This window comes from Ranitomeya variabilis, chromosome 2 (genome assembly GCF_051348905.1).
Source record: "Ranitomeya variabilis isolate aRanVar5 chromosome 2, aRanVar5.hap1, whole genome shotgun sequence".
NCBI lineage: Eukaryota > Metazoa > Chordata > Amphibia > Anura > Dendrobatidae > Ranitomeya > Ranitomeya variabilis.
In genome coordinates, this window is record NC_135233.1 from 222,840,767 (window position 1) to 223,933,203 (window position 1,092,437).

At 45.2% G+C, this 1,092,437-nt stretch overlaps 18 protein-coding genes and 2 long non-coding RNA genes across 39 annotated transcripts; 13 read left to right on the plus strand and 7 right to left on the minus strand.

The window, feature by feature from the left end:
* Positions 1-29,866: 29,866 nt before the first annotated feature.
* HUWE1 (HECT, UBA and WWE domain containing E3 ubiquitin protein ligase 1) lies at positions 29,867-179,198 on the plus strand. 10 transcript variants are annotated; one of them, XM_077283730.1, is made up of 84 exons: positions 29,867-30,035; positions 46,131-46,270; positions 47,323-47,392; positions 47,695-47,793; positions 47,890-48,096; positions 48,598-48,750; positions 49,063-49,125; positions 50,227-50,304; positions 50,419-50,466; positions 50,550-50,618; positions 50,795-50,894; positions 57,132-57,232; positions 57,334-57,484; positions 58,660-58,787; positions 58,968-59,108; positions 59,975-60,080; positions 60,898-61,002; positions 61,092-61,193; positions 61,285-61,365; positions 61,456-61,562; positions 62,027-62,204; positions 62,561-62,679; positions 62,767-62,978; positions 67,352-67,409; positions 68,453-68,629; positions 69,673-69,918; positions 70,042-70,175; positions 70,861-70,961; positions 71,431-71,616; positions 71,769-71,985; positions 72,074-72,196; positions 72,409-72,646; positions 72,799-73,034; positions 73,154-73,277; positions 73,840-73,935; positions 74,440-74,709; positions 74,813-74,965; positions 106,205-106,332; positions 106,445-106,526; positions 110,564-110,740; positions 110,868-111,027; positions 111,108-111,463; positions 116,814-117,009; positions 117,110-117,277; positions 122,524-122,672; positions 122,755-122,821; positions 122,973-123,193; positions 123,273-123,484; positions 123,602-123,784; positions 123,882-124,054; positions 127,485-127,630; positions 127,723-127,780; positions 129,547-129,645; positions 129,772-129,902; positions 130,045-130,213; positions 130,330-130,558; positions 130,638-130,816; positions 130,920-131,009; positions 131,314-131,468; positions 131,600-131,645; positions 132,681-132,959; positions 133,051-133,300; positions 133,454-133,587; positions 133,664-133,881; positions 133,966-134,254; positions 134,776-134,878; positions 135,284-135,827; positions 137,528-138,041; positions 138,614-138,720; positions 166,412-166,568; positions 166,655-166,787; positions 166,869-167,101; positions 167,596-167,678; positions 168,082-168,163; positions 168,253-168,408; positions 168,500-168,745; positions 175,347-175,464; positions 175,663-175,803; positions 175,890-176,177; positions 176,376-176,481; positions 177,053-177,170; positions 177,283-177,464; positions 177,795-177,985; positions 178,511-179,198. In XM_077283730.1, exons 3-84 carry the CDS (start codon positions 47,348-47,350, stop codon positions 178,611-178,613), a joined length of 13,101 nt encoding a protein of 4,366 aa, XP_077139845.1. In that variant the 5' UTR covers positions 29,867-30,035; positions 46,131-46,270; positions 47,323-47,347; the 3' UTR covers positions 178,614-179,198. The 10 variants fall into 10 exon arrangements, with proteins under 10 accessions (XP_077139845.1, XP_077139844.1, XP_077139847.1 ...); XM_077283729.1 differs by having other exon boundaries at positions 166,899-167,101; positions 167,596-167,723; XM_077283732.1 differs by having other exon boundaries at positions 166,899-167,101.
* Positions 179,199-181,465: 2,267 nt separating this feature from the next.
* On the plus strand, positions 181,466-225,088 carry SLC31A2 (solute carrier family 31 member 2). Of its 2 annotated transcripts, XM_077283755.1 has the most exons (5): positions 181,514-181,598; positions 181,827-181,878; positions 220,832-220,898; positions 223,345-223,597; positions 223,678-225,088. In XM_077283755.1, exons 3-5 carry the CDS (start codon positions 220,832-220,834, stop codon positions 223,862-223,864), a joined length of 507 nt encoding a protein of 168 aa, XP_077139870.1. In that variant the 5' UTR covers positions 181,514-181,598; positions 181,827-181,878; the 3' UTR covers positions 223,865-225,088. The 2 variants fall into 2 exon arrangements, with proteins under 2 accessions (XP_077139871.1, XP_077139870.1); XM_077283756.1 differs by lacking the exon at positions 181,827-181,878 and having other exon boundaries at positions 181,466-181,598.
* Positions 225,039-286,173, minus strand: NIBAN2 (niban apoptosis regulator 2). Of its 2 annotated transcripts, none has more exons than XM_077283748.1 (15): positions 286,045-286,173; positions 284,098-284,184; positions 245,655-245,785; positions 245,364-245,492; positions 245,185-245,290; positions 244,584-244,748; positions 242,721-242,836; positions 242,483-242,587; positions 238,783-238,945; positions 238,392-238,579; positions 237,727-237,882; positions 232,967-233,083; positions 229,300-229,407; positions 227,458-227,569; positions 225,039-227,367 (listed from the first exon to the last, which is right to left on the minus strand). In XM_077283748.1, the coding sequence occupies exons 2-15, from the start codon at positions 284,150-284,152 to the stop codon at positions 226,385-226,387; spliced, it is 2,634 nt and encodes an 877-aa protein (XP_077139863.1). In that variant the 5' UTR covers positions 284,153-284,184; positions 286,045-286,173; the 3' UTR covers positions 225,039-226,384. The 2 variants fall into 2 exon arrangements, with proteins under 2 accessions (XP_077139863.1, XP_077139864.1); XM_077283749.1 differs by having other exon boundaries at positions 284,098-284,180; positions 286,041-286,171.
* Positions 233,701-958,303, minus strand: PFKFB1 (6-phosphofructo-2-kinase/fructose-2,6-biphosphatase 1). Of its 5 annotated transcripts, XM_077283752.1 has the most exons (15): positions 958,286-958,303; positions 958,094-958,182; positions 933,836-933,961; positions 931,855-931,951; positions 930,761-930,827; positions 930,398-930,472; positions 928,686-928,742; positions 928,472-928,593; positions 916,401-916,608; positions 915,973-916,119; positions 896,020-896,124; positions 895,765-895,894; positions 889,263-889,325; positions 887,184-887,248; positions 873,624-874,170 (listed from the first exon to the last, which is right to left on the minus strand). In XM_077283752.1, the coding sequence occupies exons 2-15, from the start codon at positions 958,140-958,142 to the stop codon at positions 874,111-874,113; spliced, it is 1,371 nt and encodes a 456-aa protein (XP_077139867.1). In that variant the 5' UTR covers positions 958,143-958,182; positions 958,286-958,303; the 3' UTR covers positions 873,624-874,110. The 5 variants fall into 5 exon arrangements, 4 of the variants coding, with proteins under 4 accessions (XP_077139867.1, XP_077139868.1, XP_077139865.1 ...); XM_077283753.1 differs by lacking the exon at positions 958,286-958,303 and having other exon boundaries at positions 958,094-958,200; XM_077283750.1 differs by lacking the exons at positions 958,094-958,182; positions 958,286-958,303 and adding an exon at positions 940,593-940,914.
* STXBP1 (syntaxin binding protein 1) lies at positions 503,631-571,919 on the plus strand. 2 transcript variants are annotated; one of them, XM_077283737.1, is made up of 20 exons: positions 503,631-503,784; positions 538,718-538,767; positions 539,103-539,184; positions 541,051-541,127; positions 544,818-544,896; positions 545,009-545,112; positions 545,803-545,951; positions 546,988-547,072; positions 547,582-547,712; positions 550,642-550,749; positions 550,831-550,891; positions 550,975-551,040; positions 551,891-551,971; positions 552,724-552,862; positions 552,980-553,089; positions 555,280-555,381; positions 555,584-555,669; positions 555,782-555,936; positions 562,890-563,024; positions 570,617-571,919. In XM_077283737.1, exons 1-19 carry the CDS (start codon positions 503,748-503,750, stop codon positions 562,997-562,999), a joined length of 1,812 nt encoding a protein of 603 aa, XP_077139852.1. In that variant the 5' UTR covers positions 503,631-503,747; the 3' UTR covers positions 563,000-563,024; positions 570,617-571,919. The 2 variants fall into 2 exon arrangements, with proteins under 2 accessions (XP_077139852.1, XP_077139851.1); XM_077283736.1 differs by lacking the exon at positions 562,890-563,024 and having other exon boundaries at positions 503,633-503,784.
* PRICKLE3 (prickle planar cell polarity protein 3) lies at positions 575,345-603,227 on the minus strand. Of its 3 annotated transcripts, none has more exons than XM_077283739.1 (8): positions 603,076-603,227; positions 582,710-582,795; positions 580,101-580,281; positions 579,898-580,011; positions 578,480-578,620; positions 578,096-578,203; positions 577,814-578,000; positions 575,345-576,950 (listed from the first exon to the last, which is right to left on the minus strand). In XM_077283739.1, exons 1-8 carry the CDS (start codon positions 603,106-603,108, stop codon positions 576,262-576,264), a joined length of 1,539 nt encoding a protein of 512 aa, XP_077139854.1. In that variant the 5' UTR covers positions 603,109-603,227; the 3' UTR covers positions 575,345-576,261. The 3 variants fall into 3 exon arrangements, with proteins under 3 accessions (XP_077139854.1, XP_077139853.1, XP_077139855.1); XM_077283738.1 differs by having other exon boundaries at positions 578,096-578,299; XM_077283740.1 differs by lacking the exon at positions 582,710-582,795 and having other exon boundaries at positions 578,096-578,299; positions 603,076-603,137.
* Positions 608,512-622,041, plus strand: SMC1A (structural maintenance of chromosomes 1A). Its single transcript, XM_077283741.1, has 25 exons — positions 608,512-608,824; positions 610,085-610,273; positions 611,001-611,113; positions 611,671-611,874; positions 612,467-612,705; positions 612,828-613,086; positions 613,182-613,322; positions 613,434-613,516; positions 614,001-614,208; positions 614,328-614,513; positions 614,603-614,782; positions 616,139-616,285; positions 616,368-616,505; positions 616,613-616,729; positions 616,808-616,914; positions 617,516-617,657; positions 617,773-617,918; positions 618,029-618,182; positions 618,703-618,813; positions 619,289-619,445; positions 619,747-619,901; positions 619,983-620,134; positions 620,218-620,287; positions 620,399-620,509; positions 621,552-622,041. The coding sequence occupies exons 1-25, from the start codon at positions 608,716-608,718 to the stop codon at positions 621,630-621,632; spliced, it is 3,699 nt and encodes a 1,232-aa protein (XP_077139856.1). The 5' UTR covers positions 608,512-608,715; the 3' UTR covers positions 621,633-622,041.
* LOC143805011 (uncharacterized) lies at positions 634,993-637,195 on the plus strand. Its single transcript, XM_077283742.1, has 6 exons — positions 634,993-635,123; positions 635,213-635,287; positions 635,395-635,481; positions 635,582-635,795; positions 635,889-636,048; positions 636,160-637,195. Exons 1-6 carry the CDS (start codon positions 635,079-635,081, stop codon positions 637,175-637,177), a joined length of 1,599 nt encoding a protein of 532 aa, XP_077139857.1. The 5' UTR covers positions 634,993-635,078; the 3' UTR covers positions 637,178-637,195.
* On the plus strand, positions 640,991-660,100 carry LOC143805012 (protein Wnt-7a-like). The gene is made up of 5 exons (XM_077283743.1): positions 640,991-641,128; positions 641,428-641,586; positions 651,165-651,391; positions 656,333-656,604; positions 658,313-660,100. The coding sequence occupies exons 2-5, from the start codon at positions 641,513-641,515 to the stop codon at positions 658,790-658,792; spliced, it is 1,053 nt and encodes a 350-aa protein (XP_077139858.1). The 5' UTR covers positions 640,991-641,128; positions 641,428-641,512; the 3' UTR covers positions 658,793-660,100.
* Positions 663,294-665,815, plus strand: LOC143803702 (uncharacterized). Its single transcript, XM_077281476.1, has 2 exons — positions 663,294-663,315; positions 664,734-665,815. Exons 1-2 carry the CDS (start codon positions 663,294-663,296, stop codon positions 665,690-665,692), a joined length of 981 nt encoding a protein of 326 aa, XP_077137591.1. The 3' UTR covers positions 665,693-665,815.
* On the minus strand, positions 675,250-761,967 carry LOC143805013 (ficolin-1-B-like). The gene is made up of 9 exons (XM_077283744.1): positions 761,769-761,967; positions 693,046-693,159; positions 685,125-685,178; positions 684,257-684,292; positions 683,334-683,369; positions 682,378-682,505; positions 682,171-682,300; positions 678,163-678,297; positions 675,250-675,965 (listed from the first exon to the last, which is right to left on the minus strand). Exons 1-9 carry the CDS (start codon positions 761,836-761,838, stop codon positions 675,721-675,723), a joined length of 948 nt encoding a protein of 315 aa, XP_077139859.1. The 5' UTR covers positions 761,839-761,967; the 3' UTR covers positions 675,250-675,720.
* Positions 770,257-796,052, plus strand: RBM34 (RNA binding motif protein 34). The gene is made up of 12 exons (XM_077283746.1): positions 770,257-770,336; positions 771,318-771,431; positions 782,676-782,844; positions 783,332-783,471; positions 785,771-785,966; positions 786,610-786,669; positions 788,814-788,857; positions 793,154-793,237; positions 793,433-793,496; positions 793,589-793,631; positions 794,115-794,233; positions 795,149-796,052. The coding sequence occupies exons 2-12, from the start codon at positions 771,367-771,369 to the stop codon at positions 795,572-795,574; spliced, it is 1,410 nt and encodes a 469-aa protein (XP_077139861.1). The 5' UTR covers positions 770,257-770,336; positions 771,318-771,366; the 3' UTR covers positions 795,575-796,052.
* Positions 821,630-826,164, plus strand: LOC143805015 (uncharacterized). The gene is made up of 2 exons (XM_077283747.1): positions 821,630-821,738; positions 824,099-826,164. The coding sequence occupies exon 2, from the start codon at positions 824,110-824,112 to the stop codon at positions 825,610-825,612; it is 1,503 nt and encodes a 500-aa protein (XP_077139862.1). The 5' UTR covers positions 821,630-821,738; positions 824,099-824,109; the 3' UTR covers positions 825,613-826,164.
* On the minus strand, positions 823,638-836,947 carry LOC143805016 (uncharacterized). Its single transcript, XR_013221157.1, has 3 exons — positions 836,352-836,947; positions 826,102-826,153; positions 823,638-823,715 (listed from the first exon to the last, which is right to left on the minus strand). It is a non-coding gene; the product is annotated as an uncharacterized LOC143805016 (long non-coding RNA).
* LOC143805020 (non-structural maintenance of chromosomes element 3 homolog) lies at positions 838,268-870,495 on the plus strand. Its single transcript, XM_077283757.1, has 11 exons — positions 838,268-838,351; positions 841,520-841,596; positions 842,278-842,385; positions 863,842-863,905; positions 865,870-865,949; positions 866,036-866,130; positions 866,452-866,531; positions 867,787-867,829; positions 868,492-868,554; positions 869,140-869,254; positions 870,141-870,495. Exons 2-11 carry the CDS (start codon positions 841,543-841,545, stop codon positions 870,240-870,242), a joined length of 804 nt encoding a protein of 267 aa, XP_077139872.1. The 5' UTR covers positions 838,268-838,351; positions 841,520-841,542; the 3' UTR covers positions 870,243-870,495.
* Positions 958,304-966,946: 8,643 nt separating the features above from the next.
* Positions 966,947-975,463, plus strand: APEX2 (apurinic/apyrimidinic endodeoxyribonuclease 2). Its single transcript, XM_077283758.1, has 7 exons — positions 966,947-967,103; positions 970,120-970,235; positions 970,785-970,868; positions 971,200-971,380; positions 972,244-972,390; positions 972,462-972,531; positions 973,648-975,463. Exons 1-7 carry the CDS (start codon positions 967,075-967,077, stop codon positions 974,581-974,583), a joined length of 1,563 nt encoding a protein of 520 aa, XP_077139873.1. The 5' UTR covers positions 966,947-967,074; the 3' UTR covers positions 974,584-975,463.
* A 7,885-nt stretch (positions 975,464-983,348) lies between these two features.
* Positions 983,349-1,005,397, minus strand: LOC143805022 (ceramide kinase-like). 2 transcript variants are annotated; one of them, XM_077283760.1, is made up of 13 exons: positions 1,005,098-1,005,397; positions 999,983-1,000,084; positions 992,056-992,178; positions 990,231-990,359; positions 989,984-990,047; positions 989,720-989,865; positions 989,440-989,514; positions 988,697-988,849; positions 987,521-987,626; positions 987,341-987,399; positions 986,243-986,451; positions 985,951-986,135; positions 983,349-984,463 (listed from the first exon to the last, which is right to left on the minus strand). In XM_077283760.1, the coding sequence occupies exons 1-13, from the start codon at positions 1,005,213-1,005,215 to the stop codon at positions 984,382-984,384; spliced, it is 1,551 nt and encodes a 516-aa protein (XP_077139875.1). In that variant the 5' UTR covers positions 1,005,216-1,005,397; the 3' UTR covers positions 983,349-984,381. The 2 variants fall into 2 exon arrangements, with proteins under 2 accessions (XP_077139875.1, XP_077139874.1); XM_077283759.1 differs by having other exon boundaries at positions 984,246-984,463; positions 986,243-986,454; positions 1,005,098-1,005,350.
* A 2,634-nt stretch (positions 1,005,398-1,008,031) lies between these two features.
* Positions 1,008,032-1,011,951, minus strand: LOC143809268 (uncharacterized). The gene is made up of 3 exons (XR_013222189.1): positions 1,011,284-1,011,951; positions 1,008,436-1,008,562; positions 1,008,032-1,008,146 (listed from the first exon to the last, which is right to left on the minus strand). It is a non-coding gene; the product is annotated as an uncharacterized LOC143809268 (long non-coding RNA).
* A 15,830-nt stretch (positions 1,011,952-1,027,781) lies between these two features.
* LOC143805023 (protein FAM3A-like) lies at positions 1,027,782-1,047,057 on the plus strand. Its single transcript, XM_077283761.1, has 10 exons — positions 1,027,782-1,027,913; positions 1,034,081-1,034,157; positions 1,034,551-1,034,661; positions 1,034,756-1,034,779; positions 1,035,724-1,035,847; positions 1,036,605-1,036,663; positions 1,036,829-1,036,879; positions 1,044,606-1,044,690; positions 1,044,800-1,044,926; positions 1,045,905-1,047,057. Exons 2-10 carry the CDS (start codon positions 1,034,145-1,034,147, stop codon positions 1,046,001-1,046,003), a joined length of 693 nt encoding a protein of 230 aa, XP_077139876.1. The 5' UTR covers positions 1,027,782-1,027,913; positions 1,034,081-1,034,144; the 3' UTR covers positions 1,046,004-1,047,057.
* Positions 1,047,058-1,072,755: 25,698 nt separating this feature from the next.
* Positions 1,072,756-1,075,030, plus strand: SLC10A3 (solute carrier family 10 member 3). Its single transcript, XM_077283762.1, has one exon. The coding sequence runs from the start codon at positions 1,073,226-1,073,228 to the stop codon at positions 1,074,600-1,074,602; it is 1,377 nt and encodes a 458-aa protein (XP_077139877.1). The 5' UTR covers positions 1,072,756-1,073,225; the 3' UTR covers positions 1,074,603-1,075,030.
* The last annotated feature ends 17,407 nt before the right edge of the window (positions 1,075,031-1,092,437 follow it).

The following is a 1,092,437-nucleotide window of genomic DNA, read 5'->3' on the forward strand; positions in this document are numbered from 1 at the left end:
ACAAACCATTATGACATAATCGTCACCGTGGCAACCATTATAACATAATTGTCACCATGGCAACTATTATGACATAATCTTCGTCATGTAATGCTATTATGGCATCATTGTCGCCGTGGCAAACTATTATGACATCGTTTTCGCCATGGCAACCATTATGACATCATCACCATGGCAACTTATGACATAATCGTCGCCATGGCAACCATTATGACATATTCGTCGCCATGGCAACCATTTTGACATCATCATCGCCATGGCAACTTATTATGACATTATCATCGCCATGTAAACCATTATGACATAATCGTCACCATGGCAACCATTATGACATTGTCGTCACAATGGCAACCATTATGACATCATTGACGCTATGGCAACCTATTGTGACATAATCGCCATGGTAACCATTATATAATGGTTGCTATAGTGATGATGTCATAATAGCTTGCCATGGCAACAATGATGTCATAATAGTTGCCATAGTGACAATTATGTCATAATGGTTGCCATTGTGACATCATCATCACCCATCATCGCCATGTAAAACATAATAACATATTCGTCACCATGGCAACCATTATGACATCATCATTGCTCTGGCAACCTATTATGACATCATCATCGCCATGGCGACCATTATGACATCTTTGTCATGGGAATCATTACAACATAATCATCACCATGGCAACCTATTATGACATCACTGTTGCCATGGCAACCATTATGGCATCATCTTTGCCATGGCAACCTATTATGACATCATTGTCGCCATGGCAACATATTATGACATAATCTTTGCCATGGCAACCATTATATCATAATTGTCACCATGGCAACCATTATAGCATCATCTTCGCCATGTCAACCCATTATGACATCATCTTCCCAATGTCAACCTATTATGACATCATTGTTGCCATGGTAACATATTATGACATCATCATCGCCATGGCAACCATTACATAATCATTGTCACCATGGCAACAATTATGACATCATCAACATGGCAACCTATTATGACATCATTGTAGCCATGTCAACCCATTATGACATCATCTTCGCCATGTCAACCTATTATGGCATCATTGTCACCATGGCAAACCATTATGACATTGTTTTCGCCATGGCAACCATTATGATATCATCGTCACCATGACATCTTATTATGACATCATCATCACCATGGCAACCATTATGACATATTCATCGCCATGGCAACCATTTTGACATCATCATTGCCATGTAAACCAATATGAAATAATACATTTAAAAAATCTGACCGTCACATTCAAACATAGACTAAGTGTGAACAGGTGCTGAACCTAGAGTCACCAACTCTTATACAGTCAAGCAAATAAGGCAGCACACTGCAGCGCTGAAACATGCAGACATGAAACACGAAAATTGAACTGCATTACTGCACTAGAAATATAAAAAATGAGAGCGTTTAGCGCATAAAAATGTTTGCATGTTTCAGCGCTGCAGTGTGCTGCCTTATTTGCTTGACTGTATAAGAGTTGGTGACTCTAGGTTCAGCACCTGTTCACACTTAGTCTATGTTTGGATGTGACGGTCAGTTTTTTCAAATGTATTATTTAGCCTTCTGACCGAGCACTCCGCCTCCTAGCCACAGGTGTTTTAATCGCAACAGGTCCATTACCCCTCCACAGAGAGAGAGAATGTTAGTCTAAGAAGAGGTTTTCATAGGTACCCATTCAGACGGAGACGTTTATTCTCAGCGAGGAAAGGAAAGCGTAGGACCTGGTATACGAGAGATGCCGTAAAGTGGCTACCAGGTACACATAAAATTGGCAGTTTTTATGCGCTAAACGCTCTCATTTTTCATATTTCTAGTGCAGCAATGCAGTTCAATTTTCGTGTTTCATGTTTGCATGTTTCAGCGCTGCAGTGTGCTGCCTTATTTGCTTGACAATATGAAATAATAGTCACCATAGCAAACATTACGACATTGTCTTCACCATGGAAACCATTGACATCATTGACACCATGGCAACCTATTATGACATAATCGCCATGGCAACCATTAGATAATGGTTGCCATAGCAATAATGTCATAACAGGTTGCCATGGCGACAATGATGTTATAATAGGTTGCCATGGTGACAATTATGTCATAATGGTTGCCATTCTGACATCATCATCACCCATCATCGCCATGTAAAACATTATGACATAATCGTCACCATGGCAACCATTATGACATAATTGTCGCCATGGCAACTATTATGACATCATCTTCACTATGTAAAGCTATTATGGCATCATTGTCCCCATGGCAAACCATTATGACATCATCATCGCCATGGCAACCAGTATGACAATATCGTCACCATGACAACTTATTATGACATCATCATCAACATGGCAACCTATTATGACATTATTGTAGCTATGTTAACCCATACATAAGTGGCTAAATGATGTTAATTATGTGGTGACACTAGATGAGCATGCAAAGCGTCAGAAAGTATTTCATGTGAATATGCTGAAGGCTCATCATGACAGGGAGACCTGTGTCTTACCTGCCTGAAGAGGGGGAGGCTGATCTGTTACTAGATGTGGGGGCTGGGACTCAGTACATGGAGTCCCTGGAGTCAGCAGAGTTTAACCCTGAGCCATCCCACAGTCAGAGGTCTGAGCTGATGGGGGCGCTCAGCGAGTTCACCGAAGTCTTCACAGGGGAGCCTGGGAGGCTGCACTTAGCAACTCACCATGTGGACACTGGTACTATTCCCCCAGTACGGCAGTCTGCATACCGTGTGTCAGCAGAGGTGAAGACATACATGAGGGAACAGGTAGAGGAGATGCTCAACCTCAAGGTGATACAAAAATCCCACAGTGCCTGGGCCTCGCCTGTGGTTCTTGTCCCGAAAAAGGACAGTACTACCCAGTTCTGTGTAGATTACAGGAAATTAAATGTACTGTCTACATGTGAGGTCTACCCCATGCCAAGGATAGATGAGCTGTTAGAACAGCTAGCTAAAGCATCATACCTCACCATCATAAACCTAAGTAGGGGATACTGGTAGATACCCCTGACCAGAGAAGCTCAGGAGAAGTCTGCCTTTATAATGCCATTCGGCTGTTTGAGCTTCTGGTGATGCCATTTGGTATGAAGAATGCCCCTGCCACCATCCAGAGGTTGGTCAATCACTTATTGGAAGGATGGGATGGTTTTGCCATCGCTTATCTCGATGACATAGCCATTTTTAGTAATTCTTGGGAGGAACATCTCGTACATCTTTCTCAGGTGTTGCAAAGGCTTAAAACTGCAGGGCTTACTGTTAAGCCAGGGAAGTGGCAGGTAGCCATGCGGGAAGTACAATACCTAGGACACCGGGTGGGGGGAGGATTGCTAAAACCTGAGCCAGGGAAGGTAGAAGCCATTACAGCCTGGGCCACCCCACAAACCAAGAAGCAGGTACTGTCCTTCCTGAGCATCGCTGGCTACTATAGGAGGTTTGTACCAAACTACAGTGCTCTGGCCAAACCGTTAACTGATCTGACCAGGAAGAAACTTCCCAAAATCGTCTCCTGGAGTCCTCAGTGTGAGGAATCATTTTCTGCCCTAAAGTCGGCATTGGTTAGTTCACCCGTCCTACAGGCCCCAGATTTCACTCACCGGTTTGTAGTGCAGACAGATGCCAGTACCTATGGGCTAGGTGCGGTTCTCAGCTAGGTGAATCAACAAGGAGAGGAGCACCCAATTCTTTACCTAAGCAGAAAACTCCTGCCCAGAGAGGTGGCTTATGCCAGCATTGAAAAGGAATGTTTGGCAATTGTGTGGGCTCTGCAGAAGCTGCAACCATACCTCTATGGGCTCAACTTCACCGTGACCACAGATCGTGACCCAATGAGTTGGCTCAACATAGTAGTTGGGGACAGCGGGAAATTGCTTAGATGGAGTTTGATACTTCAGCAATATGATTTCACAATTCAGCATAAGAAGGGAGTCGATCATGGCAAGGCTGACGGCCTATCTCGCCAAGGTGTGGCGGAACCAGATACGTGCTCGGGAGCTGACCTGTTAGTCAACCCCCATGCACGTTCATAAGGAGGGAGGTGTGGTGAAATATGTCTATGTATGTATATATATATATATATATATATGTATATATACAGTGGACAATGTATAGATTTATTGTGTCACTGGCAATAATGTAACATCTGTCTCGAAAGCTGCAGGTCGCACCCAGGTGTCAATATGTATTTTCCTGAGACAAGTAGACTTCTGTCTCCAATCTCACCAGGGGGTCCTGCTAGAAGCCAAGAAGAAAGGTAACATTTTACACCTCCTAGCTCTTGGAAGAGAGATGTCAATTACGGCCTGCTAGTATCTCTGTGAGAATTTTTACCCAAAGGATCTCAAGAGAATATAGTATATTCATTGGGGGTACGGCTGTGGTCCAATCAAAAAACAAGCAATTATGATATTAACCTGAGGGGCGGGTCTAGAAACTTGACCTCCAGACCAAAGCTATAAATTAGGGCTGCATACAGAGAATCGTGTTCACATGTGAGGGCAGCCTGAGACGCTGATGTGTTCCACCAACTTCATTCACCCCCCCCTCAGGGAGCAGAAACAAACTACCAGATGATTTCTGTAAGTTTTCTCATGTTTATTTTATACTGTTTGCACGAGTTGTATGTCCTTTTATTATCATATTTTTATACCTTTTTCTTACTGTAAGCAATGAACCTTTTTGTATTAAAGTAGAAAACTTTAACAAGTTGAACCTTGAATGTTCTAAAAGAATCCATAGCCTAAGGTGTGTGAGCCTTATGAGTGGTAGACAATATTATTATTAATTTCCGGGACTCATCGCCCGTGTGTTCGATGAGTGGTGGCAGCGTGTATGAGCGGGTGTGTGGCCTGGGTCAGTGTGTGATTTATGCTCCCATTACAGCATAGAACAGAGGTTGAATGCTGGACTGAGAGAGAGGAGATAGATTAACCCTTGCAGGCACAACCCCAAGTCACGTGCTGAGAGCGGGCACGTGACAAATTAGTTACACCACTGAGTAAGGTATCCGTGACAGACATCATCATCGCCATGTTATCCATTATGACATAATCGTCACCATGGCAACCATTATAACATAATAGCCACCATGGAAACTATCTATAGATATAATTGCCTAATGGGTACTTCCGTCTGTTTGTCTGTAACTTCTGTAAAAATAAAAATACCGGGTCGCTGATTGGTCGCGCCCGGCCGGCCGCAACCAATCAGCGATATTGGGGCAGGATTTACCACTTCACTTTTTACTATTGATGCTGCCTATGCAGCATCAATAGTAAAACATATCATGTTCAAAATAATTAAAAAAACCATACATTTTATTCTCACCTTCCGCCGTCCGCCGCCGTCCGCGCCAACCTTTCCCGCACCTCGCGACGCTCCGGTCCCATGAATGCATTGCGGTAATGACCCGAGATCACGTGGCGGTCTGGGGGCCGACGGAAGGTGAGTATGTAACTATTTTTTTTTTCATTGTTTTTTTAACAGGGATATGGTGCTCTTATTGCTATATACTACGTGGGCTGCGTTATATACTACGTGGGCTGTGTTATAAACTGCGTGGCTGTGCAATATACTACGTGGCTGTGCTATATACTATGTGGGCTGTGTTATATACTGTGTGGGCTGTATTATATACTGTGTGGGCTGTGTTATATACTACCTCGCTGTACTATATACTACGTGGGCTGTGTTATATACTACGTGGCTGTGCAATATACTACGTGGCTGTGTTATATACTACTTGGGCTGTGTTATATACTACCTCGCTTGCTATATACTACATGGGCTGTGCTATATGCTACGTGGGCTGAGCAATATACTACATGGCTGTGTTATATACTACGTGGCTGTGCTATATACTACGTGGGCTGTGTTATATACTGCATGGGCTGAGTGATATACTACGTGGGCTGTATTATATACTGCGTGAGCTGTGCAATATACTATGTGGCTGTGTTATATACTATGTGGGCTGTGTTATATATACTACCTCACTGTGCTATATACTGTGTGGGTTGTGCTATATACTACGTGGCTGTGTTATAAACTGCGTGGCTGTGCAATATACTACGTGGCTGTGCTATATACTATGTGGGCTGTTATATACTGTGTGGGCTGTGTTATATACTGTGTGGGCTGTGTTATATACTACCTCGCTGTGCTATATACTACGTGGGCTGTGCTATATACTACGTGGCCGTGCAGTATACTACATGGCTGTGTTATATACTACTTCGCTGTGCTATATACCTCGCTGTGCTATATACTACATAGGCTGTCCTATATGCTATGTGGGCTGAGCAATATACTACATGGCTGTGTTATATACTATGTGGCTGTGCTATATACTACGTGGGCTGTGTTATATACTACGTCGCTGTGTTATATACTGTGTGGGCTGTGTTATATACTGTTTAATATATTACGGCTGTGCTGTTTAATATACTACGTGGCTGTGCAATATACTACTTGGCTGTGTTATATACTAGGTGGCTGTGTTATATACTACGTGGGCTGCGTTATATACTGCATGGGCTGTGTCATATACTGCGTGGGCTGTGTTAAATACTACGTCGCTGTGTTATATATGGGCTGTGCTATATGCTACGTGGGCTGAGCAATATACTACATGGCTGTGTTATATACTACGTGGCTGTGCTATATACTACGTGGGCTGTGTGATATACTGCATGGGCTGTGTTATATACTACGTCGCTGTGTTATATACTGTGTGGGCTGTGTTATATACTGTGTGGGCTGTGTTATATACTACCTCGCTGTGCTATATACTACGTGGGCTGTGCTATATGCTATGTGGGCTGAGCAATATACTACATGGCTGTGTTATATACTATGTGGCTGTGCTATATACTATGTGGGCTGTGTTATATACTACGTCGCTGTGTTATATACTGTGTGGGCTGTGTTATATACTGTTTAATATACTATGGCTGTGCTGTTTAATATACTACGTGGCTGTGCAATATACTACTTGGCTGTGTTATATACTAGGTGGCTGTGTTATATACTACGTGGGCTGCATTATATACTGCATGGGCTGTGTGATATACTGCGTGGGCTGTGTTAAATACTGCGTCGCTGTGTTATATATGGGCTGTGCTATATGCTACGTGGGCTGAGCAATATACTACATGGCTGTGTTATATACTATGTGGCTGTGCTATATACTACGTGGGCTGTGTGATATACTGCATGGGCTGTGTTATATACTACGTCGCTGTGTTATATACTGTGTGGGCTGTGTTATATACTGTGTGGGCTGTGTTATATACTACCTCGCTGTGCTATATACTACGTGGGCTGTGCTATATACTACGTGGCTGTGTTATATACTGTGTGGGCTGTGTTATATACTACCTCGCTGTGCTATATACCTCGCTGTGCTATATACTACATGGGCTGTGCTATATGCTACGTGGGCTGACCAATATACTACATGGCTGTGTTATATACTACGTGGCTGTGCTATATACTACATGGGCTGTGTTATATACTGCATGTGCAGCGCCCCCACTGCCGCAGGGCTGAGGGGTACCCGGTACCGGGCCTCTGAGTCTCTGCTCTGGGGTTGTCACGGTGGCTAGGCCCGGTCCGTGACCCTGCTGAGGGGCGCCCCAAATAATAGGTGTGGATGGTGGTAGTGGTGGTAGTGGTGCGGTGCAGTAAATAACGAGGACACCAGGTTGCAGTCTCTTTACCTCTTTACTGAAGGCTTCTGGGTCCTCAGTCCGGAATACGGTTAACCGGGCTGCGCAAGTCCGGCCTGTCATGATCTCAATGGCAAGAGAACATAGCATCAGCATATATAGGAACTAGCTCTTGGAAGATGGGAACTGAGCTGACCATGAACTAAACCTAACACACAACTAGCAGTGGCCGGGTAGCATGCCTACGTTGATTCTAGATGCCCAGCACCAGCCGGAGGACTAAATAATGCTAGCAGAGGGAAATATTAGTCCTAGCTCACCTCTAGAGAAATACCCCGAAAGGAGACAGAGGCCCCCCACATGTATTGGCGGTGAATCAAGATGAAATAACAAACGTAGTATGAAAATAGGTTTAGCAAATTTGAGGTCCACTTACTACATAGCAGAAGACAGAAAGGGCACTTTCATGGTCAGCTGAAAACCCTATCAAAACACCATCCAGAAATTACTTTAAAACTCTGGCATTAACTCATAACACCAGAGTGGCAATTCCTGTTCACAAGAGCTTTCCAGACACAGTAACGAAACTACAGCTGTGAACTGGAACAAAAATGCAAAAACAAACATGGACAAGAGTCCAACTTATCTAGTAGTTGTCTAGGAGCAGGATCAAGCACAGAGAGGCTTCTGATAACATTGTTGACCGGCAAGCAACTAACAGAGCAGCAAGGTTATATAGCGACTCCCACATCTTGATGGGAACAGGTGAACAGAGAAGATGAAAACACCAGTTCAATTCCACCAGTAGCCACCGGGGGAGCCCAGAATCCAAATTCACAACAGTACCCCCCCCTCAAGGAGGGGGCACCGAACCCTCACCAGAACCACCAGGGCGATCAGGATGGGTCCTATGAAAGGCACGAACCAGATCAGAGGCATGAACATCAGATGCATTCACCCAAGAATTATCCTCCTGGCCGTATCCCTTCCACTTGACCAGATACTGGAGTCTCCGTCTGGAAACACGAGAGTCTAAGATTTTCTCCACAACGTACTCCAACTCACCCTCAACCAGCACCGGAGCAGGAGGCTCAACGGAAGGCACAACCGGTACCTCATACCTGCGCAATAATGACCGATGAAAAACGTTATGAATAGAAAAGGATGCAGGGAGGTCCAAACGGAAGGAAACAGGGTTAAGAATCTCCAATATCTTATACGGGCCGATGAACCGAGGCTTAAACTTAGGAGAAGAGACCCTCATAGGGACAAAACGAGAAGACAACCACACCAAATCTCCAACACAAAGCCGAGGACCAACACGACGGTGGCGGTTGGCAAAAAGCTGAGTCTTCTCCTGGGACAACCTCAAATTGTCCACCACCTGCCCCCAGATCTGATGCAATCTCTCCACCACAGCATCCACTCCAGGACAATCCGAAGATTCCACCTGACCAGAGGAAAATCGAGGATGAAACCCCGAATTACAGAAAAACGGGGACACCAAAGTGGCAGAGCTGGCCCGATTATTGAGAGCGAACTCTGCCAATGGCAAAAAAGCAACCCAATCATCCTGGTCAGCAGACACAAAACACCTCAGATATGTCTCCAGGGTCTGATTAGTCCGCTCGGTCTGGCCATTCGTCTGAGGATGGAAAGCGGACGAAAAAGACAAATCTATGCCCATCCTAGCACAGAATGCCCGCCAAAATCTAGACACGAATTGGGTCCCTCTGTCAGAAATGATATTCTCAGGAATACCATGCAAACAAACAACATTTTGAAAAAACAGAGGAACCAACTCGGAAGAAGAAGGCAACTTGGGCAGAGGAACCAAATGGACCATTTTAGAGAAACGGTCACACACCACCCAGATGACAGACATCTTCTGAGAAACAGGCAGATCTGAAATAAAATCCATCGAGATGTGCGTCCAAGGCCTCTTAGGAATAGGCAAGGGCAACAATAATCCACTAGCCCGAGAGCAACAAGGCTTGGCCCGAGCACAAACGTCACAAGACTGCACAAAGCCTCGCACATCTCGTGACAGGGAAGGCCACCAGAAGGACCTTGCCACCAAATCCCTGGTACCAAAAATGCCAGGATGACCTGCCAACGCAGAAGAATGAACCTCAGAGATGACTCTACTGGTCCAATCATCAGGAACAAACAGTTTATCAGGTGGGCAACGATCCGGTCTATCCGCCTGAAACTCCTGCAAGGCCCGCCGCAGGTCTGGAGAAACGGCTGACAATACCACTCCATCCTTAAGGATACCTGTGGGCTCAGAGTTACCAGGCGAGTCAGGCTCAAAACTCCTAGAAAGGGCATCCGCCTTAACATTCTTAGAACCCGGTAGGTATGACACCACAAAATTAAACCGAGAGAAAAATAATGACCAGCGCGCCTGTCTAGGATTCAGGCGCCTGGCGGTCTCAAGATAAATCAAGTTTTTGTGGTCAGTCAATACCACCACCTGATGTCTGGCCCCCTCAAGCCAATGGCGCCACTCCTCAAAAGCCCACTTCATGGCCAAAAGCTCCCGATTCCCAACATCATAATTCCGCTCAGCGGGCGAAAATTTACGGGAAAAGAAGGCACAAGGCCTCATCACGGAGCAGTCAGAACTTTTCTGCGACAAAACTGCCCCAGCTCCGATCTCAGAAGCGTCGACCTCAACCTGAAAAGGTAGAGCAACATCAGGCTGACGCAACACAGGAGCAGAGGAAAAACGGCGCTTAAGCTCCCGAAAGGCCTCCACAGCGTCAGGGGACCAATCAGCAACATCAGCACCCTTCTTAGTCAAATCGGTCAATGGCTTAGCAATATCCGAAAAACCAGCAATAAATCGACGATAAAAGTTAGCAAAGCCCAAAAATTTCTGAAGACTCTTAAAGGAAGAGGGCTGCGTCCAATCACAAATAGCTTGAACCTTGACAGGATCCATTTCAATGGAAGAGGGAGAAAAAATATATCCCAAAAAGGAAATCCTCTGTACCCCAAAAACACACTTAGAACCCTTCACACACAAAGAATTAGACCGCAAAACCTGGAAAACCCTCCTGACTTGCTGGACATGAGAGTCCCAGTCATCCGAAAAAATTAGAATATCATCCAGATACACAATCATAAATTTATCCAAATAATCGCGAAAAATATCATGCATAAAGGACTGGAAAACTGACGGAGCATTAGAAAGACCAAAAGGCATCACTAAATACTCAAAGTGGCCCTCGGGCGTATTAAATGCGGTTTTCCACTCATCCCCCTGCCTGATTCGCACCAAATTATACGCCCCACGAAGGTCAATCTTAGAGAACCACTTGGCCCCCTTTATGCGAGCAAACAAATCAGTCAGCAACGGCAATGGGTATTGATATTTTACAGTGATTTTATTCAAAAGCCGATAATCGATACATGGTCTCAAAGAGCCGTCTTTTTTTGACACAAAGAAAAAACCGGCTCCTAAGGGAGATGACGATGGACGAATATGTCCCTTTTCCAAGGACTCCTTTATATATTCTCGCATAGCAGCATGTTCAGGCACAGACAGATTAAATAAACGACCCTTTGGGTATTTACTACCCGGGATTAAATCTATGGCACAATCGCACTCTCGGTGCGGAGGTAATGAACCAAGCTTGGATTCTTCAAAGACGTCACGATAGTCAGACAGGAACTCAGGAATTTCAGAGGGAATAGATGATGAAATGGAAACCACAGGTACATCCCCATGAGCCCCCTTACATCCCCAGCTCAACACAGACATAGCTTTCCAGTCGAGGACTGGGTTGTGAGATTGCAGCCAAGGCAATCCCAGCACCAAATCATCATGTAGATTATGCAGCACCAGAAAGCGAATAATCTCCTGGTGATCCGGATTAATACGCATAGTTACTTGTGTCCAGTATTGTGGTTTATTATTAGCCAATGGGGTGGAGTCAATCCCCTTCAGAGGAATAAGAGTCTCCAAAGGCTCTAAATCATACCCACAGCGTTTGGCAAAGGACCAATCCATAAGACTCAAAGCGGCGCCAGAGTCGACATAGGCGTCCGTGGTAATAGATGACAAAGAGCAAATCAGGGTCACAGATAGAATAAACTTAGACGGTAAGGTGCAAATGGAAACAGATTTATCAAGCTTTTTAGTGCGCTTAGAGCATGCTGATATAACATGAGTAGAATCACCACAATAGAAACACAACCCATTTTTCCGTCTAAAATTCTGCCGCTCGCTTCGGGACAGAATTCTATCACACTGCATACTCTCTGGCGACTTCTCAGTGGACACCGCCAGATGGTGCACTGGTTTGCGCTCCCGCAAACGCCTATCGATCTGAATAGCCATTGTCATGGACTCATTCAGACCCGCAGGCACAGGGAACCCCACCATAACATCCTTAATGGCATCAGAGAGACCCTCTCTGAAAGTCGCCGCCAGGGCGCACTCATTCCACTGAGTAAGCACAGACCATTTACGGAATCTTTGACAGTAAATTTCCGCTTCATCTTGCCCCTGAGATAGGGACATCAAAGTTTTTTCTGCCTGAAGCTCCAAATGAGGTTCGTCATAAAGCAACCCCAAGGCCAGAAAAAACGCATCCACATTGAGCAACGCAGGATCCCCTGGTGTCAATGAAAAAGCCCAGTCTTGAGGGTCGCCCCGGAGCAAGGAAATCACAATCCTGACCTGCTGTGCAGGGTCTCCGGCAGAGCGAAATTTCAGGGACAAAAATAATTTGCAATTATTTCGAAAATTCTGAAACCCAGATCTATTCCCCGATAAAAATTCCGGCAAAGGAATTCTCGGCTCAGATATAGGTGCATGACAAACAAAGTCTTGCAAATTTTGTACCCTCGTAGCGAGATTATTCAAACCTGCAGTTACACTCTGAAGATCCATTACAAACAGGTGGACACAGAGCCATTCAAAGATTAGAAGGAGAAAAAAAAAAATAAAAATTCTCAGCAGACTTCTTATTTCTCTCCTTTCTCAGCCAAGGATTTTAACCCTTTAGTGGCCGGTCAAACTGTCATGATCTCAATGGCAAGAGAACATAGCATCAGCATATATAGGAACTAGCTCTTGGAAGATGGGAACTGAGCTGACCATGAACTAAACCTAACACACAACTAGCAGTGGCCGGGTAGCATGCCTACGTTGATTCTAGATGCCCAGCACCAGCCGGAGGACTAAATAATGCTAGCAGAGGGAAATATTAGTCCTAGCTCACCTCTAGAGAAATACCCCGAAAGGAGACAGAGGCCCCCCACATGTATTGGCGGTGAATCAAGATGAAATAACAAACGTAGTATGAAAATAGGTTTAGCAAATTTGAGGTCCACTTACTACATAGCAGAAGACAGAAAGGGCACTTTCATGGTCAGCTGAAAACCCTATCAAAACACCATCCAGAAATTACTTTAAAACTCTGGCATTAACTCATAACACCAGAGTGGCAATTCCTGTTCACAAGAGCTTTCCAGACACAGTAACGAAACTACAGCTGTGAACTGGAACAAAAATGCAAAAACAAACATGGACAAGAGTCCAACTTATCTAGTAGTTGTCTAGGAGCAGGATCAAGCACAGAGAGGCTTCTGATAACATTGTTGACCGGCAAGCAACTAACAGAGCAGCAAGGTTATATAGCGACTCCCACATCTTGATGGGAACAGGTGAACAGAGAAGATGAAAACACCAGTTCAATTCCACCAGTAGCCACCGGGGGAGCCCAGAATCCAAATTCACAACACCGGCCGTTCCGATGGCACCTTCAGAGTTCCCGTTGCAGGTGGAAATCTGTGCCTACCTTCTAGCGCTTGTGTGTTGTGGTCCTCCCCTGCTGTGCTTACGGGATAGTCCCCACAACTGTTGTGTCTGTTCCTCGTGTTCCCTCACAACTCGATTCTGATGTTCTTATTCTCGTCCCCCAGATCTTATGGTAGGACGCACCCGTATGACGGGAAGGCTCGGAGCTCTTCCGGGACCCTAGAGTCGCCCCTCTCCAAAGGTTGCCCCCTATGTCTGCGTAGGTGATGTAGGTGAGACAGCCAGCCTATAGCTCTCTGTCCTGCCATTGGTTTGAAGTAATGCTTAGAGCTCTGTACTTCCTCGGCGTTCCGGCCACCGGTTATTTACGCCTCAGTAGGATGTTGCCTCGGTCTAACAGCACGACTCCTACTGGTATTTCTCCCTGTTGCGTTGATCTCGTTTCTCACTCAGCACAATAAATCTCGCTTCTTGTCCTTTCTTAGGGCACCGCCGCTATGAAGTGCAGGCGCGGTCCCGTAGCTTTCTCTCTGATTGCCAGGCCTCTGTCAGGATCCCACCCCTGACAGGGACCCTACCGAATCTTCCCCTACAACACCCTCTGCCACAAGGTGTTGCCTGGTTCCAACCCAGTCAGCTTTCTTTCTAACTTCCTGCCTAACCCCCAGTTTTACCAGACTGTGAGGAGTGGCCTAATGAATAGTACCCTTAGCTCCCCCTGGAGGCCAGACTGTGAAATGTATTGGTGTATGTGATACCTGGTCAGATGAACTCCTTCAGTGCCATCAGACGTACCATAGCCCCCCTTAGCGGCGGAGCCACAGTACTGCAACGACCAGGACTCTGGGGCGCTGCACATGGGCTGTGTGATATACTGCGTGGGCTGTGCAATATGTTACGTGGCTGTGCTATACAGTATGTGGCTGTTTAATATTCTACTTGGGCTGTGTTATATACTGCGTAGGCTGTGCTATAAACTACGTAGGCTTTGCTATATACTACGTGTTGGTCGCGCCCAGCCTGTGTATTCATTGCATTATTCTAAAATCTTCATAAATAAACTACATATATTCTAGAATACCCGATGCGTTAGAATAGGGCCACCATCTAGTTATGACATAATCTTCACCATATAATGCTATTATGGCATCATTGTCGCCGTGGCAAACCATTATGACATCGTTTTCGCCATGGCAAACATTGCGACATCATCATCACCATGACAAATTATTATGACATCATTGTCGCCATGGCAACAATTATGACATCATCATCAACATGGCACCCTATTATGACATAATTGCAGCCATGTCAACCCATTATGACATCATCGTCACCATGGCAACCATTATAACATCATCATCAACATGGCAACCTATTATGGCATCATCATAACCATGTAAACCTATTATGACGTCATTGTCGCCATGGCAACCATTATCACATCATCATCACCATGTAAATCTATTATGACATCATTGTCGCCTTGACAAACCATTATGACATCATCGTCGCCATGGCAACCATTAATCACATCATCTTTGCCTTGGCAACCATTATGACATAATCTTCGCCATGTCAACCTATTATCACATCATTATCGCCATGGCAACCATTATATCATTGTCACCATGGCAACCATTATGACATAATCATCAACATAGCAATCTATTATGACATCAATGTAGCCATGTCAACCCATTATGACATCATCTTCACCATGTCAACCTATTATGGCATCATTGTCGCCATGGCAACCCATTAAGACATGATCATTGCCATGGCAACCATTATGACATAATTGTCACCATGGCAACCATATGACATCATCATCACCCATCATTGCCAGGTAAACCATTATGACATAATCATCACCATGGCAACCATTGTGACATCATCTTCGCTGTGGCAGCCCATTATGACATAATCATCACCATGGCAACCTATTATGACATCACTGTTGCCATGGCAACAATTATGGCATAATCTTCGCCATGTCAACCTATTATGACATCATTGTCGTCAAGGCAACATATTGTGACATCATCTTTGCCATGGCAACCATTATATCATCACTGTCACTGGCAACCATTATGATATCATCATCAACATGGCAACCAATTATGACATCATTGTAGCCATGTCAACCCACTATGACATCATCGTCGCCATCGCAACCATTATGACATCATTATCGCCATGGTGACCATTATATAATGGTCACCATGGCAACCATTATGACATCATCAACATAGCAACCTATTATGACATCATTGTAGCCATGTCAACCCATTATGACATCATATTCGCCATGTCAACCTATTATGGCATCATTGTCGCCATGGCAACCCATTAAGACATGATCATTGCTATGGCAACCATTATGACATAATTGTCACCATGGCAACCATATGACATTATCATCGCCCATCATTGCCATGTAAACCATTATGACATCATTATCACCATGTCAACCTATTATGACATCATCGTCGCCATGGCAACCATTATCATTATCATCTTTACCATGGCAACCATTATGACATAATCATCACCATGGCAACCTATTATGACATCATTGTCGCCATGGCAACCATTATCATTATCATCTTTGCCTTGGCAACAATTATGACATAATCATCACCATGGCAACCTATTATGACAACACTGTTGCCATGGCAACCATTATGGCATCATCTTCGCCATGTCAACCTATTATGACATCATTGTCCCCATCGCAGCATATTGTGACATCGCCATGGCAACCATTATATCATCATTGTCACCATGACAACCATTATGACATCATCATCAACATAGCGACCTATTATGACATAATTGTAGCCATGTCAGCTCATTATGACATCATTGTAGCCATGTCAACCTATTATGGCATCATTGTCACCATGGCAACCCATTAGGAGATCATAGTCGCCATGGCAACCATTATGACATCATCATCACCATGTAAAACTATTATGGCATCATTGTCGCCATGACAAACCATTATGACATCATCATCGCCATGGTAACCATTATGACATCATCAACATGGCAACCTATTATGACATCATTGTCGCCATGGTAGCCCATTAAGATATCATCATTGCCATGCCAACCATTATGACATTGTCACCATGGCAAGTATATGACATCATCATCGCCCATCATTGCCATGTAAACCATTATGACATAATCGTCACCATGGCAACTATTATGACATCATCATCGCCGTGGCAGCCTCTTATGACATCAGCATCGCCATGGCAACCATAATGACATCTTTGCCATGGCAACCATTATATCATCATTGTCACCATGGCAACCCATTATGACATCATCTTCGCCATGTCAACCTATTATGGCATCATTGTCGCCATGGCAACCCATTAATACATCATCATCGCTATGGCAACCATTAAGACATCATCATCAATATGGCAACCTATTATGGCATCATTGTCACCATGGCAACCCATTAGGAGATCATCATCGCCATGGAAACTATTATGACATCATCATCACCATGTAAACCTATTATGGCATCATTGTCACCATGACATACCATTATAACATCATTGTCACCATGGCAACCTATTATTACATCACTGTTGCCATGGCAACCATTATGGCATCATCTTCGCCAAGTCAACCTATTATGACATCATTGTCCCCATGGCAACATATTGTGACATCATCATCACTATTGCAACCATTATATCATCATCGTCACCATGGCAACCATTATGACATCATCATCAACATAGCGACCTATTATGACATCATTTTAGCCATGTCATCCCATTATGACATCATTGTAGCCATGTCAACCTATTATGGCATCATTTTTGCCGTGGCAACCCATTAAGACATCATCGTTGCCAATAATCATCACCATGGCAACCTATTATGACATCGCTGTTGCCATGGCAACCATATGACATCTTTGCCATGGCAATCATTATGACATAATCATCACCATGGCATCCTATTATGACATCACTGTTGCCTTGGCAACCATTATGGCATAATCTTCGCCATGCCAACCTATTATGACATTATTGTCGCCATGGCAACATATTATGACATCATCATCGCCATGGCAACCATTATATCATCATTGTCACCATGGCAACCATTATGACATCATCATTAAAATGGCAACCTATTATGACATCATCTTCGCCATGTCAACCCATTATGACATCATCTTCGCCATGTCAACCTATTCTGGCATCATTGTCGCCATGGCAACCCATTAATACATAATCATCGCTATGGCAACCATTATGACATCATCATCAATATGGCAACCTATTATGGCATCATTGTCACCATGGCAACCCATTAGGAGATCATCATAGCCATGGCAACTATTATGACATCATCATCATCACAATGTAAACCTATTATGGCATCATTGTCACCATGACAAACCATTATGACATCATTGGTACCATGGCAACCATTATCACGTCATCTTTGCCTTGGCAACCATTACGACATAATCATCACCATGGCAACCTATTATGACATGAGTCCCTGAGTTGCCAGAGCAGCAGAAACACCCATAAGTGATCCCATTCTACAAACTACACCTCTCATGAATTCATCTAGGGGTGCAGTGATCATATTGACACCACGAGTGTGTCGCAGAATTTTATACCATTGGGCAGTGAAGAAAAAATTATTACATTTCTACCACCAAGATTTTGTTTTAGCCCCAGATTTTACATTTTCACACAAGAAATGGGTAAAAATAGCACCAAAATTTGTCCCACAATTTCTACTGCACGTGGCAATACTCCATATGTGGCTGTACAGTAATGCTTAGCCATACAGAGAGACTTGGGAGGGACAGAGCGCTATTTCCTTCTGGAGCACAGATTTTCCTGGAATAGTTGTGGACTCCATATACAGAGCCCCTAAGTGGTAGAAGAGCAAAATCTCTCCCTCAAGTGACCACTATGGGGAAATTATATCCCTTTGGGAATTTATTTACAGGTGTAGTGCTGATTTTGATCCCAAAGGTGTTTTCCAGAAACAAACAGCAATGAATTTTGCCGAATGAAAATTGCAAACTGCTGCTGTAGTGACCAGTATGTTACAGTCACCAGTATATTATACCCAGCTCATGCTTCTGGAAACATTCACCCATAAGTTAGGTGGGCTCTCATCGCTTCAGAAATGCCAAACATGTGGATGCTATATGTGGTTTAGGTACACAATGGGGCTCAGAAAGGAGGGGGGCATTTGGAATTGGGAGCGCAGAATTTGCTGAATTTCTTTTAAGGGGTGAGGAGCCATTTTGCTTTTCCAGAACCTTTGTGCTACCAATAACGTGGAAGCCCCCTATATTTCCGTTATCAGATGACAGACCTGAGTGGGGACTTGCTTTTTTTGTGGATAAAGATGAAGCTTTTGTTAGGAGCATTTTACTGAACGCTTGGGATCACATTTATCCAGCGCTCTACGCTGAGCACTTAAATAGGGGTTTCTATCTAAATCTCTGAGTGATATGATTCAGATGAGACCCCCGAGGGATCCATTCACTATAATGAGGCAGCATAGTTACTCTGGACTCCATCTGGCCTCTGTTCAGTGGTGTCCTTCTTTCCAGAAGTGCACAAAACTGTGGCTGATGGCACTTTTATGCAATACTAAAAAGACAGACACAGCCGGATCACAGGTCAGATGAGGTCCACAGTGCCTCCATCTGCCTCATTATAGGTAATCTTCTGCCGGGGGTTCCGTCTGAGTTATGTATTTCAGAGATTTACACAGAAACCCTGTTGCAAGTGCTCAGTGCAGAGCGCAGGATAAATGTGAGTCGAGCCTTACTGTGAGCTTAGGGAGGCAGAATTAACAAATCAACAGCAGGTGAAGAATTGGTTTTATTCAGTTTTTACGCTGTTCCTCGTATGATTTAAGTGATTAGGCGACTTTATTTTTTGGGTTGGTGTGATTACACGATACCATTTTTACATCGGGTTTTATGTTTGGCTGCTGTCACACACTAAAAGATGCTTTTTATTGCGCAAACTAGTTTTTTCATCACCATATTTTGCTGTAATTTTTCCATATTTAGGCCCACAGAGTTATGTGAGGGCTTGTTTTTTTGCAGGACAAGTTGATGTTTTTATTGGTACAATTTTCAGACACATGACATTTTTTATCACTTTTTATTCCGATTTTTGGAAGGCAGAAAGAACAAAAACAAGCAATTCAGGATTATTTTTTTTAATGGCGTTCCGCTTGTGGTAAAATTGATAAGGCAGTTTTATTCTTCGGGTAAGTACGGTTGCAGTGATACCATATTTACATTTTTTTATGTTTTGGCCCTTTTACACAAGAAAAACTATTTTATAGAAAAAATAATTATTTTGGCATCATTTTATTCTGAGAGCTATAACTTTTTTATTTTTCCGCTGATGGAGCATTAAGATGGCTTGATTTTTGTAGGACAAGATGATGTTTTCCGCGGTACCATGTTATTTATATTCGTCTTTCTGATCATGTTTTTTTCCACTTTTTGTTTGGTGGTATGATAATAAAGCATTTTTTGCCCTTTTTTATGGTGTTCACTAAAGGGGTTAACTAGTGGGACAGATTTATATGTTGGGTCGTTCCGGCGAAACCAAATATCTGTACTTTTATTGTCTATATGTTTTTCTTTCATAAAAATATTTATTCTTGGGTTCAATATTTTTAGATGTAAAATATATATATTTTTTATATTTTTAAAAAATTATAAAAAGCTTTTTTTTAAACTTTAGTTTGTCCCCTTATGAGACTATAATTTTTTATAGGCTGATCGCTGTTATAGCATGGGCATGCAGCAGCATCCCTATGCTATGCAGTGGCACAGTTGCTTCATCATGCACTGTGCATGATCTAGCAACATTGCTAGCTCTGGTGCCCTTGATGTTGTCATGACGACATTGGGTCAACATGGCAATGATCGGTATCCCGAGATGACATTGCGGGGTCTCTGATCCAAGGGCAGAAGGAGGGTCTTTCTTCCCTCTGTCTGCTCCCGAAATGCTGCGATCAAGTGATCGCAGCATTTAGGGGGTTAAAGTGCCGGGAGCAGTGCAGGACCGCTACTTGCACTGAGTGCTGGGTGTCAGCTGTCAGAATCAGCTAACACCCAGTGGTGATCGCGCACACAGAATCGCCAGGACGTATCCATATGTCCCAGGTCAATAAGTATCAGGTCACAGGAACGTATGCATACGTCTCAGGTAGTAAAGCTCCTAGCTGTGAGCTTTTCCTGTGCTGGCTATGAAAGTTACGCGGGAGCCCATGCCGTTTTTTTAATTTTATTCTTAATTTTGCACATGATGACCAAGCGACAATGATGAGAGCTGTCTACAGCACATGGGATCAGTGTGAACTATACTGCTTTTTGCCGGCGCCCAGATGTGTCACATGATCAGCAAAGGGATACCAAACAAGTATACAGTCATGGCCAAAAGTATTGACACCCCTGCATTTCTGTCAGATAATACTCAGTTTCTTCCTGAAAATGATTGCAAACACAAATTCTTTGGTATTATTATCTTCATTTAATTTGTCTTAAATGAAACAACACAAAAATAATTGTCCTAAAGCCAAATTGGATATAATTCCTCACCAAACATAAAAAAGGGGGTGGACAAAAGTATTGGCACTGTTCGAAAAATCATGTGATGCTTCTCTAATTTGTGTAATTAACAGCGCCTGTAACTTACCTGTGGCACCTAACAGGTGTTGGCAATAACTAAATCACACTTGCAGCCAGTTGACATGGATTAAAGTTGACTCAACCTCTGTCCTGTGTCCTTGTGTGTACCACATTGAGCATGGAAAAAAGAAAGACCAAAGAACTGTCTGAGGACTTGAGAAACCAAATTGTGAGGAAGCATGAGCAATCTCAAGGCTACAAGTCCATCTCCAAAAACCTGAATGTTCCTGTGTCTACCGTGCGCAGTGTCAACAAGAAGTTTAACCCCTTCACCCCCAAGGGTGGTTTGCACGTTATGGACCGGGCCAATTTTTACAATTCTGACCACTGTCCCTTTATGAGGTTATAACTCTGGAACGCTTCAACGGATCCTGGTGATTCTGACATTGTTTTCTCGTGACATATTGTACTTCATGATAGTGGTAAAATTTCTTTGATATTACCTGCGTTTATTTGTGAAAAAAATGGAAATTTGGCGAAAATTTTGAAAATTTCGCAATTTTCCAAATTTGAATTTTTATGCAATTAAATCACAGTGATATGTCACACAAAATACTTAATAAGTAACATTTCCCACATGTCTACTTTACATCAGCACCATTTTGGAACCAAAATTTTTCTTTGTTAGGGAGTTATAAGGGTTAAAAGTTGACCAGCAATTTCTCATTTTTACAACACCATTTTTTTTTAGGGACCACATCTCATTTGAAGTCATTTTGAGGGGTCTATATGATAGAAAATACCCAAGTGTGACACCATTCTAAAAACTGCACCCCTCAAGGTGCTCAAAACCACATTCAAGAAGTTTATTAACCCTTCAGGTGTTTCACAGGAATTTTTGGAATGTTTAAATAAAAATGAACATTTAACTTTTTTTCACACAAAATTTACTTCAGCTCCAATTTGTTTTATTTTACCAAGGGTAACAGGAAAAAATGGACCCCAAAAGATGTTATACAATTTGTCCTGAGTACGCCGATACTCCATATGTAGGGGTAAACCACTGTTTGGGCGCATGACAGAGCTCGGAAGCGAAGGAGCGCCATTTGACTTTTCAATGCAAAATTGACTGGAATTGAGATGGGACGCCATGTTGCGTTTGGAGAGCCACTGATGTGCCTAAACATTGAAACCCCCCACAAGTGACACCATTTTGGAAAGTAGACCCCCTAAGGAACTTATCTAGATGTGTGGTGAGCACTTTGACCCACCAAGTGCTTCACAGAAGTTTATAATGCAGAACCGTAAAAATAAAAAATCATATTTTTTCACAAAAATGATCTTTTCGCCCCCAATTTTTTATTTTCCCAAGGGTAAGAGAAGAAATTGGACCCCAAAAGTTGTTGTACAATTTGTCCTGAGTACGACGATACCCCATATGTGGGGGTAAACCACTGTTTGGGCGCATGGGAGAGCTCGGAAGGGAAGGAGCGCCGTTTGACTTTTCACTGCAAAATTGACAGGAATTGAGATGGGACGCCATGTTGCGTTTGGAGAGCCACTGATGTGCCTAAACATTGAAACCCCCCACAAGTGACATCATTTTGGAAAGTAGACCCCCTAAGGAACTTATCTAGATGTGTGGTGAGCACTTTGACCCACCAAGTGCTTCACAGAAGTTTATAATGCAGAACCGTAAAAATAAAAAATCATATTTTTTCACAAAAATGATCTTTTCGCCCCCAATTTTTTATTTTCCCAAGGGTAAGAGAAGAAATTGGACCCCAAAAGTTGTTGTACAATTTGTCCTGAGTACGCTGATACCCCATATGTGGGGGTAAACCACTGTTTGGGCGCATGGGAGAGCTCGGAAGGGAAGAAGCGCCGTTTGACTTTTCACTGCAAAATTGACAGGAATTGAGATGGGACGCCATGTTGCGTTTGGAGAGCCACTGATGTGCCTAAACATTGAAGCCCCCCCACAAGTGACACCATTTTGGAAAGTAGACCCCCTAAGGAACTTATCTAGAGCTGTGGTGAGCACTTTGACCCACCAAGTGCTTCACAGAAGTTTATAATGCAGAGCCGTAAAAATAAAACAAAATTTTTTTCCCACAAAAATTATTTTTTAGCCCCCAGTTTTGTATTTTCCCAAGGGTAACAGGAGAAATTGGAGCCCAATAGTTGTTGTCCAATTTGTCCTGAGTACGCTGATACCCCATATGTGGGGGGGAACCACCGTTTGGGCGCATGGGAGGGCTCGGAAGGGATGGAGCGCCATTTGGAATGCAGACTTAGATGGAATGGTCTGCAGGCATCACATTGCGTTTGCAGAGCCCCTAATGTACCTAAACAGTAAAACCCCCCCACAAGTGACACCATTTTGGAAAGTAGACCCCCTAAGGAACTCATCTAGATGTGTTGTGAGAGCTTTGAACCCCCAAGTGTTTCACTACAGTTTATAACGCAGAGCCGTGCAAATAAAAAATATTTTTTTTCCACAAAAATTATTTTTTAGCCCCCAGTTTTGTATTTTTCCAAGGGTAACAGGAGAAATTGGACCCTATATATTGATGTCCAATTTATCCTGAGTACGCTGATACCTGATATCTGGGGGTGAACCACCGTTTGAGCGCATGGCAGAGCTCGGAAGGGAAGGATCATCATTTGCAATGCAGACTTAGATGGATTGGTCTACAGGCGTCACATTGCGTTTGCAGAGCCCCTAATGTACCTAAACAGTATAAACCCCCCACAAGTGACCCAATATTGGAAACTAGACCCCCCAAGGAACTTATCTAGTTGTGTTGTGAGAACTTTGAACCCCCAAGCGTTTCACTACAGTTTAGAACGCAGAGCCGTGAAGGTAAACAAAATAAAAAATTTCCCCAAAAAATTATTTTTTAGCCCCCAGTTTTGTATTTTCCCAATGGTAACAGGAGAAATTGGACCCCAAAAGTTGTTGTCCAATTTGTCTTGAGTACGCTGATACCCCATATGTGGGGGGGAACCACCGTTTGGGCGCATGGGAGGGTTCGGAAAGGAAGGAGCGCCATTTGGAATGCAGACTTAGATGGAATGGTCTGCAGGCGTCACATTGCGTTTGCAGAGCCCCTAATGTACCTAAACAGTAAAACCCCCCCACAAGTGACACCATTTTGGAAAGTAGAACCCCTAAGGAACTCATCTAGATGTGTTGTGAGAGCTTTGAACCCCCAAGTGTTTCACTACAGTTTATAACGCAGATCCATGCTAATAAAATTTTTTTTTTTTTCCACAAAAATTATTTTTTAGCCCCTAGTTTTGTATTTTCCCAAGGGTAACAGGAGAAATTGGACCCCAAAAGTTGTTCTCCAATGTGTTCCGAGTACGCTGATAACCCATATGTTGGGGTAAACCCCTTTCTGGACGCACGGGAGAGCTCGGAAGGGAAGGAGCACTGTTTTACTTTTTCAATGCAGAATTGGCTGGAATTGAAATCGGACGCCATGTCACGTTTGGAGAGCCCCTGATGTGCCTAAACAGTGGAAACCCCCCCAATTATAACTGAAACCCTAATCCAAACACACCCCTAACCCTAATCCCAACGGTAACCCTAACCACACCCCTAACCCAGACACACCCCTAACCCTAATCCCAACCCTAATCCCAACCGTAAATGTAATCCAAACCCTAACCCTAACTTTAGCCCCAACTCTAGCCCTAACCCTAGCCCTAACTCTAATGGGAAAATGGAAATAAATACATTTTTTACATTTTTTTAATTTTTCCCTAACTAAGCGGGTGATGAAGGGGGGTTTGATTTACTTTTATAGCGGGTTATTTAGCGGATTTTTATGATTGGCAGCCATCACACATGAAAGACGCTTTTTATTGCAAAAAATATTTTTTGCGTTACCACATTTTGAGAGCTATAATTTTTCCATATTTGAGACCACAGAGTCATGTGAGGTCTTGTTTTTTGTGGGATGAGTTGACGTTTTTATTGGTAACATGTTCGGGCACGGGATATTTTTTTGATCGCTTTTTATTCCGATTTTTGTGAGGCAGAATGACCAAAAACCTGCTATTCATGAATTTCTTTTGGGGGAGGCGTTTATACCGTTCTGCGTTTGGTAAAATTGATAAAGCAGTTTTATTCTTCGGGTCAGTACGATTACAGCGATACCTCATTTATATAAAATTTTTTTTTTTGTTTTGGCGCTTTTATACGATAAAAGCTATTTTATAGAAAAAATAATTATTTTGGCATCGCTTTATTCTGAGGACTATAACTTTTTTATTTTTTCGCACATGATGGTGTATGGCAGCTCGTTTTTTGCGGGACAAGATGACGTTTTCAGCGGTACCATGGTTATTTATATCCGTCTTTTTGATCGCGTGTTATTCCACTTTTTGTTTGGCGGTATGAGAATAAAGCGTTGTTTTTTGCCTCGTTTTTTTTTTTTTTTTTTTTACGGTGTTCACTGAAGGGGTTAACTAGTGATATAGTTTTATAGGTGGGGTTGTTACGGACGTGGCGATACTAAATATGTGTACTTTTATTGTTTGATTTTTTTTTATTTAGATAAAGAAATGTATTTATGGGAATAATATTTTTTTTTAATTTATTTATTTAGGAATTTTTTATTTATTTTTTTTTTACACATGTGGACATTTTTTTTTAACTTTTTTACTTTGTCCCAGGGGGGGACATTACAGATCATTGATCTGGCAGTGTGCACAGCACTCTGTCAGATCGACGATCTGCTGTGCAGGGCTGCAGGCTTACCAAGTGTCTACTCTGAGCAGACACTCGGTAAGCCACCTCCCTCCCTGCAGGACCCGGATGCCGCGGCCATCTTGGATCCGGGACCTGCGGCGAGGAGGGAGGTAGGAGACCCTCAGAGCAACGCGATCACATCGCGTTGCTCCGGGGGTCTCAGGGAAGCCCGCAGGGAGCCCCCTCCCTGCGCGATGCTTCCCTATACCGCCGGCACACCGCGATCATGTTTGATCGCGGTGTGCCGGGGGTTAATGTGCCGGGGGCGGTCCGTGACCGCTCCTGGCACATAGTGCCGGATGTCAGCTGCGATAGTCAGCTGACACCCGGCCGCAATCGGCCGCGCTCCCCCCGTGAGCGCGGCCGATCGCGTATGACGTACTATTCCGTCCTTGGGAAGTAGGGCCCACCCCACATGGACGGAATAGTACGTCTAATGACAGAAAGGGGTTAAAGCCCATGGCACTGTGGCTAACCTCCCTAGATGTGGACGGAAAAGAAAAATTGACAAGAGATTTCAACGCAAGATTGTGCAGATGTTGGATAAAGAACCTCGACTAACATCCAAACAAGTTCAAGCTGCCCTGCAGTCCGAGGGTACAACAGTGTCAACCCGTACTATCCGTCGGCGTCTGAATGAAAAGGGACTGTATGGTAGGAGACCCAGGAAGACCCCACTTCTTACCCCGGGACATAAAAAAGCCAAGCTGGAGTTTGCCAAAACTTACCTGAAAAAGCCTAAAACATTTTGGAAGAATGTTCTCTGGTCAGATGAGACAAAAGTAGAGCTTTTTGAGCAAAGGCATCAACATAGAGTTTACAGGAGAAAAAAAGAGGCATACAAACAAAAGAACACGGTCCCTAGTCACACATGGCAGAGGTTCCCTGATGTTTTGGGGTTGCTTTGCTGCCTCTGGCACTGGACTGCTTGACCGTGTGCATGGCATTATGAAGTCTGAAGACTACCAACAAATTTTGCAGCATAATGTAGGGCCCAGTGTGAGAAAGCTGGGTCTCCCTCAGAGGTCATGGGTCTGCCAGCAGGACAATGACCCAAAACACACTTCAAAAAGCACTAGAAAATGGTTTGAGAGAAAGCTCTGGAGACTTCTAAGGTGGCCAGCAATGAGTCCAGACCTGAATCCCATAGAACACCTGTGGAGAGATCTAAAAATGGCAGTTTGGAGAAGGCACCTTCAAATATCAGGGACCTGGAGCAGTTTGCCAAAGAAGAATGGTCTAAAATTCCAGCAGAGTATTGTAAGAAACTCATTGATGGTTACCGGAAGCGGTTGGTCGCAGTTATTTTGGCTAAAGGTTGTGCAACCAAGTATTAGGCTGAGGGTGCCAATACTTTTGTCTGGCCCATTTTTGGAGTTTTGTGTGAAATGATCAATGTTTTGCTTTTTGCTTCATTCTCTTTTGTGTTTTTTAATTTAAGACAATTTAAATGAAGATAATAATACCAAAGAATTTGTGTTTGCAATCATTTTCAGGAAGAAACTGAGTATTATCTGACAGAATTGCAGGGGTGTCAATACTTTTGGCCATGACTGTAAATATGCCAATCCATGCACCAACGAAAAGACTCTGGTACAGGGGTGGGCAATTAATTTTCCCGAGGGGCCACATGAGAGACCATGACTGTTGTGGAGGACCGACTAATAGCTTGAAATTAATTCTACTCAATATAAATATTAATGTTATCACTTAATATTGAGCATAATTAAGTATGCTGACACCCCCCTATATATCTTTGAACCCCCCACATCCCCTTATATACAGCATGAGCCACACAGCCTACTACATATGCGTCATGAGCCCCACACAGCCTCCCTATATACGACATGAGCTCCACACAGCCTCCCTATATACAGCATGTTCACCCCCATATAATCCCCATGTTCACCCCATATAGTCCCCATGTTCACCCCCATAGAATCCCCATGTTCACCCTCATAGAATCCCCATGTTCACTCCCATACAATCCCCATATTCACCCCCATATAATCCCCATGTTCACACCCATAGAATCCCCATGTTCACCCCCATAGAATCCCCATGTTCTCCCCCATAGAATCCCTGTGTTCACCCCCAGAGAATCCCCATGTTATCCCCCAGAGAATCCCCATGTTATCCCCCATAGAATCCCCATGTTAACCCCCATAGAATCCCCATGTTCACCCCCATAGAATCCCCATGTTCACCCCCATAGAATCCCCGTGTTCACCCCCATAGAATCCCCATGTTCACCCCCATAGAATCCCCGTGTTCACCCCCATAGAATCCCCATGTTATCCCCCATAGAATCCCCATGTTAACCCCCCATAGAATCCCCATGTTCACCCCCATAGAATCCCCATGTTATCCCCCATGTTCACCCCCATAGAATCCCCATGTTATTCCCCATAGAATCCCCATGTTATTCCCCATAGAATCCCCATGTTCACCCCATAGAATCCCCATGTTCACCCCATAGAATCCCCATGTCATCCCCCATAGAATCCCCATGTTCACCCCCATAGAATCCCCATGTTCTCCCCCATAGATTCTCCATGTTCATACACATGAAAAAAAAACCACCACATACTCACCACGGTCCCGTTCCCAGGCGCCCTGCTTCTGCTTCTGTCTCCGATGAGCTGACTCTCCAGCGGTACACAGGTGACACGATAACATGACGTCATCACGTCAGCAGTTTCACATGCTGATTGGTGGAGGAAGTGGCCGGAGGCCCCTCCTCCACCAATGCTGACTGTGGGAGACAGCGAGCGGGCGGGTACGGTGCGGCTGGCGGACCTCAGGTTTTCAGCTCCACAACTGTCTCGGTCCGTGGGCCGGACTGAGACAGCCAGAGGGCCGGATGTGGCCCACTGGCCACACTTTGCCCAGGTCTGCTGTGGTAGATGATCGTTTTCAGACTTTAAAGAGACAACAGTAGCATCACCCCTCCTAAGCCATCTATATGGGCATATAGGTCATAGTAAGCTGAAGAAAATGAGACCTTGATATCTGTGAGCTGATGTCTTATCCCAGAGAAATCCACATTTCTAATATGTAAATGAGCTGTTAAGATCTATGGGCGGGACATAGATCTCCCTGAGACTCTGCCTCCAGAGCTTATTGTAAATGAAAGGGGAGTTACCAGTGTGAGACATGTAACGACTGACAGTCTGCTCTCCTGATCTACAGGTCTCACGCTGGTAACGCCTTCTTTCTCCTTGGGTGAAGTCACTTTAGGCAGCAGCAGACATTCCCGAGATCACGTCACTGACGGTTTTGCGGTTTCTTTTTTTTAATCCACTTAATGGCTTTATGCACCCTGAAGCGGAACTAAGTAAGAGACGCCGGGCAGGTATACAGGGTGTGTTCTTTACATCGCTGTGCAATGTGTTATTTGCAGCGGTTTCCCTGCGCCTTTTCAGGGGGAATCCAGGTGTGAAATCCTCCTGACAAAGCCGTAGTGTGCACAAAGCCTTAAAGGAAAAAAAACAAGCGACTTTGCAATTATTAAAAAACGTGTGAGAAGCATTTTCCATGTTTGCTGGCTGCGGTGTCTGCCCAGCACTTTTAATTTTCTTGGCGCTGTCATCACTCTCATCTGCTGTTACCAAGGTTACCGGCCACTGCTGCATCCTCTCCAGGGCAAGCTCAGCCTATCGGTGACCCTTTAGAGATTTAACCATACACATATATATATTTATTGACATCCTGCTGGGCTGTGACCGCCTATAGAGCCACAGGGCGCCATTGCACAGGTGCGCAGCCGCTCACGTCTCTCCTGTCTACTACACGTCTCCTGTCAGCAGCACATATCGCGAGATTTCAGGCCGCTCCGAGACTTGCCAACGCTCCCTCCTCCACTCGCTGCAGACGTTTTCGCGAGATCTGGGCTCAAAGCGCGCTCACAGGAGAAGGAGGCGGAGCACAGAAGAGGAGGGAAATCTCGCGAGATCACAGCGCAGGAGCAGACGGAGGGGGCGGAGCAGCGCAGTCTCGCGAGACCAGGCGGCCGAAGCTCTTGCGCTCAGGGCTCCGGCAGTCAGTAGGGGGCTTCGGCTTGGTTTAAGATGGCGGAGGCGGCGGGAGCTCGGAAGTGAAGCTGCTGACCGACCAGGTAAACGGCCCCGCGGAGGGCGGGAGTGGCGGCGGGGATGTGAAGCCCGGGCAGCTGACACACGGAGGCGGCCTCCGCAGCACTGGCGGCCCGCGGCCCCTCCTCCTGTCACCCGGGAAGCGGCTTCCCTCAGTCGGGGCTCGGCCTGTACTGCGTCGCTCCCTCATTTCCCCCTTTCCTGGGGCCTCTCCTTTCGCGTCTTCCGGCCGGAGCTGCCTGACACCCGCTAGGCCCCGGCCTGCTCTCCCCACACGGCCGTGTGCTCCCTTCACAGCGCCCCCGCCTGACCATGACCCAGCTCTTTTCTGCCGGTGCCTGCCGGGCGTCACGTGATCCGCTCCGGGCACCGCCGGACTCTTAAAGCGACAGCCACCCCAAAAGTCAGATTCAGCCAGCTATTGTTCTCTGGTAGCAGCCAATTCACACTATTTTTTTTTTTATAAGGGGAATTTATATCATCTCACTTCCATGATCAGTAATGTATCCCCTATCTACCTGCCTAGATATTATTTTGGTGGCGTTCTCCTTCAACCACTGGTCACACATGCACGCTCCTTCTTGCTGAGGCTGCGCTTTGTATTGTCACATGATCGCTTCTGACGATTTGTATAAAGTTCGTCTTTAATGCTCTTAAAGGGGTGGTGGTCCAGTGAAATCAAACGAACACCTTTTCCGCTCCATTCATTCTCTGAGACTAGCTCTCACCGGACAGCTCATTTTTATTTATTTTTTTTAAATTTCAATTAACTTTATTTACACAAACTTGAACACATTCCCCCAACAGTAGTATTATTGACATGCTTATGACTTTGATTGTCGGTTTACGCCTGCCTGTGTGGTGCTGCTGTATGTGTGTGAGATATACATTGGCTCATGTTTTGGCACGTGCTAGACCACCTGTCTTGGCAAATCTATTGTTTGGGGGGGATCTCAAGTTTTGGCATGTACCACACGTAAAATAAGTTTTTAATTTCTTGCGGGATGCAATGGTATATTGCAGGGTGAGCCACACTGCTAGATTTGGGGTGTCTAAAAAAAAAAAAAAAAGTGGTCGTTATATTGAACAGTCCAGATCATCAGATCCTTCTCTCTTCCCCAATGTGATCGATTAGGGGACAGATGTTCCTCCCCATTTCCCTCTGTCATCGACGGGATCGGCCGACTTGTACCAGTGCCTGTAGTAGCCATTAATAAACGTGGGCAGATATGCTCAGCGATCAGGGTACAGCTGCTGTCGGGCAGAATGCCTCTCCCGGACATATCAGACAATTCAGTGCTGTGGTATTGTTCCCTATTTGAGCCTCCATATGAAGGAACTACAGCTCCACAGTGGGAAGTTCGCCCAGTAATAAAAGCTTTTTTTTTTTTTACACAGACTTTGCTTATTTCAAGACATATATAGAGATTTATATTTATTAGCTAGCTGGAGTTTTGGCGCCATATTTTGGCTATTAATGACTAAATATAGGGAAAAGAAATTAGCATAATCCCTATTTTAAAGGCGTTGTCTCACTTTCAAAATGTGGCTCTCAGGACAACCGATTGAGCCCCCCCCCCAGAGATTTCCAGCTCTGCAATAACACCACTTATGCTCTACTAGATGGTGGCCCGATTCTAACGCATCGGGTGTTCTAGAATATGTATGTATATAGCAGCCACACAGTATATAGCACAGGCCACGTAGTGTATAGGAGCCATGTAGTATATAGCAGACAAATACTATGTGGCCTGTGCTATATACTATGTGGCTGCTATATACATGCATACATACATATTGTAGAATACCCAATGCTTTAATACAGCCCACGCAGTATATAACAGTGGCCACGCAGTATATAACACAGCCCACGCAGTATATAACACAGCCCACGTAGTATATAGCACAGCCCATGCAGTATATAACACAGCCCACGCAGTATATAACATTGCCCACGTAGTATGTAGCACAGCCCACGCAGTATATAGCAGCCATGTAGTATATAGCAGCCCACGCAGTATATAGCAGCCATGTAGTATAGAACATTGCCCACATAGTATATAGCACATCTCACGCAGTATTTATAGCACAGCCAACGTAGTATATAGCAGCCACGCAGTATATCACACAGCCCACGCAGTATTTAGCAGTGTGGGCACCATATCCCTGTTAAAAAAAAATAAAAATAAATAAATAAATTAAAATAAAAGTGATATACTCACCCGCAGGGATCCAGCGAAGCTGTAGCGATGCGCGCGCGCAGCTGCCGCCATCTTCCGTTCCCAGAGATGCATTGCGAAATTACCCAGAAGACTTAGCGGTCTCGCGAGACCGCTAAGTCTTCTGGGTAATTTCGCAATGCATCTCTGGGAACGGAAGATGGCGGCAGGCGCGAGCGCATGGTCCGACGACGGAAGGTGAGAATAGCCGTTTTTTTTTTTTGTTTTTATTATTTTTAACATTACATCTTGTTACTATTGATGCCGCATAGGCAGCATCAATAGTAAAAATTTGGGGACACACAGGGTTAATAGCAGCGGTAACGGAGTGCATTACCCGCGCCATAACGCGGTCCGTTACCGCTGGCATTAACCCCGTGTTTGCGGGGAGTATGCGGGCGCCGGGCACTGACTGCAGGGGAGTAGGGAGGGACTAATCGGACTGTGCCCGTCACTGATTGGTCGCGGCAGCCATGACAGGCAGCTGGCGAGACCAATCAGCGACGCGGGATTTCCGTGACGGAAGGTGCAGACAGAAAGACGGAAGTACCCCTTAGACAATTATATATATATATATATATATATATATATATATATATATATATTATTATAGATGCCTTCTCTCCAAGAACTGATACTCCATCTGAAGATATTTTGAGGATAGTTGCTAAGAATTTTAAGTGGATTGGTGATGTAAGTGGATTGGTGGTCATCTTCAGCTGCTGGTTTAAAGTGAACTTGTCATGTTGTAAATGGTCTCTGATCTGCCTTTGTGGGATGATATATGGCTGATCAGACTTGTGGACCTTATTTTGTGGGAAATGTTTTAGTAAGACTAGTATTTTATTGACATCCCTGGTGTTTATTGAAGAGTCCAGTGGGCGGTCTAACTCATTGATTGACAGTAAGCTAGATCTGCACAGCCCCATGCATTTAGTGGACACTTCTGGGTACTGCAGCTCCGCTACTAATCAAATAAGATATCAGTGTAATGGAAAACCCCTTCAAGTCTTGGCCATATTTGTTGAATTCATGGTTTTGGTTTCCTTTCCAGGAGAAGACAAGCCATGACCTTCCCACCACTGTCATAAGTGATGACATGAATCATAACAGTGGGAGTTTTTTTTTTTTTTAGTTGACTTTCACTGAGACATCACGACCACATGTAGCCTGATGTGACCCTAAGCTAGGGTCACATTGCGTTAGGGCAATCCGTTAAGCGCATAGCGCTAGCGGATTGCGCTAATGCAATGCTTCTCTAGGGTCCGCGTTCGGCGTCCCCGCTAGCGCAGATCCCCGATCTGCACTAGCAAAGAACGGACCTCGGGCCATTAAAAAATAACCGAATTTCACAAGTGGCAGTCCTGACATGGGAGATGAATGCAGTTTTTCCTGCTCAGAGGGTGTGCGGAGAGGAAGACATCCTGCCAGTGTATGGGAGGCATCCACCCGCCTTACTGCATTTAAAGGGATGTTTCCATAAATCAAGTTGTCACATATCCTTTGGACAGGTGATAACCACTTGTTTGATGCGATTGTGAGAGCTGAGACTTCGAAGTCGTACATCGCTGCTCCATTCTTAGACAGCAAGCAACTGTATAGTATAACGGGGGGTCGGGTCTTAGCAGTCAGACCCCCAGTGATCTAGGAATGTTTTTGCTCAACTTTATATAAGACCCTGGTCCGGTGGCTGCATTTATAGTTTATGGAGCCGGACCACACCCACACGAAACGGGACCTCTTCTGATTAGTAGGCCTTGAACAATGTCATCGACTTGGCGCGATGTCTGTGACATTGCCCTGGGTGTAGTAGTTTGAAGATGTGCAGGTAGGACAGTCACAGCGTATAGTACAGTATTACAGTAAGGTCAATTATTAAAGAAGTCATATGTCACTTGGCTTTGTATTTCTAATCGGTGGGCGGCTGATTGCTGGAAGACCCCAATAGAGATGGTCTTCAAATGGTCACGACATTGCATTAGATAAGCAACTTTATGTAATACTTCGTTCTTCCAGTGGTGGCGCTGCATGACAAGTGACCACCTGCTTCTGAATTCTCCATGGATATATGTAATATTTTATTTTTTTGTGCACCTGCATTCATTTTTCATACCGCCGTCCAGTCTATGGAGTTGTGAAGAGTTCTGGGGTATCATGTGGCATTGAGAATATTGAGAAATATACATGTGACATTGAGCACGGACGCTGAGGGCCCTGCCTTGTTATCGGCACTAGGTGCTGCTTTTTGGCTTGTAAACAGACATCTGATCCTACCTACAAGTTATCGGATTGTGCTGACTGGTCAGTGCATGTGTCATTAGTACAACCTATGCACTGTTATTATTTTGGCAGATGGTATTAAAATAAGTAACACTAATTGAACTCGCAACCCTTTAAATATGGGTGGGAAGCAATCTGCAGTGTATTACCTGACATACTTAGAACAGAGCGGAGGCAGGAGTGATTGATCAAGCCTGACCTGTATAGATAATTATTGGGTGTGAGGAGCAGTGTTGCTCTGGCGGCATTGTACATCTCCCATAGTTGGCTGCTAATATTAGGAACCATCGCGTTCAGTCCAGCTAATAGTCTATCAGCCCTGCACATCAAGGAGTTAACACCAGAATTGTCGTAAAACGCAATAAAATGTTTCAAAATATTTGTAAGCAAAATTTTTGCAACTTATTTTTTATTTATTTATTTTTTTTAATACACCAGTCCCGGACAACTTTCCCAAAGGGGACTGCACTGGGATGAAGCATGGTGGAGCCTGCCTGGCAAGTTAGTCATGATTTTATCGTCTTTATAGTAGTCATGTATTTTTCTTCCTCTCGGGCTGGTTCCATACTACGTCTGTGCTCAGAATGAAGTATCGGGGCCAATGGTCGGTCGGACCTGCAGTTACTGTCTGAACCCATATGTATAGGCTCTGTTGGGATTCTTGGGTGCCCAGAGCGGGCGATCATGTGCCCGCAAGTATGCAAATTGTGACTGCAGGCTTGAACCCCAAGCCTGGACAAGCTTGTTAAAGGGGCTCACCGCTGTGGACAATGAATACTTGGTAGAAAGGGCCTGGACAATAAACTGATCTTTGAGCCCCCGGTAATCCAATGTAATCTGCTGACAGCACCCCCATAGGAAAACTTATGTGAATTGACATTGTGAATTTCTTCAATGGGACAGGTCCTCCGGCGTGAGAGGCAGTCTTTACCAAAAATATCCACTCTGGCTGTGAGATGAGGATCCTGAAAAGGACCCCCCACCACAATGTTACCAATATATTAATGGGTTGTTGAAGCTGGGTCACCCTTTTAATTGGAAAAAATGGGACGCTGTGTCCCCTAAAGGAATCTCTTGGCCTGGGAAGGTGGGGATTAGAAGATATATTGCTCATATCACTCTGAGATTTGTTTTTTTTTTTTCTGATCTGGGTATAATAAAATGCAATCTCTATTTTCCCACTGTATTCTGAACATACTGGAAAAGGTAGAGAGGCGAAAAGTGAAAAATAAAACCAAGACATTATAAAATGGTGATAAAATGTAATAACTTAGACCAAACACCCACGAAAACTTAAAGATGGTTTGATTTTGATGACTTATTCTTAAAATGGGTCATCCATATCAAAACAGTGTTGGCCGGCACTCCTCACCTCCCAGTGATCAGTTGGTTGCAGGTACCGCGGTGGACAGAGCCGAAACAGCACAGCAACGTGCAGTGGCAGTTCTCCGATACTGCAGCTCAGCTCCCGCTCTCTTGGAATAGCCAGAACACATTGTATGGAGCAATTTTGTGTTTTCCATGAAAACTCGCACTTTCATTAATCAAATGAGTTGTCAAATGAATTGAAAATCTAGTCCAGACATTGACAAGGTTCGAAAAAAAGATTTTTGTTTTAAATAATAATTTTCTCCTTCAAACTTTGCTTTCGTCAAAGAATGCTCCCTTTGCAGCAATTTCAGCACTGCAGACCTTTGGCATTCTAGCAGTTAATTTGCTAAGGTAATCAGGAGAAATTTCCCCCCATGCTTCCAGAAGCCTCTCACAAGTTGGTTTGGCTTGATGGGCATACGGCCAAGCTGCTCCCACATCAGCTCAATGGGGCTGAGATCTGGTGACTGCGCTGCCACTCCATTACAGATAGAATACCAGTTGCCTGCTTCTTCCCTAAATAGTTCTTCATAGTTTGGAGGTGTGCTTTGGGTCATTGTCCTGTTGTAGGGTGAAATTGGCTCCAATCAAGCGCTATCCACAGGGCATGGCGTTGCAAAATGGAGTGACAGCCTTCCTTATTCAAAATCCCTTTTACCTTGTACAAATCTCCCACTTTACCAGCACCAAAGCAACCCCAGACCATCACATTACCTCCACCATGCTTAACAGATGGCGGCAGGCACTCTTCCGTCATCTTTTCAGCTGTTCTGTGTCTCATAAATGTTCTTCTGTGTGATCCACACACCTCAAACTTAGATTCGTCTGTCCATAATACTTTTTTCCAATCTTCCTCTGTCCAATGTCTGTTCTTTTGCCCGTATTAATCTTTTCCTTTTATTAGCCAGTCTCAGATATGGCTTTTTCTTTGCCACTCTGCCCTGAAGGCCAGCATCCCGGAGTCGCCTCTTCACTGTAGACGTTGACACTGGCGTTTTGCGTGTACCATTTAATGAAGCTGCCAGTTGAGGACCTGTGAGGCGTCGATTTCTCAAACTACAGGCTCTAATGTACTTGTTGTGTTGCTCAGTTGTGCAGCGGGGCCTCCCACTTCTCTTTCTACTCTGGTTTGAGCCTGTTTGTGCTCTCCTCTGAAGGGAGTAGTACACACCGTTGTAGGAAATCTTCAGTTTCTTGGCAATTTCTCACATGGAATAGCCTTCATTTCTAAGAACAAGAATAGTCTGTCGAGTTTCACATGAAAGTTCTTTTTTTCTGGCCATTTTGGAAGTTTAATGGAACCAACAAATGTAATGCTCCAGATTCTCAACTAGCTCAAAGGAAGGTCATGTTTATAGGTTCTCTAATCGGCCAAACTGTTTTCATCTGTGCTAACATAGTTGCACAAGGGTTTTCAAGGGTATTCTAACCATCCATTAGCCTGCTTACACAGTTAGCAAACACAAAGTACAATAAGAACACTGGAGTGATGGCTATTGGAAATGGGCCCCTATACATCTATGAAGATATTGCATTACAAACCAGACATTTGCAGCTAGAGTAGACATTTACCACATTAACAATGTATAGAGTGTATTTCTGAGTCATTTAGGGTATGTGCACACGTTGCTGATTTGGCTGCGGATCTGCAGCAAATTGGCCGCTGCAGATTCGCAGCTGTTTTCCATGCGGTTTACAGTACCATGTAAACCTATGGAAAACCAAATCCGCAGTGCCCGTGGTGCGTTTTACCTGCAGATTTTGCAAAAACGGTGCGGAAAAACCCGCACACGAATCCGCAACGTGGGCACATAGCCTCAATGTTGGCTTCATTGGAAAAAACTGTGCTTTTCCTTAAAAAATAAGGACATTTTTAAGTGACCCTAAACTTTTACACGGTAGTGTAGGTAATCAATATCATAAACCCCATTTACAGTGCTGTGCCTCTTAATTGGGACAAAACATTTTTTAAGTAAAATCGTAAGTTGGTTACCAGTCAGTGATTCAAACCAGTTTTAATATATAATAAATCTTGGTCAACTTGCCAGGGGAAAAAAGTAATTTTCAGAATTAGTATGTAACAGTGCATTATAACATTTTATTTTTTGCTTTGTCCCAATTAAGGCTACTTTCACACTAGCGTCGGTACAGGGCCGTCGCGCTGCGTCGGCCCGACGTACCGTCGCATACTGTGCAAGCGCCGCACAACGGGGGCAGCGGATGCTGTTTTTCCACGCATCCGCTGCCCCATTGTGAGGTGCAGGGAGGTGGGGGCGGAGTTCCGGCCGTGCATGCGCGGTCGGAAATGGCGGACCGTCGGCACAAAAAAACGTTACATGTAACGTTTTTTACTGCCGGCGGTCCGCCACAACGTTTGTCAATACGTCGCAATGCGTCGTTAATGTTAGTCTATGGGGAAAAAATGCATCCTGCAAACGACTTTGCAGGATGCAATGCATCGTTTTGGCGAAAAAACGCGACGTATGCAAAAAAACGCTAGTGTGAAAGTAGCCTGAATTTGCAGAGCACTGTAAATAGAAGTGCCTATTTAAAGGGCTATGCCCCCAAATAATCAAGTTATTCCCATATCTCTAGAATATAGGACTGCTATGACTTTTGTTTGAGTGTCTGCAATCAGCTAGTCTCCGTCGGCCTTCCTCAAAGGGCATAAGTGTTCGTTTTATAAGGAGCTGTCTTGACCAGGATGCCCCTGTATTTTATGTCTCGTTGGTTTTGTCTCCTGACGCTCGGCTTTCTGGCTCTTTTAAAGTTTTATATTTAGCCCATCCCTGATTACATTTATTTGACATGAAGACTAATTAGCATGTAAGATAATTTCTGTCATTCTTTATCTTCTGCAATTCACACTAAATTGCATGTGGATTTGCCACCCTGTAGTGTGAGAAACCTTTGCTGTAGGCTGCTGGTTATAATGGAGAGTTGCCCAGTATCACTGGACGTTGTTCTCAGATAGACAGGAGCTACAGGAAGGTTGGCAAAGGCAGTTATTTTGCATATATTCACAATAATCAGCAGTCTCTTGATTGTATAAAATGGTGCTAAAGCCAAGGATAAAATTCACCATAGTTCCCCTCCAGTTGTATCCTTGCACAGTCCACGTCAGACTTGGATCGGTCCAGTGTGCAGACTGCTGGACACCTCATGGACACATGAGGCTGTAAGATTGAGTCGGGCATTGCGACCCCTTATACAGACTATGAAATATGCTCTTGTGAACCCACCGGGTTCATAATGGTTGTGATGTGGCCCTAATGCGGATTACTGGAACTAGATCTGTAATATAATGAGGCGCTAGTCCCCAGGTTGAAAGTGTTAATGCTAGTTATGCGTGAAGCGATGGGTGTGTAGTGTCTCTGCTATATAATCCAAGCCGTTTCCTGCTCAATAAAACACTGAAATGCTTTTTTTAATTAGTTGCAAGGCCTGACGATCAAGGCAAAGCCTGTATGGTGGCACACAGTTCTGTCTTATAGGGCTATGTCGCGCAGGGCTTTGGAGTCAGTATATAATGGACAGACTCCTAGAATATATAATAAGTTGAGTACAGTGCAGGATGTGCTGTAAATGTTTTCATAAGAATTAGAGAAAGTTATGGAATATCCTATAAATGTCTGTTCTGTCCCTGATCTAATGATCTTGGCTTTAAGTTGAGATGAATCTGTGCTGCACTTTATGCACATGCTCAGTAGTGACCAGGGCTGTGGAGCCGGGGGAAGTTGAGCCGCAGATTTGGCTCTGATGTCGCAGTGTGGTGCCTCCATGCTATTCTTAACTACCATATTAAAGGAGTGGACCAGCTTTCTGGTTTCCGGGTGGGGAGGATGTGCACTTTTGACAGGTGGGACCAGCAGGGCTGTGGAGTCGGAGCCCATTTTGGTGAAGTCGATGTCATGGAAATTGAGGAGTCGGATGTTTGGCTTACCGACTCCACAGCCCTGGGACCAGCGGCATGGTATCACTGCGTCTTTATGCATCTCCAGCGTCTGAGTGGAGAATCCTACAATCCGTGCAGTTTCAGTACTTTTCTAGGAAACCGCCTCTGATAGACTGCAGAGATGGCCAATAACCTAGCCAGCCAGCTATACACTGTAAAATAAAAAAAAATCCATCCATTCTTAATTTGCAGAGTATTCTTTCCCCCGAGAACTTTGCTGTAAAATTGCAGTCAGTACAGTATTTATCCATGTATGAAGCATAAAGGTGTTCTTGCCACTTTTCCTGTCTCTTTTTTATATGAATATTGTCCAATTATCACATTTCCATCCCAGTATTGAGAGCATCGTTCTGAATGGCTGCAGCGGGTAAAACACTGAGGCATTGTGGATTCGGATGTCGCTTGCTGCTGCCGGCCATGTTAATGTGTGACTGCACTGTGCATTAATTGGATTACTAGGCAGGAAGTCATCTGCGTGATATAATATACCGGGGAGGGGGTGCAGGGTCAGCAGCAGGCACATTTATCAATGTAATCTAATTTCGATGCAATGTTTGTCCAGAGCGGTCAGACCACCGAGAAGAAATGCTGTGGTCACTGACATTACAGGATCTGGTCGTCTTTCCATTTAAATAAATAATTGCTATTGACGCCTTATGAGCAGTAATAGGGCACTTCTACAGCTGAGGCAGAGAACTTGCCTAGTGCATGCTGGGAGTTGTAGTCTCTCAGGTAGGATTTATCGTCTTGCTCGGTGCCAAGATAATTGTTTGTACAGGTGCGAATGAGCAAATACAAGGAAGAGTCGTCAGCAGCATTTTATTCTGGTTGTAATGTGTAAGGGTACCGTCACACAGTGCCATTTTCATCGCTACGACGGCACGATTCGTGACGTTGCAGCGTCGTATGATTATCGCTCCAGCGTCGTAGACTGCGGTCACACGTTGCAATACACGGCGCTGGAGCGATAATTTCATGACGTATTTGCGATGTAGAAGCCGTTGGTTACTGTGCGCACATCGTATACAACCTGTGTCACACGATGCAATCATGCCGCCACAGCGGGACACTAGACGACGAAAGAAAGTTTCAAACGATCTGCTACGACGTACGATTCTCAGCGGGGATCCGGATCGCAGTAGCGTGTCACACACAACGATATCGTAACGATATCGCTAGAACGTCACGAATCGTTCCGTCGTAGCGATGAAAATGGCACTGTGTGACGGTACCCTAAGTGAAGGAATGTGATACCCCACGACTATCCAAGACTGACATGGTGCCAGATTAAAGGGACTAACAGTGGACTGGTCTCTGGGGGCCTCTCTATCGTCTGCAGGAAGCATTAGGCTATGTGCACACGTTTAGTATTTGCAGCAGATTGTTCTGCTGCAAAAGTGTTGGCTCCACCTAATGGTCTGTACCCCCTCATTTAGCCATATGCAGGTTTAGATTCGGCTCGCATCTAGTATTGCTTTCCATCAAAGATGATAATTTCCTGACACACACATCAGATGAAAGGCTGCATTTTACAGATGGTGCAAATTGATTCACAGAACCTGCCCCAGTGTCCATGTCAGTAATCTGTAGCAGGATCCCTAAGAATCTCATCCCTCCTGCCAGAATCTCTCCCTTTTTTTTTTTTTTTCTTCTTTTTAATATTGGCCAGCCTTGTGTGACGTCATTGTTGCGGCCCAGCACAAATATGACGTGCTATTCAAAAGAGCCACAGATTTTGCAGGTAAGGCTACTTTCACACTAGCGTCGGGAACAACCCGTCGCTGTGCGTCGGGCCGAGGTTCCCGACGCTAGCGTGGTCTCCGCCGCACAACGGGGGCAGCGGATGCATTTTTCCCACGCATCCGCTGCCCCATTGTGAGGTGCGGGGAGGTGGGGGCGGAGTTGCGGCCGCGCATGCGCGGTCGGAAAAAGCGGACCGTCGGGAGCAAAAAACGTTACATGTAACGTTTTTTTCTCCCGACGGTCCGCTACCACACGCCCAAGCGTCGCAAAACGGACGCGACGTTTGGCAATGCGTCGCTAATGTTACAAAACAGAACGGAGTATACAAGTCCCAATACGCATTTTATTTAAAAATTGTATAATTTTATTTATATTATCAAAATATATAATTCAAACTGAGTAATCAAATATAAATACAATACATATAAATAACAGGATTAGTGGAGGAGGAAACACTATAATAGTGGCGGAGCGGATGACAACACCTATCACATCATATCACAAGGACTGCTATTGTGGGAGCCATAGTATGAAAACAGTCTGTGGCAATAGCGTGGTGAGACATCTCAGACCTAATGGGTAAGCTGCTTTATATGATATGAGGTGATGAGTCCTGTAGGCACTATGGCACTTTAGCTAGTGATATAACCTGCACTGTTGCAACTTTTTTTTTTTTTTTTTTCTTTTCTTTTTGAGCAATATAGCTATGATGATTAGGGCTATTGCCACAGACTGTTTTCATACTATGGCTCCCACAATAGCAGTCCTTGTGATATGATGTGATAGGTGTTGTCATCCGCTCCGCCACTATTATAGTGTTTCCTCCTCCACTAATCCTGTTATTTATATGTATTGTATTTATATTTGATTACTCAGTTTGAATTATATATTTTGATAATATAAATAAAATTATACAATTTTTAAATAAAATGCGTATTGGGACTTGTATACTCCGTTCTGTTGTTTTGTATTTATTGGGGAGTTTCCTAGACTGTCCTATTGTTTCGGACAGAAATATTGGGAGAGATATAACAATCCTTGTCTCTCGGCCACGCATATGTATTAATTTTTGTGAGTTTTGTATTGAGTCGCTAATGTTAGTCTATGACGAAAAAACGTATCCAGCAAGAACTTTTGCTGGATGCGTATTTTCGGCAAAACGGCGCATTTGCGACGTATTGCAGTTAACACTAGTGTGAAAGTAGCCTAAGAGCTGTTTCACAAGGCTCCTATCTGGTGGTCACTGGACCAGGTTCTGCAAATCGATCCACATAAACTAAAGTTGCAACTTATGCCACTGTACAGTCCTATAGCGACTTCTGCTGCCACTAGGCACGTGGCTCCCATAGAAAAGGCTTTTTTCTTTTTTGAGATATATACCGCCTAAATTGGGGTTTTCCAAAGCTCCGAAAACCCCTACTAGTAAAAGTCATCCTATGCAAATGACGAAAAATTGTCAGTCTTGACAGTCGTCATCAGTCACTTGACGTTTTGCTTTTGCCAAATTAATTTTATACAAGGTTTATCAAAAGGCAAAAAAACCACTTCTATAGTGTTTGTATATGGACAAACTGAGAAGAATGGAAAGGTAAAGCATTTTCAGATTGGGCAATAGGACTACAATTTCCATAAGCTTTTCAGAAATTGAAAGCTGGGATGTTTGTTGCCATAGGCATTTGCTTCATTTCACTTTATTTTTACACTTTAGGAGTTAATCACCTATAAAAACCTATAAAGAAGTAAGTTTTTTTTTCTGATGACCTGGGCTTATGATTCCAGAAAAAACTGTCCTTGTCCTCCATGTTGAAGATGAAAATTTCAAATTTCAGCTTTTCCAATAGCATTGTCTTTGTTATAGAGGACCGGAAGTGGGCAATTATTGCTCCTTATTCCCACTGCTCCCCTTAGTATTCTTATTTTTTTATTTAAATCTGCCATAAGGTCCCAGAGATATGGTCCTTTTTATTTTGTGCTACTTCTTATGGTCTTTACCGCGGTGTGTGGATCATGGAATAATATGCAGTGCAGCCTAAAGACATGCCCCTGAGGATCCTCTGAGCCATGCCCCCCTTATAAAGACCATAAGAATTGGAACTAAATATAAAGGTGCAGTGTGGCAGATTTATAAAAAAAAGAAATAAATTGAAGACTTGGGAATAGCAGAAGGGCTAAATCTGCCCACTTTTGTAAACTGTGCCCTCTTTAAATTATTAAAGTGCTTCTCACAAAATTAGAATATCTTCAAAAAGTTAATTTATTTCAGTTCTTTAATACAAAAAGTAAAACTCCTATTATATAGTCATTACAAACAGAGTGATCTATTTCACGTGTTTTTCTGTTAATGTTGATGATTATGGCTTTCAGCCAGTGAAAACCCAAAAGTCATTATCTCAATAAATTACAATACTTTACAACACCAGCATGAAAAATGATTTTAAAATCCAAAATGTTGTCTTACTGAAATGTATGCTCAGTAAATGCTCTCAATATTTGGTCGGGCTCCTTTTGCATCAATTACTGCATCAATGCAGCGTGGCATGGAGGCGATCAGCCTGTGGCACTGCTGAGGTGTTATGGAAGCCCAGGTTGCTTTGATAGCAGCCTTTAGCTTGTCTGCATTGTTGGGTCTGGTGTCTATCCCTTTGGACAATACTCCATAGATTCTCTAAGGGGTTAAGGTCAGGTGAGTTTGCAGCCAATCAAGCTCAGTGATACTGTTGGTTATAAACCAGGTATTGCTACTTTTGGCAGAGTGGACAGTTGCCAAGTCCTGCTGGAAAATGAAATTTCCATCTCCAATAAGCTTGTCGGCAGAGGGAAGCATAAAGAGCTCTAAAAATTTCCTGGTAGACGGCTGCCCTGACTTTGGTCTTGATAAAACACAGAGGACCTACACCAGCAGATTAAATGGCTCCCCAAACCATCACTGATTGTGGAAACTTCACACTAGACCTCCAGCAGCTTGGATTGTAGCCTCTCCACTCTTCCTCCAGACTCTGGGACCTTGATTTCCAAACGAAATGCAAAATTTACTTTCATCCGAAAACACCTTGGACCACTAAGAATAGTCCAGTTCTTATTCTCCTTGGCCCATTAATATGCTTGGATACAGCACTGTGTGAACAACCAGCTTCTTTAGCAATGGCTTTTTGTGGTTTACCCTCCTTGTGGAGTGTGTCTGACTGCCTTCTGGACATCTGTCGAGTCAGCAGTCTTCCCCATGATTCTGGAGCCTACTGAAACAGACTGAGAGCTTTATAAACGCTCAGGAAGCCTTTGCAGTTTTTTTTTTTTTAAATCTAATTTACTGAGAGACTTTTGGGTTTTCATTGGCTGTAAGACATAATCATCAACATTAACAGAAATAAACTCTTGAAATAGATCACTCTGTCTGTAATGACTCTATATAATGAGTTTCACTTCTTGTATTGAAGAACTGAAATTACCTTTTTGATATTCAAATTTGGTGAGAAGCACTTGTATGGGGGGTGGGGGGGAATTCACACGTAGCAATGAGGTCAGATCACATTTGCGGTCTTGCCAAAATCGGGGTACAGCAATTGGCCACATTTATTTTACTTACCGTATTTTTGGACTAAAAGATGCACCCCAAAGCTTTCAGAAGAAAAACTGGGGTCCATCTTACGTCCTGAATTCAGTTTACCCTGGGGGGATTGGCAGCGTTGGTGGAGTGGAGTCATAGGGGGTGTTTGGTGGTCCAGCGATTATATGACCCAGACTGGTTCGGCGGTGCTCGGTGGTTCAGGGGCTTTGACGGGCTTTGACGTTTTGTGAAAGCCCGAAGCCCCCGCACATCCATTGCTGTGATGCGGTGGTCTCTGGGAAGTCCTATCCCAAGGCTGATGCTGCAGGTTCGGTGATGCGGGGGCTCCCACTACATTTTGTGAAAGCCCGGAGTCCTCATACTTCCATTGCCTCGATGCACATGTGCAGTTTGAAATCTTGGCAATGAGATCTCTGTGCCGAGATCTCAATCTGCGCCTGCAGCACCATTTTCCCGGAGTCCACAGCATTAAGGCAATGGAATTGCAGGGGCTCTGGGCTTTCACAAAATGTCGCCGGAGCCCCCCGTATCAAAGATCAGCGCCGCACCAGGCTGGGATGGGAGTGAGATCATTGCCCTGCAGCTTTAGACCACCGGAAGAATTGCCAACTCCTGGTGCCACCACACTAATTGTAAGTACATTCCGACTGTTTTTCCTCCCATTTTTTTGGGAAAAAAGTGCATCTTATAACTCCGAAAAATACAGTATTTCACAAATGAAAACCACATCACCAGACATCTCACCACAAGGTTTATTTTCAACTTGGGCTTCCTAGCAAGGTCCAAGTGTTCATAGAAACATACGTTTTTAGACTAGTGTCACACCAGCGCAATAAGGGCACAGTTCCTTGCCAGACCGCGGCACAGGTTCCATCAACTGATTTAACTGCATCCTAAGGATCCATGATATTATTTCGGGTGCGATTTTTGTGAGAAGACATTGATTGTATGGGCCGCTTTAACCATTTTCCTGCTTTATTTCCAGTTGGCACTGCATTCTGACTACACCCTCCCATCGAGTTCCTGCTTCCTTGAACTTTCTGGGCGACACTTGCGGTCTTGTAACAGACTCTTTCAAATGCTGTTTTCTGCTCCTTTAACAGTGCCCCGCTGGTTCCAGCTGGAGTAAGTTGGGGAGGAAATATAAGACATAAGTGGGAGTGGAGAGGGGTAAGACGAAAATAGGGATTTTTGTGTACTCACCGTAAAATCCTTTTCTCCAAGCCATTCATTGGGAGACGCAGACCATGGGGACCCCCAACCTCCTTCAATACATTACAAGTCCAATGCCTCTGTGTCTGGGACTGCAGATTAGTCCTAATCACTTCATCTGATTGAGCCAAAGACACAACTGCATGCACATGTACATCACAATGTCACGTACTACAGTGATTGAACGGTATTGCTGCATCCCCATTTTCTGCTAATAAGCTGGGTCTGGACCTCTCACTAAAATACAGGTCATCAAGGTAAAATGCCTTTTAAATGAAATGAATCATCAGAAAACTACCTATTGCAAAAAGGGTTGTCCACTGCTGCAACAACTTTTTTTTTTTTTTATATCATTATTTATTTTTTTATAATCAATCAACTATCTCCCCTACTGTAAAATAAAAGTACCCCATATTTGCCTCCTGTACCGATGCTGCTCCAGTGATGTCTGTTATGGTTATCCCGGGGCTTGCTTTATATTGGCTGATAGTCAGTGGCCGCTATTGAGCTACTGTCTTCTTATCTTGGGGGACCCCATTTCTCTCTCCTCTGATGTGCTAGAATCATATAAGAGGAGTGAGAAATAAGAAATCATACCATTAAAAATTTACAGCAAAAGATTCCCATATTTCTGGATCCATGTGGCGGATTTTATAAAAAAAACAAAACAAAATGAAAAACTCGAAGGAGCATCGGGAATAAAATAAGAAAAACAAACTGTCCGCTTTTGACTTGGTGACAAGTCCTCTCTTAAGTGAAATCCATTGTGTTGCTGTCCGTGGTTCTGATACCTTGGCTCTCCCACATGCAGGCTTACAGTGCGGCATCTCTTACCACTCCAATGATAATCACTATTGTTTTTTGCTTAGTAAAGGAATTTGCAAATTGTAAAGAAAAAAAAAAATAGTGCACGTTTTGCCCTCTTGCTGTACATACTAAAATATTGACTTCTCCCCACTTTCTAGGTTATAGAATCAGTAAACTCTGAAGATGAAGGTGGACAGGACGAAGCTGAAGAAGACGCCAACAGAGGCGGTGAGTGTTGCTTATGCCACGTTACCAAACATTGCAATCACAAGCACAAAGCGCCCAGAATCTGCCTATGTGAGCCAGATTTACAGCGGTATTCCCATCTCAGGATATTAACTGGTGAACACCACATCCAGGCAGAGAATAGCCATTGCCACGCACCCCGCTCTTGCATCTTTCCTCATCTTTCATAGAAGTGAATGGAGATGGCTACACAACGTGTGGCCACCAATGCTTGTGGCAATTTATACCATGCTAGTAGTACTGTTTTCACACACTTCATATTAATGCACATTTCTATCTTGCAGCCTGCTGATTGCAGGTCACTGATTGACAAGCTGAAACTTTGTACTGATGAGCAGCTACTGCTGGAGCTTCAGCAGATCAAAACATGGAATATTGGGAAGGTATGAAACCTGACTCGCCCAGGTGCTGGCGGCTTTTTCGCTTTTGGTTCTGTGCATAGGTAAATGTGCTTTTTTTCTTTTTAATTCATTCTCTAGTGCGAGCTATATCACTGGGTGGACCTCTTGGATCGCTTTGATGGCATCCTGGCTGACGCTGGGCAGACAGTTGAGAACATGTCTTGGATGCTTGTGTGCGATAGACCTGAGAAGGAGCAATTGAAAGCGCTTCTTCTGGCAGTGCTCAACTTCACTGCCTTGCTGATTGAATACAGCTTTTCACGGCATCTCTACAGCTCTATTGAGGTAATGACTGAGTGTACTTGTATGGGGGGTGGAGTTGATATGGTTGGGTTGCTTCTAGTTTTGGGTAAAACAGTCTTGGTGCATTCAAGAAGCGACGCTAAGGATATAGACAAGCGTGATGACTATTTCCGATAAAAAGCAAGAGAGATGGGAACTGGAGCTAGTAAAGAACTGAATTGCTGTCCCCATCTCAAAATGTATAGCCTAGCCACAGAATATGCCACCTTAAAGACCTGCACCCATTTTAAGATTTAGGTAGCCTATCCTGCATGATGCAGTTAACAACCACTGAACAGGTTAGACAGTCCCACACATCTATGGCCTGGATGTGGTGGCATTGGGGGGGGGGGGGTCCTGTTCTTAAGATACATGCAGGTCCCCAAGGAAAATTATCCTCCGTGGGCTTTCGGCCTTTATTGGAAAAGTAAGCATTGGCCCTGTTTCTGTGTCAACCTGTACATAGATCAAAAAAATGCTAATATTATTATTTCTTATTTCTAGCACCTGACAACTTTGCTCGCCTCTTCCGACATGCAAGTTGTGCTGGCTGTTCTCAATCTTCTGTACGTCTTCAGCAAGAGATCCAATTACATCACTCGCCTGGCCTCTGATAAAAGAACACCTCTATTGTCACGGCTACAGCATCTTGCAGAGGTAAACCTAAAGTACACACAGGCCCCCGACTCATCAAGACTGGAGATTTGCACAACAGTCTTAATAAACCGTAAGCTGCTCCACTCCCTGCCAATGCAAGAAATGTATATCAGTTAGAGACCGGACTACATTTCTGCGGGGTGCATTTTGCTGGCTGCGCTGGGCCCCAACACCCCTCCTGGTGGCACTGCAAAAAAAAAAAGTCTCAATTTTTGTTTAACCAGGAGTTGCACAAAATTTTCTAAGATTTCAAACCATTTTAGCTATAAAATCACATTGTAGTCTCCTGTATTTTTTTTTTCGTATTTTCAGAGTTGGGGAGGAAAAGAGAATGGCTTTGGTCTTGCTGAGTGTTGCAAAGACATGCAGATGTCGGTAAGTTTAATGTGTAATAAGTGCCACATTGACTGACTTGCTTGTGTTTCGCACAGAATGACTGTTAAACCAAGTACAGGCACTCTGCACCCTTGTTGTGGCCAAACCTTTAAGTGCATCTTCCCACCTACTTGTTTTCCCCCTTTCTTCTTTGACAGCTCTAGCTTCATAGAACAGCTGAGATGGATGGAAAGCACGTAGGTAGGAAGGGGCACTTACATGTTTGGCCACAATAAGGGTGCACCAATCTCCAGTGCTTGGTTTGAACAGTCATTCTGTGCTGACTGTTCCTCTTAACGGAGGGTCTGCCACAATGTGTGCTTTGGTGGATAGGCATGGCAGTTGGATTTCCATTTCCCATCTAAGTGCTGGACTGTTGGATTTAGCTGAATATTTGTTATATACATATACAACAGAGGTGGAACACATGAGTATAGATTCCATGAAATGTTTTAAATACTAGTACATCCATGTCTTCCTCGCTTCCTCTGTTTCTGTCACTAGCTGGTGCTGTTTCTTTGTTGCAGGCATTGCAGGGCAGTCTGTTTCATACTCTGGTACTTGTGGTGCTGTCTGGGCAGGGGGTTAAGGATTATTTCCTGCACATTGTCAACCCATGAATCCCCTCCCATAAGTCTTGGGGCTGGACCCTTACATAGACCCCTAGCTCCCTTCCTAGAGTTTAAAGTTATAGGTTATACCTGACCCTGTTGCAGTCTCTTTAACTCTGCCACCTTATATATGACTTTTTCCTGCCATCTTGGTCCACCGGCCAGTAGTCGCTCCATAGACCCCATCTGGGACGCTCAAAGTAAATCCATATCCCTTTACATGGGTTAAAGGATGAAGGGTTCCTCTGGGACCTGCTAGACAGTGGCTTGTTCTTAGAAGCCCTTTTATTAGCTGTCAGGTGATGATGAATAAAGCTGTTTTACAAGTACATATTGATGGACAAGAAACCGAAAATGTCAGCTGCAACTTTTTTTTTTTTTTTTTGCCCCATGGGTATCTGGCATGTGGAATTTGCTCAGTTCTGAAGATTTTTTTCTAACAAGCTATCGTCATGTAAACTATTTTCCTATATATATTTTGTTTTTCTAGAAATACCCACCAAGCGCCACGACTCTTCATTTTGAGTTTTATGCAGAACCTGGATCTGAAGTAAAAATAGAAAAAAGGGTGAGTGAAGTGCTTAAAATTGGCTACTAATTTTGGCAACTAATGTCCTGGTGTTTTTAATCGGTGCCCTATGAAGTAGGTGAACTAACCCAATGTCTGCCTTTGTATTTGCAGGCGTCTAGTAATACACTACATTACATTCACATAGAAGAGCTAGATAAGGTAATTTGTTGCTGCATTATACGGTGTGATCATCACTTACACATGAGACTTTGGTTATTAATACTCTGTGCTCTATTTTCCAGATTTCTGAAAGTCCCTCTGAGATTATGGAGTCTCTAACTAAATTGCACAGCATTCCCAAGGATAAGCAGGTACATAGTATTGACAACTTTTAGTTGCTTTATTGATGAATGATCTTATGCATAGGTTTTACATACCAGTAATGGAGATTATTTAATTCCAATGAGTGGCTCGGAGTTTAAGGATTTTACGGTGAGTACACAAAAATCCCTGTATTCTTACGTTATGTTAATTTTATATCCTGTAGATGCTTTTGTTTACCCACATACGGCTTGCACATGGTTTTTCCAATCATAAGAAGAGACTACAAGCCGTCCAGGCCCGACTACATGCCATTTCTATATTAGGTATGTATTTATTTTTATTTTTATCTGTGGTTTAGAACTTGTGTAATGCAGGTTCTACTATAGAATCACTGAGTGGGATATTGTGCCATAATGGGCTATTTCCTATTCTTTTTCCTGGCATGTGGTCCATTCCATTTCTAGAGACCAGCTCTTGAATTTGTTGTCCCCTTTCATTCTGGACAATCAAGGGGCCTTCTTTGTTCCTTTTTAGGTTTTTAGCAATTTTTATTGATTTCTCCTACGCCTCATTGGGGGACACAGGACCATGGGTGTTATGCTGCTGCCACTAGGAGGACACTAAGTAAACACAAAGAATAGCTCCTCCCCTGCAGTATACACCCTCTTGCTGGCTCTCAGAGAACCAGTTCTTGCTTAGTGTCTGTAGGAGGCACTTGGGTCTGCTTTCAGACCCCACCGTTTTTATTTTAGCTTTTTACTTTTTATTCTATTTTTCCTTAACGGAGCGAATGGGGGCGATGGTTCCTTTCTAGGTTCCGATCTCCCCCGAACCATCAACAGGCAAGAACGTGGAGCGTTCCTCCCGTATCCTTTCCTGCAACGTTGGATGCCAGCCCTGAGCTCATATTATAAATAAAAATAAAGATTATTATTATTATGGGCGACAGTTCCTTCGCGTTCTGATCTCCCCCCTCCATAGCAGCCGACCACATGGAGTAGCCCTCCATCTACCTCTCCTGGAGCCAGGTGCATAGCCGGACATGATATATATGGCGTCCGTGCAGCCCCCCCTCTGCATCACCACTGATATAGCGGATGACGCATGGCGGCAGAAGCTCTCCACCCCCTCCCTGACTATGGCGACGGTGGATTGAGCTCCGGCCCACCGCATCAAGTGTGCGTACACTGCGTTGGCCGAGGCGCTAGGGGGGTCCTGGTCCCCGGGGTATGGGAGGTCCGCACCTTAAGCCTTTGTCCATGGGTGGTCCGTAGTGTGGCAACCCCACGAAGGAGTGCAGCTAATGATAGCGCTAATAGCGGTCGCGGCACTGCAGGCAACCGCAGAAGAAAGAAAAAATAATATTTTTTTTTTACCCCCTCAATACAGCCTGGCGTTTTGGTCACGCCCACCACCAGTTAGCCCCGCCCACTTTTTCCTGGCGCTTCTCGTTACGTGTGATGAGCTCCCACTTCCTGGTCTCGGCGGCCATCTTGGGACACCCACAGCCCTGATGCTGCAGCACTGCTCCAGCGTTTCCTATCACAGCCCTCAGGACTAGCGTTTTTCTCTGCGTACACTGCGGACCTGCCCTGGGGACTCAAGACACAGGACCTGGGTAAGCTGCAGACACATAGCTTAACCCTTCCCCTGCTAGTAAGCGCTTTCCTCTAGGCTTTACTATGTCTCAACCAAAGCCTCACAAAAAGTCTGGGAAAACCCCACACTGTATTTTTCGCTGCATGTACCTCTTGTAAGGTATCATTACCCCGGGGTCACAATACTGCATTATGCACAGCTTGTGAACCGGTGACGGCTCAGGAACCACCTGTTGCTGATACTGAACCCAGTGAGCCTAGTCCCCCTGAGTGGGCTACCTCCCTTTCCCGGTCTATGGCATCCCTGGCAAAAGCGTTAGACTCGTTTCGAGACCCTTCCTCTAACCAGGGAACTAATACGGACGACGCTTCCGATGGTCAGAACCCCTCGTACTCCAGGGGTCGTACCTTGCCAAGGAGTTCTCACTCTTCCAGGAAAAGGACTCATGCTATATCCCCAGACCATCACCGGTTTTCGGGTTCTGAGAGCTCCATTTCTCGCTCCCCTTCCATTGGGGCTAGTAGAGAACCTGTTTCAGAGGACGATTCTGATACGTCCCTAGATCAGGAATTTCATCACGATCAGGAGACTCTCGACTCTCTAATTGAGTCAGTGAATAAGGCTTTGAGACTTGAGGAGGAACCCTTATCTAAAACGGATCATGCCGTGTCCTTTAAGAGGACCAAACGAGCTCACAGAATGTTCGCCACTCATCCCGAGTTTAAGCAAATTGTTGAATCTCACAGGATCCGTCCAGATAAACGATTCACAGGGCAGAAGCCCATGGAGTCCAAATATCCCTTTGCCCAGGATCTAAGAAAAGATTGGTCACAATCTCCCCCAGTAGATCCTCCGGTATCGCGCCTGGCTACGAAATCTATTTTATCCTCCTCGGAGGGCGCCTCTATTAAAAATCCAACTGATCGTCAGATCGACCATATGGCGCGTTCAGCCTTTGAAGCCTCAGCGGCCGCACTCTTTCTATCTTTTGCCGCTACGTGGGTGGCTAAGGCTATGACCCACTGGGCTGAGGTCTTGTCTTCAGCAGTACTGGATACCAATCTTCCCCCCCCGAGTTAGCAGACCTCGCTACTCAGATAGCCAGAGCTGGAGATTTTGTAGTGACCGCGTCCCTGGATGCCGCTGACTGCGCTTCTCAAGCAGCAGCAAATGCCATCACCATCCAGAGGTCCCTATGGCTCAGGGACTGGCGTGCGGATTCTACTTCCAAAAAGTCATTGACTTCTCTCCCATATCAGAGCGGTCGCCTTTTTGGCGAAAAGCTTGACCAGTTAATTTCTGACGCCACTGGAGGGAAGAGTAAATTTCTTCCACAAGAGACCCTCTCGGCCCTTTCGGAACCTGCAACCACAGGCTCGGCCCCATTTTTTTTTTTTCGTTACAACTCAAACTGGTCCTCTACTTCCACATCTCCCGGTTCCGGCCGGGCACAACGTGGAGACAGAGGTGCACAGGCCTCTTTTAAGCCTTCCCCTTCATGGAGAGGCAGGCCAAGGCAGCCAGGATCCAGAGGCGCCAGAACGGGCAGACCTTCCACACAATGACTCACTGCGGTATCCGGGGGACACCCTCAAAGTAGGCGGCCGTCTGCTTTCCTTCAGGGCCGCGTGGCTCTCGGTCATTCACGACGAGTGGGTCCGCGGTCTAGTGTCCTCCGGATACAAGATAGATCTCTTATCTCGTCCTCCAAACCGTTTTTTCCTGTCTTCTCCTCCCAGGGCAAAAGCATCAGAGTACTTCAAAGCTATAAGCTCTGAGAAAAGACTGAGTTATTCCGGTCCCTCAAAGCGAAAGGTTTCAAGGTTTTTATTCAAACCTCTTCATTGTTCCAAAGAAGGATGGTACAGTACGGCCCATACTGGACTTAAAACTGCTGAACAAGTTCGTCAGGGTATGACTGTTCCGGATGGAATCGCTTTGTTCTTTCATCGCCTCCATGGAAAAAGGCGAGTTGTTGGCGTCTATAGACATCCAGGACGCATACCTCCACATTCCTATTTTACCTTCTCATCAGAGGTTTCTTCGCTTCGCAGTTCAGGAAAATCACTTTCAATTCGTTGCTCTGCCCTTCGGCCTCGCCACCGCCCCCAGGGTATTCACCAAGGTCATGGCGGCTGCCGTGGCCATACTCCACACCCGAGGAGTGGTGGCGCTCCCTTATTTAGACGATATCCTCATCAAAGGCCCCTCTTTCCACTCCTGCAAGGAAGCTGTGACCATCACAATAGATACCCTTTCTCGACTGAGTTGGAAGATAAACTTCAAAAAATCTTCCCCAGTGCCGGCTCTGCGAATTTCCTTTCTAGGAATGATACTCGACTCACTCGTCCCAGGGGTTGTTTCTTCTTCCCCCGGAAAAGATCTGTCTTACAGCGAGAAGCTCAGAAGCTCTCTCAGCCTCGCTCTCTGTGCTTCAGTATGAGAGTCCTCGGCAGGATGGTAGCAGCTATGGAGGCGGTTCCACTTCCCCAACTACACCTCCGTCCCCTACAGCATGCCCTCCTGTCTGTTTTGGACAGGAACCCGTTCTCCCTAGACCGTCGGTTCCTCCTTCCCCAGCGAGTCAGACAGTCTCTCAGGTGGTGGACATTGAAATCCTCCCTAAATCAAGGGAAGTCTTTTCTTCCAGTACACTGGCTGGTTGTGACAGACGCCAGTCTTCTAGGCTGGGGAGTGGTGTTCCTTCATCACACTGCTCAGGGCTGCTGGTCCCCCCAGGAATCACGCCTTCCAATCAACATCTTGGAAACCCGGGCGATCAGGCTGGCACTTCTCCAGTTCCATCCCTTCCTAGCAGGTTGCCCAATCAGGATTCAGTCCGACAACGCCACTGCAGTGGCATACATCAACCGCCAAGGGGGAACCCGCAGCAGGGCCGCCATGACAGAGGGTAGGCCACATCCTCCGATGGGCCGAGGAAAACCGCTCAGTGATCTCTGCGGTTCACATCCCGGGAGTGGACAATTGGGAGGCAGACTTCCTCAGTCGGCAATGCCTCGACTCGGGGAGTGGTCTCTCCATCCGGAGATCTTCCACTACCAGATCTGCTGTCATTGGGGAACCCCGGACGTGGATCTGATGGCCTCACGGCTGAATTTCAAGGTTCCAGACTTCATGGCTCGGTCCCACGATCCGGCAGCCATCGGGGCAGACGCTCTTGTACTCCCGTGGCATCATTTTCGGCTTCCGTACATATTTCCCCCGCTTCCTCTCCTGCAGAGAGTCATCAAGAAAATCAGAGCGGAGAGGGTACCGGTAATCCTGATTGCGCCAGATTGGCCGGGCCGGGTGTGGTACGCGGAACTAGTTCAACTAGTTGCCGACGTTCCCTGGCGAATACCGTTTCGCGCAGATCTGCTATCTCAAGGCCCCTTATACCACCAGAACTCAGGCCCTGTGTTTGACGGCATGGCCGTTGAGTCCTGGGTCCTAACCCAGGCAGGTTTCTCTCCAGAAGTCATAGCTACCATGATCAGCGCTATAAAGCCTACGCCTATGCGTATCTATCATCGTGCTTGGAAGACTTTCTTTTCATGGTGTAGCGACCGAGGACGTTCTCCTCTACATTTTTCCATCCCTTCCATTCTCGAGTTCTTACAAACGGGTTTGGACTTGGGTCTCGCCCTTAGTTCTCTCAAAGGGCAGATCTCAGCCCTGTCTGTTCTCTTCCAACGCAGGATTGCCAACAGATTACAGGTCAAGACGTTTATTCAGGGAGTCTCCCATCGGGCGCCCCCCTATAGGATGCCGTTGGAACCATGGGATCTTAATCTGGTCCTCGGAGTCTTGCAACAGGCTCCTTTCGGACCTGTATAGGAGGTTTCCCTGTCTCTTCTTTCATGGAAAGTTGCTTTTCTAGTTGCGGTCACCTCTATTAGACGAGTCTCCGAGCTGGCAGCTGTGTCCTCTCAAGTTCCGTTCCTGAATCTTCATCAGGATAAGGTGGTTTTGAGGACATCTTCGTCTCTTCTACCGAAAGTTGTATCCTCTTTTCATCTCAATGAGGAGATTGTCTTACCGTCACACTGTCCGGCACCAGTCCATCGCATCGAGAAGGCCCTTCACACACTGGATTTAGTGAGAGCTCTTAGGAGATACATCTCGCGGACAGCGTCTTTCCGCAGGTCAGATGCCCTATTCGTGCTCCCGGAAGGACCGAGGAAAGGGTTTCCCGCTTCCAAGGCGACAATAGCCAAATGGATCAGTTCGGCTATTCAAGAGTCCTACCGAGTCAGAGGTCTTCCTGTCCCAGCAGGGATTAAGGCTCACTTCACTCGGTCAGTGGGTGCGTCTTTGGCCATCTGGCCCCAAGTTTCGGCAGCACAAGTTTGTAAGGCTGCGACTTGGTCCAGCCTGCATACCTTTACAAAACATTACCACATTCACTCTCAAGCCTCGGCTGATGCGACCGTCGGCAGACGAATTCTGCAGGCGGCTGTGCCGCATGTGTAATTTGTGGGTACAAGCAGCAATTGCAGTTGTTTCCCACCCAGGGACTGCTTTAGGACGTCCCATGGTTCTGTGTCCCTCAATGAGGCGTAGCAGAAAAGGACATTTTTGTGTACTCACCGTAAAATCCTTTTCTCCGAGCCAATCATTGGGGGACACAGCACTCACCCTGTTAGCCTATTGGCTTTGTTTTTTGTTGAGTTAACTTGTTTTTTGACATAGTTCATCCTTGTTAAATATTAAGCTCCTACTGCTTTGTTACCGAACTGGTTCACAGAGAGCCAGCAGGAGGGGGTGTATACTGCAGGGGAGGAGCTATTTTTTCTGTGTTTACTTAGTGTCCTCCTAGTGGCAGCAGCATAACACCCATGGTCCTGTGTCCCCAATAATTGGCTCAGAGAAAAGGATTTTACGGTGAATACACAAAAATCTCCTTTTCTTCCTTCTGTGCTTGTTTTAATGTAACTTCAATCTTTGCTGTCTTTTTACAGTTTATTCTAATGCCTTGCAAGAGTCTGCAAATAGTATTCTTTACAATGGTTTAATAGAGGAATTAGTGGATGTTCTCCAGATAACAGACAAGCAGCTCATGGTAAGGCCATCTTCCCCCAAACCAGCAAAGCACGGACTTACACTAAGGTACTGTGTATAACAAATGTTTGTTTTTGTTTTGTTTCTCTTTCATCTCAATAGGATATTAAGGCGGCATCTCTGAGAACTTTGACCTCTATTGTTCACTTGGAAAGAACGCCCAAATTAAGCAGCATCATTGACTGCACTGGTACTGCCTCTTACCATGGTTTTTTACCTGTTCTTGTCCGAAACTGTATTCAGGCTATGATTGGTGAGTGCAAAAAATGTTGTTCCACCTCTGTTTTTAAAAGGGAGCTTGTTAGCAAGAAATGACTGTTCAAACCAAGCACAGGCAGTCCTTGCACCCTAGGTAGGTGTGTGTGTGTGTGTGTGTGTGTGTGTGTGTGTGTGTGTGTTTATGTGTTTCAGTGCTCATACCCACATACTTTATTTTCTATATTTCTCCATGCTCCAGGTTTACAGGAGCCAAAGGAGGGTGGAAATAGTTGGAAAACAAATGGGTAGGAAGGTTGCAGTGAACTGCTCTGGTGCATTAAGCGCCTGTGCTTGGTTTGAGCATGGGTAGTTTTTAAAGGATGGTTGTGTCATTAGGCAACCACCTAATATGAGAGCTTATTTCTTAGACCCCTGCTAAAAGGCTGACGATGGGTGAAAGTTGCAGTTGGTAGCTTTATATCCCACATTGCTTATTGGTGGCTGTCCGCACTGGCTCGTGGAGAGGATTTTTGTGTCAGATCCTTGGCTGACTTCCCCCACCATTTACTTTGTAATACAAACATTAAATAATTTTGGTTCAGGGATAAATGACAAACAATTAAAAAAAAAAAAAACACACCAAAACGTAACACAATATGACTCCAAGCAGCATCAAGTGTCAAAGTTGGTCAGCTTATTAAGCGCTTCAAATCAATACATAGCTTGTCAAGTTTGGAGACTTAGCAGAAGATATTCCAAGTTGTTGAAAGCCACTGATTCTCAACCCAGCACACTTTCATATGTGGAAGCAGTATCCAGCTTTTTACCATCATTTTTTTTTATCTGCTTATAAAATCTACTTGCATGAAGCAGATACTGGATAGAATTCCAAAATGTCAAAGTAACGCAATTGCAAGGATTCAAGAGAAAACCGTTCCAGAAGCCCTGGATGAAGCCGATCAGGCGAAACTTCATCCTGTGTCTAATAAATACTGCTTCTCTTGAAGCTTTGAAATTGCGATACTTCTCTACTTTTGGAATTCTTTCCATTATTTTTCATTCAAATAGATTTCAGAACCCCAAAAAAATGCATGATGTTGAATAGTTTCCCTGTATGAAAAGCCTGGATGTGCCATGGTGAAAATCAGTAGCTTTCACCAACTCGGAATATCATCTGCTCTCCATTGATAAGAGTTTTTATTTTGCTTAATTATCTCCTCTTCTTTCCAGACCCAACGATGGAGCCGTACCCCCATCAGTTTGCCACCGCTCTTTTCTCATTCTTATATCATCTAGCCAGTTACGACGCTGGTGGAGAAGCACTGGTTTCCTGCGGCATGATGGAAGCACTTTTAAAGGTATTTTGTGGTTTTGTGTCTTTCAGTATTGCTTACAGTAAAAGCAAACAGAGCATGATGTATAAAGATATATAAGCTGAGGATACAGTGAGGATTTAGCTGCTGTTGTCTTCCCGTTAGAAATTTTCTGTTTATTTGCAGCATTGTTGTGAGCGTTCTCTTCGGCATTATATTTCTCAGGTGATCAAGTTCCTAGGAGATGAACAGGACCAGATCACGTTTGTGACGCGAGCCGTTAGGGTTGTTGACCTCATTACCAACCTAGATATGGCTGCATTTCAGTCTCACAGCGGCCTGTCCATATTCATTTATCGGCTGGAGGTGAGATTAAGAATTGTTTCTTTAGATGAAAACCTTTCCAATCTTTATTCCTTTGTGTATAAATGATAGAAATATTCCCATAACGAGCCCCCAATTTAATTTTTTTTGGCTAGGTGAGGTAATTGGCAAATTGCGGCTGCCAGGCTGTAATGTTTATATACCTGTAACGCTCAATGTGCTTGTGTATCACTGGCTTATGAGATCAATTAACATCACCACCACCACCACCCCTTGCACTCTTGTCTGTCTCTGTCGCTCGCTGCCCCTTGCGCCCTTTTCTGTCGCTCGCTGCCCCTTGCGCCCCTTTCTGTCGCTCGCTGCCTCTCTGGCTGCCCCTCGCCTCTCTGGCTGCCCCTCGCCTCTCTGGCTGCCCCTCGCCTCTCTGGCTGCCCCTCGCCTCTCTGGCTGCCCCTCGCCTCTCTGGCTGCCCCTCGCCTCTCTGGCTGCCCCTCGCCTCTCTGGCTGCCCCTCGCCTCTCTGGCTGCCCCTCGCCTCTCTGGCTGCCCCTCGCCTCTCTGGCTGCCCCTCGCCTCTCTGGCTGCCCCTCGCCTCTCTGGCTGCCCCTCGCCTCTCTGGCTGCCCCTCGCCTCTCTGGCTGCCCCTCGCCTCTCTGGCTGCCCCTCGCCTCTCTGGCTGCCCCTCGCCTCTCTGGCTGCCCCTCGCCTCTCTGGCTGCCCCTCGCCTCTCTGGCTGCCCCTCGCCTCTCTGGCTGCCCCTCGCCTCTCTGATCTTATTTGTTTGGGTTGAGTCATGAAGGACCCAGACGCATGATAGATTACTTGTCCTGCTGAAATCTCCTCCAAGTTGTCGAATTTTCTGGAATGTCTGTTTTTACTCTAATGCTCTTACTCTTGTTTTCTTCTCAGCATGAAGTTGATTTGTGCAGGAAAGAGTGTCCATTTGTCATTAAACCAAAAATCCAGCGCCCGAGCACTGTTCAAGAGGGAGAAGAGATGGAAACTGACATGGAAGGTAGTTCACTGTCAATTCACTTCTGCTTGTAAAGTCGCTTCACATTCTACATGTGTTCTGTTCATTTAAATGGTTATTCCCAGAATAACAAGTTATCCCTTCGCTGTGGGATAGGTGATAAAGTACTAATCGCCAGTGGACTAACCTCTGAACCCCCAAGCAATCCCAAGAGCCGGTCTCTGGGACCCCTGACATCACAACTTTTTCCTGCAGTCCCACAAACAAAGAAAAAGAAACCAAGCATATGCAGCTCTTCTCTATTCAAACCTTAGCTCTACAGAGCCCAATTGTTGCTGATCGCTTAAAGTATATCACTTAACCCATAGATAAAGGTATAATTTATTTTAAAAGGAATCTGTCACTGGGTGTTTGCTACCTCATCTGACAGCAGCATGAAGCAGAGGTGGAGACCCTGATTCCAGCAAAGAATCACTTAGTTTACTGGGTGCTGCAGATGTAGCTGTTCTCTGAACGCTAAGCTCTGTATAGTCCCTCCTACACCACTAATTGGCAGCTTTTTGTGTACACTGTGCATAGGCAGAAAACTGCTTGTCAGCGGTGAGGGCATGGTTGGACCAGGACACAGGAAACACTTAGTCCAGTAATGATGATCTGCTGATAAAACACTATTGAAATTGCTTAACTTAGTAAGTGACACTTCTGCAATCAGGATCTTAGCTCCTACATCATGATGCTAGGATTACATTGAAAAAACCTGCAGATAAATAATAGTTTAAGAAAGATCCTTTCAAATGAAACTCTTGGATCCATTGATCAGTATTAAACTGTCCTCCTAGCAGTATCCTTTGTGTCATAGTGTCTGACGTAGCCATGGAAAGCAGCCCAGGTCCTTCCACCTCTACAGATCCTCGGCCTATGACGACAAGCAGTAGTGCAGGGAGTTTAGTAATGCCACGCTCTGGTAAGGATTCTCACCATTGCAAAACTACCGTACAACTCCAAATTAAAAGGAGGGGCATGTTTTACAAGACTGCTTTCTTTACTTTTCAGGGGTGCAGTGCATTCCGCAAAGAGCAGCCTTGTTGAAATCTATGCTAAATTTTTTGAAGAAAGCAATTCAGGATCCCGCTTTCTCAGACGGAATTCGCCATGGTAGGCTTTTTTAATTTATTTATTAGAAAGATTTGCTATATTAACAGCGTGAACTTTTAAGATGTGACTTTTTTTCCTTTTGTTATATTAGTAATGGATGGAACGCTTCCGACTTCCCTGAAACACATAATCAGTAATGCAGAATATTATGGCCCTTCCCTCTTCTTGCTGGGTAAGGCGAATACAGAAATCGGATTATGTAAGGACGATGTCTCGATCCATGGTTGTATTACAGAGTTGCCTTGTGTGTTCCTTCCTGCAGCTACTGAAGTGGTAACGGTCTTCGTGTTTCAAGAGCCCTCTCTTCTCTCCTCTCTCCAAGACAATGGATTGACAGATGTAATGCTGCACGCCCTCCTTATAAAAGATGTAAGAATCTCCCTATATGTGAGCGTTTTTTTCCCCCGGCAAAAGTCATTCTGTCCCATTCAAGTATTCCTAAAGCATCTGGTAACACTGATTGTTGGTAAATACCACAGTACTAAGATATCATCTGTTTAGTAAAGAAATAAAAATGCTGGAGTGTCATTTCTTAGTTTTCTGCATTGTGCTATTCCTCTGTTTAAACCTGGAAATGTATAAAGAAAGTAGGATCTACCATGACATGCATAACGTAGCCAGTGATCGTGGTATTTGCTACATCAAATGCCATGATCAAATTTGATGTGGTCATGACCATGACATACTGGTTCCAAGAAAATCAGGTTTTGGTTTCTCGCTACCTGCGGGGGTCGTAGCACATTCTCTCATGTTGCATGTTGCATTGGGTGTGATCTTTTTCCTGTGTGTGGATTTTGCTGATGAGTTTACCCTCCCCTTCTTTCTCTTTTTAGGTACCTGCTACCCGGGAGGTTCTAGGCTCCCTTCCAAATGTTTTCAGTGCACTTTGTCTGAATGCCCGTGGTTTGCAATCATTTGTGCAGTGCCAACCTTTCGGAAGACTTTTTAAAGTGTTGTTATCACCAGACTACCTTCCTGCAATGAGGAGAAGACGTAGCTCAGATCCATTGGGTAAGTAACCAATTAACTTCTTAAGGGGCACAAAGCTGTTAACGTGGAGCTATGGGTGTTAGTTTTTTAAAAAAAGACCAAATATTTCTTTTTTTTAGACTCTTGAGCATGTATATATAATTCCTTGCTAGTACAACTTTCAATGTATCAGTTTGCTAATCTATGAATAATTATCATACAGCTGTGCCAGGATTTAGATACTGGCTTTTAGCCAAAAAAAAGATTTAGTCCACGGTACGTCCCAATTTTCTCTAAACCACCTCTAACCCCTGCTGAAGAGACCTGTAGTGCAGCATAGGATATAGCTCTCTTCAGGTCTCTAGCGGAGGGATTAAGAGGCCCGTGGTCTCTTCCAGCCTTGACCTCTCTCCGGTCTCCTGCAGGCGATACGGCCTCTAACCTGGGCAGTGCTGTTGATGAGCTGATGAGGCATCAGCCCACGTTAAAAACAGATGCCACCACTGCTATTATTAAGGTAAGGCTTAAGTAATGTCATAAAAAGTAGTTGTCTTCAATGTCACATAGGTGGTCTGAGTCTATTGTCATCTCTTCTATTTTTTAGCTTTTAGAAGAAATATGCAATCTTGGTAGGGACCCAAAGTACATTTGTCAAAAGCCATCCATTCAGAAGGCTGATGGCACAGCCACTGCCCCTCCACCCCGGTCTAACCATGCGGCAGAGGAGGCTTCCAGTGAGGATGAGGAGGAGGAAGAAGTGCAAGCTATGCAAAGCTTCAGTGCAAATCAGCAAAGCGAAATTGAACCAAGCCAACAGTAAGTGATCCTTTTACTCTCTGTATCCATGTTGGAACAGTAAAGAGAATGTGTTGTCCCTGCTTATGTATACGGACTGAATCACTTAGCTTCCTGCATTGTTTGAGGCAGGCCAGCGAGATTGTCTTACTATTGAGGGTGTCTCGGAGGTTAGTTATTCATTGATCTGACATTTCAGTATATTTTTAATTGACTTGGCTTGCGCATGATTGAAGAAAATGTAGACTAAATTGTGCTGTTAAATGTGTTCACAGTGAATAAATTGAAAGATTTTTCTTATTTCTTTATTGCTTCATTGGGGGACACAGGTGATCATGGGTGTATGCTGCTGTCGCAAGGCGGCTGACACTAGGCAGAAAAAGGAAAATGGCTCCTCAGCAGTATACACCCACCAACTGGTACGAAGCACATCAGTTACTGATAAAGCAGTAGGAGAAGCAACCAAAACTCAACAAATGTACCAACCCAACAACAAAGGAACGTAGGCCTAATAGGTCGCAAACATGGAGGGTGCGGTGTCCCCCAATGAAGGCTCAAAGATGGAGAGAATTTACAGTGAATACCAAAAATCCCTCTTTCTTTATCGCTTCATTGGGGGACACAGGTAACCATGGGACGTTCCAACGCATTCCCAAGGATGGGAAACAGAAAAAATGCAAAGAAAACAGACTCGGGTCGGCCGGTGTGCAAACGCCACCTGCAGCACCTTCCTTCCCAGGCCTGCATCAGACGAGGCATGGGTATGAACCCTGTAAAACCTCGCAAAGGTGTGCAAAGATGACCAGGTCGCAGGCTTACAAATCTGCAAAGCAGAAGGCCTGGTGACAAACTGCCCAGGAAACTCCCACCGCCCGTGTGGAGTGAGCCTTTTACCCCGGAGAAGGATGTTTGTCCTGAAAGTTATATGCCTCCAATATTGCCAAACGAATCCAACGGGCAATAGTGGACTTGGAAGCTGGGAGCCCCTTACGACGTCCCTCAATGAAGGCTCCAAGAAAGATTTTAAGTACCAAAAATCCCTCTCTTACTTTAATTGGGGGAGGAGGATACACAAACCATGGGTAAAAAGACCTCCCCTATGAGACCGATACCAATAAATAAAGGAGGCTTCTCGTGTGCAGAGACTTAGCTAATCGGTTTGTACTCAGCTGTTGCTGAAGGAAAAAGAAAATTGAACAAGACTGACAGATTTTGTGGTTTGTAATAAAAATAAAATCCTTGCTGGTTTATAGAATTGTCAACATAGGAAGCGTGTGATATCTTTAATGGGGCTGTCCACTTCTTGGATAACCCCTTCTCAATCACCATGTTTTCTCCCATGTAAAATAACCACAATACTCATCCTTCTGCACAGGCGCCATACCAGTGATGTCTGCACATGCCACATAATGTTAAACCGTGCCAACCCTGGGTGGCATGCGCTGACATTGCTGGGATGGCGGCTACCCAGGCGGGGGAATATATTATCATGCCGGGCGATATTTTGATAAGGGGTTGTCCGATTAATGGACAACTCCTTCAAGCCTAATAGAAAAAGTAAAATCAACAGGTGGACGTCTGAGCGGTTTCAACACCTTCCGACCAATCGATGCAATAGAGTGCAGAACTTGTAGAATTTGGCAGAGGTGTGCATGGAGGACCATGTAGGGGTGTTGAATACCTGTAGTGTTGATGCTTGGTAGAGTGTCATGTATAAAAGATGAGGGTGTATCCTGTACTTAAAGTTATGCCTCATAGAGCAGATGCAGCAACAGCGTTTTCTTGGAGGCTCCCATCCGCTTATGTGGTCTGTCTGGGACAACAATGGCAAAATTGTGCAGGAACCGGATTGTACAAAGGCAATAAGGCCAATCAAAAAGCCAGACCTGACCTCCAGACCAAAGTTATAAATTTAGGCTGCAGACAGAGAATTGTGTTCACATAATGGGGGTAGCCGAGCTGGTGTGATCCAATATACATTCGTCCTACCCTCAAGGAGCAGAAAGCAACTACCAGTTAGATAATTTCTGTAAGTTTCTCCTCGTTTTTTTTATACTGTTTTGCATAAGTTGTATGTCTTTTTATTATCATATTTTTATACCTTTTTCTTAGTGTAAGCATTGAACCTTTTTTGTTATTAAAGTATAAAACTTTAACAAGTTGAACCTTGAATGTTCTAAAAGAATCCATAGCCTAAGGTGTGTGAGCCTTATGAGTGATAGACATATTTTATTAGTATTCTTAGTTCCGGGACTCATTGCCCGTGTATTCGGTGAGTGGTGGCAGCGTGTATGAGCGGGTGTGTGGCCTGGGTCGGTGTGTGATTTATGCTCCCATTACAGCATAGGACAGAGGTTAAATGCTGGACTGAGAGAGGGGAGATAGATAACCCTTGCAGGCACAACCCCAAGTCACGTGTGAGAGCGGACACGTGACGAATAAGTGACACCACGGAGAAGGGATCCGTGACAACCATGACATCCAGGTACCACAAAATTCAAGGTAAAGTTTCATGGAGGGTAGCTCTTCCCACCACTGAAAGTATGGGTGATACAGATGCCTTGATAAGTCTAAGGATAGGTCGGCATCCTTGGCCTGACCAAGGACAGATCGTTTTGGGAATGCATTGGAAGTCAAGATGGCATCTTGAACTGCCATGCTATTAAATACAGGGTTCTAAAATTCTGGCCAGATTGGATGTGGAGAAAGCAAATCTGGGCAAGTGGGATGGCATCAAAAGACATCTGTCAAGGTGGTGCAGAAGCATTTTGGGCAGATGACCAGAATCCCTTTTGCCATGATCACCTGAAGCACCAGAGGAAAGTAGCAAGGAAAACTGATAAAGCCAAGTGAGTGGAGTCCTTGGGATTATAGGCTGTGGTACCTCTTGGCTCATTTGAGGTGCCCCAGCACTCGAGACAAAATATTGGGATGAGTGGATGTTACCTGAAATCATGTGCCGGAGAAAGAAAGATTGCGCTTCACTCCACAACAAGAGATCAGTTTCCCATGGCTTCCAACAGCTTTGGGTCGTGTGATGTAGAAAACTGTATATACCTGCCCTTTCCCACTGGGGAAAAAAAATTACAGTCTGGAATGTTGCTGGGCCAAGGAGACCGGCTGCATATGGCCTTAACCCTCTTGCCCAGGATCTTTTGTCTAGAACTGGAGAGGCAGAGAAGATACGTTGACTGAAAGGAGTCATTTCTGAATGTGATTTGCTTGTCATCTTGGAGAAGTGCATGTGCCCCTGATGTGTTGAATAAACCCAAGCATCTTCACCAGAGATGGTCCTATGTCCTGAAAGGAGGGAACAAGGCAATCTCCTACCAAAGTCTCTGGCTTGAGAAGATCCTCTGGCTGATTCCAAAGAAAGCTGCTTGCTTTGCCAGTCAATCTTTTCACTGAGCTCCAGTCATGATCCTGGCTTTGAGCTTTTTCTGTCACATTTGGAAACACTCTTGGACACCAAAGTTGACACACAGACTGAGTGTGGAGCTTAACCTGTTGCTGTGAAATTGAATTTGGAGAACCTTTCGGTGCCTTTTTAGTAGATTTAGAGAGGTGAGATACAGGAGTGTCCTTTGTGGTGATGCACATTTAGGAGACAGGTCCACAAGAAAGGGTTAAAAGATGTCAAAGCATTTGGGTTTTTGGAATTTCTTGCCATGTTGTCTTCCAGGACTTCAGAAGACCGAGTGGTTGCCTGAGTCGGTGTTTTTGTGAGAATTTGGTGCTTGAAGATATGAGGCAGATGCTTCTGCATCTTTGCTCTGTACGGTGTTCTGTCTAAAATAAGGAATTTTCCGCTTCCTTGGCTGGTTTGTGGATGGAGTAATGGACTAGAAGAGGACAAATAAGGTAGACCTCACCTGACACTTGAAAATTTGCATCTGCAAACTGCACATGCATGGGTAACTGAGACTTGCCCACTCTTCCATGTTTTGACAATGCACATTAGCCTAGAAAGTGGCAAAAATGGAGAGAACGGTGGTGTTCAGCTCATTAGAGTGGATTCTAAATTTAGAGCAGGAACAATGGCAAATATAGAGTCTGACGAGCCTTCGAAGAGGGAGTGAAAAAAACAGGTCTCTTGATACATGCTGAAAAGTCATGCCTAGATCAGTAGTGATCTACAAAAAGATGGCAGAAGGGGTAGAGGATTGGAGAAGTATGTGGTTCCGTGGCGAGAGTGACAGTGTGACTCATTTTACCGCTTCATGGGTTATTCCGATGGAGACTAGTAAATCACTATCCTTTATTTTTTTCCTCTAGCCTTGACCTAATCAGTGCGAACCTCACGGGCAATTCCTATGTGTTTCTTGAAAAAATTATACTCTGCATAAATTCCCTTTTTTAAAATTGCGCCTTGTAATAGTACTTTTCTTTCATAGTGTTGTGGGAACCGAAGAAAGAATCCCAATTCCTCTCATGGATTACATTCTCAACGTGGTGAGTTTCGTGGCAGATTTAGTAAATATTGTCATACCATCACTAAAATATCACGTGGGGCCCATATTACCATACCCTGCACAGCCAGTGTCTGAAGCAGCCACTGTAAGGCTGTGTTCACACGTTGCAGATTATTCGCGGTTTTTTCGCGGTTTTTTCCCTATAAAAACGCTATAAAACCGCAAATAATCTGCTTATATTATGCATCCTATCATTTTTAATGAATTCTGCACTTTTTGTACACATGATGCGTTTTTTTCCGCGGTAAAAACGCATCGCGGTAAAAAACGCAGCATGTTCATTAATTTTGTGGTTTTTTTGCGGATTTCCCACTTAAAATGCATTGGGAAGTGTCCGGAAAAAACCGCGGCAAAAACGCGTCAAAACTGCGGCAAAATCGCGGCAAAAACGCACGCGGTTTTCTTGTGGATTTCTTGCAGAAAATGTCTGGAATTCTCCAGAATTTTCTGCAAGAAATCCTGAACGTGTGCACATAGCCTAAGGGCCTGTGCACACGATGCAGATTTAGTGCAGATCTGCAGCGTTTTTTCTGCTGCAGAAACGCTGCAGATCTGCACTGTGATTTACAGTACAATGTAAATCAATGTAAAAAAAAAAAGCTGTGCACATGGTGCAGAAAAATCCGTGCAGAAACGCTGCAGATTTCGAAGAAGTGCATGTCGCTTCTTTTGTGCTGTTCTGCAGCATTTCTGCACCCCTCCATGATAAAAATCAGCACTGGTAAAATCTGCACAGAAACTGCACAAAAACTGCAACAAAAACTGCATCAAATCTGCACCTGCTTTTTCTGCCAGGAGATGCAGATTTAGTGCAGAAAATTCTGCACCACATTTCCTACGTGTTCACATAGCCTAAGGGGGCACTTGGACCTGGGTTAACTCTGCAGATCCTTTTCTGTAGCAATAGAGATCCTCCCGCTCATCATAAATCTATATTCTAGCATGCATCACTTGATAAGTTTACATGTGTTCCTGCTATTGAACAGATGATCTATGCTGACCATTGTATTACACTCTCCACAGATGAAATTTGTGGAATCCATACTGAGCAACAACACAACAGATGATCACTGCCAGGAGTTTGTGAGCCAGAAAGGTCTCCTGCCCCTGGTAACCATATTGGGCCTTCCTAACCTACCGATTGACTTCCCTACCTCTGCTGCATGCCAGGCTGTGGCTGGAGTGTGCAAATCTATCCTGGTACGTAATTATGATTAACTAGATGGTGGCCCGATTCTAAAGCATTGGGTATTCTAGAATGTGTGTACGTCGCGCTGTGAGTGGGGGTTAAATTCCGCGCCAATATCGCTGATTGGTCGTGGCCAGCCGGGCACGATCAATCAGCGAAGCGTGGTTGAAATCCCGCACCAATTCGCGACCGCACTGCGTTTCGCTGATTGTTCACGGTTGGCTAGGCACGACTAATCACTGAAGCGGTGTTTAAGTCCCGTGGCAATATTATTTTTAACATTGTAACTGTTTACTATTGATGCTGCCTATGCAGCATCAATAGTAAAAAGTTGGTCCGGGATGGGGCGACACACTGGCACTGACTGGAGGGGAGTAGGGAGGGGCCAATTCGCGGCCAGACTAAGCATGTTCCTGATAATCGGCAACCAGAACTTTGTGCGGGCTAAGTGGCTTCTGAAGCCTATCTTAATTTTTCTACCCCCTAATCCATGAACTTAAATTGTTATTCCCAACCTTTATAGTTGGATATTTTCAGATAGTGCTTGTAAATACAAGCAATCTTTCTTTTAACTGCGTTTTAAAATTTGCAGCCGTTGTTGATTATATTAACACTATTATTGTTTTACAGCTCGTTAACTAGGAGACCGACCACCTCAAACTGCAGAACATGCGCATTGTTAGCAAGCTCATTTCTATTGAGCTTGTAAGTGCTGTTTTAAAGCTGGCCAGGATTGCTGGAGAGCACTGTAACACCTTAATCCTGGCCAACTTCAGCCTATTCTAGACAGCAGCGGTGGTCGGTCTCCCAGTCAACAATTAGTTAAAATTTCAAGAACGGCTGCAAATTTTTATAAGCAGTAAATTGCAATGAGTACTTGATTTTACATGCACTATACAATAATATCCATCTATGAAGATAGGAACGCTCCTTTTAAACTACATTAAATTTGGCACCCAATATGGCATGTGATCCCAATAGCCCTGTGCCGGATTTTATTCCGATCCCTTTTCTTGATTGCATTAGTTAGTTAGTTTTTTTTTTTTTTCTTCAGACATTGTCTCATGAGCCTAAAGTTCTCCAGGAGGGGCTCCTTCAGCTGGACTCTATCCTTTCCTCTCTTGATCCTCTTCATCGACCAATCGAGGCACCTGGTGGGTCTGTGCTGTTGAGAGAGTTGGCATGTGCTGGTAATGTCTCAGATGCCACGCTTTCTGCCCAGGCCACACCACTGCTCCATGCTCTGACGGCGGCACATGCCTACATTATGATGTTTGTCCACACGTGCAGAGTTGGACAGGTAAGCGGCGCGTTCTTTGGAGAACTTTTTTAGTTTTTTTTTTTTTTTTCCTTAATATAGTTTGGTTTAACTTTTACATGAGTTATCCTGTTGTTTTTTTTTTTTTCCTCCATTCTATTTTAGAGTGAGATCCGCGCCATCTCTGTGAACCAGTGGGGCTCACAATTGGGACTCAATGTTTTGAACAAGCTTAGCCAGCTCTACTGCTCTCTGGTGTGGGAAAGCACAGTGTTACTTTCTCTCTGTACTCCTAACAGGTGGGACGGTGTTCTCGTAACCTAATCTTGTCAGAGCTGGCTTACATTATTGTTATACTGACACTAGTATTTTCTAAAGGCTTTTCCTTCTGTGAGCTAAGTGCCCTCTCTTCTATGCCTTTTGAACTCCAAAATGATATTCATTTTACCAGCATTTGGGAAATAAAGCACAGCCTTGTATGGTATACTCAGGCATTCTGCTTTAATATGAACACTTTGACCATGTTCTGTCAAGATATTGGTGCAGGTTTTATGTCTAAATCCTGGCAGAATCTGGTGACACCCTACCGGCAATGTTAATCTACTGCTCCTACACAAATCTGACTCACGGGAACACAGCCTTTATGGTTTAAGTTGATTGTGGTCATCCCATAGACTAATGGGTCCATCCCATGTTTTCAAAGAGCTGCACAAACTTTATTGGAGCCATCCTAGTAACTGGATCCTTATTAATCATACATTTATGTGATACCCTGCACTTCCAGCCAATGTCTGTGCAAGCATCTGCAATGTCCCTTTACTGTGGGCTTAATGGGTAAAATCCTGCTGAAAAAGCCAAAGGGCTCTTGACCTAGTTTGTGGCATCCCTGGGGGGTGTTGGAGGTTAAATTATGATCCAAAAATTACATGTTGACAAAAATAAAGTCATAGTTGATTATTCTAACGTCTCTTCTCGTCTTAACAGTTTGCCACCAGGGTGTGAGTTTGGTCAAGCAGACATGCAAAAACTTGCTCCTAAGGAGGAGAAGACTGCGAGTACATTGCCCCAAGGAGCCAAAAGAGCTGGTACATAAAAAATGTAGGGTAGGGGATAACTTGCAATCTTGAGATCAGGGTTCTGCAGCTTTGTCTTGAATTCAGCCAGGGTGCGCATAGTCTACACTCCATTCATTAATTTATGAGATTCCCGGAAATGACTGAGTTCTGTACGCTGTAGTCCCAAGCATGGACATCTTTCCTCCATTCAGGATGGGGCTGCACATCCCCAGTTTTGGGATCACCTACAGGGTGACTAGGCGAGAACCTCATTTTTGGGGGACCAACCCTATAATATGGTGCCTAGTAATGTCCGCCGGCCTTTAAATTTTAGATGTTGTGTTTAGAGCCATCACATCTAATCTGTGAATGTAAAGGCAATTTAAAGAATAATAAACTTATTAGCCATGTGCCTTTTGACTTTAAGAGTTGTAAGTAGATTGACATTAAAAAAAAATAAATAAATAAATCTAATTGTTTCTTATTTTGCTGACTACAGATGGAGAGGTTGAACCTTCAGCCGCCAATGAAGAAACAACTGGTTTGTTGGAAGGAATTGGGTTGGACGGTGACTCGCTGGCTCCTATGGAGACTGATGAACCAAGCACTTCTGATCCGAAGGGTAAACCGAAGATCACACCAGCGATGGCTGCTAGAATCAAACAGATCAAGCCGCTACTGTCAGGTTAGCACGAGTTTATGCCATTGGTGATTTTTACCCATTAGTTTTTCTGTTGACTTCTATGAAGAGTCTTACTCTATAGCCAATAAGTGAGAGTGGCTCCTGGAATGATTTTGCAGCGCCTTTATTCTCATGTTTGTGTGCTTGCATTCCAGCATCCTCGAGGTTAGGGCGAGCATTAGCAGAGCTTTTTGGACTTTTGGTAAAACTGTGTGTGGGGTCCCCTGTCCGACAGAGAAGAAGCCATCATGCGGCAAGTACCACCACTGCCCCCACTCCAGCAGCTCGTTCCACTGCATCTGCTTTGACAAAATTACTCACCAAAGGCCTCTCCTGGCAGCCTCCCCCTTATACTCCCACACCAAGGTTCAGGTCAGTATTGGGGGTTCCAGTATATTGGCTTTTTTTTTTTTTTTTTTTCTAGTGCCTTTATACCTGACTTCAATCTTTGCTGTTTTAGGTTAACGTTCTTTATCTGCTCTGTTGGTTTCACATCGCCAATGTTGTTTGATGAACGGAAATATCCATATCACCTTATGCTACAGAAGTTTCTATGCTCTGGTGGGCACAATGCACTTTTTGAGTAAGTTATCTCTGTGGTTTTCTCTTTTTAGGGTCTGTTTAATAGTAGAGTTCTGTTTTTCACCAATCACAAGTTCGGCTTTTCTTATCCCTGAGTTGGTGTTAAATATCCTTATTGGGATAACCCCTTTAATATGAAAAGATTTCCCATTTCCATATATTATGACAGTATTGATGGAATACTTAATGTTGTTTTTGGGGGGGCGTTTTTAGGACCTTTAACTGGGCTCTTTCGATGGGTGGGAGAGTACCTGTTGCTGAAGGCTTGGAGCAGACTGACCTTCCAGATGGCACCGGGGAGTTTTTGGACGCCTGGCTCATGTTGGTGGAAAAGATGGTGAACCCCACAACTGTTTTGGAGTCTCCACACTCTCTACCTCCCACCAAGCTACCGGGAGGACAGAACTCCCCTCAGTTTAGCTCTTTGCGCTTCCTAGTGGTTACACAGAAGGTATGTCCAACTTTCACTTGTGGTGCCCCAAATGTTTTGTTATTATAGAGCTCACAGTGGTAAACTAAAACATAAAATGCACATGAAGGTGTAAAATTAACCCGTTTTCCGAAGGCTTGCATTCATGTATTTGTTCATCTTGTGCCCTAAAGGCAGCCTTTACTTGTATAAAGAACTTGTGGAACCGGAAGCCGCTGAAGGTGTATGGCGGGCGTATGGCTGAGTCTATGCTTGCCATCTTGTGTCATATCCTTCGCGGGGAGCCAGTCATTCGAGAACGCTTGAGCAAAGAGAGAGAGGGAAGCCGCGAAGAAGAAGCCGGGCAGCCGGATGAGAGTGGCGCTGCACGGCGGGAACCCCAAGTGAATCAACAGCAACTTCAGCAGGTGGGAGTGTGAATTGAGTTTAGAGGACTCTTTCCATAACACATGCTTATTTGATGGGATATCGGATTATTTTTTTCTTCACTGGATGAATTTCCTAATCTTGTTTTGTTTTAACCCTATAGCTTATGGATATGGGTTTTACTCGGGAGCACGCAATGGAAGCACTTCTGAACACGAGCACTATGGAGCAAGCTACCGAGTATCTCCTCACCCACCCACCTCCGCTCATTGGTGGAGTTGTGCGGGTAAGTGTGACTCACTGACGGGGGTGTCTGTTTTTTTTTTCTAATTTTTTTTTTATGATCTTCATTCAGCTTTCAAATCTGCTTTCCTTTTGTACCTTCATCACATTTCATCCTTTCCCCTCCCTCCTCTCTCTCCTCCATTCCAGCCCCTTTCTACCGCAGGCTTCTCTGTGCCACTCTGCTCATGCAAGGCAGATATTTCAGCATCTGCATGTCACAGAACATTTTAGGACAGTTAGGTGAGGGTTACTCCCCGTAAACATGTAGACCATGCTTGCAAAGCAGCTTTGAGTACTGTTAAATTTTATTAAGGCTAGTACATTAGTTAAAATGTCAATTTGTTTCCCTTCCCTGGCACAGCATAACAGGTTCCCCTCGCCAAGCTGCAGCGGCTCCCTTCTCGCTTTTTTTTTTTTTTTTTTTTTTTATTGCTCCAGTTTCCCTGATACTCATTAGACACTTAATGTCTTTTCCTATTCCTGTGCATCCTTACTCTCATGCCCTGACCTCCCCATTCTGCAGAGCAGCCCAGCTGACAGGGGTATCTGTTGTTGCTCTGCAGGACTTGAGTATGTCAGAGGAAGATCAGATGCTGAGAGCCATTGCCATGTCGTTGGGACAAGATATCCCTATGGAACAGAGGGCAGAACTGCCCGAGGTACAGTAACAAGATCAGGGTTGGGGGTAAAGAGGCACAGATGAGGGAGCATTCAACATTGAAATTACACATGCATATTTTTATTTTTTAAAAGGGTGTTGGCTCCTGTGCCTGCGTTAGAAAAGGTTGAGCTCTTCTTTCTCCCATCTTCCTGAACCAATGTTCCCTTCCCTTTTTTTTTTTTTTTCTCCCATCCACTTTATTTCCCCCAATTCCCCTCCCACATGGTGTGATAGCCCTTTCTTCCACCTCTGGTAAAACATCACAGAGAGAGTTAGCGTAACTTGCTTGAGAGAGAGTTAGCGTAACTTGCTTGCGAGAGTAAGCGTAACTTGCATGTGTTCTTTGTTTAAATTTTTTTTATTTTTTGCATATTTGAAGCCACATATGTAGTACCTATACCCTCATGAAAGTTGCAGATGTAAATGGGGTGATGTTTTTGGTAGATTGCCACAAAGTTTGTCTATAAAGTCTATCTAAACTGATCACGTTTGACTTTTTCAGGAAACTGCCCGCCGAAAAGAGGAAGAGGAGCGAAAGGCAAGAGAGAAACAGGAGGAAGAGGAGGCCAAATGTCTAGAGAAGTTTCAGGACGCCGAGCCTCTGGAGCAAGAGGAGCTTCATGGCTTCACAGACACAATGCTGCCGGGCTGCTTCCATCTTCTGGATGAGCTACCAGACACCGTGTACCGCGTCTGCGATCTCATCATGACTGCTGTAAAACGAAATGGAGCAGACTACCGTGACATGATCCTCAAACAAGTGGTTAACCAGGTGAGAGTCTATTGGAGAATGGCAGGGTCCTTTTTATTTTTTCAATTTTATGCATTATGTATATGTGAAGTAATGTCAATCTATATTCTGCTTTTTTATCTAGGTGTGGGAAGCTGCTGATGTCCTTATTAAGGCCGCTCTTCCACTGACCACGAATGACACGAAAACGGTGTCAGAATGGATAAGCCAAATGGCAACCCTTCCTCAAGCTTCCAACTTGGCCACTCGAATCCTCTTGTTGACTCTTCTTTTTGAGGTAATTTCCTTCACTAAATATTTGAATACAATTTAATATTCGCCACTTCGCTCCACATTTTGCTATTTTATTAGCACAATTAAACTAGCTCTGTTGATTTTGCACACACAATGCTCACTCACCTGCAGTATCCTAGCTGTGTAATTTTGTTATATCACAACTCTGCTGAGTTGATATTTTGTGATCCCATGGCTTGCTGTTTGTGGGTTGGTTGAGTAGATGTTGCTTGTTTGGGTGGGCATGCTTTCATTGGATGTGGTTTTTTTGGTGTGGCTTGTGTGAGGGGGCATGGTTCATGTGTGTGTGTGTGTGAAGGGGACTTCAATCAGCAGAGTTCACACTGCTCTTGTATGGGTGGTGGGACACTTGCTTTGCTGTGTGGGCAGGGCTCCATTCTGCAGAGCTCACTGTTCCTGTGTGGATGGGTGTAGCTTGTTGGTGGGCGAGAGCTCACACTGCTCCTGTGGCTTGCTGTGGGTGGGCGGGACCTCATTTAGCAGCGCTCACTCTTCTCCTGTGGCTTGCTGTTAGTGGGCGGGACCTCATTTAGCAGCGCTCACTCTGCCCCTGTGGATTGCTGTGGGTGGGTGGGGGTCCATTCAGCCGAGCTCTCGCTGCTCCTCTCGACTCCCCTCTCTCTGGTATGTGTATTTATAGAGCTAGGTGTATTCCCTCTATATTATAAACACATTTATATCGCTCCCCTCTCACCCATCCATCCATACATTCAGTCAGTGAGGGGGTGCAGGGGATAATCTTTATTACCAGGATAGCTCTTTTGGGGCTTTGTGCATTACTTGTATTCCCTGTAAGAGTGCCCTGTACTGGAGGTCGTGCTGGGCATTTGTGGCCCTGAGGGAGGAGTGGGAAGGTTTTAGACTAAGTTACTTCCATGTCTAGGAAGACTTGCCTTTCCCTAGATGAGATTGAAAGAATATTTACTTTCCAGGTCGTCCCTCATGACAGCACCACAAGGAGGTTGCTCTTCATATCCTTGATAGGGACAGGAACACAGAAGAGGTTAAATAGCCCCTCCCCACCTCCACCCTTCAGTGTTTTTCCTGTCCCTATCAGGGACAGACGCAGGAGAGAGATCTCTGGAAGATCAAGGTTACCTGATTGGAAGTCAGGCTCGGTTGAGCAGGAGCTCCTGAGTGCGGTCCCATCCTCCTGGAGGGGGCTCTGGCCGCGGGAGTCTGGGACTCCCCAAGTCGCAGGACACCGACAGAGGTCCCTCCGTGACTAGGTAGAGCTGGGTGCTCCCACACGCTGCCTCATCCCCTCACAAAGGGGCTCTGAGACAGCTGCTGCTGCTGCAGGTGTCCGGCTCTCCCTCGGCTCCACGTGCGGCCGGTGCTGGCGTCATTTCCCGGACTTCCGGTCCGGCGCTTCGGTCGCAGGTGACTTCCGGGGGGCGTGGCCGGATTCCTGGGGTCGGCGGCGCTGAGCATTTCCGGGGAGGCTGGGGGAGCAAACAGAGACCGGAACAACACCGGATTTTGCGCCCGGATCAGGGTCCCAAGCTGGTCGGCGTGAGTTCCAGATGACGCATGCGCAATACAGCTGGGGACCTGTAATCACCATGGACGCCAGCAGCTGAGCTCGGAAGGAGGACGAATCAGATGTCATGAAGCCGGGTAAGACTGACTACTTAATGACGGACAACTGACAGCACACTTGACTCAGTAAAATGGAAGGTGCTAGTCTTCCAGACGTCCAATCCTTAGAGCCGCCCACGGACCATGTGAGTAATACGTGGTATGGGAGACATTACAGTACCTTAGATCCGTAGCTACAGGGGTCTCCCTTACATTTACAGGCTAAGGACATCCCTGAAAGGTCGACTGTAAAGAAAAGGACCACCAGATGTCCATTATGCACCGTCAAGCTCCCAGATGGCTATAAAAAAGTTATGCGAAAAATGCATCGCTAAACTTCTAAAGGATGAACAGGCTTCGTTACTAGATAATATAAAAACCATGATTCGAGACGAAGTCCAAGCTACGGTGTCTACAATGGTGCCACCCCAGTCTCCGCGACCTAAAAGGCCCAGATGGGACATGGACCTAAGTTCCGAGGAAGGAGAGGTCTCGGGGTATTCCGATCCGGGCTCAGAGGAACAGGGTCCATCGGAGGTATTTCCAGAAGAACGGAAGAGATACCTGTTTTCGTCCGAAAATACGGACATATTGCTGAAAGCAGTTAGAAGCACCATGAAGATAGAGGACTCGTCTGAGCCACTATCGGTTCGAGACGAGATGTTCGGAGGCCTAAGAACTCGCAGAAATAGAGTTTTCTCCTACGTATCATTGGGGGACACAGGACGAATGGGTGTTATGCTGCTGCCACCAGGAGGACACTAAGTTAAACACACACAAAAGATTAACTCCTCCCCTGCAGTATACACCCACAGACTGGACAATCCAGAGCCAGTTCTTACTTAGTGTCTCAGGAGGCACTTGGGTCCTCAGGACCCCACCAATTTTTTGTTTTTGATTTAACGGAAAGAAGGGAGCGACAGGCAAATTTTTTAGCTCTGATCTCTCCCGCACCAACAACGGGCAAGTACACGGAGCGTTCCTCCTGTATCCTTTCCCGCAACGATGGATGCCAGCCCTGGCTCACCTTTCAGTGTGGCGACGGTTCCCTAGCGTCCCGATCTCCTTCCATCCTTCTCAGGCGACCATGGGGACTAATCATCCACCTAAGTCTCCTGGAGCCAGGGCACAGCCGGACAAATTGACAGGGCGTCCGCGCAGCCGCCCACTGCACCACCACTGAATATAGTGGCTGATACATGGCGGCAGTAGCTCTCCACCCTCTCCCTATCATGGTGAAGGTGGATGGAGCATCGGTCCCATCGCACAAGGTAAGTGCGGGGACCGACCAGCTGGCAGCAGGGGGCCCCCCCTTACTCTCTTCTAATGCGGCCCTGCAGCCGCGGGACAATGTGCGGCTCTGCAGCCGCGGGGCAGCGTGCGGCTCTGCAGCCGCGGGGCAACGTGCGGTTCTGCAGCCGCGGGGCAGCGGGTGGCTCTGCAGCCGCGGGGCAGCGTGCGGCTCTATAGCCGCTGGGCAGCGTTTACTTTCTGAGAGGGCTCGGCGGCTCCCAGGCCTGGGTCGGACTACAGCGCCCGCCTACAAGCATGCCGCCGCCCGCCCACGACACGCCCCCTCCCTGGGCGCTTCTCGCTCCCGAGAAGCGCCCTTCTCACTTCTCGGCGGCCATCTTGGACCAGGAAGTGCGCTGGCGGCTCTGCAGCACCGCAGCGCTCAGGACAGGAGGAAAGCTTCAGGATCTCCCTGCCAAGCCACCGCGGATCCTAGGTGAGACGCACCCAATAGGATTGCCTCCCCCCCCTGCCAGTACGCTCACTCCACAGCAAATATGTCACAGTCTAGGCAAAAACGGACTGGAAAGACCCACTCTGTTATTTTTGCTGTGTGCACCTCCTGCAAGATTTCTCTGCCCCGAGGTCACACCACCCCGCTGTGCTCTGCCTGTGAAATGCCCGCGGCACAGGATAATCCGGCCTCTGACCCGGAATGTAGTGAGCCTAGTACCCCCGCATGGGCGTCCTCCCTTGCTCGATCTGTGGCATCCTTGGAAAGGACGATACAGTCCCTCCGTGAGCCGTCCCTTACCCAGGGTACTTCCAAGGATGATGTAACGTGGTCTAAGAACCCCTCACGGCCCAGAGGTCGTACCGTTTCCAGAAGCCCTCACTCATATAGAAAGAAGTCCAGGGTAATATCTCCGGTCCGTGATCAGCCTTCTGGTTCAGAGAGCGAAGTCTCTCGTCACTCATCCCCAGATCATAGCAGGGAATCTTTTCTGGACGACGCTTCCAGCGTGTCCTGTTCCCCAGAGTACCGTCATGACCAAGAGACCCTTGATTCTCTCATAGACTCTGTAAGTCAGACTCTACAGTTAGAGGAGGAAGCCCCGTCTAAGGCGGCTCATCCCGTGTCATTTGGGCGGACTACAAAGGCTCATAGGTTTTTTCCCACGCATCCTCAATTCAAGGACATTGTCGATCTCCATAGAGTCCGTCCGGATAAACGCTTCTCAGGTCAGAAGGCTATGCAATTGAAGTATCCGTTTGCTCAGGACCTTGCTAAGGAGTGGTCTCAGTCACCCTCCGTGGACCCGCCAGTGTCGCGGCTAGCCACAAAGGCGGTTCTATCTTCCTCCGAGGGCGCGTCCATCAAGCATCCCACGGATAGACAAATTGATCAGATGGCTCGCTCGGCTTTTGAAGCTTCCTCGGCTTCTCTCTTTCCTTCTTTTGCCGCCACATGGGTTGCAAAAGCCATGACCCATTGGGCCGAGTCTTTAGCCTCTACTGCACTTCATGCCGACTTACCCCCTGAGGTTTCTCACCTGGCCACTCAGATTGCCAGAGCGGGGGACTTTGTAGTTTCCGCATCCTTAGACGCGGCCAACTGTGCCTCACAGGCAGCGGCCAATGCTGTCACGGTCCGCAGATCCCTTTGGCTCAGGGACTGGAAAGCGGACTCAGGATCCAAAAAATCTCTCACGTCCCTTCCATACCAGGGTGAACGTCTGTTTGGGGACAAACTAGATAAAATGATCGCAGACTCCACAGGGGGAAAGAGCAAATTCCTTCCCCAGCAACGGACCTTTCGTCCCTTTCGCAACCAACAGGGCCGAGGCCGATATTTCCGTTTCGGTTCCAACTGGTCCAATCCTTCCTCCGCGCCACCTGGCGTCGGGAGAGGTCAGCGCAAGGACAGAACCTCCCAGCCATCTTACAAACCTTCTCCCTCTTGGAGAGGCAGACCCAGACAACAGGGGTCCAGGGGGTCCAGATCTAACAGGTCTCCTCCTCAATGACTCTTGGCAGACGCCAAAGGACACCGACAGAGTTGGCGGCCGCCTACTCTTCTTTCGGGACGCGTGGCTCTCGGTAGTTCCCGACCGATGGGTCCGCGATCTGGTATCCGTCGGTTACAAGATAGAGTTTGTCTCTCTTCCCCCATCTCGTTTCTTTCAGTCCCCTCCTCCCAGAGCAAGGGTCCGTCAGTATTTCCAGGCCATAAAATCGCTATGGGACGACGGGGTCATCATCCCGGCACCTCAGGACGAAAGGTACCAAGGTTTTTATTCCAATCTTTTCATTGTACCAAAGAAGGACGGCTCCGTACGTCCGATATTGGACCTCAAACTCCTCAACAGGTACGTCCGTGTACGTCAATTCCGAATGGAGTCCCTCCGCTCGGTAATTGCCTCTCTGGAAGAGGGCGAGTTTCTTGCATCTCTAGATGTTCAAGACGCTTACCTGCACATTCCCATTCTGCCGTCTCATCAGCGTTTTCTCCGCTTCGCGGTCCAGGGCCACCATTTTCAGTTTGTCGCCCTACCGTTCGGGCTGGCCACCGCTCCTCGGGTGTTCACCAAGGTCATGGCGGCTGCCGTGGCCATTCTCCATGCTCGAGGCATAGTGGTGTTGCCCTACCTGGACGACATTCTTATAAAGGGACCCTCTTTCCGGTCCTGTTCAGAGGCGGTAGATGTCACTATAAATACTCTTTCACGCCTGGGCTGGAAACTCAATTTCAAAAAATCTTCCCCAGTCCCGGCCCAAACCATACCCTACCTGGGCATGATCTTAGACTCCTCTCAGGGTCTAGTACTCTTGCCTCCGGAAAAGGTATCTACTCTACAGAGAGAAGTCCGGAAGCTTGCTCAACCTCGCTCTCACTCCCTACGCTTCTCCATGAGGGTACTCGGCAGGATGGTGGCGGCAATGGAGGCAGTGCCCTTTGCGGTTTTTCACCTCCGGCCCTTACAACACGCCATTCTGGCAGTATGGGACAGGAATCCCGCCTCGCTCGACCGCCGTCTCCTTCTCTCTCGCCAAATCAGACAATCCCTCAGGTGGTGGACCGAGAGGTCCTCCCTGACTCGGGGGAAGTCTTTCCTTCCGGTGCACTGGCTGGTTGTCACAACGGACGCCAGTCTCTTCGGCTGGGGTGCAGTGTTCCAGCGCCACTCGACCCAGGGTCGCTTGTCGCCGCAGGAGTCCCAGCTACCCATCAATATCTTAGAGATTCGGGCAATCAGACTAGCCCTCCATCATTTTCAGCAGTTCCTCTCCGGACGTGCGGTAAGAGTCCAGTCCGACAACGCTACTGCAGTAGCCTACGTCAACCGCCAAGGGGGCACTCGCAGCAAGGCGGCCATGGTCGAGGTGACGCTAATTCTCCGTTGGGCCGAGGCACATCATTCCATACTCTCAGCAGTTTTCATACCAGGCGTGGAAAACTGGGAAGCGGACTTTCTAAGTCGCCACAGCCTCGATCCCGGAGAGTGGTCTCTTCATCCCGCAGTCTTTCACCAGATCTGCTCTCGTTGGGGGACCCCGGACGTGGATCTAATGGCATCCCGCCTCAATTGTCAGGTTCCCGTCTTCATGGCCAGGTCTCACGACCCCTCAGCCTTCGGAGCCGACGCTCTCGTCCTCTCATGGCAGGGCTTCAGTCTCCCATACATCTTTCCCCCAATTCCCCTTCTGGGGAAGGTTATCAGGAAGATCAAGGCAGAACGGATTCCAGTAATCCTCATCGCTCCGGATTGGCCACGCAGGACATGGTATGCCGAGATGGTTCAACTGGTCTCAGACGTACCTTGGAGGCTGCCGAATCGCGCAGACCTCCTGTCTCAAGGGCCCATTTACCACCCGAACTCAGAGGCCCTGTGTTTAACGGCGTGGCCGTTGAGTCCTGGGTTCTGAGGCAGAAGGGGTTGTCTCAGACGGTGATATCTACCATGCTCCGTGCACGCAAGTCTTCTTCTATGCGCATCTACCACCGCGCTTGGAAGGCATACTTCGCCTGGTGCAGGGATCGGAGGCGTTCCCCCCTCCGTTTTTCTATTCCTCACATTTTGGAATTCCTCCAATCAGGCGTAGACTTGGGTCTTGCACTCAGCTCTCTTAAGGGCCAAATTTCTGCTCTCTCGGTCCTTTTTCAGAGAAGGATCGCAAACAGATTGCAGGTCAGGACCTTTATCCAGGGGGTTTCTCATATGGTTCCGCCTTACAAGATGCCTTTGGAACCATGGGACCTGAACTTAGTTCTCTGTGCTCTTCAAGAGCCACCTTTTGAGCCCTTGCACGAGGTGTCTTTGCTGTTCTTGTCTTGGAAGATTGTCTTCCTCGTGGCTGTCACGTCTATTCGACGTGTCTCTGAGCTGGCAGCTCTGTCGTGCCGACCTCCTTTCCTCGTGTTCCACCAGGATAAGGTAGTTCTGCGGACATGTCCGACTTTTCTTCCGAAGGTCGTTTCCTCCTTCCATCTTAATGAGGAAATTGTTCTTCCCTCACTGTGCCCTGCGCCTTCCCACCCCACGGAAAGGGCGCTCCACACTCTGGACTTAGTGAGGGGTCTCAGACGTTATGTCTCCAGGACTGCGTCTTTCCGTAGATCAGATGCCTTGTTTGTTCTTCCGGAGGGGCCACGGAAGGGACTACCCGCTTCCAAGGCCTCCATTGCCAAGTGGATTCGTTCCGCCATCCAAGAGTCCTACCGTGTCAAGGGTCACGCTGCACCTCCGGGGATCAAGGCTCATTCTACCCGGTCAGTCGGCGCGTCCTGGGCCATCCGGCACCAGGCATCGGCAGCACAGGTCTGCAAGGCTGCTACATGGTCCAGTCTCCATACATTCACGAAACACTACCATGTGCACTTTCAGGCCTCGGCAGACGCTTCCGTCGGTAGGCGAATTCTACAAGCGGCTGTGTCTCATATGTAGTTTGTAGGCTCGCACAGCACTCATAACTTCTGGTGACCCGCCCAGGGACTGCTTTAGGACGTCCCATTCGTCCTGTGTCCCCCAATGATACGTAGGAGAAAAGGAGATTTTTGTGTACTCACCGTAAAATCTTTTTCTCCGAGTCATCATTGGGGGACACAGCACCCTCCCTGTTAGCCTAGTTGGCTCAATTGTTTTTTTCAGTCTGTGTTTGTTGACTTTGACATGTTTTCTGTTTGATAACTGGTTTACTCCTACTGCTTTGTTACCGAACTGGCTCTGGATTGTCCAGTCTGTGGGTGTATACTGCAGGGGAGGAGTTAATCTTTTGTGTGTGTTTAACTTAGTGTCCTCCTGGTGGCAGCAGCATAACACCCATTCGTCCTGTGTCCCCCAATGATGACTCGGAGAAAAAGATTTTACGGTGAGTACACAAAAATCTCCTTTTTCCGGTCAATAACCACATAACAGCGATGATAATGGAAGACGTGGGAAAAAAACTAGTAGTCCCGAGAGACTTCAAGTACAGTCTTCCCTTCGATCCAGAAGAAACTAAAGTCTGGGAATCGGTTCCAAAAATTGATATTCCTGTGGCCAAGGTCACAAGGAAAACGGCTATTCCCTTTGAGGACTCATCAGGATTAAAGGACCCGATGGATAAGAGGTCAGAAGATCTTCTCAAAAAAGCCTGGGAGTCGTCGGCCGCCATTATGAAGACGAATATAGCGGCTACCTCTGTAGCAAGGTCTATGAGTCTTTGGGTAGACGAGCTGGAGAGTCATATTACAGACAGAACCCCAAGGGAAGAGATCCTAAAATCTCTTTCAGTGCTGAAAATGGCGACTGATTTTATGGCGGACGCTTCAGCGGAATCGGTGCGGTTTGCTGCCAGAAACAATGCACTGTCAAACGCAGCAAGAAGAGCCTTATGGCTGAGATCATGGACGGGGAGATACCCAATCAAAAAACAAGCTGTGTTCGATTACATTTTCAGGATCTCACGTGTTCGGTCCAGTTCTTGATGAGTTACTCGAGAAGGCGTCCGATAAGAAAAAAGGCTTCCCTGAAGAGAAGCCAAAAAAGACACAATTCTTTCGCAGAACTCGCTCACACCCAAGACAGGACTACAGAGGAAAAGGGAAGTCCGGCAGATGGAGCTACCCTAAAGGGGGCAGAGGAAGAGGTTCCTTTCGAGACCAGTCATCAGGACCCAGCAAACAATGACGCCAACAATATAGGAGGAAGCCTACAATACTTCCTGGAGGGATGGCAGAACATTACTCAGAATCAGTGGATTCTGCAGACAGTTGCACAGGGGTACAAGATAGTTTACTCATCTACCCCCCAAGAGATTCTGTTTGACACAGACTGAGTAATCAGCAGTACATCAAAGACTGCTAACAGACATACAGGAACTCTAAGGGTACTGTTACACAGTGCAATTTTGATCGCTACGACAGCACGATCCGTGACGTTCTAGCGATATCGTTACGATATCGCAGTGTCTGACACGCAGCAGCGATCAGGGACCCTGCTGAGAATCGTACGTCGTAGCAGATCGTTTGGAACTTTCTTTCGTCGCTTGATCACCCGCTGACATCGCTGGATCGTTGTGTGTGACAGCGATCCAGCGATGCGTTCGCTTGTAACCAGGGTAAACATCGGGTAACTAAGCGCAGGGCCGCGCTTAGTAACCCGATGTTTACCCTGGTTACCAGCGTAAACGTAAAAAAACCCAAACAGTACATACTCACATTCCGGTGTCTGTCCTCCGGCGTCTCAACTTCTCTGCACTGTGAGCGCCTGCCGGCCGGAAAGCGAGCACAGCGGTGACGTCACCGCTCTGCTTTCCGGCTATGGTGCTTACACAGTGGAGAGAAGCAGAACGCCGGGGGACAGACACCGGAATGTGAGTATGTACTGTTTTTTTTTTTTTTTTACGTTTACGCTGGTAACCAGGGTAAACATCGGGTTACTAAGCGCGGCCCTGCGCTTAGTAACCCGATGTTTACCCTGGTTACCCGGGGACTTCGGCATCGCTCCAGCGCCGTGATTGCACCGTGTGACCGCAGTCTACGACGCTGGAGCGATAATCATACGACGCTGCGACGTCACGGATCGTGCCGTCGTAGCGATCAAAATTGCACTGTGTGACAGTACCCTTAGAGTTACAGGTCATAATACCGGTACCCCATCATCAGCATTTTCAGGGGCATTACTCCAGTCTGTTCTTCATAAGAAAACCAAGCGGAGAATACCGCACAATAATAAACTTAAAACCATTAAACAAATGGGTGGCGTACAAACGCTTCAAGATGGAATCTCTCAAGTCAATTGTACCGTTAATAAAAAAGAATTCGGTAATGTGCACGCTAGATCTCAAACATGCATACTATCATGTTCCCATCCATCCCTCACATCAAAAATTCCTCAGATTTGCAATAAGAAGTCGCAAGAGGATTCTGCATTTCCAGTTTCAGTGTCTACCATTCAGTCTCTCCTCTGCCCCAAGGATATTCACAAAGCCTATGACGGAGATCATGGCCCACTTGAGGGAAAAATAAATTCTCATTGCGCCCTACCTGGACGATCTGTTGCTGGTAGCAAATTCATCCCAACAGATGGAAGAATCCTTAAGAGTTACCATGTCACTCCTGAAACGTCTGGGGTGGGTAATAAATTTAAAAAAGTCGAGTCTCGAACCAGAGACACAGAAAATATTTCTGGGTGTACTTCTAAATTCCGAGCTGGAATACTCCTTCCTACCAGACCAAAAACAACGGTCAATCAAAAAAGAATTTCAAACGATAAAAAAACGGAAATACATTTCCATCAGGAAAGCTATGAGGATTCTAGGACTGATGACCTCATGCATTCCCAGTGTACAGTGGAGCCAGTTTCGCTCCAAAGGGAAATTCTTTCGGTATGGAACGGAAAGGAAGATTCCTTAGACAACAGGATGCGGTTATCCAGCGAAGTAAAACAGTCCCTCTCATGGTGGATCGATGTAAAAAACCTCAAAAGAGGAAAACCATGGAATATATCTCCATGCGTAAACATAACAACCGATGCAAGCTCAAGGGGCTGGGGAGCCCACATAGGACGATATCTTCAGGGGACATGGCCACCATCGGTACGCGACAGTTCCTCCAATTACAGGGAACTCGGAGCGGTCTGGGAAGCACTAAAGAGGTGCCAACAGGAAATGCAGGGACACCACATCCGAGTCTTCTCAGACAACTCGACCACGGTAGCCTTTCTCCTACATCAGGGAGGACCGAGATACCGTCCACTTCAAGCGCTAGCAGAAACAATATTCTCCTGGGCGGAGGATACTGTGAAGTCCATCACAGCAGTACATCTAAAAGGTTCACAAAACCAAATAGCGGACTTTCTCAGCAGAGAGAAGTTGCAGCCGACAGAGTGGTCTCTAAACGGAGAAGTCTTTGCTCAGCTAATCTAACAATGGGGCACTCCGCAAGTAGATTTATTCGCCACAAAGGACAATACAAAAACAAAAGAATTTTTCTCATTAAATCCAGGAGACAATCCAACTGGCATAGATGCCTTGGCTCAACATTGGGACATGGAACTTGCATACGCGTTCCCTCGTCTAGCTCTTAATTCCCAGAGTTCTGAGAAAAATTCAGTAAAGTCCAGCGGTAGTGATCCTAATAGTGCCATATTGGCCCAAGAGGAGCTGGTTTCCTCTGCTGAAGTGGATGGCGGTGGAAGACCCAGTGCTACTACCACTGAGGCGGGATTTTCTGACGCAGGGACCGCTGGTCCATCAAAATCTAAAGATGCTACAACTCTCAGCATGGATCTTGAAAGGGAAATCTTGAGATCAAAAGGACTGTCGGAGTCGGTCATCTCAACCATGAAAAAAAGCAGGAAGCCGGTAACCTCGGCTATATACCAAAAAATTTGGAAGAAATTTTGTGCTCAGACCAATACTCCAATATCCGTTCTCCAAGAACCAGATATTCCTCAAATCTTAAATTTCCTCCAAACAGGCTTTGATATGGGCTTGAGGCCTAGTACGCTAAAGGTACAAATCTCAGCGTTAAGTGCCTTTTACGATTATCCATTAGCAAACCATCCCTGGATAATGAGATACATCAAAGCTACGCAACGTATGAGACCGACAATAAGGCTATGTCTCCACGTTAAGGCTACGCGGCGGTATCGCCGCAGCGGCGAAGCCGCTCGGCGCTAAGCCCCGCCCACTTAATGGGACGCGATGGTGCCGGATGTGTACAGTACACATCCGGGATCATCGCACCCCTCGCCATAGGGCCCTGTGATATGCCTTGCGGGGACGCTGCGTCCCCGCAAGGTGTACGGACATGCTGCGTTCTGAAAAGACGCGCAGCATGTCTGGAGTCGCAGGGCCGCCGCGTGCGGGTTTCCACGCATAGTGGAGACGGGATTTCATAAAATCCCCTCCACTATGCTGGAACATCTGGACGCTGCTTGTTTGACGCTGCAGCGTCAAACAAGCAGCGTTTACTGACCGTGGAAACATACCCTAAGAAGTTCAGTACCCTCATGGAACCTCACATTGGTACTAAATGAATTACGGAAGGCTCCATACGAGCCACTTGATCAGGCAGAACTAAAATCTGTAACATTCAAGACTGTCTTTCTGGTCGCAATAACGTCAGCAAGGCGAATAGGCGAAATTCAAGCCCTGTCCATAACAGATCCATACTTAAAGATACAGGAAGATCGCATCATTCTAAGGTTGGATCCGTCGTTTCTTCCAAAAGTTGTGACGGACTTTCACAGAAGTCAGGAAATAATTTTGCCTACGTTCTGTCAGAACTTCAACAATGAAAAAGAACGTTCTCTCCATTCCCTGGATGTTAAGAGAACAGTTTTGCAGTATTTAAAACTTACAGATGGCTGGAGAATTGATCCAAACCTCTTTATCCAGATGTCGGGGAAAAAATAGAGGCAAAAAAGCCTCAAAAGCGACTCTAGCTAGATGGATTAAATCTACTATTTGCGCTGCGTATACTTCAGCCGGTGAATCCCCTCCAGAACATCTAAAAGCCCACTCTCTGAGAGCAATATCTGCTTCATGGGCAGAGAGTGCGCGGGTGCATCCATGGACCAAATTTGCCGGGCGGCAACTTGGTTTAGTTCAAATACCTTTTGTAGACATTACAAACTAGACGTTCTGTCAAAACAACAGACCGGCTTTGGAAGGAAGGTCCTCCAAGCTGTAATCCCGCCCTAAGTAGGAGTTATTTGGTATTTCTCCTTGTGGTGCTGTCATGAGGGACGACCTGGAAACTAAGAGTTAGACATACCGGTAATGGTATTTCCAGGAGTCCATCATGACAGCACCCATTATTTACCCTCCCTTGAACTCTTGTCTAATATGTGATATAAACATGTATAGAGAGGAAGTTCAATAAAATTGCGTTGTATCCATCCTGGTGTGGTACTTTGTAAAATCACTGAAGGGTGGAGGTGGGGAGGGGCTATTTAACCTCTTCTGTGTTCCTGTCCCGATCAAGGATATGAAGAGCAACCTCCTTGTGGTGCTGTCATGATGGACTCCTGGAAATACCGTTACCGGTATGTCTAACTCTTAAGGCCCCGTCTCACATAGCGAGATCGCTAGCGAGATCGCTGCTGAGTCACTAGTTTTGTGACGCAACAGCGACCTCAGTAGCGATCTCGCTATGTGTGACACGTACCAGCGATCAGGCCCCTGCTGCGAGATCGCTGGTCGTGTCGGAATGGCCTGGACCTTTTTTTGGTCGTTGAGGTCCCGCTGACAGCGCTGAATCGGTGTGTGTGACACCGATCCAGCGATGTCTTCACTGGTAACCAAGGTAAACATCGGGTTACTAAGCGCAGGGCCGCGCTTAGTAACCCGATGTTTACCCTGGTTACCAAAAAAAACAAACAGTACATACTCGCCTTTCGGTGTCCCTTGCCGTCTGCTTCCTGCTCTGACTGAGCCGCCGTACAGTGAGAGCGCAGCGGTGACGTTACCGCTGCGCTCTCACTTCTCACTGTACGGCGGCTCAGTCAGAGCAGGAAGCAGACGGCAAGGGACACCGAAAGGCGAGTATGTACTGTTTGTTTTTTTTGGTAACCAGGGTAAACATCGGGTTACTAAGCGCGGCCCTGCGCTTAGTAACCCGATGTTTACCCTGGTTACCCGGGTGCTGCAGGGGGACTTCAGCATCGTTGAAGACAGTTTCAACGATGTCGAAGTCGTTCCCCTGATCGTTGGTCGCTGGAGAGAGCGGTCTGTGTGACAGCTCCCCAGCGACCACACAGCGACTTACCAACGATCACGGCCAGGTCATATCGCTGGTCGTGATCGTTGGTAAATCGCTTAGTGAGACGGGGCCTTTAGTTTCTATCACAGGGAGTATTACAACTGGAGCAATGTTTACCCTCCTTCAAGAGGGTCAATATCCAGTTTTCTTTTCCAGAAGATCTAGTTACCATTTTCTTGCCTTTACAAGACTACGTCTTTGCCTCTTTGATCTAGTGTCCCTCAATTATCCGCTGGCCAAAAAGGTGGACATCCTCTTCAAGGTGCCTTTCACTTGAAATCTGGCGACTCTTTTCTCAGAAGTGACTCCAAGCCCTCCCACTCTTTAGATTTCAGGAAACCATCCCAACTCTAAGTCCTACTGACACACTCGATCCAGTGCCTCTAAGTCTTCTTTCTCTAAAACCTCTTCAGCATGTTTGTCTTTTACCGCCACTCCAATATGTGGTAGGGACATCTACTTTTCAAGACGTTATGGCCTGCCCATGTGGATGACTCCTGGGTCAGGAAGGTGGAGTTGTGGGCTACAAGTTAACATAGTCTTTTTTTTTTTTTTTTTTCCACCAGGCACGTTATTATTGATTCCAACTTTCTTTTAAACCATTAATGTCCTAAAACTCCAATGAGTTCTCATTCCACAGGTGGAACATTGTCAGGGATTTTATTCCACCCTCTGAACTGTCCAAAAGGAGGATGGCTTAGAGAGGACCATTCTTGAACCCAAACTGAACCATGGATTTGGCATTAAATCCCTGCTGTCAGTGGTCACATCTAGAACATGACCAGTTTCTGATTTTTATGGGCATTTTCAATGCGCATCTCCTTTCCCGTTGCCAGATGCCATCAGCAATTCCTTTTGTTGTAATTTCTTTTCGTTTTCAATCCTCCCCTTTGAGCTCATCATGGCTCCCAGCTACTTTTCCAAGGTCCTCATTCCTTTCATGGACTGTATATGCGCCCTGGGGTTGTTAGTCATACCATGCGTGGATGACCACCTTCTGACGGGACTTACCAACGAGGAAAACCTTTTCAGCCTCCACATAACCCTGGATTCCCTTTTAACTCTTTGGATGGGCCGTGAACCATCGGAAGCACCACCATTGGCTGTTGATGCTGAGGTCTTCAAATTCAAGGATGTCTGACTCTCATTCATTCAAACCATGGTCAAGACCTATAAACTCCAGTTGGCCAGGATATATCTCCTTACTTTGGATACTCTTTATCCAGTCTGGCCTTCGTCCATGTCTCAATTTTGCACTTTCCATCCTATTCTAGCACACTCTGGATTTCCATAGGCAGTCCAGGCTTTTCCGTAGTGTTCGCTACAAGCCATAGGCAGACACTTAAGACCAAGATTCTTGTTTGCGTGCTGTACATATACACATATATACACACACACACACACACACACACACACACACACACACACACACACACACACACACACACACACACACACACACACATATACACTCACCGGCCACTTTATTAGGTACACCATGCTAGTAACGGGTTGGACCCCCTTTTGCCTTCAGAACTGCCTCAATTCTTCGTGGCATAGATTCAACAAGGTGCTGGAAGCATTCCTCAGAGATTTTGGTCCATATTGACATGATGGCATCACACAGTTGCCGCAGATTTGTCGGCTGCACATCCCAAAGATGCTCCATACAAGGCAGGATGGATCCATGCTTTCATGTTGTTTACGCCAAATTCTGACCCTACCATCCGAATGTCGCAGCAGAAATCGAGACTCATCAGACCAAGCAACGTTTTTCCAATCTTCTACTGTCCAATTTCGATGAGCTTGTACAAATTGTAGCCTCAGTTTCCTGTTCTTAGCTGAAAGGAGTGGTACCCGGTGTGGTCTTCTGCTGCTGTAGCCCATCTGCCTCAAAGTTCGACGCACTGTGAGTTCAGAGATGCTCTTAGGCCTACCTTGGTTGTAACGGGTGGCGATTTGAGTCACTGTTGCCTTTCTATCAGCTCGAACCAGTCTGCCCATTCTCCTCTGACCTCTGGCATCAACAAGGCATTTCCGCCCACAGAACTGCCGCTCACTGGATTTTTTTTCTTTTTCGGACCATTCTCTGTAAACCCTAGAGATGGTTGTGCGTGAAAATCCCAGTAGATCAGCAGTTTCTGAAATACTCAGACCAGCCCTTCTGGCACCAACAACCATGCCACGTTCAAAGGCACTCAAATCACCTTTCTTCCCCATACTAATGCTCGGTTTGAACTGCAGGAGATTGTCTTGACCATGTCTACATGCCTAAATGCACTGAGTTGCCGCCATGTGATTGGCTGATTAGAAATTAAGTGTTAACAAGAAGTTGGACAGGTGTACCTAATAAAGTGGCCGGTGAGTGTATGTGTGTATATATGTATGTGTGTATATATGTATGTGTGTATATATGTATGTGTGTATATATGTATATATGTGTATATGTATGTGTATATATGTGTATATGTATGTGTATATATGTGTATATGTATGTGTATATATGTGTATATGTATGTGTATATATGTGTATATGTATGTGTATATATATATTATAAATTTTGTCTAAGGGGTACTTCCGTCTTTCTGTCTGCAACTTCCGTCACGGATGTTCATTCACTGATTGGTCTCGCCAGCTGCCTGGTCGCGGCAGCCATGACAATCAGCGACGGGCACAGTCCGATTAGTACCTCCCTACTCCCCTGCAGTCAGTGCCCTGCGCCTTCTCCATACTCCCCACAGTCACGGCTCACACAGGGTCAATGCCAGCGGTAACGGACCGCGTTATGCCGCGGGTAACTCACTCCGTTACTGCCGCTATTAACCCTGTGTGACCAAGTTTTTACTATTGAGGCTGCCTATGCAGCCTCAATAGTAAAAACATCTAATGTTAAAAAAAATAACATCATTATATACTCACTTTCCGACGCTCCGGTGACCGGTCCATGCAAGCGGCAGGTTCCGGTGCTAAGGTTGGTGTGCGACAAGGACCTGCCATGACATCACGGTCATGTGACCGCAACGTCATCACAGGCCCTGCGCGAGAAGGACCTGCCGTGACGTCACGTTCGTGTGACCGCGACGTCATCACACCCTCGGACCGGAAGCTGCCGCCTGAACCGAACACAGGCGACAGAACTACAAGGGGCCCCCCTCGGAAGGTGAGTATGTTTATTTTTTATTTTTTAACCTGTGACATATGTGGCTGGGCAATATACTACGTGGCTCTGTGCTGTATACTACGTCGCTGTGCAATATACTATGTGGCTCTGTGCTGTATACTACGTAACTGGGCAATATACTACGTAACTGGGCAATATACTACGTGGTTCTGTGCTGTATACTACGTAACTGGGCAATATACTACGTCACTGGGCAATATACAGTGATGGCCAAAAGTATTGACACCCCTGCAATTCTGTCAGATAATACTCAGTTTCTTCTTGAAATTGATTGCAAACACAAATTCTTAGCTATTATCTTCATTTAATTTGTCTTAAATGAAAAAATACAAAAAGAATTGTTCTAAAGCCAAATTGGATACAATGCCTCACCAAACATAAAAAAGGGGGTGGACAAAAGTATTGGCACTGTTTGAAAAATCATGTGATGCTTCTCTAATTTGTGTAATTATCAGCACCTGTAACTTACCTGTGGCACCTAACAGGTGTTGGCAATAATTAAATCACACTTGCAGCCAGTTGACATGGATTAAAGTTGACTCAACCTCTGTCCTGTGTCCTTGTGTGTACCACATTGAGCATGGAGAAAAGAAAGACCAAAGAACTGTCTGAGGACTTGAGAAACCAAATTGTGAGGAAGCATGAGCAATCTCAAGGCTACAAGTCCATCTCCAAAGACCTGAATGTTCCTGTGTCTACCGTGCGCAGTGTCATCAAGAAGTTTAAAGCCCATGGCACTGTGGCTAACCTCCCTAGATGTGGACGGAAAAGAAAAATTGACAAGAGCTTTCAACGCAAGATTGTGCAGATGTTGGATAAAGAACCTCGACTAACATCCAAACAAGTTCATGCTCCCCTACAGTCCGAGGGTACAACAGTGTCAACCCGTACTATCCGTCGGCGTCTGAATGAAAAGGGACTGTATGGTAGTAGACCCAGGAAGACCCCACTTCTTACCCCGGGACATAAAAAAGCCAGGCTGGAGTTTGCCAAAACTTACCTGAAAAAGCCTAAAACATTTTGGAAGAATGTTCTCTGGTCAGATGAGACAAAAGGTAGAGCTTTTTGGGCAAAGGCATCAACATGGAGTTTACATGAGAAAAAAAGAGGCATTCAAAGAAAAGAACACCGTCCCTACAGTCAAATATGGCGGAGGTTCCCTGATGTTTTGGGGTTGCTTTGCTGCCTCTGGCACTGGACTGCTTGACTGTGTGCATGGCATTATGAAGTCTGAAGACTACCAACAAATTTTGCAGCATAATGTAGGGCCCAGTGTGAGAAAGCTGGGTCTCCCTCAGAGGTCATGGGTCTTCCATCAGGACAATGACCCAAAACACACTTCAAAAAGCACTAGAAAATGGTTTGAGAGAAAGCACTGGAGACTTCTAAGGTGGCCAGCAATGAGTCCAGACCGGAATCCCATAGAACACCTGTGGAGAGATCTAAAAATGGCAGTTTGGAGAAGGCACCCTTCAAATATCAGGGACCTGGAGCAGTTTGCCAAAGAAGAATGGTCTAAAATTCCAGCAGAGCATTGTAAGAAGCTCATTGATGGATACCGGAAGCGGTTGGTCGCAGTTATTTGAGCTAAAGGTTGTGCAACCGAGTATTAGGCTGAGGGTGCCAATACTTTTGTCTGGCCCATTTTTGGAGTTTTGTGTGAAATGATCAATGTTTTTCTTTTTGCCTCATTCTCTTTTGTGTTTTTTCATTTAAGACAAATTAAATGAAGATAATACCAAAGAATTTGTGTTTGCAATCATTTTCAGGAAGAAACTGAGTATTATCTGAAAGAATTGCAGGGGTGTCAATACTTTTGGCCATGACTGTACTACGTCGCTGGGCAATATACTACGTCACTGGGCAATATACTACGTGGACATGCATATTCTAGAATACCCGATGCGTTACAATCGGGCCACCATCTAGCGTATGTATATGTATGTAGATAGATATGGATAGACATATAAATATTATACATAATACATATATAGTATATACACACAATTTCATTTTTCTACTTGCCATAAAAAAAAAAATTCTCATCAAGTGTCTTGGGGATACAGATCTTTAGTCTTTCATGGTGTTTGTTTGTTTTTCTCCTACACCTCATTGGGGGACACAGGACCATGGGTGTTATGCTGCTGCCACTAGGAGGACACTAAGTAAACACATAAAGAATAGCTCCTCCCCTGCAGTATACACCCTCCTGCTGGCTCTCAGTGACCCAGTTCTTGCTTAGTGTCTGTAGGAGGCACTTGGGTCTGCTTTCAGACCCCACCGTTTTTATTTTAGCTTTTTACTTTTTATTCTATTTTTTCCCTTAACGGAGCGAATGGGGGCGACTGATCCTTTCTAGGTTCCGATCTCCCCCGAACCATCAACAGGCAAGTACGTGGAGCGTCCCTCCCGTATCCTTTCCTGCAACGTTGGATGCCAGCCCTGAGCTCACCTTTACGGGCGACGGTTCCTTTGCGTTCCGATCTCCCCCCTCCATAGCAGGTGACCACATGGAGTAGCCCTCCATCTACCTCTCCTGGAGCCAGGTGCATAGCCGGACAGGATATATATGGCATCTGTGCAGCCCCCCTCTGCATCACCACTGATATAGCGGATGACGCATGGCGGCAGAAGCTCTCCACCCCCTCCCTGACTATGGCGACGGTGGATTGAGCACCGGCCCATCGCATCTACCGTGAGTACACTGTGGCTGCTGAGGCGCTGGGGGATTCTGGTCCCCGGGGTATGGGAGGTCCACACCTTAAAGGGAAGGTGCCATCAAAAAATTTTTTTTTCCAGCGATTGAAAAAATGTGAAGAATTAATGTTTACATTTTCTTAAAAAATATTATTTGTTTTTAATTTAGTAAAATATGAAAAATAATTTTAAAAGGTTTGGCATTTCCACTTTTAAACACTAGGGGGAGCAGCTAATGAAATTTGACAAAAACCTAGTGTACAACTAGCTCACATTACTGCACTGCAGTAATTATGGGCTGAGTCTGCTGACATGGGTGTGATGTCACTCCTCTCCTCCCCTTCTGGTGTTTGCTAGGGGATGAGAGGATTCAGGAACACAGTGTGCAGCCATTTTGTTGGTGACTGCAAAGTTATACTGACAAGTAGACAGTCACCGAAGATGGCAGGCAGCAAGGATTCTGGGAGATATATGGTGGAGGAGATATATGGTGGAGGGAGCAGGGTGACAGCAGCACAGAGTATTTCAGGAGAGCAGTGTGCTGGTCTATGGGGGGCACCCTGTTTGGTGCGCGGAGCAGCTAGGGATTGTACATAGAGCGCTGTCTTTTATACACATGGATGGACCGTCTCCTCAGAAATCCAGGAAACATTTCTGCTGATTGATGGCCTGTTCTGATCCAGGCTTTGCATGCAAAGACCCCATTCCCCTCCTCAGATCCTGTCCTGGCGATGTGTGAAAGCGAGGTGACAGGCGCAGTCCGGGGTGATGCTGGGAAGGAAATGTAGCCATATAGTAACGATAAACATGAGACCCTCTCTTCAGCTGCCTTACCAGCCCTCCCCTGAAGGCACCTAACTGGAGGTCATGCTGCCCCCTCTATTACCCCAGACCCGCGTGCAGCTGCTCAACCGGAACCACCCTAGATTTGGTCCCCTTTCTGCAGATAATACTTCCATAGTGTTCTCGCATAATACCGCCATATAGATCACTCAGAATACCACCGTATAGAGCACACATAATACTGTCCTATAGTTCTCACATAATACCATCGCAAATAACGACGCCAGAGTGTTCTCACATAATACCGCCATATAGAGCACACATAATACCGCCATATAGATCTCACATAATACCACCAGTGTTCTCACATATCGCCATATAGATCACACATAATACCACCATATACATCACATAGTGCCGCCATATACTTCTCACAGAACGCCGCCATATAGATCACACATAACGGGGGAGAGGACTGCATAGGAGAGGATTAGATACACAGCTCAGTCAGTATCATACAGGATAGGATTAGATACAAGGCTCAGCACAGTATCACATAGGATAGGATTAGATACATGGCTCAGCAGACGGCATCACACAGGAGAGGATTAGATACACAGCTCAGTCAGTATCACACAGGATAGGATTAGATACATGGCTCAGCACACAGTATCCCACAGTAGAGGATTAGATAAACGGCTCAGCACAGTATCACACAGGGTAGGATTAGATACAAGGCTCAGCACAGTATCACACAGGATAGGATTAGATGCATGGCTCAGCAGACAGTATCACACAGGAGAGGATTAGATACACAGCTCAGCACAGTATCACACAGGAAAGGATTAGATACATGGCTCAGCCGTCAGTATCACACAGGAAAGGATTAGATACATGGCTCAGCAGACTATCACACAGGAGAGGATTAGATACACAGCTCAGACAGTATCACACAGGAGAGGATTAGATACACAGCTCAGACAGTATCACTCAGGAGAGGATTAGATACACAGCTCAGTCAGTATCACACAGGAGAGGATTAGATACACAGCTCAGTCAGTATCACACAGGGGAGGATTAGATACACAGCTCAGTCAGTATCACACAGGGGAGGATTAGATACACAGCTCAGTCAGTATCACACAGGAGAGGATTAGATACACAGCTCAGTCAGTATCACACAGGAGAGGATTAGATACACAGCTCAGTCAGTATCACACAGGAGAGGATTAGATACACAGCTCAGTCAGTATCGCACAGGAGAGGATTAGATACACAGCTCAGCAGACAGTAACACACATGGGAGGAGATACACTGCTCAGAGTCAGCACCACAAGGGATAGGAATAGATTCCCTCTCCCCCTCCCCACTGATACTTACGGCTCCCTGCTGAGTCCTTTCTTCTCCCTCCCCTCCTTGGTCTTCTCCTCCTCCTATAGCTGCAGGGCTCCTGCGATTATCCTGGGAGCTGGAGCTCACAGCTGCAGTGTGAGCTCCAGGAAGATGGCGCTGATCTCCTGCCTCTGCTGTGCAGGACGGCTCAGGGGGCGTGGCCAGACCAGAGCAGAAAGCAGCTTATAATGCAAGCTATAGAGTCGGCTCCCGACCGCAGATCTCTATGCCCTGGGCTGCCGTAAATGCAGAGTGTAAGTGACGTGCAGCTTCACTTACACTCCTGCAAAGCAAAATGGCGGCGCCCAGTGGCTTAAAAAAAATTAATTAAAAAAAAAATGTTAAAGTTAAAAAAAAGGAAGTTTGTATGAAAAATAATTGTTTATATAAACAATTATTTTTAATACAAAAAATAAAATGCGGCACCTTTCCTTTAAGCCTGTGTCCGTGGGTGGTCCGTAATGCGGCAACACCACGAAGCAGTGCAGCTAATGTTGGCGCTAATAGCGGTCGCGGCGCTGTAGGCCGCAACCGCAGAGAAGTAAAAAAAAAAATAAAAATAAAAAAAAATCCCTCAATACAGGCCGGAGTTTTGGTCACGCCCACCGGCAGTTAGCCCCTCCCACTTTTCCTGGCTCTTCTCGTTCCCTGTGATGAGCTCCCACTTCCTGGTCTCGGCGGCCATCTTGGGACACCCACAGCCCTGATGCTGCAGCACTGCTCCAGCGTTTCCTATCACAGCCCTCAGGACTAGCGTTATTTTCTCTGCCTACACTGTGGACCTCCCTGGGGACTCAAGACACAGGACCTGGGTAAGCTCCAGCAGCATAGCTTAACCCTTCACCTGCCAGTAAGTGCTTTCCTCCAGGCTTTACTATGTCTCAACCAAAGCCTCACAAAAAGTCTGGGAAAACCCACACTGTATTTTTCGTTGAATGTACCTCTTGTAAGGTATCATTGCCCCGGGGTCACAATACTGCATTATGCACAGCTTGTGAACCGGTGACGGCTCAGGAACGACCTGTTGCTGATACTGAACCCAGTGAGCCTAGTCCCCCTGAGTGGGCTACCTCCCTTTCCCGGTCTATGGCATCCCTGGCAAAAGCGTTAGACTCGTTTCGAGACCCTTCCTCTAACCAGGGCGCTAATACGGACGACGCTTCCGATGGTCAGAACCCCCCGTACTCCAGGGGTCGTACCTTGCCAAGGAGTTCTCACTCTTCCAGGAAAAGGACTCATGCCATACCAGACCATCACCGGTTTTCGGGTTCTGAGAGCTCCATTTCTCGCTCCCCTTCCATTGGAGCTAGTAGAGAACCTGTTTCAGAGGACGATTCTGACACGTCCCTAGATCAGGAATTTTATCACGATCAGGAGACTCTCGACTCTCTAATTGAGTCAGTGAATAAGGCTTTGAGACTTGAGGAGGAACCCTTATCTAAAACGGATCATGCCGTGTCCTTTAATAGGACCAAACGAGCTCACAGAGTGTTTGCCACACATCCCGAGTTTAATAGAGATAAAAGATTCACAGGGCAGAAGCCCATGGAGTCCAAATATCCCTTTGCCCAGGATCTAAGAAAAGATTGGTCACAATCTCCCCCAGTAGATCCTCCGGTATCACGCCTGGCTGCGAAATCTGTTTTATCCTCCGCGGAGGGCGCCTCTATTAAAAATCCAACTGATCGTCAGATCGACAACTTGGCGCGTTCAGCTTTTGAAGCCTCAGCGACCGCACTCTTTCCATCTTTTGCCGCTACGTGGGTGGCTAAGGCTATTACCCACTGGGCTGAGGTCTTGTCTTCAACAGTACTGGATACCAAACTTCCCGCCGAGAAAGCAGACCTCGCTACTCGGGTAGCCAGAGCTGGAGATTTTGTAGTGACCGCGTCCTTGGATGCTGCTGACTGCGCTTCTCAAGCAGCAGCCAATGCCATCACCATCCAGAGGTCCCTATGGCTCAGGGACTGGCGTGCGGATTCTACTTCCAAAAAGTCATTGACTTCTCTCCCATATCAGAGCGGTCGCCTTTTTGGCGAAAAGCTTGACCAGTTAATTTCTGACGCCACTGGAGGGAAGAGTAAATTTCTTCCACAAGAGACCCTCTCGGCCCTTTCGGAACCTGCAACCACAGGCTCGGCCCCATTTTTTTTTCGTTACAACTCAAACTGGTCCTCTACTTCCACATCTCCCTGTTCCGGCCGGGCACAATGTGGAGACAGAGGTTTACAGGCCTCTTTTAAGCCTTCACCTTCATGGAGAGGCAGGCCAAGGCAGCCGGGATCCAGAGGCGCCAGAACGGGCAGACCTTCCACACAATGACTCACTGCGGTATCCGGGGGACACCCTCAAAGTAGGCGGCCGTCTGCTTTCCTTCAGGGCCGCGTGGCTCTCGGTCATTCACGACGAGTGGGTCCGCGGTCTAGTGTCCTCCGGATACAAGATAGATCTCTTATCTCGTCCTCCAAACCGTTTTTTCCTGTCTTCTCCTCCCAGGTCAAAAGCATCAGAGTTCTTCAAAGCTATAAGCTCTCTGAGAAAAGATGGAGTTATTATTCCGGTCCCCCAAAACGAAAGGTTTCAAGCTTTATATTCAAACCTCTTCATTGTTCCAAAGAAGGACGGTATACAGGTCCTTCTCAAAAAAATTAGCATATAGTGTTAAATTTCATTATTTACCATAATGTAATGATTACAATTAAACGTTCATATATTATAGATTCATTATCCACCAACTGAAATTTGTCAGGTCTTTTATTGTTTTAATACTGATGATTTTGGCATACAACTCCTGATAACCCAAAAAACCTGTCTCAATAAATTAGCATATCAAGAAAAGGTTCTCTAAATGACCTATTACCCTAATCTTCTGAATCAACTAATTAACTCTAAACACATGCAAAAGATACCTGAGGCTTTTTAAAAACTCCCTGCCTCGTTCATTACTCAAAACCCCCATCATGGGTAAGACTAGCGACCTGACAGATGTCAAGAAGGCCATCATTGACACCCTCAAGCAAGAGGGTAAGACCCAGAAAGAAATTTCTCAACAAATAGGCTGTTCCCAGAGTGCTGTATCAAGGCACCTCAATGGTAAGTCTGTTGGAAGGAAACAGTGTGGCAGAAAACGCTGTACAACGAGAAGAGGTGACCGGACCCTGAGGAAGATTGTGGAGAAGGACCGATTCCAGACCTTGGGGAACCTGAGGAAGCAGTGGACTGAGTCTGGTGTGGAAACATCCAGAGCCACCGTGCACAGGCGTGTGCAGGAAATGGGCTACAGGTGCCGCATTCCCCAGGTAAAGCCACTTTTGAACCATAAACAGCAGCAGAAGCGCCTGACCTGGGCTACAGAGAAGCAGCACTGGACTGTTGCTAAGTGGTCCCAAGTACTTTTTTCTGATGAAAGCAAATTTTGCATGTCATTCGGAAATCAAGGTGCCAGAGTCTGGAGGAAGACTGGGGAGAAGGAAATGCCAAAATGCCTGAAGTCCAGTGTCAAGTACCCACAGTCAGTGATGGTGTGGGGTGCCATGTCAGCTGCTGGTGTTGGTCCACTGTGTTTCATCAAGGGCAGGGTCAATGCAGCTAGCTATCAGGAGATTTTGGAGCACTTCATGCTTCCATCGGCTGAAATGCTTTATGGAGATGAAGATTTCATTTTTCAGCACGACCTGGCACCTGCTCACAGTGCCAAAACCACTGGTAAATGGTTTACTGACCATGGTATTACTGTGCTCAATTGGCCTGCCAACTCTCCTGACCTGAACCCCATAGAGAATCTGTGGGATATTGTGAAGAGAAAGTTGAGAGACGCAAGACCCAACACTCTGGATGAGCTTAAGGCCGCTATTGAAGCATCCTGGGCCTCCATAACATCTCAGCAGTGTCACAGGCTGATTGCCTCCATGCCACGCCGCATTGAAGCAGTCATTTCTGCCAAAGGATTCCCGACCAAGTATTGAGTGCATAACTGAACATTATTATTTGATGGTTTTTTTGTTTGGTATTAAAAAACACTTTTATTTGATTGGTCGGGTGAAATATGCTAATTTATTGAGACAGGTTTTTTGGGTTATCAGGAGTTGTATGCCAAAATCATCATTATTAAAACAATAAAAGACCTGACAAATTTCAGTTGGTGGATAATGAATCTATAATATATGAAAGTTTAATTGTAATCATTACATTATGGTAAATAATGAAATTTAACACTATATGCTAATTTTTTGAGAAGGACCTGTATTACAGCCCATAGTGGACCTAAAACTGCTGAACAAGTTCGTCAGGGTGCGACGGTTCCGGATGGAATCGCTTCGTTCGGTCATCGCATCCATGGAAAAAGGCGAGTTCCTGGCGTCTATAGACGTCCAGGACACATACCTCCACATTCCTATTTTACCTTCTCACCAAAGGTTTCTTCGCTTCGCAGTTCAGGAAGATCACTTCCAATTCGTTGCTCTGCCCTTTGGCCTCGCCACCGCTCCCAGGGTATTCACCAAGGTCATGGCGGCTGCCGTGGCCATACTCCACACCCAAGGAGTGGTGGCGCTCCCGTATTTAGATGATATCCTCATCAAAGGCCCCTCTTTCCGCTCCTGCAAGGATTCCGTGGCCATCACAATAGATACTTTTTCTCGCCTGGGTTGGAAGATAAACTTCAAAAAATCTTCACCAGTACCGGCTCAGCGAATTTCCTTTCTAGGAATGATACTCGACTTGTCCCGGGGGTTGTTTCTTCTTCCCCCAGAAAAGATCAGTCTTACAGCGAGAAGGTCTGAAACTTTCTCAGCCTCGCTCTCTGTGCTTCAGTATGAGAGTCCTCGGCAGGATGGTAGCAGCTATGGAGGCGGTTCCATTTGCCCAACTACACCTCCGTCCCCTCCTGGCTGTTTGGGACAGGAACCCGTTGTCCCTAGACCGTCGGTTCCTCCTTCCCCAGCGAGTCAGTCTCTCAGGTGGTGGACATTGAAATCCTCCCTAAATCAAGGGAAGTCTTTTCCAGTACACTGGCTGGTTGTGACGACAGACGCCAGTCTTCTAGGCTGGGGAGCAGTGTTCCTTCATCACACTGCTTAGGGCTGCTGGTCCCCCCAGGAATCACGCCTTCCAATCAACATCTTGGAAACCCGGGCGATCAGGCTGGCACTTCTCCAGTTCCATCCCTTCCTAGCAGGTTGCCCAATCAGGATTCAGTCCGACAACGCCACTGCAGTGGCATACATCAACCGCCAAGGGGGAACCTGCAGCAGGGCGGCCATGACAGAGGTAGGCCACATCCTCCGAAGGGCCGAGGAAAAACGCTCAATGATCTCTGCGGTTCACATCCCGGGAGTGGACAATTGGGAGGCAGACTTCCTCAGTCGGCAATGCCTCGACTCCGGGGAGTGGTCTCTCCATCCGGAGATCTTCCACCAGATCTGCTGTCGTTGGGGAACCCTAGACGTGGATCCGATGGCCTCACGGCTGAATTCAAAGGTTCCCGACTTCATGGCTCGGTCCCACGATCCGGCAGCCATCGGGGCAGACGCTCTTGTACTCCCGTTGCATAATTTTTGGCTTCCGTAAATATTTCCCCCGCTTCCTCTCCTGCCGAGAGTCATCAAGAAAATCAGAGCGGAGAGGGTACCGGTAATCCTGATTGCACCAGATTGGCTGTGCCGGGCATGGTACGCGGAACTAGTTCAACTAGTTGCCGACGTTCCCTGGTGATTACCGAATCGCACAGATCTGCTATCTCAAGGCCCCTTATACCACCAGAACTCAGGCCCTGTGTTTGACGGCATGGCCGTTGAGTCCTGGGTCCTAACCCAGGCAGGTTTCTCTCCAGAAGTCATAGCTACCATGATCAGCGCTATAAAGCCTACGTCTATGCGTATCTATCATCGCGCTTGGAAGACTTTCTTTTCATGGTGTAGCGACCGAGGACGTTCTCCTCTACATTTTTCCATCCCTTCCATTCTCGAGTTCTTACAAACGGGTTTGGACTTGGGTCTTGCCCTTAGTTCTCTCAAGGGGCAGATCTCAGCCCTGTCTGTTCTCTTCCAACGCAGGATTGCCAACAGATTACAGGTCAAGACGTTTATTCAGGGAGTCTCCCATCGGGCGCCCCCCTATAGGATGCAGTTGGAACCATGGGATCTTAATCTGGTCCTCGGAGTCTTGCAACAGGCTCCTTTCGGACCTGTACAGGAGGTTTCCCTGTCTCTTCTTTCATGTAAAGTTGCTTTTCTAGTTGCGGTTACCTCTATTAGACGAGTCTCCGAGCTGGCAGCTGTGTCCTCTCAAGTTCCGTTCCTGAATTTTCATCAGGATAAGGTGGTTTTGAGGACATCTTCGTCTCTTCTACCGAAAGTTGTATCCTCTTTTCATCTCAATGAGGAGATTGTCTTACCGTCACACTGTCCGGCACCAGTCCATCGCATCGAGAAGGCCCTTCACACACTGGATTTAGTGAGAGCTCTTAGGAGATACATCTCGCGGACAGCGTCTTTCCGCAGGTCAGATGCCCTATTCGTGCTTCCGAAAGGACCGAGGAAAGGGTTTCCCGCTTCCAAGGCGACAATAGCTAAATGGATTCGTTCGGCTATTCAAGAGTCCTACCGAGTCAGAGGTCTTCCTGTCCCAGCAGGGATTAAGGCTCATTCCACTCAGTCAGTGGGTGCGTCTTGGGCCATCCGGCACCAAGCTTCGGCAGCACAAGTTTGTAAGGCTGCGACTTGGTCCAGCCTGCATACCTTTACAAAACATTACCATATTCACTCTCAGGCCTCGGCAGATGCGACCGTCGGCAGACGAATTTTGCAGGCGGCTGTGCCGCATCTGTAACTTGTGGGTACAAGCAGCAATTGCAGTTAATTGTTTCCCACCCAGGGACTGCTTTAGGACGTCCCATGGTCCTTTGTCCCCCAATGAGGCGTAGGAGAAAAGGAGATTTTTGTGTACTCGCTGTAAAATCATTTTCTCCGAGCCAATCATTGGGGGACACAGCACCCACCCTGTTAGCCTATTGGCTTTGGTTTTTTGAGTTAACTTGGTATTGGCATAGTTCATCCTTGTTAAATATTAAGCTCCTACTGCTTTGTTACCGAACTGGTTCACTGAGAGCCAGCAGGAGGGTGTATACTGCAGGGGAGGAGCTATTCTTTCTGTGTTTACTTAGTGTCCTCCTAGTGGCGGCTGTATAACACCCATGGTCCTGTGTCCCCCAATGATTGGCTCGGAGAAAAGGATTTTACGGTGAGTACACAAATTTTTTTTTTTTTCTTTTTTCTCATTCCTGGGGACAGTTGTTGCCTCTTATTTTTTGGTTCAGGTTTCCCAGGTTAAGGTTATGTTGGTTCAGTTACTACTGCTTTCTTGCTTTCCTTCTGCTTTTTGGCATAAAACTCGCCTAGTGTCCTAGGAGCCAGCTCTTTGTATCAGTGCCTATACACATGGTGTTTTGTCCTCACAATGTGTTCTACGATAAAGCAAAAATTAGTATAAGAGCAAATTGTTTTTGTTCCTTGAACGGATTCCAAATACAGTGTTTTGCTGTCACTGTGTTTTGTTTCGCCCGTGCTTTGTCTGGGGCCAACTTAAAACAATCATTTTTATTCCTTTCCCTTCCCCTTCCCCTTAGTGTTGGGGTTCCTCAAGGATCAGTCCTAGGCCCCCTCCTCTTCTCTTTGTATACTGCCCCTATTGGACAAACAATCAGTAGATTTGGTTTCCAGTACCATCTCTATGCTGACGACACCCAATTATACACCTCTTCTCCTGCTTTCACTCCGACCTTATTAGAAAACACCAGTGATTGTCTTACCGCTGTCTCTAACATCATGTCCTCCCTCTATCTGAAACTGAACCTGTCAAAAACTGAACTCCTTGTGTTCTCTCCCTCTACTAACCTACCTTTGCCTGACATTGCCATCTCCGTGTGCGGTTCCACCATTAATCCCAAGCAACATGCCCGCTGCCTTGGGGTCATCCTTGATTCCGAGCTTTCATTCACCCCCCACATCCGATCACTGGCTCGCTCTTCTTATCTGCATCTCAAAAATATTTCTAGAATTCGCCCTTTTCTTACTTTCGACTCTGCAAAAACTTTTACTGTCTCACTTATTCATTCTCGTCTGGACTATTGTAACTCTCTACTAATCGGCCTCCCTCTTACCAAACTCTCCCCGCTCCAATCTGTCCTGAATGCTGCTGCCAGGATCATATTCCTCACCAACCGTTACACCGATGCCTCTACCTTGTGCCAATCATTACACTGGCTACCCATCCACTCCAGAATCCAGTACAAAACTACTACCCTCATCCACAAAGCACTCCATGGCTCAGCACCACCCTACATCTCCTCTCTGGTCTCAGTCTACCACCCTACCCGTGCCCTCCGCTCCGCTAATGACCTCAGGTTAGCATCCTCAATAATCAGAACCTCCCATTCCTGTCTCCAAGACTTTACACGTGCTGCGCCGATTCTTTGGAATGCACTACCCAGGTTAATACGATTAATCCCCAATCCCCACAGTTTTAAGCGTGCCCTAAAAACGCATTTGTTCAGACTGGCCTACCGCCTCAACGCATTAGCCTAACTATCCCTGTGTGGCCTAATAAAATAATAAAAAAAAATAATAATAAAAAAAAAAATCAGGTTCCTCGCATCATGTTCTCATACACTTTATGCAGTTAATAGCCTCTGTGCCTGTACTGCTACATACTTAGGCAGTTAACTGGTTCATGCAGCTTTACATGAACACCCGAGCCTTACACTATGGCTGGTCCAAATAACTAAAGCAATTGTTACCATCCACCTCTCGTGTCTCCCCTTTTCCTCATAGTTTGTAAGCTTGCGAGCAGGGCCCTCACTCCTCCTGGTATCTGTTTTGAACTGTGATTTCTGTTATGCGGTAATGCCTATTGTCTGTACAAGTCCCCTCTATAAGTTGTAAAGCGCTGCGGAATATGTTGGCTATATAAATAAAATTATTATTATTATTATTATTATTATTATTCTTCCTTTGGCAAAACCATTGATCATTATTTGCCCCTGAGGATTTGCAGAGCTTTTGTCTTTTATTTCCTGAGCTATTTTTTTTTTTTTTCCTTGTAACAGGAGTTGAAACTGCCATGCGCCAGGGTTGTAGAAACCAGTGGCATCCTTAATGTCCTGATCAAATTACTAGAAGTGGTCCAACCGTGTCTGCAGGCAGCGAAGGAGCAGAAAGAAGTGCAGACGCCCAAGTAAGACCTTTATCTACAACTACACCTGTAGGTTCATATTTAGCAAAAGATAATTCTGGATCTTTTAAATAATTCATCTCAACTTTTTTTTTTTTGTTTTTCTTTGCTTCAGGTGGATTACTCCTGTCCTGCTGCTTATCGATTTCTACGAGAAAACCTCTATTTCCTCCAAGAGGAGAATTCAGATGAACAGGGTAACTAATTTTAAGATATAAACTAATTTCTTGTGACTGCACAAATGTGTCATACTGGGCTGCTTGGTGCACTTTTGCTAGAATCCCAGTTTTCTCTGTAGATGGAGCAGTGCTCTAAATGCTGAGCTCTGTGTAACCCCGCCCACACCCCTGATTGGCAGCTTTCTGAGTGCATTGTCAGGAAGCTACCAATCGGTGGTGGGGGCGGGGTTACAGATTAGCTGGATTGAATGTTCTGTAGGGATAATTTCCTGCTAATAAAACACTGATTGTATTGAAACTACAGCACACAGCCTAGTAAGTGACAGATTCCTGTGATCAGGGTCTCCGCCCCTAAATCATGCTGTAGTCAAAATTGCATAAACCTGCTGATAGATTCTCCTTTAGCATTGATGCTACATGGGGGTTTGAAAGGGGGGACAATTTGTATGTTATGTACTATTGTTTTGATATTTTTCTGTAAAAAAAAAAAAGTGGAAAATGTTACAAGTGGTTTCATTAAAAAAACATTCTGATAAAAGTTCGGTCCAGAAAGGACATTTTTCTTTTGGTCGTTTCATTGGTGGACACTGGAAGCAGTGCTAGTTAGGTGGGTGTTTCCTGTTGAGGAGGAGACCTTTAAGTGTAATTCTTAGTGTCGGCCTCCTGGTGGCAGCAGCGTACACACTCATGGTTTCCTATGTCCCCCCATGAAGGCTAAGAGAAAGGGATTTTACGGTGAGTACTAAAAATCCTTTCTTTTTTTTTAATCAGCAGATCATTCAGGTAGGGGGATGATCTACCCCGTTGGCGTGAAGTGACGTGATGACCCTGGTAGCCCAAAGGGGAGGGCGACAGTGTAGAAAAGGGAAGAAATCATTGGTGTAATCTGGTAAAGGGGATATGGCAAAACGCATTGAGGATGCCTCCAATGATGTGACCACTGATCGTAGGCGTCCAGACTCTTCAGACCGGAACAAATCTGTTGGGCCCTTTCTGTCCCAGGGATGGAATGGACGGAGCCTTTGTTTTTTTTTGTTTTGTTTTTTTGTTTGTTTTCTTTTTAATTCTGGCAAAAAATGAAAGTGAGTTAGATGCCACAACTATTGCTCCATGGAGTTGAATAATTACAATTAAAAAAGCATACTTGCAAGGTTGCACCCTCAGTCAAGGAAAAGAACTTGCATAGAGGCAGGGAGGCAAATGCTATCTTGTAAGTTGCAGATACTACATCCCTGGCCAAGGCATTGTCCACATAAAGAAGCCAAGTCTCTAGAAGAAAGATGATATCTGTCTACTCAGGCTTATGGCTCAAGTGGTGGGAAATAACGTGCTGAAGAGGTGGAGGACTCGGCAGATTTGTCACCACCTCAGATGTCCATGTTCTTACTGAAGAGTGTCTTCTACAAAAGGGTGGGGTGGGTGGACATCTGGTAAGGGATGACTTGGATACTGGGCTGGCTGCAAAAGATACAAGCCAAATGGAGCAAACAACCACTGGGTTAGCGATTGCCCTGGCCGCAAGTTGAGAAACTTTGCGTTTAAGGCTACTTTCACACTAGCGTCGTGCACTGCACGTCGCAATGCGTCGTTGTGGATAAAAAACGCATCCTGCAAAGTTGTCTGCAGGATGTGTTTTTTCTCCATAGACTTTTATTAGCGACGCAGTGCCACACGTCTCAACCGTCGTGCGACGGTTGCGCCGTGTTTTGGCGCACCGCCGCCACAAAAAAGTTACATGTAACGTTTTTTGTGCGTCGGGACCGCCATTTTCGACCGCGCATGCGCGGCCGAAACTCCGCCCCCTCCTCCCCGGACCTTACAATGAAGCAGCGGAAGCATCTTAAGACAGCTTCCGCTGCCGTCAGGCATTTTCTTCACAGTATGCGTCCGTACATCGGGCCGATGCAGCGCGACGGCTCCGTACCGACGCTAGTGTGAAAGCAGCCTAAATTGAGATGTACAGCAACTGAGCGGAGAGGTGTAGGAGGTCCTCCTGTGTAGCTTTCTAGGCCACACACTACTAGCCTTGCTAATGTTAAAACAAAAATAATCTTATTCAACAGGTCACTTAGGGACACCACATTGTATAACGCCAAGGTGGGTGGTGGCTTAAGAGAAACTGATAACCCGAGCATCAGTATATGGGGGACTGGGCCACTTAGTAATCCACTGCTCTGAAAAGGATAGAAATTCAGTCATTCTGGATGAAACCATATACCTGTCAAGATGCATTTGGGTAAAGGTCATCGAAAATACCTATCGGTATATGTTTTCTTCGAGTGGTGGACCTCATGGGGTCGGATGGTATTTGTTCTAAGGAGAGTTTAGGATGTGACCCATGTGGGCAGCAATGGGATGGCAAGTACTGCAGAGTTTACTATATACTGGGAGAATCTGGCTAGCTGAGTCATGGACCCAGTCACTTCTAAAGGCGCTCAATTCCTGCAGGCGGTCCCCCGGCGTCTTGGACTTAAGGCACTGAATCACCAATGTCCAACGGATATAGCTGGCACTTCACAAAATATAAATACCCTATTCAGTCTAACCCAGACAAGGACGCGAAACGAAGAGATCCAGAACAGAATAAAATATAAAACGCTTTATTGTGCAATAGTAAATAATAGTGCAAAATAGTGCACAAGCACCCTAACATAAGGTGGGAGGCTGAATAGTAATATATGGTATAAATACAGCATAAATAAAACACACTGCAGCGTAGTGAATAAATTCCTATATATTGCCTGGTGAACTGCTAGCTGCCTCAGCATTCATGAAGTACAACAATATTGCATATAAGAGTATAACCAGAAGCAACGATATCTACCTGCAGCAGACCCAGCGTCCCACCTCACCCCACCGCACGTTTCGCAACCAGCTTCTTCCGGGAGCTCAGAGGAAGTCTGGTTACTGTTTGTAAAATTGTTTGAAGTTATGGCCGGTCTAGGGAGGTCTTCCCAGGTGTGTAGTGCATGTCTAGTAGAAAATTGATCAGAAAGGAGGCCCATTATGTTGCCTGCAAGTATCAGGAAAAAAGATCAAGCACATTAAAGAGCGGAAATGCCTCAAAAAAGAAAAAGCTGATATCTAAGATTGTAGTCTATAAAAGATGATTGACTGCAAGTACAGGCGATGTGCTTCCCGAGACCGGCCGCTACAGAAGTCAGAACAGGAGAAAAAGACAACTCTCAGTAAAAACCGCTTGGAAAGCAAATGATGAGATGGAAAAGCATGCTTCTTGTATGAAGCTGGCAGGTCCAGAGAAGCATTGTGACCTAGCCACGAGGATTGCTGGTGGCTCACGTGATCAGGAATAGACGGAGTTGAGAATGGTTTGAAGGGGCAGAAAGAGGATTAGGGTAGAAACCACTCGGGAGGGTGTTATAATAGTCTAGGTGGTGGGGGGGGATGGGGTATAAGGAAGGCATATCCTAGCATTTTTACCTGGATCCTCAGTCCCACAATCTGCAAGTTTAACTTGCACCTAGTGCTCCTGTCACAGGGGATAGGACTTGCATTTACATTTTATCACTTTAAAGTGTCTCCAATTTCTAAACATTTTGTCTGTATTAACATCATAGTGGAGTACACAGCCTGTAATAAATATTTAAAGGGTTATTCCCCCCCAAAATAATTATGCCCTAGCCAAAGATTGCTGGAGGACCAACCACTGGGACCCCCAGCGATCCTGAGATCGGATCTCTGAAACCTTGAGAACTGGGCTCTGCAGCCTCATCGTCAGTGGAGCCGAGCTGCATTCATTATGGGGCTGCTGGAAATAACCGAGCATAGCGCTCCGCAGCCCCATAGTCCATGGCAGGTGCAGCAGCCAAGCATACACACAGGATGGGCTGCAGACCCTGTACTTGGGGGTTCCAGAGCCCCAATCTCTGTAAGCAAATTAGCTCTACTCTTACAAAGGAAACTTGATTTATTTTTTAAATTTTTTTTTTTGAGGGGGGGGGGAAGAGAATAACCCTTAAAAGTTGTTAGGTGTTCTTCAGGGATGTTGTGGGTGAAGGTTTGTAACCTTTTTGTTTTTATATTTTCCTCTCCAGTATTTGCAGGCAAATGGTAACAACTGGCGTTGGTTTGATGACAGATCCGGACGTTGGTGTAGCTACAGTGCTAGCAACAACAGCACCATTGATGCCGCGTGGAAAGCCGGGGAGACTTGTGTTCGATTCACAGCCGGTCGCAGGAGATACACCGTACAATTTACCACCATGGTCCAGGTAATTGTCACACACGTCCTTTTAACACGTCACTTTTGGATTTGGTAATAGAAGCCCTGAATTTGGATGCTGCATCCATGCAGCCCCTATATAAGGTGAACAAGACCCCATTACTTGTACTTTCTAGGTAAATGAAGAGACCGGCAATCGCCGCCCTGTGATGCTGACTTTGCTACGTGTTCCTCGATTACTTAAAAGCGTCAAGAACGGCAACGGACAAGAATTGGAGAAAACCCTAGAGGAAGGGAAAGAAATTGAAACCAAGCAAAAGGAGGAGAATGTGGCTGGTATGTGGCAATCTATTTTTCATACTATATTCATAAGTGTTTTTGCTTTGTTACTAGCTTTTTCTTTTTCTGAAATGTAGAAGCCACACCAATTCCTGAGGTCACCGCAGAAAAAGAATCTCCTCCCGAAGAGCCGAAAGTTGGGGACATAGTGATCCAGGGGCTGACGGAAGAGATGGTGACGGTGCTGATCCGATCATGTGTCAGCATGCTTGGCGTCCCCGTGGATCCAGACACTTTACATGCTACCCTCCGCCTGTGTTTGCGTCTTACGCGCGACCACAAATATGCGATGATGTTTGCCGAACTAAAGAGCACACGCATGATTCTGAGCTTGACCCAGAGCTCTGGATTCAATGGCTTTACACCATTAGTTACCCTGCTCTTCAGGCATATCATAGAGGATCCATGCACTTTGCAGCACACAATGGAAAAGGTATACCGTGTTTCTGCACTTTAGTATGCTTGTGTTACTATCCTCATATTTGTTGCAGAATTAAATTTCTCAGGGGACTTGTTACGGAGATGTTCTTATAGAGCTACAATGTATGCTAGTATTCTCACGTGCGTTATATTAAAGTTGTCGTGGAAGGCCATGGGCTATTTTACCAAGCATGTCCACATTTTGAAAATGTGCAAAATGTCATATTTTTGCCCTTTTTCTTTACGCTAATTTTCTTGGTTAAAGGGAGAATGATCTCCACTCCACAGAAGAGGGACATTTGCTCCCCAGCAGCTTCTTTAACCCCTTCACCCCCAAGGGTGGTTTGCACGTTAATGACCGGGCCAATTTTTACAATTCTGACCACTGTCCCTTTATGAGGCTATAACTCTGGAACGCTTTGACGGATCTTGGCGATTCTGACATTGTTTTCTCGTGACATATTGTACTTCATGTTAGTGGTAAAATTTATTCGATATAACTTGCGTTTATTTGTGAAAAAAATGGAAATTTGGCGAAAATTTTGAAAATTTTGCAATTTTCCAACTTTTAATTTTTATGCCCTAAAATCACAGACATATGTCACGCAAAATACTTAATAAGTAACATTTCCCACATGTCTACTTTACATCAGTACAATTTTGGAACCAAAATTTTTTTTTGTGACGGAGTTATAAGGGTTAAAAGTTGACCAGCAATTTCTCATTTTTACAACACCATTTTTTTTTAGGGACCACATCTCATTTGAAGTCATTTTGAAGGGTCTATATGATAGAAAATACTCAAGTGTGACACCATTCTAAAAACTGCACCCCTCAAGGTGCTCAAAACCACATTCAAGAAGTTTATTAACCCTTCAGGTGTTTCACAGGAATTTTTGGAATGTTTAAATAAAAATAAACATTTAACTTTTTTTCACACAAAATTTATTTCAGCTCCAATTTGTTTTATTTTACCAAGGGTAACAGGAGAAAATGGACCCCCAAAGTTGTTGTACAATTTGTCCTGAGTACGCTGATACCCCATATGTGGGGGTAAACCACTGTTTGGGCGTATGTCAGAGCTCGGAAGGAAAGGAGCGCCATTTGACTTTTCAATGCAAAATTGACTGGAATTGAGATGGGACGCCATGTTGCGTTTGGAGAGCCCCTGATGTGCCTAAACACTGAAACCCCCTACAAGTGACACCATTTTGGAAAGTAGACCCCCTAAGGAACTTATCTTGATGTGTGGTGAGCACTTTGACCCACCAAGTGCTTCACAGAAGTTTATAATGCAGAGCCGTAAAAATAAAAAAATCATATTTTTTCACAAAAATGATCTTTTCGCCCCCAATTTTTTATTTCCCCAAGGGTAAGAGAAGAAATTGGACCCCAAAAAATGTTGTGCAATTTGTCCTGAGTACGCTGATACCCCATATGTGGGTGTAAACCATTGTTTGGGCGCATGGCAGAGCTTGGAAGGGAAGGAGCGCCATTTGACTTTTCAATGCAAAATTGACTGGAATTGAGATGGGACGCCATGTTGCATTTGGAGAGCCCCTGATGTGCCTAAACATTGAAACTCCCTACAAGTGACACCATTTTGGAAAGTAGACCCCCTAAGGAACTTATCTAGATGTGTGGTGAGCACTTTGACCCACCAAGTGCTTCACAGAAGTTTATAATGCAGAGCCGTAAAAATAAAAAATCATATTTTTTCACAAAAATGATCTTTTCGCCCCCAATTTTTTATTTTCCCAAGGGTAAGAGAAGAAATTGGACCCCAAAAAATGTTGTGCAATTTGTCCTGAGTACGCTGATACCCCATATGTGGGTGTAAACCATTGTTTGGGCGCATGGCAGAGCTTGGAAGGGAAGGAGCGCCATTTGACTTTTCAATGCAAAATTGACTGGAATTGAGATGGGACGCCATGTTGCATTTGGAGAGCCCCTGATGTGCCTAAACATTGAAACGCCCTACAAGTGACACCATTTTGGAAAGTAGACCCCCTAAGGAACTTATCTAGATGTGTTTTGAGAGCTTTGAACCCCCAAGTGTTTCACTACAGATTATAACGCAGAGCCGTGAAAATATATATTTTTTTTTTTCTCAAAAATGATTTTTTAGCCCCCAGCTTTGTATTTTTACAAGGGTAACAGAATAAATTGGACCCCAAAATTTGTTTTCCAATTTGTCCTGAGTACGCTGATACCCCATATGTGGGGGGGAACCACTGTTTGGGCGCATGACAGAGCTCGGAAGGGAAGGAGCGCCATTTGGAATGCAGCCTTAAATGGATTGGTCTGCAGGCGTCACGTTGCATTTGCAGAGCCCCTGATGTACCCAAACAGTACAAACCCCCCACAAGTGACCCCATATTGGAAACTAGACCTCCCAAGGAACTTATCTAGATGTGTTGTGAGAACTTTGAACCCCCAAGTGTTTCACTACAGTTTATAACGCAGAGCCGTGAAAATAAAACATCTTTTTTCCCACAAAAATGATTTTTAGCCCCCCAAATTTTTATTTTCCTAAGGATAACAAGAGAACTTGGACCCCAGAAGTTGTTGTTCAATTTGTCCCGAGTACGCTGATAACACATATGTTGGGGTAAACCCCTTTTTGGGCGCACGGGAGAGCTCGGAAGGGAAGGAGCACTGTTTTACTTTTTCAACGCAGAATTGGCTGGAATTGAGATTGGACGCCATGTCGCGCTTGGAGAGCCCCTGATGTGCCTGGACAGTGGAAAGCCCCCAATTCTACCTGAAACCCTAACCCAAACACACCCCTAACCCTAATCCCAACGGTAACCCTAACCACACCCCTAGCCCTGACACACCCATAATTCTAATCCCAACCCTAATCCAAACGTAAATGTAATCCAAACCCTAACCCTAACTTTAGCCCCAACCCTAACTTTACCTCCAACCCTAACCCTAACCCTAAACGTGACTGAAATACGTGGCACTGAAATACGTGGCACTGAAATACGTGGCACTGAAATACGTGGCACTGAAATGTGATACGTGGCACTTAAATACGTGGCACTTAAATACGTGGCACTTAAATACGTGGCACTTAAATACGTGGCACTGAAATACGTGGCACTGAAATACGTGGCACTGAAATACGTGGCACTGAAATACGTGGCACTGAAATATGTGATACGTGGCACTGAAATACGTGGCACTGAAATACATGGCACTGAAATACGTGGCACTTAAATATGTGATACGTGGCACTGAAACACGTGGCACTGAAACACGTGGCACTGAAACACGTGGCACTGAAACACGTGGCACTGAAACACGTGGCACTGAAACACGTGGCACTGAAACACGTGGCACTAAAATACGTGGCACTAAAATATGTGGCACTGAAATACGTGATACGTGGCACTGAAATACGTGATACGTGGCACTGAAATACGTGATACGTGGCACTGAAATACATGGCACTGAAACACGTGGCACTGAAACACGTGGCACTGAAACACGTGGCACTGAAATACGTGATACGTGGCACTGAAATACATGGCACTGAAATACGTGGCACTGAAATACGTGGCACTATGACTGTCAGAAAATGTTCATTAAACGGTTAGGGGTGAGGTTAGGGGTAGGGTTAGGGTTTGGATCCCTTTATCACCTTGATGGTGGTGGGTGGCTTTTCAGTGTGTTTTCTGTTTTTTTCCGATAAAAATGCATGCGTTTTTAACGCAAACAAACGCATGTGCTTAAAAACGCAAGAAAATACTGCAGGTTGTATTTCTGAAAATGAACGCATGCAGAAAAAAAACGCATGCGTTTGAAAACGCGACCAAACGCGTACAAAAAAACCGCATGCGTTTTCAATGTTAAATATAGGGAAAAAACGCATGCGTTTTTTTGTGGAAAAAACGCTGCAGACAAAAACGCAAGTGTGAAACCAGCGACGCTTTTTATAGCAAAAAAGTTTTTGCGTCTCCACATTTTGAGACCTATAATTTTTCCACATTTTGCTCCACAGAGTCATGTGAGGTCTTGTTTTTTGCGGGACGAGTTGACGTTTTTATTGGTAACATTTTCGGACACGTGACCGTTTTTGATCGCTTTTTATTCCGATTTTTGTGAGGCAGAATGACCAAAAACCAGCTATTCATGAATTTCTTTTGGGGGAGGCGTTTATACCGTTCCGCGTTTGGTAAAATTGATAAAGCAGTTTTATTCGTCGGGTCAGTACAATTACAGCGATATCTCATTTATATCATTTTTTTATGTTTTGGCGCTTTTATACGATAAAAACTATTTTATAGAAAAAATAATTATTTTGGTATCGCTTTATTCTCAGGACTATAACTTTTTTATTTTTTTGATGATGATGCTGTTTGGCGGCTTGTTTTTTGCGGGACAAGATGACGTTTTCAGCGGTACCATGGATATTTATATCAGTCTTTTTGATCGCGTGTTATTCCACTTTTTGTTCGGCGGTATGGTAATAAAGCGTTGTTTTTTGCCTCGTTTTTTTTTTTTTTTTTTCTTACGGTGTTTACTGAAGGGGTTAACTAGTGGGGCAGTTTTATAGGTTGGGTCGTTACGGACGCGGCGATACTAAATATGTGTACTTTTATTGTTTTGTTTTTTTTATTTAGATAAAGAAATGTATTTATGGGAATAATATATATATTTTTTTTATTATTTATTTAGGAATTTTTTTTTTTTTTTTTTTTACACATGTGGAAAAATTTTTTTTTTACTTTTTTACTTTGTCCCAGGGGGGGACAATACAGATCATTGATCTGGCAGTGTGCACAGCACTCTGCCAGATCGACGATCTCACTGACAGGGCTGCAGGCTTACCAGCGTCTGCACTGAGCAGGCACTCGGTAGGCCACCTCCCTCCCTGCAGGACCCGGATGCCGCGGCCATCTTGGATCCGGGACCTGCAGCCAGGAAGGAGGTAGGAGACCCTCGCAGCAACGCGATCACATCGCGTTGCTCCGGGGGTCTCAGGGAAGCCCGCAGGGAGCCCCCTCCCTGCGTGATGCTTCCCTATACCGCCGGTACACTGCGATCATGTTTGATCGCGGTGTGCCGGGGGTTAATGTGCCGGGGGCGGTCCATGACCGCTCCTGGCACATAGTGCCGGATGTCAGCTGCGATATGCAGCTGACACTCGGCCGCGCTCCCCCCGTGAGCGCGGCCGATCGCGTATGACGTACTATCCCGTCGGTGGTCATACGGGCCCACCCCACCTCGACGGGATAGTACGTCTGATGTCAGGAAGGGGTTAAACCCTCCATCATTAATGGTTTGAAGACTTGGTTAACCTTTGTGTTTTTATCTGTTAACATGACGCACAAATTCTTGATGATACTTTGCAGGTTGTACGTTCAGCAGCAACCAGCGGGGCTGGCAGCACAACTTCTGGAGTAGTATCGGGAAGCTTAGGGTCTCGTGAGATTAACTATATTCTGCGAGTCCTGGGCCCAGCTGCCTGCCGAAACCCTGACATTTTCACTGAAGTAGCAAATGGTTGCATTCGCATAGCTCTGCCTGCACCCAGAGGGTCTGGAACTGGTGAGTTTGAGTTGAGAAACAAATTTGACATGTGCACAGGAATTCTTCAAATACCCAAATTGAACTCAATATTGAACTTTTTTTCCCCCCCCCCCTCCAGCATCCGATGATGAGTTTGAGAATCTGCGGATCAAGGGTCCTAATGCTGTACAGTTAGTTAAGACCACGCCCGTGAAACCATCTACTCTTCCGGTCATCCCTGATACAATAAAGGAGGTTATCTACGACATGTTGAATGCTCTGGCAGCCTATCATGCTCCAGAAGAAGGTGCAGTATTTAAAAAAAAAAAAACACCTTTACTAAATCAAGTGTTTTCTGCTGCAGAGTCTGTGTGCCTCCTTCACATAGCTGGCTGTACTGCTTCTTCTGACATAGATCCAACAGCACACTGTCGGAGCTGATCACATCTGCTCGCCACCTCTTTTCTCTCAATGTTTGAGGATGTAGATAGCAGACCAGATAGTCCATGAGCCAAGAACCAAATTTGACGATATCGGTACCAAGCGGAGTGACTAATTCTCTTTGGTATTTTTAGGTAGATGCATGTCTGTAGTTTATTTTTTGATATGATAGCCCTTACATATACGTAGCTTATTAACCCCTTCAGCCCTAGGCCTATTTGTACCCAAGTGCCTAAGCCAATCTGACCTGTGCCACTTCATGGGCTAATAACTTTGGAACGCTTTCACCTATCCAAGCCATTCTGAGATTGTTTTCTCGTGACATATTGTACTTCACGTCAGTGCTAAATGGGAGTCAATATATTTTACCTTTCTATATAAAAAAATGCTAAATATTCGGAAATTTTGGAAAAATCGGCAATTTTTTAACTTTGAAATTCTCTGCTTTTTACAAAAATACTGATACCCCCCATAATAGTTATTAATTTACACTCCCCACATGTTTACTTCATATTGGCATCATTTTGAAAATGAAACCTTATTGTTTTACGACGTAATAGGGCTTATAGTTTTATGCGCAATTTTTCACATTTACAGCAAAACCCACTTTTCAAAGGACCAAGTCACTTCTGAAGTCACTTTAAGGGGCTTACATAACAGAAACCACCCATAAATTACCCCATTTTGCAAACTACACCCCTCAAGCTGTTCAAAACTCATTTTTAAAAACTGTTAACCCTTTAGGTGTTCCACAGGAATTTTAGCATGAGCCAAGAACCAAATATGACGATATCGGTACCACCCGGAGTGACTAGATGTAGTATTTGTAACAAAATTTAATCCAAGTTATGTAAATACACACTGAACATGTCATGTGCATATATATATATATATATATGTTACTCCATAATATCTTCAACATCGGACTCTGAATCTGACTGTTGTTCTACTGGCTCGTCTTCAGTACCCTTGTTCTGGCATGTCTGTAATCTGCACATGTCTGTGCACTTCAGGCCATTGCTGAGGCAAGTACACTGAGGAAGTTCACATGACCGCACACACTTGCAGGACAGTAGCTGTATAATAGCTTCTGGTGCTGGTGCCCCTTGCATCCACTTGACAACAAGCTTTCCGTCGTTATCTATCATCCAACCGCAGTCTGTTGGGTTTGCAACCCATGGCTGGCTCTGCAGACTTCTCCTCCAGATCGCAGCCTGGTAGTTTGCACGCAGTGCATGCATGAAAAGGCAGTCCTGGCAAGGAGGGAGTTGACTTGACTCTACCACTCCACGTCTGGCACAGAACAGCTGATAACGGAGCCTGTTTACCTCAGTTGTTTGGGTAGTTGGCAGGTACATGTGGCAGGTGATTTCCTGTAACTTCTCAAAAAGTTCGGTAGACACTTCCCATGAACGACCAACTTCCTGAAAGGCATCCTGGTATGTCTTGTTCATCTTCAACTGCTTGAGTGTCGTCATCTTCCCACGGCCAGCGAATGCACTGACGGTGTCACAGCCTGTAAATGCATGCATACCAATCAATGAATCACATACGCTGCCTCCCAATGTTCGGCTCAGAGTGGTGATATCCAGGAATCTTGTCCGGTTCTGTGTACCGCATTTCTGGAACAGGTGGGATGGGATTTTGTGGCACATGCCCAGACACAGGACCATGACATCAGTATCCTCCGAAGTGATGATGACCGACTTGTAACCAGATTCTGCTGCATGAAGAGCATGGAGAAGGAGGCGTGTGTCTGCTTCTTCTTGATTTGACTTAAGGTCAGCAGCCTCTTCCCACTGTTCTTTGGTGATCTTAAAGCAGAGCTGCTCACATGTGACATACAGCTCCTTCTCCTCAAGCTTCTCCCTGTGGTGTTTCGCCTTCCATTCTTCTACCAGAAACTTTATGAGACTTGCCTTGTTGGAGGAACTACTTAGAAGCTTTTTCCACTGCTGGATGTTGTGCCCATGTTGAATGTTCTTGAAATGGATCCCTGTGCCTTCATATCTGTTGACTCTTTCTGTATCTTTGATGGATGTCTCCTTGTAGACGTCAAAGACAATATCAATGCGCTTGCTCTTAGCACCCTCATGGATAGCGCGACTCATTGCTGTGCCTGCTAGCTGGCCAAATGTTGCATTGTTTCCCTTCAGTTTCTGAACCAGGCTCATCCCATCAATGATGGTTGCAGAGGGCTCGGGGATCACTTCTGCAGGACGAGCATTCCTCTCCAACTCCCTTGCGAGGGCAGCCTTGTTGGTCTTGCGGATAGACCCATCACCATTGGCAAGTGCCCATGGCAATGGACCCAGGGGATGAGTCAAGACATCACTCATTTGTAGCTTTCTGTTCTCAGCTACAAGTATCATCTGGCCAAATAGGTTTCTGTCAGCCTTCAAAATTACCTCCTTGCCAAGACCTTGTCTGCGTGTCTTCATTTGGATGTTAGAGAACGTTTTAAGTTTGTTCTTCGTCATCTTGTCATGAAACAATGTAGTTGGCTTATCGGTACCCAAACGCTCATCCTTGAATGTTTGATATGCATCCTCTCCTATACTGTATGCCCCTTGAAGGTCTTTGGCTACATCTGGTGGTGCTACAGTCGCTGTTGACAAACTGATAAGTTCACCATTATGCTCTTTGTTGAAGGGGTTCACCCAACCTGTCTCCAGCAGTTGAACGAAAGATTGGACATCGGCTTCATCTCTTCTAATCCTAGACACCTGTAGGTCTGAATGGCTGAAGTCAGTATATTGTTGGCCTACCAGGGCCCTCAGCTGCCTCAAGTACATACTGCGGTACTCTGATGTCAGGTAGAACCTGGAAACAGCTCCAACTTTGAGGCTGAAGCCTTTTGTGCCCCCTGGTGTCTGGGTGTCTTTGTTGATTGTCTCTTCAATGGTCTGGTCCACAGGAATTCGTCCAAAAGGATTCTTGCTACCGATCTGGACCGAAAAGCCACCTTGCATGAAGTATTCATGGACCTCTGGGTGTTCTATGGGCAGCCGAGACATTGTGGCATAGTAATAGGTTAGGTATCGGGCATAGTTGACCTTGTCATAGGCAAAACACCATGGTATCATCTGTCGGATTGCTCCTAGGTGAAGCATCCAGTTGCCTTCTCTTGAAGCTCGAACCAGGGCCAGCATGGTCTCGACCATGTATGTGTCAGTGTGTACGTGTATGTGTCAGTGTGTGTGCGTGTGTTGGGGCACCTCAGGGTGTCTTCAAATGTGACATAGCCCCCTAGATTTCTTCCAGTAAAATTTGCACTCCAAAAGTCATTTGGCGCTCCTTCCCTTCCGAGGCCTGCCGTTCCCCAATACTGCAGTGTACGACAACATATCGGGTGTTGTTGTGTTCGGGAGAGATTGGTGAACAAATAGTGGGGTGCATTTTTTGCTGGTACACCTCTTAAAAATAAAAAAATGAGCCTAAAATGACACCTTCATGTAAAAAATGCACTTTTTCCATTTTCTCAACCAAGTGTTTCCAACTACTGTGAAACACTGGTTGGGTCAAAGTGGTCACTATACCCCCTAAAAGATTCCTTGGGGGTGTAGTTTCCAAAATAGGGTCACTTTTTGGTGTTTCCACTGTGGGGGTACCTCAGGCAGCCTTCAAATGTGACATGGCCCCCTAGATTTCTTCCAGTGAATCCGCCACCCAAAAACCACATAGCGCTCCTTCCGTGTTGAGCTGTGCTGTGTGCCCATACTTTAGTTTACGAGTACATGTGGGGTGTTTCTATAAACTGCAGAATTAGGGTAACCAAGTTTGGGTTTGCCGTTAACCCTTGCTAGGTTGCAGGTAAAATTGGATTACAATGTAATATCTGGAAAAAAAATGAAATTTTGAAATTTCGCCTTCATTCTGCTAAAATTCCTGTGGAACACCTAAAGGGTTAACAGTTTTTAAAAATGAGTTTTGAACAGCTTGAGGGGTGTAGTTTGCAAAATGGGGTAATTTATGGGTGGTTTCTGTTATGTAAGCCCCTTAAAGTGACTTCAGAAGTGACTTGGTCCTTTGAAAAGTGGGTTTTGCTGTAAATGTGAAAAATTGCGCATAAAACTATAAGCCCTATTACGTCGTAAAACAATAAGGTTTCATTTTCAAAATGATGCCAATATGAAGTAAACATGTGGGGAGTGTAAATTAATAACTATTATGGGGGGTATCAGTATTTTTGTAAAAAGCAGAGAATTTCAAAGTTAAAAAATTGCCGATTTTTCCAAAATTTCCGAATATTTAGCATTTTTTTATATAGAAAGGTAAAATATATTGACTCCCATTTAGCACTGACGTGAAGTACAATATGTCACGAGAAAACAATCTCAGAATGGCTTGGATAGGTGAAAGCGTTCCAAAGTTATTAGCCCATGAAGTGGCACAGGTCAGATTGGCTTAGGCACTTGGGTACAAATAGGCCTAGGGCTGAAGGGGTTAATAAGCTACGTATATGTAAGGGCTATCATATCAAAAAATAAACTACAGACATGCATCTACCTAAAAATACCAAAGAAAATTAGTCACTCCGGGTGGTACCGATATCTGGCCCGGCTCATGGACTAAGAGAGGTGAAGGGTGTCCAAGTTTTGAGGGAGGGGAGATAATGAGCGGAAAGCACACATAAGACAGTCCACAGAGAGTAAAAGTTGTGAATGTGTGTAAAGGATGCAAGAGCTCACAGCATACTCCAACGGGACTACACTACTTCATGAGTTGTAGAAAGAGAAATTGGTCTGGGAATGAAGGTGTGCTGATACACGAGACCTAGTGAAGACACTAGAGTTCAAATCCAAGGTATCCCTGAGAGGGACACTCACACTTTGTAAGTCTGCTCTGAAAATGTATGAAAGATGAAATTAAGATTGCAGATTAAAACTTAGTGCAGGTATCTTTGTGTTTTTTTTACCAATGACTCGTGGAAAAAATCTTTTGTTCCCCTGTCAACGGTGTCAATATACTTCAAAGGCTACACTCTAAAAAAAAAAAAAAAATATATATAAAGAAATGCTCTGAAGCATTTTGGCTCTATTACACTATCCTTTGTGTAAGTAATCAGTAGTCAACAAATCTCATAGTTAGAACCATTCTCTTGTCTTGCAGTGACTGAGAAGACGGAGCAAAAACCTGTGGGCATGAACCAAGAAGTCAGTCAGATCTTGCAAGACATGGGTGATGAAGTTTTCCAGCAGTACCGAGATCTCACCAGACAAGGCAGTGACTTTGATCCCCAGGGTAGCTTTGCCATCAATGTAAGCATTCCTTCTTCTCGCGCAATGTTTTATTTCGTCTCCTCTTTTGTGCTGGTTCTGATTTTTGATGGTCTGTTCTTAGGCACGTGTCTTCACTGCTGACAGTTCATCCACAGAGACTCCACAGTCTGGGACCCCTCAGGGAGAAAGTAAGTGATCCATTCCCACCTCGGGGTGCTTGTGAATGGTTGTGTGTCTTTAGGTGCTTGGGGCTTATAGTTACAATGTCTGCCAATGTACTGAAGTTGGAATAGAGTGCACCTCACTATTCGAAATCTTTAATGGGCACTCGTTTTACAGCAGCGCTAACTCCAGAGGAAAATCGCGAAGGTGGCAAAAAGGACAAAGAGGGGGACCGCAATTCAGAAGAAGGGAAACAGAAGGCAAAAGGCAGCAAACCTCTGCTGCCCACGTCTACTATACTTCGACTGTTGGCGGAGCTCGTCAGGTCTTATGTGGGTATTGCCACACTCATAGCGAACTACAACTACACGGCAGGACAATCTGAGCTCATTAAAGAGGTATGTACAAGTCAAAACTTAAGTTTACAGTTCATTTTTAGCTTCGGAGGGCATTTACTAATTGTATTCATCTTGACAGGATTGCAGTGTCTTGGCTTTTGTCTTGGATCATCTCCTGCCCCACACTCAGAGTGCTGAGGACAAAGACACCCCAGCCTTGGCACGCCTGTTCCTCGCCAGCCTGGCTGCTGCTGGCAGCGGTACTGATGCGCAGGTAGCACTGGTGAATGAAGTGAAAGCGGCACTTGGCCGTGCACTAGCAATGGCTGAGAGTACAGAGAAGCATGCTAGGTAAGGAAAGAGGGTTCCTAAAGGGGTTATCCAGCAACATCCACTGGGAGGTCTGTCTACTTCTTGCCAGGGGTCAAACGCGCTCAGAAAATATCATGCACATTTCCTTTCTTGCAGATTACAGGCTGTGATGTGCATTATTAGCACCATAATGGAGTCCTGCCCATCCACGTCCAGCTTCTACAGTAGTGCCACTACGAAAACGCAGCACAATGGCATGAACAACATCATCCGCCTCTTCCTGAAGAAAGGTCTTGTTAGTGATTTGGCAAGGGTGCCTCATAGCCTAGACTTGTCCAGGTATCATCTGCCATCTGTAGATTCTAGAGCTGTGATTTTAGGGCTTGTCATCTTGTGTGTTTTCTCTTATAGCAGACTCTTGTTTTAATTTCTGTAGTCCAAATATGGCAAACACTGTGAATGCGGCACTAAAGCCTCTGGAGACGTTGTCACGCATAGTGAACCAGCCAAGCGGTCTGTTTGGAGGCAAGGGCACGTCTGGAAAAAATAAGTCTGAGCAGGATACCCATGGAGCCCCCAGGGACCCAAACAGTAACCAACCAGATACAGGTAACGTGCTAAATTTAAACATTTTGCAATAAGATTTTGGGTTCTTAACGGAAAATCTCAGAGCCTTCATTGGGGGACACAGGAAACCATGGGTGTATGCTGCTGCCACTAGGAGGCTGACACTATGCAAATAAAAAAAAAAAAGTTAGGTCCTCCTCAGTAGTGTACACCCCACCAACTTAAACCAAGCTGGTCAGTTAGTGCTAAAGCAGTAGGAGAAGCAACCTAAAAAGGAACACAGACTGAAATGGAATCCTTAGAAAAAAGCATGGGTGCTATGTCCCCCAATGAAGGCTCTGAAAAAGATTTTAAGCTAAGAACCTCGAATCTTCTTTTCCTCTATCGCTTCATTGGGGGACACAGGAAACCATGGGACGTTCCAAAGCAGTACCCAAGGATGAGAAGACTACAAGAACTAGTCAAAAGCACGAGCAGAGGCGAGAATCGCAGGATGGAGACTGGCCTCTGTAGTATGGAGAAAACATTACTACCCAGGTGAAAAAAAAAATGCCAGGAAGGCAGAAGGAAAAGCAAAAATATAACCAAGAGCAACAGCTTAGGCCTCTTTCACACTTCAGTCTTTTGGCGTCAGTTTGAATCCGCCGTTTTTGTCAAATAGCAGATCCGCCAATTTTTTTAGGTTGATCCGCTATTTTCCCATAGACTTGCATTAGCGACGGATTGTGGCAGATGGTCGTCCGTTCCATCTGCCATGTGACGGATCCGACGAGATTTGGCGGACGTCATCTAGACATTGACGGACATTATAACGTTTTTTGTCTGCGCTGAAATGGCGGTTCGCGACGGATCAAGACAGACCCTGCCAGCAATTTTTCAGGATTTTCCCTCAATTCAATATACAGTGTGGAATAAACGCCACGGGTCATGCGTTGGGCTGTGATAGGGATGGATCCACAGCCTTCTCTTCCGCTGCTGCCGCAGGATGCGCAGTCTATCTTCCTCCTTGTCCCGAACGATGACTGCCAACCGATTAGCCTCAAAAGTGAAATCCGCACATATCTTCACAATATTCGCCAGCACCCCTTCCATCTTTGCCACTTTCTCTACAACCTTTCAAAGATGTGTAAATACACTGTATATATAGTTTCCCAGTAGTTTCCAGTAGCCAGTCACATTTCCAAGTAATGGAATGTAAAAAGTAATTGTCAAAATACTAATAAGAATATGATTCTTGCCGAAGGAAGAAACTTGTTGTTGCCATGCTCCTCATTGGATCCAGGCCTGATGTAGCCTTCGTATACTGGTCGATGCTTGCGCATAGTAAGATCCAATCCCTGTCAGAGGGAGGAACTTGTTCCTGTAACGTTCGGAAATCAAATCCCGGAGTTGATAGACTCTTGTGCTAAAGGCTTTATCCGGTAGTTTAAGAAAGAGGGCCCGACCCTCTTTGGGAGAAGCTGGTCAGGTTTCCCGTTCCCAGGAAAGAGCCTCAAGTTCTCTGAGGGACAAAGACCTTAGGAGCTGGTCTCGACCGTCTAAACGAAACCGCCTGTTCTGTAGCGGCATCCTTAATGTTCAGGGTCTTGTTGACAACCACAATAAGGCTCTGAACCATGTCTCATATTAGAGGCCCGGTCAGAATCTGGGTCCGAGTAATCCTTGGACATGACATCCGAACCCACCACAGCTGACTCCGGAGAAGAGGATCGGAAAGATGTCCGCTGGAAGAGGCCAGGAGGAGAGCGGGAGGAAGACCTAGAACGATGCTCCTGCCTAGAACTCCTACGGCCCCTGTTGGAAGGCATTGCCGGAGAATCCTGTGATCTGGTGACTGCGGAATGAAGGATAGGCAATTTGTCAATAATGGACACCAGGGTCTGCAGTCTGCGACACCTTGGTGAGGTCCGCTACAGAATGTGACAGAGGGGGAACCCACACTGGGGTAGGAGGGCCACTCACACTGGGAGCAGTAGGGGTACTCCTGGGTAGCAGTGGAGTGGGAGGGGGCTGAAGAGAGTTTGCATTTAGATGAAGAGCAAGCAAAGTGCCTGACGAGCAGAGAAAAAGAGGCAGGAGGGCGAGAGCGCACTCCTTCAGAATTAGGCATGATAGACAGCATACCCACTAACTTAATGCCAGAAGGTTAGGGGACAGAAAGAAATATGCTGAGTGTCAGTCTGCAGAGCAGAGCTACTCGCAGGAAGATGTGGGTCCTGAAGCCTACTTCCAGGAGGTCCAGGAAAAGGGCAGAGTGATGTCGAGTTCCCTGCAGAAAGGTACCACCTTCTGGGACCAGATGCCGGAAAATGGCGACTACATGGAGGAAGAGGAGAGCCTACTGAGGAAAAGTGCGAGCAAAATACGAGCCACTGAAGAGAGAAAAGGGGGTGTTACCGAAAAGGCCGACACGCTGAGGCTGCTGTGGGGGGAGCTAACTGCCGCAGCTAAGAGGAGGGAGTGTGACAGCGACGGGGGAAGGAACCCACCCAAAGCTGCCAGGAAAAGGAGGCTGAGTTAACTGCTGGACACAGAAGAGGAGGCAGACCAGTCACAGCGGAAGAAAGTCCGCCGAGGTGAATGAGGGGGCGTACCAGTGGTGGGTGGGAGAAAAAGACTGCCAAGAGGAGGCGGAGCTAACCGCTGGGACTAGGCAGCGCAGATTTAGAAACGCCGAGCAGGGGATGATATTACCTGTAAGGTAACCTTGTGCCCCAATGTGGCTGGAAATAAAAGGGAAACAGGCCCCATATAGAACATTATAGGTCTATACAGAGAGATAAAGAATAAGAGGATTTGGGGGGATAGAATAACCTCCTACATACTACCATTTACCGTATTACTACCATTTACCGTATTCACCTAGTGTTCATTTCTTTCTTTATCTTCTTTTTTCAACTTTTCTATCAATTTCTTCTTCATGATCTTCCTCTTTACCGGAGTCTTCTGCTCTATCACATCTGGAAAACCTGATTGAGAGAAGAAAGGAGATGTACCTTTCCAGAAGATGTGACTGTGCCTCCTAAAACCGACAGGCTCTGGTGGGCGAGTGGGTAGGAGACAGGGCCAGGACCGATGTTCAGATCACCTACACACTATTCATGTGTTAGGGGTTGGGGTCCTGCTGGCTCGATATGAGGATACGGGGTGGCAGTACACGCCGTACTTGGGCTTTACATGGGAGTACAGTTGTGACTGTTCACATTGTATCCCTCCAGAGGTAAGGGAGAAGATCCATCTGAAAAAGAATAGACATTACTGGAAAATGACGAAAACCGAGGTAGATATGGATCTAGTGAAAAACCCTTGTCCACCTCCTACTGACACTGAGCTAAAACTGGCCTCGGTCGGTGCTGTGTACACTACTGAGGACACCCATGGTTCCTGTGCCTCCCAATCAAGCAATTGAGAAACACTTTTTTGTTCTGTAATTTCAAAACGTATACTGTTTACTTACCTATGAGTCGTTTAGGGGAAACAGGCGCTGAAGCTCAGGAGGAAGATGCCGATGTTTCACAGGCTGAAGTGGCAGATGGAGATATTATGGACGGGGAGGCAGAGACAGACGCTGTGGTCATTGCAGGACAGCCAGAAGTCCTAAGCACCCAGGAGATGCAGGTGAGAATACTCGGGCATTTGCATCAGCCTCCTTTTTTATCATTAGGTATATTTGTATTCATGCAACTATTTTTATATTTAAATTTTTTTAGGTGGAGACTGAGTTAGAAGATCTAATAGATGAGCTGCTGGAGCGAGATGGGGCTGCAGGTATCTTTTTTTTTTTTTTTTTTTGTTGGGGGGGGGGGGGGGGGTTGTTATTTGCCGTATGAATTATTTAAGCTAACAATGTGCTTGAGATGGCTACAGTGATCTACACCTCCATAAACCTGAGCGCTCAGGCCGGCTGAAGATGCACGTTGTCACAGATTCCACTCCGTGCTGTCACTAATTAGTCGCGTGCCCGCTCTCAGCGCGTGACTTGGGGTTGTGCCTGCAAGGGTTAATCTATCTCCCCACTCTCAGTCCAGCATTCAACCTCTGTCCTATGCTGTAATGGGAGCATAAATCACACCTACCCAGGCCACACACCCGCTCATACACGCTTGCCACCACTCACCAAATACACCGGCGATGAGTCCTGGAAATATTACTAATACTGTCTACCACTCATAAGGCTCACACACCTTAGGCTATGGATTCTTTAGAACATACAAGGTTCAACTGTTAGAAGTTTTATGCTTTAAAACAAAAAGGTTCCGTGCTTACAGTAAAGAAAAAGGTATAAAAATATGGTAAAAAAAAGACATACAGCTATGCCAAACAGTATAAAATAAACAGGAGAAAACTTACAGAAATGGCTAACTTGTAGTCTGCTTCTGCTCCCTGAGGTGGGGTGAATATGGACTGGATCACATCAGCTTCCCAGGCTGCCTTCACATGTGAACAATGTTGAATGTATACAAGCCAAATTTATAGTCACCCTGGAGGTCAGATTTCTAGACCAGCCCCTCAAGTTGATATTCTAATTGCTTGTTTTTGATTGGACCACGGCCGCGCTCCCAATGAATATATTGATTTCCCTGAGATCCTTTGTGTAAAACTTCCCACAGATAGATGGTGTCGGGCTGTACTTGACATCTCTCTTCAAAGAGCTAGGAGGTGTCAAATGTTCCCTTTCTTCTTGGTTCCCAGCACGACCCCCTGGTGAGATTGGAGACAGAAGTCTGCTGTCTCAGGAAATTACATATTAACACCTGGGTGAGACCTGCAGCCTTCAGGACAAATGTTACATTATTACTAACCACACAATAAACCTATACATAGTTCACTGCACACACACATATATATATATATATATATATATATATATATATATATATATATACATACATACATACATACATACATACATACATACATACATACATACATACATACATATACATATACATATTTCACTACGCACGTGTTTTCTTCTTGGGTAGAGAAGAAAGCCATGGCCTTATCCCCACCCATTTACCCTGAAAACAAAAGAATTGGATGTTAAATTTTCAGCTAACATCATCTGACGGAGTAGAGTCAAGAGCCCCCATAAACAGATGGTCTGAAATCTGGGGGTTCGACTAACTTTCTACTGTTGTGTAGAGGAACCTTTAGTGAGTGACAGATTGCTGGAATCTGGGTCCCAGCCCCTACACCATGCTGCTCTGATTACATAGCAAAACGTGCTTACAGATTCCCTTTTGGTACTAATTCTGGGATAAATCCTAGCAGCAAGTCCTTTTTATAATATACCTATGGAAAGTCAATGGGCTGTATCTGCAGTGCGCTTGTGAGTTAGATCATCTAGGGGTAAGGGGGAACTCTTTGCAGTTCTCGTTCATACAGGATGGTCCTGAACTGGGGGTCTTAACATTCACAACTCGCAGAAAGAGGTTGTCTTGGCCACACACAAATCTAAATCTACCACTGATTTGTTAGAATGTTGTATGTTTTCTGAACCTGCTTACTTGACCGCATGTCTTTTCTTATAGGAAGTCGTGTGGGGGAAGATGAATCGCAGGAGGATGTACTAATGGACGAGGCTCCTACAAACTTGAGCCAAGCCTCTACGCTTCAGGCCAATAGAGAAGGTATGAGACCGGCACAAAGCCGTCGGATTCCATGATTTTCTGCTTGTTTTGCTAGGAATGGTGTCCGAAAGATGTTATTGCATGTAGTATTGTCTCCATTATCACTTTCCCCATTTCCTATGATAGATTCTATGAACATCCTAGACCCGGAGGATGAAGAAGAACACACGCAGGAAGAGGACAGTAGTGGCAGCAATGATGATGAAGATGACAGTCAAGAGGAGGAGGAAGAGGAGGAGGAAGATGAAGATGATCAGGTGTGTTGTGCGATTCTTTGAGGACAGAATCACTTTCTTATTTAATGGACTTTCCCTTTTTGTCACAGTGCCTTGATGCTATAAAGTTGAAAAAGCAATGCTGTGCAAGTAGTATGTTTGTTTATTTCGTTGTTTTTTTTAGGATGACGAAGAGGGTGAGGAGGGGGATGAAGACGATGATGATGATTGTTCTGAAATGGAGCTGGATGAAGATTACCCTGATATGAATGCATCTCCCCTTGTGCGCTTTGAGAGATTTGACCGAGAGGATGATCTGATTATAGAGTTTGATAACATGTTCTCCAATGCCAGTAAGAGTTATAGATTTCACACTTTTGTGTTTATAAATTATTAGGTTTTTTTTTCGTGAGTGTGTTTTCATCAGGTACGCTTAGTAAGTAGATTTAACCATCTCTTCTTCATACAGCCGACATTCCTCCTTCGCCTGGTAACATCCCTGCCACTCATCCTTTAATGGTGCGCCATGCGGACCACGGATCTCTCACGTTGGGCAGCGGTACGTCCACAACCCGCCTGGCACAGGGCATTGGAAGAAGCCAGCGTACTCTTCGACAGATCACTGCGAACGCTGGCCACACCATTCACGTTCACTATCCTGGGAACAGGCAACCAAACCCACCTTTAATACTGCAGAGGTGAGCGAAACCTGGAGATTATACGGTGGTCTTCATGTTGTTGTTGCTTCGTGTTTATTCATACCATTTAATCACTCAGGTTGCTCGGCCCTTCAGCTGCCGCAGACATTCTGCAATTAAGCAGCAGCCTTCCCCTACAAAGCCGTGGCCGTGCACGTCTCCTAGTCGGTAATGATGACGTCCACATTATCGCTCGCTCTGATGATGAACTGCTGGATGACTTTTTCCATGATCAGAGCACCGCTACCAGTCAGGCCGGTAAGTGACTCTGGAAATATGCATTTGGTAACTTTTTTTTCTCTTTGTCCTTTGTTATATAGTTGCTCAGTACACATTCTGCGTCTTTATTTTTCTCCTGAAGGCACTCTTTCCAGTATTCCTACCGCTTTGACTCGTTGGACAGAAGAATGCAAGGTGTTAGACGCTGAGAGCATGCATGACTGTGTATCAGGTGAGAGTTGCGGTTATTCTGGTGGACTTGTATGGAATGTTTATTAATGAGGCTGATCAGTGTCCCCGTCATACCGGCTAACATTATTTGGGTGTAATCTATGAGGGATTCTGGCAGCAAGAGTACCGTTTTCTGCAGATGAACTCTGAGAAAAAGGCCAATCAATTGGATATGGTGTCCAGTGTCCGTCCAATGAAGCAGCTGAGAAAGTTGTGAAAGGCTGTAAAAATGGCTTACGGTAATTTTGTTTTGTTTTGCTTAAACTTAATGGATATTTTTTATATTATTTTGTGGTTTGTCTAAGTGGTCAAAGTTCCCATCATCAACCACCTCGAAGCTTTGCGGGATGAAGAGCTAGAGGAGCGGCGAGAGAAGAGGCGAAAACAGCTGGCAGAAGAAGAGGCCAAGATGGCTGAGAAGGCCAAGGAAGAGAAGGAATCAAAGGATCAAAATCCTCAGGTTTTTGTTTTTGTATTAATTTTACGGTGCAGAGATGTGTTAATCGCTAAAAGAAAAATAAAGCATGACCACCTTAGTCTGACATGGGGGTGTAAGAGGACATTGCTAAATGTTTTTGTTTTTTCCTCCAGGCTGCAAACTCCAAGAGGAACGCCTCGTTTGAGCTGAGCCTTGCAGGTATTCCTTCTCGTTATTTTTCTCGTGTTTTTCCTTCTACAGGCACACATGGCTACAGATTACTCGGTGCTTCAGGGTGAGGTAGTAGATTGTATAGTTTTGGGGTCACACCCGATCTGGGAGATAACTATACAGTTTACTGTCTTTCCTGCGGTGTCCGACAGCGGCAGATCCAGAATGTGTATCCATAGTTGAATTTTTATTTTTTTGTTTAACTAATATTTCAGCTTTTTCTTTGCATTTTTTTTTTCAGTGCGTTGAGTCATGTAGGATATTTGTAAGCACTCTCTGCCCTCTTCATGGTGAGGTAGTAAGTTGTATTGTTGTAAGAGGCAGCGATTTTTGCCCCTATTTTGGTGATAACTATACAGCCTACTGCCTTCCTAGTGGTGTGGCTTGTTTCTTTTGTATCCAAGATAAAGATCCTTCCATGAAATGGAATTCTTCATAGTGTTAAAGGGTTTGTCCGGGCGTAAAATATTGATGACCTATTGTTAGGATAAGTGATCAATGGGGGTCCCATACTCGGCAGTCCCACCTATCAGTCCTTATTAGCATCGATGGAGTCCAGATGTTAAAGAAAAAAAAAAAAAAAAATTGGAGTTGGATGGCACAGCTTAGTCTTGGATGTTGCAGCAGCTGCCGGAGACTGCAGATCAGCTCCCATAGATCAGCTTTGCGCTGTTCAGCTCCGTCTAATGGTCACATCTCTCCACCGGAGCGAATAACTGGAGGTGGTGCCATTTTGGGGACCCGTACTGCTCTCTTGCTGCTGACTTAGCCTATCCTTCTTTTGTTCTTCTGTGGGGGTGGTAAGAGGGGCACTGGAAAGCTTACTGGTGCCAAGCTTACTCAGTTTAGATTAGTGTGAGGTAGGACGTGGACATGAGTATAGCGACCCATGCCCGGACAAACCCTGTCAAATTATTGCTCAACATCGTAGAGTCTTCTGCGATCTCTTAGATTTTTCATATTTCATAGACATAACTATTTTCTTAGTAAATATCCAAACTTTTTACATGTAATCTACTAAAGATCAAGATGGTAGTGGTCGTCCTGAGAACTTCCCTACTGCCCCATCTTCTGCAGAAGGTACCCCAACAAGTCCTGAGCTTGTTCCTTTGGATCCCACGTTGCGTGCTCATCCCCCCGAGGCCGCTCTGGCTGACCTGCCACAAAGCCTGCTCACAGATCCCGGTACGGAGGACACGGGCCAGTTACTCTTGCCAGCTGACCAAGAGGAGTCTGGACCAGGGAGACCCAGTGTGGAAGGAGATGCAACTCAAATGGAGCTATCGCCAGCACCAACCATCAGTTAGTACATGTCTGAGTTAGTTTGTCACAAGTTTTTTTTAGTGATGAGTATTAGTAGACATTAAGCCATTTTTCTTGATCGTTTCCATAGCTTCTCTTTCCCCTGAGCGAGCCGAAGACTCTGATGCACTTACTGCAGTTAGTAGTCAGCTTGAGGGGTCCCCCATGGACACCAGTAGCCTCGCCTCTGGACCACTAGAGGAATGCGTCGGGGAGTCATCAGGAGTTGTAAATCCAGATCAACCTCTAGTGGTTGCCACGAGTATTGCAGTCGGCCAGCAGCCTGTGGAGTCTCCAACTGCAAATGAGGGTCAAGTGGTGTCTCAGCTCGGCGACGACAGGTACGATGGTAACACTAACGGCTTATGAATGACATGAATATAGTCAAGACGGGGGCTATAAGGCATGCTGACAATATTCTTCTTGGCTCTAAATATGGAACTAGACCCTTGAAATATTTTTAACCCTGCAAGTATCTTGCATGTGCTTTTCAGCTCCCCTACAACACCTTCTGCGGACATGCCCTCCACCAGAGACCCTAGCATAGCCTTGTTAGCCACAGATTCTAGTGGTATTCTGGAAGAAGCTTTGCCATCCACCAGCAGCGAAGAGGAAGATCCATTAGCAGGTGAGAGATTGAGGCAATTTCTTAAATTTCCCTTTAATTTGCATATGAAACTCAAAGCTTTTGTTGTCTTTCATAGGTATAAACTTGCCTGAAGGAGTGGATCCATCCTTTCTTGCCGCACTTCCAGAAGATATTCGCAGAGAAGTGCTACAGAACCAGCTGGGCATCAGACCACCCGCCCGGGCACCCCCGACCGCAGCCCCGGTTATCCCTCCGCCGGTTGTAGGTAGCGCTGCTGTCACTGAAGTCAGCCCGGAGTTCCTTGCTGCTTTACCACCTGCTATACAGGAGGAGGTGTGCATATATAAAATGATTGATTGTATTTCCCAGAGTTTAATTATTATTTTTTCTAACATTTTATTCATTTCCCGTTAAAAGGTCTTGGCTCAGCAAAGGGCAGAACAGCAGAGGAGAGATCTGGCGCAGAATACCACATCGGACACCCCAATGGATCCAGTGACTTTCATCCAAACTTTGCCATCTGATCTGCGTCGTAGCGTTCTGGAAGACATGGAAGACAGCGTTCTGGCAGTGATGCCCCCGGACATAGCTGCGGAGGCGCAGGCGCTGCGGAGGGAACAGGAGGCACGACAGAGGCAGCTCATGCACGAAAGGCTCTTTGGACACAGCAGCACATCAGCGCTCTCTGCCATCCTCAGGAGCCCAGGTTAGCTGGCCTATAGTAATACCCACTATTCAGGTCTCTTAAAGGGAGTCCGCCTGCACAGAATAACTGTTCAAACCGTGCACCCAAGGCGTGACCAGATGGCTCAGTGCACCTTACTACTTGTTTTCCATTCTCCTATCCTTCCTGCCTCCTATTACTTGATTGACAGCGGTGGCTTTACAGGAGACAAGAGGAGCACATATGTATGGAAAACTAGTACGTGTACGGAACTGTGTGGTGGCGCCAAGGGTGCTCCCGACTTCTTGTGCTTGGTTTGAACAGTCATTTTGTGCAGATAGTCTCCCTTTTATAGATGATTTTCCCTCTAGTTATTTGTTGCATATCCTCAGAAGCCATTGAGAGGATAGGAGAAGACAGATCTGTGCACAAACGCCTGTATATACAAATTTGGGTTCAGGGGGACTTTTTAACTAGTTTCTAGTTTTTATTTTAATGTCTCTTAAAGCAAACTTGCTGGAATGATAAGAGTTGAATTAATTTATTTTTTACTATTATTTTAGCATTTACAAGTCGCCTAAGTGGAAACAGGGGCGTCCAGTACACACGCTTAGCAGTGCAGAGAGGAAGCACTTTCCAGATGGGAAGCAGCAGCACGCACACGAGGTATGAGTAATATTACAGCTTGGTCTAGATCTAGTGCACTTTACATTTTTGGTCGCTGGTTGTCATGCTTTACAGGGTCCTGCAAATGTAGGCCATGTTCACACATGGCATTCAGATTTATAGAAAAATATATTTTTTTTTTTTTTTCCTTCTTATTAATGGGGATTATTATGGTGTAGATTTGACTTTAGAAACTAGAGTGAAATAATAAAAGTAGATATAAATATATATATATATATATATATATATATATATATATATATATATATATATATATATATAAATATAAATATATGAATAACGATATTTTATACGATTTTCAAACAGAACAGACAGATTAAAGGCTTTGGATACAAAATGTGCAAATTTGCCAAATGGTAAAATCTATTTCTTGTATTTTCCCAGGCCTGCAGGGAGCAATGTGGACAGCTTACTACGCCTTCGAGGACGATTGTTGTTGGATCACGAAGCCCTCTCCTGTCTGCTCGTGCTGCTCTTTGTCGATGAGCCGAAACTAAACACCAGTCGCCTGCACAGGGTCTTGCGAAACCTTTGCTACCACGCGCAGACCCGCAATTGGGTTATCAAAAGCCTTTTGTCCATCTTGCAGCGAAGCAGCGAGAGTGAACTCTGTATCGAGAGTCCTAAGACTTCTCTTGTGGGAAGTGATAAAAGGGGTTCAGCCAAGGCTTGTTCTTCCAGCCACGATGGTCGTCCCTTGGAGCTGCTGCACAAAATGGAATCCAAGAACTCCAACCAGTTGTCATGGCTCTCCGTTTCAATGGACGCCGCTCTTGGCTGCCGAACAAACATATTCCAAATCCAGAGATCATTAGGTCGCAAGCACACGGAAAAGCATGCAGCCTGCGGCTCTACTGTTCACATTCACCCACAAGCTGCCCCTGTGGTGTGCAGGCATGTGTTGGACACTCTTATTCAGTTAGCCAAGGTACGTTTTAATACCAGAAGGTATGGGTGCACTTAATATTCTGGCAGCTGTTGCAAATCGATTGGCCACAAGTAATCTGGGTGCCCTGAGAACATGTCTGCTACCTGATGGCTCTCACGGCTCTACTTTTGATTAGCTGACATGGTGTGATAGCGCGCCGACTACTCAAAAGGACAGTCTATGCCGTCAGGTACGGGGGAATAGTCAGACCACTGTTGTGTCTGATGGTCTGGGTCATACGAATCGATTCGCACCACCTCTGCGAAATACAGATTTCATTGCAGATTCCCATGGAAAAATCACTGCAATTGAGAAAATTATCTTTACGTGCTTGGTGTTAAGAAGAAAACTGTCAAATCAGAGATCTCATCATTTTTATGGCGATGCAGTGCAAAAGCTCCAGCGGGTCTTCACGTTCTTTGCTCAAAAGCAGCTGGTTCGTGACTGCTGCCGCGGTCACACTCCAGATCATTAATATCAGGACTCCCGTCAATGAGCTGTGATGCCGGATATACTGCTGAGACCGCAGTGATTGAGCCCGGCTGCCTGTAAACTTAGTCCAGGCATCGTTCTAGCATCTGTTCTGTAACGCCAGGGGAGAGAAGAGGTTGAAAAGTGTGTAGTAGTTCCTTCTGCTGCAGTTGCATGTTTTGTTTTGTTTTTCTCCACGTGGTGTAAGTATTATTCTATGGAAGTAATGGCTTTTTCTAAAGCAAAGGTAGCAACAAGTTTTCTGCTTCGAATGAATGTTGAAACTTGGAAATTGTGGCATAAGCTGTGGTTTTCAAGGTCCATATTTTGGTAACTTGGGGACACGAGAAGCCATGGGGTATAGACTGCTGCTACTAGGAGGCATGACCCAAAGTAACAAACTTTGGCTGCTCTTATGCAAGAAGCTGTTCCCTCCAACCGGCACAGAGCTAACCAAGTTCAGCTTAGTTTGATGGCATAGATCTAAAGCAGCAACATGGAAGATATACAGCTGTACTGGGCAGTGTGGCTGTGAATCCAGCTCTGGAGTGGGCTAAAGCTGCAGCCCAATCTGTGTGCATCTTGCTGTGCTTTAGTAGTCTCCCTCCTCCATAGAGTTTAGTAAGAGCTGTAACCTGTCACCTCAGTGGGCTGGTAGTCTGTCTTGGTTTGACCAAGATAGATTTGAGCTGTTTTTCATAGCGGATGGTTATTGCAGGGGGAGAGGAAGAAATAGTTCATGAGTGGAGAAAGGAGCATGTATTTAATACAAAGTTTTTTTGTTTTTTTTACATTCGCCTGTACTATTGTGTTTTGCAAAGTTTGCTGGAGCAACAGCGACCAGTTAGTCTTTAAGGGAACCTGTCAGTCAATTCCTGCTGTCGAAACCCGCGGGGTGCAAGAATTTGTAGTCTGGCTGCACAATTCTGATATTCTCTGAACCATTCTGGTGTTTTAAATAAAATACAGATTACAGCGCAGACTAGTCCGGCTCTGCCCCTGGCCGCCTCTTCCCAGCGCTGCTACATCGATAGGTCTCTACCTATGTTACACGTATGGAGCGACTCTAGGAAGAGGGATCTGGCATTTCAGAGAAGAATAATATATTTTGTTACCATATGAAGAGACCTTTGCATTGCAGGTCTGATGGTAGACGTATGCTGGTTTCAATGGCGTTCAGGAATTTTATCATTTTTGATCTTCTTACAGTTTTTCTCTTTCCTCCTCAGGTGTTCCCGAGCCATTTCACACAGCAGCGGACCAAAGAGTGCAATGTAGAAAACAGCGAAAATAAAGAGAGGAGCATAAAATTGACTTGTAGCCCCTGTCCCTCTCAGTCTGGTAACAGCGGGGCAAGCAACATCTCCACAGACTTCTGGGACTTGTTAGTTAAGTTAGACAATATGAATGTGAGCCGTAAGGGGAAGACGTCTATAAAGTCTGTGCCTGTGAGCGCCGGAGGAGAAGCAGAAAGCTTGCAGTGCAGCCTGGAGGCCTCTCCCCTGGGACAGCTCATGAATATGTTATCTCATCCCGTCATTCGACGGAGTTCGCTGCTTACGGAAAAATTGCTCCGACTCCTCTCCCTGATATCCATCGCCTTGCCAGATAACAAATTACCAGACAGTTTGGCCAATGCCACTAATGCAATTGCACCCGCCCCAACGCCCGCGACAGCACCATTACCTCTTCCTGTACCCGCTGTAACTGTGCCAACAGTTGCCAACACAAGTGTTGTGTCCAGTAAGTATTAATGCAACCTCTCAATCCTTGTGGATTTTTTTTTTTTTTAATCACGCGCCTCTGTCCTCTTACCATTGGGACGGAATTGACATTACAGAAAACAAGGCAGTGCTCACACGGGGGTCTTGGCACCCTCTCTCATCAGCTATTGTAAGGGGCAGAGTCGTACCCTCTGAGATCTGATATAAATGCTCTATCCTAAGGAAAGAGATGGACGTACAGTATATCATGGATGGGGATCGCAACGCACTGGCCACAATACAATGATCCAGACTGGCCGGCCGGCTCTCCCCATCAGAGCGTGACAGCTGCATAGAAATATTACTACTGTCAGTAGAGCCGCCGGCCAGTCCGAGCATTGCATTGTGATCCCCGTCCGAGTTAGGCGGCCGTCTGACTCTTCCCTAAGTTTAGGGCATCAGAACTATGATCCTACAAAGTCGGTGCCCAGACATATTCTCCCTCGCCAAAGCACTTCTGTCATCTAAACTGCACTACTTTGAGCTGTAGGTTACTGAACGCAATAATAGGAAATTACAACACAATTTTTTTTTTTTTTTAAACTTTTAAAGCTGTCGTAAAAAGTATGAAACCTACAGCGAAGTCCAGTGAGCCCAGCGCATTGGACAAAATGGCCGCTTCCGGACTCACGGAGAAACAGCTGCAGCTTTCTGTGGAGGTAAATATATCCATGGTAGACTAGTGAGCCTTTAATTTCATCTTTTTCTGCCGCCTTTCTGACTTTGACCCCTATAGACAGATCGTGTTCACCTCAACAGGAGATCTTTCATTGTAGCTCGTTGCCAAAATAGAATAATCTTTTTATTTATGTGTATGTATATATTATAATATTTATATAATTGTCTAAGGTCCACTTCCGTCTATTTGTCTGTCTTTTTCTCTGTCACGGAAATCGCGCGTCGCTGATTGGTCGCGCCCAACCGGCGGCGACCAATCAGCAACAGGCACAGTCCGGTTGCGAATTGGCCCCTCCCTTCGTCTGTCCAGTCAGTGCCCCCTCCATACTCCCCTCCACTCAGCGCCCACATAGCTATTAAGCAGTCCGTTACACCGACTATGTTACACTGCGGAATAACGCAGTGTTACGCAGTCCATTAACGCTGCTGCTAACCCTATTAGTGTGACCAACTTTTTACTATTGATGCTGCCTATGCAGCATCAATAGTAAAAACATAATGTTAAAAATAATAATAAAAAAAAGTCATTATATTCTCACCTTCCAGCATCCGCGGCAGCCTTTCCCGCTCTTCGCGACGCTCCGGTCCCAAGAATGCATTGCGGCAATGACCGGAGATGACGTAGCGGTCTCGCGAGACCGCTACAACATCATGTGTTATTGCCGCAATGCATTACTGGGAACGGAGCATCGTGAGGAGCATCGCTAAAGGTCTGGGCTGGATCCGGGGGCCGCCGTAAGGTGAGTATAAAACAATTTTTTTATTTTAATTCTTTTTTTAACATGGATATGGTGCCCACATTGCTATATACTACGTGGCTGTGCTATATACTACGTGGCTGTGCTATATACTACGTGGGCTGTGGTGTATACTACGTGGGCTGTGGTGTATACTACGTGGGCTGTGGTGTATACTACGTGGGCTGTGGTGTATACTACGTGGGCTGTGGTGTATACTACGTGGGCTGTGGTGTGTGGTGTATACTACGTGGGCTGTGGTGTATACTACGTGGGCTGTGTTGGATACTACGTGGGCTGTGTTGGATACTACGTGGGCTGTGTTGGATACTACGTGGGCTGTGTTGGATACTACGTGGGCTGTGTTGGATAGTACGTGGGCTGTGTTGGATAGTACGTGGGCTGTGTTGGATAGTACGTGGGCTGTGTTGGATAGTACGTGGGCTGTGTTGGATAGTACGTGGGCTGTGTTGGATAGTACGTGGGCTGTGTTGGATAGTACGTGGGCTGTGTTGGATAGTACGTGGGCTGTGTTGGATAGTACGTGGGCTGTGTTGGATAGTACGTGGGCTGTGTTGGATAGTACGTGGGCTGTTATATGCTACGTGGCCTGTGAGACTCTTAAGCCCGGGGCCCTCAAAAACTTGGAGCTGGCCCTGGCTTCACTGATTGGTCGCGCCAGCCGTGAACAATCAGCGACACTCAGTCCGGCCACGAATTGGAGCGGGATTTGAACCACGCTTTGCTGATTGGTCGCGCCTGGCCGGCCGAATCCTGTGTATTCATTGCATTATTTTGAAATCTTCATAAACTACATACATATTCTAGAATACCCGATGTGCTAGAATCGGGCCACCATCTAGTATATTATATTATATTATATATAAATATCATATATTTTCTTTAAATAACACTTTACTACTTTTGTTTTTTATGATCAATTATATATTTTTAACCCCTTCATGACCTTGGGATTTTCCATTTTTCTGTGTTCGTTTTTCGCTCCCCTCATTCCCAGAGCCATAACTTTTTTATTTTTCCGTCAATTTGGCCATGTGAGGGCTTATTTTTTGCGGGACGAGTTGTACTTTTGAACGACCTCATTGGTTTTACCATGTCGTGTACTAGAAAACGAGAAAAAAATTCCAAGTGCGGTGAAATTGCAAAAAAAGTGCAGTCCCACACTTGTTTTTTGTTTGGCTTTTTTGCTAGGTTCACTGAATGCTAAAACTGACAAGCCATTATGATTCTCCAGGTCCGTACGAGTTCATAGACACCTAACATGACTAGGTTATTTTTTATCTAAGCGGTGAAAAAAATTCTAAACTTTGCTAAAAATAAAACAAACAAAAATTGCGCCATTTTCCGATACTCTTAGCGTCTCCATTTTTCATGATCTGGGGTCGGTTGAGGGCTTATTTTTTGCGTGCCGATCTGGCGTTTTTAATGATACCATTTCGGTGCAGATAAGTTCTTTTGATCACCCGTTACTGCATTTTAATGCAATGTCGCGGTGACCAAAAAAACGTAATTCTGGCGTTTCGAATTTTTCTCGCTACGCCGTTTAGCGATCAGGTTAATGCTTTTTTTTTTATTGATCGGGCGATTTTGAACGCGGCGATAACACATGTGTAGGTTTGATTTTTTTATTGATTTATTTTGATTGGGGCGAAAGCGGGGTGATTTAAACTTTTATATATATATATTTTTTTTTACTTTTGCCATGCTTCAATAGCCTTCAGTAGGCTAGAAGCTGTCACAACGCGATCTGCTCTGCTACATAGCAGCGATCATAAGATCGCTGCTATGCAGCAGAAATGCAGGTGTGCTATGAGCACCGACCACAGGGTGGCGCTCACAGCTACCGGCGATCAGTAACCATAGAGGTCTCTAGGACCTCTATGGGTACAATGCAGAAGCATCGCTGACCCCCGATCATGTGACGGGGGTCGGCGATGCGCTCATTTCCGGCCGCCTGGCCGGAAGCGCTGGTTAAATGCCGCTGTCTGCGTTTTACAGCGGCTTTTAACTAGTTAATAGCGGCGGGTGAATTGCGATTTCACCCGCCGCTATTGCGGGCTCATGTTAGCTGTTCAAAACAGCTGACATGTCCCGGCTTTGATGCGGGCTCACCGCCGGAGCCCGCATCAAAGCGGGGCTTTTGACCTCAGACGTACTATCCCGTCCGAGGTCAGAAAGGGGTTAATGTTACTAGTAGTATTTCTCCTACGCCTCAGTGGGGGACACAGGACCATAGGGTGTTATGCTGCTGCCACTAGGAGGACACTAAGTAAACAGAAAGATTAACTCCTCCTCTGCAGTATACACCCCTTCACTGGATACAATTTCAACCAGTTCTTGCTTAGTGTCTGTAGGAGGCACTTGGGTCTGACCCTCAGACCCCGATTTTCTTATTTTAATTTTTATTTTAATTTTTAATTTTCTGTAAATCTTTATTTTTTATCTAACGGAGTGAAGGGGGCGACGGACTTCTCTTTTATAGGGTCCGCTCTCCCCCGAACCAGCAACAGGCGAGCACGGCGAGTATACCTCCCCGTCCCTCTCCTGCGACGTTGGAGCACGCCGATTTTGGGGCGACGGTTCCCTCCTTGGTTCCGATCTCCCTCCTCCCCCTGAAAAACGGCGAGCACATAGAGCCTGGCTCTAATGTTCCTCTCCGGGGCCCGACAGACAAGGCCCACATTATATGGTGTTTGCACACTTCCATCTGGAAGAAGAATCCTCTCCATTCACCAAGGTGCATGGATTGAGAACGCACACTCACTGTGTCAAGGGGACCTGCACATCTGGAGGCTGTGAGTACATACTCCCCCCTCCCCCTCCCTTTCCTCTACGCTCCGGAGCTCTTCAGGAGGATGTTCTTGCGGCATGACGTACGGTCCGGGTCCCTGGGGAGAGGAGCCGCCAGCCAAGGGTCAGAGGCGGTTAGCGACGCTCCATCGCGGCCGACACCGCACATCGGCGGGCAGGCCCACAAAATTTAGTCCCCGGCTTTCCAGCCGGACTAGGCCGCAATGATTAGATCCGCCCATGGCCGTAGCTCCGCCCCCTAGATCGGCGCTTCTCGTTTGGAATGAGAAGCGCTCTGCAGATCTCGGGGGCCATATTCTTCCTTTCCCTGCAAGGAGCCCACGCGTCCACAGGACTCCAGAAAACCGCCACGGCTGCATTCCTCCCCAGGGACACAGGCACAGGACCGTGGGTAAGCTGCTTCAAGAAGGCTTAACCCCTTCCCTGCGTATACTGCCCGCTCTGTCCCTAAGGCACTATGTCTCAATCCAAGGAGACAAAAAAGGGTAACAAGAAGCACACAGTGTTTTTCACTGTATGTGCCACTTGCAATGCGGCCCTGCCCCGAGCCCACACTAGCCCTTTGTGTGCAGATTGCGTCTCACCCTCTGTGCAGCCGCCCCTTGCCGACGCCGGTACCGTCGCCGATGCCGCACCCGTCGACCCGGTAGAGCCTAGCCCCCCTGAGTGGGCAACCTCTCTGTCACGATCTGTGGCTTCCCTAGCCAGGGCAATTGACTCCCTCCGGGGCCCCCCTACAGGTCGGACCGTGGAGGATTCAGACGACGGTATGGATTCTTCCACCAGCAGGGGGCGTACCCGGTCACTTTCTACCCGGGGCTCCAGGAAACGTATTCACGTTTCATCCCCTGACCATGAGCTAGTGGGCCCCTCAGTACCTGCAAGCTCGGCTTCCAGGTCCCCTTCTCCAAACTCGAATGACTCTGAATATGAGTCCGACATTTCCCATGTTCAGGACCCCCCCCTCTTCCCGAGAGTCTCTCGACTCTCTCATTGAGGCGGTGAACCAGACCCTGAAGGTGACTGAGGACTCCGCATCAGAACCCGAACATGTGGTGTCTTTCAAAAGAACTAAACGTGTTAAAAAGGTTTTTGTCACTCACCCTCACTTTAAGGAGATTGTACAAAACCATAGGGATCGCCCAGATAAACGTTTCATGGGACAAAAGTCCATCGAGGCCAAATATCCTTTTTCTCGGGAATTAGTCAAAGACTGGCTGCAGTCCCCCTCGGTGGACCCTGCTGTGTCACACCTCGCGTCCAAGACCATCCTGTCTCTTTCGGACGGTTCCTCCGTTAAGAACCCCTCCGATCGCCAGATTGATTATCTGTCTCGTTCCGCCTTCGAGGCCACAGGAGCGTCTCTTTTCCCGTCCTTCGCCGCTTCTTGGGTGGCTAAGGCTATGGTCTCTTGGACCGAGACTCTTTCCTCTAACATCCAAGCCAGTGATTTACCTCCAGAAACCAGCATCCTGTTAAACCAGATAGCGCAGGCCGGAGACTTCATAATCAACGCCTCTATGGACGCAGCCAATTGCGCTGCACAAGCAGCCGCCAATGCAATCTCCATCAGGAGAGCCCTGTGACTCAGGGATTGGCGAGCAGATTCGGCTTCTAAACGTTCTCTAACAGCCCTGCCTTACCAGGCTGGTCGGTTATTTGGAGAAAAATTGGACCAAATGATATCGGATGCTACTGGAGGGAAAAGTAAATTTCTCCCCCAGCAAAAGCCTACCCGGCCCTTTCGGTACCAGCAGCAACCTCCATTTCGGCCTTTTCGGCCCAATACCAACTGGTCTTCCACATCCTCTACTCCCGCATCAGGACGAGGTTCGCGCGGTGGCCGAGGCAACCAGGTCTCTTACAGACCTAATCGTTACTGGAGACCCAGGCCTAAACCTCCCGGGTCTAAGGGATCCACATCCCGTGGATCCCCCGCCCAATGACTCCTTGCATCATCCGGTGGACTCCCAACAAAGTAGGCGGACGTCTACTCTTGTTCCGTCAAGCCTGGCTCTCAGTCGTTTCCGACGAGTGGGTCAGAGAACTGGTGTCCACCGGATACAAAATAGAATTCTCATCCCCCCACCCCCCCCCACCCGCTTCTTCCGGTCTTGCCCTCAAAGGTCAAAGGCCACAGCGTTTCTCAAGGCAATACGGGCACTTCAAAGGGACGGAGTCATCATTCCGGTCCCCCTAGAACAAAGATTCAAGGGTTTCTATTCGAATCTGTTTGTGGTCCCAAAGAAGGACGGATCACTACGTCCGATCTTAGACCTGAAGCTACTAAACAGATTCATAAAAATCCGACACTTCAGGATGGAATCCCTCCGTTCTGTGGTCGCGTCTATGGACAAGGGAGAATTCCTGGCATCCATAGACATCAAGGATGCCTACCTGCACATACCGATCTTCCCTCCGCATCAGCAGTTCCTTCACTTCGCCTTTTGCGGGGAACACTTCCAATTTGTGGCCTTGCCCTTCGGTCTCGCCACCGCTCCCAGAGTTTTCACGAAGGTCATGGCGGCTGCCATGGCCATTCTTCATTCCAGGGGAGTGGTGGTGATTCAGTACTTGGACGACCTACTGATAAAGGGTCCTTCCTACCCAGCGTGCGAGGAGTCCGTCGTTCTCACGGTGGATACTCTTTCTCGTTTGGGATGGAAGATAAACTTCGAAAAATCTTTTCCAATTCCGGCTCAAAAAATCTCCTTCCTGGGAATGATACTGGACACTTCCCGCGGTCTGGTCATACTCCCTCAAGACAAGGCTTTGGCCTTGCAGCAGGGAGCCCAGCGCCTTTCTCGGCCAGTATCCCACTCCATTCGTGCCAGCATGCGAGTTCTCGGGCAGATGGTAGCGGCCATGGAAGCTGTCCCATTTGCGCAGTTTCACCTCCGTCCCCTGCAGCATGCGCTACTGTCGGCTTGGGACGGCAACCCGTCCTCCCTCGACCGTCGATTCATCCTGTCCCCTCGGGTCAGGAGAACCCTCAGGTGGTGGACGCTGAAGTTTTCCCTAACCCAGGGAAGGTCCTTTCTCCCAGTACGGTGGCTGGTGGTGACCACCGATGCCAGTCTCATAGGCTGGGGAGCGGTCTTCAACCATCACACAGCCCAGGGGCGGTGGTCCATTCAAGAGTCTCGCCTTGCCATCAATATCCTCGAGATTCGAGCTATCAGGCTAGCATTGTTCCACTTTCACCGACTTCTGGCAGGTCATCCAGTCAGAATCCAGTCCGACAAAGCCACGGCCGTGGCATACATCAACCGTCAGGGCGGAACTCGCAGCAGGACGGCCATGCGCGAGGTGTCTCACATCCTCCATTGGGCGGAGTCGAACCATTCGCCCATCTCGGCGATCCACATTCCAGGTGTGGAGAATTGGGCGGCGGACTTCCTCAGCCGCCAGGGCATCGCCTCCGGAGAATGGTCCCTCCACCCGGAGGTCTTCCAGCAGATTTGCCATCGCTGGGGGACCCCGGATGTGGATCTCATGGCTTCCAGGATGAACAACAAGGTTCCTCAGTTCCTTGCTCGGTCCCTCGACCCACGGGCCCTCGGAGTAGACGCCCTGGTCCTGCCTTGGCGCCAATTCCGCCTCCCGTACATTTTTCCTCCTCTTCCCCTACTACCGAGGGTCATCAAAAAGATCAGGGCAGAGGGGGTACCAGTGATTCTCGTCGCGCCAGACTGGCCGCGTCGGGCATGGTACGCCGAACTGGTTCAGCTGGTAGCCGACGTCCCCTGGCATCTTCCAGATCGCGCGGATCTTCTTTCACAGGGCCCGATTTACCATCACAACTCAAGGGCCCTGTCTTTGACGGCCTGGCCGTTGAGTCCTGGATTCTAGGCCAAGCAGGGTTCTCTCCCAGGGTGTCCTCCACCATGATCAGAGCTAGGAAACCTGTTTCCATGCGTAGTTACCACCGTACCTGGCGAATTTTTTTCTCTTGGTGCGATACACAGGGACGATCTCCTCTAGTATTCTCTATCCCTTCCATACTGGAGTTTCTTCAATCCGGACTAGAGTCGGGACTTGCCCTTAGCTCCCTAAAGGGTCAGGTTTCGGCATTGTCAGTCCTTTTCCAGCGGAAGATTGCCAATAGGTTGCCGGTGAAGACCTTCTTCCAGGGAGTTTCCCGGGTGGCGCCTCCCTACAAGGCACCTTTGGATCCGTGGGATCTCAACTTAGTTCTCGGAGCTCTTCAGGAGACTCCCTTCGAACCGCTACAGGACATTTCCTTGACCTTCCTTTCTTGGAAGGTAGTCTTCCTAGTAGCCGTCACGTCCATCAGAAGGGTCTCGGAGTTGGCTGCGCTCTCCTGCCGCCCTCCCTTTCTAATTTTTCATCCGGACAAGGCGGTATTGAGGACCTCTCCCACCTTTTTGCCCAAGGTCGTCTCCTCTTTCCACCTCAATGAGGAGATTGTTTTGCCTTCGTTCTGTCCGGCACCTGTCCATCGCATCGAAAAGGCTCTACACACTCTTGATGTGGTGAGGGCTCTTCGTCGGTACGTCTCAAGGACGGCTCCCTTCCGCACGTCAGACGTCCTGTTTGTACTTCCAGAGGGGCCCAGGAAGGGTTCTCCTGCTTCAAAAGCTACTCTGGCAAAATGGATTCGGTCAGCCATTCAAGAATCCTATCGTGTCAAAGGTGTTCCTATCCCAGCTGGGATCAAGGCTCATTCTACTCGGTCGGTGGGCGCCTCGTGGGCCATTCGGCACCAGGCGTCAGCGCAGCAGGTCTGCAAGGCTGCGACGTGGTCCAGTTTGCACACTTTTACCAAGCATTACCACATTCATTCTATCTCTTCTGCAGACGCCGCCCTTGGCAGGCGCATTCTGCAAGCGGCAGTTCCTTAAGCCGAAGGTCAGTGGTACATGGGGTATTAGCATATTGCTTCCCACCCAGGGACTGCTTTTGTACGTCCCATGGTCCTGTGTCCCCCAATGAGGCGTAGGAGAAAAGGAGATTTTTGTTTACTTACCGTAAAATCTTTTTCTCCGAGCCACTCATTGGGGGACACAGCACCCACCCTGTTAGCCTGTTTTGGCTTGTTGTTACTTCTTTGGTTTTGACATAGTTGTCTTTGTTCATGCTCCTACTGCTTTACTACCGAACTGGTTGAAATTGTATCCAGTGAAGGGGTGTATACTGCAGAGGAGGAGTTAATCTTTCTGTCTACTTAGTGTCCTCCTAGTGGCAGCAGCATAACACCCTATGGTCCTGTGTCCCCCAATGAGTGGCTCGGAGAAAAAGATTTTACGGTAAGTAAACAAAAATCTCCTTTTTATATGATAAAAAGTAACATATTTTTTATTTATTGTAAAAAAAAAAAAATTAAAGAACTGTAGAACTATTGTTTTTTGCGATATTACAAAAACATACTAAATGGTAACAATAAAAATAATAATTTTTCACTATTTTTATAATAAAAATAAAAAACTAATTTTACTAGATGGTGGCCCGATTCTAACGCATTGGGTATTCTAGAATATGTATGTATGTATGTATATAGCAGCCACATAGTATATAGCACAGGCCACATAGTATATAGGAGCCATGTAGTATATAGCAGACAAATACTACGTGGCCTGTGCTATATACTATGTGGCTGCTATATACATACATACATATTGTAGAATACCCGATGCGTTAATACAGACCACGCAATATATAACAGTGGCCATGCAGTATATAACACAGCCCAAATAGTATATAACACAGCCCAAATAGTATATAACACAGCCCACGCAGTATATAGCAGCCACGCAGTATATAACACAGGTGACGTAGTATATAACACAGGCCATGCAGTATATAACAGTGGCCACGTAATATATAGCACAGGCCACGCAGTACATAACACTGCCCACATAGTATCTAACACTGCCCACGCGGTATATGACACTGCCCACGCGGTATATGACACTGCCCACGCACTATATGACACTGCCCACGCACTATATGACACTGCCCACGCACTATATGACACTGCCCACGCACTATATGACACTGCCCACGCACTATATGACACTGCCCACGCACTATATGACACTGCCCACGCACTATATGACACTGCCCACGCACTATATGACACTGCCCACGCACTATATGACACTGCCCACGCACTATATGACACTGCCCACGCACTATATGACACTGCCCACGCACTATATGACACTGCCCATGCACTATATGACACTGCCCACGCACTATATGACACTGCCCACGCACTATATGACACTGCCCACGCACTATATGACACTGCCCACGCACTATATGACACTGCCCACGCACTATATGACACTGCCCACGCACTATATGACACTGCCCACGCACTATATGACACTGCCCACGCACTATATGACACTGCCCACGCAGTATATAGCAGTATGGGCACATATCCGTGTTAAAAAGATAATTAAAACAAAAAATAGTTATATACTCACCCCCTGGGATCCAGCGAAGCTGTCCCTATGCGCGCGGCTGCCGCCATCTTCCGTTCTCAGGATGCATTGCGAAATTACCCAGATGACTTAGCGGTCTCGCAAGACCGCTAAGTCTTCTGGGTCATTTCGCAAAGCATCTCTGGTAACGGAAGATGGCGGCAGCCGCGAGCGCATTGTCGGACTACGGAGGGTGAGTATAGCAGGTTTGTTTTTTTTATTATTTTTAACATTAGATGTTTTTACGATTGACGCTGCATAGGCAGCATCAATAGTAATAGTTGGGGACACACAGGGTTAATAGCAGCGGTAACGTTACCCGCGGCATAGCGCGGTACGTTACCACTGGCATTAACCCTGTGTGAGCGGAGTATGGAGTGGGCGCCGGGCACTGACTGCAGGGGAGTAGGGAGGGACTAATCGGACTGTCCCCGTCGCTGATTGGTCGCGGCAGCCATGACAGGCATCTGGCGAGATCAATCAGTGACGCGGGATTTCCGTGACGGAAGTTGCCGACAGACGGAAGTACCCCTTAGACAATTATATATAGATATAGATATTTTTTCTTTATTGCTTCATTGGGGGACACAGGTAACCATAGGGTGTATGCCGCTGTCGCTAGGAGGCTGACACTAGGCAAAAAAGGAAAATAGCTCCTTCTCAGCGGTACACACCCACCGACAGGCACAAAATACCTCAGTTTAAGCTTTGAGTCTGTAGGAGGCAGACCTGGATCTGATCTCAGATCCGCATTTTCTCCTACGCCTCATTGGGGGACACAGGACCATGGGTGGTATGCTGCTGCCACTAGGAGGACACTAAGTAAACAGAAAGATTAACTCCTCCTCTGCAGTATACACCCCTTCACTGGCTACAATTCAACCAGTTCTTGCTTAGTGTCTGTAGGAGGCACTTGGGTCTGTTTTCAGACCCCAACTTTCTTATTTTAATTTTTATTTTTATTGTTCTGTAAATTTTTATTTTTCAACGGAGTGAAGGGGGCGATCCCTTTTATAGGGCCCGCTCTCCCCCGAACCAGCAACAGGCGAGCACGGCGAGTATACCTCCCCGTTCCTCTCCTGCGACGTTGGAGCACGCCAATTTTTACGGGGGCAACGGTTTCCATCTTTGGTCCCGATCTCCCTTCCCCCCTGCAAGACGGCGAGTACATAGAGCTTGCTCTAATGTACCTCTCCGAGGGCCCGACAGACAAGGCCCACACTGCATGGCGTTGCACAAAAGGATTCCAGAAGAGGATGGAAGCTGAAGATGGGGACTGCAGCAGGCACAGGATGGATGGAGTGCGCAGGTGACGGGGGGTCCTGCATTACCGGAAGGCACTGTGAGTACACATCGCTCCGAAGCTCTATGGGGACAGGTGCCGGCGGTACTTGCGGCAGAGTCCCTGGGGAGAGGCGCCGGGGGTCTGCGGTGGTCAGCGACGCAGGCGCCGGCGGTACTTGCGGCAGAGTCCCTGGGGAGAGGCGCCGGGGGTCTGCGGTGGTCGGCGACGCTCCGTCGCGGCCCGCCGCCGTGCATACCCGGGCAGGCCGGAAATTTAGTCCCCAGCTTTTCAGCCGGAGTAGGCCGCAGTGGGCAGATCCCTCCCACGGCCATAACCCCGCCCCCTTTATCGGCGCTTCTCGTCTGGGACGAGAGGCGCCCTGCAGATCTCAGGGGGCCATATTGCCATCTCTCTGCAAGGTGGCCCACGCTGACCAGGAACCGCCACGGCTACATTCCTCCCCGGGGACACAGGCACAGGACCGTGGGTAAGCTGCTTCAAGAAAGCTTAACCTTTCCCTGCGTACACTGCCCCACTCTGTCTCTAAAGACACTATGTCTCAATCCAAGGAGACTAAAAAGGGTAACAAGAAGCACACAGTGTTTTTCACTGTATGTGCCACTTGCAATACGGCCCTGCCCTGAGCTCACAGTAACCCGTTGTGTCCGGATTGTGTCCCGGCCTCTGTGCAGACGCCTCCCGCCGCCGCCGTCGACCTTGTAGAGCCTAGCCCCCCTGAGTGGGCAGCTTCTCTGTCGCGATCTATGGCTTCCCTAGTCAGGGCAATTGACTCCCTCCGGGGGCCCCCCTTCAAGTCAGACCGTGGAGGATTCGGGCGACGGTACGGATCCGTCCACCAGCAGGGTGCGTACTGTCACTTTCCACTCGAGGTTCCAGAAAACGTACCCATGCTCCATCCCCTGACCACGGACCAGTTGGTATTTCAGCGTTGGCGAGCTCCGATTCCCGTTCCCTTTCTCCAGACAACCCAAACGACTCTGAATATGAGTCCAACGATTCCTACGTTCAGGATTCCTCCACCTCCCAAGAGACACTCGATTCTCTCATCGAAGCGGTCAACCAGACCCTGAAGGTGGCCGAGGAATCCGTATCTACGCCCGAACACGTGGTGTCGTTGTTCAAAAAGACTAAACGTGTCCCAAAGGTTTTTGTCACTCATCCTGAGTTCAAGGAGATTGTACAAAAACACAGGGACCGTCCCGATAAACGCTTCATGGGCCAAAAGCCCATCGAGGCCAAATATCCTTTTCCTCAGGAACTAATCAAGGACTGGCTGCAGTCCCCCTCAGTGGACCATGCTGTGTCACATTTCGCTTCCAAAACCATCCTGTCCCTGTCAGACGGCTCCTCGGTTAAGAACCCCTCTGACCGTCTGATTATCTGTCTCGCTCCGTCTTCGAGGCCACAGGAGCCTCTCTTCCCATCTTTCACTGCCTCTTGGGTGGCTAAGGCTATGGTCGCTTGGGCCGAGACTCTTTCCACGACCATCCAAGTTAGCGACCTACCTCCAGAGGCGATCAACCTAGCTAACCAGATAGCCCAGGCTGGGGATCTCGTAGTCAACGCCTCAATAGACGCAGCCAATTGCGCTGCACAGGCAGCCACGAATGCAATCTCCATTAGAAGAGCCCTGTTGCTCAGGGATTGGCGAGCAGATTCGGCTTCCAAGCGCTCTTTGACATCTCTGCCCTATCAGACCGGTCGTTTATTTGGAGAAAAATTAGACCAAATAATCTCGGATGCCACCGGGGGAAAAAGTAAATTTCTCCCCCAGCAAAAGCCTACCAGGCCGTTTCGGTATCAACAACAATCCCGATTTCGGCCCTTTCGTAACACTACCAACTGGTCATCTACATCCTCTGCCTCCGCATCAGGACGAGGCTCGCGCGGTGACCGAGGCTCCCAGGTCTCTTGCAGACCTAACCGTAACTGGAAGCCCAGACCGAGACCACCCGGGTCTAAGGGATCCAGATCTCTTAGATCCTCCACTCAATGACTCCTTGCAACATCCGGGGGGCACCAACAAAGTAGGAGGGCGTCTACTTTTGTTCCGTCAAGCCTGGCTCTCGGTCGTTTCTGACGAGTGGGTCAGGGACCTGGTGTCCACCGGATACAAAATAGAATTCCCCCACACACACACACACACGCTTCTTCCAGTCTTGCCCTCCCAAATCAAAGACAACAGCCTTTCTCCAGGCCATACGGGCACTACAAGGGGACGGAGTCATCATTCCGGTTCCCCCAGACCAAAGGTTCAAAGGGTTCTACTCGAACCTATTCGTGGTCCCAAAGAAGGACGGATCGCTGCGTCCGATTCTGGACCTGAAACTTCTAAACAAGTTTGTCAAAATTCGACATTTCAGAATGGAATCCCTCCGTTCTGTGGTCGCGTCCATGGAAAAAGGAGAATTCCTGGCGTCCATAGACATCAAGGATGCTTACCTCCACATCCCAATCTTTCCTCCGCATCAGCAGTTCCTCCGCTTCGCATTTCGCGGAGAACACTTCCAGTTTGTGGCCTTGCCTTTTGGTCTCGCCACCGCTCCCAGAGTCTTCACGAAGGTCATGGCGGCTGCCATGGCCATTCTTCATTTCAGGGGAGTGGTGGTACTTCCGTACTTGGACGACCTACTGATAAAAGGTCCATCTTACCCAGCCTGCGAAGAGTCCGTCGTTCTCACGGTGGATACACTTTCTCGCCTGGGTTGGAAGATAAACTTCGAAAAATCCTCTCCGATTCCGGCCCAACGGATCTCCTTCCTTGGAATGACACTGGACACTTCTCGCGGTCTGGTCATTCTCCCTCAAGACAAGGCCTTGGCCTTGCAGCAGGGAGCTCAGTCTTTCCCGTCCGGTCTCCCACTCCATCCATTTCAGCATGCGCATTCTCGGGCAGATGGTAGCAGCCATGGAAGAGGTTCCATTCGCGCAATTTCACCTCCGTCCCCTTCAGCATGCGCTACTGTCGGCGTGGGACGGCAACCCGGGTCAGGGTCAGGAAGACCCTCAGGTGGTGGACGCTGAGGTCCTCCTTAATCCAGGGAAGGTCTTTTCTCCCAGTGCGGTGGCTGGTGGTGACCACCGATGCCAGCCTCATGGGCTGGGGGGCGGTTTTCAATCATCACACAGCACAAGGGCGGTGGTCCGCTCGAGAGTCTTGCCTTTCCATCAATCTCCTGGAGATACGAGCTATCAGGCTAGCGTTGTTCCGGTTTCACCATCTTCTGGCGGGTCACCCCGTCAGAATCCAGTCCAACAACGCCACGGCCGTGGCGTACATCAACCGCCAAGGGGGAACCCGCAGCAAGACGGCTATGCTCGAGGTGTCCCACATCCTGCGTTGGGCCGAGTCCAACCATTCGCCCATCTCGGCGGTCCACATACCAGGTGTGGAGAATTGAGAGGCGGACTTCCTCAGCCACCAGGGTCTCGCCTCGGGCGAGTGGTCCCTTCACCCGGAGGTTTTCCAGCAGATTTGTCATCGCTGGGGGACCCCGGATTTGGATCTCATGGCATCCAGGTTGAACAACAAAGTTCCACAGTTCTTTGCACGGTCGCTCGACCCACGGGCCATCGGAGTAGATGCCCTGGTCCTGCCGTGGCGTCAATTTCGCCTCCCGTACATTTTTCCCCCTCTTCCCCTGCTACCGAGGGTCATCAAGAAGATCAGGGCAGAGGGGGTACCAGTGATCCTCGTCGCGCCGGACTGGCCGCGCCGAGCATGGTACGCGGAACTGGTTCAGCTAGTCGCCGACGTCCCCTGGCGTCTTCCAGATCGCGTGGATCTTCTCTCACAGGGCCCGATTTACCACCAGAACTCAGGGGCCCTGTCTTTGACGGCCTGGCCGTTGAATCCTGGATTCTAGGCCAAGCGGGCTTCACTCTCAAGGTGTCTTCCACCATGATCAGGGCTAGGAAACCTGTGTCCATGCGCAGTTACCACCGTACCTGGCGAATTTTCTTCTCATGGTGCGACGCACAACGACGATCTCCTCTGGTATTCTCTATCCCTGCCATATTGGATTTTCTCCAATCTGGACTAGAGTCGGGACTTGCACTTAGCTCTCTAAAGGGTCAGGTTTCGGCATTGTCAGTACTTTTCCAACGAAAGATTGCCAATAGATTGCCAGTGAAGACTTTTTTCCAGGGAGTTTCCCGTGTGGCGCCTCCCTACAAAATGCCTTTGGATCTGTGGGATCTTAATTTAGTCCTCGGAGCTCTTCAGGAGACTCCCTTTGAACCGCTACAGGACGTTTCCCTGACCTTCCTCTCCTGGAAGGTAGTTTTCCTAGTGGCTATTACGTCCATCAGACGGGTTTCGGAGCTGGCGGCACTCTCCTGCCACACTCCGTTTCTAATTTTTCATCCGGACAAGGCAGTATTGAGGACCTCTCCTGCTTTTCTGCCCAAGGTCGTTTCTTCTTTCCACCTCAACGAGGAGATTGTTCTGCCTTCGTTCTGTCCGGCACCAGTCCATCGCATTGAAAAGGCTCTGCACACTCGATGTGGTAAGGGCTCTTCGACGGTACGTCTCTCGGACGGCTCCCTTCTGCACGTCGGATGTCCTGTTTGTACTTCCAGAGGGACCAAGGAGGGGTTCTCCCGCTTCCAAAGCTACTCTAGCCAAATGGATTCGGTCGGCTATTCAAGAATCCTATCGTGTCAAAGGTGTTCCTATCCCAGCAGGGATTAAGGCCCATTCTACTCGGTCGGTGGGCGCCTCGTGGGCCATTCGGCACCAGGCGTCAGCACAGCAGGTCTGCAAGGCTGCGACATGGTCCAGTTTGCACACTTTTACCAACCATTACCACATTCATTCTCTCTCTTCTACAGATGCCGCCCTTGGCAGGCGCATTCTACAATCGGCAGTACCTTAGCCGTAAGCCAGTGGTACATGGGGTATTAGCATATGTTGCTCCCCACCCAGGGACTGCTTTGGGACGTCCCATGGTCCTGTGTCCCCCAATGAGGCGTAGGAGAAAAGGAGATTTTTGTGTACTCACCGTAAAATCTTTTTCTCCGAGCCAATCATTGGGGGACACAGCACCCACCCTGTTAGCCTGTTTGGCTTGTTGTTACTTCCTTGGTTTTGACATAGTTTGTCATTTGTTCATGCTCCTACTGCTTTACTACCGAACTGGTTGAATTGTAGCCAGTGAAGGGGTGTATACTGCAGAGGAGGAGTTAATCTTTCTGTTTACTTAGCTGTAGGACCTGCGATGATGTCACTGCCATGTGATTAGGGCAATCACATGGCAGTGACGTCATCGCAGGTCCTACAGCTATTTGCTGTGCAGCAGATCCATCCTGGTGTTCTGTGGATGTCTTTTGTTCTCTGGTATCAGCCATTACATCAGACGGCCAGAGCTTACTGCGTCTGCGCAGGACACCAATACACAACGCAGGCGCCGGATTTGAAACGATAACAGCGCTGAGGGGGCGGCGCCGAAAGCGCAGGAAGATGTGAGTGACGGCAGAGGAGCTGGCCAAGCTGGGGAGTGAGGACCCGCCTACCTGGCTAAGTATAAAAACGTTTTATTTAGGGTATGCTTGAACCTAAAACTAAAAGAGCCACCTTGTTAGAATGCAGCAATACTGCTGCACAAGGTGGCTCTTTTAGTTTATAACGGCTGGAGGGGGTTGACAGTGGCCCTTTAATCTTTTCCCTTTGTCTTTCAGGTTACCTTTCTCTTAGGGTAACTTCTCACCCTGTTTTCTCTTACCTATGCGACCAAGAGAGCAGTGTGGTGTCACCCACATTGCCCACTCTTGGGCCCGCGAAGCAGGACCTAATCTCCTGTCACCTTTACGGGTGCTTCAAGGTGATTTGAGGGGCTGGTCCTTTACCTTTTCCCCACCCCTCTCCTCAAAGAGGGCTGGGAGGAAAACGGTAGTCACTAGTGGTGGCCTTCCCCCTTCTTGTAAGGGGTTGATGCAGTCTTCTGCACCGTCTGGAGATAGTGCGTGAAGGAGGATCCCGGATTCCAGCGACCCTCACCCACCCGAGGGCTCCTGATGTGATCCTCACCGCTGCAGAGAGACTGGGACTCACCGCAGGTATGTCTCCCTCCGCAGCGGCAGGCATCATCCCGGGTTACGCTATCCCTTCATCCAGGGCTGTGGAGTTATTGTGATGGAAATTGAGGAGTCGAGTCGAAGGTTTGGCTTACTGACTTCACAGTCCTGCCTTCACCGCAAGGGGACAGGGTGGTGTTGGTGGTAGGAAACAGCCGGCAGCCGCGTCCATGTTTCCCATGGCTGGGCTCAGCACTTGCGGACACTCCCTCTCCCTTTGCTGGCCACACCCCTTCCCTGGTTTTCCTTTAGCCAGTCACCATCACGCGTTTGTCATGTGCTTTTTATCCAATGGGAGGCATCTTCCTCCTATTCTTTTGAGCTGGCCACGCCCACCACAGCGCACGCTTTTTCGGCACGCTTTTTTCCACTCCTATCACGGAGCTTCTCCTTCCCGGCTGTTCATGACCCTGTCGTGTCAGCCAATTGGAGGGGGACCTTCATTTTCACCAGCCGGCAGATTGTCCCGGCATATGGTGTGGGGACAAGCCGACGCTGCATCAGCCTCTTCACACCGCCATATCCTGCGCGATACAGCTATATCTTGCACTCTCTGCAGACTTGCGGACGCTCTGCACAAAGGGGGACACCGCTTCTACAGCTCTTTCTGCTGGTCGTCGCTGGCATCGAGGTAGGCTATGTTCTTTTTGTCTTAGCGCCTCTCACAGCACTATCCCCAAGGCTCAACTTATGCCTAACCCTATAGAGGCTTCTTCTTGCCCCTGTAAGCCCACTGTAATTCACTACACTTGTGCTGTCTGCAAAAGGAAGTGGTCTTCAGGCCAGCCCTCCCCTGTCTGCCTGTCCTGCAGCCCCTCCACCATGTCTGCCCCACAAGAGCCCTCTAACGCCCGGGATGAGAGCATTCCCCTCCCTGCAGTGTGGGCTGTTGCTATGTCACAAGTCTGTCTCAGACCTGACAAAAGTTTCACAGTCCCTGGTCCAGGTCCTCGAGCGACTTCCACATTTGTCTACTGCCACCAGTGCTCCAAACGCCTCACGGTGATTCGCACACACCTGACCGCGACCTTCACAGGGACAAATTGGGTACAAAGGAAGCTGGCTCTTTCCAGTTCTTCCTCTAGTTCCCCAGGACCCTCTATATCCACCTGGATGCATTCTTCACCCCATGCCCCCTCCTCGGAAGGCAGCTTTTGGGTCAGAAGTGGATTCCCAGTCTGAATCCCTTACAGACCACACCTCAAAGATGCAGGACAAGGTCAATAGCCTTATCTTGGCAATCACCCAAACTCTGAACCTAAAGGAGGATGATGAGGCATCTGCTCAGGAGGAGCACTCCATTGCCTTCAAACGGGTAAAATGTCCTTCCCGGAATTTCCCTAATCACAGGGGTTTTGAAGCGATTATATCTAAATGCTGGGAACACCCTGAAAAGCGCTTCCCAGGAAGGAAGCAGCTAGATATTCTCTAGCCCTTTAACCCAGACCTCGTTGGTAAATGGACAGAATCCCCTAGTGTGTATCCCCCGGTTTCTCGGCTGTCATCCAGGACAGTCTTGTCTCTACCGGATGGTGCATCTCTTAAGGATTCTACAGATAGACAGAATCCTTGGCTAAGTCAGCCTTCTTCTCTTTCAGAAAGTATGGTTGTCGGTGGTCGGCGATGCCTGGGTCAGAGAGGTAGTCACATCCGGTCACAAAATCGACTTTTATTCCCCCCCCCCCCCCCCCAGGAAGACGTTTTTGTCTCACCCGCCAAAACATCTGTCTCAGGCCCCAGGGATTCTTCAGGCAGTCTCTTCCCCACTACGCACAGGAGTAATCATGTCTGTTCCCTGGAGCGAATGATTATCGGGGTTCTACTCCAGTCTTTTCGTAGTCCCGAAGAAAGACTGATCAATTTTGGATCTCAAGCGATTGAACCATCATGTTCGGATCTGCCATTTCAGAATGGAGTCCCTACGTTCGGTAATCACCTCCATGGAACCAGGAGAATTTTTGTTCTGTAGACATTTAGGATGCTTATCTTCACATTCCTGTTTGTGTTCAGCATCAGAGATTCCTACGGTTTGCGATCCAGGTGGATCACTGTCAGTTCACAGCCCTTCCATTCGGCCTGGCCTCTGCCCCCAGAGTATTCACGAAGGTGATGGCCATCCTTCGCTCCAAGGGGATTCTCATAATTCCTTACTTGTAAGATCTTCTGATCAAGGGGCCGTCCTGGCGAGACTGTGACCAAGAATCTTCAGATCACTCTGGACACTCTGGTCCGTCTCGGCTGGATTGTCACAGAGAGAAGTCCTCCCTGACCCTGTTCAGCACCTGTTGTTTCTAGGTATGAGGGTCGACACGGCTCAAGCCCGTGTCTTCCTTCCAAAGGAGGAAGTTTTCATCCCTCTGCCAGGGGATCCCCACTCTAAAAGCAACCAGCTTCTCTTACCCTGAGGTCCTGCATGAGAGTTCTTGGAAGAGGATTGCCGCCATGGAAGCTGTGCCTTTTGCCCAGTTCCATACCCGTCTTCAGCTGGCCCTCTTGTCAGCTTGGGAAAAGAGGACAGTCTCCCTGGACCGGCCTGTGCTTCTGCATCTCAAGGTGAGGCAGTCCCTGACCTGGTCGATGCTATCAGCAGCAGTCCTACGAGGGAAGTCCTTCCTTCCTCTCTGGTGTCAGGTCATCACCACCAATGCCAGTCTCCTCGGTTGGGGAGCGGTCTTTGTTTGTCACACAGCGCAAGGTCGATGGAATGCCCAAGAAACCGCTCTCCCCATCAATCTCCTAGAGATCAGGGCAATTTTCTTTGCCCTTCACCAGCTGGCAGATCCTCCTCGCAGGCCAGCCGGTCCACATACAGTCGGCCGTGGCTTACATAAACAATCAAGGCGGGACTCGCAGCAAACCGGTTACAAGGATTCTGCGATGGGCGGAGCGTCATGTTCCCCCCATATCAGCCATGCTCATTCCGGGGGTAGAAAATTGGGCAGCCAATTTTCTGAGCCGTCAGGGTCTCGCATCGGGCGAGTGGTCTCAGCCCTGCAGTTTTCAACCAGATATGCCACAAATTGGGCACACCGGACTTTGACCTGATGGCATCTCGGATGAACCACAAGATTCCTCAGTATATAGCCAGATCCTGGGATATGCTAGCCATCGGTTGCGATGCTCTGGTAATCCCGTTGTCACTATTTCAACTGCCTTATCTTTTTCCGACTCTTCCCTTAATTCTGAGAGTCGTGAAGAAGATAAAGGCAGACGGGATGCCTCCAATTATGATAGCTCCAGACTGGCCAAGACAGGCCTGGAATGCGGAGCTGGTAAACATGCTCATCGACGCTCCCTGGAGGCTTCCAGACAGTCCAGATCTTCTCTTGCAAGGCCCCCTCTTCCACAAGTTTTCACAGTCTGAGTTTAGCGGCATGTCCTTTGAGGCTGCAGTCCGGAGGGAGGCTGTTTTATCCCATCATGTCATTCAGACCATAATTAAGACGAGAAAACCAGCATCCTCTCGTATCTATCACATAGACTGGAAAGCCTTCTGGTGGAATGAAGACACCAATTTGGTCCATATGTCCTCTTCTCTTCTTTTCTACACGCTGATGCCCTATTTGTCATCTCTGAAGCTTGTCGTAAGGGGCTCCTTGCTTCTAAATCCACTATTGCCGATGGATTCGTTCAGCAATATTAGAGGCATACTCTGGGGGTGAAGGCTCACTCCACTCGGGTGGTGAGGGCCTCCTGGGCTGTTTGTCACCAGGCCTCGGCTTTACAGATTTGTAAGGCCGCGACCTGGTTATCTTTGCACACCTTCGCAAGGTTTTACAGGGTTCATACCCATGCTTCGTCTGATGCAGGTCTGGCAAGGATGGTGCTGCAGACGGTGGTTACGCACTGGCAGGCTTAAGTCTGTTTTCTTTCTCCTACGCCTCATTGGGGGACACAGGACCATGGGTGTTATGCTGCTGCCACTAGGAGGACACTAAGTAAACAGAAAGATTAACTCCTCCTCTGCAGTATACACCCCTTCACTGGATACAATTTCAACCAGTTCTTGCTTAGTGTCTTAGGAGGCACTTGGGTCTTTTTTCCCAGACCCCAACTTTATTTTAATTTTTGATTTTTTAATTTTATGTAAATTTTTAATTTTTTATTTAACGGAGTGAAGGGGGCGACGGGTCCTTTTTTTCATAGGGTCCGCTCTCCCCCGAACCACCAACAACAGGCGAGCACGGCGAGTATACCTCCCCGTCCCTCTCCTGCGACGTATGGCGCACGAAAAGTTTACGCCAGGGCAACGGTTCCTATTTGGTCCCGATTTCCCCCAACCCCCTCCAGGACCCTGCATTACAGCAATGTAATCTGGAGAAGAATGCAGTCCGGAGGGGATGTTGTGCCGCAGCCCCCCTCTGCTACAGCAGCGTGATGCATCAGGGGCCTCTCCATTCCCATCCAGGGTACATGGATTGAGTTCGCATTCTCACAGAAGCGCCTGCAGACCTGTGAGAACCGGGACAATGGCGGCTGTAAGTACCTTCATGGGACTCTCCCCTGCTCCACCTTAGCGGCAGCGATGCGGTCCGGGTCCCCAGGGAGAGGCACCGCCGACCGGGGGTCGGTGGTGCTCGGCGGCGCTCCGTTGCGGCCGTCGCCGCACATCGTCGGCAGGCCCCAAAAAATTTAGTCCCCGGCTTCTTCAGCCGGAGTAGGCCGCAGTGGGAAACATCTCCTCCCTCGGCCGTAGCTCCGCCCCCTACATCGGCGCTTCTCGTCTGGGACGAGAGGCGCCCTCCAAATCTCGGGGGCCATATTTCCTCTCTCCCTGCACGGAGTCCACGCTTCTACAGCGCTCCAAGGAGAACTCCTGGATAAAGAACCGCCATATCTCTCTCTGGGGACACAGACAGGACCGTGGGTAAGCTGTTTCAAGAAAGCTTAACCCTTTCACTGCGTATACTGCCCGCTCTGTCCCTAAGGCACTATGTCTCAATCCAAGGAGACAAAAAAGGGTAACAAGAAGCACACAGTGTTTTTCACTGTATGTGCCACTTGCAATGCGGCCCTGCCCCGAGCCCACACTAGCCCCTTGTGTGCAGATTGCGTCTCGCCCTCTGTGCAGCCGCCCCTTGCCGACGCCGGTACCGTCGCCGATGCCGCAGCCGTCGACCTGGTAGAGCCTAGCCCCCCTGAGTGGGCAACCTCTCTGTCACGATCTGTGGCTTCCCTAACCAGGGCAATTAACTCCCTCCGGGGCCCCCCTCCAGGTCGGACCGTGGAGGATTCAGACGACGGTATGGATTCTTCTACCAGCAGGGGGCGTACCCGGTCACTTTCTACCCGGGGCTCCAGATAACGTGTTCACGTTTCATCCCCTGACCATGAGCTAGCGGGCCCTTCAGTACCTGCAAGCTCTGCTTCCAGGTCCCCTTCCCCAAACTCGGATGACTCTGAATATGAGTCCGACATTTCCTACGTTCAGGACCCCCCCCCTCCCAAGAGTCTCTCGACTCTCTCATTGAGGCGGTAAACCAGACCCTGAAGGTGACTGAGGACTCCGCATCGGAACCCGAACATGTGGTGTCTTTCAAGAAATCTAAATGTGTTCACCCTCACTTTAAGGAGATTGTACAAAAACATAGGGATCGCCCAGATAAACGCTTCATAGGACAAAAGTCCATCGAGGCCAAATACCCTTTTTCTCGGGAATTAGTCAAAGACTGGCTGCAGTCTCCCTCGGTGGACCCTCCTGTGTCACACCTCGCGTCCAAGACCATCCTGTCTCTTTCGGACGGTTCCTCCGTTAAGAATCCCTCCGATCGCCAGATTGATTATCTGGCTCGTTCCGCCTTCGAGGCCACAGGAGCGTCTCTCTTCCCATCCTTCACCGCCTCTTGGGTGGCTAAGGCTATGGTCTCTTGGACCGAGACTCTTTCTTCTAACACCAGTGATTTACCTCCAGAAGCCAGCATACTGGTTAACCAGATAGCGCAGGCCGGAGACTTCATAGTCAACGCCTCTATGGACGCAGCCAATTGCGCTGCACAGGCAGCCGCCAATGCAATTTCCATCAGGAGAGCCCTGTGGCTCAGGGATTGGCGAGCAGATTCGGCTTCTAAACGTTCTCTAACAGCCCTGCCTTACCAGGCCGGTCGGTTATTTGGAGAAAAATTGAACCAAATGATCTCGGATGCTACCGGAGGGAAAAGTAAATTTCTCCCCCAGCAAAAGCCTACCCGGTCCTTTCGGTACCAGCAGCAACCTCCATTTCGGCCTTTTCGGTCCAATACCAACTGGTCTTCTAGATCCTCTACCCCCGCATCAGGACGAGGTTCGCGCGGTGGCCGAGGCGCCCAGGTCTCTTACAGACCTAATCGTAACTGGAGACCCAGGCCTAAACCTCCCGGGTCTAAGGGATCCGCATCCCATGGATCCTCCGCCCAATGACTCCTTGCATCATCCGGGGGACTCCAGTAGGCGGACGTCTACTCTTGTTCCGTCAAGCCTGGCTCTCAGTCGTTTCCGACGAGTGGGTCAGAGAACTGGTGTCCACCGGATACAAAATAGAATTTTCCTCCCCCCCCCCCCCCCCCCCCTACACGCTTCTTCCAGTCTTGCCCTCAAAGGTCAAAGGCCACAGCGTTTCTCCAGGCAATACGGGCACTACAAAAGGACGGAGTCATCATTCCGGTCCCCCTAGAACAAAGATTCAAGGGTTTCTATTCGAATCTGTTCGTGGTCCCAAAGAAGGACGGATCACTACGTCCGATCCTAGACCTGAAGCTACTAAACAGATTCATAAAAATCCGACACTTCAGGATGGAATCCCTCCGTTCTGTGGTCGCGTCTATGGAAAAGGGAGAATTCCTGGCATCCATAGACATCAAGGATGCCTACCTGCACATACCGATCTTCCCTCCGCATCAGCAGTTCCTTCACTTCGCCTTTTGCGGGGAACACTTCCAATTTGTGGCCTTGCCCTTCGGTCTCGCCACCGCTCCCAGAGTTTTCACGAAGGTCATGGCGGCTGCCATGGCCATTCTTCATTCCAGGGGAGTGGTGGTAATTCCGTACTTGGACGACCTGCTGATAAAGGGTCCTTCCTACCCAGCGTGCGAAGAGTCCGTCGTTCTCACGGTGGATACTCTTTCTCGCCTGGGATGGAAGATAAACTTCGAAAAATCCTTTCCAATTCCGTCTCAACAAATCTCCTTCCTGGGGATGATACTGGACACTTCCCGCGGTCTGGTCATACTCCCTCAAGACAAGGCTTTGGCCTTGCAGCAGGGAGCCCAGCGTCTTTCTCGTCCAGTATCCCACTCCATTCGCGCCAGCATGCGAGTTCTCGGGCAGATGGTAGCGGCCATGGAAGCGGTCCCATTTGCGCAGTTTCACCTCCGTCCCCTGCAGCATGCGCTACTGTCGGCTTGGGACGGCAACCCGTCCTCCCTCGACCGCCGATTCATCCTGTCCCCTCGGGTCAGGAAGACCCTCAGGTGGTGGACGCTGAAGTCCTCCCTAACCCAGGGAATGTCTTTTCTCCCAGTACGGTGGCTGGTGGTGACCACCGATGCCAGTCTCATAGGCTGGGGAGCGGTCTTCAACCATCACACAGCCCAGGGGCGGTGGTCCATTCAAGAGTCTCGCCTTGCCATCAATATCCTCGAGATTCGAGCTATCAGGCTAGCATTGTTCCACTTCCACCGACTTCTGGCAGGTCATCCAGTCAGAATCCAGTCCGACAACGCCACGGCCTTGGCATACATCAACCGTCAGGGCGGTACTCGCAGCAGGATGGCCATGCTCGAGGTGTCTCACATCCTCCATTGGGCGGAGTCGAACCATTCACCCATCTCGGCGATCCACATTCCAGGTGTGGAAAATTGGGCGGCGGACTTCCTCAGCCGCCAGGGCATCGCCTCCGGAGAATGGTCCCTCCACCCGGAGGTCTTCCAGCAGATTTGCCATCGCTGGGGGACCCCGGATGTGGATCTCATGGCTTCCAGGATGAACAACAAGGTTCCTCAGTTCCTTGCTCGGTCCCTCGACCCACGGGCCCTCGGAGTAGACGCCCTGGTCCTGCCTTGGTGCCAATTCCGCCTCCCGTACATTTTTCCTCCTCTTCCCCTACTACCGAGGGTCATCAAAAAGATCAGGGCAGAGGGGGTACCAGTGATTCTCGTCGCGCCAGACTGGCCGCGTCGGGCATGGTACGCCGAACTGGTTCAGCTGGTAGCCGACGTCCCCTGGCGTCTTCCAGATCGCACGGATCTTCTTTCACAGGGCCCGATTTACCACCAGAACTCAAGGGCCCTGTCTTTGACGGCCTGGCCGTTGAGTCCTGGATTCTAGGCCAAGCGGGTTTCTCTCCCAGGGTGTCCTCCACCATGATCAGAGCTAGGAAACCTATTTCCATGCGTAGTTACCACCGCACCTGGCGAATTTTTTTCTCATGGTGCGATGCACAGGGACGATCTCCTCTAGTATTTTCCATTCCTTCCATACTGGAGTTTCTTCAGTCCGGACTAGAGTCGGGACTTGCCCTTAGCTCCCTAAAGGGTCAGGTTTCGGCATTGTCAGTCCTTTTCCAGCGGAAGATTGCCAATAGGTTGCCGGTGAAAACTTTCTTCCAGGGAGTTTCCTGTGTGGCGCCTCCCTACAGGTCACCCTTGGATCCGTGGGATCTCAACTTAGTTCTCGGAGCTCTTCAGGAGACTCCCTTCGAACCGCTACAGGACGTTGCCTTGACCTTCCTTTCTTGGAAGGTAGTCTTCCTAGTAGCCGTCACGTCCATCAGAAGGGTCTCGGAGTTGGCTGCGCTCTCCTGCCGCCCTCCCTTTCTAATTTTTCATCCGGACAAGGCGGTATTGAGGACCTCTCCCACCTTTTTGCCCAAGGTCGTCTCCTCTTTCCACCTCAATGAGGAAATTGTTCTGCCTTCGTTCTGTCCGGCACCGGTCCATCGCATCGAAAAGGCTCTACACACCCTTGATGTGGTGAGGGCTCTTCGTCGGTACATCTCAAGGACGGCTCCCTTCCGCACGTCAGACGTCCTGTTCGTACTTCCAGAGGGGCCCAGGAAGGGTTCTCCTGCTTCAAAAGCCACTCTGGCAAAATGGATTCGATCAGCCATTCAAGAATCCTATCGTGTCAAAGGTGTTCCTATCCCAGCTGGGATCAAGGCTCATTCTACTCGGTCGGTAGGCGCCTCGTGGGCCATTCGGCACCAGGCGTCAGCACAGCAGGTCTGCAAGGCTGCGACGTGGTCCAGTTTGCACACTTTTACCAAGCATTACCACATTCATTCTATCTCTTCTGCAGACGCCGCCCTTGGCAGGCGCATTCTGCAAGCGGCAGTTCCTTAAGCCGTAAGCCAGTGGTACATGGGGTATTAGCATATTGTTCCCCACCCAGGGACTGCTTTTGTACGTCCCATGGTCCTGTGTCCCCCAATGAGGCGTAGGAGAAAAGGAGATTTTTGTTTACTTACCGTAAAATCTTTTTCTCCGAGCCACTCATTGGGGGACACAGCACCCACCCTGTTAGCCTGTTTTGGCTTGTTGTTACTTCTTTGGTTTTGACATAGTTGTCTTTGTTCATGCTCCTACTGCTTTACTACCGAACTGGTTGAAATTGTATCCAGTGAAGGGGTGTATACTGCAGAGGAGGAGTTAATCTTTCTGTCTACTTAGTGTCCTCCTAGTGGCAGCAGCATAACACCCATGGTCCTGTGTCCCCCAATGAGTGGCTCGGAGAAAAAGATTTTACGGTAAGTAAACAAAAATCTCCTTTTTTCCTTTTTTTTTGTTTCTTCTTCTGATTCCCACCCTAGGGACTGCTTTGGGACATCCCATGGTTACCTGTGTTCCCCAATGAAGCGATAGATTTTTGGTACTCACCGTAAAATCATTTTTGGAGCACCCTTCCTAATTGTGGATACCTCTATTGGGCCTACATTCGTTTGTTGTTGGGTTGGTACATATGTTGAGTTTTGGTTGCTTCTCCTACTGCTTTAACCCTAACTGAGGTACTTCGTGTCTGTCGGTGGGTGTATCCTGCGGAAGAGGAGCTATTTTCCTTTTCTGCCTAGTGTCAGCCTCTTGGCGACAGCAGCATACACCCATGGTTACCTATGTCCCCCAATGAAGGCTCCAAGAAAGATTTTACGGTGAGTACCAAAAACCCCTCTCTTCTCCTTCTCCACTGTGATTATAGGAAATTTTTGGCAAAAATCTATATACAACACCACTGAGAACAATTCTTTTTTTTTTCTATGGAGATACATGACTTCCCTGTACTACTTGTCTTTCTTACTCTCCAGGTGTTAACATCTCATTCATGCTCAGAAGAAGGCTTGGAAGATGCCGCCAACGTGTTGCTTCAGCTTTCCAGAGGAGACCCTGGGACCCGAGACACTGTATTAAAGCTGCTGCTGAGTGGGGCCCACCATCTAGGTTATACACTGTGCAAACAGATAGGTGAGGAATATTGTTTGTAGGAGACCCCCGTGGGTTTGGTTCTAGTTTTGTGCAGTCATTAATTTTTCTTCCATATTCTTTCCTAGGTACGCTGTTGGCAGAGCTGCGAGAGTATAACCTGGATCAGCAGAGACGCATTCAGTGCGAGGCCCTCTCTCCAGACGGCATGCCGGAGGAGCAGCCTCATAACACCAAGGCAAAGGGCAAGATGCAGAGCAGGTAAGTGTCACGTCTGTAATTTTTTTAGGGCCACAAATTACTTATTTCTCCTTTTGGGCATAATTCAATCTAAAGTGTCAGGTCTCTCCCCACTCCATCTCTGCGATCCAGGTTTGACATTGCAGAGAACGTGATAATCGTAGCTTCACAGAAGAGACCTCTAGGGGGTAGAGAACTCCAGCTACCATCTATGTCCATGCTGACGTCCAAGACCTCCACACAGAAATTCTTCCTGCGAGTACTACAAGTCATCATTCAGCTCAGAGATGACACCAGAAGAGCCAACAAAAAGGCCAAGCAAACCAGCAGACTAGGTGGGCACCTTTTTTTCCCTTTTAGGGCCTGTGCACACGTTGCAGATTTGCTGTCAAATCTCTTGCTACTGAACTATCTGGCCACGTCTGGGATGCATTGAGCTTGGTTTGAACAGTCACTTTGCAGACTCCCTGTAAAACACACAAGCTGTAAATCTTTGCAATAATGAAGAAAGCACCGTGTGTTCCTGAAGGATGCCAAGATGTATTTCTCGCAGCACCATTAGTTAGGACGATTAGGTAATTTGGTTCAAAAAGTCGTTTTGTTGCAGCAAATAGCGGAGCGGTGACAGATGTCACGTTTGAGCCATTAAACCCTCATGAGCCAAGCATGCCTGGAAATTATTTAAAAAAACAAAAACAAAACTCAATTGGACAAATGGGTAAAAGTTACTAATGAGCATTGCGATGTAGGGTTAGGCCAGCCTTCGTTCTGCACCCAGTGCATGTTGCCGGACAATGTTTTTTTTCTCAAGGCTGTCTTCTTCTTGCAGGGGCTGCCAGTCTGGCCTCGGCTAGCAGCATCCAGGCCGCTGTGCAGCAGCTGGAGGCTGAGGCTGATGCCATTATACAAATGGTACGTGAGGGTCAAAGGGCGCGGAGACAGCTGCAAACTGCAACGGTTAGCATGATGACTGGCGCTGGCAGAGCATTCATCCTTAGTTTGTTCCTCTCCCTCATATTATTTTATGTTTAATCGGTTTCTATTCACATGTGTTTCCCTACTTTTCCACTGTCCTGTGTGTCCATAGCTTCGTGGTTACGTGTATCCTCCTTCCATCCCAGTTTCGTGCATGGTTCATTAACAGAAGCGCCTTGCTTTTGCGGACAAAGCGTGCGTTGTCTACATGGTTGGCATGGCATCTCATAATCTCGTGCTGCTTTATGTATCCTCCATCCTCCTATCATTACTAGTCTCCTTACACTTCCACGTCTCTGCCCTTCGCACAAATCTGATTTAAGTTTATTCGTTTGTTCAGGCGGAAGGCTCCGCTCGGAGGGAGGAATCTCCTATGGATGTTGACCAACCCTCGCCAGCCACACAAGATACCCCGTCCGTTGGTCGGTATCAAGATAAGTGGTGTGCGTGGGTAACAGGTTGCGCCGGTTTCTTCGTTTGATAACCCGTGGGTCCTGTCTTATATTTCTAGCCTCTGAAGCATCTCAAGCCGCTGAAAAGAAAGAGGAAGAGCGACTCCCGGAGCTGCCCCTGCTGAGCGAGCAGCTGAGCCTGGACGAATTGTGGGACATGTTGGGAGAATGTCTAAAGGAGCTGGAAGAGTCTCACGATCAACATGCAGTGCTAGGTACCACGACCACAAGCTGCAGGCCTCACTCTGACTTTTCTATATTTCTGCCGATATTTAATGTCTTCTTTTCTTCTTGTCTGTTCTGCAGTTCTCCAGCCGGCCGTAGAGGCGTTCTTCTTGGTCCATGCAACAGAAAGAGAGAGCAAACCTCCCGTGCGGGACACACGGGAGAGCCAACTGGCTCACATAAAAGATGAGCCTCCCCCATTATCGCCAGCACCCCTCACTCCCGCTACACCTTCTTCCTTAGATCCCTTCTTTTCAAGGGAGCCCTCAGCTATGCACATCTCATCCAGCCTGCCTCCTGACACTCAGAAGTTTCTACGATTTGCAGGTAACTATGTACTTAGAGTATCATGTAATTTTATTTATTATTTTTTTTTAACATCATAGATTCTTCAGATCGGTGCAGTTTCAGGTTATAAGACTCGCATAGATTGCTAAAAAAAAGTCGCCATTTAAAGAGTTGTACATGCTTATAGACTTTCTCTTAAACCTGAACACCTCTTTACATGCTTCTTTTTCAGTGATTGGTGGTGGTCTCAGGACATGGACTTCCTCAGGTGCTTTCATGCATGTTCTGCAATTCTAACATTAAAGGACTATGTCACTTACCCCGTGTGCAGGGCATTCCAGTAGCTACAGATATCCATGGTTACGACCACTCTGACAATTAGTTGTTAGTGGTTGTAACCATGGATACCTAAGCTACTGCAATGCCCTGCACAATGGGGTAAGTGACATAGCTTATTCAGCAGAACGATACTACATTTCTAATTGATATTTGCTGCTATTATTATTATTATTATTCCTACAGTATATTAGGATGGGATCTTGGAGATGGGAAAACCCCTTTGAAGTAATAAGTATTTTTCTCGTAAATCAATAAGTGCACATGAAAATAAGAAACTTTGTAATAGATCTTACCTGAGAAATCTTCTCCCCCCTCCTTGACGGATCGGTCATTCTCCATTCACAGGTAAAACATGTATTCAATGAGTACAGACTTTCCCATTACTGAGATAGATGACAGTTGGTGCTCATAAAACTCCATGGAGATCTGTAACTGTGGTTTCAGGAGAAGTTGCAGTATGATGCTCCTCCCTCTTCCATAGAATTTTATAAACACTAACTGGTGTCTCTCCTGTTATGTGAATAGCTGCATTCACTGAATGCAGATTTCTCCTTCGCCTCATTGGGGGACACAGACCGTGGGTGTTATGCTGCTGCCACTAGGAGGCTGACACTAAGTGATACAAAGAAAGTTAGCTCCTCCCCTGCAGTATACACCCTCCTGCTGGCTCTCAGCTAACCAGTTCTTGCTTAGTGTCCGTAGGAAGCACACGGACTGGTCTGCTATTCAGACCCAAAGAACTCTTTTTACTTTTACCTTTTTACCTTTACAACGGACGAAGGGGGCGACGGATTCTTTCATGTTCCGATCTCCCCCGAACCAACAGGCGAGCACGGGAGTTTTACCTCTCCGTATCCTCTCCTGCGACGTGGGAAGCCACTGCCTGAGCTGATTCTAGGGGCGACTGGCCCCTTCAAGGGCACCGATCTCCCCCCCTCCCTTATCAGACGAGCACTGGAGTGTCACCTCCATGTATCCTCTTCTGCAGCCAGGCCTATTGCCGGACATCAGCCCTGCCCACCAGGTTTTACCCTCGGCTGTTCAGAGGCACTCTACAGCGTGGCGTCCGAGCAGCCCCCACTGCACCACCACTATTTAATGCGGATGGTACAAGGAGGCGGACGGTTCCTCTCCACCTCCCTGCTAAAGGGACGATGGATTGAGGACTTTTCTTATCCCTGCACCGTCCAAACAGCAGCAACAGCACAGGATCTTTTTCTACCTTCTGACCTGCTAAACAGAGCTGCTTACTGGGGTAAGTGCCGGGACTCGAGCGGTTGGAGGGCTCTGCACATTTTCCCTCGTTCAGCGCCGGCTGGCTTCAAAATTTAGCCCCCGGCTTCGGGTCTGTGTAGGCCGCAACCTGGAACTCCAGCCCATGCTAGGCCGCGCTTCAGGCTCCGCCCCCCTATTCAGGCGCCTCTCATTCAGGACGAGAGCTCTATTCTCGGCGGCCATCTTCATCCTCCTGCCATTTCCGGACACGAGCTCATCCGGAAGTGGCTGCTGCATCGCACCGGCGGTATTCAGCACTGAAGACAGCGCTACTCCAGACGGGGGACTCAGAATCTCGGTAAGGAGAATCCTCCCTCCGCACCCCTCCCCCGCACGCACCCCGGCAGCATAAAGGGACTAGCGTTCCCTATTTTTTGAATACTTAAGACCTGCAATATCTGGTTGTCCAGCAAGCTCCGGTCTTAAAGGCACGGGTCTTAAGGGTACATGACCGCATTCCCTGGTCTTAAAGACGCATGCCCAGTAGTCGCTGGGCTTATAGGTACATGTCCAGCTTTCCCTGGCTTTGTTAAAACACATGACCAGCCTAGTTTAAAAGGGGCACATTACCAGCATTCTCTGCTCTTTAAGTAATGACCCGCCAGAAGCCCGTCACCTTTCCCAGAGTACTTAGTTCAACTGAGCTCAGGAGCCGTCCTCCGCCGCCGATCTTGGCTCTTCCCAGAGTACCTAGTTCCCCTCAAGGGGCTTCACCTCTGGCGTAATCCTTGAAAAATGCCCCGGTCTTAAAGACATATGACCAGCATGCCCTGGTCTTAAAGGCACGTGACCAGTATGCCCTGGTCTTACGCACAGGGCCAGTATGCCCTGGTCTTACGCACAGGGCCAGTATGCCCTGGTCTTAAAGGCACATGACCAGTATGCCCTGGTCTTACGCACAGGGCCAGTATGCCCTGGTCTTAAAGGCACATGGCCAGTATGCCCTGGTCTTAAAAGCACATGACCAGTATGCCCTGGTCTTAGAGGCACATGACCAGTAGGCCCTGGTTCTTAAAGGCACATGACCATTTAAAGGCACATAAACAGTATGCCCCCCCTAAAGGCACAAGGCCAGTATTCCCTGGTCTTAAAAGCGCACGACCAGTATTCCCTAGTCTTAAAGGCGCATGACCAGTATTCACTGGTCTTAAGGGCACATGTTCTATCCGAAGCTGGTCACCCTAACTGAGCTCTGGAGCCCTCCGCCGCTGATCCCAGTTTATCTCAGAGTACCTAGTCCCCTCAGTGGACTTTGTCAATGGTTTCTCTGACCAAGAGATTGAATCCCTCTGTGAACCCTCTGTGGCTCGGAGTGCTCGCAGGACCGATATACATGGTCCCTCTCCTACAATGGGAGCCGTCGGCTAGCAGGGGCTGCAAGTATTCTAGAAAAATGTACAGGCGTCTAGAAAACGGAAGTTTTCATTTCCTGATCTCTCCCCTATGATTTGTTGAGAACAACGCTCTGAATATGGATCAGATATTGCCCTGGATTGCCAGAGCTTCAGAAAAGGAGGAACTCACCTATTTATATCATCAACAAATTGACGAGCGGTTCCCTGGACAGAAGCCTCTACGTGGGATGCCATACCTGGTCTGATTTTTAAGGGCGACGGGTCCTTTAAAGGGCACCGATCCCCCCACACCATCAACAGACGAGCACATGCAGTGTCGCCTCCATGTATCCTCTTCTGCATCCAGGCCTATCGCCAGACAACCTGCCCTGGCGTCCGAGCACCCCCCTTTGTATCACCACTATTTAGCGGCTGATGCAAGAAAGTGGACGATTCCTCCCTGTTAAGAGGATGGTGGATCGAGGGTTCCTAATTTTCTACTCTGTACGACGATGGCAAGAGACTGTATTTTCCTGACCTGCTGGATGCAGCCCCGCATTCTGCCACTTGGCAGACTAACCGGGTAGAATTTCTTGTGGTATACCTACCAGTGTCCCTGCCCGATGTATCATCAATTAAAATACCACAGACTGTCGGATAGCAAATCTGGTTTGTTCCGTCTTGTGGCTTCGGGTTCAGCGCTCTACCCTTCCTTAGTCGTCACATGGGTTGCTGGACCAATAGTCTCCTGGTCAGAGACCTTACTACTTCGATTCACACAAGTAACCTTTCCCCGAAGACAATACAGCTGGCCAATCAAATCTTCTGAGCGGGAGACTAACAAGGGATCGTATCTTTTCTACAGACCCAACCAGCAGTGGAAGCGTTGTCCAGGACAGTCTAGATCTAAGGGATCTTGGTTCCAAAAAGGGAATGAAAAGTAAGACCGATCCTGGACCTCAAACTTCTAACAACATTTGACAAGGTCCTCCTTTTTCAAATGGAGTTCCTCCGCTCAGCCATTACTTCAACAGAAAAATGTGGAGTTTCTGGCATCCATCGACATTCGGGATTTTTACCCTCACATTCCTGTTTTTCCCCCTCTACAATAATCCCTTCGCCTTCCATTCGCGAACAGCATTTTCAAGTCACGACCTTGCCCTTCGACCTGGCTACCACGCCAGAGTGGTCGCAAGGGTCATGGCGGTTGTCATGTGCCTCTTGCACCCCAGAAGCATGGTCGTCCTGCCCTATTTGGTCGACTTTCTAGCCGCTCTTCCAGGACTACGCTGAGTCGTCTATATCACTTGCAATACCCTCTCACTTGGGCTAGCAGCTAAACTTAGACAAGTTTTTTCCTCATTCCCAGCCCAGCAGATCCTTTCTGAGGATGATCCTGCACAAGAAGGATGGTAATCCTCTCTCGAGTCAAGGTTGTGGCCCTTCAACAGGGAGCTCGTGCACTTGGTCACTCATTCCCTCGGTTCATTCAATTCGCTAGGAGGGTTCTGGGGAAAAAGACGACAATGGAAGCAGTTTCTTTTGCTCCGCTCGTTTTCAGCAAGTCAATCAGGCTTTCAAAGGGCAGTGTCTGAGCTCCTTCCTCATCCAGAGCCTTCTCCTGGTCCAATGGTTATTAGTGAATACCAATGCCAGTCTTCTTCTCCCGATCATTGCTCTGGGGATCCGAACGGTACGGCTAATCCTACAGCAGGTCCACTGCCTTCAGGCGGGTCAACCATCCATCTTCAATTAGATAATGACACGACTGCGCCATACGTCAACCATCTAGCAGGTACCCACAGTCAAGCGCCATGGCCGAGGTACCTCGCACTCTCTGATGGGCCGAGATCCATCACTCGGTGATCTCAGCAGTACATATCCCTGGAGTAGAACACTGGGCGGCAGACATATTCAGCCGTCAGGGTTTCTCCTCAAGTGAGTGGGAACTTCACTCGAGAGTCTTCCATCAGATCTGCCTTCCCTGGAGTACTCCAGATGTAGGTCGGATGGCGTCCAAATTGAACACCAATGTACTCCAGTTCATGGTTTGACCTCGAGATCCAAGACCATCGCAGTGCATGCTCTGTTGTTCCATGGTACCAATTTCCATAACCCCTCTTCCACTACTTCTGAGATCTTTTTGGAAGCAGGAAGGGCCCCAGTGATCCCGGGAGACCCGCACTGACAATGTCAGGTTCTCTCGCTTGCCGTACTAGTATTTTTTCCGTCTTATTGCGACAAAACTGCGAATATGGAATTTCTAGCAGGGAGTCTTCACCTGTAGTTCTTCCCTACCGCGTACCGTTAGATCTGTGGGACCTTAATGGTCCTGGGGATCTTACAGTAGACTCCTTTTTTGACCCGGACAGACTTTACTTTCAGGGAAGGTCGCTCCCCTTTTTTCTCTGCGTTCCTGTCATCCTGATGAGTCTTCAGAGCTCGCCGCTCTGTTCTTTCAGACTTTTTTCCTTATTACCATCAAGGCAAGGTCGCCCTCAGGCCATTTCCTTCCTTCGTTACCAAGGTGGTATTGTATTCCCTCTGTCGCAGGGGCATCGTCCTTCTCTCATTTCTTTCGGCTCCAGTCCACAAAACGGAATGGGTTCTCCATAATCTGGAAGAAGTGAGTGCTCCGAGTGGGTACGTATCGAGGACGGCGTCCTTCCGAAGGTTGGACACTTTACTTGGGCTTCTCGATGGTAAGACTGCTTCCTGACAGTCACAGGAAGGGTTTAGCCATTTCATCAGCCATGTTAGCCTGGTGGATTCTTTTCACCATCCAGGAGTCCTTCCGTGCTAGATGTCAGCCTATCTCCCTGTCTGAGGGCTCTAGACACCAGACGTCGGCAAGCACAGCCGCAAGCTTGTGAATTCCTCCAGTCCGCATGCATTCTTGAAGCACTATAATTCCCACACTTCCACAGATGTGAGTCTGGGCAGGCGGACTCTGCAGGCCGCGGTGACGCACTTGTAAGTAGTGGTTACACCAGCCTGATCTGATGTTGTCCCCACCCAGGGACTGCTTTGGGACGTCCCACGGTCTGTGTCCCCCAATGAGGCGAAGGAGAAATATGGATTTTTGTGTACTCACCGTAAAATCCTTTTCTCCGAGCCATTCATTGGGGGACACAGCTCCCTCCCTATTATTAGTTTGTGCTTGTTTTATAATTTGACTTGCTATACTCTCATATGTAATGTGACATGCTATACGCTCATATGTTGTTATTGATCTCCTACTGCTTTTGCACCGAACTGGTTAGCTGGGAGCCAGCAGGAGGGTGTATACTGCAGGGGAGGAGCTAACTTTCTTTGTATCACTTAGTGTCAGCCTCCTAGTGGCAGCAGCATACACCCACGATCTGTGTCCCCCAATGAATGGCTCGGAGAAAAGGATTTTACGGTGAGTACACAAAAATCCATATTTTACAGTTTTTTTTTCCCTATAAATGGAGTATGAAGGCTCAGTAGTCCAGGAGGAGAAAATAGCAGATTTCTCTGATAACATATATAAGAGTTTCTTATTTTCATGTGCGCTTATGAAATACAAATAAATGATGGATTCTTTTTAAGCTCTGGTTACGTTTACTCAATGGGAAATGCAACTATTCAGTCTGTGAGATGTGGAATATGTTGTGTTTTCCTTGTATATAAATAACATACAGAAACATATATTTTTTTCCATCCCCCAGAGACGCATCGCACTGTGTTAAATCAGATCCTCAGGCAGTCTACCACTCACTTGGCTGATGGACCCTTTGCTGTTCTTGTTGACTACATTAGGGTCCTGGACTTCGATGTTAAACGCAAGTACGTATGATCCAAAGGGCGCTAGTAACAGCAGATCAGTGGGGGTGCCCGGCCGCCACCCATCCGATAATGATGACCTACCTTACAGTATCATAGCACTGGACGACCCCTATAAATTAGTTATATAATGTACAGATCCTATTGAAGTCAATGTTTATTCCTCATCATTTAAACAGTTCTCTTTTGGCAAAATTTTAGATATTTCCGCCAGGAGCTCGAGCGACTAGATGAAGGACTGCGGAAAGAGGATATGGCTGTACATGTGAGACGAGACCATGTGTTCGAAGATTCCTACCGAGAACTGCACAGGAAATCCCCGGAAGAGATGAAAAACAGACTGTAAGTAACGACAGGTGGATTATTGATTTCAGAGCGTGATGTAGAGAAATGCTGAGTATTTCCTCTCTTTCTCTCTCTCTCCATAGGTACATAGTGTTTGAGGGAGAGGAAGGCCAGGACGCGGGTGGGCTTCTCCGAGAGTGGTACATGATCATCTCCAGGGAAATGTTTAATCCCATGTATGCTCTGTTCCGCACGTCACCCGGGGACCGGGTCACCTACACAATCAACCCTTCCTCTCACTGCAACCCCAACCACCTCAGCTACTTCAAGTTTGTCGGGCGGATAGTCGCTAAAGCCGTGTACGACAACAGGCTCCTGGAGTGCTACTTCACTCGGTCGTTCTACAAGCACATCTTGGGCAAATCTGTCAGGTAGGCGGTCAGGCTTGGTACCCCGCTTCAGCCAGCACCCAACTTCTGTAGTGCCCTGTCATACAGAGGTAAGGTAGCGTCCACTGTCTTGTGTGCGCAGCTCCTATGCAGGGATGTGCACTTTAGGCAGATGGTGATTTTACCTTTTCATCTCTGCCGTCCTTTCTGCTAAAGCCATTTTGTCTGCATGCCTTGCAGATACACTGACATGGAGAGCGAGGATTATCACTTCTACCAGGGATTAGTGTACTTGCTTGAGAATGATGTCTCAACACTGGGATACGACTTAACTTTCAGCACTGAGGTGAGTAGATATGAAGCCGCTACGTTAGCTCCTCATTTACACCTGTAATCTCCAGCCTTACAGCTCTGGTGGCCACCAAGGTGACAACCATGGATTTGCTCCAGTTAGAGGGAACCTGTTTTGATTTCCATGCTTTTGGCAGCGTAAAGGGAACTTGTCATGTCCCCAAATTCTGTTAGTCTGCAGGTAAATAGTGTTAAAATGCGAAAGCACAGCCACCAGGACAAAATGAAGTTAATTTCTCAAGGTAGAATCCAACTTCATACATTGGGACGTATGACGTGTATAAAGCTTGAACAGTGATCATTAGATTAAGCAATACAGGGAAATCTCCCCTAAGTAAACAAAACGCCTCCTTAGTCTAGACCCGGGTTTCAGTTCGAGTGCACTGGCCATCTTTGAGAACGCCATTTCTGTATAGAAAGTGTTTTATGCAATTTTGGGGTGGTTGCACACTTCATACTTTAACAAAAAGTTGGGAAGTTTATTGAACTTTTTAAAAGTTTTTTTGTGTGTGTGTAAATTGTTTTTGTGTGAATAGTCCCAGACATTTCTCCTTTGTTAATTTTAGGTTCAGGAATTTGGGGTCTGTGAAGTCCGTGACTTAAAGCCGAACGGTGCAAATATCCTGGTTACCGAAGACAACAAGAAAGAATACGTTCACCTTGTGTGCCAGATGAAGATGACAGGTGCTTCACGTGCAGCCATTACTGTGCATTGGCTACCACCTCATTTATACATATTGATGTCCACAAGTTCTGTGCATTTAACAGAAGCCTTTTGGTCTCCCGTCTTTTTAAGGTGCAATCCGAAAGCAGTTGGCAGCTTTCCTAGAGGGATTTTATGAAATTATCCCCAAGCGTCTCATCTCCATCTTTACAGAGCAGGAACTGGAGTTGCTCATTTCTGGTTTGCCCACCATCGATATTGATGACTTGAAATCCAACACCGAGTATCACAAGTATCAGTCTAACTCCATACAGGTGAGGACAGCTTATTTGCACCTCAGGGGTGCAGCACAAATCTTCTGTACTGCCCCCCCCCTATATAATAGACTAATATTGGCCGATGGTCTATTGTGTATGGGGCCTCCCAACTCCGCCGGAGGTGATAAGGATCTGGCATGTCTGATTTCAGACTGCCAATCCTTTGTTTCTTGGCAAGATAAGTCACCACCAGAAGAGAGCCCATCTCTCTGGTTTATGGAGAAGTCTGGAGAGATGGCTGCCGAATGAATGGCCGCCAGCTATCTCTTGTGGGACTGAAAATATACAAGTACCGATCACTTATCTCGCCGCTTTGTTCTTTCATAGATTCAGTGGTTCTGGAGAGCGTTGCGCTCCTTTGACCAAGCAGACAGAGCAAAGTTTCTTCAGTTTGTCACTGGAACATCCAAGGTTCCCTTGCAGGGCTTTGCAGCTCTGGAGGGAATGAACGGCATTCAGAAATTCCAAATACATCGAGATGACCGGTCTACGGACAGGCTGCCATCGGCCCACACGTGGTAAGAGTCAATGTAACAATACACAGTGATGTCACAAAACACAACCCTGTCTTTATGAATGGATTGTTGGACAGTGCCTATAGAAGTAAGCACTTTTGCAATTTACTGTTTGTTAAAATTTGCAGCGGTTCTTGAGATATTAACGTTTTACAGCTCGTTACCTAGGAGTCCGACCACTGCTGCTGCCTGGCTTGCAAGCACTGGGCTGAAGCTGACCAGAATCGGGAGATCACAACCCTCAAGTCACCCGAGCTCGTCTGATAACAGCATGACACTGGCAAGCTTACAAGCTCCATAGAAAAGAACTTGTAAGCACTGCACATGCTTGACCACTGCTGCTGTAGACAGCGGCGGTCTGTCTCCAAGGCAACAAGCTATAAAATAACATACAACTGTCAATATCTTTGTAATGGCTGAGAATTTTAACAAGCAGTAAATTGCAAAACTGCTTGTTATTACCATATCTATGCTAGAAGATGGGAATATAACCCCCTTTTAATAATTTTATTACTTTTCCCTCTCCAGTTTTAACCAATTGGACCTTCCGGCGTATGAGAGCTACGAGAAGCTACGTCACATGCTGCTTTTGGCGATTCAGGAGTGCTCTGAGGGGTTCGGCCTTGCCTAGGATTCACCCCGTCGCATATGTTTTTTTTCTACTGTTGGACATTAAAAAGAGAGAGCAAAAACCAAGCCATGCATCTATCTCGCTCACCCTGCTGGCACCGAGAAAGAGGGACTTGCCTTCTAAAAGCTGCCACGTGTCTCCGAGTTCCCTTCCAACGGCGAACTGGCCGCGCTGAGACTCGAATCACTGCTCTGAGGAATGTAGAGAACGGAGAGGAGCAGGGGGGGAAATGATATAGTATATAAATATTTTTTTTTTCTTTTTTTTCTTTTTTTTTTTTTTTTTGCTTTTCTTCTGTTCTGCCTAAAGAAGAGTTTGACTCTTCTGAAAGAAACAAAAAAAAAGAAAAAAAAATACAAACAAACCTCCAGATGCAGGGTAGAGAAGCTGGTGAAATGGTAAAGAGTTCTATAAATATGTGAAGAAAAAAAAAATGCAAAGAACCAGCGAAAGAAGAAGGAAAAACTAGAGCACTCATTAAGAAATAGCCACTATTCCAACGCTATTATTATTATTATTATTATTTTTTTCAGCTTCGATTAAAATACTGAGGTGTTTACCTGTAAATAAACCACTGAAAGGAAATACACGATCAATACAGTTTTTATTTCACACCCTCTGGTGGTGAACGAAGGAATCGCAAAGGGGAGAAAAAAAATGGATGAGGGTTGTAGGTGGCAAATGCATCATATGAGGTTCAGTAACACACCAGGGGGCTACTGGTAAAATACGCCGTGTATAGACTCTGCAAATGCCCTTCCATCATCCTAGAGAGAACAGAAAATTGCATTATAGGATGCAATGCGGCACTTACAGTGGGACAGTACAGAGTCATAGATATCATACGGTCCAGACAAGGTTTATATCCCCCCGCCCCCTGATATTTATTCATTTGTTTTCCTTCCATCATGATTTTTGGTTTGGATTGCTAGGATTTTTCTGTTTTGGATGTGTTTTTTTTTTTGTTGTTTTTTTTTTAATTTCTCTTAAAATAAATGGGAAAAAAAATTAATGAAGAAATGACTTTACTAATAGGCGTTTTTGCTGCAAGTTTAAAAATGCTGGGGGAGATATGGCCGTAAAGCGTTGTGGGAGGGAGAAGCCTGGCAATATTGTCCCCTTCTTTTTACGATTCACCCCCCCCCCCCCACCTCCTTACAGGCTAGTTGCCCCTAGCGCACCCCTCACATGCTGTGCACCACATAATGCACTTGTGTCCTCGTGACTGCTCAGAAGGAAGGAGTGGATGGCAGTGGTTCAATAAAGGTTTAGTTTGAAAAGCCAAAAAAAAGTTATGCCTTGTGTTTGTTAGTACGAGTGCACTTTATTTTTTTAAAAGGGAAGTTCACCTACATTTATCTAGTGAACTAGACTCCTGCATGCTTAGAACTTGGGTGAAGAATTATCGATTTATACAGGTTTTAGGATACAGAAAGGCGACTGAGCTGCTGGAGTCTTCCAGAGTGAGTCTTAAAGGGGCGGGTGCTGTATAAGAAACTATCTAGTCTGGCATTAATGGGACTGTACAGGAACATATGGCTGTTACAGCTGTGTTTAGGCCAGACCTAGGCAAACTGTGGACCGCAGGACACAAATGGTGGTGTAAGGGGGCATCATGTGGCCGTCCCAGCTCTGTATTCATGGTATTTGTATCCTCAGAAATGGTGGAGGAAGGAGCAGTCTGCTCTCTGTGCATTGGGGGAATGAGGCTAGGTGCGGGGGTTCATGTCCATCATTCCTTGTGGAGGGCATTGTAATGGCATCACAGTGTTCTGTTTGTGCCCTCTTGGGCCTGTGGGGGGCGTCATATTGGGGGGGATTATCATACTGTGTGCAGAAAGCTGTTGATCAAAAGTACTTCTTAAAGGGAACCTGTCACGTTGTACATCCAGTCTGATCTGTGGGCACATGGTATTGAGAAGCTGAGCAGAATGATGCTGTTCTCTGAAATCTATATAGAACTTGTACTTTTAATTTCCATTATCACTGGTGTTTATGTAGGAGTCCAGTGTGCGGTTCTATACTAGTGATTGACAGTGGTTATCTCTACGTACAATCACTGAGTAGCCCCACCCACTGGACTCCTATATACAAACACAAAACTGAGTGATCCGTGCCTCCGGCTCTATAACATCCTGCCGCCGGTCAGACGCCATGTCCTACAGGACGGCTCCCCTCTGAGGATGGAGGACAGGCGCAGGAAATGTTCTGGGATGATCGGCTGTGATGGGTCAGATGTCAAGTTACCGTCAGGAACCCTAAAGTCCAGTCCAAGAAATACCGAGGTGTTCGTGTCCCACTTTACCGGGAGCGATAAATGCCGCCTAATAGAGATCTATTCCCAGGATTGTTAGTCTAGTCAGTAGTCTGTGGCCCCTGGACCCCCTCCTGCTTTGTAGGTGGGACCTGATGCTTCATCACAAGGGGGTGAGCAAACACTGCACCACTCCAGCCCCTACTGCCACCACCTCGTCTACACCTGAGTTATACCAGCTGCGCTCTTACATAGGACTGCCTGTAAGCTCTGCTACATCTGGCCACCACTTTGCTTTTGCAGGCAGGACTGCTTGAAGTTTTCTAGGATACCCCCAACAATCCCTGTCTGCTATACAGTATACTGCCTCCATGCTGCCCTGGCGGGTGCAGTCATGAAAAACTGCCATATTAGTTTATTATATAGCAAATAACGCCTGCTCCGTCACGCCCCGTGATCTAACGCGATAATATGGCAGCACTGGTAATCTCCGGGAGCAGCAGCACCTACAAAACTGACGCTACTCGCAGCGGAACAAAACTGCAGTGTACAGTGTCCAGCAGCGCAGAGTATATATAGTCACGTGACTACTCAGGCCGCGCCCATTTCCTACCGTGCGGCTCTGCCCCCAGTTTCCCGTCAGGCTCCGCTCCGCACGGTCAGCTGATTTCAGAACTCCAAATGCTCCTCGGTGTTGTGAGCTGCTGGTTCGTGTGCCCGGTGCCATGCAGGTACGTCACCCCCCGCGCTGCCAGCGGTCTCCCTCCTGCCAGGGAAGCAACGCCTGTTAGTCACTCATAACCTGTGGTTCAGCAAGTGTTGTAGAACTACAACTTCCAGCATGACTTGCAAATGCAGTGCAGCCATTGACGTAAAATATTCTGTGGGTGAGCGCGCACCCGTCCGATTTACCGGTGTACCCGTAGTAACCAATCACAGTGCAGCTTTCATTCTTACAGGTGGATTGGAGGAATAAAAACTGCGCTGTAATTGGTCGCCGGGAGCTCTGAGGTGAGCAGTACAGTACTAAAAAGTGATGGAAGATAATCCTAAAGTTTCCATGTCCAGGGACAATAGTAATGTGACTGGAGAACAGCTGAGGGCCCTCCTTACCCGTGCATCATGTCTACATTAACTGCAGGAGGCAGCACTGTCTGTGCCTACATTATTTATTACAGAACAGCAGCACTGTCTGTGCCTACATTATATATTACAGGGAGGCAGCACTGTCTGTGCCTACATTATATATTACAGAACAGCAGCACTGTCTGTGCCTACATTATATATTACAGGGAGGCAGCACTGTCTGTGCCTACATTATATATTACAGGGGGGCAGCACTGTCTGTGCCTACATTATATATTACAGAACAGCAGCACTGTCTGTGCCTACATTATATATTACAGAACAGCAGCACTGTCTGTGCCTACATTATATATTACAGGGAGGCAGCACTGTCTGTGCCTACATTATATATTACAGAACAGCAGCACTGTCTGTGCCTACATTATATATTACAGAACAGCAGCACTGTCTGTGCCTACATTATATATTACAGAACAGCAGCACTGTCTGTGCCTACATTATATATTACAGAACAGCAGCACTGTCTGTGCCTACATTATATATTACAGAACAGCAGCACTGTCTGTGCCTACATTATATATTACAGAACAGCAGCACTGTCTGTGCCTACATTATATATTACAGGGAGGCAGCACTGTCTGTGCCTACATTATATATTACAGAACAGCAGCACTGTCTGTGCCTACATTATATATTACAGAACAGCAGCACTGTCTGTGCCTACATTATATATTACAGGGGGGCAGCACTGTCTGTGCCTACATTATATATTACAGGGTGGCAGCACTGTCTGTGCCTACATTATATATTACAGGGGGGCAGCACTGTCTGTGCCTACATTATATATTACAGGGAGGCAGCACTGTCTGTGCCTACATTATATATTACAGGGAGGCAGCACTGTCTGTGCCTACATTATATATTACAGGGAGGCAGCACTGTCTGTGCCTACATTATATATTACAGGGAGGCAGCACTGTCTGTGCCTACATTATATATTACAGGGAGGCAGCACTGTCTGTGCCTACATTATATATTACAGAACAGCAGCACTGTCTGTGCCTACATTATATATTACAGGGGGGCAGCACTGTCTGTGCCTACATTATATATTACAGGGGGGCAGCACTGTCTGTGCCTACATTATATATTACAGGGTGGAAGCACTGTCTGTGCCTACATTATATATTACAGGGGGGCAGCACTGTCTGTGCCTACATTATATATTACAGGGTGGCAGCACTGTCTGTGCCTACATTATATATTACAGGGAGGCAGCACTGTCTGTGCCTACATTATATATTACAGGGAGGCAGCACTGTCTGTGCCTACATTATATATTACAGAACAGCAGCACTGTCTGTGCCTACATTATATATTACAGAACAGCAGCACTGTCTGTGCCTACATTATATATTACAGGGGGGCAGCACTGTCTGTGCCTACATTATATATTACAGAACAGCAGCACTGTCTGTGCCTACATTATATATTACAGGGTGGAAGCACTGTCTGTGCCTACATTATATATTACAGAACAGCAGCACTGTCTGTGCCTACATTATATATTACAGAACAGCAGCACTGTCTGTGCCTACATTATATATTACAGGGTGGAAGCACTGTCTGTGCCTACATTATATATTACAGGGAGGCAGCACTGTCTGTGCCTACATTATATATTACAGGGAGGCAGCACTGTCTGTGCCTACACTATATATTACAGCGAGGCAGCACTGTCTGTGCCTACATTATTTATTACAGGGAGGCAGCACTGTCTGTGCCTACATTATATATTACAGGGGGGCAGCACTGTCTGTGCCTACATTATATATTACAGGGGGGCAGCACTGTCTGTGCCTACATTATATATTACAGGGGGGCAGCACTGTCTGTGCCTACATTATATATTACAGGGGGGCAGCACTGTATGTGCCTACATTATATATTACAGGGAGGCAGCACTGTCTGTGCCTACATTATATATTACAGGGAGGCAGCGCTGTCTGTGCCTACATTATATATTACAGGGAGGCAGCACTGTCTGTGCCTACATTATATATTACAGGGAGGCAGCGCTGTCTGTGCCTACATTATATATTACAGGGAGGCAGCGCTGTCTGTGCCTACATTATTTATTACAGGGAGGCAGCACTGTCTGTGCCTACATTATATATTACAGGGAGGCAGCACTGTCTGTGCCTACACTATATATTACAGGGAGGCAGCACTGTCTGTGCCTACATTATTTATTACAGGGAGGCAGCACTGTCTGTGCCTACATTATTTATTACAGGGAGGCAGCACTGTCTGTGCCTACATTATATATTACAGGGAGGCAGCACTGTCTGTGCCTACACTATATATTACAGCGAGGCAGCACTGTCTGTGCCTACATTATTTATTACAGGGAGGCAGCACTGTCTGTGCCTACATTATACATTGCAGGGAGGCAGCGCTGTCTGTGCCTACACTATATATTACAGGGAGGCAGCGCTGTCTGTGCCTACATTATATATTACAGGGAGGCAGCGCTGTCTGTGCCTACATTATATATTACAGGGAGGCAGCGCTGTCTGTGCCTACATTATATATTACAGGGAGGCAGCACTGTATGTGCCTACATTATTTATTACAGGGAGGCAGCACTGTATGTGCCTACATTATTTATTACAGGGAGGCAGCACTGTCTGTGCCTACATTATTTATTACAGGGAGGCAGCACTGTCTGTGCCTACATTATATATTACAGGGAGGCAGCACTGTCTGTGCCTACACTATATATTACAGGGAGGCAGCACTGTCTGTGCCTACATTATTTATTACAGGGAGGCAGCACTGTCTGTGCCTACATTATATATTACAGGGAGGCAGCACTGTCTGTGCCTACACTATATATTACAGCGAGGCAGCACTGTCTGTGCCTACATTATTTATTACAGGGAGGCAGCACTGTCTGTGCCTACATTATTTATTACAGGGAGGCAGCACTGTCTGTGCCTACATTATATATTGCAGGGAGGCAGCACTGTCTGTGCCTACACTATATATTACAGGGAGGCAGCACTGTCTGTGTCTACATTATTTATTACAGGGAGGCAGCACTGTCTGTGCCTACATTATATATTACAGGGGGGCAGCACTGTCTGTGTCTACATTATTTATTACAGGGAGGCAGCACTGTCTGTGCCTACATTATATATTACAGGGTGGAAGCACTGTCTGTGCCTACATTATATATTACAGGGGGGCAGCACTGTCTGTGCCTACATTATATATTACAGGGGGGCAGCACTGTCTGTGCCTACATTATATATTACAGGGAGGCAGCACTGTCTGTGCCTACATTATATATTACAGGGAGGCAGCGCTGTCTGTGCCTACATTATATATTACAGGGAGGCAGCGCTGTCTGTGCCTACATTATATATTACAGGGAGGCAGCGCTGTCTGTGCCTACATTATATATTACAGGGAGGCAGCGCTGTCTGTGCCTACACTATATATTACAGGGGGGCAGCGCTGTCTGTGCCTACATTATATATTACAGGGGGGCAGCGCTGTCTGTGCCTACATTATATATTACAGGGAGGCAGCGCTGTCTGTGCCTACATTATATATTACAGGGAGGCAGCGCTGTCTGTGCCTACATTATATATTACAGGGAGGCAATGCTGTCTGTGCCTACATTATATATTACAGGGAGGCAACGCTGTCTGTGCCTACATTATATATTACAGGGAGGCAGCGCTGTCTGTGCCTACATTATATATTACAGGGAGGCAGCGCTGTCTGTGCCTACATTATATATTACAGGGAGGCAGCGCTGTCTGTGCCTACATTATTTATTACAGGGAGGCAGCGCTGTCTGTGCCTACATTATTTATTACAGGGAGGCAGCGCTGTCTGTGCCTACATTATATATTACAGGGGGGCAGCGCTGTCTGTGCCTACATTATATATTACAGGGAGGCAGCGCTGTCTGTGCCTACATTATATATTACAGGGAGGCAACGCTGTCTGTGCCTACATTATATATTACAGGGAGGCAACGCTGTCTGTGCCTACATTATATATTACAGGGAGGCAGCGCTGTCTGTGCCTACATTATATATTACAGGGAGGCAGCGCTGTCTGTGCCTACATTATATATTACAGGGAGGCAGCACTGTCTGTGCCTACATTATTTATTACAGGGAGGCAGCACTGTCTGTGCCTACATTATTTATTACAGGGAGGCAGCACTGTCTGTGCCTACACTATATATTACAGGGAGGCAGCACTGTCTGTGCCTACACTATATATTACAGGGAGGCAGCACTGTCTGTGCTTACATTATTTATTACAGGGAGGCAGCACTGTCTGTGTCTACATTATTTATTACAGGGAGGCAGCACTGTCTGTGCCTACATTATATATTACAGGGGGGCAGCACTGTCTGTGTCTACATTATTTATTACAGGGAGGCAGCACTGTCTGTGCCTACATTATTTATTACAGGGAGGCAGCACTGTCTGTGCCTACATTATTTATTACGGGGAGGCAGCACTGTCTGTGCCTACATTATTTATTACGGGGAGGCAGCACTGTCTGTGCCTACATTATTTATTACGGGGAGGTAGCACTCTCTGTGCCTACATTATTTATTACAGGGAGGCAGCACTGTCTGTGCCTACATTATTTATTACAGGGAGGCAGCACTGTCTGTGCCTACATTATTTATTACAGGGAGGCAGCACTGTCTGTTATTACATTTTCTCCTACGCTTCATTGGGGGACACAGGACCTTGGGTGTTATGCTGCTGCCACTAGGAGGACACTAAGTAATAAAGAAAGAATAGCTCCTCCCCTGCAGTATACACCCTCCTGCTGGCTCTCAGTGACCCAGTTCTTGCTTAGTGTCTGTAGGATGCACTTGGGTCTGCTTTCAGACCCCACCGTTTTTATTTTATTTTTTAATCTATTTTTTCCTTAACGGAGCGAATGGGGGCGACGGACCCTTTCTAGGTTCCGATCTCCCCCGAACCATCAACAGGCAAGTACGTGGAGCGTCCCTCCCGTATCCTTTCCTGCAACGTTGGATGCCAGCCGTGAGCTCACCTTACGGGCGACCCGTTCCTTCGCGTTCCGATCACCCTCCTCCATAGCAGGCAACCACATGGAGTAGCCCTCCATCTACCTCTCCTGGAGCCAGGTGCATAGCCGGACATAAATGTGTATGGCGTCCGTGCAGCCCCCCTCTGCATCACCACTGATATAGCGGATGACGCAAGGCGGCAGAAGCTCTCCACTCCCTCCCTGACTATGGCGACGGTGGATTGAGCACCGGCCAACCGCATCTACCGTGAGTACACTGGGGGGGCCGAGGCGCTGGGGGTCCTGGTCCCCGGGGTATGGAAGGTCCGCACCTTTAACAGAAAGCCCGGGTCCGTGGGTGGTCCACAGCGTGCATTTTTGATGGAGCGCTCCTCAGGATGGCACTAATAGTGGTCACGACGCCGCAACTGCAAGCTTTTAAAATTGAGTCCCCGGCTTTTCTCCTCATACAGGCCGGAGTCCTTGGCCACGCCCACCGGCAATTGCCGCCACCCATCTTTTCCAGCGCTTCTCGTTCCATGAGAAGCGCTCTCACACATCTAGGCGGCCATCTTGGTACACCCAGCGCTGATCCTGCAACCCTCCTAATCTCTGGATCAGGGGTCACAACCGATATACATCCTTCAGGACTATACATTGCTGACCTCCCCTGGGGACTCAAGACACAGGACCTGGGTAAGCTGCAGATACATAGCTTAACCCTTCCCCTGCTAGTAAGCGCTCTCCTCAAGGTTACTATGTCTCAAGGCCTCACAAAAAATCTGGAAAAACCCACACAGTATTTTTTGCTGCATGTACCTCTTGTAAGGTCTCATTACCCCGGGGTCACAATACTGCATTGTGCACAGCTTGTGAACCGGCGACTGTTCAGGAACCACCTGTTACTGATACCGAACCTAGTGAGCCTGGTCTCCCTGAGTGAGCTACCTCCCTTAGGCCAGGTTCACATTACGTTTTGGTCATCCGTTAGACGGACTACGTTACACCGCAGCATAACACTGTGTAACGCAGTCCGTTAACGCCGCCATTACTTCCTATGTCGGACGCATCGCTAGCGCACACCCACAATGGGCGTGCGCTAGCGATGTGCCGTCATTTAGTGACGGACGCGGGCTGCAGCGTTTTAAGGGTCCGTCACTGCTAGTGCAGATAGAGCATCTGCTAGCTCTATCTGCACTAGCGCGAATTCATGCCGGCCCTTGCGTTAACAGCAGCCCGTTAACGCATGTGTTGAACGGGCTGCTGTTAACGCAATGTGAACCTAGCCTTACCCGGTCTATGGCCTCCCTAGCAAAAACGTTAGAATCGTTCCGAGACCCCTCCTCTAACCAGGGCACTCTTACGGACGACGCTTCCGATCCTCAAAACCCCTCGCACTCTAGGGGTCGTACATTGCCAAGGAGCTCTCGCTCTTCCAGGAAAAGGACTCCTGCCATATCCCCAGACCATCACCGGGATTCAGGTTCTGAGAGCTCCATTTCTCGCTCCCCTTCCATTGGGGCTAGCAGAGCACCTGTTTCAGAGGATGATTCTGACACGTCCCTAGATCAGGAATTTCATCACGATCAGGAGACTCTCGATTCTCTGAGTCAGTGAATAAGGCTTTGAAACTTGAGGAGGAACCTTTATCTAAAACGGATCATGCCGTGTCCTTTAAGAGGACCAAATGAGCTAACAAGGTATTCGCTACTCATCCTAAATTTAAGGAAATTGTTGAATCTCACAGGATCCGTCCCAATAAACGATTCACAGGGCAGAAGGCCATGGAATCAAAATATGGAACAAATAAAGGAGAAAATCCAGCTTCCAAAAATATCAAAATTTATTGAAGATAAAATCCAAGATCCAAAAACATGGTTCACAGGAGAAGAAATGGCAGCATGCTACATGTTTCGAACAATAAGTTCTTTTTCAAAGAATCAAAATATCCCTTTGCCCAGGATCTAAGAAAAGATTGGTCTCAATCTCCCCCGGTAGATCCTCCAGTATCACGCCTGGCTACTAAATCTATTTTATCCTATTCGGAGGGCGCCTCTATTAAAAATCCAACCGATCTTCAGATCGACAATATGGCGCGTCCAACCTTTGAAGCCTCAGCAGCTGCACTCTTCCCATCTTTTGCTGCTACGTGGGTGGCTAAGGCTATGACCCACTGGGCTGAGGTCTTGTCCGCAGTGGTGCTGGATACCGATCTCCCCCCCCCCCCCCCCCCCCCATCCCCCGAGATAGCAGACCTCGCTACTCGGATACCAGAGTGGGGATTTTGTAGCTACCGCGTCCCTGGACGCTGCTAACTGTGCATCTCAAGCAGCAGCAAACACCATCGCCATCCGGAGATCCTTATGGCTCAGGGTCTGGCGTGCGGATTCGACTTCCAAAAAGTAATTGACTTCTCTTCCATATCAGGGCGGTCGCCTTTTTGGCGAAAAGCTCGACCAATTAATTTCCGACGCCACTGGAGGAAAGAGTAAATTTCTTCCACAACAGAGACCCTTTTGGCCCTTTCGGAACCAGCAACAGGAGGCCCGGTCCCGATTTTTTTTTTTTTTTCGCTTAAACTCAAATTGGTCTTCTACTTCCACATCCTCCGGACCTGGCCGGGCGCAACGTAGGGATAGAGGTCCTCAAACCTCTTACAAACCTTCCCCCTCTTGGAGAGGCAGGCCTAGGCAGTCAGGGTCCAGACCGGGCAGGTCTCCCACACAATGACTCCCTGCGGTATCTGGAGGACACCCTCAAAGAAGGCGGCTGCCTGCTTTCCTTCAGAGGCGTGTGGCTCTCGGTCGTTCACGACGAATGGGTCCACGACCTAGTGTCCTCCGGATACAAGATAGAATTTCTCTCTCTTCCACCAAATCGCTTTTTCCCGTCTTCTCCTCCCAGGGCAAAGGCATCAGAGTTCTTCCAGGCCATAAGCTCTCTAAAAGAAGATGGGGTTATCCCGGTTCCTCAAAACGAAAGGTTTCAAGGTTTTTATTCACACCTGTTCATTGTTCCAAAGAAGGACGGTACGGTACGGCCCATACTGGACCTAAAACTGCTGAACAAATTTGTCAGGGTGCAACTGTTCTGGATGGAATCGCTTCATTCTGTCATCGCCTCAATGGAGAAAGGCGAGTTCCTAGCGTCCTTAGACATCCAGTACGCGTACCTCCACATTCCTATTTTACCTTCTCACCAAAGGTTTCTTCGCTTTGCAGTTCAAGAAGATCACTTTCAGTTTGCTGCTCTGCCCTTTGGCCTCGCCACCGCTCCCAGGGTATTCACCAAGGTCATGGCGGCTGCGGTGGCCATCCTCCATACCCGAGGTGTGGTGGTGTTGCCGTATCTAGACGACATCCTCATCAAAGGCCCCTCTTTCCGCACCTGCAAGGAGGCCGTGACCATCACAATAGATACTCTTTCTCGCCTAGGTTGGAAGATAAACTTCAAAAAAATCTTCCCCTGTACCGGCTCAGCGAATTTCCTTTCTAGGAATGATACTGGACTCATCCCAGGGGTTGGTACTTCTTCCCCCGGAAATGATCTCAGTCTTATAGCGGGAAGCTCATAAGCTCTCCCAACCTCATATTCACTCTCTACGTTTCAGTATGAGAGTCCTCGGCTGGATAGTAGCAGCTATGGAGGCGGTCCCATTCCCTCAACTACACCTCCGCCCCTTACAACATGCTCTCCTGGCTGTGTGGGACAGGAACCCGTTATCTCTCGAGATCATCATTTTCTTCTTCCCCAACGAGTCAGACACTCTCTCAGGTCGTGGACTTTGATGTCCTCCCTGAATCAAGGGAAGTCTTTTCTCCCAGTACATTGGCTAGTTGTGACAACAGATGGCCAGTCTTCTGGGCTGGGGAGCAGTGTTCCACCATCACACTGCTCAGGGCCTCTGGTCTCTTCAGGAAGCTCGCCTGCCAATCAACATCTTGGAAATACGGGCAATCAGGTTGGCTCTTCTTCAAATTCATCCCTTCCTGATGGGTCGTCCCATCAGGATTCAGTCCGACAATGCCACGGCAGTGGCATACATTAACCGACAGGGGGGAACACGCAACAAGACAGCAATGACCTCTCTCTGTTGGAGTCCCTCAAGGCTCTGTCCTAGGACCCCTACTTTTTTCCATCTATACCCTTGGCCTAGGACAACTCATAAAGTCCCATGGCTTCCAGTACCACCTGTATGCAGACGACACTCAGATCTACCTCTCTGGCCCAGATGTCACCTCCCTGCTGTCCAGAATCCCGAAGTGTCTGTCAGCCATATCCTCCTTCTTCACCTCTCGCTTCCTAAAACTCAATGTAGACAAAACCGAATTCATCATCTTTCCCCCACCTCACATATCCCCCCCTACCCAATCTATCTATTATGGTGAATGGCATCACGCTCTCTCCCGCTCCAGAAATCCGCTGCCTCGGGGTAACTCTAGACTCTGCCCTGTCCTTCAAACCTCACATCCAAGCTCTTGCCACCTCCTGTCGCCTCCAACTCAAAAATATTGCCAGAATCCGTTCCTTCCTCAGCCCACAATCTACCAAAACTCTTGTGCATGCTCTCATCATCTCCCGCCTCGATTACTGCAACACCCTCCTCTGTGGCCTCCCCGCTAACTCTCTTGCACCACTCCAGTCTGTCCTCAACTCTGCTGCCCGCCTAATCCACCTCTCTCCTCGCTACTCCCCTGCTTCTCCCCTCTGCAAATCCCTCCACTGGCTCCCAATCCCCCAACGAATCCAGTTCAAACTACTAACACTGATCTACAAAGCCATCCACAACCTGTCCCCTCCCTATATCTCTGAACTAATCTCCCACTATCTTCCCTCATGTAATCTTCGTTCATCCCAAGACCTCCTACTCTCCTCCACACTTATTCGTTCCTCACACAATCGCCTCCAAGATTTCTCCCGAATATCCCCCATCCTCTGGAATTCCATGCCTCAACACGTCCGATTATCCACCACCCTCGGATCCTTCAGACGGAACCTGAAAACCCATCTCTTCAGGAAAGCCTACAGCCTACAATAACCGAGCTGCCGCCTCACCACCGCCAGAGCCGCCGCCTCACCCCTACCTTCTGTCTCTTCCCCACTATCCCATAGAATGTAAGTCCGCAAGGACAGGGTCCTCTCTCCCCTCTGTACCAGTGTGTCACTGTAAACCTGTTTACTGTAAATGATATCTATAACTCTGTATGTAACCCCTTTCTCATGTACAGCACCATGGAATTAATGGTGCTATATAAATGAATAATAATAATAATGACCGAGGTAGGCCACATCTTCGTCGGGCCGAGGAAAACCGCTCAATGATATCAGCGGTTCACATCCCGGGAGTGGAAAATTGGGAGGCAGATTTCCTCAGCCGCCAAGGTCTTGACTCCGGAGAGTGGTCTCTCCATCCAGAGATCTTCCACCAGATCTGTCATTGCGGAACCCCGGACGTGGATCTGATGGCCTCACGGCTAAATTCCAAGGTTCCCAATTTCATAGCTCGGTCCCACGATCCGGCAGCCATCGGGGCAGATGCACTCGTTCACTCGTCGCATCAGTTCCAGCTTCCGTACATATTTCCCCCGCTTCCTTTGCTGCCGAGAGTCATCAAGAAGATCAGAGTGGTGGGGATACCAATAATCCTCATTGCGCCAGATTGGCTGCGCAGGGCCTGGTACGCCGAACTAGTTCAACTAGTTGCCGATGTCCCCTGGCGATTACCGAATCGCAAAGACCTGTTGTCCCAGTGCCCCATTTACCACCAGAACTCCGAGGCCTTGTGTTTGACAGCATGGCTGTTGAGTCCTGGGTGCTGACATAAGCAGGCTTCTCTCAGAAAGTCATTTCTACCATGATCAGTACTAGAAAGCCTACGTCTATGCATGTATATCCAAACCAGGGATTCAAGCTTGAGGAGGATAATTTGCATATTCCAGGTGCCTTCTGGGAAAAGCAAAGAGTCTCCCTCAGCAAGAAGATCGTTGGGTACAGCCGGGACCAGCTGCTTGGAAAGCATCACCAAACCAGGGATTCAAGCTTGAGGAGGATAATTTGCATATTCCAGGTGCCTTCTGGGAAAAGCAAAGAATTTTTGCCTGTAGGACATTATTGCAAGAAAGCTTGGCTGAGTAGATTACACAAGAAGGAAAGCACACAGCAAGTCAGCAGGATCTGGGAGCAACATGGCAGATGTGACAACCTACATGGTGAGCTGCAGCATGTGCTACATGTTCGCAGATCGACCAGAAGAAGAATCCAATTTCACCTGTCAGAAGTGTAGACTAGTGGCCCTTTTAGAAGAAAAGGTGCGGGGTCTGGAAGAAAGAATAGCAACTTTGAAACTCATCAAAGAGAATGAAGACTTCCTAGACAGAACAGAAGCATCTCTACTGGTCACAGAAGGTGAAAAAAGTGTCTCAGAACCTCCAAAAGCAGATGAGTGGAAGCATGTGACCAAAAGAAGCAAGAAGACCATGGAGAAATCACCAACCACACAACTGAAGAACCGATATCAAATCTTTGTAGAGGTTGAAGATGGCACACCTAAGAATGAAGCACTACCAGCAAGCAAAAAAGAAAAGGGTACGCAGCAACAAGTGACAGCAAAAAGTACAGCCAAGAAGCAACGAAGAGTGGTGGTGGTGGGAGACTCACTACTGAGAGGCACAGGAGCAGCCATCTGCAGACCGGACATAACCGCAAGAGAAGTATGCTGCCTTCCAGGTGCGATGATCAAGGATGTGACTGATAGGATACCAAAGCTCTTCAGCTCCAAGGACGTCCACCCATTTCTTCTGATACATGTTGGCACCAATGACACCGCAAGGAAGGACCTACCGACAATCTGCAAGGACTTTGAAGAGTTGGGGAAGAAAGTAAAGGAACTGGATGCACAGGTAGTTTTTTCTTCTATCCTTCCAGTAGACGGGCATGGCACCAGGAGATGGAACAGGATCCTTGATGCGAACAACTGGCTAAGACGATGGTGCAGACAACAAGGATTCGGATTCCTGGACCACGGTGTGAATTACTTGTACGATGGACTCCTCGCCAGAGATGGACTACACCTCAACAAACCTGGGAAACACACATTCGCCAGAAGACTCGCTACACTCATCAGGAGGGCGTTAAACTAGAAGAAGAGGGGACGGGAAGAAAAACATTAGACTCGAACAAAGAAGACCCAGGAAAACATACTCAGAAGGGAGGTAAGAACATTTCTAAAACAATCCACTGCGAGGAGATTGGAACAAAACAAAATCCTCTAAACTGCATGCTCGCAAATGCCAGAAGCCTGACAAACAAGATGGAAGAACTAGAAGCAGAAATATCTACAGGTAACTTTGACATAGTGGGAATAACCGAGACATGGTTAGATGAAAGCTATGACTGGGCAGTTAACTTACAGGGTTACAGTCTGTTTAGAAAGGATCGTAAAAATCGGAGAGGAGGAGGGGTTTGTCTCTATGTAAAGTCTTGTCTAAAGTCCACTTTAAGGGAGGATATTGGCGAAGGTAATGAGGATGTCGAGTCCATATGGGTCGAAATTCATGGAGGGAAAAATGGTAACAAAATTCTCATTGGGGTCTGTTACAAACCCCCAAATATAACAGAAATCATGGAAAGTCTACTTCTAAAGCAGATAGATGAAGCTGCAACCCATAATGAGGTCCTGGTTATGGGGGACTTTAACTACCCGGATATTAACTGGGAAACAGAAACCTGTGAAACCCATAAAGGCAACAGGTTTCTGCTAATAACCAAGAAAAATTATCTTTCACAATTGGTGCAGAATCCAACCAGAGGAGCAGCACTTTTAGACCTAATACTATCTAATAGACCTGACAGAATAACAAATCTGCAGGTGGTCGGGCATCTAGGAAATAGCGACCACAATATTGTACAGTTTCACCTGTCTTTCACTAGGGGGACTTGTCAGGGAGTCACAAAAACACTGAACTTTAGGAAGGCAAAGTTTGACCAGCTTAGAGATGCCCTTAATCTGGTAGACTGGGACAATATCCTCAGAAATAAGAATACAGATAATAAATGGAAAATGTTTAAGAACATCCTAAATAGGCACTGTAAGCGGTTTGTACCTTGTGGGAATAAAAGGACTAGAAATAGGAAAAACCCAATGTGGCTAAACAAAGAAGTAAGACAGGCAATTAACAGTAAAAAGAAAGCATTTGCACTACTAAAGCAGGATGGCACCATTGAAGCTCTAAAAAACTATAGGGAGAAAAATACTTTATCTAAAAAACTAATTAAAGCTGCCAAAAAGGAAACAGAGAAGCACATTGCTAAGGAGAGTAAAACTAATCCCAAACTGTTCTTCAACTATATCAATAGTAAAAGAATAAAAACTGAAAATGTAGGCCCCTTAAAAAATAGTGAGGAAAGAATGGTTGTAGATCATGAGGAAAAGGCTAACATATTAAACACCTTCTTCTCCACGGTATTCACGGTGGAAAATGAAATGCTAGGTGAAATCCCAAGAAACAATGAAAACCCTATATTAAGGGTCACCAATCTAACCCAAGAAGAGGTGCGAAACCGGCTAAATAAGATTAAAATAGATAAATCTCCGGGTCCGGATGGCATACACCCACGAGTACTAAGAGAACTAAGTAATGTAATAGATAAACCATTATTTCTTATTTTTAGGGACTCTATAGCGACGGGGTCTGTTCCGCAGGACTGGCGCATAGCAAATGTGGTGCCAATATTCAAAAAGGGCTCTAAAAGTGAACCTGGAAATTATAGGCCAGTAAGTCTAACCTCTACTGTTGGTAAAATATTTGAAGGGTTTCTGAAGGATGTTATTCTGGATTATCTCAATGAGAATAACTGTTTAACTCCATATCAGCATGGGTTTATGAGAAATCGCTCATGTCAAACCAATCTAATCAGTTTTTATGAAGAGGTAAGCTATAGGCTAGACCACGGTGAGTCATTGGATGTGGTATATCTCGATTTTTCCAAAGCGTTTGATACCGTGCCGCACAAGAGGTTGGTACACAAAATGAGAATGCTTGGTCTGGGGGAAAATGTGTGTAAATGGGTTAGTAACTGGCTTAGTGATAGAAAGCAGAGGGTGGTTATAAATGGTATAGTCTCTAACTGGGTCGCTGTGACCAGTGGGGTACCGCAGGGGTCGGTATTGGGACCTGTTCTCTTCAACATATTCATTAATGATCTGGTAGAAGGTTTACACAGTAAAATATTGATATTTGCAGATGATACAAAACTATGTAAAGCAGTTAATACAAGAGAAGATAGTATTCTGCTACAGATGGATCTGGATAAGTTGGAAACTTGGGCTGAAAGGTGGCAGATGAGGTTTAACAATGATAAATGTAAGGTTATACACATGGGAAGAAGGAATCAATATCACCATTACACACTGAACGGGAAACCACTGGGTAAATCTGACAGGGAGAAGGACTTGGGGATCCTAGTTAATGATAAACTTACCTGGAGCAGCCAGTGCCAGGCAGCAGCTGCCAAGGCAAACAGGATCATGGGGTGCATTAAAAGAGGTCTGGATACACATGATGAGAGCATTATACTGCCTCTGTACAAATCCCTAGTTAGACCGCACATGGAGTACTGTGTCCAGTTTTGGGCACCGGTGCTCAGGAAGGATATAATGGAACTAGAGAGAGTACAAAGGAGGGCAACAAAGTTAATAAAGGGGATGGGAGAACTACAATACCCAGATAGATTAGCGAAATTAGGATTATTTAGTCTAGAAAAAAGACGACTGAGGGGCGATCTAATAACCATGTATAAGTATATAAGGGGACAATACAAATATCTCGCTGAGGATCTGTTTATACCAAGGAAGGTGACGGGCACAAGGGGGCATTCTTTGCGTCTGGAGGAGAGAAGGTTTTTCCACCAACATAGAAGAGGATTCTTTACTGTTAGGGCAGTGAGAATCTGGAATTGCTTGCCTGAGGAGGTGGTGATGGCGAACTCAGTCGAGGGGTTCAAGAGAGGCCTGGATGTCTTCCTGGAGCAGAACAATATTGTATCATACAATTATTAGGTTCTGTAGAAGGATGTAGATCTGGGGATTTATTATGATGGAATATAGGAATATAGGCTGAACTGGATGGACAAATGTCTTTTTTCGGCCTTACTAACTATGTTACTATGTTACTATATCATCGCATTTGAAAGTTCTTCTCATGGTGCCAGGACCGTGGACGTTCTCCTCTTGAATTCTCCGTTCCTTCCATCCTCGAATTCCTTCAGTCGGGTTTGGACGTAGGTCTCGCCCTTAGTTCTCTCAAAGGGCAGATTTCAGCCTTGGCAATTTTACATTGGAACAGGACTGACAACAGATTACAGGTGAAGACGTTCATTCAGGGAGTCTCCCATGTGGTGCCGCCATATAAGATGCCGTTGGAACCATGGGACCTTAATTTGGTCCTCGGAGTCTTGCAGAAGGCTCCTTTTGAACCGCTGCAGGCCGTTTCCCTGTATCTTCTGTCATGGAAAGTTGCCTTCTTGGTTGCGGTCACGTCCATTCGACGAGTCTCAGAACTGGCGGCCTTGTCTTGCCAAGTTCCTTTCCTCATTTTTCATCAGGATAAGGTGGTTTTGAGAACATCGCCATCTTTTCTACTGAAGGTTGTCTCATCTTTCCACCTCAATGAGGAAATTGTATTGCCTTCACTTTGCCCGGCACCAGTACATCGCACCGAGAATGCTCTCCACACACTGAACTTGGTGGGAGCTCTTAGGAGATACGTCTCGAGGACGGCATCTTTCCGCAGGTCAGATGCCCTGTTTGTGCTCCCGTAAGGGCCAGGGAAAGGTCTAGCCGCTTCCAAAGCTACGATAGCCAAGTGGATTCGTTCAGCTATCCAGGAGTCCTACCAAGTTAGAGGTCATTCCGTCCCAGCAGGGATCAAGGCTCATTCTACTCTGTCAGTGGGTGCGTCTTGGCCCATCCGGCACCAGGCATCGGCAGCACAAGTCTGCAGAGTTGGGACTTGGTCCAGCCTGCATACGTTTACGAAACATTACCATGTCCATTCTCAGGCCTCGGCAGATGCGTCCGTCAGCAGAATAATTTTGCAGGCGGCAGTGCCGCATCTGTAACTTGTGGGTACAAGGAGCAATTGCAGTGGATTGTTTTCCCACCCAGGGACTGCTCTAGGACATCCTGTGTCCCCCAAGGAGGCGTAGGAGAAATAGGGATTTTTGTGTACTCACCGTAAAATCCTTTTCTCCGAGCTAATCAATCACAGCACCCACCCTGTTAGCCTATTGGCTCTAGTTTTTTTCTGTGTTGACTTGGTTTTGACATAGTTCATTCTTGTTAATTGTTAAGCTCCTACTGCTTTGTTACCGAACTGGTTCACTTAGAGCCAGCAGGAGGGTGTATACTGCAGGGGAGGAGCTATTCTTTATGTGTTAACTTAGTGTCCTCCTAGTGGCAGCAGCATAACACCCATGGCCCTGTGTCCCCCAATGATTGGCTCGGAGAAAAGGATTTTACGGTGAGTACACAAAAATCCCTATATTTATTACAGGAAGGCAGCACTGCCTGTGCCTCCTACACTATTAAGGGGAGGCAGCACTGCCTGTGCCTACACTATTTAAGGGGAGGCAGCATTGTCAGTGCCTACAAGATTTATTACGAGGAGGCAGCACTGTCTGTGCCTACATGATTTATTACAGGCTGGCAGCACTGTATGTGTAACATTATTTATTACAGGGTGGAAGCACTGTCTGTGCCTACATTATTTATTACAGGCTGGCAGCACTGTCTGTGCCTACATTATTTATTACAGGCTGGCAGCACTGTTTGTGCCTACATTATTTATTACAGGCTGGCAGCACTGTCTGTGTAACATTATTTATTTTGGGGAGGCAGCACTGTCTGTGCCTACATTATTTATTACAGGGAAGCAGCACTGTCTGTGCCTACATTATTTATTACAGAACAGCAGCACTGTCTGTGTCTACATTTTTTATTACGGGACGGCGGCACTGTCTGTGCCTGCGCTATTACAGGGAGGCAGCACTGTCTGTGCCTACATTATTTCTTACAGGGAGGCAGCACTGTCTGTGCCTACATGATTTATTATGGGGAGACAGCACTGGCTGTGCCTACACTATTTATTACAGGGAGACCGCACTGTCTGTGCCTACATTATTTCTTACAGGGAGGCAGCACTGTCTGTGCCTACATGATTTATTATGGGGAGACAGCACTGGCTGTGCCTACACTATTTATTACAGGAAAGCAGCACTGCCTGTGCCTACACTGTTTACATTGTCTGTTACAGGGAGGCGGCACTGCCTGTGCCTACATTGTTTATTACAGGGAGGCAGCACAGCCTGTGCCTACATTATTATAGGAAAGCAGTACTGTCTGTGCCTACATTATTTATTACAAGAAAGCAGCACTCTCTGTGCCTACATTTTTATTACAGGGAGGCAGCACTGTCTGTGTCTACATTTTTTTTTTTTATTTACAACAAGGAGTCAGCGCTGTCTGTGCCTACATTATTTATCATGGGGAGGCAACACTGTCTGTGCCTACATTATATATTACAAGGACGCAGCACTGTCTGTGCCTACATTATCTACAGGGAGAAACAAATTTACAAAGAAAGTACAGGGTGGTCCAAAAGTAGGTGGACAGAAAATAACATTTATTTTCATTTATTATTTATTTTGAATTTTTATTCTGTTAAACCAGAGAGCTATGTGACACAAAATAGTTACCGTAATAAATAACATTTCCCACATGTCTACTTTATATCAGCACAATTTTGGAAACAATTTTTTTTTTTGTTAGGAAGTTATAAGGGTTAAAAGTTGACCAGCGATTTCTAATTTTTACAACAAAATTTACAAAACCATTTTTTTTAGGGACCACCTCACATTTGAAGTCAGTTTGAGGGGTCTATATGGCTGAAAATACCCAAAAGTGACACCATTCTAAAAACTGCACCCCTCAAGGTGCTCAAAACCACATTCAAGAAGTTTATTAACCCTTCAGGTGTTTCATTCACAGAAGCAGAAGCAACATGGAAGAAAAAAATTAACATTTAACTTTTTAGTCACAAAAATGATCTTTTAGCAACAATTTTTTTTATTTTCCCAAGGGTAAAAGGAGAAAGTGGACAGCAAAAGTTGTTGTCCAGTTTGTCCTGAGTATGCCGATACCCCATATGTGGGGGTAAACCACTGTTTGGGCGCACGACATTGCTCGGAAGAGAAGTAGTGACGTTTTGGAATGCAGACTTTGATGGAATGGTCTGCGGGCGTCATGTTGCGTTTGCAGAGCCTCTGATGTGCCTAAACAGTAGAATCCCCCAACAAGTGACCCCATATTGGAAACTAGACCCCCCAAGAAACTTATCTAGATATGTGGTGAGAACTTTGAACCCCAAAAAGCATGTTTGATAAATCTCCCCCTTCATAACCCTATTACACATACTGTCCACCTACTAGTCTATCATAGATATAGATCGTAGTAGCAAAATAGTGACCCAACAGATCTGACTTATATAAAGTAATGGGGACAGTCAGAAAACCATAAAGTGAAGGGAGGGAGAGGAAAAAGAAACCGACCAAAAAAGTCCCAATACCAGTATATATATATATATATATATATATATATATACAGTGCCTACAAGTAGTATTCAACCCCCTGCAGATTTAGCAGGTTTACACATTTGGAATTAACTTGGCATTGTGACATTTGGACTGTAGATCAGCCTGGAAGTGTGAAATGCACTGCAGCAAAAAGGAATGTTATTTCTTTGTTTTTGTTTTTTTTAAATTGTGAAAAGTCTTTTCAGAGGGTCATTTATTATTCAACCCCTCAACCCACCAGAATTCTGTTTGGTTCCCCTAAAGTATTAAGAAGTAGTTCAGGCACAAAGAACAATGAGCTTCACATATTTGGATTAATTATCTCTTTTTCCAGCCTTTTCTGACTATTTAAGACCCTCCCCAAACTTGTGAACAGCACTCAAACATGGTCAACATGGGAAAGACAAAGGAGCATTCCAAGGCCATCAGAGACAAGATCGTGGAGGGTCACAAGGCTGGCAAGGGGTACAAAACCCTTTCCAAGGAGTTGGGCCTACCTGTCTCCACTGTTGGGACCATCATCCGGAAGTGGAAGGCTTATGGAATTACTGTTAGCCTTCCACGGCCTGGACAGCCTTTGAAAGTTTCCTCCCGTGCCGAGGCCAGGCTTGTCCAAAGAGTCAAGGCTAACCCAAGGACAACAAGGAAGGAGCTCCGGGAAGATCTCATGGCAGTGGGGACATTGGTTTCAGTCAATACCATAAGTAACGTACTCCACCGCAATGGTCTCCGTTCCAGTTGAGCCCGTAAGGTACCTTTACTTTCAAAGCGTCATGTCAAGGCTCGTCTACAGTTTGCTCATGATCACTTGGAGGACTCTGAGACTGACTGGTCCAAGGTTCTCTGGTCTGATGAGACCAAGATCGAGATCTTTGGTGCCAACCACACACGTAACGTTTGGAGACTGGATGGCACTGCATACGACCCCAAGAATACCATCCCTACAGTCAAGCATGGTGGTGGCAGCATCATGCTGTGGGGCTGTTTCTCAGCCAAGGGGCCTGGCCATCTGGTCCGCATCCATGGGAAGATGGATAGCACGGCCTACCTGGAGATTTTGGCCAAGAACCTCCGCTCCTCCATCAAGGATCTTAAGATGGGTCGTCATTTTATCTTCCAACAAGACAACGACCCAAAGCACACAGCCAAGAAAACCAAGGCCCGGTTCAAGAGGCAAAAAAATCAAGGTGTTGCAGTGGCCTAGTCAGTCTCCTGACCTTAACACAATTGAAAACTTGTGGAAGGAGCTCAAGATTAAAGTCCACATGAGACACCCAAAGAACCTAGATAACTTGGTGAAGATCTGCATGGAGGAGTGGGCCAAGATAACTCCAGAGACCTGTGCCGGCCTGATCAGGTCTTATAAAAGACGATTATTAGCTGTAATTGCAAACAAAGGTTATTCCACAAAATATTAAACCTAGGGGTTGAATAATAATTGACCCACACTTTTATGTTTAAAATTTATAAAAATTTAACTGAACAACAAAACTTTTTGGTTTGTAAGATTTATGCATCTGTTAATAAATCCTGCTCTTGTTTGAAGTTTGAAGGCTCTAACTTATTTGCATCTTATTAAACCTGCTAAATCTGCAGGGGGTTGAATACTACTTGTAGGCACTGTATATATATATATATATATATATATATCTCTCTCTCTCTCTCTCTCTCTCTCAATGAGGCATCGTGATTACTCGCTAATCCCACCCCCTGCACAGTAGCTCCGCCCCCCACCACATCACCACACATAATCCCGCCCCAACCATATTACCACACATAATGCCGCCCCCCACCATATAACCACACACAATCTGCACCACATCACCACACACATAATCCCGCCGGCCCACCACATCACCACACATAATCCCGCCCCCCCACCACATCACCACACACAATCTCGCCTCCAAACACATCACCACGCATAATCCCGCCCCCCACCACATCACCACACATAATCCTGCCCCCTTACCACATTACCACACATAATCCCGCCCCCTACCACATTACCACACACAATCCTGCCCCCCACAACATCACCACAGATAATCCCGCCCCCCACCACATCACACACAATCCCTCCCCCCCACCACATCACACACAATCCCTCCCCCCCACCACATCAACACATAATCCCACCCCCCACCACATCACCACACATAATCCCACCCCCACCACATCACCACACATAATCCTGCCCCCACACATTACCACACACAATCCCGCCCCCCACATTACCACACACAATCCGCACCACAACACCACACACAATCCCGCCCCCCCACATCACCACACATAATTCCGCCGGCCCACCACATCACCACACATAATCCCGCCCCCCCCACATCACCACATATAATCCCGCCGGCCCACCACATCACCACACATAATCCCGCCCCCCCAACACATCACTACACATAATCCCGCCCGCCCACCACATCACCACACATAATCCCGCCCCCCACAACATCACCACAGATAATCCCGCCCCCCACGACATCACAGATAATCCCGCCCCCCACCACATGACACAATCCCGCCCCCCACCACATCACCACACATAATCCCACCCCCCCACATCACCACGCATAATCCCACCCCCCACCACATCACCACACATAATCCCGCCCCCCACCACATCACCACACACAATTCCGCCCCCCCAACATCGCCACACATAATCCTGCCCCCCACCACATTACCACACATAATCCTGCTCCCACCACATCACCACACATAATCCCGCCCAAAAACACCACAGATGATCCTGCCCCCCACCACATCAACACACATAATCCCGCCCCCCCACCACATCACCACACATAATCCCGCCCCCCCACCTAATCACCACACAATCACCACACATAATCCCCACACATAATCCCGCCCCCCCACCACATCACCACACAATCCCGCCCCCCCACCACATCACCACACAATCCCGCCCCCCCACGACATCACCACAGATAATCCCGCCCCCCACGACATCACCACAGATAATCCCGCCCCCCACCACATGACACAATCCCGCCCCCCACCACATGACAATCCCGCCCCCCACCACATGACACAATCCCGCCCCCCACCACATGACACAATCCCGCCCCCCACCACATGACACAATTCCGCCCGCCCACCACATCACCACACATAATCCTGCCCCCTTACCACATTACCACACATAATCCCGCCCCCTACCACATTACCACACACAATCCTGCCCCCCACAACATCACCACAGATAATCCCGCCCCCCACCACATCACACACAATCCCTCCCCCCCACCACATCACACACAATCCCTCCCCCCCACCACATCAACACATAATCCCACCCCCCACCACATCACCACACATAATCCCACCCCCACCACATCACCACACATAATCCTGCCCCCACACATTACCACACACAATCCCGCCCCCCACATTACCACACACAATCTGCACCACAACACCACACACAATCCCGCCCCCCCACATCACCACACATAATTCCGCCGGCCCACCACATCACCACACATAATCCCGCCCCCCCCACATCACCACATATAATCCCGCCGGCCCACCACATCACCACACATAATCCCGCCCCCCCAACACATCACTACACATAATCCCGCCCGCCCACCACATCACCACACATAATCCCGCCCGCCCACCACATCACCACACATAATCCCGCCCCCCACAACATCACCACAGATAATCCCGCCCCCCACGACATCACAGATAATCCCGCCCCCCACCACATGACACAATCCCGCCCCCCACCACATCACCACACATAATCCCACCCCCCCACATCACCACGCATAATCCCACCCCCCACCACATCACCACACATAATCCCGCCCCCCACCACATCACCACACACAATTCCGCCCCCCCAACATCGCCACACATAATCCTGCCCCCCACCACATTACCACACATAATCCTGCTCCCACCACATCACCACACATAATCCCGCCCAAAAACACCACAGATGATCCTGCCCCCCACCACATCAACACACATAATCCCGCCCCCCCCACCACATCACCACACATAATCCCGCCCCCCCACCTAATCACCACACATAATCCCCACACATAATCCCGCCCCCCCACCACATCCCCACACAATCCCGCCCCCCCACCACATCACCACACAATCCCGCCCCCCCACGACATCACCACAGATAATCCCGCCCCCCATGACATCACCACAGATAATCCCGCCCCCCACCACATGACACAATCCCGCCCCCCACCACATGACACAATCCCGCCCCCCACCACATGACACAATCCCGCCCCCCACCACATGACACAATCCCGCCCCCCACCACATGACACAATCCCGCCCGCCCACGACATCACCACAGATAATCCCGCCCCCCCACGACATCACGACAGATAATCCCGCCCCACACCACATCACACAATCCCGCCCCCACCACATCACACATAATCCCGCCCCCCCACCACATCACCACACATAATCCCGCCCCCCCACCACATCACCACACACAATTCCGCCCCCCACCACATCACCACACATAATCCTGCCCCCCACCACATTACCACACATAATCCCGCCCCCACACCACATTACCACACACAATCCCGCCCCCCACCACATTGCCACACATAATCCCGCCCCCCACCACATTACCACACATAATCCCGCCCCCCACCACATTACCACATAATCCCGCCTCCCACCACATCACCACACATAATCCCGCCCCCCACCACACCACCACACATAATCCCGCCCCCCACCACACCACCACACATAATCCCGCCCCCCACCACATTACCACAGATAATCCAGCCCCCACCACATTACCACACATAATCCTGCCCCCACCACATCACACATAATCCCGCCCCCCACATTATCACACATAATCCCGCCTCCCACCACATCACCACACAATCCCGCCCAAAAACACCACAGATAATCCTGCCCCCCACCACATCAACACACTTAATCCCGCCCCCCCACCACATCACCACACATAATCCCGCCCCCCACCTAATCACCACACATAATCACCACACATAATCCCCACACATAATTCCGCCCCCCCACCACATTACCACACATAATCCCGCCCCCCAAGACATTACCACAGATAATCCCGCCCCCCCACCACATCACCACACATAATCCTGCCCCCGCCACGTTACTACAGATAACCCCGCCCCCCTCCACATCACCACACATAATCCCGCCCCCCCACATCACCGCACATAATCCCGCACCCCCACCTAATCACCACACATAATCCCGCACCCCCACCTAATCACCACACATAATCTTGCCCAACCACCACATCACCACACAATCCCGCCCCCCACAACATTACCACAGATAATCCCACCCCACTACATAACCACAGATAATACCGCCCCCCCCACCACATTACCACACATAATCCCGCCCCCCCGCCACATTACCACACATAATCCCGCCCCCCCGCCACATTACCACACATAATCCCCCCACATTACCACACGAGGCTCCGTCCCCACACATTACCACACGAGGCTCCGTCCCCACACATTACCACACGAGGCTCGTCCCCACACATTACCACACGAGGCTCCGTCCCCACACATTACCACACGAGGCTCCGTCCACCCACATTACCACACGAGGCTCCGTCCACCCACATTACCACACGAGGCTCCGTCCCTCCACATTACCACACGAGGCTCCGTCCCTCCACATTACCACACGAGGCTGCGTCCCCACACATTACCACACGAGGCTCCGCCCCCCACATTACCACACGACGCTTCGTCCCCACAGATTACAACACGACGCTTCGTCCCCCCACATTACCACACGAGGCTCCGCCCCCCCACATTACCACACGAGGCTCCACCCCCCACATTACCACACGAGGCTCCACCTCCCCACACTACCACACGAGGCTGCGTCCCCACACATTACCACACGAGGCTCCGCCCCCCCCCCACATTGGCACACGAGGCTCCGCCCCCCCACATTACCACACGGGGCTCCGTCCCCACACATTACCACACGGGGCTCCGTCCCCACCCATTACCACACGGGGCTCCGTCCCCACACATTACCACACGGGGCTCCGTCCCCACACATTACCACACGAGGCTGCGTCCCCACACATTACCACACGAGGCTGCGTCCCCACACATTACCACACGAGGCTGCGTCCCCACACATTATCACACGAGGCTGCGTCCCCACACATTACCACACGAGGCTCCGTCCACCCACATTACCACACGAGGCTCCGTCCCTCCACATTACCACACGAGGCTCCGTCCCTCCACATTACCACACGAGGCTCCGCCCCCCACATTACCACACGACGCTTCGTCCCCACAGATTACAACACGACGCTTCGTCCCCCCACATTACCACACGAGGCTCCGCCCCCCACGTTACCACACGAGGCTCCGCCCCCCACATTACCACACGAGGCTCCACCTCCCCACACGAGGCTGCGTCCCCACACATTACCACATGAGGCTCCGCCCCCCCACATTGGCACACGAGGCTCCGCCCCCCCACATTACCACACGGGGCTCCGTCCCCACACATTACCACACGGGACTCCGTCCCCACCCATTACCACACGGGGCTCCGTCCCCACCCATTACCACACGGGGCTCCGTCCCCACACATTACCACACGGGGCTCCGTCCCCACACATTACCACACGGGGCTCCGTCCCCACACATTACCACACGAGGCTGCGTCCCCACACATTACCACACGAGGCTGCGTCCCCACACATTACCACACGAGGCTGCGTCCCCACACATTACCACACGAGGCTGCGTCCCCACACATTACCACACGAGGCTGCGTCCCCACACATTACCACACCAGGCTGCGTCCCCACACATTACCACACGAGGCTGCGTCTCCACACATTACCACACGAGGCTCCGTCCCCACACATTACCACAGGAGGCTGCATCCCCACACATTATCACACGAGGCTCCTCCCTCCCACATTACCACACGCAGTACTACCTTTCTATGTAATCCAACCACATCAGCAAAGGTAAACGTACATTTAATTGTATAATCACCAGCAGCGTTAATTAGATAGCAATGAGCGTGCCGAGCGTTAGCTGGCTGGAAACAGCTAGTATCATATATTATCATAAGTAACTTTATTAAAGATAGCAGCAACAGGGGTGTCAGCACAATGACACTAAAAACACAATTAAAAGCAGCGAATCACACACAGGATATATGGCAGTGTGGGAAGGAGGGCAACAGATCAACATAGTGTACATATAGTCTTATCAAAAAGAAGTCCTTACTCGAGCAACACAATAGTGAGTCTCGTTATAAGCAAAACAGTAAAGTGCCTTTGCAATCCTCAGTGTGTTGAATGGTTAAATTGCAGGTCCTAATATAAAACACTATAAACATGGAAAGGTGCTCATCTCATCGTAAGCCCATGTACACAGTACAGACCAAAAGTTTGGACACACCTTCTCATTTAAAGATTTTTCTGTATTTTCATGACTATCAAAATTGTACATTCACACTGAAGGCATCAAAACTATGAATTAACACGTGGAATTATATACGTAACACAAAAGTGTGAGACAACTGAAATTATGTCTTATATTCTAGGTTCTTCAAAGTAGCCACCTTTTGCTTTGATGACTGCTTTGCACACTCTTGGCATTCTCTTGATGAGCTTCAAGAGGTAGTCACCGGGAATGGTCTTCCAACAATCTTGAAGGAGTTCCCAGAGTTGCTTAGCACTTGTTGGCCCTTTTGCCATCACTCTGCGGTCCAGCTCACCCCAAACCATCTCGATTGGGTTCAGGTCTGGTGACTGTGGAGGCCAGGTCATCTGGTGTAGCACCCCATCACTCTCCTCCTTGGTCAAATAGCCCTTACACAGCCTGGAGGTGTGTTTGGGGTCATTGTCCTGTTGAAAAATAAATGATGGTCCAACTAAACGCAAAACGGATGGAATAGCATGCTTCTGCAAGATGCTGTGGTAGCCATGCTGGTTCAGTATGCCTTCAATTTTGAATAAATCCCCAACAGTGTCACCAGCAAAGCACCATCACACCTCCTCCTCCGCTTCACGGTGGGAACCAGGCATGTAGAGTCCATCTGTTCACCTTTTCTGCATCGCACAAAGACACGGTGGTTGGAACCAAAGATCTCAAATTTGAACTCATCAGACCAAAGCACAGATTTCCACTGGTCTAATGTCCATTCCTTGTGTTCTTTAGCCCAAACAATTCTCTTCTGCTTGTTGCCTGTCCTTAGCAGTGGTTTCCTAGCAGCTATTTTACCATGAAGGCCTGCTGCACAAAGTCTTCTCTTAAGGGCTCATTTCCACTGGCGAGAGACAAATCGGTCCGTAATCTGGACCGAAAAAAGGGATGTAGCGTATGCGATTGTCATGCGAGTGCAATGCGAGTGCAATGCGATTTTTAATCGCACCATACGTTTTACATCCGTATGACATCCGTATTACTGTCCGATTTGTACGCACCGGTGTCCTTTGAAAAGCCGGCAAATCAGTGCTGTGTACAGTAAAATCACACTGACAGGTTAGAATAGAATAGATATATACACATAGAATAGGTATATATACATATATATATGTCAGTGAGACACCTATATATGTATATTTATATTTAATGCAGCGCAAGATAGCATTAAAGCCCCTAATTCAATTACCGGCTTTTTCTTTATCCTTCCCATAACTGACAGGATATGAGACATGGTTTACATACAGTAAACCATCTCATATCCCCATTTTTTTTGCATATTCCACACTACTAATGTTAGTAGTGTGTATGTGCAAAACTTCGGCACTGTAGCTATTAAATTTAAGGGTTAAATCGCGGAAAAAATTGGCGTGGGCTCCCGCGCAATTTTCTCCGCCAGAGTAGTAAAGCCAGTGACTGACGGCAGATATTAATAGCCAGGAGAGGGTCCATGGTTATTGGCCCCCCCTGGCTACAAACATCTGCCCCCAGCCACCCCAGAAAAGGCACATCTGGAAGATGCGCCTATTCTGGCACTTGGCCACTCTCTTCCCACTCCCTGTAGCGGTGGGATATGGGGTAATGAAGGGTTAATGCCACCTTGCTATTGTAAGGTGACATTAAGCCAGATTAATAATGGAGAGGCGTCAATTATGACACCTATCCATTATTAATCCAATAGTATGAAAGGGTTAAAAAAACACACACACATGATTAAAAAGTATTTTAATGAAATAAGCACACAGGTTGATTTAATATTTTATTGCTCTCTCAATCCATGTGATGACCCTCGCTTGGAAAAATAATAAACCAACAATATACATACCCTCTCTGATGAACTGTCACGTCCCACGAGGTAATCCATCTGAAGGGGTTAAAATATTTTACAAGCAGGAGCCCTGCTATAATGCAGCTGTGCTCGTGCTTGTAAGCCCCGGGTAATGAAGGAAATGTAGGTCAATGACCTATAGTTACCTTCAGTCGCGGTGATGCGCCCCCTGGTGGATGTCCTCATATGACCTGGAGCGTGGGAAAAAGTTCCCAGGCTGCAGTTCATGAGAACATCCAGCAGGGGCGCATCACCGCGACTGAATGTAAGTATAGATCACTCTGCTTTCCTTTCAGCACCCGGGGATTACAGGCACGAGCGAGTGGTTTATCGCAGCTCGTGCCTGTAATATTAGTTAACCCCTTCAGATGGATTACCTCGTGGGCCGTGATAGGACATCAGAGAGGGTATGTATATTGTGTGTTTATTATTTTGCCAAGCGAGGGTGTTGCTGATGGATTGAGAGAGCAATAAGTTATTAAAACAACCTGTTTGTTTCTTTCATTAAAATACTTTTTAATCATGTGTGTGTGTGTTTTTTAACCCTTTCAGACAAATGGATTAATAATGGATAGGTGTCATAATTGACGCCTCTCCATTATTAATCTGGCTTAATGTCACCTTACAATAGCAAGGTGGCATTAACCCTTCATTACCCCATATCCCACCGCTACACGGGAGTGGGAAGAGAGTGGCCAAGTGCCAGAATAGGCGCATCTTACAGATGTGCCTTTTCTGGGGTGGCTGGGGGCAGATGTTTGTAGCCGGGGGGGGGGGGGCAATAACCATGGACCCTCTCTAGGCTATTAATATCTGCCCTCAGTCACTGGGCTTTACTACTCTGGCGGAGAAAATTGCGCGGGAGCCCACGCCAATTTTTTCCGCGATTTAACCCTTAAATTTAATAGCTACAGCGCCGAAATTTTGCACATACACACTACTAGTGTGGAATATGCAAAAAAAAGGGGGATATGAGATGGTTTACTGTATGTAAACCATGTCTCATATCCTGTCGGGTTTGGGAAGGAGAAATGAAAAGCCGGTAATTGAATTAGCGGCTTTAATGCTATCTTGCGCTGCATTAAATATAAATATACATATATAGGTGTCTCACTGACATATATATATATATGTATATATACCTATTCTATGTGTATATATCTACTCTATTCTAACCTGTCAGTGTGATTTTACTGTACACCGCGCTGAATTACCTGCTTTTCAAAGGACACCGGTGCGTAAAAATCGGACAGTACTCGCATGGTGCGAGTGCTGTGCGATTTTTTTCTCGCACCCATTGACTTGCATTGGCGAGTCTCGTCCGAGAATCGCAGCAATACGCAGCATGCAGCGATTTTTTTTCTCAGTCCGATTTCGGCTGAGAAAAAAATCGCAAATGAAAAGACACCTATTGAATAACATTGGTCCGAGTGCAATACGATTTTTTATCGGATTGCACTCGTCCGGTTTCCTCGCCAGTGGAAATGAGCCCTAACAGTTGTTGTAGAGATGTGTCTGCTGCTAGAACTCTGTGTGGCATTGACCTGGTCTTTAATCTGAGCTGCTGTTAACCTGCGATTTCTGAGTCTGGTGACTCGGATAAACTTATCCTCAGAAGCAGAGGTGACTCTTGGTCTTCCTTTCCTGGGGCGGTCCTTATGTGAGCCAGTTTCTTTGTAGCGCTTGATGGTTTTTGCCACTGCACTTGGGGACACTTTCAAACTTTTCCCAATTTTTCGGACTGACTGACCTTCATTTCTTAAAGTAATGATTTTCTTTACTTAGCTGCTTTTTTCTTGCCATAATACAAATTCTAACAGTCTATTCAGTAGGACTATCAGCTGTGTATCCACCAGACTTCTGCACAACACAACTGATGGTCCCAACCCCATTTATAAGGCAAGAAATCCCACTTATTAAACCTGACAGGACACACCTGTGACGTGAAAACCATTCCCAGTGATTACCTCTTGAAGCTCATCAAGAGATTGCCAAGAGTATGCAAAGCAGTCATCAAAGCAAAAGGTGGCTACTTTGAAGAACCTAGAATATAAGACATAATTTCAGTTGTTTCACACTTTTTTGTTAAGTATATAATTCCATGTGTTAATTCATAGTTTTGATGCCTTCAGTGTGAATGTACAATTTTATATATAATTTTTTATGTACAATGAAAATACAGAAAATCTACAGAAAATGAGGTGTGTCCAAACTTTTGGTCTGTACTGTAGTAAGTCACCTCGTGGTATAGATCATATTGAAAAAAGTCTAATCAATAGTGGCTTACATACACTGTGTTCCAAATTATTATGCAAATAATATTTCCTCATATTTTCTCTAAATTACCTATCTGAATTGCAGTCATTGTTATTTTCCAGTCAGCTACTATTCTAGTGTAATTGCAATGTTTTGGAACAAACGGCCTATGAAAACAGTATCTTTTTAAAAAAAAATAAACACTCAAAATTCATGTTCCAAATTATTATGCACAGCAGAGTTTAACCTTTTTTTTTATTTTGAACAAAAAAATGGTCAGTTGTGAAGTTATAAGCATTATCAGCTTATTACAAATTGAAATCAAACAGTTTTCAAGTGAAAACTTTATTCTAGGTGATGTTACATTTGCACGTAGGACCCCTTGTTCGAAAGAAGCTTCTGAACTCTCTCGTCCATTGAATTTGTCAGTTTTTGGATGGTTTCTGCTTCAATTGTTTTGCATATGGACAGAATACCCTCCCAGAGCTGTTGCTTAGATGTGAACTGCCTCCCGCCATCATAGACACTCCTTTTGATGATGCTCCAGAGGTTCTCAATGGGGTTGAGGTCAGGGGAAGATGGTGGCCACGCCATAAGTTTGTCCTCTTTTATGCCCATAGCAGCCAGAGATGCAGATGTGTTTTTTGCAGCATGAGATGGTGCATTATCATGCATGAAAATGATCTTGCTGCGGAAAGAACGGTTCTTCCTCTTGAACCATGGCAGGAAGTGTTGTTTTAGAAACTCCACATAGATTATGGAATTCATCTTTACCCCTTCAGGGATCATAAAGGGGCCGACAATCTCTCTCCCCATGATTCCAGCCCAAAACATTACTCCACCTCCTTCTTGTTGGCGCCTTAGCCGTGTTTTCATGGGGTGTCCATCAACCAGCCATCCTCCACTCCATCCATCTGGACCATCGAGCGTTGCACGGCACTCATCGGTGAACAAAACAGTTTGGAAGTCAGTCTTCATGTATCGTTTGGCCCACTGGAGCTGTTTCTGCTTGTGTGCAGTGGATAGAGGATGGCTTGCTCACCTCTAAAAGACCCTGCATCTTGTTGTTCTGGGGACGTTGGAGGCACCAGCAGCTTCAAAAACGTGTCTGCTGCTATGACAAGGCATTTTTGCAGCTGCTCTTTTAACCTTATGCAATTGCCTGTTGGAAAGAGTCCTCAATTTTTCCTTATCAGCACGCACACGTGTGTGCTGGGAATCAGCTACATACTTCTTGATTGTGCGATGATCACGATGAAGTGTCTTGGCAATGTTGATTGTAGTCATGCCTTGACCTAAGTACTCCACAATTTGTTGCTTCTCAGCAGCTGACACATCCTTTTTCTTTCTCATTTTGGCAAAAAATGTAGGCTGCTTAATAATGTGGAACAGCCTTCTTAAGTAGTCTTGCCTTTATTTGGACACACCTGCCAAACTAATTTGCACAGGTATCTGCAATTGCTTTCAGTGATATAAAGAGCCCTGACACACATCACCATCAATGAGTTTAAATGACAAACAAAAAAATTCTAACCTTATCACTCCTAAACTCTTTGTGCATAATAATTTGGAACACAGTGTAGATATACTGTAGCTCCTTCATCCGAGTGGCATCCACCCTGCTTTTAATTGTGTTTTTAGTGTCATTGTGCTTACACGCATGTTGCTTACACTATCTTTAATAAAGTTACTTATGATAATATATGATATACTGTATTGGGACTTTTTTGGTCGGTTTCTTTTTCCTCTCCCTCCCTTCGTTATCTACAGGGAGGCAGCACTGTCTGTGCCTATATTATCTACAGGGAGGTAGTGCTGTCTTTGCCTACATTATCTACAGGGACGTAGTACTTATTCACAGAGTAAGGAAGTACTAGCTATTCTCCCATCATTTACAGAGAGATACAAAGGACAGTACTACTTATTTACTAGAGTCAGAACCATCTGTCCCTATATTATTTATAGGGTGGCGATACTGATCATAGGAATAGTGGGCAGCACTATCTGTGCCTATAATACTGTGCTGCTTACCGGGTGAGCACTATGTTTATTCTGCTGCCTTGTGACTGCCTTCCTCCCCATCATTGTAGACAGGGGCGTAACTACCGCGGTCGCAGTGGTCGCCATTGCGACCGGGCCCCGCAGGTCAGGGGCCCCAGGTTGGCAGGTCAGTGCAGGGCCGGACTGGCCATCGGGCACTTCTGGCAAATGCCAGAAGAGCCGGTGCCAGTAGTGGGCCACTGCACTGTCCCCCCCCCCCCCCCCCGTGCCGCCGCCGCCGCATTTAACTATACCGGTGCCTATGACACCGGTATAGTTCAATGCAATGATGGAGGAGAGAGCGTCACCTGACGCCCCCTCTCCCATCATTCCCCGCTCTGCCTCTGACAGTACACTGCGGGTGCGCGATGACGTCATATCATCGCGCACCTGCAGTGTCCTGGGCAGACTGCAGCCGCCGGGAGCAGCGTGGGCAAAAGGAAAGGTGAGGAGAGTTTTTTTTTTCTTTTTAACTGGACTGTGGGGCCATTATCGGGGGGAAGATGAGATGTGTGGGCTCTGCTGTATATATCCTTGTGCGGGCTCTGCTGTATATACCCCTGTGCGGGCTGTGCTCTATATACCCCTGTGCGGGCTCTGCTGTATATAGCCCTGTGCGGGCTGTGCTCTATATACCCCTGTGCTGGATATACCACTGTGCGGGCTGTGCTGGATATACCACTGTGCGGGCTGTGCTGGGTATACCACTGTGCGGGCTGTGCTGGATATACCACTGTGCGGGCTGTGCTGGATATACCACTGTGCGGGCTGTGCTGGATATACCACTGTGCGGGCTGTGCTGGGTATACCACTGTGCGGGCTGTGCTGGATATACCACTGTGCGGGCTGTGCTGGGTATACCACTGTGCGGGCTGTGCTGGATATTCCACTGTGCGGGCTGTGCTGGATATACCACTGTGCGGGCTGTGCTGGATATACCACTGTGCGGGCTGTGCTGGGTATACCACTGTGCGGGCTGTGCTGGATATACCACTGTGCGGGCTGTGCTGGATATACCACTGTGCGGGCTGTGCTGGATATACCACTGTGCGGGCTGTGCTGGATATACCACTTTGCGGGCTGTGCTGGATATACCACTGTGCTGGCTGTGCTGGATATACCACTGTGCGGGCTGTGCTGGATATACCACTGTGCTGGCTGTGCTGGATATACCACTGTGCGGGCTGTGCTGGATATACCACTGCGGGCTGTGCTTGATATATCACTGTGAGGGCTCTGCTGGATATACCACTGTGCGGGCTGTGCTGGCACCCAACACCATGTTGCAGTGCAGGAGATTCCTGCGACAGTCCAAGGCGTATCTAGAGGAAGGTGGGGGGGGTGGGGGGGGGATGAGGCGGGGGGACCCAGGGGGGGGCCCCATTTGGAAGTTCGCACCGGGGCCCATAACTTTGTAGTTACGCCACTGATTGTAGATATGTAAAAATCTCCAGTTTTCATTGTTCAGTGTAGTGTCAGGAGACGCGTCGTGCAGCTACAATTTATGACCTTAGGCCGGTTTCACACTTGCGTTTCAGTCCTTAGTACAGATCCGCATGCGTCTTGCGTACCTATGTTTAACATTGTGTACGCAGGGACGTGCGTTGTGTGCGGATGCGTCCCCGTGCGTCATTTTGACGTGTCCGCCAAACACCGAGCAGAATCCGTGCTGAAAAATCCGCATAGGAATTGTCAATGTGTGCACATACCCTAAGGGCGCAGTCAGACTGCAGTATAAATCGGAGTGCTGTGCACGGACTGGCTGGCGGCTCTCCTGAGCGTGACAGCTGCGTAGAAAAACATGAAGCGATCACTCTGAGGACGGGAGAGCCGACAGCCAGTCCGATTTACATGGCCGCCTGACTGTGCACTAAGGGTTACGTTCACACGACAACTTTTTTGAGTGGGAAAAAAAGAAAAGGCCCATCCAATGTAGGGATTGTAAAAGCAAAAAAATATATTATATACACATACAGCTCAATTACTCCTCCTGGGAATATGTTAAATGAACATAAAAATATTTAGAATTGAGAGTCCTCAGTGGTTGATACCTTTTAATGGCTGACTTTCAGTTAGCCATTAAAAGGTATCAACCACTGAGGACTCTCAATCTAATATATAAAGCTGAATGTGTGTGTGTGTGTATGTATGTATGTATGTATGTATGTCCGGGATTGGCATCTGAACCGTAGCAGCTACAGCCACAAAATTTTGCACAGTCACACGTCTGGACCCCGAGAGCGTCATAGGCTATGTTGTGAGGTGAAATTTTAACCCCGCGCTTTCCAATTCACCAAACAATTTTGCCCCTATCTACATAATGGGGAAAAAGTGAAAGGAAAAGTGTTGGAGGCGTCGCAGCTACAGGCACAAAATTTTGCACAGTCACACGTCTGGACCCTGAGAGCGTCAAAGCTATATTGTGAGGTGAAATTTTAACCCCGCGCTTTCCAAGTCACCAAACAATTTTGCCCCTATCTACATAATGGGGAAAAAATGAAAGGAAAAGTGTTGGAGGCAAATTAACAGCTGCCAGATGTGAACAAGGGGGACTTAAAGAATGACAGCGATGGCACCAAAGAGTATATACTGTACAGTTGCTAAGGTGGGGCCCCAACATGGGATAATCACACCACCACGGGGATATGAACACACACACAAAATGCGCCACACACTACCACGTGCTCGAACACATATACCACCCTCAGTGCACATTTCACCACACATACACCAACCTCGCCACATAAAAGTAGAAACACAAAAGTCGCCGCTCAAAACTCGCCACGCGCAAAACTCTCCACATGCAAAACTCGCCACACGTGCAAAACTCGCCACACGCAAAACTTGCACACGCAGAAAAATTGCCACACGCAGAAAAATTGCCACATGCACAAAAGTTGCAACACATGCAAAAGTTGCCTCACACAAAACTTGCACATACTCAAAAGGCACCACACATAAAACTCGCCACGCGCAAAACTCGCCATGCGCAAAACTTGCTGCACACAACTTGCTACACTAACCTGTCACATGCAACTCGACACACAAAAAGTTGCTACACGCATGTCGCCACACAAAACTCATCTCACAAAAGTCCCTACATGCATGTCGCCACACGCAACTCAACACACACAACTTGACACACGAAACTCGCCCTAAAACACACACAAGTCTGGTATCCTTCAAAAATAAAAATCTGATTAATAAGCAGACAAACTACAAGAGCAACAAATGTACCATATAGGAATCCGGCAGCTGTCAGTCACATGACCAGTCTATTATGTGTATGTGTGAGCTAATATATACTGCCAGGGGGTGGGCTTACTGTTGGCTGGGGATTTATCAGGCTGCCATTTTAGCTTACAAATACTGAGGTAAAAATACTGACCAAATAACGTGTGAACGAGGGCTAATACAGGAGGAGATGGCATACAGCTATATACTATATACAGGAGATGACACACAGGTATATACTATTTACAGGGGAGATGACACACAGGTATATACTATATACAGGAGGAGATGACACACATATATATACTATATACAGGAGAGATGACACACAGGTATATACTATATAGAGGAGGAGATGACATACAGGTACATACTACATACAGGAGGAGATGACATACAGGTATATACTATATACAGGAGCAGATTACCTACAGGTATATAGTATATACAGGAGGAGATGACACAGGTATATGCTATGTATAGGAGGAGATGACATACAGGTATATACTATATACAGGAGATGACACACAGATATATACTATATATAGGTGAGATGACACACAGGTATATACTATATACAGGAGATTACATACAGGTATATCTAATATATAAAGCTGAATGTGTGTATGTATGTATGTGTGTATGTCCGGGATTGGCATCTGTACCGTCGCAGCTACAGCCACAAAATTTTGCACAGTCACACGTCTGGACCCCGAGAGCGTCATAGGCTATGTTGTGAGGTGAAATTTTAACCCCGCGCGTTCCAATTCACCAAACAATTTTGCTCCTATCTACATAATGGGGAAAAAGTGAAGGGAAAAGTGTTGGAGGAAAATTGACAGCTGCCAGATGTGAACAATGAGGACTTAAAGAATGAGAGCGATGGCGACAAAGAGTATATACCGTACAGTTGCTAAGGTGGGGCCCCGACATGGGATACTCACCACACACGGGGATATGAACACAAACACAAAATGCGCCACACACTACCACGTGCTTGAACACATATACCACCCTCAGCACACATTTCACCACACACACACACCAACCTCGCCACATAAAAGTCGAAACACAAAAGTCACCACTCAAAACTCGCTACATGCAAAACTCGCCATATGCAAAACTAGGCTCACGCAAAACTCGCCACACGTGCAAAACTCACCTCATGGAAAACTCACCTCATGCAAAACTTGCACACACAGAAAAATTGCCACATGTACAAAAGTTGCACCACATGCAAAAGTTGCCTCACACAAAACTTGCACATACTCAAAATGCACCACACATAAAACTCGCCACGCGCAAAACTCGCCATGCACAAATCTTGCTGCACACAACTTGCTACACTAACCTGTCACATGCAACTCAACACACAAAATGTTGCTACACGCATGTCGCCACACAAAACTCATCTCACAAAAGTCGCTACATGCATGTCGCCACACGCAACTCAACACACACAACTTGACACATAAAACTCGCCCTAAAACACACACAAGTCTGGTATTGTCCTTCAAAAATAAAAATCTGATTAATAAGCAAACTACAAGAGCAACAAATGTACCATATAGGAAATACGGCAGCTGTCAGTCACATGACCTGTCTATTATGTGTATGTGTGAGCTAATATATACTGCCAGGGGGGAGGGCTTCCTGTTGGCTGGGGATTTATCAGGCTGCCAATAGCAACCAATCACAGCTCAGCTTCTATTTTGCTACAGTTAATTAACCTGAGCTCTGATTGGTTAATATAGGCAACAAAGACATTCTCAGTATAACAAAGCTAATATATGTTGTGAAATGCTTCTATTTGCTTAGTTTTTGCCTTTTAATAATTACATTTCTATCTATTTGTTTTGTGGTTTTTGTGTGCAGAATAAATTTTTGTTAACACATTCTATTTTGCTAACAGCAGTCATTAACCCGGGCGAAGCCGGGTAGTACAGCTAGTTCTAAATATTTTTCTATTTACTGGCTAACACGGTACCAAGATATATATCTTTCCTGTATTACATGAACATATTCATGACTGATAGAAATAGATGTAAAACGAGATTTAAAAAAAGGTAAAAATTGTTTCAAAATTGACAGAATGTTTCAGAGATCGGGGTCCCCTTTTTCAAACCAGCAGAAGTGATCACTTCGCGATCACCCAATATTTCTCTATATCCCAGGCTAGGTTGGCAGGGATTTGGGAAATATTCAGTTGTGTCTTCCACATCTAGATCCACCCAAGGAGAGCATTATTATTTTCATTTTTTATTAACTCATATGGTTCATTGACTTACTCTCCCTATGTGACACTTTTATCCAGATTTTTCCAGTCTTCTGCCCTTTTTCATCTTGTTTTTCAAGAAGAAGAACATTCAGGAATTGTTCCTTTTCTTTCACACTTTGCTAACCTGAAGCATTTTTTGTGTGTTGTCCCTGAGTTTTTGTTTCATCCCTTTTTTTTTTTTTTACTACTGAAAAAACTTAAAAAACACACCCAGTTGTCTTTTGAGCAGAATTAAAAGGTTGTGCTGCCCCTCTCACTTCTGCATTAGGATGTGATATTTCATAGGTCTTGCCAAGTGTAGTGCACGCCCAGTGGGGGTCACACTCTGCAGTAGGATGTATGCACGACCTATAGAAGATGGCATCGGGCTCCATGACAGTCTATCTATTCTTTGCAAAGCCAGAACGCAAGGCTTGGAATATTAGTGGAGAATGTGTTTTCTAATGAAGGCGAACCCCTGTCTAGATGCGCTATTAAGTCATTTGGACATTAATGAGGGGGCTTCCTATACTCAGACCACCATCGGTGAGCCAAAATGAAGAATGGCTCCCGTTCTGTGTCGCATGCATCTAAACGGTGGGTCTCTCCAGGCTCCTGGTAGGTGTATAATCCAGCTTAAAAATAGGTCATCAATATCTGATAAATGGAGTTATCTCCAGGAGCGGCTGGATATAAGCGGTGAACGGGGAGGATTAGCGCAGCATGTTTTTTGGGTTCTGCAGTTCGGATCACATTCCCTTGAATAGTAGCCAAGCTGCAGTACCAGGAACAGCCACTACACAGGGAGTGGAGCTGTGCCGTTACCGCTCCGTACACGGTTCTGACCAGAGCCGATCACAGCTGATCAGTGCCAGACACCCACCCGTCTCATTTTGATGACCCACTCTAAGGACAGATCAGCAAGATTGGAGGACCCATCAAATAAAACAACGTCTGTATCATGGTTGAATGGCGCTTCGGTGCAAGACTGAAGGCCGCTACTTCACATATTCAGGCAATTTCTCTTTTTTCTTTCCTCAGATGCATTTTATTTTCTCGGACCATGTGACCCTGTTGTTCGACTTCTGGACGGTCCAGACCTTGGCAGGTAGGAGGAGATGTAATTATATCCGGTTCTGGGTGATTCTTGGAAATGATGTTTGTATGTGGTTTTTAATGGATGATGGATGGCTCTGAACCCGGGGAGACTGAAATGCAATTTTCTTCATTGCCGCTTGTAGTATCTGTTGGTGATGAAAACAATTTACCATATTGCACTTTACAGGAATGCCAAACCTCCTGCAAATCCCACCATGCAATGTTGGACCTAATTTTCCCACTTTTGAATCCCGGAATATTTTGGACCATTTTGATTCTGAATGGGCCTTTAATAATAAATTAAGAACTGACGAGGACTAGTGATGAGTGAACATGGTGGGATAAGGTGTTCTGATTATCTGATCATGCTCAGGTGCTAACCGATTGTCTTCGGCATGCTCGAAAAATATGTTTGAGTCCTGCGGCTCCATGTCTCGTGGCTGTTCGACAACCGCAACACATGCAGGGATTGCCTGTATGTTAGGCAATCCCTGTATGTGTTGCCTCTGTCTAATAGCCACGAGACATGGAGCTGCGAGACTCAAACATTTTTTTTTGAGCACGCCAAAGACAATCGGTTAGCACCTGAGCATGATCAGATAATCAGAACACCTTATTCCAGCACGTTCACTCTTCACTAACGAGGACTCATTATTGGGTGATGGCCCAGACTGAAAAGTCAAATTACTTCTGCAAAATCCATGTCAGATGTCACTCAGGGGCGCAGTCTTAGGATTATAAGGCTGCGTGTCCACGTTCAGGATGGCCGGCGGTATCGCCGGAGCCGCTCGGTGCTAAGCCCCGCCCCCTTTTTGGACGCGATGATGCCGGATGTGTTAACTGTACACATCCGGGATCATCGCCCCCCTCCCATAGGGCTCTGTTTTATGCCTTGCGGGGACGCTGCGTCCCCGCAAGGTGTACGGACATGCTGCGATCTGAAAAGACGCGCAGCATGTCCGGAGTCGCAGGCCCACCGCATGCGGGTTTCCACGCATAGTGGACACAGGATTTAAAAAAATCCCCTCCACTATGCTGGAACATCTGGACGCTGCGTGTTTGACGCTGCACCTCTGCGCAGCGTTTACTGACCGTGGACACACACACTAAGAATCACTTCCTTTTTCTGCGAATTTGCATTTTGGAGAATAGAGCAATATCCTTATCACAGAACATTGATGGCTTTAGGCCATATTCACACAATGCAACTCCGATGATGGTTGTAAAGAGCCGACCAAAACCCAAATTAGCAGAAGGATTTGATTCGGTAGACCCATGAGCTGTACTAAGCCAAGGAGCCAAAACCCCGTTCAGACATTCATATTTCACAGTTTGACTATAATGGGTCCATGTATTTTTGGACTGTTTCCTTATTATACATGAATGTCCAACCATCAAGAAGTTAGAGCGCTCTGTCGGATCATTAGAAGAATCGTGCAAGTCAGAATCTAATTTAAAGGGAACATGTCACCTGAATTTGGCGGGACCAGTTTTGGGTCATATGGGCGGGGTTTTCGGGTGTTTGATTCACCCTTTCCTTACCCGCTGGCTGCAATATTGGATTGAAGTTCATGCTCTGTCCTCCGGAGTACACGCCAGCGCAAGGCAATATTGCCTTGCGCAGGCGTGTATTCCGGAGGACAGAGAATGAACTTCAATCCAATATTGCGGCCAGCATGCAGCCAGCGGGTAAGGAAAGGGTGAATCAAACACCCCAAAACCCCGCCCATATGACCCAAAACTGGTCCCACCAAATTCAGGTGACAGGTTCCCTTTAACGCCGGCGCCTCCAAGTATGTGCCCATATAGTAAGTGTTTCGCTGCTCCACATTGCACCTCTGGAGCTGTGAATAGATGGTGACATGCCCACTGAATGTAGCAGACGAGTAATATCCACAAATATCAGACGTGACTGGGTCCGGGTGCCCATCCACAAAGCGGATGGGTGCAGGAGCTAGTCTGGTCCCTAAATTACACCGGACTATCACATTGCTGGGATTTTCTTTTCTTTTTCAGAAGGACCCGAGCTTAATAATAGTTTATATAAACCAGCACTTGAGAATGAAGGGGAAAAAAAAATGTTTGCCTATCATACACCATTACAACCTAGGCCAAGCTCACACTTCGTTTTATTGCCTCTGATGAATGCACATGCTGGATAAAGCATCCGACTTTTGCATTCCAGGGAGTCTGCCAGCACAACACGGCGAGGACAAACGATTCAGTGAACCATCCTTATAGAACAATTATACTATTACAACACAGACCAGAAGATATGTTAATAAATAAATCAGGAAAAGGAGGAGAAAAAAAAAAAAAGTGTGTTTGTTTGGGGGTGCACATTTCAGAAAAACATCCGTCTGAAACCAGCCTAAGGGTCTGTCTCGTGACTGTTGGCAGCTGCAGAATATTGCTCAGTCTTTCCCAGTGTGATATATTGTGTTTTCTTCCTCCAGGTCTCGTGCTTTCGTTTGTGGTCGTCCTGCTCCTCACGGTTCTCTATGAGCTTTCTAAGGTGTGGAAATCAAACCTCCTTGCCCGGGTCATCCAGACGCTGCCGGTGACCCCGGATTCTGCACTTTACCCCCCACTCATCTCTGACGCAGAGAGTAACCTGCCAGTGAGCTCTGACACTTTGCTCACCCCCGATGCTTTGTGTCCTGAGGAGACCCCCGTTCCTTCCGTGCAGTTTTCGTCTTCTACCTATCGGTAAGTGCCCGTTCTGCCACATTCTCCATATTTTTCGTTCCTTTCTTTTGTACACCATTCAACACGCTCTCTACACACAGGTGGTGGCTCCTGCACTCTTTTCTTGCCCTCCTGCACACCGCCCAAGTTTTCCTTGGATACGCGTTAATGTTGTGCGTCATGACCTACAACGCCGCCATCTTTATTGCCGTCGTTCTCGGGTCCGCCCTCGGATACTACATGGCTTTTCCTTTCCTTGCCAAATACCCAAAGCCTCACAGTTTATAGAGGACTGAGCCGCGATGAATAAGAAAAAGTCTTCCAAACATGGCCACCAAAGCAGTTCTGGATAACTCTTCCTCCATATACCTCTTGTGGATCTGAGCTTTTACTGCCCCATCATCAGGCAAGCTGCCACGCCTCGACAGTAACCAGTATAACCAGTTAATGTGTTGCTCACTGCTTTCTCTGCAAGGGTGCCGGTCCTTGGTTCGGTGGCCTTCCACTTTTTAGATTGCACTTTTAGCTCATCAAGAAGTAAATTTATATGTTTTTATGATGCAGACACCCATTTAAAAAGTAAATTATTTTATCATTGTACAGGCTGTGTTTACTTTCATAATTTTTCTTTGTTTTTTTTCTCCAGTCCAGACATTTTTATCGGTCTCCATAGAGCTGGAAAGCAAAAGGACATTTATTTTTTTTAATTAGGAACAATTACAAAGTGGTTTTTGGTTGACAGCCTTTTAGGGATTTTTTTTTTCTCCCATGCATTGTATTGTCTTGTCTAGGCAGGAAAATCTGCTGGGTATTACACTGGCACTACTAAGAAAGTGTACAAAGCAATTTGACCAATGCTTGAGATATGGAATCCATAGAGTTATTAATGTAGGCTGTGGTCCTTCCCCCCTTTTGCAACATAAAGCGTAAAGTGTATGGAAATTTGCAGCATACCCCTCTGCAAAAATTCAACAGATGTGTCCAATGTGAGCAAACCCTTAAAGCCCCCCACCCAAACAAGGGTTTGGCTGGCACTGATCTCGCCCGAACCTCCCATACACAGGAGCGCTCATAGGTTCTTTTGGAAAGAGCCGCTGTCAGACATCTCTGGTGGCGGCTTATCTCGGAGAACAAAGGATAAACAGTCTGAACCCTTTTCTGCCCCCCAACACTATCAGGTCCAAGGACCCCTATACACAGACTATCGGCCGAACCTGCCGATGTCTGTGGGTTTAGGTGACGTTAGTGTATGGAGGGGCTTTATGAGAAACAAGGAGTACAGAATTGTGCGCATGGCGTTAGGATTCCTCCTGAATACAACACTGATGCAATGTGTCGTTATACTGATATTTCTCCAGCTTTATTCTTTTTGGTTGATGGTTTATCCATTTTACACTGGACTAAAATGTGTCTCTCAGGATACGGGGTGTAATCCACATCCATAAAAATACACAGAAAATGTTTCATACACCTCTGAATTTCTTATAATAAAGTATTTATTAATAATTAGAAGCTTTTTTGTTGTTGTTGTTTCTTCTTTAAAACATTTAAAAGTTTTAATAAAATATAATAGAGAGAAGAAAATCCGCAGGTGTGGATCGAGATTAAAAAAAGGCACTGCTCGGCTTAAAACATTGGGTTGCCCCATATTGGCGTGTAAGGAGTGAGATTGCTCCCCCGTGTCTCGGTCTCCTCCATGTGTCAACTGGTCGGTGGGACCCTACTTCTTCCTTTTCATGGAAGGCTAAACTAATATGTCCCCAATCCAGGTCATCTCACGTTGCTTACCTGTGCGAAGGTCAGGACTACACTGGATCTGGTCTTCTTTGGCCAGTTCACAAAGCAAGTTTTTTTTGCCACAGACCAGCACGAAGAATCGGGGACGTGTAAAGACACCTCAAGTATGAAGGTAGGCAAGAATGACTTTGCCAACCTGCCAATATCATACGGTTGGAGTGTTTCAGCCGGTGCGAATCGATGTGCAGGACCCCGTCCAGAGCGAGGGCAGTAATCCCGAACCTGCAACTGGCTCTGGTTTTGATTAGTCGTCCTGGCTCAAAGTCACATGTGCTTCATACCAGAATGATGTCCCGCCAGGCCGAATAATCAAAAGAAGAGCCATGGATGCTGGCAGGTAAGAGGCTCCTGTTCTGGTTCTGAGGGCTTACAGCCCCAGCCGCTGGATTGAGTCCTGCAAATGGATTTGTACCAACTCTACAATGTGTTAAATATAATTATTTCATACCCAGATTTTTTTTCTAAAGGGCAAAACTTAAGCGATAAGTGTAACTTTCGCAATCTTGTGTCAAATCACTGTTGCATCCTCTGACCCTTCCACAAGGGGGAGACACTGAGGGCTGATGCTTGGGTTAGTGTTTATACAAGTGAGTGCGGTCACGGGCAGAGAACGTGTATACAGGAAGTGGCAGTAATAGAAGTGGAGACATCTAGATAAAAATAATGAAGCTCTAGAACGGTGATCTGCATCAGCTCAAAACTCAAATTCCCCTCAGGACGGGCATGAATGAGATTTAGTGGCGGACATGGTGAATCGGTGTTGCCTGATGGGCGAGGATACAGCAGCAGTGTAATCGTAGGGTGCAGTAATGTGTGCTGGTGAACATTGAAAACACTGAAAATGGAGGAAGAAAAAAAAAAAAGAAGAAAATATCAGTCTGGCATAGCAGAAAATAGCAGAGCCAAAAAGCATTTAAATAAGTAGTTTTGTGCCAAAAAGTTAGGAGCTCGGCACCACCTCTGCCCTCCATAGAAGTTCATTGTACAACCTCAGTCTCTTGTTACTGCTACTCAGAATTGGGTGATGGCCTCACCACCCTTCCTTGGCGCAGGTACAGGGATTTCTCTGAACCCCTCACCACCTTCCTCTTCCTCCTCACTTAGGGGTGACTGGAATCCGCTATCGTCGGGAGTGCAATGTACTATGTGCGTCACCGGAGATTGTGGCGACACTGCATGGCATTCTTCTGTGGGGGTGATGAGGGAAGAGGTTTCCTCCTGCGGTGACTGGGGATGGGTTATTCCTTGTTCGGTACGGTCTTCTGCTTCAGTCTCATCCTGTTCTGGACTTGCACGATCTATTACGAGTTCCAGTGGAGGAGCCATGCTGTCATGAATTGCAAATTTCTCCTCCAGAGCTAAATGGTCATTGGGCTCTTGTGGCCGTTCGTCCTGTGCAGAATGCTCTTCTTCATCCTCTAAGACGTCTGTTACATGGTGATTTTCTGGAGCGGCCTCTACACTGTGCACAGCTGGTATGTTGTATTGTGGCGGTATTTCCTCTGCCCGACTGTGATCTGGCGTATCTGCATAGTGCTCAAGCGGCTCGGCACATATTTCCGGTTGCGGCCCGGCTGGCGGCACTTGCTCTGTGTGTGGCTGGATCACATGCACCACCGGCTCTTCTTCAGGTCGTACTTCGTCAGATTGCTCTGCAATGTCCTTTACTGGAACTTCAACATCAAATTGTTTGACGAGCATGTTACGGATGGCGTGCACGTCACTGGACCCTGGTTCCTCGGGGATGTCTTCATTGGCTGGTACTTCCTGGCAGGATTCCAAGTATTCTGGTACTTCATCATCTTGAATAATAGACACCACTTGGCGAGCTCTGGCATGTCGATTTCCAGACACGTCACTACTATTGGCATATTCATTAGTCCAGTTGATCGGAGGCCCCTCGCCGAGGAGATGAAGATTGGGGTCACTGTTATTCATCACCATACTATCCCGGTACAGGTTGTGCTTACGCTGAGTGGCAGCGTCTTTAACAGCTGGAAACAGATGAAAAATACATACATTATAAAGGGAACCATATGCCGCCCTCACCGCCACCACGTGTCCGATATCTGCTCTGGCCTTACCTTGCACAATATCTCTCATTACAGTTTGCAGTACAACTTCTTCATAAATATTCTCCAGTAGCACAAACCGGGACAACTCCTCAAATATAAGTTCCTGGTAACGGGGCAATTCCTGTAGAGGACAGAGAACAGAGCCATGAAGCTAAAATGCAGCAAGCCTTGTAGGAGCAGCCCATGTAATGGCAGGCACTGGTTTCTAGGCTACTCTTCAGGAGAACAATGTGATCGTCAGTCCGAAACAGGATAATCCCGATCAGCATCTCCTCCGACCATCAGTCGGCCGGCCCCCCATACACATTAGACTGTCAATATCATTGGGTTTAGCCAACGTTTGTCTAATGTGTATGAGGGGATCGCAGTTGTCCAACATCCTTGTATCCAGTGCAGCAAGCAATACTGATTCTCTAAAGGCCCCATACATTAGAGAAAGGTCGGTCAAACATTCGGGTGACCGCTCTCCCCCAACTCAAGCTCTGACCATCACTCCTGTGCTCACTTTGTAATGATGAGCCACTGTCGGACGTGTCCGGTAGCTTTCTCCACTCTCTCCCAGTGGAAAATGCAGCAGGACTGAGCACTCGTGTATAGGAGAGAGTCAGGAAACTGTCTGACAAATGCACATTAGGGTGACTAATCTCTCAGGTATGGCCACGTGGCGTTTTTGCTGCGTTCTTCTGCAGCAAAATCTGCACTCTTAGCAGTAAGGCTACTCTCACACTAGCGTCGTTTGCAATACGTCGCAATGCGTCGTTCAGGAGAAAAAACGCATCCTGCAAAGTTGTCTGCAGGACGTGTTTTTTCCCCATAGACTTACATTAACGACGCATTGCGACGTATTGCCACACGTCGCAACCGTCGTGCGACGGTTGCGTCGTGTTTCGGCGGACCGTCGGCACAAAAAAAGTTACACGTAACTTTTTTTGTGCGTCGAGTCCGCCCCCTCCTCCCCGGACCTTGCAATGGGGCAGCGGAAGCGTCGTAAGACTGCTTCCGCTGCCCACGTCGGGCATTTATTTCACAGCATGAGTCGGTACTTCGGCCCGACGCACTGCGACGGGCCCGTACCGACGCTAGTGTGAAAGCAGCCTTAGAAAGCTGCAGAGAAAACAGGTTTTTCTTGTGTTTGTTTGCAGCTTTTTTGTCATGCTAAATTTGTCTCTGGTGCACGCTGATAAAGTTTAGTGACAAAAAAAAAAAAAAAAAAAAATTCTACTTCATAAGATTTTGGCACAAAAAAAACATCAAAACCGGATATCTGCATCTTTTCAACACACATTACTTTCAGTGGGTAAAAAATACTGAAAGAAGTGATGTGTTCTGTAAAAACCAAGCAAAGCACAAAATACTGGCACAAAAAAACAAGGTGTGTGCATGAGATTTCTGAAATCTCAGACTTGGCTGATACTGTAAAACACAGCTGAAAATTTGCATTTAAAAAACTGCAGCAAAAATGCTACGTGTGAACATAGCCTCAGATGAGAAACTCTGCCCACATACAGTATTATTCCTTAGTAGATAAGGACTGTGTAAGCATATGTGCACAGGGAGGACAATGTGCCAGGAATATGCCGCAGACACGGTGAGCGATATGCATTGTATCCACTTTTCCAGCACATTCATTTTCAATACATTTGTCAGAAAGCTGTGGTGTCGCAATAAGACGGAATTATCAGTGTGTTTGAGGGTAAGTTTTGTAACACCAGTCACAGACTTCCGCTTTCTGTGACCTCTCCCCTCCGTTGTGTGTCACACCTCGCTCATCACTGCTGACACCGGCTTCCTGCACTCGTTCTGCTGTCCATCCCACCATCCCCTGGTTTCCTCCCTTCACCCCGCACTCACAGATTTGCAGGTTGGAGCCAACTTCTTCAGTAGAAATGGGATGATAATTTGTAGTAACGCTTCTTGGAAGAACTTCTTGCGGACAGTGCTGCTGTCGTAATCGTATTTCTGTAAAATACATTAGTCATTAATGCTCTCATACCATGAATTCAATCTTCCAGAAATATTTAGAGGGGTTTTATTTTCCATGTGGTCATATGGTATTAATAAAGCACTTCGTAATGTCAATATGACCATCCAGCCGCCACGGAAGAGGGAAACTCTGGGTTCATACATTTACACATTCCACCTAAGCCTTGTCTGCAAATTGCAGAGGCGACTGCATCCGCGTGCGATCGTGCACATGGTGGAGAGGCGCAGTAGTTATCCCTCTTACAGTACATGTGAAACTAGCAAAGTCTCACTTGCAAAACACATGATTACTGACAGACATTACATTAATCTGATCGTACGAGAATGCAGCTTTACTCCACTAAGGAGAAAATAAGAAATAACTGCTAGAAACCTCTCCTAAGGAAACAAAGAATCAGACATGTTAAAGTCTAATCTGCTCAACCCTTCGTTCCCCACATAGCTGCCTTTAGGGAAGAATAGGGTCTCATACATTACACTGCTGCTCTTATCCCCAGGCCTGGATGACTCTAATATCATGTGCGTAGTCAGCTATAAACCCTACACCGCTCCCTTAAAGAGGACCTGTCACTTTCTCAAAAAAACAAACAAACATTAAATACATTGTAAAAAAAAAAAAACCTGAGTTCCCCTGATTTTGCAGTTTTTTCCCCGTTTTGACCTGTGTTGCTCCTTTGCAGAGATATTCACATTTGTTGCTTCCAGAGTGCAGTATGTGAAATCTCTGTTTTGTTACCCAACTGGGCATATCTGCAGAGTCTTCTCTGGTATGCGGGGGGTGTGCTTTCACCCCTACCAAACACTGCCAATCACAGGACGGCAGCAGCCGAGACTACTGTGATTGGCAGGCTTTGAGAGGGATGAAAGCACACCCCCCACCCCAGAAAAGACAGAAGAAACATGCAATTTGGTCTGCAAAGCAGAGATTTCACATTCTGCGATCCAGAAGAAACAAGGATATCTCTGAAATGAAGTGGCGCAGCCAAAAACAGAAAAAAAGTGACAGAATCGAGGATTTTTACAAGGTATTTGATGTAATTTTTTTGAAGTGACAAATCCTCTTTAAATAATAACTACAGACCCCTATTAAAGAAGCACTCCTGCATTATTATTTACCCATTTAGTGCAGCATAGGCCATTTTTAAAGAATAATGTAGACTCTTATGTATGCCTTTTATTCGATTCCCATTGTGTATCCTATGCGTTATATACGACAGAGTCTCATTGTATCCTACGCAATGTTGTATACGGCAGAGTCTCCGTATAGTCTATGTGATGTATACGACAGAGTCTCAGTGTATCCTATGCAATGTATACGGTAGTCTCAGTGTATCCTATGCAGTGTATACGGCAGAGTCTCAGTATCCTATGAGATGTATACTGCAGAGTCTTGGTATATCCTATGCAATGTATACAACAGAGTCTCAGTGTATCCTGTGGGATGTATACGGTAGTCTCAGTGTATCCTATGCAATGTATATGTCAGAGTCTCAGTGTATCCTATGTGATATATACGGCAGAGTCTCAGTGTATCCTATGCGATGTATACGGCAGAGGCTCAGTATTCTCGGTATTTCCTATGCGATATATACGGCAGAGTCTCGGTGTATCCTATGTGATATATACAGCAGAGTCTCAGTGTATCCTATGCGATGTATACGGCAGAGGCTCAGTATTCTCGGTATTTCCTATGCGATGTATACGGCAGAGTCTCAGTGTATCCTATGGGATGTATACGGTAGTCTCAGTGTATCCTATGCAATGTATACTGCAGAGTCTTGGTATATCCTATGCAATTTATACAACAGTCTCAGTTTATCCTATGCAATGTATACGGCAGAGTCTCTGTATCCTATGCAATGTATAGGGCAGTTTCAATGTATCCTATGTGATGTATACGGCAGAGTCTCGGTATATCCTATGCGATGTATACGGCAGAGTCGCGGTATTCTCTGTATTTCCTATGCGATGTATACGGCAGAGTCTCGGTATATACCTATGCGATGTATACAGTAGTCAGTGTATCCTATGCGATGTTGTATACGGCAGAGTCTCAGTGTATCCTATGCGATGTATACGGCAGAGTCGCGGTATTCTCTGTATTTCCTATGCGATGTATACAGCAGAGTCTCGGTATATACCTATGCGATGTATACAGTAGTCAGTGTATCCTATGAGATGTTGTATACGGCAGAGTCTCAGTGTATCCTATGCGATGTATACGGCAGAGTCGCGGTATTCTCTGTATTTCCTATGCGATGTATACAGCAGAGTCTCGGTATATACCTATGGGATGTATACAGTAGTCAGTGTATCCTATGCGATGTTGTATATGGCAGAGTCTCCGTATATCCTATGCGATGTATATGGCAGAGTCTCAGTGTATCCTATGTGATGTATATGGCAGAGTGTCACCAACTATTTCAAACTTTTTTTTGTTTAAATAGAAATTATAGTGTCAAATTTAGGAGAATGCATAGATATAACTGAGGTGGAATGAAATAAATTACCATAAACAGAGAAAAAGCAATATACATGTAAAAGCATCTTAAAATCTATGACTAAAAAAAAAACCAGAGTGCTCACAGCGCCTGTATTAGAGCAATCATGAGTGTGCCTACTGAGAGACGCCTACACATCTTACCTGTCACTCAGAAAATGTAAAACTTTCCCTCCACTGTAATTATTCTAGTCGGGGTGACATAAGGTAGACGGGATCTACTGACGATCACACAGGTAATTTTCAAGGGATTTCCTATTAATGGGTTTTCATCCACAGAATGCTTGCTGTCCCGGCCTTTATCGACAGGCTGCAAAAGGTGAGGAGTGCAGCGCACATGACCACTGCTCCCTGCGTTCATTCTGATATAGCAAAAGACTGCCGAGGACAGTGATCGGCTGCATCGGTCACATGTGCTGTAGTCCTGAAACCAACAAACACCGGGGGCAGCGGCAGAGTGAGAAAAAAGCGGATTTTATTATCTATTACCCAGAACCAGCATATAGGGATAGAAGAGTTACTGAGGATAAAACCTAACTCTTACCTTTATGCATTAACAATGTTAGCAGGAATATTTAGATTTAAAGGGGTTGCACAAAGTTTGGAAGTTATTCTCTATCCATAGGGTAAAGGATAACTTCCCTATTCCTAGGGATCTGCCAAGAACCAGGGGTGTGAATGGAGCGATTGATCATGTGCTCTCTGATCCATTAATTCCTAATGGGAGACCAGACGAATGCAGCGCTCAGCTATCTCGGGTGGTCACATACAGAATGAATGGAGCAGCAGTGCACATGACCGACCACCCTCGGTTTTTGGGATAAGTGTTGGTCCCTGCAGTCCTAATTATAACAGATAACTTCTAAACTTGGAACAACCCCTTTACATATTCAGGAGTCAGTGAAAGCTTACAGGCAGGATGGAGCCTGTGATCACATATACACCCCAGTATACTACCCGGGTCATAAACAGGCATGGGTTGTATTTGGCAATTCCTGTACGATAAAAGCTATGTGGATGTAGGTAGGGTCTTACCTTAAGAACACGTTCCAGTATGCGCTGGATGTCTCGGCACAGGTTCTCTGTTCCTTCAGACTTGCCCAGCTCCTGATGGATCAGCTGCTCGAAGGTGAAAACTGCATTGTCTGTTTGCTACAAGGAAAACATACCGAGTTATTATCTGTCATCCACCAGAGATTGTCAGAGAATAGAACCGTAATTGGCTGCATTTTATTATTACGTTACCATTTCTGAGCTCGGGAACAGAAGTTAGATTTAGGGTATGTGCACACGTCAGGATTTCTTGTAGAAATTTCCTGAAGAAAACCGGAAATTTTCTGCAAGAAATCCACATGTTTCTTTTTGCGTTTTTTTTCCCATTTTTTTCGCGTTTTTTTTTTAGCATTTTGCAAGGGTAATTAGCTTGCAGAATGCTAAAGTTTTCCAAGCGATCTGTAGCATCGCTTGGAAAACTGATTGACAGGTTGGTCACACTTGTCAAACATAGTGTTTGACAAGTGTGACCAACTTTTTACTATAGATGCAGCCTATGCAGCATCAACAGTAAAAGATAAAATGTTAAAAATAATAAAAAAAAATAAAAAAATGGTTATACTCATGTGACTGCGACGTCATCGCAGGTCCTTCACACACACCAGCTATAGGAACCGAAGCGGCAGCGTGCACCTGAGAGGCGGGAAGACTGCGGAGGCCATCGAAGGTGAGTATATGTCTATTTTTTATTTTAATTCTTTTTTTTTTTTTTTTTTACCAATTATACGGTGCCCAGTCCGTGGAGGAGAGTCTCCTCTCCTCCACCCTGGGTACCAGCCGCACATGATCTGCTTACTTCCCGCATGGTGGGCATAGCCACATGCGGAAAGTAAGCAGATCAATGCATTCTTAGGTGTGCGGAATCCCCGCAATTCCGCAAATTTAATGAACATGTTGCTTTTTTTTCCCGCGATGCGATTTTTTCGCAGAAAAAAATGCAACATTTGCACAAGATATGCGGAATACACTGTAAATAGGAGGCATATGTAAGCGTTTTTTTCGCGTTTTTATAGCGAAAAAAACGCGAAAAATACTGAACATGTGCACATGGCCTTAGTGAGAGGTCGTTACCAGATTTAGGCTACATTAGAGGATCGCCATCACACCAGATGATTGATATGGTACATGTAACATCAGTCGGGCTACAGAAATCCTGACACATTGGTAAAACCCAACATATTTGTGCCATTTGTCTGTAACTATTTTAGAGCAGTTTGGTCATTTAAAAAATAATTACATAAAATAGATTGCAGATAAGACAAAACCCTATAGCAAGCAACTTGCACCGGAGACATGGATGGCAAAATACTTGCACCCAAAAAGTTTGGATTTTTTTTGCAATGACTATCTCTACATGGGGTTTCATGCCGATCAGACGGAGCTTTATCCTATTAGCATAAAGGGTCTACGGAGGCCGTGTGTTCTGCAGGAATCCACGGCACAACGTGGACACATTAGAAATGATCTGTGTAGAAAGACTAGCAAGGGTTCACAAAATGACACACCATTACAAAAGACCACTAGATGGAGCCACTGAGTCACTGTGATTGTAAAATACAGCGTTGCCATTTAAACCCCACCACCACCACCTCCCAAAGGGTTTTTTCCAAGATATAGAATCTGCAAATTGCATGGAATGCTCTAAAATAAAAAATAAACATTACTCGCAGGTTCAACCCCTACCCCACGCTCCGGTGGTTCCCCGGCTGACTCCATTTATTTCCCTTCCCTGCAGCAATCACATGCTATCTACTCCAGCATCACTGCTGACGCCGGTGATTAGCCTACAGAAGTGTATGGCACAAGAGCAGCGCTCCTCGTGTGATCAGTGCAACAAATAGGCTCTACATGCATGTGTCGTGACTGTCAGACAGCTGCAACACATGCATCTGCGGAGCCGAACAGCTGATCAGCCGGAGCCATCCATTAAGCCGGGTTCCCTCTGCAGCTTTTATTCAGTAAGTGCTATAGCTTGCAGAATAAACCCTAACCCGATCAAATTCACTCATCTCTAACAGAGCCCTTTAGAGATGATCAAACCTGAACTATAAAGTTTGGTGTTCGTACTGCACAACTAGAGTCCAGTACTGAACTCCAAACACTGACTCCTCCAGGAAGTCGGTTTTACAGTTTGGGAGTTGGTAGAGAACGCGGAACAGAGGAGAGAGCGCGCGGAAAAGAGGAGAGAGCGCGCGGAAAAGAGGAGAGAGCGCAAAAAAAAAAAAAGAGGGGAGCACGCAAAAGAGGAGAGTGCGTGATTTTCCAGCTCCAAAGTTCAGGTCAACATTCCTATGGGGTTCAGGTACAGAACCTGACAAACCCGAACTTCCACGGCTCCGCTCATCCCTAGAGCCCTTCTTCTGTTTTAACCCTAGATGCCAAGGTCACTATTAACTGCAGCATCTAAGGGTTTAAACGTCCGGAATTGGAGCTAGTAACTGCTTCTGTCCAACCCAGTGTAACAGACCCACCCTGCACCATTCACAGTAATATCTGGAGCCTTTCATGCCAAGATTGGAAATGTACAGCCCAGGGTGGGAAACAAGAGACACAGTTAACAGCTGAGTGTTTTAGTTCTTCTACCATTGTTTGCAGAGTTTTTGACTTGTGACTCTGTGGCTTGATGCATACAAGTGAACATTTCCTACTCTTATCTACTGTAGATGGTTGATAACACTGGTCTACACAAAAAATAAAAAAAATTTCTGGCATGGACTTTAAGGCCATGTGCACACGTTAAGTATTTTTCGCGTTTTTTCGCTATAAAAATGTGATAAACGCGAAAAAAACGCTTACATATGCCTCCCATTATTTTAAGTGTATTCCGCATTTTTTGTGCAAATGTAGCCTTTTTTTCCGCGAAAAAAATCGCATTGCGGAAAAAAAAGCAACATGTTCATTAAAATGCGGAATTGCAGGGGATTCCGCACACCTAGGGGTCCATTGATCTGCTTACTTCCCGCACGGGGCTGTGCCCACCATGCGGGAAGTAAGCAGATTATGTGCGGTTGGTACCCAGGGTGGAGGAGAGGAGACTCTCCTCCACGCACTGGGCACCATATAAGTGGTCAAAAAATAAGAATTAAAATAAAAAATAGCCCTATACTCACCCTCGATGTCTTCCCGCCTCCACTGCACGCTGTCGCTTCGGTTCCTGTAGCTGATGTGCGGCGAAGGACCTTGCCGATGACGTCACTGTCCTGTGATTGGTCGTGAGCGGTCTGCAAGAAATCTGCAACGTGTGCACATACCCTAAGAACAGTTTTAGACTAATTTGAGGGTGCTGAATTCAAATCTGATCTTATAATTTCTCTATCACATCGCGTTTTTGCACTACAGATATATAGCCCATTTTCAAGAATTCCATGATAAATATAAGTAGTGTATGAAAAGTGCCGGTTTATACGGTTCACTAAGGTAAATTTAGTTTTCATTTAGTCTCCCAATAAATGTGAGAATAACTTTGTTTTCTTTGAACATGCATAATTCCCATTTGTTATGATAACACCCTTGTTTTCTATGCTACTGGGACAGTAGAGCTACAGCAGAGCATTGGGTGAAAACTGAATGGCCTTAGCGACAGAGTTTGGCATCTGGCGATAAGAATGTCATCCATGATCCTCTAGTGGATAGGAAGGACATTGTCTTCCTTACACATAAAACTTGGATTGATGAAGCAGTTCATCAAAGCTCTCAATCACAGTGGAGAATGCTTTATATATGTTCAACTTTTCCTGGTCTTAGTGAAGAAAAGAAAAAGGCTGGAATATTTGATGGACCTCAAATAAGAACACTTATGAGAGACCCAAATTTTATCACATCAATGAATGAGACAGAAGAAGGAGCTTGGAATGCATTTTGTAATGTGGTGCAGAATTTTCTAGGGAATAACAACTATGAAGAGACTGTGGAAGAGCTACTAATGAGTCTGCGAAATCTTGGATGTAGAATGAGTATCAAGATTCACTATTTACACAGCCATTTGGACTTTTTTCCAGAGAACCATGGGGATTGTGAGCGAGGAACAAGGGAAGCGTTTTCATCAGGACATTAAAACAATGGAAGAACGGTATCAAGGTCGGTGCGACTCACATATGATGGCTGACTATTGCTGGAGCTTGATGAGAGACAACCCAGAAGCTGTACATCACAGATCAGCCAAGAAAAGAAAGTTTAAATAACTGCCATCTGTCACTCATCTGTGTGCCATATATATGTGTTTTTATCTTTTGTAGTTTAATTCTGTAAGTATATTTGATTTGCTGTACATAGACTTTGTAATCTGTTATTCCCTGATTAAAAATATACAAAATGTAGTATTGAAAATTGTGTGTTTTTATCATAAAACATTAGATAGGAGTAATTTTCATCAAAAATTGAAAATATCTCGAAATCCTGATGTGATAGCCAAAAACAGAGATCATATTCATAATCAGCAGCCAAAATTGACTTAAAATATGTTTTAAAACCTTTTGCCAGAAAAATTGCGTTGACCAGTGTAATTGCTATGTACATGAATGCAGACACTTGATGCCGGTGGACACAGATCACGGCAAACCAAACAGTCCCCTTATCTTATAGATGTGAAACTGTGATCAAACAAGTGGTTACATCATTATTGTGTGCATTATGGAAATATATAACGCTGCCATACTATGCATTGACATGCATCCTGTAATTAGAGGCACGAGACCACCGTACGGAGCCATTTGAGGCTTGTAACCCTTTTAGTGTTTACTCACCTCTCGCATTAGGATTTGTGCCCTTTGCTTGAAAACAGACGGACTTCCGACATCAAACCTCTGCTGCAGGCCTTCCAGGTTCAGAAGATCCATCTTCTCATAGCACTGCTGCATTTTTACAGGATGATAGGCCAGCTGGGATATTTTCTCCATATGCTGGTGGAAATATACAATTAAAAGTTAGTACCAGTCCCCATAAATCAATGGTAAACATGAAAATAACAAACCTTGTAACATATCTTATCAGACAAATTGACTTCTTTCTCCTCCAGGACTGAGCTGTCACTCTCAACAATCTCATTTCACAGGTAAAAATGTGTCTTCAGTGAATTCAGACTTTCCAATTCCAAGGAAGAAGAGGAGACTTGGTGCTCATAAAGTTCTCTGGAGAACTTTCATAAAGTTCTCTGGAGAACTTGCAGTAGAATGTCGGTGTCTCCCTCTAGTTCCTCCGTAGAATTTTATCAGCACCGACTGTCTTCTCTTACTTCTGTAATGGGAATGTCTGTCTTCACAGAATACATATTTTACCCATGAATTGAGAATGAAAGAGCAGTCCAGAATTCTCTGATAAAGATATTACACAAGTTTTGTGACGGCTAATCTTTAACGATAAGAAGAGCCACCGTGTGTGCCTCAGCCTGGCACCATCTTTCTCCCCTTACCTCACCCAGCTTGTCCCGTCCTCCCTCATTCACCAAGTTCTTGTTCATTTCTGTGGACTCGGTAAAGACTAGTTCTCGTACTTCAGAAAAGCCCTGACTTGTTGGCACCATCAGAGCCTCCAGAATAGACGGGATGTGAGACTGGACGTGGTTTCTCACGCACAGCTCCGCTTTGGGCAGCACTGCCGCTGTTAGATAAAACATCTGATTCAGGATCAAGCACGAATAAAGTAATCATTTATCAGTCATGTATAGTAAGTGATATCATCATTAATAGGGCTTTCTTGTGGGCCCCCATCAGCCGTTGTACAAGGCACCGGTCAACAATTACATACAGTAATTGGAGAAATAAATCTATGAAATTCATCTAAATTATCGGTTCCTCCTGTACCTCGAATCTTGTTGGACACATGCTCCTTGCAGGCAATGATCTGGTCCATGTCGGTTCTGATCTGACTCTCCATCTGTGCTCTCCTGTCACCACATCGCTTTTCCAGTCCTTCATAAAACATACGTGCCTGCTCGTGGACCATCCGGTATACTGTATCAGAAATCTGTAAAAAATAAAAAATTGTTTTAGGAGCATATCTATCTTATTACAGCCCAGCCCAAAGCTTTCTACAGACGTCTTTTCATAATCTTGCAGGTTCAGCAAGCAGACGAGGGTGGAGCGCAGCCAGACAAATGTGCAGTCTGCTTATCTCAGGGGAAACAATAAAGATTGTATAGAAAAATCCAACAGATATTTCCCTGGAAGAAACTAACCAGACCGCACCATCCATAGTAGTGACCGAAAGCCACACATTAGATGGCCGTAAGCTGGCAACTATCTTGTCAGACTGTCCCACACACTAGTGCTCTCTGCTGAACACTTCTGTGTTCTCCTCGAGAGCCACTGCCAGACACCTCTCACTTATCTCTAATGAACAAGAAGATTGGCCATCAGAAATCGGCACCCATACATACTGACTGTTAGCAGAACGCATCAACATCAGTGGGTTCAGCAGGTAGCCCATTGGATCCCCCAACAGGTAGAGCCCATTTCATCCCCCAACTGGTAGAGCCCATTTCATCCCCCAACTGGTAGAGCCCATTTCATCCCCCAACTGGTAGCCGTTGGATCCCCCAACTGGTAGAGCCCATTTCCTATAGAGCATCACTTCACAGACAGGATCCATTCTCCTCCACACTTTAAAAGTGTAAAATTTGGGATGTCCATTAGTAAATTAGAAGTTAGAGATTCACTTGCCAATACATCTGCGTTTTTCTGGTGTTTTTGCAAAATGACGACTGACAGAAGTAAAAATTTCTTTCAAAATGTTAATCTCTTCGTCAATGACTGAATAAGGTGACAAAAAGGACAACTTGATTGTTACTTTTGTGAAACCAGTGTGTACGCGAGGTCAATATGGCCACACTTCCTATTTTAGGAAGTAAAAAAATGGCCCTTATACATTTTCTGTACAGGTTCAATTCTCTATTACATCTGGGATTTATTTGGGGCAGTGCTATGGGTCGGCAGCTTCTTCCTGCCCAATTCTCCCTCCATAATACACGTTGTATCTGGTGCACATGGCTCTGGTGTCAGTGAAGTGTTTTCTCTGCTGTTATCTCACTTATGCACTTGGGTTACTTCAGCTTCACACAGGCCATCAGAGGGAAAGGGAGCAGTCTAAAGTGACTGCCTCAAACGAGGCTTCACAGCTGAGTAATAAGTGGCAGATGCTACATTATGTGCGCTAAAATCAGACCTTAATATACAGCAGATTTAATAACACGCTGCTCCTCCATAGGTCAGTAATGTCAGCAGCTTATCTTACGCCCCCCCCCCCCCCCCATATACATTATCCTGTGTGCTTTAATGCAGAAATCTCCCAGCATGCATTGTGCAAAGATTTAAAGGGGTTGTCTGGAGCCACGTCTGCACATACTGCAGGGACGCACGGGAAGTAATCAGATGTAGAAAGTAAAACCAACTACTATTCCTCATAGGAGCTCAGCTGATCTGCTATAGAAGTGCAACAACAAACTTCTGGACAGTTTCTGACAACAACCAGCAAAATTGTATTTGCAGGCTGTAATCCGGAATCCATAAAATATACCTAATGGAATTTCAGGCTTGGTTTTATCTGTGTTGTGGCTTTGGTTTACAACAAAAGCCACAAGAGCAAATCTTACATTATAGACCTCAGCGGTACCAACAGACCCCACTGAATTAGAATGATGAATTTCGAGAAAAAGAAATGAGAAAAAAAATATAGCAGCAAAAGTGCCTCTAAAACAGATCAGAGCCCTAACTCCATATACAGGCTAGTATTTAACGGTGGACAAGCTCTTCAGGACTAGATGGGGAAAATTATATTTTAGGAATAGTAATCTTTCCGAAATGTGAAATGACAAGTTGCACTCTATCTTACAGAAATTCGACCGCAGTTTCCTCCATTTGACTGTCACAGGAGAAACCTTTTTGTACACTGAAAAACAGAACAAAGGCCAAATACCCTATGTGAGTGGCTCCTGGAGAGTCAGAAGACTTGTGCATACAGTACTGTGACCCTGTACGCTGAGATCAGACACACATAGTTCAGTCTGTGTGCTCATTGTGTACTGGATATAATTAATGTGTGCTCATTGTGTACATGACTGCCTGCAGACTAACGAAGGTCAACAGCACCGTTCAGACTGCTCACAAACTGGTGAAGGTCCGCGACACCGTTCAGACTGCCCATGGACTAACAAAAGGTCAACGGCACTCTTCAGACTGCTCACAGACTAGTGAAGGTCAACGGCACTGTTCAGACTGCCCTTGGACTAACGAAGGTCAGCAGCATTCTTCAGACTGCTCAGACTAGTGAAGGTCAACGGCACTCTTCAGACTGCCCGTGGACTAACGAAGGTAAACAGCACTCTTCAGACTGCTCACAGACTAGTGAATGTCAATGGCACTCTTCAGACTGATCACAGAATAGTGAAAGACAACGGCACTGTTCAGACTGCACATGGACTAACGAGGGTCAGCAGCACTGTTCAGATTGTCCGTTGACTAACGAGGGTCAATGGCACTGTTCAGACTGCTCACAGACTAGTGAAGGTCAACAGCACTGTTCAGACTGCCCGTGGACTAACAAGGGTCAACGGCACTGTTCAGACTGCTCACAAACTGGTGAAGGTCAACGGCACTGTTCAGACTGCCCATGGACTATCGAAGGTCAACGGCACTGTTCAGACTGCCCGTGGACTAACGAAGGTCAACGGCACTGTTCAGACTGCCTATGGACTAACGAAGGTCAGCAGCACTGTTAAGACTGCCCGCATGGACTAGTGAAGGTCAACGACACCGTTCATATTGCTCACAGGCTGAGAAAAGTCAAGAACAGTGTTTAGACTGTCCACGGACTAACAGAGGGTACCAGTAAGCCTTAAAAAATGCTGCATGCAATGGTCAAGTCTTACTTTAGGAAGATTTAGCTCAAGAGATGCATACAAAAAAAAAAAATTAAAATGTAGAGCGCACAGACCATTGTGGGCATGACAGAACAGAAGTCATACCAACCCCATATGGATAAAAATATATATATATTTCTGGATGCCAAACAGACGTTTTTTCATATGCTCATCAGAACTCCGGCTTAGATAACTTTTGACCAAACACTTGTTCAGCTGACGGCAGACTCTCCTGACTCTGCTCCTACATATGCACGCTCAGTTGTACAGAGCATACATGTGGTTTCAATGAGAACAGTAAAGGAAGACATTTCTAGCGGCATCTTGTCTCCTACAGGAACAAGAGGACCAGGTGTGGAAATTCAAGAGCCCCCTATACACGAGAGGTTCCATTACTCCCAACCCTTCCCCCTAATCTTGTGTTTCATGGAGTTGCAATGTATCGCTATAGAACAGACACAATGTTACATGTCTGCTAGGAAAATAGAAGTGATCATACAAAATACAAGACCGGGAAGAGGAGAACTACAGTTCACACCACATGTACGATGTCTGTGTAGGGGAGGGCAGCTACCACCTCCTGTTTCATTTCTCCAATAATTATTTTATCCATCATATTTAGAGGTCAGGAAATGATGGTGACTTACCAACCACCAGGTCCTCTGCCGTTCTTGGGGTTTACCCCTTAATCTGGGGCCAATTATGTTTTTCAAATCAGGAATAAGGTCCTCCATCACCAGATTGCAGAGAACCTGCACAATAAAGAGACATTTAAACGATGGAAATATAAAAAGTATCCTAAAACTAGAACAATAGAACAGAGAACAGGATTTAGTATAGAACAATACATGTTATCGGTCAGATGGCAGTAGATGCGTATCGTACCTGTACTTGGTTGCCGCACAACATGTCCCAGGTACCATACTGATCGCGTGCTTGTCTATACAGCCTGACCGAGTCTGTAAAAGCTGCAGATTCCACTCGAGCATCTTCAGGGATACCTGAACGGTGGAGAGGAAATCTACTATTACACTGCATTTACTGTGAATTTATGTCGTTTCCAACCAGATTGTGTTCTGGATGTTAAGATTAGGTGATTTACAGTGTCAAAAACTAATGGCAGACATTATAATTAACTGTACACTTTTATTTGACACTGTAGATTTCCTTGCTTTTGCTTTGATATCTTCAAGCTTGGACCAAATGAAGACCTCAGGCATCTTTCTAAAACTTAAAAGGGAATCTTTCAGCAGGTTTCTGCCATAATCTGGCAGTGGCATAATGTAGAGATGGACCCTGATTGCAGCGATGTACCATTTAGTTTACTCCTCCTTGTTTTTTCTGCTGAAGAGCTTTAACTGCTGAGCTCTGTATAACCCTGCCCACATCACTGATTAGCAGCTTACTGACAATGTACACAGAAAGCAACCAATCAGTCCTGGGGGCCTTGTTGGATCAGGAGGCACAAGACACCTAGTCCTGCAGTGATAATTTCCTGCTGATAAAACACTGATTGTACTGAAGCAAATACACAGACTAGTAAGTGACGCATCCCTGGAATCAGAGTCTGTGCCCCTACAACACCGGTGCTCCCAGATTACATAACAAAAACCTGCTGACAGATTCCCTTTAAGGTGGTTGTCCACTCCTTAAATGCTCAAGTGTCCTCCATAAAAACAAAAAAAAAAACACATACTTGTCACCAGGACCAGCATTTCCAGCATCGTTGTCACATGAGTGCTGCAGTTAATCAGCAACTGATTAACTGCAGCCTTCACACATCAGACAGAACTGTGAAAGCCTCAGCTAATCAGCCGTCGCTGATGGGCTGCAGTGCTGGTCACAATGTCACGCTAGGAGACACTGCCCTGATATCGCTGGAACGGCACCGGGCCAGGAAGTAGGTTTTTATTTGTTATTTTTATATAGCACATTAGCATTTAAGAAGGGTTTGGCCAGTAGTGAACAACCCCATTTACAGATGTTTTACATGGGACTGATAGCAATGGCGGATCTATAGGTAATGTGACTTGCCGTGTGGCTATAACTGGTGTTTAATGAAGCCCATTGGCACACTGACTTGTAAATGTGCAGAATTATTGTTCTGGGAGGAGAGGAAAGACGCAATGGACGTCCCAGACATTTAAGAGACTTTTCAGACAGCTGGATTGTAAAAGAACAAATGCATGAATAGCCGTAGCCCAGACAATGGGTTGTTACACAATTGCTGGCCCCCATAAAATATAAGTTTGACATTTGCATCAAACAAAAAGACAGAAAAATCCGGCCTTCTCTTCTCGCTGTGCATCCACACGCTGCCGCACGGCTCTCTACCTCCCCTGCAGACAGGGAGTGGTATTTACAGGTGTGCCTTATACAGGTGTAATTGTGTGCATCTAAGCGGAGTGCACGACTGCGGAGGACGCGGCAGAACAAGCGGGAGACGAAAGAATAGAAAAAAGTCTAATGAAATAACAAGGTACGGTTCATGGAGTGGCTATGTAGTAAGGAGGAAAGAATTTTTTTTTGCATACTGGGATGAGGTCAGGACCTGAAATTTTCCACCAGTAAAATGATGGACTTCATCCAGTCTAACCAGTACGATCTCAACTGCAAGCGTGCTAATTTCTGATGACACTGTAGTCAATGTTAGACTTATTACAATAATGTAATGTGTCCCCTGTAACTTCTTACGTGCTTTTCTGTGCCTTCTTACCCATTACCGTTTATTTCAGGCTTCATACGTACCGTTATTACAATGACGTACACAGTCCTGAAAGACGGCGCTCCATCGCTGTTGCTCGCGCTCGGTCATAAAACAGAAGAAGTAATGACGGCAGTATGGGTGCCACAAGATTACGGGGAACTGTGTTGCACATTTCATCTGTGCATTGCCTGCCTTTGTCTTTAAACCTGCACATGACACAAGCATCATTAAGCCATGGCTCGTATTCATTCCTTGTGATTTTACAATAGCAAAGAAGCATTAACGTAAAAACTATGTAATACACCAACTGTACATTCATATCTCATTGCTGCCCAAATTCGCCAAGTTTCAGGACCCCATTTATGTTAAGGGGGCTCTCCGAGAATATGATAAAAATAGCTGCCATCACATATTTCAAGCGGCAAGCCATCATGACACAACTAGATAGAAATATGTGACAGCGGTAACTTATCACATTCTCGGTGTACCCCTTCAATGCATTGGGATCCAACATAATGAGCTTTATATGGTGACCAAAATGTTGCACAGTTCAGACCTGGACCGCTAAGCGAAGGCTTCAGCAATTTCAGTACATAAGTGACTGTTACAGTTGAAAAATCAACAATGAGAAGAAGTACGTACCTGGAATTGTGCTATTAAGCATTTCTGTATACTGATCCAGGGAGGTGAGGACTCTGTACCCAGCGCAGTTGATGCCAGCTCGGGGTTGCAGGCCACGCTCATAAGCCTAGCATGATAATTACATTTTAGCAGCTAGAACCACCTGTAGGCCGCTTATGAGGGCTATTGACAATACTTACTATTTTATTCTCATACAGTACTGGTCCATAATGGTGAGGAACGACGCAGAAACGGTTCCTCCACTTTTTCGTATCATCTAGATACTGGAATAGGTTCCCAGAAAAGATCACTCTGTCCTTCAGCGGGATCTTAAAAGGAAGAATAACAAACTGGTATATTTTCTTGTCCTCTTAATAGAGATGTACATCTTCAGGTCCCAGGCATACCTGACTGTATATGTCCAAGGGTATGCAGGAGGAAGCTACTTGACAATCTAATATTCAGAGTTATTGATATTATTTCATTCCTACCTTTCGATGGAGCAGTTGTGTCTGCGGACCTCCATTCCCCTCGATCTCATAACGAACACTGTTAAACAAAGCAACTCCATATTGCTCTTCGTATAACTTCCCAAATTCTGCCAGCAGTTTTCCTGTCCGTTCTGCAATAAGAGAGGACAGATGGTCAGCATCTAGAAAAATGAGGATATCCTCCCACAGAATAACTGATTGCTCTTATAAATCATATTCCTGTTAAATTCTTAGCTTTAAATTTTCCAAAAACTTATGTTTAATCCCTAAGCAAATGTGGGTGCTCAGTGCACCCTTGGTGTGGCCGAAAATCTGCAGGAGCAGAGTGCACACAGTGTCAGTGCATGAGCAGAGCAAGTGCGCACACATTCACCTCTGTCTGCTGTGACCGCACACTATATTGATTAGGTTTTAGGACATTTCACGCATTTGTTACAGACTGAACTGAGTGGCAAACAAGCAATTTTCACACTGATTTATTATAAGACTGTAATAGAGGAAAGTAATGGAAGTGTCCGGCGGGTATGTGTCCAGACTTATGTCCAGCGCCGGAGTGAGACTGGGATAAGTCATCAGATCCATAAAGAATACTTTGGGATCGGGGCTCAGCGTTGATGTCCGAGAAGAAGAGCTCAGTGAGGATTATCTTTTTACTAATGTAGGCAAAATCATAATAACCCAGAGAGCAGCTGACTCAGACCGAGGCAATGTGTGAGCTGTCACTGTCCGCACACCCCCTGACAGTATGTGTCACTGGTCATTGATCATGTTCCAATGAATAAAATGTAGAAAACATCCGAGAAGTTTTCTGATTACCAGTTACAGTCCGGTCAGGGTAATTACAGTAAGACAAGCAGCTGTGGTATTCCCCAAAAAACAAACAAATGGGATTAGTTTGAGGGGTTATTTAGTCTTTCTTCAGGAGCGCACTGCTCCCCTATCTCCTAGCTTGCTGGAGAGCAGCATGCTCCTGCAGGTCGACAGATCAGGCTGAGAACTGGCCTCTACAAAAGGTGTTCCGAGTCAGCTTTGCCTCCATAGCATCAAAAGAGCGCAGGAGCACTGAGGCTGTTCAGATCCAGCCAGTTTTAGAGCTGCGCTTTCAAGCTTTATAGTAAACCACTTGCAAGTGCTGCCCTTTTTGCTACTACTGATAGGACTTCAGAAGTGGCTAGTAACCTCAGCAACAAGCAGTAAACTAATTAAAATTAGAACCTGTCTTGTAGCAATCCGATGCGTCAGTGTTAAGAAATGAAGCTTTGAACAAATGTACATTATCCTGGAATTGCATTGATGCCCTCTGAGTGCACCGACACGCCCACAGTGCACTGCCAGGCTAATTTACATGTGACTTTAAAGCTTGATGATTTCTACATAATAGGTATCCGTTTTGTTCTATACAGCTGTACCACTAGTTTCACCAGGAAAATCTCCCAGAAAGGATCCTTTTAACTCATCCAGCTGTGCATCCTTTACACAGAGGTGCCAAACCACTTTGTATGTAACGTATAGGCCAGGATATGTACGTGTCCACTCTATTGTGATTATACCAAGCCCAAAAGAAAACCATAAAGTGCATTATGCATTAGAGGTCACATTGTAACCACCATGCTTGGCCATATAACGCTGTATTAACAATACCTGATTATATGGCTACATCTTCATTATCACAGTCATTTCAGCTATAATTAAACCCTACCTGCAATTTAACACAGTCACACCCGCTATACTACATGACTGCTCACAATACTTGTTTACCACGTGCTCGACATGCTGTAATATGTGTATCCCAAACGACCGATACCATAAAAAAGTGCGGGTAGGCTAAACCAAGAACGAGATAATCAGTAATGCCCTGTTCACACCCTGAGCTTGGGAATGGTTTTCAGAGGTGACTAGTCAATGGGATTTTATAAATCTTAGCTCACGTTGTATTCTAGCCAACCATGTTTTTTATTTTTTTTATTAAAGAATCTAGCAATTGTGATTGGCTGCAGCGGTCATATGTCCTTCCAGCTGAAACAAGAGGTAAGGAGGTCCAGGCAGCGTTGGAAGAGGAGTACGAAGGGTATCAGTTGGGCGCGTATTTTTAGGCAGTTTTTTAGTAATTAGCGACGAGCGCAAGTGCTCGTTACTCTAGCTTGCCTAGGGTGCTCAGGTACACACCGAGTATCGCGGGTGCTCGAGTGACATGTTTGAGTTCCCGCGGCCTCATGTTTCGAGGCTGTTAGACACAAAACATGCGAGCATTGCCTGACAAACACAGGCTAATCACCGCATGTTTTGTGGCGTCTAACTGCTGTGAAACATGCAGCTGCAGGGACTCGAACATATCACTGGAGCACCCGCGATACCTGGTGTGTACCTGAGCACCCTAGGCAAGCTAGAGTAACGAGCACTTGCGCTCATCACTTTTAGTAATCCATGCTAGGCAAAAATTGTGGATAGATCAATCCATTCTGTCTGTGTTAAAATATATCTCTGTGTTAAAATATATCTCTGTGTTAAAATATATAAGAGGCAGCACTCCATTTCTTCTGTGAAAATTGAGAAAGGCTTGAGAAAGGCTCAGATGGAGCCGAAACATCGCCCAGAGAAGTGGGTTGATTAAATCTTCCACATTTTCACAGAAGAAATGGAGTGCTGCCTCTTTTTTTGAGCTTTTATAAACTTGGTGCAATCGTTGGACTGGTTGCCTGGGGCCTTGCACCCAAAGATAAGTATATATAGAAGTGTTGTGCTGTTCCCTTTTTTTTTGCGCTATATAGCTGTGTGTGTGTGTGTGTGTGTGTGTGTGTGTGTGTGTGTGTGTGTGTGTGTGTGTGTGTGTGTGTGTGTGTGTGTGTGTGTGTGTGTGTGTGTATGTGTATATATATATATATATATATATATATATATATGTGTATATGTATGTATGTATGTGTATATATATATATATATATATATATATATATATATATATATATATATATATATATATATATATATATATATATATATATATATATATATATATATATATATATATATATATACACACACAAAAAAAAAAACTATCATTCTTATTGTTGCATCGGTTTCGATTTTCAATCAAAGGGATCCGTCGGTGAACAGTGCTCGCTGGCTCTTCAGTACAATGTCGGGGTAAAAGCTGGTAACGCTTGTATCACATGTATTGTTACAACGTATCATTGATTAAGTTGTGAGACTTTAATCCGGTTACATAACAAATCATATATTCTGCCGAACCACCTCCCTCAGTCCGGGAAACATGTTATTTACAGCAGTCATAGGGTTTCAATGTACCGTGACTCAGTATAGGAAAATGCAAATCATTTCATGAATTCAGGACATTTAACATTCTGTGCACCCATCTTAAAAAAAGGAGGACATTTCCATGGATACAAAAAGGTAGCCAGTACCAGGGATCGGCCTATTGCAGAATTTGACTAGTCCCAAGGCATCGGCTATACCATAGTGTTATACTAGCCCTTGGCTGAAGGTTGTCTGTAGACTTTATTACACATAATGATAGTCACACTCCCAGGAAAAATGACCAATGTACATCTAGCAGTAACCACCCCAACTCAAGAAAACAGTATGGCAATTTAAGAATTAAGGCTGCCCTCATACACAGAAAAAAGCTGGACGAACTCGACGATTTCAACGATCCATTGGGGGCCTTCCGACTCCACCGGACAGCTGACCCGGAAGAGGAGAATCAGTTCATTGGACCGCTCCTTTTGTTTCCAAGGCAGATAAGCCACTGTTCTTAAGGGCCACGTTTAGTAACCCGATATTTACCCTGGTTACCATTGTAAAAGTAAAAAAAAAAAAAAAAAAAAAAAAAAAAACAGTACATACCTACTGATGTCTGTCACGTCCCCCGGCGTCCACGCGCTGCTGCAGGGAGCTTTCCCTGCACTGACTGTCAGCGCCGGCTGTAAAGCAGAGCACAGCGGTGACGTCACCGCTGTTACTGCCGGCGCCGCTGACACATTGAGTGCAGGGAAAGCTCTCTGCAGCAGCGCGTGGACGCCGGGGGACGTGACAGACATCAGGTGAATATGTACTGTGTATTTTTTTTTTAAACTTTTACAATGGTAACCAGGGTAAATATCGGGTTACTAAGCGCGGCCCTGCACTTAGTAACCCGATGTTTACCCTGGTTACCCGGGTGCTGCAGGGGGACTTCGGCATCGTTGAAGACAGTTTCAACGATGTCGAAGTCTTTCCCCTGATCGTTGGTCGCTGGAGAGAGCTGTCTGTGTGACAGCTCCCCAGCGACCACACAACGACTTACCAACGATCACGATCGCTGGTCGTGATCGTTGGTAAGTCGCTTAGTGTAACGGTACCTTAAGTCTTTGGCAGCGGCTTTCTACTCTCGCCCAATAGAAAATGCAATCTTGTACATGGCGAGTCTGGAGCATCCATGGAGTGGTATCTACAGAAGGGTACCTTTTTTTTTTTTTTACAAGTGCGAATTAGGAAAAGGTTTTTTGTTTTGTTTTTTTAGCCAAGAAGGGAAATTTGTGATAATTTTTCATTGATCTCACACATCTATTTTAAGCTGTGCAATGTGCCTGCCACAGATCGCAGTGGACATTTTATATGATGCCAGCGTAGCTACCCAAAAAAATAAGCTATGTGTCAAATCAGGAGACGCATCTAAATCAACTGTATAGGAAAAGAGGAGATGATGGTTTTGCATTAAGCATTCTTGTCTTTGAGGCCCAACATGTACGTACAGTAGGAGATGGAAAATAATGGGAACCAGAATATCATCCTGATGTGGCCCCGGCCTTAATACCGTACATATGGAGGACAGATTGCTGCTGTGGCAAAGGAAAAACAAAACTCAGCCTCAATATCCGTTATAAAACTTTACATCACAAATAGATTCCAGTCCAATCTGTTAATAGTACGAATTTCTACAAACCTCACAGCATCATAAACCATCTGCTGGACGGACGCCCGCCTCTGTCACTTACACTGAGAACTTCTGTTAAAGGTCAACATTTTTGGCCTTCATATCCCCCATGGCCGACACAAAGCACTAAGTCTACGCCAAATACACGAACACTGTGCTTTCATTCTGAACTTAAAGCATCTACGAGACATAAGTGCAGTCCGGTAGATTTGGGCATTAGGCCTTAAACACTTTTTTGAGGGGGTTAAGATAATGACCCCACAGGCTGCAAGAATCACAACAATCTGTGTCCGCGATTCATACTCGCCCCTTCTCCCTTTTTTGGGGGAGTAATGTTCTCCGATTTCTTTTTTTTAGTGGTTTTAGTGTCTGGGCCTTATTCTTTATATGTTTTGCAGCACTTTTTAAGTGGTCATTCTTTTTTAATTTTTTTTTCTTTTTACAATTTTGTTTATCCAGATATTTTAGTCAGATTCATGAAACGCTACTTTTAGCTAGAGGGGGGCATGGACAACCACTGTGCTGCAAATATAGGTGAGAAAACTGGTATACATTCTAGATGAAATCTCATAACTGATAGATTCTATATTCCTGGTTCACAGACCGCCCACAGATGCGCCTATTACTAAATTCAGAGCGCCATCCTCCAATGTGCTTCAGGTTCAAGACTGGCCTGGATACATTTTCCTCTAGGTGATAGAATGCAAAAAAAAAAAAACAAAAAAAACAAAAAAAAAAAAAAAACAGTCAATCGCAGAGCAACTAGTGTGTATTGGGAAGGACCCATGTGCATAAAAAAGGCAATTTATCATAAGCGTTGAACTTTTGCAGACCTTTCTGCACATTTACCTCTTTAACGAGCCTTGCATTTTTTGGTTGACCTCGTTACTAATAACCCAGTGAGGTTAACATGGAACACAAAAACATCCCAAGTATTTTGGTAATTGCAACACCAGGACACACATATATAGAACTGCTTGGAGACAAAATATAAACAGCATAGATAAAAAAACACATCCAAAAATAATGCGTAATTGTGTCCCACAGCCAATCACCAGACCTGTAAACTGTGTCACTACCAATCAACGATGTCCAACTGTTTTGTGTGGCGCAGCGTAGTATGTGGTTGGAAAATTAAAGGCGATTTCTGAAACCCGTTCTAAATATTTTATTTTAATTAAATATCACTGACTGGTCCGGCTCCGGTTACATCCACGTCAGAGGCTCAGTCACAAAATCCGCCATGTTTCATGGGAAGAAAAGAGCAGCAGGCAGAACTGCTCGTTCTGGGAAAATTATGGACATCACAACAAAAGACAGTCAATGGAGTCCATCAGCGCCGTTGTTTTAATGCTACTGGAGCGCTATTTTTATTTTCTGCTCCTAAGATAGTAAAGGACAGACAACCTTAAAATGTATTCATCCACAGTAACAAAAACTGACCATTGGCATGGCTCACCCCCTTCTTTGCCATCCATCTTTTGGGCTGTCCAAGCATTTGGAAAATAAACCTTCGGCAGCCGCAGGCCAGCATAGATTTCAACTATAATGCCTGCTTTCTAGAGAACATTATCATAATCCTGTTGGGTGGGGTTAGACTGTGCCCTATTTTATTATAGGGGTTAACCTGCATCGGCCACAGTTTCTCACTTTCGGCATCAGAAGTGAGAGGCGCCAATAAAATTTCGATCTGCACACTTGCCCGATCGGCAGGTATAATGCATGTGTGCGGTTCATCAGTATAGGAATGGTGCATGGGTTTTGATAAATATGAGGGCCGTAACCTCATCGGCACAGATCACCTCCAAAGCAGAAGTGAGCAGCTCTGGACATGGTTAAAAAATTTCTTTAAAACTCCAACTATTTTAGAATAAAATTTTGGCCAAAACAAAAAAAAGCCCAAAAATTTGGAGTAGAGATGATGCTAAATTGTCCCAATGCGTACAGAGATGGATGATCTAGAAACACAGGGGCAGTATAATCCATAGGTCTCCGTTCTGGTGCCGCTGTAAAACCTCTCACACAGTGAGAGCCACTTTGATAATGAAGACCCTAAAAGAATCCAGCTTGTGCCATTTTCTGCAGAGCTCGTTGCTAATGGACCAAACAAATCCAACATATGGAGAGAGAAAAATATTCCAAGTCTCCCGTAAAGAATAAATAAATTGGAGACTAATTTCTCTTCCCTACCGGAGATTTCCAGCTTAGACCTGAAGGCCCAAGAAAAGCAATAGTCTTGGATGTTTACCTTTTGTGGTCACTTGAAGAAGAAATGTCACGAGGAGGAGGTGTGGACTTTTTATAAACTCGGCTCTGATCTATTCTGAGAAACCACAGGAAACGTCCAGACTCAAGAAGAAAAAGTGGTTGAAAATTAGCCTTAGCAATTTGCCAACCTAAATTGCCATCCCCCACCCTGGTAGCCCACCTACTCACTCCTAGTGGAATTTCCTTTCTGGTGTATGACATAAGAATGTACGACATTGGGTAAAAGTGGATGGCCTACATGCTCCATGAATATTTTAATTGACCCGAGTTGGTTGACAGACAAGAACGTGTTGTGCTACCTAAAAAAAAAAAAAAAAGGTTCCTCCTGGGACTGAAAAGTGACTATATTTTTTGTAACGATCACCCTACGTGGTGTTGGCCATGGATGGGGAGGAGGTTCCTAAATTGGCTGCACCTGCAGCTTAACCACAAGCAGCAAGTTATTTCATTTCTCGATTCACTAAATGTCTGCATATAAAGTGGAACTGGGAAGATCTTCTGTGATAAAAATAGATGAGGCTGCACAGAATGTGACACTGAGGCCTGAAATTTCTAGAGATGCCAATGTCTACCAGTGGCCAAATTCGGTTTATGGAGCAGAATTTTACTCAGGCAGGATGCAATACCAGGCACCAACTAGTGAACAAGAATATCTGTCTTTACGCCCCTTCGTTCCAAAGCGCAGCAGAAATGTGCAAGGGTAATTAATATTCTAAATTTCTTGTGGATTTTCCGCTCACATTTTATCCTTTGTGGAAATCTGGTATTTTATATAATATTCATAAGCTCCGCAAAAAAAAATAATTATATATTTATTTATTAATTATACATATATTTGTGCGGAATAATAAATGAGATGTAGACTTTAAGATTCAAAACATTTTCATGAATGTCGTGAATTCCACGTAGAGAAGTCATGCGGTTACATGTGCTCACACATAGGCCAAAGAGTGCCCTGCATGCATTCACTCCAGCAGCTTGTTAAGGGGATGGTGCGTCCCCTCTCTGACATCGGACATGGCGAGGCATTACCACATGCTGGGAAGGTCGCGAAGTTATCAGTCCGATGCCCAGCAAGTACCAGGCACCTGTCATATTCTAATAAATCAATCATATCAGATAATTAAATAAGAAGAAAAAAACTAAACTGAAAATGTGATTATAGTGTTAATCTTGCCATGCATGACGTATGTATCTTCATGGCTGGTCTGTGAACATTGTCACCTTGGACAAAGCCATTGGTAACAGCAAAACCAGTCTCTGCCTTGATCTGTGGTTTAGGATCTGTGAATAAAGACAGATGCTCCTTACTGATATTGGAGAGGACATTTGGTGTTTTTAACATTCTATGGAAGGAGGAGTTAGAGGCCAACACACATTCTACTGCAAGCTCTACATAGAAGTTTATGAGCACCAACTGTCATCTCCTATTTCAGAAATGGGAAAATCTGATTCACTGATGACACATTTTAGCCATGAGTTGAGAACTTTGAGAATAATCAATCCAGTACAGTAGTAGTCGTACGAATAGTATCATTGCTGATGATGGTAGTAGCATCGGCAGGATCGCTAGTGATAATGGCACCAAACATGAAAGTATTAATAAGAGACGCAGCAGAGTTAGGGAAGGGGCTTTAAGGGGGTAGCGGCCTTTAAATGGTAACTGATCAGCAGTCATTTAATAGCTCGTTAAGGTTGCATTTAAACTAGCCAGTCATCATGAACGATTATTCCTAGGAATGCTTTTTTCCGATAATTGAACAGCCGCCATTGTCTAGTGTAAACCTACCCTTACACACGCCAACCACCCTTACCATGCGCACAGAACAAAGTCGACACTAGACTTACATTGTTCTCGGCAGCACGTCCTGTTTACTCAGTATGATGTGCTGCCAAGAACTATGATTTTTAAGCGTTTTGGTCGTCCAGTATAAGCAGACTGCCAATCACCTGATGGACAAACAGGGGAAACGAGCGTTCCTGGGAATACTTATTGTCAATCGGTCAGTGTAAATTCACCCTTACTAGTACCAGTAGTGATAACCGTCATAATAATATTACCAGTAGTGATAACAGAAGAAGCAGTAGAAGTTCAGCGAGAGATCTCAGCTGTAATAATGTCCAGATGTCCCAAAGAGTTTGAAGTGGGCTTCATCAGAGAAAATACCTTTGCCCCAGTTTTCTGAAGACCAATACCTGCACTTCCTGCAAAGTTATTTTCTCTGATAAAGCCTCTGCAGACTGTTTGGGGCATCTGGAAGAATGATTGTCCAGAGAAGAAAAGGTGAGTGCTACCATGAGTCCTGTGTCTGCCAACAGTACAGCATCCCGAGACCCTTCATGTGTGGGGGCCTCTCATGGATGGAGAGCGATCACTCACAATTTTACCTAATATCACTGCCTTGAATAAAGAATGAGCGCTAAACAAAAACCCAGAAATTGTGATAAACTCCAAGCCCTGAATGGACAAGAAAGGTCAGTCATCAGTTAGGATTTGGCCCAAAAGCCGATATCCAGCTGCTGGGACGAAGGGAAAAAGTCTGGAGAAATAAGAGTCAGCACTGGAAATATTGAGTCTTTACAAAAACTTCATGTATTTGTAAATAAAAGTGTAAAAACATAATGTTTATAAGGGTACGTTCCCACTGTCAGTAAACGCTGCGGGTTGGATGCTCCGTACATCCACAGCATCCAGATGTAACAGCATAGTGGACTATGCGTGCTGAGACACCTGCAGATCACCCGTGGTGAAGGACATGCGGCGCGTCTTTCCAGACCGCAGCATGACAATTTAGCAATTTAGCTTGCAGAGACTCTAGTATCCGCAAGATAAGTATCACCCGTACAATGTATTGGATGCGGTGATTCTGCACGTTTCAAATAACACATGCGGAATCACCTGCGCTCAAAAGCCGGCAGCGCAGCAGACATGTGCTGCATCCAAAGTGCTGCCGATTCCTGACCGTGAGCACATACCCTAATAGTCCTTTAGTAACAAGAGAAACATCCAACTAAAAAGATCTTAAACACTAAAACCAAAATTTGTGTCGGACTCAAAACTTTGCAACAACTGTAGTATCAGTAGTGATCGATCGCGGCTGTAGATTGAGCAATGATAGGAGAAGTAGTATCAGTAATGATAGGAGGAGGAGTAGTATCAGTAATGATAGGAGCAGTAGTGACAGGATCTGTGTTACACAATATGACCAGATGTGACAATCAGCGATGGATAAAGCACAGTAATGTCTGACATATCACTACAAACACTGAATAATCCTTTGATAGGAAATGTTTATTTAGGGACTGACACCTGCTCGTAGTTTACAGATCCGTGTAGCAACGATAGTGACTCATCATCATCAGATTATGTTTTTTTTATACTTTTATATATTTGAACAAATGAAATCCCTTAAGATAAAAGTTTGCAGATCGATAGATAATTCTGTTATTTTTTTATGATTATTATTTTCAGTTTGCGGTGGGAAGCAGGGAAGGATGTAGGCAGGAGGAAGGAGTTGTGCTAAGAAATGTGTGATTCACTGACACCCCCCTGTGACTCATGCAGACATCTGCTCCTATACACGTGACCGCGCAGCCTGTAGCGCAGACCCCAGTAATGTAGAACACAGCTGCGGTGAACACCATGGTCAGCCATACATGTGAAGCCTTGCCCATCATCACTAGTGCTATGCCTGCAGTCAGTGCATCCATTACTATTTTGGCTGCAGGTGTGCCCACTGCCGTCCTTGTTTATTCACTCTGTAAGCGTGCCACATGTCGCAGCCTGCGATCTCGGGGCGCTCAGCCACGCGTGTGTGTTGTACCAGAATATAATTCCTTTTCCATCTCCTGTTTACATTTAAAGGTTATTAAAAGTCATCCAAAACAATTTCAACAAATATTGTCATGTATATTGGACCCTCCACTAATCGGACGTTTTCCCCGAGGGCTTCGTCATGTCCAATCCTACATTCCAATACCAGACAAGAGGCCTACTCGTGGAAATAAGTATGGGTCCTCTTCCCAAGCAGGAGGCAGATGAACACTTTGCATTATGGAAGTATCCTAGCGTGTACATGTAAGGGGAGCGGGCCTCAGTTCTGTAGTCTCACATTGACCGGAGGTGAACAGACAGGTAGAGGTTGTAGTGAAAAGAAGCAAACATGCCAGGAATGTAACCTTGTGCTGGAAGGTTCAGAGAGTGGGTCACAGCGATAAATGCTGAGAAAATAATCCATGAGTCCAATACTAAAAGCCTCCAACACATTAGATTAAGGTCAGCAAAGCCCACCTTATTCAGTGGGACAGACTGACCACCTGATGTGTGTATAAGGGGTAGTGATCAGTGAACGTGCGCAGATAAGGTGTTATCTGAGCATGCTCAGGTGCTAACCTAGTGATTTCAGCGTGCTCAAGCACGGCTGCGTGTCTCGTGGCAGTTCGACAGCCACAACACATGCAGCGATTTCCTTTTAGGCTGTCCCTGCATGTGTTGCGGCTGTTGAACAGCTACGGGACTCAAACATTTTTCAAGCATGCCGGAGGCACTCAGCAACAGACATCTTATTTGAGCAGGTTCCCTCATCACTGATCAGGGGTCCTGACTCTACCCTTAATCCAAACACCCAATCCTTTTATTATCCAGCTCTTTCCTCTCCCCATTGAAAAGACATGCATGCTCGGCACATCAGGAGACATGGCGGTCGGCTGAACAAGTGCTCAATCCACAATGGCTGACACAGCTATCAGGAACATCTGACAACTGATCCAGTATGGTGGCATTCAGCATACCAGCAGTTGTCAGAAGTCCCTGGCAGCAGCTCATCCTCACACTTTAGTGAAACATGCACCCTCAGACAATCACAATACATAAGTGCACTCTTTTCAGCCTAACGTATTTTCAGTTGCTGTGCTCGACAGCCTGCAGATCGTTGAGCACAACCAAAGTCAACGCAAACGATTTTCCACATGGAAAAAAAAATTGCACCCTACAAGTTAAATGGCAGACCAATCCTGAACCCATCTGCAACGTGGACAAGAGCATAGAGCGGTTCCCTAACCAGTCACATCGGAGATTGACAACATTTGCCAGTGTAGCCCAAAGGCTCATTCAGACATCAATTTTTCACGCACGAGTTCTGTATTTTTCACGGATAGAACTTATACCATTATATTCCACTTACATGTACAGGTATTTTTGCTTACGAAATTGTTCCGAACCTAAATTCAGACACGCGTCCAATTTTGATCCAAGTCACAGATCAAACTCAGCAATGCAAGTCTATGGGTCCATGAAAAAAATTGGATAATAATCGGATGCCATCTGTTCGCTGTTTTTCTTTTTTTTCAAAGACTGAATGGAGAAGCTTGAGAAACCCTCATTTGTTTGCATAAAAGAAAAGCTAATGAAACTGATGGTAAAAACGGACACCAAACACTAATGAAAATTGGTCTGTTTTTTTTGCATGAGAAAAATCACCGATGTCAATGAACCTGAATAGTGATAACTAACAAGGTTAACATTACCGTGCCCAGGGGATTGTCAGTGTCTCTGGTGACAACCCCTCTGGTCACTATAATGGCGACCATAGTGGTTTTCAGTTGTGGCTCACTTTAAATGGAAATTCAGTCATCTGTGTAAGAACCACGTCATGCCGTTCTCCATGTGACTCATTTATCAAGTTTTCCTTTTTTTATTCTGACCCGGCATTGACTTTAGCACACAGCACATACTGTATCAGACAGTTTCCAGGGGCCTCAATTGCAGGGAAGTTGGGGGCATTGTGCTTATCCGAACAAATTATATTTACACGTGAATGTCACTTCAGATAAGGCCAAGTGTGTAGAAAAATTTCAAGAACTCTACAGTTTATAGAATCAGTATTCAACCCCACCCACCATCCAGTACTCGTCCAGATTAATACCCCGGGTAAAGTGTGCATCACGTTTTAAAGAAGAAGGAGCAAAGAAAAAGGGAGAGAGGACAATGGGCAGGAAAGCTGAAGAACGCAGGACTGCTCAATGTTTGACAATAGAAAGTGACTGCAGGCGATCCCGAGATTCCTAAAATATCTTTTTGTCTATATAGTATACATCACAAACTGGGGAGTGAACAGAAGTATGTGCCCCCTTGTAGATGTACATTTCATCTACAGGAGCTTTTAAAACATCCATAGCCATTAATATCGAGTTGACCTCTGAGGATATAACGGCTCCCGCTCTTCTGGGAAGGATTTCTACAAGATGTTGGAGGATTCTGTTGAAATTGTTGCTACTTCATCCAGAAGAGCATTTGTGAGGTCAGACATGGATGTTGGGGAGATGAAGCGGGGCGGGGGTGGGGGGGAAAATCACAATCTCGGTTCTAGATCACCACAAAGTTGTTGGAGGGTGTTCATGTCAGGTCTCTGAGCGGCCGGTCAGGTTATTCCCACCAAACATGTCTGTATGGATCTTAGGCACTGGACACAGTCATGGGGAACAGAAGAGGGCTAGGGGATGCTAAAGGGTGCATCCTAATACTTTCGACCATTTGCCCAGTGGGGCATGTGGTACATCAAGCGACATGAACTGCCTCCATTAAAAAAAAAAAAAAATGTATGTGGCGATGCGCTAAATTCCCTGTTATTGGAAACTGCCAATAGAGGGGGAGCACCATGCTGCAGATAGAGAAAATCGGAAAAAACAAGGAGGCGGCAGCACATCGAGATCCTTCTGTAACGTTATACAAGTGACTTTGTGCTGCTTTAAACAATTTGAAAATACAAGTCCTGGAATCGACAGATTTTTTTGTATAGGTTTATTTTTTAGGTTACACAATGCATTTCATTTTTAAACACAGGCTTTAATTAAAAATATATTACGGTTTTGTTTTTTCCCCAAAAATGTTAACTGTCACAGAAAATCAGCAGAAAGTCACTCGATGCCAATCATCCTTCGGACACTTTAAAAGCCCTGGGTGACTACTACAAGTGCCAGTCAGAGGCCGGGTGCTGAGGGGCTTCCGCCTTAGGTCCCAAATCCAGAGCCCCACTTAGCATACCAGTGAATTAAAGGACGTCTCCCAACCCTGAGACACAACCAGAGACTCGGGGTTAAGCAGGGTACCCTGGATCACACAAATATGATCATATTGCAAATCTACACATCTAAGCCAAGAGAAAAAAAAAATACTGTTTTGCTTCTGGCAGCAGACGTCAGACATTTGTACCATTGCTATGAAGATTAATGAAATACGCTCAGGCTGAGGACATATTCTCCATGCTCCCACGGCTGATTTTCTCTAACAGTTGTTATATTACATCGATCAGCCATATTGCTAACACATGTCGGATTTGCAAAATGCGACTACAGAATCAGGGGCAGAAATCTAAATCTCTGCGCTGGAGGTGCAGTTTCAAGTGTCATGAATCTGTCATGTTCTGGATTTTCACTGCCAAACCAATGGCCTGCCTCCTTTTCTTGGGCATCTTTGTCCCCATAATGAGGACTAATATCTGAATTTTGCATAATGGGCGAATTGGGTTGAGAGCATCCATTCGCAAGAATAGGCTGAGGCATCTTGGGCCTCTACCCTCATTTCTTGATGCAGAGGGCGGAGCAAATTTGACAAGGGCCAAATTGTGGTGGTTAGGTGGCTCGGTCAGAGCATATCCAAAACAGCAAATCTTGTGTGGTGTTGTTCCTAGTATGTAAAGGTTAGTACCTACCAAAAGTGGTCGGAGGAAAGACAACCAGTACAGCTTGGCCATCTCTGCCAGTCCAAAAGACAGCACTGCACATGTGCAACCAAAGCTTCATTCAATTGGATGGCACAGGGAACCCTATTCCTGTGATCGGTGGGGATTTCAGCGGTGGAATCACTTGTATATCTTATATCCTATAGAATCACAGCCTAATTTAATAGGACCTGCATACCCTCACAACCAAAGATGGCAGCAGTCTATTTCCTTTGCCACATTTCCAATAGTACAGTCTGATTTAGGCATGTGCAAAAAGACTGACAAATGAGAGTTAAACACTCAATTTCCAGGCTTCCAACCCCTTTAAAGAGAATCTGTCATCAGGTTTTTACTATGTAACCCGAGAGTAGCATGATGTAGAGGCAGAAACCCTGATTCCAGGGATGTGTCCCATACCAGGCTGTGTTTTGCTGTTTCAATAAAATCAGTGTTTTATCAGCAGGATATCACTACGGGACTAGGTCTCTCGTGCCTCCTGGTCCAACCCCGTACCCTGCACTGATTTGACAAGAAGCTGCACATAGTGTACATAGAAAGCTACCAATCGGGTGAGGGCGGGGTTATACACAGAAAGCTGCCAATCAGGGGTGTGGGCAGGGTTATACACAGAAAGCTGCCAATCAGAAGTGTGGGCAGGACTATACACAGAAGGCTGCCAATCAGGGAGTGGGCGGGGTTATACACAGCTCAGCACTCGAGCACCGCTACATCTACAGCAGAAAAGATGAGGATTCTATCAACTGCTGCACCCAGTAAGTGACATATCCCTGGAATCAGGGTCTTGTCCCTATATCATGATGCTGTCAGATTACATAGTAAAAACCTGCTGAAAGATTCCCTTTAAGTAAAGCTCCTGGTCCTTTCTGCGCCAGCAGACACGCAATTTGTGTTGTCTTTTACATCCTGACATTCTTTATCCAATGTACAGATCAGTAAAATACAATAAATTACTCGGATGCACTAAACAAACAGACACGCCAAGGCAAACACATATAAGGAAATTAAAAACACAAACAGATTTCCCAAGAAGAATATTAAGTGAGCAAGCGGAACGGGAGACTGAGCGAGCGCCTGTCTGCTTGACATGAGATCAATATCTATCCGCGAGGTCATTGCATTTGTCATCCGCAGTATATCAATTTATGCTGCGGTTTTGACAGCAGACGTCACCTCGTTTCCATAGTTAAAGTCACACGATATGGTGCAGGTATTGTCACTGTTGGAAATATGCAGCACATAGGTCCTGTGTGCACATGTGCAGACGGCGCAGCTGCAACTCTGCCCACGGAGATGGCCAATGACCCCATGATATTCAAGCATAATTGCATGGCCGGGACCACCTCCTTATCTCACCCTTTGGGTTTTTCTTCACAGCTGAGAAAAATGGTCAAATGACTGTTCAGACTCAACATAGACTTGCATTGCCAACTAAAATCTAATTGGATCAAAATTGGACACTGACAATTTTTTCCAGTCGGACAGGAAAAAAAAAAAAAAAAAAAAAAAATCGCACATATGCACAGCCCCATAAGAATGTCACAGTTACGAGTGCGATCCATGAAAACCACGGATAGTACATCATCGAAAATCGGTTGTGTGCACAAGCCCTTAAGGTTAACTTCACACTTCTGTATTTTTGGTCTGATTGCTGTCCGTGAAGAAAAACTGAAATCACACGGATAGCACCATAACCAATGTGTTTCAATTGGGCCGTTCAGATGAGTGCTTTTGTATTCACGGACAATATGCATGTAGAAAAAATAAATCATCAAACAGCAGCCTCTTCCATATTTTGGATAATACTCACCCATTCAAGTCTGAATGGGCAAGAACAAAAATTTAATCTTATACGGAGCAACAGTATAGTATCTGATTTTTACAGATAAATTGCATTATTTTTTTTTTCATTTTGTATTTTTTTTTTAACTTAGGGACACGGTGTTTGGTCTGGTATAATTATTTTTTTTTCTGGATGAAAGGCAGGCGATTGTTCTACACTTACATAAACTTAGCGTTACGGTTATAATTCTGTTACTGTCACTGTAACGATAAATCTGCTGTGATGTGCAGCAGAGAGACAATAAGAGCTAATATACAGTAAAAGGCCAGAATTAATATCAACTGATCAGTGGAGGTGCCAGGTGTAAGACCTCCACTGATCTGATCATCTATCCTTCGGATTAGCGGAGAGCCCATTTAAGCCCTAAAAAGAAGTGCACATTTTTTCACATTTCATACAGATTCAAGGATTTAAAAATAATCTATATCTTTAGAATTAGCAATAATCAAGTCCTCCATAATTAATGAGCAATGGATGCAATTTCCATCTGTAGCAAATAATGAATTAAGAATTTGATTTGCTCTGCATTGATCCATCATCCAGTCCGGTTCTCTGCGGCAGCCAATCTTCACTTCTGCACCCTGCACCCTCGGTCCAGCATTCTGGGCTCTACCCAGCGGCAACATGACATTGTGGGGCCTAATAATCTCCAGAAGTGCTCAGGATGCCGGGGGGCAGACGTAAAAAACAACTGCTATCAAGAACTGGACGACAATCGAATTGCTCAACTCCAAAGTAAAACCAATAGTTACATACCGATAAGTCTTAGTGATTGTTTTTGGTTTTTTTACACCGATGTTGACATTTTTGATACATTGGAACCTAGAGCAAGGGAGTATACCCCAAAAATGTTACCCTGTAGCTTCAATCCTGATAATTTTGCAATTTGAAATCCCCCCCAAGGGTAACACTAGCGGCGACCTACTAGCACAGAGTATCACTATGGAGCCCTGGCTTTTATGTTTCAGAGACTACAGGGTACAACTCAAGCATGAGAGGAGACAGAATAGACGACTGGAAGCCGAGCATATCACACATGGTATAACAAATACTGAGGAACGTCCTTGTCACGGTGAGAGAACTCTATTGTGATGCGTCTTCCGACTGTCACTATTAAGAGAGAAGAACTTGCCATGGGCTTTTGTTACAAGTCCAGGCCCGTCGTAATTGTCTAGTACAGCATCTAAGACTGTAACCCTTTCACTACGCTACCAAAATTACATTACATTGCTGCCAATACCTTCAAATATTCCAATCTAGGAGCTGGAGAGAACCCCTAAAATGCTAATGGAAGTTACTGGGATGCACGCTCGTATTGTAGCCATCATGTCTGATGTACCATGGCCAAGTCATCTTCACGTTCCCAAAGGTGAAGGGATCCACCCAAGATGCCTGTAGCCAACATCTGACTTCCTAAGGCTACGTTCACATTTGCGTTGTGCGCCGCAGCGTCGGGCGCCGCAGCGTCGCCGCATGCGTCATGCGCTCCTATATTTAACATGGGGGCGCATGGACATGCGTCGCACTTGCGTTTTGCGCCGCATGCGTCCCTGCGGCGCCCGCGTCTGGGCGCAGAGGACGCAGCAAGTTGCATTTTTGCTGCGTCAAAAATCAATGAAAAAAAGGACGCATGCGGCGCAAAACGCAGCGTTGTGCATGCGTTTTGCTGCGTTTTTGTTTGCGTTGTGGCGCCGACGCTGCGGCGCACAACGCAAATGTGAACGTAGCCTAAGTCATGTCAGCCTGCAATTTTTCTAGTAATCCATCAACCGTGCTCATTTGATCCTGCATGTAATTGCAAAAAAGGGGTTCATGACCGACTCAGACAGATTTGATCTCTCAATGGCAGGCTGAAGACTAGTACGTGTGGTGGCCTGGACATCTCAGACTCTTGATATGTTCTTTTACACGAGTCATTGATAACGTATGCAAGGAGATGGTCAATGTCGACCACGTAGGTGAAGTAGCCTTTCTTGATTCCTAACTTCTTAGGCTGGTTTCACACTTGCGTTTTGATCTGCAGCGTTTTTACCGAAAAAAACGCATGCGTTTTTTTCCCTATGTTTAACATTAAAAACGCATGCTTTTTTTTGTACGCATTTTGCCACGTTTAACGACGCATGCTTTTTTTGCTGCATGCGTTCTTTTGCAGAAATGCAACATGTAGTAATTTTCAGAGGCTTTTTTGCCGCAAAAAAACGCATGCGTTCATTTGCGTTTGATTTGCGGCAAAAAATACATTGATGTCTATGGAAACGCATGCTTTTTGCGTACATGCGTTTGCATGCGTTTTTATAGAAAAAAACAAGAATACACCCTGATAAGCCACCCCCCACCATCAGGGTGATAAAGGGATCCTACCCCTAACCCTAACCTAGGGATCCAAACCCTAACCTTAACCCTACCCCTAACCCTAACAATATGACAGTGAATACTCTCCGAGTTTATATTTTTAGTACTCTATAGCAATACCGTATATCTTGGGGTGTCCACATTGAACAAAGCTTTTTATTTGAAGAATGTCCTGGTCTCCAGGTCAACATAATAGCCAATCCCTATGGATCCCTAGGGTTAGGGGTAGGGTTAGGGGTAGGGTTAGGGTTTGGGGTAGGGTTAGGGTTTGGATCCCTAGGGTTAGGGTTAGGGTTTGGATCCCTAGGGTTAGGGTTTGGATCCCTAGGGTTAGGGTTTGGATCCCTAGGGTTAGGGTTTGGATCCCTTTATCACCTTGATGGTGGGGGGTGGCTTATCAGTTACCTGGTGACCAAGACATTCTTCTAATAAAAAGCTACCCCTAACCTTAAACCTAACCCTAGGGATCCTAACCCTAGCTAATTCTATTAATAGTGGGTTTTCTAGTTGATTTTGATGATTGGCAGCTGTCACACACTTCTCAGCATGCGTTTCAAAAACGCAAACGGAGGAAAAAACGCATGTAAACGAGTCAAAACGCCGCGTTTTTTTTTCTGCATGCAAAAACGCATGCGTCTAAAAAATGCAGCGTTTGCACGTGTTTACATGCGTTTTTTCACCACATGCGTTTTTTTTTTTTTTTACAAACGCTGCAGATCAAAACGCAAGTGTGAAACCAGCCTTAGACAAGTTAATAAGAGTTCATTTCCTAAATCAATAATTGTAATTAGTAATTATCTTATCAGGGAAATCTGCTTCTTTCTCCTCCTGAACTGATCATTCAGTCATTTTTTTGAGCACGAAGAAAACACTCAATTAGGACACGAGCATGCTCAGGTAACAAATGATCCAAGCACGGCTGCTCATCACTACTAATAATGTGCATCCAGGAAATTTGGAGCCCCTGCTGACCTGCAGGACTGGCACCTATCGGGATGGTTGTCCAGTGTGGCAAATGCAGCGCAAGAATCTTGCCCGACCAGACCTGGCTGGCTGAAAACAAATATATATTGAGCCAAGATCAGTTCTCCACCCTGAATCCTGTCAAAGAGAGATGAAAAGCACATTCTGTGCCAATACCCAACCACACGCCTGCTCATTAAATGACGACAGCCCTCAATTACTGTACACGCCCAGACCCTGGGGAGAAAACTTACTCTGCCTCTCTGAAATCACAATGAGAAAACCGCTCCGATATCGGTTCTCAGAGTCATTTCTGATATAATCCTGCTTCCTACAGCTAGATTTATTCTTGTGTTATTTAGATGATCCGCAATTCCCTGGTACCAGATCTTCCTAAAATCCCCTACCTTGTAGAGTGCTCCACACCCTAATTCCCACTGCAATGCAGCCCTGTCGCCTACAGGCCACAATAATTTACAATATATGGGCTTTTACTTTACTTTTTTTTTTTGGTCTTGCATATATTGACTTTATTTGCGCAAAATTTTTCAAAATGCCGTACGCAATTTAGGAGTTTTGCAAACAAAAAAAATTGCTTTTTAAATTATTTTTGCAACCTTTATGCAAAATTTGCACGTTCCACTAAAATGTTGCATCGATTTCAGTCATACATGGAAGGTACCAGAGTAAATTAGCAACCAAAATTTCCTAGCATTGAAAAAGTCACAATTGATTAAATCAGTCAAAAACAGCTGGAAACACCCAAATCTCAACCACAATGGACATAACAAAGGGTGGACACATTTAACAGACTATTAAAAAGGTGCAAATTTACAGAAAAAAAAGCAAAAAAAAATTACAAATACAATAATCAATCCAGCCCATAAGTTATCTGTGGCCCCTGCCTGAAGTTACAGCATCTGTGGGCACTAAACATCTGACCTGTGGAAAAATATAAATTAGTTTAACAAAGGAGAAAAATAGCAAATTCCTCATGATGGCAGCCTGCAAGGATGTATTACAAAACTGCTGAAATTACTATTCTTATGTAATGCAGCATTTTTACAAAAGTCTATAATCTGCGTTCCATCTTAAAGGGTATATCTATCTTTGAATACCAATTTACCCCTTACTAAAAAAAAAAAAGTGCAGATATTAGCCCCTAAATGGTACAAGTAAATCTACAGGAGGGAGAATGTGACAAGTTTCTTAATTCTTCAAATCTCCTACCTGACAAAGTCCCCTACGCAAGGACAAAGAGTATTGTACAAATCTTTACAGATTTTCTTACTTAATTTTCTGTGTAGACTATCATTTTTCAGGTGGATTCCGCCTGGAACCTGCTTGAGAAAGTGGTAAAAAGAAAAAAAGAAAATGACAAAAAGAATTAACATAAGCACAGCAATGTCAAAACGACATTGCTGTGGATATGTCCCATCCTTTTTCACTTCTTTTAACTACTTCAGGCTTTGAAAGCTGTGAAGCATCTTAAAATAAGTTACCGGTCTGTTCTTCAGGCGGCTTCTGCTTGAAAGATATAGATATATATATAGTGAAAGTACACGTGTCGCAGCTTCCATCTTCCTGGCCGGTACCATAAAGCCCAGTTCTAACCCTACAACAGGCACCTGAGCTTTAGTAACAGGATATAGGAGGAACGATGAGCGCTCATCTTCAATCTCAGTAATGGGAAATTCTATATTCACTCAATACAGATTATACCTTTGAATTGAGAGTTTTGAAAATAAAAATTATCTGTTCAGTAGGTGGAAGAAAAAAAAAAAAAGATTTTTCTAATAAGATTTAAGTGTTCTTATTTACGCATGTACTATGGATTTGTGAACTAAAAACAACAGCGATTATTTAATCAGATGGTGCCGAAACTGAACAACCCCGTTTCTGGCTTGAATGAAAACGCCACAATTTCAGCGCTAATCCACATTGCTTAATGGATGAGACACAGATTTGTTTTATTCAAAGGGCGCTGGCCAGAAGCCAACAATGGGAAAGAATGATATCATGCAAGAAAGGTTATGGGGTTAATGAGAGACGTGACTTCGCCGCTGCAGATTATTGTCGCTCACATTGAGAATGGCATCAAGGACAGAGGTCCCAGTGCCACGATCCCCGGGTTAGATCTAAAAATAATGTCATGCACAGAGGCCCCATCACAGATGACTTTATATACGGTCCACGGATTTTCCCCATACAAATCTCCCATTATCTTTTTTTATGTTACCAGTCAACAAAATCTCAACAACCGGCTCCCTGAACTCCAACTTTAGCTCCAGGAGAGAGAAAAAAAAAGAAAAGAAAAACACAAAAAAGTCTCATATATATTACTAAATATTTCCACCACTCCCCAAAATGTCTTAATCGAAACGTACACAAACAGCGATCCGCTCGGTGCAACAGAGGTGTCATTGTGACGCCATGTACAAGGGAACCTGTGACAGGCCCAGCGGGCAGGACCCGGGACATTGCCACCTCCTCCAAATATCTGAAAGACTCACAAAACAAACAGAACCAGTTTACACCAAACACCGGCTCTGCAGTTTAACCTCTTCGCTGGCAGGGATCTGCGTGCATAATACAGGAGCTTCTGTGTGCAGGTTATGAATGCCGGGGTGTATATCTAGAAGGCACGGCGCACGAAACACATGGGTGTAGCTGCTTATAGCCACAAGATTCAATATACGGAAGAAGAAAACTTACACACAGTCATAGAGAATTTATCCAACCCTGAACCCCTCAGACATTTAACTCATCCCTTGAACCAATTTAACCATCGAATGTGTATGGGGGGCTGTTGGATTTCAATTGGTCCAGCTTTTTGTTCTTGGGTTGATATCTCACTATTAAGCTGGCCATAAATGAAATAGCCAGCATTTGGCAGACTTCTCTCCCGACTGCCCCATGCTTGAGTGCTCTTCTCATCTGAGTGTTCATGTTCTTTCAATGAGGACAGCCAATACCACATTCTCGGTTTAAAAAAAAAAAAAAAAAAAAAAAAAGGATCGGGCATTGATATTCTGGCGACCCAATCCTTGTAATGTTGTGGGAAGAGTCGGGTGCCCCCTATATAAATAAGTCCTGCTGACCATCATCTAATGTGTATGGTGGCCCTTGGACACGCAGGTACTTACTCCCCACTTTTCAGTGAGAACATATACATGTTGGGCCAAGCCTTTTTGGGCGTGATCGTTACTTAAAGTGTATGGTCAACCTTAGATTGTTCACATGCTCTACCTCTACTGATCTTAAGGTGGCCATGCCTATCAAAGCTGTAGGGCAAACCGTTCTCTTGGTCCCCGTACACATTCATGCTCAAGTACATATTGGGTAGAGAGGAGTAAGCCACAGAGGACGGCTAAATTCCAGAGAGAACAAATGATCAAGAGCTATAATTCAATATGGCCCATTCTTTCCATCCCCCTAAAAGATAAGTTGGGGAGGGAGACCTCCATATAAATTAGATGATCATTCCTAGCCAGTTTGGTTGAATTCACCATTGAATGAGGGATTTTAAAATGATTTTCTCATCAGCAACTTTTGATGGGCATGACAAGGTCATAAGTGGAGACAAAGTAGCACAGAGCTTTCCCAGTCCCTCTGCACTTTATTACATCTATCAGATCGCAACATTCGGATCAGGGTGAGTAATGTAACAACCTTTACATTGGGGGCTAATCAGGAGAGGACATAGGAGAGGGTCCCTGTAGAAGAACAATATATGGGCACTTTGCAGGGTCGTAGATCATCATAATGCTCAATTCCACCTGCTTTGGGGTTGGAAGTGGCTCCCTTACCTCTTGGGGCCCTACAACAACAAAAAAACAAACACTCCACTAATTTAGAAATAAAGAAAACAAAAAAGGAACTATAAAGGAATAAGATGGTCACTGTCCAGTAATGTCACCCGCGGATATCTGACAGTTAATGTTCATTGTCTGCGCTGACATTTTCATCAGACAGCGTGGCGCTCTGGAATTTAGCTGCCACAAACACGAGAGTAAGCGAGGAGTGGGGGTCTTCAGTACAGCGTCAGGCTTTATGCAGGTCATCTGTACATGAATATATAGAAATATACCACTGGGGGAGAGATTCAAGGGTATTGCTGTACTGGCGAGTGGCGGCACATGTTGGAGTGACAGGAGAGCGTATACTCTGCGTGCTGACAGTTTGGCGACATACCTGGCAGAGTTAAATATACAAGACAATTGGTTCCAGATGAGAACCTCCGTCAGCCGGACCCAACGTGATCAGACACCCCCTTCAAAGAGGTTTTCCAGACTTCAATGTATGATCCATAGGGGTCCAACCCTCTCCATTGAGTATATCATTGTGACCCATCCCAGGGTGGTCGCTTTATAGTGGTATAATGCAGACACTTTTTACCCTGCATGTCATATTAACCCCTTAACGACCGCCGATACGCCTTTTAACGGCGGCCGCTAAGGGTACTTAAACCACAGCGCCGTTAATTAACGGCGCTGTGGAAAAAGTGAATAGCGCCCCCCAGAGTCGGATTTTCTCTGGGGTCTCGGTTGCCGAGGGTAGCCGAGACCCCAGAGAACATGATTCGGGGGGTTTTCACCGACCCCCGAGTTGCGATCGCCGGTAATTAACCGTTTACCGGCGGTCGCAACAACAAAAAAAAAAAAAAGCGATTTGCCGTTTAATTTCTCTGTCCTCCGATGTGATCGCACATCGGAGGACAGAGAAATGTGGTCCCCGATGGCCCCCAATAGCCCCCCGATACTTACCTACCTCCCCCGGTGCTCCTCGTGGCTCCCGATGGGCGCCGCCATCTTTTTTCCGGGAAAAAATGGCGGGCGCACGCGCAGTACGCCCGCCGCCCGGAAGATCTTTGGGGTCTCGGCTGCCGGGGGTAGCCGAGACCCCAAAGAACATGATCGGGGTCGGTTTGCACCGACCCCTGCTTTGCGATCGCCGGTAATTAACAGTTTACCGGCGACCGCAAAAAAAAAAAAAAAAAAAAAAGCGATCAGTTATTTCTCTGTCCTCTGATGTGATCGCACATCAGAGGACAGAGAAATAGGGGGATTCGGGGACCCTAACATACTCACCCGGTGTCCCTGGGTCCTCTTCTGTCTTCTCCTGCCAGCCGGCTTTTTCATCATGGCGGGCGCATGCGCAGTGCGCCCGCCATCTGCTGCCATCTGCCGGCCGGCAGGAGAAGACGAGTTGGGGCTAAAATTAGGGTTAGGGTTAGAGTTAGGGTTAGGGTTAGAATTAGGGTTAGAGTTAGGGTTAGAGTTAGGGTTAGGGCTAAAGTTAGGGTTAGGGCTAGGGTTAGGGTTAGGCTACTTTCACACTAGCGTTTTTTGGCTTCCGTCGCAATGCGTCGTTGGAGAAAAAACGCATCCTGCAAAAGTGCTTGCAGGATGCGTTTTTTCTCCATTGGCTTGCATTAGCGACGCATTGCGACGGATTGCCACATGTCGCATCCGTCGTGCGACGGATGCGTCGTGCTTTGGCGGACCGTCGACAAAAAAAAATACATGTAACTTTTTTGTGCGACGTGTCCGCCATTTCCGACCGCGCATGCGTGGCCGGAACTCCGCCCCCGCCTCCCCGCACCTCACAATGGGGCAGCGGATGCGTTGAAAAAACAGCATCCGCTGCACCCGTTGTGCGGCGCTTACAACGCTAGCGTCGGTACGTCGGCCCGACACACTGCGATGGGCCGAGTACGACGCTAGTGTGAAAGTAGCCTTAGGCTTCTTTCACACTTGCGTCGGTACGGGGCGGTCGCAATGCGTCGGCCCGACGTACCGACGCACGTTGTGAAAATTGTGCACAACGTGGGCAGCGGATGCAGTTTTTCAACGCATCCGCTGCCCAGTCTATGTCCTGGGGAGGAGGGGGCAGAGTTACGGCCACGCATGCGCGGAAATGGCGGACGCGACGTACAAAAAAAAGGTTACATTGAACTTTTTTTGTGACGACGGGGGCTAAAGTTATGGTTAGGGTTGGGGCTAAAGTTAGGGTTGGGGCTAAAGTTAGGGTTAGAGTTGGGATTAGGGTTAGGGTTTGGATTAGGGTTGGGATTAGTGTTACGTTTGGGATTAGGGTTAGGGGTGTGTTGGATTTAGGGTTTTGATTAGGGTTATGGTTAGGGTTGAGATTAGGGCTGTTTTGGGGTTAGGGTTGTGATTATCGTTAGGGTTGTGATTAGGATTATGGATCGGGTTGAGATTAGGGTTAGGGGTGTGTTGGAGTTAGGGTTGGAGTTATAATTTGGGGGTTTCCACTGTTTAGGTACATCAGGGGGTCTCCAAACACGACAGCCAATTTTGCGCTAAAAAAGTCAAATGGTACTCCCTCCCTTCTGAGCTCTGCCGTGCGCACAAACAGTGGTTTACCCCCACATATGGGGCATCAGCGTACTCGGGATAAATTGGACAACAACTTTTGGGGTCCAATTTCTCCTGTTAACCCTTGTGAAAATAAAAACTTGGGGGCTAAAAATCTTTTTTGTTGGAAAAAAAAATATTTTTTTATTTTCACTATTCTGCATTATAAACTTCTGTGAAGCACTTGAGCTTTCAAAGTTCTCACCACATATCTAGATAAGTTCCTTAGGGGGTCTAGTTTCCAAAATTTGGTCACTTGTGGGGGTTTCTACTGTTTAGGTACATCAGGGGCTCTGCAAACGCAACATAACACCCACAGACAATTCTATCAAAGTCTGAATTCCAAAATGGCGCTCCTTCCCTTCCGAGCTCTGCCGTGCGCCCAAACAGTGGTTTACCCCCACATATGGGGTACCAGCATACTCAGGACAAATTGGACAACAACTTTTGTGGTCCAATTTCTCTTGTTACCCTTGTGAAAATAAAAACTTGGGGGCTAAAAAATCTTTATTGTTAAAAAATATATATTTTTTATTTTCACGACTCTGCATTATAAACTTCTGTGATGCACTTGGGCATTCAAAGTTCTCACTACACATCTAGATAAGTTCCATGGGGGGTCTAGTTTCCAAAATGGGGTCACTTTTGGGGGGTTTCTACTGTTTAGGCACATCAGGGGCTCTCCAAACGCAACATGGCGTCCGATCTCAATTCCAGTCAATTTTGCATTGAAAAGTCAAATGGCGCTCCTTTGCTTCCGAGCTCAGCCATGCGCCCAAACAGTGGTTTACCCCCACATATGGGGTGTCGGCGTACTCAAGACAAATTGTACAACAACTTCTGGGGTCCATTTTCTCCTGTTACCCTTGGTAAAATAAAAATTTGGAGGCAAAAAGATCATTTTTGTAGAAAAAATGCGATTTTTTTTATTTTCACGGATCTACGTTATAAACTTCTGTGAAGCACTTGGGGGTTTAAAGTGCTCACCACACATCTAGATAAGTTCCTTGGGGGGTCTAGTTTCCAAAATGGTGTCACTTGTGGGGGGTTTCCACTGTTTAGGCACATCAGGGACTCTCCAAACGCGACATGGCATCCGATCTCAATTCCAGCCAATTCTGCATTGAAAAAGTCAAACGGTGCTCCTTCACTTCCAAGCTCTGCGGTGCGCCCAAACAGTGGTTTACCTCCACATATGGGGTATCGACGTACTCAGGAGAAATTGCACAACAACTTTTGTGGTCTAATTTCTCCTGTTACCCTTGTGAAAATAAGAATTTGTGGGCGAAAAAATCATTTTTGTGAAAACAAATGCGATTTTTTATTTTCACGGCTCTACGTTATAAACTTCTGTGAAGCACTTGGGGGTTCAAAGTGCTCACCACACATCTAGATAAGTTCCTTGGGGGGTCTAGTTTCCAAAATGGTGTCACTTGTGGGGGGTTTCCACTGTTTAGGCACATTAGGGGCTCTCCAAACGCAACATGGCGTCCGATCTCAATTCCAGTCAATTTTGCATTGAAAAGTCAAATGGCGCTCCTTTGCTTCCGAGCTCAGCCATGCGCCCAAACAGTGGTTTACCCCCACATATGGGGTGTCGGCGTACTCAAGACAAATTGTACAACAACTTCTGGGGTCCATTTTCTCCTGTTACCCTTGGTAAAATAAAAATTTGGAGGCAAAAAGATCATTTTTGTAGAAAAAATGCGATTTTTTTATTTTCACGGCTCTACGTTATAAACTTCTGTGAAGCACCTGGGGGTTTAAAGTGCTCACCACACATCTAGATAAGTTCCTTAAGGGGTCTAGTTTCCAAAATGGTGTCATATGTGGGGGGTCTCTACTGTTTAGGCACATCAGCGGCTCTCCAAACGTGACATGGCGTCCGATCTCAATTCCAGCCAATTCTACATTGAAAAAGTAAAACGACACTCCTTCTCTTCCAAGCTCTGCGGTGCGCCCAAACAGTGGTTTACCCCCACATATGGGGTATCGACGTACTCAGGAGAAATTGCACAACAACTTTTGTGGTCTAATTTCTCCTGTTACCCTTGTGAAAATAAAAATTTGGGGGCAAAAAGATCATTTTTGTAGAAAAAATGAGATTTTTTATTTTCACGGCTCCACGTTATAAACTTCTGTGAAGCACTTGGGGGTTCAAAGTGCTCACCACACATCTAGATAAGTTCGTTAAGGGGTCTAGTTTCCAAAATGGTATCACTTGTGGGGGGTTTCCACTGTTTAGGCACATCAGGGACTCTCCAAACGCGACATGGCATCCGATCTCAATTCCAGCCAATTCTGCATTGAAAACAGTCAAACGGTGCTCCTTCACTTCCAAGCTCTGCGGTGCGCCCAAACAGTGGTTTACCTCCACATATGGGGTATCGGCGTACTCAGGAAAAATTGCACAACAAAATTTGTGGTTAAATTTCTGTTTTTACACTTGTGAAAATTAAAAAAAAATGGTTCTGAAGTAAAATGTTTGCAAAAAAAAGTTAAATGTTCATTTTTTTCTTCCACATTGTTTTAGTTCCTGTGAAGTACGTAAAGGGTTAATAAACTTCTTGAATGTGGTTTTGAGCAGCTTGAGGGGTGCAGTTTTTAGAATGGTGTCACACTTGGTTATTTTCTATCATATAGACCCCTCAAAATCACTTCAAAGGTGATGTGGTCCCTAAAAAAAAACATGGTGTTGTAAAAATGAGAAATTGCTGGTCAACTTTTAACCCTTATAACTCCCTAACAAAAAAAAAAATTGTTTCCAAAATTGTGCTGATGTAAAGTAGACATGTGAGAAATGTTATTTATTAACTATTTTTTGTGACATATCTCTCTGATTTAAGGGCATAAAAATACAAAGTTTGAAAATTGCAAAATTTAAAAAATTTTCGCCATATTTCCATTTTTTTCATAAATAATTGCAAGTAATATCGAAGAAATGTTACCACTAACTTGAAGTACAACATGTCACGAAAAAACAATCTCAGAATCAGCAGGATCCGATAAAGCGTTCCAGAGTTATAACCTCTTAAAGTGACACTGGTCAGAATTGTAAAAATTGGCTCGGTCATTAAGTACCAAATTGGCTCTGTCAGTAAGGGGTTAAAGTCATCTTTAAAATGAGATCCCCCCCAGGCAGGGCGACACTCTCTTCCGCCCCTACGCAGGGCAACACTCTCTCTTCTACCCCTAAGCAGGGCAACACTCTCCTACCCCTAAGCAGGGTGACACTCATCTGCCCTTACGCGGGTCAACACTCTCTCTACTACCAATACTCAGGGTGACACTCTTCTGCCCTTATGCAGGGCAACACACTCTTCTACCCCTACACAGGGAGACACTCTTCCACCCCTACACAGGGTGACACTCTTCTGCCCTTATTACGCGGGTCAACACTCTCTCTTCCGACCCATCAACCGACCCTACGCAGGGCAACACTCTCTTCCACCCCTATGCAGGGCGGCACTCTCTCCCCTTCCTACGCAGGGCGACACTTCACTAATGGAGCGTGAAGTTTACAGAATACTTTCCTAATAATCATCCCCAGAAGGAGCATATTAATTTATGGTAATCCGGCCACACAGAGAGATTTAATATTTTCCTAACCAAGAACAGTCCATAAATTAATAAAAACCATCTGCTGGGCACCCAGCTATGAGCAGAATGCAGTTGAATTGTAGGAAAGGGTCTTGTTTTGGAGCCATCTTTGTGTTGAGGATTTCTATTCACCTGCAGGGAAAATGTCTCGCTGGCTGTTGTCTCCTTGGAAAAATTAGCCGTTTGCTTGTGGTGCCATACCCACATTTGAAAGTGATGGTTTCTGACGGGAGGACGCGTCACAGACCTTAACTATGGCAAATTCTGATGGGAAAATATGCAGATAAAGGGTTTATCCAGCAGCTCTCACTTTGGCACAGAGGCGCTGCTGACGTGGTGTCTGTTGGCCACTTGCACTTGTCCTACGCACAATATCTGCCGATACTAGACAAGTATTATACAGACGCCATGTTACCCGCATCTCTTAGATTTTTATGAGAAAGTAAGAATAAATGGATGAACTCCATACAGGGAATCTCTCAGCAGGTTTTTGCTTTGTAATCTGAGAGCAGCATAATGTAGCGGCAGGGAACCCGATTCCAGCAATGTGTCACTTACAGGGCTACTTGCTGTAGTTTTGATTAAAACAAACCCACAGTATTCTCAGCAGAAGATTAATCAGAAGAGGGGCTAGTAAACCTGCTGCTAGGTAGTCCAACACCGCCACCACCACTGATTGTCAGCTGTGTACACTATGCATAGGCAGAAATCTGCCAATCTGATGTGGGCAGGGTTATACAGAGCTCAGCATTCAGAGATCTGCAGCAGAGAAAATCAAAACCAACCAGCAAGTGACGCATTACTGGAATCAGGATATCTGCCCCTATATCATGCTGCTCACAAATGCAAAAATCTGGTTTGAGATTCCCTTTAAGCCCTTATGCACATACTGACTTTTTACTAATCCATGTTGTCAGAGGCTTAGCTATGGAAGGTGGTAAGTGCCAGGGAAGGCACCAATATCTGCCAGGGTACATAGATACAGGGCTTGAGCAAGAAAGTGAATCTTTAACCCGGGCGAGTGAAAAACCTTGGTGCATGACAGAGGAAGCATATGGTGGTAGAAGGAGTGCCCAATGGTCCGCGCACCGTTATACATAGTCTCTACATGTGGCAAGGATTTGTGCACGGACCCTGGATAAATGACATGCACCATAATTTACAGTACATATATGGTACATATAGTGCACTGCTGTAATAATAGTAAAAAAAAAAACAGTTACTAAGCTTGGGTATTTCTTCACCTCTTCCACAATGACTGCATCCATAATTATTGTATTGTGCATCAAGGAGGAAAACGGGAGAAGCTGCAAACTTAAAAAAAAAAAAAAATCTTAGTTTTGGAAAATAACGGTAAATGTTGTTCCCCATCAAAACAAACTTAGGACACGAAAGGAAGCGAGCAGTTAACTTGTCCCTTTGTTTCAGCCCGACATAGTTCCCATAGGAACAGTGGCGACACTAATCAACCAAGCAATGCGAGCATATAGGATCGGAGCTGTACAAAACACTAGTTAAGAAAAAAAAACTATAACTTATTCTTGAAAGAGTTAATAAGTTTGACAAATGCAAACAGCATATCCAGCAGATCTTATCTTAATGCCTTGCGTTTGCACAGCAGAATCTAGTGTATAGGGTTACATTATGGGTTTTGCCCTGCATTCATTACATATGGCCATTTTCGGTAATATCCCATTGTGCCGATAATCGCTCGGTGTAAATGAGCAATGTGAAAGGCGACTTCAGGTGCGAAAGTTATCTAACTTGTGGCAAACTTTACAACCTTCTTATCAGTTACTGCCGCAGGTGTAGTATTAGACGGTTATAAAACTGTAAAGCATCATTGTGAGGAAGAGAAGGCGTTATTCTGCGACAATTCAAATTATTTGGCTTCCAATTGTATCGGTGTATAAACTCTTCTTCTCTGCATTTACTTGACATGTTCAGAACTCCTGTAGCAATGATTTGGGAGAAGAGCTGGTGCGCAGAACTGGGACCTTCAGCCTTCATACATTTCTGGGTGTGCCATTAAGGTCTCTCGTGACAAACCCTTTAAGGATCACCAGCAGTTTATTTTTCTGCAGCAGATTTTCTCAGTGGATTTTTCCCATATTAAAGGGAATCTGCCAGGTGCAAAGCGCCTAATTCCAACAAAATGTCACTTACTAGGCTTTGTGTTTCTGTTTCAATAAAATCAGTGTTTTATCAGCAGGAGATTATCACCACAGGACTAGTTCTGTCATGCCATGTAGTCCTCCATATTCATATGAGCTCTTTATAACCCGGCCCACACCACTGATTGGCAGCTTTCTGTTTACATGAGTAGTAAGCTGCCAATCAATGGTGTGGGCGGGGTTATATACATATCAGCATTCAGAGAACTGCTAGATTTGCAGCAGAGAAAACAGAGATTTTATCAAAACTGTACCAGCCAGTGAGCGACAGCCTGATTCCAGCAATGTATCTGCCCCTACATCATGCTGCTCTCAAATTACATAGCAAAAACCTGCTGACAGATTCACTTTAATGTAGCAGAAGTGAAATTGGCTGTGAACCGACCGCAAAAACCCTTTGGGACTTGGCTTCATGATTGTATATGGATTGGCGCTGAAATCAGATGGAGGAAAAAGTAGACAAAGAATCAGTGATGTGTCGAGAACTATGGCGACATGCCGTTTGTCTGGGTTTCCAATTTAGCTTAGCAGGTCAAATGCCTAGCGACTAGTGATGAGCGAATATACTCGTTGCTCGAGATTTCTCGAGCACGCTCTGGTGTCCTCCGAGTATTTTTTAGTGCTCGGAGATTTCGTCTTTCTTGCCGCAGCTGAATGATTTACATCTGTTAGCCAGTATATGTACATGTGGGGATTGCCTGGTTGCTAGGGGATCCCCACATGTACTTATGCTGGTTAACAGATGTAAATCATTCAGCTGCGGCAAGAAAACCTAAATCTCCGAGCACTAAAAAATACTTGGAGGAAACCCGAGCGAGCTCGAGAAATCTCGAGTAACGAGTATATTCGCTCATCACTACTAGCCACTTGCAAAATCATACAGCTCTTAGTCTCTTCCAGGGCCAATTCATTAAGAGATTGTCACCAAGTTTTTGCCACTTAATCTGAAAGCAGCATAATGTAGAGACAGGGTCCCTGATTCCAGCGATGTGACACTTACTGGGCTACTTGCTGTAGCTTTGATAAAATCACTGTTTTATCAACAGCAGATTTTCACTAGAGGACTTGTAATCCTGCTGCCAGGTAGTCCTTCATATGCATTGGCTCAGTCTATCCTCTTCCACACCACTGAATGGCAGTTTTCTGCCTATGCACAGTGTGGTACAGGTAGGTTATACAGAGCTCAGCACTGAGAAGATGAGAAAATTAGCAGAGCTGCAGCAAATAATGGAGTGAACCCAATAAGTGACCCAGGGTAGGAACCGGGATTTCTGCCACTGCATTAGGTGCCAGATTCCCTATATTAGCTGCACTATATTACATACAGACAGACATTATATGAAAAACCTTAAAGCCATTTACAATCCATAAAAATCGCACCTATCAACATATCAGCTGCTCAGACTCACGTTTGGGCTTCTGACAGGTGGCATAGACACTGCTGTACTACTTTAATGTTTTTTTTTACTTTACTTTCAAAAATTAACAACATTGCATATGAAAGTTTTTCTGTAAATGTGATAGTCTAGACATCCTAACAGTGAAAGGCCATGCCTCCGCTTCACAAACCTCGAGAAATAAGGGGTAAAAGAGCTGGGGGATCCCAAGATTTGACTTCAGTCTGCAGGAATAAAGTCGCCTCCCCCTCCCCATCCATACCCTGGAATTTCCGTCCTCTGCATCCTGCCCTAACCCATGGAAATGTCTGGCTCCTTCCCCCCTTCTTGCAAATCTCCTACTGACTACGTGGTACTCTTGCATGCTTCCACCTCTTGAATAAGCCCGAATTCTAATAGACATACACCGGGGTATATTCAGGGGATCGTAATCGTGCAAACACTTGGCAGAACTTTCAATTTCCTGTGCAGATAAAAGGCATATAAAAACGCTTATTAGCATTCGACACTGCTCGGAAGACCCAGAATGACTTGGTCAGAACCGGTAAAGAGGATGACCGTGATTGCTCAACCGTCCTGTGCCATGTAAGGATCTAACCATGTGTAATGGAAATAGTCATTTCGGACAACGGTCAAATATAAGGAATCTATTTATGCATAGAAATAATAAAGCATAAAAAAGATATGAAAATGTATGCGCTAGTGTAGAAAAATGCCAAGACTGCCCCAACATGGGGTCTACTACTTGGTGGCAAACAATCAGTGCAACTTGTCCTCTCTAGTACCTCCACAGATGAAGACTGGGCACTCGTACAGAATCGCTTATAGCTACAACATAAGACTCTCGGGCTCCGTGGGGCCACATACAGTACATTACTATAATAGGGTTGCATTGGGACTCAGAGCCTAGGGGGCACAAGAAACCCCTTTCCCCCTATGAGAAAAGCCCTACCTGTGTGATAGTTGGGTGCCCTGACGCAGATTTTCCATATGGTTGAAGTTAGGTCACAGTATGTGATCAGCTGGTTACCAATGCACCAGTTTGCAGATCCGGCTTACTCCATGTGCTCCCTTTGGTCCCAGACTGTATGACGAGCACTATATCTCCAGATCCAGATGGAAGCATGCTGGGAAACATAGTTCAGCAAGGGCGGACTATAGAATGTGTCTATACGTGCCGCACGCAAAAAATAAGAATAACGACTGACGGTCGGAAAGTTGATGAAAGACGAGAAGTGTTTGCTAAGAAAACCCCAAGAATGATCTTCAATGAATCTACTGCCTGCTATGAAAGTAAGCCCGAGCACACAAAAGATGGCTTGTGATCAGCCATATCAATGAAAGCACAAATTAATCTTCCAAGTTCTCCATATACCTACCGCAGGCAAAATCTGTGTGTTTCCATACTGGAAAAAGACGCAAAGAGCAATTACCAGAGGGAGGAAAGTGGGTGGCTATGGACCAATGGGTGCAAAACAGTCAGAAATGGCTCCTGAAGACCACCCCAAACCCCCCCTCCCCCGAGACTACCAGCTTGTGCGATCCTTTTGATTGACAGTTCATTGTGCGCTTTCCTATGCTGCTACATGGGGCAGTTTTTCCTCTGCAGCGTCAGTGGTCCGGAGGAGGTGGCTAGATACAGAGCTAAGACCGTAATGGAGAAGAAGTACACAATAAATCCCTCCGTTATGGGGAATGGAGATGATGTTTAACAATTCCACTGAGAAAATCCTTATAAAATTTGGCCTTATGAGGTATTCTCACCTAAGGGTATGTGCACACAACATCTTTTCAGGCTGGTAATCTCAACGAGTTCTTTAAAACTATGCTACTCTTTTCCTTTAAGTTGTTTCAAAGCAGCTGGCGTTTTCAGAGCGTTTTTCCGCGTTTTTGTAATTGGAATTTTTCTTAACGCCATTGGCATTCAAAAATGTGCAGTATAGAGCGTCCTCAGAGGGGGAAGAGGCCTGAAAAATGGTCAGGTCACTTCTTTTATCCGCTTGGCATCTTTGAAAACCTGAAGCAGTTAAAATATGCCCAAAATACTGAACATACACAGCAATCTTTTGCGTTTTCTAAGGGCTTTTTAGGTAGGTTTCGGTTCTCACCCGCCTGAAAAAGACGTACTGTGCACATACCCTTAGAAATGGATATCAATTATCGATAACAGACAAAAGAAAGAAACGTGTTCTTCACCACAGGCTGTAAATCTTTACTGAACGAGCAGAGACTGCGGATTCTTTGCAGTAAGGGCAGTGAGACGTAAAACTCTCTGCCACATGATGCAGATGTTGTAATGGTTAATTCACTTAAACTCAGGGAGGGCCTGGATGCCTTTCTTGATACATAGACTATCACAGGTTATGGGTAGATTCTATGATGGGATGTTGATCCAGGGAACTAGTCAGATTTCTGCATCTGGAGATTGAATTTTCCCCCCTAATATGGATCAATTAGCATCTGCTCCATGGAGTTTTTGCATCCTCTGGATCAACATGTTGGGTTGAACTTGATGGTTTTGTGTCTACTTTCATCCTCCAGCACTGGGATACTGATTGTGTATCCTTTGTATGGGTCACCAATATCAGATCAGTGGGAGTTTGACATTACAGAACCCCCAGTGATCCGCTGTTAGAGTCCCCACAGCTGTATGTCTCGCAGTTGTTCGTCAGCCGCAACACATGCAGGGATTGCCTAACAGGCATCTTTTTTAGCAAAAATGTTAAATAAACCGTCCATCCTATTGGAATCTATGGGTGATTTTTTTCTTTATTTTATAGCCCGGCAGCTCTCACTCCTCTTATTTCCACATGAATTACAGCACACACATATACCATAAGGTCTTCCTTTGCTCCAGCATGCTCACGTACTCCTTTCCTGTACAGCGATGATTACATTCGTCACTAACTATCTCCTGTAGGTGGATGACACATAAACCATCAAAATCCCCGCTGCTTTTAATAGGTTCCCATGTGGGAAACGGCAGCGGGTAATTACGACACAACCTTCCCATCCCAAGATTTGTTTCAAAGTCTCCAAGTTCACAAGACGAGCCTTGTTCTCCAATGTCAGGCATCATTACACCACAAACCAACCTAGCTATTATTCCGCGCAGTCATAGAAAGCGCTTATTGCGCAGGGAAGAAAATGGCAACAGTAAAACTGAAATAAGCGGCTAAATGACCTCCATCGACCTTCCTGCAGCACCGTAGCTGTAATTGCAATTCTTGCGTTAGATAGGTCACTGATCATGCAGCGTGAAGGTGAGACTTCATGAAACGTCATCCACAACACTGCTGATACGGTCTTGAGATGACATTTTTCCTCCATAAAATCTGCTGAATATGTTGTGTGTGCACATACACTAAGGCTACGTTCACATTTGCGTTGTGCGCCGCAGCGTTGGCGCCGCAGCGCACAACGCAAACAAAAACGCGGCAAAACGCACGCTAAAACGCTGCGTTTTGCGCCGCATGCGTCCTTTTTGGCCGAAAGTTGGACGCAAAAAAAATGCAACTTGAAGCGTTTCTTGCGTCCAACGCTTGCGGCCATGCGACGCAAAACACAGCACAACGCATGTCCATGCGCCCCCATGTTAAATATAGGGGCGCATGACGCATGCGGCGCCGCTGCGGCGCCCGACGCTGCGGCGCTGACCGCAAATGTGAACGTAGCCTTAGATTGGATTCATACATGATGCATTTTTTTCACCACGGGTTTGGCAGCAGCGAATCTTCTGTGACATTTGCATGCAATGGGATGGAAACCAGAGTCACCCATGTCAGACTGACTGTATAATCCGTTGTGAAAGTTTCCCCACCTGATATTAATGTCAGAAGTTTGTGTTGTTAAATCTGGTGATGAATCAAATTTAAATGACATTTTCCCATTGAATGCATCCAATGGATATCTACTTGTCTACTTCTGTCATGTACAAGATGGTTGATAAACTGTATAGATCCCTTGTGATTTAACGGATGGCCCATTTACCCAATTTTCTTTTCAAGGGGCTGTCCAGTAAAAAAGTTATATTATTGGTCAGTGGGGGTCCGACCGCTGAGATCAGCATTGATCGGCAAAATGGGGAACTTTTGAGCATGATTGATCGCAACTCCATTCATTCCCTATGGAGCTGCTGATCACCGAGCTTGGCTTTATATGGCAGCCCTATAGGTAATGAATGGAGCGCAGGCCGAGCATGCGCAGGCCGAGCATGCGCAGGCCGAGCATGCGCAGGCCGAGCATGCGCAGGCCGAGCATGCGCAGGCCGAGCATGCGCAGGCCGAGCATGCGCAGGCCGAGCATGCGCAGGCCGAGCATGCGCAGGCCGAGCATGCGCCGGCCCGAGCATGCGCCGGCCCGAGCATGCGCACTGCCGATCCATTGAAATGAGTAGAAAAGTTGCCTGGGGGAATCAGTGTAGGTCCCAGTGGTTGGACCACCACAGATTAATAAATTAACACTTATGCTGTGGATAGGCGATTACTACTTCTAATTGGAGAACCCTTTTAAATCTGAAAAATTATTGTGCCACAAAATGAAGGTGTTCCTCAATGATTCACCTTCTTTATACAAACAGACACCTGCTATACCATTCACTTAAGAATCTATAAAGTCGGGCAGCACCCACTCATTCCCTAAGGAAAGATGTTCTACAAGATGGCACCACTTCACACAAAGAACCCACGCAAACAAGAAACGAGAGGTGCAAAAGACATTCCAGTCTGTAAGAAAATATCTTCCTCTGCTAGGTCATCGCTGCCAGCAGGTGACTTTAGCGGCATGCAGACTTACCTGTAATGTACTGACGTCTGCTTTCATCCAGGTGACTCGATATAACATCCCCCATGGCCTACTACTGGTGATCACAGCAGGTCCTGCCTGGGAGACACAGATGAGATTTAGAGGAGGTATCAATGCTGAGATCCGAGGGTGGTGTGGAGAGGTGGGATTAGCGGAGGATTGTGGTGGGAAGTGGGTGTGAATTGGAGAGGCAAGCGAGTTGTCATGGCACTGAAGACAAAAAAAGATGGCAAGTGAAGAGAATATGAGATTTTCATGGAAAGAAAGAAACAGGAAGGTGGAGATGTAGGAGATAGCTGGCACGAGAAAATGCTAAAGTAGATAGACGGTGCCAAAAAGTTAAATATAACAGATGAGTAAATGCACATGGATGAAATAAAGGCGTAAAAAGCATAACAGGGGTCAACCTTCATTAACTATAGATAACTGTAAAATGGGCCAGGACCCCGGTCTTCTCATATGGGCCACAGAGACCTTTTGGGTCACTACTTCTGCCTGTGGATTTCATGCTTACTTTTCAATGCGGTCACTGAGGTCCGAGGAAAAGGACCACGGATTCTGGGGATATTTTATCCTCCATAGACGTCTATGTCCAGTTCATATAGATAAGCACATATACACTGCGGCCCCCTGTATATGTGATCAGCCAATACCACTACTGTGCCCATTAAAACCCTGTGGATGTATTCTCAGTTGGGGACATTTTTTCCCTTCATTGCATGAATTTAGGACTAAAAATCTTTTTTTGGGGTTTCGTTAAAAATGTTACATTCAACGTAAAGTGTTCTGTGGTCATAAAATCAGCTGAGAGGAGCTTAGAAACAGACAGATAAGTGTTACAAAATCTACTATTTATTTTACCCACTTATAACGCCATTAATTCCACAGCGCTTTACAGACATTATTGGCACTGTCCCCTATGGGGCTCACAATCTAGTTTCCCTATCTTTGGCGTGTGTAAGGAAACCCACGCAAACAAGGGGAGAACATAAAATCTCATTGAATATTGTCCTTGGTGGGATTTGAACCCAGGATTCTGGCACTTCAAACAATAGTGCTAACCACTGAGCCACCGTGGCCTCCTGTCAGATCCTGCTCACTGATAGATTCTCAATTGACTCATTGGGCAGCCAGCAATAGTGAAAACAAAAGGCCCAAATACTCGCGATATAACAAAGGTCCAAAATACATGCATTTAATTAAAAAAAAAAATAAAATGTTCCAAAAGGTTGATATACCCTCTAAGTAAAACAACAAAATATCTACGTTTGACCATTTACACTACAACTACGGACAAAATCTGGTTTATTACATCCCCTTTAGCATGTCTTTTTTTTTTTTCTATAAGCGCCACATGTGATTTGTTAGTATAGCAGTACAAAAAAAAAACAAAAAACGATAACCCCTACTGGCCAAATGTACTGTAAAAAAATAAAATCCTGATCTGCCAATGAAAACATACATAGGTGGAGATCCAGCATGCGGATGTGTTAAGCTGCCATGCCAAGTTTCAGGCTTGCTCATCGTAAGAGCGTGGTTTCTAAACGAAGGGTGGCATGACCAACGAAGGGTGGCATGACCAACGATTTATAGGGTTAAAGCGAGCAGAGCATGGCTTCTGAGTAAGAGACGGGGGGAGACGGGTCTGGCTGCTTCCCAGAGAGACAGTCTGAGAGCAGACCTCCACACCCAGGCTGTCTCACTCATTGTCTGACTCATTCCTTGTCTCCATATATACGGTCCATATGGGACACAGCGTAGAAGCCCCAAGTGTTCCCCAGTCCATATAGCCATCCAGCTGTGGGAAATCACAGACACTGGAGTGGGTACAACTTTGTCAGTCCCTAGCACATGTCCACAGTCCTGACCTGTCTCCCACACCCTGTATACCATAGCCCTGATCTGTATAGCCCCCTGGAGCAGGGCAGCAGTACTTACCTAGCTGGGGAGCCTGTCTGTCTGCTGCCTCTCTCAGTGTGACACACCCAGCAGTCTCTGTGCTCTCAGCCTCTGCTGCCTCCTCCCTGCACTACACTCCCTCCAGCTCCTCTCCCCTCCCTATTCCTCTCCACAAACACTTCTCTATCTCTTTATTTTCTCCAAGGCTTTAGCAACAAGAAACAATGTGACAAACTCTGACATTATGTGACTTTTTTTGTGGCAAGTCTTTTTGTAATAACTGAGCTTTTATTAAACCTGCTATGTATGGGGCCTGTAAAAAGAACGCATTGACCTTGCAATAAACCTGCACATGAATATTCCCTCTCCGCAATAACGACAGTAGAAAACTATGGTCGTTGGGTCTCGTTTTGACATCCGAGGTGAAAGCGTTACCATGATAGTCGTGAAAATTCCAAAGCTGACGGAATTTTGTTTTATTGTGTTTATTCAGATATCACTGATTTTTCTCGTAAGCTAAAGGTACCGTCACACTAAACGATATCGCTAGCGATCCGTGACGTTGCAGCGTCCTCGCTAGCGATATCGTTTAGTTTGACAAGCAGCAGCGATCAGGATCCTGCTGTGATGTCGCTGGTCGCTGAATAAAGTCCAGAACTTTATTTGGTCGTCCGATCGCCGTGTATCGTTGTGTTTGACACCAAAAGCAACGATACCAGCGATGTTTTACACTGGTAACCAGGGTAAACATCGGGTTACTAAGCGCAGGGCCGCGCTTAGTAACCCGATGTTTACCCTGGTTACCAGCGTAAAAGTAAAAAAAACAAACAGTACATGCTCACCTGCGCGTCTGCTTCCTGCTCTGACTGAGATCCGGCCCTAAAGTGAAAGTGAAAGCACAGCGGTGTTAGGGCCGGAGCTCAGTCAGTGTCAGGAAGCAGACGCTGGGGGACGCGCAGGTGAGCATGTACTGTTTGTTTTTTTTACTTTTACGCTGGTAACCAGGGTAAACATCGGGTTACTAAGCGCGGCCCTGCACTTAGCAACCCGATGTTTACCCTGGTTACCCGGGGGCCTCGGCATCGTTGGTCGCTGGAGAGCGGTCTGTGTGACAGCTCTCCAGCGATCAAACAGCGACGCGGCATCGTTGTCGCTATCGCTGCAGCGTCGGCATGTGACGGTACAGGACCGACTTTGGATCAGATTTTCATCAGTGTCAGTTTTTACCTTTGTTTTTTCTCATATGCAGAATAAAATGCCAGAGGTTTCTCAAGTTTCTGCTATCAGTCAGTGACAAACAGATGCAGCTGAGTTCGCTCTCATTATTACGGACCCATAGATTTTCTTTGGCGAGTTTGATCTGTGACTTGGATCCCACAGTCAGTAAACGCTGCGGGTTGGACGCTGCGTACATCCACAGCGTCCAGATGTTACAGCATAGTGGATGGGATTTCAAGAAATGCCATGTCCACTATGCGTGCACAAACGCCCGCAAATCACCCGTGGAGACGGACATGCGGTGCGTCTTTCCAGACCGCAGCTTGTCAATTTATTTTGCGGAGACGTGAGTCTCCGCAAGATAAATATCACCCGTACAATTTATTGGGTGCAATGATTCCGCACGGTTCAATGAACACATGCGGAATCACCTGCGTTCAAAAGCCGGCAGCGCACCAGACATGAGCTGCGTCTAAAGCGCTGCCGATTCCTGACAGTGGGCATATCCCCTCAGTGTTTTGTTGCAGATCATTGGGTCCACAAAAATACACGGACATGGGAACTGCTCCATAGACTAAGACTAAGGGCTTGTACACACGTTGCGGATTTTGCTGTGGATTTTTCCGCAGCGGATTTGGAAAATCCGCAGTGCAAAACCGCTGCGGTTTTCACTGCGGATTTTCATGCGGTTTCTTCTGCGGATTCCTCTGCGGGTTTTCAACTGCACTTTCCTATTGGTGCATGTTGAAAACCGCTGCGGAATCCGCAGAAAGAAGTGACATGGTCCTTCTTTTTTTCCGCAGAGAATCCGCGTGGAATTTTCCGCAGCATGTGCACTGCGGTTTTTGTTTTCCATAGGGTTACATGATACTGTACACCACATGGAAAACTGCTGCGGATCCGCAGCATCAAATCCACTGCGGATCCGCAGCAAAAACCGCAACGTGTGCACATAGCCTCATAGGTACTAGTTCTATCTGGGAAAAATGCAGCTAAAAATCATATGTGAAGAACGGATATCGAAGGCTGCGTGTCCACGTTCAGGATGGCCGGCGGTATCGCCGGAGCGGCGAAGCCCCGCCCCCTTCTGGGACGCGATGATGCCGGATGTGTTAACTGTACACATCCGGGATCATCGCCCCCCTACCATAGGGCCCTGTGTTATGCCTTGCGGGGACGCTGCGTCCCCGCAAGGTGTACGGACATGCTGCGATCTGAAAAGACGCGCAGCATGTCCGGAGTCGCAGGCCCGCCGCATGCGGGTTTCCACGCATAGTGGACACGGGATTTCATAAAATCCCCTCCACTATGCTGGAACATCTGGACGCTGCGTGTTTGACGCTGCAGCTCTGCACAGCGTCAAACAAGCAGCGTTTACTGACCGTGGACACACACCCTAAGGGTATGTGTCCACGTTCAGGATTGCATCAGGATTTGGTCAGGATTTTACGTCAGTATTTGTAAGCCAAAACCAGGAGTGGGTGATAAATGCAGAATTGGTGCATGTGTTTCTATTATACTTTTCCTCTAATTGTTCCACTCCTGGTTTTGGCTTACAAATACTGATGGAAAATCCTGTCCAAATCCTGATGCAATCCTGAACGTGGACACATTCCCTTAATGAGCCCCATGTTAATAATGGAACCGGCAGGGCTTTTAGACGAGCCGAGAAAATAGAGTTGGTGTGACGCAATTCACAGGACTCGATCCTTCAGCCACATCAATAATCTGTGGCAGGAGCTCTGATAATCACTTCCTAGCAACTGGCGCAACAGTGACGCACATGTGTGCGACTTCATTAAAACTGCAAGTTGCCGATAAATCACATATATATTTTTTAGGACACACAACTTGCTGTCGTTCAACCAAATCTGTGGTGTAGCCAGGGGCATAACGACCATGGTTGCAAAGGTTGCGACCGGGCCCATGTGGGTGGAGGCCCACCGACGCCAGCACAATCTTCAACTGGATGTGCGTCCTTCAGCTGAAGTGTATTGCGGCACACAGACCCATCATTAGAGGCCAGCAGCTGAAATCGGCTTGCACATGACAGGGGGCTCATGGCCATGACGTCATGAGCTCACAGCACTTGCGCACTGAAGTCAGCTGGCAGTTATTTTTTTCTATGCATTGAAGAACAGTGAGGAAAAGGGAAAAAAGGACGATCATACAGTCCAGAATTATGGTGGGAAAAATAGCATCTTTATTGTATAAAAGGCATGAGGAGTTGAAACAATGTGAAACACACAAGATATACATAAAAATCACTAGAGGACTTACAGAATCCAAATGAGCAGCATATTCAGCAGTTCAGTCATATAAATACAGAACACTACATAGATCCCACAGGGTTTAAGGTATATGAAATACATTGTAGAATATATATCACGGGAAACGTATAAATCATTAATTTAGGCCCTAACGTAAAAGATAATTTTATTATTAAAAACGGGCAAACTAAAGTAACAGAAAAAGACACCCCAAAAATAGTGCTCAAAAAAATATATACCCAAAAACTTAAGGGGAACCCTAGAAACCCCTAACTACAGCATCTATATTGTCCCCTACCTGGCTGCGGAGGTAGACGCCCTATGGGGGAACGTTATGGCGCCCCCGCTCAACGGTGGCTGACCCTAAAGGCCCTGATGCACCCTATCGTCACTAATGAGAGCCTCTACCCACAAACTAAGGGGTCCTCTACCGCTAAACAGAGGACTATCTGTGCTAGGGAGAAGCTAGGTCCCCAAATGAAAACATTTAAAAACATGTATGAACACAAGGCGCATATAGATGACAGATGATCCTGCAGTCTAGAAGAAACTGTTCCAACCTGAAAGATTTAGATACCACTCTTATGATAGAGTAAGGATCACAAAATAGCCCGTATATTCCACATAGATATAGGCAATAAGAATACTCTTACATTTGACTGCATATATGCATTATTATTTTGATCCTCTGTATATCAATCAGGTGCTTAATAGCACAGATACCTTGCATGCAAGTCAACATGTGTGGAATACAGTAATACTCATCTCAGGATCTAACTGCGGTAGTTCCCCATACGCCATTCTTATTAACCGCCTCGACGCGTTTCACCCATTAAGGCTCATCAGGAGGCCGATGCAAAGATGATGTGTGTCATATATAATAATCAATAGCAAACAGTGAGGAAAAGGGAAAAAAGGACGATCATACAGTCCAGAATTATGGTGGGAAAAATAGCATCTTTATTGTATAAAAGGCATGAGGAGTTGAAACAATGTGAAACACACAAGATATACATAAAAATCACTAGAGGACTTACAGAATCCAAATGAGCAGCATATTCAGCAGTTCAGTCATATAAATACAGAACACTACATAGATCCCACAGGGTTTAAGGTATATCAAATGATATACTAAGTCAGTGAGACTTAAAGTATCGAACTGTATGACCCCTGCAGCATAGTGTAGGTAGAAACCTCATAATGCATTAATAGATATAACCAGCAAAGACTCTTTCCCATAACATTTAATAGTAAAGTGCAATAACATATATAGGGGAATAGGACCAGCTGAGTAAAAAGGAGTCTTGGGGTTAATATCTGGGAGTTAGCACCAGCAGGGGCTCACAGGGTCCGCTTGTCCACCCCTATGCGCGTTTCGGATGGCACCTTCGTCAGGGGTTTGCTGCATCAATGCAGCGTGGCATGGAGGCGATCGGCCTGTGGCACTGCTGAGGTGTTATGGAAGCCCAGGTTGCTTTGATAGCAGCCTCCAACTTGTCTGCATTGTTGGGTCTGGTGTCTCTGCAGCGCCCCAGAGTCCTGGTCTTTGCAGTACTGATGCTCCGCCACTAAGGGGAGTGATGGTATGTCTGATGGCACTTAAGGAGTTCACCTGACCAGGTATCACAGTCACACATTACACTTCACACTCTGGCCTCCAGGGGGAGCAAAGGGTTCTATGTATTAGGCCACTCCTCACAATCTGGTAAAACTGGGGGTTGGATAGGAAGTTGGAGAGAAAGCTGACTGGGTTTTGCCCAGGCAACACCTAGTGAGAGAAGGGGTTGCTTGGGAGGATTCAGGGGGGTCCCTGTCAGGGGTGGGATCCTGAGAGAGGCCTAGCGAAACTGACAGATCGTTACGGAACCGCGCCTGCACCTGATTGCGGCGGTATCTTAAGAAAGGATAAGAAGCGAGGTTTATTGTGGAGAAGTGAGAAACCAGATCACAGCACAAAGGAGAATAGAACCAGTAGGAGTCGTGCCTTAAGATCGTGGCAACATCCTACTGAGGCGCGTAGCCGGTTGCCGGAACGCCGAGGAAGTATTGGGCTCCAAGCATTACTTCAAACAGCGGCAGGGCAGTTGACTTTAGGTTGGCTGTCTCACCTAAATCACCTAAGCAGACATAGGAGGCAATTGTGGGAGAGGGGCGACTCTAGGGTCCCGGAAGAACTCCAGGCCTACCCGTCATACGGGTGCGTCCTAGCCAAATCATCTGGGGGACGGAGAAGAACATCAGAACAGATACGAGTTGTGAGAAAGAACATCAGAAACAGACACAACAGTTGTGAGGACTATCCCGTGGTGCTCAGCAGGGAGGTACTACAACACACAGGCGCTAGAAGGTAGGCACTGATTTCCACCTGCAAAGGGAACTCTGGATGTGCCTTCGGACCGGCCGGTCTCAGCCAGCCCTGTTACCAGTGCTCTGGATTGCGGATCCTGAAGCCTTCAGTAAAGAGGTAAAGAGACTGCAACCCTGTGTCCTCGTTATTCATCGCACCTTGCACCCCGCACCATCATTACACCTTTCATTGGACACCCCTTAGCAGGGTCACGGACCGGGTCTAGCCACCGTGACAACCCCAGGACCGAGACAGAGAGGCCCGGTACCGAGTACCCTGCGGCCCTGCGTCTGGGGGCGCTCCAACTCATCTTCCTCTTGACAATAACTCATAGATTCTCTATGGGGTTAAGGTCAGGTGAGTTTGCTGCCAATCAAGCACAGTGGTACTGTTGTTTTTACACCAGGTATTGGTACTTTTGGCAGTGTGGACAGGTGCAAAGTCCTGCTGGAGAATGACATTTCCATCTCCAAAAAGCATGTCGGCAAAGGGAAGCATGAAGTGCTCTAAAATTTCCTGGTAGACAGCTGCGCTGACTTTGGTCTTGATAAAACACAGTGGACCTACACCAGCAGATGACATGGCTCCCCAAACCATCACTGATTGTGGAAACTTCACACTAGACCTCCAGCAGCTTGTATTGTGGCCTCTCCACTCTTCCTCCAGACTCTGGGACCTTGATTTCCAAATGAAATGCAACATTTACTTTCATCTGAAAACAACACCTTGGACCACTGAGCAACAGTCCAGTTCTTTTTCTCCTTGGCCCAGGTAAGACGCTTCTGGCGTTGTCTATTGGCCATGAGTGGCTTGACACAAGGAATGTGACACTTGTAGCCCATGTCCTGGATACGTCTGTGTGTGGTGGCTCTTGAAGGAATGACTCCAGCAACAGTCCACTCCTTGTGAATCTCCCCAAATTTTTGAATGGCCTTTTCTTAACAATCCTTTCAAGGCTGCGGTTATCCCGGTTGCTTGTGCACCTTTTTCTACCACACTTTTTCCTTCCACTCAACTTTCCATTAATATGGTTGGATACAGCACTCTGTGAACAGCCAGCTTCTTTAGCAATGACCTTTTGTGGCTTACCCTCCTTGTGGAGTGTGTCAGTGATGCCTTCTGGACACCTGTCAAGTCAGCAGTCTTCCCATGACTGTGGAGCTACTGAAACAGACTAAGGCCGGCATCACACTCCGCGTATGAAAATACGGTCCGTATTTTACGGCCGTAATACGCAGAAATGTTCCAAAAATAGTGATCCGTATGTCATCCATAGGCAGGGTGTGTCAGCGTATTTTGCACATGGCATCCTCCGTATGTAATCCGTATGGCATCCGTACTGCGATATTTTCTCGCAGGCTTGCAAAACCTACATCTAATGGATTTATGTGCTCAAATGTTCGTTAAAACATATATACAGTATATATATATATATATATATATATATATATATATATATGTAATTGAGACACACACATATATATATATATATATATATATATATATATATATATACTGCATTTATATTTAATTCAGCGCGAGATATGTGAAAAGCCGGTAATTCAATTGCCGGCTTTTTCTTTCTCCTTCCCAAACCCGACATGATATGAGACATGGTTTACATACAGTAAACCATCTCATATCCCTTTTTTTTTGCATATTCCACACTACTAATTATAGTAGTGTGTATGTGCAAAATTTGGGCGCTGTAGCTTGTAAAATAAAGGGTTAAATAGCGGAAAAAATTGGCGTGGGCTCCCGCGCAATTTTCTTCCCCAGAGTGGTAAAGCCAGTGACTGAGGACAGATATTAATAGCCTAGAGAGGGTCCATGATTATTGCCCCCCCCCCCGGCTACAAACATCTGCCCCCAGCCACCCCAGAAAAGGCACATCTGGAAGATGCGCCTATTCTGGCACTTGGCCACTCTCTTACCACTCCCGTGTAGCGGTGGGATATGGGGTAATGAAGGGTTAATGTCACCTTGCTATTGTAAGGTGACATTAAGCCAGATTAATAATGGAGAGGTGTCAATTATGACACCTATCCATTATTAATCCAATAGTACGAAATGGTTAATAAAACACACACACATTATTTAAAAGTATTTTAATGAAATAAAGACACAGGTTGTTGTAATATTTTATTATATTGGTAATCCACCATGATTTAACCCCTTCAGATGGATTTACTTTGTGGGACTTGACCTGAGCGACGGAAGGTATGAGATATTGTTTTTTTTTATTTTACCTTTGTTACAGGACGAGGGTCATCAGGTGGATTACCACGCCAATTTTTTCCGCCATTTAACCCTTTATTTTACAAGCTACAGTGCCCAAATTTTGCACATACACACTACTAATATTAGTAGTGTGGAATATGCAAAAAAAAAGGGATATGAGATGGTTTACTGTATGTAAACCATGTCTCATATCCTGTTGGGTTTGGGAAGGAGAAATGAAAAGCCGGCAATTGAATTACCGGCTTTTCTCTAACACCGGTGCGTATTTCTCGCAAGTCACACGCATGGTCCGTGTTTAATCCGTATTTTTCTCGCCCCCATAGACTTTCATTGGCGATTTTTTTTTGCGCAATACGGTGAAAAACGCAGCATGCTGCGATTTTCTACGGCCGTACAAGACCATATATTACGGATGCGTAATATACGGCAGATAGGAGCTGGGCCATAGAGATTCATTGGGCCGTGTGTTATGCGTATTTTACCGACATAGTTTATGGGCTCATACGTCCGTAAAACTCGCTAGTGTGACGCCGGCCTAAGGGACCCTTTTAAACGCTTAGGAAGCCATTGCAGGTGTTTTTTGTTAATTATTCTAATTTACTGAGATAATGACTTTTGGGTTTTCATTGGCTGTAAGCCATAATCATTAACATTAACAGAAATAAACACTTGAAATAGATCACTCTGTCTGTAATGACTCTATATATGAGTTTCACTTTTTGTATTGAAGAACTGAAATAAACTGAAATAAATTAACTTTTTTATGATGATCTAATTTTTTGAGAAACACCTGTATACAAGGATAAGAGACATGTATACTAGCATGGGGCCCTGGATAGGGGTTATATATATAGCAGGATGGGGCCAGGATGAGGGACATATGAATGCCGAAAACTCCCCATCACCTTAGATGAGTGTCAGTGGGAGTAGTGTTCGGCAGTGCATAACCATGCTGAGTGCTCTTGTGTATGGGGGTTCAGAGAGCTGGCTGCCATTTGTCTAATGCCCGCATTCACATTTGGATAAGTTATTTAATATGAAAAGGCATCTGAAATGCAAATGCTGCGTATTTTCCTGTAGGAAATTTGCAGGTGTTACGTGCAGTTTTGGGTGAAAAAAATGCCGTTATAGCATAGACAATTTGTTGCCGTACACAAAACCTGCATTGCAGTCTATGAAGTCAAAGTTGCATGCAGCTGGCTACCAAAAACACAAGGTTTGTATATTTGGGCCACTGTTGTACCGCAGTCATGGGTACACAATTGTGACAACCATTAGATGTTATCTTGGCTGTAGTATTGCAGATTATTTACCATTTTTTTATCTTCATGATAATAACAGGTGCCAAAAATTGTAGTTATTACTGGATTCCTAAAAAAACGAGTAACAGCCATAGATCTTGATAATTGTCCTGAATTCCCAGAAATTGGTGCTAAAACACACCTTTATTGTGATTTTTTTTTAACTAAAGTGCAATAAGCAAAAACAATGTATTTTTTGTACAATGATGCGTTGCATATTATTTTATTTTTTGCGATAAAGGTGTTAATTTTTTTTTTAACCAATCTCTAGAAATTCTTGATAGCTGACAAGTGAAAACCAGCCGGGCTTCGTTATCCGAGCATCTCGTCTTATAAATTCCCTGGATCCATTTTTATTTCTAATTATATAGATTCAAGGTGCCACTTTTGTGCCATTGTACTGGATCACGGCACATAATAATATTTGTAAAAATAATATTGCTGTCCATCTTCTTGGCAGAACAACATGGAGGTGTTTTTGCTGTGACTGGCAAATTAATGTCTCCACACATATCCCTGCCACATCATAAAAACTGGTCATACCACAAATGGCAGTATATGGCTAGAAATTTGCAGTCACTTGCCATCCATCTTGTACATTTCCATAATAACTACCAAAAGAATTGATGTATGCAAAATGTTATGTCAGGAATTCACTAGTAATATTAGTCACAGGACACACCATCACTGCCATTTTACCTCAGATATGTTCTACAATCTGAGTAATTATTCCACCTATTGCCTCAGGCAAAACAGCCCTGGCACCATTTATTTCCCGCCACAATGCAGCCCATCCGTAGAGATAGGAGCCATTTCCACACAGCATGCGCCATCTAGTGGCCGCAGTGTGTAACCGCACCACTTGAGCAGTGAACTACAAGTCGCAGCATTCATCTTCCTACTTGTTTTCTATGGAAAGCAGAGCAGGGTTATTTAAAGCAGATGGCTGCTTCGTGATGCTGTGACATCTTTTCTGTACGTCAGAGAATGGGAGGGCGGACATGATTATTCTGAGGAAATGGCACAAACAAGAGGCAGTGACGCAACGTAAGGAGGCAGGAATGTCAGGAATGAAGTCAGATTTGGGGATGAGAACACGATGTATGAGCCATGACAGCTCCTTGTAAGAATGCAGGATTTACTGAGATAAGGCACACAATGGAGCAGGAGATAAGTGTGAGACATAACAGGGATGGAGGGGAAAATAAAAGAGATACCCTGAGATAAGAGCTAATTACACCTAAAAAAGGAGTCCACATGAGGTGGCTGGCTGCCCATAGCAACAAGAATATATTTTTAATTGTTCCGAACTCTGGTTGCCATGGGCAACATGGCCTTTTTACTCAGTCCAGACCTGGAAATTTTTGCACTTTTATTTTTCCAGTCGTATGAGTTCTTGTTATTTTTGCAAAATCATTTGTATTATTTTTACAACACTATTCACTTTACCATATAATTTCCTGAAAAATTAGAGAAATAAAAACATTACAAGTGAGGGGGAAAAAAAAAAATTCTTCCATTGTGTTTTGTTAAAGACAGTATATCCGTCCCTGATGAGACCAACATCTTATATGGCTAAGTTCACACAAGCGTATTTCAAAAATTGTCAATTTTTCCCCCAGACGATTTTTCATCCGTATTGTCATCCGTATTTATACAGCAGCAGTGAATAACATTTACAAGACCAGCTACAATTTCCTATATTAATAAATACAACGTATCCATCAAAAAATTCAGATGCTATACGGGTGATTTATACGGGGTCCAGTTTTATTTATTTTTTTGCACCCATAGACATGAAAAGCCAAGCCCCATCCAAAATACGGACAAGACTGGTGTACGTTGAAAATCCCGTAAAGAAGAAGGGTGAAAGAAAGATGAAAATCCCTTAGGTTGGGTTCATACTGCGTTTTATGTGTCCGATAGACGGACTACGTTACACCGCGGCATAACGCGGTGTAACGCAGTCTGTTAACACCGCCATTGAGTCCAATGTCAGACGCTAGCGATGTGCCGTCATTGAGTGACGGACCCTGGGACACGGGCTGCAGCATTTCCGGGTCCGTCACTGCTAGCACGGTCATGTCGGCACTTGCGTTAACAGCAGCCCGTTAACGCATGTGTTGAACGGGCTGCTGTTAACGCAATGTGAACCCAGCCTTAAAGGGCTGGCATGCTGCGTCTTGACAAAAATGCAGTGAAGCTCAAAATGTGAGATGGCAGTGTGTAAAAAATGGCAGTGTGCAAATTAGATTTCAGAAATCTCATTGATCATGCTGGTACTATATTAGGCCGGTTTCACACGTCAGTGGCTCCGGTATGTGAGGTGACAGTTTCCTCACGTACCGGAGCCACTGACACACGTAGACACATTGAAATCAATGCATCTGTGCAAATGTCATTGATTTTTTGTGAACCGTGTCTCCGTGTGCCAAACACGGAGACATGTCAGTGTTCGTGGGAGCGCACGGATTACATGGACCCATTAAAGTCAATGGGTCCGTGTAAAACACGTACCGCACACGGACGTTGTCCATGTGCAGTCCGTGTGCCGTGCAGGAGACAGCGCTACAGTAAGCGCTGTCCCCCCCACATGGTGCTGAAGCCGCCATTCATATCTTCTCTGCAGCAGCGTTTGCTGTAGAGAAGATATGAATAATCCTTTTTTTTTTTGTTTCTCGTGTTTAACATAAAGATCCATGTCCCCACCCCCTGTGCGCCCGCCCGCTGTTATTAAAATACCCGCCTCCCTTGCAGTGTCCTGTCCTGGCCGCAGCTTCTCCTGTATGCGGTCACGTGGGGCCGTCCATTACAGAAATGAATATGCGGCTCCACCCCTATGGGAGGTGGAGCCGCATATTCATGACTGTAATGGGCGGCACCACGTGACCGTTCATACAGGAGAAGGTGCGGCGCGGAGAGGACGCTTCGAGGGAGCCGGGTGAGTATTTTATTAACAGCGGGCGGGCGCACAGGAGGTGGGAGGGGACAGAGATCTTTATTTTAAACACGAAAAACTAAAAAAAAAAAGGATTTTTCATATCTTCTCTCCAGCGAACGCTGCTAGAGAGAAGATATGAATGGCCGCTTCAGCACCAGATGCAGGGGACAGCGCATATCTCTAGCGCTGTCTCCTGCACTCTCCGTGTGGTACCCAGTCGGCACACGGGCGGCACACGTGTGCCACACGGATGGCCTACGTGAGCTCACGGACACGTACACGGATAACTCCGGTACCGATTTTTCCGGTACCGGAATTATCGGGACATGTGAGACTGGCCTTAGGCCGGTTTCACACGTCAGTGGCTCCGGTACGTGAGGTGACAGTTTCCTCACGTACCGGAGCCACTGACACACGTAGACACATTGAAATCAATGCATCTGTGCAGATGTCATTGAATTTTTGCGGACCGTGTCTCCGTGTGCCAAACACGGAGACATGTCAGTGTTCGTGGGAGCGCACGGATTACACGGACCCATTAAAGTCAATGGGTCCGTGTAAAACATGTACCGCACACGGACGTTGTCCGTGTGCAGTCCGTGTGCCGTGCAGGAGGCAGCGCTACAGTAAGCGCTGTCCCCCCCACATGGTGCTGAAGCCGCCATTCATATCTTCTCTGCAGCAGCGTTTGCTGTAGAGAAGATATGAATAATCCTTTTTTTTTTTTTGTTTCTCGTGTTTTACATAAAGATCCATGTCCCCACCCCCCTCCCACCCCCTGTGCGCCCGCCCGCTGTTATTAAAATACTCACCCGCCTCCCTCGCAGTGTCCTGTCCTCTCCGCCGGCTTCTCCTGTATGCGGTCACGTGGGGCCGCCCATTACAGAAATGAATATGCGGCTCCACCCCTATGGGAGGTGGAGCCGCATATTCATGACTGTAATCGGCGGCCCCACGTGACCGCTCATACAGTCGAAGGTGCGGCCAGGACAGGAAGCAGCGCCAGCGAGGGAGGCGGGTGAGTATTTTAATAACAGCGGCCGGGCGCACAGGGGGTGGGAGGGGACATGGATCTTTATGTAAAACACGAGAAACAAAAAAAAAAAGGATTATTCATATCTTCTCTATAGCAAACTCTGCTGCAGAGAAGATATGAATGGCGGCTTCAGCACCACGTGGGGGGAACAGCGCTCATCTCTAGCGCTGTCTCCTGCACGGTGCGTGTGGTACCCAGTCGGCACACGGGCAGCACACGTGTGCCACACTGATGTGCCACAGAAACGCACGGGCACACGGACACGGATAATTCCGGTACCGATTTTTCCGGTACCGGAATTATCTGGACGTGTGGGACTGCCCTTACACGTAGCAAACGCATCATGTGTGAACATACCCTAAAACAGTCATCTAGCCACCATTAATACTAGTGCCTCATCTCCAATAGTTCTTTTTAGGCCGGTGTCACATTTGCGAGTGCAATGCGAGAAACTCGCGCATCAATACCCGGCACCAGAGTGTGCGGCTGCATGTATTTCTTTGCAGCTGAACGCTCCGGTCCCGAGTGCTGGTGGCAGTGCCAGACATTGATGCACGAGTTTCTCGCATGGCACTCGCAAGTGTGACACCGGCCTTACATTGACTGCACATGTCACAGTATGCTGGGAGATGGAAATGGGCAGCATTTTGTTATTTTGGATAACTCCTATAAAGTTTATTGTATGTACAGTATTTTTAGGACTATAAGGGCTCATTCTCACATGCGAGAAACTCGGATGAGTCTCGCACGTCAATACCCGGCACTGCACCCAGCACTCAGGAGCGGAGCGTGCGGCTGCATGTATTGCTATGCAGCCACACGCTCTGATCCGGGTGCAGTGCCGGGTATTGACGTGCGAGACTCATCCGAGTTTCTCGCACGTGAGAATGAGCCCTTAGACACACTTTCTAGCAAGAAACAATTCTTGCTTAAAAGTACGTACATCTAGTAGTCCGCAGTCTATGGGAGATTGGCATTGCCAGATATTTTTCACTGTCTCCTTAAAAGATTGAGCAGTCTGATCATTGCAAATACTATATGGCTGTTCATAGCTGCACAGTTCTCACTCTCCCACCTGCCACGGATCTGCATGAGGGCAGCACGAGAAGCTGAACACCATGTGCACAACGCATCCAGCTTGCCATCATCAACTGAACTCAGCTCCATATTTCTTTTCCATTCCCTGCCCATCAATGTAAGTACATATTCACAACTAGCCTCTTTGATGTGGTTTTTTTTTCTGTATGAAAAAAGTTAGCTATAGCCCAATAAAATGCAGAGGTTTTTTTGTGCTAACTTATTGTGATCTCAATAAGAAAAAAACAGCAAGAAAAAATGCTAAAGGAATTGCCATGCCTAAAAAAAGTATCACAGGACAAAAAGCGTAAAGGAAAAAAAAAAAAACACCATGTGAATGAAATGTTAGAATTCTTATGTATTTTTCTGTTACTGTAAAATGCTGCTTTTTTTTCTTGCACACACAAAAAAAATGCACCTAATAAAACGGATCAAAAACGTAATGTGTGAATAAGCCCTAGGGCAGGAATGGAAGGTAAAAGTGATGTGCACTGTGTCTCCGTTACAATATTCAATAACTTTTGCTCTGATTATTATAATTGTGCTGCAGTTTTTATGTTTCTTCCCAAATATTGATGCATATTTTGTGAAGATTAGCCACAGAGTTTGTTTTTTTTAATTTTTATGTATTTTTTTTTTTAGTTCAGAACACAATTGCAATATTAGATGTATGTTTTCAGACTCCTTGTATTAGCCTATAGGGAAAAAAACCCATACAGTTCTACAGGATCCCTCGCACAGAGTTTTCACAAAATCGCATCCACTTTACTTGAACTGTAAGTCCCCTTTCACACATCATTTTTTTGCCGTCAGTCACAATCCGTTGGCTCAACGGATCTGTCGCAGATTGTGAAAAACTGATGTGACGGATTCGTTTTTTCGATGGATCCGTTTTTTTCAAAATTCTACAGATTGTGACTGATGGTAAAAAACTGATATGTGAAAGGGGCCTTAAATGCAACAAATTTTCTGCACAAAATAAGAAAACCTCACTGTTTAAGCTGTGTGGGAACTTGCCCCTTAGGCCGGAGTCCACTAAACATATGAAAAATCAGTCCGAATCTCCCCGCCGAGAGTTGCACGAGTGCAAGTGTCATGTGAGTACAATCTGATTTTTCTCACCCAGCATCCAATTTACATCCGAATGTAGTGTGATTGATATCTCACTACAATGCGATTTTAACATGAGCTTTTGTAGCGCCCCCACTGCCGCAGGGCCGAGGGGTACCCGGTACCGGGCCTCTGAGTCTCTGCTTCTGGGGTTGTCACGGCGGCTAGGCCCCGGTCCGTGACCCTGCCGTGGGGCGCACAGTGAATGATCGGTGTGGATAGTGGTGGTGGTGCGGTGCAGTAAATAACGAGGACACCAAGTTGCAGTCTCTTTACCTTTTTACTGGAGATCTCTGAGTCCTCAGTCCAGAATATGGTTCACCAGGCTGCGCAAGTCCGGCCGGTCCAATGGCACCTACAGAGTTCACTTCACAGGTGGAAATCGGTGCCTTCCTTCTTAGCGCTATGTGTTGTAGTCCTTCCCTGCTGTGCTTACGGAAAGTACCCCACAACTGTTGTGTCTGTTTCTCGTGTTCCCTCACAACTCGATTAAATGATGTTCTTCTAATCCTCCGTCCCTCCCTGATGTTACGGTTGGAACGGCACCCGTTTGTCGGATAGGCCTGGAGTTCTTCCGGGACCCTAGAGACGCCCCTCTCCCGCAATTGCCTCCCAAGACTTCATAGGTGATTTAGGTGAGACAGCCCGCCTGAGACTGACTGTCCTGCCGCTGTTTAGAGTATTGCTTGAAGCTGGTTATTGTAATACTCCCTCGGCGTTCCGGCCACCGGTAGTGCGCCTCAGTAGGATGTTGCTCCGGTCTTACAGCACGACCCCTACTGGTATTCTCCTATCGCTTGATCTCGTTTCTCACTCAGCACAATCTATCTCGCTTCTAATCCTTTCTTGGGTCCCGCCGCTTCCCGGAGCTGGCGCGGACCCGTTACGTTCTTTTCAATGCCAAGCCTCTGTCAGGATCCCACCCCTGACAGAGACCCTACTGTCTCTTCCTCCACAACACCCTCTGCCACCAGGTGTTGCTTCGTCCAATCCAGTCAGCTTTCTGATCTAACTTCCTGCCTGACCCCCAGTTTACCCACTATGGTGGGGAGTGGCCTAATGAATAGCACCCTTAGCTCCCCCCGGAGGCCCAGCTGTGAAATGTATTGGTGTCTGTGATACCTGATCAGATGAACTCCTTCAGTGCCATCGGACGCACCGTAGCTCCCCATAGTGGCGGAGCCACAGTACTGCAACGACCAGGACTCTGGGGCGCTGCACTCCCCCCTGGTTAAACACAGTACTCCGGGACTGGGAAGAAAACAACAATACAAGTTAGCAAAAAGACATACAATTTTGTTGAGTGCAATAACAATAAGCATATTTGAACAGAGCTTCCCTTTATGGGAGGTGAGGACACTTGAACGTTACAAACATGGTTAACATTATAAATTACAGGCTATAAATAACTCCTGTTACCCAACCGGGCATTCTACTTAAGTGCAAAATTGTTGAACAATAATTTAACATTGCCTTTAAGGACTCACACTCTAAATCCACTAAAGACCTTCCTATAATCACATTATAAGGCACTTTAACTTTCTCATTCTCCTTCTTTAAATCTGCAGGACCGCCGGTCCTATCGGCACCAGACCTACTGCCTCTCCTTTCTTTTACAGGACCGCCCCGTTCAGCCAGGGCCTACTGCCTTTTCAACTACTATACACAGTATAGAACATAACATTTCTTTCAGTTTAAGAGCACTGAGTCATCTCTCCATGACTCCTATCAGGACTCAGGGTTTACCTTCTATCCTAACTTTCTATCAGCATTATCTAAACATTGTCTATCGAACATTAAGCCTTCTCATTATCTTTCTTCCTTTCTTGCATGCTGGACACCACATCTATTTCTACGGGCCCACTGCATCCTTCTTCTATCTTTCACCTTTTACTTCTCAGAGCACATCATCAGTATTCCTTCACATTTAACTAATTAAACACATATAACTCTCTTGTACAAACATTATCATCACTTTTCTCTCATTGACATTATTGCTATTTATCTTAAGCAATTTTACTATTGAAATACGATAAATGAACATCCCCTTTAAGAGGGGACCAAGTCTCTGTGAGGTAGCGTGTCTTCCCAAGCTACCAGTCCATACTCAGCAAAGGTTCCAGTGCGGTATCTTCGCAAAGAGTCTTTAAGTAAAACCAGTAGGGAGCGCCTTTAATAAGGTGCAACTATTTACAAGAAGTTCGGATCATGCACTGTTCATGATTTCAGCAGTTTTTGAATAACATAGAAAAATAGAAAAATAACCAAAAACAATAGGGATCCCGGGTAAACAAAGGGATCCCTTTAAGAGTTAACCCTTTACGGGTATAGCAACAAAGTAGTGGAACAGTAACTATTTACAGATTCAGGGTATCGAGGTTTATTCTTCTAAAGCTGGAGGCGGTCTTTGTCCCCCAGCCAACGTGGCACCCGTACTGGTAGTTGGTCTCTCAGATGCCATCAGATCAGCCGGTGCCTGGATTTGAAGGCTAATCCTGCTTGCGAGTTCGGTAGCCGCTACAAGACGTACCGTGGTGATGGGGACGAGGTCCGGCAAATCGGGATCAGTCATGATCGGGACAACAGGGGGCGCTCTCTCAGGCTCACACCATCGAACGTTCCGGGCACACCATCCTTGTGCACTCCGATGGCGGGTGTAAGTCACCTGATCCCCTCTTTGTAACGGATCACCATTTCGACTGCAGCAGGGGGTCTTTACATTATAGCTAGTGACAAAGACATCAGTTGGTAGCCCCGGTTCCTGTATGGAGCCCCATCCCCTCTTCGGGTGGTAGGCCAGTACAGTTCCCCGCTTTACCACGTCTTTCCTGCCGGGAGCAGACTTCTTACGTTGCGTGTCAGGTGGTTCGGTCTCGTCCCGATCTTTCCAGTGTTGGATCAGACATTGCTTATACTGCTCCCAGGTAAGTACCGCAAGGGTGAGGCCATCCCCCCGGGTCCCATCCGGCCCTGTCCAGGGGGTGTCCCACCGAAGGATCACCCCGTCTAGGCCCACACCTATGGGTTCTCCCACCTTGGTTGGTAGCGGCGGCACTAGCTTCCCCATCGCCTTGGAGGTGAGGATAACCCGCTCCACCAAGAAGGAACGATCATTGCCGGGGTGGGGAGCGGTCACGGGAGTGGGATCGATCAGGGGAGTAGGGATGTCGTCCATACCTGCGCCTGATGTGATTCCACCGATGTCGCTCAGGTCCGTTGACAAGGACACTGGAATCGGCTGCAGCCCGGACCGCGGCTCCTCCGGAGTCATCTCTTGACGTAACTCCGCCCTCCATGATTCCGTGACTAGGATAGGCAGGCTCGGCTCCTCCACTGGTTTCTCCAAGGAGTCCAGGTCCCTCACCGGCGGTGGACGCGAGTCCTCTTCTGATGAGTGAGGACAAACCGGGATCACCTCGCCGTTGTTCGGGCACCTGCTGTTCATCGTCGCTGTCCGGCATTCGGCGGCAATGCATGCATCTGACTCTGCCATTTCTCCAAGGTCGAGGTCCTCCTTCACCTCGTTCCCGCCATCGCAAGTCAGGGGGCGGTTCTCTGCTTTGAGGCAGGTCATCGCTTTGCAACAAGAGGCGCAGGGGGCGATCACCGTTTCTGGCGCCACTTTGGTAGTCTCCTCCCATGGCACGCCCTCCTGCTTCTCTGGCGTAGCAATGGCGGCGGTTTTTGGCGGGAACTTTTGGCGGTAAATGGCGCAGCACAGTCTTTGCAATAAAGCACAGTCAAAGCACAATAAATCACAGTTCCAAGGCACACATGACCTGATTCTTCAGGCTTAAGTAGATCCTGTTCGTGACGCCAAGTTGTAGCGCCCCCACTGCCGCAGGGCCGAGGGGTACCCGGTACCGGGCCTCTGAGTCTCTGCTTCTGGGGTTGTCACGGCGGCTAGGCCCCGGTCCGTGACCCTGCCGTGGGGCGCACAGTGAATGATCGGTGTGGATAGTGGTGGTGGTGCGGTGCAGTAAATAACGAGGACACCAGGTTGCAGTCTCTTTACCTTTTTACTGGAGATCTCTGAGTCCTCAGTCCAGAATATGGTTCACCAGGCTGCGCAAGTCCGGCCGGTCCAATGGCACCTACAGAGTTCACTTCACAGGTGGAAATCGGTGCCTTCCTTCTTAGCGCTATGTGTTGTAGTCCTTCCCTGCTGTGCTTACGGAAAGTACCCCACAACTGTTGTGTCTGTTTCTCGTGTTCCCTCACAACTCGATTAAATGATGTTCTTCTAATCCTCCGTCCCTCCCTGATGTTACGGTTGGAACGGCACCCGTTTGTCGGATAGGCCTGGAGTTCTTCCGGGACCCTAGAGACGCCCCTCTCCCGCAATTGCCTCCCAAGACTTCATAGGTGATTTAGGTGAGACAGCCCGCCTGAGACTGACTGTCCTGCCGCTGTTTAGAGTATTGCTTGAAGCTGGTTATTGTAATACTCCCTCGGCGTTCCGGCCACCGGTAGTGCGCCTCAGTAGGATGTTGCTCCGGTCTTACAGCACGACCCCTACTGGTATTCTCCTATCGCTTGATCTCGTTTCTCACTCAGCACAATCTATCTCGCTTCTAATCCTTTCTTGGGTCCCGCCGCTTCCCGGAGCTGGCGCGGACCCGTTACGTTCTTTTCAATGCCAAGCCTCTGTCAGGATCCCACCCCTGACAGAGACCCTACTGTCTCTTCCTCCACAACACCCTCTGCCACCAGGTGTTGCTTCATCCAATCCAGTCAGCTTTCTGATCTAACTTCCTGCCTGACCCCCAGTTTACCCACTATGGTGGGGAGTGGCCTAATGAATAGCACCCTTAGCTCCCCCCGGAGGCCCAGCTGTGAAATGTATTGGTGTCTGTGATACCTGATCAGATGAACTCCTTCAGTGCCATCGGACGCACCGTAGCTCCCCATAGTGGCGGAGCCACAGTACTGCAACGACCAGGACTCTGGGGCGCTGCACTTTTACATAGAGAATTGCTCTGTCATTTACACACCATTTTCAAAGGAAATATTCTTGAAAACATATATACAGTGTGTGTGTGTGTACATATATATATATATATATATATATATATATATATATATATAATTGTCGACAATTCATGTGCCACGTACAGTAAAATCAGAGTGACAGGTTAGAGTAGATAGAATAGATACAGTGCCTTGCGAAAGTATTCGGCCTCCTGGAACTTTTCAACCTTTTCTGACATATCATGCTTCAAACATAAAGATACCAAATGTAAATTTTTGGTGAAGAATCAACAAGTGAAACACAATTGTGAAGTTGAACAAAATTTATTGGTTATTTAAAATTTTTGTGGAAATTCAAAAACTGGAAAGTGGGGCGTGCAATATTATTCGGCCCCTTTACTTTCAGTGCAGCAAACTCACTCCAGAAGTTCATTGTGGATCTCTGAATAATCCAATTTTGTCCTAAATGCCTAATGATGATAAATATAATCCACCTGTGTGTAATCAAGTCTCCGTATAAATTCACCTGCTCTGTGATAGTCTCAGGGTTCTGTTTGAAGCACAGAGGGCATCATGAAGGCCAAGGAACACAACAGGCAGGTCCGTGATACTGTTGTGGAGAAGTTTAAAGCCGGATTTGGATACAAAATGATTTCCAAAACTTTAAACATCCCAAGGAGCACTCTGCAAGCGATGATATTGAAATGGCAGGAGTATCATACCACTGCAAATCTAGCAAGACCCGGCTGTCCCTCTAAACTTTCATCTCAAACAAGGAGAAGACTGATCAGAGATGCAGCCAAGAGGCCCATGATCACTCTGGATGAACTGCAGAGATCTACAGCTGACGTGGGACAGTGTGTCCATGGGATAACAATCAGTCGTACACTGCACAAATCTGGCCTTTATGGAAGAGTGGCAAGAAGAAAGCCATTTCTCAAAGATATCCAAAAAAAAGTGTCGTTCAGGCTATGTGCACACTTCCGCGGCAATTCTACAACTCCCTGCCGCGGGTATAACACATGCAGAATTGGCATGCGTTTTCCAGCTAAACACTAGTGTTTTGCAAGCATAGTTAGCTTGCAGAATGCTAGCGTTTTCCAAGCGATAGCCCCATGCGGGAAGTAAGCGGATCAATGCATTCCTATGTGCGGAATCGCCACGATTCCGTACAAAGAATGAGCATGCTGCGTATTTTTCCACGATGCAATTCTGCCGCGGAAAAATGTTCAGCATTAGCACAGCATTGCGGAATCCCATTTAACTCAATGGGCTGTGTTGTGTATGCGTTTTAGCAGCATTTTCCCCGCGATTTTGCTGTGGAAAAAGAAAAACAGGAAAAACACATACCATCTGCAACGTGTGCACATAGCCTTAACGTTTGCAACAAGCCACCTGGGAGACACACCAAACATGTGGAAGAAGGTGCTCTGGTCAGATGAAACCAAAATCGAACTTTTTGGCAACAATGCCAAACGATATGTTTGGCGTAAAGGCAACACAGCTAGCTCATCACCCTGAATACACCATCCCCACTGTCAAACATGGTGGTTTCAACAGGGACAGGGAAGATGGTTAAAATTGATGGGAAGATGGATGGAGCCAAATACAGGACCATTCTTGAAGAAAACCTGTTGGAGTCTGCAAAAGACCTGAGACTGGGTCAGAGATTTGTCTTCCAACAAGACAATAATCCCGAATATAAAGCAAAATCTACAATGGATTGGTTCACAAATAAATGTATCCAGGTGTTAGAATGGCCAAGTCAAAGTCCAGACCTCAATCCAATCGAGAATCTGTGGAAAGAGCTGAAAACTGCTGTTCACAAACGATCTCCATCAAACCTCACTGAGCTCGAGCTGTTTGCCAAGGAAGAATGGGCAAGAATTTCAGTCTCTCGATGTGAAAAACTGATAGAGACAAACCCCAAGCGACTTGCAGCTGTAATCGCAACAAAAGGTGGCGCAACAAAGTATTAAGTTAAAGGGGACACTTTTCAGTTTTTGAATTTCCACAAAAATGTAAAATGACCAATAAATGTCGTTCAACTTCACAATTGTGTTCCACTTGTTGTTGATTCTTCACCAAAAATGTACATTTGGTATCTTTATGTTTGAAGCATGATATGTGGGAAAAGGTTGAAAAGTTCCAGGGAGCCAAATATTTTCGCAAGGCACCGTATCTACACATATATATATATATACACATATATATATATATATATATATATATATATCTCAATGACACATACATATATTTGTGTATATATATATATATATATATATATATATATATATATATATATATATATATATAACATGGATAGATAGATGAAAATCCGGCAATTCATCAGTCGCGCATTGTAAAATCACAGCAGAAGCCAACAACATAGAATAGGTGGATTACATCCAGTATATACACATATAATAGGTAGATATTCAGATGTCAGTGAAAAATACAATTAGTACAGTGTGTGTGCAGCTTACTGTACATGTATTTAATTATTAAAAGATTCCCCCGTAATTTTCTTAACCAGCAGACGGAAAGCCAACGGCTGAGGTCCGATGTTTATATAGCCTGGGAAGGGGGTAATATCGATGGAGCTTTCCAGGCTATTAATATCAGCTCACAACTACATAATTAGCCTTTACTGGCTATAAAAATTTGGGACTCTAAAAAAAATGATGAAGAGTCCCCCTATAATCAATAACCAGCAAAGGCTATACAGAAAGCTGTGGGCTGATATTAATAGCCTAAGAAATGTCCATGGATACTGGCCCACCCCCCAGGCTGAAAACATCAGCTCTTAGCCGCCCCAGAAAAGGCGCGTCTCTAAGATGGCTCTCTCTTCCCCCTTGCCCTGTAGCGGTGGCAAGTGGGGTGATAGTTGGGGGGATGGTGTCACCTTTGTATTGTCAGGCGACATCAAGCCCCGAGGTTAGTAATGGAGAAGTGTCAATAACACACCCCCATTACTAACTCCATAGTCATGTCGTATAAAAACACAGACACCCAGAAAAAGGTCCTTTAATTGAAAGAATAAGAGACTCCTTTAATACATCTTAATTAAACCATACTTACGACCTCACCCATTCCATCAACACCCTTGTCATCTGCAAAAGAGGTAAGAAAATAAACAACCATATTCTTCACCATTTCGCAGACGGGTCTAGCTCTGCTACATCTTGATGGCAGGCTGCATGGTTACATGATGCAACCATGCAGCCTGTCATCCAGCAGAGACACTGAGTAGCGTGTGCTCAGTGTCCCCCTGCGAACTAATATTCCCTGTCTGACAGAACCGCGAGTGTGAGAAAGTTCCCCTGCTTGCAGTGCTGTCAGACAGGTCCTGGGAGTTCACAGCCAATGAACTCACTTCACCTTTCTAACATCAGTGAGAGTGCCGTGAGAAATTTTCCCACCGCGCTTGTGCTTATGTCGCATAGGTGAAGTGAGTTCATTGGCTGTGAACTCGCAGAACAGATGTCAGACAGAGAATAGGAGTCACTGAGCACACGCTGCTCAGTGTATCTGCTGGATGGCAGGCTGTATGGTTGCATCATGCAACCATGCAGCCTGCCATCTAGCTGTAGCAGAGCTAGACCCGTCATGGGTCAAATGGATTATCATCTCTGCAGAATGGTGAAGAATATGTTTGGTTTTTTTAACTATTTTGCAGACGACAATGGCGTCGGTGGAATGGGGGAGATCGTAAGTATGGTTTGATTAAGAGTTATTAAAGGAGTCTGTATCATTCTTTCAATTAAAGCACTTTTTTCTGGGTGTCTGTTTTTATACGATATGACTATGGGGTTAGGAGGGGGGATGTCTTATTGACACGTCTCCATTACTAACCTTGGGGCTTGACATCACCTGACAATACAATGGCGACATCAAATCCCCCAACTATTTTTTTTTGGGGACCTCTATTTTCATAGCCAGTAAAGGCTAAGTATACAGTTGTGAGCTGATATTAACAGCCTAGGAAGCTCCATGGATATTACCCCCTTCCCAGGCTATAAACATCGTCCTCCAGCCGTCGGCTTTCCCTCTGTTGGCTAAGAAAATTAAGAGGGAGCCCAAGCCATTTTTTTCCAAAAAATAATCTTTTATTAATTAAATACATGTACAGTAAACTGCACACACTGTACTAATTGTATTTGTCACAGACATCTGTATATCTACCTAATCTATTTGTTTTTACTGTATGTTAACCATCCATTCAATGCTGTCGGCTCCTGCTGTGATTTTACAGTACACGGCAGATGAATTGCTGGCTTTTCTTCTATGTAATATATATATATATATATATACAGTACAGACCAAAAGTTTGGACACACCTTCTCATTAAAAGATGTTTCTGTATTTTCATGACTATGAAAATTGTGCATTCACACTGAAGGCATCAACACTATGAATTAACACGTGGAATGCTTAACAAAAAAGCAGTCATCAAAGCAGAAGAGCAAAAGGTGGCTACTTTGGAGAACCTAGAATATAAGACATAATTTCAGTTGTTTCACACTTTTTTGTTAAGTATATAATTCCACATGTGTTAATTCATAGTTTTGATGCCTTCAGTGTGAATGTACAATTTTCATAGTCATGAAAATACAGAAAAAAAATTAAATGAGAAGGTGTGTCCAAACTTTTGGTCTGTACTGTGTGTGTATATATATATATATATATATATATATATATATATATATATATATATATATATATATATATATATATATATATATTACAGTCACTGACATCTATACACCTATGTATTCTATGTGTATATTTCTATTCTAACCTATAACGCTGTGGTTTTACTGTACTCGGCAAATGAATTGTGAATTGCCGGCTTTTCAAAGGACATCGGTGCATAAAAATTGGACAGCACTCGCATGGTCCATGTGGCGTCCGAGTTTTTCTTGCACCCATAGGCTTACATTAGCGAGTCTCAGGCTATATACGCATACAATCGCAGCATGCTGCAATTTCACACGCACGTCGAATACGCCTGAGAAAAAAACGCTGATGTGGGCTTCCCCACTGGGCCGAGTGCTATGTGATGTTTTCTCGCATAGTTATTCACATCTTACAAATGTTACAAATGAACTATGGGTGTCCAATCTCTGGGACCTCCACCGATCCTAAGAATGTATTAGCTGCATTATTTGTCTAGCAATACATCTCCTTTACTATTTTTCCCTGAATAATGGCACCCCAGACCACAACCTGTATCGGAAACTGCAGCCGGTCTTATTCGTAGAGATTGGACCACCATGATAAAGGCTCATTCAGACGTCCGCAAATTTCCATCTCTGACCACAATTCACAAACTGGCCGCCGATCTCTCATCCCGAGTGTGACAGCCTCATAGAAATATATTAAGCTATCACACTCTGGTCGACAGAGCCGTGGCCAGTCCATGCTTTAGCGGTCTGTGATTCGACCGATTGGCAGGGACGTCTAAACAAGCCTTCACTTTGACAGCTAGCAATGTGCATGAAATTTATTTTTCAAACCCCAAAAATGATGCCTTCTGCTGACCAAGAAGCGTCAGTCATTATATGTGTATGAACATATATAAGGTAAAGGGGAGTGGAGCACTATACGGAAATGGAGAACTGCAGCCCACCCTGTTTCTTTCTCTGACGTTGCCACATTTTATACCCCCACACAGCCATTTATTAGAATGGCACAGGGTGTTTCCCATCATAAAAAGCCAGAGGCAGACATATCATTGGTGCAAGACGTAAGGGGGCTCATTTATACCTCCAAAGCAGGTGCAATTTAGCATTTTTAGGACCTCTTGTGCTGCAAAGGGCCCTATTGTTCTTGCACAGGGGCCCTTTTCTGCCTGTGTCCACCAGTGTAAAAAGCTATCACCTACCCAAAGAATGAGTGCTAAATTGCTGATCGATGGTGGTCCCTGCAGTGGGACCTACACCGATCCCAAGAACGGAGCTTTAGGAAATGCCCCGTCAGAATGGAGCATTCATTCTCTATGGATGTGACGGAGATAGCCATAGTCAATGCTCAGTGTCATAAAATGCAGCGATAGCATGCCAACAGAGGATTTCAGACTCTGTTTTTGGGGCCTGTGGTGGTCTGACAGCTTTGTGATAGTAGGTAATTTTTAGTGATTGGAATGACCCTGTAGATGTGATTAGTACTCCATGCCACAAGGGAACGGAGCCCGGTCAGCATATGGCAGCACATTGCTTATTGTGTACACAGTCCGCTAAAAACAATCTGTCTTATCCTCCCCTATAAAAAGCGATAACTAAAATATTCTTCTTATTATGAACCAAGAACAGCTTCTACTTGGAGAAAATGTCCCGGTCACGCCATCTGCTCCTTTTACCAACAGAGAACTGGATCCGCTCCAGATAAAATACATTGAGGTTCTGTGTTTTGCACGGATGACACATACTGGACAGCACTCCGACTGTCTGCTAACAAAGAGGGTGATCAAAAATGCTTCAAGCCGAAGAGTCGGAGAAATCAGCTGCCTTGTTTTGAACTATTGAGCGTACATGGAAGCAATTAGCCATTTACAAACCACCGCCTTTCCTTTGCTTAGTAAATGCAATGCATAGCTGGAGCCTTTGGGTTGCATTATACTTATACATTTCCACCCTTGAAAACTACTTCTAAATTGGTGACCTGAATAATCGTTGAACAATTCCTTTAAATCTGTTTCTGCAGTGAATTTGCAATAAAGATATACCAAGAAATGAATCAGAACAGAATATTGGAACGAAAAATGACACGATGATAAAACTTGTAATTCACTTTTTGACCTTGACGTATGGACTTTATCGGAAGGCATAACGCGGTCACACTTCTCAGCACAGTCTCCAACAGCAAATGTGGACCGGAGGAGAAGCTGAGATATTGGATACGCTGTACAAAACCTTCAGCAAAAGGGTAAGGGCAGACAGCAAGAGGCAACTCGTACAGGTCAGGGCAGGCGGAGGGAGGAAAGGCTGAGTTGGTAATGGGCCAGAAATAAGGTAAAATAATGCAATTTAACAAATTACTCAGGAATGTTATAAACTTAGTTCGGCGAACGGGTTGGCACAGACAAGTTCTATGGATTTATAGGTGAGTGCATCATACTCAGACCCTTTACATGTAAGGTGACATTAAGTGTATGGTGACATTCCGACTCTTAAGGTCCACATATGACGGGTTTGGGATGACAGTCTAATGTGTATGGGGGCACCGGACGGCTGATCAATGAGCAAGATGTTAAGTGGTGGGTATGTGTTATTTTTGTTTCATTGCAGTTATTTTAGCATCTATGGAGGGGTTGTTGCAATGGGCGTTCAGGAGCAATAGATGTTAACCAGTATTGATGGTATAGAGGTATCTGTAGTGTGACTAATAATAGTCAAATAGAGGAGACTGTCACCAAGAAAGTGAATTTCACTTTCTATCTAATAACAAATAAGATACTATTATGAAATGCACTATTGTATATCTGATAGAACAATATAACTAAAATGAGAAAATTCCTGATCTACAAATCATTCATTGCATCGTTGGTATGGAAGCGGCCAGAACAACATTGAAAAGCTCTGCAGCAAAGGCAGAGAATGAAGAAATTCTACTAAATAAGGGAAACTGCCAGCAGGCTCTGACTACATCAGAATAAGAACAATTTATTTTTAGTTTACCCCTTAACCGCACTATTTCTGGTGACAGGGGGATGACAATACCAGCGGTCCAAGCCTACAGAGAAATCCTGCGGAGTATATTAATAATGTTACTACTATGATTTCACTTATGGATTCATTCTGGTGGCTCAGTGGTTAGTGCTTTAGCCACTGGGGTCCTGGGTTCAAATCTCACTAAGGACAACATCTGCAAGGAGTTTGTATGTCCTCCCTGTGTTTGCGTCGGTTTCTTCCCACACTCCAAACAGATAAGGATAGGGAACATAGATTGTGAGCCCCAATGGGGACAGCAATGGCAATGTCTGTAAAGTGATGCAGAATATGATCACGCTATATATAAGTGAGTAAAATAAATAATACACAAAATCCCTGGACAGAACTAGAAAGCCATATGTTCACTTGGGGTTTATTACATTTCTCACCTAGAGGGGACTCCAAGGTGGCTGCAGCACCTAAGTTCATAAAATGAACTGATTTAATTGTTTTCCAAGGTTGTGAACTACAAGTTTTTAATAAATGAACAAATCTGTAGGAAAAGGTGACCATACACCTTCAGGCCATTTTGGCAGAAATAGTCAATGTCTAATGGGCATGTGTTTGGTTACTTTGAAAGATAAGCACTGTTTTATAAGTTTCAGGGGGGTACATTTCCATCTCTTTATTGAAATAAATATCCATGCTTGGCTGATACATGACCGCACATTTATAGGAGAGTTGGAAAACATAGCCGTCAGACAATCAGTCACTTGGCCTTTAGCTACTATGTGACTTGCTGATAATTGCGGTAGTGAATAAACTGGATATTATATTGTGTTCATTAATATATAAAGTTATATATATAAAAAAAAACACACAAAAAAAGATAACAAACAATTTAAATTACAATTAATTTAAGGCTCCCACCAATCAGGAGAATCCATTGAAGCAGGGAACTGGGTTGGCATCAGTGCGTTCTACCGGTTTACCGTTTCAGCTGTCATTTTAACAACCATTTCCGGTGAGAATCGTCCACATCTCAACCAAATAACTTCATCTAGTACAGTCCTTATCTAATTTATATAGGGAATATATATATATATATATATATATATATATATATATATATATATACATATATATTATACTAGATGGTGGCCATATAACACAGCCCACGTAGTATATAACACAGCCCACATAGTATATAGCACAGCCACGTAGTATATTGCACAGCCCATGTAACATATAACACAGCCCACATAGTATATAGCACAGCCACATAGTATGTAACACAGCCACATAGTATATTGCATAACCCATGTAGTATATTGCACAGCCCACGTAGTATATAGCACAGCCCATGCAGTATATAACATAGCCCATGCAGTATATTACACAGCCCACGCAGTATATAACACAGCCCACGCAGTATATAACACAGCCCACGCAGTATATAACACAGCCCACGTAGTATAGAGCACAGCCCACGCAGTATATAGTGCAGCCCACGCAGTAAATAGCACAGCCACGTAGTATATAGCACAGCCCACATAGTATATAACACAGCCCATGTAGTATATATCACAGCCCACGTAGTATATGGCACAGCTCACGTATATAGCACAGCCCACGTAGTATATAGCACAGACACGTAGCATATAACACAGCCACATAGTATATTGCACAGCCCACGTAACATATAACACAGCCCACATAGTATATAGCACAGCCACGTAGTATATAACACAGCCACATAGTATATTGCATAACCCATGTAGTATATTGCACAGCCCACGTAGTATATAGCACAGCCCACGTAGTATATAGCACAGCCCACGCAGTATATAACATAGCCCACGCAGTATATAACACAGCCCACATAGTACATAGCACAGCCCACGTAGCACATAACACAGCCCACGTAGTATATAGCACAGCCCATGCAGTATATAACATAGCCCATGCAGTATATAACACAGCCCACGCAGTATATAACACAGCCCACGCAGTATATAACACAGTCCACGTAGTATAAAGCACAGGCCACGCAGTATATAGCGCAGCCCATGCAGTAAATAGCACAGCCACGTAGTATATAGCACAGCCCACATAGTATATAACACAGCCCACGTAGTATGTATCACAGCCCACGTAGTATATGGCACAGCTCACGTAGTATATAGCACAGCCCATGTAGTATATAGCACAGACACGTAGCATATAACACAGTCACGTAGTATATTGCACAGCCCACGTAACATATAACACAGCCCACATAGTATATAGCACAGCTACGTAGTATATAACAGCCACATAGTATATTGCATAACCCATGTAGTATATTGCACAGCCCACGTAATATATAGCACAGCCCACGTAGTATATAGCACAGCCCACGCAGTATATAACATAGCCCACGCAGTATATAACACAGCCCACATAGTACATAGCACAGCCACATAGTATGTAACACAGCCACATAGTATATTGCATAACCCATGTAGTATATTGCACAGCCCACGTAGTATATAGCACAGCCCATGCAGTATATAACATAGCCCATGCAGTATATTACACAGCCCACGCAGTATATAACACAGCCCACGCAGTATATAACACAGCCCACGCAGTATATAACACAGCCCACGTAGTATAGAGCACAGCCCACGCAGTATATAGTGCAGCCCACGCAGTAAATAGCACAGCCACGTAGTATATAGCACAGCCCACATAGTATATAACACAGCCCATGTAGTATATATCACAGCCCACGTAGTATATGGCACAGCTCACGTATATAGCACAGCCCACGTAGTATATAGCACAGACACGTAGCATATAACACAGCCACATAGTATATTGCACAGCCCACGTAACATATAACACAGCCCACATAGTATATAGCACAGCCACGTAGTATATAACACAGCCACATAGTATATTGCATAACCCATGTAGTATATTGCACAGCCCACGTAGTATATAGCACAGCCCACGTAGTATATAGCACAGCCCACGCAGTATATAACATAGCCCACGCAGTATATAACACAGCCCACATAGTACATAGCACAGCCCACGTAGCACATAACACAGCCCACGTAGTATATAGCACAGCCCATGCAGTATATAACATAGCCCATGCAGTATATAACACAGCCCACGCAGTATATAACACAGCCCACGCAGTATATAACACAGTCCACGTAGTATAAAGCACAGGCCACGCAGTATATAGCGCAGCCCATGCAGTAAATAGCACAGCCACGTAGTATATAGCACAGCCCACATAGTATATAACACAGCCCACGTAGTATGTATCACAGCCCACGTAGTATATGGCACAGCTCACGTAGTATATAGCACAGCCCATGTAGTATATAGCACAGACACGTAGCATATAACACAGTCACGTAGTATATTGCACAGCCCACGTAACATATAACACAGCCCACATAGTATATAGCACAGCTACGTAGTATATAACAGCCACATAGTATATTGCATAACCCATGTAGTATATTGCACAGCCCACGTAATATATAGCACAGCCCACGTAGTATATAGCACAGCCCACGCAGTATATAACATAGCCCACGCAGTATATAACACAGCCCACATAGTACATAGCACAGTGTTGTGAATTTGCTTTTTGCTCCCTCTAGTGGTTACTAGTTTTTTGACTCTGGTTTTTCTGTCATTCCTTTTATCCGCACCTGGGTCGTTAGTTAGGGGTGTTGCTATATAAGCTCCCTGGACCTTCAGTTCAATGCCTGGCAACGTAGTTATCAGAGCTAGTCTGCTGTGCTCTTGTCTACTGATCCTGGTTCCAGTTATATCAGCTAAGTCTGCCTTTTGCTTTTTGCTATTTGTTTTGGTTTTGTATTTTCGTCCAGCTTGTTCCAAATCTACATCCTGACCTTTGCTGGAAGCTCTAGGGGGCTGGTGTTCTCCCCCCGGACCGTTAGACGGTTCGGGGGTTCTTGAATTTCCAGTGTGGATTTTGATAGGGTTTTTGTTGACCATATAAGTTACCTTTCTTTATTCTGCTATCAGTAAGCGGGCCTCTCTGTGCTAAACCTGGTTCATTTCTGTGTTTGTCATTTCCTCTTATCTCACCGTCATTATTTGTGGGGGGCTTCTATCCAGCTTTGGGGTCCCCTTCTCTGGAGGCAAGAAAGGTCTTTGTTTTCCTCTACTAGGGGTAGCTAGATTCTCCGGCTGGCGCGTGTCATCTAGAATCAACGTAGGAATGATCCCCGGCTACTTCTAGTGTTGGCGTTAGGAGTAGATATATGGTCAACCCAGTTACCACTGCCCTATGAGCTGGATTTTTGTATTCTGCAGACTTCCACGTTCCTCTGAGACCCTCGCCATTGGGGTCATAACAGTTTGCCAGGCCAGTATTAAATGTTTAATGCATTGCAGAAGAGGGATTATAAGAAAGAAGATTCTGAGTTGTTTTTTTTTGTTTTTTTCTTCTTCCCCTTTACCTCAGAGTGGCTATGCTTGCTGCAGACATGAATGTCCAGACCTTGATTACAAGTGTGGACCAGCTGGCTACTCGTGTGCAGGGCATACAAGACTATGTTATCAGAAATCCTATGTCAGAACCTAAAATACCGATTCCTGAACTGTTTTCCGGAGACAGGTTTAGGTTTAGGAATTTCGTGAATAATTGTAAATTGTTTTTGTCCCTGAGACCCTGTTCATCTGGAGATTCTGCTCAGCAAGTAAAAATTGTTATTTCGTTCTTACGGGGCGACCCTCAGGATTGGGCTTTTTCGCTGGCACCAGGAGATCCGGCATTGGCTGATCTTGATGCGTTTTTTCTGGCGCTCGGTTTACTTTATGAGGAACCCAATCTTGAGATTCAGGCAGAAAAGGCCTTGCTGGCTATGTCTCAGGGGCAGGACGAGGCTGAAGTGTATTGCCAAAAATTTCGGAAATGGTCCGTGCTGACACATTGGAACGAGTGTGCACTGGCCGCTAATTTTAGAAATGGCCTTTCTGAAGCCATTAAGAATGTTATGGTGGGTTTTCCCATTCCCACAGGTCTGAATGATACTATGGCACTGGCTATTCAAATTGACCGGCGGTTGCGGGAGCGCAAAACCGCAAATTCCCTCATGGTGTTGTCTGAACAGACACCTAATTCGGTGCAATGTGATAGAAAAACCGCAAATTCCCTCATGGTGTTGTCTGAACAGACACCTGATTTAATGCAATGTGATAGAATCCTGACTAGAAATGAGCGGAAAATTCATAGACGCCGGAATGGCTTGTGCTACTACTGTGGTGATTCTACACATGTTATCTCAGCATGCTCTAAACGTATAGCTAAGGTTGTTAGTCCTGTCACCGTTGGTAATTTGCAACCTAAATTTATTCTGTCTGTGACTTTGATTTGCTCACTGTCATCTTATCCTGTCATGGCGTTTGTAGATTCAGGTGCTGCCCTGAGTCTCATGGATCTCTCATTTGCTAAGCGCTGTGGTTTTACTCTTGAACCATTAGAAAATCCTATCCCTCTTAGGGGTATTGATGCTACACCATTGGCAGCAAATAAACCGCAGTATTGGACACAGGTTACCATGTGCATGACTCCTGAACACCGCGAGGTGATACGTTTCCTGGTTTTACATAAAATGCATGATTTGGTTCATATATCAAGGAGTCTCTGGAGAAAGGACATATTCGTCCGTCTTCTTCCCCTCTTGGTGCGGGATTCTTTTTTGTGGCAAAAAAGGACGGATCTTTGAGACCTTGTATTGATTATCGGCTTTTAAATAAGATCACTGTCAAATTTCAGTATCCTTTACCGCTGTTGTCTGACTTGTTTGCCCGGATTAAGGGTGCCAAGTGGTTCACCAAGATAGACCTTCGTGGTGCGTACAACCTTGTGCGCATTAAGCAAGGTGATGAATGGAAAACCGCATTCAATACGCCCGAAGGTCATTTTGAGTACTTGGTGATGCCTTTTGGGCTCTCCAGTGCGCCTTCAGTTTTTCAGTCCTTTATGCATGACATTTTCCGGAAGTATCTGGATAAATTTTTGATTGTTTATCTGGATGATATTTTGGTTTTTTCTGATGATTGGGATTCGCATGTGGAGCAGGTCAGGTTGGTCTTTAAAATTTTGCGTGAAAATTCTTTGTTTGTCAAGGGCTCAAAGTGTCTCTTTGGTGTACAGAAGGTTCCCTTTTTGGGGTTCATTTTTTCCCCTTCTGCTGTGGAGATGGACCCAGTCAAGGTCCGAGCTATTCTTGATTGGACTCAGCCCTCGTCAGTTAAGAGTCTTCAGAAGTTCTTGGGCTTCGCTAACTTCTACCGTCGTTTTATCGCTAATTTTTCTAGCATTGTGAAACCTTTGACGGATATGACCAAGAAGGGCTCCGATGTAGCTAACTGGGCTCCTGCTGCCGTGGAGGCTTTCCAGGAGTTGAAACGCCGGTTTACTTCGGCGCCTGTTTTGTGCCAGCCTGATGTCTCTCTTCCCTTTCAGGTTGAGGTGGATGCTTCGGAGATTGGGGCAGGGGCCGTTTTGTCGCAGAGAGGCCCTGGTTGCTCTGTTATGAAGCCTTGTGCCTTTTTCTCTAGGAAGTTTTCGCCTGCCGAGCGAAATTATGATGTGGGCAATCGGGAGTTGTTGGCCATGAAATGGGCATTTGAGGAGTGGCGTCATTGGCTCGAGGGTGCTAAGCATCGTGTGGTGGTCTTGACTGATCACAAAAATCTGATGTATCTCGAGTCTGCTAAACGCCTTAATCCGAGACAGGCCCGCTGGTCATTGTTTTTCTCCCGCTTTGATTTTGTTGTCTCGTATTTACCAGGTTCAAAGAATGTGAAGGCCGATGCTCTTTCTAGGAGCTTTGTGCCTGATGCTCCTGGAGTCGCTGATCCTGTTGGTATTCTTAAAGATGGAGTTATCTTGTCAGCTATTTCTCCGGATCTGCGACGTGTGTTGCAGAGATTTCAGGCTGATAGGCCTGAGTCTTGTCCACCTGACAGACTGTTTGTCCCGGATAAGTGGACCAGCAGAGTCATTTCCGAGGTTCATTCCTCGGTGTTGGCAGGTCACCCGGGAATTTTTGGCACCAGAGATCTGGTGGCCAGGTCCTTTTGGTGGCCTTCCTTGTAAAGAGATGTGCGGTCATTTGTGCAGTCCTGTGGGACTTGTGCTCGAGCTAAGCCTTGCTGTTCTCGTGCCAGCGGTTTGCTCTTGCCCTTGCCTGTCCCGAAGAGACCTTGGACACATATCTCCATGGATTTCATTTCTGATCTTCCGCTATCTCAGGGCATGTCCGTTATCTGGGTGATATGTGATCGCTTCTCCAAGATGGTCCATTTGGTTCCTTTGCCTAAGCTGCCTTCCTCTTCCGATCTGGTTCCTGTGTTTTTCCAGAACGTGGTTCGTTTGCACGGCATCCCTGAGAATATTGTGTCAGACAGAGGATCCCAGTTCGTTTCCAGGTTCTGGCGATCCTTTTGTAGTAGGATGGGCATTGATTTGTCGTTTTCGTCTGCTTTCCATCCTCAGACTAATGGACAGACGGAGCGAACCAATCAGACTTTGGAGGCTTATTTGAGGTGTTTTGTCTCTGCTGATCAGGACGATTGGGTGACATTCTTGCCGTTGGCTGAGTTTGCCCTTAATAATCGGGCTAGTTCCGCCACCTTGGTTTCGCCTTTTTTCTGCAACTCTGGTTTCCATCCTCGCTTTTCTTCGGGTCATGTGGAGCCTTCTGACTGTCCTGGGGTGGATTCTGTGGTGGATAGGTTGCAGCAGATCTGGAATCATGTGGTGGACAACTTGAAGTTGTCACAGGAGAAGGCTCAGCGCTTTGCCAACCGCCGCCGCGGTGTGGGTCCCCGACTACGCGTTGGGGATTTGGTATGGCTTTCTTCCCGCTTTGTTCCTATGAAGGTCTCCTCTCCCAAATTTAAACCTCGTTTTATTGGGCCTTACAAGATATTGGAAATCCTTAATCCTGTATCTTTTCGTCTGGATCTTCCTGTGTCGTTTGCTATTCACAATGTATTTCATAGGTCCTTGTTGCGGCGGTACATTGTGCCTGTAGTTCCTTCTGCTGAGCCTCCTGCTCCGGTGTTGGTTGAGGGCGAGTTGGAGTACGTGGTGGAGAAGATCTTGGATTCTCGCCTCTCCAGGCGGAGGCTTCAGTACCTGGTCAAGTGGAAGGGCTATGGTCAGGAGGATAATTCCTGGGTGGTCGCCTCTGATGTTCATGCGGCCGATTTAGTTCGTGCCTTTCATGCCGCTCATCCTGATCGCCCTGATGGTCGTGGTGAGGGTTCGGTGACCCCTCACTAAGGGGGGAGTACTGTTGTGAATTTGCTTTTTGCTCCCTCTAGTGGTTACTAGTTTTTTGACTCTGGTTTTTCTGTCATTCCTTTTATCCGCACCTGGGTAGTTAGTTAGGGGTGTTGCTATATAAGCTCCCTGGACCTTCAGTTCAATGCCTGGCAACGTAGTTATCAGAGCTAGTCTGCTGTGCTCTTGTCTACTGATCCTGGTTCCAGTTATATCAGCTAAGTCTGCCTTTTGCTTTTTGCTATTTGTTTTGGTTTTGTATTTTCGTCCAGCTTGTTCCAAATCTACATCCTGACCTTTGCTGGAAGCTCTAGGGGGCTGGTGTTCTCCCCCCGGACCGTTAGACGGTTCGGGGGTTCTTGAATTTCCAGTGTGGATTTTGATAGGGTTTTTGTTGACCATATAAGTTACCTTTCTTTATTCTGCTATCAGTAAGCGGGCCTCTCTGTGCTAAACCTGGTTCATTTCTGTGTTTGTCATTTCCTCTTATCTCACCGTCATTATTTGTGGGGGGCTTCTATCCAGCTTTGGGGTCCCCTTCTCTGGAGGCAAGAAAGGTCTTTGTTTTCCTCTACTAGGGGTAGCTAGATTCTCCGGCTGGCGCGTGTCATCTAGAATCAACGTAGGAATGATCCCCGGCTACTTCTAGTGTTGGCGTTAGGAGTAGATATATGGTCAACCCAGTTACCACTGCCCTATGAGCTGGATTTTTGTATTCTGCAGACTTCCACGTTCCTCTGAGACCCTCGCCATTGGGGTCATAACAGCACAGCCCACGTAGCACATAACACAGCCCACGTAGTATATAGCAAAGCCACGTAGTATATAGCACAGCCACGTAGTATATAGCACAGCCACGTAGTATATAGCACAGCCCACGTAGTATATAGCACAGCCCACGTAGTATATAGCACAGCCCACGCAGTATATAGCACAGCCACATAGTATATAGCACAGCCCACGTAGTATATAACACAGCTCACGCAGTATATAACACAGCCCATGTAGTAGATAGCACAGCCCACGTAGTATATAGCACAGCCCACATAGTATATAGCACAGCTCACGCAGTATATAACACAGCCCATGTAGTATATAACACAGCCCACGTAGTATATAGCAGTGTGGGCACTATATCCCTGTTAAAAAAAAGAATTAAAATAAAAAATAGTTATATACTCACCTTCCGGCGGCCCCCAGATCCAGCCCAGGCCTTTAGCGATGCTCCCGCCAGGTCCGTTCCCAGTGATGCTTTGCGGCAATAACCCGTGATGATGTAGCGGAGCATTAGTGGGACCGGAGCATCGCAAGAAGCGGGAAAAGCTGCCGGGGACGCCGGAAGGTGAGAATATCACGATTTTTTAATTATTATTTTCCATTACGTCCCTCAGGACTGCACCATGGAGGACGTCCTTCCTCGACCTATAGCGGGACAGGATCATAGAGAGGTTAAAAGGACCCTCCCACCTCCACCCTCCAGTGTTTTTCCTGTCCCTACAGGAAAGGATGTATGAGAGGTTGCTCCTAGAGCGAAGATAGCCTGTGGGTTCTCTTCCCCCTGTCAAGTGGTCCGTGGCCGACACCTCACTGGGTAGAGGTCCCTCAGCTATCAGTGCTGTACCAGATGGACTCAGAGTTTGGGGGTCTCAACCTTCCCTTTTCCTGGTCAGACGGACCGTGGCCGACTCCTCTTTGAGAGGTTCCTCAGCCAACAGTCAGCCTGTGCAGTGGGCTTAGGGGGATCGTGCGGCAGGTCCAATCCTTCCCCCTGTCAAGTAGCCCAGGGTGGACACTCCCCGGTGGGGAGTCCCTCAGCCCCAGAGACCAGTCGAGCGGACGGGCTCCTGGGTAGAGCCGCTTCCTCCTGGTGGGGGCTCTCGGCTCGGACGGCGATCAGCAAAACACTGCTACTTACGAAAGTCGTGTGGTGGAGAAGGCCATTGCGCTTCCGGTGACGTCAGAAAGGGGCGCCGGCATATAGGACCGGCGTGCGTTCCACGATGGAACATGGAAGGGGGCACAGGCAGTAATGCAGCATTCCTGACGGAACGCCGCTTCCACGGTAGGCTCTCGGCGTTACCAGCTCCCACTGTTTTCTAGCAGGCATGGAGCCAGCACAGGTGAGTGCATGGTTTAATGTTGCATTGATGGCCTGGGCCTCTGGGCTGACTCTAGTCTCATGCCTTTGTGCCAAAGCTGTACCTGGAACCCATTTGCAGCTAGGCCTTGGACCTCTAGGCTATGGTAGGGCCATATGTCCAGGCTACATCTCATGACTGGACTTCAGTTAGTTGCAGGTCTTGTCTGCACAGAGCCTTATGATTGGACTTCATAGTGACTTTTTGGAAGCATGCTTTCCATTTTCTGGTTCAATAAACAAGTGTTTCACTTTTCTTTGCAACCTAACTACTCCATCCAGAGGAGGACACAAGGTGTTAATTCAGCACATTGTCTCCATGAAGACTGCCCTCCAGCTGCTGCTCATTAATTAGCCTTCAGGTGGAGTCAGTCTGACAAATGAGATGTACTGTTCAGAGTGGAGATTTACCTGGAACTCTGATAGATGGCTCTTTTGCCTAAAAGTGTAAGTCATACTGCTTCTATGCCTCCGTGCATAATACTGCATCATAGTGCCTCTATGCATCATATTGAGTGCCTCCGTGCATAATACAGCATCATAGCACCTCTATGCATTATATTGAGTGCCTCCGTGCATAATACTGCATCATAGTACCTCTATGCATCATATTGAGTGCCTCTGTGCATAATACTGCATCATACTGCTTTATGCATCATATTGCATGCCTCTGTGCATGATACTGCATCATAGTGCCTCTATGCATCATGTTGAGTGCCTCCGTGCATCATACTGCATCATAGTACCTCTATGCATCATATTGAGTGCCTCTGTGCATGATACTGCATCATAGTGCCTCTATGCATCATATTGAGTGCGTCTGTGGCATCATACGGCATCATACTGTTTCATATTGCCTTTGTGCATCATATTGCTTCATAGTTCCTATATGCATTATAGCGCTTCATAAGTTGCTTCATGTATCATTGCATCGTATTGCTTCATGGTTCCTATATGCATCATAGTGCTTCATTGTTCATATATACATCATAGTGCTTCATATTGCCTTTGTGCACCATATTGCATCATATTGCTTCATGGTTCCTTTATGCATCAGAGTGCTTCATATTGCCTTTCTGCATCTTATTGCATCATGTTGCTTCATGGTTCCTATATGCATCATAGCGCTTCATAGTGACTTCATGTATCATATTGCATCATATTGCTTCATGGTTCCTATATGCATCATAATGCTTCATATTGCCTTTATGCATCATATTGCATCATATTGCTGCATGTTTCCTGTATGCATCGCAGTGCTTCATATTGCCTTTCTGCATCATATTGCATCATATTGCTTCATGGTTCCTATATGCATCATAGTGCTCATATTGCCTTTATGCATCATATTGCTTCAGGGTTCTTATATGCATCATAGTGCTTCATATTGCCTTTGTGCAATATATTACAGCATATTGCTTCATAGCTCCTATATGCATCAGAGTGCTTCGTTGTTCCTATATGCACAATAGTGCTTCATAGTTACTTCATGCATCATATTGTATCGTATTGCTTCATAGTCTCTATATGCATCATATTGCTTCATTGTTCCTATATGCACCATAGCGCTTCATAGTTACTTCATGCATCATATTGCATCATACTGCTTCATTATTCCTATGTGCATCATATTGCATCGTATTGAATCAGGTTAATTAATAATGCCTTTGGACATCATTTTGCATTATATTGCCTCATAGTTCCTATATGCATCATATTGCATCATAGGGTTTCAGTGCCCTTTGCCTAAGGGGGTATCATTAGTGTGTCGGGCTTAGTGCCTTTTTCGCCTCTGGCTGTGTGGCACTGGGTCAGACCTTCCGTCTGGGGCCTTGTTGTGTGGCCGCACATTGTATCAGGGGCCTACCACTTCACATTTTTGTCTTGGGCCTCATCTCTGGATATGGACTCCTTGTGTTTTGGACCCAGATCCAGCTTCTGTTACTTCATTCTTTACAACAGGGCTTAGTCAAGCAAACAGATATGCTTGAAGTGGCTTAGTAAAATCTGCATTTCTTCTGTTTGGAACAGATCTCTCAGGTAGGTTCTACTTTGAGTGCTAAAGGCAAGTTATTACATAATTAGCTTTAAAGAATGACATATGTCATTTTGGTACATCCTATAAAAGGACATACTACTGTCCTGGGAGCAGAAAATCCCACGAGTTGAAACAAAGGATTCCTTCCCTCTCGGAATGCTTTGCCCTAAGATATTAGGACCATCTACAATTTGCAAAACACATTTGTTCAGAGCGGCCTATCACGTTCCCTAATCAGTCATTTTATGTTTGTGTGGGTGTGTAGCCCATTCACTATCTCCATCTATCCCGACCCCCTGAAGATGGCTGTGCCATCATTGTAAATAAAACATTGTTGATACACACCTGTACTTTGTATCTTCCCCGCCTCATTGTAGATTGTAAGCTCTCACGAGCAGGGTGGGTTTTCTTTTGCTTTAATTATTATATAAATAAAAGTTTATTATTGTTGTTATTATTATTATTAATCCTTCCCAAACTCTACATTCGGCAATCAGACAGATTCTTTTCCCATAAGTCTGTTGCGTTTTGTTTACCAGGGACATCAGCACTGCCTTTTGTACCTTGTGGTGAAGCGGCAGCACTGTGTCGTGTGGCAGAGGATTCCATACTCGCGGCTCTTACAGCAGTCACAGCTCCTAAGATAACTGAAACTGTATCCATGGCTCTTTCTGTTAAGATCCCATAGTCTCACTGCCTCACAGTAGATAATCTCCCTCTGCGTGAGGAAGAAACCTACTTTTTCTCTAGCCATGGAATATGGTTACTCCCACAATGGCAGTCTGAGTGTATAAAGATCCCTGAGAAGATTGCCTCTTGGGATATGTATGTGCGTATTATGCATATATGGACAAATAAGTTGACATACTTATAATGTCTGGACTAATGACTCGTATAAATGCAGTTTCGAATAATTTCAAGTGTCGGAAGATTTTTACTAGCACTACCACCACCTTCATTGATTCAGAGTCCGGACTCCCTGTGTCTAACATCATGTAAAACAGGAGCGATGATTCACGTTTCTCTTTCAGCGCTTCTAATGAGAAGCCCGACGTTGGTAATGGCAGGAGATATTACCTGCAGCATGGTGTATTCCTTAGTTTCAATAATATATAACCCTTACTGGGGGTTAGACATCTAAGGATTTGGAATCAACGTGATCTCCTGGATGAGTAATGTGCGTACATCCCAATGCTCTGCCATTATCCATGTACTAACTGTTATTGGTTTGATCTTCCCGCAGTCCAGGGCCTCTGTCCTGTATGTCTCCTTGTAGTATGGTAAGCTGGTCTGTAACCAAGGCTTAAAGGGACTCTGTCACCTGAATTTGGAGGGAACAATTTTCAGCCATAGGGGCGGGGTTTTCGGGTGTTTGATTCACCCTTTCCTTACCCTCTGGCTGCATGCTGGCTGCAATATTGGATTGAAGTTCATTCTCTGTCCTCCGTAGTACATGCCTGCACAAGGCAATCTTGCCTTACGCAGGCGTGTACTATGGAGGACAGAGAATGAACTTCAATCCAATATTGCAGCCAGCATGCAGCCAGCGGGTAAGGAAAGGGTGAATCAAACACCCGAAAACCCCGCCCCTATGGCTGAAAATTGTTCCCTCCGAATTCAGGTGACAGAGTCCCTTTAATCTGTTTAGATTTCACATAAAAAAATTGTGCCAAATAAAGTAAACAAAAATTAAAAAAAAAAAAATTCCCACAGAGAGTACCCCCCTAATGACGAAAAGTCAGGGACCCTCAAGTCTCAGAATCACACGCTGAATTTTTATAACATTATAGAATTTCAAAAACGGTCATTTTTGACCAACAGAACAGCAGGGTTAACCTGAGCCCAGAAGGTCCGATGAAGGAACAGTCCTGGGTTATAAGCACATGCAGCTTATTATTGGTCAGTACAGTCCTCGTTGTGTGGTGGCTGTGACTTTCACATATTTTGCTGGGCAATAAGGTTTTCTAACCCTATTCTGGGACTGCGATGTCTATAAGTACCACAATAAATAACTTGCTGTGGTTCATTATTGGTATTGAAGTACAATGGGTGTATCTCACTCTCTGCTCCTGATGCTTATTTCATTTACCACATTCATACTGAAATTGGCCATTATAGATGTACACCAGGCACTCACTACGGTGATTTTCTTTGCAGATCTCTATGGTTTTTCTGATCTTTCAGATCCTTTATATATTTAGTCTGGTTTTTGCCTGGGACTTTGATTCCTGGGCTTCTGTACCCACCCTGGGAGAGTTGCTTTGGTATTCTCCATGGTGCTGTCCTGAGGGATGTAATGGAAAAAGGAAATTAGACCTACCGGTAATTCGGTTTCCGGTAGTCCCTCAGGACAGCACCCATAATTCCCTCCCTTATGTCTCTGTTTTTAGGATTGCTCGGGGTTAATCTACCGGCAGATCGTTCGTCCTCTGGGTCACCATGGCTTGAAATTAAGATGAGGCCCTTTAATGGTTATTACACACGTGTTTGTAAGGGCACGTTTAGACCATTTATTTCCATACTTCGGTGGTACTTTGAAAGAACACTGGAGGGTAGAGGTGGGAGGGTCCTTTTAACCTCTCTATGATCCTGTCCCGCTATAGGTCGAGGAAGGACATCCTCCATGGTGCTGTCCTGAGGGACTACTGGAAACCGAATTACCGGTAGGTCTAATTTCCTTTTTTAACACTATATATTTTTACTATTGATGCTGCATAGGCAACATCAATAGTAAAAAGTGAAGCGGTGTTTAAATCCCGCCCCAATATCACTGATCAGCGACGCGGGATTTCCGTTACAGACAGACGAAAGTGGACCTTAGACAATTATATATATAGATGCATATAAAATACCTAGTATTTATCCAATGTAATACCATATACCATAGTATACCTTATACTATATACCATATATATTATCCAATGGTAAATTCGGGGTTTTCCAAGCTCATACTGTAATACTCCTTATATCGCTGTCTTGGTCTTTGAAATCGCATCACCTCCTTTTTCAAGCAATCTAAACATGACACTGGATTTGTATATTTTATACTGTCATGTTTGTCTTTGACGAGTTTATTTATTTGCAGTCACTTCTAAATTTGCATGGTGAGCAGACATATCAGCCGAGCTACAAGACTCCAGGCTCATTGTGTAAAAATGTGATTTTGGAGTCACATTTTGTGCTAAGAAGGCTGTATGCCAAGTTCCATGTTTTGGTTCCAATTCTTATCCAGATTTTTTTTGTTGGGAGTTATTTTCACAGATCATGTTTTCCAGCTAACATTTAATGCTGCTGTTATATGAGACTTCATGACACACAGTACACAGCTGTCCTCGTCTAGTTATGTCTATAAGAAATGTGCATTCCTCATTGTACAGATCTCATTTAGTTTAATGTATAGCCCTCCCTCCCCGGTTAAGGTGTCTTTAGGATGATAGATATTCCCCCCGAGTTCTCCATACACATGCATGCTCGGTTTCACTGAGCATGCATGTGTTTTCAATGGTGAGAGGGGAGTAAACTGCTTTCAGGCATCTTTGGTGGTGACTTATCTGGGTTGGAGGAAATTCAACATACCCAATACTTATGTCATTCAACATAATCTGTAAGTGGAATGTTTGGAAACCCCAATTATCCGGTCATGCATGAGTCTCATGGCTGCAGTTGGAATAACTCCATCCACCTCCCACCACCAGAATTGGAGCTACGGAATCAGTCAATAGAGTCGGATGACATAGTAGTGGGGGGAATTAAACTACACCCACCGGTGTGCAAGAAAAAAAAGAAACCGTGAATTGTATGCCCTTTTGCGGGGTTGGAAAGGGTGCATGGGAATACACCAGAAAAAAAGGAACATTTTAATTGGCTTTATGTTCGGCTGCTGCCTTCTGGTAGGGTTGGGAAGCCTGGGCCCGTGGCCTCGGCCTCTGCGTTCACCATCAGCAGCACATCCACTTCCCCATCCCTTACTGAACGCCTTGAACATTTTAAATTGGGTATATAATATATGCCTGCAAACTTTCCAGTATTGATAGAGAAAAGAAAATATGTAGCCCTGAAAAGGACATTTGTTTTTAGATTGCAGTTGCAGTATACCTATAGGAGCGCTATAAGGCAATAAACCCTGCCTATATGCCTCTAATCCAAAACTATCACTGGTCCACCAGCGATCCCTACACTGAATGCAGGTAACATTGGTTTTACTAAAGAAAGGACAGTATGTAGCCCCGAAAAGGACTTTTGTTTTAATGGTGCAACAGTGGTATACAAGTACTGCAATAGCAGTCAAATACTGCCTATATGCCTGCTGTAATGTAAGCTCTCCATCCTAGAACAACTCTCCCTGAGGACAGTGTGCCGAGGATCGCGTCACCCATTTTATATAAGACGTGATGCAACCAGCCAATCAAAGTAATGCCAGTAGCCAACATGGCAGGCAATCCTCGCATGTTTATCGGCTGTCTAATAGCCACAAAACGTGGGTAGGGCACTCAAGTACCCGCTATACTCGATCGAATAACAAGCAGTGGCAAGCACCCTCACTCAACACTACTACTTATAATTGTCAAAGGCCAAAAACAAGATTTATTTCCACCAGAGAACCCTATAGGGAAGAGTGGACTGACTACATGTTAACCCTTATACCACAGCTCTCAAAAGTGGCTCACAGGGTGGCCTTTGGCACAAGGCTGAGAAAAGGAAAATTTACATTCTTCATTGGGTAGTAGAGGCCAGCAACACCAAATCTGCAACCACAAGGAAGATGAAAAGCAAGTTCAAGAGCATGGGAGGACTACAGAGACCAATCACCTGCTTCTGACTTTTAACAAAATTGACCCCTCCCATGAAATTATGCACTAACGAATATACAGCACATTATTATTTTTTTGGATAAAGCCAGCAACAGCTTTATTTTTCTCTTTGTATTGCCCATTTCTTTAGCCATAGAAGTCAAGAACAACCGAAACGGTGTACACCACCGGACTCCGAGTGGGCAAGTCTGTCTTCAGTTCCATACTCTCCAAATCGCAAAATTTTACCACCAGCTGTGATTTTAGTCCTTCTCACTAAAACATATAAAATCATATCATAACAGCATACAATAGAAAATGTTTATAACGAGGGAACGCTCCCTCAGCAGGTACAGGAGAAGGGGCTACAAAAACACGGGAAGGGGAGTATATAATGGTGTGTACCACTTTCAAATGAACCAGCAAGGAGTGGGGCTCCACACTTCTAACAACAAACTCTCACTACATCAGCCATGAGGGGAAAAAGGGGGATTAGCAAATATAAAGAAGAGATGGGAAAATGGGGAAAAAAGACACATCGCCCAACATTACCCAGAGCATCAGCAGTCAAGGACCCCTTCCCTTCTTCGCTTGTGGTCCACAGGTCATCAAGGTGAAATAGAATGTTGAAAACAAAGCATGCTACATGTAAGAACATCCTTTGTGACCCAAAATCGACTAGGTCGTGATGTCTAAACAAGCCCTGGTTTGACCCTTGCTAACGAGATGCCTCAAGTCATCCAGAGATGCAAGTCAAGGCAAGGAAGAGGATGAACTGAATCAGACGGCAGTAAAAGGATACAGCAATAATACAGGAAAGAAGTTTACAGTCAAGAACACTTTGGCAAACTTAAATATACAGGTCCTTCTCAAAAAATTAGCATATAGTGTTAAATTTCATTATTTACCATAATGTAATGATTACAATTAAACTTTCATATATTATAGATTCATTATCCACCAACTGAAATTTGTCAGGTCTTTTATTGTTTTAATACTGATGATTTTGGCATACAACTCCTGATAACCAAAAAAACCTGTCTCAATAAATTAGCATATCAAGAAAAGGTCCTCTAAACGACCTATTACCCTAATCTTCTGAATCAACTAATTAACTCTAAACACATGCAAAAGATACCTGAGGCTTTTAAAAACTCCCTGCCTGGTTCATTACTCAAAACCCCCATCATGGGTAAGACTAGCGACCTGACAGATGTCAAGAAGGCCATCATTGACACCCTCAAGCAAGAGGGTAAGACCCAAAAAGAAATTTCTCAACAAATAGGCTGTTCCCAGAGTGCTGTATCAAGGCACCTCAATGGTAAGTCTGTTGGAAGGAAACAATGTGGCAGAAAACGCTGTACAACGAGAAGAGGTGACCGGACCCTGAGGAAGATTGTGGAGAAGGACCGATTCCAGACCTTGGGGAACCTGAGGAAGCAGTGGACTGAGTCTGGTGTGGAAACATCCAGAGCCACCGTGCACAGGCGTGTGCAGGAAATGGGCTACAGGTGCCGCATTCCCCAGGTAAAGCCACTTTTGAACCTGTGGAGATCAGACTGAAAGAATCCATTGTGTCTTTCTCCTGAGACATCTGGCTTATTTCAGGAAACTTAAGCAAAGTTGACATTTCCTTTTATGGACGCATTCCTTCTTGATAGTGTAACCTTTTACCTACATACTAGAAGCTGTACCTTATCTCTAGTATAGACTGTTTTTGTAAAAGGATGTGAAATATGAGCGCTTGTGCGCATGTCTGTAAATGTATAGCTCTTTTCTATATAAAAGGAGGGGTAGAGCCCAGTGAGTCAGACGTGCTCCTGGGCTTCCCCTGTATATGATCACACAACCTTTTGTGCTGCGTGTCATTTCACTCGGATCCCTACCTCTAGTAAGCCAGGGACTGAGAAGGACTTAACATTACTTTGGCGCACCGAACAGGGACCTGAGGTGAGAGTATTTGCTCGAGATTTACCTGCGGATACGGACAACGGAGATCTGGGATAATGGACGGCAAATGAACTGAAAAACCTGGCCAGGTAAGAGACATTATTAGTTCTCTTTTATCTGCCCTGTATTATCCGAAAGATCTCTATGAGCCGTGTCACGCTGGGTTAGTCTAGTAGTGAGTAGATACCTATAAAACTCGGGTTACCATATTGTATAGATTTATGAGTCCTGTCCCTGGCAGTGTGTGAACAGTGTGAAGGTTGTGGTATGTTGTGAAAGAAGAGCAAAAGTGCGTAGAAAAATAAGCCGAAATAGTTGGGGTATAAGCCTTATACACGGAAGTCAGCCTAACTGGGTCATGTGGTTGCGTCCTTCTGGGAGACCTCCGCCCATGCTTGACTCTCAATTAAGTGCTTAACCTCCTTCATTTCTGGATAAGGTTTGATAGAATGAGCCCAGGACGCGGTTTCATGAGCCTGGGACAAGTATGCTAACTGACACAGAAAGCTTTGTGATCTGTATGGTGTTGCTGGGTCTGTTTGCGTGCATAATAGCACTTAAGTACGTCCTGCATATTAGAAGAAATGGAGCAGACAAGCCTTTCAATATTTTAGCTCCCTAGGAGAGAAGGCAACGAGACATCACCATAGAGTAAGTGATTGTCCAAACGTCACCTAGGGTAGTCATAGCTAATATTGAAAAGAAAAATGGGAAATAAACAGACAAAAACCGTCTTAGGACAAGTGGAAGCAGCAGATATCATACAGGAAAGATGTGGAAAGACAGTCAGAAGGCAGATTAGAAGGGTAAGAGAAAAATTGGGAATTTCAGAAGCACTTATGTTCAGTACAGAATGGGAAAAACTGAGTAAAGAACGAGGTGGAATTATCAAAGACAATGGGTGGGAAGAAATCATACATTGTATGATAGAGGTCTCAAAAACAGCTAAAGAGGAGAATTGGAAGTACGATCCAGACACTTCCAAATGGATCATGGGGAAGGGAAAAAGTTGTGACATAATCCCGCCACCTTACCTAGATCCAAAAGCCCAATCATTTGTACCATCTGGAAGAGCAGAAGGAGGAAAACAATTTCCAGCCTTGTATCCCAATCTTGGTGGGGTAGGAGGATGGGAATGTTCACACTGTGGACAACAAAATCCAGATTGGAGAAATGATTGCCTAGCCTGTGGTACACCTAGATATGGCGCTGTACTTGCCCCTGTTAGGGTAGTACCAAGACCCTTTAGGGAACCTGGTGCTGACGGGGTAATGAACACCAGATATCATCAGACCAGACAATACTTTCCTTGGTCCCCTGCTGAGGGTATGTCCCTCCTGCATAATGCACCGGATCCCACTCAATACCCCATAAGGTTTGCGCAGTATATACAACAAATCATGCAGACTCATGCTGGGGTCTGGGCGGACGGGGAAGAATTATGTAGAATGAAAATGTCCCCCGGACTTTTTCAGGAATTATTGACACACCTACAGCCCAATAGACCAGTGGCAGAAGGGGGTGCCTTACAGACAGAAGCATCAGGTACCCAGTTCACAGAGGCATTAATAATTTTCATGAGAGGAAAACAGAGGGAAAGGGGATCTACGGGTGTGATTATGCAGAAATTTGGGCAAAGTATTGAAGAATATAGTCAAGAACTAGAAAATAGCTTTAGGGATGAAGGATTGGATTTGACTGATGCTTCAGTAAGGAGACTTTTTACAAAACAATTAATAGAGGGGCTAGATCCGAAAATCAGAGAAAAATTTAAATCCTCTACTCCAGATTGGAGAACAATTGAACAACCAAATATTGTGAAACAACGATGTTTAGGAATAGCCATGGATATGAGAGAGAATCGTAAGCCTGTTAGAATAGCACAAGCTAATACAGGAGGAAGAGTGAGACACAATTTTCCTTGCCACTACTGTAAAAAGCCAGGTCATTTCCAAAGAGAGTGCAGGAAGAAGTTGGCAGATATAAAGTCAGGCAAATTTGTTCCCAGAAATAACCCTCCCCAAACGGACAACCAGCAGAAATCTACCATCGTAGATGGTCCCATACCAGATTCAGATTAACTCGATGTGTTACAAACTTCCCTACCAGCTAGAAGACCTATGATACAGGTGAATGTGGGGGGGAGAGAGATTCCATTTTTGATAGATACAGGTGCAACTTCCTCAATTTTGAATCAAGATTTTCTTCCGAATCCGGAAGATATTTCAGAACAAACAACTTTTGCTGAGGGTTATGATGGGGTAATTCGAACACTGCCATATACTGTGCCCCTAGAGGTCTCATTAGGACCTAAATGTTTTGCATCCAGATTTTTGTATGCCAGAGGTGCCCCAACATGTCTGTTAGGAACTGATGTCCTAAAGAAATTAGAAGCTAACATCAATTTTAGGGAAGATGGCACAGTTATGCTGACTATCCCTGATGATGCAGAAACATTAGAACAATATGTTAGAATTCAGGCTTTTGAGGATTATACTGAAGAAAAAGAGTACACCACAGATCTAGACCTCTCAATGATCCCAGAAACACTGTGGGCACAGGGTGACACTGATGTGGGATTATTGCATATTTCTCCTGTAAAATTATCTGTGCAACCAGGAACTGTTCTCCCACAGCTCAGACAATACCCTGTGAGTGCCCAGCAGGAATTAGCGATTACAAAACAGATAGAGGGATATAGAGAGAAAGGAGTTTTGGTAGAGATACAATCACCTGCTAACACTCCTCTGTATCCAGTCAAGAAGAGAACTCTTGATAAGGGTTCTATGCCCAAATATCGTATGGTACATGATCTAAGAGAAATAAACAAAGTTCTAGATCCAATCACCCCAGTTGTACCCAATCCTCATACGTTACTATCACAGATACCAGCCAGTTCTCAAGTGTTTACTGTAATAGATCTTTCAAATGCATTTTTCTCGGTTCCTTTACACCAAGATAGTTGGCATTTGTTTGCATTCTTTGTCATCTATTACCGCGGACGCCTATGTCGACTCTGGCGCTGCTTTGAGTCTTATGGATTGGTCCTTTGCCAAACGCTGTGGGTATGATTTGGAGCCACTGGAGGCTCCGATACCTCTGAAAGGGATTGACTCCACCCCATTGGCTAGTAATAAACCACAATACTGGACACAAGTGACTATGCGTGTTAATCCGGATCACCAGGAGGTTATTCGCTTTCTGGTGCTGTATAATCTACATGATGTTTTGGTGCTGGGATTGCCATGGCTGCAATCTCATAACCCAGTCCTCGACTGGAGAGCTATGTCTGTGTTAAGCTGGGGATGTAAAGGTACTCATGGGGACGTACCTTTGGTTTCCATTTCATCATCTATTCCCTCTGAGATTCCTGAATTCTTGTCTGACTTTCGTGACGTTTTTGAAGAACCCAAGGTTGGTTCACTACCTCCGCACCGGGAGTGCGATTGTGCCATAGACTTGATTCCGGGTAGTAAATACCCTAAGGGTCGTTTATTTAATCTGTCTGTGCCTGAACACGCTGCTATGCGAGAATATATAAAGGAGTCCTTGGAAAAGGGACATATTCGTCCTTCGTCATCTCCCTTAGGAGCCGGTTTTTTCTTTGTGTCTAAGAAAGACGGCTCTTTGAGGCCGTGTATTGATTATCGACTTTTGAATAAAATCACGGTTAAATATCAATATCCGTTACCACTGCTTACTGATTTGTTTGCTCGTATAAAGGGGGCCAAGTGGTTCTCTAAGATTGATCTCCGTGGGGCGTATAATTTGGTGCGAATCAAGCAGGGGGATGAGTGGAAAACCGCATTTAATACGCCCGAGGGCCATTTTGAGTATTTGGTGATGCCTTTTGGTCTTTCAAATGCCCCTTCAGTCTTCCAGTCCTTTATGCATGACATTTTCCGCGATTATTTGGATAAATTTATGATTGTGTATCTGGATGATATTACGCCTAACCCCGGCTACATTCATAATTTCAAATAAACAAGTGAATATGCAAGCCGTGCCCAAGCACACACTATATAAAAGAGCTGCAGATAACTCACCACGTCCCTCGGGGAGGCCACATATAGTACAAATGGGAATTCCTAATAAAATTGTCAGTTCTATTTTTATTTACCCTATGATTACACAAATGTGGGATAAACTGGTTAGGGCCACAGACTATCTAGATGATCAAATTTGGGATATATTGGATATACTAAACACTAGTATAGCTGTACAGAATCAGCTTATAATAGTCATCAACCAACATACCCTGGTATTGGATTACCTAACTGCCTCACAAGGGGGTATGTGTCAAATCATCGGACCCACCTGCTGTCATTATATAGACCCGAATAGTACTATGAGTATGACATTTAAATTAAAGGACGTACAACGACTCAGAGATCAGTATGACAAAGATAATGACCAGAATAAGGATAGCTGGTGGTCAGATACCTTTTCTTTTCTTAACCCAGCCAACTGGTTCAGAGGAATCGGTGGGTGGGTTGCTGGGATTATGCAGAGCATAATACATATAGTTATGATTATTGTAGTCATATACGTACTATTCCAGATTGTGCTCAAGGGTATCTCAGTATGCACAGATAAACTTTGTGTAATAGATGCAAGAGTATAAATTTTTTTTTTTTTTTTTTTTCTTTATTCTTATGTTATCCTCTAGTGATTCTAATTAATATTACCGTACTAATTTTTGTTTTTATATTTTAGTATACTGCTAAAGAAGAAAATAATTTGCGATAGAAGAATTAATACTAGATTTGATTCTCTTATTAATAATATAAGTGTGTGCATGTGTAATACCAAAAATAAAGGCTTTGTCTTTGGCCCTGTGGTAATAAAAAAAGAATATGTCAAAGGGGGGAATTGTGGAGATCAGACTGAAAGAATCCATTGTGTCTTTCTCCTGAGACATCTGGCTTATTTCAGGAAACTTAAGCAAAGTTGACATTTCCTTTTATGGACGCATTCCTTCTTGATAGTGTAACCTTTTACCTACATACTAGAAGCTGTACCTTATCTCTAGTATAGACTGTTTTTGTAAAAGGATGTGAAATATGAGCGCTTGTGCGCATGTCTGTAAATGTATAGCTCTTTTCTATATAAAAGGAGGGGTAGAGCCCAGTGAGTCAGACGTGCTCCTGGGCTTCCCCTGTATATGATCACACAACCTTTTGTGCTGCGTGTCATTTCACTCGGATCCCTACCTCTAGTAAGCCAGGGACTGAACCATAAACACCGGCACTGGACTGTTGCTAAGTGGTCCCAAGTACTTTTTTCTGATGAAAGCAAATTTTGCATGTCATTCGGAAATCAAGGTGCCAGAGTCTGGAGGAAGACTGGGGAGAAGGAAATGCCAAAATGCCTGAAGTCCAGTGTCAAGTACCCACAGTCAGTGATGGTGTGGGGTGCCATGTCAGCTGCTGGTGTTGGTCCACTGTGTTTCATCAAGGGCAGGGTCAATGCAGCTAGCTATCAGGAGATTTTGGAGCACTTCATGCTTCCATCGGCTGAAATGCTTTATGGAGATGAAGATTTCATTTTTCAGCACGACCTGGCACCTGCTCACAGTGCCAAAACCACTGGTAAATGGTTTACTGACCATGGTATTACTGTGCTCAATTGGCCTGCCAACTCTCCTGACCTGAACCCCATAGAGAATCTGTGGGATATTGTGAAGAGAAAGTTGAGAGACGCAAGACCCAACACTCTGGATGAGCTTAAGGCCGCTATTGAAGCATCCTGGGCCTCCATAACATCTCAGCAGTGTCACAGGCTGATTGCCTCCATGCCACGCCGCATTGAAGCAGTCATTTCTGCCAAAGGATTCCCGACCAAGTATTGAGTGCATAACTGAACATTATTATTTGATTGTTTTTTGGTTTGTTATTAAAAAACACTTTTATTTGATTGGACGGGTGAAATATGCTAATTTATTGAGACAGGTTTTTTGGGTTATCAGGAGTTGTATGCCAAAATCATCAGTATTAAAACAATAAAAGACCTGACAAATTTCAGTTGGTGGATAATGAATCTATAATATATGAAAGTTTAATTGTAATCATTACATTATGGTAAATAATGAAATTTAACACTATATGCTAATTTTTTGAGAAGGACCTGTAGGTGTGCTAAACTTCCTATTTTATGGAAGTCCTAAAGAATGGGACATTTTCCAAGTTGGAATTATGTAATGGTGCAGGAAGAGAGAGAAGCTACCACTCTCATTTACACCCCATAACTGGGACATCATCATTGTGATAGATTCTTTTTAAGGCTCACCTTTGTGTTTTATATAATCTACATTTAAAAAAATAAATCTATTTACATATATTGCTTTCTTTTTCTTCCTTTGATCCTGTTACAGCCTGTACTGTCTTTCACTTGCTTATTGACAGACACATCCATGTCATTTTCTATATTGTTGGATGAGAATTGACTCTCAATACCAAGTTGCAAGAGATTTACAGACATTCCATTGTCCACTCTTCCCAGCACAAATTGGTCTTCTTCAGACACTAAGAAACAACAATATAACCACTTTTTACCATTCTCTTTTCATGTCTCCCCTATTTCCATAGATTGTAGCTTGGGACGGGAACAGGGCCCCCACACCTCTTGGTATCTGTTCAATTATGCCTTACTAGAGCTGAAACAGCTGCACTCACAGGTGAATGCTAATAATAGTACATTTTTTTAGTTCACAATATTCACCAGTCACCACACTATAAAGTATTACATTAGATGATGATTCGATAAGCGATATGCAATGTTTTGACCCAACCCTGGGTCTTTCTCAAGCATCGCTACAAGAGAAGTATACAAAAATTAGTGTGGATATTTTCCCTTACAATGAACTTCAGGGTCTTAACCCCATAGCTTGGATTGGTAATAATTTGATTTAATATTATTTTTAACAAAGATCTCTCCCCTTTTTTTGCCTTACCCCACTCTTTCCTTTCCTATATAAACCTCATCCTTTAGTTAGATGGGGAACCATGTACTCATTAAAACGGCTTTTTTCACAACTTCAGCAATAGTGGATAGGTGATATCCCAAGAAACTTACCTTCTAGGAATGCCTGCACACCTCCCACACACTCCCACAAAACTTCATTCCCTATGTGTCTCTTTTTTTTACTTATTTATGTTATACTCATTACCATGCTCTAATTGGATTGTTCTTGTGCTGTTGTTGTATTGTTTATGGTCCTCTAACAATATTTGTAATTATAGTAGTGTTGTTATACTTTGTATTTTGTATTTCCTTTTGTTTGTTTATATGACACAATAATTTTTGTATACTTCTCCTGTAGCGATGCTTGAGAAAGACCCAGGGTTGGGTCGAAATGTTGCATATTGCTTATCGCATCATCATCTAATGTAATACTTTATAGTGTGGTGAATATTATGAACCAAATAAATGTACACTGCTCAAAAAAATAAAGGGAACACTTAAACAACAGAATATAACTCCAAGTAATTCAAACGTCTGTGAAATCAAACTGTCCACTAAGGCTACGTTCACATTTGCGTTGTGCGCCGCAGCGTCGGCGCCGCAGCGCACAACGCAAACAAAAACGCGGCAAAACGCACGCTAAAACGCTGCGTTTTGCGCCGCATGCGTCCTTTTTGGCCGAAAGTTGGACGCAAAAAAAATGCAACTTGAAGCGTTTCTTGCGTCCAACGCTTGCGGCCATGCACAACGCATGTCCATGCGCCCCCATGTTAAATATAGGGGCGCATGACGCATGCGGCGCCGCTGCGGCGCCCGACGCTGCGGCGCTGACCGCAAATGTGAACGTAGCCTAAGGTATGTTTCCACGTTCAGGAAACGCTGCGTGTTTGACTCTGCGTAGAGCCGCAGCGTCAAACACGCAGCATCCAGATGTTACAGCATAGTGGAGGGGATTTCATGAAATCCCGTCTCCACTATGCGGTAAAACATGCAGGCGGTAGACCCGCGTAAACGGACATGCGGCGCGTCTTTTCAGAACGCAGCATGTCTGTTTACAATGCGGCGATGCTCTGTCGCCGCGCTGTAAATTTACCATAGACTATCATTAGATGCGATAAAACCGCATCGAATGATAAGTCACATGCGTAGAAACTGCGTAAACGCAGCTTACTACGTATGTCCATGCCGGCTCACCAGTCTCCACCGCCAGAAATCCCTCGTCCACTGCAGTTCTCGCGATAACTTATCTTATCGCGAGAACTGCCGTGCACATGACCGGGAGTTGTCTCTGTTCACTAGTCTGGTTCTCACAAACAGCTGATCAGCTGATTGTGAGAACGCTGCAGTGTAGGTAATCGCTGGAGAGTTATCTCCGGCGATCATCTACAGGCTCTGCTACATCTGGATGTCAGGCATCCAGATGTAGCAGAGCCGGACTCATCTAGACTGTGTGCACATACAACACACAACATACACCATACAACATACACCATGCAACGTACATCCATGCAACATGCACCATGTGACATACAACATGCTAAATGCGACAAGTGACATAAGACATGCGACATGCAACATACAACACGCGACATGCAACATACAACATGTGATGTGCAAAATACGACATGCAACATGTCACATGCGACATGCAACATGCTGCATGTGACGTGCAACATGTGACATACGACATGCAACATGCTGCATACAACATGCAACATACGGTACATACATACAGAACATGCAACATTCATAACATACATACAGTACATACATACAATACATACAATACATACATACAGTACATTAAACATAGAGTAAATACTCACCATCACCTTGTCACCTTGATCCCCGAAGCCATTGTCACCTGTAACAAATAATAAAATAATAAACAAACAATTTACTCCCTGATCCGCAGATATCCAATTAAAATGAGTGTCCCACGACAATCTCCTGTGGAGAACAGCAGCATCAGCTGATGTGACCGCTCTCCAGGGGCTCCAGGAATACAATGATGGAAGGTATCCTTCCACAATGTATTCCCCACAATGTATTCCTCCACCCCTGTGAGAAAATAGTCCCTAGACTCACTTGTGGCACTGCTGTGTGGGAAAATTCCCACACAGCTTTGCCATAATGTGAGACTTTGAACTAAGGTAACCTCAGTGATACACTGCAGGAGCCATTGTATCCTGTCAGTGTGTCACTGGAGGGCCTATAGAGTGGTGACATCACCCGATGTCACAGTTCTATAGGGGAGATCATCGTGGGACATTCGTTATTGGACTACGGCGGAAAGTAAGTATACGGTTGGTTTATTATTTTTACTTTTTTTGCAGGCGCTCAAGTATGGTAAGTATGGTGAAATTAAGAATAATAAAATACTTTTTCTGGCTGTGTCTTTATTTTTTTTTTACACTTTCACTACAATAGTATTAGTAATGGATAGGCATCTTATTGACGTCTCTCCATTATTAACCTGGCTTAATGTCACCTTATATTAGCAAGGTGACATTAACCCCTTATTACCCCATATCCCACCGCTACAGGGGAATGGGAAGAGAGGGGCTAAGTGCCAGAATTGGCGCATCTTACAGATGCGCCATTTCTGGGGCGGCTGGGGGCTGTTATTTGTAGCCGGGGGGGCAATATCCATGGCCCCTCTCTAGGCTATGAATATCAGTCCGCAGCTGTCTGCATAGCCTTTCTGGCTATAAAATATTGGGGGACCCCACATCATTTTTTTTGGGGGGGTCCCCCTATTTTTATAGCCTGTAAAGGCTACGCAGACAGCTGCGGGCTGATATTCATAGCCTGGGAAGCTCCATGGGTATTAACCCCTTCCCAGGCTACAAATATCAGTCCCCCAGGCACTGGCTTTCCCTCTCTGGCACAGAAAATTGGGCGGGAGCCCACGCCATTTAAAAAAAAAATATATTATTTTTTTTAAATTAAACATATTGCGTTTAAGGCCGGGGTCAATACCGGGCGCTGCCGCAGGCACTCGGGACCGGAGCGTTCAGCTGCATAGAAATACATACAGCCGCACGCTCCACTCCCGAGTGCCGGTGGCAGTGCCAGGTGTTAAGATGCGAGACTTGTCCGAGTTTCTCGCTTGTGTGATCCATCTATCGTATATATCTATCTATCGTATCATCTATCGTCTCTATCTATCAATCATCTATTTATTATCTATCGAATCTTTCGATTTATTATCTATCTATTATCTATCTATCGATATATCTATATATAGATAGATATATTTATAGATAGATATATCGATAGATAGATACGATAGATGGCTACAATAGATAGATACGATAGATGGATACGATAGATAGATATGATAGATACAACAGATGGATACAATAGATAGATACGATAGATATCTATCTATCATATCTATCTATATATCTATCGTATCTATCTATTATCTATCTATCAATATATCTATCGATATATCTATATATAGATATATTTATAGATAGATATATCGGTAGGTAATAGATAGATATATCAATAGATAGATACCATAGATAAATATGATAGATCCATAGATAGTTATGATAGATACGATAGATAGATAGATACGATACATATCTATCGTATATATCTATCTATTGTATCCATCGAACGTATCTATCTATCTATCTAGCTGTGTGTGTATATTCTTCAATGGAGTATGTAAATGAAGACAAGAAATGACATCACAATTTTTTTTTTTGTATATCTTTATTGAGCTTACAAAAACACACACAAATCCGAATGAAAAATGGGTCAAAAACGCATGAAAAACGCAGGTGATCTGCCAGTGACCTCAGGTGCAGATTTGGTGAAGCTTTTACCTGCGTCAAATCCTGATCAAATCCTGATGCAATCCTGAACGTGGAAACATACCTTTAGGTAGCAACACTGTTTGACAATCAATTTCACATGCTGTTGTGCAAATGGAATAGACAACAGATGGAAATTATTGGCAGTCATCAAGACACCCTCAATAAAGGAGTGGTTCTGCAGGTGGGGACCACAGACCACATCTCAGTACCAATGCTTTCTGGCTGATGTTTTGGTCACTTTTGAATGTTGGTTGTGCTTTCACACTCGCGGTAGCATGAGACAGACTCAAAAACCCACACAAGTGGCTCAGGTAGTGCAGCTCATCCAGGATGGCACATCAATGCGAGCTGTGGCAAGAAGGTTTGCTGTGTCTGTCAGCGTAGTGTCCAGAGGCTGGAGGCCATACCAGGAGACAGGCCAGTACACCAGGAGATGTGGAGGGGGCCAAAGGAGGGCAACAACCCAGCAGCAGGACCGCTACCTCAGCCTTTGTGCAAGCAGGAACAGGAGGAGCACTGCCAGAGCCCTGCAAAATGACCTCCAGCAAGCCACAAATGTTCATGTGTCTGCACAAACGGTTAGAAACTGACTCCATGAGGATGGTCTGAGGGCCCGACGTCCACAGATGGGGGTTGTGCTCACAGCTCAACTCCGTGTAGGATGCTTGGCATTTCCCACAGAACACCAAGATTGGCAAATTCACCACTGGCGCCATGTGATCTTCACAGATGAAAACAGGTTCACACTGAGCACATGTGATAGACGTGACAGAGTCTGGAGACGCCGTGGAGAGCGATCTGCTGCCTGCAACATCCTTCAGCATGACCGGTTTGGCAGTGGGTCAGTAATGGTGACATTTCTTTGGAGGGCCGCACAGCCCTCCATGTGCTCGCCAGAGGTAGCCTGACTGCCATTAGGTACCAAGATAAAATCCTCAGACACCTTGTGAGACCATATGCTGATGCGGTTGGCCCTGGGTTCCTCCTAATGCAGGACAATGCCAGACCTCATGTGGCTGGAGTGTGTCATCAGGTCCTGCAAGATGAAGGCATTGAAGCTATGGACTGGCCTGCCCATTCCCCAGACCTGAATCCGATTGAACACATCTGGGACATCATGCCTCACACCATCCACCAACGTCACGTTGCACCACAGACTGTCCAGGAGTTGGCGGATGCTTTAGTCCAGGTCTGGGAGGAGATCCCTCAGGAGACCATCCACCACCTCATCAAGAGCATGCCCAGGCATTGTAGGGAGGTCATAAAGGCACGTGGAGGCCACACACACTACACTGAGCATCATTCCCTTGTATTGAGGCATTTCCAATTAAGTTGGATCAGCCATTAACTTCATTTTCCACTTTGATTTTGAGCATCATTCCAATTCCAGACCTCCATGGGATATTAGTTCTGATTTACGTTGATAATTTTTAGGTTTTATTGTTCTCAACACATTCCACTATGTAATGAATACAGATTTACAACTGGAATATTTCATTTAGTGATATCTAGGTTGTGGGATTTTAGTGTTACCTTTATTTTTTTGAGCACTGTACTATTATTTGCATTCACCTGTGAGTACAGCTGTTTCACTTCAATTGAAGCCTTGGATTATTCCAGTCCAGCCAACACCCCCCACCTTGCTGAGTGCGCACCTTCTCTATTATCTATTAGAATTATGCTATACTGGCGTATGGATCCCCAGGGGCAGAAGTCGGCCGTTCCCTCAGTAACTGAACCTGCGTTCTGGGACGCACATTCAGTTGAAATCTGTTGCCGTGGTGGACCCACTTCCTGCACTGCAATAGGAGTCATCAGCCAATCAGAGGCTGGCAGCTGATGTTGGCGGGCACTTCAGCGTATGACATCACGGTCATGCGCCGGTAAATGGTTGAGGAAGAGGACATCGCTAAAATGTGGCCAGGTAAGGAGAAACTATTTTTTTGGTAGTGAAATCTGCAATATGAGGAGACATAGGGGGGCAGAATTGAGACATATGGGGCCAGGATGGAGACATATGGGGGGACAGTATCGGAGGACATATGGGGGTAGGATGTAGACATATGGGGGGCATGATGGGAGGACATATGGAGCAGCATGGGAGGACATATGGGGGCAGGATGGAGACATAGGGGGGCAGGATGGAGACATATGGGGGGCAGAATGGAGATATGGGGACAGGATGGGAGGACGTATGGGGCAGGATGGGAGGACATAAAGGGGACAGGATGGAGATATATGGGGGCAGGATGGAGACATATGGGGGCAAGATGGAGACATATGGGGGCATGATGGAGACATGGGGGGCAGGATGGGTGGACATATGGGGCCAGGATGGAGACGCATGGGGCCATGATGGCAGGACAAATGGGAGCAGTATGGAGACACATGGGGCCAGGAATGACACACATGGAGGCAAGGATGGGGGATGTTATTACCGCAAGGAGCCAGGATGTAGGACATTATTATCCCTAATTAAAGGATATTATTACTGCTGTGATGTATTTTATTTTTGAACTGTCACTTTTTTTCTTCATCTGGCGTAGAAAAGAAGTTGCGTAAAAATTGGGGAATGTGCTCTACATAACTGTTATTTTCTGCAGAGACGAGTTCTGGCTGGAAGAAGCGACGGCGGTTTGCACTAGATGAAGAAGAAAAGCAAAGATGAATACCTTCAACTAGAGATATCACTGGTAAGTCAGTGTGTTACTTGAACACTTACACTATACAATATATATTATATATACAGAGCTCCTGTGTATAATGTCACCAGTGATCCCTATATTACCTGTATACTGCTACTATACGCTGTATACTATGTACAGAGCTCTTGAGTATAGTGGCACTTATGATTATAATAGTATTGTGTGTTTTTAATTAAGGGGTAAGGTTTCTCCTTGTGGAGAGTGACATACCAGCTCTGGCTTGTCAAGGTAAGGAGGTTTATTCGCTGTGCAATGCTCCTCTGGGAAATTTTATATGCAAATTGCCTCTTCAGAGAAATTTTTTTATTAGTGATCAGTATTGTACAGGGTGGGTCATTTATATGGATACACCTAAATAAAATGGGATTGATTGGTGATATCAGCTTCCTGTTTGTGGCACATTAGTATTTGGGAGGGAGGAAACTTTTCAAGATGGATGGTGACCATGGCGGCCATTTTGAAATCAGCCATTTTGGATCCAACTTTATTTTTCCAATGGGAAAAGGGTCATGTGACACATCTAACTTATTGAGAATTTCAAAGGAAAAACAATGGTGTGCTTGGTTTTAATGTAACATTATTCTTTCATGATTTATTTACAAGTTTATGACCACTTATAAAATGTGTTCATAATGCTGCCCATTGTGTTGGAATGTCAATGCAACCCTCTTCTCCCACTCTTGACACACTGATAGCAACACCTGTTATGATCCGGTGACCTTGGAGCCGCATAAGAGACTTTCTCAGGAGTAGGTGGTACCTGTACTGACCGCAAACCCTAAACTAACACCGCAACTAGAAGTAGCCGTGGGATGTACCTAACACGTCCTAGACACCTCGACACAGCCGGAGGACTAAATACCCCTATAGATGGAAATGGGAATTCTATCTTGCCTCAGAGCAGAACCCCAAAGGATAGGCAGCCCCCCACAAATATTAACTGTGAGTATAAGAGGAAAGACACACGCAGGCAGAAAAACAGGATTTAGCAAAAGAGGCACTTCTAGCTAAATAGAAAAAGATAGGACAGAATTCTAAGCGGTCAGTATTAAAATCCTAAAAATATCCACAGCAGATATTACAAATATTCTACATCTAACTAAAGACATAGAAAGTATATCTACATCTCCTGAGAATCCAGCATGACTGAAAAATCCAAACAAAGTCTAAGCTAGACAAAAACACAATGAATTGCACTGAATTGCAAAGCACACTGCATGTGTGCACAGAGACAAAAAAACAGACACTTATCTTAGCTGAACTGGCAGCAGGGCATGAGGAACCAGAGAGAGATGCAATCCCTCCAAGAACAATGAACAACTGGCCAGGACTCATGGATCCTGCACACCTAAATACCTAATAGAGCTGCAATAAGCAGAAACACCTGCCCTGGATTACAACCCCAAGACAACTGCACTACCACCAACAACCACCGGAGGGAGCCCAAGAGCAGAATTCACAACAGTACCCCCCCCTTGAAGAGGGGTCACCAAACCCTCACCAGAGCCCCCATGCCGATTAGGACGAGCCAGATGAAAGGCACGGACCAAATCAGCAGCATGGACATCAGAGGCAAAAACCCAAGAATTATCCTCCTGGCCATAACCCTTCCATTTGACAAGGTACTGAAGCCTCCGCCTCGAAAAGCGAGAATCCAAAATCTTCTCAACCACATACTCCAACTCCCCATCAACCAACACAGGAGCAGGAGGATCAACAGAAGGAACAACGGGCACCACATATTTCCGCAATAAAGATCTATGGAAAACATTATGGATGGCAAAAGAGGCCGGAAGGGCCAAACAAAAAGACACCGGATTGATAATCTCAGAAATCCTATAAGGACCAATAAACCGAGGCTTAAACTTAGGGGAAGAAACCTTCATAGGAACATGACGGGAAGACAACCAGACCAAATCCCCAACCCGAAGCCGGGAACCAACACACCGACGACGGTTAGCAAAACGCTGAGCCTCCTCCTGAGACAACACCAAATTGTCCACCACATGAGCCCAAATCTGCTGCAACCTGTCAACCACAGAATCCACACCAGGACAATCAGAAGGTTCAACTTGCCCCGAAGAAAAACAAGGATGAAAACCAAAATTACAAAAGAAGGGCGAAACCAAGGTAGCCGAACTAGCCTGATTATTAAGGGCAAACTCGGCCAATGGCAAGAAAGCCACCCAATCATCCTGATCAGCAGACACAAAGCATCTCATATAAGTTTCCAAAGTCTGATTAGTTCGCTCGGTCTGGCCATTTGTCTGGGGATGAAATGCAGAAGAAAAAGACAAGTCAATGCCCAGCCTAGAACAAAAGGCCCGCCAAAACCTAGAAACAAACTGGGAACCTCTGTCGGACACAATATTCTCCGGAATACCATGCAAACGAACCACATGCTGAAAAAACAACGGAACCAAATCAGAAGAGGAAGGCAATTTAGGCAAAGGCACCAAATGAACCATCTTAGAAAACCGGTCACAAACCACCCAGATAACCGACATCCTCTGGGAAACCGGAAGATCTGAAATAAAATCCATAGAAATATGCGTCCAGGGCCTCTCAGGGACCGGCAAAAGCAAAAGCAACCCACTAGCACGGGAACAACAAGGCTTGGCCCGCGCACAAGTCCCACAGGACTGCACAAAAGAGCGCACATCACGCGACAAAGAAGGCCACCAAAAGGACCTACCAACCAAATCTCTGGTACCAAAAATACCAGGATGGCGAGCCAACACAGAACAATGAACCTCAGAAATCACTCTACTAGTCCATCTATCAGGAACAAACAGTTTACCCACTGGACAGCGGTCAGGTTTGTCAGCCTGAAATTCCTGCAGAACCCGTCGCAAATCAGGGGAAATGGCAGAAAGGACCACCCCTTCCTTCAGAATGCCGACCGGTTCAAATACCTCAGGAGAATCAGGCAAAAAACTCCTAGAGAGGGCATCAGCCTAAACATTCTTAGAACCCGGAAGATACGAGACCACGAAATCAAAACGGGAGAAAAACAGGGACCATCGAGCCTATCTAGGATTCAGCCGTTTGGCAGACTCGAGGTAAATCAGATTTTTATGATCGGTCAAGACCACAATACGGTGCTTGGCTCCCTCAAGCCAATGTCGCCATTCCTCAAACGCCCACTTCATAGCCAACAACTCCCGATTGCCGACATCATAATTGCGTTCAGCAGGCGAAAACTTACGGGAAAAGAAGGCACACGGTTTCATCAAGGAACCATCAGAATTCCACGGAGACAAAACGGCCCCTGCCCCAATCTCAGAAGCGTCCACCTCAACCTGAAACGGAAGAGAAACATCTGGCTGACGCAACACCGGGGCAGAAGTAAATCGGCGTTTAAGCTCCTGAAAGGCAGAGACAATTCGCTACATCAGCGCCTTTCTTCGTCAAATCGGTCAGGGGTTTAACCACACTGGAGAAGTTAGCAATGAAATGGCGATAAAAATTAGCAAAGCCCAAAAATTTCTGAAGGCTCTTCACGGATGTGGGTTGAATGCAATCATGAATGGCCTGAACCTTAACCGGATCCATCTCTATAGATGAGGGAGAAAAAATGAAGCCCAAAAAAGAAACCTTCTGCACTCCAAAGAGACACTTAGACCCCTTTACAAACAAAGCATTATCACGAAGGATCTGAAATACCATCCTGACCTGTTTCACATGAGACTCCCAATCATCGGAAAAAATTAAGATGTCATCCAAATATACAATCATGAATTTATCAAGATAATTCCGGAAGATATCATGCATGAAGGACTGAAAAACAGATGGAGCATTAGAGAGCCCGAATGGCATCACAAGGTATTCAAAATGGCCTTTGGGCGTATTAAACGCAGTTTTCCATTCGTCACCCTGCTTAATACGAACAAGATTATATGCCCCCTGAAGGTCAATTTTAGTAAACCAACTAGCCCCCTTAATCCTGGCAAACAAATTGGAAAGCAAAGGTAAAGGGTATTGAAACTTGACCGTGATCTTATTCAAGAGGCGATAATCAATACAGGGTCTCAAGGAGCCATCCTTCTTAGCAACGAAAAAAATCCCGCTCCCAACGGTGAAGAAGATGGCCGAATATGCCCTTTCTCCAAAGACTCCTTAACATAACTCCGCATGGCGGTATGTTCCGGCACAGACAGGTTGAAAAGTCGGCCCTTAGGAAACTTACAGCCTGGAATCAAGTCAATAGCACAATTACAGTCCCTATGCGGTGGAAGGGAACTGGACTTGGGCTCATCGAATACATCCTGAAAATCAGACAAAAACTCCAATCCAACACAGGATTATGTATCTGCAACCATGGAAAACCCAGCACAATAGCATCATGCAAATTATGCAACACCAGAAAACGACAATCTTCCTGATGGGCTGGCGCCATGCACATGGTCACCTGTGTCCAAAACTGGGGTTTATTTTTAGCCAAAGGTGTAGCATCAATGCCCCTTAAAGGAATAGGGTTCTGCAAAGACTGCAAGGGGAAACCACAACGCCTGGCAAATTCAAAGTCCATTAAGTTAAAAGCGGCGCCTGAATCCACAAACGCCATGACAGAAAATGACGACAATGAACAGATCAAGGTCACAGATAACAGAAATTTAGGTTGTACAGTTCCGATGGTAACTGAACTAGCGATTCTCTTTGTACGCTTTGGGCAGACTGAAATGACATGAGAAGCATCGCCACAATAAAAACACAACCTATTCTGACGTCTGAATCCTTGTTGTTCCGTTCTAGACAGAATCCTATCACACTGCATAGGCTCAGGCATCTGCTCTGAGGACAACGCCACAGCGCGCACAGTTCTGCGCTCCCGCAAGCGCCGATCAATCTGAATGGCCAGAGACATAGAATCACTCAGACCAACAGGCGTGGGAAACCCCACCATAACATCTTTAACAGATTCAGAAAGACCCTTTCTGAAAATTGCCGCCAAAGCATCCTCATTCCATTTAGTCAGCACAGACCATTTTCTAAATTTCTGACAATACAATTCTGCCGCTTCTTGACCCTGAGACAGGGCCAACAAGGTCTTCTCTGTTGTGAATTCCGTTCTCGGGCTCCCTCCTGTGGTCCTCAATGGTACTTTGGTGAGTTCTGTCCTTGGACACCCTCTGGTGGCTTTGAGTGGAACTGCTGATCTTTGAGGTTGGCTTTCTCAGCTGCCCTCGTTTATTGCGGCTGCTGGTTTCCCTATTTAACTCTGCCCAGGTCTTTAGTCCATGCCAGCTGTCAATGTTTCAGTACTGGTTCAGATCTCTCTTGGATTTCTCTGATGACCTGTCTACTCCAGCAGAAGCTAAGTCCTTGCTAGTCCATTTGCTGTTCATTGGTTTTTTGAATATATTTCTCAGTACATTCTATGTTTTTGTCCAGCTTGCTATTATGATATTTCCTTGCTAGCTGGAAGCTCTGGGGGTGCAGAGCTGCACCTCCACACCGTGAGTCGGTGTGGAGGTCTTTTTGCACACTCTGCGTGGTTTTTGTAGTTTTTAATACTGACCGCATAGTTCCCTTTCCTATCCTCTGTCTTTCAAGAGAAGATTCGGCCTCCTTTGCTAAAATCTGTTTCATTCCTGTGTTTGTTACTTCCCTCTTAACTCACAGTCAATATTTGTGGGGGGCTACCTTTACTTTTGGGAATTTCTCTGAGGCAAGGTAGGCTTCTATTTCTATCTTTAGGGGTAGTTAGCTCTTAGGCTGTGAAGAGGCGTCTAGGGAGAGTTAGGTACGCTCCACGGCTATTTCTAGTGTGTATGATAGGATTAGGGATTGCGGTCAGTAGAGTTACCACTTCCTCAGAGCTTGTCCCAGGTTTTCTATTTTAACCATCAGGTCATTTCGGGTGCTCCTAACCACCAGGTCCATAACAGTACAGCTGGCCCACAAAGTGTTAATGCATCTCAAAAGAGGGAAAAGAGAAGCTCAATTTATTTTTTCTTTGCAGCTTGTTTTGTCTTTCTTTTCCCCTTAACGTCTGGGTGGTTCAGGACTCAGGTGTAGATATGGATATTCAAGGTTTGTCCTCTTGTGTGGATCAACTCGCTGCTAGGGTACAGAGTATTCAAGATTATGTAGTTCAGAATCCGATGTTAGAGCCTAGAATTCCAATTCCTGATTTGTTTTCTGGGGATAGATCTAAATTTTTGAATTTCAAAAATAATTGCAGACTGTTTCTTGCTCTGAAACCCCGCTCCTCTGGTGATCCCATTCACCAAGTAAAGATTATTATTTCTTTGTTGCATGGTGACCCGCAAGACTGGGCATTCTCTCTTGAGCCAGGAAATCCTGCATTGCTTAATGTGGATGCATTTTTTCTAGCGCTTGGATTGCTTTATGACGAACCTAATTCTGTGGATCAGGCAGAAAAGATCTTGCTGACTCTATGTCAGGGTCAGGATGAAGCAGAAGTGTATTGCCAGAAGTTTAGAAAGTGGTCTGTGCTCACCCAATGGAATGAGTGTGCCCTGGCAGCAATTTTCAGAAAGGGTCTTTCTGAAGCCCTTAAGGATGTTATGGTGGGGTTCCCCACGCCTGCTGGTCTGAATGAGTCAATGTCTGTGGCCATTCAGATTGATCGGCGTTTGCGCGAGCGCAAAGTTGTGCACCATTTGGCGGTGTCCTCTGAGCGGAGGCCTGAGCCTATGCAATGTGATAGGACTTTGACCAGAGCTGAACAGCAAGAACATAGACGTCAGAATGCGCTGTGTTTTTTGTTGTGAATTTGGATTCTGGGCTCCCCCGGTGGCTACTGGTGGAATTGAACTGGTGTCTTCATCTTCTCTGTTCACCTGTTCCCATCAAGATGTGGGAGTCGCTATATAACCTTGCTGCTCTGTTAGTTGCTTGCCGGTCAACAATGTTATCAGAAGCCTCTCTGTGCTTGTTCCTGCTCCTAGACTACTACTAGATAAGTTGGACTCTTGTCCATGTTTGTTTTTGCATTTTTGTTCCAGTTCACAGCTGAAGTTTCGTTACTGTGTCTGGAAAGCTCTTGTGAACAGGAATTGCCACTCTGGTGTTATGAGTTAATGCCAGAGTTTTAAAGTAATTTCTGGATGGTGTTTTGATAGGGTTTTCAGCTGACCATGAAAGTGTCCTTTCTGTCTTCTGCTATGTAGTAAGTGGACCTCAAATTTGCTAAACCTATTTTCATACTACGTTTGTTATTTCATCTTAATTCACCGCCAATACATGTGGGGGGCCTCTGTCTCCTTTCGGGGTATTTCTCTAGAGGTGAGCTAGGACTAATATTTTCCTCTGCTAGCATTATTTAGTCCTCCGGCTGGTGCTGGGCATCTAGAATCAACGTAGGCATGCTACCCGGCCACTGCTAGTTGTGTGATAGGATTAGTTCATGGTCAGCTCAGTTCCCATCTTCCAAGAGCTAGTTCCTATATATGCTGATGCTATGTTCTCTTGCCATTGAGAACATGATAGTTTGACCGGCCCACTAAAGGGTTAAAATCCTTGGCTGAGAAAGGAGAGAAATAAGAAGTCTGCTGAGATTTTTTTTTTTTTTTTTTCTCCTTCTAATCTTTGAATGGCTCTGTGTCCACCTGTTGGTAATGGATCTTCAGAGTGTAACTGCAGGTTTGAATAATCTCGCCACGAAGGTACAAAATTTGCAAGACTTTGTTTGTCATGCACCTGTATCTGAGCCGAGAATTCCTTTGCCGGAATTTTTCTCGGGGAATAGATCTGGGTTTCAGAATTTTCGAAATAATTGCAAATTATTTTTGTCCCTGAAATTTCGCTCTGCCGGAGATCCTGCACAGCAGGTCAGGATTGTGATTTCCTTGCTCCGGGGCGACCCTCAAGACTGGGCTTTCTCATTGACACCAGGGGATCCTGCGTTGCTCAATGTGGATGCGTTTTTTCTGGCCTTGGGGTTGCTGTATGACGAACCTCATTTGGAGCTTCAGGCAGAAAAAACTTTGATGTCCCTATCTCAGGGGCAAGATGAAGCGGAAATTTACTGCCAAAGATTCCGTAAATGGTCTGTGCTTACTCAGTGGAATGAGTGCGCCCTGGCGGCGACTTTCAGAGAGGGTCTCTCTGATGCCATTAAGGATGTTATGGTGGGGTTCCCTGTGCCTGCGGGTCTGAATGAGTCAATGACAATGGCTATTCAGATCGATAGGCGTTTGCGGGAGCGCAAACCAGTGCACCATCTGGCGGTGTCCACTGAGAAGTCGCCAGAGAGTATGCAGTGTGATAGAATTCTGTCCCGAAGCGAGCGGCAGAATTTTAGACGGAAAAATGGGTTGTGTTTCTATTGTGGTGATTCTACTCATGTTATATCAGCATGCTCTAAGCGCACTAAAAAGCTTGATAAATCTGTTTCCATTTGCACCCTACCGTCTAAGTTTATTCTATCTGTGACCCTGATTTGCTCTTTGTCATCTATTACCACGGACGCCTATGTCGACTCTGGCGCCGCTTTGAGTCTTATGGATTGGTCCTTTGCCAAACGCTGTGGGTATGATTTAGAGCCTTTGGAGACTCCTATTCCTCTGAAGGGGATTGACTCCACCCCATTGGCTAATAATAAACCACAATACTGGACACAAGTAACTATGCGTATTAATCCGGATCACCAGGAGATTATTCGCTTTCTGGTGCTATATAATCTACATGATGATTTGGTGCTAGGATTGCCTTGGCTGCAATCTCACAACCCAGTCCTCGACTGGAGAGCTATGTCTGTGTTGAGCTGGGGATGTAAGGGGGCTCATGGGAATGTACCTGTGGTTTCCATTTCATCATCTATTCCCTCTGAAATTCCTGAGTTCCTGTCTGACTATTGTGACGTCTTTGAAGAATCCAAGCTTGGTTCGTTACCTCCGCACCGAGAGTGCGATTGTGCCATAGATTTAATCCCGGGTAGTAAATACCCAAAGGGTCGTTTGTTTAATCTGTCTGTGCCTGAACATGCTGCTATGCGAGAATATATAAAGGAGTCCTTGGAAAAGGGACATATTCGTCCATCGTCATCTCCCTTAGGAGCCGGTTTTTTCTTTGTGTCAAAAAAAGACGGCTCTTTGAGACCATGTATCGATTATCGGCTTTTGAACAAAATCACTGTTAAATATCAATACCCATTGCCGTTGCTGACTGATTTGTTTGCTCGCATAAAGGGGGCCAAGTGGTTCTCTAAGATTGACCTTCGTGGGGCGTATAATTTGGTGCGAATCAGGCAGGGGGATGAGTGGAAGACCGCATTTAATACGCCCGAGGGCCACTTTGAGTATTTAGTGATGCCTTTTGGTCTTTCAAATGCTCCGTCAGTTTTCCAGTCCTTTATGCATGATATTTTTCGCGATTATTTGGATAAATTTATGATAGTGTATCTGGATGATATTCTGATTTTTTCGGATGACTGGGACTCTCATGTCCAGCAAGTCAGGAGGGTTTTCCAGGTTTTGCGGTCTAATTCTTTGTGTGTGAAGGGTTCTAAGTGTGTTTTTGGGGTACAGAGGATTTCCTTTTTGGGATATATTTTTTCTCCCTCTTCCATTGAAATGGATCCTGTCAAGGTTCAAGCTATTTGTGATTGGACGCAGCCCTCTTCTCTTAAGAGTCTTCAGAAATTTTTGGGCTTTGCTAACTTTTATCGTCGATTTATTGCTGGTTTTTCGGATATTGCTAAGCCATTGACCGATTTGACTAAGAAGGGTGCTGATGTTGCTGATTGGTCCCCTGACGTTGTGGAGGCCTTTCGGGAGCTTAAGCGCCGTTTTTCCTCTGCCCCTGTGTTGCGTCAGCCTGATGTTGCTCTACCTTTTCAGGTTGAGGTCGACGCTTCTGAGATCGGAGCTGGGGCAGTGTTGTCGCAGAAAAGTTCTGACTGCTCCGTGATGAGGCCTTGTGCCTTCTTTTCCCGTAAATTTTCGCCCGCTGAGCGGAATTATGATGTTGGGAATCGGGAGCTTTTGGCCATGAAGTGGGCTTTTGAGGAGTGGCGCCATTGGCTTGAGGGGGCCAGACATCAGGTGGTGGTATTGACTGACCACAAAAATTTGATTTATCTTGAGACTGCCAGGCGCCTGAATCCTAGACAGGCGCTCTGGTCATTATTTTTCTCTCGGTTTAATTTTGTGGTGTCATACCTACCGGGTTCTAAGAATGTTAAGGCGGATGCCCTTTCTAGGAGTTTTGAGCCTGACTCGCCTGGTAACTCTGAGCCCACAGGTATCCTTAAGGATGGAGTGGTATTGTCAGCCGTTTCTCCAGACCTGCGGCGGGCCTTGCAGGAGTTTCAGGCGGATAGACCGGATCGTTGCCCACCTGATAAACTGTTTGTTCCTGATGATTGGACCAGTAGAGTCATCTCTGAGGTTCATTCTTCTGCGTTGGCAGGTCATCCTGGCATTTTTGGTACCAGGGATTTGGTGGCAAGGTCCTTCTGGTGGCCTTCCCTGTCACGAGATGTGCGAGGCTTTGTGCAGTCTTGTGACGTTTGTGCTCGGGCCAAGCCTTGTTGTTCTCGGGCTAGTGGATTGTTGTTGCCCTTGCCTATTCCTAAGAGGCCTTGGACGCACATCTCGATGGATTTTATTTCAGATCTGCCTGTTTCTCAGAAGATGTCTGTCATCTGGGTGGTGTGTGACCGTTTCTCTAAGATGGTCCATTTGGTTCCTCTGCCCAAGTTGCCTTCTTCTTCCGAGTTGGTTCCTCTGTTTTTTCAAAATGTTGTTCGTTTGCATGGTATTCCTGAGAATATCATTTCTGACAGAGGGACCCAATTCGTGTCTAGATTTTGGCGGGCATTCTGTGCTAGGATGGGCATAGATTTATCTTTTTCGTCCGCTTTCCATCCTCAGACGAATGGCCAGACCGAGCGGACTAATCAGACCCTGGAGACATATCTGAGGTGTTTTGTGTCTGCTGACCAGGATGATTGGGTTGCTTTTTTGCCATTGGCAGAGTTCGCTCTCAATAATCGGGCCAGCTCTGCCACTTTGGTGTCCCCGTTTTTCTGTAATTCGGGGTTTCATCCTCGATTTTCCTCTGGTCAGGTGGAATCTTCGGATTGTCCTGGAGTGGATGCTGTGGTGGAGAGATTGCATCAGATCTGGGGGCAGGTGGTGGACAATTTGAGGTTGTCCCAGGAGAAGACTCAGCTTTTTGCCAACCGCCACCGTCGTGTTGGTCCTCGGCTTTGTGTTGGGGATTTGGTGTGGTTGTCTTCTCGTTTTGTCCCTATGAGGGTCTCTTCTCCTAAGTTTAAGCCTCGGTTCATCGGCCCGTATAAGATATTGGAGATTCTTAACCCTGTTTCCTTCCGTTTGGACCTCCCTGCATCCTTTTCTATTCATAACGTTTTTCATCGGTCATTATTGCGCAGGTATGAGGTACCGGTTGTGCCTTCTGTTGAGCCTCCTGCTCCGGTGTTGGTTGAGGGTGAGTTGGAGTACGTTGTGGAGAAAATCTTAGACTCTCGTGTTTCCAGACGGAGACTCCAGTATCTGGTCAAGTGGAAGGGATACGGCCAGGAGGATAATTCTTGGGTGAATGCATCTGATGTTCATGCCTCTGATTTGGTTCGTGCCTTTCATAGGGCCCATCCTGATCGCCCTGGTGGTTCTGGTGAGGGTTCGGTGCCCCCTCCTTGAGGGGGGGGTACTGTTGTGAATTTGGATTCTGGGCTCCCCCGGTGGCTACTGGTGGAATTGAACTGGTGTCTTCATCTTCTCTGTTCACCTGTTCCCATCAAGATGTGGGAGTCGCTATATAACCTTGCTGCTCTGTTAGTTGCTTGCCGGTCAACAATGTTATCAGAAGCCTCTCTGTGCTTGTTCCTGCTCCTAGACTACTACTAGATAAGTTGGACTCTTGTCCATGTTTGTTTTTGCATTTTTGTTCCAGTTCACAGCTGAAGTTTCGTTACTGTGTCTGGAAAGCTCTTGTGAACAGGAATTGCCACTCTGGTGTTATGAGTTAATGCCAGAGTTTTAAAGTAATTTCTGGATGGTGTTTTGATAGGGTTTTCAGCTGACCATGAAAGTGTCCTTTCTGTCTTCTGCTATGTAGTAAGTGGACCTCAAATTTGCTAAACCTATTTTCATACTACGTTTGTTATTTCATCTTAATTCACCGCCAATACATGTGGGGGGCCTCTGTCTCCTTTCGGGGTATTTCTCTAGAGGTGAGCTAGGACTAATATTTTCCTCTGCTAGCATTATTTAGTCCTCCGGCTGGTGCTGGGCATCTAGAATCAACGTAGGCATGCTACCCGGCCACTGCTAGTTGTGTGATAGGATTAGTTCATGGTCAGCTCAGTTCCCATCTTCCAAGAGCTAGTTCCTATATATGCTGATGCTATGTTCTCTTGCCATTGAGAACATGACAGTTTTTACTGTGGTGACTCCTCTCATGCTATCTCTGATTGTCCTAAGCGCACTAAGAGGTTCGCTAGGTCTGTCACCATTTGTACTTTGCAGCCTAAATTTCTCTTATCTGTTACTCTGATTTGCTCATTGTCGTCCTACTCTGTTATGGCATTTGTGGATTCGGGCGCTGCCCTGAACTTGATGGACTTGGAGTTTGCCAGGCGTTGTGGTTTTTCCTTGGAGCCTTTGCAGAGTCCTATTCCCTTAAGGGGGATTGATGCTACGCCATTGGCCAAGAATAAACCTCAGTACTGGACTCAGCTGACCATGTATATGGCTCCCGCACATCAGGAAAATATTCGCTTTTTGGTGTTGCATAATTTGCATGATGTTGTTGTGTTGGGTTTGCCATGGTTACAGGTTCATAATCCAGTACTGGATAGGAAATCAATGTCTGTGTCTAGTTGGGGTTGTCAAGGGATACATGGTGATGTTCCTTTGATGTCAATTTCTTCTTCTACTCCTTCTGAAGTCCCTGAGTTTTTGTCGGATTACCAGGATGTATTTGATGAGCCCAAGTCCAGTGCCCTACCTCCTCATAGGGACTGTGATTGCGCTATTAATTTGATTCCTGGTAGTAAGTTCCCTAAGGGCCGACTGTTCAATTTATCTGTGCCAGAACATGCCGCTATACGGAGTTATGTAAAGGAGTCCTTGGAGAAAGGGCATATTCGCCCGTCTTCGTCGCCGTTGGGAGCAGGGTTCTTTTTTGTGGCCAAGAAGGATGGCTCTCTGAGAACCTGTATAGATTACCGCCTTCTCAATATAATCACGGTCAAATTTCAGTACCCTTTGCCTCTGTTGTCTGATTTGTTTGGATTTGTCGGATTAAGGGGGCTAGTTGGTTTACCAAGATTGACCTTTGAGGGGCGTATAATCTTGTGCGTATTAAACAGGGCGATGAATGGAAAACAGCATTTAATACGCCCGAGGGCCATTTTGAGTACCTGGTGATGCCATTCGGGCTTTGTAATGCTCCATCTGTGTTTCAGTCCTTTATGCACGACATCTTCCGGAAGTATCTGGATAGGTTCATGATCGTATATTTGGATGATATTTTGGTCTTTTCGGATGATTGGGAGTCTCATGTAAGGCAGATCAGGATGGTGTTCCAGGTCCTTCGTGCTAATGCGTTGTTTGTGAAGGGCTCTAAATGCCTCTTTGGAGTTCAGAAGGTTTCCTTTTTGGGCTTCATTTTTTCCCCTTCTACTATCGAGATGGATCCTGTTAAAGTTCAGGCCATTTATGATTGGACTCAACCTACATCTGTGAAGAGTCTTCAGAAGTTCCTGGGCTTTGCTAATTTTTACCGTCGCTTCATCGCTAATTTTTCTAGTGTGGTTAAGCCTTTGACTGATTTGACGAAGAAAGGCGCTGATGTGGTGAATTGGTCCCTTGCAGCCGTTGAGGCTTTTCAGGAGCTTAAACGTCGTTTTACTTCAGCCCCTGTGTTGCGTCAGCCAGATGTTTTGCTCCCTTTTCAGGTTGAGGTTGATGCTTCTGAGATTGGGGCAGGGGCTGTTTTGTCTCAGAGACGTTCTGATGGCTCCTTGATGAAGCCGTGTGCTTTCTTTTCTAGAAAGTTTTCGCCTGCTGAGCGTAATTATGATGTCGGCAATCGGGAGTTGTTGGCTATGAAGTGGGCATTCGAGGAGTGGCGACATTGGCTTGAGGGAGCCAAACATCGCGTGGTGGTCCTGACTGATCACAAGAATCTGACTTACCTCGAGTCCGCCAAGCGGTTGAACCCTAGACAGGCTCGATGGTCACTGTTTTTCTCCCGTTTTGATTTTGTGGTCTCATACCTTCCGGGATCTAAGAATGTGAAGGCTGATGCCCTTTCTAGGAGTTTTTTGCCTGATTCTCCGGGAGTCCCTGAGCCGGCTTGTATTCTTAAAGAGGGGGTGATTCTGTCTGCCATCTCCCCTGATTTGCGGCGGGTGCTGCAGGAGTTTCAGGTTGATAGAACTGACCGCTGTCCAGTGGAGATACTGTTTGTCCCTGATAGATGGACTAGTAGGGTTATTTCTGAGGTTCATTGTTCAGTGTTGGCTGGTCATCCTGGGATTTTTGGTACCAGAGATTTGGTTGCTAGGTCCTTTTGGTGGCCTTCCTTGTCACGGGATGTGCGTTCTTTTGTGCAGTCCTGTGGGACTTGTGCTCGGGCCAAACCTTGCTGTTCTCGTGCCAGTGGGTTGCTTTTGCCTTTGCCTGTCCCGAAGAGGCCCTGGACGCATATTTCCATGGATTTTATTTCTGATCTTCCTGTCTCTCAAAGGATGTCTGTCATCTGGGTGGTTTGTGATCGGTTTTCTAAGATGGTCCATTTGGTACCCTTGCCTAAATTGCCTTCCTCCTCTGATTTGGTTCCATTATTTTTTCAGCATGTGGTTCGTTTGCATGGCATTCCGGAGAACATTGTGTCGGACAGAGGTTCCCAGTTTGTTTCTAGGTTTTGGCGGTCCTTTTGTGCTAAGATGGGCATTGATTTGTCTTTTTCAGCGTTCCATCCTCAGACAAATGGCCAAACCGAACGAACCAATCAGACCTTGGAGACCTATCTGAGATGCTTTGTTTCTGCTGATCAGGATGATTGGGTGACCTTCTTGCCATTGGCCGAGTTCGCCCTTAATAATCGGGCTAGTTCTGCTACTTTGGTTTCGCCTTTTTTTTGTAATTCTGGTTTTCATCCTCGTTTTTCTTCAGGGCAGGTTGAGCCTTCTGACTGTCCTGGTGTGGATTCTGTGGTGGACAGGTTGCAGCAAATTTGGACTCACGTGGTGGACAATTTGACGTTGTCTCAGGAGAAGGCGCAACGATTTGCTAATCGCCGTCGCTGTGTTGGTCCCCGACTTCGTGTTGGGGATTTGGTTTGGTTGTCTTCTCGTTATGTTCCTATGAAGGTTTCTTCTCCTAAGTTCAAGCCTCGTTTCATTGGTCCTTATAAGATTTCTGAAATTATCAATCCTGTGTCGTTTCGTTTGGCCCTTCCAGCTTCTTTTGCCATCCATAATGTGTTCCATAGGTCGTTGTTGCGGAGATATGTGGCGCCTATGGTTCCTTCCGTTGATCCTCCTGCTCCGGTGTTGGTTGAGGGGGAGTTGGAGTATGTGGTGGAGAAGATTTCGAGACGGAAGCTTCAGTACCTGGTTAAATGGAAGGGCTATGGTCAGGAGGATAATTCCTGGGTTGTTGCCTCCGATGTCCATGCTGCCGAGTTGGTTCGTGCCTTTCATTTGGCTCGTCCTGATCGGCCTGGGGGCTCTGGTGAGGATTCGGTGACCCCTCCTCAAGGGGGGGTACTGTTGTGAATTCCGTTCTCGGGCTCCCTCCTGTGGTCGTGAATGGTAGTTTGGTGAGTTCTGCCCTTGGACACCCTCTGGTGGCTTTGAGTGGAACTGCTGATCTTTGAGGTTGGCTTTCTCAGCTGCCCTCGTTTATTGTGGCTGCTGGTTTCCCTATTTAACTCTGCCCAGGTCGTTAGTCCATGCCAGCTGGCAATGTTTCAGTACTGGTTCAGATCTCTCTTGGATTTCTCTGATGACCTGTCTACTCCAGCAGAAGCTAAGTCCTTGCTAGTCCATTTGCTGTTCATTGGTTTTTTGAATATATTTCTCAGTACATTCTATGTTTTTGTCCAGCTTGCTATTATGATATTTCCTTGCTAGCTGGAAGCTCTGGGGGTGCAGAGCTGCACCTCCACACCGTGAGTCGATGTGGAGGTCTTTTTGCACACTCTGCGTGGTTTTTGTAGTTTTTAATACTGACCGCATAGTTCCCTTTCCTATCCTCTGTCTTTCTAGAGAAAATTCGGCCTCCTTTGCTAAAATCTGTTTCATTCCTGTGTTTGTTACTTCCCTCTTAACTCACAGTCAATATTTGTGGGGGGCTACCTTTACTTTGGGGAATTTCTCTGAGGCAAGGTAGGCTTCTATTTCTATCTTTAGGGGTAGTTAGCTCTTAGGCTGTGAAGAGGCGTCTAGGGAGAGTTAGGTACGCTCCACGGCTATTTCTAGTGTGTATGATAGGATTAGGGATTGCGGTCAGTAGAGTTACCACTTCCTCAGAGCTTGTCCCAGGTTTTCTATTTTAACCATCAGGTCATTTCGAGTGCTCCTAACCACCAGGTCCATAACACTTCTCCGCTTGATCCACAGAATTTGGTTCATCATATAATAATCCTAGAGCCTGAAAAAAGGCATCTACATTAAGCAAGGCCGGATTCCCAGATTCCAGGGAAAATGCCCAATCCTGAGGGTCGCCACGCAGCAGGGAGATGACAATTTTAACCTGCTGAATGGGAACACCAGAGGAACGAGGCTTCAGAGCAAAAAAACAGTTTACAATTGTTTTTAAAACTCAAAAATTTGGACCTGTCCCCAAAAAACAAATCAGGAGTAGGAATCCTAGGCTCTAAAAGCGGAGTCTGAACAATATAATCAGAAATACCCTGTACCCTAGCAGCAAGCTGGTCTACACGAGAAACTAATCCCTGAACATCCATGCTAGCACAAGACTCCTCAGTCCAAAAAAATGGCTCTTTCTTCCCTTCTTCTGAGATGCATTTAACTCATTGTTGGCCAGTTGTACTGTTATGATCCGGTGACCTTGGAGCCGCATAAGAGACTTTCTCAGGAGTAGGTGGTACCTGTACTGACCGCAAACCCTAAACTAACACCGCAACTAGAAGTAGCCGTGGGATGTACCTAACACGTCCTAGACACCTCGACACAGCCGGAGGATTAAATACCCCTATAGATGGAAATGGGAATTCTATCTTGCCTCAGAGCAGAACCCCAAAGGATAGGCAGCCCCCCACAAATATTAACTGTGAGTGTAAGAGGAAAGACACGCAGGCAGAAAAACAGGATTTAGCAAAAGAGGCACTTCTATAGCTAAATAGAAAAGGATAGGACAGAATTCTAAGCGGTCAGTATTAAAATCCTAAAAATATCCACAGCAGATAATACAAATATTCTACATCTAACTAAAGACATAGAAAGTATATCTGCATCTCCTGAGAATCCAGCATGACTGAAAAATCCAAACAAAGTCTAAGCTGGACAAAAACACAATGAATTGCACTGAATTGCAAAGCACACTGCATGTGTGCACAGAGACAAAAAACCAGACACTTATCTTAGCTGAACTGGCAGCAGGGCATGAGGAACCAGAGAGAGATGCAATCCCTCCAAGAACAATGAACAACTGGCCAGGACTCATGGATCCTGCACACCTAAATACCTAATAGAGCTGCAATAAGCAGAAACACCTGCCCTGGATTACAACCCCAAGACAACTGCACTACCACCAACAACCACCGGAGGGAGCCCAAGAGCAGAATTCACAACAAACACCGCAGAAGAAATGCTAGTCTAAGGGGGTCAGATTCTTTGTAGGAATGCTCGGACCTAACAACCACAATGTGGTGCACCATCTTGCTGGAAAAACTCAGGGAACGTGCCATCTTCAGTGCATAAAGAGGGCAACACATCATCATGTAGCAATTTCAGATATTCAGTGGCATTGAGGTTTCAATTGAAGAATAATAATAATAATCTTTATTTATACAGCGCCAACATATTCTGCAGCGCTTTACAGTTTAATAGTTTCAAACACAACAACGTTAACAATACAATAATTAAAGCAAAATAAGACGACCCTGATCGTGAGAGCTTACAATCTACAATGAGGTGGGGGAGATACAAAGTACAGGTGTGTATTTACAATTATGTATTTACAATGATGGTCCAGCCGTCTTCAGGGGGTGGGGGATAGGTGGAGATAGTGAATGGGCTACACACACAAACATAAAATGATTTTGATTAGTGAACGTGGTAGGCCGCTCTGAACAAATGTGTTTTGAGGGAGCGCCTAAAACTATGCAAATTGTGGATGGTCCTAATATCTTGGGGTAGAACATTCCAGAGGATTGGTGCAGCATGGGAGAAGTCTTGGAGTCGAGAATGGGAGTACGGATTAGTGCAGAGGTTAGTTGAGTAATTTGTAGAGCGCAGCGGTCGGTTAGGCCGATAGAACGAAATGAGGGAGGAGATGTATGGGGGTGCCGCACTGTGGAGTGCTTTGTGGGTGAGAACAAGTTGAATTGGATTCTATAATGAATGGGCAGCCAGTATAACGACTGGCGAAGAGCGGACACATCTGAATACCGATTAGCCAGATGGATGACCCTGGCTGCTGCATTAAGGATGGACTGGAGAGGGGAAAGTCGAGTAAGGGGGAAGCCAATTAATATAGCATTGCAGTAGTCCAGGCGGGAGTGGATCAAGGCAACAGTGAGGGTTTTTGTTGTTTCCATGGTGAGAAAAGGGCGAATTCTAGAGATGTTCTTTAGGTGTAAGCGGCACGAGCGGGCAAGAGATTGTATATGGGATATGAAGGAGAGATTGGAGTCAAACATAACACCCAGACAGCGTGCCTGCTGCCGGGGTGTTATTATGGTGCCACCCACGGAGAGGGATATGTCAGATTTAGGGAGTTTAGTAGATGGCGGGAGCAGAAGAAGTTCAGTTTTGGAGTGGTTGAGTTTCAGATAGAGAGCGGACATGATGTTGGAGACTGCAGACAGTCAGTGGCGTTCTGTAGTACAGCGGGGGTAAGGTCAGGGGATGACGTGTATAGTTGTGTGTCACCAGCATAAAGACTGAGTTGCAGGATACTCCGGTCACATGGTATACTGCCACCTGATGAAGACGGAGCTGTTCTGTCGAAACACTTTGTGGATTTCAATAAACAAAGAAACTTTTAATCCTTTCATCTGTGTCCTGTGCGCTCCCATGTGACCGGAGTATCCTGCAACTCACTGTTTATTCCTCTCCTGAGGCACCCGGCTGGAGCTGCATCGGACCTTTCTCAATCAACATCTCCCCTGACCACCAGCCTGGCACTTCGTTAGCCTGTCTCCTCTGTATCTATCAGCATAAAGATGGTACTGAAAGCCAAATCTGCTGATGGTCTGTCCAATTGGGGCCGTGTAGAGGGAGAAGAGAAGGGGGCCAAGGACTGAGCCCTGAGGTACCCCGACAGTGAGAGGAAGAGGAGATGAAGTGGAGCCAGAGAACAGAACACTGAAGGAGCAGTCAGAAAGATAGGAGGAGAACCAGGAGAGAGCAATGTCCTTAATGCCTAGAGACTGGAGCCTATAGAGTAAGAGAGGGTGGTCAACAGTGTTGAAAGCTGCAGAAAGGTCGAGAAGAATGAGCAGAGAGTGGTCACCGTTACATTTTGCTGTCAGAAGATCATTGGTCACCTTGATGAGTGCAGTTTCTGTCGAATGTAGGGGGCAGAAACTGGACAGTGAAGGGTCTAGGAGGGAATGAGTGTAGAGGTAATGGGTAAGGCGGGAGTAGACCAGGCGCTCCAAGAGTTTAGAGATGAAGGGGAGATTGGAGACCGGTCTGTAGTTATTTGTGCAGGATGGGTCGAGGGCTAGTTTCTTTAGTAATGGAGTAATGATAGAGTGTTTGAAGGATGGGAAGATGCCCGAGGAGCGGGAGAGATTAAAGATTGTAGTTACATGAGTTGTGACGACTGGAGAGAGAGACTGGAGGAGATGTGAGGGAATGGGGTCGGTGGTGCATGTAGTCAGACGAGAAGAAGAGAGGAGCTTGGAGACTTCTTCTTCTGTGATGGGATAGAATGTGGAGAGTGAGCCAGGGCTGTTTCACTCTGTGTTTGGAGGTTCTGAGGGTGAGGGGAGCTAATTGGTCCAGGGTGCTTCTAAGAGTGTCATTGTAGTGGTGTACAGCCAGATCAGGACAGGAAAAAGAGGAGATTGGGGACAGTGATGAATGTAAGGAGTCTAAAAGTGTATGAGAGTTAATGGCATTTAGATTTCTGAATGTGTGGTAGGTAGGAGAGTGCTGGGGTGGGCAAAGAATTGTGAGTGTGAAGGATAGAATGTTGTGGTCAGAGAGGGGAAGCAGTGAGTTATCGACGTAGGAGATTGAACAGAGCCGGACAAAGACCAGGTGAAGGGTGTTACCGTCTTTGTGTGTTTCAGAGATTGAGAGCTGTGAGAGGCCTAGAGAAGTGGTTAGTGATAGAAGCTGGGGTGCAGATGTGGAAGTGAGGCTGTTGATGGGGATGTTGAAGTCTCCCAGGATAAGGGTTGGTAGTTCTGAGGACATGAAGTGTGGCAGCCAGGCAGAGAAATCGTCCAGGAAGTGGGTGGGCGAGCCTCGGGGTCCGGTATATGACCCGGGGTCCGGTATATGGAGCTGGGGAGATGATCTGGAAAGTGCATTGTGGGAACAGGAGTATGCCGACTCCACCACCATGTCTGTTTGTGGGTCTCGGGGAATGTGAGAATTGTAAGCCACCATGGGAAATGGCAGCAGGAGAGACCGTGTCAGTATCCTCAATCCATGTTTCCGTGAGGGCCAACAGATTAAGAGAGTTTTTCAGAAAGTAATTGTGTAGGAAAGGAAGCTTGTTACATACAGACCGTGGATTCCAAAGGGCACAATTAAAAGAAGGAGATGAAGGAGTGCAACTAATATTAGTAAGATTATTAACATTTCAATGTGAGGTAGGGTAAGGGTTGAGGTTGGTGGATGGTAGACCAAGGTTGGGGGAGATGTCCCCTGAAATCAGTATGAGTAGGAAGATAAAGAGCAAGTAGTTTTTGGAATTGTATGAAGTTTTTTGTGCAGTGTGTTTGGGTAAGATGGGCTGAGGTTTTTCAGGATGGTGAAAAGTGCATGGGAGCTGTACATGTGAGAGGGAAGGAGAGAGGAGCTTATGTATATGTGTCGTGATGGAGGGGCTCTACTATCTTTGTACCCCATATACCACACCATACCATCAATTATGGGTGTGAAGCGATGGCCGGGGACCACCATGGTGCAGGAAGACTACTTTACACAAGATGAGGTACAAACAACAAAGGGTAGATTTATTGGAAGGCAAGGAATGAAGTGGATGAGGAGGGGTATGCAATGGCAAAAGATAATTTACAAGAGTTATATTCTTTAGCTTGTCTGTAAAATAGCACGGTGCTCCAACTGTTAGACTCAATATACGTCACACAAGTAAATGCAAACAATAAACAAAGAATTATGCTACTCTACGTATAACATCCCTGGCCTTTACTAAGCAGGCCACACGGCTGCCGTGTTCTGACTATTGAAGCCTACACTAGGCCCTGACATGTGCACAAAACAGGAACTCACGGTGATGTTGGGGACTCAGATCCAGTCCCGGGGCCCCCCAGCAGTCTAGTACTATGGTGCGCACGGCTCTCTGCCAGCTCCGTGAAACGTGGTCTTCTTCTTGCTTCTGGGTCCTGGAGGTGCTCCTGGAAACTGTAAATCCCTTTCTCTGTATCTTCGTGGCTCCTCGAACTAACACAGGACAGCCACCGTGCGGATTCTCAAGGGGGATGGAAATTTTGCCTGTATGGGGTCCTGACATTTCTGGTGGCAGCTCTATAATTATGTGTTTACTCTGTTATGTCTTTATTGTCTGTACAAGTCATCTCTGAAATGTAAAGTGCTGCAAAATATGTTGGCACTATAGAAATAAAAATTATTACTACTCTAAATAAAAGAAGGTGTAATCTTGCATATCTTCTAGTCTTTTTTTCCACCCTTGCTCCTTCTTAGTCAAGAATCAGATCATTGGTTGCTCATCTTTCTCCATCACAACAAAACTAGCCAACAAAAATATAATTGTTTCTTTCTCAGAAATATTCTCACTGTCACTAAGCCATGCATGCCGGCCCTCTGGAAATCCTCATCTCCACCAACTATCTCACAGTGGTTGCCCCTGGATAGTGAGATCACGTACCTATAATACTTGATAACATCCTTGACTAAAACTGTTCCATTGTTGATAAAACTTGGTTTCTCTGGCTTTAGTATCTATTCCATTCCCATCTATGCTTCTTTCCCCACTCTAGTCCCCCCAGCTACATCTTACTATCGGGTCCAACACATTGTGAAGAAGGAATGAACAATTTTCTTGCTCTGGGGCCATGACTATTTATGTTTGCAATGCTGGTTTTTTTTAGAATTCAGTTTTTTCTCTCTCTTTTTATGATTGAATGAACTGTTATTCCTTATATTGTTACATTGGCTACAATTACATCCTTTTTGATAAATGTTAGCTAGTCAGCAAGAAATGTTTGAAGATTTCAGCTCTGAAGAATAAAATATTGTGAATGGAGTTAGTTCTAGTAAAAAATAATTAAATTAAAAAAAAAGCTATAGACCTGCAATAGAAAGATTGTATGGTCAACACAGCGCTTGGTTATCTCTACAGTCCCATACAGAATGTAAATGGTACTAGGATGGAACTCTGAAATAAAAAGTCTTTCTGGTTTCATCCGTGTGTCACTGATCGCTATAAACAGGTGAGTCTGATCTTCAAAACAGATGAGAATAGGATGCAAACTGAGTCTCATGTATCCGTTTTTTAAAACTGATGTGTGTATGGATCAGTGAAACTCTATGGCTCCATGTGCTGTCTGAGAAAAAAAAAATGGACAGCACTAGAACGTGTCACACGAATGTGTGGATGCAGAGTTAACCAACTATCGTCAAATGCCCTTATACTGAAGATTAGCTGTGGTACGGGAGGTGAGAGCTTGTTAGAGCCTGGGTATATGGCTGTAAGGAGATGGAAAAGTGAGAAGACCCACAAACTTAATGCATAACAAACTGTCTGCAAGCGAACACTGCCATCTGCTGGTCAAAGATTATAGGAAAAGGGGAAGACAGGGAGAATTGCATTAGTAGGAACTGTAGAGTGAAGTGCATGTTCCCTGGGGGATGAGATTGGAGAAGACACCAGGTCAGGTGATAGCTGTGTTGCAGTTAGGAATGATAAAAGGCCCAGGAGGGCACAGAAAGGGAGGAGTCAACAGCTCAACATGTTTTAGGACAGATGTATGGAAGTAGCTGAGCTGGCTTATATCCACAATTACCAGCACGGGCCAGACCAGTGAAGCATCGCTTCATCTTTAAGTGAGAAATAGAGACAACCCAAGAGAGAAAGAGAGATGACCAGAGAAATGGAGACAACCTAAAAAAGAGAGCCGATCAAAGGAAATGAAATAGAGAGAGACAACCAGAGGAACTCAGGCGACTGTGGTATAAATTACAGTACAGAGGGGACATAGGGCCGTACTTCAGGAGACGGAGGGACCGGAGTAATGGCATCGCTGAAGCGACTAGTTGAGAGACTTGCAGCCTAATGGAGTAGTATCACTGATTCCTGTTAGGGCCAGTACTGTGATTGTTACTACAGACGTACTGACTAAGTGACGATGGTGAAAAGTCCTAGACTTACTGTGGCGCACTCAGCCAGGGTATTAGGACTGAGACACCATTACCCATCATTGTTGCCTTATATGATAAAGTTTTATTGTTAGAATTATTATAGCAGCTTCCACCCTCAAAAGGGATATACATTTCCAATTGTAGGGATTCACTCTCTCAGTTAGGCATTAGGCCTTAGGTAGCGTTCACATAGACAATGCATTTTTTGTTCCAAACACTTGCAGTTTTTACTGCTTTCCACAGCACCAAAACAAACTCATAAACCTAAATCCCCAGCCTTGTCCAGGCGCTAACTATATAGAACAAGCCCAGCACGTATTTCTCAGCTACAACTCACATCTTGGCTTATCCCACAATGAATCTACTTCCTTCTTCTTAGAGAAACCATGCAGATGCTTCTAATCAAACACTGCAGAGCTGGGATTTAACCCTGTCTTTTCCAGCTATGCTACAATTGTAAAATACTTCACTGCATTTCAATAATTCCTCAAACCTTATTATTTCTGTATCTTAATCACCTAAACTGTTTTGTTAGATTAATAAATAATCTTTGGTTAAGTTCCCACTGTGACCTCATCTTCTGTGCTGTTGCATCTGATCACCTGCTTACATGGCCCTATAAAGTATATACTACTGCGGGCCCATAAAATGCCTCCAGATGATTTTGAGTTTATACCAAGGCAGACAAACGTTTTAATTGACTTTTGCAGAATCTTCATTTGCATGTAGAGCAGAATGCAATGCCATTATAAGGCAGCACATGGCAAACCAACGGGTCCATGTGCCACTATACTGAGTGTGTGTATGCGCTCTCACAATGCAAGTCACATACATCAAAATCTCATTTACAAACTCTGACATTCCCACATCCTCCCTCTGCACTTACACTGACATAACTTATAAAATGAAAGACAAATGGAGAGGTTCCAAGTAAGACAGCGATCTTTATCAGCTCCATAGGGAGGGCAGAAGTCATGTCACCTCTGTTTCAACATGTTGGTTGGGCAGATAGTGCAAAACATGATCTCATGTCATAAAAACTTACGAGTTTGCATGTGAAAGGGCTTGTTGCTATCTCTGTGCAGATGATATTTTTCCTTACAGACCTTGCAAACAATTAATGCTTAGTGCTCCAAGACCAAATGTCCATGGAATTATGAAATTTCAGCATTGACTTGAGGGGTCGTAGGAGAAAACTGTGAGGCTGAACTCTGGACCCTCTGGATACATCTCTGGTTATCAGTCCAATGAAAACAAGTTATCACCTATTCTCATAAGTGATAATTAAGTGATCGGTGGAGGATCTGCACCAATCATCAGTAAGGGGAATCGTGACCTAGGAAATGCTAAGAAACTGAAAGACAAATTATACTAAAACATCAGAGGATTCTGCAATGTGCAGTGATGCGGAGCACTACTTAGTAAGGTCGTCATTTCTGTGACATGTTCACTTCGGAGAGGATTATTTCCTTGCTCGTTACTTTGCATCAACAGAGGATTATATAAATACCTGGAGAGGAATGTCTGTCACCGCTGCTACCCTGATACTAGGAAGGAATGAATAAAATCCAGTGTTGGTTTCAAGCAGCATGAATAAGCCTAGTATTATTTATTGCTGCATAGTTCTCCCATTTAAATTAAGTAGATAGTATGGTGACATAATAGCATAAATGCATAATAGGAGTGCTATGGGTACTAGATGCATAATTAAGGTGTGGCATGTGGCTCAATATTTTGCATGTACGCTGTAATTTAATTCAGTTACTATGTAATACGTGTAAACAGGTTGTCTCATCAAGGCAACCCCTTTTAAAATGTTCTAAATACAGATGTAAGATTTTCAGGTAGCGATAGGTGAGCACTATGGGTGTTGGAACCTCCTTTCACTAACTTCCATTGAAGTTATCAGTCAGAACTTACAATGCATTAAGTTCAACATTTCTATATGATACTACTGTATATGGGGCCAGCTTGATCTATTAGCCTTTGTTCTGTGCCCATCATTGTTCCTCAGCCGGTGTAAAGAGGCCAGGAAACAAGAACCAAACGACTTCATTACTGTCGATCGTGCTCATTTAACGGCATTTAGCGCATGTAAATACAACCGAAATGCTTGAGTGTGGTGGAGAAATATGTCAGCATGCGGGGCCTCACTTTACACTTTTGCAAAGGGACCCACTTTGTCTAAAATTGGTTCTGAGAAGGCATTTATCAATACCATGGATGGCAAGAAAAGCAAACAAATCAATTTTGGAACAAAATAAGCCAGACATGTCACTCGAAGATCACAACGCTACAACTTGCCTACTTTGGACACGTCATACAAAGAGAGCAATCACCAGAGAAAGACATCATGGTTGAAAGAATAGAAGGAACAAGGCGAAGAGGAAGCCTAGCAACCCGATGGCTTGATACTATGAAGATAATGGCGGAGAAGGCTATGGTGGCTCTATCTAGGCTTGCACAAGATCGATCGTCCTACAGATCATTCATCCATCAAGTTGCCATGGCTCGAGATTTAGCTGAAAGATATTAAATAAAATAAAAAATAAATTAATAGAATGTCTATTTGGCGCATTATTGAGAATGCGTTGTCTTTCATGCCACATGATTATCTAAGTGATCCAGTGCGTAAAATATGAGGCTAAAGTGCCTTACACCGATAGATTATCCTCACCGATGAGAAGTCTCCTAATTTCATTTATAAGTACTAAACTATCCATATACATTCCATGATCAGAACAGCATTCCCTTTAGAACACTAAGTATAATCTGCTCGTACTGATGTGCTGGTATTTTCCTATAACATAACAGATAAGATGCATTTCATTAGTAATGACTGATAAGACAGCTAGGACCGGCTGATGATTGATCACTCATCCAGCTATATTTTTAACGATTGTTGTGTCTGTCTGTACCTTTACTTCCTGTGAGTCCTGTGTTTTGGAGACCTGTAAGATCCTCTTCCCAAAAGATGACTCCCAAGTGCCATGTTCACCTGCTATCTAAGAGGCTGCCTAGGAGATACTCACAGGGGAATTTCATACAGACGCCCTAGAGACTGATGACTAAAGGGCAAAACAGAAATAGACATTTTCCTCTGCTGACAATTAGATAACTGCAGTTAAGCATAAATATTTTACTTGTATTTTGGTGCTTTTTTTCTGTCCTGTTGGATAATCTAGAGCCTGATACATAGGTACACATGTAGATAGATGTATGCATTTATTAGACCAGTTTTTAAGAGGAATTTGTCAGCAGGTTTTTACTATGTAATATGAGGACATCATGCAGTAGGGGTTGAGACACAGATTTCAGCAATGTGCTACTTATTAGGCTGTTTGCGGTTCTTTCAATACAATCAGTATTTTATCAGCAGGAGATTATCACTGCAGGGCTAGGTGCCTCGTGCCTCCTGGTCCAACCTTTCCCACATCACTGACTGACAGCTTACCGTCAGTGTATACAGTAAGCTGCCAATCAGTGGTGTGAGTGGGGTTAGCTTTTGAGCTCTCCTACATGCTAAAAATTCTGATTGTATCAGATACATCGCTGGAATAGGGGCTATTTCTCTACATTATACCACTCTCAGATGAGGTATCAAGAACCTGGTGACAGATTCTTTTTACAGGCTAGGTCTACCTTTCACTAACACTTTTTTCCATCCTCTTAATGCATGTAAAAAATGTGAAGGGACTTTGCAGAAGATCCTGATCTTGCAGAAGATCCTGATTACAACTTTCCTCGTATTTTGTTTCTACAGCTCCTAAACAGACTAAGCATCTCCATGCCCACAAACAAACTATAGTGCAATTCTGTATTTGTCCTCTATTTCAGGCATGTTAGGATGAAGCAGGGGACAGATGAAAGAAGGAACAAAACTACAAGGCTGTAGGGCCTGCAGTAGTACACTATATAGAATTTTTTGTCTATTACCATGGATTGGTCATAGTCTGTGTAGGAGTAGTAGTACGGCAGCGCAGGGCAGTCGCCGCTGTCGAGGCACTGATGTTCTCCTGTGTCACCCCAATGCGCTACATGAAAGAGTGGGTTCTGGCTGGGAATTGGTGCTGTGGGGGCCTTGTGCCCATGCAGGCTGCCTATGGCCGATGGTGTTGGCCGACCAGGACCATAGGTCAATAAAGGAGACTTCTGTTCAAACATAGGGTCTTTACTTAAAGGGAACCTGTTCCCCGTGCCCTCCAACCCAGCAGCATTCACTTATTTATTAGTAAATTCCCTGCCCTGCATTTATATTGTCTCTGATTCCTAAGCTAATTAGGGCTTTGACTAGTTGACGGGGCATTAGTTTCCCCAGAGTAGTCAGCCCTCTTTCCATATTATCACGCCCCTGTGGGTGTGATAATATAATTTGCACGAAATGCATAATTGCCGCTCATGCATATCTAGCACATGCTCACCGCTCATTGTGGCAGCATCACTGCACTTCTGAAGCCTGGTGTACGCTTCTTGGTTTCAGAGGCGCGCACTGTGCATGACCAGAAGCCATCTTCTGAAATTCCAGTCATGCGCAGATGGTGGTTCTGTTGGCGTATACATGTACTGGTGTTGTATTTATTTACTGAAGATGGTTCTCGTGATGTATCCATGCACTGATTGAGGTTCTGATGACTCATTAATGTTCTGATGATGGTTCTCGTGATGTATTAATGTAATGATGGTGGTTTTGGTGCCATATTCATGTAGTGATGGTTATTCTAGTGATTTATTTATTTACTGATTATAGTTCTAGTGCTGTATTTATGTACTATTGATGGCTCTGGTGTTCTATTCATGTACTGATTTTTTTTTTGTATCCATGTACTGATGATGCTTTTGGTGATGAATACAGCACCAGAACAACCATCACTACATGAATATATCACCAGAACCACTAACAGAACGGGAATATGACATAAGAACCACCATCAGTACAGGAATATAGCAACAGAACAACCATCAGTACAGGAATACAGCACCAGAACCACAATCAATTTTGTTGTAAACTGTATTTGTTGCATGACGGACATAAAACCATCATAAGTAGTTCATCAGGAGAGGAGGTGGCGCTTCCCTTCTTACCTATACCAATCAGACGATTTTAAAAAATATTTACAGATGTCTTGGGGAGAATATAAAAACGATAATCAAATTCACTGTGATGACGCACACTTGTTTTGGATGGCCTCTAAGGCCGTGCTGAGGGGTAAAATTATCTCTTATGTTAGTCATAAAAGAAAAGAAATTATGAAAAGAGCAATGGAAACACAAAAATCAGTAACCCAAGCTTACAAAGATTTTAAACTGAATAACTCCCCACTGACAAAAGAAAAATTTTTGAGGGCAAAGGAGGAGGCGGATACTCTGGCTCATGAGATGGCTATGTTCAACTTGGACTATCAAAAACAAAAATATTTCAAATGGGGTAACAAACCGGGGAAAGTGCTAGCATCTCTTACAAGGCCATACAGGAAAGCAACGAAAATATATAAAATACAACAACGCAATGGTCACACCTTAACTAATAATGAAGAGATAGTGGATTAATTCCGTTCCTTTTTCGGCGAGTTATATAGATCAGAGGCGGGAGGAGGAGGAGGGAGTGGGGAATTCCTTAAAAGCCACCTTGCTCCGGCGCTCACGGTAGAAGAGAGGGAAACCATCAACTCCCCTATTACACCCTCAGAAATCTTACAGACTTTAACTAAACTTAAACTTTCCAAAGCACCAGGCCCAGACGGGTTCAGCAATGAACATTATAAGATCCTAGGAACACATATAGCTACCCATTTGAGTAAGTTATTTAATAATATAGTTGAATCGGGCCACTTACCAGACCGGTTCAATGAGGCGGTGGTTATTGTTCTCCCAAAACCAGGTAAAGACCATACTCAGGTTGAAGGATATAGACCTATCTCGTTATTAAATTCGGATTTTAAAATTTTTACAAAAATCCTGGCAGATAGACTACAGAAAATAATTCCAAATTTGATCTCGCCACAACAAACTGGATTCATCCACGGAAAATCCATCACATATAACATTAGGACAGCTTTGAGTGTCATATCTTACAGCAGAGCACACAAACGGATGAAAACTATAGTGGTCAGCCTTGACGCTGACAAGGCGTTCGATAGGGTAGCATGGGATTATCTATACGATCTGCTATCATTCCGAGAGTTTGGTCCATGGTTTTGTGAAGCTGTCAAATCAATTTACAGGCACCCACTGTCCAGGATGTCTGTGAACAATGTTCTATCTAGACCCTTTGAGATTCAGCGGGGAACACGCCAGGGCTGCCCTTTGTCCCCACTCTTATTTGATATAGCACTAGACCCCCTTTTAAGAACACTACAGAACGAGGCAGCTTTCGAGGGGGTGAAGGTGGGAGCTGCATCCATAAAGATCTCGGCCTTTGCTGATGATGTTCTTTTATTTATTGCCAACCCAGTAAAAGCAATCCCGGCCATTATGCAAATTTTGGAGAATTTTGGCAGATGCTCTGGGTTTAAGGTTAACCATAGTAAATCTGAGGCCCTGGCAGTTTTTAGATCTGGGAGGCTGGGTGACCCCTCATTCCCATTCCACTGGTGCCAGGATTCTATCAAATACTTGGGGATACGATTGCCTGCAGACCCATCTATTTTATATAGAGCTAATTACAAACCACTAATCTCCTCCATAGTTGACCTTCTCCATTCATGGAAACACTTCACACTGTCGTTTTCTGGTAGATGCCATTTAATTAAAATGGTAGTGTTTCCTAAATTGTTATACACCTTTCAGACGCTGCCCCTTCTCCTGACTAGATCAGATCTGGACTTATTGAACCCAAACTTTCGTAAATTCATTTGGGGGGTTGGAGGTAGATCACGAATAAGTCTTGCAAGATTGCAGGCAACGAGATTGGAGGGTGGAGTAAATTTTCCTGACTTGGGAAGATATAATTTAGCGGCTAATTTTAGGTATGCAATTGATTGGATTAGGGGTGTCTCACACTTTGCAAATGTTGAACTAGAGCAACAATTCTTCCCACATATCTTGTTACCGGCTTTGTTACACCTAAGTGGGGAAGATCTCCCAACGGGAATACACGAACACCCATCACTATGGCAGACGCTGCAAACTTGGAAACACTGCAGGAAAATTTGTAATTTAAAGCATGGTCTGTCCCCCTTCCAGTCCTTTTTGGGAAACCCGGGGTTTTTGAGGGGCTCCGCACCACCTTTTTATAAGCTTTTGGCTTCCCAAGGTTTTGGGCAGGTAGTGGATCTCTTAGATCCTAATTTCTCAATATTATCCTTTGAATTGGCGTCACAACGATTCCCACTATTTAGTAATAGACCATTCTTATTTCTCCAGGCACGCAGTTTGGTACAGAAATGTCAGTCGGGGGGGTGGGGGGGGGGGTGGAGGGGAGAATTAATCTAGATGGGTTTATTCGAAATGCAAAATCCAACCCGGCTTCTATAAGCAACATTTACTCATTATTACGTAGAAAGTGGGTGGGGGAAGGGAAAACTACAGGAGTGGCGAGATGGCTGAGGGATATGCCATGCTTGGAGGTGGGAGACCTCTTTGAGGCTACTATGTCACAGAGAAAGACTCTGCCATACAGCAGCTACACGGACATGGCACTTTTAATTCTACACAGAGCCTACATTACACCTTGCATGCAATCTAAAATGTCCCCCTCCACCGTTTATTTGTGTTCTAAATGCAAGTCTCGTAACACTGACATTTACCATCACTTGTGGGGTTGCCCGCAAATTCTGGAACTATGGAGAGAGGTACACAAAGAATTACAGAATATTTGTAAAGTAAACTTCACGCTTACTCCACAATGGGCCATATTTAATATCCTAGACGAGTCATCTCACAAACTGCCCAAACACATTAAGGCAACATTTATAATTTGGGCTTCGGCAACTAGGAAGAGCATTTTACACCAGTGGCTGAGCCCTTTAGTCCCTTCACTTCCTTTCATCCGCACTAAAATCCAGTTTATATTCAGAATGGAGTGGTTGGACGCACTGACTAATAGAGAAAAGCAAGTGGGTAAATTCTTTTCTACGTGGGCTACTTTTATTCCTTCGCTCCCTCTAGAAACAAGGGAGAAACTGAGAGCACATTTTGAAAACACCCAATGGTACTTATTACAGAGGATAGGTGGCAACTCACCAGTTTCGTGAGACACTTCTTGGTTATGCGCAAGCAAAGTTTGGGGGTCTCTAATTTGGACTTTGTAGGGGGGGGGAGGGATGTTGAGGTTACATTGTTATTTAACACTGTCATATTATTGCATTATTATTGGAATGGTATGATTTGTACTGTTTTGAAAAACCTAATAAACAGATTTTAGAAAAGAAAAAAAAAAAAAAACTATCATAAGTATCCCTTTATCTATAATTGGGTCTGTTTAGTTTCCATTAGGGTATCTGGACACCTTGATTGAAACCAATTAGCCCCATTATACTTGTTATATTAGTTTCCATAACTGTTCTTGTGTCTGACATATAAAATATAAAACGTCAGGGATGAATATCACTACAGTATCTGTCTTTGGTATTGTGTAAATGGTCCCCAAACAATCAATGATTCTATATCTAACTTTGAAAATGCACTCTCTGTTGAGTCTCACCCCTAAAATACAACACTTTTTTTCTCTTTTGACTGTATTAGGCTACGTTCACATTTGCGTTGTGCGCCGCAGCGTCGGCGCCGCAACGCACAACGCAAACAAAAACGCAGCAAAACGCATGCACAACGCTGCGTTTTGCGCCGCATGCGTCCTTTTTTTAATTGATTTTGGACGCAGCAAAAATGCAACTTGCTGCGTCCTCTGCGCCAGGACGCGTGCGCCGCAGGGACGCATGCGGCGCAAAACGCAAGTGCGACGCATGTCCATGCGCCCCCATGTTAAATATAGGGGCGCATGACGCATGCGGCGACGCTGCGGCGCCCGACGCTGCGGCGCAGACCGCAAATGTGAACGTAGACTAATTTGGTGAAAAAGGTAACAATTGTAGTGGAATTGGTCGTCAGTGCTTGGTACTTGACCCATTGGAGGGTGATTGGGTGCGTTAGGGCTTCTTTTACTTTAGACTCCGACTTATTCCTTTATTAGGGGTCTGAGAGTTAATGGGGGGGATGAAGTACGATGCGTCATCCACACAAAGCAGGGATGGAGGACGGCGTTTGCAATAAAAGTGGAGCTGCCAGATCAAGACCAGAGACGCTCCTCAGACCGGTTCACCCTATCTGTGAGTATAATAAAAACTATTTTTTTGGAGTCTGCAGACTGGATTGGGCACTTTTTTACAGCAATACAGTATGCCATAGAAAAGGCTTTAATGGTAGTAGCTGTACTTATTTTTTTTAGTGCTTTTTTTAGGCAGAATCCGCCCGAAAAGACACCATATACACCTACCATAACAGGGTGGCAATGCAGACCAGTGAAAAACTTCCAAGAAGTAATAAAGCAATAGCCAGCATACTGTAATGTGGCTTTCTGAGGCACTTGGACATTGAAGGAGCTCTCTTCCTCTTATCTGCTTTCCGACCTTGTGAAATTGTAAAATGTTGATCTGACCAAAATAAGGAACAATAGAAGAACCAACGCTTTTTAACAAGTAATTAAACTGTTACATTTTTCTAAATAATAGTTTGCCTTTCTCTAAGGTCAGGTTCAGACTGTGGCAGTGGCTACATAATTGCTGCTTTAGGAGGCTTCCATCCGAACCATCCAAACCCATATAGTGCAAATAACAGTACCTTGGTGTATGATCATACCACTTTAATAACTGTTTGGACGGATTTTTTTACCGCCTATAACTCTTTAACCATGCATGCTCGGTTTAGCCAAGTGTGCATTTTTTTTTCTCAATGGGGAGAGATGTATATGCGGCTGGTAGAGACCTCTGAGCATAAAATTATTAGTCACTAATATTCACCATGTCCGATTTAAAGATGAGCAATTGATTCTCGCTGCCCTGGTCCGGTGTTCGGTCCAGTCTTCCGTAGCAGTTGGTTTTCACTTCTGCGCTTCGTAGGTCCCATTAAGTGCAAGAGGAGCCTAGGATGCCACACCGAGGATGCCGTCTGCAGAAGTGAAGACCCTCTGCCACGGAAGACAGGACTGGATGCTGGACTAGGGTATTGTGAATAGAATTCCTCCTTCCCACGACATGGGGTATAGTCTGATGACCACCATGCACATAAGCTGGTCCGACCATTGTTATGCTCGCTGGTGGCATACGTTGTTCAGGGATCCACTGTGTCACAGGGCCAGCCTTGCCTATGAGGGAGGTAGCTAAGCGGCTACCTGGTGCTCACTGGAGCTCCTGATGGTGGAGTCAGGCTTGAGCGGCAGGTAGCCACCAGGTACCACTCCTAGGCAGTCCTGATTAATGCAGCTGCCAATCCCAGAGGTCGGGCTCACTTGACGGGACAAGGGAGTGGAGTCACAGACAATAGGGATTCGGAGACTGACAGTATAAACAATGTGGTCTTCAGGGGTAGTTTCTCCTTCAGACACTCATGTCTCAGAAAACGGTCCAAGTACTGCCGATGCTTCTACAGTGTTCAGGTACCTCAGGAGCGGCTTCAGGGTCACGTACACACTAAACGAGACTACCGCAATGACACTGGATAAGGGAATAATTATAATAGGCTAAGGATGGGGGACCTGACGACATACACTTGTACACACAAACTACTACTAAGTAACTATAGGGGTTGCTCAGGCACCTCCCTATTGGGGAGAGTGCCTTTTATAAAAGATGCCTCCCAGATATTGTCTGGGGGCATCTTTGTAGAATAGGGGAGCGAGCGTACACTTAGCGTGCTGCTGGAAGCTTGTGCAGTGTGTATAGGGGAAGGAGGGCTGTGAGTATGTCGGCGTCCCCGCATGAAGAAAGCAGGGGAACCACGCAGGGATGCCGGCAATGGGCGTTACAACCATCCTGTTAAAATCAGTGAACTTCATCCACTTTACTGCACAGTGTATGGGCAACTTAAATATTAGTTTGTCTCTCTGCCCATCACTCGGGTCCCAATTTCCCAACCAAGTGTGACAAACTGGAAAATAAACCATCCATGCCGGTCTGTGACAATGAGAGGAAAAAAATGGTTGTAATTTTTTATTTCTCTGATTTACATAGTACTAGAGCAAACAAGGCAGTACAAATTTCCAACTCAAACCATCTTGTCCTCTCCGCATAGCGGGTTCTAGAATTCCAAAACCGGATGCCATCACTTTAATCCATCTCCATAGCTATGATTTAAGCCTAGGTAATGCCAACTTTCAGATTTTATAGGATCAAAATTCAGCTAATTTGGAATTCTGTAGAATTAAAAGTAAAATAGTAAACTGAAAGCTTCTCTTATTGCTACCGCCATTACCATCGTACACGTGCCCCCGCCAGCCACAGTATTGTGAGATGCATGATAGACATAGACCAAGAAAGGAAGTGCCTGTCTTGTTGTGGTTAAGGGCAGATCTCCCTTTTCTATTACTAGTAAATATCCACATCCAGGAGAACACTTGCTGCCATCACAATAAAGGAAAATTCTTCCAACTTAAGATGATTAAAAAAAAAGAAAGAAAGGTTAAAGTCAGAAACTGCATGTAACAAAGTAACACACGTACAGGCTGCGTCACTGAGGTTTCCCAATTAGATGAGTCACTCGTGCTTTATTCATATATACATTGTTGCTATGATGGCACTGGTTTTTAGAGGAAGTATACAGAATGTTGTAGCATGCATACATTTTATTTTACAATGACCTTCATTTCATATGGATGGAAAACCTGAGATTAACGTTCTTAGTCCTTGATTATGCCACGCGTTTGATTAACCTACAGCTTGCATCACCTATAGGCATTACTCTTGTAACAAAAAGTGTATGTACTGTGTATATACGTGTGTGTGTGTGTGTGTGTGTATATATATATATATATATATATATATATATATATATATATGTGTGTGTGTATATATATAAGAAACACCAAATAATAACCCTACTCAGGTCATGAAGGATATAAATGTGGCAATACCAAAGAAAATGCCTTCATAAAAAGACCGAAAAGATATTTAAAAAAACACTTGTAATCTTTATTGAAATACACAATATAAAAACATAGAAAATAAGGCAGTAGCCACTGATGCAAGATACACAGAGTGGGACCCACACAGGAATCAACCTCAAAGAAACAGTGATGCAATCGTAATAAGTAATGAGCAGGCTGAAAATAAACCAATGTGCATATAACAACACATAAAGTACTATAAAGACAGATATATATATATATACATAAACAACAGCACCTAGATATGAGACTAATGCAATAAAGTGCAAGTATGAGGTAAAAAACCTTCTATAAAAGGATGAAAATATATATAGCTATAGGAAAACAGTGCCGGAATATGCATATATACAGCGCAAATAAAGGTACAGATGTCAAGTAAACCAGCCTGAGATTGAGTACACAAATCACTGCATGCAGATAGACAAATATCAGTATAGTTACCGAGAGGAGAAACCCAGGGACCCACCACACCCGACGTGCGTTTCGCACCGAAATGCTTCGTCCAGGGGTGGTTGGGTACTGGCCAGATATGGGTTTTATAGTGGTCATGACCAATAAATGAAGGGGCATAATAAAGAGAAAATAGCGGCACCTGGTATAGTATCCTGTGATGTCCGGACATGGATATAAAGATGGCGGATAGAAGCAAAATCGAAAGTGAAAGCAGCAGAGGATTACGTAGTTAGCGCATGCGCACAAGAGGAATCATTGCCGCAACAGTGATATTGTACTCAAAACAAAAACTAAAAATCACATAGTGAAACACTCATAGACAATATGTAGAGAAGAGAAACATCAAATATAGAAATTACTAAAATTGCAGATAATGCATATATCAAGAGCGGAAATGGAAAGTGAGGTAATTATATAAACAGCGCGTGCGCATAGAACATGGAGACTGTTGCTACAACAAGGTCCCGAATCATTAAGACCGAAAGACACATATAAGTAAACAAAAAATGAAAAGATATGGACATAAATAGTGACTGGACACCATGACACTGGCACGTAATATAGATAAGAACAACACACAAAAAAGTTGAAAGCGGTGACTACAGAAAAAAAAACAAACACATCCCGTACAAAGCCGGAAGTGTGTAAACAAGGGCACAGGCGCATAGTGGTAAGCAAACTGTTGTTTGGCTGCATTAATAACAAAAAAGTGTATATAACATGCAGCACATATAAAAATAGGATAAAGAAATAAAATGACAAAATTGATCGATCCAAACGGGAGTAGTATATATAGTGGTTATTTAGAAAAAATAACAATTAAAGTGGCATATGAAGTGAAAAAATGAAAAAATCATCAAATAGGAGTGGAATGTATAAAGGTCATAAAAAAAAAATAAAAAATTGAAAACGAATAAATATAAAAATAAAACCGCGAAAAAAAAAAAAAAAATATGGGAATCACAACCCCAACAAAGCGTATAACTGAGGTTTCCCAATTAGATGAGTCACTCGTGCTTTATTCATATATACATTGTTGCTATGATGGCACTGGTTTTTAGAGGAAGTATACAGAATGTTGTAGCATGCATACATTTTATTTTACAATGACCTTCATTTCATATGGATGGAAAACCTGAGATTAACGTTCTTAGTCCTTGATTATGCCACGCGGTTGATGTATACAGCTACAGCTTGCATCACCTATAGGCATTACTCTTGTAACAAAAAGTGCATGTACTGTGTATATACGTGTGTGTGTGTGTGTGTATATATATATATATATATATATATATATATATATATATATACTGCTCAAAAACAATAAAGGGAATATTTAACAGAATATAACTCCAAGTAAATCAAACTTCTGTGAAATCAAACTGTCCACTTAGGAAGCAACACTGTTTGACAATCAATTTCACCTGCTGTTGTGCAAATGGAATAGACAACAGATGGAATTAGTGGCAATTATCAAGACACACTCAATAAAGGAGTGGTTCTACAGGTGGGGACCACAGACCACATCTCAGTACCAATGCTTTCTGGCTCATGTTTTGGTCACTTTTGAATGTTGGTTGTGCTTTCACACTCATCATAGCATGAGACGGACTATACAACCCACACAAGTGTCTCAGGTAGTGCAGCTCATCCAGGATGGCACATCAATGCGAGCTGTGGTAAGAAGGTTTGCTGTGTCAGTCAGCGTAGTGTCCAGAGGCTGGAGGTGCTACCAGGAGACAGGCCAGTACACCATGGAGGGGGCCGTAGGAGGGCAACAACCCAGCAGCAGGACCACTACCTCAGCCTTTGTGCAAGGAGGAGCACTGCCAGAGCCCTGCAAAATGACCTCCAGCAGGCCACACATGTGCACGTGTCTGCACAAACAGCTAGAAACCGACTCCATTGTCTGAGTGCCCGACGTCCACAGATGGGGGTTGTGTGCTGTGCTCACAACCCAACACCGTGCAGGACGATTGGCATTTGCCACAGTACACCAGGATTGGAAATTAGCCACTGGCGCCCTGTGCTCTTCAGAAATGAAAGCAGGTTCACACTGAGCAAATGTGACAGAGTCTGGAGACGCCATGGAGAGCAATCTGCTGCCTGCAACATCCTTCAGCATGACCGGTTTGGCAGTGGGTCAGTAATGGTGTGGGGTGACATTTCTTTGGAGGGCCGCACAGCCCTCCATGTGCTCGCAAGAGGTAGCCTGACTGCCATTAGGTACCCAAATGAAATCTTCAGACCCCTTGTGAGACCATATGCTGGTGCGGTTGGCCCTGGGTTCCTCCTAATGCAGGACAATGCCAGACCTCATGTGGCTGGAGTCTGTCAGCAATTCCTGCAAGATGAAGGCATTGAAGCAATGGACTGGCCCGCCCGTTCCCCAGACCTGAATCCAATTGACACATCTGGGACATCAAGTCTCGCACCATCCACCAACCTCACGTTGCACCACAGACTATCCAGGAGTTGGCGGATGCTTTAATCCAGGTCAGGGAGGAGATCCCTCAGGAGACCATCAGCCGCCTCATCAGGAGCATGCCCAGGCCTTGTACAGTAGGGAGGTCATACAGGCACATGGAGGCAACACACACACAGCTGAACATCATTTATTTGCCTTGAGGCATTTCCACTGAAGTTGGATCAGCCTGTAATTTGATTTTCCACTTTGATTTTGAGTATCATTTCAAATCCAGACCTCCAGACATCCAGATTTTGATTTACATTGATCATTTTTATGTTTTATTGCTCTCAACACATTCCACTATGTAATGAATAAAGATTTGCAACTGAAATATTTCATTCAGTGATATCTAGGATGTAGTATTTTAGTGTTCCCTTTATTTTTTTTGAGCAGTATATACTGTATATATATATACACGACACACCTTCTCATTTAAAGATTTTTCTGTATTTTCATAACTGAAAATTGTAAATTCACTCTGAAGGCATCAAAACTATGAATTAACACATGTGGAATTATATACTTAACAAAAAAGTGTGAAACAACTGAAAATATGTCTTATATTCTAGGTTCTTCAAAGTAGCCACTGTAAGATATCACTTACTAAGTGTATTGGGGGACACTTACTTGGCACGGGATTCGAGCACACGGTCACGTTTTTTTCACACAAAACAGTCCATGCGGTTTATTAAAGTGTCATAAACCAGGTTATGCACAGTTCATTATATACATTTCATAGAACACAATAGACACCAACTGGTGATATTAACTTGCAGCTTTATCTTAGACACTAGGGTTGAGCGACTTTCATTTTTTTAAGATCGAGTCTGGTTTTGTGAAACCCGATTTAGTCCAGAGTCGAGTCGAGTGAAGTCGGCCGATTATCGCTAAAAGTCGGGGATCGACCGAAACACGAAACCCAATGCAAGTCAATGGGGAAGCATAGCCGGCAGTGAGTGGAGGCCAGGAAAACACCTACAGTGCACATTTTACTGCCAAAAACATCCATTCTTGTTTTCTGAAGCTTGTCAATCTTAATTAACTTTATAATAATAGTTGGGCACTGGAAATTGGGGGTCATTTGGCAAAAGTTGTGGGGGTAGGGCTGGTTCAAGGTTTTAGTGGGCCCAGGAAACATGGACTACGTCATGGCGGTGGAGCAGGGAGAGGTAAGTATTTCAACGTTGCAAGTGCTGTGATCCTGAGCAAGCAGGGGGGGCCCACTCGTTCGCATTGGCACTGGCACAGGGCCCCTCAAAGTACGGCGGTGTGTTTGCATGGCGGGGGCGCCTCCCACCAGCAGCGACACTTTTGCGTACTCTGAGTGGCCCTGTGCCAGTGACGTCGCCAACGAGTATGCCCCCCCACCTGATGAAGGAACCTGCACTTTCATCTGCACCTTCCTCTTTGTCCCTGTGTAAGGTGGTATAATATGCGGGAAGGGGAACCTTACTTTCAGCAGGGTCAGATTCTGGCTGTGTAGAGTACAAGGGGAATGTAGTGGTCTAGGTCAATGTACCAGCAGACTCATCTAGCAGTGGCTGGGCAATGGGCAGGATGATGAGGAAACAGATATAGGGCCAAAGAATAAAGTAGGCTAAATGCAGATCAAAATTGGTAACAGGACTAAACAGGCGGCATTGCTTTGTTCAGTGGAGTAGCAAACCCAAGAGCAGCAGACACTGTTTCAAGGGCCTAACCACACTAGTAGGCCAAATGCAGTTTAATATCTGATAGTATAGGCCGAAAGCCAGAATGTGGAAGCTCAGCTTTGTTCAGTTGAGGACAACACCAGGGAGGGGCAGACACCGTTAGTAGGCCCTAACCACCATTTTGTTTTTTAAAAAACACTTAATGAGAGCCAGAAGGTTGAAGCTCAGCTTTATTCAGTTGAGGGCAACACCAGGGAGGGGCAGACACCGTTAGTAGGCCCTAAACACCATTTTGTTTTTTAAAAAACACTTAATGAGAGCCAGAAGGTTGAAGCTCAGCTTTATTCAGTTGAGGGCAACACCAGGCAGGGGCAGACACCGTTAGTAGGCCGGAACCACCATTTTGTTTTTTAAAAAACACTTAATGAGAGCCAGAAGGTTGAAGCTCAGCTTTATTCAGTTGAGGGCAACACCAGGCAGGGGCAGACACCGTTAGTAGGCCGGAACCAGCAATGTGTTTAAAAACAGCAGTTAATCAGAGCCGGAAGGTAGAAGCTCAGCTTTATTCAGTTGAGGGCAACACCAGGGAGGGGCAGAAGCCGTTAGTAGGCCCTAACCACCATTTTGTTTTTTAAAAAACACTTAATGAGAGCCAGAAGGTTGAAGCTCAGCTTTATTCAGTTGAGGGCAACACCAGGCAGGGGCAGACACCGTTAGTAGGCCGGAACCAGCAATGTGTTTAAAAACAGCAGTTAATCAGAGCCGGAAGGTAGAAGCTCAGCTTTATTCAGTTGAGGGCAACACCAGGGAGGGGCAGAAGCCGTTAGTAGGCCCTAACCACCATTTTGTTTTTTAAAAAACACTTAATGAGAGCCAGAAGGTTGAAGCTCAGCTTTATTCAGTTGAGGGCAACACCAGGCAGGGGCAGACACCGTTAGTAGGCCGGAACCACCATTTTGTTTTTTAAAAAACACTTAATGAGAGCCAGAAGGTTGAAGCTCAGCTTTATTCAGTTGAGGGCAACACCAGGCAGGGGCAGACACCGTTAGTAGGCCGGAACCACCATTTTGTTTTTTAAAAAACACTTAATGAGAGCCAGAAGGTTGAAGCTCAGCTTTATTCAGTTGAGGGCAACACCAGGCAGGGGCAGACACCGTTAGTAGGCCGGAACCAGCAATGTGTTTAAAAACAGCAGTTAATCAGAGCCGGAAGGTAGAAGCTCAGCTTTATTCAGTTGAGGGCAACACCAGGGAGGGGCAGAAGCCGTTAGTAGGCCCTAACCACCATTTTGTTTTTTAAAAAACACTTAATGAGAGCCAGAAGGTTGAAGCTCAGCTTTATTCAGTTGAGGGCAACACCAGGCAGGGGCAGACACCGTTAGTAGGCCGGAACCAGCAATGTGTTTAAAAACAGCAGTTAATCAGAGCCGGAAGGTAGAAGCTCAGCTTTATTCAGTTGAGGGCAACACCAGGGAGGTGCAGAAGCCGTTAGTAGGCCCTAACCACCATTTTGTTTTTTAAAAAACACTTATGAGAGCTGTTGTGATTTTGCTTTTTGCTCCCTCTAGTGGTCATTAGTGATTTGACTCTGGAGCGTCTGTCTTTTCCTATATCCTCACCTGGGCCGTTAGTTCAGGGGCGTTGCTATATTAGCTCCCTGGACCTTCAGTTCAATGCCTGGCATCGTTGAAATCAGAGCTAATCTGTTGTGCTCTTGTCCTCTGATCCTGGTTCCTGTTTTTCAAGCTAAGTCTGCTTCTTTGCTTTTTGCTTTTGTTTTGTTTGGTATTTTTGTCCAGCTTGTTCCTATCTGTATCCTGACCTTTGCTGGAAGCTCTAGGGGGCTGGTGTTCTCCCCCCGGACCGTTAGACGGTTCGGGGGTTCTTGAATCTCCAGCGTGGATTTTTATAGGGTTTTTGTTGACCAGATAAGTTATCTTGCTTTATTCTGCTATTAGTAAGCTGGCCTCTCTTTGCTGAACCTGGTTCATTTCTGTGTTTGTCATTTCCTCTTACCTCACCGTTATTATTTGTGGGGGGCTTGTATCTTGCTTTGGGGTCCCTTTCTCTGGAGGCAAGAGAGGTCTTTGTTTTCTTCTCCTAGGGGTAGTTAGATTCTCCGGCTGGCGCGAGTCATCTAGCGATCACCGTAGGCATGATCCCCGGCTACTTCTAGTGTTGGCGTTAGGAGTAGCTATTTGGTCAACCCAGTTACCACAGCCCTATGAGCTGGATTTTTGTATCTTGCAGACTTACACATTCCTCTGAGACCCTGTCCACTGGGGTCATAACAGAGAGCCAGAAGGTTGAAGCTCAGCTTTATTCAGTTGAGGGCAAAACCAGGCAGGGGCAGACACCGTTAGTAGGCCGGAACCAGCAATGTGTTTAAAAACAGCAGTTAATCAGAGCCGGAAGGTAGAAGCTCAGCTTTATTCAGTTGAGGGCAACACCAGGGAGGGGCAGAAGCCGTTAGTAGGCCCTAACCACCATTTTGTTTTTTAAAAAACACTTAATGAGAGCCAGAAGGTTGAAGCTCAGCTTTATTCAGTTGAGGGCAACACCAGGCAGGGGCAGACACCGTTAGTAGGCCGGAACCACCATTTTGTTTTTTAAAAAACACTTAATGAGAGCCAGAAGGTTGAAGCTCAGCTTTATTCAGTTGAGGGCAACACCAGGCAGGGGCAGACACCGTTAGTAGGCCGGAACCAGCAATGTGTTTAAAAACAGCAGTTAATCAGAGCCGGAAGGTAGAAGCTCAGCTTTATTCAGTTGAGGGCAACACCAGAGAGGGGCAGAAGCCGTTAGTAGGCCCTAACCACCATTTTGTTTTTTAAAAAACACTTAATGAGAGCCAGAAGGTTGAAGCTCAGCTTTATTCAGTTGAGGGCAACACCAGGCAGGGGCAGACACCGTTAGTAGGCCGGAACCAGCAATGTGTTTAAAAACAGCAGTTAATCAGAGCCGGAAGGTAGAAGCTCAGCTTTATTCAGTTGAGGGCAACACCAGGGAGGGGCAGAAGCCGTTAGTAGGCCCTAACCACCATTTTGTTTTTTAAAAAACACTTAATGAGAGCCAGAAGGTAGAAGCTCAGCTTTATTCAGTTGAGGACAACTTGAATTAGGGACTGCATACAGACTTAGCAGGCTGTCCCCTGTGTGGACCATGCATCCAATACATTAACCCATTGAGCCACAAAGGACACGTAACCTTCCGTGGCCATGCCTACAGGTCCATGTGTCTGTTGTCAGGTGTACCTTTGTCAGTGTAGGCCTATTGGAAGGAGGGACCGCAGACAGGCTTCGAAGGCCTAACACAATAAAATGGGCTGGCTGTAGGCACTTTAAAATTGGTTCCAGGGGTACACGGGCAGCAGTGGTCTGGTCAGTGGAGGCCTAGTGGAAGGAGGGACCGCAGACAGGCTTCGAAGGCCTAACACAATAAAATGGGCTGGCTGTAGGCACTTTAAAATTGGTTCCAGGGGTACACGGGCAGCAGTGGTCTGGTCAGTGGAGGCCTAGTGGAAGGAGGGACCGCAGACAGGCTTCGAAGGCCTAACACAATAAAATGGGCTGGCTGTAGGCACTTTAAAATTGGTTCCAGGGGTACACGGGCAGCAGTGGTCTGGTCAGTGGAGGCCTAGTGGAAGGAGGGACCGCAGACAGGCTTCGAAGGCCTAAAATAACAAACAATAGGCTCATGGCAGTTTTACAGCAGTTACATGGATACACGGGCAGGCAGCTTGGTGGTGAGTGGAGGAGTATTTAAAGTAGGGACCGCAGACAGGCTATCAAAGGCCTAAAATAACAAACAATAGGCTCATGGCAGTTTTACAGCGGTTACATGGATACACGGGCAGGCAGCTGGTGATGAGTGGAGGAGTATTTAAAGTAGGGACCGCAGACAGGCTATCAAAGGCCTAAAATAACAAACAATAGGCTCATGGCAGTTTTACAGCGGTTACATGGATACACGGGCAGGCAGCTTGGTGGTGAGTGGAGGAGTATTTAAAGTAGGGACCGCAGACAGGCTATCAAAGGCCTAAAATAACAAACAATAGGCTCATGGCAGTTTTACAGCGGTTACATGGATACACGGGCAGGCAGCTTGGTGGTGAGTGGAGGAGTATTTAAAGTAGGGACCGCAGACAGGCTATCAAAGGCCTAAAATAACAAACAATAGGCTCATGGCAGTTTTACAGCGGTTACATGGATACACGGGCAGGCAGCTGGTGATGAGTGGAGGAGTATTTAAAGTAGGGACCGCAGACAGGCTATCAAAGGCCTAAAATAACAAACAATAGGCTCATGGCAGTTTTACAGCGGTTACATGGATACACGGGCAGGCAGCTGGTGATGAGTGGAGGAGTATTTAAAGTAGGGACCGCAGACAGGCTATCAAAGGCCTAAAATAACAAACAATAGGCTCATGGCAGTTTTACAGCGGTTACATGGATACACGGGCAGGCAGCTGGTGATGAGTGGAGGAGTATTTAAAGTAGGGACCGCAGACAGGCTATCAAAGGCCTAAAATAACAAACAATAGGCTCATGGCAGTTTTACAGCGGTTACATGGATACACGGGCAGGCAGCTGGTGATGAGTGGAGGAGTATTTAAAGTAGGGACCGCAGACAGGCTATCAAAGGCCTAAAATAACAAACAATAGGCTCATGGCAGTTTTACAGCGGTTACATGGATACACAGGCAGCTTGGTGGTGAGTGGAGGAGTGTTGTGAATTTGCTTTTTGCTCCCTCTAGTGGTTACTAGTTTTTTGACTCTGGTTTTTCTGTCATTCCTTTATCCGCACCTGGGTCGTTAGTTAGGGGTGTTGCTATATAAGCTCCCTGGACCTTCAGTTCAATGCCTGGCAACGTAGTTATCAGAGCTAGTCTGCTGTGCTCTTGTCTACTGATCCTGGTTCCAGTTATATCAGCTAAGTCTGCCTTTTGCTTTTTGCTATTTGTTTTGGTTTTGTATTTTTGTCCAGCTTGTTCCAAATCTATATCCTGACCTTTGCTGGAAGCTCTAGGGGGGCTGGTGTTCTCCCCCCGGACCGTTAGACGGTTCGGGGGTTCTTGAATTTCCAGTGTGGATTTTGATAGGGTTTTTGTTGACCATATAAGTTACCTTTCTTTATTCTGCTATCAGTAAGCGGGCCTCTCTGTGCTAAACCTGGTTCATTTCTGTGTTTGTCATTTCCTCTTACCTAACCGTCATTATTTGTGGGGGGCTTCTATCCAGCTTTGGGGTCCCCTTCTCTGGAGGCAAGAAAGGTCTTTGTTTTCCTCTACTAGGGGTAGCTAGATTCTCCGGCTGGCGCGTGTCATCTAGAATCAACGTAGGAATGATCCCCGGCTACTTCTAGTGTTGGCGGTAGGAGTAGATATATGGTCAACCCAGTTACCACTGCCCTATGAGCTGGATTTTTGTACTCTGCAGACTACCACGTTCCTCTGAGACCCTCGCCATTGGGGTCATAACAGTTTGCCAGGCCAGTATTAAATGTTTAATGCATTGCAGAAGAGGGATTATAAGAAAGAAGATTCTGAGTTTTTTTTTTCTTCTTCCCCTTTACCTCTGAGTAGCTATGCTTGCTGCAGACATGAATGTCCAGACCTTGATTACAAGTGTGGACCAGCTGGCTACTCGTGTGCAGGGCATACAAGACTATGTTATCAGAAATCCTAGGTCAGAACCTAAAATACCGATTCCTGAACTGTTTTCCGGAGACAGGTTTAAGTTTAGGAATTTCGTGAATAATTGTAAATTGTTTTTGTCCCTGAGACCCTGTTCATCTGGAGATTCTGCTCAGCAAGTAAAAATTGTTATTTCGTTCTTACGGGGCGACCCTCAGGATTGGGCTTTTTCGCTGGCGCCAGGAGATCCGGCATTGGCTGATCTTGATGCGTTTTTTCTGGCGCTCGGTTTACTTTATGAGGAACCCAATCTTGAGATTCAGGCAGAAAAAGCCTTGCTGGCTATGTCTCAGGGGCAGGACGAGGCTGAAGTGTATTGCCAAAAATTTCGGAAATGGTCCGTGCTGACACATTGGAACGAGTGTGCACTGGCCGCTAATTTTAGAAATGGCCTTTCTGAAGCCATTAAGAATGTTATGGTGGGTTTTCCCATTCCCACAGGTCTGAATGATACTATGGCACTGGCTATTCAAATTGACCGGCGGTTGCGGGAGCGCAAAACCGCAAATTCCCTCATGGTGTTGTCTGAACAGACACCTAATTCGGTGCAATGTGATAGAAAAACCGCAAATTCCCTCATGGTGTTGTCTGAACAGACACCTGATTTAATGCAATGTGATAGAATCCTGACTAGAAATGAGCGGAAAATTCATAGACGCCGGAATGGCTTGTGCTACTACTGTGGTGATTCTACACATGTTATCTCAGCATGCTCTAAACGTATAGCTAAGGTTGTTAGTCCTGTCACCGTTGGTAATTTGCAACCTAAATTTATTCTGTCTGTAACTTTGATTTGCTCACTGTCATCTTATCCTGTCATGGCGTTTGTAGATTCAGGTGCTGCCCTGAGTCTCATGGATCTCTCATTTGCTAAGCGCTGTGGTTTTACTCTTGAACCATTAGAAAATCCTATTCCTCTTAGGGGTATTGATGCTACACCATTGGCAGCAAATAAACCGCAGTATTGGACACAGGTTACCATGTGCATGACTCCTGAACACCGCGAGGTGATACGTTTCCTGGTTTTACATAAAATGCATGATTTGGTTGTTTTAGGGCTGCCATGGTTACAGACCCATAATCCAGTCCTGGACTGGAAGGCTATGTCAGTCTCAAGTTGGGGCTGTCGTGGTATTCATGGGGATTCCCTGCCTGTGTCTATTGCTTCTTCTACGCCTTCGGAAGTTCCGGAGTATTTGTCTGATTATCAGGATGTCTTCAGTGAGTCTGAGTCCAGTGCACTGCCTCCTCATAGGGACTGTGACTGTGCTATAGATTTGATCCCAGGCAGTAAATTTCCTAAGGGAAGACTGTTTAATCTGTCGGTACCTGAACATACCGCTATGCGTTCATATATCAAGGAGTCTCTGGAGAAAGGACATATTCGTCCGTCTTCTTCCCCTCTTGGTGCGGGATTCTTTTTTGTGGCAAAAAAGGACGGATCTTTGAGACCTTGTATTGATTATCGGCTTTTAAATAAGATCACTGTCAAATTTCAGTATCCTTTACCGCTGTTGTCTGACTTGTTTGCCCGGATTAAGGGTGCCAAGTGGTTCACCAAGATAGACCTTCGTGGTGCGTACAACCTTGTGCGCATTAAGCAAGGTGATGAATGGAAAACCGCATTCAATACGCCCGAAGGTCATTTTGAGTACTTGGTGATGCCTTTTGGGCTCTCCAATGCGCCTTCAGTTTTTCAGTCCTTTATGCATGACATTTTCCGGAAGTATCTGGATAAATTTTTGATTGTTTATCTGGATGATATTTTGGTTTTTTCTGATAATTGGGATTCGCATGTGGAGCAGGTCAGGTTGGTCTTTAAAATTTTGCGTGAAAATTCTTTGTTTGTCAAGGGCTCAAAGTGTCTCTTTGGTGTACAGAAGGTTCCCTTTTTGGGGTTCATTTTTTCCCCTTCTGCTGTGGAGATGGACCCAGTCAAGGTCCGAGCTATTCTTGATTGGACTCAGCCCTCGTCAGTTAAGAGTCTTCAGAAGTTCTTGGGCTTCGCTAACTTCTACCGTCGTTTTATCGCTAATTTTTCTAGCATTGTGAAACCTTTGACGGATATGACCAAGAAGGGCTCCGATGTAGCTAACTGGGCTCCTGCTGCCGTGGAGGCTTTCCAGGAGTTGAAACGCCGGTTTACTTCGGCGCCTGTTTTGTGCCAGCCTGACGTCTCACTTCCCTTTCAGGTTGAGGTGGATGCTTCGGAGATTGGGGCAGGGGCCGTTTTGTCGCAGAGAGGCCCTGGTTGCTCTGTTATGAAACCTTGTGCCTTTTTCTCTAGGAAGTTTTCGCCTGCCGAGCGAAATTATGATGTGGGCAATCGGGAGTTGTTGGCCATGAAATGGGCATTTGAGGAGTGGCGTCATTGGCTCGAGGGTGCTAAGCATCGTGTGGTGGTCTTGACTGATCACAAAAATCTGATGTATCTCGAGTCTGCTAAACGCCTTAATCCGAGACAGGCCCGCTGGTCATTGTTTTTCTCCCGCTTTGATTTTGTTGTCTCGTATTTACCAGGTTCAAAGAATGTGAAGGCCGATGCTCTTTCTAGGAGCTTTGTGCCTGATGCTCCTGGAGTCGCTGATCCTGTTGGTATTCTTAAAGATGGAGTTATCTTGTCAGCTATTTCTCCGGATCTGCGACGTGTGTTGCAGAGATTTCAGGCTGATAGGCCTGAGTCTTGTCCACCTGACAGACTGTTTGTCCCGGATAAGTGGACCAGCAGAGTCATTTCCGAGGTTCATTCCTCGGTGTTGGCAGGTCACCCGGGAATTTTTGGCACCAGAGATCTGGTGGCCAGGTCCTTTTGGTGGCCTTCCTTGTCAAGGGATGTGCGGTCATTTGTGCAGTCCTGTGGGACTTGTGCTCGAGCTAAGCCTTGCTGTTCTCGTGCCAGCGGTTTGCTCTTGCCCTTGCCTGTCCCGAAGAGACCTTGGACACATATCTCCATGGATTTCATTTCTGATCTTCCGCTATCTCAGGGCATGTCCGTTATCTGGGTGATATGTGATCGCTTCTCCAAGATGGTCCATTTGGTTCCTTTGCCTAAGCTGCCTTCCTCTTCCGATCTGGTTCCTGTGTTTTTCCAGAACGTGGTTCGTTTGCACGGCATCCCTGAGAATATTGTGTCAGACAGAGGATCCCAGTTCGTTTCCAGGTTCTGGCGATCCTTTTGTAGTAGGATGGGCATTGATTTGTCGTTTTCGTCTGCTTTCCATCCTCAGACTAATGGACAGACGGAGCGAACCAATCAGACTTTGGAGGCTTATTTGAGGTGTTTTGTCTCTGCTGATCAGGACGATTGGGTGACATTCTTGCCGTTGGCTGAGTTTGCCCTTAATAATCGGGCTAGTTCCGCCACCTTGGTTTCGCCTTTTTTCTGCAACTCTGGTTTCCATCCTCGCTTTTCTTCGGGTCATGTGGAGCCTTCTGACTGTCCTGGGGTGGATTCTGTGGTGGATAGGTTGCAGCAGATCTGGAATCATGTGGTGGACAACTTGAAGTTGTCACAGGAGAAGGCTCAGCGCTTTGCCAACCGCCGCCGCGGTGTGGGTCCCCGACTACGCGTTGGGGATTTGGTATGGCTTTCTTCCCGCTTTGTTCCTATGAAGGTCTCCTCTCCCAAATTTAAACCTCGTTTTATTGGGCCTTACAAGATATTGGAAATCCTTAATCCTGTATCTTTTCGTCTGGATCTTCCTGTGTCGTTTGCTATTCACAATGTATTTCATAGGTCCTTGTTGCGGCGGTACATTGTGCCTGTAGTTCCTTCTGTTGAGCCTCCTGCTCCGGTGTTGGTTGAGGGCGAGTTGGAGTACGTGGTGGAGAAGATCTTGGATTCTCGCCTCTCCAGGCGGAGGCTTCAGTACCTGGTCAAGTGGAAGGGCTATGGTCAGGAGGATAATTCCTGGGTGGTCGCCTCTGATGTTCATGCGGCCGATTTAGTTCGTGCCTTTCATGCCGCTCATCCTGATCGCCCTGGTGGTCGTGGTGAGGGTTCGGTGACCCCTCACTAAGGGGGGGGTACTGTTGTGAATTTGCTTTTTGCTCCCTCTAGTGGTTGCTAGTTTTTTGACTCTGGTTTTTCTGTCATTCCTTTTATCCGCACCTGGGTCGTTAGTTAGGGGTGTTGCTATATAAGCTCCCTGGACCTTCAGTTCAATGCCTGGCAACGTAGTTATCAGAGCTAGTCTGCTGTGCTCTTGTCTACTGATCCTGGTTCCAGTTATATCAGCTAAGTCTGCCTTTTGCTTTTTGCTATTTGTTTTGGTTTTGTATTTTTGTCCAGCTTGTTCCAAATCTATATCCTGACCTTTGCTGGAAGCTCTAGGGGGGCTGGTGTTCTCCCCCCGGACCGTTAGACGGTTCGGGGGTTCTTGAATTTCCAGTGTGGATTTTGATAGGGTTTTTGTTGACCATATAAGTTACCTTTCTTTATTCTGCTATCAGTAAGCGGGCCTCTCTGTGCTAAACCTGGTTCATTTCTGTGTTTGTCATTTCCTCTTACCTAACCGTCATTATTTGTGGGGGGCTTCTATCCAGCTTTGGGGTCCCCTTCTCTGGAGGCAAGAAAGGTCTTTGTTTTCCTCTACTAGGGGTAGCTAGATTCTCTGGCTGGCGCTTGTCATCTAGAATCAACGTAGGAATGATCCCCGGCTACTTCTAGTGTTGGCGGTAGGAGTAGATATATGGTCAACCCAGTTACCACTGCCCTATGAGCTGGATTTTTGTACTCTGCAGACTACCACGTTCCTCTGAGACCCTCGCCATTGGGGTCATAACAGAGGAGTATTTAAAGTAGGGACCGCAGACAGGCTATCAAAGGCCTAAAATAACAAACAATAGGCTCATGGCAGTTTTACAGCGGTTACATGGATACACGGGCAGGCAGCTTGGTGGTGAGTGGAGGACTATTTAAAGTAGGGACCGCAGACAGGCTATAAAAGGCCTAAAATAACAAACAATAGGCTCATGGCAGTTTTACAGCGGTTACATGGATACACGGGCAGGCAGCTGGTGATGAGTGGAGGAGTATTTAAAGTAGGGACCGCAGACAGGCTATCAAAGGCCTAAAATAACAAACAATAGGCTCATGGCAGTTTTACAGCGGTTACATGGATACACGGGCAGGCAGCTGGTGATGAGTGGAGGAGTATTTAAAGTAGGGACCGCAGACAGGCTATCAAAGGCCTAAAATAACAAACAATAGGCTCATGGCAGTTTTACAGCGGTTACATGGATACACGGGCAGGCAGCTGGTGATGAGTGGAGGAGTATTTAAAGTAGGGACCGCAGACAGGCTATCAAAGGCCTAAAATAACAAACAATAGGCTCATGGCAGTTTTACAGCGGTTACATGGATACACGGGCAGGCAGCTGGTGATGAGTGGAGGAGTATTTAAAGTAGGGACCGCAGACAGGCTATCAAAGGCCTAAAATAACAAACAATAGGCTCATGGCAGTTTTACAGCGGTTACATGGATACACGGGCAGGCAGCTGGTGATGAGTGGAGGAGTATTTAAAGTAGGGACCGCAGACAGGCTATCAAAGGCCTAAAATAACAAACAATAGGCTCATGGCAGTTTTACAGCGGTTATATGGATACACAGGCAGCTTGGTGGTGAGTGGAGGAGTATTTAAAGTAGGGACCGCAGACAGGCTATCAAAGGCCTAAAATAACAAACAATAGGCTCATGGCAGTTTTACAGCGGTTACATGGATACACGGGCAGGCAGCTGGTGATGAGTGGAGGAGTATTTAAAGTAGGGACCGCAGACAGGCTATCAAAGGCCTAAAATAACAAACAATAGGCTCATGGCAGCTTTACAGCGGTTACATGGATACACAGGCAGCTTGGTGGTGAGTGGAGGAGTAGTGCAAGGAGTGTCTGTCCCAGTACTCCCAAAATATAAATAGATGTTAATGTCTCGCAAAACAACCAAAACAAAAAAAAAGGTGGCATACTTAGGTACAGGGGTGGGCTCATCTACTGAGTTTCTGACATAGTAATTTGGCAGTAACTATTTAATGGTGCCAATATAGGACACAGACAGACTACTTTAAGTTGCATCATAGATGTCTACAAATTTGTATTGTCAGTGCCAGACATTGAATGATGTCAGCGAATAGACTAAAGATTGGTGGAGCTGTGCGACATAATTTTGCACGTGGTAGAGCACATTTTGAGCTGGGGTAGGGGGGAACTCTCTTGAGGCCGGCGGGACCGCCCCAGGGCCCCTCATGTTACAACGGTGTGTCTGACGTTGGGTGCGCACCACCACCGCCAGAGACACTACATTGTACTATGAGGGACCCAGTAGCAATGCCGTCAACCAAAAGCGAGCACACCCACCTCTTCAGACAAACAGCAGTCTCACGGGTGCTTGCGCCAAGTCGCGATACCACGGCCCCGTGTGGGGAGTTTTGCCATTTAGGGAGGTGTAAACATGTCGTATGCTGTACAATCAGCTGCAGCAAATTAGACATTAGAAAAGTAATTCACAGGCAAGAGCTTTTCATAGGAAAGCTAGGTGTCGGCCGGGCAAGGTGGGGCAAAAGATTTCGAAATCCAGTTGTGGTTCATTTTAATGAATGTTAGATCGTCAACATTTTGGGTAGCCAGACGAGTCCTTTTTTCGGTTAATATTGAACCTGCAGCACTGAATACTCTTTCTGATAGGACACTTGCTGCCGGGCAAGCAAGCTCCTGCAATGCATATTCTGCCAATTCTGGCCAGGTGTCTAATTTGGAGGCCCAGTAATCAAATGGGAATGACGGTTGAGGGAGAACATCGATAAGGGATGAAAAATAGTTAGTAACCATACTGGACAAATGTTGTCTCCTGTCACTTTCAATTGATGCAGCAGTACCTGTCCTGTCTGCGGTCATAGCAAAATCACTCCACAACCTGGTCAGAAAACCCCTCTGTCCAACGCCACTTCTGATGTGTGCACCCCTAACACTCCTAGTCTGCTGCCCCCTGGAGCTCGTGTGAGAACGATCACGTGCGCTGTGTGCTGGGAATGCCTGAAGCAAACGGTCAACAAGAGTTGATTGTTTGGTTGCTAATATTAGTTCCAAGTTCTCATGTGGCATAATATTTTGCAATTTGCCTTTATAGCGTGGATCAAGGAGGCAGGCCAACCAGTAATTGTCATCGTTCATCATTTTCGTAATGCGTGTGTCCCTTTTTAGGATACGTAAGGCATAATCCGCCATGTGGGCCAAAGTTCCAGTTGTCAAATCTCCGGTTGTGATTGGTTGAGGGGCAGTTGCAGGCAAATCTACGTCACTTGTGTCCCTCAAAAAACCAGAACCCGGCTGTGACACGCAACCAATTTCCTGTGCCCCCGGGAAAGGTTCGGCATTAAAAATATACTCATCCCCATCATCCTCCTCGTCCTCCACCTCCTCTTCGCCCGCTACCTCGTCCTGTACACTGCCCTGACCAGACAATGGCTGACTGTCATCAAGGCTTTCCTCTTCCTCTGGTGCAGACGCCTGCTCCTTTATGTGCGTCAAACTTTGCATCAGCAGACGCATTAGGGGGATGCTCATGCTTATTACGGCGTTGTCTGCACTAACCAGCCGTGTGCATTCCTCAAAACACTGAAGGACTTGACACATGTCTTGTATCTTAGACCACTGCACACCTGACAACTCCATGTCTGCCATCCTACTGCCTGCCCGTGTATCCTCCCACAAATAAATAACAGCACGCCTCTGTTCGCACAGTCTCTGAAGCATGTGCAGTGTTGAGTTCCACCTTGTTGCAACGTCTATGATTAGGCGATGCTGGGGAAGGTTCAAAGACCGCTGATAGGTCTGCATACGGCTGGCGTGTACAGGCGAACGTCGGATATGTGAGCAAAGTGCACGCACTTTGAGGAGCAGGTCGGAGAACCCAGGATAAGTTTTCAATAAGCACTGCACCACCAGGTTTAAGGTGTGAGCCAGGCAAGGAATGTGTTTCAGTTGGGAAAGGGAGATGGCAGCCATGAAATTCCTTCCGTTATCACTCACTACCTTGCCTGCCTCAAGATCTACTGTGCCCAGCCACGACTGCGTTTCTTGTTGCAAGAACTCGGACAGAACTTCCGCGGTGTGTCTGTTGTCGCCCAAACACTTCATAGCCAATACAGCCTGCTGACGCTTGGCAGTAGCTGGCCCATAATGGGACAACTGGTGTGCAACAGTGTCATCTGCCGATGGAGTGGTTGGCAGACTGCGTTCTGTGGAAGAGCTGTAGCTTCTGCAGGAGGACGAGGAGGAGGAGGAGGAGGGGGTGCGAACGCCTACAGCCAACTGTTTCCTAGACCGTGGGCTAGGCACAACTGTCCCTAAATTGATGTCGCCTGTGGACCCTGCATCCACCACATTCACCCAGTGTGCCGTGATGGACACATAACGTCCCTGGCCATGCCTACTGGTCCATGCATCTGTAGTCAGGTGCACCTTTGTACTCACAGATTGCCTGAGTGCATGGACGATGCGCTGTTTAACATGCTGGTGCAGGGCTGGGATGGCTTTTCTGGAAAAAAAGTGTCGACTGGGTAGCTCGTATCGTGGTTCAGCGTACTCCATCAGGGCTTTGAAAGCTTCGCTTTCAACTAACCGGTAGGGCATCATCTCTAACGAGATTAGTCTAGCTATGTGGGCGTTAAAACCCTGTGTACGCGGATGCGAGGATAAGTACTTCCTTTTTCTAACCAGAGTCTCATGTAGGGTGAGCTGGACTGGAGAGCTGGAGATCGTGGAACTTTCGGGTGTGCCGGTGTACATGGCAGACTGAGAGACGGTTGGAGACGGTATTGTTTCCGCCGGTGCCCTAGATGCAATATTTCCTCCTACAAAACTGGTGGTTCCCTGACCCTGACTGCTTTTGGCTGGCAAAGAAACCTGCACAGATACTGCCGGTGGTGCGGAAAATGGTGGCCTTACAGTGACGGAAGGGATGTTGCGTTGCTGACTAGCTTCATTGGCCGAGGGTGCTACAACCTTAAGGGACGTTTGGTAGTTAGTCCAGGCTTGAAAATGCATGGTGGTTAAGTGTCTATGCATGCAACTAGTATTTAGACTTTTCAGATTCTGACCTCTGCTTAAGCTAGTTGAACATTTTTGACAGATGACTTTGCGCTGATCAGTTGGATGTTGTTTAAAAAAATGCCAGACTGCACTCTTCCTAGACTCGGATCCCTTTTCAGGGATTGCAGACTGAGCTTTAACCGGATGGCCACGCTGTCCTCCAACAGGTTTTGGCTTTGACACGCGTTTTGGGCCAGATACGGGCCCGGCAGATGGAACCTGTTGCGATGTTGATGCCTGCTGCGGCCCCTCCTCCACCTCCGCTTCTGAACTACTGCCGCCTGCACCCTGTTCCCCCAATGGCTGCCAATCGGGGTCAATAACTGGGTCATCTATTACCTCCTCTTTGAGCTCGTGTGCAACTTCGTCTGTGTCACTGTGTCGGTCGGTGGTATAGCGTTCGTGGCGGGGCAACATAGTCTCATCAGGGTCTGATTGTGGATCTGTACCCTGAGAGGGCAATGTGGTGGTCTGAGTCAAAGGAGCAGCATAGTACTCTGGCTGTGGCTGTGCATCAGTGCACTCCATGTCAGAATCTACTTGTAATGGGCATGGCCTGTTAAATGTTTCACTTTCTAAGCCAGGGACGGTATGTGTAAAGAGCTCCATGGAGTGACCCGTTGTGTCGCCTGCTGCATCCTTCTCTCTTGTTGTAGTTTTTGCTGAGGAGGACAAGGAAGCGACTTGTCCCTGACCGTGAACATCCACAAGCGACGCGCTGCTTTTACATTTACCAGTTTCGGAAGAGGAGGCAAAAGAGCTAGAGGCTGAGTCTGCAATGTAAGCCAAAACTTGCTGTTGCTGCTCCGCCTTTAAAAGCGGTTTTCCTACTCCCAGAAAAGAGAGCGTTCGAGGCCTTGTGTAGCCTGACGACGAAACTGGCTCCACAGCTCCAGACTTAGGTGGAATATTTTTATCCCCACGACCACCTGATGCTCCACTACCACTACCATCATTACCAGCTGACAATGAACGCCCACGACGACCTCTTGCACCAGACTTCCTCATTGTTTTAAAATCTTAACCAAAGTAACTTTATTTGTTGCAGTCAAACAACTTACACGGTGAGCTATAACTTCAGTATGATTTCAATATCCCTTAACAGGTTGGTGAGACCACACGGAAAATCAGGCACAATGTTACACACTCTGTTTTCTGTGGCACAAAATCACAGAGATGACACACACGCAGGACTGTCACTCAAGCACTAATGTCAATATTAATCTCCCACCTAATTTATTTTTATTTTTTTCTCAGGGAGACTTTAGAAACCAAATAATATTAAAAAAAAAAGGCTTTCTATGGCCCACAATTAGAGAGAGAGAGGTGGCACACCCAGGAGTCAAGACTGGCGCACAAGCTGAAAGGGCAATATTACTCTCCCACTGTTTTTTTAAGTTTTTTTTCTTTTATTTTCAGGGAGACTTTAGAAACCAAATAATATTAAAAAAACCAAAAAAATAAATAGCCTTTCTATGGCCCACTGAATGAGAGAGAGGTGGCACACCCAGGAGTCAAGACTGGCGCACAAGCTGAAAGGGCAATATTACTCTCCCACTGTTTTTTTAAGTTTTTTTTCTTTTATTTTCAGGGAGACTTTAGAAACCAAATAATATTTAAAAAAACCAAAAAAATAAATAGCCTTTCTATGGCCCACTGAATGAGAGAGAGGTGGCACACCCAGGAGTCAAGACTGGCACACAAGCTGAAAGGGCAATATTACTCTCCCACTGTTTTTTTTTTTTTTTTTTCAGGGAGACTTTAGAAACCAAATAATAAGAAAAAAAAAAAATAAATAAATAGGCTTTCTATAGCCCACTGAATGAGAGATAGCACACACAGCAGTGGCACACAAGCCCTGACTGAGGCCAATATTTTTCTCCCACTGATTGATGTAGTGTTTTTGTGTTGAGGTAGATTTTAGAACACAAATCAAGGAAAAAAAAAATAAATGCTTTCTATGGCCCACTGAATGAGAGAGAGGTGGCACACCCAGGAGTCAAGACTGGCACACAAGCTGAAAGGGCAATATTACTCTCCCACTGTTTTTTTATGTATTTTTTGTTTTTTAAGGGAGACTTTAGAAACCCAATAATATTTAAAAAAAAAATAAATAGGCTTTCTATGGCCCACTGAATGAGAGGGAGAGAGGTGGCACACCCAGGAGTCAAGACTGGCACACAAGCTGAAAGGGCAATATTACTCTCCCACTGTTTTTTTATGTTTTTTTTTTTTTTCAGGGAGACTTTAGAAACCAAATAATATTAAAAAAACCAAAAAAATAAATAGCCTTTCTATGGCCCACTGAATGAGAGAGAGAGGTGGCACACCCAGGAGTCAAGACTGGCACACAAGCTGAAAGGGCAATATTACTCTCCCACTGTTTTTTTATGTATTTTTTGTTTTTTAAGGGAGACTTTAGAAACCAAATAATATTAAAAAAAAAAAAAAAAAAAAAAAAAGGCTTTCTATGGCCCACAATTAGAGAGAGAGAGGTGGCACACCCAGGAGTCAAGACTGGCGCACAAGCTGAAAGGGCAATATTACTCTCCCACTGTTTTTTTATGTTTTTTTTTTTTTTTCAGGGAGACTTTAGAAACCAAATAATATTAAAAAAACCAAAAAAATAAATAGCCTTTCTATGGCCCACTGAATGAGAGAGAGAGGTGGCACACCCAGGAGTCAAGACTGGCACACAAGCTGAAAGGGCAATATTACTCTCCCACTTTTTTTTTATGTATTTTTTGTTTTTTAAGGGAGACTTTAGAAACCAAATAATATTAAAAAAAAAACAACAAAAAAAAAGGCTTTCTATGGCCCACAATTAGAGAGAGAGAGGTGGCACACCCAGGAGTCAAGACTGGCGCACAAGCTGAAAGGGCAATATTACTCTCCCACTGTTTTTTTAAGTTTTTTTTTTTTTTATTTTCAGGGAGACTTTAGAAACCAAATAATATTAAAAAAACCAAAAAAATAAATAGCCTTTCTATGGCCCACTGAATGAGAGAGAGAGGTGGCACACCCAGGAGTCAAGACTGGCACACAAGCTGAAAGGGCAATATTACTCTCCCACTGTTTTTTTTATGTTTTTTTTTTTTCAGGGAGACTTTAGAAACCAAATAATATTAAAAAAACCAAAAAAATAAATAGCCTTTCTATGGCCCACTGAATGAGAGAGAGAGGTGGCACACCCAGGAGTCAAGACTGGCACACAAGCTGAAAGGGCAATATTACTCTCCCACTGTTTTTTTATGTTTTTTTTTTTTTCAGGGAGACTTTAGAAACCAAATAATATTAAAAAAAACCAAAAAAATAAATAGCCTTTCTATGGCCCACTGAATGAGAGAGAGAGGTGGCACACCCAGGAGTCAAGACTGGCACACAAGCTGAAAGGGCAATATTACTCTCCCACTGTTTTTTTATGTTTTTTTTTTTTTTTAAGGGAGACTTTAGAAACCAAATAATATTAAAAAAAAAAACAAAAAAAAAAAGGCTTTCTATGGCCCACAATTAGAGAGAGAGAGGTGGCACACCCAGGAGTCAAGACTGGCGCACAAGCTGAAAGGGCAATATTACTCTCCCACTGTTTTTTTAAGTTTTTTTTTTTTTATTTTCAGGGAGACTTTAGAAACCAAATAATATTAAAAAAACCAAAAAAATAAATAGCCTTTCTATGGCCCACTGAATGAGAGAGAGAGGTGGCACACCCAGGAGTCAAGACTGGCACACAAGCTGAAAGGGCAATATTACTCTCCCACTGTTTTTTTATGTTTTTTTTTTTTTCAGGGAGACTTTAGAAACCAAATAATATTAAAAAAACCAAAAAAATAAATAGCCTTTCTATGGCCCACTGAATGAGAGAGAGAGGTGGCACACCCAGGAGTCAAGACTGGCACACAAGCTGAAAGGGCAATATTACTCTCCCACTGTTTTTTTATGTATTTTTTGTTTTTTAAGGGAGACTTTAGAAACCAAATAATATTAAAAAAAAACAAAAAAAAAAAGGCTTTCTATGGCCCACAATTAGAGAGAGAGAGGTGGCACACCCAGGAGTCAAGACTGGCGCACAAGCTGAAAGGGCAATATTACTCTCCCACTGTTTTTTTAAGTTGTTTTTTTTTTATTTTCAGGGAGACTTTAGAAACCAAATAATATTAAAAAAACCAAAAAAATAAATAGCCTTTCTATGGCCCACTGAATGAGAGAGAGAGGTGGCACACCCAGGAGTCAAGACTGGCACACAAGCTGAAAGGGCAATATTACTCTCCCACTGTTTTTTTATGTATTTTTTGTTTTTTAAGGGAGACTTTAGAAACCCAATAATATTTAAAAAAAAAAAAAAAAAGGCTTTCCATGGCCCACAATTAGAGAGAGAGGTGGCACACCCAGGAGTCAAGACTGGCACACAAGCTGAAAGGGCAATATTACTCTCCCACTGTTTTTTTATGTATTTTTTGTTTTTTAAGGGAGACTTTAGAAACCCAATAATATTTAAAAAAAAAAAAAAAAAAGGCTTTCTATGGCCCACAATTAGAGAGAGAGGTGGCACACCCAGGAGTCAAGACTGGCACACAAGCTGAAAGGGCAATATTACTCTCCCACTGTTTTTTTATGTATTTTTTGTTTTTTAAGGGAGACTTTAGAAACCCAATAATATTTAAAAAAAAAAAAAAAAAAAGGCTTTCTATGGCCCACAATTAGAGAGAGAGGTGGCACACCCAGGAGTCAAGACTGGCACACAAGCTGAAAGGGCAATATTACTCTCCCACTGTTTTTTTTTTTTTTTTTTCAGGGAGACTTTAGAAACCAAATAATAAGAAAAAAAAAATAAATAAATAGGCTTTCTATAGCCCACTGAATAAGAGATAGCACACACAGCAGTGGCACACAAGCCCTGACTGAGGCCAATATTTTTCTCCCACTGATTGATGTAGTGTTTTTGTGTTGAGGTAGAATTTAGAACACAAATCACGGAAAAAATAAATAGGCTTTCTATGGCCCACTCAGTGAGAGATGGCACACACAGGGATGGCACTGTAGCAGAAATGCCAATCTTAATCTCCCACAAAAAAAAAAAAAACAGGGACTGTCCTACAATTACTATCTCCCTGCAGTAATCTAAGCCAGGTATGGCAGGCAGCAATAGGAGTGGACTGATGCACAAATTAAATAAAAAGTGTGGACAAACAAAAAAGATAGCTGTGCAGAAAGGAACAAGAGGATATGTGCTTTGAAAAAAGCAGTTGGTTTCCACAGTGGCGTACACACAGCAATACAGCTATCACGGAGCCTTCTAGGGCAGCCCAATGAGCTACAGCGCTGAGGAAAAAAAAAAAAAATAGCTTCCACTGTTCCTGCACACCGAAGGTGGTGTTGGACAGTGGAAATCGCTGCAGCACAAGCGGTTTGGTGGTTAGTGGACCCTGCCTAACGCTCTCCCTGCTTCTGACGAAGCGGCAGCAACCTCTCCCTAAGCTCAGATCAGCAGCAGTAAGATGGCGGTCGGCGGGAACGCCCCTTTATAGCCCCTGTGACGCCGCAGACAGCAAGCCAATCACTGCAATGCCCTTCTCTAAGATGGTGGGGACCAGGATCTATGTCATCACGCTGCCCACACTCTGCGTTCACCTTCATTGGCTGAGAAATGGCGCTTTTCGCGTCATTGAAACGCGACTTTGGCGCGAAAGTCGCGTACCGCATGGCCGACAAGCACAGGGGTCGGATCGGGTTTCATGAGACGCCGACTTAGCCAAAAGTCGGCGACTTTTGAAAATGATCGACCCGTTTCGCTCAACCCTATTAGACACTTCATATAGGGCTTCTCACAGACCCCAAACATGCTGGACCTCTCGCTTCGTCCAGTTACCATGGGTGTCCATACGCCGAACAGTTCACCAATGTCCCTAGTCATATAGCGCACATGACACTGGGTCGCGGTCTCTAAACACGCTGAAACTCACTTTGTTCAGTTGCCGTGAGAGACCACACAGTTCATAGACTATCACAAGCACCAACAGTCAATGGTACCTTATGGGAGCTCCTGCTCCACCTGCTGACTCCTCGCCAGTCCTCTCTCCTGGGGAAACTGCCTTACGGGGTTCACCAACTTGTCTGGCCGGCACACATCAGTCAGTCCAGAGCCACCGAAGGACGGTAGCTTCCCCAACACAGACCATCCAGAACCATAGTCTTACTGTGCGCTATTCAGGACATCCATCCCACATGGGACCGACCAACACACTGGCATGTGCTCTTCAGGATTCCTACTCCCAGGAGATCCAACACAGGTTGTGCTCTTCAGGAAGCCTACTCCCAGGTCTTCCAACACATAGGCTCTCCAGGACCTTCCAGCATAGACCATTCAGATCCACACTCAAGAATACGATACAGGAACCACACAAGACCCACACAGGAACATGTGACCCACACCCTGGTCACATTATTATTATTATTATTTATTTATATAGCACCATTAATTCCATGGTGCTGTACATGAGATTATATACCTTTAACCACTCCCACAGGTGGGAGTGTGTGGGTGTGGCTAGTTCGACCCACCCATCTCTCATAACTAGCCTAGTAAGTCTCCCTTCATAACTATACAAACTCTTGAGGGACTACAGGTCCCAGAACAACAACATTGCATCAGACTTACCACGCAGACTCCCTCTGCGACACATATCGGCCACTCACAATTCTGCCAGTCACTGTTTCACCACCATTATAACAACAGATATGCCTCCATGCATATCCCAAGGAGCACACACAGTGCCCCCTAGCTGCCACAGGGGTCGCTGCATCACACCACCTTTTGCTCTGATGACTGCTTTGCACACTCTTGTCATTCTCTTGATGAGCTTCAAGAGGTACATACCAAAGTGAAAAATTCTTCTTTATTGTGCCATAAAATGCGACGTTTCAACCCAAATGGGTCTTTATCAAATGCTTGATAAATATTCATTTGGGTTGAAACGTCGCATTTTATGGCACAATAAAGAAGAATTTTTCACTTTCACCTCGATTGGATGCTGTCCTTCACTTCAACTTATTGTATGTGCTCTTCCACCTGGGTCCAGTGGATATAGGACCGGCATCCTCGGCCTTTGTTCCTGTTAATTCCTGGTAATTTTTGTCAGATGTGCTGTCGGCCTTGCATTTATTTCTGAGCTTCAAGAGGTAGTCACCGGGAATGGTCTTCCAACAATCTTGAAGGAGTTCCCAGAGATGCTTAGCACTTGTTGGCCCTTTTGCCTTCACTCTGCTGTCCAGCTCACCCCAAACCATCACGATTGGGTTCAGGTCTGGTGACTGTGGAGGCCAGGTCATCTGGCGTAGCACCCCATCACTCTCCTTCTTGATCAAATAGCCCTTACACAGCCTGGAGGTGTGTTTGGGGTCATTGTCCTGTTGAAAAATAAATGATGGTCCAACTAAATGCAAACCGGATGGAATAGCATGCCTCTGCAAGATGCTGTGGTAGCCATGCTGATTCAGTATGCCTTCAATTTTGAATAAATCCCCAGCAGTGTCACCAGCAAAGCACCCCCACACCATCACACCTCCTCCAAGCTTCACGGTGGGAACCAGGCATGTAGAGTCCATCCGTTCACCTTTTCTGCATCGCACAAAGACACGGTGGTTGGAACCAAAGATCTCAAATTTGGACTCATCAGACCAGAGCACAGATTTCCACTGGTCTAATGCCCATTCCTTGTGTGCTTTAGCCTAAACAAGTCTCTTCTGCTTGTTGCCTGTCCTTAGCAGTGGTTTCCTAGCAGCTTTTTTACCATGAAGGCCTGCTGCACAAAGTCTCCTCTTAACAGTTGTTGAAGAGATGTGTCTGCTGCTAGAACTCTGTGTGGCATTGACCTGGTCTCTCATCTAAGCTGCTGTTAACCTGCGATTTCTGAGGCTGGTGACTCGGCTAAACTTACCCTCAGAAGCAGAGGTGACTCTTGGTCTTCTTTTCCTGGGGCGGTCCTCATGTGAGCCAGTTTCTTTGTAGTGCTTGATGGTTTTTGCAACTGACTGACCTTCATTTCTTAAAGTAATGATGGCCACTCGTTTTTCTTTACTTAGCTGCTTTTTTCTTGCCATAATACAAATTCTAACAGTCTATTCAGTAGGACTATCAGCTGTGTATCCACCAGACTTCTGCACAACACAACTGATGGTCCCAACCCCATTTATAAGGCAAGAAATCCCACTTATTAAACCCGACAGGGCACACCTGTGAAGTGAAAACCATTCCCGGTGACTACCTCTTGAAGCTCATCAAGAGAATGTCAAGAGTGTGCAAAGCAGTCATCAAAGCAAAAGGTGGCTACTTTGAAGAACCTAGAATATAAGACATATTTTCAGTTGTTTCACAATTTTTTTGTTTCGTATATAATTCCACATGTGTTAATTCATAGTTTTGATTAGGGTTGAGCGACTTTTGCTTTTTTAGGGTCGAGTTGGGTTTTGTGAAACCCGACCTTCTCGAAAGTCGGATCGCGTGAAATCGGCCGATTCTACTGTAAAGTCGGGTTCCGGACCGGAACACGAAACCCAATGCAAGTCAATGTGGATCTCTCTCTCTCTCTCTCTCTCTCTCTCCGTGCAAAGCATGTGTTGTGTTTGACTGCGGAAATCACTGCAGCCCAAACGGTAATATGGCTCTATGACGCCGCAGAAACCAGGCCGGAACCTATGTCATCACGCTGCTTACACTCCTTAATTGGCTGAAAAAATGGTGTGGAAGGCGTCATACAAAACGCGACTTTGGCGCCAAGATCGCCGACCACGTGGCCGATCCCACGCTGGAGTCGGGTCGGGTTTCACGAAACCCGACTTTGCTAAAAGTCGGCGACTTTTGAAAATGAACGATCGGTTTCGCTCAACCCTAGTTTTGATGCCTTCAGTGTGAATTTACAATTTTCACAGTCATGAAAATACAGAAAAATCTTTAATTGAGAAGGTGTGTCCAAACTTTTGGTCTGTACTGTGTATATATATAATATTAGGAAAGCCAGGTGGGCTAAGTTAAATCCTAGCACTACAGGTCCTGATAGATGCACCTAGATAGCTGTGACTAGGATCAGGCCATGTGTTCACAGGTCAGTCAGCTGGGGGATGCAGAGTAGAGTGGATTGTATTGAATCTGCAGAGAGGCAAGCAGAGACTGCAAGTATTACTGGCTATTATGGACAATAGGTGTTTTGTGTGACCGAGTTGGGACTAGCTCAGCCGTGTGTGAGTAGCCAGTGTCTGTTGTTTTTAGTAAGCTGTGAAAAAATGGGAAAATCCAGCAACCACAAAAGTCATAAAACATCACATTTATTAGTAGATTAAAACCTCAAAAGGAAAAATTAAAAAAACATTGGTCGACGCGTTTTGAGTTACACTACCTCTTAAGTTAGTGCCTGGACAAGGCTGGGGATTTATGTTTATGGTTTTATTTTCAGTGTTGTGCAACCTGTGGAAATAAACACTATTCAGTATGTGATAGAAAAAACCCCAGTGGCTTTATGTTCCAAGCGGCTACCCAACAGAGTAAAACCCTACAATATATACATACACACACTTTTTGTTACATGGATAAAGCCTATAGACGTTGACCGAGCCAGAACTTGGCAGAGGGGGCGAGCCAGCACAAGGAGGGGGTGCCATCTTTGAAAGCAAGTAGACATGGTCATCTAGCACAAGAATGAATGCAGTCTGCCAGCATATTTGTGCAGTTCCAGCTTTGGATCAGAGCAGACGCAGGCAATACCCAGGAATGGGAGCAATCTATCTTGGAGACTGAGGTCTGGCACAGCTCTCTCTTGGCCCTACTATCCAGGGACATCTCTTTACCTTACCTCCCCCCCCGGCATGTTGTAGTAATGTCCCCTATCTTGGGCCGCTTCCTGGTATATAGGTACCCCATCCTGGGCCTATCCTGGTATTTATATGTCCCCATCCTGGTTTATATGTTTCCCATCCTGGTAAATATGACCCCCTCCTGGTGTATATGTCCCCCATCCAGCTATATATGTCCCCCATACTGGTTTATATGTCTCCCATCCTGGGATATATGCCCCCATGCTGGTATATATATGGCTCCCATCCTGAGCCCATCCTTGTATATATGTCCCCCATTCTGGTATACAGTATACCGCCATGGTCGAAAGTGTTGATACTGGGCACTACATTGCAACTGAAAATCCTTTGGTAATTTTCAGATTTCATGATGCCCTGCACAGAGTTAAGGCACTCAGTGCCAGAAGAAACAACCCCAAAACATATTTGAACCTCCACCATATTTGACTGTAGGTACTGTGTTTTTTTCTTTGTAGGCCTCATTCTGTTTTTGGTAAACAGTAGAATGATGTGCTTTACCAAACAGCTCTATGTTGGTCTCATCAGTGCACAAGATGCTTTCCCAGAAGGATTTTGGATTATGCACATACATTTTGGCAAACCGCAGTCTAGCTCTTTTTGTCTCTGTGTCAGCAGTGGGGTCCTCCTGGGTCTCCTGTCATAGCGTTTCATTTAATTCAAATGTCATGCTAACACTGATGCACCCAGAGCCTGCAAGACAGCTTGAATTTCTTTGGAACTTGAATGGGACTGCTTATCCACCATCCAAACTATCCTGTGTTGCAACCTTTCATCAATTTTTTTCCTGTCGTCCATTTCAAGGGAGATTATCTGCAGTGCCATGAGTTGTAAACTTCTTGATTATGTTCCACACCATGGATAAAGCAACATCAAGATCTTTGGAGATGGACTTGCAACCTTGAGATTGTTTATATTGTTCAACAATTTTGTTTCTCAAGTCCTCAGACAGTTCTCTTCTCCGCTTTCTGTTCTTCATGCTTAGTGTGGCATACACAGACACACAATGCAAAGATTAAGTCAACTTCTCCCCCTTTTTATCTTATTTCAGGTGTGATTTTCATATTGTGCACACCTGTTATACTTACCACAGATGAGTTTGAACAAGCATCATATACTTCAAACAAAGTTGTTTACCCATAATTTTAGAAAGATGCCAACAGTTTTGCCAGGCCCATTTTTGGGGTTTGTTTTGTGTTGTTCCAATACACACAAAGTAAATAAATGTGCATAACAAAAACATGTGTAATTGCAATAGTTTTCAGGGAGAAATACTTCATTTTATGGAGCAATTTCAAGGGTGTCGGCACTTTGTGCCATGACTGTATTTACAGTTGCATATAAACGTTTGGGCACCACTGGTCAAAAATTACTGTTATTATGAACAGTTTTAAGCAAGTTCAAAAAATTCTTGTATGAGGGATTTTCATCCATTCTTCCTTGGAAAATTCTTCCAGTTCTGTGAGATTCCTGGGTCGTTTTGCATGCTCTGCTATTTTCAGTTCTAGCCACACAGCTTCAATGATGTTCAGATCAGGGGACTGTGAGGGCCATTGTAAAACCTTCAGCTTGCGCCTGTTGAGGTAATCTTTTGTGGATTTTGATGCGTGTTTAGGATCATTATCCATTTGTAGAAGCCATCCTCTTTTCAACTTCAGCTTTCTTACAGATGGTGTTATGTTTGCATCAAGAATTTGTTGAAATTTCATTGAATCCATTCTTGCCTCTACACAATGTACTAAGAATGTATACGGCACTCCTGGTAGGTAGATGAGGTGCCCAAGTGGGGTTCCAACCCGTAGGTAAGCACATAAGGAACTTGGCACTCAAAATTGCAGTGCGTAAAACAATATTTTATAATAATAATAATAACAATAATAATCATCCTGTGTTTAAAATCAGACCTTCATCAGAACTGATTGGCATATGCTGTATTCTTATAATCCTCAAAGTGCAGCACTATTGGCAATGCTATAGAGTTCCATTTGTGCATTGAACCCTTTTTTCTCCACACCTACCTTTTAATAATTGTGGAAAAAGAGTTCTATTTTAACACCATCGTTTCACAGGACTTGTTTCCAAAATACACAGATGATCTTTTTTCATACATCTGACGCTGAATTTTATGGTGAGGATGCAGCAGAGGTTTCCTTCTGATGACCCTTCCATGAAGGCCACATTTGTGCAGGTGTCTCTGAACAGAAGAACAATGTACCACAACTCCAAAGTCTGCTAAATCTTTCTGAAGATCTTTTGCAGTCATGCGGGGGTCTGATTTGCCTCTCTAGCAAACCTCTCACTGAAATTATGCTTGGTCTTCCAGATTTTATCTTGACCTCCACTGTTCCTGATAACAGCCATTTCTTAATTACTTTTCGAACTGAGGAAAGGGCAACTTGAAAATGCTTTGCTATCTTTTTATATCCTTCTCCTGCTTTGTGGGCCTCCACCATTTTCAGAGTGCTAGGCAGCTGCTTAGAAGAACCTATGGCTGTGTGAATGTGCAGCTGCTGCTGGAGGTGATGAGTAGAACACCGCTACAGCTATATGACACCACACAGCCTCTTCCTATTTTAGGGAAGTGTGCCACCCTTAAACCTCCTCATATCACCCCAAATATCACTGTGGAAATACATGGTGACCCTGACATTTAGGCTATGTGCACATGTTGCAGATTGTCTGCGTTTTGGGCTATGCCCACCATGCGCAAAGTAAGCAGATCATGTGCAGATGGTACCCAGGGTGGAGGAGAGGAGACTCTCCTCCAGGCCCTGGGAACCATATACCTGTAAAAAAAATAATTAAAATAAAAAATACTTATATACTCACCTTCCGGCGGCCCCCGGATCCAGCCCAGGCCTTAACGATGCTCCTGGCAGCTCCCATTCCCAGTGATGCCTTGCGACAATGACCTGTGATGACATAGCGGTCTCGCGTGATGCTACGTCATTGTCGTGATGCATTACTGGGAACGGGAGCATCGTGAGGAGCGGAAAGGCAGCGGGGGCTGCTGGAAGGTGAGAATATCACGATTTTTTTATTGTTATTTTTAACATTATATCTTTTTACTATTGATTCTGCATAGGCAGCATCAATAGTAAAAAGTTGGTCACACTTGTCAAACACTATGTTTGACAAGTGTGACCAACCTGTCAATCAGTTTTCCCAGTGATGCTACGGATCACTTGGAAAACGCTAGCATTCTGCAAGCTAATTGCACTTGCAAAACGCTAGTGTTTAGCGGGAATATGCATGCCAATTTCGCATGCGATATACCCGCGGCAGGGAGTTGCAGAATTGTGGTGGAAATTTTGGCGGCAATTCCGCAACGTGTGCACATAGCCTAAGGGGCAACCGTGCAGAAGTCCATCTGACAAAGGGGCTTTATTACGGTAATACATTGGAATGGCTGCGACCAGTCATCTTATACACCAAGGGATTGTGCCACCCCTAAAGCTGCAAATATTATCCCCAAAACTAAAGAAAAGCAATACCAGAGTATGCCCGATGACATGTGACTATGCAACAATTTGGCTGACTCTCCTACTGATAGTACTCAGCTAAATACTAAAACCTTGGATTATGAATCTATGCCCTCCATAAATGAAAGCGACCCTTTTAAACAAATGTTGGCATATCAAAAATCCATAACAGATGAAACCAGGCTTCTCTGTGTTTAAAAGCTTTGAAGAATTAATAAAAAAAAATATCACCTAATTCTACCTGTACTATGGAACCAGTTAATAAAAATAGCATCGACATAGATGATGAAACGGATCAGCTGGATTTAAATCATGACACAGATAATTCTTCTAGTTCAATGGAAGGGCTAGAGAGTGTCCACTCAGAAGAGTTTACTGAAATGTCAGGTTCCTCTGAATATGGGGATGGTGATTTTACCAATGATACAGATTCTAACGAAATTTCATCCCAACATTCTTCCTCAGAGAATAATATTAGTCATGAGATTCATGAGCCCATAGAAAAATCCCTACTTCAGCCAAATAAAATTAACTTGGGTCAAGAGAAATTTGGAGCGGAACTTAGGGGCTATAGCTCTAATATTTCTTTAATAGACAACATACCAGCTTCTGACGACTACCTATCAGAAAGCTTTATGATTAATATCTGTAGAGCCCTTTTAACATCGGCAAATATCTTGGGAAAAGGGTACTAATACATTTGAAAACTAATTTAAAATATCCGATCCTCAACAAACAAATACAGTAAAAGCCTCTGAGTCTTTTATTAAGAAGCTCTTTAAACATACATTATCTTTCATAGTTAAAGACTAGTGATGAGCGAATATACTCGTTACTCGAGATTTCTCGAGCACGCTCGGGGGTCCTCGGAGTATTTTTTAGTGCTCGGAGTTTTAGTTTTTATTGCCTCAGCTGAATGATGTACATCTGTTAGGCTACTTTCGCACTAGCGTCGGGCACTGCACGTCGCAATTCGTCGTTGTGGAGAAAAAACGCATCCTGCAAAGTTGCCCACAGGATGCATTTTTTCTCCATAGACATTTATTAGCGACGCATTGCGACGCAGTGCCATGTCGCACGACGGTTGCGTCATGTTTTGGCGGACCGCCGCCACAAGGAAAGTTACATTTGGTGCGTCAAGACCGCCATTTTCGACCGCGCATGCGCGGCCGAAACTCCGCCCCCTCCTCCCCCTTGCAATGTTGCAGCAGAAGCGTCCTAAGACTGCTTCCTTTGCCCACGTCGGGCATTTTTTTCACAGTATACGTCGGTACGTCGGGCCGACGCAGCGCGACGGCCCCGTACCGACGCTAGTGTGAAAGCAGCCTTAGCCAGCATAAGTACATGTGGGGGTTGCCTGGTTGCTAGAGAATCCCCACATGTACTTATGCTGGCTAATAGATGTAAATCATTCAGCTGCGGCAATAAAAACTAAAACTCCGAGCACTAAAAAATACTCGGAGGACCCCCGAGAGTGCTCGAGAAATCTCGAGTAACGAGTATATTCGCTCATAACTATTAAAGACTAACAAACTCTACCAAGGTCTCTGATGTCCCTCTTCAAGATCCAAAAATAACGGATTCTTTATACAAAAATCATCAGATCTCGCCTTCTATTCATGCTCAAAGTCTACCCATACTCTCGGATTCTCTGGAGAAGATTCAAAAAGACATCATCTCCTTTAAAAACTGCATGGCTAACTATGAAGATTTTAAAAGGAAAACAACATAAAAATCAGGGGACTTCCGGAGGCGGTCCAGCCTTCTCAACTAAAGGACTATATTTCTACAATGATTTTTTACTTACTACCTAATAATAAAGAAAAAAAAAACAATTGAGAAGGTTTTCAAAATTTGCAGGCCGATCTCTCTCTCTCTATTAACATTGCTCGAGATGTTATTGTGTCTTTTTATCCTATTGGGGTATATATGCTGACAAGAGACTCAAAACTTCTTCCATCTCCGTACAACACTTTGTCTTTTTTTCAAGAACTTGTCTAGAGATACCCTACAAAAACGGAAATCATTCTCTCAAACCACACGGGAACTCTTACGCTCTTCGATATCTACCAATGGACTAAGACTTCCAATCTACAAGTGAAATTTGCGTCAAAATTGTTCACTCTCTCATCTCCGGAGGAAGGAATTGAATTCTGAAAAGAACATGAATAACATCTTCTACGGCCTCTCCTGGACTCTCCTCTCTGTTTTCATCAAACATGTATCCCACTTGAAAGGATATTTATTCCACTTACTATAATACTAAAAGAACTGGACTTTTCCCTCCAACTAGTCTTAAGATCACCTTAAGGTGTTTCCAGAAGCGATAGGCTCTCATGTTTACTCGATATATGTATATTACTCATATATTTCATAATACTCTGTACTTTATGTAGATTTTGCATCTCATAATCTTTGTATGATTATTAATACCTGGTTTTCATTTTAGGCGTTGAAATATTAAGCTACGCTTAAATATGTGTATTTCTGAAATGTATGTTTGCCTGTCTATCCCTATTTTTCCTCCTTATCCGTTTTCCCCTCTTTCCTGCTTCCCTTTTCCCCGATTCTTACATCTATTGAGCATCCGACATCATGAATATCGCTTCCTCCTGATGAACCGTGAGAGCGGGGAAACGCGTTGGGGAGATACCGGCACACGCTAAGTTACCCTGACTAGCCACTAAGAGGTATCTTTCTATTGCTACTGTCTGGTTTTTGATTGGAGTGAATCTATCATGTATTACTGATGGATAGAGGACCATGACAGTTGCTATCTGAGTGTAATGCTTTTTGATACTACAGGGGATTATTTATGCATTATTTGCGTTGTGTTGTAAACCTTGTTTGATTATATGGAGGTACCTATACAGGTCCATATGATGGCTGATTTATGTATCTATTTGTCTTTCACTGTTGCTCTTTAACTATATTGTTTTCCCACCTGCATTGAGAGGGATATTGCAGGGGAGAGAGGGATAGCCTACGTTGAGTGGGGGCGCCAAAAAATCGTTTCTTAGGGTGCCAACCCCCGCAGCAAGGCAGGTGTGAGCAGTAGGCATATCTAGGACCATAATAGGTTATTGTATTTTGTGACTCATATTCTGGTATCATTTTCTCCTTTTATATATTGGATCTGGGTTTTATATTTAATATAAATAAAAGTAAAGTTTTAAGGGAATATATGTGCGCACACTTTTCCCCGATTCCCCATGTTTCGCCTTCCCTTCCCCTTCTCACCCTTTGAAAAATTTTGAAAGTTCAATAAAAATTATTGGAAAAGAAGAACCCATGGCTGCTGTTTTTTGGCACAAGGTTAGAGGAGGTTGGGGTTTTTATGAAACCGGGAAATTTGCATCACCTGACCCTTCCTAACGATGATAGTGAACAAGCCACAACCCTAAAGGCTAATTAAGGTCTGAAACCTTGGTCAAAGTTTTCTGAGCACACAAATCTCCAAGAGTGCCAAACTTTGGTATCTGCCCATTTTCCTTTTTAGAACATTAAAAAAAAAAGCACAATATATTTTTTTGGGCCCAAAATGCAAAGGAAATGTGTCATCTTTAGCTTTAGGCCTTTTAGAGATAATGTAATCTTCAACTTGCTTAACGGTTCGCAATAAGGGGTGCCCAAACTTTTACAGTATGTATGTGCGTGTGTATATTAATATATATATATATATACTAGATTGTGGCCCGATTCTAACGCATCGGGTATTCTAGAATATGCATGTCCCCGTAGTATATGGACAATGATTCCAGAATTCGCGGCAGACTGTGCCCGTCGCTGACCTTTATGACATCATCGTCGCCATGGCAACCATTATGACATCTACGTCGATACTGTGCCCGTCGCTGATTGGTCGAGGCGAATTCGCGGCAGACTGTGCCCGTCGCTGATTGGTCGAGGCAACCTTTATGACATCATCGTCGCCATGCTGTGCCCGTCGCTGATTGGTCAAGGCCTGGCGGCCTCGACCAATCAGAGACGCGGGATTTCTAGGACAGACAAACAGACAGACAGACGGAAAAACCCTTAGACAATTATATTTATAGATTTATTGTGACAGAGTCACTGGCACAGTGTATGAATGGAGATACGTGTCACTGCGCATACTGCGGTCAGTGATATAAAACCAGAGTGTTTTTGCCTCCAGCATGCTAAGTGCTGAGAGGTTAATAGGAACCTACATCATGGGCTGGTTTTACTGAACCTTCATAGAGCAGGTGGGCGGAGGTCCACTGTATCTCCACATGCAGAGTCCTGTCAGGACCTGTGTGAGGTCAAGGTCTTGTGATCATCACATGGGTGTTAAATACCTGGCCATGAGAGTCAGCGTGTGTGGTGTATAGGGAGAGCAGGAACTCCCACATGGCTCCAGGAGGAGCTAAGGACTGTGTGGGATAACTGCAGGTGAACCCTGCGGGGCATGGACTCATGAAGACTGTGTTTTTGTTTTGTCTACCATTATGCCAGCAAGGCTCTGTTTATTTTGCTGAACCCTGCCAAGGTTTATGCTATCCACAATAAACCATCAGGTGATTCTCTACCAGAACGGTTCCTGTGTCTACCTGAGGAACAGCCAAGTGTGTCAACCCCTTACAATATATATATAGCAACTATTTTAACCACTTTCAGACAGGTGACTTTTATATGTGTGCCATGTATAAATTATATTTAGTAGCTGATCTATCAAAATGTAAATAATCTAAAGAACTTGTCCACTACTCAGACAACCCCTTCTCAATCCCTGTTTCCCACCTGTAGAATAACACTTACCGTATTTTTCGGATTATAAGATGCACTTTTTTCCCCCAAAATTTTTTTGGGGGGAAATGCGAGTGCGCCTTATAATGCGGATATACCTTACCGATACCGTTGCTGCAGGCCGCAGGCTGGGATGAGGGGGTGTCCGGCGGCGGCGGTGGCGCTGTGGGGGTGTCCAGTGCTGCTGCAGGTGTCTCCAGTGTTGCTGGTAGCTCTGCCGACATCTTGTGAAAGGTCAAAGCCCCTGCGGTGACATGGTTTCCTATGTGGTGGACTGGACTCCGGGAAAATGACTGCCAGTCGGGGGGGGCAGCGCCTGAGCAGATGGAGATCTCGGCACCAAGATCTCGGGAGATGAGATCTCAGCGCTGAGATCTCATCTCCCAAGATTTTGGTGCTGAGATCTCAATCTGCACATGCATCGCCCCCCCGGCGGCCATTTTCCCGGAGTCCACCACATAGCAAACCATGGAACTGTGGGGGCTCTGGCTTTCACAAAATGTCGGCAGAGCTCCCCGCAGCACTGGAGACACCTGCAGCACCGCCGGATACCCCCGCAGCAGCACCGGACCTGCGCAGCAGCACTGCGCCACACATCAGAACACCCCCTCACCCCAGCCTGCAGCTTGCCGCATCACCCCATGCTGGGACCCCGCTTCACCACAGCCACCACCCCTAGTAAGCAATAAGACACATGGATTAGAAGCACCACCATTTTATAAAAAAAAAAAATGTTTTCCTATTTTTCTCCTCAAAATTTGGGGCGCGTCTTATAATGCAGAGCGTCTTAAATTCTGAAAAATATGGTATATTCGCCTCTGCCGGCGCTGTTCCAGCAGTGTTGGCACCACCTCTCCAGGGGCTCATGTGACATAACTGAGGCCAAAAATCGCTGGCTTTGCTTTCCCTTCTTTCTGATAAATTAGGCATCTAGAGGAAGTGGGAGCTGTGGCTGAAGAATTATGTCCGAAGGAAGGAAGAGTGAAGCCTAAGCCAGCGCAGATTGGCCTCAGGGCTTGCATGACATAATGGTGTTACACAAGCCTCAAGAGACCTGGCGCAGGCAACGCTGGAACAGCATCGATGGTGGGAGGTGAACATTTAAGAAGGGGTTGTCTAAGAAGTTTTTTTTTTTACTGACTGTTTTATAGGAGAAGCTGGAAGCTTCTGTCATTTTTTTTTCTATGCTATATTTCTAAACTGATGGTAAAAACAGAATGGTGTCTGAATGAGCCCCTAGAGAGATGATGTGGGCGATTATCTCCCTTTTAAAAAAAAAATAAAATAAATCGTTTATGTAGCATCTAAGTAGTGATGAGCCAAATCCCCTTTATGGGAATTGTTTATTTTCCTGTTATTATTTTCCTACTTGTATCCCAGCACAACATCCCTGTAATCTGAAGAGCCAGATTAGTCCAAGGTCGTAATCTATCTGATTAGGAGGAGATCTATAGCTGTATGAATGAGCCCGAGCTATGTAAATCAGGGCGTGACGTGTGCATCTGGCCCAGGACGGCTCTGCCCACTGCACTCACTGTGACCTGGGAGGATTGTTTCTTCCCTCCCTCCTTTGTTCCTCGTTGCACCTTTTTTTACCTGTATGATCCTGCCAATCCTTAAATTATTCTAATTGTCAAGATTCTATCATGGATCAGATACAACGCCCAGGCTGATTTATTTATTTTTTTAATTTTCTAATCTGATTTCTATCATAGGGACATTTACATTTTTATGCTGGAGCATATTGCGGTGTGTGATGATGGTGATAATGGCTCTGCAGTTTGTTTGTTTTTTATTACTGCACTATTTATAATGTAACCAGTCAATTTTATACAGACCAATACTTACTATTTGTTATATAACCAGTAGCAAAAATTACATTGCCTAATATATTTTCCTAATATACCTGTATTGCATAGTGCATTGAATTCCATGGCTCTCCTTGAGGTCAAGGGAGCTGTGAACAGACTGCCCCCTAGTGTAAGAAAGCAGTAATTGAAAGGTGTGTAGTATAATGCAAAAAATGTATTCAATTCATGTCACTATGCAGCTGGCTCAAAAAAAAAGTTATATATATATATATATATATATATACACACCGTATATACTTATCATTCTAATTCTATATATAGAAATGTATATATTTATGAAATATATAAGTATATACAGTATATGTATGATAAAATAATGTGTATATATATATATCATTTTATTAATTTTTCATGTCTAAAAATAAAAATAGAATTGTATTATTAATAAAACACAGAATAATAAGCATATAGATTAGTTTATTATTCATTATATATTTTTAAATATCATATATAAATATAAATATATAAAATAAAAATATATATCTGAAAAATATGTTTGTGTTTAGGCTTTTTGAAACTGAGTCCAAGTTCTTTTGCATTTACTTTGGAGTGCTGCCATCTTTTTTTAATTATATATATATATTATATATATATATATATATATATATATATATATATATAACGGTAGATATACTTTAAGTTCCTCACATTAACATGAATAAAAAAATGAATATATATAATACAGATTATTTTATTATATTTATTATGTAATGATAGGTCAGTTACGTACATTGGCAGCCCACACTTTATACGTGTAATGACAGGGAGGCATTCACGGTTTGGCTTTAGCAGTTTCCTGATCTCGCAGAGCTGATCTGATTATTTCCGGTGCTGGTATAAGAGTTCCTAGTGGTGGCTCTCTTCAGTAATGCAGAATGCAGGCTGCCATGTGCGGAGCGGCTTTAGGGTATGTGCACACGGTCAGTAAACACTGCGGTTTGCAAGCTCCGTACATCCACAGCGTCCAGATGTTACAGCATAGTGGATGGGATTTCAAGAAATCCCAGGCTCCACTATGCGTGCTGAGACACCCGCCGATCACCCGCGGAGAAACACATGTGGCGCGTCTTTCCAGACTGCAGCATGTCTATTTATCTTGCACAAGAGAAATTTCACCAGTCCAATGTATAGGGACGCAGTTAATCCGAGGTGAATTTTAAAAATGTTGATGCTTTCCCCATCAGTCTAAAAAAACAAACAAAAAAAACCATAAAAATAATAATAAAATAATCTGAAATCGTGCAATTTTCACGCTGACCCCTAGGCGCCTAATATTAGACTCACACTTCCGATTCTTTTTAGCCATGTGGACATAAATAGCAGTAGACTGGCTCTGACCCTATTGAGTTTTATTACTATACTTACCACTCATGTTCAAAAGTCATAGTGCAGGGAGGGGGAGAAGGTGAGCTGTGATCACCTAAGGGAAACTGCACATATTGTGTTATCTTCTGCGTTACCTATCATTGTAATCCTGCCTGTAAAGATAATGAGGCTACTGAAAAGTCATCTGTACAGATTGGGGAGAATATGTGGAATGGAAGACTGCAAGATTTCAGGTTTTTTATATACAAAAGTGATACGTTGTAAAAAATAAATGAATAAATGTAAAAACCTGATATAAACTGGATGCGTAAGGAGATGGAGATCCTCTTTAAATAGTATCTGCCCCTTTAATGCTACATTTTTTATTATGCAAAAATGAAGCAACTTTGCAATAAGTGTTAATTAAAAATTCCCAATCATTCTGTCTCTATAGCGCCTGTTCAGACTACGCATCTCCAAGCTCACAGGCAATAATGTAATCAAAGTGATGTTTCGTTTCTCCGTTTTCCCGGGCACGTGGCCTCGGCTCAGGAAGCACTTGTCTGTGCCTTGGATCTGATTTTTTTTTCTTGCAAAGCAGCTTAGTGCACTAAATATAGCGCAGCCTGGCAACGATGGCATCACGCCAGGTATCTGGGCGTAATCGTTGCCCGTCACTTACACAAACGAAGCGTATTATTGCTGCCCTCTAGTGTCAGAAAGCAGTACTGCAGAACTGCCATATAGTACAAAAAAATCTTTTTGCTGTGCTTTCGGAGCGGAAACTCTCCAAATCCTCCTCTAAATCTCAAAATTCAAAAACTTGGAGTTTCTGCTTATTTTCTGCTCTGAAATCTCCCAACCCACATGCGCTCATAGCCGAAAAGTGCTTTATAGGAAACTAGAAAAACTTCCCAAAACTCAAAGGAGTATTTGATGAAGTGGTTTTCACTTGGAAATTTTTTGGTTTTTGACCACCTTTACAAAAAAACTCATCTGTACATAAACGAAAGCTATGTTCACACCGTGTTTTTAACAGAGCCATAAAAATGAGTTTTTCCTTCCATGTAGCATTTGCTAAGTGTTTCTTCATTCTCCTGTTTTTGTTAGCATTTTCATAATGTTTCTGAAATTGTTTTTAACTTATTTTAGAATTTCTTTTTATTTTTTGCAGGGGGGGGGGGGGGGATTTTTCACACCTTTTGAAATCCAATAAGCATTAAATAAAATTCTAAGTTTTCATGAAGTTAAATGAGGTTATCTCTTTTCACTGCGTGATGTCTTTGGAAATCTGAAGAGGTTAAAAGACCGAATGTATGAACAGGAATAGAAAGTAATTACCGGTAATAAGTATTTTTTGAGCGTCTTTTCAGCCATTTTTGGAACTGACCCACTCCAAAAGAATGCTAAAAAACCCAGTCTGAACATACCCTTAGGCGACTTTCCCACCATGAGCTTTTTCATGTTGCAGACTTTCTGCACCCATTAACCCCTTTCTGCCAGCTGATGGAATAGTACGTCAGCTGGCAGATCCCCTGCTTTGAGGTGGGCTCCGGCGGTGAGCCTACCTCAAAGCCGCAACATGTCAGCTGTTTTGTACAGCTGACGTGCGTGCAATGAGCGCGAGCGGAATCGCAATCCGCCCGCGCCCATTAACTAGTTAAATGCCGCCGTCCAGCGCTGACAGCGGCATTTAACTAGCGCTCCCGGCCGCGTGGCCGGAAATGCTCGCACCGCTGACCCCCGTCACATGATCGGGGGTCATCGGTGCATTGCCATAACAACCAGAGGTCTCCTTGAGACCTCTATGGTTATTGATGGCCGATTGCTTTGAGCGCCACCCTGTGGTCGGCATTCAAAGTACACCTGCATTTCTGCTACATAGAGGTGATCTGTACTTCACCTCTATGTAGCAGAGGCGATCGAGTTGTGCATGCTTCTAGCCTCCTATGTAGGCTATTGAAGCATGCCAAAAAAAAAAAAAAAAAAGTATTTAAAAATATTAAAAAAATTAAAAAATATATAAAAGTTCAAATCACCCCCCTTTCGCCCCAATCAAAATAAAACAATAAAAAAAAAATCAAACCTACACATATTTGGATTCGCCGAGTTCAGAATCGTCCGATCTATCAATAAAAACAAAGGATTAACCTGATCGCTAAATGGCGCAGTGAGAAAAAAAATCAAAATGCCAAAATTACGTTTTTTTGGTTGCCGCGACATTGCATTAAAATGCAATAACGGGCGATCAAAAGAATGTATCTACACCAAAATGGTATCTTTAAAAACGCCAGCTTGGCACGCAAAAATAAGCCCTCACCCGACCCCAGATCACGAAAATTGGAGACGCTAAGGGTATCGGAAAATCGCGCAATTTTTTTTTTTTTTTTTTTTTTTAGCAAACTTTGGAATTTTTTTTCACCACTTAGATAAAAAATAACCTAGACATGTTAGGTGTCTATAAACTCGTAATGACCTGGAAAATCATAATGGCAGGTTAGTTTTAGCATTTAATGAACCTAGCAAAAAAGCCAAACAAACAACAAGTGTGAGATTGCACTTTTTTTGCAATTTCATCACACTTGGAATTTTTTTCCCATTTTCTGTTACAGGGCATGGTAAAACCAATGGTATCGTTCAAAAGTACATCTCGTCCCGCAAAAAATAAGCCCTCACATGGCCATATTGACAGAAAAATAAAAAAAGTTATGGCTCTGGGAAGGAGGGGAGTAAAAAACGAAAAGAAAAAACAGAAAAAGCCCCGGGGGTGAAGGGGTTAAGTAAAATAAGTCACTTGCATTTTTTTTTCAAAAATACACAGCATAAAAAACTCATCATGGGAACACAGTCTTACGGTTTCTCGATGTGGATTTTTGAGCTGCTCTCATTCAAGTTAATTGGTCCATCAAAAAATGAACAACACTCAGATCTCATCCCTGTATCTTCTCAGTGATGTTCTTTTTATTTTAACTGTTTGATAGGAGAAGACAGTTGGTGCTCATAACGTTCTATGTAGGACTGTAATGGTTATTTCAGAAAAACTTGCAGCAGAATATCTATGTCAGACTCTAGCTCCAACCCCGGCCGTTACATAGAACTTTATGAGCACCAACTGTCATCTGTCTCAGTAATGGGAAAATCTGTATTCACAGAATCTATATATATATATACATATATAATCATCTAAGGGGTACTTCCGACTGTTTGTCTGTCTGTCTGTCACAGAAATCCCAAGTCGCTATATACTACGTGGCTGTGCTATATACTACGTGGCTGTGCTATATACTACGGGCTGTGGTATATACTACTGTTGTGAAATTGGATTCTGGGCTCCCCCGGTGGCCACTTGTGGAATTGAACTTGTGTGCATCATCCCCTCTGTTCACCTGCTCCTATCAGGATGTGGGAGTCGCTATATAACCTTGCTCCTCTGTCAGTTTCTTGACGGTCAACAATGTAATCAGAAGCCTTCTGTGCTTGTTCCTGCTACTAGACAACTCCCAGCTAAGTTGGACTTTTGTCCTTGTGTGTTTTTGCATTTTGTTCCTGTTCACAGCTGCTGTTTCGTTACTGTGTCTGGAAAGCTCTTGTGATCGGAAATTGCCACTCTGGTGTTATGAGTTAATGCTAGAGTCTTAAAGGAATTTCTGGATGGTGTTTTGATAGGGTTTTCTGCTGACCATGAAAGTGTCCTTTCTGTCTTCCTGCTATCTAGAAAGCGGACCTCGATTTTGCTAAACCTATTTTCATACTACGTTTGTCATTTCATCTGAAATCACCACCAATATATGTGGGGGCCTCTGTCTGCCTTTTGGGAAAATTTCTCTAGAGGTGAGCCAGGACTGTCTTTTCCTCTGCTAGGATTAGGTAGTTCTCCGGCTGGCGCTGGGCATCTAGGGATAAAAAACGTAGGCATGCTACCCGGCCACTTCTAGTTGTGCGGCAGGTTTAGTTCATGGTCAGTATAGTTTCCATCTTCCAAGAGCTAGTTCTCATATATGCTGGGCTATGTTCTCTCGCCATTGAGAATCATGACAGTTTGACCGGCCCAAAAAAGGGTTAAATTACTGGCTGAGAAAGGAGAGAAAAAAGAAGTCTGCTACAATTTTTTTTTTTTTTTCCTCTAGTTCTGAGTGTGCTCTTAATTGAATCACTTGCTAGTCTGCCTATACTGCAGCCTTCCTCTCTTTCTCTCCTTCTAATCCTTGAATGGCTCTGTGTTCACCTGTTTCAAATGGATCTTCAGAGTGTAGCTACAGGTTTGAATAATCTCGCCACAAAGGTACAAAATTTGCAAGATTTTGTTGTTCATGCACCTATGTCTGAGCCTAGAATTCCTTTGCCTGAATTCTTCTCGGGGAATAGATCTCACTTTCAAAATTTTAAAAATAATTGCAAATTGTTTTTGTCCCTGAAGTCTCGCTCTGCCGGAGACCCTGCACAGCAGGTCAGGATTGTAATTTCCTTGCTCCGGGGCGACCCTCAAGACGGCTTTTGCATTGGCACCAGGGGATCCAGCGTTGCTCAATGTGGATGCGTTTTTTCTGGCCTTGGGGTTGCTTTATGAGGAACCTCATTTAGAGCTTCAGGCGGAAAAGGCCTTGATGTCCTTGTCTCAGGGGCAAGATGAAGCTGAAATATACTGCCAAAAATTCCGCAAATGGTCTGTGCTTACTCAGTGGAATGAGTGCGCCCTGGCGGCGATTTTCAGAGAAGGTCTCTCTGATGCCATTAAGGATGTTATGGTGGGGTTCCCTGTGCCTGCGAGTCTGAATGAGTCCATGACGATGGCTATTCAGATCGATAGGCGTCTGCGGGAGCGCAAACCTGTGCACCATTTGGCGGTGTCTACTGAGAAAACGCCAGAAAATATGCAATGTGATAGGATTCTGTCCAGAAGCGAGCGGCAGAATTTTAGACGAAAAAATGGGTTGTGCTTCTATTGTGGTGATTCAACTCATGTTATATCAGCATGCTTTAAGCGTACTAAGAAGCCTGACAAGTCTGTTTCAATTAGCACTTTACAGTCTAAGTTTATTCTATCTGTGACCCTGATTTGTTCTTTGTCATCTATTACCGCGGACGCCTATGTCGACTCTGGCGCTGCTTTGAGTCTTATGGATTGGTCCTTTGCCAAACGCTGTGGGTATGATTTGGAGCCACTGGAGGCTCCGATACCTCTGAAAGGGATTGACTCCACCCCATTGGCTAGTAATAAACCACAATACTGGACACAAGTGACTATGCGTGTTAATCCGGATCACCAGGAGGTTATTCGCTTTCTGGTGCTGTATAATCTACATGATGTTTTGGTGCTGGGATTGCCATGGCTGCAATCTCATAACCCAGTCCTCGACTGGAGAGCTATGTCTGTGTTAAGCTGGGGATGTAAAGGAACTCATGGGGACGTACCTTTGGTTTCCATTTCATCATCTATTCCCTCTGAGATTCCTGAATTCTTGTCTGACTTTCGTGACGTTTTTGAAGAACCCAAGGTTGGTTCACTACCTCCGCATCGGGAGTGCGATTGTGCCATAGACTTGATTCCGGGTAGTAAATACCCTAAGGGTCGTTTATTTAATCTGTCTGTGCCTGAACACGCTGCTATGCGAGAATATATAAAGGAGTCCTTGGAAAAGGGACATATTCGTCCTTCGTCATCTCCCTTAGGAGCCGGTTTTTTCTTTGTGTCTAAGAAAGACGGCTCTTTGAGGCCGTGTATTGATTATCGACTTTTGAATAAAATCACGGTTAAATATCAATATCCGTTACCACTGCTTACTGATTTGTTTGCTCGTATAAAGGGGGCCAAGTGGTTCTCTAAGATTGATCTCCGTGGGGCGTATAATTTGGTGCGAATCAAGCAGGGGGATGAGTGGAAAACCGCATTTAATACGCCCGAGGGCCATTTTGAGTATTTGGTGATGCCTTTTGGTCTTTCTAATGCCCCTTCAGTCTTCCAGTCCTTTATGCATGACATTTTCCGCGATTATTTGGATAAATTTATGATTGTGTATCTGGATGATATTCTGATTTTTTCGGATGACTGGGACTCTCATGTCCAGCAGGTCAGGAGGGTTTTTCAGGTTTTGCGGTCTAATTCCTTGTGTGTGAAGGGTTCTAAGTGTGTTTTTGGGGTTCAAAAGATTTCTTTCTTGGGATACATTTTTTCCCCCTCTTCTATCGAGATGGATCCTGTCAAGGTTCAGGCTATTGGTGATTGGACGCAACCCTCTTCTCTTAAGAGTCTTCAGAAATTTTTGGGCTTTGCTAACTTTTATCGTCGATTTATTGCTGGTTTTTCTGATGTTGTAAAACCATTGACTGATTTGACTAAGAAGGGTGCTGATGTTGCTGATTGGTCCCCTGATGCTGTGGAGGCCTTTCGGGAGCTCAAGCGCCGCTTTTCTTCCGCCCCAGTGTTGCGTCAGCCTGATGTTGCTCTTCCTTTTCAGGTTGAGGTCGACGCTTCTGAAATCGGAGCTGGGGCGGTGTTGTCGCAGAGAAGTTCCGACTGCTCCGTGATGAGACCTTGTGCTTTTTTTTCCCGTAAATTTTCGCCCGCCGAGCGGAATTATGATATTGGGAATCGGGAGCTTTTGGCCATGAAGTGGGCTTTTGAGGAGTGGCGTCACTGGCTTGAGGGGGCCAGACATCAGGTGGTGGTATTGACTGACCACAAAAATTTAATTTACCTTGAGTCTGCCAGGCGCCTGAATCCTAGACAGGCGCGCTGGTCGTTGTTTTTCTCTCGGTTTAATTTTGTGGTGTCGTACCTACCGGGTTCTAAGAATGTTAAGGCGGATGCCCTTTCTAGGAGTTTTGAGCCTGACTCCCCTGGTAATTCTGAGCCCACAGGTATCCTTAAAGATGGAGTGATATTGTCTGCCGTTTCTCCAGACCTGCGGCGGGCCTTGCAGGAGTTTCAGGCGGATAGACCTGATCATTGCCCACCTGGTAGACTGTTTGTTCCTGATGATTGGACCAGTAGAGTCATCTCTGAGGTTCATTCTTCTGCGTTGGCAGGTCATCCTGGAATCTTTGGTACCAGGGATTTGGTGGCAAGGTCCTTCTGGTGGCCTTCCCTGTCACGAGATGTGCGAGGCTTTGTGCAGTCTTGTGACGTTTGTGCTCGGGCCAAGCCTTGTTGTTCTCGGGCTAGTGGATTGTTGTTGCCCTTGCCTATCCCGAAGAGGCCTTGGACGCACATCTCGATGGATTTTATTTCGGATCTGCCTGTTTCTCAGAAGATGTCTGTCATCTGGGTGGTGTGTGACCGTTTCTCTAAGATGGTCCATCTGGTTCCCTTGCCTAAGTTGCCTTCTTCTTCCGAGTTGGTTCCTCTGTTTTTTCAAAATGTTGTTCGTTTGCATGGTATTCCTGAGAATATCGTTTCTGACAGAGGGACCCAATTCGTGTCTAGATTTTGGCGGGCATTCTGTGCTAGGATGGGCATAGATTTGTCTTTTTCGTCTGCTTTCCATCCTCAGACTAATGGCCAGACCGAGCGGACTAATCAGACCTTGGAGACATATTTGAGGTGTTTTGTGTCTGCGGATCAGGATGATTGGGTTGCTTTTTTGCCTTTGGCGGAGTTCGCCCTCAATAATCGGGCCAGCTCTGCCACCTTGGTGTCCCCGTTTTTCTGTAATTTGGGGTTTCATCCTCGATTTTCCTCCGGTCAAGTGGAATCTTCGGATTGTCCTGGAGTGGATGCTGTGGTGGAGAGGTTGCATCAGATTTGGGGGCAGGTGGTGGACAATTTGAAGTTGTCCCAGGAGAAGACTCAGCTTTTTGCCAACCGCCGTCGTCGTGTTGGTCCTCGGCTTTGTGTTGGGGACTTGGTGTGGTTGTCTTCTCGTTTTGTCCCTATGAGGGTTTCTTCTCCTAAGTTTAAGCCTCGGTTCATCGGCCCGTACAAGATATTGGAGATTCTTAACCCTGTGTCCTTCCGTTTGGACCTCCCTGCATCCTTTTCGATTCATAATGTTTTTCATCGGTCATTGTTGCGCAGGTATGAGGTACCGGTTGTGCCTTCCGTTGAGACTCCTGCTCCGGTGTTGGTTGAGGGTGAGTTGGAGTACGTTGTGGAAAAGATCTTAGACTCTCGTGTTTCCAGACGGAGACTCCAGTATCTGGTCAAATGGAAGGGATACGGTCAGGAGGATAATTCTTGGGTCACTGCCTCTGATGTTCATGCCTCCGATCTTGTCCGTGCCTTTCATAGGGCTCATCCTGATCGCCCTGGTGGTTCTGGTGAGGGTTCGGTGCCCCCTCCTTGAGGGGGGGGTACTGTTGTGAAATTGGATTCTGGGCTCCCCCGGTGGCCACTTGTGGAATTGAACTTGTGTGCATCATCCCCTCTGTTCACCTGCTCCTATCAGGATGTGGGAGTCGCTATATAACCTTGCTCCTCTGTCAGTTTCTTGCCGGTCAACAATGTAATCAGAAGCCTTCTGTGCTTGTTCCTGCTACTAGACAACTCCCAGCTAAGTTGGACTTTTGTCCTTGTGTGTTTTTGCATTTTGTTCCTGTTCACAGCTGCTGTTTCGTTACTGTGTCTGGAAAGCTCTTGTGATCGGAAATTGCCACTCTGGTGTTATGAGTTAATGCTAGAGTCTTAAAGGAATTTCTGGATGGTGTTTTGATAGGGTTTTCTGCTGACCATGAAAGTGTCCTTTCTGTCTTCCTGCTATCTAGAAAGCGGACCTCGATTTTGCTAAACCTATTTTCATACTACGTTTGTCATTTCATCTGAAATCACCGCCAATATATGTGGGGGCCTCTGTCTGCCTTTTGGGAAAATTTCTCTAGAGGTGAGCCAGGACTGTCTTTTCCTCTGCTAGGATTAGGTAGTTCTCCGGCTGGCGCTGGGCATCTAGGGATAAAAAACGTAGGCATGCTACCCGGCCACTTCTAGTTGTGCGGCAGGTTTAGTTCATGGTCAGTATAGTTTCCATCTTCCAAGAGCTAGTTCTCATATATGCTGGGCTATGTTCTCTCGCCATTGAGAATCATGACATACTACATGGCTGCTATATACTACGTGGCTGTGCTATATACTACGGGCTGTGCTATATACTACGTGGCTGTGCTATATACTACGTGGCTGTGCTATATACTAAGTGGCTGTGCTATATACTACATGGCTGTGCTATATACTTCGGTCTGTGCTATATACTACGGGCTGTGCTATATACTACGTGGCTGTGCTATATGCTACGTGGCTGTGCTATATACTACGTGGCTGTACAATATACTACATACTACGTGGCTGTGCTATATACTATATGGCTGTGCTATATACTTCGGGCTGTGCTATATACTACGGGCTGTGCTATATACTACGTGGCTGTGCTATATACTACATGGCTGCTATATACTACGTGGCTGTGCTTTATACTATGTGGCTGTGCTATATACTACATGGCTGTGCTATATACTACATGGCTGTGCTATATACTTCGGGCTGTGCTATATACTACGGGCTGTGCTATATACTATGTGGCTGTGCTATATACTACGTGGCTGTGCTATATACTACATAGCTGTACTATATACTACATACTACGTAGCTGTGCTATATACTACATGGCTGTGCTATATACTTCGGGCTGTGCTATATACTACGGGCTGTGCTATATATTATGTGGCTGTGCTATATACTACGTGGCTGTGTTATATACTACGTGGCTGTATTATATCCTGCACCCCGAACCCCCGACATCCAGTACCCCGAACCCCCGATATCCTGCGACCAATCAGCGACAGATGCAGTCCAGCCGCGAATTGACACGGGATTTAAACCATGCTTCACTGATTGGTCACGCCCGTCCGGCCGCGAACAATCAGCGATATTGGCACGGGATTTAAACACCGCTTCGGTCATTGGTCTTGGTCACGGCCTGCCGGGCAATCAGCGACAGGCGCAGTCCAGCCGCGAATTGGCGCCAGATTTGAACCACGCTTCGCTGATCGGCCAGCCGGGCGTGACCAATCAGCGATATTGGCGCATAATTTAACCCCCAATCACAGCGCGGCGTACAAACATACATACATATTCTAGAATACCCGATGCTTTAGAATCTGGCCACCATCTAGTGTACTCATATATTGAGAAAACTGAGATTGAACCAACAGTCTGGGAAGAGAAGGAAGCAGATTTTATTTAAAAGATATATTATAAAGATGCTTATTTTTATGTGTACTATTAACTTATGAATGAAAAATTAAAATGACTTTCACTCTTTAATTTTCTTATTTGCATACAAGTAAAAACAGATGTCACACTGGTGTGCTGTGCTGCCCTCTGCTGGTGGCATATGGAAGTCCTAGTAATAGCTCACTGGCATTATTAACTTTACAATAATACACTTTTCCAAGGCCTGAATGTTTCTTGGCTGTCACTCGCTGGGACAGTAGTGGCACCCCTTAAATCATACTTGTAAACTTTTGAAAATTTCCTCCACTGAGATTCGGCAATGCAGCCCATGACACCAAATTTTTGGCTCAACCCCAGCCCTTTTTGCGGTCTACATTTCTGTTTGAAGACCACACCCATTTGTACAACCCTAGTGTTCTTAATAGGGTACTTTCATGGTATTAAATGACTAAAATTGCAAAGTCCACTTAAAAACAAGCAGCTTTTCAATTTATCTCTCATTTAAAATTCTCCCCATTCTAAAGGAAAGAGGGATTCCTAAGTAGTGTGCAGCTCGCTGATAAGGTTTGGGGCCACCTTAGAGGTGGCCGGTCTCCGAGGCAACAAGCAAGGGATTGCAGACATTTTGCTATACAGGCTGCACGTGCTCCTCCTGCCAGCTTCAGTGCCCCTGGGCTTCTGCCATACTGCAGGGGTAACGCTGACTCCACTTGTTGACAGTGGATTAATCCCTGTACTGTCCATCTGTTCAACAGTGAAGATATGTTTATTTAGGAACAAAGGTAACACAGCTCACAACTGGTATTTCAAAGTGGAAGTAAAATGTGCTCCAACTACACACACGGTAATCAGGAACTTCTTGGTTCCTTTTTTTTAACAATTATTGGCAAAATAACACTATTACTGGAGACAGAAGCTCATTCACTATGAAACAGTAGTAAATAGTAGTTGATGCATTATATACAATAATAAGCATTATTCCAACAACTCCACTGAACAACTACTTATCCTGTTAGTCCCATAGTGGTTCTGAATTCTTCAAATATGGCTTTGTCATAACATCAGCTATCATCAGGTCAGTCTCGCAATAAACAAACTCAATTATTTCACGTTCTATGAAATCACGGAGGTGATGATGTTTAACGTCAATGTGTTTGGTTCTCATATTGATCTTCTCACTGCATGCAAGTTTAATGCCTTTTCGGTTGTCTTCATAAATCACAGTCTGTTGACATGATGGCTTACCAAGATCGCCTAAGAATTGGTTTAACCAAATGACCTCTTGACTTGCGTGGGCTGCAGACACATACTCTGCTTCTGTAGATGACAAGGATACAGCCACCTGTTTTCTGCTAGATTAAGAAATTGAACTTTCTCCTAGCTTGAACATTGGGCAGCTGTGATGGGTCCATCCAATCCTTCTCTATTCCTGGGTAAGCATGACATTTGGTACTGAATAGAACATGCCACTTTAACTTCACTTGTAGTTTACATCTAAATGACTTGAAATTGTCATTTTCAGCCAAAATGGTTTACTACTGGGACTTATTTATATAAATGTTAGTTGTTAATATTAATAATCTTTATTTATATAGCACCAATATATTCCACAGCTCTTTACAATTCAGAGGTTCATATACAACAGTCATAAGTAACAAAGTAAAAGATAATACAATAATTAAAGCGAAAGTAATGACGACTCTGCCCGTAAGAGCTTACAATCTTTAATAAGGTGGATGGAAGCACAAAGTACAGGTGATTATTTACAATGATTGTCCAGACATCTTGAGGGACCAGGGAATAGAAAAGGGCTGCATGAGATAGTCACCAGCCAATAGTTGTAGTGTTTTTGGGTGAGGTGATACTAATGATTATATGCTTTATTCTGGATTGTGATATTCCCTTATCTACTTCCTTCTTATTAGACCTGTCTACATTGTATATATTGGAATTTCTGATGACATTTTAATATTCAATTAATAAAAAAATATATATATTTTTTAGCTAACATTTTGGCTTCGTGGTTCTCGTTTTTCCATTTTTTTATGTTTTTGTTTGTTTTCACACTGTTTCTGTAGATGGCAAGGCTGCAGACACCTGTTTTCTGCTAGATCAAGAAATTGAACTTTCTCCACACTTGAACAAATAACCGCTTGTCGATTTACGGTCACTTAAATCATCAGCCCAGTCTGCATCCACATAGCCTGTGAGATTTAGATCTCCTGTTACAGATATCCTTAAATGTATTTCTTGAGTCTCTTTCAAATATCAAATAACTCTCTTAACGGCATTCTACTCTTTTTGGTGCGTTTTTTTTCCACATATCTGCAGAGATTTCCAATTGTTGTGATATCTGGTCAAGTCATAGTTGCTATGTATAGAAGGGCCTCCAGTGCCTGTCTGTATTTCTCATTGTTAGGTAACAGATCTTCTTCTTCTTCCAATGTTAAGTAGGATGACTTCATTGTGGTTGATTTACCTTTGGCTTCTGACATTCCAAACTGATTCAGAATTGAGTTGATTTTTACACTTTGCTTAAGAAGAAAGCTTCCATTTTCTTCTCTTTGGACCTGGATTCTTAGATAATATGTCACATTTTCACAGTCTTTAGTTTCAAAATGCCGAGTCAGAATTTCAGTAATTTTTCAATTTCCATTTCCTCTTGATGAATTATAATCAGATCGTCCGCATATAAGAGAATATACATCCACTTTTCCTTTGTACATTTTGTCTATAAACACGGATCATCTTGACCTCTTTTAAATCTTTCCAATAAGACTTTGTTAATTTTGGCGTTCCATGCTCTTGCCGATTGCTTAAGACCATAAAGAGATTTTTGTAGTTTGCAAATGGGATGCTCTTAACCTGAGGGTTATATGAAAGAAGGTGGAGTCATGTATGAGTCCTCTTCAATCTCACCATTTAAAAATGCAGTTTTGAAGTCCAAATGTCTGACAAACATCTTTTGTACCACAGCTATAGCAATTAAAGTCGTGAATGTGGTCTGCTTAGCCACTGGAGAAAATGTGGTTCCATAACCTTCACCATATTTCTAAGAATATCGTTTTGAGGCTAACTTGCACTTTGTCTTAAAAACCCATTTACATTTGATTGCTTTCTAGCCTTGTGGTAGTTTGGTGAGTTTCCAAGTTTGACGTTGATGAAGGGACTTCATTTCCTCATTAGCAGCATTAATCCACTAAAGTTTTTCATTGACAGATTGTTGTTGTTTTCATCCCATGACTGCGACTCTGACTCGGGTAGTGTTTTGACAAAGGAGGATAGACGCTTAGCTGGTATACCCTTGTTTGATCTCAATGATGTCCTGACTTCAGGTTCACCTGATTTTTCTGTTACTTCTTCAGTGATTAAAGAACCTAACCAAACTTCTACATCCTTTTCATTGTTATTTTGAAATTATGACTGAGATTGTTGTTGCTTCTTCTGGACTACTGGTATGATGTCATGAAACTTGAGCGACATGAAATTCTCATCAATCATTACATACTGTATATGTTTATTGTAACCCTGTTTGTTTCTGGGTGCAAGATTCTATATCCTTTCTAGGTTTCACTGTAGCCCACCAAGATAACTTCTTTTGCATGAGATTCCCACTTGGTACGTTTTTCTTTGAGAATATGTACAAATATTTTGCTTCCAAATATTCTTGTGTTGTAGTTCAGGCTTCTTGCTGTTTCATAGCTCAAATGCAGTTTTCTCAATAGCTTTACCGGGTAGTCTGTTTTGAAGATGGCAAACTGTCATGATTGCTTCACCCCTATATGTGGTTGGCAAATCTGGATCATATAGCATACTTCATATTTCTTCCACTTTCACAAAGTGTTCGGTTCCTTTTTTCTGCTAGCACATTTTCTTCAGGGTTGTATGGCACAGTGGTCTGAAACACGATTCAATTTTTACTTAAAACGCTTGTGTCTCATTACTTATATATCCAGTTCTGTTATTTGCATGCAGAATTTTCGCCATTCTCCCAAATTTGTTATATACTTCAGGAAGATATATTTCAATGTTCTCTGGAACTTAATTTTTGGTATGAACATTAAAGATATACAGTTATCTATATGTATCGACAAATGTGAGAAAATATCTCTTCTTTCGAGTAGTTTGAGCACTCACTAGACCACATACATCAGTGTATATTAAGTCTAGAAGCTGTTCTGATTTTATACTATAATACTATTCTTAGGAAAGGATTTTCTTGACATTTTCCCTTAAAAAGACAGCTAGCACGTTTCATTGTCTGATTACACAGATCAACTCTAATACTATAATCAAGTTGTTTTTTAACTTTCTTATTGCTTCTAGTTTCTATGTGCATAGGTGCCATGTGCCATACATGCATACAATTTTTGTTATGTTCATGATTAGCAGTCTATGCAATTCCTTACATTTTAGCTGGTGGAACTCCTCTTTGATGTGTCCTTCTGCCAGTGTGTGACTTTTCTTTTGCGATGATAGAATCTTTAAATGTAACTTCATTTCCTTGTCTTGCAAGTTTCTTCACATATAACTGATTGCTTTCAACATTGCAGACTTGTAAATTCACCCAGCGCACGCCCTGTGCACTGCAGGGATACGCCGGTTTCTGAGCTGGGATCGGTGGGCTATGTAAGTGTTCTGCATACTTCAGGCCAGAACCCGGCCAGTCATCGAGGTCTCGCTCCATACACTTGTATTAAGTGAGGCCGCGTTCCGTCTAGTGTAACAGCTGTCCACTGGGTGTGACAACATCTACAGAGTCCGCTGATGTTTTGGGGTAAGGAAAGACCTGCCCAAAGGCAACCTGTCACGCTGCTGCAATGCAGGTAGGTGCAGGCTCCACTAGATGGCAGTAGAGTGGAAGCAGGACTGCACCTATACAGAGCTAGCCTGCAGTGCAGCAGTGAGGCTACCACAGGTGGCAGCAGAATAGTCAAAACAAGCTGGGTCAAATCCTAGACTGTAGTACCAAAGGAATAAGCAAACTCATTGTCAGAGACAAGCCAGGGAGTCAGTAACGGTCAGGAGCTGATAAGACAAAAGACAGAAGCAGGTCAGGATACAAGCCAAGTCAAAACTAGGGAGTCAGCACACTTAAGGGAAACACGGAGTCAAGATGGGAATAGGGGAAAACTGAGACACAGGTTCAGACAGCAAACGCAGCAGGACAAATCAGAGCAATCAGAGTCAGCTACAGCAGCACTAGGCAAAAACTATAACTGCTATCGCCTGCAGGAAGCAGCGGCGATAAATAGCCAACCTGAACCCAGAAAGAGGCTGAGAAAGGTTAAGGCTATGTGCACACGTTCAGGATTTCTTGCAGAAATTTCCTGAGCAAAACAGGACATTTTCTGCAAGAAATCTGCATGCGTTTTTCTTGCGTTTTTATATAGTTTTTGGTGCGGTTTTTTTGCGGATTTTTTTCGGAGGTTCCCAATGCAATAATATAGTGGGAAATCCGCAAAAAATCAATTAATTCCGCAATTTTTGTGCACAATTAATGAATATGCTGCATTTTTCTACCGCGATGCGTTTTTTTCTGCGAAAAAAACGCATCGCTGTAAAAAATGCAGCATGTTCATTAATTGTGCACAAAAATTGCGGAATGCATTCTAAATGATGGGATGCATAATGTATGCGTTTTTTTCGCGTTTTTATAGTGAAAAAACGTGAAAAAAAACGTGAAAAATCTGCAACGTGTGCACGCAGCCTAACTCTTGACATGACCAGACTGGGAAAAAGGGAAAACAGGACTCAAAACCCGTTCTGGATCATGACACAACCTTTGCCTTTCCTCCCTGACATGTGTGCTGCTAATCTGATGGCTGGGGTGGATGCGGTGCATGCACAGCAATCTGCACATGCGCCAATAATCCAATCCTATTCATGAGCCAGCAATCATGTGACACTTTCACATGTTCAAAAGATCCTGCAGGGATCATTATTTTTTCTTCCCCTTGAGAAAACAGGGTATCAACAAGCGATGTGCGAGTTGGGGATTCGCCTGCATGTGTGCTGGGGGGTTACTTTTGGCTGTATAGGTAAGAATCATTTTTTGCATTGAGGATACTTATTGAAGTATGATGGGGAAAAGTTATGGAGGAAGTTTAATGGCCACTATGACGCTTATGGATAAGTTTGTTTAACCTTCCTTCTGTCTCGCCTAATTCAAAACACCTAATTTAAATACCTATCTGCATAAATGTTAGCCTTCCAGTGCTTTTTACCACTTGTGTGTTCTTTTTCAAAAACTTGGGGTTGGGGGGGGTGGTTAATGTGTATTTTTGTATGAATACAAGATAAACTTTTTAAGCTCAAAGCACTCCATTTGGCTCTCACTTTTTTTTTTTTAACCTAACTTGACCTGCTGGAGGCATCTAACCTGATTCGCATACACCAGGCGAATGAAAGACTGCCTATAACACCTGGGATGGCCATTATGAATATTGTGTAATGCCGTTTGGACTCTGTAATGCCCACGTAGGCTTCCACGAATTGGTGAACAATATCTTCCGGGACATTCTCTATTCGTGAGTGGTAGCCTACCTGGACAACATATTAGTGTTCTCTGCCGATCTGCCCATAGACAGGAGGGCTGTTTGCCAGATTATGCAGAGACTAAAGGTACCTTCACATTAAGCGACGCTGCAGCGATAGCGACAACGATGCCGATCGCTGCAGCGTCGCTGTTTGATCGCTGGAGAGCTGTCACACAGACCGCTCTCCAGCGACCAACGATGCCGAGGTCCCCGGGTAACCAGGGTAAACATCGGGTTGCTAAGCGCAGGGCCGCGCTTAGTAACCTTATGTTTACCCTGGTTACCATCCTAAAAGTAAAAAAAACAAACAGTACATACTCACCTGCGCGTCCCCCGGCGTCCGCTTCCCTGCACTGTGTGAGCACGGGCCCTAACAGCAGAGCGGTGACGTCACCGCTGTGCTTTTACTTTCACTTTAGGGCCGGCGCTCAGTCAGAGCAGGAAGCGGACGGCAGGGGACGCGCAGGTGAGTATGTACTGTTTGTTTTTTTTTACTTTTACGCTGGTAACCAGGGTAAACATCGGGTTACTAAATGCAAACAAAAACAAATAGCAAAAAGCAAGAAAGCAGACTTAGCTTAATCTAGCAGGAACCAGGATCAGTAGACAAGAGCACAACAGATTAGCTCTGATTACAACGTTGCCAGGCATTGAACTGAAGGTCCAGGGAGCTTATATAGCAACACCCCTGAACTAACGGCCCAGGTGAGCATACAAGGGATGACTGACATACCCAGAGTCAAATCACTAGTAACCACTAGAGGGAGCCAAAAAGCAAATTCACAACAGTACCCCCCCCTTAGTGAGGGGTCACCGAACCCTCACCAAGACCACCAGGGCGATCAGGATGAGCGGCGTGAAAGGCACGAACCAAATCGGCCGCATGCACATCAGAGGCGACCACCCAGGAATTATCCTCCTGACCATAGCCCTTCCACTTGACCAAGTACTGAAGCCTCCGCCTGGAGAGACGAGAATCTAAGATCTTCTCCACCACATACTCCAACTCGCCCTCAACCAACACCGGAGCAGGAGGCTCCGCAGAAGGGACCACAGGCACAACGTACCGCCGCAACAAGGACCTATGAAATACGTTGTGAATGGCAAACGACACCGGAAGATCCAGGCGAAAGGATACAGGATTAAGGATTTCCAATATCTTGTAAGGACCAATGAAGCGAGGCTTAAATTTGGGAGAGGAGACCTTCATAGGAACAAATCGAGAAGACAGCCATACCAAATCCCCAATGCGAAGTCGGGGACCCACACCGCGGCGGCGGTTGGCAAAACGCTGAGCCTTCTCCTGTTGTGAATTCTGTTTGTGGGCTCCCCCGGTGGTGTTTTATGGTAGTGCCACTTATTTGCCTTCTTCTATCCTTGATCACCTGTTGACACCCATTAGGGGAGTTTCCTATTTAAGGCTGCTTGGCTGCTGGTCTGATGCCGGCCAACAATGTATCAGTAGCATTCTGTTGCATTCTCCTGCCTCAAGATCCTGTTCAGCTAAGTTGAATTTTGTTTCTAGTTTATGCTATTTTTGTCCAGCTATTTGCAATGTGACTCTCTGTAGCTGGAAGCTCTCGTGGACTGGAATTGCCACTCCAGTGGCATGAGTTGTCACTGGAGTTTTAAAGTAATTTCAGGATGGTGTTTTTGAGTAGTGTTTTGAAGTTGACCGTGAAGTGACTCTTTCCTGTACTTCTGCTATCTAGTAAGCGGACCTCACTGTGCTAAATCTGCTGTTCATCCTACGTATGTCTTTTCCTCTTGACTCACCGTCAATATCTGTGGGGGGCTGCTATCTCCTTTTGGGGTTCATCTCTGGAGGTAAGGCAGGCCTGTATATTCCTCTGATAGGGGTAGTTAGATCTCCGGCTGGCGCGTGGTGTCTAGGGCATCGTAGGAAACACTCCCCGGCTACTTCCAGTGTCGTGTCAGGTTCAGGTCACGGTCACTTTAGTTCCCATCACCCGAGAGCTAGTCCGTTGTTATTTTGATTTCCCTGCCATTGGGAAAATCATAACAGTTTGGCCGGCCCACATGTGTTAAAACTATGCACTAAAGCAGGAAAGGATATGAAAAGGTTTTTTTTCCTTCTGTGTTTGGAAAGTGCACCTTAGTGCTTATTTGTACTCCTTGCTTAAACTGCAGTCTTCAGCCTTTTTTTTTTTTTTTTCCTCTCCTCTTAATCTCTGAATGGCTTTGGTTACACCTGTTTGAATCATGGATCCACAGAGTTTGGTTGCAGGTCTGAATAACCTGGCTACAAAGGTCCAGAACTTACAAGATTTTGTTATACGTGCTCCAATGTCTGAACCTAAGATCCCTATGCCTGAATTTTTTACCGGAGACAGATCCCGTTTTTTGAATTTCAGAGAGAATTGTAAATTGTTTTTGTCTCTGAAATCTCACTCTGCTGGTGATCCTGCGCAACAGGTTAAAATTGTTATTTCTCTATTGCGGGGTGACCCACAAAGTTGGGCATTTGCATTGTCGCCAGGGGATCCTGCGTTATTAAATGTAGATGCGTTTTTTCTGGCTTTGGGGTTGCTTTATGAAGAACCTAATTTAGAGATTTTGGCTGAGAAAGCCTTGATAGCTCTTTCCCAAGGGCAAGATGAAGCTGAGATATACTGCCAAAAATTTCGTAAATGGTCGGTGCTTACTAAATGGAATGAGTGCGCTCTAGCAGCTAATTTCAGAGAAGGTCTCTCTGATGCCGTGAAGGATGTCATGGTGGGGTTCCCTGTGCCTACGGGTCTGAATGATGCCATGAAATTGGCTATCCAGATTGATCGGCGTTTACGGGAGCGCAAATCTGTGCACCATATGGCGGTATCTTCTGAGCAAAAATCTGTGCACCATATGGCGGTATCTTTTGAGCAAAAACCTGTGCACCATATGGCGGTATCTTCTGAGCAAAAACCTGTGCACCATATGGCGGTATCTTCTGAGCAAAAACCTGTGCATCATTTGGCGGTGACCTCTGAAAAGGCACCAGAGCATATGCAATGCGATAGTGTATTGTCTAGAGGCGAACGACAGAATTACAGGCGCAAAAATGGGTTGTGCTTCTATTGTGGAGATCCAGCTCATGTTATATCAGCATGCTCTAAACGCATAAAGAAGGTTGATAAAAAGGTTGATAAATCTTTTTCTATGGGTACCTTGCAGTCTAAATTTCTTTTGTCCGTGACATTGATTTGTACTTTATCATCTGTTACTGTGGATGCTTATGTGGATTCTGGCGCCGCTCTGAGTCTCATGGATTGGTCCTTTGCCAAGCGTTGTGGGTTTGATTTAGAGCCTCTGGAGGTTTCTATTCCCTTAAAGGGTATTGATTCTACACCTTTGGCTAGCAATAAACCACAATATTGGACACAAGTGACTATGCATCTTTCCCCAGACCATCAGGAGATTATTCGTTTCCTTGTGTTATATAATCTACATGACGTATTAGTACTTGGATTACCATGGTTACAAATTCATAATCCAGTCTTGGACTGGAGATCAATGTCTGTGCTGAGCTGGGGATGTCAGGGGATTCATGGGGATGCACCTTTGGTTCCCATTTCTTCATCTACTCCCTCTGAGATCCCAGCATTTCTGTCAGATTTTTATGATGTCTTTCAGGAGCCTAAAACTGATTCTCTCCCCCCTCACAGAGAGTGTGACTGCGCTATTGAGTTGATTCCCGGTAGTAAATTTCCTAAGGGTCGCTTGTTTAATTTGTCTGTACCTGAACATACTGCTATGCGGGAGTATATCAGAGAATCTTTGGAAAAGGGTCATATTCGCCCCTCTTTGTCTCCACTGGGGGCAGGGTTTTTCTTTGTGGGTAAAAAGGATGGTTCATTGAGACCTTGTATCGACTATCGACTTCTGAATAAGATTACAGTTAAATACCAGTACCCGTTACCTTTACTGACTGATCTTTTTGCTCGCATAAAGGGGGCGAAGTGGTTCACTAAGATCGATCTACGTGGTGCGTATAATTTGGTGCGGATTAAGCAGGGGGATGAGTGGAAGACCGCATTTAATACGCCTGAAGGCCATTTTGAGTATTTGGTAATGCCTTTCGGTCTCGCGAATGCCCCTTCCGTTTTTCAGTCCTTTATGCACGATATTTTCCGTGAATATCTGGATAAATTTATGATTGTGTATTTGGATGATATTTTGATTTTTTCGGAGGACTGGGAATCTCATGTTCAACAGGTCAGGAGAGTTTTTCAGGTTTTACGAGCTAATTCTCTATTTGTGAAGGGCTCAAAGTGTATTTTTGGGGTTCAGAGAATTTCCTTTTTGGGATATATTTTTTCCCCTTCATCTATGGAGATGGACCCTGTTAAGGTTCAGGCTATTTGTGATTGGGTACAACCTACTTCTCTAAAGAGTCTTCAGAAATTCTTGGGATTTGCTAATTTCTATCGCTGATTCATAGCGGGTTTTTCTGCCATTGCTAAACCTTTGACTGATTTGACCAAGAAGGGTGCTGATGTTGCTAATTGGTCCTCTGCGGCTGTGGAGGCCTTTCGGGAGCTTAAGCGCCGCTTTTCTTCTGCTCCTGTGTTGCGCCAGCCTGATGTTTCGCTCCCGTTCCAGGTTGAAGTAGATGCTTCCGAGATCGGAGCAGGTGCAGTTTTGTCGCAGAAAGGTCCTGACTGCTCAGTGATGAGACCATGTGCGTTTTTCTCTCGAAAGTTTTCGCCCGCTGAGCGAAATTATGATGTTGGAAATCGGGAGCTCTTGGCCATGAAGTGGGCATTTGAGGAGTGGCGTCATTGGCTTGAGGGTGCTAGACACCAGGTGGTGGTCTTGACTGACCACAAAAATCTAATTTATCTTGAGTCAGCCAGGCGTCTGAATCCTAGACAGGCGCGCTGGTCGTTGTTTTTCTCTCGATTTAACTTTGTGGTTTCATATCTGCCTGGGTCTAAGAATGTGAGGGCGGATGCCCTCTCTAGGAGTTTTGAGCCTGACTCGCCTGGTGATTCCGAACCTACTGGCATCCTGAAGGATGGGGTGATATTGTCAGCTGTCTCCCCAGACCTGCGGCGCTCTTTGCAGGAGTTACAGGTGGATAGGCCTGATCGCTGTCCGCCTGGTAGACTGTTTGTCCCTGATGACTGGACCAGTAGAGTTATTTCGGAGGTTCACTCTTCCGCGTTGGCAGGTCATCCTGGAATTTTTGGCACCAGGGATCTGGTGTCTAGGTCCTTCTGGTGGCCTTCCTTGTCTCGAGATGTACGTATTTTTGTGCAGTCTTGTGATGTTTGTGCTCGGGCTAAACCCTGCTGTTCCCGGGCCAGCGGGTTGTTGTTGCCCTTGCCTATTCCTAAGAGGCCTTGGACGCACATCTCTATGGACTTTATTTCTGACCTTCCTGTTTCTCGTAGGATGTCCGTCATCTGGGTGGTGTGTGACCGTTTTTCCAAGATGGTTCACTTGGTACCTTTGCCCAAATTGCCCTCCTCCTCTGAGCTGGTCCCTCTATTTTTTCAGAATGTTGTGCGTTTGCATGGTATTCCTGAGAATATAGTGTCTGACAGGGGTACTCAGTTTGTGTCTAGATTTTGGCGGGCGTTCTGTGCCAGGATGGGCATCGACTTGTCTTTTTCGTCTGCATTCCATCCTCAGACTAATGGCCAGACTGAGCGTACTAATCAGACCTTGGAGACTTACTTGAGGTGTTTTGTGTCCGCTGATCAGGACGATTGGCTTGATTTTTTGCCATTGGCAGAGTTTGCCCTTAACAATCGGGCCAGTTCTGCCACTTTGGTTTCTCCATTTTTTTGTAATTCAGGGTTTCACCCTCGCTTTTCGTCCGGTCAATTGGAGTCTTCGGATTGTCCTGGAGTAGATGCTGTGGTTGATAGAATGCATCAGATTTGGGGACAGGTTGTGGACAATCTGAAGTTGTCCCAGGAGAAGACTCAACAGTTCACTAATCGTCATCGGCGTGTCGGTCCTCGTCTTTGTGTTGGGGACCTGGTTTGGTTGTCTTCTCGATTTGTTCCTATGAAGGTCTCGTCTCCTAAGTTTAAGCCTCGGTTTATCGGCCCTTATAGGATTCTGGAGGTTCTCAATCCTGTGTCCTTTCGTTTGGACCTCCCAGCATCTTTTACTATTCATAATGTTTTTCATCGGTCATTGTTGCGGAGGTATGAGGTGCCGGTTGTTCCGTCTGCTGATCCTCCTGCTCCTGTGCTGGTTGAGGGTGAGTTGGAGTATGTGGTGGAAAAGATCTTGGACTCCCGTGTTTCCAGACGGAAACTTCAGTATCTGGTTAAGTGGAAAGGCTATGGTCAGGAGGATAATTCTTGGGTGACAGCATCTGATGTTCATGCTCCTGATTTGGTTCGTACATTTCATAGTGCTCATCCAGATCGCCCTGGTGGTTCTGGTGAGGGTTCGGTGCCCCCTCCTTAAGGGGGGGGTACTGTTGTGAATTCTGTTTGTGGGCTCCCCCGGTGGTGTTTTATGGTAGTGCCACTTATTTGCCTTCTTCTATCCTTGATCACCTGTTGACACCCATTAGGGGAGTTTCCTATTTAAGGCTGCTTGGCTGCTGGTCTGATGCCGGCCAACAATGTATCAGTAGCATTCTGTTGCATTCTCCTGCCTCAAGATCCTGTTCAGCTAAGTTGAATTTTGTTTCTAGTTTATGCTATTTTTGTCCAGCTATTTGCAATGTGACTCTCTGTAGCTGGAAGCTCTCGTGGACTGGAATTGCCACTCCAGTGGCATGAGTTGTCACTGGAGTTTTAAAGTAATTTCAGGATGGTGTTTTTGAGTAGTGTTTTGAAGTTGACTGTGAAGTGACTCTTTCCTGTACTTCTGCTATCTAGTAAGCGGACCTCACTGTGCTAAATCTGCTGTTCATCCTACGTATGTCTTTTCCTCTTGACTCACCGTCAATATCTGTGGGGGGCTGCTATCTCCTTTTGGGGTTCATCTCTGGAGGTAAGGCAGGCCTGTATATTCCTCTGATAGGGGTAGTTAGATCTCCGGCTGGCGCGTGGTGTCTAGGGCATCGTAGGAAACACTCCCCGGCTACTTCCAGTGTCGTGTCAGGTTCAGGTCACGGTCACTTTAGTTCCCATCACCCGAGAGCTAGTCCGTTGTTATTTTGATTTCCCTGCCATTGGGAAAATCATAACATTCTCCTGTGACAACTGCAAGTTGTCCACCACATGATTCCAGATCTGCTGCAACCTATCCACCACGGAATCTACCCCAGGACAGTCAGAAGGCTCCACATGTCCCGAGGAAAAACGAGGATGGAAACCAGAGTTGCAGAAAAATGGCGAAACCAAGGTGGCGGAACTAGCCCGATTATTAAGGGCAAATTCAGCCAACGGCAAGAAGGTCACCCAATCATCCTGATCAGAAGAGACAAAACACCTCAAATAAGCCTCCAGAGTCTGATTAGTTCGCTCCGTTTGTCCGTTAGTCTGGGGATGAAAAGCGGACGAAAACGACAAATCAATGCCCATCCTACCACAAAAGGATCGCCAGAACCTGGAAACAAACTGGGATCCTCTGTCCGACACAATATTCTCAGGAATGCCGTGCAAACGAACCACGTTCTGGAAGAACACAGGAACCAGATCAGAAGAGGAGGGCAGCTTAGGCAAAGGAACCAAATGGACCATCTTGGAGAAACGATCACATATCACCCAGATGACAGACATGCCCTGAGACACCGGAAGATCAGAAATGAAATCCATAGAGATGTGTGTCCAAGGTCTCCTCGGGACAGGCAAGGGCAAGAGCAACCCGCTGGCACAAGAACAGCAAGGCTTAGCTCGAGCACATGTTCCACAGGACTGCACAAATGACCGCACATCCCTTGACAAGGAAGGCCACCAAAAGGACCTGGCCACCAGATCTCTGGTGCCAAAAATTCCCGGGTGCCCTGCCAACACTGAGGAATGAACCTCGGAAATGACTCTGCTGGTCCATTTAGCAGGCACAAACAATCTGTCAGATGAACAAGAGTCAGGCCTACCAGCCTGAAATCTCTGCAACACACGCCGCAGATCAGGAGAAATAGCTGACAAGATAACTCCTTCCTTAAGAATACCCACAGGTTTAGCGACTCCAGGAGCATCAGGCACAAAGCTCCTAGACAGAGCATCGGCCTTCACATTCTTAGAACCTGGTAAATACGAGACCACAAAGTCAAAACGGGAGAAAAACAATGACCAGCGGGCCTGTCTAGGATTCAGGCGTTTAGCAGACTCGAGATACATCAGATTTTTGTGATCAGTCAAGACCACCACACGATGCTTAGCACCCTCGAGCCAATGACGCCTGTCATGATCTCAATGGCAAGAGAACATAGCATCAGCATATATATGAACTAGCTCTTGGAAGATGGAAACTGAGCTGACCATGAACTAAACCTAACGCACAACTAGCAGTGGCCGGGTAGCATGCCTACGTTGATTCTAGATGCCCAGCACCAGCCGGAGGACTAAATAAAGCTAGCAGAGGAAAATATTAGTCCTAGCTCACCTCTAGAGAAATACCCCGAAAGGAGACAGAGGCCCCCCACATGTATTGGCGGTGAGTTAAGAAGAAATAACAAACGTAGTATGAAAATAGGTTTAGCAAATTTGAGGTCCACTTACTACATAGCAGAAGACAGAAAGGACACTTTCATGGTCAGCTGAAAACCCTATCAAAACACCATCCAGAAATTACTTTAAAACTCTGGCATTAACTCATAACACCAGAGTGGCAATTCCTGTTCACAAGAGCTTTCCAGACACAGTAACGAAACTACAGCTGTGAACTGGAACAAAAATGCAAAAACAAACATGGACAAGAGTCCAACTTATCTAGTAGTTGTCTAGGAGCAGGAACAAGCACAGAGAGGCTTCTGATAACATTGTTGACCGGCAAGCAACTAACAGAGCAGCAAGGTTATATAGCGACTCCCACATCCTGATGGGAACAGGTGAACAGAGAAGATGAAGACACAGTTCAATTCCACCAGTAGCCACCGGGGGAGCCCAGAATCCAAATTCACAACAGTACCCCCCCCTCAAGGAGGGGGCACCGAACCCTCACCAGAACCACCAGGGCGATCAGGATGGGCCCTATGAAAGGCACGAACCAGATCAGAGGCATGAACATCAGATGCATTCACCCAAGAATTATCCTCCTGGCCGTATCCCTTCCACTTGACCAGATACTGGAGTCTCCGTCTGGAAACACGAGAGTCTAAGATTTTCTCCACAACGTACTCCAACTCACCCTCAACCAACACCGGAGCAGGAGGCTCAACGGAAGGCACAACCGGTACCTCACACCTGCGCAACAATGACCGATGAAAAACGTTATGAATAGAAAAGGATGCAGGGAGGTCCAAACGGAAGGAAACAGGGTTAAGAATCTCCAATATCTTATACGGGCCGATGAACCGAGGCTTAAACTTAGGAGAAGAGACCCTCATAGGGACAAAACGAGAAGACAACCACACCAAATCCCCAACACAAAGCCGAGGACCAACACGACGGTGGCGGTTGGCAAAAAGCTGAGTCTTCTCCTGGGACAACCTCAAATTGTCCACCACCTGCCCCCAGATCTGATGCAATCTCTCCACCACAGCATCCACTCCAGGACAATCCGAAGATTCCACCTGACCAGAGGAAAATCGAGGATGAAACCCCGAATTACAGAAAAACGGGGACACCAAAGTGGCAGAGCTGGCCCGATTATTGAGAGCGAACTCCGCCAATGGCAAAAAAGCAACCCAATCATCCTGGTCAGCAGACACAAAACACCTCAGATATGTCTCCAGGGTCTGATTAATCCGCTCGGTCTGGCCATTCGTCAGAGGATGGAAAGCGGACGAAAAAGATAAATCTATGCCCATCCTAGCACAGAATGCCCGCCAAAATCTAGACACGAATTGGGTCCCTCTGTCAGAAACGATATTCTCAGGAATACCATGCAAACGAACAACATTTTGAAAAAACAGAGGAACCAACTCGGAAGAAGAAGGCAACTTGGGCAGAGGAACCAAATGGACCATCTTAGAAAAACGGTCACACACCACCCATTTTTCCGTCTAAAATTCTGCCGCTCGCTTCGGGACAGAATTCTATCACACTGCATACTCTCTGGCGACTTCTCAGTGGACACCGCCAGATGGTGCACTGGTTTGCGCTCCCGCAAACGCCTATCGATCTGAATAGCCATTGTCATGGACTCATTCAGACCCGCAGGCACAGGGAACCCCACCATAACATCCTTAATGGCATCAGAGAGACCTTCTCTGAAAGTCGCCGCCAGGGCGCACTCATTCCACTGAGTAAGCACAGACCATTTACGGAATCTTTGGCAGTAAATTTCCGCTTCATCTTGCCCCTGAGATAGGGACATCAAAGTTTTTTCTGCCTGAAGCTCCAAATGAGGTTCGTCATAAAGCAACCCCAAGGCCAGAAAAAACGCATCCACATTGAGCAACGCAGGATCCCCTGGTGTCAATGAAAAAGCCCAGTCTTGAGGGTCGCCCCGGAGCAAGGAAATCACAATCCTGACCTGCTGTGCAGGGTCTCCGGCAGAGCGAGATTTCAGGGACAAAAATAATTTGCAATTATTTCGAAAATTCTGAAACCCGGATCTATTCCCCGAGAAAAATTCCGGCAAAGGAATTCTCGGCTCAGATACAGGTGCATGACAAACAAAATCTTGCAAATTTTGTACCTTCGTGGCGAGATTATTCAAACCTGCAGTTACACTCTGAAGATCCATTACAAACAGGTGGACACAGAGCCATTCAAAGATTAGAAGGAGAGAAAAAAAAAAAAAAAAAAAATTTCAGCAGACTACTTATTTCTCTCCTTTCTCAGCCAAGGATTTTAACCCTTTAGTGGGCCGGTCAAACTGTCATGATCTCAATGGCAAGAGAACATAGCATCAGCATATATATGAACTAGCTCTTGGAAGATGGAAACTGAGCTGACCATGAACTAAACCTAACGCACAACTAGCAGTGGCCGGGTAGCATGCCTACGTTGATTCTAGATGCCCAGCACCAGCCGGAGGACTAAATAAAGCTAGCAGAGGAAAATATTAGTCCTAGCTCACCTCTAGAGAAATACCCCGAAAGGAGACAGAGGCCCCCCACATGTATTGGCGGTGAGTTAAGAAGAAATAACAAACGTAGTATGAAAATAGGTTTAGCAAATTTGAGGTCCACTTACTACATAGCAGAAGACAGAAAGGACACTTTCATGGTCAGCTGAAAACCCTATCAAAACACCATCCAGAAATTACTTTAAAACTCTGGCATTAACTCATAACACCAGAGTGGCAATTCCTGTTCACAAGAGCTTTCCAGACACAGTAACGAAACTACAGCTGTGAACTGGAACAAAAATGCAAAAACAAACATGGACAAGAGTCCAACTTATCTAGTAGTTGTCTAGGAGCAGGAACAAGCACAGAGAGGCTTCTGATAACATTGTTGACCGGCAAGCAACTAACAGAGCAGCAAGGTTATATAGCGACTCCCACATCCTGATGGGAACAGGTGAACAGAGAAGATGAAGACACAGTTCAATTCCACCAGTAGCCACCGGGGGAGCCCAGAATCCAAATTCACAACAGACGCCACTCCTCAAATGCCCACTTCATGGCCAACAACTCCCGATTGCCCACATCATAATTTCGCTCTGCCGGTGAAAACTTCCTGGAGAAAAAGGCACAAGGTCTCATAGTAGAGCAACCAGGGCCTCTCTGCGACAAAACGGCCCCTGCCCCAATCTCCGAAGCATCCACCTCCACCTGAAAGGGAAGTGAGGTGTCAGGTTGGCACAAAACAGGCGCCGAAGTAAACCGGCGTTTCAACTCCTGGAAAGCCTCCACGGCAGCAGGAGCCCAGTTAGCTACATCAGAGCCTTTCTTGGTCATATCCGTCAATGGTTTAACAACGCTAGAAAAATTTGCGATAAAACAACGGTAGAAGTTAGCAAAACCCAAGAACTTCTGAAGACTCTTAACTGACGAGGGTTGAGTCCAATCATGAATAGCTCGGACCTTGACTGGGTCCATCTCCACAGCAGAAGGGGAAAAAATAAACCCCAAAAAGGGAACCCTCTGTACACCAAAGAGACACTTTGAGCCTTTAACAAACAAAGAATTTTCACGCAAAATCTTAAAAACCATCCTGACCTGCTCCACATGCGAGTCCCAATCATCAGAAAAAAACAGAATATCATCCAGATAAACAATCAAAAATTTATCCAGATACTTCCGGAAAATGTCATGCATGAAGGACTGAAAAACTGAAGGTGCATTAGAGAGCCCAAATGGCATCACCAAGTACTCAAAATGACCTTCGGGCGTATTGAATGCGGTTTTCCATTCATCGCCTTGCTTAATGCGCACAAGGTTGTACGCACCACGAAGGTCTATCTTGGTGAACCACTTGGCACCTTTAATCCGGGCAAACAAGTCTGACAACAGCGGCAAAGGATACTGAAATTTGACAGTGATCTTGTTTAAAAGCCGATAGTCAATACAAGGCCTCAAAGATCCGTCCTTTTTGGCCACAAAAAAGAATCCCGCACCAAGAGGGGAAGAAGAAGGACGGATATGCCCCTTCTCAAGAGACTCCTTGATATATGAACGCATCGCGGTATGTTCAGGTACCGACAAATTAAACAGTCTCCCCTTAGGAAACTTACTGCCAGGAATCAATTCTATAGCACAGTCATATTCCCTATGAGGAGGCAGTGCACTGGACTTAGACTCGCTGAAGACATCCTGATAATCCGACAAATACGCCGGAACTTCCGAAGGCGTAGAAGAAGCAATAGACAAGGGCAGGGAATCTCCATGAATTCCATGGCAGCCCCAACTTGACACCGACATTGCCTTCCAGTCCAAGACTGGATTATGGGTCTGTAACCATGGTAAACCCAAAACAACCAAATCATGCATCTTATGCAGAACAAGAAAACGTATCACCTCCCGATGTTCGGGAGTCATGCACATGGTAACCTGTGTCCAAAACTGCGGTTTATTTTTTGCCAAAGGCGTAGCATCAATACCCCTAAGAGGGATAGGATTTTCTAATGGCTCCAGAACAAAACCGCAGCCTGCCTGGCAAATGACAGATCCATCAGACTCAGGGCAGCACCTGAGTCTACAAACGCCATGACAGGATACGATGACAGTGAGCAAATCAAAGTTACAGATAGAATAAATTTAGGTTGCAAATTACCAATGGCGACAGGACTAACAACCCTAGTAAGACGTTTAGAGCATGCTGAGATAACATGTGTAGAATCACCACAGTAGTAACACAAGCTATTCTGGCGTCTATGAATTTTCCGCTCATTTCTAGTCAGGATTGTATCACATTGCATTAAATCAGGTGCCTGTTCAGACAACACCATGAGGGAATTTGCGGTTTTGCGCTCCCGCAACCGCCGGTCGATTTGAATTGCCAGGGCCATGGAATCATTCAGACCTGTGGGAATGGGAAAACCCACCATCACATTCTTAATGGCTTCAGAAAGACCATTTCTGAAATTTGCAGCCAATGCACACTCGTTCCACTGGGTCAGCACGGACCATTTCCGAAATTTTTGGCAATACACTTCAGCCTCGTCCTGGCCCTGAGACATAGCCAGCAAGGCTTTTTCTGCCTGAATCTCAAGATTGGGTTCCTCATAAAGCAAACCGAGCGCCAGAAAAAACGCATCAATATCAGCCAATGCCGGATCTCCTGGCGCCAGCGAGAAGGCCCAATCCTGAGGGTCGCCCCGTAAAAAAGAAATAACAATTTTCACTTGCTGAGCGGAGTCTCCAGATGAACAGGGTCTCAGGGACAAAAACAATTTACAATTATTCCTGAAATTTCTAAATTTAAATCGGTCTCCGGAAAACAGTTCAGGAATCGGTATCTTAGGTTCTGACATAGGATTTCTGGTAACATAATCTTGTATGCCCTGCACACGAGCAGTAAGCTGGTCCACACCTGTAATCAAGGTCTGGACATTCATGTCTGCAGCAAACACAAGCCACTCAGAGGTAAAGGGGAAAAGAAAAAAAAAATGAGAAAAAGAAAAAAAAAACTCAGAATTTTCTTTCTTATAATCCCGCTTCTGCAATGCATTTAACATTTAATACTGGCCTGGCAAACTGTTATGACCCCAATGGCGAGGGTCTCAGAGGAACAAGTAAGTCTGCGAAGTACAAAAATCCAGCTCATAGGGCAGTGGTAACTGGGTTGACCATATATCTACTCCTAACGCCAACACTAGAAGTAGCCGGGGAACATGCCTACGTTGGTCGCTAGATGTCTCGCGCCAGCCGGAGGACTAACTACCCCTAGAAGAGGAAAACAAAGACCTCTCTTGCCTCCAGATAATAGACCCCAAAAGTTGTATACAAGCCCCCCACAAATAATAACGGTGAGGTAAGAGGAAATGACAAACACATAGATGAACTAGGTTTAGCAAAGAGAGGCCCACTTACTAATAGCAGAATGTAGAAAGATAACTTATATGGTCAACGAAAACCCTATCAAAATTCCACACTGGAAATTCAAGAACCCCCGAACCGTCTAACGGCCCGGGGGGAGAACTCCAGCCTCCCTAGAGCTTCCAGCAAGGTTAGGATACAGATTATGTACAAGCTGGACAAAAATGCAAACAAAAACAAATAGCAAAAAGCAAGAAAGCAGACTTAGCTTAATCTAGCAGGAACCAGGATCAGTAGACAAGAGCACAACAGATTAGCTCTGATTACAACGTTGCCAGGCATTGAACTGAAGGTCCAGGGAGCTTATATAGCAACACCCCTGAACTAACGGCCCAGGTGAGCATACAAGGGATGACTGACATACCCAGAGTCAAATCACTAGTAACCACTAGAGGGAGCCAAAAAGCAAATTCACAACAGGTTCCCTTCTCTAAGATGGGCCATTTTACTCCGCTGTTCTGCCTCCCGTCTTCACGTGTGCTGGACGAGAAGTTCGTTCAACATATTTTTTTCTTCCATGGTTTACCTCTCCATATTGTCTCTGATAGAGGCACCAGTTTACATCTCACTTCTGGAGGCTACCTGGAACCTACAGAATGTCACCTTGGACTTCTGTTCAGCCTACCATCTGCAGTCCATTGGCCAAGTTGAGCGAGTTAACCAGATTCTGACCAACTATCTGAGGCATTTTGTCAATTCTCACCACAGTGATTGGGCCTAACTCCTGCATTGGGCCAAATTCTTATACAACAACCATGTGAGTAAGTCCTCAGCTAAATCCATGTTTCTGTGGTGTATGGTCAAGACTCCAATATTCTATTTCCTGTGTCTGCTACCACCGACATTCCTGCCACCGAAACTGTCTTAAAGGGAACCTATCACCCCGTTTTTTAAAAATTAGATAAAAATAGTGTGAAATAGGGGCAGAGCTGGGCCTTACATTAGTGCCTTTTTGGTGCCTTTACACCCCCGTTAGGCTGCCGAAATACCTTTGTGAAGTGGCCGTTTTGTCCTGTCACTCAAGTTGGTCAGGTCGGATGGGCGTGGTCACAGCGCTGTTTCTCCCCCAGATCAGGCTCATCATTACGTTGGTGGCGTAGTGGTGTGCGCATGTCCAAAGAGAAGATCCACTGCCCAGGAGATTCAAAACAGCGCGGTCTACGCTATTCGCCGTTTACCGGTGGGCGCGGCCATCTTTCCTGTGGCCGCGCGTGCGCAGATGGAGCGCTCTGCTGCCCAGGGCTTCAGGAAAATGGCCGCCGCGATCTCCATCTGTGCACGCTCGGTTCCCTTTAAGGCTATGTTCACACTTGGTGTTTTTTTCTGCATTTTTTAATGCTTTTTTTAATGCAAACTTTCAGCTGTGTTTTACAGTACCAGTAAAGTCCATGATATTTCAGAAATCTCATATACACAGCTAGTTTTTTTTGTCCTCAGCATTTTGTGCTTTGCTTGATTTTTGCAGAATAGAGCACATCACTTCTTTCAGCATTTGTTCAGCGTTTTTCACCCATTGAAAGTAATGGGTGGTGAAAAAAACGCTGAAAAAAATGCTGGTATCAAGTTTTGCTGCGTTTTTTTATGCCAAAACATTATGAAGTAGAATATGATTTTTTTTTTGTCACTAAACTTTATCATCAAGCACCAGAGACAAATGTAGAATGACAAAATGCACAAAAAAAGCGCAGTAAAAGCCTGATTTTTTTCTGCAGCTTCTTTATTGCCAAGAGAGCAAGTTTTGCAGCAGAAAAAAAACGCAGCAAAAATGCCATGTGTGAACATAGCCTAAAGGGCTTCTCTAAGATCTGTGAAGACACCAAGACTTCTTTAATGAAATTTCCTGACGGATGTAGAAACACGCGGACAAGAGACATCTGAATCCGTTTCTCTTTCACTCTGGGAATATGGTGTGGCTTTCGTCAAAATATGTCCATTTCAAGCTACCCTCGTATAAACTGGGTCCTCATCGGTCCATTCGAGGTTCTCAGCAGATTAATGCTGTAGCCTACAAACTTATTCCCTTCCCGACATGCGCCATACCCACAAACAGCAGTACTAGTACGGCGGCACGATCGCGCAGCAATGCCCACGATCAGTACTAGTGCCGATCGTGGGCATTTAACTCCTCTGATGTCGCTGTCAGTAGTGACAGCGGCATAGAGAACAATCGCGCTGGGAGGGGGCTCCCTGCACCCTCCCACCGTAACAGCATGATACGAACACGTTGTTCCTGTGGTCTCCATGGAGACCCCCAGCTCCAAGATGGCTGCGGGGTCCTTCCGAGTCCTTGAGTGAGGTGGCTTGTCAGCGCCTGCTGAGAGCAGGCGTCGGCAAGCCTCCTACACTGCCAGTCAGATTGCTGATCTGACACTGTGCTATGCAAAGTGTCAGATCAGCAATCTGACTTTATATAGTAATGTCCCAACATGGGACAATATTATAAAGTTTAAAAAAATAATAATCCCCAAACAAAGAAAAAATAAATATTTTTCCAATAAATCCATTTATTTATATACAGTAAAAAAGAAAAAGAACAATAAAAGTACACATATTTGGTATCGCCGCGTCCGTAACGACCCCTTCAATGAACACCGTAAAAAAAGAGGCAAAAAACAATGCTTTATTATCATCATACTGCCAAACAAAAAGTGCTATAAAACGCGATAAAAAAGACGGATGTAAATAAAAATGGTACCGCTGAAAATGTCATCTTGTCTCGCAAAAAAAGCCGCCATGCAGCTCCATCAGCAGAAAAAAAAAAAAATTCTAGCTCTCAGAATAAAGCGATGCAAAAATAACTATTTTTTCTATAAAATTGTTTTTATTGTGTAAAAGCACCAAAACGTAAAAAAATTATAGAAATGAGGTATCGCTGTCATCGTACTGACCCGAAGAATAAAACTGCTTTATTAATTTTATCACACGCAGAACGGTATAAACGCCCCCCCCTCAAAAAAAAAAGAAATTCCTGAATTGCTGTTTTTTGTTCATTCTGCCTCCCAAAAATGTAAATAAAAAGTGATCAAAAAAGTCATGTGCCCGAAAATGGTCCCAATAAAAACATCAACTCGTGCTGCAAAAAAACAAGACCTCACATAACTCTGTGGGCCAAAATATGAATAAATTCCAGCTCTCAAAATGTGGTGATGCAAAAACTATTTTTTGCAATTAAAAGCGTCCTTTAGAGTGTGACAGCTATCAAACATAAAAACCCACTATAAATAGTACATCCCATTAGGGTTAGGGTTGGGGCTAAAGTTAGGGTTGGGATTAAGGTTAGGGTTGGAATGATGGTTAGGGTTGGAATGATGGTTAGAGTTGGAATTAGGGTTAGGGATGGAATTAGGGTTAGGGATGGGGTAGTGAAATAGGTATATACAATACAGACCAAAAGTTTGGACACACCTCATTTAAAGATTTTTCTGTATTTTCAAGCCTATGAAAATTGTACATTCACACTGAAGGCATCAAAATTATGAATTAACACATGTGGAATTATATACTTAACAAAAAAGTGTGAAACAACTGAAATTATGTCTTATATTCTAGGTTCTTCAAAGTAGCCACCTTTTGCTTTGATGACTGCTTTGCACACTCTTGGCATTCTCTTGATGAGCTTCAAGAGGTAGTCACCGGGAATGGTCTTCCAACAATCTTGAAGGAGTTCCCAGAGGTGCTTAGCACTTGTTGGCCCTTTTGCCTTCACTCTGCGGTCCAGCTCACCTCAAACCATCTCGATTGGGTTCAGGTCTGGTGACTGTGGAGGCCAGGTCATCTGGCGTAGCACCCCATCACTCTCCTTCTTGGTCAAATAGCCCTTACACAGCCTGGAGGTGTGTTTGGGGTCATTGTCCTGTTGAAAAATAAATGATAGTCCAACTAAACACAGACCGGATGGAATAGCATGCCGCTGCAAGATGCTGTGGTAGCCATGCTGGTTCAGTATGCCTTCAATTTTGAATAAATCCCCAACAGTGTCACCAGCAAAGCACCCCCACACCATCACAACTCCTCCTCCATGCTTCACGGTGGGATCCAGGCATGTAGAGTCCATCCATTCACCTTTTTTGCGTCACACAAAGACACGGTGGTTGGAACCAAAGATCTCAAATTTGGACTCATCAGACCAAAGCACAGATTTCCACTGGTCTAATGTCCATTCCTTGTGTTATTTAGCCCAAACAAGTCTCTTCTGCTTGTTGCCTGTCCTTAGTAGTGGTTTCCTAGCAGCTATTTTACCATGAAGGCCTGCTGCACAGTCTCCTCTTAACAGTTGTTGTATAGATATGTCTGCTGCTAGAACTCTATGTGGCATTGACCTGGTCTCTAATCTGAGCTGCTGTTAACCTGCGATTTCTGAGGCTGGTGACTCGGATAAATTTATCCTCAGAAGCAGAGGTGACTCTTGGTATTCCTTTCTTGGGGCGGTCCACATGTGAGCCAGTTTCTTTGTAGCGCTTGATGGTTTTTGCCACTACACTTGGGGACACTTTCAAAGTTTTACCAATTTTTGGGATTGACTGACCTTCATTTCTTAAAGTAATGATGGCCACTAATTTTTCTATACTTAGCTGCTTTTTTCTTGCCATAATACAAATTCTAACAGTCTATCCAGTAGGACTATCAGCTGTGTATCCACCAGACTTCTGCTCAACACAACTGATGGTCCCAACCCCATTTATAAGGCAAGAAATCCCACTTATTAAACCTGACAGGGCACACCTGTGAAGTGAAAACAATTTCCGGGGACTACCTCTTGAAGCTCATCAAGAGAATGCCAAGAGTGTGCAAAGCAGTCATCAAAGCAAAAAGAACTACTTTGAAGAACCTAGAATATAAGACATATTTTCAGTTGTTTCACACTTTTTTTGTTAAGTGTAAAATTCCACATGTGTTAATTCATAGTTTTGATGCCTTCAGTGTGAATTTACAATTTTCATAGTCATGAAAATACAGAAAAATCTTTAAATGAGAAGGTGTGTCCAAACCTTTGGTCTGTACTGTACATATTAAAAACACAAAAATGGGGAAACTCCAAAAATGGAGGTGGGGAGAGCCTGCAGCTAAGAGAATTTCTTTGTAGAGTTAATAGTGCACATGAACAAAATGTGGAAGGATAAATGAAGGCAATTATTGAAGACTAGATAGTGACCCGATTCTAACATATTGGGTATTCTAGAATATGCATGTCCACGTAGTATATTGCCCAGCCCACTTAGTATATTGCCCAGTGACGTAGTATATTGCCCAGTGACGTAGTATATTGCACAGTGACATAGTATATTGCTCAGCTGCGTAGTATATTGCCCAGTAACGTAGTATATTGCCCAGTGACGTAGTATACAGCACAGAGCCACGTAGTATATTGCCCAGCCACGTAGCATATTGGCCAGTCACGTAGTATATTGCCCAGCCACGTAGTATATTGCCCAGTAACGTAGTATATTGCCTAGTCACGTAGTATATTGCCCAGCGACGTAGTATATTGCCCAGCCACGTACGTAGTATATTGCCCAGTCACGTAGTATATTGGCCAGTAACGTAGTATATTGCCTAGTCACGTAGTATATTGCCCAGCCACGTAGTATATTGCCCAGTAACGTAGTATATTGCCTAGTCACGTAGTATATTGCCCAGCCACGTAGTATATTGCCCAGCCACGTAGTATATTGCCCAGCCTCGTACGTAGTATATTACCCAGCCACGTAGTATATTGCTCAGCCACATAGTATATTGCCCAGCCACGTACGTAGTATATTGCCCAGCCATATTGCCCAGTTACGTAGCATATTTCCCAGCTATGTAGTATATTGGCCAGCCACGTAGTATATTGCCCAGCCAGGTAGTATATTGCACAGCGACGGAGTATACAGCACAGAGCCAGAGTTAAAATAAAAAATAAACATATACTCACCCTCCGAAGGCCCGTTGAAGTCCTGGTCTTGTGCACGGTGCAGGCGTCTGCTTCCGGTCCCAGGGTGTGATGACGTTGCGGTCACATGACTGTGACGTCACGGCAGGTCCTTCTAGCGCAGGCGCGCAGGACCTGTGATGACGTCGCGGTCACATGACCGTGACGTCATGGAAGGTCCTTGTTGCAGGGCCAGTCATGACGTTGCGGTCACATGACCGTGACGTCTTGGAAGGTCCTTCTGGCGTACCATCATTGGGACCGGAACCTGCCGCTTGCATGGAGCGGTCACCGTAGCGTCGCGAGGAGCGCGAAAGGCGGCGGATGGTGAGTATAGCAGTTTTTTTTGTTTTTTTTTATTATTTTTAACATGACATTTTTACTATTGATTCTGCATAGGCAGCGTCAATAGTAAATAGTTGGGGACACACAGGGTTAATAGCAGCGGTAATGGAGTGCGTTACACCGCGGCCCGTTACCGCTGCCATTAACCCTGTGTGAGCGGTGACTGGAGGGGAAGGGGATTATGGAGCGGGCGCTGGGCAGTGACTGCAGGGGAGTAGGGGAGGGACTAATCGGTCTGTGCCCGTCGCTGATTGGTCGCGGCAGCCATGACAGGCAGCTGCCGAGACCAATCAGCGTCTTGGATTCCATGACAGACAAAGGCCGCGACCAATGAATATCCGTGACAGACAGACAGAAGGACAGACAGACAGACGGAAGTGACCCTTAGACAATTATATAGTATATATATATATATATATATATATATATATATATATACTGTATATATATATATATATATATATATATATAAATAATAATAATAATAATACATACATACATACATATATACATACATACATACATGCATACATACATATTCTAGTAGTATAATTCAATTATGGCCCCATATATTGCTCCATGCAGTTATGGCCCCATAGATGCCCCATATAATGCTCCATGCAGTTATGGCCCCATATAATGCTCCATGCAGTTATAGCCCCATAGATGCCCCATATAATGCTCCATGCAGTTCTGTATGTCCCCATAGATGCCCCATATAATGCTCCATGCAGTTATAGCCCCATAGATGCCCCATATAATGCTCCATGCAGTTATGGCCCCATAGATGCCCCATATAATGCTCCATGCAGTTATGGCCCCATAGATGCCCCATATAATGCTCCATGCAGTTATGGCCCCATAGATGCCCCATATAATGCTCCATGCAGTTATGGCCCCATAGATGCCCCATATAATGCTCTATGCAGTTATGGCCCCATAGATGCCCCATATAATGCTCCATGCAGTTATGGCCCCATAGATGCCCCATATAATGCTCCATGCAGTTATGGCCCCATAGATGCTCCATGCAGTTATGGCCCCATAGATGCCCCATATAATGCTCCATGCAGTTCTTTATGGCCCCATAGATGCTCCATACAGCATTGTGCCGCATGTAATGCTGCTGATGCAAAAAAAAAAAAAAATCACATACTCACCTCTTGTCGCTGCTCCTCAGCGTCCCGTCTCTCCGCACTGACTGTTCAGGCAGAGGGCGGCGCGCACACTAATACGTCATCGCGCCCTCTGACCTGCACAGTCACAGCAAGAGGACGGGAAGACGGAGCGGCGCCCGGCGGATGGAACGCGCTCAGGTGAATATGAAATACTCACCTGCTCCTGGCGCTGTCCCATGGTACCGCAGCTTCTTCGCGCCTGCGTGAGAAGGACCTGCCATGACGTAAGGGTCACATGACCGTGACGTCATGCCAGGTCCTTCTTGCGCAGGCGCAGGGCCTGTGATGACATCGCGGTCACATGACCGTGACGTCATGGCAGGTCCTTCGCGCATACCATCCTTGCCACCGAAACCTGCCGGCGGAAGGTGAGTATATAATGATTTTTTTATTATTATTATTATTTTTAAACATTAGATGTTTTTACTATTGATGCTGCATAGGCAGCGTCAATAGTAAAAACTTGTTCACACAGGGTTAATAGCGGCGGTAACGGAGTGAGTTGCCCGCGGCATAACGCGGTCCGTTACCGCCGGCATTAACCCTGTGTGAGCGGTGACTGCGGGGAGTATGGAGCGGGCGCTGGGCACTGACTGCAGGGGAGTAGGGAGGGACTAATCGGACTGTGGCCGTCGCTGATTGGTCGCGGCAGCCATGACAGGCAGCTGGCGAGACCAATCAGCGACTTGGATTTCATGACAGACAGAGGCCGCGACCAATGAATATCCGTGACAGACAGAAGGACAGACAGACAGACAGAAGTGACCCTTAGACAATTATATAGTAGATTAGATAAAGTCTAAATCTGTCTGCAGTGAGGTCCCCCTAGTGGTGGCTGCAGTCAGTAAGGGTTTTATGGTGTATGTCTAAAGCTACTATATTGTATAAAGAATATTTCGAATATTTACTATTAGGTAAAGTCTAAATCTGTCTGCCGTCAGCTCCATCTAGTGGTGGCTGCAGTCAGCAAGCCCCCTCTTCCGGGGGACCCTGCTCCTTCTCCCCGGCGCCACTGCTTCTCACTCGGGCGCTGACCCTGCTCCTTCACCCCGGCGCCGACCCTGCTCCTTCACCCCGGCGCCCCAGCTCTCCGCACATGCAGAACTCCGGGTGCCCGCACACAATAGGTAGTCACAGGCCGGCGTCCTTGCAGTGCCCTCTGCCCTCCACTCTTTGCCCTCTCCCGGTCCCCAGCTTCCTCACCGCCTCCCTCGCTCACCCGGGCCGGTACACGCACTGTCCGGGGGACCCTGCTCCTTCTCCCCGGTGCCCCGGCTCCCGCGCCCCGGCTGTCCGCACATGCAGGACTCCGGGTGCCCGCACACAATACGTCGTCACAGGCCGGCATTCTCGCAGCCCCCTCTACCCTCCACTCTTTGCCCTCTCCCGGTCCCCGGCTTCTTCCCGCCTCCCTTGCTCACCCGGGACGGTACACGCACTGTCCAGATGCCTCCACGTTCCCTCCTGGTCGGTACACTGTCCAGCTCCTCTCTTCTGTACATCGGCAGAGATGGTGGAGACCACACCCCTTCCTGGAAATCCCTCATCGCTGATTGGTCAGGGCCCAGTCGGCTGCGACCAATCAGCGAAGCAGGATTTCTGGGACAGACAGACGGAAGTGCCCTTTCGTATTCTAGAATATGTATGTCCACGTAGTATATTACACAGCCCACGTAGTATATTGCCCAGCCACTTAGTATATTGCCCAGTGACGTAGTATACAGCACAGAGAACCATTGTATATTGCCCAGTTACGTAGTATATTGGCCAGTTACATAGTATATTGCCCAGTGACGTAGTATATTGCCCAGTGATGTAGTATAGAGCACAGAGCCACGTAGTATATTGCACAGCCCACGTAGTATATTGGCCAGTTACGTAGTATATTGCCCAGTGACGTAGTATATTGCCCAGTGATGTATTATACAGCACAGAGCCACGTAGTATATTGCCCAGCTACGTAGTATATTGCCCAGCCATGTATGACACAGGTTAAAAAAATAAAAAATAAACATACTCACCTTCCACAGGCGCGTTGTAGCTCTGTCGCCTGTGTGGGGTGCAGGCGGCAGCTTCCGGTTCCAGGGTGTGATGACGTCGCGGTCACATGACCGTGACGTCACGGCAGGTCATTGTCGCGCAGGACCTGTGATGACATTGCGCTCACATGACCGTGTTGCGGTCACATGACCGTGACGTCACGGCAGGTCCTTTCCGCGCAGGCGCGCAGGACTTGTGATGATGCATTCCTTTCATTAACTGCTCAAACAGATCTGAGTAGTGAGGTCTCGGTAGCATAACTTTTCCTTTTTGGCAGCATTGAGTAAACTGATTGTCAGATGGTTTTTCATCAATGAAATTCAGAGAGTCGCATTTAGAGCAAACTGCATTCATATTCCTACAGTAGTGTTCATGAATTGTACTTTCATTGTCTGTTACGTAATGTGCAAGTTGTTGAATATTGTCCTGGTCATGCCTCAGTTGGTAGAGCATTCGTTTTTTATGAATTTGGCGATCATGTTGTTCCTGTCGTACAACAGTTTGTTATGGTGTCTCTGGTTGGCGACGGTGTCTGTGAGATTCCGCATCCTGGGCTTGTCTAGCAGCAGTTTGTTGTGGTGTCTCCTGTTGGCGACGTTGTCTGTGAGATTCCACATCCTGGGCTTGTCTGGCGGCAGTTTGTTGTGGTGTCTCCTGTTCCCGATGTTGTCGTTTTCTTGCTGCTGCTGCTTTTCTGTCATCCTCATTGGCGTATTTTCATTTACGACCCATTCTAAGATAGAAACACAGGGAGATGCCGCCCATACAGGGAGACGCACGCACACACCCTACACAATGGCGGCACTTGACAGCAGTGGAGGACAATGATGATTCCAGAATTCGCCGGCTGGCCTCGACCAATCAGCAAGGCGGGATTTCCGAGACAGACAATTAGACCCTTAGACAACACAATGGTGGCACTTAACAGCAGTGGAGGACAATGCCCGTCGCTGATTGGTCGAGGCCGGCTGGCCCGTGGGAGACGTGGGATTTGCAGGACAGACAGACAATTAAACCCTTAGATTGTGGCCCGATTCTAACGCATCGAGTATTCTATTCGCGGCAGACTGTGCCCGTCGCTGATTGGTCGAGGCAACCTTTATGACATCATCATCGCCATGGCAACCATTATGACATCTACGTCGATACTGTGCCCATCGCTGATTGGTCGAGGCGAATTTGCGGCAGACTGTGCCCGTCGCTGATTGGTCGAGGCAATCTTTATGACATCATCGTCGCCATGCTGTGCCCGTTGCTGATTGGTCGAGGCCTGGTGGCCTCAACCAATCAGAGATGTGGGATTTCCAGGACAGACAGACAGATTTCCAGGACAGACAGAAAAACCCTTAGACAATTATATATATAGAAGGCACCCTAGGTTAAATAAAAAAGTAATCTATATATATAATTGTCTAAGGGTTTTTCTGTCTGTCTGTCTGTCTGTCTGTCCTGGAAATCCCGCGTCTCTGATTGGTCGAGGCCGCCAGGCCTCGACCAATCAGCGATGGGCACAGCATGGCGACGATGATGTCATAAAGGTTGCCTCGACCAATCAGCGACGGGCACAGTCTGCCGCGAATTCGCCTCGACCAATCAGCGACGGGCACAGTATCGACGTAGATGTCATAATGGTTGCCATGGCGACGATGATGTCATAAAGGTTGCCTCGACCAATCAGCGACGGGCACAGTCTGCCGCGAATTCTGGAATCATCATTGTCCATATACTACGGGGACATGCATATTCTAGAATACCCGATGCATTAGAATTGGGCCAGTCTAGTATATAATACTGTTGAGGAGAGCCATAAGATCAAATACTTAATTAACCTCAACACATAAGGTAATTGAGGGAAGCAACCTATAACATGTATTGTTTAACCTTACATAAGTTTTCCTCAGACAAAGTAAGACACTTAAGTTGGCTGCCATCTCCTATACCAGAGCCATGTGCTCTGGTATCCAAGATGAACAATGAAGACACTGAAGATGGCCGCCATTTCCTGTTTTAGCATGCCGCATGGTCTGGTATCCAAGATGACGCCCATCCTGATGACCTCATGGATCCACCCACAGCGACGCCCACCCTGATGACCTCACGGACCAACCCACCTTGATGACCTCATGGATCCGCCCATGGACTTGCTCATGCCCAACCCACTAACCAATGGAATACATCCGATCACTCCCATTTTAGAGCTAACCGAGCCCCCTTACAGGAGATATATAACATTGTGTTTGACTAATAAATTTCTTCTTGGAGCTGAGCCACACATTGATCAAGGAGAGTTACAGCTGACTGTGTCTGGTGTATTTCTTTAGTGCACATGATCAATATCCATTAGGCCAGGAGTAGGCAACTAGAGAATTGAACATTTATATTAATTGTTCAACCCTAATATTTGGCGCCCCACGTGGGGCCAGCAGAGGAGAGCCCTGAACCCTGTAAAACCGGCGGGTGGAACGGCTGGATGCACTGAGTACCCCGAATCTGGAGACTGATCACCTCTTTAACAGAACACGGTAAGTCTGCTGATTTTTTATAATCTGTAGTCTTTACCTGTGTCTTTCGGGGTATCCTGTGCAGATTGCCTGACCGTGTCCGGTTTTCTTGGTATCTGTAAGACGGCAGAAAGGGTATCTCCGCTGCTGGTCATTTAATTGCAAGAACCGTCACATGTTTTAGTTGCCTACTGCCTGTTACATGTTGTGAAGAGGGGAGATGAATAGTAGTTAGAGAAAAAAAAAAAAAAAAGCAAGTGTTTACAGAGGGCTAGAGGCAAGTGATAAAACGGGAAAAACAGGTTTTTACACTGGTAGTTAGGAGAAGCATTGTGTTTGGAACAGGACAGGTTTCTAGGAAAGAATAAGCAAGTGTAAAAAAAAAATAATAATTTTTGTCTGTGGTATACGGTTGTCGCCTGTGATAAGATTTTCAGTTCTGTACAAGAGAGACTAGGACCTGGAGTGAATTGACTCGGCCTAGGAAGGCCCGGTAAAGCTTGGAGCGAATTGGCTCAGTTCGGGCATAATAAATTGTGTAGCGGCTCATTGAAACTTGGAGCGAATTGGCTCAGTTCGAGCCAATTAAATTTATAGTTTTTCTTTTTTTTGCCCCGTGACATCGAGTGAGTTGACTCTGCACGGGGACCGGTAAGTTAGGGAGCAATTTGACAAAGTAGGGAATAATTGGTTTGTAAAGTACGGAGCACGGAAGTCAGACAGGGACCACGTGACAAGAAGCAATAGGAACTGAGTACTGCAGACTCAGTTCCCTTTAGAATCTCAGGTTTGAGTCATCTCCCCCGTCTTATTGTTTGTTTGGTGTTTGTTATCTTGATAGATAGATATATATACTGTGTATCTATAGAAAGATGGAGAAAGTAATGCAGTTCTGCCGTATGGGCACTAAGCCAAATTCAGATGGCAAGTTAGACTCATGCACATTAGTGGAAATTGTGTGGAATGCCAGAAGGGGGGATGGTTACAGCCCCTGGAGTGGAAGCTTGTCTTGAAAGAAAGAAAAGGTATCCTAGAAGATAATGGATTGTTGTCTATTGCTAGGGCAGGAGAAAGAGTCTCTGAAAGTCTATATAAAAAAAAAAAAAAAAAAAATGGAAATTGGGTAGAAGAGAAAAGGAATAGAAAGAATAGAGTTTTGAGTTGTGTATTACAAAACCATTTTGTTAATGGCGAATGTGTTAAATGTGATAGCAGCCAAAATGGTGGCCCAGAGCCATGTGGTAAATGTAATGGCGGCCATTTTGTTAATGGCGAATGTGTTAAATGTGATAGCAGCCAAAATGGTGGCCCAGAGCCATGTGGTAAATGTAATGGCGGCCATTTTGTTAATGGCGAATGTGTTAAATGTGATAGCAGCCAAAATGATGGCCCAGAGCCATGTGCTAAATGTAATGGCGGCCATCTTGCTGGTGGTAAATACAATTCTGATGGCGGCCATCTTGTTGGTGGTAAATATAATTCTGACGGCGGCCATTTTGTTGGTGGTAAATATAATTCTGACGGCGGCCATTTTGTTGGTGGTAAATATAATTCTGACGGCGGCCATCTTGTTGGTGGTAAATATAATTCTGACAGTGGCCATCTTGTTGGTGGTAAATATAATTCTGACGGCGGCCATCTTGTTGGTGGTAAATATAAATCTAATGGCGGCCATCTTGTTGGTGGTAAATATAATTCTGACGGCGGCCATTTTGTTGGTGGTAAATATAATTCTGACGGCGGCCATTTTGTTGGTGGTAAATATGTTAATGCTAACGGCGGCCATGTTGTGGATGGCAAATGTAATTCTGACGGCAGCCATGTTGTGGATGGCGAATGTGCTGCTCCTGGTGGTGAACATCTCAGATTAAGGCTACACACCACATCACCAAATCCTTGTTACCCAGTAATGACCACTGATGGCCAATACTATATTCCTTCGGGAAGTGAACAGGCTTTACCCATGTTTCCCGTCTCAGTGGTTTCCAGTGGGGCACCGACCCTTTCCCCTATCACTCCTGTAGGGAATCCAGCAATACTCCCACCTGGATCGTCCCCGGCACCTACCCTTTCTACTGTCACTTCCACTGCCAATTTAGCCGCACACCCACATGAGATGCTCCAAGCAGCGGCCTCTCCTCCCAATGCTTCCACAACAGCACTCTCACGCAGTCTACATAACACTATACCCAGTACCTCACAGGCTGTCTCGCAGCCAAGCGCACACCTGTATGGGACGGTGGCGACTGTAACAAGGGGGGCTCAATGTGGGAGGGGGATACCAATAGCACAGGAAGCACAAAGGGGAGGGAATGTTGGCAACCTATTTTTGAAAAGGAACTTCCTGAGGGACCCTTGTTAGTGGTGGGAAAGGGTGACATAACAACAATGGAGACAGACGCTATTGTTAATGCTGCCAATTCTCGGTTAGAGCACAATGGAGGTGTAGCTAGAGCTATAGCGGAAGCAGGAGGGGCGACTATTCAAGCTGACAGTCGAATCATTGTCGAGTCACATGGTCAGATAGCTGTTGGGGACACAGAGGTGACTAAAGCTGGCAATCTCCTGTGTAGAATGATCATACATACTGTGACCCCTACTTATGACCCTATTCATCCAGACGTTAGTGCTCAACAACTTCGTGCAGCAATAACTCGCATTTTAGAGTATGCAAATATTAGTGAGCACATTGAGACCTTGACAATTCCCGCCATTGGTGTTGGCATTTTCGGTTTCCCTGTTCATGCATGTACAAGGGAAATTGTTGAAATTATAATAAACAAGTGTAGCCCCCCAAGCATTTGCTGCCTCTCTGAAATCAGGTTAATTAGTAATGAGGACAGGACTGTTAAAGCTTTTAAGACTGCCTGCATCACCTGGACCCCACACCATGATACTGGAGCTGCCCAAATAGAGCCCCTCAATCCAGGACTGTTACCTCCTCCTGCTCCTCATAAACAAGGGATTACATCTGTACTCGCGGTGCCATCTCTACTCCCGCCTCAGGTGCCACCACCAACAGTGCCGATGCTCATGTCTGAAGAGCCCACCCTCTATGTCAAGTTTACACCCCAGCAAGCTGCTACTCTGTTGAACCAGCTTCCAGATCCAGAAAAACAGCCGATGCCTTTCTACAGGAGCATGCTTCAAATACAAAGGAATTACTCAGCCACGTGGCAAGATCTCATTTCCCTGGCAAATCTTAAAGCGGGCGATGCATATTGGCCTGTTATGGAGGCCGCATTCAATGATGCCTCACTTGCCAGTGACACCACATGGGACTCTGGTATTTTGTTCTGCCAAGAACCTAAGACAAGGGCCTCGGATGAGTTGGCTGACCTATCAATTATTATTGTCGCAAAAAGTTTCCAGATGCCTCAAAGCTGATGCAGCCATTGTACGATGACCTCAAGACGTCAGTGTTTCCACTATGAACAAAATCCGTGGAAGCTTTCTACGCTCTTAAACAGGCCATACAGTCTGCACCAGCTCTTGGAATCCCAAATCCTGATATCATATGAGGACATCCAGTTCTCTTAATGGCTCCACACGACATAATTGCTATTGTTGGAACCTAAACATCTGTTGGTGCAGCATCATATGAGACTCCAATGTTGACTCTTGGTTCCGGATAATGTCACTCTTGTCCGCTTGTCAGCATCTTCAAACTGTCCACGCTGCTTCCTCTTTCCAGGGGGGATGTGGATGATACTGATGCTCCCGGAGAAGATGCCTCTACACACTCAGAGGATCATGACTGTCTCGAACAAATGCAGGAAGAAGCAGCCTCCAAGAAAAACGTGTCTGAAGACCCACTCCCACATGCTGACCTGACGTTCTTCACTGATGGTTCCAGATTTGCAGATGAAACAGGAAGATTCCATACGGGATATGCCGTGGTTACACATGACCAGGTCATCTCAGCTGGATCGCTACCACCGCACATGTCTGTACAAGAAGCGGAACTTAAAGCTTTGACGTTGGCTTGTCAGGAAGCGACGGAGAAGGTGGTCAACATCTACACGGATTCAAGATACGCTTTTGGAGTGGCTCATGACTTCGGCAGTATCTGGGCAGCCAGAGGATACCTAACGTCCAGTGGAACTCCTGTAAAACATGCTGCTATCATACAAGAACTTGTGGCCGCTCTAGATCTACCTTTGGAGGTTGCAGTGATCAAGATCAAAGCTCACGGGAGATTGGATTCTCCACAAGCAAGGGGGAACTTCTTTGTTGACAAAACAGCAAAAACCTATGCTGTGGATCCATTTAGGAAAGAGAAAGCAGCGGTGTACGTGTCACAAGACACTGAAGAAGGGACTAAAGCCTCTCTTATGAGGATTATCCATCTACATCAACACAAGACATCAGATGATGAAAAGAAATCATGGCAAGAAGGAGGAGCTAAAAAAAGGATGAAGATGGAGTCTGGAGGGTGAACACAAAGGTCTACCCCGTAATCTGTACCCCTCAGTGACAGAATGGGCACACGGTATCACCCACAGAGGCAAGAATCGGATGAATGACCTGATTTGGAAGATTTATATGGCACCTGGGATCTCTACTGTCACCCAAAATTATTTCAAGTCCTGCCTTGTGTGTGCAGCATGCAATCCAGCACCGCCTCAGAAAGTTACTCAGAAACATTTGGCTAAACCACTTTATCCCTTTATGATTGACCACATTCGAATGCCAAAAGTAGGGAAGTACGAGTATGTACTGGTAGTGACTGACATGTTCTCAGGATGGCCCGAAGCCTAGCCAGTAACCAACATGACTGCCAGAGTGACTGTTAAGAGACTGATGACTGAAGTAGTCTGCAGATATGGGGTCCCAGAGGTAATTGAGAGTGACCAAGTACCCGCATTCATTGCAGCACTGTCTAAGGAACTATGAACATTGGTTATTTGGGTTTACATACTCCATATCAACCCCAGAGCAGTGGGAAAGTAGAAAGACTGAATGACGCCTTCAAAAATAAAATACTGAAAGCCAGTTAGGAGGTCAGACTTGGACAGACATTTTGCCCGTTGCAGTTCTACTAAACTCACACCATTCGAGATTCTTTTTGGGGGGCCTCCAAGGTTGGGTCAATATTTTCCACAACAGCTAGCCTTAGGAAGTGATACTCTTGTAAATTATGCAATTGTTGTTACTAAAGAACTGTCAATAACACATGTACAAGTTTTATCATCCATTCCAGGTCCAGATTCCAGTGACGGTACCCATACTTTCTAACCTGGTGACTACATGCTGGTAAAGACGTTCATCAGAAAGACATTCCTGGAGTCGAGATTTGAGGGTCCCTACCAAGTGCTCCTGACTACTCCTACTTCAGTCAGGGTTGCTGAGCGCCTCCTGGATCCATCTCTCACATTATAAATTTGTTAGACAGTTAGGGACAGAGTAGGATCTGACCTGCTTGTCAAAGTCCAGCTACAAAGGGAGGTTTTCCACAAGGGAAAACTTGTCTCAAACTGGTGAAAACTCCAATTCCCCCTCCCGGGCAAGACGGTCAGATCTAGGATGTGTACATCAGGGTTAGTCACATGTGTATTTTACTCTAAGTAACCATGGAGATGGGAGATTGGAGAGTAATAGATCCAGCAGGTTGGGAAGTCCCGAGGACACTGGTAACGCGCTCCGATATACCTCCGCAGTATACCCATAATTGGTCACACATTCTCTGGTGTCTATAGCATCCATATTGTCATGATGCCTCTGATGTCATAATAACACTTAACATCGATGGGTTAGGGAACCACGGTGGGATCAAGATAAAAGAAAAGGTTAATAAAGTATTTAGGGGGGACTGTTGAGGAGAGCCATAAGATCAAATACTTAATTAACCTCAACACATAAGGTAATTGAGGGAAGCAACCTATAACATGTATTGTTTAACCTTACATAAGTTTTCCTCAGACAAAGTAAGACACTTAAGATGGCTGCCATCTCCTATACCAGAGCCATGTGCTCTGGTATCCAAGATGAACAATGAAGACACTGAAGATGGCCGCCATTTCCTGTTTTAGCATGCCGCATGGTCTGGTATCCAAGATGACGCCCATCCTGATGACCTCATGGATCCACCCACAGCGACGCCCACCCTGATGACCTCACGGACCAACCCACCTTGATGACCTCATGGATCCGCCCATGGACTTGCTCATGCCCAACCCACTAACCAATGGAATACATCCGATCACTCCCATTTTAGAGCTAACCGAGCCCCCTTACAGGAGATATATAACATTGTGTTTGACTAATAAATTTCTTCTTGGAGCTGAGCCACACATTGATCAAGGAGAGTTACAGCTGACTGTGTCTGGTGTATTTCTTTAGTGCACATGATCAATATCCATTAGGCCAGGAGTAGGCAACTAGAGAATTGAACATTTATATTAATTGTTCAACCCTAATAATAATATACAAGAAGAAATCTGAAGCGAACCACAGCTTCAGAATATGAGTAAAATAAAAGGTGCACTAAGTGTGCATTATAGTTAGTGCCCCTTAATTCCACTATCTTGTCAATTAGTAGGGGGCAAAAGGTAGTTCAAAATCTATGTCAAAATAGGGTACATGAAAGATAGTAATAAATTAATCAAAATGAATCAATTGCCATTTGCCACATTTAAAAGTGCCTGAAAAAACTGCCAATGCTAATTTGTGTGAGAAACTCATACTGTATTAATAATAATGTAAACAGAAAAACGTTATAGTAGATGTGATATAGATCTTACACTGAGACTGACACACAACACTTGACAGTAGAGAGGCTGTGCACACAAAATGGGGTAAGCTGAGGACAATCTCCTCGCCCCACGGGCACCGTTTCGCACTTGCTGCTTCTTCCGGGGCGTGTGGTAGTCCGGGACACTGGAAGAAGGACTGACCCTCCTGTTCTCCGACTCCCAAGGTGCTAGAAAACGCCTAAGTCTGGGTAACTGTCGAGGTTGCCCAGACTCTCAGGTACCTTTGTCCTCATCTGTTAGACTACTGTTGGAAGTAGAACTTTGTGTCAAGAACGGTTCAGCTTTTGTGGATTGTGGGTCATGTTTGAACTTGATTGACTCTGATTTGGTGGCCAAATGTAAGATAGGGACAGTCAGGTTGGAAACTCCCATTAATATTGTGGCCATTGATAAAACACCACTCACTAAGAATATTGTTAAGTTTGTCTCTGAGGAGTTTATCTTGAAGGTGGGGTCCTGTCATCAAGAACGTATTACATGTTTTATTATGGACAATATACCTGCGGGACTGGTGTTGGGGGTTTCCCTGGTTACTGTTACATAACCCAATCATTGATTGGGAATATTGGGGCATTGTTATTTGGGGTCCTAATTGTTCTAAAGATTGCCTTGTTAATGTGTCTGTGTCATCTGTCAGTCTGGAGGGTATTCTGGAGTATCTGAAGGATTTTGAGGATGTATTCTCAGAAAAAAAGGCTGAGGTTCTACCACCACACTGCCCATTTGATTGTGCTGTTAATCTCATCCCTGGTGCCAAACCGCCCAAGGCCTATTTATACAATCTCTCCGGGACCTGTTGTCAGGACTCTGAACATTTTTTACCTTTTGTGCATTACTGCCCTTTTCCAAGATGGCGTCTTTGGTCTCATGTGCACTGTGTCTTCCTGCTATAAAACTCCACCCCAGCCTTCAGTCTGTGCTAGAGTATTCTGCCTTGCATCCAGCTCCTGACCTCTGGTTACTCCCTGGCTATATACCTGCTCCTGTGAACCTGTGTGGTAATCCTGCTACTCTACTCTGAGTTCCTGCTGCATACACCAGTTTCCAGTAATCCTCCTTCATCTGCTGCTTGTGTTTACTTCCATCTGCATTTGCTGGAAATGTAAGCTGTTTCTGCTCTGCAAAAACTTGAGACTATTAACCAGGCCTCCCTGGTTGAGCTAAGATATGATTTGAACTGCCTTATAAGCTTATCTGTCTGTGTTTGGACTAAGACAAGGATTTATTCGTGTCAAGTATCCTCAAGAATAACTGTGCTTCATAGACTTTCTGCTTGATTGCATTTTCCTCTGAAGTTTCCTATAGACTGCTAAGCTGCGTTTTATATTTACACCAAGTGTTGTGGACTTGAGTTTCTCTCTGCACCTGTTTGAATCACCGTGTGATAATATAGACTTTACCACTTATAAAACTGTGTCCTGTAGTTGTCTTGTTCCACGCAAAGAGTCTCCTGAGTTATCCCCTATAACTATTACAGGATACTCTAGCCTAAAAAAAAAAAAGGAGACTGCTGGAACAATGACTGCAGAAAGCAGATTAGAGCAGGTGTTTTCCATAATTAGATCACTGCAGAAAGATGTGGAAGGTCTGCAAAATAAGTTTGGAAGCTTTGAACACAATCAACAAGTGTTTGGACAAACTTTGCAGGACTTAAGCAACCGCATGGCAGCCCAGAAAAACAAACTTGCTGGCATAGAGTCCCAGTATGGACGGGCTTTTCAGGACATAAGCACGCAAATAGCTGCACAAGTGACTTTACCTTCTGGGCAACCGCCACCAGCTAGCCCACCTAAGTTGCCCCCATTCAGATTTAATGGTGATCGCGACAAATTTCGTGGCTTTGTGAATCAAAGTATGCTATATTTTGATGTGCATGCTGACCATTTTTCTACTGATAGATCCAAAGTATTGTGTGTAATAATGCTACTGACCTCACGAGCGCTCACCTGGGCGAATCCGATGATTCAGTCTCATGACCCACGGTTAAATAACTTGGATGATTTCTTGGCTGCTATGGCATTAATGTTTGATGACCCTAATCGCCGTGCAACCACTGAATCTGATTTGCTGTCTTTACGCCAGGCTAAACTTTCTGTTATTGAGTATGCCACTGAATTCAGGAGATTAGCGGTAGATATCAATTGGGACAGTTATGCACAATTGCCTATTTTTAAAAGGGGTCTGTCTAGTATTATAAAAGATGAACTAGCTCGCTCTGAGTCACCACAAAAGCTAGAGACATTTACACAGCATTGTGTGCGCATAGACATTCGCCTTACTGAGCGTAGGCAGGAGAAATTTGCTGCATAAAACCGTATTTCTAACTTTTCCCTTCCTTCCAAAGAGCTTGCAGGTAAAACCTCTCGGGAGGTGGAGGAGGTGCCCATGCAAATTGATTCCGTTCAGAGGCACGAGATCAATAAGCGCCGGGAGCATCGCCTTCGTGAAAGTCTATGTTTCTACTGCGGCCAGTCTGACCACTTCTTGATCAATTGTCCTAAGTGTCCTAGACGGCCTAACAAGGTGCTAGCAGCAGTAGGGGAGTATGACAACTGTGATGATGAATCTGACATCTCTGAATGTAGCCTGCCCTTAAACGCTGTATTCCATTCACTTTCTATGACTTCACCCCCCAAGGAGCTGAAGGAGAAGAACTCTCACTGTTCTCTCCCTATTAAGATCCTGTGTTCAGGACAATGGATTTCCAGTGCAGCTATGATTGACTCAGGTGCAGGTGGCAATTTCATGGATATCGCATTTGCCAAGGAGCATGGTATTGAAATTCAGCAAAGAGCCTCTCCAATTACCATGGAAACAGTGGATGGCTCACCTTTAATCTATGGGCCTGTGGATCAGGAGACCGTACCCCTTGAAATTTTGTTGGAGCCTAATCATCAGGAGCAACTTTCTTTCTTGCTAATTTCTTCTCCTCATTTCCCTGTGATTATAGGCATTCCTTGGTTGCGTTCTCAGAACCCAATTATCAACTTGGAGACCAAGGAGATTATCTTTCCAACAAGGAGCAACTCAGCGTTAACAGAAGCTGTCCCTGAGTCCACGGCTAGGGAACCACATGTACATGTATTTTCTTTACCTCCAGCATATAAAGAGTTCTCTGACATCTGTGACAAGAAGAATGCAGATCAGCTTCCTCCACACAGGCATTATGACTGTGCCATTGAGCTGCTTCCTGGGGCAGCTATTCCTTTTGGTAACGTATACCCTTTGGCGGCACCTGAGCTTCAAGCCTTAAAGGAGTATATTGATGAAAATCTGGCCAAAGGCTTCATACGTCCTTCTTCCTCACCAGCAGGGGCACCTATCTTTTTTGTAAAACTATCGGGAACTCAATAAGGTAACCGTACGAAACCATTACCCTTTGCCTCTGATTCCCGAATTACTCGAAAGAGTCCTCCATGCTAAGGTGTTCTCTAAACTGGATCTTCATGGGGCTTCGTCCAGGGGATGAGTGGAAGACAGCATTCCGATGCCGGTATGGACACTTTGAATATCTCGTGATGCCCTTCGGGCTTTGTAAGTGCAGCGCCCCAGAGTCCTGGTCGTTGCAGTACTGTGGCTCCGCCGCTAAGGGGGGCTATGGTACGTCTGATGGCACTGAAGGAGTTCATCTGACCAGGTATCACAGACACCAATACATTTCACAGTCTGGCCTCCAGGGGGAGCTAAGGGTACTATTCATTAGGCCACTCCTCACAGTCTGGTAAAACTGGGGGTTAGGCAGGAAGTTAGAGAGAACGCTGACTGGGTTGGAACCATGCAACACCTTGTGGCAGAGGGTGTTGTAGGGGAAGATTCGGTAGGGTCCCTGTCAGGGGTGGGATCCTGACAGAGGCCTGGCAAACAGAGAGAAAGCTACGGGACCGCGCCTGCATTTCATAGCGGCGGTGCCCTAAGAAAGGACAAGAAGCGAGATTTATTGTGCTGAGTGAGAAACGAGATCAACGCAACAGGGAGAATACCAGTAGGAGTCATGCTGTTAGACCGAGGCAACATCCTACTGAGGCGTAACTAACCGGTGGCCGGAACGCCGAGGAAGTACAGAGCTCTAAGCATTACTTCAAACCAACGGCAGGGCAGAGAGCTATAGGCTGGCTGTCTCACCTACATCACCTACGCAGACATAGGGGGCAACTTGTGGAGAGGGGCGACTCTAGGGTCCCGGAAGAGCTCCGAGCCTTCCCATCATACGGGTGCGTCCTACCATAAGATCTGGGGGACGAGATTAAGAAGAACATCAGAATCGAGTTGTGAGGGAACACGAGAAACAGACACAACAGTTGTGGGGACTATCCCGTAAGCACAGCAGGGGAGGACCACAACACATAAGCGCTAGAAGGAAGGCACAGATTTCCACCTGCGAAGGGAACTCTGGAGGTGCCATCGGACCGGCCGGACTTGCGCAGCCCGGCTAACCGTATTCCGGACTGAGGACCCAGAAGCCTTCAGTAAAGAGGTAAAGAGACTGCAACCTTGTGTCCTCGTTATTAACTGCGACCGGCACTACACCGCACCACTACCACCATCCACATCTATCACTGTACGCCCCTCAGCAGGGTCACGGACCGGGTCTAGCCACCGTGACAACCCCAGAGCAGAGACTCAGAGGCCCGGTACCGGGTACCCCTCGGCCCTGCGGCAGTGGGGGCGCTACAACTTGGCGTCACGAACAGGATCTACTTAAGCCTGAAGAATCAGGTCATGTGTGCCTTGGAACTGTGATTTATTGTACTTGGACTGTGACATTGCAAAGACTGTGTATTGCCACTTGCTGCCAGAAGTTCCCGCCAAAACCGCCGCCATTACAGCGCTAAGGAGAGCGCATTAGAAGAAGAAGGGCGTGGAGTGGGCGTAGACAAGCTGGAGAGCGCGAAAGACAATGGCCGCCCAGTCTAAATATTTCTGCCCCTTGAGGACGTGTCCGTCAGCAGCCGAGATCCGCCTACTGATCCTCAATGGGGGGCGGAGACAACGAAAGCGAAACCGCCCACGAAGGAGAGAGCGGGAAAAGCACCAGGAAGAAGAAGTCAGTGACATGGAGGACGCCATGGCCAGCAGCCTGGAGCCGGAGCGTGGGGTCAGAGCCGAGGACTCTCCCAGCTACCCGGAGAGGCATCGCAGCCAGACCTCCACAGTTGACGCTGACCTCCTGCAGACCGGAGCGGACGAGCTGATCCACCAACTCCTGCAGACGCAGCTGAGCACTGAGGCCGGGTGGAAGAAGACCATCATCGGGAGCCTCGCCAGACGTCTGTCGGCAGCCTCGTCTGGTCCGGAGCAAGAAAGAAGTTCCAGTGCTCCGAAGCCAGAAAGCAAGGCTCTGCCGGAAAGCGAGATGCTGCAAACGGAGATGACAACGCCGCAGCGCAAGGCCCCGCAACCAGCGTTCCAGATCCCAGCTTAGACAGAGCAGATCGGCACCGGAGGGACCGCATCTGAAGCAGGTATGAAGAACGACCCTGCCTCGCTAGCAGAGGACCTGCTGATAGTCCCCGTCGTGTTGCCCCCTCTCCCTGGGACCTATAGACTCCGGCGCCTTACACCCTGGGATCGGGCCACGGGTATGGAGCAGTTCTTAAAGGCCCCGATCTCGCCGATCACCTTGCCGAGCGAGGTCTATGCGGAGCTACGGCCGCCAGAGCGAGAGTAAACCTCGATGCCATGGATATGTAAATAGTTAACTGCTTGTTTCCCTGCTTTTTGCTGCTAATACCCGACTAGGGTTATTCTTAAAGGGATCCCTTTGTTTACCCGGGATCCCTATTGCTTTTTATTTTTGCTTTTATTTTCATTTTTGCTTTCGTTCCACAATGTTACAAAGAACTGCTGAATCATGAACAATGCATGATACAAACTCCTTGTATATAGTTTGCACCTTCTTAAAGGTGCTCTCTACTGGTTTTACATAAAAGACGGACTCTTTGCGAAGATACGGTTCTTGGAACCTGCACTGGAGTCCTTGCTGCATACGGACTTGCAGCTTGAAAAGTTGCACTACCTCATATAAACTTGGTCCCCTCTTAAAGGGGATGTTCACATCTTGCACTTATGAACAGTGTTGCCTTAAGATGGTTGAATGGCAATAATGTCTTGAAAATAAAGTATTGATGATGTTGATATGTGAAAGTTAAATGTAACCAATTAGTTGATTGTAAGAAACGTTCAATAATGTTAATAGAAGAATGAGGACAGCAAGTGAACCCGTAGGGGTTAGTGGTGAGTCCTCCTAGGAGCCATATAGAGATGGCTCAGCGATCTCAAACTGAAAGAAAAATATGTTCTATACTGTGTATAGTAGTGGAAGGACAGTAGGCTCGGGTGGAAAGGAGCAGTCCTGTAACAGAAAGGAGAGGCAGTAGGTCTGGAGCAGTTAGGACAGGCGGTCCTGCAGACGTAAAGTAGGAGAATACATAAAAGTTAATTAGCCTTATATGTGATATAAGAAGGTCTTTAGTGGATTTAGCGAGTACGTCCTTAAAGGCAAAGTTGGATTATTGTTCAGAATTTGCAGTCAGTAGAATACCCGGTTGGGTAAGAAAAGTTATTTATAGTAAAGTTATTTAAAAGTATTTAACCATGTTTGTAACGTTCAAGTGTCCTCACCTCCCATAAAGGGAAGCTCTGTTAAAAAGTTGACTTGTACTTGCATTTTCAAAATTGTATGTCTTTTTGCTGACATGTATTGTTGTTTTCTTCCCAGTCCAGGAGTACTGGATTTAGCCAGGGGGGGGGGGGGGGGGGGGAGTGCAGCGCCCCAGAGTCCTGGTCGTTGCAGTACTGTGGCTCCGCCGCTAAGGGGGGCTATGGTACGTCTGATGGCACTGAAGGAGTTCATCTGACCAGGTATCACAGACACCAATACATTTCACAGTCTGGCCTCCAGGGGGAGCTAAGGGTTCTATTCATTAGGCCACTCCTCACAGTCTGGTAAAACTGGGGGTTAGGCAGGAAGTTAGAGAGAACGCTGACTGGGTTGGAACCAGGCAACACCTTGTGGCAGAGGGTGTTGTAGGGGAAGATTCGGTAGGGTCCCTGTCAGGGGTGGGATCCTGACAGAGGCCTGGCAAACAGAGAGAAAGCTACGGGACCGCGCCTGCACTTCATAGCGGCGGTGCCCTAAGAAAGGACAAGAAGCGAGATTTATTGTGCTGAGTGAGAAACGAGATCAACGCAACAGGGAGAATACCAGTAGGAGTCGTGCTGTTAGACTGAGGCAACATCCTACTGAGGCGTAACTAACCGGTGGCCGGAACGCCGAGGAAGTACAGAGCTCTAAGCATTACTTCAAACCAACGGCAGGGCAGAGAGCTATAGGCTGGCTGTCTCACCTACATCACCTACGCAGACATAGGGGGCAACTTGTGGAGAGGGGCGACTCTAGGGTCCCGGAAGAGCTCCGAGCCTTCCCGTCATACGGGTGCGTCCTACCATAAGATCTGGGGGACGAGATTAAGAAGAACATCAGAATCGAGTTGTGAGGGAACACGAGAAACAGACACAACAGTTGTGGGGACTATCCCGTAAGCACAGCAGGGGAGGACCACAACACATAAGCGCTAGAAGGAAGGCACAGATTTCCACCTGCGAAGGGAACTCTGGAGGTGCCATCGGACCGGCCGGACTTGCGCAGCCCGGCTAACCGTATTCCGGACTGAGGACCCAGAAGCCTTCAGTAAAGAGGTAAAGAGACTGCAACCTTGTGTCCTCGTTATTAACTGCGACCGGCACTACACCGCACCACTACCACCATCCACATCTATCACTGTACGCCCCTCAGCAGGGTCACGGACCGGGTCTAGCCACCGTGACAACCCCAGAGCAGAGACTCAGAGGCCCGGTACCGGGTACCCCTCGGCCCTGCGGCAGTGGGGGCGCTACATAATGCCCCTGCAACGCTTCAACACCTTGCTAATGACATTTTCAGAGATTTGTTGGACCAGTTTGTGGTGATCTATTTGGACGATATTCTAATCTTTTCTGACTCTCTACAGGAACATGAAGAACATGTCAAAGCTGTTTTAAGACGTCTGAAAGAGTACCATCTGTATATCAAGCTGGAGAAATGCGAGTTCCATTGTTCTGAGATACAGTTCTTAGGTTATATCATCTCTCCCCAGGGGCTGAACATGGAATCTGGTAAGATTCAGGCTATCCTTGACTGGCCGGTACCCAAGAACGTTAAGGAGGTCCGTTTTATTGGTTTTGCAAATTTCTACAGACGCTTCATTCGAAATTTTTCTGATATTGTCCGTCCCATTACTTCCTTGACAAAGAAGGAAAAGCCCTTTAAGTGGTCATCACAGGCTCAAGAAGCTTTTGATCGGCTTAAGATCTGTTTCACATCAGCACCGCTGTTGATACACCCAGATCCAACACTTTCATTCATTGTGGAGGTGGACGCTTCTGATAATGCTTTGGGGGCTATTCTCTCCCAAAGAACTGGAGAGAAGGGTCTGCTACATCCTTGTGCTTTCTTTTCCCGTAGACTAACCTCAGCAGAGAGGAATTACGACGTGGGAGACAAGGAATTGCTGGCTATTATTGCGGCTTTCAAAGAATGGAGGCATCATCTGCAAGGAGCTGCACAACAGATCATAGTGCTAACTGACCATCGCAATTTAGAGTTCCTTAGATCCGCTAGATGTCTTTCTCCTCGTCAGGCTCGTTGGAACTTATTTTTAAATCAATTTAACTTTGTTATCTCCTACTGTCCAGGTTCTCGTAATGAGAAGGCTGATGCTTTATCCCGAATCCATGCTGCGGATTCCGTACCTGGAGCCCCGTCCAAGACCATTCTATCTGATGCCAATTTCATCGGAGTTATCCACTATCAGGACTTGTGGAAGAAGTGCAGGGAGGCCTATGACGGTGATGTATTTCTGGCCAACCCAACTGTGGATATTAATCTTGTCTTTAAGGGTGGCATGTGGTTCAGAGATCGACGTATCTACGTCCCTGAGGTCGTCCGTCTGCAGATCCTCAAGTTGGTACATGACTCCAAGTTGGCTGGTCACAGGGGGGTACAGAAGACACAAGAGTTCCTGAGCCGATTCTTCTGGTGGCCAACTTGCCTGAAGGATACCAAGGACTATGTTCTCTCTTGCGAGGTATGTGCCCGTTACAAGACTCCTCATGTGGCACCTACGGGTCTTCTACAACCATTACCTGTTCCGTCCGGCCCTTGGGGGTCTATATCAATGGACTTTATTGTGGAGCTGCCTAGATCGGGGGCATGAATACAATCATGGTGGTAGTTGATCGCCTGACTAAAGCTGCTCATTTTGTTCCATGCACTGGCCTCCCCTCAGCTAAAGATACAGTGAACTTGGTTATACAGAATGTCTTTCGGTTGCATGGGGTTCCGGATGAGATCATCTCTGACCGTGGAGTACAGTTCACTTCAAGATTCTGGAAGGGGTTTTGCTCTGCACTCAATATTAATGTCTGTCTCTCTTCCGCTTACCATCCCCAGACAAATGGTCAGACTGAGCGTACCAACCAAACGCTGGAACAATATCTAAGATGCTATGTCAGCCATCTCCAGGATGATTGGTTGGAGTTACTGCCGTTAGCCGAATTTTCATATAATAATTGTCAGAGCCCCTCCACTAAATTTACACCTTTCTTTGCCAATCTGGGTTATCATCCGTGTATTTTACCTAGGTCTCCAATTAATTATCTGGTTCCGGCAGTGGAGGAAAGGCTGACTGCGATGAGTCAAAATCTGGAGGTTCTGAAGGAATCCCTGACCACAGCTCAAGAACGTTATAAGAGATCGGCTGATAGATTCCGTAAACCTGCACCCATGTTCAAGGTAGGAGTTTCCGTGTGGTTATCAACTAAGAATCTGAAGTTAAACGTTCCTTCACAAAAAGTTGGACAGAAATTCATTGGCCCTTTCAAGATCAACGGTATTGTGAGCTCTGTGGCCTGCCGGCTGAAGCTGCCTAGGACTATGAAGGTACACCCAGTTTTTCATGTATCTTTACTAAAGCCTGTATCTCCTAATACATTCCAGGGACGTGTTGTTCCACCTCCGCAGCCTGTGGTGATTGATGGGCAAGAACAATTTGTGGTGGAGGAAATTGTTGATTCCATGATTCGCAGGAATCTGCTCCAATATCTGATAAGATGGCAGGGATATCCCCCTGAGTAAGACTCTTGGGAACCTGTGGAAAACATCAATGCCTAACAAAGATTTCTCGTTTTCATCATAGATTCCCTGAGAAACCAGGTCCAGGATCATCCTGAGGCCGCTTCTAAGGAGGGAGTAATGTCAGGACTCTGAACATTTTTTACCTTTTGTGCATTACTGCCATTTTCCAAGATGGCATCTTTGGTCTCATGTGCACTGTGTCTTCCTGCTATAAAACTCCACCCCAGCCTTCAGTCTGTGCTAGAGTATTCTGCCTTGCATCCAGCTCCTGACCTCTGGTTACTCCCTGGCTATATACCTGCTCCTGTGAACTTGTGTGGTGATCCTGCTACTCTGCTCTGAGTTCCTGCTGCATACACCAGTTTCCAGTAATCCTCCATCTGCTGCTCGTGTTTACTTCCATCTGCATTTGCTGGACATGTAAGCTGTTTCTGCTCTGCAAAAACCTGAGACTATTAACCAGGCCTCCCTGGTTGAGCTAAGATATGATTTGAACTGCCTTATAAGCTTATCTGTCTGTGTTTGGACTAAGACAAGGATTTATTCGTGTCAAGTATCCTCAAGAATAACTGTGCTTCATAGACTTTCTGCTTGATTGCATTTTCCTCTGAAGTTTCCTATAGACTGCTAAGCTGAAGTTTTATATTTACACCAAGTGTTGTGGACACCGTGTGATAATATAGAATTTACCACTTATTAAACTGTGTCCTGTAGTTGTCTTGTTCCACACAAAGAGTCTGCTGAGTTATCCCCTATAATTATTACACCTGTGCTGGCAGCTATGAAGGGGTACAGTATATCTCCGATAGTCTTCATAAAGGGCATATTCACGCCTCTGTGTCTCCTGTGGGATTTTTATTGTGAAAAAAAAAGATGGTGTTTTACACCCATGCCTCGATTTTCGAGAATTAAACAAGATCACCGTGAGGAATACTTACCCCTCCCACTTATCCCTGATTTGTACAATCAATTGTCCGGGGCCAGGTGGTTCTCTTAGACTTCAGGGGAGCATATAATCTCATCCGCATGCTGGAGGGGGACGAGTGGAAAACGGCTTTCCTTACCTCCGAGGGTTTGTTTAAGGACCTGGTTATGCCCTTTGGTCTGACTAACACACCAGTGGTTTTTCAGGGAGAACTCTATCTTTGCTAAACTGGAGAAGTGCTAATTTTCTGTGCAAGAATTGTCCTTCCTGAGGTTTATTTTGTCTGCTGAGGGGTTTCGCATGGACCCTGGAAAGGTACAGGCTATTGTTGATTGGGTACAACCCAAAGATCTCAAGGGTCTTCACAGATTTTGGGGCTTTGCCAGTTACTATAGAGAATTCATCAAGGGGTTTTCACATGTGACTAAACCCCTCACTGATACAACCCCTGGCAAAAATTATGGAATCACCAGCCTTTGAGGATGTTCATTCTGTTGTTTCATTTTGTAGAAAAAAAGCAGATCACAGACATGGCACAAAACTAAAGTCATTTCAAATGGCAACTTTCTGGCTTTAAGAAACAGTAAAAGAAATCAAGAAAAAAATGTGGTAGTCAGTAATGGTTACTTTTTTGACCAAGCATGGGGAAAAAATTATGGAATCACTCAATTCTGAGGAAAAAATTATGGAATCACCCTGTAAATTTTCATACCCAAAAATAACACCTGCATCAAATTAGATCTGCTCGTTAGTCTGCATCTAAAAAGGAGTGATCACACCTTGGAGAGCTGTTGCATCATGTGGACTGACATGAATCATGGCTCCAACACGAGAGATGTCAATTGAAACAAAGGAGAGGATTATCAAACTCCTAAAAGAGGGTAAATCATCACGCAATGTTGCAAAAGATGTTGGTTGTTCACAGTCAGCTGTGTCTAAAATCTGGAACAAATACAAACAACATGGGAAGGTTGTTAAAGGCAAACATACTGGTAGACCAAGGAAGACATCAAAGCATCAAGACCAGAAACTTAAAGCAATATGTCTCCAAAACAGGAAATGCACAACAAAACAAATAAGGAACGAATGGGTGGAAACTGGAGTCAACGTCTGTGACCGAACTGTAAGAAACTGCCTAAAGGAAATGGTATTTACATACAGGAAAGCTAAACGAAAGCCATCATTAACACATAAACAGAAAAAACAAGGTTACAGTGCGCTAAGGAAAAGCAATCGTGGACTGTGGATGACTGGATGAAAGTCATATTCAGTAATGAATCGCGAATCTTCATTGGGCAAGGTGATGATGCTGGAACTTTTGTTTAGTGCAGTTCCAATGAGATTTATAAATATGACTGCCCAAAGAGAACATGCAAATTTCCACAGTCATTGATGATATGGGACTACATGTCAGGTAAAGGCACTGGGGAGATGGCTGTCATCACATCTTCAATAAATGCACAAGTTTATGTTGATATTTTGGACACTTTTCTTATCCCATCAATTGAAAGGATGTTTGGGGATGATGAAATCATTTTTCAAGATGATAATGCATCCTGCCATAGAGCAAAAACTGTGAAAACATTCCTTGAAAAAAGACACATAAGGTCAATGTCATGGCCTGCAAATAGTCTGGATCTCAATCCAATTGAAAATCTTTGGTGGAAGATGAAGAAAATGGTCCATGACAAGGCTCCAACCTGCAAAGCTGATCTGGCAACAGCAATCAGAGAAAGTTGGAGCCAGATTGATGAAGAGTGCTGTTTGACACTCATTAAGCCCATGCCTCAGAGACTGCAAGCTGTTCTAAAAGCCAGAGGTGGTGCAACAAAATACTAGGGATGTTTTGGAGTGTTTTTTTTGTTTTTCATTATTCCATATTTTTTTCCTCAGAATTTAGTGATTCCATAATTTTTCACCTATGCTTGGTTAAAAAAAAGTAACCATTACTGACTACCACATTTTTTGTTCTTGATTTCTTTTAGTGTTTCTTAAAGCCAGAAAGTTGCCATTTGAAATTACTTTAGTTTTGTGCCATGTCTGTGATCTGATTTTTTTCTACAAAATTAAACAACTGAATGAACATCCTCCAAGGCCGGTGATTCCATAATTTTTGCCATGGGTTGTATAACTCGCAAGGGGGCTGATATCAAAAATTGGTCGGCTCCAGCTTTAGCGCCATTTTCATTTTTAAAAGAATGTTTTATGTCTGCCCCTGTGTTATGACCCCAATGGCGAGGGTCTCAGAGATATCAGCAAGTCTGCGAAGTGCAAAAATCCAGCTCATAGGGCAGTGGTAACTGGGTTGACCATATATCTACTCCTAACGCCAACACTAGAAGTAGCCGGGGAACATGCCTACGTTGGTCGCTAGATGTCTCGCGCCAGCCGGAGGACTAACTACCCCTAGAAGAGGAAAACAAAGACCTCTCTTGCCTCCAGAGAATAGACCCCAAAAGTAGGATACAAGCCCCCCACAAATAATAACGGTGAGGTAAGAGGAAATGACAAACACAGAGATGAACTAGGTTTAGCAAAGAGAGGCCCGCTTACTAATAGCAGAATGTAGTAAGATAACTTATATGGTCAACAAAAACCCTAACAAAATTCCACACTGGAGATTCAAGAACCCCCGAACCGTCTAACGGCCCGGGGGGAGAACTCCAGCCTCCCTAGAGCTTCCAGCAAGGAAAGGATACAGATAATGAACAAGCTGGACAAAAATGCAAACAAAAACAAATAGCAAAAAGCAAGAAAGCGGACTTAGCTTAATCACGCAGGAACCAGGATCAGTAGACAAGAGCACTACAGATTAGCTCTGATATCAACGTTGCCAGGCATTGAACTGAAGGTCCAGGGAGCTTATATAGCAACACCCCTGACCTAACGACCCAGGTGAGCATACAAGGGATGATAGACATACCCAGAGTAAAATCACTAGTAGCCACTAGAGGGAGCCAAAAGGTAAATTCACAACAGTACCCCCCCTTAGTGAGGGGTCACCGAACCCTCACCAAGACCACCAGGGCGATCAGGATGAGCGGCGTGAAAGGCACGAACTAAATCGGCCGCATGCACATCAGAGGCGACCACCCAGGAATTATCCTCCTGACCATAGCCCTTCCACTTGACCAGGTACTGAAGCCTCCGCCTGGAGAGACGAGAATCTAAGATCTTCTCCACCACGTACTCCAACTCGCCCTCAACCAACACCGGAGCAGGAGGCTCAGCAGAAGGAACCACAGGCACAACGTACCGCTGCAACAAGGACCTATGAAATACATTGTGAATGGCAAACGACACCGGAAGATCCAGGCGAAAGGACACAGGATTAAGGATCTCCAATATCCTGTAAGGACCAATGAATCGAGGCTTAAATTTGGGAGAGGAGACCTTCATAGGAACAAATCGAGAAGACAGCCATACCAAATCCCCAACACGAAGTCGGGGACCCACACCGCGGCGGCGGTTGGCAAAACGCTGAGCCTTCTCCTGTGACAACTTCAAGTTGTCCACCACATGATTCCAGATCCGCTGCAACCTATCCACCACAGAATCCACTCCAGGACAGTCAGAAGGCTCCACATGTCCCCAGGAAAAACGAGGATGGAAACCGGAGTTGCAGAAAAATGGCGAAACCAAGGTGGCAGAACTAGCCCGATTATTAAGGGCAAATTCAGCCAACGGCAAGAAGGTCACCCAATCATCCTGATCAGAAGAGACAAAACACCTCAAATACGCCTCCAGAGTCTGATTAGTTCGCTCCGTTTGTCCGTTAGTCTGTGGATGAAAAGCGGAGGAAAACGACAAATCAATGCCCATCCTACCACAAAAGGATCGCCAGAACCTGTAAACAAACTGGGATCCTCTGTCCGACACAATATTCTCAGGAATGCCGTGCAAACGAACCACGTTCTGGAAGAACACAGGAACCAGATCAGAAGAGGAAGGCAGCTTAGGCAAAGGAACCAGATGGACCATCTTGGAGAAACGATCACATATCACCCAGATGACAGACATGCCCTTAGACACCGGAAGATCCGAAATGAAATCCATAGAGATGTGTGTCCAAGGTCTCTTCGGGACAGGCAAGGGCAAGAGCAACCCGCTGGCACGAGAACAGCAAGGCTTAGCTCGAGCACAAGTACCACAGGAGTGAACAAATGACCGCACATCCCTTGACAAGGAAGGCCACCAAAAGGACCTGGCCACCAGATCTCTGGTGCCAAAAATTCCCGGGTGCCCTGCCAACACTGAGGAATGAACCTCGGAAATGACTCTGCTGGTCCATTTAGCAGGCACAAACAATCTGTCAGGTGGACAAGAGTCAGGCCTACCAGCCTGAAATCTCTGCAACACACGTCGCAGATCTGGAGAAATAGCTGACAAGATAACTCCTTCCTTAAGAATACCCTCAGGTTCAGCGACTCCAGGAGCATCAGGCACAAAGCTCCTAGACAGAGCATCGGCCTTCACATTCTTAGAACCTGAATAAACAACCAGAGCACAAAACGCGATCAAAGAAGGGCAAAAGGTATTATAAAAAATGAAAAAACTTTATTGCATATAATAAAGACAGGTAACTAACAGTGGGTCAAACCACAAAACAGTTGTGTTAACAAACATGAAAAAACGCGGGACATGGACTAATGGCAGTACATGGTTAATATTAAATATTTGGCTATTGTAACCCTCCTGGCAATATACATAGTAATAAGGCGGTGGAGGCACCAGGGAAGTCCCACAGGAAGCAAATAGAAAATATAATAGTGTCACCAATACAAAAAGAAAGATAGTGTGGACACAGATAATTCAGCGATATTGCATACCTGTGTTACCAACCAAGGACCACCAGGATATTACAGGAGGGGGCCAACAAAGAAGTCTACGTCACCCCGACGCGCGTTTCGGCGGAGCCTTCGTCAGGGGGCATGGCTAAAACTCGTGGTGCACGTTTAAATAGAGAACCGGAACCAGTCAGTGAGTACCCGGAAGTAATACACCGTCACCATAGAAACGCTGTGCTGTTAGCGGCCGATAAAGAAAAGTACGACCAAAGATGTCGAATGTATTGCAATGAAGAATGCAGCGACAGCGTATATATTAAAGTAAAAAAAATAAACAATGTAGTCCATCGCTACTAAGCGACGCATGCGCCGCCGAATGCCGGGCTCTGTCAAATGGCGTCGGCGTCATGGGGAGGCGGAGCCGGGACACACGTGACCGGGCTCACGTGACCCCAGGGAGACACCGAAAGCCAGGAAACACAGACGGGCACGGCGCGCAGGCGTACTGAGCAATGGACCAAAGGACGGATTCCCCTTAGGGACAAGACAGCAGAATGAATCAGATATAACGTAAGAAAATCACAGCAAATACTTAAAACGATCTCAAATGCTGACAACAGTTTAAACAATGCGACAATTATAATACCAAATAGACAACATCCACAAACATTATATAATATAAAACATATAGTTGACATAATCAAGGATGTATAAAATATTGGTAAATCAATCCATCCATTGGACCACTGATGATGTCGACAAATAAACGAAAAAGTAGATTCACTGCATTTATCTTGACCCAAGGGGACTAGTACTTGAGAATATTCCAGGAATCACGTGGGGTTACGGATTACCCTACAATGTTAAAATAAAATTAAAAACAATAATAAAACATGTTAGATAAACAACATAAGATGGAAAAGAGACAACCAGACACCAGCTAAAGAAAAGGGGCAAAGCTTATTTGTTCATTCAAACCATTAGGGTGGATAGTATTTAGGGCCCAGATCCAGCGTGATTCCATTTGGGCAAGTCTTTGAGACATCCTGCCACCACGGATATTATTGTCCAAGGAATCAATGCCTCTTGCACGAAAGAGGGAAGCATCACAGTTATGGTTAAACCAAAAATGTTTAGGAATTGTTTTTAATAGTGATGAATCAGTATACTCCTTGGCCGCAAGAATATCCCTTACATGTTCCCTTATACGTATTTTAAGGGGGCGTGTGGTGAGACCAACATAAATAAGACCACACGGGCAGGTAGCGAAATAAACCACATACCGAGTAGAGCACGTGATATATTTCCTAATTTTGTACGTCCTTGACCTATCTGCATTAAAAAAGGAATCGCATCTATCAATATTTGGGCACGCCACACAGTCCCCACAGGGAACACATCCGACCCTTCTGGGCAATTGATCCAGAAAGGACGGTTTATTAGCAGCATTATAGTGGCTATGTACAAGTATGTCCCTTAAGTTCTTAGAGCGTCTAGTAGAAAAGGCAGGTTTTTCAGGTATATATTTAGCAATTACAGGATCCGCCCTTAAGATAGGCCAGGATTTCGTAAGTGACTCCCTTAAAGATTCAAAATGGTTCTGGTAGTTGGTAACAAATCTCACCATATCGGTTTGTATTTTAGAACCAGATTTGTATAAAAGATCATGGCGGGAGGCATATCTAGCACGATTATAGGCATGCTTTACCATCCTCCGACTATAACCCCTCTCATAGAATCTTGTTTTGAGGTCAATAGCCTGTCTTTCAAAATCAGCAGAATTTGAACAGATTCTGCGCAAGCGAAGAAACTGTCCAATGGGGACAGATCGAATTACATGTCCAGGATGGGCAGATGAGGCGTGCAGCAAGGTGTTTGTTGACGTGGGCTTTCTATAGATGTCCGACTGAATATCGTCATTGGCATCCCTTTTCACCAAAACATCCAAAAATTCTACACTATCTCTGTCAAAATTATATGTAAGTTTAATATTATTATTATTCTTGTTTAGAGATCCCATAAATTGTTGAAGTAGGTCAACCGAACCCTGCCAGATCAGGAATACATCATCTATGTACCGCGTCCAGAGTAGGACGCGGTCAACAGATGACGCCCGATCTGACAGGAAGAGGTCCCCCTCCCACAGCCCCAGGAACAGACCAGCGTAGGCTGGCGCGAAAGCCGCCCCCATGGCCGTCCCTTGGAGCTGCAGGAAGAAGGACCCCTTAAAAATGAAAAAATTATGGGTTAACGTAAATTCAAGGATCTCCAATACAAAGCACTGAAAATCAATAGGGTGATCCGACATACTCAAAAAATGTTTCACAGCATGGAGCCCATCAGAATGTCTGATGCTTGTATAAAGCGACTCCACATCAGCTACTACCATAAGTGTATCAGGATCAAGATGTAAATCATCAATGATCCTGAGGAACGCCCCAGTATCCTTTAAGAATGATGGAAGACTGGTAACAAATGGCTGTAGTATGGAATCAATCCAACGATTGACATGCTCCAGGAAATTCCCCGCTCCAGAAATAATAGGGCGTCCAGGGGGGCAAGTGGCATTCTTATGTAATTTGGGTAGCAAATATAGGGTGGAGATGGTAGGTTCATTGATTAACAATGCCTGTGCCAGTTCCTTTTTGATGATACAGTTATCGACTGCCCTACTAAGTATGAGATCAAGTTCAGATGTAAATTTAAGGAGAGGGTTGAAAGTCAATTTTTTATAACATAATTTGTCATTCAAGTGGCGAAAAGCTTCCTTCTCATACATATTATTCGGCCAAATGACCACATTGCCCCCCTTATCTGCCGGCTTGAAAATAACGTCTGGAAGTGACCGAAGATGTTCCAGACGCTGACGTTCAAGACGTGTCAAATTATCCTGTCTGACCTGATGTGGTATTTTCATCAGATCTTTAGTTACAACTTGGACAAAAAGGTCCACATTAGCACAGGTAGATAGAGGGGGGAATTTCCTGGAACGAGGTCTAATCGAGGGAGGTATCTTACCATCAATTGAGGTGTTGTGATCAGCATGCAGTTCTTCCAATATTCTCAAAGCGGATTGTTCCTCTTCTGTAGGAAACAGAGAATGCAGATCACCATCATGAAAATGCTTTTTAAATAATAAAGATCTCGCAAAGAGATGTAAATCTTTGATAGCAGAGAAGGTATCGAACCTGGATGCAGGCGAAAAGGTAAGGCCCCTAGATAGAATAGACAAATCAGTATTGGAAAATATATGGTCACTGAGATTGATTACCTTATTATCCCTATCAAGGGATTCATATGACTTATGGTTGGTACGTCTATAGGGATGATAATTTCGTTTATTGGTCTTTCTGTAGTTCATACCAGATCTTGTGGTATAAGAGGAAGCAGAATCAGAAAGCTCACTCAGAGAAGATACAGAGGAGAAGGACGGAGTACGTTTCGTCCGTGTAGATATAGATGCCGGTTTTCGCCAAAAGAAAACATTATTAGTTTGATAATCTCTCATATCACGGCTAAACTTAATAGTTTGTGCTTCATTGATCTTTTTCACCACGGAATCAAGAGTTTTCTCCAATTGTCCCTCATAGCCCTTGAACACCTCAGTAGGACATTTAGATTTAAATTCCATCAGAGCCGCATCAATAGATGCATCAAGGTCCACAATCGACTTTGAATTCAAGTCTATCAGTAGTTGCATCAAAGTAGTAGAACAGTTACTGCACGCCTCCTCCCATTTTGCAACAAAGGAGTCATCCTCAACGGGAAATGCTGGAATCACCTTTACCCGTAGGCCCCGAGGTATAATTTTACGTCCTACATATTTTTGTAGAAAAGCCCGATTCCACCATATTTTAGTACGTTTGATGAACAATATCTTAAGATCTAAAAACTGGTTTTCCCAGGTGGAGCCAGATGATGATGGTGTCTCAAGGGTGTCACCACCGAATACCTGCTCGATTTGATTAAGCCAAGATTTTTCTTTGGCTTTATAGTCCATTTCATCAAGAAAAGTAGAACCTGTGCAAAACACAGCAAATACAATCAAAGAAAATCTTAATGAAGCATTAAGCAGCATTATATCAAAGAAAATATTATCATAAAGAGTAAAGATCCATATTTTCACTTAAATAGCCGCATAAGGCATGGACATATTATGAGCCCAATCGCAATTTATATAAATAAACAACCAGAGCACAAAACGCGATCAAAGAAGGGCAAAAGGTATTATAAAAAATGAAAAAACTTTATTGCATATAATAAAGACAGGTAACTAACAGTGGGTCAAACCACAAAACAGTTGTGTTAACAAACATGAAATAACGCGGGACATGGACTAATGGCAGTACATGGTTAATATTAAATATTTGGCTATTGTAACCCTCCTGGCAATATACATAGTAATAAGGCGGTGGAGGCACCAGGGAAGTCCCACAGGAAGCAAATAGAAAATATAATAGTGTCACCAATACAAAAAGAAAGATAGTGTGGACACAGATAATTCAGCGATATTGCATACCTGTGTTACCAACCAAGGACCACCAGGATATTACAGGAGGGGGCCAACAAAGAAGTCCACGTCACCCCGACGCGCGTTTCGGCGGAGCCTTCGTCAGGGGGCATGGCTAAAACTCGTGGTGCACGTTTAAATAGAGAACCGGAACCAGTCAGTGAGTACCCGGAAGTAATACACCGTCACCATAGAAACGCTGTGCTGTTAGCGGCCGATAAAGAAAAGTACGACCAAAGATGTCGAATGTATTGCAATGAAGAATACAGCGACAGCGTATATATTAAAGTAAAAAAAATAAATAAACAATGTAGTCCATCGCTACTAAGCGACGCATGCGCCGCCGAATGCCGGGCTCTGTCAAATGGCGTCGGCGTCATGGGGAGGCGGAGCCGGGACACACGTGACCGGGCTCACGTGACCCCAGGGAGACACCGAAAGCCAGGAAACACAGACGGGCACGGCGCGCAGGCGTACTGAGCAATGGACCAAAGGACGGATTCCCCTTAGGGACAAGACAGCAGAATGAATCAGATATAACGTAAGAAAATCACAGCAAATACTTAAAACGATCTCAAATGCTGACAACAGTTTAAACAATGCGACAATTATAATACCAAATAGACAACATCCACAAACATTATATAATATAAAACATATAGTTGACATAATCAAGGATGTATAAAATATTGGTAAATCAATCCATCCATTGGACCACTGATGATGTCGACAAATAAACGAAAAAGTAGATTCACTGCATTTATCTTGACCCAAGGGGACTAGTACTTGAGAATATTCCAGGAATCACGTGGGGTTACGGATTACCCTACAATGTTAAAATAAAATTAAAAACAATAATAAAACATGTTAGATAAACAACATAAGATGGAAAAGAGACAACCAGACACCAGCTAAAGAAAAGGGGCAAAGCTTATTTGTTCATTCAAACCATTAGGGTGGATAGTATTTAGGGCCCAGATCCAGCGTGATTCCATTTGGGCAAGTCTTTGAGACATCCTGCCACCACGGATATTATTGTCCAAGGAATCAATGCCTCTTGCACGAAAGAGGGAAGCATCACAGTTATGGTTAAACCAAAAATGTTTAGGAATTGTTTTTAATAGTGATGGGCTCCATGCTGTGAAACATTTTTTGAGTATGTCGGATCACCCTATTGATTTTCAGTGCTTTGTATTGGAGATCCTTGAATTTACGTTAACCCATAATTTTTTCATTTTTAAGGGGTCCTTCTTCCTGCAGCTCCAAGGGACGGCCATGGGGGCGGCTTTCGCGCCAGCCTACGCTGGTCTGTTCCTGGGGCTGTGGGAGAGGGACCTCTTCCTGTCAGATCGGGCGTCATCTGTTGACCGCGTCCTACTCTGGACGCGGTACATAGATGATGTATTCCTGATCTGGCAGGGTTCGGTTGACCTACTTCAACAATTTATGGGATCTCTAAACAAGAATAATAATAATATTAAACTTACATATCATTTTGACAGAGATAGTGTAGAATTTTTGGATGTTTTGGTGAAAAGGGATGCCAATGACGATATTCAGTCGGACATCTATAGAAAGCCCACGTCAACAAACACCTTGCTGCACGCCTCATCTGCCCATCCTGGACATGTAATTCGATCTGTCCCCATTGGACAGTTTCTTCGCTTGCGCAGAATCTGTTCAAATTCTGCTGATTTTGAAAGACAGGCTATTGACCTCAAAACAAGATTCTATGAGAGGGGTTATAGTCGGAGGATGGTAAAGCATGCCTATAATCGTGCTAGATATGCCTCCCGCCATGATCTTTTATACAATTCTGGTTCTAAAATACAAACCGATATGGTGAGATTTGTTACCAACTACCAGAACCATTTTGAATCTTTAAGGGAGTCACTTACGAAATCCTGGCCTATCTTAAGGGCGGATCCTGTAATTGCTAAATATATACCTGAAAAACCTGCCTTTTCTACTAGACGCTCTAAGAACTTAAGGGACATACTTGTACATAGCCACTATAATGCTGCTAATAAACCGTCCTTTCTGGATCAATTGCCCAGAAGGGTCGGATGTGTTCCCTGTGGGGACTGTGTGGCGTGCCCAAATATTGATAGATGCGATTCCTTTTTTAATGCAGATAGGTCAAGGACGTACAAAATTAGGAAATATATCACGTGCTCTACTCGGTATGTGGTTTATTTCGCTACCTGCCCGTGTGGTCTTATTTATGTTGGTCTCACCACACGCCCCCTTAAAATACGTATAAGGGAACATGTAAGGGATATTCTTGCGGCCAAGGAGTATACTGATTCATCACTATTAAAAACAATTCCTAAACATTTTTGGTTTAACCATAACTGTGATGCTTCCCTCTTTCGTGCAAGAGGCATTGATTCCTTGGACAATAATATCCGTGGTGGCAGGATGTCTCAAAGACTTGCCCAAATGGAATCACGCTGGATCTGGGCCCTAAATACTATCCACCCTAATGGTTTGAATGAACAAATAAGCTTTGCCCCTTTTCTTTAGCTGGTGTCTGGTTGTCTCTTTTCCATCTTATGTTGTTTATCTAACATGTTTTATTATTGTTTTTAATTTTATTTTAACATTGTAGGGTAATCCGTAACCCCACGTGATTCCTGGAATATTCTCAAGTACTAGTCCCCTTGGGTCAAGATAAATGCAGTGAATCTACTTTTTCGTTTATTTGTCGACATCATCAGTGGTCCAATGGATGGATTGATTTACCAATATTTTATACATCCTTGATTATGTCAACTATATGTTTTATATTATATAATGTTTGTGGATGTTGTCTATTTGGTATTATAATTGTCGCATTGTTTAAACTGTTGTCAGCATTTGAGATCGTTTTAAGTATTTGCTGTGATTTTCTTACGTTATATCTGATTCATTCTGCTGTCTTGTCCCTAAGGGGAATCCGTCCTTTGGTCCATTGCTCAGTACGCCTGCGCGCCGTGCCCGTCTGTGTTTCCTGGCTTTCGGTGTCTCCCTGGGGTCACGTGAGCCCGGTCACGTGTGTCCCGGCTCCGCCTCCCCATGACGCCGACGCCATTTGACAGAGCCCGGCATTCGGCGGCGCATGCGTCGCTTAGTAGCGATGGACTACATTGTTTATTTTTTTTTTACTTTAATATATACGCTGTCGCTGTATTCTTCATTGCAATACATTCGACATCTTTGGTCGTACTTTTCTTTATCGGCCGCTAACAGCACAGCGTTTCTATGGTGACGGTGTATTACTTCCGGGTACTCACTGACTGGTTCCGGTTCTCTATTTAAACGTGCACCACGAGTTTTAGCCATGCCCCCTGACGAAGGCTCCGCCGAAACGTGCGTCGGGGTGAAGTGGACTTCTTTGTTGGCCCCCTCCTGTAATATCCTGGTGGTCCTTGGTTGGTAACACAGGTATGCAATATCGCTGAATTATCTGTGTCCACACTATCTTTCTTTTTGTATTGGTGACACTATTATATTTTCTATTTGCTTCCTGTGGGACTTCCCTGGTGCCTCCACCGCCTTATTACTATGTATATTGCCAGGAGGGTTACAATAGCCAAATATTTAATATTAACCATGTACTGCCATTAGTCCATGTCCCGCGTTTTTTCATGTTTGTTAACACAACTGTTTTGTGGTTTGACCCACTGTTAGTTACCTGTCTTTATTATATGCAATAAAGTTTTTTCATTTTTTATAATACCTTTTGCCCTTCTTTGATCGCGTTTTGTGCTCTGGTTGTTTATTTATATAAATTGCGATTGGGCTCATAATATGTCCATGGCTTATGCGGCTATTTAAGTGAAAATATGGATCTTTACTCTTTATGATAATATTTTCTTTGATATAATGCTGCTTAATGCTTCATTAAGATTTTCTTTGATTCTTAGAACCTGGTAAATACGAGACCACAAAGTCAAAACGGGAGAAAAACAATGACCAGCGGGCCTGTCTAGGATTCAGGCGTTTAGCAGACTCGAGATACATCAAATTCTTGTGATCAGTCAAGACCACCACACGATGCTTAGCACCCTCGAGCCAATGACGCCACTCCTCAAATGCCCACTTCATGGCCAACAACTCCCGATTGCCCACATCATAATTTCGCTCTGCCGGCGAAAACTTCCTAGAGAAAAAGGCACAAGGTCTCATAGTAGAGCAACCAGGGCCTCTCTGCGACAAAACGGCCCCTGCCCCAATCTCCGAAGCATCCACCTCAACCTGAAAGGGAAGCGAGACGTCAGGCTGGCACAAAACAGGCGCCGAAGTAAACCGGCGTTTCAACTCCTGGAAAGCCTCCACGGCAGCAGGAGCCCAGTTAGCTACATCAGAGCCTTTCTTGGTCATATCCGTCAGCAGTTTAACAACGCTAGAGAAATTTGCGATAAAACGACGGTAGAAGTTAGCAAAACCCAAGAACTTCTGAAGACTCTTAACTGACGAGGGTTGAGTCCAATCATGAATAGCTCGGACCTTGACTGGATCCATCTCCACAGCAGAAGGGGAAAAAATGAACCCCAAAAAGGGAACCTTCTGTACACCAAAGAGACACTTTGAGCCTTTTACAAACAAAGAATTTTCACGCAGAATCTCAAAAACCATCCTGACCTGCTCCACATGCGAGTCCCAATCATCAGAAAAAAACAGAATATCATCCAGATAAACAATCAAAAATTTATCCAGATACTTCCGGAAAATGTCATGCATGAAGGACTGAAAAACTGAAGGTGCATTAGAGAGCCCAAATGGCATCACCAAGTACTCAAAATGACCTTCGGGCGTATTGAATGCGGTTTTCCATTCATCGCCTTGCTTAATGCGCACAAGGTTGTACGCACCACGAAGGTCTATCTTGGTGAACCACTTGGCACCTTTAATCCGGGCAAACAAATCTGACAACAGCGGCAAAGGATACTGAAATTTGACAGTGATCTTATTTAAAAGCCGATAGTCAATACAAGGCCTCAAAGATCCGTCCTTTTTGGCCACAAAAAAGAATCCCGCACCAAGAGGGGAAGAAGAAGGACGGATATGCCCCTTCTCAAGAGACTCCTTGATATATGAACGCATCGCGGTATGTTCAGGTACCGACAGATTAAACAGTCTCCCCTTAGGAAACTTACTGCCAGGAATCAAATCTATTGCACAGTCACATTCCCTATGAGGAGGCAGTGCACTGGACGTAGACTCGCTGAAGACATCCTGATAATCAGACAAATACGCCGGAACTTCCGAAGGCGTAGAAGATGCAATAGACAAGGGCAGGGAATCTCCGTGAATTCCATGGCAGCCCCAGCTTGACACTGACATAGCCTTCCAGTCCAAGACTGGATTATGGGTCTGTAACCATGGCAAACCCAAAACAACCAAATCATGCATTTTATGTAGAACAAGAAAACGTATTACCTCCCGATGTTCGGGAGTCATGCACATGGTAACCTGTGTCCAAAACTGCGGTTTATTTTTTGCCAATGGCGTAGAGTCAATGCCCCTAAGAGGGATAGGATTTTCCAATGGCTCAAGCACAAATCCGCAGCGCTTGGCAAATGACAGATCCATAAGGCTCAGGGCAGCACCTGAGTCCACAAACGCCATGACAGGATACGATGACAGTGAGCAAATCAAAGTTACAGATAGAATAAATTTAGGTTGCAAATTACCAATGGCGACCGGACTAACAACCTTAGTAAGACGTTTAGAGCATGCTGAGATAACATGTGTAGAATCACCACAGTAGTAACACAAGCCATTCTGGCGTCTATGAATTTTCCGCTCATTTCTAGTCAGGATTCTATCACATTGCATTAAATCAGGTGCCTGTTCAGACAACACCATGAGAGGATTTGCGGTTTTGCGCTCCCGCAACCGCCGGTCGATTTGAATAGCCAGGGCCATAGAATCATTCAGACCTGTGGGAATGGGAAAACCCACCATCACATTCTTAATGGCTTCAGAAAGGCCATTTCTAACATTTGCAGCCAATGCACACTCGTTCCACTGGGTCAGCACGGACCATTTCCGAAATTTTTGGCAATACACTTCGGCCTCGTCCTGGCCCTGAGACATCGCCAGCAAGGCTTTTTCTGCCTGAATCTCAAGATTGGGTTCCTCATAAAGCAAACCGAGCGCCAGAAAAAACGCATCAATGTCAGCCAATGCCGGATCTCCTGGCGCCAGCGAGAAGGCCCAATCCTGAGGGTCGCCCCGTAAAAAAGAAATAACAATTTTTACTTGCTGAGCGGAGTCTCCAGATGAACAGGGTCTCAGGGACAAAAACAATTTACAATTATTCCTGAAATTTCTAAATTTAAATCGGTCTCCGGAAAATGGTTCAGGAATCGGTATCTTAGGTTCTGACATAGGATTTCTGATAACATAATCTTGTATGCCCTGCACACGAGCAGCAAGCTGGTCCACACTTGTAATCAAGGTCTGGACATTCATGTCTGCAGCAAACACAAGCCACTCAGAGTTAAAGGGGAAAAGAAAAAAAAATGAGAGAGAGAAAAAAAAACCTCAGAACTTTCTTTCTTATAATCCCGCTTCTGCAATGCATTTAACATTTAATATCGGCCTGGCAAACTGTTATGACCCCAATGGCGAGGGTCTCAGAGATATCAGCAAGTCTGCGAAGTGCAAAAATCCAGCTCATAGGGCAGTGGTAACTGGGTTGACCATATATCTACTCCTAACGCCAACACTAGAAGTAGCCGGGGAACATGCCTACGTTGGTCGCTAGATGTCTCGCGCCAGCCGGAGGACTAACTACCCCTAGAAGAGGAAAACAAAGACCTCTCTTGCCTCCAGAGAATAGACCCCAAAAGTAGGATACAAGCCCCCCACAAATAATAACGGTGAGGTAAGAGGAAATGACAAACACAGAGATGAACTAGGTTTAGCAAAGAGAGGCCCGCTTACTAATAGCAGAATGTAGTAAGATAACTTATATGGTCAACAAAAACCCTAACAAAATTCCACACTGGAGATTCAAGAACCCCCGAACCGTCTAATGGCCCGGGGGGAGAACTCCAGCCTCCCTAGAGCTTCCAGCAAGGAAAGGATACAGATAATGAACAAGCTGGACAAAAATGCAAACAAAAACAAATAGCAAAAAGCAAGAAAGCGGACTTAGCTTAATCACGCAGGAACCAGGATCAGTAGACAAGAGCACTACAGATTAGCTCTGATATCAACGTTGCCAGGCATTGAACTGAAGGTCCAGGGAGCTTATATAGCAACACCCCTGACCTAACGACCCAGGTGAGCATACAAGGGATGATAGACATTCCCAGAGTAAAATCACTAGTAGCCACTAGAGGGAGCCAAAAGGTAAATTCACAACACCCCTGTACTAATTCATCCTGATCTGTCTAAGCCATGTATCGTGGAGGTGGACGCCTCGGAGGTGGGAGTGGGGGCGGTGTTGTCTCAAGGGCCCACCACGTTAACCAATTTAAGACCCAGTGCCTTCTTTTATAAAACATTTTCCTCTGCAGAAAGGAATTATGATGTGGGTAACCGGGAGTTACTAGCCATTAAATTGGCTTTTGAATAATGGAGGCAGTTTTTGGAGGGGGCTGTCTATCGAATCACGGTCATCACAGACCACAAGAACCTGTCTTACATTGAGGTAGCCAAACATTTAACCCTGAAGCAGGCGAGGTGGTCACTTTTTTTTTCTTGATTTCAGTTTTCCATTACTTTTAGGCCTGGATCCAAGAAAGTCAAGGTGGATGCCTTATCCCGCAGCTTGGATCCAATATCCCCTCCTAAACCTCCTTCCTCCATTCTTCAACACGGGGTGGTTGTGGCTGGAGTTTACTCGGAGTTAGAGCGGGAGATTCGGTAGGCCCAGTTTCTTGCTTCTCTGTCCACACCGGATAATAAGTTTTTTGTGCCTGTCTAGTCCCGTTTAAGGGTGCGCCGGGAGTTCCATGACTTGGCTCTGAGTGGGCATCCGGGAATCTCGGCCACGCACAAAGCCATCGCTGGGCTGTTTTGGTGGTCTTCATTGGCTTCTGATGTCACTGTATTTGTGTCGTCCTGTGAGACACATGTGCCCGCGCTAAAACCTCCCGTAACCAGCCAACTGGGGAATTGGTGCCATTGCCAATTCCAGATAAACCTTGGACCCATCTGTCCAAGGATTTTATCACAGACCTTCCTCCTTCTAATGGCAAAACTGTGGTCTGGGTGGTGGTGGATAGGTTCAGCAAACAAGTGCATTTTGTACCAATGGCAGGGCTGCTTAATGCGGAAACTGTGTCGAAACTTTTCATGGAGCATGGAGATTTCCAAGTGGTGAATAAGGTATGGTTATCCACTAAGTTTATAAGGCTGAGGATTCCTTCTGCTAAGTTGGGTCCCAAGTTTATTGGACCTTACGAAATTTTGGAGGTAGTTAATCCTGTTGCACTTCGCCTGCGCTTGCCCCCATCGCTGCAGATCCCCAGTGTATTCCATAAGGCTCTTTTGAAACCGTGGGTATCCTTCTCAGGGGACTCGCTGTCTCGTCCGCCTCCTGTTTTGGGCCCACAAGTCAATAGCGTAAAAACTGCCGCAACGCCGCTAAGGGCCTGGTTTAGCATGCCGGTAGGGGTCCGGTGAGCAGATGAGACAGGGCCCGATGCGGGCCCCCTCTGCCCACCGGGCCACATACGCCAGTCAGGGCAGTAATGCCTTGATGGTGGCCCTGGGACTCAGTACTGATCTCCCTTGACCCCAGACCTCCTGTACACAAAGGTGTCTCCCTACGTCTCTGTCGAAGACGGAGATCAACCCGGATCGCTAGGGACATGGCTGCCTCAAGGGAGACTGGAGTCTCATATAGATAGATAATAGATAGATGATAGATAGATGATAGATAATAATAATCTTTATTTATATAGTGCAAACATATTCCGCAGCGCTTTACAGTTTAACAGTTTCAAACAACAATCATAGGTAACAATGTTAACAATACATTAATAAAGCAAAATAAGACGACCCTGCTCGTGAGAGCTTACAATCTACAATGAGGTGGGGGAGATACAAAGTACAGGTGTGTATTTACAATGATGTATTTACAATGATGGTCCAGCCATCTTCAGGGGGTGGGGGGTAGATGAGATAGTGAATGGGCTACACACACACAAACATAAAATGACTTTGATTAGGGAACGTGGTAGGCCGCTCTGAACAAATGTGTTTTGAGGGAGCGCCTAAAACTATGCAAGTTGTGGATGTTCCTAATATCTTGGGGTAGAGCATTCCAGAGGATTGGCGCAGCGCAGGAGAAGTCTTGGAGACGGGAGTGGGAAGTACGGATTAGTGCAGAGGTTAGTCGGAAGTCATTTTCAGAGCGCAGCGGTCGTTAGGCCGATAGACAGAAATGAGGGAGGAGATGTAAGGGGGTGCCGTACTGTGGAGAGCTTTGTGGGTGAGAACAAGTACTTTGCGGAGAGCGGACACATCCGAGTAACGATTAGCCAGATGGACAATGATAGATAACAGATGATATGATAGATAATAGATAGATAATACTGTAGATAGATAATAGATAGATAGATAATAGATAACAGACAAATGATATATATAGAAAAATATATAGATAACAGACAAATGATAGATAAATGATAGATAACAGATGATATGATAGATAATAGGGAGATAGATAATACTGTAGATAGATAATAGATAGATAATAGATAAATGATAACAGATGATATATGATAGATAAGAGATAGATGATAGATAAATGATAGAAAGATAATAGGTGGGTAACACAATGATGTTCTGGGGGATGTGTGATGCACGGCCACAGTCCAGGATGCAGATGATGGGGGCAGTAGTGTCCTGGTGATGGCAGGGTGTTGGTACAGCTGCCACCCCTCCCCAGCTCTGCTGCAGCACCCCTCCTCTCCGGTCAGCTGACAGCAGCCTCATCCTCCTCCTCAGCCTCCTCTACCTCCAGCTCTCTCCTCCCTCTCCCCTGCAGTCGGATCTCTCTCTCGGATCGGCTCTAGCTCTTGGACCGGTCAGGATGGCACCCAGCGGGCTGAAGGCAGTGGTGGGAGAAAGTAAGCTGGGGGGCAGTGGCGGGTGGGCGCAGCACAGGTGCGGGGGGCTAGCGGTGCGGGTCCGTGGCAGGGAGACCCCTCCCTGTGTCCTGCGGATGTGTCTCCTTGTGTCTTGTCTCCTTCTGCCCATTCATCCTGCTGCTGCCCTCATCCCTGCACGCACCACCATCATCCCCTGCAGCATCAGCCATTCATCCGTGCCTCCCCTCCCCCAGCCCACCATGCATCCCTGGCTCACCCCACTCTCCATTCCACCCTGCAGTTATCTGTGCCCTAGAAGATGCCAGCCGTGATGCGATCATCCCTGGTGATGGCATAAAATCATACTACCACCCCCATCATCATCAATCATGCGCCCTGACTCCTCCCATCATCCCCCTCCTCATCCATGCCTGTATATCTCCTCATTCCCAGCATCCCTCCTGATGCCTCACTGCCCCCCCAGCCCCAATCTCCAGGGGGTGTCCTAATGCTGCCATGTATGGACACTGATATCACCGGCAGACTCCCATTATACCATTATTAGAAGCCCGAGGTGACTTCCCGATAATACCAACTGCTGCAGAACCTCTTTTTTAGTAGGAAGTTAAAAAAGGATTACCGTATTTTATTTCATATAAAACCCCAGGCGCTAAATTACCTTTTTATCAGGAAGATTTAACTTCATTGACTAATATAGATATATATCTTTTAATATCCCAGCTGCTGAGGAACCTTTTTTTTATCAGGAAGGTGAAGCTTTATGGCAATTACTCTTTAATTAATATATTTTTTTTCTTTACAGGAAGGTATGATATGTCATGTTAATTGCTTATTGACTAAAGTGAAGCTCTTTGTGTTATGAGGTTCTGCAGCAGCTGGAACCATGTAATTATAATATAAACAGATGGCACAACATGGCGATACTGAATAATTGCTGGTATTGTAGATGTCAGAAGAGGTGGACATAGACAATAGGGAAACATTTTGATCCAAGGGATTATTTATGCCCTCTTTTATTATTTTTTTAATTGACCCCCTTTGCCCATAAGGGCCCTTGTGCAATTACATAGGTAGTGGTCTGTGCACCCCTATAATGGCCCTAGTGCAGCCACACACACTATACGTATGGTATATCCACCTGTGTAACATATAGCATGAATGGCATGGCCACCCCTATAATGGCCAGATGCACAGGTTTTACCCATCAATTGTCTGTCTCTATAATGTAAGACCCCTTGTGCTGATGCACAGGCTGCACATATGGTATGTATTCCTCTTCCCCTATTCTAGCTCTGGTGAGTTGCGCAGGCTGCACCTACGGTATGTCTTCCTCTTCCCCCTATTCGGGCTCTGGTGAGTTACGCAGGCTGCACCTACGGTATGTCTTCCTCTTCCCCCTATTCGGGCTCTGGTGAGTTGCGCAGGCTGCACCTACGGTATGTATTCCTCTTCCCCCTATTCGGGCTCTGGTGAGTTGCGCAGGCTGCACCTACGGTATGTCTTCCTCTTCCCCCTATTCGGGCTCTGGTGAGTTGCACAGGCTGCACCTACGGTATGTCTTCCTCTTCCCCCCTAGTCGGGCTCTGGTGAGTTGCGCAGGCTGCACCTACGGTATGTCTTCCTCTTCCTCCTATTCTGGCTTTGGTGAGTTGCGCAGGCTGCACCTACGGTATGTCTTCCTCTTCCCCCTCTTCGGGCTCTGGTGAGTTGCGCAGGCTGCACCTGCGGTATGTCTTCCTCTTCCCCCTATTCGGGCTCTGGTGAGTTGCGCAGGCTGCACCTACGGTATGTCTTCCTCTTCCCCCTATTTGGGCTCTGGTGAGTTGCGCAGGCTGCACCTACGGTATGTCTTCCTCCTCCCCCTATTTGGGCTCTGGTGAGTTGCGCAGGCTGCACTTACGGTATGTCTTCCTCCTATTCTGGCTCTGGTGAGTTGCGCAGGCTGCACCTACGGTATGTCTTCCTCTTCCCCCTATTTGGGCTCTGGTGAGTTGCGCAGGCTGCACCTACGGTATGTCTTCCTCTTCCCCCTATTTGGGCTCTGGTGAGTTGCGCAGGCTGCACTTACGGTATGTCTTCCTCTTATTCTGGCTCTGGTGAGTTGCGCAGGCTGCACCTACGGTATGTCTTCCTCCTATTCTGGCTCTGGTGAGTTGCGCAGGCTGCACCTGCGGTATGTCGTCCTCTTCCCCCTATTCTAGCTCTGGTGAGTTGAGCAGGCTGCACCTACGGTATGTTTTCCTCTTCCCCCTATTCGGGCTCTGGTGAGTTGCGCAGACTGCACCTACGGTATGTCTTCCTCTTCCCCCTATTCGGGCTCTGGTGAGTTGTGCAGGCTGCACCTACGGTATGTCTTCCCTTCCCTCCCTATTCGGGCTCTGGTGAGTTGCGCAGGCTGCACCTACGGTATGTCTTCCTCTTCCCCTATTTGGGCTCTGGTGAGTTGCGCAGGCTGCACCTGCGGTATGTCTTCCTCTTCTCCCTATTCGGGCTCTGGTGAGTTGCGCAGGCTGCACCTACGGTATGTCTTCCTCTTCCCCCTATTCGGGCCCTGGTGAATTGCGCAGGCTGCACCTACTGTATGTCTTCCTCTCCCCCCTATTCGGGCCCTGGTGAGTTGTGCAGGCTGCACCTACAGTATGTCTTCCCCTCCCCCCTATTCAGGCTCTGGTGAGTTGCGCAGGCTGCACCTACGGTATGTCTTCCCCTCCCCCCTATTCGGGCTCTGGTGAGTTGCGCACGCTGCACCTACAATATGTCTTTCCCTCCCCCCTATTCGGGCCCTGGTGAGTTGCGCAGGCTGCACCTACAGTATGTCTTCCCCTCCCCCCTATTCAGACTCTGGCGAGTTGCGCAGGCTGCACCTACGGTATGTCTTCCTCTTCCCCCTATTCAGGCCCTGGTGAGTTGCGCAGGCTGCATCTACAATATGTCTTCCCCTCCCCCCTATTCGGGCTCTGGTGAGTAGCGCAGGCTGCACCTATGGTATGTCTTCCTCTTCCCCTTATTCGGGCCCTGGTGAGTTGCGCAGGTTGCACCTACGGTATGTTTTCCTCCTTCCCCTTATTTGGGCCCTGGTGAGTTGCGCAGGCTGCACCTACGGTATGTCTTCCTCTTCCCCCTATTCGGGCTCTGGTGAGTTGTGCAGGCTGCACCTACGGTATGTCTTCCTCCTCCCCCCTATTCGGGCTCTGGTGAGTTGCGCAGGCTGCACCTACGGTATGTCTTCCTCTTCCCCTTATTCGGGCCCTGGTGAGTTGCGCAGGCTGCATCTACAATATGTCTTCCCCTCCCCCCTATTCGGGCTCTGGTGAGTATCGCAGGCTGCACCTATGGTATGTCTTCCTCTTCCCCTTATTCGGGCCCTGGTGAGTCGCGCAGGCTTCACCTATGGTATGTCTTCCTCTTCCCCTTATTCGGGCCCTGGTGTTGCCCAGGCTGCACCTATGGTATGTCTTCCTCTCCCCCCTATTCGGGCCCTGGTGAGTTGCGCAGGCTGCACCCACGGTATGTTTTCCTTCTCCCCCCTATTCGGGCCCTGGTGAGTTGCGCAGGCTGCACCTACGGTAAGTCTTCCTCTTCCCCCTATTCGGGCCCTGGTGAGTTGCGCAGGCTGCACCTACGATATGTCTTGCCCTCCCCCCTATTCGGGCCCTTGTGAGTTGCGCAGGCTGCACCTACGGTATGTCTTCCTCTCCCCCCTATTCGGGCTCTGTTGAGTTGTGCAGGCTGCACCTACGGTATGTCTTCCTTTTCCCCCTATTCGGGCTCTGTTGAGTTGTGCAGGCTGCACCTACGGTATGTCTTCCTTTTCCCCCTATTCGGGCCCTGGTGAGTTGCGCAGGTTGCACGTACGGTATGTTTTCTTCCTCCCCCTTATTTTGGCCCTGGTGAGTTGCGCAGGCTGCACCTACGGTATGTCTTCGTCTTCCCCCTATTCGGGCTCTGGTGAGTTGTGCAGGCTGCACCTACGGTATGTCTTCCTCCTCCCCCCTATTCGGGCTCTGGTGAGTTGCGCAGGCTGCACCTACGGTATGTCTTCCTCGTCCCCTTATTCGGGCCCTGGTGAGTTGCGCAGGCTTCACCTACGGTATGTGTTATGGTTCTCAATGGCAAGAGAACATAGCCCAGCAAACATGAGTACTAGCTCTTGGAAGGATGGAAACTAAACTGACCATGAACTAAACCTGCCGCACAACTAACAGTAGCCGGGTAGCGTTGCCTACGTTTTTATCCCTAGACGCCCAGCGCCGGCCGGAGGACTAACTAATCCTGGCAGAGGAAAATATAGTCCTGGCTCACCTCTAGAGAAATTTCCCCGATAGGCAGACAGAGGCCCCCACATATATTGGCGGTGATTTTAGATGAAATGACAAACGTAGTATGAAAATAGGTTTAGCAAAATTGAGGTCCGCTTACTAGATAGCAGGAAGACAGAAAGGGCACTTTCATGGTCAGCTGAAAACCCTATCAAAATACCATCCTGAAATTACTTTAAGACTCTAGTATTAACTCATAACATCAGAGTGGCAATTTCAGATCACAAGAGCTTTCCAGACACAGAAACGAAACTACAGCTGTGAACTGGAACAAAATGCAAAAACAAACGAGGACTAAAGTCCAACTTAGCTGGGAGTTGTCTAGAAGCAGGAACATGCACAGAAAGGCTTCTGATTACAATGTTGACCGGCATGGAAGTGACAGAGGAGCAAGGTTAAATAGCGACTCCCACATCCTGATGGAAACAGGTGAACAGAGGGGATGATGCACACCAGTTCAATTCCACCAGTGGCCACCGGGGGAGCCCAAAATCCAATTTCACAACAGTACCCCCCCCTCAAGGAGGGGGCACCGAACCCTCACCAGAACCACCAGGGCGATCAGGATGAGCCCTATGAAAGGCAAGGACCAGATCGGAGGCATGAACATCAGAGGCAGTCACCCAAGAATTATCCTCCTGACCGTATCCCTTCCATTTGACCAGATACTGGAGTTTCCGTCTGGAAACACGGGAGTCCAAGATTTTTTCCACAACGTACTCCAACTCGCCCTCAACCAACACCGGAGCAGGAGGCTCAACGGAAGGCACAACCGGTACCTCATACCTGCGCAACAATGACCGATGAAAAACATTATGAATAGAAAAAGATGCAGGGAGGTCCAAACGGAAGGACACAGGGTTAAGAATCTCCAATATCTTGTACGGGCCGATGAACCGAGGCTTAAACTTAGGAGAAGAAACCCTCATAGGGACAAAACGAGAAGACAACCACACCAAGTCCCCAACACAAAGCCGAGGACCAACCCGACGCCGGCGGTTGGCAAAAAGCTGAGTCTTCTCCTGGGACAACTTCAAATTGTCCACTACCTGCCCCCAAATCTGATGCAACCTCTCCACCACAGCATCCACTCCAGGACAATCCGAAGATTCCACCTGACCAGAAGAAAATCGAGGATGAAACCCCAAATTACAGAAACAAGGAGACACCAAGGTGGCAGAGCTGGCCCGATTATTGAGGGCAAACTCCGCTAAAGGCAAAAAAGCAACCCAATCATCCTGATCTGCAGACACAAAACACCTCAAATATGTCTCCAAGGTCTGATTCGTCCGCTCGGTCTGGCCATTTGTCTGAGGATGGAAAGCAGACGAGAAAGACAAATCTATGCCCATCCTAGCACAGAATGCTCGCCAAAATCTAGACACGAATTGGGTTCCTCTGTCAGAAACGATATTCTCCGGAATACCATGCAAACGGACCACATTTTGAAAAAACAGAGGAACCAACTCGGAAGAAGAAGGCAACTTAGGCAGGGGAACCAAATGGACCATCTTAGAGAAACGGTCACACACCGCCCAGATGACAGACATCTTCTGAGAAACAGGAAGATCCGAAATAAAATCCATCGAGATGTGCGTCCAGGGCCTCTTCGGGATAGGCAAGGGCAACAACAATCCACTAGCCCGAGAACAACAAGGCTTGGCCCGAGCACAAACGTCACAAGACTGCACAAAGCCTCGCACATCTCGAGACAGGGAAGGCCACCAGAAGGACCTTGCCACCAAATCCCTGGTACCAAAGATTCCAGGATGACCTGTCAACGCAGAAGAATGAACCTCAGAAATGACTTTACTGGTCCAATCATCAGGAACAAACAGTCTACCAGGTGGGCAACGATCAGGTCTATCCGCCTGAAACTCCTGCAAGGCCCGCCGCAGGTCTGGAGAAACGGCAGACAATATCACTCCATCCTTAAGGATACCTGTAGGTTCAGAGTTACCAGGGGAGTCAGGCTCAAAACTCCTAGAAAGGGCATCCGCCTTAACATTCTTAGAACCCGGCAGGTAGGACACCACAAAATTAAACCGAGAGAAAAACAACGACCAGCGCGCCTGTCTAGGATTCAGGCGCCTGGCGGACTCAAGATAAATTAGATTTTTGTGGTCAGTCAATACCACCACCTGATGTCTAGCCCCCTCAAGCCAATGACGCCACTCCTCAAAAGCCCACTTCATGGCCAAAAGCTCCCGATTCCCAACATCATAATTCCGCTCGGCGGGCGAAAATTTACGCGAGAAAAAGGCACAAGGTCTCATCACGGAACAATCGGAACTTCTCTGCGACAAAACTGCCCCAGCTCCGATTTCAGAAGCGTCGACCTCAACCTGAAAAGGAAGAGCAACATCAGGCTGACGCAACACAGGGGCGGAAGAAAAGCGGCGCTTAAGCTCCCGAAAGGCCTCCACAGCAGCAGGGGACCAATCAGCAACATCAGCACCCTTCTTAGTCAAATCAGTCAATGGTTTAACAACATCAGAAAAACCAGCAATAAATCGACGATAAAAGTTAGCAAAGCCCAAAAATTTCTGAAGACTCTTAAGAGAAGAGGGTTGCGTCCAATCACAAATAGCCTGAACCTTGACAGGATCCATCTCGATGGAAGAGGGGGAAAAAATATATCCCAAAAAGGAAATCTTTTGAACCCCAAAAACGCACTTAGAACTCTTCACACACAAGGAATTAGACCGCAAAACCTGAAAAACCCTCCTGACCTGCTGGACATGAGAGTCCCAGTCATCCGAAAAAATCAAAATATCATCCAGATACACAATCATAAATTTATCCAAATAATCACGGAAAATGTCATGCATAAAGGACTGAAAGACTGAAGGGGCATTTGAAAGACCAAAAGGCATCACCAAATACTCAAAGTGGCCCTCGGGCGTATTAAATGCGGTTTTCCACTCATCCCCCTGCTTAATTCGCACCAAATTATACGCCCCACGGAGATCTATCTTAGAGAACCACTTGGCCCCCTTTATGCGAGCAAACAAATCAGTCAGCAGTGGCAACGGATATTGATATTTAACCGTGATTTTATTCAAAAGCCGATAATCAATACACGGTCTCAAAGAGCCATCTTTCTTAGCCACAAAGAAAAAACCGGCTCCTAAGGGAGATGACGAAGGACGAATATGTCCCTTTTCCAGGGACTCCTTTATATATTCTCGCATAGCAGCATGTTCAGGCACTGACAGATTAAATAAACGACCCTTAGGGTATTTACTACCCGGAATCAAATCTATGGCACAATCGCACTCCCGGTGCGGAGGTAATGAACCAAGCTTAGGTTCTTCAAAAACGTCACGATATTCAGTCAAGAATTCAGGAATCTCAGAGGGAATAGATGATGAAATGGAAACCACAGGTACGTCCCCATGCGTCCCCTTACATCCCCAGCTTAACACAGACATAGCTTTCCAGTCAAGGACTGGGTTATGAGATTGCAGCCATGGCAATCCAAGCACCAACACATCATGTAGGTTATACAGCACAAGAAAGCGAATAATCTCCTGATGATCCGGATTAATCCGCATAGTTACTTGTGTCCAGTATTGTGGTTTATTACTAGCCAATGGGGTGGAGTCAATCCCCTTCAGGGGTATAGGAGTTTCAAGAGGCTCCAAATCATACCCACAGCGTTTGGCAAAGGACCAATCCATAAGACTCAAAGCGGCGCCAGAGTCGACATAGGCATCCGCGGTAATAGATGATAAAGAACAAATCAGGGTCACAGATAGAATAAACTTAGACTGTAAAGTGCCAATTGAAACAGACTTATCAAGCTTCTTAGTACGCTTAGAGCATGCTGATATAACATGAGTTGAATCACCGCAATAGAAGCACAACCCATTTTTTCGTCTTAAATTCTGCCGTTCACTTCTGGACAGAATTCTATCACATTGCATATTCTCTGGCGTCTTCTCGGTAGACACCGCCAAATGGTGCACAGGTTTGCGCTCCCGCAGACGCCTATCGATCTGGATAGCCATTGTCATGGACTCATTCAGACCCGCAGGCACAGGGAACCCCACCATAACATCCTTAATGGCATCAGAGAGACCCTCTCTGAAATTCGCCGCCAGGGCGCACTCATTCCACTGAGTAAGCACAGCCCATTTACGGAATTTCTGGCAGTATATTTCAGCTTCGTCTTGCCCCTGAGATAGGGACATCAAGGCCTTTTCCGCCTGAAGCTCTAACTGAGGTTCCTCATAAAGCAACCCCAAGGCCAGAAAAAACGCATCCACATTGAGCAACGCAGGATCCCCTGGAGCCAATGCAAAAGCCCAATCCTGAGGGTCGCCCCGGAGCAAGGAAATCACAATCCTGACCTGCTGAGCAGGATCTCCAGCAGAGCGAGATTTCAGGGACAAAAACAACTTGCAATTATTTTTGAAATTTTGAAAGCAAGATCTATTCCCCGAGAAAAATTCAGGCAAAGGAATTCTAGGTTCAGATATAGGAACATGAACAACAAAATCTTGTAAATTTTGAACTCTCGTGGTGAGATTATTCAAACCTGCAGCTAAACTCTGAATATCCATTTTAAACAGGTGAACACAGAGCCATTCCAGGATTAGAAGGAGAGAGAGAGAGAGAAAGGCTGCAATATAGGCAGACTTGCAAGAGATTCAATTACAAGCACACTCAGAACTGAAGGAAAAAAAAAAAAAAAAAAATCTTCAGCAGACTTCTCTTTTCTCTCCTTTCTCTGTAATTAATTTAACCCTTTGCGGCCGGTCAAACTGTTATGGTTCTCAATGGCAAGAGAACATAGCCCAGCAAACATGAGTACTAGCTCTTGGAAGGATGGAAACTAAACTGACCATGAACTAAACCTGCCGCACAACTAACAGTAGCCGGGTAGCGTTGCCTACGTTTTTATCCCTAGACGCCCAGCGCCGGCCGGAGGACTAACTAATCCTGGCAGAGGAAAATATAGTCCTGGCTCACCTCTAGAGAAATTTCCCCGATAGGCAGACAGAGGCCCCCACATATATTGGCGGTGATTTTAGATGAAATGACAAACGTAGTATGAAAATAGGTTTAGCAAAATTGAGGTCCGCTTACTAGATAGCAGGAAGACAGAAAGGGCACTTTCATGGTCAGCTGAAAACCCTATCAAAATACCATCCTGAAATTACTTTAAGACTCTAGTATTAACTCATAACATCAGAGTGGCAATTTCAGATCACAAGAGCTTTCCAGACACAGAAACGAAACTACAGCTGTGAACTGGAACAAAATGCAAAAACAAACGAGGACTAAAGTCCAACTTAGCTGGGAGTTGTCTAGAAGCAGGAACATGCACAGAAAGGCTTCTGATTACAATGTTGACCGGCATGGAAGTGACAGAGGAGCAAGGTTAAATAGCGACTCCCACATCCTGATGGAAACAGGTGAACAGAGGGGATGATGCACACCAGTTCAATTCCACCAGTGGCCACCGGGGGAGCCCAAAATCCAATTTCACAACAGGTATGTCTTCCTTTCCCCCCTATTCGGGCTCTGGTGATTTGCGCAGGCTGCACCTACGGTATGTCTTCCCCTCCCCCCTATTTGGGCTCTGGTGAGTTGCGCAGGCTGCACCTATGGTATGTCTTCCCCTCCCCCCTATTCGGGCCCTGGTGAGTTGCCCAGGCTGCACCTACGGTATGGCTTCCTCTCCCCCCTATTCAGGCTCTGGTGAGTTGCGCGGGCTGCACCTACGGTATGTCTTCCCCTCCCCCCTATTCGGGCCCTGGTGAGTTGTGCAGGCTTCACCTACGGTATGTCTTCCTTTTCCCCCTATTCGGGCCCTGGTGAGTTGCACAGGCTGCACCTACGGTATGTATTCCTCCCGCCTATTCGGGCCCTGGTGAGTTGCGCAGGCTGCACCTACGGTATGTCTTTCTCTTCCCCTATTCGGGCCCTGGTGAGTTGTGCAGGCTGCACCTACAGTTTGTCTTCCTCCTCCCCCTATTCGGGCTCTGGTGAGTTGCGCAGGCTTCACCTACAGTATGTCTTCCCCTCCCCCCTATTCGAGCTCTGGTGAGTTGCGCAGGCTGCACCTACGGTATGTATTCCTCCTCCCCCCTATTCTGGCTCTGGTGAGTTGCGCAGGCTGCACCTACGGTATGTCTTCCTCCTCCCCCTATTCGGGCTCTGGTGAGTTGTGAAGGCTTCACCTACGGTATGTCTTCCTCTTCCCCCTATTCGGGCTCTGGTGAGTTGCGCAGGCTGCACCTACGGTATGTCTTCCTCTTCTCCTATTCGGGCCCTGGTGAGTTGTGCAGGCTGCACCTACGGTATGTCTTCCTCTTCCCCTATTCGGGCTCTGGTGAGTTGCGCAGGCTGCACCTACAGTATGTCTTCCCCTCCCCCCTATTCGGGCTCCGGTGAGTTGCGCAGGCTGCACCTACGGTATGTCTTCCTCTCCCCCCTATTCGGGCCCTGGTGAGTTGCGCAGGCTGCACCTACGGTATGTCGTCCTCTTCCCCCTATTCTAGCTTTGGTGAGTTGCGCAGGCTGCACCTACAGTATGTCATCCTCTTCCACTATTCGGGCTCTGGTGAGTTGCGCAGGCTGCACCTACGGTATGTCTTCCTCTTCCACTATTCGGGCTCTGGTGAGTTGCGCAGGCTGCACCTACGGTATGTCTTGCCCTCCCCCCTATTCGGGCCCTAGTGAGTTGTGCAGGCTGCACCTATGGTATGTCTTCCTCTCCCCCCTATTCGGGCCCTGGTGAGTTGCGCAGGCTGCACCTATGGTATGTCTTCCTCTCCCCCCTATTCGGGCTCTGGTGAATTGCGCAGGCTGCACCTATGGTATGTCATCCTCAGTGAAGAATACTATGACAATCCTTGCACTCCCAGATCTTATTTGCTTTCTCCACAAAAGTTTCAGGTCCGGAGGCAGGTTACACAGATGTTCTTGTTGTTCATAATTTATTACATGGGAAGAACATGTTCAGTATAGTGATAGTGTGTGCACATGACGAGATCGTCACCACGAGGCACTGATGATGGTGATATCGATGGGCTATCATCTGAGCTCTGTTCCATAATAGAGTGTCTTAAAGGGGTATGTCAGACTTAGCAAATAAATCTCATTTATTGTACAATAAAATGTAATTCAATTTTTTTTTATTTACTTTGTGCATTAATTTCTTATGGATCTCAATACCTCTCCTTTCTGTCTTTAAATCTTCTATATAATTGTCTAAGGGTCACTTCCGTCTTTCTGTCTGTCTGTCACGGATATTCATTGATCGCGGCCTCTGTCTGTCATGGAAATCCAAGTCGCTAATTGGTCGCGGCAAAACAGCCACGACCAATCAGCGACGGGCACTGTTGTGAATTCCGTTCTCGAACTCCCTCCTGTGGTCATGAATGGTACTCGGTGAGTTCTGTCCGTGGACTCCCTCTGGTGGCTGTGAGTGGAGCTGCTGGTTCTGAGATTCCTTCTCCAGCTGCCCTCGTTTGGGGCTAGGCTGATTCTCTATTTAACTCCACTCAGATCGTTACTCCATGCCAGCTGTCAATGTTCTAGTACTGGTTCAGATCTCTCCTGGATCTTTCTGAGGACCTGTCTACTCCAGCACAAGCTAAGTTCCTGCTTGTTCATTTGTTACATATGGTTTTTCTTGCTAAGTTCTAGTCCAGCTTGCTATCATGAAACTACCTGGCTAGCTGGAAGCTCTGGGGGTGCTGAGTGGCACCACCGCATCGTGAGTCGGTGCGGGGGTATTTTTTGCACACTCTGCGTGGTTTTTGTAGCTTTTTGTGTTGACCGCAAAGATCCCTTTTCTATCCTCAATCTGTTTAGTTAGACTGGCCTCTCTTTGCTAAAACCTATTTCATCCTGTGTTTGTGATTTCCTCTTATCTCACAGTCAATACTTGTGGGGGGGCTGCTTTTACCTTTGGGGAAATTTCTCTGAGGCAAGTAAGGCTTTGTTTCCTTTCTTTAGGGGTAGTTAGCTCTTAGGCTGTGAAGAGGCGTCTAGGCAGAGTCAGGCACGCTCCACGGCTGTTTCTAGTTGTGTTGATAGGAGTAGGGTTTGCGGTCAGCAGAGTTCCCATTTCCCCAGAGCTCGTCCTGATTCCGTGTTTAACTATCAGGTCATTCCTGGTGCACCTAACCACCAGGTCCATAACAGTACAGCTGGCCCACAAAGTGTTAATGCATCTCAATAGAGGGAAAAGATAAGTTCTGAGACCATTTTTTTTTTCTGCAGTGTGTTTTGCCTTTCTTTTCCCCTTAAACTCTGGGTGGTTCAGAACTTAGGTGTGGATATGGACATTCAAGGTCTGTCCTCTAGTGTAGATCAACTCGCTGCAAGGGTACAAAACATTCAAGATTATGTAGTTCAGAATCCTATGTTGGAGCCTAGAATTCCAATTCCTGATTTGTTTTCTGGGGATAGATCTAAATTTCAGAATTTCAAAAACAATTGTAAACTGTTTCTTGCTCTGAAACCCCGCTCTTCTGGTGACCCTATTCAGCAAGTGAGAATCATTATTTCTTTGTTGCGTGGCGACCCTCAAGACTGGGCATTCGCCCTGGCGCCAGGAGATCCTGCATTGCGTAATGTAGATGCGTTTTTTCTGGCGCTGGGTTTGCTTTATGATGAACCGAATTCTGTGGATCAGGCAGAGAAAATTTTGCTGGCTTTGTGTCAGGGTCAGGATGAAGCGGAGGTACAGTATATTGCCAGAAGTTCAGAAAGTGGTCTGTGCTTACTCAGTGGAATGAGTGTGCCCTGGCAGCAATTTTCAGAAAGGGTCTTTCTGAAGCCCTTAAGGATGTTATGGTGGGGTTCCCCACGCCTGCTGGTCTGAATGAATCAATGTCCTTGGCCATACAGATCGATCGGCGCTTACGTGAGCGCAAAACTGTGCACCATTTGGCGGGCGGTGTCCACTGAGCAGAGGCCTGAGCTTATGCAATGTGATAGGACTTTGACCAGAGCTGAACGGCAAGAACATAGACGTCAGAAGGGGCTGTGTTTTTACTGTGGTGACCCCACTCATGCTATCTCTGATTGTCCTAAGCGCACTAAGCGGTTCGCTAGGTCCGTCACCATTGGTACTGTACAGCCTAAATTTCTTCTGTCCGTTACTCTGATTTGCTCTTTGTCATCCTATTCTGTTATGGCATTTGTGGATTCAGGCGCTGCCCTGAATTTGATGGACTTGGAGTTTGCCAGGCGCTGTGGTTTTTTCTTGGAGCCCTTGCAGCATCCCATTCCTTTGAGGGGAATTGATGCTACGCCTTTGGCCAAGAATAAGCCTCAGTACTGGACCCAGTTGACTATGTGCATGGCTCCTGCGCATCAGGAGGATATTCGCTTTTTGGTGTTGCATAATCTGCATGATGTGGTCGTGTTGGGTTTGCCATGGCTGCCGGTCCATAATCCAGTATTGGATTGGAAATCAATGTCGGTGTCCATTTGGGGGTGTCAAGGGGTACATGGGGATGTTTCATTATTGTCAATTTCTTCCTCCACTCCTTCTGAAGTCCCTGAGTTTTTGTCGGATTACCGGGATGTATTTGATGAGCCCAAGTCTAGTACCCTACCTCCTCATAGGGATTGTGATTGTGCTATTAATTTGATTCCTGGTAGCAAGTTCCCTAAGGGACGACTTTTCAATTTGTCTGTGCCAGAACACGCCGCTATGCGGAGTTATATAAAGGAGTCCTTGGAGAAAGGGCATATTCGCCCGTCGTCGTCACCATTGGGAGCAGGGTTCTTTTTTGTGGCCAAGAAGGATGGTTCTCTGAGACCTTGTATAGATTACCGCCTTCTTAATAAAATCACGGTCAAATTTCAGTACCCTTTGCCTCTACTGTCTGATTTATTTGCTCGGATTAAGGGGGCTAGTTGGTTCACCAAGATAGACCTTCGTGGGGCGTATATTCTCATGCGTATTAAACAGGGCGATGAATGGAAAACAGCATTTAATACGCCCGAGGGCCATTTTGAGTACCTGGTGATGCCATTCGGCCTTTCTAATGCTCCCTCTGTGTTTCAGTCCTTTATGCATGACATCTTCCAAAAGTATCTGGATAGATTCATGATCGTATATTTGGATGATATTTTGGTCTTTTCGGATGATTGGGAGTCCCATGTGAAGCAGGTCAGAATGGTGTTCCAGGTCCTTCGTGCTAATTCCTTGTTTGTAAAGGGATCTAAGTGTCTCTTTGGAGTTCAGAAGGTTTCCTTTTTGGGCTTCATTTTTTCCCCTTCTACTATCGAGATGGATCCTGTTAAAGTCCAAGCTATTTATGATTGGACTCGGCCTACATCTGTGAAGAGCCTTCAGAAATTTCTGGGCTTTGCCAATTTTTACCGTCGCTTCATTGCTAATTTTTCTAGTGTTGTTAAACCATTGACTGATTTGACCAAGAAGGATGCTGATGTGGTGAATTGGTCCTCTGCGGCCGTTGAGGCTTTTCAGGAGTTGAAACGTCGTTTCTCTTCGGCTCCTGTGTTGTGTCAGCCAGATGTTTCGCTCCCTTTTCAGGTCGAGGTTGATGCTTCTGAAATTGGAGCAGGGGCTGTTTTGTCTCAGAGAAGTTCTGATTGCTCTGTAATGAAGCCATGCGCTTTCTTTTCGAGAAAGTTTTCGCCTGCTGAGCGTAATTATGATGTTGGCAATCGGGAGTTGTTGGCTATGAAGTGGGCATTCGAGGAGTGGCGACATTGGCTTGAAGGAGCCAAGCATCGCGTGGTGGTCTTGACAGATCACAAGAATCTGACTTATCTCGAGTCTGCCAAGCGGTTGAATCCTAGACAGGCTCGTTGGTCGCTGTTTTTCTCCCGTTTCAATTTTGTGGTTTCGTACCTTCCGGGTTCTAAGAATGTGAAGGCTGATGCCCTTTCAAGGAGTTTTGTGCCTGATTCTCCTGGGGTTCCTGAGCCGGCTGGTATTCTCAGAGAGGGGGTAGTTCTGTCTGCCATCTCCCCTGATTTGCGGCGGGTGCTGCAGGAGTTCCAGGCTGATAGACCTGACCGTTGTCCAGCGGAGAAACTGTTTGTCCCTGATAGATGGACTAATAGAGTTATCTCTGAGGTTCATTGTTCGGTGTTGGCTGGTCATCCTGGGATTTTTGGTACCAGAGATTTGGTGGCTAGGTCCTTTTGGTGGCCTTCCTTGTCGCGGGATGTGCGTTCTTTTGTGCAGTCTTGTGGGACTTGTGCTCGGGCTAAGCCCTGCTGTTCTCGTGCCAGTGGGTTACTTTTGCCCTTGCCGGTCCCGAAAAGGCCTTGGACGCATGTTTCCATGGATTTTATTTCAGATCTTCCTGTTTCTCAAAGGATGTCGGTCATCTGGGTGGTTTGCGATCGCTTCTCTAAAATGGTCCATTTGGTACCCTTGCCTAAATTGGCTTCTTCCTCTGATTTGGTTCCATTATTTTTCCAACATGTGGTTCGTTTGCATGGCATTCCGGAGAACATCGTGTTTGACAGAGGTTCCCAGTTTGTTTCAAGGTTTTGGCGGTCCTTTTGTGCTAAGATGGGCATTGATTTGTCTTTTTCTTCGGCTTTCCATCCTCAGACAAATGGCCAAACCGAACGAACCAATCAGACTTTGGAAACTTATCTGAGATGCTTTGTTTCTGCGGATCAGGATGATTGGGTGACCTTCTTGCCATTAGCTGAGTTCGCCCTTAATAATCGGGCCAGTTTGGCTACTTTGGTTTCGCCTTTTTTTTGTAATTTTGGTTTTCATCCTCGTTTTTCTTCAGGGCAGGTTGAGCCTTCGGACTGTCCTGGTGTGGATTCTGTGGTGGACAGGTTGCAACAAATTTGGACTCATGTGGTGGACAATTTGACCTTGTCCCAAGAGAAGGCTCAACGTTTCGCTAACCGCCGTCGCCGTGTTGGTCCCCGACTTCGTGTTGGGGATTTGGTTTGGTTATCATCTCGTTATGTTCCTATGAAGGTTTCTTCTCCTAAGTTTAAGCCTCGTTTCATTGGTCCTTATAAGATTTCTGAAATTCTTAATCCTGTATCATTTCGTTTGTCCCTTCCTGCTTCTTTTGCCATCCATAATGTGTTCCATAGGTCGTTGCTGCAGAGATATGTGGCGCCTATGGTTCCCTTCGTTGATCCTCCTGCTCCGGTGTTGGTCGAGGGGGAGTTGGAGTATGTGGTGGAGAAGATTTTGGATTCTCGTATTTCGAGACGAAAACTTCAGTACTTGGTCAAATGGAAGGGCTATGGTCAGGAGGATAATTCCTGGGTTGTTGCCTCTGATGTCCATGCTGCCGATTTAGTTTGTGCCTTTCATTTGGCTCGTCCTGATCGGCCTGGGGGCTCTGGTGGGGGTTCGGTGACCCCTCCTCAAGGGGGGGGTACTGTTGTGAATTCCGTTCTCGAACTCCCTCCTGTGGTCATGAATGGTACTCGGTGAGTTCTGTCCGTGGACTCCCTCTGGTGGCTGTGAGTGGAGCTGCTGGTTCTGAGATTCCTTCTCCAGCTGCCCTCGTTTGGGGCTAGGCTGATTCTCTATTTAACTCCACTCAGATCGTTACTCCATGCCAGCTGTCAATGTTCTAGTACTGGTTCAGATCTCTCCTGGATCTTTCTGAGGACCTGTCTACTCCAGCACAAGCTAAGTTCCTGCTTGTTCATTTGTTACATATGGTTTTTCTTGCTAAGTTCTAGTCCAGCTTGCTATCATGAAACTACCTGGCTAGCTGGAAGCTCTGGGGGTGCTGAGTGGCACCACCGCATCGTGAGTCGGTGCGGGGGTATTTTTTGCACACTCTGCGTGGTTTTTGTAGCTTTTTGTGTTGACCGCAAAGATCCCTTTTCTATCCTCAATCTGTTTAGTTAGACTGGCCTCTCTTTGCTAAAACCTATTTCATCCTGTGTTTGTGATTTCCTCTTATCTCACAGTCAATACTTGTGGGGGGGCTGCTTTTACCTTTGGGGAAATTTCTCTGAGGCAAGTAAGGCTTTGTTTCCTTTCTTTAGGGGTAGTTAGCTCTTAGGCTGTGAAGAGGCGTCTAGGCAGAGTCAGGCACGCTCCACGGCTGTTTCTAGTTGTGTTGATAGGAGTAGGGTTTGCGGTCAGCAGAGTTCCCATTTCCCCAGAGCTCGTCCTGATTCCGTGTTTAACTATCAGGTCATTCCCGGTGCACCTAACCACCAGGTCCATAACAGGGCACAGTCTGGCATCAAAATGGCCGCTCCTTCCTCTCCGCAGTCAGTGCCCGCTCCATAATCCCCTCCAGTCAGCGCTCACACAGGGTTAATGGCAGCGGTAACGGACCTCGTTATGCCGCGGGTAACGCACTGCGTTAACGCTGCTATTAACCCTGTGAGACCAACTTTTTACTATTGATGCTGCATATGCAGCATCAATAGTAAAAAGATCTAATGTTACAAATAATAAAAAAAATAAAAGATTGTTATATACTCACCGTCCGTCGGCCCCTCGGATCCACAACAGGCCTTCCCCGCTCCTCGTGACGCTCCGGTGACCGCTCCATGCATTGCGATCTCGTGAGATGATGACGTAGCGGTCTCGCGCGACCGCTACGTCATCATCTCGCGAGACAGCAATGCACTCTTGGAACCGCAGCGCGCGAGGACCATCGGTAAACACTTCGCCTGGATCCGGGGGCTCCGGAAGGTGAGTATATAACTATTTTTTATTTTAATTCTTTTTTTTTAACAGGGATATGATGCCCACATTGCTATATACTACGTGGGCTGTGCAATATACTACGTGGGCTGTGCAATGTACTACGTGGGCTGTGCAATGTACTACGTGGGCTGCACAATGTACAACGTGGGCTGCACAATGTACTATGTGGGCTGTGCAATATACTACGTGGGCTGTGCAATATACTACGTGGGCTGTGCAATGTACTACGTGGGCTGTGCATTATTCTACGTGGCTGTGCTATATACTACGTGGGCTGTGTTATACACTACGTGGGCTATTATATACTTAGTGGGCTGTGTTATACACTACGTGGGCTGTGTTATACACTACATGGGCTGTGTTATACACTACGTGGGCTGTGTTATATACTGCGTGCGTGGGCTGTTATATACTACGAGAGCTGTGTTATGTGCTATGTGGGCTGTTATAAACTAAGTGGCTGTGTTATATGCTATGTGGGCTGTTATACACTCCGTGGGCTGTGCTATATACTTTGTGGCTGTGCTATATACTACATGGCTGTGCTATATACTCCGTGGGCTGTGCTATATACTACGTGGCTGTGCTATATACTACGTGGCTGTAAAATAGGAGAAAATAGGTATTACACAGTCACTTTGGAATCAGTGCGCTGTCACTATAATGTATGCATTTATCTAGTACTCTTTGCATCTATTTTCTACTATGGTTAATGGTCAACCCCCTTTGTTAAAGGGTTACTCTCATCTCAGACATTTAAGGCATATCCAGTATCCCTATCTCTAGATTGTTTTTCTTTTATTACCTTGCTCCAGAAATAATACTAAAGAATAGAGATAAGACCCATGTCTATCAAATATTGTCATAAATGTATCGGATTAGAATATCCCTTTAACTGAGAAAATCCCTTTAAAGGCAAAACTCACTCATTTTTATAAAAAAAAATTTTTTTCAATATTTGCTATGTAAAAAATTTTTTTTTCACCAATATAATTAATTAAAATCTCCTTACATCCTGATAGCAATGCATTTTGGGAGCTTAGGTGACAGTTTACACATTTAAACCTAATTGGCTCAGTCACATATCTGGCAATGGGGCGGAGCTAAACTGCTCTCTTTCTGAGGGAAGTCAGCAGGGGTTTGCAGCAATAGAAAAAAAGACAAAGTACCGTAAATCAAAATCAATGCAAAAAAAAGTTTGATTTTTTTTAATTAATATTTTAAGAATAAATTTTAATACAGTTTAAGAAACAGAAGCAAAAGTCAAAAATATTTTGTTACAGAATTGTTTTTATCAGAATGGCACTTGCATAAATAAATTCACATACTACAGAATCAACCCCATTCAGATATATGGAATAGCTTTTTTTCAGGCCTAGATCGGAATACCCCTTTAAAATAAAAAATAGCACCAAAAAAGATTGGCTTAAAGTAAGGATATGTGCGCACATTGAGTATTTGTAGCAGATTTTTTTGCTGCAAAAACCAGAGTATGGGCAAGATAGATGCTGTGCAAAATACATGCAAGCGCTTTTACTTGTGTATTTTCCCCATTCATTAAAACAGGTGTAAAACGCTGCAAAAATGCTGAAAGAATTGACGAGATTCCATCCCCCATTCATCTGTATAGGGAATGACTTGATCAGTGCCATTGCATGATCGTTGCCATTTTTTTAATACTTATGGGACAAGCGATTTACTAGTTTTTTTCCACAGACTTAGATTAAAAATCATGTACAACCATGCCACTCCAATCAGTCCCAATGCAGGGAGCAGGAAAGGTGGATCCGAAATTGTTGGGAGTCCCAGCAGTCAGGAGTTTATCACCTACCCCCACTAACCATCCTCTGTGACCTCCGTATAGTCTGTCTGAATGACATTTCCCAAAACTGAGCAGCAGATGAATTCTGCAATTGACAAGAGGAGGAATATGACGGCAGCTGGAATGTGACGCCCGTGTGTAAAATGATATTGTGGGTGACGCCATTGTGACTATGGAGAAGGCCCCCGGAGCGAGGCATGGAGGCCTCTATTAGGCTGGGTTCACACATAGCAGATTTGATATTTCTGCATTGAAAAAAATCTATAAAATTATGTATTCATTAATGTATTTATTGTTTGTGTATCATTGTATGTGCTGCTTTGTAGGTAGACAATACAAGAACAGCTGCGTCCAGGTCTCCTCTCCACAACACAATCATATTACCCTCCATCAACCCCATTAATGATGGATTGTAAGCGGTTAATCAGCTTGCTCTCAGAGGACTGAGCAATTAATCACTTATATAGGGCCGTCCCTGCACTCTGCACTCATGGCCGCCTCGGATAACACTGCACAATGACAGCATTTCTTACAAGGAGCATGTCCCTCGGCTGCATGTAACATAGAAATGAACAGATGTGGTTGGATCAATGTCAAGCGAGTAGTTTATAGGTACGTGTGCTGTCCGTGCTAACACTGGGTGGCACTCTGACTAATATTATTTAATAGGGCTCTCTCGATGATGGAATGAGGGTCCCTGTGAAAGAAATCGCTGCGTGCGCAAGTCTCTTCCGAGTTTCGAATGAAAATTGCCCTTTCAAGTCTTTGGGAGTGCAGAAAAAAATGGATCCCATACGGATCATCCATATTACATACATTTTTTATGGGTACATTGTCATTATTAAAATAGGAAATTGTATTTGGTAAATTTTATTAACTGCTGATATACAGTATAAGGGCTGTCCCACACGTCCAGATAATTCCGGTACCGGAAAAAATTGGTCCCGGAGTTATCCGTGTCCGTGTGCCCGTGAGCTCAGGTAGGCCATACGTGCGGCACACGTGTGCCGCACGTGTGCCGAGTGGGTACCACACGGAGCGTGTGGTACCCACGCGTGTGGTACACTGCATCGTGCTGAAGCCGCGATTCATATCTTCTGTGCAGCAGCGTTTGCTGCATAGAAGATATGAATAATAGTGTTTAAAAGAAAGATCTATCTGTCCGCCGCCCTCCCACCCCCTGTGCGCCCCCCCGCTGTTCTGAAAATACTCACCTGCTCCCTCGTTGGCTGTGCTGCTTCCTGGTCTGGCCCCATCTTCTCCTGTATGCGGTCACGTGGGGCCGCTCATTTACAGTCATGAATAGGCGGCTCCACCCCTATGGGAGATGGAGCCACATATTCATGACTCCAATCTGCGGCCCCACGTGACCGCATACAGTAGAAGGGGCGGCCAGACCAGGAAGCATCGACAGCCAACGAGGGAAGCGGGTGAGTATTTTCAGAACAGCGGGAGGGCGCACAGGGGGTGGGAGGGCGGCGGACAGATAGATCTTTATTTTAAACACTATTATTCATATCTTCTATGCAGCAAACGCTGCTGCACAGAAGATATGAATCGCGGCTTCAGCACCATGTGGGGGGGACAGCGCTTACTGTAGCGCTGTCTCCTGCACGCCACACGGACTGCACACGGAGAAGGTCCGTGTGTGGTCCGTGTTTTACACGGACCCATTGACTTTAATGGGTCCGTGTAATACGTGCGCTCCCACGAACACTGACATGTCTCCATGTTTGGCACACGGAGACACGGTCCGCAAAAAATCAATGACATCTGCACAGATGCATTGATTTTTATGGGTCTACGTGTGTCAGTGGCTCCGGTACGTGAGGAAACTGTCACCTCACGTACCGGAGCCACTGACGTGTGAAACCGGCCTAAAAAACGGAGGCCAATATGGATCAAAACCGTCTTGTCTGACCCCTTCCTAAGGGCTCGACAGACGGACGTATCATCGCCCTGTGTGCTCCCCTTTTGTACTACATATTGCATACGGAGAGCTCATGGACCCATTGTTGCCAGTGCACATGGTTGATTTTCTACGTGGACCGATGGTCTGCGTGGACAGAAATGGAGCCAGTCATATCCTCAACTTGCAGTTGTGACTGGCCCAATTTTTAATATGGCAGTCCTCTCCCAGTCTAACGTAAGTGGCTATAGCACGAATTTAGAAAGACTTTCTGAGGCCTCATTCAGACGTGTGTTCTTCGCGTATGTGTTTTTCACGAATAAAACATGCACCATAATAATCTATGGGGCTGTTCATGAGTCAGGTTTTTTGTGGACTATGTGTCCACAAATGGATCACAGAGACACGTCCCTTTTTTAACCTGTGTCACAGATGAAAATCAACTATAGGTTATGTTCACACACAGTGATGTCCGCGTCGGACCGCATACTATATTCTTTAATTTATTACTTTTTTGCTGTTTTTCACAGCTCACATCACTTTTTATAAAAACTGGACGGGGCTTAGTGGAAGTGACGGGGCCATGTGTGGGACCAGTTTACAATAGGTAGTGTAGTAACTCATGGTGCAGATCTCCACCTCCGCAAATGATGCGCCTTCGTTATTAAGAGGAGGGCGCCTTGTAATAAATTATTAACTACCCACAAGTATAAGCAGTCCTTTACTAAGATTATGCTATCCTGCCTACTAAGGGCTCATACTCATCTGCAAGGAAAACGGACGAGTGCAATCTGATAAAACTTTGGACTGCACTCTGACCAGTATTAATCTATGAGTAGCTACTCATCTGCAATTTTTCGGGATGAGAAAAAAATTGTAGCATGCTGTGATTGTCCTCGTATCTCGGACAAGACTCGCCAATGCAAGTTAATGGGTGTGATAAAAAAATCACACTGCACATGGACCATGAGAGTCCTTTGAAAAGCTGGCAATTAGCCGCGTACCGTAAAATCACAGCGTGACCCGAAAGAATAGATCTGTACACATAGAATAGATATATATAAAGATGTTAGTGACATATATAATGAGTACATTGCATTTGTAGCTTACTGGACATTTATTTTAATACTTACTAAATTATTTTCTGAAAAAAATGGCATGCAATCCCCCGACATTTTAATAACCAGCAGAGGGAAAGCAGACAGCTGGGGCAGATGTTTATAGCATGGGATGGGGGTAATAGCCATGGAGCTTCCCAGGCTATTAATATCGGCTGAGAGCTGTATACCTAGCCTTTCCTGACTTAGAGTCCCCCTATAATTATTAACCAGCAAAGGCTAGGCAGACAGCTGTGGCTTGATATTAATTACCTAGGAAAGTGTCCTGGATACTGGCCCAATCCCACACTAAAGCATCAGCTCTCAGCCACCCCTGAAATGGTGCATCCATAAGATGCGCCATTTCTGGCACTTAGCCTCACTCTTCCCAGTTGCCCTAGTGCGGTGGCAAGTGGGGTGATACTTGGGGGGTTGATGTCACCTTTGTATTGTCAGATGACATCAAGCCCAGAGGTTAGTAATGGAGAAGCATCTATAAGATGCCCCCATTACTAACCCCATAGTGGTATTTTATAAAAAAAACGTACACTCAGAATAAAGTCCTTTAATTTATATAATGACACAGAATCATTTAATAAATCTGCATTTACCAAAAACACATATACTCACGTCAACACCCAAGCCACTGAAGCCCATGTCTCCTGTATCAGAATTAAAATACTAAACAACCGTATTCTTCACCTGTCTGCCGAGAAGATAAATCCTTTTGTCTTGTAACAAATGATGGCACGGTGCATTGTTGCATGATGCGACTATACCGCCTGCCATTCAGCAGAGACACTGAGCTGCGAGTGCAATCGGTTCACATGCACATGTAAATCGGATGCTATGTGTTAAAAATCGGATTGTCGCATGATAATCGCACGACGCTTGTCACACGCTTCTGGACTGAAATTGGACCGGTTTTTTTTTTCATTGTGATGAGTATGAGTGCAAAGAGATATACAACCATATATCGCTAAGATCCATGGAGTGCAGCCTAGGTAGGATAGTATAACCTCAGTAAGGCGTTTAATACATTTAGCCAAATGGGGAAGGTTCTCTACTTGCAGGAATCTGGTTGAATATTGAAAAAATACAGGATCACTGTAATATTTTTAAACAGTATAGCGTGCCTTTTTAATAAAAATTAATAAAAGTCATGTTTTAATAAATTAGGCACATCTCACCCCAGCATTCTTTTTATTAAGACCTATGTAAAGAATGACAATCTTAATAAATTTCCCCCAGTGTTTCATAACCAGTCACATTGGATTATATAAAAATCTCTCCGAAAAATACAGTAAAAAACACTATGGGGCAGATTAATTAAAACTAGTTTAACAGTGAACTGTCTGTTACCCTAAGCATCTAATCACAGCAAAGCTTTCATTATTCGAAAGCAGCTTTAGTAATGAAAGCTGCACTGTGATTGGTTGCTAGGAGCAACAGACACAGTTTTACAATTTTGACAAACTGTGAAACCATGTAGGCCCGACTTTTGCTGGGCGATTCCTTTAAGTAACTTGCGGTCACCAAATAACCGCATTTAAAGGGAACCTGTCACCCCGTTTTTTGAAGATGAGCTAAAAAAAGCGTTAAATAGGGGCAGAGCTGGGTGTTACATTAGTGTCTTTTGTGTGCCTTTATTACCCACCTATGCTTCTGAAATACCTTTGTAAAGTCGCCGTTTTCTGCTGTCACTCACGCTGGTCTGGTCCTATGGGCGTGGTGACAGCGCTGTTTCTCCTTTGGAAAAGTCCATATACACTACGTCCACTGGGTTCCCTTTGTCAAGTCCGGAACTTACCTCTTCATAGAAGCTGATCAAATTAGTCTGACATGAACGGTCCCTAGTAAACCTGTGCTGATACTGGGTCTTAAGGTTATTCCTCTTCAGATACTCCAGTATAGTATCCCTTAGAATGCCCTCCAGGATTTTACCCACAGTAGAGGCGCTTCAATAAGACGCCTCTTGTCTAGTCAGGCTGTGAGGCCTTACAATTTACATATAGCACACGCTAGGCCTAAGAGCATTGAAAGAGGTGCTGTGGTAAAAAAAAATAATAATAATGATCTAATAAAAATAAATTTGACATGCGAATGAGTTAATACAGTTATAGGATGACGAAAAGGGCAAGAGCGGGAATGTGGCTTGCCTCATAAAGCTTTAGATGGTGTGTGGTAAAAATCAACAACAAATCATCTGTAAAGGCCGTAAAAATGCTATTCTTCTCTCGTTACAATGGGCAGGGTACATGTCCGTCACTCACTGTGCCACTAAATGGATTTTCCCACGTCTGCTGAGCTGGATAATGTTGGGCACTCCAATTGATTGGGCACAGTTTACTTCAGATTAACTACTAAAACAATTAACGTGGGTTTATCCGGCTAATTTAAGTCTGGCTTTTATGTGACGATGTGTCCATTTTTGGCCCAGAGCATCTGTTTGATTTTACGCATTTTAATTTTTTTTCTATTATTATTTTTTTAGGAACAAGTGAATATAAAATAATCCTCATTCTTCTAACTTTCACAATGCTAAATCTCCCTTTGCAAAGGTGTCAGCATTCAGACATGCCGTGGTTTGTGAAGCTGTATTATGTGAAAATTGTAAGAAATTACCGTAATCTTTCCTGTAATTGAAAAAATAAAATAAAAATAGTAAGTGAATCGAGTCCAGGGGGCCTGGAGGCGCACTGTGTAGACGCTAGAAATCTACACCTACTATCAGCAGATAGAGCTTTGTTAAATGTACGTGCAATTAGCGGCGTAAATTGTAGTACATTTTTCTATCCGCGGAAGGCTCCACTACTTTAGTCTACTTTTTTTTGTCAATTTTGAAAAGTGGTGAAAAAAAGCCTAAAACAACAAAAATTTGTAAACTCTAATGCAGTATCATATGCACCAAAATCTGCTATTTTGGTAGAGCTAGAAAACGGTCTAGCTAAATTGGTTAATAAATGCCCCCCATAGTTTTTACAGTGATTTTAACTGGTGTCTGTGAATTAATAAAAATTCGGACATGTCAGTCATATGTCATGATATATGGAGCTCCTGAGTCGGCGTCATGCATGCAGTACACACAGGGCCCAGTGGATCAACCAGACACCATGGGCATGGCACCTGGCCAGGTTGGTTGGTTGCTGGTGTTGTCCCTAGGTGGGCCCCGCAGCCTTCACAGTCATGTCATATGAAACTCTTCCGTCTGACAAAATTGTGATGGCTGCAGCTGATCAGTGTCCACTGATAGGCTGCAGTGCTCACTTGATATAACAATGTCATGGGAGAACCAGGAAAGGTGCCATTTAGGGAAGTATGTGTTGTTTTTATTTTACATGTGCCACTAGTCCATTTAAGAAGTTGTCCAGTAATGGGCAACCACTTTAAGGATAAGACAATACACTGTCAGCTCCATAGCTCCCTCTAGTGGTGGCTGCAGGTGTACAGAATTGTCTGGGCAGGAGATTTGGTGCTCTGTATTTTTCACAGTGCATTATTTGAACCACTTTATAATGCAGGAGGGTAAGGTATTATTATTGTATGTAGATGGAATTCCTCCTTAGTAGAAATAATACCCTAAAATAATAAGCCCTCTGAGATACCCAGCTGCATTGTAAATTGTAGCGTAGAGAAATGTTATGTCATCTCTAGTTTGTGTGGGAGAGACACAGAATCAGGATGAGAAATAATGAGGCCATATATTAGCATATCTACACAGCACAGTCAGATTACAGGAACACAATGCCAGACATTTCACCTTCTCTATACTGTCTATTATGGTAGGATGGCAAAACTTGTCCCCAGGATGCTGAACTTATCTACCCACATTTTATCCGTTGTCCTATCTTTTTCCATTATGGATCTCTTGTATATTGATTCATACAGTTTCTATACATAGTCAGTTTTTATTATGGCAGATAAAGCTTATGGGGCGAGGGGCTTACATAGTTTTATTATTGGTGACCTTGCAAAGTAGTGTCTCTTGCGAAAAAAATAGTTAATAAGGTCAATCGATTACTGCTGCTATCACAGCCCTATTGTCGGACTACCCGGGGCCAGCAGCTCCTCTAACGCTAGTGTGATGCCCGCCAGGGTCCAGTCATAATTAAAGGGGATGTCACGGTGGCTGCGACCCAATCCGTGTCCCTGGGCACCCAAATAAAGGGGAAAGTCTTTTAAGGGGTTTAGTAAAGTAAAGTGTTATGGCAGCTAGATGGTATAACTTCCCACAGGTGACGTATGTCCCCAGGGCTCCCAGTATATAGATGAGGATGGTGAGTGGTGCAGTAAAAAACGGAGGACACAGGTTTGTAGTCTCTTTACCTGGTTTACTGAAGGCTTTGGGCAGCCACAATCCAGGGCACCAGATCACAGGTACAGGCCGGATCCGGCCGGCTTGGAAGCATATTCAGAATACCCTTTAACAGGTGGAGTTAGAAGCCGTCCTATTAGCTCAGTGATGTTGTAGTCCCTTACTGCCTATGGCTTCTGGCAAGGTCCTCACATTTCTCTCTGTCCTCCATGAAAGTTAGGACACAAACCCATATGACAGGTGGCTCGAGCTTTTTTATAGGGTCTCTATCACGACCCGGGCTCTATGTGCCACTGTGCTTCCTTTGTATTAGGGCAGACAGGTGATATGTAATCCAGGTGTCCTGTTGGTTTCTGTTGTGCCTCCTAGAGTCTGACAGAACCTCGGTCTTCCGGCTACCGGATTCTGCGCTCGGCCAGGGAGGTAGCCAAATGCTGCTATGCTCCCCTGGTGTCTCTGTCCTGTGCTTCATTCTCATGCACGCTCACTGAACACTGTTCTTCCTTCTTGCTCTCTCAATCCTGGAGCTGCAGCACCTCTGGCTGCAGGGCCCCTCACACTGCTCTCTGCCTCAGACTGCTCCAGTCTGCTGTCTGGCACCAACTAATTAACTTTCCCTCCAGACCAGAATACATCAATAGGGAAGTTCTCCATAAACCAGGTTTAGAGCTCCCCCTTCTGGGCTGGAGTGTGAACATGTTGTGTGCATTGTGTTTACCTGATAAAAGAGATCTTCCTTCGCTTCCAAGCATGACATCACTCTCCCCGTGAGGAATGCAATGCCACTGTAACAGTCATGACCCTGGGGTGTTACACTAGTAGTGCCCTAGCTGTTGTGAATTCCATCTGGGCTCCCTCTGGTGGCCTTTAGCGATACTTCGGGTCTGGAGCTGGGCTCAGCTGCCTCATTTCCTGCTATGCTGGTTCCTATTTAACTCCACCTGGACCTTTACTTGTTGCCTGCTGTCGTTGTATTCAGTACTGGTTCTGACCTCTCCTGTATCTCCCTGGTGACCTGTCTCTTTCTGAGAAGCTAAGTCTTGCTAGTTCTTTTTGCTCATTGTTTCCTTGAATATGTTTCTCAGTATATGATGTGTTCAGTCCAGCTTTCTGATATGTGATTTTTCGCTTGCTGGTAGCTCTGGTGTGCAGAGTGCGCCCCTCACATCGTGAGTCGGTGTGGGGGTTCTTGTACTTTCTGCGTGGATAGTTTTTGATAGTTTTTGTACCGACCGCACAGATCCCTTGCTTTCTTCTGTCTATTTAGTGTTAGCGGGCCTCATTTGCTTAAACCTGTTTTTCATTCCTACGTTTGTATTTTCCCCTTAACTGACCGTTATTATTTGTGGGGGGCTGTCTAAACTTTGGGGTTATTTCTCTGAGGAAAGTGAGGCTTTGCTTTCTCTCTAGTGGTAGCCAGTTTCTTAGGCTGTGAAGAGGCGTCTAGGTTTATATGGTAACGCTCCACGGCTGCCTTTAGTGTGTGTGGATAGGATCAGGATTGCGGTCGGTATAGTTTCCACATTCCCGGAGCTTGTCCTACAATTCAGGTTTACCTATCAGGTCAGTTTTGTGATCCTACCACCGGATCATAACAGTACAGCAGGCCCGTAAAGAGTTAATGCATCGCAAAAGAGGGATAAGAGAAATCCTGAGTTCATTTTTTTTTCCTCTGCAGTGTGTCTAGCCTCTCTCCTCCCCTTAATCTCTGGGTGGTTCAGAATTCAGCTGCAGCTATGGACCTTCAGAGTCTGTCTTCTAGTGTGGATCATCTCACTGCTAGGGTACAAGGCATTCAGGATTATGTAGTTCACAGTCCTATGTCAGAGCCTAAGATACCTATTCCTGAGCTGTTCTCCGGAGACAGATCTAGGTTTTTGAACTTTAAAAATAATTGCAAATTGTTCCTTTCTCTGAGACCTCGTTCCTCTGGTGATCCGGTTCAGCAAGTTAAAATTATTATTTTTTTGTTGCGTGGTGACCTTCAAGATTGGGCATTCTCTCTGGCGCCAGGAGATCCTGCATTGCAAAATGTGGATGCGTTTTTTCTGGCGCTTGGAGTGCTTTATGAGGAACCTAATCTGGTAGACCAAGCAGAAAAGGTTTTGCTGGCTCTCTCCCAGGGTCTGGATGAAGCAGAGGTTTACTGTCAGAAGTTTAGGAAATGGTCTGTGCTCACTCAATGGAATGAGTGTGCCCTGGCAGCGATTTTCAGAAAGGGTCTTTCTGAAGCCATTAAGGATGTTATGGTGGGGTTTCCCACGCCTGCGGGTCTGAATGAGTCAATGTCTTTGGCCATTCAGATTGATCGGCGTTTGCGGGAGCGCAAACCAGTGCACCATCTGGCGGTATTTTCTGAGCAGAAGCCTGAGTCTATGCAATGTGACAGGATTCTGACCAGAATTGAACGACAAATTCACAGACATCAGAATGGGTTGTGCTTTTACTGTGGTGATTCTGCTCATGTTATCTCAGATTGTTCTAAGCGCACAAAAAACTTCACTAAGTCTGTCACCATTGGTACTGTACAACCTAAATTCATTTTGTCTGTTACTTTGATTTGCTCTCTGTCATCCTACTCAGTTATGGCTTTTGTGGATTCAGGTGCTGCCCTGAATTTGATGGATTTGTCTTTTGCCAGGCGCTGTGGTTTTATCTTGGAGCCTTTGCAATTCCCTATTCCACTAAAGGGAATTGATGTCACGCCATTGGCCAAGAATAAACCTCAGTACTGGGCTCAAGTGACCATGTGCATGACTCCTGCACATCAGGAGGTGATTCGCTTTCTTGTGTTACATAATTTGCATGATGTTGTCGTGTTAGGTCTGCCATGGCTGCAGGCTCATAATCCAGTCCTGGATTGGAAAGCAATGTCTGTGTCAAGTTGGGGTTGCCAGGGAATTCATGGCGATGCTCCTTTGGTGTCAATTGCTTCTTCTACGCCTTCTGAAGTCCCTGAATTTTTGTTGGACTACCAGGATGTATTTGATGAGCCCAAGTCCAGTGCCCTACCCCCTCATAGGGATTGTGATTGCGCCATAAATTTGATTCCTGGTAGTAAGTTCCCTAAGGGATGACTTTTTAATTTGTCTGTACCAGAACATGCCGCTATGCGGAGTTATATCAAGGAGTCTTTGGAGAAGGGGCATATTCGCCCGTCCTCGTCCCCTTTGGGTGCGGGGTTCTTTTTTGTGGCCAAGAAGGATGGTTCTCTGAGACCCTGTATAGATTATCGCCTTCTAAATAACATCACGGTCAAATTTCAGTATCCTTTGCCACTGTTGTCCGATCTGTTTGCTCGGATTAGGGGGGCCAGTTGGTTCACCAAGATAGATCTTCGTGGAGCGTATAATCTTGTGCGTATAAAGCAGGGCGATGAATGGAAAACAGCATTTAATACGCCCGAAGGCCATTTTGAGTACTTGGTGATGCCTTTTGGGCTTTCTAATGCCCCTTCTGTGTTCCAGTCCTTCATGCACGACATCTTCCGAGAGTATCTGGATAGGTTTATGATTGTGTACCTGGATGATATTTTGGTCTTTTCTGATGATTGGGAATCTCATGTGAAGCAGGTCAGGATGGTATTTCAGGTCCTGCGAGCCAATGCCTTGTTTGTGAAGGGCTCTAAATGTCTCTTCGGAGTCCAGAAGGTTTCCTTTTTGGGCTTTATTTTTTTCTCCTTCTACCATTGAGATGGATCCAGTCAAGGTCCAGGCTATTTATGACTGGACTCAACCTACATCTGTGAAGAGTCTTCAGAAGTTCTTGGGTTTTGCTAATTTTTACCGTCGCTTCATCACTAATTTTTCCAGTGTGGTTAAGCCTTTGACGGATTTGACCAAGAAGGGTTCTGATGTGACGAATTGGTCTCCTGCGGCCGTGGAGGCCTTTCAGGAGCTCAAACGTCGGTTCTCTTCGGCTCCTGTCTTGCGTCAGACGGATGTCTCTCTGCCCTTCCAGGTCGAGGTTGATGCTTCTGAGATTGGAGCAGGGGCTGTCTTGTCACAGAGAAGCTCTGATGGCTCTGTGATGAGGCCATGTGCTTTCTTTTCAAGAAAGTTTTCGCCTGCCGAGCGGAATTATGATGTTGGTAATCGGGAGTTATTGGCAATGAAGTGGGCATTTGAGGAGTGGCGACATTGGCTTTAGGGAGCCAAACATCGTGTGGTGGTCTTGACGGATCACAAGAATTTGACTTATCTCGAGTCTGCTAAGCGGCTAAATCCTAGACAGGCTCGATGGTCGCTGTTTTTCTCCTGTTTCGATTTCGTGGTTTCATACCTTCCGGGTTCGAAGAACGTGAAGGCTGATGCTCTTTCTAGGAGCTTTGTGCCTGACTCTCCGGGAGTTTCTGAACCGGCTGGTGTCCTCAAAGAAGGGGTGATTTTGTCTGCCATCTCCCCTGATTTACGACGGGTACTGCAGGAATTTCAGGCCAATAGACCTGATCGTTGTCCACCGGAGAGACTGTTTGTCCCGGATAGATGGACCAGTAGAGTCATTTCCGAGGTCCATTCTTCGGTGTTGGCGGGTCACCCTGGGATTTTTGGTACCAGGGATTTGGTGGCTAGGTCCTTTTAGTGGCCTTCCTTGTCGCGGGATGTGCGTTCCTTTGTGCAGTCCTGTGGGATTTGTGCTCGGGCCAAGCCTTGCTGTTCTCGTGCCAGTGGATTGCTTTTGCCCTTGCCTGTCCCGAAGAGGCCCTGGACGCATATTTCCATGGATTTTATTTTGGATCTTCCAGTCTCTCAGAAGATGTCTGTTATCTGGGTGGTTTGTGATCGTTTTTCTAAAATGGTCCATTTGGTGCCCTTGCCTAAGCTGCCTTCCTCCTCCGATTTGGTTCCACTGTTTTTTCAGAATGTGGTTCGTTTGCATGGTATTCCTGAGAATATTGTGTCTGACAGAGGATCCCAGTTTGTGTCCAGATTTTGGCGGTCCTTTTGTGCTAAGATGGGCGTTGAATTATCTTTTTCATTGGCCTTCCATCCTCAGACGAATGGCCAAACCGAACGAACTAATCAGACCTTGGAGACTTATCTGAGATGTTTTGTTTCTGCTGATCAGGATGATTGGGTGACTTTTTTGCCATTGGCTGAGTTCGCCCTCAATAATCGGGCTAGTTCTGCTACTTTGGTTTCGCCTTTTTTTTGCAATTCTGGTTTTCATCCTCATTTTTCCTCAGGTCAGGTTGAGCCTTCTGACTGTCCTGGGGTGGATTCTGTGGTGGATAGGTTGCAGCAGATTTGGAACCACGTGGTGGACAATTTGACGTTGTCACAAGAGAAGGCTCAGCGCTTTGCTAACCGCCGGCGCTGTGTGGGTCCCCGACTTCGTGTGGGGGATTTGGTATGGTTGTCTTCTCGTTATTTTCCGATGAAGGTTTCCTCTCCTAAGTTCAAGCCTCGTTTCATCGGTCCTCATAAGATTTTGGAAATCCTCAACCCTGTGTCATTTCGTTTGGACCTCCCAGCATCGTTTGCCATTCACAATGTGTTCCATAGGTCATTGTTGCGGAGATATGTGGTGCCTGTGGTTCCTTCTGTTGATCCTCCTGGTCGAGGGAGAATTGGAGTATGTGGTGGAGAAGATCTTGGATTCTCGTGTTTCGAGACGAAAGCTTCAGTACTTGGTTAAGTGGAAGGGCTATGGTCAGGAGGATAATTCCTGGGTTGTCGCCTCTGATGTCCATGCGGCCGATTTGGTTCGTGCCTTTCATTCGGCTCGTCCTGATCGGCCTGGGGGCTCTGGTGAGGGTTCGGTGACCCCTCCTCAAGGGGGGGGGGGGTACTGTTGTGAATTCCGTCTGGGCTCCCTCTGGTGGCCTTTAGCTATACTGCGGGTCTGGAGCTGGGCTCAGCTGCCTCATTTCCTGCTATGCTGGTTCCTATTTAACTCCACCTGGACCTTTACTTGTTGCCTGCTGTCGTTGTATTCAGTACTGGTTCTGACCTCTCCTGTATCTCCCTGGTGACCTGTCTCTTTCTGAGAAGCTAAGTCTTGCTAGTTCTTTTTGCTCATTGTTCCTTGAATATGTTTCTCAGTATATGATGTGTTCAGTCCAGCTTTCTGATATGTGATTTTTCGCTTGCTGGTAGCTCTGGGGTGCAGAGTGCGCCCCTCACATCGTGAGTCGGTGTGGGGGTTCTTGTACTTTCTGCGTGGATAGTTTTTGATAGTTTTTGTACCGACCGCACAGATCCCTTGCTTTCTTCTGTCTATTTAGTGTTAGCGGGCCTCATTTGCTTAAACCTGTTTTTCATTCCTACGTTTGTATTTTGCCCTTAACTCACCGCTATTATTTGTGGGGGGCTGTCTAAACTTTGGGGTTATTTCTCTGAGGCAAGTGAGGCTTTGCTTTCTCTCTAGGGGTAGCCAGTTTCTTAGGCTGTGAAGAGGCGTCTAGGTTTTTAGGTAACGCTCCACGGCTGCCTTTAGTGTGTGTGGATAGGATCAGGATTGCGGTCGGTATAGTTTCCACATTCCCGGAGCTTGTCCTACAATTCAGGTTTACCTATCAGGTCAGTTTTGTGATCCTACCACCGGATCATAACACCTAGCTATCCCTACTCCCCAGATTACTTCTGATGGTGAATACACCCGGGCCATGTACCTTGCTGAACTCCTGAATCAGCCCAATATCTGTCCCCCTCCTCCACCCAGGGAAGTGGGAAGTAATAGTGTATCATATACAACAACCAGACTAACAAGGGAGGATGTACAGGGATAAATGAACATACCAAACATACAAATATGCACTCAGACAAAAAAGAGGAACATCGGGGAGTAAAGGAAGGAAAACCAAATAGCAGAGGATGAGGAATTCACACAGCTGAATTCACACAGATGTATACATTGAACTGTACTGTGCAGCATTTTCCACTGTCTGACGGCCGCAGCAGGGTACTGCAGATCAGGGAAAAGTCATCCATAAAATATATGACCTGACAACCTCTTTAATTTACATGTATGGAAAAAAAGCAGGGAATTTGGAACTCTATATCCCAAAAGAAGTGAGAAAGAGTTTTGGACTTTGGACAAAACAACTTTTGTAGCACTGCGATGGCACTGTTTATGGAGGAGACCTTGAGCACACTGTTTTTGGAGGAGACTGATGGCACAGCTTATAATGGAGCACTCTTTTTGAGCTGTTTATTGTGGGGTCCCTGATGACATTGTTAATTGGTAATGCTCTTATGGCAGTTTATGAAGTGGCACTCTAGTGGAACACTGATGACACTGGTTATGGTTTGGCATTATTTATGGGATGGCATTTTGATGGCACTGTTTATGGATGAACTCTGACGGCACTGTTTATGAGGGGCACTCTGAAGTATTTCTGGGGTGTCAGTCTGATAGCAGGGATTATGTGGGCGGTCTGATGGCACTGTTTATAAGTGGCAGTCTGATGGCACTGCTTATGGGGTGGTATCTTGATGGCACTGTTTATGGGCTGGTATCTTGATGGCACTGTTTATGGGGGGCACTCTGAAATATTTCTGGGGTGTCAGTCTGATAGCAAGGATTATGGGGGCAGTCTGACGGCACTGCTTATGAGGTGGTATCTTGATGGTACTGTTTATGGGGTGTCATTCTTGTGGCACTATCTATACCGGGCAGTAATGGCCCTGTTTATGGCATTCCGATGGCACTATTTATGAAGGGCACTCTCATGGCATGGGTTGGCACTGTGATGGCACTGTTAATGGAGACACAATGACTGACGGATATTGTTTGTGTTGGTATAACATCCTAGATTTAGCACTTGGTATGTAGAATCCACGCATCTTTGATATGACCACAAATATCTGTTTCTCCTGCAGAGATCATGCACGATGTGATCCGGAAGGTTAAGAAGAAAGGAGAGTGGAAGGTGAGTCTTTCAGTAACATTCTAATTAAGGGGCTGGTATTTGGGGAGGAAATATACTACAACTACCCTGATTTCCAAAAACCAAAAGCTTTATACATCAATCAGACCACTTTGACACGGCACAGAGATTTCTGCTACTTGAAATCTAACATACATTTTCATATGGTGAGAACATCTCTGTTCTCCAGTATCAGAAGTCTCTAAGCCATGCCAAAGAGTATGGTTGCTGTATAAAGCCCTTATATTCTGGAAATTAGTGTTGGACTGAACGTTTTACTGCTATGTGACTTGTGATTTTCCTCTACTTTTTGTAATATTGTTGTCCTGTCCCCGCAGGTGCTTGTGGTGGATCAGCTCAGTACACGCATGTTGTCTTCCTGCTGCAAGATGACTGACATTATGACGGAGGGAATTACAAGTGAGTGGTGGTATCAGACAATCGTACTGTAAGCTGACAGGGACCGAAGACACATGAAATCTAACCTTTACGTTATGTCCATCTTGTTATGCGGGTGACTACAATCTGTAGTTCCCTGTTATCAGCCATTTCAGATTTATGAGAGTGGCTGTAGTACCTTTTAGTAGCAGGGACCTGTGGTAGATCCGCTCACTCGGCTGCACATTTAGGTAGACCCAGGTACACTGTCTGTTTAAATCTTCCACTGGTTTACTATACATGTGGCATAAACCAGTGTGAAGTGAAAAATAAACACAGCCCTTCGGGCAAAACAGGAATACAATACAGAATGGTATCCAGTCTGTGCAGCTGCTGGGATCTGCCCGCTCAGGATATAACAACCAGATTCGGTATAGTTAACATAAACAAAACCTCCCACCTGCTCTATGGTTGTCCACAAAAACCCAGCCCTTAAAATGGCCGATTAACCCCTCTCACCACATAGCGTGCTGGAGCAAACTTCTGGGTTTCAAATCACTGAAGCTAATAGCCTCAGTGAAACGTATCTCCCCTCCAGCACTTTGCCAGTAAATTTGTCACAGACCCTATACTTATGGGAGTCCCATGACCATAGTATTGCAGTCAAGGCAAAAATGAAGTGGTAAATAGCCCTGCATGTGTACAGTTCCCTCGACTGAAGTCTACGGTCTAGAAAACAGCTTGAAAGTGCTGTGCTCCTTGGGTAAGAGACTGCATAGGTGGCCGGTAACTCAGGCAACGAGCAGAAAACTATAACATTAAAAAATTGCTCCATCCATGAGATAAATTGCAATGTTGCTCTTTTTTTTACAAGCGGTTTGCAGTTTTTCCTATTTCATAACTTGAGATAACCCCCTTTCAGGGAAATTATTATCAAAAAATTACCTACTGCGTAAATTACATTTTTGTAGTAAATGTATTTAAAAAAAAATTGTAATTTTTTTCAAATATCACAATCTTTATTAAAATGGAAAATTACGGTAGTAATTTTGCAGTTTTCACACTGGCCATTAGGGCATTATAGACGCATACTTCCTATACTTCAAGAAGCTTTTCAGCATGTTTTGTATCAGCAGTGGCAGGATAACAATGACTGATACCACTTCTCTACACATCCGATAACACAGGATGCACCAATCACAAGGGGCCATGTCACAGCTGACCCTGCTCCTCTTCTCTTCACAATGACTATTGCACTCTCTCATTAGATGCATCAATACAAATGAGGTCATGGGTCTTACCATTGTTGCTAATGTACTGTACATGTGTTGTTTCCTGAAACAAAAGGAAGTTATGGTCTAAACCCCCAATGACCATTGTGAAAATTGTTAGATTTTATTTTTATTTATTTTTGTAATTGTGATATGGGGGAAAAAAAATATTTCCACTTTTTTTTTTAAGATACAGTAAACACAAAAAGCATTTTCTGACAATGGCTTCCCTTTATAAACACCAAAAGTGCCGTAATGCATATTAACAGTGAAATTTAGATAATTTAGGAATTTGGATGTCCGTCTTAGTATGGACTGTAATTCATGGACTGGCCGCAGGACTCCTGACCCAAGTTTGTGACAACCTCATGTCTTCTTATAAGGCAGTGAAGTTCAGGTCAGGAGACCCACGGACAGTCCTTGCATGGCGGTCCATACACGACAATGTTTCATGGGCGTCCGACTTCGGCCTAAGCAGCTGAGTAGTGGGTGCAGGCATACCCTCTGTTACACTTTCTAAAGCACCAGACTTAAAGGGACATGTCCCGGTCACATTTCGGCCACTTATGCTGTGTATGGTCTCCAAAATCATTAGCAAACAATTTTTCTAATTTTGATCTAATTTTTTATATTCCAGTTGTTGAAGACATTAATAAGCGGAGGGAGCCTCTTCCTAGCCTTGAGGCCGTGTACTTGATCACACCCTCCGAAAAGGTAAAATAAGACAGTATATAATAACCTGACGATAACAAATGGTTATTACATTAATATAGTCTCCGTTCTGTGCTCTGAGATTATAAGAGAAAATTATATTATACTTAAAGCGGTATTCCTATGTTATATAATGATGGCATATTGCTAGACCTTTAGGGGGTCCAGCCGCTGGGAACTTTACTGATCCTGAGAATGAAAGGACCACTGATTTATGTTCTCCTTCTAAGTTTTCCTTCTCCAGCAGCGATCCTGACCACCTGCTCTGCTGGTAATTGCAACCAGTCCTGTTTCTCTATCTCTTCATTGGAGGAAACCATTCTGTGTCCCTTAATGAAGTGATAGAGAAAGAAGATTTGGGGTAGTAACCATAAAATCTCTTTCTTGGAGCATTCATTGGGGGACACAGGAAGCTATTCTGTGTCCTACTTAAAGAAGTGATTGAGAAAAGAAGATTTTGGGGTACTCACTGTAAAATCTTTTTTGGAGCCTTTATTGGGAGACAAAATACGGTAAGCCTAGCTGCTTCCTTCAGTGAAGGCTCCGAGAAAGAGATTTTACAGTGAGTACCCAAAATCTTCTTTTCTCTATCACTTCATTAAGTAGGACACAGAATAGCTTCCCATGTCCCCCAATCAATGCTCCAAGAAATACATTTTATGGTGAGTACCCAAAATCTTCTTTTGGCTATCGCTTCCTTGGAGAACACAGCATTGTTTCCTGCGTCCCCCAATGAAGGCTCTTAGAAAGAGATTTTATGGTGAGTACCCAAAATTTTCTTTTACTTGAAATGAAGAGGATGCAGCTCATTCATTCAGTCTGTGATATGCCATCACATTATAACATGGGAATACCCCTTTAAACAGAATTGTATTACTGAGGATAAAGGCAGAGCAGTAGGACTGTCACTTGTGTATAGTGTCCTGGACTGTGGTTCCAGGTAGCGGTGGTTTACATACTGCTTGTCCAGAGATGGCCATTCACGGTAGATTACTTAAATAATCATTAAATGAACATTCGCCTGATGAACCCTGGTTGCACCAATAAGGCCATCCCTGGTTGCACCAATAAGGCCATACACATTTAGTCCATCATAGTCAGTCGTACTGGCCATACATGCCAAAGACTGCTGGGCGAAAGACAAACGATCCATCTGGGAACGTGTTCCCCTCACCGGCTATCTCTTAGTTTTGTAAATTTTCTATGGGGTTACATTTGCAATGTAAGCGCCACTTCTGGCCTGACCTTTACATTGTTTTGGTTCTCCATTTTGTCTTGTGTTCATCTTTGCTTTACTTTAGTCCTGACTCCTCACTAACTTTCACTTAATATCTTCACTGTTTAAAGGGACACTACACCCTGGGAAGGTGGTGACTTTTGTGTTCTCCTGTGTATCTGATATATGTCCGCTTTTTAGAATCTACATTTACATCCTTGTGTATGGATGATATTACTTACTAAAATCTGTGAAGGAAGAGAGAGATTTTCTCTGCATGTGGTTATGGTGTTCCAAGCTGTCCGCTATATTGATATCGGAGGAGCTAACTACTTCCTCCCTGATGGACAAATAAACTTTGGTCTATACTAGAGGATCACATTTCACATCCTACAGTCACATGTCTGTACAGTAAGAAGAGATTTCTCTTATATTTGAATGTCAAGAGAGTGAGTGAAATTCTGGATGGCCAGGTGACAGAAAAATAAGTCCCTTGAGAGCTAATATGGCTGACAGGAAGTTGATGCAGTTACTTCCTGTCTCAGAAACTGAAGGCAGAAACATAAAATGATTCTGAAGGGCTGTCCCTTATAGAAAATGTAGAGTTCAAGTCTTTTCCAACATACTTGTGTAACACTCCAGGTAACCGGTTGTTACAGTGATGTTGCTTTCCCTTTGGGGAAGGTAATATCATGCTTGGAGGCAAGCGGGATTCTCTTTACCAGGTAAGCACCTACACACAACACATTCTGAATCCAGGCCAGAAGGGGGAGCTCAGGACCCGGATTTAGGGGAGCTTCCCTCAGATTTAAGCATTCTGGTCTGGAGGAGGAGTTAGCCAGTCTGAGAGAGTCAGTAGACAGAGAAGGAAGTCTGGAGCAGAGAGCAGACTATGGAGCCGTGCAGCCAGAACTGAGCTGCAGCTCCAGGGAAGGACGAGAACCCGAGGAGTTGTTGAATGTACTGGAGCAATTGAGGAAAGGAGCACAGTGGAGAAAGCATGGGGCTCAGAGGGGGACTATGACCGGGCACCCTCAGAGCCAGAGCGCAGTAACCGGGCACCGGGAGCCAGAGGTCGTGTTGTGCGACAGGACATGCGACAGAACCGGAGGGCATTGAACACTGTATGTAATTGGCCCACACCATACCTGAAGACGAAGCAGCACCGGAAGAGCCCGGGTCCTGATAGAGACCCTGTAAAACAGCTCAAGCTGCCCGCCATACAGGTACCTGTCCCAGGACAGGGGAAAGAAGGGGTACTTTGCCAGCAAGCTTCAGGCAGCAGGGACCTCGCACATCAGCGCAAGTAGGAAAGGCTTTTTTACCTCACCTGGGAGAGGGATCTACCTTTGCCTCCAGGCCAGCCGGGCCATTCCATCACCTGTCCCTGGTACCCTGAGCTGTTGTCTGTTACTGCCAGTAAACCAGGTAAAGACTTTACAAACTCTGTGTCTTCCACTTATTTACCGGATTACATGATCATTGCCATTCACCTTGGGAGCCCTGGGGACCCCGCTTCACCTGTGGGAAGCGTTACCATCTTGCTGCAACAACACCACCCCAGAGGACCCCTTTAAGCAGTGTCGGTCCCCTCAGACCTAACACACAGGTGGCATCATGAATATATACTTTATTGAACCCTTAAAAGACCTTTCCCACCCTTCTACATGAGCACCCAGGGTCACGGACCGGGTCGCAGCCACCGTGACATCCCCTTTAAGTGCGACCGGACCCGGTACCGAGTACCCCACGGCCCTGGCGGGTGACTCACTTGTCACAAGGGCTCTGTGCATGGAAGCCTGACAGCAATTAATAGAGTTTCCACGGACAGGCTTAGGACTAGTCACTCCATCTACTAGATCCTTCACCCTTTAACCCCTGTACAGGGATCTGACCTTACACAGGCACCCCTGGGTTGTGGCCACAGAGTATCTGCTGGCCGGTGGAGCCAGCTGACAACAAGAAGAGTGATCAAGCTGAGTTGTTTCCAGGAGGTCAAAGTCAGGGATAGAATTGGAATGCAAGCGGATAGACAGAATTCAAGCCAAGGTCAGAATACAGGTAATCAAAATTAGCACTACAGGAGCAGAGAGCAGGGATGTGGACCAGGTCAAGCTTAATTTATAACTGGCAAGTAGACTGACTCAGGGGATTACATAGTGAGCTGTCCTGCTATAGGCTCACAGAAGGAAGTAATTAAGAATCAAGGCAAGGAATTAGCCTCCATCTCCCTGTCTGGACATCACTACAAGTCCCAGAGAATTAAACAGAACAGCCGTGTTGTTGCCCACAATGGTAGTGCGGTACCATCATAAACCGCAAAAGAGTTGGTAGATACCAATATGGATGTTACAAATGTCTTGTAAATTATGAGATGCTTCTGATGTGAACCCCCACAGCCCCAAATCCTTGCCCCCGATGACATATGCTTTCCTTGTGCTCCTGGCTCTATCTTATACTGCCTCATTCTCTTGCAGTCTGTTCATTCTCTCATCAATGACTTCAAAGATCCTCCTTCCGCTAAGTACAAAGCCGCACACGTCTTCTTTACTGACTGTAAGTGCGTCACTAACACCTCCCCATGATCTCCTCTCGGTCTCCGTCCTTGTATTGTGTCTTCGTCAGCGTTTTCTTTCAGAGTTGACTTTGGGTAATATTCTGTCCTCAGCATGTCCAGACACTCTGTTCAATGAGCTGGTGAAGTCACGAGCGTCCAAGGTCATCAAGACCTTAACTGAGATCAACATTGCTTTCCTTCCGTACGAGTCCCAGGTAAGCGCTGTATGCCACCCTCATATCACAAGCAAAGGGAGAAAAGTATATTCTAATCTCCAGGCTTGGTAATCACGGTGAGCCATTTTCGAGCCCTTACACAAAAATAGTGCTACCACTCAGTGGTGGGGACGGGGTTACACAGATTATCTGGACTGCCTGGCACGCAACAACTAGTCCGGCATTGATAATCTCCTGCTGATAAACCACTGATTGTACTGAAACAGCAGAAAGCTGCTGAGCAAGTAACAAATCGCTAGAATCAGGCTCTCTGCCCCCAAATAGCAAAACCCTGCTGACAGATTTCCTCTAGGTTGATATATAGACAAATGACCGCTATCCCTCCTGAACCCCCACACATGTAACAATTGGGGAAAAAGCTGCTCTCAGACACCTATATCACCAGCTTGCCTCTGGTGAGAACAAAAGGATTGGGCATCATGAAGTTCAACATGCTCCATCCTTTACTCCCCTGACATCTGTCGCTGGGTGGGGAGTCAGGACCTCACCACACATATTAAATGGTCAGCTGATCTTGGAGATACTGGTTCAGACAGCATTCATCTATTGTGTATGTTGACCTTTAGGCAAGGCAACTTTCCTCTGGCTGGGTAGCACCCACCTTCCGTCACTCTCCTGCCAAAGATGCAGACAAAATGATTATTTCAATTACTGTTTTCTCTATTCCAGGTTTTCTCTTTGGATTACCCTGACTCCTTCCACAGTTTTTACAGCCCCCATAAGGCTCAGATGAAGAATCCCATCCTGGAACGTCTTGCAGAACAACTTGCCACCTTGTGTGCTACATTGAAAGAATATCCAGCCGTACGCTACCGTGGGTGAGTGTGCGCTCAAAGCCATGAGTGTCCTTTCCCTTGTGATCAGAGGTCAACTATACAATATTTCCGTTGGATTGTTCCTTTTAATAAGTCAGTTGTTTGAGCAGCAGTTTGTGCTCCAGAGCTGGTCTTCCTACGGTAACTGGGGTCATTTTGCCACCTAGGATGCACCTGAATTACAGCTGCAGTCCATAAAATATGGTCTGAACATGGACCACAATGCACGGACTGGCCGCGGGTCCCCTGACCCGAACTCATCACCCTCATAGGCATATATGAGTCTACTGAGTTCAGGTCAGGAGACCTGCGGACAGTCCGTGCTTGGACATTTTGGAATCCACCCTCATAAACTACCCCAATTCAAGGCATAAAGGACCAGTGTTTGTTTGCTCCTTGCCCTTCTCGCCTCTTGGTTAGGCCCAATTCATGGGTCAGGTTTGTTTTTTTTCAACCATTTTTCATCTGATTTTTTAGGGCCCATGTGTCCAGGTAGCATTAAAAAAAGTTTCCTATCTTCTACCTGTAAAAAACATTCAGCATCACGATGCAACATGGATGGCATCTGCGTGCTGTCCATTTTTTTTTTTTTTATAACCCCATTGACTAGAATGGGAGATTATGATCAAAATCGGACATGGGAACCTTCCCATTTTCTGTAAGAGGTTCACATTTTGACCTTTTAAAAAACATGAATAGAACGTGTAGGCGAAACACGGATGTGTGAATGAGGCCATAGAAGAGCAGATCGACCCTCTGTCTGGTCGGTCATCCCCTGTGTTTGCAGGACCGTTCTTCTCATCCATTTGGAAGCTCAGATACATCTTCTCCGAGCTTGCTCCCCGTGCCGTATGACAGCTCCATGACCAGGCTATGGGATGAGAATAAAACACTGGTGTCATATATGTGGGTGGGGGCAGAGGGTGAGCGTGGACCACGTGATATGGTGGGAGCTCTGTGCACCATGGATAGCGGGGTTCCATGTGTAAACTCGGGTGGTTATATAAGTGCAGTAATTACCCCGTGTGTTCCTCCGCAGAGATTACAAGGATAATGCAATGCTTGCACAGCTGATCCAAGATAAGCTCGATGCATACAAGGCTGACGATCCCACTATGGGGGAGGTGAGGCATGGATTCTGCTAAATGTATCGGAAAAATAGAATTGTGCATTTTTATTAAATCTTATGTCATTGTTGGACTAAATATTCAACTACTGCAGAAGAATATACGGTAACTTAGGGGCCAATACTCTATAGGGGGCTCAGCTTGTTGTGATCCGGGAGCCTCACTGTCAGGAGGTCGAGCTCGCACACCAGCGCACCATGCAGTGCAAGATGGGACACTGGTTCCCGGGATCCAGAACTCCCATCTCGGGATTGCTGGGGGTCAGACACCATGCAATCAGTAGGTTATTCCCTAGGGTGGCCTATAATTCTGAAAATGACCCTTTAATACCCTTTAATACAACACATGCAACAAAAGTCTCATTACAGAATGCCATACGAGTGCCCACCAGTGTGCCAACATGAAAGTCATAGCCTCCAAGACATAAAACACCTGCCTAATACATAATATACCGTGTGATTCGTCTTCATGATCTTCTTCTTCTTCTTGTTTTTTTCTTTGCACAGGGACCGGACAAAGCTCGCTCACAGCTCATCATCTTGGATCGTGGCTTCGATCCTTCCTCTCCAGTCCTGCATGAGTTAACGTTCCAGGCCATGAGCTACGATCTGCTTCCAGTGGAGAACGATGTCTATAAGTAAGGCAGGACGTCCTCATTTCTGGCTGTCATACATTGACATACTGAGCAGTTGTTTTTCCATGTGGATTCTTTTTTTTGTTTGCTCCGTGGTAAAATATCTGCCAGAATTTGATTGGATCATTGAAAATCCAAATGTGTGCCTCAAGATACATCAAATCTCCATCTACCATTGAGAGTGTAAGCCAAACCCAGGATTGGGTGATAAATACAGAAGTGGTGACGTGTTTCTATTATACTTTTCCTCTGATTGTTCCACTCCTGATTTTGGCTTACAAATACTGACCTTGTGAACATGGCCTTGGGCCAGTTTCACACGTCCTGATGTATGGAAAAATCGGTACCGGATGTATCAGTGTCTGTGTGTGTACTACGTGTGGCAACCGTGTGTCGCCCGTGTGCTGCATCAGTACCACACGGACGGCCCCCGGGGAAGTAGTGCTACAGTAAGCGCTGTTCCCCGGTGGCTGATACTGAAGCCGGCTGTCATCCATTCTCCCCTGCTCTGCCAGCGAGCAGCGGAGAATGAATGAATGAGAATCAGCGGGCACAGGCTCAGTAACTAGCGGTGACGTCACTGAGTCTGTTCTCGCTGCCGGCATGAACTTCTGTGACCTCAGGACCGTGGGAGAATGCTAGTGATGAGGTCACGGCAGTTCAAGCTCTGTCACGGTGATCTCATAACTTGCATTCTCCCACAGTCCTGAGGTCACAGGAGTTCATGCCGGCAGCGAGCACAGACTCGGTGACGTCACCGCTAGTTACTGAGACGGTGCCTGCTGCTTCTCAATCATTCCCCAGTAGTTTACAGCTGGGCCGGTTGCATCTTAGCACCGCTCCAGTAGTAAACTGTACATTCCCCAGATATGGATTACGCCGAGGGACTGAACGCCGGACAGGTATGGGTATATTGTTGGTTTATCATTTTAATTTTTTTACAGGAGATCGAGGGCGTCGATTGGATTAGCAGAAACAATAAAGATGGTAAAACTGTGTGGTGTCTGATTTCATTAAAATACTTTATTCTTACTGTGTGGTGTTTTTATTTAACCCTTTACCAACTATAGGATTAGTAATGGATAGGTGTCTTATTGACACCTCTCCATTACTAAGCCGGGCTTAATGTCACCTGACAATATGAAGGTGACATTAACCCCTCATTACCCCACTTGCCACCGCTACAGGGCAAGTGGGAAGAATCGGACAAATCTCCAGAATTGGCGCATCTAATAGATGCGCCTTTTCTGGGCAGCTGCGGGCTGCTGTTTTTAGGCTGGGGGGGCCCATATCCATGGCTCCTTACCAGCCTGAGAATAGCAGCCCACACCTGTGAGTTTTGCCTCGTTGGTTTAAAAATATAGGGGGGACCCCACGTTGGTTTTTCTTTCATTCATTGTCCCCTGCCCGCTGGCAGAGTAGGGGAGAATGGATGAAAGCCGTGTTCAGCACCAGCAGCCGGGGAACAGCGGCTTACAGTAGCGCTACTTCCCCGGCGGCCGTCCGTGCACACGGAGGACAGTGTGCTCTGTTCTCCGTGTGCACGTGTGTGGCACGTTTTGCAGCACGTGTGTCCAGGTGAAAACGGACATGTCTGCATGTTTTGCACGCTGTCACGCGGTCTGTGAAAACACGCTGATATGTGCATAGACCCATTCATTTGAATGGGTGTACGTGTGTCTCTGTCTCCGGTATGTGACAAAACTGTCACTACACGTACTGGAGACACTGACATGTGAAACCGGTCTTAGGCTGGTTCTACAGGGCTGGCATTCACAGTCCGAGAATGAGCTTCAACCCGAACTCAAGAGCCAGGTGTGTATGAGGCTGTCAGCGGGCCCTCCGCTGCTCCAGGTATAGGTTGTAAATGTCAGACCTGTAGAACTAATGATTCTGACTAGAAGATGTAGCTCTGATGGTGTCCGACACCGGCCTAAGTCAGGATTGCCAGCATGTGTATCAAACCGGACCACTACTATCCCTGCCCACCTCCACATCCAGCAGTTCTCTCAGCCCATCTGAGCATGCCTGTGCGCTAATGGGGAGAGGGGAGTAAGCTGCAGCTGGACACCTACAGCGGCAACTTATCTCCTGAGACCAAAAGGATCAGGCATGTTTAAATCCAACATGCCTAATCTTTCTTGCCCTCGATATCTGCTATCGGAGAAAAGTCATGAAACCCCCAATCACATTAATAGGCTCAGCTGATATTAATCTGAGCAACCTATCAGGGATATTCTCATCTCAGTACGTGATATTATATCACTGGAATATATGATCACCTAATGACCACTGTGGGACCCCTAATGATCCTGAGAATGAAGGGGCCTCAGCATTGCGTCCCCTTTCTTGTGCAGCGATGCTCATAAAAAAATGGGAATACCCTTGTGCAGAGGCAAAACTGAGCATGGGACACAGTGCTGAGACCCATAAATTCTTAGGATCGCTGGGGGTCCCGGTGGTCAGACCCAGCGTGAAATGGGCAGTGGCATTTTCTAGCCATTTGCCTTATTAACACAGATGGGAACACCCCTTTAAGTCAGTGATGGCATAAACTGATATCTTTTATAAAGCTCAGAGAACGTCTTGGTGGCTTACACTGTTTATCACTCATAGCAAGGAGCACAGTGAACCAAAGCTGCTGCAGAACCTCATTTTCAATACAATGCAATGCAATCGATTGATATAAAACACGCTTTTCCTTTTAATAAACCAGGCCGTTTTTACTTTCATGCTTCGTAGCTGCAGCTGCTGCAAAAGCTCTTTTCCTATAATATGTTAGCACTGATCTGTAACCGGCTCCTTTTGTGTATAATTTGCGCCGCTTTTCTCAGTTGGGGTCTGACATCACAATGTACCGTACACACACTTTATATACCGGCACATGCATTATATACCCGCTATTAGGTCCCAACCCCCGTTCTTTCCGCAGGTATGAGACCAGTGGTATCGGTGAGCAGCGTGTCAAGGAGGTCCTGCTAGACGAAGACGATGACCTCTGGGTGGGCCTGCGTCATAAGCACATTGCCGAGGTGTCTCAGTAAGTATTTTCCTTTCCATTACTATCAAAAGATATAAAGACTCATTAAGCGATGAGATATTGCTCTTGTCGCCCATCTAGAGAAGTGACCCGGTCTCTAAAGGATTTCTCATCCAGTAAGCGGATGAACACGGGCGACAAGGTCAGTGGTCTCTGATTCCTGTTCATGGGGGGGCTTCACCGGATGGTAGTGCCAAGTAATGGATATTATTCTGCTTTCCCCAGACCACCATGAGAGATCTCTCCCAAATGCTGAAGAAGATGCCCCAGTATCAGAAGGAGCTGAGCAAGGTGAGTGTTCATAGCCATTGACATACATAGAAAGAATGGGAGGAATTTACTAAGGCCGGCGTGTCATACTCCAGTCATAATCTATAAGATGTGCTGGAGTAAGATGTGCCTAATTTATTAAAGGCTCTGCTCCATCTGGGATATTTCTGCTATATCGATAGGATATAGTTCAAAGGTATTTTTTTAGTTTCAGAACATCCCTGTTCCCAGGAGAACTTTGTTAAAAAAAAAAACTTCCTTACTCACCCTTCCCTGGTCCAGTATTGAGGCTCTGCCACCGCTCCCAGGGTCTGTTATTGTCTGCAGCTCTGACATCATGTCAACCATGCTGCAGCCAGTCATTGAGATAAGTTATTGGCTGCAGCATTGTCGGTGAGTGCTGCAGAATATAACAGACACTGGGAGCAGAGGCAGAGACTGAGTGTTGGACCTGGGGAGGGTGAGTAAGGTTATTTTTTTTACAAACTACAGTTAGGGGACACTGGGATCCTAATCTTGAGAATGGTGCCCAACTTCGCAAGTGAGCTGACCTCATACTTTGCTCTTTCCATTCCAGAGCTCCAAAAATTGCTTTTCAATAAGCAAAATTTGCAAATTTCCTCCCCTGAAATGTTTGCCCAGCCTATACTAAATTCCACCCCCATATGTTATTTTGCGCATCTACTTGCTGAGCCCACTCATTTCCAGCCAGTGCTTCTATCATAGCCACTTGTCCTGGGTCAGGATACTCTCTAAGCGTTGTCCATCCCAGATACAGTGGGTACATACTGTATATACTCTGTATCCGCACTGTACTGTCTGCCCGTATACCGATCCTTATGCCATAGTTAACCCATTCATCTCTTCACAGTACTCCACTCACCTTCATCTAGCGGAGGACTGCATGAAGCACTATCAGGGAACTGTGGATAAACTTTGCCGTGTGGAACAGGTGAGAAATACCAACGTCTCACATACATAACGGATGATGAATTTCTCCAGTGGAGGGGTTACTGTCATTTAAAGTGTGGATATTCTTGGATAGGGCTTGTAAAAATAATCACTTTTGCAATTTACTGCATATTAAAATTTGCAGGTGTTCTTGAGATATTAAGATTTTTTGTTTTGTATACAGCTCGTTGCCTAAGAGACCGACCGCCGCTGCTGTCTAGCTTGTAAGCATTGAATGCAATGAAGCTAGCCGAGGTTAGGATGCAACAACGCACTCCAGTGTTCCTGGCCCAGCTTCAAAACAATGTGATGCTGGCCCAGATTCAAAACAGTGCTCACAAGATCAATAGAAAAGAGCTTGTAAGCACTGTGCATGTTCTGCTGTCGAGCAGCGACGGACGGTCTCCAAGGCAACGAGCTGTATACAAAACAAAAAATCTTAATATCTCAAGAACGAGCTGTAAACAAAAGAAAAGTGTTAATATCTAAAGAACGGCTGAAAATTTTAATAAGCAGTAAATTGCAGAAGCTCTGTCCGACAATACCCATGTATGAAAATGGGAATAACCCCTTTAACAATCTATAATACCTACATGATTTTTCTGCTGTAAGTCACATGTAAAAATTGCGAGGTGTGTTAATTCTGTGACTCACAGTGAAGGATCCAAGGGATAACATTTCTCCTTGCCGAGAGTGACATGCCAAGGTGAGGAGCCTTTTAAACTTTTAATTTGCCATGCTATCTTTCCTTAGGACCTTGCGATGGGTACAGATGCAGAGGGGGAGAAGATTAAGGATCCAATGAGGGCCATTGTTCCTATTCTGCTGGATGGAAATGTCACTACATATGATAAGATCCGCATCATTCTTCTGTACATCTTCCTTAAGAATGGTAAGTGCAAGCCTTCTTACCCTACTCAGTAGTGAGACCACCATGTTGTATGAAGCCCATAAATGAGTGAGTGACTACATGGAGACCCTGTAACCTTTGTTTTCCTGTTTAATTTAGGGATCACTGAGGAGAATCTGAACAAGTTGATCCAGCATGCACAGATCCCTCCAGAAGATAGCGAGATCATCACCAACATGGGGCATTTGGGTGTTCCCATCATCACTGATGTATGTGTACTTCTCAGCGGTAACGGCTGGGAGGGTACAGAGGACTAACGGGCACTGCCACTAACATAACAGGAGAACCGGAATCATGTGACAGACATGTAGTGTCACAGTTTTTAAGGTTGAAGGTAGACATAACTCCATCAAGTTCAACCCATAACCTAGGAATGCAAAACCCCATGAAACAGATGCTGACTGCCCATACTAGGAGAAACATTCCTTCCCAGCTCCACGTATGGCACTCAGACTAGTTCCCTGGATCAACGTCCCATGAAATAATCTATTATTCATAACCTGTAATCTTATATGTATCAAGAAGGGCATCTAGGCCCTCCTTGTTTAGTGAGTCAACCGTTACAGAATCATGTGGCAGCAAGTTCCAGCATCTTACTGCTTTTACAGTAAAGACTCCATAGTCTCACTGCTAGCACAGTAAAGAATTCATCGTCTCACTGTTCATATGGTAAAGAATCCATAGTCTCACTGCTTTTACAGTAAATAATCCATAGTCGCACTACTCGTACAGTAAAGAATCCATAGTCTCACTGCTCGTACTCTAAAGAATCCATAGTCTCACTGCTCGTACAGTAAAGAATTCATCGTCTCACTGTTCATATGGTAAAGAATCCATAGTCTCACTGCTTTTACAGTAAATAATCCATAGTCGCACTACTCGTACAGTAAAGAATCCATAGTCTCACTGCTCGTACTCTAAAGAATCCATAGTCTCACTGCTCGTACAGTAAAGAATCCATAGTCTCGCTCCTCATACAGTAAATAACCCATAGTCTCACTGCTCGTACTCTAAAGAATCCATAGTCTCACTGCTCGTACAGTAAGATTTCATAGTCTCACTGCTCGTACAGTAAAAAATTTATAGTCTTACTGCTCAGATGATAAAGAATCCATAGTCTCACTGCTCGTACAGTAAAGAATCCATAGTCTCACTGCTCGTACAGTAAAGAATCCAGTCTCACTGCTTGTACAGTAAAGAATCCATAGTCTCACTGCTTGTACAGTAAACAATCCATAGTCTCACTGCTTTTACAGTAAAGAATCCATAGTCTCACTGCTTGTACAGTAAAGAACCATAGTCTCACTGCTTGTACAGTAAAGAATCCATAGTCTCACTGCTTGTACAGTAAAGAATCCGTAGTCTCACTGCTCTTACAGTAAAGAATCCATAGTCTCACTGCTTGTACAGTAAAGAATCCATAGTCTCACTGCTTGCACAGTAAAGAATCCATAGTCTCACTGCTTGTACAGTAAAGTATCCATAGTCTCACTGCTCTTACAGTAAAGAATCCATAGTCTCACTACTCTTACAATAAAGAATCCACAGTGTCACTGCTTGTACTGTAAAGAATCCATAGTCTCACTGCTTGTACAGTAAACAATCCATAGTCTCACTGCTTTTACAGTAAAGAATTCATAGTTTCACTGCTTGTACAGTAAAGAATCCATAGTCTCACTGCTTGTACAGTAAAGAATCCATAGTCTCACTGCTTGTTCAGTAAACAATCCATAGTCTCACTGCTTGTACAGTAAAGAATCCATAGTCTCACTGCTTGTACAGTAAAGAATCCATAGTCTCACTGCTTGTACAGTAAAGAATCCATAGTCTCACTGCTTGTACAGTAAAGAATCCATAGTCTCACTGCTCGTACAGTAAAGAATCCATAGTCTCACTGCTCTTACAGTAAAGAATCCATAGTCTCACTGCTTGTACAGTAAAGAATCCACAGTGTCACTGCTTGTACTGTAAAGAATCCATAGTCTCACTGCTTGTACTGTAAAGAATCCATAGTCTCACTGCTTGTACTGTAAAGAATCCATAGTCTCACTGCTTGTACAGTAAAGAATCTGCATCCGTGATGATGATGATTAAACTTCTTTCCTCTACACGTAGAGGATGCCCCCTTGTCCCAGCCGCAAGCCTAGGTGTAAAAAGACCATTCCACAGATCTCTGTGCCGTCCCCTCATATATTTGTACATTGTAATAAGCCTTGACTTTTCTGGTTAATATTCCGGACACCTTTATTACAATAGATTAGTTTATCTGGTGTAATTAGTTGGACAATTCAGCAATGAAGAATTGGAGGCAGAGGAAAATCTGAGGAGGTATTTGGGAAATTCTAAGTATCTTCTTGAATGACACTTTGGCAAATATTAACAATTTCTTAAATCTTTAGTCGACACTTCGTCGCAGGAGCAAACCAGACCGCAAGGAGAGGATCAGTGAGCAGACCTATCAGCTGTCCAGATGGACACCGGTTGTGAAAGACATCATGGAGGTGAGTGGACGGGCGCAGAGGCGGCCATCTTCCCCATGGTGCCCTGAGGCTCTTGGTGTCCATGCAGGAATGTGGTAATGGAAAGAAGAATAGAAATAGAAATCTCAGCTCTAACAAAGTCACGATCCATTCAATTGGTGCCATTTTTAGTTATTTTTTTTATCCTTTTTTTTTTCTTATTTCCAAAATGCGGCTAACCTAGGACACGATTGATGACAAGCTGGACACCAAGCATTACCCGTACATCTCCACCCGCTCCTCTGCCTCTTTTAGTACAACGGCTGTAAGGTGGGTGCCGGTCTTACCTATGAGCAATGGAAATAATATCTCATCTAAAACCAGATGAATTCCAAAAAATAATGGAAAATAAAGACAGAATAAATGACTGTTCTATTCGCAGTGCCCGCTATGGACACTGGCACAAGAACAAGGCCCCAGGGGAATACCGCGCTGGCCCTCGTCTGATCATCTTCATCCTGGGAGGAGTGGGTCTCAGCGAAATGCGCTGTGCATATGAGGTATCACAGGCCAGCGGCAAGTGGGAAGTGCTCATAGGTGAGTGGCGGACATATATCATCTGCGTACACCGGGCGGTATATGGGGGTCATCCAATGACTGTATATAAGGCTTCCTTTACTGTGTGTATGTTACTACGTATGTTTGCCTATTAATATACACCTGGCGCTTCCACCATGTAAGTATATGTAAGTTCTGTGTGCGTTCTTCCGCTTGTGTGTCTGCTGTGTGTCCTATGTTTTATATATCGTATGTGTGAGTCTGCTCTGCTTCGGTCTGGCTGCTAATACAGTAGATTACATTTCGCCCCCTCTTTACCTGCAAAATACTAAACCTGTTCCCTTATAATGTAATAGAGATGTGTTATGATCTGGTGGCCTAAGAGCAGCATGGGACGTACTCTGGAGAAGGTGGTACCTATACTGACCGCAGACCCTGAACCTAACACCGAAACTAGAAGTAGCTGTGGAATGTACCTAGCGCTCCCTAGACATCTCGACACAGCCGGAGGACTAATTACCCCTAGAGATAGAAAAGGGAAAACTATCTTGCCTCAGAGAAAATCCCCAAAGAACAGGCAGCCCCCCACAAATAATATTGACTGTGAGAGGAGAGGGAAAAAACATACACAGACTGAAATGAGAATTTAGCAAAGGAGGCCACTTCTAGCTAATTAGAAAGGACAGGACAGAGTACTATGCGGTCAGTATTAAAAACTAGAAAATATCCACCACAGACAATACAAAAACTCCACAGCTAACTAAAGATATGGAGGGTATATCTGCATCTCCAGAGATTCCAGCTTGGCTAAAAAAATCCTAATACAGACCAAGCTGGACAAGACAAAACATAGAAAGGAACTGAGCAATAAGACCACAACATGTGGACAGCAAATCAAGGCCAGAACTTATCTTTGATGAAAAGAACTGCAAAGCAGAAGGAACCAGGCAGGGATGTGAATCCTCCAGGAACAATGGACAACTGGCACTGACTAAAGGGTGAAGCAAGACTAAATAGCCCCGTCCAAATTGCAAAAGGTGAAAACACCTGATAAATGCTGTGATTCAGAGACAGCAGCGCTACCACTTACAACCACCGGAGGGAGCCCAAGAGCAGAATTCACAACAGAGATGATAGTGGCCAATGCCATAAATGACACTCCTCCAGAGTGTTAGCTCTCCTTCCTTCCTGGCTTTTTATATACACTGCTCAAAAAATCAAGGGAACACGAAAATCCCACATCCTAGATATCACTGAATGAAATATTCCAGTTGTAAATCTTTATTCATTACATAGTGGAATGTGTTGAGAACGATAAAACATAAAAACGATCAACGTAAATCACAACTAATATCCCACGGCGGTCTGGAGTTGGAATTATGCTCAAAATCAATGTGCAAAATGAAGTTACAGGCTGATCCAACTTCAGTGGAAATGCCTCAAGACAAGTAAATGATGCTCAGTAGTGTGTGTGGCCTCCACGTGCCTGTATGATCTCCATACAATGCCTGGGCATGCTCCTGATGAGGCGGCGGATGGTCTCCTGAGGGATCTCCTCCCAGACCTGGACTAAAGCATCCGCCAACTCCTGGACAGTCTGTGGTGCAACGTGACGTTGGTGGATGGAACGAGACATGATGTCCCAGATGTGCTCATTCAGATTCAGGTCTTGGGAACGGGCGGGCCAGTCCATAGCTTCAATGCCTTCATCTTGCAGGAACTGCTGACACACTCCAGCCACATGAGGTCTGGCATTGTCCTGCATTAGGAGGAACCCAGGGCCAACCGCACCAGCATATGGTCTCACAAGGGGTTTGAGGATCTCATCTCGGTACCTAATGGCAGTCAGGCTACCTCTGGCGAGCACATGGAGGGCTGTGCGGCCCTCCAAAGAAATGCCACCCCACACCATTACTGACCCACTGCCAAACCGGTCATGCTGAAGGATGTTGCAGGCAGCAGATCGCTCTCCACGGTGTCTCCAGACTATGTCACTTCTGTCACATGTGCTCAGTGGGAACCTGCTTTCATCTGTGAAGAGCACAGGGCGCCAGTGGCGAATTTGCCAATCCTGGTGTTCTGTGTCAAATCACAAGCGTCCTGCACGATGTTGGGCTGTGAGCACAACCCCCATCTGTGGACAGTGGGCACTCAGACCATCCTCATGGAGTCGGTTTCTAACCGTTTGTGCAGACACATGCACATTTGTGGCCTGCTGGAGGTCATTTTGCAGGGCTCTGGCAGTGCTCCTCCTGTTCCTCCTTGCACGAAGGCTGAGGCAGCGGTCCTGCTGCTGGGTTGTTACCCTCCTACGTCCCCCTCCACATCTCTTGGTGTGCTGGCCTGTCTCCTGGTAGCACCTCCAGGCTCTGGACACTACGCTGACAGACACAGCAAACCTTCTTGCCACAACTCGCATTGATGTGCCATCCTGGATGAGCTGCACTACCTGAGCTACTTGTGTGGGTTGTAGAGTCCGTTTCATGGTACCACGAGTGTGAAAGCACAACCAACATTCAAAAGTGACCAAAGCATCATCCAGAAAGCATTGGTACTGAGATGTGGTCTGTGGCCCCCACCTGCAGAACCACTCCTTTATTGAGGGTGTCTTGATAATTGCAGTCTGTTGTCTATTTCATTTGCACAACAGCATGTGAAATTGATTGTCAAACAGTGTTGCTTCCTAAGGGGACAGTTTGATTATACAGTGTATATCCTTGTTAGCAGAATTACTCTTTTTTGGGGCTCATGCAGACGTCGGACCGATCACAGACTGTCCACAGGTCTGCCACCCTGGGAAGCTGTCTAGGCTGTCTAGGCTTTGGAGACCCGTGGACAGTCCATGCATTGTGTCCCGTGCCCGGACCATGTTTCACAGATGTCTGCATGAGCCCAGAGGAGTGTGAGAATAATACGCTAATACGGCTGCAAGGAATATCAATACTCTACTGCGATCCTGTCAGCAACATACATGATGCCGTTTACATTCCTCACAGACCAATGATCAGTGGCTCCGGCTCAGCTGCGCTGCTCAGTGTACTCTATTGGGGTCATGAATTGGCTTCTTTCTAATGACCCCATAAGATGGCCATATACAGGATATTGGTCCCGACTCCCCCATACACATGGATGCTCGGCTCGGTCTGTAAGAACGGCTTATCTCCCCTTAAAACATCTATACTCCCCAACATCACCTGTTGAGGAGCACCCCATATTATACAAATTAATTCACAAGTCACAGCCCATCGGCCAAAACTTTGGTCTGTGGCCGCTGAATGGGAGAAGGAGAACCCCGTCCGCAACTCTTCTCAGCGTCATCATTGCAGCATGACTTACATGTGCCGTCTCGCCAGGTCGGCTATTCCTGTATAGCGGCCACAGATCACTCTTATGGCCGATGGACTGTGACGTGCTCGTCGATTTGCGCGGATGCAGTCAGGTAAGAGACGGCTCTCCCGCTCAATAGCCAGTGACCATTGTCGTGGTCGATGGGCTGGATTGTCCCAATCGATTTGCACCAACTGTACCCCATACACATCAGATGGCCGGCTGGTCATCCCTTTTGCTTTTTCAAATTGTTCATGAAAAGGCTAATTTTTTAATTCCTGAACGGACCGCACAGGGGGTGCACTGTTTCCAGTCCTGAACTGAACGCACAGGGGCGCACTGTTTCCAGTCCTGAACGGGCCGCACAGGGGGTGCACTGTTTCCAGTCCTGAACGGACCGCACAGGGGGCGCACTGTTTCCAGTCCTGAACGGACCGCACAGGTGGCGCAATGTTTCCAGTCCTGAACGGACCGCACAGGGGGCGCACTGTTTCCAGTCCTGAACGGACCGCACAGGGGGCGCACTGTTTCCAGTCCTGAACGGACCGCACAGGGGGCGCACTGTTTCCAGTCCTGAACGGACCGCACAGGTGGCGCAATGTTTCCAGTCCTGAACTGAACGCACAGGGGCGCACTGTTTCCAGTCCTGAACGGGCCGCACAGGGGGTGCACTGTTTCCAGTCCTGAACAGACCGCACAGGGGGCGCACTGTTTCCAGTCCTGAACGGACCGCACAGGTGGCGCAATGTTTCCAGTCCTGAACGGACCGCACAGGGGGCGCACTGTTTCCAATCCTGAACGGACCGCACAGGGGGCGCACTGTTTCCAGTCCTGAACGGACCGCCCAGGGGGCGCATTGTTTCCAGTCCTGAACTGACCGCACAGGGGGCGCACTGTTTCCAGTCCTGAACGGACCGCACAGGGGACGCACTGTTTCCAGTCCTGAACTGACCGCACAGGGGGCACACTGTTTCCAGTCCTGAGCGGACCGCACAGGGGGCGCACTGTTTCCAGTCCGTTCACACGGATGTGTCAGAGATACTTGCGTGTCTGTAGCTGCAGGGTGAATGGATGGGTGTTGGCGCATGTGCCCAGCCGCGTGTGTGCTGTACGTGCCTGCCTCCATGTTGGTCTCTTTCTTACTGAAGCTCCTGTGTGAAGTCTGTCTGTTCTCTATACTTCTGGTCTCTGACTGTCTCTTTTGCCGTCTCTGACATTTTTCACGAGGTGAGAAAACGACGCCTTTTTTCCGTTGTTTTTTTTCTTCATGCAGAAAACCTGTTGTATTTTATATTTCAGGCAAAATTAATGTGATTTTATGAAAATTTGTGCCCCCTGTACTTCTAAAGACGCTTTGAACTGTGCGGGATTTTTTTTTCCTTTCCCTGTAAAATTCTGAAAAAATGCATGTAACAAAATATGTATTTTTAAGTACAGAATCTCAGCTTTTCTGCACTAAAAAACACCAAAATTGTGCGTCAAAATGCAGAAAAAAAGCAGCAAAAAATCAAAGCAAGAGGCTATTGTATATTTTAGTGCATAACAACATGCACCGGTGGGATCATGGCCTAAGTTGTTGTTTTTTTCCCCTCAGTATACAGGTACAGGAAAAAAAATCTACAGCAAATGCATTACGTCCATGCGAATTCGTCATGGATTTGACTGTAGATTTGCTGTGGATATCGCCCCACATTTTGTAAAAAGTGATGAAATCTGCAGTGAAAATCCTCAGCATAAATTGAGAATTCCTACAGATTTACCATCATTTTCCCATGTTTAATCCTTGCAAATTTTTTTCTGCAATGTGGGGATGATATTTGGCAAAATTTTATCTAACAAGCTGCAAATTTCCCACCTGAAAATCCATAAAGTTTTCTCCCACTACGTAGGAAGTGGGAAAGTGTCGGGTCCCTGTGGAGAGCGCCGTTTTCTCACCTTCGGAGGAGTGTCTGTCTGAAGTCTCTTATTTGACCCTTGTTTGTTTCTGTTTTGTGCAGAGTTTCGTCTTTCGCTGTCCTTTGTGCGCTTCTGTCTGTTTCCCCCTCTGCTAATCACCATTTCTTCCATTTTTCACCATCGCTCACCTTTCTGCTGCAGTTTTCTTTTTGTCTTCCATGCTTCTGACATATTATCCTACGTGTGTGCCCCCCATCTTCTTCTGCACCCCTATACTCTTAGAGTTTGCACCTTTAGTGGCTTTAAGGGGTTTCCCGGTATTGGAAAATCCCTGTCCCGTCTATGGGTTTTAAAATCCAGCGCCGAGTCCCCACCGCTGCTCCCGCTGTCGGTTATTGTCTGCAGCGCTGACATGATATCGACAGTGCTGCAGACAATCAGTGAGCTCAGCAGCTCTCGAGCTTCTCAGATCACTGATTGTCTGCAGCACTAACATGATATCGACAGTGCTGCAGACAATCAGTGAGCTCAGCAGCTCTCAAACTTCTAAGATCACTGATTGGCTGCAGCGCTGCAATAACAGACGTCAAGAGCAGTGGCTAGGGCTCAGCATTGGACCCAAGGAGGGAGAGTAAACAGGGTTTTCTGAAACCGGATCATGTCTTGGGCTACTTGCACTCCTCAGTTTACTGTGTCACACGGTTGCTGCCTTTTCTTCGTCCTATGGGGACCCGAAGCCTTAACCTTCTTTTTTGAGCTTCCCTACATAATGTAAAAAGTAACGTAACTGGTGCCAAAACTTTTGGAGGTACTGTACAGAAAATAATAGGGAAGGGCCCAAAGTGTCCCTGCAGTTTCAGAATAAGCGGTTGGTGCAGATGAGGAGTAACACTGTTTCCGGCCGTTACGTGACTCGTTACCTGCATTGTTAGCAGTTATTTCTAGTCTTGGTACGAATCGGTTTGCAGGACCTGGTATAATCTGTGGCCGCTGGACAGGAACCCTTAAAACCACATCTTTCACCTGCCAGGTTCATCTTTTAATTAGTCGGCCTGGCACAACATCATGCCATCAGGTAAGACGCGGTTTTCAGGAGTCAAACGGCCGCCAAATCTAGTTATTCCCTCTAAAGTGGAAGCCTCAGTAGTTTCAGCTCGTGGGTTTCTCCTTTTGGTTTTCCTCCAGCTCCTCCTACCTTCCCTATCTATGCAGTTTTATAGCAGCATGTGATTTCACCCATCACTGCAGACAGATTCGTAGACAGATTTGAGCAATGGAATGAGTGTAGGGACGAATAGGAAGTTGCAGGCCATATAAAAATTCCTGATCAATCTTCTCTTGACATTGGGCGAGACCTGGGGGGTCCCCATAAGCGTTAGACATCTGATGACTATTCATCTATGGGTACGGTTAAGAAGTTTGCCGGTCAAAAGGAGATAGCAGTAGCCTAGAATTTTCTGTAACGTACCTCCATGAATTTATACTACTTTTATGTATGGTTTTTATCATTTTTTTTTCTTTGCCTTTCATTCTCAGCTTTATCACTACATCCAGCTTCTTCCTTTACGGTTTCTTCAATATTTTTCTCTCCATTCTTTCTCCTCCCGTCATCTGACCTGCAGCCGTCCCATCATTGCTCTGGACCTCTGGTCGACCATTACTTTCTGTATTGCCTTACTTCTTCTTCCACAGCCCCCCCTCTCCTTCCCTTCCCCCGCTCCTCCCTCTCCGTGTTAGGCCTTTGTCAGCCCCCCTCTCTTCTCTCACAGGTTCCACTCACATATTAACACCCATCAAATTCCTTCAAGACCTCAGACACCCAGACTTCCGAGACAGCAGTCGGGTGTCATTCGAGGACCCGGCTCCCATCATGGAGTGAGGTCTAACGAGCTGGGACAAAAAAAGTAAAGAGAGACTTTAATACCCCACTCCAAACACCCCACCCTTCGTGGATTTCTCTGCCCCACTCACCCTCAGCTCGGACATCACCGATTAATTTCACTTGTTTTTTTACAATAAGAAAATGCTTGCTGGTTTTATTTATTTTTATTTTTTGTTAATTTGTGTTTGAAAATGTCATTATGGTAACTATTGAAAATGTTTCCTTCCATCCATCGCTGATCATGAAACTTGGCGATTGACCTGTGCTGCCATCTTTCCATTGTGCTTGTTGGATCATGATCTCATACCGCTTGCCCCAACTCTGCTTTCAGGTCGCTGTTCCACTATGGCTTCTGTCCTTCATCCCGTCCTCCATTTCCATAAAATCATTCATTTCTCACTATAGTATCTTTCATTGGGATCTCATGACCCCTGTTCACCAGCTGGAAGAGACCGCCATAATCAGTGGAGGGGTGGTCCCATTTATGAGCTTTCCTTCCATTGAGGTCTAAAGTAAGTACAGTTGGCCATAGACTCCAAAGGGATATTCCCATCTCCAAGATCCTATCCCAATATGTAGTAGGTGTAATAATAATAATATTAGCCAATACCTCCAATTAGAAATGTAGTTTAGTTCTTCTGATTTGCTATGCGTTTCCTCATGTGCAGACATTGCAGGACCCTAGGTATCTATGATTACGACCAATAGCTAACTGTCACTATATCAGTGGTCGTAACCATGGATACCTAAGGTCCTGCACATGAGGAAAGACATAGAGAATCAGAAACACTATACCACATTACTAATTGGAGGTATTTGCTAATATTATTATTATTTCACATACTACATATTGGAATCGGATTTTGGAGATGGGAATACTCCTTTAAGATATCTATTGGGCCAACTGCTTGTCCTCCTGACTCCCTTGTACACTAGGGAGCATCGCGCATGCACATTTATTTTGAGGTTAGGGGGGAATAATCCGGTGTTTTAGACACCTCTGTCTGCAGCTTATCTCCAGTTAGTGCAAAACGATCAGGCATATTGAAATCAAATATGCCCTATCCATGTTCTCTTGACATCTGGGGGAGATTTTGTGGTCCCCATAAAAATTAGATGACTATTTGTCCAATATGTATGGGTACCTTTAAAGGGTTTCACTGGTCAATTGGTAAATTCAGCAGTAAGAATAAAATCATGTATACTCACCCCTGATTGTCTTAGTGACTCCAGAGCTGCCAAGCCATGATTGGTGAGCTGTTACCTGACCGCTGCAGACACTCAGTCAGCAGCAGCAGTCTTGTCACTGGTGGTCCATGATGTCACTGATCCCGCAGGGATTCTTTTATTGTTTTAACTCCTTGACTGTCCACTGTCAAATTTACCTTAAGAGCGGAGAACCCCTTTAATGCAATGAAAATACACAATCATACCCAAAATCTAAGTGGTTTACCTTTAGTTCATGCCTCTTTGCCAGGAGCAAAGAAATTCATAAGATCTGTGAAACTGAGAAAATTCTGTCTATCTCCATCTTACAGGGGTCGTCCACCGCTCGATTTACTTCTGCGGAATTGTCAGAACGCGAAGTCCACCAGTCCCATACAAGTAACTGGATTGGTGGTGCACGTATGCCCTACAGGGGACTTTGGGACCCCCCATTCTCTGTGTCATGGGAGTTTCTGCAGTCAAACCTGTGTTCGGATATGTGTACACTGAGTTTTCGGAGCTGTTTTGAGGAATTTTGCATCTTTGCTCCAAAACTCAGCAAACATTCTCGGTGTATCCACACCCTGAAGGTTTTTTTGGGGGGGATCTAAGGATAGGCCATCAATATATGATCAGTTCTGATCACTTGGACCTCCACAGATCAGCTAATGGGTTGACTGGTGAAGGGTCCCAGCAGTCGGACCCCCGCCGTTCACACATTTATGGAAGACATATACCCAACAATATTATTGATGACTCTCCGCAAATGTAACGTATGGTCTCCTTCCTACCTATATCCATTACCATCCCTTCTCCATCTTTCATCCGCGATCCCTTGTTTCATCCTTTCAAACATTTTCAAGCATTTTGCTCAGCCAGCGGTTCACTTGTCAGCCCCACAACAATCTCTGTAAGTTTTAATATACAGTGGGGCGGATGCAGCACCCCCTCCCCCCCAAAAAAAACAAAACACATTGCCACTGGTTGCATGAAGTCATGTTTCACCAATCAAGGCAAGGAACGCTCGCTCTTAACCTGCTATGGCAGAGAAGGGGTTAATGTCCGAGTAGTCAGTACGAGACCGGTCTAACCTGCGCCTGTCGCCTGCGCGAATAAGGAGGGAAACGGACCGGCACCAAATTTTATTCTTCGGAGGATTTAATAAGGACTAACGACATCAGTGACCGAGTACGCCGTCCGTCCTCAGTGAATTAGTAGCGGAACCATGACGGTCTCCGGTGCGCGGTGACGGGCACATTTTAATTGGTCCCCGTTAATGTAAACTAGACTGAATGTCACCTTTTCTTACACAACCTGTTTGTACGCATTTATATTAATGATATATTATAATCTGGTCTAAAAAATCTATATATATAACCGTAACCCACGAGGGAGGAATCATGGCCAAGTTTGCCGGTAAAGGTGCCATTCGCCTGGTTCGTGCTACCATCTCCTCATTTACCCAGTGACGTCTGTTCCATTAACCCCTTCTCTCCACGGGGAGGTGGCAGGTTTTGGGCTCACGCAAGTCACTTCTTACGTTTTTCGCTCGTTCACGGGATCTGTGCATGTCATGGATTCCACGTCAGCAAGCATTGAATTTATTGAGGGTGATGGTGGGGGTGGTGGTTGGTTTGGCACAAAAAAAATGTTTTGTATTTGTTATCTTATAGGGGAGTTGGGTGGGATATCCAAAAGGACATTGCATGCTGGGAATTATGGGAAGGCTTTTAATGTTCACCTAGTTATGTGGTTTGTATATGACACTGTCAGCCACACTTAGGACATAGAAAATGCATTATCCTGGCCACAAAGGAGCAAAAAGTACAGTAAAAGTTTGGGGTGTTTTGTGAGATACCTCCTATGCAAGTTCTGATAATTTGCTGTGGGCACCTGCAATTGTTTATAGGGAATGTGTCATCAAAAAACTACCCATTGTTTAAATTAAGTTTTTGTGTTAAATGCATTTTTTAATCATTTTTGGTGAGGTTTTTTTTCATTTCACAATCTTTATTAAAAATGAAAAATGTTGCAATTCTCACACTGGCCACTAGAGCTTTTTTATACTGTACTTTCCTGTTCTTTCAGGAAACAATACATGTACATTAGCCACAATAATCAGATTGTATCTTTTGTACTGACGCATTTAATGAGCGTGTGCAAAGTCATTGTGAAGCGAGGGGGAGGAGGTCAGCCATGAGATCACCTATTGTGACTGATAGATCCTGTGTTATCAGCTGGGTAGATCTGTGTTACCAGTAATTGTAATCCTGTCTCTGCTGATAACGAGTCTGCTGAAAACTCTTCCTGAAAGGACAGGACATATGAGATGAAAATAGCCCTAGTGGTCCATGGAAAATTGTAAGATTATTCATTTTAATTATTAATAAACAACATTGCAAATATATTTTAAAAAAAATCCATGTATCACAAAACCTGATTTAAACAATAGGTAATTCCCTTTAAGGGCTTATGGAAATGGAATATCACAGAGCTCAGGGTCCTAAAAGGGTTGTCTCAGTTGAATATACCAGTTGGTTATGCTGTAAATGTCCAGCAGATGGGGTCCCACTTCTGGGTTCTATTTTGAGAACAGGGGCTTGGCGCACTGTGTAGAATACAGAAGTGCCTGTCTGTGTGCAGCTCATTTATTTATCCAGCAATTTTTGGATCTTTTGTAGAAATGAATAGAGAAAAAGACGCACATTCGCAACCACCTCTCTGTCATACAGAATGCACCAGAGCCCCACTTGAGAAAAATGTAAAATGTAACATTTATGGCATATCCTATCAATATGCAACCCGTAAGGAATCCATAGATAGTCCATGCACTGCTGTACAGTTCCTTCAGAGTTTAATATCGCATGATATGGGACATGCCACATCAGAAGGCATGCTGTATTAGCCCATAGCGGTCCCTCAGCACCATGTTATGGATCCATATAAAAACCATCTTGCAATGCAGCCATGAGCACGAGCTCTTAGAAGTAGTTTTTCCTCAGTTAATGAAAATTGAACATATGGCCGAGGAAACCATTTATTGCTGATTTATTTGTCGTACAATGTGGTCCTAAGTGAGTCTGACACCTACTATAATACATGACCTGTGATCTTCAGTTTTGAGCTATGACATCCCTTATTAATGTCTAGAGGGGGATACCAGGTTCAACTACATACCTTCTCAAAAAATTAGCATATAGTGTTAAATTTCATTATTTACCATAATGTAATGATTACAATTAAACTGTCATATATTATAGATTCATTATCCACCAACTGAAATTTGTCAGGTCTTTTATTGTTTTAATACTGATGATTTTGGCATACAACTCCTGAAAACCCAAAAAACCTGTCTCAATAAATTAGCATATCAAGAAAAGGTTCTCTAAACGACCTATTACCCTAATCTTCTGAATCAACTAATTAACTCTAAACACATGCAAAAGATACCTGAGGCTTTTAAAAACTCCCTGCCTGGTTCATTACTCAAAACCCCCATCATGGGTAAGACTAGCGACCTGACAGATGTCAAGAAGGCCATCATTGACACCCTCAAGCAAGAGGGTAAGACCCAGAAAGAAATTTCTCAACAAATAGGCTGTTCCCAGAGTGCTGTATCAAGGCACCTCAATGGTAAGTCTGTTGGAAGGAAACAATGTGGCAGAAAACGCTGTACAACGAGAAGAGGTGACCGAACCCTGAGGAAGATTGTGGAGAAGGACCGATTCCAGACCTTGGGGAACCTGAGGAAGCAGTGGACTGAGTCTGGTGTGGAAAGGCGTGTGCAGGAAATGGGCTACAGGTGCCGCATTCCCCAGGTAAAGCCACTTTTGAACCATAAACAGCGGCAGAAGCGCCTGACCTGGGCTACAGAGAAGCAGCACTGGACTGTTGCTAAGTGGTCCCAAGTACTTTTTTCTGATGAAAGCAAATTTTGCATGTCATTCGGAAATCAAGGTGCCAGAGTCTGGAGGAAGACTGGGGAGAAGGAAATGCCAAAATGCCTGAAGTCCAGTGTCAAGTACCCACAGTCAGTGATGGTGTGGGGTGCCATGTCAGCTGCTGGTGTTGGTCCACTGTGTTTCATCAAGGGCAGGGTCAATGCAGCTAGCTATCAGGAGATTTTGGAGCACTTCATGCTTCCATCGGCTGAAATGCTTTATGGAGATGAAGATTTCATTTTTCAGCACGACCTGGCACCTGCTCACAGTGCCAAAACCACTGGTAAATGGTTTACTGACCATGGTATTACTGTGCTCAATTGGCCTGCCAACTCTCCTGACCTGAACCCCATAGAGAATCTGTGGGATATTGTGAAGAGAAAGTTGAGAGACGCAAGACCCAACACTCTGGATGAGCTTAAGGCCGCTATTGAAGCATCCTGGGCCTCCATAACATCTCAGCAGTGTCACAGGCTGATTGCCTCCATGCCACGCCGCATTGAAGCAGTCATTTCTGCCAAAGGATTCCCGACCAAGTATTGAGTGCATAACTGAACATTATTATTTGATGGTTTTTTTGTTTGTTATTAAAAAACACTTTTATTTGATTGGACGGGTGAAATATGCTAATTTATTGAGACAGGTTTTTTGGGTTATCAGGAGTTGTATGCCAAAATCATCAGTATTAAAACAATAAAAGACCTGACAAATTTCAGTTGGTGGATAATGAATCTATAATATATGAAAGTTTAATTGTAATCATTACATTATGGTAAATAATGAAATTTAACACTATATGCTAATTTTTTGAGAAGGACCTGTAGTATTGTACGTTAAAAATAAATTCCTAACTGGCACTGTGATAATACCACAGAAGGAAAAAGTGGCTGTCTAATTAATCATATAAAAAGAAAATAGATGGAGAACTACTTACAAGTTCGTATAAGAGTTGACAGAAGCCCATTTAGTTCATGATCTAAGGCCTCTTCCTCTGAAGATAATAGATCCCATGCAAATAGGACACACTTGTAGGGTCAGACTTATGCCCATAATGTGCAAGGATTGGGGGTGTAACAAGCCGATCGTCACGCTTTAAAGTCCAAAATGGGGATTAACATTTGTGTCGTGGGCAGATGTGCTGCCAACAATGATTTATTTTTAGGTAATTGTAATTGATTGGTGGGACCTGCACCGATCGGCAACACAACTAATTTTTATCCCTAGCGGGGCACTTTTATCACCATTATAATGAAGCAGCAGGTTGGACTCCTGAATGCTGCTTCGTCATTCGTTCTCTACTCCCACCATAGAGAATGAATGGAGCAGAGGTATGACATGTGGGATGAGCGTTGCTGCTACACTGCCGATAGGTAACGCGTACTGCCGGTAGGTGTAGGTTGCAAACCACCTCTGTCAATCATCAGTGAGGAAGGCAAGGCATGCAAATCCAGTGGGCGAAGCCGTGCACCGAGCTTCTTGGTCACATCCAGGGTGCACTGAGCGTAATTAGCATATTTGATTAAACTCGAGATTTCTGCAGATCGAAGGTCGCAATTAGAGCACTAAAAGTTTTTAAAGGGGCTATATTCCTTACAAGACAATGAGCTTAGTTTGCCATGTCGGTTTGGGCTGACACACTCCCTTTAAAAATAACCTTCAAGGAAAATGGTTAATTAAAACAAAACACAGATTTCAAGTTTTTGGATCAGCCCTGCTTTCTGTGATATTATCCAGTATTAAGTTGGTCGTACACTTGAGATAATTGTCGGTCGAACGTTCGATTCTCGGATAGCTCTCTCTTCTGATTCTCCCCATACACAGCTCAGCTCTCATGTGAAAGCCTTTGATAGGCTCCTCTAACAGAGGCTTATCTCCTGTGAAAGCAGCAGGATTGGCTTTGAAAGTCTAACGGCTTGCTCCTTTTCTCTCCCGACATCATGTGTGGAGGCCACCATACACATCAGATGGTCGGATGGTCTCAAAAAAGGCCCCCGTAGACATTAGACTAATATTAGCCAAACTCGCCCATGTCGGTCGGGTTTGGCTGGCAGTCTAATGTGTGTGTGGGGGACCCCACCATAGGATGTTGGGTGGATATAGGGATCCAGCATGTCTGATTTTGGAGTGCCAATCCTTTTTTTTTCTAAGAGATAAGCTACCACTGAAGCAGTGGACCTCTCGGAGAAGACAGCTCTTGGCAGAGCGAGTGCTCCTCTGTATGAGTGAGACGAGAGGAACCATTGTTCGTCCGACAGCTATCTAAAGTGTATGGGGGGAGGCTTCTTCATGCCGACCTTAATCTAATGTGTCTGGGGGGCCTTTAGATTAGGTGGTTCCTCTATCACCACTGTCCAGGATGTCATGCCCTCACTCCTAGATGTTGCATAGTGTAACGTCAGCAGACGTCTCTCCTGCTCTATACTTACTTGTTTTTCCCTCTCTTTCTTCTCACTTTATTCTGTTGCAGGTTCCACCCATATCCTCACCCCTCAGAAACTCCTGGACACCCTGAAGAGATTGAATAAGACAGACGATGAAATCAGCAGTTAGGTTCCCCCCCGAAACTCCCCAAACTGTCATAGCTTTCCCCCGATCTTGTCTTAACCGTTCCTGCCCACCCAAGCTGTTGAGGATCGGTCTTCTTCAGTTCTTTGCCCCACCAGCACAAAGGGAGTGTCCACCCCCCAAAACACTCTTCTCAGCCCTACCCTTCTTCTAAACCTAATATTTTTGGCCTTTGAACGAGGCTTCTTAACATTAAGGCATGGATGTATTTTTGGCCATTTTGTACTCCCCCCACACCCAATCTGTCCCCTATTGTGGAGATTGTATCTGTTCGTCCTGGACTTGTAATGACACCAGTGAATTCTGACTCTTGTATTTTTGGATTTCTTGCTTAATTTTAATGGGTTACATCCGGGGTCCAGCACACTGTATGTGTACACGTGTCGCCTTTTGCGCACGCTTTGCAGCCATGACCCTTCTCGATGTGTACTGAAACATATTCCAGCATCATATATTGCTTCCATTTATGTCTTTTACGCAGTTTCCCCACAAGGCACTTTGCTTTTTTGTTTTTGCTAGACAGGCAGAGGAGCATTGCCCCCCATGTGGCAAAGCCCAACCGGTGATGCCATCTCGCTCTACCGCAGTCTAGAACATGCTGAAACCAATGCTCTTCTACTCCACCTAGCCAAAAAAGCCCCAACTGACCCTTCCCGACCCTCGACCCCAACCCCCAATTTGTTATCTGTTCAGGAAATGTGTGTTTCTGTATTTGAGTGAGCTTGTCCTGCCCCACTACTTGGAAATGAATGCTTGCATCCTTATTGTGAGTAGCAACCTAAGTGTCCGAGTTTGGTTTCCGTCCTATATATATATAATATATAAAGAGATATTTATGTTTCTAGATAGAAGGGGTGAGGCTAAGGCCTGGACTGCGACTTTAACTTATTATCACTAATTTATGTATTTCATGTAAATAATATCCAGGAAGGAAATGCCCACGAGGGGCCATGTAGGAATGTCATATTGTGAAGGGTAATATAGTCTGTGATATGAGACTCGCTCACTCCATGCTTCTGATAGAACATCCCTACAAGCTTAATTCCTGCTACGTAGATTATAGACTGACGTGTAAGAGAAAGGAAAGAAACGTACGGCCGGACCCTCAGCCTCACTCCTCACTTTCCTGTAATATTTGTTATGTGATACGGTTTGTCCTTTTTGCCTGCAAATAATAAAGAGATTTTAAAAAGCATGAAAAATAATGTCTCATTAATAACGGATAATAGATAGATAGATAATAGATAGATATAGATGATAGATAGATGATAGATAGATATAGATAATAGATTGATAATCGATAGATAAATAGATGATAGATACAGTGGGTACGGAAAGTATTCAGACCCCTTTAAATTTTTCACTCTTTGTTTCATTGCAGCCATTTGGTAATTTCAAAAAAAATCATTTTTTTCTCATTAATGTACACTCTGCACCCCATCTTGACTGAAAAAAACAGAAATGTAGAAATTTTTGCAAATTTATTAAAAAAAGAAAACCTGAAATATCACATGGTCATAAGTATTCAGACCCTTTGCTCAGTATTGAGTAGAAGCACCTTTTGAGCTATTACAGCCATGAGTCTTCTTGGGAATGGTGCAACAAGTTTTTCACACCTGGATTTGGGGATCCTCTGCCATTCTTTCCTGCAGATCCTCTCCAGTTCCGTCAGGTTGGATGGTAAACGTTGGTAGACAGCCATTTTCAGGTCTCTCCAGAGATGCTCAATTGGGTTTAGGTCAGGGCTCTGGCTGGGCAGGTGAAGAATGGTCACAGAGTTGTTCTGAAGCCTCTCCTTTGTTATTTTAGCTGTGTGCTTAGGGTCATTGTCTTGTTGGAAGGTGAACTTCGGCCAAGTGTGAGGTCCAGAGCACTCATGTTTCCTTCAATGACAACCAGTTGTCCTGTCCCTGCAGCTGAAAAACACCCCCATAGCCTGATGCTGCCACCACCATATGTCTTGCACTGAGGAGAGGCTTCCGTCGGGCCACTCTGCCATAAAGGCCCGACTGGTGGAGGGCTGCAGTGATAGTTGACTTTGTGGAACTTTCTCTCCCATCTCCCTACTGTATCTCCGGAGCTCAGCCACCGTGATTGTGGGGTTCTTCTTTATCTCGCTCACCAAGGCTCTTCTCCCATGATTGCTCAGTTTGGCTGGACAGACAGGTCTTGGAAGACTTCTGGTGGTCCCAAACTTCTTCTATTTAAGGATTATGGAGGCCACTGTGCTCTTAGAAACCTTGAGTACTGCAGAAATTCTGTTGTAACCTTGGCCAGATCTGTGCCTTGCCACAGTTCTGTCTCTGAGCTCCTTGGTCAGTTCCTTTGACCTCATGATTCTCATTTGGTCTGACATGCACTGTGAGCTGTGAGGTCTTATATAGACAGGTGTGCGCCTTTCCAAATCAAGTCCTGTCAGTTTAATTAAACATAGCTGGACTCCAGTGAGTGAGTAGAACCATCTCAGGCCGGTTTCACATGTCCTGATAATTACAGTACTGGAAAAACCAGTACCGGAGATGACCGTGTGTGTACTACATGCGGTACACGAGTGGCAATGGTGTGCCACCCGTGTGCCGCATCAGTACCACATGGACAGCCGCTGGGGAAGAAGCGCTACGGTAAGTGCTGTTCCCCAGCGGCTGGTGCTGAAGCCGGCTCTCATCATTCTCCTCTGCTCTGCTGGCGATCGGCGCGAGCAGAGGAGAATGATGTCCGAACGATGACAGCAGGTGGAGGGCTTTTGGGACTCTAACCCCCATCATCTGACACCTGCTGTCACTAATAACAGTGACAGTAGGTGCGGATGATCGGGGTATTCCACAGCAGCCACCTGCGGTATAATTAAATAAATGAATGAAAAACCCGACGTGGGTTCCCCTCTATTTTGTTGAACCAACCAGGCAAAACTCACAGCTGGGGGCTGGAACCCTCAGCTGTCGGCTTCTGCAAGGTTGGTTATCAAGAATAGAGGTGTCCCCGCACTGTTTTTTTAATTATTTAAATAAATTATTAAAAAACGGCGTGGGGTCCCTCCCATTTTTTACAACCAGCCGTGCTAAAGCAGACAGCTTGGGGCTGGTATTCTCAGGCTGGTAAGGGGCCTTGGATATTGCCCCCCCCCAGACTAACAACAGCAGCCCGCAGCTGCCCAGAAAAGGCCCATCTATTAGATGCGCCAATTCTGGCGCTTTGCCCGGCTCTTCCCACTTGCCCTGTAGCAGTGGCAATGTAGAGAAAGAGATCCTGATTCCAGCAATGTGTCACTTAGTTTACTGTGTGAAGTAGTTGTGATATAATCTCTGCTGCAGATCTATCAGAGCTCGGAATGTAGGGCCTTTACAACTCTGCCCACATCACTGATTGGCTGTACACTGTATATTGACAGAAAACCGCTAATCAGTGGTGTGTGTCTGGTTTGGACTAGGAAGCACGTAACGCCTAGTTCTGTAGTGATAATCTCCTGGTGATAAAACACTGATTTTATTAAAACCGTAAAATACAGTCCAGTAAGTGACACACCTCTCGAATAAAGGTCTCTTCCATTTCATCAGCTGTTCTCAGATAATACAGCAAAAACCTGCTGGCAGATTCCCTTTAAACAGAATCTGTCAGGTGATTTAAGCTGCCCACACCTTGGGCAGCATGAATCGGAGCCCAGGTATATTTTCTAAGAAATGTTCTGACATTTCAGAGAAATTAAATGATAAAGATCCGGTCGGTGACCATAGTTTGAATCATGATTAGTCCGGCATTGCTCCCGGTTGGCTCATCCCAGCGCTGCTGCAGGTGATTGACAGGTTTGTCCCTATGTACACACGAGGAAGAGACCTGTCAATCACCTGCAGCAGTGCTGGAAAGAGCCGGTCAGGTTGCAATGCTGGACTACTCTGGATCTTAAGAGGATCAGGATACTTTGGCGTTTTTGTCCTGAATCATATCTTTGGTTGTTCTCTGATCGCTTTGACGTTTATGACCACCGGCAGTCTTTTCAAGTGTTTTTCTATCGTTTTTGGGTTATCTTTTATGGGCCATGCACCAGTTGTTGTTTTTTCCCCATTCAATAAGGAATGCCTGTGATCTAAGCTTGCTCCAGAAAAACTGCTAAAGAGGGATCTTGATAGAAAATGGCCACATTACAACTGTCTGAAAAATTAGACTATGTTCGTTAGGTTTTGAGAAGGATTTTAAAGCAGATCCGCTCCAAAATCCACCATAAAAAAAAATTCTCGAAGAAACACTTATAGAAAAAAACTAAGAAAAAAAACACCTTCAAAAATCTTTTAATGAAGCAGATTCCACTTGCAAAACTTGTGGAATTTTTACACCTCTGAAAAAAGTCTGTAGCCTTATAGTGGTTGTCCAGGCTTGTGAATCCACACAGCGCACATTGTGCACTATCAGGATTCTATGACGCCAGAAGCAGGTGGGCGCATGACCACAAGTATGCGATTTGCATACTTTACGCCACATGCTGACTAGACGTACGCGACCTCGCTCAATTCACTTGTCACTTCTAGTCGGAATGTGGCCGGAAGTATCCATATCATATTCTGTCCGCTACTGGTACCATAATCAGAGAATCCTTAACTATTCAAAATATATAAGAAATTACTCTTTAACCCTTGCGTATATTTCAAAAGATGGATATTTTTATAGCCCATGACAACACATCACAGCAATTAACAATATCGCAATATATCCTAGTGCAAATCAGGACACAAGAAGATAAGCACAATAAAAATGAAATGTAAAAATGGATCTCTTTCGCAGTTTAGCTGTTTAACCAGGTTTAAAGCAGGTTTAACCATATTCTATTCTATCGAACAGGGGTATTTGGAGCAGTCAGTAAAAGTCTCCATGGCAGATCGTATGCAATCACATATTTATCGTCTGTTATATCATACTACACCTGGCTGGTATTATCCCGATTGTTTTCACTGCCGAGCAGCTCCTTGTGGGAGGGACTTCAGTATGATTGGCAGCTCTACTCTCAAGCATTAGCAATTCTCGTGCAAAGTGTTTCCAATGGGACAGGTCATAAGTATCAGGTCAGTGGTGGTCTGACATCCAGCACCCCCAGGAGATTGACCACTACACAGTGTATGGATCTGTGTTGTTCCACCTCCGTAGATTGTATACTTCCTTTGGCCACAGTATCCTATGTTACCTGATTAATGGAGGTGCTGATTGTTGGACCCCACTGATTGACGATGACCATTTCTACAGAGAGAGTGATCGATAAATATCTCAGTTCTGGACAACTCCTTTAAGCTTTATTTTTGACTGGACATTCCCTTTAGAAGATACTTCAAAATTCTTAGGTAAGGGCTATCGTCATTACTATGGATTAGGTGTCTGTTACTGCTAATCTTTACATAGAATATGGCATGTAAGTGATTGTATCTATCCTGAATTTCTTCCAACTCGAATGACAAATACATATACTGCTTCCACATCGATGATGACAGTATCTCACTAAATATCAATCCTGAGTCTGAGTTTAGAAGGTGAGATTGGTGACATACAATGACCCCCACAGGTGGTTCAGGACAGGTTGCAATTCTTGTCTGTCTTCTTTGGTGTTGGGGGAGGTTTGGGAGGAGTAGGATGTCCTGGAGGTCTCATAAAAGCAGGCAAAGGAATTGGTTCTCCTAAAAAATATCCATCCTCCTCTTCATCTGAAGATGAAGAGGATGTAGACGAGAACGACGGACAGGTGAAATGTATGGGTTCTTTTAGTTCAGTACTAAGGGGAATCTTAAAGGTAACTCGAGGGCCGGTTCGATTTTGACTCCTGAGGTCGGGCAGAGAACGTCTTTGAGAACATTCGCGGGAAAATTCGCGAGGTGCTCCTCTTAGGCTGGAATGTATGGACCTCGGAGGAGTTATATATGAGTTACAATGCTGGGGCGTCCTAGTTTGGTCAATCATAGACATGGCTCTTCTTCCTCCTCCCATTCGTCTTTCTTCGAAATTTTCTCCCTCTGCTTCTATGTTGGTAGATGTGCCAATATCTCTTGTTTCCTTGCGTGCAGCTACATCTGATTGTGCCGGGCTGATAGAGCGCTCACTGTTTGTGCGTGGCAGACTGCATGCTCGGGAGCAATAAATTTGTCCATGACGTGGTAGGAATGGTCTGCCCAGAAGAGATGACCCACACCTATCGCAACAGAAGCAGCGTTCAGATGCATGCCAGTGCTGTCCTCCATGAGATAGCTGTCCTTCATCGACACCTGGGGGCCAAGACACCATTTATTAGCTTGTGGAAGACTGGTACAAGTCCTAGAGATGCCCTCGTCTGCCCATAGAGATGCCCTCTTCTACTCACGGCGATGCCTTGTTCTACTCACGGCGATGCCCTTTTCTCCCCTCAGAGATGCCCTATTCTGCACACATGGGAAATCCAACTAACTATTCACTTATACAGAACAGGACGATATCTCATTGTGTCTTTAAGTTAGCTTGTCATTTAGGAGATTGAAAAGTTAGATGAAAACCCCTGTGACGGTAGCCATATTGTTTCCCATCCGGTTTGTAAAGGGGTTCTACGCTTTGAACATCTCTTATGTGTTACAAGTTTCTTTTGACAAAATAGTCATCACAAAGTGTATCTCGGATCTGACCCCCAGTGATCCTTTGTGATCTGTGGGAAAACCTTCTAAGAGGTGATCAATTTCCCTACAGTGCCCCCACAGGAGAAATAAGGCATTACACAGTGCACTTTAAATCAACGGGTTGCCTGTGTAATGCAGTACAGGATTGTTCCTCCAGAGTAAAAGACACTTGTAGCCAAAAGATAAGGGTCCAGAACAAGGGGTATCTGGCTATTAACTCAAAATGTCCTAATAAGGTACATAACAATTCTCAATCAACAGGACAAAATGGATGAATTTAAGGGGGTTGTCCACTATTTGTTGTGACCCCTTAAATGCAATAGTATTCCATGTAAAATGAGGGGAAAAAAATCTCCGGGAGGTGAGCATAAGTTTTTTTTTTTATTTTAATCTACTTGGCACTCTTGAATGCAATATGGGTTTAGCCAAGTAGTGGACAATCCCTTGAAGGACTTTATTTACAGATGATTTTTTTTTCTCACCTATGATCTCACCGCAGCTGTCACAGTACTGTGCGTAGAGTCTCTTATAGCAGGCAGAGCAGTATGGCCGCTTATCCTTCATTACATGGCGGTGCCCTACAACAGAACATTCACACTCGAAGCAGCAGAAATGCCTGGTGTGCCAGTGGAAACCCTCAGCCTGTGTGCATTCCACCGAGAAGATGATCTAAAAGACAAAACATTCAGAAACCACAAAAAAATAGAAAATAATTAATTTACAATTAATAGGTAAACTACTTGGTGGATGATGGGGGCACTCACCTCATCACATGCCAAGCATCGTGGTCGCTGAAGTTCAGCATGGTGCCGGCCACAGTACACTTGTCCTCCATGGTAGAAGTAGATGAGGTCACAAAGTAGCTCTGAGCACTGCGTACAGGAGAAACACTGAGGATGCCAACAAGAGCCTAGTCCTGCTCTTGATGCAAATACCGCCACATCACCTCCACCAATTTGGTGTCCACACTGCACAAGCATAGATTTTGTTATCGTATGATTGTTACGTTTTTGGTAGAATTAGGCAATCAACTAAGTTACCAACTATGTGAGATTGGGGTTCACAAAAAGTCAAATTAACAATCCAGGATCAAGTTATAACGCTATGATTGCTTGCATTATCCTTTTCCATTCATATTGTCCTCTTACCTTCTGGCAGACTGTGCCACTCATGGTTCTGGAGACAGGACGTACAGATCCACGACCCAAATTTTCAAGTTTCCGTTTCTGGCCGAAAAGTATTAGTAACTCCTCTTCTTCCTCTCCCTGCAAAGAGCAGCAGTACCGGGCCTGGGACAGGTCCGGCTTACAACTAACAGCGGTACTGGGCCTAGCACAGAACAAACAGCAGCACTGGATCTGCCACAGAACCACGCAAGGAGTAACACAGAAAGCAGAGAAGAAGGGAGCAAAGTATGAAGAACCCTTGATCTAGACTCGAAGTAAGTAGAGGAAGTATCTCTAGCATGGGCTTTACGAGATAGAATGGGAAATACTGTGACCCAGAGGAAGATTAGGACTAACCTTAACATACTTTATTATAGTTCCTATGTAATGTCCTGCTCACACATCTGGCTATCAACATATTGAACCCTGGTGGCCACCAAGTATCCAACTAGCAAGGAATTGCAGCATTCAAAACGCTCCCAAGAATGGAGGGAGACATTAAATCATATTCTTCTTGTTTGTGATGTGGCACAGAGTCAGTGGAGAGCCAAAGGGTCAATATCAGATAAAAGACAGAAGTACCAGGAACCAGAGGCAAAGTCACGTCAGAGTCAAAGCCAAGTCAAACACGGGGGAATCCAACAGCAATCAGGAAAACACTAAGACAGGAAGGGTAGGGAAGGAGGGATAGACATGGGCAAGGTCTGAAAGCGCAGCAGGACCAATCAGGGTACTACCAGAGCCAGATACACACGCCGTAGGCAGAAAATATAGCAGACACCGCCTACAGGATGCAGCGGAGCTAAATAGCAAATCTGAACCCAGAATGAGGCAGAGCAAAGTTAACCCTTGACATGATCAGTCTGGGAAAAGAGCAGACAGGACTCAAAACCTGGACTGGATCATGACACATTAGCATTCTTCTGCTCGTGGCTAGTGAACTTCTGTAGATGAACTATTGTTCAATTTGAAGGTCTTCAGGTCAATACATGAGGCAAAAGAAAGGTCCAAGTTGGACATCAACACAATAAAGCTCCATTAGATCAACTTCTCAGAGTGTCAAGAGCATGGATGACTCCCCCTATCCGCCTCACTGAAAACCGCCATGTTTTGTAGACTGAGCGTTATATAGAAACCACTTTATAAAATGCTAGCTAATGTTGGTAAAAGTACAACTATCCTACCAATTATTTACAAGGGGAGTATTTGACTATGCCAACCAAAAAAGGAAAACCTACCCCTAAAACCATCAATCTTTATTATAAAAATATAATAATAAAGATTGATGGTTTTAGGGGTAGGTTTTCCTTTTTTGGTTGGCATAGCTAATATTGGTACTAAGAAACAAAAAGAAGGGAAGATATTTCAGTTCTAATTTAATCCTCAACCATTCTACTTACCTCACAGTCATGTGGGGGTAGTTGGTGTAGAAGTTGCCTTAGTCTGTATCTTTCTCCCATACTCTGCACATACGGGACTTTGTCCTCTGGGAGACATCTGAAATATTGGTGAACCTGAGTGAGATAAAACCCCATAACATACGTTTTATTGACTGGCATGATACTGTATATTTTACTATTATTACTGTGAGGATAAGTGATACCTGCGCAGGTGTTAGTCCAGGGGGCACCCATGCATATTTCTCAAAGGCAGAGTCAGAACTGCTTTCTCCGGAGGATAAGCGATTTGCTCCTACCATTTGACATAGAGATCTCTCCAGTTCCCGATGAGATGTGGAACTCCCATGATCTTCCCATGGACAGTGACAATGCTGGCAGATCTTCCTGGAATAAAAAGTAATAGTTGCAGAAATGGAGACGTTTGGTATGAAAAGGAGAATTGTGTAGCCTGGTAGAAACTGCATTGTAGCTAGCTGGCAAGTGGGGGTGAGTATTGCTAGCTGTATATGGTGCACCACCCCGGGACTACAAAAAGGGTCACATAGAAGCAACTAGAAAGATCCAGCCTGTACTGCTGTGGCTGGGATGGAAGAAATTTAGGTTGATGTGATCTCTTTAATTGTGTAATGTGTATTAGGGTCGGGACTATTGAGTACACAGAGCAGGGACCAAGTAGGGAGTTGTAAGGCATTTTTATTTTGCTATGTGGTCATTCTTGCACAGTGTATTCCCCCGGATACCTCGCCACTTCTAGATTCACCATGTAGTAGTCCTAATATGCTAAATCAAAGCCCCTTTTTCCCATGCAGCTCCCTTTCCAATTAAGATGCACCCGAACGGCTGGTGAGCACAGAAGAGGATTGTTATTGCAGAAAATTAACTGCAAAAAAAAGAGAAAAGGAGTCATCCAAGAGTAAGAAATGCTGTGCTTGTAAGTCCACATTACTGACCACTTACACACTTTTGCATTTACAGTCGAAGTAGTTTCCTAGAACTTTGGACTACGCTAGGTCAGCCAGGTCAATGAAAAGTAAGTTGTTTTAGGAACTCTGAGGAATGTGACACATTAATAGCACCGCATGACTGGAAATTAGCCTGGCATTGTCCTGATGCCTAGAAGTGAAGAAAATATCTCTGCCATAGGCAAAATATAGAATGATAAGATGCAGACCGAGCTTTATAAAGCTTTAACTGGGACAGATTCTTCATAGGCCTACAGGACATGTTAATTTCTAGTAAAGGGATCCCTCCAGCATAATGAACTATAATCAATTTTGCTTTCTAACTTTCTTCTTGACTGTGCACCAGCATCAATGTAGGCCCAGGTAGACCGTGACCTGGGGTAAGTGTGCTCAATGTCATACTAAAACACTACACTATAGCTATGATGGGAGAGGCATAGATGAGCTGATGAAAGAAGTTGGTTTGGCACCAATGGGCTGCGGATGGTCCTGGAAAACCTAGAATGGGCCGATGTGATTAAGCTAAGGTTAGTCCACGGTGACCATGTTGGGACGCTGGGAGCCAGACTGGCTTGTCTATAGTGGAAGTATTGCGAGAGGTGGTGGGCTGGAATGAGAAGCTTCAGGGTTTTGGGTGAGAGGTACCATCATGGTGACACCTAGCAAGGCCTTTAGAAGGACACTTAGGAACAGACAGTGAAGTGGTAATATCTTAGCCACGGGAAAGGGAAACTTCTGGGTTTCTGTGCTGGATTCTCCGAAAGTGGGTGGAAAGGATGTTAGAGCTTTATGGCCAGGGGGACTGTAATTTGGATTTAGAGGGGCTATAAGCATGGGAAAGACTGGTGACTGGTGTGTATGGGGAGATTGGCTGCCATGAAGCTTCTGGTGTGTCTTGGAAGGATCAGTCAAGTTATAGGAGGAATTGGCTATGGTAGTAAGTTGGGTGTGGGAACAACCCTCAACCTGTGAAAGTCACCCAAAGTTGCATTGTGCAAGTTGTACTGAGTTCCTGAGGTCTGTGTGAAATTAAAAGTTTCTGGTATGGACTCAGTTTTTTTGGTACATGTGCTATGTACTGTATTTTTACAGATTGATTGTAATGGGTCTGTGATCTATGTGGCATTTCACGTGTCCTTTTTTTTTTCCTGGCCTACTTTGAAGTTTCCCCATGAGAAAATGCATAGCACATGTATGTCATCCATGTTTATTCTGTATTTTACTGCTTCATGGGTAGAGGAAGCTAATTATTTTTTTCTTTCATGCGCAAAAATTGGATGCAACAAGGATTGTAAAAACTGACACACGAACCAAACAAAGCAAGCTGGAAAAAAAACAAATGGGTACTAATATATGGTAGTGCCAAGTCTTCAGAGTGAGAGTTGTTCCTTGTAGTCACTCTCTGCTCTCACTGGTGAAGCAGCATCTCCATAGAGGACACATATACAGGTGCTTCTCACAAAATTAGAATAGCATCAAAAAGTTAATTTATTTCAGTTCTTCAATACAAAAAGTGAAACTCGTATATTATATAGGGTCATTACAGACAGAGTGATCGATTTCAAGTGTTTATTTCTGTTAATGTTGATGATTATGGCTTACAGCCAATGAAAACCCCCAAATCATTATCTCAGTAAACTAGAATACTTAACAAAAAAAGACCCGTAAAGGCTTCCTAAGCATTTAAAAAGGGCCTTTAATCTGTTTCAGTAGGATCCACAATCATGGGGAAGACTGCTGACTTGACAGATGTCCACAAGGCAGTCATTGACACACTCCACAAGGAGGGTTTATATACAAGGAGGGTTTATATACAAGGAGTACATAAAAATTATTATATTTTAACATACCTCCATCGGTGTGCAAGGAAACCTGGGCACCGCTCTTTGCAGGAGTAACATGGCTGACCTTGACCTGTGACATTAATCTCCGCTCCCTAGTACAGAAATGAAAATCACTGAAATTAATCACAGATGGGGAAAATATAGATCTGTCTAAGACATTTTCTAGGTTTTCATACATTTTGTCGAAAAGTTTGCTCTGCGGACGAGCGCACGGAGCAACGTGTGGTTATGAATGGCCTAAGTTTTAGTATGGCCATCTGAACCCATTCTTACACAACCCAACAAGGTTATAATCTGGCCTCCAAGGAAATTGGTATCCATTTGCTTTTCTTGCACAGTACTCCGTATAGGGAATTAATGTAAATCTGACATCACGGTTGGCAAACATTTATATTGGTTTCCATTTTGGACTCCAGGAAAATCAAGTGGCAGAACTCTAATTTGTTGTAGCTACCATATTGCAAAATTGGTTCTCTAACCCAATGATGCGGCCATCACAGTGGTAGCGGGTCCAACAGTAAGCGGGCCCAGAGGAGAAGGAGACCTGCCAGATCCCCAACCAAGAACTTGTCTCAGCTGTATGGCATCTGCAGTAGGGAATATACAGCTGAAACCTGTGGCGGAGCAGAGAGCCATTGGATCCCTGCTCCACCACTTACTCCGGTGAGTCAAAAGCTGCTTTAGCTGCAGTCATTTACTTGAGGTCCAGAGTGTATGGAAAACATCAGGCAGACGCTGCCTGCTCCAGGCTGAAAGCTGCCAGAAGAAGAAATGAAGCCGCATCGCTCATCGGGACATGGAATCCAGCAAAAGGGGGCATTATTAATATATGGAGGCACAGAAGTGTTTATTATTAATATAGCATCAAAAAAAGGGGCATTATTAATATATGGAGGTACAGAAGGGGCATTATTAATATATGGAGGCACAGAAGGGGGCATTATTAATTTATGGAGTGTGGGCACTGAGGGGAATCATTTATGAGGGTTGTGTCCCCAAGGATGTGGAACGCCCGCCAGGGCCGTGGGGTACTCTGTACCGGGTCCGGTACTTAAAGGGATGTGTCACGGCGGCGGTGACCAGGTCCGTGGCCCTGGGCGCCCATGTTAAAGGGACGGTCTTTAAAGGGGTTTGTGAAATAATAAAAGTTTGTGACGCCACCTGTGATACTCGGTCAGGGGTGACCGACGCTGCTTAAAGGGGTCCTCTGGGGTGATGTTATGGCAGCAGGGATGGTATGGCTTCCCACAAGTGAAGCTGGGTCCCCAGGGCTCCCGGTGTGTTTGGCAAGATTGGTGCGGTGCCAGAAAGTAAACAGAGGACACAAGTTGCAGTCTCTTTACCTCTTTACTGTAGAATTCAGGCAGCCACAGTCCAGGGTACTGGATCACAGGTACTGGTATGGTCCGGCCGGGTTGGAAGCGAATCTGGAATCCCCGTAACCAGGTGGGGTTGGAAGCCTTCCTTCTAGCACTGCGTTGTAGTCCCTTGCTGCCTTAGGCCTCACACAAGGCCCTCACGTTTTCTCTCTGTCTCCCTTGTTGGTAGGACTCTACACTACACGTACGACAGGTAACTCGAGCCTTTTTACAGGATCTCTTTCACGACCGGGGCTCTATCTGCTACTGTGTCCTCGGGTGTTAATGGTGGACAGGTGGCTTGAAGTCCAGCCGTCTGCCGTAGGGCATAGAGTTTCTCCCACAAACTCGGTCTTCCGGCTACCGGTATCTGCGCTCAGCGTGGAAGAAGCTCAGTCGCAGCTTCTCTCTCCAGCTCTTCTCTCATTCGCTCCACTTCCTCTCTGTCTCTTTACAGACTGCTCTGCTTTCCTCTTTGCTCTTCCCAGGAGCTGCAGCACCTCACGTGGCTGCACAACCCCAGAACTCCTTCCTCACTCCTCACTCTCCTCTCACGAACTAACTAACTCCTCCTCCAGACCAGAATATATATCTAGATCTTGGGAAGCTCCCATGAAACTGGGTTGAAAGCTCCCCCTTCTGGCCTGGAATCAGAACAGTGTTGTATGTGCTGAATACCTGATAAAGGGATCCTTCCTCGCTTCCAAGCCTGACATCACTCTCCCATGAGGAAAGTAATGCCACTGTAACAACCACGAACCTGGGGTGTTACAGATGCGCATACAGGCTTTCTGAACCCACTGGAGAGCATTGTAATAACAGCCGTGCCTGTGTTTACAATGCAAAATAAAAGAGAGTGGATTTCATCAAACTTTTTTACCAAGTCAGATTTAGGAAACCCTGACATGGGCTTTTATTTTTTAAGAGATCTGTAGGATGGTAATGGTGCGGATCCCTCCTTCCACTTCGGGTCTCTGGAGTGGTCTATGTCCATGAAACCCAAATAAACTTTCAGTTAGGGTTTGGGTGTGTCAGTGTTTTGTTTGCAAGCAGCAGAGCAGGAGTCTTTATGCAGGACAGGTTTGTGTGAGTCTGAACTCAGGCCAGAGAAGGAAAAGTTACTGAAGCACCCACGAGTGATACAGTGGTGCAGTCGCCCACAGCAACAACCTCGAGTGCCGCTCCGGCAGATACATTTGTCCTTGGGCCCATACTACTCCAGATATGCCCCTCATTTAACCCTAACCTTTACTTTGGTTTGGGTGTATATTTTTAGCCCTTTATTTAATAGACCCCAAGGAGCTCAGCACTAAAGACCCCCCACACCTTGCACCCCCTATAAGCCATAAATGATAACTGTTCTGAAAAAGAAATGCAAAGGGTAAAATTGGTGATAAATCTGCACAATTGGGTGCAAATTTTGCCGCATTGGATTTTCGGCTACAGACAATCCACAGGGGATAAATCTACAACATATATATAACACAGGTTGCAATAAAACAGGCTGATGATGACATGACATCCTTTATCTCCCTCTTGAGCAATAAGTGTGGATTTACTAAAGGTGAACCTACAGTCTAAGAGGCGTTTGGACTTGAATATTCACAAAGGATCAATGATTCGGCGAGACACAAGGGATGTCTAAACTTGAAGCACATAGCGCTGTACCTGGGGTAAGAGTAGGAAGAAAGGCGTGGAAACAAAACAACGCAAACCACAAGAATGAGAGAATTTCAGAGAAACACTCGCAGCTCTACATCAAGGACAAAAAAATGCTCATCTATAATTGAGAGAACCATACAAGGCACGCAGAATTTTTTTTTTCAATCTACCCATAATGATGGCTTAACAAAAAGAAGAACAGTACATTTGTGCCCTGTGGGCAAAACATCTGCTTTCGTTCCTAATCCATTTTCAAAAGCAGTAAAATATTGCCTGAATAATTTCCCCCAAAATACATGAATGAAGCTACTATATAGTGCAAAATTATAGTGTCGAAATAAGACCAATTTCACACATTCCAAGGTCCAGACCGGCCATCCCAAAACGCCCTCATAAACAAATAGGGGTCTGGTGAGTTCGTGTGAGAAGTCCCTCGGCAGGTTCGGACATTGCAGTCTGTACTGTTAAAGTTGTGGAACTGGCCAAATCCTCTATTCACACAGGTATTCGGGAACAGACAATTGGAATAAGTGATTAGCTGCATTGTGTATGCAAAGGGAAGAAGAGGGCAGAACCTTTTTCCCCGATGACCCTTGAGGTCCCGTCCAACCCTAACGTTCTATGATTCCCATGTTCTAAAAAAAATGGACACCAAACGGACCCCATAATGATCAATGAGGCCTTCAGCATCGGATCACTATTATGTTTGTCTGTTTCTACAATGGAACAGACAAATGGAAAGTCCAAACGGATATGTGAACAGAGCCTAACAGTGCTCTCAGAACCAAAGAAATATCAGATTACAATGCCCCTATAGTGCCATCATGCAATTCTCAAGAATTTCTGCTATACAGTAGTCAAATACTACCCCATAGGAAATAAATAATACCAACATATGGTGCAAGAGCAATCTGAGTCAGCAGGGCAAGGGGGCACCGACACCATGTACCAGGAAATTTGGAAATGTTTTGAATGGCAAGATATTGGGTAAAATACAAGCAAAAGGACACATATAGTTACATAGTTATTAAGGTTGAAGGAAGACTTTAAGTCCATCTAGTTCAACCCATAGCCTAACCTAACATGCCCTAACCTGTTGATCCAGAGGAAGGCAAAAAAAAAACATGTGGCAAAGAGTAAGCTCCACATTGGGGAAAAAAATTCCTTCCCGAGTCCACATACGGCAATCAGACTAGTTCCCTGGATCAACGCCCTATCAAGGAATCTAGTGTATATACCCTGTAACATTATACTTTTCAAGAAAGGCATCCAGTCCCCTCTTAAATTTTAGCAGTGAATCACTCATTACAACATCATACGGCAGAGAGTTCCATAGTCTCACTGCTCTTACAGTAAAGAATCCGCGTCTGTTATTATGCTTAAACCTTCTTTCCTCCAGACGTAGAGGATGCCCCCTTTTACTGATAGCAGTGATAAACAAGAACATAAAATCCAACAATTTATTAACTGCAATAGTAAGAATGTGGTTTATATGATAACATGCATGAAATGTAAAATAAGCTACATAGGCTGCACCACTCGCATGTTAAAGACGCGTATCTCTGAACATATCACTGACATTGTTGTGTCCACTAATAATAATCGCTCTGTGTCTCATGCCTCTAAGCATTTTATCACCAGTCATCAAAGAAATACTACATTCCTTCGGGTTGTCGGCATTGAGAGGCTTGGAGTGACAGCCAGAGGAGGAGATTTGAAGAGACGCCTCATGACGCGTGAAGCTTATTGGATGTTTTATCTTAACACTTGCCATAACATGGGCTTAAATGCTCGCAAGGAAATCATGTTTCATTACTGAGAGATTCACATTGTCTAGTTGTACTATATATTTCACATATGTATATTATATATTTCTTTGTTTGTTTTTTTGATGTTTTTTGTGACATTTTTGCGTTTTTATTGTATATAATCACTGCTGCATCAGGTGGTGGAGTGATTTTCTGTGATTTTCACAGCTGCTATTTAAACCTCACTCTGGTGCATGGTGAGCAGCTTTGAAAAATAACTTATTGTTCGAAACATGTAGCTTGCTGCTATTTCTTCTCCTGTAAACCATGTTTTTGGACGTTGGATTTTACCTTCAATAAATTTTGATATTTTTGGAAGCTGGATTTTCTCCACTATTTGTTCAGGATGCCCCCTTGTCCCTGTCTCAGGTCTATGATTAAAAAGATCATCAGAAAGGTCTTTGTACTGTCCCCTCATATATTTATACATTAAAATAAGATCACCCCTTAGTCTTCGTTTTTCCAAACTAAATAGCCCCAAGTGTAATAACCTATCTTGGTATTGCAGACCCCCCAGTCCTCTAATAACCTTGGTCGCTCTTCTCTGCACCCGCTCTAGTTCAGCTATGTCTTTCTTATACACCGGAGACCAGAACTGTGCACAGTATTCTAAGTGTGGTCGAACTAGTGACTTGTATAGAGGTAAAATTATGTTCTCCTCATGAGCATCTATGCCTCTTTTAATACATCCCATTATTTTATTTGCCTTTGTAGCAGCTGCCTGACACTGGCCACTGAATATGAGTTTGTCATCCACCCATATACCCAGGTCTTTTTCATTGACGGTTTTGCCCAGAGTTTTAGAATTAAGCACATAGTTATACATCTTATTACTTCTACCCAAGTGCATGACCTTACATTTATCCCCATTAAAGCTCATTTGCCATTTATCAGCCCAAGCTTCTAGTTTACATAAATCATCCTGTAATATAAAATTGTCCTCCCCTGTATTGATTACCCTGCAGAGTTTAGTGTCATCTGCAAATATTGAAATTCTACTCTGAATGCCCCCTACAAGGTCATTAATAAATATGTTCAAAAGAAGAGGGCCCAATACTGACCCCTGTGGTACCCCACTACTAACCGCGACCCAGTCCGAGTGTGCTCCATTAATAACCACCCTTTGTTTCCTATCCCTGAGCCAGCTCTCAACCCACTTACACATATTTTCCCCTATCCCCATTATTCTCATTTTATGTATCAACCTTTTGTGTGGCACCGTATCAAAAGCTTTTGAAAGGTCCATATACACTACATCTACTGGGTTCCCTTGGTCCAGTCCGGAACTTACCTCTTCATAGAAGCTGATCAAATTAGTCTGACATGAACGGTCCCTAGTAAACCCGTGTTGATACTGGGTCATGAGGTTATTCCTCTTCAGATACTCCAGTATAGCATCCCTTAGAATGCCCTCCAGGATTTTACCCACAGTAGAGGTTAAGCTTACTGGCCTATAATTTCCGAGTCCAGTTTTTGCCCCCTTTTTGAATATTGGCACATTTGCTATACGCCAGTCCTGTGGTACAGACCCTGTTATTATGGACTCTTTAAAGATTAAAAATAATGGTCTATCAATGACTGTACTTAATTCCTGTAGTACTCGGGGGTGTATCCCATCCGGGCCCGGAGATTTGTCAATTTTTGTGATTTTTAGACGCCGCCGTACTTCCTGCTGGGTTAAGCAGGTGACACTTAATGGGAAATTTTTGTTATCACTGATCATATTGTCTGCCATGGGATTTTCTTGTGTAAATACTGATGAAAAAAAGTCATTTAGCATATTGGCTTTTTCCTCATCCTCATCCACCATTTCCCCCAGACTATTTTTAAGGGGGCCAACACTTTCATTTTTTAGTTTCTTACTATTTATGTAGTTAAAGAATATTTTGGGATTATTTTTACTCTCTCTGGCAATGAGTCTCCCTGTCTCAATTTTTGCTGCCTTGATTTGCTTTTTACAGAATTTATTTAATTTTCTGTATTTATTTAGTGCCTCATCACTACCTACTTCCTTTAATTCTATAAAAGCTTTCTTTTTGTCACTTATTGCACCCCTTACAGCTCTATTTAGCCATATTGGTTTCCTCCTATTTCTAGTACGTTTATTCCCATATGGTATATACTGTGCACAGGTCCTATCCAGGATGCTAATAAACATCTCCCATTTTCTTTGTGTATTTTTATGTCTCAGGATATCGTCCCAGTTAATTGCACCAAGATCCTCTCTCATCCGTTGGAAATTTGCCCTCCTGAAATTTAGTGTCCTTGTCACCCCTCTACTACACATCTTATTAAAGGATACACAAAAACTTATTATTTTGTGATCACTATTCCCCAAGTGACCCCCAACCCTTATATTTGCTATGCGGTCTGGCCTGTTGGTTAAAATTAGGTCTAGCAGTGCCCCCCTTCTTGTTGGGTCCTGAACCAGTTGTGGAAGGTAATTGTCTCTCATAGTTGTCAAAAACCGATTACCTTTGCTGGAACTGCAGGTTTCTGTTCCCCAATCTATTTCAGGGTAGTTGAAGTCCCCCATAATAATGACTTCTCCTTGAGTCGCAGCTTCATCTATTTGCTTTACGAGGATATTCTCCATTGCTTCCATTATTTTTGGAATATCAATAATTTATTATTTTTTCCCCCTCCCCTTATCTCTACCCATAGGAACTCTACATTTTCATTAAATTCACCTATATTATCACGCCGGATGGGTTTTAAGGACGATTTTACATACAGACACACCCCACCCCCTCGCTTATCTGTACGGTCATTTCTGAAAAGGCTATAGCCCTGCAAGTTAACAGCCCAGTCATGGCTCTCATCCAGCCATGTTTCAGATATCCCCACCATGTCATTATTATGCTCCAACAACATTAACCCCTTCACCCCCAAGGGTGGTTTGCACGTTAATGACCGGGCCAATTTTTACAATTCTGACCACTGTCCCTTTATGAGGTTATAACTCTGGAACGCTTCAACGGATCTTGGCGATTCTGACATTGTTTTCTCGTGACATATTGTACTTCATGATAGTGGTAAAATTTCTTTGATATTACCTGCGTTTATTTGCAAAAAAAATGGAAATTTGGCGAAAATTTTGAAAATTTTGCAATTTTCCAACTTTGAATTTTTATGCCCTTAAATCACAGAGATATGTCACACAAAATACTTAATAAGTAACATTTCCCACATGTCTACTTTACATCAGCACAATTTTGGAACCAAATTTTTTTTTTGTTAGGGAGTTATAAGGGTTAAAAGTTGACCAGCAATTTCTCATTTTTACAACACCATTTTTTTTTAGGGACCACATCTCATTTGAAGTCATTTTGAGGGGTCTATATGATAGAAAATACCCAAGTGTGACACCATTCTAAAAACTGCACCCCTCAAGGTGCTCAAAACCATATTCAAGAAGTTTATTAACCCTTCTGGTGCTTCACAGGAATTTTTGGAATGTTTAAATAAAAATGAACATTTAACTTTTTTTCACAAAAAATTTACTTCAGCTCCAATTTGTTTTATTTTACCAAGGGTAACAGGAGAAAATGGACCCCAAAAGTTGTTGTACAATTTGTCCTGAGTACGCCGATACCCCATATGTGGGGGTAAACCACTGTTTGGGCGCATGGGAGAGCTCGGAAGGGAAGTAGCACCGTTTGACTTTTCAATGCAAAATTGACAGGAATTGAGATGGGACGCCATGTTGTGTTTGGAGAGCCACTGATGTGCCTAAACATTGAAACCCCCCACAAGTGACACCATTTTGGAAAGTAGACCCCCTAAGGAACTTATCTAGATGTGATTTGAGCGCTTTGACCCACCAAGGGCTTCACAGAAGTCAATAATGCAGAGCCGTAAAAATAAAACAAAAATTTTTTCCCACAAAAATTATTTTTTTAGCCCCCAGTTTTGTATTTTCCCGAGGGTAGCAGGAGAAATTGGACCCCAAAATTTGTTGTCCAATTTGTCCTGAGTGCGCTGATACCCCATATGTGGGGGGGAACCACCGTTTGGACGCATGGAAGGGCTCGGAAGTGAAGGAGCGCCATTTGGAATGCAGACTTAGATGGAATGGTCTGCAGGCGTCACATTGCGTTTGCAGAGCCCCTAATGTACCTAAACAGTAGAAACCCCGCACAAGTGACACCATGTTGGAAAGTATACCCCCTAAGGAACTTATCTAGATGTGTGGTGAGTGCTTTGACCCACCAAGGGCTTCACAGAAGTTTATAATGCAGAGCCGTAAAAATAAAACAAAAATTTTTTCCCACAAAAATTATTTTTCAGCCCCCAGTTTTGTATTTTCCCGAGGGTAACAGGAGAAATTGGACCCCAAAAGTTGTTGTCCAATTTGTCCTGAGTGCGCTGATACCCCATATGTGGGGGGAACCACCGTTTGGATGCATGGGAGGGCTCGGAAGGGAAGGAGCGCCATTTGGAATGCAGACTTAGATGGAATGGTCTGCAGGCGTCACATTGCGTTTGCAGAGCCCCTAATGTACCTAAACAGTAGAAGCCCCGCACAAGTGACCCCATTTTGTAAACTAGACCCCCCAAGGAACTTATCTAGATGTGTTGTAAGAACTTTGAACCCCCAAGTGTTTCACTACAGTTTATAACGCAGAGCCGTGAAAATAAAAAATCTTTTTTTTCCCCACAAAAATTATTTTTTAGCCCCCAGTTTTGTATTTTCCCAGGGGTAACAGGAGAAATTGGACCCCAAAGGTGGTTGTCCTATTTGTCATGAGTACGCTGATACCCCATATGTTGGGGTAAACCCCTGTTTGGGCACACGGGAGAGCTCGGAAGGGAAGGAACACTGTTTTACTTTTTCAACGCAGAATTGGCTGGAATTGAGATCGGACGCCATGTCGCGTTTGGAGAGCCCCTGATGTGCCGAAACAGTGGAAACCCCCCAATTATAACTGAAACCCTAATCCAAACACACCCCTAACACTAATCCCAACAGTAACCCTAACCACACCTCTAACCCTGACACACCCCTAACCCTAATCCCAACCCTATTCCCAACCGTAAATGTAATCTAAACCCTAACCGTAACTTTAGCCCCAACCCTAACCCTAACTTTAGCCCCAACCCTAACTGTAGCCTTAACCCTAGCCCCAACCCTAGCCCTAACCCTAACCCTAATGGGAAAATGGAAATAAATACATTTTTTTTATTTTTCCCTAACTAAGCGGGTGATGAAGGGGGGTTTGATTTACTTTTATAGCGAGTTTTTTAGCGGATTTTTATGATTGGCAGCCGTCACACACTGAAAGACGCTTTTTATTGCAAAAAATATTTTTTGCGTTACCACATTTTGAGAGCTATAAATTTTCCATATTTTGGTCCACAGAGTCATGTGAGGTCTTGTTTTTTGCGGGACGAGTTGACGTTTTTATTGGTAACTTTTTGGGCACGTCACTTTTTTTGATCGCTTTTTATTCCGATTTTTGTGAGGCAGAATGACCAAAAACCAGCTATTCATGAATTTCTTTTGGGAGAGGCGTTTAAACTGTTCCGCGTTTGGTAAAATTGATAAAGCAGTTTTATTCTTCGGGTCAGTACGATTACAGCGATACCTCATTTATATTGTTTTTTTATGTTTTGGCGCTTTTATACGATAAAAACTATTTTATGGAAAAAATAATTGTTTTTGCATCACTTTATTCTCAGGACTATAACTTTTTTATTTTTTTGCTGATCATGCTGTATGGCGGCTCGTTATTTGCGGGACAAGATGACGCTTTCAGCGGTACCATGGTTATTTATATCTGTCTTTTTGATCGCGTGTTATTCCACTTTTTGTTCGGCGGTATGATAATAAAGCGTTGTTTTTTGCCTCGTTTTTTTTTTTTTTTTCTTACGGTGTTTACTGAAGGGGTTAACTAGTGGGACAGTTTTATAGGTCAGGTCGTTACGGATGCGGCGATACTAAATATGTGTACTTTTATTGTTTTGTTTTTTTTATTTAGATAAAGAAATGTATTTATGGGAATAATATATTTTTTTTTTTTCATTATTTTGGAATATTTTTTCTTATTTTTTTTTTACACATTTGGAAATTTTTTTTTTAACTTTTTTACTTTGCCCCAGGGGGGGACAATACAGATCGGTGATCTGCCAGTTTGCATAGCACTCTGACAGATCACCGATCTGAGAGAAGTGCAGGCTGCTTCACAGTGCCTGCTCTGAGCAGGCTTCTGTGAAGCCACCTCCCTCCCTGCAGGACCCGGATCCGCGGCCATCTTGGATCCGGGTCTGGAGCAGGCAGGGAGGGAGGTAAGACCCTCGCAGCAACGCGATCACATCGCGTTGCTGCGGGGGGCTCAGGGAAGCCCGCAGGGAGCCCCCTCCCTGCGCGATGCTTCCCTGCACCGCCGGCACATCGCGATCATGTTTGATCGCGGTGTGCCGGGGGTTAATGTGCCGGGAGCGGTCCGTGACCGCTCCTGGCACATAGTGCCGGATGTCAGCTGCGATAGGCAGCTGACACCCGGCCGCGATCGGCCGCGCTCCCCCCGTGAGCGCCGCCGATCGCGCTGGACATACTATCCCGTCGGTGGTCATACGGGCCCACCCCACCTCGACGGGATAGTACGTCCGATGTCAGAAAGGGGTTAATTCTAATTCGTCCATTTTGTTGGCGAGGCTTCTGGCATTAGTATACATGCACTTGATGTTCCTCTCTGTACCTCTATTCTTTCTTAAATTACTAACTGTTCTAACCCCACCCCCCATGCCACCGCCACCCCCAACTTCCTTATTTGTGCCCAGGTCTCTATCTGCACTATCTTTCCCACCTATAAATTGAATACCCTCCCCCCAATCCCTAGTTTAAACACTCTTCCAACCTTCTAGCGTTTTTCTCCCCCAGCACAGCTGCACCTTCCACATTGAGATGCAGCCCGTCCCTAGCGTAGAGCCTGTAGCCAACTGAGAAGTCGGCCCAGTTCTGCAGCAACCCAAACCCCTCCTTCCTACACCAATTCTTGAGACACTTATTAACCTCCCTAATCTCCCGTCGCCTCTCTGGCGTGGCACGTGGTACAGGCAGTATTTCGGAAAATACCACGTTGGAGGTCCTTGCTTTCAGCTTGCAGCCTAATTCCCTGAAATCATCTTTATGGACCTTCCACCTTCCTCTAACTTTGTCATTTGTGCCAATGTGCACCATGACCGCTGGGTCCTCACCAGCCCCTCCCAGTAATCTGTCAACCCGATCAGCGATGTGTCGGACTCGAGCACCAGGTAGGCAGCACACCGTCCGACGATCCCTGTCTTTGTGACAGATTGCCCTATCTGTTCCCCTAATAATTGAGTCCCCCACTACCAGCACCTGTCCGGCCTGCCCTGCTCTCCTACTTCCCTCCTTACTGTAGCAGTCACTCCTCCGGCTTTCAGAGGGCATGCCTGGCTGCAGCAGTGCTACCCCTGTACTGGCACCCCCCTCATCTGCCAACTTAGCAAACTTATTGGGGTGTGCCAGATCAGGACTAGCCTCCCTGGAACTCTTCCCTCTACCCCGCTTTCTGGCTGTCACCCAGCTAGCTACTTCACTGTCCGGCAGCTCCATCCTACCATCCCCCCCCCCCCTCATCATTAAAATGAGACATCAGTCTACCATCACATTTTGGAAGCCATACCAAGGAGATCGATCTACTGCATGATGGACTTTATTGACTTAGGATCCATTAATGTTCTTTTGTTCGGTTGGAAAAATACTGCTGCATATTGGAGTATTCTTGCCTGATGAATCTGCTGACAGATGCCTCGAATTACTCTGTTTGGCAATGTTACCATAGCCTAAAACTGACCTGGATATAAAAATTCATTACATATTTATTACAAAGGTTTTCCTTATTAGTTGGTTTATTCTTTTAGGATTTTTTAAGCTTCTTTAAGCACTTTAGCATTTATGATTTGATTTAATAAACCCCCCTATAAATGTGTCATGTAAAATTGTATGTACCAAAGCCCACTTATGTAATTGGAATACACTTTTATCTATGCTTAACATATAGGTTATACCAGACATGACATATAATATTCACATGATTCAGTCAGTAATATATGAAGGATACTTCGGACAGACTTAGCTATGCAAGAAAAGTCCTTGAAAAACTATGGCGTGTCCTAGACAAAACATCTCTGAATTCACGATAACCTACTTGGTACATTTATATATTTTCACTATAATGACAACTATATTCTAAAAAGTCTAAAAGGAGTCACATCCCTTGCCCCTCTCTAATACTCATATAGCAGGTATCAAGACCGGGGCTCCCTATAGGGCGTTACAGCTACTGACCTCATATATCAACAAAAGTTTCTAAAAATTGGAGTTAAGTAATTATCATTAAAAACAAGGTAGACCCAATAGACAAAAAAAGAGACATGACAAATACTAAATAGATTGAGACTAATATGAGCACAAAGGGATAGCTGGGTACAGACACAGTGCTGTCCTGAAAGTCCCTACGTGGGTATCCCAGCCTTGCAGTGGAGGTTGGCAGCCTAAATGTTACAGAAGTGGCGCCCATGCTCCTCGTAGGGGATTTGTCTTCATTCCTGTAAAAAAAATCCCAGTCTATTTTCCTGTCTTCTTCTGCATTGATATAACAGAGTACTCGTGTGGAGTACAGCTGATGACAGTGATGGGTCAGCACCTGTGTCACTAACTCTGGGGATGAGCTTCTGCAGGAGATTGTTCTGATAAGCACAATAATCCATCACTGCCATCAGCTGTACTCCACATGAAATATTCTGATATCAGTGCAGCTCATGAGAGGAAAATAGACCAGGGAAAAGCCGGTTTGGATGGAGATGGCGAGCTCAGCACTGAATCCCGGAGGGACTAGGATCACGTCAATGTGAACAGACCTGTGTATTGGGTCAATAAAACAAAAGGGATCATACAGAGCTCTGCTGATGCTTGAGGATAAGCTAAGCACTTCTGCGCGATCATGAGGGGTCTGAGGACCTGGTGATCTAGTCTGACGACTATCTGCAGAAATGACTCTAGCAGATGCGTCACTATACACATTTACTGAAAGCGTAAAGTCACTTTTTGGAAAAATTGGATCACTTAGAAGGAAATGTGAATCCCCGCACTATTAAGTCTGATGCTGAACCCGTAGACCCTCCTCTTCACAATGCACAGGCGGCATCCATTACTGCCAGCGGTAGCCACAGATAGGGGCAGTAATTGGTGAGGACACACCAGTAATTCCGGTCGTGTGAATCTCCGGAGGGCACATTCCCTGTTATCAGATCTCTGCTAAGATCAAAGCTAAACCATGTGGATGAGACGGGAAGATTCTGCTTTACTAAATGCTTTAAGGGAGAGGAAAAACAATGATATGGAGAAATTGCTGAACAGATACTGATAATTGGGCTCCAACATGTTGGGAACTGTTAAGAGTGTGGGGAATAGGAAATGGAATTTGTCTAACGATGATGAGAACCTATTAATAGTTAACTGCGAGATGAGAAAGTCACTGGACGTTACATTTTCAACTCATTAATGGAGGAGGCCGTTACTGTAGGTCAGCCGAAATTCTTTAGAGAGGAAAGGACGGGTTTGCACCATGACTGCTTATAGGGGCGTAACTGTAGTGGGCGCAGGGGTTGCAGTTACACTCGTGCCCTGGAGCGTAGAGTGGACTGCTGATGGCCAGCTTATCCTGTCGAAAATGGGATCTGTAAGGATGGAAAGTTTAACTCATGATTGGCAGAAACAAGCTGTGTATGGCATGACTGCCTAAAAACCCTCATACACATTGGACTAATGTCGGCCAAATCCACTAATATCAATGGGTTCAACCGATTGTCTAATGTGTATGGGGGCACCGGCCGACTGATGGTCAGAGGAGATGTGCATCAGGCATGCTCAATTTCAGATTGCTGATCACTCTGTCCTCCAGGAGATAAACCGCTGTCCGGTGGGTCAGTCGCCATCTTTCTCTTGGAGAACACAGGAGTGCTCGGCTCTGTGGGAGAAACAGCTGGGATGGCTGGCAGCCGAAGGATGGTCCAAACCATCCTATAGCTGACAACCATCTAATGTGTATGACCGGTTTTAGGGTAAATTCACAAGTAATGACAGAGCTCTGGACTTTCCCTATGGAGATTGGCCAGCGTCTTAGGCTGTGGATGTGACCTAGACTTGCAGTGGATATTTCCGCTGTGTGTGTACGTACCCTAAAAGGGGTTCCCCGGCCTTGGAAAGGTATTAGGCAGCTATTCATGTCCACCAGATTTTGAAATAAATTAGCAAATTTTCAGGTGTAAAATGCTCTTTTTACCGCGCATTTGTTGCAGAACTGCAGTATTTAACCATCTATATTGAAAGGGGTGAAAATCCAAAACAGTAATTGACAAGCTGCAGATTATAGGTCAAATTCCACATGGATTATATCTCATCCACATGCCACAGATTGCAATGGGCGTCATTCCAAACATACATTCCCTTAGGCCAGTGGTGGACACAGAAAGAAGAGGGCCCCTGTGCAAGAAAACTATATGGTCCCTCTGTAGTAGAATTATTCTGTCTCCTTGCTTGAACTTATGGGTAGGTAGGATCCTGCTGCAGCTAAAATCACCACATGTTGAAGGACGGAGTGCTCGGTCAGAGAGCGAACATAGAAATAACAAAAGACTGACTGGCACATCCAAATTCAGGCTTTAAAGAGAGGTATTCACATCTACCCAGAAATTCAATCTTAGAGAGGTATTCACACTAGACATGTAGGTTCCCAGCAGTTGTGAGACCACCTTGACGTTGGTTGATGGGCAGGCATGAATTGGCCAAATTATGTGCTAAGGGTCTCAGTTTTTTCCTAGTATTCAGAAGCAGTAAGGCTATTCATATTTCATATATTTCATATTGACATGATTTAGCACTACAGAGTACAACTTTATTGTATTTGGAGGTAGCTGCTCCTAGTATGCACCTGTTCACACTAGCTTGGAAGTGCCAGTCAGTCTTTTGACATTTGTGACTACTATCTGAAGTCCTGAAACACGGAATTTGGATAGAACTGCTGACAGAGCCATTCACTATAAGGAGGAAGGTGGAGACACTTTGTGCTTCATCTGGCCTCTCTTACGACAGTGTCCATCTTTTTTTAGCTGGGCACATGAGTATGGTGGACTACACTTTTGTGCCCACCTTAAAAAAAGGCACACTTAGGGTAACGCACAGCTTGCTTTTTTTTTTTTTTTAAACAAACTTCAGCCAAGGGTCAGTGGTCTTCCAAAACTAGAAAACCCTTTTAAGACAATCATTGCTGCTATTGCACCTGGATTCCCTCATGAGGCTGCAGTGAGTGACCCATATGGGTCTTGACACCTCTCGGGGTATTTGTATGTGCCATTCATATTTACTACATATACTAGTGGTGCGTATGCAGCACATGCACTAACATAAGAGGATGACTGCTCCCTAGACAAGAAATGGAAGAGATCTGGCAATACCAGGATAAAGGGTGATCGAAGGAGGAGGGGTGCGAGGTCTTAAAATTAATGGAGTCACTGTGTCTTGGAGGTCGGTGTGTTAATGAATGACTGATCCAACTCGGCTACTTATTATGTCACAGTCTTAGAACTCTTGGGGAATGTACGGAAAGTTTGGGAAACTATATTAATGCAATTGGCTGACGAAAGAAAAAAGTTTGTACACTTGGGTAACATTGTGCATTGGACCACTGCTTTGATGTGTCCTCCAGAAGACTATGGACCAGATAAAGTATTTTCTACCAGCAGTGATGGGTCTGATCGACTGATTCATGATTATGTGATGTGTACCACTACCTGCGGGTACCAGCATATAGTGCAGCCAGACATCAGAATTTCCCACCTCTGGTCTATCGTATGTACAAATCAGCTCAAGGTGACAAGTCCAAACAGATCTTCTAAGCATATAGTAGTGCATGCCTACCAGACCATGTTATTACATCATGTCTGATTAGCTGCCATGATTGCCTATAATTATGTTACTATTGCAGATGGTATTCATAAATGAGCCAATCAGAGCGCCGTGTAGTCACAACCATAGACATATAAATCTCATTCATATTCCAAAACAATGAAATATTGTTTAAAATGTTGGAATGTTGGGGATGGTTAATTAAGGGGGATCTTCCACTTGATTTTTTTCATTTAAATTGAATATCTCCTCCAATTACCACCGCTCCACTGATTCTGGATCAGTTTTTCTTTTTCATCTGTGTCTCTCTGATCCATAGTTATGCCCCCTGAAAAAAAGCACATTTTCCCCTCAATAAACTGGGCGTAGACCCCAGAAGGTCTCTGTGGGCGTTTGTTTTTTTCTCCTGTCATGCTGTCCAATCAAAACACAGCCACACCCACAATGAAGTTCCATGGTATACGCCCAGTTATTTGAAGGGAAATAAAATTTGTATCTTTATTTCCAGGTCCATAACTTTAAAATGGAGGGGCACAGAAGAAAAAGAAATACTGTTCCAGAATCACTGGATCAGCCACAATTAAAAGAGCTAATCAGTAGATATTAAAAATTCCAATGAAAAGTCCCCTTTAACTAAAAATAGTAACAATTCACAATGTTCTAAATTTAAAAGTAGAATTTTAAAATGTAAATTAAATTAAATTAATTTTAACTGAGTATTCTCATAATGGTTGTTGCCAATGATCATGGTGAAATCTTTAAAGGGATTGTCTAATGTCAAATATCTATTAAGGTCATATGAAAATCATACAGTAGGGTCTCCTGTTAGAATACAGAGCAAGACAAAGAAAGGCTTTCAATTTGGCGGACCAGTTCACATTATGCCAGATTCACACATCTATATTACGAGGGCTGAATAAAGACCATGATGTAGAGACTGGCCTCGGTCTCCTGACCCAAAGTTGACAACCTCATAGGAAAATACAGACGTGGCGGAGTCAGGCCTTTCATTTGAATGGCAAGGATGCAATAGTACATTTATCCTGTAGTGGCCGCTGTAACAAAAATGAGTAGCTGAACACCACATTTCCTGACAATAACAGTGATCTGATGATCGTTGGATCAGCTTCATGGGATAAACCCTTTAAAGTGATCGCTATCAAGACTTTATTCTATGGATAACTTCATGATAGGGGCTGTACAACATTTTTAGAAACCCCCTCATAGCTCCTCATTCCTTACATTCATGCACAACACACATTTTAACATCAAAGTTTTAACTCCTTTTTCTGCAAATCTTTTTATTGGGTTTTTCGAGCATTGATTATCCCCCGTCAACCTCACCCCACCATTTTCATCCCCCTGGAGTTATTTTATATACGTCTGATTATTTGCTACAAATTTTGCAACAAGTGACTTGAAAGTCACAAAAAAAAGTTAATAAAAGAAAAAATTATTTTTGTCTTTTATTTTATGCAAAAAATCACAAACTGTGTGCAGCATTTTGAAGAATTTAAAACAAAGAAAGACAAAAAATAAATAAAAGTGCCTTAAAAAATGCAAGTAATGAATTGGGTCTAAAGTCTTTTATTTAGTATAGGATATACTTGGCACACTCGTAGGGGTCTGATGCAAAAAAGTGTTTATTTTATACATACAGTATTTACACCAATCAAACGTTTCGGTCTACCAAGGACCTTCATCAGTGTGCTCTATAGAGAGCTGGAAAGGGTATAAAGCATAGACCCTTGAAAATAATATTGCATCAAATAAATAGGATAACAGGAAATCCTGAATAGAGGGCTCAAGACCAGCCGATCGAGCCTTGAGGAAGACGATAGAGAGAAGGACGCGGTATCCACCGCAGGTCACAGGAGCTGGATGGCGGCGGTCAAAGTCTTTTATTTGTCCAACTTTTCACAATCTATCGAAGGCTGCGCGGCACTGGCATTGCCCGGTAAATGTGTCCCTGCATTCGGAGAAATAGAGGAGCACACGGGCTGTAGAGGATCTGAAAAACATGGATGCTTTCTTCCAGAAACAGTGCCACACAGGTGCACTGGTTGTGTCTGGTATTGCAGCTGTGCACCATTAAAGTGAATGAGGTTGACCTACAAGACTGGGGTGGCGCTGTTTGTGGAACACAGCAGCCATGTTTTTAGAAAACCTTTAGTAATTCCTTCACTGTCTTTTACATGAGCCAATGCAAACTGCATAGGAGCAATTACAACAATTATTTTTGAAGATGCGATCAGCCGATAAATGAGTGTTTGTTTGTTTGCTCGGTAGCTAATTGCTGCCATGTTTACAAGGGTGTCTGATGACGGAGTTGGACACACCAGCTGCCACCACATTTGTAAATCTCATACCTAACTTTTAATTAAAACTCCTTGGATTTGCAAGTTGACAGCTGATGCGGAGAAGCTTTGACTTGTGCTGCCTGGCGGAAGATGCTCGGCCGGTTGAGAGTGTTCATTGTTTATTGTGGATTAACTACATTAATGTCTTTATTTTTCAAAAATGCAATATCATTGTATGTGGGCTTAGAAATGTTTCATTCGATGCTCCACCAGTGAAGGGATGAGAAAAATCTGGGTTTGAGATGCAGTATATAGTATATATATACATACATATATATATACTTCTTAAATCCCCAAAAGGGAAACTTTATTCCCTCTTTCAAAATGGAGCTGCAGGTCAGATCCCCCCCCGACCACCGTTCCATTCATTCTCCGACGGAAAAAGTCGAAGTGCAGTTCCAGAGGGAATGAATGGAGCAATGGTTGAGAATGTGGCTCCATTCTAACGGGGATAAAAGTGTCCCAACGGTCGGACCCCCACCAATCAATAAGTTATCGCCTATAATGTGGATAGGTAATAACTTGTTTTCACCAAAACTTTTTAACCCATAGAACGCTCTGCTCATGCTCGAGTGCAAGTTTGTTGCTTCTGGTTCTACACTTTGGATTCAGTGATCAATGGTGGTCTCGGAATTCCCACCCATCAACACTTCTAAACAGGATTGATAACAATGTTTAAAACTTTGCTCACCCTTTAAATGATAAAACCACTTCAGTTTTTGTATTTTTTTTTTTTTACCCGTAAAGCAGTAAAATGTCCGATGCGAAGCTACTGACGACGTGACGATTCTCGGGAATCTTTTCAGTGTGAATATTGACCTGGCTGCATTGTTATTCCTCCACAAATGTGACGGTCACTATCGTTGAGTGTCCAAGACACCTAGGTTCAAGATGACTTGTATTTATTTGTTTTCCAAAGAATCCACGGCAGAAACCCAAAACTAAAAAAAAAAGTGGCGGCAGATCCCCACGTAGTAATATCATCCGGCGGGGGCTATCTTTCAGCGCGGAATCTATTGAAAAATAACAAATCTGCTTTGGGTTTTCAAACCCTCCAGTGTAATTTTTCTGTTGCATGTGAATGGGGGACTAAAAAATGTTTTCTATAAAACAATAATGACGCTAAACCTTTCGATGATGTGAGACAGCGGGGCACGTCTGTGCTCGCGAAAGTCAAAAAGACAAAGAAGAACATTAGACGGAGAGCATACGGACAAAAGTATACAGCAGTCACCGCCGTCCACCTTACCTGAGAGCGACGTCTCCTGGAATTACGGAACATCCTGACCCTGCGGATGTCTCCTGAGGTCTCGTACAGTAACTCTTTCCTGGTCTTCAGTTCCGTTCACCTGAAGTCAGTCCACACCCCTTACACACCATACGGGACCTCCCCGGGGGACAGCCAGCCCTACCTGTAAGAGGAGACAGACACTCCTAGGCTGGAAAGTGACACCACCCCCGGAAGACGCATTCATATTACAGCACATAGTTCGGTTTTTAACTCTTTGATGTCCACTACTGGGCATTTGTAGAGAAAAAAATTGCTTCAGAGCCATCCTATTGTAAAAAAATAAATAAATAAATAATAATTACTTCCAAAATATCTTGCACATCAATGCATTTTAGTTTTTAAAAAAGAACAATAAAAACTGTTGCAGGGGACACCATATTAATAAACCAGGTGAGAGAGGAACGCCCGCCATGCAGGAGGAAATGGTGTCAGCATGTGCCAATCGCCTAAGTTTTAAGGTTCAACATTACAGCGATGTCTTCTGACAGTCAAAGTGGCTGTCAAATGGATTATAGGGAAACTAGAATTATTTTATCTCTAGGGACATTTTTTTTCATTTGAAATACGGTACATGTATTTGGGGCTAAAAATCATTTTTCCAATTAAAAATGTTGCACCGATTGCCTTCTATAACCTGTTTGTTACTGTTGATTGCTGGCTGCAGAATGAGCTGAGTGAGGATCTGTCAGTGAGCAGGCAATGGTGATGACACTGAGAGTTTGCAACTCTATTACCTGTCTTTTATTTCTCTTTCTTAGCTCCTTTTTCACCGCAGATCACAAAGTTGAACTTACAGGGAAACAAAGAGCCTGTAAAAAAATACAACAGATGGTGCAAAATTTGTAATCAAACCAAACTGTAAAAGGGATTTTTATCACCAAATAAATCAATTTAAGTAAAATTAAAAATTGTCCAAAAAGGATGACAACCCAAATTAATGGCAGTGTGGTATTTTTTGTCAGGGTCTACATGCGAGCCTACCTTCACCATGTACCCAGCAGTTCACCATACAGAGCAGCTTTCCCAGTAGACGCTGGCTGGTCGCTAGGATCCCGGTGATTCATTTATTTTAGGAGGACACATATAGCAAAAAAAAAAATTATTAAAGGGTTTATTATCCCATGTAGACTACAAGTTGATGTAATCACTGGAGAGGCCACAAAACTTGCGGAATCTGGCTACTACGTCATGGTAGCTCCACTGATAATCCGGCACAAATACCTGCCTTCCTTGGCATGACCAATGGGCCTAAAAAGAAGGGATGATGACCAATGGGCCTAAAAGGCCGGGATAATGACCAATGGGCTTAAGAAGCCGGGATAATAACCAATGGGCCTAAGAAGCCGGGATAATGACCAATGGGCCTAAGAAGCCGGGATGATGACCAATGGGCCTAAGAAGCCGGGATGATGACCAATGGGCCTAAGAAGCCGGGAAGATGACCAATGGGCCTAAGAAGCCGGGATAATGACCAATGGGCCTAAGAAGCCGGGATAATGACCAATGGGCCTAAGAAGCTGGGATGATGACCAATGGGCCTAAGAAGCCGGGATAATGACCAATGGGCATAAGCTGGGATGAGTCTGCCCGGCTTCATGCCCAGACAGGCAGGGTGTCGTGTGCATGAGCAAGATTATCAGCAGTCCAAGCGTGACTTACATCTATAAAAACTTGTAGGTAACAAAGATGGTTCCAATAAATCAGACATATCCATCAGCTCTAACCCACTTGAGTCCATTGCAGTTCTCATTAAAAAAAAAAAGCTAAGAAAGGTTTTAGCAGTCAGATGGCCAAAGGACATGATTTCACCACTCTCTGTCCTGTCGTACACCACCAGGGCAACTTATGGCCAATCCATGGGGGTTAGAACAGGTAAATGTGCCCGATTTTGCTTTTTTGAAACCATCTGTGCTGCCCATAAGAAATTTGACAACCCCTTAGGATAAAAAAATCATGTGCCCACATTATTGCCAACCGATCTTTGGTGTCTTCTACAGGCCGCTCCTACATCCAGGCTCGGACTGGTCCACTGGGGAACAGGTGAATCTCCTTCCTTTCATATCTGAGCCCTTGGAATCCCAGTCCGACCCTGCCTGCACCCTTAGGTCCTGGGCACTCGTCATGACCCACTCCAATATAGAGGATAATTAACATCAAAAGCTTATGAAAACCGCTTTCGTGGACCAGAAGTATGCGAACAGGCAGCCTGCCAGAAGCCAGTGGATCCCCGATCAGCAGGAGACAGTAGGTGACACTTTGGAGTTTGCACTGTATTTTCAGTTTTTGACAAGGATTAATTTATCAGATTACCCAAGCTTCCATACAGGGTCGGCATCAGCACCCGACACACCTGAGCAAGTGCCGGGGCCCTGAGCAAGCGGGGGATCCACTTGCCATCAGGATCACCTAAGTACTATGGGGCCCATGAGCCGTGAACAGGCGCTGGCATCGGGGACCCCCATACTTTAAACTGTTTGAAATTCTGACCTCTCTGCTCGTTCCCAACTGGCTGTAGTTCCAGTCTGTTCTGCATCTTGTAATTCAGTGACGTCTCAGGGCAGAGAGCACGATGACGCCTTTATAGCGCACCCTCTGTCCTGAGCAGTGCAGACAGGCAAAAGTCGCTGAAGAGACTGGACCTGCGGCCAGCGAGGAGAGATGTTTTTTTTTTTTTTTTTAATGTATGGAGCAGTATATGGGGCCCATTCTGTATGGAGTATTATATGGGGCCCATTCTGTATGGAACATTATATGGGGCCTATTCTGTATGGAACATTATATGGGGCCCATTCTGTATGGAACATTATATGGGGCCCATTATTATGTATGGATCGATATATGAGGCCCATACTGTATGGAGCATTATATGTCTCCCATACTGTATGGAGCAATATATGGGGCGCATTCTGTATAAAGCATTGTATGGGACTCATTATTCTGTACGGAGCATTATATGGGGCTCATTATTCTGTATGGAGCATTATATGGAGTCCATCATTCTGTATGGAGCAATATATGGGGCCCATTATTCTGTATGGAGCATTATATGGAGCCCATTATTCTGTATGGAGCATTATATGAGGTCCATTATTCTGTGTGGAGCATTGTATGGGGCTCATTATTCTGTAGGGAGCATTATATAGGGTCCATTATTCTGCATGGAACATTATATTGGGTCTATTATTCTATAGGGAGCAATATATGGGTCTCATTATACTGTATGGAGCAATATATGGGGCTCATTATTCTGTATAAAGCACTATGTGGTGCCCATAATTCTGTATGGAGGAATATACTGTTTGGTTTCTGAGCTATTGCAGAATTTACAATAGATATCACTCGTGTAATGTAAGGGCAGAGACAGACTGCCGTATTTCTCGTGCGAGAATCGCATAGTAAACCTCGTACTGGCTGTCGGCTCTCCTGACCTGAGCTTGACAGCTGCATAGTAATCCATCACACTGTCATGCTCAAGTCAGGAGAGGTGCCAGGCCAGTCCGTGCAGTGGGATGCGATTATCGCACGAGAAATACGGCGGTGCGTCTCTGCCCTAAGAAGTGAAATCTTTGGCATTGTACTAAACCTACCGTATATTTCTCTGACGTTTGTGTATCATGAATTGTGGGATGTGTTAAAGGGGCCCAATGAGACTCTTTCGCCCAGGGACCACGAAAACCTGGAGCCGACCCTTCTTCCATAATATAAGACGGTCCATTGCTTTTTCCTACCAGAAGTTACTGCACAGCACATGGTTTAAGGACAACACCACATCAAGCGCTATGAAGACATTGATCCAGCAAGGAATGCTTGTGAGAGTTCAGCTCTGGAGCCAGCAGAATTGTGAATGCAGCTCTGGACTATTTTACGGTATAACACATAATGTGTTTTTGACAAGAACGCGGTGTGATTCTTAGTAAATTATGACACAAACGGTGATGTGACTGTTAAGTGTGAAAACAGCCTAAGGAGGTCGGCCATTGTGATAGAAATTAAAATTGAATAAAGGTGGGTGTAACTTCAGCGAAAGGAAAGAACCTGAAACACAATGCCCCTTTTCTTCTACACAATGAGGACACAATTTAAGTAACACACCCACCTACATGTAACCTGCAAGAAGCAGAAATCCGCAGAATTCTTCCATCTCTTCTGATGATTTTACACTTTTCTTAGACATTTTAAAATTTTTATAAATGCACCCAGCAGCAAAATGCTTACTACAAAAAGAACAGATCATACAGGGGTTATCCCACAGACACCACTTACATCCTATCCACATCTGACACCCACCATTTCAAAAAAAGGGGGCTCGTATAGTGCCAAGAGAATGAAGCTGTAGTAACCAAGGCTTTATAAGAGCGTGCATAAGTGATTACTGCTCCCAAAGACAGGGACCAGTGCTGTGGTCATACAGTGGGGAAAAAAACTGTTTAGTCAGCCACCAATTGTGCAAGTTCTCCCACTTATGAAGATGAGAGAGGCCTGTAATTGACATAATAGGTAGACCTTAACTATGAGAGTCAAAATGAGAAAACAAGTCTAGAAAATCAGCTTGTCTGATTTGGTAAGATTTATTTTGCAAATTATGGTGGAAAATAAGTATTTGGTCACCTGAAAACATGCAAGATTTCTGTCTCTCACAGGCCTGTAACTTCTTCTTTAAGAGGCTCCTCTGTCCTCCACTCATTACCTGTAGTAATGGCACCTGTTTAAACTTGTTATCAGTATAAAAGACACCTGTCCACACCCTCAGTCACACTCCAAACTCCACTATGGTGAAGACCAAAGAGCTGTCGAAGGACACCAGAAACAAAATTGTAGCCCTGCACCAGGCTGGGAAGACTGAATCTGCAATGGCAAGAAGCTTGGTGTAATGAAATCAACTTTAGGAGCAATAATAAGAAAATGGAAGACATACAAGACTACTGACAATCTCCCTCGATCTGGGGCTCCTCGCAACATCTCACCCCGTGGGGTCAAAATGATCACAAGAACGGTGAGCAAAAATCCCAGAACCACACGGGGGGACCTAGTGAATGAACTGCAGAGAGCTGGGACCAATGTAACAAGGCCTACCATAAGTAACACACTACGCCACCATGGACTCAGATCCTGCAGTGCCAGATGTGTCCCACTGCTTAAGCCAGTACATGTAGTGTATGGGTGCGGTATGGCTTCTTCACTGCACGATATGTGCACCTACCATTGCTCTTAGAGAAGAAGAGATAATATTCATAAAGGGAAACACATAGATACAATAAAAATGCACATAAATCTGGTAATGATTCCCGCCCAGGCTCTTACACTACTAGATTAGAAGACTTTCTGTGGTTGGAAATATACACACGAGCACAATGGCGCTGGTTGTACAACCCCACCAACAAGATGGCGGTCCTCACCCTGGCCGGCGACATCTTCGTACAGTAATGACGTATTGTTTATGTGACGAAGCTCCTCCCCTCCGGGCAGCAGCTTGGTGACGTCTCCGGCAGGCGCGTTTTGCTCTTCGAGTGCGGGGAATTGGCGGCCTCTGGGCCCGGATTGTCGGTAGTTCCGGTGGGAGCCGCGGACACCGGGTGGTCTTAGGCTTCGGCCGCTATCATGGGCTTCCTGAAGTTAATTGAGATAGAGAATTTCAAGTCATACAAAGGTCGGCAGATCATAGGGCCCTTCCGCCGGTTCACCGCCATCATCGGCCCCAATGGATCCGGTAAGTGCAGGCTCCGGGGGAGACTCCCGTGTGCTGTGCCCCGGCGGGCTGTGGCACATCTCTGCTTGCTGGCAGTGACTGGAGACTTCATTTACATTTTTTGCAGTTTTCATTAAACATTTTGCACCTTTTGACTTTTACAAACTTTTTTATTGCACATTGAACTTTTTTGTGGTCATAAATCGGCTTAAAGCTGGCAGAAATCCAGGAGTTTGGTCAGATGGCGCTCGCTGATGGCTGCTCACTTAACCCATTCTGCAGCCAGCAGTACATCGGTGATAATACGGACAATCGCTTCACCTGTGAGAATGTGACCGCTGTGTAAGGCTTGTGAACAGAAGCGATTGGCTGCTGCTATGGTCACAGGCCCAGACGACCCCTAATTGCAAGCCAGTGCACCTAGATTGGCTGTGATCGGGGCGAGTGTCCTTTATATGGGTCACCATCCAGATTGGTGGGGGTCTGACACCCGGCTGCACCACCGATCCGCTCTGGAAGCAGCTGATTGTGAGCTCAGCTGTGTGGACAGTCTAGTGGTCGCTTCTGGGTATTGCAGCTCAGCTCCTATTGAAGTGAATAGATCTGCAGTACCCGGCAGTGGCCACTAGGTGCTGTCTAGAGCCGCGCTGTTCACGGTCTACGTCCGGCCGCCTCCAGAGAATGGCTGACCGGTGGTGCATTCACGTGTCAGCCCCCCACCGATGTGACATGGATGACCCACCTAAAGGAATATTGGCCGGAGTAGAGCCGCTCTGTGTGCATTGGCCTGCTATGATGTGATATTAGCTCAGTGATTGGCTGCAGTGCTGTCAGAGCTGCAGACAATAATAATACTGGGGGCAGAGACTCAGTGCAGGACCTGGGGAGGGTGAACAATGCACTGGTTGCTTTTTTTTTGTTGTTGTTGTTAAGCTGCATCCGGGGAGGAGCAGAAAACATTTTGTAAGGATGTGTGCACACAGGACTGATCCGCTGCAGATTTACATTGCAAAGGGAGAAATCTGCAGCAGAAATTGACATAGCAGTTTAGTCTGCAGCGCTACCTGTGAATTTTCTCCCACAATCCTATGTAACACGCTCCGTCCTGCTGGATGCCGCACACGTGGACAGGCAGAGCCAGTACTGTAGGGTTGTGATCACACATGCCCAATATACAGCATGTCTGTTCTGCATCCTCGCGCTCTTCTCCTGTATGCTTGCTGTGACTTGTGCTCCTTATGTGTTTTATCACTTCTTTTTTTTTTTTTTTTCTGTCTACAGGGAAATCCAATCTTATGGACGCCATCAGCTTTGTGCTGGGGGAGAAGACCAGTAATCTGAGAGTGAAGACCCTTCGTGACCTCATTCATGGCGCTCCTGTGGGGAAACCTGCTGCAAACCGAGCGTTCGTCACCATGGTGTATGAGGAGGACAATGGCAAGGAGAAAGTGTTTGCAAGACATATCATTGGTAATGCAGCGCTGAAATACCCTGTAGATGCTGTAGGGGGGCGCTCATGAGCAGTTATCACTACCTGTCTATTGGGGCCTTTAAACCTACCTCCTCTGATATTGTAAATGCCCATTGGATGCAGTAGGGGGCGCTCATGAGCAGTTCTCACTACCTGTCTATTGGGGCCTAACTCCTGATATTGTAAATGCCCATTGGATGGTCCTCAGCCTGATAAGCGCAGGCTCTTCTGTGTAAACTCTGCCCCCTTCTGACGTTTCCTTTGAGCATCACTTTCTTCAGTTCGGTCACGGCACTGGGAAAGATCATCATTGGCGTACACCTAGATGATGATGGTGCCCAGAGCAGGAAGAGTTTTGGCATGTATAATCCTGAGCAAACACTTGAGCAATCAATCAAGATCACGAGGGCAGAAACGGGACAGGTTTACCCTAGGAGCCTGAAACTTTGCAGGCTCATACCAGTTGGGCATCTCATTAAATAGATTGTGTTACTTCAGAGCTGCACTCACCCTTCTGCTCACTGTCATTAGAATCGGTTGATGAGCTCGTCACCAGACTCCTCCATGACAGCCTAGAGTTGAGCTGTAGGACACTTGGTCATCTTATATATCCGGCCAATAGTGTTCTCAGAATCCAAGATTTCAGCTCTGGAGCCTATGCGATGGTGAATTAGAGGTTAATACTGTTAGTATTTTGTAATGGATTTGCGTTTCTTCTTTTTTTAGGTGGCTCCTCCGAATACAGAATCAACAGCAAGGCCGTCCAGCTGGCAGAATACAGCGATGAGCTGGAGAAGCTCGGGATCCTTATTAAAGCCAGGAACTTCTTGGTGTTCCAGGTAAGGTGATCACCGGGTGTCGGAGCGCTGTCCGATGTCTCGTGTGTTCTGTTCTGTACACTGTTTCCTTTACCCATTTGGAACAAGTGTCCCGGACCCCCGCATAATAAATGCATTAGAACAGTGCTCTTCAGCTCGTGCTTTGCCAGATCTTCTGGAACTACAACCACCAGCATGCCATGTGGCTGTTACGGCGTGCTGGAACTTGTAGTTTCCCTACACTTAGCAATTTGATATCATAATAATCTTTTATTTACATAGCGCCAACATATTCTGCAGCGCTTTACAATTCAGGGTTAGCCAACTTTTGACACTTCTTTTAAAAGGCGGCTGCAAATGTACGAAAGAAAACTGTATTCACCTTTTCTTTCCATGCCACTGCCTGGCACGAGGCTGCTAGTTGGTTGCACTGGTCACGCCAGCCGCTGGTAAAGATCAGGAGGATCGCCAGGCAATCAGTGCCAGATTAAGACAAGGTTGATTAACCCTTTAAATGACCTAAGTTTCGATGAGATCTATCTCCTCCCTCATTCGTTGTGTTTCGCCCACTTGTGCAGGGGGCTGTAGAGTCCATCGCCATGAAGAATCCCAAGGAACGTACAGCTCTTTTTGAGGAGATCAGCAGGTCGGGTGAGCTGGCACAGGAGTACGATAAGCTGAAGAAGGAAATGGTGAAAGCGGAGGAAGACACGCAGTTCAACTATCACCGCAAGAAGAACATTGCTGCCGAGAGAAAGGAAGCGAAGCAAGAGAAAGAGGAGGTCGGTCTCTTCTGTTTTGTGGCACAACTCCCTGATTGTGATACATTTTTTTTAAAGAAAGTGCTCTGTAAAATGGGAGAATTTACTCTTACCTACATTGTGTGACCATTGAGCTGTGATCCTTAGATTGAGCTCAACCGCCCCACCTTACCATTAAATCAATGCAGTCCCCAATCATTGGTGGCCATGAAAAGCACATCCTCAATCACCCGCTAAAGCCTGTGTATGGGACTGCTTAGTACAGCGGGGTTGCCCTATTTAAAGGGAATCTGTCAGCAGGATTTCACCCCTAAACTATTTAGGTCTTTTAAAGACAAGTCCAGCAATACCTTTAAATGGCTGGTCTGTTCCTCCGTTACTGAGAAATCGGTGATTGAATTGATATTTAAATGAGGATGAAGAGCTATGGTAGCTCTGAAGCCTCCGTCACTCCACCTCTATTCCCCGCTCAGCAGCACCTCCTCCTGCTTGACTGAGGGCCTCTGCTCTGTGTGACTTCAGGTGAAGGAGCCGTCAGTCAAGCAGAAGGACATCCCTATGTATGTGGTTCTTGCGGATAGGAAAGAGGCTAATTCTATTCTTCTGTACACAGGCGGAGCGATACCAGCGACTTAAGGATGAGGTGGCAAGAGCCCAGATCCAAATGCAGCTCTTCAAGCTTTACCACAATGAGTCCGAAATCGAGAAACTGAACAAGGAGTTGTCAAGTAAGAACAAGGAGATTGAGAAGGACAAGAAGCACATGGACAAGGTGGAAGAAGAACTCAAGGACAAGAAGAAGGATCTGGGCAAGATGATGCGGGAACAGCAATCCATAGAGAAGGAAATCAAGTGAGTCCTCTTGGGGCGAGCTCCTCAGTTGGTCTCCTTTTCTGCACCTCTCTTGTGTATGATGGCTTGTCTCATGATCCAGCCTTGCTTTGATCGCGTGCTGCTTCTCCTTCCACCCATAGGGAGAAGGATGCCGAATTGAATCAAAAGCGTCCACAATATATCAAAGCCAAGGAGAACACTTCTCACAAGATCAAGAAGTTGGAAGCTGCCAAGAAGTCTCTCCAGAATGCCCAGAAACAATATAAGAAGCGCAAGGGGGATATGGACGAGCTGGAGAAGGAGATGCAGTCGGTGGAGGATGCCAGGCAGGAGTTTGAAGAAAGGATGGAGGAGGAAAGCCAGAGCCAAGGTCGGGATCTCACATTAGAGGAGAACCAGGTAATGGCCGCTCCTTTACGGTTTGTTTGTTTTTTTGTTTTTTTTTCCCATATTTTATTTCCAACTTTTTTTTTTTTTTTCATTTTGTCCTCTAGGTGAAGAAGTATCACCGCCTGAAAGAGGAAGCCAGCAAAAGGGCTGCAACGCTGGCCCAGGAGCTAGAGAAGTTCAACAGAGACCAGAAAGCTGATCAGGATCGCCTCGACCTGGAGGAAAGGAAAAAAGTGGAGACTGAAGTACGACCATATTATCCTACCGTGCAACTTCATCTTGGTTTGTGCCGCATTTAAGAAGCCGGCGGCTTCGTAACTTGTCTTGACTACGTTCTATTTTGGATTTTTTTCCAGGCTAAAATCAAGCAGAAGCTACGTGAAATCGAAGAAAACCAGAAGAGAATAGAAAAGCTGGAGGAATACATTGCAACCAGCAAGTGGGTAGCCCGATGTGCTGTTGGTATATTTAATTAGGTTGTCATGCACCCCCCAACCTCATTAGAATAGGTAACAAAGCTTTTGTAATATAGTAGTGTCCACGCTTAGTAAGTGTCGGCACATTTCTAGGATATGTCATCCCTTAAAGGGGTTGTCCAGGAGTGCGACAGAAGTCTGCAAGCACTCAGTAACTGCAGACTTATTCATCGCTATCACGCTTCCCTCGAGAGGAAAAACTGTCCAGGACGCATCGATAGGCCAAATATCAAACACCCCCCAAAAAATTGTCTTAACTGAGGTGGGACTACCACTGTAATCATTTGCAGTCCATGGAGGACAGGTTGTTTCCTTCAGAGCAAAGGGGTGATTTCCTTTCTGACACCCTCATGCTTTAATAGAGCATATAAAAAATATAGGTTGTCGTAGTAGGACACGCCAGGAGTGGTGCTTCACATGCCTGAGGTTTATTGCTCCTTTTTTTAGGCAGTCTTTAGAAGAGCAAAAGAATCTCGAAGAGACTTTAACGGACGAAGTGGAAATGGCGAAGAGGAGGATTGACGAAATCAATAAGGAGTTGAACCAAGTGATGGAGCAGCTCGGCGATGCCAGGATAGATCGTCAGGAGAGCAGCAGGCAGCAGCGCAAGGCGGAGATCATGGAGAGCATCAAGCGGCTGTATCCTGGCTCTGTGGTCAGTGGTGGCCACCAAGTTGGCCTTTAGTAGAGCGATGATGATGATATTAGAGAGCCCTCTGTTGGGTGTAATGACTATTGGGCGGTAATGATAACACTGTCCATTTCTCTCTTCAGTATGGCCGCCTGATTGACCTCTGCCAGCCCACGCAGAAGAAGTACCAGATCGCGGTCACAAAGGTGCTTGGAAAGAACATGGATGCTATTATTGTCGACTCCGAAAAGACAGGAAGGGACTGTATCCAATATATCAAGGAGCAGCGCGGGGAGCCTGAAACCTTCCTTCCTCTGGATTATCTTGAGGTACTGAAGAAAACGTTTCTAATAATTTTCTTCTGAATATTTTAGGATGGTCGCTGTTGCTCTTCACTTGCTGCATCTTTTATTTTTAGGTAAAACCGACTGATGAGAAGCTGCGTGAGCTGAAAGGGGCAAAGCTGGTGATTGACGTTATCCGATATGAGCCCCCGCATATTAAGAAGGCCCTGCAGTACGCCTGTGGTAATGCATTGGTGTGCGATAATGTAGAAGACGCTCGCAGGATAGCCTTCGGAGGACACCAGAGACACAAAGTACGTATTACATCCTACAACTTCGGGGGAGATGTTGATCGGGCATGTCTGGTTTCAGGCAGCAGATTGTATTGTTCTCCCAGAGATAAGCCACCGGATGACGTGTCATAGAGAATACATGAGGGCTCCTGTGCATGGCTGAGACTGCTGACCCATCGGCAAAAGAATCGTTCAGCACACCGCCATCTAAGGCTGGTTTCACACTTGCGTTTTGATCTGCAGCGTTTTAGCGCTAAAAAACGCATGCGTTTTTTTTTCTATACTTAACATTAAAAACGCATGTGTTTTTTTAGCATGCGTTTTGACGCGTTTTCGGCAACGCATGCGTTTTTTGATGCGTGCGTTTAGTTGCAGAAATGCAACCTGTAGTAATTTCTAGCGGCGTTTTTTTGCCGCAAAAAAACCGCATGCGTTTATTCGCGGCAAAAAAATGCATTGCTGTCTATGGAAACGCATGTGTTTTTAAGCACATTCGTTTGCTTGCGTTAAAAATGCATGCGTTTTTATAGAAAAACACAAGAAAACCCTAACCCTAAACACAAGAAAACCCTAACCCTAAACACAAGAAAAAACAAGAAAACCCTAACCCTAGGGTTACTAGGGATCCTAACCCTAACCCTAGGGATCCTAACCCTAACCCTTAGCTAGCTATTTCTGTTTATAGTGGGTTTTCTATTTGATTTTGATGATTGACAGCTGTCACACACTTCTCAGCATGCGTTTAAAAAACGCAAACGCAGGAAAAAACGCATGTAAACGCGGCAAAAACACCGTGTTTTTTTTTTTTTTTTTTTTTGCATGCAAAAATGCATGCGTCTAAAAAACGCGGCGTTTTGCCTCGTTTACATGCGTTTTTTCACCACATGCGTTTTTTTTTTTTTTTTTAAACGCTGCAGATCAAAACGCAAGTGTGAAACCAGCCTAATGTGTGTGGGGCTTTTAAAGTAGATAGTCTGTAAATGCACAGTTTCACAGTGGCTCATAGTGCATGATAAATTTGCCGCGTCTTTACACTTGTCACTTTTTGGTGCACATTGTCACATCTAAGCCACCAAACGTGCCTATCAACAAGGCAAAAAGTAATAAAAATTGGCTCAATTGCTGCCAAATCCAAGGTGCCCTCCGAATATTAACTGTGGTATTACACAGAGCTTCAAAAAAGTGTCTGCCGGGCGGCTCCTTTGCTGGAGAAAGTGAAGGTCTTGTTAATCAAGATCTGAGATGTCCCTCATCCATCTCAAGTACCAGCCTCCTCAGATATTGTAGGTTTTGGTGGGAGGATTTTTTTTTTTTATAAGATCTATAGCTATAAGTGAAGTGCGGTTGCCTCATTGTCTTTTAACTTTTTGTTTGCAGACTGTTGCTCTAGATGGCACCTTATTCCAGAAGTCCGGTGTGATTTCTGGAGGTGCCAGCGACTTAAAAGCCAAGGCGAGAAGATGGGATGAAAAAGCAGTGGACAAACTGAAGGAAAAGAAGGAACGATTAACAGAAGAGCTGAAGGTGAGGAGTGGCAGGTTTTGCAGCCCTGATGGTGTAAGCAGAAGTGTTACAGATCAGTCAAGACCTTTCTGTTCTCTTGCAGGAGCAAATGAAAGCGAAACGTAAGGAGGCCGAGCTGCGGCAGGTCCAGTCCCAGGCGCACGGTCTGCAGATGAGGCTTAAGTATTCCCAGAGTGACCTCGAGCAGACCAAAACCCGGCATCTAGCAATGAACATGCAGGTACCAGACACACAAGGCTCTAGTGACAGACAGCAGCGGTTTTCTGCTACTTATAGTTTTGATGTTATTTGTAGTGACCTGTTCTTCCCTTTTTTTGTTTTGTCAAGGAAAAATCCAAGCTAGAGAGCGAGTTGGCCAATTTCAGCCCACGTATCAACGACATAAAGCGGATCATTCAGGGCCGCGATCGAGAGATGAAGGAGCTGAAGGAGAAGATGAATCTGGTGAGTAGCAGAGCTTCACTGTAGAGCACAACGGCGCCCCCTATGGATTACAGGGTAATGTATGCCTGTGCTCACCAGGTGGAAGACGAGGTGTTTGAAGAGTTCTGCCAGGAGATCGGGGTCCGTAACATCAGAGAGTTTGAGGAGGAGAAGGTCAAGAGACAGAATGAGATCGCCAAGAAGAGGTAATCGCTTTCGTTGACCGATCTGCGGCAAAATACTCAAATCGGTCTTTGTATATGATACACTTTGAGGGGATCTTTTCGTGCAACCCCGCTCCGTGAGCAAATTTCCTGAGCTTCCATATTCCCTGGCGCGGTATTTGATTCACTGGCATGACGTTGTCTATGCAGCACACAGGTAACATCTCGCCAGTCATTTTTGCAGTTGGGTTGCATGGAAAGTTTTGGCTTTTACAGGTTACTTGTTTCAACTTTGATGTGGTCAGTGCTCATAGATCAGCTGAGAGGAGCTCAGGAAAAGAGACAGATAAAAGTTACAAACTCTCCTTTTAGAGTTTGCTGACGGATTCGAAGTTCTCATTCTGCAGCCAGCCCAATGCAAGGCAAATGGTGCAAACATATTCTGAAAATCAATTACCAAAATAATCTTTATCCCAAAGTACCTGCCATGACGGACAACCCCTTTAGTGCACTTTTTATTCTTCCGGCCGTGGCAAAATGATAACAATGGAAGTTAATAGTTTGGCAATAACTTTGGAGCCTCAGACTGAGGACCCAGGATTTTTAGGCGGTAGAGGATAATTTGATGGTCTTTCTTTTGTAGGTTAGAGTTTGAGAATCAGAAGACCCGTCTGGGCATCCAGCTGGACTACGAGAAGAATCAACTGAAAGAGGACCAGGGGAAGGTGCAGACGTGGGAGCAGGCCGTGAAGAAAGACGAAAATGAGATCGAAAAACTGAAAAAGGTAATATCGAGACTTAATCTCCAGAGCATTCTTCACGAGGACAACTTGTTCTGTGAGACATCTCTATGGCCTAGGATTGCACCGGTGGAGACCTTGTGTTGATTGTATTATTTAGGAGGAGCAAAGACACATGAAAATCATTGATGAGACAATGGCGCAGTTACAAGATCTGAAAAACCAACATCTGGCGAAAAAGTCTGAAGTCAATGACAAGAATCATCTCATGGAAGATATCCGAAAGAAGCTGGGGGGCGCCAACAAGTCAGTGACATGTATATAATGTGTCCAGGGTCCGAGACGCCATGTTCTCCTTAAAGTATTTGGATGGTAAGTGTCTGGGTAATCTTCATTGTGTTTTTGTGATCTCTCAGGGAGATGACCCACCTGCAAAAAGAAGTCACTGCAATTGAGACCAAACTGGAGCAGAAGCGGAGTGATCGGCACAACCTGCTGCAGGCCTGCAAGATGCAAGATATTAAGCTGCCCTTCTCTAAGGGCACAATGGACGACATCAGCCAGGAAGAGGTGAAAACAACAAAACTTAAAGCATGCATCTTCTGGTTTATGCTTCTCAATATGATGGCGTCCTAACACCGGGACCCCCTGACTCAGGCGCGGGGTGACATGCTGCAGTTTTCAGAAAATCACAGCTTTAATTGTTAGCAATGAGGAGATCCTGCTGTGTCGTCCTCAACATGAAAACTGCCACAACCTGCTGAAGTCTTCTCTGATAATAATCCGCTCTACTACTCTGCTTCAACCTTGCGGCTTCTCCTAACTGCCTGTCCTTTCTCTATTCACACAAATAATCACTTTTCCAGAGGGATGGCGGCCTATCAGAAACCTGGAGTGGTGCAAGGGCTCCCTTGCGCCACCCCCAGTTTTCTGGTAGGTCACCATCAGGTAGGAGAACCCACCTGTTTTGTTGGGGTTTCCTGTGCCGCCCAGTACCTGGCTTAGTGCTCCATTTTCAACTAGATTTCCTTCCGAGTGCTTTGTGTTTCTTACAAGACTGAAAATGACTTCTATGTTTTTTGTTTTTAAGGGTGGTTCGCAGGGAGAAGAGTCAGGCACCAGCTCCCAGAGGTCCTCCAATGTGTACGCGCGGGAAGCTTTAATCGAGATCGACTACAGCGAACTTTCTGAAGATCTCAAGGTCAGCTGCTGTCTGTACCTTTTGGTCCAATGTTTCTAAATTTTGTTCGTATACATGAAAATGCATGTAAGTCTCCTCACTCTAACATGCCAGGCCTGGCTTGTCCCTTTGCACAAGGAGAATTGTTACCTCTTAAATTCCAGACTCAAGCCTCTCACCTATCCATATCAGATCTCATACTTTGCACTGATGAGGGGCAATATCCCGAAACACTGAGTCTGTAAATTGAGATTCTGGTTTGGTTTTCATCCTAAATCATATTGTTAGACTTGTTAAAGGGTCTGTATTGACTATTAGGATTGTATAGTTAATTTCCTAGAGTAGCATTGCGCTGCCTATAAGTCTCCTCAACTTTGACGTGCCAGGCCTGACTTGTCACTCTCCACAAGGAGAAACGTTACCCCCTTAGATCACTAAATTTGGTTCCTGATGGAAAACCCTTTATTGCCCTACTTGATGTATATTTTTTTGGCAGGATGCTGTGGCAGATGATGACATTAAGCAAGAAATGGCTGCTCTGCAGCAGAAGCTGAACGAGCAGCAGAGTGTTTTGCAACGCATCTCTGCTCCCAACATGAAGGCAATGGAGAAATTGGAGAGCGTCAGGGACAAGTTCCAGGAGACGTCTGATGGTGAGATGTTGAGCAGAGTTGGTGTGAATCGATTCACACCACCCAGTTTGTTTTAGGGGTCGGTTGTTGGGAGCCGTGAGATCTTCTTGTCTAATGGCATCCGCATCTCCTCTTTTGATTAGCTGGCCTGGCAAGACGTCCCAGGCCAACTGCTGAAGAGAAGAGGTGGTTCTCGAGGCTCAGATTACTGGTGTAGCTGAGTGTACGTCTGCCGCCTGTTAGTGACGGAATGAGTGGCACTGGCAGATCGGCTTTACTTTTGGCAGCTTCTTATACGACTCCTTAAAATCTCGTCTTGCAGAGTTTGAAGCCGCTCGTAAGCGAGCCAAGAAGGCGAAGCAAGCCTTTGAGCAGACAAAGAAAGAGAGATTCGACAGGTTCAACGCCTGCTTTGAATCTGTAGCAACTAATATCGATGAAATCTACAAAGCGCTGTCGAGGAATAGTAGTGCCCAGGTAATAACCGTCCCCAGTCATTCTGGATTTGTCCTTCGCCCTCCTTCTTCTGATCTCTGGTGATTTACCCTATGATCACAGGCTTTCCTGGGGCCAGAAAACCCTGAAGAACCCTACTTAGATGGCATCAATTATAACTGCGTGGCCCCTGGAAAACGGTTCAGGCCCATGGACAACTTGTCTGGAGGAGAGAAAACTGTAGCCGCACTTGCCTTGCTCTTTGCCATTCACAGGTAAAGGATGACCCCGCTCTGCTTAGTAATAAGGGTCTGTACGTTTATAGCCCCCTAATTTGTGGCTTGACTTTAATCCGTAGTTACAAACCGTCCCCGTTCTTTGTATTGGATGAAATAGACGCTGCCTTGGATAACACCAACATAGGAAAGGTGAGGCATGTCTTAAGATGTCTCAGGCGTCTTCTCATGACTGCATGGTCCATTGGCTCTAGGGTGGTCTACGTACGTGCTGGGGGACCTCATCTCTCCTCTTTGTTGCAGGTGGCCAATTACATTAAGGAGCAGTCAATGACGAACTTCCAGGCGATTGTCATTTCCCTCAAGGAGGAGTTTTACACCAAGGCAGAGAGCTTGGTCGGTGTATATCCCGAGGTAAGAAATGACCAATGTTTCATGGGGCAATTCCTTTCCTAGGGGTTTTATATAACTTTATTTTTAACACCTTCATCCCCAGGGGAGTTTTTTTATTTTTTCACCTTTTTCCAAGAGCCATAACTTTATTTTTCCATCCATATGGTCGTGTCGGGGCTGCTTGAACTTCTGAATGACACCATTCATTCTGCCACATAGTGTACTGTGCTTGTTAAATGCCTTTGACAGCGGCATTTCATCTGTTAACAGCCGCAGGTGGATCTGGAATCCACCCGCGGCTGGTAGAGGCACTTGATGGCTGATTGAATCAAAGCCCCTTTTTTCCAAAGCTAAAGATGTTCTCAACTGAGAAGAAGAGTGCCATCTCCGCCCCATATATTTAGCGATCATCAGGGGCTCTCGCACTTCTGACTGGTCTCTTCTGATTTATGGCGTTTTCTCTGTAATATTCAGACATTTTGTTCATTGTGTCACATATGCAATAAAGGGGGTAAATACTTTCTCTGCACTGGATTTTGGCAGCGCTTGGTAAAGATGTAAAAAGTCACGTTCTTGTCTACAAATGAATGAAAAATAAAAAGACTGTTCAAACCAAGCACAGGCACACGGTGCACCATTGTAGTGGCCCAAATAGTTCAGTGTACCTTCCCATCTATTGGTTTTGCATCTTATTTTTCTTGATTAGACAGCTCTGGTTTTACAGAAGATGGAGGTAAAAACAAGTAGGTGGGAAGGTGCCCTGAACTGTTCGGCCACGCCAAGGGTGCACCGAGCGTCTGTGTTTGGTCTGAATGCTTATTTGTGCCTACACTCCCTATAACTCTTTGCTCTCTCCTGTTGGAGAATCTAGCAAGGCCATGCTCTCAGGGAAAGGACCTGTGCAAATAATTTTCCCTCTACTGCCACCTATTGGTGAGAGTCGTGTAAGTCACTGGACGATTCCAAGGACCTCTTTGGGACCTGCCCTTGACTTGCGGGTAGAGAAATGACTCTGCTTGTGTTATATACTGTTAATGGATCCATTTACTTCTTGTCTTTGCAGCAAGGGGATTGTGTGATCAGCAAAGTCCTGACTTTTGACTTGACCAAATACCCAGATGCCAACCCGAATCCGAACGATTAGTACAGGCCTAAGCACAGTCTGGATGTTTTCTACGTCTTCAGCCGTCGTATTGGGGGTGTCCTAACTTATCATGACTTTTCCCGGCCTCTCTGATCCGTGCGATTATGTATACGAACGTCAATCCTGAAAGATCACTCAACCTTCCCCTTGGTTTACTCCCCACATGTTTTAAGCTTTACTTCCATCATGGTGTAATTATCTGATCCTTTCTTCTTTTTTTTTTCTTTAACCCTTTTACTCTCAGAGTTGTGGCATTGTTGTGTTTAGCGCTGACCCTTCCCATTTTTAGTCGAGTGCTTTCTACAGCTTTTGTTACGATGTCTGCGATGCCTTTTATCATTTTAGCGTCTTACGTATTTTTGCGTCACAAATGTGTCCAAATGTTTTGCAATAAAGAACTGAGAACTTTTCTGCGTCCGGCTTTTTATGGTAAAATAATGGAACGGCAATACACTGCAAAAGATATCGGCACCCGGATATTTCTGGAAGGGAACAGGTGCCATTTTTGGGACCTATATTCCGTGACCAGAGGAGGGCATGTTGCAATGACTTGGTGCCCCCTTTCATTGAATTTCAGCTTTAGTACAGGGATCAACAACGTACACCGCTCCAGTTGTGGTGAAACTACTGCTCCCAGCATTTCCTGACAGTTGGCAACAATCCGCGCATGTTGGGAGTTGTAGTTTTGCATCAGCCGGATGTCTGCTGGTGCCTGCTGTAGTATGTGGGGTCTACAGGATAATCAGAAGGGATCGGAGTCATGTATGTCACTTGTGATGAGAGATACATCAGTAATATACTATGTAAATTAAACAAGTCTTATCCAAAGAACGAAATGCACCCATCCACAGAGAACTGTTTTGGGCTTCTTGCCCCTCATCAGTGCAGAGCAGAGTGCCGGTTGGGACGCTTTGATGAGGGTCTAAGGTAGGGGTCTCAAGTAGATGGGCCACATGTTGCGTCTGAGGCTGTCTTCTGAGACACTAGACTTCCCAAGACCTCGGAACAGCAGAGGGCAAGCTGAAGAAGGGGCACACCGGCGCCCCTTACAGTTATCACACCAGAAGCACCGTGTGTCACAGATGAATATGGAGAGGGAGGACTTCAGTGGAAGGTGACTTCCCGCAAATTGCTATGAATGGCGCCAGCACATTCCTCAGCTGACACCCTACGGCAATGGCCAGGATCGGTATTCGCATCAATTGCAGCCGTTTAAGCCCTTAGATACCTCTCTCGATAGTGACAGTGGGATATAAATGGTAGGGAGGGAGATCCTTCTTTAAACCTATTGGCACCCGAGATGAAGTAATGGAGGTGGGGGGAGAGCCAGCTACGGTGGCCTGTAGGGTACTGCCTTAAGCAGAATCTAACGGGCGAAGCGTCTGTGTAAAACTGACAAGTCTAATATCCCGTAGTACAGAAGTATTGCAGGATATTCATTCAGCAGTCGGGCAAGTAAAAGTCCAATTTAGGAACTTAGTAAAAAAAAAAAAAATCTAAATGGATACAAGGGATTGTTACAATTTTACGATTATTATTTTCAATTACAGCAAGCAGAGGTTTTGAAAATGAAGAAACTGATAAAGTACATTGGAAACTTGTATAACTTCATCTTACGGAAAAACATCTATTTGCCGGAAATGTAATAATGCAGATACTATTGAGACTGGTGGTGATAATCACTCCTGCACAGCCCCACTCTTCTGTACGCCCCCTACTCCTGCACAGCCCCACTCTTCTGTGCGCCCCCTACTCCTGCACAGCCCCACTCTCCTGTGCGCCCCCTTCTGCACGGCCCCCCTCTCCTGTGCGCCCCCTTCTCCTGTGCGCCCCCTTCTCCTGCACAGCCCCTTCTCCTGCACAGCCCCTCTCACTCTGCTAAATATCTTAAAACCATATTTACGTTGGGAAAAATAGTGTCCGTTCCCATGAAATGTAAAACTAGCTCATCCCAGCAATACTAATCCTCTTTAGGGCAGCTGTTGTGTACTCCCACGTTCAGTCCGTAGATGGCGCTACGAGCGCTGCCAATGTCTGTGTCATATGACTGGTCCGTAACTGTAGAGCTATGTGACAAAACTCCTTATTGTGAACTGCGCCTTAACCCCTTGCTGCCGCAGTGAGTTTGGACTTCATGGTTTATTTACTTCTTCCTTTTCCCAACAACCTTATTTTTTTGTTTTCTCTCTTACGTCACCTTGTGGACTTTTTTTTATTTGTGGGATGAGGTTTTTATTTTTTAAAATAGATTAAAAAAAATGTTTACAATATAAAGATCATAGAGATCTCAAATATTGACTTAACGTGCAAACAATACAATAAAATAAATACTTTTATACATTTTTTAAAAAATTGGACTGACAGCCCATTAAATAGACAAAGAAACAGAAAAACACTATAAACATATATACAGAAGGTGCAGAAGTAATGCCTCGCTCACCCTATTGGACACCTAATTACTCAGTCATTGACTTTAAGCGGAGATTGGCACCCTATATGGTGGACACTGGCACCCCCGCTTATCAGTGGCCTGCTTTGGAGTACCCTAGTGTGTCCTAATCTACCATAGGGGGTGCCAAAGTGTCTCGGGGGTGTCACGTCCCCCTGGAAGACCTGGAGTTAGATGGTCGGGTAATTGCAGGTCATCTTTAGAGATGGTGTGATTTGTGTCCCATATTAAATGGATTATCTTCTGGTGCTGAAGAGGTTAACGACCCTTTTTTTTTAAAACATATTTTTATTAAACAGTAAGGGTAATACATGGAAATTACGTTACTGTAAGCAGTACACATATGTATTTTACTTTTTAAATTTTTAAACCCCAAACCCAACTCCCACATCCCCTCCCCCCCAACCTTAGAGACCTGACAAAAACCACCCCAGTTTGCTACATCGTACATAGTTATACAAGAAAAGGAAGATGACTTGTCGGTATTGCCCCCGAGAGGGCAGAGAACCCAGGAACAGAAACAGAGTCACTTAAATCACGTTGATTCGAGCCACGGATTCCACAACCTGCTGAAAAGGTCCATCTTCTTTCTCTTAAGGTAAATGCTCCTCTCCAGAGCGATAATGTGATCCACTTGCGTCATAAAGTCTCTTCTCGTTGGTGGCTCTTCCCTAATCCAGAATTTAGCAATCAGCTTTCGCGCAATAAACAGCAATCTAGCAATAACCATTTTGTACAGATTACCAGTTACAATCTCCTCTACGTAGCCCAAAACACATACCAAAGGGTCCCGTGGCATAGAGCAGTTATATGTCAATCCCACCTTATTCAGTACCACAATCCAAAAGGAGGACAGCCTGGGGCATTGCCACATCATATGGAGGATGCCCACCTCGGATTGTGAGCACCTAGGGCATTCCGAATTAGGTCTCAGACCAGCTTTGAATAACATGTCCGGAGTTCTGTAAGCCCTATGGATAACAAATAATTGTGACAACCTCCCAGGCTCACTCATCGAGATCTTGGGCACATACTCCAATATTGAGTCCCAACAATTGTTGTCAATCACCCCCAGGTCAGCCTCCCATTTTGCCCTGGCTCTAATAGGGTGCCCCTCTAGGAAAGAGAATAGAAGAAATTCTGAACGACCCTTTCTATGCTGGTCAGAAACATGCAGCTCCATTCCAGCTGCTTCTGATCTGGTCATTACTTCTTCCTATAAAAACTGGCCAGACCTTTTCTCTGCCTGTGAAAGATTTGTCTTCCTTTGCTGAGTGCTAAAGCTAAGTGGTTGGAGTAGAGTTCACAGACGCACAAAGAGGACTTTTACTCAATGTTTAGCGTTAGGACCGGCAAAAATGTAAGGACGCTTGACTTGGGTTGCCGGCTTACGTATTGAGGCCCCAATATGAAATAATACCTTACATACATTGATATGTGGGTTTTTTTGCACTTTATCTTGCAGGGCGCAGGCGGACCAAGATGGCTCTGTAAACTGTAGGCCTCTATTCACACAGCATGAATTTTGTAGCACTGGGCAGCCCGCCTGTATGTGCGTTAGTAATAGGCTGTAGACCAGATGCTCTGCATTGCTTGTGTGAACAATGCCACATACAGAATATTATCGTTTATCTTTCTGTGCACTAATGCCAAACAACCAATACTGGATTGAAAGTGGTTGTTTCATCGGTATTTTTTGCACCTGTGTTGTTGCCATCATTTATCGGGTCCGATGCGCCCTGCTGGTGCATTTGTTTGGAGGCTTCAGCAGTTAACCATCTCTGCTTTTTTCTCTGTGATTTTTTTTGTCAATTTTCTGGAGGATTTTTAAGTCCCCTTTGTGCATCTAAGAGCACAGGGTGCCAGTGGCAAATTTGCCAATCCTGGTGTTCTGTTGCAAATGCCAAGCGTCCTGCACGGTGTTGGGGTGTGAGCACAACCCCATCTGTGGACGTCGGGCATGCAGACCATCCTCATGGAGTCAGTTTCTAACAGTTTGTGCAGACACATGCACATTTGTGGCCTGCTGAAGGTCATTTTGCAGGGCTCTGGCAGTGCTCCTCCTTTTCCTCCTTGCACAAAGGCTGAGGTAGCGGTCCTGCTGCTGGGTTGTTGCCCTCCTACAGCCCCCTCCACATCTCCTAGTGTACTGGCCTGTCTCCTGGTAACGCCTCCAGCCTCTGGACACTACGCTGACAGACACAGCAAACCTTCTTGCCACAGCTCGCATTGATGTGCCATCCTGGATGAGCTGCACTACCTGAGCCACTTATGTGGGTTGTAGAGTCCGTCTCATGCTACCACGAGTGTGAAAACACAACCAACATTCAAAACTGACCAAAACATCAGCCAGAAAGCATTGGTACTGAGATGTGGTCTGTGGTCCCCACCTGCAGAACCACTCTTTTATTGAGCGTGTCTTGATAATTGCCAATAATTTCCATCTGTTGTCTATTCCATTTGCACAACAGCGTGTGAAATTGATTGTCAAACAGAGTTGCTTCCTAAGTGGACAGTTTGATTTCACAGAAGTTTGATTTACTTAGAGTTATATTCTGTTGTTTAAGTCTTTCCTTTATTTTTTTGAGCAGTGTATATTCCACCTTGGGACTTTGAAAATCCTTGAGACTTATCGCTCATACTTTTTTATAGCAATTTATTATTCCAGCTTGATTCTACTAAATGTAGTGAGGTGGTGGAACTAAACATCGTTAGAACCCCAGCTACCATATGAACATACTGGAATACTGTGATCTTGCCCAGAACAGATTATTAGGTGACAAAAGAAGTTTCTTCCATATGTATAACCACGTAGATGCTATGTATGGTATTGACTGAGGCATCTAAGGTGTTAAATGGCCAGGATTGGAGTCATCTCTGATCCCTGCCACCATTGCATGTTGGTGTTATCTCTGTCTCACCATCGCAAATGCAACTGGTTTTATTTCTTGGCTCCCTTAGTCTTCTGTTTGGAGCTCATTGAGTAGTTTGCCTGCTCCTAGCTAGCCACAAAAGTAGCTTTAGCCCCCTCTGGAGGAAGAGAAACAATATACTGTATACTTCCTCAGGTGTATATAATATATTACAGTTTAGACAAAGATATTCTATATATGTTACAACTGACACTCTCTATCTGTAATGGTTAGCACTTTAAATCTGCATATAACCTCCAATTCCAACTGGTCATCTTCATGACTCGGAGTTTCGCCTGACTCTGCTTCTTCAAGGTACGTAGCACTTCCTGTTTAAAAAAACACTCATGATTTGCACATTTGATTGTATAAAACCATTATTACAAATTAATTCCACACTAATAAAACATTTATGTGCATGAACAATAATATTTTACTTTTTCAAAATGAATCTATTAAAATCATTTTTTGTCATTTTTTGTTTTTAGATTTTTTTTTATATATAATGTTGCTTTAAGCTCGGATTTGTCCCTGTACTTTGCTATCTATGGATAAGGACTTGTCCACTTTAACTTCTTGCAGTGATGAAATGAATCATAAATCCGTGACAAAATAATTAGCAGATCCTTAAATATATTCGGGTAAACTATACATTTTTGAAGAACTTCCTTTTCAAGTTCCTACAGGCCGACGTTACACCACTACTATTTATGTCAAATTCCATAACTGTGACAGCAAATAGATCCTTGATGTGATATGCAAAAATGTCGGAAAGTCGAGCAATCCACCCAAACATTTTATAAGCATCATTATCGTTGTTGGCACAAGTTTTGGTGATACAATAAATCTGATAGAGAAGTAAGCCAGGTGAATAACTGCTCACCTGTGATGAACCGTGTATCCAAGGTAATAAGTAGAACAACAACAAATAATCCCAATTAATTAATTTTTAGAGGTGTTGGAACATATTTACTAATACTGGTATTTCTTAATTTGCTCCAAGTGTATGAAAATTTGTCCATAAAAAATGTGTTCAAAAATAACATTTATGGAAGGGCGTAGATTTGTGCCAAATTCCTAAATGATGCGTTAATTAAGTTTTATATATATCTTTATAGATGTTTGCTCATATTTACTAATATTGGTATTTCTTAATTTGCGCCAAATGTATGAAAATGTGTCCGTAAAAAATTTGTGCGAAAATATAATTTATGAGAGGGCCAAAATTGACCACATTATTTGCCTTTTTTAATTATTAAATTCAGAGATGATGTCGTCAACTTCAAATCTGTGCCCATTTTCCCAGGCATATTTGGAAAATGGTTAGATAAAGTTGCTCATTTTTGTGCAATTTGTGAAAAATTCAAATGTGGGTCATAAGTTTAAATAATAACATAAAAACTTGCTACCTGCAGCAACCACTAGAGGGAGCTCATTGTATATTATTTTAATATTAGGGTCAATGTATTACCAGTATGCAGAAAGCTCCCCCTAGTGGTGACTGCAGACAGCTAGAATTTTATCATGTAACTATAGACCGTGTCTGTGCAAAGAATTTGAAGGTCTATCAGAAAATAAAGCTCCAAATCTTTATCTCTGGTCGTCTTTTAATTGCCCACATAAAAAACTTGATGAGATCCTACATAATACTTTATTTGTAAGACGCTCCCTTATACCAAATCAGCTCCCGTACTGTCACTTTCTAGACAGTATTCCGATTGGGATAATTCCATGGTTGGTAGACCCTACATATGAGGACATATATGGACTCTGGGCATCTCTTCCAGAAGCCCCAATTTCTCAATTTCTATCAAATAAAGTACCTTGCAAAGATAATTGGCCAATCAAAGCCACAAAACAACCTACTAACTTCCTCCAAAAATATCACATATGCCGTATTTTGACGAATTTTAGAACCAAGGTGAGTCAATCATCAGATTGGCTTTGGCTCGATTTACTAGTGAAGTTGAAATCCCCAATCACCAAACTGGTTTCTAAACTTTACGCAAACCTTCTCAAAAGCCCAACTCAATTTAAGCCTTTATATCTCTCCTCTTGGGAAACGGAGTTGGGGGTGACATTGTCCGCCCAGGAAACCCAACAGGTGCTTGCCAACTCTCACGGGTTCTCCAGGTGTATCCTACTACAAGAGAATTCATTTAAAATCCTATCTAGGTGGTACCGAACCCCAGAAAAGCTGTTTCATTGGGGACTGGTGGATTCCCCGCTGTGTTGGAGATGCTCTCGATCCGTGGGTTCCTTAGCTCACATTTTCTGGTTCTGTTTGGAACTAAAGCAATTCTGGACAGACATAAACAAATCTCTCCATAGTATGGGCCTAATGGATCGAGACCTAGCTCCTCAAGATGTTTTGCTTTCCCTCCCTTCCTCCTCCTTTAACCCAAAGAAACACGGCTTACTACCCATCCTATTAGCAGCTGCAAAACATTTGATTTCAATGCACTGGAGAAAAACAACCCCTCCATCGTTCAACGAATGAACCCTTAAAGTTCAAGACCTTTATCGCTTGGAGGAATTATCCAGTTGGGAGACACGAACCCACGAGAAGTTTAGTGCCTCTTGGCTGCCTTGGGTTTCTTTTTCATCCCCCACTCCTAGTTCTAGGATAAGAAATCTAAATTGAAGTCTGTTCCTTCAAATTCCCTACCAATAGTTCCTTCTATTCCCCCTAACTCGAATTTTAGTGTCAAGACGCAATGACCGACCCGCCGCCATGTTCGCAACAATTTTTTGCACATTGCCTACATTCCTCCTCTTCAATTTGATAACAACTTTACTTGCGATATTTTAGTCCTTCCTGTCACACCTACTAGCCTTACAAATTCTCTTATATAGTTCATATTGATACCTAAGGCTAGTTTCTATAGTCCTGAAATGTTTGTTTTTTCTGTTTTTGTATGCTCAACTGTTATTATTATCTAACGAGTATATATTGTTAATACAGTCTCTCTTGATTGTTTTATGAACTTATTATACAGCAACAAACCATCTGTATTTCTGTCACGAGAGCTTATGTTTGTTATAACATGTTTTTCTTATGTTTATTGAAAACTTAAATAAAGAATTTCAAAAAAAAAAAAAAGAAAATAAAGCTCCAATCGCTATAGAGTTACATTAATTTTTTTTTTCCAGGAACAGCACCACTCTTGTTTATTGGCTGTGTCTGGTATTACAGCTTATCTCTATTCATGTGAATAGCACTATTTTCTAATCTCAGACCAACTCTTTAAATTTCTGTCTTAAATATCCAGAATCTTTCACAAGGATACTTGGTTTCGGGAGTGCAGAATCAAGGATGGGTGCAATTCAATGTGTTTTCCAGACCAAGTAACGTAGCTTATCATGGGCACCTGAAACCCAAAACCCCCGGCCCCTCATCACTGATGAACCCTCCAGAGGAGACTGATAAGGAGGGACCGCTGCCAGCTCGCTGGATTCTCTCACCTCACTCTCTCCTTAGAGAGAGTCTTTGTTTCGCCTCTTTTCTCAGAAATTTCTAGAGAGAGATAACCTTTGTTCCAATCTCCTCTTTATGCCAGAACTTCAACAGATTGAGAAACGCCAAAATACCTGAGTATGTCCCTTATTACGACAAGTCGGCTGAAGTGCCTCTCACCGCCTCGGTAAGGATGTGACTATGCAAGGTGCAAGTGGCTTGATATGTCTGCTCAAGTAGAAGGGGCTACGGAAAGTCATATCTGGCATATGAAATGTTAATTTTAGTGTAAACGGTATTGTCCCTCTGATATATGATGTATGGACAAAATTGACAGCTCGTTGTCATTGAGAAATATCCCAACGCGCTCTGACGCTGCCCAGTCAGTGCTGACTCTGCATGGAAACGCCCCTTTAAAAAATGAAAAGGAAACACAATGTTTGCTTTCCTCTTGTGTAGTGGTGGCGACTATCAATATAAAGGGATTAGCTGCTCTGTATAATCAATTTTCAAGAAGGATCATTTGCTCATTAGCTGATTAAAGAGTATTCACTTTCTGAACAGCTCCTCCGCAGGAGGCATAAAGCATTACAGGAGGCCTATTGAAAGCCTTGAGCCTTCCGTGTTGAGTCCTCCAGAGCTGGACTTGTTCTTTGTAGCCCTTCTCCGCGCTGCACTCATTATACTATAACGTCTTTTCAAGTTTCCAAGTAAAAATAATTAATTACGAAGACGGAGTACATCATGAAGGAATTTAAATCACAATTTTAACCCTGGAGCCATCAGGGTGTAACCAACCTTATAGTCCCATCAGTATAAGATAGGAAAATACTGTATGTCCTAAAGATCTGACGCTACAAGCCATGACACGTAGGTGACCAAATTAAGAAATTAAAGTTGAGCAAGTGATCTAAAATTCTGAAAGTGAGATCAAACAATACGAAGACCAAGGTTCCTCATCCAGCAGCTCATGATCCAAATGTGCCACCAGTTTCCTTCTGAGGTTGTTGGCATCTGCAGATATCCTTAAAGGGGTATTCCAGCCTAAATCGTATAAAGCATCTACAGGATACATAATAAACGGTAGATCGGCCCACCCTGATCACCAGAAAGGAAGACCACACTCTTTAATTCCCCCCAGTTCTAAAGACCGAAGACTCAAGAATTTGCCCTACCTATCCATTCAAAGTCTATGACGCTGACAGGCTGGGGCAGGCGGGTGCCCCCCATAATCAAAGGGGTTGTCCGCCTTTGGGTCCTTATTTTTTATTAAATGCATATATTTGGGGCTAAAAGTAATCTCTTCAATCGGATTTCTTTACAAAATTTGCAGTTTTGCTTTCGCAGACTCGTTTTCCTGCAAGTTCTACCGTGATATGGACAGTGGTCATAAATCAGCTGAGAGGAGCTCAGAAAAAGTCAGATAAAAGAGATACAAACTGCCCGTCAGACCTTCTTAGTAGGCCGACTGGCGGAATCCCAGTTAACTCATTCTGCAACACCGAGGCTAAAGATGGCAAACAGTGCAACATTTTTAATGAAACCCAAGTGAAAAAAATATATATATATTTTAGCCCCAATTATATGTTTTTAAGTAAAAAAAAAAATGGCACCAAAAGGTTGTTCTGGATTTTTATATTAAGGACCAATCCATAGAAATGGTCAGGGTCCGAAACTTCAGAATGTTTGGTCTATCTGGAAGAATGGTGGCCGGAGAAGAAAAGGTGATCGATACCATGTGAGACCATTCATGTGCGGGGGCTTTTCATCCATGGAGGGGGCTCACTCATGAGTTTGATCACTGCCATGAGTACAGAATGGGATCTAAACCTCCTCCAAGAGCAACTTCTCCCGATGATCCAGGAGCAATGTGGTGACGATGCTTTTTCCAGGAAGATGGAGACCATGTCATAAGGCAAAAGTGATAACTTAGTGACTCGGGGAACAAAACATTGACATTTTGGGTCCATGGCCCGGACACTACCCAGATCTCAATCCTACTGAGAAACTGATCATTCCTCAAAAACTATCGAATGGACACAGAAATTGTGATAACTACAAGCTCTGATTGGACAAGAAAGGGCGGTCATCAGCCGGGATTTGTCCCAGAAGCCGATATCCAGCCTCCAGGACGAAGGGCAGAAGTCTGGAGAAATAAGGCTACTTTCACACTAGCGTTAACTGCATTACGTTTCAAAACGTCTTTTTTCAGAAAAAACGCATCCAGCAAAACTTTTTGCTGGATGCGTTTTTTTCCCATAGACTTGTATTGGCGACGTATGGCGACGGATTGGCATACGTCGTGTACGTTTTACGACGGATGCGTCGAAATTTGGCGACACGTCGTCTCAAAAAAACGTAGATTGTAACGTTTTTTGTCTCCGCCTAAAAAACGTGTCGCGACGCATCCTGCGGCATACGTCGTTGGCTGCAATGGAAGCCTATGAGCGACGGATGCGTCGGGACACGTCGTACGACGCAATGCAGCGCTGCAATACGTTTTTTTTACACTGAGCATGCTCAGAAGAAGTATTTTGTTGCCAATTGGTCAGACACCCCCAAATCTATATAAACCTGGCCTGGGCCTTGAACCCCACATATGCCAGCAAGACACAGAGAAGCAAAGAAGCCTGCCAGCAAGAGCCAGCCTGCCACAAGACCCCAGCCAAGCACAAGACCCCAGCCAGCCTGTCACAAGACTGCAGCCAGCCTGCCACAAGACTCCAGCCATCCTGCCACAAGACTCCAGCCATCCTGCCACAAGACTCCAGACATCCTGCTACAAGACTCCAGCCACCATAGCCAGTGTGAGTATTGCAATTTTAGTGTGCATCTGTGTGCCTGTGCATTTCTGTGTGTATGAGGTACTACTGACTACAGCAAGAGCTTAAAACCTGAAGAGAACCTGAGGCCTGCCATCGTCCTGCACCAGCCAGTGCCATGCTAGAGTCCAGATCCACCATGATGCCAGCCACTGTGAAGACCTGCTGCTTCAGCCAAAGGATTGTCAGCCTTTTGTATGTGTGTGTGTGTATGCGTCTTCTGATTGGTTTCACCTTTCTGCCTTTGTTGTACATATGTGTATTTGCATAAAGCTATGTGCGTGCATGTGTATGTGTGCATTTTTGGACGGCTGTGTGCTTTTGTACCATGTGCCTGCACCATATTATGCCTTTGCCAATTTTATGCCTGTTCATGTGGGAGGGTATGTGTCCATGTGCAGGATTGCATCAGGATGTGGTCAGGATTTTCCATCAGTATTTGTACGCCAAAACCAGGAGTGGGTGATAAAAGCAAAAGTGTGCCTGTTTTCGTATTATACTTTACCTAATTTTTACACTCCTGGTTTTGGCTTACAAATACTGATGGGAAATCCTGCCCAAATTCTGATGCGATCCTGAATGTGGACACATACCATGCATGTTTTTTGGGTACGTCTTGTTGATGGCATGTGCATTTGTCCATGCTGTATAATTGGTTATTTGCCTTTTTCTGATGTATTGACTGTATAGTGGTCTGTGCAGCATGTGGTTTAAATTTTTTTTTTTTTTTTTTTTTTTTTTTTTTAAATCTGATGTGTTTTTTAAAAAAGTCTAGCGGTGTGCAGCTTGTGGTTTGAATGTGTGAGTGTGGGGTTTTTCTATTTAATAAAAGTGTTGAATTTTTTTTTATTACAGTTATAACCATTTGCAGTTGAAGTACTTGTATTTAAAATAAAGAGCATGTCAGCTCCTTGTGATTTTTAAAAAAAAAAGTGCAAAAAAAAAATTATAATAAAATGTTTATTAAAAAAATGTCCGTAGTATTATTTCATAAAGGTAAATTTAAAACTGGTGTATGTACCAATGGTTACACATGCAATACAGGGTTGGTTGAGGGCTCATTTTTTTTAATAAAGGTTAACCTGTAAAGTATTTTTTTTTTTTTTGGGGGGGGGGAGAGGTTATTTATTTTAAATAAAATGTGTCAAATATATTTTTTCATGGTGTTAACATTAAAAAATTTTGTTTTTTGGGACATGGAAATGAATGGTATAACGTGCAACTTTTTGGGGGGGTTTTGGTGTTCACCTGTATGAACATTTCTGACATCATTTTAGTAGGGTGTTTATCATTGAACATTACCTAGTTCAGGGGGTGGTCTAACTATAGATCCATTATACATATAACAGATAAACCAGGACCGCAGCCGCTGCCCACCAGGACACAGCCGCTGCCCACCAGGACCACAGCTAAAGAGCTAGAAGTAAGTTTTGAAGACCCCAATCTGCTACTTCAATGTGTCGAGCAGATTGCAAGTGTGTCTTTAACTTACAGAACCACCAGGACACAGCCGCTGCCCACCAGGACACAGCCGCTGCCCACCAGGACACAGCCACTGCCCACCAGGACACAGCCGCTGCCCACCAGGACCACAGCTAAAGAGCTAGAAGTAAGTTTTGAAGACCCCAATCTGCTACTTCAATGTGTCGAGCAGATTGCAAGTGTGTCTTTAACTTACAGAACCACCAGGACACAGCCGCTGCCCACCAGGACACAGCCGCTGCCCACCAGGACACAGCCACTGCCCACCAGGACACAGCCGCTGCCCACCAGGACACAGCCACTGCCCACCAGGACCACAAAACGATGTCCTCTTCTGACAGCCCTCCTCCACAGCAACAGCGTGTATCGGTAAGTTAACACAAAATTTTTTTTTTTTTTTAAATTTCTTTAAATTAAATTTTTATGGATAACTACATGCATACATTATGTTTCAACAGGAAGCTGAATCAGATGAGGAGCTGTCAGAAGGGGGCGAGACGGGTGGAGAGATGCAAGTGGAGGAGGAACCAAGTGTAAGTAGTGGTGAAACAGTTGCTTCGCACATCACACTGCACCATACACAAAACAGATTACTAAACACCTGCCTACCTTAACTGAGAATTTGTTTCCTTCATTTCAGGCTGCTGCTGCTGCTCCTGCTGCTGCCGCTGAAGGCTCTCCCAGACAGTCCCAGAGTCGGCGGACTCGTCGCCACGGTCGGCCATCAGTGAGTTTTTTTTTTGGGGGGGAGGGGGATTCTATTGGTACTTTAGTATTTCAGTGTACTAATTTGTTTGTTTTCCTTTTTTTTTTTTTTTTTGACACAGGCTTCACAGCGTGCTCCCGCAGAAGAGGAGGATGATGATGATGACATTGACATCGATTGTCTCATCGAGGAGGTTCGCGAGCGGGAGCCGCTGTGGAACATGGCTGACCGCAGGCATGCTGATACCGGTGTCACCCGTCGGCTCTGGGACGAAGTGTGTCGCAACCTGTTTCCAAGGCGGGAGAGCCTTCATCCTCAGCAGCAGAGCAAACTAGGTAAGTATTCACTTTCCAGTGATGTTTTGAGCTGACTGTAATGTATTGCATTTACCAATTTTTGGTTTTTTCTTTTGATTCTTGTCTTCACAGTTGGAAAGATTAGGAAGCGGTGGCGGTCACTGAGGGATCGCTTTAAGAGGGAATTCAATGATGAGATGAAGGCCCCGAGTGGCTCTGCAGGAAGGAAGAGGAGCAAATATAAATATGGCCAGGCCCTCTCCTTCCTGAGGCGAACAATGCTAAGCAGAGTGTAAGTATTCTACAGCCCACTAATAACCATGTTAACCTGTCTACTTAGTTTGCTTTCAGTCAGGGCTTTTTCATTCCAATGTATTAATTTCATTTGTTTTTTCTTTCACAGCACCTTCTCCAGCCACCGGGCGCCTGCATCTTCCTCTGCGCCCTCTGGAGCGATCCCTCCTGAGTCCGCCACTGAGGGCCACGTCGGTAGGCCCCACACCTCTGTCCCCTCCTCTGACCCCTCTGTCCTCTCCTCTGACCCCTCTGTCCCCTCCACTTCATCCGCCCCAAGCAGTGGAGCATTATTGCAGGCTTCATTGCTCGCATCTGATGCTGAACAGTTAGCGTTCCCTTTACCCCACCCCTCTGATCCTGCCACCTCGACACCACCATTAGGTTCGTGGCGGCAGCGCCAGAGGGGTCAGGAAAGGAGCTATGCTCCTGAGTTCTTACACCTGAATGCATCCTTCCAAGGCTCTTTCAAAATTTTGGGAGAGCAAGTGACTGCTGGTTTCAACATGGTGCAATCACGCATCAGTGAAACAAGCCAGGAAACCAGCAGTCGCTTGGATAGGCTGCATTCAGCTGTAAGTCCCGATCCGGCCAACCTTTTTTTCCAATCCATGCTCATGAGCATGGAGAAGCTTTCTTTTGAGCAACAGATGCGGGTAATGAATACCTGCCATAATGCTGCACTGCAGGCCATTAATGAATCGACCCACACACCTCACCGCACCTCCACTCCAATTCCACACCAGGCCCCATTTCCACACCATACCCCCCATTACCAAACCCAGCCCCAATACCCACACCAGCAGCATTACCAAACCCAGCTCCAATCCCCACACCAGCACCATTACCAAACCCCACGCCACTCCCACTACCCTACCCAGTCACAATACCCGACCCAGTCCCCACAACAATCCCGGCCCCTAGACCAAATTACTTCCCCAATGTTTTCCTTACTGAACTTTTCTCTTCCACCTACCCCAACACCACCCCCCTCTGGTCAGCCTCTTGGTTTAACCCCCACTTCCACTGCACCCCAAACAAGTAGGGTTTCCCCACCTATCGACGTGGTCCAACCTTCCGGCACATCCTCCTCTCATATCTCCACCCAACACTTTGAAAATTTGTAAAGTGTGTAAATAAGATTCTAAAAAATGTTCTAATTTTTCTATAAAAATGTTGGAAAATATATATATATTTTTTTTGCAAAACAAAAAAAAAAAAAAAAAAAAAGTTAAAATAAAATTCGGATTACAATTCTACTCTTTGTGTGTGTGTGGATTTATTAAGGTAATATAATAAAAAAAGGTTTAATAAAAACAAACACCAGACATGTAAAGGGTATAACATAATGGTTTTACTAGCAAGAAAACCACGCTTTTGGGCCTTTTTTTGGGGGGGGGGGCAGAAACACTTTTTTTACATAACCAAAACACATGGGAAACAGGTTACACATGGGAAACAGGTTACACAATCATGTCTTGCCACGGGATCCGCCCGACAGGTGAGACAAAATAATCGGCAAACTGGTCCCTCATCCTTGTAACTGAACTTGTAGAGCGAACCGAGCTGCTGCGGTAGTCCCACAAGGTGGTCTCCAACTCTTCATCATCCAAAGAAACGGGCTCCTTTGACAGGACAAAGTTGTGGAGCACCACACAGGCTTTAACTACCTCGTCTATAGTTGTTGTTTTCAGCTTGATAGCCGTCAGCAGAACTCGCCACTTCGCCGTCAATATGCCAAAGGAACACTCCACTACTCTTCGTGCTCTAGTAAGCCGGTAATTAAAGACCCGCTTGGTATGGTTTAAGTTCCGGCTACTGTACGGTTTCAGTAGGTGCAGCGACAGTTGAAAGGCTTCATCACCTACAAAGACATATTCCAGGGCTGGGTCATTTGTTCCTGGCAGTGGTCTGGCTGGCGGGAAATCGTAGCTCTCTCCATAAAGGCAACGACCCATCGGAGAGTTTTTAAACACTTGCGAATCGTTGGACCGTCCATACGCTCCGATGTCCACGGCAAGGAACCTGCAGTTGGCGTCTGCAATAGCCATAAGGACGATGGAGAAATACTTCTTATAATTATAATACTCCGATCCTGTTCCTGCCGGTTTCGCAATCCTTATGTGTTTCCCGTCAACTGCACCCACACAATTAGGGAAATTGCAAATTTGCTGAAACTCTTCAGCACTTCGCAACCAGATTTCCGTGGATGGTTGGGGGATATACTCTGGTTGCAAAGTGGTCCAAACAGCCCGACATGTGTCCTTCACTATTCCAGAGATAGTTGAAATGCCCAGCCTGAACTGATAATGGAGCGAAGTCATAGATTCACCCGTAGCTAGGAAACTTTATAAAAAAAAAAAAAAAAAAAATGTTAAAAATTGTTTGTCTGTGCAATTTTTTATAATATGGCACTGTTAATTTTTTTTAAAATGACAGGAGACCCAATAAAACCAGCATGAATCCGGTGTAAAAAAAACAGTGGAATGTCCGCCAAGAAAACCCAAATTACATGCTGCAGAAAATAGTGCGCAATATGTCAGCGCAGTATTGTCTGCAGCATGTAATATAACATTCAAAATGACCAATGACAGGAAAAAAGCAGTTGCATGTCATCAAACCCAAAAAACCCCAAAAAAAAAAAACTGCAGAAAATGCAACGCAATATTTCAGCGCAGTATTTTCTGCAGTCTGTTATCTAACATTCAATATGAGCAATGACATTTAAATAAAGCAGTTGAATGTCCGCCAAGAAAACACAAACTACATGCTGCAGAAAATAGTGCGCAATATGTCAGCGCAGTATTGTCTGCAGCATGTAATATAACATTCAAAATGACCAATGACAGGAAAAAAGCAGTTGCATGTCATCAAACCCAAAAAAAACAAAAAAAAAAAAAACTGCAGAAAATGCAACGCAATATTTCAGCACAGTATTTTCTGCAGTCTGTTAACATTCAATATCAGCAATGACATTTAAATAAAGCAGTTGAATGTCCGCCAAGAAAACCAAAACTACATGCTGCAGAAAATAGTGCGCAATATGCCAGCGCAGTATTTTCTGCAGCATGTAATATAACATTCAATATCAGCAATGAAATAAAAAAAAGAGGCTTACCGCAGGGTCACCATCAGCCGCTCCGCCGGTGTGATGGCAAGCCTCATCCTTGTATCCTGTCTTCGGATGACATCCTCCAGTTTTGCAAGCAAAAAATCAAAATGTTCAATCCTCATCCGCACGTAGTTGTGGAATTTGTGTGGATTGTGCCGCAACTCCAGGTACAGAGTGGACTGGACACCCCGGGTCATCCGTAGTTGATTAATCGGATGAATCCACATTCGTCTTCGTCTCCGTTGCTGCAGAAGCATCCTACGCCTTTCCGCTGCCGCCTCCTTCTCCCGCACTATGATATCCAGGCGATTTGTCTCAAAGATAACGTCGGTAACCAAACTAGCAATCCTCCCAAGAACACCTTCCATCGCTGCCACAAAACTAAAACCCACAAAGATGGGCTGTAAATACAGTACTATATAGTTTTTCAAATTTTCCAGTAGCCAATCAAATTTTGGGAGCCTCCCCTTTTAAAAACGGATCCGTCGGAAAAACGGATACAACGGATGGTAAAACGTATGCAACGTATGCAACGCATCCAGTATTTTCGACGGAAACGTTTAGCGGATTTGCGACGGATCCGTCGAAATGCTGGATGCGTGGCATACGTTTGTCACCGTTTTTCAATTTTTTGACGCATCCGTTTTTTCGGCAAAAAAACGGATTTGCGACGTAATGCAGTAAACGCTAGTGTGAAACTAGCCTAAGAGTCAGAACTAGAAATATGGAGTCTTTACAAAAGCTTCATGTATTTGTCAATAAACCTATAAAAACTTATGGAATGTTTATACTTGTCCTTCGGTAACCATAGAAACACCCAACTACAAGATCAAAAAAACACTGGAGCAGCAAAATCAAAATTTGTGTCGGACTCAAAACTTTTTGGCCACGACTGTAGATGGTTCCATGCCAATGGGGCATCTCAGTACCCCATTCCCAGGAGTTGGACCCCCGCTGATCTCCAACTTATCCATCCTTGTGCTATTAATTGCAACCCTTTTAAATTATACTGTGTGTACCCTAGAGTGGCTGTTGAAAAATAGAAGTGATCCCACAAAAAATTTTTTTTTATAAACACCCAAAAACACCCCCCCAAGAAACATGCCATGTATAGGGATTATTGTACCGCCGTGTAAAAGTCTTAGGTGGAGATGCCTTTTAAGTCTTAGTACGCCATAGCTGTGGATCCTCCGCTTGGGGTGAGCGGGGGACTATAATACATTCATGTATATATTTTTTTTCTATGAGGAATCTCTACCTGTGTAATATTTCACGTGCATCATCATTCACAGCGCCCTCCGGCAGCGTGATAAATAGGTGTCTTGTGCCGTGATTGGTCGGACGGGACATATTTCATATTTCCTAACACGTATAGCTTCCACAGATATTAATAGGAAAGTGATATGTAGCAGAGGATGTCAGCAAGATTTGTGATACCAGTTCCCCCCTCGCTCCCTATGTGCTGACAGCCCTGCAGGCTACATTGCCTTCACCTAGCTACATTCATCTTTTTTGGGGGGCATTTTTTTATTTTTATTTTTTTTTGCTCCCGGGAGCTGGATCTGAAGACAACCTGGCCGCAAGCACCGTGATTGTAAGCAATATCACTTGCTGTTCCTTTGACAGTATGTCCCACCCAGCGAGTTATTCCCCCCCCCCCCTCCACCTTTCCAGTCCTCGGTCTCAAAGGAGGGGGCAGGTGCTGGAGGAATGAATAGGAGAGAATATTTTTTTGGCAGCAGTAAGTGAATTGTTTAACCCACCTTCTCCTTCACACCCCCCCCATCCCCTCCACCCCATCCGAAAACTATCGCACGCCTCCAAACATAAAGGTAAAATTAGTCCAGGGCAGGCACAAGTGCGGGGATCTGCTCATCTGCGAGGTATGGAGGCTGAAGCCACCTGTCCACGGGTGACTTTACGTCGTCTCGCCAGGCTAAAGGACAGGATGTGTGCCCAGGAGAAGGTACTGGCGGTTTTATTATTATTATTATTATTATTATTATTATTACATACTGGATGGGTCTGTGCTATTGAATTGCTGGAGGTGGGCATGGAGCTCCTTGGAGATTTCGGAGGCGTTCAAGAAGGCATCAGGGGAGGGAAGCAGTGTCAGACACCAGTGGCATTGTGTGGCGCTTTGCATCTGGAAGGAACAGTGACATCTCTGTAGACCGGGAAGCTCAATGGCTCTCTTTTCATCCAGAGCCTCCTTGTGCTCATCCGTAACCCATGCACTTTTTTATTTTTTTCCCAACCCTGCAGGTAGAATGTGACCAGTAATCTTCAAAGAAGAAAAAAAAATCTCCTACAGACTGACAGGTGGGGTAAGGGGCGGCCCGGAAACAGTATGAGACTGAAGCTGAGCGTGTTGGACCTGTGTCACACCGTGCTCTACGTTGGGTTGATGCTCTGCGGAGAAGGGTAAGTGCAAGACCTAGATTCAGTCATTGTAGACAGGACAGGTACATGGATCAGGTTAGCAAATGAAAGCCGCCCAAATTATTGGGGTATTGATTATAAGCGGTACATGTAATGTAAGCTGGCATAGAAGTAGTAGCTAAAGAATGAGCAAGGTGTGCCAATGTCTGCCCTCGCCCACAATGGGCAGTGTCGCCACAAGTGATGGTTTTTGTGACAAAATACCACCTGGCACCACCCCCGGAGCTGGCAAACAAACACACCTGTCTCTACAGCAACCTATTTCCCTGCCAGCAACCTGCGCTCTCATATTTTTCATTCCTCCTGGCTTTGTATGTATGTGTATGTGTGTATGTGCAAGTCTAGAGCGGATTGTTCTCAAAGAATGCAGCAGTCTGGCAGCTGTAGTCCGCTCCTCCTGGCACAACTGGTCCCCCCACCCGTTCCGTCCATCACTCCCCCCTTCCGTAGTATGATGTGGGGAAGTCCTCTTCCAGGTGCCCCTGTGTGATCTCTGTGCACCCTGTCTGCGTTACGTGTGCAATGTATTCTTCACATATGGCAATGTGCTGCGCTGACCTGTCTATTACCACAGTACAGGATCCAGGTGAGCTGAAAAAGCCTAGATTTGTCTATGGTGAACCTATTAGGAAATTGCATAACTAGCAGTTCCAGAATATAGTCATATTATGTGCAGTGAGGACTTTCTATTACCAAAGAGGTCCAAAGTTCCCAAAACTTTTAAATACCCCCTAGTTACCCCACTGTCTTGTGTGGGACGGATTAATGCACCAGCTCCAATTCATGCATGAAATTCTCTAATATATAAGAGTATGTTCTCTATAAATATACAATAAATAAGCCGATTTATTATTCAGGAGTCCAGAAAAGCTGGGTGACAACCTCTTTAGGAGCAGTAAAAGGTGGCTATAATCCAAGACTGATGACTTAGAGAGAAACTGAACATTAACAAAACTTTTCACTTGCTATTGAGATCCATTTTAGTCAGCGGGGACTCGAGTCAGAGTTGTAACTTGCGGCTTTTGGGTTTTAATGGGTATTCTCAGGTTTGGAAGTTATCCCATATCTATAGGATAGGTGACCGCGTCCTGATCGCTGTGATTACAATTGGTGGAAACCCCACCGATCCCGAAAATTGGGCCTGTGTGAATTGAGCAGTGGTCAATGGTACGCACCTCCGCTTCATTCATTCCACCAGATATAGCCAAGAGTTGCGCTCAGATGGTCTTTGGCACTTCCATAAGAATGAATGGAGCAGAGGTGCACATGATCGACCATTGCTTTATTCTCAGGGTCAGTGGGGTCCTAGTGGTTGGAACCACAGTGATCGAGATAGGGCATCCAACCTTCAGGAGTAAAAACTATTGATCTTCTTATATGCGCTAAGGAGCCCTTTTAGGCCCTCCTAGTCTTCACTGCACGGGTGCGATTGCAACCCCAGGACCTCTATAGATACCCCCTAAGTCTGATTGCTGAGACCCTCAACGATTACTGAAGCCAAGGAGAAGCCGAGGGCTGGAGACTGAAAACGCACTTGTGGTGCTTGATTCATTATTGTATTTATGCCTGTTTTTTGTTCAGCTTTTCTTTTTTAAGCCTGTTTATTTTTTGTGCCAAATTCTTCTTTTACTTTGTGCCTATTTTGCAGTATATTTTTTACTTGTTTGCTTTTTTTTGTTAGTTCACCATCGTGCACTTTGTATTCAGGATACTTGTGTCCGAATCTTTATTTTGCGACTTTTAAAAAAGACAAAACATTTGTGTTCAAATGGTACTGCAGTTCCCCACCACCACCATGACCACCAACACGACCACCACCACGACGACCATCACTAAGACCATCACCATGACCACCACCACGACCACGACCATCACCACGACCACCACGACCACCACCACGACCACCACCACGACCACCCTCCCTGTGGAGTGATTTATTTTTTGCTCTTCAGAAATATGTGCTGTGTGCGCAAATGTTACAGTTGCATGTAACATTTTAAAGGCTCATGCAACTTTTTCCTCTAAAAAGGCACAAAAAAAAGATAAAAGGAAAAAAAAATAACATCTTTGATTTTGCACAAAATTCATCAACTAGTGTGCTCTATTTTGAAGAATTTGCCGCAATAACACAGCAACACATACCACAAGAAAAAAAAAAGAAACAACTCATAAAAAAACAACTGACAAAAAGGGGCCATAAACTCTTCTATTGAGCCCCTTGGAGGAAAGCAGTGATCAGCTGGGTACCTTTGCCCTTCCTTTTAGCGATCAGTAGAGGTCTTAGCACTCTGATTCCACCAATCAAACTTTCTGAAATGTTTCTTTTGAATGTCAAAAGTTTTGTGAAAGTGCAATAACTTTAAAAAAAAAAAAAAAAAAGACTGAAGGTTTAGAAAAAAGTTTGTCTCCTTGGGTGTGTTCACTTGTGTTAGATATATGGTGGATAAAGTCCACACAGTACTATACCATCCACATATCTCCCCCAGCACTGCCACTAGTGATGTAGTATTACATGCTGCCCATTGAAATGACCAACGATAGACACAAGAACTTGGTCGGCTTGCTCCATGCCCATAGAGCGCGGTTGTAAAAATCACCTCTTTCTGCAATGTCCACATACCCTAAACTAAGGGGTCGTTTTCACTAGGTAAAGTAGTTCATGATCACATATCCCAGGAATGGATTGGACAATATATACTGTATAAAGTCATGCCACATAGCTGCCTCTTATTCATGTACTTTGGCAGATGTGCCCAAGGTAGACATGGCTGTAATATCTAGGCATGTTCCAGACACGTTATACCAGACCAGACAGAAAGGAAAATCAATCTTAATTAAACAAGCGACTGCATGGGAAATGGGTGAGGCATGTCACTCTGACTGCTAGATGAGCTGCAGATATATACACCATATATATATATATATATATATATATATATATATATATATATATATATATATATATATATATATATATATATACACACACACACACACACACACACACACACACACACACAGTATATATGTATCTGTTGCTCATCTAATAAATAGGATACATTTTGGCTTTTTTTATATACATTCCGCTTGAATTCTTGACTGTTTTCCACATCTCTGCTTCTTGTCATTGACCTGGGATCCTTCATTATTTAATTTAAGAGTGTAAATATCAGTCCCAATCATGTGATGGGAGACTCAGAGAGGCACGATACATATGGTCCGGTTATCAGAGCTTTGTCATGTAACAAGCCATGCACCTTTGTGCCTACCACATGATCGAGGTTTCCACTGACAGCAAGCAGAAGTCTTGAAAATGTCCAAAACTCATACAGAAAGTGTATTAGAAAGTTGCGTAACAGTTGAATTGGTCGGAAACTGGAAGAGCCACTTGAAAAGCGTGGCTGAGAGGATAATTTAGGCTATAAAATGTTGCATGACCCACCCCCTAAATATTTGATGATGGAGCACCACCAGAATCACGCAGAAAAATAAAAAAACTTTTGAAACATTGTTTTCCCAGACAGGATTCGGGAGTTTTGCCAACTTTTCTGGGAGTCCAAAAAGTGTCTCCTCCAAAGATCACAGTAAGGCTCGGCACACATTTATCCTGCACTCTGTGCTGAGCCCTTACATCGGGGTTTCTGTGTAAATCTCTGAAATACGTGAGTCACACTTAACCTCTGGTGGAAGGTTCCCTATAATGAGGCAGATGGAGGCACTGTGGATACTGTCTGGCCTATGATCCTTCGGTGTCCGTCTTTTGGGCAAGCATAAAAGCGCCGCCGGCCACAGTTTTGTGCACTTCTGAAAAGAAGGAAACCGCGGAACAGAGGCCAGATGGAGTCCAGAGTAACTCTGCTGCCGCATGATAATGAATGGATCTCTCAGGGGGTCTCATCTGAATGAAGTCACTCGGAGATTTAGATGTAAGTGCTCAGTGTAGTGCGCTGGATAAATGTGATCCCAAATATCATGTAAAATGTTCCATACAAAAACTTCAATTGAGTCCACAAAAAAAGCTATTACCCTCTCACCTCTGTCATCTGTTTCAACGGAAATATAGGGGGCTTCCACATTATTTGTAGTACAAAGGCAATGGAAAATAGCTGTATCTCATCGCCTCCCAAAAGAAATTCAGCAAATTCTGCACTCCCAAATCCAAATGCCCTCTCCCACAGTATGCCTAAACCACATTTATAGCCGACAGGTTTGGCATTTCAGTAGCAATGATAGCCCGCCTAATTTCTGTGTGTCTCCAGAAGCATGAGCTGGGCACTACAACGTACTGGGGCCTAGAACATACTGGTCACTACAACGTATGGGCACCACGATGGCAGTGTGCAATTTTTGCTCAGCAATATGTGCTGCTGTCTGTTTCTGGAAAACACCCATGGAGTCAAAATCGTCACTACACCTGTAGATACATTTCCAAGGGTGTATAATTTCCAAAATGTGGTTACTTGAGGGGGATTCTGCTCTTCTAGCACTTAGAGGCTCCGTATATAAACTATTCTAGCAAAATTTGTCATCCAGTAAGAAAATAGAGCTCCGTCCCTCCCGATTCTCGCTGTATGGGTAAGCAGTACTGTACAGCCACATATGGGGTATTGCCACATTCAGCAGAAATTGTGGGACAAATTTCGGTGTAATTTTTACCCATTTCCCAGTGTAAAAATGTAAAATCTGGAGCAAAAACTAAATTTTGGTTGTAAAAATGTAATTATTTTTTCTTCACTACCCAATTATATAAAATTCTGTGAACCATTTGTGATGTCAATATGATCACTGCACCTGTTCATAAATTTATTAACAGGTGTAGTTTGTAAAATGGGGTCACTTATGGGGGTTCTTTTTTTCTGGCATCTCTATTTAACAGTAAAATCTCAACTCCAATATGGTGCTTCTTCCCTTCTGTGCTTTGCACTGTGCCTCAAAAGTAGTTTTCAGACATATATGGGGTATTGGTGTACTCAAGAGAAATTGCACAACAAATTTTAGGGTCCATGTTCCCCTGTTACCCTTGTGAAAATAAAAAATTAGGGGCAAAAAGAAGTTATGTTTGTGGGAAAAATTGTGATTTATTGTTATTTTCATGTCTCAACGTTATACACTTCTGTGAAGCACCTGGGGGTTCATGATACTCACCACACATCTAGATAAGTTCCCTGAGGGGTCTAGTTTCCAAAAGGGTGTTACTTGTGAGTGGGTTCCAGTGTTTAGGCACATCAGAGGGTCTCCAAACATGACAAATTTTACATTAAAAATCAAACGGTGCTCCTTCCCTTCCGAGCTCTGCCAGTGGCCATGTGGGGGAAAACAGTGGTTTTCCCCCACATATTGGATATCGATGTACTCAGGACAAATTGCACAACAATTTTGTGGTCCAATTTTCCTGTTACCCTTGCAAAAATAAAAAAACTGGGTCTAAAGTAAAAATGTTGTGAAAAAAAAAGTTAAATGTTAATTTTTTCCTTCCACATTTCATTAATTCCTGTGAAACACTTGAAGGGTTAATAAACTTCTTGAATGTGATTTTGAGCACCTTGAGGGGTACACTTTTTAGAATGGAGTCACTTTTGGGTATTTTCTATCATATAGACCCCCCAAAGTCACTTCAAATGTGATGTGGCCCCTAAAAAAATGGTTTTGTAAATATTGTTGGTAAAATGAGAAATCGCTGGTCAACTTTTAACCCTTATAACTTCCAGCAAAAAAAAGAAAATTGTTTAAAAAATTGTGCTGATGTAAAGTAGATATGTGGGAAATCTTATTTGTTAACTATTGTGTGATACGACTCTAATTTAAGGGCAAAAGAATTCAAAGTTTGAAAATTGCAAAAAAATTTCCAAATTTTCGCAAAAATTTCCAATATTTTCACAAATAAACACAAGTCATATCGAAGAAATGTTACCACTATCATGAAGTACAATATGTCAGGAGAAAACTTTCTCAGAATCAGTGGGATACGATGAATATTTCCAGAGTTATTACCTCATAAAGTGACAGCGGTCAAAATTGTAAAAATTGGTTTGGTCAGGAAGGTGAAAACAGGCTCCAATATGAAAGGGTTAACTCCCCGACATTATCTGTTCAGGGTCTCAATGCATATTAGACTTCCACTGAACCCAATGATATTGGTGGGTCCGGCCGACATTAGTCTAATGTGTATGGGGTCTTTTGCACATCTTGGAGATGCAGACAGCAGGGGGCATTTTACATGAACAGTATGAGTGCCTTGGTTTTCACAATATTGTTGTTATTATTATTATTTATCGTAGTGCCACTGACCCCCTCTTATTTCCCTATCGTCCCACCAGTAGGAAGCTACTTTTGAGGTGCCAGTAGGCCCCATCTACTATTGGCGCTGCACAGATGCACATACGAAGCAACTAGGCCTCAAATCTCTCTTTGGTGACTATAGCAACCAGTCAGATCTCAGCTTTCACATCTTAAACTGCTCTTACAAAATGAAATCTGCGCTGTGATTGGTTGTTGTGGACAACAAAGACAGTTATGATAAATCCGCCCATCTGTTTTTTATTTAGAAGTAGCTGACACATATGTAGTTTTAATATAAAGCCAAAATGGCGAAGCGCACACTGTCCCCCTTCCGGTTTCATCAGCTTCTCGCTCTCAAGAGGCCCAGTGGGCATCCCTTGTATTCCGTGATAAATAAATAATAAAAACGTGACTTTAGTGTTAAGTGACAGAACGCTTGATCTGTTAGCGGGACACACAGGCGTTTTGTTCTGGGAGGCCGGCAGAGAAAGGCCCCTTGTGTTGTTTTGGGTAGTTCAGTTACAGGCTGTGGATAGATCGATAGAGGATTTCATGACCTGTTATCTGCCACCATTCCACCCCCACTGCCCCCGACATCTTTGCCCAGCCTGGCACAATGGGAGAACAAGGTTTCTCATTTTAACCCGATCGTGTCTAAATGCTACAAGTTGAATTTGGTACCAATGCCTGCAGCATCTTAGTCTATTAAAGGGGTTGTAGGCACTCTATATAACTGCAGACTTGTGAATCTTCACAGTATGCGGTGTACAGATTCTCCAGTGCCGGCGTCAGGAGCTGGCGGGCGTGTGACAGCAAGTATGTGATTTGCATACATGTCACATGCCGACTAGATGTGTGCAGCCTCGCTCAATACAAGAGGGAATTGAACAACACCAGATACGTCTAGTCGGAATGTGGCCGGACAACCCCTTTAACTGTCACAAGTCACAACATAAAATGAGAAGTCTGTTACAGACATACATACTGAGGGTGCAGATGACATATTTGCTGAAGATTTTCTACTCTGATTTGCACGTGTGATTATAGTAGTAGACATGTTGATTTTGCTTTTACAACTATCATATGCTCATTATGGAAATTTCAGCGCAAAAAGTAGCATGTGGGGCAAATTTTGAAATTCACAGCAGGTTAATTCTTTCATTGCTGATTTCACTTTTGTATTTGCATTGGTGTTTTGCCACATATTTGTAAAAATTTGGAGCTAATGAAAGGAAATAAATAAAAATGCCATGTATAAAAAAAGTGTCTAAAACCATGACTCCATGTGAACATAGCCTAGCACACCTACACGCTTAACTAGGAATATGATAAACATAATTGTCCCAAAAAAACTTACTTTAGAAAGGGCAGAACTTCATAATCAATAGAAAATATAATGACTCCTGATACAATAGGTTTCTTAGATTCAAGAAGCGTCTTAAAAATTATTAGGCATAAAAAATTAATTATTTATTAACTTACAAAAATTATATTATAAGACAATATAAACTTTAAGGTGTCTCATGCCAAGAGTAGATGCAGTAACAAAACCTTTTTTGGGCAATATATAGGATAACAAACAAGATAATATTAATTTTAGTAAATATACTTGTGAACAACATATATTAGCTTTTCATACTAAGTTCCCCATGGTGCCCAAGGTGGATCAGACAAAATTCTAAAATGTATAAACGTACTTATTACCTAAAACCACAAATGTTGATCAAGTCCACCAGACAGGTAATGAATATGTCCCTCCACCCTGACGCATGTTTTGCCTCACTTCTTCCGAGGGCGTTTATACCGTTTAAAACTTTGTCTGATCCACCTTGGGAGCTCTTACTGAGAACTGTGTATGATAGGGTATGATATGATATGTTCCGCATATAAGAAAAACGAACCGATTATTCTGACTTTGATCAGAGTTTGGTCAATGTGTGTCCGAGTGTCATATGTGGAGAAATAAAAAAAAAAAAGCTTCTCCACCTTTTTTATTTTTACATTCCGTGAAAATTGGACCCCACTCGGATGTCATCTGAGTGTGGTCTGATTTTTTAACGGACCCACTGATGCAAGTCTCAGATCAAAATTGGATATGTCTCAGATATTTTCTGTGAACCAATCAGTACAAGGAAGAAATTAGATATGTGCACAGCCCCGTAGAATATCATATGTACAAGTACTGTCTGTGAACACCGCAGATAGCAATTATACGGGAAAATCGGATGTGGTGTGAGTGAGTCCTAATACAAAGAGAAGCTTGAGAAACCGCCATCACATTTTTTTCTCATAGGAGAAAAACAAATGACACACAAAGCAAAAAATAGATGAAAATGGGATATTGCACACTGATGAAATAGAATAGTGCTGCCATATGTTGGAGCGGAAGACATGGCAGCACATGATCTTAAAGCAGTTGTTTGTTTTAGAATTGTATTGTACCATGGAGTTGCACAGGTCCAAAATAAAAAACAGAACTGTTACTTGCCCTCTTTGGGTCCAACACCTGTTTCTCTGCTGCTTCAATATTTGTTGATTGGCTGCAGCAGTGATGTGATATCTACAGTGCTCATCACACTGCAGACAATCACTGTAGACAGCGTGAGCCGTTGATCTTTGCAGCCCAGTGGTACAATATAATTTTACAAGGGACGACCCCTTTAACTGCAGAATAATCCAATTGTGCTAGGTTTTGGCTTATTTTATGTCCATGGTATATATCTGTATGATGTGATAGACTTTATATCCAACATCAATCCATGAGAAGTCGTGTAACCCACGGTGTGCCTCTAGGTGACTTCACGTCTATGACTGCTACCAGGGCTCTGCTTGTTGGGCCCATTTTCCCAATTTCTTCTCCATTTACCATACATAGTGTGCACCAGTAGAGGAAATCTATGTACTACAATGTATGAATGACCCTCAGTTCTCTGCTGAATCAATATTAATGAGGTTGTACTGTCTCAATGCCGCGGAAACTAGCAGCATTGCAATGATAAGAGGGTCTTTTCATGGTGTTATACCGCTTGAAAGGAGCAGGTGCAGGTCTCTCCTCACTATTTGCTTGCCCCAATTTCCACTCTATAAAACTGTGCATCCATTGTGTAACGTTTGACTTACAATTTATTCTTTTAATTCCAAAATTGTCAGACTATGTAAATGATCAAGTTCATTTTATTCATTCTTTTTGGCTGTTTTATGCCTTTTTTTAAATTTACACTGAACATGCCGCCATTACCGTCCTCTAAAGGTTGTATCATTCCTTGTCTTCTTTTTGTCAGAGGTGTGTCTTCTGTCCTAGCTCTTGGGGCCAGTATTATCTGTCGAAAAATGCCAGGCCTTTCACCGAGACAGAGAAGCATCTGTGAAGCCCGTCCAGATGCCATGGTAGCCATAGGTACGGGCGCACGTTTAGGAACCGAAGAATGCCGTTATCAGTTTCAGCAAAGCCGATGGAATTGTAGCTCTTTGGCGGAACCAAGTCTCTTTGGACCGGAGCTAAAAGTAGGTACGTGTGAGGTGCCTTACATATGTAATGATGTAGAAGCCTGGCATGAGTCCTACATAAGGGGCAGACATTGTACGGTTTTCTAGCTGCTGGAATTCCAAGTGGAAGATTGCCTTCCACTGTATTGAGGTGGCCAAACATCTGAGATCTAGGTTGGTACCTTTGGCCAACAACTACCGTAATCTTACCTGTTCCCCCATAAACATGGATCATTGTCTCGGACAAGCCTACTTGGTATGTCAAAACGAAGAGGGAGACAAGACGTTGCCATACTTTTCTGATGGTATCTTATCTCCCAGGGACCAAGAATTGGGCAGGTTAAAATTCAAAATATCCTCCATTGGTGGAGAATTGGGTGACTTCCCTACACACTAGACGATATGGCAAGCCCACCTGGTCGACATTAACCCAATTTATTTGGGCACCTTATGTCCTTCAAATGCCCTTTTCTGTCTGCTGTTTCTTCAACTGTGTGTTCCAGGGGGTATAACCTGAAGATAATGGGGTATTCCAACAGCAGGATCTGCCAATGAATATCTGATGCCTTTGTCTTTAAGAATTGGTAGGGGTTTCATGGGTCACTGACGCATGTTAGCCTGGGTGCCTGAAAATGGCCATGTGCCTGTATTGGACGTAACAGAACAGCAGTACTACACGACTAAAATTGGCCGTAGCCTAATGATAGGTGTCTGCTGAACTGCCCGTACTATGCATGCTCACTACAGCCAAGTGTGCATGTGTTCTGAATGAGAAGTAGGTCATAAGATGCTGTCAAACACCTCTAGTGGTAGATTACCTCCTCTTAAAAACAACAGTTGGGCATGTTGGAATTCAGTATGCCCAATCCTTTTACCTCTAAGCATGGTGAGTTCAGCCACCTTAAGTCTAATGTGTATTGCCACCTATTTAATGGACAGGAGATACATTCCAGATCTGTGGATCTGATCTATGGGATCCAAAATGACCCTAGGGGCACAGTCAGATGACCGTATAACATGGCTGACGATTGCATCTTTGACTGCTGCTTTCCAGAGGGGCTTAGTCCTTAACGGACCATGATTGTTGGGGGGAACACAAATTTCTATTCGGGCCCCTCAGTACATCTTTTGGGCAAATATAAGCTCATAAAGCAATTTATTCATAGAAAGGTATTGTACATTAATCCGTTGCTTACCCCCTGCATTGCAGCGTTGCGAGGACATATATAACAATGAGAAATGTATACAATTCCGTCCTGTCATCGTAACTCACTCTATAGCATAAATACTCACTAAATCGTATATATAAATGAAAATATTCTGTATCACGTTATGTTTTATTATCTTCCTCTGTCCAGAAGACAATCACAAAATGTGTTTCCAAATTCCTTTGTCTCCCGGCAGTAAATCATCAGTGATTGCAATGTTACAGTGTTTGCATTAGATAAATATTTCTTTCCAGATGTTGTGTTATCTTTTATATCATTATTTGGGTAATTTTCTATGGTAGACACAATGGTATTTATGCACAGTCCTGTGTGGATGTTATCACTGGCATTGCTAAAGTGCTTTATCCAATGGTGTCCATTTAGAACAGACTATGGCACTTCAAATAATATGTAGCCGAACTCGGACTTATGTGAACAACCAGCTGAAATAAGAGAACCATATATAGCAATAAAAATTATAATTAAACTTTATTATAAATCATTAAAAACACAAGTAAAGGAATGGCACCGAAACAAATGCAGCAAAGTGTCCAGTAGGGGGGATTCTAGTCCTATCCAAAGTGATAAAAATCACAATGGATGGATTAGGTGTCCTCCCTCACCCCGACGTACGATGGGGCGTCTGGAAGAAGCTAAGGGCGAAACGTACGTCGGGGTGAGGGAGGACGCCTAATCCATCCATATCTCTTAGTAGTCTTTTGTGCTCTGGTATAGTGCCCTACATTTTCATTATTATTGTCTATTTTATGGGACTACTCATTCACAGTACAGTCCTTATATAGTATATTGTTGTGTACGATTTATGCATTTACTGTTGTGCTATGGGATGATTTATGCACCCATTTACTTAGCCCCTTTGAAGCTATAATTTCTGTACGTTCATATTGCATATGGGTAATAAGGTCATTTAACCCTTGTACATTTTCTAATAATCCCTGCAGGAACCCATGATACCCATATATTAATTGGGTGATTTTTTTTTACTTTGGATAGGATTAGAATTCCCCCTCTGGACACTTTGCTGTGTTTGTTTCTGTGCTATTCCTTTACTTGTGTTTATAATGATTTATAATAAATTTTAATTTTTATTGTTATATATGGTTCTCATCTTTCAGCTGGTTGTTCACGTAAGTACGAATTCGGCTACACATTACTAAAGTGCTGTCTGAATACTTGGATACGCGTGATTAGGTGATGGATGTATGATTGCAGGATGCCCGCAGTTCCAAAAACAGTCCTCGGGGGTAAAAAGCATTAGTGCACGTATCTTAACGCTGATCCATTAATTTTTGTAGCTGAGTCCCATAGAAGTGAATAGAGCGGTGGTCACTTGTTCCCACAATTTGGAATTCCTCGTTCTTGGGATCATACATTTATCACCAATATCTCATTCACACAGGGGACTTTGGGACCCCAATTCGGTGCATTGGGGTCCTGCAGTCAGACCCCGGAGGCATCATATATTTATTCACCTATGTTGTAAAAAAAAAAAAAACCCGACGTATTGTCCGCTGCGGAAATCCAAGGCCGATCTGGATCCATGCTGCTCCATGGATTTGCAGTTTGTTCCACATGATGAGAAGCCTTGCTGTCATTCAATCAACTATCTAACCCTTGCTTGTCCTTATAAAACCCATGGGAAATGGCTACTTTTTTGTGGTGCATTTATTTCTGCAGCAGGACTAAAAATCTGCAAAAAAATTTGCAATGCACGTGAAAAAGGTTGCAAAAAAAAGCAAACGTTGACACACATGTAACGCAAATTTAGATGCAGGATCCGTGCTTCAATCCATGTAAAATCTGACCTTTTTTTTTCCTGAACATACCGTTACAGAAAAAGTTTGCACTCCTAACAAGCTGGGGAAATGTGGACATTTTATTTTGATTTTTGCATAAGGCCAAGTTCACACTAGTGGATTTTTCGGTCTGAGTGCTGTCACTAGGACCAATGTTATTCAATCTGCATGTGAAAAAAAGATTGCAGCAAGCGCTGGTTTCTTCTGTGTCGAATGGTCAAATGAGACTCGTCTATTCCAGTTCATGTGTACAAAAAAAAATAAAAAATCAGATGTTAAAGGGAGTCACTGTATAGCATCTGATTTATTATGAATACATTACAATTCTTTTATATAGGAAACTGTATTTAGACTTGTACATTTTTTATAATTTTTACTGTACAAAAACAGATTTCACATGCATGACCAGTGAGAAAAAAATCATCCGAGTTTTCTGGATGAAACTCCATCGATTTTTTAATACGCTTGTGTGAACTTTAACAACACACCCAGGCCACAAAGTAACTAGAATCATGGTTAAAAGATAAATCAATCTTTATTAGAATACATTTAAAATCAATTAAAATAGAAAAAATATACTAAGGGACGTCAGTGTGTCCTGACCAATGCAAGTGCTACATAATAACAATATAATTGTATACTGTGACACAGACCCTCTATGAGTATAGAGAAGAGAGAATAGGATTCTAGCTGTGCATGCGATAATACGGCGGACTGCAAATATAATAAAAAAGGATAGCAATCTATTTAGATCAAATCTAATGGCTTCTCATATGACTCAATACATTTCACTGTGAAGTGAGATCTCTACTAAGAAAGAATGGCGCATGAGGGGATAGAATTCTAATAGTGCACACTGACACCCAATACATGGTAGAAGGCAAACTATTAATCATAAACCTCCCACCGAGGGACCCAGGTACATAGTTCAGTATCGGTCTTAATACAGTCAACAACATTGGTCAATCATATTTAGTAAAGACTGCCCAGTAATAACAGACAAAATTACTATCCAAAGCTGGCTAATAAAAGCAACATATTGATATTAGAAATGTACAGTAAACAGCTGTGCATAAGGGAATGTAAGCATGCACGAGGTAGGAGCGGTCAGGACAGTTCGCAGTGGCGTCCCCACACCCCGACGCGCGTTTTGCCTCAAGCTTCTTTTGGGAGCTGCATGCCTGAGTTTGATCAGATACTCAGATCGCACTTGGCCATACAAGTCAACAAGTCAGTGGAAACCATTGGACTGCACCCGAGTGAGGTTCGATTTCCACGGACTGACACAATGGAGAAGAGGTAGACATTTTTTTCTCCATCTTCTCTTTATCCGAGAGAATTGGATCTGATCAGAGTGTGATTTGCATAATCATCCCGATTCTCTCAGATGAGAGAATACACGGTGGTCTGCGCCTGCCCTATGGATTTTACACCCTATCCTTAAAACGACATCCAATGCTCATTGGATACAATTCACTATACAGTAATGATTGAGTTACTCACTAATGAATTCTTTAGATTAATTACATGATGTTTAGGCTTTTGTCAATAATGTCTTAAGGGGATAACAAGAATGCTGCCATTAATAAATGAATCTTGATGACAGCTGTGATTACTGATAAGTGTTATCCTGATTAAAGAACCTACCTGCACCGACATGTAAAAGAAAAAAGAATTTCCTTGTCTAGTATCTATCGAGAATTAATTGACCTCCAAGATAATAATGAGGATGAAACCAAAAAAATATGAGGAAACAAACATCTTGAAGCTTTTGCCCCTTGTTGGGATTTTAACCTGGGACCCCAGTGATACAATGCAACAGTGATAACTACTGTGTTACCCCAATCCCTGCATGTTTTATAGATGGTAAATTATAGAAATAAAACATATAAATATACAAATATAACAAAATAATCTTGATTTTTTTTTCCTTGTTAGGCAGCCGAGAATCAGCCTTTTACTATGCCATCCTTTCTGCCGGTATTGCCCATGCCATCACCAATGCCTGCAGTCATGGAAATCTGACCTACTGTGGTTGTGACCGGGATAAACACGGAAACCAAGACCATGATAAAGGATGGAGATGGGGAGGGTGCTCTGCAGATGTAAAACATGGAATACGCTTGTCCAAAGAGTTCCTGGATGCCAGGGAGGTTAAGCGCAATGCCCGCACCCTCATGAACCTGCACAATAATCTGGTGGGGAGAAAGGTAATGGAAGAATTATTTGAAGAATTTATATTTTTTATGGCCCTAATATAGGCAAGTATTTGGTACTTTTCAGTGATCTGCTGCATCAGCTCAGGCCTCCTCATGTCTTGGTTCCATGTTTCTTGGATGTCCTTTTGGTGGTGGACACTACCTAGGTGGCAGCAGGAGTTCTTCATGGCCTGCCACGTGCTTTGATAGGTGATGGGTGGTTTTTCCAACACGTGACCCCCTCAAACTTAAAGTGTTGAGTCTCTGTGGACCCTCCGGCTTATGGACTGGGTGCTCAGGAGATGTGGCCAAGACTTGGTGCGGAAGATGTAACTTTCGCTCCTAGTCATCTCTGGATAATGGAAAAGTATAAATACTTCACTCCCAACATTAGGACCATCTACACCAGTGGTCTCCAACAAGTGGCTCTTTAGATGTTGCAAAACTACAACTCTCTGCAGCAGACAGGGCATGCTGGCAGTTATAGTGTTGAAACAGCTGGAGAGCCAGAGGTTATCCTTTACACTTCATTGATCCCTCTAATAGTATATGTAGTGTAGGAATACCAGTTACGCAGTGGTTTATGACACTCTTGGGCAGTAACACTATGGCAAGCAGAGAGAAAAAACTCTGAAGATCTCAACAATCCCCGGAAAGTAACATTTTTTGGAATAGTCCTAACACGAGAAAAAATTTGACGGAAAACACCTACTAAAAAAAACTCTAACACGTTTATTAAAGATATAATGTACACTCCTCAACATCGAAATTGCAAAACACCAAGAAAGAAAAGTCATGGGATTCTGTAGATCAACAGGATCAATAGAAATGTTAATTATGTGAAAATACTGGAAAAAATATAAATATTTTGAAAATGTTATTTCCAATTTTTCATCATTTACATATCAGAAAATTGTCTGTCCATCCTGTGATTTCTAGAATTCCACATTTTTGTCCTTCTTGGTTTTGCAGTTTCAAAGTTAAGAAATTGCTAGATTTTACATTTATGGATAAAATATACAATATTTTATAGATTTTGACAGGAAACAGAGACCTTGAAAACTGAGAAGCGATTTTTTTGTAAGGTAATTCTTAAACAAAATGATAAGATGGATGAAAGGTTCCCCAATAGTTAATTATACAGAAAAAGGTCTTTATACAAAATTTTTCTTTAAAAGGAGTTTAGGTACGTCCGTTTAGGATACATTTCTAGTAATTGGATCAGAGAATGGCTACAAATACAGTAGTTTCCCTGGTTCTGGAGGACCCAAACACATGCATGAGGAAGTTGATTTCAAAGGGACATGTGTAGTACTTAATTTCTCCTCTGTTGGTGCTATAGGGAAACTGAACACTTTTCACCTGGTTTCCCTACTGATTAGATCTGATCACTAGGGTTATCAGCTGCCGGACACCTTGTGGTTATCTAAGGGAACCTGTCAAATTGTAAATGCTGTGGACAACATAAAGAAGGAGAAGCAGAGCAGAATGATATATAGGTTTGTCGGAAAAGAATAAGTAAAACTTATATTTTATTTATTGAAATCCCTGGTGTTTGTAAGTAGGAGTCAAGTAGGCGGTCCTACTCCATAGGCGGTCCTACTCTGTAGGCGGTCCTACTCAGTGATTGACAGTCATCTGTATGTTACGTCGCCTTTACAGTGGACCTTAGTCCCAGTGTTAGTTTCTTATCATCTCTTCTTATGTTTGTCACCTCTAGCTCTTAGAGAAGAACGTCCGCTTGGAGTGTAAGTGTCATGGCGTCTCCGGCTCCTGTACGGTGAAAACCTGCTGGGTGACTTTGCCTAATTTCAGAGAGGTGGGCTTCATGCTAAAGGACAGATACAAGGAAGCAGTAATGGTGGAACCCATGAGGGGACGACGTCAACAGCTCCCAACTTTTCTCAAGCTTAAAAATCCTCAAAGTTACAACAAGCCAGCGGAGACCGACCTGGTGTATATAGACAGCGCCCCCAACTTCTGCGAGAGGAACCACACCACGGGAAGTATGGGAACGCACGGACGCCTGTGTAACCGCACCTCCTCCCTGTCTGACAGCTGTGAGCTCTTGTGCTGTGGTCGGGGATATAAGACCTTCCAGTATATCCACACGTGGCAGTGCCACTGCAAATTTCACTGGTGCTGCCACGTGACGTGTAATACATGTAGTGAAAGGACGCAAGCCTACACGTGCAACTGAGAGAGCACAGGGGCACTGACCAAGAGGGCAAATGTGGCACATTTTCTGTAGACAACACACTTTGGATTGCTTTGTGATACTGCAAATGTTTGAGTGACTAAATGGAGAAGACATTGGACTGAAAAGACATTGGTGGACAAGAGACAGGGAGCGACTATGCTGCAGAGAGTACATGACCTGATCATACCTGATCATACATGGTCAGATGCCCCAACTCGTGGTCTCGGTGGCCTTTTACCTCTTCACTTGTGTTTTAGCTGCAAGCTTTTTCCCCTTGGAGGTCAGGGTAACACGTTAAATCCCAACTTCTACGATGCGTAAGAAATATGGTTCAAATGGATTTATTCAGCTATACCAAAAATGAGAAGCTCTGGCTCAAATATCTGACATGGGATCAAGTAGGCGCATTGAGTGTTGGTTTGTAAACTGGTCACTGACAAGGAGGACCCAGGCAGTTCTTGTTTTGTACAGTCAGGCAATTAATGGTCAATGTGTAATACCATTTTTTTCCAGCAGTGGCCACTACAGGGAAAGTACATGACTTGCCACAGCTTCCGCTGGAGGTTCTAGGAGCTGGAATGGCAATGATCAGCTGATCGATGGGGGGTTTTCTTCGCAACACAGTGAACCAGAAATATAACTGAGTTTCTCTTGTTATTTTACCCTTAAAGCCTGTTAGGTTTTGGTTAGGTTCTTACATAATGCACACACCCTAGTGTCCAGGCGAATAGGGAAGGGTGGAGCTCCTAAAATCTCACATACTAAGGATATTAGTGATCTTCTGAATCTCCACTATGCAGGCAAGTAAAATCATGGAGGATCGGAGCCTCCTGCTAACCTGGACTGATTTTTTTTTCGTCTTGGGACATAGACCTCAAAGTTTTGACCTACGTGTAATGACCAAATTAGTTTCTCAGTTTGCTTTAAAATGTCTTGTGAGATTAGAAAAGATTTGCCGGAAACAGCTCCACTCTTGCGTAAAGGCTGTGTTTGGTATTGCATTTGGTTAAATATGGCTCAGCTGCCATACCAGGCATAGACTACGGCACAAGAGCGGCACTGGCTTCTGTTATCACCTACATGCAAAGTATGTAATATGGAGGCACATGGCACAAGCATGCACATGGTCACGTACCGAGAGTAGTGCGCAGACATAGGATCGGCTCATTAACACTCGTCATAGAATTGACAGCTGGTTTATAAAGCGCCAGATATCACGCCAGTGTCATATAATCACGGTATTAGTGCTAGCTGTGGCAGTGTTTGTTGTTTTTTTTAAATAAATTATGTAGCATTCGCAGTAAAGAACTTTTAACTGTATTTTATGGCAGTGCTTTTATACTAGCAGTAGGTATCGGGAAAGATGTGCCAATTATAGTATTATGGCAGTATATGTCAGGGGTTATGACCCTGGGGACGTCAACTGGGGCCGTTCTTATCCTCTCCGTCTCCTTCTATGGAGACAGACCACACAACTACTGGGGGATCTGGTGCTCAATATGCCTGGTTTCCACCTACTTCCCCCAACATCTGCATTATATGTATGGCACAGGTCAGGAGGAAGTGTTTGGAGCTCCATACCTGGTAGGTGCCGGCTGTTTTACACAGCTCTGATCTCAGCAGTTTAATCCCTTAGGGCTGTCCCACACGTCCAGATAATTCCGGTACCGGAAAAAATCGGTACCGGAGTTATCCGTGTCCGTGTGCCTGTGAACTCACATAGGCCATACGTGCGGCACACGTGTGCCGCCCGTATGGCGAGTGGGTACCACACGGAGCGTGTGGTACCCACGCGTGTGGTACCCTGCATCGTGCTGAAGCCGCGATTCATGTTCCCTGCAGCAGCGTTTGCTGCAGAGAAAATATGAATAATAGTGTTTAAAATAAAGATCTATGTGTCCGCCGCCCCCCCACCCCCTGTGCGCCCCCCCGCTGTTCAGAAAATACTCACCCGCTCCCACGTTGGCTGTCGCGGCTTCCTGGTCTGGCCCCATCTTCTCCTGTATGCGGTCATGTGGGGCCGATCATTTACAGTCATGAATAGGCGGCTCCACCTCCCATAGGGGCGGAGCCGACTATTCATGATTGTAAATGAGCGGCCCCACGTGACCGCATACAGTAGGAGGCGCGGGGCAGAGAGGAAGGAGTGACAGCCAACGTGGGAGCGGGTGAGTATTTTCTGAACAGCGGGGGGGTGCACAGGGGGTGGGGGGGCGGCGGACAGATAGATCTTTCTTTTAAACACTATTATTCATATTTTCTCTGCAGCAAACGCTGCTGCAGGGAACATATGAATCGCGGCTTCAGCACCAGTGGGGGGGGGACAGCGCTTACTGTAGCTCTGTCCCCTGCACGGCACACGGACTGCAAACGGAGAAGGTCCGTTTGTGGTCCGTGTTTTACACGGACCCATTGACTTTAATGGGTCCGTGTAATACGTGCGCTCCCACGAACACTGACATGTCTCCGTGTTTGGCACACGGAGACACGGTCCGCAAAAAATCAATGACATCTGCACAGATGCATTGATTTTTATGGGTCTACGTGTGTCAGTGGCTGCGGTACGTGAGGAAACTGTCACCTCACGTACCGGAGCCACTGACGTGTGAAACCGGCCTTAGATGCAGTGGTGAACGGTGACCGCAGCATCTAAGTGGTTAGACAGGAGGACGAGTCCTTTGTAGATGTCATGGGACCTCCACGACAGTATCATTGGAACTCAGAGGGTTGTTTTTATGGCAACTGGGGGGGTACATACTTTTGCCATGGAGTCCATGATTTCTAAATATAGGGATCTACAACGCAGCCCCTTCAAGTAAATCAATAACAGTGCTGTTTCTCCTTTACTTTGATGATTCGTGCAAACCCCTGCAGTCAGTCCGCCAGCGATCAGTAAGTGATCGCATACCCCAGAGACATGGGATGCTTTGCAATCACTCCAGGAGGAAATCTTACTCAATTTGCCTTCAAGAACTGTAATATGTAAACAAGTGGGCGTAACTTAACAAAAAGGGGCACGGTTTAAAGCGGGACAACATGTGTCATAATTTGAGCAAACTAAGCAAAACGATAAGCAACGTGACAAAAAATGCATTCAACAGCCAGTCTAGAGACAAAAAGGGGGCTGACTTAGCTATTGAAATAAATAGACAGCCAGCCCCCTTCTCTGTCACAGCCAGTGTAAAGACAGAAAACGGTGGGAATATCAAGAAAGAAAATGGGGCTGGCTTAGCTGTTGAAATGAGCAGTCAGCCAATCCACTTCACACAATGCACTGGTCGTGTGCTAACGCAAAAAATGCCGCTGTGACTCAGGACTGAGAGAGCTACGTGACGATCGGGACCCCTGGCATAGTTTAACTATAATAGTAAGTAATATCTCACTCATTAAAGCTCATGTATTATAGGCAGGGCTGTACAACACCTTCAAGGAGGACCTGTCGCTTGCTATAAATATGTAATTTTGTTACCTGGTGTAAATGCCGCTGTTCTCCTGAATCCGGAGATGTATTTCTTTAGTTCCTGCACCTCTCCGTTCCTGAGATATGACCCCATCTTCCCTGTATGGAAATATTTTGAAGCAAACTGGGCGTGGCTCTCACTAAGGCTCCCATAGAGAAGAGCTGAAGACCACACCCACTTTGTAGATTTACATACAAGGAAGAAAGGTCCATATCTCAGGAACAGAGAGGCACAGGAAAGAAAGAAAATCAACGCCGGATTCAGGAGAACAGCGGCATTTACACAAAGTAACAATATTACATATTCATGGCAAATGACGGGTTCCCTTTAATAGATATTTTAACCCTAAATTTTTCCCAGTTCCCTAGTATTGATGTTCCCCAAGGAAGGGTGATAACTGAGGGTCTGTCACTGGCTCTCCTAACTGCTCAGCCAAGGAAAGTACCGCAGGGGAGTATTGATGGCTTGCCGCCAGCACTTCTTCTTCGATGATGGGTATAAGCATTTGTGTACTTCTTAAGAAATAAGAAGACATATTGGGGCACAAGTATGAAACTGTCTAAAAGAAAAATTGTGATTGGGCAAAAAAAGACAGTTCATCTTTTTAGACAGTTTTATGTATGTAACCCGTTGTGTCTTCTTTACAGATCTCCATTGTGTACTAGTCCCAGACATGAGTTTGTGAAAACCTAACAGAAGCTGTTGAACTTAATAGGAGTTGTAATGAAATACTATTTACCTGTAAAAATCTCTTAAAGGGGTTGTCCAAGTATAGAAAAACATGGCTGCGCCTTAAAAAAAAACAGCACCACCCCTGACCACAGGCTGTGTGAGGTATTGCAGCCCAGGCACATTTACTTCAATGAGCTGAACAGGTGTAGCGGGGCGCTGTTTTTTTTTTTCTTTTTAAAGAAAGCAGCCATGTTTTTTTCTTTTCTTGGTTCACACGGGATTATTTCACTGTCCATGCCCAGACTGACACTAGGGCTATAAGTTTGGATCAGGAGACCCGACGTCAGTCCATGCATTGTGGTCCGTTAATGGACCACGATATACGCCCAGGTGAACTCAGCCTTAATTCCAGAAATTGGCAATCGGTAAGTTAATTATTGAGGGTAATTGAACTCTATGACTTTTTTTTTCTTTTGGGAAGTCTGCGTCTGTGTGACGCCTGCTGACTATGAATCCTGCAGGGAAAACACAGCGCACCTGGGCGATGAGATCAGCACCTGCCTGTACTGCAGCAGGATGATATGTGGAGTAGTGTGATGCGGCATGAAGCTGGCTGTCATTCATACCGATTGACTTGATGAACGACAAGCCCGGGCAGACCGAGCGTTCTGAAGCCAAGGACATGCAACAAGACGGGGCGTCTGCTTCCTTGCGCACCCTCAGGGGCAAAAACTCAGACATTTACTATAGCACTACTCCTCCGTACGGCCCTCCCACTGACTCGGAATGACAAGGCCCCACTGAGACCACCATAATATGGCCTCATTATAGCAGCTGCATTACGGCCTCTAGACATGAATGCCCCATAGTCTGGGGGATCCGAACCCTATGGTGATGTGAGACCGGCTCACATTAAACTGCTGGGATCAAGGTGTAGAAGCCATAATACAGCTGTCATCAAGTGGCTGCATTAGGGGGGCCCCACAATGTGTTTTAGGTGGCACCATTTAGTGATTGCAGAGGACAGAATCTATGGCTCCTGACATCAGGTCCTAGATCACATTCATGTGTTAGATCAAATCAATGGGTCCACAAAAAAAAAAAAAAAAGCAGATGGCTGCCATCTAGGCGTCATCCATTTGGAGTTGTTTTGGCGCGTGGAGGATGGAGGGAGCTCGAAAAAAAAAAATATTTTTTTTTTCATATGAGGAGTACAGATGCTACATTGATGGCGGAAACGGCCGCATGAATTAAAAATAAATACGGATAGCAGCTACACTTGAGGTCAGGGCTCACCCTTTGACCTTTCACTCTCATAGCAAGGCTGGCTTAACACGTCCAACATTCACAGTCCACTTATAGACTGGCCGCAGGTCTCCTTTACAGCCCCTAGGGGGCGCTCATGTTTGGGTCAGGAAACCTGCGACCAGTCCGTGTATTGTGCTCTGCGCTCAGTGAATGTGATTAGTCAGTCTGAGTAAAGTCGTTATTCAGTTGGTTTTAAGCAATTGTTCCCAAAATTAAACATACAATATGGTGGTTACTTTACTGGTCCACGCTGGTTAATGCATTTTACTCAAATTACAGCTTCTCTTTTTTTTGTCTTTATAATAATAATAATCTTTATTTTTATATAGCGCTAACATTTTCCGCAGCGCTTTACAGTTTGCACACATTATCTTTGCCAGATTGGTGGGATCCTGAGACCGCCACCGATTGTGCAGTGTGCAGTTTATCAGACAGGGTCGCTGTTCTTTGGCCTATGCTTTGTATTGGATCAATGCTCTGTTCTGTATTCGCGCTCTGAGCTCCTGTCTGCCGCGCTCCTGTCTGCTGCGCTCCTGTCTGTCGCGCTCCTGTCTGCTGCGCTCCTGTCTGCCGCGCTCCTGTCTGCCCAGCTCCTGTCTGCCGCGCTCCTGTCTGCCACACTCCTGTCTGCCGCGCTCCTGTCTGCCGCCCTCCTGTCTGCCCAGCTCCGGTCTGCCGCACTCCTGTCTGCTGCGCTCCTGTCAGCCCAGCTCCTGTCTGCCACGCTCCTGTCTGCCACGCTCCTGTCTGCTGCGCTTCTGTTAGCCCAGCTCCTGTCTGCCACACTCCTGTCTGCCCAGCTCCTGTCTGCCGCACTCCTGTCTGCCCAGCTCCTGTCTCCCGCACTCCTGTCTGTTGCGCTCCTGTCTGTTGCGCTCCTGTCTGCTGCGCTCCTGTCTGCCGCGCTCCTGTCTGCCCAGCTCCTGTCTGCCGTGCTCCTGTCTGCCGCGCTCCTGTCTGCCGCCCTCCTGTCTGCCCAACTTCTGTCTGCTGCGCTCCTGTCTGCTGCGCTCCTGTCTGCCCAGCTCCTGTCTGCCGCGCTCCTGTCTGCCCAGCTCCTGTCTGCCGCGCTCCTGTCTGCCCAGTTCCTGTCTGTCGTGCTCCTGTCTGTAGCGCTCCTGCCTGCCCAGCTCCTGTCTGCCGCACTACTGTTTGCCGCGCTCCTGTCTGCCCAGCTCCTGTCTACCCAGCTCCTGTCTGCCGTGCTCCTGTCAGCCCAGATCCTGTCTGCCCCGCTCCTGTCTGCCCCGCTCCTGTCTGCCCAGCTCCTGTCTGCCACGCTCCTGTCTGCTCAGCTCCTGTCTGCCCAGCTCCTGTCTGCCCAGCTCCTGTCTGCCCAGTTCCTGTCTGCCGCGCTCCTGTCTGCCCAGCTCCTGTCTGCCGTGCTCCTGTCTGCCACGCTTTTGTCTGCCCAGCTACTGTCCTGAGCTGTGGCACTGATCTGGGGTCTATTGAGTGATCGGTGGCGGGTTAAGGGCCCAGACCATGCACCAATCTACATGCGATTCATGGTCAACATTTAGTTACTCTTTAATGACTGGATGTTTAAAGGGAACCTGTCACCCCCAAAATCAATGATGAGCTAAGCCCACCGGCATCAGGGGCTTATCTACAGCATTCTGGAATGCTATAGATAAGCCCCCGATGTATCCTGAAAGATGAGAAAAAGAGGTTATATTATACTCACCCAGGGGAGTTCCCGCTGCGGTCTGGTCCAATGGGCATCGCGGTCCGGTCCGGGGCCTCCTATCTTCATAGGATAACGTCCTCTTGTCTTGATGCTACGGCTCCTGCGCAGGCGTACTTTACCTGGCCTGTTGATGGCAGAGCAAAGTACCTCAGTGCGCAGGCGCTGGGCTTCTCTGACCTTTCCCGGCGCCTGCGGACTGCAGTACTTTGCTCTGCCCTTAAAAGGCCAGGTAAAGTACGCCTGCGCAGGAGCTGCAGCGTGAAGACAAGAAGAGGACATCATCGTAAGAAGATGGGAGGCTCCGGACCACGACACCCATCGGACCACAACCGGACCGGGACCGCCCCCCCCCCAGGTGAGTATAATCCGACCTCTTTTTCTCATCTTTCAGGATACTTCAGGGGCTTATCTACAGCATTACAGAGTGCTGTAGATAAGCCCCTGATGCTGGTGGGCTTAGCTCATCTTTGATTTTGGGGGTGACAGGTTCACTTTAACAGATCCATGTGTTATATCTGTTCCATTTTTTGAGGATCAGAATCGCCCATTCCCTATATAGGCTATGTCACACAGAGAGGTTGGTTACTGGCTGCTTTCGTACTAGTCGTGACCAGCAGATGTCAGTAGAGTTAAGCAGTTAGGAAAACAGTCGCCTCTGCTTCATCTGGAAACACACAGGTGGAGCTCCACAGTAACGTGTGGCCGTCGTGTTATACAACTTTACACAGGTCAGAAGTTTTATGTGTAAAGAAGCCATAATATACAAAGGTTTTTCCAGGTAGCATTAATTTTAGATCTTGTGAACCCCTGCAGAAATAGTGCCCCTAGTGAAGCCCCCTAGGGTTCCTGCACAGTACAATTCCCCTTTCAGGGCCCCGATACAGTATGATGCCCCCATACACAGTATTGTGCCCCTCGTTATGCTTTGCTTATATTGTACAGCACTTTCATGACACTATTATCTCTGTCCCCATCGGGGCTTACAATTAGATTTCCTATCAGATCGTCTTTTGGCATGGGGGAGGAAACCGGAGAACATAGAGGAGACACGATGGTCAGATTTGGACTTAGGACCCCACCACTGCAAGACAACACCACTAAGCCCCATAGTGCCCCCCACGCATAGTATGAGGTTGTGTTGGATTGGGTTGCCTTATTCTGGACCTTATGATCGCCAATTATTCTTCCTACCTGCTTGTCCTGAATGGGGACATGAAGTCCTAATTGTCTTTACAGTTTCACATACTGTGTGACGTAGAACTTTTCTCACCAGCGTCTTAGTAATGGACCATCCTAAAGCTATGATGCCTTATGCCTTCACATCATGTCAATTACCCCCGCTTGGTCGGGAAAAATCTCCTGATGAACACGCTGAGCTTCTCTATAGTGCTCCACTAACCCAATGGAAAGTGTCTTTTTAAGCCTCCATGCACATTAAACTAAGGCCAGACGAGCCCAAGCTTGGCAGACAGTCTAATGTGATGTGGGTTCTCCCGACTCTCCCCAGCAGATGATGTCAGGGAGATAAGAAACCGGAATGTCTGATTTTGGACAGCCGATCCTTTAGAATAAGCCACTGCCAGAGGAGTTTGGCAGCGGCTTTCTCTTAGAGAACACATGAGCGCTCGGCACAGTGATGGGTCGGGAGAGATAGCTGGCATCCAAAGCATCGTTCGGCCTGCAGCTTTCTAAAGTATATGGGGGGCTTTAGACTCTGTAGGGTACTGTTATTTCTTACAATAGTATGCGGTAGCATTGGACAATGGGACCCTATAGATATATGCCCATACAGCAGGATGTGTCGCAGGCTTCTGACGAGGTATACATTGGGACCTTTTACCTGCCTATATGTCAATCGGGGGTCATTGAGATGATGTGAACAGAGCCATAGGTGTTCCCATATGAAGGAACAGCTTTCCAGGCTCTCTGATGTTTCCTTAGGGGATTCTTGAGCTTTTCTTCACATTCCGGGAATAACTTTAGGACAGCCAGAAATATTCTGCAGGCAGGTTTGTACTTGTGATCCAGAAACGGCATTTGTCTAATCTCTGGAGGAAGCGTATGATATTATGGTGTGTAAATCTGTTCAGCAATACCCTAAAGCCCTCAGTGTTCACTCTGATCAGCACGCTGCAGGGATGTTCTTTAGGTAAAGCATATAGGGACAGGCCATGTACATGTAATGATAGCAATAAAAATGCAAAATAAGGGAAATTCACAAAGTTTTGCATTAGACCAAATGAAACTCTCCAAATACATGTATGATTGAATCTTATCAAAGCGGAAACCTGCAACCTACAAAACCCAGCATATAGGACAGGCGGCGGATCTGTTATGTAGAGCTTGATGGGGTGGAAGTTTGGGTAAAACATTGGTCAGACTTGATGTCAGTTGTGGTCAGAGCAATACAGACATAGTCTAACTATCTTTTTCATGGTCTGACCTCCATTTTTCTGATATCAAGTTCCCAAAACTACATATTTAAATGTGTTGTTCACGCAGTAGTCAATAGACCGTGCAATACAGAGACTATAGGATGGTGCAACATTTTCAAAAAATTCTATCCCCATTTAACTGTATTTATGTAAAAAAAAAAAACTTTTGGAATTATAACATGTAGCTACCTGTAGCCAACACTAGAGGGCGCTAACTGCATACAGTTTTAGATTGAACTCAATTAAAGTCAGCATGCAGTAAGCTCCCTCTGGTGGTGACTACATGCAACTTCATACATTTATCCATGAAGAGTATTTGGAACTCTGTATAAGAAAAATGGAGCTGCGACCCCAATAAACCTATAGTAGCTAATTAATGATCAGCAAAGAATTTTAGATGTAAAAAGACATGACGATAATGTCACGCTATGATGGTCTTCGGTAAGGAATGGGGGCGTCAAACTGTTCCTAGAACTGGGACCCTAACTATCCCTGTCTCGGGGGTACTTTTGAAGGTAGAGAGGCCTGAGTCTCCAACTTTACAGTGCTTCTGTTAAACCCTGATCTGTCCCCTTTCCCACCCCAGAAGGCATGGGACAGAAATATAAGGTAAACAAGACACAAAGACAAAACAGGAATAACAGAAAGCAACAAACATAAATATATATATGGAAGGATAGCAATGTACTAGCCAAATGTGAATAGGACAATGAGGAAAGCATACATCCCAAAACAGCACGCAATAATCTCCATTTGCAACAACATCTCCAAGGAGCTAGGAAGCAGACCTTTCACTGGCAAGGCAGAGAAGGTCTGGCCAAATTTTATTGGGAGAGGTAATGACTAGATCAGAAGCAGCTGAAATAGAGCTGCAAGTTTCTGACCAGCATAGAAAAGGTCGATAACCTTTTCAGTACTAAAGGAAGCCAAATCCATTTCATATGAGACACAAACTCACAGGCTAAATGGAAGATCTGTGGATTCACAATACATAGTGATCTTCTAACCCCAGATCTCCCAGGAGGATGTGACAGATAAAAGGTGGATTTTAACTTTAATTCCTGTGCCCTTTCCCAAAGCTAAGGGAACCATGAACCGAATGGATAAAAGTGAGTCACTGACCTAAGGTAAAGGTTTGAGTGTTACTTGTCTTGCAGCCGCTTATCTCCATTAAGTACAACGAATCAGCGGATAAAATTAGTCTGGAACCAACTCCACTCCAACATCATCTACCAAAAAAGTGTCAGGGTGACTGTAGCGTAATGTGTATAGGGGGCCTTGAAAATCGTGTCAAAAAACTTCCTAGCATTCTTCTCCTGTTGCAGGAGCAATGACTGTGAGACTCTCTCCAGGGTCCTGAAATATCTGCAATGTTATAGTTCTCCAGTTCTTTAAGACGTTTTGCCATTAACGAGTTAATACACCCCAAAAAAATATTTACCAGTATGCATTATGCATACAATAGGAAATAACTTGCTGATCGCTGAGATCCCAAAAATCTGGCTTTGGAGCCCAGTCCTGCATAGAGTGCTTGGCCTCCATCAATGGAATAATAACCACTGCACTTACACCCCTTATTGATTTGAATAGGGGCAGATGTGCAGTACCCAACCGTGGCCAGTCGATGGAGCTGTGCTCCGCAGAGTGTCGCAGCACCCCCACGATCAGACATTAAAGGGTTTCTCTGCAGTCGCTCTGTGTATCACAAGCATGTCACGTCCCCCTGGAAGACCTGGAGTTAAATGGTTACATCACGTAATGAATCGCAGGTCTTCTTTAGAGATGGTGTGATTTGTGTCCCATATTAAATATATTTAGTTTCCTCTGGTGCTGAAGAGGTTAACGACCCTTTCTATGCTGGTCAGAAACATGCTGCTCCATTTCAGATGCTTCTTACTATAAATACTGTCCAGACCTTTTTGTCCCTGCTGGTGAAATATTTGTCTTCCTGTGCTGAATGCTAAAGCTAAGTCGTTGGAGTGGAGTTGTTGTAGTAGTGTTCTGTAGTTTGCTGTAGTCTGTGTGTGTTTATCTCCTGGTCCCTGTTCCCATTTAGTGTATTCTTCCCTGTTCCTATCCTCCTCCCTATTGTTGGTTAGTGCTTTTGTATGATAGAGGTTTTCTGTTATCTCTTTTTTATCTTTGTATCTTGTTTACATTACATTTCTGTCTCATGCCTCATGGGGTGGGGGAGGGAACAGATCAGGGTTTAATGGGAGCATAGTAAGGTCGGAGACTCGGGTTTCTCTTCCTTCAAGATTACCCCAGTGACAGTGTGACTGCAGACTTTTGAATCCTACCAACGCACGCTGCGAGGATTCGCCACTTTCTGAGCCGGCAACAGCGACAATGTATGTGAGCAAGGTCACGACCACTAGAAAGGAACTGCCCGGGAGTATGCATATTGCATATATCACCTCTATTCCCGGCTCAGAAACCGGCAGATCCTCGCAGCGCACAGTGTGCGCACTGGGGGGATTCAAAATTCTGCAGTCGCACACAGTGACTGCAGACTTTTCATTTTAGACCTGACAACCCCTTTAACCCCTTTCTGACATCTGACGTACTATCCCGTCAAGGTGGGGTGGGCCCGTATGACCACCGACGGGATAGTACGTCATACGCGATCGGCCGCGCTCACGGGGGGAGCGTGGCCGATCGCGGCCGGGTGTCAGCTGCATATCGCAGCTGACATCCGGCACTATGGCACATTAACCCCCGGCACACCGCGATCAAACATGATCGCGGTGTGCCGGCGGTATAGGGAAGCATCGTGCAGGGAGGGGGCTCCCTGCGGGCTTCCCTGAGACCCCCGGAGCAACGCGATGTGATCGCGTTGCTCCGAGGGTCTCCTACCTCCCTCCTCGCCGCAGGTCCCGGATCCAAGATGGCCTCGGCATCCGGGTCCTGCAGGGAGGGAGGTGGCTTACCGAGTGCCTGCTCAGAGCAGGCGCCGGTAAGCCTGCAGCCCTGCACAGCAGATCGCCGATCTGACAGAGTGCTGTGCACACTGTCAGGTCACCGATCTGTAATGTCCCCCCTGGGACAAAGTAAAAAAGTAAAAAAAAAAAAATTCCCACATGTGTAAAAAAATAAATAAAAAATAAATTCCTAAATAAAGAAAAAAAAATATTATTCCCATAAATACATTTCTTTATCTAAATTTAAAAAAAAAAACAATAAAAGTACACATATTTAGTATCGCCGCGTCCGTAACGACCCAACCTATAAAACTGCCCCACTAGTTAACCCCTTCAGTAAACACCGTGAGGAAAAAAAAAAAACGAGGCAAAAAACAACGCTTTATTACCATACCGCCGAACAAAAAGTGGAATAACACGCGATCAAAAAGACAGATATAAATAACCATGGTACCGCTGAAAACGTCATCTTGTCCCACAAAAAATGAGCCGCCATACAGCATCCTCAGCAAAAAAATAAAAAAGTTATAGTCCTGAGAATAAAGCGATACCAAAATAATTATTTTTTCTATAAAATAGCTTTTATCGTATAAAAGCGCCAAAACATAAAAAAAGATATAAATGAGGTATCGCTGTAATCGTACTGACCCGAAGAATAAAACTGCTTTATCAATTTTTACCAAACCGGAACGGTATAAACGCCTCCCCCAAAAGAAATTCATAAATAGCTGGTTTTTGATCATTCTGCCTCACAAAAATCGGAATAAAAAGCGATCAAAAAATGTCATGTGCCCGAAAATGTTACCAATAAAAACGTCAACTCGTCCTGCAAAAAACAAGACCTCACATGACTCTGTGGACTCAAATATGGAAAAATTATAGCTCTCAAAATGTGGTAACGCAAAAAATATTTTTTGCAATAAAAAGCGTCTTTCAGTGTGTGACAGCTGCCAATCATAAAATTCCGCTAAATAACCCGCTATAAAAGTAAATCAAACCCCCCTTCATCACCCCCTTAGTTAGGGAAAAATAAAAAAATAAAAAAAATGTATTTATTTCCATTTTCCCATTAGGGTTAGGGCTAGGGTTAGGGCTAGGGTTAGGGGTAGGGTTATTGCTAGGGTTAGGGTTAGGGCTAGGGTTAGGGTTATTGCTAGGGTTAGGGCTAGGGTTAGGGTTATTGCTAGGGTTAGGGCTAGGGTTAGGGTTAGGGCTAGGGTTGGGGCTAGGGTTAAGGCTACAGTTAGGGTTGGGGCTAAAGTAAGGGTTAGGGTTTGGATTACATTTACGGTTGGGAATAGGGTTGGGATTAGGGTTAGGGGTGTGTCAGGGTTAGGGGTGTGGTTAGGGTTACCGTTGGGATTAGGGTAAGGGGTGTGTTTGGATTAGGGTTTTAGTTATAATTGGGGGGTTTCCACTGTTTAGGCACATCAGGGGCTCTCCAAACGGGACATGGCATCCGATCTCAATTCCAGACAATTCTGCGTTGAAAAAGTAAAACAGTGCTCCTTCCCTTCCGAGCTCTCCCGTGTACCCAAACAGGGGTTTACCCCAACATATGGGGTATCGGCGTACTCAGGACAAATTGGACAACATCTTTTGGGGTCCAATTTCTCCTGTTACCCTTGGGAAAATACAAAACTGGGGGCTAAAAAATAAGTTTTGTGGGAAAAAAAGATTTTTTATTTTCACGGCTCTGCGTTGTAAACTGTAGTGAAACACTTGGGGGTTCAAAGTTTTCACAACACATCTAGATAAGTTCCTTGGGGGGTCTAATTTCCAATATGGGGTCACTTGTGGGGGGATTCTACTGTTTGGGTACATCAGGGGCTCTGCAAATGCAACGTGACGCCTGCAGACCAATCCATTTAAGTCTGCATTCCAAATGGCGCTCCTTCCCTTCCGAGCTCTGCCATGTGCCTAAACAGTGGTTTACACCCACATATGGGGTATCAGCGTACACAGGACAAATTGTACAACAACTTTTGGGGTCCAATTTATTATGTTACCCTTGTAAAAATACAAAGCTGGGGGCTAAAAAATCATTTATGTGAAAAAAAAGAGGAATTTTTATTTTCACGGCTCTGCGTTATAAACTGTAGTGAAACACTTGGGGGTTCAAAGCTCTCAAAACACATCTAGATAAGTTCCTTAGGGGGTCTACTTTCCAAAATGGTGTCACTTGTGGGGGGTTTTAATGTTTAGGCACATCAGGGGCTCTCCAAACGCAACATGGCGCCCCATCTTAATTCCAGTCAATTTTGCATTGAAAAGTAAAATAGCGCTCCTTTCCTTCCGAGCTCTGCTATGCGCCCAAACAGTGGTTTACCCCCACATATGGGGTATCGTCGTACTCAGGACAAATTGCACAACAACTTTTGTGGTCTAATTTCTTCTCTTACCCTTGGGAAAATTAAAAAATGGGGGCGAAAAGATCATTTTTGTGAAAAAATATAATTTTTTATTTTTACGGCTCTGCATTATAAACTTCTGTGAAGCACTTGTTGGGTCAAAGTGCTCAACACACATCTAGATAAGTTCCTTAAGGGGTCTACTTTCCAAAATGGTGTCACTTGTGGGGGGTTTCAATGTTTAGGCACATCAGGGGCTCTCCAAACGCAACATGGCATCCCATCTCAATTCCAGTCAATTTTGCATTGAAAAGTCAAATGGCGCTCCTTCCCTTCCGAGCTCTGCCCTGCGCCCAAACAATGGTTTACACCCACATATGGGGTATCGTCGTACTCAGGACAAATTGCACAACAACTTTGGGGTCCATTTTCTCCTGTTACCCTTGGTAAAATAAAACAAATTGGAGCTGAAATAAATTTTGTGTGAAAAAAAGTTAAATGTTCATTTTTATTTAAACATTCCAAAAATTTCTGTGAAACACCTGAAGGGTTAATAAATTTCTTGAATGTGGTTTTGAGCACCTTGAGGGGTGCAGTTTTTAGAATGGGGTCCCACTTGGGTATTTTCTGTCATATAGACCCCTCAAAATGACTTCAAATGAGATGTGGTCCCTAAAAAAAAATGGTGTTGTAAAAATGAGAAATTTCTGGTCAACTTTTAACCCTTATAACTCCCTAACAAAAAAAATTTGGTTCCAAAATTGTGCTGATGTAAAGTAGACATGTGGGAAATGTTACTTATTAAGTATTTTGCGTGACATATGTCTGTGATTTAAGGGCATAAAAATTCAAAGTTGGAAAATTGCGAAATTTTCAAAATTTTCGCCAAATATCCATTTTTTTCACAAATAAACGCAAGTTATATCGAAGAAATTTTACCACTATCATGAAGTACAATATGTCACGAGAAAACAATGTCAGAATCGCCAAGATCCGTTGAAGCGTTCCAGAGTTATAACCTCATAAAGGGACAGTGGTCAGAATTGTAAAAATTGGCCTGGTCATTAACGTGCAAACCACCCTTGGGGGTGAAGGGGTTAATGATCTATCCTAAGGATAGGCCATTAATGTTAAAGTCCTGGACAACCCCTTTAATGGAGTATAGGCTAAGCATGAGCAATCGCTATTATGTTCTCTGTACTCTAGTGCTGCAGGATGCTGCTTGGTCAGTAGACATGAGTTTAGCCATAGAGTCTAGTTGCTTGGGGAGCGCACTATGATGGCACCATGAATTTTGCATCCACATCCATCAGAGAACAATCATTTGCAGCGTGAGATGAAAATCACCAAAATGTAAGTTTATTTTGTAAAAACAACGGCCGTTGAGGAATGTCAACACAAAACTGATACTCTGCAGATTTCACCCTGTTGTAATGCAAATCCGCAGAATTTCCTCAATTAAACGATCAGTGATTTTAAATATTGTACGAGAAATCAGCTTTCCATGTACTGATTTCCTTGTGAGCTTGTCACTGTGCATATAGTCAACAAACAATCTCAGAACAGCAGTGTAAAGCATGGGGGACTGACAAGACAATAGTCAGAATGGGTTTTGTTTTCCAACCTTTATTTATCAATGCAGTTAATAAAGTCACAGATCAAACCTACAGAGGAGCAGAAGTGAAAAAAGCCGCCATTACGGGTACAGGGCATCTATTGCCATCTTGTGTTCAGCCTTAGCAAGTGCAATTAGCCTACTGCTCGATCGTTGTGGCAGATAAGGTCCTGAGAGAAGATAAGTCACTCATACATCAGGGCATTAGTATTTTCTAGGGGGGATACTCTGGGGCATTATTTATTTAAGGGGGCACTCAGAGGGCGAAATTACTGGGTTAGCTGTTGTAACACTGGCCGTGCCTCCGAATAATCGGTACATGTCGCGCACAGTAGTCCACATCCTAAAACTTGATTTCATTTATACCCACATTATTGCTTCCCTGATAAAGAGATACTGTATATTTTTATTTATACTTATGCACAGATCCTGCAGTTTTCTTGTCTCGTCTTAGTTCCACCTTACATTGGTGACGTTACTGGACAGGTCGGATCTTCATCTCTGAGAACCTATATGAGTAGTGATAGCCCTTCCCGTAGGCCCAGTTTATGCCATCGGCATAGGAGTCGTGCTGCCCTCCCTGATAGGGACCATTCAGGTTTGAGTGGTGGCAGTTTCCATACCACCAGCCTCCTTTGTATAAGGAAGCGCAGTTACTTGCTGACGAATCCTTATCCTTTGTGGAAAATGGCATATCGGCGTGAACATCCATACCATTACCTGGAAAAAAAGTCAACACCGGCGTCATGAATGATTGTGAATCTAGATCAAGTCTTTAAGGAAAATGTTGTCATTGGCACATGGTACAAATGTGACTTTCCATCCACAGTAATGACCATTTTCTAACTACTGGTATTCAAGGTTAGTATGTGAACATAGAAATGGATAGAGCTATGGACCCTCACAGAAAAGCACTAATGCCTGTAAATTAAGTGTAGGCACTATAAAGGGCCCTTGTCAAGCCCACCCCCAACAGAACAGGAGATTGTCATCTCGTATATTTATGGCATATTCACAGTATATGCCATAAGGTTGTCACGGCATTGTTGCAGGATATCCTCGGGCTAGGGGCTCCTTCCCTATCCATAAAGCTAGGGGTGCTCTACCTCTCTTATCTCCCCGGATTACTTTAGATGGTGAAGATGCCAGGGCCACATGCTTTACTGAGCTCCTGAATCAGCCCTAATCTGTTCTCTCCTCCACCCAAGGAAGTGGGGAGATGTAGTGTATAAGAATACATAAACCAGACTAACAAGGGAAGTCATACAGGGATAAATTAAAATACCATTCATACAAACATGCACTCACAAACAACAGAGTGGAACACTGGAAAGTAAAGGAAGGAAAAACCAAATAGCAGAGGATGAGGATATGCACACAGACAAATCACCAAGGAACAGTTTTTTAACAGCACTCCAAACGCCTGCTCAAACAACCAAAATCTCCAGCACCTGAACCAGGCAGTATTAAACTAACACTGTCAATCCCTGATTGCTGGAGGCGCGTGTATATAGTAGAGGGGAGTGGCAAACACTGAACAGCTGAGACCATCAAAGCAGGAAAGTTCCAGGGGCTCTCAATTGAACAATATTAACCCATGTATTGCTAGCAGAAACTTTCACCATTTAAAATGAAGGTGAAGTGTTTCTAATTAGTGCAGGAGTACGTGAAATCAGAGATTGCAGTCTTCTGGCCCCTCTCTGTCGCGGTAAAGGAGAGACAAAGGCTGGAGCTACATGGCAACTATAGCCGTGACACATATTGCATAGCCAAAAAATGCGTAAAAGGATTTGTAGGACCAACAACCTGGTTCATGGTGCCCAAGACTACCAACATTCTCTTGCCTGCTCGATCATCGATGCTTCTTCTGATTAGTAAGCTCAGTGCATGCATGATGTCACAGGTGCGTCTACTAAAAGAAGAAGCATCAGGGATACTGGAAGCCAGGAGGAGGTTCACATTGGTCTTGTCTGGCCTACAGGGACTACTCATGTGACCAAGATTCTGGAAAATTTTTGCACCACATCATATTGCAAGTGAATGGGGTTGCACTGGGACCCGCTAGGTAGCCCAAAAAGCAAATTGCAAAAAATGCAACCGATTCCAATTTTTGTAGACATACTTGTCGCGGTGCATTGTGGGTCACAATACAACTCTAATCACTTGTACTATGCTACGGTGCAGCAACAGCCTATAACAATCTGTCACCTGTGTTATGGTCATAACCGCCATCTAGCCCCTGACTAAATGTTAGATGAAAGTCCCACAGTTAAATTCTAAAACAGTGCCCCTTATTCAACAGTTGTGACTAGAGGTGGCCACCATGGCGCCTTCCAACCAGTACCAAAAATTACTTGGCAAGTAATTGATATGCCATAAATGTAGCAGATTAAATAAAACGTTGATGGCCTCTCTTTGTGTGACCTGGAGTCCTCATGGTCTGTGTAGCTCATGGAAATAACTATCTGAGATTATAGGCCAGCCCGTTGTGCTGCAGAACAGACATGAACAGCAATGCAATATCCACTGAAGTATAAGGGTCATGTCACAATCAAAGGGTCAGACCACCACTTATCATGTATTGATGTTATCAAGGATGATCCAATGTTGTCATTTTCTGCAATGGCAGATCCAATCACACAAACAAAGAAAAAATCTGTCCAATTAAAAGATAAAAATGTGGCACTGGGCAACTTTAGACAGAAGGCAAAATAATTTCCCCAATGTCCTATGCCTTTGGCAACACTTGGACAGTAGGCTTTAAAGTTGAAAGTGTTGTCAGGGGGCGAACATATTCGGCTACTAAAAAAAATTACATGGTTTGAGTCCTAAAAATCATTGTTTCATAGCCTTACTGGAGATATCCAAAGCTTTATAGTCCCCCGCCGCATATCAGTGATTTGCCACCCTATCTTACCTGCGTTTCCTTCTTTGAAATCTCCAAGTATCAACTTATAATTTTCATCCTCTCCCAAAACCTGGAAAGATGCATACTTGGCATAATGCTGCAGCTTCTCAAAATCTTTCAGGTCAATCCGCATTTCCCATGTACCTGTGGAAAGAGGTTGGTAAATGTCAGTGAACTAAATACTGGTATGTTTGGGGCCACATGGTGACTTCAGCCGCGACACAGGTCACACCGCCAAAGATCACTTAAAGCCTATTGAGCTCCAAGGTGCTTGCTTGAGTGTTGATCTATTGAGACGCTTCCGAGAACCCCGATCAGTGGGAGGTCTCCACAGTGGGGTTTCCAGCCATCGTATATCACTTATTCTGTGGATAGGTGATGAACATTCTTCATGGAATGGATTAGCTGCCGGAGTGGGTCCCTGAATTTAGAATGCCAGCAATCATCGAAGGGTTATTTTCATGGTGGCTGTACAGGAGCACTTCCACACCCCTCTTCTGCCTGCTAGGGGGTGGTGTACTCCTGAATAATATTTTGGACCAGGGGCAATGTTGCACCATTATCCCGAACTGTATACTCTCTAATGCAGCTAGCAGAGGAATCTTTGTGTCTTCAGGATCAGAGGAGATGAGGGGCACTGATCCAAAGATCCGGCCAGCTTCAGAGTAGTGCTCGTAAATCCTACATTCCTTGCCTAGGAAACCAGACACCTCTGATACATTGCAGCTTTTAAAAACGAAGGGGATTCTTTAATAAAAGGTAAATCACAAATTTGCTTGCTTTAACAAATACCTTGCAATTTTACCCACTGATCATGATCATGATGAGACAACCTGTCACGGGTTTGCTATGACAGAGAGGGGCCAGAAGACCGAGGTGTCTGATTTTACATACTCCTGCACTAATTACAAGCAGGTCACCATCATATTAAACAGTGCAGGCTTCTGCTAGCATTGCAGGGGTTAATCTTTTCAGTTGTATCTCCTGGAGCTTTCCTACTTAGGTGGTCTCAGCTGTTCAGTGTTGACCACTCCCCTCTGCTATATATACTGGCTTCTAGCAAGCTGGGATTGCCAGTGTTACTTTCATACTGCCTGGTTCTGGAGCTGGAGGTGTTGATTGTTTGTGGAGGCATTTTGGAGTGTTTTTCAGGACACTGTTGCTTGGTGATTTGCCTGTGTACATATTCTCATCGTTTTCTATTTGATTTTTCCTCCTTTACTTCCCAGTCTACCACTCTGTTGTTTGTGAGTGAATATTTGAATGATTGTTTTTTTTATTTAACCATGTATGTCTTCCCTTGTTAGTTTGGTTTGTGTATCCATATACACTACAACTCCCCCACTTCCCTGGGTGGGAGAGGGGACAGAAAAGGGCTGATTTAGGAGCTCAGCAAGGCATGTGGCCCCTTTAACTCTATGTAAGGAATTTAAAGCTCTTTATTGGAAAAAAAATAGCTCTGACACCTTCAATCAATTATACACTGCTCAAAAAACTAAAAGGGAACACTTAAACAATGCAAGGGAACTCCAAGTCAATCACACTTCTGTTAAATCAACTTGTCCAGTTATGAAGCAACACCGATTGTGAATCAATTTCTCCTGCTATTGTGCAAATGGAACAGGCAACAGGTAGAAATGATAGGCAATTAGCAAGACAGCCCACTATAAAGGAATGGTTCTGCAGGGGGTGACCACAGACCATTTCTCTGTTCTCATCCTTTTTGGCTGTTGTTTTGGTCACTTTTGCATTTTGTCATTGCTCTCACCCCTAGAGGTACAGTAGCATGAGGTAGTGTCTACAACCCACTGAAGTTGCTCAGGTAGTGCAGCTCATCCAGGACGGCACTTCAATGTGAACTGAGGCAAGAAAGGTGGCTGTGTCTGTCAGCACAGTGTCCAGAGTATGGATCGGATACCAGTAGACGGTCCAGTACACCAGGAGAAGTGGAGGGGGCCGTAGGAGGGCAACATCCCAGCAGCAGGACTGCTACCTCCTCCTTTGTGCAAGGAGGAACAGGAGGAGCAGTGTCAGAGCCCTGCAAAATGACCTCCACAAGCCACTAACATCCATGTGTCAGCTCAAACTGTCAGAAACAGACTCCATGAGGACAGTATGATGGCCCGACGTCTACAAGTGGGTATTGGGCTTACAGCCCAACACTGTGCAGGGCGATTGGCATTTGCAGAGAACACCAAGATTTGCCGATTTGACATTATTTGTCACCCTGTGCTTTTTACGTATGAGGGCAGGTCCACACTGAGCAGATGTGACAGAGTCTGGAGACATCGTGGACATCATTCTTCTGCTAGCAACATCCTCCAGCATGACCAGTTTCACAGTGGGTCAGTAATGGTGTTGGGAGGCATTTCTTTGGGGTGCCGCACAGCACTCCATGTGCTAGTAAGAGGTACCCTAACTGCCATTAGGTACCAGGATGAGATCCTCAGACCCATTGTGAGACCATTTGCAGGTGTAGTGGGCGCTGGGTTCCTTCTGATGCATGACAATGCCAGACCTCATGTGGCTGGAGTGTGTCAGCAGTTCCTGCATGAAGAAGGGTGTCAGCAGATCCTGCATGATGAAGGCTGAAGTGTGTCAGCAGTTCCTGCATGATGAAGGCATAATAATAATAATAATAATTTTATTTATATAGTGCCAACATATTCCGCAGCGCTTTACAACTTATAGAGGGGACTTGTACAGACAATAGACATTACAGCATAACAGAAATCACAGTTCAAAACAGATACCAGTAGGAATGAGGGCCCTGCTCGCAAGCTTACAAACTATGAGGAAAAGGGGAGACACGAGAGGTGGATGGTAACAATTGCTTTAGTTATTTGGACCAGCCATAGTGTAAGGCTCAGGTGTTCATGTAAAGCTGCATGAACCAGTTAACTGCCTAAGTATGTAGCAGTACAGACACAGAGGGCTATTAACTGCATAAAGTGTATGAGAAGATGATGCGAGGAACCTGATTATGTTTTTTTTTATTTATTTATTTTTTTTATTAGGCCACACAGGAATAGTTAGGTTAATGCGTTGAGGCGGTAGGCCAGTCTGAACAAATGCGTTTTTAGGGCACGCTTAAAACTGTGGGGATTGGGGATTAATTGTATTAACCTAGGTAGTGCATTCCAAAGAATCGGCGCAGCACGTGTAAAGTCTTGGAGACGGGAGTGGGAGGTTCTGATTATTGAGGATGCTAACCTGAGGTCATTAGCAGAGCGGAGGGCACGGTAGGGTGGTAGACTGAGACCAGAGAGGAGATGTAGGGTGGTGCTGAGCCACGGAGTGCTTTGTGGATGAGGGTAGTAGTTTTGTACTGGATTCTGGAGTGGATGGGTAGCCAGTGTAATGACTGGCACAAGGTAGAGGCATCGGTGTAACGGTTGGTGAGGAATATGATCCTGGCAGCAGCATTCAGGACAGATTGGAGCGGGGAGAGTTTGGTTAAGGCATTGATGCTATGGACTGGCCTGCCCGTTCCCCAGATCTGAATCCAATCGAGCACATCTGGGATATCATGTGTCGTTCCATCCACCAACGCCACGTTGGACCACAGACTGTCCGTTAGTTGGCAGATGCTTTAGTCCAGGTCTGGGAGGAGATCCCTCAGGAGACCATCCGCCGCCTCATCAGGAACATGCCAAGGAGTTGTAGGGAGATCATACAGGCATGTGGAGGCCACACACACTACTGAGCATCATTTCCTTGTCTTGAGGCATTTCCACTGAATTTGGATCAGCCTGTAATTTGCACTTTGATTTTGAGTTTAGTTCCAAATCTAGATGTTCATGGCAAATTAATTTTGATTTACATTCATCATTTTTAGGTTTTATTGTTCCCAGCACATTCCACTATGTAATTAATAAAGATTTGCAACTGGAATATTTAATTCAGTGATATCTAGGATGTAGGATTTTAGTGTTCCCTTTAATTTTTTTTTTTTAGCAGGGTATTAATAAATTAAATTTGAACATAGTAATACCATTTTATGTAAGAAAACGTCACCTGATGATGTCAACATATGAAGATTCTCATTTCCCAGCCAAAATTCATTCAGACGACTGCCGAATCCGTTCTTGTATGAATTCCAGTCCCGGAAAAAGTCAACTGAGCCATCCCATCGCCTCTGGAAAACCTGGACACCATACAGGTATACATTATCTCAACATGACCAATAGATATATTTTGCCTGTAAAGCCGTACTGCACTTACGATCCAGCCTCCTCCGTCAGTATGCATATCACACAGAACCTTCAGGCTCTTCTGGCCCGCTGGGTTTATTGTGTACCAGTCACTTAGGACTTCACCTTGGTCCATTAATTCTTTGCAGTTTTTTGCAGCTGGGAGGAATAGACAGATGATGAGGTTACCTTTACCTGCTCAGCACATCTAGTGCACCTGGATAATGGCTCCCCTATAGAGAGTTTTTTTTCCCCATCTTCATAGATGGGTATTGTTGGATAGAGCTTATAAATACAAGCACTTTTTCAATTTACTGCTTATTAACATTTTCAGTAGTTTTTGAGATATTAACACTTTTAATTGTGGTTGCCCAGGAGACCGACCACCGCTGTTGCCTAGCTTGTAAGTTCCAGGCAGAAGCTAGACGGGGCTAGGAGGTAACAGCGCTCTCCAGAAATCCTGGCCAGCTTTGAAAGTGCTTTACACGTTCAATAGAAATGAGCTTGTAAGCAGTGCACATGTTCTGCTGTCTAGAAGTTGTGGTCGGTCTCCATGGCAATAGAATGTAAACAAAAGAAAAGTGTTAATATCTCAAGAACGGCTGAAAATTTTAATAAGCAGTAAATGGCAAAATTGATTGCAATTACGAGCTCTATCTGGCAATATCCAATTATGGAGAAGGGAAAAAACACTTTAACCGTCTGACTACGCAAGGTAGTTGGAGCTATGTATCAGAAATATATGTGATCACAAAATATATAAATATTCTACCGTAGTAAATTAAAGACACAGAATTCCAACTTATAACTGACGGAGAAAGGTGGACATAAATGTAAAGTGGCTTCCACCCACTTAATAAACACTAAGCGATCATAGGACTCATGCCCTATAGTAGCTGCCTGCCCTTCCTCTATGAAAATCACAATGTCTAAAAGTATATTGGGCAATGTCCCCGGTATCATCACCCTGAAGGTTAGTCTACTTACCATACACAGAATCTGAAAAAGCTTCACCTTTTTCTCCTATTTGGAAGAAAATAAGATTTAATGAGGCCAGCAATTCATTCAAACATTGTCCCAATGTTAGAGGAGGGTTATCAACCCCATGTAAACCCAAAAGTCAGATTTAGCACCAATTTTGCTCATAAATTAGAATGAAGAGCTTGTGATAAAAAAACAATGTGCTCCCCCCAGAGATATACAGTATATATAGTACTATAAAGCATCTTTGGGGACTTTATTTTCTTAAATGCAAGTATTTGATGTTAAAAATCATTTTTGCAATAAGGTTTCATTACAAATTTTGCACCATTTGACATGTGCAAGTTCGTTGTTTCCCAGCACATTCAACTTTGATGTGGTCTGTGGTCATAAATCAGTTGAGATGAACCCTGAAAAAGAAAGTTAAGAATTAAAAACTCTCATGTTAGAGTGTCAGAACAAGCTCACTGACCGATTCTCAGTTAACTCATTCTACAGCCAGCAATAGAGAGAACACTACCAAAGGCAAATGGTGCAAATTTTTTTAATGAAACCCAATTGCAAAAATGATTTTTAGCCCTAAATGCATACATTGTAAGAAAAAAAATAGTCTCCAAAGGTTGGAAACCCCTTTTAAGAGGGACTTTTGTTTTCTGAACACATTGGCCTATAAAGTATAAACTCTACAGTGGAACTCATATCATAGATAATAGTAGTTCTTCATAGCAGCCAAACAGGAAAAAAATAACATGAAATATGATTGGCTGTTGCTGTCCTGAGTGGTGCAGAAATGTGGTGCAGTTTCCCATAGCATCCAATTAGATTTCAGCTGTCACTTTTCCAAGCGACCTGATTGGTTGCTCTACTTTGCCTTTGCAAACATTTTTTATAAATACCCCCCAAAATATTGGAATTACTAAATGTCTTACCTTTTTGTCCCATTTCGCCTTTGGAACCTTTAACACCTAAATCACAGCACAATATATATGTGTTAAAACAGTCTCATGGTTCATAACTAATTTGAGAGCTATCTCAATGTACGGTAGTCCATAAGATGGGAATAAAAAAAATACTAAAATTTCCTATAAAATTACACGTGGAAATATATGAAATTATTTACAACTGGGTGTTACCATTCCCTTTGCCAAGTAGATGTGTCCTTACATAATGGTAATGCCCCATTGTCAATGTATTCATAGATTTCCAAGAGGAATAACAGAGGTTTTAGTATTTCCAAAAACAGACAAGTCAGGAGAACTGTCAGCTTTTCTTTAGTGTGTTTTAAAGCTTGACAGTCAAAATGTAACCTATATTTTGCAAAGAGATCTGCAAGGCAAAATTGTGAACATTTAAAGAGATTTTTTGGTTTTGGAAAACCCATGTCCTCCAGCTGCTGTTTGCTTTAAAAAAAAAAAAAAAAAAAAAAGGAAAAAAAAATGAAAAACACTTTGCTCACCCTCCCCAGGTCCAGTGCTAGGATTCCACCTCTGTTTCGGGGGTCTGTTATTTTCTGTAGTGCAACAGTGCTGCAGCCAATAACCGAGCTCAGCCATAGTTGACTGCATGAGCTGCGAAGAGCCGCCAAGCGCACTGATTGGCTGCAGTGTTGTTAATGTGACTACAATATTGCTGACAATAACAGCCATCAGGAGCAGAGGCGCAGACTTGATACTGAGCGGTCCTGGAGGTGGGGGCCCCTTTATATCAGATATTTATGGCAAAACGTGTGAATAATGAAAAAATTGTGTACAACCCCTTTTTATTTAGATTTAGTGTAAATTATAGCTTAGTACTTACCCTCTACACCCGGAGGACCAGACTTTCCTGGGATGCCCTGAAGACCTTTCTCTCCTGAAATTTTCAGGATATAGATTTATAAAGATGTAAAAGTAACAAAATCTCAGACAAAATCATTTACTACATTTCAGATTGGGCAAAAGGAAAGGAGCAGTCCCCTATTACACAACACTTCTGACAAACCCTTCATAAGTCAGGAGAATCAAAGCTATTGTGACAAAGTCACTGGTAAAGTACTGGAGGGGAGATATGTGTCACTGTGCTTTATAGTAGAAAATAGCGTGTGCACTACTGGTCAAATGGTGCTAAGGTAGGCTCCCACACCTTAATCCAAATAAAGAAAAAACCTAGCACTCAACTGATGCTTATGTGCAAATTTTATTGTAGTACCCAAAAACGTTTCGGTCCCTCAAGCGGACCTTCATCAGTTACGTACTAAACTGAAGCTCGGGCATAAGAGACAATATTGTCTCAGGGCACTTGACACCGCGTCTGACAGCAGCACATCACGCCTGATCCTCCACAGCATTCTATCCAGTACAGCGTTCTGCCAAGACGCTGCAGGTACAAGTGCCCTGAGACAATATTGTCTCTTATGCCCGAGCTTCAGTTTAGTACGTAACTGATGAAGGTCCGCTTGAGGGACCGAAACGTTTTTGGGTACTACAATAAAATTTGCACATAAGCATCAGTTGAGTGCTAGGTTTTTTCTTCACTGTGCTTTATGGCGCCAGTTATGTGAAACCCAGAGTATTTTCCTCCAGCACACTAAGTGCCGTGAGGGGTTAAGCTAATTTTCATAATGGGCTTGCTTTTATGTGGACATCCATAGAGTGGGTGGGAGGATGTCCACCTTATCTCCAGCCCAGGGTGTGGTCTGGGGCTTAAATAGCTGGGCTCCAGAGGCAGTCTTGATTCAGCAGGACTGGAGGAAGGACTTCGAGTGGTTTGTGTCCTGAGGAGGAAAAGATTGAACCTGTGTTGCTCCAGAGCGGTCTGCTACCCGAAAACGTATAGACTGTGTTACAGCATTTTGTTTTCTTTGTTGTTTTCCTGTTTTTGCCTGAAGGACTGTGTTTACTTTCCCCTTCATGTTGGTTTATGCCACCATATAATAAACCAACCCAAGATTTAAAGAGACAGTGTTCCTGTTTTTTACCTCCACGTACCGCTGAGTGAGTTGAACTACCACACTATGTATCAGCATGAAGAATTAGTGTAGGTAACTATCTAACTGTGACAAAAAGGTACAAAAATGTAAAGAAGAACTAAACTTTGTTTAATTCAATTGTTGATCAGTTTTTGCAAAATTATGAATCTTTGTAATGTGCTCCATTACCTTGTCTTGCTTCCTTTTCTATTGATCTCCTTGTTGAAAGGGTTGTTTTATATGTCTTCTTCATGCACTTAGAGCAGCTGTTTTGAAATGCAAGTTTAGCAAGTATCCATTCCCCTGTGTCAACTCCTCTGTTCCCCTTCCCTATGCCGGAGTACAGATATTTGCTAGACTACCGGTTGAAAATAGCTATATGAGCAAGACAGATAAAACAGCCCTTAAAGCATGAAGTATGTGAGAAAAGTAAGCAAAATAAGGTAATGGAGCACATTATAAAGAGTTATAACTTCGCAATCACTGATCAATAATTAAATAAAAGAAAAAGTCACATTATTCTTTAAAAAAAAGTTGTAGGATTTTAACGATGCAAAATCTACAAGAAGCAAAATGAACATAAGCCCTGCTGTAACTAAATAAGTAAAAATAAAAAGTGCTTTTAAATAACACAGGGTTCTTAGCAACACTGCTTTTGATCAAAAATAGCATAAAAGCCATCCCACCGTCGGTAAGGTGACCCTGATCGGGATGGTCCTGCACTGTCTAATATTAAGGGTATGTGTCCACTTTTAGGATGGCCGGCGGTTTGGACGAAGCGGCAAACTCGCTCCGCCCCCTTCTGGAGACGCGATGATGCCGGATGTGTTCATTGCACACATCCGGCATCATCTCACCCCTCGCATAGGGCGCAGCGTCGCCACAAGGTAAACGGACATGCTGCGATCTTAAAAGACGCCAGCATTTCCAGAATCGCAGGGCCGCCGGATGCGTGTTACCATGCATAGTGGAGACGGGATTTCATAAAATCCCCTCCACTATGCTGTAACATCTGGACGCTGCGTGTTTGACGCTGCGGCTCTGCGCAGCGTCAAACACGCAGCATTTCCTGAACGTGGAAACATAACCTTACCATGTGTCAGAGTTGACCTCCGTGTGTGAATAAGGGCAGACAAAGCACTGGTCCTGAACTGTGGACACTAGTCTTAGGAAGCTTTTAAATGTAATTTCCAGCTCAAGGAAGGGAGGCCACACACCGTCTTGCACAAAATGCAAAAATACAAAGAAAGAAAACCAACCCAGTTGGGACATTGGGTCGTCCATCCCACCTTCCGCCAAACTTTGGTCCTCATGACCAGGGCACAGTCCCTTTGAGGCAGAGTTCTCATGGGACACAGTCTATAGTCCCCCCATCAGTCCATAGAACGGGGATACAGTCAGAGGTGTATCTAGGGTTTCTGGCACCCGGGGCAAGAATTCATTGTGGCACCCCCCCCCCCCCACCCAGCACACATGTGATTTGCACACTTAGTCATGTAGCCACAAGCCCCTCTCCCTAATGCTCTCAATATTCAGTGAAAAACTGAGAGAAGCAGAAGAGAAGCTCGTTGTCACAGGACCATAAGTATGAAAATCGCGAAAGTCGCATATGAGTGAAGTGTCCATGTGACGACTACTGGCACCTGCAGAGCTGAATCCTGACATTGCAGGATACTGAATTCTCACAACTAATGCACTGCACACTTTTAGGATTATCCCTTGCCTGTGGACAGTCATGTCAGCACAAGCATGCGATTTGTATACTTCTGACCACATTCTGACTAGACGTGCCCGGCCTCGCTCAGTTCATTTTCATTGACTCAGGCCACACATGTCTAGTCAGTGCATGACTGCATGTATGTAAATCGCCAGCACGAGAGAATCCTGACAGTGCGCACTGTGAGAACTCAGAAGTCTGCAGTCACAAAGAATGACTGCAGACTCATTACAAACCTGTACAACCCCTTTAATGCTCCTAACATAAATAAAAACATGAGAATTAGTCAGTATCACAAATAACATTTTTATCCAGGTACCTTATAGATGACGTCGTCTCTGGAGCCATTCTCCTTTTCTTCATCTTGACCAGACCCCATGATGAGCTTCTCATCCACAGCAGACTTCCATCTTCTCCACTCTTTTGCAGAAAATCTCCACATGATGCCCTTAAAGATAGAAGTGTAATTATAATGCTCCTGAATAAAAAATTGCCCCTCACTATATTGTCTGCACAAAATATGACCCCCACATTGTCCCTCTTATGTCTACATGCTCATTACACTGACCTCTCCTTTCCATACCGGCCCCCTCTTCACACTGTCCACTCACACTGTGTCCCCCCTATAGGGCCCAGTATTTATACTGTACTCTATCATCACACTCCCCCTCCTTGGTATACTGTCCCCTCCTGGATGTGCCCTTACAATGTCCCTCCATGCTACGCCTCCACTACTCATTTTCTATTCTGTGCCCACTCACTTTTCTCCCCCATACTGTCTCCTCACACTATTCCCCTCCCTCCTCACACTGTTTCCTCTCACCTCCCCTTGTTCACCATACTGTCTTCTCATATATTTACCCCCTCACTTTCTATACTGCCTGCTCACCTGACTCCCCATACTGTGTCTGCACACATCCCATCACCCTCACTCCTCGTACTCAGTCCACATACATTTTTCACATCGCTACTCATACAGTTCCCGAATACATAACCCCATTTGCTCCTCATACTGTCTGCACCCATCCCCCATACTGTTTCCTCAGATATGCCCCCCATTCCCCCATACTGTTTCCTCCGATATGCCCCCCATTCCCCCATACTGTTTCCTCAGATATGCCCCTCATTCCCCCAAACTGTTTCCTCAGATATTCCCCCCATTCCCCCATACTGTTTCCTCAGATATGCCCCCTATTCCCCCATACTGTTTCCTCAGATATGCCCCCCATTCCCCCATACTGTTTCCTCAGATATGCCCCCATTCCCCCATACTGTTTCCTCAGATATGCCCCCCATTCTCCCATACTGTTTATTCAGATCTGCCCCCCATTCCCCTATACTGTTTCCTCAGATATGCCCCCCATTCCCCCATACTGCTTCCTCATACATGCCCCCCATTCCCCAGTACTGTTTCCTCATACATGCCTCCCTTTCCACAGTACCGTTTCCTCATATTGCCCCTCATTCCCCAGTACTGTTTCCTCATGCCCCCCTTTCCACAGTACTGTTTCCTCATACATGCCCCCCTTTCCACAGTACTGTTTCCTCATACATGCCCCCCATTCCCCAGTACTGTTCCCTCATACATGCCCCCAATTCCACAGTACTGTTTCCTCATACATGCCCCCCATTCCACAGTACTGTTTCCTCATACATGCCCCCCATTCCACATTACTGTTTCCTCATACATACGATTTCTGCCCCCATAATGTCCTCAGATTTCTGCCGCTATAATGGCCTCAGTTTTCTGCCCGCTATAATGGTCTCAGATTTCTGCCCCCTATAATGGCCTCAGTTCTCTGCCCCCGCTCCCTCCCTATCCTTGTGTCTGTAGGTTCCATATAGCCGACCCCAACCAGCCCTGTATAGCCCCCTTAAATTTCAAACATTAATCTTTGGTGTCTTCAGCTCCATTACCCCGCCGTCTGGAGCTGGAGCACTTACCGCCAGCACTGCCTGAGCCCTGTGTGTGTGTCTGTGAAGAGCCGGCGAGTGACGTCAGCAGAATGATCATATGACCTGATCACGCTGGTGGCGCTTCACTGATGCGGAAGTGCCGGCAGCGGTCAGTGGTCAGGGCTTAGAAATAGATCAAGGATCAAGCCAAGGGTACTAGCGTCGCTAGTACATCCTTGGGATTCGGAACCGAAGCGCAGCACTTTCTCTGAGCCGGCTGTCAATTTGACAGCCGGCTCAGAGAATGGGAGAATCTCAGTGTGGGGGAGGCAGAATGCGTCCTTCTTGGACCGCCGAATGAGGCGGCCCACCTTCGCCCCCCTGTTGGCTGCCCCCGGGGCACATGCCCCGGCTGCCCCCCCTGGATACGCCACTGGATACAGTCCATATAGGGCAAAGTCCCCAACTGGTTGGTCAAGGTCCCTGGCGAGGGGTGTAGAACTCTCTCACAGTACAAAGTCCCTCAACCAGCAGGGGGGAATAAGCAAGGAGCAAACAAAACCTTCGGCTGTCCGCAGCCAACAACAAGTAGTCCCAACAGATGGGTCCTAGACCCGCTGAAACATTCATCCTCCTGGAGTTCCAAAGTGCTTTGGACAAATTTGCAACGAGCACAATAGCACAATGTTGATTTCAACATCCGACTCCGTTTTGCTCACCGATCCTCTGACTCTCTTCTAGGGGATTCAATGACCTTCTTTGCCAGGTCACGCAGCCGCATTCAACTTCACATGAGTGGTAAGATGTGTGCACCCTGGGGTGGGGTTTACCTCCACCATCTGAGCCTTTGAGGTCCCAGGCCCTTGGCCCTATCGCAGGCCGCAGATCAGGCCGCCTTCATGGCTTCTGCTCAGCCTCGACACTCTCCAGGAGGCCACCTGGTCTCACTTTTTTGTACGGCATCTCCATCATCTGGTGCACTTGACGTTGATCGGCCTTCTCTTTGGCCAACTCACACTGGGCTAACATCAGTTGCCACTCCGCCAAAGTCAGTTGGCATTCCGCCATTACTTCACGCTGCTGTTCTCCCAATTACTTACAACTCTCGATTGGTGTTGTTGCAGCGCCCCAGAGTCCTGGTCGTTGCAGTACTGTGGCTCCGCCACTATGGGGAGCTATGGTACGTCTGATGGCACTGAAGGAGTTCGTCTGATCAGGTATCACAGACACCAATACATTTCACAGCCGGGCCTCCGGGGGGAGCTAAGGGTTCTATTCACTAGGCCACTCCCCACCATAGTGGGTAAACTGGGGGTCAGGCAGGAAGTTAGATGAGAAAGCTGACTGGGTTGGAACCAGGCAACACCTTGTGGCAGAGGGTGTTGTAGGGGAAGAGACAGTAGGGTCTCTGTCAGGGGTGGGATCCTGACAGAGGCTTGGCAACGAGAACGAACGTAACGGGACCGTGCCTGCTCCGGGTAGCGGCGGTGCCCAAGAAAGGATTAGAAGAGAGATAGATTGTGCTGAGTGAGAAACGGGATCACGCAAAGGAGAAATACCAGTAGGAGTCGTGCTGTAAGACCGAAGCAACGTCCTACTGAGGCGCACAACCGGTGGCCGGAACGCCGAGGGAGTAGAATAACATTCAGCTTCAAGCAATACTCCAAACAGCGGCAGGACAGTCAGTCTCAGGCGGGCTGTCTAACTCAAATCACCTATGAAGTCTTGGGGGGCAACTTGTGGAGAGGGGCATCTCTAGGGTCCCGGAAGAGCTCCGAGCCTACCCGTCAAACGGGTGCCGTTCCTACCCGAACCTCAGGGAGGGACGGAGGATTAGCAGAACATCATCTAGTCGAGTTGTGAGGGAACTTAAGAAACAGACACAACAGTTGTGGGGACTTTCCGTAAGCACAGCAGGGAAGGACCACAACACATAGCGCTAGGGGGAAGGCACAGATTTCCTCCTGTGAAGAGAACTCTGGAAGTGCCATTGGACCGGCCGGACTTGCGCAGCCTGGTGAACCGTATTCTGGACTGAGGACTCAGAGATCTTCAGTAAAGAGGTAAAGAGACTGCAACCTGGTGTCCTCATTATTTACCGCGACCTGCACCCCACAACTACACCATCATTCACTATTCTATCACCGGACGTCCCCCACTGACAGACAGGGCCACGGACCGGGTCTAGCCACCGTGACAACCCCAGAACTGGACAGAGACTCTCAGAGGCCCGGCTCCGGCTACCCCTCGGCCCTGCGGCGGTGTGGGGGCGCTCCATTGTCTCTTCCAGCTCCTGAGGCCCTTCATGGTCCCGCCTTTTACTGGGTGGAGGCCGTCCTAACTCACCATCCCATTTCTCGACTGTTCCTGCCCATGTCCTCAGGCCACAGTTCCTAGGCAGACTTTAACTCATATCTAACAAACTTGGAGATAAAAGTGGATATAAAACCAAGGATATAATCTATATATATAATTGTCTAAGGGTTTTTCTGTCTGTCTGTCTGTCCTGGAAATCCCGCGTCTCTGATTGGTCGAGGCCGCCAGGCCTCGACCAATCAGCGACGGGCACAGCATGGCGACGATGATGTCATAAAGGTCGCCTCGACCAATCAGCGACGGCCACAGTCTGCCGCGAATTCGCCTCGACCAATCAGCGACGGGCACAGTATCGACGTAGATGTCATAATGGTTACCATGGCGACGATGATGTCATAAAGGTTGCCTCGACAAATCAGCGACGGGCACAGTCTGCCGCGAATTCTGGAATCATCATTGTCCATATACTACGGGGACATGCATATTCTAGAATACCGATGCATTAGAATCGGGCCACAATCTAGTATACAATAATTGTGGTTTGTCCTGATGAAGAGGTATGATTATCTCGAAATGCGTTGACAAATAAAACCACATCTGGTCTCCTATTGTACAGGTGCAGGTTTAGATCCACTTTCATATCTAAGTTTGTCTAAAACACTGACCTCTATTATGGCCATTTGCAACTAATCATGAAGAGTTAAAAATTCCTTTTTATACGTTTATCAGCAATAATACAGTCTAAAGATCTGAAGATGATAAATGTTTATTTGTGGTGCAGACTATACTATCACCTGATTCATTACTATATATGAGAATATTAACATCGGGATGCCATTTACCTTTTACTCCAGGTGATCCATTTTCCCCTTTTTGTCCGGGAGATCCAGGAAAGCCTGGACATCCTCGGAGTATGGTCAACTTGTCGGAGTCTCCAATTCCTACAATCTTCACTTCTGTAACCAAACATTGAGACTAAATGTTGGAAACAGCAGTCCATGAATGTACATTACCACATTCTAGATCTACCAACTTTACATTATAAAGTCTATGACCATCCCCCCTGAGGTGGAGACCGCATTGGTGCAACCTGTGCTCCGACTCATGGGTCCAAGAGGTAAGGGGGCCCATAAAACACATCCAAAGCAAGTGGAATTGTGCATTATAATTAATTATTCATCTTCAAAAATGCCTAATACTGTTCCTGCACAGGGGCCTTTTTCTGTATGTATCAAAACTGAGCAGCAGAATAGTTGGTCTTGTTAATGGCCTTCCTGGTTATACTACTTTTTTTTTTTTTTTGCTTTTATAGCACCATTAATTGCTCAGCACCTTAGAGACATCAGCTATCAAAAGACTGACCAAACCTTCGAAACAGAAATCAGGTGTGAAGCCATCTCCATACATAACTAACAAAATAAAGTAGCAATCTGTAGCGCTATGGCATGTTTGGTGGTTTTAATTACGGTTTTAATTACAATGGGGTCTTACTTTCCCATATACACTCACTGGCCACTTTATTAGGTACACCTGTCCAACTTCTTGTTAACACTTAATTTCTAATCAGCCAATCACATGGCGGCAACTCAGTGCATTTAGGCATGTAGACATGGTCAAGACAATCTCCTGCAGTTCAAACCGAGCATCAGTATGGGGAAGAAAGGTGATTTGAGTGCCTTTGAACGTGGCATGGTTGTTGGTGCCAGAAGGGCTGGTCTGAGTATTTCAGAAACTGCTGATCTACTGGGATTTTCACGCACAACCATTTCTAGGGTTTACAGAGAATGGTCCGAAAAAGAAAAAAAATCCAGTGAGCGGCAGTTCTGTGGGCGGAAATGCCTTGTTGATGCCAGAGGTCAGAGGAGAATGGGCAGACTGGTTCGAGCTGATAGAAAGGCAACAGTGACTCAAATCGCCACCCGTTACAACCAAGGTAGGCCTAAGAGCATCTCTGAACGCACAGTGCGTCGAACTTTGAGGCAGATGGGCTACAGCAGCAGAAGACCACACCGGGTACCACTCCTTTCAGCTAAGAACAGGAAACTGAGGCTACAATTTGCACAAGCTCATCGAAATTGGACAGTAGAAGATTGGAAAAACGTTGCTTGGTCTGATGAGTCTCGATTTCTGCTGCGACATTCGGATGGTAGGGTCAGAATTTGGCGTAAACAACATGAAATCTTTGGGATGTGGTGGAACGGGAGATTCGCATCAGGGATGTGCAGCCGACAAATCTGCGGCAACTGTGTGATGCCATCATGTCAATATGGACCAAAATCTCTGAGGAATGCTTCCAGCACCTTGTTGAATCTATGCCACGAAGAATTGAGGCAGTTCTGAAGGCAAAAGGGGTCCAACCCGTTACTAGCATGGTGTACCTAATAAAGTGGCCAGTGAGTGTAAATGTAGGCTATCAGCCGATGAAAGGAGTCCTAATAGGATAGGTCCCAGCAGAGAGAATCACCTTATCGTGGCTGTCTGGTACACATGAATTGGCCAATTTATGCTCTAAGTAGTCTCAGTTTTTCCTGTTTTCGAGAGCAGTAATGCAATTCGGATTTCATATATTTCATATTAGCATGCCAAAAAGTGCTATTTTATTTTATGAATTAGGCACATCATCATTACTTCACCCACTGGGGCTCACAGTGTACAGTGCCTACAAGTAGTATTCAACCCCCTGCAGATTTAGCAGGTTTACACATTTGAAATTAACTTGGCATTGTGACATTTGGATTGTAGATCAGCCTGGAAGTGTGAAATGCACTGCAGCAAAAAAGAATGTTATTTCTTTGTTTATTTTTTTTTTAAATTGTGAAAAGTTTTTTCAGAGGGTCATTTATTATTCAACCCCTCAACCCCCCAGAATTCTGTTTGGTTCCCCTAAAGTATTAAGAAGTAGTTCAGGCACAAAGAACAATGAGCTTCACATGTTTGGATTAATTATCTCTTTTTTCAGCCTTTTCTGACTATTTAAGACCCTCCCCAAACTTGTGAAAAACACTCATACATGGTCAACATGGGAAAGACAAAGGAGCATTCCAAGGCCATCAGAGACAAGATCGTGGAGGGTCACAAGGCTGGCAAGGGGTACAAAACCTTTTCCAAGGAGTTGGGCCTACCTGTCTCCACTGTTGGGAGCATCATCCGGAACTTGAAGGCTTATGGAACTACTGTTAGCCTTCCATGGCCTGCACAGCCTTTGAAAGTTTCCTCCCGTGCCGAGGCCAGGCTTGTCCGAAGAGTCAAGGCTAACCCAAGGACAACAAGGAAGGAGCTCTGGGAAGATCTCATGGCAGTGGGGACATTGGTTTCAGTCAATACCATAAGTAACGTACTCCACCGCAATGGTCTCCGTTCCAGACGAGCCCGTACTTTCAAAGCGTCATGTCAAGGCTCGTCTACAGTTTGCTCATGATCACTTGGAGGACTCTGAGACTGACTGGTTCAAGGTTCTCTGGTCTGATGAGACCAAGATCGAGATCTTTGGTGCCAACCACACACGTGACGTTTGGAGACTGGATGGCACTGCATACGACCCCAAGAATACCATCCCTACAGTCAAGCATGGTGGTGGCAGCATCATGCTGTGGGGCTGTTTCTCAGCCAAGGGGCCTGGCCATCTGGTCCGCATCCATGGGAAGATGGATAGCACGGCCTACCTGGAGATTTTGGCCAAGAACCTCCGCTCCTCCATCAAGGATCTTAAGATGGGTCGTCATTTCATCTTCCAACAAGACAACGACCCAAAGCACACAGCCAAGAAAACCAAGGCCTGGTTCAAGAGGCAAAAAATCAAGGTGTTGCAGTGGCCTAGTCAGTCTCCTGACCTTAACCCAATTGAAAACTTGTGGAAGGAGCTCAAGATTAAAGTCCACATGAGACACCCAAAGAACCTAGATAACTTGGAGAAGATCTGCATGGAGGAGTGGGCCAAGATAACTCCAGAGACCTGTGCCGGCCTGATCAGGTCTTATAAAAGACGATTATTAGCTGTAATTGCAAACAAAGGTTATTCCACAAAATATTAAACCTAGGGGTTGAAGAATAATTGACCCACACTTTTATGTTTAAAATTTATAAAAATTTAACTGAGCAACAAAACTTTTTGGTTTGTAAGATTTATGCATCTGTTAATAAATCCTGCTCTTGTTTGAAGTTTGAAGGCTCTAACTTATTTGCATCTTATTAAACCTGCTAAATCTGCAGGGGGTTGAATACTACTTTGAGGCACTGTATATTCCCTTTCAATTTGTCTTTGGAGAGTGGGAGGAAACTGTAGAAAATGGAGGAAACTCACCCAAACATGAGGAAAGCATACAAACTCCTTGCAGATGTTGTCCTTGCTGGGATTGGAAGCTGGGACCCCAGCAATGTAAGGCTACAGTGCTAACTACTGAGCCAACGTGCTGCCCTATTTCCTGACGGACATGTAACGATATGGACATGTTGCCCTCGTTTCCCACTTGGAGAAACAAGTTTAAATGTTGTGTGATGTGACATGTAATATGAATTGTGATGTGTGTTAGCTACAGTATGTCAGTAATGTTGGTAACATGTGTAGGTTGACTGTAGGAACAGTTAGAGTTAATAGTTGGGACTAGACCATGGTGGCAGGGGCTAAGTTACAAGGAAAGTGACAATTTCCTGTCAGGTAGGGAGATAAGGGCCTGAGGTGCATAGTGAATGGACCGAAAAGTCTAAGCGGAGTAGTGCCACATTCTGGGGTGACCCTAGGTTAGAGGAGATCAAAGAGCAGGGATAGCGAGATCCAGATCACAAGTGACTAAGAGACAGAGTGGCCTACCGGAAACAGGTCGTAGGAGAGGAGGCCTAGCCGTGAGACTCTGAGGTGATAACTCTGAAAGCTAAAGGTCTAAACAGGACCCAGTACGTGGGACTAGTAAAGCGTCCCGAGTGGGAGTTTCAGGGCTCTAGCAGTGGAAATAGGCTACAAAATCACAGAACAAGTAAAGGACTCTTGTTAATCAGGACTGTAGCGTTAAAGCTCGGTTGCTGTGAAGAAGGGAGAAACAGATATAGAAAGCCCTGGAGTAAACTACCAAGGAAGAAAACCATGTGGAAAATGCTTTGAGCTGTAAAGGAAATGTTGATACGGCTTTGTACCTGCTATCCCATATACATAACCCTTACCAAGTTACCGTTCAGTAAAGAGATTATTTTTGAACGGTGGTTCCCCTTACTGAACTGTAAAACATCTGGTCCTGGCAAACCAGCAACATTGGTTACATGCAGCCTGCAAGGGTGTAAGGCCTTCACAACACAAGTCCACACACCCAGCCAGGACCCCTACTGTTATGTAACGTGCCAAGGCACTGGAGACGTGTGCTTCACCCACAGCTACCGCCCCGTGTCACGTTACAGACACACAAACACACAACACTGCACAAGAAAGAGCACCAACGATCGGTGGGAAACATACGGTGGGCCTTATCCATTTGTTAAAACATTCCAATTGCCTGCTTTGAGCAATAGACAGTCTTCTTGTATAACCGTTCTCATGAATGAGTGCTGATAGGCACATGGCCACCATCAGGCCATTACTGCCCTGACTGGCGTATAGGGCCCGATGAGCAGAGGGGGTCTGCACCGGGCCTCATCTCTTCTGCTCATCGGGCCCCAGTGGTAGGCTTTTGCCGGTGCAGTAACTGAACCTGCGTCCGAGACACAGGTGCAGTTAAACTCTATTGCTGGGCGGGACTGCAATTTTTTGTTTGTTTGCTTTTCTATTGAAAGCAGCAAGCCACAATATGTTTCTACTGCAGGATGGAGACACATGGGTCATGTGTCTCCATCCTGCCCGGGGCAGAATGGAGACACGGGGCAGAATGGAGACACTGGGGGCAGGATGGAGACACTGGGGGCAGGATGGAGATACGGGGGCAGGATGGAGACATGGGGGCAGGATGGAGACACCGGGCAGGATGGAAACACGGGGGCAGGATGGAAACACGGGGGTAGGATGGAGACACAGGGGGAAGGATGGAGACATGGGGCAGAATGGAGACACGAGGCAGAATAGAGACACGGGGCCGAATGGACACAATGGGGGCAGGATGGAGACACTGGGGCAGGATGGAGATACGGGGGCAGGATGGAGTCACGGGGCAGGATGGAAACACATTGGCAGGATGGAGACACATTGGCAGGATGGAGACACAGGGGTCAGAATGGAGACACGGGGCAGAATGGAGACACTGGGGGCAGCATGGAGACACTGGGGGCAGCATGGAGACACTGGGGGCAGGATGGAGACCCGGGGCAGGATGGAAACATGAGGGCAGGATGGAGACACTGGGCAGATTGGAGACACTGGGCAGAATGGAGACACGGGGCAGGATGGAGACACTGGGGGCAGGATGGAGATACAGGGGCAGGATGGAAACACAGGGGCAGGATGGAGACACAGGGGTCAGAATGGAGACCTGGGGCAGAATGGAGACCTGGGGCAGAATGGAGACCCGGGGCAGAATGGAGACACTGGGGGCAGGATGGAGACACTGGGGGCTGGATGAAGATACGGGGGCAGGATGGAGACACTGGGGGCAGGATGGAGACACTGGGGGCAGGATGGAGATACGGGGGCAGGATGGAGTCATGGGGCAGGATGGAAACACAGGGGCAGGATGGAGACACAGGGGTCAGAATGGAGACCTGGGGCAGAATGGAGACCTGGGGCAGAATGGAGACACTGGGGGCAGCATGGAGACACTGGGGGCAGGATGGAGACACGGGGGCAGGATGGAGACCCGGGGCAGGATGGAAACATGAGGGCAGGATGGAGACACTGGGCAGAATGGAGACACAGGGCAGGATGGAGACATTGGGGGCAGGATGGAGATACGGGGGCAGGATGGAATCATGGGGCAGGATGGAAACACAGGGGCAGGATGGAGACACAGGGGTCAGAATGGAGACCTGGGGCAGAATGGAGACACTGGGGGCAGAATGGAGACACTGGGGGCAGGATGGAGACACTGGGGGCTGGATGGAGACATTGGGCAGGATGGAAACACGAGGGCAAGATGGAAACACGGGGGGCAGGATGGAAACATAGGGGCAAGATGGAAACACGGGGCAGGATGAAGACACGGGGAAGGATGGAGACACGGGGAAGGATGGAGACGGGCAGAATGGAGACACGAGGCAGAATAGAGACATGGGGCAGAATGGAGACACGGAGCAGGATGGAGACACTGGGGGCAGGATAGAGATACGGGGGCAGGATGGAGTCACGGGGCAGGATGGAAACACGGGCAGGATGGAGACATGGGGCATAATTGAGACAAGGGGCAGGATAGAGACACTGGGGCTGGATGAAGATACAGGGGCAGGATGGAGACACGGGGCAGGATGGAAACATGAGGGCAGGATGGAAACATGAGGGCAGGATGGAAACACTGGGCAGAATGGAGACATGGGGCAGGATGGAGACACTGGGGGCAGGATGGAGACACTGGGGCTGGATGAAGATACAGGGGCAGGATGGAGACACGGGGCAGGATGGAAACATGAGGGCAGGATGGAAACACTGGGCAGAATGGAGACACTGGGGGCAGGATGGAGACACTGGGGGCAGGATAGAGATACGGGGGCAGGATGGAGTCACGGGGCAGGATGGAAACACAGGGGCAGGATGGAGACATGGGGCAGAATTGAGACAAGGGGCAGGATAGAGACACTGGGGCTGGATGAAGATACAGGGGCAGGATGGAGACACGGGGCAGGATGGAAACATGAGGGCAGGATGGAAACACTGGGCAGAATGGAGACACGGGGCAGGATGGAGACACTGGGGGCAGGATGGAGACACTGGGGCTGGATGAAGACACAGGGGCAGGATGGAGACACGGGGCAGGATGGAAACATGAGGGCAGGAGGGAAACACTGGGCAGAATGGAGACACGGGGCAGGATGGAGACTCTGGGGGCAGGATGGAGTCACTGGGGGCAGGATGGAGACACTGGGGGCAGGATGGAGACACTGGGGCTGGATGAAGACACAGGGGCAGGATGGAGACACGGGGCAGGATGGAAACATGAGGGCAGGAGGGAAACACTGGGCAGAATGGAGACACGGGGCAGGATGGACACACTGGGGGCAGGATGGAGACACTGGGGCTGGATGAAGACACGGGCAGGATGGAGACACGGGGCAGGATGGAAACATGAGGGCAGGATGGAAACACTGGGCAGAATGGAGACACGGGGCAGGATGGAGACTCTGGGGGCAGGATGGAGTCACGGGGCAGGATGGAGTCACGGGGCAGGATGGAGTCACGGGGCAGGATGGAGACACTGGGGGCAGGATGGAGACACTGGGGGCTGGATGAAGATATGGGGGCAGGATGGAGACACGGGGGCAGGATGGAGACATGGGGCAGGATGGAAACACGAGGGCAAGATGGAAACACGGGGGGCAGGATGGAAACATAGGGGCAAGATGGAAACACGGGGCAGGATGGAGACACCGGGGGAAGGATGGAGACACAGGGGGAAGGATGGAGACATGGGGCAGAATGGAGACACGAAGCAGAATAGAGACATGGAGCAGAATGGAGACACTGGGGGCAGGATGGAGACACTGGGGGCAGGATAGAGATACGGGGGCAGGATGGAGTCACGGGGCAGGATGGAAACAGGGGCAGGATGGAGACATGGGGCAGAATTGAGACAAGGGGCAGGATAGAGACACTGGGGCTGGATGAAGATACAGGGGCAGGATGGAGACACGGGGCAGGATGGAAACATGAGGGCAGGATGGAAACACTGGGCAGAATGGAGACACGGGGCAGGATGGAGACTCTGGGGGCAGGATGGAGTCACAGGGAAGGATGGAGTCATGGGGCAGGATGGAAACACAGGGGCAGGATGGAGACACTGGGGGCAGGATGGAGACACTGGGGGCAGGATGGAGACACTGGGGGCAGGATGGAGATACGGGGGCAGGATGGAGACACCGGGGCAGGATGGAGACACGGGGCAAGATGGAAACACGAGGGCAGGATGGAGACACTGGGCAGGATTGAGACATGGGGCAGGATGGAGACACGGGGCAGGATGGAGACACTGGGGGCAGGATGGAGACACGGGGCAGGATGGAGACACTGGGGGCAGGATGGAGACACTGGGGGCAGGATGGAGATATGGGGGCAGGATGGAGACATGGGGCTGGATGGAGACACATGGTGCAGGATCATGGGGCAGGATGGAGACAGATGGGGCAGGATCATGGGACAGATGGCGCAGGATGCATACTCTTGAGGGTAGGATGGGAGAACATATGGCTGGAGCCAGAAATTAGACACATAGGGGCCAGGATGGGGGATATTATTATCATAGGGGCTAATTAAGGGATATTATTACCGCAGTGATGTATTTATTTTATTTTTGAGGTTACTGTTTTAAATGGGGGCGGTCCTGTTACTGTGCAGAGCGACACTATGTCGCCTTTTTTTCTTCATCTAGTGTGGTGTAGAAGTTGGAAAAAATGAATGTGTTCTGCAACACAAGCAGTGCACTAGATAACTGTGTTATTTCCTGCAGAGACGAGCCCTGGGTGAAAGAAGTGATGGCGGTCTGTGCTGGATGAAGATGAAAAGTGAAGATGAAGGACTTCATCTAGAGACGTCACTGGAGAGTCAGTGTGATACCTGTACACTGACACTATACACTGTATACTATATATATAGAGGTCCTGTGTACAATGTCACTGGTGATCACTGTATTACCTGTACACTGTCACTATATACAGAGGTCCTGTGTATAATGTCACCAGTAATCACTGTATTACCTGTACACTATACACTATATACAGAGCTCCTGTGTATAATGTTACCGGTAATCACTGTATTACCTGTAACAGGACACTGCATACTAAGTACAGATCTCCTGTGTATAATGGCACTTATGGTGATATTAGTATTGTGTTTTTTTTTATTAATGATCAGTATTGTAGTATTCAGTCACTATGTGGTGGTAATATGTTGTCCGGCCATGGTGTGGCAGTATTTTTTCCTTGTATGTGCTGTTGTTTGGTCACTATGTGGTGGTAATATGTTGTCCAGTCATGGTGTGGTGGTATTTGTTCCTTGCATGTGCTATTATTTGGTCACTATGTGGTGGTAACATGTGGTCGGGTCATGGTGTGGTGGTATTTGTCCCTTGTGGTATTATTGGTCACTATGTGGTGGTAATATGTGGTCTGGACATGGTGTGGCGGTATTTGTTCACTGTATGTGGCATTATAGGTCACTATGTGGTGATAATATGGTGTCTGGACATGGTGTGGTGGTATTTGTCCCTTGTATGTGATATTATTGGTCATTTTAAAAATTGAAAATTAAATAAAAATATACCTAAATTGTATTGCATATTTTAACAAGTGTTTAATAGGTTAGAGTAGAGAGAGTAGGGCCCAGCCAAAAGAGTCTACCGTGTTGTGGTGGCGGCTTAAAAAATCTTTTTGCCGAAACAAAAGCTGCTGGCTATATGTGTGATCTGGTGATGGGAACTGTTACTGTGTGATTGGTGAGGACGTGGTGCAGATGTGGAGTTTTTCTATGAGTGGGCGGTGGGACTGTGGAAGGTTCGAGGGGTGGAGGCAGGGCTGGGGTGGAGCCTGGGCGGATTCTCAAGGCGGCCCCGAAAATTATGCCAGTATGGGGCCCCAAAATTCCTATTGGCAGCCTTGGATAGGCATCATCATCTACAACCACACTAGGGATGCTGGGGATGATTTTTGTGACCCACCTTGCACTATCCATAACAAAACAAACAAACAGAGATTTTTTTATTTCCAATTTTTTTATTGCAATTTTAATATTATAACAAATAACAATATTTAAAGGGATAACATATAAAGACAAAAGAAGGGTCGGGAAAGGTTAAGGGTTAGTAGGGGCAAAGGAAGGTATACTTTAATAGGCAATATGGGAAATGGAATACAGATGCTCAAAAGCAAGTTTCTCAAGCAGAAACCTCTTTAGGAAACACTTTTTGGAGGAGTTTTTCTTTTCCAGTTGCAGTTCTTAGAAGATTTTTTCCTGAAATGTTTATTTTTTTTATTTTTTATTTTTTTTTAGCTTCAATAGCCTAGCAAAGCTCTTTAGACCTAACAATGCTTTATAGATGTCAAATTAATTTGTCAAAGAATAACATAGTTTTAATAAAACTGCAATTTGTGCATGAGTTAGTATATAGCTTGACAAACTCATTGCTCCTATTTTCTCAGTGTCGTTAATGTTCCTTTTTCCTCCATGTTTCCCCCCTGGCTCTCCTATCCCGTTTTTTTTTTTATATTTTGTAAGCATTTCGTTACCCCCCATACATTGTTGTAATATTCTATATAGCGTTGAAGGCCGACTCTACTGTATCTTCTGTTGCTTTGTTTGCGCTGTTTGCTATGTTTTAGGATTGAGGTTACACCTTTACGTTTCCGTAAGTATCTCTTCCACACATACACTTTGTCATGTTAATAATCCATTGTGTTCCTTCAAATTTACATTTTTTTTAGTTGTCATAATCATTTTCCAATTTAACAAGATTGTTTTTATGTTTTTTTTTGTGTTCTTTAACCTTTTTAAAGTATATATCCTCCTTTATTTCCTCTCTTGTTTATGTAATATCCTTCTTTATTGTATTCAGAGTTTTCTTCCTCATATTTTAAGATTAGCTTCAATAACCGGAAAGAACATTCTGTCAAATGTAATTCCATTGTGTTGTAATGACAATAGATGTTTTATGTAGATAATGGTTAAGTCATGCACTTTACTCAAGGATATAAAATGTATAATTATATACTAAATGGTAAACCTGTCAGTGAAAAAGACCTGGGTGTCTAAGTGGACAGCAAACTCCTCTTTAGTGACCAATGCCAGGCAGCTGCTGCCAAGACTAATAAAATAATAGGATGCATTAAAAGAGGCAAAGATGCTCAATTAGAGATCATAGTTTGTCCTCTATACAGTACAAGTCACCAGTTCGGCCACACTTAGGTACTGTGTACAATATGGGGCTTTTTTAAAAAACACCAGTGATTGTTTTACCACTGTCTCTAACATCATGTCCTCCCTCTATCTGAAACTGAACCTGTCAAAAACTGAACCCCTCGTGTTCTCTCCCTCTACTAACCTACCTTTGCCTGACATTGCCATCTCAGTGTGCGGTTCCACCATAACTCCCAAGCAACACGCCTGCTGTATTGAGGTCATACTTGATTCCGAGCTTTCATTCACCCCCCACATCCGATCACTGGCTCGCTCTTCTTATCTGCACCTCAAAAACATTTCTAGAATTCGCCCTTTTCTTACTTTTGACTCTGCAAAAACTCTTACTGTTTCACTCATTCATTCTCGTCTGGACTATTGTAACTCTCTACTAATCGGCCTCCCTCTTACCAAACTCTCCCCGCTTGTTGTGAATTCCGTTCTCGAACTCCCTCCTGTGGTCATGAATGGTACTTCGGCGAGTTCTGTTCGTGGACTCCCTCTGGTGGTTGTGAGTGGAACTGCTGGTTCTGAGGTGTCCTCAGCTGCCCTCGTTTGCGGCTAGGCTGCTTCTCTATTTAACTCCACTCAGATCGTTACTCCATGCCAGCTGTCAATGTATCGGTACTGGTTCAGATCTCTCTCGGATCTTTCTGATGACCTGTCTACTCCAGCATAAGCTAAGTCCCTGCTGGTTCATTTGTTGTTCATTGGTGTACTAATATGTTTCTTAGTGCTTACTAAGTTCTTGTCCAGCTTGCTAACATGATATTGCCTTGCTAGCTGGAAGCTCTGGGTTGCAGAGTGGCACCTCCGCACCCTGAGCCGGTGCGGGGGTCTTTTTGCACACTCTGCGTGGCTTTTTTGTAGTTGGGTCATTCCATATCAAGTGATCCAAATATGAATATTTTTTTTACCTTACGTCTTTAGATTTTTTTTATTTTTTGTTTTTATGAAGTACAACTTTAGTTAATTACAAATTAAAAGTTTAGAATTTTTTTCTTCATCAGTTAATTTTTTACAGATTTTTAAAGTTTTGAAAAAGCATGGATTTTGGCCTGGTATGGCTTTACATTTTGTATCATATCTCGGGCTAGAATTAAGATATAGAGGTGGGAGAGGCATCATTTTTCTCAGAACGGTACCGGCTTTCATTTGATATGCCACAAGACTATGTTTCTTTATATTTTGCTTTGGAGAAATCAAATTAAAAATTTTGATGCGCAATTCTGAAAAAAACGTATGTTTTAAAATTGTGAAAACATGCATGTGTGTTACTTGTGTCCTTGTTTACATTTGTACAGGGATTCAACTTGGGATCTATCACATTTGTATTTTTTTTTAAGCCTTGAATCATCTGATTTTATGTTTGTGTGAGTTTCTTCCTTTTTTCTTTTCAAATTACAACTTGCTGCATTCAACATTTATATGTAACAATAAAGAAACACAAAAAACAAAGTGCCAGAATAAATACATCTTAGGCTACTTTAACACTAGCATCGTACTCGGCCCGTCGCAGTGCGTCGGGCCGACGTACCGACGCTAGCGTTGTTTGCGCTGCACAACGGGTGCAGCGGATGCAGATTTTTAGCGCATCCGCTGCCCCATTGTGAGGTGTGGGGAGGAGGGGGCGGAGTTCCAGCTGCGCATGCGCGGTCGGAAAAGACGTTCCCGACGTACCAAAAAACGTTGCAAGCAACGTTTTTTGCTGCCGACGGTCCGCCACAACACGACGCAACCGTCGCACGACGGTTGCGACGTGTCAATGCGTCGCCAATGTTAGTCTATGGAGAAAAACGCATCCTGCAAGCACTTTTGCAGGATGCGTTTTTTGACCAAAACGACGCATTGCGACGGAGGACAAAAAACGCCAGTGTGAAAGTACCCTTAATCATCATAACTACTTGCTCAGCATTTTCAACCTGAATTCATTGAACAAGCCAAAAGATAAAAGGTGATCACATCCTCAAGTGTGGTTTTCTAAATACAGTCTGATCCTAATTATATGTTAAAAACAAGATTAAAAGAGCCGATATTTCTACCACCTATTTATACATGGAACAATTTTTTTTCTACTATATCACTAAACATCTCATTTCTGAAGTGTTTAAGAAGAATAGTCCAGTAGTTAAATCCTCGTTCTATAAAATATGAACTAATCAAACAATTAATAGTAGGTTTTTACACTGGCCTTCTATCATCAATGTGTCCCTTCTAGAGGATGAAATGTCATCTTGCCCATAAGCGCTCACTAGCAGTGGCCGTTTCCTTCTGTGTCAGAGAATGTGCGGCTGTCATGGTGCTCGGCTCCACCTGAGTTATATCTGTTTTTTGTTCACTTTTACAATGTCTGATTTTCTTGGATACACAAAGGACGGCGCTGGACCAGAAGGTGCAGAAAAGTCACTTCTACGTCTTCATTTTCACAATCTTTGGAGAGTCCAGTAGCCGCCAGCGCCGATCATATTCACAGGTCACATAGCCAGTTGTGTCATCCATTGCCGATCTTGTGCCGCCTTCTACCACGTCATGGACGTCACTGTCTTTATTTCCACTACATGTGATGACAGTCCGGTATTGCTGAGTCCCTGTGATGGGTTCTGCTTCCTATAACATTCTCTCCTCCTCTTCGTAGTCCTGGTTTGTACAACACATGAACTGGATGTTAAGAATATTTTTCTCCCTCCATTTGAGGAGTTGCCTGGGTGATAAGATTTGGTGTGAATACGGTCTGTGGAGGCTCGAGCTGCCGGCCTGTCATCTGCTCTGCAGTCACTGTCTACCCCTGGTCATTCTCAGCCCTAACAAAGCTTCTCCTCTGTCCTCTCCTGCTTCTAATACTCTGTAACATAATAAATAATACCGTAATATCTAACAATCATGGATTATTTGGTAAATATAGACCTCACACTGTTAGACCACAAGCTGAGCAGATCTGAAATCAAGATTTTTGAACTGACACTGTAATAGTTTTATTTTTAAAAATATGATCCCATCACGATCCCAGCTTGTATTTTGGTACAGATGTGAATAGGAGCATAGCAGGCACATGTGCAGTTTTTGAAATTTTTAAATTAAACGTTTTTTTCGGAAATGCGTTTTAAAGTTTTGCGCTTGCGTTCGCATAGGTAAAATATTATCAAAGATACTCTTGTGACATATCTGGTGAAAGCCTGTACAATTCTGAGTAGAATGGTGTTTATTTTGTTTCTCTATCTCTTTTCTAGCCTGAGTTATGGGGAGAAATGTAAAGGCAGGCAACACCGAAATTCGCACTTTTTCCGAACTTTGAAAATCAATAAAAAATAAAAAAAAAAATCTAGAATTTTTTTCTTCTTCACATTTTGCATTCTCTGACACACTATTACCAAATAACAAAATCTCAAAAGAATTAAAAATATAGTGGTAAAAATCATTGGTTCACTTGACATGGAATGACCCAGTTTTTTATGCTGACCGCATAGATTCCTTTTCTATCCTCAGTCTATCTAGTTAGTCCGGCCTCCTTTGCTGAAACCTGTTTCATCCCTGTGTTTGTGACTTTCCTCTTAACTCACAGTTAATATATGTGGGGGGCTGCCTTTACCTTTGGGGGAATTTCTCTGAGGCAAGTTAAGGCTTATTTTCCTATCTTTAGGGGTAGTTAGCTCTTAGGCTGTGAAGAGGCGTCTAGGGAGAGTTAGGTATGCTCCACAGCTATTTCTAGTGTGTGTGTTAGGATTTGCGGTCAGCAGAGTTCCCACTTCCCAGAGCTTGTCCTGTCTTTCAGTTTAACCATCAGGTCATTCCTGGTGCACCTAACCACCAGGTCCATAACAGTACAGCTGGCCAACAAAGTGTTAATGCATCTCAAAAGAGGGATAAGAGAAGTTCTGAGACCATTTTTTTTTCTCTGCAGTGTTTTTTGTCTTTTTTTCCCCCTTAACCTCTGGGTGGTTCAGGACTCAGGTGTAGATATGGACATTCAAGGTCTGTCCTCTTGTGTTGATCACCTCACTGCGAGGGTACAAAGCATTCAAGATTATGTAGTTCAGAATCCTATGTTAGAGCCTAGAATTCCAATTCCCAATTTGTTTTTTGGAGATAGATCTAAATTTCTGAATTTCAAAAATAATTGTAAACTGTTTCTTGCTTTGAAACCCCGCTCCTCTGGTGACCCCATTCAGCAAGTAAAAATCATTATTTCTTTGTTACGTGGCGACCCTCAAGACTGGGCATTCTCCCTTGCGCCAGGAGATCCTGCACTGCTTAATGTAGATGCGTTTTTTCTGGCGCTTGGATTGCTTTATGACGAACCTAACTCTGTGGATCAGGCAGAGAAAATCCTGCTGGCTTTGTGTCAAGGTCAGGATGAAGCGGAGGTATATTGCCAATAGTTTAGAAAGTGGTCTGTGCTTACTCAATGGAATGAGTGTGTCCTTGCAGCAATTTTCAGAAAAGGTCTTTCTGAAGCCCTTAAGGATGTTATGGTGGGGTTTCCCACGCCTGCTGGTCTGAATGAATCAATGTCCTTGGCCATTCAGATCGATCGGCGCTTGCGTGAACGCAAGGTTGTGCGCCATTTGGCGGTGTCCTCTGAGCAGAAGCCTGAGCCTATGCAATGTAATAGGACTTTGACCAGAGCTGAACGGCAAGAACACAGACGTCAGAATGGGCTGTGTTTTTACTGTGGTGACTCCACTCATGCTATCTCTGATTGTCCTAAGCGCACTAAGCGGTTCGCTAGGTCTGTCACCATTGGTACTGTACAGCCTAAATTTCTTTTGTCCGTTACTCTGATTTGCTCTTTGTCGTCCTACTCTGTTATGGCATTTGTGGACTCAGGCGCTGCCCTGAATTTGATGGACTTGGAGTTTGCCAGGCGCTGTGTTTTTTTTCTTGGAGCCCTTGCAGTATCCTATTCCATTAAGGGGAATTGATGCTACGCCTTTGGCCAAGAATAAACCTCAGTACTGGACTCAGTTGACCATGTGCATGGCTCCTGCACATCAGGAAGATGTTCGCTTTTTGGTGTTGCATAATTTGCATGATGTGGTCGTGTTGGGTTTGCCATGGCTACAGGTCCATAATCCAGTATTGGATTGGAAATCAATGTCTGTGTCCAGTTGGGGTTGTCAAGGGGTACATGGTGACATTCCGTTGTTGTCAATTTCTCCTTCTACTCCTTCTGAAATCCCTGAGTTTTTGTCGGATTACCGAGATGTATTTGATGAGCCCAAATCCAGTGCCCTACCTCCTCATAGGGATTGTGATTGTGCTATTAATTTGATTACTGGTAGTAAATTTCCTAAGGGACGGCTTTTCAATCTATCTGTGCCGGAGCACGCCGCTATGCGGAGTTATATAAAGGAGTCCTTGGAGAAAGGGCATATTCGCCCGTCACCGTTGGGAGCAGGGTTCTTTTTTGTGGCCAAGAAGGATGGTTCTCTGAGACCCTGTATAGATTACCGTCTTCTCAATAAAATCACGGTCAAATTTAAGTACCCTTTGCCTCTACTGTCTGATTTGTTTGCTCGGATTAAGGGGGCTAGTTGGTTCACCAAGATAGATCTTCGAGGGGCATATAATCTCGGCCGTATTAAACAAGGCGATGAATGGAAAACAGCATTTAATACGCCCGAGGGCCATTTTGAGTACCTGGTGATGCCATTCGGGCTTTCTAATGCTCCATCTGTGTTTCAGTCCTTTATGCATGACATCTTCCGAAAGTACCTGGATAGATTCATGATTGTATATTTGGATGATATTTTGGTCTTTTCGGATGATTGGGAGTCTCATGTGAAGCAGGTCAGAATGGTGTTCAAGGTTCTTCATGCTAATTCTTTGTTTGTGAAAGGGTCTAAATGTCTCTTCGGAGTTCAGAAGGTTTCCTTTTTGGGCTTCATTTTTTCCCCTTCTACTATCGAGATGGATCCTGCTAAAGTTCAGGCCATTTATGATTGGACTCAGCCTACATCCGTGAAGAGCCTTCAGAAATTCCTGGGCTTTGCTAATTTTTACCATCGCTTCATCGCTAATTTTTCTAGTGTTGTTAAACCATTGACTGATTTGACCAAGAAAGGTGCTGATGTGGTGAATTGGTCCTCTGTGGCCGTTGAGGCCTTTCGGGAGTTGAAACGTCGTTTCTCTTCGGCTCCTGTGTTGTCAGCCAGATGTTTCGCTCCCTTTTCAGGTCGAGGTTTATGCTTCTGAGATTGGAGCAGGGGCTGTTTTGTCTCAAAGATCTTCTGATGGCTCTGTGATGAAACCATGTGCTTTCTTTTCTAGAAAGTTTTCGCCTGCTGAGCCTAATTATGATGTTGGCAATCGGGAGTTGTTGGCTATGAAGTGGGCGTTCGAGGAGTGGCGACATTGGCTTGAGGGAGCCAAGCATCGCGTAGTGGTCTTGACGGATCATAAGAATCTGACTTATCTCGAGTCTGCTAAGCGGTTGAATCCTAGTCAGGCTCGATGGTCGCTGTTTTTCTCCCGTTTCGATTTTGTGGCTTCTTACCTTCCGGGTTCTAGGAATGTGAAGGCCGATGCCCTTTCAAGGAGTTTTGTGCCTGATTCCCCGGGAGTTCCTGAGCCGGCTGGTATTCTCAAAGAGGGGGTAATTCTGTCTGCCATCTCACCTGATTTGCGGCGGGCGCTGCAGGAGTTTCAGGCTGATAGACCTGACCGTTGTCCAGCAGAGAAACTGTTTGTCCCTGATAGATGGACTAGTAGAGTTATCTCTGAGGTTCATTGTTCGGTGTTGGCTGGTCATCCTGGGATTTTTGGTACCAGAGATTTGGTGGCTAGGTCCTTTTGGTGGCCTTCCTTGTCACGGGATGTGCGTTCTTTTGTGCAGTCTTGTGGGACTTGTGCTCTGGCCAAGCCCTGCTGTTCTCGTGCCAGTGGATTACTTTTGCCCTTGCCAGTCCCGAAAAGGCCTTGGACGCATGTTTCCATGGATTTTATTTCAGATCTCCCTGTCTCTCAAAGGATGTCGGTCATCTGGGTGGTTTGTGATCGCTTCTCTAAGATGGTCCATTTGGTACCCTTGCCTAAATTACCTTCCTCCTCTGATTTGGTTCCACTATTTTTTCAGCATGTGGTTCGTTTGCATGGCATTCCGGAGAACATCGTGTCGGACAGAGGTTCCCAGTTTGTTTCAAGGTTTTGGCGGTCCTTTTGTGCTAAGATGGGCATTGATTTGTCTTTCTCTTCGGCTTTCCATCCTCAGACAAATGGCCAAACCGAACGAACTAATCAGACTTTGGAGACCTATCTGAGATGCTTTGTTTCTGCTGATTAGGATGATTGGGTGACCTTCTTGCCATTGGCTGAGTTTGCCCTTAATAATCGGGCCAGTTCGGCTACTTTGGTTTCGCCTTTCTTTTGTAATTCTGGTTTTCATCCTCGTTTTTCTTCAGGACAGGTTGAGCCTTCAGACTGTCCTGGTGTGGATTCTGTGGTGGACAGGTTGCAGCAAATTTGGACTCATGTAGTGGACAATTTGACATTGTCCCAGGAGAAGGCTCAACGTTTCGCCAACCGCCGTCGCTGTGTTGGTCCCCGACTTCGTGTTGGGGATTTGGTTTGGTTGTCGTCTCATCATGTCCCTATGAAGGTTTCTTCTCCTAAGTTTAAGCCTCGTTTCATTGGTCCTTATAAGATTTCTGAAATTCTCAATCCTGTGTCGTTTCGTTTGGCCCTTCCAGCTTATTTTGCCATCCATAATGTGTTCCATAGGTCGTTGTTGCGGAGATACAGTATGTGGCGCTTATGGTTCCCTCCGCTGACCCTCCTGCTCTGGTGTTGGTCGAGGGGGAGTTGGAGTATGTGGTGGAGAAGATTTTGGATTCTCGTGTTTCGAGACGGAAACTTCAGTACCTGGTCAAATGGAAGGGCTATGGTCAGGAGGATAATTCCTGGGTTTTTGCCATCGATGTCCATGCGGCCGAGTTGGTTCGTGCCTTTCATTTGGCTCGTCATGATCGGCCTGGGGGCTCTGGTGAGGGTTCGGTGACCCCTCCTCAAGGGGGGGGTACTGTTGTGAATTCTGTTCTCGAACTCCCTCCTGTGGTCATGAATGGTACTTCGGCGAGTTCTGTTCGTGGACTCCCTCTGGTGGCTGTGAGTGGAACTGCTGGTTCTGAGGTTGTGTCCTCAGCTGCCCTCATTTGCGGCTAGGCTCCTTCTCTATTTAACTCCACTCAGATCGTTACTCCATGCCAGCTGTCAATGTATCGGTACTGGTTCAGATCTCTCTCGGATCTTTCTGATGACCTGTCTACTCCAGCATAAGCTAAGTCCCTGCTGGTTCATTTGTTGTTCATTGGTGTACTAATATGTTTCTTAGTGCTTACTAAGTTCTTGTCCAGCTTGCTAACATGATATTGCCTTGCTAGCTGGAAGCTCTGGGTTGCAGAGTGGCACCTCCGCACCGTGAGTCGGTGCGGGGGTCTTTTTGCACACTCTGCGTGGCTTTTTTGTAGTTTTTTTATGCTGACCGCATAGATTCCTTTTCTATCCTCAGTCTATCTAGTTAGTCCGGCCTCCTTTGCTGAAACCTGTTTCATCCCTGTGTTTGTGACTTTCCTCTTAACTCACAGTTAATATATGTGGGGGGCTGCCTTACCTTTGGGGGAATTTCTCTGAGGCAAGTTAAGGCTTATTTTCCTATCTTTAGGGGTAGTTAGCTCTTAGGCTGTGAAGAGGCGTCTAGGGAGAGTTAGGTACGCTCCACAGCTATTTCTAGTGTGTGTATTAGGATTAGGATTTGCGGTCAGCAGAGTTCCCACTTCCCAGAGCTTGTCCTGTCTTTCAGTTTAACCATCAGGTCATTCCTGGTGCACCTAACCACCAGGTCCATAACACCGCTCCAATCTGTCCTGAATGCTGCAGCCAGGATCATATTCCTCACCAATCGTTACACCGATGGCTCTACCCTGTGCCAGTAATTACACTGGTTAACCATCCACTCCAGAATCCAGTACAAACTTATTACCCTCATCCACAAAGCGCCCCATGGCTTAGCACCACCCTACATCTCCTCTCTGGTCTCAGTCTACCACCCATGCTCTCAGTTCTGCTAATGACCTGAGGTTAGCATCCTCAATAATCAGAACCTCTCTCTCCCATCTCCAAGACTTCTCACGTGCCGAGCCAATTCTTTGGAATGCACCACCCAGGTTAATACGATTAATCCCCACAGTTTTAAGTGTGGCCTAAAAACGCATTTGTTCAGACTGGCCTACCACCTCAACACATTAACCTAACTATCCCTGTTTGGCCCATTCAAAAAACTTTAAACCATAATCCGGTTCCTTGTATCATGTTCTCACATGCTTTATGCAGTTATTAGCCCTCTGTGTTGGTACTGCTACATACTTAGGCTGATAACCGGTTCATGCAGCTTTACATGAACACCCGATCCTTACACTATGGCTGGTCCGAACAATGAAAGCAATTGTTACCATCCACCTCTCGTGTCTCCCCTTTTCCTATAGATTGTAAGCTTGCGAGCAGGGCCCTCACTCCTCTTGGTATCTGTTTTGATCTGTGTTTATTGTTATGTGTAATGTCTATTGTCTGTACAAATCCCCTCTATAATGTAAAGTGCTGCGGAATATGTCGGCACTATATAAATAAAATTATTATTATTCAGTGTATAAGAAGGACGAAGCGGCAAGCGAAACGTACGTTGGAGTGGTGTGTGCGGGGCAGTGGTGTCCTAGTACTGGTTGGTATATTGCACTAATTTTATTTGGCACATCATTTTTGTAGCGTTTGATCTTTGATAAAGAGATGTTTTGGTGATATACTTTTTTTAATTATGCACATTTTGTTACTAGAGTTACACAATTGAGTTTGTTTTTTTATATATTTAGTATTTGCACCTTGCACTATGATTATTAAATGAATTGGGTTAAAATATATACACACATATATTGTCTTATCACTGGATTTGTTTTATTTTTATATATTATCCCATTTTCATTTGAATTATTATTTATTATTTATTGCTGCCAATTAATTTTAGTATCACATATATTTATATAATTATTATTTATATTATTTGTGCCAATCAGTTTTAGTATGCCCTGCCCTGCGCATACATAATTTTTAATGAAATTCTGATTCCTATAAACCACATATACAGGATATATACTCATATATAAATTTTTATACATTATATATATTTAAAAAAAAATTAAGTATTTTTTAATTATTTTAATCAGTTTGTCAATATCAATAAAGATTTCAAGTATATGAATTTTTTTGTGGTGATATTATTGTGATTCTGTTAAAATAAAATTAATATTTTTTTGAAAATAAGTTGGTCTGATTAATATTTTTTGAGGGTTATATTTTGTAGTTATATTCATTGACTATACAAGGTTATTATTTCTGGTATTTCTTTTCTATATAGGAGTTTGCTTTGTTTTATAAGAAGGACAGAGCTGAACTAGAGCGGGTGCAGAGAAGAGCAAACAAAGTTATTAAGGGAATGGGTTACCTGCAGAAGACGGGTTATCAAACTTGGGGTTGTTCAGTTTGGAAGGCTTAGTTAGGAGCGATCTTATTACAATGTACAAATATATGAATGGACAGTAAATACATTTTTTAATGATCTTTTTACACCTAGACAGGGTTGGACTAGCCCACTGGAGAATTATACTGTGGGTCCGGGGGTCCTCGACGGGCCTCCGAGCAAGACGTAGAAGGGGCCCGCTGGTTTCAACTGAATGTGCATCCGTGGACGCACAGTCAGTTGAACTGTATCGTGGTGCAGACAGTCTGCCCCGCAATAGTTGACATGGCTGCCGGCAGCTGACGTCATTGCACCCATCGCAAGCAGATGACAGTGATGTCGCCGGTGTATGACATTACTGTCACGTGCTGACTGCGACAGGTGCACTGAAGTCAGCCACCAACCTCTGATAGGTCAACGGCCATTTAAACACGACCACCCCGAACCTGATGGAAAAGGACGCCACGTGGCACCGGGAGAGCAAGCGGGTAAGCAGAATCTTTTTGTTTCCTTTTTCTGTGCATTGCTGCATGATGCAGGTCCAGGACAAGGGGAATATATATATGGAGCTCAGGAGAAGGGACAAATGGGGCACAGGACAAGGGGAATATGGGGCACAGGACAATGGGAATATATATGGGGCAGAGGACAAGGGGAATGTATATGGAGCTCAGGACAAGGGGAATATATATGGGGCCCAGGACAAAGGGCATATTGGGCCTGGGACAGGGGGCATATAGGGCCCGGGACAAGGGACATAGGTGGCCCAGGACAAGGGACATAGGTGGCCCAGGACAAGGGCCATAGGTGGCCCAGGACAAGGGACATAGGGCGCTTAATATGGGGGGACATGGTGTCCTTGGATGGTGCACATAGGGGTCAGGAAGGGGAACATAGGGGCTCAAGATAAGGCAACGTAGGGTCCTTTGATGGGGACACTATTAACCCCTTGACCCAAGAAGGTATTTTCGGTTTTGCGTTTTCGTTTCTTGCTCCCCTTCTTCCCAGAGCCATGATTTTATTTTGGTCAATATGGCCATGTGAGGGCTTGTTTCTTGCCAGAAGAGTTGTACTTTGGAACTACACCATTGGTTTTAACATATCGTGTACTGGAAAATGGGAAAAAAATTCCAAGTGCGGTGAAATTGCAAAAAAAGTGCAATCTCACAATTACTTTTTGTTTTGCTTTTTTACTATGTTCACTAAATGATAAAACTGACCTGCCATTATGATTCTCCAGGTTATTTTGAGTTCAAAGACACCAAACATGTCTAGTTTTTTTTTTATCCAAGTGGTGAAAAAAAATTCCAAAGTTTGTTTTAAAAACATGGCGCCATTTTCAGATACCCGTAGCGTCTCTATTTTTTGTGATCTTGGGTCGGGTGAGGGCTTATTTTTTTGTGCGCCGAGCTGAGGTTTTTAATGATAATGATTTTGGTGCCCATACAATCTTTTGATCGCCCATTATTGCATTTTAATTCAATGTTGTGGCAACCAAAAAATGTAATTCTGCCGTTTTTACTTTATTTCTCGTTACGCCGTTCTGCGATCTGGTTAATTCTTTTTTTATATTTATGGATCGGGTGATTCTGAATGCGGTGATACCAAATATGTATGTTTGATGTTTTTGTTTTATTTTGAATTGGGCGAAAGGTGGGAGATGTGAATATATATATATATATATATATATATATATATATATATATATATATACTAGCTGTACTACCCGGCTTCGCCCGGGTTAATGACTGCTGTTAGCAAAATAGAATGTGTTAACAAAAATTTATTCTGCACACAAAAACCACAAAACAAATAGATAGAAATGTAATTATTAAAAGGCAAAAACTAAGCAAATAGAAGCATTTCACAACATATATTAGCTTTGTTATACTGAGAATGTCTTTGTTGCCTATATTAACCAATCAGAGCTCAGGTTAATTAACTGTAGCAAAATAGAAGCTGAGCTGTGATTGGTTGCTATTGGCAGCCTGATAAATCCCCAGCCAACAGGAAGCCCTCCCCCCTGGCAGTATATATTAGCTCACACATACACATAATAGACAGGTCATGTGACTGACAGCTGCCGTATTTCCTATATGGTACATTTGTTGCTCTTGTAGTTTGCTTATTAATCAGATTTTTATTTTTGAAGGACAATACCAGACTTGTGTGTGTTTTAGGGCGAGTTTTATGTGTCAAGTTGTGTGTGTTGAGTTGCGTGTGGCGACATGCATGTAGCGACTTTTGTGAGATGAGTTTTGTGTGGCGACATGCGTGTAGCAACATTTTGTGTGTTGAGTTGCATGTGACAGGTTAGTGTAGCAAGTTGTGTGCAGCAAGATTTGTGCATGGCGAGTTTTGCGCGTGGCGAGTTTTATGTGTGGTGCATTTTGAGTATGTGCAAGTTTTGTGTGAGGCAACTTTTGCATGTGGTGCAACTTTTGTACATGTGGCAATTTTTCTGTGTGTGCAAGTTTTGCATGAGGTGAGTTTTCCATGAGGTGAGTTTTGCACGTGTGGCGAGTTTTGCGTGAGCCTAGTTTTGCATATGGCGAGTTTTGCATGTAGCGAGTTTTGAGTGGTGACTTTTGTGTTTCGACTTTTATGTGGCGAGGTTGGTGTGTGTGTGTGGTGAAATGTGTGCTGAGGGTGGTATATGTGTTCAAGCACGTGGTAGTGTGTGGCGCATTTTGTGTTTGTGTTCATATCCCCGTGTGTGGTGAGTATCCCATGTCGGGGCCCCACCTTAGCAACTGTACGGTATATACTCTTTGTCGCCATCGCTCTCATTCTTTAAGTCCTCATTGTTCACATCTGGCAGCTGTCAATTTTCCTCCAACACTTTTCCCTTCACTTTTTCCCCATTATGTAGATAGGAGCAAAATTGTTTGGTGAATTGGAACGCGCGGGGTTAAAATTTCACCTCACAACATAGCCTATGACGCTCTCGGGGTCCAGACGTGTGACTGTGCAAAATTTTGTGGCTGTAGCTGCGACGGTACAGATGCCAATCCCGGACATACACACATACATACATACACACATTCAGCTTTATATATTAGATATACCTGTATGTAATCTCCTGTATATAGTATATACCTGTGTGTCATCTCACCTATATATAGTATATATCTGTGTGTCATCTCCTGTATATAGTATATACCTGTATGTCATCTCCTCCTATACATAGCATATACCTGTGTCATCTCCTCCTGTATATACTATATACCTGTAGGTAATCTGCTCCTGTATATAGTATATACCTGTGTGTCATCTCCTCCTGTATATAGTATATACCTGTATGTCATCTCCTCCTGTATGTAGTATGTACCTGTATGTCATCTCCTCCTCTATATAGTATATACCTGTGTGTCATCTCTCCTGTATATAGTATATATCTGTGTGTCATCTCCTCCTGTATATAGTATATACCTGTGTGTCATCTCCCCTGTAAATAGTATATACCTGTGTGTCATCTCCTGTATATAGTATATAGCTGTATGCCATCTCCTCCTGTATTAGCCCTCGTTCACACGTTATTTGGTCAGTATTTTTACCTCAGTATTTGTAAGCTAAAATGGCAGCCTGATAAATCCCCAGCCAACAGTAAGCCCACCCCCTGGCAGTATATATTAGCTCACACATACACATAATAGACTGGTCATGTGACTGACAGCTGCCGGATTCCTATATGGTACATTTGTTGCTCTTGTAGTTTGTCTGCTTATTAATCAGATTTTTATTTTTGAAGGATACCAGACTTGTGTGTGTTTTAGGGCGAGTTTCGTGTGTCAAGTTGTGTGTGTTGAGTTGCGTGTGGCGACATGCATGTAGGGACTTTTGTGAGATGAGTTTTGTGTGGCGACATGCGTGTAGCAACTTTTTGTGTGTCGAGTTGCATGTGACAGGTTAGTGTAGCAAGTTGTGTGCAGCAAGTTTTGCGCATGGCGAGTTTTGCGCGTGGCGAGTTTTATGTGTGGTGCCTTTTGAGTATGTGCAAGTTTTGTGTGAGGCAACTTTTGCATGTGTTGCAACTTTTGTGCATGTGGCAATTTTTCTGCGTGTGGCAATTTTTCTGCGTGTGCAAGTTTTGCGTGTGGCGAGTTTTGCACGTGTGGCGAGTTTTGCATGTGGAGAGTTTTGCGCGTGGCGAGTTTTGAGCGGCGACTTTTGTGTTTCTACTTTTATGTGGCGAGGTTGGTGTATGTGTGGTGAAATGTGCACTGAGGGTGGTATATGTGTTCGAGCACGTGGTAGTGTGTGGCGCATTTTGTGTGTGTGTTCATATCCCCGTGGTGGTGTGATTATCCCATGTTGGGGCCCCACCTTAGCAACTGTACAGTATATACTCTTTGGTGCCATCGCTGTCATTCTTTAAGTCCCCCTTGTTCACATCTGGCAGCTGTTAATTTGCCTCCAACACTTTTCCTTTCATTTTTTCCCCATTATGTAGATAGGGGCAAAATTGTTTGGTGACTTGGAAAGCGCGGGGTTAAAATTTCACCTCACAATATAGCTTTGACGCTCTCAGGGTCCAGACGTGTGACTGTGCAAAATTTTGTGCCTGTAGCTGCGACGCCTCCAACACTTTTCCTTTCACTTTTTCCCCATTATGTAGATAGGGGCAAAATTGTTTGGTGAATTGGAAAGCGCGGGGTTAAAATTTCACCTCACAACATAGCCTATGACGCTCTCGGGGTCCAGACGTGTGACTGTGCAAAATTTTGTGGCTGTAGCTGCTACGGTTCAGATGCCAATCCCGGACATACATACATACATACATACATACACACACACACACATTCAGCTTTATATATTAGATATATATATATATATATATATATATATATATATATATATTTATTTATTTATTTTTATTTATTTATTTATTTTTTTAAAAACCTTTCTTTTTTACTTTTGGCATGCTTCAATAGTTCCAATGGGAGACTAGAAGTTGCCAAATCCCAATCGGCTCTGTTACATACAGGAAATGATCAGATCACCTCTATGTAGCAGAATTGCTCACTTGTTATGGGCGCCGACTACTGGGTGGCGCTCATAGCAATCCGGCAGTGACAACCATAGAGGCCTGCTAGAGACCTCTGGTTGTCATGCCAACCCATCAGCGACCAGGCCGCAGGTGGAATCAAAACAGCTGACATGTGTCGGAAAGATGTGGGCTCAGTGCCAGAGACCACATCAAAAGGAGGGAGCCACTACTACTATTACGCATGATGTCGGAAAGGCGTTAAAGAGGCCAGGTCACGGGACTTTATTGCTGTATGGAGGCCAAAATGAGCAACATACATTAGTTTATGGTGGCAAGTGGGGGAGATAATTACTGTAGGGGCCAATTAGGCGACATTATTACTGCTGGGATTTAATTTACTTTTGAGGATACTGTTTTCCATGGGGGGGGAACAAAAGGGAGGTCCTGCTACTGTGCAGGGCGGTACTATGTTGCTTTTTTTCTTCATCTGGCTTAGTGTATAAATCGGAGAATGTGCTCTAGAAGCGATCAGCTATTGATGACTGTAATTCTTTTTAAGAGACAAGTCCCGGATTGAAGAAGTGATGGTGGTCTATGCCAGATGAAGAAGAAAAGCTAAGATGAAGGACTTCACCTAGAGACGTCACTGGTAAGTCAGTGTGTTAACTGTACACTGACACTGTATACTATATACAGAGCTCCTGTGTATAATGTCACTGGTGATCACGGTATGACCTGTACACTATATACAGAGCTCCTTTGTATAATGTCACTGGTGATCCCTGTATTACCTGTACACTATATACAGAGCTCCTGTGTATAATGTCACTGGTGATCACTGTATTATCTGTACACTGACACTATATACAGAGCTCGTGTGTATAATGTCACCGGTGATCACTGTATTACCTGTTCACTATATACAGAGCTCCTGTGTATAATGTCACTGGTGATCCCTGTATTACCTGTACACTGGAGCGGCACGTGTCACTCGACCACTGATCAATTAATTCCCTCAATGGCTATGAGCACTGAGCTTGTTCTTTTCTGGAAGCCCCAAAGAGAATGAATAGAGCTGCGGTCAGACATCCCACCCTCCGCTGCATTTTAAAATGGGAATAACTAACAGGCATATAGCTGTAAGGTGGGCCCCTAGAGTCAGTTCCCCCTGTGGGCCCCAGACACCCCAGTCCAATACTGCACCTAGACCTGCAACAGTGACAAGGAGGCATCATCTATGTCTAGAAGAAAGAAGTTTTAGTCATCATCACAGGTGCAGATTCTTTACTGTGCAAGCAGTGAAACAATGGATTCTTTACTGTAAGAGAAGATAATCTTCCTCATACTCATCATTAAAGGGGTTTTACGGTTTTGGAAAACCCTTTAAAAAAATCAAACTGTGCTTTACTCACTCTTTTCGTGTCCATTGCAGAGTCTTCACTGCTGCTCCCAATGTCTGTTACTGTCTGCAGTGCTGACGTCACGCGGACAGCGCTGCAGCCAATAACTGAGCTTAGGCTACTTTCACACTAGCGTCGTACGACGCACGTTGCAATGCGTCGTTATGTAGAAAAAACGCATCCTGCAAAGTTGCCCGCAGGATGCGTTTTTTCTCCATAGACTTATACATAGCAACGCATTGCAACGTATGGCCACACGTCGTAACCATCGTGCGACGGTTGTGTCGTGTTTTGGCGGACCGCCGGCACAAAAAAACGTTACATGTAACTTTTTTTGTGCTTCATGTCCGCCATTTCCGACCGCACATGCGCGCCCGGAACTCCGTCCCCTCCTCCCCGGACATTACAATGGGGCAGCGGATGCGTTGAAAAACTGCATCCGCTGCCCCCGTTGTGCATAGTTAACACACTGTCCGTCAGTACGTCGGCCGACAGTTTGCGACGGCCCGTACCGACGGACTGTGAAAGTAGCCTTAGTGTCTCTGCTTGAGTGGCCTACACAAACCATTCAGAGCTGCTAAACTCACTGACTGACTGTCGAAGTCAACACTGCAGACACTGAGACACAGCAACGGACACTCAGCATTGGACCCAGGAGGGATGAGTAAGGCACAGGTTGTTTTTTCTAGTTATAGGTTTTTAAAACATTTTTAAGGATGTGGTTATTGAAATATGTTTGTGATTTTAATCTATTTTGTAAGATAAATATTATGTTTTTAAAAAGATGGAAATAAAGAAATTAAAAAAAAAGCGACAAAATGCTGGAAATTCTTCTGTTAATTACATTACAGTGGCATGTAAAAGTTTGGGCACCCCTGTTCAAAATGACTGTTATTGTGAACAGTTAAACAGGCCGAAGATGAAATGATCTCTGAAGTTAAAGATGACACATTTCCTTCAGATTTTAGGCAAAAAAAATCTTTCACATTTTAAAAATTACAAAAAGTAAAAGGAGCTGCATACAAAAGTTTGGGCTCCCTTAGAGGTTTGTGTACTGAGATAACTTTGACCAACGTTTCATTCCTTAATTAGCCTGTCAGGGTTATTGCTTGTTCACTATCATCATTAGGAAAGGTCAGGTGATGCAAATTTCCCAGCTTTATAAAAAAAAAAACCTCCTCTAACCTGCCAAAAAAACAGCAGCCATGGGTTCTTCTAAGAAGCTGCCCAGCACTCTGAAAATGAAAAGGTGGTGGTGAAGGCCCACAAAGCAGGAGAAGGCTGTAAGAAGATAGCAAAGGTTTTCAAGTTGCCCTTAACTCAGTTTCAAATGTAATGAAGAAATGGCCGTTATCAGAAACAGTGGAGGTCAAGATAAGTTATTGAAGACCAAGCAGAATTTCAGCCGTTAACCGGAACAGTGGAGGTCAAGATAAGGTATTGAAGACCAAGCAGAATTTCAGTCAGAGCTGCTCGCAGGATTGCTAGAGAGGCAAAACATGAAACACCGCTTGACTGCAAAAGACCTTCAGAAAGATTTAGCAGACTCTGGAGTTGTACATTTTTCTACTGTTCAGATACACCTGCATTAGTACCAAAAAATACTGTATATAACTGGAGTATAAATTGGGTATAAGCCAAAAATCAAAAAGAATACCCCTAAAATATAACCTTTAATTTACTGGGTAAAATTACCCTATATAGGGTCAAGAGACAATAACAACCTTAATACTATAGTCTTAACACTCTTATACAATACTAAAAAGGATAGAGACTAATGTGGTGGTGGGGGAGGGTGATCTCTCCCTACTCATCCTACCTCACAGCGGAGGTTGGCACCCTAAATTCGACATGGCGCTCCCGCTCACCGATGGCTCTCCCTTCAGACCCTAGAGGGGAACTTAACAAACAAAAACCACCACCAACACCAATGATTCCCTAAAGTGCAATTGTGCAAAAGTGCTTAATCAGAGACTACATCAGTCTATTTTGGTAGTTCCCAAATACAGGGTAGCCCTTTATTGCAAGTGGTGACGGCGAGACGCGGCTCACTATAGCTGCCTCGTGCTGGGAGAAGCTAGGGGGAAAAGTGTCGGGATGGGCGCCTTATTTGGATGAGTACAATGTAATTTTTCTGATTATTCTTTTATGACTATTTCCCTGCATCAGTCTGGTTAGTGAAACTAGAGGTCATATGCATTGAGAAAGTAAAATCTTTATATTCTAAAGATGCACATTTAGGCTATTCTTCTACCCTTGTTTATATATTATCTGATGAAAGGCTAACCAAAAAAAAGGGGGGTTATTTATAATAGCTTTGGTAATTTTGAGAATTGTCTCTGTTTTTGGTACTGTGCACAAATAATCCTTCTGGATCGATAATCCATTCTGAAAACCATAAAAACCCTGAAAACATTTGGGAACTACCCAAAATAGACTGATGCAGTCTCTGATTAAGCACTTTTGCACAATTGCACTTTAGGGAATCCTTGGTGTTGGTGGTGGCTTTTCTTTGTTAAGGTCCGAAGCAGTGGCGTAACTACAAAGTTATGGGCCCCGGTGCGAACTTCCAAATGGGGCCCCCCCCCTACCCCCACCCCCCACCTTCCCCCGCCCCGCCCTACCCCCCCCCCACCTTCCCCTAGATACGCCTCGGACTGTTGCAGGAATCTCCTGCACTGCAACATGGTGTTGGGTGCTAGCACAGCCCGCACAGTGGTATATCCAGCACAGCCCGCACAGTGGTATATCCAGCACAGCCCGCACAGTGGTATATCCAGCACAGCCAGCACAGGGGTATATACAGCACAGCCCGCACAGGGGTATATCCAGCAGAGCCCGCACAGGGGTATATCCAGCAGAGCCCGCACAGGGGTATATCCAGCACAGCCCGCACAGTGGTATATACAGCACAGCCCGCACAGTGGTATATACAGCACAGCCCGCACAGGGGTATATACAGCACAGCCCGCACAGTGGTATATACAGCACAGCCCGCACAGTGGTATATACAGCACAGCCCGCACAGGGGTATATACAGCACAGCCCGCACAGGGGTATATACAGCACAGCCCGCACAGGGGTATATACAGCACAGCCCGCACAGGGGTATATACAGCACAGACCGCACAGGGGTATATACAGCACAGCCAGCACAGGGGTATATACAGCACAGCCAGCACAGGGGTATATACAGCACAGCCCGCACAGGGGTATACACAGCACAGCCCACATCTCATCTCCCCCCCCCCCCCCCCCGATAATGGCCCCACAGTCCGGTTAAAAAGAAAAAAAAAACTCCTCACCTTTCCTTTTGCCCGCGCTGCTCCTGGCGGCTGAAGTCTGCCCAGGACACTGCAGGTGCGCGATGATATGACGTCATCGCGCACCCGCAGTGTACTGTCAGAGGCAGAGCGGGGAATGATGGGAGAGGGAGCGTCAGGTGACGCTCTCTCTTTCATCATTGCATTGAACTATACCGGTGTCATAGACGCCAGTATAGTTAAATGCGGCGGCGGCACTGGGGGGGGGGGGGTCCGGGGGAGGAACAGTGCAGCGGCCCACTACTGGCATCGGCTTTTCTGGCATTTGCCAGAAGTGCCCGATGGCCAGCCCGGCCCTGCTCAGACCTGCCGGCCCGGGGCCCCTGACCTGCGGGGCCCGGTCGCAATGGCGACCGCGGTAGTTACGCCCCTGGTCCGAAGGGAGAGCCGTCGGTAAGCGGGGGCGCCATGTCGAATTTAGGGTGCCAACCTCCGCTGTGAGGTAGGGTGAGCAGGGAGAGATCACCCCCCCTCCACATTAGTCTCTATCCTTTTTAGTATTGTATAAGAGTGTTAAGACTATTGTATTAAGGTTGTTATTGTCTCCTGACCCTATATAGGGTAGTTTTACCCAGTAAATTAAAGGGTATATTTTAGGGGTATTCTTTTTGATTTTTAGTTTATACAGATAAACTGTCAGGACTCTGAACATTTTTTATTACCTTTTGTGCATTACTGCCCTTTTCCAAGATGGCGTCTTTGGTCTCATGTGCACTGTGTCTTCCTGCTATAAAACTCCACCCCAGCCTTCAGTCTGTGCTAGGGTATTCTGCCTTGCATCCAGCTCCTGACCTCTGATGACTCCCTGGCTTTGCACCTGCTTCTGCACCTGCTCCTGTGAACCTGTGTGGAGATCCTGCTACTCAGCTCTGAGTTCCTGCTGCATACACCAGTTCCAGTAATACTCCTTCATCTGCTGCTCGTGTTTACTTCCATCTGCATTTGCTGGACATGTAAGCTGTTTCTGCTCTGCAAGAACCTGAGACTATCACCCATGCCTCCCTGGTTGAGCTAAGATATTATTTGAACTGCCTTATAAGCATATCTATCTGTGTTTTGGTCTAAGCAAGTGCAGCGCCCCAGAGTCCTGGTCGTTGCAGTACTGATGCTCTGCCGCTAAGGGGGGCTATGGTACGTCTGATGGCACTGAAGGAGTTCACCTGACCAGGTATCACAGACACCAATACACTTCACAGTCTGGCCTCCAGGGGGAGCTAAGGGCACTATGTATTAGACCACTCCTCACAATCTGGTATAACTGGGGGTTAGATAGGAAGTTAGTGAGAAGCTGACTAGGTTGGAACCAGGCAACATCCTGTGACAGAGGGTGTTGCAGGGGAAGATTCAGGGGGGTCCCTGTCAGGGGTGGGATCCTGACAGAGGCCTAGCGAACAGAAAGAACGTTACGGGACCGCGCCTGCACTTCGTTGCAGCGGTACCCCAAGAAAGGAAAAGAAGCGAGGTTTATTGTGCTGAGTGAGAAACGAGATCAACGCAACAAGGAGAAACACCAGTAGGAGTCGTGCTGTAAGTCAAGGCAACATCCTACTGAGGCGCGCAGCCGGTGGCCGGAACGCCGAGGAAGTATTAAGCTCCAGGCCTTACTTCAAACCTACGGCAGGACAGTCAGTTATAGGCGGGCTGTCTCACTCAAATCACCTAAGAAGACATAGGGGGCAACATTTGGAGAGGGGTGACTCTAGGGTCCCGGAAGAACTTCGAGCCTACCCGTCATACGGGTGCGTCCTAGCCATATCATCTGGGGGACGAAGCAGAACATCATAATCGAGTTGTGAGGGAACTTCAGAAACAGACACAACAGTTGTGGGGACTATCCCGTAAGCACAGCAGGGGAGGACCACAACACACAAGCGCTAGAAGGTAGGCACAGATTTCCACCTGCAAAGGGAACCCTGGAGGTGCCATCGGACCAGCCGGACTTGCGCAGCCCGGTTAACCGTATTCCGGACTGAGGATCCTGAATCCTTCAGTAAAGAGGTAAAGAAACTGCAATCTGGTGTCCTCGTTATTTACTGCGACCTGCACCGCACCACCACAACATCACCACCATCCACACCTTTCATTGGACGCCGCTCAGCAGGGTCACGGACCGAGTCTAGCCACCGTGACAACCCCAGAACAGAGACTCAGAGGCCAGGTACCGGGTACCCCTTGGCCCTGCGGCAGTGGGGGGCGCTCCACAAGGACTTATTTGTGTCAAGTATCCTCAAGAATAATTGTGCTTCATAGACTTTCTGCGTGATTGCATTTTCCTCTGAAGTTTCTTATAGACTGCTAAGCTGCATTTAATATTTACTCCAAGAGTTGTGGACTTGCGTTTCTCTCTGCACCTGTTTGATTCACCGTGTGATAATATAGACTTTACCACTTATAAAATTGTGTCCTGTAGTTGTCTTGTTCTACGCAAAGAGTCTCCTGAGTTATCCCCTATATTTATTACAGGATACTCTAGCCTAAAAAAAAAAAGGAGACTGCTGGAACAATGACTGCAGAAAGCAGACTAGAGCAGGTGTTTTCCATAATTAGATCACTGCAGAAAGATGTGGAAGGTCTGCAAAAGAAGTTTGAAAGCTTTGAACACAATCAACAAGTGTTTGGACAGACTTTGCAGGACTTAAGCACCCGCATGGCAGCCCAGGAAAACAAACTTGCTGGCATAGAGTCCCAGTATGGATGGGCTTTTCAGGACATAAGCACTCAAATAGCTGCACAAGAGACTTTTCCCTCTGGGCAACCGCCAACAGCTAACCCACCTAAGTTGCCCCATTCAGATTTAATGGTGATCGCGACAAATTTCGTGGCTTTGTGAATCAATGTATGCTATATTTTGATGTGCATGCTGACCGTTTTCCTAATGATAGATCCAAAGTATTGTGTGTAATAATGCTGCTGACCGCACGGGCGCTCGCCTGTGTGAATCCGATGATTGAGTCTCGTGACCCACGGTTAAATAACTTGGATGATTTCTTGGCCGCTATGGCATTAATGTTTGATGACCCTAATCGCCGTGCAACCGCTGAATCCGCTTTATTGTCTTTACGCCAGGCTAAACGTTCTGTTATTGAGTATGCTACTGAATTCAGGAGATTGGCGGTAGATACCAATTGGGACAGTTATGCACAATTGCCTATTTTTAAAAGGGGTCTGTCTAGTATTGTAAAAGATGAACTAGCTCGCTCTGAGTCACCACAAGAGCTAGAGACATTTATACAGCATTGTGTGCGCATTGACATTCTCCTTACTAAGCGTAGGCAGGAGAAATTTGCTGCATATAACCGTATTTCTAACTTTTCCCTTCCTTCCAAAGAGCCTGCAGGTAAAACATCTTGGGAGGTGGAGGAGGTGCCCATGCAAATTGATTCCGTTCAGAGGTGCGAGATCAATGAGCGCTGGGAGCATCGCCTTCGTGAAAGTCTATGTTTCTACTGTGGCCAGTCTGACCACTTCTTGATCAATTGTCCTAAGTGTCCTAGACGGCCTAACAAGGTGCTAGCAACAGTAGGGGAGTATGACAACTGTGATGATTAGGGTTGAGCGAAACGGGTCGTTCATTTTCAAAAGTCGCCGACTTTTGGCAAAGTCGGCGTCTCATGAAACCGAGCCGATCCCAGCGTTGCATCGGCCATGCGGTACGCGACTTTTTTTTGCCAAAGTCGCGTTTCAATTACGCGAAAAGCGCCATTTCTCAGCCAATGAAGGTGAACGCAGAGTGTGGGCAGCGTGATGACATAGGTCCTGGTCCCCACCATCTTAGAGAAGGGCATTGCAGTGATTGGCTTGCTGTCTGCGGCGTCACAGGGGCTATAAAGGGGCGTTCCCGCCGACCGCCATCTCACTGCTGCTGCTCTGAGCTTAGGGAGAGGTTGCTGCCGCTTCATTAGAAGCAGGGAGAGCGTTAGGCAGGGTCCATTAACCACCAAACCGCTTGTGCTGTAGCGATTTCCACTGTCCAACACCACCTTCGGTGTGTAGGGACAGTGGAAGCTACATTTTTTTTTTCTCTCAGCGCTGTAGCTCATTGGGCTGCCCTAGAAGGCTCCCTGATAGCTGTATTGCTGTGTGTACGCCACTGTGCAAACCAACTGCTTTTTTCAAAGCACATATCCTCTTGTTCCTTCCTTTCTGCACAGCTATCTTTTTTGTTTGTTCACACTTTTTATTTAATTTGTGCATCAGTCCACTCCTTATTGCTGCCTGCCATACCTGGCTGAGATTACTGCAGGGAGATAGTAATTGTAGGACAGTTTTTTTTTTTTTTTTGTGGGAGATTAACCCCTTCACCCCCAAGGGTGGTTTGCACGTTAATGACCGGGCCAATTTTTACAATTCTGACCACTGTCCCTTTATGAGGCTATAACTCTGGAACGCTTTGACGGATCTTGGCGATTCTGACATTTTCTCGTGACATATTGTACTTCATGTTAGTGGTAAAATTTATTCAATATAACTTGCGTTTATTTGTGAAAAAAATGGAAATTTGGCGAAAATTTTGAAAATTTTGCAATTTTCCAACTTTGAATTTTTATGCCCTTAAATCACAGACATATGTCACGCAAAATACTTAATAAGTAACATTTCCCACATGTCTACTTTACATCAGTACAATTTTGGAACCAAAATTTTTTTTTGTGACGGAGTTATAAGGGTTAAAAGTTGACCAGCAATTTCTCATTTTTACAACACCATTTTTTTTTAGGGACCACATCTCATTTGAAGTCATTTTGAGGGGTCTATATGATAGAAAATACCCAAGTGTGACACCATTCTAAAAACTGCACCCCTCAAGGTGCTCAAAACCACATTCAAGAAGTTTATTAACCCTTCAGGTGTTTCACAGGAATTTTTGGAATGTTTAAATAAAAATGAACATTTAACTTTTTTTCACACAAAATTTATTTCAGCTCCAATTTGTTTTATTTTACCAAGGGTAACAGGAGAAAATGGACCCCAAAGTTGTTGTACAATTTGTCCTGAGTACGCTGATACCCCATATGTGGGGGTAAACCACTGTTTGGGCGTATGGCAGAGCTCGGAAGGAAAGGAGCGCCATTTGACTTTTCAATGCAAAATTGACTGGAATTGAGATGGGACGCCATGTTGCGTTTGGAGAGCCCCTGATGTGCCTAAACACTGAAACCCCCTACAAGTGACACCATTTTGGAAAGTAGACCCCCTAAGGAACTTATCTTGATGTGTGGTGAGCACTTTGACCCACCAAGTGCTTCACAGAAGTTTATAATGCAGAGCCGTAAAAATAAAAAATCATATTTTTTCACAAAAATGATCTTTTCGCCCCCAATTTTTTATTTTCCCAAGGGTAAGAGAAGAAATTGGACCCCAAAAAATGTTGGCCAATTTGTCCTGAGTACGATGATACCCCATATGTGGGTGTAAACCATTGTTTGGGCGCATGGCAGAGCTTGGAAGGGAAGGAGCGCCATTTGACTTTTCAATGCAAAATTGACTGGAATTGAGATGGGACGCCATGTTGCGTTTGGAGAGCCCCTGATGTGCCTAAACATTGAAACTCCCTACAAGTGACACCATTTTGGAAAGTAGACCCCCTAAGGAACTTATCTAGATGTGTGGTGAGCACTTTGACCCACCAAGTGCTTCACAGAAGTTTATAATGCAGAGCCGTAAAAATAAAAAATCATATTTTTTCACAAAAATGATCTTTTTGACCCCAATTTTTTATTTTCCCAAGGGTAAGAGAAGAAATTGGACCCCAAAAAATGTTGTGCAATTTGTCCTGAGTACGATGATACCCCATATGTGGGTATAAACCATTGTTTGGGCGCATGGCAGAGCTTGGAAGGGAAGGAGCGCCATTTGACTTTTCAATGCAAAATTGACTGGAATTGAGATGGGACGCCATGTTACGTTTGGAGAGCCCCTGATGTGCCTAAACATTGAAACTCCCTACAAGTGACACCATTGTGGAAAGTAGACCCCCTAAGGAACTTATCTAGATGTGTTTTGAGAGCTTTGAACCCCCAAGTGTTTCACTACAGATTATAACGCAGAGCCGTGAAAATAATTTTTATTTTTTTTCTCAAAAATGATTTTTTAGCACCCAGCTTTGTATTTTTACAAGGGTAACAGAATAAATTGGACCCCAAAATTTGTTTTCCAATTTGTCCTGAGTACGCTGATACCCCATATGTGGGGGGGAACCACTGTTTGGGCGCATGACAGAGCTCGGAAGGGAAGGAGCGCCATTTGGAATGCAGACTTAAATGGATTGGTCAGCAGCCGTCACGTTGCATTTGCAGAGCCCCTGATGTACCCAAACAGTACAAACCCCCCACAAGTGACCCCATATTGGAAACTAGACCTCCCAAGGAACTTATCTAGATGTGTTTTGAGAACTTTGAACCCCCAAGTGTTTCACTAAAGTTTATAGCGCAAAGCCGTGAAAATAAAAATTCTTTTTTTTTTCACAAAAATGATTTTTTTAGCCCCCAGTTTTGTATTTTCACAAGGGTAACAGGATAAATTAGACCCCAAAAGTTGTTGTCCAATTTGTCCTGAGTACGCTGATACCCCATATGTGGGGGGGAACCACTGTTTGGGTGCATGACAGAGCTCGGAAGGGAAGGAGCGCCATTTGGAATGCAGCCTTAAATGGATTGGTCTGCAGGCGTCACGTTGCATTTGCAGAGCCCCTGATGTACCCAAACAGTACAAACCCCCCACAAGTGACCCCATATTGGAAACTAGACCTCCCAAGGAACTTATCTAGTTGTGTTGTGAGAACTTTGAACCCCCAAGTGTTTCACTACAGTTTATAACGCAGAGCCGTGAAAATAAAACATCTTTTTTTCCCACAAAAATGATTTTTAGCCCCCCAAATTTTTATTTTCCTAAGGATAACAAGAGAACTTGGACCCCAGAAGTTGTTGTTCAATTTGTCCAGAGTACGCTGATAACACATATGTTGGGGTAAACCCCTTTTTGGGCGCACGGGAGAGCTCGGAAGGGAAGGAGCACTGTTTTACTTTTTCAACGCAGAATTGGCTGGAATTGAGATTGGACGCCATGTCGCGCTTGGAGAGCCCCTGATGTGCCTGGACAGTGGAAACTCCCCAATTCTACCTGAAACCCTAACCCAAACACACTCCTAACCCTAATCCCAACGGTAACCCTAACCACACCCCTAGCCCTGACACACCCATAATTCTAATCCCAACCCTAATCCAAACGTAAATGTAATCCAAACCCTAACCCTAACTTTAGCCCCAACCCTAACTTTACCTCCAACCCTAACCCTAACCCTACCCCTAACCCTAAACGTGACTGAAATACGTGGCACTGAAATACGTGGCACTGAAATACGTGGCACTGAAATACGTGGCACTGAAATACGTGGCACTGAAATACGTGGCACTGAAATACGTGATAGGTGGCACTTAAATACGTGGCACTGAAACACGTGGCACTGAAACACGTGATACGTGGCACTGAAATACGTGGCACTGAAATACGTGGCACTAAAATACGTGGCACTGAAATACATGGCACTGAAATATGTGATACGTGGCACTGAAATACGTGGCACTGAAATACGTGGCACTGAAATACGTGGCACTGAAATACGTGGCACTGAAATATGTGATACGTGGCACTGAAATACGTGGCACTGAAATACGTGGCACTGAAATACGTGGCACTGAAATACGTGGCACTGAAATACGTGGCACTGAAATATGTGATACGTGGCATTTAAATACGTGGCACTGAAACACGTGGCACTGAAATACGTGATACGTGGCACTGAAATACGTGGCACTATAATACGTGGCACTGAAATACGTGGCACTGAAATACGTGGCACTGAAATACGTGGTACTAAAATATGTGGCACTGAAATACGTGATTTGTGGCACTGAAATATGTGGCACTGAAACACGTGGCACTGAAATACGTGATACGTGGCACTGAAATACATGGCACTGAAATACGTGGCACTGAAATACGTGGCACTGAAATACGTGGCACTGAAATTCGTGGCACTATGACTGTCAGAAAATGTTCATTAAACGGTTAGGGGTGAGGTTAGGGGTAGAGTTAGGGTTAGGGTTTGGATCCCTTTATCACCTTGATGGTGGTGGGTGGCTTTTCAGTGTGTTTTCTGTTTTTTTTTTCGATAAAAATGCATGCGTTTTTAACGCAAACAAACGCATGTGCTTAAAAACGCAAGAAAATACTGCAGGTTGTATTTCTGAAAATGAACGCATGCAGAAAAAAAACGCATGCGTTTGAAAACGCGACCAAACGCGTACAAAAAAACCGCATGCGTTTTCAATGTTAAATATAGGGAAAAAACGCATGCGTTTTTTTGTGCAAAAAACGCTGCAGAGAAAAACGCAAGTATGAAACCAGCGACGCTTTTTATAGCAAAAAAGTTTTTGCGTCTCCACATTTTGAGACCTATAATTTTTCCACATTTTGCTCCACAGAGTCATGTGAGGTCTTGTTTTTTGCGGGACGAGTTGACGTTTTTATTGGTAACATTTTCGGACACGTGACCATTTTTGATCGCTTTTTATTCCGATTTTTGTGAGGCAGAATGACCAAAAACCTGCTATTCATGAATTTCTTTTGGGAGAGGCGTTTATACCGTTCCACGTTTGGTAAAATTGATAAAGCAGTTTTATTCGTCGGGTCAGTACGATTACAGCGATATCTCATTTATATCATTTTTTTATGTTTTGGCGCTTTTATACGATAAAAACTAAAATATAGAAAAAATAATTATTTTGGTATCGCTTTATTCTCAGGACTATAACTTTTTTATTTTTTTGCTGATGATGCTGTATGGCGGCTTGTTTTTTGCGGGACAAGATGACGTTTTCAGCGGTACCATGGATATTTATATCAGTCTTTTTGATCGTGTGTTATTCCACTTTTTGTTCGGCGGTATGGTAATAAAGCGTTTTTTGCCTCGTTTTTTTTTTTTTTTTCTTACGGTGTTTACTGAAGGGGTTAACTAGTGGGGCAGTTTTATAGGTTGGGTCGTTACGGACGCGGCGATACTAAATATGTGTACTTTTATTGTTTTGTTTTTTTTTATTTAGATAAAGAAATGTATTTATGGGAATAATATATATTTTTTTATTATTATTTATTTAGGAATTTTTTTTTATTTTTTTTTTACACATGTGGAAATTTTTTTTTTAACTTTTTTACTTTGTCCCAGGGGGGGACATCACAGATCATTGATCTGGCAGTGTGCACAGCACTCTGCCAGATCGACGATCTGCTGTGCAGGGCTGCAGGCTTACCAAGTGTCTGCTCTGAGCAGACACTCGGTAAGCCACCTCCTTCCCTGCAGGACCCGGATGCCGCGGCCATCTTGGATCCGGGACCTGCAGCCAGGAAGGAGGTAGGAGACCCTCGCAGCAACGCGATCACATCGCGTTGCTCCGGGGGTCTCAGGGAAGCCCGCAGGGAGCCCCCTCCCTGCGCGATGCTTCCCTATACCGCCGGTACACTGCGATCATGTTTGATCACGGTGTGCCGGGGGTTAATGTGCCGGGGGCGGTCCGTGACCGCTCCTGGCACATAGTGCCGGATGTCAGCTGCGATATGCAGCTGACACCCGGCCGCGATCGGCCGCGCTCCCCCCGTGAGCGCCGCTGATCGATGATGACGTACTATCCCGTCGGCGGTCATACGGGCCCACCCCACCTCGACGGGATAGTACGTCTGATGTCAGGAAGGGGTTAAGATTGGCATTTCTGCTAGAGTGCCATCCCTGTGTGTGCCATCTCTCAGTCAGTGGGCCATAGAAAGCCTATTAATTTTTTTGCTTGATTTGGGTTCTAAAATCTACCTGAAAAAAAATCACTACATCAATCAGTGGGAGATTAATATTGCCCTTTCTGCTTGTGTGCCACTCCTGACTCCTGTGTGTGCCATCTCTCACTCAGTGGGCCATAGAAAGCCTATTTATTTTGTATTATTTTGTTTCTAAAGTCTCCCTGAAAAATAAAAAAAAAATAAAACAGTGGGAGATTAATATTGCCCTTTCTGCTTGTGTGCCACTCCTGACTCCTGTGTGTGCCATCTCTCACTCAGTGGGCCATAGAAAGCCTATTAATTTTTTTGCTTGATTTGGGTTCTAAAATCTACCTGAAAAAAAAAAACACTACATCAATCAGTGGGAGAAAAATATTGGCCTCAGTCAGGGCTTGTGTGCCACTCCTGACTCCTGTGTGTGCCATTTCTCACTCAGTGGGCCATAGAAAGCCTATTAATTTTTTTGCTTGATTTGGGTTCTAAAATCTACCTGAAAAAAAAAAAACACTACATCAATCAGTGGGAGAAAAATATTGGCCTCAGTCAGGGCTTGTGTGCCACTCCTGACTCCTGTGTGTGCCATCTCTCACTCAGTGGGCCATAGAAAGCCTATTAATTTTTTTGCTTGATTTGGGTTCTAAAATCTACCTGAAAAAAAAAACACTACATCAATCAGTGGGAGAAAAATATTGGCCTCAGTCAGGGCTTGTGTGCCACTCCTGACTCCTGTGTGTGCCATCTCTCACTCAGTGGGCCATAGAAAGCCTATTTATTTTTTATTATTTGGTTTCTAAAGTCTCCCTGAAAAAGAAAAAATAAATAAAACAGAGGGAGATTAATATTGCCCTTTCTGCTTGTGTGCCACTCCTGACTCCTGTGTGTGCCATCTCTCACTCAGTGGGCCATAGAAAGCCTATTTATTTTTTATTATTTGGTTTCTAAAGTCTCCCTGAAAAAGAAAAAAAAAAGAAAACAGTGGGAGATTAATATTGCCCTTTCTGCTTGTGTGCCACTCCTGACTCCTGTGTGTGCCATCTCTCACTCAGTGGGCCATAGAAAGCCTATTTATTTTTTATTATTTGGTTTCTAAAGTCTCCCTGAAAAAGAAAAAAAAAATAAAACAGAGGGAGATTAATATTGCCCTTTCTGCTTGTGTGCCACTCCTGACTCCTGTGTGTGCCATCTCTCACTCAGTGGGCCATAGAAAGCCTATTTATTTTTTATTATTTGGTTTCTAAAGTCTCCCTGAAAAAGAAAAAAAAAAAAGAAAACAGTGGGAGATTAATATTGCCCTTTCTGCTTGTGTGCCACTCCTGACTCCTGTGTGTGCCATCTCTCACTCAGTGGGCCATAGAAAGCCTATTTATTTTTTATTATTTGGTTTCTAAAGTCTCCCTGAAAAAGAAAAAAAAAAGAAAACAGTGGGAGATTAATATTGACATTTGTGCTTGAGTGACAGTCCTGCGTGTGTGGCATCTCTGTGATTTGGTGCCACAGAAAACAGAGTGTGTAACATTGTGCCTGATTTTCCTTGTGGTCTCACCAACCTGTTAAGGGATATTGAAATCATACTGAAGTTATAGCTCACCGTCTAAGTTGTTTGACAGCAACAAATAAAGTTACTTTGGTTAAGTTTTTAAAACAATGAGGAAGTCTGGTGCAAGAGGTCGTCGTGGCCGTGGGCGTTCATTGTCAGCTGGTAATGATGGTAGTGGTAGTGGAGCATCAGGTGGTTGTGGGGATAAAAATATTCCACCTAAGTCTGGAGCTGTGGAGCCAGTTTCGTCATCTGGCTACACAAGGCCTCGAACGCTCTCTTTTCTGGGAGTACGAAAACCGCTTTTAAAGGCGGAGCAGCAACAGCAAGTTTTGGCTTACATTGCAGACTCAGCCTCTAGCTCTTTTGCCTCCTCTTCTGAAACTGGTAAATGTAAAAGCAGCGCGTCGCTTGTGGATGTTCACGGTCAGGGACAAGTCGCTTCCTTGTCCTCTTCAGCAAAAACTACAACAAGAGAGAAGGATGCAGCAGGCGACACAACGGGTTACTCCATGGAGCTCTTTACACATACCGTCCCTGGCTTAGAAAGTGAAACACTTAACAGGCCATGCCCATTACAAGTAGATTCTGACCTGGAGTGCACTGATGCACAGCCACAGCCAGAGTACTATGCTGCTCCTTTGACTCAGACCACCACATTGCCCTCTCAGGGTACTGATCCACAATCAGACCCTGATGAGACTATGTTGCCCCGCCACGAACGCTATACCACCGACCGACACAGTGACACAGACGAAGTTGCACACGAGCTCGAAGAGGAGGTAATAGATGACCCAGTTGTTGACCCCGATTGGCAGCCATTGGGGGAACAGGGTGCAGGCGGCAGTAGTTCAGAAGCGGAGGTGGAGGAGGGGCCGCAGCAGGCATCAACATCGCAACAGGTTCCATCGGCCGGGCCCGTATCTGGCCCAAAACGCGTGTCAAAGCCAAAACCTGTTGGAGGACAGCGTGGCCATCCGGTTAAAGCTCAGTCTGCAATCCCTGAAAAGGGATCCGATGCTAGGAAGAGTGCAGTCTGGCATTTTTTTAAACAACATCCAATTGATCAGCGCAAAGTCATCTGTCAAAAATGTTCAACTAGCTTAAGCAGAGGTCAGAATCTGAAAAGTCTCAATACTAGTTGCATGCATAGGCACTTAACCACCATGCATTTTCAAGCCTGGACTAACTACCAAATGTCCCTTAAGGTTGTAGCACCCTCGGCCAATGAAGCTAGTCAGCAACGCAACATCCCTTCCGTCACTGTAAGGCCACCATTTTCCGCACCACCGGCAGTATCTGTGCAGGTTTCTTTGCCAGCCAAAAGCAGTCAGGGTCAGGGAATCACCAGTTTTGTAGGAGGAAATATTGCATCTAGGGCACTGGCGGAAACAATACCATCTCCAACCGTCTCTCAGTCTGCCTTGTCCAGCGGCACACCCGAAAGTTCCACGATCTCCAGCTCTCCAGTCCAGCTCACACTACATGAGACTCTGGTTAGAAAAAGGAAGTACTTATCCTCGCATCCGCGTACACAGGGTTTTAACGCCCACATAGCTAGACTAATCTCGTTAGAGATGATGCCCTACCGGTTAGTTGAAAGCGAAGCTTTCAAAGCCCTGATGGAGTACGCTGAACCACGATACGAGCTACCCAGTCGACACATTTTTTCCAGAAAAGCCATCCCAGCCCTGCACCAGCATGTTAAACAGCGCATCGTCCATGCACTCAGGCAATCTGTGAGTACAAAGGTGCACCTGACTACAGATGCATGGACCAGTAGGCATGGCCAGGGACGTTATGTGTCCATCACGGCACACTGGGTGAATGTGGTGGATGCAGGGTCCACAGGGGACATCAATTTCGGGACAGTTGTGCCTAGCCCACGGTCTAGGAAACAGTTGGCTGTAGGCGTTTGCACCCCCTCCTCCTCCTCCTCGTCCTCCTGCAGAAGCTACAGCTCTTCCACAGACCGCAGTCGGCCAACCACTCCATCGGCAGATGACACTGTTGCACACCAGTGGTCCCATTATGGACCAGCTACTGGCAAGCGTCAGCAGGCTGTATTGGCTATGAAGTGTTTGGGCGACAACAGACACACCGCGGAAGTTCTGTCCGAGTTCTTGCAACAAGAAACGCAGTCGTGGCTGGGCACAGTAGATCTTGAGGCAGGCAAGGTAGTGAGTGATAACGGAAGGAATTTCATGGCTGCCATCTCCCTTTCCCAACTGAAACACATTCCTTGCCTGGCTCACACCTTAAACCTGGTGGTGCAGTGCTTATTGAAAACTTATCCTGGGTTCTCCGACCTGCTCCTCAAAGTGCGTGGACTTTGCTCACATATCCGACGTTCGCCTGTACACTCCAGCCGTATGCAGACCTATCAGCGGTCTTTGAACCTTCCCCAGCATCGCCTAATCATAGACGTTGCAACAAGGTGGAACTCAACACTGCACATGCTTCAGAGACTGTGCCAACAGAGGCGGGCTGTTATGTTTTTGTGGGAGGATACACATACACGGGCAGGCAGTAGGATGGCAGACATGGAGTTGTCAGGTGTGCAGTGGTCGAAGATACAAGACATGTGTCAAGTCCTTCAGTGTTTTGAGGAATGCACACGGCTGGTTAGTGCAGACAACGCCATAATAAGCATGAGCATCCCCCTAATGCGTCTGCTGATGCAAAGTTTGACGCACATAAAGGATCAGGCGTCTGCACCAGAGGAAGAGGAAAGCCTTGATGACAGTCAGCCATTGTCTGGTCAGGGCAGTGTACAGGACGAGGTAGCGGGCGAAGAGGAGGTGGAGGATGAGGAGGATGATGGGGATGAGTATATTTTTAATGCGGAAGCTTTCCCGGGGGCACTGGAAATTGGTTGCGTGGCAAGGCCGGGTTCTGGTTTTTTGAGGGACACAAGTGACGTAGATTTGCCTGAAACTGCCCCTCAACCAATCACAACCGGAGATTTGACAACTGGAACTTTGGCCCACATGGCGGATTATGCCTTAGGTATCCTAAAAAGGGACACACGCATTACGAAAATGATGAACGATGACGATTACTGGTTGGCCTGCCTCCTCGATCCACGCTATAAAGGCAAATTGCAAAATATTATGCCACATGAGAACTTGGAACTAATATTAGCAACCAAACAATCAACTCTTGTTGACCGTTTGCTTCAGGCATTCCCAGCACACAGCGCACGTGATCGTTCTCACACGAGCTCCAGGGGGCAGCAGACTAGGAGTGTTAGGGGTGCACACATCAGAAGTGGCGTTGAACAGAGGGGTTTTCTGACCAGGTTGTGGAGTGATTTTGCTATGACCGCAGACAGGACAGGTACTGCTGCATCAATTGAAAGTGACAGGCGACAACATTTGTCCAGTATGGTTACTAACTATTTTTCATCCCTTATCGATGTTATCCCTCAACCGTCATTCCCATTTGATTACTGGGCATCAAAATTAGACACCTGGCCAGAATTGGCAGAATATGCATTGCAGGAGCTTGCTTGCCCGGCAGCAAGTGTCCTATCAGAAAGAGTATTCAGTGCTGCAGGTTCAATATTAACCGAAAAAAGGACTCGTCTAGCTACCCAAAATGTTGACGATCTAACATTCATTAAAATGAACCACAACTGGATTTCGAAATCTTTTGCCCCACCTTGCCCGGCCGACACCTAGCTTTCCTATGAAAAGCTCTTGCCTGTGGACTACTGTGAATTACTTTTCTAATGTCTAATTTTCTGCAGCTGATTGTCCAGCATACGACATGTTTACACCTCCCTAAATGGCCAAACTCCCCACACGGGGCCGTGGTGTCGCGACTTGGCGCAAGCACCCGTGAGACTGCTGTTTGTCTGAAGAGGTGGGTGTGCTTGCTTTTGGTCGACGGCATTGCTACTGGGTCCCTCATAGTACAATAAAGTGTCTCTGGCGGTGGTGGTGCGCACCCAACGTCAGACACACTGTTGTAACATGAGGGGCCCTGGGCCTGTACCGCCGGCCACAAGAGAGTTCACCCACCCCCAGGTCAAACATTGCTCTACCACTTCCACAGTTATCTCTCACACTTCCACCAATGTTTAGTCTATGCGCTGACATCCTTCCATACCTGCCACTGACAATACCATTGTGTTGACATGTATGATGGTACTTAACATAGTCAGGGGCAGTGTCCTCTATTTACCACAGTAAATACTTTGCGCTAAATTAGTAGGTCTGAAACAACGCAGAGGATCCCACCCCTGAACCTAATGATTGCACCCTTTAGTGTTTTTGTTTTGTTTTAATGCGAGACATTCACATTTAATTGTTGTTTTTGACTACTAACTGGCAGACACTCATTACAATCGGCCTCCGTTGACCAGACCACTGCTGCCCGTGTACCCCTGGAAACAATTATAAAGTGCCTACAGCCAGCCCATTTTATTGTGTTAGGCCTTCGAAGCCTGTCTGCGGTCCCTCCTTCCACTAGGCCTCCACTGACCAGACCACTGCTGCCCGTGTACCCCTGGAAACAATTATAAAGTGCCTACAGCCAGCCCATTTTATTGTGTTAGGCCTTCGAAGCCTGTCTGCGGTCCCTCCTTCCACTAGGCCTCCACTGACCAGACCACTGCTGCCCGTGTACCCCTGGAAACAATTATAAAGTGCCTACAGCCAGCCCATTTTATTGTGTTAGGCCTTCGAAGCCTGTCTGCGGTCCCTCCTTCCACTAGGCCTCCACTGACCAGACCACTGCTGCCCGTGTACCCTTGGAACCTATTTTACAGTGCCTACAGCCAGCCCATTTTATCATGTTAGGCCTTCGAAGCCTGTCTGCGGTCCCTCCTTCCACTAGGCCTCCACTGACCAGACCACTGCTGCCCGTGTACCCCTGGAAACAATTATAAAGTGCCTACAGCCAGCCCATTTTATTATGTTAGGCCTTCGAAGCCTGTCTGCGGTCCCTCCTTCCACTAGGCCTCCACTGACCAGACCACTGCTGCCCGTGTACCCTTGGAACCTATTTTACAGTGCCTACAGCCAGCCCATTTTATCATGTTAGGCCTTCGAAGCCTGTCTGCGGTCCCTCCTTCCACTAGGCCTCCACTGACCAGACCACTGCTGCCCGTGTACCCCTGGAAACAATTATAAAGTGCCTACAGCCAGCCCATTTTATTGTGTTAGGCCTTCGAAGCCTGTCTGCGGTCCCTCCTTCCACTAGGCCTCCACTGACCAGACCACTGCTGCCCGTGTACCCTTGGAACCTATTTTACAGTGCCTACAGCCAGCCCATTTTATCATGTTAGGCCTTCGAAGCCTGTCTGCGGTCCCTCCTTCCACTAGGCCTCCACTGACCAGACCACTGCTGCCCGTGTACCCCTGGAAACAATTATAAAGTGCCTACAGCCAGCCCATTTTATTGTGTTAGGCCTTCGAAGCCTGTCTGCGGTCCCTCCTTTCCACTAGGCCTCCACTGACCAGACCACTGCTGCCCGTGTACCCCTGGAACCTATTTTACAGTGCCTACAGCCAGCCCATTTTATTATGTTAGGCCTTCGAAGCCTGTCTGCGGTCCCTCCTTCCACTAGGCCTCCACTGACCAGACCACTGCTGCCCGTGTACCCTTGGAACCTATTTTACAGTGCCTACAGCCAGCCCATTTTATCATGTTAGGCCTTCGAAGCCTGTCTGCGGTCCCTCCTTCCCCTAGGCCTCCACTGACCAGACCACTGCTGCCCGTGTACCCCTGGAAACAATTATAAAGTGCCTACAGCCAGCCCATTTTATTGTGTTAGGCCTTCGAAGCCTGTCTGCGGTCCCTCCTTCCACTAGGCCTCCACTGACCAGACCACTGCTGCCCGTGTACCCTTGGAACCTATTTTACAGTGCCTACAGCCAGCCCATTTTATCATGTTAGGCCTTCGAAGCCTGTCTGCGGTCCCTCCTTCCACTAGGCCTCCACTGACCAGACCACTGCTGCCCGTGTACCCCTGGAAACAATTATAAAGTGCCTACAGCCAGCCCATTTTATTGTGTTAGGCCTTCGAAGCCTGTCTGCGGTCCCTCCTTTCCACTAGGCCTCCACTGACCAGACCACTGCTGCCCGTGTACCCCTGGAACCTATTTTACAGTGCCTACAGCCAGCCCATTTTATTATGTTAGGCCTTCGAAGCCTGTCTGCGGTCCCTCCTTCCACTAGGCCTCCACTGACCAGACCACTGCTGCCCGTGTACCCTTGGAACCTATTTTACAGTGCCTACAGCCAGCCCATTTTATCATGTTAGGCCTTCGAAGCCTGTCTGCGGTCCCTCCTTCCACTAGGCCTCCACTGACCAGACCACTGCTGCCCGTGTACCCCAGGAACCAATTATAAAGTGCCTACAGCCAGCCCATTTTATAATGTTAGGCCTTCGAAGCCTGTCTGCGGTCCCTCCTTCCACTAGGCCTCCACTGACCAGACCACTGCTGCCCGTGTACCCCTGGAACCTAATTTACAGTGCATAGAGCCTATTTTTTAATTTTTTTTAATATTAATAAAGCCATGATGGACTACGCTGTACCACGCTATGAGCTACCCAGTTGACAATTCTTTTGCGAGAAAAGCCATCCCACCCCTCCACCAGCATGTTAAAGACCGCATTGTCCTTGTATTCTGTCAATCTGTGAGTCTAAAGGTACACCTGACAACAGACACATGGACCTGTAGGCATGGCCACGGAAGGTTACGTGTCCTTTGTGGCGCAATGGGTTAATGTATTGGATGCATGGTCCACACAGGGGACAGCCTGCTAAGTCTGTCTGCAGTCCCTAATTCAAGTTGTCCTCAACTGAATACAGCTGAGCTTCTACCTTCTGGCTCTGATTAACTGCTGTTTTTTAAAAAATTGGTGGTTCCGGCCTACTAACGGTGTCTGCCCCTGCCTTCTGTTGTCCTCAACTGAATAAAGCTGAGCTTCTACCTTCCGGCTCTGATTAACTGCAGTTTTTAAACACATTGGTGGTTCCGGCCTACTAACGGTGTCTGCCCCTGCCTTCTGTTGTCCTCAACTGAATAAAGCTGAGCTTCTGCCTTCTGGCTTTGATTAACTGCTGATTTAAAAAAAAAAATGGTGGTTCCGGCCTACTAACGATGTCTGCCCCTCCCTGGTGTTGTCCTCAACTGAATAAAGCTGAGCTTCTACCTTCCGGCTCTGATTAACTGCAGTTTTTAAACACATTGGTGGTTCCGGCCTACTAACGGTGTCTGCCCCTGCCTGGTGTTGTCCTCAACTGAATAAAGCTGAGCTTCTACCTTCTGGCTCTGATTAAGTTTTTTTTTTTTAATTGCTGGATGGGGCCTAATACCTCTGTTTGCTGCTCCCTGGTGTTTGTCCTCAACTGAATAAAGCTGAGCTTCTACCTTCTGGCTCTGATTAACTGCTGTTTTTTTAAAAAATGGTGGTTCCTGCCTACTAACGGTGTCTGCCCCTGCCTGGTGTTGTCCTCAACTGAATAAAGCTGAGCTTCTACCTTCTGGCTCTGATTAACTGCTGTTTTTTTAAAAATTGGTGGTTCCGGCCTACTAACGGTGTCTGCCCCTGCCTGGTGTTGTCCTCAACTGAATAAAGCTGAGCTTCTACCTTCTGGCTTTCGGCCTATACTATCAGATATTAAACTGCATTTGGCCTACTAGTGTGGTTGGGCCCTTGAAACAGTGTCTGCTGCTCTTGGGTTTGCTACTCCACTGAACAAAGCAATGCCGCCTGTTTAGTCCTGTTACCAATTTTGAACTGCATTTAGCCTACTTTATTCTTTGGCCCTATATCTGTTTCCTCTTCATCCTGCCCATTGCCCAGCCACTGCTAGATGAGTCTGCTGGTACATTGACCTAGACCACTACATTCCCCTTGCACTCTACACAGCCAGAATCTGACCCTGCTGAAAGTAAGGTTCCCCTTCCCGCATGTTATACCACCTTACACAGGGACAAAGAGGAAGGTGCAGATGAAAGTGCAGGTTCCTTCATCAGGTGGGGGGGGGGCATACTCGTTGGCGACGTCACTGGCACAGGGCCCCTCAGAGTACGCAAAAGTGTCGCTGCTGGTGGGAGGCGCCCCCGCCATGCAAACACACCGCCGTACTTTGAGGGGCCCTGTGCCAGTGCCAATGCGAACGAGTGGGCCCCCCCTGCTTGCTCAGGATCACAGCACTTGCAACATTGAAATACTTACCTCTCCCTGCTCCACCGCCGTGACGTAGTCCGCGTTTCCTGGGCCCACGAAAAACTTGAGCCAGCCCTACTCCCCCCACAACTTTTGCCAAATGACCCCCAATTTCCAATGCCCAACTATTATTATAAAGTTAATTAAGATTGACAAGCTTCAGAAACAAGAATGGATGTTTTTGGCATTAAAATGGGCACTGTAGGTGTTTTCCTGGCCTCCACTCACTGCCGACTATGCTTCCCCATTGACTTGCATTGGGTTTCGTGTTTTGGTCGATCCCCGACTTTCAGCGATAATCGGCCGACTGCACTCGACTCGACTCTGGACAAAGTCGGGTTTCACAAAACCCGACTCGATCTTAAAAAAATTAAAGTCGCTCAACCCTAGTGATGATGAATCTGACATCTCTGAATGTAGCCTGCCTTTAAACGCTGTATTCCATTCATTTTCTATGACTTCACCCCCCAAGGAGCTTAAGGAAAAGAACTCTCACTGTTCTCTCCCTATTAAGATCCTGTGTTCAGGACAGTGGATTTCCAGTGCGGCTATGATTGACTCTGGTGCAGGTGGAAATTTCATGGATATCGCATTTGCCAAGGAACATGGTATTGAAATTCAGCAAAGAGCCTCTCCAATTACCATGGAAACAGTGGATAGGTCACCTTTAATCTCTGGGCCTGTGGATCAGGAGACCGTACCCCTTGAAATTTTGTTGGAGCCTAATCATCAGGAGCAACTTTCTTTCTTGCTAATTTCTTCTCCTCATTTTCCTGTGATTTTAGGCATTCCTTGGTTGCGTTCTCAGAACCCAATTATCAACTGGGAGACCAAGGAGATTATCTTTCCAACAAGGAGCAACTCAGCGTTAACAGAAGCTGTCCCTGAGTCCACGGCTACGGAAACACATGTACAGGTATTTTCTTTACCTCCAGCATATAAAGAGTTCTCTGACATCTGTGACAAGAAGAATGCAGATCAGCTTCCTCCACACAGGCATTATGACTGTCCCATTGAGTTGCTTCCTTTGGCAGCTATTCCTTTTGGTAACGTATACCCTTTGGCAGCACCTGAGCTTCAAGCCTTAAAGGAGTATATTGATGAAAATCTGGCCAAAGGCTTCATACGTCCCTCTTCCTCACCAGCAGGGGCACCTATCTTTTTTGTAAAGAAGAAGGATGGGACCCTGAGACCCTGTGTTGACTATCGGGAACTCAATAAGGTAACCGTACAAAACAGTTACCCTTTGCCTCTGATTCCCAAATTACTGGAAAGAGTCCGCCATGCTAAGGTGTTCTCTAAACTGGATCTTCGTGGGGCTTATAATTTGGTGCGTATTCGTCCAGGGGATGAGTGGAAGACAGCATTCAGATGCCGGTATGGACACTTTGAATCTCTTGTGATGCCCTTCGGGCTTTGTAATGCCCCTGCAACATTTCAACACTTTGCTAATGACATTTTCAGAGAATTGTTGGACCAGTTTGTAGTGATCTATTTGGATGATATACTAATCTTTTCTGACTCTACAGGAACATGAAGAACATGTCAAAACTCTTTTAAGACGTCTGAAAGAAAACCATCTGTATATTAAGCCGGAGAAATGCGAGTTCCATCGTTCTGAGATACAGTTCTTAGGTTATATCATCTCTCCCCAGGGGCTGAACATGGAATCTGGTAAGATTCAGGCTATCCTTGACTGGCCGGTACCCAAGAACGTTAAGGAGGTCCAACGTTTTATTGGTTTTGCAAATTTCTACAGACGCTTCATTCGAAATTTTTCTGATATTGTCCGTCCCATTACTTCCTTGACAAAGAAGGAAAAGCCCTTTAAGTTGTCATCACAGGCTCAAGAAGCTTTTGATCGGCTTAAGATCTGTTTCACATCAGCACCGTTGTTGATACACCCAGATCCAACACTTTCTTTCATTGTGGAGGTGGATGCTTCTGATAATGCTTTGGGGGCTATTCTCTCCCAAAGAACTGGAGAAGAGGGTCTGCTACATCCTTGTGCTTTCTTTTCCCGTAGACTAACCTCAGCAGAGAAGAATTACGACGCGGGAGACAAGGAATTGCTGGCTATTATTGCGGCTTTCAAAGAATGGAGGCATCATCTGCAAGGAGCTGCACAACAGATCATAGTGCTAACTGACCATCGCAATTTAGAGTTCCTTAGATCCGCTAGATGTCTTTCTCCTCGTCAGGCTTGTTGGAACTTATTTTTAAATCAATTTAACTTTGTTATCTCATACCGTCCTGGTTCCCGTAATGGGAAGGCTGATGCTTTATCCCGAATCCATGCTGCGGATTCCGTACCTTGAGCCCCATCCAAGACCATTCTATCTGATGCCAATTTAATCGGAGTTATCCACGATCAGGACTTGTGGAAGGAGTGCAGGGAGGCCTATGACGGTGATGTATTTCTGGCCAACCCACCTGTGGATATTAATCTTGTCTTTAAGGGTGGCATGTGGTTCGGAGATCGACGTATCTAAGTGCAGCGCCCCAGAGTCCTGGTCGTTGCAGTAATGTCGCTCTTCCACCAGGGGGAGTGATGTTACGTCTGATGGCACTAAAGGAGTTCACCTGACCAGGTATCACAGTCACACACTACACTTTACACTCCAGCCACCAGGGGAAGCGAAAGGTTCTATGTATTAGGCCACTCCTCACACTCGGGTAAAACTGGGGGTTGGATACGAAGTTAGTCAGAAAGCTGCCTGGGTGAGACCCAGAGAAGACCTGTCAGGCAGACAGGGGGAGAAGGAGGAACATCTAAGCTGCAGACAGAGGTCCCTGTCAGGGGTGGGATCCTGGCAGAGACTTAGCAAGAGATAGAGCGTTACGGAGCTGCGCCTGCACCTCATTGCGGCAGCATCCTAAGAAAGGACAAGAACCGAAGTATATTGTGGAGAAGTGAGAAACGAGATCACAACACAAGGAGATAATACCAGGAGGAGTCCTGCCTTAAGATCGGCAACATCCTTCTGAGGCGCGTAGCCGGTGGCCGGAACACCGAGGGAGTAATAGGCTCTACGCATTACTTCAAACTACGGCAGGACAGTTAATTCCAAGTTGGCTGCCCAACCTTTAACCTAATGAAGACAACGGAGGCAAATTGTGGGAGAGGGGCGTCTCTAGGGTCCCTATAAAATAGCTCCAGGCCTACCCCGTCATACGGGTCGTCCTATCCATACCATCTGGGGCATGGAGAGAGAGAAACAGAAACATACACGACAGTTGTGAGGACTATCCCGTGGTGCTCAGCAGGGAGGTACTACAACACACAGGCGCTAGTAGGAAGGCTACTGATTTCCACCTGCAAAGGGAACTCTGGATGTGCCTTCGGACCAGCCGGATTCAGCCAGCCCTGTTAGCAGTGCTCTGGATTGTGGACGCTGAAGTCTACAGTAAAAGGTAAAGAGACTGCAACCTTGTGTCCTCGTTATTTACTGCGACCTACACTATCATCATCTACCTTACTGGGAAGCCCTGGGGATATACTTCACCTGTGGGAAGGTATTCCATCCAGCTGCCTCTAACATCACCCCAGCGGACCCAGCAGCGTCAGTCACCCTGACCGAACACCACAGGTGGCGTCACGAACACATGACAAACTACCTACAACCTTTAATTTGGTGCCCCTTAGCAGGGCCACGGACCGAGTCGGGCCACAGTGACATCCCCAGAACCGAGACCGAGGGACCCGGTACCGAGTACCCCACTGCCCTGCGCCTGGGAGCGATCCATACGTCCCTGAGGTCGCCCGTCTGCAGATCCTCAAGTTGGTACATGACTCCAAGTTGGCTGGTCACAGGGGGGTACAGAAGACACAAGAGTTCCTGAGCCGATTCTTCTGGTGGCCAACTTGCCTGAAGGATACCAAGGACTATGTTCTCTCTTGCGAGGTATGTGCTCATAACAAGACTCCTCATGTGGCACCTACGGGTATTCTACAACCATTACCTGTTCCGTCCCGCCCTTGGGGGTCTATATCAATGGACTTTATTGTGGAGCTGCCTACATCGGGGGGCATGAATACAATCATGGTGGTAGTTGATCGTCTGACTAAAGCTGCTCATTTTGTTCCGTGCACCGGCCTCCCCTCAGCTAAAGATACAGTGAACTTGGTTATACAGAATGTCTTTCGGTTGCATGGGGTGCCGGATGAGATCATCTCTGACCGTGGAGTGCAGTTCACTTCAAGATTCTGGAAGGGGTTTTGCTCTGCACTCAATATTAATGTCTGTCTCTCTTCCGCTTACCATCCCCAGATAAATGGTCAGACTGAGTGTACCAACCAGACGCTGGAACAATATCTAAGATGCTATGTCAGCCATCTCCAGGATGATTGGTTGGAGTTGCTGCCGTTAGCCGAATTTTCATATAACAATTCTCAGAGCGCCTCCACTAAATTTACACCTTTCTTTGCCAATCTGGGTTATCATCCGTGTATCTTACCTAGGTCTCCAATTAATTATCCGGTTCCGGCAGTGGAGGAAAGGCTGACTGCGATGAGGCAAAATCTGGAGGTTCTGAAGGAATCCCTGACCACAGCTCAAGAACGTTATAAGAGATCGGCTGATAGATTCCGTAAACCTGCACCCATGTTCAAGGAAGAAGATGGTTAGCAACTAAGAATCTGAAGTTAAACGTTCCTTCACAAAAACTTGGACAGAAATTCATTGGCCCTTTCAAGATCAACGGTATTGTGAGCTCTGTGGCCTGCCGGCTGAAGCTGCCTAGGACTATGAAGGCACACCCAGTTTTTCATGTATCTTTACTAAAGCCTGTATCTCCTAATACCTTCCAGGGACGTGTTGTGCCACCTCCGCAGCCTGTGGTGATTGATGGGCAAGAACAATTTGTGGTGGAGTAAATTGTTGATTCCGGGATTCGCAGGAATCGGCTCCAATATCTGATAAGATGGCAGGGATATCCCCCTGAGGAAGACTCTTGGAAACCTGTGGAAAACATCAATGCCCAACAGAAAATTTCTCGTTTTCATCAGAGATTCCCTGAGAAACCAAGTCCAGGATCGTCCTGAGGCCGCTTCTAAGGAGGGAGTAATGTCAGGACTCAGAACATTTTTTATTACCTTTTGTGCATTACTGCCCTTTTCCAAGATGGCGTCTTTGGTCTCATGTGCACTGTGTCTTCCTGCTATAAAACTCCACCCCAGCCTTCAGTCTGTGCTAGAGTATTCTGCCTTGCATCCAGCTCCTGACCTCTGATGACTCCCTGGCTTTGTACCTGCTCCTGCACCTGCTCCTGTGAACCTGTGTGGAGATCCTGCTACTCAGCTCTGAGTTCCTGCTGCAATGCATACACCAGTGTCACGGGGAAACTAGGTGAGCGAGAGCTAAATACCCGGGCCCCTGCAGTTTCCCTCCGACTAGGGAAATCCTGACTGACCCTCTACCTGGAGTTAACACTGATGGTGTGCATGTCCAGGCCTCGAACCTCACCCTAACTCCTGTAATAACCCTAGGCTGATACCTCCGACCTCCACCCAGTGAAGAGGCAATATTCCAATACCCACAGTTAGCACAGACAAGGATAAAGGAAAATATACACCACGCCGCAGTCACTCAGGAATACACTATAAATGTGCAGGGCAAAATAAATACAAATATAGGAAGGAGTAAATAAGACAGAGGAAAATACACCACCAGCAACGAATCTCCAAACCAGCTCTCCACTCCAGACCGAGATAACAACGCACAAGACAGAAGCAATAATCGACGACGCCCAATGAACAGGAGAACTATTTAAAGGCCATGGGAATGGCCCAGCTTCCAATCCGAGGATTAGGTAAATTAACCCCGGAACAGCTAGATAAAATCTAGCAGACGCCAATGAGCAAATAGTGGTCAAAAGCGGAATTACCGCTGTCTATCGGACGACCTGGTCTGAACAGCGTCCGACATGACAGTACCCCGCCTTCTACGAGGGACCCCAGGGCCCTCACGGCTTATAGGACCCGGCTTGTCTGGATGGCGACGATGAAAAAACCTGACCAGCCGATCCACATGAATGTCCAAGGCTGGTACCCAGGACCTCTCCTCAGGCCCATAACCACGCCAGTGTACCAAGTACTGTAAAGTGCGACGCACTACACGAGAGTCAACCACCTTGGAGACTTCAAACTCCAAATTACCATCCACCAAGACTGGAGGTGGCATAGGCGCCGCGTCCACAGAACCCACCACCTTCTTTAGAAGAGACCTGTGGAACACGTTGTGTATCTTATACACCGTAGGGAGCTCCAATCGGTACGCTACTGGGTTAATGACGGCGGTGACCCTAAATGGACCAATAAACCGTGGACCCAATTTAAGGGACGGTATTTTGAGTCTTATGTTTTTTGTGGATAACCACACCCAGTCATCCACACTCAGGTCCGGACCTGGCACACGCCTACTGTCAGCCACACGCTTGTACCTAGCACCCACACTCAACAGGCGCTGCTTAACTCTCCTCCAGACTGATGACAATTGTGTCCCCAACTGGTCCTCCTCCGGAACGCCGGAAGAGCCCCTCTGACTCAAGGTACAAAATTGAGGATGCAGCCCGTAAACACAAAAAAACGGAGACTCCCCAGATGACTCTTGGCGGTGATTATTGATGGCAAACTCAGCCAAAGGAAGAAAGGTAGACCACTCCTCCTGGTTATCAGAGACAAAACAGCGTAAGTACTGTTCCAAATTTTGGTTCATACGCTCAGTCTGACCATTTGACTGAGGATGAAACGCCGAAGAATGAGATACCTTGATCCCCAGACGTGCGCAAAATGCTCTCCAAAATTTTGCCACAAACTGAGACCCCCTATCAGACACGATGTCAGACGGAACCCCATGAAGTCTGACCACCTCCTGCACAAATACCTGAGCCAGAGTCTTAGCGTTAGCCAACGAAGGCAAAGACACAAAGTGCGACATTTTAGAAAACCGATCAACAATCACCAAGAAGACCGTGTTCCCAGCTGATGAGGGCAAATCAGTGATGAAATCCATGGAGATTTCCGTCCAAGGCTTACTAGGTACCTCAAGAGGAAGTAGTGTGCCAACAGGAGGGGAGCGAGGCGTCTTAGCCCTAGCGCACGTGGTACAAGCTGACACGTATGAGACCACGTCCTGTCGGATCTTGGGCCACCAAAACCGACGTGACACCAACTCCAAGGTACCTCTAACCCCTGGGTGGCCAGCCAGGATAGCATCATGATGCTCCGCCAAAACCTTTAGGCGGAGATGAAGCGGTACAAAAGATTTGTTGACGGGAAGCTCAGATGGTACCTCCTCCTGAGCCTCGGCAATCTCAGCCTCAACCTCGGTAGTGAGAGCCGAAACCACAACACCCTTTTGGAGGATGGGTACTGGATCCTCCCGAGGTTCTCCCCCCGGAAAACACCTGGACAGAGCATCTGCCTTAGTGTTTTTAGACCCCGGTCTGTAGGTGACCACAAAATTGAACTGCGTGAAAAACAATGCCCAGCGAGCCTGCCTGGGGGACAGACGCTTGGCTGACTCCAAATACAGCAAATTCTTATGATCGGTAATAACAGTAACCTGACGTACCGACCCCTCCAAGAAGTGTCGCCATTCCTCAAAGGCCAACTTAATTGCCAGCAACTCCCTGTTGCCGATATCGTAGTTACGTTCGGCGGACGACAGTTTCTTGGAGAAATAGGCGCATGGACGTAAACCACTCAAAGATGAGCCTTGAGATAGTACTGCCCCCACACCAACCTCAGACGCATCGACTTCCACAACAAAGGGTTTAGATACGTCTGGCTGCACAAGAATGGGGGTTGAAACAAAACTGTTCTTAAGAAATTAAAATGCGCTAATGTCAGTTAGCGGTTTTGCAATGATGGAAAAATCCTTGATAAATTTCCTATAGTAATTAGAAAACCCAAGGAACCGCTGAAGTGCTTTCAGGTTATCAGGACGTTCCCAATGCAACACCGCCTGCACCTTAGCGGCGTCCATTTTAAACCCAGAAGCAGACACAATATAACCCAAGAAAGGCAACTCTTGAACAGAAAATACACATTTCTCAAGTTTAGCATACAGCTTATTCTCTCTGAGAAGCTGTAACACCTGCCTGACATGATCTAAATGAGCATCACGGTCACATGAATAAATGAGGATGTCATCTAGGTACACGATAACGAATTTCCCCAAAACATGCGAGAACACATCATTGATGAAATGTTGGAACACTGCAGGTGCGTTAGTCAACCCAAACGGCATCACCAAATTTTCAAAATGACCCTCAGGGGTATTAAAAGCCGTCTTCCACTCATCACCTTGACGGACTCTTATGAGGTTGTACGCCCCCCTGAGGTCAAGCTTGGTAAACCACTTAGCACCTGCCACCTGGTTGAACAAATCTGGTATCAGAGGCATAGGGTATGGATCACGAACCGTAATCTGGTTCAACTCCCTGAAATCCAAACACGGGCGTAATCCGCCATCTTTCTTCTTCACGATGAAGAACCCTGCTGCCACCGGCGAGGATGACGGCCTGATGTGCCCTTTGCTCAAACTTTCAGCAATGTAATCTTTTAACGCCTGTCTCTCCGGACCGGAGATGTTAAACATCCTTGCTTTAGGCAATTTGGCCCCTGGTTTAATCCTGATAGAACAGTCATAAGGACGATGTGGCCGCAACTCTGAACAACCCTTCTCAGAGAACACATCCACAAAATCCAGAAGTGACTCCGGAATGCTTGAAGTCACTGCAGCCACACATGTGGCCAGGCAATTCTCCTGGCAGAACTCGCTCCACCGAATTATATCCTGAGTTTTCCAGTCAATTACCGGGTTGTGCATAGACAACCAAGGAAAACCCAAAACCACCTGAGCAGGAAGATTCCTGAGCACCTTACATGTAACCCGCTCGGAATGTAGAACTCCTATGTGGAGTTTCACCTCAGCCACAAATTCAGTTATCTCCCCCTGAGAGAGAGGAGCAGCATTGATGGTGACCACGCGGATAGGATGAGACAGTTTTTCAATCCTAAAACCTGCTGTGCACGCAAACTCCTCATCAATGAGATTTGTGGCTGAACCACTATCCACAAAAACAGTAATTGGCAGCTCACTGCCAGCAATAAAAACCTTAGCAGGGAGCATGCATTGAGAAACCACCATGGAGGATATACATAATCTCAGATTGGACTCCTTCACACCCTCTGAGCCTAGCAGTTTTCCGTCATTGCGTTTTTCTTAGACCGCAGAGGACAGATGTTAATAAAATGACCAGTTTTACCACAGTAAAAACAGGCTCCCTGCTTCCTGAGCTCAGGAGCTTGACGCTTGACATGTGACACCCCTGCGATTTGCATAGGCTCCGTGGGCTCACCTGCAGCAACCTCACGTGAACCTAAACCTTCTCCCACAGGCGGCGTCTCATGCTCCCCCTGACGCAAACGACGATCTATGCGGACAACCAGACTCATGGCGGAATCTAGAGACGCAGGAGTCTCGTACAGGGCTGCCACTAGAAATTTCGGGGCCCCATACTGGCAAAATTTTCGGGGCCCCCTTAAGACTCCGCCCAGGCTCCACCCCAGCCCCGCCTCCAACCCTCGAACTGTCCACAGCACCACCGCTGTCTCTTGGAAAAACTCCACTTCTCACCAATCACACATTAACAGTTCCCATCACCAGATCACACACATAGCCAGCAGATTTTGTTTTGGCCAAAAGTTTTTTTTAATCTGCCACGATGACAAGGTAGACTCTTTTGGCCGGGTGCTACTCTACTCTAACTTATTAAACATTTGTTAAAAAATGCAATACAATTTAGGTATATTTTTATTTATTTTTCAATTTTTCAAATGACCAATAATACCACATACAAGGGACAAATACCACAACACCATGACCAGACACCACATTATCACCACATAGTGACATATAATACTATCTACAAGGAATAAATACTGCCACACCATGTGCAGACCAGATATTACCACCACAGTGACCGAACAATATCGCATACAAGGGACAAATACCACCGCAGCATGTACAGACCACATATTACCACCACATGGTGACCAACTACATACAAGGAACAAATACCAACACAACATGACCAGACCACATATTAACACCACATAGTGACCAAATAATAGCACATACAAGAAACAAATACCGCCACACCATGGCCGGACAACATATTACCACCACATTGTGACTAAATAGTACAATACTGATCATTGATAAAAAAAATACTATCACCATAAGTGTCATTATACATAGATCTGTACTTAGTATGCAGTGTCTGTGTACAGGTAATACAGTGGTCACCGGTGCCATTATACACAGTAGCTCTATATATAGTGTCAGTGTACATGTAATACAGTGATCACTAGTGACATTATACACAGGAGCTCTGCATATAGTGTATAGTGTACAGATAATATAGTGATCACCGGTGACATTATACACAGGAGCTCAGTATACAGTGTATGGTGTCAGTGTACAGGTAACATACTGACTCACCAGTGACGTCTCTAGCTGAAGTCCTTCATCTTTGCGTTTCTTTTTAATCCAGCGCAGACCGCCATCACTTCTTTCAGCCAGGACTCGTCTCTGCATAAAATAACACAGTTATCTAGAGCACCGCTTCCAGAGCACATTCCCCACTTTTTCCCTTTCTTCTACACTACACATCTGAATACAGACATTCACCCACCATTAATATATACTGTAATTGGTTATTATGCAACCCACCATTCCAAATATAAATTATAATATGCCACTGAGCCCCTTCTAGCTATACATAGCCACTTTCCCCATTTAATATATAAATTAATTAGCACCTGTACTCTTTCCCCAATTTATTTCCAGTCACTTTATCCTCAACGATTCCACTATGTACCTCCCGCACTAACACTAAAGGTACCGTCACACTCAGCGACGCTGCAGCGATATAGACAACGAGCCGATCACTGCAGCGTCGCTGTTTGTTCGCTGGAGAGCTGTCACACAGACCGCTCTCCAGCGACCAACGATGCCGAGGTCCCCGGGTAACCAGGGTAAACATCGGGTTGCTAAGCGCAGGGCCGTGCTTAGTAACCCGATGTTTACCCTGGTTACCAGTGTAAAATGTAAAAAAACAAACACTACATACTCACCTTCACGTCCCTCGCCGTCCGCTTCCTGCACTGACTGAGCGCCGGCCCTAACAGCAGAGCGGTGACGTCACCGCTGTGCTGTGCTTTCACTTTGCGGCCGGCCGGAGCTCACAGTCAGTGCAGGAAGCGGACGGCGAGGGACGTGTGACAGACATCAGAGGGTGAGTATGTACTGTTTGTTTTTTTACATTTTACACTGGTAACCAGGGTAAACATCGGGTTACTATGCGCGGCCCTGCGCTTAGTAACCCGATATTTACCATGGCTACCATTGTAAAACATCGCTGATATCGTTGCTTTTGCTGTCAAACACAACGATACACGGCGATCTGACGACCAAATAAAGTTCTGAACTTTAATCGACGACCAGCGATATCACAGCAGGATCCTGATCGCTGCTGCGTGTCAAACACAACGATATCGCTATCCAGGACGCTGCAACGTCACGGATCACTAGCGATATCGTTTAGTGTGAAGGTACCTTAACTCCGATTCATTATAGTTACATGCCCCTTCTGCCTCAATTCATTGTCATGTCTTCCCTCTCCCACCCTCTATTCATTATCATCTGCTCTTCCCCCACCCTCAAAATTCATTATTTGCTCTCCCTACCTTCAATACACCATTGGCTCTCCCCACCCCCACCTTCAATTCAATTGCTGTCCACCATCCCTCACACTCACTTGATGAACAGTCCCCATCACCCCCACTTCATCATTTGCAGTCCACCTTACTTCATAATTTAGTCGACTATTCCCCCTTCACTTCATCTGCAGTCCCCCTTACTTTATCATTTGCAGCCCCCTATCATTTCATCATGTGCAGTGCCCCCTCAAACACAATTCATGATCTGCAGCCCCCTATCATTTCATCATGCGCAGTGCCCCCTCAAACACACTTCATCATCTGCAGCCCCCTATCATTTCATCATGCGCAGTGCCCCCTCAAACACACTTTATCATTTGCAGCCCCCTATCATTTCATCATGCGCAGTGCCCCCTCAAACACACTCCATCATCTGCAGTCTCACTCCCCCCCACAGAAAAAAAACAAGAGAAAGGATATGCACATACAAGGGATCAACCTGAATATTCCACTTTATTTAAATGACTTATATAAACAAGGCAAAAAAAAGGGGTAACACATTTAAAAACCACAAAAGGCTAAATAGCCCAAACATAATCACCCCAAACGGACCCAATGATGCAATGATGGCAGTGCTCATACAGGATATATAAATAGATTAAATACAAATCTCCAAATACGGAAACTCTCATGTTAATCAAAAAATATATACAATACAATAGGCTGCCAGCTGACCCATAAAAAAAGGCTTGTTCTAAATATATATAGGACATAGGAGATATACTGGTGGGTATCTTGTCCCCATAGTTTAATACAAATCCAGTATAGCCCCTATGTGTCCTGTCAACCCTATGTAACGTACAATTAGAGTGCACTACTGACTAAGCACCCCCTGGGTGCTCAGGGGAGAGGGCTCAGGAAGACGCTCTAGCAGCGTCGATACGCGTGGGGCCTTCTCACTCCTCACGGACTGTATTTGGTATCATGCTACTGCTCTGGCAAATCTGACCACCATTATGGAATTGAGATGCCGGCCGCTCCAACAGCGCTTGTGTTATTTTGTGAGATATTTTGCTTAGGCTGGTCACTATACTTGTGTGATATTGTGGTCAGTATGATTCTTTAATACTTATATGCCAGGGGGTGCTTAGTCGGTAGTGCACTTTAATTGTACGTTACATAGGGTTGAGAGGACACATAGGGGCTATACTGGATTTGTATTAAACTATGGGGACAAGATACCCACCAGTATATCTCCTATGTCCTATATATATTTAGAACAAGCCTTTTTTGATGGGTCAGCTGGCAGCCTATTGTATATATTTTTTGATTAACATGAGAGTTTGCGTATTTGGAGATTTGTATTTAATCTATTTATATATCCTGTATGAGCACTGCCATCATTGCATCATTGGGTCCGTTCGGGGTGATTATGTTTGGGCTATTTAGCCTTTTGTGGTTTTTAAATGTTTTTAAATGTGTTACCCCTTTTTTTGCCTTGTTTATATAAGTCATTTAAATAAAGTGGAATATTCAGGTTGATCCCTTGTATGTGCATATCCTTTGTCTTGTTTTTTTTTCTGTGTTGTTTCATATGCAGTTGGTAGATCCCTGTTGAGTACATTGATGTGGTGCCCGCTATATCTGCTTTTCTCACTCTCCCCCACCTCACCCATTTAAAAAAAAACAATATAAAAATGTTTTTTATACTTACCTCAGTCGTTCCCGGGCCATCTAGTGTTTCCAGTTGTGAAGCAGCAGCTAGAATGTATGGGCTGCCGAGAGGACCTGACAGGAGCCCCTACATTCTAGCACATTCACTACTGAGATTGCTACAATGGATGGGCTGTAGTCAGGACCTGCAGGGAGCCCATACATTCTAGCTACAGCCGAGCAGGAGCTGTGCAGCCGATTAGGTAAGACGGCCGTGCACAGCTCCAAAACGGCTCCCGGGCCCCAGCGCCGACGTGTGCACCGCAGTGCACAGTATTTTAGTGCACGATGGGGCCCGGTCAGTAGAAGCACAACAGTGGGGCCCCGGATCTGCAGGCCCCTCTGTGCACCGCTGCTGACCGGGCCCCATACAGCAGTAACGGCTGTAATGCCCTGATGGCGGCCCTGGTCTCGTACATCAGAAGGGCTTTTTTAACCCTTCCAGAAATCCCATGTATAAACTGACTCCACAATGCTGGATCATTCCACTGTATGCTGGATCATTCCACTGTGTATCGATCGCCCAGCGACGAAATTCAGAACAGTAATCCTCTGCAACTCGATCCCCCTGGCGAATAGTGCGTATCTTAGATTCTGCTAGAGCCATTCTGTCAGGTTCATCGTAGACTGTCCCAAGAGAAGAAAAAAAACTCTCCACAGAGTCAAATGCAACAGAATCAGATGGCAAAGAAAATGCCCACGCTTGGGGATCCCCGCTTAACAGACAACACCAGACCCACCTGCTGAGCCTCATTACCCGAGGAGATCGGGCGCATGCAGAAATATAGTTTGCAAGCTTCATGAAAAGAAACAAATTGACTGCGTTCCCCAGTAAATCTTTCAGGCAAAGGAAATTTAGGCTCAGCAACTCTTCCTGTCACTCCAGCCTGCACATTAGCTACTGCTAGTCCCTGTTGCTGCACTGCCCCCTCAATTCAGTGACCTGTAGGGACAGCGCCTCCAACTGGCGGGTTATTGAAGTAATGGGATCCATGACAAGACAAAAAAAAGAAACCCCCTTTTTTTTTGTTGTTGTTGTTGTTGGGCCGATTATAATGTCACGGGGAAACTAGGTGAGCGAGAGCTAAATACCCGGGCCCCTGCAGTTTCCCTCCGACTAGGGAAATTCTGACTGACCCTCTACCTGGAGTTTACACTGATGGTGTGCATGTCCAGGCCTTGAACCTCACCCTAACTCCTGTAATAACCCTAGGCTGATACCTCCGCCCTCCACCCAGTGAAGAGGTAATATTCCATTACCCACAGATAGAATAGACAAGGATAAAGGAAAATATACACCACGCCGCAGTCACTCAGGAATACACTATAAATGTGCAGGGCAAAATAAATACAAATATAGGAAGGAGTAAATAAGACAGAGGAAAATACACCACCAGCAACGAATCTCCAAACCAGCTCTCCACTCCAGACCGAGATAACAACGCACAAGACAGAAGCTATAATCGACGACGCCCAATGAACAGGAGAACTATTTAAAGGCCATGGGAATGGCCCAGCTTCCAATCCGAGGATTAGGTAAATTAACCCCGGAACAGCTAGATAAAATCTAGCAGACACCAATGAGCAAATAGTGGTCAAAAGCGGAATTACCGCTGTCTATCGGACGACCTGGTCTGAACAGCATCCGACATGGCAACCAGTTCCAGTAATCCTCCATCTGCTGCTCGTGTTTACTTCCATCTGCATTTGCTGGACGTGTAAGCTGTTTCTGCTCTGCAAGAACCTGAGACTATTACCCAGGCCTCCCTGGTTGAGCTATGATATTATTTGAACTGCCTTATAAGCATATCTATCTGTGTTTTGGTCTAAGCAAGGACTTATTTGTGTCACGTATCCTCAAGAATAATTGTGCTTCATAGACTTTCTGCGTGATTGCATTTTCCTCTGAAGTTTCCTATAGACTAAGCTGCATTTAATATTTACTCCAAGTGTTGTGGACTTGAGTTTCTCTCTGCACCTGTTTGAATCACCGTGTATGATGTATAAAATTGTGTCCTGTAGTTGTCTTGTTCCACGCAAAGAGTCTCCTGAGTTATCCCCTATATTTATTACATACACCTGCACAAATATGGCCTTCATGGAGGAGTCATCAGAAGAAAACCTCTCCTGCGTCCTCACCATAAAATTCAGTGTCAGAAGTATACAAAAGAACATCTAAAGAAGCCTGATACATTTTGGAAACAAGTCCTATGGACCGATGAGGTTAAAATAGAAGTCTTTGGCCACAGTGATTGAGGTATGTGTGGAGAAAAAAGGGCACAGAATTTCAAGAAATGAACATCTCGCCAACCATTAAGCATGGGGGTTGATCAATCATGCTTTGGGATTGTGTTACAGCCAATGGCATGGGAAACATTTCACGGACAGAGGGAAGAATGGGTTCAATTAAATTTCAACAAATTCTTGATGCAAGCATAACACCATCTGTAAAAAAGCTGAAGTTGAAATGAGGAAGAGGACGGCTTCTACAAATGGATAATGATCCTAAACACGCATCAAAATCCACAATAGACAACCTCAAAAGGCGCAAGCTGAAGGTTTTACAGTGGTCCTCACAGTCCCCTGATCTGAACATCATTGAAACTGTGTGGCTAGACCTGAAAATAGCAGAGGATGCAAGATGACCCAGGAATCTCACAGAACTGGAAGAATTCTCCAAGGAAGAATGGATGAAAAGCCCTCATACAAGAATTGAAATACTCTTGGCTGGCTACAAAAAGCATTTACAAGCCGTGGTACTTGCAAAAAGGCGGCGCTACTAGGTACTAAACATGCAGGGTGACCAAACTTTTGCATTGGCTCATTTTTCTTTGTAAATTTTAAAATGTAAAAGATGAAAAAAAAAAAATAAATAAAAAATAATATATATATATATATATACACTCACTGGCCACTTTATTAGGTACACCATGCTAGTAACGGGTTGGACCCCTTTTGCCTTCAGAACTGCCTCAATTCTTCGTGGCATAGATTCAACAAGGTGCTGGAAGCATTCCTCAGATATTTTGGTCCATATTGACATGATGGCATCACACAGTTGCCGCAGATTTGTCGGCTGCACATCCCTGATGCGAATCTCCCGTTCCACCACATCCCAAAGATTTCATGTTGTTTACGCCAAATTCTGACCCTACCATCCGAATGTCGCAGCAGAAATCGAGACTCATCAGACCAAGCAACGTTTTTCCAATCTTCTACTGTCCAATTTCGATGAGCTTGTGCAAATTGTAGCCTCAGTTTCCTGTTCTTAGCTGAAAGGAGTGGTACCCGGTGTGGTCTTCTGCTGCTGTAGCCCATCTGCCTCAAAGTTCGACGCACTGTGCGTTCAGAGATGCTCTTAGGCCTACCTTGGTTGTAACGGGTGGCGATTTGAGTCACTGTTGCCTTTCTATCAGCTCGAACCAGTCTGCCTATTCTCCTCTGACCTCTGGCATCAACAAGGCATTTCCGCCCACAGAACTGCCGCTCACTGGATTTTTTTTCTTTTTCGGACCATTCTCTGTAAACCCTAGAAATGGTTGTGCGTGAAAATCCCAGTAGATCAGCAGTTTCTGAAATACTCAGACCAGCCCTTCTGGCACCAACAACCATGCCACGTTCAAAGGCACTCAAATCACCTTTCTTCCCCATACTGATGCTCGGTTTGAACTGCAGGAGATTGTCTTGACCATGTCTACATGCCTAAATGCACTGAGTTGCCGCCATGTGATTGGCTGATTAGAAATTAAGTGTTAACAAGAAGTTGGACAGGTGTACCTAATAAAGTGGCCAGTGAGTGTATATATATATATATATATATATATATATATATATATATATATATATATTTGCCTAAAATACAAAAGAAATGTGTCATCTGTAACTTTAGCTCTTTCAGCGATCATTTCATCTTCAACTTGCTTAACTGTTCACAATAACAGTAATTTGAACCAGGGGTACCCAGACTTTTACATGCCACTGTAAATAAAATCATGTAGTACTCCCAAGTAGATCTGTGTACAGGACATGTCCAAGACTATGGGAGTAAACCCAGGTGAGCTGACTTTAGTACAATTGTTTGTTTTTGGAGGGGGTTATACCTTTTTTCTACTCACACATTTTTAATGGCATTGTATAGGTCCTTTAGACAAACCTATAGGAAAATCCCTAAAATAAACATCACATCTCCTAATATCTTTAAAACAAAAGCACCAAAAGTGAGGAAAACCTCCAAAACAAATATAAAACATTGGTTTTAGTGCATTTTACTTCTGAATTTTGCCTAATATCTGGAATTGTTTCCCTCCCCCCAAAAAAATAATGCTGTATGTAAAATCAGAAGGGGCTCACCTGGACAGGAATCATCAGCGTGGGAGAAGGCGACCACCGTGCAGATGACAGCAAAGAATGAAAGCCACATGATTATTTGATCTGTACTTTCTTTGTGTCAGATCCCTCTGCAAGATCCAGGGATGTGAGGAGCGACTCCTCTTATAGATTTCACCATGTCTAAGCCGCTCCCCTTCTTATCCCGTCATTAGGAAATACACAGCCCTAGAAACAGATAATGTGATATCATTCTTCTCACACGACATTGCGTGCAACAGAAAAATGTTTTTCTTAAAAAAAAAAAAAGGATGGCACTACTACAAGTATTATAAAGGCATTGTGAAAGCGACTATAAGGGCATTACTGGGCCGGTACTGCTGCACTTGGCAAATTTTCATGGGCACTGTGATGGCAGATGTGTATAGACAATGCTGCTTCTGGCACCTTCACAGGTACTGTACATGGTAAAAGTGCCAATGTATGGTTACTATGGCTGAATATATATGTGGCACCTGATTGCAGTTGGCATTGTATGGTCACTATGGCCGAATATATATATATATATATATATATATATATATATGACACCTGATTGCAGTTGGCATTGTATGGTCACTATGGCTGAATCTATATATGTGGCACCTGAATGCAGTTGGCATTGTATGGTCACTATGCCTGAATATATATGTGGCACCTGAATGCAGTTGGCATTGTATGGTCACTATGGCTGAATCTATATATGTGGCACCTGAATGCAGTTGGCATTGTATGGTCACTATGGCTTAATCTACATATGGGGCACCTGATTTCAATTGTCATTGTATGGTCACTATGGCTGAATATATATGTGGCACCTGAATGCAGTTGGCATTGTATGGTCACTATGCCTGAATCTATATATGTGGCACCTGATTGCAGTTGGCATTGTATGGTCACTATGGCTGAATATATATGTGGCACCTGAATGCAGTTGGCATTGTATGGTCACTATGGCTGAATCTATATATGTGGCACCTGATTGCAGTTGGCATTGTATGGTCACTATGGCTGAATATATATGTGGCACCTGAATGCAGTTGGCATTGTATGGTCACTATGGCTGAATCTATATATGTGGCACCTGAATGCAGTTGGCATTGTATGGTCACTATGGCTTAATCTATATATGGGGCACCTGATTGCAGTTGGCATTGTATGGTCACTATGGCTGAATCTATATATGTGGCACCTGAATGCAGTTGGCATTGTATGGTCACTATGACTGAATCTACATATGGGGCACCTGATTTCAATTGTCATTGTATGGTCACTATGGCTGAATCTATATATGTGGCACCTGATTGCAGTTGGCATTGTATGGTCACTATGGCTGAATCTATATATGTGGCACCTGAATGCATTTGGCATTGTATGGTCACTATGGCTTAATCTATATATGGGGCACCTGATTTCAATTGTCATTGTATGGTCACTATGACTGAATATATATGTGGCACCTGAATGCAGTTGGCATTGTATGGTCACTATGACTGAATCTTTATATGTAGCACCTGATTGCAGTTGGCATTGTATGGTCACTATGGCTGAATCTATATATGTGGCACCTGATTGCAGTTGGCATTGTATGGTCACTATGGCTGAATATATATGTGGCACCTGAATGCAGTTGGCATTGTATGGTCACTATGGCTGAATCTATATATGTGGCACCTGAATGCAGTTGGCATTGTATGGTCACTATGGCTTAATCTACAAATGGGGCACCTGATTTCAATTGTCATTGTATGGTCACTATGGCTGAATATATATGTGGCACCTGAATGCAGTTGGCATTGTATGGTCACTATGCCTGAATCTATATATGTGGCACCTGATTGCAGTTGGCATTGTATGGTCACTATGGCTGAATATATATGTGGCACCTGAATGCAGTTGGCATTGTATGGTCACTATGGCTGAATCTATATATGTGGCACCTGATTGCAGTTGGCATTGTATGGTCACTATGGCTGAATATATATGTGGCACCTGAATGCAGTTGGCATTGTATGGTCACTATGGCTGAATCTATATATGTGGCACCTGAATGCAGTTGGCATTGTATGGTCACTATGGCTTAATCTATATATGGGGCACCTGATTTCAATTGTCATTGTATGGTCACTATGGCTGAATATATATGTGGCACCTGAATGCAGTTGGCATTGTATGGTCACTATGACTGAATCTTTATATGTGGCACCTGATTGCAGTTGGCATTGTATGGTCACTATGGCTGAATCTATATGTGGCACCTGATTGCAGTTGGCATTGTATGGTCACTATGGCTGAATCTATATATGGGGCACCTGATTTCAATTGTCATTGTATGGTCACTATGGCTGAATATATATGTGGCACCTGAATGCAGTTGGCATTGTATGGTCACTATGACTGAATCTTTATATGTGGCACCTGATTGCAGTTGGCATTGTATGGTCACTATGGCTGAATCTATATATGTGGCACCTGATTGCAGTTGGCATTGTATGGTCACTATGGCTGAATCTATATATGTGGCACCTGAATGCAGTTGGCATTGTATGGTCACTATGGCTGAATCTATATATGTGGCACCTGATTGCAGTTGGCATTGTATGGTCACTATGGCTGAATCTATATATATGGCACCTGATTGCAGTTGGCATTGTATGGTCACTATGGCTGAATCTATATATGTGGCACCTGATTTCAATTGGCATTGTATGGTCACTATGGCTGAATATATATGTGGCACCTGAATGCAGTTGGCATTGTATGGTCACTATGGCTGAATCTTTATATGTGGCACCTGATTGCAGTTGGCATTGTATGGTCACTGCTTGGGTACTAGCTACTTTATGGGTACTTTGAAGTCTTGTCTAAATTGACAGTGGGAGAGGAGGGCAAAATTGTGTGCACCCATAGAATATTACGGCTGAGGCAGGGGCGGACATATCATTGGTGCAACCTGTGCTGCTGCATGGAGACCCATTTCTACCTCCAAAGCAGGTGCAATTTTGCATTTATAGGACCTCTTGGGCTGCAAAAGGCCCCTATATCTTTCTTCCACAGGGGCCACTTTTCTGTCGGTGTCCACCAGTGGGCTGTGGCAACTATCCTTTTGACCCCCCTCCACCACAATCTTATGATACGCGACTGATTGGGATATCTAGCATTAGGCTGCACTGTGTATTCAATATGTCACCTTATTGTGGGAACAGTCTGTAAATTTCAGTTTAATAAGAACAGTATGAGGCCCGGATTCTCTAAGTTAACATGTAACTACCTTGTGAACTGGCCTTATGCAACAAAAAAAAGTTATTTCTGTTTGTTGAGTTTTGGTGTCAATAAAGAATTCTGCCTTTCATCACTATAGAGAAGATGAACGCTATCACTGCTATCTCCACCAGATAAGGCTAGCAGATGGGAATTCCCATTTCAGACATTTCTGTCTTTCCTCACTGTAGAAAAAGTCTACAGAACAATCCGATTTGCGAGCCTAGACTACCGACGTACTCGTATATGGGAGGGCTGCCAGTGCCTGATCCATTAAGGAATTTGCCCACATCATCTTCCACCTCTCATGTAAAGTTTTCTCCTATTCTTATTCTCAGGATAGGGGATAACTTACTGTTCACAGGAAGTCTGACCACTGAGACCCCCAGTGATCCTGAGATCAGAGTTCTGAAATTCCAAGAACAGAACAGTGCGGCCCATCCTGAATGGAGTGGAGGAACATGTATTTGTTCTTGCTCCTTTCATTGTCAATGGGACAAGTACAGAACTTTGCTTTCTCCAGCAGTCCATTAGACAATGATTTGAGTGGAGGTCAAGCATGCACACCTCTGCGCCATTCAGGACTGGTCTGCAGAGCCCTGTTCTTGGGATCACTAGGATTCCCAGAGATCAGACCCCCATCGGTTGACAAGTTAGCCCCTATCTTTTGGATAGTGAATAACTTGTTGTTTTTTTGTTTCGTTTTTTTTGTAATAACACTTAAACACTTTTGAGCTTCTCCAACGCACCCTTAATTCTGCTGCCCAGTTAATCTACCTTTCTCCTCTGCCAAACAATATTTTAGTTACCAGTGCCCAATGACATACATGGCCATTCAGAACCTTTTCCGTCCATACATCTCTGACTGAATCTTCAACTACTTAAGGTCAAATTCACATATCCATAAAACACAATCTAAGTTTGGAGTGCAATGCACGGACTAGCCGCGGGTCTCCTAACTCGAATTTTACAACTTTATAGGCCTATATGAGGCAGTCAAGATCAAGTCAAGAGACCCTTGGCCAGTCTGTGCAAGGACCTTGTTTTACAGACGTCTTAATTTGGCCTAATGCATAATCTTGAGTCCTCGCATTTCACCCTACTTCTTGTCTGCTCCTCACATAAAGGCCTTCCACATACTCAGGAACCCAGGACCCCCATCAGTCAGATTCTCACCCACCTTTGAAATGTTCATTAACCTGACAACTCATCTAGTGTAAGTAAGCTAAGACCCCGCAATAACCCAGCTCTCCTTACACTGCCATATGCGCAGCTTCTACCTTCACTACTGTCTGATTCCCCTTGTAGATTGTAAGCCCTTGTGGGCAGGGTCCCTTCTCCTTCGGTACCAGTCTGCTCCTCATTTATTCATCTTTATTGCACTTGTGCTATTTATTACAAACCCTATTTTGACCTTTTTCATATGTTCAGCACCCTGGGTGCACCTGAATGCAGTGCTTAAAGTTTTTGTACTTTAGGGCTCATTTCCACTTGCGAGAAACATGTCCGTGTCTTGCATGTGGAAACCAAGCTGTGGCGCCGGCACTTTGGAGCGGAGCTGTGCAGCTCCATGTGTTCCTATGCGGCCGCACGCTCCGCTCTGGAGTGCCGGCGCCAGAGCTTAGTTTCCACATGCGAGACACGGAAGTATTTCTCGCAAGTGGAAACAAGCCCTTACCTGCATTCCCTTTTCAGGCTTCATTAACACTTCTTTGCCTGAGAAATCTCCTGGAGTCACATCTTCCAGAGAGATTTCCGGAAGCTTTAATGTGCAGGAAGGAGATTTACCAGCTCTTTGCTGATTTTGGGATGTATCCCCTTTTCCTATGAGGCTTTGGAATGATTTTGGAGAGTTTGCATTGATGTTATAACTACATGAGGCATCAGCTCTATAGAGAAGCCACCAGAGATGGTGTTTTGCATACTGGGTACTGTAGCGTTAGGCTACTTTCACACTAGCGTCGTGCACTGCACGTCGCAATGCGACGTGCCGACACAACGATGCTAGTGTTGAAAGCGCCGCACAACGAGGGCAGCGGATGATGTTTTTCAACGCATCCGCTGCCCCATTGTGAGGTGCGGGGAGGCGGGGGCGGAGTTCCGGCCGCGCATGCGCGGTCGGAAAAGACGGGAACGACGCACCAAAAAACCTTACATGTAATGTTTTTTGGTGGCGACGGAGCGACGCAACACGATGCAACCGTCGCACGACGGTTGCGACGTGTGGCAATCAGTCGCGATCCGTTGCTAATACAAGTCTATGGAGAAAAAACGCATCCTGCAAGCACTTTTGCAGGATGCGTTTTTTCTGCAAAACGACGCATAGCGACGTGCAGTGCACGACGCTAGTGTAAAAGTAGCCTTAGGCTGCAGTCACACTATTAGTATTTGGTCAGTATTTTACATCAGTATTTGTAAGCCAAAACCAGGTGAGGAACAATTAGAGGAAAAGTGTAATAGAAGCATATGCACCACTTCTGCATTTATCACCCACTCCTGGTTTTAGCTTACAAATACTGATGTAAAATACTGACCAAATACTAATAGTGTGACGGCAGCCTTAGTGTGAAGAATTTTTCATTACCTGGTGCATGCATCGGCCACGTGAGTAATGTGTCCCTGGACTGGAGCCTTCAGAACAACCTCCTACCACCCGGCAACTGCGGCTTCTTTTAAATAGCCTGGCGCAACATTACATGTGCATTGTGCCGCAACCGTGACGTTGTGCCAGGTTTGCTAATCAAAAAGGCAAAATGGATGGCCATACGTAGGAGGTTGATGAGAATCGATTCGCACCAACTCTTTTTCTTAGGCCATGTTCACACGTTCAGTATTTGTTCAGTTTTTTACCTCAGTATATTTGTAAGCCAAAACCAGGAGTGGGTGATAAATACAGAAGTGGTGACGTGTTTCTATTATACTCTTCCTCTGATTGTTCCTCTCCTGGATTTGGCTTACAAATACTGAGTAAACACCTATAAATAGCGAATTTAATTACGTCTAAGCAATATTAATCATACACACCAAAAAGGGATGCTAGACTGCACTAATAATATAATGTCAACTTTATTAAAGAACAGGTAAAACCGAATACATAAAAAATGAGACACCACAGAGAACAGACACAACTGGAAGGGATGGCTGGAAAATAAGTGGCTAACATAGAACAACTACCTCCCAATACGATATCAAAGCAGATAGTAATAGCACTCAACCAGTTCCAAAATATAACTACCGATATGGTGACTGAAAAAGTGCAACAGTGCAATCAATCAGACAATAAATTAATAAATATTCACAAATGTGAGGAAGTACCAAGTGGTATACTATATATTATATATTATAAGAAGTATGTAAAAAGCATCAGTCAGCATATCGGAAAGTATATCATACATCCATTAGTACATACCAGGAGGAACTTATTTACCTAATAGATGCCACCAGCCAGGGACCCGACCACACCCAACGCGCGTTTCGCTAGGAAAGCTTCGTCCAGGGACGAAGCTTTCCTAGCGAAACACGTGTTGGGTGTGGTCGGGTCCCTGGCTGGTGGCATCTATTAGGTAAATAAGTTCCTCCTGGTATGTACTAATGGATGTATGATATACTTTCCGATATGCTGACTGATGCTTTTTACATACTTCTTATAATATATAATATATAGTATACCACTTGGTACTTCCTCACATTTGTGAATATTTATTAATTTATTGTCTGATTGATTGCACTGTTGCACTTTTTCAGTCACCATATCGGTAGTTATATTTTGGAACTGGTTGAGTGCTATTACTATCTGCTTTGATATCGTATTGGGAGGTAGTTGTTCTATGTTAGCCACTTATTTTCCAGCCATCCCTTCCAGTTGTGTCTGTTCTCTGTGGTGTCTCATTTTTTATGTATTCGGTTTTACCTGTTCTTTAATAAAGTTGACATTATATTATTAGTGCAGTCTAGCATCCCTTTTTGGTGTGTATTACAAATACTGAGTTAAAATACTGACCAAATACTGACCGTGTGAACATGGCCTAAGGGTATGTGTCCACGTTCAGGATTGCATCAGGATTTGGTCAGGATTTTTCATCAGTATTTGTAAGCCAAAACCAGGAGTGGAACAATTAGGCCGGAGACACACTGGTGCGAGATACGGCCGAGTCTCGCTGGTTAAAAGCAAGCTGTGGCACCGGCATTCCGGAGCGGAGCGTGCAGCTGCATAGCAATACATGGAGCCGCACGCTCCGCTCCGGAGTGCCGGTGCCACAGCTTGCTTTTAACCACCGAGACTCGGCCGTATCTCGCACCAGTGTGTCTCCGGCCTTAGAGGAAAAGTATAACAGAAACATATGCACCACTTCTGCATTTATCACCCACTCCTGGTTTTGGCTTACAAATACTCATGGAAAATCCTGACCAAATCCTGATGCAATCCTGAATGTGGACACATACCCTAAGGCTGCGTGTCCACGATCAGGATGGCCGGCGGTATTGCCGGAGCGGCGAAGCCGCTCGGCGCTAAGCCCCGCACCCTTTCTGGGACGCGATGATGCCGGATGTGTACTGTACACATCCGGGATCATCGCACCCCTCGCCATAGGGTCCTGTGATATTACTTGCGGCGACGCAGCGTCGCCACAGGTAGCACGGACATGCTGCGATCTGAAAAGACGCGCCGCATGTCCGGAGTCGCAGGGCCGCCGCGTGCGGGTTTCCACGCATAGTGGACACGGGATTTCAAAAAATCCCCTCCACTATGCTGGAACATCTGGACGCTGCATGTTTGACGCTGCAGCGTCAAACACGCAGCGTCTACTGACCGTGGACACATACCCTTAGAGAGATTTATCAACATTAGCATAAGAAGAAAATTGGGGCCGTTGCCCAGGGCAACCAATCAGGTTCCAACTTTAAGTTCATAGTAGTCAACAGCAGCTACCTACCAGAAGAGTTGCTAGGGGCAACTGCACCATAGTGCCCACTTTCACTAACTTGTGCTAAGCTCCAAAAATAAAATGCAAAAAAACCCCAGTCAAATGTGCATTGTTTTAGGGTTACAGAACATATCACAGAGAATGTAATATATAAAATTAAATGACTGTATTTTGAATTATCTGCATTGTTAAATAAAGTTCGTTGAAAAGAAGCAAAACGCTCCGAACGTATGCTCCCATGGCCATGCAGTCTGTTGTTAATAAAGATTGTTGAGGAAAAAAAAAAAACCACAACACGCTGTTTGCAGGACCCGGAAGTAGTAGGAGAAGTCCTGGAGCAGCACATGGAGGCGACTCGCGAGCTACGGTGGGTGCAGCCGCTTATGGGGGGTCTCCAGGAGAAATTCGGGGTGTGTGTAATAAAAGGCGCACGGAAAGGACGGCGCTGTGGTTTGTAAAGTATTATAGATAGCCCTGGTTTGGAGATATAATGGCGGAACTACAAATCCCGGGATACTGTAGGAAAAGCTGATAGTAGATCAATCCACAGAGCTGGAAGCTGAAGACTGCAGTCTACAACCTGGGGCTCTCCAGCAGTTGTGGAACTACAACTCCCAGCATGCATGGGACACCATATAGGAGGTTGTCTCATGAAGACATCATCTGCCCTATTAGGAAATGTGAACATTATAGAGGGGTCCTAATTGGGTGAGAGAGCGGCGAGCAGCTTTTTAGCTCTTAAAGGGGTTGTTCTGCCTCTCACTTCTGCATCGGAGGGGCGCAGTGCTGTTACAGCTCCTCGTACCTGCCAATATTGCAGGTGTGTGGGGTCGTAACGTTATCAGCACTGCTCCCCTCCCATGCGGAAGTCAGTGGTGCCGGACAGCCCCTTTAAATGGTTGTCACATATTCCTTGTGGGAAAAATTCACCAGGCCGATCACAGCTTCCATTGCAAAATCATATTCTGGTCAGGGGTCTCAGGAATGGAGTATTACATTCTTAAAGGGGTCGACTTAAATGAAAAAATCCTCGTCAGCGAAGAAATGATATCTTTGATCAGTTCCCCAATCTTTTTTCCCCCCATGATTTATCAACATTTTTAGCATGCTTATGTGATATTATGGAAGAAGAGGGACAGTCCACATTCACTTGCGGGCTGGGACCAGAACTATGTGAAGCAAGAGAAGGATGCTGCTGTCCAGGGCCCAAACATCAGGCCACAGACTGTATCAGATCAGCAGCCCTTATAACAAGTGTACTTGTATTTCTATTGAAATATATATATTGTACTTCATTTTCTATCATTTATTTTTACATTTACTTTTTTTTCCCCTTAATGTCTATCAGAATCCAGCACATTTACTGTTTGAGGCTGCATAAAGATCTGTAAAAAAAAATGAAGATGGAAGGATTGAAAAAGAAACCTAAGAAGGAGAAAAAGAAGAAAAATGCTACGGCAGTGTGAGTGTGTGTGTGTATATATACAGTGTGTGTATATATATATATACACTCACTGGCCACTTTATTAGGTACACCTGTCCAACTTCTTGTTAACACTTAATTTCTAATCAGCCAATCACATGGCGGCAACTCAGTGCATTTAGGCATGTAGACATGGTCAAGACAATCTCCTGCAGTTCAAACCGAGCATCAGTATGGGGAAGAAAGGTGATTTGAGTGCCTTTGAACGTGGCATGGTTGTTGGTGCCAGAAGGGCTGGTCTGAGTATTTCAGAAACTGCTGATCTACTGGGATTTTCATGCACAACCATCTCTAGGGTTTACAGAGAATGGTCCGAAAAAGAAAAAAAATCCAGTGAGCGGCAGTTCTGTGGGCGGAAATGCCTTGTTGATGCCAGAGGTCAGAGGAGAATGGGCAGACTGGTTCGAGCTGATAGAAAGGCAACAGTGACTCAAATCGCCACCCGTTACAATCAAGGTAGGCCTAAGAGCATCTCTGAACGCACAGTGCGTCAAACTTTGAGGCAGATGGGCTACAGCAGCAGAAGACCACACCGGATACCACTCCTTTCAGCTAAGAACAGGAAACTGAGGCTACAATTTGTACAAGCTCATCGAAATTGGACAGTAGAAGATTGGAAAAACGTTGCTTGGTCTGATGAGTCTCGATTTCTGCTGCGACATTCGGATGGTAGGGTCAGAATTTGGCGTAAACAACATGAAAGCATGGATCCATCCTGCCTTGTATGGAGCATCTTTGGGATGTGCAGCTGACAAATCTTCGGCAACTGTGTGATGCCATCATGTCAATATGGACCAAAATCTCTGAGGAATGCTTCCAGCACCTTGTTGAATCTATGCCACGAAGAATTGAGGCAGTTCTGAAGGCAAAAGGGGGTCCAACCCGTTACTAGCATGGTGTACCTAATAAAGTGGCCGGTGAGTGTGTGTATATATATATGTATGTGTGTATATATATATATATATATATATATATATATATATATGTGTGTGTGTATATATATATATATATATATATATATATATATATATATATATATATATATGTGTGTGTGTATATATATATATATATATATATATATATATATATATATATATACACACCGGAGGAGAGCTGAGTATAAAGGGTTAAGACCAAAAATACTTTATTAATAAATACGTCAAATAGCAAACTGTACAAAAAATGTTAAAAGACGGGCAGGATGTATGGACGATCCCTGGCACCATCAACCCCCCATTAGTATAGAGCCTTTCTAGAAAACAAAACACCAGCTCTCCATATAGTGTACACATGTAATGACCAAGTGGTCACCATATACCTAATAAATTAGCTAGAGCAGCGCTTACCAAAAAAATGTAACAGGGTAGCAAGGCTGGATGGGTGGTGGTACCAAGTTGGATCCTAAGGACACCCCAATGCACGTTTCGCTTCTTTAGTATACAGCTTTTTCAAGGGGATACTGTCATATCTCAGCAAGGACCTTAAATAGCCCACATGAAGTCACATGAGGCCAGTCACATGTTGTGAACATATAAAGGTAAATATGACACAAAAACATGGTAAATAGAATAATCTAAAGTATAATCAATAAATCCCTATTAATATACCATGTTATCAATAATAGGAATATAACGCCTATCATCAACTACTACATAGATAACGAAAAAAGAATTATCAAAAGGCCATATGTGAATTAAAAATATATATAAAGTTTATTTATGAAACATCATAAAAGCATATATCCATGGTGTATACATAGAGGGACAAAAAACCCATAGCATGCTATCACCCATACTACGCACAACCACAGGATATGTATGGGGACAGGAATAATAACAGGAATTAAATATAGAAAATACCCTAAAAAGAAGTGACCAATAATATATAATTGCAAACTGCCCAAGATAATGCCCATAGAGAGGCTTCACAAATATTCGTGTAAACAGTACCTGCAGTACAAGCCTACTATGCCATATTGCTACTATCCCGGATACTAGCAGTTATCCCCACAGTTGATGTCACACTCAGCTTTATCCCTTGATAAAGGAGTCCGAAACGCGCGTCGGGGCGCACGCGCTACCGCAGGTATTGGCGACATCCCCCACATAGCTTGGAGCAGGTAATTATTCAGGCACTTGCCAATTAATATGAGACTTCCTAGCTGAGTGTGACATCAACTGTGGGGATAACTGCTAGTATCCGGGATTATATATTATTGGTCACTTCTTTTTAGGGTATTTTCTATATTTAATTCCTGTTATTATTCCTGTCGCCATACATATCCTGTGGTTGTGCGTAGTATGGGTGATAGTATGCTATGGGTTTTTTGTCCCTCTATGTATACACCATGGATATATGCTTTTATGATGTTTCATAAATAAACTTTATATATATTTTTAATTCACATATGGCCTTTTGATCATTCTTTTTTCGTTATCTACATGTTGTGAACATGCCTAATGGGTTGAATGAGAGGCTAAGCTTTGCCTCATTCTTGTGATTACTGTAATCTTTTCATGGGGTTCATGAAATCGTCCCCATTTCTCATATACTCTTGCTCCCCCATGATCCTGGTTTGGATCAGCTCTCCTCCGGTTTTTCATATATTTATTGAGTGGGTTAACATGTGGCTTCTCCTGGAGTAGCATTGTCTAGTATTATTCACATGGGACATAGTCATTATTTGGGTTTCTGGCATTCTGATGAGATATATATATATATATACACACACACACACACACACACACACACACACACACACACACACACACACACACACACACACACACACACACACACACACACACACACACACACACACACACATGTTTTCCCTTTAAGTTCTTGTTTAAGCATCTTTTCTATTCTCCACTATATTTCCCACTCCACTCACAGCTTTTCTTGGAAATCAAATGCTGGTATAAGAGAGAAAAATAAAATGATAGGAAACTTGAAGAACAGAATAAAAGTAGAAAATAAGATGTCACATAATAACTCCAGCGAAATGTGGCTGGGAATGAAACTACTGACTAGGTATAAGGTGAGACCAGATCAAGGGAATGTGGAACTGGACAGGGCTAACAAAATTAATGAGATTTTCAACAGATTCAGTAATACACGTGCAGAGCAAACAGGAAGGGAAATGGAACTGGGGAACATTCAGCAACATTAATAATGGAGGATGAGCGGACTGATTTCAGAATCTCCTAAAATGATGTGAGGAGACAGTATAGGAAACTAAGCATAGGTAAAGCAGCAGGGCGAGACAGTCTCACTTTACGTGTCCTTAAAGTGTGTGCAAGTCAGCGGTGACTGTCTTTCTGTACTTGTTTAACTGGAGCCTACAATCAGAGAGAGCAGCAGTGTTATGGGAGAATTCCTGCCTGTTCCCAAGACTACTTTCCCATCATCCCTAAACGACTATCGCCCTGTAGCCTTAACATCCCATTCTGTGAAGTCCTTGGAAAGATTAGTGCTTGCTTACTTGAGTCGGACGGTGAGATCCCTTATAGTTTGCTTACCAGCATAGATTGTGGGTGGACGATGCTGTTATGTCTGTTACATACACTACATTCATTTTTGGACACTATACGCGCAATGTTCTTTGATTTCTCCAGTGCCTTCAGTACCTTACAGCCACTCTTACTATACAAAAAGATGACTGATATGAAGGTGGAGGAGGGGATGAGAAATCTGAAAACTGACTACCTGTCACACAGGCCACAGTCTGTACAGATGAGTGCGGTTGTGTCTGGCAGATTATTGAGCAGTGTAAGGTGCCCCTCAGAGAATGGTGCTTTCGCCCTTTATTTTCATGATGTATGCAGTAGATTTTCAGGATAAATCTGATTTTTGCCACCTCCAAAAATTCTTGGATGACTTTGTGGTAGTCAGATGCATTAGGGGGTCGCTGGGATGAGGAAGAATAATAAGAGGGTGGTGTCGTAGTTTGTGGATTGGTGCCAGGCTAACTATTTACACATATGAAGAAAACTAAGGAGCCAGTGAGGAACTATAGCAGGAGAAAGATGGACGGTTCACCTGTCATTATTGCTGGTCAGGAAGTGGAGCAGGTCGAGAGTTACTAATATTTTGGGGGTCAACATGGACAGTAATCTGGACTGGAGCTGCCCATACGGAGAGGATTTACAAGTGGAGGGTGAGCAAACTGCACTTCCTACGGAAACGAAGGTAATTAAAAAATGTGTACAGCAAAATGCTAGAAATGTTCTACTAGACCGTAGTGGTAAGTGCCATATTTTTTGCAGTTGCATGCTGGGGAAGTAGTGTGTAGTTGTCTGATGCTAATAAGCTTATCAGGAAGGCAAGCTCGGCTGTTGGCTGCCATCTTGACACTTCTGAGGAGGTAGTGGAGCAAAGAATTCAGAAGAAGTGTTTGAAGATAATGAACAATAACACACCCTTTCTATGAGCTGTTTATAAGATCCTTTCTTTGACTCTTCTTGCAAATGGAGAAACATGTTGAACGGCAACATACCCAATATTTTAACTGTCTCCTCATTGGGGGACACAGGACCATGGGTGTTATGCTGCTGTCTACTAGGAGGCGACACTATGCATAATCTGAAAAAGATTAACTGTGGCTCCTCCTCTGCAGTATACACCCCTGGACGGCGTCAGCCTTCTCCAGTTTTTTGCTTAGGCTACTTTCACACTAGCGTTAACTGCAATACGTCGCAAATGCGTCGTTTTGCCGAAAATACGCATCCAGCAAAAGTTCTTGCTGGATACGTTTTTTCGTCATAGACTAACATTAGCGACGCATTTGCGACGCATTGCCAAACGTCGCGTCCGTTTTGCGACGCTTGGGCGTGTGTTAGCGGACCGTCGGGAGAAAAAAAACTTACATGTAACGTTTTTTGCTCCCGACGGTCCGCTTTTTCCGACCGCGCATGCGCGGCCGGAACTCCGCCCCCACCTCCCCGCACTTCCCCGCACCTCACAATGGGGCAGCGGATGCGTTGGAAAAATACATCCGCTGCCCCCGTTGTGCGGCGGAGACCACGCTAGCGTCGGGAACGTCGGCCCGACGCACAGCGACGGGTCTTTCCCGACGCTAGTGTGAAAGTAGTCTTAGTGTCGCATAGGAGGCACACCTAAGATTTTTTTACACCGTTTTTTTTCCGACGGATTACAGATGAAGAAAAGTGGGTCTCCTGTGAGACTCCCAGCATGGCTCCTTCCTCGGCCCCCTTTTACGGGGTGCCCGGTTGAAGTAGAGATGGCTATTCCCCATGTTGCTCCTTCCCCAGTCCTCGGGTGCTGGTTCGAAGTCGAGACTCCCCCTCCTTCCCCAATTCTTCTTGGTTTCTGGGTTGAGGTCGAGGTGAGGATAAAGGCCCCTGAAGGTGACAACAGCACCCTCCCTATTCCCCCTCTGGGGGTATTAGGTTGAGACGCCTCAGGTAGGGCCTGTACAGGCAGCACTCTGCAGCTCCCAACAATGGGCCAGCACACTGCACCTGCATCCAGGGACCCCAGCCCAGCTGCGGGCTCCTGTTGGGGCCGGGGGGAGTGCAGGCAGGCATGGCACAGACAGACACAGGGCTCCCTGCGCCCCTGTCTCTGCGGCAGCACCAGCTCTATACTGCCTCAGGGGGACCCCCTATCGGGCCCCCCTTCCGCTTATAGCCCCACCGCTATCCTGCCTTTAAATCTGGGGGGTCCGGTTCAGATCCGACCCCCTCCCGGACTTTTGCGCCGGCCTGGAGCCCTTCTGGGCATCAGGCATCTAATTTAGGCCCCGTTTTCGGCCTAGCTGAAGCCGCCGCCTCCTCTCCGCCCCCCCCGGCTTGCCCCCCGGATGACAAATATGACTCTACAGTGTCATAGAGGGGGTGGATCGAGACAGAAAGGGCATGTTTTTACACAGCTTTGCCGCCTTTTTCTCAGCTCTCCGCCTCCCATCTCCCCCTGCCTCTTCTCCTCGGCGACCATTTCTACTGCAGCAAGGATTAACCCTGCATCTCCCGGTCAGCAGGACCAGGCCAGCCAGTCTCCGGGGGGCACAGGACTGTGGATCTTCGGCGCTCGACCTAGGGGAAAACTGGTGGGATAAGATCACAGCTGGGTTGTTTTACTCGGCTGTGAATCCATATTCCCTATAAGGCTCCCGTATAGGGTCCTCTGCATAGCTACCCCTGTAAGGTCCTCTGCATAGCAGCCCTTCTGCACTCTGTGCACTATGCCGGGCTCAAGGTCCAAGAGAACCAGGCAGGACTGCTATTATGCATTCTACACAGCCTGCAGGACCGCTCTCCCCAGTGGCAGTACATACCCACACTGCCAGGACTGCATCCAGACTACTGTGTCAGAGCCCCAAGAGGCCTCTGCCAATGCTTCGGTGTCTAATGCCACGCCGGAATGGGTCACTCAGATGTCGCAATCTATGACGCAGTCTATAGATAACCTAACCTCCACATTGCTTCAGGCTCTGCAGAGTCATGCCTCGGCTATGACCGTTACCCAGCAAAGGGAGAGCTTGGCTCAGGGACAGGACGACCCTGGCACATCCACGTCTAAGTCAGGACGCAAGCGGACCCACAGTCCATCTACGTCATCCCATAGCACTCGGTCATCCCCTTCTGGGGAGAGACACCGTAGTTCCAGGTCATCTAGACTGTCCCCTTCTAGGGGCAGACAATGCAGATCTCCGCAATCCCCGACCAGAGAAGGCCTCCTCCCCAGCTCACCCAGCAGGGGGACGCCTCAGTGATGCACAGGATTCGGAAGGCATCTGTGACTCCGATTCAGACAAGGAAACGGAGAGGTCCCTGATCCCAATCCCCCCCTAGCAATACTGCGCTAGTTGAGGACATAATCTCTTCCATCCATCGGGTGCTGGACATTTCTGATCCGCCACCAGAAGCCCCAGAACACAAGATTTCCTTTGAAGGACCTCTGAAGCCGCCTAAGGTTTTCTCCGACCAGCCTGAGAAAAAATTCGCTAATCGCAAATATCTGGAGGCGAGGTACCCCTTCCCGCAGAAGGATACCAAGGAGTGGACAGACCACCCGAAGTGGACCCCCCAGTCTCTAGACTAGCAGCACAGCCCCTCCTTTCACTGCCAGATAGCTCAACCCTCAGGGACGCAGCAGACCGGCAGGTAGAACGCATTGCTCGTTTAATTTTCGAGGCCGCAGGGGCATCCCTGGCTCCCGCGTTCGCTTCAGTTTGGGCTGCCAAGGCCATTCTGGCCTGGGCCAAAAATTTACAAGCTGGCCTCCAAGCATCCGCTCCTGAGCTGTCGGACCAAGCGGTTCAAATAGCAGTCGTAGCAGATTACATGCTTCATGCAGCTCTGGATTCAGCAAGGGGTGTAGCGGGGATAGCATCAAACGGCATCACAATTCGGCGTATCCTCTGGCTGCGGGAATGGAAAGCCAACGCAGCCTCAAAGAAGTCCCTCACGCACCTCCCCTACCTCAGTGGGCAACTTTTCGGTGAACAGTTGGACACGATGATATCCAACGCCACCCGGGGTAAGAGTACCTCTCTTCCCCAACTGAAACCTAAACGCACTTACAAGAAGCGTAACCAAACTCGATTCCGATCCTTTTGGAATTCTTCGGGCTGGTCCGTCTCGCGTCCAGCACAAAATCGTAACCGTTCCCCACGCAGGGACAACTCACGATCAACGCAAAGGTCGGACAAGACCTGGCAGTCAAAAGCAGCCCAGTCTAAACCCAGAGGAGGAAAATCTCAGACTTTCTCCTCATCATGACTCACGGACCCCGGAAGACACCACACCCGTAGGCGGACGACTTTTGCTCTTTCATCAAGTCTGGCTGCCTATTACAGAAGACAGGTGGGTCAGGGAACTAGTGTCTTCCGGATACAAAATATACTTCACCTCCAACCCACCGGACCGATTCTTTCTCTCTGTCACCCCAAAACCACCAGCCAAGGCTAGTGGCTTCCGGCAAGCGGTCTCCTCGCTTTTCCAAGCAGGAGTCATAGTACCGGTCCCCACGGCCGAGTGCTTCCAAGGGTTCTACTCCAATCTATTCGTAGTCCCCAAGAAAGGAGGCAGCGTGCGGCCTATACTGGACCTAAAACAACTCAACAAATACGTACTGGTCCGTCACTTCCTCATGGAGTCCCTTCGGTCCATCATTGCGTCCATGGAGAAGGGAAAATATCTCGCCTCCATAGACATACAAGACGCATACCTACATATACCGATTACACCTGCTCATCAGAGGTTTCTCAGGTTCGCAATCGACCAGGACCACTACCAGTTCGTGGCTCTCCCGTTTGGACTCGCCACGGCTCCCAGAGTGTTTACCAAGGTCATGGCAGCCACCATGGACGTCCTGCACTCCAGAGGCATAGTAGTCGTTCCATACTTGGACGATCTACTCATCAAGGCTCCCACCTTCAAGGACTGCAAGCTCAGCGTCTCAATCACAATCGACACTCTGAGTCGCATGGGTTGGTTAGTCAACCTACAAAAGTCATCACCAACCCCGAGTCAGTCTCTGTCCTTCCTGGGAATGCTATTCAACACCTCCAGGGGTCTAGTGCTCCTTCCCAAAGATAAGGCACTGGCTCTCCGTCTAGGAGTTCGCACCCTCCTCCGCAAACCCCCTCGATCTCTCTGGTTTGCCATGAGAGTCCTTGGCAGGATGGGGGCAGCAATAGAAGCTGTCCCATTTGCCCAGTTTCATCTCGGGCCTCTCCAACTAGCCATCCTCAAGTCCTGGGACAAGAACCCTTTCTCGCTCGATAGGGAGTTCTGGCTAATGTCGTCAACCAAGAGGTCCCAGCACTGGTGGCTCAAGCCAACCTCGCTAGCAAAGGGGAAATCCTTTCTCACAGGTCATTGGAAAGTTCTGACCACCGATGCGAGCCCGACGGGTTGGGGTGCAGTGCAACTACACCACAGGGCAGGTGGTCCCCAGTGGAAGCGACCATGCCCATCAACATCCTGGAAATTCGTGCCATCCTGGCATTAAGGGCCTTTCATCACTTACTGGCAGCCTCTCATCAGAATACAGTCGGACAATGCCACGGCTGTGGCATATGTGAATCACCAAGGGGGGACCCGCAGTACCCAGGCGATGCGAGAAGTGTCACACATCCTCCACTGGGCGGAGGACACAGGGTCGGTTCTCTCGGCGGTCCACATTCCAGGTGTGGACAACTGGCAAGCAGACTTCCTCAGCCGACAAGAAATAGACTCGGGAGAGTGGTCTCTCCATCCCGAAATTTTTCGCCAGATCTGCCATCGCTGGGGGACCCCAGATGTGGACCTAATGGCATCCCACTTCAATGCCAAGGTCTCCAACTTCATGGCCAGAACACACGATTCGCGGTCGCTCGGAGCAGACGCTCTGGTTCAGGACTGGACCCAGTTCCAGCTTCTGTACATTTTTCTACCTCTCCCCCTGATATCCAGAGTGGTGAGGAAGATCAAACAAGAGGGAGTTCCAACCATCCTAATTGCACCGGACTGGCACAGACGTACATGGTACGCCGACATCGTACAACTTACAGCAGACGCCCCCTGGCGTCTCCCCGACCGCCACGATCTTCTATCACAAGGCCTGTTCTACCACCAGAACTCAGGGGCTCTCAATTTGACGGCGTGGCCCTTGAGACCTGGGTTCTAACCCTGGCAGGGCTCTCGCCGGATGTCATTGGAACCATGATCAGGCACGGAAGCCAGCCTCTGCCAAAATTAATTACCGTACCTGGAAAGCTTTCTTTACCTGGTGCGAATCTCGTGGCCAGACCCCACTCCCTTATTCCCTACCCAAAGTACTTGGTTTTCTCCAATCGGGTCTGGAGGCCAGGCTGTCATTGGGCTCGCTTAAGAGCCAGTTGTCAGCCCTCTCAGTGCTTTTTCAAAGGCGCATTGCTACCAAGCCGCAAGTAAGGACTTTTTTTCAGGGGGTTTCCCGATTGGTTCCCCCCTACAGACGACCACTAGAAACGTGGGACCTCAACCTCGTCCTGACAGCATTGCAGGAACCACCCTTCGAACCCCTTAAGGAGGTCCCGCTCCGCTTTCTGTCTCAGAAGGTGGTTTTCCTGGTGGCAACCACCTCGCTACGCAGGGTGTCTGAACTGACAGCACTTTCCTGTAGACGGCCCTTCCTGACCTTTCACCAGGACAAGGTAGTTCTTTGTACGGTCCCATCCTTCCTTCCGAAGGTTGTGTCCAACTTCCACCTCAATGAGGAAATTTCACTACCATCCCTTGTTCCGGTTTGTAGAGTGGAAAAGGCTCTGCATACGCTTGACCTTGTCAGGGCATTGCGTATATACGTGTCTAGGACTGCGTCCTTCCGGAGGTCTGATTCTCTCTTCCTCCTTCCGGAAGGCAGCCACAAGGGTCTGCCAGCTTCCAAAGCTAGCCTTGCCAGGTGGATCAAATTGGGGTAGGGTAGGGGCCTCCTGGGCCATTCGGCACCTGGCTTCGGCACAACAAGTGTGTAAGGCGGCCACTTGGACTAGCCTACACACGTTTACTAAACACTACAGGGTTCATACCCAGTCCTCAGCGGACGCGAGCCTGGGTAGATGTGTTCTGCAGGCGGCGGTGCCCTAAGTATAAGGGCCTGTCTGCACAATATTCGTCCATTGCTTCCCACCCAGGGACTGCTTTAGGACGTCCCATGGTCCTGTGTCCCCCAATGAGGGGACAGAGTAAAGGAGATTTTTGTGTACTCACCGTAAAATCTCTTTCTCTTAGCCTCTAATTGTTGGACACAGCTCCCACCCTGTTGCCCTTTCCGGGCCGTTGTAACTGTTGAGTTCTCATATTGTTTTCTTGAGCTCGTACATGGTTGCCTTCTTACAGGCATAATTATGTTCATGTTACGTTCATCCTACTGCTTTTGCACAAAACTGGAGAAGGCTGACGCCGTCCAGGGGTGTATACTGCAGAGGAGGAGCCACAGTTAATCTTTTTCAGATTATGCATAGTGTCGCCTCCTAGTGGACAGCAGCATAACACCCATGGTCCTGTGTCCCCCAATTAGAGGCTAAGAGAAAGAGATTTTACGGTGAGTACACAAAAATCTCCTTTTTTCCCCAAACATCTGAATACAGCGACATCCCAACAATAGCCAGAATTTCTGAGATTCTAATACAGCTGCGGTTTCTCCTTCCTTTCACCTTTGTATCTGCTAGAGAGTAGTGATATAACTTCCATTGCTGTATACTGTACTAAAAGATTTTTTGACTCTTTGCAGATGTGAAGCTAAAATCTCAGAAGTTGAACCTGCAGCTGAAAGTTATGTAGCAGGAGAAGTGTCGGACAGCTTGTTCCCGAAGAAATCCAACCAGGGTACAACTGCGCTGTCATCGCTCTTCGATACCAAGGCTTCCTCCGCTCAGCCCCTCTACGTTCCTGTTGTAATTGTGAGTTTTATAGTTTTACTTAACTAGAAAAAAAAAGTGTTTTAAAAATAGACAAAACAGTGCCATTCTTGCCTTCTTGCTGTGTTTGGCACTACAGTTCAGTTCCGTTCAAATGTGAACTGCAATACCAGACAAAACTAATAAAAAAAAAAAAGTGTGTATGGCGTATATTATATATGTTATTTGGCACATCATTTTAATGGAGTGCTAGTAACCTGCATAGTGGAAATGCGGACAAAAAAGTCTAACGGGGAGAAAAGAATTCATATTCTGCAAAATGTCAAGTGCTGCACAATGTGAATATAATGCAATTTATATATGCAGTACTTGTGGGTCCCTAGCTGCTGTGAAACTGCAACTCCCAGCAAGGCTGCAGAGCCAGATGTTAGAGATGACTGCTTTACTAAGGCAATGATCAATCCTAGAATGTTCACATTTACTCTGAGATTTTACTTTATTTTTTATTATTTTTGTTTTTGGTCTATAGACAAAAACTAAAAGAAAATTTCCTGAGCCAGATGAGGCAAAAAAGAGTAAGCAAGCTGCTGCTGCCCTGCAAGAAGCTGAGCCAAAGAGCAAGGTCGCTAAAAAAGAGCTGACCCTATCTGAAAAGCGAGTGGAGGACAGGTAGGATCGGGCCAATGAAGTGAAAACTACAGCTAAGGCTCCAAGACAACTATTTAGGATCAAAAGGCGGCATGTGACTCCCTCCCCCTACCCCCACTCCCCATCATTCAGAGTAAGGGCTTCTTTAGACATCCGTGAAACTCTCTCTGTACACGAACTGTCTGCAGCTCTCTCTTAACTCGACAATCTCATATGTCTATGAGGCTGTTATATTCTGGAAGGGAGACCTGTGGACAATGTGCATTGTAGTCCGTTGAGTTTCAAGGATGTCTGAAGCAGCCATTATGCTTGGATTTTTACTCTTGGTCAACACTGCGGAGTCATAACCTAATTGATACCAAACAGTGTGAGCCCCCATTCTCTGATTGCATCACCGCGCGTTGTAGGATGGTTATTACTGTTCCTGCTCCGCCGTAGCAATGACATTACATGAAAAAAAAACCTGCAGCACTGTTATGTGGCTGCCAAGATGTTCTGCATCAGTAAGTATTTAGTGAATCAATGTGAAAAGCTATAACCCTACAATACAGGTCCTTCTCAAAAAATTAGCATATAGTGTTAAATTTCATTATTTACCATAATGTAATGATTTCAATTAAACTTTCATATATTATAGATTCATTATCCACCAACTGAAATTTGTCAGGTCTTTTATTGTTTTAATACTGATGATTTTGGCCTACAACTCCTGATAACCCAAAAAACCTGTCTCAATAAATTAGCATATTTCAACCGTCCAATCAAATAAAAGTGTTTTTTAATAACAAACAAAAAAACCATCAAATAATAATGTTCAGTTATGCACTCAATACTTGGTCGGGAATCCTTTGGCAGAAATGACTGCTTCAATGCGGCGTGGCATGGAGGCAATCAGCCTGTGACACTGCTGAGATGTTATGGAGGCCCAGGATGCTTCAATAGCGGCCTTAAGCTCATCCAGAGTGTTGGGTCTTGCGTCTCTCAACTTTCTCTTCACAATATCCCACAGATTCTCTATGGGGTTCAGGTCAGGAGAGTTGGCAGGCCAATTGAGCACAGTAATACCATGGTCAGTAAACCATTTACCAGTGGTTTTGGCACTGTGAGCAGGTGCCAGGAAGCATGAAGTGCTCCAAAATCTCCTGATAGCTAGCTGCATTGACCCTGCCCTTGATGAAACACAGTGGACCAACACCAGCAGCTGACATGGCACCCCACACCATCACTGACTGGGTACTTGACACTGGACTTCAGGCATTTTGGCATTTCCTTCTCCCCAGTCTTCCTCCAGACTCTGGCACCTTGATTTCCGAATGACATGCAAAATTTGCTTTCATCAGAAAAAAGTACTTGGGACCACTTAGCAACAGTCCAGTGCTGCTTCTCTGTAGCCCAGGTCAGGCGCTTCTGCCGCTGTTTATGGTTCAAAAGTGGCTTTACCTGGGGAATGCGGCACCTGTAGCCCATTTCCTGCACACGCCTGTGCACGGTGGCTCTGGATGTTTCCACACCAGACTCAGTCCACTGCTTCCTCAGGTTCCCCAAGGTCTGGAATCGGTCCTTCTCCACAATCTTCCTCAGGGTCCGGTCACCTCTTCTCGTTGTACAGCGTTTTCTGCCACATTGTTTCCTTCCAACAGACTTACCATTGAGGTGCCTTGATACAGCACTCTGGGAACAGCCTATTTGTTGAGAAATTTCTTTCTGGGTCTTACCCTCTTGCTTGAGGGTGTCAATGATGGCCTTCTTGACATCTGTCAGGTCGCTAGTCTTACCCATGATGGGGGTTTTGAGTAATGAACCAGGCAGGGAGTTTTTAAAAGCCTCAGGTATCTTTTGCATGTGTTTAGAGTTAATTAGTTGATTCAGAAGATTAGGGTAATAGGTCGTTTAGAGAACCTTTTCTTGATATGCTAATTTATTGAGACAGGTTTTTTTGGGTTATCAGGAGTTGTAGGCCAAAATCATCAGTATTAAAACAATAAAAGACCTGACAAATTTCAGTTGGTGGATAATGAATCTATAATATATGAAAGTTTAATTGTAATCATTACATTATGGTAAATAATGAAATTTAACACTATATGCTAATTTTTTGAGAAGGACCTGTATATCTGAATACTGTAAATCCAGATAATTGATTACTGTCAATACCAGGACACTTCCTGACTGGTCACTTTTGGCATATCCCATGTTGCATGCGTTGATTTTCTTTTCTGTGCAGCAGTATTGATCCTTGGCAGGCTGTGTGATCCTACCTGTGTTTTCGTCCATTAAAAGTAATTTTGGCTCCATTTTTTTTTTTTTTGCACTGTTGCAGAGAGCAGGCACTGACAAATGCTGATGAGGCCGAAAAAAAGAAAACCGCTAAAATGAAAAACCTAAAAAACAATAAATACTCTGAAGAGGAAGACATAACTAAGCAGGAGAAAAAGAAAATGATTATGGCAGAGGAGAGGGTGAAGAATAAAAGAACAGTCTTTGTTGGTAATTTGCCATCTTCCTGTACTAAACAGGTACGTGGTAACAGATCTGAAAAAGTATTACGTCAAGCCAAAAGTAGTATTGGCTTATCACAATTAATGTGGGAATTTCAGTTTATAGAGATAATCACTAGTGATCAGTGAACGTGCTCTGGTAAGGTGTTATTCGATCATGCTTATGTGCTAACCTAGTGAATTCAGCATGCTCAAATAATTTGTTTGAGTCCTCGACTGTATGTCTCATGGCTGTTCGGCAGCCGCGGGGACTCGCACATATTATTCGAGCATGCCAAAGTCACTCGGTTAGCACCCGAGCATGCTCAGATAACACCTTACCCTTAGCACGTTCACTGATCACTACTAAGCACCCCTCTTACCCACAGGGCATGTCTGGTTTTGCAGCTGGCCATATTCACTTGTCAGCCCAATAACAAGAATTCCTCTTTCTGAATAAAACTTTTTTTTTTCTAAGATACAGCAAAGTTAAAGCATTACATTATGGCTGGATCCTAGTTTCAGGATAGCTGCTCAAACCAAACAATCCATCCTTCAGTGTTGCTATTTATTACCAGTGTCGGACATGTTTAGGGTTTTTCTTCCATTAGTCTGAAACTATGTCCTGTCTTTTATTACTTTACCCTTCACTTTGTCTGTGATTGTGATTTATGTTTATTAGATGCTGAAGTCTTGCTTTAAAGAGTTTGGAACAATCGAGACGATGAGGTTCCGTTCTGTGGTATGTTTCCATGTTAAAGGTTTATTTTAATATCCTTTTTGTTTTTAGGAAAATCAGGAATTTGCACCTGGAGAGATTGACCTGTCTAGATTGTATCCCTTTGTGGCTCTCTCCAATGTAAAACTGATCATGTGTGGTCCCGCTGCTGGAAACCTTTCACCCTCCGGATCAGCTGATATTGCCTGGAAAAGTTGCATAATTATGTATTACGTGGCACCCACATAAATGCATTGTAGGCGGCGTATTACATGATTGGGTAAACCTGGCACAATCAATGCGATGTATATGCCCCAAAAGAATGCAGAGATGGCCAGGACAACCATTTTAAAGTGAAGCTCCAAGTTGCAGTTGCTACAAATCATTCTAATATACCTTATATTATGACTTCATTGCATAGTGTGTAGTAATGGGATCATGTGAAGCAAAACATGCTTCTTTTATGCGGGAGCACTCGATGTGTACAAGGCAGGCGCATTGACCTGTCTGCACTCGATCACATAATGTGGATCTGGGATTCTGTATCTGAACGGTTTCCCTCCTCGGTTCGTGTCCAGGCAGTGATCACCTTTATTGATTTTATAACTCGGTCCTTATGGTTGAGTTGAAGATCTTGGAATGCTTTCATATTAGATTCTTAGAACACTCTCCTCTTAGGCTCTATTCTTTATAACTCGGTCCTTATGGTTGAGTTGAAGATCTTGGAATGCTTTCATATTAGATTCTTAGAATACTCTCCTCTTAGGCTCTATTCACATCTGCTTTGTGACTTTCATTAAAAATGGAAGCCACAGTACTGCTGTCCGAACCACTATCTGCCGACAAAAATCTTCCCAAGTGAAGGGCTCTTCAGACCAACATAATATACACACACCGAGCGTACACACACCCATTGTAGCCAATGGTTGAGGAATTGGGTGCGTAATCGGGACCGCTTTGGATTAGTGGTAGAGTGTACGTCGGCTGCAGTTCTCGCCTTGATTTTGTTATGCGACTTACAACAGGGTCCATTATAACGACAGAAAATAAAGCGCCACTTTCCCATCAACCATTATACGTTCTGCTATACTGGCCACCAGTTCAGTATCCCATGCAGAGTAGGGCAATGGGGTACTCGGCACCGGGTCCTACGGTTCGGGGGATGTCACGGTGGCTGACCCGGTCCGTGGCCTCAGGGGCGTCCAGTAAAAGAGTTTATATATGGGCAAGGTGCAGTAAAGAACGAGGAGACAGGTTTGCAGTCTTTTACCTTGTTTACTGAAGACTTCAGATGGTATCCTCAGCCCGGAGCGCCAGATGACAGGGTAGGCAGAGTCCGGCCGGTCTGAAGGCAAATCCAGAGTCCCCTTATCCAGGTGGAAATCAGTAGCCTTCCTCTAGCGCCTGTGTGTTGTAGTACCTCCCTGCTGAGCTTCCCGGTAAGGTCCTCACAACTCTTGTAGATGTTCTAGATATTTTTTCTTCCTCTCTGTCCCCCAGATGGTATGGATAGGACAAACCCATATGACTGATGGCCTGAGGCTTTTTATAGGGACCCTAGAGATGCCCCGGCCCCCGCAAGTTGCCACTGTCTTCTTAGGTATTAAGGTCGGGCAGCCAACTTGGAATTGACTGTTCTGCTGGTCTCTGGAGCAAGGCTTGGAGACAGTTACTCCCTCGGTGTTTCTGGCTACCGGCTTCTGCGCCTCAGAAAGGAGCAGCTTGTTCCTGGCTGATCTCCCTCTGGTATTTCTCTCCTGTGCTCTGCTTTCCTGCACACTCTCTGCAGTATGTTCACCTTTTTGTGTCTTTTTCCAGGAGTTGCAGCACTTCAGGCCAGCAGAGCTCCACTCCTTCTGTCTGCCTGACAGGAACTTAATTCCTTTTCCTCCAGATCAGGATGTAAATAGGGAAGCTCACCCTAAACAGGCTTAGAGCTCCCCCTTCTGGTCTGGAGTGTGAACATGTTGCATGTGTGTGATACCTGAATGTGGTTGTCTTTCATTGCCTTCAGACATGACATCACTTCTCACCTGAAAGGATAATGATATCAGGACACTGGGGCGCCGCAGGAACACAGCTTATACTTTGTACTGTTGATGTAGAACAGCCAGGTGTCATATAAATGCTCACTTATTATTTTTTTATCCCCTTCTTTCTATGTTAAGGCTCGAGCAGACCCCACTGAATCGAGAAAAGTTGCTGCTATTAAGTGAGTTGACTTTATATATATTTTTCAGGTATTTCTCTTTCCTTGGTGCCCGTTCTATGTGATGGACATATAAGTACTCCCCTCTCGTGGCTGGTCACCTTTACAGAAATGCCTGAATAATTCAAGGACTGCCTTCATCCCTGATATAAGCCTTTGCTTTTGATCTAGATGGTATACTTTTTCTTATTTGACTGGTTCTCTTGAACAAGAAGCTGATGTTACCTAATTTAGGGTATTTAACCCCTTCATGACCTTGCCGTTTTTTGCAATTCTGACCAGTGTCCCTTTATGAGGTAATAACTCAGGAACGCTTCAACGGATCCTAGCGATTCTGAGATTGTTTTTTCGTGACATATTGGGCTTCATGTTAGTGGTAAATTTAGGTCGATAATTTCTGAGTTTATTTGTGAAAAAAATGGAAATTTGGCAAAAATTTAGAAAATTTCTCAATTTTCACATTTTGAATTTTTATTCTGTTAAACCAGAGAGTTATGTGACACAAAATAGTTAATAAATAACATTTCCCACATGTCTACTTTACATCAGCACAATTTTGGAAACAAATTTTTTTTTTGCTAGGAAGTTATAAGGGTTAAAATTTGACCAGTGATTTCTCATTTTTACAACAAAATTTACAAAACCATTTTTTTTAGGGACCACCTCACATTTGAAGTCAGTTTGAGGGTTCTATATGGCTGAAAATACCCCAAAGTGACACCATTCTAAAAACTGCACCCCTCAAGGTGCTCAAAACCACATTCAAGAAGTTTATTAACCCTTCAGGTGTTTCACAGCAGCAGAAGCAACATGGAAGTAAAAAATGAACATTTAACTTTTTAGTCACAAAAATGATCTTTTAGCGAAATTTTTTTTATTTTCCCAAGGGTAAAAGGAGAAACTGGACCATGAACGTTGTTGTCCAATTTGTTCTGAGTACGCTGATACCTCATATGTGGGGGTAAACCACTGTTTGGGCGCACGGCAGGGCTCGGAAGGGAAGGAGCGCCATTTGACTTTTTTCAATGAAAAATTATCTCCATCGCTAGCAGACACCATGTCACGTTTGGAGAGCCCCTGTGTGCCTAAACATTGGAGCTCCCCCACAAGTGACCCCATTTTGGAAACTAGACCCCCCCAAGGAACTTATCTAGAAGCATAGTGAGCACTTTAAACTCTCAGGTGCTTCACAAATTGATCCGTAAAAATGAAAAAGTACTTTTTTTTCACACAAAATTTCTTTTAGCCTCAATTTTTTCATTTTCACATGGGCAACAGGATAAAATGGATCCTAAAATTTGTTGGGCAATTTCTCCTGAGTACGCCGATACCTCATATGTGGGGGTAAACCACTGTTTGGGTGCACGGCAAGGCTCGGAAGGGGAGGCGTGCCATTTGACTTTTTGAATGGAAAATTAGCTCCAATCATTTGCGGACACCATGTCGCGTTTGGAGATCCACTGTGTGCCTAAACATTGGAGCTCCCCTACAAGTGACCCAATTTTGGAAACTAGACCCCCCAAGGAACTTATGTAGATGCATAGTGAGCACTTATAACCCCCAGGTGCTTTACAGAAGTTTATAACGCAGAGCCGTGAAAATAAAAAATAATTTTTCTTTTCTCAAAAATGATTTTTTAGCCCACATTTTTTTATTTTCCCAAGGGTAACAGGAGAAATTGGACCCCCAAAAGTTGTTGTCCAGTTTCTCCTGAGTACGCTGGGGTAAACCACTGTTTTGGCACACATCGGGGTTTGGAAGGGAAGTAGTGACGTTTTAAAATGCAGACTTTGATGGAATGCTCTGCGGGCGTCAGGTTGCGTTTGCAGAGCCCCTGATGTGCTTAAACAGTAGGAACTCCCCACAAGTGACTCCATTTTGGAAACTAGACCCCCAAGGGAACTTATCTAGATGTGTGGTGAGCACTTTGAACCCCCAAGTGCTTCACAGAAGTTTATAACGCAGAGCCGTGAAATTAATAAATGTGTTTCCTTTCCTCAAAAATATTTTTTTAGCCCAGAATTTTTTATTTTTGCAAGGGTAACAGGAGAAATTTGACCCCAAAAGTTGTTTTCCAGTTTCTCCTGAGTACGCTGATACCCCATATGTGGGGGTAAACCACTGTTTGGGCACACGACAGGGCTCGGAAGGGAAGTAGTGACATTTGAAATGCAGACTTTGATGGAATGGTCTGCGGGCGTCACATTGCATTTGCAGAGCCCCTGATGTGCCTAAACAGTAGAAATACCCCACAAGTGACCCCATTTTGGAAACTAGACCCCCCAAGGAACTTATCTAGATGTGTGGTGAGCACGTTCAACCCCCAAGTGCTTCACAGAAGTTTATAACGCAGAGCCGTGAAAATAAAAAATAATTGTTCTTTCCTCAAAAATTATGTTTTAGCAAGTAATTTTTTATTTTTGCAAGGGTATCAGGAGAAATTGGACCCCAACAGTTGTTGCCCAGTTTGTCCTGAGTACGCTGGTACCCCAAATGTGGGGGTAAACACCTGTTTGGGCGCACGTCGGGGCTTGGAAGGGAGGGAGCACCATTTGACTTTTTGAACGCAAGATTGGCTGGAATCAATGGTGGCGCCATGTTGCGTTTGGAGACCCCTGATGTGCCTAAACAGTGGAAACCCCTCAATTCTAACTTCAACACTAACCCCAACACACCCCTAATCCTAATCCCAACTGTAGCCATAACCCTAATCACAACCCTAACCCCAACACACCCCTAACCACAACCCTAACCCCAACACACCCGTAACCCTAATTCCAATCCTAATCCTAACCCTAATCCCAACCCTAACCCTAATCCCAACCCTAACCACAACTGTAACCCCAACACACCTCTAACCCTATCCGTAACCCTAACCACAAGCCTAATCTTAACCCTATTTCTAACCCTAGCCCTAATTCCAACCCTAACTCTAATTCCAACCCTAACCCTAAGGCTATGTGCCCACGTTGCGGATTCGTGTGAGATTTTTCCGCACGATTTTTGAAAAATCAGCAGGTAAAAGGCACTGCGTTTTACCTGCGGATTTACAGCAGATTTCCAGTGTTTTTTTTGTGCGGATTTCACCTGCGGATTCCTATTGAGGAACAGGTGTAAAACGCTGCGGAATCTGCACAAAGAATTGACATGCTGCGGAAAATACAACGCAGCGTTTCTGCACGGAATTTTCCGCACCATGGGCACAGCGGATTTGGTTTTCCATAGGTGTACATGGTACTGTAAACCTGATGTAAAACTGCTACGAATTCGCAGCGGCCAATCCGCTGCGGATCCGCGGCCAATCCGCTGCGGATCCGCAGCCAAAGCCGCACTGTGTGCACATGCCATAACCCTAACCCTAACCCTACCCCTAGTTCTAACCCTAGCTCTAACCCTAACCCTAGTGGAAAAAGAAAAAAACATATTTTCTTTATTTTATTATTGTCCCTACCTATGGGGGTGATAAAGGGGGGGGTTTATTTATTATTTTTTTTATTTTGATTGCTGTGATAGAACCTACCACAGCGATCAAAATGTACTTGTAACGAATCTGCCAGTCGGCGGACGGACCGACTTCGGGAGGCTCGGTAAGTAGGATCGGAGGACGGGGGGAGCGGACAGGAGCACGGGGGAGCGAACAGGGGGACGGAGGGGGGTACCGGACATAACAGAGGACTGGGGAGGAGATCGGGGTCGGTGGGGGGGGGGGCCAGAACATGATTTCCAGCCATGGCAGATGCTATTGCAGCATCGGCCATGGCTGGATTGCAATATTTCACCATTTTCATAGGTGAAATATTGCAAATTGCGCTGATTGGCTGTTGCACTTTCAACAGCCAATCAGAGCGATCGTAGCCACGTGGGGGCAAAGCCACCCCCCCTAGGCTGAAGTACAACTCCCCCTCTCCCTGCAGATCGGGTAAAATAGGAGTTAACCCTTTCACCCGATCTGCAGGGATGCGATCATTCCATGACGCCACATAGGCGTCATGGGTCGGGAAGGGGTTAAAAAAACCAAACAAACAAAGTTTTCTTAACTTAGAAAACTGCTTTAATATTTTTTTTCATATTTATCATCATTTTTTACTGTATGCTGAATAGTAAAAACAGAAATATAGTATAAAGGGCAGGAACTGTGTAAAAGTTCCCACTGCTGGAGCAGCCGGGGGATTAAATAGATAAAATTAAATACATTTTTATTATTATTCTTTTACCCATAATGTTTCCAGTCCTTACACCGGTTTCAATTTCAGGCATCGCCTTTTAATTGTAACCTCTATAATGTAATTTATCTTGTAGGCGAAATCTGCATCCCAAGCGTAAAAGCATAAATGCATATGTGGTCTTTAAGGAAGAAGCCGGTGCTACCAAGGCTATTATAAGGTAATGTTACTAGCATTGCTCTTGTTCTGGACCACCACCCAGATGCAAGATGTAATGAGACCTCTTTGGTTGTCGGAAAGCTTTGTGAGGATGTTCAACAACCATTGGAAGGACTAAGATGTTCTGCAGCAGCCAATGACATGACCAGTTTTGCGCTGCTATTATTTACTGCATTTGTTTTAAATATTTTTTTAGAAATGGTTTTGAGATCGGTAGTGGATTTCATATCAGAGTTGACCTTGCTTCAAAAAGTCCAAATGTAAGTATCCTGCACTTTATGCTGCCATTGGAAATGGTTTTCAGCAGCGTCTGGCTTTGATATTATTTTTTTTTACCTTTTTCTTTTTACAGCACAACAACAAGAAAACTGTATTTGTGGGAAACCTTCCTTATGGTAAGCTGCACTTCTCCACAGTTCTGATATACTGCACAGGTCCATTGGCATATAAGGCCATTTCCTACATCTCTCCCCCCCCCCCCCCCCCCCCTGGAGGACTCAGCATTGTACAGATATTGCATTGATTTCAATGGACACTGTGTAATACTTAAAGTGGCCTGTGGAGGCGCTGCAGGGAAAGTAACAACTATGTTCACACTTCATTTTTTGTGGAGTTTTTGGAGCAAAACACTCCAAGTTCTCTTCAATACTCCTGAAAAAATTGTGAGTTTCTGTTCCAAAAACACATACTCAGTGTGCACATATCCTTAATGACGATGTCCAAGTAAAGTACAGGACGCCTGAGGTCAGAGATTGCCCGCAGTTGTTCCAACTCCTTTAATGACTTCTATGAAAATTAATTTGGCTAATAGCCCTCCACTATATTTCACACGATTCAGACCTAAATGTTATATTATTCCTCTTTCATTTTTCCTTTAGACATTGAAGATGAGGCGCTCAGACAACACTTTTCTGATTGTGGCACGATAGAAGGTGTTCGTATCATCAGGGATAAGAGCACAGGGATCGGAAAAGGTTTTGGCTACGTTTTGTTTCAGGTATGTAATGGGAACAGAAATATCATAACGTACTCCTGCTAGTTTTCCTTTTTGTATTGCATCTTCATTTTGTACAAGCCAGCCCCCTGACCAAGCCTCCTCTCCAGTCACAAATCAGGTGTACGGCTTTCTTCTTGCTCCTTTTGCAAGCCAGCCCCCTGACCAAGCCTCCTCTCCAGCCACAGATCAGGGAATGGTTTGCTTCTTGCTCTTTAATACAAACCAGCCCCCTGACCAAGCCTCCTCTCCAGTCACAGATCATATGTTTGGCTTGCCTGTTGAGCCATTATATAAACCAACCTCCTGACCAAGCCTCCTCTCCAGTCACAGATCATATGTATGGCTTGCCTGTTGAGCCATTATACAAACCAGCCTCCTGACCAAGCCTCCTCTCCAGTCACAGATCAGGTGAATGGTTTGCCTGTTGAGCCATAATACAAGCCAGCCTCCTGACCAAGCCGCCACTCCAGTCACAGATCATATGTATGGCTTGCCTGTTGAGCCATTATAAAAGCCAGCCCCCTGACCAAGCCTCCTCTCCAGTGACAGATCAGGTGAATGGTTTGCCTGTTGAGCCATTATACAAGCCAGCCCCCTGACCAAGCCTCCTCTCCAGCCACAGATCAGGTGAATGGTTTGCTTCTTGCTCCTTTATACAAGCCAGCTCCCTGACCAAGCCTCCTTTCCAGTCATAGATCAGGTGTATGGTTTGTTTATTGCTCGTTTTGCAATCCAGCCCTGTGATCGGGCCTTCACTACTGTCTACATCTTTTTCTAACACGGGAGTACCCCTATAATTCCATTTGCTCAGTTGAGGGCCTAAATTACAGACTTCTAGTTTCCCATTGCTCAAATCTAATTAACCTTCCTGTTCTCAAAACAATTTTTTTTTTGTTTGTTTGTTTTTTTTTGCAGGGAACCGACTCCGTGCTGCTTGCGCTTAAGCTGGGGAATTCTGAGCTGATGGGCAGAAAACTCAGAATAAAACGATGCATCTCCAATGATGCAAAAGGACCGGAGAAAAACAGCAGCTTCAAGCAGAAGTTTACGTTGCTAAACAAAGGACAAGTGAAGAAACACTCATTTGTGGGCGAGAGGGCAAATAGTACAAAAATTAAAAACAAAAGGCCAAACAATAAGATAAATCAAATAGGCACAAATGCAAACAAGAAGCGGTTCAATAAGCCAAGGGACAATCGAACAAACAAGAAGCCGTACAGTAAACCAAGGGACAAGCAAACAAATAAGAATCCATACAATAAACCAAGAGACAAGCAAACCAATAAGAATCCCAACAAGAAGCGGTACAAAAAGCCAAACAAGCAAGCACACAGGAAATGAACTGGACAGAGCAGTAATAGACAGTTTTGTGAATCATGAAGAATTGTGGCTCCATGCAATTGACAACATTAGTGTACGTTCACATGTCCAGTATTCATCAGTTAGAACGGATCCAACAGTCTCTTAACAAAAAAGTTGTGCAGACACCGTTAAAAAAACCTGAATTCAACTGGATCCGTTTTTTTTAATTTTTTTAATACATTGAAATCTATAGAAAACTGTCAGTTTTGTTCCAATTGAAAATGATCCATTAACCAAAGAAAGGATCCTGTTCAAGTGAAAGAACGGACGGCTATTTAACTGATTTGTTTTCCATAGACTTATGTTTAAATTAAAAAAAATAAAAATAAAAATGAGTGTATTTTTTTTTTTTTAAGCGCGACACCAAAGTCTGCACAAGGCTGTGTTCACATGTCCAGTAAAGTGTCATGAGTGAATTGTTTTATAAAAAAAATAAATTAAAGTAAGTTAAACAGAAGTCGTTTATTTTTTTACCACGAACATGGATTGGCTGCAGCGGTCACTTGCTGGCTACTTGTAAGCAAAGGTCGGGTGGGATGCTTGAGTGTTTTCTCCTACACCTCATTGGGGGACACAGGACCATGGGTGTTATGCTGCTGCCACTAGGAGGACACTAAGCACATAAAGAATAACTCCTCCTCTGCAGTATACACCCTCCTGCTGGCTCTAAGTGAACCAGTTCTTGCTTGGTGTCTGTAGGAGGCACTTGGGTCTGTTTCAGACCCCACCGTTTTTATTTTAATTTAAATTTTTTATTCTATTTTTTCCTTAACGGAGCGAATGGGGACGACGGACCCTTTCTAGGTTCCGATCTTCCCCGAACCATCAACAGGCAAGTACGTGGAGCGTTCCTCCCGTATCCTTTCCTGCAAAGTTGAATGCCAGCCCTGAGCTCACCTTATGGGCGACGGTTCCTTCGCGTTTCGATGTCCCCCCTCCATAGCAGGCGACCACATGGAGTAGCCCTCCATCTACCTCTCCTGGAGCCAGGTGCATAGCCGGACATAAATGTGTATGGCGTCCGTGCAGCCCCCCTGCATCACCTCTGATATAGCGGATGACGCAAGGCGGGAGAAGCTCTCCACTCCCTCCCTGACTATGGCGACGGTGGATTGCGCATCTGCCCACCGCATCTTCCGTGAGTACACTGTGGGGGCCGAGGCACTGGGGGGTCCTGGTCCCCGGGGTATGGAAGGTCCGCACCTCTACAGAAAGCCCGGGTCCGTGGGTGGTCCGCAGCGCCCATTTTTGATGGAGCGCTCTTCAGTATGGAACTAATAGCGGTCGCGACGCCGCCGGCCGCAACCGCAAGCTTTTCAAATTTAGTCCCCGGCTTTTCCCTGCATGCAGGCCGGAGTGCTTAGCCACGCCCACCGGCAATTACCGCCGCCCATCTTTTCCAGCGCTTCTCGTTCCCTGAGAAGCGCTCTCACAGATCTTGGCGGCCATCTTGGTACACCCAGCGCTGATCCTGCAGCGCTGCTCCAGCCCTCCTAATCTCTGGATCTGGGGTCACAACCGATATACCTTCAGGACCATACATTGCGGACCTCCCCTGGGGACTCAAGACACAGGACCTGGGTAAGCTGCAGATACATAGCTTAACCCTTCCCCTGCTAGTAAGCGCTCTCCTCAAGGTTACTATGTCTCAATCAAGGCCTCACAGAAAGTCTGAGAAAACCCACACTGTATTTTTTGCTGCATGTACCTCTTGTAAGGTCTCATTACCCCGGGGTCACAATACTGCATTGTGCACAGCTTGTGAACCGGCGATTGTTCAGGAACCACCTGTTACTGATACCAAACCTAGTGAGCCTGGCCCCCCTGAGTGGGCTACCTCCCTTACCCGGTCTATGGCATCCCTGGCAAAAGTGTTAGAATCGTTCCGAGACCCCTCCTCTTACCAGGGCACTCTTACGGACGACAATTCCGATCCTCAAAACCCCTCGTACTCTAGGGGGTCGTACCTTGCCAAGGGGCTCCCGCCCTTCCAGAAAAAAGACTCATGCCGTATCCCCAGACCATCACCGGGATTCAGGTTCTGAGAGCTCCATTTCTCGCTCCCCTTCCATTGGGGCTAGCAGAGCACCTGTTTCAGAGGACGATTCTGACACGTCCCTAGATCAGGATTTTCATCACGATCAGGAGACTCTCGACTCTGAGTCGGTGAATAAGGCTTTGAAACGTGAAGAGGAACCCTTATCTAAAACGGATCATGCCGTGTCCTTTAAGAGGACCAAGCGAGCTCACAAGGTATAAGCTACTCATCCTGAATTTAAGGAAATTGTTGAATCTCACAGGATCCGTCCAGATAAACGATTCACAGGGCAGAAGCCCATGGAATCAAAATATCCCTTGGCCCAGGATCTAAAAAAAGATTGGTCTCAATCCCCCTGGTAGATCCTCCGGTATCACGCCTGGCTACTAGATCTATTTTATCTTCTTCGGAGGGTGCCTCTATTAAAAATCCAACCGATCGTCAGATCGACAATATGGCGCGTTCAGCCTTTGAAGCCTCAGCAGCCGCGCTCTTCCCATCTTTTGCGGCTACGTGGGTGGCTAAGGCTATAACCCACTGGGCTGAGGTCTTATCCGCAGCGATGCTGGATACCGATCTCCCCCCAAGATAGCAGACCTCGCCACTCAGCCAGAGCTGGAGATTTTGTAGTTACCGCGTCCCTGGATGCTGCTAACTGTGGTTCGCAAGCAACACCATCACCATCCGGGGGTCCTTATGGCTCAGGGACTGGCGTGCGGATTTGGCTTCCAAAAAGTCATTGACTTCTCTTCCATATCAGAGCGGTCGCATTTTTGGCGAAAAGCTCGACCAATTAATTTCCGACACCACTGGAGGGAAGAGTACATTTTTTCCACAACAGAGACCCTTTCGGAACCAGCAGCAGCAGGCTCGGTCCCGATTTTTTTTTTTTTTTTTTTCGCTTCAACTCCAATTGGTCCTCTACTTCCACATCTTCCGGACCTGGCCGGGCACAACGTTGGGATAGAGGTCCTCAGACCTCTTATAAACCTTCCCCTTTATGGAGAGGAAGGCCTAGGCAGTCAGGGTCCAGACCTGGCAGGTCTCCCACACAATGACTCCCTGCGGTATCCGGAGGACACCCTCAAAGTAGGCGGCCGCCAGCTTTCCTTCAGCGACGCATGGCTCTTGGTCGTTCACGACGAATGGGTCCGCAACCTAGTGTCCTCCGGATGCAAGATAGAATTCTCTCTTCCACCAAATCGCTTCTTCCTGTCTTCTCCCAGGGCAAAGGCATCAGAGTTCTTCCTGGCAATAAGCTCTCTAAAAGAAGACTGGGTTATTATCCCGGTCCCTCAAATCTAAAGGTTTCAAGGTTTTTATTCAAACCTGTTCATTGTTCCAAAGAAGGACGGTATAGTACGGCCCATACTGGACCTAAAACTGCTGAACAAGTTTGTCAGGGTGTGACAGTTCCGGATGGAATCGCTTCGTTCTGTCATCGCCTCCATGGAAAAAGGTGATTTCCTGGCATCTATAGACATCCAGGACGCGTACCTCCACATTCCTATTTTACCTTCTCACCCAAAGGTTTCTTCGCTTCGCAGTTCAGGAACATCACTTTCAATTTGCTGCTCTGCCCTTCGGCCTCGCCACCGCTCCCAGGGTATTCACCAAGGTCATGGCGGCCGCCGTGGCTATCCTTCATACCCGGGGTGTGGTGGTGTTACCGTATCTAGACGATATCCTCATCAAAGGCCCCTCTTTCCGCACCTGCAAGGAGGCCGTGAACATCACAATAGATACTCTTTCTCGCCTGGGTTGGAAGATAGACTTCAAAAAATCTTCCCCAGTACCGGCTCAGCTAAATTTACTTTCTAGAGATGATACTGGACTCGTCCTGGGGGTTAGTACTTCTTCCCCCGGAAAAGATCTCAGTCTTACAGCTGGAAGCTCAGAAGCTCTCCCAACCTACCTCATTCTCACTCTCTCTACGTTTCAGTATGAGAGTCCTCGGCAGGATGGTAGCAGCTATGGAGGCGGTGCCATTCGCTCAACTACACCTCCGCCCCTTACAACATACTCTCCTAGCTGTGTGGGACAGGAACCCGTTATCTCTTGATCGTCGTTTCCTTCTTCCCCAGCGAGTCAGACAGTCTCTCGGGTGGTGGACTTTGAAGTCCTCCCTGAATCAAGGGAAGTCCTTTCTCCCAGTACATTGGCTAGTTGTGACAAAAGATGCCAGTCTTCTGGGCTGGGGAGCAGTGTTCCACCATCACACTGCTCAGGGCCGCTGGTCGCTTCAGGAAGCTCGCCTGCCCATCAACATCCTGGAAATACAGGCAATCAGGTTGGCTCTTCTTCAATTTCATCCCTTTCTGATGGGTCGTCCCATCAGGATTCAGTCCGACAATGCCACGGTAGTGGCATACATCATCCGGCAGGGGGGAACACGCAGCAAGGCAGCCATGACCGAGGTAGGCCACATCCTTCGTTGGGCCGAGGAAAACCGCTCAATGATATCAGTGGTTCACATCCCGGGAGTGGAAAATTGGGAGGCAGATTTCCTCAGCCGCCAAGGTCTCGACTCCGGAGAGTGGTCTCTCCAGCCGGAGATCTTTCACCAGATCTTCTGACGTTGGGGAACCCCGGACGTGGATCTGATGGCCTCACGGCTAAATTCCAAGGTTCCCAATTTCATAGCTCGGTCCCACGATCGGCAGCCATTGGGGCAGATGCACTCGTTCACTCGTGGCATCAGTTCCACCTTCCGTACATTTTTCCCCCACTTCCCTTGCTGCCGAGAGTCATCAAGAAGATCAGAGCGGAGGGGATACCAGTAATCCTCATTGCGCCAGATTGGCCGCGCAGGGCCTAGTACGCCGAACTAGTTCAACTAGTCGCCGATGTCCCCTGGCGATTACCGAATCGCTCAGACCTGTTGTCCCAGGGCCCTATTTACCACCAGAACTCCGAGGTCCTGTGTTTGACGGCATGGCCATTGAGTCCTGGGTGCTGACACAAGCAGGCTTCTCTCAGAAAGTCATTTCTACCATGATCAGTGCTAGGAAGCCTACGTCTATGCATATATATCATCGCATTTGGAAGACCTCATGGTGCCAGGACCGTGGACGCTCTCCTTGAATTTTCCGTTCCTTCCATCCTCGAATTCCTTCAGTCGGGTGTGGACTTAGGTCTCGCCCTTAGTTCTCTCAAGGGGCAGATTTCAGCCTTGTCAGTCCTGTTCCAACGTAAAATTGCCAACAGATTACAGGTGAAGACGTTCATTCAGGGAGTCTCCCATGTGGTGCCACCCTATAAGATGCCGTTGGAACCATGGGACCTTAATTTGGTCCTCGGAGTCTTGCAGGAGGCTCCTTTTGATCCTCTGCAGGATGTTTCCCTGTCTCTTCTGTCATGGAAAGTTGCCTTCTTGGTTGCAGTCACGTCCATCCGACGAGTCTCAGAACTGGCGGCCTTGTCTTGCCAAGTTCATTTACTCATTTTTCATCAGGATTAGGTGATTTTGAGAACATCTCCGTCTTTTCTACCGAAGGTTGTTTCATCTTTCCACCTCAATGAGGAAATTGTCTTGCCTTCACTTTGCCCGGCGCCAGTACATCGCACCGAGAAGGCTCTCCACACACTGGACTTGGTGAGAGCTCTTAGGAGATACGTCTCGAGGACGGGGTCTTTCCACAGGTCAGATGCCCTGTTTGTGCTCCCCGAAGGGCCAAGGAAAGGTCTAGCCGCTTCCAAAGCTACGATAGCCAAGTGGATTCGTTCAGCTATCCAGGAGTCCTACCGAGTTAGAGGTCACTCCGTCCCAGCAGGGATCAAGGCTCATTCTACTCGGTCAGTGGGTGCGTCTTGGGCCATCCAGCACCAGGTGTTGGAAGCACAAGTCTGCAGAGCTGTGACTTGGCCCAGCCTGCATACGTTTACGAAACATTACCATGTCCATTCTCAGGCCTCGGCAGATGCGTCCGTCGGCAGAAGAATTTTGCAGGCGGCAGTGCGGCATCTGTAACATGTGGGTACAAGGAGCAATTGCAGTGGATTGTTTTCTCACCCAGGGACTGCTTTAGGACGTCCCATGGTTCAGTGTCCCCCAATGAGACGTAGGAGAAATAGGGATTTTTGTGTACTCACCGTAAAATCCTTTTCTCCGAGCCAATCATTGGGGGACACAGCACCCACCCTGTTAGCCTATTGGCTCTAGTTTTTTTTTGTGTTGACTTGGTTTTGACATAGTTCATTCTTGTTAATTGTTAAACTCCTACTGCTTTGTTACTGAACTGGTTCACTTAGAGCCAGCAGGAGGGTGTATACTGCAGAGGAGTTATTCTTTCTGTGTTAACTTAGTGTCCTCCTAGTGGCAGCAGCATAACACCCATGGTCCTGTGTCCCCCAATGATTGGCTCAGAGAAAAGTATTTTACGGTGAGTACACAAAAATCCCTATTTTGCTGAGTTCACCCAGTGAAAAAAGAGATGTATGTCGTTTTATATTGTGCTTGTGGAGCTGAATACTCTTCCCCGAGGCCACATAGTTTGCTACTACTTTCTTTTTTTTTTTTTTCCCCTTAAGTCACTGTGGCTGAGCTGCAATACCAGACACAGCCTATTGACAAGAGTGGTGCTGTCACTGGAGGAGGGGAAAATTCTCTAATCCCATAATAACAAACACAGTAAATGTATGGTGTATTTTTATCTACCGGCTTCTTCTAAGCCTTACAAACTCGCAAAATATTTGTGCAGTTGGTAGATTCGGAATAAGAAGTAACTGTGACCATGCATAGAAGAAGAATAAATCCCCCACCCCCAGGGATGTGTAACAATATCTTTGGTCTTCAGCATATACTACGTAGTCACTGTGGAGTCCTCCTGCGGCAAAGCGTCATTATTCATAAGCCTATATGAAACCTCTATCGCCCAAAGGTGGTGCATGTGGATTTGTGGACCCACTGTGCCACAGGGCTGGGTTCCCTAGGAAGGAGCATAGCTAAGCGGATACCTGGTGTTCACTGGAGCTTCTGATGGTGCCGACAGACTGAGCTGCAGGTAGTCTCCAGGTATCACTCCTGGGCAGAACCTGGTGCTGCAGCTGCAGAACCCAAAGGTCAGGTTTGCGGACACTGAATAGGGCTAGCTCTATGTTCAGACTACTAAGTTCTGGCACCTCTGCAGAACAGTTACACGGATTCATGCTTTGTTCAGACACGCCTGTCTAGGATATTGAAACGGTTTGTACGTGCACAGACCAGGGGACGAGGTAAGGCAATGGCAGCTCCCGGACCAGGGGACAAGGTTCAATCACTGGCCACACCATACCAGGGGATTTAGGATACCGGACTGGCCAGACTGGGACCAGTGATACAGGATCAGGACACCGGCTGCACCAGGACCTCACAACTCAATAGCAGTACACCTTACTTTTTTTAACCAAATATTTTTATTGTTATTATGCATAAGAAAGACAATAAAATCCATTCAAATAACAGGGTACATTTGTGTTTTTGATTTAAAAGAAACAACCCCTCCCTCCCCCCCCACCCCTCTGGAAGACCAACTCCCACCATACAATACACCTAAAAAGAAGGGAATAAATATCACATACAAATTCACTATTAGCATAATTTTACCACAATTTCTCAGTCGTTCCCATCTAGCCATGGCTGCCATAACTTTCGAAAAAACCCCATCTTATTCCTCTTATATATGCTTTTTTCGAGATGGACAATATGATTCGCCTGCGCAATAAATTCTCGTCTAGTAGGAGGTTCCTCCCTTATCCAATACCTTGCAATCACCTTTCGTGCAATGAATAATAATCTGGCAATTGCCATTTTAGTAGTTTCATCGGTCATGATTTCCTCCACATACCCAAGTACACAAACCACCGGATCCCTGGGAATCGAGCACCCATATATCACCCCTATCTGGTTCAGCACCACAACCCAGTATGCAAATAGTCTGGGATAAAGCCACAGCATGTGCAGTATAACTGCCTGAGTCTGTGAACACCTAGGGCACCCAGAATCACCTCTCAACCCGGCTTTAAACAGCATATCAGGTGTCCTATAAGCCCTATTTACCACATACAGTTGCGACAATCTCCCAGGTTCACTCATCGACAGCCTAGGTATGTATTCCAATATAGATTCCCACCTATCGTCGTCTATTTGCCCCAAGTCGGCCTCCCACTTCTCTCTGGCCTTAATCGGGGAATCTATTAGAAAGGTGTGTAGTAAATCACCATATATTCCGGATATTGCCCCCTTTGTACCGTTGTTATTTAATATAAAGTCCAGCATTAAATCTATCTGAATCTTTATAGGCCCTCTCCTTTTTTGCGCCTGAAAAGCGTGTTGAACCCGTCTATACTGGTATACCTGTAACCCTGGGAACTGAAATTCCTGCTGCAGCCTATCATAAGATTTAAGGTTCCCCTCATGAATCAACTGACCTATCAACCAAATACCTTTCTCCCTCCACTCTCCCATTCCTTCCATTTGATTGAATTCTTGAAAAGAGGGGTTATCCCAAATAGGTGAAAACTCTGTGAATCTCGTAACTCCCCTTATTCGTTTAAGCGTCTGCCAAACCTTATGAATTAAATTTATGGTGTGGAGACAAGTTCCAGATTTCTTAAATATTCCTGCTTCTAGACCTTGGGATAAGGGCCAAACACCAATAAAGTATTCCAGACTGCTATGACTTCCCCCCCATCCCCTAAGATGTTGGCTCTGCGTAGACAAAAAATATAACCAGGGATTAGGCAGGGCAAGTCCCCCCTCATCTTTCGGTCTCTGTAGTATCTCCTGCCTAATTCTCGGACTCCTCCCGCCCCATACCAGTTCTCCAAATAATGTTCTTTTTCTACGGAATTTGGTTAGTGGGATCCATACCGGAGAATTATGCAAAATATACAAAACCTGTGGCATCACAACCATCTTAAGGAGATTTACTCTACCCACTACTGCCAGATGCAACTTATTCCAAGTCAAGACCTTGGCTCGTAGTTTGGACAATAGTGGCTCAAGATTAAGCTCCTCAAATTTTGTCAAAGGGAGGGATACCTGGATCCCTAAATATTTAAATTGTGAGACCACCCTTAATTCTGTACTTTCCTCCACCTCCCTCGTACAATCCACTTCCCTATCCACCTGCAAAACACTTGATTTATCCCAGTTAATAACCAATCCTGAAATTTGTCCGAATCCTTCAATTATTGAAATTACATTTTTTAAAGGTTCCCCAGGCCCCTCTAGAAAAAGCAAAATGTCGTCGGCATACAGAGCAATTTTTTCCTCCCTCTTCCCATATACAAACCCCTTTACTGTCTGTGACCCTCTAATAGCCGCTGCCAGAGGCTCCACAGCCAGAGCAAACAGCAACGGGGACAATGGACACCCCTGCCTCGTACCTCGAAACAGTTGAAAGCCTTCAGAAACTGCATTATTCACCCTGATTTTAGCCACTGGAGAGGAGTATAGAAGTCTCACCCAAGAGATAAAAACTGGTCCAAACCCGCAGTGACTCAGCACCGACCACAGGTATTGCTATTCTATACTATCGAAGGCCTTATGTGCATCAAGGGAAACCACTACCCTCCTACCAGCATTCTCCGCCGGGATCTGCATATTAAGAAATAGCCTCCTCAAGTTGATGGCAGTAGATTTATTAGGCATAAAGCCCGATTGGTCCGAATGAACCACCTTTTCTATCACCCTGGTCAGTCTGTTCGCCAGGGCCTTGGCCAAAATCTTAAGATCAGTTGTTAAAAGTGATATCGGTCTATATGACTCCGGCAACCGTGGGTTTTTTTCGGGCTTAGGAATAACCAGAATAATGGCCTCCCTCATGGAAGTAGGCAATATTCCCCTCTCCAGTGACTCCTCAAATACCCCCAGCAATTTAGGCAGCAGCTCCTCAGAAAAAGTTCTATAGGTCTCAACAGGGATGCCATCAGCCCCCGGAGCCTTCCCCCCCGCCATGGACCCCAAGGCACCCTCCAGCTCCTCCACCGTAAGCAGCATATCTAACCAATCTCTATCCCCAACTTCTAGGCTAGGTAAATTTGCCTCTTCAAGAAATCTGTCAATTTCTCCCTGTCTGTGCCCCGTTTGTGATGTATACAATCTGCTATAGAATCCCTTAAAACCTTCCAAGATTTGGACCCCCTGTGTTACAATATTACCACTCTCAATTCTAAGGCATATACGTGTGACGAATGCCTCTGTGCAGATGTTATCACTGATAGCAGGTGGCCCACCTTCTCTCCTTCCGCGTAAAAGGCCTCTTTTTGGAAAGCCCTCTTCCTCTCAGCTCTGTGTAAGTGCAATTTGTTCACCTCCTCCTGAGCCGCCCTCATACGGTTCATGTTATCCTGTGTACGTACGCGAATTACTCAGTGCAGCCTCCGCCGCCCTCAATTCCTCAAATATCACTTTATCAGCGTCCCTTGTTTGTGTTTTATGCCTAGATATCTCTTTGGATAATATTCCCCTCAAATAAGCTTTCATGGTGTCCCAAACCACATGTTTCGCTGCACTACCATCATTAAATGTAAAGAATTCCTTTATTTCTTCCCCAATCTTTCCCATATCAAGAATTTGTAACCAGAAGGGATTAATCTTCCACCCCAATTTAGCCATCTCCCCAAGGCCTTCAATTTGTAATGATACTACCAATGGGCTGTGATCCGACACTACTCTGGGCATATAATCCACCTCCTGTACCAGCCTATCCATTGCTTCATTACCCAGGGCCATATCAATACGGGATAAAGTGCCATATGTCGCCGAATAACAGGAGAAACAGTATGTATCAGTGTTACGCACCCTCCACAAGTCCTTCCATGCCACTTCTCTCAAATAACTGCCGAACGCTGTTAAATTCCCCTCCTTCTTCAATATAGCATGTTTCCCCCTATCCCAGTGATCATCAATAATATTGTTAACATCTCCAATTATGAGCAATGGGACTCCTCCCCACCTACCAGATATGTTGAGGATTTCCTGTAATTTTTTCCCCGAGTACGGTGGAGGAATATACACTGACACGACACATATCAGTCTAGCGAACACCCTACACACAAGGAATACATATTGTCCATCATTATCTATTACCACCTCTACCTCCTCGAATGGTACGCTTGTATGCACAAGGATTGACACTCCCCTAGCATAAGCCGAGAATGTCGCATGGTATGCCTTCCTCACCCATCTCTTATTCAATATACCGTTTTTTTCTTTAACTAAATGAGTCTCTTGAAGGCACACCAGCGAGGGTCTCTGTTTCAAAATATATTGCAATATAGCCTTACGTCTTGTATCATTCGAAAGACCCCTATCTCCCATCATTTTGCATAATAGTAAAATTTCCCCTCTTCCCTCCATTGGTCTCCCTTGTCCCTCTAAACTGGTCCCCCCTACCCAGAATTCCCCCCCCAACCTTCATCATTACAAAGTAAACCTTGCCCTTACCCTTCCCTTCCCTCAATAACTTCCCTCCCCAGAACTTTATAACAATCAACTTATAGTCTCCTTCTCCCTCTCTGTATGAGAAAGGGGAACGTGCTGTCGCAGTCTCAACAGTGGCTCAAAAGCCGACACCAACCTCCAATAGGTTAACACTCTCCTACTGTCGTTCCTCCCCCCGCCCTATATAAACAGAATATAGAAACAGTTGCGCCGCCGAACACAACTTTAACACACAGGAACCAGACATCAGGTTCCTCTAGTAATATTTCAGAATCAACCAACAATTCAACTTTCTTCTCCTCCCCCAAAACCATCGCAATAGCCAGAAGTCCACATCTGATCCTCCTCAGCGGGTCTTTTCTGCTCCAATACGTTTCGCATTTAAATCCAGCCAATGAGACACCTCCTCAGGATTTTGAAAAAAGTGGACCTTTTCCATGGCCACCACACGTAGTTTAGCTGGATACAGCATAGAGTAGGCCAGACCCAGTTCACGCAAGCGTCTTTTAGCCTCTCCGAACTTCATCCTGAGCTTCTGTACAACTGTGGAATAGTCAGGGTATATAGATATTCGGTTGCCGTCAATAGTTAGTTCCTCAATATTCCTGGCTTTTCTTAGCAGAATATCCCGGTCTCTGTAATTTAGGATTTTGGCTAGAAAGGTCCGTGGGGCGGAGCCAGGGGGCAGAGGTCTGGTCGGCACCCGGTGGGCTCTTTCGACCGCAAAAAGTTTTGTGAGACTGTCCCCTCCAACCTTAGTTTTCAGCCATGTCTCAATAAAGTCAGTGGGGTTATTTCCTTCTGCCTTTTCAGGCACGACAATAATTCTCAAATTGTTCCTGCGCGAACGATTCTCCAAATCATGTTTTAAACTCTAACTCCGCAATGCGCTGGATATATTTTTTCTCTCTTTTTGCCATTTCAGCTATCTGATCTTCTGCACCTCCCACACGTTCCTCCAGAATTTCCACTCTCCCCTCCATTTTGTGCATAGCTGAACGAAAAGAGGCCACTTCCCCCTTCAGATCGTCTACCTGGACAGTTAGGGTTGTTAAAGTGGACTTGCAAAACAACACTGCAGAAAATATGTCTTTCTGGGTCGGCTCCCCGGCCCCATCACCACTCACAGACCCCATTTGTGCAGCATTATCCTGGGTCTGCTCAGCTACTGCATTGAAAGGATCAGACCTCATGTCTGTTACCATACTATTTGTTATGGGGGATCCACTCACTATCTCCTCTGCCTGTGCCCCGGATCTCACATCCCTCCGCTCCCCTGAGTCTCTCTCTTCTCCTGTTACCTTTCCACCAGCCTCTTGTACAAGGCGCTCCGAGTTTCCCGCCCTGGCAAACTGCTCCAGCCGGGCGATCACCTCCAGTCTTCTCTGATAGGCAGCATCTGCCTTTGCCGCCTCTTCTGCAGCGCTGTCGGCGCCATCTTGTGAGCGCGGGCTACCCGCCATCCCGGGCTCTTTCTGCCGTCTGCGCGTCATTTTGCTGATTTCCCCCACAGCGCGGCCGGCTCCCTCCGCTCCTCGGGGACTCAGAAGCTCCTTCCACAGGTACTTGGTGTTCGGCGGCGCCGCTAATAGTGCAGGATCACCTGTCGGGCGTTAGGAGAGGTCCGGCACACGTCCGCTCACATCTCCTGCTAGGCCACGCCCCCCAGCAGTACACCTTACTAACTAATGATTCTACTCGTTGCTTGACGACTCCCCAAGAGAGAGGGGAGACTTTTATACAGGATGACTCCCAACAATTGGCTGGGAGCCACCTTGCAGGTTCTCACCTTATGCTTAATGCCTCTCAGCAACAAGCTGAGGGTATTTACTATATGCGCAGGGGCACTAGATGCGCCGCCGGAAACTGCAGCGCTTGCGTAGTACCAGGAAACAGGGACCATTCCGAGGGCCAGGGCAGTGAGTAAACTAGCGTCCCTGTATGGAGAGAGATGACACTATGCAGGGGTGCCGGAACATGCCCTACAAAACCTTTCAAGTTAAAAAAGGGAAGAGGACCAATTTCAGTTTGGTCAATGAAATTATTTGGAGCATGCAATCTTTTTTTTTTTTTTTTTTTGGTACCTAAAAGTGAGACGGGCACGCTGTTTGCAGACAGTTGAGGAGCCAATAATTGTTCCTTGGGTGGCACAGTTTCTGGGGAAAAAAGGAAATTTTTTACTAATCGCAGTGACTCACGCTTGTTGCATCTTTATGTTTAATCTGGTTTTATTGAACACTTTGTAATAAATACATTCACATTGGGTCAACAAAGGATATGTATGATCAAATAACATATGGTACATAATTTTCTTGTTAACTCACAGGATGAATAACATGAAACTAAAAAGAGCTCAAACTTCACGAAGCTTTTTGTATCGAAATACTGGATAAAGTCATGCTTTTAACGTCTCTGACCCATAGATACATAAGGGACAGAGGAAAAGAAAACAAAAAAAATTGAAATGTAACCCTGAATAAGAAATTAAAGCAGAGTAAGAAAAGGAAGAAAGAGGAAAAGAAAGTGAGAGGGAAGAGCGCATAAGTGGGGGATATTTAGGGACCATCTTTTGTGAGGCATTAAATGTCCTATGGAATTCAGGACAGTCCAGAAACAAGATCCAAGGACTCCAAGTTCATAAGAACTTATCAGTTGAGCCACTGTCTTCCACCGTTAGGTCTTCTGTTTTATAGAGGTCATCTCACCAAGCCACTAACCCAAAGATGGGGACTGAGTCAATTTCCAATCTCTCAGGATAACTGCACTTGCTGCTGTTAAACAAAATCTTAATAGTCCCATCTTCTGGGATTTAACAGATTCCAGAAGAATGGATAGCGAAACAACTTGGGGAGAATTAACCACTTCATTATTACCATTAACATGATAAACTGAAAAAAAACTGGAGAACTGAATCCCAGAAGTGTTTTATACCACTGCAACTCCTCCAATATGACTAACCAGACTAATCACTGTTGTTGGAATAAATTATATTACCACATGTCAAACAATTTACCAGTTGGTGCAGTAGATGCTAAGAAAACCAACACTCAGCAGCATTCATGATCTGCATGTTTTTGAGTCTGTGTATTAGAATAATTAATTTAAAGGTGGGGAGCTGTTCACAATAATAGCAGTGTGGAGTTCAGATAGTGAGGTCAATCGTTCTGTGAAGAAACAGGTGTGAATCAGGTGGCCCTTATTTAACGGTGAAGTCAGGACTTGCTGTACATGCATTTCTCCTTGAAAGCCTGAGAAACATGAGTCGTTCAAGACATTGATCAGAACAGTGTACTTTGATTAAAAAGTTGATTGGAGAGGGCAAAAACTTATAAAGCAGTGCAGACAATCATAGGCTGTTTAGCTTAGATGATCTCCAATACTTTAACCCCTTAACGACCGCCGATACACCTTTTAACGGCGGCAGTTAAGGGTACTTAAACCACAGTGCCGTTAATTAACGGCGCTGTGGAAAAAGTGAATAGCGCCCCCCAGAGTCGGATTTTCTCTGGGGTCTCGGTTGCCGGGGGTAGCCGAGACCCCAGAGAACATGATTCGGGTTTTTTTTACTGACCCCCGAGTTGCGATCGCCGGTAATTAACCATTTACCGGCGGTCGCAACAAAAAAAACCCGCAATTTGCCATTTAATTTCTCTGTCCTCCGATGTGATCGCACATCGGAGGACAGAGAAATGGGGTCCCCGATACTTACCTATCTCCCCCGATGCTCCTCGTGGCTCCCGATGGGCGCTGCCATCTTTTTGTGGGAAAAAAATGGCGGGCGCATGCGCAGTGCGCCCGCCGCCCGGAAGATCTTTGGGGTCTCGGTTTTTACCGACCCCTGTTTTGCGATCGCCGGTAATTAACTGTTTACCGGCGACCGCAAAAAAAAAAAAAAAAAAGCAATGTGTAATTCTCTGTCCTCTGATGTGATCGCACATCAGAGGACAGAGAAATAGGGGGATTCGGGGACCCTGTTATACTTACCGGTGTTCCTGGATCCTCCTGTGTCCTCTCCTGGCCACCGGCTTCTTGCTCCGGTAAGAAAATGGCGGGCGCAGATTCTTCCTCTTCTTTTGGTCACTGTGAGATCCTATCACAGTGATCAAAATAAAAAAAATAGTAAATAACCCCCCCTTTATCACCCCCTTAGTAAGGAAAAAATAATAAAATAAAAAAAAAAAGTATGTATTTCTATTTTCCAATTAGGGTTAGGGGTAGGGTTAGGATATGTGCACACGTAGAATGGTTTTCTGCAGATTTTTCTGCAGCGGATTTGATAAATCCGCAGGGCCAAAACGCTGCGTTTTTCCTGCGGATTTATCGCGGATGTACCGCGGTTTTTGTGCGGATTCCCCTGCGGTTTTACACCTACGGTTTTCTATTATGGAGCAGGTGTAAAACCGCTGCGGAATCCACAGAAAGAATTGACATGCTGCGGAATGTAAACCGCTGCGTTTCCGCGTGTTTTTTTCCGCAGCATGGGCACAGCATTTTATGTTTCCCATAGGTTTACATTGTACTGTAAACTCATGGGAAACTGCTGCGGACCCGCAGCAAAGTCCGCAACGTGTGCACATAGCCTTAGGGTTAGGGCTTGGGTTAGGGTTAGAGCTAGGGTTAGGGTTGGGGCTAAAGTTAGGGTTAGGGTTGGGGCTAGGTTTAGGGCTAAAGTTAGGGTTTGGGCTAAAGTTAGGGTTAGGGCTAGGGTTGGGGCTAAAGTTAGGGTTAGAGTTGGGATTAGGGTTGGCATTAGGGTTACATTTGGGATTAGGGTTAGGTTTGGGATTAGGGTTAAGGTTAGGGTTGGGATTAGGGTTAGGGGTGTATTGGGATTAGGTTTTGAGGTTAGGGTTGAGATTAGGATTAGGGGTGTGTTGGGTTTAGGGTTTTGATTAGGGTTATGGTTAGCTTTGGGATTAGGGTTAGGGGTGTTTTGGGGGTTAGGGTTATGATTAGGATTATGGATCGGGTTGGGAATTAGGGTTAGGGGTGTGTTGGGGTTAGGGTTGTAGTTAGAATTGGGGGGTTTCCACTGTTTAGGTACATCAGGGGGTCCCTAAACGCCACAGCCAATTTTGCGCTCAAAAAGTCAAATGGAGCTCCCTCCCTTCTGAGCTCTGCCGTGCGCCCAAACAGTGGTTTACCCCCACATATGGGGTATCAGCGTACTCGGGATAAATTGTACAACAACTTTTGGGGTCCAATTTCTCCTGTTACCCTTGTGAAAATAAAAACTTGGGGCTAAAAAATCTTTTTTGTGGAAAAAAAAATATTTATTTTCAAGACTCTGCATTATAAACTTCTGTGAAGCACTTGGGCATTCAAAGTTCTCACCACACATCTAGATAAGTTCCTTGGGGGGTCTAGTTTCCAAAATGGGGTCTCTTGTGGGGGGTTTCTACTGTTTAGGTACATCAGGGGCTCTGCAAACGCAACATAACACCCGCAGACCATTCTATCAAAGTCTGCATTCCAAAACGGCACTCCTTCCCTTCCAAGCTTAGCCATGCGCCCAAACAGTAGTCCCCCCACACATGGGGTATCAGTGTACTCAGGACAAATTGGACAACAACTTTTGGGGTCCAATTTCTCTTGTTACCCATGTAAAAATAAAAATTTGGGTGCTAAAAAAAATTTTTTTGTGGGAATTTTTTATTTTTTTTATTTTCACGACTCTGCATTATAAACTTCTGTGAAGCACTTGGGCATTCAAAGTTCTCACAACACATCTAGATAAGTTCCTTGGGGGATCTAGTTTCCAAAATGGGGTCACTTGTGGGGAGTTTCTACTGTTTAGGTACATCAGGGGCTCTGCAAACACAACATAACGCCCGCAGACTATTCTATCAAAGTCTGCATTCCAAAACGGCGCTCCTTCCCTTCCGAGCTCTGCCATGCGCCCAAACAGTGGTTTACCCCCACATATGGGGTATCATCCTACTCAGCATAAATTGCACAATAAATTTTGGGGTCCAATTTCTCCTGTTACCCTTGTGAAAGTAAAAGTTTTGGGGTGAAAAGATCATTTTTGTGGAAAAAATATGATTTTTTTTATTTTCATGGCTCTACATTATAAACTTCTGTGAAGCAGTTGGGGGTTCATAGTGCTCACCACACATCTAGATAAGCTCTTTGGGGGGTCTAGTTTCCAAAATGGGGTCACTTGTGGGGGGTTTCTACTGTTTAGGTACATCAGGAGCTCTGCAAATGCAACATGACGCCCGCAGACCATCCCATCAAAGTCTGCATTCCAAGCGGCGCTCCTTCCCTTCCGAGCCCTGATGGGTGCCCAAACAGTGCCCCCCCCCACATATGGGGTATCAGCGTACTCAGGACAAACTGGTCAACAGATTTTGGGGTCCAATGTCTCCTGTTACCCTTGAGAAAATAAAAAATTGCAGGCTAAAAAATCTTTTTTTAGGTAAAAAAAGGATTTTGTATTTTCACGGCTCTACGTTATAAACTTCTGTGAAGCACCTGGGGTTTAAAGTGCTCACCACACATCTAGATAAGTTCCTTAAGGGGTCTAGTTTCCAAAATGGGGTCCCTTGTGGGGGGTTTCCACTGTTTAGGCACATCAGGGGCTCTCCAAACGCGACATGGCGTCCGATCTCAATTCTAGCCAATTCTACATTGAAAAAGTAAAACGGCACTCCTTCTCTTCCAAGCTCTGCGGTGCGCCCAAACAGTGGTTTACTCCAACATATGGGGTATCGACGTACTCAGGAGAAATTGCTCAACAACTTTTGTGGTCTAATTTCTCCTGTTATCCTTGTGAAAATAAGAATTTGAAGGCGAAAAGATCATTTTTATGTAAATAAATGCGATTTTTTATTTTCACGGCTCTACTTTATAAACTTCTGTGAAGCACTTGGGAGCTCAAAGTGCTCACCACACATCTAGTTAAGTTCCTTAAGGGGTCTAGTTTCCAAAATGGTGTCACTTGTGGAGCGTTTCCACTGTTTAGGCACATTAGGGGCTCTCTAAACATGACATGGCATCCGATCTCAATTCCAGCCAATTCTGCATTGAAAAAGTCAAACGGCGCTCCTTCTCTTCCAAGCTCTGCAGTGCGCCCAAACAGTGGTTTACCCCCACATATGGGGTATCGGCGTATTCAGGAGAAATTGCATAACAAAATTTATGGTTACATTTCTGTTTTTACACTTGTGAAAATAAAAAAAAAAGGTTCTGAATTAAAATGTTTGCAAAAAAATGTTAAATGTTAATTTTTTCCTTCCACATTGTTTCAGTTCCTGTGAAGCACGTAAAGGGTTAATAAACTTCTTGAATGTGGTTTTGAGCACCTTGAGGGGTGCAGTTTTTAGAATGGTGTCACACTTGGTTATTTTCTATCATATAGACCCCTCAAAATGACTTCAAATGTGATGTGGTCCCTAAAAAAAAATGGTGTTGTAAAATGAGAAATTGCTGGTCAACTTTTAACCCTTATAACTCCCTAACGAAAAAAAATTTTGTTTCCAAAATTGTGCTGATGTAAGGCTACGTTCCCATTTGCGTTGTGCGCCCCTGCGTCGGCGACGCAACGCACAACGCAAACAAAACCGCAACAAAACGCACGCTAAAACGCTGCGTTTTGCGACGCATGCGTCCTTTTTTGACGAAAGTTGGACGCAAAAAAATGCAACTTGTTGCGTTCTCTCCGCCCAACGTTTGCGGCCATGCGTCGTAAAACGCAGCACAACGCATGTCCATGCGCCCCCATGTTAAATATAGGGGCGCATGACGCATGCGGCGACGCTGCGGCGCCCGACGCTGCGGCGCCGAACGCTAATGTGAATGTAGACTAAAGTAGACATGTGGGAAATGTTATTTATTAACTATTTTGTGTGACATATCTCTCTGATTTAAGGGCATAAAATACAAAGTTTGAAAATTGCAAAATTGTATTTTTTTTGCCATATTTCCATATTTTTCATAAATAATCGCAAGTGATATCGAAGAAATGTTACCACTATCATGAAGTACAATATGTCACGAAAAAACAGTCTCAGAATCAGCGGGAACCTTTAAAGCGTTCCAGAGTTATAACCTCATAAAGTGACAGTGGTCAGAATTGTAAAAATTGGCTCGGTCATTTCAAACTAAAAGAGCCACCTTGTGCAGGAGTAATGCTGCATTCTGACAAGGTGGCTCTTTTAGTTCTGGGTGCTGTAACTTGAGAAATAATCAGTTTTATAATTTGTCTGAAGTACCTGGTCCTCAGTCAAGTGGGCCGGCGTTTCCCCCCTGCTTCAGACAGAGCACTGCTGTCACTCACACCTTCTTGGCGCCGGGCGCCGCCTCCTCCTCACCGCTGTTTTCAAAAGTAGCCGGCGCCTGCGCTCTTTTCCCCTGCCTGGTGCAGGCGCAGTGAGCGCTGGCCGTCTTTCCTCATATGCAGCCCAGCTGACTGCGCAGCCGCCCTGCCTGTGAATCCCAGCCCCGCAGTGACTTATGATTTATTTACATTGCGGGGCTGGGAATCACAGGCAGGGCGGCCGCACAGGCGCAGTCAGTTGGGCTGCATATGAGGAAAGACGGGCAGCGCTCACTGCGCCTGCACCAGGCAGGGGAAAAGAGCGCAGGCGCCGGCTACTTTTGAAAACAGCAGTGAGGAGGAGGCGGCGCCCGGCACCAAGAAGGTGTGAGCGACAGCAGTGTGCTGTCTGAAGCAGGGGGGAAACGCTGGCCCACTCGACTGAGGACCAGGTACTTCAGACAAGTTATAAAACTGATTATTTCTCAAGTTACAGCACCCAGAACTAAAAAAGTCACCTTGTCAGAATGCAGCATTACTGCTGCAGAAGGTGGCTCTTGTGGTTTGAAACGACTGGGGGGGGGGGGGGGGGGGGTGACAGGTTCCCTTTAAGTACCAAATTGGCTCTGTCACTAAGGGGTTAAAATGGAAAGCCAAACCAGAGAGATGTGGAAGAAAACAGAAGACTACCATTGGAATGGATGGAAGAACAGCCAGAATGGCAAAGGCGCAGCCAATGATCAGATCCAGGATAATCAAAGACAGTCTCAAATTACCTGTGAGGACTGCGACAGTTAGATGATGCCTGTGTGAAGCTAAACTAGGTTCACATTGCGTTAGGGCAATCCGTTTAGCGCTAGCGGATTGCGCTAACGCAATGTTTATTTAGGGGCCGCGTTCAGGGGTCGCGTTAACGTCCCCGCTCTCGCAGATCCCCGATCTGCGAGAGCGGGGAACGGACCTCGGGCGCGCCGCGGACGCTGCAAGCAGCGTCCGAGGCGCGTCACAGAAGAACGGCACATCACTAGCGCGAGCCGAAAAAGGCACGCGCTAGTGATGCGCTGCAGGCGAAATTTACATTGCTGTCAATGGGTGCGCTAACGGACCCGTTGCACGGCGTTAATTGCGACATTTTCGCCGTGCAACGCTGTCCGTTAGCGATCACCCACTAACGCAATGTGAACCTAGCCTTATTAGCAATAAATCCCCGCAAAGTCCCACTGTTAAAAAAAAGACAAGTATTAAAGTGGATACAATTTGCAAAAGAACACATCTACTCTAAAGAGAAATGGAGAAACATTTTGTGGACTGGTGAAAGTAAAACTGCTCTTTTTTGGGGTCCAAGGGCCACAGACAGTTTGATAGACGACCCCCAAACTCTGCATTCAAGCCACAGTACACTCTGAAGACAGTTAAGAATGGTGGTGTAAGCATCATGATATGGGCAGGTCTCTCTTACTATGGTGCTGAACCTATTTACGGCATACCAGGGATCATGGACCAGTTACTTGAGGAGATTATGTATACAACTAAATATTAGGTCAGTGACTCTCAGGAATGCTGAATCTACCAAAAAAGTATATATTGTGAGTTTGTAAAGACAAATGCAGACACTACTATTTTATAGAACAGCCCAATGTTCATTTTTTATTATTTTCTGTAAAGTAGTTAAAAATGAATTTACACACGTGGTCAAAATTGTTGGTACCCCTTGTTTAACGACAGAAAAACCCACAATGGTCACAGATATAACTTGAATCTGATAAAAGTAATAAATAAAAGATCTGTGAAAATGAACAAATGAAAGTCAGAGATTGGTTTTAAACCATGCTTCCACAGAATGTTTAAAAAAATAAAACTCATGAAATAGGCCTGGACAGAAATGATGGTACCCTTAGCTTAATATTTTGTTGCACAACCTTCTGAGGCAATCACTGCAATCAAACGATTCCTGTAACTGTCAATGAGACTTCTGCACCTCTCCACAGGTATTTTGTCCGCTCCTCAAGAGCAAACTGCTCCAGTTGTCTCGAGTTGGAAGGTTGCCTTTTCCAGACGGCATGTTTCAGCTCTTTCCAAAGATGCTCAATAGGATTTAGGTCAGGGCTCATAGAAGGCCACTTCAGAAGAGTCCAATTCTTAGCCATTCTTGGGTGTTTTTAGCTGTGTGTTTTGGGTCATTATCCTGTTGCAAGACCCATGAATTGCGACTGAGACCAAGCTTTCTGACACTGGGCAGCACATTTCTCTCTAGAATCCCTTGATAGTCCATTGTACCCTGCACAGATTCTAGACACCCTGTGCCAGATGCAGCAATGCAGCCCCAGAGCATAACAGAGCCTCCTCCATGTTTCACAGTAGGGACGGTGTTCTTTTCTTGATATGCTTCATTTTTCCATCTGTGAACATAGAGTTGATGTGCCTTGCCAAAAAGTTCCATTTTTGTCTCATCTGTCCATAGGGCATTCTCCCAGAACTGCACTAACCCCCGATGACCTGAAATGAAAAAAGTTTTAATCTGAGGGAAACCAGATCTTTTACAAATCCAAAAATGGATCGTGACATCACCATCTGTAACTGTGCTGTGATCTCTTATATGTTCTGTAGGACTGGTATCTACCACTGACTATATGGCGGTAATATCCATGTTGGCCTTTATATAGAAATTATTTTCGGTAACAGCGCTGTCATCTGCTGAGGCTCTCCACCACTATTAGGGTGCGTCACCCAGTTGTAATCAAAGTTACCTCGTTAGGGGACCACTGAGAAGTTTCATCCATGCCCCCCAAACTAAAACCCTAGCTATGTCTCTGGGAGGGGGCATTATACTGTGTATAAGAGAGCATCATACTGTGTATAGGGAAGCTGTACAGGGGATGAGACTCTGGACATTAATAAATGTCAAGTGGGCACTTATTGCTATAGGGGAACTTGGGTTACTGTGTCTGTCAAAGGGGCACACAGAGGGCATTATTACTTTCTAGGGGGCAAAATATGGGCAATGTTTTCTAAGGCACTTGCACCCAGCATTACTATATTCTAGAGGGTTGCTTTATTTAGAGGGCAGAGAGAACGACACAGCAGGTGCAGTAATAGGGACACATATGGCACCATCGGCTCAGCATTGGGGTATCGTCAGGATGAAGAGTATGTGCAGGTTGGGATTAGTCCCATTGGGGACAGTGCTAAAAATATGAGGTGTGAAATGTGTCTTTGTTGTAATCTCTGCAGCCGAGTCCTGGCTGGAAGAAGTTGCCACGTAGGTCTGTGTGTAGTGTGAATAAAAAAATTGTTATTTTGAGTCATATTGAAATATACAGAATGCATTCACACAATTACAAAGCAGCATTTCTGGTCATACATTTGCAGACAGACAGACAATGCTCATAGTGACACAATCTTGAGAACTGTTTACTTATTGTCAGAAGCCCTTTCACCTCATAAACAGTTCTATGTTTCTGTTTGTTACTGTAAAACAATAAGGTTTATTTAACCTCTGTCTGTGGTGGTTTTATCTAATCCTTATATTCTAAAGGTACCGTCACATTTAGCGACGCTGCAGCGATCTAGACAACGATCCCGGTCGCTGTGTGGTCGCTGGAGAGCTGTCACACAGACAGCTCTCCAGCGACCAACTATGCGAAGTCCCCTGGTAACCAGGGTAAACATCAGGTTACTAAGCGCAGGGCCGCGCTTAGTAACCCGATGTTTACCCTGGTTACCAGCGTAAACGTAAAAAAAACAAACACTACATACTTACATTCCGGTGTCTGTCCCCCGGCGCTGTGCTTCTCTGCACTGTGTAAGCGCCAGCCGGAAAGCACAGCGGTGACGTCACCGCTGTAATCTGCTTTCCGGCCGGCGCTTACACAGTGCAGGGAAGCGGACGCCGGGGGACAGACACCGGAATGTAAGTATGTAGTGTTTGTTTTTTTTACGTTTACGCTGGTAACCAGGGTAAACATCGGGTTACTAAGCGCGGCCCTGCGCTTAGTAACCCGATGTTTACCCTGGTTACCAGTGAAGACATCGCTGGATCGGTTTCACACACGCCGATTCAGCGATGTCTACGGGAGATCCAGCGACGAAATAAAGTTCTGGCCTTTCTGCTCCGACCAACGATGGCACAGCAGGATCTTGATCGCTGCTGCCTGTCAAACTCAACGATATCGCTAGCCAGGACGCTGCAACGTCACGGATCGCTAGCGATATCGTTTAGTGTGAAGGTACCTTTAGGGTTTATGGCCCATCGTCTAATGTATGACTGATATCTCTGTTTCATCTACGGTATCTTGAAAGCTGGCCACTGGATGGGCAAGGTGAAACTAGAGTTACACAGTGTAAATCACTATATAAGGCCAGAGAAACTTGACTAAGACAGAAGCAGAAAGTTGGGTACCTGAACTTATCCAGTATGAGTACAGTGTTGTAAAACCTACATAAGGCTATGTGCACACATTGCGGATTAGGCTTAGGAATTTCTGGTGCGGATTCTGTCTCTCCTGGCAGAAAACGCACCTGCGTTTTTTTGTGCGGTTCCGCAGCGTTTTTTTGTGCGTTTTTGCTGCGGTTTTCATGCGGATTTGCTGCGGTTTTTACCCCTGCGGTTTTCTATAATGGAGTGGGTACAAAAACGCTGCAGATTCACAAAAAAGAAGTGACATGCTACTTCTTTTAAACCGCAGCGTTTCCGCAGCAGATTTTCCGCAAAGTGTGCGCAGCATTTTTTTTTCTCATTGATCTACATTGTACTGTAAGGCTATGTGCACACGTTGCGGATTAGGCTTAGGAATTTCTGGTGCGGATTCTGCCTCTCCTGGCAGAAAACGCACCTGCGGTTTTTTGTGCGGTTCCACAGCGTTTTTTTGTGCGTTTTTGCTGCGGTTTTCATGCGGATTTGCTGCGGTTTTTACCCCTGCGGTTTTCTATAATGGAGTGGGTACAAAAATGCTGCAGATTCACAAAAAAGAAGTGACATGCTACTTCTTTTAAACCGCAGCGTTTCCGCAGCGGATTTTCCGCAAAGTGTGCACATTTTTTTTTTCTCATTGATTTACATTGTACTGTAAATCAATTGCGGATCTGCAGCGTTTCTGCACCTCAAAAAACACTGCGGATCCGCAGAGAATCCGCAACGTGTGCACATACCGTAAGTGGGGACGCCCGTGAAGTATTGTGAATTTCCCAGGGGTTCTTAGTCTTGGTGTTGCTTCTCTAATATTACACGGATGATGTTTAAAAGCCTCTTGGTGATGATGTGAGTATATGAACTTAATCATTATATGTATTTAATCTTTATATGTACTTAACCTTTGTATGTTAAAATATACAAAAGCGTACACAATCATACAAAGCCGTATCCGAACCGTAGTGTTACAAACTTGGCAATACACTGGGCCAGATGGAAAAGACGGGAAAAGGGAACGATTCCATCAGAAAGAACGTCATCTCTAAGTCACTATATATAACTGTGCAGTAATCATGTTCTGTAGGACTGGTATCTACCACTGACCAGGGGCGTAACTACAACAGGTGCAGGGGTTGCAATCGCACCTGGGCCCTGGAGCCTAGGGGGCCCTAAAAGTCCCTTTGGCCTATAGAAAAAGTCTATTGCTATTAAAGATTTAAAATATTTGCGGGCCCCGTTAGCGCTTTCGCATTGGAGCCTATGAGTTTCAAGTTACGCCACTGCCACTGACCATATGGCGGTAATATCCAAGTTGGTCTTTATACAGAGATTATTTTCAGTAATAGCGCGGTCATCTGCTGAGGTTCTCCTCCACTTTTGGGGTGCGTCACCAAGTTGTAATCAAGGTTACCTGGTTAGGGGCCCACTCAGAAGTTTCGCCCCCCTCTGAACCAAAACCCTAGCTATGTCTCTGAATGACAGGATAGATTTGTGTATCAATGGTTTGAAAAATGATCTTCATATAACAATTCGTATGTGGTCTTGTTGTTCATCACTTTGCTTTATAAACAGCTTAGAAGTGGACAACTCCATTACTTTACATGTAAATCTTCAGACAATTCTCACAAGCTATGACTCTGTTTTTTGTTGTTGTTTAATTTCTCTTAATCTTCCATTTATAACAAAATTGCATAAGAAAGCATCAATTTGCTAGTGAATTAAAAGCCAATCCGCCCGTCTCTGTCTGTGGAGCTCATTGTCCCCCTAAACTCTAATAACTGGAGAGGTTTTCAGACGGTTTTTCATCAGGAACTCATTTTCTGAGCTCTGTTCCCTCTTTCGTAGTGAGTGACACGGCCGCACAACTTCCTGTGAGATCATGATGTTTAGTGTGCAGAAGAGGAGGAAGAGATGTGACTGAGGAGGAGCTGAGGATGCTGCTGGCACTGCAGCTGCTGCAGGTCAATTGCGGCTGCACTTATTAAGGTGGTCTGGCTGCAGCGGTCTGAGGTAATATGCTGCCAGCACTGGCAGGTTGCTGCATATTTGCAATTATTAAGGGAGCACATTATCCAGCCTGATGTGCAATGACTATGATTGATGTTCTGCGTCAGCCTCTAATCAATGTGCTCCTCTGTGTTTTTAATGCATGACCTGAGTCCGCTCACTTTTGCGGGGTAGGTGACATCACCTGATTGACTGCACACACTATTGGCAGGAACCGTTAATAGGTTTGCCTAAATGTGTTGCCCTGTGAATGCCAGGGTGCTAGAAGTTGACCCTTTCGATTCCAGAGAGCTATGCTTGCCTGTGTTTACTGGAGTGTCACCTAGTGTAGGCATCTTGTTTCCCTAACAAAACAGCGGGGCAGCAAGAGGTTCAATACAGTTCCATCCATCTCACATGTGCAGTGAGTAAAGATTGTCCAGGGTCTTTCTGGTTTCAGCTTTTAGAATAGGAAAAGGCTCATCTTGCAGAACTTCCTTTTTTTTTTTTAATTCTGCAGTTGTGGCCAAATGTTTTGAGACTGATACAAACTTTGGTTTTGCTTCAGTGTTTTGTTTTTTTTTTTTTTTTACTTTTAGTCGGATGTTTCTATTGTCAGCGAAGAATAGCTATAAACATTTCATAAGCTTTTATACTTTTATTGACAAATACATGAAGTTTAGGTAAAAACTCAATATTTACAGTGTTGACTCTTAGTTTTCAAGACTTTTGCCCTTTGCTCCGTAAACTGGATATCGGCTTCTGAGCCAAATCCTGACTGATGACCGCCCTTTCTTGTCTAATCAGTGCTTGGAGTTTATCATAATTTCTGTGTTTTTGTTTGTCTCTGTTCTTAATTCATGCCAGAGTTCTTAGGTTAAATTGTGAGTGATGAGCCTCAATGGATGAAAAGCCCACACACATGAAGGGTGCTTTACTGTTGAGAGTCATAGTAGTTCTCACCTTTTTTTTCTCCGGACAATCTTCTTCCAGATGTCCCAAACAGTTCATCAGAAAAAAAATCTCTTTACCCCATCCCCTGCAAACCAATCCCTGTAATTTATGTGCATTGTCAGCCTGTCCTTGATGTTTTTCTTGGAGATAAGCGGCTTCTTTGCTGCCCTTCTTGACACTAGGCCGACCCCAAAAGCCTGGTGTCAGCCTGCACTGACTCCTGCCTGCCACCATTCTTGGGGAAGCTCTGTAAGGCTACTTTCACACTAGCGTCGTACGACGCACGGCGAATTGCGTCGTTGCGACGTACCGACGCAAGCAGTGAAAACACCGCACAACGGGGGCAGCGGATGCTGTTTTTCAACACATCCGCTGCCCCATTGTGATGTGCGGGGGGCGGAGTTCCGGCCGCGCATGCGCGGTCGGAAAAGACGGTCTCGACGCACCAAAAAACGTTACATGCAACGTTTTTTGGTGGCAACGGTCCGACGCAACCGTCGCACGACGGTTGCGATGTGTGGCAATGTGTCACACTGCGTTGCTAATGCAAGTCAATGGAGAAAAAACGCATCCTGCAAGCACTTTTGCAGGATGCGTTTTTTCTACAAAACGACGCATAGCGACGTGCAGTGCATGACGCTAGCGTGAAAGTAGCCTTCTGGTGGTAAATTGTTGCCATATCAGAATCCTCTTTAGTAGACAGTCCGGGCACTGGCTTGACTTTCTTGGGCTACCTGAAATCTTCTTCACAGCAATTGAACCTCTCTCTATGAGGATTTTGATGATCCAATGGTTCATTTCGGAGCAATCTTACAAACACAAATGTCCTTGCCTGTAAAGCCCTTTTGATGCTAAGCAGTGATGACTGCACGTGTTTTCCTGAAGGTAACCAGAATAAGACAATGATTTAAAGAAACCAGTCTGCTCTTATAATTCAGTTAGCATACATACCAGTGTTATATCAGCTGCCTTGTCCTCATTTATACTTTTTCCTGCGCTTACCAGAAGATCACTGAAATGATGTAGGCAGCTCATTTTCTGGCATGGCTGAAGTTCAGAGAAAATTAGATTTTTTGGGATTAAAACAATTTTCATGGCAAGGACTGACTATAATATTTTGCAATTCATCTCATCACTCTACATAATGATCTAGAGTTAATGCAAATTGCCACTATAAAAAAGTGAAGCAGCAAAGTTTGTGTAAACTAAAATGTTTGACAGTCTCAAATCTTTTGGCCACGACTGTAAATATTATCATGTAACCAAATCTGTATGGACCCCATAATAATCAGTGGAGCAATGTTGAAACTGATAGTAACATATCTTATTTTTACAGTATTTCAGCAGGTGAAGTGTTACATACAATTGTAATATTTTCAGTATTTTATGCTGTTATTATTAGCAAATCCTTTTTTTTTTTTTTTTTATAGTGGACAACAAAATGATGGAGGGGCTCACATCTTGCCTGAGTGACATGCTGGACAGCGTGAAGGAAGCACAAACAAAACTGGACAACAGCCCCTTTTCCATGGGAGAATTTTTGAAAAAAGTGGGCATCTCGAGTAATCAACCAACCATAGTGATGGGTCGCAAGCAATACAAGTGCGACTTGTGTGAGCGTTGCTTTTCAGATGCTTCCAACCTGAGGCGCCACAAGAACATCCACACAGGCCTGAGGCCATATGTGTGTGATATATGTGGCAGTAGCTTTCGTCAAAAATCCCAGCTGGACCGCCACCATTTGGTGCACACAGGCGAGCGACCTTATCGTTGTCCCTTTTGTATGAAGGGATTTAGAGACTCTACTGAGCTAAGGATTCACTTTCGGGTGCACACAGGCGAAAGGCCTTACAGTTGTTCCATCTGCCAAAAGAGCTTTTCTCGTATCTGTTATATGAGGAGGCACAAGGAAAAGCATGCAAAGATGTTAGTGCAGGAACCACAAAACTATAATTTAGTCACATCTGCTAATGAGAATGAGGAGATTCCTCAAGAATTTCAGTGTTGCAACTGCAGTAGATCATTTAAAACCAAAAAAGATCTTGATGACCATCGCCCTGTGCATTTAAAGATGGGACCGACTGGTCAAAAACTTTACGAATGTGTCCAATGTAAGAAGTGTTTCAACAATTCCTCTAATCTGAGAAAACATGTGGTCATACATACTGGGAAGAAACCTTTCACCTGTATCATCTGCACTCAATCTTTTCGGCAGGCCACCCACCTTCAACGCCACTACTTGGTCCATACGGGTGAGAGACCATTCAAATGTTCTGTATGCCAGGGAGGTTTTCGAGATACCAGTGACTTGTTAAAGCATCAACGTGTTCATACTAGTGAAAAATCTTATCAGCGCCCCATCTGGCATAATGCTAGAATACAAAGGCATTTTAGTGAAGGGCTCAGTCCAGAGGTCACCCCTTTGTCTACGCCTCAGTTCATGTCTACTATGAACGGAAACGCTTATGGTGTACGGAAGGAAGAAGTGAGCCCATGTGCTAAAAAACATTGGAAAGATGACGACCCTTTGCAAGGCAGGCATATTAAAGACAATTTAAAATGCAGTCTATGCGGCAAGTATTTTACCCGGATTTCAAGCCTCCATCGCCACTACTTGATGCATACAGGCTATCGCCCTTTCAGTTGTCCTATTTGTAGCAGGACTTTTCAACAGCTCACACACCTCGACCGACACAAGCAAATCCACACCAGAGACCAACGATATCACTGCACGACCTGCCGGAAAGCTTTTCGAGAATCCAGTGATCTCTTACGTCACCAGCAGATCCATACGGAGGATCGATCAGACAGTTGTCATGTGACTTATTCTCAGATGCCTTACCTAAAGTCTCATCACATAAGTCACGGACGGGAGTCCTGCGACGAAAGTGAGACTTTGGTAGATGTTGACGATGGCAATTCAATAGAAGTTGTGTTGGTCTAACTTGTATCATAACCAGATAACACTTACACTTGGAAAAATCAACAATTTGGATTGGAAATTTGAGCAAAAAGATTTGTCTGATCCTGCATGGATGTCTTAATTTCAGTGTTGGGGTTTCTGGGCGTCTTTGGTGCTTAGTAGGCCCATGACATCGGGGAGCTTAGCAAACCTTGGACGCAGAATTGAAGTCTGCTCTGGTGTGGCAAAAACAGAGGATGCTGTGTCAGGGCAGTACGAATCTTTTTGCTCATCTCTAGTAACCTGCACATATAGTAGCGGAACATACTTTTCTTGTTAATAGCTATTTAATTTAGCCACAAATAATCATAGGTTCCTGCATCTTCCATCATTTTCAAGATGGGTATATTGGGACCTGTTTGTTGATGGTTGCTGCAGCTTTTGGCCCAGCGCTAGATCACCAACATGACCCTCTAACACAAATATATAGTGAACCTACAAAAAAAAGTGGCTTAGATTATTGGTACTTACCAAATTTAGTCAATCCGAACTGAGCAAGGAAGCATCTTTATTATCAAATAATCTACAACAGAGGAATAAAAAAATGTAGATACAAATAGAAAAATGCATATATATATATATATATATATATATATATATATATATATATATATATACTAGATGGTGGCCCGATTCTAACGCATCGGGCATTCTAGAAAATGTATAGTAGTATATAGCACAGCCCGCGCAGTCTATAACACAGCCTACGCAGTATATAACACAGCCCATGTAGTATATAACACAGCCCACGTAGTATATAACACAGCCCACGTAGTATATAACAGCCCACGTAGTATATAACAGCCCACGTAGTATATAACACAGCCCGCATTGTATATAACACAGCCACGTAGTATATAGCACAGCCACGTAGTATATTGCCCAGCCATGCAGTATATTGCACAGCGACGTAGTATATAACACAGGCCACGCAGTATATAACACAGCCCACGTAGTATATAGCAATGTGGGCACCATATTCCTGTTAAAAAAAGACTTAAAAAATAACTCCCCTTCCGGCGGCCCCGGATCCAGGCCAGGCATTTAGCGATGCTCCTCGCGACGCTCCGGTCCCAAGAATGCATTGCGGCAATAACACGTGATGATGTAGCGGTCTCGCGAGACCGCTGCGTCATCATCTCGCGAGACCGCTACGTCATCTCCGGTCATTGCCGAAATGCATTCTTGGGACCGGAGAGTCGCGAGGAGCGGGAAAGACGCCGGAAGGTGAGAATATAATTAATTTTTTTATTATTATTATTTTTAACATTAAAAAGTTTTTACTATGCAGCATCAATAGTAAAAAGTTGGTCACACAGGGTTAATAGCAGCGTTAATGGACTGCGTTATGCCGTGGTGTTTAGCAGTCTGTTTAACGGACTGCTAAAACCCTATGTGGCCGCTGACTGGAGGGAAGTATGGAGGGGGCACTGACTGGAGGGGAGTAGGGAGGGGCCAATTTTTCGGCCGGACTGTGCCTGTCGCTGATCAGCGACCCGGGATTTACGCGACAGACAGATGGAAGTACCCCTTAGACAATTATATATATATATAGATATAGATATACAGTCCAAAAGTTTGGACACACCTTGTCATTTAAAGATTTTTTCTGTATTTTCATGACTATGAAAATTGTACATTCACACTGAAGGCATCAAAACTATGAATTAACACGTGGAAAAAAGTGTGAAACAACTGAAATTGTGTCTTATATTCTAGGTTCTTCAAAGTAGCCACCTTTTGCTTTGATGACTGCTTTGCACACTCTTGGCATTCTCTTGATGAGCCTCAAGAGGTAGTCACCGGAAATGGTCTTCCAACAATCTTGAAGCAGTTCCCAGAGATGCTTAGCACTTGTTGGCCCTTTTGCCTTCACTCTGCGGTCCAGCTCACCCCAAACCATCTCGATTGGGTTCAGGTCTGGTGACTGTGGAGGCCAGGTCATCTGGCGTAGCACCCCATCACTCTCCTTCTTGGTCAAATAGCCCTTACACAGCCTGGAGGTATGTTTGGGGTCATTGTCCTGTTGAAAAATAAATGATGGTCCAACTAAACGCAAACCGGATGGAATAGCATGCCGCTGCAAGACGCTGTGGTAGCCATGCTGGTTCAGTATGCCTTCAGTTTTGAATAAATCCACAACAGTGTCACCAGCAAAGCACCCCCACACCATCACACCTCCTCCATGCTTCACAGTGGGAACCAGGCATGTAGAGTCCATCTGTTCACCTTTTCTGCATCGCATAAAGACAGTGGTTGGAACCAAAGATCTCAAATTTGGACTCATCAGACCAAAGCACAGATTTCCACTGGTCTAATGTCCATTGTGTTCTTTAGCCTAAACGAGTCTCTTCTACTTGTTGCCTGTCCTTAGCAGTGGTTTCCTAGCAGCTATTTTACCATGAAGGCCTGCTGCACAAAGTCTGCTCTTAACTGTTGTAGAGATGTGTCTGCTGCTAGAACTCTGTGTGGCATTGACCTGGTCTCTAATCTGAGCTGCTGTTAACCTGCGATTTCTGAGGCTGGTAACTCGGATAAACTTATCCTCAGCAGCAGAGGTGACTCTTGGTCTTCCTTTCCTGGGGCAGTCCTCATGTGAGCCAGTTTCTTTGTAGCGCTTGATGGTTTTTGCCACTACACTTGGGGACACTTTCAAAGTTTTCCCAATTTTTCGGACTGACTGACCTTCATTTCTTAAAGTAATGATGGCCACTCGTTTTTCTTTACATAGCTGCTTTTTTCTTGCCATAATACAAATTCTAACAGTCTATTCAGTAGGACTATCAGCTGTGTATCCACCAGACTTCTGCACAACACAACTGATGGTCCACTCCCAACACCATTTATATGGCAAGAAATCCCACTTATTAAACCTGACAGGGCACACCATTCCCGGTGACTACCTCTTGAAGCTCATCAAGAGAATGCCAAGAGTGTGCAAAGCAGTCATCAAAGCAAAAGGTGGCTACTTTGAAGAACCTAGAATGTAAGACATAATTTCAGTTGTTTCACACTTTTTTGTTAAGTACCGTATATAATTCCACATGTGTTAATTCGTAGTTGTGATGCCTTCAGTGTGAATGTACAATTTTCATAGTCATGACAATACCAAAAAATCTTTAAATGAGAAGGTGTATTCAAACTTTTGGTCTGTACTGTATATATTAGGGCCCGATGCTATCGCATCGGGAGTGCGGTAATGTCACGATGGGGGCAGGCATGGGGCGCTGTTGTCTAATGGCATCCTGTGATAATCTAATGACTTTTGCACCAGGGGACTCATGTGCTTGAAGCCTACGCTTATATGCATTGTTTTTGTCCCAGCAATGCTGTTGCTCTTCAAGGGTCTCATTTGCCCTTCGTTGTCTTCGACGTTGTGCCTTTGCTTCTTTCCTTTCATTGTCATTGGCGTACTTTTTATGAGTAGCCATGTTGGCGTTGATATTAGCTTTTTAAAAGGGTTTCTGTTGTGAATTCCGTTCTCGGGCTCCCTCCTGTGGTCATGAGTGATACTTTGTGAGTTCTGTTCATGGGCTCCCTCTGGTGGCTTTTAGTGTTACGGCTGGTCTGTAGCTGGACCCCAGCTGCCTCGTTTCCTGCTAGGCTTGCTGCCTATTTAACTCCATCTGGACCTTTACTTGTTGCCTGCTGTCGTTGTATTCAGTACTGGTTCAGATCTCTCTGGGACTTCCCTTGTGACCTGTCTCCTCGTGGATAAGCTAAGTTCATGCTAGTCCATTTTTGCTCATTGCTATTTGAAAATGTTTCTCAGTATGTTATGAGTTCAGTCCAGCTTGCTTATATGCTATTTGATTGCTAGCTGGAAGCTCTGGGGTGCGGAGTTGCACCCCTCACATCGTGAGTCGGTGTGGGGGTCTTTTTGTATTCTCTGCGTGGATACTTTTGTAGTATTTTATACTGACCGCACAGATTCCTTGCTATCTTCTGACTATTTAGTTATTAGCGGGCCTCATTTGCTAAAACCTATTTTCATTTCTATGTTTGTGTTTTCCCCTTAAACTCACCGTTATTATTTGTGGGGGGCTTCTTACACTTTGGGGAAAATTTCTCTGAGGCAAGTGAGGCTTTGTTTCTCTCTAGGGGTAGCTAGTTTCTCAGGCTGTGAACGAGGCGTCTAGGCCGAGTTAGGAACGCTCCACGGCTGCCTATAGTGTGTTTTGATAGGATCAGGATTGCGGTCAGTAAAGTTCCCACATTCCCAGAGCTTGTCCTTATTTTTGGTTTACCCATCAGGTCAGTTTGTGTTCCTTACCACCAGGATCATAACAGGTTTCCCCACGAATAAAAGTTCATTTTAAAAATTGTCTGTGTCTGACCGTGTACCGAACATACCACAGCTCCTGAGCAGGGGAGGAAGCAAAAGACAATATTGACATTACAGCAGGAGATCGCAGAGGATACATTTTGTGAAGAAAAATATTTTTTAAAAACGGTCAGTGAAATATTTTACCTTACAAAGAAATCCTCTGTGATCCCCTGCTGTAATGTCAGTATTGTCTTTTGCTTCCTTCCCTACCCAGGAGATGTGGTATAATCCGTACTCGGTCCGACAGTCAATTTTTTAAATGAACTTTCGTTCGTGGGAAAACACCTTTAAAGGGACTCTGTCACCTGAATTTGGAGGGAACAATTTTCAGTCATATGGGCGGGGTTTTCGGGTGTTTGATTCACCCTTTCCTTACCCGCTGGCTGCATGCTGGCTGCAATATTGGATTGAAGTTCATTCTCTGTCCTCCGTAGTACATGCCTGCACAAGGCAATCTTGCCTTGCGCAGATGTGTACTATGGAGGACAGAGAATGAACTTCAATCCAATATTGCAGCCAGCATGCAGCCAGCGGGTAAGGAAAGGGTGAATCAAACACCCGAAAACCCCGCCCATATGACTGAAAATTGTTCCCTCCAAATTCAGGTGACAGAGTCCCTTTAATGTGACCGGCTTCCTCTGCCTGTAGACACGTCGTGCATCTGCCGCCGGGATGAGCCGAATGATTCACTGCACCTGCGCGTAATTTGCGCAGGCGCAGTAAATCAGACCGCCACCATTTTTGTGCAGACATCGGCGGTCACATTAAAACTGCCCATGCGCTCCTCCTGTACAAAGATGGTGGCGGTCAGTGAATCATTCGGCTGATCCCGGCAGCGGCGTGTTCGCGACAGTGCTCCGCTGGTGGTATCGGGCAAGAGGCTGTGCGAGTGTGTGTGTGTGAGAGTGTGTGTGCTTGTGGTGCGTACGGCATATAGAGTTTGTGTGTGTGTTGTGCAAAGGTGTTCTGCTGGTGGTACCGCCCAATAGGTTGGTACCAGCAGCAGTTTCCATATTGTGACACCCATCACATAGGCGTCCCAATATGGCAGTCGGTGAACTTCCTCCGCTTGGAATTCTGGGATACGGTGACATCTAGACAGAACATTAAATGAAAACATTGCAAAGCAATTATATAAATAGATATATATTTAATTTCTGTAGTTGAACCTTGTTTAAGGGCTTTATACTTGGGATTATTCTCTTAGGCCGGGGTCACACTGGTGACTAAAACGGACGAGTGCAATGCGATAAAAAATCGCATTGCACTCGGACCAGTGTTATACTATGGGACAGCTCCCAGCGGCCGATTTTTTTGTAAGCCTATGGGTGCGAGTGACACAGCGCACACCACTCGGATATCGTCCGAGTGATGTGCGCTAAACGCTGACCCCGGCAATGGAGGAGATGGAGAAATTAGTTTCTCCACCTCCTCCGCAGCTGTGCTCCGATCTGCTCTCTGCGAGAAGCTCAGAGCACAGACGCATGACACTCGGCTACCGCTCGCAGCAGAGCAGGAGCCGAGGGTCACTAGCATATCGCATCCGATGCTCTCGCATCGGATGCAATGCGCTAGTGTGACTCTGGCCTTAGGCATTTTTGTTGCAACTATGGTTTACAGATAGGCTTTGTATGATGACACTGGTCTATTTAGGTATGGGTGCACGAACTTATTAGACAGTATCTTTTCTTGTATTTGTATCTCCATTTTTTCATTGCTCTATTTTAGATTATTTGATAAAAAAGATGATTCATTTTACTCTTTTGTCCTTTGCTTCCTTGTTCGGTTCACATATATATATATATATAGTACGTCTCAGAAAAAAACAAATTTAATCATCCTCCTAACACTGTATAATAACATTCTCAGGATAGGTCATTGAGATGAAATCATTGGAGGTCAGAGTCCCGCAATTCTCACCAATCAGCAGAATGGTCCTTTAGTTAGGTGCCATGATGCCGACCCCCACCAATTTAATATTGAGGATCAACCCTAAGAATAAATTACACAGGCCAACAAAAAACAACTTTTTTTATGTTTCTTTGATGAAAATAGGCAAATATTACTAATTTTGGGTCGAGAAACTCAAATATACCCACAGAATTGTTTAATTAGCTCTCGTTTTTTAGATACACGCCATGGATGTATGTGCTGTAGGTAGCGAGAAGCATTCATTACAAGAGTATAAATTGCACACAAATGTCATGTTCAAACTTGAAATATTGTTTAAAATATGATTAAAATAGCAAGAACACAATACATTAACTGAACACAACAGTTCAGACAAGACCTATTCATGAGAACGCTTTCTTTTTGCTTGTCTATTGAAGTTTTCTTCTGGTACATCTCTGATTAATGTCCAACAGTAGTCTGCAAGCATGGAAGCATTCCACTTGCCCTGATATCTTTGTTCCATATTTAAAATATCTTGGTGGAATCGCTCACCATGCTCATCGCTTACTGCACCACAATTGTCCGGGAAGAAATCCAGATGAGAGTCCAGAAAGTGTATTTTTAATGACATGTTGCAGCCTAATTTATGATACTTCGTAAGAAGGTTATTCACAATATCAACATAGTTATCAACTCGTCTGTTTCCCAAGAAGCCACGTACAACATCTCTGAAGGCTTGCCATGCCGCCTTCTCATTGCCTTGTAGGATCTCGTCAAAATTTCCATCCCTAAGTAGGTCACGAATTTGAGGACCAATGAAGACACCTTCTTTCACTTTAGCATCACTGAGTTGTGGAAACTTCCCTCTGAGGTACTTAAAAGCATTTCCTTCTTGGTTCATTCCCTTAACAAAATTTTTCATAAGACCAAGTTTAATGTGTAGCGCCGGCAGAATGATTTTACTGCGTTCAACAAGTGGACAGTGTTGAACATTCTTAATTCCAGGACACATTTTGTCCCTTGTAGGCCACACTTTTATATTGTAGTGAGAAGATCTAGCACGGCTGTCCCACTCACATAGGAAACAGCAATATTTTGTGTATCCCAACTGCATGCCTAACAATATTGCAACCACTTTCAAGTCTGCACAGATCTGCCATTGGTGGTCACTGTATTTTATTGCGTCCAGAAGCAGTTTCATATTGTTGTAGGTTTCTTTCATGCAAACAGCATGGCCTACAGGAACGGAAGGAAGAACATTTCCATTGTGCAATAGTACAGCTTTTAAACTAACCTTTGAACCGTCGATGAAAAGTCTCCAATCTAGTGGGTTGTACTGAACATTCATAGCGGACATTAAACCATCAACACTGGTGCAGAAAACGAGATTGTCTTGCTTTTTAAAATAAACATGTAAATCTCTTTGTCGATGCCTATAGGCAGTCACTTTAACATTGTACAGTAGAAAGTTCCATTGTTTTAATCTTGAAGCCAGAAGCTCTGCCTTTTCTTTCGACAGGTCCAGGTCGCGTATCAGATCATTGAGTTCACCCTGAGAAAGCAAATGTGGTTCATTTGATGCAGACTGTGAATCATATTCAAGATCTTGTGATGAACTTCCGGGCGATTCTTCCTCCTGATCTGATTCCAGTACATATTCCTTTGGAGGGCGAGAAACGGGAAGATCTTTCCCATGTGGGACTGGTCTTATAGCCGAGGGGATGTTAGGGTACTCAATAGTCCCCTTCTTTTTTCTTGACATGCCATGCTGAAGAGGAGCAACCATGCAGAAATAGCAGTCGTCTACATGATTTCTTGGCTCCCTCCAAATCATTGGCACACCAAAACGCATAGAACGTCCTTTATTCTTCAACCATGCAACCAGATTTACTGAACAACTATTGCAGCAAATGTGTGGAGCCCAGGGCTTCTCCTGATCACCAACCTTTACACCAAAGTAATGATGGTAAGCAGTCTTCACAAGTGGAGTAATTGGTCTTCTTTGGTTGGCAAATGTCACATAACCACACACGTAACAAAAATTGTTAACAATATTTGCACATTTACGAGGCATTTTCAAAGTGTAAATTCTCTCCACAAAATTACTGCAACAAGAGAAAGAGACTTCAATTAGTACAAACTATGCAGACACAATGAATAAAATGGCTGACATTGGTTCAACAGGTCTGTAATCAGGTTTACCAATACACATTTGTTGAAAATTCAAAATTTCCCTATTTTCCTGCATAATAATCTTAACCCCTTCCCGACATGTGACGGTATAGTATGTCACATGTCGGGACCCCCGCTTTGATGTGCGCTCCGGCGGTGAGCGCACATCAAAGTCGCGACATGTCAGCTGTTTTTTACAGCTGACATGTGCGTGCAATAGCGGCGGGTGAAATCGCGATCACCCGCCGCTATTAACTAGTTAAATGCCGCTGTCAAACACAGACAGCGGCATTTAACTACCGCATCCGGCCGTGCGGCCGGATATGAGCGCATCGCCGACCCCCGTCACATGATCGGGGGTCGGCGATGCATCAGGAAGGTAACCATAGAGGTCCTGGAGACCTCTATGGTTACTGATTGCCGGTGGCTGTGAGCGCCCCCCTGTGGTCGGCGCTCACAGCACACCTGCAATTCTGCTGTGTAACAGCGATCTTATGATCGCTGCTGCATAGCAGAGCCGATCGGGCTGTGCCTGCTTCTAGCCTCCCATGGAGGCTATAGAAGCATGGCAAAAGTAAAAAAAAAAAGTTTTTAAAAATGTGAAAAAAATAAAAAAAACATAAAAGTTTAAATCACCCCCCTTTCGCCCCAATCAAAATAAATCAATAAAAAAAAACCCCAACCTACACATATTTGGTATCGCCGCGTTCAGAATCGCCCGATCTAGCAATAAAAAAAAAGCATTAACCTTATCGCAAAACGGCGTAACGAGAAAAAAAATCGGAACGCCAGAATTACGTTTTTTTGGTCGCCACGACATTGCATTAAAATGCAATAACGGGCGATCAAAAGAACGTATCTGCACCAAAATGCTATCATTAAAAACGCCAGCTCGGCACGCAAAAAATAAACCCTCACCCGACCCCAGATCACGAAAAATGGAGACGCTACGGGTATCGGAAAATGGCGCAATTTTGTTTTGTTTTGTTTTTTGCAAAGTTTGGAATTTTTTTTCACCACTTAGGTGAAAAATAACCTAGTCATGTTAGGTGTCTATGAACTCGTAATGACCTGGAGAATCATAATGGCAGGTCAGTTTTAGCATTTAGTGAACCTAGCAAAATAGGCAAGCAAAAAACAAGTGTGGGATTGCACTTTTTTTGCAATTTCACTGCACTTGGAATTTTTTTCCCATTTTCTAGTACACGACATGGTAAAACCAATGATGTCGTTCAAAAGTACAACTCGTCCCGCAAAAAATAAGCCCTCACATGGCCAAATTGACGGAAAAATAAAAAAGTTATGGCTCTGGGAAGGAGGGGAGCGAAAAACGAAAACGGAAAAACGGAAAAAGCTCCGGGGGTGAAGGGATGACATGTATCTCAGCAACAAGAGCTAATAATGATTTTTAAGTAACATATTCGTTTTTAGGATGCTAAAATTATTACAAACCAGCTATTTTCATTTCAGACACATTTTCACTGTTGGCCAGTGTTATCAATAGCCTATGATAGGACTTTCAGAAGTGTGAATTGGTAGTCATCTGGGTAAACACTAGGTACTGTGCTTGTTAAGCCAAGTGTAGTGACTCTGTCACTGTACTGGAGCTAGAGTTTGTACAACTATTGATACCCTCCGGGGTGATCTGGGATTTGTATTAAGTGTAAGGCCGGGGTCACACTATCAGTATTTGGTCAGTATTTTACATCAGTATTTGTAGCCAAAACCAGGAGTGGAACAATTAGGGGAAAAGTATAATAGAAACATGTCACCACTTCTGGATTTATCACTCACTCCTGGTTTTGGCTACAAATACTGATGTAAAATACTGACCAAATACTGATAGTGCGACCCAGGCCTTAAAGTAATAACACACAAATTAATTTATCTATTCCATCCATCTCCTACAATGATGACGTCACATCCATTTATCACGTGGCCTCTACATCTTATAACTAATCTCGGCAGTCACAGTGATTGGCTGCAGCGGTCATGTGAATGATGGATGTGATGTCATCCCTGCAGGACCGGTCTGCAGCAACAGCAGATTAAATAAGGTAGGCAATACTTATTATAGTAACATATATATTTTTTTTTAATCCCAGATGACCCTTTTGCACTAATTCAGTGGCTTACTCATTGTGAGAAAAATTGGTCATGAATCTTCAGTTTTTCCAATTAAAAAAATTGAAGGTTTTGACTTTTTATATTTTTTGGGCTTTACACAAAAATGTTTAGTACTTTTTTTCATCACTCGTCAAGAGATATAAAACCTATGCTTCAAATATAAACAAAATAGACACCGTCCTTACTATAAAAGTCTCCTTACCATGCGGTTTATCACTGGATAGTTTTCCATCATAACTTTCCTGTCTTGTTTCTGTATAAAGAATAGTCAACAAGGAGACATGATTGCGGTATCAAAACTGGAGAATGTGACATTTTACGTCTCTACATGTAGATTCAGGTAATTGCTGTAGAACTGAACTGTACATCATTATAAGACAATAATAAAATGTTCATGTAAAATCGGAGTAGAGAGTTGTGAGAGAGAAATTGCATACGTAAGGTGGTGCCATAATTATTAGCAGGTTCACATTCATTTCATACTAAGGTTCTCAGATTAAAGATTATCTGTTTCCAGGTCAAAAGTGGCCAGTTTTTTGCTTTTTTTATTCCCACTGTTCGCTTTTTCCTTTTAGAAAATCCATCATACAGTTCCAGAGATATGGGTCTTTATATTCAGTGCTGCGTTTTATTGTCTTTACCAAAAGGGGTGTTGCTAACTGGGTAATTACGCAAAGCAGCCTAAAGACACGCCCCAGAGGATCCCAGGAGCCACACACTCTTAGTAAACAGGTCCATATCATTCAGCGATTAAAGAAACAACAAAACAGGAACACACAGGAAAGCGGCGGGAATCAAATATGAGCAAAACTGGCCACTTATGACTAGGTGACAGGTCTTCTTTAATTTATTCGACAGAGACAATATTTTAAATGATTTGCAAATGTATTTTCAATAAGGATAGGAAAATCTATATATTAACCTCTTCCCGACTTTTGATGTACCTATATTTCTTAGTCGGGTAGGTACATCATGGCAATCAGGGGCTGTGCCCAAGCAATTGCCACATGGAGCTCAGCTTAAGTGATAGCAGAGCCCTGAATGTCACAGCCAGGAGCCGTGCCCACGCTGCCCTGGGCTGTTTAACCCCCTAAATAATGCGATCAGAAGATCGCAGCTTCAAGTCTCCTAAGATTATTCAAGCAAATAAAAAATGTAAAAAATTGTTTGTTTTTTTAAAATACTAAAAACATTCAAATAAAAAAATAATACAAATAAAAAAACAAAATTCAAATAAAAAAATAATAAAATAAATACAAAAAATAAAAAACACATATTTGGTATTGCTGCGATCTACCAAAATATAAAAAGAATTAATGCGATTGGTAACCAGCATAACGAGAAAAAAATCAGTGCCAGAATTACGTTTTTTTGGGTCGCCGCAACATGCAATAAAATGCAATAACAGGCGATCAAAACATCGTATCTACCCCAAAATGGCGCCATTTTTTTTTCTTTACTAATTTTGGATTTTTTTTCTCTACTTCAATAAAAAAGGAACCTACTAGAAATGTTTGGTATGTGTGAACTTGTAGTGACCTGGAGAATCATAATGGCAGGTCAATTTTAGCATTTAGTGAACATGGTAAAAAAAAACAACAAACTATTGAGGAATTGAACTTTTTTTGCAATTTTACTGTACTTGGATTTTTTTCCCATGTTTTCTAGTACATTATATGGTAAAATCAATGGTGTTGTTCAAAAGTACAGGGAAAAGGGCAAAAACGCTGCTTATTTTATTTCCTGACAACAGATATATACCATATAATACACAGTATCATCTAACACACTGGCATCAGCATAGACAATTATATATATAATCACAAGACATAAAAAAATCCCCCTCGAATAATGAATGGGTGGGCTTCACTTGTAGCTACATAATTCCTATGGGAATCGCCAAAAGAAAATGTTGGGTATTGTATTTTCAAAGCAGTGATCTATGGACACTGTATGGGGAGGCTGCTGACATGCTCTATGTGTAGTTGTCACTTCGTGTTCGTCATGATGACTGAAAATTTTCCTCAGGACATTGTGATCTTCATCAAAAACGAGCGCTCGAACATCAACAGCCAATCAGCGTCTTTCATTTTCCCGCCCGTTGCGATCAGCACGTGACATGTTGCGTCATCAGGAAGAGGCGGTGCTGGCTTGTTTTGGTGCTGGGGACACTCAGTTGCTGCGCGGGCGGCGCAGGAGTAGGTAAGGTTTACCGTGCGGGCGCCGGTTTTGCGATAGTTTGTCGTATCGTCACGTGTAGAGGAAACTCCATTGTATGTGGTCGGTCACCACAGAGGAGCGAATAGTTGTCAGGAAACGCCATTGTGTAGTCGTTGCCCATAGCAACACTTTTCATGGTCAATGGTGGATTCCTCCTGTGTCTGAGGCCGAAAGATAAGTGGCACCTCTGTATCTCATCACCTGCTCACCGCCTATATAATCAGTCCTGGTGCTGTTACCGTTAGTAACCAGATTGCACGGTTTTTTAAGCACCGAGTGAAACTTTTAAAGGGATTGTCCACCTTTTGGGGTTTTTCTAAAGTACATGTAGTTGTCCTAAAAATAATCTTTGCTTTTGGTTTTTCTTTTAAACTTGGCACCAGTTGCCTTCTATATTGTACTATCCATTGTCGGCTGTAGAAAGAGGTTACTGAGAATCTGTCAGTGAGCCGATCTGCCAAAAAAAAGCTTGTGACTCCCCTTATTCTGAATTCATAAAGTATTGTACAAAGAAAATCAAATCAGCAAAGCGAAAACATTTTTGTTATTATTATAGCGCCAGTTACTCCATGGCGCTATGTATGTGACAAGGGGTATACATAATAATAAATAAATAAAAATCAATAATTTTAGAGATAATTACCAGTATGTACTAGTTCCTGCTGCTTCTGAACTATTTGCTGGATAGTTAAATTTTCGCTTTTTTTGTATTTTTTTTTTTTTCCCATCATATCTTTAATAGTTTTTACATTACACAATTCTCAAAAGTTGAATGAGGATTTTTAATTTTTTTTGCTCGCCTAAACTATTAAACTACCGCGGTAAATGAGTGTCTTTGGGTTCTCAGCCCATTCACATTGCACAATTATTTCTTAGAAATCAGTACTAATTTAGGCCAGATACACAGTGGTGCTGGTTAGGTTTGGTTAGAAAGTGTGGTGATGACCCCTATGGAAGCTATAAGGCTATGTGCACACAGTGACTTTTTCATGCTTATCCGCCTGAAAAAAAATGCTCCATAAAATGAACAGGGTGCACAGAAATGTGAAAATGACCCCGCTGTGCACGTCTTCTGGCTTGTACCCCATCTTTTAATATCTTCAGGGTTTGCAAAGTTTGAAGCAGTTAAAGGGAACCTTCATGTATATAAAAGTACAAACGCTATTAACCTGCAGATATGGGGTTAATAGCATTCTGAACTTCTCGGCAGCGGTTGGCGAGTAAGGCCTCTTTCACACTTCCGTTTTCAGGCATCCGTCGCAATCCGTCGTTATGGCAAAAAAAGGATCCTGCAAATGTGCCCGCAGGATCTGTTTTTTTTGCCATTGACTTTAATGGACGACGGATTGCCACACGTCGCATCCGTCATGTGACGGATGCATCTTGATTTTGCGGTCCGTCATGGCAAAAAAAGTTCAATGGAACTTTTTTTTGTCCGTCGGATCTGCCATTTCTGACCGCTCATGCGCGGCCGGAACTCCTCCCCCTCCTCCCCGCTCTTCACAATGGGCAGTGGATGCGTCATAAAACTGCATCCGCTGCCCACGTTGTGCTGATTTTAGCCCAACATCCGTCGGGCCGACGGTTTGCGACGGCCCCGTACCGATGGAAGTGTGAAAGAGGCCTAAAGCAGCAGCTGGAATTGGGCCCCTTGCAGTGACTGACAGTTCGCCCTAATGCAGAGCTGCTGTCAGTCAGTGCAGGGTCGCGGTTATAGCCGACTGCTGCTGGGAGGACTAAAGTTAATCTCCCCCTCGGCAGTGGGGGCCGGACAGGTTCAGATCTCCATTACTGTAAAGATTAACCTTATATCTACAGGTGTTTTTCGCGTGGCCGGTTCCCTTTAAAAGAAATGACATGCCCATTCTTCGGCATCTTCTGAGTCCTATAGAGTAGATTAAAAGACTCCAGTGAAATCTGCTCGAAAAAGTTTTGCCAGCATTTTCCTGAAGCGGCTTTCATGGCTTTGTATTCGGTGTCTATTTTGGTGTAGTCAGTATAAAGTGGACCGACTCAGACTCCTAAAATATATAATAAATCGGGTACAATGCAGGATGTGTTGTAAATGTTCTCAGAATAATTTAGGAAAGTTATGACCTGTCCTAAATCTAAGGATCCCGGCTTTTAGTTGAGATTAATCTTTCCTTCACTTTATGCACATGCTCAGTAGTGACCAGGGCTGTGGGGTCAGAGGTTTGGCTTAAGGTACCTTCACACGAAACGACTTTGTAACGATATCGCTAGCGATCCGTGACGTTGCAGCGTCCTCGCTAGCGATATCGTTTAGTTTGACACGCAGCAGCGATCAGGATCCTGCTGTGATGTCGCTGAATAAAGTCCAGAACTTTATTTGGTCGTCCGATCGCCGTGTATCGTTGTGTTTGAAAGCAAAAGCAACGATACCAGCGATATTTTACACTGGTAACCAGGGTAAACATCGGGTTACCAAGCGCAGGGCCGCGCTTAGTAACCCGATGTTTACCCTGGTTACCAGCGTAAAAGTAAAAAAACAAACAGTACATACTCACCTGCGCGTCCCCCAGCGTCTGCTTCCTGACACTTACTGAGCGCCGGCCCGAAAGTGAAAGCACAGCGGTGACGTCACCGCTGTGCTGTTAGGGCCGGAGCTCAGTCAGTGTCAGGAAGCAGACGCTGGGGGACGCGCAGGTGATGTTTTTTTTTTACTTTTACGCTGGTAACCAGGGTAAACATCGGGTTACTAAGCGCGGCCCTGCGCTTAGCAACCCGATGTTTACCCTGGTTACCCAGGGGCCTCAGCATCGTTGGTCGCTGGAGAGCGGTCTGTGTGACAGCTCCCCAGCGATCAAACAGCGACGCTGCAGCGATCGGCATCGTTGTCGCTATCGCTGCAGCGTCGCTTCGTGTGAAGGTACCTTTACCGATGCCCCGGCTGTTTGCCTGTGAATACGCAGCGCTGGGTCTGGTATCTAAATGACGCTGGACTGGCCACATCATCCAGCTATCCTGGAAATGTGGAAATTGTCACTAGTTTTCTTAACAATGTTTTTATTTTTTATCTGTATTCTGTATGTAACCCCTTTCTCATGTACAGCACCATGGAATTAATGGTGCTATATAAGTAAATAATAATAATAATAATCTGACAAAATATCTCTAATTATTTCAAAGTGAATTTCTTAAGTGCAGCGGCCATGTCGCAGCGTAGGAGAGGTCGGCCTCGGCTTCAGGACACGTCACACCTTCAGGTAGGATGCAGAACCTGCCAAATACATCATCACGTCATGTGTGAACTCAATTTCAGACAAATTCTGCGTTCCTGACAAAAACCTTGAGCTTTACTACAGCACAATTCCGGGCCCAAGCAGGTGCCTCATGCCCTGAGTACACAGCGTCTTGTATTCTTTTGTTGCTGTAGGTGAGGGTGATGAGACCCGTGGTTTGGCCTGAAATTGCATAACTAATATGGCTGGAAAAATATGATTGCAATGCAGTCCTATAAAACAGCCCATTATAGGCACGTGCACAAGCTGACTCTTCAGCTATGCCTTTGGACATGTTGAATTTAATCCTATTCTTCCTCATTATTTTTATCATAGTCGAACTTTTCTCTGATGTAAGTGGCCAGCTCTTTTTTTTTTTTTTTTTTTTTTTGTACATGGCATGTAGCTGTTTCGACTGTCGTGTGTAGAAATACCCGTTTGGTGTGCTCAGAGCGGCCTTTGGTGAAACCCTCCTTGGCTGTTTATACCACACCGCAAAGCAATCCACTGCGGCTACCCCGATGAGACATGGAGACCCCGTCCTCCTCGGTGTAGGTTGCAGCACATATTCCACTATTATTGTCTATATGTAATCTGCTTTCCATTATTGTGGCTCATTCATCCTGAATAGCCCAGTGATGCCGCTTATCCTTTCTGTTTGTGTAGGGTGGAGATGTGGAAATGGAGGAAGATGTTTCATTTACTCAGACACAGACGCCATCTCAGGTGCAGAGGAACCTGGCGAAGCACTCTCCTGAGCAAATCAATCTGAAGGTACAGTGGGTTCATCATAGATATGTTATTCCTTTACTGCACAAATTCGTGCACACTAAATACTACAGGTAACTTGTGGTCAATATGTGCTATCAGGTATATGACTTCTGCACTGTGCATTGTTCAGCAGTGTGCATGAGTCCTGATTGTAGAGAAAAGGAATAAGAAGCTGCCAGACATCCTTGTTAAGCTGCATTTCTTAAAGGGTCAGGCACGTTTACAAGCCTTATCCTTCTTGCTTGGCTAAATATGTTACATATTCAGTAATCCATCGAGTCTGATGTGGTGGTTGTCCTACATTGGTCTAGTCTGTGTGTATAGTCAGATCACTAAAGGTGCACATAATTTAGATTGTAGAAAAGCAAAGGCGTCAGATAATAAAAAAAAAAAAATGGTGACACAGGGAAGAAATGGTTATAGTAAGTAATTCTCACCTGTTCAATCTACTTCTGGTGCAGGAACACCGCTTATCACATCTTTCATTTGACCGCTGAAGCCAGTGATTGTCTGCAGCGGTCACATGTATGATGAAAGTGACATCCTCTCTCTAGGACCAACAAGGTATTATATACAGGTCCTTCTCAAAAAATTAGCATATAGTGTTAAATTTCATTATTTACCATAATGTAATGATTACAATTAAACTTTCATATATTATAGATTCATTATACACCAACTGAAATTTGTCAGGTCTTTTATTGTTTTAATACTGATGATTTTGGCCTACAACTCCTGATAACCCAAAAAACCTGTCTCAATAAATTAGCATATTTCAACCGTCCAATCAAATAAAAGTGTTTTTTAACCCCTTCATGACCCAGCCTATTTTGGCCTCCTTAATGACCTTGCCGTTTTTTGCAATTCTGACCAGTGTCCCTTTATGAGGTAATAACTCAGGAACGCTTCAACGGATCCTAGCGATTCTGAGATTGTTTTTTCGTGACATATTGGGCTTCATGTTAGTGGTAAATTTAGGTCGATAATTTCTGAGTTTATTTGTGAAAAAAACGGAAATTTGGCAAAAATTTTGAAAATTTTGCAATTTTCACATTTTGAATTTTTATTCTGTTAAACCAGAGAGTTATGTGACACAAAATAGTTAATAAATAACATTTCCCACATGTCTACTTTACATCAGCACAATTTTGGAAACAAATTTTTTTTTTGCTAGGAAGTTATAAGGGTTAAAATTTGACCAGTGATTTCTCATTTTTACAACAAAATTTACAAAACCATTTTTTTTAGGGACCACCTCACATTTGAAGTCAGTTTGAGGGTTCTATATGGCTGAAAATACCCCAAAGTGACACCATTCTAAAAACTGCACCCCTCAAGGTGCTCAAAACCACATTCAAGAAGTTTATTAACCCTTCAGGTGTTTCACAGCAGCAGAAGCAACATGGAAGGAAAAAATGAACATTTAACTTTTTAGTCACAAAAATGATCTTTTAGCAACAATTTTTTTATTTTCCCAAGGGTAAAAGGAAAAACTGGACCACGAACGATGTTGTCCAATTTGTCCTGAGTACGCTGATACCTCATATGTGGGGGTAAACCACTGTTTGGGCATACGGCAGGGCTTGGAAGGAAAGGAGCGCCATTTGACTTTTTGAATGAAAAATTGGCTCCAATCTTTAGCGGACACCATGTCGCGTTTGGAGAGCCCCCGTGTGCCTAAACATTGGAGCTCCCCCACAAGTGACCCCATTTTGGAAACTAGACCCCCCAAGGAACTTATCTAGAAGCATAGTGAGCACTTTAAACCCCCAGGTGCTTCACAAATTGATCCGTAAAAATTAAACAGTACTTTGTTTTCACAAAAAAATTATTTTAGCCTCAATTTTTTCATTTTCACATGGGCAACAGGATAAAATGGATCCTAAAATTTGTTGGACAATTTCTCCTGAGTACACTGATACCTCACATGTGGGGGTAAACCACTGTTTGGGCACATGGTAAGGCTCGGAAGGGAAGGAGCGCCATTTGACTCTTTGAATGAAAAATGATCTCCATCGCTAGCCGAGACCATGTCACGTTTGGAGAGCCCCCGTGTGCCTAAACATTGGAGCGCTCCCACAAGTGACCCCATTTTGGAAAGTAGACCCCCCAAGGAACTTATCTAGAAGCATAGTGAGCACTTTAAACTCTCAGGTGCTTCACAAATTGATCCGTAAAAATGAAGAAGTACTTTTTTTTCACACAAAATTTCTTTTAGCCTCAATTTTTTCATTTTCACATGGGCAACAGGATAAAATGGATCCTAAAATTTGTTGGGCAATTTCTGCTGAGTATGTTGATACCTCATATGTGGGGGTAAACCACTGTTTGGGTGCACGGCAAGGCTCGGAAGGGGAGGCGTGCCATTTGACTTTTTGAATGGAAAATTAGCTCCAATCGTTAGCGAACACCATGTCGCGTTTGGAGAGCCCCTGTGTGCCTAAACATTGGAGCTCCCCTACACGTGACCCCATTTTGGAAACTAGACCCCCCAAGGAACTTATCTAGATGCATAGTGAGCACTTATAACCCCCAGGTGCTTCACAGAAGTTTATAACGCAGAGCCGTGAAAATAAAAAAAAAATTTTTCTTTCCTCAAAAATGAGTTTTAGCCCAGGATTTTTTAATTTTCCAAGGGTAATAGGAGAAATTGGACCCCAAATGTTGTTGTCCAGTTTGTCCTGAGTACGGTGATACCCCATATGTGGGGGTAAACCACTGTTTGGGCACATGCCGGGGCTCGGAAGGGAAGTAGTGACGTTTTGGAATGCAGACTTTGATGGAATGCTCTGCGGGCGTCACGTTGCATTTGCAGAGCCCCTGATGTGCCTAAACAGTAGGAACTCCCCACAAGTGACTCCATTTTGGAAACTAGACCCCCCAAGGAACTTATCTAGATGTGTGGTGAGCACTTTGAACCCCCAAGTGCTTCACAGAAGTTTATAACGCAGAGCCGTGAAAATAATAAATGTGTTTCCTTTCCTCAAAAATATTTTTTTAGCCCAGAATTTTTTATTTTTGCAAGGGTAACAGGAGAAATTGGACCCCAAAAGTTGTTGTCCAGTTTCTCCTGAGTACGCTGATACCCCATATGTGGGGGTAAACCACTGTTTTGGCACATGCCGGGGCTCGGAAGGGAAGTAGTGACGTTTTGGAATGCAGACTTTGATGGAATGGTCTGCTGGCGTCACGTTGCATTTGCAGAGCCCCTGATGTGCCTAAACAGTAGAAACACCCCACAAGTGACCCCATTTTGGAAACTAGACCCCCCAAGGAACTTATCTAGATGTGTGATGAGCACATTCAACCCCCAAGTGCTTCACAGAAGTTTACAACACAGAGCCGTGAAAATAAAAAATCATTTTTCTTTCCTCAAAAAAGATGTTTTAGCAAGCAATTTTTTATTTTCACAAGGGTAACAGGAGAAATTGGGCCCCAATGTTTGTTGCCCAGTTTGTTGTGAGTACAGTGATACCCCATATGTGGGGGTAAACCACTGTTTGGGCGCACGTCAGGGCTCGGAAGGGAAGTAGTGACATTTGAAATGCAGACTTTGATGGAATGGTCTGCGGGCGTCACGTTGCATTTGCAGAGCCCCTGATGTGCCTAAACAGTAGGAACACCCCACAAGTGACCCCATTTTGGAAACTAGACCCCCCAAGGAACTTATCTAGATGTGTGATGAGCACGTTCAACCTCCAAGTGCTTCACAGAAGTTTACAACGCAGAGCCGTGAAAATAAAAAATAATTCTTCTTTCCTCAAAAATTATGTCTTAGCAAGTAATTTTTTATTTTTGCAAGGGTAACAGGAGAAATTGGACCCCAACAGTTGTTGCCCAGTTTGTCCTGAGTACGCTGGTACCCCAAATGTGGGGGTAAACCACTGTTTGGGCACACGTCGGGGCTTGGAAGGGAGGGAGCACCATTTGACTTTTTGAATGCAAGATTGGCTGGAATCAATGGTGGCGCCATGTTGCGTTTGGAGACCCCTGATGTGCCCTAACAGTGGAAACCCCTCATTTCTAACTTCAACACTAACCCCAACACACCCCTAATCCTAATCCCAACTGTAGCCATAACCCTAATCCCAACCCTAACCCCAACACACCCCTAACCACAACCCTAACCCCAACACACCCGTAACCCTAATTCCAACCCTAGCCCTAATTCCAACCCTAACCCTAAGGGTATGTGCCCACGTAGCGGATTCGTGTGAGATTTTTCCGCACGACTTTTGAAAAATCTGCAAGTAAAAGGCACTGCGTTTTACCTGCGGATTTACAGCAGATTTCCAGTGTTTTTTTGTGCGGATTTCACCTGCGGATTCCTATTGAGGAACAGGTGTAAAACGCTGCGGAATCCGCACAAAGAATTGACATGCTGTGGAAAATACAACGCAGCGTTTCTGCACGGAATTTTCCGCACCATGGGCACAGCGGATTTGGTTTTCCATAGGTGTACACGGTACTGTAAACCTGATGGAAAACTGCTACGAATCGGCCAATCCGCTGCGGATCCGCGGCCGATCCGCTGCGGATCCGCGGCCGATCCGCTGCGGATCCGCGGCCGATCCGCTGCGGATCCGCGGCCGATCCGCTGCGGATCCGCGGCCGATCCGCTGCGGATCCGCGGCCGATCCGCTGCGGATCCGCGGCCGATCCGCTGCGGATCCGCGGCCGATCCGCTGCGGATCCGCGGCCGATCCGCTGCGGATCCGCGGCCGATCCGCTGCGGATCCGCGGCCGATCCGCTGCGGATCCGCGGCCGATCCGCTGCGGATCCGCGGCCGATCCGCTGCGGATCCGCGGCCGATCCGCTGCGGATCCGCGGCCGATCCGCTGCGGATCCGCGGCCGATCCGCGGCCGATCCGCGGCCGATCCGCTGCGGATCCGCGGCCGATCCGCTGCCAAATCCGCACATGCCATAACCCTAACCCTAGTTCTAACCCTAACCACAGTGGGAAAAAAAAATAAAAATATTTTCTTTATTTTATTATTGTCCCTATCTATGGGGGTGATAAAGGGGGGGGTTTATTTATTATTTTTTTTATTTTGATCGCTGTGGTAGAACCTACCACAGCGATCAAAATGTACCTGTAAGGAATCTGCCGGCCGGCGGGCGTACTGAGCATGCGCCCGCCATTTTGGAAGATGGCGGCGCCCAGCGAGGAGACGGCCGGACACCGGGAGGATCGGTAAGTATGAAGGGGTGGTGGGGGGGTGGATCTGAGCACAGGGGGGGTGATCGGAGGACGGGGGGAGCGGACAGCAGGACGGGGGAGCGGGCAGGAGCACGGGGCAGCGGAGCACAGGACGGAGGGGACCGGACCCCATAACGGAGCGGTGGGGGGGCGATCGGTGGGGTGGGGGGTGGTCACTTCAGGTTTTCCAGCCATGGCCGATGATATTGCAGCATCGGCCATGGCTGGATTGTAATATTTCACCTGTTTTTTAGGTGAAATATTACAAATCGCTCTGATTGGCAGTTTCACTTTCAACAGCCAATCAGAGCGATCGTAGCCACGGGGGGGTGAAGCCACCCCCCCTGGGCTGAAGCACCACTCCCCCTCTCCCTGCAGATCGGGTAAAATAGGAGTTAACCCTTTCACCCGATCTGCAGGGACGCGATCATTCCATGACGCCACATAGGCGTCATGGGTCGGATTGGCACGGGTTTTCATGACGCCTATGTGGCGTCATGGGTCGGGAAGGGGTTAATAACAAACAAAAAAACCATCAAATAATAATGTTCAGTTATGCACTCAATACTTGGTCGGGAATCCTTTGGCAGAAATGACTGCTTCAATGCGGCGTGGCATGGAGGCAATCAGCCTGTGACACTGCTGAGATGTTATGGAGGCCCAGGATGCTTCAATAGCGGCCTTAAGCTCATCCAGAGTGTTGGGTCTTGCGTCTCTCAACTTTCTCTTCACAATATCCCACAGATTCTCTATGGGGTTCAGGTCAGGAGAGTTGGCAGGCCAATTGAGCACAGTAATACCATGGTCAGTAAACCATTTACCAGTGGTTTTGGCACTGTGAGCAGGTGCCAGGAAGCATGAAGTGCTCCAAAATCTCCTGATAGCTAGCTGCATTGACCCTGCCCTTGATGAAACACAGTGGACCAACACCAGCAGCTGACATGGCACCCCACACCATCACTGACTGGGTACTTGACACTGGACTTCAGGCATTTTGGCATTTCCTTCTCCCCAGTCTTCCTCCAGACTCTGGCACCTTGATTTCCGAATGACATGCAAAATTTGCTTTCATCAGAAAAAAGTACTTGGGACCACTTAGCAACAGTCCAGTGCTGCTTCTCTGTAGCCCAGGTCAGGCGCTTCTGCCGCTGTTTCTGGTTCAAAAGTGGCTTTACCTGGGGAATGCGGCACCTGTAGCCCATTTCCTGCACACGCCTGTGCACGGTGGCTCTGGATGTTTCCACACCAGACTCAGTCCACTGCTTCCTCAGGTTCCCCAAGGTCTGGAATCGGTCCTTCTCCACAATCTTCCTCAGGGTCCGGTCACCTCTTCTCGTTGTACAGCGTTTTCTGCCACATTGTTTCCTTCCAACAGACTTACCATTGAGGTGCCTTGATACAGCACTCTGGGAACAGCCTATTTGTTGAGAAATTTCTTTCTGGGTCTTACCCTCTTGCTTGAGGGTGTCAATGATGGCCTTCTTGACATCTGTCAGGTCGCTAGTCTTACCCATGATGGGGGTTTTGAGTAATGAACCAGGCAGGGAGTTTTTAAAAGCCTCAGGTATCTTTTGCATGTGTTTAGAGTTAATTAGTTGATTCAGAAGATTAGGGTAATAGGTCGTTTAGAGAACCTTTTCTTGATATGCTAATTTATTGAGACAGGTTTTTTGGGTTATCAGGAGTTGTAGGCCAAAATCATCAGTATTAAAACAATAAAAGACCTGACAAATTTCAGTTGGTGGATAATGAATCTATAATATATGAAAGTTTAATTGTAATCATTACATTATGGTAAATAATGAAATTTAACACTATATGCTAATTTTTTGAGAAGGACCTGTAGGTTAGTATTGCTCGTATGTTTCTTGCTGCCAGACCATATGTTATGTTTTAATTATCAGACGGCTGTGTTTAACGTTTGGTGCTTGACACTGTTATGGGCTATGTTACCACAATTAGATTTTGGTGAGTTTTTGAAGGTGCCACGGTGATCCGATATCATCATTACAACATCCAGGTCACCAGGCTCTAGCAAGTTAGTTAGATTATGTGCAGTACATGAACTAACTTGTGTCTGTAGCATTGACAGGTTATGAAGCATAGCAATGCTCCTGCCTTTGTGATGAGCGAATGTGCTGGGATAAGGTGTTATCTGAGCATGCTCGGGTGCTAACAGTGCCTTTGACGTTCTCGTATATGTTCGAGTCCCCGCGGCTACATGTGATGCGACTGTTGAACAGCCGCGAGACACTCAGGTCCTGGGGACATATGTGGTATCAGCATGCTTAGGAGAAATTGCAAAACAAATTTTGTGGACCATTTTCTCCTGTTACCCTTGTGAAAATAATAAATTGAGTTTAAATTAACATTATGTGAAAGTTTGTCCATATATATTTTTTTTCCACATTCCATTAATTCCTGTGAAGCGCCTGAAGGGATAATAAACTTCTTGTGTGGTTTTGCGCACTTTGAGGGGTACAGATTTTAGACTAGTGTCACTTTTGGGTATTTTCTGTCGTATAGGCCCGTCAAAGTAATTTCAAATGTAATGTGGTCCTTTTTAAAGAGGAATAAAAGACTTTGTAAATTTTCTTGGAAAAATAAATCGCTGGTCATCTTTCAACCTTTCTAACTTAACAAAAAATGTTTCAGAAATTATGCCGATGTAAAGTAAACATGTGGGCAATGTTATTTATTAACTATTTTGTGATTTAAAAGTATAAAAATGGAAAGGTGGAAAATTGCAAAATTTTCACCAAATTTCTGTTTGTGTCCCACCCCACACAAAAACACAAGTCATATTGAACAAATTTTACCACTATCATGAAATACAATGTAACGAGAGAACATCTCGGAATCAGTGAGATCCGTTGAAGTGTTCCAAAGGTACCTCAAAAAGCGACACTGGTCAGAATGGTAAAATTTGACCTGGTCAGGTAGGGGGACACAGGAAACCATGGGGTGCATGTTGCTGCCGCTAGACAATGCAAAAAAAATAAAGCTCCTCCTCAGTAGTATACACCCACTGACTGGAACGAAGGCTATCAGTTAGGCCGGAGTCACACTAGACCGTAATACGGACGAGTGCTATGCGATTAAAAAAAAAAAAAAATCGCATAGCACTCGGACCAATGTAAATCTATGGGGCAGCTCCTATCATCCGTTGTTTTCTTGGCCGTATTATACGTGCAAAAGAAATCGCAGCATGTTGCGATTTTTCACTATATCAGCTGAGAAACGCCAATAAAAGTCTATGGGTGTGAGAAACTTGCACACCACACAGACCATCAGTGTGGCTTGCGAGAAATGCGCACCAGTGTGCTATAGAAAAGCCGGTAATTCAGTGTGGTGTACAGTAAAATCATACGGACAGGTTAGAATAGATTATATAAGTGTGTGTAAAATATAATACACACACACACTCTTATTGTGTGTAAAATATAATATATACATTATATATATATATATATATATATATATATATATATATATATATATATATATATATATATATATATATATATATATATATATATATATATTTTATTTATTTATTTTTTTTGCTCAAAAAAATAAAAGGAACACAAAAAACAGAATATAACTCCAAGTAAACCAAGCTTCTGTGAAATCAAACTGTCCACTTAGGAATCAACACTGTTTGACAATCAATTTCACATGCTGTTGTGCAAATGCAATAGACAACAGTTGGAAATTACCAAGACACACTCTATAAAGGAGTGGTTCTGCAGGTGGGGACCACAGACCACATCTCAGTACCAATGCTTTCTGGCTGATGTTTGGTCACTTTTGTATGTTGGTTGTGCTTTCACTCTCGTGGTAGCATGAGACGGACTCAACAACCTGCACAAGTGGCTCAGGTAGTGCAGCTCATCGAGGATGGCACATCAATGCGAGCTGTAGCAAGAAGGTTTGCTGTGTCTGTCAGTGTAGTGTCCAGAGGCTGGAGGCGCTACCAGGAGAAGTGGAGGGGGCCGTAGGAGGGCAGCAACCCAGCAGCAGGACCGCTACCTCAGCCTTCGTGCAAGGAGGAACAGGAGGAGCACTGCCAGAGCCCTGCAAAATGAACTCCAGCAGGCCACAAATGTCCTTGTGTCTGCTCAAACAGTTTAGAAACCGACTCCATGAGGATGGTCTGAGTGCCCAATGTCCACAGATGGGGGTTGTGCTCACAGCCCAACACCGTGCAGGACACTTGGCATTTGCCACAGAACACCAGGATTGGCAAATTCGCCATTGGCGCCCTGTGCTCTTTACAGATGAAAGCAGGTTCACACTGAGCACATGTGACAGAAGTGACAGAGTCTGGACACGCCATAGAGAGCGATCTGCTGTCAGCAACATCCTTCAGCATGACCGGTTTGGCAGTGGGTCAGTAATGGTGTGGGGTGGCATTTCTTTGGAGGGCCGCACAGCCCTCCATGTGCTCGTCAGAGGTAGCCTGACTGCCATTAGGTACCGAGATGAGATCCTCAGACCCCTTGTGAGACCATATGCTGGTGTGGTTGGCCCTGGGTTCCTCCTAATGCAGGACAATGCCAGACCTCATGTGGCTGGAGTGTGTCAGCAGTTCCTGCAAGATGAAGGCATTGAAGCTATGTACTGGCCCGCCCATTCCCCAGACCTGAATCTGAATGAGCACATCTGGGACATCATGTCTTGCTCCATCCACCAACGTCACGTTGCACCACAGAATGTCCAGGAGTTGGCGGATGCTTTAGTCCAGGTCTGGGAGGAGATCCCTCAGGAGATCATCAGCTACCTCATCAGGAACATGCCCAGGCATTGTATGGAGATCATAAAAGCATGTGGAGGCCACGCATCGGGTCTTCTAGAATATGTGTAGTAGAATATAATACATCCCACGTAGTATATTGCGCAGAGACGTAGTATATAGCAATGTCTGCACCATATCCCTGTAAAAAATAAATAAAGAATTAAAATAAAAAATAGTTATATACCGTATTTTTCGCTTTGTAAGACGCTCCGGATTATAAGACGCACCCCAAATTTTGAGGAGAAAAATAGGAAAAAAGTTTTTTTAATAAATTGGTGGGGCGTCTTATAATCCATGCGTCTTATTACTTACCAGGGGTTGTGGTTGCGGTGGATCAGGGTCCCAGGGTTGTTGCTGGAGGCAGGAGTGGATCATTGCTGCAGGCTGGGATGAGGAGGTCTGCAGGGGGGCTCCTATGCAGCAGGCTGGGATGAGGGGGTCTGCAGGGGGGGGGCTCCTGTGCAGCAGGCTGGGATGAGGGGGTCTGCAGGGGGGCTCCTGTGCTGCAGGGGGGCTCCTGTGCAGCAGGCTGGGATGAGGCGGTCTGCGGGGGGGCTCCTGTGCTGCAGGGGGGCTTCGGGGCTTCAGGGCTGTTTCCAGTGCTGCGGGGGCTCTGCCGACATATTGTGAAAGGCCAGAGCCCCCTGGCAGTTCGTCCATGTATTCCTGTATGACTGACTCCGGGAAAATGGCCGCCGGAATCTCGAGAGATGAGATCTCAGCCCTGAAATCTCATCTCCCGAGATTTCGGCGGCCATTTTCCCGGAGTCAGTCATACAGGAAGGAACGCATGTGGACGAACTGCCTGGGGGCTCTGGTCTTTCACAAAATGTCGCCAGAGCCCCCGCAGCACCGGAGTAGCAGCGGACAACCGCGGTGGCGGGCGGCAGCAGCAGCGGTGGTGGGCGGCAGCAGCAGCGGGCGGCAGCGGACACCCTCTCATCCCAGCCTGTAACGGTAAGCGGTATATCTGCTTTGTAAGACGCACCCCTATTTCCCCCCCAAATTTGGGGGAAACAAAGTGCGTCTTACAAAGCGGAAAATACGGTACCCACCTTCCGGCGGCCCTCGAATCCAGCCCAGGCGTTTAGCGATGCTCCGGTCCCAAGAATGCATTGCGGCAATAACACGTGATGTAGCAGTCTTACGAGACCGCTACGTTATCTCCGGTCACTGCCGCAATGCATTCTTGGGACCGGAGCGTCGCAAGGAGTGGGAAAGGCGCCGGAAGGTGAGAATGTATGATTTTTTTATTTTTAACATTAGATCTTTTTACTATTGATGCTGCATGGGCATCTATCTAGCGCTCTATCTAGGCAAAGCCAGCTCACTGCTTTTGCAGAAACAGGAATACATCCAACCTGTGGTTACAGTTCGCACGGAAAACGGATTGGGATAAATCCACACATGTAAAGAAAAAGCTTTTTGTTTCTCCAGCAATCGGTCCAATGGTAGAGTAAAATATACCGTATTTTTCGGACTACAAGACGCACTTTTTCCCCCCCAAAAAAGGGGGGAAAATGGGGGGTGCGTCTAATAGTCGCAATGCAGCTTACCGTGGCGGCAGAGGTGCGGTGGCAGAGGTGCGGCGGCAGAGGTGTGGCAGCAGAGGTACGGAGATGAGGAGGCGCAGTGAGCGGGGTCCCTTTTCCCGGTGGGGTGATGCAGCAGCCCGGTAAGGCAGCAGAGCCGGGTGAATCCTGATGTTATCGGTGGGCGCGGCCATCTTCCTGAGGCCGCGCGTTCGCAGATGGAGCTCTGCTGCCCGGGGCTTCAGGAAAATGGCCGCGGGATGCCGCGCGTGCGCAGATGGGGATCGCGGCGGCCATTTTCCTGAAGCCCCGGGCAGCAGAGCTCCATCTGCGAACGCGCGGCCTCAGGAAGATGGCCGCGCCCACCGATATCAACAGGATTCACCCGGCTCTGCTACATTACCGGGCTGCTGCATCACCTCACCGGGACTTTGGACTCTGTATCCTGTATCCTTTTGCTTGCCAGGATGGGTGCAGCAAGGTTCAGGAAGGATCTCGTGGGCACATGGACTGGAGATGATGGAGGTAGTGGTGTACATTGTGAAGCGAGTATTCCACAGGCGCTCAGATGTCTGAGTCCTTGCCGCTTCCCGGCGCTCCTCAGCACCGCATGGCACGGCCGGCTCTCCGCCTCCAGCAGGGCTTGCAGCAGTACAGAGGCGCTTTTCCCGCAGTGTCCGGTCATGGCGGCTGTGTCTCGGTAGCGGAGCTCCTCACTTATTACCGGCTTCTGAAATAATTATTGCGCTGAGGAGCGCCGGGAAGCGGCAAGGACTCAGACATCTGAGCTCCTGTGGAATACTCGCTTCACAATGTACACCACTACCTCCATCATCTCCAGTCCATCTGCCCACGAGATCCTTCCATCACCTCACCGGGTAAAGGGACCCCTCTCACGCCATAACTCTCACTGTGCCTCCTCATCCCAGCACCTCTGTCGGTAACCACTGCTGCCACCCTCCCATGGACACCAGGCCGTGGCGTCGCCCACCTAAGCAGGAAGGGACCCTGCTCAGGTGCACGACGTACCGCATCACCCCACCTCTGCCGCCACCATGCCTCCTGTGACCCTGCTCTGCCACCACCAGCCCTCAGGTAAGATACTGTAAATTCGGACAATAAGATGGACCCCCATCTTATAAAAAATCTTTTTTTCTGCAATTTTCACCCCAAATTTGGGGTGCGCCTTATGGTCCGGTGCGTCTTATAGTCCGAAAAATACGGTACCTTTTATTTATCCATTAAAAAGTTCCAGATTTCTTCAATAACAGTATTGCATACATTCAATCCCTTATGGACGACATGTCTCGACACCACATGTCTTCCATAAGGGATTGAATTTATGCAATACTGTTATTGAAGAAATCTGGAACTTTTAGATAAACAAAAAGTTTGGACACACCTTCTCATTTAAAGATTTTTCTGTATTTTCATGACTATGAAATTTGTACATTCACACTGAAGGCATCAAAACTATGAATTAACACATGTGGAATTATATACTTAACAAAAAAGTGGAAAACAACTGAAATTATGTCTTATATTCTAGGTTCTTCAAAGTAGCCACCTTTTGCTTTGACTGCTTTGCACACTCTTGGCATTCTCTTGATGAGCTTCAAGAGGTAGTCACCAGGAATGGTTTTCACTTCACAGGTGTGTCCTGTCAGGTTTAATAAGTGGGATTTCTTGCCTTATAACTGGGGTTGGGACCATCAGTTGTTTTGAGCAGAAGTCTGGTGGATACGCAGCTCATGGTCCTACTGAATAGACTGTTAGCTGCTTTTTTCTTGCCATAATACAAATTCTAAGTAAAGAAAAACGAGTGGACATCATTACGAAATGAAGGTCAGTCAGTCCGAAAAATTGGGCAAACTTTGAAAGTGTCCCCAAGTGCAGTTGCAAAAACCATCAAGCGCTACAAAGAAACTGGCTCACATAAGGACCGCCCCAGGAAAGGAGGACCAAGAGTCACCTCTGCTTCTGAGGATAAGTTTATCCGAGTCACCAGCCTCAGAAATCGCAGGTTAACAGCAGCTCAGATTAGAGACCAGGTCAATGCCACACAGAGTTCTAGCAGCAGACACATCTCTACAACAACTAAGAGGAGACTTTGTGCAGCAGGCCTTCATGGTAAAATAGCTGCTAGGAAACCACTGCTAAGGACAGGCAACAAGCAGAAGAGACTTGTTTGGGCTAAAGAACACAAGGAATGGAAATTAGACCAGTGGAAATCTGTTCCTTGGTCTGAGTCCAAATTTGAGCTCTTTGGTTACAACCACCTTGTCTTTGTGTGACACGGAAAGGTGAACGGATGGACTCTACATGCCTGGTTCCCACCATGAAGCATGGAGGAGGAGGTGTGATGGTGTGGGGGTGCTTTGCTGGTGACACTGTTGGGGATTTATTCAAAATTGAAGGCATACTGAACCAGCATGGCTACCTCAGCATCTTGCAGCAGCATGCTATTCCATCCGGTTTGCGTTTAGTTGGACCATCATTTATTTTTCAACAGGACAATGACCCCAAACACACCTCCAGGCTGTGTAAGGGCTATTTGACCAAGAAGGAGAGTGATGGGGTGCTACGCCAGATGACCTGGCCTCCACAGTCACCAGACCTGAACCCAATCGAGATGGTTTGGGGTGAGCTGGACCGCAGAGTGAAGGCAAAAGGGCCAACAAGTGCTAAGCATCTCTGGGAACTCCTTCAAGATTGTTGGAAAACCATTCCCGGTGACTACCTCTTGAAGCTCATCAAGAGAATGCCAAGAGTGTGCAAAGCAGTCATCAAAGCAAAAGATGGCTACTTTCAGGAACCTAGAATATAAGACATAATTTCAGCTGTTTCACACTTTAAGTATATAATTCCACATGTGTTAATTCATAGTTTTGATGCCTTCAGTGTGAATGTACAATTTTCATAGTCCTGAAAATACAGAAAAATATTTAAATGAGGTGTCCAAACTTTTGGTCTGTACTGTGTATGCATATATGTTTTCACGAATATTTGAGCCCAGGAAGCCATTATTTGTCCATTTTGCAAGCTGGCGAGAAAATCTCACCATATAGATGACACACGGATATTTTTTTGAGAAAAAAAATCGCATCCTCGCACTGCACACAGATCACTGTTCATGAAACATTTTTGCGATTCTCGACTGTGAAAAGCAGACCGTTTTGGTATGTATGTGTGTGTGTCTGTATATATATATATATATATATATATACACACACACACACACACACACACACACACACACACACACACACACACACACACACACACACACACACACACACACACACACACACACACACACACATTGTGTGTGACTCCAGCCTTAGTGTAAAAAGCAGTAGGAGAAGCCACCAAAGATAAAGCACAGATTGACCCAATATACACTGTGTTCCAAATTATTATGCAAATAATATTTCCTCATATTTTCTCAAAATTACCTATCTGAATTGCAGTCGTTGTTTTCCAGTCATCTACTATTCTAGTATAATTGCAATGTTTTGGAACAAACTGCCTATGAAAACAGTATCTTTTTTTATTTAAAAAAAAAAAAAAAAAAAACCAATAAACACTCAAAATGCATTTTCCAAATTATTATGCACAGCAGAGTTTTCAACTTTTTTTTTTTTTTGAACAAAAAAATGGTCAATGGTGAAGTTATAAGCATTATTAGTTTATTACAAAATGAAATCAAACAATTTTCAAGTGAAAACTTTATTCTAGGTGATGTTACATTTGCACATAGGACCCCTTGTCCGAAAGAAGCTTCTGAACTCTCTCGTCCATTGAATTTGTCAGTTTTTGGATGGTTTCTGCTTCAGTTGTTTTGCATGTGGACAGAATACCCCCCCAGAGCTGTTGCTTAGATGTGAACTGCCTCCCGCCATCATACACTCCTTTTGATGATACTCCAGAGGTTCTCAATGGGGTTGAGGTCAGGGGAAGATGGTGGCCACACCATAAGTTTGTCCTCTTTTATGCCCATAGCAGCCAGAGATGCAGATGTGTTTTTTGCAGCATGAGACGGTGCATTATCATGCATGAAAATGATCTTGCTGTGGAAAGCACGGTTCTTCCTCTTGAACCATGGCAGGAAGTGTTGTTTTAGAAACTCCACATAGATTATGGAGTTCATCATTTACCCCTTCAGGGATCATAAAGGGGCCGACAATCTCTCTCCCCATGATTCCAGCCCAAAACATTACTCCACCTCCTCCTTGCTGGCGCCTTAGCCGTGTTTTCATGGGGTGTCCATCAACCAGCCATCCTCCACTCCATCCATCTGGACCATCGAGCGTTGCACGGCACTCATCGGTGAACAAAACAGTTTGGAAGTCAGTCTTCATGTATCGTTTGGCCCACTGGAGCCGTTTCTGCTTGTGTGCAGTGGATAGAGGTGGTCGACAGGATGGTTTACGCACAGCTGCAAACCTCTGAAGGACCCTGCATCTTGTTCTGGGGACGTTGGAGGCACCAGCAGCTTCAAAAACTTGTCTGCTGCTATGACAAGGCATTTTTGCAGCTGCTCTTTTAACCTTACGCAATTGCCTGTTGGAAAGAGTCCTCAATTTTTCCTTATCAGCACGCACACGTGTGTGCTGAGAATCGGCTACATACTTCTTGATTATGCGATGACCACGATGAAGTGTCTTGGCAATGTTGATTGCAGTCATGCCTTGACCTAAATACTCCACAATTTGTTGCTTCTCAGCTGACACATCCTTTTTCTTTCCCATTTTGGCAAAAAATGTAGGCTGCTTAATAATGTGGAACAGCCTTCTTAAGTAGTCTTGCCTTTATTTGGACACACCTGCCAAACTAATTTGCACAGGTATCTGCAATTGCTTTCAGTGATATAAAGAGCCCTGACACACATCACCATCAATGAGTTTAAATGACAAACAAAAAAATTCTAACCTTATCACTCCTAAACTCTTTGTGCATAATAATTTGGAACACAGTGTAGATATCTAGAGGGCGGGGTGCAGTGTCCCCCAATGAAGGCTCAGAAAGATTTTACGGTAAGAACCCAAAATCTTTTCTGTCACTTCATTGTGGGATACAGGAAACCATGGGATGTCCAAAAGCAGTCCACAAGGGTGTGAAGAAAAAATAAGGGCTAGTCAAAAGTACACGCAGAGGTGAGAATCTCAGTTCGGTGACTGGCTAATATAATATGGGGAAGTCATTTCTGCCAAGGCCCAAAAATGCCAAGGTGACAGAAGAAAGTCAGTATTCTGTTGAACCTGGAAAAGGTTAAAACCGATAACTGAGAGACGGCTAAGGCTATGTGCACACGTTGCGGTTTTTACCACGGAACCGCAGCGTTTCTGCAGCTGCGGGTCCACAGCAGTTTCCATTGCGTTTACAGTTACATGTAAACCTATGGAAACTGCAATCCGCTGTGCACATGCTGCGGGAAAAACCGCACCGAAACGCAGCGGTTTACATTCCGCAGCATGTCACTACTTTTGTGCAGAATCGCGGCGATTCTGCACACATAGGAAAGCATTGATCCGCTTACTTCCCGCATGGGGCTATGCCCACGATGCGGGAAGTAAGCGGATCATGTGCAGATGGTACCCGGGGTGGAGGAGAGGAGACGAGACTCTCCTCCGGGCCCTGGGAACCATATTTGTGTTTAAAAAAATAAATAAAATAAAATAAAAAATGATATACTCACCTCTCAGCGTTGCACGCGGCCGTCCGGTCGCAGGGTTGCTGTGCGAGCAAGACCTGCGATGACGTTTCGGTCACATGACCGTGACGTCACGAAGGTCCTTCTCGCACAGCATCTTTGGAACCGGACCGCCGCGTGCAGCGCCGAGGAGATCGGGACGTCAGAGGGTGACTATATAACCATTTTTTAATTATTTTTAACATTACTATTGATGCTGAATATGCAGCATCAATAGTATAGGAGTAAACCCGCAGCGGAAACCACAAAACAAACCGCGATAAAGCTGCAGGGATAACCGCAGCGGTTTTGCCCTGCAGATTTATCAAATCCGCTGCGGGAGAACCCGCAGATGACCCTCCCTACGTGTGCGCACAGCCTTAGAGCGCTACTAATAGAGGCTTGATGACGGCCGATTTGGCAGGCACTAAGCCTAGATGAAGTGTAGGGAGACAGTGATGGAGCACTGTCACTTGTGAATATGTCTAGAACTGTAGAGTGGATCCAGACTCGAAGACTGTATTATGATGATTCCCCAGTTGCAAATGGGGAATCTGAGCATCTGAAGAAACTGTTTACGACAGAAGGTGCTCAGACGTGCACTGCCCAATTATAATATACTAGATGATGGCCCGATTCTAACGCATCGGGTATTCTAGAATGTGTATGTAGTTTAATTATGAAGATTTCAGAATAATGCAATGAATACATAGGATTCGGCCGGCCTGGGCGCGACCAATTATCGAAGCGTGGTTCAAATCCCGCTCCAATTCGCTGCCGGACTGCGTCTGTCGCCGATTGGTTGCACCCGGTCGGCCGCAAACAATCAGTGAAGCCAGGGCAAGCTCCAGGTTTTTGAGGGCCCCGGGCGAAAGAGTAGCTCAGCCCACGTAGTATATAATAATAATAAATAATAATAATATTATTATTCCAACATATTCCGCAGCGCTTTACAACTTATAGAGGGGACTTGTACAGACAATAGATATTACAGCATAACAGAAATCACAGTTCAAAACAGATATCAGGAGGAATGAGGGCCCTGCTCGCAAGCTTACAACCTATGAGGAAAAGGGGAAACACGAGAGGTGGATGGTAACAATTGCTTTAGTTATTTGGACCAGCCATAGTGTAAGGCTCTGGTGTTCATGTAAAGCTGCATGAACCAGTTAACAGCCTAAGTATGTAGCAGTACAGACACAGAGGGCTATTAACTGCATAAAGTGTATGAGAACTGATGAGAGGAACCTGATTATGGTTTTGTTTTTTTGGTTTTTTTTAATAGGCCACACAGGGATAGGTAGGTTAATGCGTTGAGGCGGTAGGCCAGTCTGAACAAATGTTTTTTTAGGGCACGCTTAAAACTGTGGGGATTGGGGATTAATCGTATTAACCTAGGTAGTGCATTCCAAAGAATCGGCGCAGCACGTGTAAAGTCTTGGAGACGGGAATGGGAGGTTCTGATTATTGAGGATGCTAACCTGAGGTCATGAGCGGAGGGCACGGGTAGGGTGGTAGACTGAGACCAGAGAGGAGATGTAGGGTGGTGCTGAGCCATGGAGTGCTTTGTGGATGAGGGTAGTAGTTTTGTACTGGATTCTGGAGTGGATGGGTAGCCAGTGTAATGACTGGCACAAGGTAGAGGCATCGGTGTAACGATTGGTGAGGAATATGATCCTGGCAGCAGCATTCAGGACATATTGGAGCTGGGAGAGTTTGGTAAGAGGGAGGCCGATTAGTAGAGTTACAATAGTCCAGACGAGAATGAATAAGTGAGACAGTAAGAGTTTTTGCAGAGTCGAAAGTAAGAAAAGGGCGAATTCTAGAAATATTTTTGAGATGCAGATAAGAAGAGCGAGCCAATGATCGGATGGGGGTGAATGAAAGATCGGAATCAAGGATGACCCCAAGGCAGCGGGCATGTTGCTTTGGAATAATGGTGGAACCGCACTCGGAGATGGCAATGTCAGGCAAAGGTAGGTTAGTAGAGGGAGAGAGCACGAGGAGTTCAGTTTTTGACAGGTTCAGTTTCAGATAGAGGGAGGACATGATGTTAGAGACAGCGGTAAGACAATCACTGGTGTTTTCTAAGAAGGTCGGCGTGAAAGCAGAAGAGCTGTATAATTGGGTGTCGTCAGCATAGAGATGGTACTGGAAACCAAATCTACTGATTGTATACTGCCCCTATTGGACAAACAAAGAGAAGAGGAGGGGGCCTAGGACTGATCCTTGAGGAACCCCAACAGTAAGGGGAAGGTGAGAGGAGGAGGAACCAGCAAAACATAGTGAAGGATCGGTCAGAGAGATAGGAGGAGAACCAGGAGAGAACGGTGTCCTTGAGGCCGATTGAGCGGAGCATAGTGAGGAGGAGCTGATGATCCACAGTGTCGAATGCTGCGGAGAGATCCAAGAGAATTCGCATGGAGTAGTGACCATTAGATTTAGCTGTTAGTAGGTCATTAGAGACTTTAGTGAGGGCAGTTTCAGTAGAGTGTAAAGAGCGGAAGCCAGATTGAAGAGGGTCGAGAAGAGAGTTATCTGAGAGATAGCGGGTAAGACGGGAGTGTGGACCAGGCGTTCGAGGAGTTTAGAGATGAAGGGAAGATTAGAGACAGGTCTATAATTAGCGACACAATTTTGGTCGAGGGAGGGTTTTTTAAGTAATGGATGTATGATGGCATGCTTAAATGAGGAGGGAAAAATACCGGAAGTGAGGGAAAGGTAGAATATTTTTGTTAGGTGAGAGGTGACAGCCGGGGAAAGGGACTGGAGGAGATGTGACGGAATGGGGTCACTGGTGCAAGTGGTCGGGCGAGAAGATGCAAGGAGCCTGCTTACTTCTTCTTCTGTAACTGGTTCAAGTATATAGCACAGCGGCACCATATCCCTGTTAAAAAAAAAAAAAAGTTATATACTCACCTTCCGGTGGCCTCCGGATCCAGCCCAGGCCTTTAGCGATGCTCCTCGCGACACTCCGTTCCCAGTAATGCCTTGCGGCAATAACGCGAGACTGCTACATCATCACGGGAGACCGCGCCGTCATCTAGGGTCATTGCCGCAATGCATTCTTGGGACCGGAGCGTCGCGAGGAGCGGGAAAGGCTGGCGCAGACGCCGGAAGGTGAGAATATGATTTTTTATTTTTAATGTTAGATCTTTTTACTATTGATGCTGCATAGGCATCAGACAGCTGCATTTAAAAAGTGCTTCCGGCCGTCTGGCCGGAAATGCGTGCATCGCTGACCCCGGTGTTTAGGGGTCATCAGTGCGTTGGCATAACACCCAGAGGTCTCCTGCAAACCTCTATGGTTGTTGATGCCAGATTACTGTGAGGGCCACCTTGTGGTTGGCGCTCATAGCAATGCTATAATTCAGCTACATAGGATCGATGCTCAAATCGCTCCTATGTAGCTGAGCCGATCAGGCTATGCCAGCTTCTAACATCGCATGGAAACTATTGAAGCATGGCCAAAGTTAAAAAAAAAAATAAAATAAAATAAGATTCGCCCCATTCAAACTTAACCATAAAAAAATCAAACATAGACTTATTTGGTATCGTCGCGCTCAGAATCCCCCGATGTATCAATAAAAAAAAAATAATCTGATCTCTAAACAGAGTAGTAAGAAAAAATTTGAAACCGCCAGAATTACGTTTTTTTTTTGGGTCATTACAACATTGCGTTAAAATGCAATAACGGGCGATAAAAAGAACGTATCTGCACGAAAGTGGTATCATTAAAAATGTTAGCTCAGCTCGCAAAAAATAAGCCCTCACCCGACCCGTTTTCCTGAAAAATGGAGACTCTACGGGTCTCTGAAAATTGCGCAAAATTTCTTTATTTTTTTTAATTTTTTTACCAAACTTTGGAATTTCTTTTCACCACTTACATAAAGCACCTTGACATGTTTGGTGTCTCTAAACTCGTAATGACCTGGAGAATCATAATGATGGGTCAGTTTTAGCATTTAGTGAACCTAGCAAAAAAGCAAAACAAAAAACCAGTGTGGGATTTCACTTTTTTTGCAATTTCACCGCACTTGGGAATTTTTCTCCAGTTTTCTAGTACACAACATGGTAAGTTCAAACGTACAACTCGTCCCGCAAAAAATAAGCCCTCACATGGCCATATTGACAGGAAAATAAAAAAGTTATGGCTCTGGAAAGAGGTGAGTGAAAAACGAAAATGCAAATCCGAAAAAAGCTCTGAGGGTTAATCTACACATTCTACCTTGCAGGTTGGAGAGTTGGTTCAGTATCTGTTGATCAGAGATCAGAAGAAATTGCCTATAAAGCGTGCAGGTACGTCTACTCCACTTACCTTTATTAATTACTTCCCATTTTTAGAATATTTTACAAAGAAAATGTATATAAAATGAAAGCTTTTTTTTTTTTTTTTTTTTTTAGTGCTCTAAAAGGAGAGGGTTTACTTCGGATGTTATGATTCGCTTCACAGGAAGGAAAAAAAAATTGTATAAGCTCTGCTTATCAAAAAGGATGCACTAATTGCAAAAAAAAAAGACTTGTAGACCCCAAAAATTATTTATTTATTTTTTTTGTTTGCATCAGACTAAAACTGCCAAGTGAAACCTACCTTAGATTTCACAAACCATTTTAAATTGGAATACTGCTTGTACAGCAGATATTTTGGTTGCACCCTTGAGCCTCCTGTGGTTCTTACTTCTACGTGGGTGTAGCTAGAAAAGCCAGGGCCCTATATTAAAATTTTGAATGGTGGTCCTCACCCACTGTACTGTCGGCTCTGACTCAAACCCACGCACGTCCCTGCTCTCATAACCGCCAGACCCTCTTCCAGGGCCCATCATGCAAGAGATCACGCCCGTGCACGCATTTGCTCCTCTTGCCTGCTGAATGTCCCAGGCACCACTGCGATCATGGGCTCAGTAGCAGGGCTATAGTTTCACCCCTACCTCCAGTGTAGAAGGGAACCTTCCATCTTGTTTCACATACATAATGACATAAGTGGACACTTAAATTCCTCTTGTATTAATTTGTCCACGTATTTCCTGCAATACTCTGTGCTACTGTGGGTCAAGCTCCTTTCTCCTCCATTCTCTTCCTCACAACATGACACTGCCCCTTACACGTACAGTCCTTTCGTGAATTCATAATCAAAAAGTTTACAGCCCATAGCACTATAGTTGCAGAGAAAAATTGATAAAGGGTTGCAACGCATGATAATCTGGATGGTTAATAAGCTGCCCAATCAAGTTACAAAAAAAGTCAAGATGTCCTGCAGGCTCAGGGTGCATCAGTGTCAGCACGAATCATCCATCCACATATGAATGAAATGAAACGCAATGGCAGCAGACCCAGGAGGACCCCACTTCTGACACTGAGGCATTAAAAAGCTACAAAGAGAAAAACCAACCAGCACATCCAAACTAGTGTACAGGTGCCAGCTAAGACAGTTATTCTAAGAAAAAATGTACTAGGTATCATAATTTTTACTGTAATCTTTCTATGGCAGTAAATCAGTTCAAATTTTCTAATTTTTATTTTGAGCATTTCAGCGTGCAGTTATATACATATATTTTTTTCTTTAGACATTAAAAAAGCTAGATTGCAGTTTAAAGAAATAGATGTAAGTCAAAATTCTTCTGGGATAGCCTCTAGTGGACAGGTGAGACCAAGATACAGCTTTTTGGTAAAGCATATCATTCTACTGATTACTGAAAGGGAACAAGACCTACAAAGAAAAGAACACAGTACCTACAGTCAAGTATGGTGGCGGTTCAAAGATGCTTTGGGGTTGTTTTGCTGCCTCTGGCACTGGATGCCTTGACTGAAGATTACCAAAGGATTTTGTATCTTAATGTAGTGCGCAGTGTCAGAAAGCTAGGTTTGCGTCCTAGGTCATGGGTCTTCCAGTAGGACAATGACCCCAAACCTACTTCAAGAAGAACCAAGAAATAGATGGGGGGGGGGGGGGGGGGAGTGCTGGAGAGTTCTGAAGTGGCAGCTATGAGTTCAGATCTAAATCCCAGTGATCACCTGTCTAGAGACTTTAAAATTGCTGTTGGGAGAAGTCGCCTTCACATGTGAAGAACTGTCCAAAATTCCAGTTGAGGTGTAAGAAGCTTGTTGATGGTTGTAGGAAGCGATTGATCTGCGGTTATTCCAAAAGGTGTGCAAACAAATTTTAAGCTGAAGGTGCCAACAATTTTGTCCAGTCCAATTTCAAGGGTGCCAACACTTTTGGCCATGACTGTATATGTGTATAATTTTATTTTTTTTATTTGCAGATATTGTAAAAAATGTGGTGAAAGACTACAAAGATATCTATCCTGAAATGCTTCTCCGTGCCAAGAAGGCATTGCTAGATGTAAGTGAATCTATAAATGGAAGGCGTGAGCATAACAAACCTTTTGGTGGCAATGTTATTGAGACTATTATTTATTTCTTTTGCAGGTTTTTGGTTTTCAACTGGAGGAAATTGACACGAAGAACCATATTTATGTCCTTATTAATAAATTGGACCGTGTGCAGGGAGATGGAATGAAAGTGTAAGCGCTTATTGAAGGATCTGTGAAGTGGGTGGATTTTCAGAAAGGAATACTTTCTTTTTATGGATTCAACAAAAAAAAAAAAAAAATTCCAAGGCTGACTGTGTGGCAAAGTTGAAGCAAAATTTTTCTTGTGTTCCATACAGCTTTTTCCATGAAGTTTGATTTGTGGAATTGCTTCAACCTATATATCATAAGAGTGAAGTCCGTAATGATTCCCGCAATAAAAAAAAAGACCCTCTGGGCATTTAGAACAAGTACTAGACTGTGATCTGAGGTAGAAGTAAATGAATTGACCTGTCCATTACCCTCTTATTTTAGGGATGACAATACAGCAAAATTAGGCTTACTTACAGTAATTCTCAGCCTTATCTTCATGAAGGGGAACAATGCCAAAGAGGGTAAGTGGCTTTCAGATATTTTGTTATAAGAAAAAGGCCCCAGAACTGTGTATATATAATTCTAATCTCTATCAGACCTCGGGACAGGTGAAGGCTCGGACCTGAGATTCTCCGGACTTTAAAGTGAGAGATGAAGGAGCACTGAGGCGCAGATACATGAAACACCGCTATGGTTTTGGTGTTGTAAAATCTGATTTTTGTTGTGATTTTCACAGAGCTGAAATTTAAAGAGTTATCTGAGGGATCAGTCACATGTCCTGTGCATTACAATGACACAAACAATACCTGCGAATCATGCACATATTTCAGCATTTGCCAGCGGCACCTCCAATGCGGATGTGAGTGGCATGAGATAATTAGCCCCTTTTTTTTTTTTTTTTAAAGGTTTTCCCATGAACAGTTAATTTTAAAGCGGATTGTAATCTATAGATCTTGGAATAATAATTTCCACAATTGTATGGGTTTAAAAAAAAAAAAAGAATAGAAGGAAAAAAAAAATGTTTCTGTGCTGAGATAATCTTATAAATGTGCCCCTGCTGTGTACTGTGTAATGGCCGTGTCTGACCGTGCAGGAACATGGTCTGATCATAACACAGCTCCCGGGCAAGGGAGGAAGCGAGAGTATACAGGTATTATACAGCATGTAATCACAGCTGATCCTTTTTATGAGACAAAGCATTTCCATACCGGTTTTCTTTCTTTCTTTCTTTTTTTTTTTTGTAAATGTTGTACCTAAAAGAATAATTTGCCATCCTGTGCTGTAATGTCTGTATACTGTATACTCTTTAGCTTCCTCCACTGCCCAGGAGATGTGTTATCGGACCATGTTCCTGCTCGGTCAGACACAGCCATTGCACAGTACACAGCAGGGGCACATTTATAAGATTATCTCCCCACAGGGGCATCTTATGTAAATACATGAAATTGTGGAACTTATTATTATTTCAAGAACTATTAATTTATTTATTGATCAATTTATTTGCACCCACAAAATGCTATTTTCTATATAAAAAAGTATTTTCTAAAGTAAAAATAGGTATGCGGTTTCCTGATATTTTTTATGATATATGAAGCTTTCGGGTTTTTTTTTGTTTGTTTTTTTTCAATGTCTGCTTGCTGACATTGAATTAAGTGTTCACATTTGGAGTCTAATTATTGGTCCTAATGAAGCTTTCTCTAGTGTTAGGGGGGGTGCGGATTAAACATCAGACTAGTTAATATTTTATATGATGCATTTCTTATTTGTTCTCTGTAGCTGCCATCTGGGAGACCCTGCGACGTCTGCGCATTGATCCAGGGTAAGTTCAGACAAGCAATATTAGAGGTTGACTATTTGTTATAGATGTGATGTAATTTTCAATCTTATTTTAGATTTTCCTCTCTTGGTCCCAGATCTTTGTCCTTGTTCTTTCTGTCTCAGGATTGGGGGTGGGGTGCTTTTTCCCTTCCCTTTTGGGCTGTCTTTGTGGCTCCGTTCATTAGTGAAGCAAGCCCCCTTCACACATCAGTTTCCCCCTTTTGTGCCAGAAAATCCTTGCAAGTTGGTATCCTGTTACCAAATGAGGGGCCTGATTTTCAGACATACTGGCTTTATCCAGAACCATAGGGAACCTGTCGGGTGATTCATGTACAGGCAACATGAATTGTAGACTGGTTCCATAAAATCATCGGTTTTACACAAGCTCTGCAGCTTTGCAGTTAAGGCCTAGTAGAAGACAGGATGCAGGAAAGTGCTGAATGAGCAGGCAAGTCCTGAGTGGGCAGACTTATCAAGCCAGCCAATAAGGGATCCTTCCCCCACATAGTGTGCTCAGTCACCTCATTCTTCTTTCAACTTTTTTTTTTTTTTTTTTTTTTTTTTACAACTTTATAGTAAATTGTTTGACACCACACAGTTAACTTTAATGACCACTAAAAAAATTCCTGGCCTTCATTTTTTTTTTTTTTTTTTTTTTATTAGGGAGTGGCATGAAGAGTTTGGAGACGTGAGGAAACTTGTGACAGATGAATTTGTAAAGCAAAAGTAAGTTCTGAGGGTGAAGCATCTTTATAGAGTGTATGGAGCAGTCTGTGCAGAGTCCTCACTGTTTATACCACAGAGCAATTGCAGTTAATCTCCTTAATCTAAACAGCAGTAAATGCCAAAGGTGAAAACTGCAGATATTATGAAAAATGGTGGTCGTGAAACTTTGTTCTGGCTGTATATGGGGCTATTTTAGACTCCTACTTTCTGTCCTTTTCAGAAAGTTTTCAGCAGGATCTCAGTGACAGGTAACACGTCTATACACAGCTGATATTACAGGATCCACCAGTCACAATAGGTGATGTGATAGCTCACCTCCTACCCCTTCTCAGTGAGTTTTGCGCACGCTCATTAGATGCTTCAATACCACAGATAGGCTCGGAGCCTGTCATTGCTGCTAATGTACCTGTGCATTTCCTGAAACAGGAAGTTGGTGTAAAAATTCACATAGTACAGGCTGTAAATTCTGCTACAGGATGTTACTGGAGTATTGTGGGCACCTTGATTTATTCTCTTAAGGTAGAAATGTTTAACAGGTTTTTTTGTAAGAAAATTATGCCTAAATTAGGACTTTGTTACTTTTAGATATCTAGAATATAACAAAATCCTTCACACAGATCCCCCAGAGTATGAATTCAGGTGGGGACCGAGAGCTTTCAAAGAAACTACCAAAATGAAAATCTTGGATTTTGTCTCAAAGGTGAGCGGTGTCCTGGTATTTTAGGCTACATATTGCGTCCATAATTATAATGGGCTACGAAGAATTTTGTGACACCTAACATTTCGCTGTGGTCACACAATAGTGTTGTAAATTCCGCACTGCAATGTAACAATTTATGGCATACTGCAAGTGAATGAGGTTTTCAAAGCCTTATTCACACCTTGCAGATAGAATATTCATAAAGTGAACCTGGCGTAAAGCCTGCCATTCTCATTAGATGGGTGGCTGACACCTGAACGATGCTACAGCTGATTGTGTGCCCGTCTCAGCCAAATGCCCCATGTTTTCTATGAGAAAGCAGACAACTAACATCTGTCAGCAGCTTATCTCCAGGGAATAAAGTAATCAGCCGTGTGAAATCTGATGTGTCCAAACAACCTCTCCCCTGAACATCAGTTGGCCAGCTTCCCTCATATACTGGTAGGGTTTTACACTGGTTGGGAGGATGGTCACTTCAAGAAATGTGCATCTATTCTACACATTTTATTACCACCCAACATTAGAATTGCACAGGTACTATATACCCAGTGCTCTCCTTTTGACCCTGGCTGCTATCAGTGCTATGTTCTGGAGCAGCTTTCTGTGTGCAAATATGGCTGCTTGTAAGGTTATCGTCATGCACCATGGCTGTGGGCTGGACAGACTTTCCACAGTGCTCCGCTGTGATCATTCCAGCTACTTTAAACACCGAAAAAAGTGGCTCCAGAACTTAAAGGGGTTGTCCACCCCAGCAAAATGACACTTGTACTCTCCTCTGGTGTGGATGCCGTTGCGGCGGTGTTGGCACTGCCTTTCCTGGGGCTTACATTGGCCAAAGGGATCGCTTTACTTTAGTGCTGGCTTCACTATTCTCATTTCTTCGTAGATTCAGCAAAAGGATCCAAAGTCTTGGTTAACACAATACAAAGATGCCCAGGATGTCACCAGGTCGCAAGTGCCCACGGCGTCCCAGTCTACAAGGCGCTGAGCAGACGCCACATTACTACAATAAAGTGCACACATAGGTTGGTTTATGGGGTATTTATTAAAACAAAGTTGTAGTTTTGCATATTTGCCCCCAGAGGACACTTTATTCCATGGACTGTACACAGGTTTGCAGCCTGAGCATTTTCTTTTTCCTTCAGCCCACTTCCCTATGTCATCTTGTCAAGGTGTATCTTTTTTTTTTTATATATATGTTAAATCTGTTTTAAGATGTTTTTATAATAAAACTTTGTTCTAAAACACCTAGTCTTCCTTTTTCCTAATGGTCTCGGTGCGTCACACCCCATGTGTTTCTGGCTGGTCGATATGGCTGCTTTGTGCTAGAGCCTCTACAAAGGAGGTGACTATAAGTGTCACAAGGACACCAACATCAGTGATTTATACTCCAGATACCAGAGGTTAAATTAAAGTAATAAAAATTAAAGACCAGAGAGGAAGCGAGAAGTACAAACTAAGGAGTAGAAAAGATCCAGGAGAGGCACGTTTACATGCTCGTATTATATAGACACCACATACTACTATATTCCAGTATAATGAATCAAGTTATCTGGATGAACCCTACATCAAGGGGACCAGGTAAAAAAAAGGTTACCACTTGAAAAAGTATCTTAAAATAATATACAATGCTCAAAAAATAAAGGTAACCCTTACATTGTGTTGTCAATCACACTTCTATGAAATCATCCTGTCCAATTATGAAGCAACACCGATAGTCAATTTCTCCTGCTGTTGTGCAAATGGAACAGACAACAGGTAGAAATGGTAGGCATTTAGCAAGACAACCCCTATAAATGAGTGGTTTTGCAGGGGGTGACCAAAGACCATTTCTCATCTTTTTAGGCTGTTTTGGTCACTTGCATTTTGTCATTGCTCTCACCCCTAGAGGTACAGTAGCATGAGGCGGTGTCTACAACCCATAGAAGTTGCTCCGTTAATGCAGCTCATCCAGGATTGCACATCAATGCGAGCTTTCGCAAGAAGGGTAGCGCTGTCAGCATAGTGTCCAGAGCATGGAGCAAATACGAGGAGATGTGGAGAGGGCCAACAATCCAGCAGCAGGACCGCTACCACCTCCTTTGTGCATTAAGGAATGGAAGGAGCAGTGCCCAGAGCCCTGCAAAATAACCTCCAGAGGGCTAGTAACATCCATGTGTCTGCTCAAACTGTCAGAAACCGACTCCAGGAGGGAGGTCTGAGGGCCCGACTGGAGACTGCCTGTAACATCCTCCAGCATAACCAGTTTGGCAGAGGGTCAGTAATGGTGTGGGGTGGCATTTCTTTGGAGGGCCGTACAACCCCCCATGTGCTAGTCAGAGGTAGCCTGACTGCCATCAGGTACAGAGACTAGATCCTCAGACCCCTTGTCAGACCATAAGCAAGTGCAGTTGGCCCTGGGTTCCCTCTGATGCAGGACAATGCCAGACCTCATGTGGCTGGAGTGTCAGCAGTTCCTGCATGATGAATGCACTGATGCTGTGGTCTGGCCTTTCCGTTCCCCAGACCGGTTTCCAGTCGCGCACATCTGGGACGACATGTCTCGTTCCATCTAGCAACACCACGTTCCACCACAGAATGTCCAGGAGTTGGCGGATGCTTTAACCCCTTAATGACCTATGACGAATTTATCCGTCATTGGACGCCTCCCCCTGTTTGATGTAGGCTCCGGCGATGAGCCCGCACCATTACCGGCACATGACCGCTGATGTGATCTGCTGACATGTGCCGCTAACATCCACGGGAGTTATCTCGATGGTCCCGCGCAGGGCTGTGGAGTCTGTAAGCCAAACCTCCGACTCCTCAATTTCCATGACGTTAACTCCAACTCTGACGCCACCAAAATGGGCTCCAACTCCACAGCCCTGGTCATGCGGCTGTTAACCCGTTAAATGCCGCAGACAGTGGCATTTAACACACATTTCCGGCAATAGCGCTGGCAATCCACCCATCGGTGACCCCCGTCATGTGATCGCGGGTCACCCATGGATTGGCATGACAACCAGAGCTCTCCTGGATTGCTACTGCTGGATTGCTATGAGCGCCACCCGATGGTTGGTGCTCATTGCAAGTGAGGTATTCTACATGCAAGCGATCTGATCATCACCTGCTTGTAGCAGAGCCGATTGGGTTATGGCAGCTTCTAGTCTCCCATGGAGACAATTGAAGCATAGCAAAAGTGAAAAAAGTTTTTTAAAAAAATATAAACAAATATAAAAGTTCAAATCACCCCCCTTTCGCCCCATTCAAAATAAAACCATAAAAAAAAATCAAACATGCATATTTGGTATCACCGAGCTCAGAATCGCCCGATCTATCAAAATAAAAGGATTAACCTGATCGCTAAACGGCTAAGTGAGAAAAGTCAAAACGCCAGAATTGCGTTTTTTGGTCGCTTCGACATTGCATTAAAATGCAATAATGGACGAACAAAACATATCTGCACCAAAATGGTGTCATTAAAATTGTCAGCTCGGCGTGCAAAAAATAAGCCCTCACCCGACCCCAGATCACGAAAAATGGAGACGCTACGGGTATCGGAAAATGCCGCCAATTTTTTTTTTTTTTAAAGTTTTTATTGAAGTTCACCGCTTAGATAAAAAAATAACCTAGACATGTTTGGTGTCTAAACTTGTAATGACCTGGAGAATCATAATGACAGGTTAGTTTTAGCATTTGGTGAACCTAGTAAAAAAGCCAAACAAAAAACAATTGTAGGATTGCACTTTTTTGTTGCAATTTCACCGCACTTTGAATTTTTTTCCTGTTTTCCAGGAGACGATATGTTAAAACCAATGTGGTTCACAAGTACAACTTGTCCTGCATAAAAAAAAAACAAGCCCTCACATGGCCATATTGACGGAAAAATAATAAGTTATGGCTCTGGGAAGAAGGGGAGTGAAAAACGAAAACGCAAAAATACCTCCAGTCATGAAGAGGTTAATAAAGGTCTGGGAGGAGATCCCTCAGGTGAACATCCACCGCCTCATCAGGAGCATGCGCAGGCGTTGTAGGTCGTAGAGGCCACACTCTACTGAGCATCATTTATTTGTCTTGGGGCATTTCCTCTGAAATTGGATCAGCCTGTAATTTGATTTTGAGTAATATTCCAAATCCAGACCTTTTTCACAAACTTAATTTTGAGGTAACTTGTCCTGGTCTACCAAGGGAATCTTGCCACAAACCATATGCATTTGCACTTAAAATACATTTATCCCCCGTGGCTGACCAGTGTCATTACCCTACAAATATTTAGTATTTTGTGACAGTTTGGATTTTGCTGTCGTGGGTCCTTTTCTATAAAGAAAAAAATGCATTAAGACACCGAACATTAGGGAAACCATGACTTTCTACATAAATGTCTATATGATGTAATTTAGGACCACCATATCTATTTGGATCATTAGATACTGGGCAATCCCTCACCCAAGAGGCACCTGCTTTTTAATTGTTTGTTTTTTCAGCTAAACAATAACCTTTGTCAATGAAATATGTTATTTTAAGATACTTTTCAAGTGGTCACCTTTTGTTTACCTGGTCCCCTTGATGTAGGGTTCATCCGGGTAACCATTGTTCATTCATATTACTGTTTGTGACTCTATACTAATCAAGGGACATTTTTATTTGATCTCATATAACAGTAAACTATGACCTTCTAAAGCCAGTTGTGCCCATGACTCGGATGTGGATGGCTTATATCCTCATACAGTGTAATATTAATGACCTCTACAATGTGAAAACGTTATAGTTTGGGATTTACGAAAAAAAAAAACATCAGATATTTTAAAACCAGGCTAGAGCTCTTCAGTGGACTTTCCTGTTTCTCAGCTTCCTATTTCACAAAATATAAAATCTGATTAAAAGTGTTCTGGGACGGTGTCCAACGCTTCCTCTGGGTCACGAGACACTGCTACGTTCTGCAATAATAAAAGAATGACAGCCATTAGTAAGAGCAAGGGACAATCATTCATTACTGCAGCAAAAAATAGAAGAATGCATTTGGACTGTAACAGAACCACGAGAGAGGGGATCAAGGACCGGAAACCTAGAAGCCAAAAAGCGGTACCTCTCCCTCGCATCAGTTGGTTTCTTGTCCCTGACAGGGGGAACCTCTTGGCAGGCGTACCAGATGACTGATTTTCCTTCAAAGGCCTAGCCGGCCGGGTCAGACGACGATCCCTTCCCTGCCTTGGCCAGTGCAGGGTACCTGGAAGCACCACTGTGGGTCCAAGAGGACTTTTGTGCGGGCGCATATGAGCGTTATCCTGGATAGGTTATGACCTGCTCTGGTGTGACTTGTTATGTGGAAGGTATCGGGGGCACGCTGGATGATTTTGAGTAAGTAGGTTATGACCTGCTCTGGTGTGACTTGTTATGTGGAAGGTATCGGGGGCACGCTGGATGATTTTGAGTAAGTAGTCCTTGGAGGACTTGCTCGGTGACACACGGGTGTGGGCGTCCTTGAGTGATGTGTGCCGGGAGGCGTGCCTGTATGTCACAAGTCAGAAGTGCGCCGACACAGCGTGCAGGAGCCACGTGACCCAGAACTTCCTGGTGGTACCAGTGAGGGGGCAGGCAGAAGTGCTGGTCCATTATAAAAGTACAGACGACCACTGGACAAGCATTTCCAGGCTCTGCTGCCCCCTTCAGGAGAATAGTCAGACTGAGCAGCGGCCTTCTAGGAAGCTACCGTAGCAGGTGGAGTGACGTCTACGTGGCAGTGGGGGCGGCAGCTGTGTCTGAAAAACAGGTCTGCAAAATGTGGGAAGATACAGTGAGCGAAGCTCCAGCAAGGTGGACAATTCTTCAGTCTCCAGAGATGGTCTGGCTGAGATGTGTCCCCTTTAACTCGGTACAATTTGCGTCACGGTGGTAAGTGATCTTCTTTAAAGTTCATTTGCTAATGTGGCTTTTTCTTTCTTGTCATTTATTGCCAGGGAAAGAAATGTGTAACTGAATCTAAGTACAAGGATTGTGCACTTTGTAAAATATTATTGCTTGATACTTATCAAAAAAAGACTTTGCCAGTCCTGCATAGAGCAGACGATAGCAGAGGAGACCTCTAAGTTCGCCACTGACTTGAGGTCCATCATCAGGGCAATGGTTAAAGAATCCGTAAGATCACTCTCTCAAAAAGGGCTGCATAAAGGAAAGAGTGATAGAGGGGCTAGGGAATAAGGATGATGAATTCTCTGATTCCTCCTCGCCAGCCTCCTCTGATGGCAGATCAGGGCGTCACTGTGTTAATCGTGAAGAGATTGATAGGCTAATTACAGCTATCAGATCCACGCTGGGGACTCTAAGCTTGAGAAATCCATGCAGGACATTATTTTGGGGCTTAGATTAAAAAAAAAACAAAAAACGTAAATCGTTTCACATACGCCTCTCCACCAGTAGCCCTAATTCCATTAATTATAAGGAAGAGGACAGTGTAAGGATTGTGTTAATTTCTCCCTTTAGGCTCGGAAGACAATGGTTCTCATGACTAAGGATAATGTCTGTTTCTGATCCATGGGCACTTCCGGAGATTTCGAATCTCCATTCACGGGTAGGTGCACCATCCACAAGTAGCCATCCTGCATTTGACGGCGTGGAAATTCAAGATGGCGCTGTTAAGAGAAAGGGAGGTTTTTCTCCTAATCTTTTTAACATCCTACTTCAGAGTAGGAAGGCAGTCACGACGTGGAGAAAGTTTTTAATGGTTTTTTCCCGCAAACAAAAGTTCATTTTTTGCATTAGATCTTGGAATAAAAATAAGATCCAAAATTGGATGTGATTAAAAATAATGTGCCTGCGCTGAGATAATCTTTTAAATGTGCCCCTGCTGTGTACTGTGTAATGGCTGTGTCTGACTGTGCAGAGACATCGTCTGATTCTACCACAGCTCATGGGGGGGAGGAAGCTAAAGAGTATACAGACAGGACAGCACGGGATCACAACTGATTGCTTAATAACAGGCAGGGAAATGTTTTGCCTCACCAAAACAATGTTTTACCTTAAAGAAAGAGTCAGCTGTGATCCTCAAATCACACAACAGCAAGGTGGATTATGGAGGCCATTTCTTCAGCCTACTCGGCAAGTGGCAGAGCAGTTCCAGAAGGTTTGAAGGCTCACTCCCACATGGGCCATGGCAACCTCCTGGGCGGAGAAATCGGATGTCAAATCAACCACTTTCTATAAACATTATAGACTGGATATGGGTTCCTCTTCCGACCTCACCTTTGAAGGGTGTTCCAGGCTGTGGTACCTCCCTGAGTTTCTTATTTCACTGAAATTCTCTCGTGCTGTCATGGGTGATCGATAACGTCTTAGTTACTTACCGGTAACTGCATTTTTTTGGAACCCGTGGCAACACCCTGATATTCCCTCCTGTCACATGGGGGTGAGCACTTATTTCACTAGTGTTATGACTTCACTTTTTAAGTTTGTGTCATGTGGAGTTGGTATATTTGTTTTTGTTGTAATAACCATTGGAGGTCCTCTCGTGGTCTGAAATCAAACTGAAGCGATGGAGAAGTGCTGCCCTTTTCATCCTGTTGGTTTCCTGTCCTTGATGGTCAGATCCCCCTCTCGTAGTGCTGTCATGGGTTCCGAAACATCACAACGGTAAGACTTTCTCCTTCGCCACATTGGGGGACACAGGACCATGGGTGTTATGCTGCTGTCGCTAGGAGGCTGACACTAAGTTGAGACAAAAAAGTTAGCTCCTCCCCTGCAGTATACACCCTCATGCTGGCTTCCAGAGACCCAGTTCAAGCTTAGTGTCCGTAGGAGAAACACAGGGTCTGCTATTCAGACCAGAATTTTTTATTTTTTGATTTTTAACTATTTAACTTTTTTACTTAGATGAAGGGTCGACGGAACCTTTCAAGCACAGAGAGTGTCGCCTCTCCGTATCCTCTCCTGCGTAGTGAGATGCCACTGCCTGAGCTGATTCTAGGGGCGACGGGCCTCAATCTGCCCCCTCCCTTAACAGACGAGCACATGGAGTATCACCTACACGTATCCTCTTCTGCAGCCATGCCTATTGCCGGACATTTTGCCCTGCCCACCAGGTCTTACCCTCGGATGCTCAGAGGCACTCTACATTGTGGCGTCCGTGCAGCCCCCACTGCATCACCACTGAAAAAAGCGGATGATGGAATGAGGCGGACGGTTCCTCTCCACCCCCCTTTCAAGGGGATGGTGGATGGAGGCTTCCCCAACCCTGCACTGTCCTGACTACCCCGGGCACAGCTCTGTCCTGCGGCATCTGCCATCCCCTTCATATCGGGGTAAGTGCCACCCGGGAGGGGTCGTTTTCTGGCGGTCATAGGAGGGCTCCATAGCGGCAGGGACAACACAGAGCTCCGCGGCATCTTTCCCGGCGGTCCGCGGGTGCGCGCCGGCCGAAGCCATAAATTTAGTCCCCGGCTTCGGCCTAGTGCGGGCCGCATCCTGATAGGCCCCGCCCACCGCTCAGATCACTCTTGCGGCTCCGCCCCCAGACCTGGCGCTTCTCGCTCCTTGCGAGACTACCCCCCAACTCTCGGCAGCCACCTTCCCTCACTGCACAGCAATTACGGCCCCTTTTTTTTCTGCACGTGTACTCCTGGATGCCAGTCTTCTCAGCGCTACCTTCATTCAGATTGCGGGACACAGGACCTGGGTAAGGAGACTGCACTAGGTGCTTCCCTGCAGCTTTACCCCTCATCGCCTCCACTAGCAGCGTTTTTACTTATATTGGGGTACATCATGTCACAGTGAAGGGCTAAAAAGACCCCAAAGGTACATACCACCTTTTTTACTGCGTGTACTACCTGCCAGGCTCCTCTCCCTCAGCCTCAAAGCTCCCCTCTCTGCTCAGCCTGTGGTGCCCAATGTGCCCAGGAGCCCTCCGCCGCTACCGACCCCAGTGTATCTAGTCCCCCGAGTGGGCCACGTCACTGTCTCAATCCATGGCTTCGTTGGCCAAAGCGATTGAATCCCTTCATGACCCCTCTGGGGAGCGGGGCACTTGTCTACCTGGGTTAGATACCCCTCCCTTACAGGGGAATCATCGGCCAGCAGGGGCCGCTCTCACCTGAAGGAGGTATGGACATCCAAAAAACGGATCCGCACTACCTCTCCTGAGCATTCACCACGCCATTCAGCCTCTGGTAGCTCCACTTCTCGCTCACCCTCTCCAGGGTTTCGCAGCGATCATGACTGAGTATGAGTCTGAGGCATCCTTGGACCCGGATTCTCTGGAGTTTCATTCGACTGTGGATTCCCTCATTGAAGCTGTCAACCACGCGCTAAAGGTTGATGATGACCCTAATTCGGCTCCGGATCATGCGGTATCTTTTAAAAGAACCGAGCGATCCCATAGGGTGTTCGCCTCCCATCCGGATTTTTTAGATATAGTCCGGCAACACAGGGAGTGACCGGATAAGCGCTTTACAGGAAAAAAAGGCCCTGGAAACGAAGTATCCCTTTTCCGCAGATCTTGTCAAAGATTGGACGGAACCTCCACTAGTAGATCCTCCGGTGTCGCGTTTGGCTACCAAAACGCTTTTATCCGTACCGGATGGGGCTTCGATTAAAAATCCCACAGAACGCCAAATAGATTCCCTGGCTCGCTCGGTATATTAAGCCTCAGGCTCCTCTCTATCCCCTTCCTTCGCTGCGGCATGGGTTGCAAAAGCAATGGTTTTCTGGGCAGATGCCCTTGCAAAATCCATTCAGGACCAGGCGCTTCCGTCTGAGGCGGCAGATCTCGCCAAACAAATTGCTATGGCTGGAGACTATGTGATGTATGCGTCTTTAGACGCAGCAAACTGTGCGGCAATTGCTGCCTCAAAAGCCGTCACCATTAGGAGAGCTCTGTGGCTTAGAGAGTGGCACACAGATTCCTCTTCTAAAAAGTCTTTGATTTCTCTGCCTTTTCAGAGCGGACGTCTGTTTGGGGAAAGATTAGACCAGCTTGTTTCTGATGCTACAGGAGGGAAAAGCAAATTCTTCCCGCAGCACAGGCCAAAAACTGATTTTCAGAGTCAGCAACATTTTCGCTTTCGGCCCTTTCGCAGTAGCACATTCTGGTCCACCTCCACAGCCTTGTCCAGATCAGAACGATCTCCACGTACAGAGAGAGGCCCTCATACAGGCCGAATCAGTACTGGCAAGGTAAGCCTAGGCAACCCAGAACCAGGGATTCCAGGCCCTCCAGATTTACTTCACAATGACTCGGGGAGTTTTCCGGTCGACACCACCAAAGTAGGCGGATGCCTGTTTCTCTTTCAACATGTCTGGCTTTCCGTCATCCACAACGAATGGGTCAGAGACCGGGTGTCTTCTGGTTACAAAATATAGTTCTCCGCCTCCCCCCCCCCCCCCCCCCCCTACCCGGCACGATTTTTTCCCTCTCGTCTCCCAAGTTCAGGAGCTCAGTCTCGCGCACTTCACCGTGCCATCGAATCTCTCCGCCGAAACGGGGTAATTGTTCCGGCTCCAGAACACGAGAGATTCAGAGGTTTTTACTCAAACCTCTTCGTAGTTCTAAAAAAGGATGGGACGGTGCGCCCTATTTTGGACCTAAAGCTCCTAAACAAGTATGTAAAGGTCCGGCACTTCAGGATGGAATCCCTCCAGTCAGTCATCTCCTCAATGGAGAGACGAGAGTTTCTAGCATCAATAGACATCAAAGATGCTTATCTCCATATCCCAGTCTTCCCGCCACATCAAAGGTTCCTGCGCTTTGCCATACAGGAGGACCATTTTCAATTCACGGCCTTACCCTTCAGCCTTGCCACCGCGCCCAGGGTATTCACAAAGTTCATGGCGGCGGTCATGGCCATTCTTCACTCCCGAGGAGTGGTCGTGTTACCAAACTTAGACGACCTCCTGATCAAAGGTCCGTCCTATCATGCCTGCAAAGCAAGCGTCCGCATTACCTTGGATACTCTTTCACGCCTGGGCTGGCTGATCAACTTGGACAAGTCCTCCCCCGTTCCGGCCCGACAGCTCTCCTTCCTAGGCATGATCCTGGACACGTCCAAGGGGCTGGTCCTGCTTCCTCGGTCCAAGGCCCAAGCGCTTCAGCAGGGAGCCCGGACGCTCTGTCGTCCCTTTCCTCATTCCATTCGGTTTGCCATGAGGATCCTGGGGAAAATGGTGGCCGCAATAGAAGCGGTTCCCTTCGCCCAACTGCAGCTCCGCTCCTTACAACAGGCTCTGCTGGACAATTGGGACAGGAGTCTCTTATCCCTCGATCGACCATGCCCTCTGTCCCCGCGGATCAGGCAAGAGCTCAAATGTTGGACTTTGGAATCATCTCTCAACCAGGGGAGGTCTTTTCTCCCAATTCACTGGCTGGTGGTAACTACCGACGACAGTCTCCTCGGTTGGGGAGCGGTGTTTCGCCACCACACTGCCCAGGGGCGTTGGACGATTCGGGAGTCGAGACTTCCGATAAACATCTTGGAGATTCGAGCAATCAGATTTGCCCTCAGACGTTTCAACTTCCTCCTCGTGGGTCACCCAATTCCAATTCAATCAGACAACGTCACAGCTGTGGCGTACATAAACCATCAGGGGGTACCTGCAGCAGGGCGGCGATGCGGGAGGTCTCCCACATTCTCAGTTGGGCCGAGAACAACCGCTCCACCATTTCTGCAGTGCACATTCCAGGCGTCGAGAACTGGGTGGCGGACTTTCTCAGCCGTCAGGGTCTCACCTCGGGGGAGTGGGAACTCCATCCAGGGGTCTTCCAGCAGATTTGCTTTCGCTGGGGGACTCCGGACGTGGATCTGATGGCGTCCAGACTGAACGCAAATGTTCCCAATTTCATAGCACGTTCTCGGGATCCCCAGGCCATCGGGGTGGACGTACTGATATCCCCATGGCATCGGTTTCACTTCCCGTACGTGTTTCCTCCGCTTCCTTTTCTTCCGAAGGTGATCCGAAAAATCAAGATGGAGGGGGTTCCTTTGATCCTAGTCGCCCCAGATTGGCCATGTCGCGCGTGGTACGCGGAGCTCGTTCAACTCGTATCCGATGTTCCCTGGCGGCTACCAGATCGCCCAGATCTGCTTCGCCAAGGGCCGATCTGCCACCAGAGCTCAGGGGCCCTACATTTAACGGCTTGGCTGTTGAAACCTGGATCCTAACTCGATCTGGTTTCTCCCAGCAAGTCATTGCGACCATGATAAGCGCTCTTCAGACGTCTTCCGCTCGCATCTATCACCGGACCTGGAAAGCCTTCTTCTCATGGTACAGGCTTCGTGGTCGTCCTCTCGTTTTTTCAATTCCCTCCGTTCTGGAATTTCTCCAGTCCGGCTTGGATTCCGGTCCGGCGCTCAGTTCCCTCAAGGATCAGATCTCGGCATTATCCGTGTTGTTCCAACATAAGATTGCTACCAACTTGCAAGTCAGGACTTTTGTTCAGGGGGTCTCCCACGTAGTACCCCCTATAGAATGCCGTTAAGAGACTTGGGATCTCAATTTGGTTCTGAGTGTTCTTCAGGCGTCCCCTTTTGAGCCTCTGCAAGATGTCTCGCTGATTGTTCTCTCCTGGAAGGTCGCTTTCCTTGTGGCAGTAACCTCTATCAGGCGAGTCTGAGTTGGCTGCCCTGTCCTGCCGGGCACCCTTTCTTTCCTTCCGCCAGGACAAAGTGGTCCTACGTCCATCTCCGTCTTTTCTTTCCAAGGTGGTCTCATCCTTCCACCTTAACAAAGATATAGTTCTTCCCTCCTTCTGTCCGCAGCCAAGGCTTAGGGTTGAAAAGGCCCTTCACACCTTGGACGTGGTAAGGGCTCTCAGGAGGTACATTTCTAGGACTACCCCCTTCCGCAAATCGGACTCCCTCTTTGTGCTCCCTGAGGGTCAGAGAAAGGGTTTAGCCGCTTCTAAAGCCACGATAGCCAGATGGATCCGATCAGGTATTCAAGAATCTTATCGGGTCAGGGGCAGACCTATCCCGGCGGGGATTAAGGCACACTCAACTCGGACGGTGGGTGCTTCCTGGGCCATTCGGCACCAGGCGTCGGCAGAGCAGGTTTGCAAAGCCGCAACATGGTCCAGCCTGCATACTTTCACGAAGCACTACAATGTCCACACCCAATCTTCTGCAGATGCAGCCCTTGGTAAACTTATTCTGCAAGCAGCCGTTGTGCATTTATAGTCAGTTGGTACACGGAATTATTTGGTTATATTGTTCCCCACCCAGGGACTGCTTTGGGACGTCCCATGGTTCTGTGTCCCCCAATGTGGCGAAGGAGAAATAGGGATTTTTGTGTACTCACCGTAAAATCCTTTTCTCCGAGCCACTCATTGGGGGACACAGCTCCAACCCTGTTAGCCTTATGGCTCGTTTTCTTTTTGACTTTTGGTTTACTCTGACATGTTATACTCTAACATTGTTATATGTTGTTAATAATCTCCTACTGCTTTTACACTGAACTGGGTCTCTGGAAGCCAGCATGAGGGTGTATGCTGCAGGGGAGGAGCTCACTTTTCTGTCTCAACTTAGTGTCAGCCTCCTACCGACAGCAGCAAAACACCCATGGTTCTGTGTCCCCCAATGAGTGGCTCGGAGAAAAGGATTTTACGGTGAGTACACAAAAATCCCTATTTTTTTCTTTTAACCCCTTAATCCCATCTGACGTACTATCCCGTCGAGGTGGGGTGGGCCTTAATTCCCACCGACGGGATAGTACGTCATAGCGATCGGCCACGCTCACGGGGGGAGCGCGGCCGATCGCGGCCGGGTGTCAGCTGCCTATCCCAGCTGACATCCGGCACTATGTGCCAGGAGCGGTCACGGACCGCCCCCGGCACATTAACCCCCGGCACACCGCGATCAAACATGATCGCGATGTGCCGGCGGTATAGGGAAGCATCGCGCAGGGAGGGGGCTCCCTGCGTGCTGCCCTGAGACCCCCGGAGCAACGCGATGTGATCGCGTTGCTCCGAGGGTCTCCTACCTCCTTCCTCCCTGCAGGTCCCGGATCCAAGATGGCCGCGGCATCCGGGTCCTGCAGGGAAGGAGGTGGCTTACGGAGTGTTTGCTCAGTGCAGACGCTGGTAAGCCTGCAGCCCTGTCAGTGAGATCGGTGATCTGACAGAGTGCTGTGCACACTATCAGATCATCGATCTGTGATGTCCCCCCCTGGTACAAAGTAAAAAAAAATTTTTTCCACATGTGTAAATAAAAAAATAAAAAAATTCCTAAATAAATAATAATAAAAAAATATATATTATTCCCATAAATACATTTCTTTATCTAAATAAAAAAAACAAAACAATAAAAGTACACATGTTTAGTATCGCCGCGTCCGTAACGACCCAACCTATAAAACTGCCCCACTAGTTAACCCCTTCAGTAAACACCGTAAGAAAAAAAACAAAAAAAACGAGGCAAAAACAACGCTTTATTACCATACCGTCGAACAAAAAGTGGAATAACACGCGATCAAAAAGACTGATATAAATAATCATGGTACCGCTGAAAACGTCATCTTGTCCAGCAAAAAACAAGCCGCCATACAGCATCATCGGCAAAAAAATAAAAAAGTTATAGTCCTGAGAATAAAGCGATACCAAAATAATTATTTTTTCTATAAAATAGTTTTTATCGTATAAAAGTGCCAAAACATAAAAAAATGATATAAATGAGGTATCGCTGTAATCGTACTGACCCGAAGAATAAAACTGCTTTATCAATTTTACCAAACGTGGAACGGTATAAACGCCTCTCCCAAAAGAAATTCATGAATAGCAGGTTTTTGGTCATTCTGCCTCACAAAAATCGGAATAAAAAGTGATCAAAAACGGTCACGTGTCCGAAAATGTTACCAACAAAAACGTCAACTCGTCCCGCAAAAAACAAGACCTCACATGAGTCTGTGGAGGAAAATGTGGAAAAATTATAGGTCTCAAAATGTGGAGACGCAAAAACTTTTTTGCTATAAAAAGCATCTTTTAGTGTGTGACAGCTGCCAATCATAAAAATCCGATATAAAAAACCCTCCTTCATCACCCCCTTAGTTAGGGAAAAATAATAAAATTAAAAAAATGTATTTATTTCCATTTTCCCATTAGGGCTAGGGTTAGGGTTAGGGCTAGGGTTCGGGTTGGGGCTAAAGTTAGGGTTAGGGCTAGGGTTAGGGCTAGGGTTGGAGGTAAAGTTAGGGTTAGGGTTGGGGCTAAAGTTAGGGTTTGAATTACATTTACGGTTTGGATTAGGGTTGGGATTAGAATTATGGGTGTGTCAGGGGTAGGGGTGTGGGTAGGGTTACTGTTGGGATTAGGGTTAGGGGTGTGTTTGGGTTAGGGTTTCAGGTAGAATTGGGGAGTTTCCACTGTCCAGGCACATCAGGGGCTCTCCAAACGCGACATGGCGTCCAATCTCAATTCCAGCCAATTCTGCGTTGAAAAAGTAAAACAGTGCTCCTTCCCTTCCGAGCTCTCCCGTGCGCCCAAAAAGGGGTTTACCCCAACATATGGGTTATCAGCGTACTCGGGACAAATTGAACAACAAATTCTGGGGTCCAAGTTCTCTTGTTATCCTTGGGAAAATTAAAAATTTGGGGGGCTAAAAATCATTTTTGTGAGGAAAAAAAAAGATGTTTTATTTTCACGGCTCTGCGTTATAAACTGTAGTGAAACACTTGGGGGTTCAAAGTTCTCACAACACATCTAGATAAGTTCCTTGGGAGGTCTAGTTTCCAATATGGGGTCACTTGTGGGGGGTTTGTACTGTTTGGGTACATCAGGGGCTCTGCAAATGCAACGTGACGGCTGCAGACCAATTCATTTAAGTCTGCATTCCAAATGGCGCTCCTTCCCTTCCGAGCTCTGTCATGCGCCCAAACAGTGGTCCCCCCCACATATGGGGTATCAGCGTACTCAGGACAAATTGGACAACAAATTTTGGGGTCCAATTTATTCTGTTACCCTTGTAAAAATACAAAGCTGGGGGCTAAAAAATCATTTTTGTGAAAAAAAAATATATATTTTCACGGCTCTGCGTTATAATCTGTAGTGAAACACTTGGGGGTTCAAAGCTCTCAAAACACATCTAGATAAGTTCCTTAGGGGGTCTACTTTCCAAAATGGTGTCACTTGTGGGGGGTTTCAATGTTTAGGCACATCAGGGGCTCTCCAAACGCAACATGGCGTCCATCTCAATTCCAGTCAATTTTGCATTGAAAAGTCAAATGGCGCTCCTTCCCTTCCAAGCTCTGCTATGCGCCCAAACAATGGTTTACACCCACATATGGGGTATCAGCGTACTCAGGACAAATTGCACAACATTTTTTGGGGTCCAATTTCTTCTCTTACCCTTGGGAAAATAAAAAATTGGGGGCGAAAACATAATTTTTGTGAAAAAATATGATTTTTTATTTTTACGGCTCTGCATTATAAACTTCTGTGAAGCACTTGGTGGGTCAAAGTGCTCACCACACATCTAGATAAGTTCCTTAGGGGGTCTACTTTCCAAAATGGTGTCACTTGTAGGGGGTTTCAGTGTTTAGGCACATCAGGGGCTCTCCAAACGCAACATGGCGTCTCATCTCAATTCCAGTCAATTTTGCATTGAAAAGTCAAATGGCGCTCCTTCCCTTCCAAGCTCTGCTATGCGCCCAAACAATGGTTTACACCCACATATGGGGTATCAGCGTACTCAGGACAAATTGCACAACATTTCTGGGGGTCCAATTTCTTCTCTTACCCTTGGGAAAATAAAAAATTGGGGGCGAAAAGATAATTTTTGTGAAAAAATATGATTTTTTATTTTTACGGCTCTGCATTATAAACTTCTGTGAAGCACTTGGTGGGTCAAAGTGCTCACCACACATCTAGATAAGTTCCTTAGGGGGTCTACTTTCCAAAATGGTGTCACTTGTAGGGGGTTTCAGTGTTTAGGCACATCAGGGGCTCTCCAAACGCAACATGGCGTCCCATCTCAATTCCAGTCAATTTTGCATTGAAAAGTCAAATGGCGCTCCTTCCCTTCCAAGCTCTGCTATGCGCCCAAACAATGGTTTACCCCCACATATGGGGTATCAGCGTACTCAGGACAAATTGTACAACAACTTTGGGGGTCCATTTTCTCCTGTTACCCTTGGTAAAATAAAACAAATTGGAGCCGAAATAAATTTTGTGTGAAAAAAAGTTAAATGTTCATTTTTATTTAAACATTCCAAAAATTCCTGTTAAACACCTGAAGGGTTAATAAACTTCTTGAATGTGGTTTTGAGCACCTTGAGGGGTGCAGTTTTTAGAATGGTGTCACACTTGAGTATTTTCTATCATATAGACCCCTCAAAATGACTTCAAATGAGATGTGGTCCCTAAAAAAAAATGGTGTTGTAAAAATGAGAAATTGCTGGTCAACTTTTAACCCTTATAACTCCGTCACAAAAAAAAATTTGGGTTCCAAAATTGTGCTGATGTAAAGTAGACATGTGGGAAATGTTACTTATTAAGTATTTTGCGTGACATATGTCTGTGATTTAAGGGCATAAAAATTCAAAGTTGGAAAATTGCAAAATAAACGCAAGTTATATCGAATAAATTTTACCACTAACATGAAGTACAATATGTCACGAGAAAACAATATCAGAATCGCCAAGATCCGTCAAAGCGTTCCAGAGTTATAGCCTCATAAAGGGACAGTGGTCAGAATTGTAAAAATTGGCCCGGTCATTAACGTGCAAACCACCCTCGGGGCTTAAGGGGTTAAGCCAGTTACAAAGTGTCCCACTCATCTGCTAGTTGTTACATAGTCCTGCCTGCTGCACCACAATTAGGGGAAAAAAGCATGACACATTCATTAGAATCGGGGGTTTTCAGGCATATATAACCCGTCACTAGTGCACAAACTCCTCATTAATCTCCAAATTCCTTTTTCGATTATTGGAACCAGACAATCTTTCCATGGCTACTGTCGCGTGTTTTGCTACTTACCGATGGTTTCTCCCTATGTGTATTTACAGCTTCAATATTCAGGTAAATGGACTCTACTTTACACCCTATAGGAAGAGATGTTACATGTTAGCCTTTGCCCATCACACTTTCTATAGAGAATATTATCTGCAATCTACAAATTTTTGTTTTTTTAAATGTAAGCAAGTTTTATTATCTCAACTGGAGAAAAAATGGGATTACTGTGTAGCGATAAATGCCAGTATGGGAATGTAGACTTAGGCTACTTTCACACTAGCATTTTTTTGCATACGTCGCAATGCGTCGTTTTGGCGAAAAAAACGCATTCTGCAAAGTCGTCTGCAGGATGCGTTTTTTCCCCATAGACTAACATTAGCGACGCATTGGGACGTATTGACACACGTCGCAACCGTCGTGTGACGGTTGCGTCGTGTTGTGGTGGACCGCCGGCCGCAAAAAATGTTACATGTAACTTTTTTTGTGCCGACGGACCGCCATTTCCAACCGCGCATGCGCGGCCGGAACTCCGCCCCCACCTCACAATGGGGCAGCGGATGCGTGGAAAAACAGCATCCGCTGCCCCCGTTGTGCGGCGCTTGCACAGTATGCGTCGGTACGTCGGGCCGACGCAGCGCGACGGCCCCGTACCGACGCTAGTGTGAAAGTAGCCTTAGCGACTGCAGACTTGAGTCCTCAAGCCTGGACAACCCCTTTATGTGACTGCAGACTTGTGAATCCTCACTGCATACTGTCAGGATTCTCAGACAGGCAGGCGATTTGCATTCATGCCAACTAGACAGGTGCAAGTGTATTGAGCAATGCCATACACGTCTAGCCGGAATATGGTTGGAAGTATGCAAATCTTACACTGACATGACCGCCCGCTCCCAATGCCAGAGCATCATGACACCATGCACATTGTGAAGATTTGCAAGTCTGCAGTCACAAAGTAATTGCAGACTTTATTCATTAACCTGGACAACCTCTTTTAATAGTTGTGTAATGACAGATCTAATGGATAGAAAAAGTTAGACTCCGCATCTTCTCCATTTACAGCATCTGCCTTGCTTCAAGGGGGTTTTCAGACCAAATATGAATTTGGTGAGTTCTACCAGTGTCAGGATTTTGCTCTGCTTCGACGCATCGTTAGTCACATGCTAACTAACACCTTTTCCTTCAATGGAACATGGAGCTAGTGACAGCTGATATGCAAATCACATATGACGGCGGCTCGAATCTGCAAGCAGAGCAGAATCCTGGCAGCATGCATAATGCACACTGTAGGGCTAGGGTCACAACAGGTATTTTCTCTTATCTGAGAGAATTGGGCAGATTATGCTAATCACACCCTGATCAAACTAATCCGATCTTCTGGGGGGGGGGGGGGGATGTCTCCATCTTCTTCATTCTGTCAGTCTGTGAAAATTGGACTACACTCAGATGTCATCTGAGTGCAGTCCGTTTTTTTTTTATATGGACTTTTTGACCTGCATGGCCAAGTACAATCTGAATATTGGATGCAAATGGGGCATTATTGTGTGTGTGTGTGTGTGTGTGTGTGTGTGTGTGTGTGTGTGTGTGTGTGTGTATGTATGTATATGTGTATGTGTATATATATATATATATATATATATATATATATATATATATATATAATCATTTTTTTTTAATATTTTTTTAACAAAAAAATCTTGAATTTTTGCACGGCCCCACAGAATAACATTGATCCAATTGCGAGCCAATGTTTTGTCGGATTGCACTCAGACCAAAGATACGCGTTTCTGCACCAGCCCTTAGGATTCGCTAAGCTACAGGCATTACAGACCTTTGTTTAGTAAGAAAAACTCCTTTTCATTGTAGTATAGAATGAACAAAAATGGAAAAAATAGAGATCACTACTAACCTTACCTTGCCAAAAAAGTAATCGAGACCAGAGTATGGCTCTAGATATAATAAATGAGTAATGTAGATGAAAAATAACCTAACTGGGAGGACTGGAAATGGGGTTTATATAATTAGAAAAGACTTTAGTGTTTCTCTCTCCAACCCTCCTATCTCTTCTAACCCTCCCTTCAGTCCTTATATATAAGGAGGACTCACCATACGCTACGGGGGTCAGTTTCAGCACTGTGTGAAGAGGACATTTCAGATATGGCAGCTCTTCTGGGAAAAAAACAGATAAGTTATTGTTCAATAAAGCAGGGTCGAGCCTTTTCCTTCTTTACGTCTTAATATATGAAGGCAAAGATTGTGTTTTGCTCCCTGCTTCATTTCAAAGCAGATTCCGTCAGTGAAAAAATAAATGGAAAGTTAAGCACATGGGTACTAATAACCTGCAGGCACCATATGTTCCAGGGGAGTAAAGGCCCCGTCTCACTAAGCGATTTACCAACGATCACGACCAGCGATACGACCTGGCCGTGATCGTTGGTAAGTCGCTGTGTGGTAGCTGGGGAGCTGTCACACAGACCGCTCTCCCCAGCGACCAACGATCAGGGGAACGACTTCGGCATCGTTGAAACTGTCTTCAACGATGCCGAAGTCCCCCTGCAGCACCCGGGTAACCAGGGTAAACATCGGGTTACTAAGCGCAGGGCCGCGCTTAGTAACCCGATGTTTACCCTGGTTACCAAAAAAAACAAACAGTACATACTCGCCTTTCGGTGTCCAGGTCCCTTGCCGTCTGCTTCCTGCTCTCTGACTGAGTGCCGCCGTACACTGAGAGCAGAGCGCAGCGGTGACGTCACTGCTGTGCTCTCACTTCTCACTGTACGGCCGGGAGTCAGTGAGAGCAGGAAGCAGACGGCAAGGGACCTGACGGACATCAGAAGGCGAGTATGTACTGTTTGTTTTTTTTTACATTTACGCTGGTAACCAGGGTAAACATCGGGTTACTAAGCGCGGCCCTGCACTTAGTAACCCGATGTTTATCCTGGTTACCAGTGAAGACATCGCTGGATCGGTGTCACACACACCGATTCAGCAATGTCAGCGGGGCCTCAACGACCAAAAAAAGGTCCAGGCCATTCCGACACGACCAGCGATCTCGCAGCAGGGGCCTGATCGCTGGTACGTGTCACACATTAGTCCATGAGCCGGGCCAGATATCGGTACCACCCGGAGTGACTAATTTTCTTTGGTATTTTTAGGTAGATGCATGTCTGTAGTTTATTTTTTGATATGATAGCCCTTACATATACGTAGCTTATTAACCCCTTCAGCCCTAGGCCTATTTGTACCCAAGTGCCTAAGCCAATCTGACCTGTGCCACTTCATGGGCTAATAACTTTGGAACGCTTTCACCTATCCAAGCCATTCTGAGATTGTTTTCTCGTGACATATTGTACTTCACGTCAGTGCTAAATGGGAGTCAATATATTTTACCTTTCTATATAAAAAAATGCTAAATATTCGGAAATTTTGGAAAAATCGGCAATTTTTTAACTTTGAAATTCTCTGCTTTTTACAAAAATACTGATACCCCCCATAATAGTTATTAATTTACACTCCCCACATGTTTACTTCATATTGGCATCATTTTGAAAATGAAACCTTATTGTTTTACGACGTAATAGGGCTTATAGTTTTATGCGCAATTTTTCACATTTACAGCAAAACCCACTTTTCAAAGGACCAAGTCACTTCTGAAGTCACTTTAAGGGGCTTACATAACAGAAACCACCCATAAATTACCCCATTTTGCAAACTACACCCCTCAAGCTGTTCAAAACTCATTTTTAAAAACTGTTAACCCTTTAGGTGTTCCACAGGAATTTTAGCAGAATGAAGGCGAAATTTCAAAATTTCATTTTTTTTCCAGATATTACATTGTAATCCAATTTTACCTGCAACCTAGCAAGGGTTAACGGCAAACCCAAACTTGGTTACCCTAATTCTGCAGTTTATAGAAACACCCCACATGTACTCGTAAACTAAAGTATGGGCACACAGCACAGCTCAACACGGAAGGAGCGCTATGTGGTTTTTGGGTGGCGGATTCACTGGAAGAAATCTAGGGGGCCATGTCACATTTGAAGGCTGCCTGAGGTACCCCCACAGTGGAAACCCCAAAAAGTGACCCTATTTTGGAAACTACACCCCCAAGGAATCTTTTAGGGGGTATAGTGACCACTTTGACCCAACCAGTGTTTCACAGTAGTTGGAAACACTTGGTTGAGAAAATGGAAAAAGTGCATTTTTTACATGAAGGTGTCATTTTAGGCTCATTTTTTTATTTTTAAGAGGTGTACCAGCAAAAAATGCACCCCACTATTTGTTCACCAATCTCTCCCGAACACAACAACACCCGATATGTTGTCGTACACTGCAGTATTGGGGAACGGCAGGCCTCGGAAGGGAAGGAGCGCCAAATGACTTTTGGAGTGCAAATTTTACTGGAAGAAATCTAGGGGGCTATGTCACATTTGAAGACACCCTGAGGTGCCCCAACACACGCACACACACTGAGCAATCCGACAGATGATACCATGGTGTTTTGCCTATGACAAGGTCAACTATGCCCGATACCTAACCTATTACTATGCCACAATGTCTCGGCTGCCCATAGAACACCCAGAGGTCCATGAATACTTCATGCAAGGTGGCTTTTCGGTCCAGATCGGTAGCAAGAATCCTTTTGGACGAATTCCTGTGGACCAGACCATTGAAGAGACAATCAACAAAGACACCCAGACACCAGGGGGCACAAAAGGCTTCAGCCTCAAAGTTGGAGCTGTTTCCAGGTTCTACCTGACATCAGAGTACCGCAGTATGTACTTGAGGCAGCTGAGGGCCCTGGTAGGCCAACAATATACTGACTTCAGCCATTCAGACCTACAGGTGTCTAGGATTAGAAGAGATGAAGCCGATGTCCAATCTTTCGTTCAACTGCTGGAGACAGGTTGGGTGAACCCCTTCAACAAAGAGCATAATGGTGAACTTATCAGTTTGTCAACAGCGACTGTAGCACCACCAGATGTAGCCAAAGACCTTCAAGGGGCATACAGTATAGGAGAGGATGCATATCAAACATTCAAGGATGAGCGTTTGGGTACCGATAAGCCAACTACATTGTTTCATGACAAGATGACGAAGAACAAACTTAAAACGTTCTCTAACATCCAAATGAAGACACGCAGACAAGGTCTTGGCAAGGAGGTAATTTTGAAGGCTGACAGAAACCTATTTGGCCAGATGATACTTGTAGCTGAGAACAGAAAGCTACAAATGAGTGATGTCTTGACTCATCCCCTGGGTCCATTGCCATGGGCACTTGCCAATGGTGATGGGTCTATCCGCAAGACCAACAAGGCTGCCCTCGCAAGGGAGTTGGAGAGGAATGCTCGTCCTGCAGAAGTGATCCCCGAGCCCTCTGCAACCATCATTGATGGGATGAGCCTGGTTCAGAAACTGAAGGGAAACAATGCAACATTTGGCCAGCTAGCAGGCACAGCAATGAGTCGCGCTATCCATGAGGGTGCTAAGAGCAAGCGCATTGATATTGTCTTTGACGTCTACAAGGAGACATCCATCAAAGATACAGAAAGAGTCAACAGATATGAAGGCACAGGGATCCATTTCAAGAACATTCAACATGGGCACAACATCCAGCAGTGGAAAAAGCTTCTAAGTAGTTCCTCCAACAAGGCAAGTCTCATAAAGTTTCTGGTAGAAGAATGGAAGGCGAAACACCACAGGGAGAAGCTTGAGGAGAAGGAGCTGTATGTCACATGTGAGCAGCTCTGCTTTAAGATCACCAAAGAACAGTGGGAAGAGGCTGCTGACCTTAAGTCAAATCAAGAAGAAGCAGACACACGCCTCCTTCTCCATGCTCTTCATGCAGCAGAATCTGGTTACAAGTCGGTCATCATCACTTCGGAGGATACTGATGTCATGGTCCTGTGTCTGGGCATGTGCCACAAAATCCCATCCCACCTGTTCCAGAAATGCGGTACACAGAACCGGACAAGATTCCTGGATATCACCACTCTGAGCCGAACATTGGGAGGCAGCGTATGTGATTCATTGATTGGTATGCATGCATTTACAGGCTGTGACACCGTCAGTGCATTCGCTGGCCGTGGGAAGATGACGACACTCAAGCAGTTGAAGATGAACAAGACATACCAGGATGCCTTTCAGGAAGTTGGTCGTTCATGGGAAGTGTCTACCGAACTTTTTGAGAAGTTACAGGAAATCACCTGCCACATGTACCTGCCAACTACCCAAACAACTGAGGTAAACAGGCTCCGTTATCAGCTGTTCTGTGCCAGACGTGGAGTGGTAGAGTCAAGTCAACTCCCTCCTTGCCAGGACTGCCTTTTCATGCATGCACTGCGTGCAAACTACCAGGCTGCGATCTGGAGGAGAAGTCTGCAGAGCCAGCCATGGGTTGCAAACCCAACAGACTGCGGTTGGATGATAGATAACGACGGAAAGCTTGTTGTCAAGTGGATGCAAGGGGCACCAGCACCAGAAGCTATTATACAGCTACTGTCCTGCAAGTGTGTGCGGTCATGTGAACTTCCTCAGTGTACTTGCCTCAGCAATGGCCTGAAGTGCACAGACATGTGCAGATTACAGACATGCCAGAACAAGGGTACTGAAGACGAGCCAGTAGAACAACAGTCAGATTCAGAGTCCGATGTTGAAGATATTATGGAGTAACATATATATATATATATATATATATATATATATATATATATATATATATATATATATATATATATATATATATGCACATGACATGTTCAGTGTGTATTTACATAACTTGGATTAAATTTTGTTACAAATACTACATCTAGTCACTCCGGGTGGTACCGATATCGTCATATTTGGTTCTTGGCTCATGCTAAAATTCCTGTGGAACACCTAAAGGGTTAACAGTTTTTAAAAATGAGTTTTGAACAGCTTGAGGGGTGTAGTTTGCAAAATGGGGTAATTTATGGGTGGTTTCTGTTATGTAAGCCCCTTAAAGTGACTTCAGAAGTGACTTGGTCCTTTGAAAAGTGGGTTTTGCTGTAAATGTGAAAAATTGCGCATAAAACTATAAGCCCTATTACGTCGTAAAACAATAAGGTTTCATTTTCAAAATGATGCCAATATGAAGTAAACATGTGGGGAGTGTAAATTAATAACTATTATGGGGGGTATCAGTATTTTTGTAAAAAGCAGAGAATTTCAAAGTTAAAAAATTGCCGATTTTTCCAAAATTTCCGAATATTTAGCATTTTTTTATATAGAAAGGTAAAATATATTGACTCCCATTTAGCACTGACGTGAAGTACAATATGTCACGAGAAAACAATCTCAGAATGGCTTGGATAGGTGAAAGCGTTCCAAAGTTATTAGCCCATGAAGTGGCACAGGTCAGATTGGCTTAGGCACTTGGGTACAAATAGGCCTAGGGCTGAAGGGGTTAATAAGCTACGTATATGTAAGGGCTATCATATCAAAAAATAAACTACAGACATGCATCTACCTAAAAATACCAAAGAGAATTAGTCACTCCGCTTGGTACCGATATCGTCAAATTTGGTTCTTGGCTCATGGACTACATAGCGAGATCGCTATGGAGGTCGCTGTTGCGTCACAAAACTTGTGACTCAGCAGCGATCTCGCTAGCGATCTCGCTATGTGAGACGGGGCCTTAAGAGAGTCTCTTGTAGAGAAGGATCTGGGTGTAGTTGTAGATCACAGATTAAATAAACAGGATGTAAAGTCAATCAGCTGTTCCTATAACTGTCAGGATAGTGTCATGTATGAGGCACGGGACAGGGATGTAATACTACCACAGTTACAAAGGGCCAGTGCCACCTTATCTTAGATACACAGTGCAGGTCTGGGCCCCAGGTCATAGAGGATGTCCTAGAGATAAGTAACTTACAAAAAGAGTGAAAAAAAACAAACAAACAAAACTATAATCTTGATTGTGGAAAAAAAAACACTTTTTTTTTTTTATTTAACCCTAAGAAGACTTGTACAAATACTTTTTGTATAGATCATTCATGTATGGTCAAAGCTGTTTCTGCCCAGATCAAGAAAGGTTCACTCTCCCGAGGAAACAAGGCTTCTTTACCATGAGAACTACTAATCTGTGGAATAGTCAACTTCATGAGCTGGTTCATTACTATAAGAGCGGTGATTATATGAACAGACGACCACAGAAGCTGGTTCTTTACTGTAAGAGCAGTCATTATATGAACAGACGACCACAGGAACTGGTTCTTTACTGTAAGAGCGGAGATTATATGAACAGATGACCACAGAAGCTGATCAATAGAACTGTCAATGGTTCCAAAAAGGGCTTGGATACTTTTTCAAAGAAAATAACAAATACTGATGTACATGTGTAAAATTTTTGTTCTGATTGTTGATCTGGTCGATCGACACTTGGGATCATGAGGGAAAAACTTTGTCTATAGAGCAGACCAGATCATGCAATATGCATCTACCTCTACCCCATTCCCTCTATCCTCTTCCATTTTTCAGTTGAACTTGATGGACATGTTTATTTTCAGTTGTCCTAACTATGTCACTAATATGTAAGATGAGACACGGCCATGACGCTTTTTGATTGCTGGAAAATATAATCAGTTACCTGCACTTTTGTCCAGAAAATACGCCAGCAAACATCGCATGACGGCCTGGTGACAGATCACCAGCACATTCTCCTGCCGCTCCAGCTCCATGATAACGGGCTCCAGTCTCTGCACCAAGTCTTCATAGGACTGGATAGAAATGGAAACAGAGTTCACAATCTTTACCCAACACAACAGTTAGCAGGAACAGTCTCAGTCCTATGACGTCAACGAGACCCACACCGGTATGACGTGTCCGATGACTCCTCACTCACCTCCCCCTTGGGGTATCTGTACCGATATTTGTCCTGGTCTCTTAGTGCAAACTCTTCAGGAAAATGTTCTTGTATTTCTTCATACGTCATCTCCTCACATACGCCCTGGAAAGAAAAGGTTTCACCTTTGGTAAATTTACCAACTAACTAGAAAACTTAAAATTTCATGTACCATTAAATATTAGATTTAACCCTACAAAGCCCTAATATTAATACTCTGGCTATGCACTCGATTGAAATGCATGGGAAGCTTAAAGGGAATCTGTCAGCAGGATTTCAAAGACAAATCCAGCAATTACTTCACATGGCTAATTTGTTCCTCCGTTACTCATAAATCTGCATTTAAATTGATATGCAAATGAGTCTGAAGAGCTATGGTAGATCTGAAGCCTCTGTCACTGACTGCCTCTATGCTTTGTGACTTCAGGCAAGGGAGTCGTCAGTCACACAGGAAGAGCCGCCAGGACTGGGCGGGGAATAGAGCTAGAGTGACAGAGGCTTCAGATCTACCATAGCTCTTCAGCCTCATTTACATATCAATTTAAACACTGATTTCTCAGTAATGGAGGAACAGACTGACCAAGTAAATGTATTGCTGGACCTGTCTTTGCAAGAGCTACATTGCATACTTGTGTACTTCTTGTTTGACCAAAGCCAGTTTGCGGTAGCCTCTGTGTTGAATTCCTGTCTAAGGTCTCTTTCACCCTTCTGTTTTTTACAAACAATCACAATCCGTCAAAATGTTGAAAAGACGGATCCTGTGCAGATTGTAATAAATGGATGCACTGGGTCCGTTTTTTTGATGGACCCGTCGAGGCTATGTGCACATGTTGTGTATGCGTCTTTGCCACGAAAACGCATACACAACACAACCCATGTTAAAAATAATAAAATAAAAAATAGTGATATTCTTACCTTCCGGCGTCCCCCGCAGCCTTCCTGATGCTCCCGGCAGCTCCGGTTCCCAGTGATGCATAGCGAAATGACCCACTGATGTAGCGGTCTCGCGAGACCGCTACGTCATCACAGGTCATTGTCTCGCAAGGCATCATTGGGAACGGGAGCTGCCGGGAGCATCGGGAAGGCTGCGGGGGACGCCGGAAGGTAAGAATATCACTATTTTTTATTTTTTTTATTTTTAACATTCTATATTTCTACTATTGATGCTGCATAGCCAATGACGGACAGCACAGAATCAGTCGCTGAGCGATTTTCCAACGTACACAAAAAAGTTTCTATGTGCCCGACAGACAGCAATTTTACGACGGATCCAGCGCACGACGGATGATATGTGTGGCCATCCGTCACAATCTGTCGCTAATACAAGTCTATGAGAAATAAACCAAAAACAACTGGAACGGAGCATAAAAACTTTTATCGACCATAAAGAACCAAAAAATGCCCCTAAAATATAACTTTTATTGTATTAGGTAAAAAAATGACCTAATGAAGGGTCAGGAGACAATAGTTAATCTTAACAATATAAACTTAACTTAGTGTAATAATTATAGGGGATAATTCAGGAGACTCTTTGCGTGGAACAAGACAACTACAGAACACAGTTTTATAAGTGGTAAAGTCTATATTATCACACGGTGATCCAAACAGGTGCAGAGAGAAACTCAAGTCCACAACACTTGGAGTAAATATTAAATGCAGCTCAGCAGTCTATAGGACACTTCAGAGGAAAATGCAATCACGCAGAAAGTCTTTGAAGCACAATTATTCTTGAGGATACTTGACACGAATAAATCCTTGTCTTAGTCCAAACACAGATAGATATGCTTATAAGGCAGTTCAAATCATATCTTAGCTCAACCAGGGAGGCCTTGTTAATAGTCTCAGGTTCTTGCAGAGCAGAAACAGCTTAGGCTACTTTCACACTAGCGTCGTGCACTGCACGTCGCTATAAGTCGTTTTGTAGAAAAAACGCATCCTGCAAAAGTGCTTGCAGGATGTGTTTTTTCTCCATAGACTTGCATTAGCGACGCAGTGCGACGCATTGCCACACGTCGCAACCGTCGTGCGACGGTTGCGTCGGACCGTCGTCACCAAAAAACGTTGCATGTAACTTTTTTTGGTGCGTCGTGTCCGCCATTTCCGACCACGCATGCGCGGCCGGAACTCCGCTCCTTCCTCCCCGCACCTCACAATGGGGCAGCGGATGCGTTGAAAAACAGCATCTGCTGCCCCCGTTGTGCGGCGCTTTCACTGCTTGCGTCGGTACGTCACAACGACGCAATTCGTCGTGCGTCGTACGACGCAAGTGTGAAAGTAGCCTTACATGTCCAGCAAATGCAGATGGAAGTAAACACGAGCAGCAGATGAAGGAGGATTACTGGAACTGGTGTATGCAGCAGGAACTCAGAGCTGAGTAGCAGGATAACCCCACAGGTTCACAGGAGCAGGTATATAGCCAGGGAGTCACCAGAGGTCAGGAGCTGGATGCAAGGCAGAATACTCTTGCACAGACTGGGGCGGAGTTTTATAGCAGGAAGACACACTGCACATGAGACCAAAGACGCCATCTTGGAAAAGGGCAGTAATGCACAAAAGGTCATAAAAAATGTTCAGAGTCCTGACACTTAGTTGATCCATAATTAGATCGTGGTCATAGAAAAAATATTAGTACAGATAGTACTTATCAATTAGATAGGATGGGCAACTAATTGATAAGTACTATCTGTACTAATATTTTTTCTATGACCACGATCTAATCATGGATCAACTATATCCCTGCATTTTTTTTTTCTAAATGTGGTATATAACTAGGGAATCTATTAATTATTAAGCATTTGTGAACATAATTGTGCCTCTATATTTGTGGATATACTGCGACTGATGATATCTGGTAACCTGATTATTGAATTAACCAGAAACAGTGTATTTTTCCATTTCTTTCCCCTCTTTGGCTATAGTGAGAGATATTAGATGTATTGTTGATATACTCCATAAATACACCTTTTGGGAGTATTTCCCTCCCATTGGTTATCCCTTCCTTGTGGTATATTGCCAATACCAAAATATGATAATTAATGAGATAGGGTACAATAGTTTTGCATTTTTATTATGAGGTGATAATAAATAGTTTAAGATACGGCACAATTGGTAAGCTTATTGTTACAAGATTATTTTATATCTCTGTTCACAGCTGCACCTTAGTTATAAGGTATCAGGACTCATATAAATATATGTAAATATATAAATATGTAAATATAAATATCCTGAATAAAGAAAAAATTGGTACAGTTATATGAAAAAGTTTGGGTACCCCTATTAATCTTAAGCTTAATGTTTTATAAAAATTGTTTTTTTTTTTACAACAGCTATTTCAGTTTCATATATCTAATAACTGTTGGACACAGTAATGTTTCTGCCTTGAAATGAGGTTTATTGTACTAACAGAAAATGTGCAATCTGCATTCAAACAAAATTTGACAGGTGCATAAGTATGGGCACCCTTATCATTTTCTTGTTTTAAATACTCCTACCTACTTTTTACTGACTTACTAAAGCACTTTTTTTGGGCTTTGTAACCTCATTGAGCTTTGAACTTCATAGCCAGGTGTAATCATGAGAAAAGCTACTTAAAGTGGCCACTTGCAAGTTGTTCTCCTGTTTGAATCTCCTCTGAAGAGTGGCATCATGGGCTCCTCAAAACAACTGTCAAATGATCTGAAAACAAAGATTATTCAACATAGTTGTTCAGGGGAAGGATACAAAAAGCTGTCTCAGAGATTTAACCTGTCAATTTCCACTGTGAGGAACATAGTAAGGAAATGGAAGAACACAGGTACAGTTCTTGTTAAGGCCAGAAGTGTCAGGCCAAGAAAAACATCAGAAAGGCAGAGAAGAATGGTGAGATCAGTCAAGGACAATCCTCAGACCACCTCCAGAGATCTGCAGCATCAACTTGCTGCAGATGGTGTCACTGTGCATCGGTCAACTATACAACGCACTTTGCACAAGGAGAAGCTGTATGGGAGAGTGATGCAAAAGAAGCCGTTTCTGCAAGCACGCCACAAACAGAGTCGGCTGAGGTATGCAAAAGCACATTTGGAGAAGCCAATTTCTTTTTGGAAGAAGGTCCTGTGGACTGATGAAACCAAGATTGAGTTGTTTGGTCATACAAAAAGGCGTGATGCATGGCAGCAAAAAAACACAGCATTCCAAGAAAAACACTTGCTACCCACAGTAAAATTTGGTGGAGGTTCCATCATGCTTTGGGGCTGTGTGGCCAATGCCGGCACCAGGAATCTTGTTAAAGTTGAGGGACGCATGGATTCCTCTCAGTATCAGCAGATTCTTGACAATATTGTTCATCACTGGGGGCGTGGCCAGCAGCTGAAAGAGAAAGACGTGTGCCTCGTGTGCTCCAAGGATTGATGCCTTAATCCACCTAATCCCAAGCTCCAGGGAACCCATCCACTGCAATACAGAGGGTTTTCCACACCATTAAGGACCCGGGAATCTGCTTGTGGCAAAATCTGGCGTTAATCAGAGCAGAGCCGGCCGTGGTAATCTGAGGCCTGTGGACAGGCCTGAAGCCCGCCTGAGGTATTCCCTCCCACGTCCTGACTGCTCCACTGATCCGGACGCCTCCACCACCTTAACGGAAGCAATTATAAGCGGGGCGTAGGGGGACCCCCGTGGAGCTTCCAATACCCCTCCCTGACGTCCCTTAGCAGACTCACCGGTGGCTGGTGATCGGAGGCTGCGGCCACTTTAAGACGCCCATTGGCCGCTATTCTCGGCGCGGTACCTGCAGCTGGACTTCCTGTTCTGCGGTGAGGGTGCGCCGCGCAAAGGACCGCTACCACTTACCCGCCTGGTGTGGGTCCACTGAAGCGGTACCCGTTCTGCTGGCCTGTCTCCAGCCTTGTGACCCGACGCGGCGGAGCCGACGGTGGGAGGCGACGGGAGACCCGCTCGGCTTGTGAAGACGGTGGAGGGAGGACGGCCATATCCACCGCTTGCCTGGATTAGACCTGCATGGTGGTGAGTGACTCGCCTGGATTCCCGGGGCACACCCAGCTGTCTCGCCGTGTGGTGAGGCTGATGTGAGACATCTTTGTCTCCCCTCCCCCGTCCTCCCAGTGAAGAGGACTGGAATAGCAGGCTGAAGGTCCGCGAATTGTGTTACCTGCATTTTGGGGCTATGAGCCACACTGGTACTGTTGCTGGCAGCCTAATCTAATTGACTCCCTACAACATCCCAGTGGGATAATCCTATATCCTTGGACCTTACCTAAATCTTGAGATCCTCACCACGTTATTTTATTTTAAGAGAGAATCTTGCATTATCTGTCTGCAATAAAGTGGTCCTATACTGACACCTTGTGGCCACACTGGGAATTGGTCCTAAATATTCATAACAATAGTGGCTGAAGCATAGGACAAAGATCGTACTTACAAGAAATTTACAGCTCTTTCCATACCAACGCATACTGCATATTAGTTGGATCAAACATTGAAGCACCTTCGCCAACTAAAACTAGCTTTCTAGCCGCACAATATCATTGAGGAAGGCTCAAAAGCTTACATCAGTAATAAAACATCAGACATACCCCCTATACAAACTTTTTGGGAATAGAACTAATATGATGTGCTGATCCTGCCACCTAGCCAGCAGGGAGAGAATAGCACTTATCCTTCAATTTTTTAAACCTCACTAAAGACATGGGGAAAACTGGTACTAAGACCCCCAGGGGGTCGTCTAAGGCCTCAAAATCAGTCACCCAGGCTGACGTGGACAATTTCCTCAAAAAGCAAACAATTTATACAGACCACAATAAACCTACAAAGCTCTTTAACCCCCAACTGGAGATGGATACGGACTCAGGTCTCGAAAGTGACTCAGATAGAGGTAGCACTACAAAAGAGAAACTGGTGACCCGTTCTTTCATCAAAAGAATTCTAGCACAGGCCATGGAGCCAATAGGAAGAGAATTGGCGGAGATAAAACAAGATCTAAAGGCCCCGTCTCACTAAGCGATTTACCAACGATCACGACCAGCGATACGACCTGGCCGTGATCGTTGGTAAGTCGTTGTGTGGTCGCTGGGGAGCTGTCACACAGACACCTCTCTCCAGCGACCAACGATCAGGGGAACGACTTCGGCATCGTTGAAACTGTCTTCAACGATGCCGAAGTCCCCCTGCAGCACCCGGGTAACCAGGGTAAACATCGGGTTACTAAGCGCAGGGCCGCACTTAGTAACCCGATGTTTACCCTGGTTACCAAAAAAAACAAACAGTACATACTCGCCTTTCGGTGTCCAGGTCCCTTGCCGTCTGCTTCCTGCTCTGACTGAGATCCGGCCGTACACTGAGAGCAGAGCGCAGCGGTGACGTCACTGCTGTGCTCTCACTTCTCACTGTACGGCCGGCAGTCAGTGAGAGCAGGAAGCAGACGGCAAGGGACCTGACGGACATCAGAAGGCGAGTATGTATTGTTTGTTTTTCTTTTACATTTACGCTGGTAACCAGGGTAAACATCGGGTTACTAAGCGCGGCCCTGCGCTTAGTAACCCGATGTTTACCCTGGTTACCAGTGAAGACATCGCTGGATCGGTGTCACACACACCGATTCAGCGATGTCAGCGGGGCCTCAACGACCGAAAAAAGGTCCAGGCCATTCCGACACGACCAGCGATCTCGCAGCAGGGGCCTGATCGCTGGTACGTGTCACACATAGCGAGATCGCTATGGAGGTCGCTGTTGCGTCACAAAACTTGTGACTCAGCAGCGATCTCGCTAGCGATCTCGCTATGTGAGACGGGGCCTTAACACAGCAGGGCCACAGAGTTGAATCAGTTGAAAACTTTCAAACAACCCTGACACAACAGACCAACAATCTGCTCAGCTGCCTTAATGAGCATGAAAACCAAATCCACACCATTCATTCCACCCTGGAAGACCATGAAAACCGCGAGAGACTAAACAATATTCGTATCAAAGGTCTCCCAGAGTCGGTGGCATTTGAGGCCTTAACCAAGGCTTCGATTGAAATCTTTAACAAATTATTGCTAGAAGATGACCCACATGACATGGAGATCATCAGAGTCCACAGATCTCTCCGCCCCAAACCCAGGCAGGGTGATCCTCCACGGGATGTAATTTGCCGCTTCCTTGACTATAGAACGAAAGACTTGATACTCCGCAGAGCGCGAGATTCACAGGAAATTGAATATGAAGACTCCCAAATAAGACTCTTCCAAGATTTATCTGTTACAACCCTTAAAAAACGCAGACTCTTAAAACCATTTACAGAGGCTCTTCTTCAAAAAGGGCATCGATTTCAATGGCTTTTTCCTTTTGGGATCTTTATTACTGCGGGAGACAAGAAATTTCAAGCTAGAACATCCCAGGACATCAGGGGGGTATGCGAAGCCCTGGACATCACCGTGGAGACTTATCCTGACCTGGAACCCTTCCATGCGGCTTCTCAGTATCTCCCTCTGGCAAACCCAACCCAGTGGCAATTCGCTGGAACTCCAAAATCACAAAGGCAAAAGAGGAAGTCCACTAAGTCCCCGACCCCGAAGAGCACTGGGGAAGAGGTGGGATGAGGGGACCTCCCTCTAATCTCGCCACTTTAAAATGTTCCTTTGGAGGGAATTATTACTCCCCTCCCTTATTTTCCCCCATGTCTTGTTCCAACCTGTAAGCATTTTAGAACTGATTACCATTTTAGAGTAGTTTCTTGGGTTGGTTTGAGGTGATGAAAACCTCATAATATTCTCTCTCGGACTGGCATAAATGCCATGCAAACCACAAAATCTATTGTTCAGTTTATATCTAGTATGTTCTTCATTAAAGTTAACCCAATTTCTTTTTCTCTCCCACCTTTTATTTCATCCCTACTTTTCTCATCTTCCCTCCTCCCCTTACCTCTCCTTCACTTGCATCGTGAGTCTCCCAGAATATCTACGGTCATCAGGACGGCGTCCTCGATCCTACCATCAATTCCATTCCAATGACTACTTGCGATAAGGTAATTACATTTGCCTCTCTAAATGTAAATGGTCTCAATTCACCAGGCCCTAGAAGGCACACATTAGACTTTCTTAAAAAGCAGAAGACCGACATTTTAATGATCCAAGAAACCCACTTTAAACCAGAAAAACTACCTAACTTTGAAAATAATTTTTATGACAGCTGGTTCCATGCCACTACAACACAAGTGGGCTCAAGGGGAGTGTCGATAGCAATAGCTAGGGGAATACCATTTCAGGCCCATAAAACTCTGAAAGACCCGTGTGGTCGTTATATACTAGTTAAAGGCCTTCTCGCAGGGAATCAAATAACCATCTGTAGCCTATATGCTCCCAATAAAAAGCATTTGAAATGGATATTGAGAACACTTAGAACTATAGAAAATTTCAGAGAAGGAACTCTTATCATAGGGGGTGATCTAAACATCACACTAGAACCCGAGCTGGACACCACAGCGAGGAGAAGCGCGATTTCACTAAAAGATCTCACTAGAATTAAAATGCAACTTCACTCTATGCAGATGTTGGACGCCTGGAGATACTTGCACCCGACGGATCGTGACTACTCCTACTATTCTCACCCTCATAGAACCTATCATCGATTAGACTACATATTTATTCCTAGACAGCTATTCTCCAATACCCACAGCGCCAACATACTACCGAATATATATTCGGATCACTCGGTAATTACATTACAGTTAACACTAGCAAAACCCTTCAAAACGAACAGAACGTGGCAACTTAATGAATCACTATTAGATTGTCCGGAAACACGTGCACGCATCACCAAAACCATTACACAATATTTCGACCATAATGATACAGGAGAACTACCAACCTCGGTGATATGGGAAGCACATAAATCAGTTATCAGAGGGGAGCTCATTTCAATTTCCTCATTCTTAAACAAAAAAAGACAACAGGAAATAACAGAACTTTATAATGAAATATATTCACTGGAAAAACAACACAAGAAACAAACAAGCACTCAGACGATGTCTGCACTGACGTTAAAACGACAGAAACTGAAAGATATACTAAATAAAAAATCGGCAAAATGGTATGCTTCATGGCGTACCAGGATGTTCGTGCATGGGGATAAGGCCTCCAAACTTATGCTATCTAGAATAAGACACCGACAGGCCCGCACCTACATTCATGCAATTAAAAAACCTAATGGACAGTGTACCCGCAATTACCCACAAATAGAAACAGAGTTCCTAACATACTATAAGAAGTTATATAATCTACGTCCAGACGAGTCACAATCAGAAAACTTGAAAAGGAGACATGACATTAGCAACTTTTTGGCATCTTTGAAGCTACCCCACCTTTCAGAATCTCAGCAGCACCGACTGACTAAACCCTTTACCTTAGGGGAACTCCAGTCCACCCTGTCGGGGAGTAGATCTGGTAAGGCACCTGGTCCAGATGGACTTCCAGTAACTTACTACAAATCCTTTTCATCTTCTCTCCTCCCACGATTACTGAAAACGTAAAATGATATACAAGGTGGCGATTGTTTTCCCGCCCAGACGCTTGAAGCGCGGATTTCACTAATTTACAAAGATGGTAAAGATCAGGAGCTTTGTAGTAGCTACAGGCCGATTTCATTACTGAATGCTGATCTGAAATTATTTGCAAGCCTATTAGCTCACAGTATAGCTGAGTTCCTGCCGACGTTAATCTCTTTAAACCAAACAGGCTTTGTGGGAGGAAGAGAAGGAAAGGATAATACGCACAAAATTCTACATCTTATGCATTATGCGAAAATAAATAAACTCCCTCTGGTCCTTTTGGGAACGGACGCGGAGAAAGCCTTTGACAGGGTGGACTGGACCTATCTCGAGGAGACAATGAGGAGCTTTGGCTTTCCGAATCAACTGATCTCCACTATAATGAAAATGTACAGAGATCCATCGGCTCGAATAAAAATTAATGGCTCCCTGACTGATGGGTTTTCCATTAAAAATGGGACGCGTCAGGGATGTCCACTCTCCCCATTGTTATTTGTACTAACAATGGAACCGTTACTGACCGTTATACAACAGTGCCAAGAAATAGAGGGTATCAAAATAGGGAATACACATCATAAAACTGCGGCTTTCGCAGATGACCTTTTGGTCCTGATGACTAAACCCCTCAGGGGTCTGGCTGCCCTGTCAAAGATTCTAACTATCTTTGGTGATCTGTCAAATTTTAAAGTAAACATGTCCAAGTCTGAGGCCTTAAGGCCCCGTCTCACTAAGCGATTTACCAACGATCACGACCAGCGATACGACCTGGCCGTGATCGTTGGTAAGTCGCTGTGTGGTCGCTGGGGAGCTGTCACACAGACAGCTCTCTCCAGCGACCAACGATCAGGGGAACGACTTCGGCATCGTTGAAACTGTCTTCAACGATGCCGAAGTCCCCCTGCAGCACCCGGGTAACCAGGGTAAACATCGGGTTACTAAGCGCAGGGCCGCGCTTAGTAACCCGATGTTTACCCTGGTTACCAAAAAAAACAAACACTACATACTCGCCTTTCGGTGTCCAGGTCCCTTGCCGTCTGCTTCCTGCTCTGACTGAGCCGCCGTACAGTGAGAGCTGAGAGCAGAGCGCAGCGGTGACGTCACTGCTGTGCTCTCACTTCTCACTGTACGGCGGCAGTCAGTCAGTGCGGGAAGCAGACGGCAAGGGACCTGACGGACATCAGAAGGCGAGTATGTAGTGTTTGTTTTTTTTTCATTTACGCTGGTAACCAGGGTAAACATCGGGTTACTAAGTGCGGCCCTGCGCTTAGTAACCCGATGTTTACCCTGGTTACCAGTGAAGACATCGCTGGATCGGTGTCACACACACCGATTCAGCGATGTCAGCGGGGCCTCAACGACCGAAAAAAGGTCCAGGCCATTCCGACACGACCAGCGATCTCGCAGCAGGGGCCTGATCGCTGGTACGTGTCACACATAGCGAGATCGCTATGGAGGTCGCTGTTGCGTCACAAAACTTGTGACTCAGCAGCGATCTCTCTAGCGATCTCGCTATGTGAGACGGGGCCTTAACACAGCAGGGCCACAGAGTTGAATCAGTTGAAAACTTTCAAACAACCCTGACACAACAGACCAACAATCTGCTCAGCTGCCTTAATGAGCATGAAAACCAAATCCACACCATTCATTCCACCCTGGAAGACCATGAAAACCGCGAGAGACTAAACAATATTCGTATCAAAGGTCTCCCAGAGTCGGTGGCATTTGAGGCCTTAACCAAGGCTTCGATTGAAATCTTTAACAAATTATTGCTAGAAGATGACCCACATGACATGGAGATCATCAGAGTCCACAGATCTCTCCGCCCCAAACCCAGGCAGGGTGATCCTCCACGGGATGTAATTTGCCGCTTCCTTGACTATAGAACGAAAGACTTGATACTCCGCAGAGCGCGAGATTCACAGGAAATTGAATATGAAGACTCCCAAATAAGACTCTTCCAAGATTTATCTGTTACAACCCTTAAAAAACGCAGACTCTTAAAACCATTTACAGAGGCTCTTCTTCAAAAAGGGCATCGATTTCAATGGCTTTTTCCTTTTGGGATCTTTATTACTGCGGGAGACAAGAAATTTCAAGCTAGAACATCCCAGGACATCAGGGGGGTATGCGAAGCCCTGGACATCACCGTGGAGACTTATCCTGACCTGGAACCCTTCCATGCGGCTTCTCAGTATCTCCCTCTGGCAAACCCAACCCAGTGGCAATTCGCTGGAACTCCAAAATCACAAAGGCAAAAGAGGAAGTCCACTAAGTCCCCGACCCCGAAGAGCACTGGGGAAGAGGTGGGATGAGGGGACCTCCCTCTAATCTCGCCACTTTAAAATGTTCCTTTGGAGGGAATTATTCCTCCCCTCCCTTATTTTCCCCCATGTCTTGTTCCAACCTGTAAGCATTTTAGAACTGATTACCATTTTAGAGTAGTTTCTTGGGTTGGTTTGAGGTGATGAAAACCTCATAATATTCTCTCTCGGACTGGCATAAATGCCATGCAAACCACAAAATCTATTGTTCAGTTTATATCTAGTATGTTCTTCATTAAAGTTAACCCAATTTCTTTTTCTCTCCCACCTTTTATTTCATCCCTACTTTTCTCATCTTCCCTCCTCCCCTTACCTCTCCTTCACTTGCATCGTGAGTCTCCCAGAATATCTACGGTCATCAGGACGGCGTCCTCGATCCTACCATCAATTCCATTCCAATGACTACTTGCGATAAGGTAATTACATTTGCCTCTCTAAATGTAAATGGTCTCAATTCACCAGGCCCTAGAAGGCACACATTAGACTTTCTTAAAAAGCAGAAGACCGACATTTTAATGATCCAAGAAACCCACTTTAAACCAGAAAAACTACCTAACTTTGAAAATAATTTTTATGACAGCTGGTTCCATGCCACTACAACACAAGTGGGCTCAAGGGGAGTGTCGATAGCAATAGCTAGGGGAATACCATTTCAGGCCCATAAAACTCTGAAAGACCCGTGTGGTCGTTATATACTAGTTAAAGGCCTTCTCGCAGGGAATCAAATAACCATCTGTAGCCTATATGCTCCCAATAAAAAGCATTTGAAATGGATATTGAGAACACTTAGAACTATAGAAAATTTCAGAGAAGGAACTCTTATCATAGGGGGTGATCTAAACATCACACTAGAACCCGAGCTGGACACCACAGCGAGGAGAAGCGCGATTTCACTAAAAGATCTCACTAGAATTAAAATGCAACTTCACTCTATGCAGATGTTGGACGCCTGGAGATACTTGCACCCGACGGATCATGACTACTCCTACTATTCTCACCCTCATAGAACCTATCATCGATTAGACTACATATTTATTCCTAGACAGCTATTCTCCAATACCCACAGCGCCAACATACTACCGAATATATATTCGGATCACTCGGTAATTACATTACAGTTAACACTAGCAAAACCCTTCAAAACGAACAGAACGTGGCAACTTAATGAATCACTATTAGATTGTCCGGAAACACGTGCACGCATCACCAAAACCATTACACAATATTTCGACCATAATGATACAGGAGAACTACCAACCTCGGTGATATGGGAAGCACATAAATCAGTTATCAGAGGGGAGCTCATTTCAATTTCCTCATTCTTAAACAAAAAAAGACAACAGGAAATAACAGAACTTTATAATGAAATATATTCACTGGAAAAACAACACAAGAAACAAACAAGCACTCAGACGATGTCTGCACTGACGTTAAAACGACAGAAACTGAAAGATATACTAAATAAAAAATCGGCAAAATGGTATGCTTCATGGCGTACCAGGATGTTCGTGCATGGGGATAAGGCCTCCAAACTTATGCTATCTAGAATAAGACACCGACAGGCCCGCACCTACATTCATGCAATTAAAAAACCTAATGGACAGTGTACCCGCAATTACCCACAAATAGAAACAGAGTTCCTAACATACTATAAGAAGTTATATAATCTACGTCCAGACGAGTCACAATCAGAAAACTTGAAAAGGAGACATGACATTAGCAACTTTTTGGCATCTTTGAAGCTACCCCACCTTTCAGAATCTCAGCAGCACCGACTGACTAAACCCTTTACCTTAGGGGAACTCCAGTCCACCCTGTCGGGGAGTAGATCTGGTAAGGCACCTGGTCCAGATGGACTTCCAGTAACTTACTACAAATCCTTTTCATCTTCTCTCCTACCACGATTACTGAAAACGTAAAATGATATACAAGGTGGCGATTGTTTTCCCGCCCAGACGCTTGAAGCGCGGATTTCACTAATTTACAAAGATGGTAAAGATCAGGAGCTTTGTAGTAGCTACAGGCCGATTTCATTACTGAATGCTGATCTGAAATTATTTGCAAGCCTATTAGCTCACAGAATAGCTGAGTTCCTGCCGACGTAAATCTCTTTAAACCAAACAGGCTTTGTGGGAGGAAGAGAAGGAAAGGATAATACGCACAAAATTCTACATCTTATGCATTATGCGAAAATAAATAAACTCCCTCTGGTCCTTTTGGGAACGGACGCGGAGAAAGCCTTTGACAGGGTGGACTGGACCTATCTCGAGGAGACAATGAGGAGCTTTGGCTTTCCGAATCAACTGATCTCCACTATAATGAAAATGTACAGAGATCCATCGGCTCGAATAAAAATTAATGGCTCCCTGACTGATGGGTTTTCCATTAAAAATGGGACGCGTCAGGGATGTCCACTCTCCCCATTGTTATTTGTACTAACAATGGAACCGTTACTGACCGTTATACAACAGTGCCAAGAAATAGAGGGTATCAAAATAGGGAATACACATCATAAAACTGCGGCTTTCGCAGATGACCTTTTGGTCCTGATGACTAAACCCCTCAGGGGTCTGGCTGCCCTGTCAAAGATTCTAACTATCTTTGGTGATCTGTCAAATTTTAAAGTAAACATGTCCAAGTCTGAGGCCTTAAGGCCCCGTCTCACTAAGCGATTTACCAACGATCACGACCAGCGATACGACCTGGCCGTGATCGTTGGTAAGTCGCTGTGTGGTCGCTGGGGAGCTGTCACACAGACAGCTCTCCCCAGCGACCAACGATCAGGGGAACGACTTCGGCATCGTTGAAACTGTCTTCAACGATGCCGAAGTCCCCCTGCAGCACCCGGGTAACCAGGGTAAACATCGGGTTACTAAGCGCAGGGCCGCGCTTAGTAACCCGATGTTTACCCTGGTTACCAAAAAAAACAAACACTACATACTCGCCTTTCGGTGTCCAGGTCCCTTGCCGTCTGCTTCCTGCTCTGACTGAGCCGCCGTACAGTGAGAGCTGAGAGCAGAGCGCAGCGGTGACGTCACTGCTGTGCTCTCACTTCTCACTGTACGGCGGCAGTCAGTCAGTGCGGGAAGCAGACGGCAAGGGACCTGACGGACATCAGAAGGCGAGTATGTAGTGTTTGTTTTTTTTTCATTTACGCTGGTAACCAGGGTAAACATCGGGTTACTAAGCGCGGCCCTGCGCTTAGTAACCCGATGTTTACCCTGGTTACCAGTGAAGACATCGCTGGATCGGTGTCACACACAACGATTCAGCGATGTCAGCGGGGCCTCAACGACCAAAAAAAGGTCCAGGCCATTCCGACACGACCAGCGATCTCGCAGCAGGGGCCTGGTCGCTGGTACGTGTCACACATAGCGAGATCGCTATGGAGGTCGCTGTTGCGTCACAAAACTTGTGACTCAGCAGCCAGCGATCTCGCTAGCGATCTCGCTATGTGAGACGGGGCCTTTAGACTTAAATATTCCCCAACACATTCTTACTAAGGCGAAAAGCTTATATCCATTTGCATGGCCCAAACGATACATTAACTATCTAGGGATTAAAATAGGCAGAACAGATAAAGGACTATTGGAAGACAATTACCACCCGTTACTTAAACATACAATCGCAACTATCCAGTCCTGGAGGGATCCGTATCTCTCTTGGACGGGTAGAAAGAACCTAATAAAAAGTCTGATTCTGCCCAAGTTCACATATTTGTTTCAAGTACTACCCATACACATTCCCTCCACTTTCCTAGCCAGGGTTAATTCTATATTCTCTCAATATATCTGGAAAAGTACAAAACCTCGCATAGCCTTTCGTACATTGACTTTACCTAGACGCTTTGGGGGAATGGGAGCCCCAGATATAAAGAAATATTACTATGCTGCAGTACTTTCTCGGTCAGTAAGTTTAATTAGAGACTCCCAAGGAAACCTGGCAACGGATGTAGAGAAAGAAATATCCCCTATTCCTATTAGGCCACTACTATTGACCTATGCAGGGAAGCATTCATATCCCACTCACCCCAACCCACTTACACGTACGCTTATAAAAATATGGGCAAAAACACATAACATTCTTACTCCTCCTTCCTCACCGTTGCTAACCCTCTCAGATATTATAACACATTCGATTGGGAATAGAGCTAAAAAATATCCAATAGACCAAATGTTAAATGAGGGTACGCTTCTTCTACTATCAGAACTTCGTGAGAAACCTGACCTGACGAACCTAAATTTCTTACAATATTCGACACTTAAAAAAATGCTGAAAAGACTACAATATTTTTCAAATACTACGCGCAAGCTTACCCCATTTGAAACCTTGTGTGCTAAGACGTCCAGACCCACTAAGGTACTCTCCACGATCTATCAAACACTTATAACAGATGAATTAAGCATTAAGAGAGCGTACATTTTAGGTTGGGAAAAAGACTTAGGATACACTTTTTCACAGGCACAAGTGTCACACATTTATAAATACTCTCACGGACCCACAAGCTGCGTTAAAACTCAAGAAAACTCTTATAAGATAGTATCTAGATGGTATATCTCTCAAACGCAGCTTCGGACCTGGAGATTATGCCCTCATGCTGATTGTTGGAGATGCAGCTTAGAAGAGGGAGGATACCTCCATCTTTGGTGGCCATGCCCGATAGTCCGTGGTTTTTGGACAATGGTGGAGCAATTGATAAAAGATGTGATTGGGAGAGAGTTGCAACTGACACCAGAGATGGCACTCTTGAACTTTCCTGTATGGCCTAGATGCACATGGCCCACAATTTTAGCTCAAAGCATATTGGCTTCAGCCAAGTTATTGATCCCCATTTTCTGGAAAACCGCGAACGTCCCGACATATCAACAAGTATTGAGAAAAATAGATCAATTGTATCACATGGCAGAGCTTGTAGCCTTGGTGAACCATTCCATTCCTAAATTTAAAGGAATTTGGCTCCCTTGGATTACAGGTCCTTCTCAAAAAATTAGCATATAGTGTTAAATTTCATTATTTACCATAATGTAATGATTACAATTAAACTTTCATATATTATAGATTCATTATCCACCAACTGAAATTTGTCAGGTCTTTTATTGTTTTAATACTGATGATTTTGGCCTACAACTCCTGATAACCCAAAAAACCTGTCTCAATAAATTAGCATATTTCAACCGTCCAATCAAATAAAAGTGTTTTTTAATAACAAACAAAAAAACTATCAAATAATAATGTTCAGTTATGCACTCAATACTTGGTCGGGAATCCTTTGGCAGAAATGACTGCTTCAATGCGGCGTGGCATGGAGGCAATCAGCCTGTGACACTGCTGAGATGTTATGGAGGCCCAGGATGCTTCAATAGCGGCCTTAAGCTCATCCAGAGTGTTGGGTCTTGCGTCTCTCAACTGTCTCTTCACAATATCCCACAGATTCTCTATGGGGTTCAGGTCAGGAGAGTTGGCAGGCCAATTGAGCACAGTAATACCATGGTCAGTAAACCATTTACCAGTGGTTTTGGCACTGTGAGCAGGTGCCAGGAAGCATGAAGTGCTCCAAAATCTCCTGATAGCTAGCTGCATTGACCCTGCCCTTGATGAAACACAGTGGACCAACACCAGCAGCTGACATGGCACCCCACACCATCACTGACTGGGTACTTGACACTGGACTTCAGGCATTTTGGCATTTCCTTCTCCCCAGTCTTCCTCCAGACTCTGGCACCTTGATTTCCGAATGACATGCAAAATTTGCTTTCATCAGAAAAAAGTACTTGGGACCACTTAGCAACAGTCCAGTGCTGCTTCTCTGTAGCCCAGGTCAGGCGCTTCTGCCGCTGTTTCTGGTTCAAAAGTGGCTTTACCTGGGGAATGCGGCACCTGTAGCCCATTTCCTGCACACGCCTGTGCACGGTGGCTCTGGATGTTTCCACACCAGACTCAGTCCACTGCTTCCTCAGGTTCCCCAAGGTCTGGAATCGGTCCTTCTCCACAATCTTCCTCAGGGTCCGGTCACCTCTTCTCGTTGTACAGCGTTTTCTGCCACATTGTTTCCTTCCAACAGACTTACCATTGAGGTGCCTTGATACAGCACTCTGGGAACAGCCTATTTGTTGAGAAATTTCTTTCTGGGTCTTACCCTCTTGCTTGAGGGTGTCAATGATGGCCTTCTTGACATCTGTCAGGTCGCTAGTCTTACCCATGATGGGGGTTTTGAGTAATGAACCAGGCAGGGAGTTTTTAAAAGCCTCAGGTATCTTTTGCATGTGTTTAGAGTTAATTAGTTGATTCAGAAGATTAGGGTAATAGGTCGTTTAGAGAACCTTTTCTTGATATGCTAATTTATTGAGACAGGTTTTTTGGGTTATCAGGAGTTGTAGGCCAAAATCATCAGTATTAAAACAATAAAAGACCTGACAAATTTCAGTTGGTGGATAATGAATCTATAATATATGAAAGTTTAATTGTAATCATTACATTATGGTAAATAATGAAATTTAACACTATATGCTAATTTTTTGAGAAGGACCTGTATATTCAGGTCGTCTTCCGGAATCGACGTAACCAAGAACTGACTGAAACAGAGAGCTGAACTCACGATGCTACTCCCCCCCCCCCCCTACTTCCATCCCCCCCCCTTTTTCTCTTTCTTTGCTGACCTATGACTATTATACTTACTTCAGAAAATCAGTGTGTTTTTTGTATGTTTCCTTTTCCTGATGGAGAAAATTGCTGCAATTTTCTATTGATTTGTTTCAAAATGAAAGCGTTGTAAAAAGGAGCCTTTCTTTTGTTACTGTTATATTTCTAAAAGTTACTTGCTATACTGTACATCTGTTACTATACGAATGTCAATATTCTTGTTCACTTGCATTACTTTTCAATAAAAAGAACATTGAAAAGAAAAAAAGACAATATTGTTCATGATTCAGTGACAAAGTTGAAGTTACGCAGGGGATGGATCTTTCAGCAAGACAATGATCCAAAACACCGCTTCAAATCTACTCAGGCATTCATGCAGAGGAACAATTACACTGTTCTGGAATGGCCATCCCAGTCCCCAGACCTGAATATCATTGAACATCTGTGGGATCATTTGAAGAGGGCTGTCCATGCTCGGCGACCATCAAACTTATCTGAACTGGAATTGTTTTGTAAAGAGGAATGGTCAAAAATACCTTCATCCAGGATCCAGGAACTCCGTAAAAGCTACAGGAAGCGACTAGAGGCTGTTATTTTTGCAAAAGGAGGATCTACTAAATATTAATGTCACTTTTCTTGTGAGGTGCCCATACTTATGCACCTGTCAAAATTTTGTTTGAATGCAGATTGCACATTTTCTGTTAGTACAATAAACCTCATTTCAAGGCAGAAACATTACTGTGTCTAACAGTTATTAGATATATGAAACTGAAATAGCTGTTGCAAAAAAAACAATTTTTACAAAAACATTAAGCTTAAGATTAATAGGGGTGCCCAAACTTTTTCATATAACTGTATATGAAAATATTGGTATATACCTATGCAGGTGTTATTTAAGCACTTTTAAAGCACATTAGCACTTTAATTATACTGGTGTTGGTGATGGTGTTTCTTTGTTAGTCCCCCTTAGGGTCTTAAGGGAGAGTCGTCGTTGAGTGGGGGCGCCATGTCGAACTTAGGGTGCCAACCTCCACGGTGAGGAAGGGAGAGAGCACCCCCTCACTTTTTATACCTCTATCCTTTTTAGTGTTAAGTTTATATTGTTAAGATTAACTATTGTCTCCTGACCCTTCATTAGGTCATTTTTACCTAATACAATAAAAGTTATATTTTAGGGGCATTTTTTGGTTCTTTATGGTCAATAAAAGTCTATGAGAAAAAACAGATCCAGCAGAAATATTTGCGAGATCAATTTTTTTCACAAAACGACGCATTGTGACGGAAAAAGAAAGACGGAAGTGTGAAAGAGGCCTAAGTCACAGGAGGAAGAGCAGCTCTGGAGCACAAACTGCAGCTCCAACTAGTGGGACCCAACATATGAAGTGCAAAAGCATTTATCTATTATCACCAACCATACGGCGGCTATGGGGGTCTGCGGATAGGTTACATATACAATTGACAATGCAGTGGACTTACTGCATCAATCTCATTCAGGGCCTTCCACTGCTCGTAAGGGACGTTCAGAGCTTCTGCTGTCTGGATGGTGCGCTTCATATGACTGGTCCACACTTTCAGGTCTGAAATGTTCTGCGATTTTACAAAGTTGCCCAATGCATGAGCGTACTGGAAGAAATGGTGATGAAATAAAATTAAAAGTGAGTCACACTTCTGGTGATCCTAGTTCCCAAAGGACAATGCATTTGCACAATGAAACCTATTGTTTGAGGGACCCATTGCAATGTTCTTCCTCAGTTTGCTGGTGACTAGGATGATGTATGTACCGCTAAGGCCCACTGGATAGTTGGGAGACAGTCCCTCTTATGTTAGGAACTGGAGACGTGTGCACATCCCAATCTTCTGGCAGTCTTCTACGGGCAGATAGCTGAGAGCAGGACATTTCTTACCTGCTTTCCTCGAGCTGAAAGCCCAGAGTCTCCTCCAATCCTGCCCATGAGGTTGAGATCACTTTCTCCATGCCGGGATAAGTAGATGGAGCGAGGGGTCACGTGGATATTCATCAAGTAGTAAACGGTTCGGCTCTGAATGTGATCCTGGACTCTGTTCACCAGATATCTGCTCCCAACATTAAAAATCTTAATATAAGACAGATCGCTGAAAGAGAGGAACAGATAAAAAGTAGGAACAAGTGAGTCGCGGAAATGGTATCTGTCCTTTAGTGCATATAGAATATCATTGTTCTCGGCAAAACGTGTACAGTTAAACAGGATGATGTGCTGCCCAGAACAAGGATTTTCTAGAAGCGTAAAAATTAGTTTCACCTAACGAATGAGTATTTTGCACGTTTGTCAAGTGATTTAATTGTGCGTTTAAGGAAAAACAAATCTGACTTCAAGAAGCCAAGAGTCCCAAGATCACGTACTGGGGATACATAACAAAGTTTGGCTATAACACACTATGCCCAAACATGAGGAGGAGGATGTAGACTTACGGCTGCATGGAAGCTAATGTTCCCTGTGATGCACTAACGTGAGACACGGGCATGCAATGGGGTTTGTATGGGAAGGCGGCACGTTATCAGTAAGAAGGAGGTCATCTCCCTCTGTTTTCAGGCAATCCAGCTGTAGCCGGCTCTAAATCCATCCTTAGCTTGGACTTTGAGTTTCCCTGCTGTGACATTAGGGATAATATGTCACCATGTAAAATATGTGCTTCAACTGTTGCTTTTCCAACATATGGACAATACATTAGTGTGAAAAAGTTTTAGGCAGGTGTCAAAAATATGCTCAAAGTAAAAGTGCTTTCACAAATAGAAGTGATAATAGCTTATTATTTTCAATTAACAAATTGCAAAGTGAAAGAATAAAAGAGAAATCTAAATCCCATCAATATTTGGTGACCGCCCGTCGCCTCCGTCCCTTCTACAGGTACTTGTATACAGATCTGTGAAGGAGCAGTAGGCCATCTCTGTTTTTGCTGTGGACAACAAGAAGACAAGTCCCAAAGAGAAAACTACCATCTCTCACGTCCTGAGGGCTCGGTCACACAAGAGTGATTTTCTCGTACAAAAAAATTGACCCAAATTACATCAGATTTTGGTCCGAGTGTCATCAGTTCATCTCTGATGGCAAAAACAAAGTTTCTCCATCTTCTCCTATCAGTCCATGAAAGTCAGAGGGCACATGAATGGTATCTGAGTGCTGTCCAATTTTCTCACGGGCCCTTAGATTTGCATTGTCGATTTTGATCCAATTCTCAGCTCAAAATTGGACATGTGTCCGTGATTCTGCGTGAACCTCCTGGTCTACAAAATAAATCACGGACATGTGAAGAGCCCCATAGGCATCACAGGTACAAGTGCTATTCGTGAAAAAACATGCAAGAAAAACTGACGTGTGCATGAGGCATAAAGGTCAGGGCACGCAACATCTTCTAAGGCTAGTTTCACATTTGCGTTTAAAAACGCAGCGTTTTTAACGGAAACGCAGGTGGTGAAAAAACGCATGTAAACGCGTGCAAACGCTGCGTTTTTTAGACGTATGCGTTTTTGCATGCGTTAAAAAAATGTGGCGTTTTGCCGCGTTTACATGCGTTTTTTCATGCGTTTGCGTTTTTGAAACGCATGCTGAGAAGTGTGTGACAGCTGCCAATCATCTGCCTCATGAACTGCAGCCTGGGAACTTTTTCCCATGCTCGACGTCATATGAGGACATCCAGCAGGGGGCGCATCACCGCGACTGAAGGTAACTATAGGTCATTGACCTACATTACCTTCATTCCCCGGGGTTTACAGGCACGAGCACAGCTGCATTATAGCAGAGCTCCTGCCTGTAAAATATTTTAACCCCTTCAGATGGATTTACATCGTGGGACGTTACAGATCTACGGAAGGTATGTACCGTATATTGTTGGTTTATTATTTTTAATTTGTTACAGAACGATGGTCTTCAGGTGGATTGAGAGAGCAATAAAATATTACAACAACCTGTGTGTTTATTTCATTAAAATACTTTGCAATATTGTGTGTGTGTTTTTTTTAACCATTTCATACAATTGGATTAATAATGGATAGGTGTCATAATTGACGCCTCTCCATTATTAATCTGGTTTAATGTCACCTTACAATAGCAAGGTGACATTAACCCTTCATTACCCCATATCCCACCGCTACACGGGAGTGGGAAGAGAGTGGCCAAGTGCCAGAATAGGCGCATCTTCCAGATGTGCCTTTTCTGGGGTGGCTGGGGGCAGATGTTTGTAGCCAGGGGGGGGCAATAACCATGGACCCTCTCTAGGCTATTAATACCTGCCCTCAGTCACTGGCTTTACCACTCTGGCGGAGAAAATTGCGCGGGAGCCCACGCCAATTTTTTCCGCAATTTAACCCTTAAAATTAATAGCTACAGCGCCGAAATTTTGCACATACACACTACTAACATTAGTAGTGTGGAATATGCAAAAAAAATGGGGATATGAGATGGTTTACTGTATGTAAACCATGTCTCATATCATGTCGGGTTTAGGCAGGAGAAATGAAAAGCCGGCAATTGAATTACCGGCTTTAGGGGTAGGGGTAGGGTTAGGGGTAGGGTTAGGGTTAGGATCCCTTTATCACCTTGATGGTGGGGGGTGGCTTATCAGTGTGTATTCTTGTTTTTTTCTATAAAAACGCATGCGTTTTTAACGCAAACAAACGCATGTGCTTAAAAACGCATGCGTTTACATAGACAGCAATACGTTTTTTTGCTGCAAAAAAACGCCTCTAGAAATTACTACATGTTGCATTTCCGCAACAAAATGCAAGCATGGAAAAAACGCATGCGTTGTCAAACGCGGCAAAACGCATGCAAAAAAACGCATGCGTTTTTTAATGTTAAGTATAGGGGAAAAAACGCATGCGTTTTTTTGCGGTAAAGCGCAGTGGCAAAAAACGCAGATCTGAAACCAGCCTAAGTGTCAGGACATTTTATTTTTTTTTTTTGCATTTTTTCAATATTTTTGGCTCATCCTTTACTGGCGTTTACTCGGACTCCCATGACAGCACGACGAGAGAGGGGATCCGCCCATCAGGAACAGGAAACCTACAGATACAAAAGGGTGGCACCTCTCCCATGCATCAGTTGGTTTCCTGTTCCTGAAGGGACGGGTGCCTACAGAAGGAGCCCAGGCCGGCCGAATCTGGTAGCGGGGGAAGCTCCTACCTCGGCCGGTGGGGAGATCCCTGGAGACGCCACGGTGCTCCTTGCTGGACTGCACGTCGGTGGTGTTCGCAGCAGGGAGCGGAGTCCGGAGGATTTCCTGCCTCCATCAGCGTCAGCGCCGGTAAGTTTTTTTTTCCCATCCATTGGCAGTGCAGCGGTGCGGCGTGCATGCGGGGTGCCGGCGTCAGGACAGTGGGGGCGAGCACCCGGAGCGCTGCGATCCGTCCCTGGCGTCCTGCACCGCTCTCAGCGTGTCCTGGAGCGTTTCCGGGTGCGGTGACGTGGGGGGGGCGGAGTTAGTAGCCGCTTCCGGGTCGCCGGATGTCTGCGCATGCGCGGTCAATCCAAAATGGCGGCGCCCATCGCATCCTGAACGCCGGTTTTCCCACAAGGCTTACTGCCCTCCCTGCTGTGTCCTGGGCCAATAGGGATAGCGCTGGCCCATCTGCTGACCGGATCCAAGGGGGATTTAAGCAGGTGACAACTTTAGAACCTTGCTTTTGGCCGCAATTCGTCATGGAGAGTGGTGGTGAGCAGCAGCAGCTGCTGGATGATGTGCGTCAGAAGCCCAAAGAGAAGGAACATGTCAGAAGCGACCAGTCCAGTCGTAAAAGCTCATACGGGCAGGGATCCAGAGCTTCGACTAGGAAAGAACCCCCTCGTATTCTGGTACTTTACTTTGGCGGGCACGGGTATGTGATCTACGTGAAAGTTCACTCTGTGACGCGGGCCCCTTATACTTTATCATTCTAGGGGAAGAAGAGTACGGACAAGTCAAAACATAAGGAATGTGCCCTCTGTGGAGTCCCCTTACCAGATTCTTGTCCCAAAAAATTATGTGCCCCCTGTATACAACAGACGGTGAGGTCTACAGGAGTGGTTGGGTGGAAGTGACATTAGGTCAGATAGTAGTTATCACCTATATTGTCCTCCCCTAGGTAGCGGAAGAGACTGTGAGTGCGGCAAACCTGAAGGAGATGATCCGTATGGAAGTAAGGGAATCCCTACGGTCCCTATCCCAAGCGGGAGGTTCAAAATATAAGACCCCCCTGGACTCTAATTCTTCGGAGGAAGAAAGAGAAGAGAGTGCCTATCACTCTAGTCCTTCCTCCTCTTCATCAGATGAAGACTCTGGACGATTCTGTCTACCCCTGGATAGGATTGACAAAGTGGTCAAATCTGTTAGAGGCACAATGGGTATAGAAGAACCCAAACCGCAGCCCTCAAAACAAGAGCTGATGTTCAGCGGATTGGATCGTAAAAAACATAGATCTTTTCCGGTGAACGAGAAGATCCAAGACTTGATCCTCTGGGAATGGAAGAAACCGGAAAAAAAGGGTTCCTTACCGCCAGCATTAAATCGCAGGTACCCTTTTGATGATCCGGTTGTGGATACGTGGGATAAAGCCCCTAAGTTGGATGCGGCAGTGGCAAAAGCATCAAAGAAAGCCTCGTTGCCATTTGAGGATATGGGGACCCTCAAGGACCCCCTTGACAGGAAGGTAGATACTTTCCTTAAAGGTACCTGGGAGACAGCGGCTGGATCTCTGAGACCAGCAGTTGCCGCGACATGTACAGCCAGGTCTTTAATGGTCTGGCTGGATCAGTTAGAGTCCCAGCTCAAGGACGGCGCTTCCAGAGATACTATTCTGAAAGCTCTGCCAAAAGGAGAAAAATTCAGAGCAATGATTTATAAAACAAAACTTTAATTGCCATAAATAGTACAAAAATATATATCAAAACATTACATTATTTAATGACTAGAGCACAGGATGAATGTCCCAGGAATGCTGGAAAAGCGCCCATCCCCCCACTCCCCCAGATGTAAATACCCTTGTAATGGTATGCATAAGGAAAAGCACCTACATTATCCAACCAAGGTCACCCCAAAACAGTGGGATTCTATAATAATGCCATTAAGTATGGTGGTGGAAAAAAGGTGCTAGCACTTACCACTACACAGAGGTAGGAGGGGGCGGTCGGGCGATGGTCCCCAACGCACGTTTCGTGGCCACCAGTGCCACTTCCTCAGGGGGATAACCATATACTGCCTAACAGGACCTTAAAATAGCCCTTGGCCCCGGTCACATGGTACACAGCAGCCAATCACAGTGGCACCATCGGCACATGCGCACTGTGTCCGGCAGGTCCCGGCAGTGAAACTCAGCGTCATACCAGGTGCGCACGCCCAGGGCAAAAAAATGCCCGGAGCGCACACACCGAGCCCTAAGACGCCGGTCCACACAGGGACAGGACGAATCACAGCGCGATGCGCACGGCCACTGATGAGGGAAGATACTAAGATGCACAATATAGATATAAAAGCTACTCCCTCCACATCCACTACTCATAGCTACTACCAATACAGGACAATTGAGGACCCATCAAAAATACAGCTCATAATAAAAACCGGTAAATAAATAAATATACAAAGTGGAACTAAGCCGTATTCTATACATCGGCTTCACATTATAGTGGGAAAGGTGCATCGCTTCAGTATAACAGTCTCCATAGTAAGAATGTTTGTCCCATTTTCTCTGAAGCAGATGTCTTGATGAGTCCACTTTGCCCCGATTTGGATGGTATCCACGCTGGTTACTTGAACGGAGCCAAGGACATATTCAAAAGGCAAACCTTAAGGCCTCGGATCAATTGTTATCACTAATAATGTAAATAAACCAGAGGTTAAAATCACAAACACAAACATAAAAACAAATGCTAAAACCAAAAAATCCCGAACCATACAGGGGATAAGGACGCCCAGGGCTGGAAGGGTCATATATTTAAATACAAAAGGAAGCAGAGAATGACACCTTGGCACACACAAATAAGGAATAAACAATAAGGAGTACAAACGGTACCAGGGATTCCCAGCCAGTCTCCCATGTTGGTCCTTGCCTAGCCTCAAGCTGCTTAGCATTTGCGATCTGACGAGGGCAGGCACATTCAGCTTAGTGTGGCCATTAAGTACTCATAAATAGGGAGCAAAGCTTAAAGCCTCATTCAGACCCGCTGGTGACATAGTACCAAGTCTAACTATCCACCTAGTTTCTTTTTGTGTTAGAAGTTTTTTATTGTCCCCACCCCGAATACCCAAGTGCAAGGCATCAATACCCCTCACCTTTAATAGATTTGCATTGCACTTATGGTGCCGCAAAAAATGTCGTGGAATGGGTTTAAGGTCCGACGTGTCGGTCACTGTCTTGGCCGCACCAATGTCCCGGACATGCTCACGGACACGGACTCTCAGCTCCCGTGTGGTAAGGCCTATGTAAATCATAGGACACGGGCATGTCGCATAGTAGATTACATTAGTTGTGCTGCATGAGATCCGTTCCCTGATGTCAAATTCTCTCGTTCCATCAGTAGAAGTGAAACTGGAGTATCGCAGGACATTGGTGCAGGCAAGACAGTGCCCGCACGGGAAACACCCCAAAGTGGGGCCCCTCGAACCAAATGGGTTACTCGGACTGGGGACATAGTGGCTACGCACCAGCAGGTCATTCAAATTTTTGCATCTCCTAGAGGTCATCTGAGGGTATGGGCCAAGGGAGGCCGCCAGGGAGGGCTCAGCCCCAAGAACTGACCAGTGCTTAGCAAGGATGGAGCGCATCCCATTCCACTCATGATTGTACGTAGAAATAAAGCGAATGGTGCCAGCCCCATCCCTGCCAATCTGCCGGTCACGTGGATGCAGTAGAGTCTCACGTGGGGTCTTTCTGGCGCGATCATAACCATGTTTTATGGATCGCCGGCTATACCCCCGAGCCAAAAATCGGTCCCTGAGATCAGAGGCCTGTGCCTCAAATTTTGACTCAGAGGAGCAGATTCGCCGCATCCTCAGGAATTGTCCGATCGGGACGGCCCTAACCGTGGACGGATCATGTGCCGATGAGGCATGCAACAGTGCGTTAACAGAGGTCGACTTCCTGAAGACATCCGCCTGGATACGACGATGGTTGTCGATCTCAAGACGGACGTCCAGAAAGTCGACCGCAACCTCACTGTAAACGTGCGTAAGTTTGATATTAAGAGTGTTGTTATTCACAGCACCCATAAAGTCCTGGAGCTGCTGGACAGTCCCATCCCACAAAAAAAGAATGTCATCAATGAAGCGATACCAGCACAGCACATAGGAGGCGGCCGGTGGGCCCTCGTCGCCAAAAAGGAATCTCTCCCAATAACCAAGGAAGAGATTAGCATACGAAGGCGCACAGGCCGCGCCCATGGCTGTGCCGCGCTTCTGTAAATAAAAAACGTCTTTAAAGACGAAAAAATTGTGTGTGAGAACAAAGTCCAGCAGCTCAAGTATCAATCCACGTAAAGGGCCGTCCAGATCGGAGGTCCCGAGGAAGAAGCGAACCGTCTCCAACCCACAAGAGTGTTCTATGCAAGTATACAGCCCTTCAACGTCAGCAGTGACGAGAAGGGTTGCTTTGTCCACAATTCAGAATGCTGCGGCCTTTCTATCGGACGCATCAGTGGACTCAGTCAGAATGGCAGCTAGAGCGGCAGGACTCTCCAACGCGGCTCGGAGAGCCTTATGGTTGAAGTGCTGGTCAGGCGACATTCAATCCAGAACTAAACTCTGCGCCATCCCGTGTAAAGGAGAATATCTCTGTGGTCCAACCCTGGATGAGTTGCTGGAGAAAGCGGGGGATGACAAGAAGAAATTTCCTAATCTGTCTTCAGCATCCTACCGTCAGCCCTTCAATAGAAGGAGATTTGGTCGCGGAAAGAAGCGCGGGTCCTCACCCTCTAGAGAGAGTTTTAGATGGGAGGATAGATGCGGAAGAGGTACGGGCTACATGTTTCGCCGTTCCTCAAAAGAACAGAAAAAAACGGACCAATGACTAGCAATCCCTGTGGGGGGTAGACTGTCAGCATTTTCCTCAGCATGGTTTGACATTACGAACAGTAAATGGGTCCGAGGCATTATATCAAAAGGTCTAAGGCTGGACTTCGATCACTGGCCTCGAAATAAATTTAAGTTAACCCCTTTACGTTCCTCCCCCCTTGAACAAGCAGCCTTGGAAGCAGAGGTCATGGACTTATGCTCTAAAAATGTTTTGATTGAAATCCCAGAATCAGAAAGAGGAAGGGGATTTTACTCTCCTCTTTTTCTGATCAAGAAACCAGACAGATCGTTTAGAACGATCATAAATCTCAAGTGCCTTAATGAGTTTCTGGTCAATGAAACGTTCAAAATGGAAACAATCAGTTCAACAATAAAAATGTTGTTTAAACACTGCTTCATGGTAGTTGTAGATTTAAAGGACGCATACTATCATGTTCCGATACATGAAGACTTCCAGAGATTCCTAAGAGTAGCCGTGTCAATGGGGGGACAGATTCGTCATTTCCAGTTCAGAGCTCTTCCCTTTGGCTTATCAGCTGCTCCTAGGGTGTTTACCAAGTTAGTGGCCGAAGTCATGGCACACTTACGAGAGTCTGACATCCTTATTGTCCCCTATTTGGATGATTTCCTTATAGTAGGGAGTTCAGCAGACCATTGCCTTTCACAACTAAAAACGGCCACAACCAAACTTGGAACATCTGGGGTGGATCATAAATTATGAAAAATCCCGATTACAGCCCCCAAAAATACAGAGATTCTTAGGGCTATTGTTAAATTCGGAAACCCAACAGTGTTGTCTTCCGCCCGACAAGTTGTTACACATCCAACAACAGGTGTCTAGGGCAATTGATAAACCATCCATGACCCTTAGACAGGCTATGTCACTGTTAGGATCTCTAACCTCATGCATTTCCGCTGTCCGTTGGGCCCAATTTCACACCAGACCTTTACAATCCGAGGTACTGGTTAATGATAGAGTTTTACAAGGGTCTTTGCAGAGTCAGATTACTTTGGGTCCAAAAGCTCTTACATCTCTTAGATGGTGGCTAAACAATGACAATTTATCGGCGGGAGTTCCCTGGGTGACACAGGTGACACATATTGTAACAACAGACGCTAGCCCTTCGGGTTGGGGAGCACACATGGATGACATGATAGTTCAGGGTCTATGGGACTCCATAACATCAGCCTCCTCCAACCAAAGAGAGTTAATGGCAATTGAACTTTCAGTTAAAAAATTCCTCATATATCTGCAGGGTCACAATGTCAAGATCCTCTCGGACAACCAGGTGGCGGTCGCATACATAAATCACCAGGGTGGAACTCATTCCGAATCACTGATGAGAGTGGCGGATCGTCTATTCCAGACAGCGGAGAACCATTTTCTATCTTTAACCGCACTGCATATAAGAGAAAAAGAAAATGTGAAAGCAGACTTTCTAAGCCGCAACACCTTAAGACAAGGGGAGTGGTCTCTAAACAGTCTCGTGTTCAACCAGATTGTCCACAAATGGGGACATCCAGAGGTGGATTTATTTGCCACCAAGGACAACCGAAAGACAATAAAATTCTGTTCCCTAAATCCCAGGGAGAATCCTCTGGCGGTAGACGCCTTTCTGATCAATTGGGATTTTCGGCTGGCTTATGCGTTCCCCCCGCTAGGCCTGATACCTCTGGTAATCAGGAAGATAAGAGAAGATCGGGCAAGAGTTATATTGATTGCCCCATTCTGGCCCAGAAGGGCCTGGTTCACCTGGCTCAGGATCATGTCAGTGGAGGACCCCTGGGTGCTTCCGGACATTCCAGATTTACTCTACCAGGGTCCGATCAGCCATCCACAAGTAAAGAGTCTCCATTTAACGGCATGGAGTTTGAGAGGGCGTTACTGAAAAACAAAGGGTTCTCCCCAAATTTAATTGAGACCCTTATGAAAAGTAGGAAACAGATAACGACAACAATCTACGCTAGAACCTGGCGGAAATTCCTGGCCTCTTCTGATTTTAATTTAGAAGAAGGAATACCTATAAAACAGATCTTAGAATTCCTGCAAAAAGGCTTAGAGCTAAATCTATCCACTAGTACTCTAAAGGTACAGGTCTCGGCCCTAGGGGCCCTGTTTTCCTGTAACATCGCCAATAATTATTGGATCTCAAGGTTCATTAAAGCATCTAGTAGAGCTAGACCCATACATAAGGATAGATCTATGCCTTGGGATCTCAACCTAGTCCTGTCAGGATTGACTAGAGAGCCGTTTGAACCATTACAATCAGCTTCAATTAAGGCCTTATCCCTTAAGACAGCATTTTTGGTAGCAATAACATCTGCCCGTAGGGTAGGAGACATACAAGCTCTCTCCAGGCTTCCCCCTTATACAGAGTTTCTGCCGGATAGGGTAGTCCTCAGACCGGACCCGGCCTATTTACCAAAAGTGTCATCACGGTTTCACAGGTCACAGGAGATAGTTTTACCGTCTTTCCTTCCCAATCCCTCCAACCCTAAAGAAGAGCTACTCCATACGTTAGACGTTAGGAGATGCCTGTTAGAATACATCTCTGTTACCGATACATGGAAGAAAGATAATGCGTTATTTTTATCTTTCCAAAGTCCTAGAAAGGGTCTCAGGGTATCAAAGTACACACTAGCGAAGTGGATTAGGGAGGCTATCTCTTTGGCTTATACTGCAGGTGGGGGTCCGACTCTGCAGAATCTGAGGGCGCATTCCACCAGGGCCATGGCTACATCCTGGGCGGAAAAATCTTGAGTATCAATCGACCAGATATGTAAGGCGGCCACATGGTCATCCCCGTCCACCTTCTTTAAACACTATAGGTTGGATTTGGGGGCCTCCTCTGATCTCACCTTCGGGTTAAGGGTGCTGCAAGCTATAGTCCCTCCCTAAGGTATTGTTACATCTCTGTAAATCTCTCGTAGTGCTGTCATGGGAGTCCGAGTAAAGCATTAAGCTACTTACGGGTAGCGGCATTTCTCGGAGGCCCATGACAGCACCCTTAGTTCCCTCCTTATTCACGTGGGGGTTGCACCTCCTATAATGTATATATCTCACGTATGATACCCAGTTCCAATATATGGGTTATAATATTGTATATAAACTGTATATAATGTATATTTTTGTGTGCCACTAACCGCGGTAGTCCTCTCAAGGCTCTGAAATACAACTGATGCAGGGGAGAGGTGCCGCCCTTTTGTATCTGTAGGTTTCCTGTTCCTGATGGGCGGATCCCCTCTCTCGTCGTGCTGTCATGGGCCTCCGAGAAATGCCGCTACCCGTAAGTAGCTTAATGCTTTTCCAATTATTTTTTTTCCTCCAATCAATAATGAAAAAAAAAAAACACTAGCAGTGAAGTGAAAAATGGTGAAAAATCCACCTGGACATTCTTGGAGCATTCCCATTGACTTGTACTGTAAAGTAGAGATTGTCTTCCGATCTTAGGAACGGTCCGCTCACTTATAGCCGCTTGACCTCTACAAGTTAAGACACTCAAAAGCCTGAACATACGAACATCGAAGCATTTCTATGTAAAAATGACTATGTTCATTCTTTTCAGCGTTTTCTGAGCGCTTTTTCAGGCGGCTTTTACAGAAGAACCTCCTGAAAAAGACATAGTTTGAACACACCCACACACCCTTAGGCATCAGATACGCAAAACTTGCAGCCCAATAAACAGCCTGTTCGGGTCAGGAGCCATCTTTCCTGACTCCACCATGCATATGAATGTGCGACCAAGCAGTCTTGTGTTTTCAATAGGCATAGAGGAAAAAAAAAAGATGCTGCCAGATGTAGTCAGCGGCTTCTTAAAAGGATCAGGTGAGGACATGTCAACCTCCTGATCCTCTATCTGACTGGAAAGTCAAGAGTTGCCCATATAGATGGCCGACTGGTCCCATTGAAATCTATCTAGATAAGTACCTTCAGGCTAAGTCATAGCTAAAAGATTACCTATCCAAGTCGTCATGCAACGGCTGATAATTCATCTGATAGCATTCAATACGTTTGAGGAAATCTTCCACCACTTTTTCCCGATCACAGTCCTTATAGTCCGGACTCGATAACTTCACTTGCTAGAGGGAAAAAAGGAAATAATATAAATGAAAAAAATGTAAGAATGGTTTCCGGCACATCATTATTTCCATCTATGATCCATGGAGCTTACTGTGATATTTTCAGCAATGATGTCTGGATCATCGCAGATCGATTCAATGAAGAAAACCTTATGAGTGGAAAAAAAGAGAGAAGTTATTGAATAACACAGTCCAAAGTAACAAACCCGCACTGGCCCATAGCCAACAATCAGCAGTCACCTTTACCCGGCCGATTTACACGGCCTCTCTATGGGTGGGAATCCTGTAATTTTTGTCAGTCACTGAATATAGAAAATACACAACAAAATACAATAAAATTGTTCAGCCATGTCCCCCCTCCTCCCCTCAATTATGCCTGTGGCTGTTAGACAGTTGGCTGCAGCAGGAGCCTCCCCCCTCTGTCCTGTCTACAGTAGATAGTCAAGGCCAGCCCCCTCAGCCATTCCCCAGCTGTACATGGAAAGATCAGGAGGAAATAATCCCATATCCCCAGTTTTGGGATCATGACAAACGATAGGAGAAGGTTCTCTCCTGTTGACCTGCACCTTTTGATTTCTAGGTTTAGGGTTCCTTTCTTGAACCAGAGACGGAAATCTGTAGACAGCGCTGTTTTAGATAAAGACACTCCTAGGGTTAGCTGTATGATCGATGCCATGTGTACTCGTGTAAATCCCAGACATTGTCCAGGGTTCATTATGGGGATTATAAACGGATTACTCTCGCCAGTGGATTATTTGATCCCTCGATGTATGGCTGGCCGTGCAGTAAAGCGTGGCGACGTTCACTTTAATGCTGCTCGCCAGGCCTAAGTGTACTAATTACACTCCCGGATACAAAACTGAAGATCAATTCACTACTACCAATTATCCATGGCAAAAATGGTATTTTGCAATGGACTTAGTTTATTTATAGCCAGACATATGACACAAGAGCGTCTATGAGGACAGGGTAGTAAAGAGCACGGGCTCCACACATATTACATCACCGCTAATGCAAAGCTGCCAGGGCACAAAACCTTGTAATCTAGTAGAAAAAAAACCATATCTGTGCATTGGCTAAAATAAATCAATATAATGGGACATTTTCCTATCCTCACTGCCCCATTGGGACTCCAACTGCTTTGACCCTCCAGATCGCCACAATGCAGATTGGACATTGTTAGCAAACCCTCGTGACATGCCACCAGTGCCTACCCTAAAACCGCCCCTTTAATTATTCAGAGGGATTATTTTGTCATTTGTGGAAAGTAAATCCCCAATGACCACCAATATAAAAATCTTGCCAAACCAAGCACAGGCGTTCGGTGCATCCTAGGAGTGGCCAAATCGTACGTTGTGTTCCTACCAGCTTGTTTTCCTTCTGTCTACACTCTTCTATTTCTTGATTGACAGGAGCTGGAGGAAGGTGGAGATAGATGCAAATCAAGTAGGAGGAAAGGTCTCTGAACCTCTTGGTCAAGCTAAGGGTGCTTTGAACGTTTGTGCTTGGTTGGGACAGTCATTTTTTGCTGACCTAATTTAATGGGGTATTCCTGCGCCGCTCGTTTCCACATCATAGGTGATGGGTCCACGATTGGCAGGTATCACGTATGTGTCTTACTAATGACTAGGAACTATGCATGTGTCTTTGGCAGGAGTGTGGGGTCTTCCCATTACCAGCACTGCTCGCCTCTGATGAAGTGAGCAGCACTGGGCAACAACTTTAATTGTCAACTCCACAAAACAACCCACATTATAGAATCAGGAGGCTCCAATGTGTATAAGCGGCTCCTTGTAGACAGTACCTTGAAGCCACGCTCCTTGGCAAACTGCAGGATCATGGCTCTTCTTTCTCTAGTGGTGTTGGTGGCATCAAAGACCTAAAATATAGATTTCAATCCATTACATATCCGTGCAGAGCGACTCCATATATCTGGGAATTAAAGGGATGTGCAATCATATGAATGGCCGCCACGTCATACCGCATTTTCCCCTGTGGCATGCTGCGTCTTCCCCTGCAAAGGGATTGTACCTAATGATCGCCCACCAGTCCAATCGTGGGATTACACCTGGATCCTCAGCTTTTAGGAAGTTTTCACAACACAGCAGACGAGCTACATGGCAAACACATCTCTGCTACATCGCACGTATTTTATCACAATACTTACGGCTACTTGTCCCTGTTCCCTGGTCAGATAAGTATGGACGTCTCTCAGGGCGTTCAGTGCACACTGCCTGTAAAAGATCACGGACAAGGCTTAGGTCAACAATGGCTGTCAATCAAGAAAGAGGAGGTGTGAGTGCCTGTGCTTGGTTTGATCAGTCATTTTGTGATATGATCATAGGAATTAAGATCCATTTCTGTGGTCGCTTGTGACACAGGAGATCTGCCACTTACTTTCCAGCATCCCTGGCTCTTCTTTCGATTAGGCGACCTGGCTCGATGATGTTGTACCAGGCCGGCTAATCAAAAGAAGAGGCAGGGATACCGCAGGAAAGAGTCCAGCGGCCACATATTACTGACGTGGCCTATGCACTGCACTGATTAACCCCATATCTGTAGGTTAATGTCATTTTTTCCCCTTTAAGGTCACCCTTTTTGTGCCTGCTAGGAACCAAAATAATATCTCAGGAGAGCTGCATTAAATGGCAGTCTTAATAAATGCTTGTATTTCCTTTGGGGGGGGGGGGGGAATCTGGATCATCTTCCCTTATAACTGCGTTGTGCAGTCCCTCAGTTATTCTTCCTAGAGATGTATGAATAAAGTGACATCTGGGCGTTGTCAGTCGGGGGCGTGTCTCCACATATTCTGATACTGTCCAATCAGCACTGCAGGCATCAGTCTATATAGGGAAACGCCCCTTCAATGAGATTTCAATGGTAACACCCACTTGTCAATTTATTCATAAGCTGCCAGGAGGAATAACAGAGGAATGGCAGAATATAGAATTATACAAAAACATAATCTATTTTTCTGTGTCATGGGGAATATTACAGAGTGTAACTCGGGGTAAGTACTGATATTATTAGAGTCCAGAGCTGGATTTATAACTCCGTCCTAGTGTGTCAGCCATGTTTTATTAACCCCGTACAACCACGTTGTCCAAATATGCAGAAAAAAGTTGTACAATTGCTTAACTGGCAATTAACAATGAAGGAATTGCTCCCAATGACTGTATCAGTGATATATAAATATGGTAAGAAAAGAAACGTTCTGAAAGTTCACAACCAAGTGCGTCTGCAGACAAAGCTGACACTCACTTTCGGATTTGCATGGCCTCCTGGTTGTCAGAGCGGAAGAATTCGTAGTTTTTATAAGTCTGCACGGCCTCCCGGCGGTACTGTCCCACATTAAATACTATGGAGAGAGAAGACAAGTCAGCGCGGAGACAATAAAGGAAGCAAAGGTGTAGTCATCATTCAGGGAGAGGACGGCCGGGCTGAACGTCCTAGAATAATATCCTCGGTTGTCAGGCGTTATAGGACGTCACCAATTGCTCAACCTGAAATTTCAGAAATTCAGGTTCCACTGCAGCTACATCCAAGATCACAGTAAAATCTTCGGATACCCTGCCTCTGTTGCTCCTATTGGAAATGTATGAACAACTGGGTGTTACCGGTTGCTGCACATTGCCCAATCAAATCTGAGTGTTCCAGACCATAGTGACACGCCCCCAAGGTACAGGGCACAGTGGTAACGCTCAGTTGTCATCTTCTTCTAGATGTCTAGATTTCCAGGAGGAATAACAGAGGTACAGTGTCTCCAGAAGTGTTACTTCTCGTAGAATATAGGTATTGATCAAAACAGATATGTCAGGAGTGGTGAATCCTGGACTAACATTTTCTGGGATGCCTTAAATCTAACGTGACTATGTCCCCGTAGGTATTTGTATGTCAAATTTAATTATTGTAGAATGGAAACTTCTCCAAGTTTTACTTAATTTTTCAGATTTTTCTAAATTTGCTTGTTGACATATCTGGAGGCCTAAAGGGGTATCCGGCCCCGTTCACTTCTGCATCAGAGGCGAGTAGTGCCGATGACATTACGACCCCGCAGATCTGGGCAGACGCATGCACGTTCAGCCGGTACTGTTCATAAGGATAAGACACGGGCGAATGTTATGGAAGGTGCGTGGGAAAGTATCACCTCCAAAGTGGAAGTTGGTGCTGCTGAAAAACCCCTTTAAGGGTGGCTTCAAAAACTACATCTGCAGTGTAATTTTTTTTTTCTTTTGCAGCAATTTTCCAAAATGCTGCATTTTTACTCCTATTTCCTGGAAATGGCAGCAAGAAAAAAAAAAGACGCAAATTGACTTTAGGAAGGGTACCTTTTATTTATTCCTTTTACTATGGGTGTTTTTTAAACTTTTGGAAATATAATTTTTAATGTCTTAACCCAATGGGGTTATCCCTCGAAAAACAATAATCCATCACCGTGTATGAATGTTGGGGCTCCCCCACTTTTGGCAGACCCAGACCGGGAGTCCTGAGTACACCCCATCTCTCCTGGATTCCTCTTCACTGCATGATCCTAGCGAGGTAGAGAATGAAATGAGGAGTGGTCATTGCTGCTCCATCCCATGTCTGTGGAGCTAAAGGAAACCGTAAAGAGATAGACTTGGTAGTCCATCAGCCCCATATACATTCGCTGGTCCATTTATACTCTACCTTGCTATCGTGTTGCAGTGAGGCAGATCGTCAGGGCTGAATACCACAATCTATTCTAGTGAAGCTGGGGGAACTCTGTGGATAGGTGATAATGTCCTCCTTAAAGGGAAACTTAGTGAGATTTTACTACTGAAACTAGTAGTACAGCTATATAGGTCTTAGTACAACAATAAAAATGATACCTATCTTGTAGTAATCAGATGTGCCAGTGCTGAGATATCAAGCTTTGAAATCATATGCAAATTAACCAGGAAGTGCATTGAGAGCAGAATGTATCAACACGCCCCCAATGCACTTCCAGGCTCATTTGCATGTGGCTTTTTAGCTTGATATCTCAGCGCTGGCACATCGAATCACTACAAAACAGGTATCATTCTTCTTGTTGTTCTACAATACATACAGCCATACTAATATATGCAGTAGTAACATTGTCCCGAAAGGTTCCCTTTAAGTGTCACACTCTTGTTATAAGAAGCCAAATATCTGATTATTCTTGGGACTGTGAAAAACATAGGGGAACGTAAGGTGATGGAAATGAGGACGGTGGCACCATTCCACTGGTGTAGACGTTTACCTTTTGTTGGGGTTCCAATCCAGTTGAGGTAGCGGGTGAGTTTCTTGGAGATGTAAGTCTTTCCTCTGGCAGGGAGCCCCACCATGATGATCATCGTGGGGGAGTTGGTGAACTGAGGTATAGAGGCTGCAAAAGACGGATGAGGATCTTAAATGTTGGACAATCAAATATGATAATCGGCAAATATTCACACATAGTTTTTCATCAACGAAAGGCTCCCAGAACTTGATGACAGGAGCCACAACTCCCTAACATTTTATTCGGTAGGGGACATGGAAAAGTAATTTTTACTGATACTCAATGTAGAGGGAAAAAAAGGTATTAGAAAAAAAAAAATCTGTTTTTTTTTTCTTCCAGAAACCGCTCAGTCCCAGACAACTTTTTTTCGCTGAACCCCTACACTGATTCCCAAGAAGTTGGAGGTTCCTTGGAATAGTGGAAAAGGTCAGTTTCATTGAATAGTGGAAAAGGTTGAGTTATTTATTTCCAGTATAGAAAATACCCTAATGAACAGGTTATTTCCATTTTTGCAAGTTATCGCCTATCTAAAGGATAGGCGAAAACTTGCTGATCACAAGGGCTCCAACTATTGAGACCCTTTCCGATTCTGAGAACAGGGCTCTAAAATGACCCACTCCAGGAACAGCAGATAAACTCCGATTTAAGAGGATAGCAGCTGATCTGTGATTCTCAGCAGCAGATGCTACACATTGACCTGAGCTGTTCAGCTCCATTCATTCTTTCATCCAGCTGTCGAAGAAGCTAATCACTGCTGATCAGTGGGGTGCCGGGTATTGGACCCCTTCCATCTGACGTTAACTACCTATCCTCAGAATATATATTTTTTTTATTTTATTCCTCAACAACCCATTTAAAGAGGCACCATCACTTGCTCAAATAAATTGAGCAAAATCCCTGAGCTCCCCTGATTCTGCCATTCTTTTCCGTTTTGTGTTGCGTCGCTCCATTGCAGAGATATTCATATTTATTTCTTTTGGAGCACAGAATGTGAAATTTCTACTTGCAGGCCAACTGGTCATTTCTTCAGAGTTTTATCTCTGTGCTTTAACCGTTTCCTCCAGGATGGTACCAATCACAACTCGGAAGCTGATCTAGCAGTGTATCAGGCTATGATGCTCCCTGTAATTGGCAGTGTCTGGGAAGAAGGGGTGAAAGTGCACACCTCCAGAGAAGACTGAAGAAACGCCCAGTTGGTCTGCAAGCAGAAATTTCACATACTGCTTTCCAAAAGCAACAAATGTAAATATCTCTGCAATGGAGCGACGCAACGCAAAATGGAAAAGAGTGGCAGAATCAGGGAAGCTCAAGAATTTTTACAAGATATTTAACTTATCTTTTTTTTTTTTTTTTTTTTTTAAAGCAAGTGGTGGGTCCTCAAATTAACTGCATAGGAAGGAGCATTGGACTGCACTTTCTACACAGAAGAAAAAAAAAATAAAAACCTTTACCATGGCATAGGTTTTTTTGGTGGACGCACGTCCTGACAATTGTCCAAACTGTGGCCATTTCTGGATATATAGTACATAAGTGTATTTGCCGGACAGTAACCATAAACGTCTACTTGAGTGGCAGATAAATACTTTATTTCTTCTGATTATGGCTATTGTACAACTGGAGTGAGCACAGTGACCATGGGCACCATGCCATCTGCCATGCTGGTGAATAGGGATGGCGTTCTTGTTAATGCCAGGGAGGTCTCATTCTTATGCGCAGCAGTAGCATTCGAAGACTTGCTGCCATCTCCAGCTGGGCTGTATGCCCAATACAACTGTGCCAGCTTCTAGAGCTTTAAAAAAAAAAAAGGGTATGAGGCAAGCCGAGCGTGTAGGCTACATTGCTTATACTTGAACAAGTTTTTTTCAAAACTGTCTGGGGGCATTTAGAGATGGTTTTACCCCTTATTTTGCTATTTTCAACCATCACATGCATGTTCATTTAGGCCGAGCGTGCATGTGTTCTCAGACTGCTTGCTGCCAGACATCTCTTATCTCATCGTATCAAAACAAAAGATCAGACACGTTGAAATTGACATGTATGATCCTTCTTTTTCATGATATCTGCTTCCAGAAAAAGTTTCAGGAGACCCCCTCATACCCACTGCTAATATGTGTAGGGACTTTTAGGCCGGGACTGCTACCTATACAGAAACCCCCTTACAAGTGTGTATTAAGGGAAGAAGGGGGAGAGTCCTTTTCAGGACCCCACTATACCAGCACCATGGACAGAGTGCACAGGGGATAATCTGGGTTTATGATATACGATTTTGACTTTATAGTATGAAATATAGGAAATTAGTACAACCCCGTACATAGGATAGAGATAAGAAAAACGTCCGTGACCTCCAGGTCTCAAAGTCCCAAAAATTTATTTAAATAAGGTTAAAAGAAAAAAGGTTTGTGTGTTTACAGAGCTTGTGAAATGTGCCGCAGAGATCAGCAGCTCCGACCGTGGAGTGTAATGTAAATCAGAGGTATGTGGACGACAGGGCGAAACGCCGCACACAACGCACGCCATGTGACATCTCAATAAAGCCTCACGGAGATCCATACAGGTCATAGGAAAGTTTTCAGCCGCTTGTTGAAGGGTGACAGGTTTATGGCTCGGCATTACAGACGCCCGCAAAACAATCAAATGTTTTATTATTGGATGTCCCATAAACAACATATTGCACGTATGCACAGAATAAATGTATGAGCACGGAGGGTCCCAAAGTCTATTGTGAACGGAGCAGTACTGAGCATGTGCGACCACCGCGCTATCAACTGTCTATGGGACTGGTGGTCGCAATTACTCACTACCGCTCCATTCATTCAAAGGTCTCAGTTTTCAGGAATCGATGTGGATCTCAGGATCTGGACCACCAGGGATTAAATACTTATATATCTTTTGGATTAAGGATAAATGTTTTTTTGGACCTGAGATGTACTAGATATTCCACATTATCTGACAGTCATAGAAACTGTAGGATTAAATCCAAAATAAAATGTTAGAGAAGTCATCTAATGGCAGACTTTGGTTGGATCCCTATCGATTTGATAGCAATGTGACCCCGATCGATTATGGGGTCCTACGTTCAAATCACCAAGAACAACATCTATAAGGAGTTTGTATGTTCTCCCCGTGTTTGCGTGGCTTTCCTACTACACTGTGCTTACAATCAAGGGTAAAGGCAAAGTATAATCCACAAAATCTCTCACTGGAGAGATGTACTACTTATTTTTTCCATTAAAAAAAAAAACAATGCCCCAATCCGTAAACCATTTATAGTCTATCACAAAGGCTTGAATGGAGGTCTAACCATGCAAAAAAAAAAAGTTAGGACAAAGATGTCCCTGTAATTCAGTAGGGGTGTGCTCATTACAATCCATCCGCCAGAATTAGCTTTTATTGACTAGTTAGTGCGTGCCATAGGCGAGGGGTAGGGTGGTCCGCAGTGACCGATAATTGTAGACTGTAACTATAGTATAAAATGAGAAATATGAAAAGATACATTGAAAAGTCTCCAACATCTCAACAGCGAGGATATCACTATAAACAGGAATTCAGGAAAGGAATAAGAAATCATGAAAAGCACCCCATCACTGTAAGTGGTTATCCGCCTTTACAAACATTTTTTTCCCTTTAAATGCATATATTTTAGGCTAAAACTCATTTTTGCAATTGGGTTTCCTTAAAAATGTTGCCCTGTTTGGGCTTTACAGGCTCTTTGCTTCCTGCCATGTTTTGTTTTGATGTGCTCTGTGGTCATAAATCAGCAGGGTGAAGAGCTCAGAAAAAAGTTACAACCTCTCTGATCACAACAAGCTCTCTGACAGATTATCAGTTAACTAATTCTGCAGCCAGCAATAGACAATGCAACACCGAGACTAAAGAAGGCAAAAGGTGCAACATATTTACTGAAAATGGTTTGTTTCCCAGCATATTGTACTTTGATGTGGTCATAAATCGGCAGCAAGAGGAGCCCAGAAAAAAAAAGAGTTACAGTTGTGGCCAAAAGTATTGACACCCCTGCAATTTTGTCAGATAATACTCAGTTTCTTCCTGAAAATGATTGCAAACACAAATTCTTTGTTATTATTATCTTCATTTAATTTGTCTAAAATGAAAAAACACAAAAAGAATAAACCTAAAGCCAAATTGGATATAATTCCACACCAAACATAAAAAAGGGGGTGGACAAAAGTATTGGCACTGTTCGAAAAATCATGTGATGCTTCTCTAATTTGTGTAATTAACAGCGCCTGTAACTTACCTGTGGCACCTAACAGGTGTTGGCAATAACTAAATCACACTTGCAGCCAGTTGACATGGATTAAAGTTGACTCAACCTCTGTCCTGTGTCCTTGCGTGTACCACATTGAGCATGGAAAAAAGAAAGACCAAAGAACTGAGGACTTGGGAAACCAAATTGTGAGGAAGCATGAGCAATCTCAAGGCTACAAGTCCATCTCCAAAGACCTGAATGTTCCTGTGTCTACCGTGTGCAGTGTCATCAAGAAGTTTAAAGCCCATGGCACTGTGGCTAACCTCCCTAGATGTGGACGGAAAAGAAAAATTGACAAGAGATTTCAATGCAAGATGCGGATGTTGGATAAAGAACCTCAACTAACATCCAACCAAGTTCAAGCTGCCCTGCAGTCCGGGGGTACAACAGTGTCAACTCGTACTATCTGTCGGCGTCTGAATGAAAAGGGACTGTATGGTAGGAGACCCAGGAAGACCCCACTTCTTACCCCGAGACATAAAAAAGCCAGGCTGGAGTTTGCCAAAACTTACCTGAAAAAGCCTAAAACGTTTTGGAAGAATGTTCTCTGGTCAGATGAGACAAAAGTAGAGCTTTTTAGGCAAAGGCATCAACATAGAGTTTACAGGAGAAAAAAAGAGACATTCAGAGAAAAGAACACGGTCCCTACAGTCAAACATGGCGGAGGTTCCCTGATGTTTTGGGGTTGCTTTGCTGCCTCTGGCATCGGACTGCTTGACCGTGTGCATGGCATTATGAAGTCTGAAGACTACCAACAAATTTTGCAGCATAATGTAGGGCCCAGTGTGAGAAAGCTGGGTCTCCCTCAGAGGTCATGGGTCTTCCAGCAGGACAATGACTCAAAACACACTTCAAAAAGCACTAGAAAATGGTTTGAGAGAAAGCACTGGAGACTTCTAAGGTGGCCAGCAATGAGTCCAGACCGGAATCCCATAGAACACCTGTGGAGAGATCTAAAAATGGCAGTTTGGAGAAGGCACCCTTCAAATATCAGGGACCTGGAGCAGTTTGCCAAAGAAGAATAGTCTAAAATTCCAGCAGAGTATTGTAAGAAACTCATTGATGGTTACCGGAAGCAGCTGGTCGCAGTTATTTTGGCTAAAGGTTGTGCAACCAAGTATTAGGCTGAGGGTGCCAATACTTTTGTCTGGCCCATTTTTGGAGTTTTGTGTGAAATGATCAATGTTTTGCTTTTTGCTTCATTCTCTTTTGTGTTTTTTCATTTAAGACAAATTAAATGAAGATAATAATACCAAAAAATTTGTGATTGCAATCATGTTCAGGAAGAAACTGAGTATTATCTGTCAGAATTGCAGGGGTGTCAATACTTTTGGCCACAACTGTACAAACTCTGATCACAACAAGCTCTCTGACAGATTCTCAGTTAACTAATTCTGCAGCCAGCAATAGACAATGCAACACCGAGGCTAAAGAAGGCAAAAGGGTGCAAAATATTTACTGATAATGGTTTGTTTCCCGGCATATTCTACTTTGATGTGGTCATAAATCAGCAGCGAGAGGAGCTCCGAAAAAAAGAGTTACAACCTCTCCAATCACAGCAAGCTCTCTGACAGATTCTTAGCTAACTAATTCTGCAGCCAGCAATAGACAATGCAACACCGAGACTAAAGGCAAAAGGTGCAAGATATTTACTGAAAATGGTTTGTTTCCCAGCATATTGTACTTTGATGTGGTCATAAATCGGCAGCAAGAGGAGCTCTGAAAAAAAGTTACAAACTTTCCGATCACAACAAGCTCTCTGGCAGATTCTCAGTTAACTAATTCTGCAGCCAGCAATAGACAATGCAACACCGAGACTAAAGGCAAAAGGTGCAAGATATTTACTGAAAATGGTTTGTTTCCCAGCATATTGTACTTTGATGTGGTCATAAATCGGCAGCAAGAGGAGCTCTGAAAAAAAGTTACAAACTTTCCGATTACAACAAGCTCTCTGGCAGATTCTCAGTTAACTAATTCTGCAGCCAGCAATAGACAATGCAACACCGAGGTTAAAGAAGGCAAAAGGTGCAAAATGTTTACTGATAATGGTTTGTTTCCCGGCATATTGTACTTTGATGTGGTCATAAATTGGCAGCGAGAGGAGCTCCGAAAAAAAGAGTTACAAACTCTCTGATCACAACAAGCTCTCTGACAGATTCTCAGTTAACTAATTCTGCAGCCAGCAATAGACAATGCAACACCGAGGTTAAAGAAGGCAAAATATTTACTGAAAATGATTGTATACATGCATTTAAGTATTTTGCACACCAGTTAGACCACCGGGGACATGTTACCGGTTCGTCCTGACACTCAGCGCCATCATGTCACTCCTGTAGGGTCAGATTAATATTTGCCAGGAAAAGCAAGGAGCACAGACAAGGTGATTAGGAAAGCGGCTTCCTACTTGGACCTCAGAGTCCCCCCTGAGAAGTGTCCCCAGCCCCAGGGTCAGGTATGGGCCAGTGCACTTACATCCTCTCCTCTGCTGCAGCCTCTCACTCTGGTGAGGGATCCATATTTTCTGTAGCCTGGTCTGCTTCAGTTCCCTCAGCATGTCAGCCATCTGCTGCTTCTGTGTCTTCAGTGCCTGAGCACAATCTGGGTCGGTGCCCTGGGTCTGCATGGCCACAGATGACCTAAGGGGCTGGCACCTGATGTGGCCGTGCCCTGTGTGTGGGGCACCTCGTGTACCTTATCTGTAGGAGCAGCTAGCCAGCTGTGTGGACTGAACAGTCACTCCACTCCTCCTCCTGAACTAGAAACCCTGCCAAAATGGGAGGGACCCATAGGGACCATCCCCAACCCAGAGGAGGCCTGGAACTAGAAATGTGAACACTACACTGGATTCATATCCGCCATTCACAGGTCAATGGAGTGCAAGCTCCTCGGAACAATGGCCTAACTATGGCCAAGGACAGAAGCGATTCACCTCTGCCGCCTAGGACAGATTGTACATGTGGAATTACTCGGTTTGGGAAAATCTTCAAGTGACCCAGATTATCACCCCCCCCAAAAAAAATGCAATGAGTCGATTAAAATCTGTACTGTACTGTAGAAAAACACAGCTACTAATCCTGCCGACATTTGTCACAACTTAAAATAACAAAAAAAAAGTCAAAAAGCAAAGAAACAAACAAAAGAGAGAGAAAGAAAAAAATCCAAAAAGAAAAACAAAACAATGAAACAAAAAAAAAAAAGGAAGTGAGAAAGAAAATCAAACGGGTAAAGGAGAACAAAATAAAATAAAATAAAAAATCGAACAAAAGAAATAGAAAAACAAAAAAGGGGAAAAAAAATGTGTGCACAAAATTGGTTCATGGCATTGTAAAAGAAAACAAAGCACAGTCAGTGGGGTGCCCACTGATGTCAGTCCATGCCCTTCCCCCGCCATGTGGTGCTTTATATTCCAGTAGTTACATAGGACAGGCCTTCAGCTTTGACAGATGGTAGTGGACACGATGCGACTATTGGGGGTGACGTGGGTACAGTCGCACACAGATTCAGATGGTACGGAGCTTTAAATTACACTTAATAATATAAGTGATTGGCTGCAGTCTGTAAAAAAACAAAACTATGCTTTACTCACCTTCTTCAGGTCCAGCTCTGTCTCCACCGCTGCTTCCTCCATCTGTTATTGTTTGCAGCGCTGACGTCACGTTGACTGCACGGTTGCCAACCGGTGAGCTCGACAGTTTATTCCGTCAACTCGGGCAGACCCGCTGAGCTCATAGATTGATAGATTGGCTGCAGTGTTATCAAAGTGAGGCCAGCGCTGTAGACAAACAGACACTGGCAGCAGCAGAGGAAACACAGTGCTAGACCAAGGGAGGATGAGTAAAGCACAGTTTTTGTCAATCTGCAATCAGGTGACGGGGGTTTTCCAAATCCAGAAAACCCCTTTAATGTGGCCGTATACTGCTGGATGAGGTATATAGCGCTGTGACAATGGGTAGGCATCTGCCTAGGGCTCTATGACCTTTAATGAATGGCTAGAATTGACGCTCAGATAATGGGATATAAAGTACAATACTCGGCAGTGACCACTAAATGTTCGCCCCCGTCCATTACTTATATCTGGCAAATGAAGCCAATAATATCTGATCGGTGGGCATGCCAGGTGTGTGACCCCCAATAATCTGATATTGATGACCAGGGGCATAACGATCGCAGTCGCAGAGGGTGCTACCATGATTGGGCCTGTACGGGATGGGGGCCGCCGATGCCAGCGCCTATTTCAGCTAAGGTGTTATTGCTGCGCAGAGACCCACCGGCTCTGTGCATTGCAATACACGGCGTCGGCCAATCAGAGGGAGCGGAAGTATGGCAGCGAGGACATGAGTCAGCTGCAGGCTATACAAGACAAGGACAGCTTCTTGGGAGTGGAGGAAGGGAAGGAGAATCATTTATGAAAGGAGTTAATGTTTTTGAAAAGAATGGTAGAACGGATATTATGCCAGGAATGGGCCCAGGATGGGGCTGTTAGACCAGGAAGGGGGGCATTATACAAGGAATGTGCCCAGCAAGGAGGACATTACACCAGGATGGGGATCATTATACCAGAGAGGGGCCCAGGATGGGGCTGTTAGACAAGGATGGGTGCATTACACAAGGAATGTGCCCAGCAAGGAGCACATTACACCAGGATGGGGATCATTATACCAGTGAGGGGCCCAGGATGGGGGTGTTAGACCAGTATAGGGGGCATTACACCAGGATGTGGGACATTGTTACAAGAATAAGTCAGGATGGGGGACATTATTAGAGTAAGGGACCCAGGACAGGGAACATTATACCAGGAAGGGGCCCATGACAAAGGAGCATTATACTAGGAAGGGGCCAGAAAGGGGGACATTATATCAGAAAGAGGCCTGGAACAGGGGACATTATAATAGGAAGGGGCATAGGATGAGAGACATTATTACAGGATAGGGGCCAAGGCAGAAGACATTATTACAGAAAGGGTCCAGGACTGGGAAAATTATTACAGAAAGGGCCTAGAATGGGGAACATTATTATAGAAAGGGACACAGGATGGGGGACATAATTACAGAAAGGGCACACGATGGTGGAAATTATTACAGAAAGGGCCCAGGACGGGGGACATTGTTACGGGAAGGTGCCAAGATGGCGACATCATTAAACAAGATGCGGATTCTAGGGCTTGTGCACACTTTGCGGATTCTTCTGCGGATTTTTCCGCAGCGGTTTTTGAAAATCTGCAGTGAAAAACCGCTGCGGTTTTCACTGCGGATTTTCATGCAGTTTCTTCTGCGGATTCTTCTGCGGGTTTTCAACTGCACTTTCCTATTGGTGCATGTTGAAAACCGCTGCGGAATCCGCAGAAAGAAGTGACATGCTCCTTTTTTTCCACAGCGGTTCCACAAAGAATTTTCCGCAGCATGTGCACTGCGGTTTTTGTTTTCCATAGGGTAACATTGTACTGTACCCTGCATGGAAAACTGCTGCGGATCCACAGCGTCAAAACTGCTGCGGATCCGCAGCAAAAACCGCAAAGTGTGAACGTAGCGTAACAGATTTTTTTTCTAACGCTACATGTGGTTACACCCAGTTTTTTTCTTAATACTATCACACCCTGATGTCTTACTGGCAACACATTGTATTGCATAGTCTAAGGCTACTTTCACACTAGCGTTAACTGCATTCCGTCACAATGCGTCGTTTTGCCGAAAAAACGCATCCTGCAAAAGTGTTTGCAGGATGCGTTTTTTCACCATTGATTAACATTAAGCGACGCATTGTGACGGATTGCCACACGTCGCACCCGTCGTGCGACGGATGCGTCGTGCAGTGGCGGACCGTCGGGAGCAAAAAACGCTACATGTAACGTTTTTTGCTCACGACGGTCCGCTTTTTCCGACCGCGCATGCGCGGCCGGAACTCCGCCCCCACCTCACCACACTTCCCCGCACCTCACAATGGGGCAGCGGATGCGCTGGAAAAATGCATCCGCTGCCCCCGTTGTGCGGCGGAGATAACGCTAGCGTCGGGAACGTCGGCCCGAAGCACAGCGACGGGCCGAGCCCGACGCTAGTGTGAAAGTAGCCTAAGATGTAGCAATATTTCCAATAGAGAAAAAAAAATTAGCCTGGTAGGAAATAATTGTTACTGGATTGATAAGATTTTGCAATGGTTTCTAGGAAAATCATGTTCAGAGGATTCTAGAGAAAGCGGTTATTATGACCTTCATCCCATTGCCGCAATTAAAGCTGCACCCGCTGTGTCTCAGATCTTCTCCTCTTCCATCATCTTAATGACCCAGTCTCCCTTACCAAACTTAATTGGGGTGATAAAATTAACCCATTAACGACCTATGACGTACATTTTCATCACAGATCGATAAGGAATATATGAAGCCAATTCAGGAGCTGAGACCGCACCACACCAAGGCAGATGCCGGCAATGTTACGTATCCGACATCTGCCTGCCATCAATCAATTTAAACAACATGATCCATGATCGCTGGGAACAATGGATTACCACAGTGACCAGAGCCCTGCTAAAGGCCCCTTCACCCGTCACCGCCAACTTGATCTTCCCGTGAAGCTCATCTCCATAGTAGAACTGTGGTTTCACTGTATACCGCAGTGCTAGAATATCATGGACTTGCAGTACATATAGTAGTATAAGCGATCGCGCGATCATGGGTTCAAGCTCCCCTTAGGGGACTGAAAAAAAAAGTAAAGGTTAAACAAATTGTAGAAAAAAAAAAACAACAGTCACATTGCTGCACCTTCAATTGTGATTTTGTCTGTGTTTCACTGTAAAACATAATGTTATTAATGAAGGAGCCGCTCACCAAATTCATACGAGCCCTTAAAAAGGTCTTTTATAATTAAAAGCTGTATGGGGGCAAATGATCGTTGGGTCCCCATACAGTCTGTATAGTGACAGCAGGACACAGGGAGATGTGGTGACAATTTTTTGGCCTGTGTTAAAGATGTGATCAGCCCATAAACAAGACTATCATTTGTTCGTCAGCTGATTGATGCCATATTTTCTCCAGTCAATGATCGGCGCGTCCGACCGATTATTGATCACGTATAGGAGAACCTTTACTTCCACTCTTACCAATGCACTTAAAAAAGGACAAACCACAATGAGGAGATCCCAGCGGAGGGGTAAGCACAATCACATGGCCCGTGACATTTGGCATAGTCCGCATGTTGCCTTCTCATTTCCTGCATCCTGAGCCTCTACTATAAGTCATTCCTGCAGCAGTCCTGTGTAAACAGGTCACCTAGCTCAATGGGAGGGACATTGCCCCCGTACATGTGTGTCCTATGTAAGCAACTACTATAACCACAGGCATTGGACGTGCCCAAGGTCTAAGCTCAGTAACTAAGGCTACTTTCACACTAGCGTCGGGCTCGGCCCGTCGCTGTGCGTCGGGCCGACGTTCCCGACGCTAGCATTGTCTCCGCCGCACAACGGGGGCAGCGGATGCATTTTTCCAGCGCATCCGCTGCCCCATTGTGAGGTGCGGGAAAGTGCGGGGAGGTGGGGGCGGAGTTCCGGCCGCGCAAGCGCGGTCGGAAAAAGCGGACCATCGTGAGCAAAAAACGTTACATGTAGCGTTTTTTGCTCCCAACGGTCCGCCACTGCACGACGCATCCGTCGCACGACGGGTGCGACGTGTGGCAATCCGTCACAATGCGTCGCTTAATTATTATTATTATTTATTATTATAGCGCCATTTATTCCATGGCGCTTTACATGTGAGGAGGGGTATACATAATAAAAACGAGTACAATAATCTTGACCGATACAAGTCACAACTGGAACAGGAGGAGAGAGGACCCTGCCCGCGAGGGCTCACAATCTACAAGGGATGGGTGAGGATACAGTAGGTGAGGATAGAGCTGGTCGTGCAGCAGTTTGGTCGATTGGTGGTTACTGCAGGTTGTAGGCTTGTCGGAAGAGGTGGGTCTTCAGGTTCTTTTTGAAGGTTTCGATGGTAGGCGAGAGTCTGATATGTTGTGGTAGAGAGTTCCAGAGTAGGGGGGATGCGCGAGAGAAATCTTGTATGCGATTGTGTGAAGAGGAGATAAGAGGAGAGTAGAGAAGGAGGTCTTGTGAGGATCGGAGGTTGCGTGCAGGAAAGTACCGGGAGACGAGGTCACAGATGTATGGAGGAGACAGGGTGTGGATGGCTTTGTATGTCATGGTTAGGCTTTTGTACTGGAGTCTCTGGGTAATGGGGAGCCAGTGAAGGGATTGACAGAGGGGAGAGGCCGGGGAATAGCGGGGGGACAGGTGGATTAGTCGGGCAGCAGAGTTTAGAATAGATTGGAGGGGTGCGAGAGTGTTAGAGGGGAGGCCACAGAGCAGGAGGTTACAGTAGTCGAGGCGGGAGATGATGAGGGCATGGACTAGGGTTTTATGCACTATGCATAACCCCACCCACACCTCTGACTGGCAGCTTCCTGTGTATAACCCCGCCCACACCTCTGACTGGCAGCTTCCTGTGTATAACCCCGCCCACACCTCTGATTGGCAGCTTTATGTGTATAACTCCGCCCACACCTCTGATTGACAGCTTCCTGTGTATAACCCCGCCCACACCTCTGACTGGCAGCTTCCTGTGTATAACCCCGCCCACACCTCTGACTGGCAGCTTCCTGTGTATAACCCCGCCCACATCTCTGACTGACAGCTTCCTGTGTATAACCCCGCCCACACCTCTGACTGGCAGCTTCCTGTGTATAACCCTGCCCACACCTCTGATTGGCAGCTTCCATATACAACCCCTCCTACACCAGATTGGTAACTTCCTGTTTATAACCCCGCCCACACCACTGATTGGTAACTTTCTGTGTACACGGTATCTTGACACAAATCGGCCAATCAGTGGTGGGGGCGTGGTTGGGTTAGTATGCATGTGACAGCTAGTCCTGTAGTGACAATTCCCGCTGATACATCAATGACTGTACTGAAACTGTAAAACACAGCCCTGTAAGTGACACATCGCTGGAATCAGGGTCTCTGCCCCTACATCATGCTGCTCTCAGATTACCTATCAAAAACCTGCTTACAGATTCCATTTAATAAATTATAATTCCAGCAGTAATAATATGTCCAACTATATGTTCCATAAATGATAACACAGCTACCCGTGCTCAGCGTATTATCACGTAGTGATTAATGTTAATCAATGGTGAAAAAACGCATCCTGCAAACACTTTTGCAGGATGCGTTTTTTCGGCAAAACGACGCATTGTGACGGAATGCAGTTAACGCTAGTGTGAAAGTAGCCTAACTTAAAGGAGCTCTCCACTCTGGACAAACAATACTTGTTGGGGTATATTCACATGATGCAAAGTTGTATACTGATCTCAAACACGTACCCATTAAAGTCTATGGTGCTATTCCCATGTCTGCGAAAATTCCAAGCTTCTAACTTCTAACCACCCCTAAAAATAAGTCAGCACTCAAAACAAACACGGATGGCGTCTGCATACTGTCCTACTTTTTCCATTCATTTGAATGGGCGAGTTTGATCCTTGACTCAGGTCAAACAGCTCCATAGACCACAATGGATTTGTGCTCTATCAATAGAAAAAACGATGACAGAACACGTACGGACTCTCAAAAGACCCCATATTGGAAACAAAGCATTTATCCAGGTATGTTGTAAACATTATGACCCAATAGGTGTTTAATCTTTTTGCTTTTTAGGATTGGAAAGTACAAATTAAAAATTACGCTTTTGCCAAGGATACCTACTTTTAGCTCAATATTTCTAATTTTCACGAGATCTATAGTGGTCGTAGATGGGTACGCGGCAGGGCTCTGAAAGGATGGAGAATCGTTTGCAGGATTGTTGCAGAATGTGGAAGAGAATAGCTGTTTGGGTACGAGTGTAACTTGCCGGATTGGTTTTGGGTGTCAGGACTGGTTTACAGAGCCTGTAAGGTACCAGTACAGTGGAGCTCCCATACTCAAAGTGACACTATGTAAAATCTACACCCCTGAGGGTCTTCATATTGGATGTTACAAGTATTTTAATTAATGACGTTGGTCCATCTCAAGATACACACCATACATTAGTAATTACTGCGCGGCTGTGTATGGGTCGTGGCCATGTGGTATAAGGCCAGTATTATCTAATCTTCGGCTTCTTTACTAGTCCAATGTACAGCACGAAGCCTCTGAAAAATCCAACAAATGATAATGTGGGGTGTTTGCAAAAAAAATTAAAAATGTTGGGCATATAAAAACAGTTTGGGTCAGCATTTTAGCATCATAGCCATAGGGGCAGGGAGCATTGGAGTACTGTTTAGTGGGATAAATTATATTTTTGAATGCCATCATTTTTTTTTCTTTTGTGGGGTGGTAATGGACACCCCTGTACAATAACACCTTTCTCCCATTGACAGAGGTATGTAATGAGGTTTTTTTTTCTGTGGGATGAGCGGTTTGTGATGGCAGCATTCTGGAGTACATGCTACCTTTTATTTGTATGTGTATATATATATATATATATATATATATATATATATATATTAAATTTAACTCACATTTTTATTATTTTTTTTACAACCTTTTCTTTTAGTCCACTAGAGGTCTTGAATAGTATACACTGCAAAGCGTCAAAGCCCCAGCCATTGCACATCCTGTGAATGTGTTGCCCTAATAGCAATGCGCATGCTCGGCTGTAGCTCCATTTATTCCTCGTGCTTTTTTTTCTGGCAGACCCATAGAAAATTAATGAAGCCGCAGTCAGGCATTTTGTAAATGGGTCCGAGAATTACCCCTTGTGCCTACGGATGCTGGTCCCAGTGGTCGGTCGTCTCCCACCGATCAGTAAGTTAAAACCTATCCCACAGATTGTTTTCTCCGGACTGCCCCTTTAAGGTCTTCTCTGCTATGTCATACATATCCAGTGCAGGGTAGCACTCGAAAGGGGTAATTATGGGGGATTATTAAAATCAGTATTTTTTATCCAGTCTTAATTAAAGGCCAACTGGAGTAAGATGCGCATAATTTATTAACAGGAGCGTAGATGGCAGTTCGTGCAGCAGAAAAGCAATTTTTTTTCAGACAAAAATGATTGCAGAGGCGGCATGTAAGCAGTGGAATCTGCACAAAAATCCTGGCCAGCATTAAACTGGGGAGCGGGAGCGTCCTCTAGTGGCCTCTAGCAGGCAGTGCTCGGGACTTCTCATGTTCAATGCTGCATTGTAAAATATATGCTGGACAGATGTGTTTTAGGCTACTTTCACACTAGCGTTTTTTTTGCATACGTCGCAATGCGTCGTTTTGGCGGAAAAACACATCCTGCAAAGTTGTCTGCAGGATGCGTTTTTTTCCCCATAGATTTACATTGGCGACGCATTGCGACGTATGCACACACGTTGCAACCGTCGTGCGACAATTGCGTCGTGTTTTGGCGGACCGCCGGCAGCAAAAAACGTTACATGTAACGTTTTTTGTGCCGACAGTCCGCCATTTCCGACCGCGCATGCACGGCCGGAACTCCACCCCCACCTCCCCGCACCTCACAATGGGGCAGCGGATGCGTGGAAAAACAGCATCCGCTCTCCCCGTTGTGCGGCGCATTCACTGCTAGCGTCGGTACGTCGGCCCGACGCACTGCGACGGGCCGAGTACGATGCTAGTGTGAAAGTAGCCTTAGAAAGGTCTCAGTGTCAGTCTGTGGCTACAAAGCTGGCTTGTATGACATTTACAGTCTTGGCCAAAAGTATTCACACCCCTGCAATTCTGTCAGATAATACTCAGTTGCAAACACAAATTCTTTGGTATTATTATCTTCATTTAATTTGTCTTAAATGAAAAAACACAAAAAGAATTGTCCTAAAGCCAAATTGGATACAATGCCACACCAAACATAAAAAAGGGGGTGGACAAAAGTATTGGCACTGTTCGAAAAATCATGTGATGCTTCTCTAATGTGTGTAATTAACAGCACCTGTAACTTACCTGTGGCACCTAACAGGTGTTGGCAATAACTAAATCACACTTGCAGCCAGTTGACATGGATTAAAGTTGATGCAACCTCTGTCCTGTGTCCTTGTGTGTACCACATTGAGCATGGAGAAAGGAAAGAAGACCAAAGAACTGTCTGAGGACGTGAGAAACCAAATTGTGAGGAAGCATGAGCAATCTCAAGGCTACAAGTCCATCTCCAAAGACCTGAATGTTCCTGTGTCTACCGTGCGCAGTGTCATCAAGACGTTTAAAGCCCATGGCACTGTGGCTAACCTCCCTAGCTGTGGACGGAAAAGAAAAATTGACAAGAGATTTCAACGCAAGATTGTGCGGATGTTGGATAGAGAACCTCGACTAACATCCAAACAAGTTCAAGCTGCCCTGCAGTCCGAGGGTACAACAGTGTCAACCCGTACTATCCGTCGGCATCTGAATGAAAAGGGACTGTATGGTAGGAGACCCAGGAAGACCCCACTTCTTACCCCAAGACATAAAAAAGCCAGGCTGGAGTTTGCCAAAACTTACCTGAAAAAGCCTAAAATGTTTTGGAAGAATGTTCTCTGGTCAGATGAGACAAAAGTAGAGCTTTTTGGGCAAAGGCATCAACATAGAGTTTACAGGAGAAAAAAAAGAGGCATTCAAAGAAAAGAACACGGTCCCTACAGCCAAACATGGCGGAGGTTCCCTGATGTTTTGGGGTTGCTTTGCTGCCTCTGGCATTGGACTGCTTGACTGTGTGCATGGCATTATGAAGTCTGAAGACTACCAACAAATTTTGCAGCATAATGTAGGGCCCAGTGTGAGAAAGCTGGGTCTCCCTCAGAGGTCATGGGTCTTCCATCAGGACAATGACCCAAAACACACTTCAAAAAGCACTAGAAAATGGTTTGAGAGAAAGCACTGGAGACTTCTAAGGTGGCCAGCAATGAGTCCAGACCTGAATCCCATAGAACACCTGTGGAGAGATCTAAAAATGGCAGTTTGGAGAAGGCACCCTTCAAATATCAGGGACCTGGAGCAGTTTGCCAAAGAAGAATGGTCTAAAATTCCAGCAGAGTATTGTAAGAAACTCATTGATGGTTACCGGAAGCGGTTGGTCACAGTTATTTTGGCTAAAGGTTGGGCAACCAAGTATTAGGCTGAGGGTGCCAATACTTATGTCTGGCCCATTTTTGGAGTTTTGTGTGAAATTATCAATGTTTTACTTTTTGCTTCATTCTCTTGTGTGTTTTTTCATTTAAGACAAATTAAATGAAGATAATAATACCAAAAAAATTGTGTTTGCAATCATTTTCAGGAAGAAACTGAGTATTATCTGACAGAATTGCAGGGGTGTCAACACTTTTGGCCATGACTGTATGATCCATTTAGTTTTCCATAGATACATTTGCTTTTGCTATTTTCAGAGAGCCAGCTCAATTCATAGCACATCGTAGTGATTTGAGCCATCAGATTAGGCCTCAGTCAGAGAAAAACAGACCAGATATTTTTAATCAGTTTTTCTCGTACATGGAGAAAAAAAAAAGTTTCTACACCTTCTCATTTCTGACGTCTGTGAAAATCAACCGTATTCGGATGTCATCCGAGTGCGGTTTGATTTTTTTTCACGGGCCCATAGACTTGCATTGCTGATTCCATAGAGTTGCATTGCCGATTCCATAGACTTATTGCCGATTCCATAGACTTATTGCCGATTCCATAGACTTGCACTGCCGATTCCATAGACTTATTGCTGATTCCATAGACTTGCTCTGCCGATTCCATAGACTTATTGCCGATTCCATAGACTTATTGCTGATTCCATAGACTTATTGCCGATTCCATAGACTTATTGCCGATTCCATAGACTTATTGCCGATTCCATAGACTTGCTCTGCCGATTCCATAGACTTATTGCCGATTCCATAGACTTGCACTGCCGATTCCGTAGACTTATTGCCGATTCCATAGACTTATTGCCGATTCCATAGACTTGCATTGCTGATTCCATAGACTTATTGCCGATTCCATAGACTTATTGCTGGTTCCGTAGACTTGCACTGCCGATTCCATAGACTTATTGCCGATTCCGTAGACTTGCACTGCTGATTCCATAGACTTATTGCCGATTCCATAGACTTGCACTGCCGATTCCATAGACTTGCACTGCCGATTCCATAGACTTGCACTGCCGATTCCATAGACTTGCACTGCCGATTCCATAGACTTGCACTGCCGATTCCATAGACTTGCACTGCCGATTCCATAGACTTGCACTGCCGATTCCATAGACTTGCACTGCCGATTCCATAGACTTATTGCCGATTCCATAGACTTGCACTGCCTATTCCATAGACTTGCACTGCCGATTTCATAGACTTATTGCCGATTCCATAGACTTATTGCCGATTCCATAGACTTATTGCCGATTCCATAGACTTATTGCCGATTCCATAGACTTGCACTGCCGATTCCATAGACTTATTGCCGATTCTATAGACATATTGCCGATTCCATAGACTTGCACTGCCGATTCCATAGACTTATTGCCGATTCCATAGACTTATTGCTGATTCCATAGACTTATTGCTGATTCCATAGACTTGCACTGCCGATTCCATAGACTTATTGCCTATTCCATAGACTTATTGCCGATTCCATAGACTTGCACTGCCGATTCCGTAGACTTGCACTGCCGATTCCATAGACTTATTGCCGATTCCATAGACTTATTGCCGATTCCATAGACTTATTGCCGATTCCATAGACTTATTGCCGATTCCATAGACTTATTGCCGATTCCATAGACTTGCTCTGCCGATTCCATAGACTTATTGCCGATTCCATAGACTTGCACTGCCGATTCCGTAGACTTATTGCCGATTCCATAGACTTATTGCCGATTCCATAGACTTGCATTGCTGATTCCATAGACTTATTGCCGATTCCATAGACTTATTGCTGGTTCCGTAGACTTGCACTGCCGATTCCATAGACTTATTGCCGATTCCGTAGACTTGCACTGCTGATTCCATAGACTTATTGCCGATTCCATAGACTTGCACTGCCGATTCCATAGACTTGCACTGCCGATTCCATAGACTTGCACTGCCGATTCCATAGACTTGCACTGCCGATTCCATAGACTTGCACTGCCGATTCCATAGACTTGCACTGCCGATTCCATAGACTTGCACTGCCGATTCCATAGACTTGCACTGCCGATTCCATAGACTTGCACTGCCGATTCCATAGACTTATTGCCGATTCCATAGACTTGCACTGCCTATTCCATAGACTTGCACTGCCGATTTCATAGACTTATTGCCGATTCCATAGACTTATTGCCGATTCCATAGACTTATTGCCGATTCCATAGACTTATTGCCGATTCCATAGACTTGCACTGCCGATTCCATAGACTTATTGCCGATTCTATAGACATATTGCCGATTCCATAGACTTGCACTGCCGATTCCATAGACTTATTGCCGATTCCATAGACTTATTGCTGATTCCATAGACTTATTGCTGATTCCATAGACTTGCACTGCCGATTCCATAGACTTATTGCCTATTCCATAGACTTATTGCCGATTCCATAGACTTGCACTGCCGATTCCGTAGACTTGCACTGCCGATTCCATAGACTTATTGCCGATTCCATAGACTTATTGCCGATTCCATAGACTTATTGCCGATTCCATAGACTTGCACTGCCGATTCCATAGACTTATTGCCGATTCCATAGACTTGCACTGCCGATTCCATAGACTTATTGCCGATTCAATAGACTTCCACTGCCGATTCCATAGACTTATTGCCGATTCCATAGACTTGCACTGCCGATTCCATAGACTTGCATTGCCGATTCCATAGACTTGCACTACCGATTCCATAGACTTATTGCTGATTCCATAGACTTGCTCTGCCGATTCCATAGACTTATTGCCGACTCCATAGACTTGCACTGCCGATTCCATAGATTTATTGCCGATTCCATAGACTTGCACTGCCGATTCCATAGACTTATTGCCGATTCCATAGACTTGCACTGCCGATTCCATAGACTTATTGCCGATTCCATAGACTTGCACTGCCGATTCCATAGACTTGCACTGCCGATTCCATAGACTTATTGCCGATTCCATAGACTTATTGCCGATTCCATAGACTTATTGCCGATTCCATAGACTTATTGCTGATTCCATAGACTTGCACTGCCGATTCCATAGACTTATTGCCTATTCCATAGACTTATTGCCGATTCCATAGACTTGCACTGCCGATTCCATAGACTTGCACTGCCGATTCCATAGACTTATTGCCTATTCCATAGACTTATTGCCGATTCCATAGACTTGCACTGCCGATTCCGTAGACTTGCACTGCCGATTCCATAGACTTATTGCCGATTCCATAGACTTATTGCCGATTCCATAGACTTGCACTGCCGATTCCATAGACTTGCACTGCCGATTCCATAGACTTGCACTGCCGATTCCATAGACTTATTGCCGATTCCATAGACTTGCACTGCCGATTCCATAGACTTGCACTGCCGATTCCATAGACTTATTGCCGATTCCATAGACTTGCATTGCCGATTCCATAGACTTGCACTGCCGATTCCATAGACTTATTGCCGACTCCATAGACTTGCACTGCCGATTCCATAGACTTATTGCCGATTCCATAGACTTGCACTGCAGATTCCATAGACTAGCATTGCCGATTCCATAGACTTATTGCCGATTCCATAGACTTGCATTGCTGATTCCATAGACTTATTGCCGATTCCATAGACTTATTGCTGATTCCGTAGACTTGCACTGCCGATTCCATAGACTTATTGCCGATTCCATAGACTTATTGCCGATTCCATAGACTTGCACTGCCGATTCCATAGACTTGCACTGCCGATTCCATAGACTTATTGCCGATTCCATAGACTTGCACTGCCGATTCCATAGACTTATTGCCGATTCCATAGACTTATTGCCGATTCCATAGACTTGCACTGCCGATTGAAAGACAGTTTTATACGTCTGACATTTATGGTCTGAGTATGGACAATCCAAGGGGTCAGTCTGCTCAGTTCGGGTCTGGATCCCGGTGACCAGCACTGGACATTGTATTCTGTACTCAGACACTAAATGTCCTACATGTAAAATCAGCCTTAACAGGTTATTCACATCATCATAGAGGGATATTGTCAGATAATGTAAAAACAAGCACTTGGCAATTTACTGCTTAAAAGCTTATTCAAATTTTAAGCCTATCTTCAGATATTAACATTTTTTTTTTATTTTTTCTACTGCTCGTTGCCTAGGAGACCGACCGTCGCTTCTGTCTAATTTATGAGCACTGAACTGAAGCTGGCCGCTATTAGAAGGTAAAAGCACCCTCAAGTCTGGCTAGCTTTAATATAGTGCTCACAAGATCAATACAAAGAGCTTGCACATGCTCTGCTGTCTACCAGCAGTGGTCGGTCTCCAAAGCAACAGGCTGTAAACATAAGAAAAGTGTTAATACCTCAAGAATGGCTGACATTTTTAATAAGCAGTAAATTGCAAAATGGCTTCTCTGTACAAGCGCTATCCAACAATACCCATTTATGAAGATGGAAATAACCCTGTTTAAAGGGGTTTAAAATGTGGTTGACCCATCCTTAGAATATGTCATCAATATCACATCAGTGTGGGTCCAACACATGGCGCCTTTACCGATCAGCTGTTTTCTGCGTCTGAGACATCCACTTGTACACGTTTGGAACAGCACAGCTCTGATCATATTCACTTCAACAGGAGCTGAACTGCAATATCCAAGAACGGCCACTACACGGTGTATGGAGCTGTGCTGTCCCGGCTCCGTACACTGTTTGTACTTGGCCACTGATGCAAATAGGTGATCAGTGGGGGTGACAGGTGTCAGACTCCCACACCAATCTGATATTGATGGATATCACTATAGGAAATAATAGTATAAGGCCGGTTTCACACGTCAGTGGCTCCGGTTTGTGAGGTGACAGTTTCCTCACGTGCCGGAGCCACTGACACACGTAGACCCATTAAAATCAATGCATCTGTGCAGATGTCATTGATTTTTTGCGGACCGTGTCTCCGTGTGCCAAACACGGAGACATGTCAGTGTTCGTGGGAGCGCACGTATTACACGGACCCATTAAAGTCAATGGGTCCGTGTAAAACACGGACCACACACGGACCTTCTCCGTGTGCAGTCCGTGTGGCGTGCAGGAGACAGCGCTACAGTAAGCGCTGTCCCCCCCACATGGTGCTGAAGCCGCCATTCATATCTTCTCTGCAGCAGCATTTTCAGAACAGCGGGGGGGCGCACAGGGGGTGGGGGGGCGGTGGACACATAGATCTTTCTTTTAAACACTATTATTCATATCTTCTATGCAGCAAACGCTGCTGCACAGAAGATATGAATCGCGGCTTCAGCACGATGCAGTGTACCACACGCGTGGGTACCACACACTCCGTGTGGTACCCACTCGCCACACGGGCGTCACACGTGTGCCGCACGTATGGCCTACGTGAGCTCACGGGCACACGGACACGGATAACTCCGGTACCGATTTTTTCCGGTACCGGAATTATCTGGACGTGTGGGACAGCCCTTATAGGTAGGGGATGCAATAAATTATCATGTGTAAATTACATTGCCTACAGCGTTATTTTATACATATTATGAGTACATGTTATGTCACTATTGTAAAGAATTAAAAAGGAGTTTTGGTCACATGACAAGAAATGTGGAGCTCCAGCCTGTGTCTCCCTCAAAAAAGGTAGGTTCTGACGTGATGAGTAACAGAGGGTGGCGCTCCTGAGCAAATTTTCATGCCATATGGTGACCACAATAGTAGTAATCAGTGTGAGAGACTTTAAAGGTTCAGTCAAATGGCCATATAAACCGTCCCAGGATCAAAACGCAATGCTCGGACTGGCCAGTGGGTCATGGAAATACAGGTTGCTGTCACACTTGGTTCGGGAGAGCCGCCAGCCAGTCCATGCCCCACGTTTTGCTCTTTATACAGCGGTTTGACTGTGCCCTAATTGAGTTTCTGCAATAATCGCTGCTGTGCGATGTAAGATATTGCATGTACACACTAAGGTCGGTTTCACATGTCTGACACTCATAGTCCAGGTACGGACTTCGATATCTGGTCTGTATGTAAATTTATTGACCCGAAGTCACCTGTGTCATAGACATATAAAATAGAGTTGGTGCAGGTCATTAAGCAGAATCTGGTCCATCGGCCACATCAGTGCGGAATGGGAGCTCTTAAAACCGCCTCTTACCACTTCCCTCCTCCCACTGTTCTTGTTTTGATTAGCTGACCTGACGCAACGCCACATGTACATCATACTGCAACCATAACATGACGCCAGGCCAGCTAATCAAAAGAAGAACCGTGGATGCAGTCATGTAGGAGGTATGTCACCCAGATTAACCACGTGGTCGATGGACCGGGTCCTGTGAATTGATTCATACCAACTCCAATATCAAAGGTTAAATTCGGGTCAGGAGGTCGGCCACCAGTTTGGACATTGTGGTCTGTACTCGGACCATGAATGTTGGACACATGAAAACCCACCTAACTTAAATACAGTAATTCATTGCATCCTAAATATTTTGCAATATGTCGCCATAGAGACCCATAACCAACGATAACCCAATACCTATGGAACAAAAGGGGTTTAAGGCAACCAGCCGGGGTTTATTCAGGGAGTGCAACCACTGCATGAAAAACACAAAAAATGTATGCTGTTTTTCTGTGGATTGTCGCGGTTTTTCTGTGGATTGTCACGGTTTTGCAGTTCTATCATCTAGTATAGACATAAGTGGTGCACACAAGTTGGCTTCCGGGCGTGCAATACTCTGGGTCTGGCGTAATTCTATCAAACTCACCGCCATGACCAGTACAGTAGTATAATATCGGTATATGACCTGTCTACACACCAGTGTAATCCCGTGAAGCCCGCAGTCAGGCATCTCACCTGGGATCCGGGAGGCCCGTTCTTCTTGCGTCTTGTTTATCCCGTCCATTGCATATGACCCTGGGCCACTGCTAGCCTTCAGTTCCTCCCTGCACGTATGAAAGGTCAGCTTTACTACACAGGAATAAAAATAAAACCCAGCCGCTGCCCTTTAGGCCGTACTGACTGTAGCTTAATATATTCCTCAAACACCTGCTGTTCTTGCAACACTGAATAATCCTCTGGCTGCAAACAAGCGAGCGAGCGGCTGACACCCTGGGCCAATCCCTGGATACCCTAACTTAAGGCACATTAGAGAGAAATGAGGTTCCTGTAAGACAGGTGCTTCCACGCGACCAGAAGACACCAACTCCTGGGTGTACCAGGAGAGGGGCAGCGGGGACAGTTCACACAGGCCTGGCGGCCATGGCTGACCTCTGCTGTCACCCCTGGAGTGTGAGGCCTGTGTCTCCAACGCCTGGGACCTGTGCACTCCTCTTTCTGACCTTGAGCGAGTGCCATAGAGACTTCAGTCATGGCAGTGATTTATTGTGGTGCGCTGTACAGCGCAGTATGGACGGGGTTAACCCTTTAACACCCTAGGAAGGAGTGTTTGTTACTGAAAGGTCACCGGGCGCACGTGTCATTTCGCCAGTCAGCCAGACCATGTGTAAAAAAGTCTCATGGGGTTTAATACCATCTGGGAAATTTATAACCAGGCCTCAGTAAACTAGGAGGAAACCGGGACGCTCTGTTACCCGTGGCAACCTATGAGAGAGCGGGTTTCAGTGTTTCAAAGCAGTAAAGGAAAAAACAACTGCTCTCTTGGTTGCTATGGGAAACCCGGCCTACAGTGGTGGGAGTAATTCAATCTGTAGGGTATGTTCACTGTTTGCACTGTGCTTTTTTCCCCTCAGGAGTCAAAGATAACAGGTTTTTCATGCACAAACCAGAAGAATGCTAGCAGTATTTTGGCCTGACAGTTTTCCTGCAGAATTTTAACATTTTCATATAATGCTCCATAAAGAATAATGAGCCCCACATATTGCTCCATACATTATGGGCCCCATATAGTGCTCCATACAGTATAATAAGCCTCATATAATGCTCCATACAGTATAATGAGCCCCATATATTGCTCCATACATTATGGGCCCCATATAGTGCTCCATACAGTATAATGAGACCCATATATTGCTCCATACAGTATAATGAGCCACATATATTCCACACAGTATATAATGGGCCCATATATCGTTCCATACAGTATATAATGAGCCCCATATATTGTTCCATACAGTATGAGTCCCATATATTGTTCCATACAGTATATGAGCCCCATATATTCCATACAGTATATAATGAGTCCCATATATTGTTCCGTACAGTATATAATGAGCCCCATATATTCCATACAGTATATAATGAGCCCCATATATTGTTCCATACAGTATATAATGAGCCCCATATATTGTTCCATACAGTATATGAGTCCCATATATTGTTCCATACAGTATATGAGCCCCATATATTCCATACAGTATATAATGAGTCCCATATTTTGTTCCGTACAGTATATAATGAGCCCCATATATTCCATACAGTATATAATGAGCCCCATATATTGTTCCATACAGTACATGAGCCCCATATATTCCATACAGTATATAATGAGTCCCATATATTGTTCCGTACAGTATATAATGAGCCCCATATAATCCATACAGTATATAATGAGCCCCATATATTGTTCCATACAGTATATAATGAGCCCCATATATTGTTTCATACAGTATATGAGCCCCATATATTGTTCCATACAGTATATAATGAGCCCCATATATTTTTTCATACAGTATATGATGGACCCCATAAGATACTCAATATATAATGGGCCCCATATAATGCTCCATATATAATGGGCTCCATATATTGCTCCATATATAATGGGCCCCATATGATGCTCCAAATATAATGGGCCTCATATAATGCTCCATATGTGATGGGCTCCATATGATGAACCCCATATATTGCTCCAAACATTAAAAAAAAAAGAAATACCCCTCCTCGCTGGCTGCTGCTCTGTTCCAGACTCCTCAGCGTCGGCATCTTCTGGCTCTCTGCACTGTGACTGTTCAAAGCAGAGGGCGCACACTAGTGATGTCATTGCACCTTCTGACCTGAAACGTCACAGTCAAAGGACGATGAAGATGCCACAGCGGAGGAACGTGGAGAGGTAAGTATCACAAGTACCGGGGCACTGAGCAAGTAGGGGGCCCACTCGCGAGCACAGTCACTGGCACAGGCACCAGGCCCCCATAGCGCATCAGTGTTCTGGACGGCGAGTGGGCGCCACTGATGGGAGAAGTAATCTATCATCAGTAGGCACCTGTGCTCAAACTTAAATAAAGAAAACATGTAAAATAATTAAATACATATTCAAATAAAAATTAAAAAAGAACCCATTATACTCGCCTAACACCAAATACCTGATGCCCTGTACCCTGTAAACAATCAAAAATACTAAACAACCGTATTCTCTCCTGTTCACCGTAGTCCACGTAATCCAGAGTGTCCCATGGCGATCTCACTTGAGGAACAGTCACATCAGGACATGTGACTGCTGGCTACACACGGACAGCAGCATCATTGCTCCCACAGTGTGTCTGGCTGACACCTCTTCATTACTAAATTTTTTTTAAAATCTTTATTTAGCTTAAAAACGCATTAATAGGCGTACAAAAACGCATACAAAACCACGCTGCCAAGAGATGCAGACACCTTGCAGAAATTTCTGCAAATATTCAGTGTGCGCACATCATACCCTAAGGACTGGTGGTTTGTTCACCAGTCTTGATGAAAGGTGAGCTGGAATAAGATGCGCCAAATTCATTAAGAGCTGTGCTCCAGCGCAAGAAATGTTCTCATCTCCGTCTACCACCCTACCGGTGCTCTCCACAGTGCTGCACTGCCCTACGTCCCCTCTTCCCTGTCTAACACCCTACCAGTGCTCTCCACAGTGCTGCATTGCCCTACGTCCCCTCTTCCCTGTCTACCACACTACCGGTGCTCTCCACAGTGCTGCACTGCCCTACGTCCCCTCTTTCCTGTCTACCACCTTACCGGTGCTCTCCACAGTGCTGCACTGCCCTACGTCCCCTCTTCCGTCTACCACCTTACCGGTGCTCTCCACAGTGCTGCACTGCCCTACGTCCCCTCTTCCGTCTACCACCTTACCGGTGCTCTCCACAGTGCTGCACTGCCCTACGTCCCCTCTTCCCTGTCTACCACCCTACCGGTGCTCTCCACAGTGCTGCACCGCCCTACATCTCCTCCTCATCTCTGTCTACCACCCTACCGATGCTTTCCACCGTGCTGCACTGCCCTACATCTCCTCATCTCTGTCTACTACCCTAACGATGCTTTCTACAGTGCTGCACTGCCCTCCATCTCCTTATTATCTTTGTCAACCACCCTATTCATCCTTTCCACACTGGTGCACTGTACTACACCACCTCCTTATCTCCATCTACAACCCCTGGCAAAAATTATGGAATCACCGGCCTTGGAGGATGTTCATTCAGTTGTTTAATTTTGTAGAAAAAAAGCAGATCACAGACATGGCACAAAACTAAAGTCACTTCAAATGGCAACTTTGCGGCTTTAAGAAACACTAAAAGAAATCAAGAACAAAAAATGTGGTAGTCAGTAATGGTTACTTTTTGTAACCAAGCATAGGGTAAAAATTATGGAGGCACTCAATTCTGAGGAAAAAATTATGGAATCATAAAAAACAAACGAACAAAAAAACACTCCAACACATCACTAGTATTTTGTTGTACCACCTCTGGGTTTTATAACAGCTTGCAGTCTCTGAGGCATGGACTTAATGAGTGTCAAACAGTACTCTTCATCAATCTGGCTCCAACTTTCCCTAATTGCTGTTGCCAGATCAGCTTTGCAGGTTGGAGCCTTGTCATGGACCATTTTCTTCATCTTCCACCAAAGATTTTCAATTGGATTGAGATCTATTTGCAGGCCATGACACTGACCTTATGTGTCTTTTTTCAAGGAATGTTTTCACAGTTTTTGCTCTATGGCAGGATGCATTATCATCTTGAAAAATGATCATCATCCCCAAACATCCCTTGAATCGATGGGATAAGAAAAGTGTCCAAAATATCAACATAAACTTGTGCATTTATTGACGATGTAATGACAGCTATCTCCCCAGTGCCTTTACCTGACATGCAGCCCCATATCATCAATGACTCTGGAAATTTGCATGTTTTTTTTCAGGCAGTCATCTTTATAAATCTCATTGGAACAGCACCAAACAAAAGTTCCAGCATCATCACCTTGCCCAATGCAGATTCGTGATTCATCACTGAATATGACTTTCATCCAGTCATCCACAGTCCACGATTGCTTTTCCTTAGCCCACTGTAACCTTGTTTTTTCTGTTTAGGTGTTAATGATGGCTTTCGTTTAGTTTTTCTGTATGTAAATCCCATTTCCTTTAGGCGGTTTCTTACAGTTCGGTCACAGACGTTGACACCAGTTTCCACCCATTTGTTCATCATTTGTTTTGTTGTGCATTTCCAGTTTTGGAGACATATTGCTTTAAGTTTCCGGTTTAGACGCTTTGATGTCTTCCTTGGTCTACCAGTATGTTTGCCTTTAACAACCTTCCCATGTTGTTTGTATTTGGTCCAAATTTTAGACACAGCTGACTGTGAACAACCAACATCTTTTACAACATTGCGTGATGATTTACCCTCTTTTAAGAGTTTGTAATCCTCTCCTTTGTTTCAATTGACATCTCTCGTGTTGGAGCCATGATTCATATCAGTCCATTTGGTGCAACAGCTCTCCAAGGTGTGATCACTCCTTTTTAGATGCAGACTAATGAGCAGATCTAATTTGATGCAGGTGTTAGTTTTGGGTATGAAAATTTACAGGGTGAGTCCATCATTTTCTCCATCATAATTGAGTAACTCCATAATTTTTCCCCTATGCTTGGTTAAAAAAGGTAACCATTACTGACAACCACATTTTTTGTTCTTGATTTCTTTTACTGTTTCTTAAAGCCAGAAAGTTGCTATTTGAAATTACTTTAGTTTTGTGCCATGTCTGTGATCTGCTTTTTTCTACAAAAATAAACAACTGAATGAACATCCTCCAAGGCCGGTGATTTACATAATTTTTGCCAGGGGTTGTAGAACCCTACTTGTCCTCTCCAGAGCAGTGCACCACCCTCCATCTCCTCACCTCTGTCTACATTCCTCCCTGAGCTCCTCACAGTACAGCACATCTCCTACCTCATCTTTTGTCTACCACCCTGTCTGTCCTTTCCACAGTGCTGCACTGTCCTACATCTCCCTCATCTACCACCCTGCCCATGCTCCCCATATAGCGTCACTGATCGACATCTTTTCTTTCATCCCTGTCTACCACTCTACCTGTGCTCCTAACAGTGCTGCAACACACTGCATCTCCTCAGCTGTTTACCACCCTGCCTGTGCTTTTTACAGTGCTGCAAATCCCTACATCTCCTCCTCATCCCTGTCTGCCACCCTACTAATGCTCTCCACAGTGATACACCACCCTCCATCTCCTCTGTCTACCACCCTGCCTGTGCTCTTCACAGTGCTGCACCACATTCCATCTTCTCCTAATTACCACCCTACCTGTACTTTCAACAGTGCTGCAACCCCTCTACAGCTCACCTTCTGTCTACACCCTATTTGTCTTCTCCACAGTGCATTACCACTCTACATTTCCTCCTCATCCCTGTCTACCACCTTGCTCATGCTCTCCACAGTGCTGTACCACCCTATATCTTCTACTCATCTCTACCACTCCTCATCCTTGTCTCCACCCTGCCTGTCCTCACCACAGTGCTACACTGTCCAACATCTCTACCACTCTTTGTTCTCTTCACAGTGCTGTACCATCCTACATCTCCTCCTAATCTCTAGCTATAACCCTACCCATGCTCTCCACCATGCTGCACTGTCCTACATCTCCTAATCTCTAGCTATAACTTTACCCATGCTCTCCATAGTGCTACACCGTCCTACATCTCCTAATCTCTAGCTATAACCCTACCCATGCTCTCCACAGTGCTGCACTGTCCTACTTCTAATATCTAGCTATAACCCCACCCATGCTCTCCACAGGGCTGCACTGTCCTACATCTCCTCCTAATCTCTAGCTATAACCCACCCATGCTCTCCACCATGCTGCACTGTCCTACATCTCCTAATCTCTAGCTATAACCCTACCCATGCTCTCCACAGTGCTACCCCGTCCTATCTCCTAATCTCTAGCTATAACCCAACCCATGCTCTCCACAGTGCTGCACTGTCCTACATCTCCTAATCTCAAGCTATAACCCTACCCATGCTCTCCACAGTGCTGCTCTGTCCTACATCTCCTAATCTCTATCTATAACCCTACCCATGCTCTCCACAGTGCTACCCCGTCCTACATCTCCTAATCTCTAGCTATAACCCAACCCATGCTCTCCACAGTGCTGCACTGTCCTACATCTCCCAATCTCTAGCTATAACCCTACCCATGCTCTCCCCAGTGTTGCACTGTCCTACATCTCCTAATCTCTAGCTATAACCCACCCATGCTCTCCACAGTGCTGCACTGTCCTACATCTCCCAATCTCTAGCTATAACCCTACCCATGCTCTCCCCAGTGCTGCACTGTCCTACATCTCCTAATCTCTAGCTATAACCCTACCCATGCTCTCCACAGTGCTGCACCGTCCTACATCTCCTAATCTCTAGCTATAACCCTACCCATGCTCTCCACAGTGCTGCTCTGTCCTACATCTCCTAATCTCTAGCTATAACCCTACCCATGCTCTCCACAGTGCTACCCCATCCTACATCTCCTAATCTCTAGCTATAACCCAACCCATGCTCTCCACAGTGCTACCCCGTCCTACATCTCCTAATCTCTAGCTATAACCCAACCCATGCTCTCCACAGTGCTGCACTGTCCTACATCTCCCAATCTCTAGCTATAACCCTACCCATGCTCTCCAGTGATGCACCGTCCTACATCTCCTAATCTCTAGCTATAACCCAACCCATGCTCTCCACAGTGCTGCACTGTCCTACATCTCCTAATCTCTAGCTATAACCCAACCCATGCTCTCCACAGTGCTGCACTGTCCTACATCTCCTAATCTCTAGCTATAACCCACCCATGCTCTCCACAGTGCTGCACTGTCCTGCATCTCCTAATCTCTAGCTATAACCCTACCCATGCTCTCCCCAGTGCTGCACTGTCCTACATCTCCTAATCTCTAGCTATAACCCTACCCGTGCTCTCCACAGTGCTACACCGTCCTACATCTCCTAATCTCTAGCTATAACCCAACCCATGCTCTCCAGTGATGCACCGTCCTACATCTCCTAATCTCTAGCTATAACCCTACCCATGCTCTCCACAGTGCTGCACCGTCCTACATCTCCTAATCTCTAGCTATAACCCAACCCATGCTCTCCACAGTGCTGCACTGTCCTACATCTCCCAATCTCTAGCTATAACCCTACCCATGCTCTCCAGTGATGCACCGTCCTACATCTCCTAATCTCTAGCTATAACCCAACCCATGCTCTCCACAGTGCTGCACTGTCCTACATCTCCTAATCTCTAGCTATAACCCAACCCATGCTCTCCACAGTGCTGCACTGTCCTACATCTCCTAATCTCTAGCTATAACCCACCCATGCTCTCCACAGTGCTGCACTGTCCTGCATCTCCTAATCTCTAGCTATAACCCTACCCATGCTCTCCCCAGTGCTGCACTGTCCTACATCTCCTAATCTCTAGCTATAACCCTACCCGTGCTCTCCACAGTGCTACACCGTCCTACATCTCCTAATCTCTAGCTATAACCCAACCCATGCTCTCCAGTGATGCACCGTCCTACATCTCCTAATCTCTAGCTATAACCCTACCCATGCTCTCCCCAGTGCTGCACTGTCCTACATCTCCTAATCTCTAGCTATAACCCTACCCATGCTCTCCACAGTGCTGCACTGCCCTACATCTCCTAATCTCTAGCTATAACCCTACCCATGCTCTCCACAGTGCTGCACCGTCCTACATCTCCTAATCTCTAGCTATAACCCAACCCATGCTCTCCACAGTGCTGCACGGTCCTACATCCCCTACTCCTCTTTTGTTCACCTTTTCAGTGCCCTTTGTTCTGCTAATGATCTAAGACTAACATCCTCCATAATTTGAACCTCCCACGGCCCTCTCCAAGACTTTCCTCGTGCTGCACCACTTCTCTCGAATGCACTGCCCCAGCCTGGTTATTTCCCGGAGTCCCCAGTATAAATATGCCCTAAAAATGCATTTTCTTAAGCAGTGCGATATCATCACAGATCTGGAGTAAAGTGCGTCAAATTTAGGCGGACAAAAAAGACACCAACCCCCAAAATTAAGAGTTTTTGTGAAGCGATTGGTGTTATAGGGGCTAATTATATATGGGCATCATATAAGATGAAAACGCAAATAAAACTAGTTAAAAGTTTAACATTGCTTTCCCCATATAAAACGTTATTGGTAATACAGAAGAGTGAAGAATCCCGGGTACAGCTATCTGCACCTGGGAAACCAGTGAGGCTCATCTTGAGGGTGACTGTCACCCAGCTTTCCAAGTGCCCTGAACAAAACAGTACGTAATTATGTACGAACACGACCGCCGGGTGACCCCAACACGTCAGTCAGCCACAGCCAGAGATCGGCGACCGCACTGACTGCAGCTTATATACTGAGTGACTTATTAGGAGTGGGCGTGGCGACAAATGACGTCACGTACCGTTGTGCGCCTGTAAGCCCGCCCACAATGATGACGCACTATCTACGCGCCGGAAATACCCTCCTCCTCTTGAAGTAGTAGGCGGGAAATAGTGGAGACGTCCGGCTCCTGCTGTGATAAGCGGCGTCTGTGACAGGCTGGTGCAGACATGGCGGGGGACTGGCGGGAGAGCTGTAGGTGTGTGTAACACTGGGGGAGAGGTGGGGTTAGTTACTGTGGGGTCTCTGTCCTGTCACACTACAGATCCCAGCATGCCCTGACGACGTGTGGTTATCAGACTCACAGCATGCTGGGAGTTGTAGTTTCCAGCAGGAAAGTCACAGGTCGCGCTTCATTAGAAAACACAACAAAAATAAACGCAGCAGAATTGTCCGTCGTGTGTAAACGGCTCATTTCTTGCTGACCGGGACAGTTTTTTTTTTTTTTAAATTTCCTTTTTTTGTATTTTTGTTCTTTAATACAAGAGCCACTTTTTTCTGTCCCGGTTTTCATACGAGGGCTCATTTTATGTCATTGATACTGAAAAATGAGGAAAAAATAAAGTGTGATAAAATAATGAACAAAAATGTAATTCTGACATTGTTCTTCTGGTTCTGTTTTTATGCGAAAAAAATGACCCAGAAGCAGGATTCTAAACATGACAAAATACATTGTATGTTTCCTGATAACAATGTTATCTCCCCCATGAATGAAGCTTTGTTATTATTATTTATTGTTATAGCGCCATGTATTCCATGGTGCTTTACAAGTGAGGAGGGGTATACATAATAAAAACAAGTACAATAATCTTGAACAATACAAGTCACAACTCGTACAGGAGGAGAGAGGACCCTGCCCGCGAGGGCTCACAATCTACAAGGGATGGGTGCGGGTACAGTAGGCGAGGGTAGCTGTATGACGGCTTTCTTTGCGTGCTGAGCTGTAGTTTTTATCGGTGCTATTTTGGGGTAGATTAGACGTTTTGCACGCCTTTTATTGTATTTTCTGTCGAAGCATGGTGATCAAAAAATGTCTATTCTGGCTTTTTTTTTTTTTTTAATACAACTTTTGTTGTTACATTTAACTTTTTTCATGCCTCTGAAAGGACTTAAACCTTGAAATGTTTGATCTGAAATGTACTGATCCGCTCCATAAAGCCATCAGCTAAGACTTGATGTAAATTTACGTGATGGTAGAGGTTAATACAGATGGCAGTACAGCATTTAGTGGCTGCAGATCTGGGCATATGTGCATGTACCAGTTCTCATTCATGTAGGGGAATCCACTGCTTTTCGTTGTTTAACCCTGAAAGGGAATAGGTCATCGGAAATTGATATATTGTTTAAATCATGTTTTGTTTTTTACATTTTTAGCAACATAATTTTAATCCAGAGGAAGGCAAAAACCCCATGAGGCAGATGGTAATTGCCCCATATTAGGGAAGAGCCAGATGGCGGTATATAAAGCTAACGGAGATCAGAACTTCGTACACGGACTGGCAGCCACTCTCTCTTGATCAGCGTAATTTATTTCTATGCAGCTATCACGCTTTGGTCAGGAGACCCGCCGACTGGTCTGTGCACTGCGATTCAAACTCGGTCCGATTTATATGGCCGTCAGACTGTGTCCTTAGGGGAAAAATTCCCCTACTCACATTCGTTCCATGGATCATCATCCCATCACAGAATCCACCCCGAACTTGTAATCTTATATGTATCATCACTGCATCCTGGCCTCCTTGTACTTGTTTAGTGAATTAACCATTGGAACATCATATTCCATAATCTAACTGTTCTTGCAGTAATGTCTTTTCCTTATCACAGTCTGCATTAAAGGGACTCTGTCACCTGAATTTGGAGGGAACAATTTTCAGTCATATGGGCGGGGTTTTCGGGTGTTTGATTCACCCTTTCCTTACCCGCTGGCTGCAATATTGGATTGAAGTTCATTCTCTGTCCTCCATAGTACACGCCTGTGTAAGGCAAGATTGCCTTGTGCAGGCATGTACTACGGAGGACAGAGAATTAACTTCAATCCAATATTGCAGCCAGCATGCAGCCAGCGGGTAAGGAAAGGATGAATCGAAAACCCCGCCCATATGACTGAAAATTGTTCCCTCCAAATTCAGGTGACAGAGTCCCTTTAATCATCTCTACTAGTGATGAGCGAATATACTCGGTACTCGAGATTTCGCGAGCACACTCGGGTGTCCTCCGAGTATTTGAAAGTACTCGGAGATTTAGTTTTCAGCACTGCAGTTGAATGATTTACAGCTATTAGCCTGCTTGATTACATGTGGGGGTTCCCTAGCAACCAGGCAACCCCCACATGTACTTATGCTGGCTAACAGATGTAAATCATTCAGCTGTGGCGAAAACGAAATCTCCAAGCGTGCTCGGGAAATCTCGAGTACCGAGTATATTCGCTCATCACTAATCTCTACCAAAGTGAGAAGAGCTAGTATGGGGTTCGGCTAAGGCCACCCAACAAATTAGTCCAAAGTTGCGGCATAACTTACTCCAGAAATGTTGTTCTAGTCTCTGACTGGAGTAATGTATCTGATGAAGGCGCACACCAGTTGTAAGAGGCACCTAATTAATTAACCCATTATCTACCAATGTCCTTTTTTTGGGACGCCTAATCTTTAGCTTCTAGCAACTAAGGTTTTATAACTTATAATTAGGTCCAATTTTTTGTGTTGTGTTTGTAAAATGAATGTTTACAAAATAGGAAATCATGTCATTGTCATTTTTAATTGAATATTGGGACGCCCTTTTCTGAAAAATCCGTACTTGTAAAAAATTTAATTTGGCAAGTAATGGGTTAAGAGGTGTGCACATCTTAATGTATTAGGTGCTTCTTACTCCTGTATGGCCATTTTTAAGACTGTACACAAAGCCAGTCTTAATTAATCGGGCCCCAATTGCCTTTTGTTTTTATGAAACAATGCACTTACATTAGCAGCAATGGTCAGACTCTGACCCTATCTTTTGGATTGAAGTGTCTAATGAGTGTGTGCAAATGTCATTGTAAAAGAAAGAGGGGGCTGTGACATCGCCTATTGTGATAGGTGGATCCTGTGTTATCAGCTTTGTATAGAGATGTTACCTGTCATTGTAATCCTGACTCTTGATGATAATGAACCTGCTGAAAACTCTTTCAATATGGAGATGCAATACACTCGCCAAGAGTAATTTTTTTTCCTCTTTGCTAGAATGAAGATCGTAAGCTGGAATATTAACGGTATTCGAGCAACTCGTGTAGGACTGAAACAAATTTTGGACTCATTAGACGCCGACATCATCTGTCTTCAGGAAACTAAAGTCACTAGTAAGTGTTCCTAGGAGTAGAGTCAAGAATAGGGTCTCTCGTTGCCAGATTCAGTAGTTGACCACCGTCTTTTTCTTCATTAAAAACTCCTTATTTTTTTATCATATCTCCTGTACAAACATCTTAGCTGCTCATGACAATGCTGCTCGGTAGTTTTTAAAGCAAGTGGGGGCGGATGGGTGATTTGTCTTTGCATTTATACCAAAAGATTGGTGTAGGCAAAAAAAGTTGCTATTTTTTTGTGCAAACAGCATTTTTTTTCAGTGATGCACTTGCCTCCCACTTTTTTAAAAGTTGATATAGAAATTTGGCATATATATTATAGCAGAAGTCTATACCTGTTAATAGCTGGTGTATTTTCCATTTTTGGCTCAGAGTTGCCAAATTCTTAAATTTCACTCTCCTTACTCCAGTGGGATTTATGTTCAGTGCTGCCGTATGGAAAAGCAGCCATTTCATATATACTCGCTGCTCTCATTAGTTGCTGTAGGCAGAATGTTGGCACTTTGAGATCAGAAACTGACCATTTATATCATCTTCTGTATATAGGAGACTTGCTGGAGGAGCCTGTCGCTATCGTAGAGGGGTATAATTCCTACTTCAGTTTCAGCCGTGTCAGAAGTGGATACTCTGGTAAGTGGTAGTACACATTTGATCCTTTAGGCTGCTTTCACACATTGTGGTATATCGCCATAGGTTTTGCTGTGATTTCTGTAAACCCAGGCTAAGTATGGGGTTCTGTTACTATTGAAAGTTTATGTGGGGGGCACAGAGGAGAAGGAGGACTACTATGTGGGTTAGTAAGTACTAGAAAAATGGAGGGGACCCCGGAATGTCTACTGGGGATTTGAGAGGGGGCCAGCCTTGACTACTAGGTAAAATGTACCTATTCCATCTCATCAATAGGATTGAATGTGTTTCATTATTGTCGTTGTCACATAGTAAATAGTTATCTGTTGTGTAGGAGTTGCTACATTCTGTAAAAGCAGCACAACCCCTCTGGCGGCAGAGGAGGGACTCGGTGGGAAACTGACTGGTCAGAAAGGGTCTATCGGCTGCTATGGTGACACAGAAGAGTTCTCTGAAGAGGAGCTGCTGTCTCTGGACCAGGAGGGGAGAGCGGTGATCACACAGCACAAGATTCTGTAAGTTCACAGCTGGGAAGGGTCATTCCCATCATTAAAACGTATAGCCGAACCAGTAGATAGGTAATATCTTGTAGATCTGTGGAGGTCTGACTGCTTGGACCCTCATTGATTCTGACAATGGGGCTCTGAGATGCTTCAGTAGATGGAACGGTTGTTGTGTACATGCGACACTGCTCCATTCATTCTCCGCGGCACAGCCAGAAAAAGCCGAACATTGCACTCTTATGTCTTTGTGTCACCTTGTGCTTGACCCCAAATAATCCACTAGTTGTTACCAATCCTTTGGATATCTTTTGGATAGAAGATATCTTTCAGTGATGCAAATAACCCTTTAAGGGTTATGCATTGCCTCTTTCTGATCTGACATCAGACGTTTAGGGGCATTGCTGTGCCGAATGTCGACAGTTCTCAAGGCTGAGTAGGTGTTGTGCATATGTTCATTTAATCAGAATAGGACATAGTTGCAGACCATTAGCTTGGCAGCTACTTTGCCCATTGTGCAGCAGAGGAAAGAGATGCCACATAACCCTATGTAGCTCTATAATAACCATAGATAAAGTAGTAATTTGGATTATATTTACATGGAGAAAATAAAAGCGTGTTAAATATTGTGCATTAGATTTTACTACTAAGCACAGCTATTCCCAGAATAGATGATAACTGTCTGATTTTTGTGCCCCCCCCAATCTCTTGATGAAGATGTCCTTTCCTGGAGCAAGGAGTGTGAATGGGGCTGTGGTGGATCTTACTTGCTGCATCTCCATTCAAACCTATTAAAATGTGCATAACAACCAGACCAGAATCCATAATGGTAGAGATGTGCTGTAAAGGATAAGCATGTTGTCAATTCTGTCTTCCAGCAAATCAGACAATAAGGAGGACACCCTGACTGTCATCAATGTTTACTGCCCAAGAGCAGACCCGGAGAAGCCTGAACGCAAGACCTACAAGCTGCGCTTTTACCGTTTGCTTCAGATCCGGGCAGAAACTATTCTGAAAAATAGAGGGTAAGTCTTCAGTCTAGAGGATAAGGCCTATGTAATTTACACAGGTATCACAAAGGAACTCTCTGTTTCAGCCATGTGATTATACTGGGTGATGTGAATACATCTCATAAACCCCTTGACCACTGTGATCCAACCGATTTGGTAAGTTTAAGAACATCTTTGAAGACTTCTCATTAGTTAGTAGTAATATAAAGTTAAATATAAATGTGAAGCTGTGTCTGGAACTACAGCTCAGGTATATTCACTTAAAAGGGTGTCCTTTCTCGTACATTCATGGCCTGTCCACTGGAAATGCCATAAATGTTTAGTGGATGCGGGACCCCATCATGATCTGCTTTCGGTGGAGAGGTTATGGACAGTACCATACAAATGATGGGTGTTCCTGACACCTCTCCACTGATGGCAATGATGGGTGTTTCTGACACTTCCCCACTGGTAGCAATAATGGGTGTTCCTGACACCTCTCCACTAATGGCAATGATGGGTGTTCCTGGCACCTCTCCATTCATAGCAGCACGCATTAGGGAATCAGTTCTCTAGAAAGATGCAGGTGCCATTGGGAAATTTCACATTTATGTTAAAAATATGAAATGGGAACATTTCTTAAGTATTAAGTGTGTTCATACATACAGAGGCAAGCAGCTTTCTTGCTGCCGTAAGACGTCCCAGTTGCTCTGATGGTAGTCAGATATTTCTGTGGCACACTCCCATCAATTAAATATTGTTGTCTTTCACTGTTGTTCCTTAGTCACCATTTTCTGCTCCGATCTATGCTTCTACAGTGCGGCCTCCTGTCACACAAAGTTACAGCATTCATATAAAACTTAAAGGAGTTTTATTAAGAGATTTCACCTGTGCCCTTAATGGTAATTTCTTACATGATGTGGATTTCTCTGATGGTTTTCATCACTGCCTTTTGGTGGATACCACCCTCTTTGTAGTCCATCCATAGGTGTGGGAAGAGATAGATTTACACCTCTTGCAGCCCCCATGCACAGGTCTTAGATTGTAGTGCTGGAAGACCATGAGCTTCTGCATTTTTAAAAAGCAAATAGGGAATGATGTGTGACCTGCAGGGTTTGGCAACATTACGGGTGATGTCTTTAGGAATCCTGGAATATGGCAGAGCGAGAGCTAGTTCGGCAACAAACTCTGTAGAATACATCCTGCTGATCTTATTTCCAGACATATAAAGAAGTTTTGCTTTATATAAATTGTATATTATTTGCATTTTTTGCATTCACATCTAAATTGTAGGAATTGTTTGAGGAGAACCCGGGACGTCAGTGGTTGAACCAGTTCCTCGTTAACCCTGACGATAAAACAGAAGATTCATGTGAACCGAGCGGCGGGCAGTTTCTTGACAGCTTCCGATACTTCCACCCCACTCAGAAGAATGCATTTACATGCTGGTGCTCTGCCTCGGGTGCGCGACAGACCAACTATGGCACTCGCATAGACTATATTCTGGGCAACAGGAAACTGGTAGAAGCTGAGTTTTTGGATTCCATGATTATGCCAGAGGTTGAAGGATCTGACCATTGTCCAGTTAAGGCACTGATGAGATGTGGGCCATTAGCAGCTGACAAATGCCCGTCGCTATGCACCAAATACCTCCCAGAATTTGCTGGACGGCAGCAGAAACTTTCTCAGTTTCTTGTTAAAAAGAACAAAGCTCTTGAAATTCTTGCTGATGAAGCCAAGGTGCTGTCTACTTCTCAGTCCTCAAGTGAAGGCTCAGAAAAAAGTTCTGCCCGCAAGAGGACAATTGAGGAGATTAGTACAAATAATGGTAAGAAAGTCATACCAGTCCCCAAAGGTGGACAGGGCAATCTGCTTGGCTTCTTCAAACCTGTGATCTCCAAGCCAACACCTTCGGTTGACGTCCGGAATACTCCTGCGTCTGAGATTCAGAACATGAATGTGACGGCACAATGTGCCCCGGCCTCTGGAACTCAAAATGGAAACCAACAGCAAAGTGCCTTCTGGAAGATCCTTCTAAAAGGACCACCTCCCCCACCCACTTGCAAGGGACACGGAGAGCCCTGTGTCTTGCGAACAGTGAAGAAGGCCGGTCCTAACTGCGGCCGACAGTTCTATGTCTGTGCACGGCCTGAAGGCCACTCTTCCAACCCACAGGCGAGATGCAACTTTTTTCTGTGGGTCAACAAAAAATCTGGCACAGACGTATGATCACTACATTATGGATGTGCTCTGCATTCAGAGCAGATGATTCCTCACTTTATTAAATGGGGTTGACCAGGATTAGAAAAATGTGGATTATGTCTTGTTTTGCAGCTCAGCTCCATCAAGGCGAATAGGGCTAAGCTGCAATATCGGATAAAACCTGCTGACACGTGTGGTGCAATGTTTTGTAACAAAAAAAGCTGCCATGTTCTTTTTAATGCATTTGTTATAGCATACAATATGGCGCTATGGCTGTCATGCTGATTGACAGCCGGCATCTCACAGTTAGTCTGCATGGAGACGGCTGTCAATCAGCATGACTTCAGTCACTCCTCTACAGAACAGAGCGGAGGAGAAGCCGCTGATCTGGCTATGTGACGTCATCAGAATTGAAAGAATCGCCAGCAGGAATAGTCAGTGACCGCTCCGTGCCGGCAGAGATCTATATAAAAAATTAATACAGTCCTGGAAAACTCCTTTAATTCAACTTCTTGAATCTGGTGCTACGATTGATTTTTAATTTCATAGAAGGGGTATGCTGATAAATATTCATCTTTGGACTTGAGCAGAGTATAGACCACTACAGATTTTCAGAATAAGGGTCTGTAAATCACCAGATCCCTCTTGGAACCATGAAACAACCTATTAAACAACTCCAAAGATGAAAGCTCATACTGCCATTATATATGTAAGGTGCCCTGTCTCCACACACAATTTTCTGCTCGGTGACAATTAGAAGATGATTTTTTAGGTATCAATTTGTCCTTCAGAAGCAACCTTTTAAGCCAAAGCACTTATTCAAAGTCCCTCATTGTAAAGTTATATTTTTTTAATATTTAAAAAAATGTAAAACTTTTTGTACTTGTTCCAGTAATAAAATATCTACAAGAAGTCGTGGTTTATTGACCCCCTTCCCTTTGTAGTCAGGCTCGAACCTTCATGACATCCCCATTTTTTTTTTTATTTTAAGGTGTAATTTTACATGGTATTAACTTTTTTATATGCCAGTGAATCTGAGACACATAGCACTTGGTTAGTGGTAAATTCAAATTGATACATTTATATCTGAAACTAGATGGTGCTCCAATTCTAACGCATCAGGTATTCTAGAATATGTATAGAAACACCAAAAAACAGAGCAAAGAAATTCTGGATCTCATAATTAATACAAAGTACAAAATTTATTGAAACAAAAACAGCCATACAGCTAAAAGTCTTTAAATATATATCTCTGCTGTAGGCAGTATATACTAATACAGAGGTATCATAGGGAAAAACATATCAGTACACCGGGTTATTTGCGGGCAGCCCAATTAAATTCATCCCTGGGATAAGCATCAAATATATATACATGTCTAAAGCAGAAAACTAGTTGGTCCTATGAGTGTATACACGTCTCAATATCCCTATATAAGCGGGCCCATAGTCTGCTATATGACAAATAGTGATAAGCACTTACCCATAGTAACAGTCAGGGGAACAGCTCACACTTCACCCGGCGGCCCCGGACGCGCGTTTCGCGGTATAGCTTTTTCAACAGGGGTTAACCAAATGTATGTTCCATGTGTTTAAATATAATTAGCACCGGAAATGTGGCCAGAGAACGCGGCGCATGCGTACTAGCGACTCCCGTGTCTCCCCATCAAAGGCCGTCATTACAGAGCGCACATAGAGGCGGAATGCCGCCCAGTGACGTCATATAGTATGCGCGCTCTGCACAAAAAGATAGCCACCGAAGGAGACACACAAAGGAAACAGCAGGCACGCATGCGCTGCAGCAGCGGCCATTTTTCAGAAGACCAGGAGCATAGCCATATTTGGAGGGCAAGCAACACTCCATATCGCCCCATCTAATGCAGTGTGGTGAGTAAGTGTGTAATCACATGTAATACTGAATAGTGATGTAGCACAATGGTGACAACTAACATAAGACAATCAGTGTTATATATTAACAATACCGACAAACTACATGCCCCATTTAATTTAAATAATCACATGTGCATACATATATATACACACGTATGCACATATTTATACAACAAATACAAAATAACATATAAAATAAACTGGTGTAAACAAAAATTACTGAATAAAGTGATTAAGTGAATCATATTTGTTGTATAAATATGTGCATACGTGTGTATATATATATATGTATGCACATGTGATTATTTAAATTAAATGGGGCATGTAGTTTGTCGGTATTGTTAATATACACTCACCGGCCACTTTATTAGGTACACCTGTCCAACTTCTTGTTAACACTTAATTTCTAATCAGCCAATCACATGGCGGCAACTCAGTGCATTTAGGCATGTAGACATGGTCAAGACAATCTCCTGCAGTTCAAACCGAGCATCAGTATGGGGAAGAAAGGTGATTTGAGTGCCTTTGAACGTGGCATGGTTGTTGGTGCCAGAAGGGCTGGTCTGAGTATTTCAGAAACTGCTGATCTACTGGGATTTTCACGCACAACCATCTCTAGGGTTTACAGAGAATGGTCCGAAAAAGAAAAAAAATCCAGTGAGCGGCAGTTCTGTGGGCGGAAATGCCTTGTTGATGCCAGAGGTCAGAGGAGAATGGGCAGACTGGTTCGAGCTGATAGAAAGGCAACAGTGACTCAAATCGCCACCCGTTACAACCAAGGTAGGCCTAAGAGCATCTCTGAACGCACAGTGCGTCGAACTTTGAGGCAGATGGACTACAGCAGCAGAAGACCACACCGGGTACCACTCCTTTCAGCTAAGAACAGGAAACTGAGGCTACAATTTGTACAAGCTCATCGAAATTGGACAGTAGAAGATTGGAAAAACGTTGCTTGGTCTGATGAGTCTCGATTTCTGCTGCGACATTCGGATGGTAGGGTCAGAATTTGGCGTAAACAACATGAAAGCATGGATCCATCCTGCCTTGTATGGAGCATCTTTGGGATGTGCAGCCGACAAATCTGCGGCAACTGTGTGATGCCATCATGTCAATATGGACCAAAATCTCTGAGGAATGCTTCCAGCACCTTGTTGAATCTATGCCACGAAGAATTGAGGCAGTTCTGAAGGCAAAAGGGGGTCCAACCCGTTACTAGCATGGTGTACCTAATAAAGTGGCCGGTGAGTGTATAACACTGATTGTCTTATGTTAGTTGTCACCATTGTGCTACATCACTATTCAGCATTACATGTGATTACACACTTACTCACCACACTGCATTAGATGGGGCGATATGGAGTGTTGCTTGCCCTCCAAATATGGCTATGCTCCTGGTCTTCTGAAAAATGGCCGCTGCTGCAGCGCATGCGTGCCTGCTGTTTCCTTTGTGTGTCTCCTTCGGTGGCTATCTTTTTGTGCAGAGCGCGCATACTATATGACGTCACTGGGCGGCATTCCGCCTCTATGTGCGCTCTGTAATGACGGCCTTTGATGGGGAGACACGGGAGTCGCTAGTACGCATGCGCCGCGTTCTCTGGCCACATTTCCGGTGCTAATTATATTTAAACACATGGAACATACATTTGGTTAACCCCTGTTGAAAAAGCTATACCGCGAAACGCGCGTCCAGGGCCGCCGGGTGAAGTGTGGGCTGTTCCCCTGACTGTTACTATGGGTAAGTGCTTATCACTATTTGTCATATAGCAGACTATGGGCCCGTTTATATAGGGATATTGAGACGTGTATACACTCATAGGACCAACTAGTTTTATGCTTTAGACATGTATATATATTTGATGCTTATCCCAGGGATGAATTTAATTGGGCTGCCCGCAAATAACCCGGTGTACTGATATGTTTTTCCCTATGATACCTCTGTATTAGTATATACTGCCTACAGCAGAGATATATATTTAAAGACTTTTAGCTGTATTACTGTTTTTGTTTCAATAAATTTTGTACTTTGTATTAATTATGAGATCCAGAATTTCTTTGCTCTGTTTTTTGGTGTTTCTATGCTTTTGGAGCTATTCAGTACATTTGACATCCTTGGGGTGTCTAGGGAGGGAATTTTGCCCTCAGTCACAACATATATTTGTGCTTTTTGATTATGTCTATATTCTAGAATATGTATGTAGTTTATGAAGATTTCAGAATAATGCAATGAATACACAGGATTCGGCTGGCTGGGCGCGACCAATCAGCAAAGTGTGGTTCAAATCCCGCGCCAATTCGCGGCCGGACAGCGCCTGTCGCTGATTGTTCGTGGCCGGCCGGGCGCGACTAATCAGTGAAGCCAGGGCCAGCTCCAGGTTTTTTGAGGGCCCGGGTGAAAGAGTCTACGTAGTATATAGCACAGCCCACGCAGTATATAACACAGGCCACATAGTATATAACACAGCCCACGCAGTATGTAACACAGACCATGTAGTATATAACACACCCCACGTATATAGCACAGCGATGTAGTATATAACAGCCCACGTAGTATATTGCACAGCCACGCAGTATATAACACAGCCCACGTAGTATATTGCACAGCCCACGTAGTATATTGCACAGCCCACGTAGTATATTGCACAGCCCGAGTAGTATATTGCACAGCCACGTAGTAAATAACACAGCCCACGTAGTATATTGCACAGCCCACGCAGTATATAACAGCCACGTAGTATATAACACAGCCCACGTAGTATATAGCATAGCCACACAGTATATAACAGCCCACGTAGTATATAGCATAGCCACACAGTATATAACACAGCCCACACAGTATATAACACAGCCCACGTAGTATATACCACAGCCACGTAGTATATAGCACAGCCCACGTAGCATATAACACAGCCCACGTAGTATATAGCACAGCCCATGTAGTATATAACATAGCCACGTAGTATATAGCACAGCCCACGTAGTATATAACACAGCCCACGTAGTATATAACACAGCCCACGTAGTATATAACACAGTCCATTTAGTATATAATACAGCCCACGCAGTATATAACACAGCTATGTAGTATATTGCACAGCCACGTAGTATATAACACAGCCCACGTAGTATATAGCACCATGTGGGCACCATATCCCTGTTAAAAAAACAATTAAAATAAAAAATAGTTATATACTCACCTTCCGGCGGCCCCCGGATCCAGCCCAGGCCTTTACCGATGCTCCTCGCGACGCTCCGTTCCCAGTAATGCCTTGTGGCAATAACCCGTGATGATGTAAGCGGTCTCGCGACACCGCTACGTGATCTCGAGTCATTGCCGCAATGCATTCTTGGGACCGGAGCGTCGCGAGGAGTGGGAAAGGCTGCCACGGACGCTGGAAGGTGAGAATATAATGTTTTTGGGGTTTTTTTTAATTATTTTTAACATTATATGTTTTTACTATTGATGCTGCATAGGCAGCATCAATAGTAAACAGTGAAGTGGTGTTTACATCCCGCCCCAATATCGCTGATTGGTCGCGGCGCGACCAATCAGCAACCTGGGATTTCCGCGACAGACAGACAGAAGTTACAAACAGACGGAAGTACCCCTTAGACAATTATATATATAGATGTGCCAAAAGCGTAAAATATTTATAAACCTTGAATTTTTATGCACTGAAAACGATTCGGCCGCACAAAATAGTTAATGGATTGGGTTACGGCGACACTGAAATCATAGTGACGCATTGCAACATTAGATATAATGGTTCCTATGGAGTTGCAACCTGCGACATACTATGACACAGAAAATCCAACACACTGGAATCATATATGATTTTGTCGCGACTCGCATGCTGTAGACACCTGTTCTCGCCAGGGTGCAGGTGCAAGTTCCTAGTCTTCTTGTATGACAGGTGTGATCTGCAGATCAGATGAAAATCAAACATGTCTCCTTTGTTCAGTTTGTGGTCCAATAGTCTGCAAAAAAAATACACGTGAAAAAGCCCATAGACTATAATGGGACATGTACCAGTCCCAAAAAATGGATTGAACATTTAGGGTATGTGCACACGTTCAGGAATTTTCGCGTTTTTTGTGCGATTTTTCGCGATAAAAACGCTATAAAAACGCTTAGATATGCATCCTATCATTTAGAATGCATTCCGCATTTTTTGTGCACATGATACGTTTTTTCCGCAAAAAAAAAAACCGCATTGCGGGAAAAGAAGCATCATGTTCATTATTTTTGCAGATTTCCCATTGTTTTGGAGTGTCAGGGAAAAAACGCAAAAAATCCGCATAAAATCCGCAAAAAACCCCCCGTAAAATCCACGCAAAAAAACGCATGCAGAATTCCTGCGGAAAATCTCAGGTTTATCTCAGGAAAATTCTGCATGCATTCCGGACGTGTGCATATACCCTTAGCCAAATGCTGTTTTCTAAACAGTTTTAGATAATAAGTATGTTTGTAAAATAAGATGTTCTCTAGTTTTTAGAGTGTCAAAAAATGTCACCAAATTTATCATCCAGTATGAGCCACTGGTGTATATTTGGTGCCCAGTAAGACGCTGTCTATTACACAGGATGGGTAAGTCTGCTGCAGTGTGTGCGATCATATTCCTATAGCGCTGATCCCCTAGTGGCCGATGCAAGTAACTGCTGTGACAGTCTGATGGCAAGCATGGGGAAGTAGCTCAGTGCCAGGAGCCCTCTCATCACAGGCCCCTTAGCATGAACATTGAAGATTAGAGGAGGAGAAAGCATGTCCCCTGTGTGTAGTGCACTGTGTGTAGTGCAGAGGTTGTCGCTTTCAATTGCCCTCCACCTTTGGTATGTGGTCAGTTGCACTCTACCTACCCTCCATCTAGAAAAAAAAGAGATACTAATAATGAGAGAACAGCACAATAGGGTCTTATCTGGTGAAAATGGACAAGACAAATAAAGGTTATGCTAACCTGGTTATGATGTGATCAGACAACATGTGAATGCATACATAATCCCATCTGCAACAGGTCCAGGGGCTAAGTAGAATTGGGGCGCAGAGACGAAATGAAAAAACACACATTATCCTAGTGTGTAACTGGATTTATTAAGAAAATGATGAGGAATCCAGCTCAAAGAGATAGTGAAAAAACCTTTTCTTTATTCACTTGGAAAATGTGTTCAGTGGAGGATAAAAACATCAGCAATTACAGAGAATAAACTGTGATATCGCATTTTATTCTCTGTAATTGCTGATGTTTTTATCCTCCACTGAACACATTTTCCAAGTGAATAAAGAAAAGGTTTTTTTCACTATCTCATTGAGCTGGATTCCTCATCATTTTCTTGATTCTTCCACGGCCTGACACAGCGGTTCCGTGCTCAGAGTCTCCAAGGATGTCGACCATGGTGAGCTGGACTTTGTTTGAACTGGATTTATTACCATCCACAAGCAGCGCAGATTTTTCCACTTTTTCCTTTCCACACAATTGTCCTCCATCTACTGTTCACGGTCATTTGCACTCTTTATCTGCCCTGGACCTATGGTTTTTGGTGGGTTGCACTCGCCACCTTCCCTCCTCCTGCTGTTTACAGCCCGTATGCTAGCTTCTTGCCCACCACCTGTGGTTTGCAGTAAGTCGCTTTCTAGCTGCCCTTCACCTGTGATTTGCAGTAAGTCGCTCTCTTCCTGCCCTCCACCTGTGGTTTGCGGTAAGTCGCTCTCTTCCTGCCCTCCACCTGTGATTTGCAGTAAGTCGCTCTCTTCCTGCCCTCCACCTGTGATTTGCAGTAAGTCGCTCTCTTCCTGCCCTCCACCTGTGATTTGCAGTAAGTCGCTCTCTTCCTGCCCTCCACCTGTGGTTTGCGGTAAGTCGCTCTCTTCCTGCCCTCCACCTGTGGTTTGCGGTAAGTCGCTCTCTTCCTGCCCTTCACCTGTGATTTGCAGTATGTCGCTCTCTTCCTGCCCTCCACCTGTGGTTTGCGGTAAGTCGCTCTCTACCTGCCCTCCGCCTGGGGTTTGCGGTAACTCGCTTTCTACCTGCTCTCTACCTGCCCTCCACCTGTGTTTGCAGTAAGTCGCTTTCTACCTGCTCTCCACCAGGATTTGCGGTAACTCACTTTCTACCTGCCCTCCACCTGTGTTTGCAGTAAGTTGTTCTCTACCTGCTCTCCACCTGCGGTTTTCGCTAAGTATCTATCTGACCAGATGAGTTGACATGATTGTATTGGTTTATAACCTTCATCAGCATAAGAAGTTTCTGACACTAAAGCAAAAATCACTAGTGTCATAAATTCTCATGTTTTTTGGCAAATGTATAAAACAAATGTGCATCATGTCACCACCACAGGAATAAGGCGATAAAGCAGGAAGACACCAGCCGATCCTCTCTGCCACATTTTGTCCGCTGTATTGTAGTAGTGTCTCATATCCACTAGGTGGCGTTCTAACACTAGCGATATTCACCATTTTTCCTGATACACCACATAGCCGCCATTTGCAGATGTGTGACTTTTACTTCTATAATAAATCCCTTTACTGTTTACTAATTGACTTTTGTGAATAATTCCAATTCTATTGAGGATCCTACACCAATCATGGGATGTAAATGTTTCTTCATTATAGTATAATGACCTTTATTATAGCTCCAACCTATTCTGTAGCGTTGTACAATCAGGGGAGGCAATGACAGGGAGACAAGACTGTCCATTGGACCTCATACATGAAAACTATCAACACTGCGATCGTCAGTCTTGATACATTTTCCCTATACAGCTTTTCTCATATTTTTATAGAATTTTTTATTTTTAGTTTTTGAAAATGGTTCAAAACCTCAAAAGCGTTAATACAAGAATAAAATGTATACGTTAAATTTTGCAATAGTCTGAAACCCCCTTAAAAAATAAAAATAAAAGTTAACAAGAGGTTGTAAAAGGGAGAATTTATTAAAATAGACAATGATTTCTATTCATAAACTCCACAGATCACCCAATAGTTGTTCTTGGCAAAATGGATTTAAAGGGTTATTCCCCATCGTCGTAGATGGATATTATCGGATAGAACTTGTAAATGCAAGCACTTTTGCAATTTCCTGCTTATTAAAATTTGCAGCCGTTCTTGAGATATTAACACTTTTGTTTAACGCTTCATTGCCTAGGAAACCGACCACCTCTGCTGCCTAGCTTGTAAGCACAGCCGGGATTAGGAGGTAACAGCATGCTCCAGCGATCCTGACCAGCTTCAAAACCGCTCAATAGAAAAGAGCTTGTAAGCACTGCACATGTTCTGCTGTCAAGGCAACGAGCTGTCAAGCAGAGAAACAGGTTAATATCTCAAGAACAGCTGAAAATTGTAACAAGCAGTAAATTGCAAAAATGCTTGTAATTACGAGCATTATCCAACAATACCCATCTTTATAACTTTTTAATGGTGACTGACCCCCATCACAGGCGTCTATATTGGACTCTTCAGAACACCATCAGAACCAAAGCTGCCTTGTACAATTCTGATTCAGAAGCTTTAGTTTTAGACTAGTGTGTGCCAGGACAACTGTGAGTATGCCGAAAAACCCAGCTCCTCACCAATCATTACTAACTCTCCGACCCTGGCAGAGATGAAAGTAGGGTGTTTCTTTAACCCTTCACACATAAATATTTCCTACAAGCTCCAGGCTCGTCGCGGATCGTCATCGATAATAAATTAGCAGCATTTACCATTATCAGGATCCCCATTATGGGGTAAGTTATTAAATATCGGCTACTGAAACAATCTAAGGCTCCTTAGCCCTGAAGCTGCTGGAGATGTAGTCTTTCCTAGCAAAGACTTGGAGCTCGGGAGTTTTAGATCCTTGGTGTCGGGCAGTGCCTGGCCCGCAGGCAACCGGTGCAAGCAGCGTTTGCTGTGCCAGCAGCTTGATTTCAGTCTTCGTGGCCGGGGGTGACATCGGTAAATGTTATCCTTTACGGGCTGATGTAGGGAATTGTCCGCATTTGGGAGTCTTCAATACCCCGAGCGAACAACTGGATGAGCTGGTGGTGTACCCTGCAACAAAGGAGAGGAAACATGAAAAATCATTCTAGGACCATCCACCATCACAATGCACATGATATCTGTACCCATACAGCGTCCCTTGATGACGATGATGACTTTTTTTTTTCTTTTTTTAAAATAAATAACTTTATTCTCTGGGACCGTTATTACGACTATATAATTTTTTGCTAGTTTTTTTTTAAAAAAAACCTTTCAAAAAAATAAAAATAAATGTTGCTCTTATTGAAGCCATTTTGGAGTAAATTACTTTTAAAGCTCTTTTTATTCAATTCTTTTGAACAGCAATTCTGGAATTTATTTTACATTACTTAGCATTCAACGATATCAATTGTGTAGGTTTTTTTTTTTCTTCTCCCCCAAAATAGAAGTCTTTATAAGGGAAAAAAATATGTTTTGAGAATCACACTATTAGACTTGGCCACGCAATCATTAATGTACTATAACACTTCTGTATTTACGTTATTTTTACGTTTTTTAACTTTTTTTTTTTTAAGTCCTAGTTGGGGACTTGATCCTGATCGTCTGATTGTTATCTAACACATTGAAATACTTCTCGTTAGCTGTCTCTTACGTCTAACATTAAGGCCCCCACTTACATTAGAAAACAAATTGTCCAAACCCGCTGGGATAGGCAAACCATGGAACGTGTATGTAAGCCTCCTGACAAATTATGCCTGGGGGACATAAGGCTCGAGCGGTCCTGCAGGTAGATAAGCTGTTGTCCCAAGGTCATGGCAGAAACCCTCTAAAGACAACAGAAGCCAAGCGCTCTTATATGGGGGAGTTGGGAAAGATAACTGTCGGTCACATAATTGGCCAATGTGAATGTCCAGGTTATGGCAAGGTCTACACGGCGACTTTTGCCACGACAGCTGTGGCACGACCGAACTTTGCGGGTTTATAGAAGTTAATGGAGTCTCAGCGACACCTACCGTACCGCAACAAGCAAATCACAAAAAAATACTTTGAGCCTCAGGCCAAAAGACTTTCAAACTTGGCAGAATCGAAGGTCATTGCTAGTCATCCAGCTGCCATTGCAACCCATTAACACCCAGCGATTGGGTGCATTTAGTAGACGGGCTATGGCAGCCCCATTCCTTCTGAAACCAGTTGGGTGTCCGCAACACCCGACATGAGAAACAATAAGGTCTATGCAAGACAGCCATAAACCCAGTGATCCGGCATAATTTCCCTTAGTCACTGCTGTAATAAAAAAAAAAAAGTTTATTGGGGGAGTTTGTCATTGATGTTGCAAGGGGTGAGGGACCCCGGAGTGTCAAGTTGCGTTTTACAGACAGAGTCAGTGTAATGAGAGGAAGTGGGCACATGAAGATAAATTCTTTCCAGGTTTCGCCCCTTTGAGTTTATCTCCTAATGCTTTTCTTTGTTCAGTGCACATGGAAGTTGTTGGTTATTTTATTTGCCTATTTTTCATGAACAGACTGTTGTTGGCATAGGTAAAGGTTGCTCTCACTCACCGGACACTGAGCTGTGAACAGTCCAGGATTTCCCCGTCACAATTCCACGTGCTGGTGGCTGATGAGTTCTCGCATGGACATGTAAAAAATCTCTTCTGACGACGGATTATCTCTTCTTCATCAAGCTCTTCGGGGGTGAAGCGCATCGCTCGGATCCGATGCACCGCAACGTTAGGCAAAGCAAACTGTTAGGACGGAATATCTAATAAGTGTACCATAGAAATAAGATTGTGTAGGGCTAATGGCGGCCCCATGAAGGCCTCAAGACCAGTTCCACATTCTCACCGCTTACCTGATCTCTGCGGTTAGTGTGCCGGCTGAGGTGTCTCAGGAACTGAAATGTGCTGCTTTCCTGCACTAGGATAAGGTCAGCAGTGCCATCGGCTAAGTGTGCCGTCGGGGACAAGCCATCTTGGCTTTTGGGGCAAGCACTAGACATTCCTGTAATGTTAATGGCCAAGAAGGAACCAGTCACAGTCTTCCAGTTGTCGAAGTCAGAAACTGCTAGACAAGGAAAGAACCATTAGGCCGTGCACCGTTCATGAAGTTTCTACTTATATCTGATGCCTTAAAGGGGTTGTTCAAGAAAATCTGGCACAGAACTGCTGTACACATTATTTGTTTTTTTACGTTGAGATATCAAGACCTACACTGTGTCATGCATCACCCCTCAATCGGATGCTCGGCAAAAGAAACTAGGCAAGGCTGACTCCAGTTTATGTGGGGCCTTGAGCAGCAGAGCCCTAGTAGGCTCCTCTTTGCTTAAGTAACATTTCAAACCCCTTAAAACGCCTCTTGTCACAACGACATCAGCATCTAAGAGTTTAAACTACTACAATTAGAGCTAACTGTAATCGCAGCAGCCTGATTCGGTAACCACCCAGCGGCAGACAAGGAGTTAAATTGCCGTAACTCGATCACAGCAGTTAAACTCAAGTTCTAGCTGTACATTACAGCTGGCACCAGTGCTGTATGGAGCAGTCACAGCTCCTGAGACCGCTCTATACACGCTGTGTCCACAGGACGGTGTGGGACATGGCGTGCAGTGGGTCTTTGCACTCGCCCGGGTTCACCAAGTGCTGGTGCCCACCCTGTTACCAGGAGTCAAAGTACTACTGATCTGATATCTTATGATGAGGGTAGACAACTGATATAAAAGTCCTGAAAAAACCATTAAAAATCACAAGTACATCTTTACTGCAAGCACATTTACTGCTCTTATAAAATCTTTGCTCTTGTGACCAAACTGGATTGCAAAGTTCAAAACACAGTATATATTGGGCCTATTGCCATCTGGACTGTTCCTTAAAAGCCCGCCATCCCATAAAATTAGGCTACAGCCAATTACAATTGACAATTTATGTAACTCAATCAGAACATCATGACTTACTTGGAGATTCTTCTGCCATCTCTCGGAATCTTTCTGATGATTCAGAACAGACAAGACACCTAAAAATAATTAGGACTTGTGAACAGATAGTCCTCGTGTTATATCTTAGCCTGGCTTCTGTAGCCATATATTGCCCGGTACACACATACATATAAGAGGGTGAAGGATGAGGAATATTACCCTGTCCTGCAGCGAGTGTTGTCTCTCGGGCTGGAGTCGCCATCTTCAGCTTCCAGGAATTCGACTGTTCCTCTGTATGATCTGTTACTAAGCGCCATCCTTATGCCTACAATGAAAATATATATAGTTCAGCATTAACTAAAAGAAGAGTAAGAATGACACATATCCTGATAAGAACACTCTGTCTACAGTTAACCATGATGGTTAATCCGGTGACTCTTAAAGTGAAGCATGGTGGCTCAGTGACACCTACAGTGAAATAGCAGCTCAGTGATGCCTATGGTGAAGCAAGGTGGTGGCTCCGTGACGCCTACAGTGAAGCATGACGGTGACTGACACGCCTATAGTGAAGCATGACTGTGGCTCTGTGATGCCTACAGTAAAGCATGACGGCGTCTGTGATGTTTACAGTGAAGCAGGACGGTGACCCAGTGATACTCTGGGGCTGCTTTTCTTCTTCTCGTTCTGGAAACCTATAGTTTGTGAAGGGTAAGATGGATTCAATCAAGTATCAGCAATTCCTAGAAGAAAACATCATGCCTTCTGTCAGGGAGCCTAAGCTTGGCTGTCATTGTAACATCGAAATGGACAATGATCCCAAGCATACCTCAAAGTCGACCACGTCTTGGTTTCAGAAGATTTTGGAGAGGCTGTCACAGTTACCTGACTTCAAACAAAAGACTTTCTTTGAGGATTTATTTGATATTGGCGGTGGCAGCAGCAAAACAAAGAATATAGGTGACCTGGAGGCCATTGCCCATGAGGAATGGACTCAGGAAAGCTGCCAGAAGCTGGTGTCTGGCTATTCATCACCTGTGCAGCAGGTCATAACAGCCGGAAGGGCTCTACTATGTAGTAAAGACACTTGGGGCTGAATAATTCTGAAACTTCAGTAATCAGTAAAAGACATTTTGTGCTGAAGTTGGAGAAACCTCTTGTCATATTAGTTATGTTGAGCGATTTACATTGTTCTTTTTTCATTTTATTGCAGCAGAAAGTTTGCAAATTTTACTGATACACTGAATTTACAATGGGGGGGGGGGGGATGGATGATTTTCTTTGTACAGGTACATACAACTTTTGATACTCAAGATAACTATTTCTAAATTTCTTGTCCCCGTAGACAAAGTCCTTGGAAGCACTTTATTTTCTGCACTGAGTTTCTGCGGCTCTTACCTGCTAGATCATATCTCATAGGTCCCACACAGCGCATGCGTTCACTCTCCTTCAGGACATCCCCAAAAAAGCCATAGCCGATCAGTGACACCGAATATCTCATGAGTTGTCCATCGTGATAAGAAGCGCAAACATCCAGGGGTTGTGTGTCACCTACAAGAAAAGAAAGCCATGTCCATCCGTTTCAGGAAAGTTGGCCACTGACTAGGTTTTTTTTTTTTGTAGTTTCGGTCAATTTGGGTGGGAACTCCTGACAGATTTAAAGGGAAAATGTCATTAAAAATACCTATTTAAATGTATTTACAAATCTATATATATATAATTGTCTAATTGTCTGTCTGTCCTGGAAATCCCGCGTCTTTGATTGGTCGAGGCCGCCTGGGCCTCGACCAATCAGCGACGGGCATTGTCCTCCACTGCTGTCAAGTGCCGCCATTGTGTTGTCTAAGGGTCTAGTTGTCTGTCTGTCTCGGAAATCCCGCCTTGCTGATTGGTCGAGGCCAGCCGGCCTCGACCAATCAGCAACGGGCACAGTCTGCCGCGAATTCTGGAATCATCATTGTCCTCCACTGCTGTCAAGTGCCGCCATTGTGTTGTCTAAGGGTCTAATTGTCTGTCTGTCTCGGAAAACTTAAGCGTGAAGTCTGGAATTTTTCCAGAAAAGAATTGATGAGATCTATCTCTATAACCTCCATGATTCACTGCTGGATATTTCAGCAGCCGGTAATTTTATCCTGACGTACCGATAATAATGTGCAGAGCTGACGTCACAGGGTCATTGATTCCCATCGTCGCGAAACATACACAATCCGTAGAGCCTGGAGACAAAGCAACAGAGGGATGTTATCATACAGGGAGGAGAACCAAGACGGCCATTCCTCATTGGAATCCTACACACATCTCTGAAACCCATGATTTGTTTTGCTTTAAATTGTAAGGTTTAATGATAATGATGGACCTGTACAAGTGCAAAAATTGTAGATAAGGTGGGCTCTTCCTCTATGCTATAGCCATGACTCTTACCAGCCGGTATGATTCCGATCCGTAGGTCGCATGGCGTCAGTTTGGCGTCCTCCTTGTCTTCACATACTCCGCGGTCACTCTGCGTACGTCTCACCAGGCCATGGAGCAATTCGCTAAACATGCCGTCACCTCCGACACAAACCACCCTGGGAAAATCCAGTGTTATAGGTTGGATATTGTAGGGCATATGACCACTGCGATCACACGTGGTGGAAATATTGGCTTTATACGTGGCCCCTAGCCTTGGGCATATGATCTACTTACCCATCGTATGGCCATAGATCTGCATCCAATATATAGTCTCTTGCATGGTTTGCTCGAGTCGTTTCTAGAAAAAAAAAAAATGGAACAATTAAAAATGACAAATTTAAGTGCGCTGGACTTAGCTGCAGTACCAGGCACAGCCACAACCATGTTTGTGGCACTGTCCCAGGACTTTGGGATAGGCAGTCCGTATTCAATCTTGGGGAAAAAAAAATGGTCCAAGTGATTTTATAATGTAAATCCTTACCAATCACATCAGTGTGAATCCCTGCCAGCAGGAAGAGGTGGCTTATTTTACTGTAGTAAATTCTGCAGGCTTTTCCGCGACCTCCATACGGGTTAATGAACACGAGGAGTTTCTTTGGCCTCGGGTGTCCTGTCACCGGAAATTTATTACAAGGGTAAGTATGCTGGACTTTGTCACACATCATATAAACTGTATTGCCTGCTGCAGAGACGCTGTATCAGGTCACCAGAATTATACCAGGGTAACCAGAAAAAAATACACAGTAAAAAAAAGTGAAATAAGTAAAAATAATCATAATAAAACACTCTTAGGGTATGTGCACACGTTGCAGATTCTCTGCGGATCCGCAGCGTTTTTTGAGGTGCAGAAACGTTGCAGATCCGCAATTGATTTACAGTACAATGTAAATCAATGAGAAAAAAAAAATGCTGTGCACACTTTGCGGAAAATCCGCTGCGGTTTAAAAGAAGTAGTATGTCACTTCTTTTTTGTGAATCTGCAGCGTTTTTGTACCCATTCCATTATAGAAAACCGCAGGGGTAAAAAACGCAGCAAATCCGCAGCAAAAACGCACAAAAAAACGCAGGTGCATTTTCTGCCAGGAGAGACAGAATCCGCACCAGAAATTCCTAAGCCTAATCCGCAACGTGTGCACATAGCCTTAGGATAAGTCGGTACGTTTCCAACTTGGCTTTATATATAACGCCATGCCTTCCAAAAATACAAGGGTCTGATAACCGCACATGGCAGGAACATCAACAGTATACAGGCCACTGTGTACAGCAGTCTGTATTCTGCCTATGTAGAGGAAAAAATGTAAAAATACTCTATATTACAGCCGCATTACATAGCTATGCCTGGAAACACTATACACGGCAAAACATTTGCTCTAGGTGAAACAGAATTTTTTTTGGATTAAAAAATAAATCACATATGACAAACACCATAGCCTACATAATACCACTTTATCGCCATATAGTTACAAGATTATCGCCACCGTAACGCCATGTACTGCCATGATACTTTCGTACACAGCCCACATAATACTACCATATAGTTCACAGATTACATGCCGTAACCATATAGTACTTAAAACACATAATATAATATTGCTAGTTTCTATGTAGCAGTTCAGTTCTCAATACCGTTATACACTGATAAACACAGGGGGCTTTGGTTTGCGCTTTGGCGATTGGGTAAGTGCCCAGGAGTGGTATGGACTATTTGGATTTAAAGGCTCTAATACACACAAGATCAGAGTCATCCGTCTATTCAATCCGACATATATGGGGGCTTACTGACAAGAGAAGGATCGGGCAGTTGGAATTTTAATTTGTTTTCGGTGGAGAATAAGGTGATGGCAGAGGTGTCTGGCAATGACTTTCTTTCCTCTCTGCCATTGAGAATACGTGCGCCTTGGCCAAGCCAAATGGAGGAGTCACCAGTCTTCTACTGAGCAAACGTTCGGCCAACAGCAATCTCATGAGTATGGCCAAGATTCAGCCTTATTTCCCTCCAGGGTTCTACCTTTCTCATAAATCTTATGCTGGCTTTCACCTGAATCATGGTGGATTTAACCATCAGCCATTTCGGCCGGCTGAGTTCTCTATGGGAAAGCCTCTATGCCGGCAGCTTATCTCTAGGAGAACAAGGCAGTCACCAGTCTGAAATCGGAGAGGCTGGATCCTTATCTCCCCTGATGATCAGTTGTCCAGGGTCTCCATACACATTCGACTATTGGCCGAACCTGTCGATATTGTGTATAGGCCTGTCGCTAATTAAAGACTGATTACATACGGTTTATCATGAGTGATGTTTCTCTTACCTATCTCAGATGTTTTCTTCTGGATGGCCTGCACCCAACTATAAGCCACCTGGGCGTCTGGAGCTGTGAAGGTCACCATTTGCAGGAACCACCTCTGAGAAGACTTACGAGACACATGATACACTGAAAGATAAAGAAAGACCCTTGTGATTAAAAAAGAACGTGCAGTTCCAATCATTTCTAAGGTCTACAAGTTGGATATGAAATGATATCTGCTATATTCTACAGAAACCAAAGTGGTTGTCTGTTTCCCACCGTCAAACACGAAAGGAGAAGAAAAGCTCCAAGTCCTTTCAACAGATGGAGAAAATGAACATTTGATTTCTACATTTCTATACCGTACATATCGCTTACATTATGTGATATAATGACATATGGTGGAACATGAAGCCCCCGTTGGTTAGGTGGTGGGGTAACGGCAGCTATTGCATTTAGATCCAGGATCTTTACGTTATCCCCCTCGCTGCGATCATGTACAAATACTTTGGAGACTCCTTAAAGCAGACATTCTTTACCTACTTTCCCTAATAAATTATATCTCCATAATCCCCTAGGTAGTCTGAGATTACTTAAATGGAAGTATCATAGACCAGAAATTCTGGTGGACCTTCCACTACAAGGATCCTACACGGAATAAAGGTGGCCATTGTGACGTGTTCGGACAATGTATGTTTGACCTAAAGCCCTTTTAGATGGCTGGCAGCCGAACGATGGCTTGACCAATATCTATCAATAGCCATCTCTTCTTACTCTCTAACGGGCACTCCTGTGCTCTCTAAGGTAGAACCGCTGCTGAACATCTCTGGCGGCTTGTCTCAAAGAACAAAGGGATCGGCAGTCTGAAATTGGACACGTCAGATCCCTCACTCCCCTGACATCACCTGTCAGGGGCCCCCATAAACTGATGCCAGCAGAACCTGGGTTCGGTCAACATTATCTCAATATATATGTGAACCTTAAGGGTCGGGTGTGTTGACTTTCTGCACCCTGATCCTTATATCTAGGGCAGATAAGCCGATGTCAGAGCATTCTGGCAGTGTCTTACCACCCTTGACATCGACAGCACACGCACAACCGAGCAAACAGGAGTAGGAGGAACCATCTTTACTGCGTGAGAGATGACTTGGACAAGGATCATAATTAATGAGGACGTATTTATTTTTTTAATACACCCAGACGTGTTTCCTGTTATCCGAAGAAAGCTAGCCGACAGTCATCACAATGGATGCACATTATATAGAAAGCAGTCACTCCAAAAATGTGTGATTCACACACCGACAATGACAACGTGCGGCACCACCAGATCCTTATTCACATTGGTGTTCAGTGACTACAATGTGCCCTCCCCAGTGTCCAACCGTCCATAAATTAATATCATTTAAAAGGGATGTCTTAGTTAACCCTCCGTCAGGGGCAATATGTTTCATAATGAGTTTAGGGGCATTGCACCTGTCCGGCACAGGCTAGAAAATTGGCTATATTTTCCTTTTTAAAAAATTTCAATGCTCTAAAAGTGATCAGTTACCTTAATAGGAATGTAATAAATGAGAATACACATAATCAGGTGGAAAAAAATGTATAATAACCAGAAAAGTAATATGTTTCTATGTCTTGAGCATCCTCCTCACGCTCTCCATCTTGATCTGTATCAGACACATCTGGACATTCTTCCACATCATCTTCTGAAGCAATGTCACTTTCTTCCCCTAAATCTTCTAGCTGTAAGGCTACTTTCACATTAGTGTCGTGCACTGCACGTCGCAATGCGACGTTGCGGCGCACCGACGCATAATGTGGAAGCGCCGCACAACGGGGGCAGTGGATGCTGTTTTTCAACGCATCCGCTGCCCCATTGTGAGGTGCGGGGAGGCGGGGGCGGAGTTCCGGCCGCGCATGCGCGGTCGGAAAAGACGGGCACGACGCACCAAAAAACGTTACAAGCAACGTTTTTTGGTGGCGACGGTCCGACGCAACCGTCGCACGACGGTTGCGACGTGTGGCAATGCGTCGCACTGCGTCGCTAATGCAAGTCAATGGAGAAAAAAACATCCTGCAAGCACTTTTGCAGGATGCGTTTTTTCTACAAAACGACGCATAGCAACGTGCAGTGCACGACGCTAGCGTGAAAGTAGTCTAAGGGGTCTGTCTCATCATCAAGCAGTATAGTTTGCACTTGCTCAACATGAAGGGCATTGGACAAGTCAAATATTCTCCTCGCCATTTCAGAAGAAAAGCTGAAGCAAGAGAGAGAATATGTGTTAGGGCGCAATGTGCCTGAGAAGCACAATCTTATTTCTAACAAAACCTTCTATGACAAATCCACAAATTTAGCACTAGCTATTCATAAAACAAGCTAAAAAAACAATTGGGATGAATAAAAACAGCAAATTCTAACCGTCAAAGGTGTGACGCATTCAGGGGCAATGAGCCTGAGAAGCCAAAACACTGATATCTGATCTCCTGCAGCTCTGCAGCACAAGAGGCTTCTGAGGTTTCACACAGCCTTTAAAGTTAGGAAGGTACTGGGAGGAGGGTGTTTCCCAGACAAACCACTGAAAATAGAGAAATGAAACTAAGTGAGCTGCGCCTGTCAGATCAGTAGCCCCTGACAGAGGGTTAAGTTAAGGGGCCTAGAAACTGCTCCACCCTCGGCTCCAGGCGGTGTCCAGTATTCCATGGAGCAAGCGTCTGAGCAGAAATAACAGAAGCAGCCTCTAAACAAGATAAGCACGTTAGAGCTCTAAAAAAATGGAAAAATTTTTTTTATTTTTTTTTTTTATAGGGGACTATACAGGTATTCCAGGACTTCCATATATAAAAACTTCTTGACGGACTTCCATTTAAGGCAATGCTTAAGGAGTAACTAAACTGCATGTAAGCGGCTTACAAGACCCATATCTTCCCCCTGTCTATTTCCCTGCCTTCAGCTACGGTACATTGTTATCAGAATGTACTCATGTGGAGGACAGATGATGGCAGTGATGGGGAAGCGCCTGTGTCACTAACTCTGGGGAGAAGCTGCTGCAGGAGATTGTCCTGATCACTCCGAGGAGGAGACAGGAGCCGACCCATCACTGCCATCAGCTGTGCTCCACATGGGTACATCCTGGTATCAATGCAGCTGAAGACAGAAAAAGAGACCAGGGAAAAGCTGGGATTTGGAAGTTGCTTACATGCAAATAATTTTTCAGGAATTAGGACAAAGCCCCTTAGGCTACTTTCACACTAGCGTCGTACTCAGCCCGTCGCAATGCGTCGGGCCGACGTACCGACGCTAGCAGTGAATGCGCCGCACAACGGGGGGCAGCGGATGCATTTTCCCAGCGCATCCGCCGCCCCATTGTGAGGTGCGGGAGGTGGGGGCGGAGTTCCGGCCGCGCATGTGCAGTCGGAAATGGTGGTCCGTCGGCAGCAAAAAACGTTACATGTAACGTTTTTTGCAGCCGACGGTCCGCCACAACACGGCGCAACTGTCGCACAGCGTTGCAATCTGACGCTAATGCAAATCAATGGTGAAAAAACGCATCCTGCAAGCACTTTTGCAGGATGCGTTTTTTCAACCAAACGACGCATAGCGACGTGCAGTGCACGACGCTAGTGTGAAAGTAGCCTAAGAAAGTAACTTGCAAAGTTTTATAACAAAATTATTAAAACAAAATGTAAGTTAGTTACTCTTAAAATCACTGATTTGGAAAAGTTTTCCAACTCTGGCAAATTAGGCTAGCCTTTTTAAATTTTTCTCTCCTAGGGAATAAACCATACCCCATATATGGAAGAAGCTTACCCCCACTTCACATTGAAAACACATGCACGCTCAGCTGAAATGAAAGTGGATAACAAAGCAATGGAAGCATTGCACAGATTTTAAAGCGGTATTCCCATCTCCGAGATCCTATCCCAATATGCAGTAAGAATAATATTAATATTAGCAAATATCTCCAATTAGTAATGTAGTACAGTTCTCTTGATAAGCTATGTTGCTTACCTCTTGTTCAGGTCATTGCAGGTATCCATGGTTATGGCAACTAGCTAACTGTTCACTATATGAGTGGTCGTAACTATGGATACCTAAGCTACTGCAATGCCCTGCACAAGGGGTAAACAACATAGTTAATCAAGAGAACTATACTACATTTCTAATTGGAGGTATTTGCTAATAATATTATTACTTCTACTACATATTGGGATAGGATCTTGGAGATGGGAATACCCCTTTAAGGATTTTGCAAGAATTAGATGAGAAACCCAATAATGAATGAATAATAATGATCCACTAATGTAGGGTAACACCTCCCATGTATAGATATTTTGCTACCAGGCTAGTTCCTATCAATTATTATTAATCACCCCTTTTCCGGCCATTCATAAGGTTGTCACGGGTTAAAAATATATATATATTTCTTTCATAAACAGCGCCATAACTCTCCACAGGTTGTTAGTGGTACTGCAGCTCAGCCTCATTCACTTCTGTGGCGCTGAGCTGCAATGCCAGACACGACCCATGGCCAGGGGTGGCGCTGTTTTTCAATTTCATTGCTACTGTATTTGAGAGCTGAAAATAATAATAATTTTATTTATATAGCGCCAACATATTCCGCAGAGCTTTACAATTATAGCTTAAAAATAACTTAAATTAAATAACTGAATTGTAAAAGTTTCTTTTTTAAGAATTGTAAAAGTGTCTATTAAAATGAGTATGGTAACTCGCCTCCGGAGGACAGGAATTAGCATGATAATCTGTGACTTACAGGATTCATCAAGATCCCTGTGAAATGCAAATCTACCCTGAGTGTGGAAAATCGGCTCATGTGAGGTATTAATGACTGATGCCACCAACGTCAGCAGATGAGACCACAGGGAAAGCTGAATGCATGGCCTCCTTTTTAGAAAAGCCCTTAGGCCGGGGCTGTGACGGCTAATGAGCCACATCAATCACTGGGGGGGGATCATGTTTCGCCAAGTACTTTTCCAATACCAAACACTGGGGTGAAACTTTCATATTATTGTCATTGTCTTACACCATGCAAACAGGATTCTTCATTACGTTCAAAGTTGTTATGACCCCTGGATTTTTAATTTTTGCACTTTAATTTTTTTTTTTACTCCTCTTTTTCCTAGAGCGATCTTTTTTTTTCCCATCAACATCAGGACTTTTGTTTTGTTTTTTTAAGGTAGCATTGAATTACAATTAATTGTTTGTTTTAGTAAATTGAGCACAACTCAGTTTACTAAAAAAAAAAACAAGAAAAAATTTCCAAGTGGGATAGAAATGAAAAAAACAAAAAACGTGTTATCAAGTTTTCACACCTATCCTTAGGACCGAATGCCGAATCCATGCTATTAAACAGCAAAAAAAACAGTAATTTCACCGTTGTTTTTTGGGGGGTTGTTTTTACATTTAGGTGTATCTTGCAGAGAAACAAACTTTGTTCTATAAGGCTATATAAAAATCACTTAGGTTTTTTTTTAATTGCCTTAAAGGGGTTGTCTTGGACTTTAACATTGATGGTCTATCTTTAAGGTCATCAGTGTCTGATGGGTGGAGATGTGACACCTGGCACCCCCGCCGATCAACTGTTACTGGAACTACTCCGTTATAGAGCTGCACAGCACAGCTCCGACGATGGATTATCCTAATCCATAGATCCTAATCCTAAGAATAGGCCATCAATGTTAAAGATTTGGACAACCCCTTTAAATTTGACAATGGGTGATGTGAGATCCAGATGTTTTTAATCAAGGATTAAATTTTATTTTTTTTTTTTGCGGAGCGAGCTGTACATTTTATCTATTTTTTTGAGAGGTGATGTGACCAATACAATAGATCCTGTCCTTTTTATTTTCCCCCGTTTTGTCATGCATGACCGGTTCTATTGAGTATACATATGTTATCGATAGTGATAGGGGGAGTAAGCCATTACTTGAAACCTCTGGCATCGGTTTATCTCCCCTGAGAACAAAAGGATCGATTGTTGAAAATCAATATGCTCCATGTTGTATTGCATGGATTCGGCCCCGAGGATAGGTGTGCAAAGTGACTACAGCATCAGAGCGGGATATACAGGACGGACGGTTCCCTTTTTATTACATTGACACCTAGGAACTTATTCATACTGGGTAGATTTATCAAATTACATGTTATCCTGATCTGACCTAAAGTAGAAACGATCATCAGAAAATGAATTATCGTCATTATTAAATCAGATTTTGCATTAAATTTATTTTTCAAAATTTTGCCAATGTTTCCTTCCCCCCCCCATATCTACAATCTGCATAAAACAATAAAGAAAATTAGGAATTTGGTAATTTTCACAATGGCCACTGAGGCTTTTTTTTAGATTCTAACTCCCTGTTGTGTCAGGAAACAACACACGTACATTAGCAGTAATGATTGGACTCTAATCCCATCTTTTGTATTGAAGCATCTACTGAGCGTGTGCAAAGATCATTATGAAGGAAGGAAGGAAGTAAGCAGAACTTTTTTTTTTTTGCCCTATTTCATTTTTAAAGATTATTTTTCATAGGGTCAAATAGCATTAAATGGCACGTCCATTTGATGTTTTAAAGTGTTTGTCTAGCTATTAAAACCCATTTTCATAGACTCTATTATGAGAATGTTTCCAGGAGTCTTCTTTCCGGGATGATCATCCTTTGGCTGGAGTGGAGACCAGTGCCGCTGACACTAGGGTGTTGGACCAATGCTCTTTTCTCCTGTGGTGGCGCTGCAGAGAAATGAAGCACTTTCTAATGGCTTCTCAATAGATGATGCCGAGATCCCATTGTCATCTGTGTCATAGGAAGAGACCCTTCTAACAAGCTGGAAACTTCCAAATTGTATAACTACACTTACTTAAAGGGGTATTCTCAAGTTTGCAAGATTGCAGGGGCTCTGACCAGTGGGGCCCTCACCAATCCCAGAAACTGGGGATCTATACAGCCCCATGTGGTGGAGCATTGCTCAGTCATGCGTGCTGCCGCTCCATTCATTCTCACGGGTGTCCTGAAGACCAGCCGAGCTTAGCGTGGGGGCAGTGACTAGCGATCCATTCACATCTGGTTCTCAGGATTGGTGGGGTTCTAGCAGTCGGACCCCCAGTGATTTGGATGCTATTCCGTCTTCCAAGCTTGAGAATATCCCTTTAATAGCTATATGATAATAGAGAAGTCCTGTTAGCGTACTGGTCAGGTTAGTGTGGAGTGGTGTTTCCATTATGGTGATAGGTCAGGGGCTGGTTGGGGTCTGTCGCTGTGGCTGACCACCTGTCAAATGAAAACATTGCGATTTTGCTTTAAGGTTTTGTCACTTGCCATAAAAATTCCTGTTCTCCTGAATCCGGTGATGTTTTTCGTTTGTTCCTGCTCCTCTCTGTTCCTGAGATATGGCCTATTCTTCCCTATATATAAATCCAGTCTTGTTAGCCAAGTGGGCATGGTCCACAAATCTTTTCTGCAAGCAACTTCATGAGATCCACGCCCACTTGTCTAACAAGACCAGAATTGCATACAAGGAAAAGAGGGCCATATCTCAGGAAGGGAGAGGCCCAGAAATTAAAGACGAGTGTCACAAGATTCAGGGGAACAGCGGCATTTACACCAGATAAAAAAAAAAACATTCATGGCAAGTGGCAGGTGCTCATTAATGACATGCCCATGTTCTGACAATGCAACGGTAACGAACGAGAGGCACGTTATCCACACCTCGTTATGGCGTGTGACAGGCTGGCAAACCGAGTGCGGTGATAATTAGCTGCAAATAAAAGAACCTTCGTTTGTGTCTAATGAGACTGAACCGCCGCTTGGAATAATGTTCTGTGACGTCTTCCCAAGACATTGAGTCATCTCCTTCGTCTTCCACAGCCAAGCTAATTACAGGTATTTACATGGAGGAAACACAAAGAAGACGGATATCCCATTTCCTGGAGCTTACCTGTGAACTGGTTACTAGGGGCACTGATCCTCTTTGTCTGCTGTTTGCTGTCACCTGGATGCACGGTGACAATTTCATTAACTGGAATGGAGACTGTAATACCTGCGGAAAAACCAGAGAGCGTGAAACCAATCCTGATCAAAGACTGCACTAAAGCCAAGAACGTCACAGCGTGAACACAGCCAGTATTACATGTGGAAATGAATGCAATCTCGGCCTCACAGAGCACAACAAGGACTGGTAAAAATGGAGACCTTACCTATCACACTGGCCAAAATTCATACTTTCTGTCTTTTCAGGAACTGTTTTCAGCAGTCTATCATCAAAGGCATACAAAAGGGGCTATCTTACAAAAGTGCTCTGAAGTTTTCAGATGACCTCGGGATGCGATAGCAACTATAGGCACACGTGATAACAATCGTGAGGAGCCAATAGTGGTAAAGAGGGAGTGATTGGCAGCATCATCTAATGGGTTGTTCAGTTCCAAAACCGATCAGTAACGATGCCGCTGGGTGTCAGCTGTCATGTACAGCTGATATCCGCAGCATTTAAAGCCTATCGTGAGGGGCTCTATACACTTATTAATCCTCAGCGCTGTGAAAAAGCCGTATTTAAGATTAAGGCCTTTTAATGGCAGTTGTGAAAAGGTGTATTCACAGTTGTTAAGGGGTTAAATAAAGATTGTGACAGAGATAAAAACATTGCCATCATTTAAAAAAAACAATATATTTTACATAAAAACCTGATGTAACCTTTTTACATCCTATGATGTATAGGTCTGTAGATACGTCATATTTTGCCTCCCCTAACAGCCACAGGTGGAATCGCGATCCATCCACGGCTGTTAACATGTTAAATACAGCTCGTGAAAGCAAAATGCTGCAGAGATTTTAATAAAACCAAACTGCAATTTTTTTTTTACCCCCAAACACATTAATTAAAATAAAAAAGTGGCATTAGTATAGTTTAATTTCTCACAAACTAATTGAGTCCAGCCAAAGCCGTGCTGTCACTTGCTGACTGGGAATAATTCCTTCATGACACCATAGCTGGAGGGGGGTAGAGCTCTGGGTGTGTCGCCGGGGAGGGACACCACATTAGGTTTCGGGCGACATATAATGACACCTTCATCCATTCCTTACAGGGTTATTACGGTACATTTGTTAGGACCATTATATGGGCATATGAAGAAGACTTTGGTCAAGTCTCGCGATGTCTCGGCATGTGCAGGATACAAACTTTTTCAACAAAGGAAATAAATTTGTGTATAACAAAACATGTGTAATTGTAATAATTTCCTGGGAGAAATACTTCATCTTTTGGAGCAGTCTCAAGGGTGCCAATACTTACGGCCATGACCGTATATTAATAATGAGATGTTAATAGAATATTCTAAGGTGCTACTAAGCCTGACGATTGTGTAGGATCACACACACGTGAGGCATGCCTGACCGCACTGTCAACTAGCATCCACCATTAACTTCTATAATTAGTTGACGCTAGATAATGACTATGTGAAATGTTTATTCCAGCTATTAGGAGATTACAACATATTAAGATGGCTTATTGTCAAAAATAACCACGTGCTCCTGTGGAACGGAAGTAATCTGTAGCTGCCGAACAGCTCCGGCTTTGCTTAATCTCACGGTAAATTATCTGGTCTGGTAGTAAAGAGTCGCCCGTCCTGCTTCTGCCGGAGTATAAGAGCGAGCCGTCTCCCTCTATGTACCATACTCTCATCTATCTAATTGTAAAAATTGACGGCTGGATTCAGACATCTGGGGTGTGCTAGATACAATTTTGATCAGTTTTTTGGTTGTGTCCATTTTTTTACATGCAAAAAAAAGAAGAAAAAAAATTCCAAGCTTCATCTACCCACTAACTAGCAAAACACGGACGGACAGTACATGGATGGCATCATTTGGGCTGTTTCTTTATTTTTACGGCCCAATAGACTTGTATTTGTTCCACAACACAGATTAAAAATGGACATGTCACAGTTTGTACAGTAGTCATATTGCATCTCTTGACCACTCATGGATTTCGCAGGCTGGCTGGATGTAAGCCGCAGTTACCTACACTGTGCACTAGACCCGTAAAATATCAAGAGCATAACATGCCGTATGAGATTGTATTTTATGTGAAAGTCTATGGGAGATGTATGTTACTGTAGGAGCCACTACATGGAAGCCAATGGGAGCTACTACATGGAAGCCAATGGGAGCTACTACATTGAAGCCAATGGGAGCCACTACATGGAAGCCAATGGGAGCCCCTACATGGGAGCCAATGGGAGCAACTACATGGAAGCCAATGGGAGCCACTACATGGAAGCCAATGGGAGATGTATGTCACTGTAGGAGCCATCACATGGGAGCCTATGGGAGATGTATGCCACTGTAGGAGCCACTACATGGGAGCCTATGGGAAATGTATTCCACTGTATGAGCCACTACATGGAAGCCTATGGGAGATGTATGCCACTGTAGGAGCCACTGCATGGGAGCCTATGGGAGATGTATGCCACTGTAGGAGCCACTACATGGGAGCCTATGGGCAGTGTATGGCAGGCACTACATGGAAGCCAATGGGAGATGTTTGTTGTTGTATGGGAGCCTATAGGTGATATACACTGCTCAAACAAATAAAGGGAGCACTTAAACAACAGAATATAACTCCAAGTAAATCAAACTTCTGTGAAATCAAACTGTCCACTTAAGAACAACACTGTCTGACAATCAGTTTCCCATGCTGTTGTGCAAATGGAATAGACAACAGATGGAAATTATTGGCAATTATCAAGACACACTCCATAAAGGAGTGGTTCTGCAGGTGGGGATCACAGACCACATCTCAGTACCAATGCGTTCTGGCTGATGTTTTGGTCACTTTTGAATGTTGGTTGTGCTTTCACACTCGTGGTAGCATGAGACAGACTCTACAACCCACATAAGTGGCTCAGGTAACGCAGCTCATCCAGGATGGCACATCAATGTGAGCTGTGGCAAGAAGGTTTGCTGTGTCTGTCAGCATAGTGTCCAGAGGCTGGAGGCGCTACCAGGAGACAGGCCAGTACACCAGGAGACGTGGAGGGGGCCATAGGAGTGCAACAATCCAGCAGCAGGACCGCTACCTCAGCCTTTGTGCAAGGAGGAACAGGAGCACTGCCAGAGCCCTGCAAAATGACCTCCAGCAGGCCACAAATGTGCATGTGTCTGCACAAACGGTTAGAAACCGACTTCATCAGGATGGTCTGAGTGCCCGACGTCCACAGATGGGGATTGTGCTCACAGCCCAACACCGTCCAGGACGCTTGGCATTTGCCACAGAACATCAGGGTTGGCAAATTCGCCACTGGCGCCCTGTGCTCTTCACAGATGAAAGCAGGTTCACACTGAGCACATGTGACAGACATGACAGAGTCTGGAGACGCCGTGGAGAGTGATCTGCTGCCTGCAACATCCTTCAGCATGACCGGTTTGGCAGTGTGTCAGTATTGGTGTGGGGTGGCATTTCTTTGGAGGGCCGCACAGCCCTCCATGTGCTCGCCAGAGGTAGCCTGACTGCCATTAGGTACTGAGATGAGATCCTCAGACCCCTTGTGAAACCATATGCTGGTGTGGTTGGCCCTGGGTTCCTCCTAATGCAGGACAATGCCAGACCTCATGTGGCTTGAGTGTGTCAGCAATTCCTGCAAGATGAAGGCATTGATGCTATGGACTGGCCCGCCCGTTCCCCACACCTAAATCCGATTGAACACATCTGGGACATCATTTCTCACACCATCCACCAACATCACGTTGCCCCACAGACTGTCCAGGAGTTGGCGGATGCTTTAGTCCAGGTCTGGGAGGAGATCCCTCAGGAGACCATCCGTCGCCTCATCAGGAGTATGCCCAGGCGTTGTAGGGAGATCATACAGGCACGTGGAGGCCACACACAATACTGAGCATCTTTTCCTTGTCATGAGGCATTTCCACTGAAGTTTGATCAGCCTGTAACTTCATTTTCCACTTTGATTTTGAGCATCATTCCAACTCCAGACCTCCGTGGGATATTAGTTGTGATTTACGTTGATCATTTTTAGGTTTTATTGTTCTCAACACATTCCACTATGTAATGAATAAAGATTTACAACTGAAATATTTCAGTGATATCTAGGATGTGGGATTTTAGTGTTCCCTTTATTTTTTTGAGCAGTGTACTATTGTATGGGAGCCACTACATGGGAGCCTATAGGTGATATATACTATAGTATGGGAGCGACTACATGGAAGCCTATGGGCAGTGTATGGCAGTGTCTGTCTATACAGATGTCAGCAGTGTGATAATCCTCCCGGCGTATACCTCCAGCGTACACTGCGGTGTGAATACACAATATATGATATTTGCTTTCATGGGTGGTGACAATGCCCTTTGTGCTCGACAAATTCCTTTGCTATAAATACTAATGACATTTCGTTAATGATTACCAGTGAAAATAAGTAACAAAGGAAATAAATACACTGCTGTTAGGACAGACAATGGTGCTCACGTTTAATGTGTTTGGGAAGATAATGATGGATGGGAATTACTTCTTTTCATCATTCCTCCATCTTTTCTGGGATAGATGACATTCTAATGAATGGGCCCGGTGGTGCTGGCAGATGACCTCCAATGGTCCCTATGGACCAAGTAATCCCGGCCCTGGAAGATGACAACCTCTAGCTGTATTTCTCAGTCTTTTATATCCTTTCTAAGGCACATGGACATTATAGAGGGGGACTGTTCGGACTCCATTATATTAGTGGAAGGGGAATAAAGAGGGTCTCTTGCTCTAGTAGACCACGCTCATGTATTGGCCAAATATAAAATTGGGGTCAGAAATTGCTCAGGGGTCCATCTGATCACCGTGTTGGCTTAAAATCTTGATGACACAACCATGTATTATATGGTCACCCATTCATTCGAATTAATGCCGTAATACTACATTACAAAAAAATCTACTCTCATAATACCCCATACAGTAGGATAGAGGATACAACAATATTCCCGATGATTGGTACTGCTGCACAATTATAGAGATATCCACTGTCAATCACCATACAATATACATGAGCCACCCGTGCCACTTACTTTTTTTCCGGTATGCCCGTCTCTTGCTAAAGCTCCAGCTCAGAGTTGACTGCTCCAGCGCCAGCGACACTTCTGTGCCTTTTATTCTAAGCGAACACATGAGGTTTTCTTTCTCCATTGCAATTATTTGATTTCAGGGTAAAAAACAATATAATTTTCCGAGCTAGGACATGCTATGTTTTTTTTCCTCTATGGCGGAGTATATAGGATTGTATCTGGTCTGTGGCCCTATATACTCCGGGGACTGTGTATCCCTCTCAGAGTCCAGCACTGACTCTCTCCTTCCTCTCCCTGGCAGGTAATAAAGTGTCAGCACTGAGGATGATTAGTCCCTGCTCTGCTCAACAGGTTCTGGAGGAGACTCCACCTCCGGCACAGGCTTCCTCCTGTAGACCTGGTGTACATGGGACGTGCAGGGTGCACATCTATTGTTTACCCCCAAACAAAGCGCACCGTGCCCAGGTGAATGGAACAACAAGTAATTGAGTATTGGGATGTTTTGTTCTACATTAACAATGGTCAAGTCATTGTGCTCCTTCCAGTGACCTGAGAAAGTCTGGACAAGGCTTAGATGTGGATCCAAGGTTAATGTCCCAATTTTCCATTATTCATGACTGCCTGATTAACGCCACATGTTATATGGCACTTTGTGTCGGTGTTTATTGCTAAATACTAGTGTATCCTAATTGATTTGATCAATTTCTGCAAGGTATCACCTACTCTAATTTGCTGATGACTGACGGTCGGACCCCTGAGGCCATCAACAATTTAGAGAAATGCCCTGTTAGGAAGGAGCCATGGTTGCATGTCACCATGCTATTCATTGTCTACGGGATCTTCGGCACTTCCATAGACAATAAATGGAGAGTCCCTTTCTTGGGATCACGGGGAGATGCCCCTTTGATCAAAAAATGTAACCTCAATTCTGCAAATAGGTGATTACTTGGGACAACTCTTTTAAGGTGGCCATAAACATAAATGTTGCTGGTCACTGGGGCTCAGACCTCTGGGACCACCTCACAATTTATAGAACTGCCCCATTGGAAGGCAGCAGTGGTCACATGCCACTACGCCATTCATTGTCAATCGGACTCTCTGGGATAGACGAGTACAGCGCGTGTCTATCTCTGGCACTTCCACAGAGAATAAATGTAGAGCCCCATTCTTGGGATCTTGGGGGAACCAAGCAGTTGGACCCCTAGAAATAAAAAAATTAGCACCATTCCAGTGCATAGGTAATTACCTGGGACAACCTTTTTGTATGCAGATACGGGCTGTGCTTCCCTAACACCGATCCACTGAACTCTGTTCTGCTCAATGTCTGGCTTTGCAGATGCCCCAGCCTGATCCATTGTGATCACCTGCCTGGGCCTATATAAGGCCCACCAAGATACACAGCTGTGTCTTGCTATTAAGAGTTTCTAGTACGACTTTCTAGTTACTCCGGAGTTCTGTCTGCTACCTGTCTGCAGTCTTACAGGACCACTGCTGTTTGTCTGCACTTTTTCAGAAACTCTACTGCCTGTCTGTAGTCTCCCGGATGTCTCCGTTCTGCTTGCAGTTTCTAGTATCTCTACTACCTGTTTGCAGTCTCTAGGACATCTCCTGCCTGCCTGCGAGATTCAGTACTTCTTCTACCTGTCTACAGTCTCCGGGACATTTCCTGCCTGCAGCTTCCAGTGCCTCTGCTACCTATCTGCAGTGTCCCGGATATCTGCTGCAGCTTCTAGTACCTCTACTACCTGTTTGGGATCTCCAGGACATCTCCTGCCTGTGGCTTCCAGTACCTCTGTTACCTGTCTGCAGTCTCCAGGACATCATCTTCCTGCATCTTCCAGTACCTCTGCTACCTGTCTGCAGTCTCCAGGACCTTTGCCAATTGTTTCCCGCATGCCTAAACTGCCTGCTGCAATGATGCCCGCCCGAACCTTGGGCTTCAAAGATCCACCTCACCTAGTGAGCCCCATAACATTTTTTAAGGTGGCCATATACATAAGTGATGGTTGTTGGGGGTCAGACCACTGGGATCCCCACCAATTTTGAGAAATTTCTCATCTGGCGACAGCAGTAGCCGAGTGCCACCGCTATTTTCATCGTCTATGGAACTGTCTGCCATAGCTGAGTACAGCACTTGTCTAATTCCAGCACTTCCACAGACAATGAATGGAAAGTGCTGTTCTTGGAACGACAGGGCGTCCTAGCAATCAGACCTCGAATGATCAAAGATATATATATCACCTATCCTTTTAATCCGTGACTACTTGGGACAGCCCCTTTCAGTTGGACAAACACTTTAGTCTAATCAAAACCATGAATTTGTACCAATTATTTGTCAGATGAAACTTAACAATGAGCAATCATTCCAGACCACCGGTGACCAACGAAGTTGAAGGTGACCCATAGTCGCTAGTCCATGAAAAAACTCCCTGAGATGGTGTTATTGGACTTTTATGGTCGGGTTGGGTGACTAATGACCATTTTGGATGAAACTTTGTATGACTATGTCAGTGTAGCGAACAATCCCCAGACAATCGTTGGTGCAATGCTTGTTCAGCCATCAAGAATCTAAAAAGAAAAAGTTGGGTGAAATCTAATTTTTTTTGTTGACCTCACAATAAATAGATTTTACTCCTAAGAAGGAAACAAGCTTTATGGGAGCATCCTGACATTGAGTTGCAATTCGCGTAATTGACATACTGTAGTTTACAGCAGCCTGTATTATGCAAATGGACTTGTGGACTCATTATGCTAGGAAATTGCTATGTGTGCACCTCATTAATGCATTTTTTAAAGCTTCGCCAAGTGTTGAGGTCTTACACTCTAACAATTAAGTGTCACTGTGACCGCCATCCAAGGTTTAGAAGTTTCCTTGTGTCCAAGTGTTGACACGGTTCACATCCTGTTAACACTGTGGAGTGGTTTTCTTACATCATGGAAGGAGGAGGATGCTGGACCTTCTCCTTTGTCTTGGAGCAGCTGTGAACAGGACACCCATTGTTCAGCCTTCTGTGATTCTCCACGCCTCGGGCTTCATGACGTCAACCTGTCACTTGAACACAAAAATGTCAGCGCCGCATAAGAGGCTTCTAAGAAATCCCAGCAGCTCATGACGTTGGTCTTTACTTTGGAAAACTAAAGGTATTTTGAACTTTCAATAATAGCAAATCTTTATTCTTTTCTTTCTGATATTAGCTCTTTCTGAAATTAAATGGACCACCAAGACGAAAAAATAGTGGATGCAATCAACTAGTAATCTGCGGTTGACCATTGACGTGACGCACATTTGTAGTATTACATGGCCGCCTTTGAATGAATGACAGAACGGGCGCTGCTCTTACCAGATATGAGATACTGCAGAGATCCGGTATGTAATAGATGACCACGTGGCGACAACCACGTCACGCTCCGTTTATGCTGGATGGCAGTTGTCAGGACTGGCGACTTCCAATTAGATCAATTATAACACTGGGGAACAATTTGAAAAAAAATTTCTGTTGAGTTAGGTTTTTGAGCTGATTTATACTAAAATTGGCATGCTGATTCCAAAAATGTAGTCAGTTTTTTTCTAGCACGTCAAGTTTTTCCTCCACAACTTACCTGCCAGAGAAGCACAATTGCACTGATATCTGTAATAAGACTTGTTATCTGATTACAATTCGACTCATATAGAGCTAAGTGGCAACTTGTAAGAGTAGTCACAACTGAGACAGTGTGGTGAGAGCCTATTTCTTATATATTTCATTTTTTGTTCATATTTGTACAATTAAAAAAAAAAAAAAACACTCTTTAGGTACAGTAGTTTACATATTTTTGAGAAGACAAAAATCCTATAGTTCAAAAACCATAATTGTTAATCTTCCTTCTTGCAATTTTTTCAAACGTACAGTGTATGGACAAATGTAATGTGCCTCCTCCACATCACACCGACAGGAGCTTTTCTGGAGGCGGCTGTGGGAATTTTTACTTCTTCATCCAGAAGAGCATTTGTGAGGTCAGCCCCTGATGTCGGGGGAGGCCTTCTCCATTATAGGTGATATATGGGGCTGAGGTCCGGGCTCTGTGTAGTCGCTCATGTTCTTCCACCAATCTCCCCCTCCATGTCTGTATGGAGCTTGTGCACTGGGCACAGTCATGGGGAACAGAAAATGTCCTTCCCCAAACTGTTCTCACAAGGCTGAAGGTACAATTATCCACAATGTCTTGATGAATCATTAATACTGCCCTTCACAGGAATTAAGAGGCCGACCCCTCATAACAAGCCCATAGTATTACCCCTCCTCCACCATCTGTACAGTGGGCACAGTGCGGTCAGGGGGTAACGTTCTCCTGGAATCACCAAACCCAGACTCGTCCATCAGATGCCGGATACAGAAGTGTGATCCGTCACTGCACAGAACTCGTCTCCTCCAGAGTCCAGTGATGGCGGCTTTACATTGTGCTTGGTGATATAAGGCTACATGCAGCTGCTCCCAGCTGGGGCGCAGTGTTTGTGCTGATGTTAATAATAGAGGAGGTCTGGACTCTGCAGTTATGGGGTCAGCAGAGCGTTGAGGATTTTTCTGCCCTCTGCTCCTCAGCACTCGGCCCCCCACTCTGTAACATTACGGGGTCTCCACTTCGTGGCTGAGTTGCCGCGGTTTCTTTCTCTTCTCAATAATATCACTCACAAGTGATGGGGGAAGATTTAGGAGGAAGAAATGTCATGAACGGACTTATTACCCTGGTGGCTCCTATTACAGGACAGTGCTGGTATCAGTGAGCTCTGCACCACTGGCCTGTCTGTCACATGTAAGTAAAAGCAAACAGTATGGCGCGGGCCGGAGGTTATACACAGGGGGGGGGGGGGGGGTAAGGGGACAGAGGTAATTCACCAGGGCAAGGGCAATGGAGCTGAATGAAAAAAAGACGTGCTGTGCCCACACTTGTGTCCATATAGTACAGCTTTCTTTCTGCAGACTACAAGGATGTCACTGATGGCAATGTTTGTATTCCAAACAACTGTACAATCTTCCAAGTGTAGAAAGCTTTCTCCAACCACTGCATCCAATCTATTTTTGTATTATAGTCATAAAATGTACAGTCGGATGGTTAGTGATTACTGATGAGCGCCATAAAACATCACTAAACGAGTCCCGGATTACGCTGGTGGCACTTTGTGTGAAGCATCCGGACAGGTGAGCACTGGAAGAGCAGCTTATAGCAAGCATGCATCAACTTCCCACCCCAGAGAAGTGACAGCTGAGAGCTGGTTAGCTCCTGGGGGCAACACCCCGCTTCTGTAAAGCTTTCGATAATGAGCCTTGCACCAGTTACTTCTGGTTTCTAAAGCTGTAAAAGCTGAAATCACCCACCAAAAACCAGATATGTAGTACTAGTTTGATGACCTTCAACCACAAATGTTCCTTCCTCGATCTCTTCCTTCCAGCACTAGTAGGTTCGAGGATCACAACAGACATGTAACTTCAAGATGGGTAAGAAAAAGTTTAAAAAAGTTCTGTGTAAGGTAACTTTTTTTTTCCATAAGAAATAATTGGGGGGTGACATCCATATCATCCAAGCCTAAAATGGACCATAGTAATACAGATATATCTTTACCAAATACTAGCAGTATTAAGGGGGCGTCCACACGTCCTGGAAAGGTCGACTTTTTTTTAACCTACATATTTGCACATGTAATATCTGCAATGATTTCCAGTGTGGGGCTCCTCTGACGTCTCATGGCCATTTCCAGGAGGCTGTAAAGAGGCGCATGGAGTCACTGTGGCTTATGGTGCAGTATTTTCTCTGAAAATCAATGTTTCTGCATAGAATATCTCTGTAAAATGGCATTATAAGGGTGTTGGAAACATATAGGAGGACAGTAGTGACCCCACAAAAGCTTTTGGAGGTCGTCTTATATTCGTTTTCTTCATCATTAGAGAAGGAACTCCAAATGAAATGTTTTCTTACTTTCCTATGATGGGATTTGCTTCCAATTTTTGGCAAGAAATATAAGGTATGGCATCAGAAGGCTGTAATATGGCTGCATTTAATGCTCGTCTCATGGCCACAAGACTTCGCCCCCAGAAGTCCTCCGACAGGTCACTTTTAGCTTTTTTTTTTTTTTCAGATCTGAAAATGCCTTCTTGCAAGCAGCAATTTTTCGGCTTCTTTCTATGGTTACCGTATGCCGCTTTCTGCACACACCTTCCTGATTTGGTTACTGTAACCGAATATTTCCTGCTCAGGTATTTCCAAGAACTTCTATCTCCTGTCTGTGAATGAGGAAATCCAGCCACGCTCTAAAAAAAAAAAAAAAAATCAGTGCAACCTAGTTCCAACTAGAAAGGACAAAAATTCCCCCATAGGGTTAGTCAGCAATTTTTCTAAGGTCCCTGAACTACACATTTACTTCCATTTCTTGCTTTTGGAAATAGTTGATGTAGCACTAGATAACTGGGCAGACTGCACAGCTACTGCAGCTGAACCAACCAAGAAAACCTTTCTTTTTTTTTTATCCAGTGGGATGGTTAAAGTTTTTTTACCCCCACACAATCTACACATATACCATCACTGGGACTCCTACTGCTGGGCTGTCACAGAGCAGAGCTGTGTTTGCCACAGAGTTCAATGCGGAGCTGGCAGCATTATGGCAGATTTGACTCTGTGATATAGCAGGGATGAGTTTGTCAATTGGACAACGGTGTTTCAGAACTACCCAGCAATGTAGCAGAGATGAGTTTGTATCAAAGTACAAGTCAGAATTGCTGAAGTAGGAATGCCCATCAGGAGCACAGGAGTCCTGTGTACCCCATTCCTCCAAATCTCAAGACCAAAGTTGGAGTGGCAGGCGATGTATTTATTTTATGAGACTGATGGAGATAGTGTTTTACATTCTCTGATAGTTATGATAATGCCCACAACTTAGCAGATGAGGCTGAGCAATGAGGAGGTGAGTTTGTCCAATACAGAGCTGGCAGCAGTTCAGCAGAATTGAATTCGGGATACAGCAGAGCTCAGTTTGTCCCAGAGTTCAATGCTCAGCTAGCAGTATTATGGTAGATTTAACTCAGCGATATAGCAGAGCTGAGTTTGTCAGTTCTGGGGTAAACTGGCCAGTCGTATAGCAGAATTACTAAGGGATGTAGCAGAGATGAGTTCAAGGTAGAACTCGCTAGAGATATAGCAGAGTTATCCAACAATATGGCAGCGCTAGGTTAGACAAATAGTATAGCAGAGTAATCAGCGATGTAGCAGAACTGGATTTGTCAGGAGTACCCACAGAGCAGTTGATGGTAGTGACCCAGACACCGATTGTTTGAATACTCAGGCGGCGACATGCAGCCTGCACTGACCTATAAGGCCTGGGAGTGAGATGTCAGAGGTACATGCCATGTTGTTGCCACTGGAATGAAGTAGGCTGTGGATCAGACACCAGGGAACAGGAACATCCGCTGTGCCTAGAACTAGATCCGGGAGAGGTAACAGCAGCAGCGCCCCCTTTCTCCTCCAGTAATAACAGCAGTATCTTACTTCACCCCGTAATAACCCCATTTCCTTCCTGCCAGTCTTCCCTCATTAACCCCAGCCGTGCCTTTCTCCTCTCTCAGTTGCTCGCTAGCTCCGTCATGCCCATAGATCTTGGATAAATAAGACTGCTGCTCCTTAAAAAGTCGTCCTCTACATCAGAGGTGTCAAACTGCATTCCTCGAGGGCCGCCAACAGGTCATGTTTTCAGGATTTCCTTAGCATTCCACAAGGTGCTGGAATCATTCTGTGCAGGTGATTAAATTATCACCTGTGCAATACAAGGAAATCCTGAAAACATGACCTGTTGGCGGCCCTCGAGGAATGCAGTTTGACACCTCTGCTCTACATGGTCATGTAATGAAGAGGAACTGGGGATACCTTAAAGAGGAGCGGTCACCAGGAGAAAAGTGGCCAGTTTCTGCGCCTATTTTATTCCCACTACTCCCCTGAGCATGTCGGGTTTTTTTTTCTCAGTCATACGGTTTCAGAGATAAAGGCTTTTTTTATTTAGTGCTTATTTTTTTATGGTCTTTATCAAGAGGGCATTGCTTACAGGATAATTATGCAGAACAGCCTAGAGACATGCCCCTGAGGATCTAGTGAGCCACGCCCTCTAAATGAAAAGATTAATATCTCTGGAACCATATGGTGACCACTTTTCACCTGGTGACAGGACCTCTTTAATTTCACAAAAGCATTAGTACACAGGCCCCGATTAGCATCTACGTTCTCCACTATCCACATAATAACTGGCTGCTTACAGATCATAATTTCGCATAATTTCCAAATCCGTGGTTCTCTGTGCTCCACAGTAACTGGTAAGAGCTATGGAGCCACATACTGAAGGTCTGAGAATCACACTTGGATTTCCAGTATTCAGTCTATAAAGCAATCGTAAGGGACTTGAAACCACAAATAATGGTGCCAAGGTGTATTTGGAAGCTCAGCCCTCGCTATGAGTTGGCACATTTATCATATGTAGCCATCCATGTACATTTCCAAATGTAATTTTACTCTGGAATATCCTGAGGGTAACAGCAGATCACATAGTGATGTCATACAACAGCCCCTGAAGGCTGGGAGGTTCGTTCTGTCTACCAACACCCAGGCCGAGCGAGCGTCACACATGAATATATTCTGAACTGTATGAATGTTATCTAATGAGCGATATGTTGATCTGGCCTAGGATAGTCTGAGCTGATAGAAGGGGCATCCAGGGTTTTGGATTCCTATCTAGTATCAAAAGTGATTGAGTCTGAATGACTGATAACATCATGCTGTTATATTACATTCCCTAAGCCATAGGTCTGGATGTGCAGCACGGACCAGAGGCGTTGGGGCAGCATAGTACAGTGGAGCTGGGTATGCTCAATGGAACCTGGAACAGTGAAGAACAGCAGAGATTAGTGTGCGGGCAGCATCAGAATATATAACAGCAGAGCTTGAGAAATACAGTAGGGCAGCAGCTTGAACATGGAACACCAGAGTTGAGTATGTAGACAGGCATCTTGTAACAGCAGATCTGTGTATGCAGACAGGCACTTTGGAATAGCACAACCATGAATGCAGACATGCACCTTGGAAAAACAGAGCCGTGTATGCAGACAGGCACCTTGGAACAGCTGAGCCATCTATGCAGACAGGCACCTTGAAACAGCAGAGTTGTGTGTGCAATCAGGCATTTTGGAACAGGAGAGACGAGTAAGAAGACAGGCACCTTGGAACAGTAAAGCTGAGTAGGTTGTGACAAAGTCACTGGTAAAGTACTCCAGGGGAGATATGTAGCACTGAGGTTATTAGCTTCAGTCACATAAACAGGAAGGAAAAATCATCCAGCACACTAAGTGATAAGAGGGGTTAATCAGCCATGTTTAGTGCTAGGATTATTGAACAGCAGCAGAGATGAGTATGCAGAAAGGCACCTAGGTGCAGCAGAGCCGAGTATGCAGAAAGGCACCTAGGTGCAGCAGAGCCGGGTATGCAGAAAGGCACCTAGATGCAGCAGAGCCGGGTATGCAGAAAGGCACCTAGATGCAGCAGAGGCGGGTATGCAGAAAGGCACCTAGGTGCAGCAGAGCCGGGTATGCAGAAAGGCACCTAGATGCAGCAGAGGCGGGTATGCAGAAAGACACCTAGGTGCAGCAGAGCCGAGTATGCAGAAAGGCACCTAGGTGCAGCAGAGCCGGGTATGCAGAAAGACACCTAGGTGCAGCAGAGCCGAGTATGCAGAAAGGCACCTAGGTGCAGCAGAGCCGGGTATGCAGAAAGGCACCTAGATGCAGCAGAGCCGGGTATGCAGAAAGACACCTAGGTGCAGCAGAGCCGAGTTTGCAGAAAGGCACCTAGATGCAGCAGAGGCGGGTATGCAGAAAGACACCTAGGTGCAGCACAGCCGAGTATGCAGAAAGGCACCTAGGTGCAGCAGAGCCGGGTATGCAGAAAGACACCTAGGTGCAGCAGAGCCGAGTATGCAGAAAGGCACCTAGGTGCAGCAGAGCCGGGTATGCAGAAAGGCACCTAGATGCAGCAGAGGCGGGTATGCAGAAAGGCACCTAGATGCAGCAGAGGCGGGTATGCAGAAAGGCACCTAGGTGCAGCAGAGCCGGGTATGCAGAAAGGCACCTAGATGCAGCAGAGGCGGGTATGCAGAAAGACACCTAGGTGCAGCAGAGCCGAGTATGCAGAAAGGCACCTAGGTGCAGCAGAGCCGGGTATGCAGAAAGACACCTAGGTGCAGCAGAGCCGAGTATGCAGAAAGGCACCTAGGTGCAGCAGAGCCGGGTATGCAGAAAGGCACCTAGATGCAGCAGAGCCGGGTATGCAGAAAGACACCTAGGTGCAGCAGAGCCGAGTTTGCAGAAAGGCACCTAGGTGCAGCAGAGCCGAGTTTGCAGAAAGGCACCTAGATGCAGCAGAGTCGGGTATGCAGAATGGCACCTAGATGCAGCAGAGCCGGTTATGCAGAAAGGTACCTAGATGCAGCAGAGCCGGTTATGCAGAAAGACACCTAGGTGCAGCAGAGCTGGTTATGCAGAAAGACACCTAGGTGCAGCAGAGCCGGGTATGCAGAATGACACCTAGGTGCAGCAGAGCCGAGTATGCAGAAAGGCACCTAGGTGCAGCAGAGCCAGGTATGCAGAAAGGCCCCTAGGTGCAGCAGAGATGAGTATGCAGAAAGGTACCTAGATGCAGCAGAGCTGAGTATGCAGAAAGACACCATGGCACAGCAGAGCTGAGTATGCAGACAGGCACCTAGGTGGATATATACCAAGAAAAAACAATGGAGTACATGTCCATAAATATTTAATTACAATTTTATTAGAACAAAAAGTCACAAAATACAAAAATGTACAAAAAATCAATACAATTGTCACTCATTCAGATAGAGAGGAACCGAGTAGCACAGACCAAAAAACTAGTGTGGGTCTCGAAAAACGCCATATACCGCCATAAAGTGCATAGTGCAAGTGTATAGGGGTATTAGAACCGGGGGAGTAGTAAATACATGGAGGACAGTATACGAGCCCTGTACACAGGCTCAAAGAGTGTCATGAGCGTACCCCCCAAGTTCTTACCCATATGTTGGCGTCAGACAGAGGACCACACCGTTACCCCTACGCGCGTTTCGCGTCAGCTTCGTCCGGGGGCGGTGCTGCTGATTAACTGGGGGCATCATTTATAGGTCACCCACTAATACCCATTCATTCCACCTGTTGCGGCGCATGTCCGCCGCCTGCCCGGCCGGGTGATGCATCACTCACGGCGTCCAAGATGGCGGTGCGGTCCACAGCTTCGTTGCAATGACGTCACTGCACCGCACGCGTCATCACGCGGCGCCGCCCATAATGCCCCGGGACACAAGCGGCAGAGGACATGCGCACTGTGGAGAAGGTACGCTGTGTATTACATACCCAAATCTGGAAGTAAGTATCGTATCAGATTAGAAAGGAACGATAATCCCACGTACACCAAGAGAGAACAGGAGAAGGAAATAAAAACTAATCAAATAAGACATCAGCAAAGCTGATAGTGCCGATTACTAGGTGCGAAAAAGTGCAAAATATACAGAGGAAAGGAACTCTTTCTTGTAATAATATCAGTTAACAAGCCTTCCCTCCATATTATATGTGTAATACATGGGTATAAAAATATAGGGAAGGGGCATATAAAAGTGAAAAAATACATTAGTCAGACAACAGATGCAAATAGTGATGACTATGTGGTATAAAAAGCCGCATAACTTAGATATAAATATGCAGACTACACAGTGCACATATTACGAATAAGTGATACATGTTAATAACATCACTAAAAAAAGAATAATGTTGAGTCCGTGATTTCCATACTCCACAGGCATTATAACTCCTCGATACACAGAGAGTAGAGCGATGATTAAAACCAAGACGGCTGATAGTTCATATGTCCGATTACAAATCATGCTTGGCTTCTCCGATAGGGGGGGAACCAGATCAATAGTGCTGAAAATGATGCATAGAGGACACTAAACATAGATAATGAATGAAAAAACAGTATTGTTAAAAACAAAATAAAAACATACAGCAACACACACTAAGGATAATAAAAATATTCCGGAATAGGTACTATAAAAAGGAACTAAAGCTTAATTGCTCGTTAAGGCCTGCAGGAGCCATGGTGTTTAAAACCGTAATCCAGCGGCATTCTCTCTGTGCCAACCTCTTTTTGGCATCACCGCCTCTAATGCCCAACCGAATCCTGTCTATGCCCCAAGCCTTAAGATCTTTAGGATTACATTTGTGATGTCGACGGAAGTGTTTTGGAATAGGTTTCAAAACATTCTCATCCATCACATCACGTGCTGCTTCAATGTCTCTTACGTGTTCACTTATGCGAACACGCAATTCTCTAGACGTTAATCCAATGTACACTAAATTACATGGCGTAATAAACAACATGCGTTGTGCTGCATGTAATGTGTTCTTTAATTTTAAATTCACGCCTACCATCCGATGAAACAAATGCTGTGGATCTAACAAGATTCTTACAGGCGAGACAGTCACCACATGGGAAAAAAACATTCTTTTGTCTCCCAGCTTTAAATGGGTCTCGTATTTTAGCCACGTAGTGACTGTGCACAAGCATGTCTCTCATGTTGCTGCTCCTACGTGCGGTCATAAGAGGTTGGTCAGACAGGCACTTCCCGAGCAACGGGTCAGTGGTAAGAACAGGCCAGTGTTTTCTCAGTACATGTCTCATTTTGTCCCACTTATGATTGAATGTGGACACAAACCTGGGTTGATCATCCCACGATTTTTGTTTAATTTTTCTACTCCCAACTAGAAGGTCGCTCCTACATGTTTTTTTGGCCCTCATATACCCTTTCTTGACAGCGCGACCGCTATAGCCGCGTTGTCTAAACCGCTCCCAAGGTCCACCGCCTGCCTCTCGAAAAGTGAATCAGAGGCACAGATCCTTCGGGCCCGAAGAAACTGTCCTATGGGGATGGCTCTTATCGTGGAGGGTGGGTGGGATGAGGTTGAATGCAGAAGTGCATTGACCGAGGTCTCCTTCCTGTACATATCCGTATAGATATAGCCATTCTCCTGGACCCTCAATGTGATGTCAAGGAAGGAGATCTCGCTCGGGTGATGTGTATAGGTGAGCCTGATGTTGGAGCCATTGTTGTTCAATCCCACCATAAATTTTTGTAACTCCAGGACAGGGCCATGCCATATAAACAGGACGTCATCAATATATCTAAACCATCCAAGTATTTGGGGGGCGGACTGTGCGCCACCCTGAAAAATCTCACGTTCCCAGTAGCCTAAGAATAGGTTGGCATAGGATGGCGCACAGGCCGCCCCCATGGCAGTGCCCTGTCGCTGGAGAAAAAAACGGTCCTTAAAAACAAAAAAATTGTGCGTCAGGATGAACTCCAACAGCTCCAACACCAGCTCACGTAAATCAGGGTCCAGATTGCTGGACTCCAGAAAAAAACGAGAAGCCCTCATCCCATCCACATGGCGGATGCTAGTATATAAAGATTCAACATCCGCCGTCACAACCTAGGTGGAGCAGAGCTGAGTATGCAGAAAGACACCATGGAACAGCAGAGCTGAGTATGCAGAAAGACACCATGGAACATCAGATCTGAGTATGCAGAAAGACACCATGGAACAGCAAATCTGAGTATGCAGACAGGCACCATGGAACAGCAGAGCCAACTACTAATAGCAGAACTGTGACAAAGTAGCAGAAGAGAAAAAAATCGAAATGACTGTAGGCACACAGTGGCAGAGCAGTGAGGTCAGGGGCGGCATGGATGCCCATTTACCTGAATATTCAGATAGCCAACTTAGCTGGTGAGCCCAGGGCTGGAGTTGGGACAGTAACACATACATTATACTGGGCGGTCCATTTTTTTAGGTGGCGCATCAGACTTGGTCTTAACGTCCGCTCAGATTATAGCTGCCACAATATGCATTTACAGCCATGGTGGGATGCATAGCCCCTGTAAATATGCCCGTGTGCATGAGGCCTTATTGGTAATTTTACAGCCATTGATAGATTTGTCTTATGAGAATGTTTCTGCTTCATTTCACATCTGGAAACGGCAACTTGTCAAGATAAGAAACAGGAAATTCTCAAACTTAAAGGGAAGGTGCCATCAAAAAATTTTTTTTTTACAGCAATTGTAAAAATGTAAAGAATTAATGTTTAAATTTTCTTAAAAAATATTATCATTTGTTTATAATTTAGTAAAATATGAAAAATAATTTGAAAAGTTTGGGAATTTCCACTTTTAAACACTAGGGGGAGCAGCTGCTGAAATTTCAGAAAAACCTAGTGTACAACTAGCTCACATTACTGCACTGCAGTAATTATGGGTGGAGTCTGCTGACGTGTGTGATGTCTCCTCTCCTTCCCTTCTGGGTGTTTGCTAAGGGATGAGAGGATGATATTCAGGAACCCAGTGAGCAGCCATTTTGTTGGTGACTGCAGAGTAAGGCTGCCGTCACACTATCAGTATTTGGTCAGTATTTTACCTCAGTATTTGTAAGCCAAAACCAGGAGTGGAACAATTAGAGGAAAAGTATAATAGAAACATATGCACCACTTCTGTATTTATCACCCAGTCCTGGTTTTGGCTTACAAATACTGAGGTAAAATACTGACCAAATACTGAATGTGCGACGGCAGCCTTATACTAACAAGTAGACAGTCACCGAGGATGGCAGGCAGCAAGGATTCTGGGAGATATGTGGTGGAGGGAGCAGGGTGACAGCAGCACAGAGTATTTCAGGAGAGCAGTGTGCTGGTCTATGGGGGGGCACCCTGTTCAGTGCGCGGAGCAGCCAGGAATTGTACATAGAACGCTGTCTTTTATACACGTGGATGGACCGTCTGCTCCACAGAAATCCAGGAAACATTTCTGCGGATTGATGACCTGTTCTGATCCAGACTTTGCATGCAGACCCCATTCCCCTCCTCAGATCCTGTCTTCTCCATCCTGTCCTGGCGATGTGTGAAAGTGAGACAACAGACGCAGTCCGGGGTGACGCTGGGAAGGAAATGTAGCCATATAGTAACGATAAAAATGAGACCCCTCTCTTCAGCTGCATCACCAGTCCTGACTGCACCTAACTGGAGGTCATGCTGCCCCCTCTATTACCCCAGACCTGCGTGCAGGTGCTCAGCCAGAACCACCATAGAATGGGTCCGCTTTCTGAAGATAATACTGCCATAGTGTTCTCACATAATACCGCCATATAGATCACACACACAATACTATCAAATAGATCACACAATACTGTCATACAGTTCTCACATAATACCGTCATATAGATCACACAATACTATCAAATAGATCACACAATACTGTCATACAGTTCTCACATACCACCATATAGATCACACATAATACCGCCATATAATTCTCACATAATCCCACAATATAGTTCTCATATACCACCGTCATATAGTTTTTACATCATTCCACAACACTGATCAAACATAATACCGCCATATAGATCACATATAATACCGTCACATAGATCACACAATACTTGGCGGCATAATGTGTGATATTATATATATTATAATATCTCGGCATAATGTGTGGTCTTTACAGGAGTATTATGTGATAAATATATATAGCGGCATTATACGTGATCCATATGGTATTGTGCTGCTCTAGGGAGGTCACAGAGACGTATGGTGGAAGGAGCAGGGTGACAGGAGCACAGAGTATTTCAGGAGGGCAGTGTACTGGTCTATGGGTGGGAGGGTGTGCTCACACTCACACGCTCGCAACTGTATACTTAGCCTTTACTGGCTATTAAAATGGGGGACACCCCCCAAAAAAAGACGTGGGGCCCCCTATAATTAATAACCATCAAATACTATGCAGACAGCTGCGGGCTGACATTAATAGCCTAGGAAGGGGCCATGGATATTGTCCCCCCCAGGCTAAAAACATCAGCTCTCAGCCGCCTTTTACATGCGCCTCTTCTGGCGCTTTGCCTGGCAATTTCCACTTGCCCTGTAGCGGTAGCAAGTGGGGTTCATATTTTTGGGGTTCATGTCACCTTCATATTGTCCGGTGACATCAAGCCCACGGCTTAGTAATGGAGAGGCGTCTATAAGGCACCCATCCATTACTAATCCTATAGTTGTATTGTAAATAAAGACTCAGCCAGAATAAAGTCCTTTATTGATCTTTTACCATACCGAACGCATAATCCTCAACTCCCTCAACAAAAATAATAAACCACATTGGGGAAAGACACGCAGGGGGGAGAGGAGTGCATAGGAGAGGATTAGATACTGACTGCTGAGCCTTGTATCTAATCCTGTCGTGTGATACCAACTGCTGAGCCGTGTATCTAATCCTGTCCTGTGTGATACCGACTGCTGAGCCGTGTATCTAATCCTGTCCTGTGTGATACCAACTGCTGAGCCGTGTATCTAATCCTGTCGTGTGATACCAACTGCTGAGCCGTGTATCTAATCCTGTCCTGTGTGATACTGACTGCTGAGGACACAGTACATGGGACAGGATTAGCTACCCAGGACTAGATTAGCTACACAGGACAGAGGTAGCAGTGGTAGGTGTATATAGAGGCAGATAGTGGTATACAGAGGCAGGCAGATAGTGGTATACAGAGGCAGGCAGCAGTGGTATACAGAGGCAGCTAGCAGTGGTATACAGAGGCAGCTAGCAGTGGTATACAGAGGCAGGCAGCAGTGGTATACAGAGGCAGGCAGCAGTGGTATACAGAGGCAGGCAGCAGTGGTATACAGAGGCAGGCAGCAGTGGTATACAGAGGCAGGCAGCAGTGGTATACAGAGGCAGGCAGCAGTGGTATTCAGAGGCAGGCAGCAGTGGTATACAGAGGCAGGCAGCAGTGGTATACAGAGGCAGGCAGCAGTGGTATACAGAGGCAGGCAGCAGTGGTATACAGAGGCAGGCAGCAGTGGTATACAGAGGCAGGCAGCAGTGGTATACAGAGGCAGGCAGCAGTGGTATACAGAGGCAGGCAGCAGTGGTATACAGAGGCAGCTAGCAGTGGTATATAGGGGCAGGTAGCAGTGGTAGGTGGTATATAGGGGCTGGTAGCAGTGGTAGGTGGTATATAGGGGCTGGTAGCAGTGGTAGGTGGTATATAGAGGCAGGTAGCAGTGGTATATAGGGGCAGGTAGCAGTGGTAGGTGGTATATAGGGGCTGGTAGCAGTGGTAGGTGGTATATAGAGGCAGGTAGCAGTGGTATATAGGGGCAGGTAGCAGTGGTATAGGGGCAGGTAGCAGTGGTATATAGGGGCAGGTAGCAGTGGTATATAGGGGCAGGTAGCAGTGGTATATAGGGGCAGGTAGCAGTGGTAGGTGGTATATAGAGGCAGGTAGCAGTGGTATATAGGGGCAGGTAGCAGTGGTATATAGGGGCAGGTAGCAGTGGTATATAGGGGCAGGTAGCAGTGGTATATAGGGGCTGGTAGCAGTGGTAGGTGGTATATAGAGGCAGGTAGCAGTGGTATATAGGGGCAGGTAGCAGTGGTAGGTGGTATATAGGGGCTGGTAGCAGTGGTAGGTGGTATATAGAGGCAGGTAGCAGTGGTATATAGGGGCAGGTAGCAGTGGTATATAGGGGCAGGTAGCAGTGGTATATAGGGGCAGGTAGCAGTGGTATATAGGGGCAGGTAGCAGTGGTATATAGGGGCAGGCAGGGGTATACAGAGGCAGGCAGGCAGTGGTATACAGAGGCAGGCAGGGGTATACAGAGGCAGGCAGGCAGTGCTAGGTGGTATATAGGGGCAAGCAGCAGTGGTAGATGCATAAGAAAATAAAAACGCTGTACTTACCTTCCGTCCTCTCCCAGGATGTGCTGAGTCATGTTCAGGGCAGAGCAGTGCGACGATCTCCCTGCTCTGCTCTGAACAGGTCGGCAGTGATTGCAGCCTGTAATGTAATACTAAGCACAGGCTGCAATCACAGCTCCTCGCTGCAGATACTTACCCTGGACCCTCGGCAGCAGCTTCTCCCTGGCAGCTCCTGCCATCGCACGCACTGAGCTGTGTGTGCGATGGCAGAGGGAAATAAACAAAATGGCCGCGATCTCCTCTCACAGCTGTGACGTAGCAGCTCAGTGGGCGTGGCCAAGTCACAGCTGAGAGGCAGGAGGAGATGCAGTCGGAGCCCCACCGTTGGCTCCTATGTACATGGCTGCCGTAAGTGAGGTGTGCAAGTGTCGTGCCCAGACACTTACACCCACACTAATGAAAATGGCGGCCTCCAGTGGTAGAAGTAAAAGCGAATAAATAAAAAAGTATGAAAGAGGTACATTTACTTTTGTATTAAAAATAATTGATTATATAATCAATAATTATTAATACAAAAACTAAAATCACGGCACCCTCCCTTTAAGTAAAACCCTTCTTAAATATACCCTTTACGGTAAATCTTCAATCACAGAAGAGTCAAGTTACATCCAGCCAAAAAAAATGTTGCTGTTTAAGTCATTTCTAGATTCCAGATTCCTTTATTAAAAATCATTTAACCCGAAAGCAAAAAATAAAAATCCTTGAAATATAAGCTGTCAAGCCCCGACATATTATGCAAAGAATTTTACTATTTTTTCAGATGTGCGTGATCCATTTTGGACTTGTGCACAGGCAGCAAAAACTGATGGGTGCCATTACAGCATGTCGAAAAGTCTGAATAATTGCTGTGACTACATGGGGTAAGAAGAGGCACTGCTGTGATTATGGAGGTAAGACAGGCAGTGCTCAGCACCTGAGCCTGCTCCATGCAGCATGGACACAGCAAGCATCATCACACGTCCTTCTGCCCTTCTATGTTGCTGCCTGTTTATGATTGGTCAGCATCATACAGGAGGAGGAAGTACATGCCCCCAATGAAAACTACCTAAGAACACCCACTTGGACTTAACTAAAGATAAATTATTAGATGCTAATTATTTAACCCTGCTGTTCTGTTTAGATTTCACATACACTTGTACTGTTCCCGGTCATTTTTGACCGTCCTTATAAAATAATCATTTTTAGCTAATCTAAGTGGTTTTTTTAAACAGTTTTTGCACTATAATATTGCTTGTGAAGATGGTTGTTCAAATACCAGAAAAAAAAATAAATACAAAGCTTGTTTTATATTTTTTTTATATCCAAAAGGGAACATGGTATTTTTTCGATTTTTGTAAAAATTGATTATTTTTGCAGATAAAAAAAAAATCTTGATCTAAATGTTAACTATAAGTAATAATATCAAACATTATGTAGATATACTTTTTTCAAAGGCAAAAGAAAAAAAAAAAAAAGCTTTTTTCTCTATAAAATGCCAAAAAACGTTGTTTTTTATACACTTATACTGTTCCCGGTCATTTTTGACCGGACCTAACAAAGTTGTGATTTGTACCTAATTCAAGTGTTATTTGATTACCTGTTGCATTGTTTTACTGTATGTGAACATGGTTTTCAATAATCAGATGAAAAATTAAATCAAAAACTTTTATTTTTTGAATCAAATAAATTAACATTTATGTACAGTGTAATACTGTACAACCAGCAAACACATGGAAAATCAGAAAATCATGATTTACAATATGAAATGTTGACAACTGAATGGAACTAGATCTATATGAACAGCAGGGTAAATAAAAACCAGTGAAATAAATTGCGCATAGCTATACTGGAAGCGAATCCGTCGGCTGTATCGCACCTTGAAAATGTTGGTATGTGTAAATCTGTTCTGACCAAAAGTAGTCAGATACATTGATAAATAGTAGTAGATGCAATATATAGTTCAAAATGAGGTGATAGCACCTTTATTTTTGTCAAAAATTGTCTGGAGAGCTGAATAAAGGCCTATCGGTCATTTTTGACCGAACAGTACAAGTGTAAAAAAAATTGTACCAAATAAAGTAAACAAAAATTAAAAAAAAAAAAAATTCCCACAGAGAGTACCCCCCTAATGACGAAAAGTCAGGGAGCCTCAAGTCTCAGAATCACACGCTGAATTTTTATAACATTATAGAATTTCAAAAACGGTCATTTTTGACCTAACAGAACAGCAGGGTTAATTGATAATATCTCCACAACGGAAAAGCAAAATAAACAAAAAATAACTATATTCCGCTCTGCAGCCAATATTGCATGGTTTGTTCAGTTCAATATGAAAGATTTGGTGGAAGGTCATCTTTAAAGGGATAGTTATTTGGGATTTTTACAAGATTTGCATATGTAAATTGTCTCTTCAGATAGGAAGAGGACTAGAACTCAAGTGCCACCTATTGGAAGCAGCAATCCTAAAAGTCAATATTGACTCGCAATATGACGCAGGATAAAAGATTTCCAAAAAGCTGCGGGCTTGAAAAAACGATCAAAATCACCTACACTTTCCTGGTGAATCCGCCGTTGTCAGCGTTCCTGCAGAGATAACATGCTGCTTACCTGCACGTGACCGCTGCAGCTGCTGCATACACCAGATACAGGCTCGTAAAAGTAGATTACTAACACGTATGACTAAATTAAAAGATACAAGCAGATCGTTGTCATCAGTAATTATGGCACATACCCAAATATACCGCCAAACACCGTCCTCGCCTTTCATATTTCCCATAATCCCCAACTAAATAGATGGAGGATTAGGGAATTGCCGGGAAGGAATTGATCTACAGGTGAGGCTGCATTTTACAAAACCAGTTTGGCGAGTACGTACTGGAGAAATCTGCAAGTTCTGCCTTCCAACAAGCTGAATCAATGGCCACAAGCCGCCTCTCTCGCCAAGACTGAGAACAAAGAACGTGATCTAACCCTAACGTGTGAACTCACCCTTAAGCCCCATGCATATGGCAGAGCCCTGAGCATGGAGCCATACATCCTGTGCGCTGTTGTGCAGGCTCTATCGGGTCCCATATGTTTGGAAATAGGTCATATGTGGCCACCTAAAGCCGGCACATGCGACTGTTTCTCCTGACCACACCATACACTGGCAGTATTACATGCCTCCCTCTAAGCTCCAGCCTGTCCCTTTTTAAACTATACCTTTGCCTTTAGAATGGCTCCCACTTCACCTTTCATCTGTGCTGTCTGAAGCATATATATATATATATATATATATATATATATATATATATATATATATATATATATATATATAGCACACAGCAGAAAATCTGCTCCACTCATTGTGGAAAGGAGGATAGGTTTTTTTTTCTATTTGCCAGTGGACTGGAGGGGCATCCTACTGGGGGAGAATGGGGCACCGTGGAGTCATAATTTTCCAGGGGGCACTATGAGGGTTTCATAATGTGTAAGGGAGGCACTATGCAGGCATCATACAGTGTGGGTGGCACTGGGTGCATCAATGTGTGTCAGGGGCTCACCGTGAGGGCATCATATTGGTACACGGTACTATGGGGAATCATACTGTGTGTGGGAGGGGGCTCTGTGGGAGCATTATACTGTATGGGGGCACTGCGGGGCATCATACTGTGTGGGGGGCACAGTGGGGCTTCATACTGTGTGTGTGGGAGGGGGCTCTGTGGGAGCATTATACTGTATGGGGGCACTGCGGGGCATCATACTGTGTGGGGGGCACAGTGGGGCTTCATACTGTGTGTGGAAGGGGACATTGTGGAGCATCATGCTATGTGTGGGAGGGGGCACTGTGGGGCTTCATACTGTGTGTGGGAGGGGGCACTGTGGGACATCATACTGTGTGTGGGAGGGGCCACTGTGGGGCATCATACTGTGTGTGGGGGCACTGGGGGGCATCATACTGTGTGTGAGGGGGCACTGGGGGGCATCGTACTGTGTGTGTGGGGCACTGTGGGACGTCATACTGTGTGTGGGAGGGGCCACTGTGGGGCGTCATACTGTGTGTGGGAGGGGGCACTGTGGGACATCATACTGTGTGTGGGGGCACTGTGGGACGTCATACTGTGTGTGGGAGGGGCCACTGTGGGGCGTCATACTGTGTGTGGGAGGGGCCACTGTGGGACATCATACTGTGTGTGGGAGGGGGCACTGTGGGACATCATACTGTGTGTGGGGGCACTGGGGGGCATCATACTGTGTGTGAGGGGGCACTGGGGGGCATCATACTGTGTGTGGGAGGGGGCACTGTGGGACATCATACTGTGTGTTGGGTCACTGGGGGGCATCATACTGTGTGGGAGGGGCATCATACTGTGTGTGGGAACATTAGACTATGTATAAGGCGGCGCTGTGGGCACATCTTCGGGGCATGACGTGCACTGTGTGGGAACACGAGTGGGCCCCAGTCGGGCACACTATTTCTGCCTGGGTGAGGTCTGGTCACAGCGCTATCACGCGGCACTGCGCTCTGATTTGCGCTCTCTGGACATTGCATAGCCCGTTCGCCATTGTGCAGTTCTGTATAGTTCTGAGCTCAGTTCATGAATCTGCACAAATCTCCTTATATGACGTGGACGATGCACCTCTCACATCACACTGAGGGAAAGTACAACACTGGAACTGGCCTCAATTCACCTCCATCCAAAGAGCGCAGAATAAAAAAAAAAGTTTTGCATTTTGGGTGTAGCAATATGGCCGCAGAGAAAAAAATCTCACCTTGACCTCTCGCAGTTTCCGTAGTGGGAAACAAGGACGCGCTTTGCCATTGGTTAAATGAACGGCCAATCAATGGCGAGTCATGATCTTCTCCACCAATCATATGCTGAGCACGCTCGTACACGCCTCTTCTCGGGGTCGCTGACACTTCCGGATATGTTAGCAGTGGGAGCTGCTGCTGGGATATATCGTGATATAGCGGGACATTAGCGGTCGTAGGTGAGTGTCAAGCACAGGCGCCTTATATGCAGTTACTGCGGTAGTGCCGTCCTGAGGGGCCAAAATCCGTCGTGGTACTACAAGTCCCAGCATGCCAAGGACGGCACGGATGTGCTGACACTTGTCCGGGGCAGTGTATGTGGTTGGAAAACTTTTGTATCAAGTTTGGGGAATTTTTCAGGAAGAGATTGTGGTGCAGCCTGTTACCATAGCAACCATATACCTCCATGCAATAAACTGCTGGTCTGTCTGCAGCGTGAGGATGTAGGTAAAGGGGGCGCCACCTTATGTATACGGGGGCTGATGGTGGCGGGCTCCCATTGTTTAGTGGTAAGTTAGGCTTGGGCTGATTTGAGGCAAGTTGCTACAGATAAGGTGCCTAGCAACCAGAGCTGATCTGCGCAATAAATAAATTCTGAGACTGGGTGCCATGGATGTGTTTCCTAGCAACCAGGGCTGAACTGAGGCCGGTTACTATGGATGAGCTTCCTAGTAACCAGGGCTGATCTCAGTGATCTGCTATGGATGTGCACTGCTCCTGTCAGGCGTTCCAGACTAGTTTTCTTGTAATGTACTAATAAAAAGGTGACAAATAACTGTAAATTTCCGTCTTAGGCCGGCGTCACACTAGTGAGTTTTACGGACGTATGAGCGCATAAACTACGTCCGTAAAATACGCATAACACACGGTCCAATGATTCCCTATGGCCCAGCTCCTATCAGCCATATTTTACTGATCCGTATTATACGGTCTTGTACGGCCGTACAAAATCGCAGCATGCTGCGTTTGTCAGCGTATTGCGCAAAAAAAATCGCTAATGAAAGTCTATGGGGGCGAGAAAAATACGGATTCCACACGGACCAGCAGTATGACTTGCGAGAAATACGCAGCGGTGTTAGTGAAAAGCCGGTAATTCAATTGCCGGCTTTTCATTTCTCCTGCACAAACCCGACAGGATATGAGACGTGGTTTACATACAGTAAACCATCTCATATCCCTTTTTTTTTTGCATATTCCACACTACTAATGTTAGTAGTGTGTATGTGCAAAATGTGGGCGCTGTAGCTGCTAAAGTAAAGGGTTAAATTGCGGAAAAAATTGGCGTGGGCTCCCACGCAATTTTCTCCGCCAGAGTGGTAAAGCCAGTGACTGAGGGCAGATATTAATAGCCAGGAGAGGGTCCATGGTTATTGCCCCCCCCCTGGCTACAAACATCTGCCCCCAGCCACCCCAGAAAAGGCACATCTGGAAGATGCGCCTATTCTGGCACTTGGCCACTCTCTTCCCACTCCCTGTAGCGGTGGGATATGGGGTAATGAAGGGTTAATGTCACCTTGCTATTGTAAGGTGACATTATACCAGATTAATAATGGAGAGGCGTCAATTATGACACCTATCCATTATTAATCCAATAGTACTAAATGGTTAATAAAACACACACACATTATTAAAAAGTATTTTAATGAAATAAAGACACATGTTGTTGTAATATTTTATTAGACTCTTAATCCACCTGAAGACCATCGTTCTGTAACAAAGTTAAAAAAACAAACAACAATATTCCATACCTTCCGTTATGTCCCACGATGTAAATCCATCTGAAGGGGTTAAATCATTTTACAGCCAGGAGCTGTGCTAATGCACTCGCTCGTGCCTGAAACCCCCGGTACTGAAAGGAAAGCTGGGTGACCTGCAGTTACCTTGAGTTGCGGTGAGGCGCCCTCTGCTGGATGTCCTCATATGAACTCAAGCGTGGGAACTTTTCACTTTTAAATTTTGCACATACGCACTACTAACATTAGTAGTGTGGAATATGCAAAAAAAAAAGGGATATGAGATGGTTTACTGTATGTAAACCATGTCTCATATCCTGTCGGGTTTGGGAAGGAGAAATGATTTTCACATATATCGCGCTGAATTAAATATAAAAACAGAATATATATATACATGTGTCTCAATGACATATATATATATATATATATATACTGTATATATGTTTTAAGAAACATTTGAGCACATGAATCCATTAGATGTCGGTTTTGCAAGCCTGCGAGAAAATATCGCAGTACGGATGCCATACGGATTACATACGGAGGATGCCATGCGCAAAATACGCTGACACACCCTGCCTACGGATGACATACGGACCACTATTTTGGGGACTTTTCTGTGTATTACGGCCGTAAAAAACGGACCGTATTTACATACGCTGAGTGTGAGGCCGGCCTCATACCTTTCTAGCACCCTGCACTCATCACGTGTTTGGTCTCCGTTTTGATGTATACACTGCACACACAAAACTAAGGGAACACTTAAAGGGGTTTTCTACCTTTTGCGGACAAATCCTTTTTAATTTTACTTAAATGCATGTATCTAGGTTTAAAATGAAAGAAAACCCCTCACTTTTGCAATTGGGTACCATTATAAAGTTTGCACCATTTGCCTGCTCTCTGTGGCTGGCTGCAGAATGAGTAAACTGAGGATCCATCAGTGAGCGCATTCCGCTGCGGATTAGTTACTCTTCCTTTATCTGTCTTTTGTGAGCTCCTTTCAGATGATGTATGACCACAGACCACATGAAAGTTCATTGTGCCAGGAAACAGACCGTGAAAGCCAAACGGTGCCAAATTTTTAGTGAAGCCCAATTGGAAAAAATATATTTTTTAAGGGCTAAAATACATGCTTTTGGGAAAAATAAATGTCCTCACAGGTGGGAAACTTCTTGAAGGATTCGGCTGAGGTCACTTATAGCGTAGAATTGGTTTCCTATAGGTCTTCTGTGTCTCCCAGTCAGTGCTTATTCCTGGCTGCAGCAGTGATGTCTGGTATTCCTCATGGGACCACTGCAGCCAATCAGTCCTTAGCGGTCAGATAACCAAAAAACAGAACTCCATTTGTCTTTGTGACGAAAGTGTCCAGTTCTGAATCCAGGGGGCAGAGCAGGCGAGTACAGCTCATGTCACTGTTTGCCAACTCTTCTGGAAGTGACTATCACATAAACAAGAAGGGCACCCAGATGGCAGCGCTATGGCTTATAAGCCTCATTGTGAGCCGCACCCAGACGGCAGCGCTATGGCTTATATTATTATTATTATAATCAGAGTGTCTGTAGTGAAGGCTCTGTTATGGAATTGCGTTACAAGCAGTTTTCTAATATGCCATGATTTCCTATGGCAATGTGTCACATACAGTACATAAGCTGACATCACAATCGCGCTCTCTGATGACCCACCCCCTCACCACATCGGGCTGTTCCCTACAGGTGAAGGTAAGTCACACTCGTTTCTGCTATTCCAGGGAGCCTAGTGGTAAGTGGAGTCTGTCTTTTCAGTAAAAGAATTACGTTATGACTCCAACTGTTGGAAGACTACAACTCCCAGCATTTTGGAGACCAGTTGTGTATTTATTCAGCCCTCTGGCCTGATACATGGGGGGGGGGGCTACTCTAGTGAATGGGAGTGACAGAGACCATGTCTGAAACCGGACCAGACTGCATACACCGGAGGGCGCTGGGACCAGCCAGGGTGATCCTTGGCTGAGGTGACCGAAGGGATCTAGTGCTCGGCCATCAGGACATGCTGGGGGTTGTAGTTTTGCAACAGCTGGGGACCCACAGGTTGGAGATCAATGCTTTAGGGCAAATGTATTCAGGGTGTTTGGGTGCAGGGTACCGGCGGATCTGCTGATATCACTCACATGGAGGTCACCAGATCTGGGATTTGGAGACAGCAGATCACAGCCAGAGATACATAGCCCGCCTGAATTGTGCGGAGATTTATTGAGAGGGGCTGGGCTGCATCCACGCCCTGGTGATCGGTCCACATATCTGATCTTTGCCCTGGCTCTTGACTGGAGAGTAGCTCAGAATTTATTTTGGGTGCAAATTAATTTTTTTTTTCAAGGTTTTGATCTGGTTTTATTTTGGGTGTAAATTTAATTTGTAGTCTGTAACTTTTTCTTTTGGGGAGGCGGTCGAGTCTGCTTCTTGGGTATCAAGTTATTAAGTCATTGCCACACATAAGGCTGCCCCATGCACATGAGATGAAAGTCGGTTGATGTGGCAAGCCTGGAAGATCTGATGTGTATGGGGGGTTTGTGATTCTCCCTGACAGATGACGAGGGAGATGAGGAGCTGGTACTTAGAATTTTGACGCCCGATTGTTTTCAGGGGAGAGAAGCCGATAGTAGACCAGTCTGACGGCGGGTTTTTCCTTTCTCCTAGTTGGGAACATATAAGTTCTCAGCCGAACCAGTCATTGGGTATGGGGGAGTCGGGAGAGATGGCTTGCTGTATGGCCATCAGGACATGTTACAATGCCACGTGGCAGACCACTAGACCACCAAGGTCCCTAAAGAGCAATAGCACTGCCACCTAGTGGGAGAATGTGAAGTTACCAAATCATTCCCACAAGACCTGCTACACCCATTTCATCATATATAATATATTGCTAATAAAACACTCAAACACAATATAACTGCAAGTCAGTCACACTAATGGGAAATCATCCTGTCCAGTTATGAAGCAACATCAATAGTGAGTCACATTCTCCTGCTGTTGTGCAAATGGAACAGACAACAGGTAGAAATGATCGGCAGTTAGCAAGACAATCCCTATAAGGGAGTGTTCTGCAGGGGGTGACCACAGACCATTTCTCTGTACTCATCCTTTTTGTCTGTTTTGGTCACTTCTGCATTTTGTCACTTTTGCATTTTGTCATTGCTAAATGACCCCTAAAGGTACTGTAGAGTAGCATGATGTGGTGTCTACAACCCACAGGAGTTGCTCAGGTAGTGCAGCTCATGCAGGATGGCACATAAATGCGAGCTGTGGCGAGAAGAGGAATTGTGTCAGCACAGTGTTCAGAGCATGGAGCAGATACCAGGAGATGTGCAGAGGGCAACAACCCAGCAGTAGGACCACAACCTCCTCCTTTGTCAAATGAGGAACAGTGCCAGAGCCCTGCAAAAAGATGTTAGTGGCCTGTAGACAACAATGTGTCTGCTCAGACTATCAGGAACAGACTCCATGAGGGCCCGACGTCCACAAGTGGGTGTTGTGCTTATAGCCCTACACCGTGCAGGACGATTGGCATTTGCCAGAGAACACCAAGATTGGCAGATTTGACATTGGCTTCCTGTGCTTTTCACAGATGAGAGTAGGTTCACACTGAGCACATGTGACAGAGTCTGGAGACGCCGTGGAGAGCGATCTGCTGCCTGCAACATCCTCCAGCATGACCAGTTTGGCAGTGGGCTAGTAGTGGTGTGAGCAGCCCTCCATGTGCTTGTCAGAGGTAGCCTGACTGCCATTAGGTACCAAGATGAAATCCTCAGACACCTTGTGAGACCATATGCTGGTGTGTTTGGCCCTGGGTTCCTCCTAATGCAGGACAATGCCAGACCTCATGTGGCTGGAGTGTGTCAGCAGTTCCTGCAAGATGAAGGCATTGAAGCTATGGACTGGCCCGCCTGTTCCCCAGATATGAATCCGATTGAGCACATCTGGGACATCATGTCTTGCACCATCCACCAACGTCACGTTGCACCACAGACTGTCCAGGAGTTAACGAATGCTTTAGTCCAGGTCTGGGAGGAGATCCCTCAGGAGACCATCCGCCGCCTCATCAGGAGCATGTCCAGGCATTGTAGGGAGGTTATACAGGCACGTGGAGGCCACACACACTACTGAGCATCATTTCCTTGTCTTGAGGGATTTCCACTTAAGTTGGATCAGCTTGTAACTTCATTTTCCACTTTGATTTTGAGCATCATTCCAACTCCAGACCTCCGTGGGATATTAGTTGTGATTTACTTTGATCATTTTTATGTTTTATTGTTCTCAACATATTCCACTATGTAATGAATAAAGATTTGTAACTGGACTATTTAATTCAATGATATCTAGGATGTGGGATTTTGGTGTTCCCTTTATTTTTTTTGAGCTGTGTTTGTCTGTATATGTATATATAATATAATTATTTTTTACAAAAAGTTTTCTTCTGGATGGAATAGATGTTTCACCCTTGTTATCCCCTTGATTGTTTTCATCCCACCAGACCATTAGGTTAGAAAGTCGCATTCACAGTGTATGCGCAGATATGTCCGTCTTGATTTTTGCATTGCTTTCACACTGTGCATTATCAGTTACGTATTTTTTATTTTGCAGGTACGGCCAGGAGACGAGGGACGCCCAGTGCACCAGGGCAGCACTTGTGCTTCTTCTCTGAATTATGCGGTTAGCAGGTAAGTTCGCTGACTCTTAGCGGTATGTTCCCATCTCATAAAGTGATGGCCTATGGCTAGGATATACCATCACTTTTTAATTGGTGGAGGCAGGAATCCAAAGAATGGAGGGTCCTGTCACTGAATCGGCACAGTTCTTCCTTGCACAGCCGCGCCCGGCCAGTTGCTGTGCAGAGGGCTGCCCCAGCCTTGTTGCCCTGCACAGAGCTCTGCGGCAGTTCCCCTGCACAGCACACACCAGGAGCGTTGCGGTACAAGACTGTGACCGGGCCGCAGCAGTAGATCAGCACTGCAGCCCCCTTCATTTTTGGGAAATCATTAAATGAAGGACATCACTGTGAGGTGGGAATGCCCCATGATTAGGTCCTGCTGAGCCTTTTCTATATTCGGCAGGTCCTGTGCGTATTATCGTGGTACTCCTCACCGTGGGCCTGACATGGATATTAGCTGGAATTATCCTGGGAACACAGAACGGCTTCCCCCGATTACAGCAGATCATGGGGGGTAAGTGCGGCCCCCGATCTCTGCCACACTCAGTGTATTCTCCCACTGTCTTCTTTTCTTGCCATGTTGTCTTAATTGTGCTCATTATCTGCAGGTTCGGATGTGATGAGTACGGCTGGTGAGTATATGTGCCAGGGTCTCCATGCAGCCTGGGCACACTTGTACTAACCTCTGCTAACTGGGCACCTTGACTAATGATCCCACTAACCAATCACCTCACACGTGGCGCTGTCTCATGGCGCCATCAGTGCAGCATCTCCGGCATCGCCACCTCCCTGCCATACGGTGCTCGGAGGTGCCGATACCAGGATCCGCCATGTGCTTGTGGTTTGTGCCAACACATGAGATTAGTGACTAATCTAAGCTGTGTTCCCGAATGCTCTCATTACACATCACGTGGGCACAGCTGGCACGTCACCCATGGATGAAGAATGGCTCCTCACCTCCACCGGTGAAGTGGGCAGACCTAAGGCTCATTTACGAAACGGACACAAATGACTTCTCGAGGCGGGAGAGAACGGGGGGCTGTGGTCACTGGGGCGGTGTACCCGCTCTACTCCTCTGCTCTGTTGGGCTGCAGCTAAAAACATATTAGCCTCCATTCACTAGTGTCACTAACTGGAGACTGAGTCCGCTTAGAAAATCTGCTTTTCTAATGAGAAAAAAAAAATCACTATTATTTTTCAATATATTTACGCCAGAAATCTGATTGATATGTCTGCCCTATAGAGCTCCTATCTCCACTCCCTTAACCCACCACTAGGGGGAGCTCAATGCTGATGGATTTATACAGCTAAGGCAGTCAAGCTCCTCCTAGTGGCCACTGGAGGAAATGCTATGTTGTGTGACTGTAAGGAGCTTCTCATTGCTGGGGCCACCTCTGTGCCCCCAAGTTGTATGGTCCTTTAGAAAATGGATAGGATTATTTTCACCCGCTGCTTGACCACTTTCGTAAATGACCCTTAAAGCTGATTCCGCATTTTCCTTGTTCGCCGTATCAAGCGTTCATGTCGCTGCCTCTTCCCTGGCCGTCTGTGACCTCCCGTCTGTGTTTCCTCATAGACCCGCGGCCCAAGAAATATAAATGTGGATTACCGCAGCCCTGCCCCGATAAGCACTTTGCCTTCCGAGTGGTGAGCGGAGCAGCGAACGTCATTGGACCGAAAATCTGCTTTGAAGATAAAATGTGAGTCCAAAATCCTCACAAGACTCTGGGTCACGTCCTACCAAATGTGCGGTAACTCAGGGTCCGCTCTGCGAAGACCCCGGGAGGCGACATCTCCCTAGGCCTCCATATCTGCACAGCAATGCACATGGAAGATGGGACCGGGAAAGTCAGTCCGCCAAGGGCAGATTTCTTAGTGTGTACCCCTTTAATGACCAGTAACCTCACTGGGAAGGACTGGTCTGATTACTGGCAAATTCCTACCTACACGGCCAGTTAGAGGAGAGGCTGCTATTCGGGACCCTTATTCCCTTGATGCCCCAGCCAAGTTTCCTTTTTATTCTTTCTATGTTTTTTTTTTTTTTTATTATTCCTGTACTTTTAAACTGTGAAAATGGAGGGAATTTAATATATTTAAAAATAATTTTATTTTTTTTACTTCTTTTTTTATTGTTCCCATGGGACTTAAAACTACGATTGTTTTTTCTGTCTGTGCACTGCAATGTTATTATATTGTGGTATATGCAGAAGATAATCTCCTATAAAACACCGCAATTGGCTGGGCTTAACAGAGCACTAAGACGGTAGTGATGGGGGCCTTCAACAGACCCCCTACTGCCAAGGCATCCCATCAGCTCATTAATCTGTGACCTGTCATTGAGTCATGAGCCGATAGCAAGGCGATGACAAACTGCAATATAGATAAAGGTATAAATGTAATTGGACAATTTTTTGGGGGGTGATCCTTGTTTGTTTGTTTGTTTTTTTTCTGTCCCAGGTTGATGAGCAGCATCCAGAACAACGTCGGCCGGGGGCTGAACATCGCACTTGTTAATGGTCAGTGACACCAAATGTCCATCATGTATCGTTCTGATAGCGCGCCGTAGTCTTAGTGTTTAGTTCTGCAGATCTGTAGGTACCTGGGTGATATTGCGGAGCTGCGGGCATTTCTGAGTCTTCCCCCGTCATGGTCTATATGTAAATCTGTATTCTGAATTCCAGGAGTGAATGGAGACCTGATAGAGGCCAAGACGTTTGACATGTGGGACGGAGGTGAGTTCCTATGAGCAGCAGGGCTGGGCTGTGCCAACATCTGCTTTTAGAGTTGTTTTTTTCTTTTATTTTAACTCTATCATATTTAACAGGATAAAAAGTTCTGCTAGCATCTCATGGTGGGGCCTAACGAACCCCATTATAAGGCAGTGGCTGTGGTGACGTATTTTCTGAGACCCCATCATGCGCAGGGCTTCAGACGCTGGATTCCTAGTGTCCTTTCCAAACAATATGCCAGCACCTAGTGAGATGGGAGAACCCATTTAACAGCTGGCACAGAAGATGTACAGCTGCTGTGTGCCGTCACTGTATGGAGCGGGCACAGTGGTGTTGAGCCCGGCTCTCGACAGTATCTTATGCGGTCTGAGCTAGCCCCGATCACATCAGCTCAACCCAAATCCTGCTGTGGCAACTGCATTTAAAGTGCAACCAACCTGGCAGCCATTATTTCTCAGCCCCGATCACAGGGTGTCAATCTCATGCCATGCCAGCTGGGGTCGTACTGAAAACCCCTGTGTCTGCCATGTTAGGATTCCTCTGAAGCCCAGTCTCTTGCTTGGACGTCATAGGAGATGTGAATTGTATACGTGATTGAGCCGTCACAGGGGAATGATTAAAAATGTATAAAACAAGAACAGAATGGTTTAAATCTCTTTTTTTTTTCCCCAAATCTAAATAGCGAAATGTAAAAGAAAAAATTAAAAAAATACCCTCGCAGCGATACAAAATAGGTTAATTGTCTGCATGAATAAGATGTGAAAATATTCATCCTGTAAGGTGACTGCTGAAATGGAAAAATTAACTGTCATTTTTTTTGGTAGTCTCACTTTCCCCCACATTGTCCACACCCCCAAAAAAATTGTCGAAACTACCTATATACCCCAATATGGTATGAGTAAAATCTAAGGCTTGAAAGGTCAAAAAATGAGCCCTCGTACCGGTCCATGACGAAAAACAAAGATACAAATCTTGGTACAGTTGGTTCTTACACAGGAAAAAGACACCAGTCCGAGGTGGAAATGCGTCGTGGAATAAAACCACTTCTTTATAGTATTGGATCAATGATCTTCATTTTCGGTTAGTGCAGCCTGTAGTGTGAAATGTCTTTTTTTCTTCAAATCTCAGAAAGTCGAGCGGAAAAAAAAAAACATTTCTCCTCCGCCACTTTTGGGGGACACAGACCGTGGGTGTATGCTGCTGCCACTAGGAGGCTGACACTAAGTGATACAAAAAAAATGGTTAGCTCCTCCTCTGGAGTATACACCCCTGCTGGCTCCGGACAGAACCAGTTCATGCTTAGTGTCCGTAGGAGACACATGGGTCTGCCATTCAGACCATACTTTTTTTTTTTTTTTTAAACCTTTTTGCGCAATAGGAAGACTGGGGCAACGGATCCTTTCAAGGGGCTGATCTCCCCCAAACATCAACAGTTGAGCACGGCGAGTGTCGCCTCCCCGTACCCTCTCCTGTGACGTTGGATGCCAGGCCTGAGCTATTTTAGAGGCGACAGTTCCCTTCAGGGCACCGATCTCCCCGCACCAGCAACAGACGGGAACATGGAGTGTCGCCTCCATGTAGCCCCATCTGAGCCAGGCCACAGCCGGACACAGCCCTGTTCCATCCTAGGGGAGCAAACCCTTAGGATACACAGAGGCTCCCTCCCCATGGCGTCCGGTGAATGGCGTCCACTGAATGAACAGCGGTGCTGCATGGAGCTAGACGGTCAAAGGGAATGGTGGATCGAGGGTTCCTGCCCCGTTCCCCTCGCATTACTGACTTCCAGCAGAGCAGCAGCTCTGCTCCTCGATGCTCCCAGGCTTCGACAGTGATTTTCAGCGAGGGGGCTCCTCAGCGGGCCCGGCCGGTTCTCCTCAGCCAGGCACCGCTAATTTTGTCCCCGGCTTCAGCCTCGACTTGGCCTCAGGCCGAAAACTCCGCCCACAGCACACCTCACGCCTGAGGCGCTTCTCGTACCCTGCGAGAAGTGCCCTTCCTAATCTCGGGGGCCATCTTCAGCCCCCCTAAGGATGGAGGAACACCGCACTGCCGCTACAAGACCGCTGGGGATGCAGGGGCACATGACCTGGGTAATTGCTCTGTCACACTGCCCGCAGGTCCCCTTTTCTCAGCCGCACACAAAGTGCTCTACTGTTTTTACAGCCACACTCGGTACTCTGCCTCCCTTACAGCAGCACACAAAGTGCTCTGCTGACTTTTCAGCCACACTTAGCCTCCCCTGGAGTATTTTGGTGGTTAACAGGGATACAGCATGTCTATATCTAAAACCTCCAAAAAGTCATCTAAAACAGTGTTTTTCACTTCTTGCACCTCCGGTCAGGCTGCGCTACCAAGTGGGCATACTGCTCCACTCTGTCGTGCTTGCGACCCTAAATACGCTCCGGAGCCCCCCACCGCTACCGAACCCACAGTGACCAGTCCCGCTGAGTGGGCCTTGTCACTATCGCAATCTATGTCTTCTTTGACTAAGGTGATTGAGTCCCTTTATGATCCCTCCAGGAGCAGGACCTCTAATCTGTCTGTCTCAGAGAATTCTCCTACATCAGGGGAACCATCGGCCTGCAGGGGCCATTCTCGCTTAAGACACAAACAGGCATCAAGGAAGCGACTACATAGCTAGTTCCCCGGGCCCTCCGGCGTACGTTAGCTGCGCTTCTCGCTCTCCCTCTCCAGGCGCCTATAGCGATCATGACTCTGATTCTGAATCTGATGGGCCCCTTGACCTAGAGTCGCCAGGTTATCAGACTACAGTGGATAGTCTCATTGATGCCGTCAACCAGTCACTGCAGGTCGACGAAGAGCCTTCTACTTCCCTCACGGATACTGCAGTGTCCTTTTAAAAGGACCAAACATCCTCATATGGTGTTTGCCGATCACCCTGAGTTCCAGGACATAGTTCGGCAACATAGGGAGCGTCCGGACAAACGCTTTGCAGGTCAGCAATGTCTGGAGACCAAATATCCCTTCTCTCCTGACCTCCACAAACAGTGGACAGAATCCCATCCAGTGGATCCTCCTGTATCCAGTTTGTCCTCCAAGACTCTTCTGTCCCTGCCGGACGGATCCTCCATTAAAGATCCCACAGATCGTCTGATTGACAGCCTCGCCCGTTCAGTTTTTGAGGCATCAGGCTCAGCACTCTTTCCCTCCTTTGCAGCGACCTAGGTAGTCAAAGCAGTGGCTTACTGGGCAGATTCCCTGCATAAGGCCATACAGAAGAGTGATCTCCCCTCCAAGATAGCGGAGTTGGCCAATCAAATTTCTTTGTCCGGTGATTATTTAGTAAATGCTTCCTTGGACGCGGCTCATTGCTCTGCACTTACAGCTTCAAATGCAGTAGCGATTTGAAGGGCGCTTATGCCTGAGGAACTGGCGACCGGAGTCTGCATCTAAAACGTCCTTAACGTCCCTTCCCTATCTCAGCGGTCGCTTATTCGGAGGAACGTTGGACCAAATGATTTTGGATACTACAGGCTGGAAGAGTAAATTCCTTCCCCAGCAGAGAATTAGGCGACTGATCCGCCGACAGCTGCAGACTCGTTTTCGGTCCTTTCGCATAAATTAAGAGTGGTCCTCTATGGCGTGTTCCCGTTGTCAGGTACAGGAGTCCACAGACATCGTACAAGCCCAACCGCTCGTGGAAGGGCCGCCACATGCAGTCCAGATCTAGATCCTTAAAGATCGTCAAATAAATGACTTGCAACACTGTCCGATGACACCAGCAGAGTAGGCGGCCGCCTACTCCTGTTTCGCCATATCTGGCTCGCAGGAGGTCACGACGAGTGGGACAGGGATCTGGTGTCCTCCGGATACAAAATAGAATTCCCCACCACCACCACCCCAACCCGTTTTTTTGCCTCTCGGCCTCCCAAAGCGGTAACACGGACTCAGGCCTTTTTCCAGGCCGTTGAGTCACTCCGCCAAGACGGGGTTATTACCCCGGTCCCAGAGAACGAAAGGTTGCAAGGATTTTATTCAAATCTGTTCACGGTTCCCAAGAAGGATGGTGCAGTCAGACCCTTCCTGGATCTAAAGTTTTTACACGATGCAGATTTAGTGCACAATTGGTGCAGAACTGCAGCAGATTTTTCTGCTGCAGAACTGCACTGTGATTTTACAGTACAATGTAAATCAATGTGAAAAAAAAAAAAGCTGTGCACATGGTGCAGAAAAATCTGCGCAGAAACGCTGCAGATTTCAAAGAAGTGCATGTCGCTTCTTTTGTGCAGTTCTGCAGCGTTTCTGCACCCCCTCCATGATAAGAATCTGCACTGGTAAAAACTGCACAGAAGCTGCATAGAAACTGCACAGAAACTGCATCAAATCTGCACCTGCGTTTTCTGCCAGGAGATGCAGAAAATTCTGCACTACATTTCCTACGTGTGCACATAGCCTTAAACAGATTTGTCAGACTCTGGCATTTCAGGATGGAGTCCCTTTGTTCTGTCATCGCCTCGATGGAGCAAGACGAGTTCCTAGCCTCCATCGACATTCGGGATGAGTGTCTTCACATTCCAATCTTCCCTCCTCACCAAAGGTTCCTTCGCTTCTCTGTTCACGGAGAACATTTTCAGTTCACGGCCTTGCCCTTCGGCCTCGCCACCACCCCCAGAATCTTCACAAAGGTCATGGCGGCTGTCATGGCCATCTTACACTCTCTCGGGGCCTAGTCGTCCTCCCCTATTTAGACTAAATACTGGTCAAAGGCTCATCTTTCCAAGCCTACAAGGAGTGCATCCGCATTTCTTTGGATACTGTTTCTTGGCTGGGCTGGTTAATCAACCTGAAAAAGTCTTCTCCCATTCTAGCTCAGCAGATCTCTTTCCTGGGCATGACTCTGGACACTTCCCGAGGGTTGCTGATTCTCCCTCGGGACAAGGTCCTAGCTCATCAACAAGGGGTCTGGAAGCTCTGTCAACAGTCTCCTTGTTCCATCCGTTTCGGCATGAGGATTCTTGGGAAGATGGTAGCCGCAATGGAAGCAATTCAGTTTGCGCAACTGCATCTTCGTCCCCTACAGCACGCACTGTTGGACGCATGGGACAAGAGTCCATTTTCCCTCTATCAACCATGTCGACTGACCCCCTCGGGTCAAACAGGCACTCCAGTGGTGGACGCTCCGGACCTCCCTCCAAGGGAATTCCTTCCGTCCAGTCCATTGGCTGGTGGTCACTACCGATGCCAGCCTCGACTGGGGAGCCGTTTTTTTTGTCATCACACTGCCCAGGGGAGCTGGTCTCCTCAGGAGTCTGGCCTTCCCATCAATGTTGTGGAGATCCGTGTGATTTGGCTGTCCCTGCAGCGGTTCCATCATCTCCTAGCAGGCCATCCCATCTGTATACAGTCAGTCAATGCCACGGCTGTGGCATATATAAATCATCAGGGGGGCACCCGCAGCAGGGCTGAAATGTGAGAGGTGGAACACATTCTTTGCTGGGCCGAAAGGAACAACTCTGTCATATCAGCCGTTCACATTCCAGGGGTGGAAAACTGGGCCGCAGCTTTCCTAAGCCGTCAAGGCCTTGCCTCAGGAGAGTGGTCTCTCCATCAAGACATTTTCCAGCAGAACTTCCTTCATTGGGGTACTCCGGACGTAGACCTGATGGCTTCCTGGTTCAATGCCAAGGTACCTCAGGTTGTGGCCCAGTCCCGGGACCCAAGAGCAGTCGGGGTGGATGCGCTGTTCCTTCCCTGGAGTCACTTTCGTTTTCCTTACCTGCTTCCTCCCTTGCCCTTGCTTCCGAAGGTCATCCGAGAGATCAAGGCGGAGAGGGTGCCGGTGATCCTCATTGCTCTGGACTGGCCTCGCCGAGCGTGGTACGCGGAGCTCGTCCAACTTATCACAGACATTCCTTGGTGACTACCAGATCGTCCGGATCTGCTTTCTCAGGGTACAATTTACCACCAGAACTCAGGGGCCCTGTGTTTGACGTCTTGGCCGTTGAATCCCGGGTTCTGACCCAAGCGGGTTTTTCCCGCCAAGTTGTTTCCACCTTGATCAATGCTCGAAAGCCGGTGTCATTGTGCATCTATCATCGGACCTGGAAAATCTTTTTTGAAAGGTGCATAAGCAGAGGTCGCCCTCCACTGGTTTTCAACATTCCCACTATCTTGGAATTTCTTCAATCCGGTCTGGACTTGGGGCTATCACCGAGCTCCCGAAAGAGGCAGGTCTCGGCCTTGCCCGTCCTTTTCCAGCGTAAGATTGCTTCCAAACCCCTGGTGAGAGCGTTCTTTCAGGGAGTCTCCCATGTGGTACCTCCTTATAGAGCACCTCTAGAGCCTTGGTACCTTAATCTGGTCCTAGGTGTCCTGCAGGAATCTCCCTTTGAGCTGTTGCAGGACATCTCTCTATCTCTCATCTCATGGGAGGTTGCCTTCCTTGTCGCGATTACTTCGATCAGAAGAGTCTCGGAGTTGGCTGCTTTTTCCTGTCAAGCTCCTTTTCTCACATTCCACCGAGACAAAGTGGTCCTCAGGCCATCCCCTCCCTTTCTTCCAAAGGTTGTGTCTTCCTTCCACCTTAAGGAGGATATTGTGCTTCCTCCGTTTTGTCCTGCCCCGGCTCACCGTGTGGAGAAGTCTCTTCACTCCTTGGATCTTTTGAGGGCTCTCAAAGTACGTGTCTAGGACGGCATCCTTTCACCAGACAGATGCCCTGTTGGTGTTCCCAGCGGGACACCGGAAGGGATTGGCCGCTTCTAAGTCGACTATAGCCAGATGGATTTGGTCAGCTATTCAAGAAGATTATCGCGTCAGAGGCAAGCCGATTCCAGTGGGGATTAAGGCACACTCCACTCAGTCGGTGGGTGCTTCATGGGCCATTCGGCATCAAGCGTCTGCAGAGCAGGTTTGCAAAGCTGCGACCTGGTCTAGCCTGCACACTTTCTCAAAGCATTATGATGTCCATACTCAGGCATCCGCAGATGCGTACCTGGGTAGACGAATTTTGCAAGTAGCAGTAACGCACCTTTAGATAGCAGGTGCCGGGAGTTTGCTCTGTTATGATGTTACTTCCCACCCAGGGACTGCTTTGGGAAGTAACATGGTCCGGTGTCCCCCAATGTGGCGAAGCAGAAACAGGGATTTTTTGTACTCACTGTAAAATCCTTTTCTCTGAGCCGCTCATTGGGGGACTCAGCCCCCACCCTTTTTGGCCTGTTGCCTATGTTGGTTTTACAGTTTGACATGTTGTATCTACTATTAATTTTTGTTAATCTCCTACTGCTTGGTCACTGAACTGGTTCCGTCCGGAGCCAGTGGGTGGTGTATACTGCAGAGGAGGAGCTAACCCTTTTTTTTAGTATTCACTTAGTGTCAGCCTCCTAGTGGCAGCAGCATACACCCACGGTCCTTTGTCCCCCAATGACTGGCTCAGAGAACAGGATTTTACAGGGAGTACACACAAATCCCTGTTTGTTTGTTTTTTAAACTAAAATATATATAAAAAGTCTTCAGTTTGGTATAATCGTTAAGACCTGAAGAATTGTTACTAGATCAGTTTTTAGAGTATCGTGATAATTATGGCGGAATTGCTGTTTATTTCATGCCACTTGATTTTTTTATTTTTTTTTTCCAGTACATTATATGGTAAAATAGAAAATCTACAACTTGTCGCTATCACCTAGCAAAACTTCTGTAACGTGGAAAATGTGTTTTTATACATGTACCCCGCCTAGTCACTATGTGTCGTGTTTTTTGTCTTCAGACGTGTCTGAGCTTCTCAATTTCCTGCGGCCCATCCATGAAGGAACCTTGATGATTTTAGCTTCTTACGATGATCCAGCCACAAAGTAAGTTACAATTTTTTTTCAAATTTGTGGGGATTTCCCCCCCCCCCCCCCCCCCAAAGCTAATTTTAGTGTAGCGTGACCCGTTCCTTGGTTCTGTCTCCCCTTCAAGAATGAATGAGGATGCCAGAAAGATGTTCATCGAACTGGGCAGCTCTTCAGCCAAGGAGGTAGCATTCAGAGACAGCTGGGTGTTCGTGGGAGCAAAAGGGGTTCAGGATAAATCTCCATTTGAGCAGGTATAGTTCTGTCACTTTTCATATATTATTAATATTCCTGTATATAACAAAAAAAATAATTTGTATTAGTCTATGCCTGATGAAGAGACCTGAGTAGTCTCGAAAGCTTGCAATTTGTTACCATCTTTTCAGTTGGCCATTAAAAGGTATCAACCACTGAGGACTCTCAATTTTAAATAGTTTTATATTACCTTCTGAGACATTTATGGCATGTTAAAAGTTTGTGCCATAAATATTTGATAGGTGGGAGTGGTATCTGAAGAATGGGGGTCCTTGTTCTAAGCTGTTTGCACCTGATAAGGGTACAGATTCTGCATATACGTGTCTCTCTTATAGTAAATGTGTTTCACTGCTCTCATAACACTGTATTGAAGGTAGCACGGCGCATGGGCAGTACCACCCCATCTATTCATTATTGGGTCCGCAGACCCCCATTTTACCAATATATGGTAATTAATGAGTGAATGTGCTGGGATAAGGTGTTATCTTATCATGCTCGTATGCTAACTGAGTGACTTCGGCGTAGTCAAATAATATGTTTGAGTACCCCCAACTATTCGACAGCTGCAACACATGCAGGGATTGCCTAACAAACAGGAAATCATGCATGTTTTGCGGCTGTCGAACAGTTGCGGGGGCTCAAACATATTATTCAAGCACTCCGAAGTCACTCAGTTTGTACTTGAGCATGCTCAGATAATACCTTATTCGAGCACATACACTCATCACTAATGGTAACGATCACAAAGTGCGTCCTATGCCCTCTCCTCTCCTCATTAACATGGAAAATACACATGATCCCGCTCCAGATAGCAGCAAGCATGTCAGTGACCGGATGCCTGGGGGCACACGGAATAACATTGCAGGCTGGATGCGGCCCCTAGGTCTGCACCTCTCAAGAGGTGAATCGTGTAAGTGCAGGACGTTCATATGTGCGCTAGTCTGTGCAGTACTAATAGATGTCTCCGTATTTCCTAGCTAATAAAGAACAGTAAAAGCAGTAACAAGTATGAAGGATGGCCTGAAGCCGTGGAGTTGGAGGGCTGCGTTCCCCCTCGAACACTAGAAGTTGAGTAAAGGAACGGTGAAGACGGCCCACCTAAGCAGAACTGCGAGTGCACTGGTGATGGACTGGATCTTCTCTGATTTGTCCCCTTTTTTGTTTCTGACTCGCTGGCCATTGGCTACTGACAGTAAGTGCCCCTCATCCGGACATTACTGCCAGGCCCGTATCCATCCTCTCCCAGTGCATTTGGATGAACTTAGTAAACTGACAGCGGAGAGGAGCGGACTGTTAGTCAGGTTTATTACATGGCATAAAAAAGAAAAAAAAAAAAAAGAAAAATGACTACCAAATCTACCAACCTCGCTCTAATCAAGAGGCGGCACTGGAAAGCTGCAAAATATCATTGTACATTTTTAAGCATGTCTCCATCGTATCATTGCATGAGCAACAGGAGTTGAACATTAGGGCTAAAAAAAAAAATCTGCAAGCACAACACGTGTTCCAGATATTCTTCACCCGGACGTGCATGGACAGATAGCAAGAACGTGCCTCAGGGTAATCTAAAGCCATTCTAGGTGGGGGAGATTAGGACTGAAATGGTTCCGCATTTCAAGACGTCCACGTTGGTCTGAATCCGAGCCGCACTCCCCCATGTCCTATACAATCAGGAGCCGCGGATTCTCTACTGGGCAGAGCGGACCGGATCTGATCACTTATCACTATGTTAATAGGTCAGTCACAGCGCAGGATATAACCTGCCCTGAAATAATTTATTTTAATATTGAACAGTTTTTTTTGGGGGGGGAAGTGTTAAGTTGCGGTGATTTTTTTATTTTTATTTTTTTTTTCCTTTTACACCAAAAAGTAGTCTCTCACCATGACCCAGGATGTCGGGTGAGGTCCCATAGGCTTCATATATATGGCGTGATTCAGAGGGAGTGGTGTATGGCTGCTCTTGTGTAAGACAAATGTCTTCTATCGGGAATGGATGCGTGACTGTGAGAGTGGATGAGACAGACAGAAGGAGAAGGCACAGCCATGCTTTCTTCACGATATTTTTTTTTTAACAGAGGATTTAACACAACTATGTCAGGTCTACTTTCCAGTAAATTGAATTTTTTCTTACACAGGAGTTCGTGTCTTCATTTATATGGTTCCTGTACTCGCGCTTCTCTAGTCCCCAAGCTCGAATTACTCAATGGCACATTTGCATGTGTCAATTATCATCGTCATCATTTGCTAATTACTTGGCAATTAGTTACTGCTGACGAAAAAAAAGAACAACACGAAAACTCATTTATTGTTGATCATCAGTTTTGATGACCTAAAAATAAGTATAATAGGTGGATTTATTCACTTACGATGTATAGTTGTGTGTTGTGGTAGATCGGCTGCACTCGGAGGTAGACACAGGTACACTGTCTCTTTAAATTGTCCGCTTGTTTATTATACATGCAGCATAAACCAGTGCGAAGTGAATATAAACGCGGTCCTTCGGGCAAAGGAGGAAAACGAAATAAAATGGTATTCAGTCTCTGCAGCTGCAGGGATCCGCCCGCTCAGGATATAACAACCAGAAAACCACTTCTCAGGAGCTGCCGTCTCCAGACACACTGAACACCGACTGTCTCAGGAGGGAGACTATTTAAACCCCAGACCACTCCCTGGGGTGGAGATAAGGTGGACAACCTCCACCCGCTCTATGGTTCTCCACAAAAACCCAGCCCTTAAAATATCCGATTAACCCCTCTCAACACTTGTGCTGGAGCAAACTTCTGAGCTTCAAAACACTGAAGGTAATATCCTCTGTGAAAGTAACTCTCCTCCAACACTTTTTTTTTTTTAAATTCGTTTATTAATAACAAAATGGATCATGTTACATATACATTTGTTTTCAAGGCTTAAGCATAATAAACAGTACTCCTCCAACACTTTACCAGTGAATTTTCATATATCCCCAGATACCCTAAATGACTTCCTACTGCAGATCACTCGCTCACAATTTTCTTTAGCAGCCTGCCATTTTGGCCAACTTTTCTTTTGCTTGTATGGGCAGCCTTATGTCTACATATTGTAGCCACTTAGGCTATAGCCTGCTAAGAATTAAATTGACAATAACATGATCAGGGATTCATCCAGAATTTGGGTTCCCTTTTTCTGCCCTGAGACAAGTAGCTACTTTTTTTTCCCCATTTTAAGAGGAATAGGTCACCACTAGTGTTGGTGCAAAATGATTGTTACGACCCAGTCCAGCTCGCTAATCTGTGTCCACTGGGCAGGAGCCCGGAGAGCCGCCTCTTACCTTCCAGCATCTGCAGATCTCCTTTTGATTACCTGGCATGGCGTGACGTCATTGTTGCAGCGTGGTACACGTGTGCCATCGGGCCTGGCAAGCTAAGCAAAAGAAGAGCTATGAGTGCCGGTAGGCAGGAGGTGGTTCTTGGGGCTGACTGACACAGATTACAAAAAAAATTTTTTTTTTTAATCATTGCAGGTGACTTTGTACTTTTCTGAATCATCTTTTTGTCCTGATTTCAAAAATGTGTATAGATTTTCTGTAGCCCGTATAGTTTCCATGGAGCAGCATCGTTATTATAAGGTATAGGAAATATACAGGCGACATTGCTGGTGAAAATGCTGGAGAATTTCTGTGAAATGTACTGGAACCCTTGTAAATTTGTCTTTGCCATGGCTTTCACAACGTTTTTAATCAATCCCAACTTTATATGTAGTGGAGGAAGAAAGATTTTTGTTGGAGCAACTAAAGGATTATACTTTACATTCTACCTGGAGCATAGATGTTTCTCTGTCCCGAATCACGACAAACATAATGCTCTGCTGTATTTCTACTGTCCCATAAACACAAGAAGCAAAAATATTTTGTGAACCCTCCTTGCATTCACATTAGCAGACCAATCACTTTAAAATCTCCACAGATATTCCATTCATGATGCTTATATTGTATAGCATCCAAAACAACTGACAGATTTTCATAACTTTCCTTTAGATGACATGAGTGAGCAATAGAGATTGATGGTTTCATATTTCCATTGTGAAGCAGCACTGCTTTCAAACTTCTCTGGGATGAGTCAATAAACAACCGCCAATCTGTAACAAAGTACTCTGGTGCTCAGCTGCTCAATGAGGTACATACTCATCTTGACTTAAGGTCTCCATGTCTTCGCCAGTAGCTTTAGCTCTATAGTCTTAATATTTTACTTCATTTTCAGACAATGGTGGCACAGGAACTGGCAAGGTACCATCATGTGGACCTGGCCTAATCGCAGATTTAAGTTCAGGGTAATTAATCTTACAGTATGTTTGTTCTTTGTAGAAAAGCCCTTCCGTTTGACAAAACAAAGTAGCAGTCATCACTATGATTTTTGGGTTCTCTCCTATTCATGGAAACAGCAAATGGCATAGCCACTTTCCTCATATTCAACCAGTCATGAAGACCATTTGAACAACTTGAGCATATGACATGAGGGGCCCAGCTTTTGTCTTGATCACCAAGTGGACACTTAAAGTACATCTGGTACATCTTTTTAATATCATGAGTGATTGAACATACTTGGCCTTTTGGTGTGAAAGAACCCCACACATAGCAGAATCTGTTCGGATGATTTTTACTGTCAGGGCATTTTTCTTCATTAAATCAGATCAAACAGTAGAGTAAGGTCAGTTCATTGGTGGTGACAAACTAAAAAAAAAAAAAAATGTGATGAGCCGACCGACTATATGTAGATATTTCCCCAGAGATGTCAGAGGCAGCTTGTATTTAGAACTGATTTTACTGGAGGTAATCTGGTAGATAACTATACACAGTTGTGAGGTAAACGGGTCAGCCTATTCCTTACAGATGAACATTTGCAGACTGGCAGTGTCTCAGTGTGATATTGACTGCTTTCAGTTTCTCTCTCTGTGGAGACCCTCACTCAGTTACACCTCAGTGGCCGAGCTGTTTTCTTTCCTCTGAGGCGACTTGCCTTCCCAGAAATGCAGTGCAAATCCTGTCACAATGGCGACTGTCCGCTGCCTTCTCTTCTGTCTCCCTGTGGCAGGGCTCAGATCCCTTTAGAGGCCTGTGTCCTGTCAGAGAAAACTGGCAGCAGGGGCACCTTTCCTGGCCCTAGTTCCTAACTCGCCCTGTTCCCTGGGATACCTCAGATGGCGAGGAGGCCGGGGCCTCCGCCCTTGCCCTGTCTCCTAACAGCAGCCCTGTGTTTGTCCCCCTCCCCACCCGGGGAAGAGAGGCGCTACCGTGTACCGCAGTACACCAACCCGACAAACGGGAACAAAGACAAGGGTAAATGAAAACTCCACTCACACAAAATATGCTCGCACAAATAACAGAGGTATTCACCAGGGAGTGAAGGAAAGGGGAAGAAAATAAGGCAGGTAAGGATGAGGAATTTCCAGGCGTACAAACCATACAATTGTCGCACAATAAATTGCTCCAGCTCTCCTAACACCAGCTCCTCACTACTCCAGGTCTATCAAGCAAGTGCTATCTCAGACAAGGACCTGACCAGAAGGCCTAGCTTTTATAGGAGAGAGGAGTGGCTAAGGAGCACAGCTGAAAGCAGGGATTTCCACATGGCCTATTAACACCTGTCCTGCTGAAAGAAAACAAACACCTTTAATACACTGGAGAAGTGCTTCTTAGCGGTGAAGCAGGAGCCATCAGACGCCGTGGTCTTCTGCTACTGCTCTGTCGCGGTAACTCTGGCAGTACCCCTCCTTCTATGAGGGACCTCCGGAACCTCAGGACCTGGTTTATCTGGGAGGGCCGCATGAAAGGCCTGAACCAGTCTGGTCACATGGATGTCAGAAGGTGGAACCCACATCCATGTATTGAAGTGACCGACGAACAAGATGAGAATCTAAGACTTTTGCTATCTGGAACTCCAGATTACCATCGACAATGACAGGAGAAAGTGGCAGAGGTGAAGGTCCTGCAGATACCACGTACTTCTTGAGAAGTGAACAGTGAAAAACATTGGATTTTAAAAGTAGGTGGCAGAGCAAGACGGAATGCTACCGGATTGACGACGGCTAGGATCTTATAAGGACCAATAAACCTAGGACCCAATTTCCAAGATGGAACCTTTAGCTTAATGTTCCTTGAGGACAGCCACACCAAGTCACCAACACACAGGTCCGGACCCACCAAACGTCTCTGATCAGCTACTCTTATATTTGGAACCCATCTTTTGCAAATTATTAAGCCCCCCCCCCCTGCCATATTCTAGAAATAGAAGAAAAGCGTTCCTCCTCCGGTAAGCCAGAAGGGCGATCACCATTGAACGAACTAAACTGCGGATGGAACCTATATTCCCCGAAAAATGGGGACTTACCAGTTGATTCCTGACAGTGATTATTAACCGCAAATTCAGCCAATGGTAAGTACGTCACCCAGTCCTCCTGATTCTCAGACACAAAACATCTAAGATATGTCTCTAAATTCTGATTAAACCGTTCAGTCTGCCCATTAGACTGTGGGTGAAAAGCCGAAGAAAAAGACAAATGGATCCCCAGACGGGTGTAAAACGCCCTCCAGAATTTGGAGATAAACTGCACCCCCTGATCCGAAACAATATCCGTAGGAATCCCATGCAGTTTTATTATTTCCCTGACGAAGATTTGCGCCAGAGTCTTGGCATTAGGCAAAGCAATAAAATGAGACATTTTACTGAACCTGTCCACCACCACCCGGATAACAGTGTTCCCTGCCGACACAGGTAGATCCGTAATAAAATCAACCGACAGGAGTCCAAGGTCTGCTGGTAATCTCTAATGGTAGGAGAGCCCCTGACGGACGAGTATGTGAAGTCTTATAACGCGCACAGATATTGCAGGCGGCTACATACTCCTGAACATCCTTATAAGCACCTGGCCACCAAAACCGCCGAGAAAGTAGATCCGCGGTGGCCTTAATCCCTGGATGTCCAGCCAGCACTGTGTTGTGATGTTCACTGAGGATTTTAAGACGGAGATTGACTGGTACAAACAGTTTACCAAGTGGACTGGTAGCAGGGTTTTCCCCCTGAGGGTCAACAACCCCTCTTTCAAGATTGGAGCATATAGACGCCATCACTACCCCCTTTTGTAAAATAGGTACCGGTTTGCACTTATTGCCTCCCCCAGGAAAGCAACGGGACAAAGCATCTGCCTTAACATTTTTGCTCCCCGGCCTAAAGGGGAACCGCTTCCTCCAAAAAAATGACGCCACTCCTCAAATGTCTATTTGATAGCTAAGAGTTCCCTATTACCAATATCATAGTTTCTCTCAACTGGCGACAGTTTTTTAGAAAAGTATGCGCATGGTTGCCATTTACCAGGAGACGCACCCTGCGACAATACAGCCCCCACTCCCACCTCAGATGCATCCACCTCCACAATGAAAGGCTGAGTGACATCAGGCTGAATAAGAATCGGCGCAGAAGCTACACCTTTTCAATGTGTCAAATGCCTCCCAGGCAGAACTGGATCACTTGGAGAAGTCTGTCCCCTTTTTAATCATATCGGTGAGCGGTTTGGCTACTACCAAAAAGTTTTTTATGAATTTACGGTAGTAATTGGCAAAACCCCAAAACCTTTGTAAGGCCTTCAAATCCTCAGGATGATCCCATTCCAAAACCGCCCGGTCTTTCGCCGGATCCATGCGAAAACCAGTGGCAGATAATACATACCCAAGGAAAGAGATCTCCTCAACCGAGAATATACACTTTTCAGGTTTGACATGCAGTTTATTGTCACGCAGTATGTGTAAGACTTGTTTGACATGTTGCTGGTGTGACTCAAGGTCAGGTGAGTACACAAGAATGTCATCCAGGTAGATAACAACAAACCTGCCTACAAGGTGACTAAAGATGTCATTAATAAAGTGCTGGAAGATGGCGGGCACGTTCGTCAACCCAAAAGGCATCACCAGATTCTCATAGTGTCCTTCTGGCATATTGAACGCAGTCTTCCACTCATCCCCCTCCTTAATGCGGATGAGATTGTACGCCCCCTTGAGGTCCATTTTAGAGAACCATTTTGCCCCAACAATTTGGTTAAAAAGATCAGGGATTAGAGGTAGCGGATACGGATCACGAACTGTGATCGTATTAAGTTCCTGGAAATCCAGGCAAGGACGTAACCCGTCATCCTTCTTAACGAAAAAGAACCCAGCAGCAAGGGGAGAAGAGGATGGTCGGATATGGCCTTTAACCAGACTTTCCATAATATAGTCCTTCATGGCCTGCCTTTCTGGACCTGAAATGTTCTATGTTGCTCTTGGGCAGCTTGGCACCAGGAACCAGATTGATGGCGGCACAATCATAAGTACGATGAGGGGGAAGCTCTTGGCTCCCCTGCTCAGAAAACCCATCCACGAAGTCTGCCAGGTAATGGGGCACGGACTGGGTATCCACCCTTGCCAACCCGGTACCCAAACAGTGTCCATGACAGTATGTAATCCACTTTACCACTTCCTGTGTCTGCCAATCAATTACCGTATTGTGCAAAGCGAGCCAAGGAAGTCCCAGTACCACAGGTGAGGGCAGGCCCTCAAGCACATAACATTTTAACACCTCAGAGTGTATGGCCCCCACCTGTAGCCGTAAGTCATGGACTACCTGCGTGAAGTGCCCCTGTTTTAGAGGGCCAGAATCGATAGCTATTATGGGTATCGGTCTGGACAAGGTTTGTGAGACAAGGCCTTGGTCCCGGACGAACCCAGCGTCGACCAAATTAAACGCCGCCCCACTATCCAAGAAGGTGGACAGGTCAACCATGTTTTCACCCATGTATAAAATAGCTGGAAGGAAAAAAAAAAGAGTTTCCCACAGAGGTTATGAGTACACCCGATTTGCCAACCTCCCCGCAAACCAGATCCTCTAGTTTTCCGGCGGTTGCTTAAACAAGTGACGCGTAGGACATGTGCTCACAAAATGACCCCTCTTGCCACAACAGAAACACACTCCCCCTTACGCCGAATTAATGCAAGTTTGCTAGGTTGGGACGCCGCACCCACTTGCATGGGTTCCACATTGGAATCAGTACTGGTCATGCTCAAACTTGGACCTCCTTCCCCCAGAGATGTCTCCCTATGCCTCTGGCGAAGATGGCGATCAACCCAGATCGCCTGAGACATGGCTGCCTCAAGGGAATCCGGAGTCTCATAGAGAGCTAATGCATCCCTTACTCTTACAGAGAGACCCTCGCAGAACTGACTACGGAGGACCGGGTCATTCCACCTAGCGTCAGTGGCCCACCGCCGGAACTTGGAGCAGTATTTCTCCGCCAGACAGTCTCCTTGCTGAAGTTGGCGCAGAGACGACTCAGCCAAGGAGACACGATCAGGGTCATCATACACCAAAGCCTGGAAGAAGCCCTCTACTGTCTGGAGTGACTGTGAGTCAGATGGGAGAGAAAATGCCCATGCTTGCGGGTCCCCCTGCAGGAGCGAGATAACAATCCCCACCCATTGCTCCTCTGTACCAGAGGATACCGGACGCAGCCGAAAATAAAGATTACAGGCCTCCCGGAACACAACAAACTTGCCCCGCCCTCCAGAGAACCTGTCTGGCAGCGCGACCTTGGGCTCCACAATGGTTTGTATGGAAGGCGAGATCCCCACACCAGATGTAACAGAGTGCTGTGAAACCACCGTGCGTAAATCCGCCACCTCCAGACTGAGCTGCTGCAACTGCCCTGTCAGCGCTGTGATAGGATCCATCATGGATCAGAAAATGCTTTCGGTCTGAGATAATGTCACGATTGGACTGGCGAGTAAACTGGGACCAGGGGCACCTTTCCTAGCCCTAGTTCCTAACTCGCCCTGTTCCCCGGGATACCTCAGATGGCGAGGATGCCGGGGCCTCTGCCCTTGCCCTGTCTCCTAACAGCAGCCCTGTGTTTGTCCCCCTCCCCACCCGGGGAAGAGAGGCGCTACCGTGTACCGCAGTACACCAACCCGACAAACGGGAACAAAGACAAGGGTAAATGAAAACTCCACTCACACAAAATATACTCTCACAAATAACAGAGGTATTCACCAGGGTGTGAAGGACGGGGGAAGTAAATAAGGCGGGTAAGGATGAGGAATTTCCAGGCGTACAAACCATACAATTGTCGCACAATAAATTCCTCCAGCTTTCCAAACACCAGCTCCTCACTACTCCAGGTCTATCAAGCAAGTGCTATCTCAGACAAGGATCTGACCAGAAGGCCTAGCTTTTATAGGAGAGAGGAGTGGCTAAGGGTGCTTTCAGGCTAAGTGCACACGTTGCAGAATTGCCGCGGAAATTTTTGCGGCAATTCTGCAACTCCCGCCGCGGTTATATCGCATGCAGAATTGGCATGCATATTCCCGCTAAAAACTAGCGTTTTGCAAGCATAATTAGCTTGCAGAATGCTAGCGTTTTCCAAGCGATTTGTAGCATCGCTTGGAAAACTGATTGACAGGTTGGTCACACTTGTCAAACATACTGCTTGACAAGTGTGACCAACTTTTTACTATTGATGCAGCCTATGCAGCATCAATAGTAAAAGATAGAATGTTAAAAATAAAAATTAAAAAAATGGTTATTCTCACCTTCCGCAGACAGCCGATCTCCTCAGCGGCTTCCGTTCCTATAAATGCTTTGTGTGCAGGACCTTCGATGACGTCGCGGTCACGTGACCGCGACGTCATCGCAGGTCCTTCACACACAGCATCGCTGGGAACGGAAGCGGCCGCGTGCACCGCTGAGAGGCGGGAAGACTTCCGGGGGCCATCGAAGGTGAGTATATCACTATTTTTTATTTTAATTCTTTTTTTTTAACAATTATTTGGTGCCGAGCCCGTGGAGGAGAGTCTCTTCTCCTCCACCCTGGGTACCAACCGCACATGATCTGCTTACTTCCCGCATGGTGGGCATAGCCCCATGCCGGAAGTAAGTAGATCAATGCATTCCTAGGTGTGCGGAATCCCCGCGATTCTGCAAATTTAATGAACATGCTGCGTTTTTTTCTGGAATGCGATTCCGCTCAGGAAAAAAATGCAGCATGTACACAAAAATTGCGGATTGCATTCTATTAAATAGGATGCTTAATGTAAGCGTTTTTTTTCACGGTTTTATAGCGAAAAAACGCGAAAAAAACGCGAAAAATCTGCTACGTGTGCACACAGCCTGACTTTTCCTTCTTTTTGAAGACGTTGCAATGCGTCGTTCTGTGCAAAAATTGCATCCTGCAAAGTTGCCTGCAGGATGCGTTTTTTACACATAGACTTGTATTACCGACGCATCGCGACGTATGGCCACACGTTCCATACGTCGTGCACTGGATGCGTCGGTAATTGGAGGACCGTCGTCACAAAAAAAGTTCAATGTAACGTTTTTTGTGCGACGGGTCCACCATTTTCAACCGCATATACTATACGTGGCCGAAACTCCGCCCCCCTCCTCCCCGGACTGTAGAAAGGGCAGCGGATGCGTCCATCCGCTGCCCACGTCGTGCAGAGAATTCACAACGTCCGTCGGTACGTCAGCCCGACGTTTTGCGATGGGCCCGTACCGACGAAAATGTGAAAGAGGCCTTGGGAGCACAGCTGAAAGCAGGGATTTCCACATGGCCTATTAACCCCTGTCCTGCTGAAAGAAAACAAACATCTTTAATACACTGGAGAAGTGCTTCTTCTCAGCGGCGAAGCAGGAGCCATCAGACGCCGTGGTCTTCTGGTACTGCTCTGTCGCGGTAACTCCGTGACAGAAATGCAGTGAAAATCCTCTCACAATGGCGGCTGTCCGCTGCCTTCCTTTGTATCTCCCTGTTGCAGGGCTCAGATCCCTGTAGAGGCCTGTGTCCTGTCAGAGTCTCACATACCAGTCCTTGCTGCCATCACCATCCTTTTCTGACTGACTCAAATCTTACCGCCTCATAACAGTTAAAACTCACTAAAACCTTTATTGATGTTGTCCCTGTAAGAAAATTCCCAATTAAGACAAGCAAAGAAATGGGAATCACATAGGAAAAACCACATACAGTGAAAATGCAGAAATAACGTAATAACAAAAATACTTCTATCTCAGAAACTTTGTGATAGAGCAAAACTAAGCATATTTTTGGAATCCGCACATGAAGCTCCATAAAACAGACATATTACCTTTGCCGATGATTTTTTTGTGTTGATCAGCGTGGCTAATGAACCGGGTCCTTTGACTGCCAACTCTACCCATGTCATTGGCACCAAGACTAAGGCTACGTTCACATTAGCGTTAAGCTAATGTGCGTCGGGTTTGCGTCGGCGACGCAGCGGCGACGCATGCGTCATGCGCCCCTATACTTAACATGGGGGACGCATGCGGTTTTTTTTGTTGCGTTGTGCGACACATGCGTCTTTTTTGCCGCAAGCGTCGGACCAAGAAAACGCAACAAGTTTTTGCGTGCGTTGTGCGTTGCGTCGCCGACGCAACGGCGCACAACGCTAGTGTGAACGTAGCCTTAGAGCTCACATGATTACCCGCGTCCATGTTTAGTGGGTGCCAGCTGTTTTACAATGCAGATACCCGTCAGTCACTGCTGCAATTGGCATTCGCTCTGATTGCAACAGTCCAACCACTTAGATGCCGTGGTCTTTGGTCACTATAGCATCTAAGCAGTTAGATAGGTGTCCTCTGTCAACCTCCATGCGCCGACCCCGAGACACGATAGTGGGAACTCCACAGCATAGATCAGTGATACAAAAGCCATCTATGAGCTGACGTTTCGGTGCTCAGAACAAAGCAGGGGCCCTTCTTCCTAGTGATTGTTAGGGCCCAGCAGTGATGCTATTGTCTCCTACTGTACATGTTGTTTACACCACCACGCCTTATTGCTTCCTTACAAACAAACCCCAAACTGTCCTCCACTCCTGCAGAACATAAGTTACAGGAAGTTTACAAGAACTCCGCTGCCTGCGCCTCATATATTAAGGACGGGAGACGTGTTCACCCCTCCTGGGAGCCGCCACATTACAGTAGAATGTAAACTATGAGGTTTTATAGGTGTCCTGTGCTAAAACGCCATACAAGGAAAACTAACGCACACCCGTGGACTGATCGTAAGAACGATGCCACTGCATAGATCACTGATGTCATCAGATATAACTTCTAGAACTTTTATTTATTCACCATGTACTTTAGTGTTTCTTTTCATTAATACAAGCCCCCGATGAGCAGCACCGACCCCATGCTAGAAGCGTTCACTTATTCCTATCTTCCCTTTGCTACTTTTATTGCTGATATGTCCTACAAACAAGACCAAAAAAAAAGTTGATTTTTTTTTTTCTGTGTAGATCTGGGGGGTGTTCTCTGTTGTATCTGGACCACCACTGATCACTGCCTGGGACACTAAGCCCCCTCAATCCTTTATTCTGCACTAGAAGCTCTGCTTTGCTGTACGAGCAGTCCCTGCACAGCATGGATTGGTGACATGTCCATTGTGGGATTCCTCTTTGAATTCCCCACGATTTGGGGCATAAATGTTCTGTACGTGCCTGGTGATTAGACAATTTTTTATCTGGGTTATATAGTTCGATTCTGATTATTTCTTACATTATTCAAATTGCTTTTAAGGGTTGCGGTACTATTCTGCTCTCCAAAATTACCCCAAATCATAGAAATTTGGGAAATCTGGCATAGCCCCTGAAAGACACTGCCACTAGGGGGAGCAATCTGCATATGCTTTTATATTGCTCTGATTGCCTTACATGGGGGTTGTATTTATATATAGTGGGTACGTATAGTATTCAGACCTCTTAACATTATTCACTCTTTGTTTTATTGCAGCCATTTGGTAAATTCAAAAAAGTAAGAAAAAAATTCTCATTAATGTACTTCACCCCATCTTGACTGAAAAAAAAACTGAAATGTAGTAATTTTTGCAAATTTATTAAAAAAGAAAAACTGAAATATCACATGGTCATAAGTATTCAGACCCTTTGCTCAGTATTGAGTAGGTGCACCCTTTTGAGTTAGTACAGCCATGAGTCTTCTTGGGAATGATGCAACAAGTTTTTCACACCTGGATTTGGGGATCTTCTGCCATTCTTCCTTGCAGATCCTCTCCAGTTCCATCAGGTTAGATGGTGAACGTTGGTGGACAGCCATTTTCAGGTCTCTCCAGAGATGCTCAATTTGGGTTTAGGTCAGGGCTCAGGCTGGGCCAGTCAGGAATGGTCACAGAGTTGTCTTGAAGCCACTCCTTTGTTATTTTAGCTGAGTGCTTAGGGTCATTGTCTTGTTGGAAGGTGAACCTTTGGCCAAGTCTGAGGTCCAGAGCACTCTGGAAGAGGTTTTCATCCAGGATATCTCTGTACTTGGCCACATTCGTGTTTCCTTCAATGACAACCAGTCATCCTGTCACTGCAGCTGAAAAACACCCCCATAGCCTGATGCTGCCACCACCATGGTTCACTGTTGGGATTGTATTAGGCAGGTGATGAGCATTGCCTGGTTTTCTCCACGCATACCGCTTAGAATTATCACCAAAAAGGTCTAGCTTTGTCTCATCAGACCAGAGAATCTTATTTCTCATAGTCTTGGAGTCCTTCATGTGTTTTTAGCAAACTCTATTCAGGCTTTCATATGTCTTGTACTGAGGAGAGGCTTCCGTCCGGCCACTCTGCCATAAACTGCCCGACTGGTGGAGGGCTGCAGTGATAGTTGACTTTGCGGAACTTTCTCCCATCTCCCTACTGCATCTCTGGAGCTCAGCCACAGTGATCTTGGGGTTCTTGTTTACCTCTCTCACCAAGGCTCTTCTCCCAGGATTGCTCAGTTTGGCTGAATAGCCAGGTCTAGGAAGACTTCTTGTGGTCCCAAACTTCTTCTATTTAAGGATTATAGAGGCCACTGTGCTCTTAGGAACCTTGAGTACTGCAGAAATTCTGTTGTAACCTTGGCCAGATCTGTGCCTTGCCACAGTTCTGTCTCTGAGCTCCTTGGCCAGTTCCTTTGACCTCATGATTCTCATTTCATCTGACATGCAGTGTGAGCTGTGAGGTCTTATATAGACAGGTGTGCGCCTTTCCAAATCAAGTCCTATCAGTTTAATTAAACACAGCTGGACTCCAATGAAGGAGCAGAACCATCTCAAAGAGGATCACAAGGAAATCAGCAGCATGTGACTTAAATGTGAGTGTCTGAGCAAAGGGTCTGAACACTTATGACCATGTGATATTTCAGTTTTTCTTTTTTATTAACTTTGCAAAAATTACTACATTTGTTTTTTTTTCAGTCAAGATGGGGTGCAGAGTGCACATTAATGAGAAAAAAAATGAACTTTTTGAATTTACCAAATGGCTGAAATGAAACAAAGAGTGAAAAATGTAAAAGGGTCTGAATACTTTCCATACCCACTGTATATGTATGGAGCTACCTCTATTGGCCGCTGCCGGTGGCTATAATTGTATCATTAAATTCTAAGCACTCTGCTTACACAGTTGATGTGTGACGCGGCTTGTAAAGTTTATGGAGGTGCAGTTTGATAGCGCTGGCCTCAAAAACTTGGCTGAGAGGACAGAGGACCGATGATATCACTTTAGAAAAAGAAGGGTATGTATCCTGGGCCGTTCACCTCTGCAGTTACATGACAGTTACATCATTCCTTACTCTAATTGCCGGTATCTTGGGGCTGTGGTTCGTGTTGCGACCTGCCTTATACTTGCTCTACTTATAGATTTGCATTTTCAGTTACCGCTGGGTTAAAAAAAGAAAAAAAAAAGTGAAGCCATTCAGGGAGGAAGTCTGAAATGTGAAGATAACCTGAGAACAAGCCTACGTCTATTCTAACTTTTATACTATAAATATGTCATACTGGGAACTATAAAGACTTTTAGTGAACATGAATTCCCTTAAAACAAATTTTATTTATCAATATTTAAAAATAATACCACCCCAGTGATTTTCCGGCAGAAAAAAAGATCTACCAAAAATAGCTAAAATGACCAAGGTCTAGCGCATACCCTGCAATATCCTTCTCTGTCACCTGCCTTGCTGTGGAGGTTGGCACCCTTAATAACGATTTTTTGGCGCCCCCACTCAACTTGGACTAACCCTCACTGCCCTCTCTCACACTATTATAAAGGTGGGAAAACAATAATATAAGAACAGAGATGAAGAAAAGCAAAAAAATGGTCACAAAAATCCAAAAAACGCATCTCAAGGTTCCAACGGGGAAACGCGTTGAGGCGCAGCATATCTTGATAAGTGCCATCCTTCATTATTTCTATTAAGAACACATCCTATATTGATGATTGACGTTGTGGGCCCCATTTAAGGGCATAGTCTAGACTGACAGATGATATATACTGTATTTAAGTCAGCTAGATGTTGCATAGGATGTTATGATGTGTGATGTGGACACTTGTTTTTTCTGATATCGTTTGATGCCGAATGGGAATATATATGTGGCAAATCTGGTGGCATATCCACTGCAACTTAGCAGTAATTAGCAACCATCGTAGTGCAGGGGCTGGAACCTTGAGATAACTGCATTATTTATCCTGCTCCTGTCGTATTTTTGCTAATTTTGATTATATTGCGTTTTTTGGATTTTTGTGACCATTTTTTTGCTTTTCTTCATCTCTGTTCTTATATTATTGTTTTCCCACCTTTATAATAGGGTGAGAGAGGGCAGTGAGGGTTAGTTCACGTTGAGTGGGGGCGCCAAAAAAATAATTATTAAGGGTGCCAACCTCCACAGCAAGGCAGGTGACAGAGAAGGCTATTGCAGGGTATGCGCTAGACCTTGGTCATTTTAGCTATTTTTGGTGGATCTTTTTTCTGCCGGAAAATCACTGGGGTGGTGTTATTTTTAAATATTGATAAATAAAATTTGTTTTAAGGGAATTCATGTTCACTAGACGTCTATTCTACCCTGGAATAAATAAGCGATATTTAGATTAACAGGATCAAGAGCTATACAATATGTTATAACCCTATCAGAACATAGCAATGGGATCAAATGCGCTATTCAGCGTTCCCTTTTAGGTGCCTTTGGTTTCGTTACGCTGTCCCTAACGGTGGTCACCGGTATTTCTCCCTAGATCGTAAGTCTTAGAGATGTGGGTGACGTGATAAACACTATACTTCTCACCCTGGCCTTCTTTGTGTCTCAAGCACGGCTACATCCCACCCTCTGTACCATACATCTGCGCTGGAAGTAACGGCCCAGGGACTTCTCCTAAACTTGACAGGCACTCCTCTTTCTCTGGACAGTGTCAAGTCTTCAGGGCTTGACCAGTGAAGTCTGGACTTTGGAGCTTGTCCACTGAAGTCTGATTTACAGTGCTTGACTTACAGAAGTTTGGTCTTCCCTGGAGTCAGATCAACCTCGGTAATCTCTATTGCCATGATGGCCGCAAATCCATCCTGCTGTTTGCATGTCCTCTCCATCCCATATATCGGGGCCAACTGAAATCCCGCTTCATCACCCCTGCCTTTTATATTTAGCAACTGCACCACAGCTGCCAAGTGTTCCAGCACCCCCTTCAATTTTTTCCCTCTGAGAACACCCTCTCCTCCCTCCAGTTCCTGTGTGCCCAATCCAGCCAGCAGATGTCGGCATTTGAGTGTCAGTGCTGTGGAACGTTAACTAAGGATATTTTCTGTGCCCTACCCCCTTACATAACCTACTTCCTTTGTACTCGCCAGTCCTCAGGTGAGAGGAACCTTCACGCATCCTTATGCCCTTCGGGGTTTGTCCTAATGTTGCCAGCAACAGAGCTCACCTATGAGTCTTTTGTATGATGCGATGCCATATGAACTTGTCTTGTGCATACCTCGTAGGTGGGATACCGGTATTGGCATGCTTGGTTATACGAAGCTCCCATTGAAGAGACTCCTCAGGGACACTCGGGACTTTGGGTGCTTCGTGTGGTGGTTTGGTTGCCGGTCCATTCTCTGATTCGGCTGAGCGCCACTTCATCAGCAGCTGCCCTTGATGCAGCGTTCCGATGTTCCTTTAGGAATTCAGCTTGTTTCTCTTCTTCTTCAGACACACAGGGGCATACATGGGGTTATCAGTATGGACCCTTATCATCACTCATTGGGGAATCGCCTCCCAATGATAATCCAACTTGTTCTTAGGAAGCTTAACTCGCACCAGGACTCGATCTCCCGGTTGGAGTGGCGCCTCCTGTACTGGGGTTATGTCACAAGGGTGTCACGTCCCCCTGGAAGACCTGGAGTTAGATGGTCACGTTAAGGAATCACAGGTCTTCTTTAGGGATGTGTGATTCATGTCCAATTTTAAATGGATTTCTCTTTCTTTAGTTCTGAGAAGGTTAAAGACTCTTTCCATGGTGGCTGAGACCATACAGCCTGGTTGTTCTCAGCTACAACTGCTTATCATTTACACCCTGTATATATACTGGCTATGGGTGTTTAGTCCCGGTCTGAGAAAAAATTGTCTTTCTGTTCTGAGTGCTAAAGCTAAGTGGTTAGAGTAGAGTTGTTGTAGTGTTTGCTGTAGTACGTGTGTGTTTATCTCCTGGTCCCTGTTCCCATTTAGTTTATTCCTCCCTGTCCCTATCCTCCTCCCTATTGCTGGTTTGTGCTTTTGTATGATAGAGGTTTTCTGTTTTGTCTTTGTCTTGTTTTATCTTACATTTCTGTCTCATTCCTCATTGGTTTGTGGAGGGGACAGATCAGGGTTTAACAGGAGCATAGTAAGGTCAGAGACCTGGACCTCTCTACCTTCAAAAGTACCCTCAGGACAAGGATATTTAGGGTCCCAGTTCCATGGACAGTTTAAGGCCCCTCTCCCTTACCAAAGACCGTCACAGTGTGACTTATTACATCTGGATGGTCCAACATTCTTAACTTTAGTTCCACTAGCCGTTTTTGTGTCAGTAGCTGATGTCTATATTCCCGCACCAAACTACTTGGGCTGCTTCTAGTGCAATTCTCCTCTGGGTCAAGTTCCAGTTCGATGATCTGATGGCCATTCCGACGAAACAGCAGCATGTATGGCATGAACCCAGTAGTGGCATGGACCCGTTAATTGTATACCTGAAGTAGCTCTAAGGGCAGAGACACACCACCGTATTTCTCGAGCGAGAATCGCATCGCACTGCACGCATTGGCCTGGCACCTCTCCTGACCTGAGGAAGACAGTATGATGTATTTCTATGCAGCTGTCAAGCTCATGTCAGGAGAGCCGACAGCCAGTAGGAGGTTTACGATGCTATTCTCACACGAGAAATACGGCAGTCTGTCTCTGCCCTAAGACAAATTCAGGCCACCTCATCTTTAGATCCTCCTTCAGTATTCTTAACATCTGCAACAGCATCCTGTTGAAGCTTTCACAGGCCCCATTCCCTTGAGGGTAGTAAGATGTTGTTCAGGACTTGGCAATGTCATAGTCGGTGTAATTTTTCCATGACTTTCCCTTGAAAACAGGCTTCCTGGTCAGAATGGATCCTCTTTGGGCACCCGTACACACGGATAAAGTCTTGCAGATCGCCCTGGCAGCCGCCGCGGTCGTCTGGTCTCTGGCCGCAGTCACAACCACAACTTCGAATCTGGTGAAATGGACGGTCATTATCAGGCAGTACTCAGAACCATTATGAGACAAACCAATCATCAGATAGTTGACCACAAGCACCTCCAGTGGCGTGGATGTTTGGATAATAATAATAATAATTTTTATTTATATAGCGCCAACATATTCCGCAGCGCTTTACAACTTATAGAGGGGATTTGTACAGACAATAGACATTTCAGCATAACAGAAATCACAGTTCAAAACAGATACCAGTAGGAATGAGGGCCCTGCTCGCCCTCTGGATCACTTTGGTGAAGCCCTTTGCTCTGGAGGTTTGGTCAGTTCACACAGCCAGCACCTTCGACAAACTTCTTCCACCACCCGGCGTAGTGGGTGCCAGTACACAAGCCGCTGTAACCACTGGAAGGTCCTTTCTACCCCGAAGTGTGCACTCCTTTCGAGAGCCTCCTTTGCCAATCTCCACGCCATACCTTCTGGTACAATCAGCTATCATATATAAACCTCTAAAATATATATTTTGCTAGATATTAAATTGAAAAGGACACCTGTCCTGTAAAAGACAAACAAAACGCCCACATAAATAGCACAACACAAAGAAAGAGAAAATATTGCTAACTCGTCCCTACCAAGCACCTGTTCTCAGCCTCTACCTGACAGTGGAGGTTGGCACCCTATTGCAATCAACAATGGTGCCCCCGCTCCGCAGCGGCGGTCCCAGGGGTCCCTAGTGTGCCCTATCATAGACAAGATAAATGCCAATATTATTGCATAGCATTAATAATCTCGGAGGACCACATCTGTCCCAACAGAACTGTTATACCAAAAATCATGTAGTGAGAGAGTATAATAATCACTGATAAAAGGAGAGCAGGTATAGTCCAGCGAAATCCAATAGAGATACTAAGTCTCTGACATTAAAATATAGCCTTTAATGAGCCGTTAAAAAAATTTACATTAAACAAAAATATTCCACCAAAGTACTATTGCACATAATTGCCGCAAACGCTGCACTGTGTATACAATTAGACACCATGAAATCTCAAAATTAAATATGATTCAACTCCAGATACACTATCACAGTATTACCCCTATTGTATATTAACCAACGAGGTAGGGAGTACTTTCAAGATACAATATTTTATTATATATCAGACAAAATTCATTTACATGAGAATAGAGTACCACACACCAAGCAGGTCTGCGGGGAAATAAAACCAGGTATAATATATAGATAACAATCTACACAATTCATTATTATAGATATTGTAAAATATTATTTTGCAGAGCGTTATTATATTTATACTAGATTGTGGCCCGATTCTAACACATCGGGTATTCTAGAATATGCATGTCCCCGTAGTATACCTTTATGACATCATCGTCGCCTTGGCAACCATTATGACATCATCGTCGCCATGCTGTGCCCATCTCTGATTGGTCGAGAGGCCTGGCGGCCTCGACCAATCAGAGACGCGGGATTTCAATTATGACATCATCGTCGCCATGCTGTGCCCATCTCTGATTGGTCGAGGCCCGGCGGCCTCGACCAATCAGAGAGGTGGGATTTCCAGGACAGACAGACAGACAGACAGAAAGACAGACAGACAGACAGACGGAAAAACCCTTAGACAATTATATATATAGATATAAGAGGACACAAAAGGTTTGATACAATAAAATACAATAAAAATATTGCATCTTGAAAGTACTCCCTACCTCATTGGTTATTATACAAGAGGGGTAATAGTGTGGTACTGTGTATACAATGCTGTTACGTGCAATAGTACTTTGGTGGAATATTTTTGTTTAATGACAATTTTTTTTAACGGCGTATTAAAGGCTATATTTTAATGTCAAAGACTTAGTATCTCTATTGGATTTTGCTGGACTATACCAGCTCTCCTTTGTTCCTGTACCGGCTGCTCAGCCTTTTCCGTGCGAGATCAGGATATCGGGATACCTGCATAACGGGTGAGCTGACTGTTTTTTTTCACCTTTACCAGCAATCACTGATAAAAAGTTAATACATAGGATTGATAATGCTGGAAAAAAGACTACGTTATCCTAACAGATACCTATATTACAAACCCCTACCTACCAACGGAGGTTGGCTCCCTACAATACACCGAAATAGCACCCCCGTTTTATGTCGGCTATCCCCTATTGCCCCTAGATAGTCCTATATAATGGTAGAGCATATACAATTGAATCAATGTATAGACAGATATCCATTTATGTTGATATCTAACTGGACCAATTCCACCAGCTCACAGACACCTTAATGTTATGGTGTGTGTGTGTGATGAGAGATATAGGAAGGGTAGTACTAATCCAGACACGTATTTTAGATAATCCCCTCAGCCTCAATGCGTTTTAGACCTTTGCTTCATCAGGAGGCTCAGTAAGAAGATGTTAGGTCATGATAACAGCTGATGTACATGGAGCCATACCCTGGTGCCAATCTCCGCTGTCAGGTAGACGCTTATTGACCTACGCTTGGCATCTCTTGTGGTTCCCCTCAATAGTTCATGCAATGGTGCCACACTCTTGGTACAGTCCTTAAAGAACCTCCGGTAGTATCCGGATAGGCCCAGGAATGCTCTCAACTCTCTCAATGTCTTGAGTGTAGGCCATTTTCGTCACAGCAACCACTTTCTCAGTTGTCTGATACACCCCTCGCTGGAGACTGTGTCCCAGGTACTCAATGTCTTTCTGCAACAAGCGGCACTTCCGGTGTTTTATCTTTTAGTCCATGTTTCTGAAGTCACTCCAACACCTGCCCGAGTCTGGTAAGATGTTCCTCAAATGTAGCAGTGTAGATGATCATGTCTTTGAGGTTTATTAGGGTCATGTCAAAGGTTTTCTTTAAGACCCCTCTCCATCAGACACTAGAACTTCCCCGGAGCGTTGGTTATCCCAAATGGCATCCGATTGAACTCGAATAGCCCAATGGGAAGGATGAAAGCCGTCTTTGGTCGGGCTTGCTCAGCCATATGAACCTGCCAGTAGCCGCTGGCCAGTTCAACAAAACAGAAATATTTGGCTTTTCCCAAGGTGGACAGGGATTCTTCTATCCTCGGCAAAGAGTATGAGTCTCGGACAGTGCAGGCGTTTGACCACGGGTATTCATCAGATTCTCAGTGTTCTGTCCTTTTTCTGGACTAGGACAATGGGTGTGGCCCAGGGACTCTTATTTTCCAGTATTACCCAATTTTATAGCATGTGGGACATCAAGTCCTTCACTTCCCGATACATCTGAGGTGGAATCTGACAGTATCTCTCCTGGATGAGAGGTTTACTCCCATGGGGATTCCATGCTGAATGACCTTTGTGCACCCAAATCACCATGTTGAGCAAACATCTCCTGATATCACCTTACTAGTAGTGATGAGCGAGTATACTAGTTGATCGGGTGGTCTCCAAGTATTTTGGCGTGTTCGGAGATTTAGTTTTCGTCACCTTAGCTGTATGATTTGCGACTGCTAGACAGGCTGAATACATGTGGGAATTCCCTAACAAACAGGCAGCCCCCACATGTAGTCGGGCTGTCTAGCACATGTATTTCACAGGAGTCAGCTCTATATCTTGGAACCGCGTGAGGTCCTCCGGCATCACGTAAACTTGGGCCTCTTCTTTCTTGGTAATCGGCTGTAGACTCGCCCCACTTAGGTTAGTACACCTCATGAGCACACGTCCCTGGCACACGGTCACCAGAGTGCAGGCAACAAACAGTTCCAGCACTGCTTCCCACTATGACGGAGGTTTGACCCTCACCTCCACCCCTACTAATGGCACTCTGCTACTGGGACAGACAGTGCTCACTATGCCAGTCCGGGTCAGAGTCAAAGTGGTGTTGGGGGGCACCACTACTTTTCCTAGATGTTGGGAAGTGGTCGGTAATTTCTGGATTTGACTAGCCTGGATGAGCTGTTGGAATACCCTTACTCGAATGGTGTCGAGTCGTGTGGGCCCAACCACTTCCTCATTGATTGTCAGGGACTGTCCTTCAGAACGTTCATCCACAGAGTCACTATGGGTCCTCCTACAAGGCCTTTAACCAACTCAAGCTGATCCATCAGCACCTCGTACAGTGGCCCCAGTCCCCGATACTCTTCCTGAGTCTTCTTGGTGATGTGGGCCGTTGCCTCCTGCAGAGCGTTCACGTACTGGGCCAACGTCTCCCTGCTGAACCCAACAGAAAAGGCAATTACCCAAGTCAGTAAGGTCACCATGCATGTCTTCTAGGATCCTAATTACTTTGTCTACCTTATTAGTCTCAAGGCTATCTTAGCATAACCGTCTGCCGGCTTCTCCGTCTAAGGTCAGCAGGGCCATATCCGCCTGTAAGGCAGGTGTCATGGTGTGCATGCGCAGTCGCTCCATCCAGTCCCATATCAACAAATTACTCCCCGTAAATTTTGGTAGGTTGCTAAGCATAGCTTTCAGGGGAATGCTATGCCTGGTGGACTCTGTCGCTGACTGGTCGACCATTTCTATGCTGTAGTGCTGCATCCTGCTGTCTACACCAAATGTAAACAGGTGCATGAATTCAACAGTGCAGACAATCCAGAATCAGCAATAAATAAACACTTTGTATTTGACTAGCACAGAAGAGCAAACTACTCAAGTAAATATACAGTGGGTGCAGAAAGTATTCAGACCCATTTAAATTTTTCACTGTTTCATTGCAGCCATTTGGTAAATTCAAAAAAGTTCATTTTTTTCACATTAGTGTACATTCTGCACCCCATCTTGACTGAAAAAAAAACAGAAATGTAGAAATTTTTGCTAATTTATTACAAAAGAAAAACTGAAATATCACATGGTCATAAGTATTCAGACCCTTTGCTCAGACACTCATATTTAAGTCACATGCTGTCCATCAGTATGCTTTGATGCAGCACTCTGAACAGCCAGCTTCATTAGCAATGATCTTTTGTGCCTTACCCTCCTTATGGAGTGTCAATTACTGCTCTCTGGACATTTTTCAAGTCAGCAGTCTTCCCCATGATTGTGGAGCTACTAAAACAGACCAAGGGACCTTTATAAATGCTTAGGAAGCCTTTGCAGGTGTTTTTTTGTTAATTATTCTAATTTACTGAGATAATGAGTTTTGGGTTTTCCTTGGCTGTAAGCCATAATCATCAACATTAACAGAAATAAACACTTGAAATAGATCACTCTGTAATGACTCGATATAATATTTAAGTTTCACTTTTTGTATTAAAGAACTGAAATTAACTTTTTGATGATATTCTAATTTTGTAAGAAGCATTTGTATATACAGTGGGTATGGAAAGTATTCAGAACCCCTTTAAATTTTTCACTCTTTGTTTCATAGCAGCCATTTGGTAAATTCAAATAAGTTCATTTTTTTCTCATTAATGTACACTCTGCACCCCATCTTGACTGAAAAAAAAACAGAAATGTAGAAATTTTGCAAATTAAAAAAACCCTGAAATATCACATGGTCATAAGTATTCAGACCCTTTACTCAGTATTGAGTAGAAGCACCTTTTGAGCTAGTACAGCCATGAGTCTTCTTGGGAATGATGCAACAAGTTTTTGCACCTGGATTTGGGGATCCTCTGCCATTCTTCCTTGCAGATCCTCTCCAGTTCCGTCAGGTTGGATGGTGAACGTTGGTGGACAGCCATTTTCAGGTCTCTCCAGAGATGCTCAATTGGGTTTAGGTCAGGGCTCTGGCTGGGCCGGTCAAGAATGATCACAGAGTTGTTCTGAAGCCACTCCTTTGTTATTTTAGCTGTGTGCTTAGGGTCATTATCTTGTTGGAAGGTGAACCTTTGGCCAAGTCTGAGGTCCAGAGCACTCTGGAAGACGTTTTCATCCAGGATATCTCTGTACTTGGCCGCATTCATGTTTCCTTCAATGACAACCAGTCGTCCTGTCCCTGCGCTGAAAAACACCCCCATAGCCTGATGCCACCACCACGTTTCACTGTTGGGATTGTATTGGGCAAGTGATGAACTGTGCCTGGTTTTCTCCACACATACTGCTTAGAATTATCATGAAAAAGGTCTATCTTCATCTCATCAGACCAGAGAATCTTATTTCTCATAGTCTGGGAGTCCTTCATGTGTTTTTTAGTAAACTCTATGCGGGCTTTCATATGTCATGCACTGAGGACAGGCTTCCGTCTGGCCACTCTGCCATAAAGGCCTGACTGGTGGAGGGCTGCAGTGATAGTTTACTTTGTGGAACTTTCTCCCATCTCCCTACTGCATCTCTGGAGCTCAGCCACAGTGATCTTGGGGTTCTTCTTTACCTCTCTCACCAAGGCTGTTCTCCCACGTTTGCTCAGTTTGGCTGGATGGCCAGGTGTAGGAAGACTTCTGGTGGTCCCAAACTTCTTCCATTTAAGGATTATGGAGGCCACTCACTGTGCTCTTAGGAACCTTGAGTACTGCAAAAATTCTGTTGTAACCTTGGCCAGATCTGTGCCTTGCCACAATTCTGTCTCTGAGCTCTTTGGCCAGTTCCTTTGACCTTATGATTCTCATTTGGTCTGACATGCACTGTGAGCTCTTATATAGACAGGTGTGCGCCTTTCCAAATCAAGTCCTATCAGTTTAATTTAACACAGCTGGACTTCAATGAAGGAGTAGGACCATCTCAAGGAGGATCACAAGGAAATGGACAACATGTGACTTAAATATGAGTGTCTGCATACTTATGACCATGTGATATTTTGGGTTTTCTTTTAATAAATTTGCAAATATTTCTACATATGGTTTTTTTTTCAGTCAAGATGGGGTGCAGAGTGCACATTAATGAGAAAAAATTAACTTTTTTGAATTTACCAAATGGCTGCAATGAAACAGTGAAAAATATAAAGGGGTCTGAATACTTTCTGTACCCACTGAATTTTTGTATGTAGCTGTATCCATCTATGCACTATAGATTTGAGTTACAGTAAATTATGTTCTCCTCTTTGGCTAAAAATGCGCTTCAAAATCGTTAAGAAAAGTATTTTTACCCCATTGAAAAACATGTAGTGTGACCTCTGGCAGAGCCTCTCCTATGGAGCAGTGGAGGCAACTGATGGCCCTTTAAAGATCCAACTGCAGTTACTTTTCACTAATGTCACCCCAAACTTCATAATTATAGAAATGAAAATTCAACCCATAGTTCTCAAATAATTTTATTAAAAACACATAAATAAGTCTATCAAAAAGGAGAAAGGTATAAATGTATGTATACACACAAATGTATAAGGACTGTACAGATCAATACGTAGAATTAAGCCACAGTGATGATGAAAGCAAAAAGTCCGCAAGCCAACCACACACAGCCTCGCAGGAGTCACATCACCCCATATCCCGCACAACCCCACCACATACAGCCCCGCACGAGTCACATCACCCCATATCCCGCACAACCCCACCACATACAGCCCCGCGCGAGTTATATCACCCCCATATCCCGCACAACCCCACCACATACAGCCCCGCACGAGTCACATCACCCCATATCCCGCACAACCCCACCACATACAGCCCCGCGCAAGTCACATCACCCCATATCCCGCACAACCCCACCACACACAGCCCCGCACGAGTCACATCACCCCATATCCCGCACAACCCCACCACACACAGCCCCGCACGAGTCACATCACCCCATATCTCACACAACCCCACCACAGCCTCGCACGAGTCACATCACCCCATATCCCGCACAACCCCACCACATACAGCCCCGCACGAGTCACATCACCCCATATCCCGCACAACCCCACCACATACAGCCCCGCACGAGTCACATCACCCCATATCCCGCACAACCCCACCACATACAGCCCCGCACGAGTCACATCACCCCATATCCCGCACAACCCCACCACATACAGCCTCGCAGGAGTCATCACCCCATATCCCGCACAACCCCACCACATACAGCCCCGCACGAGTCACATCACCCCATATCCCGCACAACCCCACCACATACAGCCCCGCGTAACATCATCCCCAGCCCCCGCACAGCCACCTAACATGCAGCCCCTTCCTGCATCACCCCATATTATTCCATGCAGCCCCAATGACGTAACAGCAACCCCTTTCCCGGGGAAGCCCCCCTCGTAACCAACCCCATACAAGTAGTAACAGCCCCTTCCCTGTGCAGCCCTCCAATACTCCCCACGCAGTGACATCACCCACGTGTCCTGGCTGTGACTACATTCTCAGCCCCTCACACTGAGTCCTGTGCATAGACTGACACACCCCCTTCCTAAAGCCATTATTGAGCCCTCAGTCCTCTGAATTCTGTGCGGAGACCCCGCCCCTTCCTGTGACGTCAGCACCAGAGGCGTAGCTCCCCGAGCGGTCACGTGGTATCCAGGAAGAGGAGATCTCCGGTCGGTGCGCAGTCAGTGACAGGGCGGAGGTCGTGTGGGTTTATGGAGCCTCCGGGATACCGGGGGACGGCGAGGAGGGAGAACGGGAGGTCCGCAGCGCTGAGAGTGGCGGAGAGACCCTGCTGAGAGCACCGAGGAGGACATTCACTGCCAGCAAGCAGAGGGGGACACTGATAGAGCTGCAGCTACACGGGAGTCCGCGGAGGAGGCGGTTAGGCTGGCACCAGTGAGGCAGTGCTGGCACCAGTGAGGGTGAGGCTGGCTCCAGATATACACCCTATTACCGGACCGTACTGACCCCATAATACCGCCTGGTGTGCACGGTGCCGCCATGCTGCCATCTCTGGGCCGGTGCTGACTGTGGGCACGTACATGGCGTGTGGCAGCGAGGACTGAGACCATGCCGTATTCCCTGCTCCTGCTGTCGCTGTACGTCCTGTCCATCGCGTCACCGCATCCGCTGGACGAGTCCGGTGCACCGCCGGACAGTCGCCCTCTCGGCCAGCGCCTCACCTTCCGCACACCGCCCTCCTCGCCCGCTCCGCCCTCCTTATCTTCTGCGGCTTATCTACAGATTGGCGACGGCTGCTGCCTGCAGTTTGACTTTCCAGAACACAGCACCGGAGTGATCGTAATAAGCGTGGACCCGGCAGCCCTCAGCGCCCAGCTCAGCGTCCGCTCCCTGGACACCGCCGTCCTACAGATCCTTAATGTGAGTCGTGCCCCCGAGGGATTGCCGGATAAGTTCCTGGCACACATCCGCTCGGAGATGCCCGGGACGGCTCCACTCCACCTAAAGCTGAAGCTTCTCGAATCCGTACTGGAAGAACGAGACGACTTCTCCGTCCGCGTGGTGGCCAATGCCGACGCTCCGGATAATGGAGGATTTTCCGCCAGTCACTTCTCGGAAAGCCCGCTGCTGTACGCTCTCCTGCCCCTCCTCTTCATCAATAAATGTGCCTTTGGATGTAAAGTGGACCTGGAGATACTGAAAAGCCTAATCAAGCGCCCCTACCCGGTCCTGCTCGGCATTGTGGGCCAATTTGTTCTCATGCCACTTTATGCCTACCTCCTCTCCTTGGTTTTGGGACTTTCTCAGCCCTTGGCTCTCGGACTGGTGGTTACCTGCTCTTCGCCCGGTGGCGGCGGTGGATACCTATACAGCCTCTTGCTGGGTGGAGATGTTACGTTGGCGATATCGATGACGTTGGTGTCCACAGTGGCGGCGGTGGGCTTGATGCCAGCCTCCTCCTCTCTGTATGGACTCTTCTTGGGGGTCCACCACACATTGCACATTCCTTTTCTAAAGATCTTTGCCACATTGCTGTTCATTGCTGTGCCAATTTCCACCGGGATGGTGATAAAGTGGCGCTTTCCACAAGTGTCCAAGCTTCTCCTCCTAGTGATAAAGCCTTTCAGTGTTGTGCTGATGGTGGGGGGTCTTTTCATGGCCTATCAGATGGGCTCATCCCTACTGAGCCAGGTGCCCCCCATACTGATTGTAGCAGGGGTCAGCGTGCCGCTGGTGGGTCTTACCACTGGATATGTGCTGGCGTACTTGTTAAAGATACCTATTGCCCAGCGTCGGACGGTCAGCATTGAAGTCGGGGTGCAGAACAGTCTTCTAGCCCTGGCCGTTCTTCAGCTCTCGTTCCAACGGGCTGAAGCCGATCTCTCATCTCAGGCACCTTTTTTGGTGGCCCTAAGTGGCACCTCAGAAATGTTACTTCTGGTCCTGTTACACTTTGCCTACAGAAAGTTTAAAGACAACACCTGAGGTGCCAAAAAGTCCTGTCAATGGGGTCTCAGAATAGTTTACATGCTGCAAAGTTTTTATTTATGCACTCAACCTTCTAGATTTCCTAACATATTGCCACCGCCCCGGCGCGCGCTGGGTGCCACAAATCTTCCATTTCAGACATTCCATTTAGTTAATACGTCTTCATGATATTCCATGACCTCAGGCTGACAGGCTTATTTTACTCTCTAAAAAAAGAAAAAACTGTGCCTACGGATAGATAATCTTGCTTTGGTTAACCCTTTACTATGTTGCTACTCTGTCACTATCCTCAAAAGCCAAAGCTCTGTGTTCAGTGCGCTTCAGGGGGAGATGGCTATTTTTTATACACTGTTTTGTAATGTATGCAGGGTACGACCATTTTTTTTCCTCCTGGTACTGAAAAAATTAAACAAAAATTGAAACCACTATGTGTCATGTGTGGGTATAAGAATGTGATGTGTGACCAATATCTAGATCAATGGTAGCATGCTTGCTTCTTAAAGGGACATGTGGAAAGTTCTGGGGGTTCTTAAAGGGTGTGCGCAGCTCTTCTCTCTTCCACCTGATCTGACTTTTTGCATGGCGAGATGATGCAGGTTTTCCCTCTCGATTCCCAAAATTTAGTAGATGACATTTGAACAATTCTCATCCACACACTGCAGCACGTTCCAGAACCGGCAGGAACATTTCCAACAAATCCACACACACAATTTACTACTAATTTGCAGTATTTGTGCAGAAATAGTTCGGCGCAAGCTTTACCTTGATTTTACTCTTAATATGAGAAACCTTTAAAGGGTCAATAGGATAGGGGGGGTACGTTGCTGATCTCTGGGTGTCTGATATTGGGTCTCTGCAGCCCTGTCTAGGGGACTTCTGGTCCATCCACAATGAATGAGCGGAGCTGGAGTATGCTTCACTCCAATCTAGGCTGCAGAGGCCAAATTTTGGGGTCCACAGTTCCGATCTTGGGATTGTTGTAAGTTATTTCCTATCCTATTAAGAGGGGGTATTGTGATTTTGGCAATAACTTTTTTTACAGAATTCATGTGCTAAACTTAAAAAGAAACACTCCGGGCAAAACACATATGGCTATGTTCACATTAGCGTCTTTGGGCGCAGCGTCGTCAATGCAACCCAAAACGCAATAGACAACGCAGTGTTTTTTTTACGCATGCTTTCAACGCAGAACAACCCAATAAAAATTAAATAAACCACCATAAATTGCAAGAAAAAAAAAAAAAATCACACACACAAAAAAAACCAAACAACAAACATTGCAAAGAATAAAAAAAATGGGCAGAGAAATTATATACTTATATCTCTTGAAGGCAGAGCTGTGTCTCGTGTACTCTCTGTTTCCAGACGTGCAGGCAAGTGAAATACAATGCAATCACCCTTTTTTTATATCTATGGGGTGGTCTTGTCACTGTCTAGACACTTCATCACTTGTTTTTTACTCAAAAGGCGCATGCGTCGAACAACGCGGGTCAACGCAGGCACCTGCGCCCTATGCGTTCTACATAGACAGTAATGTGGTTTTTGCCGCATTTATGACGCAAGTGCGTTGCATGCGTTGTTTACCGGAAATTTGGCGCAGAAAAAATGCAATATGTAGCGTCGGCCGCTCCCTGTCTGGTGCGCCCAAATGATGCATGCGTCGTACAACGCTGTACAACGCTTGACAACACATACCAGCGCATGTCCATGCGCCCCCCCCATGTTAAAGATGGGGGCGCATGACGCATGCGTCGGTATCCGTCAACGACGCTGCGCCCAAAGACGCTAATGTGAACGTAGCCTATGCTGTGCTTGACCCTGCTGAGGGTGGCAGAGCCTGACACAATAATTACAGAATATTTGTCATGCTTTGCCCTTTTATAACCTTCACTAGATCTAATGCTATATCTATTTTGTCCAGAGTTCTCCTTTAAAGGCTAACTCAAGTTAAAGTGTGAAGACTCAGTGCCTTTAAGTGAAGACGGAGGCCAAAAGTGTCTATTCTGACGATAAATGGGGGGGTCTCAGCTGTCGGACCCCCCCACTGATCTAAACGTGATCACCTTTCCTATTTTGTATCCAGAATACCCCTTTAATTCGTCCTTCCGAGTGGAGGTGAATTTGTGTTCTCAGTACAGGGAGACGACGCATCACACGGGGATTGTCTGGTATTTCAGGAATCCCCGCGTCACTCGTCCTCTCCGGTGTCCTTTCGCTGGGAACAACAGTGCACGCGTTTTGTCTGGAGTGATCCTCTAATGGGCTCTAAGTACGTTTTCTCCCAGTCCCCCCCCGAAAGTGTTGATTTTGGGGATCTCTGTTCCCAGATCTAAGCCGTTCCTCCCCTAACCGCCATTTTATAACCCGATAATCACAGTTCCTTGATTGCTGATAGATTGGTAATCGTTTAGATCTGTCTGCAAAGAGCGATCGATCGTTGGTGATGTGCGTGATCGTTGCTGTGTGTGCACACTGCCCTTACACGGGGTAACGGCATGTTTTTAAGGTCCGGTGCTGCCAGATTATTCCACACGAGGTAATGGTCAGCCTCCTATTACCGCTGTCTGCTTCTTCATACAGGCTGAGCCTGAATCACTCTCGTGATTCACTTTCAATTTTCGGAAATCGCCATTATGTCATGAATCTTTGATTAGAGCCGCAGTCAGTAGCCGTCCGGCCACATTATCCGGCTCCTAATGTTATCACGGTCATAAACGCTCATTATTGATCTGCTTCTCCCCCATTTCCTTTGCTCTTACGATGATAGTAAATGGATATCCAGCGAACAGTATTGTATGTACGGGGCCGGGAGAGGGGGGATTAGAAGACGTGGCCAGAAGCAACCAGTGGGTGTGAGGGATTTGGTCGAGTCTCGAGCATTCAGCCATTGTTTAATTACCTTTTTTGTGTCCACAGAAACAGATGTGGTCGCCTGAATGTGCCTGTTTAAAAGTAACATGTTTTTTCAGCGAAGTACAAGTGCCCAATGGCTGCATAGCCATCGGCCTCTGACCCTTCTAACGGCTGGGATCGGAGGCACCGCTGACCCTTCTAACAGCTGGGATCGGAGGCACCGCTGACCCTTCTAATGGCTAGGATCGGAGGCACCTCTGACCCTTCTAACGGTTGGGATCGGAGGCACCTCTGACCCCCACCATCTGACCCTTTCCAACATGTAGGATCGGTGGCATCTCTGACTCAGACCGTCTGACCCTTAGTAATGGCTAGGATCGAAGGCAGCTCTGACCCCGGCCATCTAACCCTTTCCAACATCTAGGATCGGAGGCACGTCTGACCCTTTCTAACAGCTAGGATTGGAGGCACCTCTGAACCCGATTGGTTACAACGGTCAAGAGGCATAGTGACACTGAGGAATTAACAGCTTATTTGGTGAAATATAAATGGTTACAAAAGCAAGAGAAAAAAATATATATTTTTCTATAGTTGTGGTAAAAATGTATTACAAAGTCAGATATATAAACCCCCCCCCCCCCAAAAAAAAAACAAAAACCCAAAACACTGGTCTGCCATCTAATCCGGTCTTGGGTGGCAGGCAGTCTTGCGCTCCGTTCGCCTCTGGAACTTACTATGACGACGTAGAACCTAGTAACCAACTAGAGCCACCAAGCACAGAAATAAAGACTGGAGGCCACCCCGGACCGGACCAGAGCAGCACGAATCAAATTGCTCATTCTTAGTGACTAGTTAACTTTTTTTTTCCATGTCGCATTAAGAGCTAATGAAACTTTTTCCAGAAAGAGCGCCACTCTTTTCCATAGACAGTGTCTGGTATTGCATCTCTGCTTTACCTGATTGCTTAAAGACAAGTCAGCGTGATGTTACAAACCGTGCATGGCTTGAACGTGCCCTTTGTACACTATGTCCAGGACGTCATTATATGGTTTTACAGCCACCTACAACCTTCACCAGGTATTTACTGGTGGAAGGAATGAAGCGCCCTGAGATCCTGGCATGGCTGCCGTGTCATTCACCTTTGCGGCTAGTCACGGGATGATGGGATTTGGCAGCTTTGCCCATATAACCCCGTCATGCACCGGCCCTTCAGACTAGCCGGATAATAATAGATTCAGCCATAAGCCCATCGCCAACAACTGTCATGGGTGGGTAACCCTGTCATCACCGCCCTCTAAATGTACAACCCATGATCGGAAAAGCCTTATACTCCAGAATCCCAAAACATGGCTTCTTATCAATGTAGGGTTTTGGGTTTTTTTTTTAGAATGGAAGCGCTGTTTAAAAAAACCTAAAAGTTGTCAATTTTAATCATTTCGGTCTATGGTCATTTTGCAAATTCTGCATGACTGATCTCTTCCGATGGCCGACAGCAGATTACTGGCTGCCGAAGAAGATGATGATCTTTCCCTCGTCATCCGTGAAGGTCTGTGAGCAGCGCCCCCAATGGTTTCATAGAACTGAAGGGGCGGCTATCAGGTTTATGGGGAATCTGTCAACAGGGTTTTGCTGCAGCATATAAAAAGGGCAAAGACCCTGATTCCAGCATTGTGTCGCTCACTGGGATTCTTGCTGCAGTTTTGAAAAAATTGCTGTTTTATCTGCTGCAGCTCTGCTAGTCTTATGATGAGTAATGGCCATTTCCACCCTCCATCACTGATTGGCAGCTTTCTTCCTACGAACAGTGCAGACAGCTGACAATTACATGGAAGGGTTATACAGAGCTTATCACTGAGAAGACTGGCAGAGCTGCAGAAGATGGTGTAAGCAAAACTACAGCAAGCATCCCAGTAAGTGGCTGCAGGAATTGGGGTCTCTGCTGCTTTTTTTATGCTGCCCTGAGGAGCATAAACTTGGTGACAGATTCCCTTAAATGGGCTATCACCCAAGTGCTGCTGATGGGAGCCAAGAGGGAAAAGTGCTGTGGCTCCTACTGTCTAGTTATCATTAGGTAGTGCCTCAATCAACGATCATTTCTGGTTAAGAAGTTACTTATAACTACACTGTGTGCAGAATTATTAGGCAAGTTGTATTTCAGAGGATTATTTTTTATTATTGATCAACAACTATGTTCTCAATCAACCCAAAAGGCTCATAAATATCAAAGCTTAATATTTTTGGAAGTTGGAGTGGGTTTTTTAGATTTGGTTCTTAGGAGGATATCTGTTTGTGCAGGTGACTATTACTGTGCAGAATTATTAGGCAACTTAATAAAAACCAAATATATTCCCATCTCACTTGTTTATTTTCACCAGGTAAACCAATATAACTGCACAAAATTTATAAATAATCATTTCTGACATGCAAAAACAAAACCTCAAAAAATTAGTGACCAATATAGCCCCCTTTCTTTATGATGACACTCACCAGCCTTCTATCCATAGATTGTCAGTTGCTTGATCTGTTTACGATCAACATTGCGTGCAGCAGCCACCACAGCCTCCCAGACACTGTTCCGAGAGGTGGACTGTTTTCCCTCCCTGTAGATCTCACATTTTATGAGGGACTACACGTTCTCTATGGGGTTCAAATTAGGTGAACAAGGGGGTCATGTCATTATTTTTTTTCTCCTTTGAGACCTTTACTGGCCAGCCATGCTGTGGAGTAGTTGGAGGCATGTGATGGAGCATTGTCCTGCATGAAAATCATGTTTTCCTTGAACGACACCGACTTCTTCCTGTACCACTGATTGAAGAAGTCTTCCAGAAACTGGCAGTAGGTCTGGGAGTTGAGCTTCACTCCATCCTCAACCCGAAAAGGTCCCTCAAGTTCATCTTTGATGATACCAGCCCATACCAGTACCCCACCGCCACCTTGCTGGCGTCTGAGTCGGAGTGGAGCTCTCTGCCCTTTACTGATCCAGCCTCTGGCCCATCCATCTGGCCCATCAAGAGTCACTCTCATTTCATCAGTCCAAAAAACCTTTGAAAAGTCAGTCTTAAGATATTTCTTGGCCCAGTCTTGACGTTTTATCTTATGTTTGTTGATCAAAGGTGGTCGTTTTTCAGCCTTCCTTACCTTGGCCATGTCCCTGAGTATCGCACACCTTGTGCTTTTTATTACTCCAGTAACGTTGCAGCTCTGAAATATGGCAAAACTGGTGGCAAATGGAATCTTGGCAGCTTCACGCTTGATTTTCCTCAATTCATGGGCAGTTATTTTGCGCCTTTTTTGCCCAACACGCTTCTTGCGACCTGTTGGCTATTTGCCATGAAACGCTTGATTGTTCGGTGATCACACTTCAAAAGTTTGGCAATTTCAAGACTGCTGCAACCCTCTGCAAGACATGTCACAATTTTGGACTTTTCAGAGCCCGTCATATCTCTCCTCTGACCATTTTGCCAAAGGAAAGGAAGTTGCCTAATAATTAAGCACACCTTATATAGGGTTTTGATGTAATTAGACAACACCCTTCCTCATTACAGAGATGCACATCACCTGATTTACTTAATTAGTAGTTGGCTCTCAAGCCTGAACAGCTTTGAGTAGGACAACATGTATAAAAAGTATCATGTGATCAAAATACAACTTGCCTAATAATTCTGCACACAGTGTAGAGTTACACTTAAAAGGCTTTTCCCAACATAGCGTTCCTGAGAACTTGGCTTTTTAGAAACAGCCTCCCTCAGTTCATTGTCTGCTGGAAAAAGCCGAGTTCTGCTATTCCTGATAGTCCCATTGACAGTGAAAGTAGCGGAGGCCGAGCATGCACACCACCACCTTATTCAAAAAAGGACCTGTTCTCAAGATCACTGGGAGTTCCAGTGGTCGGACCCTTAGCAATAACTTGAAATCTATGGGAAAGCCATTTTGACTACTCAAGAACCAGCTGTAGACTATAAGGCTGTGTTCCCACAATGAGTTTTTCATGTTGCATCTTTTCTGCACCAATGAAGTAAAATAGTTACTTGTGTTATTTTTTTAAATACAGCGTAAAAAAAAAAAACACCAAAAACTCATTGTGAGAACATAGCCTAAACATCCGGGCGGTCTGGGTTCTAATCTGCAGCGACGTTCTAAAAAGAAAAGATGTTCCGGGGGGTCATTTCATCATTTAGCTACTTTTATTCATCTAACTTCCCCTGTAACTGGAATATCAACCCAGTTACAGGGGAAATTAGTTTTAAAAAAGTATTTAAATGTTGAACTGTTCCCCCAAAGATCTTTTATGACTTTACAGGGGCAGTATATGTTATATGAATGGAAAATAAAAAGCAAGAATAAATAAAAAATAAGCCGAGGCCAATGCAAATCACTGTTACTAGCCCCTTCCCCCCCCCCCCCTTGGAAAAAAAAACCAAATGTGACCGATTATATAAAATTCTTATGGAAAAGAGGAGCTAAATGTAAATTGTACTCCTGAGGTCCTTTTGTGGGCATGAAAAACAGACACATTTCTTTTGTCTAAATTTAGTGCTGATGGGCGATAACGTCTAGATTGGTGAGGGTCCGAACTGTGAGTGCCTGAACGGGGGGCACTGTTGTACAGCAGTCCCATAGAGAATGAATAGAGCAGCCAGTGCGCTGCTATGGTGGTCCCGTGGATAGGTGATTCATTCTTGATATGGGAATACCCCTTTCAATCTAATGTCCCACAGTGTGCAGTGATTGCCGGGCCAAGGTAGTGAAAATCTTTTCTTGAAACATAAATTTTTATTCACAAATTGTGTCGAGCATTACACCTTATTGACAGTAAATTGTTAATGATTAACACAATGTTATGGGGGTTCGGGAAGAGGATAGAGGAAATGGTGACATTACAAGAACTATCCAATCACATTCTCTATGTGCGAATCTGCAAAGTTATTTAATAAAGGTATTTAAATGGAAAGATAACCAATTGTTCCATTTTGTATGAAATTGAGCTATATTATTATTATTAGATGTAGCAATTATTTTTTTCCGATGGACAATTCTCGCTAATCAGTGACACGACCTCGGACAGTGAGGGGCATTTGGAGTTTTTCCAGTAACTAGCAATTTTGATTCTTGTTGCTACAATATGTACAATCACTGTATGGAACTCATAGGGAAACGAGTCCAAATCAATAGCGATAATAAGAGTCACTGGTACACCACAAATCTGGAACCTCAGATGATCTATGGCTTCCCACAGATGTGTAATTCAGTCACAACTCCACCATATATGTGGCATGTCTGCACTGGGGTCTCCACACCTCCCGCACGTGTCTGGGGAACTGCGGAACATCCTAGATAATCTACTGGGAGTGAAATACCACCTATTTAACAATTTCCTTGCATTTTCTTTGTGGTTTGTACATTTAGATTGTCTTCCAATAATTGAGAAAGATGCCCTCCACTGATCCGGTGTGAATGTGCAGTTTAGGTCTTTTTCCCACTTTTGCAGGTATGTAGTTAGAGAGGGCAGGGCATTCTCCAACATACAGTCGTAGCTTGTGGACAGCGCCCTAATCTGTGATGTTGGGTCCATCAGCAGAGAGTAGAGTTTAGATGGCGGTGCAGGCATCTGTTTTTTCCTTCCAGTTAGGAAATGCCGGATCTGCAAATAATTGTAAAAATCCCTTTGAGGAACATTGTATTTATCTCGCAATGATGTAAAAGTAATTAATTCCTCCCCCTCATACAGGTTCCCAATTGAGGTGGTGTTAGATAATTTCCAATTTTTAAGTTTGAGGTCCGTTATACAATGCTCCAGTGTCTCTATGGGAGCTTTGAGGAATGCAGTTTGTATAAGGCCTAATTTATTAGTCAGCACTCTCCATAGCTCCAGAGCCGCGTCTATTGTTAGGGGCCCTGTAGTAACGGACCACTGAGGGGCATCCCAGGCCACCAATAATGCGGCCCTGTAGTAACGGACCACCGAGGGGCATCCCAGGCCACCAATAATGCGGCCCTGTAGTAACGGACCACCGAGGGGCATCCCAGGCCACCAATAATGCGGCCCTGTAGTAACGGACCACTGAGGGGCATCCCAGGCCACCAATAATGTGACCCTGTAGTAACGGACCACCGAGGGGCATCCCAGGCCATCAATAATGCGGCCCTGTAGTAACGGACCACTGAGGGGCATCCCAGGCCACCAATAATGCAGCCCTGTAGTAACGGACCACCGAGGGGCATCCCAGGCCACCAATAATGTGACCCTGTAGTAACGGACCACCGAGGGGCATCCCAGGCCATCAATAATGCGGCCCTGTAGTAACGGACCACCGAGGGGCATCCCAGGCCACCAATAATGCAGCCCTGTAGTAACGGACCACTGAGGGGCATCCCAGGCCACCAATAATGCGGCCCTGTAGTAACAGACCACCGAGGGGCATACCAGGCCACCAATAATGCGGCCCTGTAGTAACGGACCACTGAGGGGCATCCCAGGCCACCAATAATGTGACCCTGTAGTAACGGACCACCGAGGGGCATCCCAGGCCACCTATAATGCGGCCCTGTAGTAACGGACCACTGAGGGGCATCCCAGGCCACCAATAATGCAGCCCTGTAGTAACGGACCACTGAGGGGCATCCCAGGCCACCCTTACTCATAGGGATGGAAAGCGTGTCCGCTTGGACTCTGGGTTTTCTCTCTTTCCAAATGTATTTTAAAATCATTGCTTGAATCTCTTTTTAATATTTTCATTGGGGAGATTGCGGAACGAATACAGTATTTGTGGGAGAATGAACATTTTCACCGACGCAATCCTGCCCAGCCGTGATAGTTCGCGTTTCTTCATGCGTAACATGTCAGTTTGGATTTTCTTCCTCAGAACCTCATAACTCAATGATAACATTTTATCTGCGGAGAGTGTCAGCCGAATACCTAAATACTCAATATGGTCATTTTCCCATTGAAAAAGGTATTTATTCTCAAAGTTTTTTGGGTGTTTCATGAATGGCGTTAGGTTTAATACCTGGCATTTAGACACGTTTAGTTTATAATGTGATATTTTAGTATATGATTCGAGTATTTGCATTGCTGCCGGTAATGACTGTCGGGTTTGTTAACGCTAGAATGACGTCTTCTGCAAATAAACCTATTTTGTGTTCCATTTTATTCACCTGAATTCCTGATATCGTCGAGTGTGATCTGTTTTTTTCCGCGTCCAGGGATAGGAGCAGAGACGGCGTCCGGTCCCTCCTCGCCACATGGATGAGGTCAATCATTCGTCTGGTGCCGTCCAATGTGTAGATTTGATAAATCCAACCTCGTCTCTGTGCACTAGGGAAGGGATTACATCGGAGATTCTTTTTGCTAAGATTTTGGAGTACAGCTTGAGGTCAGTATTTAGAAGGGATATTGGCCTGAAATTACTTGGGTGGTCGGGCGTTTTTCCTGGCTCGGGGAGGGGGACTATAGTCGCTTGTAACATTTCTTCTCGTATTTTGCCCGTTTCAAATATATTTTGGAAGACTAATAATAGATATGGGGACAATATTTGGTTGAATAACTTCAAGTATTCATTAGTTATATCATCCGGTCCTGGGGATTTATTATTTTTTGTTGCTTGAATGGTTTGTTGGATTTCCTTTTGACTTATATGTTGATTTATTGCCATCAATTTATCCTCTGGGATGTGGGGTAAGGATATGCTATTCAGGAAGTTATTAGTTAGCTCAGCGTTGGGTTGTGGGATAAGGTTATCGGTCTTGAGATTATACAGGTCCTTCTCAAAAAATTAGCATATAGTGTTAAATTTCATTATTTACCATAATGTAATGATTACAATTAAACTTTCATATATTATAGATTCATTATCCACCAACTGAAATTTGTCAGGTCTTTTATTGTTTTAATACTGATGATTTTGGCATACAACTCCTGATAACCCAAAAAACCTGTCTCAATAAATTAGCATATCAAGAAAAGGTTCTCTAAATGACCTATTACCCTAATCTTCTGAATCAACTAATTAACTCTAAACACATGCAAAAGATACCTGAGGCTTTTAAAAACTCCCTGCCTGGTTCATTACTCAAAACCCCCATCATGGGTAAGACTAGCGACCTGACAGATGTCAAGAAGGCCATCATTGACACCCTCAAGCAAGAGGGTAAGACCCAGAAAGAAATTTCTCAACAAATAGGCTGTTCCCAGAGTGCTGTATCAAGGCACCTCAATGGTAAGTCTGTTGGAAGGAAACAATGTGGCAGAAAACGCTGTACAACGAGAAGAGGTGACCGGACCCTGAGGAAGATTGTGGAGAAGGACCGATTCCAGACCTTGGGGAACCTGAGGAAGCAGTGGACTGAGTCTGGTGTGGAAACATCCAGAGCCACCGTGCACAGGCGTGTGCAGGAAATGGGCTACAGGTGCCGCATTCCCCAGGTAAAGCCACTTTTGAACCATAAACAGCGGCAGAAGCGCCTGACCTGGGCTACAGAGAAGCAGCACTGGACTGTTGCTAAGTGGTCCCAAGTACTTTTTTCTGATGAAAGCAAATTTTGCATGTCATTCGGAAATCAAGGTGCCAGAGTCAGGAGGAAGACTGGGGAGAAGGAAATGCCAAAATGCCTGAAGTCCAGTGTCAAGTACCCACAGTCAGTGATGGTGTGGGGTGCCATGTCAGCTGCTGGTGTTGGTCCACTGTGTTTCATCAAGGGCAGGGTCAATGCAGCTAGCTATCAGGAGATTTTGGAGCACTTCATGCTTCCATCGGCTGAAATGCTTTATGGAGATGAAGATTTAATTTTTCAGTACGACCTGGCACCTGCTCACAGTGCCAAAACCACTGGTAAATGGTTTACTGACCATGGTATTACTGTGCTCAATTGGCCTGCCAACTCTCCTGACCTGAACCCCATAGAGAATCTGTGGGATATTGTGAAGAGAAAGTTGAGAGACGCAAGACCCAACACTCTGGATGAGCTTAAGGCCGCTATTGAAGCATCCTGGGCCTCCATAACATCTCAGCAGTGTCACAGGCTGATTGCCTCCATGCCACGCCGCATTGAAGCAGTCATTTCTGCGAAAGGATTCCCGACCAAGTATTAAGTGCATAACTGAACATTATTATTTGATGGTTTTTTTGTTTGTTATTAAAAAACACTTTTATTTGATTGGCCGGGTGAAATATGCTAATTTATTGAGACAGGTTTTTTGGGTTATCAGGAGTTGTATGCCAAAATCATCAGTATTAAAACAATAAAAGACCTGACAAATTTCAGTTGGTGGATAATGAATCTATAATATATGAAAGTTTAATTGTAATCATTACATTATGGTAAATAATGAAATTTAACACTATATGCTAATTTTTTGAGAAGGACCTGTAGAGTGAGGAGTAATATCTTGTGAAAGTATTCGCAATTTCTTTAGGGTTGTATATTTTGTTCTTTTGATCATCTTGTACGTGAGCTATTTTTTACTTTGTTAATCTCGCTTTAATCTTACTGGCAAGTATTTTACTCGCTTTATTCCCCTGCCAATAGTATTTCGCTTTATTCCTCCTCAAATTATGCTCATATTTATATTGGAATAGCTGATATAGTTTGTATCTTGCCTTTTGTAGTTCTCTATATACCGTGGGTGATGGGCTATGTTTATGGATGTTTTCCAATGTTGCTATATTTTTATTAAGCTCTTCTATTTGTCGCATTCTTGATTTTTTGTGTTGCGCTGCTATCTGTATTAGCCACCCTCTTATATAGGCCTTATGGGCGCACCACACTGTGGTCGGGGATATGTCGGGGGTACTATTGATATCTAAAAATTCCTGGAGAAGGTCGTTTAGTTGGGATTTGATATTATCTGACGCTATTAAAAGGTTATTAATTCTCCACGGGGAATAAGTTAACCCCTTCCCGACCTGTGACGCCACGTAGGCGTCATGTAAGTTGGTGCCAATCCGGCCTGTGACGCCTATGTGGCGTTATGGAGGGATTGCGTCCCTGTAGATCGGGTGAAAGGGTTAACTCCAATTTCACCCGATCTGCAGGGACAGGGGGAGTGGTACTTCAGCCCAGGGGGGGGTGGCTTTGCCCCCCTGTGGCTACGATTGCTCTGATTGGCAGTTTCACTTTCAACAGCCAATCAGAGCAATTTGTAATATTTCACCAATGAAACTTGGTGAAATATTACAATCCAGCCTTGGCCGATGCTGCAATATCATCGGCCATGGCTGGAGACCCCGATCTGCACTCACCACCGACTGACAGCGGCGATCAGCCGCCGTCAGTCTTTCCTCCCCTCCGTTATGTTCTCCGCTGCCTTCCTCTCCTCTCCATCCTGTCCGGTGGCCCCCCGCTGTCCGATCCCACCCCCCAAAGTCCTGGGGTCCCTTCCGGTGTCAGTCCGGCATCTAGGATGGGCGCCGCCATCTTCCAAAATGGTGGGCGCATGCGCAGATTCGTTCATTCATTTTGATCACTGTGATAGGTTTTATCACAGTGATCAAAATAAAAAAAATAGTAAATAGCGCCCCCTCTTTATCACCCCCATAGGTAGGGAACATCATAAAATAAAGAAAATATTTTTATTTTTCCACTAGGGTTTGGGTTAGAACTAGGGTTAGAATTAGGGCTAGAACTAGGGTTAGAACTAGGGTTAGAGTTAGAATTAGGGTTAGAACTAGGGTTAGGGTTAAAAATAGGGTTAGGGTTAGAACTAGGGTTAGAATTAGGGTATGTGCAAACTGTGCGGATTTGGCTGTGGATTCGCATCAGTTTTCCATGCGGTGTACAGTACCATGTAAACCTATGGAAAACCTGTGCCCATGATGTGGAAAATACCGCGCGGAAACGCGGAGTTGTATTTTCCGCAGCATGTCAATTCTTTGTGCGGATTCCGCAGCATTTTACACCTATTCCTCAATAGGAATCCATAGGTCTAAAACTGCAGCTGAAATCCTCACAAAAAACGCAGGAAATCCGCCGTAAATCTGCAGGTAAAATGCAGTGCGAATTTTTCAAAAACGGTGGGGAAAAATTTGCACATGAATCTGCAACGTGGGCACATAGCCTTAGGGTTGGAATTAGTGTTGGGGTTAGGGTTGGGGCTGGAATTAGGGATAAGATTAGGGTTAGCGGTGTGTTGGGGTTAGTTAGGCTTGTGGTTAGGGTTTGGATTAGGGGTGTGTTGGGGTTAGTGTTGGAGTTAGAATTGAGGGGTTTCCACTGTTTTGACACATCAGGGGGTCCCAAACTACATGGCACCACCATTGATTCCAGCCAATCTTGCGTTCAAAAAGTCAAATGGTGCTCCCTCCCTTCAGAGCCCCGACGTGTGCCCAAACAGTGGTTTACCCAAACATGGGGCATAAGCGTACTCAGTAAAAATTGCACAACAAATTCGGGGGTCTAATTTCTCCTGTTACCCTTGGGAAAATAAAAAATTTGGGGCTAAAAAAAAATTTTGTGGGAAAAAAAGATTTTTTATTTTCACGGCTCTACGTTATAAACTTCTGTGAAGCACTTGGGGGTTCAACGTGCTCACAGCACATCTAGATAAGTTCCTTGGGGGGTCTATTTTCTAAAATGGGGTCTCTTGTGGGGGTTTTCTACTGTTTAGGCACATCAGGGGCTCTGCAAACGCAACGTGATGCCCGCAGACCATTCTATCAAAGTCTGCATTTCAAAACGTTACTACTTCCCTTCCGAGCCCCAACGTGTGCCCAAATAGTGACTTACCCCCACATATGGGGTACCAGCATACTCCGGACAAACTAGACAACAACTTTTGGGGTCCAGTTTCTCCTGTTACCCTTGAGAAAATAAAAAATTGCGGACTAAAAAAATAATTTTTTAGGACATTTTTTTTTTTTATTTTCACGGCTGTGTTATAAACTTCTGTGAAGCACTTGGGGGTAAAAAGTGCTCACCACACATCTAGATAAGTTCCTTGGGAGGTCTAGTTTCCAAAATGGAGTCAATTGAGGGGAGCTCCAATGTTTAGGCACACAGGGGCTCTCCAAATGCGACATGGTGTCCGCTAACGATTGGAGCTAATTTTTCATTCAAAAAGTCAAATGGCGCTCCTTCCCTTCCGAGCCTTGCCGTGCGCCCAAACAGTAGTTTACCCCCCACATATGAGGTATCGGTGCACTCAGGAGAAATTGCCCAACAAATTTTAGGATTCATTTTATCCTGTTGCCCATGTGAAAATGAAAAAATTGAGGCTAAAATATTTTTTTTGTGAAAAAAAGTACTTTTTCATGTTTAGAGATCAATTTGTGAAGCACCTGGAGGTTTAAAGTGCTCACTATGCATCTAGATAAGTTCCTTGGGGGTCTAGTTTCCAAAATGGGGTCACTTGTGGGGGAGCTCCAATCCTTAGGCACACAGGGGCTCTCCAAACGCGACATGGTGTCCACTAACGATTGGAGCTAATTTTTCATTCAAAAAGTCAAATGGTGCTCCTTCCCTTCCGAGTCTTGCCGTGCACCCAAACAGTAGTTTACCCCCACATATGAGGTATCGGGGTACTCAGGAGAAATTGTCCAACAATTTTTAGGATTCATTTTATCCTGTTGCCCATGTAAAAATGAAAAAATTGAGGCTAAAGGAATTTTTTTGTGAAAAAAAAAAGTACTTTTTCATTTTTACGGATCAATTTGTGAAGCACCTGGGGGTACAAAGTGCTCACTATGCATCTAGATAAGTTCCTTGGGGGGTCTAATTTCCAAAATGGGGTCACTTTTGGGGAGCTCCAATGTTTAGGCACACAGGGGCTCTCCAAATGCGACATGGTGTCCGCTAACGATTGGAGCTAATTTTTCATTCAAAAAATAAAATGGCGCTCCTTCCCTTCCGAGTCTTGCCATGCGCCCAAACAGTGGTTCCCCCCACATATGGGGTATCATCGTTCTCAGACCATATTGGACAACAACTTTCACCATCCACTTTTTCCTTTTACCCTTGGGAAAATAAAAAAATTGTTGCTAAAAGATCATTTTTTCCTTCCATGTTGCTTCTGCTGCTTCAGGTGTTTCACAGCAGCAGAAGCAACATGAACTTCTATCTAGATTACATAGAGGTAATGTGACTGACATCAGCCTTTCCACCAACACACCCTAACAACATGCTATTACCTCACACAAGCTTTGTTATACTGAGAATGTCCTTTGTTGCCTATATTAACCAATCAGAGCTCAGAATAATTAACTATACCAAAATAGAAACTGAGCTGTGATTGGTTGCTATTGGCAGCCTGATAAATCCCCAGCCAACAGGAAGCCCTCCCCCCTGGCAGTATATATTAGCTCACATATACACATAATAGACAGGTCATGTGACTGACAGCTGCCGTATTTCCTATATGGTACATTTGTTGCTCTTGTAGTTTGTCTGCTTATTAATCAGATTTTTATTTTTGAAGGATAATACCAGACTTGTGTGTGTTTTAGGGCGAGTTTCATGTGTCAAGTTGTGTGTGTTGAGTTGCATGTGGCGACATGCATGTAGCGACTTTTGTGAGATGAGTTTTGTGTGGCGACATGCGTGTAGCAACTTTTTGTATGTCGAGTTGCATGTGACAGGTTAGTGTAGCAAGTTGTGTGCAGCAAGTTTTGCGCATGGTGAGTTTTATGTGTGGCGAGTTTTATGTGTGGTGCGTTTTGAGTATGTGCAAGTTTTGTGTGAGGCAACTTTTGCATGTGTTGCAACTTTTGTGCATGTGGCAATTTTTTTGCGTGTGGCGAGTTTTGTGTGTTGTGTGTGGCGAGTTTTCCATGAGGTGAGTTTTGCACGTGTGGCGAGTTTTGCGTGAGCCTAGTTTTGCATGTGGCGAGTTTTCAGTGGCGACTTTTGTGTTTCGACTTTTATGTGGCGAGGTTGGTGTATGTGTGGTGAAATGTGCGCTGAGGGTGGTATATGTGTTCAAGCACGTGGTAGTGTGTGGTGCATTTTGTGTGTGTGTTCATATCCCCGTGTGTGGTGAGTATCCCATGTCGGGGCCCCACCTTAGCAACTGTACAGTATATACTCTTTGGCGCCATCACTCTTGTTCTTTAAGTCCCCCTTGTTCACATCTGGCAGCTGTCAATTTGCCTCCAACACTTTTCCTTTCACTTTTTCCCCATTATGTAGATAGGGGCAAAATTGTTTGGTGAATTGGAACGTGCGCGGTTAAAATTTCCCCTCACAACGAAGCCTTTGACGCTTTTGGGGTCCAGACGTGTGACTGTGCAAAATTTTGTGGCTGTAGCTGCGACGGTGCAGATGCCAATCCCGGACATACATACATACATACATACATACATACATACATACACACACACACACAGCTTATTATATTAGATTTTGTGTCTGGTTTAACAGAATAAAAATTCAAAATGTGAAAATTGCGAAATTTTCAAAATTTTCACCAAATTTCTGGGGTTTTTTTTCACAAATAAAACGCAAAAATTATGGACCTAAATTTACCACTAACATGAAACCCAATATGTCACGAAAATACAATCTCAGAATCGCTAGGATCCGTTGAAGCGTTCCTGAGTTATTACCTCATAAAGGGACACTGGTCAGAATTGCAAAAAATGGCCAGGTCATTAAGGTCAAAATAGGCTGGGTCATGAAGGGGTTAAATTATTATACGTCTCTTTAATTTGGCATGTTACAGGAGCGTGGTCCGACCAGGTTATGTTCCCAATTTTTGCTGATTGTATATTTTGTAGGAGCCATTTATCCACTACTATTAGATCTATCGATGAATATACTTTATGTGGGTGGGAGTAATACGTATAATCCCGTTCAGAAGCATGAAGGACCCTCCACGTGTCATACAATTCTTCTGATATAAGACACTGGGACAACGCAGGGGATTGAGACTTTTTCTTTGAGCACCAAGATTCTATATTAGGGATCGGGACGATGTTAAAATCTCCACAGATTAGCAGGGATCCTTGTTTTATTTTGGATAATTTGGTTATAAGGTCTTTAGTAAAAGTG

Excerpts from the sequence above, each read along its gene's own strand:
- SMC1A (XM_077283741.1), top strand. The coding sequence starts at position 608,716 with ATGGGCTTCCTGAAGTTAATTGAGATAGAGAATTTCAAGTCATACAAA. Across the intron at positions 608,825-610,084 it reads CATCGGCCCCAATGGATCCG|GGAAATCCAATCTTATGGAC; the intron begins GTAAGTGCAGGC and ends TTCTGTCTACAG. Across the intron at positions 612,706-612,827 it reads TCCATAGAGAAGGAAATCAA|GGAGAAGGATGCCGAATTGA; the intron begins GTGAGTCCTCTT and ends TTCCACCCATAG.
- LOC143803702 (XM_077281476.1), top strand. The coding sequence starts at position 663,294 with ATGGACCACGATATACGCCCAG. Across the intron at positions 663,316-664,733 it reads GGACCACGATATACGCCCAG|CTCCTGTCTGCCGCGCTCCT; the intron begins GTGAACTCAGCC and ends TCGCGCTCTGAG.
- LOC143805022 (XM_077283759.1), bottom strand. The coding sequence starts at position 1,005,215 with ATGGAGAAAGAAAACCTCATGTGTTCGCTTAGAATAAAAGGCACAGAA. Across the intron at positions 992,179-999,982 it reads CCCTAGTAACCAGTTCACAG|TGTATCATGTGTCTCGTAAG; the intron begins GTAAGCTCCAGG and ends TTTATCTTTCAG. Across the intron at positions 989,515-989,719 it reads GATCGGAATCATACCGGCTG|GCTCTACGGATTGTGTATGT; the intron begins GTAAGAGTCATG and ends CTTTGTCTCCAG.
- SLC10A3 (XM_077283762.1), top strand. The coding sequence starts at position 1,073,226 with ATGCCGTATTCCCTGCTCCTGCTGTCGCTGTACGTCCTGTCCATCGCG.
- LOC143805012 (XM_077283743.1), top strand. The coding sequence starts at position 641,513 with ATGAGACTGAAGCTGAGCGTGTTGGACCTGTGTCACACCGTGCTCTAC. Across the intron at positions 651,392-656,332 it reads TGGACCGGAGCTAAAAGTAG|GCAGCCGAGAATCAGCCTTT; the intron begins GTACGTGTGAGG and ends TTTCCTTGTTAG. Across the intron at positions 656,605-658,312 it reads ATAATCTGGTGGGGAGAAAG|CTCTTAGAGAAGAACGTCCG; the intron begins GTAATGGAAGAA and ends TGTCACCTCTAG.
- LOC143805023 (XM_077283761.1), top strand. Across the intron at positions 1,044,691-1,044,799 it reads TACGATGATCCAGCCACAAA|AATGAATGAGGATGCCAGAA; the intron begins GTAAGTTACAAT and ends CTCCCCTTCAAG. Across the intron at positions 1,044,927-1,045,904 it reads ATAAATCTCCATTTGAGCAG|CTAATAAAGAACAGTAAAAG; the intron begins GTATAGTTCTGT and ends CGTATTTCCTAG.
- LOC143805013 (XM_077283744.1), bottom strand. The coding sequence starts at position 761,838 with ATGTGGCTTTCATTCTTTGCTGTCATCTGCACGGTGGTCGCCTTCTCC. Across the intron at positions 682,301-682,377 it reads CTGACGGAGGAGGCTGGATC|GTTTTCCAGAGGCGATGGGA; the intron begins GTAAGTGCAGTA and ends TATGGTGTCCAG. Across the intron at positions 675,966-678,162 it reads TTTCAAAGAAGGAAACGCAG|GTAATGGTATGGATGTTCAC; the intron begins GTAAGATAGGGT and ends CTTTTTTTCCAG.
- PFKFB1 (XM_077283750.1), bottom strand. The coding sequence starts at position 940,743 with ATGCAGACCCAGGGCACCGACCCAGATTGTGCTCAGGCACTGAAGACA. Across the intron at positions 930,473-930,760 it reads GGGAACAGGGACAAGTAGCC|GTCTTTGATGCCACCAACAC; the intron begins GTAAGTATTGTG and ends TCTATATTTTAG. Across the intron at positions 916,609-928,471 it reads TTGCATGACGACTTGGATAG|CGATCTGTCTTATATTAAGA; the intron begins GTAATCTTTTAG and ends CCTCTCTTTCAG.
- SLC31A2 (XM_077283756.1), top strand. Across the intron at positions 220,899-223,344 it reads GACGGTCCAGACCTTGGCAG|GTCTCGTGCTTTCGTTTGTG; the intron begins GTAGGAGGAGAT and ends TTCTTCCTCCAG. Across the intron at positions 223,598-223,677 it reads TTTTCGTCTTCTACCTATCG|GTGGTGGCTCCTGCACTCTT; the intron begins GTAAGTGCCCGT and ends CTCTACACACAG.
- HUWE1 (XM_077283725.1), top strand. The coding sequence starts at position 47,348 with ATGAAGGTGGACAGGACGAAGCTGAAGAAGACGCCAACAGAGGCG. Across the intron at positions 133,882-133,965 it reads CACCTGCTATACAGGAGGAG|GTCTTGGCTCAGCAAAGGGC; the intron begins GTGTGCATATAT and ends TCCCGTTAAAAG. Across the intron at positions 177,465-177,794 it reads ATCAGTCTAACTCCATACAG|ATTCAGTGGTTCTGGAGAGC; the intron begins GTGAGGACAGCT and ends GTTCTTTCATAG.
- STXBP1 (XM_077283737.1), top strand. The coding sequence starts at position 503,748 with ATGGCACCCAGCGGGCTGAAGGCAGTGGTGGGAGAAA. Across the intron at positions 550,750-550,830 it reads CACATTGCCGAGGTGTCTCA|AGAAGTGACCCGGTCTCTAA; the intron begins GTAAGTATTTTC and ends TCGCCCATCTAG. Across the intron at positions 550,892-550,974 it reads GGATGAACACGGGCGACAAG|ACCACCATGAGAGATCTCTC; the intron begins GTCAGTGGTCTC and ends TGCTTTCCCCAG.
- RBM34 (XM_077283746.1), top strand. The coding sequence starts at position 771,367 with ATGAAGATGGAAGGATTGAAAAAGAAACCTAAGAAGGAGAAAAAGAAG. Across the intron at positions 771,432-782,675 it reads AAGAAAAATGCTACGGCAGT|ATGTGAAGCTAAAATCTCAG; the intron begins GTGAGTGTGTGT and ends GACTCTTTGCAG. Across the intron at positions 793,497-793,588 it reads TTGCTTCAAAAAGTCCAAAT|CACAACAACAAGAAAACTGT; the intron begins GTAAGTATCCTG and ends TTCTTTTTACAG.
- APEX2 (XM_077283758.1), top strand. The coding sequence starts at position 967,075 with ATGGCGGGGGACTGGCGGGAGAGCTGTAG. Across the intron at positions 967,104-970,119 it reads GACTGGCGGGAGAGCTGTAG|AATGAAGATCGTAAGCTGGA; the intron begins GTGTGTGTAACA and ends CCTCTTTGCTAG. Across the intron at positions 971,381-972,243 it reads ATCACACAGCACAAGATTCT|CAAATCAGACAATAAGGAGG; the intron begins GTAAGTTCACAG and ends TCTGTCTTCCAG.
- NIBAN2 (XM_077283748.1), bottom strand. The coding sequence starts at position 284,152 with ATGGGGGATGTTATATCGAGTCACCTGGATGAAAGCAGACGTCAGTAC. Across the intron at positions 238,946-242,482 it reads GGCAGAGGACCTGGTGGTTG|ATTTCTGATACAGTATACCG; the intron begins GTAAGTCACCAT and ends TATTTTTTACAG. Across the intron at positions 237,883-238,391 it reads GACGGGACAAGCTGGGTGAG|CATATGGAGAAAATATCCCA; the intron begins GTAAGGGGAGAA and ends TATTTCCACCAG.
- LOC143805015 (XM_077283747.1), top strand. The coding sequence starts at position 824,110 with ATGATGGAGGGGCTCACATCTTGCCTGAGTGACATGCTGGACAGCGTG.
- PRICKLE3 (XM_077283738.1), bottom strand. The coding sequence starts at position 603,108 with ATGTTCCGTAATTCCAGGAGACGTCGCTCTCAG. Across the intron at positions 578,300-578,479 it reads GTGGCACAGTCTGCCAGAAG|TGTGGACACCAAATTGGTGG; the intron begins GTAAGAGGACAA and ends ATGCTTGTGCAG. Across the intron at positions 576,951-577,813 it reads CAGCTGCGGTGAGATCATAG|GTGTCGATGAAGGACAGCTA; the intron begins GTGAGAAAAAAA and ends CTTGGCCCCCAG.
- LOC143805011 (XM_077283742.1), top strand. The coding sequence starts at position 635,079 with ATGTCCTCTTCTGACAGCCCTCCTCCACAGCAACAGCGTGTATCG. Across the intron at positions 635,124-635,212 it reads CACAGCAACAGCGTGTATCG|GAAGCTGAATCAGATGAGGA; the intron begins GTAAGTTAACAC and ends ATGTTTCAACAG. Across the intron at positions 635,482-635,581 it reads GTCGCCACGGTCGGCCATCA|GCTTCACAGCGTGCTCCCGC; the intron begins GTGAGTTTTTTT and ends TTTTTGACACAG.
- LOC143805020 (XM_077283757.1), top strand. The coding sequence starts at position 841,543 with ATGTCGCAGCGTAGGAGAGGTCGGCCTCGGCTTCAGGACACGTCACAC. Across the intron at positions 866,131-866,451 it reads CAGGGAGATGGAATGAAAGT|GGATGACAATACAGCAAAAT; the intron begins GTAAGCGCTTAT and ends CTCTTATTTTAG. Across the intron at positions 868,555-869,139 it reads GATGAATTTGTAAAGCAAAA|ATATCTAGAATATAACAAAA; the intron begins GTAAGTTCTGAG and ends TGTTACTTTTAG.